This window comes from Alternaria incomplexa (assembly GCF_024043165.1).
Source record: "Alternaria incomplexa strain BMP 0042 chromosome Unknown scaffold_1, whole genome shotgun sequence".
NCBI lineage: Eukaryota > Fungi > Ascomycota > Dothideomycetes > Pleosporales > Pleosporaceae > Alternaria > Alternaria incomplexa.
Genome location: NW_026249850.1, coordinates 681157 through 1751819, shown reverse-complemented (window position 1 = coordinate 1751819; position 1070663 = coordinate 681157). Strand labels below are relative to the sequence as shown.

Genomic DNA, 1070663 nt, shown 5'->3' with positions numbered 1-1070663 from the left:
ACCACCGGGTATTTATGAGTGTCGGTGTGTTGTTCAAAGGGTATCTCCGCGTCAGTAATCGTGAGATACTGCGGATACCGGCAAAAGTATTGTGTGCAGGAAACTATTGCGTGTGGATTGCAAGGGAGAGGATCAAGTCAACATAGGCTAACGCAGGGGTCATGACTAATACGAGAGACCACTCAGGTCCACGCTTCCTTTTCGGCGGCTATTTCCAAGATCACGAACTCACTAATCCAACTTCCAAGACTTGAATGTATCGACGGGGTCGATTTTAGAGCGGTATCCACGGTACCATCTCACCTACATGATTGAGGGATCACGTACTAACGCAGGGGCGATAACGGATGGAGAAATCACGCTTCATTTTCGGTCGTTAATATCAACATCACGAGCTCACTAACCATGTGCTCCATTTACACGCTGCTGGAGTCCTCAACGAAGATACCACCGCAGATCTGGCCCTCATCAAGGTTGCTCTCCTGGAGACCAGCGGTGGCGACGTCGGAAGTACCCGTGAACCGGTGGGTTTCCTGGGGATGCACATCTGGAACTGAGGATATCATTCCAACTTGGCCAGAACTAGACTTTCGAAGTTCCTAGACTTTGGGTTGTCACTCACGGCAGCAAGCCCTTTACTCGCAACTGTCCGATGGCAGTTTTGGTGGACTTCCTCTCATCCTCCCTCGTGCTACTCATTATCTTGCTTCCATCTTCTAGAGTGCGGCATGGCTGCAGACTTCATGGTAGTACATACCACAGTGAGCATACCGGCCCGGTCTGCACAGATAGCGACTGGCTTCGGGACATTCAGCGCGCATCTTTGGCCGTGTATTTCCCCCGTGCCGGTTTTGGTGATAGTCCACTAGTTGGCTGCTGACACAGTCCCCTTCGTACTATCGAATGTACATAGTTTGGCCGTAGAGTGGAAATTTGGGTCCGAGGCGCTCATGGTCAACGGGTTCCACAACAGGCGGTTCGAGTGAGGCTCTGCCACAACTCCAGAAACGTCTGGTAGTACTGACTCGTGACGGTCCGAATTCGGCAGTCGGCACTTTCCTGTAAGCACAGTAGACCACGTTTGGCAGGTTCTTCCACATTCGGTCAACTGTTCGGTCATATTATATGCGCTGTTTAGAGCTGATCGGTGTACGTTGAAGGGTGACGTAGGGAGACAGGCGTGGGAACGTGTTATGTAAGATCGTTGCGGCTGTTCAAGCCCGTGCAGATTTTTGCGCCTCATCGTAATGGTGTGGTGGTGAGACTGTAGTTCTTTCTATTCGTACAGGTGCTGGATGCGATTAGTTGCATTGGTGTGTATGTAAGGTGTGTGTGTCGTAGGTGTCGTTCTATCTAGGTATCTAAACATCGTTTAGATCCCGTCTGCAGGTGCTCTCCGACTTCCGCACTGACCTCCGAACCTAAGGACCATTCGGCCCTATATAGGTATCTAGGTATCGTTCCACTGACCTCAACATCACAATGGAATCGGCGCGACGACCTTTTTGCTACTCAGCTGACCATAATGTTTCATTGTGATAGACGAGGCCCTTGGAGTTGAGATACTTCCCATTCGAGACCATCCCCTTGCGCATGGGTCGTATGAAATGCGGGCCTTGGCGGGAAGGTACCCAGGTGTGGTTGGTGGGTCGTCTCCGGGTCGTCTCTGTTGTGATAGACGAACATGATCTTGCCGTCTATATAAAGCAACAGTGATCTTCTCGATACCTAGCATACCGACACAGCATCTTCATTACCCACAAGTTTTACACACCTCCTCATCACACTCAACTACTCGTTCACCTCGATCCACGACAAAATGGTCCGACTCTCCATCGCCGCGGTTATCTTCGCCGCCATCACTTCCGTCGCCGCTGATGGATGGTGCCAATGCCTCTACGCGGATGGCTCCCACTGCTGCGTTACTGTAAGCCAATGATAGCCCGAGTGGAATCAAACAGGAAATTCAAGCGACCGAATCTAACGATGTACTAGCAATACGGCATCAGGAAGGACTGCGTGGCCCGATGCATCGACAACGGAAACTCGGACAACAAGTGCAACGCTGGTGGCAAGTACTCGGACGTTAGCTCATGGAACGCTTCGTGGCGCCGCTCCTGCACGGATTGGACCATTGGAAACGCGAAGTAGAGGGGGAGCTCGTCAGGATGCCCTTGCGCAGTTCTTAAGCAATCGTCTCTTTGTATTGTGGCAGTCAATGTGACAATGTACCTTCTCTTGAGTTTCCTCAGTTCTCGAGATCCTAGGACCTCGATCGCTGGGAAGCTCCCATTCAATCTCAACCCTTTTCTGTGAATACGGCAATCGCCGCGTGTAATAATTGATATGACGGTGTGCCTTGGCACCGTGTGTAATTGATACGATGATGAACCTTTCCAAACGAAAACAAGCGTACTGTGGTAGACTCCGTGAGATTACTTGAACAGATCCAATGTGACCTATGCACGTCCCCCCGTGGGGTGCTTCGTAAATCCGCCGAAATATGATTATGACTCGTGTTATGCGGTCTCTTAGTCTGCTGGACTCTATAAAGATCGTGGTCTTTCTTCCACTCCTCAGCACCATCACACCACTCATCACATCTACCCACAACCCAACCCAACCCAACCCAACCCAACTGCATCCTACTAATCATCAACGCCCAACATGCGTCTTACTGTTGTTACCGTGCTTCTTGCCAGCGTAAGCAGCGTTGTTGCTTCGTACTGCCAGTGCCTTTACCCAGACGGCAGCCATTGCTGCGTTATCGTAAGTCGTCATGTATCACTTCACACTCAAGATTGACTTGCTCACCATCGTGATGTTTTCAGGACAACCTTGTCGATGATTGCCCGAGAATGTGCTTGAGGGCGTCCAAGGACAGCACGACTGCTGGACAGTGCAACGCCGACGGGAAATTCTCCAATGTCAGCTCATGGAACGCCCAGAGACGCAAGCAGTGTGGCAAGCCCTACATTTACTAGATTCGGAAATTCACTCGCACTATCGCCAAAGCTCCTGCGAAGTCGTTCTGGAGGATGGGACTGGGAGGGTTTTGTGGTGGAAACTGGTAGGAAGATCGCTCGGGGACGGTTCTTGAAACATGATGGGGCTGTGGATAGGGAGGCGGATCGATCGTGGGTACCATTGCGGATGTAGCGAGTAACAGCGCAATAATACCTTGCCCATCTCCCCACCCTTCCGTACCGTTCGGAAATCATACCAGAAGCTTATCATGCGTATGTGGAAATCAGTTGACCGGAACTTTTCAGTGTCGTCAAGCTCGGGTTGTACAGGCGGCTTCATGGATGGCGGCTTACGGGTACCTGCGCTACTTGCTCAGCTGTTCAGTTGCGACACCCTCTCATATTTCCGTCCCTCTTCCGTGTATTACAAGTACCATACTCGTTTCGAAACTGCTGAAGATGTTGCTGTTTTGTGACAGACAGGCCGATGCCAGCCATGTGGACCCCGTCGTAGTTACATTCGTGAGAGGAAGCCTGAAAAGACAATTTTTGTTCAAGAAGCCGGAAGCCTCAACATCTCCCATCTTCAAGTCAACAACTTCATCGTTTCTAACATACTCAACCCCTCCAACACGCCAACCACATCCTACCATGTCCCCATCCATCGAGCTTACCACTACTCCTCGCCCACTCCTTCTGTCACATCAAAATCCACACCGAAAGCCCATGTCATCCTCATTGTAACCTCCCTCTACCTCGGCACCTTCCTCGTAGCCCTCGACACCATAATCCTCAACCCCATCCTGCTGACCATAATCAAAACCTTCCACGTCCTCGACCATCTCGCATGGTATGGAAGTGCGTATCTTCTCGCGCTCACAGCGCTGCAGCCCACATTGGGGAAACTGTATAAAGTGGGGGATGTCAAGATGCTGTATCTTGTCTCTGTGGGGGTGTTCGAAGGTACGTCGGGTGCTTTCTTGGTCTAATATGAGTGTAGGGTGTACAAAACGATAAGCTGATGTAACCATTAGTCGGTAGTGTACTCTGCGCGGTCGCACCTTCATCTGCAGTCTTCATTCTAGGGAGAGCGGTGGCAGGATGCGGAGCAGCGGGATTAATGCAAGGTTCTTTTGCCGTGGTAACGAAGATTGTTCCTTTATCCCAGCGACCCTTCTTCTTCGGGCTATTTGTCAGTGCGTTTGGGGTTAGCATTGGGGTCGGGCCAGTGGTGGGAGGTTTGTTGGCTGATCGAGGACTATGGCGGTGGTGCTTCTGGATGTGAGTATGCCCCGGATCGATAATTCTATGCTTACGGGTTGCAAGCAATCTGCCCTTGGGTGCCATGGTTTTAGGACTCGTTGCGGTGTTTTTGAGACTTGATAGAGAAAATCGAGCTGGGAAAGTGAAGACCTCCAACGGCGGCCATGATGTTGGACGCTTTTTCTTCAAGCTTGATCTGGGAGGCAGTCTCTTGCTGATCGCGTTCATGTGTTGTCTCTTCATGGCAATGCAATGGGGCGGCCACCGTCTTCCTTGGAGCTCGCCCAGCATCATCGGCCTTTTCGCCGTCTCCGGCATCTTGCTTGTGCTGTTCCTCTTGGTGGAGTGGAAGATGGGGGAAGACGCATCTGTACCGTTTGGAGTCCTCGAGCAACGGTCCATCGCTTTTGGGGTCGTGTATCTATTCTTCTTTTCGATGCCAAATTTCTCGGTATGTAATTGCTCCCCGCGTACATGTTCCCGACGAAACTGATATGAAGATAGTACGGAGTATACGTACCCATGTTCTTTCAAACAGTAAAGGGATTCAGCGCGCAAAGGAGTGGTGTAGAGATCTTGTTCTTGACGTTGACGCAGATTTTGACTGTAGTAGTGGTTGGGGCCCTAGTTTCGAGATCAGGCTATTACGTGAGTTTCGGTAGAACGATGTCGCTGTTTTTGACTGAGTCTCGATAGACGCCATTCATCATCCTTGGGACTGGCCTGAGCGTAGTAAGTTCCAGTTGGAAACTTTATCGCCCGGATCAACTAACCATTCGAATGAAGGTCGGATCCGGGCTCATTACGTTACTCAACGTCAGCACCTACCATGGTGTGTGGGCGGCATATTTCATCATATGTGGTGTTGGTACTGGTTGCGCGATCAATCTACCGTACACAGCTGTGTCGGCTGTCTTGAAGGAGGAAGACATGGTCACCGGGAATGGTAAGGCTTGTTTACGTCATGTTATCTGAGATCTGACTTTCGCTTCAGCATTGTTACAGTTTGCCTTTCAACTCGGCGGTGCAGTAAGCCTCTGTATATCGCAAACTATATTCTTGGGTCGCTTGACAGTAGACGTCAAGTCCGGCCTTCCGGATTCGTCGGTGGAAGGACTGAACAGCAATGGAGCGAACAAGTTGGCGTACCAAAATGCCATTCGGGACGTTTTTCTCTTCTTACTGGTGACGAGTGGACTTGCCTTGGTTGCGTCCTTTGGGTTCGAGCACAAGAATGTCAAGAAAGTCGAAGAAGCACAGAAGATAGGCAGTGCACAACGCGCAGAGGTGGAGTGACTGCCTTGTTAAGCTTCTGCTGTAAGAGCGTATGTATGGGGAGCCGGACAAGAGGGTGTTGAGCTATCCGTACAATGACGATAAGTAATGCAATTGCCTATTGAGGCATAGCTATGAGGCTGGTGAAGGCGTATGGGCGCAGATCGTTGTGAGAAGACTCGATGATGCTTGGACGGTAGCAGGTATGATGCATGTGATTCTGATCACGAGGCACGATTGCCGCGTCTAAAGGCTTATGGAGCGGCGGAGTAATATAGTGGTCACGACGCGTGACGCGGTAGGGCAATGACCGGGGGTTAGCTTGGACAGCTCTGCCGAAGCCAGCCCCGCGACACACCTGGGCATCAAACAGCACTCGAGCATCTCTCCCGACTCCAGCACGCCGCTCCGTCAGTTTACTCTGGCGTTGGTACACGGCCAAATCACTTTCGCATATCAATTCACTACACAGCTTGCAAGTCGCATCGCCCAACGCCGCACCTGTCCACTTGGCTAGGCAGCCGTATCGTGGGGCCGTACAAGTACTTCGAATACGAACGACGATATCTGCAAGCACCGACGAACGCACGCCTACCACCTACTCGGCGAGCGGAAAAACAACTGCACAATATGGCAGCCTTCTTCGAACAGCTATGGGAGTCCATCTTCATCGCGGGGCCGACGCCTACCCTCCTTATCGCAACAAACGCCTCGTTCGCTGCGCTCCAGGTCCTGCTGTTCGTCATGCTCATCGCGACGTACAGCATACACTTCGTCATTCTCTCCCTTCTATGCGGAGGTCTCTGGTGGTCGATAAACTGGTTTGCGACGGAGCTCAAGGCTGCGCAGGCGAAGGAGGAGGAAGCAAAGCGTATCCGAGAAGCTAGAAGGGGCGGAAAAGAGAAGGGTGGTGCAGGCGACGACGGAGACGGCATGGACACAGGCGACGATACCGAGGTGGATACCGAGGTCGAGCAAACGCAAACTATCAAGCCCAAGTCGAGCCAGCCTCGTGCGCCCCGCCCCGAGACACAGAGCACGGTGTTTGTGGAGAGACCGGGTGGAAGTGAGACAGAGAACCCAACACAGGCTGCTGCTTCTGTCGGCAGCGGAGGCCCTACTATTGCGAGTACTACGGGGGCGGCGACGAGTCTTGCAGCACCGGTAGACGAAGCGCTGAAGAGAAGGAAGGGCATGGGCGAATCAACAGGTGATCTATCTACCGACAGCGAATGGGACAAGCTATCGGAGGACTCAGAGGACAAGTGAAGATAAGGGCGTCTTGCTAGATATTATTCGTATGTTTGGATACTAGACGCGATTAGATTCTGTGGACCTGTACACCGATGTCATTACACGTGAACACGCGCGGCCGCCTCTGTTGCCCTGCATATCCGACTTTGCTGCTATCCAAGTGCCGTTGCTAGTCCACCATGATGTCTCTTGGATCATCGTCTGCCTTTATGCCCATCTTGTTCGCGATGCATGTGTCTGATGCCCAACCTCGTCAAGTCGAGCTGGTCGTGCTTGCCACGCGCCGCAGCAGGGCCCTGATTGCCCCGCCATGTATCCACCATCACCCATCCTCCATCACAGTGCCCTAGACTTGATTCTCTTCAGCCAGCGCCGCACACCGTTTCCCCATGTCACTGATGAGGACGCGTCACCTCCACCCGCACCGGTAGCGGTCCTGTTTGTCGCAAAGTTGTTGCCTTGAGGCCGTCATTCGCGAATACCTAGGCACACCTCGTACGCCCCGCCGCTCCGCAACACGCATCCTCCGCAATGGCGACCATCAACACCCCCGTGAGCCTGCCCGAGGTGACGGAACAGGCCGGAAACTATACATACAATGCGCACATCCCCCTGGCGAATTGGCTGCGCACAGCCAGCACCATGCAGAAAGAGGTGTGTTTACTTGCCATGGCTGGGATGCGCATGCTCACTCCCACCAGGCCCAAGTTTATGAAGCAGAGGGCAACGACGCGCAGACATACCTCCTCCTATACCGACACGCCGACCTCGTCCTCCAGAAACTACAGGGCCATCCTGACAGGAACAAGCCCGAGAACCGAAAAGCGCTCAATGCTGCAACAGCAGCTGTCAGTCGCGACCTGAAGAAGCTCGAGGAAATCGCGCCGCGCATCAAAAAGAGGCACGAAGAATACGAAGAGAGGAGACGGAGACAGAAGGAAAGCCTGAGATCGTTGGAAGGACAGGGCTTGGGTGCTCTTCCCCAGGAGCTGGACGGGTTGGCGATTCAAGATCGGGGGCCCAAGAGACGGTCGTTCGATTCGCGGCCCACGATCGATGCGCGCTCTCTGGAGAACCAGTCGCTTGCTGCAAGACTGGCGCAGAGAGAAGTGCGGAGGAGAGACACTGTCAGAAGAGGCGTGCGACAGCATGGCATCTCAGAGGAGGAAGAGCATGCGCGCCGCAGTGGAGGCACCTGGGACAGCTGGCAGCAAGGGCCCGACGGAGACGACATCTCAAACCAACTGCAAGAAGTTGCGAGGCTTCAGCAAAATGGCCACAGAACATCTTACTCTTCGGTAAGCTTCATGCGACAGCCGTGTGGCTTCTTTACTGACAAGTCCAGCGGCCCACGTCTCAATCCGCGTCCCCATACCACTACCCTACCGTACCCTACAAGACTGCCCAAGAAAGATGGTCAGACTCGCAGTCACGCGACACAGCGCCTGCGCGACCTCCAAAAGAGCAGATATACAGAGCCTCTGGCACGCCGGCAGCCCCACCGCCGTTGCCGCCCAAGTCTCCAGCTTCTACGTACGATGCGCGATACGATCATTCACGACCTCCTCCTGTCCCAGGCAAGATATCAGAAAGCGCGCCACCTTTGCCAAGCAAGATACCGGACCAGAGACCGTTGACACCCTCCACCGAGCTGGACGAGTTCACATTCAAGCCTTCTGCCTTCCTGGAGAATGGCGATCCCCTCCGTCCCGTTTTCCTCCCCTCCCAACTACGCAATCAGTTCCTTGCCGTTGCTTCCTCCAACACACGTCTCAATCTTGAAACATGCGGTATGCTGGGTGGAATACTAAAGTCCAACGCCCTCTTCATCACACGACTCATCATCCCCGAACAAACTAGCACGAGCGACACCTGCGAGACGTTGAACGAAGAAGAGCTATTTGATTACTGCGACAAAGAAGAGTTGATGGTCCTCGGTTGGATTCACACGCATCCGACGCAAACCTGCTTTATGAGCAGCAGAGACTTGCACACCCATGTCGGATATCAGGTCATGATGCCAGAAAGCATCGCCATCGTTTGCGCTCCGACAAAACAACCTAGGTATGTCATCCAACTTCCCCTTGGTTTCGTTCAAGACACTGACAGTGATATAGCTGGGGTTGTTTCCGCCTCACTGATCCCCCGGGCAAACAAGCCATTCTGAACTGCAGTCGACCTGGTATATTCCATCCTCACGACGTTGATAACATCTACACCGAAGCGCTCAAGCCAGGTCATGTGGTCGAGCTGACCGACGCGCCCCTGGAAATCGTGGACATGAGGCCCAAGAAGAACCTCTAAGTCCGCCATACTAATATCATGACTACGATATGGTTGCACGAGAAATACCCATTATATGCAGGTCATCGACATGAAGGAACATGTTCAGTGCATAGCGAGGAGTTTGGGGCATTTCAAGAGTATATATTGCCCACCGTGTTCTCCAGAGTAGCTTACGGTGTATACAGTCATGTATCTTTGTCGATCGATAAGTAGACGTACATATAGAGGTAGCTCAAGTGTGTCCTGTAGATATCACGCATGCATCAGTTCCACCTCATCTTTCGGTCTAATAAGCCGCTGTCTACCTCCTCCACTCCCTCCGTACGCTAGTGGCCTACGCTGAATTCCTGGTATCGCGCGCAAGTAGGGTCATCGTCCGATTGTACAAGAACGAGTCGATGTCACTCTACATCGATCGCTGGTACTTTCGATCACAAGTACGTCGACACACATGTATTATGCTGATCCTCCCAGTATTCATAATTTATACAAAGAAGCAACATCAAGCATTGCACCGGCAAGTCCCGCTCGTTCTCCAACCAGCACGAGAAAATGCAACGTAAAATCTCCCCAACCCACGTGGGAAAAGGAAAAACTGTTCACGCCTTACCAGCACTTCGGGAATGACCCCAATCTAAACCCACGCACGACCGAGCCCAACCCAACCACCTTTCTCCACTAACGCAATACCCCCATCGCGAACAACAAACATTTCCACGATCGTCGACGTCATCGTATACAATGTCAAACACACTCACCACACTTACCCCTTACAGCGGCTATACATCGGATAAGGAACCGTGCCGATACCCGAAGCTCCCCCCAACCGATAACACAGCAGCCCGAAACATTTCGGGAGATCGACAAATCGACAATTGGCATGTCTGTCTAGTCTACTTTTCCGCAACTTGCGACCGTCGTTGTGCATATATGCATATGCCATGTTGCTGAATGCGGACCTGAGAGTGCAGGTGGTGCTTCGAAACCTGTTTCGCTACTGTGATCATAGTCAAAGTCAGGCAAGACACTCGATGCGAATGCCGTATCAGTGGCCCGTACGAGGCTAGTTAGTCGTCTCCCACGACTATGGTGGTTTGGTAGCGTGACTATTGTATTAGAAGTACTACGTGTGCGGATGGTCGGGTCTTAAGGCGTTCCATTGGTTTGGGGGACTCGGGTCGAGTGTAGGTTAGCCAAGGCAGGTTTCTTGTCCTTGTGTCGTTCTAGATTGGGGAACGTTGGGTCCGAAGTCGTGATTTCGGCTTGAGCCGAAGGGTTTGCGGCTAAGGGGTTGTGGATGGGACTTGGTAAGAGTGACTGTGAGCCATGTCGTGCATGCAGGCGGGTACTGTGGGTATTTGATAAGCATGTCCTTCCCGGGCATCGCTCAGGCACTCAAATACATCTAGGTAGTATTAAGATAAAGCTTCCATCTACCGTAAAGCTCTGCCAAGGTACAAACAGCCAGCCACTGTAATTTCAGTAATCACAGTAAAACACCAAGAGCAGTTCCTCGTGCCCGGCATTGAGATCGGCAAACCCCAGAGAGGGCGGAATATGCTTTCGGTATGTCTAAGCTAGCCGCATGGCTTTGCTTCTTCTACGTTGTACTGGGCTAGTCACCGGAGCTTAGATGTTTTAGCACATGTTGGGCGTGTATCGAAAAGGGAGAAAAGAAAAACTTCGCACCTTTGCCGTGATCGAGCAGAGAAAGTCTGTCGAGCCCGACATTAGGTGCCGCTGTCTGCTATCTGCTATCGTCGGCGGGATAATGACAATCGCTGGTAGGTATCGACGCGTACGTCTTACGATACCCACGCGGGTCTAGTCGGCGATGGAGTGCAAAAGTCAGCTGCATGCATCGACTCCAGTCGCCGTATCAGCAATGTGCCGACCACCGCAGTATCGTAAGAGGACAGCTCGTGATTGCCGAGGGATGTTTCGAGACATGTGGAAGTGAGGTGAGAGATCGACTGGATATGTTCGCGCAACCTCATGTCATCGTACGACTGGGGTGATGATTACCAGATTCGCGGTACCGAAAAAGGCTCGCGCGGCGGGGAAAGGGAGGCTGCACGGCTACACCACTTTGAGCGGTTCGGCCAAGCCCCTCTCCACATTTCTGATTGGTGGCTCATCGCACATACTGGCCCAGATTCTGTCAAGAGGCTTTCTTTGACCATGGAATTGATTGATGATCACTAGCAACGCTTTCGCCGTTGCGTACATACGGAGGAAAAAGCGATCAAATCGATTTTACGCTGGTCTAAGGACTATCCCCCAATACTGTACCCGCAACTGCTGTGGTCCTGATCCGGGTGTGTAAGCGCACGCCGCATGCGCGTACAGATGAACTCGTGCTGACAACGTGGTTGAGAGACGATGCGGGAACGGTGGGGACCTGGTGGGATGCGGAGAACGCTCCAGAATATTCAACGGGATCGGCGACTGCAGTTTGACGTCAAAAGTCGCATACTTCAGATAACCGTCGTCCCGAATTCTAATGTGGAGACGCGATGATATTTGCGATCGTGGTATGTTCAGTGACCATCGTTGTGCTTTGAAGAGTTTAATTCGCATCGAGGTATTACCTGCAGCCACAGTGCACTACTCGATAAAGTTTGCTTCCCATGCTTTGCTTCAATACGTTCTAGCGATACGGGAAAGGACCAAGTGCCATGTTACTTGGGCGTATTCCATTGCACCATCTGCTCCACACTTTGTGGCGTACGTATAGCCCTAGTATCCTTCGAGAATATGAGGTTTGGATAACCTTTCTCGCTGGGGTAAAGGAACACGGTTAAGCGGCAGAAGAGCCTTTATCTCTCACCGGACCTGGAGCTAGATGTTAGGCGGCCGCGCAAGCAACGTTGTGTGACGTCGTGCTGTGGGCCAGTGGCTGGAGGTCTGGACAACTCGATCTTCGGACGTTCCCGTCCGAGTCATGGTTACTAGAGGTGATTGATGAAAACAGTGGAGTGTTGAAGACTGATTGCTAAATTAGAATTGACGCAGACGTACAGATGATGCGTGGGTTGACGTTGAGGCTTTGGTGACTTTACAAATAGGTGCAGTGACGGACTGGAGGAGCGAGTGTCAAATGACTTCAGCGTGCATGCATAATGTGGACTTCGTGAGAGACGTTGATGTATTTAATTTGTAGGAGTCGACTGCTGAGTCAACGTCTTCAACTTGGTGCTAGTTCTTATCCAATGTTGGAGACGGATTCCATCGAGATAATGCAATGAAGATCTACGCGTGCCAGCCACGGTATACGATCTTAGTGCCGTACTTCTCACCCTTCTTGAGAACCATCATAGACTTGTATTCTGGAACGTTGACGGCGTTGACGTAGCGGCTGGGTTCGACGCAGAAGCCAGCGCGGGCGCCTCTGGCGGGAAGGTCACCAACGGCAGGTACGTCGATGTATTTACCGGTGTAGAACTGGAAGGCCGGTTCCGTCGAGTGTATTTCGAGGTGGACCTTGGTCTCTGGGTGGTAGAAAGACGCAAGCTTCTGCAGGGGCGAAGAGCGAGTGTCGATGGGAATGCTGCTGGGGTCTGTGTTGGCCACAAAGCAGTCGTCAATATCGGGCTCTTTCTCGCCCAGGGTGAAGGTCTTCTTGGCGCTGACACCGGGGTATTCCTCGATGGGTCCAGTGGGAATACCTCCGTCATCCACGACTTGGTACTTGTTTGTGATGAGGTTGACTTCAGTTCCGGTGATGGTAGGTCCTCCAGACAAGTTGAAGTAGCTATATGCACTCTCAGTAAGACGTCAATGAAAAGGATGATAGACAACTAACCTGTGGTTGGTCATGTTGATTGCGGTCTCTTCGACTTCATCACCGATCAGTTCAGCCTCGTATTCGATGTATAGGACCTCCTGTTGAGCGCCATCGACTTCCTCCTTTGCTTGGACATACCACACGCGCACCTCTACAGTGCCGGGGTAGCCTTCCTCGCCATCCTTGCTGACGTATTTGAATAATGTAGCCTCTTTTCCATTGCGGTCAACTATAATTGGTCCTTCGAATTCTCGCTTTCCCCAGCCAAGGTCGCCGCCGTGGAGAGAGTTGGGGCCGTTGTTGACCGCTAGCTGGTATGACTTCCCATTCAGGTCGTTGATCTTCGCTTTGGATACGCGGTTGGCGATGCGGCCAATAGTCTCACCAAAGAATGGGGCGTTGTGCTGCTTGTACAGCTCTGCAGTTGGGAAACCCTGGACGATGTTCTTTCCGTTTACAACGAACTTTTGAATGATAGCGCCCAGTGGCAGAAAGGTGAAAGCCTTGGTCGAAGACATGATACGATCGTCAATGTGACTTTTCTAGTTTGGTGATAGGCTCGCAGATGTGATAATTGGTACGTATGACCTGCGTCGATCTCATTAGTTGTGCTGTTCAAACGCTATAACGGGTGCCACTATTGCCGCACTTTCGTGAGGTCTGATGTGGTGTGATGAGGGGTAATGCGTGAGAGCGGGGCAGCTACAGGAGGGCACTCACCTCAGCGAGTGGTAGCTTGCGTTCAGTGTTTTGTTTGTTTTGGAAACAGGTGATCGATTTTCCTCGATGGCCGCTTGGATGTTCGAGCTTCTGACTGTGAGGAATGAGTGCGTGCGATTGACCTTACATAGAGTACGCATGTGGTGATTGATTAGCCTAATGAGGATGTGGAGCACTCTTGGACATCCTTTCTGCCGTCGTCACCACGTGAAGTACGGCTGAAGTGTTCGCTCGCGAGTACCAAACGACCCGTCGGACGGCATGCCGTATGCGGTCATGGTTCGCCTGTGCCCATGGAGCTGTGGCAGTGCGGATGAATGTGATGGGGGCGTGGGGCGAAGGCTGCAATTAGTAATCGAGGGGCAGGGCGCGCACACTGGATTCCGCGAGCATTGAGAACAACATCTTCGACTATGATACAGTTGAGATTTACAGTAACGCCACAATTTCGATCGCCTTGCCGGTCGGTACTACCGACCTGAGGCCCTATTCGAATTTGCCGATCCGCGGAGCGTTGTCGCAACTATGCTTTGCGCAATATTTCACGTCATCGTGAACCGTTGAACTTTCGACACAGAAGATAAGGAAAAGTCGCCAGAAAACCACCAAATGCCGGCCGATTAACGCCGATTGCCATGACCGAAACGAACGCCGTATAGGATTGGAAAGGATCCCAGAACGCTTGAACGCTAAACGAAGAGACGGAGAGAAGCGGAGTTAAGTCCGGACCAATTATGCGCCGACTGGATTTTGTATGAAACTGCTGAAATCCAGGTCGCTGTGGATGTTCCAGTCTGGCATCATCGGATCGCTTTGGCTCATTGATAGGGGATCTACCATCATGTTCTGGTCGTATGCGCTAAAGTTGTCGAATCCATACATGGGCTTGCTGAAGTCTACGGGATCGTCCATCATAATGGAGTCGTTCATCCATGGCGCCCGTGATAGAGTGGAAGGATCCATAGCGCTGTTGTTCATGTATGGTGCTGGTGCCATTTGTGTTTCTTGCTTGATTGGCGGCGACACTACCTGGGACTGTCGAGGGAATGGGCTGTTCATCGGCGGTGTTGGCGGCGCGTTGTGGCGCGCAAACGGACTGTCAAAAGCGAAAGATTTGGTCGTCGGTGTACCGTTATACGATGAGTTTGGCGAAACGTGGCCATGTTCAGAGTCTGAGCTAACGGATGCCCGTCGTCGGGTGTATGGGGCGCCTCCTTCAACTAGTTTTTGTTGCATGCGGCTGCAATCTTCTTCGAAACCCTCATAGTGGCTCTTGTCGTCTCCAGGTGATTGCAAAAGATCGAGACGATCCAGGATGTCGTGTGTCAAAGGATGGCCGCCTGAGGATTCTTGCAACGGCTGTCCTGGCCAACTCTCGCCTCGTTGCAGGCGACTGTACAGTTCCCTAAGACCGGCTACCAATTGGGTTTGTTGCTGTTCGAGCATCTCAACATATCTACAACAGTCAGATCGAAACTTAGTGCGAGGGTGCATGGTAACATACCCTTTCGGGTACACTTTGTCTTGCGACTTCTTCCTCTCGCCAAATACGCAGATGGCGTTGTCGGCTTTGCATCGAGTGCAAGGGCTTGATCCGTCGCACTGCACTGGTTAGAAAGACATACAGGCACAAAAGAGGTCGTACATACCTTTGACTTCTTCAATCGGCATCGGTCGCATGCCTTGCATACTCGCTTCCTAATGTTGTCTTGGGCTTCCATCGAGTCTGACCTATGAGGTGACATGTCGATTGGTATGGTGCAAAGTGGAGCAAAGGTGTGTTGGTGAGAATGGTGTGGCTGAGTTGGACTTCAAGTCAATGTGGTAGTGGTCGATGAGATATCTGGTCGACCGAGTGGAGTATCTAAGGGTACTTTTATCGAGAGGTGGAAGTGGAAATTAAGGCCTAAATAAGGTCGTACCCCTCTGTGGGTAGCAAAGCATTATATCTTTTCACGTCAGCGAACAGTCAAGGCGGACGTTCGGCGTTAACCTTGTGCCCTGGGTGCAAAAGCCCTGTAATGGAACTGTAATTATGAAATACGCCGGCGCTGGGCAGCTAAGCACCCCTGTCTCCTTACACATCATCAATCGGCGCACGTACGTTGGATTACATTAGTCGATGTGCAGGGATTCTTGGCCTGTTGCAGGGCGCCAACCTTACAAGGACTGGGCTCAGTTGGCGGACGACACGAGAAAGCGAGGGCGCGGAGTCGGCCAACCAGCGGACCGTGACCGTGGCCCACGAAACTTGCTATGGAAGAAAATCCGCACCTGTGGTGGCAGCAGAACAGGTGACGTGAATTCGGCGAATACGCGGGCGTAAAGTACGCTCGAAAATCTCTCCAGATCGCTGTTCGCTGTCCTCGGCTACCGGCAACACGACATCCACGACCAAAAACATGCGGACAAACACGCTGCCCGAGTTGCGACTCCCAGTCATTGGATGCTTTCCGGAAGTCGTCATCAAGGTCGACCATGTGGCTCACCATGTGCGCGTTCTGCAATCAGTCCACCGGTCATCATTATGCTTTATCACTAATTGTGTTATTTCGACCGCTTGTCGACGAAGTATCATGTACAGACTCAGGCCTCGGCCGAAGAAAAGCACGACGGGCTGACTGAGCGATCCTCCTCGTGCTTGCTGAAAATTCGCTCTTTCGGACGTTAGAAAATCGCTCGCGGAACGTCGCAAGTGACCCGTCCGAGCTGAAAGAGGACTGGAGCGCGAGATAAGCTGTACGATGGTGCGGGTTTCGCGTACGAACTCACGCAAAGTACCGTCAATGCCTGACCAGCAGCAGTTGATTAATCGGTGGACGGGCAAAGCACAGCTGGGCACGCATTCCTTCTTCAGGAGCTGCATGCTGTTAATGGATACCGTCGCTTGTCAATGTAAGCGCAGCTACTCTCAGCGGTTTGCATCGTTTAGAGTTGCTGACCGCGTCTTGTTCCAGTCACGAACATGAGAATGCCCAATGCAGAATTTCTTTTGTTGATCCTGGTTAGCCACTTCGTTCCTGAGTCTTGGGTAGGCACGATCACCCATGCCTCAGCCACCGCGTACATCGGCCCCGGTTGTTCACTCATCCATACTCATCTATACTCATCTGCGACTTTGGTAGCCCTTTGCACTCAAGCACCGCTGCATGTGCCATTGGCAAGGCATACAACTACCTTGGTTTGGGAGATTTGATGTTGGAAGACCCACACAAAGCGTCGTCAGGTTGGGGGGCTGAGGTCATTTTCGTACATTGTTGCGAACGCCGTATTCATCACAAGTTCGACACGCCTATACGACGCCTACGCTGACAAGGCCTGTCATGTCTTGGCGGACGTGGTCCTGGGGCGCTCATACAATTCACGTGCTGCGAATGTCAACGCCCGCAAACGTGTAAGCGCCTTCATCACACCTGCATGCGTGGAACTATGGGCAAGAAACATGAGCTATAATTGCGTTCAACGGTTCTCACGAGGTTCGCCCCTTGAATTCAGGGAACCCGCTGACGCTTGAACGTGTATATACGCCTCAGCACCCACGCTGTCCTCCCGGAGCCCATAGCTCGTTAGCGGTAACGGCACGTCTACTGTCCATCTCAATAGTGAGCGGCTTCGGCGAGTTATCTCGCCTTGCTGAATGGCTTACGAACTGACCAGTGCGGAGTTGGCAAGAGCGATCATGTAAGCCCATGATCTTGTTTGTAAATTCGGCGGTTCTCGAACACCTCAAGGTTCTTGTCGATCAACCCCGCTGTCATTAGGCCTTTGCTCTAATGGAAGCTTCCTAGCTTTCTACAAGTTACAGAGAGCGTCACTCAGGAACGAGCGTGTGCCAGAGCTGTATCATTACAGGAATGAAAGTAATCAGGTCCAAAGTTCAGCAGCTGTACGGCCTTCTTTCTGAGGTCAATAACAGCGGTCTTCCTTGTCGCGTTGGGCGAAGAGCACCTATTCTGCCCAACCCCATCTTGGTAAAGTTTCATGGTTGTTGTGGGAATCGCGATGCACATCTCCCCATTATCGCTACCTGCGAAATGATGGTCCGTTATCTTCACACCGTCAGGAGTCTGCGTGCGCTTACATGGGCCACGCATGAATTCCAGTGAGACCATCCGCACTCCGTCGATGATGATTGGCAAGATCGACAGGCTCTGGCTTACATAACTTGATGAGATGGCCCTATTCATATTGGTCACGACAGGGGTATAGCATCAAGACCTCGTCGACCCAGCCTGCGTCCTATAAGCGGCCTTACTCAAGGCCAAGCCCGACAATAGCACCTGCACTGCCAGCCAGCAAGGCATTGTCAATCGCAGGTCTTCGAACGCGCCGCTGATCTATGCAGAACCCAGATAATGCCAGCCGTGTTGAGTTTATTCATTGCACGTTTCAACACCAAGTCGATCACACGATCGTGCCAAAAGGAGCCAAGAGGCAGATGCGTCTTGGACGAGTGGAGCGCACATGTCGAGTCACTAGCCACATGCGCCAGCCACAACGCGCGACCTCAGGCCTCGCTTGTTTTGACGGATCGCACATGAGCCGGGTGCCGAGTGGCCAACGGTCCCACGAAGGAACAGTACTCTGATGGGCGCACAACGATCCGTTTTTACCGAGCGACCACTGCAAACTGTAAACTCGTGGCAACCCTCACTAATTCACGGAGACAGATTACTGGTCGGGCCATACTGGGTCGGGAGACCAAGACTTCCGCCCAGGTGTCGGTAGGTCAGCCTGAACTCCGCCTCATGATCTCCACAAATCGCTTCCTAAACAACGAGGACTAATGATCACGGGAACCCTACCTGGTCCCGGCGCCATATAGGGGCCTCATTTCGATTCGAGATCTAAGTGTAGAATACTTGCGCATCGAGCCACATGCCGCGCATCCTGGGCATCTCAGACTTCCAAGCCTCGAAGCAACGTGTACCTCGCAATGAGGAGTCTTCTGGCGCCAAGGTTTATCTGGCGGTGTCCATTCTCCGCTATACTGTGGTAGGGACGAAAATACGCGGCACCCATCATGCTCGGCAATGCAGTGGCTTCCGGCTTGGAACATCCGAAGCCGAGTCAAACGGTCGTTGTGAACACCGCGCGACCGAGCCTGGCCCTGAAAGCTCTTCGCGGCTAGGGTCCCAGGTCCCTCGTCTTCGCGCTCGCTATCCAACGCGAAATGATGTCAATGAACCTGAAAACACAACTTCATTCACATGGCTAGCTCGCTGCAGCTTCTCAGTCATCGATAAGCCGATTTTCGCGATGAAATGTGGCTGACGAAAAATCGGCCGGTCTTCCTGTGCGGGCAAGCCGCACGTCGCAGCCGAGTTGAGCCTCATAGACGGGAATAGCAGTGAGGCGAATCACCAAGGTCGTTCCGTTCCCACTTGGTCCCGCTGGAAGATTCAAGGCTGAAAGCTTCGACGCTTGTGTACTACTACGGTCTGCCCACCCACGTCACATCGCAGACAGCCACGTTGTTGAGGTCTCGAACAACGGATGCTCACTAAGGAACAGTGCTTTGTGGATCTCTGAAGAGCCTGAGGAGGAAGGTTGACGCGAAAGCCGTACACCACCATATACCAAGCTGAAGCACTATTGACTAAACCTTCGCCTGCTGGTCAGGCTTTGAGATACTAATCATGTTCAGACGGTGCTCAGACACTTCTCATGGCACGGCGCATCTCAACGCACTGGACGGCATCAACATACCGACATTATAGCATGCATCACCCATGAGACAGCATTGCGAATTGCTGCAGCTATCACGTCTCGGCAATATCCGCAACGCGAAGGACCTGGTGATCAATGATCGACCCGTTAACAGCATATCCACTGCTGGATGGGGAACCCCAGCTCCAAGCGCCAGCACACTGGTTTCGCCGAGAGCAAAATGCATCCCCACTTGGACCATGACAGCGAGGGTCGAGACTTGTTTCATGAGTGCGCGTCTGCGTGTCAGCCACCGGCGATAAGTTTTGAGCATCAATTATGACGTTCTTGTGCAACATTTTGGTCTAGAGTACCGCCATTTCTCCCTTATCAGATTGACTATCACGTAAGCTGTTCTCGCAGAGGCTGTCGGTAGACCTGCCGTGGTAGGCCACAAAGTAGTCACGAAGTAGTCACGATCTGAGAGACCAGCGGGTCCAAAGATGGAGATTTCTTTCGATACCAGAATTTGCGATCGTACGAACGTTGTTCGAAATAACTTGCTTTCGGCTTTTCGTACTGGAGCAATCGGCCCTTCCGACGCATTGATATCACTGACCACGATGACCGTCCGCGATCGACGTCCGGGACGGGACAACTGATGTCCTTACGTCCGCAATGTTTCCTTCGAAATACCTTTGGATGCCCGCGGTTTCGCATCAAAGCTGCGATCACTCAATCAACTTTGTCTTGTTTCGAAACCATTACTGTGCTGGACAGGTCGGGAGTAATGGTGGATGGTGTGCTGATGCGATTATGCTCACGCGATCGCCAAAACCTGTAGGTCCTCCAGCCTGCCTGGTCAGAAAGAGCTATTGATTGGGAATGGCATGTGGGGTCAAGATACTTCATCTGGGACACGTGCGCTCTCACATGAGAAAGGGACGTGACTCGACTATCTTGATGCTGGTAACAATATGACCGCTGGATATTGTAGCTCCTCAATCACCCTCTCTGATTGCAGCAGACCGGTACAACCATTGTCGCCAGTACACAGCAGGCTGTAAAGCGACAAGCTACTTGCAATATATCGCCTTGGACAGCCAAGAGACTGCCTTGCGAATAATCCCTATACGACCACCATACGACGGCTATACAGTCGGCTGATCGGCACCCATGTGGTACCCCAGTCCCAACACAAGATATGCGCGAAAGAGGCGAACAAGAACGGCTGAACAACCTCGCTTAGAGAATTTCGCAGCGATATACAGCTTTCGAGTGCATCACATCGCCTCGCATGCATTCGTTACAGCAGGCGGTAAATGGATTTTCTGCACAAGCAGGATTTTGGACGACGTCACCGTGTTCTCAAGACAGACCGAAAACGGGCTCGGTTACAGCCGCACTTGGTGTTTTTGGGTAATGACAGCAAGGCTACATTACCCCATTTGTACCCATGTTCGTCCTTCTCAGTGTTGCGAAGCCAAGCAAGAGGATGCCCCGCATTTCTCTAAACTCTGAATCGGACACCTTGGCCACAGCGAATCAACGGTCAGCAGTATGGTAAAACGGGTATCGTGGAACATCGGCGTGCGGATGCGGCTGAGTCTTGAAGCTTGCGTACGTGGAGTCGAATTCCTTGATACCGCGCAATTACAGGGATAGATGGAGAACGGACGACTCGTCAAGATGTCGATCAGTGGCACAGTCCGATACGTATCGGCCTTGTACCTGATAATTCGGCACGTCATCTTGTCAATCTTTACAGACAGTATGGCAAAGCATTCCAATGATCGATCTTTAGCTTTTCTGGCGCACCACATGTCCAGACATCAGCTTTTTGTAGGAGTCGATCATCATTTGCGGTTACCAGCACCGCACTCGAGTAATGCGCAATATTACCATCTCCTGCTGATCTGTAGTAGATCCCGAGGTCTCTGCATCAACAGTACTCGTCAGTCGGCGACGCGCACCGGCGAGGTAATTACAACTGTTTATGCGTCGCATCGCATTTTCAAGAAAACGTCACAGATAAACAAATGAGCTCACCGCTACGGAGACCTCTTCCCCCACTAGTCAAGGGAGCAGAACAGTACGTTCGACTGTGCCGAGACCGATGCATGATCTCGGACGAAATGTCCGTACAACTAGTATACCTCCAGTTCATCCCAGCAATCTGCGCACCACAAAACGCAATCAGAAGTTTGTTTCGTTGCTAAAGTAAGATGAAAGTCGGATAGGCGGCGTGAATGGCGGATATCCGTCGCGTTATCGCGTCATTCGCGCCGATCGGGGCATTACAGACGTTGAGCAACGGGGATGAACTTCGCTTCGTGATCATGATGCGAGGGCAACTACGCAGTAGGTTGTAATCAGATACTCATTCACCGCCCGACCAATGGCCAAAGGACAGAGAGCAGCAAGGCGATCTCGTCATACTTCGAGTGGATTCTCAATTTGACCGTTTCTACAAGTTTGTCACTTGCTCGAAAGATACAACACCGCAATCCGATTAGCGACAATGCCCACCACCGCAATGCTATATCGGAACAAAGCCTCTAAGCATATAGCTTTCCAAACAATCATATCAAGCTCCTCTTTCCTGATCCCCACCTCTACCCAAGAAAAGGAAAAAGAAATGGCCAAGGCACGCTCAAGTAAGCTTACACCGATAATGTACTTCCCACCCGCAGAACAACAAACCAATCGCCCAACCTAGACTCACGATAAGCGAAGACCGATGAACAAGTCTCGGGTCCAGGCCCCCTCACTTTTGCAAAAAGTCTCCGGTGGTGTGTAGCTTGACGATACGTCCCAAGGTGCGACATTTTGTTTCAAGTCAAAGCAGCTGTGTCGAATTGATAACGAACGGGACTAGAGTTGCGAAACAGGACTATTGTGGCTGCTTAGTAGTATGCAGGTAAGTACATGAGTTGAGTGAGTTAGCTGGCTAGGCAGCGGTAGCTACCTTGGTCAGCTTGAACGACGCGGTAGTCCTTGAGGTTAGGCGATATGAGGGTATTCGCGAGGGTTTGGTCACGTTCCATGACAGCGTGAAAGTCAATGTACGAGGCAGACAAACACAAGATCTTTCGACCAGAAGGCCCAGGAGCCAAGATATCACCTGGGCAGGCAGATTTCCCTCTCCTCACACAGCCTCATCTATCTGTGCATCGTGAAGCCGGGGCAAGTACCCAGTCAAAACGCGGAGACATGACGCCGTCTTCGCTAGAGAAAACACAGTAAAGACCGCGAAAATCCGGGGGCATCTTGGTGGTCTTAGTACACGGACTGAGTTCTGGGGGCAAACATGTCGTGTTTAGTAAACCCGTTGCCAAAGCTTATATTAAGAGTCTAGAACTGCACGGGAAGCGGAGCAACGTCCACGGACTGAGCGCAAATAAGCCCTAAAGGTACGGCCGTAGTGTGTTTCGCGATAACAACGAGCAACAGCAGAAAGATTAGCACGATACCACTAAAGACGCAAAGACGGGATCGAGATGAACAGCGAAGAAGGATAGATCTAAATTACTAATAAAGCGCACGCACAATCGCAGACGATGCTGCTTTCGCTGTGCTTTGCTTACCGCCGCCGTGACCGAAAACCAAACCGACCCAATCCGAGGGGTATTCGCAACGCTATGCTTTCTGAACTAAAAACAGGACACACAATTAAACTCTATCTACGGCATCCCAGTACAAAAACATAAAGCCAACAACCAAGGCCGAAGTAATACCCATCACGATCAAAACAACGTGATAACGGCCACAAACTTCCCCCAACGGAGGACGCGAACCCGGCAACGTGTTGTCGGAAGAATTGCGACGAGGAGAGGGTGGTGGAGGTGGAGGCGGAGCAGTTTGCGCTTCGACGTCAACAGCGCCGTCTTGCTGCTCAACCTCCCCATCTGCACCCACGTTCTCGAGCACACCGCCGGTAATCACCATTGCAGGTGGAGCACCAGGATCTGTAGGAGGTGGAATAGTGTCCGCGAATGTATGATAAGACTGCACGGCTGGACGAAGCGGAGTCCATGGTGTCGCCTTCCTGCGTGGTCGGCGTGAAGGCTTCAGTAAGTGCAGAAACGACTATGTCTTGCCCTTCTCATACTCCATGTCCGCATCCTGAAGCTCGGCTTCCAGCTGTGCGCGTGCCTCTGCATCTGGCGCTGGCGAGCTGGACGCACCTCGCGAACTCGCGGGTCGTGATGGCAGCAGCGTAAGGCTTTCGTTGGCGGCTTCGCTATTGTGTAACGACTTTTGGCGCTTAAGGGCGGGTTGTTCGCTATCGGATGCGGGCGCAGCGATTGCGAGGCCGAGCTGGTTTGCTTCGTCGGGATGTTCAGAGATCCATCGTTCGCGCCATCGCTCGCGCATCACATCGTATATGAACTGGAACTGTATCTTTGACTGAACCATGCCAGCTCGCTGGTCTCGGAGCATCTCGACAACTCTCAGTACAGGATCCTCGTCCTCTGGTACATCGTCCAAGGCACCCTCGTCAAGCTCCTGCATAAGCCAGTCGAGCGCAATGAAGGTGCCGCTGCGACCGATGCCTGCGCTGCAGTGAACGATGCGTGGGTTGATCGAGTTGTCTGTGTTCTTGGATCGCGATATGTCTACCAGCTTCAGCATGCCAGCGCGATCGTCGCCCTCTGGTACCGAGAAGTCCGGCCAGCCAGCGAAGAGCAGATGCCAGATCTTCCTCGACTCGCTGCCGTCATCCGTTGTCATATCGATTTCCCTCACTTGCGTCCTCGCCTCCTCATCTATTGTATACGACGCGAGGTGAAGGTTGTGTACGAAGCCGTCTTCGAATTCGTCGTGCTCGTTGATGCGCATGTCCGGACTCGAGGGCGATTGCGGGTAGTAAGGGTAGCATTTCTCTCGGTTCGCTTCGTGGGTCTGGGTCAGCATGACTATGACTGCGGGCGACTGATTCTCCTTCCATATCATGCGCCAGATATGCGACCAGCTGTCGGATTTGGGGCCTTGGGTCGCAATGTACTTGAGCGCCGTCCCAGACTTGGTGGTCTCGAGCAGTATTGGCGAGGCATTGATGTAATCGAAGTGGCCCTCTGGTACGTCAAGATGCACTCTGTTGGACTGGTATGGGTCGACGTTGATGTATCGGTTGCGGATGGCATAGTCTTCCCCAAAGCACCTTGCCCACTTGCCGGGCTCGTCAGGTCCAGTCCCCTGGGCCGTATCCCTTAGGCGCTCCATTTGCGCCATCTCCAAGCGATTCCATTTGGTATTGATGTCCTTGCTCTGCTTCAGGAAAGCGGGATAGGGAACTGCATCTTCGCCGTTTGCTTCGCTTGGGACGGGCGCAGTGGAGATGACGAGACTATTCGTGCTCACAGAGGGAGTGTTGGCGGCCGGGGTGTTGAGGGACGAGGTGGTGATTGATCGCGTGCTGTCCTTGCTACGGGAGCGCTTGGACGAGGTAGGCGAGATGGCATCGCCGGCTTGAGCCATGGCTGGGTCGGTCCTGATGAGGACGCCCTTGAGCTTCGCCTTGCGCCGGAGGGCGCGGAGTTTATGCAGCTTGAAGGAGTTGTTATGGGATTCCGGGAGCGATTCGGGTCCTGGCAGTGGAGGAGCAAGAAAGTTTGACGAGGGGATGGTGACGGGAGGCGGTTAGGTGCAGGCGTGGCGCGTCCAAGAAAGGAATAACGGGCTTGATAGTGGAGTGCCGCAGATGATATGCCTCCACTGACACGTGTGCGACTCGTGGGGGTCCGGGGCCTTGCCAGATTGATATCTAGCGATGGAGCAGCGTATAGCAATACGCTGGGCGACGATGCGCGGTTGTGCAGTGGCCGACCGAGGATGTTGACAAGCTGATGTCCAAGGCGATTCCGAGGCTGTTGTCGCGCGAGGAAGGCGACTGTAAGATTATCCAGCCAACGGCGTGCAGCGCCCAAGAACCAGGTTCCAGCGAGGCGTGTTCTAGATGAGGGGCTGTACGCGAGCGTGTAGTGGAGCAGCTGGCGGGGGTGCGCGGGCAGGTCGGAGCGTTGTCGAGCAGGCTGACAAGGCGGCCGACGTTATCCCAGCGATAGTAAGAAGATGTGATCACGGAAAAGAAGATGGGAGACTTGAGATGTTCAGAAACCAAACATTTGTACGTCACCAGAAGAAACAATCAATCAATGAAGCGAGGGTCCACATCAAACGTCAGGCGCGGTCGCGTCACAGGTGCAGGCAGGGCCAGTCCCGCTTGTGTCTAGTTGCTTCCGCTCGCCATTCCGAGGCTGCTCCATGATCCAGCACCGTTGCCACCACCCCTCCCCCAACGCAACGCCTGCACGCATCTGCTATCTCGCCGTAGCAGCTACCCGCGCTTGTGAATGCTTGATTGAACACACCATGGGTGCTCCCTGGTTCGCTCTCTTCGAGGTTTGTGCCATTCCCCGCCCAAACAGAGACATCAAGCTGACAGCTGGGCAAGGCTTGGGCCGTCGCAAAGGCACGTCGCCAATCCTCCCTATTCCCATGTCGCTACAGCTACTGACCCTTCAAAGCTCATCCGCTCCCCGGCATTCAACCGAGCCATCCAGAAGGCCTATCGCAAGATCAACAGGCTGCCCGACTTTGAACAGAAGAATGGCGGAGGCAGTACGTCTTGATGAACACCGCCTAGAAAATTAAGTACTGACTTCTCCAGGAACCGGCCCATCATCCCTCGACCACTTCAGAGATGAAGTGAAGAATCAGTTCCGCGAACTTACATGGCAAAAGCGCCCTCCGAAATGAGAACGCCTTCAATTCAAGACCGCTCCTCTCCTCTCAAACTATACGAAACGCGTTACGAATACATTGGACACCCCGCGACACGCGATACGCGACATCTGGCATCTGATTCGACATGAGACGGAAGTACAATGGTCGAAGAGCGTACGACAGGCACTACACACGAGTCACGCGAACGAAGATGCGTCTTCTGGGGCTAGAGGGCAAAACGACAAGACATGATTCCGTTGGACCTTCGGCTTCGCCAAGCATTCTCCCATGCCGAGCATGTTTTCCACCACACATCCCACCAGACCATTCTGGATTCACTTTGTCCTAGCTTGGTGAAGGAGACTACAAGCTTTCTCAGCAGATAGGACGAGACACAGGTCCCTTTCATATGGTGGCTGAGGCACGAACATGCGAGTTTCAACTCTCGATTCGGTGCCACTCTTGGATCCATCTGCTCTATGCCTGCTACTACCATATATTCTTTGGAAGCCATGGAAGCCAGGATTGTTCGTAGCACTCTCTCTACAATGCCACGCATTCTCACTCGACTCAAGTGTGCAACACATGTACGAAAACACAGCTCCCACACTGGGTGCTGCGATCGTGGCAGACATCTGTGATTGATGCATTACCGCATCGATACAATTCGCCGGATGCCATAGCCGTGAGCGCATCGCCACCTCAGATGTACTATCTTGCCAAGTGGATGTTGACCCATGAGGCCTATTTGTGACATACCTCTTCATGAATGCATTGTTACGTCATGCATGAATCACAACCATCTGCTTCTTATACCGTCACTTCATCCAACGTCAACTTACACAGCAATCGATTCACACAACCCAAACACTACAACATGCCTTCTGCAATAGTCACCGGAGCAACTGGTACGTACCAAAGTCACTCTATTCGGACCTATCCTCACCTGGCCTAGGCATCCTTGGCCGTGAGATTGTCTCCGAACTCAGCCAACACCGCCAACAATGGCCCACAATCCATGCTCTCTCGCGCAGCAAGAAGGAAGACTATGCCGACAATGTCATTCACAACCACATCGACTTACAATCTTCTCCCGATGAGATGGCCAACGATATCAAGAACGTGCGTGGCGAATACATCTTCTTCGCCGCCTACCTAGCCCAAGACAAAGAAGAAGACGCCTGGGAAGTCAACGGCCGCATGCTCTCCAACTTCCTCTCCGCCCTCGAGAAAACCGGCGCAGTCTCAGGTGTTAAGAGAATCATCCTAGTATGCGGTTGCAAGCAATACGGTGTGCACCTAGGCATGCCCAAACAGCCCATGACCGAATACCTACCCTGGCTGACCGACACATCGAAATGGCCCCCAAACTTCTACTACAACCAGCAAAACATCCTGCACGATTTCTGCACCAAGCACAACAAAGAGTGGGTAGCCACCTACCCCAACGACGTAATCGGCTTCGCTATGGGAAACTTCATGAATCTTTCTTCCGCCATCGCTCTCTACACCCTTGTATCTAAAGAGCTCTCAGGAAACGAAAGTCTCACGTTTCCCGGCTCACCCACCTTCTACACCATGTTCGACTCCTTCACCTCCTCCAAACTGCACGCCGAGTTCTGTGCCTGGGCGGCTCTGGAGCCGCGCGCTGCGAACCAGGCTTTCAACGTCGTCAACGGCGACGTGGAGAGCTGGCAGAACCTCTGGCCTAAAGTTGTTGAGTACTTTGGTGGGAGCGTTAAGCCCGATCAGTTTAAAGATGCGTATACAAGCGGTGGTGTGGGATCCAGCCTCATCAAGAAAGTCGTGGGCAAAGAGGACATGTCGAGTGCTATGGACATGGCGCCTCAGCCTCCCATTAGCGTTGTTGCAGATGAGATTGGGCTTCAAGGCACGCCGGCGCTTGAGAAGAATGTCGTGGAGCAGCATGTGGATTTGGTCAAGTGGTCGCAGCGGGCCGATGTCAAGGCTGCGTGGGAACGTCTTGCTGAGCGCGAAGGTTTGGACAAGAGTACTTTTGACAAGGCGACGTGGGCTTTCACCGGATTCGCACTGGGACGCAACTTTGATCTGGTGATTAGCATGAGCAAGGCAAGGGAGTATGGCTGGACGGGCTACAGAGATACTTGGGCAAGTCTGAGAGATGTGTTTGAGCAGATGAGGGGAGCTGGCTATTTGCCAAAGGCTTAATTGGAGATGCACTGCATAGTGTCTCTGATGATAGTCGCAATAAAGATGTTTGTGGTATACTTTTATTTTCCCCTTGCCTTGCTTTAATGGGTATATAAGCTCTACCGATTGTAACACCTTGCGTGGTTGAAATTCTAGAATACAGCACCTCCAATGATGAACACTCTCTCCTCTTCTCGTCGCACCCACTGAATGACCTTGTTCGCACTCTGTGCAAGCGCTGCTCTCGACGTATTTGCCGGCGCAACAGCATAAAGCTCAAACAGCGGTGTACTCCACGCTAACGCTATACACGTCGTGTTGGTTTCATGATGCACCTTAAGCGTCGACGGCTTGTTGTGCAGATTACTGTGAAGTTTATTGTACAGGTCGATCAATCTAGAGGAGACGATAGTGTCAGCAAGGCTTCTTGGTATGCATGTGGGGCAGTTGATTGCGAGATCACGTGCGAGGTGTGGGGATACGGACCGTCTCTTCTCCAGATCGCCCTCAAAGTAAGGTGTATAGCTCGGCATAGTAAACTGCACGTTACCCCTCGACTTGTACAGAAAGTGCCTCAGCGGACTGCCGGGCACAATGTCTGTACAAGTGGGACGGCCTTGCTGCACAGCTGTGCGTATAGCCTCAATGGACCCATTGCGTTGCAAGCTCTGCGGAAACACCCGTTAGCCCACGAAACATCTACCGAATGCATTGCTCTCTTGTTAAATGATCCTAGCCATATTGGAACCAAACGAACTGGACCATCGAAGGACCGAAAGGACGCGGTGACCGGGGCAAAGGGAAGGGAATGCGGAATCCGACCGGGAGGATGGGCTAGGACATCGGAGATGCTGACGTCCGAAGCCGAATCGCAAAGTTGCCCCGTGGGCCTCGTACGGGTATACATTTCGCGCTTACCGGCAATAAACCCATGAGAACCCATGGGAGAACACCGAGAATGAGCGAATTTCGCCTCCGAGCCCGTTCGAGCCCACATCGTTCGACGCATCAATCTTAAGGCACGGGACAACGTCCTGGGGCGGGAAACAGAGGCCATTTGACTAGCACTCCACGCGTCCTCACGTCTCATCCCGGTCCCCCGTGTATTAAGGAGACTTCGCAGTGGAATGTAAAGAAACTGTGAGCTTACCTCGACTAAATCATCCCTCATACGTCTAAGCTCAAAGAAGCTTTCCTTCTCCGCACTGATCAGGAGGACCGCGACTTCGTCGTCGGCTCCATCGCTCGTGCGAGGCCGCTCTTGCATTTGCTCCGTTGGATGTTCGAGATTGAGGAAGCTTACGTACATGTACAAGTAGCCGGTGTTGTTGAACCCTGGCAAGCATAGTGGGATCCAGTTTTCTCCACCCCCAGCCTTGACGCTACCGGCTTCGAAGAGCATGTTGAAGATCAGGTGCAGGTCACCAGGATGCAGACTATGCTTCTTGGGCCGGACGACGGACACGAGCTTCCCGGATGCGACGAGAAGACCGTAGAGCAGATTCTCGGAGCGGGTCTTCAAGAGTGTGTTGTTGATGGTGGTGCGATGCGACTTGCGGAGCTTGAGGCACTCGAGAGCGGAGAGCAGTGTCGATGGTGAGCCTCTTGTGAAGCCATCTGCAAGCGCTGATAGTAGTGTCTCTGTTCCCTGCAGCGGTCTGCGAAGATCGTAGTTTGCACGCGCAGCAAACATGCGCTCCATACTAGGGAGGGTCAGAGTGGATAGGATCTGCATATAGAGTGCCTCCAGCTGTGAGCGAAGCTGAGAGTCGCTCTCTGGTAAGCGCGTGATGGCTACCAGATTCAGCGGACCCTTGGACATGACGACAAAGCGTACGTCTCCTGCCGTGAATCCTCTCAATATATCGTTGGTGGACTGGTAAAAGGATATGATGGTCTGCACGACACCAATGTAGTTCGTGATGAGCTGGTCGTCGCCATGTCGGCTGTAGATGGGCTTGCCAGCACTCGAGAGGATGAGGAAATGCTTCAGTTTTGCGCGCCACTGGTGCATAACGGCTTCTATTGACTACATCAGCGAGGGCTACCTCTAGGTACATGCCGCGTGTCTGACCTTCATTCGACCCGTCCAAGGCCATCTCGTCGACCTCATCGAACTCGCGACGAAAAGCCTCCTCAAAGTATGGGTCTGGCGGAAACATGCTTTGCGCTTCGGCATCGACGAACTTGTGGCCCAGCGTCCTGAGCAGTGACTTCTCTTGCTCGGACTTCTCTGCCTGGCCCATGACTTCGCCCAGGAGGCTCTCCTGATAGCCTGCCGCCTCTATTGTCGGCGCATAGCTGCGTACACTCGCGCCGTCGTCGGCATCGCTGAGGTTGTGAGCGCCTAGGCTTGCGCCCAAGACGTCACGTGTCTTGGGTCCCGAGGACGTGGGCGACTCATCTTTCGCGTCGGTCGCGAACGCCTGTGTCCGCGCTACAGACAGCTGTGTGGTGGCTTTGGAGAGGAGTTGGGGTCTCCCAGCGGCCGTAGAGTGCGACGTCGAGGGTCGCGAGAGTAGACCGAGGGCGGGTCGGGGTGGCAGCGGCGGAGGGGTTTCTTCTTTGGTCGCCACGGAGCTTGCAGACGTGCTGCGCGAGAAGTTCCGTATTATGCTGAGGGTCGGATTGGCAAAGTCCTGCTGCTCAATCGGCTCCCCGGTAATCGACTTGGCCGACGCATTGCTGCTCTTCTGCGTGGGTGTGGTGGGCGAGCTGGGTCCCTCAGAGATCGGCGTCTGGGGCTCAGCATTCCCAGTCTCGGCCATCAAGACAGCGGGCGAGGGTCATCTAGACAGCGGCGTCGTGTTTACTATGGCATGGCGCGTCAACAGAGGCGTGCATGTCGCGAAGCTCCGTGATCGTGACGCTTATCCATGTAATCCAACGCGCTTGGGCCAATGACGTGGCTGCCCTATCATCGACACTGCACCACTGCATGATCGACTCGCGCTGACCCCGTCTCGCTTCTGCAAAGACATGGGCATGACATGCGCGCAGGAATCCTATTCCTAGCATATGGACACCTCACACTGGTGCGCGTTGCTCACCGGACCCCACAAATAGCTCCCATCCGCCCGTCTCACCTACCTACCCTCCGCTACACGCACAGTTACTTCACCGACAACATCAAGACTTCACAACTTCCATCCTGTTTCTCGCCACGCGCAATCGAGCGCTGACGCATTCTCGCCTCGTCTCGTACTCAGCTGTGCCAGCATAGCTTACTATTCTTAGCTTAACTAGGCGTACAGCATTTCCTCATCCGGTATCTCATAGGGCTCGTACAAAGTGTGGTTGGCATCTCAGGCGTAGTGAGAGTAGCGGTATGCATGATGACCTATTATCAGCCTCGTGTTTGGGCGACTTGACGAAAAAGTAAACCAAGTGAGCCAGATCAGAGAGCATCACGCGCCTTCCGCAGTACGGTCTGGGCAGCACGGTGTATTACAGCAAAGGAGTTCTCAGTTTGGTCAAAGCCATCGGACCTCACTCTCGCAAGCAGATTCCCCCAATAGTCCACACTGGCGCCGGTACTATGTATCGAAGTCCGAATCGACCGATGCCACACCTCTCAACGACAGACAACGTAACGACCATCAACTATACTCTGGAGTGGCCTCATTTCGAGAACCCCAGCAACACCACCTTTGCCGGACAAACACAAATCGACATTTGTCGGTGTCCAAGATTTGATCTTCCCTCGCGAGACAGCAGAGAGCCGGGCCACATCTACACTCGAAGCAAATGCGTCGGCCCCGAAGTCCGCTTCAAAACGAGAAAAGAAGAGCTATGGGTGCTCCAATCCGCCCATGGACCAGTCAACATGTTGCGACCGGCAACAAAAGAAGAAAAGGAGCGCCGCAACCAAGTCCATGAAGATGCCGAGCCGACAGTATACGAACGCCGCAACTTCCTTTTCCTAACCGGCCCATGCCCACGCGGACGGTACCAAGCGTTTGCGACTCAAAAGTGGTTAGAGAGTATCGGTCCATCTGCTCGCCAACACGTTACAAGTCTATCTCTTCTCGTGCAGCCCTACGAAGAAGACTGTTCAGCACAGGCTACCCAAAGAGCATTTGCCGAGCTGGCCAATTACATTCTGGAGCACTTGACCGGATTCAAGACGCTGTGTCTCAACATATGGGATGATGAGATGAGCCTCTGGGGTGCGGCGAGCGAGTTCAGCATCCTTCTACACAGAGATGATGTAAAGATCATAGTGGGGTGTATTCTGTGGAGCGGTGAGACAAGAGAATACAGCAATGCTAGAGCATTCTTTGAGGCTATGACTACACCGCCACACACGAAAAATACGCGGCCACTCAACAATCAAATAATGGGCGATGACAATGGGGAGGATAGCGCGGATGAGCAAGAAGAGGCTCAGGAAGATTTGTCCGATGGACTCGGCACAACAGAGGATGAGATAAGGAATGACGGAGAGCCCAAAGAGACGTCAGTATCTTCACCAAGTCTCAAATCCGACACTGAAGATGAGATTGGATCTGAAGATGATTGGACCGACGCAGCTATGAGTCCTATGGAAACTGAGAAAGATTGGCAGATACTATAAACACTCTTTGAGTATGACATTAGTTGCTGTGATGTAGCAGGTAGAAACATGCCGGGTGAAATCCATCGTTACCTTTGGTGCTTGGGCAGCACTGACGCAGGGAAGGCATGTATCATGCACCTTGAGAATGCACGAAGAAGAACCCACAATACAGACGAGGTAGGCATCTATTTTGAACTGCTACCAGAGCTTTCCATTTGACTTTGCACTTTCGTCTCACAAGGCATTCGGCATCCCTGCCTCAAGACGTAAGCCTGAACATCGGATGATCGTCACCCAGATTGTCAGCATCCACCTCTTGCAGTCTTCCATCCCTCTCGCCCCTCTCCCTCTTTGCATTCTCCCATTTGACCAAGAACAAAAGTCCGGTGCAAGCCGCAGCACAAATCCACAACAAACCCAGACTGGTCCCATATCCCGTCCGAAACCCTGGCAGTTCGCTCTCTAGAAAGATGTTACTCGCCACGACACCTCCCAGGTTACCGAATCCAACTTGCATAGCAGAGCTGACCGAGCGCTTGTAGTGTCCAGACACCAGATTTGACATCCAGGCGAGCACGATGGGTTGAGTAATGAAACCGCCAGGTGTGACGAGAAAGAGGGCAAAGTACTTTACGCCAGCTGGGAGGTTCTCTTGGGCGAGAAGCATGATGTAACCAATCGATGCGACGACGAGTCCGAACATGCAAAACCAATAGCGATGGCGCATGCGATCGCTCAGCCAGGCGGCTGCGACGGCTGCAATGGTTGCCACGATGAATATAGGTATCGAGCGTACTTGGGCGGCGGAAGATGTGTACCCGAGTCCTTTGACGATAGTTGGAGTGAAGATGGAACCAGCAGTGCCGGTATTGACGACTCCTAGTACGTGGAAGCGTATGGTCAGCACGTATCCTACTGTAGATGCTCGGAAGTGAGATAGCACTGAGAATACTCACCAAAGTAGGCAAGAGTCCCCAGATAGATCTTAGGATCTGAAAAGATTCGCTTCGCAGCCTTCTTGTCCAATCTGTCCATGACAGCATCACCCGTGTCGGCGTTGAGGCGTGCTAGGAGAAGGGTTTTTTCTTCCATGTTCAAGAATCCTGCTTTCTCGGGCCACCCAGGTATCCAGAAATACATGATGACACCGAATGCAACGGTGACGGCACCCTCGATGATGAAGATCCAGCGCCTGATTAGTTCATAAAGTCAGTGTTTGTTCCGTATGCAACGTTAATGAGGTGTAGTTACCATCCTCCGTAGCCTGCGATGCCGTCCATCTTGGCGATAGCGAATGCAAGGAGCTACGAGAGGTTAGTACGAACTTCCGATTAGGATATGTATACTTACGCCACCGAATGCTCCTGCGATGATGCTCGCGCTGAAGAAGAGGGTGATGCGCCACTGAAGCTCGTAACGCTTGTAGTACATCGAGATCAGGTACAGGCATCCAGGAAACAAACCTGAATGTTGGTTTGTGAAGTCAGTAAATGTTGCACCTGCGATTCGTACATGGACAATACTAACCAGCTTCGAAAAGACCTAGCAGAAGGCGCATCGCTAGTAGACCGCCAAAGTTGGTGATAAGGCCCATTCCGACTGTCGAAAGGCCTGAGGCTCGTTAGCATGGCACTCACATGTCAATTTGCGCGACTAACCCCAGCATATCATGATCAGGCTAAGCCATGTCGAAGGCTTCATCTTTTTCAGGATGAGATTTGACGGTACCTCAAAGAGGACATAAGGGACGAAGAATATCGATAAAGCGAGGTTGTAACGATAGGCCAACGGGCCTGTCATGTTCAAGTCCTCGGTCAAACCTTGGATCTTCGCATTGCCTATGTTCTATTAGCTCATAAATATGCTACTAGAGTAGCAGCAACATACCAATGTTGACACGGTCCAAAAAGGCTAGGAGAAATAGAACAAAGAGAGGCGGAAGAACGCGAAGGTCGCATTTCCGAAGGAGCTTCTTCTCAGCGTACGGGTCGATATGAGTTCCGTATGTATCGTTAAGCACCACGGTCTTATCGTCTGGCACACTCGATGTTTTCATTGTCGGATTCTCCATGGCCGATGTAAGAGTGACGACGACGCTTAATGGGAGTCTGGGCTACAGGATATATAGAGCACGGCGATTGCTGGGATCTAGTCGCCCCAAAGCTGCAGCATATTGCTACCTCAGTAAGGGTTGATGAGGCGTGATTAATAGTAGCCAATTAAACGATATCGTCATTCATCGGCGTGCACACCCGCTGGACGGGCACGGTTCCGCGTTCTGGGGAAGCCTGCGGGATAGTGGAATAGTGCCGCACGTTTTCCGCTGATCGACAAAGAATATGGGACGGCTTGGGACAGTGGTGACTAGCCTTACATGGCTTGAGACGTTGGTACCCAGGTGAGGCTGGGTAAAAAGCAACCTTGGAAGGCAGCGACAAAGTGTAGACATCAGGTACGAGGGTGCGATACGGCAACGCCGCCTTCTACACTCAATAACTATGCACTGCTCTTTCCTGAACATCCAAGACGTACTAAATTGCGTGTTGAAACTAAATATGCGTGTACCGGATCTGCCACGAAGAGAGTAGTTTCGCAAACGACGCCTATCTCGAGGGAGTACATCGCTTTAGATGACAAGCCATCCTTCCCAAATGAAAAGTGCCGACGTCGAAGGGTACTTGTAATGACCGATTTTAAAGAAGCAGTCAGGAATGAGGGCGGTGCCAAGTGACAGTGACGCCATCCGGTGAGGATTAAGTTGCCATTGAAACTTAAAAACGCAAGCACGACCGGAACTCCAGGAAGTGTGTATGCGAGCTCGGGAGATATCGACATCATCGCACCGAATTTAGGAAAGAGATGAAACACGTGTTGGAAGTAAGCACATTCGAAGTCTACATCACCTCAAGATGTTGTAGACTCTTGGTCTTATATTAACGTAGGCTGCAGCCCAATTCCTCGGCTTCCCCTTGTGTAAGGTGATGCCAGAATGCTGGTCATGAACTCCGTTGTGCGCGCGAAAGTCGTGTCGGCAAACCATGCGAGGATGATGCAACAATGGAGCAAACAGCGATATCGCGAGCCACTCTCTAGAATCCTTGATTGATTTTCGAATGTTACCTGAGAGGACTGAAGACATGGTGATGTTGTGATGCCCACCTGGTGTTGCCGGTGCACAAGCCTCGTCACGCTACCACTAGCGCGAAATCCCGCTCGCTTACGAGCTGCACCACACCTGGGCACAGCAAATTCGTTCCCCGACATCAGCTCTTCGACAATACCACACAGCCAAATCGACATCCACAACCGTCGCCATGGCCAGTACGTTGACGGTAGCTCACGACTTACATGGCTAGAATACTAACGGAGCTGCGCAGAATCCAAGAACTCGTCCCAGCACAACCAGTCCAAGAAGAACCACCGTAACGGGTACGCATCACCCTCCATCGCACGCGCCATCATCCCGCAGATGAAGCATCTACAACGCGAAGAACTATGGATGCCTAGATGAGAACAAAAGCTGATGCAATGGCAATACAGTATCAAGAAGCCCAAGACCCACCGTTACCCCTCGCTCAAGGGAACCGACCCCAAGTTCAGGAGGAACCACAGGCATGCTCTTCACGGCACCATGCGCGCTCTGGTGCGTACCGACGCTTCACCATCCCGCGAGAACACGGCCCACTAACAAACACACAGAAGGAGGTCAAGGAGGGCAAGCGCGACTCGGCATAAAGGACGATACGATCACGAGCGAGCGACGATGGCGGGTTTCGATTCCTTTATGAGACATCTGGTCGGCGTCAATGGCATTCGGACTTTCTATGACAGCTTCGAACTCGAGGGATTGGAGCGCGCGGCTTCACGCCTACTGCAGGCATGAAATGCGGCAATGAAACAAGTCGAAAAGTCAGGTCGGTTCCACCAGCGCGCGACTGTCCAAGTGATGTGTTAGGCTGTTCGATCGTTCGCAACGAGAATAGGTAAGTCAGAGAGAAGAACGAGGTGCAAACCTCAACCCAGCCATTAGTGTGTACAGCAACAGAGCTCTTCCATGCTCGACCTGCTGAAGGAAAATCTATCGTGGCAAGAACAAGCACCCCCATCATTACCAAACACACGACCTTTTACCCCGTAAGGTACGTGTGCATGAAGATGGGGTTACATACCAACTGTTGAATCAGTGCTTTGGACTTTCAGTGCATCTTCTAGAGAGTCGTGCAGTCAGTACATCGTGAGATAGCATACATCTATATGTATTCCAATCAATGACATTCTCCTATCCAGATTGTGCGAATCCTGTTACTCCATGACGCTTCCTAGACATACAACTTAAGGACCGACGGGGTTGTTACTGGAACCTTGACACTTCCCTCCATAGTCTGCGACCGCGACGCTCAAGTCTCTCACAATGCCAGCCCTCCTGAGCTGGTGCGAAGGCGTCTGTAGTCGCCAGACATTGATAAGACGCTCCTTGACACTGTCACACGTCTCTCCGCGGAGGTAAGTCAGCCGAGGCGTTCCCGTTCCTGACGTTGCTGCACAGCCCTGTCGTTGCCCGATTAGCTAGCAGCCCTACACCCCGGATTCATCCGTCATACCTACCCGTCTTCTATTGCAAGACTCTTGTGTTCCCAACGCTTCCTTCTGCGCCATTCACTTCTTCCCGCCTTCTAGTCCTCTCCAACCCAGCCCACGCGTCTCGGCCTCCACCCACTCGCTCCGGTCGAACGTCACCGCCCCCACCATCCCACCATGGCTACCCAAGCGCACTGCGCGTTTTGCTTCGAAACCCTCGTCGCAAGCCTCGAGAAGCGCCCTGCCCTCACGCTCGCCCAAGTCGAACATCTCTGGGCCAAATACAACACCGAGCCTACCACAACCTCCGAGCTCGAAGACGAGACCGAAGCGGAAGAAGCAGACCAGGCCGCCGCACAGGTAGATGGCTCCCACAAAACACCCGCGATATCGCGTGTCCTCGCCTCCCCGCCCTCGTCCGCGAGTTCCTCAAGCCGGCAAAGCGCGAATTCGACGCCCAGTGGTCTAAGCAGCGAGACACCAAGTAGCATCACAAGCCAGAGCAGCAGCACTACAAACCTGGTCGATAAGGAGGAAGAAGCAGAAGAGCATCCTTTGTTCGTAACATGGAACACGGTTTCGGGCTCCGGCGAGAAGCGACTTCGAGGCTGCATCGGAACCTTTTCAGCCCAGCCCCTCACCACGGGACTCTCGTCCTACGCGCTCACAGCCGCCTTCGACGACACGCGCTTCTCGCCCATCAGCACACGCGAACTACCTACGCTCTCCTGCGCCGTCACGCTCCTCACAGACTTTGAGCCCGTGGACGATGTTATGGATTGGGAGATTGGCACACATGGCTTGCGGATTAGCTTTCAGGAAAAGGGCAGGCGATATGGGAGTACGTATCTGCCTGACGTGGCGAGCGAACAGGGGTGGACGAAGGAAGAGGCGCTGGTTAGTTTGATGCGGAAGGCGGGGTGGGGTGGCAAGAAGGCGGATTGGAATAAGGTTGCGTTGAAGGTCACGAGGTATCAGGGTAAGAAGGTAGCGTTGAGCTGGGGCGAGTGGAGGAGTTGGAGGGATTGGGTTGATGAGGAGATTGCGGATGTCTAGGTGTGGGTGGTGAATTGCTTTGGCTCTTCGTGATTATATTACAGAAAGCTACGGATGGAAAGGATGCATCATGATTAATGATGATAGTGGATAGCAGTGGTGCTACAGCAGGGATGTACATCGACGGACGCGATAGACAACAAAGTTCGATACCCCTTGATAATGAATAACGACTTCTTTCACTCCAGTCGGACTCTCCAATGGCTACAGCAAGTGCTGGTTGACACACTACCGTCGTGTCGCGTGCCTAAGTATATACAGAGGAACTTGTATACACAATCGTCAGTCATCCGTTTTGGTAGCAACCACGCTTTCCTTATCCAAGGATGTTGTGTCATGGTATCATCCATTCGTTCAGTCCAAAGGCCCTGGTATGCAAATACCTGATCCTAGCCTTTATCATCTTACAACAATTCTTCTTCGTTCCACAATTATACGTCTACATAACGTACAACAGGTCCGTATCTACTCCAGTTAGCTTGTCGTTCATGCTGACAGCAAGGTAGAGAAAAGGCTTACTCAACGGATGGCTGCAGCTCAGCTGAGGCTTCTGTTGATATTTGCCCTCCAGCTCATCACGAATACTGTTGAGCAGTTGTACATAGCTCTGATTCGGGTTCTTGCGCAGCGAAGAGATGAAAGCCCACGACATGGCTCCGGTAGCTTCACCACCGATACTTGCGTCGGCCCTGTTGTTCACCCATATCAGTATTGTCCATGTCAAGTCCAGAACCAATCGGTAAAAAACTTACGAGGTCTGTGTGTCCTTGGATCCACTCCACATGATCACATCCGCAGGGCTAGTCTTTGTTCGCAGGTTCTTCTTGTACACTTCGTCGCCATTGATCGCCTTCTTAAACAGACTTGTGGCACCACCAATCATGCTGCCGATATCGCCGCGTGCGTAACTCGACACGATACCCAGTAGACCCTGGCCAGCCTCCTTCGCCAGGTTGGGCTCCTTGAGCACACCCTGGGTGGAATAGATATAAGGCAGATCGAGGGCGGAGCCGGAGTGGCAGGAATCGAAAATGGCGGTTAATCGCACACCGGGCTGGAGGGGTGCGACCATGATACGGTGCATCTCATCGTCGACAATGTGGCCGGCGGTGCGGAAGTCAACTGGGTAGACTACTTCGTCGTAGCCATCATCTTCGTCTCCGTCGAGGTCTTTGGTCTGGCCACCGTGCCCTGGTTCAAGTTAGTAGTCTGACAGTATGCTTGTGTATGAGGGAAGACGCACCTGAGTAGTGGAAGAACAGCGAGTCGTTTGGTCTTGCGTCCTTGACCAGCCAGTGCATCGCCCGTAGAATATTCGCCTTGGTCGGCTGGCTCATGGGGTTCTGCTGGTCGTCGGTCAAAGTGACCATGTCCTCCCTCTTATAGCCAAAGAACTCGTTCAAGTAGGTGCTCATGTTCTTCACGTCGTTGATGCAACCACGAAGCTGACCTCGTTGGCCGAAGTAGTTGATTCCAATGAGCAGCGCTTTCCGCCGACCGTTACACGCTGAGTATTGGAACGAGTAGCCGTTGGGTGCGCCGTGACCGAAGTTCTGTGCGCCGGATGGTGGGGGTGGGGGAGCGTTGTGGTTTCCATGTGTCCATTGGTTGCTGCCAGCTGTGGGCATCATGCCTGGACGAGGAGGCTGTTGTGGTTGTTGCGGAGGTGGCGGTCCATAGTTGCCGTACTGTTGTGGTGGTGGCGGGCCCTAAGCATGTCAGCCATCAACTCCGCGAGCGGTTGCTTCTTAGCATGCCATGTGCATACCTGATTGTATCCATACTGTTGAGGCGGCGGCGTGGGTTGGCCGTAGTTGTTGTTGAAGGGTGGTTGCGGGCTCTGGTATCCGTATTGTTGTGGAGGTCTGGTATTCGTCAGCACCGGTCAAGTTTTGCACGTCATTGTCTACTCACGGAGCGCCGTATTGTTGCTGTGGAGGAGGGTATCCTTGGGGAGGTGGAGCGCCATAGTTGTTCTGAGGCGGCGGCGCGCCGTAGCCACCGCCACCGTGGTATTGCTGGCCAGGATAGTAGGACATGTCGAGTTGCGATGTGCGATTGCTGTCGAGGTTTCCTCAAGTGTCCGCGCGTACTGGCAGAGATGCCGGATAGCCGTGGATGATGATGCCCAGATAGCCGTCTGCGAGCGCGCTCTTCAATGCTTCAGATAGGAATAGTGGCGCAAGTGTCGAGGTGAAGGAATAAAATGTCGTAGGGCGCACGAAGAAAGCTGTAGTCGGTCCCGTTATAGAGTGCGGCTGGCGGTGCGTCGGTAACGTCGAGAGATGTGGTAGTAGCGCGGGGTCTGGCAAGGATGGCTAGGGCTGAGCTCTGACAAAGCTATGGATGCTAAGCTCCGAAACTCGTGGGCCAACTTTCTAACCTCACAGTCCAGACGTCTGAATCTAGAAGAGCAAACCACGAGAATAGGCAAGACGAGTGACGATCCCCTGGAGAAATAGGAAATCGAGTCAATTCAGGGGGCTATCGGATGGGAATGGGCCGTTGCGGAGATAAAAGAAAAACGGAAACGCCTGTCAAGAGAGTCTGGATGGCGGGTCGAGGGCGCATGGCGCATGGTTTGTGCCCATGTTTCCTCGTGGTCTACGATGCGACTTGCATGCCGCTATGCAAACCTACTGTAGCAGCCTACTTGTGTACATGCATCGTCCTTCGGCATTGCGTCCGCAGTCGAGCTACTCATGCACTAGAAACACTGTACAACGGCGACTACAACGCAGACGCTTGTCCGTCATGGTCCATCCTACGTTTGCTACATCAATTGGGTAATACACGCTACATGCCTCCTCCAAGACATTTCGTCCACCTCATTTCCACAACTACCTACGTGTCTCCTCCTATGCAAGACGAGACCCCGGTGCCGAGTCTCCCGTCGCTTCTGCCCCCTCATTCGTCTAACCGCCCGGCACGCTCAATCTGTCCGTCTTCTTCCCGTGTGCTTTCCGCAATTTGTGACATGGGGGCGTGTGGGATGCCACGATGCCGGCGAGGTACAAGGCTAGTTAGCTCGTCCGGTCTCGTACGCGAGACGGCAACACCGACGATCCCCAGGACCGGGGTCCAACTAGGTGCAGGTCTGTTTCCTGAGAGCTGGACTGATCTAACGCTGTTCTACAGCGTGTGCTTTGGAGAGAGAGTTTGCGATGCTTTCGGCGGTTTACGTGCTGTTGCTTTTGCTTTTTTCCGTTCCGCTTAACGTTCGCAAATGTGTTTACACAAAGCTTTCGTATCAAACGTAGACCCCCATCCATCGAGGCCAAAACCCCAACCCGCTCCGAGATCAAACGGCCCTTTCCCATTCCTTATTCATCCAAGTCTTTCTTTCAGCCCTGTATCGTCCCCGGCCAGATCAAAAAGACGGCACCATGCACCCTACCGAATGGGGCGTGCAACGCGAAGGGTGTACGAGATCACTTGGCTACATACCCAACACCCTGTCTTCAGCGCTTCCCAATTCGACCCATACCCCTCTACGCGATCCCACCTTGATGCACTGTACGCATCTGCAAGAAACCTTTCTGGCATCCTTCTGTCCAATTCGGTCCTTACATCAGAGCGGCGCTGCTTGTAGAGGCTGGCGCCAAGAGAGTCTAGCCCTTCCTGTGGCTTGCGCAGGACACTGCACGCCGACAGTGAGGCCCGATGGTAATTGGTCCACGATCCACGATGATTGGAAGGGGAGGAGGGCCGGTGTATGCGTTAGGCGCAACGCTGCTCGAATTTCACAGCACGCTGGAGTCTCTAGCTGCAGTGGTGGTGAGCAGTGGGCGCAATGGGCTTCTTTGAATGGCATCATAGAGGTCGTGGTGGTGGCTATGGGGTTACATTGACTGGTAGGCTGTGGTAAATCGAGCTATCGTAGCCTTATGAGTAGTTCAAGGCTGCGGTGTGCAGCGTAGCTGAAGGTGATATAACGACATGCTCATGCAAGCTGTGCGATGAACGAAGTGTGCGTCTTCTCACAGCTATCATGCACGCAACGGCGATGCACCAAGAATAGATGCGCGCGGTCATGTCAAGAGTGTCATGAGAAGATAGCGTTCAAAGTATGCTATTCGAGAACATGGGGTATAATATTCGAACAATTGCTTCTTCATCGTGCTCTTCCGCCCAGTCTAAGGATGAAATAATCAAGAGCGAGCTCCGTCCCAAAGTAACCATATAGATCATCAATCTTCCCGAGCTTGATAATGACTAGATGCGAATATAATCGTACAGAGTGAAGTCCGATTCAAAAGACTCTTGGGGTGGTCGTACGTGTTCGTTCGAAAGAAGAAGGGACGAGAAAGAAAGAAACCGAGGAAATTGCTGGAGACGCCAAACATGAGAACTTCGTACAGATTACAATAGGTATAACAATGCGTCAAGCCACCGAGTGCGGACGCTGTCTTAAGCTCGGTTTCGACGAATGAAGCAGACGCAAACGCCGTATCGTGCGCTTTAAGGGGGTAACTATTCGTAACAAAGAAATCAATCGTCAGTGTACGCCAAACTGAAAAATTGGCGATCATGGATGTAAAAGGAAAGCTGCTGGTAGAGCAGGGTTCGGGATGGTCTTGGATGGAGCAGGCTCGGAAGCTTGGATCGCACCATCATCTTCAGTGTTCTTCGCACTGGCTTCTGCTTCCTTCTCTGCCTCCTCGAGCTCTTGTTGTTCACGAGCTTCGCGCTCGGCGTAGATCTTTTGCTTCTGCGCTTGCGCAGTTGCCAGAGTGTCGATATAGGTGCGGAACTTGACAATCTCACGAAGGAGGTATTGCGACTTGCGCTCCCAGTTGGCCATGGCCTTCTGTGCATTAGGGTGGCGAGGGGAGAACTAAGAATATATTAGTGACGTTCATGTGTAGTCTGGAGGTAAGTCTTACGGCAATGAGTAACGGCGCTCTCAGTTCATTGTGGTGCGAGAGCTCGTTCTCAATGTTCTTAACATAGTCGGTAAGGGCCCTGAGCTGGTCCACTTCCATCAGGGTACTAGCCATCATGCTAGACGCCGGTGGGCTCCAGTCAGATAGGGTCACCTTGTCACCGGGAAGTCTGGCCTTGGGCGTGCCGGTGGCATGGTCCATCGAACTACGAAGGGAGCTTGTGACACTGGGACGGGGCATGTGGCCTTGTACAGATGGTGCGCTGTCTTGTCGAATCAGAGCTGGGTTGATGACGTTCTCGCCCCAACCATACTCCATGCTGCTGACTCCACCCATTAAAGGCTCTTTTGAGAGACGAGCGGACCAGTAGTTGACGGTGCACACGAACTCTCGGCAAATGTCTGGTGTACCGACCTGGAAGAGATGGACAGCACCTGTAGGCAGCGACAGCGCGAAAACGTGAGGCCTTGTCTTCGAGTATCCTGGGGGAGGTAGAGCACTTGCGATTGTCTGTCGAAGTGGGAAACTGTCCAGGGCTTCCGCATTGTCCATCCAGTTGCCGCCCCCTACAACACCGCCCACAGACGGCCGCAGTTTGCTCTTCTGCCGAACCGACTTGGAGTTCATGCTGAAAGAGAACAGACGCATGCAGCCCTTCTCAACAACAGCGAAGCACTCATTCCAGGCTCGATCCTTTGCTTTCCTATCCACCGAATCAAGGTGTCGTTTGTGCTTGAGAATACCTTCCTTGGCCCAGGGTGCTCCAACAAGCTCGAGCGTCTCGTCTTCCAACAGGGGGGCGACGCGGGAGAACTCTTCGTCGCTGGCAATAGTCATACCTTCCTCGCGAATGATAGCTTGACTGAGAGCATTGGCAAAGCCGATGGCCTGTTGATAGTCGCCAGTCGCAAAGTGCGAGCCAAGAGAGTCGACCGACATTGATGTGCCCGTCTTGCCGTAAGAGTAGCGACTCCAAGAGCTGGATCCAGCAGGGCTCCACACTGATCCGTCGTCCAGGCTAGTACGACTTGATGCTACAGTAGACGAAGGGTACAATCTTTGCTTTGAGCGGTTCTTAGAGGCCCAACGACTGCCCACGTTTCGGAAGTCGTTCTGTGACCGACCACGGTAGCTGGTATTGTCCGAAGGTGCTTTGCTTAGCACACTGGGAGTGCGTCGTAGCATGTTGCTAACGGAGAGATTGTTAGATGAAGGCTGGTGATGGACAACAGGCTCAGAAGATCCGTGGAGAGGCAAGCGTTGCTTGCGGATAGAATCGTAGAACTCTTTGAGCACAGTTTCGATCTGGAACTCCCATCCCCGCATGGGGCCATTGTATGGTGAGTTGACGAGGGTGTTTGACTCTGACACTGCAGAGTCAAAGGAGAGCAGACCCTCTGAGCCACTCCTAGCAGGAGGGCGAATCGAGAGACGACTGCGGGTTTTCCTAGCCTCCACAGGCTCTTCCTCGTCCGCTGGAAATGTGGTGGCTTCGGCGCCTGGGGAGTTGGGTTCTGATTTATCGTTCCACGGGAGAGAGGGTCTTCGGAAGTGGGCGTGCTGCGGCTTCAGTGTCTCCTCTCCTGCAGCCTTGACCGAATCTTGACATACGCGGGTGACGGTCGGGAGTGTATTGCGGACGAACTGACTACGTGTCATTCTCGACTCAATGTCGGCCAAGTGGAGATCGGTGTTGAGGAGCAGGATGGAATAGCAAATCGTATGCACAACATCTGCAGTGGGTTAGCTTACTATATTGTCTCAGCGAAGTGAGCACTTACCGACTGCCTTGAAGCCATGGCTGCTGTTACATTCACACCAACGCTCTGAAAGACTCATGAGAATGCGATCAACCTGCTGCGTCTCGGCCTTGAGAATGATCTTGCCACAAAGGTCACGCATGGCGGCGAGGATATTCATGCCTGTCCAGTCAAAGAGGTCCATGAAGGCCTTCCGCATGCGTGTGCTGGACAAAGTGACATCGCCCAGCAGGGCGGCTGCTTGAGCCTTCAAACTGGAAGAATCATCACCGCTGTAGATCTGGAATGCGCGTTCGCGCTCAGCATCAGTAGGCTCGCTGTGCATCGATCGGTCCTCGACAATGGCAGGCATGGTGTCAGATTCGCGGCTTTCAACTTGCACGATAGGCAGGCTCGTAGCAGAGTGGAAAACGTCATTAGGTGAGGTTGGAGTGTTGGCGTCTGGCGAAACCTTGTCGAGTGACTGCTGGGACGATCGCGCGCCTTCCAAGGGTAGCTTGAGATCGTCAGAAGTGTCGCCAAGCGTGTCTGGCAGAGTGGTGTCGAGCCACACACGCTTCGCCGCCGGGCTCTTGCCGTTGGTAAGATGTACCTTGTCGGTTGATTCGGTGATGACCCAACCTTCGTCTTCGACCTCGGAAGCAGATTGTGACACTGACCCGCTCCTAGAGGTTGAGTTGTTGAGAGGTGACAGAAGCTCAGCCCGGTGATCGCCAGATGGCTTGCGGTTGCTTTTTCCATCAGATTGTCTGAGTGATGAGGGAGTGGGTCCTGTGCTTGGCCTCCGTGCTTCTTCGGTACCACTGTATTCTCCCGTTGGTGTTGCACGACCACTGCGGTCCTCATTGCCGCTACTGTCCGCAAGGAAAGTGTCTTCTTGCTGATTTTGGGCAGCAGATTTTGCGTGCTTCAATTTCAACTTCAACTTCGGACTGCCTGTGTTGTTCGTCTCAGAAACCTTCAGTTTCCCTCCTCGTGAAGCAGGCGGTGTCTGGTCATCCCCACGCGAAGTCGGCTTGATCGTGCGGACTGTTGCATCCTTGTGTGGTTTATAGTTTGGTGAGAATCCATTCGTGGAAGCGTCGCCCGACTGCTCATCTCGCGCGTCGACGGGTCTCTCAACGGCGCGCCCTGCATCGTTCAAATAAGGGTTCATCACTTGGCGCAGACTACTAACTCCGGGGCTGGGCTGTGGCGGAAGGACTGGTCTGTTTGGTTGAGGGATCTCGAGAGCGGCAACTGGAGGTTTTGTGTTTTCGGATATCGACTTCTTCCGACGGCGGAAGAATGATGATGGCTTCTTGCCCAACGTGGGGGGCTGCAATGCCTGGCCATCTCCATGCGAAGAATTGGCGGTTTGAGGGGCTTTTGGCAACGATTTTATTTGCGTAGCAATGTGACTGCTGTTGTTCGGGGTAGTGCGGGGTCGTGCGGCAGAGTACATGGAGTTGACATCGGCCGTCTGTGGCTTGGTGGAGACGGGTGTTGAAGCTTCTTGCGACAACGTCGGTAGGCCTGTGGGGGTTGGGAGTGGTGATGAAGCTTTGGAAGAGCCTCCGCCAAAGACACGTCGGAAGAAGCCAGGCTTGGGCGCTGCTGGGGTTTGCACAGGGAACAGGGGACTTCGCGCGGCCACAGAGGGTGAGGGAGCGGATGGGTCATGCCATGACGGCACAGGAGGCAACTCCCGCAAGGTGCTGGCGTTGACAAACTCCTGGGCCTGGGCTCTCATGCTGGGTCCTGGCTGGCTCTTGTTTTTGCGCAGCGTTCTGTAGCTTGTGTTGGAACGCACACTACCTCTCCGGCCAGGCCTCGGTCCTTGTGGCGCGGCGAAGGCTGGTTGGGGAGGTAGAGCGAGGGGAGATTGCGGTGGTTCCTGGACCCTTCGAGGGCCAGCCGGGATGGTGGGCTCGGGAGCGGCATCGTATTCATCGGGATAGTTTTGATAGGCAACCCTGCCACGGTCCAAGACAGATTCAACTCTGAGAGGTGAGACTCTACCCCGGTCGCTTGCATTGCTATGGTCGAAACTCGCCGAGCGCTTCCCAAAACCAAGACGCTGGTTGCCCAAAATGCCAGACTGGCCAAAGTCCATGCTCGAGGAGCCGCTGCCCATGCTGCCCTTCTTGTTGCCGCCTCTCAAATGGCCCGCCTGTGGGAGCTGGCCATACTGGCCGGTGCCTTGGCGGCCCGTGTACATGTCCCGCGTGCTTCCCTTCCTGTGAATTGGCGAGCCGATGTTATTGCTGCTGTTACTTCGCCGTGCGCGCGAGTGGTGTACTGTGTATCGAGAGTGCTCGTCGGGATTGAGGTCATAGTCGGAGGAGCGTGACGAGGCGTAGGTGTGGCCGCGATGGCGGGCGCCGGGCGGTCGGTACGAGTTGTCCCTGAGGAAGAAGTCGTCTTCGGCGTAGTTGTTGTACTGGGGCCCTGAGCTGCCGCCGAACAGGTTGCCCGTGGAGAATTGGTCGAGCGAGAGCAGCATGTTGTCGACGACAGAGTCCCTCACGTTACCCCCCTCGGCGAAGGAAAGGTCGTGCGAGTCCCGGAGCGGATCGTGCTTGGAGGAGTCGTTGTAGCGGTCTACGGGGGTGGCATCGTCGAAGAAGGTCTCCTGCTTGGGCGGGTTGGTGTTGAGGGCTCGCATAGACCCGTTCGGTCGGAAGGTCCTCGAGGAGCCGGTGGGCGTGGAGGGACGGCCCTCATGCTGTGAGTAATCGGCCATGGTGATGGGCGCTGTGTGAGGGTGAGCGTCGAGTACCTTCCCACACTGGGGCGCAGGAGCATTCTCCGGAAAGCCCAGACAGGTCGCTGAGGGCTATGCAGGAGCAATTGAGCAGCGTGCCGTGACTGCAGACGGCACGGACAGGTGACGGAGGTGGTCAATGGCGCGATGCTGCTTGGGCGCGCCGTTCCTCAGCCTGGGAAGCCAGCGGCTTGCGGCAGAACGATGCTAGGGGTGAGGTTAGGCGTCTCGCAGTCGCTTTCGCATGACACGCGCAGGCGGCGGTGGCTCTAAACTCAGTTTACGAGAGGGTTGCGGGGCTTCAGGGGTTCCAAACGACGATGGTGGTCGTGTTGCAGGACGAGGCCAAGAGGAGCCACGCGCGAGCACTAGGTGCGGATCTCCACCAGATGGGGGAGCAGGCCTCAGTCCCCAGGCAATGATCTGAGGACAGGAGGGCAGGAGGGAGAGCAGCAGACGCCGTCGCGGTCGCACGACGCGTTCGGGGCAGAGAAGCGTTGCTGGCTGCGTGCCCCAATGCAGGAGAAGGGCAGCTAGCAACTTTTGAGATGCCGGTGCAGGACATCCCAAACTTTGTCGTGGCACCCCTGCACGCCCACGACCGAAGCATCCAACACGGTCGCGCCTGCGAGTCAACACGTCTTGGTCCCCGCGCCCGGACCAGCCCTGTGTGCGCCTGCCTCCTGGTCGCGCCCATGAAACGCTGCCGTGTACCACCAGCCATTGGCATCCTGCAGCCACACGGCAAATCAGGAACCTCAAGCACTGTTCACTTGTTCACTAACGCGGTTCCGTCAATAGGGTGACCCCCGGCCTGTTCCTGTTCCCATTGCCTCTTAAAACGTTCGGTATACCCATAGCGAGCTGACACAAAGTCGCTCCAACGCGCGTTGATAGGCCCGCACGCGGCTGGAGTAATTATCAATGCCTATCCAACAGCAATTGTGCAGACGGACGCTCGGCTCGTCAATTAAAAAGGTACAAGTCCCGGGGGCTGCTGCACGGCGTAAGACCACGGGTCGCGCCTCCTGCGGGCAATCCACAACTCCGCTTTCCTGCATATCTTGCCTCTTCGTCCACCACCCTCTGGTGCCGTTGGGCAAAAGCAAGTCCAGCAATGCATTTCTCCACTGGTCACCCCCTGAATCTGCGAGCGCCAACTCATCCCGACCTTATTCCTGCCCACGCTGGCATTAACACGTCGCTGCCAGACCCGCCATCGCAACTGCCTCATGGACACGTTGTACTGCAATTCTCGCTTAGTGCTCATATCTCCGAGCCCGCAGATGCGTCACCAGAAATCTTCCGTACACAGGGAACACCCCTCCACAACCCTCCACCGCCTGAGATCTTGACATCGCGACCTTCTGATCTTGGGCACCCGCTCCGATAACACATCATGTCATTCATTTTTTGAGTAATCCAGAAATCAGCGACCGCAGTCTGAGTCAAAGGCGCACTCTATTCACGTAGCGTGACCATACCCGGGATGCGCACTTTCCTTTGTCGCTCCGGCTATACACGCTGCAGTGTTCCAATATACCAAGACCGGACCTGCATACGGAGCCACCCCTCAGTCGCCTATCGCGCTTGCCCAGCCATGCATCATCACTCACTTGCAATAGCCCCTGCTACCAGATCTCTTGTTTTTCGCAACCTAACCTTGCCGCGCCGTGTTCAAACACTCGAGGAAGGCCCGACGATAAGCCATCGTCCTAGATAGCCGAAACTCTATACTCTCCACGATCGCCCGTTGGTATTCGCGCCACCATCAACACATTTGGCACAAAATACCCACGGCTTTCACATGTCAAGTTGTGAGTGCTTCTTCGTCTAGCGGCACACCTGCGCCGCCGCAGCGCGAACCCTATACTTGGCAGTTTATAGTGCGAACAGCAAGGGGGATTGACAGTGCCGCTCACTTCCAAATACTTGTATCAGAAATAACCACAATCATCCATCTTAGCCTCTTGTCCTACGCGCCATCACTATGCGCTATCTTGAGGTCAATCTCGAAACTCTTTTACCCGCGTTATCTTCCCCACAGTGGCGATAAGAGCAACATCAAACGTACCTCTTCCGGGCTGCGAGACAAGAATACCCAGCAGGGGTTTGTCTGACGCGGATCTAGATCTGACTTCTTGTGCGATTGCCGCACTTGAACCTTCCACTACCGCCGGGACTCGTTCCGTACCGCCAATCCATAAGCCCTAGAACGGAGCTGAACCTTACGCAAGTACCGAGCAGGCTGCAAAGAAAGCATAACTTCTTTGTATGCTTCCAGTGCTTCGAAGCCTAGACTCTGGCATACTACAGCCTTTGTGCGGTGTTTCAACAAACTTTACGATATGTCACGCCAAGCCACCGCGTCAAGATGACTCCCGTCATTTACATGTGACTCTAACGCTCACACATGAAGTCAAAACGGCTTCGTCATCCCTGTACCACACATGATCCAATCGAATCCCAGCAATGCTCCCGATCATCAGTCACATGTAGGTTTACGCATTCTGCCTATGAAGGATTTTGGCCAAATACATCGCTTTGTCAAGATAAGCTACAAGTGAAACAAAATGACTGCTCTGGCCTCTAGTATCGCGATGCGACCTGCTCTTTTTGTTCGCGCTAATATTGCTCAAAAGCGGCAGTCCATTCATCCATCTCGTGTCTCCGAGGCGGAACAGCTTCGCCCCGATCACCCTCACGATAATGAGCATCGTCCGACGTGACTACTATAGCGCGCACGTCCCAAGTGTCATCGATGTTAGGGTATGTCACTAAGCTCAGTCTACCTCGCGGCCAGGGGTTCAGAAGCGTAAGGTGACCCAGTATTGAGTTGCGGAGGTAGAGAAGTTTTGTGGCTGTATTTTGGAGCATCTCTGCTGGTGTTTGTTAGGGTAAGGCGATGCAAGTTGTGGTGGGGTGATACATAGTAGGGTGCTGTGGTCAGTTATATACATATAAAGTTATACGAGTTTGCCCCGTAACAAGGCACGAGAGATGCTCTGAGAAGGATGAAGAAGTCACTCTATAGTTCTTGATAGTAATGGTGATAGATTTCTTTTGTTCCGTCTTTGCTGTGTGAGTAGGTGGGATATCCAAGAGTGAGTGGGTGTTGGCGTATATATCGTACCCAGTCCACCACTGCAACACCACACCACCATTCTGCACACTAATACCCCTGTATCTAGTAAGCTTCTGTTCTGTAAACGGCATTGAACGCAGAAGCAATAGGATATCTAGCGATATGGGGTAGCCGTTGGAAACATTCTCCACGTTCGAGACATGTTTTCCACCGGATGCAACAAAGGAGTGCGTATCCTAGAGCCTACGCGAGGTTGTCGTTATGTACACTGCCCTGCTTCTCATCTATAATACGTACATCGTTTTACTTCTCGCTTTTGTCACGTTCCTCGCTTTCTTTGGCTTCTTTTACTTCTTTCGGCTTCAAGGCCTCCTCTTTACTTGTCGCATCGTCTTCGTCATCTTCGTCGTCTTCGGGCAGTGGGCCGCTAGGCGCGGGAAGGTCGCGCAGCTCCTTCCAATTTGGTAGCGGCGGGGTAACAATTGCGTCTACGATAGTAGTTGACTTAGGGTTCGCCTCAACGCTTGATTGGGTTGCCATTGTGTGGTATTGGTTGTTCTGTAAAGTTTAGTAGACGATGGACGGGGAAATGGCGGGCGGCTGCCTGGTCTTATACTCCAAGGTCTATTCTCAGCTTACTAAGCCCGATGTATATCGCCCCTCTGGCTTGCGTGCAACGTGACGTTTGTTACAGGTGACCGAAAGACGTTCGAAGAGCAGGGGTGCAAGTTGTGCGCACTTATTTTAGATTTTACGCTGGTCGTGCCCCTGCTTCTAAAGTACGAAGAAGCGCACAAAGACTGAACAGACCTGCACCCTACATCGAGATAAAAATATGCGAAGTACACGACCGGACGTGAACGTGGGCTCTAGGACCTTTTAGCCATATCCTCGAATGAGGCGACCTCGGGAGTGTAAGGTCATTTCGGGTGCAGGTATTGGAATTGTTATCACAGGAAAAAAGACTGCCTGGGTATCTTTTGTAACAAAAGCTTGAACAACCTCTGTCCTTACGTTGACTAGTACACCCTTTCAACTCTTAACCCTATCTGCCAGTGAAGTATACGAAAGAGAAGTTGCTGAGAACTACGCTGGAGACCCTAGAAGTTTCTTTCGAAACCAACACCATTCTCAACTACAACTCATTCGGCGGACGTTCAGCTTTCTTTGTGAGGACTGCTGCGCCATTCGTCCACTTATACAGATTCAGGTACCAGGCTGCATTGAACATTAGCATTTTCTCTTGGAAGATGAATTGAGAGAGTGATGCATACCAGACGCTAAGAACGCAAAGGAATCGGCATTGTGTTGGCGGTTGTTTACCGAAGGAGGACTGCCACCTGTAGCGCCGGGTGCATGACCAGCGATCTTCTCGTATCCATACACTTCTCCAATGTTGCCGTCTGGAAGTGCTGCTGGACCTGTTGGACCTGTTAGTTCTCTATATCGAGATGTAAGTGGATGCGAAGTCTTACATTGCTGCAGATTTGCGACGTGCATCAACTCGTGTATGATCATAAAGCTCAGATATTGTCCCACTGTTTCGATGCCCTGAGAATATTTCCTCAAGTCTCCAGATTTTCGCCAATCGCCGATCTCGCCTTTGACACCTTGGGTTGATGTAATTGCGCTTCCATCCCAATTCGAGCAGAGAACCACGGCGTTGCCACCAGGCTGTGATCCATCTTTGAACCCGAAAGGGTAAGTAAAGGCACGAAGATTGCCCTTGCATGGTCCAGTAGCACCAGGGACGGGAGCTTTGGAACGAATCTGCGCTTGCCTGTTATCGCCGTTATCGAAATACACACCCCGAAAGCCATCTTCCGGGTATGTGAGATGATCGTCCGAGCAAAATATCAGGACACCTCGATCGGGCGGTTGCCTTTGTCCTGTAGTATCTATAGCACCCTGGAACTGTGCTACATGGCGAAGTTAGAAATTGTACCAGATCACCTTGCGCACCTGGGCAAGGCTGGAGAATTAGGAAACTTACTATGTGCGAGATTCAGAGTGGCTTGGTCGTGCTCATCTGGCGCTCCAAGAAGGTCTTGTAGGAGTGTCGCATCGGTTTGTATGTATTGTGTGTTTTGTGCCCGCTTTGAAGCATAATCCAGGACTTCGAACACAATTTCCATGGTGTTCTCCACTCGAGTTGCTGTGCCACCACTGCAACTGGAATGAAGGGCCCATGCCGAAACATGTACTGCCTGGATGCTCATAAAGAGAAAACAGAATAGTTCAGACCGCATGATGACCTCGGGAGAGAAGATTGAGGATAGACTGAACGCCAAAGAACTAAAGGATATGCTGAACGGGGAGTTGTAGAGCAACTGCCACAAAATGTGTTCTCGAATCTAGAGGGAGAGAGGAGTGCTAAAATATGTGAAGGCTATTGCATGCTAGATATGTTCGCAGGCATCTGCCCGGGTGTGAAGATGTTGCGTAAGAAGAGCCCCAAAGCTAGTCCGCACGGCTGAGAAACCGGGACACAATCTTAATTCAGCCCTGTAGATCTTCTCCTGGAATACTTGAGACTTGGAGGTAAGACTATGGGGGCAGAAAGTTTGAGATTCCTCCAGTGAGGTATCATCTCTCCCATGAGTGGCATTCCTGAGTTACGCCCCCCGTGGCTGCGCTCAGCTCACGTTACTCTACCGCCCCTAAATCCATTCTAATCGTATATTCAAATTATCCAGGACCCATTTGTACCTAGGCATCAGCAGCCCCGGGGCCAAAATCAAACCCCCGGGGGCCGCACTCAGCTTACGTTGACTTACGGCCCCCAAACCTGTTTCAATCGCAATGTAAAATTAGTCAAGACCCCACTGTGCTTCTAGTCAGCCTTGGAAGTTTGGAAACTGGAATACCTAGGTATAAACTTTCCCGATGCTCCTCGCTTTGTTGAGCTGCTATAAGCAACCACTGAGATACATTCGGTGAGGATCATACAAAACCAATAAAGAAGAGAAGCTATTTGGATCCCATCAAGGTATGTACTGGCGTTTACTGACAGACGAAGCCTGGAAACCGCAACGAAACTCATTGATGCCCAGAAATCTACCAAACTGTCGTTGCACGGAAACTACATCGCCGACGCTATCTCCATCATGTGGAAGTTCCAAGCCATATCGATATTTGCTTTCCTTGTTTCAAACATCCCCGTCGTCAACGGAGCAGATTGCGACTCGAACCAGCCCCGCAAAGAAGGGGACCCCTCAGGCGCAGACATCGCCAGCTTTCTTTCTGGTGCCCTGAACGACCCCAATGGCATCATCTGTGCTGGTGGATTCCCACCACTAAACAATACACTGAACAGCACACTGAACAGCAAAATTGCTACCTACAATGCACGCTCGATGCTTTTCAATGTTACACGAGAAGACGCCACCAAGCCCATTGAGAATTGCAACGAAGCTTTCTCGAACATCATCGAACAATGCATCCAGAACGACAACTATTGGGGCGGAGTTTGGTCGCTCAATGGCTTCATCTACACCATCGCCGACATAGTCTTTCCAGGGAATGGCATTCAAGGCCCAGAAGACCCTGGGTCTCATACCCCATCACCATCGTCAACCCCATCACCGTCTTCAACCATATCACCATCTTCAACATCGACTGTGCTCACAGAGACGGATTCGGCTGGAAGTGTAATGACTTTAACTGTGAGTCAACCGCAGACAGCAGTATTTTGATTCGTCTTCTGACTAAACAATGCAGTTCGTTCCCTCCACTGTTCCCGAATATACGACCTTAACAACAGCAACGACGGCCTCGACGACCACGACGGATTCTAGTGGTGCGATCATTGTCATTCCTCTAATCATCGGGCCTGGTGGAGTTATATGGGGTAAGCATGGGTGAAGTACTTGTCTCGAGCGAAGCTGACAATGAACGCAGTGCCTAACGGGGGTGTTCCTCTGCCACCGGGAGCGACACCTCCTTCAACACCACCTGGAAGCGATAGTGACCCTGAGCAGCCAAGTGGAAACCCTGACGTCACTACAACTGATGGCCCAACTACAACTGATGGCCCGACTACGACTGATGGCCCGACTACGACTGATGGTCCTACTACGACTGATGGTCCGACTACGACGTCGTCATCTCTGTCTTCGTCTTCATCAGCCGCTCCTGTGCCTACCGTAACCCTCGTTGGAGACCCTCCACTACCTGACTACCAAGAGATCATGGGCATCGAACCTTCCGGCCCACTCCCAGACGACCCTCCCGATACCAAGTCGGAATCCTCTCCCGATACCACCTCGGCCTCTTCCGATGCCTCCACCGCGCCCCCTCCCACTGCCCCTACCTCGACCTCTCCCATTGCCTCTACCATGACCCCACCATTTCCCACACCAACACCGTCGAATGCCACTCAAACCCCCGTCGATCCTCACGTCGGAACGCCAGATTGCTTCCCAAGCCACGGGACTACCGATGCGGATCGAATCGTCTCCATAGTGATGACTGATGAGCGAATCAGCACATTCTGTGCCGGCACTGAACCAAATTGGACGCAAGTCGGGGCCGACTCAGGGGGAAATGGCGATCCCAAAAACAACAATCGTTACGACGCAACGTTCACCATGGACGCGAACGCCCCAGAGCTTTGCAACCTGTTGTATACGGAGAAAGGGAAGTCTCAGCCAGATGTTCAGAATGCTTGTACCAACCCATTCAAAGCGATCAGGGAGGCATGTCCGTTCAATGGCGGACAGGTGAAAGCAGATTGTGGAGTGTGGACGCTACAAAGCTGTCCGTCCGGTGGGAGTTGTAAGGTTGGAGAGCCGGGCCAGCACTGTCAGATGAATCCAGGGAGCGCGGTGTGCTTGTGATTGATGTAATACCCGCGCACAAGGCCTTTGTAAAGAATCATTTCTTCTGGAGAAGCTGGTTAGAAGTAGTGGATCATCAGTCGTCCTAAGTTAGATAGTTCACTAAGTAGGTAATCCCCATCCGCTTGTAACGGAATAACCGCCGTAATAAAACAAATCACAGGCATCTTGAATTCAATGCAATGGAATCATTTTCTCTCACTGAAAGACGCTTCCCTGCAAGATGACACACCAAGTTTTCCGACATTGTGGAGTCACTCTGCGCTTTGTCCACCCTGTGCTAATTTAAGGTTAGTCTATATAGCAATTGCACGGAACACATTTCCAAGACCGTTTTAGCCAGTCACTTCCAAAGAGAGCGACTTTCGTTGTAGTCATTACCGATCGACCCGTAAAAGAGCCAAGCTTCCAAACGCCGTCAAGCCTCGAGTCATCACACTACAATATTCAATCCAGACTCTTCTTCAATCACGATTGTCACAATGAGGATCTCTAAACCCCTCGTTATCTTGTCTTCGGCCACCGTCACTATAGCCCGCTGCTTTCCCGACAGCGGCCAGAAATGGGCCACCGAAGCCTGCAAAGACGCGGCTAGGGGTGCTATCAGGGACCTTTGTAATAGCGGTAGGCTCGCAGGCTATTTCAATCAGGGCGAAACCAAATACGCTTGCGCCAATTGCCCGTACGCGGGCATCAAGTTTGATTTCGCTGTGGGTTGGCAAGGCCGAGGCGGTTTGACCCTCAACAAAGAAGACTGCATTAAGCGACTGACCGACGAGGTTAATGGCTGCCAAGCCGGCGGCGAGAAAGTTACTGCTGACTGGCTTTTCCGGTAAGTTTTTGTATACACACAGTTAGCTTTACACGGACGAAGACAGCTAACAACGTCTAATTGTAGGTCTGACCCTAACACGGGCCGGTGCTGAGTATATCAGCTCGTGGAATCAAAAGCGACCGAGAAGTTACAATTAGCATGAAACGATGGATGGAGGAACGCTTGTGATCGTATGTGAAAGAGTAGGTAGTTGGTGCTAAATACAACGTACCAAACCCTTCGCTGCAACAGCAAACCACTACTGAACACTGAACCGGGTATGACGACCTGTCACCAATGATTTATGGAGTGATGCGTGATACGACAACGGAGTTGATATTGGTGCTTATAGTACCATATGAGGTTACTGCATTCGACCCGAAGCCGGCCACTGCAGATTCGAAGCTGAGAAAGAAGGAAATGCGAAAGGCGGGATAAGCATATTGCCCGCCCCCATCTCAGCATCACCGAACATCTCCTCGATATCATTCTACATCATGGTTAGCAATGCCAGTGTGTGGTGGGGCGAGAGTGTTACTTACCCAATCGATGTCGTTGATAGCGTCCATCGCAGTGTTACCGTTAGAACCAGCTGCTATTCCACCCTCGTACATGGTAGAAATCGGACTACTATTACTACTTTCACCTTGCTGGGCGGTGGTTGGCATCAGATTGCCTGGACTATTCCCAGGAATGACGTCGTAGGTTGAAACAGATACTGTCGCTGGCATGTCGATGGTACCCCAGTCTACAGTCGGCATAGCGCCAGGAAACGTGTTGAGCCTGGGTACTAACGTGGACTGAACCTGAGAAGTCTGTGGTGGTGACGGCGAAGGCGGTACGAGATTTTGCAGGTTTGCATTGCTGTTCAGTAAATGCGAAAGTGGACCAGAAGTACTCGGCTCCGACTGCGTGCTTCCATCACGTCCACCCTCCTCCCTCTGTACGCGTTGTCGAGGCTCCAGGCCTGCTTGCGGCATGTCGGCAGGAACACGAACTCTTTTCAAGGCAGAGTAGGCTTTCGTCTTGCCGACGAGCTCTTCCAAAACCATCCTCGTTTTCTCAACGTTGGATAGTCCAGTGGGTAGATTGAACGAGTAGTCCAGACATTTCCATATTCGCTGTTCCATCGCTGGTTCCGGGTTTGCTACGTAAATCTCGCTTACGAGAAGAAGCGCGCAGTGGTGTTGATGGAGAGCACCGACGATCCATGCCCAGGAAGATAGCACTGGATGCTGCTCAATTGCCATGCCATGTTCCAGAATCATGGTCGCTGCGCTTAGTGTCAATTGTCGTAATCGCTCCGGCATTCGGCTGCGAGCAGAAGTAATGTACTTCTGTAAGATGGAAATATACAAGCGGTTCGAGACGATGCCGTATAGCTCTGACGCTAGAACGTGTAATAGCTCTGTCTTGGACAGCATGGGAAGGTACTTCTTTTCCATAGCCGCTTGGAATGACTGAACTCGCGACAGAAGCGAAGTGATTGTGACTTCGCTCTTTCCGTCAGCGCGTTTGCGATCCAATTTTGGACGCTCGGTCCAAAGGAAGCGATGCATCTCGTATCCTTCAAATCGCATGAGGCTAATAGTCATGTCGGTGAAGTGATTGCGATCTTTACTGACGTCTATTTCGCCCTCGCCACGCTCAGCACGGTCGAGATCAACATCGTCAATGTTCAGCGGAAAGCGAGTGTCATAGTCGTCGAGCCGAATTTGCGGACGTGGGCCAACAGCTTCGCAAGTACGTAGATCCAGAAAACATATTTGGTACCATATGAGACGCCGTACTTGGATCTCAACCGGCGAGGAGCTGTAGGTCGTCGGGTCCCGGTGCAATCCCATACATTCAGCCAAGCGAATAAGTGACCCAGTTAGTGCAGAGTGGGCGCGAGATACTTCGTTGCGACATAGCGGAATCTATAAGAGGTTATTAGCAAATTCTGGTGAAGTCAACGGTCACGACTAGTGTAAATTGTCGTGTACCCGCTTTAAGACGGTAGACTTACGAGGTACATCACGAAAGCCTGAATTGTCTCCAATTTTGTAGTGCGTAGGAAGTTGGCTCGCGCAAGCGCTGCCTCCGTCCCTTCCCTGAAGCTGTCTATCATGGTTTGCTTTTCAACACCAAACTCGACTTGCACCATGTCGTCGGTCATTGAAACGACTGAGTTTAGCAAAGCCGCAAAGAGCACTGCTTGGAAAGATGCGCGAGGCTCCATGCCCATGTTGACTCTGATCCAGAAGTTCTGATACTGTCGCTCGAATGAAGGGCGGTGTACGGTCCGGGCTATGGTATGCACCGCAACCCAATACTGAGAGAGTAGTTTATCAACCACGACCCGAGCAGGCAGATGTGACTCAAGAGCGGTTTGGTCGATTCCGGACGCCAACACAAAGTTTGAAGATGGAGCGACATAGTCTTGTGTGGGTGCTAACCAATTTACGGCATCTTCTTCGATGGCAGACAGAGACGGAGTTTCGCGATCTGGTAACTCTTTAAGTGTTGTAGCAAGCTACGAGGAAGGTGTCAGTTTGATCCGACATGCTAAACACGTGGAGACTCACCTCATCCGACAATCTTGGACGAACAAGTCCCCCAATGCGTTCTGTGATGCGAACTCTGCCCATTCGAAAGCCCAGATCGACCATGTCGTCGTTGACATCGTCGTCAGGCTCATAGTAAGCTGCATCTTCAGTAACGAGATGTGTCGGCCGGAGATCCTTGGTGTCCTCGTCGTCTTCTTGGTCGCTTGACTGTTCCTGACCAGGGAGTGTACCAACCCTAGAAAAGCTTGCAGTATTTCTCAAGTTTATTTCTGTCTTGCGCGCAACATCTTCTTCAAGGCTCCTCTCCAAACGACCCATCTGCTCTTTAACCTCGGCTAGCTTTGCCTGAGCATTTGCATCAAGTCCGGAGGCAATGAAAACGCATTGTCGCGTGTTTTTGGTACAATGTGTACATGGGTGGCCTTTGTCGCACTTCAACTTCCGCCGTCGACATTCGAGACAAGAAGTAATGAGTCGATTCCTGCGGCGAACGCGCGGTGCAGGCTGCTGTGTCCTCTTATCGACTTCGACTGGTGGGGAAGCTTGAGATCCGTTCTGGTTCGACAACGATGGGCTCGACATGACTGAGGTGCTGTTGAAGCTTGGTAGTGGAAAGCCGGAATCCTTACGGACGTAAGATCCGATGCAATGTCTCTGCGCAGCGATTAGCGACACGGTACACGAAGGATCGAACAGGGCATGCAATACGTTACTCACTTCCCCGGTCTCCACTTTATTGGGAACTTATGGATGTTGGATTCCGGAATGGTACCTACGTAGGTAGGTATGCTTCGGAAGTTTAGGATGGTTCAGGCGTAAGACCATGCCACGTAGATACCAAGCTACGTTTCGTGCCAAGTTTCGTCAGAGGACGTGCACATGAAGTTGATGCCCTGCTTGCATGAACTCAAGACGTCTCCACGACTTTTGGAAGGAAACGTGGTGGCTGCTTGCTTACGACCTAGCAGGACTGCCCAGGTGCCCGCCCCGCTTTAGCGCTTCCGTGATACATCGACTACGGCGGATCAGTCTTTGTCAGCGTCATTACCCTAGTCATTATCTGGCCAAACCTATCTTACATGACTGTAGAGAAGAAGCAGAGGCTTTTGCGTGACAATTCGTTCCTTGGAGTCTAGCAAGTACTAATATCGGCACATTGCGACACATTCAGTTGCCTCCGGCCTGAACACAACGCCTGATTGTGACATGTGGCTTGGTAGCATGGCTTCATACTTGGCGAGCGACCGCTCACTAAATCAGGGGGAGACTGACCCTTTTCCAAATGCTGAAGATAGCCTCGACCGTAGCTGCGACGTTCCTGGATGCAGCCCTGGGGTGAAGCTAATGCAGTCGACTGGATCCGTCTCGCTACCTATGTACGTATCAAGACTACTCAGACGCGAGAATCATCGCAGCATCAGTACATGATAGGCCTGGAACAAAGCACGGAGCGATGCGATGCCTGGTGGGTTATTCCGGGTTCTCTTCAGGCGTGGAAGATATGTAGGACACGGCTCTGACGCGAACGCGTAACGCCTGGTCACGCTTTTAGTTGAACGCGACCCGCGACAGCCTAGGACAAAGATCCACTGATCGTTGCCGCCGCGATCTATCTAACGCACGTCCTCACCGCTTCCATAACAAACACCTTTTCCTGCCGCCTTTTGCAGAGTCCCCACCACGCACGCCTCTCAATTCTCAATCCCACCACATTGTCCATACCGACCGTCTCACCTGCCTTTATTCTCGCTTCATCACTTCCGCTTTCAAAATGTCTGTCGTGTCGCTTCTCGGTGTGGAGGTCAAGAACAACCCCGCGCGCTTCGACGAGCCGTACGAGTTTGAGATCACCTTTGAGTGTCTCGAGCAACTACAGAAGGGTAGGTGCGCCCAGCATCAAGAAGAATCACGGTGACTAACGGCAATTTAGATCTCGAGTGGAAATTGACCTACGTTGGCTCTGCGACCTCGTAAGTCCACTGCCGCTCCTGCTCGTGAACACGTCTGATCAATGCCCCGCAGAAACGAGTATGATCAGGAACTCGACTCTGTCCTCGTCGGCCCCCTCCCCATTGGCGTCAACAAGTTCCAGTTCAAGGCCGATGCTCCCAACCTCACGCGCATCCCCAACAGCGAGATCATCGGTGTCACAGTCATCCTGCTCAGCTGCAGCTACGATGAGCGCGAGTTTGTGCGTGTCGGATACTATGTGAACAACGAGTACACAGACGAGGCGCTGGCACTGGACCCGCCTACCAAGCCCGTCATTGAGAAGGTGCAGAGGCAGATCCTGGCAGAGAAGCCGCGAGTCACGCGCTTCGCCATCAAGTGGTACGCAGCTACAGACACTGGTGCTATTCTGGCAGTGCTAACCCATTCAGGGACTCCGACGAGTCTGCACCCCCCGAGTTCCCCCCTGAGCAGCCAGAGGCCGACCTCACCGCCGACGGCGACCAATACGGTATCGAGGAAGAGGAAGAGGAGGAGGCCGAAGAGGCTGAGGGTGAAGGTGTCGCCGCCGAGGGTGAGGATGCCGCCATGGCAGGTGCCGAGGACACTGCAGGCCCCGCCGCTGACGACGACGCTGAGTCCGAGGCCGGCAGCGAGGAGATCGATATCGAGGACTCAGAAGACGATGAGGAGGAAGAGGGTGAGGAGGGCGGAGATGACGACATGGAGATGGACGAGGGTGAGGCGGGCGCTGCCAGCGGTGACAAGCCAGCCCAACAACAGCCAGGAGGTGCCCCGCAGCAGCAACAGCCTGGTGCGGATGTCATGGTTCACTAGATGTCGCGCCGGGTTCCTTGCTTGCATACTTCACCATCGCGGGTGCTTCGAGCAGGAAGCGATATTTACCGCCTTGTGGTTTTCTTCTAGTCATGTAGACAGCAGTCGCCTCGCCACTGTGTCCACCCGATCTAGTCTTCACCTTGTCACGAAGAAGTTGAATTACGAATGATCCAGCAAGAGAGCACTTCATACTACGTGACAAACCGCGTGCCGTGATAGTAGATATGTGGTTGAAGCTCAGATCGTCCGCAAGAATGCACGCAGCCGCGCAAGCCATTCTTGGGCCCGAGTACGTGGCCTCTTGATATTCATCTCCGCAACGGTCTTCTTACCCTGCCGTTAGATCCGGGATGTGGCCTGCGCGGATCCGTCTACACAGGCTGAAAGTGGTGGTTCGAGTAACGCCAACGTCACTGCACAGCCTCTGAGTGAATGGCGCAGTGGTGGGAACTCGGAGGCTGATTTCCGAGACGTGTGTCGAAACATTTATAGTAACTGTGAAGGACAGGAAGGGGGGCGACATCGTTAATGATGCCGGTCACCACCTTCGGGATCCTTCGCTCCTGTTCTTGTGACCCTTAGAGTGCACATGTGTGCAAGCCTGAGGAACTCACTCGGCCATTGACGTCAAACAACGCACCTTTCACACACGGCAGAACCCCAGGACTACACGACTCTCCAGCGCCTGTTTCAGCAAACGGACTCGTCGGTCGTTTCGAATCTCTCCCTAGACTTATTCTTTCCCCCCTCAAACCTGCACCGCCGCCACTCTCGACTGCCTATACAACCGCGCCCGGCGAGATAGTTGCACCATATACGACTACGAATATCGCCCGCTCTCGTATACGATATCCGACAGATCGCAAGGGTTGCCGGCGAGTCTGCACTTAGCGACGGCGACTCAGGGCCACACCCCACCAAGTTAAGGTACGTTCATTTCCTGCTCCACGCGTCATTCGGCATGCATGGCGGCCTCGATGAGGGCTGCGCGGAACGGTCCCTGGGGCCAGGCGGCAACGTGCATCGAAGACGGCTTCCCTTGGACAACGGCTGACGCTTATATCTGAGCACCGCAGCGCATACCCTATCGCACCACGACAATGAGCTACCACCAAGGCCAGCCCAAGCTGGGGGCTACTTTTGTGCCAGGAGGCTTCGATGACTACTATATGCCGGCTCCTTCGCCTGAAGTCATCTCGCCTGCGCCTCAGCGGTTCGTTCTAGCCCATCGCCATGTGCATGCCCTGAGATTGCGGCTGACGTAGGTTTGGCGGTAGGATCATGCCCGAAGTGCCCGAGAACATGCAGGAAAACATCGCGCATCTGGAGTTGGAAGCCAACGGCCCTCGTGGTACCAACGGCGCCATGTCCCCCATGCAGAGCTACAATCAGTCACAGCACCCCAACTTCCCGCCGCGGCAGGCGAGCTACCAGAACGAGCTGCCCGTCCACAACGACCAATGGCCCGCCCGGCAAGCGAGCATCTCCTCTGCCTTCCGCCAGCCCCCCAATGTGCAGCCGCAGTCGGTCCAGCAGCAGCCGTCGCACGACTACAACCAGTTTGCCCAGAGCCACGATTCGCCCAACTTCTCGCCCTTCCCCAAGCTCCCCAACAAGCCCCCGAACGTGCCGCCGTCCGACGATGAGAAAGAGGCCGTCTTGGAGAATGCGCGCCTGCCCGTGCTCAACTCCAACGACCCGGAGATGCAGCTGGCATGGGCCCAAGACGCGCTGCAGTACGTAGACGCCGCGCAGCTGCACGAGCAGCGCATTTCAGAGATCCAGGGCGCGAGGCCGGCAACGCCACAGGTCGAGCACCAGCTGCGGCTCGATGCCATGAACGTAGTCACCTTCCTGGCCGACCAGGGCCATCCGAAAGCGACCTTCATGCGGGGCATGTGGCTGGAGTTTGGCAAGTTTGGCATGCGCGCAGACAAGAAGGAGGCCTTCAGGTGCTACTCCCGCGCGGCTGCAAAGGGATATGCGAGGGCCGAATACCGGATGGGCATGCAGTTCGAGCAGTCGAACGACCCGATCAAGGCCCTGCAGAACTACAAAGCCGGTGCGGAACAAGGCGACTCAGCCTCCAACTACCGCCTTGGTATGATGACGCTACTCGGACAGCACGGACAACCACAAGACTTTGCGAGGGGAGTGCATCTCATCAAGCAGGCTGCGGCTACTGCGGATGAGAATGCGCCGCAGGGTGCCTACGTGCTGGGCATGCTGCAGGCGCGAGAGCTGCCTCAGATCAACGTACCGGAAATGTTTCTGCCCTACGACGAGAAGGGTGCAAGACAGAATATCGAGAAAGCTGCCTACCTCGGATTCGCAAAGGCTCAGCTGAAAATGGGTTCTGCGTACGAGCTTTGCAGTCTAGGCTGTGAGTTCAATCCCACCCTTTCGCTGCACTACAACGCGCTCGCATCTAGGCAGGGTGAGCCCGAGGCAGATATGGCTATCAGCAAGTGGTTCCTCTGCGGGCACGAGGGAGAGTTCAACAAGAACGAAGAGTTGGCATACCAATACGCGCAACGTGCCGCCGCAGCCGGCCTTGCGACTGCCGAGTTCGCCATGGGGTACTTCCATGAGATCGGCATGAACACACCTGTCAACCTGGACAAAGCGCTCGAATGGTACGACAAGGCCGAGAAGAACGGCAACAAGGACGCGTCTGCGCGTATAGAGAGCATCTCCAAGTTGTCGCGGACACTATCGAAGAAGGACCACGAGAACGTTGCCATCAACATGATCAAGTCAAAGCACGGCTCCATGCGAGGCCAGCGGCCGGCGAGACTGCAGAAATCACACGCTCCCATGCCGTCGATCAACGACATCAGCCCTTCCGATTACGGTGACAGCTCCCCAGGTGGCCGACTGCCAGCCAGGGGCGATAGTACAACGCCATACCCCATGTCTGACCAGCCTCCAATGATCTCAAACGCGCCCATGTCGGCACCCTATGATCGTCCTTCCACAGCAGCGCCATATCCTATGGACAATGGGCCTCCTCGGCTGAGCCCCCAACGGCCAGGTATCGCGGGCGGATTTGCGCCAGAGGTGAGAGCTTCTAGTACTCGACCTGTATCCTCAGCGTTCAACATCAATCCCAACGTTTACCCTCCAAACGATCCCTACGGCCGCGGCAGCCCGCGCCCAAACCCCGGGCCAGGTTATGATATGGGGCCGATGCCAATGCGCCCTCACACGAGCGTAGATAATATGGGCCCAGGGCGTGGCGGCCGTCCTTCAAGTGGTGGCCGTGGCACGCCGCTGCCACAAGGAGGACCTGCAAGCTACAGACAACCTGGAGGGCCGAGTGCTCAGCGCCCGGAAGCGCAACCCCGTCCATCAACCACGCAGCCTCCAGATATCGGATACAGTGCACCAGATGGACGTAACAAGCTGCAGAAACAACAGGGGGCGCCACTTAAGAAAGCGCCCACTCTGCCCGATATCGGGTACGTTGCACCTCTCGAGCCTCGCCAGCATACCCGTCCATCTACCGTTCAACCGGGCCAGGAGAGTAGAACCTCTTCGAGAATGGACAGGCCCTCGACTACTACGCCAGGGCAAGGATCTCGGCCCTCCTCACGGCCGGGCTCATCAGGACGTCCCAGCGGATACGACAACATGCCCAAGCCTAACAGGGTGCAGACGTTGCAACAGCAGCAGCCGCCTCCGAAGCCTGCGCCAGTACAAGCGAATAAGCCGGCCACACCTACACCGCCTAAGCCAGCCTCATCGGCTTCCTCGGCGGCAGGCAAGGGTCCCAAGACATTTGATGAAATGGGCATAGGGCAGGCACCCAAGGAGGGCGATTGTGTAAGTTGCACGTCCGGTATGCACCAAGAATTGTTTGCTAACCTCCAACAGGTCGTCATGTAGATTTTGGAGCGCTGGAACAGCGCGATTTGGATGACGTTTTGCATAGCGGAGTTTTGATCTTGCATAGTAGTGAGCGGTCGCAGTACTAACACTCGATATACCCATCTTCGGAACACGTGAAGCGGCATTGGCGACTTTTAAGTATAGACGAAATACAATCAGACAAGACAGAACTGTGATCAATGGCATGCAGGGAGATCAAATCGTGATGTGCGTGGATGCGAGCTAACGTGCACCGTAGTCGTATCTTCACTGCTGCCAACAGGCCGTGGTAGTGCAATCCAACTGTACAACTTCTTTTGAGTCTTACGTGCGAATAATATGGGCTGTCGCAAGACCATGGCGATGCGAAATCGCCTGGAATTACTCGGGACGAGAGTAGCTACCGGGGCAGTTCCTAGATCGCGCGCGTCGACGCGGTGTCACGTGCCAGCATAAATCCGCAGTGAAGTCAAGGTCTTCTCAGGCTATGACCAAATAGCGATCCAAAAGCGTCGCTTGTGTCTTCTCTCACCTCGCTTCGGTCTTCAGTCCGAGTGATTTCTTCCCGTAAATATTAATGAGAGCCGTTGGCCGTGATAGTACCGTGGGGGTGAATTCGCTGGACAATGCACGGACGCTAGCGCGGTTCCTGAACGGCTCAGCGGGGAAGGAGCGCGTTCAGATTACCTCACTCGCAAACTCCACCTGCAACCGTACCTCCAGCCCACCCGCGCCTGTCGATCCTCTGGCTTGTGGTCGCAGTCATGTCTGGGAAGCGCTCTCGCGCTCTCACAGATGGGCTTGATCCCAACGGCTCAGGCAGTAACAGTCGCGTATGTCAAACGCCCCAAAGCCAACGGCACGCATGCTAACATCGCCCAGAACAAGCGACCCCGTCAATCTGAATCCGAGGGCAGCGATCAATCTTCGGACGACGAGCGTTCCAATGCAGCCAGCGGCAGCGATTCCTCCGATGACGAAGGCGAACACATGCGCGAACGAGAAATACGGGCGACACAGCAGGTGCAGAAAGAGCACCGGGCAACTGCAGACAGGGAAAACGTCGCGACGGATTCTGGGATTATCGAAGAAATCCAGTGCATCAACTTCATGTGTCATGAACATTTGACAGTAACCCTGGGGCCTCTGATCAACTTCATCATCGGACACAACGGCAGCGGAAAGAGCGCCGTGCTCACCGCTCTCACAATCTGCCTGGGCGGAAAGGCTACCGCTACAAATCGTGCCCAGAATCTCAAAAGTCTCATCAAGGAGGGCAAAGACCATGCCTCCGTGACTGTCAAGATCAAGAACCAAGGGCCACTCGCTTACAAGCCCGCGCAGTACGGCGATTCGATCATCGTGGAACGACACTTCAACAGAGCCGGAACTTCAGGCTTCAAGCTCAAGAACGTGAACAACAAACTCGTCACCAACAAGAAAGCGGAGCTCGAAGACATCCTGGACGCCTTCTCCATGCAGATTGACAATCCGATGAACGTCCTGACACAGGACATGGCAAGACAGTTTCTGAACCACTCCACGCCAAAAGACAAGTACAAGTTCTTCCTCCAGGGCACGCAGTTGGAGAACTTGAACAGAGACTATCAGCAGATCGAACAATCTTTGGAAGTAATGAACACGAAAGCCGAGGTTAAAGAAACCGACCTCACGACTCTACGGCGCGAAATGGAAGCACTGGAGAAGAAAGCCAGAAAAGCGGCAAGTTTACAGACGATGCGAGACAAGGAAACGGAATTTGCTCGACAAGCAGCATGGGCCACGGTTCGTGAACACGAAGATGATGTTGCGCACAACGAGAACGGACTCGCAGACACCGAGAGAATCATACAAACCCTACAACAACGTGTAGAAGATGCAGGAAAGGCCTACGAGCTGGCGGACCAGGCCCACGAAGCCGCCAAACAAAACGTCACCGACCTCACGACTGAGATGGAGCCAGCAGAGCAAAAGGCACTTGATGCCAAAGCAAAGTTCCAGGAAGTCAAGGGAAAACTCGTGCTGCTACTAGCTGATGAAAGGATTGCACAAGGTGAAGTGACGGAAAGGCAAAAGAATGTGCAGAAGTTGGAAGCAGAGATTGCACAGTACCGACAACGGCAGGCTGAAGCAGACAACGGCCGCCACGCAGAAAAGATTCGAGAGCGTGATGACGCCAAGGTTAAGTGCGAGACTGCCAGGTTAGCATTCGAGGGCCATGATACTGGACTTGCAGCGCTACAAGACCAACTGGCGACTGCTCAAAAGGAGCAGGACGAAGCAGATCGAAAAGTAGACGATGCTCAAAAAGAAGTTGCACGTATACGGGCATCCATCGAAAGAATGCAATCAGGTCGGAGTAATTGGGACGATGGGTATCAAAATCGCCAAAGGCTGAGCGAGCTACTCCGTGCGATCGAGTCCGAGCACAGATTCCGGGAGAAACCAGTTGGGCCCATGGGCCGTCATGTGAAGCTGCGCTTGCAGGATTGGGGCGGAATTCTTGAAAAGCAATTCGGTCAAACGCTGAACGCCTTTGTCGTCACTAGCAAGCCAGACCAGAATATACTATCAGCCCTTATGAAAAGGGTTGGCTGGTGCGCGCCATCTTCTGCTTAATCAACAACGCTAACGATGTCAGGTCTGCCCCGATATACATTGGCAAGAGGACGCCTATAAACACCGATGGCAATGAGCCCGCAGAAAATCTTACCACATGGATGAAGGCACTTAGGGTAGACATGCCTTATACATCCACAACATAGAAGTATTTCACTAACTATCGCGTAGTTTGACGACGATCTTGTTCGAAATCAGCTCATCATCAACCAGTCAATCGAGCAAACCGTGCTCATTGAGAACATGGACGAAGGCGCTCAGTTTATGTTCAACCGCGGGCCGCCTACTACGAACGTCAAGATGTGTTTTACCTTTGCGGATGGCGACACAACCAAAGGTCGTGTCTTTGTCTACAACAGTGGCGGAGGTATCAACAACAGTCCGATCGCACCGTATACCGGAGCTCTGCGTATGCAGGTGGACAAAGATACTCGAATCCAGTGCGTATGGCGCTTCAATATCAGATCATTCGCTAATAGCATACACAGACTAGAAGAGAAGAATCTGGCCCAGGCCAGGGGACAACTTGAGGCCTTGCAGCAGCAGTCCAGTGAGCGGCATGATGAGGTCAACAAATGCAAGGCTCAGTTACAGGACCACGAACGCCAGAAGAAACATCTGAAACTTGCTTCCCAAACTGCTTCCAGGGAATTGGAAAGACTTGAAATCGAACTGGAGAAAGCAACTCCCGACGAAGCAGCTATCCAAGTGCGGGAGTCAGAGCTTGCGGAAGCTCAACAAGAGTTGAAGAACTCCATGAATTTCTACGAAGATGTGGTGACGCGAAAGATCGAACTCAACGACGAGAATAGGGCGAACAAGCAGGAGATGGAAGCTGCACAGAAGCTTGTTGCTGATCTCCGGTCCCGGCTCGACAAGGCGCACGTGACAGTTCGAACTCTTCAGGGCACACGACAAGAAGAGCTCCAGGAAAAGAACAAAGCCATCGAGCAGGTTGCCGAAGCTGAAAATGTAAAGAAAAACTGGCAAGAAGAGCTCTTGGAGTCGCAACAAAGCCTCGCCGAAGTAACTGAGGGTGCGACGAGCATATGTGAGCGTGTGTTCGTCCCCCCCAATTCAACTTCCGAAGACCTACAACGGAGGATGGTTCAAATGGCGAAAACCAGGGAAGAGGCTGAACGGGAGCTCGGTGGATCACAGCTGGACCTTACGCGGGCGGCAACTGAAGCGAAGCAGAAGCACCACGATGCAATGAAGGAGTTTGAAGACATAAGAAGTTTACGTAACGTAAGTTTGATCACACGTATCATAATGACTCTTGCTGATCCGGCGCAGCAACTCATCACTACGCTTGACAACCGGCGCAACCGGTGGAAGCAATTCAGATCTGGCATCTCTGTTCGGGCGCGAGTCACGTTCAACTATCTGTTGAGTGAGCGCAAGTTCAGAGGTACACTTAGCATCGACCACAAGAAGGCTCTTCTTGACATCCATGTAAGTCTGGACATCAGTTCGACTCGCACACGGCGCTAATTCTATCAGGTTCAACCGGATATCATGGAGCGAAGCGGAGACGGCAGACAGACAAAGACCCTCTCGGGAGGTGAGAAGTCGTACTCTACCGTGTGTCTTCTCCTCTCCCTGTGGGATGCAATGGGCTCACCTATCCGCTGCCTCGACGAATTCGACGTCTTCATGGACAGCGTCAACCGCGAAAGGAGTATGCATATGATCATCCAGGCTGCTCGACGCTCGATTGGGCGACAGTTCATCTTCATCACTCCACAGTCGATGAGTAATGTCACGCAAACGTCCGATGTCAAGATCATCAAGATGACAGACCCAGAGCGCGGACAGACAGCATTGAATGTGCAGCGGAGTTGAAATACCCCTGGAATATGGCGTTAATGTGTTGGTATTTGTCGGTGTTGTTGTTGTCGTGTGGGCCAATGGTCACGGAGTTTGAGTATGGATATACCCGCTGGCGAAAGAAATGTGTCTCGTAGCCATATGCATATAGTACCATGGTCACTTTTCTAGCGTTCCTGCATACTGGCTGGATGCTAGTCTGTCAAAATGATCAAAAATTTAACTCGCGCTGTGTTCAAGAAGAGATCCCGTAATGTGGCCGTGACGTTTGCCGCGCAAAGCGTAGTCGCGAGTTGCGGCGTAAGCGGCCGCAGCGGGTTGTACAGGGAACGGAGTGGGTATGCAAAAGGTAAGGCGGATGTGCACCGGGATCCAGGGTCTCTTGGCCAACCACGTCGATGGACGGGTCTGATACAACTCTCCCACCTCTCGACTTGCTGGCAAACCTTGGGCCCATGTGAGAAGCAGATTTCCGTGCTGTCTCTGCACCTGGCTTCCTACCCTCCTCCGGGAGCCTATATGCCCCCCACCGACTCGCCGTCGACGCACCATCATGGCCGACTCCCCACTCTCAACACCCGGCACTCCAACCACTGCGTCGCCGCAACCTTCCGACAGAAACGCCGCCCGCTCCTTCTCGCCCGCGCAGGACGACGCGCAGACGGGCGACATGCAGGGACACGCCGAGGGTGCGCGGACGAGTGCCCCGGCGCCGAGTGTGGTGAATGCGACGGGATCAGCTGAGCAGGCCATGGAACCCAAAGGGAAAGAGAAGGCGACCAAGGGGCCGCTGAAGCTGCTGGATCTGCCCATGGACATCCTCAAAGAAATTATACACCAGGTGAGTAGGGGCGCCTTATGCGCTGCACCCTGTCATGCGGCACGGCCATGGCTCGATGCTGACGTGCACCTCAACAGCTCCCACACACCAACGACCTCACCTCGCTGTGCCTCTGTCACTCGGCCCTCCATCGACTCACGATTCCATGCATATACTCGCGTTTCGACATTGTGTGGCCCGACGAGAGCACCCACAACGAGCCTCGCGCTGGCGTCGATGCTCTCACCTATGGCCTCGCGACGCTGGTCATGGGCGACGACTGCTTCCCCCACCAGAACCGGCTGAGGCTGCAGGGACAGACGCCGACCGCACTGCTGAGGACTGCCGCCAACCCATACCCTGTTCCGCAGCGGCGCTTTGGCAACTACTACGGACAGTTTACCAAGAAGTTCTCTCTTGGCAATGGACCGCAGGCATGGGTTCAGGAATACATGATCACCAAGGAAGGCGGAAAGATGCTGGGGACCTTGGTGGCGCTTGCGATTGCGCGCATGATCAATCTGGAGACGTTCGTGTGGGATATGCCTACGGGTGTGCTTCGCGATGTCTGGCTTGCGCTGTCGAGTCTCGCCCACCGGAGTGACGGTGAGGAATGCCGTCTGGACCGCCTCTGGATACGATGGCACGACAACACAATCGACGCGCCGATCCCGCCGCCCGCACCACCCATGATACTCAACAATCAAAACCTCCCTCCACCCCCGAACGCTACACATCCGAGTGGACTTGGCACCGTCCAAGCCCCCGTTGTTGTGGTACCCCCGTACGCACCGAGTAGCATGTCTGCGCTAGATCGAGTCGAACACCCTACCTTTTCTGCCATACCTGCGCTCAAGAGTTTGAGTGTCTTGGACATCGACGAGTTGCCTTACCTCGACGAGATGAGCATTTTGATCGCAAGATCCCAGAAGAAACTACGCGAACTACGGATCGGTATCGCAGCCCATGCACAGCAGCGGGACTGGGTGACCGTCTGGGAGGGTGAAGGTCTTCAACAAGTCGACTACAACGCTACATCGACCGCTGCGTGTTCAATAGGAGAGAAACGGCTAGGAGGTGTTCTCGGCATCCTCGTCGGCCGCATACACAACATGCGCCATTCGGAAGAACCTCCAACCCAAAAGTCCAGCGCTACCGGCGTCACAGAGCGATCAGTAGAAGCAACGCCAGCCAAATCGGCAGCCTCCTTGCCCCTGCCCTCCATAGCCTCGCTCTCACTACAAGAACGCGACCCGGACCAGGATGTGGATCATTTCGGTAATCCGATGGAAGATAACTCCATAACAGAGGGCGTTAGTCTGTTCAATGACAATCAGCCGTTTGGTTCTGGACAGACTGCGCAGGCTCCTGGTACGGAGAGAGTCACTGCAAAGACACCTCCATCTCGTGACGAGACTCCTGGCTCAGAAGATGAGCCGCGGCTGACTGGCAAACTGAAACTTGAAGTACTGGAGCTCGAACGCGTTCCTCTCTCCGTCCCAGTGCTTCGCAGAGCCTTCGATTGGTCGATCCTATCGACGTTGACTCTTCTTCACTGCAGCAATCACGAACAACTGTGGAAAATACTACGGAGAACATACACCCCTCGTCCCCCCTACCCTGGCTCACCGTCTTCATCCAAGGCGTACAAGGCCTCCTACACCCTTCGATCAGAATACCAGCTCAACCTCAAGCGAATACACACTAATACAGTGTCTCCTTCGCTGATCACCTTTCTCAAAGAGACACTGGCGCCGAATAGTCTTGAAGTGCTCTTTCTCCAAGAAGGCCGCTCTTACTCGTCTACGGTAACAGTAGATGCGATCTACAAGGGGCCATTGCGGAGACATCGAGGAAGTTTGAAGAAACTAATGATAGACAGTGGAGAGAAGAGCCCAGACGGACACACGACCAATAGTTCAAGGTGGAGACGGTGGATGCTGAACCGCGAGATCCTGACATACATAACAAGCGGCCGTATGAACAGCTTGCGGGAACTCGCAGTGTCCATCGACTACAAAGACTGGGTATGTTGCGCCTCATTACAATTTCACGAAATGCGACTGACGTCTGTACAGCACCACTTCCTCCAACGTCTCCCGTATATCCCTCATATTCGCTCCCTGTATATCCCTTATATCGCCGATCACGCCCATGGCAGTAATATCGATCCACGCGAACTCGCATACCAGATACTCGACATTGTGCACTTGCGACCGGAGATAGAGCTCTGCTACATGGGTCTATCTACCAAGTGCTTTGAGATTCTGGAAAATCGACCATCAAATTATGACCTACGACACGATGGCATGCATGCCGATGGCAGTGGATCTGCATACGCTACACATGATCCGATGTTATCCGACGACGAGAGCGAAGCTACGGAAGACGAAGACGACGATGACATGGACGATGGCGCTATGCCGCCCGGCGGTGATGAGACAGAGAGCGAAGCAAGTGACGATGTCGACGTTGAGAGCGACGATGAATCGTTTGTGCAGGACTCGCAAAAAGGTCCAAAGTTACGTGTTCGAGAGATACTTTTCTACGAGGAACGAGTTGAGGCGTTTAGGAGGCGGCACGGCGTGCTGAGGCCTTGATGTAATGTGACTGATACGACGGGCATGGTGTTCTATAGTATTACTGCAGCATTTTCTGTACGCATGGAATGGAGCTTGGAATGGGACGGTGCAGGAGGCGTACATGGTAGATATCCTTGATACTTTTTCCATCAGGTATGTAGTCTCGAGACCTAAGCTCTCGTATTTGCACAATGTCGAATCATGACTCGATGTATTCGCAGGCAATATAGTACTAGACATTGAGAAACATCATCATTTGACCAAGATGTGCGCACAACGGTGAAGGTCAGATGCTTTTCGTCATGCTTTGACATGGCGGTTACCCCACGTGAATACGCGTTGGAGCTGGCCCGAGCTTGATGAGCGGTGGTCGCGACCGCTGCTGCGCGAACAAACAGACAACAATCCCCAAGACCCGACGATGAGCAGACTTGTAGCAGCAGCATACCCGTCGTTAGATGGTACATCGATTGCACGTCCATGAAGTCTCTCATATCACCACGTACACAAACACGAGCCCAAACAGTCGCATAGTGGGGCCTCCGTCGCACCTCCGTCCGCCATGGACCATTCCACCCTGGTCTTCGCGTCCGTCTTTCCAGTCCTCTCCTTCTCGCACAGCACACCGACGCCGATTGCGACACCAGATTTGGGGCATACAGCGCCTGGGACCTCGTTCGGTAGCCCGTACGCTCTGAGGAACACCGAGAGCCGAACACCAGCGCAAGCACATGGGCAGGGACAGCACAGGGCAGTGAGGCGCAACATAGCATGGAGTTGCGCGACGCGATTCCTGAGTTTGCCAAAAGACGTCAAATTTGCAGCTAGAACACAGAAGAACAGGGAGGTTGAGGAAGCCCTAGGCTTTCTCTTGAACGGAGAAGGCAAGAGCGACGATGAGAAGGAGGAGACCCTGGTTGAGTGGTACACAAACGAGTGCAGGCTGCACTTTGCAAACCATGTCCGACCCGGCCTAGAAGAGTTGTGGGGGGATGAAGTTGAGCTCCAGCGAGCCTGGGAGATCCTGGACGAAACGCAGCGTATCCTCGAGCAAGTGCAGAACGTATACCTCCAGCCCTTCACCGATCACCTGCTGCCTCTCATACAGCAGAACGCTAGTAATTCCACCCTTCGACCGAGCAGACCTACACAGATCGCCGACTCAGATACTGCGAGTGCAGCGAATTGGAAGTTTCGCCGAGATATACAGGCTGTCTTTGCGCATTGTCTACCGCTACAGCGGTATGGAAAGACGCTTAGCTACGTCTTATACGACGCTGGATGTCGCTTGTTCCGCATTTATACCCGACACGATGGCATGCAGCCGAGTGCTTCACCCGAGAAGACGCAGGAGTGCAGAAAGCGAATGATCACCTTGCTACAAAGCCTAGAGCGCGTTGGACTCGGTGGTGACAGTGCGCAGGAGGCCTTCGCACACGCCATGAACAAGCTGCTCGACTCTTTCATCACAAGCCACTACTTGAAGGTAGACTGGTATTCCAAGAAGTCAGTTGTGCCGCAGTTGAGACTGTGGATCCAGGATGGCTTCTGTCCACTCGTCGAATTGGTACTAGAATGTCTGCGGTGCGAGCAGAGTAGCATTCTGCCGACCGAATTGGCCTCGTGGCAAGAGATGGCTCTAGCTAGGCTTGGTCGGGCGAGAGTCGACAACTTGTTCGATTTTGTCATACACTGGGATAAAAGTGTGGGCGCCATCCTGGACATCAAAGAGTATCTGCGGGTTTCAAACGCGAAGCAACATCTCACCTCGAGCTTTTCTCAGCAAATAGCGAGACGCCTGTTACATCCTGGAGCTACAACGACCTATATACTGAACGTCTACATCTCTATCATTCGCTCATTTCACGAGCTCGAACCTAAAGGAGTGCTGCTCGAGCGCGTCGCTAGACCTATCAGGCGGTATCTCAAGGAGCGAGAGGACACAGCACGCATCATAATATCAAGTCTGCTGACTGACCTGACCGACGAAACTGGCAGTAAATTTTCATCTAACAGCGAGCTCTCATACGAGATTGCCAGCGAGATGGGAAAGCCGTTTGCAAACTACGGGCAAGATACTGATGAAGAACTCAACTGGAACGATATGAATTGGCAGCCCCTACCGCAAGACGCATCGCCAGACTACAAAAAGTCGAAAGTTGAGGACGTAATATGGTTCTTGTTAACACTCTGGGAACGAGAGGACTTTATCAACGAGCTGAAGAACATATATGGAGATCACTTGCTTAGATGTCAAGATCCAGAGTATGAGAAAGAGATTCGACTGTTGGAGCTCATCAAAGTCCGCTTGGGTGACGACAAGCTACAAGCTTGCGAGGTCATGTTGCGAGATGTCTTGGAATCGAAGCGTATCAACGGCACTATCCGCACAACGATCAGCGTACCAGCAGCGACATCACTTGTTACGCCAGACCACCGTAGCAGAGAACCTCAGACACCAGACGGCCGACAGCCACGCACACCACAACCTCGCAGACCTGGGCGTTCAACTCGAAATATCACTCCTGCATCCAACGCTGCAGCACCTACTGGTCCAACGCTCAACGCGCAGATCCTGTCATCGTTCTTCTGGCCACAGCTTCGCGACGACACTTTCCGCGTACCCGCACAGATCGATGCGTTGCAAAAGGAGTACGAGTCGCGGTTCGAGCGTATCAAAGGCATGCGTAAATTGCGATGGATGAATGCCTTGGGCGATGGCTCTATAACCCTCACCTTTGATGACCGCACAGAGGACTTCGACCACCTCACACCCTGGCAAGTCAGTGTGATCTACGCCTTCCAACCTCAACCCGATGAGGAAGCAAAACACTCAGACAAGGGCGGCGAAGGTATCACACGCACTGTATCTCAGCTAGAAGATATGCTAGAAATGGATGAGAGTCTCGTCACCCAAGCCCTCGCTTTCTGGGTTGGAAAGTCTGTACTCCGCTTCCACGCGCCATCTACCTACTCTATCATCGAGTCTCTCCCCAAACCGACGTCTAAAACTGGTGCTCACGATGCCGATGCAGCGGCTGCAGCAGAAGAACTAGCTACCATCCAAGCCAACGCCACCAACAACACTGTCAAGTCTCAGAGTGAGATGCTGTATGAGAAGAAGGATGTCTACACGGCTTTCATACTGGGCATGATGGCAAATCAGGGTAACATGAATGCGGGCCGCATCACCATGATGATGCGTATGATGGTTCAGGGAGGATTCCCATTCGGAGCCGAAGAAGTGAAGCAGCTATTAGGCGATTTGGAAGCAGATGGCAAGGTCGTGGCAATGGGCGGAGATGTCTGGGGTATCAGGAAATAGACTATCTCCGGTACGCTTGTGACATCCTCACAGAGATCTACATAGAATCCTACCCATGCCGTCTTGTTCAGCCTCAACTTCCGGCTCGTTCATCCATTGCACAATTTCCGCCTCACCGCCTCAACTACTCCCTCCATCTCACATCACACACAATCTTTGATGTTGCCCACAAGTAGCACAACCCATCCTCGTCGCCCCACCCGCGTATCTCCGTTTCCCAGCAGATCTCCCCGTACAACGTGCAACCAGCAGACCGCCCTAAGAAAACCCCTCTAGTATCACAGAGATCTACGGGTAAAATCGTAGATGAGACTGTACGACTGCTACACAGACTTCCGATCCTCACTACTCACCACAAATTACACATTACAAATTACACATTACACACACACACACCGCCCATAACACAAACAGATGCCAGCGGTGTCTGTCTTGTCTGCCAACATGCCATGATGCGTCGTCGTGTAACCAAACCAGTAATCTGCGCCTCTTGCAACGCCCGTGGCGTCGCAGACGCAGAAAATCGTACGGTAACGCGTGCAGCCACTCCGAAACAAATCGGGCCATGACGATGCCCAGGTGATAATGAGGTGTTGTGATTACTCAACGCAAACGCACGATTGTGACATGATCGGATGATTCTGGGAGCCCTGGCAATTCCACGTGTCGTGTGCCACAAAATGGGGAAGGTGCTGCTGAGGTCCCCTGTCTACCTGCCTGGGGTGTGTCAGGCTAAAAACGCCTTTGGGCTTGCCGCGTGCCTTCCGCCGTATGTAGAATGGCATGAGATGACATGGTGTGAGGGACGACGCGGATGCGGGTACGAGGCGCAGTATATGTATGCAGGTTGCGGTGGAAGTTTGCAGTTTGGAAGGTGCATTAGCTTGTATACACGGCCTGCGGCTTCGGGTCGATAAGCGATGCAGGCGCTCTTTCTGGGCCCAAGTGTGTTTTTTCTACTGTCGTTGTTTCTACGCGTTTTGGCCGCCCTTGCAGAATCGAACATGCATGTTGGATCACATTCTTCGGCCCTGTTTGATGCACGGTCTGTGGAGGGAGGAAATAGTAATCGGAATGTGGAGGGGCATTGATAACAATTGATATGTGGAGGAACATTCATGATGATCTGCGTTTGAATTCAGATTTTGGGTATTTGTAAAAGCAACTTGAATCATTGGCATTGGCATGAAGGACGTTTTAGGGCCACCGTTGAGGCCCGCACGGACGCTTCCGTTTACTCAATGACGAGCAACCTTTCCGTAACATCCAGAGCACCTTCGAAGTTACCGGTGATAGCATAGATGCTCTGCATAGCAAAGGCGGCATCCGTGCCGAAGTCTTCGTACCCCCAATTCCCATCATGGCACTGATCTTCTGCCTCCTGTTTGACCTTGTCACTAAGCGCGCAACACCTTTCATACGCCGGAAGTGCCTGCGCGACAAGACCCAGCCCATGCCACATCCTCCCGACGTTGAACTCCGCCTCTTGCTGATGGATAGCATGAGGGCTTTTGGAGCGCATATCATAGTATCTGTAGACGAACGACAGACCCTGTTGGATCTGGTACTGTCGGTTCTCAGACAGTCGTTTCATCGCATGTTGAATGTACGCCACGCCAATACTCAGATTCAATACTGCATCTTCAGGTGTGATGGCAAAGGCGCGGAAGTAGTAGTTGAGTGCAGCCATGTAGCTTCCACCGCACATCAAGACATGTCCGTATAATGCAAACAGCGCGGGATCGTGATCCTTGACCTTATCTACGTCTTCGACGTTGATGTTGTTTCTGAATCCTCCTTTGCTGTCCTTTGTGTCGCGGAAGTTGTATGCAACGCGCTGTGCTGGGGTCAGAAGCGCGTAGTCCATAGTCTTGATATAGCGCATGAGCACTTTGTACGCCGGCCCTGTTGCAAATCCCTCCGGAAAGGAACATAGACGGTTGACAGCGCCGTAGAGACGGAAGAGGTCGGTACCGAATGGATATTCTTTGAGGAGCCATCGTGTTGCTACAGACGCTTGACGCGAGTTGTCCGCTGCGAGAGCGCATGTGAGGCGGCAAAGCTGTAATTGTTGGTGGTATTTTTGGTTGCGATGGAAGACATTGGCCTGAGTGGCGATGTCGAGTGTAGCGAAACATTGCTCTTCATCTCCTTCACTGGCAAGCAGAATAGCATAGCGACCGAATGCATCGCACCATTTGTCAAAATGAATACCCCAGAAATCAGATGGAGCCGAATCTGGTCGCTCGCGTAGCTCGGGATCTGTCTCTCCGTCTTCAACGTTGTTTGCTACCACAGCAAGTACCATCAGCGAAGACTCTTTCCAGAGATCGCCACCTGTGACGCGACGGAAGTAGGTCATGAGATCTTCCTTCCGGTTTGAGTAGAACAGATCGAATGTGGAAAACTCTTCGATGAGCTCACGGGTAATGGACAGAACTTCATGTATAGCATCTTCGTCCCCGTCCTCTGCCATTTCCCACATCTCCTCCAGTCGCTTGAAACTGGAAACGATCTCCCGGTGCTGAGCTCGAGCGGCTTTGAGGTCTTCGGCGTGATCTGTCGCCAGTTTCTGGAGCTTATGGCGAAACAGTCTGTTATTGATCGCTCGATACGGCACGTCGGTGCCTTCAAGTGTAGTTCGTCTCGGTTCAGGATCGGGACCTGTATCGGCGTCTTCATCACGGACATCAAGGAACGCCTGAACCTTGGGCGCCTTGGCTCTCTTCGTTCGGAAGAAACCCTTCTTAGGGCGTTCGGTCGGGGCAATGAGTGCGGGAAGCTCCACATTGCCGTTTTCGTTTGCAGAATCCTCCTCTTCACCTGTCTGACCTGTTGCTTTCTGCATCCTTTTCCTATTCCTTCTGACCGTGCTTTTCCGAACACCATATCGACCACGAGCTTGCCTTCGCTGGTTGTAGTAGTACACTCTGAGCTCATCGTATGCCTCAAACCCGAGCGCTTTGAGCTTATGGCCGTACTTGTCGCGATAGATGGTCTCAGCGCGCTGCCCAGCTTCTTGCCACATGCCTTGATCTTCAAAAAACTTCGCAAGGACAGCGAGATCGTCATAGTTCTCAGCCGGCCACTTCTTCAGGATTGGAATCACCTCTGCCGCCCTCTCGGTCCTCTCTAGGTTCTTGAAGCATGTATGCAGGCCGATGTAACTTTGGAGGTTGAACTCATTCGAATTCTTGTCGAATAATGGCTCGTAGAATCGCAGCGCGTGTTCGTCATGGCCGGTGGCGTGAAGAGCATCGCCAATGATACGGAATAGGTCTTCGTAGTCCCAAATCAGAGCATCAGGGTCATGGTTATCCGGCTCCAACATCTCAAGGTGACGCTATATCGTGGTTAGTAATGCATAGCTTTTGACGCAGTCATTCGACTTACCATCGCTTCTTCAAAGTCATCCTTGCTCCTGCGTAAGCGAAACAAGCCTAGCTTCACCCTGATCTCTAATGGCAGGGTTGCGCCATATGCTGCATCCTGCGATGCTCGGACAAATTGGGGCACAGTAACGCGTCTTGGCTCATCTTCGACGTCGAACTCGCGATCGTCTTTCAGCTCGTCCCAGAATGTCTCGGAACGCCTACCCTGCTTCCACCGGGCAAGCTCTTTGAGTCGCGTGACACCAACACCATAGCTACCAGCTCGATCTAAGAGATCGAGATAAATATTGATCAGCTCCCAATCGAGTTCATTCTCGACTGGATCCCGGTCAGGCTGTGTAAAAACGTCAATGGCCTCCTCAAAGCTGTTCAGCAGCTTGTTAAGGTGTATCCTAGTCTGTTTTGGAGAGGCAGTACCCATCATTGCCATGATCTTTAATACACTGACATCCGGATCATCTCCCTGTTCCTTGAGTGTTTTGAGCATCTTGAGGCCGAGTGCGACGCACTTGGATGAACGACCCAATTGCGCTTCAATTTCAAGCTTGCGACTTCGGGCTTCATAGTCGTTGTTGAGCAAGATAATCTCATTCAAACATGGAAGGATGGCAGCCGATTTGTTCTCGTCTGTAAACTGGGGATGTTTCTCTGGATCCAATCGTTCTATGCGCTCGATGATATACTGCCAAAGACCAGGATCACGTTTAGTTGGCGCACCAGCCAGGAGTACAGCTAATGAGTCCTCCTCTCGACCCATCTCGGTATAGATCTCGGATGCAATGTTGTAAGCATCGAAGATCTCGGGATTGAGTTGAATGGCTTGCTGGGCAAATGCAAGGGCAGCTTCGTAGTCCTTTTCGATGAACTTGGCGTTGGCCTGCTTTTGCAGTGCTTTCCATTCTGCACCCGGGTCGGCAACAGCTCGGGGACCTCTGGGTCCCTTTTCTCTTCCGGGCTTGCCTCGCTTCTTTTTCCGAGGTGTCGGTCTGGCACCATTATTGCCCCCTCTGCCGCCACGACCCCTAGTCGAAGGACGTCCTCGTTTTCCACTACCTCGCCCTCTGGTGCTAGACGCTGGTATGATACTGGCGGTGATTGGAGTCTTGAGTGTGCCTCTGCCTCTACCCTTTCCTCTCTTGTACTTTGTCCGCTCTTCAGTATCCTCAAACTCGACGCCTAGCTCCATTTCGTCTGGATCGCCTTCATCTTCCTGTGCATCTTCCGATTCGTAGTCTGCGTCTACTTCTGAATCATCTTTGTTCTCGATCCGTTGTAGTTCCTCCTCTTCCTCCATCGTCAGCCGAAAGTCATCTTGATCGGAATCCGAACTATCAAAGTCGCGGTCATATCGCGAATCACGAAATCTGGTCGCGTTGGTATACTCATCATCGTCCTCTTGCCCCGGGTTGGCTGGGATAAATCCTTCAAAGACTGCAGGTCCACTGGTAGCATAGGCTCTATTGAACGGATCCTGGAACCCTCCACTAGTGAAAGGCGGAGGCTCCTCTTCCTCCAAATCCTCTACAGCGCTGAGTGGGATGAGAGGTATGAAAGGACTCCGGGCTGGCGGCTGATGGTGAAGTGAAGGCTGGAATGGAGGCGGATGTGGGTATACCTCTTGAGGAGGAAATACGGCGTTTGGTGGGAAATGTACGGGGTATTGTTGTCTGCCATGCTGCGCAGGTGGTTGCATCAAGCTTGGCGCAGCCTCTCCAAAAGTACCTGCAACGGGTAAGAAGCGTCTATTATCCGGTGGCTGTCCTGGCGGCCACTGCCCGTAGTATCCATTATTGGGGTTCATTGTGTGCTTGATCGTATCGTACCTGCGTTAGCCCATACGTGTTAGTGAGTGATCATTGTGGTGTATGCACCGAGAAAATGGTGGTGATGTCGAAAGCTTCGAGACAGGGATTGTGACTGTTGCAGAGGCTGGTGCACGTGCTTCGCGCTAGAGCTTCACGCGTCTCGCCCGCTCCGATTCGAGGCTCACTAGGAACTGATGTCTCTCCCCGAACCACTTGTTGAGCTCTCATGCGAACCTCCCGATGGTACTTGTCTTATCGCGCAAGTCCAGCTATAAGGGATTCGTGTGGTGATGGAGAACATCAACGATCTAGGCCCAGCGCGAGGAAATTACTAGGCGGTGTCAACGCTGCTACCCTGCTGCTTGGGCAGCCCGAGCCGCTGTCCCGGCAGCTAGCTTAGTAGGTGGCAGTTCTTTATAAACGTTTCAGCCAATATGCTCCCGTATTTATACAGAACAGGATCCAATTCTTGTCAATCTAGGAAGGGTCTGCCGGTGCACTTTCAGAACTCGCTACCGTAATTACCCTCTTGGACGGGTTTAGCACCTGCGCCAACTCATATTGAAGCATTTACTCCAAAACACCATACACCTTACCGCATCTTCTTCCTCCTTCGCAGGAACCATGTTACTAAGACACTTCTTTTACAATCTGTCGCTGTGCCTGACTGTTCCCGCTCTCAGCATACCAAAGCATGACACTCAGCTACCTCTCCTCCAAGAACACGAACTTAACCAATCGCAAAGTACCGACGTCGTCTTAGCATTCAAGGAAAGTGGAAGCAATGAGGTGCATCAGGTTAAAATACCATTACGAACGAGGGTCTACCCAGGTATGTCACATGCACCAGGCTTCAATCCGACCGTTGCTGACAGCCTGACTAGGTAAAGTCTTACCGGATCGACCAAGCGTTGTACAAGTGATGGAAGCCACCGAACAAGGCCGGTCAGTATCACGCGCAAGACTGGAAAGAATCATGTGCAGAGTCACGCCGAATATCAGCACCGAGGAAAGAGAAGCATTAGATGTCAGTATGGAACCAAAGGCATTACCATGGTTTGCAGTAAGAGATGGAGTTGTCGAGTTCGAAAGCAGTGGCTCCAGATGGTTTCTCGCAGGTAGAGAAATAGAAAGTTACGAGTGTCGATGACACTATGGTGCGTCCGAGATTAAAGACACGGGAAAGTAGAAGACGAATCTTAATGTAATATGCTCCATGCTTTCTAAGGGTATAATGTGATGGCTCTCAACAGCCTCCTTCCACTCACATGCATGTATCCAAGTGAACCCAACCCAAACGCCAATTATGCAGGTCTGAAATCTGATCAGACGTTATTATCCCCCTCATTCATCCCCACCATCTCGTATTCACCAGCACCGTCTCTCCCTCTGCCCCTCCCTCGCCCTCTAGATTCTCCACCTTCGTCCTCTGTAGCTGCTTGTGATCGCGCAGGCGGCTTGCTACCGAAATTGATCGGCTTCAGTTCGCGCCACTGGCATGCCCACACGCCCAGCGAAGTCATGATGGTCGCGCTGCATATCTGGAGGGCCCACCAGAACATGTGGGTGGGTATCGCGTGCGTATATAGGGAGGTGACGATCAGGTGGATAAAGTGGACAGTCAGGGCAAAGTCGAGAACGAGTTTTGAGCGCGCGATAAGGAGAAGTATGAAGATGGCACTGCCGCGTGTTAGACCATGGTATGACTGATTATCCAGCGCGTTGGAATGCTTACCAAGTGAGACTATTCAGCACCCAGACCAGACCCAGCGTCCACCCGATTGTGGTATCGCCGCGTAGACTTTGCCAGCTGAACAGGAGATCGGTGCTGACCTCCTTGCCCGCTACCAGCGCGGTGAAGAGGATGAGGACGCCGGCGCATGCATAGTAGGCAGCCTGTAGGAGTACAATCTGCGTGAGGATGCGGGTTGGGGACAGATCCGCAAGTGCGCCGGGTCGTGGAGGGCGGCGTCGGCGTGGCATCAATACGCGGGCGATGCGCTATAACCCGAGCATAAGGGGAGTTGTCGATTTGGCTGGTTGTAGTTGCAAGGTTGCCTGTTGATTCATGGGTTCCCTAACGGTTCGGCGAAACGTGGACAGCCAGCGCCGATGTCATAGCTTAGGGTCTGCCAAGCACGAATTCGACATCGTTGCGCTCTCCAACGGCCATTGACGACAACCCTATCAACTCGACAGATTCGACCTCCAGACTTGCACTACCGACGTACGTTATCACCCCGATTCGGTCTACCTGCGAGTACCCTACCCTGCGACTGACACCCGCGCCAGTTTCGACCGTCGCCTCCACCTCCGCATCTCCTCCGCAAGCTCGAAAATCGCCGCCATGGGTTGGTTCGGCTCAAGCTCCAAAGACGACTCGGGCGTCAAGAAGACAGAAGGCGGTGCGTTCGAGTCGCCATCGCGATCCAACCGGAAACAATGTTACGCTGCACGCGACGCTTTCTTCGAATGTCTCGACAAGAACAACGTCCTGGATAGCATAAATACAAAGTCTGGTAGAGACAAGGCGGCCAGCTTCTGCTCGTCATTCGATCAGGAGTTTGAGAAGAACTGTGCACACAGCTGGGTACGTCAAATCTCGCAATCGCCAGCAGCATACTTCCATGCCCGTGACAGAAACGGCGACTATGGCACTACACAGGCTTCCTGGACTACAGATTGGACAAGGAACATACCCGGATACTAGGCTAACATTCTCTAGGTCGAATACTTCAAGAAGCAACGAGTCGTAAACTACCAAAGAGAACAGACGATCAAGAAGATCGAGATGCAAGGTGGAGAAATCACTGCCCCGCAACTACCACTGCCGGGCCAGAACAGATAGATGGAGGATGGCTGAACAGCCCTAATAATGCCGCTCATGACCAATGTACAATATGTATACTACTCTCAAAGCGCTCCCAAAAAGCGTTTGCAGCTATCACGCAGCTCGGCTTCCCTGCCGTTCTAGACTATTCACACGATGGGGCATAGCACCCACACACTCTCTATGCACTCAAATGCAAGGCATCGCGTTTACATTAGAACCTCAGATCAAATGGAAGTGCATGAACCTCCCACCCTCAGCGCGCGGTCCTGTAGCCCGGCCCAAACATCCGACACACTACCTTACTCGAACTGTGACTAGACTCGCATAATGTCGTCACCGGAGCTTGGGAACGCTCACCGATGTAGCCTAGCCATAGAGTGTCGAGCCGCGCCTGTCAAGTGTACTCCTTGCATGATGGGTTCGTCGCATAGACGCAAGGACGAATCGGGGATCAGCGGTGTTTAGCTTGTCAATGCAGGCCTAGGAGTAGGCGCGGGAGTTGTTTCCTTGCAGCATCGTAGCGTGAGTTCTGTAGGTCAGGCCGCGTCTTGGCCCTGATGCCAAGGGCGGTGACCTTTTGTTGGTCACCATACCTCCAGGGGCATGTGGCATGTGGCTGCCTGTCGGCAGTTTCCTTTTGCCCGAGTCTTTGTTGCTGACAGCCTGACAGCGGTAACTCTACTGTTGAGGGGGAACATGGAAGTCTTCAACTCTGTTTGGCAACCCCTCATCAGCACGAAAGCCTATTCAGAGTAATCATCGGAATCAACATGCGCATCGGAATCAACCTTCCAGGGCCCGGAATCCTACGCGCACCAAAACAGCAAAGTACAAGGAGCATGACAAATGTCTTGCCGCAAGACAGCATGTTACCCAATATTGTTGATTAATACTGATTGGCTACTAAGACGTGCAGGTTTTAGCCGCAGAATCGAGCGGCAGTAGCAGCAGCGCGCCACCTGGTTCGACTCGTCGGGTCGGCGAGATCTGAGCTTTTTCTCGGTTATCTATGCATACAGAAGACCCCCACCCCACCATTTCCATGACTTCATCCGGGTCAAGTGGCTTATTTCACCCCTCCATCGGGTTGGTGCGTCGCCGAAGGATCCTGCCTCCGTGTGTACGTGTGTGCGTGTGTGTGCGTTTCGGTTCGTGTGCTTTTGTTCGTAGGCTTCGTGATCATGTCCCATGCTACCCAAAAGCTACCCAATGCTGATCCGAACATTTTGTTACTGAGGTTCGTTTGCTTACATCCTCCATGTCGTCGCAGTGGCAGTTGGTCACCACTTTGTCGGCCAAATAGTCGCAGGGTCGAACTCGCGCCTAAAAATCTCCACATCGGACGCGCACCCTTTGCTCGGCGACCCAACCATACTACTGTCGATGGCAAACACGACATCCTGGAATGCGCCATGGAACTCCTCCTCTTCGAAGAGTAGTTTCCTCCACATTCGGGCTACCTCCTGTGCCGGGTTTCGGAATATAGGCCCTAGTCCAAAAGCGCCCAATACCAAGTTCCTGTGCCCGCAGTAGGAAGCGATTCGCAGTACTGCCCGCATTTTCTCCTTCATGAGCTCCTTCTCTTGTGCGAACGAATACTTGCAGCCGCTCTCGTCAAGCTTGGGGCGCCGCACGGGTGCAACGGATATCACAGGTAAGGACGCTATGTCTGTGAAAGTTGCATAGTCTTGATCTGGGCCTGCTCGGAAAACAACTGCGGCCCGTTAGTGACTTGTGCCTCGTGACGATCGTTACTAGCATGCCAACGTACAGACTTCAGGGGAGTAGATGCCGCCTGTCTGTGGTATTGGGTAATAGTTTTCTTCTCGGCCCAATTGCGCGTTCCAGGGCATTGTCAGGGCATGCACGAGGTTGCTTCTCCGCGCGAAGCATTCCTCTGGTGCCATGAGTCCGGATTCCCAGTCACCTCCAGCGCGCTTCTCGTTTGCTACGTTGATCACTGGTATCCGCTTGCACTCTGGGTCTGCGTTGACAGCACTTTGGTACCAGCCCAAAGCGTAGTTTACGGGGTCGCCTTCCATGACTGCTACTCTCGTGCGTTGTGATGATCGCTTGTCCACGTTGATCCTTATTTGCGAAGAGTCTGGGTACAGGTATGAGGTTTTGGAGTCTCGGATGTAATGCTTCCAGATATGCGGCATCCATACGCGTTTTGCTTCGGCTGCTATTTCTGACGGCTTTGGTCTTGATGGCGGCATAGTAGTAGAGCACTGTGAAGGGGTTCCTGTAGACTGCTTGTGTGAATGTACGTATGGTGAAGGTACGATTGACGGCAGTATGGAACAGCGTGAGAAGAACGAGGGGAAACAGTAGCGAAAGCGAGTCTGTGACCCAACAGGCGAGAGGGTAGTATATCACTTGAGCAGCTACTCAAGGGCGTGTGATAACGCAGCTAAATAATGGTTCCAGATGGACCCCGGAGACTAAGCTGGCGTATTTCCACTGCGCCAGCTACCAAAACGGTAGTCCACTGCGGGAATCAAGCCTTCCCCTGTGCATGCAGTCATCGCGGGTAGCATCTAAACCAGCCGTAGCGCAGACCTGCAGGAAAGATGGAGCCATGAGTCGTGTGCCCGAGCAGTCTAGGGAAGACACAGATGTCGAATGGCCGGTAGCAGCCGCGCCTTGTGATTGCAAAAGTTCATCCTGGTCCTGGGGGCCATGTTGTGCACCCACATAGCTGCCAGGCACCTCAAGCCACCAAGTGCCGTGTCGGGTTCCTACTAAGTGTTGGCAGGGATGTGTGGCTGGATCGATCGTCCAGGCCTTGAAGCGATCTGCAAAGAGTTAAAAGCGGTTTAGAAAGATCTGGCGGCGTTGAGCAAGCCGATGATGACAGCTGCTAACCAAGATCCTGCACGATATAGCGTCGCAGTAATAGCGTCGGCACTAAGATCCGGATGCAGGGTAATGGTACTCTGCTGGAATGTATGGCGTTCTACGAGGCGTCTTCCTCACCGCCAGCGGAGGTGGCACGAAAACGTCCATCTAGCGAGCATTTCCGCCACTTTGATGACGGGTCCTTGCCTGGAAGTATCCTGGCAGACGGTAAAGGTTGTACAAACGGCCGTCGAGCTTGGTGGGGCGTGGCGTTTGTGTCTTGGTGTGCTTACTGGCGGTGGAGGGGAGGAGGAAGCTGACCCACCCAATGATGGTCAAGGGAATGACCAAGAAGAACACCAAGACCACAGGCTCCTAAGGCCATCGGCGCTATGCTCATGGGCCTCAAATCTCGTGAAAGGACATGGTCGGTCCTTGCAGCACATGATGTTTCAGCCATGGCTGAAGTGTTACAGTCGAGATCAACGAGCCACAGGAACGGCACGGGCGAGGCCTTCGCGATCCTAGCGTGGGGTCCAAGCGTCCTTCGTTTTTCTCCAAGGTTTCGCAGACACCAACCCGCACGTGTGATAGAGAGTGCTGTTTCTACGCTACACTGCGCAGCTCCTGGCCGATCGAAATTTGCCGACGCGTAAATGAATTGGCTCCTGCCTGTTCGGAGGAGCGTTGTCCGTCCCCAGCACCTATTCCGAAACCGGGGAACCGCTCTACCTTGCGCACATGCACTATCACTATGCCGTCCCCGCTGCAGTTCCACCTTCTGTCCAAACACTATTGCTGAGCTGCTAAGGCCAACTCAATCGGCCAGTTCGTCTCAGCAGAGTGCACAAGACAACGAGGCACTAACGATAAACGGCTATGTACGGACGGTGCGCAAGCAAAAACGCATCGCATTCGCTGCTATAGGCGACGGCTCGACTTTGCAAACGGTCCAGGCCGTCCTGCCTCCTCAACTAGCAGAAGGGTCAGTAGCTCCCTTTAGAACACTCTGTAAGTACTGACATGCTGTACTATCAGACTCTCCACGGGCACTGCAGTGACAGTCACGGGAAAGTGGACGCCCTCACCAGGCCAAGGCCAATCCCATGAACTTCAAGTCAACCACGTGCGAATATTGGGAGAGAATGATGCCACAGTAAGTCAACATGAGTGAGCCTCGGAGTCCTGCCCGATGTCTGATCTGAATCTTAATTCCAGACCTACCCAATCCAGAAGAAATACCAAACGCCCGAATTTTTGCGCACACTCCCACATCTCCGAAGTCGACTACCAATTAACTCGCTTCTCTTGCGGCTGAGATCGCTAGTCACTGCACAAGTGACCAACTACTTTGCGGAACATGACTTCATTCAGTGCCATCCACCAATCATCACCTCCTCCGATTGCGAGGGCGCAGGAGAGGTGTTCACTGTGGCGCCTGGAGCACCTTCTTCAGCAGACAAAAGCTCTTCGAATCAGGTCAAAAAGCAAGAAGACATGTTTTTCGGTTCCCCCAAGTATCTGACGGTCTCCAGTCAGCTTCACCTAGAGGCTTTAGCTCAGTCAGTAAACAAGGTCTGGGCCTTGTCTCCAACATTCCGAGCCGAGAAGAGTGATACAGCCCGTCATCTTAGCGAGTTCTACATGCTGGAAGCAGAATTAGCTTTCACAGAGGATGTGAATGTCGTCATGGATGTTGTGGAAAATATGCTGCGTTCCGTTGCGTTGAAACTACAAGAGTCGGTTGTAGGTCAAGAGCTTCTCGAGGCACGAGCACGAGACCAGGACCAAGAGAGCACATCCGTGTCGCACACTGTCCTCGCACAACGGTGGCAAGGGCTGGTAGCGGGGCCATGGCCTCGAACCACCTATGCGGCCGCAATACAGCACCTTAAAGACGCAGTGGCTCAGGGCAAGGCGGATTTTGAGTATGCACCTGGTCATGAAGATGGTCTCCAGACCGAGCACGAACGATTCTTGGCTGAGAGCTTGGGACGCGGTGGACCCGTATTCATCACTGACTACCCACGTAACATCAAGCCTTTTTACATGGCGCCGTCAAATGACCCGACAGCTGACAATCCCGCCACCTCGACCGTCGCATGCTTCGATCTGCTTGTACCTGAGATCTGTGAACTGGTTGGGGGCTCCATGCGTGAACATCGACTAGCAGAACTCTTGCAATCCATGGACGAACACGGTCTTCAACCAGCACCGGATAGCACTACCGACGCATCAGACGGCTCCCTGCAGTGGTATGTGGATCTCCGCCGATACGGCAGTGTACCGCATGGAGGCTTTGGTCTAGGGTTCGATCGACTCCTGTGCTACCTCGCTGGTGTATCTAACATCAGGGACGTAGTCAGCTTTCCCCGGTGGTACAAGCGGTGCGAGTGTTGATGCGCAAACAAGATATAAGGACCTCCGGTATCCCGGATCACGGCATCGCCAGCTGGTCACGGACGTGGCATCTCGTAACGTGGCATGGCAGAGGGGCTGGGTAGCATTGCTTGTTGCAGCACATGAAGACCGCGCGTTCATTGTACTTGTACGATCAGCTGCCGGCTGTACGATAGCTGCTCATTCTGCTCGAATCTGGATGGGATAGCCTCGGACCAAGGCACCGTGAGCTATCTACGAGAAATAGCTCCGGGTGTCCAAACTTCCGTGTGTAGACTTGCCCTATTATTCAGCTTGCAAGGCGGAGTGGAGACGAAAGTTCGCTGGTTGTCCATTTGTTATCAAACACTGTGCTCAGTGCACCTAGCGAGCTTTGCAGGTGAAGCTCGGGCATGCACTATGCAAACCATCCCAAGATCGGACATTATTCAGCATGCGAGTCTGGATGCGCTAATCGAGACTTGCCGACTTTGCGGGGTATCGTGAGCAAATTCAAGCTTTGCGAACAACGTGTAGACGAGTGGCAGCGGACCAGACGTGTGTGGCGGGCTCGAGGTGCGGGCGGAGATGATCTGATAAGATATACCAAGCACCTTCCCCCTCCCACATCCGAGGCACCTTGGCCGAGTCTAGCTATCGCGTTGATGATGTACTTGATCTCCGCGGGCACCTGCCACCGATTTACGGGGCATTTAGGTAGGGCGTCGCGAAAATGTGCCGTCCGCCATGGCAAACAGCCTCAGGATGAAAACTTCGCTGGCGGATGAAGTGGCATGCGCATGCGCAGGTTTGCCATGGAAGCTCCGGCATCGCTGGTGGAGGCATGGGTACGTAAAGGGCAGATAGCAGCGACTCAGCGAGAGTACCTAGTCGCGGGCGGAATTTAGGTCTGACGTCTCGGCGTTCGGCTGAAGTCATCTCGCGCTTCCGTTAGTTGCAAACAAAAGTAACAACTTCAATTTCAGACCATTGCCCACTCACCACAGTCGCCCCTCTGCATCGACGCGCGGAGGCTCTACGTCCACCCCAAAAACAAAAACCCTCTCAAGTCGCAAAGCTGGAATCCGCGGCGCCAGTAGCCGGCCGACTTATGGCCCCCAATGATCGGCCATCAGTTCCTATCGAAGAAGAACACGAGTACAGCTCCATTGCACCGCCGCACATGAGAGACACCCGTCGCTGACCTGCGCGCCAGTTATGAAGCGCTCCCGCCCAACTTCTCCCTCACCGCCAACATGCTTGCGGGCGCATTCGCAGGTGTTGCGGTACGTCTCCGAGGTCGCCGCCGTGTATATATCCTGACTGACCCGACGATAGGAACACTCGGTGATGTACCCCGTCGACTTGCTCAAGGTACGCAGCTTCCCATCAAGCTCTCCATGCACTGCCGACAGCGCGCTGACTCCGGACAGACCCGCATGCAGATCGTCAACCCGTCGCCGAGCGCCATGTACAGCGGTATCTCGAACGCCATGGTCACTATATCCAGGGCGGAGGGCTTCTGGTCACTGTGGAGGGGACTCTCGAGCGTGGTAATGGGCGCAGGTGGGTAGTGTCAGGCGAGCAAGACCGGCAAGGAGAACTGACAGAATGCAGGTCCCGCGCACGCTGTCTACTTTGCATCGTACGAAGCTACGAAGCACGCTCTCGGTGGCAATGAGGGAGAGAGCCACGAGCACCATCCCCTCGCGGCAGGTGCGCAATACCACGACCACACCAATGCGGGAGCAGCTACTGACCGTCAACAGCTGCCAGCGGTGCCGCGGCCACCATCTCCAGTGATGCGCTGATGAACCCTTTTGACGGTAAGATGCGCGCCACGACCCCGCTCCGCGCCTACTGAATCTCGCAGTCATAAAACAACGCATGCAAATGCACGGTTCCATCTACAAGTCCGTCCCTCAATGCGCCCGAGAGGTTCTCCGCACTGAGGGCGTGGGCGCATTCTACGTCTCATACCCCACTACACTGTGTATGACGGTGCCATTCACCGCACTCCAATTCATGGCCTACGAATCGATGTCCAAGGTTATGAACCCGACCGGCCGCTACGACCCCTATACGCACTGCTTCGCCGGAGGTATCGCCGGAGGATTTGCAGCGGGGCTCACAACTCCCCTCGATGTCATCAAGACGCTATTACAAACACGCGGCAATGCACGAGACGCAGAATTGAAGAATGTCTCCGGCCTAATCCAGGCAGCCAAAATTATCCATCAAAGGGAAGGATACAGGGGATACTTCCGTGGTCTGAAACCTCGAATCATCACCACCATGCCAAGCACGGCAATTTGCTGGTAAGTTTTGAGCTTGGACACCGCAACCGGCATTGATCTGACACTGCATAGGTCCGCATACGAGATGGCCAAGGCTTTCTTCATTCGGAGGAGCACCAACTCATCAACGGCCATATAACAGAGAGACGACTATTTGACTGATCTTCTTTTGAACCATTACGAGAGCCCTCTGATTCCGCGATATGCGCATTACCCACGGAACGATATACACGCAGTGTCGCGGAGAGTAGCGACCATGGCAGTATTGGGCATCCAAGGCAAGGTCTAGCATTGTGTGGCGCGCTGGAGGAGCATAGGGCTGCGTCGCGACGCTTCTTCACTGCCATTGTATAGTCATAGAGGCTTTTGTGGAAGCCGATCTGGCGGCGTACTGGATGCTTGGTTATGCGAGCACACGACGGCATGCGCATTCTTGTATCATATAGCAAATTCAGTGTCGGCGTCACTCAAGACCCAAGAACATTTTCGCTCTTCAGCCCAAACAAGGTGCGTAATCGATAACAGCCGGGCGCGAATAGCAGCCCCACTTGCACATGCGCCTTCCTCGTGGCTGTGTGAGCACGCGTATCCTGGGTTGACAGTATTACCTTGTGATCTGATGTAATAGCGCGAGAGAGAGCGTGCCCAGTTGCGTAGAGGATGCATGGATGCGTGAGGACAAAGTCGTCTTCCATGGTCGTCGCTGCTCAGCCTTCGCGGTTGCGAAACGCAGCTACCTACGTCACACACCCGCGCGAACTAAGACCGGCGACGAATCTACAAACACGAGCCCGAGACTGGACGCGAGACACCTATTCTGTCCTCCACGCCACCCCCCGCGTGAATTGGGCGCATCATATACATGTTTTCCGCTATGCGCGCCAACACGACGCAGAAAGCCTACGACGAGGCTTTCCTAGCCTGCTCGACTGCAGTCTACTTTGAGGGCCAGGTCAGTGCCCAACCACCCGCCAAGTGTCGCATGTGCCCAGCATCACTGACAGAGAGGCATATAGAACAACGAGAAGGAAGCGCTGCGATCATGGAAAACCGCCCTTGACCACATCTACTACCACAACGCCCGTCGCAACCCCTCGACCTACCGCCCCGCGTCGGAAACAGAGAGGGCACTGATCGAATCGCTACGCCAGTTGGAGCTGCAATGTAAAGAGCGCGTCGATCTGTTGGAGGCGCTGAAAAAGAGTCGCAAGGAGTCGAAAGAGAGCCTTGCCTCGCTCTCGTCAGACAACGATGCACCCACACCACCGCCCCACGGCGTGCCCCTATCGCAAAACGATCCAAGCGCATCTACATCATGGCTCGGAGCCGGATCTATACCACCCATAGAGTACACAGATCTCTCAAGACCGCCAGCATTGCCATACCGTCCGGCGATGGCGCCACGGAAGAGCTCCGGTACTGGCTCCATACGGGACAACAGCTTGACCCAGACTCGGAGCGCATCGACGCTATCCCCAGGACCAGTGGGAGATAAAAAGACACGGACACCATCCCCGGAGAAGGGTGGCAGAATGCTGCGGACACTGAGACCTGGGAGAGAGAGCAAGCCATCTTCGGCGAAGTTGCCCAACACGTTGAGAAGTCGCCCGGATGCTTCAAAAGCGGCTACCCAAGCGTGGAGTGTCAAAGCCACGGCATCCTCCACTCGACCAACATTGGGGGCACCGAACCCATCGACCAGTTCTCTTACACCCTCCGCCCGCTCGTCCCTCGACAAGCCGGCTGCTGAGAGACCGAGTGCTTATTTTCCGAAACCCGAAGCACAACCGCCGCCTGCACAAGCACCGTTCTACTTTAGAGCTGGCGAGGGGTCAGCATCAACCGCATATGCGGTTCCACCACTTGGTGGTGAGACTGATCCGGGGCCGGTCAAACCTGCTACAAACGAGCGAACAGCGCCAGCAATACCCCGAAAGTCTGTGGGTTTGAGTCGACTGAACAACGCGCAAGGGCCCAGTACACCATTACCATCTTACCGAAAGGAGTATCCCAAGCCCACACCGGACCCTCGATCTCTTGCCGCGTCTGCTGCAGCCCATTCGTACGGCGACACTGGGGGCGAGCGAGGTGGAGTGATGTGGGATCCGACGACAAGGAGACTTGTACCGAAACCCAAGAGCAACGACACACAAGCGCGAAGCAGTTCAGAGCAGGAGGACTCACCTGAGTCTATATCACTGGAAGAGGACGGAGATTTGCTCAAGCAGAGGCCACCTCCAGTGCGGAAGGGCAGGGCTAGAGGCAATTCGATGCGTGCAGAACTACCAGATACCCCAGGCGCGGATAGTTCTGAGGCGGAACTGGAGCCAGAAGAGACGGATGAATGGAAGCGCAAAACGGATGAGATCATGAAGAATTTGCCACGGGGCGTCGATAAGCAAGCAGCACAGCAGATATTAAACGAGATCGTGATACAGGGAGATGAGGTACACTGGAGCGACGTATCAGGACTTGAAGTTGCGAAATCCGCCCTGAAAGAGACGGTAGTGTACCCATTCTTGAGGCCTGACTTGTTTATGGGTCTGCGAGAACCTGCACGCGGCATGCTCTTGTTTGGACCCCCTGGAACTGGAAAGACGATGTTGGCCAGGGCAGTTGCTACAGAGTCAAAGTCTACTTTCTTCGCCATATCAGCTAGTAGTCTGACGTCGAAGTTTCTGGGCGAGTCAGAAAAGCTTGTTCGCGCCCTTTTCCAGCTTGCAAAGATGCTGGCGCCATCAATCATCTTCGTCGACGAGATCGACTCACTCCTCTCGTCGCGTTCGGGATCCGGCGAGCACGAAGCATCGCGACGCATCAAAACTGAGTTCCTTATTCAGTGGTCCGATCTGCAAAAGGCAGCTGCCGGGAGCGCGGTCACGGACAAGGACAAAGAGAGGGGCGATGCAACCAGGGTTCTCGTCCTCGCAGCAACAAATCTGCCGTGGGCGATTGATGAAGCAGCAAGACGAAGGTTTGTAAGAAGGCAATATATCCCACTGCCAGAAGACTGGGTTCGGAAGCAACAAGTCCAGACGCTATTGAGCCACCAGAAACATGAGTTGAGTGACCGCGATCTGGATCGTTTGGTCAAGCTCACCGAGGGTATGTGATGATCATTGAGGACCTGAATCGCAATACTAAACTCTTTCCAGGTTTCTCTGGTTCCGATATAACGGCGCTCGCGAAAGACGCTGCAATGGGCCCTTTGCGCTCACTGGGCGAGAAGTTACTTTCCATGACAATGGACCAAATACGACCGATACAATATCAGGACTTTGTAGCTAGTCTGCAGACTATCAGACCGTCTGTGAGCAAGCAGGGACTGAAGGAATTTGAGGATTGGGCTACACAGTTTGGTGAACGTGGAGGCTGAAGTACTAATTAACGGGCTGGCAATGCGCCTGCAATAACGAATCAAGTATTTACATGAGTATATGGATCATCACAGTCTCAACTTCATTTGCTTCAATTGCTCTTAGCATGCTCACCCCACCTGCCTGGGTCGAGGATGGCTCCTTCCGTCTGGAGTGTGCCCGTGACTTAGCGCCATCCCAACACGGGCGCATCTCACATCCAGCAACGCGTTCTTCTTCCTTCAATTCATCTCACCATCGCTAACAGAGCAGAACATGGCACCTCGCAAGAAGACAGAAGAGAAGGCCACGGCCAACGAGGCCGCAGATCTTGTGTTGGAGTATCTACGTGAGTCACTCACCTCACCTCACATCTGAGAGCTCAATATTCGTACCGCACCCTGTACTCAAAGACTAATTGGTCGAAGGCAAGCAAAACCGCCCATACTCGGCTATCGATGTTTCGGCGAATCTACACAACAAGGTCACAAAAGGTTCGTCGACCTTTTCACTCTTGTCCGACAACGACTGATTCAGGGCAGCGTCTGCGGCAAAGATTCTGAAAGACCTCCACGAACAGAAAGCAATTGAGGGGCGTGCCGCTGGTGAGCTTGGCCGAGCCCATCTGCGATTCATATCAATTGACAATCTCAGGCAAGCAAATCGTATACCACGCTTTACAGGTATGATTCAATCCTTTCTCTTACCCAGCATCTGCTCAGATCTGACCTACTTTCAGAACGCAGCCGAAGCATGCACCACTGAACAACTCGCCGCTCTCGACGAAACCATTCTCGATCTCCGCACACAAACCACCACTCTTGTCGCAGCCGCAAAGAACCTCCGTGGCTCCTTGTCCAGTCTCAACTCCACGCTCAGCACGGCAGATCTTGTCGCCAATGTTACCACTCTTGAGACAGAGAAAGAGCGGATCGAGTCTAGACTTGATGGACTGAAGAAGGGAAAGGCGAAGAAAGTAGGTTCAATGTACTCAGAGTGATTTATGCGTGTTTGTGCTAACTCTGCAAGGTCACGACATCCGAGCGAGAAGCGATCGAGAAGGAATGGAAGAAGAGCATTCGTGTGGCAAAGAAGAGGCAGAAGATTGTGACGGAGATGTGGAAAGAGATCAAGGAGAATTTTCCTGATCCGCAAGAGAGAGAGGACCAGAGGGAGATGTTCGACCTCGATGGATGAGGGTCTGCTGCGCTGTCAGAGTGGCGTGAATGATGCTTAGGTACCATGTGCTGGCGATGTGGTACGATGTTAGATGTGAGCATACCAGGACGATGTAGTGAATTCAGATAGTTCAGGCTCAAGACATGAACTACTTGAAGACAGACGAAAGTGTATCAAACTTGCGTATACATCATTCACATCGTGCTTTGAACGTAGCTAAAACGCCTCCAACGCCACTCTGGCAAACCCGCAATGATGCGAACCAAAAAGCGAACAAGAGATGAGAGGTTAGATCCCAACGGCAGACAAGCGCCTTTACAATGCAGTGCAGACACCAATACGTGAAGCACGAAACATAACCTGCCAGGCCAGCTGGCGAGCCAACAGAGCTACCAAGACTGCGCAAACAACATCCCAATGCAACGTGACAGAACGGAAACAGCATCAAGGTGCAGGTAATTCGACAACTCAAGAGCGCTGATAAGAAAACGAGCTACGGAGGTCATCTCTGATCTCCTGTGACAAATTATCGTCGGCGTCGATGTGGCTGGGATCCTGAGCACGCGCCAATTCTTCGAGGGTTTTCGTGAGGGCGGCGCCTTCGGTGCGGCCACGGTCTACGTTGACGAGCATCATGATGGGGAAGGGGAGGCCGACCAGGATGGCTAGGAACCAGAAAGCCTGTGATTGACATTAGTATGAGAGATGAAATTCAGAAGTGTTGAGCAGACTTACTGGTCTAATCTCGCCATAAGCATCGGTGATGGCGCCTACGATAGCGGGACCAAAGACACTGCTGCCTTTGTCTGTAATGGCGTATAAAGCGTAGAAGGCGGCTTCGTAGCCAGGAGGGATGAGTTCGCCGAATAGCGCACGGCAGTAACTGCTGAGACCACCAAGGACGAAGCCGTACACTGCACCTAGAGGGTACATCTCCCATTGCTGCTGCAAACCCAGGTATCCTAACCGCTGGACTGCTGGTATATACCCTAGAAGGCCGTATATTGGAATTACTTCAAAGAGCATGATGCAGAGTAGGATTGTTTGTGTTGGCGACAAGCGGAAGAAAGCAGATAGCCGTGACCACAGGAAGGCGCCCAGAACGCCGAAGACTGTTGCGATGACGTTTATTAGGGCGAGCATGGCGTATGACATGCCCAGGGTTGTCTTTGCGAAGAGCACTGCTGTACCGGATACAGTGGCAATGCTGTCCGAAAGTAGGAACCACGCTGCGAGGAAGTGTAGTACGTCCTTGAGATGTCGCGCGTGGGTCGCTGTACGGCCAAGGGATTTCCACGAGTATGCAAAGTACGCGAGGGCAGTGCCAAAGTTGGAGGTATGCGCACCGATATGCAGAGGCGGTCCTGGACGGGGACGCAGCCAGCGCGCTGTTGGTAGTGTGAAGACAAACCACCATGCGCCGATGACGAAGAGGACCAGGCGGAGACCAAAGTTGGAGGATTGGAACGCGATGACGATGAGAATACCGATAGTTTGCACAAGCAAAGCAGCAATGTAACCGATCGCGATACCGTAGGATGAGATCTTGGTTGCAAGAGCGAGTTCCACTGAAGGAGCGGACCTGCTTCTTGCCCTCGGAATTGTCAGATCGGCGGCTGAAAGGTTACTCGGTAAGAGTGCGGTTGTCGCGTCAGCGACCTCGTCAAGAAGGCCTTCTCTTTGTCCAAGCTGGTTTGCGTATTGCGCTCCTCGTATAATATTCTCCTGCGTCGGAGTTTCACCTCCTCTCTCGTCGTCTTCTTCTGTCTCCGCCTCGTCTTCCTCGTCTGCGTACGATTCGTCGGCGATCGAGTCGGCGTACTTGACTGTAGGGTGGAAGCGCACCATTAGCGGTAGGAAGCTGTTCAACAGTACGAAACTGGCACCAAAGCATGTGTTTGAAATGATTGCCAGCACTGCGCCTAGCAGATACACCTTGGGTACCACGGGTAGGAAAAGCATGGTCGCGATGCTTCCAATAAATGCGAACCACAAGAGGAAGGTCTTCCTGAACCTCCCATGATCCGCTGCGCCGCTCATGCTAATGATCAGCAGAGCTTGTATGAGGACCGATATGCTGAAAGTGTACATGGCGAAGCTCGCAGTATTGATCTCGATCCCGAGGATGTGAACGACGCATTGTCCCTTTTCAGGATTCGGTTTGAACAGGGCTTCTACGGCTTTGGTGGAGAATGATGGGCCTGGATGGACGGTAGGCTTCGTGGCTTTGCACGGTGTGGAAGGATCGGATAACAAGACGCCATTCTCGCGGGCGAGTTGCTCGAGCGTTACAGGTATGAAAGACCCAATACCGCAAACAACAAAGACCTGGGGTGGTTAGTGTCGGTGCTCGCGTGGTTTATAAGCTTGACGAGGCGCGTCCGAAGTAGCATCACGAGAAAGATACGCGCACAGCTTTGCGATATTGCAGCAAGCTTGCAAAGGCCTGAAGCAGATTGGGACGGTAGTAGGAAGGAAGGATAAAGTACCTCGGCAGCCCATCCATACATGTAAAAGCCGCGGAGCTCCTTGTCGCTGGTCAACCGGGTGTCTTCGCCCTCGTAGTGGGGCTGCGAGTCGTGGGACTCCATGTCGAGGCTCTGGTCGGAAGAGAGGCTCTGCTCATCGTCTGCCTCGTTGGACTGCGATATGGACGGCACCGAGACTTTGGACTGTGAGGATGCATTGCGCGCAATGGTCGGGCGCTCATAGGGCGGGAGCTCGGGCGCGCGAGGTGACATCGAGCGATTGGAAGCAGTCGTCCGCAAAACAGGGTCCTGCGCTAATCAACGGAAATGCGTCACCGCAACTGAGACATGATGAAGGATCGAGGGATAAATGCGACAGCTGACCGGGCTGCTATTCAGGTCGGAGGGCAACTTCTAGTGGGCACGCTGAGGTCAGGCCCAAGCTGGGGAGAGATGTGGAGTTGTTGGGGTGGCAGCGGATGATCCCATGGGCATGACCTGTGAACATCTGATAAAGCGTCTACTTGCAGTAGAGGCTTATCCGAGAAAGACATTGGACAAGGCGCTTGCGCTCAAGCTCGCATCTAGATAGACTACTGGCCGCCGCAGCCGCAAGCTCGCCGAGCCGCGGACAGTAATGCGGTGAATGACTGAACGTACTAGCGATTAAAGTGGCTAGCTATATCGCATCCGCGCGACGAGACATGCAGTGTCGTTGACGCACATTATAGACAAGCTGGGCCCTCAAGCTTGACTCGGTTGCTGATGCGACTTCAGAGTGTCTGGCTGGAGATGCAGGGCTCCATCATCAGCGTGCATGGGTGGAGCAAACGCCAAGGCGCTAAGCCCAATCCACGCCCTCCCTCCCGTCGTCGGTACGAGAGGCTGCTGATGTTTCAACGACCTCATCGCTGCAACCACTCCACCCGCCCACGTCGCGCGCACCCCATCCACGACCACTCCGGACTAATTCCCACCGCTCTACGGCCGCGACTGCCATCACGACGTTTTGCAGCATTCACAGTCGACGATGCGCTAGTCGCCAGCGCCCCGACCTCGCTTTCTTTCACCTGCTGCATCCGACCAGCGCCCTTTCAACACTCACTGCGCCTCGTGCTATCTCGGCGCTTCCATTCTTACACCCAAGCATCTGCTTTCATGAGCGCGCCTCACTCCTAACCTGCGCATTTCACCGCCGACTCCACCGCCAGCTCTCTGCACGCAGCCTCGATCACGATCCAAACACCGCGCGGTTGACATTCTCGCGACAACTTCAAGGAAAAAGCGCGACCACACACTTCAAGAAAGCTATAGACGCGCGCAAAACGGGTGCGCAGACGGCGCCCCAGGCCGCGGGACGGAGGACGACGTAGTATGCCAGGCATTCTCACCATGAACCACACCGGGTCCGACTCAGCGACGGCTTCACGAGATGCAGAAAACAGGAAGCGCAGCCACAACGGGGATCTGACCAATGGCGGACTCAACGGCGCGCGAAGTGACACGCCGGCAGGGGGACCTGCTGTTAATGGGGGTCCTTCGCGCGAAACCAGCACCAACGGCGCATCCATGGCAGTCGCAGCAACGGCCGGTCCCACGCTCGAACAATACTCGGATTTGCCCCCGGAGATTGCTCATATCGGCCCTGAGCAGTACATGTCCCTGTCAACACTGTTGTTGCGGATATCCCAGGAATCTTACAATGAGTTGGAGGAAGTCCTGAAGAACATGGCCGCCATTCAGATAGCGCCAGTGTCAAACGGCGCTCTTCCCAATGGCCTTGGCGCGGCAAATGCACAAGTGAATGCAGAGGCGAACAAGCGTAAAAAGCTGGTTGTGCTTCAATTCGCGCAGGAGCAACGGGCTAAATTCATCAAGCTGCTAGTCCTCACCGAATGGGGAAAGAAAGCTTCCGTTGACATATCGAAACTCATTGATTTGCTGGCCCACGCGAGTACCCAGGCAGCGCATATGGATGCTGCCGACTACAAACTAGAAAAGATTAAGATTCTGTCCAACAATGCCAGAGAAAACAATCCGGATGTTGCGACCGCCCTGGAAGTGCTATCGACAGGAAAAGCGTCATGGATGCCGAGCCTGGGCTACATACCGCCTGAGCCTATCTCTGCTGAGCAGGCCCTCAAATTCCTTCGGTATATGAACACCTCTCTCTCCATACGCCTAAACGTACACGAAAGCCTCCCACGACACCTCCAAGACTGGCGTGTGCACTCTGGACGCGCAACTTTTGTTGTTGCTAATGAGCTGGAATTTGACGTCATGTCTTTTGTGGAGGATGCTTCCGAACAGTGGTTTCTCATCGATCTCCGGTTGTTGTTCACTCCTGCACCTACCATTACCGTCGGTAGCCGTTTCTTCATGCAACTCAAGCTGCAGGCCGACGTAGTTCTAAAGGAGAAGGGTCTGACCGGCCTTTTCGACTTCCTGAACAACTTCGTTCTAACGCACAAGATCTCAGTACTTCGATCGCAGGCTGTTAATCTCGTTCGCAGCGGCTGGGCTGGATCTCTCAAGGTTGAGCCTGTGCATCGCTTGCTCGTCGTGTCTTATTGGACTGATAAGCCTGGAAAAAAGAATTGGATTGAGATTGGCGTATCGAACAACAAACCAAAGAACGGCAAGGTTTCGTGGAGAGGGCCTCCCATACCGTCGCTGACTACGCGCTGGTTCCGCCAGGGCAAAGAAGTGAAAGATGTCAAGTTCCATTTTGACTGGAAGGATCTCTCCATGGAACGCGTTATCAAGCAAGTCATCGCACGCCACACGAGTGATATCTTGCGATCCACAAAGGAGAGTTTCAAGTCTGGAGTGACGGCGAACGCACATCTTTCCGAGACCGAACCTGCAGACTCTACACTCAACGCATCGCTGGGTACGAAATCTACATCAGTTACCCTATCATTAGAGTCGGTCACTGGTAACTACATCCTGCGACCAGCTAGCGCACTATCAGCGCGAGCGGAGAATGCTTTCAACCAAGGCAGAGAGCCATCACAGATTGCTCATGTAATGACGCAAGTGCTAGCCGGCACATTGCTCAGTCTGATCCAGAAGAACGCACAACAACTCGGCTGGCAATCGGTCGCAAGACAGGCTTTGAAACAGCAGGTAGTGTCGGCTGCTGTCAAATTGGATGTCATCTCTTCCACGCTATATTGCCCTCGCGGCTGGACACCAAACTGGGCATTGGCAGCGGTAATCGACTCTTCTGGCGAATCGTGGTGGATCTTTGAAATCGGATCTGGTGGAAATAGCCTCGAATACGCTGAGCAGATCAAGTTGGACAGACCTGATGGAAGCTCCTTGTCCATCAACCGCAACACCGTGGCAAGTCTGGAGAGGGTCGCTGTGCAGCTTCTGTCGTTCCGCGTCACAGCTCGCCAACTAGAAAAGGAGAAGAAGAATTTCAGTTTGCGACCTGAGTTAGGGCAAGCAGGCTCATTCGTGGAAGCTGGTTGTGTTCCCCGTCGATGGGTGCTGCATGTGCAAACTCCGGACCTTCTTGTGCCCCAAGCAGACGAAGACTCATGGCTTGAATCGGACATCAAGATTACATGTGAAGGCTTGAAAGTTGGGGGTCAGGACGTCTGGCATATGGCTGTCGGTAGAATGGTCAAGTCTGTTGCTGCAGACATGCATAAGCTCATGGCAGCTTCACCACAGACCGCCTTCAAGTTCTCAGAAGATGGCAACTTCAGGATTCTTCTTGCCACGCCCTTTGGGCAAGATATCCTAGGAGAGCTGCGAGCACGACTGCGAGATGTTAACCGTCTTCGTACCTTTGCCAGTACCCTTCAGAAGCGTCAAATGCGGCTTTCGTCCTCCTCCTTACAGCGCGTACAGTTCCAGTACGGTCCATCGCCATACTCTGCAACCGTCAACTTCGGCGCTGAAAAGGAGCTTACCATCGAGCTGTCACATGACAATCCGCACCATCGGATTCTCCATCTGCTTACTGAGATCGCCAATGATCGGTTGCCTTTCTTCCCAACCACGGAGGTCAGCGATGTCGATGGCCTAGATCGCTTCTGTACGACTCTCGTCGCGACCCGTCCCCTCTTCAAGGCCCTGCGTGAAGTCGAGGAACGATCTCCAGGCAACTATAGTAACCCCGCAATTCATGTTCACTCGGTCCTCAAATACCGACTCACCTATGACAATCCGGTCTGCACTTTCGACGTGCGCCTTCAGCCCAAAGATGACCAGGTGTACTGGTTCATCGAAGACAACTTGCGTCCAAAGGATCCTCCAAATCAAGCCACAAATCTACCAACTCCCGAGCGTGCGCCTGGTCATAGGCGTCTCGACAGCCTACAGGCCAAGCTGAAGGAACTCTTCAGTGGGAACGGCCCAGGATGGTTTGGCACCCGAACCGGCATGGTGGCGGCCTTGGACGCGGTCCCTGAAGCACTACTCAAGCTGGACGAGTGTGTTTTGAGTTGTAAAATGGCAGGAGGTTATGTTGCACCGCCACCACTTGAAAAGCCACCGCAACAAGCGCAGAACCAGGGATCTGGTCCAGGACAGGCGCCTGCACAGGCGAACGGAAACCAGCAGGGAAACCAGCAGCAGCAGGCTAGGATGCAACAACAACAGCATCAAGCGCGTCAGCAGCAGCAAAGACAGGCTCAGGCGCAAGCTGGGAAACAGCACCCGAACATGCAGCAACATCCCAGAAGCCAACCTCCGAACGGCAGACCCTCGCAGCAGCAGATGCCAAACGGCCGCCAGCAAATGTCGCAGCAGCAACAGCAAAGTCGAGGCGGTCCAGGAGGTCGTCCAGGGCAGTCCAAAAACGACGTCATCACCATTGATTAGAAGACCTTGGGATGAGACCAGCATACCAGCTGTAATTGCGTTCACTCCATTCACGATTTGTGTACAATGTTTTCTTTGCACGTTCTTCACGTTTTTCTAGCATTGGGTTAGCGGGACTACGGTATAATTTGCGCTTTCAACAGGTTCTGCTGTCTTGCGGTTCACGGTGGGGTTTCCCACCGGATTATGTATTCTATCTGACATGGACGCGAGGTCGGCTTTATCGGCGGACGATTTGGGCCCGCGCTTTTCCTCTTTTGCTTCATTGCTTGTATGATCCTTCTTTTTATACCATGGTGGGGAATTGCGACGAGGGTAGACATGAACAGTAATCACGCCATGGCTAGATGTGAGGCTGGCGATCTACCGATATAGATATCAAATGCATAGATGCTATGAAAGGTGAATTGTGCTCAAGCTGGAGAACTCGTGTGCACCGCAAAGGCATGACCATGACGTGCTTGTTGACCCAGTCCGCGAATTCTATATCAAGAACCTGTTGGCTCGACCGGGTACTGCTGCACAACACCCTGACACCTCGTGAAAACCTCACCCTTCATTAAGTCTTCGCCCTGCATATTTCCATACCTCCTTAGTTCCGGGCTCACGATCAGTTTAAGTGGCCTTTCATCCGGATTTGGCGACGACAGCAGGTCGCCGCTTCCTGGTGGTAGGATCATCATTACTCTGTATGGTTGCGAGCAGAGTTCCATCCATGTCTTCGCGCAGAGGCGTATAAGAGTCTCTAACGCCTCGGCGTCCTTCGGTTCGAGAACAGCTACCTTAGATAGTACCTGGTGTATTGCACTCAAAAGCGAGGTGATGGTAGCTTCATAGCTGGCTTTCAGCTTTTTCTCATCAGGTGTGGTTTCATTTGATGGGTTCATTAGATCGAGAACCGCCCTGGCCGCCTCGCAGCGACGGGCTTCAGTTGCCGCAGGTATACTAGGCCACTGTGTAACATCTAGGTTTATGCATTAGTCAAGTATCTTGATTCGGACGAACGAGGGCCTACCTTTGGTATAAACTGTTAACCATACATCATCACAACTCTTTCCTTCCAACCCCAAGATAGCGAACGGAGTGCAAAACACGTGCGTGTATAGTAGAGTCCACATAGTGTTCTGCAGGATAGCCTTCTTTAACACCCTTGTATTGACTTTGTGGATGCGTAACAGTTGATCGTTGGAGAATGGCCATTCCACTTCACGGCGCATGTCCCATTCTAGATTCGTGAAGTCTTGTACCTGACTCACTACTGAAAAGAACTGAGTAGAGATGTCACGGTATCGCATCACCTTAACACTTCGAGCTTTCGTGCGCTGTGGGTAGGCCTTGTCGATGAATGCCTGCTTTAACTCCTCGTTTGCTAATCGAAGCTGCATAATTTCGAGGGCATGTTTCTCTACCAGCTCAGCGTTTTGTTTCTTGAGCAATTCTCGAAGTCGTTGTTGTTCCTCGCTGAAGTGAGTGGTTCTCGCCCGTACTTCATCGCGCATGCGCAGTCTTTCTTCGTCAGCTTTGGCCTTGACATGTCTGAGATGAGAAAGTTCTTGTCTCTGCTCCGCCAGGGTGGTCTGAAGCTGCAAGATTTCTTGCGTGTGCTTCTTGGTCAGTCCGGCTTCCTGTCGTTTGAGATCCTTCTCGTGTCGCTTTTGTTCTTCTCGAAGTTTCTCTTGCTGAGTTTGTAAATCTTCGCGCAACAGCCGTCCTTCTCGTTCCGCATTGAGCTTCAATCGAGCGACATTTGACTCATACTCATTCACCGTCATTTGATGGCTCCCCATCTCTTGCCGCGTTTGTTCGCAATGTTTCTCGTATTCGTTCTTCATCCGCTCGGCAAAGCTGACCTCTAGATCTTTTATGCGAGTTTCGTAGGTGTCTTCCACTTCTCGCAAGTGCGCGTCCCACTTCCAGTGTTCTTCGTCCATCTGCTCTTTGAGACTGCTAATATTTTGCTCATACCGCTTTTGCTCTTCCTCTTGACGAGCCGCACCTAACTGTCCTTCGGAAGATGCCTTGGTTGACTTGTCCTCTTTATTCTGTTGCTGTGAACCATCGTGTATTCGGGCCTCGAGATAGCTCTTTTCTTGTTCGTGGATTACATATTGCTCGCCCAGCATGTCTTGAGCTTTCAGCATCTGTTGGTGCTTGCTGTTGACCTCCGTCCTCAGGCTCTCCACCTCGGTCCGACTAGCTCGCAGTGTACTTTTCAACGTATGAACCTCGATCTTCAAACTATCCAAGAGCCCCGCGTCTGCTCGATGATTGTCCAATGACCGGTGAGCCGCATCAAGTGAATGACAAAGCTCACGATATCGATGCAAAACCTTGGCAGCCTCTTCTTCTGTTGGTCCATCCAACAGTGACTGTAGCATTGGGAATTCCTCTCCAGCTCTAAGCAAGAGTTCCTCAACTCGAGGTACATCCTGCGGGTTGGATGAGAACTGTCAGTACTTTGTCAGTCTAAATTCTCACGATGTACCATTAGATGAACTCACAACCTCGTCGTGCGGCTCCAACGGACCTTTGTCGCGCTGCAAGACTGCTTTTGTTGGTTTTTTGGGATCAACTTCCTTGGATGTTCCGCCGGATGATACGCGATTCTTTCGTGAAGTAGCAACTGTTTCGACTTTGGCCGAGGCAGGGGTGGCAAGGCTAATGCTACGGCCCAACTGTCTTGGCTCACCCGACTGAGGTGTAGGTGACACTCGTAGTTCGTTTCTGTCTTTCAATCGAGCCTGCCGAATTACATTCATGACTGATTGCCTGGCTGGTGATACACCTGTCGTCGTGCCAGGTGGAAGTGCGTCGGTAAAGCCTCCTTTACTTTAAGCTTGGCGCAAGTGCTTGAGGTTCCACGAAAGTTTGGCTCGATGTTTACTCTGCCTAGCTTGATAATTCGCTTCTAGGAGCCTGTCGTACGCCCCCAGGATCATTCGTACCCTGGTCACGTATACCGTTTGAGCAGATTTCCAAACATCTGCAACAAATTCTGATTTATTGGAGGCGAGACTTCGCAAGAATGAGTGCGATACAGTGGGTCTGCGGAGTAAAAGAAATATACCCAGGTAAGCTGGAGCCTTGTGCGTCACGTAACCTTATGGTGGCTTACCGCACTCCTAATTCGGCCTACCCCACGCGAGCCTTCATAATCGGTCTGTCTCCTATATTCGCAACGTCATGATAGCTTTCCGGAAGCCCCGTTGCCTGGTGCGAGTGGCGACTTCGCACCGTGATGCCTCGTAAACGCGTTCCCTACTTAGGCACTTTTGTAAGCTCTCATAACATGGTAGTCCTAGAATGAAGCAGATCTCGGAAAGGCTCGCCATACAAATTGGGAGCATCGTCGCCGTTGGCTCCTAACCTCGCGACATCCTCAAAGCCTTACTCTTGGACAAAAGAAAGCATGACTTCCCTGGTTGTCGTGGTCACATCTGATTGGTCGACCATCATGTGCTGGCCTGCGAGTAAGCCTTGGAGGACGCCTCCGTCCTTTCGGTGGTGCGGAAAGCGGCCCTGGAACACACGTTCCATGCACTAGGGGGCCAGGAAACGCCAAAGCTCGACTTATAGCAAACACCCTGCAAAACACGGCAAACAGTGCATAGCTGCGCCTGATAGGCGCATGTTGTATTGGTATAATTTCCAACTGGTCTTACAAAGCGTAGGCAAGCATAACTCAGAAACCTCCAGTCTAGACACAACAATGTAGAACGGCAAGGTGACATATAGTATAGGTCTAAGGGGTCGCTACGAACTTCAAATAATAGCACCGATATCGTACGCATCAACCTTCTTGTTATCCATGAAGAACATTTACTAACCCCAAGGACTGCGACGCCTCTGGGGCAGTCTGTTCTGTTTCAGACTGGCTGAAGTTTGCTTCATCAGCCTGTGGAGGTAGTCTACCACCTTTGCGCGTGTGCACCTTCCGATATATAAGATAACCGAGAGCCACTGCTACAATAGCAGCCGCCACACAAACGCCCGCTATGCCACCGGTCGAGAGCCTACGAGTGCCAGAAGGGTCGCCGCTGTTATCATCTGTAGGTACGGCAGTGCTTGAGGGCTCGCCAGTCAAACTCGGGGTTTCGGAAGATGCAGGCGATGTTGGAGGAGCGCTTTGCGTCGAAGCAAGGGAGGCTGCTGTTACGGATGTTGACTGCAAGCCATATGTACTCGAAGTCCAGCGCGATCCCTCGGAGTTCTCCGTTGATAATATAGGCCGCTGGGTCTCGTTTTCGATGCTAATGTATACGCCGGACGGGGTGAACATGTTGCTTATTCTGAGGCTGCCGTCTTCTTGTGAATCCAGCCGCCAAAACTGCCCAGTTGTTTCTTGGGTTGCGAAAAATTGTAGGTCGATGATCTGATAATTGGTGACGCCTAGCGCGAAGTCGTCCCCCTTCCCCACTGTATGCAGCCAATAGTATCCTTGAGAGCTGGTCTTTGTTGCAAACCACTGCTGACTGTCATGCCCGGTGACAGGCTCCAATATCACCGAAGCATTTTCCGGGGTAGAAGCAAGTGCACTAGACCAGCCGAGCGACTCAGTCTGCAGTATGAACGTAGTAGACACATCGATGTCAACCATTGTGGCAACCTTGGAAGGCTTAGTGTCGAGAGGGACAGTTTCAATCGCGGTGTATAGAAGGCTACACATCAATATATATGAAGAGTAAAACCCGAGGTTGTTTCCTGATAATCCCATTAGAGCTGCGGCTGGTTCTTCTTTAGCGCCAACGCATGGTGTGCATCGGGAAGCATTCGGGAGCCGCCACTATATTGCCTTGTTGCCTATTTTGACTCAGCCTCGTCCGCAGCATGCTGCGGTCTCTTTCGCGCTTCTGATTACCGGTACAGGATACCATTGTATGGCGCATTCACCTAGTGGATAATACTTGGCTGATCTTCCGCTGCGATAAGTCAGGCTGTGGGTACCTAGGTAGCCGAAGAACAAAGCGCAAAACAGTCACATGAATTCATTCAAACAGCATGATCATGGTTTATCATGCATCCAGTTATGGATAGACTACCGCGCCACGCGATAGTTTGTGGTGCTTCCACCAAATAGAAGCCTCCAAAGAGCCGCCGATTAACTCCAAGACCAACTTCAGCGTAGCATTATAGCGTACGGGCTGTTGCTGCCATTCTTCCACTGTGAAGCCGACTTTATCATAGCGGATATCCAACACACATGCGATGTCCAAATCTGAGAAGAAGTTAGTGACCAATGACATGGAGGTCTAAGCGGATCGACCGACCTTCCTTGGCATTCTGGTAACGTCGAGGCCGCTGATCTTCATCATCGGAGTTTCTGAAGATCTCCAATTGCGTCTTGCCAGCACTAAGATCCCTTAGTGTAAGCTGAAATGACACCTCCTCTTTACGCGGCTGATCCGACAGGACTAGGTCACCCTTATTGAGTAGCCATGTGAGTTGAGATTGCGCGTACGTGGCTCCATGGATCTGGGTCATATCCTTTTCTACGTGGAACGTATTTGAGTAGAGTTGGTCGAAGCAAACCGCGTAGTTGTGTCGGCAAACATCGGTCCTTCTCAAATTCGGTATCGCATCTTTCTCGATACCACACACCACTGCTCCTCGAACCACTGCTGTCCAGGACTCCTTCGGCTGTCGGTAGCTCATCTGCATCTCTTCCTCGGTGATCGTCTCCTTGAGGCGATATTTTAGGTACTCAGACGCCCCAAAACCACCCACAAGAAACAAGTGCTACACGAAGAGTCAGTATTGAGGATCAGTCACTGGTGGATCGCTAGGCAGATACCTTTGGACGACTGCCTCTTTCTTCGATGCGATCAACATGTTCCCAGATGAGCTCAACTATCTCTTTGATGCAGGAGTCGAAAAAGCCTCGCATTGTCGATCTACAAATCATAATGAGCAGTGATGATATCAGGAGGCACTAAACATACTGTGGAATGGTAATTAGGCCCTTGTTTACTTTACCAAAAATGTCAAGGTTCTCCAACTCCCCTCGTAGGCTGAATCGAACATCAGGTGTTGAGAATGCAAACTGCTTCTTGACATCGTCAAACGCTTGCATGAGTTCTCTCATGGCGGGAGTTTCGGAGGCGTGATTTGCGTTTTTGTCGATGTCCAGATTTGGGTCGAGCTTTAGATATTCCTCCTCTCCAAGCAGCATTCTTAGCCACTTTTTGAACTCAAGGTTGATGAAAATGGATCCGCAGCGACTGCCTGGTATAGTAATTAGGCTCTGCATGGTCTCAGACTCAGTCTTACAAACCTGTGGGCTTGCCAATCTGCTCCAATTCGAGAGTTGGCGATCGTTGCGTAACTCGATATGAAACAACATCCTACATTCAAGATTAACCGACCATTGAAACAGCGCCAGGTACAAAAGTGTCATAGAAGGCTTACAACAGTACCGCCACCTGCGTCGCAGAGAATGAAGTAGTCCTTAGACTTTTGACGCCGTTAGTTACGGATACCTCCAATCGAAATTGACGCTTACTTGGAGGAATTCTTCTTCTTTTTCGTCACGATACCACCGCGCAGTGTAAAGCGCAGCTGCCTCGGGCTCTGTCACGAACATGATTGGCCTCAGCTTTGGAAAGTTGTCCTTATTAAACCCAGCTTTCGTGAGAGCTCTGTATGTGGAGTTCATAGCCATATAAGACCACTTCTAAAGCTTCGTCAATAGATTTTCACGCCGAGAGATCTGTGGACATACTGTGGGTATTGTCACAACAATATCCGTCGTTGTGTGTTTGGCGAACACATTATTCTCGTCTACTCGCACTTCCATTTGCACGTAAGCAAACAATTTTTCGAGGTAGTCTGTCACAATCTCCTCCGGGCTCTTGTGAGAATACGGCGGTAGGTCGTTCTGGCCTTTGCTCAACATCATCTCGTCAAAGTTCAGATTCTTCATGCCGTCCAGAACCTGTAAAGTCATGTCAAGTTCCCCTAATAGATCTTCCACGCCAAGCTCCAACTTAGTGTGAATCATTGTCACTGCATCTGCGCTCAGACTCTTACCCCATTGCTGCTCCCCGGCCTGACTTGAACGCGAGTAAGAGATCACGCTTGGAACCTTCTCCTCGTTGTCCATCTGCGGACCCCATTGCTCAATTACATCAATTTCCTCGAGAGAGCATTCTGCACCTGAAGGTGTAGCCCACGCAATGCCTATATGCATCCCTTATTTTAGGACTAGCACGTCGTACGAGACGAAACAATGTTCACTCACCACTGAATGTCGTGCCATAGTCTATTCCCAAAACCAGTCGTAGTTCCTGAGGTTCCTGTAAAATCTTCTCCTCGCCTGCTGGAACAGTGGCATCAATCGGCCCATGACCTTTCCCAGACCCTGTACTGATGGGTGCTTCCAGTTCTGCCTCCTCGGTCTGCTCCAGTGCAGATACATTCTCGAAGTGGTAAATTTTGTTCATTGGGAAAGGTTATGCAATGGTATTCTCAGGCGGTTGTGGCTTCGTTGAGACTTCGAAGATCTGGATCTGATCCTCACTTTCCCATTGGATAGTGGTTCCTGTCTTGGATGGTGAAGTAGAACTCTAGACATACTAGAGCATAGAGTAAACGGTAGGGCGAAGACGACGTCAGCCGAAAGCACGCATCATAACTGGGTAGTCAACGGTTGGCACGTCGTTCAGAGTTTGCCACACCCATAGCACACAGCCGTGTGCGTCCGTGCTCATGTGGTGTGACAGCGATTTCAAGTATGCGCCGGATTTGGAAGTAATTGACGAGTGAGCTGAAGAGGTCTCGTGTTCGTATGCATGAAGCTCATAAGCGAGGCAAGGCGTGGGACCAACAGCTTCGCACGCTTACCGCCACCTTACTGCGCCTGCAAGAATAGAGTGCGGGTTTGGACTCAGACTAGGGTCTGATCTTTCGAGATTGGTTGGGGCTGGTCTGTTAGATGCGGTATGACAAAACGCTTTCCTAGGCAGAAGCGATATGCGTGGCATTAGGAGTCTCTATAGGCATGCGAAGAATGCGAATGACGGCTGAGCCACCATTTCCCACACTTGATGCGGGGGTCGCAACGTCTCAAACCGAGGGTCAACAACTCTGCTCATAATTACTTGCAAATCGCATGTACCGGTGATACCAACCACCACTAGTGAGCGCTAGCTTTCGAAACCTTCAACAGCTGCGAGTTCATCACGGGTTGTATGCATGGGTCGTCAGGTTGATTTCAACAAATTAGTTACACCTCGGCATCGTACCGGATTCAGAAGAAGCTGATACTTCCTTGAGATTGGTAAGCACTGAGACAATTAGTTGAAAATGACAAAACAGTAATTCGGGTACTATGTAGTTGCCCAACGAGCTCATGAAGAGATGTCGGTCATGTCCTCGACCAAAGGCGGCAAGATGTTAGTATCACGGAGGAAGCCCGTGCAAAAGTCTGAGAACGTCCCAACGTCGCCAAAATCTGTTCTCAGCAACCTTGCATCCGTCAATGAGCCGATACGGCGTGGATCGTTCAGCTCTCATCTGGAAAAGCCTAACGGTGGAAAGCGCGAAGCTATCAAGGCATCATGGAAAGAGAGTCAATTTCACAAACTCAAAACTAAGATGACCTCCGGAAGGAAGGCAAAGACTGAGAAGATCGAGTCTCTAGAAAAGCATAATGAGAGCACCGAATTGACGACTGCTCTTGACACTCCAAGTACGCTGCAGCCGGAGTCTTCATCAGCGGAGGCGTTACCCACTAGCAATAGCAATGAACCCACTGCTGACTTGGAAGCTCCCGAGCTAAGTACCACTGTTTCACCAACACATTTGCCCGATACCTCATCCGAAGTGTCAGTCATCTCGCTCGTTGCCGATCTCGATCAGTCAACGAGGTTTTTGGATGATGGGGGCGATAGCCAGGAAACGAAATTTGCCATTTCCTCACACGACCCACCCCTGCTGATACCTCGTCAGCCTGTCGAGCCGACAACAAGCCCTACATTCAGCATTTTCGAGACATCAGAGCAGTTGCAACAAATCAGAGCGTTGATCTTGAAGCAGGCATATGACTTCCTGACAGAAATGCCTGCTGATACGACCACCATGGACTATGTGGACCAGATACTCCGGGCGTATCGCGTATTGCTGCAGAGGTACAGTTCGAACTCGGACAATCTACAGCAAGCGAAAGATCAACTGAAAGTATACCATAATGTCGAAAAGGAACTCAGGGATACACAGATGGAGTTAAGAGAGACAAAAAGAAGATTAAAAGATGCAGAAAAGCAAAAAGGTAGATATGACAGAGAGTCTACTCAGCAGAAGGGACGATCAGCACAATTGGAACGACAGTTGAGGACGCAGCTATCTAAAGACAAAGCACAGTGGCTATCTGAACGCAAAACCCTCTTGGAGGATAATGAGGGGCTAATGATGTCGTATAGCCAACAGATACAGAGCCTGCAAAAAGAGAAACAAGATCTCTATCAACATACAACACTAACGCAGCGAGAACACGACCAACGCTATGTCCGTTTACGAAACGAGAAGAATGCCATGATTACGGACTTGAAACAACAGATCGATCTTCTGACAGATGGAATTACACGCGCAAAGAAATCTGCGGAAGACCAACTGAGCGTGCAGAGGGCCACGCTCAAAGCAGAACATGAGCATGATCTACTCATGCATGACGAGGATGTTAAGAAACTCCGGAGGGAATTGCAGATGCAAAAGACCAGTCTCACCAAGGCGCATACGCAAGAATTACAGCAACTGCAGGAAAGATCTCAGAGTGAGAAGGTGGAGCTTGATAAGAAGCATGACGAGGAAATGGCACGATTGCGATCTCAGCGCGAAGAGCTGAAAGTGGCGCTTGTTGTGAGAGACCATTTCAAGGGCTTGAAAGATCGTGAGCTTACTGCGCGATACAAACGAATCTCCACTGAGATCGAAAACTTCGCAAGCATGGAGTGGAACACTCGATGCGAAGCCAACTGGCCCCTCTCAGAGGCACAGCTTATGCGGCTTCATCCGAAAAATACAAGAAGACTGAAGCAGCAGATAGTTCAGCACTCCATGTGGGTACTTCTGTATGAGTACATTTTCAGTCTACCATTCAAGGTATTTGGGAAAGAAGGCGTGAGGATGAACAATGACTGGACCAGTATCTACGATTTGGGTAAGTCTGGTATAGTCGCTCAGATGATGTGAGACTAATTATTGCAGATGTGTCCTCACTAGAGTGGCCCACGATATCCTCAGAGATTGAAAAACAGCGGTACGAGACTGCTCGTTCACTTCTTACGGCCATTGAAGCACCTGGTCAAGGATCGCCGGAACACCAAGAGCTACGTACTGCATACAGCGAAACGATCTCAACATTGGTTACGATCATCTCACAGGCTATCGAAAGGGTTGCATCACTGAACGAGAGAGACCTGAAGTTACTTGATGCTCTTGTGAACCTCAGTGGGAGGACTTGGCTAGAATGTTGTTCTCAGAGATACAGACTCATCATGCAGCTGCCTATAGCCGAGGGCAATATTCTCAATCTGCCCCGCAAAGAAGCCCAGGCACTGACGCTGGTTGTCAGTCCGGAACTAAAGCGGTACGGCAGCTCTCAAGGCGAGCAGCTTCACGGCGGCGAGCCGATCACCGGCTGGAAAGGACTTACCGTATCGTATCCAGCATGATAACAGGTGCGTTGGCAGAAGCCACGAAGCGGGGTCGATAGGACGAGAATGTTGAAACTCAGCCTTGCATATGCGCTAGTGTATACGTTGCTTCTCCGGTGAGCGCATGCATCAACCAGTGCATATAAGCCTACATGCAGGCTGCCACCTAGTCAAAGGCCCAGGTGGCGCTCATGAGATCTTGCACATGCGATTCCAAATGAGTGGTGGCTAATTCTGGTGAACAAGGCTGAGATCATGAGCATGATGCGGGGCTCCTGTGGGCACTCTCACCCTTTACCCTTTACTGGTCCTCGTCACTTCACATCGTAGCTTTTCAAGCTTGAAGCATTGATTTTGACTAGAGCCACTTGTTGGACGTGATCAGGTCAGAGATCAGGAAGGCGCTTGGGCTGTTTCAACGGAAGTGGTACGTATTGGCTAGGCCTCTTGATTGGCCGAAAGATTTTTTGACAAGTACAGCAAAGGCTTCGGAGATGGGGTTACGAGATAGCTTCAGGGCCGTCGTGAAACCGAAACGGGAGCCAGTCAATGCACCCAGACCACGAGTCAATGTACCAGCACCTCCGACCATTGAAAAGGGTGCATCTTCCCTGTTGCCACTAGCAAAACCCGCGTTACAGCGTCCGACCACAATAAGGCCCTCGAAACCCGCACCGCCAAAGCCACGCGTCACCCCTGAACAAATCCGAGCCCTTAGAGACTTTATCAGGCAACGATATGCGCTTGACATTCAGATATGGGAAAAGAGAAACAACACAGTGTTTCAACGGAGGCTATTGAATGAGAAGATGAAGAAGGCTGATGCAGCTCTGATAGACATCAATAGGTGCCTAGTGGATTGGAATTACCCTGAACGCTTCGAAAGTCGCGAGCAGTACGAGAAATTTCATGAAATCAAGCACCGGATAGAGACAGGATACAAGAGGAAATGGCAAGACGAACCTCCGTGGGTGCATATAGACACTGGAGGGGATCCAAGCCTGGGGCCCTTTGAGACTGATAGTCGATCGTTGTCTTCAAGACCGCGATGATGGTGAAAGGAAATGGCAACGCAGGCCGGAAATGATTGTAATGATAGTGTTGGTACGACCTGACTTGAAGCGCACAAGGTGCGACTTACCAAAAGACCACCTTATTTCATCTGCAGTTCAGATACATAAAACCTGCGCCGAAGAGCGAAGTAGCTCCAAGTACCCCACCACTGACTGGATGTGCCCAATACACTCCGCCGGGTGCCTTACAGGACACAGTCACATATGCAAAGGACGAAGTCCGCAGCTTCACCTGGCACATTTTCCAGCTCACATTAGCATGTGATTGTACTGGTATTGCCTACCCAGATTCGCAGGTTGTGTCTACCTCGAGAGGAGTACGGTCGGATTGTTTGTGCTCCAATACCACAGGTCAACTCAACCGCACCTACGCCGCCGGTACGCCGAAAAGCCTAATCGGATGCATCGTATATTGAGAACACCGAGGGTCGACTGGTACACATGCATAACTCTGTTCCGAAGAGACAAGTCGAAGGGCCTCCATCATTTCAACACAGTGCCCCCGGATATTGAGGCGACAGAGAACGTGGCCATGCGCATTCTTGTCCGATTCATCTTCTTTCGCAGAGTGTTTTAATAGCGGCTATCGGTGCGACTCCAGTCCGAAGGGCGCCTCTGTTCGTCATTGCTCGTGCAAAGCGCGTCGCGGGTGTTATGCGGGTTGGGGACGATTCGACGGTTCGGCGCGTCGTGTCTTGCGGATAGGGCGTGGTGATCGTGTAGATGGTATATAGGATCGGTTATGTCTCTACAGCATTGCAGGCAGTGTACATGGCCCGAACTTGCTGGCTGACGGTATGTGAGCAAGTCTGCATGCTCATTGCGCCGGCTGCGAGATTGTGTCTGTGCGCTGGCAACGTCATTCGTTCTCTAACCGCGTCTGGACAACCTCTTGGCTTTTCATCTTGCATTACAACATCTGTCTTCGAATCTTTGCTCCTCATAAATGCCCATCAGAACTTCATTCGATTGACCTTGTAGCAAGCCGCATGTCAGATCCACATCGAGCCTGACAAGCATGCAATGCAAATGGATCATGTATCCATGGATGTTTTGAACGAGCGTAGTGTCTTGCTTCGCCTACAGGTGCTATGTTCTCCTCGTAATTCATACACTGCCCTGAAAATAAGAGTTCGTGTTTACCAAGAAGCCATGCTGGTCAATCTCCTACTGTTCACCGCTGTGTACAGAGCATTGGCCACGATCCAACAAATGGTAGCCATCCACTCTCGATAGTGGAAAGAGGAAGCTATACATGAAGAGTCGTAACACGTGGACTATTGCACAGTCGGTAACTCTTTCTTTTCAAAGTCGTTCTTGGGCGTTCATAAGAGTGTTACTGCCAAAAAATGCTCGCACGCGCCTATCCGACTTTGCAAGACTACGCAGGTGTCTGCACCGTCACTTCCATCAAGGACCAGATCGCGCGCTAGTTCGAAGGCACGACTTCTCACAATAAGCACAGATCTGTCAACATCGCATGTCATTACCGCTACTCAGTGTACATCCGTTCGTCAGTATCGTCAACATCGTTAATTAGTACGCCTTCATCGACGCATGTGGCCAATATACTTACAGGACTAGCACCCAAAAGACAAAGCTGTACATACGGCTACTATGGCTCGTGATGGTACACCTTCGATCAAAGTTGTCCTCAAAGGCCTGTTCAGCAAAAGCAAAGAGACGAGTTCTCCACTGCGTCCAGGTGAGCAAGTCCTCCGGATCAAATACTTGTGCTACGAACACGATCGAAGGATCCTTGAGAGAAGTCCCTAGATTGAGTGCGCGCTCTATCCAGGAATCGCGGATATATAATCTTCAGACTAGGAGTCTGCGTAGTGAAGGTTGCTGACTGTCGCTGATAAGATTCAGGTAACCCTACCAACACTGGCCCTAATAACGACGCCAGGGGTACATTCGCTCAGCCTGCAACCACGCAATCATCAAGCCTTTCGCAGCCAGTTCAACCTGACACAAGTTCCGGGCAGAGTACCTCTTCTTCTCTCATGCCGACGCCGGGCTCTCAACTTTGTCCCAGCGCAGTCATGCCGCTGTACGAGCAGATCAAAGAACGTGGCCACTACCTCTGGGGCGATGCCCATTACTCTGTTCTTACGAATGTCGTCCCTGGACGTAAAGACCAACGGCTCCACAAATTCCATCGCTACCTATATCTCGGGGTACACTTCGATCATACGTCTGCGGAAGCTCGTCTTGTACGCTATGAACGCCGAATAGGCGGCGTTCTCGAGAAGGGGACGATCTTGAGAACATGTCGTGGACAGGACGTCAATGATGCGGTCGAGAAATTGTCAACTATGCTAGGAGTATTGGTGTCGTGTTCAACCTGTACGATATCGGGTGATTTAACAACGAGAGATCTCGGTGAAACTAGCAGTAAGGCAGCAAGAAGAGCGGGTGTAGTCAACGGATGGTTTTTCGAGGGGGCACAGATGGGGACCGTGGATAGTTTCGAAGTACTTGAGGAAGATGAGTTTGCTTTAAAGAGGTGAATTCAAAGGGCTTGTTGAAGGAGTATGGGCTCACGGGCAAGCTTCATGCTACTGTATGGGAACAGGATCAATTTCTGGCCCCGAAGCCAATCATTTCAAGGATAAAATTATGATCAGGTCGTTTGCCTTGCAATCACTTTGATCTATGAATGGGTACCATCAGTTAGTCATGCCAGCACAGATGACTCTCCGAGTGACGTAGGGGAGAGATCCAACAATGAGCAAAGAGATTGTACAACTTCTCGCTGATTGGCGGCACCTTGTTGCGGCGTTACATCAGGTCGTGTTAGCGATGGGTCTTCTACACCTCTGCAAACGCTATCTGTCCTGGCAAGCCGCTTTTGAAAGCGCTTCAACACCGTTCCCCATAGATGCCCTCAGTCTACCGTATGAACACCCGAGTCAGTGGTAAGCGTCTACCCGCGTGCCCAAGGTCGAGATCGTGAACTCACCGTGGTCAGGTGTCTTGCCGTTGGACCTCATGCCGCTCTCTTACCCTGAGATGCCGCGGAGAGTAGCGCCTTTACCTGTTTGTCAGTGTCTATCGGACCCGGGCTGCTGATCTTAGCCAGCCATATAAACCTTCAACTAGACTTTTTCCTCTCGCTCTTGACTACCTCACCTTCACCATCTCCCTATTAACACCCCACGCAGCATTTGACCTTCGGCCTTCAACCTTCGACCTGGACCAACTATCGACGCTCCTTTACGACGGTCTTTGGCTTCAACCTATCGAAATCTTGCCAACACTGGCTCCATCTTTTCAGCGCCGACATCCGAGTGATCATCATGCCCGTCCCCATGCACTCACACAATGACGTAGAAGATGGTGAACTGGTACGCCAGACGTCGGCGATGAACATTAGCGAACAGCCATGGCTGGAGAGCACGGAAAAAGTATACTACTTCTTCACTACAGCATCCTAGTTGGCTAATAACGTCAGCTTGATAAGGTCCAGACCCTCAAAGAGATTTGTCTTGGCAACTGTCGTCTTCTTTACGGCAGCGAACGTTTCAAGTTCTACGGTAAGAACAGAGTCCCTCATCATTACTCAACAAGGAGCCTAACACAACGCTAGATATCGTGATCTGCGAAGATGATGACACCAAGAAGTTCGCCGCCATCTTGATCTGCAACCAAGAAGGCCAAACAAAGCTTTTGCGCACGAAACTCAGCTTGTGTCCAGTTGTGGCGGTTCGTACGCTTGTGGATGGTCTTCAAAAGGACACAGCGAAGCTCTTTCGTACGTTCTCTTCTACCTCTTATTCCTCGACACCTCTGAGCGTCCCTAACTCGGGCGTGTAGTGAAGTACGCGGTGGGTTCTCAGATACGAGGCCAGCAAGGACACACCGATGCGGAAACCGGCATATTCGAGTTGTGGGACGCGGCGCACGAGAACCGAATCCGCGGCCCGAACGATGATACGCAGGGTCTTCTACGCAGCTGGAGTGATGCACCAGGCGCAGAAGGTCGGCCTCCATCTGGTCCTCGTGGCGATGGCTATTACGGCCGGAATAACAAGCGCATGCGACCTGTCGAGCGCCCAGAAAAGCCCGTGGTAGAGACGGAGATCGTTGACCTCGACTACTATGACTAGGAAAATATGGTGCTTTGGAGGGGATGGCTGGCCATCGGAAGTTCGAGAAACGAAGAGCACAGCTTGGGAATCAGTTTGACCTCTTTGTCAGGGTCATGGTGTGACAGATTCAGAGGCCGATCCATCTTCACCTTGGATGAGCTTGAGTCCCGGCGCGATCCTGTTCTCAGCGCAGAGGATTGGTGGTCTCCGATATGTGCTTAGAGCACTTGGTCATTTCGACCACCTCGGAATTTTCTTTACGCTAGATGGTGTGCTTGTCAGAGTCTTGTGGTAAGATGTGAGCGTGGAGGAAAAAATGAGATGAATCTGAGGATGTTTAAGTCGATCGACGCGTGTGCACGTGAGATGGAGTTCGGCTGGGTCCAAGCGCCCGCGTCATGACGTACCACACTCCCCTATGCCACCCGCTTTGCTAATGGCTATGTCGCTCAAACCAGCCTTCACGTCATGAACAGTCCTTCCAAACGACGGAAGAAGAACGATGGCTCCGGAAAGCCGGTACGAAGTTTAGACTACTTTTTCGCGAAGCAGACGGCTAAAGCAACAGCCAAAGATGCGCCGACGAACGCAGGCCCGAGCGAGCCGCCTGTGGACGAAGACGACACAGGGCTGACCGACGAGCAACTCGCGCGCAAACTCCAGGAGCAATGGGACAAGGAGGACCAACAGCAGGCGCAAAACCAGGAGCCGGTGAGCTCAAATGAGTTGTACGAAGAGCCCCAGAAGGCCAGCACGAAGGATGCAGCGCAGGATGCAGATGGGCAGGTTGGAGTGTCAACATTGCCAACGCGCGAACCGGCTCTAGCAAACACGCCATCGGAAGAACCTACCCAGAAGAAGAACACGCTGTCTCTTCAGTCGACCGCTTCCGAAGAAGACGTGATCACAGCGAACATACCCTTCGACCAGAGCCCTCTCGAATTCGACCCTTCGGAATACATACCAGAGTTACAAAAGCATTGGGTAGTCGACGGAGGGCACGCGACATATGCGCTGTTGACAAGATGTTTCATCCTAGTGAACAGTACGACGAGTCGCATTAAGATTGTTGACACTCTGGTCAACCTCATTCGAACGATCATCGAAAGCGACCCTAGCAGCTTACTCCCGGCGGTATGGCTCGCGACGAACGCAATATCGCCCCCATACATCGATCTGGAACTTGGGTTGGGAGGTTCGGCGATCTCGAAAGCGCTCAAGAAAGTTTGCGGACTGGATAGTGCAGGCTTGAAGGTGCTGAACGCCAAATATGGCGACGCTGGAGATGTAGCATTCGAGGCAAAGAAGAAGCAGAGCTTTACCCTGCGTAAACCGAAGCCTCTCACGATCAGGAGCGTCTTCGACTCGCTAGTCAAGATTGCGAACAGCAAAGGCCATGGCAGCGTAGAGAACAAGCAGAGGATTGTTGAGAGACTGGTACAAGATGCGCGAGGTGCTGAGGAGAGTCGATACATCGTACGCACGCTTGTGCAACACCTGCGGATTGGAGCTGTCAAAACCACAATGCTCATCGCGCTGTCACGGGCCTTTATGCTGTCGAAACCATCAGGTGCCGAATTCGAGATCCGTGATCGGAAGGACCTGGCGAAATTGAAGAAGGAGGAGCTCGCGGAGATCTACAGCAGGAATGAGGAGATCGTGAAGGCATGTTTCGCTCGACGACCGAACTACAATGACCTTATACCCGTACTTCTCGAAATTGGTGTTTGCGACGAACTACTTGTGCGCTGTGGGCTGTCGCTACACATCCCTCTCAGGCCCATGTTAGGCAGCATCACGCGAGATATGGGCGAGATGCTCACCAAACTACAAGGACGAGACTTCGCCTGCGAGTACAAATATGACGGACAAAGAGCTCAGGTACACTGCGACGACAAGGGCAAAGTTACGATCTTCTCGCGCCATCTGGAAGTGATGACCGACAAGTATCCTGATCTGGTAGCACTGGTGCCCAAGATACGTGGCGAGGGCGTCTCAAGTTTCATCCTCGAAGGCGAAGTTGTTGCTGTTGATCGCGAGAGCGGAGATCTCAAGACCTTCCAGACACTCGCAAATCGTGCGAGGAAAGACGTCGTTATCGGCGCGGTGACTATCGACGTTTGCCTGTTTGCATTCGATTTAATGTACCTGAACGGCGAGGAACTGCTCAACCGGCCTTTCAGAGAACGGAGATCGCTACTTAAAAGCTTGTTTGTCGAAATCCCTCACCATTTCACCTGGGTCAAGAGTCTAGATGCCACGTCCGCCGACGTAGAAGCAGTACAATCCTTCTTCCAAAGCGCCCTGGACATCAAATGCGAAGGCATCATGGTCAAGATCCTCGACAACCTACCCAACCCCGACCTCCTCGCGGAAACCGACGAAGCCATCGAAAAGACGCCTTCCCTCCCACCAACGCCAAAGAAGAAAAAGCCCGCGAAATCAAAAACGAAGACGAAAGCTACGGAGACCGAAACAGACGAACCGAAGATGTCCGGCCGCCGCAAAGCCCTCCTCTCGACCTACGAGCCGGACAAACGCCTCGACAGCTGGCTCAAAGTAAAGAAAGATTACAGCACCACCTCCGAAACCCTCGACCTGATCCCCATCGCCGCCTTCCACGGCTCTGGTCGCAAAGCAGCATGGTGGTCACCTATTCTTCTCGCCATCCGCAACGCGGAAACTGGACAACTCGAAGCAGTCACAAAATGCATGTCCGGCTTCACGGACGCGTTCTACAAAGCGAACCGCGCAAAGTACGATCCAGACGACCCGGATTCCACGACCGTACTAGCTGGGAAACCGCACTATGTGGAGTATAATGGCGGAGCGGGAACACCCGCCGTTTGGTTTGAGCCGCAAGAGGTGTGGGAGGTAGCTTTTGCAGATTTGACGCTGAGTCCGACGTATACGGCTGCGATTGGGTTGGTCAATGAGGACAGGGGGTTGAGTACTAGGTTTCCCAGGTTCCTGAAAGTCAGAGAAGACAAGAGCATCGAGGAGGCTACTGAGGCAGAGGAGCTGGCTAATTTGTATCGGAAACAAGAGGCCAAGGCACCTAAGAAAGATGAGACTATCAGAGAGGTTGAAGATGAAGACGTGGAGTAAGGGATTGCATGGCACAGTAATGGTTAGAGACCCTGGAGACAACATCGTCACTTGAAATGATCGTAGTAAAGAAATCTTTGATTGAATGTATCCTCCGAAACTACCACTTTGGTCTCTCCCTCAGTATCCTGCAGCGCTGATACTTCAGCCTGCGAAACTTCAAACGTCGTATCCGATTCCTTCAAAGAGATGGAGATAGGAAAATCGTTATCCTCCTCGAACGTGGGGTATCTGCTCGTGCGCACCGCATCTCAGCACTGTCGCGTGTGAGCCACACACGTGCGACATGCCGGCTTGCTCTTCCTCCGCCGCATTGTTGGCAAGACCTTGGAGCGGTCGTTCGGCTTCGGCGGGAGGAGCGGCGGTGCGCATCGCATCCACGTCCTTGTGGGTTTAGAAACCGTGGACCTTGATGGTCTTGCCATCAAGGCCCAGGCCCTCCTTCTTGTCGGTCAAGAAGTCTTGAACATCCTTGCGCTGGTCTCCCTGCAACTGGATCACCTCTCCCATCTCAGTGTCTGCGACGACGGTGCCATTGCAGGCAAACTTCTTCTTGATGACTTTGAGAATCTTCTTCTGGTCGAACTTCTTGGGCAGTCCTTGGACGGTGGTCAGAGTCTTACGACCATTACGCTCTGTTGGGGGGTTGACGTCAGCCTTGCGCGATTTCTTGAAACATGGGGAAAGAGGGGAAGGGACGGCGCGCCGATGTCGCACACATGCGAATTTCGGGGAGGAAGAAGACAGAGGGGATACGTACGCTGAATACGAATATGGATGTAGTTCTGCTGAGTGGACTTTACTTCTCCTCCAGCATCATCAGCCTCCGCGAACGGATCGAAGGACTTGAGATTCTGGATGTCCGTGGTCATGAAATCGACTGGTGGCGCTCTGCGGGTGCTGAAAGGGTGGGGTAGGGCAGGCGGTTGTCGTGTCGCGGGAAGTGGAGAGTGCGCGTGTGTGAGGAAGGTCGCAAGTAGTTGGGTGGAGCGTGGAGGGTATTAATCGGCCAAGAGGGAAGGGTGGCGAGGGGACCATCTGGGGGAGCCCGCAGGCGGTCTAAGCCCCGCTGCCAAGGCACAAGGCCCGAAACAGTCATCAGCGCTGCTGAGTGTCCTAGGGACATCCTTCATTCACCACTCCTCGCATTCGCTTGTCCACGTGTGAAATGCTCAGCTGCGTTGCCGCAAATCCCGAGTTCTGGGTACTGGTCAAAGGCATGACTATCTTCCCGACATGACGTTCTCTTATCTTGTGTCACTATCTCATCACGCACGCGCACGCGCACTGTGACTCGCCTCAACAAATGCGCATAGTCCATCAAGAGGCTTTGGGCATCATTACTAGTCAAACTGCAGAAGGCTCATCCACGACTCATGAGCATGTTGGGAGTGGCTCGCTGACTTTCGGGAAGCTTCCACTGGAGTGTGGGTAAACCATTGGTTTCAGATCGAGATCGATGTCATCTGGATCAGTGCTACGATGTCATCCGCTGGCAGTATTGGAATGCACGAAGTCCCGAAGCAAGTCATAAGTGACGATAAGCAAGATGTTCAGTGGTGTTTTCAAGACCTCATTCGCCATCAGCCGGCCTGAGAGCCACATGCTGTTACTCGTACATCTGTTTCGTATGCGCTTCGATACCATTCGCAACTCTAGGCTATCCATCCAACATCCAACAGCGCGAGTGTATCTGTTCGCCTATCTAACATCCCTTCTCACTGTCCGTGGTATTCATTTGCGTCCATGCCAGCCATCCGTCGATTTGCCAGGCTCCTCTTGTCCACCAAGCTCATTGCCAGCTCACTCCAAAACTCTGGTGGAAAACCTCGTCCATGTGCGTCCTCGCCTTGTGCTCTCATCCATTCTCCAGTAGCCTTGTAGGTATAGAACTCGACCATCATCTTCCGACCTTTGCAGGGCCCTTCAGTGCCGGCGTAGACGATCCATACATGCTCGCTTGATGGGATCTCAGCGCTCTCAGTAGCCTTGACGAGAATAGCATCCAGGGCAGAATCTTTGGCATTAGCGTCTTTGACAAGGTGGGCAATAGTGTATAGCTTGCACAGAAGGGCGTACTCGTCGTGTTCAGCATCGGATGCGTCGTTAGGTTTACTTGGAATGCGACCGGTATAGATGAGCTGGAAGTATAGAGCAAACGCGCGAGGGTTGATTTCAGGCAGATCAAATGTCTTTTGGTCACCTTCGTTGGATATCAAGTCCTTGAAGTAGGTTGACCGGGCAGTGAGGAGCTCAGAGTGGATACTGAAGGTTCGTGTACGCTCGTCCTTGCCGACGTGGATGGTGAGGAGATCACATCCGAAGCTACTATTGTTAGTTCTACAGAGGGAAAATACAGGGGAGAGGTACCTATTTGACTGCCTGGTCTTCGACGACGCGAACATCCGGTACTTTCAACATATGCTGATCGGCGCGGGCATATTCACTATCCACGGCCGCTACATGTCCGAACAGATCTCCCTTGCGCGAGTTGCTAGCCTGATCAATATTGCCGAAGATTCCACCTCCGGTGTCAGGCTTGGAATGAGATGAGCTGCCGAACCCAAAGAGTGGACGAGCATTTGCGCTATTCGGCGGTGGCGGCTCGGTACATCCGCCGAATAGGTTTCGGTTTGATAGAGCACCAAACAGCCCGCCAGAAATCGGCTGCCCAGTTGCTTGAGCAGCAGCGACTTGAGCAGCAGCCTTACCTCCAAACAAGCCACTAGTACTGTGCTACCCAAACAAGCTACCAGGAACCTGCTGAACTGCAGGCGCGGTGAGCCTAGAGTCAAACTCAGAACCCATCACTCTAGATTCTCCTGGAATCGGTGTGTCACTAGGAATGCTTCCGGGCTGACCGAACAAGGTAGTTGGGTTTGTCTTCGAACGCTCCGGTGTGTTCTCCGGTGTATTCTCCGATGTATTCTCCGTTGTGTCATCCATAGCAAGGGTGTCTTGGACTCGTTACTTTGGTTGACTGTGGTGAGAAAAGTCCGCGTGGTTGCAAATGTGTGATCGGTGCAAAGGGTAGGCCGTTACAAAAGAATTTGTAAGACAAAGGTACAAACTCAATACACTATCGCCAGGATTTTAGGCAGGCAGTTTGACCATAGCTATGACGTAGTCTTTGTTTCCTTTCACGATACAAACGCAGCTTCTGGTCCACTAGATCCAAGTGAGAGACCATCTAGGGGGATCACGCTCCTCATTGTGCGGACCCTGAGGGAAGAACATACTGGTGTACGCCCATGAGTCCATCTGGCAAACAAAACACGTGTTCCGTCTCACATGAGAGTGAAAGGAAGTGTGCGAAGCGTGTATGGTGGAACAGCTTCAACAGCATCGGAAGGCGTGACAGAGCTCAGGCGGTAGATCTTATGTGACATGAGGTAACCTGGTGGTATACAGTGTCGTTCTCTACGAACGTGAATACCCAAATAGAGACCAAATGTCTTCTGGCTGTATAATGGCACCTTGCTCTTACTCCTATAACAGACCATGTGGTTTCCGGCTTGTACCATAATCAACCAAAACTACCCAGCAGCGAACCCATGTCGACCTTCTTGTCGTTACGTACCCTCCTTTTGCCGCCGTCTGGTGGGGGTTTGTATTCGCGGGCACGCTTGTTTGGCCGCTCAGCTTGTTGTTTCCGTACAAACCACGCGACATCGTCGTCTCGCGAATTCTTGCTCCCTTGAGCGTACTGAAAGGAGAGGGATCGGTATATCTTGCAGCCACTAGTAGTAGCGTCTCGTGATGTTTCGGAAGAGGATACAAAAGATGCTTCGTACAGTTGCTGTACGGCAGTATTTCTCCTTAGACCGGAACTACTCCATTCGCTTAGGAGGGCTGAAGCTGAATGTATTTCCCAGCCTTCCCCACACTCTGCAGGCTCGGGTAACTGTGGACTGTGGATTCCAACTAGCTCTAAACCTGAAAAGGACGAGATGAACTCCAAGACTGGTCTTTTCGGAAGCCTGATGTAGTTGTTGATGACAAGTACGCGCAGACTCTTCATTGCACCACTTTCGCCAACACTTCGTCCCCAGTCGCGCATCATTTGAAGTGATAGTGATGCGTTCTGCCGGCTTCTTCCAACTTCTAATGTGAGAACTGCAAGCGTCTCGATCTTGTTAAGGGCAACAAGTTGGTCAATCGTTATATCGGAGACCCGAATACACAGAAATGTCAGCGTGCGGGCGTCGAGCTTGGCCAATCGATCGACGACAGAGGGTAGGAGACCTCCAGAGTTGTCCTGGACTCTGAATCTAGAGTGACGGTCGATGTCTTCTGGAAAAGCTTTCTGGAAGAGACTCCATGTACGGAAGGACAGTGTGTCGTTGTACTTGAGATGGTCGTATAAGCGGCTGGCATAGGACCATCCGAGCCACTGCACAGCTTCAACGTCCATGTTCTCAATATTCCAGACACAAGCACGGAGTGCCATTTCTTGCAGTGTATCGCATCCTCGAGCTGAGCGGCGGTATTTTGATGGGTCCACCCTTCTACCACGACAATTGTCCATCCATGTCGGTATCATCGAGCGGACGGAAGCCGTCGTACTTTCCCTAAAGACCAGTCCCGATGACGGGTCAAAGCTCTCCATGATTGCTTGACTGGTGAAGCGAGCGGGTACGGTTAGACTGTTGACTGAGACTTGAGGTATGCTGACACCTCATACGAGGAACAAATCCGAACAGGTCTGAAGACTAGGCTGGGATAAAACTAGCAATTGAGAAATCTGGCGTCAATATAGGCTCCAGGGTGATCAGTTCTTTCCTCGATTGGGACGGTGAGCTGGGTCGATAACACCCGATGAACATTACGTTGTAGAGGTGTGTAGCAATTGCCTGCAGACTGATAGATGCGAGCTAGAGGCGCTTACTTTCTTTACTGCGGTAGCTGTGTTGCGCATGTCGCGTGTGGAAGGAATGCACGCGACGCGACGGCAGGGGCACCTCGGATTCGCGCTAATCTCTGATTCGTCTCTTCCCCCAACCCTCCTCTTCCACACAATCAACGACCAAGTCAGGCAGCGGCATAGTATCTTTGATTGCTCCATGGTGGGTGATATTGTTTGGCTGGGATCATAATGTAAACGAAGTAGAGCCATTCACCCTCCAAGTAGAACGGTCTTCTGATGTCGAATGCCCACTGAGCATCGGCGCTCGAAACTCCGCACATCGGATTATGACTAAATCTCAGCACACAGCTTCAACACTACTGTTCTGTAACTTCCCATTTACTAAGAAGGACTTCATCTTCTCATCTCTTGGATACACACAAAGAATTCCACGACAATCATCATGGCATCGTCACCGGCACCAAACCCATTATCTGCCCACGTCGCTAAAGGCTTCCCCATAATCCTGGACGGCGCGCTAGCAACATACCTGGAGACTTTGGGAGCAGACATAAGCGGCGCATTGTGGTCCGCATCCATACTGCTTGATCAGCCAGCCCTCATAAAACAAACACATCTCGACTACTATCGCGCAGGCGCAAATGTTGCAATCACAGCATCCTACCAAGCCTCCATTCCGGGACTAGTCAAGCACCTGGGCTTGAGTGAAGAAGAAGCCCGGAAAGTCGTAAGCAAAAGCGTGGAACTAGCCCAGCGAGCAAGAGACGAATATGTCACCGAGACAAATGAGGATGTTCGAAGTAAATTGTTCATAGCGGGGAGCGTAGGCCCGTATGGCGCATTCCTTTCAGATGGCTCAGAATACCGAGGCGACTATTCCATTCCTCAAGACGAAATGAAGGACTTCCACCGCGGCCGCATCCAAGCCCTCGTGTCCGCCGGCGCCGACATCCTAGGCATCGAGACGATACCATCCAAAGGCGAAACTGAAGCTCTCCTCGACCTGCTCACCACAGAATTTCCTAACACGGAAGCTTGGTTTGGCTTCACATTACGGGATGGCTCTCACATCAGCGACGGCACACCCATCTCTGAGATCGCAGCACTTTTTGATGATGTGGAACAGGTAGTTGCTCTAGGCTTCAACTGTGTGCCAGATGATTTGGGGTTGGCTGCTCTGAAGACTTTGAAGCCATTGGTGAAGAGGGGGACCTTGATGGTGTATCCCAACTCTGGTGAGCAATGGAATGCGAAGGCGAGGGAGTGGGAAGGCAAGAGAACGGAAGGTTCGACGTTGGCTGAGAAGACGATGGAGTGGAACGAGGCTGGAGCTGGTCTTATCGGAGGGTGCTGTCGGACCACACCCGAGGATATTGGTATCATGAAAAAGGCACTCGAGAAAGGGAACTAAACGCTACAAGGAGACGTATAGCGGGAGCATTGTAGCGAAGCCTGAGGCCCTGGTGTTGGGCCGGCATTATTCATTTGTAAAAGTATCGAACATCACTTGATCTGTTCATCTGTCCGCTTGTAGATGTGAACAGTTTTGCGCATCTATGATGACTTTCCTTGCTCTGCTGCATCTCGGGAGTGTTGGCAGGGTGGCATAGAGTTTATCCAGGTTCAGTTGCCCTCTATTCCGGCTTTGCTGCCCCTTGTGACTGCTGTTCAGTTTCCAGGTACATCCCTAGAGTCCCCATTCCGTACGCTGCGCCGTGTAAGGTCGGGTATAACGTATGGGTTTGCCTGGGCCGCGCTGCATCGTGTGCTTGGTGCTTGGTTGTTTGGTTCGATGGTCGTACATCACTACGCCACGATTCCTCATCCATCGATGACCATATCCTCTTCATCGCCCACCGCACCTCCAGTCCGCTTCTGTAGTTCCTCCAGAATCGCTTTCGCACGATCCAACACATCCTCCGTCCCAACCTGTCCCGAGCTGGCCCTCGCATTCAACACACCAACGTCAAACTCGCCATAACCTCCGTTCTTGACCTCCTTCTCTGGGTCCACGACCTCACTCTCGTTTTCCTTGCCTTTCTGGGGCTGCCCCTGCCCCTGTCTCTGATTGACGGTAAACTTGGGATGGCTCTTCGGTATGACCTTGTAGCGTTCGAGAGCGTTTATTTGCTTGACCAACTCTGATCTTATTACTTCGCAGGATGCTCCGCAGAAGAGGGCATTGATTCGGAAGGCTTCTTTGCGCGCTTCGAGGGTACCCGGTGTACACTGCATGGCGTCATGTTGGAAGGGGATCGGATCGTTGGTGAGCTGGCTCAGGGCAGTTGCGAAGTACTTGAGCAGTTTGGGTATTTGGTGGTTGATCTCGTTGAGGGTATCGATGTGTTCGGCGGCGACTTCCCGGTACGTTTTCGGCTCTTCAGATGCTTTCGCGTCTCCGGCTTGCTGCTGGTCCGTCTCGTTTGCGATTTGTTGGTTGGCTTCGGTAGACATGGCGGGTTGTTTGGCGATTGTGGACAGGAGGGATAATTAGTGAGGTAGAGCAATCGGTAGACGTGCGGATTTGCAGTTCGAAGTGTATGCGACAGCAGCACGTTTGTCAGGAAGTAATGCGACAGTTGGGTGCTGTGTGCCTGGTGTCTTGGAGTCGAAGCTGGGGAAGCTCAGGGCCCGCAATGCAGGCGCGCACCGGCGCATGCTTGGCAGGCCGCGCGCATCGAACCTCACCTCCGACTTTCACTCCGCATCACGGCAAGCCTCGGTGACGTCCTGGCAAGCTTCAGACGCGATACCCCCATCTAATCAAAGTCGCCACGCGTCAAAACAGCTCCAATACCACTTGCGACCTAGGAGCGACCATCGGGAGACGTTTCCGGCCCTCCATGCACATTGCGACCCGTCTCCACCCAGCCTCGAGGTGAAGGAGCTGCTCCCTGCCGACGTAGAAGAGAAGGAACAACACCACAACCATGTCAGGGCCCCCTCAAGGGCCCGGGCCTGTGAGGCAAATGAGCGTGGGAAATGGACCGCCCAGCGCAGGTTTACCACCACATAACGCCATGCCTCCACAAGGGGGACCTCCGCCGCCAGGTGCCTCGGGGCCGCAATCGCAGCAAAACTTGAATCAGATTGTAGGTATAGCATTTTCTCTCTCACTGCGGTCGTATTTGCTATTGTCAGGGTTCGCACAATTGCGGCGGGTGAAGGCGCATTGTCCGCGCGGTCTCTGCCCGTCGCGTTTCGTGAAAGAAAGCTGTTCTTGGCCGTATTCTCGACTTACACTCCCGTCTGCCTTGCGCGATCCCGTTTTCAAGTCGCGCGCACTTTTCCGCTACGTCTACCACGACGGAACTCTCCTGCTGCGACGGTTCCACTCCTCGCGCGCTCTAACTCCGACCCTCCCAACTACGTAAAGTCAGCCAAATATGAACGCATCGGCGTACGGGAAGAGTTATGCGACCAACAACGGTGGCCACACCTCGGTACTGCGCACTTGAAGCATTGATTGCTGCTTGACATCATGTAGATGATCGTGATTTAAAAGGCTGTTGCTGACATTCATGCAGGTACTGGAGTACCTCTCTAAAAAGGGATATGTCCGCACCGAGGCGATGCTTCGAAAAGAGTCTGAACCGCAGACCAACGGCCAATCCCTCGTAGCGCAAAGCACCGAAGCGGGCGGCGCGAGATACACGAAAGCATTCGAGCTCCTGCGCAAATACACCGAAGACAACCTGGATCTGTATAGACCAGAGTTGCGAAAGCTGCTGTGGCCTGTTTTCGTCTACTCGTACCTCGACATGGTGCGCGACTTCTACACCAAGGATGCAGAAACCTTTTTCGCGACGTATCAGGGTCTTTTCGAGCGCGACCATGACGAAGATATCAAAACGCTTCGCCAGGTCCGGTTACAAGCACATTTGCAGGAGAGCCGTATCGCGAAGCTATACATCGACAACAAATATCGGATCACGCTGACGACAATGCCCTTCTTCAATCTCATTCAGTTCCTCGAGTCGAAGCATTTTGACGGCGGTTCGACAATCATAGACGTAATCCGGGAACACCTGAACATCGTAACCGTCGACCGAACGGCAACAGCCGAGAAGAGTATAGCAGCAATCCTCGCAAGTGGACACGGCGAAGACGAGCTTCCAGCAGAAGACGAAGGTATCCCAGGACACGCCCCAGGCCATCCCCTCACTGCGCGCCACGACCCTGAGGCAGAGGCTGCCCGTATAAGGCTGCAGCTAGGCGCATACCCACAAGAGGCGGATCTGCAGGAAGACGTCCGAGCAGCTTTACAGGACGAGGATGCTAAAAGCGCGCCAAGACCGGGACAGCCAAGCTTGGTAGAGGAGTTCGAGCAACGCATAAAACAGGAGCCAACAGAAGACGGTCCCTCACGTGAGTTCGTTCCTCTGCCGCCTTCCCTTGCGCGCGACGTCTCCATGGAGGTTCAGAAGATCATCGAGCACCGAGATCGCTACAAGATGGAAGGCAGAACAGGCGGCGTTGGCCCAGCTGTCAGCGTCACCATGTACACCTTCCATAACACCTATGACAGGTAAGTTCACTCGTTCTTCTGTCCCGAAAATGCAGCTGACCCGATGATAGTATCAACTGCATCGACTTCTCTGGTGACAATCAGCTTGTCGCGGCCGGTATGAACGAGTCTTACATACGCGTCTGGTCCATGGACGGCAGTCCACTCACCTCTCCAAACGATGCGCCAGACGCACAACCATCGTCTTCAAGACGGCTTGTCGGCCACTCGGGTCCAGTCACTGCAGTGGCCTTCTCACCTTCCACAGCAAACCCGTACCCATCCGGACCACCAACAAATTCAGAATGCCTTCTTTCATGTTCAGAGGACAAAACAGTCCGACTTTGGTCGCTAGACACATACACATGTCTTGTAGCCTATCGCGGACACGACAATCCAGTCTGGGATCTGCAATGGGGACCTTATGGACACTATTTCCTTACTGGTTCAAATGATCGCACCGCACGCTTGTGGTCAACAGATCACATTGAACCTCTACGCATCTATGTCGGCCACGACAATGACGTTGACTGCGTCACTTTCCATCCCAACAACCTATACATCTTCACTGGTTCTTGCGACCGCACAGTACGCATGTGGCACATCGCCGGTGGTAACTGTCTACGCCTCTTCACGGGCCACACGGGCAATGTGACCGCCATAGCATGTTCTCCCGACGGCAGGACGCTTGCCTCCGCCGACGATGCAGGTAACATTATTCTCTGGACTCTTGAGACTGGACGAAGGCGGAAGCGCATGCGAGGACACGGCAAGGGTGGTATTTGGTCGCTATCTTGGAGCGTGGAATCGAGCGTCCTTGTCTCAGCCGGAGCGGACAAGACAGTCCGTGTTTGGGATGTGCTACAAGAGACCAGTGACAAGGCCGCTGATGGCGTGGCTGCGAAAGCGGACGGTGCTATGACGACCAAGGGCGCGAGTGGAACCACAGTCACAGGGAAGAAAGCCAGCAAGGAGACCGGTGTCTCGGCGGACCAAATCAGCGTATTTCCGACCAAGGACAGTCCCGTGTACAAGGTGCAGTTCACTAGAATGAACCTGGTACTTGCTGGTGGTGCGTATTTGCCGACACGTCAGTAGCGTCTGGCACCGAGCTAGGTTTTTGGGTGTCCATACACGGATTGGCACATCCGGGCGTTTTGGGTTAAAAGCATCAAGATGACAAGCTACAGTATACCCGCATGTATGTAGAATCTCATTCTTCTAATTACATCTTCCATCTGATCCTCCTGGTCTTTACATATGAGTTTGAACAGCACTTGGTCGTTCGCCACCAGTCCTACCCAGCATCGGGGTGAAGGTCCGCTCATATGCAACAGTGCAGCTTCCCTATCCGCAATCGCGCTTGTAGTTTGAGTTGCGAAAGACCTGTCATGACGTAGCTGTAGTCTTATCCGCTTCGGTGGCTTCCGGCGTTCTTGCCCTTGCTGTGCGAATGTGTCTGTCATGACCTGGGAGCACCTTCCCAACCTCAGTCCCGAAGCTTCTCACGGTGGTCACCCATCCCTTGGCACTCGTGCCTCCCCGATAAAGTCCATCGCCCAGTGTTTATCATCTCTCTTCTACATCCAACCTCCTACACTCGTTTACCACACTCATCCTCGCCCTTCTGTCAGCAACTGGCCTGCTCCTTTGGTCATCTTGCTCACCTCTGCCCATCCGGTGCACTCTTCAATCCCATCTCACCACAGCCGCTAGCTCGTCGCTTGACATGAAGGTCACTCATCTTGCCGCCCTCTTCGAGGGTACTGTTCTTGCAGTCCAGCCTCTTGCAGCTCCTCGTAAGTCTATTTCCCGCAGTTCCCTCAACAGCATTGCTCCTTCATTCGCTTTTTGGTTGTTCAAACAACTCTGACACATCAACAGGTGTCGAGCGTGCCCTCACTGATACCCACTCCACGGTCGTTATGGTTACGTCAACCCACCTGATCCAGGAGATCTGCACCGATATTGCGATCTGCCCTCCTTATACCACCACTGCCGAGACATCTGTTGTCTATGTCACTGCAACAACCACAATCTGTCTACTTTCTTCGACGCCTCCTGGGTATGGGCCACCTCCAACTACAGCTGCCCCTTCATCAGTTGCTAGCTCCGCCTACCCCACCAGTTCCGCGGGCATCTCTGTCAGCCTCATCTCAGGGTCTCAAATCTTCCCAAGTGGCTCTGAATATCCCAGTGGGTCTGCTCCCCAGACGAGTGCTCTGCCAACAGGTGTTTCCCCATCCAGCGCATATGCTACGCCTCCTAGCGTGAGTGTGGTGCTGCCATCAGGATCTTCCAGCACTGGAGTCACCATCATCACAGATGTATTGCCTTCGACTGGAGCAAGCAGTGTCGTCGTGGTTCCTTCATCTACCAACACCAACGCCATTAGCAATTCATATCCCGCTTCATCAGCTGGGCCTAGTTCCATTGGCTCTTCAAGTGGATATGTCGCACCTCCGGGCAGCTCGCTGGTCTCATCACCCACTAACCCAGGTCCCGTGAACCCTGGTAGCTCAGCGGTCTCAAGCATGTCATACACAGGCTCTACTTTCCCAGCTAGCTCAGCAACTCCACCCGTCAGCAACACGGATGCAGTTCCTACGTCTATAGGTACCCCCTCGTCAGGGCAAAGCTCTGGTAACCCAGCCACTCCTTCAACACCAGGCTACGTACCGTCCGGCTCATCCGCGCCACCAAACAGCAATACGGATTACGTGCCCACGTCTCCGGGAGCCGCCTCTACTGGCTCAATGTCGAGTGGCTATGTCGTGCCGCCAGCTAGCTCAGCTAGGTTATCAAGCTCTATCACAGATGCCGTACCTACTTCCATCACAATCTCATCGCCGGCAGGTCCATACCCAAGTGGACCAACAGTGTCATCGAGCTACTTGGCTACCCCATCTCGCCCTGCTGGATCGTCTTCCAGTGGATATCTCGTGCCATCAGGTAGCTCAGCTGCACCGACAAGGTCGAACACGGATGCTGTACCTACTTCCCTTACAGCTTCTTACCCGGGTGCCAGCTCTGCTCTACCTTCTGGAAGCCCTTCAGTCGGACCTTCATCAAGCAACTACTTTGCCCCACCTGGAAGCTCTATCGAAGCTGCTCCGACATACACAGGCGGGGATTCTACGTCTTCTACCGCCACAGGGTCCTCGGGTACCGCCCCTGGCACGTATTCAGCGTCATTGTCTACTACTCCTGGTTACCCAAGCCCCTCGCCCACAACAGGTCCTGGCTCCACGGTCATCGATAGCACTATTAGGATTACGAGCTATCAGACACAGACTCTCATTTCGTACATCACGGCAGGGCCTTCAGACGTGCCTGGCAATGACACCAACACCAACACGAATACGCAAGCTATCCCGACCAGCATCCCTTCAGGTGTCTCTGGTGGTCCCTCCGGATCTGGGTACGTCTTACTGACCCTTCGTACTTTCTATGTTCATTGACCAATCTTTGCAGTTATCCCTACCCGTCTGGCGGCATCAACGGCACGATTGTTGCCCCCTACCCCAGCTACATCGAAGTGCCCATCAACACGGGCCATGTCGTCGGTGCCGGAAAGAGTTCGCTCGCGGCTATCGTCGTCGCTCTCGTCTTCGCTCACTTTGCATAAGCCAAGGCGTGGTTCTCTCATCGGTCTCTTTCTGTCGTGAAGGAGATGCGCTGTTGTTGAAGGAGGTCGACATGGTGAGACATTCTTGCATCGCGTATAGCGTTCAGCATGGAGCGTTCCAACTCTGTCCACATACCTACACTGTGGGTCTGAGGAGGTCAAGGGAAGTGGTATGATCTTTTTAGGGAGTGTTCTTTAAGCCAGACAGGGTTTTCCTCACATGTACTACCAGTTACACGGCCGCAACAGATCAGCATGCATATAATATACAACACTTTTTACTTCGGCCATTAACAAAGATCTTCGTTGCACTGTGATGTCTTCTCAGAATGTGTCATGATTGAAACAAGCCAGAAAGCCGCAGGGGCTAGAGTGTACGCCAAGGTTGAGAGACCTGTTACATGGATGTGTTGACGGTCGGTTTCCGTCACCGTACACCAAAGGCCTTCAGGGTATCATCCGGGCTCTCATTCTCGTCCCCGGGTATGCTCTCATTCCACGCGTCTTCAGAAATGCGCCTGGCTTCAGGTAGCAGACTAAAGTGCGGACTTGGCTCGGCCTTCAACCACTTGAAGTCGTCGATTTGATCCCACTGATTTGGCGATTGTTCGATCTCCAGTGTCGTCTATACTGTTGTTAACGAATTTACACAGCAAAGACTGCAAGTACCAAGAGAAGACTAACATATACACCCGGTAACGGCGCAAACCTCAGGCCCTCACAGTCCTCAAAGATCGGCCGACTCGTACTATGTAGATATACATCCACGTTCTTGCTCCCATGCATGCGAAACTGCCGACACGCCGTCACTATGATGCTGTTGGAAACATCAGTGATGTGTATTGCGCCTGCGACTTGGCCGGTTATTATGAGCGACGAGCTTATAGAACGGAGGTAGACGGCAGCAAAGGGCGCGTTGGCTTTCGTTGGGGCGCTGAGATCGACGATGCAGTGGGTGAGGTGGGACACTGTCGGTGAACTTGTTTCGTGGGGAGATGAAGGGAGGGTTATACTGGCGTGGGATTTCCAGGAGAGCGCTGACAGGGACGAGTCGTGTTGCGTTGTGTCGTGCTGCTGTTGTTGCTGTGATGGTGGTGTTTGTTCCGATGCGGAGGACGGTTTCGCGCTCGATGTATCAGGTGCAGCGTCTGGTTTCGGGATATCTTTCCTCCTATTCTTGAAACTAAATTTCTTGGGTGGATCGAAGCTATTCCTCACTTCTGACAACTTCTCACTCAGACGCTTGATTGTCTACACTTTCTTGTCAGCCTCCAGCTCTTCTTTTGGCTTCACTATCTTCGATATGTGACGTACCTCGCTGTACGTCCGTTGATCGTAAGCCGGAAGATAGCTCGAGGCGTCCTGGACATCGAGGGCTACTCGGTTTATGCCGGCCAGGCAGTTGTCTATTGCTTCGTTGCGCTCGCCGCCAGATGTGGACACGGAGGAGAGGTTCTCGATTTGCGCGCGAAGTGCTGAGTGTGTTAGTCAAGGCGCATGCTGTGGTGGATATGTGGGAGACGGACTTGCGACATCTTGGTTGAACTGGCGGTAGAAGGTCTCTTTGAGGTTGGACTCGGCCATTGCGCGTCGGGTGTTGTCGCGACGTTAAGGGAGTTGAGGTGTGAGGTTTAATATTCGCCAGCCGTATTCTTGTCTTTTGGCATGCGTTGAGCCTCGAAGTTCTTCGGTGAGAAGTTCACGCGTCGGTGGGTTGGTTAGTGGGGTTGAAAGAGACGCGCATGGAGCGCGCGAAAACCGTAACATGGTGCAGACCAATGAAGTACAGAAACTACGAGTTTAGGTGACAGTCTGGCAATGCAACAGGTCAATAATGTTGAAGCTTTCGTGTTATCGAACCCCTTATGGATGGATATAATTGACGGTCGAAAGACGCGACATCATCGAACTGGTGGGATGCACGCTACCCCGCATTTCACCAATAGTGTCTCGTGTATTGTCAGATGTATGGATCTCTTGAGGCATGGCTGTGTCTGCAATAGATATCTAGGATTGAAAGAATCCAACCTGCGTTATAAGCTCTCATCACATCGCGTACGACCTCTTCGCTTGAGCTCAATGCCATTTGGCCTGTAGCAAAAGTGATGGAATGTATTTTAAACTTATGCGCAACTGTTGCAAAGTCCTTCCCTAGTCTGGCAGTTCAGACTTCCGTTATCTGATCATAGAGTGCAAAGATGGCTGCCTTCGAGTGCACACTAATGTGGGAAAGTTCAACTCTGCATCGAAATCGAGGTTTGGATAAAGTCTTCGATTGTTTGGGGTAGTATATACACAAGCCGGAGGTGGCCTAGGTCTTTGTAGTGTTTGCTGTTGTGACTGCAAGGAAATTTGTGGTCGTGTGATGCTTCTAAGCGGCTTCTTGCGCTGCCTTGACGTCGACGCCGTACTTTTCCAACAGTCGTTGCCGCCTCCTCTCCTCGTATCCGGGACCGTAAATTCCTGGTAAAGTCAGCTTCAGCAAGAATGTCCTGGCCCTGATTTGACATACCACGTCCCTCGCCCAATTGCTGCAGAGTCTCGGACATTGGCCGCCTGCGCACCTTCTTCAGCTCTTCCCTGCGCTCGACCTCGCCATCGTCGTCGACCTGGTCGCGAATATCTCCAATACCGCGCATTCCAGCAGTGTATCGGTAGGCAGTGAGGACCGTGGAGAAGCATACTCCGGCACCGAGCATGAATGGAAGGCTTCGCCCTGTGAACTGTTAGTACCGGCGTATGTATTGGTCCTGAGCATGCGTACTGGCAACACCAACACCGCATCCAGCCACGAAACCAGCAACTGCCTCACTGTAGCAGTCGTCCTTCTGTCGCAGGTTGCTGGTCGCGTCCAGTGTGAATTGATAGGCGGCTCCCACACCGGCTACACGTCAATTAGCTTCGTCCCGATGCATTCTCCTGCAATTGACCTGCTACGGACCGTATAGCGCGATTATGCCTCCCGACCGGGTGAGGATGCCCATGGCTCCAACATTCTGCTTCCGGAGAGTGTTCTGGACACCGGCGATGATGGCGCCGGCGGCCGTGGTCTGCAGCGTCGTGTTCGCAGTATTCGAGAGAGCGTCCCGCGGGTGGAAGGTGACGTATTGGTCGGCCATGGCGGGCAAATTGGGCGTGGGTGTCGTCTTGGGAGCTCTATGGACGTTGTTGAAGTCGGCAGCGGGAAGATGCGCCAGACCATAAGCGTCTTGGCGCTCAGGGCTCAAGCGGCGGCGGGCGGGCACTGGCTGCATCATCGCGCGCCGCGTCGTCGAGCTGTCGCAGTGAATGCCGCGAGCCCGTGTGCCTCGCCGCTTGTACCGTTGCGGTCTTGTGTTTTCTTGTGCGTAGTCGTTGCATGCGTCAGGGCTATTCACGTGGGCTAGCTGTCTTGTTCCTCCAGAATCTAGCACTGTAGTCTTCTACTAGGCGGTCGCCGCCCACGATGCTCTGTCTGTAAACGCTTCAATCACACAGTAGCAACTTCTCCCGTCTTCGCCCTTCTCCACCCATCTCGCCGTGCATGTTGTGCTGCCAGTAAACCCTCCATTCTGTCATCCATAGTTTACGCCACACTATTACTCCTCACCGAACACAGCAGCTATGGCGCCCGGTACTTTGTCCACCCTCGTCCCACCAGCGTGTGCTAACCTCGACTCACAGGCAAGACGGCGCCGCGGCTACTGCAGGACCTCATCACATACGATCCGCGACACGAAGAACGGGCCGGCCGGAACTTGTTGACGAGTGCCCCGCCGCAACACGACAGCAAAGCCCCAGCAGTCGCCGCCGTACCCTTCAGAAACTGCCGCCACAACTTCTTCACCAAGTCTGAGCAGTCGCTGTTGCCGGTTGCAGGCGAAGACGCAACCCCGAATACCACATACAAGGTCGCCTCATACTGCAACAAGTGTCGCTGGCATGTCGATGTCCGTGTCAACCACCGCACCGATGCCACCAAGATCAAGTCGTGTGGGAAGGGCAACGAGGACTATGCCTTGCACCACTTCCTCTACGAAGGAGAAGACAACTCGAGTGGTGCCGGTGGAATCGAGGCTCAGCTGCGCCCGCGCACCTACACTTTCCGCTGTACTGCGCCGGAGTGCTCAGTCAGGGTACGGATTAGCATGAAGCCGCCATGCTTCTCGGAGCAGGACATTGTCACTTTGACCGACCAGGCCCAGCTCAGGAGACGATGGGAAGCAGCGAAACAGATCGCCGGCGACCGGGCAGACGCAAACATGGCGCGGAAGGTCGATGCTCCCGATTACCTGAACACATACCTACAAGATTCGTTGAAGCCCGCGAAGGGCAAGGCGCGCATTCCATTGTTGAACAAGAAGTTTCTCAAGACCTTCGGTAGGGACTGCGACTCGATACTACGGCGTCTGGGCTTCGAGAACCGCCAGGAAGAGGAAGAGGATACCATTGTAGAAGTCTGGTATCTCCCCAGGCCCAACGAAGCGGCATCTCCTCTCGAATCGACGCTGCGCAACAAGATCGAGGACGCTCGCTATGAGCTGAATACATTAATACTTAGCATGCCGGAGAATGAACGAGTGGGCTGCAGACACCAGCCGATGTATCCTACACCTTCCCGAAACGATATGGAAAGAGCGTTAGCATGCGCGGATTGTATGTCCATATACGCCCCGCTTGTTACACAATGTGGACACTGACAAGCTGCACAGACGCTAAGGCGAAGGGACGGGAGACACGCAGTACAAACCACGAAGAAGATCATCCGTATGTGCCCCGCTTTCACCTTCACCGGCGTTCCTGCTTACTGACGACATGTAGTTACTACGCTAGTCTAGGCGCCGTTGGTGACTTCGACGACGCCTTAATCCTGTTCGCCTTCTCTCGACAAGGCGCTGTCGATATCGAGAACAAGGCCTACTACTTCGAATGCTTGCAGGATCTCGCTGCCGGTCGCCAAAGTGAGATGCTTCAGATGCAGGTTGCTTTGTTGGCCTCACAGGGTCTCACTAGCAAACGCGATACCGAGCGTGCCTACCAGTACTTTGGGATTGATCCAACCCACGCAAACGTGATAGGCGACGATCATATCATAGGATGCTTCCGGTCGCGGCTAGCCGATGTCAGCGTTATACAGGCTGAGGAGGCACGAAAGCAACTGCGAGTTCTCGGAGACGTGCGTGACAGCGACAGAATACGGTCAGAGGCTTCTGGTTCTATCGAGACGTACGAGCAGGCCATGGCATTCTTTGATCTTGAGCTTGGTGTAGCCGACGATTTCATCCCGACCATGTATTCGCTAAAGGTACCGTGCACATCGGGTCCCGACATGACTTGTTTGTTGTTCTGACGATTGCTAACACTCAAATAGACTCAGGACAGCCCCGCAAGCATAGAATCTGCAAGGAAAGCCCTGGATATCATAGCAGATGCGCGCAACAGCGAACGACTGCGACAGTTCGCCAAGTTCGGGGCAATGAGCGAGCCTGAAATGGACCTTGGGGAAGCCTACGCCCTTTTCCAACAACCAGACAGAACCGTCAAGCTCGAACTTGCAGTTTTGGGCTCTCTAGTCAGCACCTACGATATTGGCTCCAGCGAACGAGCACGCATGGAGACAGCGTATAAACTTATCGAGAACGACCAGTCACAGAGGTTTGGCGACAACCACGTCAACCCCTCCGAAGTCAGAAGGAACAAATACCCCCTCGATTCATGGCCGGTTGGGCTCCGCAATATCGGTAATACCTGCTATCTCAACAGCGTTCTCCAATTCCTGTTCACCATCAAGCCCTTGAGAGATCTCATTCTTAATTGCGAGAAATACCTACAAGATCTTTCTCCAGAAAGCTTGAAAAACAAGAAAGTTGGGCGCATGTGGGTCACAGCCGAAAGGGTTTTGACGGCACAGAAGTGTCAGTATGTCTTTCGTTACTTCAGATCGATGCTAACCTCGCGTAGTCGTCCGGGAGTTGCGGACTTTGTTTGAGCGCATGATCACCGCATCCACAGACACGGTACAGCCTGCCATAGACCTCGCTTCACTCGCACTATGCAAATCAGACAATCCCGCGGATCCAGTGGAGTCACCACCAGTAAACACTACCGACGGCGCAGGCTTGGGCACGATTGATGGAGCTGCGGTTAGTGGACCGATGCTTCCACCTGCTGCGATGCAGTCTGCTCCTGCAGAAGCTGCAGCCGGCTCAGCCGTGACTGGCGACAACACAAATCCTACAGACTCGGTCATGGAGAATGCTGATGCGGCGCCGATTACACCTGCTGATTCTGTCATGAACGACGACGTTGCAGCAGGCAAGAGCGAGGGCGACGTGCCTGCCCCACCAACACGGCCTCCGCCAATCCCACCACGGGCAGACCCTAAACCGGCCATCAAGCCTGCTGTCCAATCGATTTCGAGAATTGGTAGGATTGAGGAGAGCGCTCGACAACAGGATGCAGCAGAAGTCATGTCGAACATATTTGATCTCATTTCCTGTGCCATAACAGGTGACAGCATTCTGCGCGAAGGTGAGCAAGGAGACGCCATCAAGAACCTGTTCTTCGGCGACGTCACCACAGTAATGGAAAAGTCAGACGGCGTACAGAAGGTTCAAGAGCTTCGAGACCATTTTCTTGTCGCCACTGGACAACGAGACCGCTCACTCTATGCCACCCTGGACGAAGACTTCGGTTTGGGTGAGATAGCGGATGGTGGCGGTATGCGATACGATTACGTGGAAAAGGCTGCGCCCATCCAGATCATAAATGTGAAGCGGCTACAGTTCAAGGAGGGCAAGCCTGTATACGACCACTCGCACATCGGCCTGGAGAAAACGATGTATATGGATCGTTACTTAGCGAGAACACCGACACTAAGCGAAGCGCAGCTGCTAGAGCTTCGGAAAGCGCAATGGGCAAAACAGAAAGAGTTGCGAGAGCTAGATGCTAAGAGGACAAAGCTGCAGACAACAGGCATTGAGGGCTTGAACCTCCCTGAATGTCTAGAGGCAACGAGCGACTTTGTCAACAGTCTGGCCACGGAGAAGTCAGAGCATGAACAACCGAGTTCGTCCCAGGACTTCCTCCCGACTCCACCTCCTGAACTCTCTGATACGCTCCACACCCGTGCCGCCGATCTCGCTGCCGATCTTTCAGGCATCGACGACCAGATAACATTGCTGGAATCCAAAATCGACACAGTCTTCGAGGACTGCAACTCCGTGCCCTACCGTCTCCATGCTGTCTTTACCCACCGCGGTGACGTCAGAAGTGGTCATTACTGGATTTACATCTACGACTTCCACAAGGACGAGTGGAGAGTCTACAACGACGAGAATGTAGATCAAGTCGAGCAGGAGAGCGTAGTGCTCGACAAGGAGGAGGCACACCGCCCGAAGGTCAGCACAGGTGTCGTGTACATAAGAGCCGATCTTGTGGACGACTATACCGAGGCCGTGTGCCGCCAGCCTGAGAAGACCGAGGAGGATACCCAGAAGGATATTGAGATGAAGGATGTTACTTTCGACGACGATTCTAACGATGAGATGCCCGCGTTGGAGCCGGTAGACTTGAAGGATGTGCCTGTTATCGACGGAGTGGAGAAGGAGTAAGCTCTCTTCTATTCTGAGCCCCTGCTGCTGTCTCCTTCTTTCCAGGGTATTGGTTGCTGACCAGTACTGTTCTCTTAGCACTAATTCTCCGGCAAAGAGAAAGGGGGTTCGTTTGGAGTCTCCGCCCAAGAGGGGCAAAAGCTATGAAGGCTTTCGACAGGCCGATCAATCGGACGTGGGCCCGCGATGTGCGAGCCGACTTGAGCTACGCTGAGCGTATGCTGTGATGCCGATGGACATGACAAGGTATAAGTCGTGCTGACAAGCATCTTGGTATCGGTAATGGGGCATGAATAGAATACGGGTAATGCATAACGATGAGTTCGAACTCATATGGTGAATTCTCGTGATATCATACATCTAAGTGGTACATCCGTCATCTTGCTTGAATTGTGAAGCTCACACAGCCTGTCTCTTCCTCCCACCACCTCTCCGCCAATTCCACAGCGCTTCCTGAGCAAATGTGCGTGCAGTCAGATGACCCCTCTCCTTATTCGCCTCTTCCGTCAAGGTCTCAATCACCCGCCCTTCTTCAACGCACTGCCACAGTCCGCCTGCAATGGCACTGCCAACATCCTCTTCCACCCACTCCTCTCCATCCTCGTCCTCAGCTACCTCTGGGTTTTTGGCCACCTTTGCTGGCCCATCTGTAGATTGTTCCGTGCTCTCAACCCCAAATTCTCCTCTCCCCAATCTGTATAAGATACGACCCAGTGTTTGGTATGCGATGCACCGTTGACTAGCCACTTTACTCCGTGCTGTAACTGCGAGTTCGGGGATTGTGTAGCCTGCTGCCTCGGGAGCTTCGGCATGGTGGTGGAGGCCCAGGTCGGTGGGTATCGATCGTGCGACGCTGGGTGCTAGCAAGTTGCCCGAGAAATCGAAGCGGAGTTCGGCGGGGTTCAAGGCGGTTTGGGAGGGGTGGTAGGGCGACTTTGTGTCGGATGGGTCGATGGGCGACATCCATGATAGCGAGGAAGGGTCGTAGGGTAGCGTGGGAAAGTATTTCTCGTGGAGGTTCTTCAGGAATGAGGGGTCGTTTGGGTCGAGATCGGGTGGTTGTGGAGGTTGTGGGAAATGTATTGAGTCGTTCGTATCGGGCATGGCTGTCGATGTGGTGTTGTCATCTGACGGGGGTTGCGTGGTGGGTATTGAGGTCGAGGCTGGCTGTGACGGCGCTTCGTTTTCGGGTTCTGGTGTCGCGAAGGAGACTCTCTTAGTGCTTGGGGTTTTTGGCTGAGGTTCTGGCTTGGGTTCGTCAGTCACCGGGGTAGCAGTAGCTGCTGGTGCTGGCGGCTCTGTATCAAAGTCCTGCTCGTTGCTCCCTTGGTCAATATTGGACCGCATGAGCAGCTTCTGCAGCAATGCTGGATTGAGACTTGACATGAGCTCTTGTCGCTCTTGCTCAATCTCCGCGTCTGACATGGCCGCCAGCGTCTGCCTATTCTCCTCGTCTATTGCCCTTCTCTCCTCGTCCCTGTCCACACCGAATGCGCTCCGCGGCTTAGGCGCATCCTGCGTCGTTGCCGGCGCTTTCGGTGGCGCGGTAGCTTGTTGTTCCTTTGCGGCGCGTTGCTGTTTGAAAGCCGATACTCTGGGTACGCGTTTCTTGTGCGCCGGGAAACCATTCACATTCGGTTTGAACGAGGGCGCAACTGGGGGATTAGCTGGTGATGATTCGCGCTCTTGGATGTCGCCCACGAAAGTGGGGAATGATGGCATGGGGAGCTCATGCTGTTCTTCCTGATCCAGCTTCTCGACTGCACCGGTATCGAAGTTCAAGTTTACGCGCTCTCCTCTTTGGAACTCCATGTTGACGGTAATGTGGTGGTGTTGAGGCGGCGCAAATGTTCCTTCTCGAAACTTTGGACTGCCGCTGGACCCTTGTTCGCGGGGCGGCTGCTAGCGCGTTCTGATGGCCTTGCCTCGGGGCTTCTTCGATGTTCACGCGCGGGACTGAGCCTCCTACCCCACCACACTTCAAGCAGCAATGCCACGCATACATGCAGCAGATAGCATGAGAATTGCTATGGACTTTCGACATAATAAGGGTGCGTTTCCCTATTCTAGACGTCGTGGATATTACGCCGCCTCTGCCGAAACACCAACAACATGAACGCCATTGCCTCTGCACGCGATATCGACCTTCCAAGGGAGTCGAGAACCCCTCCTCTTTGCATGCAGTGCAAACATTTGGCATCTCGCCTTACTGTCCCAGTCGGGGTGTGCAATGAGAGGCTAGTTGTCAGGAACGGTTCCAAGTGCCCGCTGTGTCTGTTCTTTGCTGCTATACTGCACGGAAAGTGTTCGTCATCTACAATCAGGGAATCAGCCCGTTTTTGGCTCTTGGACTATCGAGGACCGTCAACAGTTGGAGGACCTCGCGATCTCTCATTCCGGAACTATTACGTCCAATCAGAGGATTCCACTGTATCCCGCTTCATTCTCCCAGAGTCCGGACATGAGAACCTGCGATTCCGTACACTACCGAAGAACCTCATTGACTATCCTTTGCTACGAAAGTGGATTACGCACTGTAAAACCTACCATGGAGATACATGTTCCCATCAAGGCAAGACTTCTCAGCTGTGGGCTCCAGGAAGAACTACACTCAAAGTCATCGACTGCAGGTCACGCAAGATAATCGTAGCACCTCCGGGTGCGGAATATGTTGCGCTTAGCTATGTTTGGGGTAGACTGTCAGCTTCCAATAAACACGACAGTGTCCTTAGCTGTGGCACTGCCACGGAGAGCTTGTTGAACCTGCCAGAAACGATCAAGGATGCAATGACAGTCACCCTTGAGCTTGGCTACCGATATGTGTGGTGCGATAAGTGCGTAGGAATCACGTCAGAAGAACATGTTGGGCATATGCTGACTATGACCGCCAAGATATTGTTTCGACCAGCAGTCGGATCCGCATCAACTACAAAGCCAGCTATCTATGATGGCTATGATCTATTCTGCAGCAGCAGTGACTATCGTTGCTGCAGCTGGTGATCACTCTGATTATGGACTACCCGGTGTTGGTGGTCGAAGTCGGACTACGCCTCCTTCCATTCAGTTGAATGGCATGACATGGGTAGCAGGGTTAGACGACTTCAAAACACCCATTCGCGAATCACCCTGGTCCCAAAGAGCTTGGTGAGTTACCTTGTCTATACATATGCATCAGTACTGACCATGAACTCTTACCGTGCAGGACGTATCAAGAGGAGTTTTACTCACGCCTGCAGCTCATCTTCACTGAGGAGCAGGTTATCTTTGAGTGCAACAAAATGAGCTGTTTCGAGTCAGTCACCACGGAGAAGTCATCTGGCTCAACAGGGCTGTTTATCGGGCGGAGCAGCGCCTATATACGAAGCACTTGGGACGATCCTTTCCGCGAGCATATCGTGCGCTATACGAAACGAGCATTGAGCTATCAATCGGACGTTCTAAACGCAATGCGTGGCCTCTTCCAGTCGTTCTCCACCCAAAACAACCCGTGTTATCAGTATTGGGGCATACCGTACACCATGACTGCCTGTACCGAGATCCAATCCAGGTCTAGGATGTGGTCTCATCTTTGGGCTCACGGGGTTCAGTTGGATGATGTGAAATATCAGCTCAATGCTGCGTTTTGCCGGGAACTATGCTGGGTTGTCAATCCGGAAACATCCTCGAAAATTGTCCGGCGAGAAGGCTTTCCTAGCTGGTCCTGGGCGGGCTGGATTGCTCCTGTTCTGTGGCCATGCACATCTCCGTTGACCTGGGACAATATACTGCCAGTAGAAGTCCATGTAATCAAGTTCGATGGAACAGATGAACCTCTGACAGAAGAATTAGTGAAGATGGCTTTCGAGAATGACAGTGATCTTGCGCTCGATTACACTTATCAGTTGCGCATACTTGCTGAAGTTCTCTACCTTCGATTCGCCTACATCCCAACGAAACGGCGTCGGCATTCACACATCTTTGATCGTCAAACCAGCACATACAAAGACGCAACGTACGCAGCACGCGGTAGTGTTGAGATGATATCCGGCTCTGGCGAGCGCAGTTTTGAGGATCATGAATGGCTATTGGATGTCACGGGTGATGTCGACGATGAGTTACATTACTCGCTCTGCAATCACCTATTCACGGGCATAGTCATATGCAAAGACTATGTTCTGATTACGCGTACTAGAGACGGAACGACGGAGCGCATAGGGGTCATGTCGGTCCGCAGCGTAGATTCCGGCGAAAGAACTGAGCTACATCCTCGCCTGTGCTTTCCCGGTAGCCGCCGGGATATAATTCTGGGATGATGAGCTTATCGAGAAGAATGCTCAGCTGAAAGTATTCCCAATCACATCTATGGGTTCTCCCTTTTCATCGGCGCCACTATCTAGTGTGACGCGTATTTTGGGTGTAGCTGAAAGCGCCACCCTTCTCCCAAGAAGAAAGTCCACGAATTCTCTAGGCGCGCTGCATGCAAAGTGTGTAACATCCAGAGAAGAAGCACAGTATCCAACCAGCATCTGCTCGTAGGGGTTCAAGGCCGCAAGCTTACCCCACATGCCCCACATGTGGCTACTGAGACTAGTAAACTATAACGACATATAAGTAGTTATGAATGCCGGAGAGGTTGCCCAAGAAACGCAAGCTTTGAACGAGGGTATCCGTAGGAACACAGTCATGGCGTCTTCTAACAATAACTATCCACGAGGTCCATACGAGGTCGGCAAACACATTGTTCCTCCGCCACGACCGAGTTCCCCATCAACTGTCGAGTACCGCCTCAATCATCTCATGACGCGCATCAAAGACCCAGAGAAAAGCTTGAAATTCTACTGTGACTGTCTGGGGATGCACGTTGTGTTCATTTTCAATGCTGGTCCATTTACGATATATTACCTCGGACCACGAGATAATGGTAAGTACACTCATCCACTCCATATCTCCTACAAAACACTCAGACCTTCACAGGCATTGCCACTCTCGGTACTTCAAAAGGCTTGCTGGAATTGTATCACATTCCTGCCGACGCGTCTACGCCGTATACTTCTGGCAATGACTACTCTAATTCGGCGGGAATCGGCTTCGGTCACATTGGATTCACAGTACCAGATGTCGCTGAGGCACTGGAAAGGATCAAAGGCTTTGGTTATGAAATCATCAAACCACTTGATGAGGCGAAAGAAGAACAGATGGGATTACCCGCGGAGGCTGTAGAAGGGAAACACGGGAAGGTACCGGATGGCTACAAGCATGTCTTCAAACAGCTCGCTTTCGTTAAGGACCCGGATGTAAGTGGACGCCAACTAGTGAAAGGAAATACATGAGGGAAATGGCTTGCTAACAGCTATCAGGGTTACTGGGTTGAGATTGTACCTCAGGTGGTCAAGCCGCCGAGTGGGTAGTGAAAGGTCCCAAAAGTTTGTCAAGCTAGATGTCGCAAAGAAAACACTACACGAATCTAATTTCGATAATTGCTCTCGTCTTCCTCTTTTCCTTAAGAAAGAGCTCTCTAATTAGCTTAACGACCTCGCTGCCTTTCTACGAACACCATGTCAACGGAATCACGGAGAGCTTCTGACACATCCTCAACGGAATCATGGAGACCTTCTGACACACCCGTCAAAGTACTAAGACTAGGTGTCGATGGGTACTTAGTACTAACAGCCCATCAATTTAGATCACTACTAACAGCATCCCAGATTCATCTCCTCACCTCTCATCAAAGTTCTCGTTGGGGCCGAGTCTCAGCGTTCAGAGCTGTTCGTTCACCAGTCCATCATAACGTCGCGATCCAAGTTCTTCGCCAACGCGCTTAGTGGCCGCTGGAATAACTCTGACGCGAAAACTATCAATCTCTATGATGTTGACCCTGAGCTGAAATTAGAAGATGTTGAGCACTATTTGGAAGCCGTCTATACGAATCGCATCACGCTCAAGGATGACTCAAGCGTTCTTGAACGTATATGTCACGTATACGTGATAGCTGAATTGCTGCTCGATCTACACACCCGTAATCTGGCAGCTCAGGCACTCTATGAGCAAATCAGCACCCGTAAATATGACAGGTACGTTGCTCACAAAACCCCTGGTCCAGAGTGTATAAAGATTATCTACAAAGGTACAGTACGCGGGGATCTAATGAGGGAGCTAATTGTTGATAGTTGGTACGGTCTCAGAGGCCATGATTTACTCCAGTGCGTTGATTTGCCGAAACGGTTCTTGCGTGAGCTAGCGACGGCTGCGCTGGGGAGAGAGATCGTAGAATTGGACCAGACGGACCGTTGTTGTATCATTTGGACACATACCTCGCAGCCGATTCATAAGCGCTTAGGGTTGCGATCGACCTCTCTTGGTCTTTCGGGTTCCTGGAGGGATGGATGTCGTCATAGATGTTAGAAGGAATGTGAAAAAACAACACCTCAACCAAACTTCTCGACTCGTCAAGGGCAGATAGAGTATGATCTTCACAATCATGCTGCAGGCGTGTTCAAGGCCCTGAGCAGAATGTCAGTATGCCAGCCATAGCGACTTGAGATGAGACGACAAGCGTCAAACCAGCGGTACTGGGCGGAACGTGAAGATACGCTAAGTCAGGTACCCGCCGCCGCTGGCTACCAGTGCGACTAAAAGGACCCTGCATCATCCCGCAGCCTTTTAGGTCAATACAGTTGAGGATGAGAACGGTATCAATGCTCGAAAACAATGAATATTTTGTAGTTGCAACGACCAGAACACATCCACGACTCGCGAGACATAGCGTCAGTGTGCATGTGACACCCAGGATCCGGTTTTCCGTAAGCGAAAACGATCATTGCAAGGGTGCCAACCGGAGTTTCAGATCTGGGGAGTCGAGGTCGCTCCCTGGAGCACGTCTCCCTAACGGCCTCGCCCTACATGCTGTACGTTTCGTGAGATCCTTACGATGGCTCGTTAACCTCTGTAGTCCAAACACTGACTGGCGTTAGTGGACCGTCCCCGCGAAGGTTACTCGCGCGTGCGATGCGAGTGAGTCGTCTTGGGGGAAAGGGGGTGGTAGTGGTTGCGGCGCAATATGACGTCCCCCAAGACAAAATTCCAGGCTTGTAAAAGCCAATCCTCAGCCGCCAGACTGCATTGGGCCACGGCCGTTTCCAAGTCATAAAGACATGTTTATCGGGAATTGCCCTGGGGTTTGCGTTCCCCATCCTCAATTCCGTGGTCGCTATGGATTTACAGAGGTTGAAGACGCGTATCGCGCGCGCCAGAGGTGCCGGCGCGACTTCTTCAGGCTCCGGCACGGGCGAGCTGCATGCTCCACAGCAGTCTCAGGCACCCCACGATAACTCCAGCACGCATGCCGTCAACGAAGGAATTCAGAGCGCCGAGCCTGGGACGAATGCGCAGGACTTTGGAGCAGCCGCGGATCAGCCAACACAACAACCTGTCATCGAACCGCCTACCTCGTTAGAGTCATCCATCGATGCTGGCCAACATGTCCCCAAGCCCACCAGGGCAACCGATCCCTCGTCGCATGTCACGTACAGGTATGCTCTAGGCACGAGAAAGAGGAGAGTGCGATGCTGACCTTTGTCAAGTACTCTTGCCGCGCAACGAGCAAGAAGCAGCTCGGCGCCGACCAAACCCCAGCAATACCCACGACGACCGCAAGTCGGCCGTCAAGCCAGTATCGGCATACGGCGTATGCCCTCATCCAACGCCCTAAGACAATCCGCACAGCAACCACAGGGTTCTATAATAAGAGCAAGCACGCCCTTGCCTGCGCTGGACGAGGAGGCAGAGCTGGGACAATTTTCCTCCGCCAACGGTAGCCAGAGTACCCTCAACAACCCAGAGCCGGACAGAAGTCGACTACGGAAGGTCAAGAGCGCGATACAGACTAGAATACCCTTTTGGGGTACTAAGGAGGAGGAGAAGTCGCCGACGACAAGCGCTCATGCTCCTGCTCCTGCAGCGGAAGATGCCATGCCGTCCAACTACACCTCAGGCATGGTCGATGTCCTTGACACCATCGACCCCGAAGTCGCGACGCTTACTTCCTTGACGAATATGCAAAACTCGCTGTTCATTCCGAACCTGCCATGGTTGAACCGTCGGCCCACTTACAACCTCAAGCGACGGAAGAGCGAGACCGACAGTCTGGAAGAGATCAACCGCATACTGGAACCCGCTCGTGCTGCTCAGGCGGAGGCGGAGGCAGAGGCTCAGGCGGCCCAGGCGGCTCCCAGATTCCAGCGCTCGGCGACTGAGACCACGACGGCCACCATGATGACGATAGATTCGCAGCTTACTGAGTCGCGCTTCGCTGTTCTTCCTGAGGATACTGACTTGTCTGGGTGGAGCGTCGAAGACAAGAAAGAGGTGAACGACCACGTACGGCACATGCTCCACTCAAGACGCTCGAAGATGAAGCGCTCGCTCAAGGGATTCGGCATGTATGTCAGGAGACGTAAGTATCTGTACCACTATACTCTCAACCATTACTGACAATCTACAGCACTTGGCTTCCTAGTCACCCTCTACGCCTTCCTCATCACCGCATTCGGCTTGGCCTGGGTGCTCTTCCTCATCGGCTGGGCTAATGTCGGTGGACAGCAGATCTACGTCGTCCACGTCATTGACAGTGTTCTCGTTGCTCTCTTCGCTGTTGTAGGGGACGGCCTAGCACCTTTCCGTTGTGTCGACACATACCACATGATCTACATTGCTCACTACCACCATTTCACATGGTCCCGCCGTAAGAAGGACATGCTTCCCGACCTCACCGACCACAACGACCTTCCTGCCGAACACGCTCCTGTATCTGGACCACGCACTATAGACCCGGCCGACCCCGAGAAGCAGTGGGAATTCACCGTGTTGACGCCAAAGCAGCAAGAGAAGCTCGAACACCATCAAGCCAAATTCTGCAAATCACATTCCTTCTACAAACCCCACGAGACGGAGACCCATTACGCCTTCCCTCTCCGCTTCCTTGTCGCTATCGTCGTACTTCTCGACTGCCACTCTCTACTCCAGATCTCCCTCGGCGCGTGCACATGGGGTATCTACTACAAGGTTCGTCCCTTTGCCATTACGACTGTCATTCTCTGTTGCTCCATCGCCTGCAATGCCACAGCCGGTTTACTGATTTGGCTGGGCGACAAGAGGACGAGGAAGAAGGACGTAGTAGAACGTATGAACAGGCAAGAATTGACTGGAGAAGCCATCAAAGAAGTGGAAAAGAAGAAGCAGAAGGAAAAGGAGAAGGAAAGCGAGGCCGAATCTAGCGGTGCAGATGAGGGCAGGGACAGGGAAAGAAGGAGGATCAGTCTGGATGCTTTCAGACCGGGGAAGAATGCGGAGAAGGAGAAGGAGAAGAAGCAGCAGAGCGAGAGTGCATACCCCTAGGAGGAAGTAATGGTTTTGCATAGTGCCTGACCGACATTTTGTTGGCATTTCCATCTTGCATTTTTTCTTGGAAGCGTTCAAGCGTTTATATACCTATGTAGCGATGTGGTCATGTTGGACTTACCTAATTACGCATTTTTCATCTTCTTCACAGTCTGTCCTTTTGGAGTGAGAGGTAATGTTCGAGTTCCTTTGCTGTTGTGGCGTTTATTATTAACGCTGCTCAGGCAGATACGTTGTATGCAAGGCTCATGCGAGGCTACCGATGAACTAGTGGTTCTAGACCACTCGTTTTGTATCATTGTCACATAGAACTGAAAACAAGTAGCACCATAAATGCGAGTGATATTCCGCTTAACGAGTGACAAAGAAAATATGGAACGTGGAGAGTGATTCAAGCCCATCACACCGTGATGCTTTGTCAATCGTCTTGTATTACTTGAACGCAACCAGAACGGACGCTTCTATATCGTTTCGGCACCGCCGTTCTGCGATGACCATTGTATCCTCCAATTCCTTCTCCCCCAGTCACAACTCGTGGTAATCTTGCTCCTCCGTCTTCTACATCCTCTCATGGGTATAAACTTTCTAGCAGCCCTCGATCTGCTCAACACCAGCGGTGGTGCCCTTGACACACATGCCATGGTTCTGACGGACGGCGACTGCTATTTCTTGTTAGTCATTGCTCCTGAACATCGGGTTTGGGTTGGAGAAGAGAACATACCCTCGTTGGCGACAGGTGCAGCCATGGCGAAAGCGGCCATGGAGATGATGGTAGCGATGACAGCGGAGAACTTCATTTTGAAATAGTGTTTAGGTGATTATTGAACTCGGAGAGTAGATGTAGAAGAAGCGTAGATGGTAGTTGTAAACGTGGTAAAGTCGCCCGGCGACAAAGAGTGAATGTATAGAAAGGGTGGAAAACAAGAAGATTGACTTGAAGAAGTTGACTTGATGGTGAGCTTGAAGTAAGGAAAGCGTCTACTAGCCTGAGGATACTTCCAACTTATAGCCTGCCAGCCACGGCGCATCTGACATACAGGCACACCGCCGTCGTCGTCATCAGGCGCCGTTGTCAATCACAAAGTCATCCTGGTACCTTACTTTGTGCCTCGCGCTGAGAAGGCTGAAACCGGAGTCTAGACTTTCCTGCCTGTTTCTTGGTACTGTATTAGCGAAAGGAGTACGATCTGCTCCATAGCAACGGCGGGGAGTGGAGCGGTCTGGTTCTGCGGGAAGGGCACGGCCGGGGATGAGGTGTGTTGAAGTGTGTCAAAAATGTCGGAGGGATGTCGATGCTTTCCCAAAGAACGGGAGACGCGCGGCTTCTGTACCCAGGTCCTTATGGGGTATGACGATGATGCAATGGAATATGTAGTATCGGCTTGGTTGCGATCATGTAGAATTGCCTTCCGTGCTAGTTGACGTGAGCAGACTTCGGTATCGTCCAAGAAGGCATTCAGCCTGCTCTCACATTCATCCTTCTCCCTTGGTGAGTAGACTCGTTAAGATACTGTAGTACCGTATAAGCACCGTGATGCGGAGCGGTTGGAGTGAGATGAAACAGTACTCAAACTCAGCCGAAACTCGGAAGAGCACTTCCCTTGGCAACGATCTCAGAGATCACAATGCGATGCGAGCAGTCGCCCAGTACCATCTGTTGACCTGCGCTCTTTTCAAAACGTCGATACGCGTAAGCCTGGGGCAGAACTCGTCGTTGTTGGTGCAATGATGGTCATTCGCCCGTGACTGTCCCGAGGTCGCGAGTGTTGAACTGGTCAGCTGGCGCTAGCCGTTTGTGGACACTTCGCTTCGCCGCAGACTTCAGACATATCTTGAGGATTGCCCTTTGACAATAACATGACGTTTCTGCGACTTTTAACCATGAACTTCACGTAGTTCGAGAGACGAGGCTCTGTTCCCGGTCTGTGAGACCGCTCTTTTTGACTACCGGCGCTTCGTGGACGGCATATTTGATCCCTAGTATTCTTCGCAGTTTCCCCGTCTCGTATCTGGATTCTATCAAGTTGCGAGTGCGACAGTATCTATATTGTATAGCTGTACACAGTTTTTAACTACAGTGGAAGCTTTCGCTGGTCAAGTACAAGACATGCTCCTTCCGTCCCCAGAAAACGCGACTTCCCAACGCTATCGTGATTCGATTCTACCTAGGTATCTAGCATCATCGATGCGTAACTGCCTCTGATCAAAGTTTCGGTGACCTAATGGAAAGGTCCAGACGCTGCAGGTGACAAGAGGGTGAGGAAAGAGCGAAGAGCTCACATCTTCGAGCAGTGAAAGCGGGCGAGGTCACGCTTGCCTTCTGTCAAGACGGCACTGGAGCTCAGCGAGAAGCCGTCCATAGCCGTCATAAGTGGTGAGAGCGCGTCATGCTGAAATTCGGAAGCGGAGGTGAAGGTGAGAGCTGATTGTAGACGACCGCGCCTTCCCAGTCAACAACTCCTACCCTTCTGTTCGACAGTCGCCCCGCGCAATCTCACCTAACTGGCAACCACGACCCACAGAAACCATGGATATTTTCGTATCTCAGCTCCCGGGGCTCTCTGTCGCAACGCATCTATCGAGAGAGCTAGCAAAGGACGACGACGAGAATATGCCCGATAACAAAAGCTGGCGCTTAGGACACAGCAAGCAGCCAAAGAAGCCTCCGAGAACATCTACCCCGCTCAAGATTGACGTCGACACTCCTGTAGGCACCGATGATTCGAGCGATCGTCGGCTTCAACTTACCTGGCGGAAGACGCGGCAGAGCAGCAGACCACAGACTCCTGTAGGCGGTGCGCACACCACGCCTATCACCGATGACGCAGATGACGCACCAAGTGAACGTTCAGATACCCCAGCCCTACGTCGAGACTCGAAGCCCAAGCTCGCTCGCTACACGTCGCTCTTCGCCAACTTCAAAGAGACAGCCAAGGAGCCCGAGTTCGCGTTCTCTGCGCCATGGGGTGAAGATGCACCAGCGCCCTTCCAGACCTACATAGATCCGCTCGACGTCGTAACATCTGTCCGATCGCATATGATAACAGCTTCCTGGCCGATACCGATGGAGCATAACAGCGGCCTCTTCCGTGTGTTTGAGGACTATCGCAAGGTACGAGAGCAGAAGGAGTGTCTCAGTACGATGCTGGAGGAGACACTTAAAGATTGGAGAAAGGCCGAGGAGCACTGGACACGCTCAAGAGATCGTTATGGTGCGGAGATACGGCGCTTGGAGCTGCTCATAGCTCGTGGGGCCAGTGGCATGACCGGGTGAGTACCTAGGTAGCGTCCAATCTTTTGCTCTTCCTTTACTAACAGAAACAAGACTCATACAGGCTCGTCAAGACAGTATTGTGCGGCGTCATAGGAAGACCATTTCGCACGACAGTTTCCCACCGAAATACGACTTCTTCTCACACGCGCAACTTGACCAGGAGATCAAGTTAATGAGTCAGAGAGGTGAGTCTTTAGGCGTACTATGTACTTCTCGTTGCCGCATACACAACCCTCGCGCCTGACCACTCGACCGCCGATAGTACCGCGAAGACATTCTCGGTATACTATCGTGGTGGTGGCGAAATACGTTCGCTTACTCTCCTCTCCTAAACCAAACCAACTCACACACCCTGCGTATGTTAGCTGACCTTACACAGCGCTTTTAAACCGGCCGTCGTCCCCCTCTGGAAAGATGGCCGTCCTGTCAACGCAATTCACCAACGACATGGAAGAGTTGCCTGTAGGCAATCCACCGCAAACTAGCAAGAATCTTACATTGTCGCGCAAAGTCCAGAGCGAGCTCAATCTCGTTGCCATTCAGAAGACGAGGCCCTCTCGATCTTTTACTAGTTCTGTCGCTTCTGGCTTCTCGGGAGGATCTGGCGACCCTTTGCCTGACGAGATGACGATTCTGGAGCACACCGGCATGGAGCCAGCCACCGAATGCGAAGCTCTTGTCGCTCTTCGGGCACTCGGCACACTTGTCGCAAGACGTCGAGGTCTAGAGGTGAACAGTTTCAATCATGGCCTCATGATGTTGTTCTCGCAGACCAGATCGGCAGAGAAGTTGACGGCACATGTCGAAGAGAATGATACGCAGACCCCACGTCAAAAAACCAGCTCTGACAATGGAACATACGAGTATTTTGACCAAAGCCTTGCGCCGCGGAACACCCTCCGAAAATTCCAGTCGCAGCCCCAACTCAACACAAACCAAAAGCATCGCCGACAGTTCTCTTTCGAGCCTGGGGCTGACCAGCTTGAAGCACTCACGGAGGAATTGAAGGCGCTTGATGGAGAGGCCAATGTGAGTGGTTCTGATGATTCAGACACCCCCCTTCTCATGCGTACTGGACGCCCGGCGCTTGATACGCGCTCAATCAGATCGACTTCATCGTCCCAAACTCTGGGTGCGGACTTGGGCAAGCACTCAAAGATTCCCAGTCCTGTGCAGACACTGGGTCGTAGCCGTCGAGCAGATTCCGCTTCAAGCATCCAGTCGGTTTATGCAAGGACTCAAGACAGCCGCCGTGGGTCTAGCTCAAGTGTTATTACGGCATTCCGCGAAAACTCGATCGGAAGCATGCGACCGGAGCTTCAGAGCAGGAACAGTTCGATCAACAGTCTACGTATGCCAGACTCTCCGTCGGTATTGAGGAACCAACATAGTGGAACAGGACTGCGTAACACGCTCACGGCTATTGCAGCAGCGAGAGCTGCAAGTGATGCAAGTCAATCATCGTCACTGGTCAGCTCGAGGTAGTCCGAGGCTTTCGCTTTCGCGAGTGAACAATTCACAAAGTTCGGTAAGGCCGGGCCATGGTGTTCCAAAGAAAACGTCATCGGTTTGATGAATGGAGGTCTGATATACTCGTGATCGAGATCTTAGAGTTATGTTGGGCAAATCGGGCAGCGATTGGTGTTTCATGCCGGTTACTCAGCGCGTCGGTTTGAGTTTGATTCGACTGTCAGACATGGTGCGGTACCACGCATTCTAATCGCCAACGTCAGAAAGGATAATTGATTCACTATGAAATGTCCCGACCGGAGCGTTCACACCGTTACAACAAATGGTGGGGTTATGCTAAATCCCGTATACTTGAAAGAGAATAATTCGACGGTTATTGTCAAGTACGTCCGTCACAGCTTTGTGATGATCGAGTTTGTGTCAGTCTAAGATTGCAGTGCTTTTCATGTAATAACCAAAATTAGTCGCGTCAATTAGCGAGATGACAGCCTATGGCTAAACTGGCAGCTCACATCAGACGATGCAACTGCTGCTCTTCCCGCAAAGCGCTGTCACAATGACAAGGCGGCGTCGAGAGGTGAACCTATCCGGACGCGGTTGTACGGAGGTGACCTCACTCTAGATTGCTTATGGCCAATGCATCGCTCAGGAGGTACGGCTATTGACACTACGCCAGAGCACTGCACTACTCGGCTGGACTCTGAACTTGTTCGAATCTAATCGCAACATCTAGTCATGAACAAGGCCTTTCCAGCTCCTTCCATTCTGCAAGCCTACGCGTCGTTCGCTATCTACTCTGTTCTGAGGCGTGATCAGCAAGGTGTGGCGTTGAGTGTGGCGAGTGCGAAGATGTGCCACAGTCGGGCGATCATTGCCGAGTTAACTGAAAGGTTTCTGCCACCTGATAATGCGCGAGGCGTTTTATTCGTCGAGAGTTCCCGTTGTCGATCACCGTCTGTAACTGTTGCCACACTTATTTTTACACAAGGATCGCTGCGTCAGTGGAATCCTCCGTTGGACCTACCGGACGAGGCTTCCCCAGCAGTGCGATTGGCCGTGGAAGACTAGCATTCCATGCAACAGCCAGCAGTGCGGTTGGTGTAACTGCATAAGGCAGTGACGTTCGCTCTTGTGGCTGCAATGCGTTTACGGCTCCAGATGCAAAGCCCAAGCGCCTGGCGATGACGAAAGCCGTTGATGGTTCAGTCGGTGGATAGAAACGCGTTCGGGATAACGCCCGCTAACCACTCCTTAATCTCGGCCTGACAGGTAGTGAAATAACGTTAAGAATTAAGTCTTCCGAGTAAGCGCAAGCGACACAGGGCCAACGGGCGTCAGTGGGATTGGCCTGGGCGATAGACTTTGACGAATTGGCGGGGTGGAATCCTCGTCTCTGATCCGGCGCTCGAACGCAGGGGAAGGCGGCCGGCAGCAGACTGGAATGGTAGGGCGAGCAGCGGCAGAGACGTCTGCCGCGTGGAATACAGGAGCGAGACCAGGGCTTTGCAGTCTCGGGACACAAGTGGAAACGGGAGCTGGCCGGCATATGTCATTTCGCATTGAGGCGCCAACGCACACCGTAGGCGCCGCAACAGTCTCGCAGGACAAAGGGGGCATAGTGTGCGAGCAGCGTTTGTCGCGACGAGCAAATTGCGGGCAGGGCACGGAATACTCATCAAGCCACTGGAGCCGCGCACGAGCGCCTCGCACTGGTGTAGCAACTGGAGTGGATTCGAGAAACATCGGGCTGGGTCCGCGCGATCCAGCATCCATGGGCGGATGTGCGCTTGGAGTGCGGGATGGCGACAGACGCAGCGACTATCAGCTCCCCATGCGGCCGTGAGGGCTTCTGGCCGGCTCGCGTCTGCCGTAGGGTTGTGGCTGTGCAGGCCGGGCGGTGGGTGATCAGTCTGGCAGCACGTCGCGCACAGAGTAGGGCGGCGGACCAAAGCCGCCTAGGGCCATGCAAAACCGTAGCGTTAGAGCAGCAGGGACCGTGTGCCTAGACCCGACGCTCCACCCATGCCCACGCGCGGCCCTCTTGCAATTCCGTCAGGCCCTGTGGATGCTCTGGTCGCTAGCTGCTAGCTAAAAGACGTCTGACCACCGGCCCTGGACATGTGTGGCTTGACCCCAAAGGCTCGTCTTTCTCGTGGCAGCTGCTCTCCGTATCTCATAACCCAGGGCCGCCGCACGCCTTGCTGCTCAGTCTCCGACCTTATCCCACCGTCCCGCCAGATGCAATCGCAAGTCCTGCACACCTAACTCCGCGAGTGCGTCCGATGCCATGTTTCGAAATAGGTACGTCGTCCCGCCCGCGCCCAAGCCCGCATGTGATTTGCGCGCGTCGCGTTGCATGTCATCAAGTACATACTGACTTGCGCAGACTCAACAGCCAAAAACCCGACGGAAAGCTCCTCGAGGACTTCAAGGCCACGTTCCCCCATCTGCAGCAGCGTTCGCACTCGATTGCTGGGCCGCCCGGCCACACGCTCGCAGATGCGCTTGATGTCGCGCACCCCTCCCGGTACGTCTTTCCGAGATCCCCCCATCCCATGTCACTCGGCACCATCACCAACGTCAACAACGCCGACGCCCAATTTGCACCTGCACCCAACATTTTGCTAACTCCATGTTTTCCAGCCACCTCGACCATGAGGACATCAAGGACCAGGACCCGACTCCGCGCGGGAACAATGAGCCGTGGAGGTTCACTCCGTCACTGCTCGACCCCAACAGCTTCGCATTCACCTCTTTCGCAAACCAACCGCCGGGCTACTACACCCCGACGCCCGGCGGCACCAACACGCTCTACCACAGCCAGGCCGGCGACCTCCACACGCCCGGCTTCAGCTTTGGCCTAGGAACTCCCCTCTCGCTTCCCACTTCAGAAGGCGCACTGCACGCTGGCCAGGTCGCGCCTGCCAACCATCTCCATGGCTTCAATCCCCACGCCCTGGGGTCGCATCACTTCCAGAATGTCAATCCCTTTGGCATGCAGCCGCAGCATTCCCAATCATTTGCACCGCACCAGTTCACGCACCAGCCTTCTGCATTCGACCAGGGCAACATGACGCAAACCCACCAGGACTCGTCCATGGACAACATGGTCCCCGAAGTCGAGATGCAAGAGCAGTCGCCTCTGATCGGTTACGCACCCCATTCCTACGACGGCATGGCGGCTGCAGTCGCACCAGCACCCCCTCCACCCAATCAAAAGTCGGTCACCCCATCTGCATCACGCCATGATCATACTGACTCTTCCAGCTTCCGCTACCATGTTACTCTGAATGCTCCAACGGCCATGATCAAGCAATCAGACGAAGTCCCTGTGACCTACTTGAACAAGGGACAGGCCTATTCCATCTCCCTGGTGGACACGGCGCCTACGCAAGCACCGTCTCCATCGACCAAGTACAGGACTTTCATCCGCATTTCGTTCGAAGACGAACAGCAGCGCCAGAGACCGGCATCCTGCTGGCAACTGTGGAAGGAGGGCCGCGGAACCAACGAGGCCCACCAGCGTGGTGGGCGGCTTCAAGCAGTTGAGTTTGTGGATCCCAGCCAAGTCAGCGGCGGCGAGATCCAAGGACGACCCAGGGTTGAACTCGAGTCTTCCTCGTTCGATGGCTTCGTGGTCACCTGGACACCAACCCACAACTCCTCACCCGAGTGCTCCTTAGCCGTGCGTTTCAACTTTCTCTCCACCGATTTCAGCCATTCCAAGGGCGTCAAAGGCATTCCCGTCCGGCTATGCGCGAAGACTGAAATGGTCACCGAAGCCACTGGATCGTCGCCCCAAAAGCCAGATGGTGAGCTCTGCTACTGCAAAGTCAAGCTCTTCCGCGACCACGGTGCCGAAAGGAAGCTCTCCAACGATGTTGCCCACGTCAAGAAGACCATCGACAAGCTAAAGCAGCAGATCGCACAGGTTGAGTCTGGCATGAAGGACTTTGGCAAGCGGAAACGCAGTGGATCAATCTCCAAGGGCAGTATGAGCCAACGACCTGGGAAGGTACCGAAACACAAGAGGACCTGGTCCATGTCTTCGACAAGCGACAATCAAGGAGGCCGCGCACCCGCCGAAGAAGACCTTCACATCAAGCTCGCCTCGCTCCAAGACATGTTCAGCTCTACCAGGCCTGTCAGTGTCCTGTACCTAAAGGGCGAGGACCAGGACGATCCAGACCTTCACCCAGTGATCCTCGGCGCTACTCCTCAAGAACTGTCTAAGCTCGACACCAACGTAGACGCGCCTATGTGGGAAGCTCCCGAGTCGCAGACAGCAGCTTCGTCTGTTGTGTCGCCAACCCCCAGCTCTCAGTCTCTTCATTCCGAGAAGCGCCGGACTACCTCCTTCCAGCGTCCGGCGCCCTACCAGCCACCATCGCGTATGTCATCCAATGAATGGCGCAGCATGCCACAGACGGCCACAGGTGATCTCAAAGGGACGCATGGCATCCAAGGCGGCGCAGACGTTCCAACCAAGGTTCAACGGCCATATTCTGATGACCACGCACTGTCTGGATGGATTGAAGCCCTTGGGGTTGATCAAACCTACCAACCGCCTCCAGAGCCGATGCTGAAGCCCGTCGCCTGCTTCTTCGTTCAACCGCGCCTCGCTGGTCGGCAACCCGACGACAACTACTTCCGCGCAGTCTACCTGATGGAGCGTACTGTAAAGGAGCTCGTTGCAAGCATCGCAATGAAGATCAAGATCGAGCCAACCAAGGTCACACGGACTATCCGCGTCAACCAGAAGGGTCTGCAAATTTTGATGGACGACGATGCCGTCAACAGAATACCCGAGCAACAGGATATGACTGCCGAGTTCCACGAGATTGGTACGCCGCCGGTGCATGCCATGAAACGCGAATGGGACGCGGGTCCTACCGACATTCAAGTTGATGGCGACATCAGCGTCACGGAAAATGTTCATTCGACCGGTTACGAACTTCGCCTTCTCTTTTAGGCTTTTATGCCTACTGCTCGCCTGCGAGACGCCGTTCCTTCAACATTGATACCCTGTTTCGGTACTTCACCGATTGTCACGACCCTTTACTATTCGTACCCTGGAGCTTTGCATTGGTCTCCATGGGCTGCTGATGCTTCTGAACTGGCATCACTTGATTCAATTTCACCGCCTGGCGTTCAACGCCTTTCGATACCACGCGTCCATTGGGAGCGTTTGCTGCATTTCCTTTGTTGATACCTTCTACTCTTCTTCTTTCCGGTGCGACGACGATACCCATTATACTACTACCATTTCACCTTTCAAGCGGCTAAGATTGCAAAGCAACGATCTATCATGAAGACATAGCGAGATACACGCGCGACACGAGGGAGTGTTCGGACTGTAATTTCTTTACTACATACATCGAGGATGGCAACTCTGTCCACTACAGTGCGCATGCCCAATATCCTCTGCGAGCCTAATCAAACCTTTTCGCTCTGAAATTTTCGCTCGCGATCTTTCGACATCTCTTCCCTGTACAATTTTCGTCAGGTCCACGCTCTCACCCTGGCCGACCGAAGCAGGGCCGCTCGCCGCGGCCCATCTCCACTGACGTTGTGACATAGCGATGATCGCTACATTCCCCCCGTCCGCCTCCCAAGTTAGAAACCTTGTTCCGACCGTCACCATCACGGCAGATTTCTCCATGTCAGACCCATCGAGTGATATTTCAGTCTCTTGGCGTATAACAAGCATCCGACACGCTATTGTCTCCGGAAATTACGCACGCTGCTATCCAAACAGGGGCTCTGGAAAATGGGTGGCTTGCGCGAGTAACAACTGACACATTCACGGAAGGGCTATTGCGATGATTGCCATCGGTTTCGCTTTGCAAAACATAGAGTTCGACAATGTTGACACAGTGTTTGGTACACCTGTCAGCGATTGGGCGGGGGCCCCTGCCACGCGAGTAATTGAGGGGGCTGGCGGGAAGTGTGGGTATGGTAGCCGATACCGATAGCACAGGGACCCGACCCAAAGGATTGTGCGGCCGAGCCTTGATGTCATACTGCAGGAAAGGACTCGCGAATCACGACCATGGTACACCCAAAGAAAACGATAAGTCAGACCGAATGAACAGGGTCCAAAAGATGCGCTGGCATTTACAGAGGACGCGTCAAATGAGAACGGACCGAACGGATCTACTCGCAGGTCTATTGCTGAGTAGCTGCCTCATTCAATCGCAATTATGAAACGCCAATCCATCGTACCGATTGCAGCTCCAACAAATAGTCTAGGGCATCTGCAGTATCCGAGCAAGTGCCATGCAGGTGTGGCGTGATGATACAAGGAAAAGATACATCTTTGCGTATTTTCGGAAGCAACTGGGCTTGCCGTCCGGACGATTGCAAAGGAGAGTGTTCCGGTACTGCCGTTGCTTCTCCCGTAGCTGTACTCAAACGGGAGAAACAGCTCGCTAGCACAACGGAAAGCTAGCCGACGTGCTCCAACAAGTTCGCCACCGTTCGCAACGCTGCAGAGCCTATCGCGGACCCCGAAGACCCTCCCTTCCAAGCGCATCACGGAGCGAAGGTGCAACATGAACCGGAACCGACTACATAAGCATCCGAGCGATCGACCACTTTACTACGTTGGAATGAGGCGTTCTAATCATAGCGGCTGTGTAAGCTATCTGAGAAAACCGTTATGTGACAGCCAATGAGCATGCTGGATCTACACGGAGATCGACATATTGTCTACTCAAGCGAGACGGGAAGTGGCGAGTGCTTGTGGCTGGACCCTTCTTCGCCACATCTTCGGGAACGCTGGTATGTGCCACATGGTGGAACACGTCCGACCAGCTGACGCAGGTGTCATGCGCACATGGATGAACTGTGACTCACGGCCGACAGATGTATGGAGCATTTTTCTTTCCCCGTCTTATGAGGCATCAAAAAGGTTAGTCAATGCCCCAGTGGTGCATCTTGACGCAAGTGTACCGAGACGCAATCCGAAGGAGTTTGCACCGCCACAGATAGGTGTTACGTACCCCTCACAACGGCGTTGATCAATTCACATGCCAACATGCTTCATCTGCAGCAAGCGCAATTCCAATTCCAGGAGACTCGGCGACATATCAATCTTCTCTGCAATCTAGATTGTTGGTACCCCGCTTCTGCCGTAGGGTAAGCATATCAGCCGTAGTTTGCAGATCCTAGCGTATGCTGGCTACTGTGTACTTTTGCTTAATCTGACTCTGCAGCCCAATTGCCAGACGGAACGCCTCCGATGACACAGAAGCAATGGTGAGCTCGCACAGCCACTGCGCTGAAACAGCGATGAAATGCCGCTCTGGATGGGCCTATGAGAGTCGCTAGTATTCCGCACTGCGCATTACGGTAAGTCCCATCTGGGCATCAAGCAGACTAGGAAGATTGTCAATGCTGTTACGTGGAGGTTAGGTATTGCGATTTGTGCTAGATCGAGGGGTTGTGCGAAGCAGTCTAGCTTCACAACATGGGTACACTTATGCATTCCTGGAAGGTAGGATCGGGTCTCGTGAGCGCCAAAAACGAGATGGTGCATGTTTGGTACGCATCCACACGCTAGAGCATCGGAAGGACTACCGATCCCAGATCCAAATCCCGCGCAACAAGAACTACTAAGATGGTACCATGTCTTCACAAAAGTCGGCTTTACTATCGGACCGTCAACAATGCAAATCTGAGGGAGAAGCCCCGTATTGCGATCATATGTGAATCGATCATGCATAATGAAGTCACCGGATTTCGGATGAGATTCTGCGTGGGTGAAAAAAAAAGCGGGATCAGCAATTTCCCTAGCCCCTGTTCGCTTCTCGTTCACGAGGGTGCGCACGAGTGGCTCGAGCATGGATGGCGCCCAAATTACCGCGGAGAACAGAGGCCGAAAAAACGTCTTCATGCCCGCTGTCACAAAGACGTTTGCACTTTGCTCCACGATGACTTCATACATGCGGTCAGAAAAAGCTCCTGATCACCCACAAGTGTTTCAGGATAGACAGGCCAGGCTTGCACTTGATGGAGATCTGGCCAGCACAATTCGGCGCCGTCTCCACAGCTCGCTTCCCACAGCCCGGTACCTGTAAAGCAGCAGTCAGCCAGCGCGAGATCTCCCACCCGCCGCTCTGCATTGGCAAGGCTACGCGCGCAATCGCGATCGCATCCTCCGGCTGAAATGGTAGCAGCAAAGCACCTAATATCCCTCGAATCAAAACAACGCGTTTGGGATCGTGGTTATCTCGTTTGCGACTCGCAACGAATCAAGGGCCTGGACAAAGCTGTCATGCGCATCAGCCACTGACGCAGGCCTGGAAGACTGCCGAGTGGGCGCATTGGAGAAAAGCGACAATGTAAGGTGTGAGACTGTTCCTACAGGAGCCACGTTGATGCATCTCTGCATTAGCCCCGTGTGCAGCTGTTCATGTTTCGATCCCACGGTGTGCGTTGCTGCAAGGTTATCCTCAAGGTAGTCACCTGCACGGTACTTGGTTTTGACAGCGCCAGGACGCGTGCTCCATCCGGCAGTCCCTTTCGGAATTTTGACATACATACGGCGATTCTTCCATGCACCTGCTTTTTGCTTCTTCCAAGGTTCTATCTTTGATCTCCGAAGAGGACCATGGGGGGCTAGTTGTTGAATACGGGTGTTGTGCTTTTTCGGTGACCTTCAGCTGATGCGGCCTCGCAGCCATGAATCTCGTACAGACATGCTCACCCATGTGCTGATACTGCTATGATCGCTTTGCTGTCAGATTTTCTCGGCGGAAGCGCCAGGACGGGAAGATCCCCATTGTCATATTGAGCCATATTATTGTACATGGTAACGTTGCCCTGGAATCCTTCGTTCAGGCGCACGTGCACGAACCCCCAGCCTTTCAATACCACTGCTCCGATAAGACCTTCTTTGTACTTTTCCGATGTCCAATATCCCACATTTACTCCCTTCGGAACAGTGTCTCCGAGAGTCGGGTCAAGATTCCATTTGGGACGCTGCACTGACGAAAGGAGATCGGGCGCGTCTTGCGATAGCCGGGTTATCCTGACCCAAAACCTGGCTTGTGGATGATGTGTTGCGCGGGATGCATGTGTGGGCCGCAGGAGGCGTGCGTGCATGTGTGGAGCGGAGCTGTGCGGAACCAAGGTATTGACATATCCTAAAAGTAACGTACGATGTCGGCGTGTATACCGGACACAGGTGCACCGCCACAGGTGAGAGGGACTCTTTGCAGACATGGACCGAAGGATTGAATAAACACGAGAGACCGACAAGGCTTTGGATAATGTATGCCTAAGGGGGGCATGCGTCTCGTAACGAGGCAACACCTCTCCAATATGCGTGGAGGTCGCTTCATGCTCAGCATATGCAGTTTCCTCAGGTTTGCGCGTTGATGACCGCAGTATTAGTTTGCAGCGTCCTCAGTCATCCAGCTCTCGTCCAAAGTCAATCAATCTCAACCTCCTCGCATCTTTCGGGTGAAACTGCGCAATCTTCGCCCTGATCAAGAAACGTGAAGCCGCAGAGTCCCGCTCCAGTTGAAAGTATGCCTTTCCACCTCCTGGTCCCATCAGAGTAGCAAACAGATTCTCAATCAACTGTCGCATCTCTGCATCCGCAGCTTCAGCCTCAGTAGGCGGCTCTTCCTCCTCCTCTTCAGCATCGAGAGAAGCCTTTTTGCCCCAGATCTCATCGATCCTGCGCTGTCGCGTCTTGTCTGAGACTGGTTTCTTCGATGACTTTGCGCGTCCTTTCTTTGTGAAACCGGCAGCAAGAGTGTCGTCTTCTATGTCGAGCATGTCGCCTACGACAGGGCCGCCGAGCTCTTCTGCTGCAAGCATGCTAGAGAGGTAGTCATTGATGAAGTTGTTCATAGCTTCTCCCAGACGCTGCATCTCCGCGTCGTAGTTCTCCTTCTTTGCGCGCTTTGCTGCGATGAGTTCTCGTGCAAGTTGAGCAGGAGTCTTCTGAGAGCGATCTTCATGCTGAGAGCGTAGCCGTCTGATGCGATCCTGCATTGCCTGAGTAAGAAGGTGGGCATCGTGTAAGTTGGCTTCTTCACGACGAAGCGTGGCCTCTTTTGTGCTGAGTTGGCTCTGAGTGCTTGTGATGGCTTCCTTGGTCCCTTGGACATTCTGTTGAAGTGTGCGTGCTGCTAACAATGCAGGCAGAACTGATCCTTGGGTGGGGAGGTACGTTGCTGTTGGCTTCAACTGTTTATACGCGTCTTTGACGGCTGCGAGCTGCTGAAGCTTCTGACGCGGATCTTCCGATGCATAGGCGGCTGTCTCTATATCAACATGTGACTGAGATCGCAACTTTTACTTGGTCAGTATCATCCTTTCTAGACGCGTCTTTATCGCGTTACCTTGTCAAGCGCTGCTTGTTGTTCTTTCACGCGTGCCTGCAGCTCTTTCACTGTCTGCTCCAGACGCGCCTCAGTGCTGGACGCGTCGAAGTCGACGACATCGTCCTGCAGACCCCGAGCTTCTTCGAAATGCTCGCGTATCTTTCTGAGACTCTCACTCTGTAGTTGCGCCATTTCTCCGACCGGCTGGCTGTGTGTTCAAGTGCGGTCCACCGATGTCGCTAACGGGCCAGTGGTGCCTGGCGAGCGAGGAGGGCTTCACCCCTTTCAACTGTGTACTCACTAAGGCTCCCGCTGCACCGCGAGGAACTCAACAGTCTCTCAGTTGCCGTGCTACCTGTATTCACAGACAAAGTCGTAGTACCACACGTGACGCGCCAAGACTTAGCGCCGATCTCCCCGCGATAGCTCCATTTTGCATCGTTTGCGCCTCCTCCCTCGCGACAAACGACCTGCTGTTGTCAACCATCGCCCACAGTTCCTTCTCCATCGCGGCCCACCCCTTCTTCTAACATTGCTTTCTCGTTTGAGAAGGAAAGCGCGCAACCTCGAGCTCTCCGCACCTGAGACGCCGGACCGTTGCCGAGAAGGTTTGACGAGCGAGCTTTCTTTACTTGGGCCAGTTTCTTCCTCTGTCGACCTCACCTCGTCCCAAGAAACACACACCCTTTCCGACTCTCCCGCTCCATCACAAGCACCATCATACCCGATCCCTCGCTTCCCGAGGCCTCTCTCCTCCGACCACTGCACCCTCTGCACGCTCCAAACTCCTTCAAGCTCCCGGCGACGTTACCTCCTCGCACCTTCACCGCACTGTCGCGACTCCCTCCAGCCCGCCCTCACAGCACGCTTTCTTTCACGGCCCCCGCTGTACATAAAGTCGCAAATAATCGAGATCAATTGAACAAATCTCACCTTCCCGTTTGAACGCTCCTCGACTGTGAAGAGCGTGCATACCCGTTTCCAAATTCAAGATCCACAACTCATAACAGAAAACATGTCCGCGTCACCCACCATCGCGGCTTCCTCGGCCAAGCGACCGCTCGAGGAACCCTCATCGCCTGCCGGACCCAATGACCAACCCGATGCCAAGCGTCCTGCTCTCGACAAGATGGTCAAGGAGGATGCGCCCAACCCAGACAACATCGATATCGCGCAACCAGTCCAGGCCGACGACATCGCCACGGAAGGCATCACACAAGAGGACGTAAAGGTGGTACCCGAAGCGGCTGAAGCTGCTGTCGAGAACGGTGCCCAGCCGATCCATACCGACACTGTTGTCCCAGACGCACCCTCTATCCTTGAGACTCAGCCTATCCAATCCACATCAGGTGCCAATGGTCGGCCTGTAAATCACAACCAGCAGGTGGACGAGACCAACTGGCTGCATGTGCGCGCTTGCATTGGCACCAGCGAGGCCGCTACCATCATTGGCAAGGGCGGAGAAAATGTGACTCAGATTCGTCGCTTGTCCGGCGCCAAGTGCACCGTTAGCGACTACTCTCGGGGCGCTGTTGAACGCATCCTTACTGTAAGCGGCCAAGTTGATGCTGTGTCCAAGGCATTCGGCCTCATTGTGCGCACCCTCAACCAGGAGGACCTCGAGACACCTTCTACATCCACCTCCAAGGCCTACCCTATGCGTCTTCTGATTCCTCACATCCTTATCGGTTCCATCATCGGAAAGGCTGGCGTCCGCATCCGCGAGATCCAAGAGGCTTCTAACGCTAAGTTGAACGCATCTGACACTCTCCTTCCCAACTCTGGCGAACGTTCGTTGATCGTACTGGGTGTTGCTGACGCTGTGCACATTGCTGTGTACTATGTTGCTCAGACCTTGGTCGAGCAGCTGACCGAGCGATTCGGTGGACCGGCTGCATCCCAATATGCAACCCGTAGTGGTATGGCTGCCAACGTCGTCCCAGGCGGCATGTCTGTTCAACCATACGTTCCCCAGCCCGCTGGAGGTCAGTACTCTCACCCACAGAACTTCCGTCGCCAAGAACCACCCCAGCGAACTCCTGCTCACGGAGGCTATGGTGCTCCGCACATGCAGCATGGACAGCCTCCACAGCAGTCGCCGTACGGTCATCCCAACATGCCTTACGGCGCTGGCTCGCCTAGCCGTGGTCCTTACGGTGGTCCTGCAGCGCCCACTCCTTACGGCGGTCACCCTGCTGCAGCGCCTGTTGCGCATGGCGGCGCCGCTCCACACGCAGCTGTTGGTGGCATGCCTGGCCAACCTCTTACCCAGCAGATTTTCATTCCCAACGACATGGTCGGTGCCATCATTGGCAAGGGCGGTGCGAAGATCAATGAAATCCGCCAGCTCAGTGGCAGTGTCATCAAGATCAACGAGCCCACCGACAACAGCAACGAGCGTCTTGTTACCATCACGGGTACACAAGAATGCAACCAAATGGCACTATACATGCTGTACTCGCGACTCGGTTAGTAGTGCATTCCATCACATACCACTCATAATGCTGACTATCTATGCAGAATCGGAGAAGCACCGTATCTAGTCGTAGGATGCTATCAATCCGAAATCGCTACGACATGGTTTGCTGGCGGTCTGAGTAAAAGAACACAACACTGTAAGTCGGTCTACTGTCTTTGTGGGATGCATGTTATATTGGAGCACGGCGTAGCGGTATATTTAGTTGTATCATGGTTTATTGGGTGTGTACTTTACGTGCTTTCTCCCCGACTGCTCTCGGCGAGAAAGAGCATCGCTTTGAGGGAACATGGCGATTACAGGGTTGAGGTGGCATGTGTCACTCCACGGGTCTTTCGCTGCCGATCTATATGATAGCAACATACCTGGTAATCTATCAAAAGCTTTCTGACTTCATCACTTCGTATGTGTGTTGAGTTGAGCATCTTTTTCGACGATGAGCACAGACTCCTAAGTGGTGAGCGAGATGCAGAACCGGGTGTCAGAGTTATTCTCGTCTTATTGACTGGACTAAACACATCCAGCCTCCTGCCGTTGTTGTTTTCCCAAGAATCCGTAGTCGTGTCCTACGAATGAATAGCATCAATATTTCTACTACTATAGCGTCTATTCCTCAATCGACTCGTTTACTCTCAATCGGTTTCGAACCAACTCCTGCCGTCATCGGTCATTATCTGCGGCTTAACAGGACCACCTGGAAGGTTGCTAATGTTTGTCTGCCATTCGGCTGTGCGCTCAGCCCTGCAGAAGTCAGTGTAATGTCCGCTTGCGTTACCTACTGTCAAGAGCTTACCTGATGTATGCGGTATCGTGTTGGGAACCAAGAGTGACCTTTGTCTTTGTATTTCCCGAGTCTGCATCGGCTAGCACGGAGTACTTGTCAGGAAAGGCGAGGCGATCATGGCCGTCGGCACGCAACTTCAGCTTCACGATCTTCCTCTTCACCTTTGGAGGCGACTTTAGCGAGTCAAGATAGAGGGCTAATTCGTCGTCAGATTCTTCAGCTGCACGCTTCTTAGCATTCTTGCCCTCATCTTGTCCCCTATTATCGTCATCTAGAGGGGAACGTTGGGCGATGAGATTGACCGACAGATCGAGGAGAAAGTCTTTCGGCAAGTTCTCCGTCGTCCAGTGCTCAATGCGCTCTTTACTTGCACGTTGGGAGAAGATATCAACCATCAAACGACGCGCGGGACTCGACTCGGGTGTACCGTCGTAGATAGTACGCACTGCAGATGGCTCCGGGAGGGAGTGGCCGAATTGAGGGCTCTCGCATCGTTTCTGAATGGCCGCCAGGATAACCTTCTTAGTGGAGTCGTCCATGAGCATCTCAGCGAGGACGTAGAGCTCGCTCATGGGCTGGAAAGACCACGGCTGACCTTTGAAGGATGTCTTGGTGCCGTTCTATGTACTCTTCGTTAGCCAAGATATGGACACGCTGACCGTGTGAGCATGCGTACATAGAGTGTGTCTAGATACCAAGCGAATATCCTAGGGTCCTCTTCTTTCAAAGTGACTTTGAGAGTCTGTGCTGACTTCCATCCCCCCCCCCTCAAGGCGTTGCGGAAGAACTTGCTGCAATGACAGATGCGGTACGGGTCCATGAAGAACTTCCTTTTATTTGATTCTTTACCGACAACGACGCAGATAGTATCCTCATCTGAACTCTGTGAGAGAATATCGTTATCTAAAATCGATGAGGGAATATCGTCATCCGCATCTGGTGACTTTCGGAGAAGAGCATCGTCGGGCTCAGGGTCGACATCGCATCTGTCGGACGCAGAGTCGTAGCTTCTTCTTTCATTAGCATACCTGGCGCGCAGACGCATTGTAGGGTTGAGTTAGAAAAGTTTGCCTTGTAGGTTGGCACCTAAGATGAGCGGTTTGAGGTGCAGCGTTTAGGGAGGGTGGGAATAAGAGAGAAGAAAATCGCAATCTGTACGGACGTTCCCCCTCGCACGGTCGTTACACTAGACCCCATAGTACGCAAGTAGTGAATATGAAGGTTTTGGCGCCTTGCGGATTTCACTGAGGCGCCATACAACACCAGGCTCTTGAGTCGAAGATGACCAACATTCGTGACCAGATCTAGCTGCTTCTATATCAGTAGTCACACATGAGTCCTATGCAAAACGGTGTGCGCGTTGTAAGCTAGTTGCTCTTGAAACCTGTATGATGACATTTTACACTTGCTATGCCGCCGCGTGAACACCTACCACGCTTATCTATGCTGCAATCAGCGCACCCCCTTTCGAACATCACGCCCCTACGCCATACCGTTGACATTCTAAACACCCCTTCCTGCTTCGAGAACACACTCCGCCTAGGTAGTGGCAGGCGCAGGTGCGGTAGCAGGGTCGGTGCCGACAGGCGCAGCTGGTGCAGTACCCGCAACGCCCTCAGTAGGTGCAGGAAGAGCCGTGTTGTCAATCGCATCGTCGCTCTTCTTGGCCCACTTGGGTTCCTTTGCCCACTGTGCATCCCACCATGGGCCTGCATCGCTCAATTGGCAGCCCTTCTCGCACTCGCATGATCCACCGAATGCCTTGGGCAGGTTCTCGGCTGGGACCTGCGCCAGCAACTCCTTCTGGTATCCGCTGCCGAGAACGTGGATCTTGGCGCTTGTGACGGGATCGAGGAACTTCTTGACTACGCTGAAGACGCCCGAGAAACCCCAGGGGGCGTTGATGATGTACATCTTGCCCAGACGCTCGGGGTAGTAGTTTTGACTGATCTGCGAGACGGCGCCGAGGTAGCCGTACACAGAGGTAGCCTTGCCAATACCAACGCCCTTCAGGTCCATGATTGTGCAAGATGTCTCGAGGAGGTAGCCCGACTTGCGGGAGCAGGCAGGAAGACGGGGGTCGGCCATCTTTTCGTATTCGCAGACAAGGTTCTGGATCATGCGCTCCTGGGAGGTGATCTTTCCGAGCGCGGTCAGGTCGACGTTGCCGAGCTGCTCGATGTAGAGTGGGCGGCCATCCTAGTGTTGCGTCAGAGGTTTCGTTGGTCAGATCTGGGCTGTGCTCGCAGCCCAAGTAGAAGCCACGTACCTTGTCCGTCTTGTGGTAGTACTGGGGGTAGAACTTGAAGACCTCGGGTCGCTCCTTGTAGTCAAAGGTGCGGACGAGCTCCTCAACGCCGACGCCAGCATACTCGGCCCTCCACTTCTCGCAGTCAACGAACCTGGTGACTGTCAGCATACATTCCAGCCATTCTCCTACAACGTCCCCATGCTGCATGTACGTACATCTGTTTCGCAAGCTCGACATTGAACTTTCGCGCGCGGAGGAACCGCAGCTGTAGATTGTTTAGCTTGAGGCCTTTGCACCCGCAGGAGAAGCGGTGAGCATACCAGAGTCAGGGTGTCGAGGTTCTTGGTGTGGCCGGACTGCTCCAGCTGGGTTCTCAGCTGGAAGACCTGGGCATCTTGCTCTGGAGTTGTGTGGCCTGGGTGTCCTGGTTGGGCGGTGGGAGCGACGGTGGGAAAGTCGTAGTGGTCGTACTTGGGGTCGAGCTTCAGCTCGCTCGTCGCAGCAGCAGCCATTGTGTCTAGAGTGTACGAGAAGAGAGGTGGCTCGAGATGTACAGGGAGGAGGGAGGTAATTGCGTGTTGCGCGGCCTGGACGAAGTTGTCGAGGAGCGCACGTCGATGTCAACTAAGTGGGTCCCTGCCGCGGCGGTCAAGCGAGACCCCTTCCCCTCATCCTCCTCGACGGCTCATTCCAGCGAATTGTGGCCGTTGACGCTGCCCCATGACGCATCTGTGGTCCGAAAGCCATGTTCACGCAGCGTTCCTCACGCAACCACGTTACACCACACGTGCATCGAGGACATGTTGAACGGTAAAACCGTAGTCAGACCTGCTCGAGTGCAGGCGACGAGGCCTTTTTGAAGGAGCTACCTAGTTGATACATTGCAGAAAAGATGAACGCAAGACGAACCCAGAAAATAGATCAAACATCCCATGCCGATAAACACCAGCCACAGACAGCCAAACGCTTCGCACGTTGAAAAAGAGAGTAGTGGTCCTTCCATCGTCAGGCTACCAAGGGAAACATGTTCCAGACACTAACAACAAACATGATACAAGATTCATGCACTAACCGCCGGCATTGCTCATACCTCCCAAGTGATCAGACCGCGCACCGTCTATCGAGCGATTCACCTCGTTACCAAAACTAAATCTCCATCGTGAAGCCCGCAAAGGACGCGAGCGAACCGTAGCAACCGAACACCGAGCAAATGACGCCTGAAAACGACGGAGATTGCTGCACCAGAAAGCGTATTGACATGCCCGGAGGCCAAACGACCTTAAGCCGATCAATTCCTTCGATCCCGGCTTGGCCCAAAGTCGACTTCGGACACCTTCTTCGCCTCTTTGCGATTCTTGACAATGTATTGCGCGTACAGGGCCACGTGGTCACTGGGGAAGTGGTAGTTGGGGAAACCCGGTACCCGCTGGAGATAGTTCTTGTCAATCTCGCCAAGCAGACCTACCACCTGCAGTGTGTTTGTCGAGTACCAGATGTAGTCCAGGACTCCTTGGAAGTGAGGTACGTAGTTCGTAAACGCCAACTCGCCGATAGACGCGTAGCTGGACTTGAGACTGAATGGATGGGATATACCGTCTCGTGTGAAGTTACCATACTTGCGGCTTCCCAGATCCACGTGAGCATTCGAAACATTGCCATGTGTGATTAGATCGTAGACACCGGAGGATGGCAGCGAGTTGAAGTCACCGCAAAGCAACACGGGGATATCGGAAGGATCAGAGTATTCCTTGGAAGGTCCAGGCTCTTTTGTCGGGTCGGGTTCGGCTCCTTCTTCGCTATCGCCATTCGTGAACTGGTACACCACCTTGTTCTTGCAGGCCGGGTGCTTAGTCCATTGAGTTGCAAGCTTGGTGATACCCTCCATCAAGATGGCGACTTGCACAAGCTTGACATCCTGGAACGCAGGGTTCCAGAAGACGTGTACGTTTCCGACAATGAATCTGGAACCAGTAGCACGGTTTTCGAGGAAAGCAACAACGCCAATATCGTCTCTGGGCATGACTCGATTGAAGATATCGTGTTCGCCCTTCATATCCGGACGGTTGATGGCTGTATTGGCAAAGTCGATGAGCTGCTTGTCCAGCAGGATGTACCTGGACTGATTAGTGGGGTTCCGCAAGACGAAACGGATAACAACTTACTTGCTGTTCTTGTAGAAGATGGCACACCCATCGACCAGCTTTGCTTCCCTTTCTGCCATGGTACGCGCTCGTGATTTCGGCCAGAATACTCCCTTGTAGTCGTTGTGCGCCAGCTCTGCTCGGAAGAACTCGTTGAAACTATCTTGATCGATTTCTTGCAGACACACTATGTCTGCGTCGCGCTCCCGCAGTTCAGCAAGAATGAGCTCCCTGCGACTCTCCCAGGCCAATGCTGAACTCGGTGTGTATCCGTACTGTGATTGCGTACAGTATTTGTCGCACAAGATGTTGTAGCTGAGCGCGCTCACAGTCTCTTGTGCCGTGTCTTGAACCTCATCGAGGACAATCCAGTCTCGCTCTGGTGGCGCCTCTGGACCCGGTGCGTTCTCGCGGAAGTGCTTGATAAGTTCCGTGGTGCCTTGTTCCATTATGATCTGTTTCAGATCGTCCGGAATAGGGTTACCCTCGATACCCAGCATTTCCAGTTGATACAAGGATCCTAGTTCGTATGGCAGATTCTCGATATGGTTGTCAAATAGGAGCAGCTGCTTCAGGTTCACTAGCATGCCAATCTCCGGGGGTAGATATTGCAGATTGTTCAGGGACAGATCGAGATGAGTGAGGTTCCGCAGCTGTCCAATCTTCTGGTGCACGTAGGTGAGCTTGTTGGAGTTGAGGTAGAGCTTGGTCAGGAAAGTGTAGGCAAACAAGGCTGGCGTGATGACTTTAAGATTCTGGCCGCCGAAATCGAGAATTGTCCAAATATGTTGGTCCTTGGCATCCTCCACCCGCTGAGCAGCAGGCCTATTGCGCTCTTCTTTGTCCGTCTCTTTTTGCATCCCGTTTGATGTTCCCGCTACGATGCTCTTACTAACGCTCGGGTGGATTCGAGCGTGTGAGTGGGCCTGCGTCATTTCACGCGCGGTCTGGTGCAGCTTCAATTGCTCTTGCCAGTGTTCGGTTGGTGGTTTGCTGAGTCCACTATGAACGCTGTTTGGTGTGCCGTTCTGGAGATGGCCCGGCGTAAAGTGGGGCTGCACGTTGGACATACCCCCACTCGAGATGTTGTGCTGGTGGTTGAATTGGCCGACATGATTGTTTCCGGAGATGTCCTGGTGCTGCTGGTGATGTTGGTGCTGGTTCTGGTGGTGCTGGTTGTGTTGGAAGGGCTTCCCCAGGTTCATGTGCTGCATGAAGTTCTGCTGCCCTGCTCGCCCGTTCATCATAACGTTGTGGCCCTGGTGCCCATGGGCCTGGTTGAACATGCCGAACTGCTGGGGAGACGACTGGCGTCCAGGAGATCGTGACGGCGAGGGGGTGTCGGGGTTGGGGAAGGGTATGCGGGCGGTAGACGTGGGTGAGCGCACTCGGCTGGGGAGGTTGCGTATGTTTTGTGTGTGTTGCGGATAGAAGGTATTGCCGGTTCCCCTGGGGTAGACCGAGTACTCGGCCATCTAAGGGAATCGCGGCGGAAGATATCTGGGGTCGCGCAGGCGGCCTTTGTGCTGGGGGTGAAAGGCGCGGGATGCTCTGGCGAGTCGGGGCGTCAGGTAGGAGGAAGGGTTCGGGCACGCGATCTTCTTCGTTTTAACATGGGCGCCCGTGCGACTCCTCGACATGAGCACGCGTTCAGCAAACGCGGCACCAGTATACCATGTATTGATATCCCGGCGGTTCGCGAGTGAAGGTGGTGGTGGAGCGGGGACTCGGTAGCGAGCGAAGGCGGAGGGGTTGCGGGCGTCGAGGCGTGCTGGAGATAAAGGGCTGGGGCGCGGGCTCGTATTGATATCCTGGCGGGCTACTGGTATGGAGCAGTCAGTTGGTGCGGCGGGGAATCGAAGAGGTTGGACGGGGAGCTCGAGCGGGCAGCAGAAGCGTGTGGAAGCGGCGCACGTACGGCAGCTGAGGATGTCAAAGGGCGCGCAGGAGGGCAATCGGGCTCAATCGTGCCAGACAGACAGTCAGCGGGTCCAACTGCAGCGCTGTGAAGAATAGAGAGCGTAGTGATGCGATACGTGAAGCCCAGTCGAACCTTGCCCGATGCATTGGGGTCCGCCGCTTAGCGGGCCACGTGACATGGAAGCGTCGATCCAAGCTGAGCGCCATGAAACTGCCCATCTGTTCTCTCGCGACTGGGCCTGTGCCCGCGTTGGCTGGGTGTTCATCAGAGTAGTCCTTGTGTTCTTCCTTTTGGCGTGCATGGCAACTATCCAACAAGTGTATAGGACTGGCCATGGTACCTAGGTACACCCCCTCTCCGCGGGCATTCGACGTGCATCTATCCCTCCTCTACTTGTGCCCTTGTTCACGTATGTGTTTCATCCATGGAAAGGCTACAGATTACGCAGTACCCTCGCCCTTGATCCTCGTTTCCGCCGTGCACTGCATGCCCTCGTGAGCTTGTCGCTGTTAGACTCGGGCTTTCCCCACGCTGGAATATCACCTGCAGCACGTCTTCGGCTCATGCCGCGCTCCTGCAGACGGGCGCCACATCGCCAGAAGCTGCTCGTTCGCGGCGCTCGCACTGCCCAGCGATGCATCGCCATAGACAACCTGGGGATTCACACAGCCGCAGCCGTTGATTGGAGATGTGTCCTCGGCTGGCCTCGCAGCTCCTCACCTGAGCTGCCTCCCACACCCGGAGCTGTGCCGAAACTTGCATTCACATACATGGCGTGCTGGCACCATCCTCTGATCTGATCTCTCTCCAGTCGAGCTCTGCTTCCTTGTCGCATCCGCTCCGCCGTCCCGCTCATTAATTGCTGACTCGCCTACACGTGCTTATCAGACGACTAAAGACCGGCCCAATATCGCGTTCCCGCTAAAACAGTGGGGCTAGGGTAGGAGTAGACTGGACAACCTCGAGCACGTTTCCAGGTCGTCTCCATGGGCGATTGGCAGTTGGCAAGAACACTGTGCTTGCTCTACGTGTGAACCTCTCTGGCTAATCCCCTCCCCAGTACCGCTACTACGGCGCCAACGCCACCGCCAGCCCTCCCATACGCCCCAAGACCGTCGAAGCAAAGCAATGGGATCTGACCACCACGGACGCTCTCGGTAGAACCATCTCTGCGTCTTCGACTTCTGCCTCAACAGGCGCGCGCACCCTCTCAGGCCACAACATGGACATAACGCGCGGCTCCATGTCCAGCGGCTCCACCCAGAGTACCAGAGACGACACGGGCGTCCCGTCTACCGAACCCTTCATCCTGCGCCATGGACGCCGATACATTCGAAGTGCCCAGAGCTATCCCCTCCCATGCGACCTGCCCGAACTCCACCGCCAGAACCTGCATACCCTCCTTGCGACAGCCGTCTTCGGCAAAGCCATGGGCTCCACCCCCTCATACCCCCCGAAGAAAGTGCTCGAGGTTGCGTGTGGCTCCGGATACTGGTCGGCTGTGTGCCATGAATGGCTGAGTGGTACGTATACCCCGCACTGTCTGTACGGTTCAGGGCTGACCGTAACCAGAACAGGGCTATGATGATGTTTCCTTTACCGGTCTAGACATTGTCAATCTGGCTGGAGATTTGCAGCGCCAGGGCATCGACTGGAAGTTCGTGCAGCATGATCTGCGCAAGTTGCCGCTGCCGTTCGATGATGAGGAGTTCGATGTCGTCGTGATGAAGGACCTGAGTATGGTGATACCTGATGGGCAACCCTCGCAGAGGACACTCGATGAATGCACTCGGATCCTAAAGTCTGGGGGCACGTTGGAAATATGGGACACAGACCACATTATCCGCTCGATCCTGCCGCATCCACCACCACCACCAGGCAAGAATCCTCAAGAGTACGCTTGCGCTGTCTCAACCGGGACGTTCCTCATTTCGCACACCACACCCTTTACCGATGTGCAGAATAAATATCTCCAAGACTCCAACTCGTGGATCCAAGAAGCGCTGGACCGACGCAAGCTCACGGCAACCCCTTGCTCTCGTATATCGCAAATCCTCCTTCAAGAGCCGGACACTCTATGCGAGGTGGAAAACCGTCGGGTAGCGATTCTTCTCGGTGAGCCACGGTGGGAGCGCGAAGCTGCGGGCGAGACGATAAAGCGGCGTGAGAGCGAGGCGGGGAAACTCAAGAAGGGAAGCGCAACCCTGGAGAGCTCCATTCTGACCAAGGAGCAGGCAGCGCTGAGACACACGGCATTGCTCGTCGTCATACAGCTGATTGAAAGTCTCGAGCCTCTACTCAAAGAAGTCAGCGGAAAGAACCAAGAGGAATGGCAGCGTTATTGGAACTCCATGATCAACGACCTGCTTGAGCAGAAAGGTGCCTCGAGCGGTGAGTGTCTCGAGCTCGGCATATGGTGGTGCAAGAAGGCGTAAAGTTCAAGTGGCGTACCTTGTTATTTGTGATATCCCGGTCTACGCAAGGCCATGGTCGGCGAAATGTCAGTTATCGTATTATACATGCTAGGCGAGTTTGTCGTAGCGCTGGCGCAAGGTGCGATAGCGCTTTAGATAGTATCTGGATGTAGTTAGGAATGATTTCAACATTGCTTTTCCAGCTGCTGCAAACGGACAGTGCTTCAATCTCTACAAGATGTTAGCATGACACATTTGATGCCGGGTATGGCGTGACTTGCCTTTCTTCACGTACTCCGCCCTCTCGATGCCCTGCTTAATCTTGGCCTCGTCCGTCAGGTCCTTCTGGCTCGCAAATGCCTTGTGCAGGCGTGTCCTAAAGTAATCGTAGCCCTGGGGATATTCCCGGCCCATGAAAAGCAAATCTATTCATTTCGTTAGCCCATGGAGTTTGCTACGAGCCGAGGGAAAAGACCATGCTACGCACCCTTGTAGATCCGGATGACCTGGTGGCGAAGCGCGGGATTGGGGGTCGCCATTTCCAAGAAGGAAGCAAACGATGTATAGATCCGAAGAAGTCGATGCTAGAAAGCTGTCAAACGTCAATCGCGTGTGTACGAGCAGGGTGCGGAGTAGTTGTAGCAAACGCTCGGGCCCACGTCCTGACGTAGCGGCTGGCGGACTTGTGGATGGAATTGGATGTGGAGGTAGCGGATCCTCGGCTTGTCTTCCGTATCCTCGGAAGGAACGCCCTAGCTCTTGCTGCAATCGTTCGTGAACACCACCGCGCTGTCTTCCCATTGGACTCCGTATTTCACGATAATGAATACCATGCGACCCTTGGGGTGCTCAGCGCTTTTTCGTTCTAGACCTGCATGGCCAGCTCTTCCGGTAGTGCAGAGAATCTCTCGCGCGCGGTATCAGTCTACTTCAAGCGGTACGTAAATTGGGTGTCGATTCTTTAATGTTGTTAGTGTGCGCAGCACGCATCTATGTGATCGATTGTTGGGTATATTGTAACTAGTAAGGTATCTCAAGCCAGTCACTACACAATTCTTCAAACATCTACCGTTACACTTTTGAAGAGGAAGAGCTGGAGCATCACGGAATACCAATAGCTGACTCACATCTGACAGCACCTGCAACTGCAGCGCTCAGCCCAAGATGGCTCTCGGACGTTCGAACACGCATCGGCAAGTGTATCAGTTTTGGAATGAACCCTGCACAGATTGAGGAAGCTGGTTTGATACTACAGGAGACTGCAGTAGACTGTGAGTTATGACAATGGTGGTTCATGTCATGATGCAGAACCAACTTCTTATGTGACTTACAGGGCGAGAACTTGTAGCTGGTAGCGAGGGTTTTCTTACAGGCAGGCAATGGCGGGGTCTCTACCGGCAAGAGGTGGTATGGGGTGAAATGGTTAGCATCCTGTCTAACAAACTTGTGTACAATCGCTGATATGAGCTCGATCTTGTGCAGGACAGCATGGTAGGATGGCCCCAATACGTGTATGCTGATAATTGCTGACGGATGTGAAGGGTATTCGCTTCCCTACTCGAGCCTTGGAGATCCACATCTAATATCTACCAGGTCATGTCAATAATGTCATGTACAATCGGTATGCTGAGTCGGCGAGAGTCAACTGGACGCTGAACTTTGCAGCGAGCGACCCACAGCATAAAGCCGAGTGGATGGAGCTCATGACGCCGAAAAGCGTTGGCTTGATATTGAGGAGTATCAAGACAGACTACAAGTTTGTAAGTTTTGCACGCGACCGTTCCAGCTGAAGGCTGGCTCAACTCTCGAAACGTCACTAACGGAGAACTAGCCCATGAAATGGCCTGATAGGTGCGACCACGAACGCAAACTACAAGATGTAGTGCTCAATGTTTTAACACATACATCGGCAGGGTGACCGTGCTGCACAAGCTTCGAGACGAACCGACGCAAGACACCGATCACTTCATCTTGGACGTACTAATCCTCTCAGAGGCCCAGCGTCGACCAGCAGCGCGATGCACCGAAGACATTGTCGTGTACGACTATCGAACAGCGAAGAAGTCTCCATTGCCGTCTTTTATGATCCAGAAGTTCCAAGAGACATTCAACCTACAAGAACAAGCGAAAGAGAAGAACAGCATTAGGGTCAGAGGGCTATTGGATCGAGTTAGGGAATTAGAGAAGGGTAGCTGGGATAGACCGGATGCTAAAGAAGACTTTGGTAGCGCGGCTCAGTAGAACATGGTGATACTTGCGAGAAAACGCCTCATTAGACCCTGGGTATCTGCGGTTCGCATTCGCAAACCGTGCCTTGATTTCTCGTTCCTCCTGCTCCGTGAAGGCTTCGCTAGTGCGACGTCTTTGAACAAGACTAGCAAATAGTCACGTCTGTAGCGGCGGTAGAGTAGGATTTACTAGCGGTGTTACATAGGTATCGTCATATCCGTCATCATATACCCCTGCAGCGGTATCGACAGACAACACGCGGGGTTGATCGCGTGTCCGAGGTCGGCGCATGGCAGTAAAACCAGACGTATAGATGCAAACGATGGGGAAATGGCAAACTGCCGCATGAACCCACTGCATGGCGTGATTCTCATCACAATGATGTACATGAAGTGGGATGTTCTGATGCCTATTGCAGCGATCTGCACGCCCGTTGCGCGCGTGATGTTCCGGCTTGCCTTATTTGCAAGTCGAACGGGCTGCTATTGGCGTGGTTGGGTTAAGCTTCACGCCGGCACACTGCAGAGGGCGGAAGAGGGTCATGGATGTGCAGGCGGAAGGCTTGCGCGCTATGCTCGCCTCGAGGGAACACAGATAGAGAAAAATGCTCCGAACAATTTGGGATGCTGACAGTGCACCGCTTGACCCGGTATAGCAATGCTCAGTAAGGTGTGGCGTAACACGTCGCATGAGCATTGCTGCGCAGCCGCTGTAAAGATTCATGCATCGAAGGGGCAGGCACGCTCTATCCGCGTACCTAGGAAGCAGACAATGGGTGACGGCGGCGTGAGTAATAGCGTCGGCGGGGTTTGCCCGCTGCAGAGACTTCAGGCATGCGGTGAACAGACAAAGCGCGGGTTCATTCGCCCTGGAGCTTGCTATGGCTCAGGGGGGTCCTGGTGCACGCAAATGAGCAGGTAAGCTAAAGAAGCCGGCGCAGGCTAATTGGCTGCCTTGGAAGACGTGTTTGTCTGGCGATGCAGCTGTGCGATATGGCAGAGGCAGCAGACGGAGGGACTATGTAGAGGAGGGCGAGACGAGGTGCCAGACAGGCAAGATCACTGCCGGAGAGGGACAGGCGATACTTGGCTTCCCCGGTAGAGTGAAATGACGGCCCTGTTGTCGTGGTCAAGATCGGCATCATGAACTGGAATCGGACACAGCTCGGCTGATCTGCGTGGCAGCAGCATCAAGATATGCTGCCCGCGTGGTTGTGATGAGGGCGGTACAAGCCGGACACATGGAATTTTGCCGCGGATAGGCAGCGTGTCGAGGGCGTCGTGGTTGCATGTGCAGGGCGGTCGTGGTGAACCACGGGTCGGCAGCGCTGGAGACGTGGAACCTCGGAGTCGACAGGCAAATCAGCCGTCAGGTGCATCGTGGCTTGTCAGTGCTCTGGTCACAGCGTGGCCCACTCGCGCAGAGGCTTGGGCGGTCGGGTTTTCTTGGTTGACTTTGCATTTGACGTTTAGCACTTGCAAGTCTTGGCACGAGCCCATCCGGCGGAAGGCACGACTGAGCAGGCGCAGGGCACCTTCCTCGCTCCCTACACGTCTTGCCCAGCACACGACACCCCCCCAGACCCCCCCACCGAGCAGCGGCTCAACATCTTCCAGTCCTGGCTCGTCCTGTGCAGCAGTCGAGTCGCGCCAGGGAGAGGTTTGCCCGCTCGCACCCGCACCGCCGTCTATGGTAGCGAAGTCGAAGAGGAACGCGGCGCACGACAAGCGACACGAGAATGGCCTTGCGGCCCCCGGCAAGAAAATCACAAAGCAGAAGAGCATCCCGCAGCTCAATGGCCACGCCAACGGGAAGCCCAGCGAGCCGTCGCCGCCGCTGCCCAGCCATGTAGACACGACCGAGATGACGCAGCACGCCAGCGCCCACGATCCAGCTCCGGGGTCGAGCGCCCACGCCAACACCATGGCCGCTGCTGCGTCGGCGGGATCAGGGCACCGCACGCGCGCTGGCTCGGATGCCTCGCTCGACAACACCCCCGAGGCCTGCCGCTCGTACGACAATGGCAGCGCCGGCGGGCCCTTTGATCCCATGCCCTCGACTCTCCGCCGCGCCGACACCAATGCCTCCAAGTCGGCGTCTATCTCCATGGCCAGCATGCTCGCGGTGCCTGCCACCATTCTCACGTCCTGTCCGCTGCGGGACGTCCTCGCCATCCTCATCATCCTGCTCCAGCTGCCCCCCACCGTCCTCACCGTCGTCCAGTTCCTGTTCGCAACGCTTACTTTTGTCCCGCCCCAGGCCGGCACGCCCCTCTCCGCCCTCTCCGCCTTCCCCTCCTTCACCGACATCTTCCAGGGCTCCGGCGGCACGCCCTCGCTCTTCACCACAATCATCGCCGACACCGTCATCCTGCTCGTATGGCTGCTGCTGTGGGTGCCTGCCCAGAACTTCTTCCTCGACCTCGCACAGGCCGTCATAGCCATAGCGCTCGGCGGTGCCGCAGCCGGCAAGAAGGGCACCACCAACAGCATTGTCATATGCTTCGTCATCATTCTTTCGAGCCACGTCTTCAGATTCAGGCCTCTCCGGCAACACATCGTCCACTTCCTGTGGACGGGGCTCGCCCGGGGAGGCCTTGAATTCTTGACGAGCCCCCCGAGTACGCCGACTTATTTGGAAAGCTTCTCGACCCCCCATGGATGGCCCCGTAGCCTCCTGGGTATTCATATTTTGGCCCAAGGTGTCGTTCGTATCATCCGACGCTCTCTCTCTCGACGAGAACAATCAACCTTACCCACCGGCAAGAAGACAGATCCAGAGTCTGGCACGCTGCAACGCTCCAACTCCACGAACCTCGATCCCACTGCCGACGTGCCCAACTCCTCGAGCACCGATGGCCGCCCCCCGGGGCCGTCGCCTGCAGCACACGCAATCAAGGATAAAGCGAGTAGTGGGAGGAGGAAGAGGAAGCAAGCTACTCATGTTCGTAGTCAGCAGCCATTCTGGGCTGCACTTGCCAGTACAAAAGTTACAGTTTTAAAAGAGATGGAGAGTAGCCGGGCGGCCAACGATGCCGACGAGGCTAACGCAAAAGACGCAAATCACATTGGAAACGCTGTTTGGAGATCGGAGGACGATCGTGTTTGGATTTCAGAAGTCGGCTTTTCCGACATTTCATTTCGTGTTAGTTTATCTGGTGGAGCTGGCCTTCAAGAGCAGGACGATGAAGACTCCAGCGTTGGGTCTGGGATAGACAAGTCGAAGCCCTTCTACATCCGCGTCAATGGCGCGGACTGGAGCTCAACCCGCATCCGACAGAGCGAGCCGATCGGATTCCAGGGACAAGAGGGAACGGGCTACTGGGTAGGAGAAATATTTGGCCTGACAGCTCTCTCGAACTATTATTGCGAGTTTGTTCGGACCAACGACAACCAAGTCTTCTACTCAGCGAGTCTTATTACCTCGGCCAGCCCGGTAACCGAACTTGGTAAGTAGAACATCTTGTGTAGCCTTACCTTGCTAATGCGTGACAGCTTCGGCTTCTATTGCCTCCCCGCCAGCCCATCAGACCCTACGACCTTCTTCGCCAACAACCACATTGAAGAACTCCATTGCCGCAGCCGACCAGCAACTGCAGGAACAGCGCAATCGGTTGAAGCGAAACAAGAAAGACCACAAGACAGCCATTACCAACATCAAGAAAGAGGTGGACACGCTCGGCAACCGCCTTGCCAACGCCGGAGGTAGTGATGAGCGCCAACGCCAGCGCGTCCTTCAATTCACGCAGAACATCCGCCAAGCCGACGATGCTGCCGCCGAGTTTGCCCTCCAAGCAGAAAATCTGGGAAGCATTCCCGAAGATGAGGCGAAGGAGGCTGCAGCCAAGAAGGCAGAGTGGAAGAAGGAGCGTGACAACAAGAATGCTGTTGCTTGTGAATTCGACAAGACCAAGGAGGAGATCGAGCGACAAGTGCAAAGTGTGGAGTCCGATATTTCTACTGCCTTCCAGAAGAGGGAGCGCCTTCAGCAGCGTCAAACCAGGCTCAACGAGCAGCACGACCGTCTCGTTACCGCCAATGCTGAAGGTTTCACCGCCAAGCAACGAAGGGAGCAAGAACGCGCAGCATTACGAGCACAGCGCGCTGAAGTCGAGCATCAGTATCGTAGCAACATCAATGGCTACGAAAGGCGCACTGAGGAGCAGAACATGTCAACCAGCCAAATTCTGCAGACTGTTCAGCAGTATGAAGAGCTCATCCTCCAGCAAGCGCACCAGCACATGTCTGTTCCTACCACACCAGAAGGCAATCTCCCAGGCACGAACATGTCTCCTCACGGCAATGGATTCTCCAGCTTCACGTTCCCGTCAATGCACTCGCACATGAACGGCACTCCTGGTTCCATGCGTGGAGGTCGCGGTCGTTCCTCGTCGATGCTCTCTAACGTATCCGGATTCACCGACGCTTTCGACGAGCCCGCGTCTTCAGGCACTTATGTCCTCGGTAACCCCTTCAGTACTCCAGGTCCGATCAATGGCCGCAATCGCAGTCACGGTAGTGGCAGCCTCAGCTCGGGAACCTCCAGTCAGAGTTCGAGCCAACGAGATCCATTGAGCCCAGTCCAGAGTATTAAGCCGATGATGGTGCGGAGTCCTACTAGTGGGAGTGGTAACAGTCTGATGAGTCCGATTGGCACTGGCAGATGAAACCGTACACGATTTGATCTTTACGTATCTTTAGGTAGTGTTCCAATGTGATATTCGCGTCCTTTTCGTGTTCTCAATACAGTTCTCGCTTTGCTCCAATTGAAGTGACCTGCGTGTGAATGAACAACTCCATGACATGATGCTCACGGATCGTAAGGAAATATAAATTCCTTTGATACCTACGTAGAGACACAGGTGTGTGTACTAAGACGTGAAAAGGCATATGATGACTACATGGGAGGATTCTGGTTTGATTCGCTTGATGGACAGTACACGAAGACTATCACGCTGCCTTATGCTAATGTACAAAACGCCTCCAAACATACTGTAGTCCCTAACCCTCCTCAACTCAACCCTCGAGTGCGTTGACGCCTTGAATGTCTACACCTCTTCGATGATTTTCGACAACCTTGGACTCCAGCCAGTCTGCTTCGGGTCTTCGCTGGCATCGTCCATTCTACCGCCGCCACCTTCAGCGCCACGCCTGACGTCCATATTGTCCCCTCCGTCACCCCCATGCTCATCCTCGACTTCCTCTTCACCCTCCTGCCCTCCTTCGCTTACACCCGCAACGTTGGGAATCCTCCCATGTTTCATCCCCCAATTACCCGTTTGCATGCAGACACCTATTCCCGACCATGCCATCAGTCAACCATACCTTCGATGACCTTGCCCTAACTATAGAAATCCAAAATCGAGACGCGAAGACAAAATAGCAGAAAGGAAAGAAGTGACATGAACTTACTGATAACTCCACCCATCCCCTTCCTCAAGTCTTCCAACAGACAATTCGCCCCAGTGATGATGTCAGGCTGATCCTCCACATGGCTGATCAGTGTCCATGATGTGAATGGCGAATTTGAAGCGCCTGTGTAGAGAATCAATGCCACACCGTAGGTTGACATTATTTCCTCTTCATCATCGTTGTTGCTGCTGGTGCTGGCAGTGTTGAAGGTGCTTCTGCTATCGTTGCTACTGCCATCACTGTTGGTGGTCATGCTGTAGGTGACTACATCATAGACTTTTGATGCGTCTTCTGATCTTGTGCCATAAAGAGGCGTTGCTAGACTGATGATTTGTGTCTTGATGGCAGTAAACAGTTGCTGCTCGAGCAGTTGTGCGGCGTGTGTGGACATTGCCTTGTCTGTTGAAATGTGTGTTGGATTGAGTAGAGGAGTTTGAGGTTGTCTCTGTTGGTTTGGTGTTGAAGTCGAAGTCGAAGTCGAAGTCGTAGTGGTGAGCGTTGGCAAAGGCGAGTGACCAAAGTGGAGGTGAATGTCGGAGATGGACATTATCGCGGTACCAACGTGTGTATCGTAAGTCACCTCGAAAACAGAAGAAATCCATGATAGAGCTCTTGTCTTTGCTCTCGTTTGCTCATTCATCTACGGCCAAACAAGTACGATGCATCTACAAACCATCGTTTGACCAAGTCCCCAACCTTCCACCGTCACTCAGTCTCAAGCCTCTCACTTATCCACACAGATTGCTCCGCTGCCCAGCATTCCAGCGCCGCATCGCCTCTTTGATCTGATCATCAGTCCAGGGCCCGTACCTCTTGTGGTCCCCATGTGGCTGATATCCCGCCTGATGACTCTCATCCACCCTACTTGCTGCACCCTCCAAAGCCATGGTCCACCAAAAGCCCCCTTCTGCCATCCTACTACCATACAGCCTCCATAGCCCAGGCATATGCACCACATCTTGCACACAGTAATCCTTGATTGCTTGGCTCAGCGGCCTCTCTTCAAAGACCGCATACCTGCCACCTCGTTCCGGAGCGAAGAGCCTGACACCAGCCTCTTTGATGGCGCTGCAGACTTGCCTCTGCATCGGCGTTATGTTGAGGCGTGAGGCATTGTAGTCGATGGCTTTGCCCAAGCCCAGGAGGTGTTCACGGGAACCGCGTGTAGTGGTTGCTAGCTCCATGAGTTGGATGTCGTGGATGCAGGAGAGGGAGATGGCGTAGTGGGAGAATAGCGCGTCGGAGTCGTTGCGTACATCGAAGAAGACTTTGGGAATTGCTGGTGATTCCAAGATAGACTTCAGGGTTGTGGAAGGCTTTCCGGCGTCTTCAGTGAGGTTTGTTGTGCTGGGCGTAGTATCAAGAGGCGCAGTCACGCTTGCTGTTGCTGCGATGGCAGGTGTTGAGAATGCGCGAGCGCCTAGAGTATGGATGTCGATGAGATACACAGTCTCCTTAGGTAGTACATACATGGTCAGTAGAGCGATTGAACCATTTCTGCTGAGCTTCGCGCCTTCCAGATCAATGTACAGACTTGGAGGAGATACTGGTAGATCGTTGAGCGTTGCTAGCACGGCAGAGAGCTCTTCCGGAGTTGATATGAATACGACTGGAGGCATGATTGTGATTTGTTGGTACTGTACTGTATGTGGTTGTTATGATATTCAAGGAATGCTGTACATTTGTATCAGACAGAGAGTGATTGTTTGATGATTCTGGACACGGCGATACCGAAGAAGAAGAGACGAGTAGGTGCGGGCCATGAAAGACTTATAAAGAAGGCAGCAGATCATGCTTTCCGATCGGCAGGCTGCACCTAGTATTGCCTGAGTGTCCCTTCTGTAATGTGGTTCGACAAGATATACCGTCGTGTAAGCGGTGCTAGCCTCTGCAGAAACCGGTGAAGTTCCTGCATATCTCAACGAAACAAGGTGCCACGAAACCCAATAACTACTGACGCGGAAGTCCCATGTTTATCGATTCAGCCTTGGTCCACTTTCCATTGGATCATGGCGGTCGATATGCAAGTGACAGAAGCCCATTATGGAAAAGATCCTCTGACGCGTTCTTACCAGGGAAGGCCAACTCATGTGGTGTTAGAACCTATCGTGTCATTTGAATGCATTAAATGTCCTGAAGTGGTGGCGCTTGGGCAATCTGGAGGAGGGGAAGCGAGGAATGCAGACAAGCCAATGAGATCCAGACCAATAGTGTAACACAGTCGCGAATGGGGGTAGAACACCAGGCGAAGGGATAATGCACTCGCTACTGGCTCTAGATATATGCGCGAAATTTATATGTAACGTCCCTGGGGATCAAACTTGTCCATGAGCTCCATGGACTTTTCGTACATGGTGAAGACGATGCCACCACTGAGTATCAGCCGACCCAACCTTGGAAGTGCTCCTGACCAAAAGGTGAAGAGCCCCTCGTCCCTGAAGATCTTGGCTACACAGTCGAAGCTGTTCTTGTAAGAGCTGCGTGCTTCTATCGACTGCATGCGTGTCTTGACTGTGTCGATAGGCATCGTAGTGTAGACTGTTATTATGCCTGCGAGTCCTCCGAGTCCGAATGTGCTGAAGGCACCGAGCTTCTCTCCTGGGGTGACGTACGACTGCGCTAGCTGCTTGAGCGAGGTGTAACTGGAGAAGCGAACGGCCGAGTTGGCTGCTTGACGTGCAGTCGTTGGGAGGAAGCCTTGGAAGAAGCCGCGAATGCCTTTTTCTTGTGCGATTATTCTTGATCCGTGCAGAAAGCCTCGCATGCGTGGGTTTGCCGCCTTGCGGTCGTCAATACTAGGCGGATGAGTCAGTGAAGGTACATGAATGCGACCGAGGCTGCTTACAGTTGGGTTTTGATACTCTCAAACGGAGTCACAGCTAATAGCGATTCTGTAGCTCCTGCACCGAAACCGGCTATGACTGTCGCTGGACCAGAGACTTTGCCCTCAGCGTCTGCCAGCATGTTCCTGTACATGTCGAATGCGACAAACCCTGCGTGAAACGTCAGACAGTCGCCTTCCCATTATTTCCATGACGTACTTATGCCCGCCTTCAGAGAGTTGCCGATGATCAAGGTTGTGCATCCGGCGTACCACTGCTTGCCGAACGGCGGCCATGGCAGCTTCTTTCCGTCAGGTAATCTCCGGTTGAGTTGGGATCGTGTCTTTGCGACTATGTTTGGGTCAGGTTCGACTTGGTCATGTAAGCGGATACGATGCGATGCGTACACTCAGCGGGGTATGTGATTGCTGGTCCAGGGTCAGTCATGAATCAGATTACGATCCGGGCGCATGCTTTACAAATCTCTACGGCACCTGCAGTTGCGCCTGCCAGGATTGAGCGCATTGCGCTTGGCTTCTTCTTCTCGGTAGTTGCAGTCGCCATGACGTTTTAAGTCGAGCAGCCTCCGGTGGTGATAGGAGTAGGTTTGTACGCGCAGCAATTACGCGGGAAAGTTTTGGCGTGTCTACGTCGCGTGCGGTAATGGGAATTCGGGGCAGTGACGTAGTATTGGTCTTGCACTCGAAACCAATCTAGATCCTTTGAAAAACAACAGGAACCACAGCTGGAGGGAACTCGACGCGCCAATGTGTACTAGATTTCCCCAGGTTCACAAAATACTGAATCCATCAAGACGGCCGAGGACGGAGGTGAGCAACGGGCCCGCATTTCGGCGCCAAGCATCCCGCTTGACATCAGCCCGCCTGCGCTTGGGCCATCGAAAAGTTACGCTTTCGAGAGCCATCTATCGCATCGCCATCTTGAAGTTGCATTCCAGTCACACGGTACTGTCAAGACTCACACCTCTTTAGTCCACCATGATGTCCCTACGCAACCTCGCCCGCAGCGCCCCGCGGTCTGCTGCTCGTTTCTCCACCAAAGCTGTCCGCCCGCAGTCGTCGCTGCGACAGACGTCAGCTTTCCAGCCAGCATGGGCTGCCCCAATCCCCCGCCTCACAGCTTCTTTCCACATGTCAGCGGCGCGGAGGCAAGACAGCGGTAGTACGTATAGGATACATTGCAGTGAGAGAACACTGCTAACGCGATCTAGTCAATGAAGAGCTCGTCGCAAAGATCCAGAGCGAGATCTCCATGGAGGAGGGCATGAAGGAGGACGAGGATCTCTCCGCCAACATCAAGGAGTACCTTGAGAATAGCCCTTTCGAGGTGCGACCCTACAACACCATTGCTACTGGCCGAATGCTTACAGCCATTAGATTGAGGACAAGGCAGGCAACCAGGAAGTCGTCCTTACCCGCACATACAACGACGAGAAGATCCGAATCACCTTCACCACCGCCGACCTCAACAACAACCAGCCCAGCGATGAGCTTACTGAGGACAATGCCATGTACGACGATGCCGACATGGATGTGCAGTCTGGCGGCGCCAACACCAAGGGTGCCATCAACCAAGGCACCACACAAGACGGAAACATTCGCGTAGCTCCCGAGGACCGTGTTGCTCCCGCTGATCGCGAGGAACTTGAGGACGACTACGAGGACGATGGCCAACAGCAGGGCTTCCCCGCTCACGCTAGCATTCGCATCGAGCGTCCCGGCAAGGGTGCTCTCGCTATCGAGGCCACCGCCCAGGACGGCGACTTCCTCATCGAGGACCTCTACTACTTCCCTACCGCCGATCTGGCTGACCCTGCCACTGCCGAGAAGGACTGGTCAAGACGTGCTCTCTACACTGTATGTGCAAATGTTGCATTGAGATCGTAACGAGTCTAACTTTCAGCAGGGCCCTCCTTTCAACAACCTAGACGAGGACCTCCAGATTCTCCTTGAGAAGTACCTTGAGGAGCGTGGCATCAACACCCGTCTTGCCCTATTCATCCCCGACTACATTGACCACAAGGAGCAGAAGGAGTACATTCAGTGGCTCAACAGTGAGTTGCGCTTACATTTCTCAGTTCCAGTGTCAGGAGCTAACAGACCACCAGACATCAAGAACTTCGTTGCCTAAGCTCAAACCGAATCGAACAGCATCGCCAACGTCTGAAACCCGACTCAGACAATACAACACGACGCTTTGCCGGTGCTTTCACGAAGTAATAAAAGCCTCTCATGTATAAACATATAACGCATCTCAATAGTTGAGCTACTCGGGGCGTTAGCGGAAGTGTAAAATAGTTGGTGAGATTGTCCCTCATACATCGTTCTCTGACACGTGCAACACTATCTTGCAAGCAATCATCAGATCGCGAAAGGGACGATCGGAGTACTAGGCAGCTCGAGGCACCTCATATGGGTTGTCTCGGTCCTTAATCTACGAGAACCACGACTTAGGTATCATCGAATGCCAAACAAACGCAAATAGCGCTTTTCCACTCATCACTGTCCGAGTCATCCCCTCTGTCCGATGGCTTATCGTGTCGTTTGATCGTCCTGTCTCATTCCAAAGGTCCGTGTCGAGACAAAGACCCGGTTACGGCGCGGCGTTTGCTGGGCCAACAACAAAGCCACCATTCGTCATCCGCGCATGCACACAAGGTGATTGTTCACTCAATGAAGTTCCGTAAAGAAATTTGTTCGTTGTCACTGCCGTGGGTGCAGTCAAGGATACATTTCGAAACAACCTTTCGTGACTCTGAATGACAGTCTGCCTGTGATGACTGTATCCTCCTCTTCAAAGCTCGAGGCTACCACTGTCCATACCAAATCTCCGCCGCATTCCTCCAACTTTAATCAGAGTGTCGATCGATACTAGCTTGCGCGTTTGACGGACCACCATCGATAATCTTGCAAGGGAGTAGGGTCTTGCACGACTGACTCACAAGCCATGACGCGCCATACCAGCCCACGCAGTGTTGGTAACGACCCCAGTCGCATTCCATTTCCAAACCTCCCACCGCCATACACATTCAGAGGCAGTCGGCCTACACAACGAGGCAACTCAAGTTCGTACCTAACCAGAGCGAACGTTTCCGACTTCACCACTACCAGCACAATCCTAGTCGGCCCTCAACTCACACCATTCCACATCCAAACCAGCCTCCTCACATCAAAATCTTCCTACTTCCGTGCCGCGCTCACAGGACACTTTGCAGAATCTAGCAACAACAGCATAACACTCGACGATGTCGCAGTCGACGACTTTCAACTCCTCGTCACCTGGCTCTACGAGCAAACAGTACCGATCCCATACAAAGACCGAAAACCAGCATACTACACCCTCCTACACGTTTACGCCCTAGCCGACCGGCTAGGACTCGAAGGCGCGAGAAACGCCATCATAGACACAATAAGCGACCTTGCCGATGAAACCAACAGCGTGCTAACACCCTCCGATACACGTATCCTATACGAAGACATCCGCGAGTCGGCGCCTATCCGTACCCTCGTGCTAGATCTCTTTGCTTTCAAAAAGACAGATCGATTGCTGGAGTTACATGCGGGGCTGTGGCATGCAGAGTTCCTCCGCGATCTGACTGTGCATCTGAAAAGACCATGTACGCAGGCTATGCAGCGGCATAGGTTACGCATGTGGTGTCCCATGTCCTGGCACACGACTCGCGGATGTGACTACTGTGGAGTTGTACTACTGCCTAGGTGCGGAGCGGTGGCTTGTGACGATTGCTGTGTGGCGTTTTGTACGGCTTGTGTTCGGGGAGGTGTTGCGATGGCGCGGTGGGAAGTCGGGAGATTTGAGGTTGTGGAAGAGGAGGGGACGAATGGAGAAGAGAATAGTGGGAAGAAGGTGAAGAAGTGGGAGGCTTGTAAGCCTTGGAGGGGGGCGAGGTGTGCGCTTTATCATGAACATGCTGAGACGGAGAGGTGCGGGGATATCTTTCTGGGGAGGTGACGGGTTCGGTGGACATAGATGGGACTGTTGTTATTGGGGTATCATATCGCAATCTCGCACTTCATTGATCGAGCTCGCTCTTTTTCCAACGCCAATTAAGATGCTTCCCAATAGCGCTTGAACGCTTTCCCTTTCTTCTGGGCCTGAAATCGTCCCAGAAGACATCACGAAGACTGAAAACCTCCTCGTAGCCCGAATTTACCGCTGAAAGCCTCAAGTCAAGACAGCAAGCTACTTGCCACCTTGAGAGCTACTAAGTCTCGTGGACCGACGCCTTGATGCCTCCCCAGTGCCCCTTATATAGCTGCCAGTTTGTAGTGACTCAATCGTAGGCGACGCCTTGATTGACCTGGCCGCCGACTTCTTACTCTTGACCTTTTGTGCGACGCCGCGTGTTGTAGGCTTCTGTGGTGATTCCTCATCGGTGCCTTGTTGGAGCTTTTCGTCGATAACTAGGTTCGCAAAAGTTCTCGCCTTCAATACCTGTAGGTCATGTTAGTCCTGGTTCCAGTAACATGTAATGATAGAGATTCTCGGCCTAGAGAGAGCCTCGTATCTACTTACGGGTTTGCCGACATCCCACTCTGATATGTCCGAAGGACAGTCCGACAACTCCGAAGGTGAGAAGAACATGCGCGGGCCCGGTTTGGTTACTTTCAAAGGCGTGACGAATTTGATCTTCAGTTTTGTTGGCGACTTTTCAACGGGATTGAGGTGTTCGGGTATACCGCACACGCCGCAGCACTCTTCCAGAGTCAAGTGTACCTTCTTTGATCTATTGTTCAAGTTAGCTTATCTGCGCTGGCTGTGAGCCTAAGATGGTGTCAAAAGGCGCGACAGTGGAGTTTTGTCCCTCATGTAGGCTACTAGCTGCGTGGATTGAATGTTTGACGTGCTTTAGTATGGTACATACCTGCTTTCGATCAATGCACTCTCCATTTTGCCAATGAGATGCTCTCTATCAGCATGACCACGAAATAGCTCATCACGTCGTAAAGTGATAACGCCACCCGCGCTCTTGACATTTGATGCGAACGAGAAGATTTCGGGGTCCTCTTCCATTCTCTCGGTTTCGTATTCTCCATCGTGGATCTTCTCCTCCACTGCACCGGCCTCTTGATCGTCGTCGCTCAAGCATAGCGGTGGCAAGGGTGTGGGAGCACGAGCATCAGGGTCGTAGCAGTCGAATTCGCGATAGACTGGATTGGTCAGTCGTGGAAGTATTCGCGAGGTTGTACATCTCACTTACCTCCGGCGTCATCGGTGAAGCCTTCTAAATCCCATTTGTACGTCCCATCGTAGAACTTGCGTGAGTGCTCGCTGAGGGCTACGTCGACGGGTAGAGGAGTGTAGTAAGCTGTCAGACCGACCATGATACTTTACTGATCACCTGTTGTGTTGAGCGGAATGCCTTCTGTGTATAGACTGAGTAACAGTTGTGTCATAAGGATGAAATACCGGAGCTGATGGGAACCGTGAACGAGTAGGGAGGAATTTTTGGGAGCGTGGTGTGCAAGATGGTATACGCGAGCGTGACGTAGAACTGCCTTGAGAGGTAAGAGCGACTGGACAAAAGGCAGGAGCCGCACTCACCGCTGAAGGTAAAACAAACGCAGCGAGCCATCAATGAGAAGGTACAGCGCCCAAGATGCGGTTAGAGCTTTAGATTTCTGTCCGCGCATGTCTTATGCCCGAATCACTCTTGACAACGATCCCACAGAGAACCTAACAAACAGCAATAGAAAGTAATCCTGATTTTGAGTAATAGCTCTATGGTCTTGGAAACGACTATGAACCGTCGTGAGAATAATGCCGGCTAAAGTAATGCCTACACGAACGCCCTCCGACTTGATGACCTGCTGGCTGGGTGGCTATTGCGGTGTCGACCGAGCCATCTCCCTAGCCAACGGTATCTTATAGATAACTAAACAATACAGGAAGTCGAACCCGAAATGGAAGCCCATGCTGGGGTTCCTGATGCGAATGATAGCCAAAGTGACACACCCGACCGTACTCAGGATTGACCGTTTGGCGAAGGCCGGTGTGCTACATGGCGCTAGCCTGGCCGGCGTGAGTAGACATGTTGGTCAGGGTTTTAGCCATAGACTCTCGAGCTGCCTTCTCCTGTTCCATTTGTGCACGATCAGCCTTAGTAACGCGGGGCTTGCGGACAGTAGAACCACCACGAGAACCTGGACCGCCTCCACGCCCTCTACCACGACCTGACGCGTCGCCTCGTACGGTGCCGCCACGTCCACGTCCTCGTCCACGTCGAACGGTACCATCGGCCCTACTCAGTGTTAGGTTAGTCTGGTCTGAAGTTTTGGTGGTCACGTACCTCTCCACAGTTGGCTTCTCCTCGGTAACGAGTGGGCCACTGTAGACGAAGAAGCCGTCTTTCGCCATGAGCGCTTGTTGTTCCCAAGCCAGCTCAGTATCATCGATGAAGTCGTCCTCCTTGTCGTAATCTTCTTGCTTGCGCTTGCGTCGCTTCTTGCCTCCGTTCTCCTTGGCCGATGTCTCATCGTCCATGCCGCCCATCTCGACGTTGCTTTCGTTTTCCGATAAGTCGACAGACTGGTCGTCGTTTGAGCCCCCACCTGCAGCCCGCTCCAGTGCTGCACCTGCTGCCGTAATCTGACGCTGGCGCTCTTTCCGTGCGGCAATGCGAGGATGTAGAGCAGCGAAGCCGTACTTCCTCTCGACTTCTTGCGCGAAGTTAATGGTGACGTTTTCGCGTCCCTTCAAGTCGAAAGTGAGGTAGATGTTAGTGCCTTGGGTCTCAGAACTGCCGTTGGCGTTGGCAACAGGACCGAATGGCGTTCCTGACAAGAGGCCGCTACCGGAAGGCAGCGGTGGTGGGGCCTCTTTCTGGCGGACGGTTTTGGCGGGTGGAGTGGGAGCGTTGGATTGTGAGAGGGTACCGGAGTTTGTGGAATTTTCTTTTGCCATTGGGACGGATGCTGGCTTACTGGGCTCGGTGTCAATGTCCATGGGAGTTGGGCCTGATGATGCAGTGTGATACGGCTGAGGCTGGTTCTGAAGAGATGTTTGCGGTTGCTGTTGTTGGAGTTGAGGTGAGTAGTCTTGAGAAGGAAGGACCGACGCTGGTCGCGTGGAGAAGGCGGCAGGTGACACGGGTGCGGATGTGATAGATGCCTGTTGCTGAAGCTTGGCAGGATGTGAATAGAAGGAGTTGCTGGCAGACGGCGGGTCAATGAGACTTGTGATGGAAGGTGACGCACTCGCACGGTGGTTGATCGGGGGTGAAACAGGTGGCGGAGGCGCGCTTGCTGGAGGCTGCGGTTTTGACTCAAAGGTGTCGCCCCGGATAGGATCATATCTTTGGCCCGAACTAGATGGCCGTGGTGTGGATGGCGCAACGCTGATATGGGAGAGATTTGGATTACTGTGAAGAGTCGGCTCGGGATTGCTCAACACACGGGTTGGCTGCGCGACTGCAGGCGGCTGCTCGGCTTGCAAAACAGGGACGGATTCACTGGGCCCAGTCTGTGGTATGGGTGATAGCTGCACAGGCGGTTTCTCGTCGACGACCTGTGCGGCTGGTTGTGCCTGTGCCTCGAGCGATGCCTTTGTCCTCCTCTTCCGTGGCGCAGGCGCGGCATTTGGGTCTTTGGGCTCCGACTTACGGGGCTTTCTCGTCTTCTTTTCTGGCTCTGGTGCACTTGGGTCTTTGGCCTTTGGTTTCGGACCTGGCTTCTTGCGTGGCTGGCCGTTCGCAGTAAGGCCGCGTGGAGCTGGCGATGCATTTGCAGGGGTTGGCGTGCTAGTTCCAACACCAACACCACCTGCAGCTGCGCGGACAGTTGCTGTCGGAGTGCCCTCAGGCGAGTGCGGGGGCGAGCTTAGACTGCCCGGCGAAGATGCATCGTCGGCCATGGCGCCGAACACTAGGTCGATACAATCCCCAGAAGGGCACCGGGGCGCTTCTAGTGCAGACGACAACAGAAAGGGTCGAGATAATTTCCCGATGTGAGCAGCGGAGGCGCGCAGGCAGATTCAGGGCGCTGGTGCTGGCGGAGCGCGTGTGTAGACTCAACACCAGAAAAAGCGTGGATAGCAGACTACTGCAATGGCTTGCGAGAACACCAAAGTCGAGGTGCAGCCGAGAGCCGGCGCGGGAGATGTCTAAAGAGCGTCTGATGCACGGCAAGGAACACCAAGTTTCGATCCCTAACGAGAGTTTGATGGCAGCCGCCGCCGCAAGAGCTGTATCGATGGAAAGGTAGTTGCAGCGTCAGAAAATTGTACAGGAAAGAGAGAGAACAATAGAGGAAGAGAAAGTGCGAAAGACGGCCTCCGCCGTGCTCGGGGGGTTCAGGGCTTCAAGTAGGCATTCGAGCGATTTGGGACAGCAGCGGGCCAAAGCTTGGGTTACGACGAGCCCTAGAACAGAAAAACAGTTTACGCCAGAGCAGCGACGAGTCCGGGGCTGCCCACTGTGAATGAACCCTGGGTCTATGCCGGCTGCTGTGTCGGGTCTGAGGCGTATCAAACATGACATATTGACACTTCCATGGCCGCCGCCACGGCCTGTACGTGCAGCAACAACCCCTTTGCCGCACCGTCCTGCGTCGACGCTGCTGCGATGCCTAGTTGCCTCTCTTCTCCTCGTCACAAGCAAACAAATCGTGGTCCATCTCTTCCATTGCACCGTGAACATGCGACGTACAAAGAGGCGCATTAGCCGCTGCCTGACGTTGATTGCCCTGCGTATCTGCGCATCGCCACAAAGAGCACCTGCGTCTACTGGGGACGACTTCTGCTCTCTGGCAGTGATGCGCAAACATTTGCAGCTTATGCCGTCGTTCGCAATGTAGTATTCTATAGATAGTCGTTCTACACGGCTGTCCTGCAGTTCGGTTGCATGTGGCTGATGTGCCGATCTCTTGCAGGGGTCCCTCATAGGTCGGCCTCTCAGGAACGCCTCACCCTGGTCGGCTCTAGATACGCGAACGCCGCCAGCATCACGTTAGGCTCAAAATATAGTAGAATCATGCTTTTGTAACTTTCATGACAGCTCGAGATATACAGAGCCGTCCACCATTCGTGAACGGCGTGTGGAGACTCATAGCCCAGATCCAATCCTCTCCACTAGTACAGAAATCAACTCCAGAAACACCGACACATCATAAAACGCCGATACAGAATGCGCGAAGGGTATGAGTACAGCTGCGCAAGGGCAGATCATCACGCCTTGCTCTTCTTCTTCTTCTTCTTTTCGCCATCCTCCTCGTCCCCGGCCTTTCGCTTCTTCTCCTTCTTGGGCTTCTTCTCGGAAACCTCGTCGTCACCCGACTTCTTGGACTTCTTCTTGTCCTTCTTCTCCTTGCGCACAGCCTGCTCAGTGGCAGCTGCCGTGACGCCATCAGCCATCTCAACATCCTCGGTAGCAGTTGCGGTGGGGTCTTCAATGCCAATGTCAGCCAGAACCGAGTTCATGGCAGCTTGCATGACCGCCGCGTTCTTAGCAGGAGGGGCACCGGATGCGTAAAATTCAATGCGCTCATCGACCTGGCGCTTGAGAGCTTCACCGAACTTGGATGTTGGGGTTTCAGAGAAGTTGTCGATTCTGGAGGCAATAGAGCACTTGTTGGCAAGGAAACGCGAGATCCTTCCCTTTGACTTCTGACCAGTGCGGCCGATGAACGAACTGTGGTAGATCAGACCGTACTTGGGGGTGTTTCCCTTGGTCTTGAGAGCTCTGAAAAGAGCCTTCTCGGCACCGAGAATCTGAACGGTACTGGCAGGGTATTTCGAAAGGTTGGTCAAAGAACCAGCCTTGGAGATAAGACGCGCACCGACGGTGTCACCGATCAGGGCAGCCAGGTTAGGAGCAACCTGGTTCATGCGGCTTCCAAGGTAGTTGCTGAGCTGCTTGCGGTAGGCAGCTAGAGAAGCAGTTCTCTTTGCAAAAGCCATAACAATCTCCATGTCAGCTGCAGACAGATCGCGGCCCATGGAGGTCCTCGCAGCGTTGATGATTGCTTGCGCAACACTCTCGTCGTCATCGACGACAGCAGCGAGCTCGTGGAGGTCCTCATCGCTCAAGCGCGACTTGTCGCCAATCTGCAAGACGACCTTGGCATATTGTTCGTTGCTGTTGACAATCTTGGCGAGCTCGGGGAAGTGCCAGCCTGAAGAAGTACCGGATTAGCAGCTGTTCCAAGTCTTCAGACATGGAGGAAAATACCATAGTTCTCCCTCAGCCTCATGCAGAAGGTGTTGAGATCCTTGTCGATCTGGTCGAGCGTTGCGATCGCCTGGATGATGTGGTTGTCCTGCTTCTGAACGCTGTGCTGCGAGTCAGTATACATGTCGCGCGCATTTTATCCTGAGACATACCTGAACTTGACCTTTCCTCGGGAGTAGGCGTGTCCCAGACCGAGGATGGAACGGTCAATGTCACCCGGCTGAAGCTTCTTGATCAGCTTGCCGCTGTGCTGGCGCAGGCCACGGAGCAGATCAGAGACGACTTCAGAGGTGTCGCTGGTTTCGCAGGCGAGGTGGGGGAAGGCAGACTTGATGCTACCCGCCAAGTTCCTCTCGCTCACTCCGAGAGTGATGGTCTTCTTCTTTCCAGCCTTGGGGAGGTTCGTCTCGAGTGTGGCCCGCAGGAAGTCGGACATGATGCCTTCTGAGACATCGTTGATCTCAGAGAGCGCATCCTGGGTTCCCTGGAATGGCGCAAGGCCGACGAGCTCTACCGTCTTTCCGAATTTATCAAGGTCTTGCACGGCCTTCTGCACTTCGGCGAGGCGGCTGCCAATGGTGTCGGGCTGGAGGATGACCTTGAAGACGGCATAGCCGACGGGGCTTTCGTGTAGCAGATAATCTACACTCATCGTGGCGTTAGCTGGTGGCGCGCAGATATTGCGATTTTCGTGCGCGACGGGCTGGGAGGTTCGGCTGTGGGAGGTGGTCGGTCGCGATGGAAGGTCGCAGCTTCCAATTGAACTTTTTTGCGTTCGGGGTCCGAGCTCCAACGACGCTAGCAGGCCGCCCGCTCAGAATTCAATGTTCAGAGAAGAGGGACGCGACAGGCACGCGGAAACTGCATCTTGCCCCGCCACACACTTTGCTTGATTACTGCACTGTTCGATACCCGCATAGATTCTGTTCACCATGTCGGCCGCACAACTACTCAACCCCAAGGCCGAGTCGAGGGTACGCTGCTTCTTCGCAGCGCAGAGACACCGCTAACAAGGCACAGAGGCGCGGGGAAGCTCTCCGTGTAAACATCTCGGCTGGTGAGGGCCTGCAGCAGGTATGGAATTTCCAGAGTAAAGATATGAGCCCGTCTGACTCTGGTATTAGGTGCTCGCATCCAACCTGGGACCCCGCGGCACACTGAAGATGTGAGCATCAACAATCAATCTTTCAGGCAGGAGGCTAATAAGTACAGGCTTGTAGATGGCGCCGGAGGAGTACGACCACCCGAACAATACATATGGCACGTCTGACCATCTCTCTAGATCAAGCTCACAAAAGATGGAAGCGTTCTGCTCAAAGAAATGGTACGAGACCGCCCTGCAACAGTATCTGCAAAAGCTAACCGCATTCCAGCAAATCCAAAATCCCACTGCCGTACGTTCTACCCCATTCCTTCTCGGATCGCGACTCAAACAAGCCAGGTTATGATTGCACGAGCAGCAACAGCTCAGGATGAGATCACAGGTGATGGAACAACATCGGTGGTACTGTTGGTTGGAGAGCTGCTGAAGCAGGCTGATCGCTACATCGCCGAGGGTCTCCACCCACGAGTGATAGCAGATGGTTACGACATCGCGAAGACGGAGTCACTGAAGGTACAGACATTGGAAAGCTGGCTCAGTGAAGATTAGCTGACCACGTACAGTTCCTTGATGAGTTCAAGCTCACCAAAGAAGTCGACCGCGAACTTCTCCTCTCTGTCGCGAGAACGTCGCTGTCCACCAAGATCAACAGCTCGCTCGCCGAACAATTGACTCCCGATATCGTCGACGCCGTCCTTGCCATCTACCAAGCGCCCGCGAAGCCCGATCTGCACATGGTTGAGATCATGACCATGCAACATCGCACCGCCGCAGACACACAGCTCATCCGAGGTCTTGCTCTGGATCACGGCGCAAGGCATCCGGATATGGCCAAGAGGGTGGAGAATGCATACATCCTGACTCTCAACGTCAGCTTAGAGTACGAAAAGTCTGAAATCAACTCTGGCTTCTACTACTCGAGCGCAGAACAGCGGGAGAAGCTCGTCGAGAGCGAGCGACGCTTCGTGGACGAGAAGCTGAGGAAGATTGTTGAGCTCAAGAAGGAAGTCTGCGGAGACGACCCTAAGAAGGGCTTCGTGATAATAAACCAGAAGGGTATTGACCCGCTCAGCTTGGACGTCCTTGTCAAGAACGGAATCTTCGCACTGAGGAGGGCGAAGAGGAGGAACATGGAGCGTCTCCAGTTGGTTTGCGGCGGTACGTCACAAAACAGCGTAGACGACATGACACCCGACGTCCTCGGATGGGCAGGTCTGGTTTACGAGCACCAGCTGGGTGAGGAGAAGTACACATTCATCGTAAGTGGACCTGGTAATTCAGACGAGGCATCTACTTACAGCGAACAGGAAGATGTCAAGGAGCCAAAGTCCGTCACTTTACTCATCAAGGGCCCAAATACGCACACTATCGCTCAGATCAAGGACGCCGTTCGCGACGGTTTGAGGAGTGTGTACAACATGATCGTCGACGGAAGCGTCGTACCAGGCGGAGGTGCTTTCCAAGTTGCATGCGCGGCTCATCTTGAGAGCGAGCAATTCAAGAAGACGGTCAAGGGTAAAGCAAAGTGGGGTGTCTCAGCTTTTGCGGACGCTCTGCTTGTCATTCCCAAGACCCTGGCAGCCAACTCAGGTCATGATATCCAAGACTCACGTAAGTATCGCGTTGCCTCCCTTCGTTAAACTGTACTTACTAGGTGACAGTGGCTGCACTGCAAGACGAGCATGCCGAGGGTAATGTTGTTGGTCTGAACCTTGCAACCGGAGAGGCTATGGACCCGACCCAAGAAGGTGTCTTCGATTCATTCCGAGTTCTGCGTAACGCCATAGCATCTGCCACCGGTATCGCATCAAACTTGCTGCTATGCGACGAGATGCTGAAGGCACGACAAATGGTGAGTAGAAGCACGTGCTATGCGATGGCTGAAGCTAATTGATGAACAGGGACGACAACCTGGACCTGGCGGCGAGGATCAATAATCACGTCGCATTATCTCTGGACGATCAGATACGCCACCGCAGCATTCTTGCCGGCGCACTGTTCTAGCCACATAGAAGCTCAGAACAAGCGGACAGCTGGAGGAAAAGCTACATCGTGGGTCACAACTTGATCCGCGCGGGTGTTGCACGCCGACTGTCTAAATAGATTAAAATAATACGACCACGTCACATGGCCAAACTAGCTCTGTGGAGAGTGACTGTGTTTTATTTTCTGTTTTCTTCTTCAGAGTCAAGACTTGCTACTTGTCGAGTCGTCGCGTAAAGAGACTTCGTTCACGAGGGAGGGATGGGTTCTGCACGCTGAAACACGTGCAAAGATTCCCACCTGGGCAATACTGGACCCCTATCCGGCCATGCCGACCAGGGTGATTTAAGCTTAAATTTAGCGTTCGGCTAGGACGGATGCTGCTCTGGTGCGGGGGCATGGCCTCGGTAGCGCAGGGCATCGTGAAGCTGGGAGAGTGCCGAATGGGTAGCGACAGCAATGAATACGTGTCTTGTGAGAAGACAGGTCCCAAGACTCCTTGTACTGTACTTGCATGTCTACATATTCTGAATCAGCGATGCACTTGGCGTGCAAAAGATCTACAACAGACCCATCAATAGATCTCCAGGGCGTGCATGCCAAGCCTGTTGGAAACAAGACGGCCAAAACAGCCACTGTCGTTCACTCGCTGGCTAGTAGCTCGAACTCTTGCTTCCTTCCCCCTCGTTCGCGCTCCGATGGCAGTGACAACGTAGTCATACCATACGCTCCTTCCACACTCATTCCCCATCCGGCGACGCAGCGCAACCGATACCCGCATTTCGATTCCACACACTCCCTCGGGCCATGTTTCGATATCGACGTTACCGCGCCTTCTTAGTCTTCGCTGTCATTGCTGTACTAGCGCTATACAAATTTGGGGGCTCAACCGCAGCATGGAGAGAAGCCGCATCGAATGCGGTTGGGGCAGCTGGCCTGAAAGGCGACGCTGAGGAGGCTCCGCAGGCGGACACGAAGCCGCGCCCTGCTGTGGCGCACGAGACGAGGAGTCTGAAGCTGGATGTGCCCGCTGCCAGCACGTCGCATTCGCTTCAGACGCCACCTCCCGTGAAGACACCGGCTGCATCGTCGACATTGAGCCCTGCTGTCACAGAGCAGCAGCAGAAGCCCTCTATCCCTACACCCATCCGACCGCAGCCTCACGGCCAGCCCGCTATCGCGAACCCTGCATTAGAACCATCATCGATCATCGATGCGATCCACTGGACGAAGCTTCCGGAGCATTTCCCCGTAGCCCCCGAATCGCTCATCAAGCTGCCATCGGGCACTCCCAAAACGATACCAAAGATACAAGCCAAATTCAAGAAGGAAGATGACATAGCCAAGGTTGACAGGATTGCAAAGCTGGATAAGATCAGAAGTGTGGCAAAGAAGTCATGGGAAGGATACAAGGCGAATGCCTGGCTTCACGACGAGCTGCGGCCACAGTCGGGCACTTTCAGAGATCCTTTCGCACACTGGGGCGCAACGCTGGTCGACGCCTTGGATACTCTGTGGATCATGGGGCTGAAAGACGAGTTCGAAGAGGCAGTTAAAGCAGTGGACAAGATCGATTTCACCACCACCCCACGCGCAGATATTCCCTTGTTCGAGACGACAATTCGCTATCTCGGTGGGCTGCTGGCTGCCTACGACTTGAGCGAAAAGAAGTACAAGAACTTGCTAAGCAAGGCAGTGGAGCTTGCCGAAATTCTCATCAGCGCCTTTGATACACCGAACCGCATGCCAGAGACATACTATTATTGGAGACCCGATTTTGCATCCCAACAGCACCGCGCTAGTTCACACGTTGTTCTTGCCGAGATAGGCTCCCTCTCTATGGAATTCACCCGACTTGCGCAGCTCACGGGTGAGCACAAATACTACGATGCTATTGCGCGCATCATGGATCATCTCGAAGAATTCCAAGGCAAAACTCAACTCCCCGGGATGTGGCCTACATACCTGGACGCTTCCGGGTGTGGGAGACAATACATCGATTTGCCTCCTCAAGAGCCTCTCAAAGCCCCAGCAGATTACCTACATGATCAGCTATCGACCCAGGCCGATCCGGCTACGCCTTCTCCCACCGAGGAACTATCTCCGGACGGCAAGAAATACGTGCCTTTGGATTTGCCAGAGCCAGTCATGCTTGCGTCAGACGACTCTCCAGTCGACTCGAGCGCAAAGGAAGAGTCTATAGTCCCTGGAACGGCCGGGAAGGCACAAATCAAGAATTGGGACAGTAGTCCGGTGGAAAGGCGACAGCTTGATGTCGATGGATCTGAGCCACCAAAGGGGGCGCTCAATGCCCAGGGGCCCACTTCGACCTCATCTGCCTCCAGCACCAGGCCGACACCCCCAGAGTGCATACCCCAAGGATTCACATCGAGCTCCAGCTATGGCCGCGAAGAGTTCACGCTTGGCGGCATGTCAGACTCTACATACGAATATCTGCCAAAACAGTACTTGCTCCTCGGTGGTCAGATCGAGAAGTACCGGTCCATGTACGAACAGTCGATGGATGTTGTCAAGAAGCACTTGCTTTTCCGACCGATGCTTCCGAAAGGGGAAGACGTTCTCTTCTCCGGCAAATTGAATGTCCCGTCCAATATTGACGATGCTAAAATGGGTGACCTTACCGCTGAAAACGCGCATCTCACCTGTTTTGCCGGTGGCATGTTTGGCATGGGCGCAAAGCTATTTGATCGCCCCGATGATCTCGAGATCGCGAAGAAGCTGACGGAGGGCTGCGTCTGGAGTTACAGCATGACACCAACCGGCATCATGCCGGAGTCGTTCGAGGTCGCCCCTTGTGAGGACAGGAAGGACTGTGCGTGGAACGAGACTGCTTATTGGGAGTACATCGACCCACGGTACGAGTCTCGAATGGAGAGTTACAAAGAGCAGCGCAAAGTATACGAGTCGCAGATTCACTCTGCTTCATCGTGGTACGAAGCGCAACTGGCTGCTATGACCGCACTACCTACACCTACCCCAGCTGCAGCAGTTGAAGCCAAGGCCACGTCTACCATGGTATTCGCTGATACGCTAGATAAGCGTCAACTCGCCGGGCTAGTGGATGATGTGGAAATTGCACACATGCCGTCTGCTTCTGCGAGCGCCCTGCAAGATCACGAATCAGTTATGGGTGGGGAGTCTGAGGAAGGCGAGGGTCCGCCAACCAAAGTTCAGCCTGCACTGAACATTGCGGAACTTGCGCCGCAGCCTGATCTGACTTTGCCAAACTTCCCATACGTCTACTCGCCGCAGCCAGTCCTGGATCACAAAGACTTCGTCCAGAACAGGATTCAAGAGGGTCGTCTACCGCCCGGCGTTACAACGATCGGGTCAAAGAGTTACATTCTCCGGTAAGTCTCTGACTCCCAAACTGTATCTTAGCTTGATATCTAACATTTTCATAGCCCCGAAGCCATAGAGTCCGTCTGGTACATGTACCGCATAACTGGCGATCGTCACTGGCGCGACGCAGGTTGGCGCATGTTCCTTGCCATTGAGCAACACACGACCACTGAGTACGGTAACTCGGCCATTGACGACGTTACCAAGCTAGTGCCCGAACTCAGCGACGAGATGGAGAGTTTCTGGTTAGCAGAGACACTGAAGTACTTCTACCTGCTGTTTGCAGAGGAAGATGTGATTAGCTTGGATGAATGGGTATTGAATACCGAGGCACATCCTTTCAAACGACCTACATAGATGGTATGAGTTGGTTTGGATAACTATCCAATGTTTCTGTATGGAGTTTGAGGAGTTGGTATCATCGTGACTGCAATGGACAGTCTTCATCAACATTCAGTATCTTCAAGTCCTGCAACAGAACCTGTGAGCCGAGTACAGTAACGTTTCTACTATACAGCAGCCCAAAATAAGGACCGAGGGCAACTCAAATGACATTGTAGATTCCTGGACGACGTACTGACTGTCAGGTCCTGGCCCACAAGGGCCCGGGCTGACTCAGCCTTGGGCATAAATACCTCGTAATCGCTATCGTGGCTCGGTAGCGATTTGTCTCTAGTCTTTTAGAACAATACACCTAATTAGTCTCTAATATCGGGTATCTAGTATTTAACTAACTCTATTGTTTGACACTGACACGCATTGTATCTTATACTTAGGAGTAGCAGGTACAATAGAGGAATGTAAACTAAAAGGCTAGGTTTCGAGATCGTATCTAGACAGTACATAGGGCCAGCCCTAGTGTAATCAGACAAACGGCTGCCAAATTCTTCCTACCTCCGCTTCCTCTCTCGATTCATATCACCGGCTCTTGTAGAGTTGTCTCCCGATATCTCAGCGCTTCTCACTGGCAGTAAGCTGAGAATCGATTATATGCTGGGAATGTCGAGTAGCATCGTCGCCTGGTAGCTCGACGGGTGGCAGGTCCACACTCTTCTTGTCACCGAGCTCCTGTGGTGCTATGTTCTTCGAGTCCATCTCATGTTTGGGGCCTTGGTGTGGCATTTCGGCCATTGCGCTCCTTCCATCAACTTCCCGTCGCTCATCCACAGGAGCTTCCGGTGGTTGGCCAGGCTTTTTGGTCCGACGGAGAAGCAGAAAGACGGCGGCAGCGATGAGAGCGAGCCCGCATACGCCGCCAACTACACCACCAGCTATAACACCAGTGTTGCTCTTGCGAGGCTTGCTTGCTACGCTAGGCGACGGCGTCGAAAACGGAGACGTCGATGGTGTCGCAGATGGCGTTGCAGAGCGGGACGATGACGATATTTCGCTAGGTGGTGTACACGCGTCGATGCTGTAGTAGACGAAGGACGAATTGTGGCAATCCCCTATGCTCGTGAACTGGAGGACTGTCGATGAGCATGGCACAAACTCTTCGCTATCAGCTCCGTAAATCGTCGCTGGTATGGTCAACGACTGAAACTCCTCGCAAAGTTCAGGACTTCGCTCTTACCACTGCAGCCTGGGTCCAGTCCGACGACTTGGAAGCTTCCGTATTTGCCTTGGTCCGCAAGCCTCGTGCAAGTACCATTGGGCTGGTTGCAAACGTTCAGTATGTCTCATGCAGCTCGTATGGTAAAACTTACATAGCCATTCTCCGCGTCGAGGCTCTGGAAGGCGTTTTTGCACTGGCTATCTGTGAACGTCGCAATTCTCGAGCTAGAACCAACTTGAAGAAGAAAAGCGAAAGGCACAAGGCTGAAGGTCATCAAAGACTTGAAGCTCGAATACGCCATGATGGTGCAAAGTGAAAAGGCCTTGCTTGATACGAGTGCCGCTGATGGCTTGCTTGAGTCCGGAAGCGTTGCAGCAGGAGAATCGAGAAGTGGGCGGAAGCATATTGCTCGTAACTGCGGCTCACTTGTCTGAATCTAGAAAGTTGCTCCATCTTCACAGGTCCAGTATGCGATAAGAAATGATCGCTGCAAGAAAATAAGCCAGCCTGATCACCCCTGTTGCTGTCAGCCTATCGTAGTCCGGGGAAGCACACATACGTAGGCGAAGAGCTAGCCCGGGAGCTGAACTCGCGCCGTACAAGGCAGTTCTCTAGAGAGCATCCTGCATCCGGCGCTCAATCAGTATGCCGTGATACCGAACTAATGCGCCATCAACCCCATGAGATGCGTGTTCATTGGCTCCCGCAGCGGTTGGCCCCGACACGGCACGCTCCCGGCTTTAGTTTACGTAGCCTTCTCCCGCGGAGACGGTTCGCAGTAATTAATGTCATGTCATCTGTTCAGCTTCGTCAGCCTTAGGCATGGTGTGAGCAAACACATCGTGACGAAGCAGGCAATTTACGTTCAAGGCCGTGGAATACGAGCGGAAGAGCGATCTTGGACCCCCGACCCGCCATTCGTGTCTGGCATCGGATCGTCATATTCTAATTGTAGCAAATGCGCCCTCATTAGATGCAGAGCCTTGTCCAAAAATGGAATTTTGTTGTCAGAACTAATGTCGATGGGAGTAATGGCTATACAGCCTCTTCATCAGGTCTCCACCGACATTTGGTGTGGGGAGGAGTATAAAGTCTATCCGATCAGCTCGAGAAAGTTCTCAGATCAATCCAAGGCTCACGGAAAGAATCATATCAAGCCTAGCCATCATCATGCGCGCTTCAGTACTCGTTGCACTATCGTCCTTTAGCCTTGCGGCTTTTGGCTGCACCAAAGTGACCAAGGTCACCCATACTTACTACGGGCATGTCAATAGGCGAAAACCCTGGCTAAGTATTTCAGACTAACAGTGGCCAGGTACCCCGATAATGACCCTCCAGGTCCGGCGACTGCCTACGACTGCGGCCGTGGTTTCCAGGCTGGCGGTACGGGCACCTATGCCGACCCCCTGACCTTTGCCTCTGCCCCTGGCGAGTTCAACCAGTGTGAGATCATATACGATCCGTACACGAAAAAGTACTTGCGCTTCGAGGACTTCTGCGCTCAGTGCGACACGGACTGGAAAGCTAGCCCGCGCATCAACCACATCGATCTCTGGACTGGCAGTACTACTGTGAATGGTGGCCAGGAACAAATCCAGTGTGAGAACGATCTTACGCCAGCAGAGAGGAGCCAGACTATCGTGAGACAGCCGAGCCAGAATCTCCCAGTGGACAGTAAGTCGCGAGCCATAACGAGGCTCTGGGAAGAGGCTGACATGAGATATCAGCGACCAAACTGTACGTCAAAGGTGCCAGCCCGGCCTGCCGAACCAGTCACGTCTTCCCCAGTTACAACATTGGAGACTATTGCTAGACCCCATAGAGTATTTTCCAGGGTCCAAGAGTCTCAGTGCGATTCGTTCGATGGACTCGGTAACTTTACAGTCGTTTCCGTATCATAGTGAATAAAAGAATGTCGATGAGCTTTCTGAAGTGCTGATCCGGATCTCTTGGCTGCAAAGCTTAGCACATTGGCATGTCATCTTCGTGTTTGACCCTATGGACGTACCATGCTGCATTTTCTCTCGCTTGCGAAGCTCGTCGGCTTCACAAGTGTCAAATCTGTTGGCAGGGTAAAGAAAGGGACAGTGCATGTCGCAACACGCGTCTGATTAGCATTATCCTGATAGAGGGTGCCCTTTTCTTTTGCACATGTATTTCGCAGACGTGTTTAAAACAGTGGTGTTGGTTGTAGTGGTAGTGATGCATGCCGAGGAACTGTTACGCCGCAATGGCGCGTTCCTGAGGCAGCGCGATTACGTGGGCCTAGCCCCTCAGATGACGCGCTGGACACCGCGCTGCATCGTCGACCCAACCACAACACACGAGCTCCATTCTGGGAGCGTACGCGTCAACCTTTGTCAACCAGTCTTCTGATGGTTTCGTCTGAATACCCCACTGTGTATGTACATGAAAAGACGAAGCTCGTCCAATCCCGGGAGAATCGCGTGTCCGCCTAGGCAAACGCGACTCACTTCGCGGAGAATTGCGCAACCAGTATTTTGTCCATGCTGAACTTTCTGATCATAAAGCTGACAATGAGCGCAGTAGCTGAGAGACCTGTGACCATGACGAAGACCGAATCGAACCCTCTCATGTACGAAGAAAGAATGGCACTTTTCTGCGGGGAGTCCGCCATTTTGCGCAAGACGAAGATGTATTGCTCGGAGTCATGAGCGATCGACGTGGGCAGGCCTAGCTCTGAAAGCTTGTCGGACATGGAGTTGGAGAAGACCGACCCTGCGAGCTTGAAGGAGTCAGCACTAGGAAAGGAGATCGGATGAAGGCTCAACTTACGGCAACACCGATGGGCATACCCAGGCTTCGGAGAAAGCCATACATGCTCGCGGCCATTGCCGCGTCTTCTGGCTTGGAAATAGCCTGAATGCCGACATTGAGACTTGTCAGTACCATGCCCATGCCAATTCCTAACACGGCAAGAAGCGCTGACGTGACAACAGTTGTTGAATCTACGTCGAGCATAACCTGCAATCCGCACGCAAGTGTCGTAACCATCCAGCCACCCCAAATTGCCCATCGGAAGCGTCCAAGACGCGTCGTCAATATCGAGACAATGACTGAACTGGGAACCGTGAGGAGGACGACCGGCAGCATGTCAATACCCGCCTGGGTAGGATATCTCCCGCGAACACTCATATCGTAGAATGGCCAATAGTACAAGGTCGTGAAGAGCTTGATATGTGAGCTTTTATCTGGGTGATGACTGGATGGGAACTTACTAGTAGGCCATTTATCAGCGCGTTGTAAAAAGCGGCGATTGCGCTCCAGCTTCCGAACACTGCCAAAGGCAATAGGGTGTGCTCTTTTCTGTACCATTGCCACAGGAAGAACGCAACGATTCCTGTCATCCCCGCGATGATAGGTGCAAGAGTCGCAACTGAGTCCCAGGGATGCTGGATGCCGCCCCAAGAGATTCCAATCAACAAGCTCGTCATGCTGCCAATGAAGAGTACTGCGCCCAGCCAATCCACCCGCTTGAGCTTCTCCTGGAATGTGAGTTTCGCCACCGCGTCAAGGCGCACGAACAAGATCGCAACAGCGAAGCCGATAGCGCAGAATGGATAGTTGATGTGGAATGCCCATCGCCAGGATGCGCTTTCCACAAGCTTACCACCAACTACGGGTCCGATGATGGACCCTATGCTCCAGCATCCGAGAACCATCGCGAAGTATTTCGGGCGTTGTCTCAGCGGCACGATGTCGCAAAAGATGACTTGTGTTAACGTTATAATCCCACCACCACCAATTCCTTGGATGCATCTTCCTCCGAGCAGCTCAGTGAAATTGTCTGCGACCGAGCATAGTATCGTACCTGGATTGTAGAGGCATGGTTAGCGACCATCCACGACACAGAATGGCATTCAGACTTACCGACTGTGAAGAAGAGGAGCGAGGTGATGAGGAGCTGTTGCCGGCCGAAGACAGCGGATATCGATGCGATGACCGGCTGGAAGATGGCAGAGGTGAGAAGGTACGATGTTCCCGTCCAGAACGCTTCAGCCGAAGTACCATCAAGCTTTTGTGCTATTACCTGTGGAGTATATCAGAAATTCCTTGCGGCACTGAGCAAGAGGATGACTGACCGGTAGTACCGTGACTAGGATTGTGGCATCCAGCGCCACCATCAATGATATGAAGCTTAGACTGATCATGATTACCAGCTCCTTCTTTTGTGGCTTCCATACATCGGGCATCTGAGTCTCGCCTCTCCTTCCAAAGTTCTCCAAGGACATATTGTCGGTCATCCACAGCGAGTGGGCAGATACTGGATCTTTGGCAGACGAGGCTGTAATGTCTTTCGAAAATTCTGGCCAATCATTTGGTTCTAAAACAGTCAGTGGAAAATCTTCAGAAGCCTGAACTCTCGCTGAGGTGTGCCCGAGTCCCCCAGCATTGGACACAAGCGAACTTTATGGGCTGTGGACTCAGCCATCGACACCATAGCACTACGAAGCGCCATGCACACTACTGTACGGTGATATAAGAGTTCGGATGTACAGCCCTGCTCTGCGATATGCTTACCTGTGTTAAGCCTGATGTGGTCGTGTTTCCACGCACCACCAGGCTCACTGTATTCATCGGTGGGCGTACTGCAGGAAGAGTCCCACTTGTCAAAGGTCGTCTCGTTCGGATGACTACCGGCCGCCATTGGGGGCGAAATAGGAGGAACGAGGATTGGGCAAAAGATCACTTCTCTTGGAGACAGAGTGAGTGATATGGTGGCCTCGGAGTCGATTGGGCAGTAAAGACCGGTGTCGATCTAGCTTCAGAGGTCGAACTCTAGTTGAGAGATTGGTTTACAGCGAGCGCCCGCTTCTATGGTCGAGGCTCACCTAAACACATATGCAGCTCCCGGATTGTGATTGCGTCGTAGGCATTGAACATTGTGGCACTAATTCACGATGTCGTTGTTTTGCCTTCGCGCCCAGGCCGACCGCATGTCTGAACGAGCTCTCCCAAACCTACGAGAAAAAAAGAACTTGGTCCCCTTAGGGTAGCAGTCGTGGCATATCTTGACACGGGTGGTTGTTTTGATGATCGCTGCAAACGGCCAGCGCGATCCGGCTTCTACGTTGACACGTGCTCTTAGCCAGTCGAGGCCCGACTTCGTAGAATCGCACACTAAGGCAACTTGAAGGACCCAAGGCGCAGCAAATGTGTCTGGGGCTATCTGGCACCCACTTCTATGCTGTCAGATAGTAGCCTCAGCCAAGCCTTGTACCAGGTCGACGAATCATGTCGCTCATTGTCAGCACGGCAACTAGTGTTGGCCTTGACTTCGCGCAGCGGGGAAGCGCATCTACCACTGCACTCCCGCGGTGTTGCACAGTCCAAAATGTGGCTGGTCTGCCAAAAGAATGTGGGGGGGCCGTACTCGAAGGGGCGCATAAGCCTCACGGACACCAAGCGTTTCCGAGATCCTCGCCTAGGGGCTTTTTGCTATTGAGAACCGTCCCAACTGAATAACGGCACCGGAACAAGACCCGTGTGCGCTTCAGTATGTTTTGCAGAACAGAACGTGCACAGCCTTTCTCCTTTCAGACCATGGTCGGCCGCCGTACCCTCTCGCTGACTAGTAACCGAATAGGAAACATGAAGCGAGCTAAAGAAAGTCCACTGCAAGGTCGATCAATCCTATGGAAATTTCCGCCCGACCTCCAGCGCCCTACGCATACGCAATTGACATCAACAAGTCTCTGATTGCGTATCGGTTGGCTTCCGGCATCCCGATGTGTTTATGCTGGATCCCGCAAGTTCTCATCTCCTTGCTTTGTTCAGAATTCTTGCCACAGTGACAATACACAGAGTCTTTCAATCTCTTTACATTGGACATATCAACAACCAAAGAAGGTGGCGTTGTATCCAGAACCGCCTCACTATCGTCACCAGCCTCTTTGGACTTCTTTATCTCCGCATCGGGAACCACCTCTTCGATGACTATCATGCCAAACCACAAGACTACCAACGATACGATCCCTGACTTTGAGCTCATCGCTCCCTCCATATGGGTTTATGATCCGCAACTATCATTTCGTGCTACACCTTTCTCATCGCAAAATGGTGTGGCACCGTCACTTATTCTGCTATGCACATGGACAGGAGCCCAGAACCGTTACATCGCCAAGTACACAGCAGAATACAGAACTCTTTTCCCTTCATCGCGTATCATGGTTATCACAACCTCCGCGAAAGATCTCTGCTTCAGAAACTCCTCACGCAAACAGTGGCGCATGAGACCCGCCATCGAACACATCTCCAGCTACCGGTACCTGGCTGCCCAAAAGTTCAATAGTGGAATACTGCTCCACGTTTTCTCTGAAGGAGGAAGCAACAAAGCCTGCGAGTTAGCAGAGGCTCACTACAGGTTCACCGAGACACGGCTTCTGGTCTCAGCCTTGTGTTTAGACAGCACACCAGGCCACCCACGCTATCTACGCTTATGCGAGGCCCTCAACAAATCGCTACCTCAGATACCGGTTGTGCGTCACATTGCTATACTATTCGTCAGTGTAGTGCTGGGCTGCATATGGATTTTGTACACCGGTATCAAAGGATACGAGAACAACGTCATCAGTCGAACTCGAAAGCGTATCAATGATCCTATCTATTTCGACCCCACAGCACCACGTTGCTATCTTTACTCAAAAAGCGATACGCTTATCGCTTGGCAAGATGTCTACGAGCATCTGGAAGAGTCAGCATGCGCTGGTATGCCTGTCACTGAAGTGCTGTTCGAGAAAAGTGGGCATGTCGGACATGCGAAAGAAGAGCCGAGACGGTACTGGGATGCTGTTTTCGCGACATGGCAAGACGCACAAATCATGGAGAAGGAAAACGTGTATGCCAACTTCTCCGAAGCAGAATTTCTGGTGCTAGATCTGCCGAAATTTCCGGACTTTTCTAAACAGAGGTGGAGCAACGACGGTTTCCAACGCCTTTCCTGTTGAGCTGTATTGTGGTGAATGGGGAATTAATTCGCTGATCGCTCCTACCTGGTTCCGATCCTATTCCACAAATCTAATTTCTTTGTCTTTTAAAACGAGCTCGTCGCAATGAACCGCCTCTCATGCGTTATGGTACTACTTCTGCTATCCCTTTTAAAGCCACACTAAACACCGCATATGGCGGACTGCCATTGAAGAAAACGTTTTCTTTGTCATACTTTCGTGTCGATCATCAACTCAGCGCGGCTTCCAGTGTTCAGCTAGTCGTCAGATTTGCACACACCTGGGCGTCCGGGACTTCTACGGTTATCGTTGAAGGATTTGTTAAAATGCAGATCGATAAGACATTGAGGTGGTACACCATCAACCGGGTCACTGGGCCATTACCGCTAGTGACCATCGCGGCCGGATTTGCCTAGCGTGAGATCTAGCGTGGTAGTGGCTTTCAGCCTGACGCTGCGTGGCTGCACCTTGCAGCAACAACAACTTATTCCTTTGCGTGTATTTCAGGTTCAATAATCATGCTGCAGGCAAAAAATCGGTACGCCGATGGCTTCGCTGCACACTATTACCCAAAGGCTTCCTTGCGAGCCATCGTCAGCCCGGAGGCTCCAAAGGACTCGTTGTAGGCGGCCGTGTTCGTGTCACCCTGGTCGGACGATACAACTATATGAGACTGTCTGCAGTCAGCTGTCGTCATAGTATCCACACAGCCTGAGATCGTTTTATGAAGGCCAACCCAAAGCTTATGTTCGGCCGTCAAATCGCGATCGGCTCAGCCACCACCTGCATGACCCAGCGGACAACACATCAAGAGTGCCACACCTCGTACCAGGCTTCCAAGTGGCAAAACAGAAGGAATAAGGTCTACTGGACAGTTGGCGCTGCATGTAAGATCTATTCAGACCCCACATTAAAATAGGTACAGCACTACCAAATTCGCATGTGAAGGGAAGCCTACTTAACCTCGTGGGGATTGGTATACCCCAGGGCATCTACGATGCACATGTGATATTATCGCAGGAAACAGAAATTGGCGTACGAGCGGCATCGAAGTGCATACGTATGCAAGTGTGAAGATTTAAATGACAAGTACAAATCTGCGTCCATGGTGAAATTAAGCCATCTGATCCAGTATTTACGTACAAATCGTCACAGCAGACAGAAGAGGTGGTAAAGGGTGATCAACGAGTGTTGGGTCATGTTGGAGCTCAGCAAAGCCGAAGTTTGGGTAGCGGTTTAGACCAATGCAAGGTGAACACACGTATATATATACATATAGTTGTCCGTCCAAGTAACACGGACGCATGCTACCACCTTCCCTGGCTTCGAGCAGCCATCAACATGTACTGCATCGTTTGCTGCCTCTGTAGTTCTTGAACCTTGCTCAATGTCAACGTCGAGTAACCCACCGCAGGTCTGCAAGCTAACAGCGATAATCCATCGAACCACCGTAGAGCCTCCCACGCCTCCTTTCTCCATTCGATGTTGCTGTCCCCCAGAGCAATCTGATCAGTAGCTATCTTCCCCAGAGCAGCCAGCAACGAGGGCAGCGGCGGTAGTCCAATACCCCCTTTGTATTGTCGAGACCGAACAATCTCCCGAGTAACGAGTACGATAGACTTGTATGCGTCGATATGAGACACCCGTCCAGGTACAAATAGTCGTTGCGCAATATGATCGCACTTAACCATCATAGAAGCGTCGATCCACTCCGTCTTGTGGTCACAGTCCACCCAACGCCAACGACCATGCAATAGCTCGAGACAGCCGGGATCTTGCTCTTTAAAACCCGAACGGCTTATATTCAGTTCTTGCATCCACAAAGGCTTAGTATCGCTGGCACCCCCCTGAAGTTGGCTTGTGGAGAGATGATGATTGTCAATAAGAGAATGCAGAAGCGGGAACATGGAAGCGTGCGGAAAGGACGTTATACCAGTATTGAGTACTTGGAGTACATGGTATACGTCAGGAATAGCTCCGAACTTGAGCAAGATCTTTACCACTTCTTGATGATTGCGTTGGATTGCAATGTCTAGAGGATCAAATCGAGGCAGCCAGACATCGGTGCCCATAAGAGCTTCTGCGACACTCACGATACCCTGTTCCAGGAGAAAGCGTATGATTTCGATATCGCCATCGCGGAGAATCTCGTGATATGCGGCGAGAACTTCCGGGTCCATCTTGAGCATGTGCTTCGGGCGCTGGTCTTCCTTGAGAAAGTGCTTGATGCAGTTCAAGTTTTGGCTCTCTATAGCAAGGCGGAGGAAATCAGGTCGATCTTGTTGCGCGAGACGAACGAAGCGTGTTCGTAAGAATTCGATCAACTTGTTTGCTGCTCGCAGGTGACACCGCCTCATGGCTGCCTTGATGGCTTCTATGATGACATAGAATTTGTCTTCACACTTACACTCGGTTGTGGTATTGGAGTAATCGTGGACAGGGGCGTAATGCTTGCAGCTTTTGTTGTCCGTCTCCAAACCCATCTTCACTTTGGCAAGCAGATACTCAATCATTACACTCTTGCCTGTGCTAGCTGCGGCTTCAAGTACGCTAGGGAGATGATCAACGTGATAGCCGAAGTGCTGTTCGAGGAAGTCCGTGGTGTGGTTCAAGAAGTGTGCGACGGCTTTGAAGTTGCCGACTGCTGCTGCCCCAGCTAGAGCGTCCGAAAGGGGAATTTATGGGTCGACAATCCGGGGATAAGCCGCTACTAGATCTTTCTTGAGCCAAATGGCAAGACCTTGTCTGAGTCGGTCACGCGGGGTAGTGGCTACGACGGCTCGGACGAGATCCAAGATGTACTGTTCCCGAAGCTCAATGACGTTGTCGTCAGGTAGATTGAAGCGCATAAGAACATCAACGAGCTTGTTGATGAATGCTGGGAAAATGTCCAAGTAGCCATCTTGACTCCGAATGCGGTTGAATAGGTAGGTCTCTGCATGATCGACCACGAACTGAAACGGAGACTTCGCTTGATGAAGCTGCAAGCCGGCCAATTCCATAAAAGCTAGATACTTCTTGATTGGAGTCTTGGCGAGCAACTGGTGGTTCAAGACCGCGGCAAAAGACCCTAGTATCATTAGTTGTGATAGACGATACTGGCACTTTGGAGACTTACTGCAGACGAGACGCGTACGAAAAACTTCATCTAGAAGAGCAGCTTCAGAATAATGTTCCAAGATACTGTTGAGCATTTCAGAGGGTAGCCCGAGGAGAAGCATGGCTGAGAGCGTTCGTGATCTCGCGTTTTTGCAACAACGAATTGAACTACGTGGATGGAGGTCGTTTTATGTAAATCGGAGTTCATACAATAGAAGGAAGAATCGAGGATCTGACGACCGCTGAATGCGAAAGACTGCAATGGTAAAAGATTGGGCCAGCAGAAGGGATTCAAGGCCAGGATTTAGTAACGTGGTGGAAGTTAAGGTCCGACACTAGTGGCAGTGGGTACCTAGGCAGCCTGAAATTGTGAGACATCGAGTGAATGTCGACTTCTGTCAAACGACCAGGCGGTGTAATCTTACAGTCGCAGTAAAGGATAGTCTTCGGCAAATACCATCTTTTCCCAGGTCATCGTCATCGCAGCAACGTCTTCGCTTCGATTACTCAAATACCCCTCGAAAGAAACACCAGCAGCATCGAAACACAGATCCACTATTCATCGAGGGTTCTCGGCTCTGACTGTAGTGTGTGGCCGTGCGAATGCTTCCAAGGTTTGCGGTAATAGCAGTCTTCAATCGGCAGTGGCTCGCTACTGTACTGTAGCTGCTAGAGCCTGGAAAGTGTTGCTTCATCTTGTCGCTAATCACAATTATCTTAACGCAACAGCGACATAAATATTCTCGTGACCGAAAGGTATGTCGTTGGGGTAGTGTCCTGATGCTGGAGGTTCAGGGCGAGTGCGAGCATCATTATCGATAAGCCTTAGGTACAATTACCAATCACGAGCCAGTATCGTAACATTAGGTGGGCCTCATTCTTGGCGATCTTCCGCTCCGCAATTGCCGCTTCCTCCTTCGCTCAGCTTACCATTTGCACCTATCTAGGGTCTCGTCTCGCGGATGCGTAACAAAACTTGAAAATATCATGAAATGCTTCATATATCAACTATTAACCGAAAACTTCGTTAAAGATCAATAGGAACGCGCCCATTCAACGCCTCTAGTTTCGCCTCACGATTGTCTCAGTTCGCATCAATCTTGCCGATCAAGAACCTTGGGGCAGGTCCAGCGGCCTCATCCGAGTAAGAGAAGTGAGCGGCAGTGATAGTAAGCGTACCGACGCATACAAGATCACCGGTAGCACAGTATACCTCCAGGTCTTCGCTAGGGTAGTCAGAGATGCCACCACGGTTCTGGAGATTTCGCGTGTAGCCGAAGAGCACGATACCCTTGACCTGATCGCGAATGGTAGTAGAGAGCTTGGGAATGGCACCTGCGATCACGGCGGTACCCTGACTGTTGAGGTGTTAGACATGTCCTTAAGTTGGGAAGGCGTAATGAACAAGCACGTACCTGTAGCCGCCAGCAACGATGGGAGTGTCAGGACATTTCTGATTCGCTTGTTCAAACAGGCCCACAGCTTCATTAATCGCAGCCTGGGAAGTGCCGCCGGGCAGTGCGTTCGAGCCTAAATCAGCCGAGTATGGACCGCCAACACCTTGGACCCACACATTGCTGGCACCATAGTTGCGCTCAAGAGCACTGGCTACTGCAGGGCCTGTAGAAGCACCCTGTCAAAGTGTTAGTGTTACGCGCCCTCAGTGGCATGCGGTATCTGACATACCATGTTGCCACTCTCAGTGGAAGCCCTGGCAAAAATGAAGATTGCCTCTGGACAAGCCCCAGCTCGGCCATCCTCGAGTTCATTCCGAGTTGTTGTGCCGAAACCGAACTGACGCGCCTGTATCTCGTTCTCTGAGAATTGAGCTGCCGAGGAAATGGGCGAAGCCGCCGCTAAGGCAGTCATCATTGATAGCGTGAAGTACTTCATGTTGAGGTCTTGTTGAGACTGGGGCACTTGGGAAAGAGGAAGGAGTCAATGGGTTGTGGTGCTAAGATGCGAGCGTGCTGTTCGGAAGAGCGGACCCCTTCCACATATTTATCTCCTTCCTGAAGATGGGCGCGGATATTCGGCCATCGATCAGCCTTCACTAAGCCATGGCATCCTCGGAAGTAACAACGCAGCATTGATGGTTATTGGATTAGTGAGTTCGCGCTCTACCGTTCCCATATCTCCACATGCATCCCCCCACGTATGACCTTTCCCGAAGGCACGCATTTGGCAGTGGCTGCAGAGTGTTAGGCTATAGTTGCGGGTCCATCTACGAGTCAGTGCCTTACAGCCGCAGGTACTATTTCTCTTTTCACAATAAGGAACGCTCCGCGGCCATGTCATCCGAATGACGTGCGGATACCAAGAGCGATCTCAGAACTAAGAGTGTAGAAAGCGAAGGGGTTAGAGGCTCCATGGGCGGTCACCCTAAAGCTGTCGTGTGGGTGCAAAGACAAGCACGAGGAACAGTCGTCTAGCGGATCAGGGTAGGTGCCCAAGGAAGTCAGCCTAGGCTGGACGGCTCGGGTATGTGGAAGGCTGGTCGGTATCACGATCTCATTGTTAGAGCAGCTGCAGTTCTTTCCGTTTGGAAGATCTGGAAAGGATTTGGGCCTCGGCTCGAGAGGACAAGAATGTTGGAAGCCCGTCAGGGATAGCAAGCCATTTGCTAGCGTCCGCACGAACACAGCGGTCTCCACTTGCCACCCATATCCCGTGCAGATCATCATTGGCTCTTGGATCTCTCCAATCGCTACCGATAACCCCTCGCGACATGATGTACATATCGAGATGGCGTGCTTGGCAGTCAGTGAGGTTGCCGGTCCAAGCTGCGCGTTTCCTGTAGCTTCGGGTCTTTAACCTGGAACGGTCTTGTACTTCAGTCGGCGCGGGAGGAACCGGCGAACTCCTTTACACGCTGCTGTTTTCGCGCACATCAACGACTCTGCGATTAATTCAGTAGCAAAGCATATTTATTTCTTGACAGGCAGCAATAAATTATCTCGATGCTGTCAATGCAAGAACTCTTATTCAACGTACGGGCGACTTATCGCTTGGTGACCAGTCCGGATTGGAAAACGCGTGGATGTGGATGCTGGTAAGCAATAGCAAGAATGCCAAGAGTGTACTATATTGTGGCGCGATATGGCGGGTGGTAGGACGGGTGGTGGTAGATGAGTAACAGTCAGACATCGTAAGATATCTCGCAGCCACAAACATCCAAGAAAGTGGCATCTTCACGCTGGAGGCGACGATAAGGACATCAACCGGCAAATTAACCAAAGAAAAAGCAAGCACCTCATCCATCGATCTGTTTAGCCGTAAACGTGAGTTGAGTAACAAGCATGGCACCGTTGCTGATGACATCCAAATGAGGGACGGTTTCTACAATAGCAGGTGGCTTTGAAGTATTGTTACCCAGGACGAATCGATGTGGGGGTTGTCCATGTCCGTCGAATCTGCAGCTGAGTTGTACACCCGAGAACAAAAAGAATGAGACAGACATCTGAACGTGGGATGACATTAGACAAGTATTATGAATTGACATTAATGATAGCCGTGATGGACGAAACTCTCTGCCACTAAGTATACGCAGACCTCAACATCAATACCTCAACTTCCTTGTTCCTCTAGTCTTCTTGATCCACTTGGCATCCCTCTTGCTCAGTTCCACTGCACTCCTCTTCCTCTTCGCATCACCGCCACCAATATTAGCAGCAGTAATATTTCCGCACTCGGGTGTTGTTAAGCTTTGGCCAAACTGATCCGCGGCCCAGATGAGAACACCGTTCGACCACCCGAAACCTTCCACGACCTCATACTCTCCACCTCCACCGGCAGCATTGGTGCTCTCGTCGGCATACTTCTCGAAGATCGTTCCATTGCCTTGAGAGTCGGGAAGTTGCGGCACTTCGTCAGTCGCGCCACCAGTGACACGCCATGTGCAGTACAACGAGTCAAGATAGCGCTGTGCGAGGCGAAGTGATAGGTCTTGCGTCCAAACGTAATCTTCTGTTGATTGCTCGTCATCTTCCTCGCTGACCTCGAGAGGGGTGTTGAGCAAGCCTTGCATGAGGATGTATTGTAGCGGTGGCCAAACGTTTGGTTCATCCCACTGCTGACCAGTCTGAAGGTTCGTCGCCGCAATCGCGCCGTCTCGAGACTCGAGAAGCTCTTCAACGCGTCCGTATACGCGCCTCATTGCCTTGGGGTCGTTCTTGATACTTTCAGGAGCAGCGCCTGTCCAGAAAGGATAGAACTGAGAGATGTGGAACCATATCTGTTTTCCAGCCGGCGCACCTTGAAGTGATAGGGGCGTGCTCGTATTATCGGCCAGGGTGTATACGTTCTGACTGCTCGATGTCAAATTATAGTCGAAATAGCTGTAGTGCTCAGGTGACCAAAGGAATGTAGTCATCGCCTCGCTACGGTCTGCTGCCTTATTGGCCCACTCGCGCGCAGCAGTGTAGTTGCCCTGGTGGCGATGGAACTCAGCAATGGTGATCTCGTTGTAGTAAAGAATCGAGTTGAGCTCCACTGGAATAATCTCAATAGTGTTGAGCGAGCGAAGAGGGAAGAACGTATCCGTGACGGCGTCAGATGGGTTGGCTATCCAGCGTGCCGAATAATCCCATCCACTCTCTGCGCCCGAGGCCAGATTAGAGTATAGTGTCGCCATTTCAGTCTCATTGAGCGACTTTGTTACGTTGAACTCTTCGCCCTCTTCGTTGAAATAGGTCGCATTGTTCGCAGTCACGTAATCCTCGTAGTAAGACTCAGGTCGTGGCTGGGTGTTAGACACAGCATAGTGGTTCAGAGAGTAGTTCATACCGGCGCGCTCGAGCGTTACAGTACGGTTGTTCACCCAGAAGTCATACTCTTTCTCCAGAATAGGTAGCGCTCGTTCAAGAAGAGTATAGTTCTGGGTGTATTCGACGTAGACCCGAACCATCTGGGTAAGTAGCGGTGGCTGTGATCGATTCTCGTAGTATCGCCGGGCGCCATTGGGTACGAAACCAATGTCTTCGACAAGATCCAGGAAGTTTTCGATGATGTTCTCCGCAATCTGAGTAAAGGATCCCTGGGTACGGAGTAGACCTTCGATAATCCAGAATGAGTCCCAGTAGTATGGTTCTCTAAACCGACCACCAGCTACTACAAAGGTACGGTTGACAGGAAGGAAAGAGTTGACGCATTCGGAGCAATTCCCAGCCCCGACATAACGGCGCGTCAAGTCCGGCCAGATGTCGATGACCTGACGAGTGAAGTCTCGAACGACAGAGCTGTTTACGTTCTCGAGGAAGTCTGGCTGAGTTTCCAGCTCATCGGTGGGTACCTCTTCGAGCTCTGAGCCGGCTTCGCCAAAGTATTCGGAGAGAAAATCGTTCAGCGCGGTGTTGTTCTGGATTGGCCTTGAGAGATTGGCGAATGCTGCCAGGACTTCGTCGAGTGGGCGCGTTGTTGGCCTGCCATCAATGAGCCGTGATCCAATTCGACTTCTTATCTACAGTACTTACAAGTCAACAAACGTCTTCGAATCCGCAAACGGCCTCGCGAGTTCGATCTCGCGAAGTAGGTCGCCGTAGCAGTAGATAGGAGAGTCGCAGGGTGCGATTATGCTGCCATTGATGAACAGCGCGTTCGCCAATGGCGCGCTGGTAATGAGAGCAGCAGCCAATGAACGCATTGACACCATGGTTGAGGATCAGCTCTTGTCAGCAAAGAAAGTGATGAAGCTGAACCGATGCATGGGTAAACGGTACTGTCTACTTAAGTACTCGGCCCTACGAGCCTAGTACGCAAGGAAACCTGCCATTCACCGAGTAGCTCGGGTACGTTGACCGGTTCGCACACGTACGTGGCTGGCCAGAGCACGACGAACGCGCATCGTCATCCTTGGCAATGTTCCCAAAAGTACCCAAGTCGTTCTTCGGCATCAGCAAACGGCGTATCAGAAACGTGCAGCTGCTGATAAAATGTGGGGAAGTCAAGCATTCCCCGCGAGTGCGGCTGTCGAAAATGTCTTAGCGTGATGTCATCGCCGTCAGCCCCGGTCCGAACCACGGAACACAACACATGGACGGCATGGGAGATTCTGCTCACCGCGATTCTGACACTCCCTCACAGCTGTCACTCGTTTCTGATCCGATGAAATAACGAGAGAGAGATGCAGTCAAGCATGACTATATACGGTGAGAACGATGAAGGCACAACATGTACTATTATCTGGGTCAAAGCGCGTAGCTCCTGCCCGCAAGCATGTACGTCGATTCATCGTCACTTGTCGCGTCAATATTTATCCTGTGATACGCGATCAACTACTACAATTAGAGTTATCCACATGGGCGCGGCTCGTACTCCGACACCGGTGTTCGGTTTGTCGGAATAGCAGAGAAAGCAGCTATGGGCGCGTACAGCAGCGGCACTACCGTTACCTTATTAATTTATACACACCGCCGTATAGCGAAGAAAGATCAAACAAAACGTTTCGCTATTGAACATCTACCACTACTTCCATAGACTATTGTAAGCTTTCATTTATTATATATTACTTATCCCCAAAGAAGATTCTTAATCCACCGCAAGACAAAGGGAGATGACTTAATGACGTGCAACACCGCACCCTTAACCGCTTGTCCACGCTGGAGTCTCTTGTGTAGAAACCTCTTGAGCGACTTCGATCAAAGCTCCTCCTCCAGCTTCCAGTACGTATGTGGAGCTGGCTGTTCCTATCGTCGCGCACACCTGTACATTAACTACACTTAGCCCTTGTCTGGCTTCTCCAATTTCCAGATCGCACAACAATAAGCCCGAAAGGACTTTGCAATGTCCAACGACCTGCTCCTTCTCACTAATAGTCAAAATGCCTGCTTCATTCTGGAGCACGATCTTCCACTCGCCATCGTATAACGCTGGCCAATCCACGGGCATCATATCTACGTGTCGGTCCTCGGCCGAACGAACAAAGTAAAGTGCCTCATATGAATCGAGCCGAAGTTTATCCAGAAACCCAAGTTTGTGAAGAATTCGGAGGTAATCAAGAAAATCGCATATACAGCTCACGGCTGACAGATGATGCGAAGCATGTTCGAAAGCCCAAGTAGTTTTCGGGATACGCTTTATGGCACGTAGTAAGGGCAGCAAATTCCATTCCTGTATATCCCAGTCTTCTTCTTTCAGATGCACCGTAACGTGAGCTAGTGGTGGGAAGAAAGTGTTGTTTGGTGCGAATGTATCGAGAAAGCGAAGAAGATTGGAGAAGTCGATGAAGGCATCCCAAGCCTTATAGAACAGCGGCCGAAACTCCGTACGCAACTGCTGGCATGTTGAGATCAGACCAATGGAAGATTCGCGGGCTGTGTCACCCTGCTCGTCAGGCGGAAGACTTGGTACGTGCACCATATGTGTACGGAACATGTTTTCGAATATGTCATGCTTATCTTCGATGGCGAAATCATACACTTTGTTCCGTACTTCTCCTGGTAGACGAAGAAAAGGAAACGGACCCGAGTCGGCTGTGGACACGTCTGGCTGATCGATGAGGTAGGGTGAGTGATGGAAGTCTGACATCATGAATTCGCGCTCTATGGGTTGAGGGAGCCAGTTGATTATAAGAGATCGAAAATACTTGAGGTCGCTCAGAAGGGCAGCCACAACTTCAGTGAACGTACGTGCGCCTTCATGGCGTCTGGTACCTTCTCTTGGGAATCTTCGCACTGTATTCCAGTGAAATTTCCTTCGGTCTCAGGTCATGCGATTGAATGAACCTCCGGCTGTGGCGAATAAATTGAAGAGGCTGCACTCAGCGTATGCCTCGTGATAAATTGGCCATAGTGTTGCGAAAACCGTAGTTGCCCAGCGGCAAGTGAAGGATAGTACTGCCGTTTTGTCGCTGAGAGAGCAAACAACGCTGTTCCCGTAACACCAATGTCGCATCTCTTTTGCATTCCTCAGCTCTTGAATAAAGGTGACGCGAACGTCTTGATCAAATTCTCATCCCAACATTCTCGCCAGGCCGCCCAAGCTCACATTTAGACTAAAGCTCAACTTCACGCCCTTGGCTTGGGCAGTAAACTCCTGACTGTGGTGACTCCATTCTCTCCGGATTTGCGCACGTTGCTGCAGGGCGCCGAGTTTCCTTGGTAAGGTCGTCGCTCTCTTTTCGCTCTCTACGCGTGCGAGAATTCTTCGTTGCATGTTCATTGTATCTTGCAAGATTGGTCCCATCATGGCTTGGACGCCCACAACCTGATGTGGTGGTATATTTTCGGAAACAAGTCTGCCGCTCCGAGTCTGGGCGAGGAAGCTTTGATACCGGTAGGAATGTAAGACGAAGTTCTGGATGTCTGTTATGGCGTTCTTCTGGAGGAAGGTAACAGCAGACTTATAGTGTCGCAGATCCCAAACGGTCGCGTTCTTCTCGGTTATCAGTAGAAAGTTATCTCCGGCGCCTAGTGCTACGAGGCGCGGTCTATCAGTCCAACTCCCATGCTGGATGTTGTTCTGCAGAGCGACGAGTAGAGGTCCTGGAAGGTTTTTCCAAAGATATGAAGTATTGTCGTGGACGAAGAAAGATGCGTTGTACGGCCCTAGCGTACACCGGATATTGGAGATGTTGCGATTTCGAGTATGCACAAACTCAACTAACTCGGCCGGGAGTCCTGAGCTTTCAACGCGATCTGTTCCATCGGTATCACGCCAGGTAAGGAGAAACGCATCCTCAAAACCTAGGGTCACATGATGAATCTTCTTCAATTGTGAAGAGGTGAGAAATCTCGCCAACTTTCTCGGGAGACGTGCGCTACACCATTGTCAGCATAATATGATCAGATTATTCCGTGCAAGCATACATTTCTCGTCTCGACGGACATTGGAAGAAGTGGCTGCCGCGTTGGCCAAACGTGAACGTGGAATCGCACATGTGCCGCCGAAATCTCGGACTCGCTAAAAGGGAACCGCTCGGTCTAGATCGTTGGAAGCGGTGTGGGACGCAGAAACCAGAGTATCGCTATAAAGCCGCAATGTTGTGAAGAAGCAGACAACGCACGACTGATAGTGTTGACACTCGCCTTGCCAAGACTCGATCGCTTCAAGGGTGCAAACCGGATAGCAACAATCTGAAACCGTTGTCTGGCAGTGCGCGCGAAAGTTTGGGAAGACGTCACAGTGGCTGGCAATTATCCCGCGGCTGTAAATTACGCGTTCGCGTGTATATTATAAGTCGACTCAAAAGTTCGAGCGCGTCGCTGACATCAGTTGAGCGCGATTCTCCAGCCTCCTGATACGTGACGTCATAAGTGGCTTTCACCCCAGCCCAACCACTCGCAGCTAGGCATGAGCGGTACCAACACCTCGTTCTTCTCGTTCGGGCTTGACGACAGCTTCATATCCAAGAGCTTTGCGGGTCTCAACTAGTATGCTACCCATTATCTTCCCTACGCGCAATGACTGACAAAACAAAGCCGCAATCTCCCTGCCAGCCTCCAAGATCTCCTTCTCGGCAGGACTGTATCCGAGGTTCATTGGGCAGCTCTAGGGCCAGCGCCCGACTCCTGGATTCTCAGTTCCAAAGACTCGTCAGGAAAGGACAGTCTGCGTTGGGGCCCTGCTATACCCGCAAGGCTTCAGAGCATCTTAAACAAGACATGGCACTCTCCCCACCTGCGTGCCTTCCTAGGACCGGACGACTCTTTCATCATATGGCATCCTGAGCTCATCCGTTGGGCAAATTTACCGACGCCCCTGGAGGATGCATTACAGTCTTGGTTGACACCTTCAGGATGGCGATGCGGGCCACCGCGCATTGTGACCTGGGGTCCTGAAGGCGCGTTCTTCGCCATGAGCGAGTACGGCGACGTCGTGTACCGCTTAGGAGATGCGAACGCTTGGGAAATCTACAAAGAGACGGTAGAGGAATGGAAGGCGGAAAAGGGCTTCGTTTGGACCGATCTCGCTTTCATCACCCTGGACCCTACAAGTGTTGATCAGTTCATCGCCATCCGAAACGACGGGACATGGGCTGGATCTATCGACGATATCAACGAAGAAGCTTTGGAGACATTTGCACTCAATTTCTTTGCTCGGGCAAAGAAGAAGACGAAACCCAGCACATCCCAATCTAGCGGGCAAATGCCGAATGGTACAACCAACTCCACGGAAGCGAAGCCCGACGCAGCGACGCAAGTACTCTACGAAAAATGGTCTACAGAGGCGGCAGTCATGTTCGCGGCCGCCTCAGCAGCAGCCGGAGGCGCAAAGCCTAAAGCCCCACGGAAACTACAAGTCCGCTCCCAGTCAAGCAGTTCAGACGTTGCTCGACCACCGCTACAGCGCATGCCATCCGCATCACCCAAGTTACTTTCAATGTTTCCCTATCTGCCCAGTACAGTCACAACTTGCAACCTTACGGCGTGTACGATACTCAAATCTGAGCCAGAGAGTATACACGCCTGCCAGCATGACGTGGAAAAGCTACTCCGGGCAAGCGGCCTGTATAGCTACGAATGGTTGCGGCAAGAGCGTTTACGATGGCATCCAGACCGATTTGCGCGCCTATGCGAGGAAGAATGGAGGGAGACGGGAAAGAAGCTTGCAGGCGAAATGTTCAAACTTATGAGCGTGTTGATAGAAGATCTGAAATCGCGTACGGGCGAAGGCAGTTGAGGTAGACTGTATGAGATCTAAATTCTAGGATAGATCTACTGAATGATATCAAGCTTGTCTAGCCACCAGCCTCAAGCCGCCATTATCTTTACCCAAACTCACACTGCTACTTGCAGCCACCTCTTCCAGTCGCTGTCTGCCCATTGGCTGAGCTTGTTCCGTAACCACCTCGTCCATCTCGCAAAACAACATTGCCAGGATTGAACTCTTCCACAGCCTTCCACTCTCGACGCCCCTACTCTCGATATGCACTAGTAGCAGGAAGAGGGCCGACAAAGCGATCATCACAGCCGGAAACGCAATCCAGGCCCAGTCGATCTCAATACATGTTGTCGTGTACCACATTGTCCCTTTAGCGGGTTTGCTATGTTCTTCCATACCGTGGGTACGAAGAACGGTGTTCATCGCATTAGTCAAATTTGTCATGATGCTGCTGACATGCTCTAACGGCGCATCAGGCAACTGTCCGCTGTCCCACAAAACACGCATATAGGCGTTGCCATAGCGAGAAGATATAATATCCATGAGAAATTGTTGGCCATAAACAGCTTGGAGATGAGTCTGTATACCCGTCATGGACCCGGTGAACAGGGACCAGACGCAGTCTTCGGGGTACCACACAAGCTCTGCACCTGGGCCTTCTGAGTCCAGGCTAGTTGTGTTGATGGGAGCAGCGTCGATGTTGCCTCTGGCGACAGCTAGGTAGCCAGGTGTTTCTGAAGTCTTCACGTCGCACATGGTTTCTGTGCCGTTGCGGATGGTTTGCTTGGTAGCTAGACGGAAGGAAGTGGTGCCACCAAAGGCTAAGTCCTCGCCGATTCTTACGCTTTTCACTATCTCTTCTTTGAGGACGCCGTTGTGGTAGGTTGCTTTAATGGTGTTGACGGTAGGGTATATGCCGCAGGTCATTGCTTGATACTCTATCGAATCATACGGAAGGTATATCATGCCGATCGTAGCTATGGTACCGTTGTACTTTGGTTCCGAGACGTCGGTCACGAGCTTTCCCGGCCAGCCTGCGAGTGGAAACCTTACGATAGGATCAAAAAGGGTGTCGGAAATGCTCAGAGAGAGTCCAATGTTCCTCGCCTTGGTACCATTCTTCAGGGTGAGTCCGAAGTCGTATCCGAGCGGAACCGTCGTGTTGGTGCTGTTGGAGTTGGCAGTCGTCTCGGGAGGAGTCTTGGATCCGGTTGTCGCTCCATTTAAGTAGGTGGATGGGAGATAATCATCGACTTCACTGTCATAATCGAGCGGTGTTTCTACCACTTGTGAAGTGGAATTTTGACACCAGAAGCCCACACCCAGGGTTGAGAAGGCCGCTCCATTCGCATCCGGGAATGTGCAATTGCCGGTCTTGCATCCGTAAGAAAGAAGTGTAGTTGTGTCCTCGAGCGGTTGCAAGATTCCGACATCCATAGCCACCGTCAAAGGAAGGTACTCGTCCGCCGTCGTTGGAGATTTCCTTTCCCCACTTTTGTTGAAAGCATTTGATCTGAGTATTCCCACTGCGGCACTTTCATCAGGACGGAGACAGTCATTGAAGACAATGAGTTGCTGAGCGGCGAACCCTGTGAACGCGGACATGACGGTGACGAAGGCGCCCATTGCAGCGATGAAGTATGGCTTCTTGACACGAAGACCGAAGATAAATAGGACAGAGCCCCATGCACCACGACTTGCGGAATCAAACCTTGCCATGTCTTCCAGCTTGCGTGATTTGCGGAACCATTGCCATTTCGATTGACTGATTCCTGTTCCTGTTAGCGGCCGTTCCAAAACGTTCTGCGAACATATAGGAGCATCAAGACGTACCTTCCGCAAGTACCATGGAAACTCCAGCTCTGATCATCATCGAGAAAAGAGAAACAATGGAGTTTATGCTAACGATCTGCGGCCAATCCGGTAGAGGTCGATTTTGGTGCGCCATGAGAGTAACGATGAGTCCGATCAGTGATAGCAAGGCAAATATGCAACTGCATGTCTCTGCTGTCCAACCCTTCCTCCATATTCGCAGTATAGCATTAGTGAACGCCGTCCAGCCTCGAGCGATACCCCGCGGAATCACCATTAGAGCACCCAGGAAACCCGCGAAGCATCCTCGCGAACCTGCAGTGCTTCTTTTCTCTGACTGACTCTGGTCAGAATCCTCGACTGTGTTGGTCGCCGGCCCTTTGCGCTGTTGAAGTAGCGGGCTCGATGGTGGTGGCCCTGTGGGATCCATGCTGAAAGGAAAAGCGATGATGAGCACCGTCTACGTTTGCAGTGTCCCCATGCTATATGCTTTCTTCGCATCAAAGTACCAAGCGGCATGGCAGGGCGTAAATAAGGCGTCCTGCGTTGTAACGGCCCTGCAGCGCGTACTAGCGAGCTGCACCCATAATGACCAGGGTCAAATTGTCCGGCGACGCCATTAGATAGGACTACTGCGACGAGCAGCGACCAGTGTTCTGAAGATAATTCTTGTAGTCCCAGGGACTGTTGCGACCAGCGCAGCTCAGTACCGTGTCTTCTGATACCTATGTGTTACGCTCCTTCATGTTCGTGTGTATTGTAGAAACGCCAGCAGATCCCTGGCCCCGACAGGGTACGTCCTAAATCCAAGCGCTTCGCCCCATCTCCAACTCTTCACCCTACCTGTCATTGGGTATAAGCACTAGCTCGGCGGCACTGTGTGACCAAGTTGCAGGAAGCGTTGCGGGCGGGGGCGGCACGAAGTTGACTATTGTACGAGGGAAGCCACAGAGACCCTGGCGTTAACGTGGTTTCGCCCCAGGTACCCACAAGATTCCAGGCACCACTCTACCAAGGAAGGAACGATCGCTGTTCTCACTGCACATACAGTAGGTGAGGGCTATCGCTAAAATACATGTTAACTGTCCAAGACGGGGCCCCCTCCTGTTAAGACTTCTCTAGTAGCTGTCGGAAACTGAGCAAGTCAAATCGTTGCACGCGCGTGCCGGGGTTGCTCGGTATGGCCAAGATCCGTCGATCCTGTCATCTTCTGGCGCATGAGTGCAGGATTCAAGTGGCGCATGTAAATTGACTGCAGAATGGTTTTGAATTATTTACACGAACCAAACGTGGAAGTATCATTCTAAAAGCCGTCATGTTGTGTTGACCAGTGGATGTCGAAAACCAGTACTCATATGGAGCCGCCGCAGATACCAACGAATGGTGATCAGGTGTACGCCTATTCTATCTGTGAACGCCGAATATTCCAAGAGGCCGTTATAGAGACAAAACAAATGACGACGAAGCGCCGAATCGCACGCTGAAATTGCAGTGACAGTATATGTTCATGAAAACCAGGCCGGTTGCTGCTCGTGCTCCCGGTTGTCGCCAATATTATCGTCGTCGTACTCTTCCACCTTAAAGTTGGAGCCTAGAGCCTCGTTCGCTTCTCTGAGCATAGCACTCATCTGCATGCTCATCCTGCGCATCCGCTCGTCTTCCTCCATCTCCTCCCTTCGCACTTTGTCAATCAGACGCTGGCTTTCCTGCGGCAGAGGGCTGGCGACTTTGCTTGCATTATCCTCAAGCATGGCCGGTGAGCCGAAGCTTTGTCGATGATAGGAGCGCGGGCGTTCGTGTGAGCCAGGGGTGGCTTGTGGACTACCGTAGAAGGATCGCCTGTCCATTGTCGAACGTCGGGACACTGGGATCAGGGAGGGCCGCTTGTGGGATGGTGTTCCTGTGTTCGCTCGTGATACAGGCCGTGGGATGAGTGAGGGCGATCGGTCAGGCAATCTTCGTTCGGACAATCGCGGTGTTGAGGGTCTCGACTCTGTCTCCAGATTTGTTCCAACCACCACCCAGTTATCTGCCGTCCGAAGTCGCTTGGCCATCCTAGGTCGCTCGGGAGTGATCGACTCGATTGACTCAACTCCATAGTTGTCGCTTGGGTATTCAGCAGGTAACCGTTGTACTGGACCTGCCTCAAAGGGGTCGTCCTGAAGACCAAGTTTCTCCGCAACCTTCTCCTGCGCGTCGATATTGTACCTCGCTCCTCCTCCTGCTTGGAAGCCCCTGAAAGGCACAGTACAGAACTGGAAGAGCTTGCCGGCTACGCCTCCGACTAAGCCCATTAACGACCAAGGTTTGCTCTCGCTGGGTGTTATATGCATTTCGCCAACTGCGACCTGTGTCGCGACGCCAACCTGTGGTGTAGGCGGAACTGACCAGTTGCCGCGCGACTTCTGGAGGTTGAAGTAGTCGTCGTAGTCGCCGTCTCGTCTTGTGTAGTTATTCGTGCCATCCATGCCCCCTGCGAGCTGGTAGCGGTCGTTCGCAAGCGGAGGTGGACTTTTGTTGTCGCCAAAGCGGTCGTTGTTCAGGGCATGTCCACCCCAAGGGCTTGTCGCGGGCTCATGCGCCGTGGAGCCATACCGGGAGCGCTTGCGGGTCGCGTGGACATCTGGGTCGGTCACCTGGTGGCTGGAGGTCTCAGGCGCGTATGTCGCATCGAAGTAGGTCCTCTGTGACTTTGCGCGCGCATTCGAGGGCGAGGGAGTAAATAGCCCGGGCATTTCGTGGGAGTAGCGCGAGGTTGCCATGCAGGGAGGTGGATACGGAGGCGGCTGCCTCTGGGATTCAAGGCTGGCCAGGCACCGCTAGCGAGCGAATGATGTCAGGCTTGCTGCACGAATTATCGCTACCCGTCAAAAGCTTCCTTGGCCCGCTGGCCTGGATGATCAAAAAGTAAAGTGCATGTTGCGTGCAGCGTATCGTGGTCGGGTTGAGTGGGGAAGTGCGCAGGTGAGCTATTGTTTATGTTCAGCCGTCGCTGTGGTAGCGCTATGGACGGACCACCGCAGTAAGGAGTATGCGCAACCTCGTTTGATTTCAGGAGCAAGGACTGATATATGGGATTCAACAGAGAGCAGTGAGCCTATTTAATACACACGACAACGCCTACCATGAGGGTATATCTGCCCGAACGCCGTCGCAATGAGTAATGATGTCTCCCTACCAAACGCCAACGCCATGGCTCAGGTGCCTTCATGCCCTCGCTATCCATCCGCTGTGTACAAAGTATTCAAACAGTTGCGACGACTTGTTTGTGTCAATCTTACAAATCTCACGGGCCGTCTTCTTCTTAAGCGCGCCGCCGTTGTTTAGAGCCGCTCGAATAATGGTTTCCTTGAGCGCTAGATAGGGCTTGGGCATGATGCGCAGTGTGCTGCATATCTCCACTTCCTCTGGATTGAGGAGCTGAAGATCCGCCTTTGACTCCTTGCCGAACTTCAAGGGTACAGTGTTCGGTAGCGACTTAGGCACGAACTTTGTCTTGGAGTGCTGAGGTGTCAGAACGCCGTTTGCACCATTGACGCCATTCTGTGCGCGATCAGGAGGTGGCGTAGTAAGACCGCTGTTCTGCTTGACGTGCAAAGGCAGCTCCTGTGCAAGCAATGCTGTCGCTGCAGAGGGCTGTTCAAAAGGCGGTTGCGGCTTGGTCATCCTACTGGACGCAAGACGATCGAACTGCCCAATGGGAGGCGGTCTGGTTTGCCGTTGCTGCTTCTCCTGTTCATACTTCTCGCCGGCTTTGAGGCTCGTGATCTGCATATTCCTCCACTCTTGAAGTTGCGAGATGGCCTGTCTAAGGTTGTGCTCGTATTCGAGGTCCTTGCAGAACTGCTCAAAGTCTGCATGTTGCATCATCCTGGCAAAGGGCTTGGCCTTGTTCATCAGATCTTTCTCTTCCTTTGTCCGCTTCTTGTCGGCCAGCTGATTTTTGCGGTACTCGAGCAACTGATGCTCAAATATTATTTTCTTGCGCTCCACTCGGGCATCTAGACGGTGGTTGTAGATCTCCATGATGGTCATCTTGAGGTCCATCTCCGGCTCGAGCTCGCCCGTCCTTGGGTTCAAGCCATCACCGGGGTCGAACTGCATGTGCTGCACAGCCTCTTCGGCCTCGTTGAAGTATTCCGTCTCGAACTCTAGACGACCGGGCATGTATCCTTGGACCTCGTGGCAGGCGGGAACACTCGCCGTGGGCTTCTGCTTCGGCGCATCGGGCTCGCGGCCTGCAGCTTCCTCCTTCTTCTGCTCTATCCTCCGCTTCTTCCTCGCCTGGAACTCATGACGTGGTATGCGGGTGCTGAGCTCGGTATCATCCTTACTGCAGTGCTCAGGCAGAGGGAAGCTTGGGCTGTCTAGGTATGTGTTGATGTAGTGGTCACGGACCTCGTCCTTCTCGCGGTAGCCGCCTATGTGGTCCGCAATGTCTGCCCATGATCCCAGACCGTATGTTTCAGCGCCTTCCAGCAGGGCCAGTTCCTCGTCCGCTCCCCAGTCTTCGGTGTATATAGGTATTGAGTGTTGTTCTATAACTTTGAATTTGTGCTTGGCAGGCTGGTGGTCTCGCGAAGCCTTGCCGTCGGAGAAGCAGGGCACGCAGAGGTCGTACTCGTTGCAGACGTCCTCGGCGCAGCGTATGCGGACGGTCGACGTGATATCGGATGAACAAACATCGCAAACATACTTGGTCCCGCCCTCCGTGCCCCGCGTGCCTGTCTTCTTCTTGATGACACCCATGGTGCCCCGCTAATTGCGCGCGCAGGTGAAGGCGGGTTTGGTGATTGGGGGTGACGGGGTGACGCAGTGACGGTATCTGTGGCTGTGCACGGCAGGGGCGCGTGTCGGGGTCGGCGGGGGCGCTGACTAATGGCCTAATGAAATGCAGGATAATGCCGCAGGTCGCAATGCTGGACGGGGACGGGCGCCTGGGAGTGAATAGCGCGTCGAGGGAGAGTCGTGTTGGGCTCCAAGGTCGCGGTGTTGACGTACGCGGGCGGGAGAGGGTCAACGTTCGCGGCCACGGCAGCTGCAGCCGAGGCAGGACTGACAGGCCAGATGTCGCAGAGAATCGCGATGGCGCCGCAGCAGCCAGGCAGATTAAAATAGAAAGCAAGACTCACTCGCCCGTCCTGCAACACGCGAAACACGCAAAGGAATGAGGGAGGATTGGCGTGTCAGTGCGTGGTGCCTCCGAAATGAAGGCTAGTTTCAGACCCAATGACCCAACTTCAAACGAGGACCCTATCCTGAGCATCGCAGCATTGACGAAGGCCTGGGGCACTCGGACGTTAGCAGCATCGCCACCAGCCGCGCCCTATACCTGCCTCCTGCCGCTGCTTCTGCTCTGTAGACATCCTCCTCTGCCTCTTGCGCGCCCTCTCCGCCCTTGGTGTGCCCCTCGTCGCCTTCCCGCCTGTCTCCACTCCCAGCTGTCCGTCTGTTCTTCCTGCATCTGCCCACCCGCTGAGCTGCCGCAACCATGTCTTGGAAGCTCACCAAGAGTGCGTATCCCCCAGGCCCGTCTGCGTGAGGCCCCCCTAACACGTGCTGCAGAGCTCAAGGAGACGCATCTGGCGCCCCTCGCCAACACATTCAGTCGCTCGTCGTCGACGTCGACCATAGTCGATGACCAGCCGACGCCCAAAGCCTCGAGTTCCGCCGCCAGCGCGACGACGCTCGGCAACTCCAAGGACAATGGCATTGGTACTTGGGACCCTCTGCCCACACTCACCGCCTGCTGACCGACCCCAACAGCCGCCTCAGAAGCCAACGCCTCCGCGCCGGCACAGCCCCTGCGCCCCGGTATCCTCATAGTCACGCTCCATGAGGGTCAGAAGTTCTCCCTGCCCGCCGGCGCCGAGCAGCAGTTCAGCGGCGGCAGCCACCACCAGGGCTCCATGTCCCAGGGCGGCGGCCTCTCGGTCGCGGGCTCAATGCGCCCCGGCTCGTCCTCGCACCGGCCGCAGTCTGCTGCTGGCAGCATCAATGCCGCGCCCACGATCCACGGTCGCTACTCCTCAAAACACCTGCCCTATGCCCTCGTCGATTTCGACAAGCAGCAGGTCTTCATCAACGCAGTTTCCGGTACCCCCGAGAACCCACTCTGGGCGGGCAGCAACACCCAGTACAAGTTCGATGTGTCCCGTGTCACCGACCTCACCGTCTCGCTTTACATCCGAAACCCCTCCGCCTCGCCCAACGCTGGTCGCAACGAAGACATCTTCATTGGAACACTGAAGGTCCACCCCCGATTCGAGGAGTCGCGGCAGGACAGCAAGGCCGGAAATGGAGAGGGTGGCGCTGGCCAGGCCGGTGCCGACTGGATACCAGTGCAGTTCGGTAGCGGCCAGATGAAGGTCGGCGTCAACTTTGTCGAGAACAGGCAAGACCGTCTCGCGATTGACGACTTTGAACTCCTCAAAGTAGTCGGCAAGGGCAGTTTCGGAAAGGTCATGCAGGTGCAGTATGTGCTTCTACTTTCTGTCACATTAACAACTACTCACACCGCGCAGGAAGAAAGACACGCACCGGATCTACGCCCTCAAGACCATTCGCAAAGCACACATCATCTCCCGATCCGAAGTCGCGCATACTCTGGCCGAACGGTCTGTTTTGGCTCAAATCAACAACCCCTTCATCGTTCCGTTGAAGTTCTCTTTCCAGTCGCCAGAGAAGCTGTATCTTGTTTTGGCCTTTGTCAACGGTGGAGAACTCTTCCACCATCTGCAGAAGGAACAACGGTTCGACATCAACCGAGCTCGGTTCTATGCCGCTGAACTGCTGTGCGCTCTTGAGTGCTTGCACGGTTTCAACGTCATTTACCGTGATTTGAAACCCGAGAACATCCTTCTCGATTACACTGGCCACATTGCCCTGTGCGATTTCGGTCTCTGCAAGCTGGACATGAAGGATGAGGACCGGACAAACAGTAAGTCGAGTCCGAATGAATTTGTGTCAGCCTACTAACACCTCCTAGCGTTCTGTGGAACACCAGAATACCTCGCTCCGGAACTCCTTACTGGCGCTGGCTACACCAAGTCTGTCGATTGGTGGACACTGGGTGTTCTCCTATACGAGATGTTGACTGGATTGCCCCCATTCTATGATGAGAACACCAACGACATGTACCGCAAGATTCTCACCGAGCCTCTACACTTCCCTGGCCCTGAGATCGTGCCACCGGCCGCACGCGATCTCTTGACCCGCCTGCTAGACCGCAACGCTGAGAAGCGACTGGGTGCTAAGGGCGCAGCCGAGATCAAGGCGCACTACTTCTTCCACAGCATCGACTGGCGAAAGCTTCTTGAGAGGAAGTACGAGCCCAGCTTCAAGCCTAATGTGGTACGTAATGTCATCATTGTTCGAGGAGTCAAATCTAACATGCCCTCAGGTTGACGCAAAGGACACTGCCAACTTCGACCGCGAGTTCACTTCCGAAGCTCCAACAGATTCATATGTCGATGGTCCCATGCTTTCGCAGACCATGCAGCAGCAATTCGCGGGATGGTCATACAACCGCCCTGTTGCTGGTCTTGGCGACGCTGGTGGCTCGGTGAAGGATCCATCATTCGAGGGTGTGACAGAAAGATAGTGCATTCCTGGGCGTAACAAATTAGGATTCGGGAAATCTCCGTTGAGTATGCGTGTGGCTTGTCACGGCGATGGAGCCGACACCAGGCACAACACCCACCGGCTTTGGATCCACAGATAGAAGCCGTGGTGATTGGTGGGATCTCAGCGCTCTTTGATGCTTTTTTGGGTTCAGGTGCAATGGCATGGCGCTTGAGGCAGCATTTGTGTGAGAGAAGCCTAAATTCAGGCAAGCAAATCAAGACGATATCCCCTTTGAGTTTGACATGCACGAATCTTAGTGATCGGCTTTGTGGTGCTTGCAAATGCTGTAGGGCTGTCGGGGTGGGACCAACGGGATGTCGTGACAGCAAGCGCGTGGGAAAAGTGGTGCCCCTCCTTCCCTCAACGAAGCTCTGACGCAAGCGGGGCCAGGTCTCGGCCGCGACATTTCTAATGACATCGGCCAAAACAACAACCTTCACCTTACTCACACCCTCTTCATCATCTCGCACTTGCAATTGACCCTACCTCTGTCCAATTGTCCAAGTCCAAACCTTTATACCCCAACCCCTAGTCCCGCAACACAACATGCCCGGCTTCGCACAGGCCTCTGACCTCAACGCCTGGTCGGCGCTCCAGGACCACCACCAGAAGCTTGGCAAGGACATCGTCCTGAAAGAGTACTTCAAGAAGGATCCTCAGGTAAGCCCAGAAGAAGCTATCCCAGTACCTTTGCTAAAACATGGTAGCGATTCGAGAAGTTCAGCCGTACCTTCAAGAACGATGCCGAGAACTCCGAGATCCTGTTCGACTTTTCCAAGAACTTCGTCACCGAGGAGACACTAAAGCTTCTCATCGAGCTCGCAAAAGAGGCTGGCCTCGAGAAGCTCCGCGATGACATGTTCGCTGGCGAGAAGATCAACTTCACTGAGAACCGCGCCGTCTACCATGTCGCCCTTCGCAACACCTCCAACCAGGAGATGAAGGTCGATGGCCAGAGCGTCGTCGAGGACGTCAACTCTGTTCTCGACCACATGAAGGAGTTCAGCGAGCAAGTCCGCAGTGGCGAGTGGAAGGGATACACTGGCAAGAAGATCGACACCATCATCAACATTGGTATTGGTGGTTCTGACCTGTATGCAATTCCACGCAACTTGGATACGCTTCAAAAACATGCTAACTCTTTTTAGTGGCCCCGTCATGGTCTCAGAAGCTCTCAAGGCTTACTCCCAGCGCGATCTCAAGATCCACTTCGTCTCCAACATCGACGGTACCCACATCGCAGAGGCCCTCAAGGACTCCAACCCAGAGACCTCTCTCTTCCTCATCGCCTCCAAGACCTTCACCACCGCCGAGACTGTCACAAACGCCAACACCGCAAAGTCATGGTTCTTGAAGAGCGCAAAGCAGGAGGACATTGCTAAGCACTTCGTCGCCCTCTCCACCAACGAGGAGGAGGTTACCAAGTTCGGCATTGACAAGAAGAACATGTTCGGCTTCTCCGACTGGGTTGGTGGACGTTACAGTGTCTGGAGTGCCATTGGTCTGAGTGTTGCTCTCTACATTGGCTTCGACAACTTCCACCAGCTCCTCGCTGGTGCCCATGCCATGGACAAGCACTTCAAGGAGACCCCTCTCGAGCAGAACATTCCCGTCATCGGTGGTCTTCTGAGTGTCTGGTACTCCGACTTCTTCGGTGCCCAGACCCACCTTGTCTCTCCGTAAGTTTCAAAGTTGCTATCTTGCGAAAAGGCTTAGTCTAAATCTTTCTAGCTTCGACCAGTACATGCACAGGTTCCCTGCTTACCTCCAGCAATTGTCTATGGAGTCGAACGGCAAGGCCATCACCCGCAGCGGTGACTACGTCAAGTACACTACCGGTCCCATTCTGTTCGGTGAGCCGGCCACCAACGCTCAGCACTCCTTCTACCAGCTCCTCCACCAGGGCACCAAGCTCATCCCCACCGACTTCATCCTAGCCGCTCAGAGCCACAACCCAGTCGAGGGCAACAAGCACCAGAAGATGCTTGCATCCAACTTCTTTGCCCAAGCTGAGGCCCTCATGGTCGGCAAGACCCCCGATGAGGTCAAGGCTGAGGGTGCGCCCGAGGACCTCGTCGCTCACAAGACCTTCCTGGGTAACCGACCCACCACATCCATCTTGGCCGACAAGATCACACCTGCCACTCTTGGTGCTTTGATCGTCTACTACGAGCACCTCACCTTCACCGAGGGCGCCATCTGGAACATCAACAGCTTTGACCAGTGGGGTGTCGAGCTCGGCAAGTCATTGGCCAAGAAGATCCTGTCTGAGCTTGACGAGTCCAAGGAGTCTTCTTCTCACGATGCTAGCACAAGTGGACTCATCAACGCCTTCAAGAAGAAGTCTACTTTGTAAACGGATGATATGTGACGAGGCTGTAATGGCTGAATGACTTGATGACTGGAGGATAAATTATATAGCAAGCATCTTAAGTATCTGTAGGTGATACCGAGATTATGGAACACCAATGGACACATTGAAGTATATTGTCACGCCTGTGTATATACACGGTCACATGTCAAGCTCAGTCGACTCTCTTGCCTCCGCCTCCGTAGCCATATCCTCCCAAACCGTAGCCACTGCCCATGCCGCCTCCTCGTCCGTTGGCGACCGGGAGCCCGTATCCACTGCCTCCGTTTCCAAATCCTCTTCCACCTCCACCATTCATCCTATCCGTAGCATACCTCTTCAGCCGTCTCGGCAATTCAACACCCCGGAAGTAAACAACGCAAATAGCCGCACTCGCCACGGCACTCAAGAAACAGTACACCAACGTACTAGTATAAATATGTCCTCCATATCCACTCCAACCCGGAGGCAGCGTCGTGCTGGGATACCACCGCACACTGAACGCCAGACTCAACGGATCCCCAATCGTAATCTTGGTATTGCGCGTATGACTCGACACGGAATACGCAGTCGCTGCATCCACCGTCCCGGGCGCCACACTCTTAGGACTAGCATGAACCAGCAGGTTCAAATAATTCCCCACATGCAAATGGCTCAACTGCAGCGTCCCCGCCAGCGCAATAATGAGCGGCGTGTACATTGTACTCTGCGTCCCCAACGCACCCTCCTGTGTACTTTCATCGCTGACCCGGTATTCAGTTTCTAGGACGCTGGGTGGGAGCGGTTTGGACGGGATGCGGCAGGAAAGGGGCGCGTCGTTGTGGATGTAGAATTCGAGCAGGTGGAAGAACTCGTCTGTTACAAAGTCTATGGTGCAGTTTACGTCTTTTTCTACGCCGAAGTTTAGGTGGAGGGGTTGGCCGGTTTCGTTGCAGGTGGGGAAGGGTATGTATTGGAGATGGCCGGCGGCATCGGTGATCTGGGAGGGGGTGTGTTAGTTGGTTTGGAGGTGTTTGCGCGGGTGGCTTGGGGTGTGAAGGGAGTGGGCGTACATGTTCACCGGTTTCTCTGGTTGGGGTTAGCAATTGCACTCGCGTCTTTTCGTGGAGGTGCTGTAACTTACATGGTCCTGTTCAAACAACTGACTGGTATCATTTCCCCCGGGTTGTATCCTCGTGCCTCTTCTGCGCTCTTCATGGGCTCCTGTCCGCTCAATGCTGCTGCAAAGGACGAGAACAACGCGATGACAGGGAGCCATGATGGTGACTTTCGTTGCAATATCATGGCGATTATGATATATAGGAGGCTCAAGGAATCACTAAGCGCATGTGTAGTTGGTGCTGCGCGTAAGGCAGCTGCGACGGTCGAGGTGCATGTGTCAACTTGGACATTGTTGAGTACGGATCGAGGTCCCTGGCCTGTGCCCGCCCGCGGCAAAGACACTCCCGGTGCAACTCCGCAATCCAAGCTTCACCTGCGCGACATGGTTGTCAAGACGAAAAAGATGCCGACTTGCTTTATTTACCGCGGAATGTGTTCTGTTCGTGCTTCAGAAGGGCCAATTGAAGTCAAGCTGTATAAAGCCACGTCCTGGACTTGACAATATGATGGGTGGATTCATGTGTATTCAGGGTGACCCTCACAGTATCGTGCAGTATGAAGTATTGCTACATCTTTAGCTTACGGAGACAATCGTGATCTCTTCATATCTATCAAATCGAGAAGCAGTCATTGCTTCCTATGCAAATGCTGTTATAGTACAATATGTACACATCCGATTTACACACGCCCCTCCAAACCATCCCCAAGTCACAGAACAAGAGCATTCGGATCTACCATCCCTTCCTCGTCAATTCCGTCACTCGGTTTGTGACGTCCTGGAAACCCTTTCGGAACCTCGCCCTCCACCGCTCAGACGCCAACCGCTTCCGCTTCAGTCCGCCTCTTTCGTGGAACTTCTGCTTGTTGAAGTCGCTCTTGACCTTGTTCCTTGCCATTAAACTTCCCAACATGCCGATGCCCCTCACAATATCACGTCCGCGGTTGACATCCAACTCTACAGTGCGTCCATATGCGGGGTTCAAGCGCGGGTACTGGGCAAATGTCTCTTCTTGTTGTACAGCGAGAGGTGACGCCTCGGAGGGTTTGTTGGCGAGGGTGGGATTTAGCATTCCATCGGTCGTCGCCATTTGGCTGAAATCCAGGCCTGGCCTCCTACCAGGTCGTCTGCTGCCGGAGCCCGCAAACTCCTCGCCGAAGACGCGGTCGGTTGGTGTGTTAGGCCTTGCGCTCCGAGGCATGCTGCCGAGGAGAGCGTCCATTGTCTGTGTAGTATTTCTTTGGGTGGTGGGCTGTGGCCGAGGTTGTGGTGCTGCGGCCTCCCGCTCAGGAACGTAGCGGGCTTGCGGCCGTTGAGCTTCCCGTTCGGGTACATAGTGCTCGTCGTCGTTCTTCGGAAGTGGTTGTTGCGCAAGGCATCTCGGTGTGTTCGAAATGGCTCGTTGACATGTCCATGACGGGGTTGTCCGGCTCGAGGTGTGTGGTATCCGTGTGAAGTTGGCAGGGCGGAGCAGAAGCTCACCCAACGATCGTGAGGCCATTCTGAATCTCTGCTGCTACAGTATTGACATGGGCGGGGTGCTTAGACGTGCTGGCGGCGGGCAATTGCGGGATGGCTCCGGTGAATGATGGAGGTCATGCACGTCGCGGTTCCCAAATTTGTCGGCGATATAGTGGTCCGAGCGTTCCTCGAGCTCCAAATCTCAACTGTGACTTCTTCTCTCACTGCAACACGCGACAGCGACCTCGATACCCTATCCAACCTCTCTCTTTCAATAATCCCACCAAGTCCGGCGACTGTATATCTGCGCAAGATGTACGGCTATCCTGGTATGTAAAGTGATCCTTTGCGACGCGAACTCAGCTAACATGCGCAGGTGCTCCGGGCTACAACCGCCCTCCGGGCTTCGCAGGCACTCCGCCAGGCATGGCAGGCATGGCAGGCATGGCAGGCATGGCAGGCATGGCAGGCATGGCGCCGCCTGGAATGGGTATGTGATAGCAGTAACTGACAATAGCAACGCTGACATTGCGCAGGTCCTCCCGGCGCAGCAGCTCCCCCCGGCGTAGCAGTTCCCCCCGGTGTCGCGAACGCCCAAGGCCCGCCAGCAATGAATGCACCACGCGCTCTGCCATCCGGATGGGCACCGCCCACCAACATGCCCACCTTCAACTTCAATGCGCCCGTCATCCGTCTGGGAACACAGGGCGGACGAGCTGGCGCTGTCGACAGCCCTGTAGGCGGCCGAAGAGACAACGCCGCACCACCCGGTCGCCGTGGCCTTGGCATGGACAGAGATGGCGATCGCAGGGACGCCGTCCAGCCCGTTAATCCCCCGTCGCGCGAAGATATCGCGCGAACCATCTTCGTCGGCAACATTCCCGATGGCGTTGGAGGCGATGAGGGCATGGAGCGCATCCTCGAGACGGCAGGAAAGCTTGTTCGGTGGACGAGAGCTACCGACGCCAACAACAAGCCCCAGACGTTTGGGTTCGCCGAGTTTGGAGACGCCCAGAGCTTGGAGACAGCCGCCGAGATATTCAAAGACGTGCATGTGCCTACAAAACGTCAAAAGGCCGGCAAGCCCAAAACCGACGACGGCGAACAAGACGAGGTGGAGACGACCAAGTTGCACGTCATGGTGGATGATGCTTCGATCAAGTACGCAGAGGAATGGAGCAAGACCCGAAACGAAGACGAGGCCACGGTTCAATTCAGGCTCGACAGTGCCAAAGAAGCGCTTTCCTCGGTCCTCGCGAGCTTTTTCAACCCGCCGAACGCACCCAACGTCGACTACGCAGGAGACACAATGATGCAAGATGCACAGGCACAAGACGGTGAAGACGTGGAAGTTGCATTCGTCAACCTTGCGAATGGCGAGGATGAGCTTGCGGACATCCCTGCAGAGATGCGCGAAATTGTCGCCGCAGAAATTGCTGCCTTCCGCGACCGTTCCAACCAACGCGATCGCGAACGACTCCTGAAAGAAGAGGAGCTTGAGGCCGAGGAGCGCAGGCGTAGTGGTAGACGTGCATCCCCACCACCATCCGCCCCTACTGGACCCGGAGGTGCCAATGGTGTACCGCTGGGCCCCAGAGCAGAACGGGGTGTTCAAGGTGCACCCAGTGGGCCCAAGGGCTCACAGTTTCCCCGAGACTACCAAGGTGGTGTCAACTTTGTCAATGGCGGTGCCGTACATAACGGCGCATACATCAACCGCGAGGACGACGATGACTCCGCCAGCGACTCAGAACTTGAGCGTCGTCGCAAGAAGAAGCGAGCAGAAGAAGCTGATGAGGCATACAAGAAGCAACTCTCCCGCTGGCTTCAGACCGAGCGTCGTACTTTCGCTTCCGTCGAGCGTACAAACGACTACTTCAAGAACATGGACGCGGAGCGCGAGAAAGCTCGTGCAGCACAAGCGAAGCAACTTCGAGAATTTGACGATGATCAAGAGGCAGCTTCGAGACGCGATCTCTACTACCGCGATCACAGCGACTGGATCCGCGACCGCGAGTCAGTCCGTGGACAGGAGGCAAAGGAAGACGCGATCGATCGCGAACAAGAACGGCGCGAGTTGGCCTCGCAGAGGAAGCAGAAGGACCATGCCCGCGGCCAGGCCGATGCCTTCTTGGAGGAGCAAGGCGAAGAGCTTATGCGCAGGGAGGAACAGCGCGAGCCAGCTCATTTCAAGATCTCGCTCGGGGCCGCCGCCAAGAAGCTCGAAAAGACTGCCGCTCCCCGTCGAACCGCCGCCGATGTCGAGAATCTGCTCGAGGACGAGGACCTCACAGATCAATCCGGTGCCAAGAAGCGAACTCTCGTGCCCATCAACTTCGATGCGGCTGTACGTGCCAACCTTACGCAAGAAGAAATCGAAGAAGCCCAGCGACAGTTGGCGCGCGACATTCCCAACGACAAGGAAGGCCTGTGGAAATGGCCCGTCGCTTGGGAGCATTTGCCTCAGAAGAACATCGACAAGGATATCAAGCAGTGGGCTGCCAACAAGGTTCTTGAGCTCACTGGTGTACAAGAAGAGATGCTTGTCGACGCTATCGTAGACCATTTGAAGAGCAAGGGCGCACCGCAGCCCCTGGTGGAGAACTTGGAAGTGGCTCTCGATGACGAAGCCGAGTCACTCGTGAAGAAGCTCTGGCGTATGGTCATCTACTACAGTGAGACCGAGAAGAGGGGTATCAAGTGAGCACGTTGCTTTTTGCTCATGTGGAACAGCAATCTATCTTCGACAGTGCCTTTCGGATTCATCACCGATGTGGCTCTTGCAATCCTCACGAACCGGGCGAGTGAGTATTTGGGAGGTCTTGGTCTTGTTTGGGTAGTATTGACGCGCTGTAGGGTCCTCGGATCTTGCATCACGAAACGACGTGTAGATAATGGGCGTATGGTTGGAATGGAGAGTCATACCAGGTCCGTCCTTTTACTTTCGATTGTCACACCACTAATACACAGGCGTTCTTCTTTTACCGTTGTTCAAATTTGGATGATGCTTCGCTGTAGTTTTATGGGGCGTAAGTATTATGCGTGCTCTTTTTGCTTTGCTGATGTTCAGCATTGAGAGTCTACCTTGATGGTACTCATGATCCTCGGGTTGGACTACTCCTTAAACCCACTCATGCCACCCCGCGGCCGGTAAGCCTTGTTTGCCGCGGTATTTGATCACACTTCATGATTGTAAAGAAGTCGTTGGGGTAGGTCAGGAACAAGCTTCATATTGAACTACTTGCCCGTGTCATCACGGCGGCTTTCCACGTAGTTCCTCCTCGCACGCTGTTAAGCGTTGTCACGCGTCGTCAAGCCCAAGCTTCTCGCCTAGCCGCGAAGCACCTGGAGCCGCGTTCTGGGCAAGGGACCCCTATAGTTCGTGGGGTGTAGCACTGTACAGCTCACGTGTGAGGTAAATAAAATGCCGGCAACGTTGCCAAATGCCCCGATTTTTCCAGCCCCAGAAAGTGGCGCGCCGAGATCTTCCACGAATGATGAGGGGCAAGTGGGGTGGAATTCACGATGGCGCGGGCGGTTGGCACTATTTGGCGTGGAGATGCGTGGAGTGTTGTGCCGGATGCCTTGCCAGTTAAATAGACCGTCTAGATCCTGCCTCCGGACGGAATAAGTATCTCGCTCAACCATTTCACCTTGACCTCTTCATTCATCTTCATCTTTCCTGGTGTTCAAGTTTGCTTGAAAAGAATCTCAACTTCTGGTAGCTTTGCGGGGTATTCCGATCATTCCGAACATCGGTAGCAACACAACGAAAACATCACAATGGCCATTACAATCACAGGTGCTGAGACGAGGGATGTGCGGTTTCCGGTATGCTCCCTAGTCATTCAAGCTATACAATAGAGAAAGAGGAATCTAACGCGTCTGCAATAGACATCCCTTGACAAGACTGGTTCCGATGCTATGAACGCAGCGGGAGACTACTCTTCAGCTTACTGTATCCTACACACAGACTCTGAGTTCAAGGGTCATGGTATGGTAGGTCTAATCTCATTCGATGTTGGCCATGAGTAGAAGAGATGAGCTACTTTGGCGAGTCCGCCCTGATCATCTCATCTCTTCCCCCAACTCATGGATACCCCTGAACCGGCCAATTTGTGACCACTTGGCAACTGAATCCATTCGTTTCCTGATTGCTTACAATTTGCAGACCTTCACAATTGGCCGCGGTAACGAGATTGTATGCACCGCCATCGCCTACCTTGCCGACCGCATCAAGGGCCACACACTCGACTCACTAGTTGCCAACTGGGGAAAGACATGGCGCCACTTGGTAAACGACTCTCAACTCCGGTGGATTGGACCCGAAAAGGGTGTCATCCACCTCGCTCTCGGTGCCGTCGTAAACGCCATCTGGGATCTCTGGGCCAAATCGCTCGGCCAACCTGTATGGCGCATCGTTGCAGACATGACACCCCAGCAAATAGTCGACTTGATCGATTTCCGCTACATCACCGATGCCATTACCCCCGAGGAGGCGCTGGAGATCTTGACCAAAGCCGAAGCCGGTAAGAAAGAGCGACTCCAAGAAGCCCTTGATAGCCGCGCTGTCCCCGCATACACTACTTCTGCGGGATGGCTCGGTTACGGTGAAGACAAGATGCGTGGTCTTCTGAAGGAGACACTGTCAAAGGGCTACAAGCACTTCAAGCTCAAGGTCGGCAGCGATATTGCGCAAGATAAGCAGCGTCTAAGCATCGCACGAGAGATCATTGGTTTCGACAAGGGTAATGTGCTCATGGTAGATGCGAACCAAGTCTGGAGTGTACCGGAGGCGATTGAGTACATGAAGGCGTTGAAGGAGTTCAAGCCGTGGTTTATCGAGGAGCCCACCAGCCCTGATGACGGTACGTACCCCTTTCCTTGCTTCTATGTTATAGAGAAACGCATACTGACCTCAACAGTCCTCGGCCACAAAGCGATTCGCGAAGCCCTAAAGCCATACAACATCGGCGTCGCAACAGGAGAAATGTGCCAAAACCGCGTCATGTTCAAGCAATTCCTCGCCTCAGGCGCCATCGACATTTGCCAAATCGACGCCTGCCGTCTCGGTGGTGTCAACGAAGTCATTGCCGTGCTCCTCATGGCCGCCAAGTTCAACATCCCCATCGTACCGCACTCGGGTGGTGTCGGTCTACCAGAGTACACACAGCATCTTTCCACCATCGACTACGTTGTTGTGTCGGGGAAGAAGTCGGTGTTGGAGTACGTTGACCATCTGCATGAGCACTTTTTCCACCCGTCCAGGATTGAGAACGGCTACTATGTTACTCCTATGGATCCTGGTTACTCGGTTGAGATGAAGCCTGAGAGTATGGATCGGTTTAGCTTCCCTGGTGGTAAGGATGGGTGGTGGCAGAGTGAGGAGGCGAAGCCGATTTTGGAGGGTATTAAGATCTAAAGATGTAGTTTGGTAATCGTCGAATGAAATAATCGTATTTGAGCGAGTAGATGCCTTGTGCTAAGCGCAGATGTCCTTCTGTTACTAATACATCGCGTTCGCCCTCTCCGAGACTACCTGTAATCACACCCCCTCAAGAAAGATACTCCTCCTACCCTCGATGTATTCCTCCCAATCCCCCATCATGTAGCGGTAAGATGTGTTTGCGAAAGAACTTATGTTCTACCATACACTTCCTAAGTCTTTGCTCATCAAACGCTTCCTCTTTGGTAAAGAACAACCCAAAATTGCGACATTGGCTCAGCCGAACAGCTAAAGTCTTGCAATGGTCGTTGATAACACGCAGATGGTTACCAAAAGGTACGCAAGTCCCATTTCCATAGAAGACTGAGGGAAGTCGACGTTGAAAAAGCGCTGCCTCGTGATACATAAGACACAACGGTCCGAATGTCAATAAACGGAATCGGACATGCACCCTGGGATTTTCGATGCAGTAGTCGGCCAGAAGATTTAGCTTATGGCAGGGGTCGGCTAACGTAATGCGCAACTCATCGAAGTGCCCTTTCACGATGAGGCCTCCGACATCCACTCGTTCATCTTTGGAGCGAACAGATGATCGAATTTCCACAGTTTTGACTTTAGAAGTCCAAGACTTGTCGCATTGGCGCACGAAGCGGATGAACTGATGAGTAGCGTTTTGAGCGCATACGGTGTCTTGGGCGAATACGATATCGTTGTATAACAGTGACAAGTGTTTGGTCTCTTCGTAGAGTTGCTTGCACACGTATTTGAGCTGGTTGTACTCGGATGTAGATTCCGCGGTAGAACATAGCTTGGCGCCCTGCGCGGACTCATGCTTGTAATACGCATCTACACACTCTTGGGGTGTTGCGTGCCAGACATCGTCTATACTGTTGACCTCTTCGGTCACTGCCTGGGGTATTGATTCGAAGTCGATCGAGTCGCGATAGAAGAGTTCGTGATGGTTGGCAGTGAGTGCGTATTTGTAGATCGTGTTGCGTATCTCGCCTGGCAATTGGAGGAAGCGATCGGTGCCGTCATGGGTAGGAGCTGACTTGCTGTACCCACTGGTCATCGGGTCGGAGTCTCCTCGCGCGGTTTTGCTAGACGCGTTACTCATGTCGATATATTCCCTAGTTTCAGAGTTTAAGCGGGCAGGAGGGGCAGTCGTAGGTGATGGGGTTTTGGCGGCAAAGAATAAAATTATACTCATGCGAAGGGACAGCCTTGGAACCCATACGTTTAGACTTGGTCAGATGGCAACGAGAAAAACTCTTTAATCCACATGTCGAAGGAGCCCAGACCAGTTTCGTACTTGTTATGGGGATATCATTAGGCGACCCAAGGTACAACAATTTGTTTGTAATTATTACGGAATATGCGTCGCTTCCCTTGAACTAAGTACTCAGAAAGATCCTAGCGATTAGGAGTTATCAGCCACAGGTTCGCATCTCCAACGTTGCTTGCCAGGAGTATGCAGCTCTGTACCGGTGACTAATGATCACTTAAAGTAGCTTCTCGACTCTTCCTCACGATATCCTTCAACTGTGCCATCATTGCCATGTCTGTGGAGTCTTGCTGGCTCTCCGTCCTTGGGTCCTTCCAAAGCAGATCAAACTTGATCTCTTTCTGTTCGTTGATACGTCTTACAAACACTACAACAGGTTCATGTATGAGAGCCGCGGTATCCCACTTGTGAGTCTGAATCTTGAATATAACGTGCTGCACGTTCATTGTGACCCCTGGAGTCTCTTCCAATCCCCTGAAGGTAAAGATGCATGCGTCTAGCAGGCGATGTCGAAGTTCAGGATCGGCTATGCTGGCGTCTTTGGCGATCGTGGCAGGGACATTGACGGTAACGTAGGGTAGATGTAGGCTCAGTAATTCGCGGAACGAGGCGAAGACGTCGTCGAAGTATATGCGTGGTGCATTTGCGTCGGCAGGTAGCGAGCGTGTATCGCGCATTCCGAGACGGACTTTCACATTGTGAAGGTGGGAATGCGTCTGAATCTGGGGCGTGCCGATAACCGTATCTGTCTCATTGGTGGAAAAAGCGACCTGAACCATATCGATGCTCTTCTGTACTGCGCCGTTCATGACTAATTGGCTCTCGGCAACGATCATGCTGGAAAGCTCTTGACGGGTCTGCTTGCAAGCGCTAAGAAGACCGGTAACGTCTCGCAGGCTGGTAACATCCGGCAGGAGATACTGATAGACTTCGTTTCGAATCTCTGCAGGCATCAATAAGAATGATAAACTCTGCCTTTGTGTAGGTACGAGAACAGGGGTAGGAACATCCATAGTGCGTGATATGTCGATGCTTCGGGCGTTGCGAACATCCTCATGAAGCCGCTGTGCGAGTTCGTCGTGTAATCGTCCTCTGTACTTCTTCGATACAGTCATGAGTATTTTCTGGAGCCTGTTTTTAGGTTTGGTAATCGTGACTGTCGTTGCATTCGCCAAGTCAGGAGCTTGTTGATCGTGTCGCGTGAGTCCTTTTTTGCTGATATGGGTTTCGCGGGGGCGGGGGACATTAATGACTTTTCGGAGACGACATCTTGCCCGCTTGAGAAGAGGTTCTCTCATTGGAATAGACACATGCAATCAGCCTGGACACTAGGATCTGTCTATGCTAGGGTTGAGTCAAGTAGAGCAAGAAGATCGTTCCTAATGCTGCCCTGGATAGTCGAATATGCCGACAGAAATTTCTTCTCATCGTTGTCGAAAATGGCTGTATTCATGACGGTGATCGAGCCGAGAAACATGCTGTTGTTTCATAGGTCTCCGATTGGCAGCAGCGGTCCAGTCTACCACTGAAAGCAGTGGGGCCAACCTAGGAAGGGGAGGTGAGGGGTGGACCGGCCACTCCCAAGGCGTTCTTATAGTGATACATCTCCAAATGTATTCGGTGGACTTCACGACAAAGGTCGCTATCTGGAAGGCCGTTATTGGAAGAGTGGAGATGGCAGAAGATGAGGCTCAACAAATGCGAGTATCGGGATAGTCGGAACGTTCCGCGCAGCGGCTATTGAAGGCCCATGGCATGACTCCGATGGTGCATGGCCACCTCGTATCCTCTCAACTCAGATCTCATATATTACTACCTATGTGCTGCTGAACATTGAAATAAGTATTGATTACAGAAACGCTCGCAGGTTTCCATTGTCGGATTTACTACCCCACCTGCACCCCGCCTCCCCGCTTTGATCACCAAGGTCGACCCAGAAAGCATACCCTCCCCGGAGGCTATTATCAACAGCTACAGTCGCTATGGCTCCTCCTCCAGCTCCGGGCGTATGGTGCCCCGCAGTAACCTTCTACACTTCCGAAAGCGACACGGCAACCTTGGATCTCGCCGCACAGAAACAGTATTTCCAATACCTCTCCAAATCGGGTCTTACTGGTTTAGTCATTCTTGGCTCTAACGCTGAGGCATTTCTCCTCACTCGCGATGAGAAGAGAGCGTTGATGAAATGTGCTCGTGAGGCCGTCGGCCCCGACTACCCTCTGATGGCCGGCATCTCAGGCTTCTCTGTACCTCAAGTCATGGAGAACATTAGCGACGCAATTGAGGCTGGAGCCAATTATGGACTCTTGCTACCAGCGGCGTACTATGGGCCAGCAGCTTCTAAAGAAGTTGTCATGGCTTTCTACGATGAGGTTGCGCAGAAATCCGAGTTGCCTATCGTCATCTACAACTTCCCGGGTATCTGCAATGGGGTGGACCTTGATTCTGTCACGATCGCCGCGCTCGCAAAACGGAACCCTGGCAAGATTGTCGGCGTAAAGTTGACGTGTGGCAGCGTCGCGAAGATAACCAGGCTATGTGCTGAGCTGCCAAGCGATACCTTCTCTACGTATGCGGGCCAAGCGGATTGGTTGGTTGCTGGCCTTGCGGTCGGAAGTGCAGGGTGCGTGTCGGCATTCAGCAACGTTTTCCCGAAGGTCTGCTCAAAGGTCTACGAGTGGTACACTACTGGGAAGACTCAAGAAGCCCTGGAGCTTCACCGGAAGGCGGCGCTCGCAGAGAGCCCGATCAAGGCTGGAATCGCTCCAACAAAGCACGCTGTTAGTCAATACAGTGCGAAAGCTGCTGGTATTGGGGGCGCAGAGGGAAAGCTCAACCCCAGGCGTCCATACTTGCCAGTTAGCGACGCGATCAAGACGAGCGTAAAGAGTGCCATGGAAGAGCTTGCTACGATAGAGAGCATCTTGTAAAAGAGGCTGGAGGATACCTAGGGTTTCCGAGTTAGTTCAGATAGAGGTACTTGCATCTCGCGGCATGGCAAGCGTAGCAGACATATCGTCACACCCGTAACTTCGAACATATGATGGACAGGCATCCCTTTCCGACAATATTCTAGTTCCAGTCGTGAAGCTATGAGCCGAGAGAGATGAAGACTAGTAAAAGTGCAGACCCTTGATTTAGCGGCGCACGTGCCTTATCGATAACCAACATTCACATCTCGAACTTTTTCCCAATCCACCAAACACGACGAAATGGCGGCGCAAAGGGGAGCAAGCGGTATCGAAAAGAAGAAGCGGTCGAAGAAGAGAAAGACGAGAACGGAGGGTACAAGCAGCGATGTTCAACAGTTCGCGAGGGCTACGCTAACAACTGGACAGTCTCATCATCGAGCGAAAGTGACAGCGATGTCTCAAGTGTAAAGAGTCAAAAGGTGGCCGCGGTAGAAGAAGAAACAAAGGTATGAGTGTCGCGTTGAACAGGTCTGATCTGATCTGACTCGAAAAAGGATGTTTCGCCAGCGCCAGCACCAGCACCCGCTAAGAAAGAGAAGAAGAAGAAGTCCAAGACAGGCAGTGCTCCAGAGGCTCAGCCAGATGAAGATGTCGCTATGACGGATGTACCAGCTTCTCCGCCACCAAAACAGGCAGCGTCAAAGGCTAGTCAACAGGCGCAAGACGATTTCGGCGCCCTCTATCTGCGCAAAATCGCGGCTGAGTTCGCTGACGATCTCGACAAAGTGCGTGAAGCACCAGACTTCAAGGCGAGCAGTGTGCCGATGCTCATTCATGCGCTCAAACAAGGCGAAAGTCTTTACAGTGTAGAGGAGAGAAAGAGGGTCGTAGGCGCGGCGAACGCGTAGAGAGCAAGGGTAGCATGGGTGGCGTCTGGCGTCTGGAAACGTTTTTGCGCAAAGATTATCATAATGCAAATGTTCGTATATTTCAGAAGGGGGTCCGAACTCGGTCCCATTCATGTGCCAAATTCCCCCCAAAACGGTCATCGAACAGCCAAACGCCTTGCTATGCAGAATCTCGTGAAATCGTCTAGTATGCCTCGACCTCCATACCGCTCCGCCACTCCAACTCGATTGTCCAAGCCAGGAGGTTCGGGTGCTTGATCACAACCATGTCATGGGCCAGCTTCATGACTTTCTCCCTCTTCTCCGCCTTTTCTCCTGATGGCAGCACCATCAAGGTATCGTACGCTCTAGCAAGCAGCTTCTCCTCGTATTCCCGTCTCAGCTCGTCATCGCCCGTCCAGTTGATGATCTCCTCGTATATCCCTTCTAGCGGGCTAGTAGCGTATATCTCGTTCTTAACAGAGGCTGTGGTACCCTCCAGTGTCGCGCCGATGCGAAGTCGTCTCTCTTCTATGAGCCGCTTGATTGTGGAAGCCTCCTGTGTCTCGTGGATCTCGGCGATGCGCGTGTACGTTTTTGACGGGTCTGGCAGACGACCTTCGAGGTAAGAGTATACGGGAAAGGACGGCAGCTGGGTACTGAGTGCGCGTGCATATTGAGTCTTGGTGCCATGAGCACGGGCGTGATCTACGAGCTTATCGATGGCAGATTGGGACTTGTGCGCGTCGTCCCTGTTCTTGTTAGCATTGTTGCCTCTCCACCTGTATAGACAAAACATACAAATTCATGTATATCTGCGCTAGTTCCAGTCCGACATCAATGTTCTCATCAACCTTGGCGCCCTTGAGACCTTCGTACATGCCCCTTAGCCCGAGCCATGCCTGTGGATCTTCAGGCTTGAGCTTGGTCGCGTCATAGTAGGCTTTCGCCGCTTCGTCGAATCTGCTCAGACCGTCGTTGGCGCGTCCGAGGAACAGATAGGCGAAGTAGTTTTGGGGCTCCTTCTCCAGCACTGCTGTCGCTTGGTTCTTCGCTTCCTCCCAATCCTTTGCGCCAATGGCCGCCTTCGCAGCCTTCAGCGCCGTTTTCGTAGACATGTCGTTGATTTGGGTAGCGATAGTTTGGAGAGTAGCCGTCCGTACGGCGCTATTTGTGTTATGAAGGTGCCATGAGGAGTGAATTGGAGCTTTGGTGTGGGGCTCGCAGCGTCGAAAGAGCAGGCAATGACGCACGGCATGCTAGCGTCGATCCTGGGCTTCAGCCTTACCAAAACACGAACATCAACGTCAACCACTCTGCAATCTCCTTGCCGCTACTCTTCACAATAAACCCGTTCGAGTAACTCTGGTACTTCGGATTCCTCTCGTTACAGCATCTGTCGGCGTTTTGCATTGCATCGGCTGGGTTCAAAAATTCGGATTGCTGTCATGGCGTCACACGCGGACAGTGCGCACGACCTGCTGGATCTCGACATATCGACATTGCGGCAATTCGTCGAGCTGTTCCCCAACGAGGGACTATCAAAAGTCATCACAGGCTGGTTAAGCAGCGGTATATCAAGATACCCGCTTGTAGAAGAAGGCGACTCAAGAGAAGGACCTGACCTGAGCGAGGGTGGGGTAGCTCTTACTCAAGATGTTCCAGTCTCACAGGAGGACTGTCTGGTGTTGATGACTGAAGGAATTACCGAGGCGGGAAGATCGCCACTTGCACATTGCTTGCTCGGAGACTACTACCTGTCCTTGGAGGAGTACGAAAGCGCGGTCGAGAGCACAAGGAAAGGCTTGAAATATGCTGCTGCGGAGGCTAAGAAGACCGACTTATCACTTCAGAGAACTCGCGACGCTTTGAGTAGTACGCTTGCTACTGCTTTAGTTTATTACCAGGCCCCAAGAAATCATCTGGAAGCCAAGGGTATCTTCGAATCCATCTTGAAACGCAAGCCACAGTTTACCTCTGCTCTCATCGGCATCGGGTTGGTCCTAGAAGAAGAAGAGGAATATGAGCAAGCCTTCCAATTCCTTGAGAAGGCGCTAAAGCAAGATCCCTCAAATGGTCGCATAGGTGCAGAATCAGCTTGGTGTCAAGCACTTGCCGGCGACTACAAGACTGGTTTGGAAAGGCTCCAGGAGTACCTCGACTACCCGCAGCTCGATGCCTCTAAGCAACGTGGCCGCGAGCTCCACGCACAGACACTTTATAGAATAGGTGTATGTATATGGGAGCTCGATCCGTCCAAGCAAGCGAGGAAGGACCGCCAAGGAACGTATGCGAAGCTGCTCGCAGCGATCAAAGCAAACCCGAACTATGCGCCAGCATACACTCTGCTTGGCATCTTCTACGAAGATTACAATAAGGACCGCAGACGAGCACGGCAGTGCTTCCAAAAAGCCTTCGAGCTATCGCCCTCTGAGGTCGTCGCAGCTGAGCGCCTTGCTCGCCTTTTCGCCAATCAAGGCGAGTGGGACATTGTCGAGGTCGTGTCCCAGCGAGTGGTAGACTCCGGAAAAGCCCGTCAGACACCAGGATCGAAACGAAAAGGCGTCAGCTGGCCGTTCTCTGCACTCGGTGTCGTCCAGATGAACAAGCAAGAGTATCAGAAGAGTATTGTGTCCTTCTTATCTGCACTACGCATCAGTCCAGACGACTACTACTCCTACGTCGGTCTCGGAGAGAGCTACCACAACTCTGGTCGATATAACTCAGCATCACGCGCGTTCAACTATGCAGAAAACCCGACAGATGGCGTTATTTTGAAGAGGTCTGACCAAGAGGGGTGGTTCACCAAGTACATGCTCGCCAACGTCAACCGCGAGTTGAGTGAGTTCAACGAAGCTCTTGCAGGTTACGAAGCTGTACTAGCGTCTCGACCGAAAGAGTTTGGTGTCTCGATAGCACTTCTGCAGACTCTCGTAGAGAAGGGCTGGCATTGCATTGAAACCGGTTTCTTCGGCGAGGCTGCCGATAGCGCGACCCGCGGTATCGAAGTTGCGATGTCGATCACTGAGTACAAGCCGGATGCTTTCAACCTCTGGAAAGCTGTTGGCGATGCCTGCAGTTTGTTCACCTGGGTCCAAGATAAACTCAAGCAGTTTCCAGTGGAGCTGATCGAGAAGGTGCTGCGTAGCAAGTCGGATATGAACATCGATTTTGATGAACACAAGGATATCGATGGGCTCGGACAGCATACGCTGGCTGCACTTTCCGCAGATAAAGACGATACTCTCACCAAGGTGCTCAAAGCCTCAATACTTGCACAAAAACGAGCAGTTTCCAGTTGTGCACATGACATACACGCACAGGCTGTAGCGTGGTACAACCTAGGCTGGACAGAGTACAGAGCACATGTCTGCTTAGAGCAGGAAGGCATTGAGGGGTCGAAACTCACAACATACCTTCGAGCAGCCATGAAATGTTTCAAGCGTGCTATCGAACTAGAAGCCGGTAACTCGGAGTTCTGGAACTCGCTTGGTGTTATTACGACTACACTGAGCCCCAAGGTCGCTCAGCACGCCTTTGTTCGCTCCCTACATCTCAACGAACGAAGTGTGCACACCTGGACGAACCTAGGAGCGCTTTACTTGTTACAAAATGATCACGAACTTGCGCACACCGCCTTCTCAAGGGCGCAATCGCAAGACCCCGACTACTCATTAGCATGGGTCGGCGAAGGCATCGTCGCATTGCTCACCGGGGATTCCAACGAGGCGCTCTCTCACTTCACTCACGCATTCGAGCTTTCAGAGTCGTCACTGCTTTTGACTAAACGTCAGTACGCCGTCTCGGCTTTCGACTTCCTTGTGTCTTCGCCTTCGTCATCCAGCAACATCACGAACCTCATACAACCTCTGTTCGCGCTCCAACAGCTCAACATACAAGTACCTTACGACATCCCACATAAGCACCTAGCAGCCTTGTTCTTGGAGCGTATTGGTAACTATGACGCTGCTGTAGCAGCTATGCAAGCTGTGAACGAGACAGTAGAGCAAGAATATGAGAAGTCAGAGTCGCTGGCGTCCCTAGCTCGTGTTGCACAAGCCAAGACGGATCTGTCCCGCAACCTCCTCGCTACCGAATCCTACCATTCGGCCGCGGAAGAAGCTGAGACCGCACTTGATCTGCTGTCTGAATTGGACAGCGATGCCAAACAGTCAGCATTATCCGGTGACCAAATCTCGAAGACCAAGCTATCAGCTCGTCTCACAGCTGGTCTAGCACACTACTTTAGTGGCTCCTTCGACGCCGCGATACCGTATTTCCGAACATCGCTCGAGGCAACTGGGGCCAACCCAGACATCATCTGCATTCTCGCAGAAGTACTTTGGGCCAAGGGCGGAGAGAACGAGAAGCAAGTGGCTCGCGACCAGCTCTTTACCGCCATTGAGAAGCACGAAGGCCATGTTGGCTTGCTGACCCTCATTGGCGCCATGACAGTACTCGACGATGACTTGGAAACCATGGAAGCCATCAAAGACGATCTGGACCGACTGCGCACGAACAAGGAGCTCGGCGACGAACAGTTGGCACGCGTGGAGAAGGTTATCGAAGCCATCTCAGTCAGTCTAGGTGGTGAGGAGCAAGAGTTGGATGAGGCTCGTCGCAGTGTCATGCTTGCCCCCTGGAAACACACTGGTTGGACAGAGCTCGCCGACGCTGCTGAAGGTGATGCGTTCGCCAGCACGCTTGCAAAGGAAACTGCGATGCGCAACGCACCGCCGAATGGTACGCTTGGTGCTGTTGGGTTGTCAGGCGCGATGGGTGGTACCGGCGACGTGGGAGATGCTCAGAGGGCAGTCGTACTTGCGCCTTGGGTCGCCGACAGCTGGAGTGGCTTGGCTGAGTGTGTTCAAAGCGCTTGAACAGGAATAAGGCTACCTTACAGGCGTGTGATATGAACATCTCTACCCCACCATGTCGTTGATAAAAGTCATTAGAATTAGCGACAGCATTTTCAAATATAATGTAACATATATGCGTAACATTATTCCTATTAGTCGTAACGCCTACTTGGTGACTGAGCAACGACGGTCGCAAGGGGTGGACAAATACCCCGTCGCATTTACGAGGTTTGCTGCATACACACCATTATATCTGAGCAAGTAGGTAGTACGCAACACAATGTATACTTCTACTTGAATATTTCTGTAGAATGCGATGATACGTTCTAGCCACCCCTGCTGCGGGGGCTGTACAAGCCGACGTAGCAACACTCGTTTCTGGGGAAGTTACCATTCCCGTTGTTGCCCCCTAAAAACAAATCAACGCTGATAATATGGAAACCTGAAGCCCCAGAATCTCCGCTACCATCTTTCAAGCTCCCATCTCACTTCTGTCACAACTCCTTTGAGTGGCGGGAGTGTATGGCCGGTTGCCGGTTCAGCCACTTCCGCAACTACAACGTCAGAGAGCTCGAGTTCCAGTTCCTTCGCATCGCCATTGAGCTCTGGGGTGTTCTCACAAGGTTTCTTCTTGTCTCCTGTAACAGCTCTGCCCGTATCATTCTGCTCATCTGCCGAGACTTCCTTCGCTTGCCTGGTTACAGCACAGGCCATCCCTGGGGAGGATGTGTTGATTTCATGATAGCCGTAAGATGGACGACGAATCCGGAAGCCAGAGAAGACATAGCCACGTCTTTGCAACAAGCGGACAGCAACATCGCAAATGAACTCAGCCGGTAACTTCGCTTGCTCGCTGAGAAGCCAGGATGCGTTACCAGAGTCTGCGTAAAAGTCGAGAACAAGCTCCCGGGCCTGGCTTTGATTGGATGTGCCTTCGTATAGCTCTGTCGTTGCTGCAGCCGGAAGAATACGCGAGATGTTGACGCTCAGGGTGGGTTGGCAGGCGATCTCACTGAAGAATGCGTACATTCCGTCGATGATTTGGTTCTTGCATGTAATGTCTTGTAGTTTCTCCGCTAGGACGTATAGTCGACATAGCTTCAGCCACTGGCCAGTACCTCTTGTGACTAGCTGATGTGTGTAAACCAGGTTGAGGTATAGGCGAAAGGTATCCGGGTCATCGTCCGGTAGTGCCACCACATGCGCTTCAGTTCCTCGAAACTCCTGACTAGTGGCGCATTTGAAGAGTTCGGATCTGGAGGTGAATAGCGTTTCATGGACGAAAAAGGTTGCTGCGTCCTGGCCTGTCCCCACACAAACTTTCAGTATCAGACTGTCAAAGCTGTGGTATGTCAGCAACGCGAGTCATCTCAAGACTTGCATACTTACGCTAGAATTTGACTATCGCAAGCGCGTATATCCATCGGTTTGGCATCTGCGTCACCAAGCTGCGTGCTCACTGATGATGCCGGTGACGAGGATCGGGTCGGTGGTTCACTAAATTCAAACCTGAATGCTGACATGATGACCGAACAAAAGCTGCTGTGTGCTTCTGTCTGCTTTACTTTGGCATCGCATCTTCTCGAGCATTATAAAAGCTGTTGTTGAAGGATCATAGGAAACGAACAGCGCTTCGCCAGGATCAGGATCGTCTCAGTTACGTATCGACAATGCGCGCGCGTATCAACACCACGAATGCTTATTTGGAAAACAAGACTTCGTTGCAGAAACAAAACAGAGTTGTGTGGAAAGCCTGGAAACGTGACCGAAATGTGCCTGGTAGCGGTTAGGCAGGGGTGAGGCGTAGCAATCTGAACCACTTGAAGCCACTGCAGCGCATGTACATGCCATTGTAATAAAACTTCGAGTGCAGCATCTGCAAACGTGTTTGACGATTGTGTGATAGAGCTATTCCATTTCTGGTCATCTATAATAAGCAAAAGTGATATGCAGAAGACACACAAACCTTGGCCCCAAAGATGGCATCAAGCTACTACACAGGCGCAGTATTGATAGCAGACACACTCCGATGATAACTGGTCATGGTCTTACTTGTACTATTCGGTACTTGGTGGTCCTATTTCTTCTCCTCTTCCTTAGCCGGCGCCTCTCTCTTCTCCAGTATTTTGTCGACGATACCAAAGTCCACCGCCTCTTGAGCGTCCATAAAGTAGTCGCGCTCCATGTACTTCTCAATCTCCTCCAATGTCCTCTTCTTCGTAACGTGCGACTGGTATATCTTGTTCAGCTTGTCCCGTATCCTGAGAATCTCTTTGGCATGGTCCGCGATATCGCTTGCCTTGCCACGGTATCCGCCGCTCGGCTGGTGTATCATGACTCGCGCATGTGGTAATATGTATCGCTGGCCCTCGGCTCCGCCTGCAAGCAGCAGTGATCCCATGGAGGCTGCGATGCCCATGCATATTGTGCTGACCGGGCAGCGGATGTAGTTCATGGTATCGTAGATGGCAAGACCGGCGCTCACGCTGCCACCAGGCGAGTTGATGTACATGGATATGGGTTTCTCGGGGTTGTCGGCTTCGAGGAAGAGGAGCTGGGCGACAGCGTTGGCGGACATGTAGTCGTCAACCTCGCCGTTCAGGCAGATGATGCGCTCTTGTAGGAGACGCGAGAAGATGTCGGAAGTTTTCCAGCCTCCACCCTATAAAGTCAGCTAGCTCTTGAATAGTAACGCTGCTGAACTCACAGTAGTCTCCGTCACGTAGGGTATCGGCAGTGAGATGGCGCGCGGTGTCTGTTGGTCCTGCTGCTGTGGACTCCATTGCGGCTGGAAGCCGAATTGGCTTGATAACGACCGCGTGCCATATCTGGCGAAGCTTTGTAGTGTTGATGGCCTTGTAGCCCGCCGTAATAGAGAAGCCATGATGGTGATGTCGGGGTAGCTCCTGCCTCCCCGCGTGAACCCAGCTCCGGCGCGCCAAGCCGGGGGTCCGATGCGATCGTTTGGCTCTTCCTGCGCAACACCCTCAACCCGCACGAACCACGCAGTCGCTCCCTGTCCCGCCTGATGCCAGGCAGATGGATCTGTCGCCCGACGTCATGCTTGAGCCCCACTAGACTCCAGGCGTGGGCTCAATGCCGCCAATCCTCCGCTCATATTCCCGGTCATCTCTTGAAAGGCAGTGACCTTGGTCCTACGCGCGAAGATGCCCACCAAACGTTCCGCCTCCGCAAAGACGAGACAGCCAAAGAACTTCCACTTTCGCCATTGCTCGACCCGGTAGCCTTAGAAGAAAGGTCTCGCTATGAACAGACGAAAGAGCGACCGAACTTTGCTGCATTGACACCTTTCCAGAAGAAACTATGGGAAAATCCATTCGGTATGCACAATGCTGTCCCTTGATGGCAATGCAAAACTAATTTTTCAGCCCATGCGTTGGCATCGCCAGTCCGCCAATGTCGCGCAACAATGATCTCCCTTCCCAGCGCTTTACTGACCTCTCTCCATGCACGCCCGCATCCAACGACTAAAGACCCGTGGCTCCTGCCTGTCTCTCTCACGACGGACAAGAAGCACCTCGGACCCCCACACCGTTTTCTTGGGACTCGTCGGGTTACCGTACAACTGGGCAAGAAGAAAGCCTGGGAAAAGGCTCTAAACTCACGCATGGCCGAAAAGTTTGGCGGGCTGGGCTTGAAGAAGATGGTGTGGAGGGAGGACATGCCAGACTTCATATTGGACATAATGCGCAAGACAGTAGGGAGTAAGCTCAGCTGGAACTTTGGTTTCAGAGGTCGATTGATCCCAGTCGCGAGTCCCCGGACTGAAGACCTTGAGAGCGTCGAAGACGTTTCTTCTGTCCTCATATTCCGATCGCTTCATAATCGTGGGGATGATATGCAAAAGCTGGCAGATCTGAACATGGCTGAGCTAGAAAAGTGGTCAGCCTACTTTACTAAGAGCTTTGAGGCGAAGCTGGATCCACATGCTACCCCAGAAGTCACTCACTCTTCGCCACACTGGTATACTGGTCCTGTCATCGCATGTCTACAACCTCGCCTGATGTTTCCGGAGCTCGAGTTTCATACCACCACTTGGCGAGGCAGAAAGGTTGCGGTCTACAGTTTGGCGGATCTACTTGGAGAGGACAAGGCGCAAGAACTGATAAAAGGCAGCAAGTACGCTGGTGAGAAATGTGTCGTGATGAAGAGAGCAAGACACAATGTGCCGGTTGAAATACTGCTTATGCAACTTCAAGCATACATAGCCCGACCAGGTCCTTGAGTTACCTCAAGCGCACTTTAGCTTTTCAATCAAAAACTAGACCTTTCCAAAGACTACCAAATCTGAGAGACCTCTGATCCACCTCAGGTGCAACCAGCCTCACTCCACTACTTGCTGACACCATCACGCAATCTCCTTTCCCAGTCTGCCTTTCTCATACCGAACATGTGCTCATCCTTCATCTCACCATTCTTGTAAACATTGTCCCTCAGTACACCTTCGAGTACGTACCCATTCTTTTCAAAGCACCGCATGCTCGCCCTGTTGCCAGAGAATACCCCAGCGTACAGTTTGGACAGTCTTTGACCATTGTTCTCGTAACTCTCAAAACTCCAACTTGTGAAGGCTTCCAGTGCCTCCGTGATGTAACCTTTTCCCCAATGCGTCTTTCCAACCCAGAAACCAACTTCTGCTGCATGTGCGTACACGTCCGAGCCTAGCTTCAAACCGATGCCTCCTATTGCGAGTTCTGGCGCTGATCTCTCACAGATGACGAAATGGTGTTGATATGGTAGTGCGAGGTTCATGGTGATCCATGTCTCGGCGTTAGACTGTGTATATGGACTTGGGAAAGTTCCTCGCATATACTTGGCGATGAGAGGGTCGTTGGCGTGCAGGGAAGTCGAAGGGGCATCTTCGAGACACATCGGACGGATCATTAGACGCTTGGTAGTCACTATGGATGATGGAACTGATGTGCCCGTCTGTGCTGGTGTTGTTTGTTCCGCCATTTTGGAGATGGATACACCGACGAGATGTGCGAATACGGAAGAAAAGAACAGAGATGGGCCAGTAGAGAGAGTCCGATGTTTGTGTACTTTTAGTGCTTGATTGCTTCACGGCCGTTGACTCATAGATGCCTTTTTAGTGACCATGATAAGGCCAGTCAGCACGAAACAAACGCACCTTCCCTGCTGGGATATCGACCGGTGGCCTGATCTAGCGACACTCGCTCATTTGATGAGCCCAGAACGATGCAAGCGTATCGCCGTATTCAAAGGACGCGCAAAGACTTGACGACTGTGAAGTATATCCTTGAACACGATGTTTGGGACTGACCAGGTGACATGTGAGAGGACGAGGCGTGACGTCGTGCATGTGGGCGGGCACTAGCGCAGCGCGCTAAAACGCGTCTGTCGCGTGGGCGGTCCAGCACTCCCAGTTCCTACGACGCTTGCCAACAGCGCCGTAATGTCGTCCCTCGGAGCAAAGTAAGCCGATCCAATTGAAGATATGTCGCATGTCTAACATAGTCCAGAAAGGTTGTCAGAACCTATTCGCGACACACGAAGCGCCAACTCTACGATGAAGAACCGCCTACCAAACGAAGACGCGTCGAGACCACGATCGATAGTACCGAAACGACGACCTTGATCCCGTCGGATAATGCTCCTACGATTGTCATTTCATCTCTCGAATGCGAGCGTGAAAGCTCCACCGACCCTCCGTCCAGCCCCAAAGACTCGCCCGCAGTCTTCTCAGACGAACCGCCTCGGTCTAGTCCACCATCGTCGCCAGCACCGCGCAGCTCCCCTCCACCCGTTCAAAAACGGCGACCAGTCTTCTCGATATTCAAGAAGCAACTCAAGCCGAGCACGCCCGCCAAAGAACCCCTTACAGAACGGAGTCACAATGCGCAAAGCCCACCGAAGCCAACACCAAAAAAGAAGCAGATGGTACAGATGCAGTTAGACCTGGCTTCAGAGACGCGCAAAACATGCAAGATATGTGGAATGCAGTACATACCGTCGAATGCCGAAGACGCCGTGCTACACAAGAAATTTCATGCGATGAACCTTGGGGGTGTCGACTTCACCAAGCCAGTCGTGGAGCGCTTTAGGAAGAACCAGATATGGAGTGGTGATGGGAGCTTCATCGCTGTGGTTGGACGCAAGGATACATTGGCGATGCGCAACCGGGCGAGTGATGTTTTGAAGGTTGTGAACACAGAGCTTGCTGCTGTTCCCATATCAGACGACGAGCTTTGGGGACAGACGAGTCGGACAGCCCAGGCAGACGAAACAGAACGGACTACGCCTGTACCGAAACCACGGCCGTCGGCGAAGAACCCAGCCAACGTGGCACTCGTTGATCGATTCAAGATATATCTATACATTCGAGGGAATGAGTGTGTAGGAGCATGTTTGGCAGAGCGAATCTGGGAAGCCTATAAGGTGTTGGACCCCACCGGTTCGCCCGACAAGGAGCACGGAGATGCTGTCGCGCCCCATAGCTCTTCTATCTCTATCAGCACCGTTTCAGATCCGGTGGCCTTGGGCATATCACGGATATGGACGTCGAATCAACATAGAAAGAAAGGCATCGCGACTAGGCTGCTGGATATCGCACGATCCGACTTCATCTATGGGCTGCACATTGAGAAAGCTCGAGTTGCTTTCAGCCAACCGACAGAGAGTGGAGGGAACTTGGCGCGCAAGTGGTTTGACTGCCAGGCAGGGTGGCATGTGTATGTCGATTAGCGTACCGTGGAGATAGACCCTTACATAGATAGCCGCGGTAGGCCGCTGCAAGATGCCCACGCGTTTACTAAACAGTGTAAGGAAGTGTTGAAATCCTGTAGCAGACAGCGAATATTGAAACGGGAGCTCTAGAACACACAGGGCCACAGAATTCGTTGGCGAAATTGTGCCTTGTGGATAGCAGAGGTTCATTGGGCCGTCATGGTGTACGAGGTACGATGGTGGGGGCTGTTCGCTGTCCCGCGCCGGATCGCCAGCACCTGCATATCGGCGATGATCACGTCGCAGAGCCGACTATCAGCAACAGCATTTCTTGCGCGGCACCATCTCACCGCTTCTCTCGCGCCCCTTCCATGTACATAGAATAATGCATTGTTTTTAGCACCCACCATGTCGTCCGGAAACCCCTTCCGCCTTTCTCAAGCTCCCCGTCAGCCCGCGCCCGTCCCGCAGACTTCCTTCATCAACACGGATAGCAGTGTGCTTGGAGCGCGCAGGGAGGACAGCGACCATGGTATTCCCTCGCCTTGCCTTTCTGCGTCTGCTGGCATTCAAGGAGTAATTGTCTTACAGTGCTCGAAGATGCCGCCCCGCCGTCGACTGGCAAGACCAAGAAGTCTGTCCGCATTCTCTCGCCCACTACTACGATTCCACCGCCCATCTTTGACGACTCAGATGCGACCTTGAACGAGCTCATGGCCCGGCGATCGAGCCAAGGTCGGCCTGCGAGCCCACCGCCTCCCGTAACACCCGCCGGCTTTGTCAACAACTCTGTCACCGCGGGTGAAGCCAATGCCCAAGTTGTCGGGAAAGACGCCATGGCAATAGCGGACGCGTCCCCAAACCCGAGATCAACCTTCGGCGAGTCGCTGGCGATGCAATCGCCGGGTAACGTACCAGCGAATCCATTCTCGAGAACACTGGCCTCGTTAGAACCCCAAGACAAGGAGAGTGAGGAGGAGCGGACGAACACGGGAAGACCGATGCTAGGCAACAGTAGAGCTTCCTTGGATGTAGAGAGCTTTAAGAATCTACTCCTGACCGGAAAGGCTACTCCGCGACCATCCGGTCCGCCGCAGCAGTCTACGAGCGCATCACAACCGGTCGCAGGCGCGCAATTCGAGACCAGTAGTAGCACCGACACGTCCTCGGTCTCACGGCAATCGCTATTCGAGCCCATACAAGAATCCCACGCTGATTCACCACGTACATCGGTCGATATGGCCGACTCGGATGAGGACGAGAGCATGGGGCTAGTCTCCGAGGTGAAGAAGGGCAAGAAGAAGCCCCCGCCTGCCCCCAAGCATCGACACGGAAAGCTCGTTACGCAGAGACAGCCACAGACAGTGTCCTTCGAGAGCTTTGCAGCGACAGAGCCAACACCACCGCCGCCTATTAGACGAACAGACAGTTCGGATACAAACAAGCCGCTCCCTCCAACTCCCGTTGCTGCGCCGCAGTCATCCCATATCAGCACGCAAGATACCACCTCGCTACAATCCCAACCAACCCCACCAGCACAAGATCATCCTTCACCGCCTTCAGAAGGTACAATTAGACAAAAGAAAGCACCTCCGCCCGTGCCATTGGCCCGTAGGCAGAGTCAGCTCAAAACGACGACGACAACAGGCAACAGATCGCGGAGCAGTTCAAACCTTACGATGTCATCTCAGCACTCGGTTGACCCCATACAAAGCCCAGTTCCAAGTAACGTCGACCCCTTTGGAGCAAAGTCACCACCACGTCCTCCACCTTCACGACACGGCGCACGACTCGCGAACCTAGGCAACTCAAGCGCGAACTCTTCCAGCACCGAACTGCCACAACGTTCAAGTTCGGGTCAAACGCCGAGATCTGTGCCAGAACCCCCTTCATCCCGCCGGAGCACTTTAGAGTCCCAACCTTCGTCGCCAGCGCCGAGTGTGCACCGCGCCTCATCTATATCGTCCAATCGCAATACCCAGCGAAACGTATCTGGAGAGAGCATAGGAAGCAATATGCCGCCACCTCCGCCTCCACCAAGACGTCGATCGAATCGCTCCAGCCTTGATCAGCAAAGGCCTCAAGTTTCCTCTTCGTCTCCCACAGAAAGCCGACGGACGAGCACAGAATACCGCCGTACAAGTACAGAGCACAGACGGACGAGCGTAGCCAGCGAGAGCTCATTGAGAAGGGAGTACGCGCCTGCAGACGAGAAAGGTGGGAACGAATATGCTTTATACTCGCCAATGGAAGAGAGCGAGAAGAAGCTAGGTCTCGATGAAAACATGGCTGGTGGGAAGGAGGGCGAGGGAAGGAGCGACTCAAGTAACATCCTCGACGATATGGAAAAGTTCCAACGCGAGATCGACGAGTTGAGGACGAAGTATAAACATACGGGATAGTACTTCGTTTGAGTGGTCATCCAGTGGGAGGAACGAGCGATATATATTAGCATGATGCATTCTCTAATTGGGGGATTCTTACTATCATTAGAAGATATCGCAGCCCATATTTATGCTTGTTCACTGTTTTCGCTCTCCCCGCCCTTGATATGTCTTTCTGCTGACAATCATGTGCACTCCATCAGAACCGTACCTGGTCTCATCATGCCTTCATTCTAGCCAGCATTGACGATCCGTCCTCGGTAGGATATTCATCACTGCCCTTCTCTGTGCCTGAAATCAACAACAAGGGGCACTCTGATAGGCAAACAGGGCTTCATTGACGCTCGAGCAACAAGGTACCAACTCAGTCATCCGTGGTAGCTCGAGGAGTGGAAGCCAAGCGCGGTGTGAGAGCCACTTCACAAGGCACAGTCATCAAAGCAAGCATGGTACGGAAGCAAGAGTAATGACGATGTCAGTATTTTTATTAGACTCGTGGAAGGCTATGAACATGCAATACCATGGGGCAGCTTTTCGACGAAGGATGACACCCCATGTCGATGATAAGCCGCCAATACATTAATACCAAATCATGAATGGGGGTATCTGGGTCTTGAGAGAATGATCAAGACAATAAGAGAGAGCCCCATGGATACCAAGCCTTGCACTAACGGCTTCGACTGAGAACGCGACGTGTAGCGCGATACCCCTGCTCAATATAGCACGTTGACCTTGTGTGAACGGGCCTAGGCCATGATAGCCAGGGCTGCAGCACCCATGGCGACGAGCGAGCCCATACCGACGACAGGCGTTGCGAGAGCGGCGCCAGCAGTTTCGACGGCAGTGGTTGTGGGCTCACCAGGGCGACCTGAGGATGAGGGAGACACGACAGCCGTAGTAGTAGCACTGGAAGGCTCGTCATCGGGGACATTGGTGGTGGGAACTGGTCGTCCTGGGGGAGGCAGGATAACGCTAGTAGTGGTAGGTACAGGCGCTCCGCCGTCCTGAGTAGAGGATACAGCCGACAAAGCGGGAGTCGAGGAGACAGCCGACATAGCGGGGGTAGAGGAGACATCTGACAGAGCGGGGACTGGCTCAGACGACGGCTTGCCGGGCTCGGGGACGCACTGGGTGATAGTGACAGTCACGGTAGCGGCGGGAGCGCAGACAGCTGCAAGATGTTAGATTGTGTGCCCGATGCCATGTAGAGGTATCCAAGCAGCTTTGCAGCTAAACCTGAAGCATGTACTCACGGTCAGTGGCGACGACAGCCAGCGCAAGCGCAGCGACAACAGCGAAGATCTTGTAGCCGAACATGTTGATAGCGGTAATCTGATTGGTGGTGGGGATGAATTGAAGTATGTTCGTGTTGGATTGATGCAGCTGCAGAGATGATGGAGCTTTGGGGTGAGTGTCGTGAGAGAAGCAGAAGACACAGAGGTGGACACAGGAAAGTTGTTTATATGACGTGCGAGCAGCGTTTGCAGTCACGGCGGAAATTAGCTCCGGCGGCAGGCGACGAGCAGAGGACGGATTGGCAGGAGCGAAAGTGAAGGTGAAGGCGCGATTGTGGGGCGAGAGCGTGCGTCGTTGTTGTGCTCTGCGCGTGCCCAGGAAGGCACCTTCGTGGCACCACCTCGCCCATACAGACCATGCGTGCCGTGGCGCAGATGCGACTAGCCTTCTCAGCGATTTTGATCATGTACGATGGAAAGATGCTAGAAATGTGACTATAGACAAGCACAGGATGGTGACGTAGGCAGGTGGCCGACAATGAGGTTGCAGGATGGGGTGTGTTTGCTCTTTCTCCTTTGGGACGGCATCGACGACCCAGCAGAGGTTGCGATTGGCAACCCGGACGACATTTGTTGTGGCTCGCATCGCAAAGGGAGGAACAATTCGCGCACATTGGGAATTGAAAGTATGCGCGGGGTCAAGAACGATACTTAGGTGTAACGTACTAACGATATCTCTTCAAAGGGTATATTAAAGGGAGACATACAGGAAACAGAGAACGAGCAGAGGTTTGCAGACGTAAACTTCGATCCAATCAGTTAAATAGATCATCCGTATGCTGAATGATGTGAACTCGACAATCTGGAAAGCACATCCCTGTCAACTTCCTAACTTCGCCTTGCGTGATTTCTGACAAGTCTGGATGCGGATTGGCAGCGACCCCGAATATCACATTGAAAGCTGACTTTCGACTCGACATGAACGCTGCTGATGGTGTGCGCTGCGCTTGGGTATGATACTCGATCAATGATCGAATGCCTTCACCTGCGATGTTGTCTGATGCCATAGGTAACGCGCGTGACTTCCTGACAACAAAACCATTGCAAAGAGGAGAGAAATGATGATTGGAAGACAAAATGGGCGACAGTGGAAACAAGCGGCGACGTTCGAAAGCAATGCAAGCATCAAGAATAAAAGAGGGCAAGCCCAATGTGAGTTCCTACTTTTCCGATCTTACGTTGCGCGCAAGAGTTTGTGACTGTGGTAAGGAAGTCAAGGTTCGTTCGAACTTGACTGTCTTGTAACGTCTGGGACACGATTGTTGCGGAATAGAATGGACTAAGCTCCATTACGATCAACCTAGTTTTCATCCTTCCATCCACATCCGGGCATCAAGACATTTGGTCGAGTGCTCTTTGGAAGATGATTTTGCTGTAAACGGGAGAAGAATCCAGCTAGCTGGCCACGTTGGACAAAGACGCGTGGGGATCCGTACTCCGTCGCCACTTGTCGCGCAAGAGTAACCTCCGAGTGGCAGTTATTGTCGCGAGGCTGCTGCAACTTTATCGCTGTGCTGTATGCTGGATTACATTCCCATGAGCGGAGAAATGGCCGATGTTTTCTGCCTATTGGATGTTCCTGGAAACTCAATGCAGTCGCAAACGTACAGAGCCGTGGTTCGACTGGATCTCTACGGAAGACGGCCGATGCTAGCAGTGCCTACACAGTAAGTTTCCTCCGCTTCGATATGATGGGCCAACGCTAAACGTGGCTGCACCTCGTGTAGCCCTGTTCGGGCATTACCCAGCTTCTCGTGAAATCCAGATGCGTGCCGTCTTTTCCATCCTGCATCCTATCCTGCGGGCGTAGGAGTAGAACGCCAGACGGCAAACTGTCGCCACGTTGTTGCTGTTACGTCGGACGTCGGAATCCGAGCTTACTGCGCGGCCCGATACGAGGTGCATACGCTGCTGCTTACTTGCTTATGCTGTGCTGTGAGAATATTCGCAATGGTCATTGGCTTCGTAGGAAGCGAGATTAGTAGCTTGGACGGGCGGTGTCGTAGCGTGTAGTGAGCTGTAAGGCCCAGATGTTTACACTCGCCTATGTATGCGGTGCTGCTCAGAGGAGGTAAGAAGCAACGTTCCGCTGGACCCTTTTTGGCCTGACGCTATTTACCCAAATTATGCGCACGCCTGGAGCAGTCTGCCCACCTGCATATGGTACCCTTGCATTGCTGCCAGAAGGGATAGCATTGCAGACAGCGGCAATGTGCGGGACGAGAGTATTGCGACAGAAAACAACCTTGGAACGGTTTGAAATGGTCTATTAAAGAACACCACATTCCGAGCCACACAAAACATGGATCGAGATAAAGTGGGTGTGCGACGTTGAACACTCCTCACCGCATCTGCCTTTAGCTAGCCACTGCTCACATAACGCACAGCGCAGTGCAGACCGCTCGTGCAAGCGAACGCATTCTAGAAGGCCCAGAGGCAGCTGCTGATGAAATGGAGATGCAGCATGCTTAACCCCGAAATTGGGGCTGTGCTGCCGATCTTAACATGAAATTGATCGCGAGCTCCACGCCAGAGAATATCTCGCGACGTTGCGAACCCGCGCTTGAACGACGGTTCAGGCGCTCGCATGAGAACGGTCGTTGGTATCGGTATGAAATGCGGATGTGATGGGCCTGGATGGATCTATTGCGCATTTTCTGATTTTGAACCGAAGATCTCGAGACAGTTCTCTCCGATGTGCTATCAGCCAGTTGTTTCGAAGAGGCTTGCTATACGCCAGCCCACCGTATACATGGCAAGCTAATGCGGCAGATCGAGCGCACCCGCGTCAACTTGACCTCAACTAGAATCCCAGCACCGTGTAGGCTACGGACAAGAAGGAACCCGCGCTTTGAGGAGGGGGTTTGGGAATGAGGATATCTGATTGGTCTGGCGGAGTATCGCCGAGACATGCATGCAAGCGAGTTCAACCGGCGACCGTGCATTAGGGCCCGCGGGGCGTCATACAGAAGCTCCATACCCAGGTGTTGTGTAATTTGGTGGTCATATTTGTACTCCTGGGGTTGAATCGCTCAGACCTTCCAAATTAAGGATGGAAAGATTGCCTGGTTCATAACACCAGGCAGCATTGTGAGCCGGAGCAGATTGGCGTGCGCGCCACGGCTACAGCGCGCATGCGAAACACTCGAATTGCTTCTCTGTAGAATGAAGTTGAACATTCTGGAACTAGAAGTACTCAGTCTTGGGGCCACCTTGGTACATGCGGTGGCGTCTGCGTTTCATGTAGACTTGGTGAATGACGATAGAGCTGCCAAACGGCAAACAGGCAAGGAGATTGAAGGGCAATCTGACATGGGGCTGTCGGACGACGTATGCGCTCCACTTGCCGCATTGGAGTGGGGTGGGACATCGAACACCATGTTCGGTTCAACTCGCCTTGCCCAATGATGTCAATGGAAGGTATGCAGGATAGTTGAAGAGGCTGCGGAAGTTTGAGTAGTCAGTCAGCTACTGACTTGCGGGAACACAGCGCCGCTGTGGGACGAAGCGTGTTCAGGATAACGCAAAGGATACCGTAGCCGGCTCGGATGCAAGATCATGCAGCTAGGTACGCGCTGATCTCAAGCCGTGTGCACCCACTCAGGATTCCTATCCATGTAGTTATGGGTAGGCATAGAGCGGAAATGTACGCAACGTCACTGTGACCTGAGTTTGACGCGCAGCGTTGTACTAGTAGGTGTAGCAATGTGGAGCCCGGCACACTTCACAGCGATCTCAAAGTATTGGGTCGCTCCTCAAAGGATAAGGTGCACCTGGACTGGTCAGAAAAGGAGTTGGTCAACCGTGTGATGTGAGCACACGTAGCGGGGTACCATTACCATGGTCAACCCACAGCCCTGCAGTACACGACGTGAATTCCAATGATCTCAAACACCATTGGGCTCAGAGCGCGCGGAGCTCAGCTGGAAGGGATGCAGACCTCATGCACCTGAATGTGGCCGCTGTACGCTTTTCGGCCTGCCTGTTGGCTCCCTTGTTGCACGGAAAGCCGTGTGGATGCACGGCAGACGGAGATATTTCATCTCAGATCTGAATCTGAAGCCTAGCAAGGACGCAGGGATCATCGGGCTTTGACTGGCTGATACTTTGACAGGCCGGCACTAGAGGCCCCGGCGATCTGGCAGTGGGCACTTGCGGCGGGGCAGGAGCGATAGAAGGAAGAACCAATGCCGTGTGACGTCGGCGGACGGCCGGAGCTTAGGACAATGCCATAGTGACAAATACTCGAAACACAAACAACAAGGGTCAATTTCCCATGTTGCCAATAGTGGCATCGGCCTCTGGACAACGATGGAGCTGCACTGGCCGTGGTATTGACAGAGCACCGTCCCTTCCTCTGGCGCATGGCTTCCCGCTGGTACAAAAGCCGTAGTAAGGAGATGTCAGCAGAGGGATAAGTCGTGGACCAGCGAGTCGGCGACATGTTTGTATCGAGAGATCGGCGCGCACGTCCTGGACGCGGCCAACGAAGCCCTCAGGGCGCTTCAGGGCTCCGAGTTTGCGAGGGAGATGCGATCAGATCGGAGCTATTCCCGATATGGCCTTCGCGTATCTCAGGTTTTCTTTTCTTGAACAGGGCTTCCTTGTTCCTGAGCCCAAGCGATCGGCGGCCATGAGATGTGTGCAGCACGGTGAAACCAGCGGTTTTGACCTTGTCGCATGGCGGGAGATAGGGCTGTGTGAAGCTCAGTCTTGTTGTTCGGGGGACAGCCATGGCGTTGGGTAGTTGACGGTTATTCGTCGCGAAGTTTTCCGTTCGAGTGTAAGCGCAGGATTAGGCTCGCTCCAGCACCGTCTAGGCAGGAGACGGGAACAAGCCAACGGTAGCCCGACGGCTGCGTCTCCATAGCGCCGACCACCTAACGAGAGCATGTGCGTTCGCGTTTGGTTGAGCAGTATGCGGAAGCCGCTGCGCTGCCGCGATCGCGATTGATTTACGCACAATAGCCGGCGCACGTCTGGCTGAGCGTCCCTGGTTCAGCCAAAATAGCAGGCTGTTAGTAATTGCGAATTGGCAGCAGTAGTCAGGTACGCTGTAAACGTCGCAAACGTAAGAGCCATTGAGCCAGAACGACCACGTTAGTCAGCTCAGCGACAACGAGGCCTAATCCGGGGCAGCTAGAAACTGGCACAGCTGTGGTATGATGTTGATGCGATGCAGGTGGGCTCTTCCCCGTCGTCGACCACACACACACGCGTCTCGTTTATCGGCGGGAAGTGCCACAGAGATGCTAGCGCCCTCGATCGCCAGTTGGCCAAGCCGCGGGCGTGGTGTTGTCCTGATGCTGGGCTGGCTTGCGGGTGCCGAGGGTAATATGCAGCTATTGAGCCTGGCACAGAGCTAAGCCGAACCTTCTCCCCTACTCCACACACGTCGCCGACTGGCCGTCAGAGCACGCCGGACATGCTGCCGCTGCGGCCCAGTGGTGCCATTGGCTGCATGTCGCTCACAGGTGCTGCGGGGACTGCTGGGAACTGCTGGCTTCTGGCGTGCTACCCTGCCGCTGCCTGTGATTAATTGTGTGGTCAAATTCCAGAAGACCGCAATTGCTTCTTCCCTTGTGGCTATAACATATGCTAGGCAAGCCCTCGACGTAACGCACCCGTCCTGCTCCCAATCCGCTGCCTGCTGCTTCACCCCCCAAGCCACGTCGCGACGATCGATCTCGTGTGCAAGCGTCGATGCACAAACGGTTTACCAGCATCGAAATACCCAGTCTTCGTCCGCTAGGCTCCGCCACTTGAGCATCCTGGCCTGTCCTCCCCCGGCCCGCAACAGAGATTTGTGCGCATTGCAGCCACTCACACGCCCCTCAGCCCTCGATCGCTGCCACCCCCAGCGCCAGTTCCCACTTGCACTCCCATCTTCTGCCGCTTTGGGACACGCGGCCAACTTTGGCCGTTGCTTCTGTGCCTCACGTCACTTGTCGCGTATCTGAATCTAGCTGGGTGCTGTCCGAACCCTGTCGTCGCGGTACGTGAGCGTCTTTCTAGCTCCGTTGTTTTTCGGCCCATCTTTAGGCCTGCTCCGCCCAGCACATCCGCACCCGCGTGGACAGTCGCCACTTTTCCCCTCTCCGTTTACATACTTTGCCCGCCCGCTCCTCGCACTTTCTCCTTCTTCCATTATTCTTCACAGTCGAAGTCGTTGCTAGACGTACCCCTCGAACTGTACCAATCAGCCTTCTGTTGTTGTGCTGACATCGCTATCTGTCAGCTACCCCACCCTCGCCCACACACACACTTCGCCACACCGCACGTTGCCTACCATCTGCTGCTTGGACCTCGCCATGCCTGCCGAACGTCGAACCTTCACCTCGGCCAGACCGGTCAAGACCGAGCGCACTCATGAAGAGAACCAGGAGCGGTTAGTCGTCTCTACTTACTCCGCACGCAACCAATTCTGATGCCCAACAGTGCCTACATTGCTGCCTCGCGCCGCAGTGACCGCAGCCTGGAGGCTCGCATTGAGTCTGCTCGTAGAGCTTCTGAGATTCACAAGAAGCGTACGGGCCGTGCTCTTCGCGTGACCGAGCAGGATGTTATCAATGAGGAGATGTACGAAGAGGAGGATGATGATCTGCCTACCCAGTACCAGCGCCTCAACGCTCATCTTCAAACCACTTCGGTCATGTTCAACAAGAAGCTCCATGACTACATTGCGACCCAGCACGGCGTCAGGAACATGTTCATGTCCCAGTACCAGAACCAAGGCGCGGCGTTCCAGCAGTATGGTCCGCAGTATCCGGCCAATGGCGCTCAATTTGCACAGCCGAACAACTGGCTGAACCCGTCAATGCTCCCGCCTCAGCAGTTCGCTCCCGCGTCTCCACAGGGTTTCCAGCAAGCGCAATCCTTCAGCCCGACCACCGCTCAGCCGCAACAGGGATACAGACAGTCACCGTACCAGATTCCTCAACGCACTCACTCTCACCAGCGCGCTCTTTCTATTCAACTGCCCCAGGGCGCATCGCACTTTGACCCATCAGCTCAGCCGGCGAGTGCAGGTCTCACGACGCCACAGACTGAGCTCAACCGAAGACTGTCTTTACCGCCGCAAGCTTTTCAACAACAAAACCAGACAGTAGAGCGACAAACGCGTCCTTCGTTATCGCGTTCGCCTACTACCCATTCGCTCCAGCACCGTCAGTCATCTTCGCCACAGAGCGCTTCGCCCAACGCAGCTTCCGTGCATGAGGCCGCACCTGTGCAGAGTGATCCTAATTCGCCTTCCTCCTATTCTTACAGCCCTACGAACTACCCATACAGCTCGCAGGCGCTCAACACCAATCCTTTGACTCTGTCCATGCCACCCGAGTCTCAGCAGTTCCTCGGATCTGTCCTGGATCAGAACGACCCACGCACTGCAGTATTCATGGCAGGCAGCGATAACCTTCCTCAGCCCTTTGCTCCGACGTACACCTACAACCCCAACAAGGTTGGTCGGACAGCTAACGCCAGTAGCATGTCTGAGCATGCTAGTGGCTCGGCTCAAACATTGTCATCTGGTCTAAACTTGAAGGCTGAGCCTGTTTCTGGTACCACGTCGCCGTCGGTACCCAGTGCCATTTCTGATGGCTTTTATTCCAACGATTCGTTTTTGACGCCTGGTACTGGTGAATACAGTGCCTTTTTCGATTTCCCGGGCGGCGATTTCCAACAGTCGTTTGACGACCAATCCGCCAATGACCACGACAACGGTAATAGCCTCGTCAACTGGGATTAGGTATCATTTTCGCCATTTTTATCTTGTTTTTTCGTCTTTGTGGACTAAGGTCCTTTGTACAATCCTTCTAGGATCCTGTCCATCTAAGCTCTTCGATACTTTGCTACGTCTTTGGGTAACGGTTCTGGTTTCACACGCACATGATACCTTTTGTACAGTGTCGTTTACGAGGTTACGACTGAAGGCGTTGCAAGGAGTCTTCCTGTCGGTGAAGAGAAGACCCACATATAGGATGCAACCATCCTTCTTCAGGCGCTTGAGGGTGTTGTTGCCCCTATAGCGATCTCCTCTCCCAGTAATCCTTCGATTTGAAGTGTTCCTGTATAATATATAATTGTAACGGTCATTTTCCGTATGCAATAGTCCTTCCGATCTCCGGTAACCTCATGTGCAAGTGATGCTTATCACAACATCTATATTGCCACTCGCGGCCCAAACTGCTATCACGAAAGCCCAATGGTGTCCCTGCTCGCGGACCATTGCTTGATCAGGTCTTCAGGGTTTAGTACCCCGAACTGGGGATGATACACAACCAGGGAGGGTTAGGCCTTCCAACTTGTACTTCCTACTCGGTAGTAAGCGGCTGGGCCCGTCGTAGGGAGCGTAGCATGCACTAGTTCCGGAGTGCGGTTGCTCGCACCTCTTCTGCTACGTAACAAATCACCTTCTTGTGAGCGATGAGTTCACATGGGTGCGTCTAGACTTATCAAACTCATCCGTGGAAGATGGAGGTGGCCCTGCTGGGCTGGCTCACGTGATGCTACTGCAGCCGCGCTAGCGTCGGGAACAGTACCAATGGACACTGCCGTCCTCCGATCTTCCAACAGATCCATACCGCTTCCACGACATACCCAGCCTAGCTGATCTGCACCGCTGTCTATGTTTGGTTCCTATTTCCTCTGCATCGAGATCCCTGTGCCGTCGGGACGTTCTAACGGCTTTCTGCATCAGTCGCGTCGTCCTACTGCGGTTGCTTGTGAAACGCAGCACCCTGAGCGTGAGTCTGGTTCCTGCATCTGTGCATCTAGCTAGTGATGGAACCCTCCATCTGCCGGCCATACGAATAACACAGTCCGATCCCTGATGTCGAGTCATCCATGGTCCATTTGTCGCGTTCCCCGAGCAGGCTCTTGTATTGTACCCTGGTACATGCGGCTGGCTGGACCCGAAAACGTCAGGGACTGTGCCCAGAATCGAGGCCGGTATCGCAGTCCGATCGCGTCCGACATTTTGGAGAGACAGTAGGATTCGCATATGGCTCATGCATCGAGCCAGATGAAGATAGCTAAAGACCGATTGTTCAGACATATTGCCGACCGCACATAGCCCCGGAGGTCATGCATCCCTCCAAAAGTGCACGCAACCTTATGATTGGCAAACGACATCATAAGGAATTACTAAGGCGGTGTGGCACTGCAAACCTTTGCATTACCCATTGGGTGCCCGGGAATACGAGGTCGGTCGAGCGTTGCGACACTGGGTACGCTTCTTCAGGGTCGAGTTACTCGAGTCCATTGGCTCGCAACAACACCATGCCTAGAGAAGTGACTGTATCAATTCATTCAGTCTCAACAACAGTGCGCTGGGTCACTTCGTCATTCGCGAATTTCTTCCTTCGCCTTTTGTACTACCAGCGGTGATCGCTGCGCTGCAGTGTCATGTTGCTATCCGTCCGTCGTTTACCCTCCCGTGATTCCTTTCTTAGGTTAGACTCAAGATATCAGCGGATTGTTGCACTGGCAATTTAAATGCATACACCAGCTACCTCGTATGCGGGCTACTATACATCGACCGAGGCCATTATGGCCTATCGAAGCGGTGCATGCCTTTCTCAGAGGCAGCCGCTACTCCAAACTCTCGCAGTCAAGAGACGGAGCCCAACACGTTCAGCATCAAGCGCATAGAAGTCATGATTTTCAAACTAGCCGTCTTCATCGTAGACGTTGTCATCGTTCAAAGAATCGGATACCATCGATACAAGCATGATGCCGTGCTGCATGCCCATAGTGGAGCTAACCGAGCATTTCACTGCGGCCGTACGGCTGTAGCAGTATCGTGTCATGATACTGTCGCGGTGGAACGTAGATCATCACATATAAGATCATTGTCTCCAGTCAATCGAGGCTCAAGCCGTCCAGCTGTAGTTGTCTGTTCGACACATCCTCTCGTTATTTCCCCTCAACACTCGTTTCTTCCTTCACCTCTTGGAACAGGTGTGTCTTGCGACTCACATAACAACCATGAAGCTCAGTACCTTCACTCCGTTCGCGGCTTTCCTGACGCTCACTGCAGCTGAGCGGGTGCCCTGTAAGCCCCCCCATAGGATCTGCTGTTGGATCTACACACTTCTTCCGTCAATGTACCAAGCATCACGCTCTCTGAAATATAGGCACGTGAGTTAATCTTCTGGGATAGTAAACTTCCCACAGCATGTACGGCCTCGGCAGTATGCACCGCCACCGCCATACTCTCCTCCTTACCCAAGTTCAAGCAGCACCAGTGGAAGTGCGTCGTCCACCTTCTCCAGCGGCACCGGCGTCTCGCTGTCTACTTGGACGCCTCCCGTTCCAACGTCTTCGCCAACTGCAAACTCTACAACATCAGGACCCTCTACAGTCGTCTACACTAGTGTCGTGGTTATCACATCGGTTATTGTCCCCTCGACATCGTGAGTTATGATCGATCCTGGTGATATTTGCTCGTTCAACTAATCCATTGCTCAGTGAAACTGTCTCTGGAGATACGTCGACCGAAGCTACAGCGAGCAGCTGGGGCAGCAGCTCTTCTTCCATGAGCGTCCCTCTTTCGACTGGACCTCAGTCTTCCGGAACAGAATACTACCCAACTTCGCCGCCACATGATTCTTCCGCGCCTTATGGAAACAGTACTGGCACAGCTTCATCTACTTGGGGTACTGGTACCGCGCCAGGATCTTCAATGCCATCTTTGACCTCCACTGCCAGTAGCAACTCCACTGGACCCAGAAGCTCATACATTCCACGCCAGTCGACAACTACAGAAAGCCCGAGCACCAATGTAACTGTCATTACGTCCGTCATCACCTCCACCATTGCCATTACCACATCCGTTCCATACCCTTCCAATGGTACTATCACGGAGACGAACACTGGGCCCACAGCAACATCCAGTGGAAACGGAACTATTTCTCAGACTCCGTCGTCGTCGGGCTACTACGGTCCACCTGGTAACGCCACCAGCAGCGGTAGTCCCTCTGAAACCGATACTGTGTCTTCATCGTCGATCGACATCTCCACAATCTCCTGGATCACCTATACTTCCGAAGTTTCTTATAGCCAGTCGGAGACTCCGACGCCAACCACTGATTCTTACACGTCATCTTCAACCTCGACTTCAACGTGGTATAGGAAATCCAGAGTCTCCCGGAGTCGTTCTTCCACACGTACCTGGTCTAGAACACTCACCATGTCCAGATCCTCGACCACGGACGGCTCCTCATATACACCCACTAGTTCCGAAGAGTCGTCATCAGCTACTGAAACTGGAACCTCTTCAGATTCTTCTTCGTTGGCCTCATACACGCCTTCGTACACGGCATCTTCTACATATGATACCAGCAGTGTGCCTAGTGCTTCAGAGACTGACTCTGCAACATCCTCGTTGCCGTACTCGTTCAGCATCTCCTTCAGCTCGATTGAGACGACTTCAGACTCTTCCACACCCACGTCGTCTGGAGTCATAACTTTGCCTACGCCCTCGCCAACCACGGAGAGCTATTCGTACTGGTCGTCTTCATTCAGCGAATCATCTACGGACTCTGAGCTTGTTTCGTACACTGAGTCGGTAACTTCAGGCACTAGCAGCTTCGTCTTGCCTTCCGAGACGCCATCAGAGTCGTTGACCAGTGATTCTGGTACTATCGAGACGCCCGTCCCGACAGTAACACCCTCTGACACATCCTCTTCCGACTCTCCTATCACGTCTGTCAGCTCGACCAGCTCTGAGACCCCCGAAGTACCTAGCTCATCCATGTACAGCGAAACGGAGTACACCACCTTCCCCTCTTCCTCCACCGCCTCAGCATCTTCCAGTAGCGAGTCCAGCTCTGAGGTCGAGACTTCCTCTATCCTTACAGCCTCTGAGAGCTCTCTAAGCTCAACCTACACCGACGCCACCGCTACTTCCTTCCCGGTCGAGTCCTCGACCGCTTACCCCAGCAGCTCCACGTCGGGTTATTCCTACTGGACCCCTCCGGTCAGCTCGGTCACCAACACGGATGCTACCGCTTCCTCCTGGCCTGTAGATTCTAGTACCTACCTCACCAGCGCGACGGGCAGTCTCACACTCACGACCTTTGAGACGAGTGCGAGCTCCACCAAGAGTGGGTACGCGATGCCACCTGAGGTGACATACGAGGCGCAGAATGACAAAGTGAAGAGAGGCATGGTGAGTTTTCCATTGCTGCCTGATGTTCAAAAGGATGAGTACTAACTGTCTTGGTAGATGGGCATGTGGTTCATGTAATCTATACTGCACGACACTCACGGGGTTCGGCGATGTAAGCCCGTTGTGAGGCCGATTGGTGAAGCTACGACATGTCATTGCGTCTTTACCAAACAACCCACATTCACATTCTCTACTGTCCTTTACTGGTGTAGACATACCTTTTCCTTGTTGTTAATTCTCTTCACTTCTTTCCCTCACCACCCTCCCGCTGTGTCAGTGAATGTCTGGGCTGGGTATTTAATCATCATGGCTGCAAGATCTTGGGTCATAGTTCAATACAACATGTGTTTCTTTAGACGTATCTCGCCGCCAACTGACGTGATGATTATCTGACATCGGCGATCATGATGTATTGTGATCCAAATCGAATGAGCCTCCAGAATACTGCGCAATGACTTCGATATCTCCCGTGCCTCCAATAGCTCAACGGGCGAGCTTTGCCTCCAACGCACCATATTGCTAACCTCGTACCGAGGATGAGCACCCAGTGTTGTATAACGTCTTACTAGGAGTTGTATCTTGAATATGCGCCGAGGTCGTCAAGGCGGTGGTACATGGGCCGTGGTATGTTGTGTGTAGACTAGAGTCGTTATCGAAAAGCAATCGAGCCGAAAGATGAGGAAGGCAGCGGAATAGGGAAGCGCGGTACAGGTATCGAGACCAACGTTGGCGAGGACAGTCCTTCACCCAGTAGCGTCAGCAACGTAACCTCAACTGAAGAAACATATCGTATCACCATCCATGAGAGCCACATTGTCGTCATTGAAACATTATTTCATTCATTCTGCCGTGACGATTAGGCGTCTTCTTACTCTGTGCAGCTATAGCAACGAAGCATGCCTCCTCGAAGTCATTATGTGTCGTCCCTGATGTCCGTTGACGTCTTTACATCTTGCTCTTAGCCTCGCCCTTGAGCTCTTGGGTCTTGCCCTTGGCCTCGCCCTTAAGCTCTTGAGCCTTGCCCTTAGCTTCGCCGGCCATCTCCTTTGCCTGGCCCTTGGCCTCGCCGGTGGTGTCGGGGGTGGCTTCTTTGACGGCGCCAGCGACTTCCTCTGTTCAAAAAGTGTTAGCGTGTGTTGCTTCATAGTGCTAGCGTAGCTGGTGTGCGCACTGTACGATGTCGTCATATTCTCGGCTGTTGAGAACAGAGAGCATCAGGCAGTGTAACGCAGGTAGGAGGTGTGAGAGATGGAGTGTGTACGTACCTCCCTTCTCAATGCCCTTTACAGCGGCACCGGAGATTGTCCTGTCGACAGCCTTGGCAGCGTCCTTGATAGCTTCTACGGGGCTCTTGCGCGCGACGGGTGTGGTGCTGAAGAGGCGGGCCTGGCGGGCGATCTGTTGGCGGAACATGTTGATGGTGTTGTATGTAGTGTTGGTGTTTTGAGGTGAAGTTGTTGGTAGAGGTGAGAGAGGTGGCAATTGAGTTGTTCGATAGTTTGTTAGATAAGGTTCCTTTGGGTGTGTGCGGAAGACAGCTTTAAAGGATGTGTGGACGTGGACTGAGCTGCTGTGCTATGACGTAGTTATGATCAGCCAATCGCGGATGTGGGTCCGCGTGTTGCCATGCATGCGCGAGGAACGTCGCGTTTACGGAATTCGCATGCCGGGGCATCACAAATTTTTACATGTGCATTATGCTGTTGTGCGTGATGTTCATTCATTACGATTACTTTTGCCGTACTAATTGGTATTATACTGCACGAGCTCAGGCTTAGTAAAGCGCCTTCTGCCACCATGCACACCTAGCGTTCGCGTTGCTGTCGCGTACATCCTCGATGCCCGTCACGTTGAGCTCCAATACGGACGCATCTGGGCCGTACATGTTGAACTGCTTCACGCCTGTAGCATCTGGCACACCATTCTCAGCGAAGCTGGTGATGAACTCCTGCAGAGCGATGGCAATGGTGGTGTTGGCAACACCTTGGAGCCCGGTGGAACCTGCACCGCCCTCAAAGTACGTGTACGGGATATCCTGGCCATGAATAGCCGGGGGAACTGCGAAGAGATAGGAGTATGTCTTGTTTCCGTAAGCCCTGGAGAGGTAGTTGGTGTTGCACGTAAAGACTCCCTCGCTGACAATGAGGCTACCGCGCTCGAAGTTATTGGTGTATGGTAGAGACCCGTCGAACACCGGGGGGTAGAGAGTCTTGGTAACATAATCGAGGGAGGACTTTGGAGCGTTGGCGAATGCGGACGAGATCTGGTCTTCCAATGCAGCCTCGTTTGGAATGAAGAAGGGCGTGAAGAGAGCTCCTTCATTCGCATTGTGACCGACCATTACGCGCACGTCCTTGTCAAATCGACCTTGTGCCAAAAGCTGAGCTGGCTGAAGAGGAGCGAAAAGACCATCCACGACCGGCCCGTAAGTGAATGTACCGTATGGGGAATCATAGGTGATCTGCTGAGCATTCGCACGCATTACCTCTTCAGATGAAAGAGCCCGCAACTCTGCGAGGGAAGTGGTGTTGGTAAGAGTGAGGAACCTCTGGTATACATCTTCCTGAGTGACAACAGAAGTTGTAGGTTGCCATCCAGGGCTCTGGGGTACGGCTTGCTGGAAAGGAGCAGATCCATTAGCACCACCGTATGCAGTAATCTGATGCATGATCGAGCCACCTCCAGCGCTCTCACCAAATACAGTGACCTGTAGACACAAATCAGCACAAATCATAGATGCATGGACCAGTTCTGACTTACTCGGTTCTTATCACCTCCAAAGAGATGAATATTCTCCTGGACCCACTCAAGCGCAAATCGCTGATCGTACAAACCTAGGTTGGATACACCTCCTTCTGCTTGGTATGAAGGGCCACCCGTCCAGCCCAAAGCACCAAGGCGATAATTCATCGCAACGTAGATAACATCGCCATTGGACGAGTTGCCGGAGGCCGCGAGCAGACCCGCAGGGTTGTTGTTTTTTTCGCCTCCTGTGTAGCCGCCTCCGTAGATCCATACGAGAACAGGGGCCCCGTAGCCTTGCCCAGCTTTGCTAAGCACATCCTCGGGAACAAAAACATCCAAAAATAAGCAATCTTCAGACTCGCGGGGATCCGGTTGTGGGACCGGACTGGTAGCATTTGCTGGCATTACTGAATAAGTTGTGTTCGAAGCAGGAAGGCCGAGCGCATATCTGGCCAACGACTGTGCTGCGGCTGCAGACCAAGCGGGATTTGCCTGAGGGCATATTCTGTAGATGTTAGTATGATTGTATGAACTTCGGTTTCCTGTGGCGCTTACCTCGATGTCTCGCCGGTGTTGATAGATGACCTGTTTTCTGCTGGAGCCTGAGGTGGTGCAAACCTCAAGTCACCGACAGGCGGTGCAGCATATCGTATGTTGGAAAAGTTGTAGAAGTTGCCGGTGTCCTAATTGTGTCAATTAAGAAGGTGACATCGAGGATTTGATGATGGTATACGAACATTGAAGCCAGAAGCCTGATAAATCTCGTAGCCAAGATCGACTGTAGGTAATGAGGAGTTTTGTGCATATGCTGCACCTATTAAGGCTGCTGCTGCAGCAAGTTGCAACATATTGGCGGACGGGATGAAAGTATGAACGGAGAAGTAACGACGAGGGCTACCCAGGTGTATATTCCGATTACTTGGGACTCACGACGGTAGAGGAGATACAGCCGCGTACAAACGTGCAAGGAAGGCCCATCCATTAGGCACGGGTCGAGCATCCATATATAATCCTGTCATTTGCCCTAGTCCAGCCCGGCCAGCATCTCGTAATGCTGTCGCGATCACGCATAAGCCGCAGACACGTCCCGCCTCAGCCTAACGCAAACGACTCCACGTACACCGCGTAGTAATCGTCAACGGAGTCAAGCTCGCCTGCCGTGCCGGTGGCTTCGCCAGGCAATACATAAGTGCGTCATCGCGGTGGAACATTCGGCGACTAGCGGTGTCACTGATTCGCTCGCTGAGGCCTGGCGCGAGATACGGTCGATACGTGGCTAGCTGTGGCACAGCTGCTAGAACTCATACACGTGCCTTACGCTCTGGGAATCTCGCGGATTTTGTATGTACACACTTGTAGACATTTTTGACGTCTGACAGGTAGAATTAAACTTTTTGAAACGTCGTTCGGTGTCCCGGTGAGATGGGAGCGGGAATGTCATCTCGGCTGTAACTGGCAAGACGGTCCGACGAGGATATTCCCCGCAAAAAGGAAGCAATGCTGGCAGGGTATCTTGCCGAGGCATCTCGACTGGCTATGCGATGCCTTCCGATGGCCTGGTTGGTAAGGCTGATGTGAAAGAATGCGCGCAGCCCGCGGGGTACGTACCAAGATGGCGTACGGACGAATTTCTAGCCGTCGTAGGTGCTCTAATCGCAATAGAGATTCGTCAGGTATCCACCGTATCACTTCGTCCCTAGGGGTACCATTGTTTTGTGCATTATTCAACGTGATCGCATGCAGAGGTAGTCGCGATTCGTACATGTATGTACCCTACATGTAGGGGTTCAGCCTTCCTCGAGTCCACCTAGCGCCACGGGATACCCATGCAGCCATGGGTGCATCAAATACTGGTGTAGGTGAGCTGTTGTTTGATATTGCATGCCAATAAGCGTAGCACTGAGACGAGAACAATTTTCGTCACGGCCATGCGTAGATACTAGTGCATAGAATTAGGAAGGTGAGCTGAGATGACGCCCAATGCTCGAGATGTGAGCACGAGGTGGTCAGTGCACCGGCGGCTTCAGGCTTGCGCTCAGCTAGCACCCAGGCTATCTTCAGTTCCTTATTGCTCACACGACAACCGACCTAGGTATATAGCCGTTGGCCTTGAGCCGCTGATGATGTCTCAAAGTGAACGGTGTCGCTGATGAGGTCCTGGTCGACTGACGTCAGTTTCATGCAACGACCACGCGGTCGAAGAGCCCAGAATTGCATCTTAGATACTGCTACACTGTCAGATTCTGGGTAGCCAAGCCTTTCGAATGTACCTGAAGATTTTATTTGGAAAAGCAAACTGAATAACTGAGATTATGTTGTTGTTCATGCTGTTGTCGTGAAGATGCTTTCCAGTTCCTGTTCAAAGTATGTCACCGATTAGTCATTCTTTCACTCTCGGACTGCTTTTACGAGCCCATAGAGTGTGTAACGCCATGTTATACATGGCAAACAATGAACTATATTGCAATCTCGACACCTGAGAAGGTTTCCGACCCACATTGGTCGCCTATAAAACATCCGATCCAACCACCACGGCGAGCATTCACGCAACATTTCTAACATCACCTTCTACCAGCCACCTTCAGTCGCTCCCCGAGCTACTTCACCATCCACCGTGGCTACTCGAACAGATAATCGGTGACGTAATCGTATGCGGAGAACCACTCCCAGACTGGGGGCGTAATCTGGTTCACAGTGCGAGTAAACATCCAAAATAACTCGATGCAACAACATGGAAGAGGCATTGCCAACAGAGTGGGAGCGGGATCATGTGTGGGCGGCATTGCGGTATTCGCTCAATCTCGGGATAATACCATACCTAGGTATAAGCCGCGCAAAGGAATGCCACTCCTCTCTTATCCTCACTCTAATAAGCAAGTATCTTGGTGAAAGTGAAAGAAAGGTTCTCGCCATATTTGGGTTTTCCACGTAACTCGCGATGCGCGTGATGGACCAAACATCCGGATGCACCTGCCTTTTCCTGAACCTTCCGCGCTCCGACGTATACGCAAACCTCTGCTGCAATTAGCTCTTATCAGCTCTCCCTACCCCGTTGGCTAACGACGTTCTTGATTACTCACAGTCAGCTACACGTTCCAAAAAAACATGAACTCCGAACGTCACCCTCATCAAGACATGAAGGTGAGTAAGTTTCTACGGCTTCAGGAACCATCAAATAACAGAAACGAGCGTCGTATGAGTAGGCGCGACATCCCTGAAATGCCCAGGGGCTATAATCCCCAATACACCTTCGACTTCAACGATATAAAGAAGCGCATCCTCTCCAACGCGAATGCATATTACGCGCATCGCTTCCCCGAAGCGCAACGCTATGACTTCATCACCTCATCCATCCCGCCGACCGACCGCCAAAATGGTATGGAGTACAGGGGCGCGCTGATAGTATACCCTGATCCGAAGTCAAACGACTGGGTGATGCTGTATAAGAGTCACTCCTGGCCAGCCGTAGAAGATACAGCGTTTGAGATCAAGTCCTGGCTTGAAGAGAAGATGAAGGCTGTGTTTGACAAGATGGGCGAAGGCGAGAAGTGGGCCGGAACAAAGAAGAAGTCTAAGGACGAACTGTCAGGCAATGAGAGAAGGTCTACTGCGGGCGAGGACCAGATGGAGGATGTGGAAACTGCAGAGAACAGCTCTAAATCGACAGATACTGCTACTGGCGATATCGGTGACGGTACTGGCACCGGCGTGCAAGGCGAAGATAAGGAGGTTCCGAAACAGCCAGAAGACTCCACTACTGGCGACCAAGCAGAGGCTGCAAGCGACACCACCATGCCAATTCGGAAACGGAAGTCAGCCGCGGATGAAGGGGAAGGACCGAAAGAAAAGCATGAAGAACGACGAGGAGCAGCGTGTCTTTGTTGGCGAGAAAGATGACCCGCCTACCAAAGAAGAGAAGAAGGGCCCTGTCGAACCCGTCGTGATTACGACCGAGTTGAAGCTTCCGCCGACCACTGAGAAGTAGTCTCAGTTCCTTAGCCACTCTCGGGCGACGCGCGGAGTTGATGAATCAGTGGTTGTTTGACGGGCGATATAGCGCTGGCTTATTGCGCAGTCTGCGGAAGTGCATGTTTCCAGATAGAATGATGACCACCCTCCGGTCTTGCATAGCCACTATGTTCATCTCTTTACAGCTTCGCCTTCAAAACCTTACCACCTTTCCCACTCCCACCCTGCTCACTGAATCGATAAACAATATCCTCAAACCCATCCGCGGCAAATACATACAGCCAGACCAAGTCCGCTTTTCCCGTATTGAAGATACCATGCTCTGCATCCCCCGGTATGAATACCATCGACCCCTTCTCAACCTCGTACTCCTGCCCCTCAATACAAACCATCCCAGTACCAGACACAACATGATATATCTCAGCGTGAGTATGGCGATGCAACTTCAGAAACCCCACATCGCCCAAAGACTCCGGATTCTGCAGAGATGGACTTGGGATCCCAGAATCGCTCGTAGAAGAAGATGCGGGACAAGCCACGACCCTTCCAGGCGGACATTTCGCGACGCCGACTGTGAACGTATCCGTCTCAGTCTTCTCATTCGAAACCAGCGTTTTCCACGTCACATTCCCTCCTGTGCTGGGATCGGGGAAGCCTTCGGGTACCATTTTGGCTATTTGTGCGGCATGCAAGACTAGAGGTTTGACAGGTCGGTTCGAGGCTGTGGAACGCATGGTGATTTACGTTGTGTGACTGTTGATGAAGTGCGACTTTTGCTTTGGCAGGGGAGGTGCTATGCGGGGAGAGCGGTAGACTGCACGTGCGGCGCGGATGCATGCAAGGTACGTTTGGACGATGGGAGTCGGAGATGGGCGTACGACATTGCGGATGTGCGGGATGAAGGGGGTTTACATATGCATATGCATGTACTGTCGCCTCGTTACTTCCTGCGTCTTGCATCATCGGAGGAAGGCATTTCTTGCTGCTACGCGAGGTCGTCTTGACATAGGTCATGTGGGGGTTAGAGGGGTAGCTTGGGAGCCACACTCGGGATTGAAGTTCTAAGTCTTGCCTAGTTCGCGTCGTCAAGGGCGTATAAGAATTTCGATCGTGTCGTGCCCGCTTCGGGCTGTCGTGGTAGTTTGGCGACGGCCCGGCGGCTGCTGTTGTGCTACCGCATTTTCTGCTGTCAGGCCACATGGCATCTGTCGTAGCGACCGCCGTTGAGCCTGACTCCCCTTGGACGCATGCAGAGCATATAGGGGTATGCAGACTTGATAGACTTTATTGGAAGAACATCGGGTTGCGGTTTGTCGACATGAATACCTACCTAGAAAAGTATCGATCAACGCAAACAAGGGACGCGAAAAGTCACCGTTGTAGCAGAACTAGAGTCTGGATCAGGTCTCTTGCGTCGGTACTACCCGAGATGGCATATCTGTATGGTGATATACTGCTGTTGAGTGTGGGTCACATCGTTGATGATGTGGGGTATGAGAGTGGCATCCTAACGTACCCAGGTGGTATCGTATCCGGCCTACCACATGTCCAAATCAGATCGCTGACACCAAGATATACCCACTGCATGGACTCATAACGTTTATGAGGATGTTCATGGTTATCGTGAGATAAGAGGCCGCCGCGGTCTCGCTGCTTACCTAGGTACGGCCGGTATTACGATTTGCCTACATCGGCTGCCATGTAGGGTTCAGGCGGAGACGCAGCTAGTCGTTGATGCCCGAGGCAGCCAAAGTCATCCGACTATGCAACATGGTTCGCATAGCTGTCAGTGTGTCAACTCGTCGATGTCGCAGGGTTCGCCTGGTGTTTTGATGGGCGCTGTGCACGGTTGTTGTCCACGTTGATGCGGTCTGTCGCGAATGCACACTGACGGCATGGCGCAGACTATATCGTAGACTACTAATCCATAGCGGCAACACAAGCGCTACGACATAGAATATCGCGCAGTGGCTGCACGATCGAATCTTGAGTATACACCCACAAACCATGATCGTGGTTGCGAGTCAAGCAACTGTCATCATGGCTAGCCTGCGAGTCGCCCTTCTAGAATCAGCCCTTTCTGACTGGCTTCTTTATCAGCGGTCCGGCAAATCCGCCGCGTTTCAGAGTTTGTCCCTCGTGGCCATGTGGCTTGGACCGGGCCTCGTACCATGCCTGTCGTGTTTACCGATGCCCGAACGCTGGGAAAGCTAAGGCCAATCTGTTCTGCATCTCATCATGCGCATGGCCGTCCAGTTTCGCTCCTGACAACTCCACCTCCCTACCCAACGTCTCTCGCCTACACTTTTTGTGCTACCAAAGGATGCTGCAGTCTTTATTGCGATAATGAGGTTTCAGACGTTGACGTAACGCAACGAAAACGCGCGCTGAGCGCTGCCGCTTCCACGAGGCTGTGTTTAGCCTGGATTGGCCGATCGCATATGGCCATGGAGAAGTTTCAGAGAGGCCACCCAGCGCCCGAGCGGGTGAGGAACCGATCGGGATCTGGGACTGTGACGGGGGACAAGGCGATCGCGAAGAAGAGATCGAGTTTGGGCAGGGCGGCAGGTGGCTTTCAGAGTAGATTTCTTGCGTCGCTACGGAGTAAGAGGAAGAGTGGTGCAGACGAGGAGCTAGAGCCGAGCCCCTCGAGGTACGTACCGTGTCCACTTCACACACTGGGGAACACGACTGATCATCGCAACACAGCCCGTTTCTAGATGCATTGTTTCGGTTGCCAGATGAACTCCACATTTACATGCTGCGCGAGCTGTGCGTCTCGGATCTGCTTGCTTTGAGGAGAACGTCCCGCGTGCTCAACATGCTCGTGACAGAGAACGCACCTGCGATTGTGCGCTACTGGGTGAAGAACCGGCTCGGCAATCTTCATCTACAACTTTATCCGGCTCCAAGACCGGACGCGATCGACTTCCCATTCTTACTCACTATGAGACGGCGACACATAGCGTCCATCCGGTTGACACGTCAGCTTGCCAATCACCTTGTAGGGGAGCCAACCGAACAGAGGCAGCTGTGGACATCGGTGTACGAGAGGATGCTGCCCCTGGTCTTTGGGGTAGGCTACTTTCTAGATGAACATCGACGACTACTTCTGGAAAGAGATCTCGGCCACATTCGACCACGCTCCCGTATTGGCTATCACGTCCGTACGACGGGTGGTATCAGTAGCCAAGAAAGGAAGATCTTGAAGAACCTGGACGCACCACTTCGACTTCAGTACTTCTACATGTACTGTTTCATTGTGCAGGTCCTGCTTAGAAAACTGAGACCTTGCAGTCGTGCTGGAGCAGTGGAAAAGTTCCTGCGGGGATTTTCAAACCAGCCAGCCTGTTCAGAGGATGTGGCCTTCTTCCTCATACTTGGTGGCATTGGGCAAGTTGCGAAGCTCCTCGCTTGCCCAGTATATAGCGAGCGGCGAAGATATCTCCTAACGTATAGAGCTCACATGTCGCCGCATACGAGTAAATGCTGGAGAAAGCACTGGAAGGATGCTGGTGTGGTTTCACCTGCGTTACTAGATGATATTCCTTGTACACAGATTGGCATAACACAGCTTGATCAGGTCTGGGCTCCACTGATAGCCCAGATGATGGAGACGGGGGCGAGAGACTTTACAGAACAGGAAAGGATGCGCTACGAGGAGCTGAAGATGTCGAAGAAGTTCATCAACGAAGTAATGGGGTATGACATCCTGCGAGGGCGGGCAGCTGACGGAGGAGAGTTGGATGATGAGCACGAGCCATGATAGCGAGTTAGCATGTACAGTACCAAGAGAAGACATTGTAGCGGCCAAACTCTGCACCTTCCTCTGTAAGAATTGACATATGTCGATTGCCGTGCAATTTCCGCTTTGCAGCGGTTGTTGAGGCTTGTACCTGCTGGCTTGGCTTAGTTTCTGCTTCACGATGCCACCAACGGCGACGAGCCCGCAAATATTACGTACTGGTCCGGTCGCGTAGCGCGCTATGATTTCTAGCTGATCATGAAGGCCGACGGCAACTACGGACCCTGCAGCTGTCACCTAGCCGAGCGAGCAGGTGTTGCATGCGGCCAGTTTCTGTATGCTCTAGCAAAATGCTTGACATGGCGGTTTATTGTGCTTGACCTTAACAGGAGGGTGTTAAGCATACCCACTCTGCTCTGGACTCTGTACAGCTCAGCGCTCGGTCGAAGTGCATTCTGCCATATAGGATGCCTATTTGGGTCGGCAGAGGGCCGTCATCGGCAGACGTGTATATTGCAGTCCCCGGATTTTTTCCATTGCAATTTTCCAGCGTCCGGGTAAGTGGCGGTTAAGAGGGCCAGAATCAGACGACAGAGGCTCGAGACCCTGTAGTGGTTGGCGCAAAGGCCGAGCAGGCAGGTCGTCGTTGGAGAGGCCCACTTGGCAGCTTCCATGGCTTCCATAGGCGCCCGTGCGTGTCTTCTGGAAAGCGACGAGCGCTCGTCTGGTCTGGCGTCGGCCGATTGAGAGGCGAGGCCAGGGCCAATGGGGTACTCGACGGACTTTGCCGCCCGCGTCAATAGAGAGGCGGACAATTATTCTGCAAGTATCGCTCCACCTCATCCCACCATTGACGGGGCCAGGAGGGCGCAGAGTCTGAGGCGGGCATGACAGAGGTACCGTACGTGTTTCAGGCGATGTGTGATTGGCGGGCGTCCATGGGAGCGCTGCATCCGTGGCAGATTGGGAATGACGTGCAACGGGCAGCGACAAAAGCAACGCGACGCGCACAAGGTGAACGTTGGGGGCGCTGATCGGTAGTGGAAGAGGCAGTCGCATCCCCTCTGGATCGGGAAGTGGCGCATGGTTCAGCGTGCAGGCGCGACCGGAGGGCGATGCACGGGGCGCGGGCTGCGTCATTGGTGGCCGATGCAACTCGAGCGACGCTCTGCATGCATGGGCGGCCGTCGCTCGTGTGCCTGTAACACGGCGGCATCCTTCCATCACACACGGCGCACTCACCCAGGCACGCCCGCTGGAAGCAGTGCTGGGTGCGCGCTGCCGTCGGCTGCCCCCAGGCCGTGTCACACAGGCGTGCAGGCCGTCTAACTGTCAAGTGTGTGCTGTAACGAGCCTGTGGCTGGGCGGCCAATGGCGCGCTGCTGATACTGACCGCAACAACAGGCCGCATTCACCCCGGCCGCAGTAGCGTCGGCTCTTGCAAAGATGCTCCGCTGCCCCCGTAATTGCTCCCAGGAATCCTCGCCATGATGTGAGCTAAATCCGCCAGGTCCTCGGCGCCGTGCGTGTCTCCAGGGCCTAAGTATGCCCCTTCGATGCCGTGCAGAGTGCCAGTCGAGTCCTAGCGCTGTGCTGTAAGCCCGTTCCATATAATCCTACGAGCCCGGCCCAACGTTTGCGACCAACACCACGGTCCCCATCCGAGTGCCACTCCACCCGCGCCATCTTCACACGCGACCTCGCCACCCTTTGTCTTCTGAAACCTGTGCACCGGTGCCTGGCGATAGCTGCCTCCTGCCACTCACAGCTCATCCACCACCACACCAGAGCAGCCCGGTCCCGACGAGCGCGGCAACTACTCCCCTCTGGGCTATCGATTGTCAGCTGAGCCACGACCCCGACCCACCACCACCCAGAGCGACCACCATGAGACGGTAGAGATAAGACAGAGAGCAGGAACCATGGACTTTACGGTAAGTTCCCGCGCGCTTACACTCGTCGGTCACCCGCCTAACGCGACCTCAGATCTCCCTCGCACACTTCTGCGAGACCCACGGTCCGACATCCATCATCTGCACCCAGGCCTCGACCTCGCCCTGCGGCTCCTGCAACCCATGTGTGACGCCGCCTTCCGAAGAGCCGCATTCGGCCTACTCCTACAACGGCCTGTACGATCAGCCCACCACCCTCAAGCTTAACGCGCGCCTGCCACAGCTCACCTCGCCCTTCGAGTCGCCGCCCAACAGCCCGCGCTCCCCCACGCACAACCCATACTTTCCAAGCTTTCCCTCCTCTTCCGGCAGTAGTTTTGGCGGACGGAGAACCAGCAGCACCATCGACTCCGACTCGGACGCCTGCGAGAACTGCCAGATGGTAGTGCCCCAGAAGTACAGCGACAAGATCCCCAACGGCGCCCCTGGCAGTCCCACAAAAGACGGGCGTGGAAGAAACGGCAGCCCGGTCTTGCGTAGCTCCCAGAACTACCCAGTACGTCGACCAGTGTCCCGGGACGACCTCAGTAGCACCGATTCGTCCGATGTCTCAGACACAGAGCAGTCGACTTCCTACCAGAGCGGCGCCTCGGGCTCCTTCCCAGACTCAATACCTCCCTCACCAATGCTCGTGTCGAGAGGCATACACACCCACACATTGAACTACATCTCCACCAGTCAGCCGCAGTCGCCCAGCACCTACTCGCTCTTGCGACGCACCTGCATCCGTACATTGTCCACCGAGGTCCTTCCCCTCAGCAAGCCGTCCGGGCCCATCATGTTCGGAGACTCAGTCGCTGGCTACACCATCGCGTACGTTTTCCGTCTGCAGGATCCGCGTTCGCGAGGAGCTAAGCGCACCTACGCCTTCATCGCCATGGCCGGTCGCGATTACCGGAGAGCCACAAAGGCTATGGTGAAGATCATCGAAGCCTTTGAGGGCATCGCCAACCGGATCATCTCCCTGGCCGACAGAGTCCTTGAACGTGAGAGTGCAGCTTCGCAGGTCCTGTCACGTCCCACCACCGCCATATCTGGAAACACACCTCCTCTTGGAACCTCCGCCTCTTCAATGCCACCCAACTTCTCTGCACCGCACAAAGAACGGACCTTCTCCACGACGAGCACCCCCAACTTCCGCAACATCACACCTGTGTCCTCTTTCCTGTCCGCAAAGAAGGTCGACCCAGATGGCTTTCCCCGTGTGTCCCGCGATGTGATGAAGGCAAAGAGCCTCGTCGAGATCGTCGGTCAGGAGAACTTCTTTGTCGACCTCCACGGACTCTTCTGCCATCTTCTGCACTCCCTCATCAAGCAGTTCGGTTGATGCGTCCATCCCACGTCGCTTTGCTTCGTTCACACGTCTTTTCCTTCCTTGTATGTCTTTTCTGTTGTTTTTTGTCGTGCGTTACAGCGTCTTCGTCCATTATACAGTGCGTTTAAGCACAGGCGTTGGGGCAGGTGTGATTGCTTTAAAAGACCTTCGAGTCGTCAGAGCTCAAGTAGCTTTATACCCTTTTGAGATACCCCAGGCTTCTCTTTCTGTCATTGGGATCGAGTAGTACACATTAGACGTGGACTCATCTTTACAATGGCGTTTCGGGGTGAGTAATCGGGGACGAGAAGAGGTGTTTACGATGGTACGGTCGTTGCTAGGATATGACCATGATGTTGATGGCGTGATGGCCGTGATGGATTAGGTGATGGTAGTCTAGCCTGTTTGTAGAACGAAACTGCACAATACCGTTTACCTATTGTTCTTTGACGTGTTTTGTTGTTTGCTAGTGTGGTACTGCTTCAAGTCCAAGAGGGAATATGTGAATATACATGACACCATCACGGTGCTATCAAGTAAAGGTCAAAGGTAAAGGTGAGTTTCAAGCACGCGATCGGAACGCCTGACGTTTGGGAGAGAGTCACTACCTAGGTATCAGCTCATCACAAGAGATGGCCTCAAGGCAGACGCGTCCCAAAGCAGACGAGGCAGACGAGCAAACGTGGTGTGCGCTTTTCTGGTTAGCGCAGGCACGCATGAGGCTGAACACATGCATGTGGAAGCCGCGAGCGACAACATTGGATGCTCTTTACCATATCCACTCAGTCGCAATGACTATACCTATGTGGTATGCTGTAACGACAGATGCAAAATTTCATCACTCTCATACGAGCATCGCGGCTTACTTGCCACGAAAAGAATTCCACGATAAATCGCTTATGCCTGCTCGCTCCACCACCGTCTCCGCATTATGCACGACACGCAAAACTGGTCCACATTTCGCGTTCCGCTTTCCGGTCCCAAGCTTGGAAAAAGATTATCCAGAAGCATCGAGATTCGCAGATCAAACTACCTAGTGATGCGTCATACCGGGTAAAATCCCCTTGGAAGTCAACGATGTGTGATGTCATAGGTGTGGTGGATCGTCAAACAGCGCTTGAACAACGCGCTTCCACGGCCAGTGATTAAATGGTAGGAGAAGCAACGTCTCCGCATCGTTTGATAGGACGCATTATTGTTCATGATCAGTTAAGGCTTTTATCTCCGCAGCCCACGCGGCAGCAGGGCCAAAGCCAAGTTTAAGTGCCCGAAAGCCAAGTTTTTGGAAGTTTGGCAACCCGTTTAGGATGCAGCATCGTTTGATAATGCTCGTTCAAGATGCTCAGTTGCTGATAGGGCAGATATGCAGATATGATGTGGCTTGTGGTTCTCCATGACGACTCCCATAATCATGCCCCGCGGCTTCCTTTGCGAATTCTGAGAACCTACTTAAGACTTGCCTACCTTCCAAGGTCGTGGCGTCGTCACCTTTACAAGCCTCAATACACGCTACAGTAATCACTACGACCCTTAAACCACTAAGTCTACGCCACGATCCGTACAAGCCGCACCTGTGAGACTACCAATCTGGATCGCACCAGTCTCCCGCTTATACTCGTCATCCAGACATCTAGCCTTCCCGCACCTCACAAGGTTAAGACAAGATGAACTCCATCCCAGGAAATGCTTCCCAAGGACCCACCAGCCAGGACACATCGACGACGGGTGTTCAGCAGAACCAAGCGCAGCGCGAAGACTACCTCGACAAGGGTCTCGACGCCGCAGAGAAGAAGTTCGGCGGCGCCGCGGGTCAGGATACTCAGAAGAATCGGGGTGTTAATGAGAAGATTGTAAGTTTGGGCCTTGCTAGCTTTCAAGTTGCATGAACTCAATATACTAACGTTCACGCAGACCGATGGCGCTCGTAACATGTTCGAAAAAGCAACCGGCAAGGACGTCCCCGACAAAGTCTCCAACTAAACGCACCTCGACACTCAAAGAGACGATGCACAAGTTGGATGACAAGTGGAACAAGTGTCGGCCGTACATTGAGAGGATCAATGGAACGATCGTTCCGTTGAGGTCGCGCAGTTTGGACGAACAGGCACAGGAGCATGAACTTGAACATCAGAGGACATTTGAGCAGCAGAGAGTGCAACAACAGCCTGTCGCAACGGCACACTAAACATGCTTTGTATATATACTTACGACCCTGAATGAAGCTTTACGATTTGAATTACAGCTTGGACGTGTCTTCACATGCGCACCATAGTTTGGTTGACATGCATGACGTCATGTCACACCGCTCCCACGCTGCCCCTCGCGCCTTCTGCGTGCCATCACATACATGCTCTCAACCGTCTGTCTACCGGGTTACTCTCTCCCGTCCGTCTGTCCACAAGCTTTACCCTTCTCCAGAGAACGCTCTACGTAACCAAGCTTCAGCGGCCCGAAAAGCCAAGTTTTTTGCACGATCGAGCTAAGAATGCACGCGATGCACCACGATGCATATTCTCCTGTAACCTACTCCGGTACAATATTGAATGGCCGCAACACCGCCTATTGAGCCAGCCCATCACGACACCTGCAAACCGCAATAGTGAGCTGACATAGCAGAAAAGCAAACGTCACTAGAGGCGCAGTAGACCACGCGGTCATGAAGCCGGAGGTCTAGATGCTCTTTCCTCAGCTTGCAAATCGTGGCGGTGCGATATGAGTGATTAGCCTACGCGCCTCATTGGCCGCGTACCCAGCAAGAGCGTGATAGCGAGTTAAGGTTTCACAGAACAAGGGTCCAGGTGAGGGAAGCGTGGACAAGCGCATAAAAAGAGCATTGACTCACGGCCCTTTTCCTTGCGATCGACTCGACTGTTTACTCACCTCACCGTTCTGCTTCATCCTCCACTACACCATCAACTGTCCATCGCGCAATACTACTCCATCTCACACCCGTCATCGCACATATACCCAACAAGTCTACCACACCCTCCACAACCCGCAAATATGAACAACCCCAACCATGGTGGTGGTGCCGGTGCTGGAGGTCAAGATTACCTCGACAAGGCCTTCAACGCCGGAGCCAAGAAGTTCGGCGGCGCGCAGGGTCAGAAGATTGCTGCGAACCGTGGTATGAGCGAGAAGATTGTAAGTTCAGACACTCCACTGTATTTGCTTCGTGATTAGCAGTAGTGCGCAAGGTGTTGGTTGCAGTTTGTTGAGGGTGAGAGCTAACGAGGTGAAAACTAGACCGACGGCATGCGCAAGGCGTACGAGAAGGTCACTGGCAAGAAGGTTAATCCCAAGTATTCCAACTAGGCGGGACTACTCTTGCGATGGTGCTGCGACTGCTCGGGTCCGCTTGAGCAGTGCGGGGAGATGACGGTTTTCCGGGTCAGCACGGCGAGCTGAGTAATGATTGCGGGCAGGCATGGCTGTGGGAAAATTGATCAGAGCAGATATGATGGATATGATACCCAGGAATGAAATTCAAGGTTTATTTGACGATGAGCATGCGTTGTCAAGTGAGACAGGTCTGCGCTGTCGGGTAAATATGAAGTGTGAAGTGTCTTAGATTCCTACATCGGACACATGCATCGCCATGCTCAACATCACAAATGCCATCGTGACAGACCGGGATTCAACTATTGGATGCCCGCACAGCATGCGCAACCCTCCCGATAGTCCCGTCGCCTCAAACTTTCAATCGCAAACCCACATACCTATCCAGCCAGCTCAACCCTCCGTCTCAACAACGCCCGCGCCTCCGTCTCACTCAGGAGCTCCAATCCCAAGTCCTCCAGCACATCCCTCGCAGATTGATTATCCGCAAAAAGCCGCCTCTCCACCTCCCACAGCCCAAGTTCCCCTCCTCCCTCAACCCCAGACGCTGTGTCACGGGTGGAATTTGCTTTTTGCGGAGCATCATGCACCTCGTCACCGTCTTCTGCGGCCCAAGCTCCCGTGTCCCAGTCCTCGTCTTCTTCGCCACCGTCGTCATCCCGGCCCGTTGCAGTATCAACTTGCGAGGCTGAAGTGCCTTTTACGGGTAATCCGACGATTTTGACGCCTTCGAGACATTTGGCTAAGCCCGCTTCGGCAACTCCTGGACCAACGTGCTTGTCCACGACTCGGCAAACGGCCGCGAGGTCAGCGTGTAGCTGGGCAGCTCCCTGAGTAGAGAATCGATACCGGCTGAGCACATTCTCCCACAGCGTTGTCGAGATGGTGGTCAGGACGGCCCGAGTGATGCGCCGCAATGGCGCAGATGCTAGAGCTCGCGAAAGGAATGCTAGCGTGCTACGTAGGTAGGTAAGTAATGGGTCGATTTCTGCAGTTGGTGACAGTTCTGTGACGGTCGAGGCTGAAGCGGAAGGCCCGCTAAGAGTTGCCCACGGGTTGCTAAAAGCAAATCTTAGTAAGTGGGATTAGGAAGTATAGGGTTTTGGATCTGGATCCACAGGGCAGGGGTCCAGATCTGGATACGTACATGTGCCGATATGGACGCAGCGCCTCACGCACATTGCTGTTGAGTGTGTCGATGATAATCTTCTCACTGCGTTCACGGAGGCGCGCGTACCACGATGCCGTCTCGTCAAAGAGGGAACCGCCATCGACGTCGTCACTTTCAACGTTCTTGGATGTGCGTTCCGCGACGTCGGCCACGCTCATGGTACCAATATTGCTAGTCTGGCCACGAGCACGATCTTGTAGACCTTCCCAGATATCGAGGAAGAACTACAGAACAAAGGGGTTAGCTGAAGTTCGGGTCACACAGGAATCATGCAAGTGAGAGCCTACCACGTCGTCGCTCCAGTCACGCATGGCCCGTTCGAGATAGTCAGCACTGCCATACGTCTTGCAAAGGCGCTCCAGTCCCTCGACGCCAAGCAGCTTCTCCTGTTCCTCCTTGGTCACACCGCCCATAGCGCGACCCAGTGACGTGGTCATGGACAGATACGCTTCCAGATTGCTCTGCAGCCTTTCGTGGAGTTTGTCGAAAATGGCAATCTGTATGTCTATCAGGAAGGTGAGCTTCTGGCTGAAGGATGTCAAGGGTCTGTATCGATCTGCAATGCATTGCTGATTAGCGACGCATCTGGAAAGGAGGGGTAGGCGAGGACATGCCGGTTATGGTTTCGAGCAGGTCGTTCACGCGGATCGCTCCCTTGGTAGGCTTGGTGGCTTTGGGATCGACGCTCTCGTAGTCGAGATCACCAAAGTCTGGAGCCTCGACGATGTTCTGATAGCGAGACAGAGCGACTGCGGATGTTAGCGACCCGACATTTATCCGTTGGGTAACGGGCCAACGTACAGTCTTTTTCGACCTGCAGCCATCGGCCAAACCAGTCGCCCTGAACAAGGAATTCCCATGATAAGCCCTTCCATCCATCGACGCCATAGCCGCCGTCATATCCCCAGGTGTCTCTGATGGTCGTGTCAAAGCTCATTATCTCGTGCATGAGGTGGCTGAGCAGCTGGGGCTGGCCCGCAACCTGGGGCAGTAGCGAGCCAATCTTGGAGCGCAGCATGGGCAGTAGGGCGGTTATGAAGGCGGACATGGCATCGATGTAGACGGGGTTAAGCGCAAGATCAGTGCCGCGGAAGTGACGCAGCAGGACAGGTTGCACATGGTCACTGACGAATGCGCTGTAGTCGTTCAAAAGCGTGGTAATGTGGGAGAGAAAGTACTCTGGCCTATCAATGCGGTTCGTGGGCTTGTCGCCGTCGAAGTGGTAGCGGAAGCGCATCTCGAGCGGCTGCACGAGCACCTCGATGGGGAAGAGGACGGGCGGGAGCTTGACCTTGTCGCCCGGCCCGCTGGCATAGCTCATGCCCTGCAGTTCGGGCAGCTGCAGATCGAGCAGCTTCACGATGGCCGTCTCCCATTCCTCCTGCAGCGGGCTGGGTATGGCGGCCTTGGGGGTGGGCCAGTGTATCTTCTTGAGGATGCGGTCGAGGTCGGCGGCGAAGGCGTCGAGGATCTTGGTGCGCAGGGCTTGGGCGATGGTGTTGACGTGGTGGAGCAGCTGGGGCGCGGCGCCCTCGGCGTCGTCTTGCAGGTTGACGAGGCGGGTGTGCAGTGCGCGCAGCTGCTTGTAGGGCGCGAGGGCGGCTTCATTGGACGTCTGGAGCTGCGCCTGGGCTTGCTTGCTGCGCGGAATCAGCTGACTGAGGCCGTATCGGACACGGGGGCTGTCCTACCTCAGAACGTCGACTTCGGCCAGCAGTTGCACGTATCCGTTGGCGACATCCAGGCGGTGCAGCGTGTCGAGGACCTGCTCGAAGCGGGGCACGGCCTCGTCGCTCGTCTCGGAGGCGGTGATGACCAGCAGGCGGCGGTCAATGTCGGCCTGCTCGTGGTGGAAGCGGTCGGCGGCGCGCGTGAGGTCGCCATGGTGCGAATGCGAGGCCTCCTTGGCCGTGTGCAGGTCGCGCTGTGCGTCGTCGAGCTGCTGGCGGAGGAGCCCATGCTGCGACTTCAGCGTGGCCAATAGGGCGTCGAGGCCGTCGAGGTCAGCGGCATTCTGGAGCTTGTCGTCGAGGTAGTCGGCGACGCGAGTCTGGTTGTCGTCCATCTCGTACGATCAACGGGCGGTGGTGGGCGTTGGAGTGCGCCTAGGCACTTCGCGTCGGTACGGGCTGCCTAGGTGTGGCGACGTCGGCGCCCGCCCTGGCAGCTGGAGCCTCGGTGGTCGGCCTGTGCGCCCTCCCACGATTCTCGTCCTGCGCCACCGATCGATCATCCCAGCCGATTCTCAGATCCAGCAAGATCCAACCGTGCGTCAGGCCACTATTGGAGAACGTCCTTAATCCACCTACTGCCGTGACCTACGCCCTGCAAACCTCTGTACCGCTGTAAAGAAGGCCCAGGCGGTTCTGTTCCGCCGCTGTCTATTTACTGCCTGTCCTGCCCGGCACTGCTGCGTGAGCACTGCAGACCTCTCCCCGCCCAATAGCCGAAGTTGCGAAACTTTTTGTGTTGCGCCGCTGCCGTCATCGCCAGCCGCCATGCCCAAGGAACACAAGAAGCGCGGCCGCCGCGACGACCAGAAGAAGCGCAAGCGGGACCAGGACGACGATGCGAGTGCAAAGCGCTTCAAGAAAGAGGACATCGACCAGCTCGAAGCCGAAAACCCTGCGCACCACGTCTCCGAGCATGACGTCGCCCGCCCGGATGCCACGCCCTTCTACGGAATGCTCGACGAGCAGGAGCAGGAGTACTTCAAAAAGGCCGACGAGATGCTCGAGCTGAACCAGTTCGAGAGCTCCGAGGACCGCGACATCTTCCTCGCCAGCGTCTGGAAAGAGGCCGACGGGAAGGAACTGAAAATCGCCAACAGCCAGACGTCGCGCCTGCTCGAACGTCTGATCCTTCTTTCCTCGCCCGACCAGCTCAAGGGCCTGTTCCAGAAGTTCAGCGGAAAGTACGTACTGAATCGCTCCTTCCCCATTCAACTTGCTAACCCGTCGCAGCTTCCTCAACCTGGTCCAGAACCGATTTGCGTCCCACTGCTGCGAAGCCCTCTTCATACAAGCTGCGCCTATCGTCACCGAAGAGACTGCTACCAAACCTGAGAAGCTTGCAACACCCCCGTCGTCAGACCCCGACCAAGTCCTCGTCTCCATGGAGAATTTGTTCTTGTACACGCTGGGCGAGCTGGAGGGCTACATGGGTTTCCTAATGACCGACAAGTATGCATCGCACGTACTGAGAGTACTCCTCGTCATTCTATCAGGCGCCCCGCTGGAAAAACAGAACAAGTCGGCTATGCAGAGCAAGAAGAAGGAAAAGGTCACCGTCTCAGGCGCAGAGAAGGAGCAGGAACGTCTACTCGAAGAAAGGGCCGTCCCCGAAAGCTTTTCCGAGGCCCTGGAGAAGGTCATCAGCGAGAGTGTTTCGGGCATTGAGTCGCACTACCTCCGTACCCTAACCACACACCCACTCGGCAGCCCCACTCTACAACTGCTGCTCAAGCTGGAGCTCTCCCACTTCGGCAAGTCGCGCGCCAAGGACGAAAAGTCCATCATCCACCGACTTCTCCCAGATAATCCTATCGCGGAAGGAACAGAAAGCGCCATCCTGATCAACGGGCTTGTGTACGACACCATTGGCTCCCGGCTACTGGAAGTCATCATCGAGAATGCGCCCGGAAAGGTATTCAAGTCCATTTACGGAGAGTTCTTCAAGGAACGTATGGGTACGCTAGCTCGCAATGAGATCGCGGCCTATGTGGTTGGAAAGATCATGGAAAGACTCGGCAAGGACGATCTAGAAGAAGCCATGCGTCAAATAGTGGACCAGATCCCCAGCTTGGTAGAACGTGGCCGGACGGGAGTTATCAAGACACTCATCGAGCGATGCGTCGCGCGTGACATCGACTGCTCGCCTATCAAGGCTCAGCTGGAGACTGCATATGCCGGCTCCAACGGCTTCGAAGTCACACGCATTCTCAAGCTCAGTGAGGAAGACGGCAAGCCTCGTGCTAAGCACGAGCACTCACCCGAGAAGGTTCACGGGTCACTCTTGGCACAAACCATGATGACCGTGGATGGGCCCCTCGGCCAACTTGTCTTTGACTCTCTGGCCAACCTGTCCCCTGAACTCGCCGTTCAGCTCGCTCGCGACTCTACAGCGTCACGGACGCTTCAAGCTGCCCTAATGTCGAAGAACGCTTCCGTCATCTTTCGACGAAAAATGATACAACAGTTCTATGGCAAGATTGGGGAACTTGCACTTGATCCTGCTGCATCCCACGTCATCGACGCCATCTGGCACGGTACAGCTGGCCTCGCTTTCATCCGCGAGCGCATCGCGGAAGAGTTGGCCGAAAATGAGAACTCGCTTCGCGAATCCTTTGTCGGGCGTGCGGTCTGGCGAAATTGGCGCATGGATCTCTACAAACGCAAACGCGGCGACTGGGTCACACAATCACGCTACACCGCCGGCAATGACGGTTTCCAAAGCTTCCCCGAGTCCAACGGCGACGCAACACCCCCGCAAAACCATCGGGTGGGAAGACATCTGACAGCTATCGAGTTGGCAAGGCAGAAGCATGCCGCTGCGAAAGCCTCACAAGCCAAGGACGGCAAAAAGCCGAAGAAGGGGAGTCACACGACAAACAGCAGTGTCAGCAGCGGAAGCAGCAGCAAGGCCAAGAGCCTTGTTGCGCAATAATAGTCACATTACACATCATGTACAGGAATTTCTTTTGTCAGCACGGTTCGCTGAGAATGAGGCATCGTTTAACGGCGTTTTCCGAGCTGGGCTTAGGGCTTAGGTGGGCCTGTCACGCATTTTTCTGATTCGACGACTCTAGATACCTTTTAGTGGCATACTTGCATGAGAACAGTTTTGCTTTAGGAATGTGGCTTGTACCCCGAGCAGAAAGAATCGATGACTCCATGTTCGTCATTGCTAATTGTTCGGCGCTAACGCCGACTACTCGGCCACCTTTGTTTGTGTTTGTGACTTCTTCTACACTCATCACTCCTTGAAGTACGAGCACTCAAGGCCCCATGAAAGTTTCCTGTATTACCGTAATATAATCCGTACACACGCTTCTCGCAATGTCATCCCCACAACAGGGAGAAACCCTCCATCGCGCCGAGGAAGTCAAAGACGTAAGTGACTCGGAAGGGCATTCCGATTGTTCCGACATGTTCCTGAACTCCCATCGTGCCTCATCTCTCCCATCCAGACAAGAATCTATCCCACGGTATAGAGTCACCTACTGACGGTACGAATAGCTTCTCGACTCTATTCAAGAGCTGATAATACCCTTCATCCGCTCAGCCGATGAAGACGCGGCGACTAAACACACAGGCCATGGACTGAAAATTGAAGGTGGCGGGCCGAGAACCGCGTTAGTAGAGCACCACCCACCTAAGAAGCTAGAGTCCATTCTCAAAGAACAGCTGGAGATCAATGACGGTAAGACCGGTAAAGATGGCCTGGTCAAGCTCGTGGAGAGTATCTTGAAGTACTCTGTCAACACATGGGATCAAGGGTTTTTGGACAAGTTGTATGCGAGCACGAATGCCGTGGGAGTGGTCAGCGAACTGGTGTTGGCCGTACTGAACACCAACGTATGTCTTGCTTCAAATTCTGTACTTGAGGCATCATTAACACACAGCAGTCACACGTCTACCAAGTCTCACCCGTCCTAACCCTGGTTGAAAAGCGAACGACAAAGTATCTAGCAACACTATTCGGCCTCCCCACCTCCACCTCAGGAGGTATCTCGCAACCCGGCGGCAGCGCCTCCAACAGCTCCGCCATAGTAATCGCGCGAAACACGCTCTACCCCGAGACCAAAACCGACGGCAACGGATCCCACAAATTCACCATCTTCACCTCAGCCCACGGCCACTACTCTGTCGAAAAAGCCGCCAACCTCTTCGGCCTCGGCTCCAAAAACGTCATCGCCGTCCCCGTCGACGACCGCGGCTGCATGATCCCGTCTGAATTCGAACGCTGCGTAAAAGAAAGCAAAGACCGCGGCGAAACACCCTTTTTCCTCAACGCAACAGCCGGAACAACCGTTCAGGGCTCTTTCGACCCGTTCCCTGCTCTCAGCAAGATATGCAAGGAACAGAATCTCTGGTTCCACATCGACGGATCATGGGGCGGCAGCGTGGTCTTCAACGAGAAGTACCGGGAAACGAGGCTCAAGGGCGCTGAACTCGCGGACAGTATCGCTATCAACCCGCACAAGATGCTCGGCGTACCGATGACATGTTCCTTCCTCCTTGCTCGCGATATGAACACGTTCTACCGTGCACTCACGCTGCCAGCGGGCTACCTCTTCCACAACGCGCCCGGCACCGACGCAGCGGATATCTACGACCTCGCTGATCTGACACCCCAATGTGGTCGGCGCGCCGATAGCTTGAAGATGTTCCTTGCGCTGCAATACTACGGCCCGCAGCACTTTAGCGATTTGGTCGCTCGTGGATACGAGAACGGAGAGTACCTTTTGAGCAAGCTGAAAGAAAGTGGCAATTTCAAGACGATCAGTCCGGAGCCGTTGCCGTGTCTACAGGTGTGCTTCTATTATGCAAAGGGAGGGCAGTTGAAAGAGGACGCGGACGCGAATAGTAAGGCGACAACAGAGATTGCTAATAGGCTTATTAGCAGGGGCTTCATGATTGACTTTGCGCCGGGCGAGAAGGGCAAGTTCTTCAGGGTCGTGGTGAACGGGGGATTGATCAAAGGTACGTTGGATGGGCTTGTTAAGGCGTTGGAAGAGACAGCTGCGGATTTGGGATACTGAACGTGTTCAGACGAGGAGGACGGACTGGTAAAGGTCACAAAAGCAAGTCTTGCTAGATTATCATATTGAAAAGCATTCATTCATTTGAGAACTGGATATCTATGTTACATGATGCTCGTATCTCGTAATCATACCCGTAGCATGTAAACACCAGAAATGATCTTCCACACACACTTACGCAGCACTAGGCCGCGAGTGCGTCGGCAAGAAAAATGGCAGAAGTGATGGGCGTATGCAGTTGCTTGTTGAGAGATGCAATAAGAAAGATGCATGTCGCAAGACGCAGTCTGCGATATCATTCCAACGATGTGGTAGCTTCCTTCAGAATAGCTAGTCGAGCACACCCCAGTAACGCTCAGCGTTGAAGGTTGACGCAGAGTCGGCTTTCCACTCCGAGTCGTAGGCACTGAAGAAGAACAGATCGCCATTAAAACTCGCGCGGAGGGAGTCGAGGGCCATACGTTGGTTCTCGGGCGACGGGACGGCTGCACCATTCGCATTACCCTGGCGAGGCCAGCCGGACTCAGTGACGATGAGGCGCTTGTTACTGCAGGCGGCTTTTACACGCTCAACTTGACTCTTGACAAATGTACCAGCATCCTGAGCTTGGGTGTTCCGGTCGAAGAAGGCGTGGATATTGACCATGACCACGTCTGAGGCGCCGCATATGGCAGGGTTATCGAGCGTAGCAGGAGCGGTCTCGACTGCGCCTACAGGTCCGTTGTAACCGAGGCTTCGTAGTTGGGTGCGAGCTTGACCGATTGCGTCGACGACTTGGGAAGATGTCATTCTGCGTTCGTTGACGCGCTCATTCTCGACCGCGAAGAGTTGGATAACATCCCAATTGCCGCCGGCATACTGATCAATGGCGCTCTTGTAGGCTTTGATAACCTGGCTGGGATCTTCGCCGCCGCCACTGGGGTCTAGATACGCACCACCCATGAGCTTTTGGCCGTTCTTCTGGGCGTTCTGAATTGCAAGTGGGATCTGATTGCAGTCCATGCCATAGATGCGGATGACTTTGTAGTCCTTCATGCTACTGAATTCGCTAGCAACTTCATCCGGGGTCTTGCAGTTGGCGGAGCCGCTGTAAGCATCCCAAGTTATACCCAGAGGCAGAGTTCCAGCGGCAGCCTTTTCGACCGGGACGTCCTCGGGTGGAGACGCTGGTTGCTGGGGCTCAGGCTCTTGAGTAGGAGCTGGCGGCGCAGGTGAGGGTGACGGTGAGGGTGTCGTGGTCGCATCCTGAATGTCGACAGCAGTAGGCTCTGCTAGCAGAGAAGCAGATGCGGAAGACGTTGGTAAGGGAGCTGGCTCTGGCACGGCTGATGAAGTCTGCGGAGGCTCGACAGTTGACGATGTCGTCTCGGCTGTGATTGAGGGCACAGTGACGGGTGAAGTGAGGATCGTCGAAGTCGCAGTTGAATAGGGCGCGCCTGCGTCGTTGACGAAGACAGCAACTTCAGCCATGACTTCGGTGACGTAGATTACCTCGGTGACAACCTTGCGCTTATGATCTGTACCTTATTAGTGAACGATATATCATAGACAGGCAGCGATGTGACTGTAACCTCAGCCCAGCAGATGAGACTATCGTCACAGTATGCCGCAGGTGGAGAGAATTCTGGTAACTCACTGAGTGGACGTCCGCTCGCAGAGCTTACTAGAAGGCCGGCGGCGGCAAGAGCGCTCGCGAAAACGATGGACTTCATGGTGATGATGAAGCGAGTGTTATGGGATGTTTAAGCTGGGTATACAACGTAAAGGTGCTGGGTGTGGGAATGTTGTGGGTTGTTTAGGTGAAGCCGTGCAGCGCAGCGGATGTATAGGTGCGAGAAATGAGTGAATGACTGCCTGCAGCTGAAAAGAAGGAAAGACCGACTGGTCAATTTAGGGAAGCTGGGAACCAACAGAGACTGTAGGGACTGTAATCGGCGTTGAAGAGGAAGCGCGGTCGGTGTTGACGACTAGGTATTGTTGCGCTGTTGTGGTACCTTTACCTGCGCTAGCGCCTTCTGGGCCTTAGGCGACGCCGTTTGGGCAGTCGCGACGAACGGCGAAGGTATTCATGGATCGTCCTGCAGGGTCCAGATATCGTGGTCGCGACTGCCTTAAGAGATACGATGAGGGATGAAACGCCAACCCCAGGTTATGATAAGGAACACGAACTGAAACCTCAACCTGCCCCAGGCGCTGGGCCACAAACATTTGGACGACTAGAACGAAGTGAAGAAGGAAACAATATAGGTGAGAGCGACACCACAATTAGGAGTTCGTTGGCTAGGCAAATGGCTTCTCGAGACCGAGAGGACTGAAGACTTTAAACGCGGAGAAGCTACATGATCGGTAGACTTGAATAAGATCATGACTGTATGAGTGAATTGGAAAGCCGTTGCCATATACCCATCGCTGCTTGGTGATAGAGACGGGTCGATTCAAGTCACCACATTAGCCGATCGTTTGCAGGCCGGTATACGGATACAATTACGATAGCTTTAATCTTGATGCAATGAGTGCGATATGTTTGATCGAAGGCTGCATCTGTTGATATATAGTGCGTGTCAAGTGCTGTCCATACTTTGCGAGGCAAGTACGTTGACGACACCAGCCCCAGCGCTGCAAACGTCTTGTGAAAGATCAAGGACCGCAAATTTGGAATGATAGCAGTTTGAAAGCGAAGAAAGGAAACCGAAGCGAAAGAAAGGGACACGGCGAAATGCATGATGACTCGAACGATAACACTGAGAGCGGAAACATACCTGGGTACGCATAATGTTCGTGTGTGAGTAGAAACACAGAGTGAGACGAACGCATGGCAGTTCAGATCAAGCGTCCACAAGGCGCGCCCGACGTGCTAAGTATGCCGGGACTTTCAAAAGAGAGATGCGACTCCAAGAAGAAACGAAGGGTCAACAGGTCTTTAGCCTAGAGGATGCTACTCACTTGAAACCAGCTGGAGACGACGGCCTTCGACGACATCTCTCACGCAATGAGCGATAATTACAAAATGCGCGCATAGCAAGCCACGCATGCAGCTTCAAAGAAGCGTCGCAAATGTCGAAGGGCTTTACAGGTAATAGTATTGTAGATGAAGTTGGCTGAAGACAAAAGGAGGCCTGCAGCCTGCAGGCCGTCGCTCTGATGCGGGGCACGTGTGACACAAGCCTGGCGAACCCCTTTGACCTCAAGCGCGGGGCTCTCGCTCACTCACCTACTGCACTTGCCTTCTTACCTTCTGACCTCCTTTGGCGTTGACCTCCTACAGAAGCGAGACGTACAGAACCCGGATGATGCATCGCGACAAGAGCGCGAAAGAAAACATGAGTCGGGCACAAGGCGCACAGGCAACAGCGCACGGCCAGCGCTTCCCTCTCTGTTGCCGACCATGGGTTTCGCCGCCCGCACTGGCCCTCGCTTCATCTGGCACCTGCGCTGGGTGCACCTGCGCTGGGTCCACCAGCATCACCAGCAACTCTTGTTCAGTATATATAACTAATATTTACGCAGTATCAATGTGCAGTGCGAGGATTTGTACGAACTCATTTCTTGCCTTTTACCAGAAGTGACCGCGAGTCCCGCACAACACTGCACTTACTCAATCTTTGGAAACCCCTCACCCTTCGTGGGTTCGAAACTCTGTTTTTGCACTTTACTTTTTGCCTTTTTGCCCGACCCATACAAGCATTCACTCTACTCCGACAACGTCACAACTATTTTGTGGACACCTATTTCCTGTCTTCATCTTTTTGCACATCTCGAGCATCTCAATTTGGCCGGGATGCTGCAGCAGTCTTGCAATTCGCTGTAGACATCAAATGTAGGTATCATGAACCCACCCAGAAATTTGGTACTCCCAGTCTCTATAGACATAATATCAACATCATGACCCCTCCTACATGACACGTGAACTTGTTTGAGTTGGGTACGCTTAACGGGACGTCGCACAATAAACCACGCATCGTATTTTGCGTGAATCACATATCCGCATCCTCACCAACCGCAGTCATGGATGCAGCACAGAGCGTAAACGGCAAGTTACTCATGCCCACATCGCTGTGCAGTTAGCTAATAGAGCTCTACCAACAGAGAACGCTTCTTTCCTCTACGGCCATGAGCATCAGTACCAGGTTATCATCCTTCCAACATGCACATGCGAAAAGGGATTTAGGGCTCTCCTCATCGCTAAGTCCAGTGAGGCTGGTCACGCAGTGATTGCTGTCAATGATGGCGCTGTGTTGCACGGCGATACCGTCGTTGGAGGTTTGCGACGTGCAAGTAAGCGAGCAGCGGTAGACGCACTGAGCCACCGACTTATGTCGCTCGTTGGATATCTTAGCCGTAAGTCTTTCAGGTATACGTGTCATGGCGCAGCGAACTTGCAAATGCTAACATTATGTAGATTCGGCTGGCCTCAAAGACGGCGATACCTTTGTCACCAAGTACAAGAACGGTCGCACTACCATTCGTGTCAAACATCCCGACGGAACAAGGTCGAAGAAGACTATCAAGACTGGGGATATCAAGAGAACAGTTCCGGCCTGTGGTGCGACTCCTTCGAACGGAAGCGATGCTACGTGCTGTGAGAAAGAGCGTGAGAGGCTAGAGTACGAGAGCCAGAAAAGGGAGGTCGAAAGACATAACAAAAAGATCGATAAGCAATTGGAAGATGCTGCAAAGCAGTTGAATGCTCCTGAGAAGGAGTGGGATGCTTCCGAGAAGGAGTGGAATGATGCGAAGAAGTTCGGAGATGAAGATAAGAGAAGGTGTTGTGTCGTCATGTAAGCAGGAGGAGTCGATGGAGGAGGACGGTCATAATACCTATCTCCAAGGTCACTCTGAAGTGATATTTGCTCGGCGATAGTCGCAGACTAAGAGTAGTAATACAAAGGTGGTGCTGATAGCATCCAACTGGACGGCCAATTGTGTTGACTCTCCAAGTCTAACACTTCATCTTGATTCCCCTCCTCTTCTCATTCTCTCTCCATTCAAACATGAACTGTACACCGGTGAACAGCGCGCCACAAGCCGTAGCAAGGAACATCCAGCCCGACCATGTTCCTACAATACCACGCACCAAGTCCTTAAGACCATCGACTCCCAGGGCGAAACCAACGAGATTAGCTGTCATAAGCATGAGGATTTCGAAAACGGCGCCGACTCCGCATAACCAACGATACGCATCCGGACTATCCTTCCACTTCCTTGCCGGGAATATGTACGAAGCAACAATCTCGGGGAGAACGAAGAGAGTGACCAGCCAACCCCACATCAGCAACCGAAGCTGGATATCATGCCAGATCGCGATAAAGGTAAACACGGCGAGGTAGTTTCCAACCGATCTTGCCTTGCCCCAGAGACCATCTCCTCTATTGCCACCCAGCGGAATGTAGAGGTATCTCAAACTCCACTTGTTGAAGCTACGATGCCAACCGCGCCAGAAGTGCATGACGGAGTAGTTGTCTGACATGCATCTGACCATGTTCTCGGGAGGATCAATACCGTCCAAGAGCGACCAGAGACGGAAGAAACGCCATGGGATGAGCAGCTTTAGCCAGATGTGCTTTAGGTTGAAGAAACCTAGCATACTGAGCTGGGCTGGCGTGTACTGCGACCAGTCGGGCCTCTCATGGAAGATGGCGACCATGTACATGTAGTGGATCATGATTTCCATCGTCAACAAGACGACAATGAAGCGGACGAGGTACATTGTTGTTCGCTTGGTCGTGATGCTGTGGGGTCGATACCGGCATTGAGCGATGTAATCGTTGAACGTGATGATGGGCCCAGCGAGGTAGAGGGGCGAGTACATGGCATAGGCGAAGTAATTGCGGAAAGTATAGTCAGTAGGCTTGGCAGGTATCGTGACGCGGTCCCGCTCTGAGAGGTTGGAGGCGTCGAGTTGTTTCTTCTTGATGTTATTAGCTATATCGAACTAAGGGTGGGTGGGTAAAGTACTTCAATGGAACTACCCGTCCGAGAGTTGAGGCTCCAATAGTGATCGAGATTGAAGCTGATCAACCGGAGTATGGTGAAGTTGAAAAGAACCTCCCACCGAGGTATCAGACCACCATAGCTGTCTAGAGTGTGACCGAAGTTGGGTGCTGGTTGACCTTTCTCCGACAATGTGGATGGAAGGAAAGTGCCAAGTATGTTGGCATACGAGTAGCCGTCTGAGAACTCATTTGCAAATAGAGTCCCGACGTTGAAGATCCATGTAGCAGCCGGTACATATTGGCGAGGGAGCTTCGTGCCGATGCAGTAGTTGGCATAAAGAATGGCGACGATCTTGAATGCTGAGAAGCCATGAAGGGCGGCAAGGAATATAGCGGCAAATAAAAGGTCGAATGAGATGCGCTGGTTCATACGGGCATCCGCTGCAGCACCTGGGGTTAAGCCCATAGTAAGGCCATTGCCGGCAGAGGGCCGAACTTGAGTATACGTTCCCGCCCTCCAGAACGAATCATAGGCCTTACGCAGAATAGGATGAAGTAGAACTACGATGAAGAGATAGGGAATGTTCTGGCGGAACCCGCTGTATTGAGCATCGGTATTGTCCTGAGGAGTTAGACGATGGCATGTGACAGTCGATGTTGCAACGTACTACTTTGCGACCAGGTATCCAGCCATCCGAGAGAAGATGTTCAAACTCCGGATAGTTTGGATGGGATTCTGCTTAACGATTAGCTCTCCTCACCCTCTGCGGGCTTATTCGGACGAACCTTGAGAAACATCTAGTACCAACTTGAACATAAAGAACACGCTGGCTGCAATGGACACGTAGTAGAAGTAGAACTCCGGCGTTGACCATAGTGGCGCGTGACTTCTATTTTCTAGACTCTTGTCTCCATTTCGTCCATCTTTGACTGGCACTGGTCCAGCGGGATCAAGTTTGGCCTCTTCGAGCGCCTCTTTCGGGGGTGCGGTGGCCGGTACAACGAAGCGTGTATCGAGGGTATCCAGCGAGTAGAGCTGGCGAATGAATTTGAGCGCCATTGTATTGCCTAGACTATCTCCTCATCTTCTGGTCTCCAAAGAACCCTGTGTATATGTCTCTGGAGTATGCGGAGTGGAGGCGCGGGGGACAAGTGCGGTGATGGAGGCCAGGTCCGCAACCTCAACTTTTGGAGTTCGCGTCTGGCAACAGCTTCGCTCCAACACCAACGCCCATCCTGCAAGGACAGCGCCCAAAGCACCTCGAATACCCATTATCACGCGTCAATCAGGCCTCACGTATACAAGCGAATCTTTATCAAGCTTTGCGCATTGCGATAGTCGCGCGCGATGAACATTCCCAACGCATCGACCGCACCAGCTGCGGGAGAGTACGCCGGAGGTACGCGACGCTCGACGGAGCTCTACACACAGCGCATGCTAATTGAGAACCATAGATGAGGTCTCTGCGATCGTCCTCGACCCCGGCTACTCGACCGTTCGCGCTGGATTCGCTGGCGAGGACGTGCCCAAGTCCGTCTGCCCTTCCTTTTACGGCCAAACATCCTCAGGCGAACACCTCTTTGGCGAAAATGCGATACATGCGCCGGTCGGCGGTCTCGATATTAAGAACTATTGGGGCTCAGACGGCATTGTAGAGGACTGGGATACCGCGACCAAGCTGTGGGAGTATGCGATCACGAGCCGACTCACCGGCGCAAAACCAACCGACCCTACCAAGAACGGGCTGAACGATGGCAATGGCGAGAACGAGAATGGGGAGGCCATGGACGTGGATATGGACGCGTTAGAAAACAACGAGAAGCCGCTGGAAGACAGCCCGCTGTTGATCACGGAACCAGGCTGGAACAGCGCAAAGGCGCGGGAAAAGTACATTGAGATCGCCATGGAGGACTGGGGCACGCCAGCTTTCTTCTTGCAAAAGACTGGTGTATTGGCTGCCTTTGCATCAGGAAAGGCGTCAGGCATCATCATTGACGTCGGCGCGTCGCATACATCTGTCACGCCTGTGCTCGACGGCATGGTGCTGCGAAAGGGCGTCCAGAAATCGCCTCTAGCAGGTAACTTTGTCTCCGACCAGATACGGACGTCATTCAAGCAAGCCCAGCCTGAAGTACCATTGACACCGCACTACATGGTCAAGAGCAAGACACCAGTCGACGCTGGCGCACCCGCCCAAGCAACCTACAAGACATTCGAGACACCACCGACCGACTCTTTCCGTCTAAACGAAGAGGAGCGCATTCTCACGTCCTTCAAGGAATCCGTCGTAGAAGTTTGGCCCGGCCCCGGCCGCTTCAGCACCAACGAAGAGCTGGCAAAGAGCATGCCAGGCCGACCGTTCGAAATGCCCGACGGCTGGAACCAAGTCTTCGGCATCGAGAGGTTCCGCGCCGCAGAGGGCCTCTTCGACCACAACGCCGCGCTCGCCAGCGAAACCATGCCCGCGCCGAAGCCTGAACAGACAATCCCCCGACTCGTACAAGCAGCAGTCCAACAAGTTGACGCCGACCAACGTCCTCTCCTCCTCTCCAACATTGTCGTAACAGGTGGCTCGACGCTGCTCTACAAGTTCAACGAGCGCCTCAACTACGAAATCAACGCCATCTACCCCAGCACTAGGAACAAGCTCATCGCACCCGGTAGCGTGGTGGAGAGGAAATACGCAGCCTGGATTGGCGGCAGTATACTAGCTAGTTTGGGCAGTTTCCACCAGCTGTGGATCTCGAGGAAGGAGTACGAGGAGCATGGTGCTGGTATCGTCGAGAAGAGATGTCGTTAGGCACGGCGTGATGGATGCGATGCGGAGTCCATGTTTTACTGAGGGTCACTAGACTTCTATTGTTCTGTTAGGTAGTGTAATGCACAAAATATTCCATGACTAAATGCCGTTCACATCGAATGCTTGATTTGAATGTCTGGTGAGGTGGTTCATTGATCGTCATCATATTGCCTTGTAGCTATTCGGCTGTGGTTCGTCTGGAACCCCGTTTCGGTGTATAATACACGTTCATGTTCGTAACGCCATCTTGCATCGCCCCGGAGCTAGAGCAAAACCTATGAGTCTATATCCATCGTCTCTGCTGTGCCGGCCACATCACCATCCTTGAGCTCGTGTACGGTCACGTACTTGCTGATCTCCTCCTTGGTGATGATCTTCTCGTTCAGCACTGCAGTAGTTCCCCGTTGGAACCTGTAGTTCCTCTGCTTGGGCTGCCTGGTGTTTGGTGTCTTGTAGTTCCTCATCAAAGTGGTCTTGTCCTCTGTGATGACCGCTACGTCCACGTTGCTACCGGAACCCAGATCGTTCCAGATACCCGCCTCGATGGCGTTTGCGCATAGTGTGACGGCATCCTCCCGCGATAGATCGGACTTCCACTGTGTCTCGAAGACGGACATGGCGGCCAATGAACCTGAGCCCATGGTGACGTACGGCAGCTTGTCGGTGGAACCGTGGGCGTGGACGGTGAAGAGATGCGCACCGGTGGGGTCAACACCCGCAATGACGAGGTAGGCGCCAATGTGACCCTGGTGGCGGAACAGGTGCTGCTTCAACATGGTCATGCAGGTAACGACGCGGGGCTTGCGGCCGGTGGAGAGGGCGTGCAGTTCGAGGTTCGAGGAGATGATGGCGGTGGTGAACTCGGTGTCGGCGGCGGTACCGGCACCCGCGCACCAGATGTGAGGGGATATGTAGTGGAGTTTCTCGCAGTTCTGCGGTGCATGTCAGACCAGTGTCCATGGTGGTGGTTGTCACAACGTCTATGGCGGGGACGAGCCTACCTTGTCTGCTACAATGGGACCGCTGGTAGCTCGTGTGTCTGCTGCGATGACTACGCCGCCGTTGAAGAGACAGCCCACAATGGTCGTTCCTGTGCTGGTCGCCTTGGGCAGCGGGATGCCCTGGGCGTGGAGAGCCGCATTGCGGTTGTGGTTGGAGAAGTCGAAGCCGCCCATGGTGTTGGTGTGAGGTGTCGGTGGAGGCGTGGGGTGTTTGCTGCGGAGACGGCGTGTATAGTGGTAAAGGTGGTGATGTCGCGCGTCTACTCGGGTTGTCTAGGCGGTCGGCGGCGAGGGTGAGTTGCGTAGCTGTCGTGCCTGGAGCTTGGATGGAGCCTTGGCGCAGCGATGAGCTCCACTAGCTCGGGAACTTTCTCAGAACAACAAAGCGCGTCGCTTCAGAGCGTCGAGCTAATGGTCGCATGCTTGTCGCTCGACTATCCAGAGCGCCAGGCACCATCTCCTTGCATCTCCGCCGTTTCAATCACCTTCACCTGCTCCCGCCTAGCCTAGAACGGCCTATTTGCTCTTTCCCAAAACACACCAAGGCTAGCACGCGCTCCCGCGCTCGTCCTCCGATGCATATATGAATAAGCTGAGAACTCCGACGCGCGACACCAAGCCGAGCCTCCTACGCGCCAGAACCTGTTCGGCCTGCAAGTCCTGCAGAATGTCTAAGATTCCCGCGCCGGCTGTCGAGGCTGGGCCTGAGGTGCCCGAAGTTGAGACTGAGGTAGCTACAGCTCGCACCAGACCGCCATGCGACGGTACTAACGAATACACAGCATCTCGGCTTCAAGGTCCTCAACCAGGGCAAACAGGGCCCCAAGAAGGTCAAGATCCTGCCCCGGCCATGGTCTGCCGATAACCTGCCGCCTGCGTGCGCAAACCTCCTCTCCATCGCCTCCAAACCCGCCCTTCTCGCTGCTGCCGGCCCCAACATCCTCGTCATCGCGTCCACAGACTCCGTGCGCAGCGCCTTCCAGAACAAGACCATAGCCGATGACATCGCAAACGCCGATGACCCGCGTCTGGAAGAGCGCGACATTGACGTCGTAGCAGACTTCACGCCCGATATCACCATCTCCACTCCCAATCTCCGCCATGTCGCTTTCTCCGCCGATGGAGATTTCTTGGTTACATCTGATGAGGCCGACGGCGGCGTCACTACGTATAATGTTGCGAGTGTCGTCAGCCAAGGCAAGAAAGACGCGGACACCAAACTGGCGACCGACGCACCCGTTCGCGCTCTCCTCCCGAACCCCTCCCCCGAATTCGAACAATACTTCGCCATAGTCCTCGATAACGGCAAGCTGGAGATATGCGATGTGGAAAAGGGCGTCAAGAAGACGATTCGAGAGGCACACGTCAACTGCGCCGCTTGGAGTGCGCGCGGAAAGGCTGTAGTCTCTGGCTCTATTGATGGCACCTGCGCTATACACATGACCGCTGGAGACCTAAGAGGTATCGTTCCACGACCCCCGGACGTCGATGAAAACTACGAGGTGACCGGCGTGTCATGGCTGAAAACTGAAGAGTTCCTTGCTGTCTACTCTCTGAAGGACCAAGACCAGGATAACCCGGAGCCAAAGAAGTACAGCGTCATCAAATCAGCCAAGGGCTGGGGATCCTTCACGTACCATTCCTTTGTCTGGGATCCTCTTCCCGAGGCATTCGAAGCTCCACGCCGCCAACTACCTGCACGGATCTCGTCCACACGCCTACAAAACTGGAAGCCCGATCTCGACGACATGCTTATTATCACTTCCTCCCACGCAGACTCCATCGCGATACTTGCCTCCACAAGCAACAAGATCTCCCCGGATCAAGAAACCTGTAACGAGCTCATGATGGTCAACGTGGACGACACGAAGAAGGCTCAGGTGCCGCGAACCGCTTACGGAGACGAGGAAATGGATAGTGTCTTCATTGGTGAGGCGCTTGATCTTTCGAGCAAGGAGAAGATACTGCGCCCCATTCCTGCTCTGGAAGAGATCAGTGAGGCGCCGTGGCCGCTTCCTGCATACATGGCTCTAACCCACGAAGGTCTTCTTGCGGCCTGGTGGGTGATGTGGAACAAGTCTATCGAGGCTGGAGAACGCTACCCCGGTCTCATCTTCAAGAGCGAAGCCACACAGCATGCGCCGTCTTCTACACCGAGGGCATCTACGCCTGCATCCAAACTTCCTGTTGCTACATCTACCCCTTTCAGCAAGTCCATGGGAACACCCGGCACCCCAGGAACAGCTGGCATCCCCCACTTTGGCAACGCTGGAAACGGATTCGGTACACCAACTCCCGCTCTCATGAAGCCTCAACCGCCCGGCTTTGGAACGCCCGGATTCGGTACTGCTGCTACCAATTTGCCTGCTCCAACATTCGGTAAACCTGCACAGCCTTCATTTGGTGCTCCATCTTCAATCGGTAAGCCTCCTCAGCCAGCTTTTGGTGCTCCCTCTGCAATCGGCACTCCCGCCAAACCTGCCTTTGGCGCTCCTTCTGCAGTAGGTGTCGGCTCCGGATTCGGCGCAGTAGGTGGAATGGGCGGCAAAGCATCGCCATGGGGAGCGACATCTCAAACTTCAGAGTCAAAATCCAACCCATTCTCGGCCGCCGCTGGTGGTTCGTCGGGCTTCGCCCAATTCAAAACTGCTGGAGGGTCAAACTCCTTTTCGAGCTTTGGAAGCAACAACTCTGCACAAGCTGGCTCCGGGTTCGGAGCACTCGGGCAAGGGCAACAGAAATCTGGCTTTGGAGGTCTGAAGACAGAGCCAAGCTTTGGTTCTACTGTCACCGTTGGCTCTGGGACTGGATCTTCGCTACCCTCCTGGGCGAGCACGCCCGCTCAGCAAAGCAGCTCGATCTTTGGACAGCCAGACAAGTCATCGTTCAACACGGCCTCGTTCGAGTCGAAGGACTCCGATGCGAGCGAGGCAAACGACCGAAAGAGGGACGAAGCTACACCTACACCACAAGCTCAGCCGTCCCAAGGCTTGTTCGGCCTTGCAGGTGGCTTCAAGCTCGGCACTACTTTTGCAAGTGACGGTACAGCTAAGGACGATCCAGCGAAGCCTGCGGCTCCTGCCAACGGTTCCTTCTTCGGCAGTGACTTCTCCAACATGCTAGGAAAGACAGGGATGAAGCCGCCCGCAACCCCAGCGAGCGAAAACCCCCCGAATTGGGTCTCCACGACACCAGCATCCCCGCCAAAGCAGAAGTCGTTATTCCCCAGTGATACTCCTGCAAAGGAGAGCGCAACCCCCAAGGCTGCACCACCTGTGCAAGAGCCCGCTACTCCGGTGGACGACGCACCTTTGCCACCAGACTTCACCAACACAAAGTTGCCGAATTCGACTAGCGACGATTTGCCTCCGCTCGCTGGTAGTCCTGGCGTTGAGGTGGAAGCACCTAGTTCGGCTGGAGATGTGTCTCCCATTGACAACGAAGACGAGGAAGAACATGATCACGACCATGACGACGAGAGCGAAGAGGATGATGACGAGGAAGGTTTCTCCGATGAGGAGGACGATGAGGAGGTTGAAGAAGTCGACGACACATATCCGCCAAACAAGACGTCAAAGCCGCAAGCTGCGAAGGCGGGTACCTGGAGCTTCCAGGACAGTGTGAACCAGTCACGGCAGTTCTTCCCCCCTGCACCGACTCCTCCCACAATGAAGTCCGGCGCCACATCACAGTCTGGAAGCAGCGCTTCACCAGCCCAGCCTTCTTTGTTCGCTCAGGCCTCGAAACCTGCCGCGAACCAGCCATCGTTCTCGGGCTCATCGCTGTTCGGACAGCAACCGAACAAAGGCCCCTTCTCTGGTAAACCCGATCAGTCATCGATGTCTGCGAAACCGAACTTCCCGCCTCCGACGAACCGCGCCCAAGACCTTCGCTCGCCTAGCCCAGCTCGTTCGAGCTCAGCTTCTCGTCTCCGACGAGAACCTTTAGTCGCACCGGGTGCTTCATTGAGCTCATCCATGCAGGGGTCTAAGCCGCCCACGCCACAGCCACAAGTCTCTGATCTTGAAGATGAAGAGGACGAGCGGATACGAGCACAGCTTGCGCAGCCGATCGAGCCGAGCCGGAACCTGGAGGAGTTTGTCGCATACCAGAACTACACTGGTGGTAAATCACCTAGCAAGACAGGTCACGCCGCTCAGATCGAGTTGATTTACAAAGACATCAACGGTATGGTGGATGCACTTGGCTGGAACGCTCGATCTATCAAGTCGTTTACACAATACCACCTACAGCCCCAGGCTGGTCACCAAATCGATCGACGTATGCTGGATGATGTCCAAGACCAGGGACCTCACGGCTCATGGTTCGAGAACTTCACTTTGTGCGAGATTCAAGCCTTGCGATCTCTTGAAGATCAGCTTGAACAAGAGCTGGATGCAGGGCGGGTACAGGATGTGCTACTCAAGCTCACACAGCTCGCTCGTCTTCTTCACGACAAGGCCAAGCTCATGACTCGTCTTAATGACATACGCCGCCAAATCATCAATCGCAAGGATCCCGAAAAGGCAGAAGCTCTCCGAAAGGCACCATTGCCAAAGGAGCTTGCCGATGGACAGAAGGCTCTGCGCAACGACTATGCTCAGCTTTTAACGTCGCTGCGCAAGGCTGAAGATGCAGTCGCAGTCCTACGCTCGCGTCTGGTGTCCCACAACGCACAGAACGGCAGCACAAAGTCAGTGCCTTCCATGGAGGCTGTCAAGAAGACAGTCCTCAGGTTGGCCAATCTTGCTGAGCAGAAGAACAACGACATCCTCGTCCTAGAGGCCCAATTGCGCAAGATCGGCCTCGCAGACTCCAGTCGTCCTTCCTCATCTTCATCACGCAACGCTGGTACGCCCCGACGGTCACGCGGTACGGATCTCCGCCGCAGCATTGCCGATACGCCTTACGCCACCCCGCCTACCAACCGCAACAAGATGACCCTGACCGATCTAAGCCGTCGTGCTCTAACTCCCGAAGTTGAGAGTACGCCTACGCCCAGCAAAGGCTATGGCCTGTTCTACACACCCGAAGGCAGTCCGACATCGGGCAAGGAGATCGCGCGTTTGAGCGACCTGGTTGACGACAATATTGATAGCTTGCGACAGACCGCCAGGACAAGGAAGCAGGTCGCTAAGGGTCTTAAGAATGCCCTTCTCGACCGTGGGATCAAGGTCACAAAGGTCAATTGAGTAGTACATTCTGTCGATATCGGTGTTGGATTATGATTGTGTATGATTAAGCGTACTTGTTATTTGGGACGTTTGGATAGCGATTGCATGCATGGGGGATCGAAAAGGAAAATGTAATACATCTTGCATAGATAGAGCATGGGGAAGCGTGAATATTGATTGGCCTTGATTAGCTCACTGACTGACGGTGACTCCTTCCCACTCTCCCGCGGTCACTTTCACTCTTGCTCTCTCTTTCCTTGGCGGTCTGTAAACGCGTCGCGAACCCCACAGCGCGTCCAGAACCGGAACACAGCTTTGCTGCTGCAACTGCCGTGCTCTCAAACTGTCGAGATTGTGACAACACAAACTCCTGCATCTTGCTAATACCGCTTGTACATTCGAACGTCCTTCCGTTCGAATGCAGCACCTATAGGTCACGCGACGTTCCCAGCAGCACCTGTTTAGGTAGTCCGCACGGAGATGGCTCCCGCACTTCCCACGCAAGACTACTACGTCACCTTGGGGGTGCGACCTTCTGCGCTGTACGGCGAGATCAAGACGTCATACCGCCGCCTCGCACTATTGCATCACCCGGACAAGAACATCGGATCTCAACATGCGACCGCGACGATTCAGCTTGTGCGGAGAGGCCACCGTGCTTTGACGAGTGAGCCGTACTAACGTCGGGCACAGATCAACGCAGCATGGGAAGTACTCAAAGATGCGACTAAGAGGAGCGAATACGATCGCAGCCGTCAACAACGAACTGCTTCATCCTCAGGCAGTCAACCTTACGCTCCATCTCCAGCCACATCACAGCCAAACCCTCAGCCGCACCCGCAAAACGAGACACCAGCGCAAAGGGAAGCGCGTGCACAAGCAGAGAACAACCGGATACGACAAGAGTGGCTCAACTATGAGAGATCTCAGAAAGAGCAGATTCGTCAATGTCGTAACACTGTCAAGTCTCTTGAAGCCGAACTCGAGTGCCTGAACAGGAATGTTTTTGAGAATCGAGCAAAGCTAGCAAACGACAATCAGTCGGAAGCGGGCACATTGGCCTTCTTGAGCAACAGACTGAGTGAACAAGAGAAGAGCGACATCACGTTAGCCACAATCAACGCGGAGAACGTCATTCGGATCAAGCAGATACGCCTAGACGAAGCAAGGGTACGGCTCGAACAGCTGAACGATGACCTCACGAAACGAAAAAATCAAGAAGGCGAAAGGCTTGTGGCTGAGCTGGCTGAGAAGGCGAGGAAAGAACGACTTGCGAAAGAAAAGGCTGAACAGGCCCGACAGTGGGAACAGACAAGACAAGCATGGGAGGCTGAACAACGTGCTGAAAAGGAGTCCCGAAAAGCACGAAAGAAAGCGAAGCGAGAAGCAGAACAAAAAGCAAGACAGGCAGCAGAACAAAAAGCAGGATGGGAGGCAGCAAAGAAAGCAGCAAGAGAAGCAGAGGAGTATGCGAGAGAGGAAGCAGAGTATTGGGCGACACAGAAAGAAGAGCGTCGCATGAGAGAGGAAGCAGAGTATTGGGCGAGAAAAGAAGCAGAGGAGTATGCGAGACAAGAAGAAAAGCATCGTGCGAGAGAGGAAGCAGAACGTCGTACGAGAGAGCAAGCGGAGCTTCGTGCAAGACGGAAAGCAGAGCATCGTGCGAGGCAAGAAGCAGCTCACCGTGCAAGACAAGAGGAATCGAGGAAGCGCGCGGCAAAGGAACATGCAGCAAAGCAGTATGAGGCCACAGCAGCAGAACGATCACGAGCGAGGAGATCCAACTGTGACCATGATACGTTGTGGATTAGGGTTGAAGGCCAGCATACTTGCGCATTCTGTATTCGAATACTCGACGAGTTCTCAAGGCAATGTTTCGGTTGCGGTACCAAAGCATGTGTCACCTGTGCGCAAAAATTGAAAGGCGGAGGCGACACATGTGTACGAAGATGACGGGACTGCGCAGGGTTGAGAGGAGCTCTTCTTCTGGTGTGATGGTAGTGTTGATACCTTGGGGAGCTGTTATAACAAGCATGGCTGGAACTGAGAAGCAATCTGGGTGTGGGATGGAAAGTACTTGGGCGTGGATAAGGTTGGAGGTCAAGTTGCGATACCTAGGTTCGCTTACCAAATGCTGCTGCAAGCTCTCGGGTTGCTACCATGTCAGTTGTATATGAATCTCAGGACGCGGAAGGATTGGGTGGAATATCGGAAGGGCCTCGATCGTGTCTGGTTCCACTTTGTTACCCCACTTTCGGCCCTTCCCTACGTCAAGCTTGGTGTGGGGCAAACAGCTCATCGTATGCATGTAGCAAGATGCGACAGAACAACACCATAGCTCTACTTCTTCATTGCCTCATTGTCTGACTTCTTACTATTATCCTACCTCCTCTAGTTCAATCCTCACCACTCAAACCACTAACCACAACATCCATACAAATTACATACCCAAAATGTCGGAAAAGGCTACCGAGATTGTGTACATACCCATGAAACCCGGCCTCGATCTCTCAACGGACGAAGCGAAAGAAACATGGGAGTCAACACTCAGCACTATTGCCAAACAGCCCGGTGCCAAAGCATTGTACTGGGGCCGACAGATCGAGAACCCAGACACCGTGCAAATGGCCGTGGGTACGTGACCTTTCATGTCTTATTCGATAGATCGCTGCGCAAGTGGTGTCACTTTGCACTTTCGCTGACCGAATGTAGAATGGGAATCTATCGAGGACCATAGAACATTCGAAAAGACCCCAGGTTACCAGCCTTTCCTAGCAACCATCATGGACAAGCTTGCATCTGGCGACGACCCAACAATCTTCCACGTCAACTTTCCCACTTCGCAGTCTGGAAGCGATAACCCATTCACCATGCCCGTAACCGAGTGCATAAACGCCTTCTTCGCCCCCGACTACAATCAAGAGGAATATAGCTCTCAGTTCTCTACTTTCCGCACCATGGCAACTGAGATACCTAATGTTGAGGCCAAAGGAGTGATTGGTGGATGGAGTGTTGAACCGCAGAAGCATGAGAGTCTGGATGAGGGTGTTGATGGAAAGCTGTTTGCGGCGTTCATTGGATGGCCAAGTGTAGATGCGCATATGGAATTCCGCAAGACTGAGGATTTCGGGAAGCTTATCCCGCATCTGAGGGGCGGGCCGAAGGGGATGAAGGTTTGGCATGTTGCGTTCCAACAGTACAAGTAGATAACCAGGCTCCCTTTCCTGATACTTCAAGTTCGATCCTGAAACAAGTGGCTAAGAAAATGTTGCGTATGTTGTAAGCCGTCGTATGGTAAATTACACTTTTCTGGGTATATCTACGACGTAGCGCTAAGTCCACGTCGATTCTGTTGTAACTTGCTCCCAAACGCCCGAATCCTTCAATTACTCCGATCCATGCATTTCTCATTCGCTCATGACATGCCCTTGGGCGGGAAGCTAGACTCCTTCTTGAAACCCTCCTTTGAGATTCTGGAAAACTTGAGCGTGGCCAGCTGAGCCCACTCGCCGTTCCAGTCTTTCAGCTTCTTCAGGTTGAGTTCGTCCTCAAGGTCCGGTACCCAGAAGCCAGCGGCATACTCGTCTCGCTCGGTGTTCTGGTGGATCTCCAACAAATTTTGACGCGTGCTTGCTGGTCGTCCCGGACGACGAGCTGCTTTCAGTTGGGCCAGCTCTTCGTCATCGCGACCCAAGTAATCCTCAATCATGGCCTGGATCTCCGGTACGCTGAGTGATGCAACATGCTCTGCGGTATATGATTGGAATGATTTGACTCTATTAACTATCACTAGTTAGCGATAATACAGTCAATCTATTGCAAACATAACGCATACCGTATGTTCGATTTTGATCTTTTCGTTGTCTGAAAACGCGATTGAGCTTTTCGTCTCTCTGCGCTGCGCTCTGTAGCCGCTTGGTATCTCGGCTGCCCTCGTGCAGGTTGGGATTCTTTCCCTTCTTCTTCGTAATCTTCTTGTGCACCTTGTCGAGACGATTGCTGACCATTTTGAAAGTTTGACGTTTTGTTTGGTGTTGGTGTCTGCGCAAGAAATTTTGGACATCCATCGGCGCTCGGCGATCGCGACCACGCTAGCCGTCGGACACGGACTAGTGCATATGTTAGCGGGGCGCGTTCCTGTCATCTCGTGTACCCGCGATCAATGACTGCTCCACACTATCGATGTGAACGCGCTCCCTTTTCTTTTTCGCTTGATTCGCAGTGCATAAGGGCGTTTCTCCTCTCGTCACCAGACTGCGAAACCACCATGTTGCGGTAGCTGTTGCTTCTCTGCCCGTTGTATAGGACGGACGCGTGAGCGGCAAAGGGTACAAGATGGGCATCTCAGGTTGGTACACCCAATCATCCCGTCTACAATACTGACAGTCGAACAGGCCTCCTTCCGCTGCTCAAGTCGGTTCAGCAACCATGTACTCTCAAGAAATACGCCGGCAAGACGATAGGCGTCGACACGTATGGCTGGCTCCACCGCGCTACCGCGACCTGTGCGATTGACCTGGCGCTCGAGAAGCCGACGACCAAGTATGCGTTGATGCATCCATGGATGACGAGTGCTTACTAACCTTCATCCTTAGATATGTCGACTTTGTCATGCACCGCGTCCGCATGCTCATCCACTTCGGCGTCACCCCCTACCTTGTATTCGACGGAGACAACTTACCGAGCAAAGCTGGCACGGAGAAAGATCGAAGAGAACGAAGAAAGGAGGGCAAGAGGCTCGGGCTGGAGCTCCTCAAGGTCGGAAAGACAGCACAGGCGCAACAGGAATTGCAGAAGAGCGTGGACGTGACACCGGAAATGGCGCGGATGGTCATCGAAGAACTGAAGCAGCACAACATCGAGTACGTCGTCGCGCCTTACGAAGCTGATTCGCAGCTTGCATACCTGGAGCGGAAGGGCATAATCCATGGGGTCTTGTCCGAAGACTCCGATCTACTCGTCTTCGGCGTCAAGTGCCTGATAACAAAGCTGGACAAATACGGAGAATGCATCGAGATCAACCGGAATCACTTCACAGCCTGTAGGGAAGTCAGCTTCGTGGGATGGTCTGACGCCGACTTTCGAAGAATGTGCATCCTCAGCGGTTGCGATTATCTCTCAGGTATCGGTGGACTTGGCCTGAAGACTGCCCATCGAATGTTGCGGAAACACAAGACTGTCGACCGTCTTGTCAAAGCTGCGCAATACGACGGCAAGCTCAAGGTGCCCGCTGGTTTCTTGGAATTGTTTGATCAGGCCGAGAAAACCTTCCTTTACCAATGGGTCTACTGTCCGGTCGCCAAGCAGCTGGTCAATCTTACGCCACTCGATGAAGGGGTCGATCTTGCTGATATGCCCTACATTGGAGAGGAGGTACCTGCACACCTCGCCATGGGTGTTGCAAGTGGTGACCTATACCCACGCACAAAACTTCCGATGAGCATCATCAGCAACAGTAGGCCTAGCGGCAAATCGTTTGGTCCCTCTCGGAGAGCCTCGACAATTGTTCAGACACCCGACGCGAAAGGCTCAAAGCCGATTGATTCGTTCTTCAAGCCTAAGCGTACGCCATTGGCCGAGTTGTCGCCCAATGTTTTCACACCCTCACCCAGTCAGCAAGTATTGCTGGAACAACAGAGAGAGTCTAATGGATGGGCTGCAGTGCCTGCTCCGATTTCACGTTTACGGCCAAACCCTCCTACGCCTAGTACGGCGCCTCAACCACCACGACGCACCATGACTGATCCAACTGCGGGTAGACGTTCGGTTCCGCATCCTTCTAAGAGACAACGACTGTGCTCCGATTCTGTTTCCGAGACACTCGCCGCTGGCGACGAGGGTGTTGTGCGGAGCCAATTTTTCGCACCTTCTATACCAGAACCAAGCCCAACCTTACACCGAGAGAAAAGTAGGAGGAGGAAGACCGACCAGGACTTCGAGCTCTATTCGGATGACTCAATACAGGAGGTTATGGCCGAAGTGGCTGATTTAGAGCAAGCGGCGTCTGCCTCTAAGAAGAAGCTACGGGTCTTCAGTGATACACAGTCCAGCTTTAGGAGCGAATCACAGTCGACCGTCTTCTCCAGGGGCAGCACTGCGCAGTCACAAGATACTATCGGCACTCTCACGCCGGCAACCTCCCCCGAGCCCGAGACGGCCTTCAGCGCTGCAATCGCATCCACAATGAGTGAGCTGCGATCAAAGTTCACATACAAGTCTCCCTCACCAGCACCGGGTATACCAAGAGCTAGTAAGAGTCGTCTTAACCGTCGGCCCACTGAGGCATGGCAACCTACACCACCATCTCAAGCTTCCGCTCTTACAACCTTTTCGGCGCCCGATGAGGAATCCATTATCCCCGGAACACCGTCCAAGAAAGATATAGACGTGAAACTTGCAGTCTCTGCTTGGGCGGCTGTAGAGGCCGAGGTAGTCATAGCCGCGAGTTCACCGCCTCCTATGACGCCTGCGAAGAGGAGGAGATCATCACTCAAGGGGAGCGAAGACCTCCTTGTTCCGGATAGCGAAGCCGAGAGCGAGTGCTCACCCCGAAAACCGTTGTTTAACCTTAAGCGATTTGCATTTGCCGGTTAGTCTCGCTTTGCATTGCGAGTATTTAGCATATCATTACATGAGCGTACGACTTGCGGTATTGTTGGCGTTTGTTGGGGCTACGCGCGTTTTTGGTGTTTGCAAGGCTGTTACGATCACGATCATGGCAGGCGAAGGCACACGAAGTGTCATAACATGTATCTTCATTTGGTAGTATACCCTCAATACCTATCTGTTTTAATGGCAGCTGGCTTGACTCTGCGCGTCTATGTGGGACGGTTGGGTGTACCCAAGACCCTCTAACTCACAGACAAAGGCAAAGCAGTCGGCCCTCACGGTACTTGACTTTTAACTCGCAACAGTGTCCTCGATCTTTGACGTCTCGGAACAAAGCATCTTCGCCATAATCACTTAGTGGATCTACTTCAACCTCTGTGGTTCTTTGGTATGGCTTTGTTCGCGACCATATCGGCCGCATGCGGCGGTCGACACAAGACAGGGCTATTTAGTTCGCGCCTAGTATCCCGTCTACGGTTCAAAATCACAAAGTCATTCGCCAATCTTCGGAACACAATTACTTTGTGATACCCAATCGAACTCACCACCAAGCCGCTGCATTGATTCCAGTCCCAAGCAGTCGATAATCATCATTATGCCACCAAAGATCGTTGCCACCGCGGCTTCTACTCGAGAGAGACGAGCAGGAGTTCGCGAAAGTCTTAACGAGGATGCTTTGCGGAAAGCCCAAGAGGCTGCGGCTAGAAAGAGGGCCGCCGAGGAGGCAGCGCTGCGAACGTCAAAGTCACCTTCACCTAAACCAAGGTCTAACACTGGAGCTAAGGAGGGGATACGCGCTAGGGCTCTATGTGTTCTTGTGAAGAAGCCTAGAACTACTGGCAAGAGCACGACAGGGGCCAAGCAACAGCAAAAGAACAACATAAAGAAGACAAAGAATGCCAGAGTAGCAAAGAATAGCGGAACCAAAGGCAGAAAGGTCAAGAAGGAGGAGGATGTGGCTGCTCACGGCTCGGACGACAGTGAGTTGGAAAGCGCCGAGAGTATCTCGACAGCAGAACCTGCTGTATCAGCTACGAAGAGAAAGCAGGCTACTAAGGCTAAGGGAAATCGGACCACTAAGGCCAAAGCTACTACGACGAAAGAGAAGAAGAAGACTCTATCGCCCAAAAGAGAACGTGTTGTCAAATTCCGTACCATCAAAAAGTCACAGTCGATTGAACCGTCTGGGGAGGAGGGCCGTGTTGAGAGTGATGATGAAGAGGATGATGACATGCCACACGCGAATTGGGTATAGTAGATTGCTTGCTACAAAGTAATGATCTATACCTAGGTAGATAGAGAAAGAAAGAAAAGGTACTCCTAGCCATGATGCTCAGTTTTAATATGCAGTCGTGTTGATGGATCGGATAAGTGACGATAATCTGATGCAGTACCAAGCTTCAATGGAAGTCAGTGTTTCGGAGAACACGGGGAATTTTGCGAGGCTGAGCAGTGGGAAAGTGTCAAAGCGGCTTTAGTCAAGCCTAGTAGCGACAAAGTCCTCGACAAAGTCCCAGGCAATGTGGTCTTCGTCCTCGTCGTTTTCCTCGACCCATGCTTTCATAGTCATGTTGCGAGGAGTGGGGTGGACCCAAGTGCTGTTGAGTACAGTGTCGATTGCTATACGATTGTCAGCACTAGTCGACGGGGACACATCCACTTGAAGGAGTAAAGAAACAAGACTTACGCAACAGTACTTCCATGCCACTAGCCATTCGGAAGAGCGCAGCCTGTGCGATAGACTCAAGCTCAGAGCGCTTCTTCGTTGCTGGACGCACATCTGGGGCGCCGTTCTTGTAGATTCGCGCAGTCTGGTTATTGATACACTGACCATGAGGATCATTGTAAGCTTGACAGTATTGCACTCCATTTGCGGCCGGATTGCCGAAGCCCACGATGAACTGGCAGGGCTGGCTGTTGCATGTGCCGGTGTAGTATTGTTGGATGATACGGCCTTGACCTATGATAGAACCATTAGCTCGTTTGCATAGTTGTCTTTGGGGGAGGTGAGGACTAACGGCTGTTGTGCCTACTGATGACACACTTGGTGACTTGACCACCCGCATCGGCATCAGAGGTACTGGCGAATGGATACTCGTCGCAGTTCTCGCCAGCACGCGGATTACCACCGGCCGTCTATGTGGGGGTCAGCAAATCCTTTGGAAAGTTGATGGAGTCTTACACTGCAACGGTTGGGCCTCGGAAGACAGCCAGCCGATCTTTGACGGGCTCTTCCGACAGCACTGTCACGATTCCCAGTACCACCATAGCGGTCATAGTCCAGTGTTACTCCGAATGATGGTCTAGTGCAGTAAGCGCCCCAGCACATGTTGTTGCAGATATCTGAGTCTAGTTGAGTATTAATCGCTTCCAAGGATTCAGGGACATTTACCTTGGAGGTTGTCGTTACAGTTGAATATCATACCGGGTGCGGCGAGCCCGGAGGCTATCAGACCAGAAACCAGGAGAGTCTTGAACATGATGGCTTGTGTAGTATGATATGCAAGTGTTTGAAGACGGCTGTTGTTTAGAATACATGTTATCGAGACTGCCTTCTATATACTCGTCGTGGCCCCCATTTACATGCCCATGTCAACCCTGCCCAAGTATTGGGAGGCCTCTTCTGTACTCACAGCTGAACATAGTCGATGCAATCGTATGATCGAATTCTTGAACTAGTTTCAGAATCTTGCCAATGATCTCCAGAACCGCAGTTGGAGCCGCCTCGGGTAGAAGTTAGAAGGATGAGGCGCGAATTGATCTGCTTGTAGTTGCCGTATACGATGGTCGAAGATGGCGCGCCTAATCTCACCGGTATGGCAAAGCGAAAGCCGATTACCCGAATCGTTGCTGTGAATAAGCTGGGCTTCGGCATATATCTGCCTTGTCATCGAGATCATGATTGAAATTGGCCAATGCCCTTCATTCCATGGTATTTAGTAGAGCTGATAAACTTAACAGGTCAGCAGTAGTTTACTAAACCATGTCTACAAATGGTACAACCTTCGACTATAGCACTAAGTCGTCAGCATACTGAGACATTCTCACCGGGCAAGCCGAGAGAAAGCGAAGGTGTCGTACATTACCGTCAAGACGTGCGGGAACTAAGAGGCTGTACATGAACGGGAAGGCTCGGCCCGCCAGTGAGCCCTCCAATAATCAAATCTGTGACATCATACCTAGGTAGTGTGCAGCACCACACATAAGCTTCGTGCGACTCTGCCCCACTTGTGACTTCTCATCGTATCCATCATCAGCTTACGCCCGGCTGCGACGCTAAAATTTGAGCAACAATAGTGTACGCAGGGCCGTCTCTGATCACAAGGCTCGCCCCACTATAGCACTCCTCGTTACGCATTCGCGGTTGCCTGAACTGACCCACCTGGGAACTACGGCTGAGACGTGGTTTCTACCTACCCATCTACCTCATCTAAACCAACTCTTTGCCTTCGATCAGACCACTGAGTACAACATGTCTTCCACAAAAGACCTCGCGAAAACCCTCCCTAAGAAAGCGCCCAATACAGAATCTCACCGCGCCACGCTAGATGATCTGAATCGTTTCAAGTTTGCCATCTTCTACACAGCTGCTCTAGACACAGCAGACAGCCAACGGCTTGAAGAAAGCATCAACACGGGCGAGCTCAGTACGGGAATGTCTAAACTCGCTCCGCAGCCAGATTTCAGCGGTCGCTCGTTGCGAGACGTTTATGACTACTTCATCGAGCTACGCGACCAAGACGATACCATTCATCCGCTCTACTTCATAGTAGCCGACCAAGAGGACTTCGGCAACAAAGGAGTCTTAGTCGTTCTGCTCAACTCGAGCCAAGACGAGGAAGACGTTCCAGGCGTTGGACGTTGCAGCAATGCCGAGGCGGATTCATGGGGTTCCAATATCGATATCGGTAACCAAGATTGGTTCGATCTGAAGGAACTGGAGGCTGAGGAGTGGGGTGGGGATGACCCGTATGCGGATGATGACGACAAAGATGACAAGGCAACGCAGGGGCCTGCCACTTCGGATGGGTCGCCCAAGAAAGTGTACGGGTGGTATAGCTTGGTAAAAAAAGGTACCTAACGCATGTGCTCATGTACAAGACTTTGCACGTTAGCTAACTCTGCATAGCCGTACCCATCAGCTCCATGCTCGAGCCATCATGGGCCAAGATGAAGAAGACAGAAGAGTCTCGCTTCCAGATGCTCGGGAACTGGCATTCTTCAAGCGATCCTTGGGCCGATATTCGCAGAGCACATCCACGACAATGTGCTTTCAGACCTACCGTCCACCGAAGCATCATCCTGGTCGCAGAGAAAGAGGATGCTGATGATCCCGAGGGCATGGCTCTTGTTCGTTTGAAGTGGGATGGAAACACCGATGGCGTCGAAAATGCGAGCCCACCGCTGATGCCGGAAGTGGAGAATTTAGGCAAGATGAGCGCGGGCAAGGCTTTGGAAGAGGCCGATCGAGCGGCGCAATAACTCAACATATTGCCTGTAGCATCACCATGTGTGCTAGGATCACACGTTCATGATCGAGCGTTGCAATTGACGAATGGTAGCTTATCCTATACTAGTAGCCATGTTTTTACATAACTGCATACGATGGCTGATAGTGTTTGATACGTGTTGGTCTCCATCTAACAATACGGTGCCTGGGTCTCCTTCGCTGAATCGAACCATGATATGTACCGTGATATTAATATTAACGCTGCCGTCACACAGCAGTTTCCAAATGGTAAAATCGACTACGTGATGAGATAACGCGTGTGCCTACTTTAACCAACGCATAGGTCATGAAATGGAAGAAGTGCGAAAGGCGGTCATCCCCGTCTAAAGATTGGACGGTATAGCCACCATGGCCTAACCGACAGCTTCAAGATAGCGATGTGGATCAGTGAGCCACGGCTTCTCGTCTGCCGGACGAGATTGGGGCGACGTGAAGAATGCCCATAGTAGGTCGTTCACGAAGTCTCCGTGCATTTCGGCTGCCGGGTCGCATAGCTTGTCCAACAGAGTTGGCCGTGCTATAACACATATGTCAACCAGAAGATTCCTTATCGAAGCCCCCTTAGACGTGCCAATATAGACTTCCTTCACCATGCTGAGACTTGGATATCTCCCGGCGCACGCGCGCTGCGCCATGCTTGCTATGACTGCATTACGAAACGTGGTATCGAGCAACGTGATCCCTATGAGGAAGGCCCTCACTAAAGTTTGCCACACATGCTTTATGTCTGTTACATGTTCCATCTGCTTCGTGTACAGCCAAGTGAGGTATGTTCTGAAGGTGGCCGCAGTATGACCGTCGATGCGGATTGGTTTTTGTTCGACGTCAATCGCGACGATACCGGCATCGTTTTTGAAGAAGTCCGAGGTCGAACACGCAAGCTTCTGGTGAACCTGAAATTTTTCATCCTCGACTCGGACGGCGATTGTTGTGCCCGTGAAGCTAGTTTTTGTAAGTTAACGCCATTACCAGAGTTTTATAGACTCACTCAGGACCACTATGAACATTAGCTCTTTTTGGGCGTTTTGGAGGGGAAGCCATCCTACCTGGAAACGCGTACGATGAGTTCTTGCCTGGGGTGTTCACAACACGGTTTCCAGGTGACAGAATTGTGGACATAATGTTGCGCAAGCGTACCATGGTCGCTGCGAGCCAGTATCCGTCTCGTGTTACAACACCACTTCAGCAACTCCGCCGTAGGCTAGAAGTACTGCACATCCCTTGTCTAACTTCGCGAGCCAGTATTGCTAGGCTTGATGCAGTAGATTGGTAGGACGCCGACATGTCCGAACGATTCTGCGGCATCCTGCCATCCGAAAGATCGAAGGAGTGGCCGGCGCATGTATTGTGAGTTCGGCAGGGTCCTCGAGTGGGAATAGCGATGCTGGTCGTTATGATTGCGCCATGTGAGCACTAAGGCCATAGTGGATTAGAGATTTCACATCGCGACATTTGCGAAGCATCAAGTGGTGCAAATATGACTCTTCATGCGCGGAACCATACGCGTTGAAGTGGGTGAATGGAAGCCCGGCATGGTAATCGCGGGATGACGCGTCTTCACGCGTTTGCCGAGCCGCTACTGCACGTCATAGTGCTCTCCAACCGAAGCAACCTCCTGTGAAGGATGTAAGCTGCTGCATTTTTATTTTCGCACTGGTCTTGTAAGAAATCGCCCCAAGTTGCAGCTTATTCTAACAAAATGCCTTCTCACCATCATTCGTCTTCAGTTGCTCCAACTAGATACCGGTCAGCCTGGGAGCTCGCCCATGGCTCCACCAACTCCTCTGGTGATGTATTGCGATGAGCAATTAACGCTGAAATCAGATCCCCCGCGAACTCGTAAGCTGTCTCGAGAAAGTCTAGGCCCTGCCATTCAGGTCGGCATTTCCACGTCCAGATATCTATCATCAAATCTCGACCAAGGATGTCCGGCGCATGCGCAAGACCCTCTGTCACGTCATATAAGCTTGCGACGAACGATATATTTAGGAAGCTTTCGATCCTTCGCGCGCACTCGATCATCCGACTGATCAGAACGTCTTGATAACGTGGATCACCAACTTTACGCGCGAGATCATATGAAGTCGGCAGCCAGTCCAGGTTCGACTCGGTATCCAGCTTTGGGTTTTGGGTCCGCAATATGCTCCGGCAGCCGGCGGGTGTACAGCCATGTCATGTAGGTCTTGAAGTCTTCGGGTTTTGCTCTGAGATGTACCGTCCTGTCGCTATTGATCCAACACCCACCACGGAACTGATCATCGTTGTAAAGGACGGATTTCTGAACAGTAAAGATGTCCTTTCCATCGTTGAAATTCGGCATCCCCACTTTCACAGTAATGGTATCGCTGGTGGGGCTATTGATGGTCAGTAAACGATGCGAGCTAGTTCTGCTCAACTCACTCTGGATTGTATGGATTGTTACCCGCCCTGGAAGGTGTAAACATGAGGTTTGGACTATCTCCGGCCATCGGGTTGGCAAGCAGAAAATGGTAATGAGCAGGTGGTGGCGTTTCAAAAATCTCACAAGTGATACGGGTCGTCGTGCATGCACATTGACAAGAATACGCTCATATTAATAGGTTGAGCCTATAGGCAGCTGACGTGCTGTCGATGTTTGCCATGACATCACACGACGTTGAGGAGACTACAAACCATCGTCAGGACATGATCATGCGAGCAGCACAATTTGTACCTAGACGTCTCTCTAGGTTTGCTAAGCCTGTAGAACAGAGTGAGTTGGATCGTATACTACATCGATCCGATCGAGAAAGCCACCTTCAGTCATTCATGCACCTGCCGCATTTGTGTGATTGTTAGCCGACTCATCAAGTGAGAGGCCGGCCCCAAGGTGAAGGCGGATTGTGACCCACTGTCCACGCGCTCCCCGTCTTGCTAAAGCTATTGTCTTCTTTGATACCACAAGAAGTATCCTGCACCAGACCAACACCAATCAGATCATTACACATCACGACCGGCAACCCTGAGAGGGAACCTCAACATGCCGCTATTGAATCTACCCATAGAGATTTTTGAGGAAGTCATAGCGGCGCTGGCAAACAAGGTCGGCCGGGGAATTGTCGTACGTTATCGACTCGTCTGCAGTAAGTGCAAATCAGAGGCCTTGTGCACGTGTATACTGAGAAACAACAGGAACATTCGCAAACACAATCAAGGATCATACCGTTACAGTCGCTGCTTCTAGGAACCTCGCCAAGTTCCTGGAAAACCCCTTCTCCGCCCGTCTTTTCGACACGTATCGGGTTGAAATCCTCTACAAGGCTACTATGCGACGCCAAACAGCACCAAACCAAGTCATCCACTTCATACGGGCCATGGTCAAAGCGTCCAAACCAGATCCCACACTTTACCCAGCGGCAATCATGATCGTATGCACTAGCATGATGGCCCTCGAATCAAAAGCCCTGCACGGTTACATCAAGGGTACCGAGAAGGCCAACAAAGGAGGGCGGCCATATAACCTCGCGGACATGATACCCTTTATCGCTGCTGCAACAGGAAATATGAGGCTCTTCGAAACGCTCACTCTCACACCAGCTCTGCTCCTCGAACAAAGTCACGCTCTTTTGCCGAGCGCGCTCAAAGCCGCCATCGTGGCGGATCAGGATGCTATGCTTCGAAAGATCCTCAAGTATATCGTTGACAACGTCAAGGGCAAGCCCGAAGCTAAGACGTGGAAGGATATGCGAAGTGCTGCTCGGCAGATTGGCGAAGCTTTGTGCATGGCTGTGCGTTTGCATAAGAATGTCGCAGCAAGCACGCTGTTTGACTTCCGCGATGCGAACGAGCCCTTCGCTAGATCTATGTCTTGGTCCTTTAGTGACCGGCTCCTCTACTGTGCTATTGACAGTACCAACACGGCCGTATTGTACCGCGTCTTAGGAGTCGACAACCCTGGGGCTGTAGCGCATGTCAAGGAAGGAAGTAAGACACACTACCGTATTGATTCTATCTCTATGGAAATACTGTACAAAAGAGGTGGGATCGTATTCTGGAGAATATTGCTGAAAGATGGCGTCGTCGGACCAAACGAACTCTGCTCGGACAAAACCCCACTCCAGCACGCTCTGAAGAGAAGGCGATACGACATTGCACGCATGCTTATCAAGAGTGGTGCAGTCGTCGACGCTATCACACCCGATGGAAGCAATGTCTTATGGCAGGCGGCGAAGGATGGCTTCGCGAAAGACGTCGAGTTCCTGCTTGATCACGGCGCAGACCCCAATTCTGTTGGAAAGGACGGCAAATCCGCACTAGCGGCTGCGGAATCAGGACAATATGGCAAGTGTCGTTTCCTGCTTAGGCAAGCCATGGATCAGAGGAAGGAGGAATCTGAGCGACGAGAACTAGACCGGCTTGCGGTATTGGTTTCGTTGATGTAGAAGACTCTCGGGCTGACAAAGCAGCGACGTCGGACATGAGGTTAAAATGATTTTGGGCTTGAAGAACCAGCATGTATTGCAAGAGATGATGCGCCATGGGTAAGTAAGGTATTCAGACTCAAGGAGGTAGAATACCGGCTTCATGTGTCCGTTTTAGGTACTACAACGAGTGAGCAATCGGCATTCCCGAGGTTTCTCAATTAGTCGAGCCTCAACATAAAAGCAATGCGCTCTTCAAAGATTCAGGCCCCTCTGTTATGACGGAAGTGAGTGAAGAAATTATACGGACGGGAGCTATGAGGACTCACAGGTGCCCAGGTGATGATGGCCCAGATAGAAAAAAGTTCCAATTGAGTTTAGCAAAGCATACCCAGAATATACTCGTGTGGAGCCAGAACCACTATCAAGCATCAAAACGCCGTGGTCTCTTTGTAACCTTACACTGGATATCACAAATACAATGGATCGTACATAGTACCTTAGTACTTCTCCTCCAATCTCGCCGTCATACCGGTGACTGCTGTCATCCTACTTTCCTCGCGCTCCTTGATGTGTATCTCACGCTCCAATTCGCGCTGCACAGCCATCTTCTGCGCGGTGGTGAGCTGATCCAGAACCGCGGAGATGCCTTCTTCAGTCTGGCCGTTGAAAAGACCCTCCAAATCCGTCTTTGTAGCGATGGCGAGCTGGTCCTCCAATGCCTTTAGTGCTTTCGTACCGAGCTCCGAGACAGCTTTCTTGAACTTTGCCTCCTCATCAGCCTTGGCTTTTTTCGCTGCCTGGTCACGCTCATCGACATTCGCCTCGCCAGCTTTGCGCTTTGAGGCCTTCAGAGCTTCCTTCTTTGCCTTGGCAGCGAGATAACGAGCCGAGTGTCCCAATGCGCGCCCATCCTTAGTCAGCGGCTGTTCCACGTTGAGCGGCGGCGCGGTGAAGAACAAGATACGGCCCTTTTCGTCACGCTGGAATTGCTCGCGGATCTCAAGCGGTATACTGGCGTTTGCATGGTCGGCCATGACGTAGACCTCCACCGGCTGCGGGGCCTTGTAGTTAAGCGGCAGTTGCTGTGGATACGGTTGTTGGTAGCCTGGCGCGGCCCGCGGTGTCTGGAAACCCTGCATGGGCGCAGCTGGCTGGGGTGTAAAGGGCACATGTGGTGTGATAGGTTGATAGGCAGGTGCTTGCGGTGCCTGCGGGTGCATATGAGGGGCGGGCGACTGAGAATGCGTATGGTAATGTGTCGCATGGGTTGGTGTGTACGCTGGCGCGACATGGTGCTGTTGCGGTGTAGGGGCAGGCATTGGCGTCAGAGTCGGCGCTTGCGCAATCGGATAGTTCCTCGAGGAGTCGTAGCCATGTGAAGAAGCCGTGGGTAAGCTTGGAGTAGGCATAGCGGGTGCTGGTGGAGGTGTCGGAGGTGGCGGTGGGGTGGGCTCGGGAGGTGGTGAATCCTACAAGAAATGTCAGCTTTGGGTCTCATGGTGGCCTAAAGCGGGTTTCACTTACCTTGGGGTCACGCGGACGACGATGCACGGCGCCAATCTTTGGGGGAGCATTCTCAGCTCCCCACTCTGGCTTTGGAAGATCGTCGTCCTCCTTTTGCTCGTCCTTGAGCAGGTACGCGATCGGACTGGGCACCTTCTTCAACTTTCGAGGCGCATCGAAGAGATCCATTACGTAGTCCTTGTCTCGCACTTCGTCGGGTAAGCAACTGGCCCATGTCTTGATCTTGTTGAGCTTGTGGTTCTCTTCGTTGTATCGAGCCTCGCAGACATAGATCTCTTTATCAGAAGGAAAGTCGCGGGGACGGCCCTTGTTGTAACGGGTGATGAACATAACGAAACATCGGTCCACGACCTCGTCGATGCGGTGATCTCGATATTGGCCAGTCTTGACAACTTCGTTCTCGAAAAAGTGTCGGTCAAAACGGTGCACGGTCTGCTCTGGGCGGTAGTACCAGCAGGCATTCACCCATTGTCCACCGTTCGCGTCTTGCCAAGTGCGGTAGATCTGGGCAACAATCGGCTTTGTAAGGTCGTTCGCGTTCTGAATGTGCACCCAATCGCCGACCTTCCATAGCTCTCCGTTGTGAACGATGCCGCTGGGCATAGGGATGCGACCTTCTTCCATGACGTATTCAGTATCTGGCTTTTCCTTCTCGGCCTTTGCAACCTTGCGCGATTCCTTTTGGAGATGCACGGCGTCCTTGTAGATCTGGCTGTCCTCTTCGTTGTACTGCTTCGCGTTTTCGAACATGAGCTCTACATCCACCATGAAGTGATCGACGGAGTTGTACTTCTTTCGCTTGAGCTTGCGCTTGAGGATGTCCATGGCCATTGGATTCTTGATCTCAGAGTGATACTCGGGCATGACTGTCTTGTCCGGGACGCGCTCGAATGCGCTCACCATGAGCTTGTTGAGTTGGTTCCGCGGTTTCCTGATTGCTTTCATAATGGTCTTGATTCGCGCTTCCATAGGAGTGTCGACCCGCGGCGGTCGTCCGCGCTTCTTCCGCGATTCTGGATCGTCGGCCTTGGCGTCTTCCTTTGCTGCTCTTGAACCGCCTTCACGCTTGGTGATAGCTGCTGTGGAACGCGGTCCGCGGCGCCTCTTGCGCTTGCCCTCATCTTCTTCGTCCTCATCCTCTTCCTCGTCCACTTCGAGTTCTTCCTCATCGTCATCTTCCTCTTCCTCTTCTTCCTCCTCTGGTAACAGCGGGTCTTGTTCGGGAATCTCTCCCAAGAACGGCAGGGTGGCGACTGTCTCAGGAACGATCTTGTCGTCGACTAGCCTCTTCAGCTCGCGTTCGATGACCTTCTTTACTTCGAGCGCATCGACATATGCCTGCGAGTCCTGCCTGTTGTACACCTGCGCATTGTGGGGAATGAGCGCCAGGTCGCGTACGAACTCGGAAAAGTTCTTGTATTCTCGCTGCGCAATCTTGGCCTTTATCGTACTCAGGGCCATGGGCTCCTTGATGATATCGTAGTAGTCGGGCACGGCGCGCTTGTTCACTTTGCGCTGGAAGAGCTTGGTAGGATCGTATGTTCCACTGCACTTTGATCAGCTGGGAGCAGCATGGTGCATATAAAGTCGAAACTTACTCGTCGATCCTGTAGTCGTATACATTCTTGAGGAGGTTGGCCATGGCCTCCCATTCTGGCGCCGTGACGGTAGACGTTGCGCCGGCGGACTCAGCCGTCTCGGTCGTGGGCACCGGTGTCGAGCTTGGGGCGCGTCCGGTCGCCATGTCTGCGATAGTCGACTCGATGCTGTCGTGTTCCGGTATCCCTCTTGCGCTAGGTGTTGGCGTGTCGCGTCCTGGACGCTGGAAGTCGCGACGCCGGACGGAGGTAAGATTCGCCGATCCCCGGGGACGGCCGGCCTCCTCCATGATTCGGGAACCTTCACGTACGCCAGCCATGTCACCCGATCCGTGCAAACTGTCGTCTTTGTAGCGTTCTCCCGTAGCTGACAAACGATCCTTTCTTCCTAACAAAGCTCTCCTCATATTTGCGCATTCGTGAAGATTTACCTCTCTTCATACCAACTCACTCATCGCAGCTTCCCTAATACCAGCGCAGCTCTCCACCGCTAAGTCGCCCCACCAGTCAACTGTCATCACGCGCCACGCCTTCGAAGCTCCCTCACCTGTATCCCTCCGAACACGTATATCCCTCCATCTCTCCAGCCGACCCATCAAACCATGCCGATTCGCATCCGGTTACGCGCGCCGAATGGCACCCACACACTATCACTCGACGACAACGCCGCCGTCTCGGACCTTCTGTCCTCTATCAGCGAGAAGACAGAACTACCACTCTTCGAGCTGAAATGGAACCACCCGCCTCAACCGCTCGACCCTTCCCTATACGGCATGTCGACGTTGCTGAAGGATATCGATCTCAAGCTGAACGGCGCATCCATCATAGTCATTGCACAAGCTACGGGCGACCCGAGCGAACGGAAGCAGGAGCAAGAACTACAGGCAAACACATCACAGGCGGCGCCACTATCCCTTCAACGGAAGCAGAACTCGGCGCTCAAGGAAACACCCGAGGTTCCCGTGCCTGACCGCGGTGGCACTATGGTCCTTCGGGTCATGCCTGACGACAACTCCTGCATGTTTCGAGCTGTTGGTAGCGCAGTCCTGACAGATTCTCTCGATTCCATGACCGAGCTTCGATCGATGGTTGCGCAAGCTATTCAAAGAGACCCGGAACAGTACAACGAGGCGATTCTGCAACGCTCTCCAGATGAGTACTGCAAATGGATATCGTATGCCGACTCGTGGGGTGGTGGCATCGAACTCAGCATCCTTTCCCAAGAGTTTGACATCGAGATCGCCAGTGTCAATGTTCAGGACAACCGGGTGGACCGATTCAACGAGGGCAGACCGAGGCGCTGTATCGTGGTGTATTCTGGTATCCATTACGACACGATCGCCTTCGTGCCCCAGGGTGCGTCCACGCAAGATCCTTCGCAAGATGTTAAGATATTCGATGCGGCAGACGACGTGATTCTTGAAGCTGCGAGGGAACTTTGCGGGCAGCTGAAGAAAGCCCACTATTACACCGATACACAGAAGTTCGATCTCAAGTGCAACACGTGCGGTTGGAAAGGGGCAGGAGAACGGGGCGCGATGCAGCACGCAGCCGAAACGGGACATAGCGACTTCGGAGAGGCAGACTGATTGATATCTTGATACCCGTGGACGCCTTTGGTATGTTGTGTACCATCAGCCATGTCAACATTGTATTTAACTTCTCTGTACCAGTAACAATTACACTGATTGCAGTCTCTTTCGCCTCGCTGTTGATCACTATGAGGTACAGCGAAAACCCGAAATCTCGTTTGTAATTCACACCGAAAAGTGAAGACGATCTGTGGAAGCACATGTAACCAAACAGGGGGAGTTTCGTAGTTTTCAATGGTATTGAGACCAAGACATTCGGGGAATTGATTTTTCATTTCACGCAGTATTCTCTTTGGGCAAGCGCCGCGCTCAGGTTGTCACTTTGTCAGCAAATGCTACCCTGAGATTCACCCTCTGTGTGGAAGCTCCTTATTAACGACCCGGAAGTCCCGCTCCACACTCTCAACCTCACTATCATCACCATCAAACCGACCTTGTCAAGCTATTCAACCATACTTCGCCTGTGTACATTATGTCACTACGCGCGAAAACCCGGAACCATGTTAACGACGACACAACTGCACCATCTCCAGAGTAAGCAACTATTACTTATAATGAATTGGGCCCTACTGACTTCTCCTAGTGTCTCAGGCGCGCCAATCCCTATCAAAGTGGGCAGAAAGAAGTTCCACATCCACATCGGTACACTGACGGCGACATCTGATTTCTTCAAAAACGCCATGAAGCGAAGATGGCGCGCCAACGCAAAGAAACAAATTGACCTGGCGGACGAAGAACCAGAAGATTTTGAATCTTACGTCAACTGGCTCTACAGCAGAAAGGTCGTTGTCACTCGGCCTCTTGTGGGCAGACACATCCAACTTGCTCGTTTGTACGTTTTAGGCGAAAGACTCGTTGACGAGACCTTCCAGAACGCTGTTCTTTCCGCTATGATCGACCATGCAGTAGAAAGGGACTCCTTTCCTCCAGAAAGCGCTATCAACATCATCTATTCGGGTACCAGTAGTGCAAGCTCTCCAGCACGCCGACTTATGGTTGATATGTTTGTATACGGTTGTGATGAAGACTGGATGATTACAGGAAGTCTTATAGAGGAAACCAGCGTGGAGTTTGTGGACGACTTGGTGAGAGGCTTCATTCGTTCTTGTACGAAATATCCTATCAATCGGAAACTTAGTCCGTGGGTGGTGGCTCCTGAACAGTACCGTTTGAGGGCGGAACAGAACAACGGGAAAGAGACTGAGTATGCGAAGGATGAATTGATGGACACTTCCGACTAAGTGCTTTCAGAGCAGTGTCAGAGATATCCTTGACTACTATGTGATTGGGAAGGCATCTACGCCTCAGGGCCAGGAATTATGGGAGCTGTTATCATAGGTCTTGGAACCGACCGTTGTCAATAACTCAAAGATTACAATCATGCACTGTTGTCAAGATTTGACCCCTGCAATCGCCAATTACCTCTTGAGGCATGCGCGAAACCCTGCATGGATCCTTCAGATACATGGGTCCTCGAAGGCGCCGAGTGAAGTGCAGACGCCGAGTCCAATCCAGGTGGGTGTGACGAGCAGCTGCAAGAAGTTTGATTTTGTGAAGAGTGGTGAGATATGCGATACAATTACGAGACGAAATGTTAAGGAGTCTAAGTAAGCTCACCACCCGACATACGGCCTGTTCACATGATGATAGTCCTCCGGCATCGTAGTCGTGACGAAAAACTTGTCAGCTCCCCATCTCTCCTCCATCTTTTTCGTCGCCCACCTCCACAACGGATTGCACAAGCGATGCCTATACTCTTGGTTGCCGCCAAAAGCATCCTCTTCACCCTGATTCGTTGCGAATTGGAACTGCATGCCGTCGAGCTTGGGCATATCGATGATGCGATCGAGACCATACTTCGCGACAAATGTCTCCACGTCTTGCGCAAGACTCGCCTTCTCTTCCTCGAGGCTGCGTCCCTCAGGAAGATCGTAGTGCAAGCCAGTCTCTAAATAACACTCTTGCTCGTTGGTGTAATCGAACCTCTCCATGCGCACGCCATCTTCAATACTGGGGAAACTGAAGACGATTTCGACGAACTCGAGCTGGGTGAATTTGCAAATTAGTTCCAGGTGCGCGGGAGTGCCTTGCTCGGTCCAATTGTATATCGAGACATGCTTGACGTGCTTGGATGGTGCATCTTCAGGTAGATGAGAATACAGGTCCAGGAGCTGATTCGACTCCTGAGTGTTCCAGGAAAACAGGTTCTGAGCAAGGAAAATTGGTGTGGCTTCACTGAACAGTTGGCGGTTGGTTTGACACAAGGCTGGGAGGTCGTGGAAGAGCGCGATTTTGCTGGATGTCGTGATTGCAGCTCGGTTTTTCACAAAGGGCTCCGAATCGTCGAAAGTGTGAGTGTATATTTGATCGCGCAGTTCGCGAGGAAGGCGCAGTAGTGAAGAGACTGAAACGGACATCTTGGATGGATCGAGATATTGAGGGGGCTGAAGAAGCGTATCGATGGAAAAGCGCGGGATACTGGAGTTATGTGGTGCCGAGGGCGGAAGAATTCATGGGTAATACCGTTGCAAGGCCCGCTGCAGGGTTGAGATTGGATCCTGCACATGAACACGGCTTGTTCTAACCCGATTAACTAGGTAGTCTCTACCTAGGTAGTGTAATATCCAGCACCAGAACATACATATCTAGCCGTGCGTGTTTTCCACAGGATATCCGAATTGCTACACTAAGATAATCGGCATTTTGCCTATCGTGCCAAAAACGTCAGTGCTTCCATCGTGGGTGGTATTAGAGAAAGGCGCGCTTTCCTCTTTGAGACGAGTTCACACTCACTTTCACTACGTACCGTTGAGGATCGGCTGAGGCTGCAGCGTCCGTGCTTTGTGCCTGTTCTGTCGCAATTTGGGTTCACTTTCGAACCAATACCTTGCAACCCACCGTCCTGCTTAACTAACCATCTCATTGCTATTGCGTACTAACAAGGAGCGGGAAGCCTACAGCAAGATGGCTTCCCCAGACTCATGTGAATCAGCTACATTTACCTTCAAGCTACCGGAGTGAATTGACGCCTATGTCTTCTCAAAATACAGGCATCTAACGTCTCTAGTGTCTCGGGCGAGACCATCGCAGTCAAAGTCGGCCTCCAGATCGTCGACGTACACAAGGACCTCATCAGCAGCAGCTCCGAGTTCTTCAGGAACGCCATTAAGTCCGAGTCGATGTCATCTTCCCGGTAAGTTCTCACCTTACCAAATGCATGCATATGAGACATTTACTGACTTCTTACGTCTACCTCTGCAGGTTCATCGATCTGTCCGACCAACAGCCTCATCTTTTCGATAAATACTGTCAATGGCTATATACTCGAGACCTTGACACGAAATTACACGATCACAAAGGATTCAGTTACCTGGCTCATATGTATGTCTTGGGAGAGAAGTTGATCGACCCAACGTTCCAGAACGATGTCGTCGACGCCATTATTTTCCGCAATGTCACTGCGCGACTGAGTCGAAAAGTCCCGCGCTACAAGGTACCTGATCTGGAAGCTATCAGAACCATCTACAAGGGCGCTCCGAGAGAAGCCCCTGTAAGGTGTCTCCTGGTGGATATGTGGGTTTTCAACATGGACTCCTCTTGGGTGACTGATACGAAACTTCGAGCGCCAGAGAACAAACCTTTTCTGGATGACCTCTTACCGGTACTGTTAGACAGGCGAGGACTACCGGATGCTTCCCAAGCTAGGCCATGGATATCGCAACGAAGTTCCTATTACAACAAGGGTGTCGTAATCAAGAGCGAAATGCCGGAAGACAGGGGCAGCGAGGCGATCTCTGAGCCTTCCATCAAGGATGACCCTTCCGCCGAGGAGGAAGCTTTCGTTAAGAACGAGCCTTACGTTGAGGATGAAACTCACATCAAGGAAGAGCCTTCCATGATAGATGAGCCCTTCATCAAGGTCGAGCCTTCCAGCGAGGAAGAGCTTTCCAGCGAAGATGAGTCTTCCAGCGGGGATGGATCACCCAGCGAGGATGAGCCTGCCAACAATACTGACCCTTCCGTCCAGGAGGAGGTGGACGTGCTTGATGCATTCTGGGGTATGTAGGAGACTACATCCCTTGCATCCAGAACACGCTACAAGTGATGATGTACTATAAAGTATACATAGTCCTCTGGTCTAGTAAAAATTCAACAAAAAGTAGATTGAATACCTCCAGGGTTATATGTAATTTCCTCACCTGGGAAGCTAAACTGAGTGCGGTTCGTGCGCGAAGCAAGATCGTACACATACATAGCCGCCTGTTCTGTCAGAAATGGTTCAACAAATTAGAATGTCGGGGTCTTCTTCACCTGGCTCTAGGAGCGTGTGACTGCACCTTCCAAGGTTGGTGAGTGAGAGATCGTTAGCGCGAAATCGAAGATACCTATGTTCTCTCACTCAGTTCCACAAGTGTGCACCTTCAACAACCTCTTATTCGTCCACTAACTCATCTTTTCGACATCGGCTTAAGTCGTGGCTGCAAGTAAGTTCGAAGCGACTCACATTCTCCGTGACTGACATTATGAGCAGACAGGTCAAACATGCCGATAGTGAAAATCCCCGCGCCCACTTCAGCTACCGCCATGATCGTTCTGGTAGAGGCGGGAGATGAGTTCGAGACACCCACCTTGAGAGGCGACATCGTACCTATTCACGTCGGCAGCGATCCGGAGACGCTGTTACATGTTCATGCCACCGCCTTGACCAAGAGCTCCGGGTTCTTCAAGAACGCGTTGAAATCAGAGTGGCGCACAGATGCTACGAAGCCCATCGACATATCTGACGTGGATCTAGTCGTTTTCGAAGGATATTGCGGATGGCTGTACACAGGCAAGATCACGCATCTTGATAACGAGGCGTGCTACATATACCTCGCAAGACTCTACGTCCTAGGAGAACGGATTTTGGACGTTACATTGCAGAACAGCGTCGTCGCCGCTATAATCCGACGCAACCGAACCAACGGCAGGCACCCTGGAAACACCTCGGTACAGATCATCTACGCTGGTACCCCCACTGGCTCACCCGTCCGACGGTTGCTGGTAGACTTTTGGGTCTTCAGTGCGTCACCATCATGGCTCGGTCTTGACGATCTGATCAAGCATACCTGCTCCGAATTCGTGAACGACCTGGTTCGCAAGCTCATTGAGCAGCGAGGCGCACCCGACGGCTTCGTCCCAAGACCATGGATTGCGAAACCTAAATCATACGAGACAAAGTAAGGTAGGCTTACACTACAGCCTGGAGGTATCCGCTGAACTCTGTGTTGACCTTCGACAAGGTACAGTGTAGCGAATACCTACAGGGTACAGTCCGCTTGAGGACAGATCAAAATGAAACGAGACCATTCGTAGCGGCCACATTATGGGAATCGATTGAAAATGCCGACAAAGAGAGATGGATGCTCGAAATGAGTTAAGGACAAGGAGGAAAGTGGACTAGCAGGAAAGAGGTATCTTCACACTTACTAGCTACCATAATTCATTTCTCAATACAGTCGAAGCAACGATATCATACAGTGGACAACGCCAGAATCTTCTACCCATGTGAATGACTGACCCACTGTGCATGCTCCCAAACTCCAAGTCATATAAGTAAGCAATAGCAATAGTCTAGAAGCCAAATCCACCTGGGAAACCACCTGGGAAACCGCCGCCGCCCTGCTGGAACTTGAAGCTACCGCCGCCACCAGGGAAGCCACCACCTCCACCTTGTCTGAACATGAATTGTTGGCCTCCGAAGGGTGAACCCTGGAAGGGATTGCCTTGTTGCTGCTCGTTGCTGTTGGGGTCGTCACCGCGGTCGAATCGTTCCTTGAGCTCGGGGTCGGAGAGGACTTCGTAGGCTTCGTTGACTTGGGACATCTTCTTCTGCGCATCCTCGGGTGTCATGTTGTTGGCCGAGGCCTTGTCGGGGTGGTACATCTTGGTCAGCTTGCGGTATGCCTTCTTGATCTCGCGTTCGTCTGCATCGCGCGTCACGCCGAGCACCTTGTAGTAATCCTTTGTCTTCGAGCGCTTGAGCAGTGTCTGCGCTTTGTGGTGTAACTCGTCGAGCTTCTGGTTCTGGTGGTGCTCTTTCGCGTGCTCTAGGGTTCGGACGCAGTCTTCGAATTCGTCGGCGTCAAGCTGGAATTGAGCCTTGTGAAGGAGGGCGTGTAACGAGTCGGGGTTGAGCTGTAGGGCTTCGGTACAGTACGGTGTGCCCTTCTTCAGGTTGTTCATCTCGACGTAGGCTTCGCAGGTCATCTCTACGAGGGTCTGATAGAGACCTTGGGGTGAGTTGGCGTAGATGTAGCCTTGATCGGTGTAGTCCTTGAAGTCTTGCTTGACCTCTTTCAACAGGCCCGGGTCCTCTTCGCCGCGGTCGATGAGGAGTTTCGAGGCGGTGGCGAACTGGCGCTTCTCGAAGAACTTGCGCACCTTTTGAATGTCCTTGTCGAGGTTCTTTTCTCTCCTCCGTAGCTTCATGCAGACCTTCGAGTCTGGGTCTGACTGAAGACATTGCGCGATGTGCTTGAGCCCCTTGTCGGTTTCGCCCAGGGAGTAAAAGGCCATGGCGGAGCTCTGGAGATGGGGTTGGATATCGCCCTTGTTGATCTGGAGGAGATGCTGCAGGTCGCTGATGCCCTCGGCGACCTCGCCCTTCTCGAAGCGACACCTCGCTCTTGTCTTGCGGATGTCGTATGCGCCTCCTGCGACTAAGATGGCAGTTCCAGCATTCGAGATACACGCGTCCCAGTCGCGCTTCTCTGCCGCCTCCTGCGCCATGATGGCAGCGCCCTGCGCTTCTTCCAGCTCCGCGATGGCATCGGTCTTGCCGGCAGCCTCGTAGTCTTTGCGCGCTGCCGCCCAGTCGGCCTTCCTGGCTCTGATCTTGGCCCTCTGCACTAATGCGCCCTCGAAGCCAGGCTTCAGTTCCAGCACCTTGTCAAAGTCATGTTGGGCCTGCGCCGTTCGGCCGATTTGCAGGTAAGCGGCGCCGCGCCTGAAGTAGGTGAGGTAGTTGCGCGGGTCGCGGGTAATGGCGATGTCGAAGTAGAGAAGGGCGTCCTGGGTGTTGCCGGTAGCGAGTTGGACGCTGGCGTCCTTGATGAGCTGCGACACGGGAGTGTCCGTGGGTATGTCCGAGGCGGAGAGTGCGCTGGCGAGCGGGAGGAGCCCGAGGGCAAGAGAGGATAGTCGGAGTATCATGGCGGGATGCGGTTGAACGTGCTATGAATGAGTGACGGTAGGTTGGATGTTGAGCAAGCAGGAGTATAGTCCGCGCAGAGAAGCAACGGCAGGTGCGACGGTCAGTTCATGGAAAGAGCGGGTCGTGTCTTTATTTGGCCTTTCACTGTCGAACAATTGCAACTTGTCCTCAGCGACCAGCCGCATGATAGCCGGGACGCACTGACCCCCGCGACCCCCAGAACGCTAATGCGGGCAGGCATGGATTACGACATGCCCAGATGCATGCCCGTGAACGCCGCCGCTACGCCATCAGGACTAGACAGGCGCATACCTCATAGCTCCTCTTCGTACCCGCCTTGCGCACCTTTTCCTGTTCCTCTCATTCACTCTCCTCGTAACCGTCCACACGCCTGCCCCCAGTAATGTCTCCCATTCGGCTGCGTATCGACGGACGCATATTCCGAGACCCCCAGAACCGCGAAGTCACCCTGCACGGTATCAACTGTGCAGCCGACGCCAAGTTTCCTGCGAAGCCAGATCAGCCGTCACACATTCCAGACAACTTCTTCGACGGAGACAGTGTCTCCTTTGTCAACAGACCCTTTTCGCTAGAAGACTCCGCGACACACTTCTCGCGATTACGTAGCTGGGGCTACAACACCATCCGCTATGTCTTCACGTGGGAAGCCATAGAGCACGCGGGCCCGGGAAAGTACGACGAGGAGTGGATAGACCACACTATCGCGTTACTACGAAAGGCAAAGGAATATGGGTTCTACATCTTCATGGATCCTCACCAGGACGTCGTAGGTAGCATTCCAATAGATTCATTCACTCCTTCTCTAATGCATCACATAGTGGTCACGATTCTCTGGTGGTTCTGGCGCGCCCATGTGGACTCTCTATGCTTGTGGGCTGGACCCCGAGAACTTCGCCGTCACCGAAGCCGCCCTCGTGCACAACACATACCCCGACCCTGCAACCTTCCCTAAGATGATCTGGACCACCAACTACACACGATTAGTGTGTCAGGTTATGTGGACGCTGTTCTTTGGTGGTAGGGACTTCGCGCCCAAGGCCATCATAGATGGAAAGAACATCCAGGACTATCTGGAAGATCACTACATCGGGGCATGCGAGCATCTTGCGAAGCGGATACACCAAGCAGGCGACTTGTGGCACGACCCGATCATTGGGTGGGAAAGCATGAACGAGCCCAACAGAGGCCTCATCAGCTACCAAGATATTACCCAGATTCCGAGCGAACAAAAACTCCAGAAGGGCACCTCGCCGACGGCTTGGCAGGCGATACTTACCGGATCGGGCAGAGCTTGCGAGATATCGACTTGGGAATTTGGCGGGCTGGGACCATACAAGAGTGGCTCGGCATTAGTGGACCCCGAGGGCACTATGGCATGGCTATCGAAAGATTACGACGACACCAAATACGGCTGGAAACGCGACCCAGGGTGGAAGTTGGGCGAATGCTTGTGGGCGCAACACGGTGTCTGGGACCCGGCGACTGACACGGTCTTGAAGAAGGACTACTTCGGAATCGATCCCAAGAATGGGGCCAAGATTGACTATGAGTACTTCACAAACCACTACTGGCTGCCACACTACCGGGCGTACAGCAAGATGGTCAAGTCCATGTTCCCGGATTCTTTGATGTTCTTCCAGCCGCCAGTATTGGAGATACCGCCAAAGGTCAAGGGCACAGAAGACGATGATCCCAACATGATCTTCTCGCCCCATTTCTACGATGGCATCACTCTTATCACAAAGAAGTGGTATGTTCCAGAATACTGATTCTCATCTCATCTCGTCTAACATCACATAGGAACCGCGTATGGAATGTCGACGTATTCGGTGTGTTGCGAGGAAAGTATCTCACGCCAGCGTTCGCCATAAAGATTGGCGAGAATGCCATCAGAAACTGCTTCTCCCACCAGCTCAAGGCGATCCGAGACGAAGGTACAGAGTACACGGGTGTCCACCCATGTATCTTCACCGAGATCGGTATCCCATACGATATGGACGACAAGTATGCGTACAAGACAGGTAACTACAGCAGCCAGATAGCTGCTTTGGATGCCAATCACTTCGCGCTTGAAGACAGTAAAGCTAATGGCTTCGCTCTGTGGACCTATGTCGCAAATGTATGTTTGCATTCTGTCTAGAATTGGACACGGCTGACAAAGACCAGAACTGCCATTACTGGGGTGACCTTTGGAACGGAGAGGATCTCTCCATCTACTCAGTAGACGACAAGGCGGTTCCTGCAGGCCCCTTCTCGCCAGCCGACTCCCGTGCGTCGCTAGATAAGAATTCGCCCACGTTCTCTAGAGCACAGTCGACCGATACCCTTAGCATCAACCCTTCCAACCTGCAGAAGACCATTACCGCAGAACGAATGAGCTCAAAGAAAGATGACGACGACGTTCGGGGTCTGCGAGCAGCAGAGGCCTTCATCCGCCCCACCCCCGTTGCCGTCCATGGGGACATTTCGTCGTACGGGTTCGACCTCAAGAACTGCACATTCAAGCTTGCCCTCTCTGCGCCAAGCTCGACATCGGAAGATTTCCCTACGGTCTGCTACCTGCCTGAGTTCCACTTTCCGTCAGGACAAACCAATGTCGAGGTCAGCGGTGGCAAGTGGACCATCACATCCGAGGAGACCGACGGCGCGCTGCAGCAGACGCTGCGGTGGTGGCACGCGGAAGGTGACCAGGTCATGACTGTCAAAGGCGTCGTGCGAAAGCCGGGAAGCGCGCTAGGCACGGAAGAAGATGAGGGATATCTCCAGCAGTGCCAAAAGCAGACTTGCGCTGTCATGTAATGTCGCAAAGTTGATGATGTCGGGGTTTGGTGTGGTGGGGTTTGACCAATCGATGCACGGTGATGCAATATCATGCGATGCTCAGGTCACGCAGTCGGCAGTTCTTGTGCATATGATTCATTTGGGCAAACATGAGCGTTGGACGACTTTATGTACTCGTCAAGGTGTTCGGGGAGCATTTACGATAGACTTATGATTTTGTATATAGCGATACATGTATTGGATATAGACTAGTTCGGAAGCGACGAGCCTAGTTCTGGCGGCAAAGCAGCTGACATCGCGTCGACGTGACGTGCCTTTGGGACTGCAGCCTGCAAAACGCGTCTGTGGAACGTGCGACGTGAATAGAGGCCTCGACTGCCTTGCTGGACCCTCGAAATAAAGCGTACCACGTCCCGGCCTGTGAGTCAATGAATCTGGGCTTACTCGCTACACCGCCATCTTCTCTGGTCTGTTCCAGACACCGGGCGCCAAAGCTTCCTTACCCACGATCCTTGCCCTCTACGTCTTCCGCTTTCAGCAACTTCCGCCCGAATCTTCGAAATCCAGAACACGACGCACACGACATTGCTACAATATCCCCGTGCAGTTCGCGCCAGACTCACCTGACCTCACGTCTTTATATACCGAGGCTAGAGACGCCCTCTGCACGATGAACGTTGGGGCAGACCAGGCCCCGCAAACGAATGGCGGCGGTGGAGCGCAACACCGACAGTCCAACGGCAGCGGCGACTCAGACCTCTCACAGATATTGGAAGCGCTGCAGGCCATATACGCAACCTCGTCAACGAATGATACCCGCCGCCAGGCAACCGAATACCTCGAGCAAGCGAAACGGCATCCGGAAGCGCCCTCACATGGTCACACGCTCGCACTCGACCGCTCGCAACCCGCACCCCTCCGCTACTATGGCCTCACTATGCTGGAGCACTCGATAAAATACAGCTGGGAGGACTTCACAGAGGACCAAGGCACAGCGTTACGAGGCTATGCGATCGAGCTCGCTCAAAACGTGTCCGAAGACGATGCCGCATTCCTAAGGAACAAGGTCGCGCAGCTATGGACGGAGATTGCGAAGCGCAGTTGGGGCGCCGAGTGGCTGGATATGGACGAACTGCTGGTCTCGCTCTGGACAAGTTCTCTGCACCACCAGGCTGTCGTGCTATACGTCCTGGAAACCCTTTCTGAGGAAGTCTTCAATCGCGAAGACCCTACCGCAGGCCTTCGAGGTAGCGACCTGGGTCGCGCCTGCGTCGAGATTTTCACACCGCTTGCCGTCATACAAGACCAGCTCCCTACACGCGAGAAGAGTCTGGATGTGCGGTGTGGAGACGAAGGATGGCTGAAGAGACTATGCGACAACTTGGGCTGGTGCTTGGGTCAGGACTACCAGAACCAGGAAGCTGTTAAGACAAGCGCTATCAAGTCTATGCAGGCCCTCAAGGCGGCCATGCCGTGGATCATGCCCAAGGCTATCGCTGCAACACAGGTCATCGAGGCCGTCTGCAAGGCGCTGGCTACCCCAGCCGTAGAGATGCAGATTGTATGTCGACTCTTTACATCCACTCACATGGACAGCTGCTAACACGAACAGGCCGCCGTCGAGACCCTCCAAGCGATCTACAACCGAACCCACCTGCACGACGACGAGTTTGTGGAGCTTGTATGCCCCATGTTCACACCTGGCAGTGTTTCACTCCTGCGAGAAGTATACAACTGGACGCTCACGGATATGGATGTGAATGACATAGATGATCAGAAATACATGCTCTGCAAGAGACTCTCAGAAGTAAGGCCCCTTCTTATCCTTCAGGCTTGTCACACCGTGCTAATGATGACAGTTGGCGAACAGCCTCGGACTATTCATCGAGCAAAAGCCCCAATCGATACCAGATGGGAGCGACCTAACCGGCATATTCGGTTTCCTATACGATATCATGCGCAACCCGAGTCTCGTCGTCTCCATACCTGTTCTTCATTGTTGGACCAAGCTATTACGATCTAGCATCGTGCGAGACTCTGATGTCGTCAACTCCATGGTTGGCGGGCTACTTGAGACGTGCTGCGCCCGACTCATTCGATACGAATCGTTACCCGAAGATACCGAAGACGTTACGTTACAATTTCTCAACGAAGACATTGATACGGTACCGGAACGTCATGCTTTTCTAGGCAACTATCGGCGCTTCTGCGCAGACGTGATCGAAGTCCTGGTACGCAAGACACCAGTAGAGGCAATGGCGCATATCCTTGCTCAGGCGACGAACATGCTCCAGAACCTGTACCATGATCAGCCTGCTTTCCAGCGCCAAAACTTCACAAAGAACTCTCCACAAGTCCTTCAGGTCGATGCGCAGGTCACTGTCATCGAAGCTGCACTCAAGGGGTACATGAAGTGGCAGCAAGGGCAAGGCGAAAACGCGCAAGATGATGAGCGGACGCGGAATACACTGGAAGACTCGCTCGAGCAGTGGGGCAGGCAAATCCTGCAAGCGCATTTCGAAGATCCTGAAGTTGCGAGAAAGATAATATCTTTGATGGCAACTCTCTCAACAAAAGCCCTTGGCGACCGCCCAGGATTCGCTCTTACCTTCTTGGAGTATATGCTTACAGTACGGCTAGCCGATGACACGAACTATCCACAGTACTCCGATGCTGTGAAAGACCTCGAGCGCATATGCAGTCTTGAGATGCAGAAACTAGCGATGAAATTCGCTGACGACTTTATGAACGTCTACGAGCAACTAGAGGCCAAGGTCAATGAGATGATTAATGATCCTACGACTGACGAACGCCAACGTATGGCGTACTCCGCTTTCCTTTTCATCATCATACATAGATGTACAACATTAGAGCGCGCCACGCAAGAGGAGCGCATGAGACAGATGCTCAACCGTGTCAAGGATGCTTGGCGCAACGATGAGTTCACCCAAGCCATCTCTTCATTCCAGTCCTTCTGTGGCGTATTGGGAATGGGCCAATTACCCGAGTTTCTGTCTGCGAACAACTTCCGCGGCATTCAGGACTGGTCTGACCAACAATTGCCTAGTGATGGCCAGGCGTTGCAGGCCTCAATTCTTGACCGTTCTCAACAACTGCCACTACGACTTACTAAGACATTACTGGCAGCATCGACGGAAAAGCTTCGCGATGGCACTGCTGCGTACGAGACTGCTGCGCTACTCTGGGCAGAGGCCATACCAGTGCTGCTCCCAAACCTTCTCCAGCTTGTGAGCCATGCACAAGCATTCAACGATATCGACGCCAACTGGTCACACTTGCCAGTAGAACTACAGCAGGTTATTCGGAGAGTACTGACAGATCGGTTCTGGCAAGCGGGCATATCGACAGAGAGCCGAGACGACTTCTTTGCAAGAGTTAGTGGCTCCAAGTCGACGTTTGAGGGTTTTGCATCGACGGTACGAGGCACTGTAAGGCAGATTAGGGAGAGCTCGTACTACATCCTCTACTCGTTAACGCGATTTCGAGACTTCTTCTATGGGATAGAAGATCTGCCAGGCCCGTTGAGTCAAGCCCTGTTTGGCCACGCAGGCGCTCTGACTGCGCATCATCTATCTGTCTTACTAACCGTATCCACCCATCTCATTGAAGGTTGCCCAGCGCGTCTACGACCACATTTCCTGCCACCCATGATACAGGGGCTATTCAGAGAGCTGGATCGAAAAATCTCCGGAGAATGGAACGAGGTTGCCCGACAGGTGGCGGATTCGGGGCAGAACGACAACTTGACGGACGAGATGAAGACCGAGAGCATACTGCGACAGCTCACATATGCTGCGGTTTCGCTTGTCGCTGTCCTGCTCGATTCGAGACAGGGTAAGTCGTCTATTACTTATCGTGCTTGGTGGTGTTCCTTTCGCGACTTCTATCTGCGTTGGGGTATCGGTTCTAGTACCGAGTCTCCTAATCGTGTTTTATGACTAAAAGCTGACCTGGTCACAGAATTTGCCCGTCACGATGAACACAGTCGAAAAGAAGCCAATGCACCGCCCATGTGCGACTTCATTCTCTCAACGCCTGCCGTCCTCGAGCCTATCCTCCTCTTCTGCAACTCAACAATACGTTATCGCGATACTAGGTCCGTTGTCACCATGGTCCGCGTATTGCGCACCCTGCTCCCACGGTTCAAGGAGAAGTCGCCCATTCGTGACTACTTCTGCAATGACATCCTCAAATCAGCCATTACGTCCCTCCATGAGCCATACTTTGTGGACTGCCAGAAAGAGCTCGCCTCACTCATCGCGGGCATCATTCACCTGGACGAGGAGATACCGCGCTCGATCATCTTGTCTCTACCCGGCATGGGTGACCAGTATCGCGTCGACCGCCGTCTTGCAAAGCTCCGTGGAGCGAACAGGTCGGACGAACGTATGCAGCGCAGCATCGTACTAGATCTCATGAGTAGCATCAAGGGTATCAGTATTCACGAGCAAGGCAAAATACAGAGATCGACGAAGACCAAGGCCAGGACTGTCATGATGGAGCAGTACATGAGTGTGGACCAACAGCCGACTATAGTCCGAGGTACCAGCCCCGGATTGGCAGGCGTGGCAGACATGTTCGGAGAGTCGTAAGCTTCCATGAGAAGCGGGCGTGTATAATTCTTGATGGTGAAAGGATTTGTGGTGGAACCAAAGGGCATCGGGTATGGTAGCATGGTCATGGGGCGGGTGGATCACCAAAGCATTCTAGGACGAAGGGTAGGACATGGGACATCTGGTATGCATAGCATTCTAAGGTTGGTGTTGGCCTGTTCTCGATGATAGCTTCGAGGAAGCATCACGTGCTTGGCAACAGTCTTCGCCGCAGTTTTACCCTATGCATCCTATAGGAGAAGCATGTATCGAGAAACACCTCACAATTCAGACGCATTGCGCTGACGCACGCTGATCCGTCACTGCATCTTGCGACAACTGAACGTACCCCGCATTGCCGATGACCTGACCCCGCCGCTGTACTACTGCGTGCTTGCCGTTCCTACCTATCTACCCAAAATAGAAGCAACCCGCGAGTCAGCACCTGCCTCTTTCTCTGTTCGTTTCTCCGTCACAACCACTTCTCACTTTCTAATCCTTGCCATCGACGAGATGAGCGGCATACCTATCGTCGACTTCGGCGCGTTCCTGCACGGTAAAGCAGAGGATCAGGAGAAGATCGCCAAGGAGATCGACGATGCATTCCGTAGTATGGGCTTTGTCTACCTGAAGAACCATGGCGTGCGGAAGGAGCTGGTGGAGGAGTGCTTTGCTTGGTCAAAGAAGTTCTTCGATCTACCGCTTGAGACCAAGATGCTGGCTCCGCATCCGCCGGGTGGCAGTCATCATCGTGGATACTCGGCGCCTGGAGTGGAGAAAGTTAGTCAAGGGGTTTATGATATTAATGAGCTGAACAAGCTGAGGGAGGTTAGTTGCATTCATCTTCGCTCTCCATGGTATAAGCTAATGAGAGGCAGACGCCTGATTATAAAGAGTCCTTCGAGTCTGGCAACGTGAAAGATGAGGCTCAGCCAAATATCTGGCTTCCAGAAGATAAGCTTCCGGGCTTTCGCGCATCCATGGAGAAGTACTTTGTCGAGTGCGCCAGTCTAATCCACAGCATCCTCGGCGCTCTCTCCATTGCTCTCAACGTTCCAGCACCAGGCCTCTCTCCGACCCATTCGCAGTCGCTCTTCCAACTCCGGCTTCTTCACTACCCCTCCATCGACGCCGAACAGCTACGCAATAATGAGCGCAGCAGGATCAACGCACATTCCGACTTTGGCACGCTCACTTTGCTATTCCAGGACAACGTTGGAGGACTTGAAGTACAGGAACCTGCGAACCAAGGTAATTTCCGTGCTGCAGAGCCCGTCGAGGACACTGTGTTGGTCAACATCGGAGATCTCATGGCGAGATGGAGCAACGATCGTTGGACAAGCAGTGTGCATCGTGTTGGCCTACCTCCGGTCCTTCAAAAGGTCACTGAAGACGGCGAACGGAACGACAGGGAGATAGTAGTACCAGATCGCTACTCAGTCCCTGTGTTCGCGACACCAAATATGGATACAGTTATCGATGCGTTGCCAGGTTGTTGGGATGAAGAGAAGCCGAAGAAGTACGAGCCTGTAACCGCGTGGGGATACGTACAGATGCGGATGGCTGCGTTGTATGAGTCGTGAATAGCGTGGGATGATCGCTGCCTTTTGTGGAAGAGATGCGTCTTGGTAAACCCTCCTTCAGAGCGACCTGTCGCATGGTGACACGCCGCATGCGGGCCTTTTTACGCGACTGACGTACAGCATTAGGCAGCAGAGCCGAATTCTCTCACGTCCACAATGGTTGCAGGCTTGACTAAGCGGTACAGTACAATTACGTGCCTGTTATCAGCGGTCTGCTGTGGTTCAGATTCAAAGGTGAAAGGTAACCCCGCAACGCGCACGTGAGAACGCGTCTTGCCCAATCTGTTAGCGCCATCCCCACTTCCCCAGTCAGCGAGCTCGCAGCGACCTGTAGCTTCCTGCCTCACATTGTCTACTCTTTTGCCTTAATTCGCGCGACTTTGAGGTGCCAATAAAGCTTATCACTCACACGTCTGGTGGGCCAGCCTTTCGAGGTAACACCGTCGTTCAAGATGGACATCTACATTCCTAAAGTAAGCTCACAACACTACCTGAGCTAGTAATCGCTGGGCGCGAATAGGAAAGCAGTCGCTAACCAGATGCCGTAACATTAGGTTCCCAAAGACGCCAATCACGTCCTCTTACGTTACACCCTTCAGGACGCTCTCCACAGCGTTGACGTGTTCGCATTCGACATTCGAAAGTTTTCCAGTCAACATAATGATTTCGCCATTCTCACTGTACCGAGCGTTAGCAGTGGGAATCGATTTCTGGATATACGCGGTAGTCAGGGCCGACGCCAGGCGCTGCAACCTCTTTATTTTGGGAATCAGCCGCTCGACTTTCGCCAGAGTAACAAGCGTCGGGAAGATCCGCTCCAACTCAAGTCACTCAGAGAGAAGCAAGAGATAGAAGAGGCCAAAAGATTCAAAAGTCCGGCGCCTATCGCGAAACTTCAGCGTCCGGGAGGGTCGACTTTGTCTTTCCGTACCCTGATGACAGGCGTCTGGGATTACGATCACCTTGGCAAGCTCGTCTTTGACCAGAAGCTCAAGGATAAAAGGCAAGGTTACATTACGTTCGGCAAGAATGCTTTAGTGGTAGGCATATCTTTCTACATCGAACATGTCAATGCCAACACGGCTGCTTACCCACACAGATTTACCTCCGGGCAGAGACCGCCGAAGCCTTCAACTGGCATTGCAGAATTGATATTGATTATGCTACCATAGAGCACATCATTCCGTCTCGCGGCAATGGCCAACACGGAACGATAACATTCACCCTCAAGTCTCCACCGAAGTTCTACGACATTCAGTCGACCAATGATCTACACTTGTATGCCGGTGAGCAAGCACCGAATGACATCTCTGCCGCATTGTCGAGACTCGGCATCAAGCCGCCAAAATCAGTTCTTCGGCTACAGAGACTATGCAAGTTGAGTAACTCCCACAACATGAACTCCGCTTTGTGTATGGTCTACAAGATCGCCTTCTTCGACACCCGAAGCGTTGATCTCGCTTGGACCTTTGTTAAGCCCTTCTTCGCGGGACCTAACACAAAGTGGTTGAAGACCATGGAGCCCACCGTTTTGACGGGCAGTATTGAACACGAGTATGCGGTCGTCAACAAGATGCTTAGCGACTACGGACCATCCTTTCCGCAGACCTTCACGTTCAATATACGTTACCAATTGACAGCGCTCATGCTAGAGGGTGCAATTGCCCCGTGGAAAATGAAGGAATTGATACCAGTAGTACAAAACGCTGTTGAGAAGCATGGTACAGAACTCACCGCAAACGCAGTGCGTCTCCTTGGGAAGCGGATACCGACGCCTACACCGGGGGTTAAGGCGACAGATCTTACTGTAAACGCAATCAGTCGCCGAGGAAAGCGAATACCGACACCCGCACCAGCTGTTGAAGCGAAAAGCTTCATGATCAATACTATTAAGCGCATTCTTGATGAAAGCATCGAATGTTGTGAACGTCTTGAGGAACTTTCCCGGACTTGGGACGTCAAACAGAAGAAGCAGAACCACCTCGCCTTAACGTACAAGGCCACGGTCACGCCTACCGGTATGTAGACTTCCAATACTCCAATTTGCACAACTAAAGCCACATTTCAGGTATCCTGCTACGCGGTCCTGACTGGGTCGTCTCCAATCGTATATTGAGGAAGTACAACACCCACACCCAGTTCTTCATGCGCGTGTTCTTCGCAGACGAGGACGAGCTGCCGGTATTCCATGACCCACGGGCATCGCAAGAGAGAGTTTACGAACGCTTTCGAGGCGTACTCCGAACCGGTATCACGGTCGCCGGACATACATTTCAATTTCTCGGCTTTTCACATGCGTCACTCCGTACTCATGAAACTTGGTTTATGGCTCCTTTCAAGAAAGATGGTATTTTCGTCTGTGCAAGAGATGTGTAAGTACGTACGATTTGCGTGTGGGACATGTACTGACTTCATCAAGCATTCGCGATTTGGGTGACTTTTCCCAGATTCGTTGCGCTGCAAAATGCGCGGCGAGGATAGGGCAGGCGTTCTCCGGTAGAGTTCACTCCGGCACCAAATGTATGTGAGATGTGTGCTGACATTGTACATCGACATCTAGATACAACATTCTCGGTGCCGATCCCGAAAACCGCCTATGTAAACGAAATGAAGGACGACGTCACGAGAAACAACCGCACATTCAGTGACGGCTGCGGAACCTTGTCATTGAGCCTCTTTCAAAAAGTTTGGAACGCCTTCCAGCCGGACCGTAGAGCACTCAGGCCGACGGTGCTACAGATCCGGTTCAGAGGTGCGAAGGGCGTACTATCACTAGATACGACATTGCAAGGTGAGCAACTGCACGCCCGAAAGAGTATGACCAAATACGTCGCCAAAGAAGAGTGGAGGGATTTGGAAATCTGTGGAGCTGCCTACAAGCCTCTCAGAGTGTATCTGAACCACCAGTTCATCAAGATCCTTGAAGATTTACGTATACCTATGGAAAACTTCATGGCGGTCCAGGATGAAGCTGTCACAGAACTGAAACTCATGACGGAGCATCCTCTGAATGCAGCCAGCCTTCTCGGTAAGTTCCGATTTTCTAGCACATGCTGTGCGGCCTGAAAGGATGTTTGGTTCCTCATACCCGGCGGCATCGCCATGAACTGCTTCCCGAACATAGGGTCATATGTGCTAATAAGCCTGCTAGAATACTCCCACTCGGGTGATCTTGCGAGAGTCCCGTCACTGTTTCGGCGAATGAATGAGATGGGTCTATCATTCCACGCGGACAGCTTCCTCACCGACATCGTGGAGGTGGCAGCTATGTCAAGCCTGAGGGATATCAAATATCGCGCGCGTATTCCAATCAAGAACGGCTACCTCCTTTATGGCATCATGGACGAATGGAATGTTCTGAAAGAGGGCGAGGTCTACATTCCGCTACAAGATTACGATACGAACGACAAACTGAAGAGAACCATACTCGTTGGCGAGCGAATAGTCATCACAAGAGCCCCTGCGCTACACCCAGGCGATATTCAGGTCGTCAAAGCAGTCGACGTTCCAGAAGGTTCGCCGCTCAGGGCACTGCACAACTGCGTCGTATTCTCACAGCAGGGTCCGCGGGATCTGCCTTCGAAGCTAAGTGGCGGTGATCTCGACGGAGACCTTTTCCACATCATCCACGACACTCGATTGATCCCGAGAGGCGTTTATCAACCCGCCGACTACCCTTCCACGCCGGCAAAGGATTTGGGGCGGCCGGTAACTGCCGACGATATCATTGACTTCTTTATCGAATACATGAACATGGATCGATTGGGACAAATTTCGAACAAGCACAAGATCCGCGCTGATAAGGCTCCTGCTGGCACTCTGGATCGAGAGTGCCTGCTTCTTGCCAAGCTCGCATCCGACGCCGTCGACTTTGGAAAATCCGGAATACCTGCCAGCATGGCTCAGATACCTCCAGGTGGTGATCACATCCGCCCCGATTTCATGGCTCCAGGATCGAACCTTATCGTCAACGAATTGGGCGCAGCTGAGCTCGAAGAGCTCGAGGGCGACGACTTCGACGAGGTGAGTGTGCTGAACGCTGAGAAACCAAGAAGTTCATATTACACAAGCACAAAGATCTTAGGAGTTCTGTATCGACGTATCGACGAAAAAACGTTCTTCGATAAGATGAAGAACGCCTACCGAACATCTCACCATCGCCGGGGTGATGAGACGCTGGTGCAGAAACTCAAGCGATATGTGATGCGAGAGACCCGTGGAGTGCAATGGGAACATCATTGGGATTTCGCAGAACAACTCCGTGAAGCGTACGAAGAGAACATGTTCGAAATCATGGACACACATCGTCCGTCTCGAGGCTCACGTCTTACCGAGCTTGAGGTGTTTAGTGGTAACATCCTTGGCAAGAAAGATCGTGCACCATCTCGCTACGTCCGCGAAGCCAACCTCGAGGTTCAAGAACGCTTCAACCGAGATGTCAGCGACATGATCAAGAATATAGTAATGGGTGATGGAGACTGGGACGGCGATGCAGATTCGGAGGCGCTGCCGCGCTCCATTGCGTGCTTCATGGTTGCGCTGGAAACGGATGGTTGGGAGAACTACCGCACGTTGAGGAGCTGGAAGTACGTTGCTGCCGCGGTGTGCTTGGAGCAGTTGTGGAAGTACAATAACGGGTATTTGCGCCGACTTTGAGTAGTGGCGTAGTGCTACGTCTTGTACCGGCCTTCCAGTGGAGAGGTGCTCGGTTATCACGACTTCATGAAGATACCGCGCAAAAGATGCGCTGGAAATATGGTGGTACCATTAATTTGATGAGTCCAACGTGTGATGCGATGTGATGCAATGCATGGGTGAGGAGTTGCTGAGGACACCTTCAGGGAGTACTGCGCAGGCCCCTTGCGCGCAAACTACGCCCAAAAACCTAAGCGAATCAGCGTTTTGGCTCACACAGAAGCGGTTAAAGGGGCCAATGCTTGCCTCTCGCGTTGGAAAAATCAAAGAACACGCTTGAGCTCTACGATACTTTTTATGATTTTCGAATGTTTGTGTGCCCAGGTGTCGTCGCGTCGCATTCCAGCATGCCGCGCAGTCGCGTCCGCGTTCCTGAAGTTTCCCACATCAGCCAACTAAAATTCCCAGCCACAGAACCCAGCCATGCCAGGCCCATCCACGACCCTGCGCCCCCCAACTGGCTGACTGAGATCCGGTAAGCCCGGGTGCCATCACCACATGGCACCACGAGCCTACCCCGCATCCTGCCCATTGGTGTTGGCCGCGTGATACTTGCTACCCAAGCCAAACCCCCTCAAAACCATGATTTCAGGAAATATAGATGCATAATCTGAGCTTTCTCTCATCAAACGCTCATCCATCTGCTTACGTCATGTGACGGTAACAGCAACATCTTCGATGGTCTAGTGGTCATGATTTCCGGTATGAATGAGGAATGCGAGAATGTCGTGGACCAATCAAATTGACAGTCGTCACAGCTTGTCAAATGTTCACGAAGTGTTTACAAGCGCGGGAGACCGGGGTGTATGTGCTACCCAATTCTTGATGGGTGTTTTGAGCTTTGTCTAATCGTGCAAACAGTCGATTCCCCGTCGGAGAGCTTATTAGCTACGCGCCTTTTTTTGAGGAGAGGGGTGGAATGATGGGGGTTGAGAGGTGCGTGGCTTGAGTAACTTTTTGGGTAAAGATGCGGGGTCGGGTGATAGGGTGGATGATCCCGATATCGTCAGGTTATGGTGATACTACTACGCTTTTTGCATTGAAAGTACGGCTACGGCCTCGTCCGAGATAAGTAGAAATATTTCTGAATGCAGAGGATAAATTGTTGCTTCCTGACCTGAGTGAACAGTATGCCCCCTCAACTTGCCGGGAAACCTGCTCGGGCCATCTTCTTGCCCCGTTGAGCCTTCCGATTATGGTTCGCACTTGAACCCTTGTTGGCCTCCTTGCGCTGCCGTGATATTTGCGTACCTTTGTCGTCAGCAGGACCTGCGACGCTGGCACCACCTCGTCCACCACCTGGGCCACCACGTCCGCGCCCTCTACCTCTTCCTCTACCGCCGCCGCCTCTTCCACCGCGACCTCCTTGCCCATCACCACTCGCTTCGTCGCCAGACCCTGCAGGGCTGTCCCGCCATGCTGTTGATTGAAGCTCTCGCTGCTGACCCTGGAAATTGGAAAATTTCGCTTCGAGCCGCCGCAGTGCACGAGGATTGCGACCCATCATGATGGCCCAGCCTTCGATTGCTTCGTCGGTCATACCAGTCTCGCTCTTGAGGGCTGTTCGAGCTTTTCCTCTCCTTATCTCTGACTCGCGGCCAAACAATTCAGGTGTCATGGTGTAAGCGCGGAATAGGGCTTCTTCATTCTTGTCACCCAAGTCGGCATCCTCGCCAGGTCCGTGCGCGGCAGTGTCGACAGAGGCGCCAACGTCCTCTGCATCGTATGTGTCATCTCGTTCGTCGTCGTCTGAATCGAAGGCAGCCAGTGCAGCCATGATTGCGGATTTGGCGGGCGCTTTACTGCGGTCGGACAAGATCTTATCGGCAGTCGAATCCTGACCTCTGCGACCAATATGGAATCGCGATGTGTCAACTGCAAGCCTGTCGAATTCGTCGTCATCAAAGACATTGCGCCGTTCTGGGAGGTGTTGGCTAGATCTAGGTGGTGGCATTGGCTGTGACAGTGTCGCTGGTGTGGGCCTAGCATGCATTAGTATGTCTGACTGAATCTGTGATGGCAGAAGCTCAAGCGGAAGTACTTACAGTTTCTCGCTCCGATCAGCCTCGATTAGGTGTGGCGGTAGCGAATCTTCCAAAAGATGTGCGGTAACCTGCTCGATGTCGTCGTTGTACTCATCCAAGCACTTGACAATGAAGCCTGCACCCAGGTCTGGAAAGAGATCCTGGATCTGGCTAATCATACTCATTCGGTGAACGTGTATCTCGCCTGTGAATGCTCCATGGCCATAGCTATCTTGGTCTGCTGCTGCTTTGCCTTTGTCTACCTTCCGTCGAATCAACCTCTTCGGCCGAGCTAGACTAGACTGCCGAAATGCGCTCAATGACGCTGCAGTGTTCTTTACTCTTGTTGCTTCCGGAGTAGTGGCTTTTTCTCTTATCTTTTCCAGTAGCGGTGTGTTGGTGACAAGATCAGCAACCAACGTCTTCTTACCAGACTCCTTCTTCTGATCTTGCTCCTCATTAGACTTCAGGCTGTACAAATGATCAGAGAGCAGCGAATAATTCGGTTTTGGACCTTCTAGCGCGGCTGTTAAACCAAGGTATGAAGTCGTAACTAGCTTCTTCTGCATCGATTGCGGAACTTGTGGGTATGCGGAAAGGAGAGAGTCGAGGAAGTCGGACCCTGTCAGCATGAAGATGCTGGCATTTGACGAGGCTCTGAGAAGAGGTGCGATCCGATCAAGGGTCTTTTCGGCCTCTTCCGGTCGCTTTGATTCCAAGTTCTTGATTAGGGACGTTTTCGCTGTCTGCAACGACTTCTCAATTGCTGCATTCTTTCGCTTCCAGCACCCTTGCAAGAGCGTACGGAACTGCTCGCTCTTGGGGTACGCATGGCAGATGTCAGATAGGGTGGACCAGCTGAGCAAAGGATTGGGTATGTCTTCTTTGGAAAGGATTCTGTGTAATAAAAAGAAAGTCTTCTTCCGTAATGACGCAATTTTAGCTGCTAGCTCATCGTCCAGGGCCAGTTCATGAAAGAAAGACAGCAGAAATTGCGTGAGAGAGCTCTCCTCTTTGATCGCCTCCGAGAAATTTTGGTCCTCTAATCTCAGATAGAGCTCAGCTAGCGAAACCCACGAATCCAGGTACAACTGCCATTCGTCGGGCAGTATGCTCTTTCTGACTTTTGCGTCTGGGAATGGCGCGAAGTGGGGTAGCGACATCTCTGTTGGCGATATTGTAAGACGAAATCCAGGGCCGAGCTCAGAGATACGGTGCACTGTGCAAGGAACGCGAAAAGTCTTTAAAAGGTTCAATTTCTGTTGTTTGTCTGCAGTCATGCAGTCATGATGGCTCATGGGCCCGCCTGCCGAGCGATCAAAAGGGAGCGATACCTGTTACGGCACTAGCCTCCGCAATCTTGGCGCGCATCGCCCACAGATCGAAAATGCGCATCGCAAAGAACTTAACGACTCCGAACGCCGTCGCAAATTCTAACGCCACCCCAGTCATCACATTACCGCGATCAAGGATCCAGGTCGTGACTGGAATCTAAATCAGAACCTACAACAACACCACACTCCAATCCGACAAGATGTCTTACAACAAGGGCGAGAAGGACTTCGGCGAGGGCCCCAAGATCCACAAGGTACGTCGCAGTGTATTCTATGCGCGCGAGGCTGTATACTGACTGCGCTCCCAGATCCGCATCACCCTCACCTCCCGCAACGTCAAGAGCCTCGAGAAGGTCTGCCAGGAGCTCATCGACCGTGCCAAGAACAAGGAGCTCCGCGTCAAGGGCCCCGTCCGTCTGCCCACCAAGCACTTGAAGATCACCACCCGTAAGACTCCTTGCGGTGAGGGTTCCAAGACCTGGGACACCTACGAGATGCGCATCCACAAGCGTAAGTGCATACCACTCCAGACAGTCGGCGGACAGCAGCTAACTGCGGACTTAGGCCTCATCGACCTCCACGCTCCCACCGAGGTTGTCAAGCAGATCATCATCAACATCGAGGCCGGTGTCGAGGTTGAGGTTACCATCGCCGCATAAGGGCTTGGTCCACACAAGGATTATAAAGGAGTGTCAACGGTCTGAACAGACGTGTGGCTATGAAACAGCTCTCGAAGCTGGGCATACACGAAATGAAATGATTCAGACATGACTGCGTACTGCATTGGGATGTACTTTGACCGTGAGAGGCTTCTATGGGCTATCAACGACAGCCGTCACAATATGCAGTCCACAAAACAAAGAAGACATGAGCCAGAGAGCTAGAAGATGCTTGTATGGTCGACCAATATGTGCCCACTGACAAAGGCCCACCGACAAGATTTGCACTCTTCTCGAATAGAAGTCTTATCGTCTGCATGTTCCACAAACCATTTACGTATAAAACGTGTACCTGCCACTCTTTAGCTCAACCACGATATCCCACGATATCCTAACCTTCATCTGCGCCTTTCACAAGCCAGCACTCTCAGGAGGGCCGAGTAGAATTAGACCATCAAGAAGAATAACGCCGAGTGGTAAGTCGTCCCATCCCATCCTATCGCCCGCTTCAAAGTCTGCCACTATGGATAACAATAGATTAGAGCTCTGCTTGGGTCATTCGCGCTCAAATGGCACATATTAGACTCACATCTGCTAAACCAAAACGCGATTTGGTGCCGTGGATGTCTTATACAACCTACTAAACCATGCTCTCTTGCCAGGTCATCTAAAGCGTCCTTCAGCTTCGGACTTCTCATGTTTACATGTACTCCGTCGCCTTGAAAAGTGTCGTCAGGCTTATACATGGCTAGCAAGGTGACCTGACGATCTTCCGAGGATGCGAGATAGGTGGGTCTGGCTTCTACAAAAGCTGGATCGCAACCTTCGTAAAACCATATGTCCCAGTCGCGCATAAGACTTTGACACGATTCTTTTAGGTTATGGTCGTTCACGGACATTTTGAACTTGGGTAGACACGTAAGAACTGGGAAACGACAAGTGCGGGATATATAGTTGACTATAAGTCCATGATAGCACGGCGTGAGATGGACCCATGACTAGGTAGGCAAACATTCTACTTAGTTCGTGTAGTCTGTGCAATTCTCTTCCATTCCAGGGAAGCGCCAGCCGTAATGAAGCCTTTTCCAGGTGCATTCGTGTCGCACTTGCAGGTGTCACCAGTCCATATGCACCTGCCATCTTCCGGACAGTAGCTTCTCACACCGCCAAACGCTCCGATGCTAGTATTCAGCGATCATGAATCAGTCATCGTGAATAAGTAAACGAGGTGATGAGTTGTTGAAAAGGCGTCCATGTGCCCCGGGTCTCGCATCATTTTCAGGAAGTACTCAAGACTTCTTTCCTGTATATCTTTGAATGCATTTTAAGTGTACTATCTACAAATGAGTGTGTCTCCAACCGCTGTCTCAAAGTCTCAAGAGCATTCCCGACCAACAACCTTGTCAGTCACATGCTCGTCTCGCAACAAGAGCCTAACCTGCTTGTTCCAGGGACGTAGGCTCATACTTCTTATCAGCCTTATCCCAAGCCCAAATAACCGATAGAGGAATCATCGTATCCTCGTTGGTGACATCAGCTTTGCCACTTGTGACTATTGTCGCAAAGTCAGAAATGCGAGTTTAGAATTGCAGGAAGTACTGAGGGATACTTACGTATTGCGAACCACATGACAACTCTTGCACCGTTGTCGTGCACACAGTCCTCGACTCCCTGAAAGACACCTTTGTTGCTAGCCAATTCCCTCAGCTTATTGAGGTTGTTGTGCGCGCGCAGATCATAGGATATCCCGGTGCGGCCCTCTTGGTCTGGGTCGTCGGGGTGGGGATAGTGAGCCGCTATGAGACACACGTTGCGTTTGTCTGAGTGTGGAGTGGCAAGCTGCAGTATGACATTCGGTTGCTTAGGGACCCATGCTTCCGAGGCGTCTTCCGGGAAGTTGCCGTTGAAGTTGTCATCTGCCATTATTTCGACGCATTGCGCCTTGTGAGATTCGGCTTTGAAGGTTAAGCTTGATGCCATGACTTCGATGTAGTAGGTTTTACTAAGGGATTGGGAAGAGATTGACTTGTCGCTTTTGTCTTTCCGAGGGTGGTAAAGGAAGAAGCTGAAAAGAGCAGCAGATCGGCTTCTTTTATACTCTTTCCCGATGACTCTTATGCCAGTGATGATGCGTCGAAGGACTATGACATTACGGTGGGTGGCACATAAGTCCTCATTATCCACGGACCTGTCGTCATCCCGCTGCGCACGTCTGTCCTCATCTTCTTACGGCAACTTCACCTTGCAGACCACAGCGCACTCTCGATGTTCAGGAAAAATTTCAAATGGTAGCCTGTCAAACTTCAACGCCTTGAGTGTTGGCTTATCACGGCGGCATGAGAGACCCTAAGGCCCACATCACCTTGCGTACCTGCATATCACAAGTGTCATAGTAGAGCCAGGAAGATGTCGCATCGTTATACAACAGTAAGTCTCGACGATAAAAACAGGTTTGCAGACTTCAGCATCATCACCATATACAGACATCAAGACGTTGAGGTGTCCAGGTGACTACCAAGACCTCACAGACATCACATATCATAAGTACTTAATAATTATAGAACCAGTTTTACTATCGTGTGCTACTTAGCTAGCTATGAACTTTGATGACAGTTTGTCATATCTCCGTGAATCCTTCCCATATTATAGTACATGCATCATGAAAAGAGTGAAAAGTGAAGAGAAACCATGGAGAACTACCAAAACCTCTTAACCGGTGCCATTGCCGTTGCCGTTGGTGTTGCCATTGCCGTTGGTGTTGACAGGCGTGTTGGTGGGGGCAGGGGGTGAGGTAGGGGGGTTTGCAGGAGGGACCGAGGGGAACACGCGACGCTCGATATAGCGGATAGTGTTGTTCGGTCCGAGGGCGAAGAGGGGTTGAGGAGGGGTGTCAGACATGATGGCTAGACAGTCGAGAGACTTGTGCTAGTTTAGTGTTTTCGGTTTGAAAGTTGACGGATCAGGTGCGAGCCCTTGTGCCACCAGGTCTTGAGGCGGTCGATGATGCGGTGTTTGCGGTAGTCAACTGCTCTCATGCCCTCCGCGTCACGGAAGGTATGGCGGTTGGCGGTGGTGGATGACGTGAAAGCTTGAGCTTCACCGGCACGATCTTGGAGGAGTGAGGTTGTTGACTGCTTGGTCGACTCGGGCGAGGCGAGGTCTTGTGCGTTGGTCTTGCTTCGACCAGCTCGAGTGTTTGATTGGCTGTCAAGCGTAGCTTTGCGAGTTGACGAAAAGCGCTTACGGAGCGAGAGCCTAGTCTTGCGTGTGGTGTCGTAGTGCTCGTCGTCAGAAGTGTCAGAGGCTGACAGGTGGTCGCGGAAGATAGCTGTAGGAGGTGACAGGGCAGAGGTGGGGTAGCGTTCACCGACTGCGTGTGGCTGGTCGCTGTTGCGGCCAAAGGTGCTGAAGCGGTGATGACGCGCGTGTGCGGTGCTATCGGCCGGTGATCCGAACGGGGAAGCTGTGGCTGTCTGCGCTGTCGAGAAGGAGCTTGTGGTAGACGCGTCAGAGAGTCTGTTGCGGAGGTGGGAAGGGCCTGGGTGAGGAGAGTGTCTCGCAGCAGCTGGACGAGGAAGGGAGATGTCAATAGCGGGGTTTTTTGACGTCGCCCAGGGATAATTCTTGTCTGAATTCCAGGGACGCGTCTCGGTTACTGTGGGCGTAGAAACAAACGACCTCAGAGACCTTCTTACGGAAAGAGCGGACTCCCCTGAGATGCGAAGCTCTTGAGGGCCGACGGTGTGAGAGCGCGGACGGAGAACAGCTGGTGATGGGACTCGCAGCTCTGGGAGCGGAGTCGTCTTGTCGTATGTTGGTGTGCTCGGTGCGTCGTCGTCCTTGGGGGGCCTGCCTGTATTTGAGTCTGCCTCGCTAGCGCCGTTTACACCGACTCCATCGTCAGGACGGCCTGGACTGCCTGGACTGCCACATCCCCTCTCTTTGCTTGTGATCTCGTCATACAGATCGTCTTCGATAACAACCATGTGCGAGACGCCACGCATGGGGCGAAGTCGAGCAGACGAGCGCTTCTGCGTCGGATGGATCTCGTGGATCTCCTCCAATGCGTGCTTCTCCATCTCCTCCTCAATCGGAAACTCGGCTGGCTCACCGCACTTGTAGTATTCCCTCAACGACGGGAAGATCTCTGAGAGGCGCTGGGTAAGCCCCCCGACAGAAGGTATGGTCAGCCGCTCAATCTCTGCCATGAGCTCCGGTGAACGAGCACGGTGCATCGCGAACAAGTTGATCATGGCGGTAGGCTGCATTGACAACCCCGAGCGCTCCGCTTCATTCAATTCGGCGAGAGAAAGGCGCAGGTCCGTGACATCACCCGCTGATGCAGGCCGCGGACTACCTCTGCTCACCCTCTGCGACGCATTGGGCACCTCTTCCATTGACCTTGAGTAGCGAAGGCCAAGGTCCTCGGTCAAACCATCGAACAGATTCATCCGACTAAACCGCATCGAAGGCAAACCGTGTGCCTGTCCGAGCGCGCTGCCCACGTTGCTACCAACAGCACTCCGACGATGCGACGCTATAGACGACCTTCCCGAGAAGTTGATCGGTTCCTCTCCCGAAGCCCTGACCCCCGACGGCGCGCCGAACGGAAAGCGGTAACTCGAGCTCTTCAGGTTGCTGGCACTCGTGTTGAGGCTCGAGTCTTCATGCGACTCCTCCTTCAGGTCAGGCAGATAACGCGTAGGGCCAGGATACCTATATCCGGATAATCTGAGGTCGGTCGTAGTATTCTCTTGGATGTTGGACAAAGGACCCGATCCCAAAGAATTCAATAGATTTCCAACACCGCTCAGAGGGCGTAGCGACACCTGCTGGAGGCCACCACCGTGGGAGGAAGGCCTATATCCATTCCAATCGAGGTGTGTCGTAGTCTGGCTGTCACGATGGCCAGGCTCTTGGGCTACCGGAAGTCCATCCGCGGAGTCTACACATGAGCCTGAGGAGGTGTCATGGATCGAGTACACAGAGGAGGGCTCCAAAATCGCAGGAACCGGGCTGTCGATTGGTTGCGCAACAGGAGCCGGGCTACTACCGGGCATCTTGGATGGGTTGCAAGCTTTCGGAGTGTCGAAGCTGATAGCTCGCGTCTTCGCAACAGGTACACCTTTTGGCCTGGTCGACGGTGCTTGCGGCGTCTTCTTTACCTCCATGGCGGGCGGCGGTGAGCTGGTCATCTCATTGAGACTGATAACGCCGTCCGTGTCTTGACTCGAACTGGAAGCAGATGGGACCGTCTCATCTGACTTCGGTAGCTCCTCTTGGTCAGTATACTTCCGAGACCTGGCAAAGCGCAACGGTAGTGGACGCATCAAAAACGAGACTGCGGCGTGCACACGTTGGGCCTCCTTGGAAGTGCTTGACTCTCGGGGCGGTACCGCTGGCCCCTGGTGCGTAGTGCCCAGCGTGGATGACGAGCCAGATACCGATATCGAGCCTTGCTTCATGCTCTGCTTGGAGCTAGTCCGCAATTTGCTCGCTACGATAGAAAAGCTGGATTCTCGACGCGGTATAGGAGGCTGTTTGCGAAGCATAGCAGAAGGGGGCTTGGACAAGGGTGCCTCCACAATCGTCCTGCCCTGATTCAAGATCACCGTTCCTAGGTTGGACGTTTGGAGTCGAGGCGGAGGTGCGAAACTAGCACGGAAAGGGTGCACACCAGTCGCAAAAGAGTGAGTGTCTGCTTCCTTCGTTACCGCATCTCGCTGCGGCGCAAAGTCAATGGCGCATATGGAAGACGCTTTGATGTCTTCTTTCCCTGGCTCGGATGGTATCGATTCTGAAGAGACATCCGGCAGATCGGTACAAGACTTGAAGGACAGCTCATCGGACGACCCTTGTGCATGGCTACTTCTGGATCGAAGGGCAAGAGGCAGCGGCTTCATGTCATGTTCTGTTGAAGCATCCGTGTGCTCCTCATAATTGCTCTCGTTGGCCGTCTCGATTCGCACCAAAGCGTCGGTCTCGTTCTTATAATCAGATCCCTGATACCCTGCAAGAACATCCGACATACCATCCCCGGTACTATTGCCAGGACTGAGAGACATGTTCGTGGTAGCATGAATCCTAACACCGGGCTCGTTCTGGAAGCCACCGCTATTGGCCGTTGGTATGGAATGCTGGACCGCGAATTCAAGAGTGGACGAGTCGAGGATGCTGGATCCAGTCTGCGATAAGATACTGTGTCGGTTTTCTCCGCGGTCCGCCGAATGCAATACGGCCCCACGAGGTATATCAGATACAAAGTACTCCTTAACAGGTATATCACAAGAATGGGTGACCTCATTGGTCTTCGACAGCGGCAGAGGCCCCGGAGTCAGCGACCTTGGTGTCAGCGACCGTGTTGTCAGCGACTTTGTCAACGACTGCGGTGTCGGAGACGTCGTCAGTGATTGCGGTGTCGGGGACTTTGGCCTTGATAGTGGTATCGGAGACTTTGGCCTTGATTGTAGTGTTGGAGACTTTGGCCTTGAGAGTTGTGTCGGAGACCTTGGAACGGGGGGCTTTCTTGACGGAGATGGAGGCTTGCTCGGGAGCGAGGGAGATGGCCCCGAAGAGGTTACTAACTCCATCGAAGACTGGATATCGCCCGTCGTTGAAGCCTCCAGACCTCTTAGGATCAAATTCCTTGTGATGCGGTGAGCTACGGGGGACGCTGGGAGTTCCGCAATGTCGCTTTCGCGAATGCTTCTGGGCTTTGCGCTCGGCCTCGCGTTCGCGCTCGAGATCGAGCTTGAGGTCTTCTCGCAATTTCTCACGGTATTGGATGCGATGTTGTCTAGGTGGGGAGACACGACCTCCATCGACATTGGTCGTGCCTCTTGTCCTAAAAAAGGATCACTCTTCAATGCCGCCCCAGCCGGACGAAACTGTTCGACAATGATTATCTTTCGGTCTATGAAGCCGTCGGGATCAGCATTCGTCCCTGGGTCCGCAGACGCCACAGGTCCGAGCTGGTCACTCGTGTTGTAGTATGGTACTGGAGGATACTCTTCCTGAATAACAAGGCGGTTCGGGTTGGCGGCTTTGAAGACCTTGTTTCTATCGAGGTTTCGGTGCACTTCCATGGAGCTACCATCTTTCGGAGTTGATGGCATAGCCATGTCAGACGACGGCGGGTCTGATTCAGTACGCAAGTTTGTGTTAAAACTGGACATGGAAGCAGGCGCAGACCTCTTGAGACGAGCTTGTTCAGCAGCGATCCGTTGGCGGTGGTCGGCTGGTAAAGGTGGCTGGTATTCATCCGGACGCCTGTGCTCTCTTCGATCTTCTGAACGAGGCTCGCGGGCGGAGTTGCCTGTCATCCTGCGAGACATGAGTTGTCTGGTAGCCGCGTGGTAGAGAGGAAAGTCGTCGTCTTCCACGGGAGGATCTTCAAGGCTCATCGTAGACCGAGAGGATGGATTCTTGGTCCTCATCTGCCCGGGGCCCTGTCCGTTGTGGAAGCCTCGTTGATCTTGTCCTTGTCCAGCATGCTGCTGCCGATACGTATGATTTGTGTATCCTGGGTTGCCGTAGCCTTGTACCTGGCCAGCATAGGGCAGTCGCTGACCGTCGTAGGTCCGCGGCCCTTGGAAGTGTACTCCGCTGTCGTCGCTCAGGGCGGACTGGACCGATCGCGAGTATGGAACAGGCTGCCTGAAACCACCCCCGGCGGGGTGTGCATAGTATGGGCTTGGGTTCGAAGATCGGGACGCTGGCCGAGGGCGCAAGCTGGGAATAGACCTGTTGCTGGAGAGGCCGTACGCTGGGGGCTGTATGGTATTCGTCATCGAGTGCGAGCGATGCGCGTCCCTGTCGCGGTTGTCTCTTCGGTTGTTGAAAGGCGATGATCCGGTGGCGTTCATCATCGTTGGAGACAGCGTGTCGGCAGTATACACGGGCCCATGGTGTTGCATTGGCTGACGCGGTGCAGAAGAGGAGGAGGGGTAAGAACGGAAGTGCTGCTTGCTACCCCGACTGGAAGTGTTGGACGTGGAAGAAACTTGCGACATCCTGCTGGTCGCGCGCGAACGCAGCGGACGTGGTGCGTTGCTCATGGCAGACAAGTCGTCGAACTTAGGACGGCCGATGCTAACGTCGCCTATCTCGGTCTCGGTGCGGAGCATGGACGTGACGCCGCGGTTAAGAGGTTGAAGGTCTGCACTGGGTGCCCGCGATACGGGTTTACCTGATGCTCGGCTCATGGCAGAGACGTTGGAGGCTCGCGAGTTGCGGCCGCCGCCGTTGGGATCCTGATCAGAGAGCGGCATACTGCTGTCAGCTGCGAAAGTCGCTGCGAGGAGAGCAAGCAAAGGTTGTATGCAGGGCGTGAGCGAAGCTGCTGCGGTGGTGGCTCTCCTGATTGCGGCGCTGCCAAAAGATGTGGGAGTTATTGGTATAACCAAAAAGAAGAAGCGATACTGCACAAGGCGGCGAGTATCCAAAGAGACGAAAGCGGGTGACCTTTACACAACCCTCGCCAACATCTCCGCCAAATGGAGAGTGCTGTTGAGTGTGGTGGTGTCGTGGGTGGGGGCAAGGTAGAGGAGACGGAGGGAGCTCGGCGGAGACGTTGTTTTGATAGCGAGACTCGCGCCTCCTTCACGTCCATTACGGCAGAGGCTACCCCTACCCCGCCAGCATCTCGCACAGGAAGGCAGAAACATCAGACACAGAAGGAATACAGAGACGATACAGAAAGGGTCAGTAGCAGAGATGCATATGAGAATGGCCCCTACCTACTTGTGCGTACAGCTTTCCCATACCTACCCCTACGGCGGGCCTACCACCCGTGGCGCCAAACCGGCAGCCAGCAGCTCTTCGCTTCTCCTTCTCGCACCCCAGCTGCCCACCATGCGCAGGATAGCGCAGCATCCAACAGCAACCCATTCCGAAACTGCTCCCAGCAAGCACACCAGACCACCGCATCACCGACGTCCTCCGCACGACGGCGCCTTCTGCCGCGATGACGTCCGCACACGAAGTTAAAGACATTACACGTTGCTCGTTACCGCGTTACATCTACCAGGGCGAAAATATATACATGCGAAAGCCCCAGGAAGCCATCGAGAACGCTGGGCAGAACCACGGCAAAGACTATGAGATTTGGATTGCGTAATACACAGAAACGCAAAGTCAAAGGGGTATATAGCCTTGCAACGCCAGACAAGAGGACCAAGGACGGGACAAGGGATAACAAAGATCAAACTAGAGGGTATCACTCGGCGATAGGACCTATATCGCCAGATTTCTTCTTGGTGAATAGCCGTTTGAGAGATGAGAAGCTACTTCGTTTGGAAAGTCGCTTGTTCGAAGCATCTGAGAACGTGGACAAAGAGGTTGGTGGTCGGCTTGGCATGTCCGCAGCCTTAGGGGTTTGCTCAGGACGATTGAACGTAGGAGAGCTGGCACCTAGTCGACTCGACATGGAACCTTTCGGCGTACTCAAGTTTCGACTAGGGAAAAGACCAAATTGGGCGGTTTGTCGCGAGGACATGGAGGACACGGAGCGTGGCGATGCGTAGCCCGGTGACACGGCTGAGGCGCCCGACACAGAACAATATGCCGAATCTTTGCCGGTCAAAGGCGGACTGTATTCTCCGTTTTGTGGTTTCGCCGACATGCGTCTCGTTGCTGATGCGCTTTCCTCTGCAGATAGGTTAGATGGCGAAGACACTTTATGCTGGTGCCCCGGAACATGTGTTGCACGACTAGACTCTGCATGCGGTGTCGCTCCGTCACGTTGCTCGTCGTTGCGCCAGGCCTCACGGTAGTACCCGGACTGATTTGCCTGACGTCGTACATCGACGTCTGTGTTGGAAACGGCAGACGCAGAAGACGAGTCTTCGCTCCGTTTGGGCGTCTCTGTGGTGGAATCGGATGCGTTTGTGATCTCGGGCTGCTGCTGCTGTTGTTGATGCTGTTGCTGCTGCGGCCTCGCTCGTAAAGTCGAATGTCGCTGGGGTGTGCCAAAGCTGGCAGGCGTCTCCCTACCGGATGATGATGCGCTCATGAATGGCGGACGTTCGGGTGGGGGGGTTGGAAGAGGTTTGTTGTTGGCAAAGTTTCGAAATGGGCGTGCCTCGCGCGAATTGGACGAATTTCGTGAAGATGTGCGTGTCGCAATCTAGGGCTATTAGCGAAGCTCCAGCTGAGAACATAGCCCACGAAGCGGGTTCGAAGCGGATTCTGGCAGCGAACATACCAAACTTCGGCGACTTGCAGCGCCACACCGCTTCTCGATCTCATTGCAATAGCTGCTGACCTGTACGAGCACAACGCCCAGCCTTTCAGCCTTTGCTACGAGGCTTTGCAAGAATTGCGACCAGCCTCCGGTGTTACCACACATGGCTGAATATATGCGCCCAATATCCTCATTGCGGTATGTCCATTCGTCTCCCACATCGCCTAGGTATAGATCGAGCTCCTGGTTGGCTTCGCGAAATACGTTGATGTCGATCAGGTAGTCGTTGAGCAGTTGCGACATGCGCCCAATGGTGCGTTCGATCACGATGTTGCCGTCGAGCAGTTGGGCGCGGTATGAGCGGTCTTCGAGGAGACGATCGAATTCGTTTACGTGTTCCATGGGCACCTTTAGACATTTATGCCGGAACAGCATGTCCTTCATGCTGCTTTCGAGGTCTTCATTCGCCCGCTGCAGGAAACTGTCGAGCTCATTGACATGCTTGAGCAATATGTCGGCGACATCGGCGACGGACTTTTCCAGATGCTGATGCAGCAGGTGGACACCAAAGATGATCTGCGCGACCGTCTTTGTTAGAGGATGAAATTTGCCCTTTGCGTTGCTCCTCCAGTGGCAGTTGTATGTGAAGTTCCACGAGGGCTCAGAGGCATTCTCCTCTCTGCACAGCATTTGCTGTCGCGTCTTAACGCTCTTCTTGGGAATGGCGAAGGGAACGTGCCCCGTTTCGCCAGTGGCGTCGAGCATCGACTCCTCAAAGGGCGCCTGCATAGAGGAGAGAGGGTGTATGGGGAAGGTGGCCGTCATGATGCGTTTGTCTCGCTCGTCTTGCCATTCGTAGGAGTCGCGGTTGTCGAAGCTGCGACGGCCCCTCTGCGATAAGCGTCGAAAAGGAACCATGGCGAGTAGCGAGTGGATGCTACTCCAGCTCGGATTATGGTGCTACAGAAGCCAAAGCCAATGCAAGCCCAAACTCGCAGTTCAAGGATATGGGCTGTGCATAAGCACGAAACACTGGGTTGTCGAGGCCGGGGCGCTGGAGGGTGTATCGTCGTCGGGCCTTCTTAAAGACGCATGGTGCAGGATGGCATTGTGTGTGCAGAGTCTACGCCGCAGGGGATGGAAATGTTGAAGGTGCCGGAGATGGCGGAAGGAAGACTGGACACGGTCCCAAGGTTCAAGGACCCCTTCGGTTCGTCAGTCATCAGGTCACAGGTCACAGATCAGCCTGGGATCTGGCACAGAGACGGGGGGTTTCTGGTCGCCAGGAGGTCTGCAGGTAGTGCAGGAGGCTTGCCCGCAAGCAGGCTGGCGGATGCCTTAGTGCCCGAGACGGTTGGTATCCAGAGGCAGGGCGGGGAAGCCATGGCTACTCTCCGCCATACAGCCTTCACGACTAGGAGCAGACGGGCAAGCCTCAAACAAGAATAAACTTTGGCAGTGCCTATCCCCAGCGGCGCCCTTTACTACAGATATCCGTTTTCTAGACCGCCCGCGGCCTTTAGCTGGCTGCAACGTGTCGAGCAGGTGATTTGGCGGTTTGGCATTTTGGCCGTGGCATCCTCACTGTGTGCGCTAGAAGACGCATTGCAGCCGCCAGCAACACACCCAGGAACGCCCCCAAGCACTCCTATGGCTGCCCTGAGCGACGATCCCGCCATGTCGCCGTTTTCCAACTCGGTCAGGTCAAGTGCCGAGGCCTATCATATCCCGATTGATGTTTTAGCTGCCAAATGGCGCAACGCATAGCAGACGTCATGAATGGGCTCCAACGTGAGTTTACCAAGCGCCACGGTTCCTGGCCGATCTCCGCGGGAAGCTATGGATCCCAAGCTTTGGGATGCACGCGCATAATTACAAACTTGTGCTTGTGCCTGGCAAGCATATTACGGGTCACGAGCATCCAATCACCGGGCACGCGATCGGCAAGCTTCACCCAGCGACCATCACTTCTTCCATCTACCAACCCGTGCAACATGCCTCTGGCGCTGGGCTAGAGAGCGGCTGGCAGCCACCAACAATAGAAAGTTTGATCAAGATGCAGACCAACGTTACAAGAAACAACGGCGCGAACTACCCTCTTGCAACGCTACAGTAGCAAACCACGCAACTCGTGTCCTCCCATCCCGTCGCCGCAACCCGAACCCGACGAACGAGATGTAGCTGTGCCGGACATTATACGCCGCGAAATGCGACTCGTCCTGGATCGGATCAGATGGTTTTGAAGACTGCAGAACGATCCGCGCAGACATACGCGATGGGCAGGACAATACTGGCGGAAGTTGTCAGCGGCTTTTCATGCCGACAGCGCCAGGACCAGATGCTGCGCGAGTCGTACAAGCCTGCAGAAATGTCAACTCGGAGTGTGAGCAAAGTCAAAGCCATCAAACTACACACGCAGATTGGGCAATTGAAGACGCCAGACTCGTTGCTTTTGGAGTTGTTGCCATCCACGCGCGATACTAGCAGCGCAAAGTCGAGACGACGCCAGTTGAGGTCAGACAATACGAGAGCATACAAGTCCCATCACCCAACATCTCTTTGGGTGTGTGAACGGGGTTCTCTTACAACTACATTGACATGGGTTATAGCATCGGAAGCCGAGTAACACCGAGCGATCACAACGCCTCAACCTACTTCTATATCGGATTACCAGCCCCTCCATCGGGCCCAGACATCCACGACCGTATCTCCACCCGCGTCCGAGTCAACCACAAGATACCACCCGAACCCAGCGCCAGCCACACAAGCATGGTTTGGCCAGACCATAACCTTATCCCCGATCGTCAACTCGTTGCATTCGCTCCTATCGCCCTCCCATGTCAAGATACCATGCTCTTGGCTGATGCGTCCAACGATCCATCCCGTCTTGCCCTCTCGCTCGTCGTATACGTGCTTAGCGGAAGCATTGCCTAGTGCAGGCGTAACAATACCCCATCCCGGGTAGGACTTGCAAGGTTCGCGACCCATCGCTAGAGAGCCAGCGGATACTAGAGCTTCAGGCTTCGATCGCTCATTGTATACACTTGTTACTTCGAGTAACATGCGGATACCAATGTTAGATTTGGAGAGAGGCTGGAAGGATAACGTGGCTCCACTAGATGAAGTCGATGGCCTAGCATGTGTCGCGACTTGTTGGCAGTCTAGCAACGGGTATACCCCTGCATGCAGCTCAACGACGTGGTCTTTCTGCAGACGTCGAAGCACATCTTGGAACTCTTGGACTTTGGGGCTAGAGCTGGACAGCATGTTCTGTGCTGCTGTCGCGGTAGGTGTTGCGCCCACACTCAGTACCAACTTTCCATCAAAGCTCTCTGGGACAGCCTTGATTGCTGTTTCTAAGCCCGCCAGTTCCTCGATTAGACCATTAGCGGCATCGTCTTCTGAGGACCCACCATACGAGTGTCCGAAGTGCGAGTAGAAGCCTTGCAAGAAGCATCCAGATGTTGGCTCCAGGCTCTTCTCTACTACTGTCTTGACAAGTGACGGGAAAGCCTGAGAGGAAGTCTTGATACCAGCGCGTTCATAGCCCGTGTCAATCTTGATGAAGACGCCTATCTCCAGCTCCGTGTCAGAGGCAGCGAGTCGCTCGTGGAACTTGAGAAAAGCCGCCTCATTATCGATGATGACACTGACAGATCTCGGCTGCAATTTCGAGGCCAGAGAAATGAGACGCGGAATACCAGATTGAGGGACTGGTACACCGTAAAGTACCTTGAGAGCAAACGTCAGTGATGTCTTTTCGATTGTGATATAAGACATACACTAGCTTCCCTTCCCACACCCTGCGCATAGCACAAGTATGGCAACAAGTTCTCCGCCTCCGCAATCGTACTAACGATGAAATTCGCCGGTTGGCTCTGCTCCACGCCTACTTGCATCTGAGAAAGCTCAAGCGTCTTGTGGCTCTTGACGTGGGCGCGAAACCCTACTTTGAGCTCCGCACAAATTTTCAGCATCGCATCGCAGTTTCGTCGTATAATGGCGCGGTCGAGCACGATGGCTGGTGTGGGAAGGTCTTTGAGCTTTTGGCCCAAGAATTGTGATAATAGGGAGGCCCGTGAAGGGAGCGGGTAGAAGGGGAGCGGGTTGATGTCCGCCATCTTAGAACTTGAGGCGGTATTCAGATTGAGTGTCCGAGATAGCTGGTGTTGATGTTGTTACTCTTTTGATTAAGCTGTCGGAGCGCTTTATATATCCTGAATCAACACCGTCGCATAGATTTTCTAGATCAGGCACCCAGTTGTGAGTCAATCTCCTCCTTCTCGGCGCAAGACCAGATAGAATCTTTCCCTCACTTTTCTGTGGTGGTGCTTATCGGCCGTAGGCGTTAGCCGCCGGAGAAAGAATGTGCGGTGCGGATCGGCCGCGCAGCTTCGTCGAACAGGAGCACGGTTTTGCAAGGCCGCGGATGGTCAGAGGGTCAATTGAGTAGTATCCTGGGGGTAATAAGATATACTACCGTCGCGATGCTATCTCAAACGGGTTCGATGCGCAATAAGCTGGGGGTAATAGCTTGACGTTAGGTGCGGATCTCGGCGTTAGTACGGAGTGGGGTGCTGCATCGCGACGGGCCCAAAGACAAGCGAGTGATAGGCGATAACACACATGTTCATTGATCAAGATGTACGATTTGAATTGATGGGGTAATACGAGACACTGAAAGTCGCTATAGTCTGTGGAACGAGATAGCCGCAAACCTCCAAGGCATGACCTAGCGTGTAGACCGCCGAAACCCTTCCTAAGCGCCCGGTCCTGGCCACACACTACTCAATCTCCTCCTTCTTCCCGTCATTGCACTTCCTGGACTCACACTACGAGTACCCATGGCATTCGCTGCGAAACTGTTTTCGAGAATAGCGTCTTCAAGGTCATCCTCCTCTTCGATTCTATGCACTACGTCCTCTGGTGGCTCCTCTTCAAACACGGCCTGCAAATCAGCGTGCGGACTCAATTGCTTCCAGCTTCTCCAGAAACCGATGTCTTGCAGCCATGTTGTGCGTTTGGAGGGTCCAGGGCCGTTGATGCTGAGGTGGCGACGGGGCTTCCACAGATACCTACGCTCATAGTAGTTGATGGCGAGGAGAATAGGGAAGTTCGAGATACGTATCGCTGAGACGTTGATCTTGTGGAACCAGCGGGGCGAAAGTATGAACTTGAGAGGGAGTAGAATGATGAACGCCAATAGGTTAAGGGGTGGGCGGTAGGCGAATAGCGAATCGGACTTGACACCTTCGAAAGTGAGCACGGCGCGGCGGAATTGGATTTCGGCCGTCGCATCTGCTGCGATCTTGCTGAACGTGTTGGACAGAATCGAGACAAGGACTGTCAAGAATAGCGTGTTACCCAGGAAAGCATAGATCACCATCAGGGTAGGGCCGAGAATCTCATGGAACCCAGGAGCTTCATCGATGCCTTGGCCATCCAGACCGAACCAGATCCAGAGCATCCATTTGGAGATAGTGATGGAGTTTGGTGAGTCTTCGTAGCCGACTTCGGGGTTGCTGATGCTCAGCCATTTGAGCGCCAAGAGGAAGCCGCCAAAGCACCATACAGCGATCAGACTCAGTGCTGTGAACTCCTTGACCATCGCCCTCAGAGCAATGAACAGCATGTTCTCGGGCATAAGGTTGAATGCGATACGTGGGAACAATATTGGGGATGCGACAGCAAGAACGTCAAGGGCTTGTCTACCCGTTTCGTCTTGATTCGTTATCCACCCATGGCACCGCATGCCGAGATAGATGAGAAATATGCCGGCGAATGTGACGTCCAGGAAAGCCCAAAGTTCCTGTGTATGTACCTCCCAACCGTGCTCAAGGCATGATATGAGTTCGTCTAGTACCCAGCCGCTGCCGTAGAGTAAGAACGTGATCTCGGCAATAGTCAGGTAGTGATCTTGTCGCATGGTCATACACCAGCAATAGAGTGCGAGCAGTATGAAGAACTGTACGACTTCGATGATGTTGCGCGTTCTCGGTACCATGAGCCGATACTGATTGAGTGTCGGTGCCTTGCGTGGATCGTAAAGCGAGATGGGCTTATACTTGTAGTGATCCGGTATGATATCCATGTAGACGGTTGGAGTATACACGATTCGTCCCCGATAGATAGCATCAATGACCTTTTGGCTTGCGGAGCCAGCTAGTAGGACCTTACTTTCGGAGACGATAGCCACTTCCAGCGCCGTCAATTTACCCTCATTGTCACCCTGGCCCTGGTACTCTGATATGTGTCGCGGTGGGCAACGCTCTTCAGGCGCGCCTTGGAACGGCTGGAACGGAGCGACCATAATCTGTGCTAAGAGTAGTAGGCCAGCTTTACCCGTAGACTCTTCGTCGTGACGTCGCAGCACCTTCATGGCGACCAGCTCGCAAAGGTTGGCACGCGTCAAATCGACAGTTTGATGATGTTGCTGGAATTGCTGTTCTCGAAGAAACTGCATGCGATTGACGAGTAGACAGTACACGATGGATATGTCGTCTTCATCGTAAAGACGGTCAACCAGTGGTTTTACAATGAGAACGTTCATACGAGGCTCTCGTAGCTGATCCACTGTGTACGGATCTTCGATGACAGCCAAGACTAGACGTCGTATCCTAGAACATGGTCAGCTTCCGCGGTGCGACTCACATCAACTGTGTTGACCTACCTGTGGATGTTGAAATATGTCCTTGTGTTGTTGTTCAAACCAGGCGTACTGGCTGTCCTAGGGATCATAGGCTCACCCTGTCCATTGAAGCACCCATCAGATCCAGCGTAGTCCTCCTCGGGGAGTAAAGTCTCCTGCTCCTCCCTATTCTTTGCCGATCGTAATGCATCGCTCAGCGTTCTCTGCGTCTCCATCATATGAGGGCGCTTCAGGTACTTTCTGAATTCGATGTGTTTTGATGGCTTCCGCTGAGGCGAAGGCCGACGCTTCGGTGAGACCTCCTCACCACCATTGCTGGAGGGTGCAACAGCACTGTCATTACTGTCGTGGCTTTTGGTGGGATTCGGATTGAACGGTGGCCGAGTGAACGTGCCGTAGGCAGGACTGCCGCTTCTGTTCCAGTCTGGGTTTGATGTCGGGCCTGACATATGAGACTTAAGTAATAGCGGTAGTGAGGTTTCCTCAGGCTGCACAAAAAAGAGCGGGTCCTTCCGGGGGTTGCGGCAGCGCGACAGAAGTAGATAAGCCTCACGTCTGGAGCGTGACTGGCGGAGGGTGCTGCCGTCTGTCGAACTTCAATGCGCTTCGCGCGTCGCGACAAATGGATTTAAAGTCGCTCGATGTTTTCGGGCAGGTAGTCTCGTCACGATTGAGGGTTTTGCGTGGCTGCCGATAAGGTGAGAAAAGAAAGCATGGCGCTGCGCCGGTTGAAGGGTCCGCAAGTGAAGTTTCACGCTAACGTGATCGGGCGAGATCTCCATGATCAGCCGCGACGTCACCCAGTGACAACATCGCGAGGCTGTCGGTTATCGCAGCAGCGCGTGTACAGCCATCATCTCCATCTATCAACTTTCATTCCAGGATTCTTGCCTCACTTTCACGAAAGGCGTGACCTCGCCCAAGTGGGAAATGCAGAGCTGCTACCTCGCCTTCGCGCACGTGAACTGCGCTGTGCACGAGAAGCTTCCATATCGACACGGCGAGCTACATCCCAAGGATTCAGCAATACGACCAGTGGGTACGAGGACGACAGAAATGAGGCGATTTTGATGCTTGCTATAGGGGAACTGGAACTCGTAGCTTGCTACCCAGGTATCCTGGGAAAGAGACATGGACGCTAGTCAATTGCACATTGGAGCAGTGTCTTTGTGTATGCATATTTGGCTACATGCTGTACCTCTGTTGACCGCTACATCTATTTCCCGACCCAAGCCGTCAGTCTCAAGACCCCATGATACCCACCTCTGGTCTGCTGAGGTTCCTCAATCGGACCGACATGCTTCTGCGACAATTACATCGACATCCTGCGCCGTCCAAGATCCTTCCTACCGTGCCTAGTCGTCTTGTTAGCTCTCTATTCGTTCTATAAGCCTCACAAGTGCTTACCTTGTAGACTTCCTAGCGGAGTTGGATGCGGTCTGGGTGAGCTGCTGGGGGAAGATGTAGTTCCGCGGGGCAGCAGTTCTGGAAGGGCCATGTGCAAGGCTACGACGCCTCGAATGGCCCAATGAGACGTTGGCCATGAAGTCCTTGTGGAAGTTCCGGTGGGGGATATACCACTTGATGTTGGCGAAGTCAACGTAGCAGTCTGCTAGGAAATAGCGCAAGGGGTCCCAAGCCAGAGTGTAGTAGTAGACATGGTTGATCACGTCAGGTCCAGGGTGGTATCGAAAGCCATTCGGCCAGATACAGTGGAAGTTGTCTACAATGGCGCGAAAGACGATCTGAGCGGAGGTAGAGTCTTCCATTTCCACGGAGAAGAGGTAAAGACTGCTCAAAGTGATGTAGCGAAGCCTAGCGACGGCGCCCATGGTTTGCCCGCCAACAGTCGGAAACTGTCGTCGGGGAGGCTTGTTGTCGCGAAGGAGGACGATGTAGTCACTGATGAGACCTGGCGGCCGGCTTATCATGTCCACCTTGTCCTCGCGGATCGTCTTGCACTGCTGGGCAATCTTTGCTGAGCGTTCGAAAACGAGATCCCGACATAGATTTGCTTGTGCGACGTCTCCACTGTTTGGCAAGCGGTGGAGGAAAGTGACCATAGCAGGCGGCCTGTTGGATATGGGTTAGATGAAGACGAAGAATCTGATAGTGGGGCTTTTACTCTCTCAACGCATCCTGCGCCTTGAGGAATTCTAAGAGGAGTCGCTTGTCGGCCATGGCGAAGGAGATACTTGTTTGGTCCTGTTTGATCAAAAGGGTTCTGTGTGCGATCAAGGAGGACGGGCGGAATATCTTGGGAATAACTTCAAAATCGTTTGCCCGGTTTAGTCACGCTGTGGCGCACGGAACCTTTTCTTTCCCTTTCTTCCAGTACGTCATTCGCTACAATTACGCTCTTTCAGTAATCACCACGCTCTAGGTGCTGTGAGCTACAGGGTCGATGTGCTGTAATTCGTCGTCTCTATTAGCGGCGAGCGGCTTGAGTACATGTCCACTTGGCAGTTTCCAAGTCACGACGGTACCTAAGATGCATGCGCAAAACGAAACGAGGACGAAAATCATAGACTGCAACGTATGAGTCTGAGTCTAGTACCCGTGTATGGGAACCTCACCAGATGATATTTTTGCTTTACTGATAGAGTACTGCTATATCCTTCCTTTCCCTATCCAGCGAAATCCTAGATCGCAATCGTGGTCTCCGGATTGATATTGTCTCAGACGCCTGAGTATAAGATTACCAGCGAGTGTGATATTCTCATAACAGCACCTTCGGTCACAATTCATCGACCGGGCCCTCAACGTAGTATACCGCTATGAAATTATCAAAGTTCCTTAGCTGAGCGTGATTCCATATCCAGTAATGCGTTCCATCTAGGGAGACGTCATTGACCCAGCCCGCATTTTGACTTGCGACGCAATTTGCTGCCCTTCGATTTGCTTCGTTTATCGCTGTGCCAAGATCATTACAGACACATTCTGTAAACGTACTTTGATGTATCAAGGCATGCTGATCGATGCATCGTATGCCGGTGAATCCCAGAGTAAAGTGATACGGTGGTATGCGGCGACACACAATCCATTTTTGTACCGCCGTTTCGGGCAATGGTTGCACTGCGAGAGGCATGGAGTGACCATTCGTCAATAAAGTAGTTGCAGACATGGAGCGACCATTTGTCAATGAAGTAGGTGAAGACATGGAGAAGACCACTTGGCGAAAATCAGATGGGAAAGTCGAGCGATGGGTACACATTGTGCAGGAGGATTAAGAGCGCCACTGATAAAGCCCAATAAGTTTGATGAGAGTCACGAGAGACAATAGTGTGACGTAAATCACTTGTTCGTAGACCGACAAACATACCTACTTACGCGCCGCATCACTCTCACGTAAAGACTGATCTACTCAACGTATATCCAGAATCTTCTACGAGAACCTTCATTGCCGCAAAAGAGGGCTTGTGCCCCTAAGGGCTTTTCTTGCTGTACGCCGAGTGATCAAACCCAAAGTTTACATCGTCTTGTGTGATCGTCGCTGCTTATCGCGGTATGAGATACGTCGGCCCATAAGAATGTCTCAAGATCTTCTCTCCACTGCCCAAGCCAAACACGCAATCGCCCATAGCCACACTTCTCATGCTTTTCGTGAATGCGACATACCAAGTCGACCACGAGCAAGACATCAGATTGAGCGAAGCAGATGTGGCTCATACAGGACGAGAATGCAAGCCTACCCACCTTTGCCGCGCTGATGTTGTTATCTATTGCGACTTTGGCCTAAGGAATGGACAGGACTACCCAATTTTCAAGGACTGTGCCTAATTCTTTGGTCAGTCCGAGGAGATTCTGCGGGTTGTGCAGAGCGTGGAGTCCTCTGGTCTGAAGATGAAGAAAGACCATGATATTGTGCAGCCCTGACCTGATCGCGTCCAGCCTACAACAGCCAAACACGAGTCCGGCATCCTTTGTGCTAGTAGTTCGAACGACAGGGAGCGGTGCATGAAGCTGAAGGACGCAAAGTAATGTGAGCCGAGCAAACGCGAGTACAAATGTTCAACGCGCAGATGGAAGGGTCGCCTGGCGTGTGATGCTGAATGCGGAGTTTGAGCAGCGCAGTCCGAGATAACCTGGCTATCTAGATAGCTTGGGAGCTGATAGAGACTTCACACTGAAGACCTTGGGATGGTGCGTCGACTGCGCGCGATCCGGTACCTACCTACGTAGTCTGATCAGAAGTAGAAAAGGGTAGCGACAGCGCGACGTCCACGTTGGAGTAGATGAGCTCCATACGTTGAGGTATGCCAGTATGGCATGAACCCTTCGGTTAGTGCCTCGGCATCACGACCGTTTGTATACCCACAATACCATTATCCCACTTGAGTCAATAGCGCCTACACGGAGCTTCTCTCCGGTTCAAAATCGCGCCATTCTGCTCAAATCTCGTCGTCTGTACAACCATCGTAGCCTGTATTTCCGGCCGCGCAGCCAATGAGAGCCTCAGATTCTCCTTCATGGTATTCTCAGTCACCTAGAGATGGCGCACCTGCCGGAAATAGAGACGTGACTGTTTGTAATCGTAGGTGCCTGACAGGCAACTATCCGTATTGAGGCAAGCGGACCAAAAGGACCATCGCAGCGGGAGATAGACCAGATATCCGGGTCACTCTCGATCGATCTTCAGCCTCGTCTCTCTACTTTGACCAAGCTCTTGATACCTCACTGCTTCGCTGAGCCTCATCGTTTTGCTGAACCTCTTCGCTGAACCTCTTTTCTTTGCTAATACTTTTCGCGATGGCCACTAACACCTTCAAAGACTACTACGCGGACCTCGGTCTCCAGCTTGGCGCTTCCACTGATGCCATCAAGAAGGCATTCCGTGAACTTGCCAAGACACATCACCCCGACAAGTCCGGTGTAGCAGATGCCGATGTCTTCCGCCGCGTTCGCGAAGCTTTCGAGCAGCTCACCAACACCGAGTACCGCACCGAATATGACCGCACCTACATGCGTAACAAGTACCAGACTTGCGCTCCCACTGAGCAGACGAACCATGATACCGGTAACGAGAACTTCGGTGGCAAAGGCACCGCCAACTACGAGGCTCGTAGAGCATACGAGTCCGGTAGAGCAAGCCCGCCGCCTCAGAAGCCGTTCCGCAAGCCATACGAGGCAAGCTGGCAGTACTACCTGGGCAAGGAGTATACCGCATGGCAAGAGAAAGACGCCGCCTACCGCATGAGGCACCCTGAGGCCTATGAGAGGTATGTAGGATCCATCATCTCCAAACGTGATCTTTGCTAATGTTCTTCTCAGTCCATTCGAGGGTGGGCCTCCAACCCCCAAGCCTGGCGCGAAGGCACATGGCCTGGTCGTGCAGATGTCTCACCCCTGCGGCCAACAGACGTGCATCTACAAGAGCACGGCATGGCGTCTTCAGGTTGGCGGTGATGACTATTGTGTCTTCTGCATGGCCGTTCACACCGGCGGCATGAGATGTCCTGGTTGTGAGGCCCTGGCCTGCAAGGCGTGTGTGGAGAAGATTCGCGCGCTGGAGCGGAGCCCCTTCGAGGGTATGAGATCCAAGGCCCAGTACTGTTCCTCTGGTGGTTGAACAAGGAGTAGAATTGTGAGAGGCATGAGTGGTGGTGGAAGACGTTCAAGGATGGTTGAATAGGCTCCAATTTACCAAGGAATAGATATTCATGTACCAATCCGTAGTTCCAAGCTTCTCTTCATCGTGAATACCGCCTGCAATTTACACTCACAGATCCCCAGAGCATGTTTGCGAGGACACCTCACGCAAAAGAAAAGTGGACAGGTTTGCCGCCTACATCGATGTAGAGACGTGCAAAGTGGGTAACCTAACGTCAACGTAGGCTCCAGGGTGTATGATGTTTTCTTTGAATGAGGTGTGAAGATGGATGTATCCACGATGGGGTGCCGTCATATCTGAAACCAGCCCCCTTGTTTTCACGCGGCAGCTGCTCGCGAAGCCGCGGTCGGTTGTTCCTGCCGCCCCTGACGGCGCATTGACCCCGCACAAACCAAGACCTTGCATCATTGACGCGCCCAGCCGTCCCACATTTTAGAAACGCCGTGGTGTGTCACTCCACTTATTGACGCGCAAGCCCCCCAAGCCTATCGTCAGCCCGTACCGGGAGGGGACCTCCATGTATGACGCCCGGCGCTGTGCTGCTCCGCGGTCCATGATTGGGATCAGCTTGGCCGAGTGCACAAAGCGGCTATTCTATTCGGGACACCATCAAGTTAGCATACCGTGTTCGTATCTCCTTGTCCTAACAACGTGAGCAGTGGCACGGGACAAGGGCACTAATTCATTCTATACCAATCCCTTCGATTCACTGGGCCATTTCAGAGCTAGTGCTGTTTACAACATCTTGACGAATCGAGACCTTGACCTTCTACATTCCTTTGTGTTTTGCTGGACATACACTCATCCACAACCGACCGTCGCCCTTCGCTCATTTCAACAATACAAGTCCACATTCAACATGGACCTTTATCGAGCTACATTCGCTGGATCGCTAGTGCTCAATGCACTTGCTTTCTACCAGTCGCACCGCTCACACAAGGCGGCCGTCGTAGAGACTGGGACTACGGAAAAGAAAGACGAGCATCAACATGTAGAGCCTGATCTAGAGGGCTTGAGCAAGCTGAAGAAGCGCTTCTTCCCTATTTATTTGCTCGTCAATGCCGCGGACTGGCTCCAAGGACCGTACATATATCCTATTTACAAGGGTATGTTGGACGAACGACTGTTCTACAGACTGACCGCTAACGGATATGTAGATGAGAAAGGACTCTCGGAAGAAACAGTCGCATTCCTATTCCTTACTGGGTTCATTGCCGCCGGCATCTCCGCATCTTTCGTAGGCGCACTCGCAGACCGATATGGGCGGAAGACAGCATGCTTGGGTTACTGCGCCCTTTACTCTCTGTCCTGCGCCACTCTCCTTACCAACAACATCTACGTTCTCTTCTTCGGTCGCATCCTCGGCGGTGTTTGCGGTACCGTCCTTTGGAGTGTCTTCGAAAGCTGGTTAGTTGCTGAGTTCAACCATCTCATGCTGCCCGATGGTGAACCGCACCTCAGCGCGATATTCAGCACGATGACCACGTCCAACACATGTGTAGCCATTGGTGCGGGTATCTTCGCTGAGTGGGCAGTCAGGATGGCAGGCACCGCAAAGGCGCCGTTCATGGCCTCCATTGCGTGCTTGAGCCTGTCCTTCCTTGCCATCTCGAACTTCTGGGGAGAGAATTACGGTTCAAGCAGTCGGAGAGCATCAGAGACTGAGGGGCTGCTCCAGCAGGAAGAGGCCACCCCAGCTCCTCCACCTACTTCTGCTCTCCGGACTATTCTACGTGGTACGTTGAAGCCTCGTTACCTGAGATTGCTTTATTAATCGAGGTTTAGATCGCAACATCATGATGCTTGCATTGGTCTCAGGATTCTTCGAAGGATCTCTGTTCCTATTTATCTTCTTTAAGTTCCCGGCGCTGAAGCTCAGCCACAAGTTGGCGGGCTCAACAGATGGTGAGCAGCCTTCTATCCACTCTATGCAAGCACAACCAGGCTAACACCAACCAGAACTGCCATTTGGTCTCATCTTCGCCATCTTGATGTGTTCGATGATGTTTGGTTCGCTCCTTTACAAACATCTCTCTACATCTGCCTCACCTGTGCCAGCACAAAAGATGCTGACAGGCATCCTCGCAGTCTCATCCGCCTGCTTCTTTGTTCCTGGACATTTCCGGGATGAGCGCGTCACGTTGTGGTGCTTCTGCATATTCGAGCTGTGCTGCGGAGTTTACTACCCCGCAATGGGCTCTTTGAAGAGCAAGCTTGTCGAAGACGGCTCAAGAGCCAGCATTTACGGCATTCTTCGCATTCCGCTCAACGTTTTCGTTGTGCTTGCTTTGAGCACTACGAAAGAAGGTAAGCATCGCCGCTTTGTTTGGGACAAAAGGCCTAAAACTAACAATGGGTCCAGGCGAAGCGCATCGCGACACCGTATTCACCACGTGCAGCGTGCTCTTGGTGGCGGCTGCCATTGTCGTTCACAAGACCCTCACATGATCTCATTACAGTTTCCACTTTCCTTTTCCGTCCCCCCGCATGGCACTAAAACTAAACATAACCTCGGGAGTACGCATCCATCATCAGAAAGCCTCGCGCGAAGCGGAGCAACATCCAAGATAGTCGCATCGCGAAATAGGGATTTACATGTATTATACCCACAATTCCATTGATAGATACAATTGATCCTATGACATCATGCTTGCGACGCGTCTGGAGTGTGCGTCTTGAAACGCGTGCGCCGTGCCTCAGCTGCAGGAGCAGCAAGACAAAGACACGGACGAAACAACCGCTCATGATGATCAATCGACCCACATCTGCCCCGCCGCCTCATCGTCGCCGTGCGGCTAGTCATCCTCCCCGTCGTCCACTAGTCGCAGTGGCATCCTGACTGGTGCGAAGATAGCGGCGTGCGGCTTGAGCGGGGTTTCGTAACATCTAGCCCGTACGGGTCTTGGATGTTCTTGCTCGATCAATGCTAAATCTGTAACGGGGGTCTACCTGATGTTTGGTTGTGATAAGCGCTCGGCAGATGTACACGTAACACTGTTGGCCTTTCCGCTGTTCTTGTTTCGCGTATCCTTGGCATTCTAAAGGGCCGATGTCCACCATGCCGCCAAACTAGGAGTCAAGTTGTCTGGGGCCTACTTGTCGTGTATCTTCCAACCCTTGGCTTCACTATTGTCCACTCCTTCTTTTACTCTTCCTTCTCTCTTTGTGTACGCTTGACGCGATTGTTACCTCCACCGATTCAACTCGGAGGTCATACATCACGGTCGTTCCTTCGACTCAACTCTCCCCACCAATCCCACGTCACTCTTTTGCACCTGCAAAGATGTTCAGGTCTTTCGGTGGTAGGTCCAACTCCTTTGTTCTTCTGTGAACGCCTACTAATAAAACGCGTAGCCCGCATATTCGCTGGAATATTCGTCGTCGTTTTCCTAATCGTCATTTTCCATAATGAAGAATCCGCTGGCACGGCACTACTTCCTTACCTACCCGTCCTCCCATCAACAGGGTCCTCGCAACCCTCCTCCATCCTGCAAGCATGGATAAAAGACCGATCTGCGCTCTCGGAAAAGTCATGGAAGAAGAGCGTTGAGCTCCGAGACCAGATGGCCAAGTCGCATCCGGACAACCCGAAGATCCCATTCTTCCCAATGGACTTCCTCAAATACCCCTTCACAATCTGGGACTTCTTCCCACCAACATGGACATGCCCCCATGACATCCAGCGCGTCGGTAGGCTCGGTGACGGAGGAAAATGGGTATGCGGAATGAACATCTACGAGAGTCTCCCCGCACCTAAGTCCGCTTCCGCTACCATCGGATCGCAAGAACCCCTTGTGGACGCGCAAGATGGCCTGGTCATGTACAGTTTCGGTATCAACGGCGAGTCCTCCTTCGAAGCTGAGATGCTCGAGCGCGTCCCCAGCGCCCGCATCTGGGGCTACGACTTCTCGGTCGACTCCTGGGGTCCCCAAATCGCCGAGAAGCACCGTCATCGCACCTTCTTCAAGAAGGTCGGCCTAGGCAAGGAGGACAAGCATGAGTCCGACCCACCATTCTGGACCCTACCCGCCTTGATGAAGCAGAACAACCACACCTACATCGATATTCTGAAAATTGATATCGAAGGCAGCGAATACGACGCTCTTGACACGATGATGAACGCTTTCGATAACATGAAGACTGCATCTGGCAAGTCTGTCCTGCCCATCGGCCAGGTCATGATCGAACTGCATCTCGGCGACGGCATCAACCTCGACAACGCGGGCGGCGGTGGCAGCATAGACTTTGGCCGCTTCAGGTCATGGTGGGAGAGGCTCGAGCACATGGGTATGCGACCCGTGTGGATGGAGATCAACCTCTTTGCTGTTACTCTGGGTAAGAGCAAGGCGAACCCGAGATGTACGGAATACGTCTGGGTCAATGCCAAAGATCAGCGAAGTGTTCTTTGGAATGTATAAATAGCATCTGCTTCGGCAGCAGGATGAGCGGCGTTTGGAGCTTGACTCCGGCATTATAGATATCACGTTCAGCCAATTCATCCTCTATTTTTCTCCCTGACGAAACGTGTTCTTGATTTCGGTGTCGGTTGCTCGTGATGTGGTTGTACTTTCCTTAGGAGCGCCGAGCTGTCGAACTGCCGTGCCTGCGGGCGACGCTGATGTCAGATGGAGACTTGTCTGAATGCGATCTAGCGTTTGGCTCTCCCAGCCGCGCCGCTCTCCAGCTCCCAGTGCCGCTTCAACATCTTTCCATCGCGAACACCCCCAAGACAAACAAAGACACATGTCATAATGCAAGCACGAGTCCGCTCCGCCCCATGCAAAAGTTCCAAGCCCTAGCAAGCCTTATCGCAAGCCTCCCACCAGCGCCTCACATCCTGCGCCCACCATGCCCGGGCAGCTAACGTTTCGGCGCCGAACGCCGTGCGCGTTACAAGATCCAGCCTCGCAATCAACCCGAGATCCTAAGCATTTGACCCGAATAATCCTATGCAACCGGTGTTGTTAATATTGTGGTTCTGCGGATCCGCTGGATATGGTTGACCGAAGGCTACCTTTGGGAGATTGGAAGATCGCAATCAAGAGAGGGGTCTTGATACCGTGGTTGGAACTAAGCCGCGATTAGACTTCCCCATGGGGCCGCATCTTGAGCCGTCGCCGCCTTGTCGAGATCAAGATCTAATATCCGAGGAGAGACCGGCGGTAAGCCCTAGACATGGAGGTTGGGAAGTGTCGAACTCCCTGCGTATTTCACCACATGAGCTCCGCTGAGTTGAGGGTGCATGGATGTCTATTACTGATGCGCAATCTGGGCCTTGACGACTCGTCTGAAACCACGCCTATCCGCGCTTCGTGTGTCTGAAGCGGCGCCAAGCGCCGAGACATTGACAACCTACCGCTTCTAGAAGTCTGACTGCCCGGGGAGAAGAAGGAGGTTCGCATCGCTGAAGTGCAAAGGTTGTGCTAAGACGGCGTTCCAAACGATCTTCAAACATGAGGATATACTTCAATTCGAAGAGATAGTTATCGAGGCATTCGCGAAGGCAACACCAGAGTAGACCGCTTTTGTTCTGAGCGGGCCGGGCCGAACGCCGTTGGGAAGGGAACATGCGTGCTAGGGAGACAGGGCACAAAGATGCCTATGACCTGAGGTGAACCAGATGTGTCATCTTCCTCATGTTTAAGTCACGAATGAAAAGGCCGCCCACAAGTACGCCGCGTCCCCATGAAGCGCAAGAGGAAGAGCAAGCACATTTTGTGTGTATAGGTATATTGAGACCTAATCTCCATTCTCGTGATCATGACCCGTACCTACTCACCGCTACCTAGTCCACTCCCAAAAATCTTGTCTATCCTCGTCGCTCTCTCCCACACGACCTCTCCCATTCCGTCTTCTCCACCCTTCCTCTTGAAGTACAGTATACGATGCTGAGGTATGAACTCCTCATCCGTCTGCTCAGTCTTCCATTTCTCAAGACCAGTCTCCTTGGCGCCCAAAAAGCGGTCTTCATATCCGATAATGTAATCGCTCGGATCAAGACTCGGGTCCCAACGAAGACGATTGAGAACATCGGATGCAGGACGTAGTTTGGTTCTCGACAGAGGTGTTGAGGTGGGCTTCGGGCGCTGAGGTATTGTGCGCTGAGGCTTGGTCTCATCGGCGTCTTCGAGGTCTTCATCAAGGTCTTCCTCGTCGTCCGAGTCTGAATCTATGTCCATGGCGTAGATGCCCCATTCTCGATCGTCCAGTCGCAAGCCTTTAACATCGCTAGATCTTACTAGCGAAGCATCGATCCATGAAGTGCTTGCGTCGAAGTTTTTCTCGTCGGTTCGCAGCTGCGTCAAGAAACGATCCAGTACCTTTTCCAAAGCTTGTTTGGCGACTTGCTTGTCGTCCGCGCTATGTGCTGAGACGGCTTTCTCGGATTTCGAGATGCCGATCAGGTAACAGCCTTGGTACTCTTTGCCCTCTCCGACATCGAACGAATTGCTGTCGACGAAGCGAGCTGGCCAGATTTGTACTTCCGACTTGGGTATGGCTTTGTGGATGTCTATCAAGGTTAGTAAAACGATTGCGCAACAGGTGTTTGGAATATGCGGCTTACCTATGACGAGCGAGATGCATCGAGACTCAACCCAACCGACTAGGCTCTTGCCCTTCGCCAATGTACGGCCCCAAAACTGTATGTCGACCTTGACGAAGGTGTTGTGGTTGCGGATGAACTCTGCAGCCCCATGAGGAAGTTGCGACCCTGGTTCCAGAGCAGATGGTGCGCCGAAGAACGCCTCCCACGTCATTCCTGGCTCGCAAAGCTGCTTTTCGGCGGTCTTGAATGCCTTGACGAGCAGCTGTAGACCGGGAACCGTAGCCGTATGAGCGATATTCGAGTTGGGTGCGTGGTAACCCAACACCACCATCGGCTCTCTTGCGCTGCGATAATAACGTGGCCTCTTCTTGTGGAAGATGGCATCGTAGACCATGTCGTTCGTCCAATCAAACTGAGCGTAGTAATGGTAGAAACTCGCAATGATGTCTGCAGTCGTGACTGGGCCGGCATCATGCCCAAGACTTTTGCAGACCCAGGAGAGCATGAGCGTGATGTGTACGCCTCCAAGGAACCCGAACTTCGCACTATACATGCCGCGCTGGACAGCCCATAGCTTGATGGAACGATAAGCTAGGCGGAATGCAGAAAGCGACGGCAGTGTACGTTGAATGTGTAGCAAATCGCGGTAAGGCTTGAGCTTGCGGAGTGAGAGAATAGAAAGGTTGAAGATGGAATCGGATGCTGGGATGTTCCGGAATCCATGCCATCTATTTGCCGAATGTTAGCGCTGCTGTATCGCAATCGTTCCATGAGACTCACCTCTCGACGACCTGGGGCGCAGGACAATATTGCAGATCCATCAATATGCCGTTGACGGACAGTTCGAGCATGGTGCCGGTGCTGGCTTCAACCTTCCGCAAGATCCTGACACCTTTGACTTCTGCTCTGGCAAGTCGTTGCCGAGCGAGCCGGAAGAAGGTCTTAGAGCTGATGGTACCGATACAAAGGCAGTCGATGTCCGAGTCTGCAGTCCATACACCCAGGGCGTATGAACCGACTGGCACTATAACCAATGGTATATCAGGTTGCGCTGGATCTCCATCGTCTGATGTACCCAGTAGAATGTGCTGGAGGCTTGCAAGTGCGTCGTGCCGATTGCTCGCTTGATCTCCGTTCGGGAACATGCCGTGGGTCTCGAGCACTGAAACGAGGCTCGTGGTGTCTGCCAAAGTTCCATCCACTCGCTTGTGTTCCACGGCAGGCTGATTTGATGAGGCTGCTTCATTTTCGGTGCTCGCTACCGCTTTGTTCGCTTTAATCTTCGCTCTCACTCCATAATGGTCACTGGCTGCGACCTGTGCACCGTCGATCATCTCCGGAACGCCGAAATGGTTGAAGCGGTCTATGCGAAGTGAATCCTGCGACCGAAATAGTATCCTATCGTAACGCTGTGGCCGATCGTGAGAAGTCGTAGTCGTTCCTGCGGCAAGTCGGTTGTTCTGGGGATCGAATGTCGCACCCTCTTCGCCCTCGAACAAGTCTCCAGATGCAGTTGTACTCGTTTCGTCCACTCCTTCAACACGGGCAACAGACCAAGCATCAATTAACCCAGCTTCCCGAATCTCGGCCTCAACTGTTGCTAACAGGGATACAGTCTCGCTGGATATGGACTGGTCCTTGACGGAGGTCTCAATGGTGTACGTCGACGTAACGAGGTTGAAGTCTCCAGCAATGGCCCATGGCTCGCTTTCGTAGTGCCGTTCTAGGTATCGGGTCAGAGTTCCCATCTGAGCTTTCTTAGTAGCGACTGAGCCATCAGTAAGACCGGCAGTCAAATGTACTCCAGCGACAACTAAGCTTCCCAAGCCCCTAGTGCCAGATGCCGCGACGCCTTTCAATCGCACAACGAGAGCGCTCTTGTGTTTGCGATGGAAGGGTACCAAATGCCAGGTAAAAGGATAGCGACTCAAGATGACAACGTTTCGCAGACTAGGGAGAGGACCTAGGTCGTTCTGGCAAGGCGGACCATGCGAAACGAATGGGTATCTTTGTGCTACATCCTGACGAGTAAAGAGCAGATAGTCGAGAAAGTCGTCGGAGACCTCTTGCAACACCAATACGTCGGCTGTCGCTTGTTTGGATAGGATAGTGTCCACAATCAACGGGTCGCGGTCATGGTCCGGCGGATACTCGGTGTCTACCAAGACATTGTAACTCGAAACAGTGATTTCCTTCACTTCAGCCTCGTTCTTGTTCTCGCATGTGTACGGCGACCATCTGGATTCGTTGGGATCGAAACAGAGGGCTGGCACGTCGCGCACCTCGAAATCCTCAAGTAAGCATTCTTGCTGAGTTTCATCAACATCCGGTCGGGGTGCAGCCGGATTCGATTTGGGCAGCTTTACCCAGTAGTCTGGAATTTGAGGTCTCCAAAAATCGCCTGGACCCCCAATATCGATAGTTCCATACAACCGCATGTAATCAGTTGACAGCGCGCCAGTCGTTCTCTCACGAATAAGGATAGCAAGCGTGCCGACGCGGAAGTGTATGTTTGGTAATCTTTGAGCCTTGCGTAGGAGGTATGACTGCGAGAGTAGAGGATTACCCTGTGTTTGACCGATAGTGAGGTGGGGAGTAAATCGAGAAGGAGCTTGGCCTAATGCTTGCAGTACAGTCGTACGCAGCGAGACGAGAGGCGAGCCTTCCTCGCCACGGTCATCGGTACCAAGAAATACGGTGAAGTTGTTCTTTTGCACAAAACCACCGGCTTGAACCAGTTTAACATCGATGGGTGTCTCTTGGGTTAAATGCTGTGCCAAGTACCCTTGAATCTGCTCCTGTGCTTTTGGAAGCTGCTCTGGTGCAACGAAAGGGTACACGAGGTTGATGTGAGGTGGCCACTAGAAAGTTTAAAACCCCTAGTCAATGTGTGCTTTCTTTGAGTCCAGAGGGGATCTCACTCACCTTCCCATAGGCCTTGTCGTAAAGTTCCCGCAGCTGATCTACGTGGCCGCATTGAGAAGCGGGTGGGATGATGCACAACGCTGTATCGTATGAAGTCGTTGATATCCGCGCTGGAGAAGAAGTATGATCGGTCGCCGCCATGTCTAAAAGCAGAACGAGATGCAGAGAAGACGATTGAAAGGGGTATGTCGAGTGCGTCAGAAAGGACTCTGATGTATAATGATGCTGATCTCTTGTAAGCGTACAGCGATCTTTATGTCTTGTACAAGAGACACGCTCAAACACTTTACTCCACTCCGTGAATCAGCATGCTTCCCAATCAAGCGATACATATGACTCCGGGGGCTGTTGAGCCTCATGCACGAGGCGCAGGCAGAGTGAGCAAAAGTGAGTCATTCGCGCTAACCAAAACGAAGCGGCATCTGGCTTCAGCGCTGGGTGTGAGGCTGCGAGAACGCGCGCATTCGAACCTGGAATGCGATGGTATGTGTAACAGCATTGAGCGCACCACAATGTGACTCAAACAAAGTCGGGCCTGTTCTCATGCAATGGCGAGTGGATGGCTGTGTGGGAGAGCTCCCATCGGCCCGAGGCTCAAGTGGGGTCAACCGCGCCTGCGCCTCAGGGTTGCGGTACCTACCTGCGCAGGCATCGCGAACAAACCATCCAACCTTCCCTCACACATCGTTGTTGCGACCTCTACCAGCAAGCAGCGATGGTCGGCTTTCTAGATCTACCGAGCGAACTGGTCTTCAACATCATCGACCTTGTGCTCTCGTCACCTACTGTTTTACCGAATAATGGCACGCGTCATCGGCCCAGCTATCCAACTGGCGTACGCAATCTTTGCTGTGTACCGAGCCTACATTATTTGAAGGGTCCAGGAGTTTCAACCCTTCTACTAACCAGTCAACGAATGTATCGCGAGACCAAAGAATATCTCTCAAAAGCGCCGCGGAACTTCGAGGTCGATATCGCAGTTATCGATGACCACTGGTTCTGGCCGACACGGCGCGTTATTCCCGCGCGCGAGCTTGAAGGAACCATCGAGAGATTAGAAATCAACATAACCCCGTGCTGTACCACGGATGGACGGCATCTGCAGACGGACTGGGATCACGAAGGCCGGTTTCCAGTTGACTTGTCCACTTTCTGGCTGCTTCTTGCCGGAGGACTGTTGTTCCCGTTAGCTCTCTTCTTACTCGATGATAGTTCGTTACCCAATGCTAGTTCGAAAAGACATCGATCACAAGTCTTCTGGGGTTTGGAAACATGGGTCGACCCACTGTTGGACAAGCACTTAGATGATGGCCGGAACATACCTGTTACTCGGATTGATACTGTGACTATCAATATTGATACGTGGAGGTATGGAAACGGCAACAAAGAGATTGGTCTTGCAGAAATACCTTTCCGTAAGATTAAAGGTCTGGCACATCTGGACTTTAGGGAGCTGTACCCAGTGGACTTCGCAAAGTCAGAAACTTACCTTCGCGAATTGATCAGATACATCGATGAGCGACTCTATGGTACGGGGAAAGTAGGGGAAAAGATCGGAAAGATACAATTTTACCTTGATGGAAAGTTGTCAAGAGAATTGAATACAGTGGTATGACACAACGGCCAAGCTGTACCGCAAGGCGAAGCTATGTGGAACTCACAACCCCTCCTGAACGCAAATACCAGCAATGCCCAGCCTATCAGATCAACCCAACTAGCTTATCTTCGACATCGTGGTTCCGGCCTCTTCACCCGACACACAACTATTACTCGGCACACAAAGCCGCGTTGAGGCGGCGCAGATTGCGTATAGAACACTCGATCCAAGGCAAGAGCTGGGCATCTACCTCCACGGAGTATATTCGAAAAAGCTAGTAAGCCTACATTGCCTCGACGTTTCACAAAATTGTGTTTCTGAAGCATTGTAGACTTTAGCGTACCTGTTCAGTTTATTCCTTATATGACGTGGAAATTGCATTCACTGCATCCATTCGAACGTCAATTCAGAGCCAGAGAAATTGAGGAGGGGATCGTGGAGGCCTTGGGAAGAGTTGGATCTGAAGTCACCAACGACGAACATGACAAGAACATGGAACTAGGATGCATGCCAGATATTCGACGGTATCAGGCGCAAGGCTTGACTCGCCATCAGGACAGCACCAAGTAATTCAGTGTTAGCATTTGGATCCGAATGCGAGTAGCGCTCAGCAAGTTTGGCAGGGCGAGCATGCAGAAGTTCGTCGCACAACCGCTTCAGGACGCATTGGCGTATGGATCAAGGAGCGTATTCTGTTCACCCTATGCTCTCGCAATCTGGTTTTCGTGAGATAATCGGTTGCCGGAACCTTAGCTTGCCTGTAGCTTGAAGCCACAGAAACAAGCTTCACCGCGATCGCCTCTAAAAAGCAAGCGCCCGCGAATGTGGCTCGTCATTCTACAATGATCAGCTCAGGAATCGAGCGATTCGGCAGCCACGACGGATATGCTATTGGAGATCTACGTGGCTGTGACGCGCATGGGAACTGGTTTCGCATGCATGGGATTTCCAAATCATGTTCAAGAAAAAGCATGGGGATTTTCAGTGACGTACTTGCCTGTATCTGGTTAGCAACGCGTTAGCGATGTCACGTGCGTCGGTTCACAGCCACCAATCACGCCTGTATCGTGGCTTGTCGTTCAAAGCCATCCAATCTCATGACGCGCCGAGAAAGCGCAAAGGCAACATGCCACTGCCGTGCATCAAGCCTAAGCAAAATCTCCGCGGTTCCAGGTTTAACTTGGATGCGGGGGGCTGGTACCGAAGCTGACGGTGACGGTGAGTGACGACCGTGTCAAACGGGCAAGAGGGGCCTGGTCATTGTGTCACGTCGCTGTCACCTCATCCTCAGAGCTATAAGATAGTAGATCTTCGTGCTGCCCTCATCTTCAGCATTCAGCAGAACTCACCAATCCATCAATACCATCCACGTCGACACCCAGCATATCAACATGGTGCACGCCCAGGAGCCCATTGACGGTCCGGTCGACTACCCAGTCACCGACAAGCGCGAGCAAACAGGTCTTCTTACGCGTCAGTAACTACTCATGAACTGCATGTGAGACAAATACTGACTGCGTACACCCATCTTTAGGCTTCGTGCCGGACAAGCTCAAGAACACTTCCTTCTACCGTTGGTTCTTACGCTTCACACGCCTCCTACAATTCATCAGCTCTGTGGTCTCACTCGGCATCTTTTCTCAACGCTTATATAAGGTGTATCGCCTTGTCAACAGCGTCAAGACCTATCGCGGCATCAACGGCAGCTATGGTGCAGTCGAGGGCATTCTTGCCGCCGCCGTGCTGTATACTTTGATCACGATCCTACTTTCTTGCATCAAGAAGTCAGCGAACCCTGGCGGTCGAGTACTCCGATGGATCTGGGTACTTCTCGACCTTGCATTTGTTGGAGCATTCATCGCAGTGGCTGTGCTTACGCGACCGAACGGAGGTCTTGCTGGTGCTCGTCACTGCTACAGCCCGGAGCGTATTGCTAACGGCAATACCGGTGTTGTTACTGGCGCGACTGCGAGCCGTGATGACAGCTGTAACCTGCCGTGGGGCACCTTCATCTTGGCAATTATCAGCACGTATGTTCTCCGCTGCCCGAATCCCTGAATCATCTGCTGACTGGCTACCAGACTCCTCCATGCCATCACCGCCTCCTTCCACGAGATTAGGGACCACCGCCGAAAGGCCAGGCTCGAACACGAGAAGGCCGTTCAGCCACACACCGAGGCCGCCGCTGATGGCGTCCGCTACTAGATCCTCAAACCGCTCGATGTTCCGTTAGAAAAAAGGCATGGGGGTTGTGAAGCACGAAGGTGTGCCCACACATATCTACCAAGCCCCACGAACAACACACACGTATACCCATAGTGCATCAGCCCAGCGCTTGATGTATTATATCCTCATGAGTTTTCACTCTAGCGAATGGCGCCACTGGGCCGGAGTTTCTGTAGTCATTGAGCGAAATAATTCGTTCAACTAATGCAACACCTACCGTATATTCTACTCGAAGATGTCTATCAGATTGTGATGCCAATTCGGAAGTAACAAGGCTGGTGACGCTGTCCATCTCGGTGACCCGCCCACCGGCCTAGAAATCGCTCAACACAGTCTTCTCAAACTCCTCCGCGTACTCTTTGGCTGGGGTGATTGCTCCAAGCCAATACCCACCCCTAGCATCCTTACCAACACACATACCAATGCCCCCTGAGCTTTTACCCCAGCCGTCCACCCGTCTATCGTGACCGTTAACACTGATATACATAGGCTTTCCTCTGGTCGGCCTACTAGTCAACCCACCCTCATCACCATCATCAGAAACGACAGCAGCGCTGAAATCTGTATCAAACAACGTTGCCTTTGCCCAGTTTGAGAACACGTAGGCTGCCGGCCCCATCTGCGGATCCGACGGAGGCGTAAGGTTTTGCTGTCCGTTGCGGCTGGCACGCTGCGAAGCTTCCACCGCCTCTCTATTCGCCTGCTCAACAAGATCTTTGCGAATACGAGCCGCAACGTGACCCAACGGCATACCGACAAACTGCTGTACACTGAACGCCGAAACGATTCCACCTGTGCAGTTTGCAACATATGCTTTTCCTTTTGGAATCAAGACCTCGTATTTGGATGACGAGGTAGATAATACGTCTCGCATGCCCAAGACATTGAGGATTATGACGGGTCGAGCAGGGGGTGAGTTGAGCAGAGAGGTGTCAGAGGAAACGAGATGGCGGATTAACCATGCTGAGAATATGTCGCCGTCTGAGAGGAAGGGCTTTGGTGCGGAAGACGTTGAGGTATTGTAGGTTATTCGTGAGGCGTCGAGAGATTCAAGATCGCGCATTGCTTCAGTTCGCAAGCGAGCCATGTAAGCCGCGGGCATGTAGAGCATACGGCCGTTCTGCGTTGTCGTCGGTCTAAAGAACAGAGAATAAAGGTATGCGAGCGTCGCTCTGGGGTCTAGCAAGCTTGGAAGCCAGGTCTTCAAGTTTGACATCACCATCCAGATCTGAGATTGCGCTTTCTCTTGCACTTGCGTAGTGCCGGCACTCAAACCCTCTGCATCCTGGTTGTCCTCATCGAGAGAAGCTCCAAGCCGCGTCAACGGGTCGAAATCGTAACCCCAGAACTCCGGTACATCTTCGTCTCTTCCTTCTAACACTGCCGTCCACGCTCTCAGTAGAGTCTGTCGCCCCATCGCATCAAGAAGCGTATGTAGCCAAGTCAGGGTGACGAGTGTCGCATCCTTGAAGCTCGCTACATGTAAGCCTAACTGCGCATCGTCTGAAAAAAGCCAGTCATCAAGGACTGAAGTATTGCCCTTCGCACTTATAACCCCACGTTGCGACTCTAGAACGCCGAAGACCTGGACACTGTCGTTACGCTCGTTTGCAGTAGGAATCTGGCAACCAAGAGGATGGTCCTTCAATTTGCTGTCATAAATCCCATGGGTGAAGTTGACTGGCGGTCGTTTTTTGGTGTACTGTGCTGGTATGTGGTATTCAAGTTTATCGTTGCTGGTGTTGAGGCGCAGTCTCGCTCCCAACTTCCTCCAACCCGGTTTCTCCAGCAACCTCCATAATGCTTCGATAAGCTTCCGCTCATCAAGAACATCGTCAAAACACATGGTGAATTCGACTGAAACGTTTCTGTTTTGGTGCGTGTCGTCGCGGCTGTGGAGGGGTATGATGGTATCTGTAGGTATGCGAGGAGGAGCGACTCGCTGCCCAGTGAAGTAGTTCGATAGGAAGGACATGTTTAAGAAAGCGAAAGCTATTACTGGGTGCCTCACAGAAGATGGGAAGGGAGATAAACCGATGTCGTATCATCTATGGTGCGGGTAGATACCTCAAATATATGCCTTGCGTGTAAGTGACGCGAAACCAAATGCATGTGCCACAAGCGATACTTGGCTACGCCCGGGCGGTATCTCACGTGAGAGGTATCGGATAGTCGATTGCCCATCGCTTGTAGTCCTTACGTTGGCACTTAATGGCGTTCAGATGTGTGTGCCTGCTAGCAGTAGGGGTGCCAATCATATGTGCCTTGGTGTAGTAAAGGGCTTGGATTAAGTAGCCTACTGGCTTTATGTGGGTAGCTTCGCATTAAGGCTGACTATACGCCAAGCCTCGCATACCGGTCAGCGGGGTCTCGGGAGAGTCCAATCCCCGAATTGCCGGCAAGTAGAAATATACGAAGATACGAAGGTCGTGGCGGATTAAAAAAGTCCGAGAGTTTCCACGAACCGCCTCACTGGGCCACAGTCGCCGTCGCCTGCAGCCTTGTTGTAGCTAAGGACTGACATGGATATGTAACAGCAAATGGAGTTATTGTAGATCATCGTAATTTCATAAGTACCGTCGATAAGGAAATGTCAATTGCCAGGCCCAGTGAAATTCCCAATGAACACAACCAAGATCGCACAGTAGGCTGCAGACGCCGCGAAAAGTTCATGCCTCGCCGCCTTGGTTAGCAGACTCATTGCAGCACTGAACAGTAATGTGAATACTATGAGCACACCAACTGCGTTGAATGTATCTCGCTTGTTAATGTCCACTTGACTCTGGGCGGAAGTCTTGCCTGATGGGTCGGTCTCAATATGGGCGGCAGTGTTCGTCAACTGGTACATGGTGATGACTGGTACCACGAGGAGACAGAATATGATGAAGGTGATGAGGATGTTGACCAGTTTGTCGACGCGAGAGCTGCTGTAGTAGGAGATGTCGGAATCACTGGTCTTCTTTTGCGCTTCTGGGGTTCGGAAGTATTTCTGCCGACTGTGTAAGTGGTTTGGCTCTTCATTTTGGAAGATAGAGTTGACGTACCTGTAGTGGGGGTTTCTCTGTGTTGAAGACCTTCTTAAGAAAGCGGTCTGTTTGCCCTATCATCGTCTCTACGCCACCATCGAAGCTCGCCCACTCACGACCGTTGTGAATGGTGACTATGTCTTCCTTTGTTCGGATGGAGTCCAGTACGTCATCCATTAGCGGCTTCTTCTTGAAGCAATAGCGTCGCACACTGCGATAGTTGCGATCTGATGGCTTTTGGAAAGACTGGAGTTCTCTTGCCTTTATGAGCACCTCATCTATGCCTCAATTAGCCATGTGCTCTCCGCTAGGATGCTTGCGGTTATCGCTAAGGTATACATACCGTATTCGATCAGTTTAGCCTTGATCTCGCGAAGTATGACTCGACGGCTGCGATCAGCTCCTTCACCGATAGGCTGCTGGATGTCGTAGTCTCTTGATTTCAGACGAGTCGGATTCTCAAACGCATCTTCGCAGTCGATCTCATCGAGTTCTCTTTCTAAACAGGTGATCTCATCCTGCAAATCAAGCAGCACACGTGAGTGCAGGTAGCTGAAACTACGATATAATGCAAAATTTGTGTCGCTAGCTTGGAATGCTGCGAGCCTTGGGAAGCCATTAGGTGTATCTTCCACTACGATTGATCAGTGACAAGCGATATGAAGGATCCTGAATATACTCACGTGTCCGAGTGTTGGTCTCAGTCACGAAGAGAGGTTCTGGCTCGGAACGGAATGAACCTGTCATGCGATGCATCAATCCAGGCCGCTTGTTGTCATTCGCTGAAGCAATGTCAGTGTTGCTCATATGGATACCAATCATGGCCCTAGATTGTAATCACGTCATGCATACGAGCTGGCTGACCGGTTTGAGCCATTGCGCTTCAGCTGATGCCGAACATCGACGATGTTTGGCGCTGGGGGCCAAAATAGTGGTATGGAGTGACCTACAAGGCTGTGCACTTTCAATGTCAACGTCGACATCATTTGAGGTCGTTGGCATTGGGGCCAACACAGTAGGGTGGCAGTCGCTATTCTCGTCCGCTACTTCGATGTAGGCGTCACCTCTTAGGGTTGTGTCGGTACCCGTTGGAGATACTGGCGATTGAGGTGTCTTCTCATCGGTAAATGTATCCCCGGTCATGGTGCGAAGAGGGGTCATGGCGAGAAGAGACAAGCGAGGCTTGCGTGACAGCGACAAACGAGCGGACGAAGAGAAGACGAGCAAGGTATTTTGCACAATCAAATATCACTCAAGCGAACATTAAGAGTGAGTTGTGGCTAATAGATTGTGGCAACAGAAGGGTGTAAGTAGTATTGAGCAACGGGAAGCAGAAAGATGATGGTCGCATGTGGAAGACTCAGCCCCAACGCCTCACTCACAATTGGCTGCGCGCGTCACAAATTCAGCTGCCTGGTCACTTTCCGGTGAGCTCAGCCTCAGGCAATGTAGCACTGTTCAGGCGCCGGCCTTGAGGTCCCTTTCGCGTGTCCAGCTGCCATCCACCTTTTGCGTGTAGTAGTCTTCAAGCTGATACTCGATCCAGCCATGAGGGCTGCTCCTGCGCGCGTAGATCTTGTAGGCGGACTTGGATTGAGCACCACCGGGCGCTGATGCCTTCTTGCGCACTCTGTCGCCCTTGCTGAAGCGCGCATCCGCCTGAGTTTTTGTTAGAAAAGTGTGTTGCGCTGAGAAAAGAACGGACATACTAGATCCGCGGTTGTGATTTGGCCAACCCCAGACTTGGTCATAGGGGTCGTGCTACCAGGTGTAGAGTCCAAATTTTGATCCTATGCCTGCGTATCAGCTCTGCGTTGCTGCAATGACGGGGCGCGACTCACCTCCACAGCCAGTACAGGCTGATGTTCGAGCATATCGGTTGCCATGATTACTGGAAGTCTGTAAAGCGAGGCAAAATAGCCTTGTAGGTGATGCCCTTGGGAAGGAGCAGGCTGTCTTCTGTTATAGAGAGGGCTATTGCTGGCCTCCGTGACCATGTACCTGCTGCAGCCCCAGGCAACACAGGTTCGTGACCGGTATTGATGATAGTCGGGACCCTTTGGGTTTGCACAGCCGCAGCTTGGAATGTTTGCTTAGGTGCATGCAGCGATGGGGCACCCATGCGCCATGGCCCCCTCCACAGGTGTCCTACCGCTGAGCAAGCCGTCATCGTGAACGGCCATTTACCGAAAGAGGCTATGGCACGGGACGGAACGCCCAGTTCTTAGTAAGACGAGCGTTGGGGATGCATGGTGGAGGCACTGCCTTTGGCCCCCAATGGTGGTGGTGTGATTGCGCGGTGCGCTAATTGGCCAAGGCCAGCTGCATCTGCTATCTCCGCACTCTTCAAGCCGTGGTGCATGCACCCAATATGGGGGCTGAAGGTTACTCCAAGGCTACGAACTCCACCCTTCAAAATGGCGGGCACCTGCGAACTCTCTCAGCCTCGCACCTTGGAGGCTTTTCCACCCGATGGCTCCCCTACCAGACTCCACGATGCGCGTCGCGAACGCAGCAACGACGACCGAGATAGCCCCTCCTCGCAACGCAAACTCCGTCCAAGACAAAGTCATCAATGCCGACATTCGCATACGCTCGATTGAAGACGAGCTTCAGCGCACCGGACAGTCTTCCCAAGCTCAGGAGACTCTTGTGGAGAGCACGCCTAACAAGGACAATGGCGAACCGAGCGCGGAGACGCAAAAGAATTGGTGGGCAGAGGCCATCGCAGAAAACATGGATCTGGCAGACGGCTACACCAAAGTTGCAGTGCTGTTGATCAAGTGGGAAGACGGTCTAGACGAGCTCATGACTGGTGGCGAGGTATGTCAGGGAGAAACGCGTTGCGTGCAGATTATAACTAACAAATTTCAAGGCCAAAGAACTCGAAACCCTCTTTCGCGATCGCTTTTACTATCAAACCAAGACGGTCGAATTGAACGTACGGGAGAAGCCACAGCATCAGCTCAACAAACATATCAGCCAATTCATCTGCGAGCATGACGGAGCGCAAAGTCTGCTCATTGTCTACTATACTGGGCACGGCGTTTACCAAGAATCCACCAAAACACTGGAGCTCACAGGAACTCCAAACCCCGAGGAATCAAAAGGCTTGATTAATACAGCCCATGCGAGTTGGAACATGGCAGAGGAGCAGCTCCGTCAGCCAATCGTCGAGGCCGACGTACTGACCATATTGGACACTTGCTACTCTAGCAATCTTGTCAAATCCAGCCGGCAACAAGAGAAGAAGTTCGAGCTGCTGAGCGCCTGTTATTTCGACGAAACGACTGCCGCTCCTGGCCCCAATTCATACACTCGTGCTTTCATCGACGCTGCCAAATACTTCCTCGACAACGATCCCAAACGTCCAATATCTACTTTCAGCCTGACACAGCGCATCAACGAAGACAAGAGGCGCATAGATACGCCCTCACACCTCTGGGGTCGTAGCCGGAACCCTCAGCCAAATCAAGAGCACATCTTTTTGACGCCCCTTACTCCCTCCAAAGCCGATGCCCTACACGAATACCGTCCACGAGCACAGAGCTACTTGACCTTACGATTCGGTCTGCGCCACACCTCGCTGAATCAAGCACAAATCGATTACATGGCTAAGCTTCTTACAAAGGCATTGAACAACAAGGAATCAATTGGCCTGAGGAGAATCGACTGCATAGACATGAAGCCTGCACCGCCACTATCGCACTTCGAGCGCGTTACATCCGTACTGCGCGTCAAAGCGAAGTGGAAGCTGCTAGTTGCTAAGAACAAGGAGAGAAAGCAGGCACAGAACGGAGGCGATGCGAACGGGTCGGTGAAGCGTGCATGCGAGGATGCAAACGAACTACCACATGCTAAAAGGCAGTACCTGGGCCCAATACCCCCGCCGTCGCCGGCAGTATCGGACGCATAGGGTGTAGTGTCCCTCATCACTCTTCGTTTCCATCATTTCTACTCTCTTTTCAGTTCTGTTTAGATCTCGGATACCCCACTCGTGCTTGTCGTAAAGATTACGCTCTATTACTACATATCGGTCATTACATAGCTAATGTATTCGCAACTATGATTGCACTTCATTCGTTGCGGCCAAGCATTTCCATCGGCTTCTACTCGGAGGTTGCCCAAACAGGTGGCGCCACTTCTTGGTCTCACCACCATCATCACGTTAAGCTTCGACAATACAGCAGGATAACGCTAGACACGTAGCACAGTACAGAGAACCATATCGAAGCTTCTCATCTCCCCTGGCCGCAGCATGATACCCTGATCAACACTTTGCGCTGATCATTTGCAGTGTGGTATAAAGTCGAAGCTTTCCTACGAGGATACGCTCACATTCACATTCACTCAACATCAACGTCCAAACCACAACTTCAGCCTACAATTCGACGTCGCACTACAAGCTTCATCGATATTAGCCATCGACCAATCTAGCCATCAACATACTACCATCCAATGGCTGCACCCAGCACAACCGCCGCCACCATGCTGACACCGGACCGACACAACCTCACCATCGGTCACTGTCGCGCGCAACGACAGGCACTCTATTCCCACACCGATCTTGGCACACCCACGCTGCTAAAGAAGCACCCGAAACCCATCATCTTTACCCCACGGGCAAGTGAGGATGAGTGGACGGAAAGTCAAGAAGAACTTGAGCGCTGGGGTATGGGAGCCACCAAGACGACCAAGCCAGGGTCTAGTCAAGTCACAGCACCAAGCCGCTCGCAAGGACGGGGTTTGGAGTACGAGGAAGTAATGGGATTCTGTTAGTGAAAAGGAGGAAGAAGAAGAATGAATAAATGAAGAATGTTGTTGAGATTTCATCATGGCAATCGATTGTTTCTACTATCTCTCTATATCGGCCTCTCTCTTACTACTCTTGGTAACTAGTGCTTCGCTTCTGCTTCGCGCACTGCATCTGTTACACTTCCCTCCAGCGCGCATACCCCTAGCGCGCTCACTTTTTGACATCGCAATCTATTATCTTAACTATCTCGCGATGTTGGCCTTTCTTCTACTACTCTTACCAACTAGCATGTCGCTCCTGCTTCGCGCACTGCAATGGCTACAACCAACTCCAGCGCGCTTGCCTCTAGCGCGCTCGCTCTTCCCCAGAAAGACGTCTTACACCCGCCGCCTAGCTACGCCAAGCTCGCTCCTGCTATGCTTGCTAGGCGGCGAAGCCACCTCTCGTCAACACTATTCGTCCCTCCTTGCCTCTGTCGAACGCCCTCGCGCCGCTACATTACCCTGTAGTACCCCCTCACTTGCAGCATCGCCTCGGTGTGGGTACATACTATCAACCCTCAGGCTGCCAAAGGTCCACGCGCCGCCACATCCCCCTTAGGAGTGTCTACTATGGCCAAAAGAAAGATCCAACATGACCCATACAAGCAAAAGAGTATGGACGGCTACATCTCGCGCACCGCCCCGCCCCGTCTTACTAAGACTACACCAAAGAGCAAAGAAGTCGCCCCCGCCCAACCACCCAAGCCCATCCATACTCAGCGGAAACGGCGACGAGAAGACGACGACGACACGGATGCGGCGCGGCCCCCCGCACAGGACATCAGGCTTACGAGAAGTGCCAAAAAGCGACTAGATGCAGGGTCAACCAGTCGACACGCAGATGAAGATGATGCACACAGCCTGCACGAGTCCTACATAGCAGGAGCAACAGACGATGATACAGGCAGTGTTTTTGAGTCAGAGAACTACAGCGATCCCGAGGGCGACGAAGAGGACATGTTTCTGAGTTCAGACGACAACGAGGACGAGGCCAGCCAATCTGAGGACGAGGCCGACCAGTCTGACGAGGCCAACCAGTTCGAAGACGAGGCCAACCAGTCCGACGACGATGCCGACATCCACCATGCGGACGATGATGACATGAAGGAGACACAGTATTCCCTCGAGATACCGCTACGCGACAAAGACCTCTTTAATGTAGATGTTACCGCCGCCGAGGTTACATCCATGGTGGAAAAGGTTCTACCTGCGCTGTCTTCCAAGAAAATCCAACGGTTTTACAAGACAGTAGCAGAGCACCTTGACAAATCCCCTCCATTGAGCATAGCAGTGCGATCTTGACACCCCACTACCTGGTCGTTAGTCAACCCTGACTTTGATTTACTTTGGAAGCACTCAGTCGACGGCGAGCGCGCTCTAGATCTCGGCGACCCAAGTCTATTACCAAAGTGGCTCAATATGTCGGAACACGGTCTCGTAAAGCCAATCGGCTCGTTCACCGACACCCTACTGCTAATCTCCAGCTGCCCAACAGCATCGGAGGAAGGTAGTTTCCATAACCACTATGGTACTGTGGACGACATAAGCAACGTCTGTATGTGGATGCTATACGCTAAATTTGGGTACCACGTGGCGGACCTACGATCACACGCTGTAATGCACATAGACATTATGGCTCGACGACTCGACCGGAATCTGATACCAGGATCTGATGGAGACAAGCTCTTTCGAATTACACCATTAAACCACTCTGGCACAGTGTCGTATGCTGGTATTGATGAAGTACAATGAATTATTCAAATTGTTTAGGTAGAGCGGGATATGTGTAGCTACTTTCCAACTAGATTAGATCCAAGGATGTTCACAACAAGTAGGGCTAGTGCGTGATCATCTAGACGATCGGATAAATTTCAGATTTGAAATTCTGTAGTCCCCGCCTCATGCCACCAAATAAGAGGATTCTGGGGAAGATAGCTAACCTCTAATGCGCTGGATAAAGGTTCTGTTGCGACTGCCTTGTGCCAATTAACAAGAAGATGCCAGGGAAGATGGCTAACCTCTCATGCGCTGGCTAAGAGTTCTGTCGCAACTGCCTCATGCCATTTACTAAGAAAACGCGGTAAGGATGGTTGGCTCTAATGCGCTAGATAGAGGTCCTTTCGTGACTGCCTCATGACACCCACCGAGAAGACGCGGGGAAGATGGTTAGCCATCGATAATGCGCTGGGTGTGGGCCCTCTCGCGACTGCCTCATGTCACTCGCTTTTGAACAGCGAGCACACAGTACTCGAGGTTTCTTATATTCAAACCTCTCTTGCTTCAGGCGTTTTCCATCTGTCATTCACGTCCACCAGTGAACGCATTGCATCCTCAAGACCTTAACCGCCTTGCCGCCAACGCGCTCCTATAACAAGAACTTCCCACCCGCCATGCCGCCACCGCGCTCATCCAGCAAAGAGAACTCTCCACCTGCAAAGAGACCTAAGAAGACAGCACTGTCGGCAACAGCTTCAAGAGCACGCAACGCGCCTTTGACAGCACTGTCAGCATCACCGTCACAACTACCTGAACCGCCACCAGAACACCGGACAGTGCGGACTCGACCATCAACAACGTTAACAGGCTCAACGAAAGCAAAACCACCCCATGAGTTTACAGTATTCACCGACAACACCAGAGCGACAGAGCAGATACTAGACGACGCGAATCCCACCACTAGCATCATTGACGAATGCACAGTACCTGATATTGTCGACCGATGCTCGCTAACCGATCACGACTTGTTCGGTGAGCTAACCGCTGACGACATCCGCATTCTAGTAGAACGATTGCTGCCAGACCTTCAAGAAGAGGGTAAGCTCTACTCTACGTACAGCACGTAAGGTGCATGTGTACTAACTTTGCCAGGGATTCAAGAGTTTCTTGCTACAGTCTATGATCACGCCTGCAAATCCCCGCCTTTCCTTATACCCCGCCGAGAGCGAGACCCGTCGACCTGGCCACTTACGTATCCCGACATGGACTATGCATGGGGCCAGGCAGTGGAAGGCGAACATGCTATTGAGCTCCCTGAGACAATGGACAATTGGATTGACATGAGTGAGGGCAATCTGGGTAAGTTTTCAACGTGAAGTTGGATAGCCTCCAAGCTAATTACGCTCTCGCAGTTAAACCGACTGGAAGCCTCCTCGATACTCTTCTCATTGTTAGTTCATACCCTACTGCCAAGGAGGACAGCACCGTACATCGATCGTATGGTACCACCCTAGACATTTCGAACGAGTCGATGTTCATGATCTACACCAAGCTTGGACATCACGTATCCTCGATCAGGGACCACGGCGCCCTCCACTTGGACGTATTCCCCAGGCGAGTGAACCGAAACCTTGCGCTCGGTCTAGGGAATATCGTCGACCAGGTCCCGACCAATCTAGGCATGTATTGGAAACTCGTGGTCCGTCAGCTCATTGAGTTGTCGCATTCCAAACTGGCTCTCCTCGTCGGGTCCGCAGGCGTTGCCACGTACGTCGACTATCTCAAACAAAACAACATCCGCCATCAAATATTTGGTCATCGAACAAAAGCGTGCAACGCTACCGGAAAGAGATTCATCACGGAGTAGAACAGGTTGCAGATGGAGAGAGAAGCGCAAAAGAAGAGTGAAGGTGAAACGAAGAGATAAGGGTAAGTTCTCTATGTGCGAGGCATGCGTGAGGCATACACTGACTTCTTAGTGTTAGGATTGTAGACCGAGAAGGTTAAGTCCCTTGGAAAAAGCCATGGTGGTCAAGATTCGGGAACACACGGAGAGTGGTGTGGAGTGAAGTGGAAAGATTTGACAAAGAGGAGAAGCTTGAAATCAATCGAAGGATACATAAATTAAATACAAGACGTGTGCGCTGTGGGAATTACATCAAAGTTGCAGTGTGAAGATGGTGATGTCTTCGTATCGGACTCGGCACGATGCGTGGGCGGGAGATCCGCTAGCGGCGCACTGCTGATTGGTTTCATGCAGGTCCGCTTCAACCCCAGAAATAACTCCCCAAGCCGCGCATCGTGAGCGCCGCTGCCACCAGAGTGCTGCGCCCGTGCTGCTGGCGAGCGCTTCCGATAATCTTTTAATCCTGCAGTATGTAGAGCGCAAGCACGTCTATTATACCAAGGCTCGAAACCTCCGGCACCATGGACACGATAGCAGTGGCCCCCAAGGCGTCGGCGCTGGCGTCGCCCAAGATTGTTAAGAATGCAAAGGGCAACATTGTACCGAGCAGCCAGATGGCGCATATCGCGTATGGATGCGGTAAGCGCTCAGCCATCCAGAATGTCGGAGGAGGCTGCTAACACATGGCAGAGCACATGGGCGAGATGTTTGAGAAGGCGCGCAAGCAGACGCTCCAGCACTACCGAGCCATCCTCCAGAATATTCACGAGAAACCGAGTATAATAGCCCAGACGTACACTGCGCCTGCGGATGCGCGCAATGTAGTGTCGCTGAGGCCGCTGTACCTGTGCCTGCAGTGTCCGAGCATCATGACCGAGGTGGATCGCGATTTGCACTTCGAGACCAAGTCGCACTGTTTCTGTGGGTTCCGACGATGCCGTATACTTGCGAAGGCTAACAGGAAGCAGCTGTGGAGTCACGAGACGGCAACATATACTGTGGCAATTGCCAGGACTTCATCTACGACGAGACGTTGGACGTGCTGAGAGTACAGAAGGGTGTGTGGCGGCATGCTCATGCTTGAAGGGAATCAGATTGGCTGACTACAATACAGGCAAGAAGCGAAAGTACGAAGACAACACCACGACCGAAGACCACAAGCTCGTAATCAGCAACTCGACCTTCCTCCCCTGCCGCGCGATAGGCCTGCGTGGGCTCTATAATATGGGCCAGACATGCTTCATGAGCGTCATCCTACAAACCCTCGTCCACAACCCGTTCATACGAAACTTCTATCTTTCCGAAGGTCATAAGCAGACAGAGTGCGAGAGGGACTCATGTGTGAGCTGTGCGCTGGACGAGATGTTTGTCGAATTCCACTCAGCTGAGAAGACAGAGGGCTTTGGCGCCGTCAGCATGCTCATGGGCAGCTGGCTGGCGGGGGAAGCTCTCGCAGGATACCAGCAGCAGGATGCGCACGAGTACATGCAGTTCATACTCAACACGCTGCACCAGGCGAACGGCGGATCGACAGACGACTCGGAAGATTGCAAGTGCGTGGTACATCAGGCCTTCTGCGGGAAGCTCTCAAGTACGGTGACATGCGACAATTGCCGCAATGTGACCACGGCGCAAGACCCGTATATGGACCTTAGTTTGGACGTACGGATACAAGGCAAGAAGCGGAAGATCAAGGAGGAAAAGGGTGAAGAGACACCTCTGGATTTGAGGGACTGTCTCGAACGCTTCACGGTGAAGGAGAAGCTGGGCTCAGCAGAGTACACATGTCGAAATTGCGACAGTCCGCAGAATGCGACCAAGCAGCTGAGCATCAAGAGGTTACCACCGGTTCTCTCCATTCACCTCAAGGTAAGTACCAAGAGCCGTCCGCAGCGTCCCTATACTGACAATTACTCAGCGCTTCGAGCACACAAAATCCACGTCCTCCAAGATCGAAACCCCCGTTCGCTTCCCAGTCAAACTAGACATATATCCCTACACGACCGCCCACAAAGCCGCCATGCGCGCCGTGAAGACCTCCGGCGCACCGCTCTCGAACCACAACGTCAACAGCCCGGCAAACGCCCTCGTATACGAATTAAGCAGTGTCATCGTGCACAAGGGCAAAATCGACTCTGGACACTACGTCAGTTACAGCAGGGAGGGCAACGACTGGTTCATGTTCGACGATAGCAAGGTAGTGCTGGTCAGCGAGGCAGAGGTCCTTGCTGCAGAGGCCTATCTGCTATTCTACATGGTTGGTGGACTAGAGGTATAAGAGCCTCCTTGGAAGAAGGTGGAGTTCCGGCAGTTTGGTGTACAGTATCTCTGCTCGGGCATGTTACAGGCCCATGAGCTGCATGATTGGCGTTTAGAGGGCACTCCGGCGTTTGTGAGGGCAAGTTGAGACGCCCTCTTTATCTTAGGATTATCTGGCATACGGGCTTCAACATTGTCACTTTCTCAATACGTTACAAGTTTTCTTCCACAAACTTCCCCCATTCCTACTACAGAGTAAATCATCCTGACTTTCTTCGAACGCATTGGTGTTCATCATCCCCATTCCCAATCAGGCCGTCCGCCCGATTCATGCTATCACGACCTCTCCACTCGGGAAACTTTGCCGCGGCCAATACCGCCGCACACACACAAACGCGCCGTTTCAACGCACACTTCGTAGGGCAAAAAGCGATCTGAGCAGCACCTGTTTTCATCGCAAACAGGTACATCCGGTGGCTTTACACCGCTCATCACATCCTCTTGCAGCAGCACCCCCACTCATGCAATATATCTGCTTTCGTTCAATGATTCATACTCTCGTTGGCTACATATATTAAGGTATCGCTGCCTCGAAGGCTATCATATGACTTTATTCTCTTTTTTACTTTATGTACTAATTGAACGGCGACTTCGCCTTTGTCGAACTCGAAGAAATATTGCTCCTTGAGCTGGAATCCTCAAACATGGTTTCGATCTGGGTATTAACCGTTATCCCTTTCCCGCTCACAAACTGCTCGACGCCGCCTATTTGATCCGATGGCGGATCTGTGAAGAGCGAGTCTTCTGATCCGTTTGCTCGGTTCCGCGTATCGTGTGTGGAGTGCAGACCGCCGGAGATCTGATTCGAAGCCGTCAGGCGGTTTCCGCTTGCTTTTCGTCGCGCGGACGAGAGTTCGTAGTGGCGGCCGTAGCTGTTGGCGGAGTCTTTGGTGGTGTTGTTTGTGCCGAGGATCATGGAGCGGAGCGCGGGGAGGCAGGTGGCGATTATGGCGATGGCGGTTTCGATCATGGAGACGGTGCAGGTTAGCATCGTTTCGTTCCTGTGCGAGTAGTAGGCTCGAACGACTGGCAATATGTTAGTCTGATTCTAGTTCATCTCGAATCTGATGGGGACGTACTGCTGGCAATTACGACGAAGAAACCCAGAGCGAAGATTCCGGCTACACCGAGCTTTTGCTTCAGCTTCATCTGCAGCCTGGAAACCATGGTGATGGGCAGGCAGATGATGAACACGTCGGTTGCGATGTTGAAGCAAATGGTGATCCAGTAGTTGATCTCGGCGGCTTTGGGACTGCATTGATCTGCGCATGGTCAGTCTCCACCGTTCGCATGCATGTGGGTCAGGGTTTGCTTTTTGCTCACAGGCTGGGTTATTCGACCATCGCTTGTCGTGGGGGAAGCACTGAAAGATGATGTCGAAAAAGATGACGAGATAGGTGACAGCTAATCCGGCAAGCGTGAAGTTATACACAAGGACCAGTCGTGAACCTGGAGCAGCCAGGCTCTTGTAAAAGAAGACCAGGGCAAACTTGATCGCCCATAGTGAGGAAACGTAGAGTGTCGATCCGGGGATGATCATCTGCATTATGCCCTTGAAGTTTTCCGGGGTTATAGACGCCATGTCGCCCAGCCCAAGGTTCCACATGTGCTGTTGGATGATGAGGTCCCCGATCAGACATGTCAGAGAGAGTAGGATCAGATAGTCGTCAATTCCGAGGTTGCCCAGTCTCGACCATCGCGCATACATGCGTAGCGCGACAAAAGGCACCGTGGCTACGGTACAGATATACCATGACACCTGTCAACTGAATCAGCACTGCACAAGCATACGATGCATGCAGGAAGAGGAGGACTTACCACCTGCCCGAGCTCACTGTCGGCCATGTTGCTTTGCTTGTGTGGCCGTCACCGAGGAAAAGGCCGTGAGGAGTTCGAGCCTGCTCGCTCCACTCTAGTTGGAGATCCAAGAACAGTGTGTGGAGAGCGTGACGAGGGTGAGTAGAACGTCGATTGACAGCGGGGCTGCCGCAACAAGTACCATTTTTCTCTACTCCACGGGCAAACGACCCCCTAAGTAACTTTACAGGATGTTGCGGGTTGTGCAACTAGTATGCCGTCCCGTAGCGTTGTGGCATGATAGCATCAGGGGACCTCCCAAAGCCCAACCAACCGTAAGCTGGCAAGCATCTGAGAGGTCTCGGCCGCTAGAGTCGGTAGCCAAACTTGAGCTGCGAAACCCTTCTACGGCCGCTACTGAGTGGCAACGATTTCATGCGTTAGAGCAGGTTCAGCTACGCTGCTTGGAAGAATCTGACTCGAGACGACAAAACTACATGTATAGCATCGTGTCCGCCGAACGGGGCAGTGGGAAGTGAACGCCACTGCTCGCATGTGAAGAGACTACCGAGTAATGGATGGCAAAAAATCGTCGTTGGCCTCGGGGTCATGGGTGCGAGGGTGAGAAGGGTTGTGCTCAGATCCGTATCGAGGTTCCATGGTTCGGTCCGATGAGGATGCAAGCATCCTAGCTCGCATGGCGACGAACGACAGGGAGCGCCGGTCTGGAAGGCGAGAACTAGACACATGGCGCACGAGGCCGACAGGTTCTACCTTGGTACCGTCACCTTCTAGCGCTTTTGGTGTCTCAGCCGGGCTTCTAGCATGGATGCCGCACGGTAGCTGCGATTGGTTCGACTCGCTTAGCTTTCCAATTTTGCGGTCCCTGAATCTGATCGGACCTCGGATCCTGCGGAATCTGCAGAGACGGAGATGAAAATGCCCTATTTTCCCTCGCGGCTCCTTCAGGCTCCACGCCGGGCAATCTTCGGCAGTTGGACGTTACATGGTGTTGCTGTGCTGTTGGCGGCGAGAACTCGTTCGAGCTGGTGGCAGCCCGCCAAAGTGGTGCCCTATATAGCCATGTGTAAGCCCAAACACGATCTACAGCCTCCCGCCAAACTCTATCTCTTACCCAACATCGTGTTTCCCTGTCTGGCATCATGAAGGTTCCCTCGGCTCTGATTGGCTTGCAAAGCCTCTCGCTAGGCGTTTTCCTCGGACGGGTGGCTGCCACGCCGCTACCTCCGAAACCTTCAAGAGCAACCGTCGCGGATGGAACGGCGGCTCTCGATCAGGGAACTGTGAAGGGTTTCACTGATGACTATGGAAACTCTGTTTTCCTCGGCATTCCATTTGCGCAGACAACGGGGGGACAAAACCGGTATGTAATGGCGGTTCTGCGTCGCCACCGGTTTACTGATCATGCCGTAGATGGAAGGCTCCTAAGGACGTCAAGAAGCTGAAGAAGGGCGAGGTGCTCGATGCCACAAAGTACGGTGCAACATGTCCACAGGCCATTACCGGTACAACATACTCCCAGCAAGATGAAGATTGCTTGAACCTCAACATCTGGGCGCCATCTTCGAACAGTAAGCTGCCACGGGCGCCGCCGATGCCTCATAAACCGAATGGACCTCACCATTCACCAGGCCCTCCATCAGGCCCACCAGGTCCACCGGGTTCCCCACCAGGCTTGGATGCGCCCGGCGGTCTTCCAGTATTCGTCTACATGTACGTGATTTTTCTGTACGAACTGTATGTGAAGCAAATGCTGATTTTCGGCCAGGTACGGAGGTGCGATGGTTACGGGCTCAAGCAGCAATCCAGCCTACGTCGGAGAGAATTTCGCTCGCAAGGGAGTTGTCTTCGTCAGCTTCAACACTCGTGAGAGTCTTTGGGCATACCCCAACTCTGCCGAGCTTGTCGATGGAGAGGAGTCGCAGAACTTTGGCATCCTCGATGTCGACAAGGCTTTGCAATGGGTCTTCGACAACATTGCCCAGTTTGGCGGTGATCCCAACCGTGTCGTGTTCGGAGGTCATTCATCTGGCTCTGTTCAGGTTGACCACTACCTCTGGAACCACCCCAACACACCACTCGTCGGGGCCGTTCAGATGGCTGCCAACGCAAAGTCTGGTCCTGCCGTCGGCCCTACCAACCAAGCGCTCGACCTCGTTGCCGAAGAGGTTGGCTGCGCAACTGGTGCAGGACAGCTCGAGTGCCTGCGCAAGGTAGACATGTACGCCTTCCAAACCGAGGCCTTCAATGCCACCTTGAACACGTACTTCACGCCTGTCGTAGACGAGAAGACACGCTACCAAGACTATGCTGCGCGGTTCGCTGCTGGCAACTACGCTTCCCATGTACCCCTCCTGACGGGTAACTCCGACAAAGAGGGTGCCCTCTTCGGTCTGGTGTATGGTAGCGAGAACACAGACTTTTCGGCGTGGCTCAAGACCTTCGATGCTGACGTCGCCGAGATTCCAAACAACATCATCGAGGCCGCGTACGACATCGCCGACTATTCCAGTGTCTCGGAAATGAGCGGCGCTCAGTACGGTGATGCGCGTTTCTTCTGCCCTGTTGATCACTTCATCGACTTGCGCAGCGAGACCCAAGATACTTGGTCATACCGCTTCCTCGGCAACTACTCCAACCTTTTGCCTCTGCCCGTCGACTACCCAACGCACGGCGCAGAGATTCCCTTCTTCTTCGGAGGCAACGGTGCCTTTGCTGGTGTTGAGGGAGTGACTGCCGAAGAGCAGGCGCTTGCCGACTTCCAGAACGACTGGTTCGTCGAGTTCATCAAGAACCCCGCCGCTGGTCCTGGATGGGAAAAGGCCACTCCTCGCAGCGGCCCGATTGCGAAGCTTGGTGTGCCTGGAAACGAGCTTACCGTTGAAATTGGCAACACTGCCGATTACAATGGCAGATGTCAAAAGGTATACAACCCATATCTGCCAAAGTATCCTGTCATTCAGAGCGTACTCTCTGGTGTCATGGACATGGTAGAGGGCATTATCGGGAACTAGAATAACGAACAAATAATCAATCGGAAGGCCATCATGATACCTTGGTAGCTTCCGTAGTTAATCCTAATGTAAACACATTAACAGCGATCGTCCCACTTCAGGAAGTTCTCTCCACTATGGTGATGGACCAATCGCATTTCCAGAGGTCGCGCCTTGGGTCGAAAAGAAAACACGTGATCCCGAGGATTGATCCTGAAACTGAGCTCAGAATCTGTAGGGTTCTCTGGCGACGAAACTGGTGTTGTCGCTGATGCGGAAAGAGTCATGCGAAGGGTTGGCAACCTTGGAGTCGGGTCGTGCTGATGAGATCGTGGAATGCATCAGCAAAGTAGCGGACATGGTCGACTTGTGGTCGGCGACGTTGCTCTCGGCGACACTGCGGTGCGGTGATTGCGCAGGACACGCCTCTGGGGAAATCCGCGTCCTTGCAGGACATGCCATCTCGATAAAATCGCATCTCGAAGTTTGAGATGTCGAATTGCGGCTGCTGGGGAGGGCTTTCTAGACCCCGATACATCGGAAAGCACCCGTCTTGGCGAGACCCAGCAGGCCCCTCTCCCTGCTCCGCTAAAGGAAGGAGGATACGACAGAAGGATTGCAGGCGAGGCTCGCAACACGGCTTTGCAGCTCGAAGTGTTTAGCAAAGTAAAATTCGCATGTGGGACTGCTCAACACAAAGTGCGAGGCTGAGTCTGGGTTGCTGGTGGTCGCCTAGGTACCAATTCGTCGCGTGGCAGGTGCGACGACACGCCTCGTGGAACTTGAGCAACGTCTTGTCTTTCCCCACGATAGACCCTGGAAACCTCTCGTCTTCCTCTCACAAGTCCACGCCGTCGCACGCGTTTCCACCAAGCTCAAGCCCCAATGTTCCATACTAGGCGGACCCGAGTTTCGCAATTAGCCAGACTGGGGCTGATTGGACCAAGGCTGACGTTTTCTCGCTCGCCCCATCCCGGCTTGGCCCCCAAGCGGGTCTCATCCACAGCGCCCCTTTTCTCAGGGCTCTTGAGATGCAATTGACACGACATGAACGGAAGCAATGTATGGTCATCAAGAGTCAAATAGAGCGGTATCTGAGAACTGTGTGGCGTACGTCAAAGTCAACTGCTGTCGGCTTCCCACAAGAAATTTACCATGGAGTTTACAGGGGATGAGACGATCTACATAAGGCCTCCCCTTGGCACACGGGGGCCTAAAGCTGTCACGCACCCGTCTACAAGGGCGGTATGCCTCATGGCGCGCGATGCATGTACTGCAAGGCTGCGCCTCTCCATCCCCCCGCTGTGACTAGATGCGCATGTCGAAATTGATGCATCGGTGAGCCCATGTGGCTGAATTACATACAAGCGTTCCAACCGCTGCTCGGGTCTGGACCTGGGCCTGTTGTCGCATGCCAATATTGACATGAAAAGGATCCTTTTGTCTCTGAAAGACTTTTAACGTTGATCTTGTCAGGCCATGACCGCAGACTAACCTTACTGTCCCTGCCTGTCGGTACTCCACAGCCTTCTACCTTTTACTCAGGTCCACCAGGCCCGTTTAAGCTGGCCCACACCCCCGTTATCACACGTCTTGCCCGCAGCATACGACTCTTTATAGACTCGCTTCCACCCATGGCCTGCACGTCGATCAGGCGTCCGAGCAAGGTTTTGGTGCAAATCACGATCGAACTCGGTCTCCCTCTGCACTTCCTTCACACCACACCCGGTTTCGAATCAACGCCACTATGACCGCGCGTGGCCGTCTCGAACGCATCGATGAAGACCAGGAGTCTCCCTTCCAACGCCGGACCGTATGCGACCGACTCCAGGACTATCGCCAGCTTGGCTGGCTGGCATGCGCTACGACCTCGCTGCTCACCACACGGCATCTGTTGATTGAAAGAAATCTGCACTATCCCTTGCAACTGTACATTACCCAGATCGCGGCTACGGCCCTAGTCGCTTTCCTTTTCCATCCATGGAGACCGAGCGCTCAACATGCCAGCGAGCAAGACCAACGTAGGAAGCGACCAGTTCAAGGTGGACTGTTATTGGCCGCTTCGAATCTCCTGCAAGCGGTATCTGCATTCTGCATAGTGCAAGCAGTCCTGCATACTTCGAATCTACCGCTGCTATGTATGATCACGGTATGTTCTCTAGAGCAAGCTTGACATGCGCTCCGCTGACCATTGCAGACCATAGCCTTCTTCGCTGAAGGTGTAGTTCTCTATGTGTTCAACTACACACCTCGCTCAAACGCAGAAACCCTGTCTTTGAGCTTGCTTGCCATAGCTTGTGCTGGTGTCCTGTTCATGGAATACCGACTAATGGTACCAAGCTTGATCGCATCGATCTTGGCAATGCTCCTCCTTGGTGCAGCAAGTGCATTGAAGAAGCTTGCTGCTAGACACTATCCGGGAGAATATGCTACCCGAAGCATGAACGCAATGTTGCTCGTTGTTATGGGCGGTCTGCTTGCATTGTTCTGTCTTGTCAGCAACTTCCCGGGCGAGCACTGGGACTCATTCGACACAAGCAGCCTGCCTCTCCGCGGTCTGAATGCCTTCTCAACAGCAGCGGCATTGCTGAGTGGGGGCTCGATACTCTTCCCAATGGATATGCAGTCAGGAGGCCAACTACCCGGAAGCAGCTTTGCCGCAACACAAAGCGTCCGCAGCGCCACGACAATTCTAGCCATGGCAGCTATCACCGGCTCTTTCACCGTTCTGTCAACGCGCCGATCCTACACCAGCTTTTACCAACTATCATGCTTTTTCCTCGCCATCATGTGTGCCTGCGGAAAAGACATCTACGACACGGTTTGGAAACAGTCCAGTCGTCACGATGGCTCCGGCGGAAGTTACGATCTCGTCTCACGCTCCCCGAATGCACCGATCGATGACGAAGAGGATTTTGGTACCAAAGCACAACGAGCATCACGGCCACGATCGCAGGGCAGCAGTGCTCGCTCTTCTTTGGTCAGCTTGGTCTTGATCGTGCTGTGGACAGCATTCGTGAGCTTGAACTTTGGACAGCGACAATACCCTCGGGAAGAGCCGCACCTGGATCTACAATACGAACCCATTGGGCCCTTGGAAGTTGTGATCAGCATGTATAAAGAGCGCACTGAGGATGTTGCTGCGCTCATCAAGAAGTTGGAGAGCATGCCACAAATGACAGAGGCTCTTGTCACGATTTACTTGAAGGATGGCGAAGCAGACGAAAGAAAGGTCAAAGCGGAAACGAACGCGCACGAAGTCATCAAGCTACCAAACATAGGACGCGAAGCCGAAACTTACCTGAACCACATCGTCAACCGCTGGGACAGCCTCGCGGAACGAACGATTTTCCTTCAAGCCGACGTTCACAACCCACGAGAATTCTACCCATTCTTCGAACGATATTTCCGGGCGAACCAAACAGGCTTCCTTAACCTGGGCTGGGCGGGGATATTATGCAATGGCGACGACTGTGGGGACAAGCGCGGCTGGCGTGATGAGACATCGCTGTTCGCGGACGTACAATCCCGAATCGACAGATCCACTCGTGAGAACGTGCTGCTCAGCTACAAAGGCCAGTTCGTTGTCACTGCTGCGCGCATTCGCGGTATCGACAAATCCATCTACGACGACTTGTGGCAGCTCTTTGTCGACGAGCACAGCTGGGCACACCAAGAGCCCTACCTTCAAGAACGACCCGATTCGATGAGCCAACCCTGGTTCGGATACACAATGGAGAGGATATGGAATGTACTGTTTCAGTGCTCAGACATGGATGTTGCATGGCGATGCCCGACTCTGTTGAGCGGGTGGAGACCTGGTGGTAGCATTGCCGACTGCCAGTGCTTTGATTCAGAATCGGCTGAGTAGGTGGAGAAGCATGCGTAGCGTCTGAGCATTTTTTGTTTGTTTGTTGTGATACCCCTAGACGTCGAAAGGCGCAACGCGATGACGCGAATTTCGGTCGCTTGTTGTTAAATATAGATGACGCGCAATAAGGCGGAATAATAATAGTTTCCTCAGATTCAGTGCGCACAACCTGGGAACGATCATGGTTCCCGTCAGAATGCCATACACGCGAGCATGCTTTTTCCTGCCGAGCGGAACAGCATGGCCGTGGAGCCCGCGGACGACCATGCCACGCAAAAAATGTCATCCCAAAGCGTTTGAGGTCTTCATGCATCCAAGGGCTGCGAATGCAGGAGGTTCGAAGCGCCAAGCTGAAACACTCTGTGCCGGCCAGATCTCGCGTTCCCGTTTGACACGTGATACAGACACCCCACTTTCAATGCTCGCACGGGTGCCGCAATCGATCCTTGCGCACAGGCGAGCCACCACTCACACATGACTCGGCCGCATTGCACAGCCATGGCGTCGCAGATACTCTCCTTTCTCTCGAAACGTTCCATAAGATCACTCGCGGCGACGTTTTGTACCTAGCCGACCAACCTCCCATGCTCACACAGGGACATTGCCCGTCTTCGAGCTCTGGAAAGCCTGCGGCGAACCCCGTATATCGAACCCTCTAATACTCCGGGATACCAACCTGCAACTACTATCACATCTTCGGGAACTAAACGACAGCGTTCCTTCCACTTGGAACTAACGAACCCTGCATACGCCATGGCGACCATACAGCAGCGATCGAGCAATAAGCTCTCAGTCTCTTCGAACAGAAGCTCTGATGGTCTCTACAAGCATCGTCAAAGCATGCTCTTCCGGGAACTGGAAATTCTGCTCGAACTCACACCGAGCACTTTCAGCTCACCACTTCTGGCCCTTCCAAGAGAGATCCGCGACCAAATATTTAACTATGTGTTACCTGATCCCACAAGGATTCGTCCGGAACTTCACACTTGCCTCTGGGGTGCTGAGATGTCCAACGGAGAACCCTGGAGACACGACATCTTTGGATATGGATCCTCCGTAGCCAAAGCATCACGACTACGGCCTGAGCTTCTCTTGATCAACAAACAAATCCGGGACGAGCTGCTGCACAACTACTTTCGCCGCAGCAAGATCACTCTACATGCTGAACTACGGAATACGCGGACGAACAACGACTATTTCGAGTTCTCGCAGCACATCCTGCAACTGCCCATGTTGAAGCATGTAACACATATACGCTTCTACGTTGAATGGAACTACACGACGCTGAAAAACGGAGGGAGGGATCGGATGATGAAAGACCAGACACGCATGACGAAGAATCTCCTTGCTTCCATGGACAAGATCGCCCTGTCACTCCAGTGCATCGAGACGATCGAGCTATCAGTACTCTTCTTCTGGAAATTTCGGAGCGGGAAAATGTACAGTCTTTCCATGCAGGACCTCTTTGACCTCGAGGACGTGTTCAAGCGCTGCGCAGAGCTGCCCTGGCTTGGTTTACTCGGCGAAAATGACGTGCCTGGAAAGAAGAAGACGACTACTTCTACCTACCTCAGCCCGACTTCGGCAACGACGAACTCTTCGGCGGGTGTGGGCTACAAGATGTCGACGGAGAAGAAGGGTACAGAACAGAGTGGAGGCATGGAAATTTGCATCAGCCGTGATCTGGAAGATGCGATGGAGGAGAGGAGAAAGAGTAGTGTTGACTTTTTCGGCAACTACGAAGTCACGGAGCCTTTGCCTCAGCCTTGTTATCGGCATGGTGCCATGATATGAGGTGAAGGCCTCATAGGAGTATTTTGTTTCATGAAAGGAAGATTGTTGGCCTTCGGTCGAAGAATACCAGACTTTGCCAAACGACGGCACTTCTGGCACACGAGTCCTGGTCTTACAGCACCTGCTTCGCATGCAGTACCACGATCTGATTATCAACGCTACCACAACGCGAAAAACAACGTCACCTACAATACCAGATTTGGTGCAATAACCGTTGGTATGCGCAGCGCTTGTACGACGTTCTCAGCACACAAGCTGGTCGGGATGGTTTAGTTTTCACGAATGCGAGAGCATGATGGGCTTGGTTCCACAAGCTCTCCACCGTATGGTGAGCAGTGAGTAGGGACTGAGGTCACGAATCCGCCAGTAAGGGCAGTAGCACGACCTTGGCCATGCTAGACCCACCAGAGGGGTATCACATCCCGAGTTGTGGCGCGCAATCTACACTAGGCCATGGGGCTCGGCCGAGGCCACTCAATTTGTTGCTAAGCAAACGCGGGGAAGATGGGGAGGGACGGAATTTGGCAAAGATATCGATTTGAGACTGCTGAATTTGAGCTGGAGTAATAATCGCATGATTGTTGTGACAACACCGTGTTCTGATGCCTCTGTTGTTCTTCTCAGTGATACCCTCGAAGAAGCAAGGTGCAAAGTTGTGAGTGGAGATGACGCACTATCTCGGTTAGGCCTCACGGTAGTCTTCCGCGTCTCGATGCCCCATTACTGTGCTCATGAACGACACTGTCCACAGTCATACTGCAGTGGAGTAAGCGGTCAATATTCAGGAGAGTCATGTTTTCCTTGGTATGACATAGAGTTTATTCGAAGCGCTGCACCTGTGTTGGACCCTTGCTGCGTTGCACCCAACGGAATTAACGCTCAAAGATCTTCACCGAGCAAGCCACAGAACATGCGGCAAGCAGGTAGCCGCAACCGATGACACCTCTCACTACGGCTAGCTGCATTTCACGCGTTCTTACTTAACGTTGGCCTCCGTAGCTGCCATCCATGGCGCTGTTGTATTCTATCCTTCCCCGGATTCAAGCCATTCGAGGCAGCCCGTTATCCCCAGACACCCATGTGGACGAGATCTCCACATGCCAACATTATTAGCTTGACAGCGTTCGCTTCGCTGTTTCCGACAGATACGTTATAATTGCTTTGTGCAACAGAGTGACGCACGACTCAGCGGTGACGCATAACATATAGCGAATTCGTTACCCTCTGAACTCATACAATCTCTACGAGCCACCAACATGACGCAGCCAGAACCACCAGGATTGTATCGCCATCCGACAAGAAGCGAAATCATCGACCTCGCCGCAGCAGAAGGCCATGATGCCGATATCCCAAGCAACCTCGGCTCTATACACCAAGTGCCTAGTCATACATCGGAAAGACGGCACTCATTAGACGAGAAGAAGGGTGAATATACAACTGGCGAAAGAGATGTTGAAAAGGGAAACGACACAGGCTCAATCTCCACTGCAGAGCAGCCCGATGCAGAAGAGGAACCCGAACGCGATGCGAATGTTGTCGACTTTGACGGTCCTAACGACCCAGAGAACCCAATGAACTGGAAAGCTTCAAAGAAATGGGGCATGGTCGCACTCATATCGGCGATTACGTTCCTAACGCCTCTTGCGAGTTCGCAATTCGCACCCGGTGTGCCGGAGGTTATGCGCGACTTCAACTCGACGAGTGATCTGCTTGAAGGCTTCATGGTCAGCGTGTACGTTCTTGGCTTCGCTTTTGGGCCATTGATTATCGCACCGCTTTCGGAGATGTATGGTCGATTGCCGTTGTACCATAGCTGCAATTTTCTGTTCATTGTCTTCACAATTGCAGCGGCTGTGGCGAACAACATGGCGCAGTTTGTTGTGTTCCGATTTCTCATGGGCTGCTTTGGAGGAGCGCCCATGGTACTTGGTGGAGGAACTATCGCGGATTTGATCCCAAGAGAGCAGCGTGGTACTGCCATGGCCGTCTGGATGATGGGTTAGTAATATCCATGTACGAACCGTATGTGAGACAGACACTGACTTCGTACACTCATCTTTAGGTCCAACGGTAGGGCCTTGTGTCGGTCCAATCATCGGTGGCTTTTTGACTGTAGCGAAAGGCTGGCGATGGAACTTTTGGTTCGTCGCTATAGTTGGTGGAGCATTCTTTATCATGTCACTTATCCTGATGAGCGAGACATCTGGCATCATCATTCTACAACGGAAGGTCAACCGTCTCAAGGCCGAGACGGGGAACACGAAACTACGATCTAAGCTAGACAGTGGCCTCACTCCACGCCAGCTCTTCAAATTTTCGATCATCCGACCAGCCAAGATGTTGTTCCGCTCAACCATCTGCTTCGCCATCTCGCTCTACATTGCGATCACATACGCCTATCTCTACATTCTGTTCACCACATTCACTGCGGTGTTCAAGGGCCAATATGGCTGGCATGGCGGCATAACTGGTCTCTCATTTCTGGGACTCGGCATTGGCTCCCTCATCGGACAATTCACCTACATCCACTATGGCAACAAAGTGGTACACAAGCACATGGCGCGCGGCGACTTCCGCCCTGAACACCGGCTGAAAATGATGTGCATCGGCGGCTTCTTCATCCCTTGCGGTCTCTTTATCTACGGCTGGAGCGTGCAATACCAGACGCACTTCATGGTGCCTATCGTAGCAACAGGCATCATCGGGTTTGGTCTGCTGATGACGTTTATGCCTGCGACTACGTACTTGGTCGACGTGTTTACTGTCCATGCGGCCAGTGCCATGGCGGCGAGTACAGTGTTGCGCAGTGTTGCAGCAGCCTTTATCCCACTGAGTAGTCAGACGATGTATGCGCAAATGGGCTACGGTTGGGGTAACACTATGCTGGGGTTCATCGCTACGTTACTGATCCCGATACCGTTCTTGTTCATCAGGTACGGAGAGAAGATCCGAGCTAGAAGTACTGTTAAACTATAAACACATGCGATGGACTACCCAGGTATGGACTTAGATAGACTCATATACAATAGCAAACCAAATTCTATGCCTTGGTCTTGACAAAGGGCTGCGATTCGGTCATGATCCACGACTCCCGCTACCTGACTCGTATAGGCTATATGCAGCCTCGGTGTGTACTCCGAAGCCCCACCCAAGGTCTTGCTGAGCAACATTGGAAATACGACGACAATAGAACCCTGGCCGCGTCTTGCCATAAGTAGAAACCCGGAAGTAGACATTGGTTCCGCAAGTGTTCTATCAATCGCTCTGATTGAAACTTAGTTTCTTACATCAACACGCGACCTCTCCGCCGCTCACGGAAAGTAAGAGCTACTTCACCATGGCATCCTCACTACCAGAGTCCAACTCATCTCTCACATATACGCAACCTTCATCTCAACCACATCTCACACATACACCCATACCAAAGCCAGGTCCCCAAGAAGTTCTGGTGAAGATCAAAGCCGCAGCTATCAACCCCGTCGACATCCAACTATGGGGAAACCCCGTCATCGGCTGGCTAGCAGGCAAGAAAGAGAAAGGAATAGGACGCGACTACTCTGGCGAAATTGTAGCCCTGGGCGAAGAAGCAAGCAAGACTGGGAAATGGGAGGTTGGTGACCAAGTCTTTGGATTGTGTAATCGACCTGTAAGTCAAGCTTCCGCATGGCACGGCTTTCGGTTCGAGAAGAAATATACGTTGGAACTAACGTGAATTAGATGGCAGAAGGAACATTCACACAATATCTCTCCATCAACCCAACCTCAGAGCCAATCGCAAAGAAACCCACTACCCTTTCCCACCACGAAGCCGCCGCCATCCCTCTCGTCGTCCTAACAGCCTTCGCCTGCCTCGACTGGCTCCCCTCCCCATCCAGCTCCCCCTCTCCCTCCCAACGCCGCGTCATCGTCTCAGGCGCAAGCGGCGGCGTAGGAATGTGGTGCGTCCAACTAGCCAAAAAGCTGTATTCCTGCCACGTAACCGGCATCTGTTCCGGCTCCAACGTCGATTTCGTGCAATCCCTAGGCGCAGACGAAGTCATCGATTACCGCACACAAGACGTGCCCAACTCGCTTCTTTCCAAACGGCCCGGCGGCACGAAATACGACTTGTACATTGATTGTGTGGGCGGCACGGAGATGTTTGCGCATTGGAATGAGCTTCTTCATGCGTCGGGCGCGTATATTACTATTGTGGGGGATAAGACTTCGAGGACGGCGATGGGTGGGCCGTTGACGTATTTTACGTATCCGTCGCAGGTGATGAGGCATGTTTGGGGGTACTTCTTTGGGCCGCGGTATGCGAACGTTATTTTGTATCAGAAGAATGAGTTGCTGGAGCAGGTTAGGGAGTTGGCAGAGAAGGGCGAGGTAAAGGTTGTGGTGCAGGATGTCGTTAGGGGAATCTTGACGGAAGAAGGGTGCAAGGAGGGTTGGGAGAAGGTCAAGGGGTACATGGTTGAAGGGAGGGTTAGGGGGAAGATTGTTGTTGATGTTGCGTAGGTTCGATGCTACAATCGAATATGACTAGTGAACCACACTATGGAACGAAGTGGAACGATCAATTAAAGCAAATTACCATCTATGTACTATTGGGTGTATCACGCCGGGTATCAAGGGGGGTAATGAGACGCTCGAGCACGTATGCCCAGACGTTATAACGAGGGAAAGAACTGTAAAGGAAAAATGTTGACAGATCCATCAGGAGATCCTCACAGAAAGGCGACGCAGATATAAACCTTGCTCCTTGCCAGAAAACTCCAGCCCGCAGCTAGCCCCTACCCAGCTGTTTTTCGTGAATGCATACTCCAGTCGTCCGAGTCGTTACCGTAGAGCTCACATAACCCAGGTCGTTCAATCGTTGCCGTGAGACGATCAGTTGTACTTCAGGAAAGTCGTGGGCTCCTGCGATGTGGCAGCTGCAGCAGGTATCCTGGCGTCACCGACAGTTGTCTTGGGATATTCACCCGGGACATGCAGGTCGCTAACGCTGATGTCGGTGTTCATCCGCTTGCCCATGCCAGGGTGCGCCATCTCCTCTGCAGTATCGACGAGGCCCACTGGGACGGGTCCGCCGTTGACAGTCTCGCCGAAGGCAGATCCCCCTACTTCAGACCCGCCTAAAAAAGACGAAGTAGCTCCTGGTGTATCCAACCCGCTTACATGCTGGGATTGAGTGTGGCCATCGAAGACAGGCGCAACGATCGGAGCAGGGGTTGGCTGCACAGCAGGTGCTACGTAGCCTGTGTCGTCGATTTGGTCGGGGAGGATATGGTCAGGATGCCGCTCGGGGACTTGCGTAGGGGTGGCATCTGGGAAGTCTACCGCGCGAGATTGTTCGACTGGATATTGCTGCTCTTGGTTGAGCTGCTGGGCCTCGTAGTGTTGTTGCGCCAACTGTTTTTTCCGCAATGCTTCGTTTGCAAGGGCTCCGGTGGCTGCACCCCCAACAGCAGGCGCCATCCAGTTGCCGTAATGAGTACTGTCTTTGCGTTGGATAGGCTCAGCATGTTCCAGGGACGGCTGGTTGTACTGGTCGACCGAAGTTGGCTGGACAGGGTAAGCCTGAGAAACGGGCGCGTATGAAGGGGCGTCGGCAGTCTGAGGCGCGTATGCCTGCTGGGTGGGTGGGTACGGGTTTACGAAACTGGTCTGCGGTTGGTGCTGAGCGGGATGGGTGTACTGGACTGGCTGAACGGGCTGAGCAGGTTCGGGTTGGTAGGCTGAGGTTTGGGCAAGGTACATCGGGTGCACATCCTGTGTCGGACCTCCAGACATGGTGTTTAGATCATTGCCGACCTCTGAACTTCCGCTAGAAGGCGATAAAGGCGCTTGTAAGTTACGGTTGACCATCAAATCAGACGGGAATCGCCCACCTGGAGAAGGTCGGGAAGGTCGCTCAGACTGATCCCGGTAGGCCTGTTCCTTCATGGACTGGTTGGCTGAGAAAGGAACCGCGTCTGCCTCGTCTTCCTCTAGTCCGCCATCAGAGCTGGCTGAACGGGCGCTGCCGGCGCTGGTACTCCTGACGCTTGCATGGCGACGGACAAAGGCGTTGCGCTCTTCTCCGCTCTTCTCAGTCAAGGCCTTGATATCTTCAAACCATGCGACCATGGTGTCGTATGTCTCCGCCCGGAACACCCAAGTATGGCCACGATGCATGGATCCAGCCTGACGGCCTTTGATAACGAACTTGTGGGAGGAACTTCCGGGCTGGGAGCGAGAACCAAGCTTCTGGTCTGGCAGATATAGGGACATGACTGGAGGCTGAGTGTAGATGCGGTCGGCGGATTTGAACTCGTGGAGATGCGTTGGCGACAAGACATACCTGAGAAGTGTTAGACTGGGGAGGTTGTCAAGATCAAGTTGCTTACCATCCTGGTGTGTATGACTTGAGATACTTGCTCTTCCGCTCGAGCATGCCCGCTCTGACCTCGGTGGTAGCAGGGTGGTGCTTGCCGGGGTACTGGATGTCTTCCAGTCTGCGCAATGGCATATCTGGGTTGACGAAGTGAGGGTCGCTTCGCACAAACCGGCTCCATTCGAGATCGCGCGGCATGGCAATCGGGCCATTGCGCAACCGCTCTACCGTGTTGTACTGCTCATCGGCATCGCGCTTCAAGATGGTAGCAAGAGCGTTGTAGGCTTTCTGGACTTCGCCAACGACGATCGACTCGAGTTCGCGGCCGGAGTTTTCAAGGTTGAGGTAAGCCTGTATACGTTAGTTGAGTCGCCCCTACACGTGCGATAACTGACCCTGTGGAGGTAGTTCTCCTCATCAATCTGCCTCTCCACCTGGCGCTCGACACCCAGACGCACGACATAAGGATCTCCCTTGCCTGCAACTGCCGTAGGGTCGGAGTCGGCCAAAGCCAGCGCCTCCTCGAGTGCTGTTACACACTTCCTTGTGGTCTCCTTTTCCTTCTCGACGTTGTTCTTGAAGTCGCCAGACAGTGACTTGATCTCCTTGATCTTCTGCGCAAGATCAGCGCGGAGACCGCTGAGCTGGTTGATGACGTCGGCCTCAACGTCCCGCGCTTTGTTGGCCTCGAGGATGGCTTGCTTGTGGAAATCGCGGAGGATGCGGTTGGCGTCGTTCAGACCTCCTTCTATGAGGAGGGCGGCGGGGGCATTGGTATTGTTGATGACGTTCGAGACTTTCAACAGCGACTTGGCGCGGTGTTCGTACGAGGATGCGACCTCGCGGAAGTAGGTGATGAGGTCCTTGAGAAACTTTCGCCAAGCTGTCAGGTGTCAGTAGGTTTCACGAACCTGTCACGTGCCCAACATACTCTGGAAGCGTTCTGCTAGTATCTCGGTGGGGGTGCCCTTGGTCGGTACAGGAGTGTAGAAGACACTGTCCTCGCGGTCATAGCCATGCTCCTGGTCGTCAATGGTGACACCGCGGATAGATCCAGCATGCATCGATCTCCTGCTTCCACTGCGCTTCATGCTGCTTGCCCTCTTGACAGAGTTCTTCTTCTTGAGCGTGCCACTTCGCGAAGGGGTTGCGCCCTGATTCAAGGTGGAGGAGCGCGAAGACGAGCGCTGGTGCATATCACCCTCGAGGACGGATGAACCACGTGTGCGCGCATCGAAGTCCTCCTCGAACCGCCCCAGGCGCGAGCGCTCATTTGGCGCGCTTAGTGGTGAGTTTCCAAAGTCATTCACAGCGGAGGTGCCGTAGCCGCGGCTGAGATGGGCTGGGTCGTCGATGTGCGGTACGGGGTCGTAGGAGGCCGACGGGGTGACTGGGCGCTGGGTCGCCATGGTGGGAGCTGCCTGGTCGTGGATATTGGCTGCGGCGACGGTAAGGTAGACCCTGACGAATATATGTAAGAAGACGTTCGCAAACAACTGCAACCCTGAGCCGCGTTCGCTGTGGCTGGCGATGACGTGTGGAGTCGCGCTAAGGGGTGAGATGCCTCGGAGGGGTCGAGGCGCAGATTGCGAGAGCCCGAACCGACATGGCGCCGCAGATCAATCAATACTTACTGCTCGGAGTGCAATTGTGTCGCAAACTGCTCAATTTGATGGATTCAATGTGTGCCTGAGGGGGCTTGTAATGTCGAGAGGCAGATGCCGGATGTGAAGAATAAAACTATGACCATCCGCGGCGGCTTCGCGGCACTGAAGAGGCTCACAAAGATGCTTAGGTGATGTCATGTTCCCTTCAATGCTACGCCCTCAACACCATCCGGACATGATCGTCATCGTGCAGCAGTGCCCGACCCTTGAATCGTCTTAGCCTGTGGCGCGGCTGTTACACTTCGGCCTATCATGACTTGCTTGCATTTCCATCCATTGCGCCGTTACTTGCGCCCGTCACATCGATTGTCCTAGCAGCTGTCACATGCAGGCTCGCGGAACACGTAGGCGACACAAGAGGGGCTTCGTGGCCTGCCAACTTCTTCACTTTGACATCTTGGTCTCGATAAAGCCTCTCGGTGACTTTGCAGCCGCATCGTCCGTCGCCACTTCCATCGCCGCTGGCCAAACACGTGGAGATTCAATGTGGGGAGAGCACAGCCGAACGTGCCGACCCAAGTCTGCCCAGCGATTTGCATTCATCCTTCCGCAGATCAATGCAGCACGGCGGCAATGCCGAAATCCTTTCTCCCTCCGTCTTGCTGCGAGCTGCGCGTCTCTCGTGGGACCTATCCCATTTTTTCCAGGGGTCCTCTCGTATCCCACCCTCTAACACTAGTTGGACCCCGTAGCAGCACTAGCCTACCACGAAGTAACCCAGCGGGAAGCATTGCGGGCAGCACTGCCCCTTTGCCGTCATTGGTTATCTCCGGTATTCTCTGAAGGGCGAGTAAGATGCAGTATGTCGGTAGTGATGTATCACAGTTGTCCCGAGTACTAAAGTACAACTTCAATGGCCAGCCCAATCAAGACCAGGACAATGCGATACCGAGAGATATCCAGCCTGGTGCCGCACTATTTCATTGTCGACTTGTTTAGTACTCGGGTCCACAGCTCTTTATCTCACTCCGGTCGATCGACAGCTACAAGAAGAGACGGATGCCAGATATCGAAGCATGCTTTTGAAGGGAAATGGAACACCCATCTTAGTTCATAGCCCAGAAGTCTACATTGCTTCAGGACGTTCTCAACTTTCGTTTTTCACACTCATGTATTCTGCAGTGCAACTGTTTAGTTTCTTCCTTATAAAAGGCGGAAGCACCTAGTCTTGCAAAGAGAAGGGTTGAAGAGGTAAGATACGGGCGTGGTCAATACTCTGCATTGAGGAGGCATGAAATAAATGAAGTGAAAGCAGTCGCGAGGTGTCACAAGATCATTGGCATGCTGCGACGGGGCGTCAGGCACAACAACAGTGCGGTGCGCCATGGAAGCAATGATAGCCAGAGCCCTAAGGTAAGGCGTTTGAGGAAGGTTATGGATGTTCTTGATAATTTCCTTTACCCTGGTTCCATGTGAGTAGCAAAGTGAATGTTTCAGTCGATGATCTGATTTAACATTCACCACAGGAAAGCTCTACACGCAACTTTGCCCTACTACGTCTACAACGCAAAGCTCGATACGATCACCGCTAGCGGATATCTCGCTTCCAGGAACCGGTCATGTGTCTTTTTACTCACGGGCCTCAATCGCGAAGAGTATATTAACCGGCCACACACAAACACCTACTGCCAAGCACTGATTTCGGGTACGTGGTTGCACAAAACCATCTATTGCGAAACAACATATATGACTGCTAGAGTAAACGGAAAACTCTCCGGTCTCATTGGTCTCATTGCATGACTACCGACAGCAGCCACCTCTGCCGTGGTGGAAAACAAGTCTGGGGCGCACGGAGAAATCTTGAAGGCTCTTTAGCGAAGGCTTGCGTGTGGCGTTGTTATATTGCAGCCCAGCGACTGAGATGGACGTTAGACAGGTAGAAGCGTCATGCTGCTGATACTTGAGTCTTGCGCGGGCATGGGCGTAGGAGTAGGATAGGGTATATAAGGAGAGGCACGACACCCAGTGACAGCACCTCATCCGCATCTACACCTTGATATTCGACCATTACATCTACATTATCAGTCTTTCGTTCAAGATGAAGTTCTTCGCCGCTGCTGTTGCCCTGCTACCCGCTCTTGGGTCAGCGCATACTATCGCTCAGCGCGTCCGTATCAACGGCCAGGATCTGGGCCAAGGCAACGGTATCCGTGTCGCCCCTTCCAACAACCCCATCACCAATGTCAATGACGGCAATATCGCTTGCAACTCGGGTGCTTCTTCCTCCGGCAAAGTCATCGACGTCAAGCCTGGAGACAAAGTCGGCGTGAACTGGGGCCACATTGTCGGCGGAGCACAGTAGGTCATCCTGTTCTCAATCCTTTAACAGCATAAGACTAACTCATCCAAGAGGCTCAAACGACCCCGACCACCCGATCGCGAAGTCTCACAAGGGGCCTGCTATCTTTTACATGGCAAAGGTCTCCAATGCCGCTAATGCGTCCCCCTCTGGTCTCCAGTGGTTCAAAGTCTCCGAAGACGGTCTCGACAGCTCTGGAAACTGGGGTGTCGACCGCATGATCAACAACGGCGGGTGGACGGAGATGACTATGCCATCTTGTGTCGCTCCGGGCCAGTATCTCCTCAGGGCTGAACTCATCGCCCTGCATAGCGCGAGCTCGACCGGCGGTGCGCAGTTCTACATGGGCTGCGCGCAGATCAATGTCTCGGGATCTGGATCGAAGATTGGCAGTACCGTCAGCTTCCCTGGTGCCTACAGGGCGGATGATGCGGGTATCAAGCTCAGCATCTACAACGCCCAGGGTCAGCCAAAGGGCAACGGAACGCCTTACAAGATTCCTGGTCCGGCGAAGCTCCAATGCTAGAGCAATAGCACGTCAACCCGGAAAAAAACTGAACACCGTGGAACCTACATTGCCACAAAGTTTTCTAATTTGCTTATTTTACCCTGATGTAGTCTGCAGGCCTGTTCGAGTTTTTTTCTTGTATGAGGTGATAGGAGACGCTGAGTGATTTGGATGGGCGTGCGCAGTCGGAGGTAATTCTTGGGCTTGGGGGCTTTTCGCGAGCATCTTTACGACCTTCTATGTACATACTGTAAGCGTAAAATTGGGAGATAAAATGCTGGTGGCCGAGTAGCAATATCCAATCAATGCGTCACCGAGAACAAAAGTGGTATGTGATGGTGATGTGATGAGTCGTTACGTGACATGCGCTCGTGCCTGGGCTGTGCAAATGTACGGGCTGGTCGCACAACGGTAAACGGTGAGTGAGGCTTGCATGTACCCCGCTTTAGGCGCGTTCACGGAGGAAAATGCAAAAGCACAAAGAGATAGAGTTAATACCTAGGTAGAAGTTTGAAACAGTTATTGTTATGTCTGAGCTACGTGCATCTAAAAGTCTTGCGCTTTTTGCAGCATTTTGAACAGTGTTGCATTCGCGGCAGTTCATGATTGTAAGACAATGTAAGATGGTGATGGTGGTTTCTTGTGCCGCATTCCACCGGTAGATGGGCGGTTAGCGGACATGGTCGTGGTGGGCGCCGGCCCCACCACCCAACAAAATTCTGCGTTTGAAGAACCACTTAGCCAATGAATGAAGTCGTTCATTCGGACGTGTCTGGTGGTCTAGACAAGTCCAGGTAAGGTTGTATTTGCCCCGCTGTGGTCCCATTTGCCCAAGTAAGTCTCCAGTGACCAACTTTTGAACAAGGATATAAATCTTACTGCTGAGCTGTATTCCATCAATCATCACAACCACAGGAGTCGTGCCAGAGTGGTTAATGGGTATGACTCGAATAAGCTGTTCGTTTAGAGCAGCTTGAATAGATATCATATGCCTTCGGGCGCGCAGGGTAAGAAATCACTTCTCCACAACTACACATCCACAAGACAAGCAACTAACATGGTCAAACAGTTCGAATCCTGCCGGCTTCGCTTCTTTTTGCCCTTTTATAATATCCTGTAAGGTTTCCTGAAGGATAGGAATAGTTGTGGTGGAGATAAAGGGGAGAATTGATACTTTTTGCGCACAAAACCACCATTTCTTGACCGATTTTGAATTTGAGACATGCAAACACTTCTACAATACGAATACATTCATTCCAGCACAAATAAATGCTCATACCTAGGTGTGGGGGTAAAACACAAATTTTGGTCATGTGAGTTTTGGAGGGCTCACAGACCCCACTTCGGCCGACGCACGCAGTGTGCGCAACTTCAATCCTTCCACAACGTCCAAACACAACCATCAATCTTTTCGCTCCGCTAATGCTCTATGATCTTGTTGCGCATCGTATTCTCTTTGCCTCAGGCCATCGCATGCTGATTTCCAGATTCCGTTGTGTGCACCCGATTCCTTCCGAGGGAGATCGGCATTCATACGCTACTCACGAGCTCCTCGCCGCGTGCGTCAACATAGCAATGCATGCTTTGATCCATACCGAAAGGGGGGGCGACGCGACGCACGGGTGGTACAGTAGGCCTGCTTGGATCGCTCGTTGACGAAGTTATTGCAACACGCTTGAGGAGAAATACGCGCGTGATGAGCGAGGCATGTGATTTTAGCCCAGGCTTGCGACCTACGGGGAGAGTGCAGCCACCGCAAACTTTGCCAACGGCGAAGCCTTTTACCTACAGTAAGCTGCTTAAGGGTGGGGCCTAAGACATAGAACACCCTGTACCCGACAGACTTACCACGACCCTCGTTTTGGGTGATATACCGCCATTGATAGTTACAGTCGGTGCGTCAACGAACATCTCGGTACTTTTGTATGAAGGGAACAGAACTTCATTATGCTAGAAGCGCCAAGGGCATGCATGAGCAGACGACACCCACAGGAACCATCAGCTTCGTACACATTTCTTGTGTAGGCAGATGCTGCTTTGCTAGCGTACATAATTTCCGCACCTTGGCCGCGGCAACACTTGAGTGACGCATTCAGCCCTACATCTTCTCGCAACAGTAATCGATATATATGTACTCAAGTGGTCCAGCAGAACAATCGACATGTTGCTCTTTGCAATTCCCCCAAATCGCTAGATTGTATGCAACAGACGTGACGGTCCTGTCATCGTCTTCGCAGAAAACCTTGGCGCCATAGAAGAAAGTCCTAGGCTGACAATATCCGTCTTTCTGGAACATGTTCTCGATATCGGCTTGATTGCAGTTGCCTTCTCCAAAGACAACACCTTGCGTCGCGGAGCACTGAGTCTGCATGTTGCTAGAGATACAAGTCAGCTCGTAGTCTCGTCCGGGCACCCTGGCGATTCGGATAGATGAAGACGAACTTGACGATCAGACAGCTCATGGCGGTGCCAACACCAACCTGGCCGTTTGGACAGCCTTTTCCCATGACTGAACGAGCAAAGAGCGTAAGGGCTCCGGCAGCGGCCAGCTTCATGCTGTTTGCGTCGCGTCTAATTGCCGACTATGTCCCAAAGTACGATGTGCTCGTACAGGATTTGAAGTCTCGAAAGCGAAGCCAGGTGTATGAATAGTATGAAGATGAAGGTTCTTGAGGAGTGAGAAGGTAGTTTGCAAGACCCACCGCGTCAATTGTCGCCTGATATATGATTCCCTGGAATTTTATACGGCCGTATGGCTTCACAGCAGTGATATTGTTGGGCCAGTCGGTGACCGACCGCTAAATCTCATTGCAGGATTATTGATACCATAGTCCCATGACCAGAAGGACTAGAAGGACCAGAAGGACCATGACCGGGTACATGTAGATCAAGCTTTTAGCCTAAGCTTGTTGCTGCATGCTCTTCGCCGGGCACGTTGCATCCCCATAACTATCACCTCTCAAGTGGCCTTGGGTGCCGACCCTAACTCTATACCTCTGAAATCTCGGGTGCTGTAGCCGTGTGATCGTCCTGAATACCTCTTTTGCGTTATACAGCGAACGGGGTCGTGCAGGAGGGATATGCCATAGTGTCGACAGGGACATCACCCAGCCGAATGATCTAATCTTCAGGCGATCTTCGCCCATAGCTCGAAGCGTACATTGCTCGATGAGCTGACGTGAGAAGGTATAGACAGGCTAGTTCACCAACATGCATCTAGTCTTCCAGTGAGCCTAGCTAATCGCTCGAAGCGTATATTGCTCAACGACTTAACGAGAGAAGGCACAGACAAGCTAGTTCACCAAAATGCTTAGCCGCCTAGCGAGATGCTTGACCCATACACCCTGTCAGACCAGCTCACTCTAAGATATATGACCAAATGCATAAGCCCTCACTCGGATTACTAGCCAATCACCTCTGACGCATCACAGCACCTTTGCCTAGGGCCTTAACTTATCAGAATCTTCATCAACACTGCCCGGCCGTGGTTTCTTTGCTGATCTTCTCGTAGTTCGTGAGCAGGACGTTAAGAGTCGCATTGCTGAGATTTGGAACGCTGAGCACCTTTCGCAGTGTCTCGTTGTTGTCGTTGGCTACGATAACACCGCTCCTTCCTCGTGCATTATACTACCTAGGTACTCACTGACTAGATGCTGAGGTAAATAGTTAGGCCACGATGACAGCGCACCTTCCTTAAGCCTCACGGTTCTGGCTAACTGGACCTCGGGATGCTGAGATAAATGGTTAGGCTCGATGACAGCGCTCCTTCCTCATGCCTCATGGGTCTGACCAACCAAGCCTCACCAAGCTCCCACTTATCAAAGAGAGCGTCTCACTTCCTGTCAACGCCCCCGCTCCATCGCTCCCTCGATCACAAGTCCGACAGTTAAGCATCACCAAGCTCTCACTTCCCATCAACGCCCCCGCTCCATCGCTCCCTCAATCACACGTCCGACAATGGCACCAAAGAAAGGACAAGACAACAAGAAACCTGCCCAAACACCTGCTCGAACAGCTACCGAGGTTTACGACGAGGGAGAGAACAACTTCAGCACAGATGTTTATGCTAGTCTCATAGAAGACGAGATTAGCAGCGTAGATGAGGATATCGCCCCCCAATATCCCACAGGGGTGCGCTATTAGCGACAACGATCTTTTTGACGACCTGAGCCCCACCGACATCGAGGCGCTTGTCCAGCGGCTTCTCCCTGGCATTTGCCAGCAAGGTAAGCTACACTCGTACAAGATGTACTCCGGTATACTGACTTTATGCTTGCAGATGTTCAGCACTTTCTAGCCCAGATCCATACACACCATTCGCCGCCCTTCGCAATACCACGCCACGAGCGCGAACCTAAGAGCTAGCCTACAACATATCAAGAGTCGGATGAGCTGTGGCAACAAGCAGCCAAGGGCGAGCGCGCCATCAAGCTACCTGTTGGGGCTAACATGCCCAAGTGGCTTAATATAGAGGAAAGCCAGCTAGGTAAGTTTCTTTTAGGAATTAGAACCTAAAAGGCGGCTAGACTAACTATATCTCCGCAGTAAAGTATCCGGGCAGCATTAATAATAGCCTAGTTATAGTGTTATTATACCTAATAGCACGCGTCAGGAGCACTGTCTACATGTTCTACAGGACGACAATAGACTTATCTAATGTGTCTATGCTTATGCTGTACTTGAGGTTAAGTTTGCACTTAAAGTCTCTCTAACTAACTAGCGCTCTACACATTAACGCATTTCCCCGCTGCATTAATCGCAAGACTGTTTCAACAGGCTAAAAGGTTCTAGACAAAGTTCCAGCTGTCCTACGAAACTATTAGCGGAGTGTCGCCCACGAATGGCTCGCACGCTCAAACGCCAAAATCGCCCTTCTTGTAGGAGCAGCTGCCATCACGACCTATGTGTCCTACCTGGATGCGAATCAGGTTCAGCACCAAGAGATCTGGTTGGCCAATAGCAAGAATGTAAGGTATAACCTCATGAACTGCACATGAGACACATACTAACATCTATACGAGGACCACTCGACCAAGACGCCACCCTGTTGGGTGGAGTTTGATAAGGACAACCACGTCAACCGCATCGTCTTCTCCGTCCCGCATCCGGAATACTTTAACCGCTACCGCGGCACGGTAGTCACTCACACGATGAGAGCCAATGCGCTCAAAGAGCGCTTAATGGATTTCGCAATGGTGAAGGTATGGGGCTCGGCACACCTGCAAGGCTTTCTCAGCACAGCCAATCATCGTTTTCAGACCACAACGGGTATTATTCTGCGCATGTCGGACTTTGAGGACTACGGCGAAGACAATGAGACACTCCGTACAGTTCTAAGCATCCCGAACTTGAGGAACAGTACCCTTAACGTCCTCCTTACCGGCTACAAGAAGATAACCAAAGAGGAGGTTGAGGGGATCAAGGCGATGCGGAAGACCATGGACGTCGAACTCACGGAGAAGCCATCTCACTGGGACAGAGCGGACGTCATCTCGAAGTACGGCCACCACGCATTTACGTTCAAATTGATCGCAGAGCGGCGGGAGGGGCCGAGGCAGTCTACCGAACCCAAGACGCAACCCCTTGCATTGTCGCTATATGAAATCGACGGAAACACCTTCCTCAAAAGATACAACACCACGGTCGCGGACCTTCTCGCGAAGGAAGAGATCAAGAAACAGAAAGCCTGCGTGCGAAGGAAGAAGAGGAGAGCAGTTGAGATGGAGGGTGAGGACAAAGAGAACGCCGAGGACAGCTATCAAACACCAAACTTGACGCCTTTGAGAAAGAGAGTCGCAAGCATTTAAACTCATCTCCATCATACTTGGTACCGGCCAAAGTACGCGACTCGACAGATTAGCCATCAACGTATGATGACATGGATATGGTCTGGCGACATCCGCATGTTGGGGAAAAGGCAGTTACGCTAAGGAAGACCCCAGTTTGGCTCACCATGGGAGAAGAGAATCTGGAGAAGCCTGTAGGCTCTCTACGCGACAGTCTCACGATAATATCGTCGTAACCTACTACCGATAGAAACAGTACTATTTATTATCGATAAGGAATCAGCCTGGACTTGTCCAATCTCTACCTACTACTACTCTTCGCTGAAATTAGTCTGTATCTACCATCTCTCTGACAACACAGAACCTTGCACGTGCATATAATGCCTCGTCGCATCGACCGGAAGCGGGTAACCAGCGGTACGACTCCGAGTCCCCAGTGGGATGGCTTGAACACGATGAGCAAACACAGACTGTGAGGCGGCTCAGTCTAGTGGTATACCAAGCCGAGTCCTTTGACCGAGATCGAAGTGTTCCTGTCACCAATAAGAAGCATCAGTTCGCCATTCAGGAGAGGCTTATCGACTACACTATCGTACTGCTATGGAATCAAAAGCATCATCAGACGTCTATGTTCTCAGATGCGTACCATGTCGATGTGACCAGCCTGTTGCTGCCTTCCTTATCCGATTGCATATGCTATCTTCACACAGACTGCCGTTGGCTTCATTGATACATATGTAGACTGTCGCAACCCAAGCCTCTCAGTCCACCCCGACTGACAACCCAAGCCTCAACGCAGCATAAAGCTATCGCCTCATGCAAGGAAGAAGCCGAACTCACACCCTGGAGCCTACATCAGCGTCAGGCTACCCACTTTGTACATTTTTATCTTAATGTAGGCTGCAGACCTCTTTGGGTTCTCATTGTATAAGGTGCGATGGTCAAGATAGCAGGCACGATCAGAGCGAGAGCCGAAGCAAAGGAAAGGTCAAACGATCGATGGAGCGATATATCGAGGTAGTGAACCAGGCGCTTCTTGATAGCGGTGCCACGCATCTCGTTACCCAGACAGCGATAACTGATCCTCTGATTCGGCCAAAGTATTGGGGATACGTGAGAGCGAGAGAGACGCGCGTCATATGGTCTCTCTGCTCTATTGTTGTATATCCAATCCACCCCGTGGGCACCTCCGCTTGATAGCACTCGGAGGTGTGCGGCCATATAGCCCGGTAGGGTAGGTGGTGCTTCTCTTCCTAGGTAGGTGCTTTATATAGACATTAACCCCTGGGTGCCTGATAGTAAGACCGAACTTAGCCCTCGTCACCTATTACCAGGTTACGATCAAGTCGTCTTAGTATGACGTCAGGATGTAGTGATTTGTGTTGCTGAGAGTGACCTCGGGAGCGAGGTCTACGAGTGCATTCTGACTTTCGCGTGCAGGGCGAGCATAGAAAAGTCGAGCGTCTTGCTATACTCGTGACGAACGGTGTTGCTCGGGGGAGCAGTGGGGTGTGGTGAAACGATTAGTATTTCATCCTTGACGCTTCCTGCAAACTTGACGTGTGTTTTTCACCGGCATATCAAGTCTGGACGGCATGTCGATACCGCCGAGGAGCTGAACAACCTGTTCTCCTTGCACAGCCATATCGCATAGTCTGTCTATTTCATCATCGAAAAAAGGTTAGATAGTTAGCTGTCTGCCCTAGGATAAGATGAGGAAGAGCGAACAAAGCTCTGCGTATGAGCGAATCTCTACATGAAAGCTTTCCTGACTGGACAACACAAGGTGTATACGCTCTATGATTGTACTCACCTCATCGAATGATAGCTCACCAAACAACCCTTTGTCTGTAATAGGCCATCAATATATGGTGTCGTTGTCGGGAACCTTCATCACTGGTTCAGCTGTCGTCAACGTCGCTTGTGACTACAACGGGGCTTTCCTTCCCCTACTCTCAGCCATAGCAAGTCTTGGAGCATACAGTATAGTCTACCGTACTAGTCCGTCACCGTAAATCCCAGCGAACACCTCCAGGGTACAACTTCAGGCCTAGCTTCGACCCAGCGAACTTTCTGGTAGCGAACAATACCAAACATCTAGAAAGCTCGGATTCGCGTTTCCAATTCCCAAAATGCCTACCACATAACGCCGCGCCTTCAGTTTTGTTTCAGACCCCAGGACACATCAAAGCAGCGAAGGAAAAAGAAAACTCACCGAATCCTCACCTCGGCTTTACAAGAGAGCCACAATATGCACGAGAGAGTCAGTATCAACCGCAACGGCATCAACGGCATAACGAACCCTCACTCTCAGCCCACAAACGCCCAGATGCCATGACCTTCGCGCATGCTCTCCAAATGCCGAAGCCCTTCATTTCCCAGCACATGTAACAAACGCACCAACGCACATAATCCCCGTTGCAAGGCCAAAGCAAGTGCGAGAACAAAAAAGCACGCATGTCAAAACATCAAGACAAACCGACCCTTCTTTCCCTCTCTGGTCGGGAAATTTGTCGATACCCTCGGGGAGATCACGGGTCCGCACTCTCAGCCTCACGGCGACAGCGAAGGGGAAACGAGCAAGGACGGAGGAGGGGTGGTGAAACAAGAAGGGAGGCTGAAATCGCCGAAGTCTTTCCCCACCTTTTGCCGTACCCAGCCACTTGGACTATGGGCACCTCGGAGTCGGCTCTTTCACGAGGCAATTTCACGCATCAAAGTGCGGAGAAAAAAGGCGGTCAAGTTCGTCTGGGTCACTTTGGTTTCAATCTTGCCTTGGGTAACATTGCGCTGCGTTGTAGGTGCGTTTCAATCCCAATTCGCGTGACCTCGAGCCTTTCTCGAAAAGGGTGGTGATTAACTGGGTGATCGACGCAAAAGTATGGGGAGGGGGAGGGAGATGTATGTTCATTGGTGGTAGTTGTACAGCGCTTTAATGGTGATGTGCAAGGCTGAGGCTGCAAATGTTGGGCTAGTGTGGCTAGGGGAGGCTGGGGCATCGCGAGGGCTCGCGTGACACACAACCATGTGCAATAACTGGTGCACAGAGCTTGAATAGCATGGTATGTTGATGACGTTGGTTGTGTGGCTGTGAGGATAATGCTCGTAATTGCGGTTAGTCACCAAGTCTGTAGTAGTAGTTGCAAGTCTGCTTCGAGTGTCACAGTAGATATATCATGTAATGTGACTGATTTTGATTGGCGGAGGTGGTAGATAGAGTAGCTAGAAAATGGGGGGTGCTTGTTGGCAGGGTGGCTACATGGCGACAGGCAAGAGGAGCACACATGGGGATAGGGAGCGGCAGGACAGGAACTAATGCCCTCAGGTAAAGGAATGGCTTGGACGAAATTACCGTCCGTAAACAAAGAACAAAGACAAGAGAGCGACCGTGGTGCTCTTGTGCGCCGGATGGAGTTATAAGTGACCCATTCAATTGCCCGGTATCTAACACCCCACAAACGCCCAGTTGAGGAAACAAGAAAAGGTTGGATATAACACAAGAGAGGTGAAAAGATTCTTCGGTGCAGCCGCCACAAATCTTTCTTTATCCTCGTCAAATGCTGGTCTGCACAACGGTATGGTGGTTCCGTCGTGTACTGAATAGTAACGGGCTAAATCGCAAGATGATTCTTACTCTCGTCGTCAAAGCGTGATTGCGCGCACCGTGGTGCGAGACATGGTAGTGAAGGAGATTAGGTAGTTGCGTAGTCAGGGTATGGAGGTGTTCGTCAGCGACGCCAGTCGTGAGAGAGGGTCGACGTGAAGAGCGCACGTGTTGCGCCAATTGCCCTGTTTGAGGCACTTATACGTTGGTAACCTAATGGAGTGTCAGTGAGTGGCGTTTCGTCAGGCGGCATCGTGGATCGCATACCTTCAATATCCGCCTCGAGTAGTCCTCGTTGTCTGCAATACTGCCGTTGCTCTGCCTCCGGTCGACGAAGCTCGGGTCCAGACGCGAGTCGTTCATGGACGAGTTGCTGGTGTGTAGCTTGCCGCCGTTGACGAAAGCATTTACGTTGGCGGCATTGCGACGGTAGTCTTCTTCTGCTTGATGCTGACGTCTCCGGCGGAGCAAGAACCATACACCGAACATGATCGAGGCAAGGGCTAGTATGCCGACGACTACGCCCACTGCGATGGCGATTGTGTTTGGTTTGCTGTCTTCTTCGGGCGCCGCAGATGGAGTGGCCGAAGCCTGGGCGGCACCGGTTGATGTCGGAGCAGCGGACGACGGCTTTGGTGCTACTGAGCTGCTGCTCTCTACTTCGGGCTCGTAAAAGTCGACTGGGTTCCTAGTTGTTCCGGTGAGAACGACCCATAATTTGTCCTTTCCACCACCTAAGCGCTGTCAGTCGGGAGCGAAATAAGGGAAGGTTGTCAGCTTACAGGTCCATGTCTTGTCGCCGCTACACGTGGTGCCACATGTCTCGTTCTTGATCTGCCATTCTTTGGCGGGAATCTCGTCACCACACCAGCATTCTTCGCCGTTCGACAGACCCATAACGGGCTTGTTTTGCTCGATGCAAACGAGTTGACAGTTACCAGGCGACTGGAAGTTGAAAGAGCCGTGGTTCTCGAGTGGGATTCCGGTCTCGAAGCAACCGATGCTCACCATGGCACTTGCTCCTAGGGTCTTTGTTGGTGTGGTGATAGGGTCCGTAACGGTCGCCCATGTTGGCGTCGGCTTCTCTTCCGCGGCGGCCATCAGGACCATCGAGGCCGCGGCCAGGGCGGAGGCGAGTCTGATGTAGACCATTGTGGTGATGTGCTTGGTTAGTTAGTGGTGCGCGTCGGTCGGCGGTGACAGCGTGTCGCACGGAGGGCTATATGCAGAGGCGTCGACACATGCAAGGCCCTGTGGGCGTGGATAGGTCGGGCGGTCCGAGTCGGCGGCGGTGGTGATAGTGGTGAGAGAGCGAGTTGTTGGCTTCGGCGTGGATGTAAGGCTGAGTGGATATGGGGAGGGCGGCGGAGATGGAGTCGTCGACAGGCGCGATGGACTGGGACTGGAGGCTCGATCAACGATGCCCAGGGCCGTCTGGTGGTGTTGAAACGGGGGGCGTCGTGGCAGAAGTCGAGGCGATGAAACTTGTCGGCTGCCCCTTGGAGAGAACCCCCGGTGAGTGACGCAAAAGGAATGAATCGACGGGAGATGGGTTCTGGGTAAAGAGAGTGTAGTGATGCGATAAAACGATTGTGGGTGTCGACGATTGACAACGTGAAGCAGACAAACGAGAGGAGGCTCGGGCCCTGAGAGTGGATCGCAGTGAAGAGAGGACAGGAGAGTGCGCCCCAGTTAGGACAGGCAGGCATGCAGCCAGGAGCAGGAGCCAGCCTTGGCAATTAGCCTGTGCCTGCGTCTGACTGCCGCCATCTTTAGCCCACCCGCCCTGTAACTTTGGACAGCGCATGCGTCTAAATTGCAGCGCGTCCTCCAGCTCCCCTCGCATCTCCTGCGCCAAAGTCTATCCTCGCGGTCTTCACACCTGCCTTCACGGCATGCATCCAGGGCCTCGTGTGCGCGACAGCCTGTCACGACGTCGGCCCAGCTGGGCAAGGCGCCGGCCCACTAGTGCCAGGAACAGCGCCGTCATTGGTCGCACGCTGTTTCATGCTTGCCGGGGGGCGGCAGGGGTGGTCGCAGGCTAACCCAGGACCGCGCGGTCAGGCACTAAAGCGACTCAAGCGCTCGGCCAGAGGGTGTCGCTGACGTTGCGATACTCAGGACGCGCACGATGCTTTTTTGCGATGGATGCCAGGTCGAGAACGTTCTCGCGCTCCACTACTGCGCTGTTGGGACTGCCTACCATCGTGGAAGGCGGGAGTGGGACGCGGCCACGGTCGAGTCGCGTCTCCCATGTGGAATCTCATTTAACTAACATCCGGAATCTGGAGCATGGAAGCCGTTGTCCGCTCTATCCGAAATGCGAACACCACAGTCTAGACATGCGCGGCCCGACACAATCGCGATGAAAGTTTAAAAATGTGAGGTGACCATAGCGGAGGTTGCACGCACTCTGGCCCGAGAAAAAGCAACTTGCACGACATCTGCATCGTGATTAAGCGGCCAGTATCTCAACAGTGACCGTTGTGCCTCTCCATACAGCGCCACATACACAGAACCTCCAACGGCTGAGTTAGACACATGTCAAAATGCTTGGGTGACCTGAGACACGAGCGGGACGCAGCCGCATCGTGCAAGCTCGTCCTAAGATTCATGCTCGTGTCAAGATTCCCCAGGTTTGTAGCAAGTCGCGCCAAGTCGCCGCCGGACTGCAGTGCTACCGGATTCCAAGGCCCCTCCGATTTCATGATGATGCGCTTAGTCACCCAAGTCACGTGCATCTCCCACTTCCCGATCGGGACGCGTGCTCAGCATCGAACCAAGCTTCACCAGGGCCTCCGATGACCAGCCACGCTTAATGCGCCGTCCGCCCGTTGCCTGTCGCCGAGCAGTGCAATCGCTCCAGTCTTCCTCCTCCCAGCACATATGGATCTCTGACGACCTCCTCACCGGCGCCCTCAATCGATTTTTCCCCAGTTCGTGCCCGCAACAGAAGCGCCATGGCAGCCACGTTCCGGGGCCATTGGAGGCCAGGAGGAGGGCAGCAAAGCGCCGAATGACTGTCTCAGCGGGCTTCTACCCTCAGGGAAACTTTGCGCCACTGTTCAATCTCGGTGCGCTTTTTGGCTTCCGCAAAGATGATCCGCCCACTTGGAGATACGAAGCACCGTCTTTACAAACCCATGCAGAGCCATTGACTTCGCGTACGTTGCGCAGCGCATTCTCCACATACACTCAGCTAATATCGACAGCAGCTCAGCATGTTCCAAGCTTGCCCATAACGCAACCCAACCGTACATCCACCGAGCACACAGCTTCGACGCCTACCGCTTCTACATTCGGTGCCCCATACCCTTTTTCGCAGAATACTTCGCAAGATAAACCGCAGGAACATCTGAGCAGATCAGGGGAATGCACAGTCGATGCGCTGGATCCTGAGGCGCATTTTGACGACTTCAAGACAAAGATCGCAAACGCTGGAATTATGTCCAGTACCGAACGGGGCCGATTACTACATCAGAGCTGGATATCATGTCGCCCAGCCACCAATATCGATTGGGTCTACAACGTCATGGTAGTCAAGCATCTGACCGAAAACCGCTGGGATCACACACGCATCCTTTCCAGCCTCAAGTTTTTCAATTTACCTCCCACGTACACGCCCGAGAGTCTCGACCTCCTCAAGTGTCTGGAAACGTCCGGCGCGTATCTACCGCATGCCTCCCGTGTCCACCGCCGCGTATATTCCAAGATGATAGAAGCCGCTACATCAGCTGCAGATTCAACAAGCTCATTACAGGATACCCAACTACTCACACTGATCCGGTCAGCCCTTCGCAGCTGTTCCTACGTTACTGAAGCCGGCCAAAGTGCTGTAGGCGATCTTTGCTTACTTGCGGACAAGATCGAGGCTTCGAACTTGAGAAAGGCGATACGTTCTTTGCTGGCCGATTTCGACAACGCAGAGAAAGTCATCATGTTGATGATTGCACGCGCTTCTCACAATTATCTCCACGCTGTCGAGGAAATACTTTTCTTCCTGCCTGAAGAACGACTCCAGTCGCTAGTTTCATCGGTGACTCTGTCCCTCATACAAGGCGTCAGGAAGACACGATTGTCGGCTGAGACGTACTGGCACTGTGCGCGTGCGTGGATGACAGTCCTTGGAAACCTTGACGCCCGATTCGATGCAACCCGTTCCAATAGCACCTACACACAAATCGCCTTCACCGAGGTGGCTGAGGGTGTATTCAAGAGCGAACGTACGGGTACTAAGCGGCCACTTCTATTACTCTATGCTCTCGCGTTCCGTACGGCACAGCAGCCAGGCTATGGTGTGTACAAGGACAGTTGGTTACAGTGCGTACACGCCTACGCGGCCTCTGCACTGAAGCAGCAAGGCATACTGAGAATTGAAGACGAAGTGATAAAGGTCTTTAAGCACATGCGGACGGCTTCCGTTCGGTATGGGCCGATGATGAGTATGGCTGTCCATACATTCACATCCCACGCCAGCCTTCGGTCTCTGCGCCGATTTCAATACCTTGTACAAAAGTATCGATTTCCACTACATAACATAGAGGCCATACAAACCCGTCTCGCCGCTGAGTTGCCCACTCTCCGACAGCAACCAAACCTGCAGACAGTCCAGGAGCGCGAACAGCACGCCTCCACATTACGTGCATGCCAATACATCTCCGATTCTCTTAACAAATTCGCCGGACCAGCGATCTCGACTACGCTTGTCAGCGATCAAGAAGAGATGGAAACTCTACAGGCCCGTCGGGAATTTGTCGCAATTCTGGACCGCGCCTCGGACTACCATGCGCTGCCGCCAGCCTACGCCAACCTCACTGCTGACATACCGTTCTCTCAGCGCACGGCGCTTGTCCATCAATTAGCTCATCATTACTCTATCGCTACTACCCGTTCACATAACGCAACCTGGCGCTCCATCTACCAACTATACAACTATCTTGAGTCGCATTCCCTGCCAATCGGTCCTCTGTTTACCAAAGCTGTAGTCCGAGCTGCTATTATCCGGCCCATGATGGAGCACAGGTTCGTCAGTGCAAGGACATTGATTTGGGTGTGCCAACTCGTTGCCAGGGTTGAAGGTGAAACAGTAGCAAGGCAGATTGAAGGTGCTTTCCATCGCTGGAGAGGGGACCTGATCAAGCATGCCAAGGAGGTTCATGATGCTGCTGGTGGTGATCGGGGTGCGAAGGCCATGGTGGGAAGGTTGAAACAGTTGAATCTGTTGGGGCCCAAGGGTGATTAGATGCTGTTGTGGAATAAAAGACTAGTTGATTACATATACCCCGTAGAAAGCACGTTGTTACAGACGACGGAGATGCGCTTGGTGCTTCTGGCGGCATCCAACGCGAAACTACACAGTTATGTCCTGTGCACTTGGATTTGACGAAGATCAGACTTCGGCTTAGATAATGAAAGTAGCCATTCAGTTAGTGTAGGAAGCACATCGTTGGAGGTCGGCTGCTGATGCTCACGAGATCAAAACCTTGGAAATATGCCCCACTTCGTCATGACTTTCATTGGGCCACTATTCTCCCCTCCTCCCATCCTTCATTGTCGCGCTGATCAACGCTGAGTACGACAACATCCTATGCAGATATCATGCGATGCGCTGAGTACTAATCTTTGAAGTCAGAGGTTTCGTATTTCCGCTTGCACTGACGTCATCTGACTGGCCTTGGAACACATCCTCACGAACAACGCATTCGACTTGGATCATGCCTGTAATGCGCAAAAGCACGAAGACATCAACTTTCGGGACTTCTTTCTGGTGATATTATATTGATCGTCATCGGATTGTCGTCATCGCTCGATACATAGCAGTCTCTCCCCCACGCAAACGCGACATCAATTGCATCAGAGTGCCCAATTTACAGCATTTAGACAGCGACTCTCACAGTTGAAGCGATCGGCTAGCGCCCTGTGTCGATATGGACCGAACTATATCCCCACCTAGGCCTACTATTGAACAACTACGACATGTCGTCAACAACTACCCCATCATCGACAATCACGCCCACAACCTCATCTTACCTCACCAAGCCGATACAATTCCCTTTGAAACCATAACCACGGAAGCTCAAGGAAGAGCTTTGCGAGACACCTTCAAATCACTGCCCCATTTACGAGCCGCCAAACAGCTACGCCGACTTTACGAATGTGGTGAGGACGCGGACTGGGAGGACATTCTGGAACAGAGGGTTGAGTGGATCCGGAGCAACTCCGAACGATTGCATCAACGATGCTTCGAAAATGTGCACGCACTCCTCATCGATGATGGACTCGCTGGGCCGGAGAAAGTCTTCCCTTACGACGACCATGATCGTTGGACCCAGGCACCTAGTAAGCGCATTGTGCGCATCGAGACGGTCGCTGAGCGCTTGATGGAGAATCTTGTACGAGATGCATCAGAAGACGATCTGGGAAAGACCAAGTTTCTACCGCAGGTCTGGACGAATTTTACTGAAGACTTCGAGCGCGAGATTCAAGACGCGGTTGAAGATGACAACGTTGCTGGATTCAAATCTGTCATCTGTTACCGAACGGGTCTTGATATCGAACCGGAGTATGAAGAAGCTGCGAAGACAGTTGGACACCCTTTCGAGCGCTACGTCAAGAGTTGCATTCGCAAACGCAACTACCGTATCGAAAAGAAGCACCTGAACGACTATCTTGTGTTGCGCACACTGGAGATCCTGTCCGAGCAATTGCCACATGGTGATTCTCTTGCGAAGCCATTTCAGCTACATACTGGCCTGGGAGACAATGATATTAGCCTCCTTGAGTCAAACCCAGCCTTCCTGCAGCCATTGATCGAGAACTACCCCCAGGTGCCGTTCGTACTCCTTCATTCAGCGTATCCATATACGCGCGAAGCGGGCTACCTCGCAACCGTATATCGACATGTGTACCTGGACATCGGCGAGGTCTTTCCAATGGTCAGTAGAGATGGTCAGACCGCGATCTTGCGTCAAGCCATGGAGCTTGTCCCTGGCAGCAAGCTGTTATATTCATCTGATGGCCATTGGTTCCCTGAGACATTTTGGCTTGCCAATCTACAGTTTCGCGAAGTTTGGTTCCAGGTGAGTTCGCTGGGATGACGAAACGCCTATTCCTATAGGCTAACAATTGCAGCTACTCAGCGAGTATATCCAAAAAGGCGACATAACCCCACACCAAGCTATTGGCATGACGAAAGATATCATGTTCAACAACTCCAACGTACTGTATGATCTGCGCTACGAGGCTATATTCGATGAGACAGTACAAGCGGATCCAAAACAACTTACCTACAACCCAAAGCCTGCTGCGGCTTCACCTTATCAGTCTCCAGCAGTGACACCAGCCCCTGCTATGAGTATCCCCAACCGATTCTCAGCTTCAAACACGCCAGGCAGTCGGTCAGTGTCTCCGTACACGCAGCCGGCGTTTCCCCCGCCGCCAAAGGTGCCGCATGTATACGACGTTCAGTTGTTCGAAGACTTTAGAGAAAGGAACCCTACAGTGAAGTTCATATACGTGCAATGGCTTGATTACATGGCCACTATCCGTAGTCGCATTGTTCCCATCAAGGAGTTTACACGCATGATAATCGAAGGAGAACGCATTGGCATATCACAGGGAAACACGGGCACTCTTCAGAACGATCGCCTTACCCCAGTTGTAAACACCACGGGCCAAGTCTACGTCGAACCCGATCTACGTTCCCTCCGTGTAACCCACAACAAAGATCCCCTTCCCGCTGCAACAGTACTCAGCTACTGGCGCACAGAAGACGGATCTGTCCTTCCAGAAGACCCACGAAACAACCTGGAAACGCTAATCAACGACCTCCAATACAACTACGCGACATCCCTTCTCATCGGCTTCGAAATAGAAGTCACATTCCTCTCGCGAAACCCCCCTTCCACTTCCACCAACCCTTTCCAAACTGAGCCCTACTCACCCTTGACCAAGACCCATGCGTGGGGAACCCTTACACCGGAACAATGGCTGCAACTCCCCTTCCTCAGCGAAATCGTCCTCGCACTCGAGGAAATGGGCATCGAAGTGCAACAATTCCATGCTGAATCCGGACCGGGACAGTACGAATTCGTGCTTCCGCCTCATCCTCCTCTGCTCGCTATCGACACACTTATCCAGGCCAGACAGGTAATTGCCCAGATAGCTAGTCTGCATGGACTGCGCGCAACGCTGCACCCCAAGCCCTTCGAGGGCATGGGCACGGCTGCCCACGCGCATGTTAGTTTGCACCCGCCAGAGAGGGACATGCAGTTCTTCGTCGGGGGCGTGTTGAAACATCTCCCTGCTATCTGCGCATTCACCATGCCAGAGGAGGTCAGCTATGGACGTGTAGCAGACAACTCTTGGACAGGCGGATCATGGGTAAATCACCTTTTCTCACTTCAAAACTAAATACATGCATACTGACACGCGTACACAGGTAGCATGGGGCACTCAAAACCGCGAAACGCCACTCCGGCGCATCTCCCCCGGCCGCTGGGAACTCCGTTGTATTGACGGCCTCGCAAACATGTACTTCGCCCTTTCTGCCGTTCTCGCCGCCGGCCTCCTCGGTCTCGCTGCAAACGACCTTATCTTCCCAGAACAGGACATTCAGGCCAATCCTGCAACCATGGACGAGCAGATGCGCGCTACGGTTGGTATGACGAGGAAGATGCCTAGGAGCATGAAGGAGGCTGTGGAGGCGCTGAGAGAGGATGGACCGCTTAATGAGGCGTTGGACCAGAAGTTCATGAGGGCGTATCTGGAGATGAAGCGTGAGGAGGCGAAGATGTTGGGGGAAATGGGTGAGATTGAGCGGAGGGCGTTTCTGGTGGAGAGATATTGATGGCTAGTTCGTAGTTGACCACGTGTATTTGATATGCAATTGATGTTCTTTGCTTTGTATGTTGTGGCGTCCTAGACCAGTTCAAAACGTTAGCCTCGGGCTTGAACGGTGCGAGTGAATGGTTCATGTTAGAAGGAGTCCTACCGCGATATGAGTTCTTGTCAAACACGTTGTTGCTTCACTTTATCTTGCTTGGGCGATTTATCAATGTAGTCGCCATGGCAGGCTATAACCTACACAAGTGAGTTTCGAAGAAGATTGAGTAAGGGTGTCTTGGAATAGTTTAAGTTTTATGGTTGAGACAGAGTAAGATGACTCTATGCTGCACTGCGTGTCGATGCTCAAGTATTCACGTTGGCATTTCGGAGATGCAGATTCATCGAACCTTGTGGAGGACTACTTCTCTGCTACCATCTAGTTTACACAAAGTCGTCCTTATTGCACAACATTACATGCATTCACAACTGAAGAACGAGCATACTTAGACAATTCAAGGTCTCATTTCATTGCGCACCATACATACAACAGTACAGCAAAACTATTAGAATTTCACCTAAGCCAAAGAAAACCACACTACTCTTCCAGGCCACTCGTCAAAGACGGTGCCGGTAAACCCAAGGGGAATAAGCGCAAACCCACGCAAACTATGCAAGATAAATACAAAGTTGACCGATATCTTACAACAGGATCATAGCCATGCCTGAGGCAACGGCAGCAACAACGTACAGACCCATGCCGAAAGCACCGTTGGTGAATTGGGGAGCGGACAGACCGGCGGCAGCACTGCCGGAGCCAGATGCGTCACCAGAGCTGGAAGCACCGGTAGCCTTGGCAGCGGCGCCCTTGACGGAGCCAGTGCCATCGACACCGGCGTCCTTGAGAAGGGAAGAGCAGCCGGAAGCGGTGGGGCTGGCAACAGCCTTCTTGGAAGTCGCCTGACCCTTGAAGTCGCAGCCATCGCTGACCTTCTTAGCGTAGGCGTTGAGAGCGAAAGAGAGCTGCTCGCGGCTGGAGCACATGCCGTAGACACCGTAGGGGCCGGCAGTGGCGTTCTTGTTGATACCCTGGCAGTACTCGCCGTCCTTCTCACCGCAGATGAAGCCGAACATCTTGCCGAAGTCCTCCTCCTCGGTGTCATCGGCGACTTGGCAGCTGAGAGTCTCCATCATGCACGAGCAGAGGTTGGCGTTGGCGACAGGTGGGAGGGGGTCAGACTCGGCCTCCCACTTGCCAGAAGTGACCTTGGGGCACGAGGCAGCGGCGGTGTTGCTGGGCTTGTACTCGGACATCTTGACACCGACGGGGGTGGCCTTGGCGATCTGCTTGGACAGGTTGTCAAAGTCGTCGTTAGTCTCGACCTTGCCGCCCTTGATGGAAGCGAGACCTGGGAAATGTTAGAGGCGATTCCAAGGATCAAAATATGGGAAACTTACCGAACTTGTTCTCCTCCTCGAAGTACATGTAGACGATACCTCCAGACCAGACACCAGTCATTTGCTTGCCGTAGAGAGCACCGACCTCAGTGAACTTGCGGGGGCGAGGAGTGTTGCAACCGTACTCAGCGAAGAAGACGGGAACGTTGTACTTCTCAAAGTTCTTGGTCTGGACATCGAAACCGGACTCAGTGAAGGAGGAGTCACCGCACCACGAGTAGATGTTGTAACCCCAGAAGTCAATAGCGCTGTCGGCGTCGCCGCAGTCGAAGTAGTTGGCCATGTTCTCACGGATGTCGGCATCGTCGTTGGTGGCGTATCCGACACCAATCTCACGGTAGTTCTTGCTCTTGATGTAGGCCTTGGTGTCACGGACAGCTGCCTTGACGAAAGCGCTAGCAACGGTGTTGTTGGGCTGGTTGCTGACCTCGTTTCCGGCGAAGAAACCGAGAGTGTTGTCGTACTTCATCATCTCGTCAACGACGCTGGTGTAGCGCTCGTATAGCTCGACAGTCCAGCCGGGGTCGTCACGGTTGATCGACAGTCCTGGCTCAGACAGATCGGCTACAACGTAGATGCCCGCATCGGCAAGCTGGGTCATGCAGTCCTCATGGTCCTTCTTGGGATCAATAGCGTACACACGGATAGTGTTGGTCTGGAGCTTCTTGAGCTGCTCAATGTCACGCTTGCATGCTGATGAGTCGGCAAGAGGGTCGGTGATGTCAAGGTCGTCGGTCGAGGCAGCTGTGGAGTTGGAGTTGATTTCTTGCTGGTATGCGACACCCTTCATGAAACTGCGCGATTGTTAGCTTGGCTTTTCTTGACTATTCTTGAGTTCTTGGGTCTCTTACAATTGTTCACCACTGTTCTTCTGGAAAAACTTCTGGCCCTAGGCATTGTTAGACACGGAAGTCGCACCTGTCGCACGACATCATACCTTGATGACAATGGGGTCAACGGCGGCTTGAACGCCCGCGAATAGGGCCGCAGTAGCGAAGATTCCACGCATCTTGGTAATAATAGTATAAGACGAGTTCCAAGAGTAGTGGTGGTGTTGGCGAGAGCTTGGGTTGAATCGCCGAGATTTGTGTTTAAAGGGTGTAGAGAATGTGTTTAGGAAGGAACAATGAGATGAAGGAGTGTGGCGCAACAGCGAATGAGGCTGTATGCGAAAAATGAATTATTCAAGGACGTAAAGACGGACTGGTAAAACAGAAAAGTGAGTGTAGAAACGACTCTGAGGCACAACGAGTGAAGAAATGTAGGGTCAATCAAGCATTCCAAGAGGGATCAGCGAGGGTTCACCTGTGCCCCTGATACTAGGCTTGTTTCGCATTCATGGCCCGAGCGCCTTCGGGACCATCATCTATTCTTCTATTGCACCAACACCGCAGGTAATATGAATGTTGGATGTTGGAGACTACACGTCCAGCTTCACGGTATGATAGTCAGCTTCTTTCACCAAAATATTACCAATGTTATTGTCGCATTTTGAGACTGTCAGCGCGGCTCGTAGTCAAGAGTCGCGATCTCGACGCGTACGTACACCCAATTTCGCACCCCACTGAGAGCCGCCTGAGCCCCACTGCGGATCATGTTGCTAAATTGAATGGCGTCTCTGCAGATGTCACGGTATGTGTCCCGAGCAGTCCCGGTGCGCCGTGTTGGATTATACGAGAGAAGGCGGGAAGTCGAGACTGTGGATCTTGGGGATGGATGTCGGCGATTGCGATGTTCGTCGACGCTGGAGTGCACAGCCTCGTGCAGCCTCGTGAAGCCCCGGCGTGACCGCGGCACTTTAGGTTCGGAGGCACACGACACGCAGTTTGTGCAGCTGAAACCTAGTCGTTGGTGTGGCGAAGTCGCTCGCGCCGTGAGGCGGCCAATGGATCATGGTGCGTTCACAGGCAGATGCCGCTGACGCTGGTGTTCGCACGTCTGCGACTCGGCTCCAGACAGCCATTGGTCATCACAAGGGAGGGGCATGGCGAGGCTTCAGGCCGGGAGCTGGCATGCCCGAGAGCGTTTGAGAGTAATGCTTGCATACAAAGATAGCTGGTCAAGGAGTGTGCGCAGTTATGTATTGATGAAGCGGTTACGGGCTAAGAGAAGTGCATGTAGAGAGTTTGCATACAGACGTAATCGAGATCAGACTTGCTACACTGGTGTTAGGACGACTTAGACGCTCTGTAGCCGGCTCATTTGCCATAGTGTCGACGTTGGGAACCGGGCGGCCTAATATAGCTCGCCAGCTGGGGCCCTGGTCGGTTGAATTGGGGTGCGGTGAGGGATTCCGTCATCATGCGATCGCTTTTGATTCATGCACGACTCAGGAGACTCAGGCGCAACGAGACAGCGGCTTTTGGGAGGGAAGTAAACATGCAGGCGGCAAAAGGACTGGGGCATGTTGAGGTGCGGTGTGTTCGGGTGTGATCAGGCTCAACAGAAGCACTAGCAGCGACTGGCGGCCGTCAGCCCCCTTTGGATTGCGACACCAAGCACCGTTGGCCTTTGATGAGCTAGGGCTAGGGCGTTGCGGAAGCGCGCCACGTCGCGATTGGCCGTCAGATAAGAAACTTATCGTCGCTATCGCGGCCGGTCGAGCAGCGGGCGAAGCAGGCGGGACTGCCTTGGTCTGCCGGGTCGCTAGTCGTGGTTTGATCAGCGCGGGCCTCGCAACCGTGCAGAGCAGTCTTTGTTGGCCCATGGCTGCGAGCAGTCGTGACGTGAGCGAGGGCGAGTCCAGCGGCGTCACGACCAGCAGCAGCGGGGGAGCAGAGGCAAAAAGCGGTACTGCAGTCTCGAGCTGTCAGCCGAGTCACCCAGAGCGCGCTGCGTCGGCGCCGGGTGACGGCAAGCAGGGCGGTGGTGTCGTCTTTGTTGTTGGTGTATTCGGGAACCGGTAGTATCGATATGCAAGCAGATCGGAGATTCCATGGTAGCTGGTTTCCTGGCCAGCGCCGTGCGGCCTCCGCCAGAGCAGCGCGCAGAGGGCGCGCAGCAGATCGCAGCTCCTCTTGCTCGAGTGAGCGCAGCGGAGCAGCTTTGTAGTGTGCATACGTCCATGATCTCCGGTGCCTTTTTTAGAGGGGCGACTCAATATCGGGACGTGAATGCTAGCGAAGGGGACCCATGCGCAGCGTCTCTGACGGCGTTAGGCTAGCTTGGCGGTCGTGCCTTTCATTTTCAGGGGAAGCTGCTAAAAAGCTCTTTGCCTGCCCTTCCGCATTCCACACTGTCGCTCACTCACCACCTTCTTCTTCACGTGTCCGTTTTCTTCTACATTGCCTCTCGTTTCATTGCGTTGAGGTTGTGTAGCTTGGACGACCCGCCCCGACTGCTCCCTCATCCGCCTTGAGGAGGAGAGCCGCTACCCGCCACTTCCACCCAGCCTAATTCCCACTTTCGCCCCAGCAGCAGACAAGCGCCGATTCGCCGCGCGTCTCTCCTGGCAACCACGACCGGCTGCATACTCAGCTTTCCACTCGCTACGCCCGACCACAACACCAGACTCTCTTGCACTGCAGCAGGCACGAGCAGCCCGCTGTGCTACTGAGACATCGCCGCCCCCGCGATAAACAGCGAGCCACTTCCACAACAACACACTCGTTCAACCACCCCATCTGCACCTAGTGCACCGACGTCAACCGTATTTCGCGGCAGCACGACTACGAGCAATCCGACTCTGCCGCTCCTAATGCCCATTGTTTGAGGTACGACCGCCCCTCCGACGCTCGCCGTTTCAGCATTGGCGGCCCCTTGCGCGACAGTTATTGACAGCTCGCCTCGCAGATTTACATCCCACTCTAATAGCTTCCCACGATGTCCGGACATCCACAGGGAGGCCACTACGACGACGGCTACGGCCAGACTCAAGGCCACGCCCAGGGCCAGCCTCAGGGCCAGGACGCCTACTACCACGACGATCAGTACGGCCAGTATCACGACGACGCCCACGGCGCCCAGTACCCGCAGCAGGGCCAGCACACCGATTCCTATTATGACGAGCAGTGCGTATAGACCTTTCGCGATGTTCTCGATCGATTGCTAACAGCCATGCAGAGGTTACTATGACGGCCAGCAGGGCGGTCAATACCAACAAAACGGCTACTACGACGAGCGCGGCCAGCAGGGCTACCAAGACGAGTATTATAACGACCAGTACTACGACCAAGGTGGTGCCCAGGACGGCTACGCAGCCAACGGCCAGCAGCCCCGTCGCCGTCAGCACGACTCTGAGGAAGACTCTGAAACTTTCAGCGACTTTACTATGCGTTCCGACATGGCTCGTGCCACCGACATGGACTACTACGGTCGCGGGGACGAGAGGTACAACAGCTACGCCGAGGGCAACCGCGGCTACCGTCCCCCTTCATCTCAAGTTTCATATGGTGGCAACCGCTCGTCTGGTGCTTCAACGCCAATCTACGGCATGGACTACTCAAACGCCCTTCCCGCCGGACAGCGCTCTCGCGAGCCTTACCCGGCGTGGACTGCCGAAGCCCAGATTCCCTGCACCAAGGAGGAGATTGAGGACATCTTTCTCGACTTGACCGCTAAGTTCGGTTTCCAGCGTGACAGCATGCGCAACATGTACGATCACTTCATGACCCTGCTCGATTCGCGTGCGTCCCGCATGTCGCCCAACCAAGCGCTTCTGTCGTTGCACGCCGATTACATCGGTGGAGAGAACGCCAACTACCGTCGATGGTACTTCGCGGCTCATCTCGATCTGGATGATGCCGTTGGCTTCGCCAACATGAACCTCGGAAAGGCCAACCGCCGCACCCGCAAGGCTCGCAAGGCCGCCAAGAAGAAGGCCAGCGAGAACCCAGGCAACGAGCAAGAGACTCTCGACGCTTACGAGGGCGACAACAGTCTGGAGGCTGCTGAATACCGCTGGAAGACCCGCATGAACCGCATGTCGCAACACGACCGTGTTCGTCAGGTCGCCCTATACCTTCTCTGTTGGGGAGAGGCCAACCAGGTCCGTTTCATGCCTGAGTTGATGTGCTTCATCTTCAAGTGCGCCGACGACTGGCTAAACTCGCCTGCTGGACAAGCTCAGACGGAGCCAATCGAGGAGTTCACCTACCTCAACAATGTCATCACGCCGTTGTACCAGTACTGCCGTGATCAAGGATACGAGATCCAAGATGGCAAATACGTCCGTCGCGAACGCGATCACGCAGCCATCATTGGATACGATGACATGAACCAACTCTTCTGGTACCCAGAGGGTCTCGAGCGCATCGTATTCGAGGACAAGTCTCGTCTTGTCGACATCCCACCGGCTGAGCGTTACGCAAAGTTGAAGGATGTCCTCTGGAAGAAGGTCTTCTTCAAGACATACTACGAGCGCCGTTCGTGGTTCCACATGGTTATCAACTTCAACCGTATCTGGGTCATTCATCTGACATCCTTCTGGTTCTACACGGCTTTCAACTCGCAACCTCTCTACACCAAGGGCTACGAACAACAACGAGACCAGAAACCCGAGAAGGCCGCTACCTTGTCTGTAGTTGCTCTTGGTGGTACCATTGCCTGTTTCATCCAGATCTTCGCTACTATCTGCGAGTGGTGCTACGTTCCTCGACGATGGGCTGGTGCTCAGCATCTTACGAAGCGTCTCTTGTTCCTCATCTTGTGCTTCGTCGTCAACATCGCTCCCAGTGTCTACATTCTTGGTATGGACAAGCGCACCGGTACTATCGCCAACGTTCTCGGTGGTGTTCAGTTCGCTATCGCTTTGGCCACCTTCGTGTTCTTCTCGCTCATGCCTATCGGAGGTTTGTTCGGCAGCTACCTGACACGCAACTCTCGCAAGTATGTTGCAAGTCAAACGTTCACTGCCAGCTACCCTCGCCTCGCCGGCAACGACATGTGGATGTCTTATGGCCTCTGGGTCTTGGTCTTCGCTGCCAAGCTTGCTGAGTCGTACTTCTTCCTGACTCTGTCGATCAAGGACCCTATTCGCATCCTGTCACACATGAAGAAGCCCTCTTGCCTTGGAGACGCCATCATTGGTAACATCCTCTGCAAGTACCAGCCTCGAATCTTGCTCGGTCTCATGTACTTCATGGACTTGATCTTGTTCTTCTTGGACTCTTACCTGTGGTACATCATTGCGAACATGTTGTTCTCTGTCTCTCGGTCTTTCTACTTGGGTGTCTCGATCTGGACACCATGGAGAAACATCTTCTCTCGTCTGCCCAAGCGTATCTACTCAAAGGTTCTCGCCACCACCGACATGGAGATCAAGTACAAGCCCAAGGTCCTCATTTCTCAGATTTGGAACGCTGTGGTCATCTCCATGTACCGCGAGCATCTCCTTGCCATCGACCACGTCCAGAAGCTGCTTTACCACCAGGTTCCTTCCGAGCAAGAGGGCAAGCGCACTCTGCGTGCTCCTACCTTCTTCGTCTCCCAGGAAGATCACTCCTTCAAGACTGAGTTCTTCCCTGCTCAGAGCGAAGCCGAACGCCGTATTTCTTTCTTCGCTCAGTCGCTGTCGACTCCCATCCCCGAGCCTCTACCAGTCGACAATATGCCCACATTCACAGTCTTGATTCCCCACTACGGTGAAAAGATTCTATTGTCTCTCCGTGAGATCATTCGCGAGGACGAGCCTTACTCTCGTGTCACTCTTCTTGAGTACCTCAAGCAGCTTCACCCTCACGAGTGGGACTGCTTTGTCAAGGACACCAAGATTCTTGCCGATGAGACCTCTCAATTCAATGGTGACGACGAAAAGGGCGAGAAGGACACCGCTAAGAGCAAGATCGACGATCTTCCTTTCTACTGCATTGGTTTCAAGTCCGCCGCACCTGAGTACACCCTCCGCACTCGTATCTGGGCTTCTCTTCGTTCGCAGACTCTTTACCGTACCATCTCTGGTTTCATGAACTACAGCCGCGCTATCAAGCTTCTCTACCGCGTAGAGAACCCTGAAGTCGTCCAAATGTTCGGTGGCAACTCTGACAAGCTTGAGCGTGAACTCGAGCGTATGGCCAGGCGCAAGTACAAGATCTGTGTATCTATGCAACGTTACGCCAAGTTCAGCAAGGAAGAACGCGAGAACACCGAGTTCCTCCTCCGTGCATACCCCGACCTTCAAATTGCCTACCTGGATGAGGAGCCTCCTATGAACGAGGGAGAAGAACCGCGTATCTACTCTGCTCTTATCGATGGTCACTCTGAGCTCATGGACAACGGCATGCGTCGTCCCAAGTTCCGCATTCAACTCTCCGGCAACCCAATTCTTGGTGACGGCAAGTCCGACAACCAGAACCACTCCATCATCTTCTACCGAGGAGAGTACATTCAGCTCATCGACGCCAACCAAGACAACTACCTTGAAGAGTGCCTGAAGATTCGCAGCGTCCTCGCTGAGTTCGAAGAGATGACCACTGACAATGTCTCACCTTACACTCCTGGCCTTCCCAGCTCCAACTTCAACCCTGTTGCCATTCTCGGAGCCCGTGAATACATTTTCTCCGAGAACATTGGTATCCTTGGTGACATCGCTGCCGGAAAGGAACAGACGTTCGGTACTATGTTTGCTCGTACATTGGCCCAGATCGGTGGTAAGCTCCATTACGGTCATCCTGATTTCCTCAACGGTATCTTCATGACAACACGTGGTGGTGTCTCCAAGGCGCAGAAGGGTCTCCATCTCAACGAGGATATTTACGCTGGTATGAACGCTCTTCTCCGCGGTGGTCGCATAAAGCACTGCGAGTACTACCAGTGTGGTAAGGGTCGTGATCTTGGTTTTGGATCCGTCCTCAACTTCACCACCAAGATTGGTACAGGTATGGGAGAGCAGATGTTGTCTCGCGAGTACTACTACATGGGTACTCAACTTCCTCTCGACCGATTCCTGTCCTTCTACTACGCCCATCCTGGTTTCCACATCAACAACATGTTCATTATGTTGTCGGTCCAGTGCTTTATGTTCGTACTCATCCACCTCGGCGCGCTCAACCACGAGACGATTCTCTGCCACTTCAACAAGGACCTTCCCATCACCGATCCTCAGTGGCCCAACGGTTGCGCCAACTTGGTACCCGTATTCGACTGGGTCTCGCGTTGTATCGTTTCCATCTTCATCGTGTTCTTCATCTCTTTCGTTCCCCTTGTGGTCCAAGAGTTGACTGAGCGTGGTTTCTGGCGTGCCGCGACTCGTCTCGCCAAGCACTTTTCCTCCGGATCGCCCTTCTTCGAGGTTTTCGTCACTCAGATCTACGCCAACGCTCTCCACACCAACTTGTCTTACGGTGGTGCTCGTTACATTGGTACCGGACGTGGTTTCGCGACAGCCCGTATCCCCTTCGGTATCTTGTTCTCACGATTCGCTGGTCCTTCCATCTACATTGGAGCCCGTTCGTTGATGATGCTGCTGTTTGCCACCATCACAGTTTGGGGTCCATGGCTCATCTACTTCTGGGCATCCCTGTTGTCCCTGTGCTTGGCACCGTTCCTTTTCAACCCCCATCAATTCTCATGGGACGACTTCTTCATCGACTACAGGGAGTACCTTCGCTGGCTGTCTCGTGGAAACACCCGCTCGCACAGTGCCTCCTGGATCGGATACTGCCGTCTCTCGCGTACGCGTATCACTGGTTTCAAGCGCAAGGCTCTCGGTGACCCATCCGCTAAACTTTCCGGTGATGTCCCTCGTGCTCACTTCACGAACATCTTCATGAGCGAGGTATTCGGACCTCTCGTCTTGGTTGCCATTACCATCATCCCCTACTTGTTCATCAACGCCCAGACTGGTGTCAATGACAACCGCCACAAGGAAGACGAAAAGACTGACCTGGATCCTCCAAAGGCGTCTGGTGCTCTGGTCCGTATCGGACTCATTGCATTCGGTCCCATCGCCATCAACGCTGGTGCTCTTCTGGGCTTCTTCGCTTTGGCTTGTTGCGCGGGTCCTCTGCTCAGCATGTGCTGCAAGAAATTCGGAGCCGTTCTGGCTGCTATTGCGCACGCCATTGCTGTTCTCGTCCTCCTCATCTTCTTTGTTGTTCTCATGTTCCTTGAGGGCTTCAGCTTCCCCAGAGCTTTGTCTGGTATGATCGCCGTTGTCGCTATTCAGCGATTCTTCTTCAAGCTGATCATCACGCTTGCTCTCACTCGTGAGTTCAAGGCTGACACCGCCAACATTGCCTGGTGGACAGGAAAGTGGTACACGATGGGATGGCACACAATCTCTCAGCCTGGTCGTGAATTCCTCTGCAAGATCACAGAGTTGGGCATGTTCGCCGCCGACTTCATTCTCGGCCACGTGCTCCTCTTCTTCATGCTTCCGATCTTGTTGATCCCATACGCCGACAAGGGCCACTCTGTCATGCTGTTCTGGCTGCGACCTAGGTATGTTCCCTCATTACTCGTTCAATTAACATCCGCTAATACGCAACAGTCGTCAAATTCGTCCTCCAATTTACTCGCTCAAGCAGACCAAGCTTCGCAAGCGTCGTGTCATCCGCTACGCTATCCTGTACTTCGTCCTCCTAGTCGTCTTCTTGTGCTTGATCGTTGGCCCAATCGTCGCCGGCAAGTACATCAAGTTGGGCGTCGACCTGCCTCTGTCAATCTTGCAGCCTACTGGATACAGCAACAACGACACCACAAACACCCCTACCGGATCATGTGTCAACGGCATGAAATGTCCATTATGGAACGATGGTGCTGCCACAGGTGGAGGTGATGCCGGTGGTGCCGCTGCGACCGACGATGCCGCTCGCCGATTCCGTCGGTACATGGCATACTAAAAGCACATAGCGCGAATCGTTGTTTACTGCTTTCGCAGCCTGCATTGTACAATATTGGCAAATCATGAGCGTGGCGACATGGCTTGGTCCCATAATGATTGTAATATCCACTACAGCATTTCCTTCGTTTTAGGCGTTCTACGGCGGGCTACATCGACCTGCTTTCTCTCTTTCTGAACACATTGGTGTCCGCCTATGGCGCGGACTTGACTGCACATACACATGAAGGGGCTGTTTTGGTTCATCATGGAAGGCGAATATGTTAGAAAGTGAATTCATTACATAGATATATTGATGTCTTAACAACTACGATCTTCTCTCTTGTGACTTTATGCTCTCGTGCATCTTCTAATGTTGTCGTTCTGGTATCGCAGGCCCAATCCATATCGCTCATGGTGGCCGTTGGTTACTGTTCTTTACCCACGCTACTCCGTAGGCCAAGCGAAGCAAAGGGCCTCTTCCACTTGCACTGCTCCAACTCCGTCCCCTGGATGAACCTTGCAGCTCATCATATATTCACGTGAGAAGTCGCTCTTCTCGGGTAGAACGTATTCACTTTCGCTACTTGGGATTTGCGGATGTCGTATCTTGAGCTATTCCGCCATATACCCTCCCATACTGAGCCCCTTGGATGGGCCGCTGGAGCACGAGCAGATAATCAAAGCTTCTGTCGGTGTGCAGCTTGTCGATCCATATCACCATGAACTCGGGCTCATCTTCTAGTTCGAATTCATTGACGGGACATGCCTTACCTGCGCGACGCCACGTTCGCGTTGCTCTTGCGTGTGGATGACTGTTTTTTTATCCAGCTCAGTGGGGAAAAATTTGATTGGCTGAGTTGCCCGTGATCGTTGATACAATCGCATATTCACTATTTCGTATATAAGACGCTGCTCAAGCTGTGACCTCAACCTGGGAAGTGATGATGAGAGGAGATAGTTGATTTTGCGAGGCAACGGACAAGTCTTTCCACACCACTCCTTCTGCACCGTCGAAGTGGCTCTAACTTACATTAAAAGCATCATACGAGAGACTACTAACCAAGACGAAGTCTCCTGCCCGTTATGTAACCAGTTCTCTTACCGAGCATTACGCCCCGCCTAGGTAGGATCAGTATGCATCGTGGCCTCGGCCGGTGCGATAAGAAGGCTCAACTGGTTGCCTGACACCCTGCAAGGGTTTAAAGTACTAGAAGGGTGTAGGATTAATGAAGTCCAGAGCCGTGTACGAGAAAGTATTCGAGATTGATGACTGGTAGTGGAGCATGTCTCTAACTGCTTCTGAAATCGACTCGTCCCAAATGCGTAGAAAATGTTACTATTGGGAGGCTATAGAGAGGTCTCGAGGGCTACCTGGAAGGTTGGTCAACAGACACACGCGCTGCCCAGGTGTACACACGGAGCTAACCGCTTTGGGACGGCATTCCCGGCGTCGCCGCAACATTGCCCAGGTGAACCCCCAAACATCAAGGAGGTACCATTGATAACACGACCAGCAATATGGACCTGCATGAGATACAGAATGTTACTGCGCGCTTCATCGCCGACGCCAATACGCAGTTCAATCGCATACCCGGCTCCGCCATCGCTGTTCGCTACATCAAGTCGAGTTACCAGAACGACCCCGTTCGCAGCGCGGTAGAGCTGTTCCTGTTCCTCTTCGCCGTGCGCTACCTACTTGCACCCAAGTATAGCACGAAGAAGAAGGTTCAACTTACGGATGAGGTGTGTTTTGCGCCTTGCAGACAGGCTGACCGACATGGTGGGCTGACAAGGAAATAGGAGATCGATGAATTGGTCGAAGACTGGACGCCAGAACCGCTTGTCGCGCCCACTACTGCCCTCGAGGAATTGGACAACGAGAAGCGACCCATCATTGTTGGGTATGGCAAACGCCCCTCCCAGTGTTCCGAACCAATGCTAATGAGCACCGCGCAGACCGACCGGCCCCAAGTCGAAGCTCTCCAATGGCCGCACCGTCACGAACCTTGCCTCGTACAATTTCTACAACTTCCTCTCCAACGATGTCCTCAAAGACAAGGCCATTCAGACCCTGCGCACATACGGCGTCGGCCCCTGTGGCCCCCCTGGTTTCTACGGCACACAGGATGTTCACATGAAGACCGAAGCCGACGTCGCTGCACACCTCGGTGTCCCCGCCTGCATCATCTACGCGCAGTCCTTCTCGACCATAAGCAGTGTGATTCCCAGTTTCAGCAAGAGAGGAGATATCATCGTGGCGGACAAGGCGCTCAACTTCGCTGCGCGAAAGGGCATTCAAATCAGTCGCAGTACTGTCAGGTGGTTCGAACACAATGATATGGAGGATTTGGAGAACGTCCTAAAGAAGGTTGTCAAGGAGCAGGCCAAGAAGCCGCTCACCAGACGCTTCATCATCACCGAGGGCCTGTTTGAGAACATTGGGGATGTGGTGAACCTGCCAAAGATCGTACGTCTATCGCGTGTTCATGCTAATTACCAAGGTGGACGAATCGGCTAACAGCTTGTGTAGGTTGAACTCAAACTCAAGTATAAATTCCGTCTTATCCTCGACGAAACCTGGTCCTACGGCGTCCTCGGTCGCACCGGCGGCGGCGTCACCGAAGCGCAGAACGTCGACGCTGCAGAAGTAGACATGATCATCGGCTCGCTTTCTGGCCCTCTCTGCGCGGCAGGAGGATTCTGTGCTGGTAATGAGGAAGTTGTTGAGCATCAGCGCATCTCGTCCGCATCCTACACCTATTCCGCTGCGCTTCCTGCTTTGTTGAGTACAACAGCGAGTGAAACAATCAGCCTGTTGCAACAACAACCGGATATCCTCGCGGGACTCAGGGACAATGTCAAGGCGATGCGGGGACAGCTGGACCCCAGGAGTGATTGGGTCAAGTGCAGTAGCTCAGGAGATAACCCTATCATGCTCCTTGTTCTCAAAGACGAGGTTATTGAGAACAAGAAACTGAGCATAGACGATCAGAACCAGATCTTCAGGGAAGTTGTCGACGAGGTACGTTCTCTCCGTTGCGTTCCCGATTTTATCTTTAGGCAAGTTGCTAACAGCCACAGTGTCTCGCAAACGGCGTCCTCATCACACGACTCAAGTCTTTCCCACTCGGTCTTGGATTGAACCCCCGGGATGCAGGCTGGCAACCTACACCTGCACTGAAGGTGTGCGTCACCAGTGGTCTGACAAAGAAGGAGACAGAGAAGGCCGGCACAATCATAAGGCATGCCGTCACCAAGATTGTAAGCCGACGGAAGTAGATCATGAAGCTGATGGGCATTGGGTTTTGGGCATTGCCAGCATGAAGGCGGCGTTTGGGCTTCGAGCATTTGCTAATGGCCTGTGTATATGTATGATATACTTCTTGTATAATTTCCTTGCCATGTATATCTCGTAATAGATAATTTCTTGTTTAGAGCGACTGCAATAGTAGAAGGGCTTTTGTGCTGACTGTGCAACGCGCTGAGGCAAGACATCTCTCAATTTCGGCGCACAGTGCTGAGTAGGCAGATCCTAACCCCTCTGTTCAGGACACAGTCACATACTTGGATATGCTGAACGAAGAACTGCCGATGTAAAGGAACAATTGCCGCAGGCACGTGCGAATCACATGGCTGAGCCGGGCAGTGCAGCAGCAGCACGGAAGTTTGCGTAGGACGAAAATGACGTTGGTCCCCAGCCGCCTTGATCTAGGCCCAAATTGCCCGGGGCACGTCACTGCCTACCTGCGCACACCAACAGCAAGCTTTCTCCACGCAACAACCCTACCCAGACCCTTAACTTTCCCGCTCCCCCCCTCTAGTTTCTGCCTTTGCGCAACACAAGACACCTCGATATCTCTGTCTTGAATCTCGATTTGAAGCAAGCGGAAGCGGCCTACTGCACAGTACACACACACCCGCAACAACATCAAAACCATGTCGCAACGACGGAACGGCGGAGAGCCGCAGCCCAAAGACGAGATGCCCCCAGCGAAGGGTGAGGGTATGTTAGCAAAATAACCCAACGCGATATATGGACAAGAAAGAGCTAACAAGGAGAACAGTGCAGGACAAGCAAAAAAGGCTCCTCTCGCAGGACGCTGGACATTTCTCTCTTGTCAGAGCTCTGCACGCCGCTGACTACATTACCGAGCTCAATGGTACGTTTCTCAATGTCCATTCCGATATACATTTCCGCCAGTTACGACGCGAAGGAACGTGAACCCGTACTAACAAGATACTAGGCTTCTGCGGCGTAATGTCCATCATGTCCTCCCTCCGCTACTGCACGCAGTCAGACCCCTTCAACTACACGAACCTGTACTGGGCCCTCGGCTTCATCCCCCTCGGTCTCTTCTTCGACTTCATGGACGGCAAAGTCGCCCGCTGGCGCAAGAAGGCGTCGCTCATGGGCCAGGAACTCGATTCCTTAGCCGACCTCGTCTCCTTCGGTGTTAGTCCCGCCGCCGCTGCCTTCTGTCTCGGTCTGCGCACCCCCGTCGACCATCTCCTCCTCAGCTTCTTCGTGCTCTGCGGTCTTACGCGTCTCGCGAGGTTCAACGTTACGGTTGCTATGGTGCCAAAGGATGCGACGGGCAAGAGCAAGTACTTCGAGGGCACGCCGATTCCCATGTCACTGGGTATTGTGCAGGTCATGGCATACTGGGTATACAAGGGCTGGACGCTGGAGCAGATTCCCATGGGTCTTTGGCTTGAGGGCACGGCGTTTGAGTTTCACCCTGTTGTTGCCATGTTCATTCTTCACGGATGTTTGATGGTTAGCAAGAGCGTCCATATTCCCAAGCCCTAGATTGCTGGAGCAGAGGAGAGAAGCTCAGCATTTTGTATGTGAGCCGCTGCGATTGGGACGATGGAAGTAATGGATCTTTGGCCTATAGAGAGGATAATCGGCTACTTTTGTCCTGTTAGTAAGACGCATGACGATGCTATGATCGATTAGCGGGCGTACAAAATACAATGATACCCTATTATCAAAATCATCTAAAAGAGACTCGACTGAAACTGCACCATCTCTAGAGGAAGCAGCATTGAAAGGCAATTACCATGTCACTGCAAGTCCCTGTGAATTAAGAAGTCTATTCGAATTGTTACTATTACAGAGAAAGTCAAGTTCAATGACTGTGGTATCATGGTTCTAAATCTGCGATTCAAGCCTTCCTGAACCAACAACAGGAAGAGGAAAGTTCCATCAAACAGGATCAAACCAGTTTCTAACCCGGTACACCTGATGCCGACCTAAATGCTGCAAGGAGCCAAGCTCTCCAGAGATGGAGTATGCAAACATGCCGGAAAGGTACAAGATAGCTTGTCTGGAACCTCCACCAGGGCCATGGTAACGCAGTATGATCGTGTCTTGTGGCAACTGCTCGACGATCATGACGTCTATTTTGGTGTAGGCGACGACATTGTCGCAAACGGGAACAAGGAAAGTATGTCAAGCTGTGCAGTGATACAATCACCGCGTGATGATCAAAGAGAAACCGTCGAGCCATTGTGCGCAGGAGCCTGATATGCCGCCGATGGTGTAGCCACGAGGAGGGATGAGCGTGTGTCTACACATTCGGGTTAGCTAGTATTCGTCAAGCCATGGATCTCATACATACCCGCTACCACCATTTGGGTTTCCATACCACTCGCTCTTCCTCCCCAGGCTTGTTAGTATTTGTAGACCATCGATCCAAAGGCCAGCGCGCAGAGAAAAGCCCAGCAGCAGCTCTCCTTTCCGGGTATCCAAGGCAAACTCAGTCATGCTACCTCCTCGCTTGCCGAAAAGTTGGGTGTGTGTGTCTTCATACACAAATTCCAATCCATCCACCGCGGAACCATGGTACACTTTGATGCTAAGCAAAAGCTTGGTTTGAATATGGACGTAATCGAAGATGACTTCATGAGGCTGTGAGCCCTGCATCTGTGAGTAGCCAAGCTTGCCACCGCGGTAGCCCCATCGCCCGTCCGGTATCTTGACTCGGGAGTTCTTCTGGTTGGAAAGCTGGCTGAAATCCTCCACCACGTGCTTGCCTCCACCGGCAGAGTAGACTTCGAGCTTCAAGCGCAACTTTTGCTTCTCCTTGGGTAACAAAGAACGAAGCGAGTTTTCTTCCAGTGCAACCTGTCGTGGATACTGGTTGTCCTGTTCAGGAAACTCTTTCCAGTAGTGACAAACCTCCTCTCCTTCGGTGTACAGCTCCACCCATGCGATGCCTGATTTCGAGGTTGCGATGACACCGCCTTGGCTAACATCGACTGTCCACACTTGGACACTGCCATCCCCATTGATGTTCGGGCTATCGATAGGTATGCGGAAACAGGGGTGAAATCGGAAACGGAGGACATCGAGCTTGTGCCATCTGCACTCGTCGTTTGGCAGGACCAGACGCTGACCGGTTGACTTGGTGCGGGTTGAGTAGGGTTCTCGGCAAGTGAAGGTTCGGTTCAATGTAACGTAGTCGCGTAACATTACACCCGACTCCTGATGAGGACAACCAAAGAGATGACCCGTCTCATGCAGATGGGCACCGATGCCTATGTTGGCAGCTTCCCAATTGCTTCCAGATTCATTACAGTCATTGGCGACGAAGGCAGTGTTAGTTTGCGTACAGTCTTGGAAAGCCTGGAAAACTTCTTCGATGCTCGACGGATAGCTATGGAGCGCATGCGAGCCGAAGATGGCTAGCTGTAGATCTCCAGTACCCCCGCCTAGAGCCGCATGTCCTCGAACTGTGTTCTCTTGCGTGTCCCAATGTGTGTCGAGGAACAGACAAGAGACGTAGTGTTTCTGGCCTGGTACCATGGGGAAGTAGTCTCTACATGCTTCTATGGCAATGTCGAAAAGTTCGTTCTTCTTGGTTCCTGGTCCGTACTGCTGTGCGCGTTCTAGGTCGCGTATTTCAGCGACAGACCTTCTTGAGCGTATGACGTGGATTTTGGCTTGCGTCCGGTATTGGTTGTGCTCCCAATCCTGGTAGCTTAGCGTTCCAGGTTCCCAGGCATCTTCAAATCGGAAGCAGCGTCGACCGAATCCGTAACGCTTCATTTGCTCGCCAGTAAAGGCCTGCCAAAGATACGCAGCCATACGGAATTTCTTAGTCGCAAGTTCGAGGTCGTTACCTTCTCGCTCGATGCGCTCTGGTGGGGCGTCGTAAGTGCCGGGAGAATCATGACCTAGTATGATCGCAAGCTGGAGAGGCGGCGAGTGCGACAATGGGAGGTAATTAATGTTGATGAAAGAGGCATGTGCGGGTACCGAGGTGTTCGGTGAGGAGACCTTGGGCGAGGCAAAGTCAAGTCGGATCCTGTTCCAGCCAGGCTCCAGGTGCACCAAGGCCTTGAAGTAGGAGTCATGTACTGGCCAGCAAGTAGATGGGAAGCGGCCCTGATGGTGATTAACCGTAAGTGTGCCGTCCAGCGGTTTGCTCTGTGCTTCACCGATCTGCCCGAATATGAGCAGTACCTGCTGGTGTACCCAGGAGTTATCCGAGACCGATAGGATGCGCGGCGCGAGTAGCGAAGATCTATTAAACGAGCTGTTGGAGCCGGTCGAGGTAGGCGATGCTAAACCCTGGAGGTACTGTTAGAGCAACGTCTTGCGAAGATGGCTACGATTTCTTACATTCATGCTATAACGCTTCACGGGGTCGACAGTCGGTCGTTGAGGTCGCGCAGGCGCAGGTGTAGGGCCATTGGTGAGGTCTTTGGTTTGAGTGTTGACTTCGTCGGTGGTAGAGGTGGCTGGCGTAGTAGAGGGCGTCGACGAGCCAACTTGAGAGGAGTTCAAGGTAGAGGCGGATACGCGATGGGCTAAGCCTTTGCCGTTCTGGGCATCGGCACCATTTGCTTGCTTGTCGCCATTCTTGGACATGCGGCTGCTCTTCCTACCAAGGCTTCTGAGGAAAGACGGCATGGTGACAACTACGGCGCTGGTATACGGGTCGAATTATGAAATCATAGGCGTAGGTATCGTCCAAGGTCCAAAGTGGATATGTTCAGTGTCGTCTCAGTGAGGTACAGCGCAGGTAGGTAACGAGCGACAAGGAGGGCGCGGTTGTGGAGCTGTGAGGACGCGTAATACGGCGAGCGTGATAATCACTGATAGGGTGGGAACAAGCGAGCGGGAGAGTGTACTGGCAATAGCTATGTACTATGCGGGAAGCGAGTGAAAGCAGGATATGCAGTATAACGGGAGAGGGCAAAGAAAAGCTGGTGGTGAAGAAAGTGGCAGCGCTGTCGAGGTGGAGAGGCAGCCGACGTGAAGTGCAGCAGCTCCGTCGATCCAAGCTAGCAGGACCGAACAGGTAGTTGTTCAATTGGGAAGGCTCTAGCGCCAAAGCAGGCCAGTTGGCAGGAATTGGCCTTGTTGCGCAACTGCGGGAGGACAGCTAGTAAGAGTTGCGACTGTGGAGTCGAGCGCGAGCGCATGGTGAGCAGGCGTTCGCGACTTCCTAGCGACTCAACGAATGACGTTGGTGCGCAACGTCCTCTAGCCGCTTTGGGACGGCAGGTCGTGATCTGACATGTGTATGCCATCCAGTGTCATGTCCTTCAGCGCCGTGAGCGACAATGGCATGGCAAGCTGTCCGCCTTTGACACACGCATGTGATGCGCATGCGGCGTCGAGGCATATGTGGTGGCCGGCCCCGTCACCGATTCTGCGCGTCGTCATCCGCGCATCCATGTGGTGTAGCTCGAGAAGCAACGGACCTCGCCCGTTCCCCGAGCATGGCCTGCAGCGATAAGGCAAGGCGTGTCTGAAACATTCCCACGGTCCAGCGTTACCGATACCATACGGTACCTCTCCTGTCTTACTCAGCACGTTACCGCAGCCACCAGATGCGCGACCCCTGCCGCTCGCCAAACCCTCAGCAGCATAGGTTTTCTTTGTTGCAGGCGCACTCGGACAAGGCTCCAGCGCCGGATAGGAGCCCGCTATGGGGTCACTAAGGCTTTCGTGCCGCTTGCGACTCCTAGCACCTTGACTTCATCATCACTCCTACAACGCCCTGGCAAGTACGAGGCCTGTGCTGCCGCAGACTTTGAGGCTAGTCCGCTTGCATCGCCAGCTCCTCACATTCCTTGCCGGACCGTCACCTCAGCTCCGCCCACGTTTCGTCTGTAGCAGCTCTATCGAGACGTTCAGCGGGCCATATCACTGCTGGATCTCCCTACCCCGTCGTCCAACCCAATTGCTCCGCCATGGCTGAACAGGATGAAGTCGCGAGCAAGGTCCTGCGGAGGGCCCAAGTCTCAAAGGTCCATCTCTCCGTCTGCAGCCCCTCGCCCTTTGTTTGCTAACCAGGTGCACTACAGATGACCCGAACGCTGCAGAACCGCCTCGCCCTGGCCAACGTCAAGATGAAGAACGGCTGGGAAAGCCTCAGCCTGGATGCCATTGAACCCGTCCTCGACGGCGCTGAGCGCAAACGTAAGCGCCCCGGCTCCAGCAACGAAGCCATGTCGGATGTTTCGAGCGTCTCCGAGCGCTTCTATCAACCCAGCGTCCTCGACTCCTCCCCACTCCAAGCCCCCATATTCTCCGACGATGTCCGACGATCCGTCAGCCGGTCCGTCAGCACAGGCAGTTACCTTCAAAACAAGCGGCCCCGTCAAGACCGGACAATGTACCCAGCATCGAGCAACCACGCCCGTGTCAAGGTGAGGACAGCCACCAGCGCTGCTACCTCATGGAAGAACAGCTTCCAACTGCCCGAGTCTTCGCCCGTATACCATCGCCGGCACGCACGTTTTGGTCGTCAACATGTCCCTAGCCTTTCTTTCGTCTCCGAAACCTCGACCGTTCCCGATCCACATTCGCCCCTACTCTCCGAAGACGATGACGAAGACCTACCCATCACATCCTTCTCTATCAACAGATCGCACTTCTCCCTCGACCGATCGCACTTCCAGTCATCGCCGCCGCCGCAGAGGGCCCCACGCACGCCGCCCCCTGATGTCGCTCGCTCAGCACGTCTCCGACAACGTGGATTCAATGCTGCCGGCGCAGCTCGGGAAGGAAAGCAAGGAGATGACGATGCAAACCTCTTGATGTACCTGGCTACATCACCGACACCAGTCCGTCCAGGTCACCAGAAGCCGCAGATGCTTGCGCCATCGACTCCACCACCCAAAGCGACGCCTCTTCCCTCGTCGATGATGTCCACGCCTGGCGGTGGCGGCTCTCACTACATGGGTTTCGGACTTGCGACACCGTCGACAAACCTCAATTTTGCCGAGTTCCTCAACATGTCGCCGAGTCCTGCCCAGGCCAATGCATCGTCATGGAACCGCACCCCTGTGGCCACACGAACACCTGCTGCCGTCCGAGAAGCACGACGTCACCTCAACTTCGATAACATTGGTCCTCCTGGTGACGCTTCCCATATGAACGCCCATGTTGGAAGAATGGACGGTCCAATGGACCTTGGCGGAGAGCTCATCTCGTGATCCTTACATCATCTTCCACATACAGCCCAGCACTCATGTGGGCACGACGCAACGACACCAGGGCGACATTAAGCATGCGCAGTGCATCGCCCCGCCACCAATCCACCCAACGCCGCTATCGAATGGCGTCTCCTTTCTTCACTTACTTTTGATTCCTTGATAAGCATGGCGTTTACAGAGGCAAGACCTCTTTGGTTATGGAGGGCATCATCGACACAACCCATGCATAACTGCATACGTTTCCTACGTTATCTTTCGCAAGTACCGCCCAACCGCCCCTTGGCGGCAAAATCGAGCTAGCAGCAACGCAAGCGCTTTGTATCACCCTTCACGCATATCCCCGTTTGAACACTTTTTTCCAGCGACTGTATTCTACGCAATTTTCTGTTCATTTGTTTGCTATCAGCTCAGCACAGCATAGTATAGCAGTATCACATTACGCGAGCGGTAGAATGGGACCGACGGCCTAGCCAGGCACCTCCGAAATGCAACTGCATTTTGGGGTTTGGTCATGTAGGCGAATAATAAGATGCATTGAATGATAAAGTGCCGTACATACTTGTTTCCTGGTCTCGCTAATGCACTGTGGGAAGGCTGTGTACGATAGCGAATCATCGCTACGCCACACGTCTGCATTTCCAACCACTACCACCACTTGTCTGAAAGCTATGCGGCAAATGCGAACATGATCAACGGTTTGCAGCAGATTGAAGTACACTAAAGATCCTATGCACCCTTCACGAGCGGCAACACCTGGGTGTTACAACGACCACGCCGCCCTTCCCATCACACCATCACGTATTACCTGCATGTACCCTACATACACAGAACAACACATCAATTCAGAAGATCTCGAACCACTGCACCCCAGGTAAGAGTCATAAAGCTCTACAAGGAGCAGCCAGCCACACACCCCTCCTCCTAACCTCCGCATATCCTCACAGCCAATGAAGTCTGCCCAAATCGACGCGCTCCAGAAGTCGCCGACGCGTTTCGTGCCAACTTCGTGTCCGAGTCGCAGCGTCTTGATTGGTCACGGCGCTGGTAAAAGGCGAGGCCAGCCCTTGTCGCCAAGGGTAACCATTAAGCCCCAATCTGGAAGCGTGGCTGGTATTGAAACGTGATGATGTAAGAATGCGCGGCTGGGAAATCTATCTGTACGGTGTGGATTCGTGACGGTATGATCGCCGATTTAGTGGGTGTTAGGCCCGTGGCTGGTGGTGCATGGGCGCGGGCGGCTTGGGTAACGAACGGGATTAATACACCTCACTTCTGATAAATGCGTCGGCTGGGTGACGGCGAAGGACGGGACGGGTCACGCATGCATTGTCAAGATGACCACTTAATGTTGATCTTGAAGAAGCAAAGGCATTGATCACTGCTATCGCACCTCCCAGGGCTAAAGACCGAAGTTCCTTTTCTCGCCCTTCGTACTTCTTTTGCCCAGGTCCACGTATTAGCCTCGAATCCAGAGGGCCCGCGGCTCCATCTCCGGGTAAGACCAAGACCCGGGACTCTTTTTGTCAGTGCGAAATGGGGGTTCTACCAAACCTGCTTTCGGTGGTGCATTGTCTGTGTTCGTATTCCATCCTGGCTATGAGGGAATTAGGATTGGTGCTTATGATGGCGTTCCTAGCTTCCGCGGAGAGAGAGGGTCAGATTGGGATTCAGATGCAGGGCGAAATGTGAAATGCAGGTCGAGTCGCGGTACCAGTCGTAATCACACCGCGAGTTCCATGGTGTATGAGGCTCTTCGTGCCTGAAAGGTTATGATTCCCATGGGAAGAAATGGGTGTATGCCCTGCAGATAGCTAGCAGTCTGCAACCGTCCCATGGTAGCCTGACAGCATGTTGGCAGTTGTTAGGGGCAAGAGTAACTTCTTCTGCTCCAATCGATTATTATGGAAAATGCATTTTGCTATTATTCATCATACAGATCTGATAGCCGGAAGATCCGCCAGTCCTGCTACGTTTCCTTACATTCACCCATCTTTCCATACTATGCGTCCCATCGGTATCTCGTAATGAAGAAGAATAACATTTCCCTAACGCCGCCGCTATTGCTGGAAATCACGCAATACGCGCTTCTTTCATATACGCGTGGCCATCGTCAGAAAGCAGAAAATAAGACACAAAGAAGATGGACAAGAGTCCAAAGAAGAGCTGGAAGTTGGCGGGTCTGAGCCGTTGGATCACCTGGCATATGTGTTCGAGTTGACTTGGCTCGCCATGACCATCATCCACACGAGGAATATGCTTCCGATGATCCAGAAAGCGAACTCGGCTTGCCAGCATTGGCCTGTTTACTGTTAGCCATATGTCTCTTCATTTGTCCGAGTGATTTCAAACACCAAGAATACTTACAGATATTCCTCTGCTGCAGAAATGCTAATGTATCCATGTTCGGCCCATCCACGTCATTGTTGAAGACGTATGTATTGCACTGGTTGTTGATGTTGGGTCCGGCGAAGAGTTGTATCGCAGTTCCGATTATTCCGGCGATGAAAAGGACGAGGAGGATGAAGGATAGGAGCATCATGGTACCCGGGAGGAGTTTCCGTTGCGCGATGAAGACGATTTCGATGATGATGAAGATTATGGCCAGAGTGCCAACTGTGACGCCGTAGGGCATAATCCTGTGAGGCTCGTTAGCAAAGCGTCTGTATGCATGCCGCCCAGCAATGTTCATGGCTTATAGATTGTACATACCATGGCGTCCCCAATCCCATCCGATCTTGTATCGCCATAAACTGCGCGTTCACTCCCAGTATTGTTCCGGCTGTTGCAAGCATGACAATCGTCCAGATGTTCAGTTGTAGGTCGGGCCAGTAGTACTTCTCCCGTACTACTACCGCTGAGCCCACAACTGTGCCTGAATGTCCTGCGCGAGCCATTGTATCTTTCTGTCGCGCCTCGGCGGCTAAGTCGGGAGGGTTCTGGTGAATGCGATTGCGGGCAGGCTTGCGCTAGAGTGTTCTTGCTGTGGCGTTCGATATGCGCAACGGTGGTATTTCGCCGGTGCAACGGTTCTTCGAGTCCAGAGTTCTTGCGCTTCGAGCTACAGAGCCTCGTGTCGTTGATTTGCTATGCCGCCTATCCGCAGATTAGGCTTGGGACTTGGCGCTGTCGCAACGCTTCCCTTCTCCTATACCGCGAAAATCGGGTGCTTTTTCGCTCCCGTTCTCAATTGCTTTTGTCGCGAAAGTATCTCGAGTCTCTGCGCTCGCGGTCGTGTAGTGCGTGTGATGATGGATGACGTTACAGGTAACCTCAGCAACGTGCGAGGGTGTTGCGGGGCGGGTGCGGAGGTCTCGGAGGTGCCTAAACAGCGAACACTTCCTTCAGGGTGGTGTTATCGTGGACGGGAGAATCAGGAAAGATGTTTGCGGAGACGCGGGGAATAGAATGATGGAAATTGCGAATGCACGATGCTGAAATTGCCAAAGCCCCTGTTGTTGTGGTCCGAGGAACCTTCATAGCAGCCCAGCCTCCCAAGCTAGGATGGGGCTGGGAACGAGACTATTGGACCGGCGCAAACATCCCTTTGCTACAAACCTGGCATGTTGACATGGCTCCAGTGTTTGACAGTTGTGACGTCTGATTTATTATCTACTGTTAGTTTCTTCGAAATTAGCATTGACTGGTCTGCGCATGTTTTTCATGTTGATCATAAGCCGTGCGGCTCACTGCAGCAGCGCGTAAACTAAACTACAGAGCCACCCAATGCGAACAGGCATCTAGGTACGGATCACTCATGGTACACAATTATACAGCTGTATACAGCGAGTTTGCGTTCCGCAGGCCTTCCAGATGTGCAACACTTTTGGAAGCGCTCTTTCATGGCTGCAGTGAACAACTACCAGTCTGACGAACAGACCGTAATCTAGCGATTTCCAAAACAACAGCTCGTACTAGCGGACCAAGTGCATTCGTGTGATCTTTGCCGTTTAATCGATAAGTCTGGCTTGCGACGTCTTGCGAGCGTTTCCCGCACGGTCGCTGGCGTTGAACTCTGCTCTAGAAAATGTTTCAGTCGCCCAAATGCATCGGGCAGGTTGGACTTCAGAGTAATTTGACTAGAAAATATAACGCGCGCGTCCTTTACAAGATGTCCATAGCATGGCGCCATGTCTAGACATGATACATTGGCCCCATCAACTCCAAAACGCCTCAAATGATCATGGTATCGGTAGGTAGTCGTAGAATCGAGCCGAAACGGCAGCGCAAACGGGTGCGCATTGCCAGCGTGTTCCGAATGAAGTGGTGACCGTCCCGGATCGAGGCACTTAGTATCCTCCTCGGCCACGTCCACCAAAACCACCACCGCCGCGTCCACCTCTTGAGAACCCACCACCGCCGCCGCCGCGACCGCCGAATCCACTTCCTCCACGGCCACCGAAACCGCCGCCACGTCCAGGAGGTCCACCACGTCCTCGGGGTGCTCCACGACCACGACCTCCGAAGCCGCGAGCTGCGCCACGAGGTGCTCCACGACCGGCACCGGCGGCCCTCTTAGGTTTCGTAACACCACCGACGGGCTTAGGCTTGGGAAGGAATCTAAAGGAATTAGCGCAAAAATCCCAAATGCCATCTGAACCGGCTCACCTGTCAAGAGGGAGCAGCTTGTCGCCTCCAATGTAGAATTTGTCGCCAGCCTTGAAAGACTTGGCTTGTATGCCCTCTTGAGGCTTGATGGTGAAGTAGACCTGGTTCAACGGGCCGAGGATTTCGTCGACTTTGCCGATGGGTGTCTATCGCTGGGTCAGCCCGTCATCCTTGCCTTTTCCCGTCGCGGTATATGTACCTTGTTCTCCAGGTAGATGGGCGCGTTGAAGTAGGGAATCTTGGTGTTTATCGATTCGCAGAACATCTCGTTTTCGCAGTCGTGAACGAATTTGCCCATTTCTAGCATGGTCATTAGCGCTTTGCTTGACCGTGTGATCGCGCCACGTACCGATGACAGTGTCTGGGGGCCCGAAAGAGCCTCCTCCGAAGCCACCGCCGCGTCCTGTCGCGCATTAGCTAAAAGTCGTGTAGAGCTTTCGACATGCTACACACCTCCACGAGGAGTAAATCCACCACGTCCGCCGAAGCCGCCGCCGCGACCACCACGAGGAGTTCCGCGAAATGCCATGTTGTTGGTGATGTTGAATGTGGATCGGTGCGCGAAAGGTGAGCTTGGTCTAGAGCTTCGCGAAAAGTTCGACTGAAAATGAAGTTGCAGATAGCGCGGCCAATCGGTACCACGTTTCGCCGGTGGCTCCTTCCGCCGCATGCAACCCCACCAAATGCGCCTCCTAAACGGCTAAGTGGGCTGTCGTGCGCGCGCATCTTTTTGGCATTGTGACTGAGTCTGACGTTGCTTTGCTTTCGGACCGGACTCTGCACACCGAGCAGGAGTCACCATAGCGCCCGTATCTATTATAGATCTACTGCACTCCCGTCACACCCCCGAGTTGCAGCACCTCGCATACGACTGAGTCACAGCTCATACAACCCCGCCCAACGCGCCTGAGACTCGACAACACCAACAACATGGCGGACGCAGTCAAGGATGCAGTCAACTCGGCTGTCGAAGGCGTCAAGAACTTGGCCGTAGATGCCGAGAAGAAGGTTGAGCAGAAGGAAAACAAGGCCCCCAAGCCCAAGAAAGAGAAGAAGGCCAAGGGCGATGCTGGTGATGGTCGTCCCTTGATGCTCGACCCTGCGCCGGCCTTCATCGACCACCGCATCCAGATCTTCGAGAAGCTCAAGGCGAAATACGACGAAGAGATAGCCCAAAAGCCCCGCGGTACGCTCATCCCATAATGCCGCCGATTCCTAGTACTGACACCTCACGCCTTGCAGAGAAGATTACCATCACCCTTGAAGACGGCAAGAACATCGAAGGAGAGTCATGGGTTACCAGTCCCGCCGACATTGCGCGAAACATCGCGAAGAGCTTATTCGAGCGCACCGTCGTTGCGCGTCTGGACAAGGGCACACCCGATGAGACCCTGTGGGATCTCGAGCGGCCTTTGGAGAAGAGCTGCAAGCTTGAGCTTCTACCATTCGACGACCCCGAGGGCAAGAAGGTCTTCTGGCACTCGAGCGCACATATCCTAGGAGAAGCATCGGAACGCAGATTTGGATGCGACCTCTGCATTGGTCCTCCAATCGAGGACGGCTTCTACTACGAGATGGCTCTTCCAGACAACGCCGCAGTCGATCCCGCCGACCACAAGCCGCTCGAGACCATTGTCAACACTATTGTCAAGGAGAAGCAGCCATTCCAGCGCTTGACCCTCTCCAAGGACGACCTGTAAGATTGTCGCCCCTCATGTAAGAAGAATGCTAAAACTTTCCAGACTCGAGATGTTCAAGTCGAATAAGTACAAGCAGCACATCATCAAGGACAAGATCGCCGACGGCACCTTCACCACCGTGTACCGAAACGGACCGCTGATCGATCTGTGCCGAGGACCACACGTACCACACACAGGGCGGATAAAGCAGTTCAAGGTCATGAAGAACTCCGCGTCATACTTCTTGGGTGACGCCAAGAACGACAGCTTACAACGTATCTATGGTGTCTCATTCCCCGATAAAGACGCAATGCAGGCCCATCTCAAGTTCCTCGAAGAGGCTGCAAAGCGAGATCATCGCAAGATTGGAAAAGAACAAGAACTGTTCTTCTTCCATGAATACAGCCCGGGCTCATGCTTCTTCCTCCCGCACGGCCAAATCATCTACAACACACTACAGGCCTTCCTTCGCGAGGAATACTGGAACCGTGGGTACCAAGAGGTGGCATCACCAAACATGTACAACTCAGCGCTGTGGAAGATCTCTGGTCACTGGCAGCATTATGCGGAAGACATGTTCACCTTTGATGTTGAGAAAGAGAAATGGGCGCTGAAGCCCATGAACTGCCCTGGACATTGCCTGATCTTCAAGCACCGCGAGCGAAGTTACAGGGAACTGCCCATTCGCATGGCCGACTTCGGTATCTTACATCGAAACGAGGCTAGCGGTGCGCTCACTGGTCTCACGCGAGTCCGTCGTTTCCAGCAGGACGACACTCACGTATTCTGTACCCAAGATCAAATCACAGAGGAGATCTTTGCACTTTTCGACTTCCTCAAGGCGGTATACGGAAAGTTTGGCTTCACATTCAAGCTGAAGCTGAGCACACGTCCAGAAGGATTCCTTGGCGACATCGATACCTGGAACAAGGCAGAGGCCAAGCTGACTGATGCTTTGAACGAGTTCACAGCTGCCGGTGGTGGCGCTTGGGAGCTGAACCCTGGAGATGGTGCCTTCTACGGCCCCAAGATCGACATTACCATCTCTGATGCATTGAAGCGAGAGTTCCAGTGTGCTACCATTCAACTCGACTTCCAACTGCCTAATCAGTTCGAGCTCGAATACATGACGTCCGAAGTCATTCCCACAAAGTCCAAGGACCAGGCTCAGGCTCAGGAAGGCGGGCACATTGAGCAGAAGAAGGAGAAACTGGAAGGTGCCGACGTCACAATCCCCAAGAAGATTAAGGAGCCGCAACCAGGCTACGCTCGTCCTGTCATGATTCACCGCGCTATCTATGGATCCTTCGAGCGATTCATCGCGTAAGCTTCAGTCTCTACAAATTGCCCCAACATGTTTACTGACAAGGATAGTATCCTCACAGAGCACTTCGCCGGTCGATGGCCCTTCTGGCTCTCACCTCGCCAGGTCATGGTCATTCCCGTTATGCCTGGCGCGAACGACTACGTCAAGGAAGTGCAGACAGCGCTCCGCAAACACCACCTCCACGCCGATATTGACATCAGCGGCAACACCATGCAAAAGAAGATTCGCACAGCGCAACTCGCACTCTACAACTTCATCATGGTCGTTGGTGCCGAGGAACAACAAGCAAGGGCTGTGAACTGGAGAAACCGCGACGACCAAGAGACACAGCAGCGAGGTGTCATTGTACCGCTCGACGAGGCGATAGAGAAGCTGGTCAAGTTGAGGGATGAGCGCAACATCGAGAACAAGGTCTAAATTCTGAGTGGGAAGATATATCAGCAAGATGCATAGGAAGGCGTACGAGGTATGAAGATACGATTTGATGAAGGTGGAAAAAAGGTAGTGGAGTGCTTATGGACCTTCAGTGTCGGTTACAATATGGACCAGAAGTTGACCACAGCTATATCATCGCATGAATGATCTCGAATGAAGTACGTTTGAGCAATGACTGTTGCCTGCAATGCTCAGTATCTCGAGAGAGTCAGATGCCATGGTTTGTCAAAACGAATATTGTGGATAACTGAGAAGATTACATCTCATTTAGCAACGACTCAGAACCCGGCACATATAGCTACACTCACTGTGACATGTGCAAATGAACATCAAAAGTAGAGTGCTAAAGCGGCACAAATATCGACATTCAAACGAAACAAACAATCTGTAAGTGGTATCTAGCGAGCGCGATGAATGATGGAAAGCATGCTTGCAACGCCGTGCATAGGTATAATAAAAACGCCTCGCGCAAAACAATAGAGCAATTCGCCAACTCCGTCGTAATCAGGTTCGTGTCCAACTTTGCCATCTCCTCTTCTCACCCCTTTGAGAGCGTGTGAAACATCAGTATACAGCATCCTGCAGATCACCATCCACCCCTAACCCTCCTAACCTTCTCCTTCCCACCAACGCGACCGGCGGTGATGCGGCGGACCCATCGCCTGATAGCCCAGCCTCTGGCCAAGGCCTGGAAAGCCAGGACATCGCTTTCCAGTTGTTGACGTCGGGCATCTTGGATTGCCTTCCAACGTCGCTGAATGATTGTGGCGGCATCGACCATCTTCTGTCGAGCCTGTGCTACTACAGCGCATTCATGCGCTATCTTCATGGCTTGGATGCGAGTACTGATCTGGCGGCGGAGGAGGAAACGACGAACAGCTGACTGGATAGTCGATGCGGCGCGGTGTGTACGAGCAAGTGGCAACAAGCGACTAGCCAGGAAGGACAGTGTGAGGAGGGTGAAGTCTCGACTTGGGATGGAGCGAGCGGTGTTGTGCTGCGGCGTGAAGAGCGCAATGAATGAGGTTGAGCAGCCGACGGCCTTGAGCTTTGCTGCCAGACCCAGACGTCCGTTTCCTTCAGTGGAGATGGTCAGGTTTGAGGGCAAGTAAGTATCTACAATGACCTCTAGGACCTTTGGATCCGCGAAGCTCGTTGTCAAGTTTGCGACGCGCAAGCCATGGAGACGAGCAATGGAGCGGGACCAGGAAAGAAGAAGACGCTTGTGGTATGCCATACCGTCCAGCTCAGATGTCTCTTCCTCTTCGTTCTCAGAATCGAGGACTCGTCCCTCGTAGCTGTCTCGGGCTCTGTACCACTGGTTGCGGAAGCGCTCCGTCTCTTTGACCAGCTGCGGCCAGTCGACAAGACTCCCAAGGCCGCACTTGCCGACAAGGGACCAAAGAAGCGAAAGCGTCTTCTCGCGATGTCCGTCAACGATATCTTCGGCTCGGATGCCGCTGACCGCTGCGCTAGGCATGCCTGGTACATTGCTCAATGCAGCCAGGGCGACCTGGACGTTGTAGACCTTCTGAGGACGGCCAATGGCCGGGTATTTGAGGTGTTGGGAAAGGATCCAGGTGTCCTTCTGCGAAGGGTCGAGGGAACTGTTGAGAAGCTCACCGCTGGGCAGGTTAAGAGTGACGGTGTCGTCCTGCTGTGTTCCAGGGGTGGTAGACGGATAGAGAAGTAGCTCTACAAGACGAGTGAGTACGATGCCATCACGGAGGTCGATGGCGATGTTGTCGATCTGATAGGTGTACTCCTGTAGTGGATACTGAACATGTTCGACCTTGTAGTTGAGGTGGTTTAGGGGCCGAGTAATGTCGCCGTGCGAAGGTAGCAGCATCTTCGATAGTTGGTGCAGGATCTCAACAGACGTCTTGTATGATGACGTTGTCTGGAAAAGGCAGCCTGGCAAAGCGTCCGTTGTCTTCGCTTGATCGAGGATGAGAACCAGCATCAGACTTCGCAGTGCAGTACGCCGCCACGACCAGCCTTGGGAGCCAAAGTCATCATCACCACGTGTAAGGCTTGCAATGCTGCCGCCTCCGGATTTGACCCTGACAGCGTCCTCGTTCTTGATGAGAAAAGCGGACAGGAAGCTTTCGATCGCCCGGCGCTCTGCGCGATACTGGCGAGAGCCATCATCTGAGCACGTTGAGCCTGTGGACAAACGGCAGGGCGTTGTGATTTGGCGACCGACAATAGTCTCAGCCGCGGCACGTAGTGCGTTTAGATCGTATGACTTCGTCCACAGGTTGAGAAACTTCTTGCGCAGTCCGACGTCGTCTTTGAGTCTAAGTGTCTGGGCGAGGAGGTCCTTCGGTATGCTCAGTGCGCCGAACTGAAGCGAAGCCTGTAGTCGCTTGTGGAGTGATGGCATTGCGGGATCGTGGTAAATGGCAAGCATCTTCTTGCGCATCTCCTCCGGACTCTGTTCCGCGTTCGGGTCCTTGGCCGCCGAGTCAAACACGGAGTTGAGAAGCTGCGTGATGGCGACTTCCTGATAGGTGAGCCAGTTGTCCTCGTACAATTCCGGCTGAACCAGATCCTCTTGCAGTACTGGGTACTTCTCTCTTGATTGCGGTCGCTGGCCCACTTCGTGCAGCATGGTGATACTGCTCGCGACACTTCCAGTCTTCTGACGACGCAGAGCTGTGGGTGGAGACTTGTCGGCGTGAAAGGGCGAGGAAGATAGTGGTGCGCGCTTCGCTTTGGCCAGTTTCGCTCGTTCCGTCTTGATAGTCGTCCTCAAAGATGCCCTGCTTGTCGCGGCAGAGGCGGTGCCATCTGCTCTTGCCTTGAGCGCCTTTGCTGGTGGATCGTCTTGAGCCACGTGTGACCGTGGTCGTTTCTGGGATCCCTCCGGCCTCTTCTTGGTGTGTAGTATCCGTTCGGGCTCTTTCGGGGCGTTGAAATGTACTTTGGGTGCTTTTGCGTCGGGCTTCTTTGTATCGGCCTTGGTGAAGTTGATCTCGATGTGTACTCCGTTCTTCTTCTTCTCGACAGCCTCCATTCCCGGTGGAAGGTTCTCTTTTCCTCCTCCTGAGCCCACGACGTCACTCGAGAAGGACGAACCCTGTGACGAGCGCGATGCGGTACTCAGAGGACCTCGCTTCGGTGGTGCAGCCAGAGACTTGCGCGGTAGCTTCTTCTCCCTCTTCAACGCTGGCATGAGGTTGTTTCCTTCCTCCTCGGAAAGTGTGACCAGATCAAGTCCGATATCTGGTGACGGCTCCCGAACGTTGCGCGACGCGTGTGTAGGCTGTCCCGGATGGATGGTGAAGACTGACGTGTCATCAGACGGTATGTAGATGGTCCTCCGTCGCAGGTCTTTCTTAGGGGCCTGCTTCTTGAGCTCCTTCCTCTCCAAAACGTCTTCTTGTAGCCGTACAGTCGCATTGACATCTGTCACATGCCTGTCGCTAGGTGCGTGTGAGACACGTCTCCGATGCGGCTTCTCCAGTTGTGGTTCCTGGGCAGGCGCGACTGCCTTGGGTATTCTCTGCGCGGGGTGCGCAAGTATGGTGCTCTTCTTTGTCCTCGCAGCGGCGGGAACAACGCTGGCGCGGCTCCTCCTCTTGACCGCAAACTCGGCTTGCTGCTGCTCTTCCTCCTGCGCGACATCCTCGAAGATGTCCAGCGAGGGGTTGAAGGCAGGCTTGTGTGTGGCACGCATCGGTCGTCGCGGCTTGGCCTGGCGGGGCTTCAGTTCGGTTGTGTATTCGAGGTTTGCCGTCGTGTTGTTGTCGTCGAAGTAGGAAGGCGCGTAGTGGCTGCCGTAGCCGCTGTAATAGCTGCCCGTGGAGGAATAGGGCGCCGGGCAGGGAGTGCCTGCCGTGTATCCGTACATGGTGGCGGGTAGTTGAGTCGGTCTGCTGGCAATGTGTTGTCGCGCCGGCGCATATAGGTTGTGAGGGATCCTCGTCCAAGAGCGTTCAGGATTAGTTGCGTGGGCGCACGCTTAGCCCGTTGTGGCGCGGCAAGCGGGTCCCGTTTATCAACACTATCAACGCTGTCGACCGGGCAACAGCGGCCCTGCCAAACATCCGAACGACCATCACCAACTTGACGTCACTAGGCATGACGCGCTACCATAGCATACCATACAATACAGTGCATCTAAGGAATGCCCCGACCGGCTCTGATGGCCTTGGCTGCTTCCGATTGTGCTCTGTCCTCTGCATACCGCTGATAGATCGGCAAGTAATGCTCCCTCTCGCTCAGCGTTTCTTTGACGCTCTTCCTGCTCTCCACAGCAGATAGCCATTTCCTGAACCGCTTCCAGACCTCTTCGTCGTCCCCACCTTTCCCTTCATCAGGAATGCCCGACCCACCCTTGAAGTGGTCGAACACCCACAGCCTGTTTCCCCATGGGGCCAGAACAATGTCAATAAGTCCAAAGTCCTTGCCTGAGAAGTACGGCCCCTCAGCATCCATCTCACGTGTGAACTCTTTGAGATGGTTCAAGAATTCCTTCTGCTTCTCCTCCAAGCCATCGCCCTGATGTTGCAGAAAACGGTGGTAGGCAGGGATGATGCGACTGCCTACATAGTCGGTCCAGATCCTCGTCCTAGCTCTCTGATAGGGATCCATCGGCATCAGGTGCGGTGTGTGCTGAGGGAATGCCTCTTCCAGGAACTCGCAGAGAACAGTACTCTCATAAAGTGGCTTGTTCTGGTATTGCAGCGTTGGGACTAGACCACGGGGGTTGAGATCCAACAGAGACTGTGGCTTGTGGTACGGGTTGACCTCAATATACTGGTACTGTATACCCTTCTCCTCTAGCGCTATCCATACGCGCTGCACAAAGGGACAGAACCATCCCGAGTACAGTTTCAGGGGGCACTCGGCTGAGTGAGCCTTCGAATATTAGCAACGAAGAAGATACTATAGGTGTGCGTTTGCTTACTTTGACCGTCGCTGCTGCAAGTCCTGTCGCTTCAGGATGAAGGTCCGCGTCAGGATGATCTTTGCCCATGGTAGTGGTGATGGTAGTTATCGGAGTTGTGCAAGTATAATGTAGCTGTTGACAAGAAGTATGCTCTTAGGCATATGGCGACCCCTCAAAGGCTATATAGCAGCGATCGCCATCTTTACGAACTTCGACGCCATATACATGGATCGATCACATCATCGTCAAACGTCGTGGCCATGACGAAAGTGGGGTAGCCTCCAATCGCAGCTATCCACCTTCGGAAGCTCGTTTACACATCCCTTCAAGCGCACATGCATGTATGGACGGTGATTGCTTCCATGCTTTTCAATGTGTGCTCTGTTTTGCACATCACGCCTTTTATATATACATTTTCGAAGTGCATTGCATCGCGCATGTGTCATTGGATATGGTTATTATTGTAAATCTGCAAGCCTTCATAGCTTCGATGGAGATCTACCAAGATCTCAACATATTCCCATTACATTAAGAGTGCTTGTGTGCACTTACATCGACCTGGCCTTCTCCAAATCCGCCTCCTTGAGTTCCCTCAGCTTGCCGGTGTTGGCAACGCCACCTGTGACATTCGCGCTGATGATCTCCTTCGCGTAACCCAAGAGGCCGACATCTGTGACGTAGTACGAGACGTACTTGCTCTTGATCTCAATCAGAGTCATGCGGGGGTCTTCGGGGCCACCAGTGTGCTTGCCATCACCGAGATCACCGAACCATGCTGCAGCGCCGCGGCTCCATACCTCCTTGATGCGGGGATCGCTGTTGTCTGTTGTTGTGGCAGTTCCTGTGATGGAGGCCCACTCTTGTGTCTTCAAGTCCTGGAACGAGATCTGGACTTCTTTGTTTTGGTTCAAGTCGTTGAACTTTTGCGAGTGGTTGTTGGCGAGGAAGAGGAAGTCGGGACCGTCGCGGCGGGCGAGGGCCATGGAGCGACCGACGGGGCCTAACAATGGTTAGTTTAAAGCTACGTGGTATAGAATTGAGGGGATAGAGCTTGAGAGTGCAGGAATGTAGGGGTGAACATACCGACACCATTGCGGTATGTGTTGAGCATGCAAATCTTCTTGCCGTCTACCATCTCAAAGAACTGCTTGATCTGCTGGTCCTTGGGCGTCTCATCGTCGTACTGCTTCGCGACAGAGGGGTCGGTCTTGGAGTTGACCTCGCTAGCCTTGAGTTGGTCGGGCATTCTGGAGATGTGTGTAGTAGAGAAGTATCGAGGAGTAGTTGTTCTGATAGGTGTTGTAATGCGAGTTGCAAGTTGAATTCTGGGTAGAGCTGTTCGTGCAGAGCGTACAAGTAGTCGAGGGCCAGCAGACATCTTGGTATAGGCTGCTCGTGATATGTACGTGGACGTAACGGTGAGATCAGAGGGTCAAGTAACAGCGGATATTCCACGCCGACGCGAGCCCATGTGGCTGGTCGAGGGACGCCTCATAAGCAACATGACGTCGTGATGGAGCGCGTTCGGTGGGCTGGTGGCACATTGGGTGGAGGTGGAGGCATTCTAGACATATGCATGACGATGTTGTTAATTCGCGTTAGGTGCGCGGCACGCTAAGACGCGCCCGATCGATCTCTCCCGGTAGCTGCCTTCGGGGCCGGTGTGCACAGAGTCCGAAAGGCGCTCGTATACACGCATCTCATGTGAGAAGATGCCGTCTCGCCGAAGGGCGCGATGGTATTCGTTCCGTGCAAGGCACGAAAGGGTGGGTGGGTCTCAGCATTGGTAGCGGTCCTGTTCCGCACTGCAGCGACTACGCATGTCCGAAAGGAAGGCTAACACGTCCAAAATGTCGCTTCATCTTGATAAGTAGGAGGCGTAACGTACATTCTTCCATCTAAACATCTAGTCGTAGAAAGAGGGTCTGGCTAACACATCAAACCGCCCTCCCAAAGTGGTCGCTCGCTAGATCCCTGCTGTCCCAACGCTCATCGTCGAGTCTTCTCTGTGAATTCAGTTCAATGGTCTTCGTTGCGGGTATTTCGATCCCTCTCTCGTCAACGCCACCCGTACTACTGCTCGCATTATCGTCGCTCAATCGATGAAACTTGCCGAACTCGGAGACGTTCCCTAGCTCGAAGACTTCAGGCTGCGTGTGGGTCGATGTGAATGTTCTTTTGACATGACTTCTGGTCACACCGACAGTAGACTTTGTATGTGTAACGAAGCCCTGCAGATGGAGGGCCTTGGCAAACATCCGAAGAAGAGGTTTGAACGAGAGGGCACAAGCGCTGAGAAGATACATGCCCGGCTCTATCATTGTCCAGTTTATGAGCGCAACATGATTCCATGTCACATCCGTAAGAGGTCCGGCTTCCGCGAGGGTTTGGGCGAACACGACGGTGCGAACTATGGATGCGACGATACCACTATATATCGGTCAGCTACGAATAAGGCTTGGGAAGTACAACTGGAAACTTACACGCTTCCGGTCAGGAAAATGAGTAACAGCCCAATTCTTCTTCCAATACTGATCTTCAGACACCACACTGTTCTTAGAGGTAGTATCAAGACGGCCAAATCGGTTGCGATGTTAGGTACGCTAGAGCTGTTCGCGAAGACTTGAACGTTGAAGCATCTTCCGTTCGGAATGTTCTTGTCCCAATTGAACCTGAAAGGCATGCACTGGAACCCGACAGCTACTGTGAAAGAGATCCAGGTAGAAAGAATGAGAACGACTAGCGTCTTAGCAGCCAGACGCTCGTACTTGTTGGTAAGGATATGCAAATAGAGCAGTACAACGGTGAGTTTTGGGAATGCGACAGCTGCTGGATGCAGGACCTCTTGTATCATAATGCCTTTGAAGTGCTCGGATATCTTTGCCGGATCTGTGGACGCAATGTAGGCCATATGTCGTCCAGTGCTGGCTTTTTCGACCATGACTGATTGATATGTTAGCTGGCGCAAGCAGTCTTCAAGGCGTTGCATACTTACCGATACCAACAATGCAAAGGCCCACCTCAGCTAGCCATGCAAAAGGAACGAGAACATCTTCGATGTTCAACGCGGTACTCGTGAGATAGCGTGAGTAGTAACGTAGGGCAACAAAAGATGTGCAGAAAAAGATCAGCAGGCAGGCTGTCGCTTTGATAGTTGGGCCTCGATCTTCGGCCAGAAACTCTGGCGAGGTATATTGCGATAGACTCATAACAAGACTAGAGAACCTTCAGCTGCCAAAATGACTACCAGAGTCACGTATTCGGCAATCTGAAAGTAGAAAGAACGGCCACGAGCCGACCGAGCGCATATCCTGTGGGTGGGGCAAGCATCAAATACTATCGCCACAAGTCATCTTTGCGGCGCGGTATGTGTTCATGGAATCTGGCTGGCCAGTGTATCAGAGATGCAGAAGCACCTAGCGTGTCTGTGCTAACCTCGAGGCATGTACCTTGGTCGAGGAGATCTGAACCATTGAGGTAGCTCTGGGGAACGCGCCAAAATGGATAACGGGGATATCAGACGTGTTTGGGAAGACCACATAGGCTGATGCATTGTGACAGGTCGCATGTTGGTACCTGCAATCCCAAGTTGGCAGATGGGTTTTCTTCCGAGTTTCTGGGGTATATGTAAATAAGCTTATGGGCCCGTCGTTGGTATGACGTTGGACGAACGCATAGCTTTGCGCTCACTAACTCGATAGAATCGATTACGACAAGGCAGAACTGTTCTTGATTCGTCGTCAGCAGTCCTGATTACCTTTTATTGTTGGTGTTGGATGGGCCATCACTTCGTAGCAGCCGGTTGACCTTTCGAAGCATTGAGGGGATATCCGAGGCATGTGTGTGAGTGGAGGATACATTGGCTGTTGCCATGGATGAAACGCGCATGTTCGCCCTGAATGCAGGCTGCAAGCGAGATCTAGTTTTCAACTCTGCCGCAAGGGATGTTCGTGTCGGGTCAACACAATACAGACCTGAAGGGGCTTGGGAGATCTGAAACGCAGCTTCCTGCGGTTTTCTACGCGCATGAACGGGTACATGAGGGTACCTTGCAGCCATCGGATCGCGAATATGGGCGACAAAGATCGCATGCGCTCTGAAATGAAGTGCTTCATCATGTATCCGGCCTTGACGTTCGTCGCGAGAAAGTTCGCAATCTCGTACAGAACCCACCAGCCGGAACTAAGGGCGTAAGGCGCTGGTATCAGGTGACGCGACACCAACACATTGTTGCACAGTACCTGCTTGTGGGAAGTCCCAAGAGGTTGCAAGAGGTTGGTGGTATGTTCAGAGCCAGTGACGTGAGTGCTCGGTTGGATAAAATGATGAGTTGCGGTGAGGCTGTTGCCGCGAGACTGTGAGACACCCCGAGTCAGAGCCCCGCACGAGCCACAACGCACGCACTCAGATGACGAAGGAACCTTCACCATGGAAAGAACCACGGCACAAATCCATCTGCAGATGTGCGAATTCCTCTGATGCAAAGACATGCAACGATCGCGCTCAGGTCTCAGTTTCGCTATGTATTCTACCAGAATCCTTCGCTAACCATTTGCGCAATGGAACGCCCTGAAGGATGCAGATTTCGAGATGTTCGCGCCCTTTTGCGATAAAGGGCGACGAACTGTTTCTTTATGTATTCTTGATATATGACTTCCTGCCATGGATTCATCTTCGGATACGACATCTCACTTTGCTTCCTTCCATCACGTACCTCTTCGTCATCAGTCAGCATGCCGAACGAAGATGCCGAAGTATATGCCCTTATGTCTGAGGAGGGACGGAAGTGGATGGAACAATACCCACTTCACGACAGCGATTGCGAAATCCACACCGCGGCTTACAAAGGCGATGTAGCTCTGGTCACATCTATACTAGAGAACAACACAACCGCCACCACGAACATCGACGCCCGCAACAGGAACGATTTCACCCCTTTACACCTCGCTATACGCGCTGATCACGGATCGGTTGTACAACTTCTCTTGGAAGCTGGTTCAGATCCTACACTCAAAGACGACCTCGAGCCAGCCTACCAAGTTTCGTTGTCTGCACTTGACCTTGCAGCTTGGCTGGGAAAACCAAATGCTTTAGCCGCGCTCCTCGACCACGATATCAGTATATCGCCATCCGCGCTGTTTGTGTCCGCATCTAAGAATCACGTGGGTTGCCTTGCCTTGATTCTAGAAAAGCAGGGAACTCGCGACTTCTCCAATATGTCTAGGCTAGAGGCTGTACGGCTAGCCATAGAAAGAGCGGCCTTGTGTTGGCATATAGAAGCTATTGAGCTGCTTATCGACTACTACCATACAAGGTTTTCAGATCCCGTACGCCTCAACGGAAACGGGACAGCTCTAGGAAAAGCTCTTATTTGCGCCCTTTGCGACTACGACTGTGACGACCGATGTCGACCACTAGCTGTACGCTGCCCTCTAGACAAACGCGTTTCTAGCGTTATGGATAGTCTTGTCAAATCTGGTGCTGATGTCAATACGCGCAGCGATCAAGGTCGACACTCTACAGCTTTTTGGGTTTGCCTAAACATACCGCACGTGCCGCGGGACGTTGTACGATTTCTCATGGATAATGGGCTGCACGTTGATCACGTTTCGCCTGACCAAGATTCGCCGCTTTGCGGCATCATTAGCGACGCAAATGATGATCCGAGTCTCGTGGAAGATCTCATTAGAGCGGGAGCAAGCGTTTCCGGTACGAACGAGGACGGCTACACGCCATTGCATTTGGCAGCACATGTCTCCTTCGCAGAAGTTCTAATTGCGAATGGTGCGGATATTTCTGCTAGAACCCCTCAAGGACAAACGCCACTTCATACAGCATGCGAGCATGGCAATATATCAGTCGTAAAGCTGCTACTTACTCACGGCGCAAACGTTCACGACGTTACTTCAGGAAAGAGCCATCGTTCTGACATTGGGTGGACACCGCTTCTCTTTGCAGTCGGATTCTACTCTTATTCGTGGTGGTATTGCAGTAATAAGCTCGAGGAACGCTTGCAGCTGGTACAACTACTTCACAGCCACGGTGCCGATCTGCACATCAGTGCTTCAGACGGCTTCACGGCCCTTCACAGGGCCGCTCAGTGTGGTAATGAAAAGCTTGTGCGCTATCTCATCGACTCCGGTGCTGATGTGTGTGCCAAAACGACATCTGGCATGACTGCCTTGCATTGCGTGAGTGAAATCACTCTACCAGCAGATGAAGCCAAAGCCACGTCAATTATCGGCATGCTCCTCGAACATGGTGCTGAAGTGAACGCAATGAACCAAGAGGGAAAAACACCGTTGCTCAATTCAGTTGCTGCAGTTACTAATGCATCAGAGTTCCAATTCAGTCCGACAGTGTGCAATCTGCTGTTAGAGAAAGGTGCGGAGAGGACCGCAAGCAATGTTGACGGCAAGACGATGGTAGACATGGTGAACGACTCACATCGCTGGATCTTCGGCGAGGACGGACTCGTGCGGAAGAAACCTCCGCCGGTACACGTAGCGCCTAATAGGGGCAGGGGCAGGGGTAGAGGAATGTGGCCACGTGGTGGATGAGATCTTTATACGCTCCCCCTGGACACTGAACCTCACTTGAACATCACCATCAAAAGTCGCACATCATAGCCAATCCAAACAAAATTCAATTGTAGAAGCCGAAAACCATATCCAAATTAATCATACTACCAAGTAATCCAAACAGCATCTGCTATATGCAGACATCGCTAACAAAAACAAGATATGGGTATATAGATGCCGCCGTTAACAACCAAGTAAAGAAAAGGGTATAACCAATAAAGAAAGGGGTATATCCTCGTCAAAGTCGTTAAAGCGTAAAGAATCGTAATCGTAGCCGTGATTACCGGGCCCCCAGGGCCGGATGCCAAGAGTGGAGAGAGAGAGGAAAAGAGATGCCGACCAGCGCCATGAACACAACAGAGTAGAGAGAGAAGTCAACCAGCAGGAACGCCAACACCAGTAAGCAAGAGCGAATAGCAGACTCGCAGTAAACAAAACATGAAAAGGGAGGAACAAACAGTTGTACAAACATAAACGAACACCAACGAGATGATTCTCTAATCACCTCGTCGCATGAAGCCAAAACGCTTCTTTTTCTTCGCGTCCTTGGCATCTGCCGTGGGCGCATTGGGATATCCATTCAGAGCAGCCTCAGTGTTGAGGCGTTCAGCTTCCTGGTAATCAAAGGGCATGTTCCAGCGTCTCTCGGGTATCTCTCCCAGTCTCGTGCTACCGGAAGCAAATGTATAGCTCGATGGTGTGGCTTTGTCCAAGCGGCGGCGGAAATGGAGGGTTGCTGGGGCCTGGTCGAGGAGTGGTGGAGGGGATAGGTAGGAGGGTTTCTCCGGGACTGGGGGAGGCTTGGAAGAGACTGCAGGTTTGGAGTGAGCAGGAGATGGTGAGCGGCGGGATGTAGGGGTAAAGGTGGGGAGCTTGGGGGTGGGCTCGTTATGGTGCTTTGGGGAGGGCGATTTGGTAGTTGTGTGGGCGTTCTCTTGAGGCCATGGTTCGCGCGGGTCGTCGAAGGAATCAACGCGCTTTTTGACACCACCACTACTGGCCTTTGGTGCTGCGCCACCTAGAGTGCCTCTGATGACACCAGATGTCTCAAGCTCGAATGGGTCGACAGGTACGTACAAGGGTAGCTGTGGAGCCATCTGGATCTTCTTTGGCTGAGGGGATGCCAGCGGTGAAGAGCTGCGAGATGAACTTGACGGCGATTTCACTGAAGAAGATTCCTTACTCGACGAGCTGCCCTTGCGGGTGGTCTTAGGTCGCATGACGACGAGCCGGGGTTCATTCGAGCTTCGGTTCTTCATGGGCATGCGTGTGACTACATGACCCGAGGAACGTTGACGAGTGGAGCTCGACTTCTTCTTCTCCTTCTCAGGGCTAGTGCTGCGAGGGGAGCAGTCGTGGTGTTTGCTTGTGCCACATCGCGGGCACGGTGGAGCGCCAATGTTATGCAGCTGGAGTTGAGATTGGCTTAGTCGCTGATATAACTGGGTAAGGCTTTGTATTGCTTCACGCCGCGATGCGTCGGACAGGTGGGTCAACGACTTGTAGTCTATGTCTAGGTGACCCTTTCCGCTTTTTTGCGCGTCATGGTTCAGGAACGCTGCGATGATGGCAACGAGGCCTGTGTTTAATTTGATCAATGTCTCTGCGAGTGACTGGTGCGCGATAGCTGCATTACGTTAGTACGGCTTATGTGTTGGGTGGACTTCATACTTACCATCGCCCTTTGCGAATCGCGGCCCGATGCCGCTGTAGTAGCATTCAGTATACTTTCCGGCTACCTCCTCTGGCCCTCTGCGCAAGCTTTTTGAGAGTTGGTGCTCGGCAGTACTTGTTGAATCAGGCGTGTCGGTATCTCTCTTTGATCTGCGCTTTCTTCTTCTTTCGCGCAAGCTTTTGAAGATATCCAGTCCATTTTGAAAAGCTTCTATGATGCCTGAGACGCATGTAGATACCTCGGCCTCTTCAGGCCTACGCGCAACATGCGCATGGTCTAACTTGACCGCCATCGCTAAAACGCAAGACAACGAACAAGGAAAAGATGCAAAGCAAAATGGAACTGAAGAGAAGGGAAGAGAAAAGGACGATAGGTATACAAAATTGCAATAAACAAAGTGCGGTCTAAGCATCCATTAGCGAGAGTGAATGAAGAGTCATCCAAAAAGCCAAATCACAACGTTAACCTCAAGTCGTGTTAAGTCGAGTCAAGTCGCCGTTAACACGCTCGCCCAAGACGGGGGCCCTTACACTTATTCCGTTGGCAGCCCGACCCTGGTCTGCACACGCCCTCGAGGGCTTGCAAGTGTGTCGCAGGGCTTGCGTTCCTGCAGCTGTTACTGGGTGCTACCCACCGTCCTCGCACCGCCTAGGCCGCCGTTTCAACCTGGTGCTGTTCACAACCTGCACGTAGCCGCCTCGATATGGTGTCTTGGGAGGCAGTCGAGGTTTGACTGGACACGTGTTTCGCGCTAGCGGCAAGCGAAGACGGGATGGGGCAGGCTAGGCCGGCATCGATAAGCTTTGTGGGTCTGGTAGTGGAGGGCCGAGTGCGTGCATGTACATGTGCATTCGAATGTGCATCAAACCATCGTCCAGTGTCGTCTCGGGGGCTGGATTCCTGCGAGTTGAAGAGCATGTGCGTGCGGGGTGCATACAGGATGAATGGTTAACAAGGCATGCTTCATTGTTTTGTTCAATGATGGTGATACAATCAAATGTACACTCGAGAAACGCGGTGGAGCACCGACCGGTGTGATGAATTGGCATTCGCAGGGATTCCCTGTCGTGCTTCATTGACACATGCGACTCCCTGTCGCTCAAGAATAATCAACAAACCCGAACGCCTCGCTATGCAATACAGAACCGTAACAGTGTCATCGCCCATCGTCCAGCTACTGCTCGCCGTCTTCGACATCTTCAACAGTAACAGTCCGCCTTGTTGCAGTCTGGCCCTCAGAGCTGCTTCCAGCAACCGCAGAGCTTGAACCCTCAGCCTCAGTCCTCTCTCCTACGTTACCAAAGCTCCAGCTTGACTCTAGAGAGCTAGGCTCTGCAGGCTTCGGCGAACGATTGGAGGGCTCATCGGAAGTAGTCGGGTTTGGAGTCGATGAAGCTGGCTGGTTTGGTGAGGCCGCGGGAGCGGACGTCGAAGGCCCTGCGTCAGGTTCCGCTACTGGCTGTGTTGTCTGAAGTTGAGGCGGTATCGAGCCACTCTCTGGCGCCGGATGTCCAGGTTGCGAGGATGGACGTGTCGCGCTTTCTTGGCTATTCCGTGGCGCTAGTGCCATCGGCCTCAATGTCCACCCTTCCGGTAGCGTCAAGCCTTCAGGCACACCGGGATCGCCCTGTCGCAGAACGGACCCTCTGGCGAAGTAGGCTTGCGGTACGAACGAGTTCATGTTAGGTGGGTTCAATGGGGCAATAGGTGGTAGCTCTTGGCCTGTCGCGGCAGCCACGCCTGAAGCCTGCTGAAGTCTGTTGAGCTCAGCAAGAAGTCTATGGACAGCCTCAAGTTGCTCGTGTTGTGCGTTGAGATGCCGCATCGACTCAATGATGTTCTGTTGTATGCGCAATATGTCGGACTGAATATCTGACGGATGCAGCGCGACCGCTCCGGGGATGGGGCCGGTGGGAAGGTTGGGAGTAGCCCATGGCGTGAAGCCCGTGTGGCCCTGTGCTTGGTTTTGATGATCTTGATTCTGCGCCGCGTTGTTTCCGTTGGCTTGCTCGCGCAGTCGCTGAATCGCGTTCTGCACAGCGACATTGTCCTGTTGTCCTGGTGGTACGCGAATGTTCCCGAGAGCGATCCGAAATGGCCCGAAGTTGAACACGCGCATGTTACCTGCTGGAGGATTTGCTTGTCCACCTTGCGGTGCAGCCTGCTGACCCTGGCCCTGGCCTTGTCCTTGTTGCCCTCCGACAGCACCTTGCTGCGCATTCCCTCCAAACATTGCTCGCAGTGCCTCTCGGTTCTGGAGGTTTTGCTCGCCCGGGTTGGCTTGGTTGTTGCGTTGCGTAGTTTGTGTCGTCGCCGATGAGAGTACTGGCCTTCGGCACGTGGGACAGACCTGCTGTCGCTCAAGCCAACTACGGAGACATCCGAAATGTAGGATGTGGCCGCAGGGGAGCTTCTTCGGCCGTTGTCGCTCATCCATTCTTCGACCTGGCTGTGCACCATCTGCGCCTGGTTGTGTCCACGGCCGCATCTCTTCGCGACAGACGATACATGTGTTCTCCCGCTCGAGTTCTTCTGCCGTCGCATCTGGATAGCGTGTGTTCATGTCGCGGGTCGCGTTTCGGTACTGGATGAAGTCGTGGATACGCTTGAGGAGGGATCGGATGGTCATGAACAAGTCTCTCATGATGTGGATTGGTATGCCGTAGAAAGTCATCAAAATGACGAAGAAGCCCAGGTAGACGAAGGACTTGACAAAGTCGGTCGCGAGATCCAAGTAGAATACCCAGCGACCCTTCTCTTCCCATCCGGGCACGTCGCCCTCGTCTTCATCGTCGTCTGCCTCAGCAGGCGCTTCAATTCCTTCTGCTGTAGCCTGCTGGCGTGCTTGTTCCCTTGCGATACGACGAGCCTCCTCTCGTGCTTTCTCTTGGCGGTGTGTAATGTATAGTTCGACGAGCGACAGTGCGTATCGTAGTAGGGTCGATATCGATGCTGTGGCCAGGAGGACGTATTCGAAGCCAAACATGACCATGACACCCGGCCGTGCCTCTGACAGGATCGAATCGATGCAGTACTGCATCATGAAGATGTCGAAGGCAACAGACAATAGCAAGGAGCTCATGAGGCGCGAATGAAAGAGCTTGGGGTTTGCCGGAGGCTGTTGCTCGAGGAATTCGACTCTCCCCTCTCCGATCCACTGCCAGACCTTGCCTGCAAGCAAGCAGAGGAACATTGCGAAGAACCACATGCCGAGATCATCCCTAAAGATAGTCATGGCCAGCAATGTTTCGCTCACAGCGAACCAGGCCTTGTCGTACAGCTGCTCGGTCTCGATGGGGCGGAGGGGGCCGTAGAAGAGGCGTTGGAGTCCATAGCCGAAGCTCGCGGCGACGATGAGCATCAGGTTGACGAGGAACATGAGCGAGCCGGTGCTCTGGGAGATGTAGACGGCGGCCGAGTAGAAGTTGGGGCGCTCGTAGTATGCGCGCATCAGCACAATGTTGGCCATGGCGGCTGAGCCTGCGACGTAGAGCTTGAGTCGACTCATGGTGCGGTGGTGAAGGTGCAAGGCGACTAGAAAGGAATGCGTGTCCCCATCTGAGGGTGATGAGAGCGAACACAACCGGGGAAGAGTCGCGTTCGCGTGATGCGGCGGTGCTGGGAGAAAGGAAACGTGGAGGCTTGGAGGGAAGCGACCTGATTCGCCCGCCAGCAATGACGTCTCGCAGGCCCGCCACGGTCTCCCGAGATCGCGACTTCCACCTCATTCACCCACACACTCGCGTGGGTTCCCCTTGACAAGCATCGCTCATCAGTATATCTCAGATGATACTACTCTGCACTACTACCTCCAGAAGATACAAAATGCTGGGAGATGCATGTACCATGCCTACGTATCGTGGCACGCAATAGCGCTTATGCGTTCGACATCTATGGTACCCCATTCCATGCCGCCTTTCCATGGGACTGCTCGTTCCTCCGCACGAGCGTTCCTGCGCAAGGGCTGCACACTCCGAAGCTACCCCAAAGAGTCCGATGTCGTCCGTATTCTCCATAGTCAAGCCCTTGGTTATCCCCGCAGTAAGACTTGGATCTCGGGAGAATACTCGGTAGCATAACAACCCATTTACTTACTAAGGACCGTTGTCGGTAATTTCCAGCCAAGCCACGTCGTGTATACAAGAAAAGTCTTCCTCGACTTGGACCAGGCGCAGGTATCACAAGCTTCATCGGAGAGTCTCCCGGACTTCGAGACTCGCTGCTATGTCACATCACGTTAGCAAACGTGCAAGAGATGACCGAGTGGCGCATACCAGCCTCTCCATGCATGTTCGAGAACGACACTTTCTTCTTTCCAGTACCGATTGTGGGGAACATGGAGAGCTGGTGCCGAATTTGCGGGGATCGTCAACAAGCTACTGCACCCAGCTTCGGGATTGCGCCAGCCCAGACCATAGGCTCGGGGCGCAAGCTCTTGGACTCAAATATCTTGATCACAAATGATCTTGGTGGACCCTGCTTGTTTACTGCGGAAAAGTACATAAACCTCACATGGCTGCTGTTGGATTTGAGTATCGATCTGCAAGCTCATCATGTTTCGATCTCTTCCTCTCCTGAGCATTGCGCTTGGCAGCCTCTCCGCCGTCGGCGCGCAGGAGGTCCCAGCTGTACTGACTGCCGATATCATCGAGGGCTTGGGCAACAACACTCTCTTCACAAGATGGCGCCCTACGTACCACTTCTCCGCACCGGCAGGATGGCTCAACGATCGTAAGTTTTGGCTGTACGAAGTGCATGTGAGACAAATACTGACTTTGTATCTCTATTTCTGTAGCATGTGGAATGATGTACGATCCTACCACGGATAGATATCACCTCCATTACCAGTGGCATCCGAACCACGTCAACTGGGGTAACATCTCTTGGGGTCATGCAACTTCCAAAGACATGATTACTTGGACAGATGTTGGAGGTTGGGAAGATGATCAGGCCCAGTCTGTTGGCACCGGTCCTTTTCCTGACTCGGACAACAGCAGTTACTATGGTCTTGGCATATTCTCAGGCTCAGCTCAACCCGTGAATCTCCAAGGACAGCAGGACGGTACTCTCATCGCCTTCTACACTTCTGTTCAATACCTCCCCACAAACTGGGCCTTACCTTATATCAAGGGAACTGAGAGCCAGAGCATCGTCATCTCTAACGATGGCGGCGAAACCTGGGAGCAGTATGCTGGCAACCCTATTATGACTGAGTCACCCAGCGGATGGAATATCACCGGATGGCGCGATCCTTTCGTCGAGCCTTGGCCGGAGATGGATGCTCTTCTAGGACAAGAGGAGCCCCACTGGTATATGGTTCTTGGTTCTGGCATCAAGGGCGAGGGTGGCGGTGGCCGTATTCCCTTCTACAGCGCTCCCGCCAGCAACTTGACAGACTGGACTTTCCTTGGCGCTCTGTGGGAGCCCGAGAGGAACGAGACTCTTGGCTCTTTGCTTGAGACCGGAACCTATGGCTTCAACTTCGAAGTGTAAGCAAGTATCCGTTCGCTGCAATCACTCGTACTGATTTTACAGATCGAACTTTTTCTCTTTGACCGATGAGGATGATGACGTACATTACTACGTGTTGATGGGCACAGAAGGTGGCAACCTCACCTGGCATCCACGTGCACAGTGGGGTCTATGGAACGAGGGCCAGGTCACCAGAAGAGAGAATGGCTCTGCTGAGTTCACACCCTTGTCGGGCGGTGCCATCGACTCCGGTCTTCTCTACGCAGTGACTAGCTTCCGGGACTCCAAGAACGATCGTCGCGTCCAGTGGGGTTGGGCCAACGAGGAGAGCAACAACTTTGCGATCAACCAAATGGGTTATCAAGGTGCCATGGCGATTCCTCGAGAGATGTATGTCATCAAGACCAAGGACCTGGTCAACACCGATGGCGGCCTGACGACGAAGGGCAACACTCGTGTTGTAGAGCACGGCAACGGTACTTTTACTGGATACACCCTAGGAGCTCGTCCTTTACCTGAGGTTGTGGAAGGCTTCCACGCTGGAGCTGAGCCCCATTTCATCGAGACTGGCGACAATGCCTGTGTCTCCGGCGCGATCTCCGGCAATGGAACCAGTCACATGCATCTCCAGGTTTCGCTTTCTGACTTCACTGGACCTGCCGGTGTTGTCATCGCCCAATCACCCGGACACGAGGAACAAACTATCGTCTGGTATTCTCCAGAGAACTACACCATCAACGTTGACCGCTCGCACTCATCTTCCATCGTTGAGTTTGCCAACTACACCATGCTCGGATTTTTCTACCCATACACATTCTCCAACGGTACCACCGAGTCTCTTCACATGGACATCTTCGTTGACGGATCTCTCGTAGAAGTCCTTGTCAACGACCGCTTCTGGCTTACGACTCGTATCTATCCTGCTCGTACCGACAGCACTGGCTTCAGCATTTGGGCTGGCAGCAACTCTACTGTCAAGGCTTCCGATATGAAGATCTGGAACATTGAGACCAACGCATTCCCTGACAGGCCGGTGAACTCGAGCAGTGAGCTTGTCTTCGATACGCCAGAGGAGACTAACAACTACATCTGGTGGCCTGGAAACTAGGGGGACTGCGACCTGAATGAGCGCGACGCGGTAATGCCATGAATAACGGTGCTCTATTCCGCGACGGACGATGCTGATGTAAGAGTAAATATTGTATGTAGAATGTAATATGCATACCAACCATCGCAATCATCTTCCAAGTCCCATGAATTAGTCATCTGCCATCGAAGGAGAATATCCGTCGTGCCGTAGTGCAGCGCGTTATCCGTTGTCAAAATTCTGCCGCGATGTTTGTAGCCAATAAACCAAAATATGCGCGTCCGCGGAGGAGAAACACGGGGCCGTTGCTGGTGCCTCTCGGACAGTTGCAATACCCGGAAATAACCTAGTCTTCGCAGCGCCCTGGCTTTTTCTCCTACTCGGTCTAGGTCGTGGTAACAGCGGGCCTTAGGATTTCCGATGTTCTCGTTAGTACGAGAGGATTCCCCGCCGGCTTCCCCAAACAGCTTGCCCCGCAGGATATCTCCAGGGCTTGCACTTCTGGGGACGGCACGTGTAGCACCCTGAACGGGCACATGGCTAATCGTCCACCGGATAAATTGGCATTACTGCCGTTAGCAGCATTACGCCTACCGTCGGTGGCGTTAAGAATCGCGTGAGGGCGGTAATAGGATATCCATTCCCAGGCGCATAAATACGTTCTTAAATGTTCACTTACGACATATAAGCTTGACTTTGTCTCTTGTATCAGACACAAGACTTACGATCATACCACATCCACCAAACGAAGACAACATCGCAGTACATACAATACTCACGTAAACTATTATACGACACAATGGCCAACGCAGAGGAGCAATACAAGCTCTCGCAAGAGCAAATCGACTTCTTTCTGGAGAACGGATGGTTGAAGCTGAGCGACTGCTTCACAAGAGAACAAGCAGAAGGACTACAGGAAACGCTCTGGACGCGATTGGGTATGGATCCCAAAGATAAGTCGACATGGTACGCTTTTCTTCTTCAATTATGAGTCTCTTACGTGCAGCCATTAACAGACATTAACATGACGGATACAGGCACACCGAGCGAACAAACATGCCGTTCTTCAACGAATTCTCTGTCGAAGAGTTTGCACCAAAAGCCTGGGCTGGAATTTGCAACCTTGTGGGTGGCAGCGACCGCGTTGACTCTAACGCATCGACTTGGAAAGATGGCTTCATCGTAAACCTCGGAACGCCAGAGGGTCACAACAAAGTGGTACGCCCTCAAGAGCTACCTGGCTGGCACGTCGACGGAGACTTCTTTGTTCACTACCTCGATTCACCTGAGCAAGCGCTTTTGGTCATCCCGCTATGGTCGGACATCGCTCCAGGCGGTGGTGGAACCTACATTTGTCCTGCCGCCATTCCCACTGTGGCGAAACATCTATACGAGAATCCTGACGGAGTCAGCCCAAGGATGACGCCAAGAGCGCAAAACCCAGAGTTTGTACAAGAGCAAGGACTGAAGTGGTTTAACGACCTAGCTGCCAGTATGCCCGATGAGGCTTTTGTGGAAGCCACCGGTGTAGTTGGCGACGTCTACCTTTTGCATCCGCTGATGCTGCACTCAGCGTCCAACAACCAACTTCGTCAAGTCCGCGTCATTACCAACCCACCGGTGTCCGTCAAGGAGCCTTTTGTGTTTGATCGTGCCGATGGAAACTACAGCGCGGTGGAGCGCAAGACCATGAAGGCGTTGGGCAAGGACCGGATTGAAGGGTTCAAGATTACTGGAAAGAGGCAACCAGTTATCCCCGAGCGATTGCGAATTCAAGAAGAGATGAAGAGGAAGGAGGAGGAGAGGATGCGCAAGTTGAAGGAAGGGGCGGGGATAGATGAAGCGAAGGATGCAAGTCAAACGGTCGCTACTGCTGCGTAGGTTTGTAATCATCAATTGACTCTGATTTCGTTGTTGATTACGGTTCTAAGAACACATCTCGCGTTCAGTGATGGCGATGTGCTTTTTTAGATAAGATAAGAACGGAAGTGTTCCGCGGTAAGATCTCACACGACCACGTTTCCTCTCGACACACATTGCGAGTACCCCATGCACCAGAATTGATAAAAAGCGAGCCTTCCAGACCTTGGACATTTGGTGAGTACCCAGCGAACCCATTTTAGAACTTTTGCCAAGTAGGGAAGCGATTGCCCACGGGTCGGTCGGCATTACCAGGACTACCTGGGTACACCACTAGTTGAGGGCCGATTGAAATGATACGAGCCACACCGAATGAATCAGGTTGGAATGACCCGAGTGAAGGAACACCTGTCCTCAGAAGCTGACACTCGCCGCAGTTGGGAATGGCAAGTAGAAAGTGAACACAGATTAATAATATGCACTGGGATCGGCAGGAACTGCAAGCTAACTGCAAGCGGTCGCGAGACCAAGCGATGTGAGTGAGATGTAGAGGGGCGGCGGCGAAAGTGCTAGGGAAATGCTAGACAAAGGTGGGTACAGGCATGCGGCGGGTAAGTGCAGTGGGTGGTAAGTTCAACGTGGTCTCTCAATGCGGTGAAAATAGGTGGAGGCGCAGGGACCATGCCGCTCTAGCGCTAAGCTGGTGTGAACACAGTTGCTCGAAAGTCACAGCCATCCACTTGGAATATAAAGCGCTCCTCTACCGCTGTCCTCTCTTACTTCTACCCCAATTCGTCGTGCCTACCCAACTTCAACCACATACAAGCACAGCAAAATGAAGTACACGACTGTCTGCGCTGCCTTCTTTGCGGCCGTCGCCGCCGCATCTGATGTCAAGCAACTGAAGACCGACAACTTCAAGAGCTTCATCGAGGAGAACGACCTCGTCCTTGCAGAGTGTAAGCAGTTCTGAATTACTCAAGCCCTCAAATACACAATTGCAGAACTAACCATTCCTACAGTCTTCGCGCCATGGTGCGGCCACTGCAAAGCACTTGCTCCCGAGTACGAGACGGCGGCTACCACACTTAAGGAGAAGGATATCGCTCTCGTCAAGGTCGACTGCACAGAGGAACAGGATCTGTGCCAGGAGTACGGCGTTGAGGGCTACCCCACCCTCAAGGTCTTCCGCGGCCCCGAGAATGTCTCGCCCTACGGTGGACAGCGCAAGGCCGACAGCTTGATCTCGTACATGACCAAGCAGGCTCTCCCCGCCGTCTCCGACGTCACAAAGGACACTCTCGAGGAGTTCAAGACCGCCGACAAGGTCGTCCTCGTCGCCTACTTCGCCGCCGACGACAAGGCCTCCAACGAGACCTTCACCTCGGTCGCCAACGGTCTCCGCGACAACTTCCTCTTCGGAGCCACCAACGACGCCGCCCTTGCCAAGGCTGAGGGTGTCAAGCAGCCCGGCCTCGTCCTCTACAAGTCCTTCGACGACGGCAAGGACGTCTTCACCGAGACCTTCGACGCGGACGCTATCCGCGATTTCGCCAAGGTCGCCTCTACCCCTCTCATTGGTGAGGTCGGCCCCGAGACCTACGCCGGATACATGGCCGCTGGCCTTCCCCTCGCATACATCTTCGCTGAGACTCCCGAGGAGCGCGAGGAGTTCGCTAAGGAGCTGAAGCCCCTCGCTCTCAAGCACAAGGGCGAGATCAACTTTGCCACCATCGACGCCAAGTCCTTCGGCCAGCACGCTGGTAACCTCAACCTGAAGGTCGGAACCTGGCCCGCTTTCGCTATTCAGCGCACCGAGAAGAACGAGAAGTTCCCCTACGACCAGGAGGCCAAGATCACCGAGAAGGAGATTGGCAAGTTCGTCGACGATTTCCTCGCTGGCAAGGTCGAGCCCAGCATCAAGTCTGAGCCCATTCCCGAGTCCAACGACGGCCCCGTCACCACCATCGTCGCCCACAACTACAAGGATGTCGTCCTCAACAACGACAAGGACGTCCTCGTTGAGTTCTACGCTCCCTGGTGCGGTCACTGCAAGGCTCTTGCTCCCAAGTACGAGGAGCTCGGCCAGCTCTACGCTTCCGATGAGCTCTCCAAGCTTGTGACCATCGCCAAGGTTGACGCCACCGCCAACGACGTTCCCGATGAGATCCAGGGTTTCCCCACCATCAAGCTCTTCCCCGCTGGCAAGAAGGACTCCCCAGTTGACTACTCTGGTTCCCGCACTGTCGAGGACCTCGTCCAGTTCATCCAGGAGAACGGATCACACAAGGCCGAGGCCAGCATTGGCGAGGCCGTCGAAGGTACGACTGAAAAGCTCGCTGAACAGGCCATGGCCGCCTCCGAAGTTGCCGCTAAGTCCGCCGCAGATGCTACCGAATCCGCCAAGGCCAGTGCCTCTTCCGCCACCGACTCTGCTGCTTCCGCCGCTTCAGAGGGTACCGAGACCGTCAAGTCTGGCGCTTCTGTCGCTTCCGACTCAGCCTCCTCAGCCGCCTCTGAGGCTACCAAGTCTGTCAAGTCTGCTGCCTCTGAGGTCACCGACTCTGTCTCATCGGCGGCATCTGAGGCTTCGGCCTCTGCCTCGAGCGTCAAGGACGAGTTGTAAATGACTCGCTTCCTGAGTTTCTTTGGTTATGTCGGCGCTTTCACGTGTACCAGTACCCCTTTCAGCATTTGATCACTTTTCATACATGCTGAGGTATATGCGTACAAAATGGTTATGATTACATGGGGGAATGACACGGTTCTCGTTTTCTTTCTTGGGACCATGGGTAGCGTTAGCTAATGGAGTTCCGGTTTTATCTTCATCATCATTGTTGAGTCTACTTTCGATCGTATGTGATGTGAAATTGATTACAACAATAAGTGATGTTAATGATACGAACATGTCCTATGAGTCCCATGCGTCAATGCCTCCAGATACTACGCCTAGGGAGTTTCTCATAGTATTCATGTGTCTATTCATTTAATCGGCCCCGTCACACTCCTAACCATGACAGCAGCCTCCCTCTCCCAAGTCACAGCGACACCCTTGTTCGATAACGCCCCGGGTAGCTGACTACCACGACTCACGCATTCCTTCACCGAGTCCCCAACAGCAGTCTTGTTACTCCTCAGCGTCCTTGCAGACACACCGCCCTTGTTCATGAGCTCCTGCACTCTCGGCGCCATGTTGGAGGCGAGCGTCCTCCAGAAGTAGCTGGGTAGCGAAGATGTATCGAGGGCTTGGAGGAGGGGTTGTAGGAAGTTGGAAAAGCTCGGAGTACGCGCGGCGTCGAGTAGAGGGTGCGCGGGTGGCTTGATGCTTTCAAGGAGGGATTGTAGTGCGACGATGTTTTGGCACCGCGCGGATATCTCGAGGAGGGTGCGGTCTAATGTGGGAAGCTGACCCAAGGCGCGCGCGAGGGATGCGAGGGATGACTTCAGCTGGGTCTGCAGATAGTCCTGTAGCGCATTGAGCATGAGGGTCGGTTCGAAGGTGTCGGTCGTGGTTTTGGTCGATACCGGCGAGAGGAGGTAGAGGGTGAGCAGCGCGGACGTGGTTCTCGACTTGGTGTCTTCGGTCTGCGAAAAGGTGGATGCCGATGTTTGACCTGACGAGGACAGTAGCGAGGACATGGAGAACTCCTTGACTACCTGCTGAGCGCGCGACGATATGCTGCGCTCGCCTGGGTTCACGAGCTCGTTCTTGAGCGTGTTCACCACGTTGACTCTGTCCAGGCCCTCACCCTCCTCGCCCAATTTAGAGGCTGCCAGAAGCTGGCGCAGCGACAGTATTGTGTCTGCCGAGCGTACCATAGCCCTGTGATCCTCCCTCTTTGCGCTGCCGACACCGCCCAGCTCCGACATACGCACCTCGAGCTGTCTGCCTAGCATGAGACATCGCGCGACAGCTCGACCAAGCTTGACAGTCTCGCAGAGCCTCTCTGCTGTCAATCGCACCTGCTCAGCGACCTCGTAGCGCTCAATGACCTCCTTCTCTAGTGTCTTGTACGACTCGGTCAAGCTGGCAACCTGTCCTTCCACCTCGTGCAGTATGCGTCCGCTCGATTCGGCATGGTCTCGCGTGTGTTCCAGCAGCGGCAGTGCCGACTTGGTAGTCAGGGTATCGATATGTGTGTCGACTTCCTGGACATCGAAGAGGACGCGCGACAGCGGTGTTGACAGATCTAGCGGGGTGTCGGAGGGGTTGTTGGTCGAGAGGACGAGCGTGTTGGCGAATGACGTCGCCGAGAAGTCTGGATCGAGAAAGGCCTCATAGTCGATGTATGAAGGCTCATCTTCTTTGGACATGGTGGGAGGTGGCTCCAATCATGGCCTGGCCTTGCGCGATGCGCTCGCTGTCTTAGCGCGTCTCTGGACCTCCGCATCTTCTCCGCGCCAAGCATCCCATCCGCTGCAGGTATGACTTGAGGACTGCACTTGCCTGAGTCACCTATGACTCCATCTGAGACATGCCTCGCGACTTCACCGGATATCAGCACTTTGCCACATCTAGGCACAGCTGCTCGGGTCCAGCCATTGTACGCCTTGCGCCACCTCCCTCATGGTTACCTAGTATCGCTATCATGGCCACTCAGAATTGTCGATCATCCATGGGGTGGCACAGTCAAGGCTGTAACCGCTGCTGTATTCACGTTGAATTGGAACGCCTGAACAGGGTGAACAGCATGATTCTTGCAGGTAAAGCTGGTGCCTGCAGGTCGGTTTGGTGTATAAAGTTAAGGTACTTCTCATCATGTCTATTGGTATGTCGAGTACAGAAGCAATAACTTCAGCCTCGTAACTCATACTTCTTTTCACTTCATCTACGCGCTTGATCTTGTCTTCGTTGAAGACCGCCATCATGCCCAGCGAGACTCCCACCAACGGTGTCAAGGACACGAATGGCACTACGGAATTCGCGCCAGAAGGTTCTCTTGCATCTTTCAAGAACTTCTATCAAGGCCCGCGGGACAAGAATAAGCAGTGGAGCTGGACTGAGCAGGAACCCGAGGATGTCGCAGACCCTGCTGAGAATGAAGAGACGGCCCAACACGCTCTCATCACTCGTCTGCTCAAGTCAGACGACTCCCGCAGGAAATACAAGATCCACTCAATCATTATCCAGTCTCCTTGCCTCAAGACTGCTCTTGCTGAAGTTCTGAAGGATTACCCAGCCATCCATTGCGAATTGAAACGCCTGGAGTTCGAGGCGCCATTCACTCCTTTTGTTCATCGATGGGCTCAGCTACTTGAGTACAAAAGCAGAAAAGATCTCGATGCCACAACTGCTGAACACGTTGAGCTACTCTACGAAGTTCTTTCCTCTGAGCTCAAGGACGTCATCAAGACATTCGAGGACTACATCAGCCATGGCATAGTAACATTCGATCATATCTGGATCATGTATCAGCCCGGCGCCCTCATCTACTCCAACTCTCACAACGGAGCGTATGGGGTCTACAAATTGAAGTCAGGCTCCTACGTCAACACCCAGTGCGGTAGGATGTACCAGATCAACATTGAGGCCATCGACTGGAACGGCAGCACTTTCGGTCGCACTGCCCAGACTATTCGAATTCGAGAGTTTCATGGCACTGCTCCCATACTGGGCTTGACAGCCTTCCCATTGTCATTCCATCCTCATGAAGCCAAAGTCAGAGAAGCGCTGATCAGCCGTGGTAAAAAGTTTGAAGCACTTGCTGGCAGCCACTACATGGCATACGATGGCTTCGCAATTGGATGGGACAGGGAGGGCAATGAGGCGCCGTACATGTGCACCGGCCGTATCATCATCGACTCGGACAGCTTCCAGCGCTTCTCTCCCCGTTCCATCAACCGAGTCGACCCTCTCAGCGCAAAAGAATGCGCCTCTGGTCCTGAAGCCGTCGCTGAGAAGCTCGAAATCCAAGACCCGACCGAGATGAAGTACGTGTTTGGTAAGCAAGACAAGGAAGAACGTCTACGCCTCACCGAGGACCACCAACTTCTATGCTTGCCCAGAGTCCGGGGCTACTCGCTCAAGAAGAAGCAGTGGCTGTTTTTCTACCTTGATCTCATCGAAGACATCAAGTTCAATGACAATGCCTTCGCTTCGCTCGTTCTCCCTCAAGACCAGAAGGAGCTCATTCTTGCGTTTGCCGAATCGCAAGCCATGAGCCAGTGCAAGTTCGACGACATCATCAGCGGAAAAGGCCGTGGCCACATCACTCTGCTCAGCGGCCCTCCCGGAGTTGGCAAGGTAAGCCGCCCCACAAAGCTCCCCGCTTTTTGAATGAAACACAACGGTCCAAGTTACTGACACCTTCTAGACCCTTACAGCAGAGTCTGTAGCCGAGCACATGCGCGCTCCCTTGTTCATGATATCAGCAGGCGACTTGGGCATCGACCCCGACCAAGTCGAGAGCAAGCTCACCAATATCCTCGAGATGATCTCCAAATGGAACGCCGTACTTCTACTCGACGAATGCGACGTCTTCCTTGAAGCGCGCAGCACGCACGACCTAGAGCGGAACAAGCTCGTGTCCATCTTCCTGCGTGTGTTGGAGTACTACGAAGGCATGTTGTTCTTGACAACCAACCGCGTTGACAACATCGACGCTGCTTTCCAGTCCCGTATTCACATCAGTATGGCATACCCTGATCTCAATTCTTCCTCTCGCAAGAGCATTTGGCAGAACTTCTTGAAGAGCTTGGGTGGCTTGGAGGGATGGAAGGATCAGGATCTTGAGGAACTGGCAAGTGTGGAGCTCAATGGTCGTCAGATCAAGAACGTACTCAAGAGCGCATCGCTGCTTGCTGCACGAAAGAAAGAAGGTCTAAACAGGAAGTACGTTGATATGGTGCTGGGGATTGAGAAGAGAAGGCCTGGTGTGGCTGTGGGTTTCTAGGAGACAGCTGGTAGCATGAGTAATGAGCTATCCCAGATCGCTCTCTTGGCATCGGACTAGAGTTGGAGACAATATCTACAAGCGATCCATACGATAATCTTCTGATCATGTCCCACCTCCGAATCATTTCCATGCCCAATCATCGTTCCCCAGCACTTGGGGGCTTCTTCAGTTGAGGCTCATAGAGCTCAACCTTGAACGTCCTTCCCTCGGGATAGCGCTCTAAGAGAAATGGCGTTAGCTTCATGTCCTGGCGGCTCAACATTTCGTCGACTTACCAGTCAGCACAGAGACTTGTGTCATCAACTGCACGTGCAGATTCACCAGTGCTTGTTCCATATCTCTATTCGCAGCATTCCCGACACGTAGCACTTGTCCACCAATTCCGTTAACGTTGTATCCAAACAGCTTTGCCTGAGCAGTGTTAGTGCTGTCGCGGGAGGTAGTAATGTAGTAAGTATATCCAGGGCCGTATAGTAGGCGTGCATTGTCTTTGATGAGGGAAAGTAGGTGGCAGCGTTCAAAGTGGCTGACCATTGTGGAGTCTATCGAGAACAGTTGTAGGTTGGTCTAAGAAACAGCCATATATGCGTTCTGACGACAAACGGAAGACGGCGTTTGGTGTTCAGCAAACTATTCGTGGATCGTGAATACATAACATGGGCATGTGTGGGGTTGGTAAGGCCAAAAAACAAGTCAATGGATGTTCCACCGTCTACATGGGTATAAAAATTGAAGCTTAATAACATTACAAAGCAACGCAGACTGCCAGGAGATCTGATCTATGCTGAGGTCGCGTTGGACAAAAAATGAACCAAAAGTGTAGTCAACTATACATCGTATGGTGGGATGGGATCGAATCACATAAAACATACCGACACCAGGGAGTTAGGAACGAGAGCAGAATAGTTTGAGCACTAGAAACGATGTATCAATTAGCTAGTTTCCGTCGGCAAATCTTCAAGTGACCGAATCAGGCCGTCTATAGATAAGCGATGGTCTTCTAGCTGGGAGGCTTTATCATCATCCCAGTGAATGTCACTCCCTTCTTCAGACGTTGATCGTAGCGCGCAACTTCGTGCCTCAGCTCTTTTGCCAACGCATTGACGGCCTTAGGAACGGTGATGGGAGTGTCCTTCTGGCCTACGGTGTGCGTCATGAGTACGAAGCCGTCTCTCTCTGCGGGCAGATCATAGGCGACAAGTAATGCTGTTGTAGCCCCGACCTGGTCTGCTTCGCCTGATTTATCCTTCGGATCTTTATGATAATCCGCAGCTTGGTAAGTGACCACTTCGTAGGTGCTGTCACGACCATAGAGCAGACGGGCATTTGCTATTGATGTTAGCCATAGGGGAGACAAGTGACAGATGTATAGAGTGTTGGTTACCTTTGATAAGATCAATCGTGTCAATCTTCTCGCGATCCATGTTGAGTCAGGAATGGGTGGTCAGCGGAAGTTATGATTGAGCTCATATCACGGAGACCCCAGATCTTTATCTAGTCCAGCTATCGGATTTGCTTGCTGTCAAGCCGATATGCCTAGCCAATGTATGTCACATAGCTCGAATTCACTTTACAACAAACAAGCTTGCTACCTGGAAGGAGACAAGCTACAACACATCAGGGAAATAAGGCTTGAGGAGAGTAGATTTGCATTGAGAGGATCTGGGGCTATCTTGACGCAGCTTCAACACGATGCCAGAACAGTATCGCGCGATCAGTATTGTAGTTGCGGCGACGAGAGAGCAAAGAATGCCGTACTCATCGCGAATTGTGACCGTCATCCACAAGTCCTTTCATCATGTCCTCAAAGGCTTTTTCTTCTTTTCTTGTTGCGATAACGTGTCTTGTTATCTCTTGTTGTTGGGAATACTTCCACCACAGGAAACCCGCAGAGTCGACAGCAAATCGTCGCAAACATGGACGATTTGTTGCATATCCTAAGGTATTCGTGTGACTGCATCGGAAGTATAGATCCAGTCTGATCTGGTCTTGGGCTTGCTGTACAAAGCACAAGATGACTAGGCTTAAAAGGAGCTCAAGCGTAGCGCCGAGTAGGTGCGGTACCCTAGGGGAGGGAGGAGGGCCGCTAGAGCCCATAGCGTAATGACATGCGACAAGGTGTAGCATCGCATCGAGTAGGGTGAGAATGTAGTTGTATGGCCATAGACAGTAATTGCTGTCAAGAACCAGACATGGAAGTGATAAAGTGCCGTCAATGGAGACGTAGAATAGCTCGATGGAGCTACACATATCCAGTAGCGTCGTGAACAGGGTATAGTCGTACCGAAGAAGATCGTACCCAATCGCGATCCTCTATACAAGGAGGACCGGGCTTTTGAAAAGACTATACCTAACCGCCAAATGCTGTTGAAAAGAGGATGGAAGTGAGAACTGAAGACTAAGAGCGCGCAGAACTGGAGACAGTGCACTCTGCTGCAGAGGCAAAAGGCTCCAGCAACGCAAGTCGGCGAAACCAGCCAACCGACGCAAAGCAAAAACTAGACGCGACCCTGGTAGACCTTGGTATATAGTACATGTAGAAAGGTCGAGATGGTTAGAACCGTATTGCGCCGATGATTCGATTCGTTAAACCTGATAGCAGAAGTCCAGATATTCCGTACCGCGTCGTCGGCGCGACTGATCGCATAGTCATGAAAAAAGAAAGAAATGTAATGAACACATATGGATGCAAGGCAACCAAATGATATCGCAGCCTCTTGACAGAGAATTGTCGTGACATGAAGACGTAATCTAGACGTCAGGTTCAAGACACTGCAGAGATCGGGACCACCAGACTTTTCTACGAGGCAGGAGGTGGACCTGTAGGCTGTGGCCTAGGATTTCGCTGAGGGTTCTGACCGTTTGGCTGACGGTTCTGTTGGTTTTGTGGAGGACCTCGGCGCTGTCCCTGGAACTGGCCGCCGCCACCACGACCGCCACGGAAGCCGCCTCGCGCGTTGGGGTTACCGCGCGCAGCACCGTCTTGTTCTTGTTGCTGACCTTGACCTTGACCAGGAACACGTTGGGCGCTGGACATAGGGCGAGGGATTGATTCGGGGGATTCGTAAACGTATAGGTTCTTCTCGATGACTTGCGGGATGGGCTGGATTTCGGTACCAAGCTCCTGTTCGATCCTGTAAAGGTTGAAGCGATCTTCCCAGTTGATCAGGTTGATAGCTAGACCCAGATGTCCGAAACGACCAGATCGACCGATCCTATGCAGATATGTCTCGGCGTTCTTCGGGAAATCAAAGTTGATGACGACGTTGACAGCCTGAATATCGATACCGCGGGTGAGCAAATCTGAACAGACAAGGTTTCGGCATACACCATTGCGGAAGTCGTGGAAGACGCGGTTACGGTTGTGCTGGAGCATGCGCGCATGCGAGTAGAAGCAGGAGTATCCGAGTTCGGTGATCTTCTTCGCAAGAAGCTCTACACGGTTTGTGGAGTTGCAGAAGATGATGGACTGATTAATCTGCAGCTTGTTGAAGAGGGTGTTCAAACAGTGGACCTTCTGCTTCTCCTCAACGAAGGCGTAGTATTGTGTGATACCGCGAAGGGTCAGCTCGTCCATCAGGTTGATTTCGTACGGAGAGTTCATGTGTTTGTCCTGTACCGTATTAGCAAGCTTGTCGTCGTAGAGACGCTGGTCAAACGTACCTTGAAGCTCTTGACTACGATAGGAAAGGTAGCGCTGAACAGCATGACTTGCCTGTCCTTGGGATGGAAGCCAAGAAGCTGCTCTACAACGGGGGTAAACTCAGGTGACAAGAGCTTGTCAGCCTCGTCCATGACAAATGTTTGACAGGCGGACAGATCTGCTACGCCCTTTCCAGCCAGATCCAGGATCCTACCAGGTGTTCCAACGATGATGTGAACGGGGTCGCTCAACCGTATAATATCGTCCTTCAATCCTGTACCACCAGTCGAGACCATGACGTTTACACCGAGGTGCTGTCCCAATTGCTTGCACACCTGGGATGTTTGTAGTGCGAGTTCTCGGGTGGGAACGAGGATCAGAGCTTGCGTCTTGGGGCTCTTCGGGTTTATGCGCTCGAGGGTAGGGATAACAAAGGCGGCAGTCTTTCCGGTACCGTTCTTCGCTCGCGCGAGGATGTCTCGGCCGGTGAGGGCTACTGGGATCGTCTCTTCTTGAATTGGTGACGGCTTCTCGAAACCAGCCTCGAAAATGCCCATCATGAGCTCGCGCTTGATGAAGAAGTCTTCAAACTCAAGGCCCTTGGTCGCTGTAACATCCTACTCTAGCATTAGCTCATGTCCAATACATGTGATTCCCAAGCCCATAGCCTACCTCTGTCTGCGGTCGCGCATCCTTCGCTGGCGCATTCAAACCGGCTTTCCAGTTTGCCTCTCCTGATGGTGTAGCATCGCTGGGAATAAGTCAGCGCGTAGCTCTTGCTTCGTTTGACATGGACTCACCTTAGCTGCGTTGCCGCTAGTTGGTTGGTGATTTCTGAAGTCATTGTGTATGTGGGTCCACCGAAGGTGGGGTTGTTGGTCGGAACGTCAAGGTCTAGTAGTGTGGATAGAGGCGCGATTGGTGTGTGTGCAACGCTTGCGGCAGAGCAGAGCAGATGCAAGTGAGGGGTTTGGGTGTGGAGGCTCGTATAGGGTATGCCGAAGAAGGTGGGGTTAGGTAAGCGCGGGATGGGAGTGCTGACTGTTTAGCAGCAACTCGGGTGTCGGCTTCTCGTGGTGGTGTGCGTTGTGAAGAGGCTGATTGAGGCTCGGAAGAGTCGCAATGTAGTGGTTTCGCCTTGTGGAGTCGTCTGCGAGTGGAGGTTCGCGCGGGGGTTACTGAAGACAGTAGGAGTTAGTAGATGCCTCGAGAGGGTAAGCGCAGAGAAGATGGTGTAATTTTGTGCAGTGAGGTCGGTCTGTGTGGTGTTGTGGTAGCTGGGCGGGCCGCTTTATGCAGAAGGAACTTGAAGCTGGTGGAGGGCAAGGGTCCGTGCGTGCTTGTCATTGGCCCTTCTGACGTCGGTGCCAGGGCGACTATCTCAGTCCCCGTCTGCGACATCTAATTCTTGACTATCCAACTTGAGGATTTCTGTGCAATGATAGCGGCGTGTCCTCATTGCACCTTCTCTGTTTGCCGCTTTCGGTCTTGATACCACGCGCCAGGTCCGCTCTAGCTGTACGTTTCATGTGTTATGCTGCATGACAACATGAGTATTGACGACGAATGTAGCATATTCCAGCCAGAAACATATCGGCCACACTATTGATTCAATAACTGAATCTCTCCACATCAGTCATACGTGTCAGTTTTGTCTTTCGACACTTGCATAAACAGCCGCCGAAACGCGTACTCAAAGCCCATAACTCACCATGTCGTCTTTGCTCGGCCTCTCAAGGGCCCTTCGTACGCTCAGGACACCCCAGACTACCAGAAAAATGACTTCCCACTTCTTCTCTCCTTCCCACACACCCCGACACCTCAGTCTACCACGATCACGCCTCTTCTCCTCCCGCGCATACGACGCCTACAGCGCTCAAGTAAAGTCCAACAAGCTTGTTCTGTATGGACTCATGGGTACCAATATTGCCATCTTCGGGTACGCGGCCTTTCTTAAGAGCCAAGCTATACAGGGCTTCCAGATGCCATACCAAAAATTCATGGACACGATGACATTGAACCTCGACAAATTTCGAAACGGAAACTACACGTCGCTGCTCACTGCGGCATTTACGCACGTGAATCTCTTCCACATATTGTCGAACATGGTCAGCGTTTATTTCTTGGGCTCTTTCTTAGCGGCAGCGCCTGTGATAACGCCAATGCGATACCTGACTATCGCTCTGGGCTCTGGGATTGCGGGAGGAGTGGGCGCTTTGTTCAATCGGTATTACAAGTTGCGTTCTGAAGGCCCTAACGCCAGAGACTATTCAAGGACTCTTGGATTCTCCGGAGCTGTCATGGGCATCGGCGCTGTGGCAGCGTGCATGAACCCGCACGCGAGAGTGCTGATCTATGGCATCGTACCGATGCCACTTTGGGCTATGACTGCCGCTTATGCCGTCTACGATGGATTTTATCTCAACGACTCGAACTCGCGAATAAGTCATGCCGGGCATCTAGGAGGATTGGCGTTTGGGCTCGTGTACTACTTCACCAGGTTGCATCGTCTTAGGTTCTGAGGGGAATAGTACAGCCGGGGTGTTCTCAACATGTTCTGTAAACGTAAAGGACTTCCTGATCAGGTTCCGTGTGCTGCTAAGCTATTGTAATGTCTGTTGGTTGGCAAGTGGATAGTGCAGAGTATGCTTCCGGATCTTGTGATACGATTATCAGACTACATAATATGTATGTAACCTGTGAATACCACGATCTATTACCCGCTTTAGGCGGGTGTTATACAGGCTCAGTTATCATCCCTCTCTCCCTATCACATATGCAATTCTGATAGTCCCATAGCTCCACCCAAACACCGTGATACACCCCATCTCAATATGCTACACAGGGAAGAGACAAATGAAATGTGGGAACCATGTCGACTCTCAATCGTAAAGCCTGTCTGCTATCAACGCATTAGCTTGCTTCTGAGAACCCGCTGATCAGGATGTTGTAGCTTACTGAACTCCTCAAATCTACCTCAAGCGGTTTTCTTGGAAGGACTGACGGGTTCCGGCTCGTCATCAGCGCCGAGCTCTGCTTCGCCGTTGGTGCCAATGTCGTCCTTGGACATGGACTTCGGCAAGCCCTGTGGGGTGTAGGACTTGTTTGGAGTGTACATGGGTGTTGTAGACTCCTCAACCTCCATCTCCTTCACTTCCTCGTCTTCGGAACTCTCGATGATGACTTCCTCAGACAACGCGCTCTTGCGCGGTGGTGGTCGCTTCCGCTTGACCGCTTCCTTGTCCTCGTCCTCCTCATCGATGAGCTCCTCAGACCGACCACTCTTCCTAGGTCTACCCCGCTTCTTTGGGATTTGTCCTTTGGCCTTCAATTTCGCTGCTTTAGCAGCCTTCTTCTTGGCAGCCAAAGAGAACTCCTCGTCCTCGTCGGATCCTTCTTTCTTCCACGCCCGACCTTTGCCCTTGAAGTGCTTGGGCTTTGCAGGCTCCGGCTCTGTTTCCTCTTGAAGCAAAGCCATGGCTTCTTCATCTAGCGAAGCCAGAAGGGCGTCATCTATATTCCTACTGATCGACGCCACCGACGCTCTCCTGCCCTCTGCAGTCGGTGATGTGTTATTCGATTCCTGGGCGTCCCCGTTTTTGGGCTCTACATCCTCAAACAGCTGCGAGTCGTGGTAGTATGGCCTCTGCTGTGCTGGCTTTCGTGTCCGCAGTCCGCGTCGAGTGGAACCTGCTGACGCGGTGGTCGGATCTGGAGAAGCCGCAGCAGAGTCAACATCTTGAGCCATCTTACTACTAGCGCTGGGTGTGACGGTTCTGTTGAATGTGGCATTCAACTCGATTGCCTCTGCGACATTGGTGGGCGTGACTTCGGTGTGAGCACCTGCCTCGGCGGCTCCGCCTTCAATAGCAGAATCTTCAGACTTGAACAGGTTAGCAAATTAACCGTGAACCTAAAGACGAATACTTACGGCAGTCTTCGTCTTCGGTGTCTTTCTGGTGCTCAATTTGAGGATGTGGCTCTTCTTCGGTGTCTCTGACGCTGTTGCTGCGGTCGACGATTTCGGAGCTGTGACATGTTTTAGCAAGAACACAACAGACTAGCAAGCAATGTTTCGCGTGAAATGTCAAAGCACAAAGAGGTTCGGCACGGCCAGTATTTGGTGAACATGAAAAAACTACACAGGTGGGGTAATTAACATTCAAAATGGGTCCAAAATTCACATACCAGATCGAACAGGAAGAGGAGACACGATTGCAGATGCGGCAACCTCATCGATTGTAGTCTCCATCGGGCCCTCTAGCTCATCTTCGGGCGAGATGGTTTCTTCCGACTATGGGCAGGTTAGTGCATGCTGGGTAGCGAATAAACGATGAAACTCACAATAGGCTTCTTCCTGGCCTTTCGAGCAGAAGACTTGCGCTGACCATTAACGGCGATGGCTGGTACTGTTGGCGTCGCGGTCTCTGCCCCCAAATCCTTACTGGCTTCACCTTCGTCGCTCGCCGAGGCGATGACCTCATCAGACTATGCTTGTCAGTAACTAGACGAAGGTATGCGAAGAGTACTCACGAGTGGCTTCTTCCGCGCTTTGCGCTTCTTCTTGCCGGAGGGACTCTGGTCTTCGGAGTTGGCCACGGCCGACGGTGTCGCAGACTCAGCCGCCCGTGACGCTCCATTACCGTTGGCAGTCGCATTCTTCTTTGGCCGACCAACCTGGCCACGAGCCTTGGTGGCTTGAGGTTTGGCCTTGACAGGTGGGGCCTCTTCGTCCTGGAACTTTTAGCATACGGTATAATTAGCTCATTATGACAATGACCTACAGTTGAATCAGACTCCTCAAACATGCTCAGCGCTGTGTAGTATAGCGAGAGACCACCAGTCATTTTTTGAGACTCGACCCATTCCTCATATGATGGGGAAGGACCGTTCTGATTTGCTTCTTTCCAATCCATGAACTCCCGGTGACCATGCTTGTCTTCCCAGAAAACGGAAGAGCTGTCGCTAGACTTGTGGGTACTCTTCCTTCCAGATGCCGCGTGGCCGTTGGGAGCCATGGTGAACCGAGAAAAAGACACAATGGCAGCCAAGGTTGAGCGGCGGCCGTGACAAGCGCAAGAACAGGTTGCAGAAATTGACGCGGGTTGATGATGCGGACGCAAAAATGCGCAATAAAAGATTGGGTTGACTAGAAGTATGGAATGAAGTGGCGCGGGAAGATGCGCGCGAGGTTGATGGTTGTTGTGAGGAAGTTAAGTTACAGAAGAGATCCAAGTCCGAGATGATCCACGTCTGGTCAACTGGTGCCACCTTAGCTTAGAATTCTCAAAGTCGCCAGGCGATAAAGCGGCCCGCGGCAACTACTTACCGAAGATAAGCAACTGACTGTTATTGAAGTCTGGGTCGAATTATGATGCTGATGTCGCTCAAAGTGGAGGGAGGTGTGGACAGTGGGATGGGCTTGTTATTAGCGCGCGGACCTCAAATTTGAGCTCGACCACTGATGGAATCGAGGTGTATCACCAACACCAGTTTCCCTTCTCAGCATTCATCGTGAAAATTGGAGGCTTGGCTGCGCATCATTGGTGCATACGACCTTTCACGTTCACCTACACCATTTTTAGCACTTGCGTGCTCCTTGGGAGTGCTCTAACGAGATTACTGATGTTGTGACCTGTCTTGCTACTTGTTTTAAGAAGGTAAGCGTCGCTACCGGAACTTTTATCATGATCTGAGTACCTGCTATGAAATCTCGAAGGAACTATGTACTTACTGCTGTAAGCTTGGGGGTCACACTGCGGCCGAGTTCCACGATAAGTACAGCAGTGGTAAAAGGAAGCCATGTTCAAGCGCATGCTTCGAGACCCGCTGGCTCGCTCCCCGTATGCATTTGATTTTTCTTGTTTATGATGTGACAGCCGCCCATATTGTCTGCGCAGTCCCATTCTGTAGTACGATCTCAGGATGTGGGCGATCACATACTACAGCGGGTACGATAGCGATTGAATGCGATTTGAGCTGCGTCGTTGCATATCGTATTAGTTATTGCATTTATACTATACGTCTACTGCATCACCTCGTCAGCGACAAGTCATCCAAGTCACACACCAAACAGATAACGTGATCATGCCACAAGAGTAGCATTGAGATATCTTAAGCCTCATGAATGCCGTGGTGCCATCCCCAATCTCGTCGGCCTGGTATATACAAAGAGCAAAAAACGAAGCCCAAAGCTAGTCCATCATGAGACCGAACTGGCGTCGCAAACGCGCGAGCAGGAAAAATGCATAAAAGGCCACTGCGCATAATGCAGGATGGGTATACAAGGACGAGCCCTACCGCCTTCCCCGTGTAATAAGACAAATTTGCGCCCACCGGGATATGATGAGCAAGGTAAAGGAAAAATTACAGACGCCATAAGGACTTGTCCGATCTGCGGAAATGAATACCAATGGCGCAGAGTTGGCCGAAAGCAGTCGTCGAAGAAGCGGACAGGATAGAGATATGTCGATAAATGAAACAATGAATGCGAACGAGTGCTTCTCAAAACCCAGAATGAGTACCGGAAAGTCGAAATTACTGGAGATCATAGCGGCAGAGGATCCGCCGGTTCAACCCTCCAAAGCAATGCTCCTAGAAAGATTCGGGTGGGCTCGGCATGCCATGCGCGCTACCATCCTCTTTCTCTGGCTCTTGAACGCTATGATTCTCTCTTTGCACCGGTTCAAGCTTCAGCTTACCGATGGGTTTACCAATGCCCTTCATGAAGCCACCCTGATCGTTGCCATTGTCATCCTTCTCCTCGTCCAGCTTACGCTTTTTACGAGCCATTTGTTGCTGCTCTCTGAGAGGGCGTTTCCGAGGACTGGAGATCTTGCCTGTAGGTGGCAAGCGTGGCTTAGGGAATCGCTGCTTCGGAGGAAGATCATCATCCTCGACAAGCGGCTGGCTGTTGTTGTCATGGAGTTTACCCAAGAGCCAACTTTGGAGAAGACCAATCTGGTTCTCAGCGGTCTGGACGGTGACAGGCTCGAACTTCGGTGGCTCAGGCATAATGACACCAGTAGTAGTAATATTGCTGTGAATATTAGTAAGAACCTCATCAAAGCATATCGCGAAACACACCTGTTGTCCTGCCTGGCATATGCATTGTGCACCCTGTTCTGTAGTAGATGCAACGGGACGCTGGAAGTAAGTCCGAATTCGATGTCAAGACCGAGCTCTTTGAAACCGAAGAAGTCTTCGCCAATGTCTTCTGCGAAGTCTCCACCCACGAATTGCTCGCTACCGTCGTTGAAGGCACCGGCCCCGTCAGCGCCGGCGTTATCCATAGCTGGTCGCAGGAGTTCAGCGTAGTATGACCGCATCCTATCATGCATGCCACCGAGCTTGGTACCAAGCCTCTCAACATCGTCCTTGACATAAGTCTCGAGAGACTCAAGATCGACACCATTGGCGTGCAAAGAGTGAAGGACAGCTTCTTCTTGAGTAAAGCGTGGTGTCCAACTTGTAGCCTGTCCGTTGGGAAGAGTGATGGGGACATCTGACTTCATCTTCGGTGTTTCGCGATATACCCCGAGACTTGCAACAAGATTCTGGAAGAATTTCGCCGCAATGTCAGTAACAGCATCAAGAGCTGATGGCTGGAACTCTTCGAAACCAGCATGATAAAAGACTTTGCCAACGCTGCGTTGTAAGGCGGCGCGACAGACATAGGGGGCCATGATCGGCCCATCCTCGGATGTGACTGTTGGCTCGATGTCTGCCTCGTGGAAAGGTTGCGGTTCATATCGTTGAAACTGGTTTTGGTATAGCTATACGGATTAGCGGTCGGTATATTCCTTCGAATTTCGGATAAAAACTTACCTGCGATTGGATCTGCATCTGTTTGACGATGCCGATCTTTGCGCATATCTTCCTGGTTTCTTGCAGTATGTGGTTGTTGTCATCGAACTTGTGAACCAAAGCACTGTCTGGCGATACGAACTGCCCCTTTGGCAGAATACGCATGTACTCCTCAGCCTGAGGAATGACATAGCCCTCGGCGTCTTCAACCCATTGCAGGCGTTCAGAAAGGTCGGGAATGGCGCACACAGGGTCGTAGTAATCCGGAATCTGGCGCTCCTCTTCCCCTTCGATGCCCTCGGCGAGTGACTCACCAGCAGTGGCCTGAACGCCGTCTTTTCCGTCCGGAGCGGAGACGGCCCCGCTTGCAGTTTCTTCCTCGATAGCTTGCTTTCGGTGTCGTAGCCATCTTCTCATGCCAGCTTTTGTGCGTAGAATAGCAGGTTCATCTGGCTGTAGGTGGTCGTCACGGAACAGTCTATGCCTTTCTGACGCAATGATTGCTCGATCTCTTTTCGTCACTTGTTTCCATGTTTTGTATTCCAGATCATCCAGATCAGCATCCTCTTCCAGAACATCACTGACCGAGATACCAGTGCCGTCAGCCTCCGAAACGTCGGCTTGGCTACCATTCACGCCGTTTCGCGAAATGCTGTTCGGTCCCAATGGTGTCAATGTACCGGGTGGGGGAGGTGTCGAAAAGCCGTTGACGCTGCCTTCCATTTCGGAGTCTGCTCGAAGAAACTCGTTCTTAAGATTGGACACTGCGTTATTGAGAGATGGAGCTGATGGTTTTGTTTCCAGTCCCGGTGTGTCCTCCAGACCTGCTGAAGGGGCCTTTCTTGCTGTACTTGAGCCTTTGCCTCCCTTGCTTGGTGCCTTTCGTCCTCGTGAAGCCATGATAGGTTCTTCGTCTTCACTATCGTCAGCGCCGTCGGCATCTGCATCGCCATGACGCATTCTCCGTTCCTCTGCCTCGACTTCTGCACGATCGCGAACAGTGATGTCCGGGATAAGGGGTACGAGCTTCTCGGTTTCCTTCTTCATGTGTAGTGCCTTTTTCCGGAGAAAGTGACTTGGGTCCGCGTTGTACTTTAAGCAGTTTGACCATATGAGCATAAGGTCGTCGACGAATTCCTTCTTGGACTTGTATTGGAGTTGCTTGAGCTTCTTCATCATCGTGCCAATATCCATGGGCTGCTTAATCACGTTGTAGTAGTCCGGTGCCTCTCGTTTGTTGACGCGTTGAAGGAAGGGGTGGGCATGCTCGTTGGCCTTGAGTTCCATGAGGACCTTCTCTGTACTCTCGTATAGTTCCTCCTGTCCAACACGTTCTTCGTTTGCCCATTTACTCCTGTTCTTACGGACTTCGCTAATAAGGCTTCGGAGCTGCGCATCAGTCGCATGGACTTTGTCTCTTTGCGCGTCGATACGGGAGATGAGGTGCTTGAGTGTGAGACTGGACGCGCCAAGGTTAGTGGTGCTGAGAGTGCCTTGCTGGGGGGCGACGACGACGCTGTTGGGGGGTGCATTCGCGGGCGTTCCGGACGTTTCTATCTCTACTTGACGGTCGAGTTCGTCAAGCTTCTGCTGCTCTAGCATGGCGTCACGATCACTTTCCAACGAGTAGAACATTGTCTGGAAGCTCCGCCTGGCCGCATCCTCGGTCGCAATCTTATCCTGTTGTAGCTTCTTGCGCACATCGTCTGATGTCTTTGTATGGTCCGACGAAGGTGTCCCGGTCCGGTCGTGACCTGACTTGTTCGATATGGAAGGAACGCGGAGGAGGCTTGGCGTGCTGGGAGCGGCAGCAGCAACGCCATTGGCAGCGCCTTTTGAGTGTAGCGGCGAGGTGCGGGTATCGTCTTCGTCTTCGTCGTCTTCATCGTCGCCATAGTCGTCTTCGTCGATTGTGCGGGTTAACTTCTTCGGGGTGACGGCCGGTCGCGCGTCATGCGCCGCCGCATCCCCGGATGACGGGCGCGGCTCGTTGTCCAGGGCATCAACAGCATCACCCTCGTACGTGCCACCGATCACTGCAGAGAGACGCGCTTCTGTGCGCAGAAACTGTTCGCGCCATCGCGCCGCGCGGGGGTCTTCCTCTCCCACCATGTCTCCATCCCCCATGTTGATCGCGTTGGAGGCGTTTGACATGGCCGCCTCATCATTCAGCGTCGCATTGGGGGTGCGTAATCGAGTCGCGTTGGGCGGTTGGTGCAGGTAACGGGCATGGCTTGGGCGTTCTCGCGATGATGGAGGATATGGGGAAGCGCTGAAGGACATCGTCGTCGTCGGCTGTGGGGGGTCTTGGCGGTTCGCGACCTACGGGGAAGGCGCAACCAGAGGGCGACGTCCCAACTGGTCCAGGTGTCGCAACGCGATAAAATCAAGCATGGAAGGAGCTACCGGTAGAGCGAAAGGTTTGCCGATGACTGCGAGATGGAAGAGGGTATTGGGGCTCGCGTCTTGATGGCCACAGATACGGCCTTTGATGAACGAACGTGGTGTTAGGGTTGTAGGTGGATGGGGGCTATTCCTCGTCCAGCCGCCTTAGCGTTCTGCGCAGTCCAGGGCCCGCGTCACCTACCTACTTCCCAATATCAAAATGCTGTGACTGCTATATGTACGCGTCGCAGTGCTTCTATCGTCAAGATCAATTGCAATTACGTCAATGTCTTCGATTTGTCCTCGATCGTCTTGCGCGCACTGACTTGGCTCCGACGGTGTCCCTAGGGGGTACCTAGATTACGTTTACTTGCCAACTTTGAAGTATCGCACGCCTTCTGGGACAGCACACAGAGCTACTTCGATCACTTTTGTTGTTCTTGTCCTTGCAAGTCCCTAAAGCGTGGCCCGAAGGTATTCGCTAGACATGATGCTACATAGGTATGCTTGCCGTCGGTACGACACCCGAGTACCTCTGGGGTACATCATATGTGCAGCTCAGAAAACCTACAGCCCTACCTTTGCTACCTAATAGTTGCATACCGTGTATCATCGAGTAGTCATTCGGAGCGATCAAGTTTACAGCAGTACATCTACCGTCTCAATAATGCAGCACCATCGAGGAAGGCTTCTCACGCATCTGCCCTGGCAGCCGAGACTCTCCATCCCAAACCTAACCTCAAAAGCAGAAATAGCGCCAGGTACACAGATCACAGACCTGGGGTCAATCAAACTACCCGCCACTACCCGCAGCTTCCTAGGTTGTCGATTTTCACAGGTTCCACACGTGATCGACAGCGGGAATGCCAAAAGCCGTTAGTCGCTTTCTGCAAGCCAGTTCCGCCAGAATGCCAGCTTGTGGCCGCATAACGACGCTTGGTAGCTCTTGCCGCCCGCTGACTGCAACCCTCCGATCTTTAGGGCTGGAAATGCTCCTCGAGTGCTTATAGCCGCTGCTGTACTAAGTCACCATGCGCATCCGGAAGCCATTTGCTGGTAGGTCGCACTTGCTGTTTCATACGTCAGAGAGCTCGAGGCACGGCGCTCAAGCAATCAACCTGGGAATGGACGTGTTCCTCGAACTTGCGCTCTGCTTCCGTAGAGTACCAAGCTAATGTCTACACAGGTGCCTTCGTAGCCCTCATCTTCATCAGCGCCGGCGCCGGCTTCTCCCCACCCGATTACAAGATCCCCTCATACAAGCAATCGGATAAAGCCCTACACTTCATCGCCTTCTTCCTACTCACACTATGCTTTTACTGGATACTAGAAACGAGTAGGAGGAAGGTCTTGCAGCTCACCTTTACCGTGTGCACGATTGGTCTGGGAGTCGCGAGTGAGGTCGTACAAGGGCTGTTGCCTGTGAGTCAATACATGGGAGGAACAATTGTACAAGAAGCTGACACATATCAAGATACATCGCGACTTCGATTACTACGACATCGTAGCCAACGTTCTCGGTTCGCTCCTCGCTCTCGGCCTATGCAATTGGTACCACAAACGCATGCTCGAGCGGAAACGGGCTGCGCGCGGATATACAGCCGTCGCAGGTGACGAGGAGCGGGATATTGAGTTGGGCGAGAACCCCGAAGGGCAGGAATCCGGTGTTGTGAGAACTACAGTGGACGAGGAGCTTGAAAGATGGGACGAGAACGCGGAAGACTGGGAAACAACCGAACCCGAGCCGTCGAATGGAAAGAGTCTCGAAGATGGGGGTGATTTGGGCGAGGGGAAGAAGCGGAACGACTAAAATGATGGCATTCTACGATGTTTGCGACAACGAATTGGCTTGAATTGGCGAAATGGAGCATGGGATATTGCAGTTCCTCATCATGTTTGGAATGCCATCTAGGTTGCATACCCACTGCGAACGCAGAGTGAGCCCGATCATCAGGACTTTATGCGTAGTCAGTTCCCAACATAACATCACCGCAGCAGACGTAGACTTGGTGCAAGTCGACTTGGATATTCGTTTACAAGTTCATAGCTAGCTCTCGGTGCTGCTTAGGCAGGCAATCCGAGCGAGCATTAACCATGATTCGTCATTTAGCCTGCCCTTCCTTCTGGAATCACGCATTTTCCAGTATGACATTCCGAAAGAACCTTAAGACCCTACACCAAGCGCCATGATCATTCCGTTTTCGAACCACACTCCACTTAAGCAGTGGTAGTCTTAGCAGCGGCCTGGTTGGGGTTGATCTTCTTTCCGTCCTTGTTGTACCTAACCCTTGGGGGAGGGGCCCTGTTGCGGCGGCCTTCGCGCGAGCGGACACTGCGAGTGTGTTAGACATGGGCTCAACCGAATCCTCGTGCGGGCTCAACGTACCGGACGATCTTGCCGTGGATAGCGCAGGAGACGCAGTACTGGAGCTTGAGGTACATCTTGGGGACGGTGTACTCGGGGAATACGGAGGCATCGGAGATATCACCTGCGTGGCGTTAGTCTTCAATTCCCCAATGCCGCCCCTTCTGTTGTGTAGTGTGACGCGGTGCGAGCGTGTCCGGGAGACGTACGGATGGCAGCGGACTCAACCATGTTGCGGATGGTGAATCTCTTGATTGCCTTGTCCTTGGGTGTGCATCGCGAGCAGTTGGAGCAACGGATGGGCTTGACGTGGCCGCGACCCTTCTTGTTTCGGCCGTTGGACGCTCGCTTCTTAACCATGGCTGCTGATTCTATCGAGTTGTGTGAGCGGAGTTTTGGGTTGAGGGAATACGGGGAGCGTACTGAAGATGTATCTAGAAGTCAGCGGTGGGGGTGTTGTCGTGAGAGTCGTTCCTTCCTGACGTCGCGCACTGTGTCGACGAAATTCGCTTAAGCGGATCTAATCTTATCTCTTGGCGTACCGCGCTAGCCGCAACGACCCAAGCACCCTTCGCGCAGCTTCACTGTAAAAGTAAAACAATGTCTGAAGGCATGGCAGATTTCACTATCATTCTTAATGTCACCTTTGGAAGTTGGTATACGCGTTAACTCTTGAACGGGGCGCTTGGGCAATCATACAATGACCAGTATGTTACACTACTAGCTATACCGACTACCCGAAGTTCTTCCCCCGCCGTCATAAAAGCTTCGAGGACATCATGAGCATGCTGTTGGCTGTTCTTTACTTCTTTGAGGACTTCAACGGTGTTCATGAAAGGAAGCATAACGACAGCGTATTTCTGTGGGACGTGTGACTACTCATAGTTGAACTTGGCACACCCTAGAGCCTACGTTCTCGTCAGGTTGCCTACTTTGCATGTTTTCATCTTAATGTAGGCTGTAGACTTGTTTAGAATTTTCCTTGTAGGAGGTGGAAGTAAAATGTATTCAATCTTGACTGCCAAACTGCTAGGAAACACCCAGGGATCTATGGGATATCAGGTTACAACAAAGGAAACAATGCATTCTCGCTCATACTCCAACACAAATTACCTAACGTCCACCCAAATCTTACCGACTGGCGCGGCCAAGCACAAACACACCGACGATGACAACAGCTAGTACACCGATAGCTCCAGGAAGGAGAAGATCGTTCGGTACACCAGCGATGATCTCCGGCTGTTGTGAGATAGGTACTGGCTGATTACGGCCTCGTGATCTAGGCTTCTCTTCCTCTTCATCAAAGTACTGTCTACGTTCGCGAAGAGACGACTCAGGCGGTGTGACAGGCTTGGGCAGTGCAGGTTGTGGGTTGACCTCGGCAGACATTGGTGCCTTTTCAGGATGGTGCACAAAGAGATCTACCTTCTCGCGATGTGCCATGCGGGATAGACTGACAGCCTCAACGAGATCGTCGTTGGTGGTGATGGAGATTGTGTCTCCCTCGTTGTCGAGATAGCTCAAAGCGAAGCCACCCCGGGAAACCTTGCCGTCATCAAAGCTCGGTACTCCTCCTATGGCCTCGACTTCTCCTCCAAGCTTGTTCGCTACATTGTGGATGAGCTCTTCAATACCAGCAGATACAACGACCTGCAGACGGTGAACGCGACCACTTGGAGCTTTGAACTTGAAAGGGAACGGCATGTCCTCCATATGAGAGGGAGGAATACTGGCGACAGCAGATGCGTCTGGTGAGTCCCCGTGATGAGAGGCAGACTCATTGGGTAGTACGCTATCGCCACGGTCCATTAGACCGGGGCGATCGTGATGGGAGACGTATGAGCGATGGTCGTGGACGCGACTCCCACCCTCGCCTGACATCATCGACTCAGTCTCGTTGTCCAGAGACAGCCAGAACTTGTTCCACGCGGGACCTTCGCTGTCGGTCGTGCTGATGTTGTTGATCTTCAAGGAGTTAGCAATGATACTTTGAGAAGCAGGAGTGGGCGTACCTGATCAAGAGTGGCATAAGTCAGCTTGAGAACATCGACCATTCCAACAATCTCCCCTGCGTCGCTCATGACAGGCAAGTTGAGGTAGTGACCATCTGCAATAGTCAGCAATTATTCGAAGAGCTGTAGATTTGGACCACTTACCATGCATCTTGCGCAGAGCGGACTGGATGCTCATGTCCATAGGCGCAAAGTCGGGATGCGGAGTCATCACTCGTACGACACTGCAAGTCATCGGGTCGAGCCCCGCGGCAATCACACGCAAGACGACGTCCTTACTGGTGAAGATGCCGGTGATTGAGCCATTGTCCTGCACCAGAACAGCGGTTGTGTGGTTCTCCTTCATGAGTGACGCAGCTTCCTTGACAGAAGTGCGCACGGATACGGTTGTTGGGGGCAGGCCAGTCAAGACAGACTCGAGAGTAGGACCAGACATCTTCTGACGAATAGCCTCGACGTACTGAATGATCTGTTGCGGCTGGCTGGAGCCCATCTCGGCCTGCACACCCTCCAGAGCATCATACAGCTTGCGCGAGGAAGCGTAGGCGCGCTCCAACTTCTCCATGGCGTCGTAGAAACATTTGGTGATGTCCAAGATACCGGAAATGTCGTGGTTTTCGTCCTATCCCACGTCAGTTCACCCGCGACGCATATTTATAGCCCAACATACCATGACGGGAAGGTGGCGGAAGCCCTTCCTGACCATGAGATCCAGAGCATCGGTCGCACTTGTGTCGGTCTTTGCGCAGAGGGGGTTCTTGGTCATGATCTCTTCGATGGTGACATCGCGAGCCTTGATGCCGGCGCCAACGACGCGGAAGGCCAGATCCTTGGCCGTGAAGATACCCGCAATACGGTCATCGTCGTCGGTAACTAGGACACAATCCTCGCGCTTAGCTGCCATTAACTGCGCAGCCTCGGCGACTGAGGTGGAGGGCTTGATCTGGAGCGCGGGGGAGGGCTTCAAGGCGAGGACAGTGCCGGGCGGGGCTTTCTTGGAGGGTCGCACGCGGCCGCTGGGGTTCTTCTTTTTGTTCAGGTCGGTTTCGATCTTGCGGCGGATGGCCTAGGCATCATGAGTATGTGGCAGTCCATGGCGAGCAGGGCAGCTTACGTCGTCGCGCTTCGACATTTTCGCACGACTGGCGCTGAGCGAAGAGCCGCCCGCATCGCTCTGGGCAACATGAGAAGCATGCGTCTCGAGAGCTGCTGGTCGCGGGATTCCCGAGGGGCTGTGGGGGAATTGCTGGGGCGGGTGCTGGTTCTTGGGCTTGGGCGTACCGCGCATAGTCCCCGTATGCGACATGTTGCTTTTGACCGAGACGTGGAAGTCGGGTTGTTGGTGAGGGGTCAATAGAAGCAAAGTCGTGGTTGCCAGGGTAGACGCAGAAGGCGCAAGCGACGAGGCTAGCTAGACCGCTCTTCCCCTGGCCTGCTGCCATTGCACATGCGCCTGCTCGGCCTACGGGCGACTGCCTGCAAAAGACCAGAATTTTAGCTCGGGCGCTGGCTCCATCTGGTCTGTCCTACTGCCTGGGCTTTGCATCTAACCTCGGAGGAGCTTACTCTGAAGACGGCTGTACCTAGACAGCGCCTATACAGCCTACTACAACAAAGTAAACAGATTCAAGGATCTAGCATTGCTGTAGGTTTCGGGGTTCCGTACTTGAAGCTAGATCAAGGTTTTCCTACTCCTATCGTGGCAGGTCACGCGCATGGTATCTCTCATGAACAGGATGGCTGGCGATGCACCCAGCCGTGTATTGATTCATCTTTCCTTTCACTAAGAGTATACACGATATTACGCCGAATTTGCAGTGTCGATCGTGTTTTCAAGTATATATGAGCCAGCTGGGTGGTTTCAACAGGGTCCATACAGTGAATGCTCCGTGAGTCGGTGTACTCCAGGGCTCCGTAGCCTTCAAGGATACGCTAGCTGGCCAATGAGTGGAGTGACACACTTTTTTGGGCCAACACTCTCCCCCACCAAAACATCGATCAATGACTTGAGGCGAAACCACACAAAGCACCAGTCTCTGCCGCCGAAAGATCGTGTCTGCACCAAGATATACGCTGCCCCGTCCTGCATAGTTCCACTGCAGCAGAGGCGCTCCAACACGTCACACGCGCTCCGCAAGCAGCACTACCAGGGACCAAGCGACCGTATTCCCTTGTTGCCTGTGAACAACACCACGCTTCCTGGGCCGCTGCCCTCCACTACCAATCTACGCATACGATATGTCTGTCCTCCCCGCCGAGGTCCACACGGCGCTGGCGACCCTGCTGCAGGGCCTCCAGTCGCCGGATAACATTCAGCGCACGGCTGCCGAGCAGCAGTTGAATGACGAGTGGGTTGCTCAGAGGCCCGAGGTGCTCTTGATGGGCCTCTCGGAGCAGATCGAGCTGGCGCAGGATACCTCAGTAAGGGTCCCGCTCGGTAGAAACCCTGGGTTCTAGCTTACAGGCTGTGTTAGACACGGACGTTCGCCGCCGTCATCTTCAGGCGACAGTCGTCGAAACCGCGAAAGGCGCCCTCAGGCCAGACCGCCGACCTCTTCTTGACCCTCAACGCCCCCGAGCGCGAAGCCATACGCGCGAAGTTGCTCCATTGCCTCGCCAACGAGACGGACAACTCAGTGCGCACCAAGGTTGGAGATGCTGTTGCCGAACTCGCACGTCAGCACACAGATGAAGGTACGAGGAAACGGGACACACTACAGGATCATGTCTAAATTCATCTAGGCGTTGCATGGCCGGAGCTTCTGGGCGCGTTGTTCCAGGCAAGCCAGTCCGCAGACCCCGCGCAGCGCGAGAACGCCTTCAGGATATTCTCGACAACCCCGCAGATCATCGAGAAGCAGCATGAGGACGTAGTCTTAACTGCTTTCAAGGGCGGCTTCGCCGACAGCGAGACATCGGTTCGTTTTCCGCATGCACCTGGAAGCTCTCGACTTACATCTCACAGGTCAAAATCGCATCCGTCGAAGCCTTCGCGTCCTTCTTCCGCTCAATCACCAAGAAGGCCCAGTCCAAATACTATTCTCTCGTCGGAGAGATCCTCAGTATTCTACCCCCGATCAAGGAGTCTGGCGATGCAGAGCTCCTCACAAAGGCCCTCATCTCGCTCATTGACCTTGCCGAAGTTGCGCCCAAGATGTTCAAGCCTCCGTTCAACGACCTCGTTCAGTTCAGCATTTCCGTTATCCAGGACAAGGATCTAGGAGAGACGGCTCGGCAGAACGCGTTGGAACTCATGGCGACCTTCGCGGACAACGCGCCTCTGATGTGCAAGAAGGATGCCAACTTCACCAATGATATGGTTACTCAATGTCTGTCTTTGATGACCGACGTTGGAGCTGACGATGACGATGCTGAGGAGTGGAACGTGTCAGAAGACTTGGATGAAGAAAGCGACTCGAACCATGTGGCTGGTGAGCAGTGTATGGATCGCCTGGCAAACAAGCTCGGTGGACAAGCCATTCTGCCTCCGACGTTCAACTGGCTTCCGCGCATGATGACTTCTTCGGCGTGGCGCGACAGGCACGCTGCTCTCATGGCGATATCAGCCATCTCCGAGGGTTGTCGCGAGCTGATGGTTGGCGAGCTTGACAAAGTCCTGGATCTCGTATTGCCTGCGCTCCGAGACCCCCATCCACGAGTGCGATGGGCCGCTTGCAATGCTGTCGGACAGATGTCGACTGACTTTGCCGGTACCATGCAAGAGACGTACCACCAGGTCGTTCTCCCCAACATCATCCCTGTCTTGGAGTCTTCGGAGCCTCGCGTGCAGGCGCACGCTGCTGCTGCTCTAGTCAACTTCTGCGAGGAGGCTGAGAAGAACATCCTTGAGCCATACCTCGACCAGCTGCTTAACCACTTGCTCATGCTTCTGCAGAGCCCCAAGCGTTTCGTACAGGAACAGGCCCTGTCTACTATTGCCACCGTTGCGGATTCCGCAGAGGCTGCCTTCTCCAAGTATTACGACACGCTTATGCCTCTTCTCTTCAATGTCCTACAAGAGGAGCAGTCCAAGGAATACCGACTTCTCCGTGCCAAGGCCATGGAGTGCGCGACGCTTATCGCTCTCGCTGTCGGCAAGGACCGTATGGGCCAAGACGCACTCAACCTTGTACAGCTGCTCGGACGGATCCAGAACAGCGTTTCCGAGGCCGATGACCCGCAAGCATCCTATCTCCTCCACTGCTGGGGCCGCATGTGCCGTGTTCTAGGACGGGAGTTCGTTCCTTTCCTTGCTGGTGTCATCCCACCACTGACCGAGCTTGCTGGAGCCAAGGCTGATATCCAACTTCTTGACGACGAGGAACAAGTTGCCCAGATCCAAGATGAAGAAGGCTGGGAGTTGGTTCCGCTCAAGGGCAAGGTTATTGGAATCAAGACCAGCATCCTTGACGACAAACACATGGCTATTGAGCTCATTGTCATTTACGCGCAAGTTCTAGAGGACGCTTTCGAGCCCTACGTCAACGACATCATGGAGAAGATCGCGCTCCCAGGTCTAGCTTTCTTCTTCCACGACCCCGTGCGAGTGGCATCAGCCAAGTGTGTTCCAGCGCTGTTGAATGCGTACAAGAAGGCCCACGGTCCGGAATCTACACAACTGAGCGAGCTGTGGGGACGCACCGTCGAGCGTGTCCTCGAAGTGCTCAGCACTGAGCCCGCCATTGATACCCTCGCCGAGATGTACCAATGCTTCTACGAGTGTTTAGAGTGCATTGGCCGCAACTGCCTCACCAACGCACATATGACGACCTTCATTGAGTCCGCTAGAAGCGTGCTTCAAGACTACCACGTACGCGTAAAGGAACGTCTAGAGGAGCAGGCCGAGAATGATGATGGTGAGGAAGCTTCGGAAGATCTGTTGTTTGCCATAGAAGACGACCAGACGCTCCTCTCAGACATGAACAAGGCGTTCCACAGCATTTTCAAGACCATGGGCACAGCGTTCTTGCCTTACTGGGCTGAACTAACCCAATTCTATAGCTTGTCCGCTGCTAACCCAGACCCCACTCAACGCCAGTGGGCGATTTGCATCTACGACGATGTGCTCGAGTTCTGTGGACCAGAGTCGTGGCAATACAAGGACCAAATTATCCAACCTCTCATCGATGGTATGCAAGACGACGTCCCTGCCAATCGCCAGGCAGCAGTATACGGAATTGGTGTTGCAGCTCACAAGGGTGGAGAGAACTGGTCCGAATTTGTTGCGGCCTCCCTGGAGACGCTCTTCCAGGTTACACAGAGACCAAACGCTCGCGCGGACGACGACATTTTCGCGACAGAGAATGCTTCGGCTGCAATTGCCAAGATCCTACACTACAATGCAAGCAAGGTCGCAAACTGGGACAGTGTCGCCGCTGCCTGGATGGATACACTTCCCATCACCAACGACGAAGAGGCTACACCATACGCCTATGCCTTCCTAGCTCAGCTGATTGAACAGTAAGTTAATCTAGCACCACGCCGCGTATGCGTGAGATCCACACTAACATCTTTCAGACAAAACCAAGCTGTGTTCTCTCAACCCGCAAAGGTCTTCAACTACGTTGTGCAAGCCCTGGAGGCCGAAACTCTGCAAGGACAGACCGCGAACCGCGTTGTCGCATCCGTGAAGGCTCTGATCCAGGCGACCAGCACCGATCTTGGCCAGGCTGCCGCGACTTTGACACCAGAGCAGCAGCGTACTGCGCAAGCCTACTTCAGCTAGAGGCTGACTAGGCCGTTCGTAAATGGTCAACTTTATGGACTTGTGGAAGGGAATCCACATGGGACACGATGCATGAGCGGCGTTCGATTCGGAATTGTGACATGACATCAGCACGAAGACACGATGAAAGAGCATGACGTGAGGGTCTCTGGGCCTCGTCATTGGTAACAAGGCTGGCGAAGTATAGAGAAGCATCTTTATCACGGTGGAGTGCTTGTTTTGGGTAGGACAGGTTAGGTTAGGCGGTTAGGTCAGGTCCGGTCCGGTTTTACACATATTCCCCCAAAGTTTCCCCTTCGTCCCCTCACCCACTTCGATCGTGCCATGGAATGGACTACGCTGGACCAGCTTAGTATCGAGAAATGAGCCACCATTATTCAAGAACCTTCACTTTGCAGTGTGAGATCACGTAGAGTGCCACGAGTCGCTATGACATCTTCTTCACCTCAATCCTGAGAATCTGAAAGCGAGATATGAATGTGTATGCAGTATCGCCTTTGTAGCATCATGGAACGAAAAGGCCTCAAATTGCTCATGTATTCGAAGCATCAACGCCGGCCGGTCCATGTACGGCCTGGGATCGCTATGCTAGAAGGGGATATAAACACCAAAAGCGCCTCGAAGATATACAGCACCGCCTCAAACGACAACAAACGGTTCGTCTACGCGCCCTCACTACCAAACTCCTTTGTCCACTCGGCGCTGCGGTCCAAATCCTCTCTACTCACAGTTGGTCTTGAAGCCTTGATCGCCTTGACGAAGTCCTTGACCTTTAGAGGTGGCTCGAGCAGCTGATCGCCGTCTAGGTCTGTCCATGACTTCTCCTCTGCTTGTGGATCACCAGGTGAGCACGGTGTCCACTTTGTCTGACCGTCTACCTCGACGGGCTTGTAGTGTGTTGCTGTCTGAATAAGTCGCACAGGCTGCATGAGCGCGTCTTGTACCGCAATCGAAATATCAGACCCAGAGTATCCCTCACTAAGCTCGGCTAGCTTCTTGTAGTCGGCCTGGCTCAGCTCGCAAGGTGTGTTGCCAACCGCAAGCTCGAACATCCTCATCCTGGAGGGCTGATCTGGCAGACTGATATGGACTCTCCGCTGGAATCGTCGTCGGATGGCAGAGTCGAGTTGCCATGGGATGTTCGTCGCACCGAGAATAAGTACGCCCTTCGAATCTTTACCGACACCGTCCATCTGCACTAGGAGTTCTGTCTTGATACGTCGTGATGCTTCCGACTCGCCCTCACCTCGAGGTCCGCAGAGCGCGTCGATCTCGTCGATGAAGATAATCGAGGGTTTGTTTTCGCGAGCCATGCCGAAGAGCTGCTTTACGAGTCTAACATCATGTCAGCTGCCGCGTCGCGCCGAAGTGGACTGTTTCACCTACCGTTCTGATTCACCCATCCACTTGCTGACTAAATCGGAACTGGAGACACTGAAGAATGTGCTGTTCGCCTCGGTAGCGACCGCCTTTGCCAGGTAACTCTTACCGGTACCAGGTGGCCCGTAGAGAAGGATACCCTTCCATGGTTGTCGCTTTCCGGTAAACAAGTGAGGAAACTTGATGGGTAATATAACGGCCTCCTTGAGTGCTTCTTTTGCCATCTCCAGACCTGCTACGTCTTCCCATCGAATGTTGGGCTTCTCGGATAGAATGGCTCCAGCGAGCGCACCGCGGAGCTTTTTCGAGTCGGCGTCTTGTTCGCCTTCGTCTTCGTCACTGTTAGAGGTCAGTTGCGAACTCTCGGCAGGCGCAGACTTGATATGTACCCTCCGCCCTTTCCACTTCCACCTGCTGCTTTGCCGTTTGAGCCCATGGCTGCTGGCTTCTTGCGATTCGAGGCGTCATTTTGGTTCAGATGTTGTTTGAGCTTCTCGGCGCGCTCCATGTATTCGGCTACCTTGCCGCGGATCATATCCTTGGACTTCTGGTTCTTCTCCCCTACTGAGCGTCAGCATGTTTGCTAATCTACAAAATCCGACCAACGTACATTTGAGAGCGAGCATGAACAGCTCGACTGCGCATGAAGTTAGCATCCATATTTACATGGTCTCTATCCTGTGGCACTGACGAGCACTGTAGTACAGCTGATACGCCTTCTCATATTCGCCTGCCGTGTCCGTCTCAATTGCCTTTTTGACCGTCTCGATGGCCCGGCCGAGGAAGTCGGCGTTGCTCATTGTGAAGGCCGGAGGTCGGTGGAGGCTTCCGCGAGCGTGATTCTCGGAGCGCGCGTCGGCTGGTGTGTTGATTGATCGATGTATGGGCGCGGAGGGCGATCTGAGTGGGGCAATCGCGTGCAGGCTGCCTGTGGGTTCGCGGGGCCAGGGCGAGTATGTGAGGCAAGGGAAGGATTCGCAGCTTGGATCGACGATGTTTAGGCGAGGGTGCGCTCGAGATTGTTTCGCGTGAATGGGCTTTGCGGTCGTACACGAGAGGTGCCCGTCGCTCCAGGTACGGCCAAGGCACCTAGCCCCGCGTTGCTTCTAACCGGATTGAGGGAGTTCAGCATCCCACTCGCGACTTCCGAACGAGACTGCACCAAACTTTGCAGAACGCGTCACTCAGCATCACCAAAGCCATGGCAGACGTGCAAAAGAAGCTGCAGGCGCTGTCTGACAGCTACCAAGGCCTCCAGGCTGGTAAGCCGCGCCCAAAGATGGTCAATCTGTAGCTAATCTCGGAACAGAGCTCGGAACTGCAGTAGAGGCTCGCCAGAAGCTCGAATCGCAACAACAGGAGAATAGTACCGTCAAAAAGGTATGCGGAGATTGCGCTTGGTCTCGGATCACATACTGAAAGACGTCATCTCAGGAGTTTGACATCCTCGACGACGATGCAAACATCTATAAACAAATTGGCCCAGTACTGCTGAAGCAGGACAAGACGGAGGCAGTCATGTCGGTCAACGGTCGTCTCGAGTTCATCGACAAACAGATGTGAGTGGGCCAGTTGGCGTGACGAGTCTCTTCTGACTGGATGCAGCAAGGATATCGAGAAACAGATACAGGGTATACAGGACAAGAGTGAGAAGATCAAGGGCGAGGTATGTCTTTCGAACGTGTCTCGTTACGCGGATTGCTAATGCCCAAATCAGATTATACAAATCCAGTCGGCAGCACAGCAATCACAGCAAGCAGCGGCATCATCATGAAACTTGGAGCACGGCAGATGTAAAACAACAAGATACCCATTTCCACCGAGAAACACTTTCATCTTCGTACAAAATTCTTCCACAGTGAGGCTCTCTTCTGCTCCGTGGTAACTGGTGCGTGCGGCACTATTGTCGGCCACGCTGCCGCCGACTCTTACACCCAGTATCTCAAGGAGGAACGCATCCAACACCAGAGCGTCTGGGCATTTGGGACTCAAAGGTATGTGAAGGAAATTCTTTGTGCGTGACTAGAACTCGCTCCTAATGGCAAGAGCGAGAGCATCCAGCCGCAGCCTAGCCCAGCATTCCAGCACTCCAATACTCTAACCTTACAACACTCAAAGACTATCTTCATCCACCTCATCACTACTTTCCGACATATCAATCACTCCATTCAAGAGAAAATCAGACAGGTGCCCCGAAGTCGACATTGCCTGAAGATGTCCAGTTTGTAGGTTGTTCAGGCACTGTAGCCTTCTTAGCTTTTTCAGATACTGGTAATTCGCGGAAACAAAAGCTGCTTATCATTATTGATAGCGACATGCCTGTAGCCTACAAGGGGGTAGAGGAACTAGACTTTGTGTATCACTGATTATTCTAGAAAACCAGTTGTTAGCGAGTATTTACTAGAACCATGTGAGCTGCAAGTTAAACAGATCGTTGTCGACCATGTTGCCTATAGTTAGTCGCGCCTCCTTTTCACCCTATCAATCGCCATCAGATCATGTTTATCACTCACCCTCATTCACTTCAGAATGGATCGTTCCTACATTCATTCACCTGTTCGCGGGCGTTGGAGCGCTATCAATGCACGTTTGACGACACGCAGCTAACTATTTAAAGGTTAGCGCATGTACCTGCGGGCATCAGATGTCGGATCAGGCAACAGTGGGTCGTCTCAGATGCTCCTGCAATGATAGAACACGACCTGGAGAGGCACAACTTTTGTATCCGTGGACCCGAACGACTAGTGTTAGCAGCGGGCAGTGCATGAACACGTCTCGGGAAGAATTCCTTTTGTTTCTCGGAGCGTTTGACGGCGCGGCTCGCCAATAAGAAGCACGGCACCGCAGAAGCTGTTACAGAAACGGTGCGCTTCTGACCGTCTATGCTATCGTGTGGCTAGCACGCTGTCGACGCGTTTGCTCGACTCGAAACGGCCACAGTGCCACAGTCGGTCAACCGGTGGGTGGGCGTGTGGAGGTGTACCATGGGGAGAGGCGAGGGATTCACAGGCAGCTGCAGCCGCCCTTGACACAATCGGAGATAGCCCTGCAAGCCATCCAAACAGAAGGCTTGTAGTCACGTATGCCGCGACTATCTGTAACAGCTGAGGACCAGGCTAGATCTGGCGAGCCGTTGCTTCAGCCTTGCGCAGGGTTCCGTGATTGGGCGCGCTAACCCAACGCCGCGGGCTTTTCGACGGACTCCTGGCAGCGAACACTCCTCTGGCCGTCTTCACACTCGACCTCCTGTCGCTGAGCTTCCCTTCTTTGTACCTTGATATATTACGCTGTCTCTTCTTATTGCCCGGCCTGCCTGTGCATCGCAGCAGACCGCATCCCTGCACAAGTGTCAGCCTCCCGCGAAACTCATCGAGCTCTCCTTTGAGGCACAGGCAAGTTCGCGCTCCTACGAGCGTCCGACGTTATACTGACTTTGGGCAGCTGGGACTGCAGGAGAAGACTCGTGTGCAAGCATCAATACCTTCCTTCGTGCTCCCGCCCAGTCTACACTGTACGTGTGCCAGCATCCGGTCTGCGAGCACTTGGGCCGGCCGTACTGACAAATTGCCAGAATTTCACCCTCTACACTTCAACCCGCAGTCGACCACTTTCACCGCCGCCATGTCTGCCAGCCACATTGCCGCCAACAGGAACAGCACCCCCGAGGGTTCCAGCTCGCTCCGTCCCCCGCAAGCCCGAACCTCCCTCGGCGCCAACCACCACCTCCGTGCCTCAGCTGATCTAGGTGGCTTCCCCTCCCCACTTGCCAACCGTGGCATTCGTCCCGCGTCTGAAATCTACTTCGGGCGCAACAACACGCAGTCGGGCAACCCGGATGAGATGGAGCGCGCTGCTCAGCAGTGGCTCGCCGATATCGACCAATATGAGAACACACTCGAAGAGATGGCGACAGCCACTCTTGATCAGGACTTCAAGGACGAGCTGAGCGCTATTGAGCAGTGGTTCCGCGTCCTTAGTGAGGCCGAGAGAACTGCAGCCCTCTACGCTCTCCTCCAGCAGACGACACAGGTGCAGATTCGCTTCTTCATCCAAGTCCTGCAGCAGATGTCCAAGAACGTGCCCATGTCTGGAGTTCTGTCCCCTGCCAACTTTGGAGAGAAAGGTGAGCTTGACAACACTCACAGGCTACTTTCCATGCTGACGAGCGCTAGATCCCATGACGCAGAAACTGAGCGACGCCATGAGCAAGCTCGGCACTGGCGAAAACCGCCATTCCATGGGCCTCGGCCGTCCGCCGCCATCCCCGGGTGCTGGAAAACGCAACTCGGGCTTGGAGACATCCCAGATCAACCGCATGTTCCCGGACGCCGCGGCTGCCATCGCCAAGCAGAAGGCTGAGTTCACCGACGTTGTTGGTGTTGCGCCGGCGTCCAACCGCAATAGCACCGTTGGAGATCGTACTTCTCTAGCGGCTCCCACCATCTCCGCCCCTGAGGACAGCAAGAGAGAGAACAATGCTCCGCCAGCATCACCCTGGAACGAGGGCGCGAACCGTCCCAAGTCTTCGGGCCAGCAGCAGCACCAGCAGCCACCGATGGGCCAGTTCACTCAGCCACCTCCATCCGCCGGTCTTCGATCTCCCCGTCTTCCTCTCCAGAACGATAGCAACAATGTCCAGACCACCACCTTGAACGCTCTCGAGGCCAACTCCTCTAACATGCCGCTCCTTTCGCCTTCTTACAACCCAGGTGGAAGCTGGGCTTCCCAGCTGAGTACTCCCATGGTCGCCAATTTCCAACAGTCGAACAACCAGGCCGATATGGTCGCGAACGCTACTGCTATGAAACTGGCCGCGCTGTCTACAGTCAACAACCGCATCCAGCTGGACGATGTACGCAAATTCCGCCGCGCCCGATCTTCTGACAACGGACCCATGTCCCCCGGTATGCCTCAGATGGGCAACGGAAACATCCTGATGACAAACGAGCTTGGCCAAGTATTGACACCACAGCAAGCGGCTGCTCTTCAGGCCCAGCAATTGGCTGCTATGCAAGGCCGCCGATCTCGCCCCAGCTCCCCCGGCTTCGCAATGCAGGGTCAGGGCATGGGCGCCATGGGCAACTTCACATCGCCTCAAGCTAATGGGTTCTTGGCTGCTGACTACGGCGGTGGCATGATGAACAACGGTATGGGCGCTCTCAACCTTGCTCAGTTTGGTCTTGCCGGCGGCAGTAATGAAGGCCATGGCTTCCTCGGTGACAACATTGATCGCGGTCGATCTCCCCGAGGCCGTCGCGGCAGCTCCAAGCCCCCGGAGGATCCTACCGACCCTGGTCTGCTTTCGGACATTCCCAACTGGCTTCGGAGTCTCCGTCTGCACAAGTACACAGACAACCTGAAGGATCTCAAGTGGCAGGAGCTTATCGAGCTCGATGACGAAGGCTTGGAGAAGCGTGGAGTCAATGCGCTTGGTGCACGTAGGAAGATGCTCAAGGTATGCAACGCCGTTCCCATAACTGTATGAATTCCGATAACTAACATTACAATGCAGGTCTTTGAACAAGTCAAAGAGGCTCAAGATCACGGCAAGCTGCGTTAAGCTCGCGGCTTCTTTCTTCTGCTTCATCGCCTTCGATTATAGATATACGACCGAAAAGCGACAACCCCAGCTGGTACGGTTTATTGGCCGTCAGGTCTGGAACGCATATGATTACATGTTTTGTGCATTGAGACCAGAGACTTGGATGTTGCTACGTTGGCCTGTCGTATCACGAAGGCTGACTGTGGGTTTATAGTGCGATTATTTCTAGTTCATGGTAGTAGGGTAGAAAGGCTTGCGAATGTACGGGATTAATAGTGACACTATGTATGTAAGTTGAATTCTTGAATGTGTGGCACGCAGGCGCTTTCTGTTCATGCCTAAACCATGTTGAGAATCTGTGGTTTTCAATGTAACGTCTTAATGAAGAAGGAGCGGCCCCCAATGCTGATGCTCATCCGACTCTTGCCGAGTCGGCAGGCGTCCAGCTTGACACGCTGTTTAACCAGTCAGATCAGCCCTACGCGTCGTGCTTGTCTTCCACTCACCGGAACGTATGATTATTTTTGGATTATCTTGACTTTGACCTTCCATGGTTGGCGCGCAAGGTCTCCTTTGGCGGTGCCCCCAATTACGGCCGTGATCCCATCGCAACCTACGGTCTTCCTCTCGTTTTTCTCCAACCATGGAGCTATCGTCGGATCCGAAACGAATTGAACGAGTAGTGCTGGCCTGTATCCAGTGCCGCAATAGACACGTAAAGTGTGACTCCACACAACCCGCCTGCAACCGATGCAGGCGCGACAGGAAAGAATGCATCTATCAAAAATCCAAAAGAGGAGGTCTCAGCAAAGCTGCACTTGCGGAGCGACGTCTACGACTGCAACAAGAACCCAAAAACATGACCAGCGGAAAACTCCAGTTACCAGCGCCATCCCCATCCGACCAATCTAGCCTGGGATCCTTTGAGAGCGGTTCATCAGGTTCTTCCATACCTCTTCGTGGACGGAACGAGAGCCAGCGAAATCGAATGATCTTCCAAGTCGACAATGAACGACTCATCGATTTGTACTTCGAATATTTTTGGTCTTCATGGCCAGTTGTACTGCCTCTCCACTATCTGCAAGCCAGGCGCCTACACGAGAACCATGGAATGACCACACTACTATCCGTCTTGGAATGGATTGGATCAATCTACGCCCCTTGGACTCCATCGGAACCCTATCAAATGACAGCATTAGAAGCTGTCACGTCGCCCGACCTGGCGCATACACCATTCAATGTTCAAGCGCTGTTGCTATTTGCTCTCGCTGAGTTCCACAGCATTTCCAGAGCCGAGGCTCGTAAGCACCTGGATAAAGCTATCACAATTGCATTAGAGTTGCGTATGAACGAAAGAGACTTTGCTCGAGCGTATGGAGACGGTAGCGCTGTACTGGAAGAGTGTTGGAGGCGAACGTTTTACGTACTCTATATTGTGGATCAAAACTTCGCCCTTGTCACCAACACGCCCTTCTACACACTACTTCTCACATCCAGCAACGTTGATTTGCCATGCGATGATGAGTACTTTGAGTCAGGTGTATGTCGAGATAGTGCGCAGATAGAGATAAGAGCTGACATGAGCAGAACATCCCGCCTTTGATGACTTGGGCTGAGTACCAGGCCCGTGAATTCGCAGAGATTGAGATCGTTTACTCTTCAATCGTATATCTTTATGATATCGGAATGATCATCGCTTGCAGTAAGTACAGACCACAGGCGGACGTACTCAATGAGAGCCATTATCTACTTCGAATGGTGTCTAACAGTTCCAGCCATGAAGTCCTTTATCGACACTGCTACATTTAGCGAAACGATGACCGAGAACTGCGACATGAAATTGGCGATCTGGTCGGCGATGCTACCAGCTTGTAAGAAGGACCCGCTTCGACCCGATGGCCAAGTAGATGAGGTGATGTATGCCACACCGTCAGCCGGACGAAAACATGATCGCTAATCATACGTGCAACAGGTACATGGCACATATGTGTGCTGCGATGTAATTCGTTCCTCCATGCACTGCTACTGTCATACTAACAAGGACAGAGTAATCTCAACACTGCATAGGCCCTTCTCATCACTAGCTCACCTTCCTCGAGAGATGACCACGCAGTCTTTTCTACCTCCCTCTCCCTTTACGCTGACACCAAGAGCTGGGCGAAACACACATACCGCACGTGTGCTCAAGGCGACCGAAATGCATACCAAACTCCTCGCAATCCCATGCGCTCTCGAAAAGCACAATGTTTTTATCATGTGCCTAACCGCGCAACTCGCGGCAGCACAAGTGTCTGTATGCACCTATCTATTGGATGGACACGCGCTGTCGATAGCGCGAGATCGTGTGCGTCTCAGCATCGGCTTTCTGAACACGATGGGAACTATATGGCCACTCGGAATGAAAATGGCAAAGGAGGTTCGTGCGATTGCACGGTCAAGTCTTGCCGGTACCTGCGTCCAGCATACCGTGAGCGTGGATACGGAACCTGCAGTGGCTGAGATCGACTTTCCGCGCGACGACCTGGGATGGCCTGTTGATCCCTCAGCGCAGATCGACATATACTCTGGCATCGTACTGCCTATCGATTGGGATACGACGCCCTTTAGTTATCCGTCGCTGACATCGTCTGAGTTGGTATGAGGGCGTCTGTCTGCTTGAGAATGGCAATCCCCACTCAAATGGTATCAATTAGTGATTAGCTCGTGTTGTGGAACACGTTCAGGATCAGCGCTGATCTGCACAACAAAGTGTGATGTGATGCAATCGCGTCTCCAAGTCCTGTTGGAGCAATTGTTTGGTCAGACAGGACTAATCGCATTGCCTAAGCGATGCATGACAGCGGACTAACGCGACGAACATGTCAAACCACACCGGATGCCTGTCCCCACCACTTCTCTCAAAAGGGCACGCGAGCACCCCCATCCTTTGTCTGATATCTCCCCCAACCTTGGAACATTGGCAGACAATAGGCCACAGCGACGCGTGTGGTTCGTTATCAGTTGTCCAGCAGTCGTATCTGTGTTACTGGCAGGGTAGCCGTCAACGTCATACCACAAACCGTTAGCTCGGTGCTCCATTGGCTCCAGCCCCCCGCCATGGATCTGCCCGCGGGCGACATGTTCAGAGTGGGCCCCTTGCAGACTCGTCCGATGTCGAAGCCGTAGGCCGTCGACGAATTTAAAGCATGAGCATTTCCCTTCCGTGGCAAAGTCGTGGAGTTGCTACGTGATGACGGATCAGTATTTCGGCCGGATGCATTAAGAACGCGACGCTCGCTGCTCTTTTCTTCACCACCCCTTCCTGACGCATTTGCCGCAATCTTGCGTTTTTAACGCGACAACCGTTTTTCCTCACGTGGAGTCATCGATCATCATTGTTGCTTAATTCTCCGAGCCACTATTAGGCGAGGACGCCTGACGATACCATGAGCGACATCGAGAAACAGTACGACCCGGCTGTGCCTGATGCCGCGAAGGAGAGCGATGAGATTGGCAGGCAGCTAGAAGGCATTGACCCCGTTTTGGAAGCGAAGATTGTGCGCAAGCTGGATCTTTTCGTCATTCCGGTGGTAATGCTGTTGTACTTGCTCAGTTTTCTGGACAGGTGAGTTTGGATCTTTTTAATTAATGCGCCGTCTATCCGGGCTGGATGCAATTGGGAGTCTGCAGCAGTTTGCACGAGGAACTTGCTTACGCGATTGCAGGGTCAACATCGGTAATGCCCGTCTATATGGTCTACAAGAAGATCTAAATATGGGAGATTCTCAATTCCAGACAGCCGTCTCTATTCTGTTCGTCACGTACATCCTGTCCGAGGTACCATCGAATCTGGTGCTGAAGAAACTTACGCCCTCGCGATGGATAGCCTTTATCACTGTCGCATGGGGTATCATCGCGACCTTGACCGGTATCGTGCAGAGCTACGGCGGTCTAATTGCATGCCGTCTTCTTCTTGGCGCCGTGGAAGGAGGGTTGTTCCCCGGAATGGCCATTTACTTGACATTCTTCTACACCAAGCGCGAACTTGCTCTACGCATCGGATACCTCTTCGTCTCTGCTGCCCTGGCCGGAGCATGCGGCGGACTACTTGCGTACGCTATTGGACATATGGATGGTACGGCTGGCCTACGCGGATGGCGCTGGATCATGATCATCGAGGGTATTCCTACCTTCGTCCTGGGTATCGCGACCTGGTTCATCCTGCCGGACACCCCGGAAACTGCCTACTTCTTCACCGCTGAAGAAAAGGCTTTCGCCGCCGCTCGCCTCAAGCGCCAGACAGGGTACACCAAGAAAGCAGCGGAATTTCACTGGGAGGATGTAAGGAAGTGCGTCAAGGACTGGAAAGTCTGGGTATTCTGCTTTGCGCAATTCGGAAGCGATACCATGCTTTACGGCTACTCTACCTTCCTGCCGACAATTATCAGGTCAATCAACACTACCGCCAGCAGCGCGATGGTGCAGGTCCTTACGATTCCGTGTTATGCACTAGGTGCAATCACCTACTTGGTTGTAGCGCGTTTCTCCGATAAACAGCAAAAGCGTGGGTTTTATAGCATCTTGCTCGGTGTGGTGAGTATCGTCGGATACGCCATGCTGATCAGCGACGCCAGCTCTGGCGTGCATTACGCTGGCTGCTTCCTTGTCGCAATGGGCTTGTATGTGTGCGTTGGTCTACCATTAGCTTGGCTACCTACAAACTTGCCGCGATATGGAAAGAGAACCACTGCGACAGGGTTGCAGTTGAGCATCGGTAATTGTGCGGGTATCATGAGTGCTTTTGTAAGTTTATTCGTAATCACTAGGCTCCACGTGGAAACACTGCTAACGGATCGCTAGATCTATCCCACGGCTGATCGCCCCCGCTTCGTCAAGGGCCACGGTATCACTATGGCCATGGTGGCTTTTGCTTGTATATGCTACGCTGTCATGTGGTTCCATCTTGGGCGCATCAACTCCAGACGTGAGAAGGGTGAGGAAGAGCATCTCATTGAAGGGATGAGTGATGAGGATGTTGCAGAGATGGGCGATGACAGCCCGAGATTCAGATACACGATCTAAAGGAAGTACGGCACTGAAGTTATGAGCAAATGCTAGCCGTCAGTGATGATACTCTCGTTTCATTATCAATTATATGCCCTTGCTCTGACCTGCGATATGCGTGCAAACTAGCCAGCAAAAGCCTCAAGCTGCAGCAATATACAACAGTTCCTTTTCTATGCAGTAGCCTATTAACACAGTGCATCCTAAAGGGCTCGCACAATCCTTTCTTTGACAAGTATCAGTAGCGTTTGCTGACACACTCCCCTCTAGCCTTTATACCACCGCTGTTGCTGGTACCCTTGGTTGTCTCCATGTTATCTTTTATGCTGTAGGTCTCTGGATGTGCCAGCCAAGGAGGCTCGACCCTGTCTTTCTCCTCATCTGGGCCAGCCCGCACTTTTAGCACAGCCTTAAGTAGGTCATTCGTGAATTCGGTCCCCAGATCCTCATTCATGTCATCGGCCGCCCAATCAGAGCAGCCGTACCACACCCAGAAGTCGACCAACAATTTGCGAAGAGGCGAGTGTTTTGTCGTGCGCTCGTAGGCCAACTTAACGGTAAGGTCGCTGGGGAAGTTATCCTCTTGCTTTACACACTCAATCAAACATTTCAGGACTGAGTTCTGAAATGTGGTATCCATGAGCTTCTCGCCAAGTATGTACGACTGAATCAGTGAATGAAAATTCACGTTCTCGTGTTTGCGAACTTCCGCATCCGAGTCACTGGAGGACATGGTCTCGACAGCGATTTTCCCATTGTACAACCATTGTACATACAAATAGAAGATATCCGGACGCTCGTCAGAAAGATCTATAGGGCGCGGTGTTGGAGCAGTCCATTCTGGCTTCGTTGCATTTCGGAAGAAAGCGGACGTCTTGCAGAGAACACCTTTGTGGATGTGAAAGATGCGCTCCTCGGAAACGTCTGAGTCGGTATCGCTGTCGTCACTTTCGTTGCTGTGCTCGGGCTTGTCGCAATTTTCGCCTGCTACGTTCGGTTCGACAGGGTCGTCACCACCCCCAACCTTGACAATGAGTATCTCGCTACCTACACTATACCTCATTAGAATTGCTCCAAAACCCATTTGTATGTTGAACCTACTCAAGGAGATCACGAGAATCAGCACTGCCCTGAGGCAGAAGCTTTCGGCGCTTCGCTGGTTGCTCGTTTGGGGGCGCCATGGTTGACGAGCCTAGCTTCTGGTAGTCGATTGGAGGCGTAACAAATGCGAGGTGTTGGGTTCTACGGTAAGTGACAACTTGAGGTGAGAGCGCACCGGCGCTAATCAGGTTCTGGGATTAGCGTTGCGCATTTGTACGTAGTGAAGGGCTGCGTTGTAGCTGCTCCTTGGGCAAGCGATTACGGCCGGATCGGGACCAGGGTACTCGTGGTGATTCATCCGTGCACTGAATGGAAATAAGTCGGTGTAATTTTGCGCAGTTCTACCCGTAGGCTACAAGATGTGAGGCGATCGTGATATCTAGGTACCGGAGAATAATATGAATCTAGTAGCAGCCTGCCACCGGTGTGTGTCGATATCTCGCTATGCAGTAACGCTCTTCTTGCCATCAGGAATTTTGATGTAATACGCTCCTTGGGTTTGAGGATCAGTCCATGGCCTCATGTGCCTATTTTTGCCAAACCATCCAGGATGTGTGCGCTTCGCCAGCAAAGCAGCCAGCAACTCCTGGGTGAATTCTTTGCCCGCATCTTCAATGATATCAGAAACGTCCCAAGTTTCATCCGCTGTCCAAATCCAGAAATCCAAAAGCAGCTTTCGCATCGGATCACCGGCCATAGTGCCTTTGTACGCTTTCTGAATCGCGTAGGTTCCACGATCGAAGCGGAGTCCCGTAGTTATGCAGTCTATGGAAACCTTCATGACAGAATTCTGGTAAGTTGGATCCATGATCCTACCCCCTAAGGGGTACTGGTCTATGAGATCGTCCAAAGGGGGATATGAACCGTTTGAGTCATTTTGCTAAGGATCTGGGTTGTAGCTTATCGCGATTCTGCCACTGTATAACCATTGTACATAACATTTAAAATCCTCTCCGTTTTCCGTGGTAAGATCGATAGGTTTTCGAGGTCGGCCCCGCCAAACCTGCTTTGTAGCGGCCTGGAAGAATGCGGACGTTTTACACAAAACGTTCTTATGCACGTGGAACATATCTTCGTTCTTCTTGGCTTCCGTATCACTTGCCGAGTCAACCTTTCCAGTGGCATTGTCTGCTTTATCGGTCTTGGGGATTTTGCAGAAGAAATCATCTATTTTGCTCTGACATGGATCAGCCTGTGCGGGAGGCTGAATGTAGTCGTAAATAAAGTGTCCAAGTCTCACTTGAACGACTTCGCTAGTTAGACTATCCATAATTAGTATATTCTCATAAGCACAAGCGTCAAGGAGCTCGTACTCTGGTAGTTTGCTCAGGGTAAACACGGTCTTTGGTAGCGTCAGACGTGCAGCATCATTTAATCGTTTTTGAGTAGCCATATTGCCGAATAGAAATTCGAGAAGGCACCAGATGAAGATACCGACATGGAGGGGATGACTTCGATGTTGCAATATGTTGCGGTGAGATGCAACAAGTGGACGAAAAGTGCTGCAGACAAACGATTCCCACTCTAACCTGTGTCGGCTAGACCATCCCGCGGTTTGACGCGTCCGCGACGCGTGAGATGAAGCCATCTCCAACCGACTGCAACGCTTTTCATCTGTTGTATCACTACGTATGCTTGTCAAAACCCGATAGAAGAAGTTATCAAGAATGATGATCAATATCAGTCATTACACTGCTAGATCGATTGGGAAGCGCTCGTTTCAACTATCACGGCTCAAACGGCATACCCTAGGTATGCACTGCAACAATCGGTTTTTCTCGGCGGAACCAAGGTGATGAATTTATCTCAGGATGAACGGCCGTTCGAGAGTCATGTGCCAAGATCATATTTCCAAAGTTGCGCGAAAAGCTGAGAGACATAGAAAACAGGACAAGCTCGCGGCTTCGATACACCGCCCATGCGGCTGATAAACATATGGTCAATTTACCAATTGAATCACCAATATTCCGTATTGGCATCGACGACTAGACCATGGGTAACTGGCACAAGCTTAGAAGGAGGGTATGATAGTATTCCTCTTCTACGCAGCACCCTTCTGAAACCACTTCAATCCCGCCACTTCCCAATACGCCTCCACAAAGGCTTGGGGATTATTGCGTACATACTCATTGCAAGTAGCAACACCGGTCTTTTTGGCACAAGACTTATCCCACTCGGCGCCAGCCCATTCGCCGCAAAAGGCGGTGTTAAAGATTATCTGAAGATCTTTGAAGCGCTCAGAGAAGTCGCAGCCAGCACCGCCGAAGTGCGCTATAGGAGTGCCCCAGGTTGATGGATCAGGAGCCGTGGTGTTCGAAGAGAAGTTATCCGTGAAGCCCGGGGAGTCGCGGGGGAAGAACCAAACTGAGATGCTGGTGGCGGCCCATTCAATGGCATAGACACCACCCTGCGCTTTGTTGAATTCGGTACCATAAGATGGGAGAGGCGCGGCGCCAGTATTGTCGGAACTACCGCTACCGCCGCCACTTTGGATACCAGGCATGGTGTCAGGAGCGTGGATAGAGCATCCGACGTTCTTCTCTTGGCCAGGTGCGGCGACGTCGCAGTCGTCGGTACTCATAAGACCAGTAAATGGCGCATTGTTATCACCACCTACAGCACCCAATCCTCCTCCAGCCGCAGTCGAGTTATCAACAACACAGCCCTTGGTTGTGTGCAAAGTAACAGAGTTATTTTCGTAGTCGTTAACACCCTCGAGGATATCGACTTCCCCGCCATTCGGCCATTGCACTGAAGACGATAAGAGCCAAAATGCTGGCCAAGTGCCACATTCCGACGAAGGCATATGGCGGATGTCTGCGATGAGTAGTCCATGATTCCAGTTCTTTTTGCTTTCAAGGCGAACAGAAGCGCGGCCAGTAGGGTCTTTAGTGGTATAGTCTACACCCATGAACACGGACTTTGTGTCCTCAAGGTAGCCTATTAGGCCCTGCTTGGTCGCATCTTCCTGATTCTGATAATTGACAAAGCCTTTGGTTGGGTCGGTTTCGTTGAAGAAGTCAAAGGCGGAGAAGAAGTTCTTGTAGCTAAGATCGTCTGTTAGCGTGTACTGCCTGCTGTCGTTAGCATGGTCTCCGTGCGCATCTCCTAGGATGGCCAGAGCCGCCAGGGTCGTAGTAAACGATAGTTTCGTGCGCATATTTGTACCTGTGTATGTTGTTCGGCAAAGGTTTGTGGTAATGATGAGAAGTGTGTGAGAGAGAAAATGACTTTGTCCTATAGGTTAATTGTATTGACCATAATACAGTGATGCAACATTGTGGGAAGGTTGGCGTAATCCGGAAAGGACTGGTCATGCCAAGTCGGAAGGCGGAAGGTGCGCCAGCACAATGCCACGCTGTTGCTATTGAGTTCACGGCTGCACAATAACCTAGCGCTTATCCAAACTCTTGATGCTTCTTTATTGCGCTGTAAGCCAACAACAGCACGGTGTTGCGAAAGTGAATGTGCCACGAGAACGACGGTTGGCGTGGTGTTGGGAGAGCATTCCATAGTATAAGGTAAGAGAATTACATTTCGTTGGGTTTACCATCTTCACTCTGATATGACTCAAATACAGAGAGAATCATTAGCAATACCATCGTCATCCTCAAAGTGTCACAAAAGATAAGAGATGGAGATCATGGAAGTAGTGGGGACGGAGTAGGGCGGTCATCAATTTAGTTCATTTTGTGTGTGATATTCGAACAATATATAGCGAGACTAGCCTCTCCCGGATTTCATCATTTGCTCGCTTTCTCTTTTCGGGGGTCCTGATTGAGTAGGTGTGATGTGAGCTTTGGAAGTCGTGAATGCGTCTGCTCTGCGCCGTCGCAGTAGCATTGGAGGAAGTGGATGGAATTTATTGAGCCAAGGCATCGCACTAGAGATCACCAACAACCAATCTTGATGGCACACTCAGCGACGCTCTTGTGTAACGTACTTGTCGAATAGGCTTGGCATGTTCTCGGCAATCGTGGTGTTATCACCATATGCGAGTCTATGAGAAGATGAAATTAGTACATCATATCCAGGGCCTTGTCTGGTGCTTAGGGTTGCTCTTACATGATCTTCGCGGTTTCGTCCTCAACATCTGTAAGCTTGTATGTTGTGCCGTCTCCCAGAGTCATAAGGTCTGGCTTCCAGATGCAGTCTTTACTGTTGAAAACAGTGTCTTCCGACCTCTTCTTGCTGGCAAAGCTGTATCCAGCACCTGTATACAACAAGTTGTTGACGGCTGCGCCATGGCAGACCGTACGTGCGCCATTCGAGTTCCAGGCGTGGACTAGCGTTTTGCAGTTTCCGTCCTTGTGAGATCGAGTCTGCAGGTTCCAGTTTGTGGGAATAGCGTTGAACGACCAAGCGTAGGATATACCGCCACCGGCATAGCACTGGTTGGTTTTGGCGTTCACATATACCCTCTCGGTACCTTTGCAGTGTGACTCGCCGTGCGACTTGATGTCGACAGCTGCCACTGCAGCAGCGAAAGCGAGGATGGTGTTGAGGTATTGCATATTGAAAAAGCGAGGAGAGCAATGATGTTGTAGGGCTTGATTAAGCTGAAGTTTGTGGACGAGAGAATAGTGATGCCAAGAGGGTGCCTACAGCTCACCCTTTTGTACCTGTCTTTTCCACGCCTCGACATCCATGGATATGCGAGATGGGGCGCATGCGTGCTCTGTCATTCGGTGTACCCGATGTAGGATTCGAAGCTCTACATGGCGGTGAAAAGAAAGCGGTTTGGCTCCATGCGATACAAGCAAAACAATTTACAACACGAGCTCGAGGCGAGAGGACGTCGTTCCTTCGTGCCTAGTCTACGGCGCACACGGAAGGTGAGCGAAGCAAACGTAGTTCGCTTAGGGCCGGGAGCTTTGATGCTTGAACTCTCGCGGAAGCCTTCTGCGAAAGCGGAAGGCGCTCATTGGGCACGGCCTTGTCAGGTCCACAACCAGACCCACCGTTATGGGGTCTAGTTGAAGACCGCGTCGGGCGTAACTTTATACTTGTCGCCAGCGCTTGCCAACGCAACCCAAGAGAGTAACGATGTTTTACTCGGCTTTGCATACCCACTGCTGGACAAAATTAGGGATTTAATTGATCCTAACGTATGACCTTGGCTTGTTGAATATCCGGGCGCAAAGGGCATTGCCAGCCAGCGTGGTCGGCCTTCTCATGGTGTACACCAGCCTGGCACGATCGAGGAGAAGCTTTCGAACGCGCAACAGACAGATGAAAGCATTTGAAGGTGCAGCAAGGCGTATGTGGAGACCATCGCTTAGATTCGGCGGACGCGCGAGTTGTTCTAGCAGACGTGACCGGGACGACGGCCATACAACCTTGGAATGCAGGGAAACGGACCTAGACCCTCTTACCGGTGATCAGGCCAGCCGGCTGCCGAAGATCAAAGGACTTGTACGCGAGAGCCACGAGAAAGATTGGTTGGAAAGGCTTGACGCAGACCGCGGAGGCGATGCAAAGCGGCTAGATGACGCCCGAGCAGAAGGAATAGAGGGCCACGTATTGCAGTCGATGTTGGCATTGTGGGACAATTTTTTAGAAGACAGTGACTACAAGAGCGCTTTGATTAGTGATGTTGCCGTGTCGTAGATCAGCGCGGATAGCGGTTGCTTGAGCCCCTTGCTATGCTTGCTAGAAGAGTAAGAGTCTGAGGTGTCTGAGGTCATGAATCGGACGCTTGACAGTTCTGGGAATCGGTATCATAGTGAAAGTCATGCCACGGAAAGGTGACACATATCGTAAATAACTATACTGAATTAGTTAGCTATGTCTGTCGATACATTAGGGATACCCACAAGTCCCCTTCGCCCACCGTCAGGTTATACCGCTAAACTCTCTCCTCCATCCTTTTTACTCTTCGGTACAATTTTCAGACTGAAGTCCACGTGTGGTACCCCTTGGTGTATGCTACTCGTGCTCACGATATCAATATCGCCGCAGACGTACTTCTCCACGTTGTACTCTGTAAGCCCACCGCTCACTTCAACGAGGAATTGCTTCCTGTCTCCAGTACCCCGTCCCCACTTATCCTTCAGATCCTTAGCAGCAACTTGGACACCTTCTGGGGTGAAGTTGTCTAACATGACGATGTCAGCACCAGCGGCAATCGCCTCGTCTGCTTCATCAAACGATTGGCATTCAACTTCGACTTTGATTGCAAAGCCGCCAGCTGCTTTGGCGGCTCTCACTGCATTGGTGATGCTTCCTGCGGCAACGATGTGATTGTCTTTTAGCATCGTCATTGCACTAAGATCAACTCGATGCGCGTCCACGCCCCCAACCAGCATGCCGTACTTCTCCACAAGTCGAAAACCTGGTGTAGTCTTCCTGGTACCAGCAAGAATGTTTGGGTAACCAGCTCCTCGTAAAAGAGTAAGTAGGCGATTTGACTTGGTCGCGATGCCGGAGCAGCGGGCGAGGGTGTTGAGAGCCACGCGCTCGCCGAGAAGGAGGTGACGGACTGGGCCGCGCACAGTAGCGCAGTGGGTGATGGGTTGGAATGAAGCGCCTTCTTCGACGTGCCACTCCACGCTAGTAGTTGTCAATATTAAGCTTGATCATGTAATCTGGTGAGATGAACGCACGTGCAACCTAGTTGTCGGAACACTTCATCGAAGAACGGGACGCCTGCTACTATGCCCTGTCAATGTTAGTCGGCACTTACAGTAGTCGAAAGCACTCACTTCACTCTTTCCGAGCAGCTTCGCTTCCGACAGCTCCTCGCCCACTACGAAACCACCATAATCGAAACTTGGTGTGTCCTCTTCCAGCCATTCCGAGACTAATCGCTTGTATGTTTGTGGTAGGAGGTGGGCTACAGCGCCATGAGCAGGAGCACCTTCGACTTTGGCCATGTTGGTTATCAAGTAAGACGCGTCGTGATTTGAGTGGAATGTGATCTGGGGTGTGAAGTCTCGAAGTCAAGCGTTTGTGGAGGTGGCGTGGTGAGTTGATCGGAATCTCCGTCGGAACTTATCGATTATAGCCGGCAACACCCGCGCATCGGAACGCGGCTGGGAACCCAACCTTGGAAGCTTGCGAGGCTTCCTACACAACCCGCAGGTCGTCTACACTGATGTAGCTCAGCATGGAGCAGACATGCCATATATTCACATGCCCCCCCCGACCATGTTCATTCCGCCGCGTCTTCGGATCAGCTGTTCTGAACGCGTCCAACAGCTTCCTCTCCGCCCCGTTCTCCTCGCATCGATACCATTCATAACATTTCGCCGAAGACTGTGTCACGCATAGCGCCCTCGTCGCACATATCTCGTATACGGAAGTCGCTCCAGCACCTCGCGCAGAGACCGATCTCTAGTCCACGCCTCGGGTGCCGACAACCCATCGCCAATTAGCGACCGCGATCTCGTCGAGCCCTCGCACAACGGATAGTCACAAGTCGAGATGTCGGTCGCAGCACTCATGACGATAAGGTTCGTTTTTTCGGGAGCTCTATGTCCATCGTCGACAAGGCTAGCACCAGAAGAGGGGTGCTGTCTATGGAGCCTTCGCCGGGCACGAGTAATGCCGCGTGCAATCTATAAGGCGATGGGGCTAGACTTTCTTCTCACAGCCTGGTATTGGAATTCTCCAGATATCTTCCAAGGGAGCGTAGGTGACGTAGACTTGACTGACAGGTACGGTGATGTCTGCCATATAGGGTGCTGTGATGCTTGGGACGAGCTGAAGAGACCAGGGAGAACTATACGCTGGGCTTATGTGACTACAACTTGGACTATAGGCTACTCCCATACCCGTAAAAGCGCTTCACTAGGTCATCACGTTGGCATGCATTGGACGCAACGCGAGATTTGAGTACGTTGTATTTCAGCGATGCTACGACTTTCATAACGAACCTGTGAGCGTAGACCACCGCATAGAGGGCGGTGTCATCGTATGCGTATACTAGTTTGATACCAATCCAGAAATCGAATTATGTGTTTTCTTGCTCTCTGTGTTGTTCATGATGGTTCGATGATAGTGAAGTTAACTACTGAGAGCACCCAGTCTTCTGAACCTCCCTTCATCGCTCGCTGTCGCCACTATGGGCACCACTCTCCTCGCCTTTTACTATCGATGGTACTTCCGCACCGTTCATGATATCGCCGAGTCGGACATTCTTTCGAGATGTTCGTTGGACGCAGCGCTTGCACTTTTCGTCGACTGTGATGCTCTTCGCCTCGTTGATTGTGCACTCGATGCCAGAGTGGTCGTGAGTGGTCGTAGACTTTAGGTGTCCGCAGTAGAAGTATACGCGATATGTTGTGCACATCCTGGGCTAGCGTGATAAAGGGGAGCAGACAAGTAGATTGGGTGTTTGGCGATGACAGGATGCAGGTAGTGGACGGCGTTTTCTGGGGAAAACAGGAATCGTGTGCCGAATGTAATGATTTTGTAAGTAGTTGCCTTTGTGAAGCATTTACCAATGTGACACATTTTGGCCAATGTGACGATTTGGCTCACATGGCAAGGTTGAAGCTGTTGAAGACTCTCTGAGTGACACGTCGTTGATCATTCCAAGGTTGTAGCGTAGATGCGCAAAATCTATACGAGAGTCGTGTCCGTCACCCATATCTTAATCGCAGACTGAGATCGCCGGATACCGCTACCCCAAAATCATATTGTCCGTCATGTGTACCAATCTCATAATTACGTACGACTGTGGCCACGAGAGCAAGAGCAACCTCCCCTGTGGGGAGAGGAGTTGCAAAAAGACTGCAGACCATAGTAGGAGAAGTCAGTACGACTGCAGACCCTGTGTAACGGAACTCATCAATCGCTTCCGTCGCGAACGTAACGAAGAGAAACAGAAGGCTCGAGATGATGGGAATGTATCTGCTAAGATGCTCCAGCAACGGAAAGCGGAGCGTGAACAGGACTTAAAGGTAGCAACAGCGGACATCTGTGTTCACGTCGATCTCGAGACAACATTCGCTTGCGGGCATCAAGATCTAACGACATGGTCCCGTGCCACTGCCAAAACCGCAGAAGCTGCCAATCACCGATCTGTTTGGAGAAAGCTCGAGAACGACAGGGACGAAAACTGCGGAGAATGTCTAGATCAAGAGGAAGCTAATCGCGATGAAGCGTTCGCGCGATTAACTAGATCTCACGCTGCTGAGACAGACACAGTGCATGAGTCGAGGGAACGGGTGGACGCGCTAGAAGAAGAGAGAGAGATGAGCTTGCAGATAGCCTGGATTTGGTTGAAGATGAGGTTAAAGCACCTCTGGAAGAGCTACTGTCAGATGGTCAGCGCCATACCGAAGAAGTAGATGCTCAGCTTGACATCTTGGCGGTAGAGCAAGCTGAGTTCGTCCGACAAATGGACGACCAAAATATGGCATTGGAAATCGCCATTTTGGAGCTTCGAGAAGAGTTGCAAACAGCTCTCTCTGAGAACGGTGCGCAGAACTCTCGACCTGTATTCGATCACCACGAAGCTGATCGTTTTGGAGTCTAAGTTGCTGAAGGCGATGTCCAAGAGTGGTCACATGATCGAATAGCCGAAACCGAGGATGATCGCGGGAACAAACCCGCCCTTAAGACGACTGCCGTGTTCGATCAGCTACCGAGAAGAAAGCCGGGGCAGCCACCCAAGCCGCCAAAGCCCAGGCATCTATAGTATCATCAGCTTCGAAGGTGGATCTGGATGACGCGCCGGTAAGACCTAATGATATTAGAGACGTGATGAAGGAGTTGGTGGAGACGAAGGCGAGACGCCAAAGGTAGCGTTGCCGAGAAAGGACATCCGTTCCCGTATGCTACTGTGGAATTTCATGGATTTGTGAGGGGAAGTGGCCCTTGACGCGATGATTTGTGGAGTCGTGGGTCGTTGATACAGCGCTTCGAGAAGTTGAGGCTCTGAAGATGAGGCTATGGAGATGATCGGCGCTTTGAATACTGTAATTGCGAATCCTTGTCGAATATGAAATGTTCGATCTTTTGTAGGTCAGTATGTATTTATGGAACTCGCAATATTGTGAAGCTCAGTATCTCAGCCACGTGGCGCGACAGTCTGGCAAGAGCGTCCTGTTCCCCGACGCCGGCGCCCGTCCTACTTCGCAGCACTGACAGCCATCTTCGGCCACCGAGTCGCGTCTTTCGACTTCCCAAAGCTTTTGCATTCTGCGTTGATGCAAGCCATAATTCGCAGCCACTATACGGCTAGACCGAACCGGAACAGTCCAGATACGAGACTGGCCCACTTTGATGGACCCTACCACACACTCCACTCGCTGAGAACCTCTAGAGGTTTTACTTGCGAGTACGCGTCGGTGGATTTCTGCGTTTTGTTGCTCAGAAAGGCACAAAAGAATCAAGAAAATCCACCGGACGACGAAGGATTCCGGCTAAATTGCGGGCATGTTATTGTTTGCATGAGCTGCAAAGGTACATCATGATCTGTGAAGGATGCCAGTTGCATCACTTTAGACCTCGGCGGCAAGGATACCCAGTTGTCTGGAATACTGTAGACCGTATGCAATCCTGCCGCGCTGATATGCAGCAGTCAATCGCCCACATTGTTGGTGCGGCAGCAAAACTCGTCCACGGTGGATAAATCTTCTGTCACACATTACGCCCGTAATCTGACCGCAATCCGCCGTTACCCCAGTTCAATCTATGAGGAGAAGAAATCCATAAATACAGTTTGTTAACACCATCAGGAAGTACTGTGAAGATGAATAGAACTGCCGAAACGCATCGCGAGCTGCTAGCAACCCCAAAGTTCTCGTCCCGCTTCGCCAAGCGTGGCGTTTCAAAATGACCACAATGAAAGCATCCGCCCGTCACCCTCGCGGGCTCCACGAGTCAACCCATGTCAGCCAAGAGAACGGCCCCGCAACACGCCAACCAAAGAGGAGGCCGTTGATAATTATGCGGCGTTATGTAGGGTTCTGTGTCGACTCGGTAAAATTTCCGCACCGACTTCGCTCCCTGTTCAATCAAGCCGCCAGCTGGAACGGGATAAGAGCGCGCGGTGGAGCGGACATCAAGCTAAACATGGTGCCGTATTGCCATCCTCTGAAGGCTGCGAAGTAACTGCCGATTCCCTCTTCCTGGCTTTCGACTTGCGACCCAAGACACAGACGTGCGACGAGTAAGCTTGTTCGGATACCGGGACGCATCGTACGTTCTTATATGGGCTGTGCTCTTCCCCAGATTCCTTTCCCCAGACTTTCGGAACTTGTGGGGCCACGACACAACGAAGAGATTTCGCCTCGCATCCTTTAGATCTCGAATTCGGCATCCTACTTGGAAAAGATGGCGCAAATAGGGATGGTATCGACGGGGACACACCCAAACCACCCAACCCCTGCTGAGCTGGAGAAGGGAGACAATGTGCTTTGTACGTTGTTTACTAATCTTGTCGCGAACATGTGCTAACGGATTTGCTAGTTGAGGAGGCCAATGGAAGCGACCGATCTACAGACGGCGAGTTTACCTGGACAGCTGAGGAAGAGAAGAAGGTTCGACGTAAACTGGACCGCGTGATTGTGCCGCTCACGACCTTTCTTTACCTGCTCTGTTTCCTCGATCGGTACGTATCATTTCACTCTGCGCAAAGCTGTTCGCTGACCATCTGGAAAGTGTCAATGTTGGAAACGCGCGTATCCAGGGTATGGGAGAAGAATTGGGTCTCAACACAGGTGTACGTTTCAACTGGGTTACCTCCATCTTCTACATTGTCTACATGTTCGTCGAAGTACCGAGCAACATCCTTCTCAAGAGACTTGGCCCGAAATACTACTTGCCACTTCTCGTCTGTGGATTTGGTTTCGTCTCACTATGCAGCGCCTTTGTGAGCAGCTTCGCAGGGCTGTTGGTTGCAAGGGCCTTCTTAGGTGTGTTTGAAGGTGGTGTGATGCCGTAAGTACCTTCTATCTTTGTTTATAGTGCATACTAACCATCAGTCTGTAGGGGATTGGCATTCTTCATCACCTGTTTCTACAAGCGCAACGAACTTTTGTTCCGCATCGGTATCTACGTTTCCGCGGCCTCAATGGCTGGAGCTTTTGGTGGGCTACTCGCTACTGCGTAGGTCCTTTCAAATTCTTGAGATTACATGGAAAACTAATTGCATTACAGTCTCGCTCGTATTCCACCATGGGGAGCTTCGACCATGATTCTCCACACATGGCGCAACATCTTCTTCTTTGAGGGACTTTTTACCGTCATTGTCGGCCTTGCTGCTCCCTTTCTTATGCCTCGTAGCCCAGAAGAATGCTGGTTCTTGAACGAGCGCGAACGAATGATTGCCACACAGAGACTGGTGCTGAAAGGAGGAGCTGATGAGAACGAAAAGACTGAAGTACACCACGTCAAGCGGGCCGTGATGAACATCACAAACTACTTCTGTGCCTTTGGTTTCTTCTTCATCAACATCACTGTACAGGGTATCTCACTCTTCATGGTAAGCCGATATCCTCCCCATAACCTATGGTTTACTAACATACATTACTAGCCCACTATCCTCAGGGATCTCGGATGGACGGCCACAAAGGCACAACTTTACTCAGTACCTCCCTATGTATGTGCTTGCTTGATCGCTATCGCAATAGCTTTCGCATCAGACAAGACGAACCGCCGTGGTGTTTACCTCGCTGTCTTTACGCTCCCGGCCATTGCGGGCTTCTCGATCATGCGATGGGCGACCGACCCTAACGTCCGATACGGCGGTATCTTCTTGATCACCATTGGTGCATTTCCCGGAGGTCCTGGTTTCCTTGCGTGGGCGGCGAACAATGCGGCCGGCCCTGCTATCCGCTCCGTCTCGACTGCTTACGTTGTCACACTGGGTACCGCTGGAGGTATTCTCGCGACTTGGTACGTCAGATCATGTGAAGAATCGAATCAGATCCTAGGCTAATACATTACAGGACCTACACAAGTGCTGACGCGCCACGATACCCAATCGGCCACACCATCAACTTGGTTGGTCAGTGTTGCGTCTGTATTCTCGCCATATTTGGTATCTGCTACTGCAAGTGGGAGAACAAGCAGCGTGATATGGGCAGGCGAGACCACCGCTTGGTCGGCAAGACCGCTGCTCAGATCAAGGATCTCGGATACAGACACCCTGAGTTCCGCTACATGCACTAGACGTGTGTGTTTACGATTCGATACGACCTCAACACTTCGTTCGTTTTTAGTTTGCTCGATGTTAGCGTAGGGCATATGGGAATTCAACTTTTCCCTTACAGCTTGTCCAATATACATGGGCATCTAATCTCTCCGATTATTCATTGTGATGGTGAACTCTACGATTGATCTTATGAGCTACTGGCAATATGCGGTCTTGTCATTGGACTGCTTTGTTTCGGCAGATGCTAGACCCTGGCACATGATTTATAAGAAGGCTGATGTCTATTGGTTTTTTTTGTCGATGATGGTATATTGCGATGTGTGTATGGTCTGCAGTAGACTACTTCGGTGTATGTCAAACCGCCAAGCTAATTTACCGATAGTTCCCAACTCAGCTCACATGTCCGATTTGGAACTGGGGTCATGGAGCATACATAAGATGTCAAGCGAGAGCTGGATGCTTCTCAGGCCCAAAGATCTGATCCCTCATCATGCAGATACTGATTGCACTCCTGGTAGCCGCCACGGTGGTGAAGGCACATTGTGAGTTAACATCAAATGATTTTCAGTGACACGAATCTCATACGAATAGATACCTTCCCACGTCTTGTCGTAAACGGCAAGCCAGAAGATAAAGACTGGGCTTCGACCCGCGAGACCAAGAATGCAAACACCAAGCAAGGGATTGAGGTAAGATAGTGTTCGAGTTACTACTGTCTAGGATGTTTACTTGACCAGAACCCCACGGTCGCGGACATTCGCTGCTACACGTCAAAAACCGCGCCAAACGTCGCAAGCGTACCGGCCGGATCGACTATTCACTACATATCCACGCAGCAGGTTAATCACCCGGGGCCAACGCAATACTACCTCGCCAAAGTTCCCGATGGCAAGGATCTGAAGAGCTGGGACGGGAGTGGTGCAGTGTGGTTCAAGATCAGTACCACGATGCCGAGCGTAAACGCGCAGAAGCAGATGAGCTGGCCAGGACAGAGTAAGCTATTCCTTCTCTTCACTTCGCGTTTACTAATGACGTTTTGCAGACGAGTATCTCACACCCAACACAACAATCCCTGCTGCCACGCCTTCGGGCGACTACTTGCTCCGCGTTGAGCACATCGCACTGCATATGGCTATGCAAGCGAACAAAGCGCAGTTCTACCTGGCTTGCTCGCAGATCAAGATAACAGGGGGAGGAGCTAGGCTGCCGAGCCCGCTAGTTGCGTTCCCGGGTGCTTACAAGTAAGTAAAACTGATGAGTATCAGAGACATACTAACGTGGGCCGCAGAAGTAACGACCCGGGGATTCTCGTCGACCTGAACAAGTACACATCGGCACCAGAGACATATCAGCCGCCGGGTCCGGGTGTTTGGCGCGGTTAGGAGGATAGGTATGGATGTGACTCAATTTCCACTTGGAGTGTTTGTAGATATGAGAATGAAATTTCTTAATTCCTTGATGCGTTTACCACGATAACAACGTAGCTATACACCAATGTATGAACTGTGATTGCGATGACTGCAGATCAACCCGGAAAGACCCAGACATATGGGATCCTGCGGCTCATTCACATGCCCAGGTGCGTCACTGGTGGCTCGTGCGGAAAATTGCGGCATCGCGGGGTGATGGGTGGGGCACGAATTTGTTAGATCGAGTCAACGCGGAATTGAAAACCCACCTGCCGCCCCGTCCACCCTTTCCTTCTTGTCTCTCGCCTTCACGATGTCGACTACTGTGGTGCTCGGAGCACAGTGGGGAGATGAAGGAAAAGGAAAATTGGCCGATATCCTAGCCCATGAGTCGCAAATCTGCGCCCGCGCCCAGGGCGGTAACAACGCCGGACACACCATTGTCGCGAACGGCGTCACGTACGATTTCCATATTCTCCCGAGCGGTCTCGTGAACCCTGGCTGCATCAATGTCATCGGAAGTGGCTGCGTCGTTCACGTTCCCAGTTTCTTCAAGGAGCTGGAAGCGCTGGAGAAACACGGATTGAAGACAGACGGAAGAATATTCATCTCGGACCGCGCCCATGTCGTGTTTGACGTGCACCAGATGGTGGATGGCCTGGAGGAGGTGGAATTGGGCGGTGGCATGATTGGTGAGGAGCACACGCGCCTGCTGCGGGACTGACGTGCTGATGGCGGGATGCAGGCACGACCAAGAAGGGTATCGGCCCAACCTACAGCACCAAGATGACCAGGAGCGGCCTCCGCATGTGCGACCTCTTCGATGAGCAGATCTTCGAGACGAAGCTCAGGAGGTTAGCCAACTCGTTCCAGAAGCGATATGGCGATCTGCTCAAGTACGATGTGGAAGAGGAGATTACGAAGTACAAGGTGAGTCACAACGGCGTTGGAATATACGGGACAAAGACTGACAATGTCAAAGACTCTGCGCGAGAAGCTTGCTCCCTACGTCGTCGACCAGATCCCGCTCCTCGCATCGGCAAAGGAGAAGAACGCCAAAATCCTCGTCGAGGGTGCGAACGCGCTGATGCTGGACATCGACTACGGCACATACCCCTTCGTCACATCATCAAACACTGGTCTTGGAGGTGTCATCACAGGTCTCAACTTGGGATGGCGGTCACTGAAGGAGGTCATTGGCGTGGTCAAGGCATACACTACCCGTGTCGGATCGTGAGTTGCATCGCACCGAAAGACAAATTCAGAGGCTAACAAGTAGTAGCGGACCCTTCCCTACCGAGCAGCTCAACGAGGTGGGCGAGAAGCTTCAGTCAGTAGGCCATGAAGTCGGCGTTACAACCGGTCGCAAGCGCCGCTGCGGCTGGCTCGACCTGGTCGTTGTCAAGCACTCACACGCGTGCAACGACTACACCGCCATCAACCTCACCAAGCTCGACGTTCTGGACGACTTTGACGAGCTCAAGGTTGCGACATCCTACTCGTACAAGGGCGAGGTGCTTGAAGGCTTCCCCGCGAACCCCGAGATCCTTGCCCAAGTCGAAGTACAATACGATACACTGCCAGGTTGGAAGAAGCCGACGACTGGCGTGACAAGCTACTACGACCTGCCCAGCCAAGCGAGGAGTTACATTGAGTACATTGAGAAGTTTGTCGGAGTCAAGGTCAAATGGATTGGTGTCGGCCCTGCGCGAGACCACATGATCACCTTATAATAGCCCTGGAGGATTGGTGATGGGGCGCGGCTTCTGATACCATTGCGCTTGTGCAGACATAACGTCTGCATCCCGAGCGAGGGGTGATAGGGCTGCCGCCGATAAGACCATGTGAGGATGCAAGGCCTCGAAACCATAGAGCATAGACAAATCTCAGGCTTACTTGATTCATGCGTGGCTTAATTGCAGGCATCGTGCGATGAGGGCGGCCTGAATAGCTGGATGTTCAGCCGGCTCCCGTCTCTTTGGCCCCGACTTAGCGAGCATGCGTCGCAACCGCAACCAAATAACGACGCGTGCTTACATACACTCGCGGACAACATGGTAAATTCGATTAACGATATTCCTGAGGCCGAGGCGACCAGCGCGATGCTTGGAATGATTCTGGCTGCGGCATGAACAAGGCCCCTCAGGCGGCCAGCCCCAGCCTTTTCTCGAGCTGTGCCGGGATGCCGTCCGCTGGCCGTGCGATACCCCGAGCAAGGGACCGAGTCTTGGTAAACGTCATGAACCTCTGCTGTCACTCCGGCTACACGGAAATAGGCCTTTAGCTGCGCATCAAGCCCTGAGCTCCCGCAGCCGACGCAGGTTCACGCCAGAATACTAAAGAAGCTGCTTGCGCCCGTTGCTTTTCGACCATCAAGCACCAACTGCATCACAACAGTACGACCCGCTCCACAACAACGCCGACTACCACACCAGCCAAGAGACCGACCATGTTCACCAAGACCATTCTCAGCGCGACTGCGCTACTCGCAGGTGTCGCGACAGCGGGATCAGCGCCTGGCTTTCCCATCGACGTCACTCAGAACTTGACCGTGACGTACGGCAACAATACCGTGTCGCCCGGCGGAGAGCGCATTCCTCGTCCCGGTACGTTCCATCCGCTGTCGTCGCGGCGCAGTCGAGCCGAGTACTGCTAAACACCAACTAACACTCATCACCACCAGAAACCGCAGCACCCCCAACCGTCTCGTCGCCAGTATGGTTTTCCGACGAGCGAGGCCCCGGCCAATGCGTCCTCCTCATGGTCGACCTCGACGTGCCCCGTAACAACTCACGCGTCCAGTTAGTACACTGGATCGCTACGAACGTCACGCGCTCTGTTCCCATCTCCGCGAACACAACTGGCTCAGCCCTCGACATTCCGTCGGACAACCCCGTCCCATACCTCCAGCCCTCACCTCCAGTGGGTGACAGCCCCCACAGCTACACATTCATCCTCATGCAGCAACCGCGCAACTTCAGCATACCCTCCATGTACGAGAACCTGGCGGACAACAGGGTCGGCTTCAATGTCAGCCAGTTTGCAGCTGACGCGAACCTGACGACTGCTCTGGCGGCGACCTGGATCACCGTGCAGAACCTTACCGACGTGCCGTCCAACACAAGCTTCCCACCCCCGAGGCCGAGCCCAACGGGAGATGGTGAGGGCTCGAGCGACCCTGCTTCGGGTGACGCGAGTGGCGCCATGATTGGTGGCAGGACATTGTGGACGGCGATTAGCACTGCGGTTGTAGCTGTGGGTTTTGCTATTGCTTTGTAGGGAAAGAGTTTAGGAACAGAAGATGAGTATAGCAAGAAGATGTTGAGAAAAGGACACAAAGAGGTGGCTGGTACATGAACATAATACGAGGGAACGATAGATGAATACATATGGATTGCATTCGCATGCAAGAATACAACGCACATGAGAAACAAGTGGAGAGATCAGATTTACTTACCCACAGAATCCGATAGTCGATCTAAGGCCCTTGTCTATGTCTATCCAACCTCGACCCGTTAGTTCTACAAAATCCTGATGGCAAAATAAGAGTGCGCACACGACACAGCAAACGCGAGCTGAACTGACGTATCGTTTCCCTGCGCTAACTCAAAGCGCGAGCCTGCTGACTGTTTCTACGCACTGTGAGCTACACTTGCAGTCTCGTGCTTTATTTTGCACTCCTTTCGCACTGCTTGCTTGAGCAAATCTGCTTGCTCTCCTTGACGCGATTGCTCTTCCCTACAGTAGGCATCAGCTCGGGCTCTCATCCCGCATTCCAACTCGGATCAGTCACGCTCTTTGACACACAAGCACAAATCCACGCGGAATCACAACACAAGGACTATGAACAGCTCAAAGTGGGCTCCAGGCGGCGCGAATAGCGAGAATGAACCAGATCCCCCCGCCCCACCAGCAAACGCGCCTACGGGCCCTCGCGATACACAGTCGCGTGGCCGTCGCAATGAGTCCGGAAGGGGAAAACAGGGAAGAGGCAGAGGCTCGAACAGAACTGAGCGCACTAACAACCGCGGTGGGCACAACAGTGGCGCTGTAGGACCCGCGCCAGATCGCAGCCCTTCCGTCAATGACGGCTTATCTCAGTTTGGAAGGATGGGACTCAACAGTGCAATTGGCAGGGGGCCATCTGGCGAGGACTTCAACGGCAGGTTGACAATTGGTGTACATGGAAACACAATCATTCAACCTCGACCAAGTGCCGTATTTCCACCAAGCCTTAACATACCCCAAAATGAAGGCTCTCAGCATGACGGCGACCAAGCAATGGACGAGCTCTCTGGTCTGCGGACCGGACAACAAGCTAGTCGCGCGGTGGACGAGGCTTCAAGGATGTCTCTGCCCACTCGCTCTTCCCCATCAAGCTCTTCCTCTAGAGATCTGTTTCGTTACGCGGCTCAGAACCAAGCTGGTCAATCGAACCGTATGACAGCTACTTCGCAGCCCAAACGCTCTTCACGCGCTATCCAAATCCAGACTACAGACGGCGAGACAGTCAACTTCGTTCCCCATGTAGATAAGGAGAAGAAAGAAGAGCAGAAGGAACCTCACGTGGAACCCTCTCGTCCCAATTCAACAGACCATGATACAGGTGTTGGACCCCTTACTACCGGGACTGCAGCGAACAGCGATATGGAAGCCCGCATCAAAGCGCTAGAAGATCAACAGATCGACACCCGCGACATGGTCGACGCCATGAACCAACTCTACATCAGTCTCAAAGAGTCCGTCAACCATCTGGAGTATCAAAACACACTGCAGCGAGTTCGCCCACAGACACCCGATGCGCCATCTGCAGATTCGCACACCCCTGCAGCTGATGGGTCCTCCTATGTGCCCCCTCAGGGTAATCTTTCTGACGACGAGTTCTCATACATGCTCAAGATGTTTGCTGGTAAGACGATTACTGCAGACCACTGGGAGAATGTGGTATGGAGCTTCTACGGCCAGAACGCGGCGAATGCCCATGACCAGGTCCAGGATCAGAACCAAAACCTATATACAGATGAGCATAGGAACAGGCCTGCGGGAAAAGGCGAAGACGGGGACAAGGATGTGGGTGATAACGACCCCTAAGACGCAGAGGCGACGCTAGTATGATGGTGATGGCGGTATAGCTGGGATATGATAAGTGCTGTCTGATCGTGTGGACATAGTGTAGTGAGGAGCTTATAGTACCATTTTGTTTTGTCGGAGCGGGGAATGATCGAGTGAGCTGGAAGATGTCAGTCCTCGCTCGAAGTATCTACGTTCTACTGCTACACCACTGGATACATAAAGCTCACCTCCACTGGACACTAATAACCTAACACAAACCAATGTATAACTCAACTCACCTCACCTATGATCAACATTGATAAACCTCAGCTTCTTACTGTAGTCTTCAGCTAGTGCAGCGTATTGAGACCACGGTGAGTTTGATTTCCAGTTCCGATAGCCATACAAGGCCCATTACTAGACTACTCGCACTGCCATCGTCTCTTTCACTGTTTCACACCATGCAAACAAATTGATAAACACAGAAGAACAACTAGTGCTTTGATAGGCATTATTCATACACTTCATTCATGTGCTATCAGGACTAGATCTTCATGTCATCCAGAGCAGCTTCTAGATCAATGATCTCCTTCCCCTTAATACTACTCGCACCCTTCCTCTCTCTATACTGCTTGGCCACAGCCTCCATCACCTTGCCCATCTGCGCATCCTTGCCCTCCGCCTCAAGCTCCTTCTTGACACGCGCAAAGTTGGCTTTGACAAAGACCTGGTATTCGCTTTTCTCTCTCTTGCCGTCCTTGCCCACAGCAGCACCGGCGCCACCGCCCCTGGGGGTGGGCTTAGTCTGCGCGAGCTTGCCCTTGCACTTTCCACACGAGTGGCGCGCAGGGTCGACGGACTTGGAGTGACGCTTGAACTCGTAGCCGCAGGAGACGCACTCCCAAACGTACTTGTATTCGATCTGGTAAGAGTGCTTTGTGGTGACCTCGACTCCTTTGCTCGCGAACGCAACGGTAGCTTTGCGACCCCACGACTTGAATTCTGCTCCGTGAGGGTTGTTACGGATTTCGCTGATCATGAACGTGGTCAGGTGGCAGAACTCGTGCGCGAGTACGTTGTAGAGTCTCTCCTCGTCGTCAATGACCTTCTCGGCGAGTTCGATGGAGCAGTGGTGTCGGATCTCAACGCGCGTGTCGGTGGGCAGGGGACCGGTTCGGATGCGTATTTGCTCTCTACGCCAATTCGCACGACCGGCCGTTGTTTTGAGGGTCTTGGACCAGACGAGCTTGATACCACCTGTGGGTTTCGAGAGCTCGTGGATGCGACCTGAGGAGATTGTGGTGTCGAGCTCGATGAGGAAGGCTTCGGCTATGGCGTGCTTGCGTTCGGCGAAGGCTTTGCGTTGCTCACGGATCTGCTTGACATTCGGGATTGGCTCAGTCTCTGGTGTCTTCTCCTTAGCTGGTTTCCGACTTGTGGGCTTCTTCTTCTTGGGGCTCTCGATGGGGCTTTCATAACCCTCGTCACTGCTGTCTTCTAGAGCAACACCTTCCATCATCTTGACGATGTCGTCCCTCCATTTCTGCTTCTTAGGCGACACGAGCTGCTTAGCTGGCGAGTGGCGGTCGGTCCAGTCGTTTACAGCTGCAGGATTCCAGAACGCGTCAAGGCTTGGTCTTCCGTCTAGATCGGCCGCCTTGGGGATCACGGGCTTCTTTTTCGAGGGCGAGACGAGCTTGGTGGGACTGGGAGGTGCCAGGGGAGGAGTGGCTGGTCGCGAGATGGGCGGAGCTTTTCGAGGCGAGCGTTGCTTGGTAGGTGTGGGCGAATACGTAAGAATCGCAAGCGGACCATTCGATGCTGAGCTAGTAGGCCGAGAAGATGCTGCGAAAGAGCTTGATCGGGCGTGGGTGCGTTCAGGAAGCACGAAAGATTCCGGGGCCTCCGGTGAGTCGGTGAGGTCGACGACCTCCTGCGCCCAATTTGATATCGTACTATGACCCTTTCGATGTGGCGGTCGCATGGAAGTCAGATCAGTTGGCGGTTTGAGTTCGGGAATCTTGAAGATTGGTTGCTGGGGCTGCTTGGTAGGTTGTGGTGCGCTTAGCTCACTCTCGTCCTCCTCACTGTCAGATACGACGCGCCGTGCGCGCGGTTGTCGCTGATTTGTTCGCGACTTTAGGATAGGCTCGTCCTCTTCATCATCCTCGCTGATCTCGATGACTGGTTCAGCGACCTCTTCTTGTGTCTCCGCTTCCTCGTCGCCACACCACAGACTTGTTTCGGCCTCGGCATCCTCGTCGTCTTGCGCGATTGCCTCCTCTGTGCTCTCGTGTTTTCTGCTTCGTGACCTCTGGGCGGCCTCTTGTGCCTCGACTTCTCCTACGACATTGATCTTGCCCTTCTTGTTCTGCTTTTTCACCACGCTTCTAGCCAGGCTTTTGGCATACATGAGTCCATTCCTATTTCCCACATCTGTATCTGTTGTTCCACTTCGCACTCTCCTCTCTCTTTGCCTCTTCTCAGGGCTTGCTAGACTTTCGTCACTCAGTTTTCGAAGTAGTCGACTATTGCTCTCGACCGGTCGCAATACACGTTGCTTGCGGGGGCTGATCGCATCCTTTGGCGTTGCCATCGAAGGTATGCGGAAGGACTGCTCTTCGTCTTGCGATATGCTGATGTCTTGCGCGGTGCGCCTCGACCTCTTTGGTACAAGTATCGAGCTATCATCTTCTTGTGATGATGCGTATCGTAGTGTGGCTTTTCGGGGGCTGGATCGGCTTGCTCTCGTCTCGGACGGCGGCATGAAGATGCTGGTTTCGTTCGGGCTCGGTTTGCGTAGACGCGCCATGTTGAGATTATGTGATATGTAATCTTGTAATATGTAAGGATATTCAAGCTGTTGTGTGCGCGATTGGTTCCAAGAAGGTCGTTCGCGCAAGGATGTCCAGACGTTGGAAGAACTGCCGAGCGTGTTTGTTATCGGCCGTTGTCCCGGCGACTAGCGCGAACGGGTCCAGGATCCACTCGCACGTTTGCGGCGGTGTCGTGCACCGTGTCTTCCGAGGTCAGCTTGCGCGCGGTGTGCTCCGAGGTGCAACATGCGAAATTTCATGGCTTGAATGTTCGAATTCTAGCAGTTGCTGAGGCGAATACATCCAACTTTTATCAGTCGTACAAATCGACAAGACATGTCCTGGAGGTATTCGCAGCAGTTGCCCACCCACCACAACTCAGACGCGAAATTTACAATGTGTGCTTCACGATGCCTCATGCCATTGCATACGCTTTTCACAGGATTATACGTATTCGTAATTCGGCACTCACATCACAGCATTTACGGCTTGTAACAAGAAAAAATCAGTCATACATTGCATGCTAATCATCACAAATACAAGCAAACCCAACTACTTTGAGCCCGAAAGATCGACCCAGGAGCCGTTACTGCTGCGCCCGTCTGCGGACGCCCAGCTCTCTCTTCATATTCCTGCTCCACCCCTGATTTGACTTTCATCCCCAATCGTGAAGCATTTGCGGGGTATTCCGTCCTCCGTATTTACATCCCCGGTGGTGATTGTTTTCGTTCGTTTTCTCTTCTACGCATTTACTGCTTAGCATTCTTGGCCATGGTGTTAAGAGCGCTGCCGTTCTTGAACCACTCGATCTGGCCCTCGTTGAAGGTGTGCGAGAGCTTGACCTGGAATTCTTTGGATCCGTCGGCGGGGTGGACGGTCATGGTCAGGGGCTTGCCGGGGGCGAGCTCGGTGGAAGCCAAGGTCACACGGTCATTGGGACCGATCTTGTCGTAGTCGGCAGGGTCGGAGAAGGTAAGGGGAAGCATACCCTGCTTCTTCAAGTTGGTCTCGTGGATACGAGCGAAGGAGCGGGTGATGATGGCAGCGCCACCCAAGTGCCTGGGCTCAAGCGCAGCGTGCTCACGGGAAGAGCCTTCTCCGTAGTTCCAGTCTCCACTGCGATCGAAGTTAGCAAGAGGCTGATAAGCGTGTATAGGAAAGGTACTTACATGACAACCCATGGGACGCCGTTCTTCTTGTAGTTGCGGGCGACATCAGGAACGGCACCGTAAGATCCGTCGAGAAGGTTCTTGACCTTGTTGGCCTCGCCGTTCTCAGCGTTGATGGCACCGATCAACATGTTGTTGGAGATGTTGTCCAAGTGTCCACGGTACTTCAACCAGGGACCGGCCATAGAGATGTGGTCGGTAGTGGTCTTGCCTTGGCACTTGATGAGAATAGGAAGGTTCTTCGCATCCTTTCCATCCCAGGCACCTTGAAAAGTTAGTATGCGTTATGCATTTGTACATGGAGTTTGCTTACTGAAAGGCTCGAGAAGCTGGAGACGGTCGGAGGTGGGCGAGACAGCGACGGAGACGGATGAGCGATCAGATGGAGGCGCTTGGTAAGTGTCCTGGCCTGGGTCGTAGCCGTTGGCGGGGAGACCCATGCCGGAGGGCTCCTTAAGCTTGAACTTCTTGCCGTCGGCTCCAGTCAGCTCATCGACAAGGGGGTTAAAGTCGAGCGTTCCAGCAATAGTCATAGCAACGACAAGGTCGGGGGAGGTGACGAAAGAGTGGGTGGCGGGGTTTGCGTCGTTACGGCCAGTGAAGTTACGGTTGTACGACGAGATGATCGAGTTGGCCTCGCCCTTCTTTACATCTTTTCTGTCCCACCGTTGGGTCGTCAGCATTCGGGCTCTGAGAAGTAGAGGATGATAGGTAGCCTTGAAGCATACGACCACGTTTATTTTGTCAAGAGACAAGACAAAACGTATCGAATACCTCCAGGCTACGTTGAAATAGGGAGGGAAAAGGTAGCCTTGAAGCATACGAGAGCGTTTGTTTTATCAAGAGACCAGACAAAACGTATCGAATACCTCCAGGCTACCATGACTGGGATACAACATACCTGTCCAATGCACGGACCGCACGCATTCGCGAGGACCATGCCGCCGAACTCCTCGAAGGTCTTGAGCTGACCGTCACGCTCAATAGTGGCGCGAATCTGCTCGGATCCAGGGGTGACAGTGAAGAGAGACTTGGCCTTGACACCGTGGGACATGGCGTCCTCAGCAATCGAGGCAGCACGGCTCATGTCCTCGTAGGAAGAGTTGGTGCAGGAACCGATGAGACCGACCTTAAGCTCCTCAGGCCACTTGTTGGCCTTGACAGCCTCCTTGAACTTGCTGATGGGTGTAGCTAGATCGGGAGTGAAGGGACCGTTGATGTGGGGCTCGAGCTCGTCAAGGTTGATCTCGATGAGCTCGTCGTATTCGGCACCCTCATCCTCGCGGAGCTGGGCGGCGTACTCGCGGGAGAAGTCACCAATGTCGCGGCGCTTGGTGGCGGCAAGGTAGTCGTACATGCGGTCGTTGAAGGGGAAGAGCGAGGTGGTGGCACCAATCTCAGCACCCATGTTGCAAATAGTCGCCATGCCGGTGCAGCTGAGACTTTCGGTACCGGGTCCGTGGTATTCGACGATAGCACCAGTTCCACCCTTGACGGTGAGGATACCAGCAACCTTGAGGATAATGTCTATAGACTTCGTTAGCGTGATTGCCCCGCTTCGAAACCCAATATTGCAAATACGTACCCTTGGGAGCAGTCCAGCCGGAGAGCTTGCCAGTAAGCTTAACACCAATGACCTTGGGAGCCTTCAGTTCCCAGGGGAGACCAGCCATGACATCGACAGCGTCAGCACCACCGACACCAATGGCGGCCATACCGAGACCACCGGCGTTGGGAGTGTGCGAGTCGGTACCAATGAGGAGAGCACCAGGGAAAGCGTAGTTCTCAAGCACGATCTGGTGAATGATACCAGAGCCGGGCTTCCAGAAACCAATGTTGTACTTTGCGCAAGAGGTGGACAAGAAGTTGTAGACCTCCTTGTTGATCTCGTTGGCGCGCTCCAAATCCTTCTCACCACCAACCTGGGCCTCGATAAGATGGTCGCAGTGGACGGTAGTGGGTGTGGCAACGGAGGGCAGACCAGCTGACATGAACTGAAGAATGGCCATCTGGGCGGTGGCATCCTGGCAAGCTACACGGTCGGGGCGGAGCTTGAGGTAGCTGGAGCCGCGCTCAATCTCTTGACCGTGGGGGTCGTCCAAGTGGGAGTAGAGAATCTTCTCGGCGAAGGTGAGCGGGCGGTTCAAGCGGGCACGAACAATCTCGAGGTTCTCGTTCATCTTCTGGTAGTTGATGTAGTGGCCCTTCTCCCAGTTGGTCATCTCGACCTTGCGAGAGAGGGGAGCATCGCTGACGGTGGCCAATTGCCTGCGCGAAGCAAGGCTCTGGCCGAGGCGGCCGAGCCTCGAGAACTTCTGCATGGTGAAGTTTGAGGAGGGGAGTGGTGGGGAGAGAAGAGTGATGGAGGAAGCGGAGGAAAAGAACGTCAGAAGCTGCCTCAAGTTGGGCGATAACTAATGAGGATCACGAGGGGCGTGATTGGTTCGTCTAGCCCCAGCTGCGTGCGGAATACCTCGGCGCCAGAACCAGAAACAGGTCGGCAGCGCAGTCCCGTTGGCCCGCTTCACGTGCAAGGGCGATGTAATGGAGACGCAATTATGGAGAGAGTAATTGCGCTGTGTGCGACTGGCTGCCCGCTGCTATTTCACGTCTTGGAGGCCGCGCAGCCATGTGTCGCGAAGCTATAGGTGTTCACCCAGACGTCATACCCGGCAGCGGTTCACCAACCCCGCGCTCGTACCTTTTGCAGGTGATTGGCGTTCTGCGATAGCACTTTCACGCGCGCACTGCTGCCGGCGGCCTGCGCGTCCTTTTCCGACTCAACAATTGTGTGCCGAGTCAGCGTGCAGGCCTGCAGACATGGCAAATTTCGGGTCTGGAGCGACAGTAGCATCTACCAGCACCTGATTCGACCTAGCTCCACAAGTCTTTCTGACCTGCAGACCGGGCACGGGCCCCCGTCGGCAGGTGTCCCCACACTGCAACTTTCTCTATAGCCGACCATCACGATTCCACACGGATAACCGACGGCCGCGGATACTGCCCACCATGCCAGCCATACGCGGACAAGACTCCAAGAAGAAGACACGTCGACACACGCGCGACCTCGACCAGATCCACGCCGACCTGCGCGACGAGAAGCATCTCGCGGAATTCAAGGATGCGAAGCCCATAGAAGATTTGCCCGGCCTGGGCGAATTCTACTGCAAGGAATGCGCAAAGTTTTTTGAGAGCGACGCCAACTTTGTCGCACACCAGAAGGGCAAGGTCCACAAGCGCAGGTAGGAATTCCAGTGTTTGCGATTATAATGATTCGTTCTAATCAATCCGCAGAGTCAAGCAACTTCGCGAAGAGCCATACTCTCAGAAAGAAGCAGAGGCAGCGATAGGCCTCACGACCAACAACGGAACGCGTACGACCACAGCGACGGCCCCAATGGAGGTTGACCAGGTTGCAGCATCAGGTTGAGGTCACGGCAACGGCCAAGACTATCTGATGTGCAGTCCATGGCAGATGGATGGCAGGATAGGGAGTGTGGGACGACCACTGAAATGCTTTCGGGGGATCAGATATCACTCTAGTGGCAACACGATAGCTGCGATTAGACGCTCTCGGGCTCGTAGAAGAACATGCATTGCACGGCGTTCAAAACTGGCATTTGGGACATATAGAAGGACAAAAAGTTCAGACGATACCCTACATTTCAAATCGAAACACAAGTTTCCAAAGTGTCTTGACCATATCATAGTCACTGTAGTGTCTTGTTGACCAAATCAACGATGTCATTTGAAGGCTGTTTTGAGCCCATTCTGGAAAAAAGAATGACCCAAATAAGTAGTAACAATATGTGAATTGGATGCTACTCACACAATTCCTTCACAGCAATTTAAGTGAGCTGCTGTGCTGTTGCTGCGTTGTCAGAGATACGTTGTAGGTTGCCGTTTTCCATGCTGCCTGATGCTGCCTGGTGGCTACCTACATCCCTTCGCTGCATCACCAACATCAAAGTCACAACATAAGAACGACATCAACCCCGGCAGAGAGCGCAACAAGTCGAGATAGAGACACATTACAAAATGGCATTCACAAACACACCCCTCTACGGCGGCGCGATAACCCTCGATCTACCCTCAAACTTCGCCGACGCCTCGTAAGTTCTCTCAATCTGCGCGCCCCCACATCCCGCGCCTTCCCTTTGCACGCGTTTCCATCAACACCCGCGTCCAAAATGCCTAAATTGGCAAGAACGGCTCTCCCCGAAAGTAGCATACTAACAAAATGACTCGATAGTCAAATCCGACAAATCCCCGATCACCAGGAAGTCTACCTCGACAACAACGGCTACTCCAGTATCGTCGTTGAGATCCTAGAGTATGTCGAAAAGAACAGCGATGAAGAAGCGCTTCAATATCATTTTGGAGACCTGGTCGAGGGCACAGGAGATCAGAGTACGATTATCTTGCAAGAACGTGCTGTGATGAAGAGTTTGCCGTAAGTATTCCACGCCATCATTCTGGAAAGACGAAGTAGGATCGAAAACAGAGAGGATCAAGTTTTGTATACAGAAGCGTGGATGAATGGCTGACCACAATGACAGAGACAAGCCAGTCCTAGCACTATCCTTCATCCAAACACCACCAACACCCAATCCCCATCCCAACCGCAAGACTCCCGAATTCACGTATATTCACCTCCTCCTTCTCCGTCTCAAGGAGCAAGGCACTGATGTATGTATACCTCTTCTTCCCAGACATCTACAGTTTATCCCATTGTTGGCTAACACTTCTCGCAGGTCATGGTATCAGTCAACATCCCACACTATCCAGGCGAATACACGCCAGCAGAACAGCAAGGTGGAGAAACGCAGTTGATGAAGGATAGCAAGGCGGTCAAGGAGCAGATTTTGGAGAGCTTCCAAGTGAAGGAATGGGGTTTGTTCGAGGGTTAAATGGGAAGAGGAAGAGGATGAGGTTATCCGAAGATGTTTGATTTGGAGTGGAAGGAAAGAATTAGGTCGACATATGTAAGAGGGGGACTTTCGAAACACATAAAGTGAGAGGGGTAAGATGTGAGCCGGCGATTTTGATGGGAGAGCCGCAGATATGTAGCCATTAGCTTAGATACTGTCAGACAGCAATTAAGATCAACTCAAGTAGACACCATCACATGTATGATTCAAATCTACCAGAGTTTTGCAATGATTTCATCGTTGTGCTACTTGCATCATCGGAGACTCCGCTATATCCTGGGTATGATCCTCCACGTATTCTCCTGAGGCTTCTTCATACACATTTCCCATCGCCTACATGTCTGGTATCACTGGTTTACTCACCTTCGCCATACGCTGGTGAGTTCAACACTTCACTCAACAACACTACATCTACTCACTCATACTGACTCACACGGTTCAACCTCCTACGCATCTCCTCCCCTGCAGTGGGTGCCCGCTCATCTAAGCTCGGGTCAAGACTCATGCGCTGATGATCAAGCTCCCCCGCATGAGGTACACCATTCGCCTGAGCTGCAAGGAACGGTGATGGCGGAAGATCGGCAAGGTTGGTGTTGGCCTGTAAACCATGCATGAGTGCGGGATCGACTGGCAGGTCGTAGCCGTTATCTTGGGTGTACTGCGGATAGATTGCGGCCTGGTGCTGTGCGGCTTCAAGCTGCAGCTGACCACCCGGTGAGTCTGAACGAGGTGGTGGTTGTGTTGGAGAGAACAAGCTCGGCGGTGTTGGTGTCAGAGTTGGCTGGGTAGTGGTTGATGACAGGAAACTGGATCCTGACCTCGCCTCTGCCCGTGCTTGATTCTGACCCTGGCGCATAGCCGACAGGCCCTTGTTCATCTCGCTGCACTCTGGACAGTTGCGAATGACCTGGCTGACGGTCTCCTTTATGCGAACCCAATGGTAGAGCTCCGCAATCGCTGCCGTAGTCTTGTTGATGCCCCCATGCGACTTGTGATGTATCTCCCGAGCAATCTCATACTGCTGCTTAGGATCCGCAATAACCTCCTTGCCCTTGAGCCACAACTTCTCAGGGCCGTCGCCCTCTCCGGGTGTGAGCTTGTAGTGCGTCGCCGCGCTACGGAGACGGCTCTTCTCTGCTCGATCAGCACCGTTGGGGTATTTTCCGTTCTTGAGGTAGAAGCGGATCTTGTCGAAGCGCTCCTCAGACACGAACTCGTCATCCTGACCCAGGTCCCTTCCGTATATGATGGCATCGACTAGCTCGCTGGGATACGACTTCAGGTTACCGCAACCCTTCACGCGACCGATCCGCTTGAAGCCGAGGGCATCCCATATGCGGCATGAAGCAACATTGGTTTCGTACACGAGGTTGAAGACGGAGTAGGTATAGCCCTGAGCGTGTTAGCGCATGCGATGTAACCCTCACGGCGAGTCTCACAAGCTTCGGAGCCCAGTCCAGATAAGTCTCGCCCATCAAGCGACCGACACCCCGATTACGCGACGCATCCGTGACCAGGAACCCGCCATTGCAGACATGACTCGACCGTCCTGGGTAGTTGGGCTTGATGTAGAAGCTACCCAGACATTCCCTCTCCCAGTCGCAACCCCTCCGCGCCATCTCGTGTAGTTCGCGACCGTCCTGGATCTCTCCCAGCAGCATAATCGCACCAAAGACACCGAACCAGTACGGACCGAAAGCCTCAAGAGCGAGCGGATCAACCATGGGGTACGTATCTCCCTTTTCTATCTCGCGACCCAGTTGGTCGCAGAGATATGCCAGTAATGTGAGGGGTACTTGATTCGGCGCAGAGAAGGGTATGATCGTTGCGGTAGTCACGCGATCGCGCAGGATGACTTGACATGGTGCAATGCCTACAGGTAGCGGGCCACCAGGAGGAGGGTACGGCACGTCGCCAGAGGTCCTATATATCACCGGCGCGGTGGGATCATCGAGCATGGCGGGCATGGTGGGCGGACTGGTCTATGAGATATCAGCATGGCAATCATAAAATGCTAACACCCGCATTAGGACCGGGAAGCTGTCGCGACTGCGCGCCTCAGACGCCATGCTGAAGAGACACAATGTGCAGACGCGGTATGCGATGACGACGATGGTGTAGGACTTACGCAGGAATGCCTGAGGGACCCTAGGAATGGTCAAGCAGGATGAGAGATACTGCCGTGATGTGGTGCTCGCGGTGCGTGCCCAGAGACATCGGCCAAAGAGCCACTAGCGCCTTTTGGTACCAGCGGGGCACAGCGCCGTCGTCCACGCAAGCCGGAGCTCGTCATGCCTGCAGCTTGCCTTGGCTAAACGATTTCTATGTGATGTCCGACATGAGTGCACAGTTGCGCATATCGTCTTCTTAACAGATACAGCAGGCATTCCGGATTAGGCAGATCTCGCTTCATGAAACCATCACCAGCACTCACAATTTCATGTCATGAAGCAGCACATGCACGGCATCGGAACGGAAGTATGTTTATAGTCATATTGCAAAGCGCTACATACGCCTACGCTATGGACGGAGACATCAAGGAGAAGATGACGTTAGGAAAAACTATACGAGAACCACTGCTGGATATCAATTGACATTTTGTAAGGAAAAAAAAGCTCTCATGTCCAATGTACATCGAAAGGTATTATGTAAAGGTTCCTTCATACGCAAGCATACACATGCTTCTCTCCACCACATCGTTCTTCTATAACCGAAATCTACCACCTTACATCTCCGAGTACAAGAAGTTACCTTGCTCGTCAACGTACTCAATGGTCTGCTTGGTGATGCAGTAACCCTCCTCCTCCCAGGGCATGGATGGGTAAGGGAAGACACCGTTGCTGGGGCTCTGGGGCTTAGAACCATCGCTGCTGGGCTCGAGGTACTCTGGGCCATCGGGCAGAGGAATGTCGATAGCAGTGGGAATGTACTTGAAGGGCTTTCCAGCGGGGAGGTGGGCAGTGACGCTCTCAAGAACCTCGTAAGGAGCGCTCAAGTCGGGAAGCTCGTCGTCAGAGGCAGCGGGCTTGGCCTTGTTGCACTTGACGCTGATGTGGAAGTCGGGGATGGTGTCAGCGTCGATCTCGCCCTTGACACCAACAACCTTGTAGTAGAGGTTCTCCTTGAGGTAGGGCTCAACGTGTTCAGGACGGAGCGACTCAAGCTCGCCAGCGGCTTCCTTACCCTGGAGGCAGGTGGTCAAGGGAAGAGCACCCTCAGTCATGAGAGCCTGGGAAGCGTTGGCACCACCTTGCATCATAGCACCAAGGATACCATAGGAACCGACGTAGTTGGGGTCCTGGGTGTAGTCGGTGGATGGATCGTAGGCGGCATCGGTCTCGTTGCTGGGAGCCTCGGTGCTGGGAGCGGAGCCACCACCAATGGTGATGGAAAGAAGAGGAGTGGTAATGTTGAGGAGCGGGTAGGTTGACTCGGTCGCGGGCGCAGTGGAGTTCTTGGTGGAGGTGGAGTTGCTGCTAGGCTTTCCAACGAAGCAGTGAACAGTGTAGGATCCCTCAAGCGCGTACTTGTTGGCAATGACGGAAAGAACAGTGTGGTAGTCACCCTCCTTGATGGGACGTCCAAGGTACTGGCCAGTTGCGGATTCGTCACCGTCACGCTTGGTTAGAGTCCTCTGGCCGGCACCGTAAAGCTGAGTAACAGCGCGAGCAACCTGCTGGTAAGAACGGTCGCTAGTCTCAGGGTAGTAGTATCCGAGAGTGCGGGTCTCCTTAACATCGACCGAGGTGAAGTAGTTGCCAGCGGTGTCCTTGGTGAAGGGCTTGAGAGGAGAATACTGGTTCTTGGGCTCACCCTGGTTCCACTGAGCCATAGGGCGGGGGATGTTACCGTTGGAGATGTAGGTGTTGGGGGTGATGAGCTGGTACATGGCGAGGAGACGGTCAACGTTGGTGTGGTGAAGCCAGAAGAGGGGGTCGAAAGCCGAGACATCGAGGTAGTACATGTGGCCACCAGACTCACCACCAGCAGTGTTGTGGATGGCATCGTGGACGGACTCGAAGCTGTCAACGCCACCGCCGCTTAGGTCAGTGCGGACACCAATGGCAGAAGTGCTGGCAGCGCCCCAGTTAGCCTTGCTGGAGAACAGGGCAAAGACACGGTCACGGAGAGAGACGCGGATGGAGTTGAAGCGGGCGTTCATCTCGTTGTTGTTGCTGCGGGTAGGGTTGGCGACCGGGCGACGGAGAGTCTCAGGGAAGCTGTTCCATGGGCCTCCACCCATCTCAGAGGGAAGCGAGCTGCCGAAGCTGTACTTGTACAGCGGGTTGGGGATAGTGACGGTTCCCTGGGGCTTGGTAACAGTAACGGTCGAGTCGCGCATCTGAGTGGGGACAGTTGGGCCGCCGTTGGGGTCCATAGCCCAGTCCCAGTATGGCATACGGAGAGTGGACGCAGCGTTCCTCCATCGCTGCTGCTGGTTGGAGGGGAACTGAGCGATCACCTCCATGACGCTCTGGTACCATGCTTGCTGCGAACTGTCAACGTACGATCAAATGAGTTATCAAGATACACACCTCGTAAATGGCAAGGTAAGGCCTGTGCCAGGAACCGAAGAGCGAACCTCCGTGAGGGCAGAAACCTTGCTGGTTGAGGAGAGGTGCGGGGAAGTTGTTCCAGGTCTGGAAAGGACGACCGTGGACACCAGAGACCTGGTAGTACGAGAGCATGTCGTCCTTGTCCTTGCCCATGAACCTCTCCATACCGAGGAGGTACAGATTCCACTGGTCGGCGTTGCGCGCCAAGGTACGGATCTCAAGACGGGGAGCAGAAGTCCTGCCGCCGTTGCACTGGCCGTTGGAGGCAGTGCCAGAGCTGCAGACACCGGTGATGGCGATGGGGCCGCTCGACTGGCGCTTGGTGAGCTCACCCTCGATCTCGTTGATGTGGGCCGCAATGGAAGCATCGCTGGCGGCGCGAGCAGGGTGTGCGTGGTGGTGGGAGCCATGCTGGAAAGCAACGGTGAACTGAAGAAGCGACAACAGACCGAAGACCATGGTCATCATGCTGGCGGGCTTGCTGAAGTTGGCCATGGTGAAGAAGGTAAGTGGGTGCTTTTTGTGTTTGGTTGAAGGACCGGGACGGCCAAGAGTCGAAAGTGAAGGTGACTCGAGAACCTAAAGAAGGAAGGACTATTAAAACCGATGCTAAAGAGCGTAACGACCTTTGGAGCAAGCCTGAAGGTCTGGAAAGAAAACGGGTGCGGTAGAGACCTCGACGTCAAAGAACGAGGAATCAGAGTTGCGGCGTAAACGGAGCAGGGGCGGGTCAGCAGCAGGGTCATATATCGAGGCATGCTATTCCCAGTCCATGCTCAACTCGGCCTACGGCGGTGCGGTTGGTCGCCATTTTGGACACGAGGCGGTTGAGCCTGGACCGGGGGTGTAGTCGTATTCGTGGCGGCATCGGTAGTGACGGGCGACGATTGGTCCCCTGGTGGTCCCGAAACGTCTAAAGACGAGTGATCCGCGCCGCCTTCCCCTGACTTGGCTCGATGCGGGCAAGACGTCGCACGCCGGGGCCGTTGCAGGCTGGTGATTTGGGAGCCCACTGCCGCCGGCGTGCGCCTCGCTGCCTGCCCACGCTGTCGTCGCGACGTGATGTATCGCTACCGTGGGAGATGGCACGACGGACTGCGCTCCCTGTCATCGTGCGACCTGTCCGCCTGAACGTGGGCCCGAGCAGCGAGTCGTTCATCCATGGCAAAAGGAAAAAGACGCACATCGGCTGCAAACCCTCCATGCGGGCCCAGCACAGCCACGCAGACGCCTCAGGCACGCTCCGGCTGCAGAACCATTCGCGGTCCACAAGAGGACCGGTACTTTCGCCTTCTGCATCCACTTCTCGCATCTTTTGATTGCGGCGTGTCCTGCGCACGCTGCTTACCGTTACGCCCACGCCCCCATGCAAGCTCACGCACCAGGACGGTGTAGCAGAACTCACCACGGCCTTATCAATGCACATCCTCATCTTGCAGCTCTGCTCCCCGTCCGCATGGGGATGGCCTCTACTATGCACGTTATGCGCTCCTCAGGCGTGTTGCTGACTGCCTTCCTCGGCAGCTCGCTTGTTGGCCGATCTTATGCAGGAACACGCCAGGCCCTGTTTCACCAGTCATGGATCACCGTCCACATGTCAAGGCCGTCCACATCGTTGTTTCAACCCTCCTATTTTCCGCATATTGCAGTGCTTGAATCGGATCAAGCTTTTGCTCTGTGGAGATGTTTTATCGATATCGCCGCTCAACAAGTGCTTTTGCCGTGGAGTGACGTCCGCGAACCCAGACGGCGGATCTTCCAAAATCTAGAAGTATCGTTAGCTGGCGTCGTTGTTCGGTTCGGTCGGTGCGCTGCATGCCCAGCACCTGCGGCGGCGCGGCAATAACGCCTGTGTTCAGACCCACGGCACTCCGAGTAAGATGCGAGGATGGGTCCTCTCCACAGGCGAGTGTCAGATCCGCCACGAGGGTCGCCGAGAGTAAGCGGCTGAAGGTAACGCGCAACTCAGTCCACTTTGTCTTTGTGACATCGTTTCCCTTGTTCAGTTCACAAAATCGCCTTCTATTTTCAGTTCCCGTCCGTATACTCGCACACTAAGAGACAATTGCCGCCTTCGATTGATTGCAGTACTATGGCGAAACGTTTCACTCGCCTTGGAGTGGTACCTCACATCATCTGACTTTGGGGCTGTCATCTTTCCTCGCCGTATACAAGCATGATGTCCGTATGCTTCCCAATGTCTCGGACCGTGACCTGCGTCACGATGGACGAAGCAGAAGTACGGCGCGGCTCGCGTTGCGAAATGGGGCAGTGTCTCGTTAGTGATGAAAGCGCAACCAGAGCGAACGGCTCAGCAGTGCAGCAATGTCTCTGACCTTACCAGAAAACATGATCGAACCGTCTCTTCATGGTGATACAACAGCAGAAGAGAGGCGAAGACCCCAATAAACTACTGAACCGACGAGACACCAGTATGTGCTCGGCTGAAGCTACCGCATTGAGTACCAGGAAAGCGCCGAAAGGACGTACAGCATCTAAGTTTCGGCAGTCGGGACATACCGCCGCCCCAATCCGAAGTAGCTCAAAAGGTTGATCGCCATCATAAGCTGACGAAGAGGATGGGATTCATGTCCGCTGAACACGCAATCGCTGACGGCAGATAGTGGTGAACCCTGTATATACCATCCCACGCTGATCCAGTCGCCTTGTACGCGATCGAAGATGGATAAAGTAGACACATCGTGCCATCTGTCTAGAGCGTGTCATAGATTGAACCGTAGCTGGATAGGTAATGCAGTACGATCAATGCTTCTCTCACTTCGGCTTCCCTACAGTTATTACCCGCAACACCATTATTTTTGTGTACCCAAATATGAACCCTAGTTGACGCTAATAGCCACCAGTTTCCAAGAACCTATTGTAACGGCAAGACACGTCACAAGTATGTTCGAAAAAGAGTACTGAGTACACCAGGTATCGTATTTCAATCCGCGCAGCTCGCTACAAAGACGTCATCATCCTCAGAAAACAAACGAAAAGTGGGTATATAAAACCAATATACACTGTGACCATTCCAATACATTCGTCGTCATCATCGCCCACCTAAATTGAATTTATCGCAAATATGTCAACAACTACTGAAAAGCTCCCCGGATCTTAGCATAGAGCTCCGTGTCCAGGAAATTGTAATTTGGATCGCTAAAGCAAAATGGCGCTCGTAGCAATGTCTCGGCTGTAGGTCGCTCCATGGGGTCAATGGTGAAGCAGTCGTACATGAAGCTCAGGCCCTCTACGCCAATCACCCTGGAGACGTCTTCGGGGATGGGAGGGGCTTGGTTTAAGCTACCAAGCTTGTAAATGGCACCGATGGCCTCTTCCTTGGACCAAGGACGTTTACCCGCAAACATCTCAAGGACTACGCAACCCAGAGACCAGATGTCTACTTTAGCTGAGTAGCCCTGGCCTTGAGAGCGAATTACTTCGGGCGCCATCCAGAAGACGGAACCTTGCATGCTGTTTGTTACATCGTTGCCATAGATGTTGTCACTCTTCTTGGAGATACCAAAGTCGGAGATCTTGCACGTGCCGTCGAGGTCGAGCAGGATGTTATCGGCTTTAAGATCGCGATGGAGGATGCCTTCGCGGTGGAGATAAGAGAGACCGAGCAGCGTCTGTCTTGTGAGCGAAGAGACGACAGACTCTTCAAACTTCCCGTGCTTGCGGATGCAGGATCCTACACTGCCACCGGAAATATATTCAAGGAAGATGGAAATGCTGTACTCTTTGCGCTCGCATCCGAGGTACTGCACAATGTTGGGGTGGTCGAGATGCTGCATGGTGTCGATTTCCTGATCCAGACTCTTGACGAGTTCCTTGATCTTGTCTTTGTCTGAACCAGCTGCTTTGGCGTTGACTTCGACTTGCTTGACTGCGATAAGCTCTCCGGTAGTGATGTTCATACCGAGATAGACGCGACCGAATGTACCTTTGCCGATGAGCTGTCCCTTCATCCACTTGAATGTTGGCTGTCGCGATGGAACACTTGGCAGATGATCTTGGGGTATCGTCTCCATAACGAGACGTGAGCCGCGCTGAGGTCGCACTTGCTCAGTCCTGGCGTTGAACATCTTCGTCGACTTTCGCCTGACAATGTCACCACCATTGCGTAACGTAGCAACACGCGATGGACCGGCACCAGCATGTGCCTGGCCTGGGAGTGGCCTCTTGTCGAGTGGCTGGTATTGCGACTTCACTACTTCACGAATAGACTTTGTGCGGCCCAAACCAGCGCCTGATTTCCTCATGTTGCGTTGCGCGATACTCTGCAGTCCTGCACCACCACGGGTGAGAGGTTGAGGAGTGGGCTCGGCGGGTATAGGCGGGGGATCGTTGGCTGACTCTGCAGCACCATCCGCTTCCTCTTCCTCAAGCATCGGCTGATCGAGGTTGACGTTCGGGAAGAGCTCGTCAAGGTGTTCCACGAGGGCTTCAGCTGGTGGACGATTTGCCCAGACATCGCTGGCGAATGATTCTCGACGGGAAAACTTGTTCGTATCATTTGGCGAGTCGGTCCACGTTGCAGACGCAGCCGACTCGGGGTGGAAGTCGCTTGGCTGCGAATCGCGATCACCAGCTGCGCTTTGCTCAGATTTTTCCGTGACCTGCGCTAGCGAGTTCTTTGACCGTTGTGTCTTGAGTGTAAGGTTTGGCCGTTGGCTGCGGGAGTTGGTCCGAGTGATGGGAGTGCTCTGGGCAGGTGTGGGTGGACCAGCTCGTCCTGCGAGCGGCGCAGCGAACAAGCCATCGTCAGAATCATCGTCGTCAGAATCCATAGGCTCCAGATTTGGAGACTTCGTGATGAACGACACTCGCGCTTCTTCGAAGTCGTGAGTGGGACCGTACACTGACACCCGTGATGGTTCTCTGCTCAAGGTAGACTCTGGAGCGTGCGCTGTATGGGGACTTCGAGTTGGCGAACGAGACCGCTCGTCTCTCGATCGCGGTGCTGTCGGATCGGGCATTTCAAGGCTGAGGTCTGGCCTCTCGTTGGACGTGTCGTCTCCGAAAGCTTCCTCATAGTCAGGTATTCTGAAAGGTATATTTCCCTTGCTCATTGTGAGCTCGCCGGGGCTGCGAGGTGACCCACCTGGACTATTTCTTCCGGAGCCAGATCTAGCTGCGAATCCATTATCCAGCAATACCTGTTGTGAAGGTCGAATGCTTTCAGGCGAGCCTTCGCTGTTTGCTGGTTGAGGACCCTTTGGTGGCGCCCTGTTCGCTGCTCCTATGCCTGCCCCAAGATTACCAGCGCCGATGATAGCAGCAGCGATGCCTCCCAGCCCACTTGCAGCCTGAGGAATGGCTTTGCGCTTTTCTGACTGCGACTCTGTTGATCTCCGCTTGTCTTTGCCATCATCACTCTCGGGCCATGAGCCGCGGTTTTTGGCCCTCGACAGCGAATTGGCTTTCAACAGTGTGCTCGTATCGGCTGGCACTGGTGGCGGCTCTCGCAGTGGGACAAGCTGCTTGGGTTTAGCATCGAATGGTTTCTTTACGTCCTCATAGGGAGAAGCGCGGGGTTCATCAAAGTCAACAATACGCTGACTGCGGTAGCTGAGGTTGTCGGCTGAAGTGGGGTTCAGGTCAGGACTGTGTCCATTGGCCCTCTGGAATCGACTCCTCAGATATTCTTCCTGCTTCCGCTTTGTTTCTTTGCGGTGCTCTTCAGCAGCGGCTTCGAGCAGCTTTCTTCGTTCCTCCTCGGCCAAGTCATCACGCGGTTCCCAAGCCGATTCTGCAGGCCTGTCACCTGCATTGTTCGGCATGGGTTCGGCTTTCTCTGCCATCTTGCGAAGAGCTGCACTCTTATCTGCGACTAGCGTGGACTCTCCTGACTTTCCTCCTGGAGAATCTAGTTGAGAGTCGGCGTTCAGCCGAGAGTATGCGTCCTCATCGATAGACCTAGCAGCTGTATGGGGTAGCGACACTCCTAGCCCGGCAGATGGAGGTACGGTTCCCTCTTGCGGTATCTTGACAAAAATCTTGAGCTCGCCGACTCGATTCCCATATTGCGACCGCGCCTTCAACAACTTTGAGTCGGACAGCGGGTGATCGTGGTCTTGTTGCCCAGGATTCGTGAGATGCAACTCTACACCAGATATCTGGCTCAGACCCTGACTCAGCTCCTCACAACACACAGCTCGTAGAGCTGCTGGTGAATCTACGTTGGTGATGTCGATGAGCCGGTAGTTCCAGCCATCTGGTGTGACAAAAGCGTATTTGCGATCTTCTCTTCCGGATGTGCGAGTACGACCTGTTGCTCGATTGTCGGAGTCTGTCTGAGCTGATCGTCTCGAAGGGGGTCGCTCGTTCAAGGAAGTCTCGCTTGAGTTCATGCCAGATTTCCCAAACAGGGACCCGCTTGGATGCGTACGATGACTTGCCGGACTAGTGGGTGAATCCAGGCTCGTGTCATCGGGAGATGGGTGGTTCTCCTTCTTCCGCCCGCCCATGATTTTCTTGAAGAAACCTTTCTCATGATCTTTAGCGCTGGTGGGCGCTTCCAAGTCATATCTAGCTAGTCCAGTACCTGGTCGTGAGCCTTCGTAACCGTTCTTCCGGTTCTCGTTGCGACTATCGGAACGATTATCGAATGATCTGCTTGACGGGGGACCCGAGCCAGTGTTTGCAAAGGTGGAGTTGATGGATTCGGTACTGTTGACGCGGTTATGCGGGGAATAGTACCGCGATCCGTTGTTGCTCAGACCCGCACTGAGCTGACCGCCATTGGTCGCAAGACGGGCTGAAGGGAGCGCTGGGCTTTGCTGCGGACTTGCTTGGCGATAGTTCGATGCACCCAATGAAGATGGCGCAAACTCTGAGGATGCATTCGGGCTATGGCGTACAGGCTTTGGATCTAGGCCTTGCAGAACCTCCCTCGAATAGGGACTGCGTGCAGGTCCTTCTGAGAAATCTGGAGTAGGGCCGAGACCGGGCACAGTGAAATTGCGTTGCTGTGTAGAGATGCGTCTGGGCGGGTTCGTACTACCACCAGGCGAGTGCAAGAGCAGCTGACGGCCCGGACTCTCTTCGCCATTGCCAGCAGTGGTTGGCGTTGATCCAAAGTCCATGCCTCTGGTGCCGATGTACGGTGAATTCTCCACAGTACCCTCTGTCCCGGCGCTCGTCATGCCAGTGTCGGATCGTTGCGGTGCTGCGCGGGGGTTGGCGATATGGCCCGTCTCCACGATGGAGCGCACAAGTCTGCGCAGCTTGCGACCCTCGTCTCGCTCTCTGTTCTGATCCCATCCGGTCCCGCTTGCGGTGCATTGCTTGGCCAATTGGGGAAAGATGACCTGGTGCATCATGGCTACATTGCCTTTGCTGCCATGGCCGCGGCCAATGTCCAGAAACTTTGAGCCTTCCAGACCCAGTGTCCTGAACGTCTCTTGCCAGTCTCGTGAGAAATTGTTGCTCGCTAGCCAGTGTTGGACGCGTTCGGCTGGCCAGTGCATCGAAGAGTCATGTGGGGATATGGGGGTCGTGCCATTGCTTTCGGACCGGTGATAGACGCTGCCGTGATTCTGGACCATGGGGTTCTGCAGCGTGGCGGTTGGCGGTCCAGACGAGTCGTAGACCTGGGCTCTCTCGGTCGGTATGTTGAGGTGGTTGCGACTGCTGGGCGTCGGGGGCGCGTTGAAGCCGTTGTTGGAGCCATATTGCACGCTCTGGACGCTCTCGAGGAGGCTGCTGGAGAAGCCCTGGGCGGACGTGTCGGCGTTGGCGGAGTAGTTGTCGTCGCGGTAGTATGGCTCGGGGTAGCCTCTCGAGGTGTGCAGCGGAGGGATGCCGACACCAGGTCCGAATGACTCGCCGCCGGGGATGTACGTGGCTGACGTCAGTGGAGGTTCGCGCTCGTGCTGGATCTGCTGCGGCGGGGGCCCTGGCGGAGGGGGGATGCTGTGAGGGTAGCTGCGATACTGGCTCGGGTCGTAGCCTTGCTGCTGGTACTGGGGCCGCGGGGGACCCCAATTGTTGGCATGGGGAGGCGGCGGGATGGAGATGCCGCCCAGGTTGCCGTAGCCCGTAGGCCGTGGAGGCGGCGGGGGGAGGGCGATGTGGCCGGCGGGCGTGCTCGAGGGCTGGGGCGGCGGAGGGGGGATGTATTGATGCATCGCTGGACCCTGGACGGTATGCGCCCGTCCGCGTGGGCTCGAGGCAGGCGCGCTGGGTCCGCCGGGGGAGAAGGAGGGATATGGCGAGCCGAGGTTGCTCAGGCCCAGCGGCTGCAGCGACGACGAGGGCGACGAGGTGACGCTGGGGATCTCGGGCAGCGGGAGGCTGGTGGGCGGGTTGCGATTCGGGCGCGGTGCGCGACGGGCAGAGCGGTCGGAGGGCGTCGATATGTTGGACGCGGAGCGCTGGCGGGACTCGTGGGTCATGTCCTCGTATCAAATCAGCAGAGCGGCCGTCCCATCACGACATGACGCTGCCGCGGAAACGTCGTCCAGAGGCTCCTTGGGCTCCTTTGACGGAACCTGTGGGTCCCAGAGCCTAGCGGACAGTGCAATACGAGCTACGAATCGCGGAGCCGTTGGCACGAACGGGGGGTGAACGCTGGAGCAGTGAATCGAGGGCAGAAACGCGGCGCCTGCGCTTGCGTCGACGTGGGCGCTTCGAGGATGGCGGATGCGCTTGGCCGGCGTCGCAACAAAGATGGGTACTCCAGCGCCGGCAGATGCAGGTCCTGGCGGGAGATTGCAGCGTCAGAAGACACGGCGGCACGACAACAGCGGCGACGAGGGGCACGCAGCGACTGAGCGACCGAACGCGCCGCCGTCGACAGCTGCCTGAGGGCTGGCCGTCGTGAGAGGCACGGGCCACCAGTGAAGCTTGCAAGGTGATTTGTTGGAGGCGCCCAGCACTCTGACGCTGTCAGCCGTTGCGCGCTCTCGACCCGCCTTCCACGCTGCAGCAACTTTCAATGCGCATGGATCATTACGTAGCGTTCCGGAGAGACACCGTCGACCGTGTTTCATGTCACACGAGCACGTGGCGGTGCACTCGTGACAGCCACACCAACAGAGCGAACCACGGCTACCGCATCGCAGTACCCAGGTGAGCACCAGCCGAGGCCGGGGCTGCGGTGCGGTGCGTCAGGGCTGAAGCTATCTACCGTTAGTCAGGAACTGAGCGGAACATGCCATCCATCGGCGCATCCGTACGACCATCCACGTAGCCATTCCAATACCCAGGTAGCCACCTTTCCTCGTATCAACAATTTCAGACTCAGCTCCTTCTGCGATCTCCGCCAAACTTACCCGTCGAGTACACCGCTTCAACGGTGTAGACATATTTCTCTGGTCTCCATGTGTCCTTCTACTAATCCGTGGTGGGGCAGCGGCTTCCTAGGTAGCAAGCAGGGTCACCACATAGAAGAAGAAAATTGAACAGGTCTGTAGACTACATTAGAACAAAAACTTGCAAAGTAGGCGACCTAAAATCAACGTAGGCTCTAGGCTGTTTAGTTTTTTCCTAGGTTGGCGTGGGGTCAGCCTCCTAACGTAGGCCGTAAAGCGCGACATGTACACCCACCAGGAACACCATCATCAAGAGCAGGAACTATTCTCCTGAAAATCTCCAATTCTTGACGTGGGTCAAGATGGCAATTTGCCAGCGTCTAAACTCTGTCATAGGGGTGCCTCGAGCGGGGCATGTTCTTCATTCTCGGCGTCGTGAAGCTTGCCATCCCCTCGCAGGCACCTTCAGAAGCTGGGGGTCGGCGTCCGAGGAGCCCGCACACCATCGCAGCATTTCAAGCACTAGAGCCTCCCCGCGCATCCATGTTCTGGGCCTGGGAAGTGTAGGCACTTTCACAGCTCACACGCTTGCCGAGATACCCAAAAGGCCAGTAGTAAACCTGCTGCTACATCGTCCTTCTCTCATGAACGAGTACCTAAGAAACGGGAAGATTCTTCTACTGCAGACGTGCGAGGGCCAACAGATTGCCCGAACGGGTTATGACGTGGAAGTATTGCACGGAAAAGAATGGCACCCGGTGCAAGAGCTGTGCATAGCTGGGAATGCTGAGGTACTACAGCTACCAGGACCCCCAACTGACGAAACTATCAACGATCTTGTCGTATGCGTCAAGTCTACGCAGACTGTGCCAGCCCTCCAACCTCTTCTACCCCGACTCTCGCGCACATCAAATATCACATTCCTGCAGAACGGGGCAGGCATGATAGAAGACGCAAATATGTTCTTGTGGCCTGATCCACAGACGCGACCAAATTACATTACGGGTGTGATCTCGCATGGTATCACTCTGAACGGACCTTTTGATGTCACCCATACAGGACCTGCAGCAACATCGGTAGGGCCCGTCCCGCGAGAAGACGGCGATATATCACAGATACCCTCACCTCTCTTGGAAATTCTTCCTCGCGCACCTCGTCTGAACTGCCAGGCTTACCCATGGCCCACCATACTCCAGATACAACTAGAAAAGCTTGCCTGTAACGCTCTCAGCAACCCTATCTGCGCGCTCGAAGATGCCGTAACAGCATACATTCTAAGCATCCCAGAAACCAACATGAGGCTCATGCAAGAGATCTCGTCTGTCATTCTCGCTTTGCCTGAACTACAGGGCGTAGAGGGAGTAAAGGAAAGGTTTTCAGCGAAAGCCTTGCATGCTACTGTTATGGATATAATCGAGAAGAACAGAGCGACGACCGTTAGCATGGTATGGGATATGAGGCATAGAAGAGAGACGGAAATCAGATACATCAATGGATACTGGGCAAGGCGAGGACGAGAAGTGGGTGTGAGAACGCCGCTAAACGACGAGTTGGTAGAGAGGGTACAGGCGATGACGAAAGACAGACTGCAAGAGACAAAGTCGTGATATGAACATTCGATTGCATGCTTAGAAAAGCTTTGATATTGACCAGTTTTCGCGTTTGCTGCCACGCAGGTGATGATGCATAGTTACTAAGAACATGTTGGCAGAGTGGTTCCGCTACCATGGAATTCCCACGAAGCTAAGGATGCGCCCCACTTCCAGATGTCTCGACTTCTTCACCCATATCGATCGCGTGTTTGATGCGAGACAGGTCCATTATGGATTGGTGTTGTTGCGAAGAATTTCGTCGTCAAGGAGACTTCGAGCTGCGAGTGCACGCATCCGGTAGCAATACTATGCCGCAGACTTGGTAGCTCACGCCACCTGGGCTGACAAACGGCGTGGTATGCTGCGCGTCGCGTTACTATGGTGCAGCATCCCACATGCACCCGATGCACTCGCACGAGACAGGCCCAACAATGGCGCTGGCCGGTAAAGACCGGACATGACCTCATTGCTGTAAACTTCGCGGACCCTTAAAGGTAGCTGCGCCCAACAGCCTGCCACCACCCCATCAAACGAACTACTTTCTTAGCATCCAAAGCTTCATCTCTCTGACAGCTTGGCAACATGGCGCAAGATCTACGATCGCAGGATATCAAAAACCCAATTGACGTCGCAGAGGTAAGTCATGGGCTGTACACGCGTGTGAAAGCGCGCTAGCTGCTGACACGATCCCAGTACCTCTTCCGAAGACTACAACAGGTCGGCGTTGAGTCCGTCCATGGCGTTCCAGGAGACTACAACCTCGTCGCACTCGACTACATCCCCAAAGTCGGCCTGAAATGGGTCGGCAACTGCAATGAGCTGAATGCTGGTACGTGGAGCTTGTTCTTGCGTTCGGGCTATCAGCGGCTCGCTTGCGGGAGCGACCGAAGTCGATCCGTCTGTCTCATGCGATAGGTGCTGACGATCATTACAGGTTACGCCGCAGACGGCTACGCAAGAGTCAAGGGCATTTCTGCATTGGTAACGACCTTCGGCGTGGGTGAATTGTCCGCTGTCAATGCCATCGCCGGAGCCTACTCGGAATACGTCCCAATCGTCCACATCGTCGGCTACCCATCGACTGTATCTCAGAGGAACGGAGCGCTGCTGCACCATACTCTTGGAAATGGCGACTTTACGGTCTTCTCGCGCATGTCCAAGGAGATCTCGTGTGCTATCTCGATGCTCAACAGCCAGCATGAAGCGGCCATGCTGATCGACAACGCGATTCGGGAATGTTACCTGAAGTCGAGGCCCGTCTACATCTCCTTGCCTAGCGACATGGTAACGAAGAAGGTCGACGGCGATCGCCTCAACACTCCACTTGATCTGGAATATCCGCAAAACGACCAAGAAGCCGAAGACTACGTCGTTGACGTGGTACTGAAGTATCTGCACGCGGCAAAGAACCCCGTCATTCTTGTGGATGCATGCGCTATCCGCCACCGAGCACTGAAGGAGACTCACGAGCTCATCAAGAAATCTGGAATACCCACTTTCGTCGCCCCAATGGGAAAGGGTGCGGTAGATGAGACTCTGCCGAACTATGGTGGCGTCTACGCCGGAGACGGTTCAAACGCTGGTGTGCGTGAACGCGTTGAATCGTCCGACCTCGTGCTCAGCATTGGTGCTATCAAGTCCGATTTCAACACTGCAGGCTTCACCATCCGCATGTCACAACTTACGACCATCGACCTACACAGCTACGGATGCAAAGTACGATACTCGGAATACCCTGGTGTTAGAATGAACGGGGTGCTTTCCAAAGTCACAGCCAAGCTTGGAAAGCTGAACATCGAATCTGGACCCAACCCGAACAACAACGTTCCGGATAAGGAGACTTCATCGACGGAACCAACAATCAAACACGCCTGGTTCTGGCCAAAGCTTGGTCAGTGGTTGAAGAAGGATGATGTCCTCATCACCGAGACTGGTACCTCTAACTTCGGCATCTGGGAGACTCGCTTCCCAGCAGGCGTCAACGCCATCTCGCAAGTCCTCTGGGGCTCCATTGGCTATGCAACCGGCTCTTGTCAAGGCGCTGCCCTCGCCGCAAAAGAGTCAAACATCAAGCGCACCATCCTATTCACAGGTGACGGCTCCTTTCAACTTACCGCTCAAGAAGTCTCCACAATGATCCGTAACAAGCTGGCTCCCATCATCTTCGTCATCTGCAACAAGGGCTACACAATCGAGCGACTCATCCACGGATGGGAAGATTCCTACAACGACGTCCAGGAATGGAAGTACAAGGACATTCCCCGCGTCTTCGGCGCTGAAGAAGGCAGTGTACTCACATACCGAGTGGAGACGAAGGAGGAGGTTGAGAAGCTGTTCCAAGACGAAGAGTTTAGCAGTGGCGAGACGCAGAAGATGCGGTTTGTTGAGTTGGTCATGCCGTGGGACGATGCCCCGGCGGCTTTGAAGGCAGTTGCTGCTGCAGCAGCTAAGACAAATGCTAGTGCGGAGTAGACAATGGATCGAAGGAACGACAGGTAATTGACGATGTATAGGCAAGGCGGAGTTAATAGGGTATGGCATTACGTAGGATTCTCTTCTCTTATACGAATGATGACAATATGACTTTCCTCTAATGAGTCTGGAGTTCACTAACATTTCATGTTCTATTCGAGAACCTCAATTTCTTTCCATCCCCGGATCAGACAGTAGCTATCACACCTTAGCTACTAAGTTGTTAGTTTGTCGTATACAGGAATAACAAGATTCTAGCGAAGTGAATTCTTACCAAGCCGGAAGTTGTCTTCATTTACTTTCCTCTTCTCCTCCCTCAACCTTTGTCTCAACCTCTTCACCCTCCTCTTCCTCTTTCTTCTTTCTTTCCTCTTCCTCTTCCAATTTGGTATCCGGTTTCGCCGAACTCGCTCCGCTGCTCAAGTACGCGCGGCAAAGGCTCTCAAGGTAGCGCGCCATTTCTGGATCAGCGGCGGCCATTTCGCGCATCTTGCGCTCTTCCTCCTGGAGCTGTTTAAACACGCCCGGGGAAAATTTCTTCGCCTTTTCGAGCAGCGCTTCAACTTCCGCCTCTTCGGCTTGTGACAGTGGCGCGGGGGTTTCGTTTGCGGGAACCATCGTGGAAAGTATGTAATGGAAGAAGTAATTGAAGGCAGATGATGGGAGGAGTGTTTGGAGCAGAGTGTGTGGGACGTGGTGCTGAAAAGAATTTGAGATGAGCGTTTGTTATGTGTTAACGCTAGTCCATTATCACTCGCGGTGAGCAGGCGCTCCGTACCACAACGCCTCACCGTAAGTCTATCGGAGTCTTGGGTCTGGCGCACGGCGTTACTTGTTTGTATCTGCGATTGCGCGTATCTCGGTATTGGGTTTACAATCTTCATTTGCGTTGACTCCGCCATCAGCCTCAAACCGATGGTAACCAGTCTCAAAGACAACTTGTCAAGTCATCTACCCTCCTTCAAACCTCCATTTGCCTTGATACCCACAGCAACCCTCTCTCGACCTGTCCAACAAACCATGGATCCTCGTACGCCTCATCGAAATGACCCAAAGACGTAAAGAATACCCTTCCACCCTCGAACTCTTGACACCATACCAACGGATGGTCATCTCCGTGTTTACCTCCGTGGAATGTCTTCGGATCACCTCTGAGCAAGATCTGGAGGTTCTTGTTTTCTCTTGGATGAGTGTGGAAGTTATACCATTCGTCCTTCCAGCCCTCACGCCCACCACAGCAGTTCATGATCTGGTGTTTCAGGCCAGACTCTTCAGGAACGATGGTACCGGGCTCAGGATCGGGATGCGTGTCGAAACTTGCTCCGACCAAGTTCGTGTAGTATTCGTTCCCTTGCATAGCTGCAGCTGCGCCGTGGATAGCTACGATACCGCCGCCATTCTTCACCCAGGCCCTCAAAGCTTCTAGTTCGGATGGGGTGAAGATGTCGTCGCCGATGTTTTGCAGGAGGACGATGACTTGATATTGCGCGAGATAAGACGAGGTAAACAACGAGGCGTCTTCACTAGCTGTGACTTTAAAGAGGTTCGTATCGCTGGCTAACTTGTGGAACATGCGGATTCCAGCTGGGATAGAGTCATGACGGTAGCCTGTGGTCTTGCTGAAAACGAGGACGTTGAATGCTGTGGTTTTGGCCATGTTTGCGCACTGTCTGGGCGGTTGTCTACGAGGCTTCGACGTTTCTGCATGACCTGGGAAGTTATACTGTTGTATAGCACTACCGAGGCTGCGAGGGTATGTAGTTCATGGAACATCGACTGGATTAGGCTGATTTACCATCTACCGGCGGCACATGACGTCATGCATATCAGCGCGGATTGGAGATTACAATGAGTAGCTAAATCCAGCTGGCTGCCCAGGTGGCGAAGCCCCTACGTGCCGTGTCGGGATAAAATACGGAGCAGGATCCAAAATCCTGCATGAAGTTGGCGGCCATGTTCACTCATTCTCTCAATGATCTGTAGAATGTAGCACAAAGAGCATGTAGTTATGACCTTGTTGGTGAATGCACCCCAGCTGGCGACGTTGTTGGAAGACGCGACATGGTGCTAGCGCACTCACCCTTGTCAACGCGCCATCCCGATTCCGCTTCCCCCACTTTTCCATCACATAGACTCTTCGGTATCACCACCGTTGTCACCAGTTTTGTCTGCCACTCCTCGCAGGACTCGCAGGCAATATATCCCAAACACCGGTAGCTACCCTGCATGTCACTTGGACTATAGCCTTAGAGGAAAGCGGTGGGTTCATCTGAGCAGACAAACACCGCATCCCAGTATCGAAACCTGGACTACTCACATTCCAGCATCTTTCACATCAGCCTGAGTCACACACTTTCACAAGAAGCCGATTTCTAGACATTTTCTGGATCATGAACACTGGAGCAACAGGACCAACCCCACCCGGCGATGTCGTCCCATATCCCCCTCCACCCGAAGCATGCGAGGGCCAAGCACCTTCAATACTCGAACTACCGCCCGGGGATTATTACATCCGAGAATTTCTGAGCCTATTAGAACCCACACATGCTCTGCGAAAACATGGCTACAACTTTGCACAGTTGACAGATGAGGAGATTCATCTGAAACGAAGATGCAGCAAATGCAATCAAAGTTAGTACAAGCTCAGTGCCTGGACTGTGCACATCGATTTTAAGAGTATTGCTAAACTCCTGGTAGCTATCCAACAGCTTAGCAAGGGTCTCCAACAGGCCATAACGCGCCGTAGCCAACAGCTTCTCTCACATCCACCTGACACGCCCTTCAAGACATTGCCAAGTATGATCGTACCATACGAGAACGGTAGCTCTGGAATTCAGTATTGCACAATAGAGTGTCTCCACCACTCAGCGCCAGTCGACCGCGCGACAAAGGTGAGGGCAGGCTGACTCGACGTTGCCTAACCCAACTAATCTTGTTAGTGCTGGTTGTGTTGCGGAAAACACGTCTCGGAGGCCCAGCCATGTAGGACTTCCGACAAGCACAGAATACGCGAATATCGATCAGGTGAGCTCGAACGCCTACATCAATTCCAACCGACTCCACCTTTTCGTCATTGGGATGCGGACCGCAGGATGAACGCCAAATTTGCCGTAGCAATCGACTGCGAGGTATGTTCTAGCTCTACAGAATGTATGTGAGACATGCTGACTTCTCACTCCCATTCTGAAGATGGGAACAGCCAGGAGTGGAGACTCTGAGCTCATTCGCCTGAGCGCCATCGATTACATAACCGGAGAAGTGCTCATTAACAACCTTGTTAAGCCTGATCAACCAATGCAACATCTCAACACAAAGTGGTCGGGCGTTACGTGGGATCAGATGAACGAAGCTATAAGTGAGAAGACCACGCTAAAGGGGAAGGCAAGTCACTACGTGAAGAAGCCGAAGGAAGACATGTACTGACTTTGTACACCAATTTTAGACTGGGGCGAGAAAACTGTTATGGAAATTTGTCGGTCCAGAGACTATCCTCGTTGGACACAGCGTTCATAATGACCTCAAGGCACTGAAGTGGATACACACAAAAGTCGTAGACTCCTACGTCGTAGAGCACAAGATCATTCAGGAGAAGAAGGCAATCGAAGCCAGAGAAAAAGAGCTTAGTGAAGAGGCGGCAAGAAGGGTGGAGGAGTGCCTTCCGGAGGTCACAGGACTAGCGACGAGTAGCATGCTTACCCCAGCGACTGATGCGCAGACAATGATCGACTCGACCAACCCCACTGAGGGTGAGCCCAAGAAGAAGAAGAAAAAGGGTACGGGTGATCTGGCGTTGAAGACACTGCTAAAGAAGTACCTGGACACGGACATTCAGACCAAAGGCAATAAAGGTCATGATAGCTTGGAAGACGCAACTGCGGCGCGGGATCTGGTTCACTGGATGGTGATGCGGAGACTCCAGGATAAGTACGGCGTATTGATGTAGCAGTGGCTGTGTGTTATACTGCATGAACCTAATCCAGAGCCCTGAACTTGCTCGTATCTTTCCAGAGGTGAAAGGGAAATTGCGAGTCTAGGTAGAGTGTGATGAGGAACTGCTGGCCTAACTTTGGTCTCTTGGAGCGGGGTTTGCTGTAGTAGGCTGGAGAGTGTCAGTTCCTTTTCGACGTTATAACGTTCAACCACTACAATAATGTATACATACAACGCACCTCCACTTGTCACTAATGTACCACATCTAGTCTCATGTATGCCTCGAAGTCACCCATGGTCAGCACTTATTAACTTCAGCTTCTCATTGTAGCCTTCAAAACTCCGAAAGGTTGGACTAGAACAGTATACGACTACAACTCAGTCTTCTCAGCATTAACATTCAAGTCCCAATTGATGCCACCATCTTTGCCATAACGCTGCTCCAGCCATTCGTTGCACTTCCTAAAGTGACCGTTGTCAAACTACACATCGTTAGCACTTGAATCATGATATATCGGGAGGCGGTACTTACGAAGCCTCTCGCTGCACTCAGCGGGCTAGGATGTACGCTCTTCAGCACAAGATGCTTGTCAACTGGAATGCCCTTGGTCCTCTGCTGCGCCGGACTGCCCCAGGCCAGGAAGACAACACCATTCGTCCGCACCTTGGCCACGGTATCAATAACCTTCTGCATGAGCAGCTCCCAGCCCTTGCCCGAATGTGAGTTTGCTTCACCGCGACGGACGGTCAAGCAGGTGTTGATGAGCAAAACACCACGATCAGCCCATGGCGTCAGAAGACCACCCTTGTTCGGAGGTCGCTTGTAGTCTGGGTACTCCTTCTCGAGGGCCTTGTAGATGTTCATGAGCGAAGGAGGCGCAGGGTTCGGTGGACGGATGGAGAAGCAGAGACCGTGGGCTTGGTTGGGGCCGTGGTATGGATCTTGGCCTGTGATGACGACCTTGACGGTGTTGAGGGGTGTGTGTCGCGACCTAACCAGTATTAGTCTTCGTTACTCAAGCATGCACCCGGAAGATGTGGGAGATCGTACCAGGAGTACACGTCCTTCATCGGCGGGTATACAGTCTTCCCACTGTCCAGCTCCTTCTTCAGAAACCTCTTCAATTCGAGGAATTGGGGTGTCAGCAGCACATCCTTGACATGCGGCAGCCAGCTCTCGTGTAGCGTGTCGAGCTCAAGTTGTAGCAGCTCTTTCTGCTCGTCTGTGAGTTTGGCAACCCATGCATCTCTATCGAACTTTGCGGCTGCAGCAGATTGTTTGGGCGGCGCATTGGGGTTGGGTTTCGGGGCGCCAAAGAAGGCGGTAATGCTACCGTTCTGCTTGGGCTTCTTTGACGCGTCCGTGGCCGCTGCCGCTGCTTTACGCTTCAGGCTCATGGTGGCACTGTCAACTGATGTAGAATATGGGGTGAGAGGGGAAGCGTGGAGTAACGAAGATAATACTATGGAGACTATGACGAGTCGTAAGAGTATCGTGACGATTGCAAGCATCTCCCAGCCCCAGAGATTCGCGTCGGGGACGTGACGTCGGACACGGCCTGTCATTTCCCCCCGAGCACGTTGATTGGCCGCCACGCGGCACAGCAACACGTGAGTACGCGCGACGCGTCCAAATCACGTGACATGACATCACCCGCTGCCCTGACACAGTCCGCAACATGGCACAAGGATGCAAGCAGGCTGCAGTGGCTTCCCCCTCAAGATGACCGTTTTTTCCGGCAAATCAGACATGAGCGGACGTTTGATCGACACTAACATGCCTCGAGGTGGAGACTGAAGCCTGATGCAGGCTCACCTGCAGGCGTGCTGCCCGCATTTGTGACGTGTTGCCTAGGGGAAGCAAACAGGAGCGCGTACAGGTGGGGGGATATAAACAGACCTACTTCGTCTTTACTTCTTTTCTCATACTACAACCAATCTGACCCATCTTCTCAAACTACAACACTCAATCAGAGCTCTATCAAACACAATCATCAACGATGGCTTCTTCCAACCCTTCCAACTTCGCCAACCTGCCCAAGGACAAGCTCAGTGAGATTGCCGCCAAGGGTGGCCATGCCTCGCACGGCTCTGGCAACAGCGAAGTAAGTTGTACCGGATACCCTCACTCTAATGTGCAGTGACTGACCTTTTGTGAAGTCCACATCCACCGGCAACAGCGGCAATGCTGACCGTAACCCTGACGGTACCTTTACCAAGGGCTCAGACCTCGCAAAGGAGCTAGGCGCTCAAGGTGGTCATGCTTCCCACGGTGCTACAGACTCCACGTCCAACAGCAGCGAGCCAGGCCGTAACCCAGATGGCACCTTCACCAAGGGGTCAGAGGTCGCCAGCAAGCTTGGTGCTGAGGGCGGCCACGCATCCCACGGTTCTTCCAACGACTCTAGTGCTCAGACTTCCAGCAACGAGAGCGGCGTAAGTTGTCCTGAAGTACGGTCGATGAGTTCGTAGCTAACATATTCCACGCAGCGCAACCCTGACGGCACTTTCAAAAAAGGCAGTGAACTCGCTTCCGAGCTAGGCACACAGGGCGGACATGCCTCCCACTAGAAGCAACACGTAGATGTGCCTACCGATCCTTCAGTCCGACCTTCATGATATGTCCATGAATGACGGCCCAGCGTGGAGGAAGATACCTGGACATTAGGGTACTATCATGCAGGGTCATAGCCTAATCACGAGATCATGAATGAATGCAGAGAACAATACATGACTCAGTTTTTCATCTCCTAACGTACTACATGTTGTGATGCTTAGGCCTCGAGGGACTCACATGCATCTACAGTGTTTTCTAACCGCTATAGCCCAAGGCGTCTAGTTCCTTCTTGATCTGCTTCTCGGTGCTGATCTTCTTGACCTGGGTGTCCTCTAGTTTCTCTCCGCCGGCTTGACGCATCTTCAGCTCATCGATGGCGCGCATCTTCTTCAGCAAACCCCTGATCTTCTTGTCCTGAGGGTTGCCGCCGTCACCAGGGCTGGTGACGGTGAGGTCAGGGGGAGGACCCTGGCTCTCGGTCTGGATCGGGGGAGGGGCCTGAGCCTGAGCTGGAGCTTGCTGACGCTGCTGCGCAGGGTTCTGGCGCTGGTTACCGTCCGGGCGGGCTTGACGGTTTGGGCTGTTGCCAAAGTTGCGGTGCTGGCTGGCGCTTCGTCCTTGCTGCTCATATCCACTCTTGCTGCGACTGCGCTGGCGACGTTCTGGGCTACGTCCAGCTCCGTTGGGTGCATTGGCACCGTCAGCGCCGAGTCCAGCAGCCTTGTCAGCGGCCTCGCGAGCCTTCTTGGCCTCTCGCTTCTTCTTGTTCTTCAAAGCCGCCTTCGAGAGCTCTCCATCGCCATCTTGAGCGCCGGTAAGACTAACACCGCCGCCGGGAGCAGCGCCCGGTGGAAGGGTCTCAGCAGCTTCTGCTCCTGGTACCTCACGGCGACGCGGCTTGCCAAATCCATTGGCGAAGCCAACGTTCGTGGAAGAGATACCGGTATTGGCATAAGCTGCGCCTCCTTCATCTTCACGCTTAAAGTGTAGGGGTGTAGCGGTTCCGCGCGCTCCGGGGGGACGGTAGGCACCCGCAGGCTTGGACGGTGTCTTCTGGGTGCTGAGGTAGGCGAGCGCAGACGGATGCGGTGCCGGTACGTTGGTCAAGGGGTCGGTCAGAGGGTACATCGAGGTTGGCTGAGGGCGCCAAACGACGTGGTAGAGTTCGGCCATGTCCTCGTTGTACATGAGGCCTCCGCTGACATGGTAGATGCGAACACCGTTGTCAACACGAAGACGCGGGCTAGTAGTAGCCGTAAGGATATGCTGCCCATCCGGACTCCACGCGCAATAGGTCGAGTTGGAGGTCTTGACGTGGCAGACCTTGGCGAAGTTCTTCTCAAGATCGTAGATGTCCATATCTCCAGCTAGATTACCAAAACCGGCGACGATGACGAAGCGACCGTGGGGACTGAAAAGGATAGTGTTGCGTGGGCCTAGGTCGAAACTGTGTTGTGCGACCGCGCGCTGGTTGAAGATGGTAGTCTTTGCGGGCATGTAGCCATAGGTGACACCGAATTCCTTCGAGTTTGGCGACCAGGACACGTCGTGAATAGGACCCTCCTTGTCTAGCTGGATGCGCGAATCGAAGGTGCCGTTGGCGCTGAGAATGTACATGTTGGTCTCGCCGTAGTAGCTCTTGTTCGTCTTGTCGACCTCGGTTTGGGCCAGGACAATCAAGCTGGTACCGAGATCGTTCCACTTCAGCTGGACCTTGTCGCCCTTGAAGAAAGTCTTCTGGGATACCGGCTGGCTGAATTGAGGGACCTGGAAGACCTTGACAGCAGCGGGCATACCCTTGCGCTCCGGAACAAAAACGGCAACTGAATGGTTCTTGCCTGGGGCGAGCGCCATGTCGGTCACTCCCTCCACGCGGAGCTTGTTCCAAGGGTTGCGCAAATCGCTCGACTGGAAGAACTGGACCTCGTTTGTTACAACGCGCGCACAGTACTTCTCGTCGGACGTGTACTGCAAGTTCCAGCCACTCTGGTTCTTCTGAACGTATTCGCCGATGACTGCCCGTGATCCGTCATCTTCAGCTTCGTCGGAGAGCGTCTTCCAGACCCGGAGGTTCTTCGCCGCGTTCCCGTCTTCGTCCTTGGATGGGCGCTGCCATGTGATGAGGTATGTGCCGAGCGGGGAGAAGCCGAGCTCGTAAACGTTCGGTGTGGGGAGTGTGGTAATGACGTTGCCGACTGAGGCGTCAATCACCGAAACCTGTTCAGGTGTTGCCCATGCGAAGTACTTGCTATCGGGCGAGTAGCAGCAGCAGCGAAGGTTGCCTTCGGGTCTGTTGTGCGAGTCAGCGTCAGAACTGCACGTGGATGTGCGCGAGGACTTGTGGCGTAGTCTAGACACTTACCGTACGAATCCTGGAAGAGCCTCATACACTGGAGCAGCGTTGAAGATCCCGATGCCCTTGGCGGAGCGGTCTGCGAGTCTTGTTAGCGTGTCTCACGCCCGACTGTGCGGAGGGTGCGTACAAGCCAACTGTGTGGGAACAGCCATGATAACTAGTAAAAGTCACAGGAAGTTGTACAAGTGGGCGTGGGGCAAGGTGCTGGTGGTCGCGAAGTCTGGCTCACTGCTGAGCTCGGTTTTGTGGGTTGGCGATGAGTAAGGCTAAGACAGGAACACGTCGGGGGTGTGGGTATGGATTCGAGTGTGACGTAGTTCCGGGACTTTATAGGCCAAGGGCAGACTTTGGGCGCACGCAGCGGCAACGGGTGGATCGTGGAGGGAAGGAGGAACACGCGTCAGGGAATTGAAGGGTGACCGTGTGACAGCGTAGTGAAGGCGATGGCGGCCGTCGAGAAAGAAATCCGTGGGCACACGCGCTAGTGCTCGGGGAAAATGCGGGCCGCTGGCGTTGGGACTGTGACATCAGCCTCGCCAGCACATGCTGGAGACGGAAGAGTGAATGGGAGAGGCTGTGCACGTATTGGCGCTCGAAACTCCTCTTCTGAATACATTTTCTGACTGCATCGACGTCACCGAGTCTAGACCGATCTTGTGCCGCCTGCACAGAAGGATTCGAGATTCAACGATCTGCGGCCAGCTTTCCCTAGCAAGAGCCGCGAATCGAGCATGCTTCGTCGGCTTCTTCTCGAGTGTCAGCGACTGATACACCATTTCATACTCCCTCCATCTGCTTAGATACGTAGGAGATCGCGCAATTTATACAAGCATTGCGTAGAGTTAACCATTCGCGATATACCAACGGCGAACTCCATGTCTATCGTTATCGCCTCGGTAGCGCCATAAGCTCCCGAGCTCCCCCCAACTCCACAGACCCATCGTAGCTTCCGTCCACGTCCCTTTGGACGCCGTGCCGCGAAGATGCCGACCTCGATGCCCGCCCCTTCGATACGCATCCCGATGGAGCTTCTGACTCCGACTGCTTTCGCGCAGTTCGGTGCTGTCATCGAGAACCCGACCACATCACCGTCCGCGAAGCTGCCCATCCCGCAACGCGTACCACCGCCGGACGCCGTCGCCGCCAATCAGGGCTCAGCAACCAAGTACCTCGATGTCACACACATGTCGAACCTGTACAGCCTTGCGCCGAGCAAGAAACCTGCCAAGGCAGTAATGAACATGTTTGTTTGCTCGCCGCGCAACCTCCGGCCGCACGAGCCGAGCATGAGCATGCCCAGCTCGTGGGGAGACCTGGACCTAGATGAGGACGAGGAAGGATGCGGGGACTTCCAGAGGCAGCTATTGGACGTTGGCATTCTCGAAAGACATCCGTTCACCACGCAGACATTCATACCCATGGGGCTGTCGCAGCAGGAAAGGCACACACAGTATCTTGTCATAGTGGCTCCAACACTGCCGGCAAGCGCGTCGAGAAGGCACACAGGCAGAGCGCCGCCATATCCTACACCCCACATCGAACGGAAAAGGAGTGTCATGGACATCTTCGCGCGCGCGAGGCCGAGCCCGTACTCGAACGAGACTGTGCCTACCCAGAGCCAGTTCTCACGGCTGCACCCCTCAGCGCGACCCAAGGGACCTGGCCTGCCAGACCTCAAGAATCTCCGCGCCTTCGTTGCAAACGGCAGTCAAGCAGTGACATATGGGGCTGGGACATGGCATGCGCCGATGATCGTGATTGGGGACCGACCGATCGACTTTGTAGTCGTACAATTTGCGAATGAAGTAGGCAACGAAGACTGTCAGGAAATCGTGCTGAAGCCAGACCAAACCGCTTCCGAAGGGGTTGTGGTAATGGTGGATACCGATTCGACTGGAGCTGTGCAAGTCAAGGCTGGGGTTGGCTCTGTAAAGGCTAAACTATGATGCTCCTGCCGAATTTCCTCCCTCCTGATGGGCGTACCTGCTCTGATTTCGACCCGATACTATGTTATAATGCAAGCGTTGATGAGAATGCAGAGGTTTCAGAGAAGACCAAGACTGTAGCATGAACACGTCTCTAACACATGAATGACCAAGCTTAGGGTTTACAACAAATTCTTAACTCCGACAAGCTTTCGAGTTATCGCGATCGTACTGTTGATAGCTGCTACTGCAGGGATGACATGGATGATACAGATCTCGCTTGTTTTACCGCATCGAAATCATAGGGCCTCCCGTTGCTCCATCTCACGCTGTCGGAACCAATAGAACGGATGGTGTCCACTGTACCTGCCGCAGTTCTTCTACTCTCGACACGTATAGCCCCGTCCATACAGCTGCACATAACTCTGCGCAAGTTCCTCCAACCCTCGAGTGGTTTCTCACATCCGTCCGTACAATGGAAGAAGCGGATCTCGTGATCATAGGTGCAGGCATCTACGGCCTCACAACTGCTCACACATACCACCGCCTACATCCTTCAGCCAAAATACTCATTCTCGACTCTGCGCCATCCATTGGCGGACCATGGGCACCGAATCGTGTGTTTCCCGGTCTCCGGACCAACAATCTGTGGGGCATGTACGAACACCCTGACTTCCCCATGGATGAAGAAAAGTTCATGGTGAAAAGGGGAGAACACATTCCTGCCGCGAAGATGTTCGACTACCTTAGTGCTTTCATGAAATGGGCCAATGTAGAGCAATTCGTTAGAGGGCGAACAACTGTTGAGATCATCGAGAGGGATGAAGATGCGGATGGATGGGTTTTGCATTGCGCGGCATCTCCATTGAATAGGAAGGGCACCCAGATCAAAGCGAAGAAACTGGTCATTGCAGTCGGTACCACGAACAAGCCACTATTACCGGATTATCAAACGTCGACAAACTTCAGATCATTGGTCATCCATGCTGCAGACTTCCCGGAATTTCACGAAGTCATTGCGAAACCAAGCAAGCATACCGTCGTTGTGGGATCTGGAAAGTCGGCGTGGGATGTAGCGTACGCATGTGCTAGTCAGCCGTCTACTACAGCGACTTTACTCATTCGTCCTGACGGCAACGGACCTGTGTGGATGGCGCCTAGTCACGTCACACCATTGGGATTGTGGCTGGAGAAACTGGTACATACACGTTTCTTTGGCTTCATGTCTCCTTGTCCTTGGGCACCCACGACAGGCATTGAAGGCTGGCTGCGCTCCTTTTTCCATCGCACGTGGCTCGGCAGGAAAATAGTGGGTGCTTTCTGGAACACACTTGGAGAAGATGCGATCGCGCTAAATGGGTTGGACAAACACCCTGAGACGAAGAAGTTGCGGCCTTGGAGAGGTGCTTTCGAAGTCGGCAATGCGTTATCGATTCACAATTATCCGGATAGCTTTTTCGAGTTGGTCAAAGACGGAAAAGTCAAAGTGATCGTTGACGACATTGAAAGCCTGTACGGAGAGCGACAGGTTGTACTCAAGTCAGGGAAGGTGTTAGAGGCTGATGCAGTCGTTTGTGCAACAGGCTGGCAAAAGGGATACACCTTCCGCTTCGAACCTCAAGAGCTGGAGAAGGAATTGGGCTTACCTAGTACACTTGCACTCACGCCGGAAGAGACAGAGCTTATACGAAAGTCAGAGGAAACTCTGTACACCGAGTACCCTTACCTGAAAGAGAGGGATACGAGCCGTATACATCATCCCGATCCCTCCCTTCGTTACGCTGAACAGCCTTCTTCAAACGCCGAACCGTACCGCTTATACCGCTTCATGGTCCCGCCAAAAGCCATGGAAGAGCGCAACATCGCCTTCGCTGGTGCAGCCCATTGTCTTTTTACCTTCCCGTGCGCATACATACAAAGTCTCTGGATCACTGCCTATTTCGACGGTACCCTATCTCCGCCCTCTTCATCAACCAAGGCACTTGAGGAAACATATCGGAACACGCAGTACTGTGTTCTCCGCGGCGCAATGAGTTATGGGCATACACTACCCGATCTTGTCTTTGATACGATGCCTTACCTTGACACGCTGCTCAGAGATCTGGGTATGCAGGAGCGGAGGAAGGGTGGAGGTGTGAGGGAGTGCGTGAGTAGCTATGGCCCGGAGGACTATCGCGGGCTGCTGGAAGATGCCGAAGTAAGGATGAAGACTAAGAAGGGCTCTCTGAAACAGTAGGTCTTATCGATGCACGGGTTAAAGGTTAGAAGACAGCAATGAGTGGCTGGGATGAGTTGTGGTAAACAAAGAACGGTTTGATGTGTACATTAGTCGGACATGCAATTAGCGTATGGATTCAATGCGAAGCCAGGAGGTCTTGAGAGATCCTACAGCTGTGCTATGCATGTGCCTGAATTAATTCGTGGCAGTTCCACCTATCGCGCGGCGAAGCACTACCTAGGTACCTTGCAGCACGCAGAACATCATCCGTTTATCACCTAGGCAGACATCACTGTACGTATATACGGTATTGAAGGAAGTATAGGCTTTGTGAGTTTGCAAGGTATCGTTTCAAGAGGGCGCGAGAGGTGCGGTGCTTGCTCCAGATTTCACCAACCTGTACTTCTCGCAGACCGTGGCGGACACACCTCGCTCATACCTGTCCATGATAAATGACGCAGTGGGGGCAAAGTTCTTGCCACCTACTGTTAACAGGTCTCTTCAGTCTGATTAGGTCGCGAAGTCCGCGTCCATACGAGATGATTCAGGTGTTGTGGCGATCGCAGCAGGTAGGGCGGAGTGTTTCGGAGGGAATGTGCAGGGGCCGGCCCGCATGCCAAGCCCCACCCTCACCAGTAACTGCCTCTTCGAGACAGGCCTCTCAGGGAGACGATGCTCCCACACCAACCATTTGCTATCTCGCATATCGCGCCCACGACTGCAATATAAACGGAAGCTTGGTAAGGCTTGGCAACGAGTTCATGGGGGAGACTGCCGGACGCTGCAGGCCACTCGTCATTTGTAGTCGCAAATGCTCATCAGCTAGATCTTATCGCAATCATTGATCTCCCACCCAATGAGCCAATTATAGCTGCTATGTAGCTCTTCACCTAGGATCTTCATCCATGTAACGCCATAAGGAAGATCACCCGGCACCGGCACCGGCGTAGTCTCAGCCTAGAGGCTGGAGATTTGTACTGCCACAGCAGCAGCTGACTGGCCTTCCGCCTATGTTTCCCAGATTTCTTTTCCCTCTATCTCGATGGCACATGGCGTTCACCGACGTTGGCACGTGAAACCAGCCACTACCGGCCGAACTCACCACAATATCCCCTAGGGCCGGAGACACTACTATGCAGAACCAGTTGTACGATAGTGTGCCAAAACAGCTTCCCGTTTGGCGACGAGCACGGGATCTCCGGGGTATCGATAGTCATGCAGTAGATAAGCACCACCTCGACGGATGGCTGCATGAAGGATGCTAGGCTTTAGAAGGAACTTATAACTGCAACAGTACCAATCACCGCTGTACACTGCTTTTCTCCTTCTACATGCAGAAGGAGCATCGAATATACCCTGTTCTAGCGGTCTTGGGACCTTTGGCATACCTGGACCACACGACAACAATGTGGCAAGGTTGGTGTATACCACCACATCGAAGTCGCAAGACTAGAGAGTGACCAGTCGAGTACAAATAGGAGGCTGTCTTCCTCTCATTCTCAGGCCAGTCCTCATCAGAGAACCAGCAGTCTTTCGCTTCCAGCTTCAGTCCCACTCCAGCTTTCCGGCCAACCTCCTTCAAGATGCAGATCAAAGATCTCCTCACCGTCCTCGCTATCCCAGCGGTGGTGCTCTCCGCAGCCATCCCTCAGGATCCCACTGAGATCCCCGACTGGGACAACGGCAGCCAGGAGGATATTGTCGGTGGAACAACCGCTAGCGCGGGTGAATTCCCCTTCATCGTCTCCCTCCAGCGCTCCGGCTCCCACTTCTGCGGTGGCACCCTTCTGAACGCCAACACCATCCTCACAGCTGCTCACTGTGCTGTTGGCCAGACTGCCTCCAGCCTCACAGTTCGCGCTGGTTCCAACGTAAGTTTCCACCTTGGCCATGAGATTTGTTTAGGCTAACACGTTGAATCCAGAGCCGTACCTCCGGCGGTGTTGTTGCCCGTGTTTCCTCCATCAAGGTCAACCCTGGCTACGTAGCGAGCACCTACAACGGTGATGTCGCCATCATGAAGCTGGCCACCTCCATCCCTACCAGCTCCACCGTCTCGTACGCTACGCTCCCCGCGTCCGGATCCGACCCTGCTGCTGGAACCACCCTCACCGTTGCTGGCTGGTAAGTTTTGTCATTCTTATCTGTTCAGAATCTGTCCGAAACACATAGCTAACTTTCAAATTAGGGGTACTACCTCTTCCGGCGGCCAGTCGCTCCCCGTCAACCTCCTCAAGGTTGATGTTCCTGTCGTCTCCCGCAGCTCCTGCCAGTCTTCTTACGGCACCTCGGCTGTTACCGCCCAGATGTTCTGCGCCGGTCTCTCCCAGGGTGGAAAGGACTCTTGCCAGGGTGACTCCGGCGGTCCTATCGTCAACAAGTCCACCAAGGTCCTCCTCGGTGCCGTTTCTTGGGGTGATGGCTGCGCTGCCCCCAACGCCCCTGGTGTGTACGCCAACATTGGCCAGGCTACTCTCCGTAGCTTCATTGCTGCCAACTTGTAAAGTGTTTAACACTTGGTGGAGACCAGGAAGCAAACGAGTATCGCAAGGCTGGGAATGGTGGTGACATAGTGGAGGGAAAACTGAAGTGACGATCGATAAGATTCTTGTATATACAGCTTATAGCCAATTTGACTGTCACATCCTTAGCTGTGTCTTCACTCCTTGACTTTTCCTTCTGTGAACATGAACCCAGTCTATACTCGTCATCTGGTATTAATAGAAGGGAACTGGAGCTGACAGAGAATGAGCTTCGTGCAAAGGAAGATTTCAACACGCATCTCTTTGAAGTGTACCTAGGTACACTGCCTTCAGGTCTTGTTTCCTCCAGCTATTACTTTACTGTAGACGCCAGTGCACCTGTGTAGTTTCTTTCTTGTGTAAGGTGGTCGTATGGCGCGTGAGGAGAGGGGCGGGGGATAGTCCGACCTCGGCCCCTGTCCAGGTGCTCGGTCAATTGATCTAGCCTTTCTCGGAACGAACGGCGTCATCACATCTCCCCTAATCGACTTGACACGCCTTCATCCTCAACGGCTGCGCAGTGAACCCCTGATCTGTGCCACCATGTCTTCGCGACTTCTTAAACTTCCGCGGGAGCTTCGAGATCTTATTTATGGATACGTCCTCGTATGCGATGTGATTCCTGTTCAAAGCGCAGCCGTCCTATTGGAAGCCCCGGCTTGCCGCAGTACCCGTGGTCTCGAGAGAGCTTACCCGTTGAGACGTCTACGCGCCCACCGACGGATCTGGCTGACACCTCGCTTCGACATTGGTCTGACCTCCGCGGAGTACGACTCAAGGGATGGGCCTACGAACATCCGAATGACATATCAACTTGCAATTCCATCGGACACGTCGTCCAACCACATCGAAATTCGGTTGTTGCAAACATGCCGGCAGATCTATCATGAAGCTAGAAAGGTCTTTTATGGACAGAATATGTTCAGCTTTACGGAAAGCCTCAGTATACCGACCGCTTTCGCGTTCTTGTGCGACAGGCCTGCCGAATCCCTCAAGCTTATTTCCTCCATGGAGCTTGCGTTAGTGGAAGCGAGCAATATGAGAGGCACCGTTGGAGCTCATTATCCCGTTCTCCGCAGGTCAACAGACTCGCTTGTGCTGCAATTCGCTTATAACCACTTCACGGACCTCTGTACTCTCTTGTCCACCACGCGCATGGGGTTACGGAGGCTTCATCTAATGATCAGCAGTTCCCATCAGCGCTATGACACTGCGCCTTCTTCAGCGGAAGAGTGTTTGTTGTGGGAAGCACAGATGACCGTTGGGCCAAGACCATGGGTCGCTTCCTGGATCGAACCGTTGTTGAAAGTCGAAACGCTCGAACACCTCAACGTACAGTGGAAGTTTGATCGTCCGCGGCTGCGAAGAGTGGCAGATACAATATCTCACATGCGGTGCCACATGCTTGCACAACCACGAAGCAAGCTAGCGGATGGATCAGGCTCATGCATCGATTCCAGGCTTGACTTCCAGGTGCATTACCGAGTCGCCGTGCAGAATGGCATATCCATCAGCCGTGCATTCTCCAGAAAAAAGATGTTCAACAGCAATTGCGAGTCAGGAGATGACAGGGTTCGATCGAGCGAGGAAGACTTAACGACCGCTTGGCAACGACAGGTCCGAGAGACATTCAAGGCTTCGGGATGTCTTTAGCCTAGGGCTTATCAGCAAGGTTCTGTTAGGAGAATAGTTTCACGTTGTGGTGGCTTTATAAGCGCGTCGTGACACCGTTCGATGTACCTCGGGGCTGAGACCTCGGCATGTAATTGGAGATTGGTAGAGTTCTGAAAAGAAAGATCGTGCAGCGACGCGATTGTCAAGCAAGGAGCTCTTGCCAAGCAGCCTCAATCAGGTTAGTGCCCCGCTTGGTAGCACGTAATCCCTGCAAGCTAACGGTCCGCAGGCGCATTCCAAAATATCCACCTCAGACCTGGGCATAGGAGGCACAGCATGACAGAGGCAATGTTTGCTGCATCCCGAGGTCAACTACGCCGCAGCACAATGGCGATTGTTAAAATCTTGTGCTCCCTCAGCTCCGGTCAAAACTTACCTGTACCTCTCAGCCGCGCGTGCTAACACGAATTTCCAAGATCGTGCGTTTCACTCGTACGGTCCGTCCAAATGTTCAGCTTTTCAGGGTCCAACCTTCCATTCAGCTCCTCATGTTCTCAGCAACCCCTTCATCATTCCAACATCTCTCGAGATTCTTCATCTCCTTCTCCATCAGCTATCATGTCGTACGGAATCATGGAGCTTGTGCACAGCAAAACATTAATTGCGTCACTAGCATTGGCAACTCACTATGCTCTTCACCGAAGCGACTGGGATAACACCTTCCACACAGTCATTGGGGCCTGGACTGTCGCCTTTGGAGGCATTGCGACTCTCGAATATGTTGCTGATACGTCGACTAAATCTCTTGGTGCCGCATTCCAGCTTGCGGCAAGGACGGCAACATTCTATTTCGCCATCTTAGTTGCCAGCATATTACTGCATAGGGGATTCTTCCATCGCTTGCGGAAGGCAAGCACCTCGTTGACGTTGAACAAGTAGGATTTGCTGACATTGCAAAGTTCCCTGGCCCCTTCCTCGCCCGATTCTCAAAGTCATACGGCATCTCGGTCGGGGTACTTTCGACCAACTTCCAGTATTTCTCATGGCTCGACTCTTTACCCCAGCAGTACGGAGAAGACGTCATTCGTACTGGTCCTAGAGGTAAGCCCAAGACAATGAAGGTGTGTGTGACACAGGTACTGACTTTGCCTGTCCAAATGTAGAAGTCACGGTCTACTGCGCTGACGCCGTTCCTCTGATCCATGGAGCGACTTCGAAGTGCAAGAAGAACACTATATACGACAGTATTTCCGAAGTGGCAGGGCGTTCTCTTCATTTCACAACTAACAAAGATGAACATCGACAAAGGCGCAAGATGTGGGATCGTGCATTCAACGCAAATGCTCTCCGCGAATATGAGCCTCGCTTGAACCGCCATGCTCTTACTCTCATGTCTAAGCTCAAAGAGCAAGCTACACGATCTTCAGTTCGAATTACAGACTGGGTCAACTTCTACAGCTTTGATGTTATGGGAGATGTCGGCTTCAACCGCAGCTTTGACATGATGGAGAAGGGTAAAGAAGATCCTTTCATCAAGCTATTGCATGAGAGCCACGCACCCATAAGTGTTTTTGCGCACATCTCTTGGGCGATGCGGCTTATCGCACGTACACCTGTCGGTTCTGGACCCCTCTTTGAGCATATGGCCTGGAGTGCAAAGGTTCTCGAAGAGCGAAAAAAGGTACGCATGCCATGGCGATAACCTCCATCTCAACGAAGCTTTCTCACGAATGCCAGGATACACCCAAAGAGAAGGACGTTTTCTCTTCTCTCCTGGACCCAAATGACGACCGGATAACGCCCGAGATGAATTCTGATTCGCGGCTTCTGATCATAGCTGGGAGGTAAGCAACCCCATGAAGTACCTGGTGCCAGGCGTTACGAGACTTTGCCTAGATACGGCATTGCACTTGATCCTGTTGCAACCTCCAGCTAAAGTCCCGAATACTGACATGATCATCAGCGACACCGTGGCTGCAACGTTATCATTTCTTTTGTGCGAACTGTGCAAGAATCTGGAGATCCAAGCCAAGCTGCGCACCGCTATTGATGAAATCGAAACGCAGAAAGCGCATCTTAATGTTGAAGACGTCACCGAGTGTGTTTATCTGGACGGGGTAATCAACGAGGCTTTGCGCCTTCATCCTGCTGTAAGTATTCGCCCAAGGAGGCCATCATTGACATCATTAACACATTCAGACACCCTCCGGAGCGCAGCGCGAGACACCACCTGAAGGAATAACTCTACCCAACGGCACATATATACCCGGAAGAATTAATGTATGGATGCCGTTCTACAGCCTGCAACGCGACCCACGATACTTTGAAGAGCCGCTGTCTTTCATGCCAGAGCGATGGACCGGCGAACGACCTGGTGCTATCATCGACAAACGTGCCTATCTGCCTTTCTCCATTGGACCGTACAACTGTATCGGACAGAAGCTAGCCATGATGGAGCTGCGCAGTGTCACTGCCAATCTTGTTAGATCATTCGAGATCTCTTTTGCTGAGGGTGAGGATGGCAGTACAATCGAGAACAAGACCCGAGACTGCTTTACCATCATAGTGGGGAAGCTAGATGTCAAACTTACGCCACGGTACTGAGGTTGCGCGAAAAAAGAGCGAGGTGCATTTGGTTCAACTTCGTCAATGCTGCTATTGCCTTTTCGTTGTTCCAGGTAAAGTAGGCTTTCTTAATGCAACGGCTATGTATTTTCTCCATGAAGCTCCAAAACACGAGTCCGAAATGTCCGCTTTTGTCTTATCTCAACGTCCTTCACACATGCTTGCTATACACGTTCACTCCCTGACAGAGGAGGCATACTTTCACATGCTCCACGACATCATCCACACTATCGCATTTCCCACACTTCCCCTCCATTTGCGACCGCTGCCTTGCTTTTGCGAGTTTTCTGAGAAAATCTTCTCGACACCGAAAACACTGCCAGTCTTGATCGCATGCACAACCTCGGTGTCCCTCTCCCAGATCCAGGACCGACCTCCTCGCGCAGAACCCGCACACTGGCACGCGCGCTCCTTCCGTCATCAGGCGATTTCGCTCGAAGTCTCGCTCTACCTGCGCATGATGCGCGACACGACAGCCGTTGCAGACCAGGAAGGCACCCCGCTCGCGAGCGTGTGTTGCACAGGGTCGCAACTCACCGAAATGACGCTTCATCCCCGGGAGCAACTTTTGATCGCATGCTACTCCCGCATCGCGTCTTGCCAATACGCCAGCGCGCTGCCTACCCCGGAAAAAGACCGCGTAGTCGGTAATCCTCTGCTTCGTGTGTAGCGCTTCTTCCCAGTCATCTTTTCTCTTCCTGTCCCAAGCTTGGACGAGGTCTGGATAGTTGGCGGCGACGAAGTCTTTCCTTGCAGAGAGCGGCGGGGTCGTGACGATACCGGCGTTGTCAGGCTTGAAGCAGATCATGTCTAGATGTTGGGGGTGACGTCAGTCTGTGCCTCACATGTATTTGGTGCAGATTACATTACAGTAGGCGCCTTGATCAGCGATAATCGCAGTAGGTATGGGCAGCGGGGCGGAGGAGGGCGTGATCAGTCCGACGCTTCTGTGAATCGCCTCGATGTCTGGCGGAGAATTTGGGTTGGACATTGTAGTTGAGGTTGAAAGAATGGGGGTGGATACTGTGGGTATCGGGCCTGACAGTGAGGTTGATGTTCAGCGAAGGTCACGAAATCTCGGAGGTCACGTACGCTATGTCCGCAATACATTTACTCGCTTACCCTCACTTGTGCTTACGTTGGTATAGTTTTCACTTTGCGGTTGACCTCCGATACTATGCTTCTGTTGCCGGGCTGGTAGTGCGTGGAGCCATACTTGGGTGGGCATCTACTTCTCATGGAACAGCGCTAAAATATTTCCGACGAGCCTGGAACGATTACTGTAAAGCGAAGAAAAAACGAAAAGACGTTGAAAAGCCAAATTGAAGTTGCGAGACGCTCTGCGAACTCTACGTCACCTAACGTTGTTCGCTCCCTCCTGCAAGGATCTATTGTCGTCACAAACGCGACTTCAACCTTTGCGATTCTGCCTTCCGTTCCAAGTTCTTTTACCTTCTCCCACTTCTAACGGACAGCATATTACTCACAAAATGGCGGAACGCGAATACGGCGCTTCGCTAACTACAGTAACGGAGGCATCTAACATTATCTCGGTACTCAAGATCAACGTCGACGCATATCCATACAGTATCATCAGACGGCGTCCTCGTCACAACGCATCTGACGCGGTCAAATCTCTTCCAGACACTTCAAAACTCAAAGCACGATCAGACAGCCTGGTGACCGGCACTGAAGCGCGCCAGATTGCGAAAAAGGTCAGCGATTCTACCGTCACTCTACCGGCGTCCGGCAATGACCAGCCCGCTCCCACCTATGGTCCTTCTTTCTACTTCCGAGACAGCTTCTTTACCTTCAACCCCAACACCGTAGACTTGAACAGAATCGGCATTGTGTACGAGTACGGCGACTACTATTACATCTGTCTCGAACTACCACATCCTTCCTCCGGCGTATTTATGGAACAAAGCGGCTTCGTTCTCCGCACCGTTGTTGGACCTTACCTCGCGGCCGAGTGGGCATCGCTTACGAAGGAGCATATTGGAGAATATGGGATCGCTGTCTGCGGTGACGACAGAAGGTGGAAGGTTCACGGTCAAGTCCTGTGGGCTGTGCAAAATAGCTGCCGAAAGACGGCAACAGCCCTGTACCACACGCCTGGGTGGCTCAGTCAATGTCATGAAGAGGAAGTGAGGTATAACCTTGGTCGGTGGTTCAAGCAGGCAGTCTACTCGGTCTATCTTGACGAGAAGGAGAGAACGAATCCAAATGACGAGGAGGCAGACAAGTTCATGGAGGAGTTTATGGTGTTTGATTAGCGAGCATGGGCAGTACATGAGCAGGGTGGCTACAACCAAGATCTTTGGATTGTATAGGGAGATGTGAATGAATTTTGGAGGATACGGAGCCAGTGATATTGGCATTGGACTTTTCACAGGTCATATGAGCATCCAGTACTTCTGGCGGGTGGGCGCACCATTCTTCCTGGGTCTTCTTAGATCCCATGGTCAACAGTGCGATAAGCCCAATTCAACTCATCTATTTCCGAACTCATTAGGACCTTTTTGCTTTGCGTTTATTGTGAAAAAGCCAATCGCACTACTAGAATGAGCTATTTCGTATCGGGAGTATTCGCATTCACTCGGTGTCATGACTTTGATCGCTACCTAGCAGGGGTTTACGCTAGACTGGGACTATCTCTCTGAGCTATACGATACTTGCCACTGTACTCTTACAAAGGCACGGGATCGTATTCGGTCAAAAGTGAATTCATATTCAAGCTGTGATCACCCTCTGGTGCCTAACACATGTCACAGCTGACGCTTCCCGCCACTCTCCTATCTAGATATATACTCGGCTACTATGCCCACATAATGTTACTAACACTCACAAAACCGGCTTACTCAACTTGTTAACACTCAAAGGACGACCTTCAACTTTGTTTCAATATGGACGCCCTATACCCCAGCGAATCCTGTCCCCGGAAAGCCCCGGCCGAGAAGCGTCGATGGAACTACGATGAGGAAAGCCAACTCATCCGTCTCATTGAGATAGAGACGATGACTTATGAACAAGCAGCGCAGGTTCTCAATCGTACCACACATGCTACTCAGCATCGTTACGCCATGATCCGACAAAGAGACGTGAGCGCCACCATAAACTGGACTCCCGAACTCGATGCCGCTGTGATCGACGGACACCGCCGCCTGCAGAAGCCCAAGGCTATCTCTCGCGAAATCAACGTCCCGATTGAAGCGATCCAATCTAGATGGCAAGCCCTCAAGGTTATGAAAAGAGTACCGCAGGATGTCATCGATCTACAGCGGCGCAAAAAGCTTTATGATTTCACTCCGGAAGATGACGAAGCGATTCTGCGTTTGTATGTAGAGGGTAAAGAGGACAAAGAGCTTGCGCAGATGTTGAAGATAAAGGGGAAGAGTCAGACAGAGGTAATAAACAGAAGAAGGAAGTTGGTCGCTGAGAGTTCGCCGATATACAGGCGATTAGTAAGTATGCGAAACAGTACGTTGGAGGAGAATGGGGTCAAAGTGGAGACGGAGGCACTGGAAGTGGCAGTGGGCAGAGATAAGTACGAGTGGATGGAGGAAGGAACATAAATTACTCATACGGAAGTTGTTGTAAGTAATTGTACGTGCTAGACATCTTACGCGCCTTTACCCTTACTACTGCTTCCTTTGATCTCATCATCAGCGTCCTGTGGAAACTGCACGCCCATCGCCCTCATCATGTTGCCCGCCGGGCCCGCCATACCAGCCTGTCCCTTGAACGCCTTTAGCATGTTATCAGCGAGATTGTAATCTTCGTCTAGGATATCGTCGTCATCATCCTCCTCGTCTTCTTCAGCGACCTCTTGAAGCTTCCCTTTGCCCTTTCCTTTGCTGTCGGACAGGAGACCTGTTCCGGGCTTGTGCTCCGATTTGGGGTTGACGTTTAGCGCACCATGGCTGAAGAGCTCAGCTTCCATCATCTCACTGAGTTTCTGGATCTCTTCGTCTTCTTCCTTCTCAGCGTCTTGTTCGAGCGCTAGTGCGCGAGCTTCCTCTGTGAGAATGGCTTTCTCCGCCGCGGGTAGCATCATGTACTTTTCGAAGGCTTGTTCGTATTCGGCATACTCCGCGTCGGCTTCTGCGTCGTCGTATTCATCCGTGTCATCCTCATCTTCGCTATTCTTGGCCTTTGCCTTGCTTGTGCCCTTGGTCTTGCTTTCGTTCTCGGCTGGCGAATCACTATCTTCTGGGTCTTCCCATCCTCTGCCGCCAGCGTCAGAGTCATTGTCAATATCCATGGGGTCCAGAACCCCATCAGCACCCTCAGCGCCTGCTTCGTTGTCGGCCAGGAAGTCGTTGAAGCGTGCAACCATCTTCTTCAAATTCTCCTCCGCATTTTTGTCACCAAACGCGTCTTTCGCGCCGCTTCCTTTGCCTTCGAGCTCCTTCTCAAACTCGGAGAAGTCGATATTGAGCCACCCTTCATCGTCTTCACGCTTGGGCCAACCGGCGATTTCGGCGTCGGTAGGAAGTGTGTCGTCACCACTTTCCAAGTCTTCTAGTAAAAGGGCGATCTCACGCGTCGGTTTGCGAGATGTGTATAAAGAGTGCGACAGAAGCATCTGCATGCCTGCTGTGATTTTGATACCGATCTCTGCCTTCTCGGTTGGTCTACCAGACTTGACGAGCTGCTCCAGTGCTGCGTCCCATGGCGCGGGCGGTTCCCAATGCTGACCGAGAAGCTGAGCGTAAAGAACTTTAGTGAAACGAACGCTGATGTCTACAAAGTCTTCCGGTGGGAAAGTGAGCGGAGTTTTGGACTTTTCGGGTTGAATGAGCCGGATGGAGATGGGATCTCGAAGATAGAAGGCTTCGACTACTGGTGCGATATACGACGGGTTGCTGTGCAGAATATGTGCAACCTTCCTTGGCAAAGGAAGAGTCGCGTGATGTTGATTCTCCGAGATGGCAGCCGGATAACCAGCCAGGCGATGAAAAGCCTCCTTTTCAACCTTGATGTACTGCTGTGGTCGTGCTGGTGTAGCGTCGATGATCTGAATAGCTTGTGCTTGAGTCAAAGGGCCGGGCTCCTCTTCTTTTCCGAGTGGTATAATTAGTAGGCGATGACTGTTGATCCAGACTCTGTTCTCGGCAACCTCAGGGCTCAGCCACTTCGGTAGTGCATTGGCAGCTTCGATCAGGAGGAACTCTCCATCGCTGTCATATATGCGTATCCATGCGTCCTTGAACTCTTTGCTTAGTTCACGTAGAAAGTAGACAATAAGCCATTCGTCTGCCACACTATCGCCGTAGTTAGAGCGTCCTTTGAGCAGCCACTGGTGTTCTTCGCGAACTAGATCGAGCTTGAGAGAGTCACGCTGCCATATGTACTCTTTGAGAAACTTCTTCTCTAATGCATTTAGAGCGCGTTGGAAAGCTTGTAACCGTTCTCTTGTCTGGACGTCTGAGAGCCTAGAATCGATGATGAAGACCATGTATTCCACGACATCATCGGGCAGCTTTTTGGGAAAGCCATCGAATCCTTCACCAAACCACTTAAGGTCGTCTTGTGGCCCGTCCATGGTCCAGGATATATATTCCAGATGGTGCTATCTTTGGTTTTCGGAGCCAGTCAGATGGATCTTGGCTTCGTTGTTGTTTCGAGACTGAGCCCAACGCTTGTGCGGGTATAGTCGGTTCGGTACTTTTAGGTTGTGTTTTCGTATTGCCACTGTTCTCGAGGGGCGGAAATGGATGTACTTAGTAGCAGAGGAGCATTTATCCTGGATTGAAGTCTCTGGTGTAGGCGGCAAAGAGGTAACGTGACTTCCAGACGCGCTTTTCGGGTCCTTGCCTGCATGGGCTAGCGGCGGGCAGTATCCCTGTCGTGGTCCAAGCGTCCCTAAACAAACAACATCTGGAGTATGATGAAGTGGAACATGATGCATCCGCACTGCTGAGGTGCGCCCCAAAGGACTTTTCTATTTCTCTCACTCATGCGCTGCTAGAGTACGTTCTATACCATGGCGCACCTACCGGACACGCCTCGCACCGAGGTTGGCGATATGACGCGCTTTACAGTCAACGAGCCCTCATTCAGCATGGAGGAGACATTCCATGCGCCGACTGACCGCGACAACCTCTTCAAACAGATGGGCGGCGCCCGAACCCCCCGACAGCCGCTTGCATCCCGACGCCAACAAACCGCGAAGAACGAATTCACGCCCATGCTGAAGAGCGCAACCGCGAATCGCACGCGCCAGGTCAACGGACTGCTCGACGGCAAGATTACGACGCCCGCCGCAATGAAGCCAGGCTTCCAAGTGAGCAATACGCCGCTGCCCGAGGCGAGCATGTACGACATACAGTCCAGTTCCTTCGCCGATTCGGTCGATGGCCGGACACAGCTGCCAGACCCCAGCTCGAGTGCTATGAGCACGCCCACCGCGCTACCAAGAAGGGCAGAGGGCGAAATGGACAATGGAAACGGCAATGTGCTTACGCTGAGAGAGCAGGAAGCGGTATGTATATCCGGGCTCACCCGGCCACGACTACTCACAGGTTCTAACACAACTGCAGCGTCTGGAGCAGATCGACAAGGAAAACTTCGGACTAAAGCTCAAGATTCATTTCCTGGAAGAGAACCTGAAGAAGATGGGCCCCGAGTTCAACCGACAAGCCATGGAGGAGAACATCAACCTTAAGTCGGAGAAGGTCACGATGGCGCGCGATATCAAGAACTACTCGAAAGACCTCAAAGCCGCCGAGAGGGAACTAGACACATACAAACAGCAGCTACGGGAATACGCCGAGAAGGTCAAGCGACGGCACGTCGACGAAGGCATGCGGGAAGAGATGGACGAGCTCCGACGGCTAGCCGACGAACGCGCGGCCGAGGTGGAGCGTCTCGAAAGGAAGCTGGAAGAAGAGAGTGGCGACAGCGAGGAGCTGGACAAGGTCAGAGCAGAGTTGGACGAGGCACAAGCAGAGCTCAACCGACGGGACGAGATGCTAGACGACCAGGACGAACAGATCAAGGACTTGGAGGAGAAGCTGAAGAATGCGCAAAGTTCCCAGTCTGCCGGTGACGAGGAGAAGGACCGCCAACTTAGGGACCAAGCCGAACGCATCGCCGAGTTGGAAGAACAGCTGCAATCGGCCAAGCAGTCGCAAGAAGAAGACGCCACAGAAAAGGAGCGGCAGGTGGCTGAACAGGGCGAGAAGATCGAGGACCTCCAGGAACAACTTCGTGCCGTCGAGCGCGAGAAGGACGCTGAAATCAACGCCTTGAAGTCCAAGCTCGACAGCGCCGACGACAGCAAGGACCAGGAAATTCGGGAGTTGAACGAGAGCCTGGATGAAGCGGAACATGATCTCGAGGTCGCAGAGCAGCAAAAACGCCAGGAACTCTCTGTTCTCGAGGAGCGCCTACGTTCACTGGAGCGCGAAAAGGATGCCGAGCTCCGAGAGCTGCAGCGGCGCCTCCAAACCATTCAAAACGAGAAGGATGCTGAGATGGATGCACTGCGCGAACGTTTGGAGCTTGCGGAGTCTCAGGGAGACAACCAGGTTCAATTGGCGCAGCAATCCGCCAACGATGCCAGACAGAAGGTGGTCGAGATTACTCGTGAAAAGGGCGTTGAGATTGAACTACTGCAATCGAGGGTCGACGCTGCTGAATCCAGAGCCGATGAGCTAGACGACTTCCGGAAGCAGCACCAAGACGCTATGCAGCAGATTTCACGCCTACAACGGGAAGCATCCGCATACGAACAGCAGTTGCAACAGCTTCGACGTGAACTGAACCAGAAAGACCGCGATCTGGATGGGTTGGAAAGAGTACGACGTGAGCGCGATGATGCGACGCAGGAGCTTACCGGCCTTCGCTCAAACCTCAACAACAAAGATGCTCAGGTACAGTCGCTCAACAACGCCATACGAGAACGTGACAATCTTCGCCGTGAGCGCGACAACTTGGTTTCCAAGATGTCGAGCAAAGATGAGCAAGTGGAGGTTTTGCGCAGAGGCAACAACGACCGCGACACATTGGTAGCTACTCTGCGGCAGGAGCGTAAAGACATCGAGAGCGAACTGCGCAACTTACGGTCCGCTGTATCTGGCAAGGACACCCAGATCGAGGCGCTCCAGAAGATCACGCGCGAACGGGATGCACTATCTCGAGATCTTTCGAACTCGCAATCAACGTTGCAAGCTCGTGAGCGCGATATCGCCGGCCTGCAGAGGAAGATTGAAGCACAAGAGACAACACTCAAGGAGCTCAAACAACTCAGGAATGACCTTAGTGACAGGACCCGGGAGCTGGATACAGCGCGACGAACGATAACCGAGCGCGAGGCCGAGCTTGACGCGTTACGGAGCCATGCCGACGAGCCCGATACCCAAATCGATGTTATGCAGGACCTAGTACGCAAGCGCGACGACGAGCTAGAGAATTTGCGCGACGAGCTGAACGAGCAGAGGAGCCAAGTTGATGCCCTGCAACGACTTGCAGAGGAGCGCTTGGAAGCACTTGAGGAGCTCAAGGAGAACGCTCGCCGGGAGAAGGACGACTTCGAAGCTGAGATAGAAGTTCTGCAAGAGGATGCCGACGAAGTCGCCGAGGAGAAGGCCTCGCTCGAAGAGAAGATCACCGTTCTGGAATCTATGATACGCGAAAAGGAGAACGAAAACGGGGCCCTGCAATCTCAGACCCGTGCGGCACAGCGCGAACAAGAGGCCGCTCTTAAGAACCAGATTCGCGATCTTGAAGGACGGATCCGCGACAAGGATGCTCAACACCGCAAATCTCTATCTGAAGCCAAGTCGACAGCACGGGAACAGCAATCCGCCCTTGAGCGTCAACTACGAGACCTACAGTCTCACCTCCGTGAGAAGGAATCGCAGCTTCGTCTCATCCAAGCTTCCTCGAAGTCCATCCAACAAAAGGCCAACCAGGATGCGATTGATCTGGACGAACAGGCGGAAGCCCTTACTAAGCGCCATATCAAAGAGATCAACGGTCTCGCCAAGCAGATCCAGTTCCTCCGCGCACGATGCTCGCGAGCAGAGGCGTTCCGGGAAGCCCTTGGGTACCAAAAGAAGTTCTTCTTGATGCAGATTCAGACTTACAATGAATGGTATGTCTCCACCCCTTTACCAGAGACTCTGTGCAGTACAGCCACTAACACCTCCCAGCAATCAAGAAGACCTCAATCTCATCTCTCAGATGGGCATCACCCCCGACGTCACCGTTCACGACCGCCGACCCAAGCTCAAATCTGCAGCTCTCGCTGTCATCGCCGCCATTCGAATGCAAAAGCTGGCCGATGGGTGGGCCCAGAACAGGAAGATACATGAACAGCTCAAGGCGAAGTTGGAGAGCATGAGGCGAACTAGTGGAAGGGGCGCGGGCATGCCGACTAGCGCGAGGAAAAACTTAGGAGCCTCGCATCTGAGGATTGCGAGGTAGGACTTGCAGTACCCGTGAATGGTGGGAGGCGAAAGGCGTTCTTTGGTCATTACTATGCATGGCTTGGTGTTGATCATCATGGGATGGGTGTTGTGGTTTGCCACTGTTGACTTTAGCGTAGCGTTATTGCATGGAATGAAGTCATGACATCTGGATCTGATCTGCTCGGAATGCAGTGCATTGTAACGGTGTTGTTATTTCTTCAGGAAATTGGGTATCATAATCATTCCATCATCGCTGCGGCCACCAGCCTCTTCTCCATGCTGCTCCACTGCACAGTGTTCATCTCATTTCTTCCGAGTCATCCCACAGACGCCACAAGCACCTGCGTCCCCGGCGTTGATGTACTGGCTTCCCTCGCAAGCAGCGCTCTTGCATCGCCAGTGGTCGGGTACAAAGTCCTTCTTTAATACATTTGCGCAAGCGACGCATGTCAATGCTCCGGCCTCGTTCTCGAGGGAACATATGGGACAGGCAGAGCTCGGCGGTGGCTGGGGTTGTGAGGCGGCCGTGTTCGGTTTGGGACGGGGTTTGAAGACCTTTGGAAGAGAGTTGGCCGACCCTGCTGATGCTTGAGGGGTGGCAGTCGATCGCGAGGCGGTCTTTGATGCAGACTGAGTTTTCGTTGACTTCGGTGCTGATGGCTTGCTCGAGGCCTTGGACGATGACGCTGTCTTCTTCGCTGGTTTGTGCTGCGGCGCGAAACCTTGTATCTCGTCCATCTCCCTCCTTGCATCGCCATCTTTGTCGTCTTCGTCCTCGCAGATCTTGACCAGGGCGCGGCCTTTGTCGTCGAACATGCTCTTGCCATCTACGTCTACCGCTGCGCCGTCTTGATCGCCTTCGACAAACTCGTCTTCTGTTTCGCTTTCCGATGACGGTTCTTCTTTCTTTATCACGACTTCTTCCTCCTTCTTGACTGGCTCGAAACGTGCCAGTGCCGCTGCAGCTCTGAGATCTCGTCCTCGTGCGCTACCAGCGACCCTAGGCTTGCCTTTCTTTGGGGCGCCCTTCTCCAGCTTAACTTTTGTGTCGTCATCGGCACCCAATGCCTGGCCTCCAGCCCCAAACTTCTTCAGTATCCTTCGTTGCTTCCTCTCCGCATAGCTCAGCAGGGGCCTCTCCTTTCCACCCCTCTTTCTCTTGTTTCCCTTCCGTCCATATGTGCCACCACATAGATGCCCGGGTACATCCACAGCCTCGCCATCGCTCGCTTGTAAGGCTCCCGTATCCAGATCTCTACCCCTACCCCACAGTCCTTCGCCAGTGTACCCTTTTGCCCAGAGCGCCCTCAATTCCACCGCGTAGCCATCTCGAACCTTCCAGAAAGCCTTCGAATGATTCATCTGTTTGCAGTGCGCAAGCTCATGTACCATGACCATCTCCACCATCCTCTGTGGTAGCCATCTTCCATTTCGGTCTCTGAGCACCAGTTGTATAACCTCGCCAGCGTTGAAATTGCGGCCAACAAACTCGGTGTTGTAGGGGAATTCTTCAAGTGCTTGGACGAGGATCATGTGCGACTTCATGAAGGGGTAACATATCGCTGCGACGCGATTCAGTATGTTCTCCGCCGTGGACGATGTCGGGCCGGGCAGTGTGCGTATGAAGTTTATGTGCGCGTTCGGGCGTTGGGTGCGCTCGTTGATGCGCTCGAAACCGAGGACCATTGTAGGGTTTTGCGCATGCGATGACCGGCTTTCGAACGGAGAGGGGCTTAGGGACGGGTGTTGTGTCTGGGATTGCAGTAGTGGTCGTAGAAGGTGCTGCTGGGTGGCGGTTGCTGAGACGGAGATAAGCGTGGAGCGGTGTTAATCTGACGCGACGCGACTATGACACGCTGCGTCATCACCCATTGCCCGAGATCTTACCTAGGTAGGAGCATCATCATCCTTCATACAACCACATTGCGTATGAAGCGATACATCGGCATGGCACACATTCCAATCATCATCCATTAAGAGTAAGTCTACAAAAACGTGCCCAAGTTAACATGGACAGCTTTCACTTGCGTGTACGCAGACAGCGCATACGCGCCCAGCTCCCTCCCAATACCGCTCTGCTTGTAGCCACCGAAGGGGATACCGAAATGCGAGTCCTGACTGCTGTTGATCCAAACCATACCCGCTTCGATCGCACCTGCCACGCGGTGGCCCCTCATAATGTCCCGAGTGAACACAGCCGCTCCCAATCCGAACTCCGTATCGTTCGCCTTCTCGACCGCTTCGTCTTCCGTTTTGAAGCTCTGGATAACAACAAAAGGACCAAAAATCTCTTCGCGCACAATCCTCATATCATTGCTGCAGTTGGCAAATACAGTCGGTTCGACGAAGTATCCCTTCTCTGGTATGCCGCTCTGCTGGCCGCCGAAGACGAGCTCGGCTCCGTCTGATTTCGCTGTGTCGATGTATGCGAGGATCTTCTCTTGGGCAGCTTTGCTGATTTGAGGTCCATGATTGGTGTCGGCATCGAACTGCGAACCAATCTTGGTACTCTCTTTGGTCTGCTTCTTGAACGCTTCGAGGAACTTATCGTAGATGGTGTCCTGGACATAGAGCCGGGATGTTGCTGTGCAGACTTGGCCCATGTTCCCTTGACGGCTTGGTTAGTACTGGTACCGGCAGTGGACGTTGCAAAGAGAAAGGGCTTACCCATGATACCCATGTGCGACCACTTCACAGCCTGTTCGAGATCGCAGTCATCGAAGACGAGGAGTGGGCTCTTACCACCAGTCTCCAAGGTGATGTTTTTCAGGTTCGTTGCTGCAGCCTTCATGATGGCCCGGCCGGTAATGGTGCTTCCCGTGAAAGCAATCTTATCCACATTCGGATGTTCAGAAAGCCGCGAGCCCGCGCTCTTTCCGTAGCCGTTAACGATGTTAACCACACCCGGAGGGAAACCAGCCTCCTTGATCAAGGTGGCTAGGAACAGTGCCCCCAGTGGTGTCTGCTCTGCTGGCTTGAGCACAACGGTGTTTCCGCAAGCTAATGCTGGACCGAGTTTCCAAGCAGCCATCTATGAAGCTTGTTAGCTTTGAATTACACCAGCCAGAATCAATGGATACATACCATGACAGGGAAGTTCCAAGGGATTATCTGGCCACAGACACCAAGGGGTTCGTGTTTGGTATACGCCAGCTTCGCATTGCTCGTCTCAATCGTCTGCCCATACACCTTGTCCGCCCATCCTGCGTAGTATCTAAAGACCGAGATAGTCTCAGCGATATCTTCGTCCATGGCTTGCTGGTAAGGCTTGCCGTTGTCCCACGCATCGACAGTAGCAAGGATATGGCTGTTCTTCTCACAAAGGTCACCGAGCTTCCACAGCAGTTGGCCTCGTTCGGCGGCAGAAATGTCGCGCCATGCTGATGACTTGAAGGCAGCTCGTGCTGCGACGACCGCAGCATCTACATCATCCTCGTTACCAGCGGAGATCTTTGCGATGACGGACTCGTCGTAAGGATTTATCGACTCCAGTGTTGAGCCGGATTTGGAGGGGACAAATTCGTTGTTGATGAAGAGGCCTGACCAATATTAGTTCAGGCATACAATATCTGAAGTTGTTGACGCTTACCAGTGGGCTGTGTCCACTTCGCGCCATTAGGTGCTGTAAGGTCGATCGATTGGGTCATTGTGGAAAATATGTATGCGGTAAAAGAAGGGTTGAGATGTAGGAAGTGTTATACAACGAGGATAGAAAGATGGACTTTGTGGACAGAGCTGGACATTTGGTCTTTTCATATCCTGCGCCCTCGATCAACGCGTCTTCATCACACCCACCCCGCACCGAGGTTGCAAGGACGTTGGTCCCACATGATCATCATCAGACTCGCGATGACTATCATCCTACACCAAGAAGCTATGCCCATTGGATTTCCCAAAACAGACAGGAACTTGACCAAGATGCGCTGCCGACGGCATGTGGTGGTTTCCTGAATGTGGGTCCATCAACAAGGCGTCCACATGGCAGACTCGGAACTCCAAAGGAACACTTTGGCGTCGATTTGATCAAAATGTCCACATTTTGCGCTGGCCAGTGACTTCCTCAAGCGATAAGGTAGCCTGCGTTTCTCAAGGCCATCTTTGCCCTTCAACTTGCCATCTTCGGCTTAGTACCACACTAATGCAGAGGCTCCACTGTCAGGGCCCAAATGTCCGATCGGCCTCTCGAGCACGCAAGCACACGCTTTGACATTGCCCTTCAAACTGCTCTCCCGGGCATAGTCGTTAGCCAGACCTTCAAGACGTTTCTGGTATGTTTCCAGCGGCACGGATCTGACGGCGCATCGAAGGCTTGAGCGAAAGATAAGCTTTCCCTTCACCAAAGTCATGTGCGAGCGCTCTACACGCGAAATCTGGGGCCCCGGAAACGACTACCAGAGGCCTATCATCCTTCCAAAACAGGGCATCGCTGCACCATGCACAAGGGGAAAACCGAACACTCTGGAGCCTATATTGACGCTAGAACTTCCGGTTTGGTTGTTTTATCATGCTGTAGTCTGCAGAACTATTCAAGCCACCGCTTATCTCGAAGCGATGTTATGACGAGTCAGTAGCGATGCAGTCGATACAGGCTTGACCTCGAATCAAGACACTTCAGTCCGGGGTAGAGAGCCAGTATGGACGTTGCTCGCTATCTGTGGACAATGAACTATCGTCATATCTTATCATGTTGGACGCCACATTGTCGAGCATAGCGCATGTACGGCATGAGATGGAACTGCCTGTAACAGCTATATTCATTCACCTCGTGCAGAAACTCGACGCCGCATCATTCCTGCCCTTTTGATTTCGAGAATCGTCTTTTTCCCACTATGTCGGCGACCAACAGCGAGAAGAAGCTCGGCAATCCAATGGGCCCGGTGACTACGCGCGAGGAGGGTGTCGTTGAGCACGTCCATTTGGGATACGACGCGCAGCTCACGAAGAACCGGTCACTCATTAGCGTTCTGGGTATGTGTCTTGCCATCGTGGCTGTACCTTACGGTATTGGCGGTCCCTTGATGAGCGCCATCTACGGTGGTGGCCAACTGTCAATATTCGTCGGCGTACTGGTTGTCCTGTTCTTCAATGGCTGTGTCGCGATTTCGCTTGCAGAGCTGGCATCACGGTATCCAACATCTTCTGGTGTGTACTACTGGTCGTATCGGCTCTGTGGTCAGCGCAAGAGGACACGCAAGATCGTCTCATTTCTGACAGGCTGGTTCTGGCTCATCGGAAACTGGACCATTGCACTGTCCGTCAACTTCGGTTTTGCTTCCCTTATCGCGGCGACGGTATCAATCTACAACCCAGAGTGGGTAGCATCGGACTGGGAACTGCTTCTCATCTTCTACGCGCTGTGTCTGCTGGTCTTCCTTGTTTGCTCATTGGGAGACAAGCTGCTACCGTATGTGGACTCCGTGGCCGCGGTATGGAACTTCATCACCATCATCGCACTTCTGGTTGCTCTATCGGTCCGCGCTCAGCAAGGTCGACATTCAGTCTCCTACGCGCTCGGCAACTACGACAGCAGTTTCTCGGGCTGGGGTACGGGTTTTACGTTCTTCATCGGCCTCCTTCCACCAGCATATGCCTTCTCCGCCATCGGTATGGTGACATCAATGACGGAAGAGTGCGCTCAGCCCGAAATTGAAGTCTCTCGTGCTATCGCCCTCTGCATACCCTTTGGTGGGCTCGCATCGCTCCTGTTCGTCCTGCCGCTATGCTTTACGCTACCGCCGCTCGAAGACATCCTCAACGCACCCTACGGCCAAGCGCTACCGTACATCATATATTCTATCATGGGCTCGAAGACAGGAGCGCTGATATTGATGATAATGATACTATTTGTCACTCTCTTCTGCGCCATCGCAATCACGACTGCTGCTTCACATTGCACATGGGCGTTCAGCCGCGACAACGCGCTTCCCCTCGCTGGCCTTTGGACGCGCACTATCGCCGACCGGCCCATCTACTCGCTCACGCTCGTCACAGTCATCGAGATGCTACTCGGTCTCATCAATCTGGGTTCCAGCAGCGCGTTCACCGCTTTCGCATCAGTCGGCGTCATCGCACTCGCCATCGGGTACCTCGTTCCTATCGCTATCTCTCTCTTCACCGGTAGGAGAGAAGTCGCACATGCAAAGTGGAATGTTGGTGGTCTGGTGGGCACCGCAGCAAACATCGGTGCTGTGGCATGGATCCTCTTCGAATTGGTGCTCTTTAGCATGCCAACTGCGCTTCCTGTTACCGAGGTTTCGATGAACTACGCTAGTGTCGTATTGATCGGCTTTGCGTGTTTGAGCGGGCTATGGTATGCGCTCTCTGGCAGAAACAGTAAGTATCAACGTGTTCATGTTTGGCTGGTGACTTTGCTGACCATGAACAGAATTCAGGGGCCCGCCTGATGAGGTTGATGATGTCTACTAATGTGGCGAATCTTCTTGCTCTCGTAGGCTAATGATGTACTTCGCTTCGCGCCGCCGTTGGGGTAGCTTGCAGTATACATACTGTCAGATCTTGCCAAGTCGATAGTTTCTAAATTGATGTATATTTCTATTTGATCATGTTGTCTATAACAGCGAGACGCAAACTGCACCCATGCCTGGTGCTAATCGTGATTTCTTTTTTATATAAAAGGTGCAGCACTGGAAGGTTGCGCTTTCGCTATAGCGATCGCGTGATGTACATGGGTAGTTCTACAGAGAGTCCCAAGCTAGAAGCTTAGGCTTTATCGGCCAAGCATGGCAAATACGAAAGCATTCATCGGTGGTGTGGATCTCGAGAGCATCGCAAGAACTCTATAGTATGCAATAAAGTATATTCATACTAGACACCTACAGGCAATGGTGTACACTCAAAAAGGGAACTCACCCTCCGGCTTCTCTAACACCCCACTATCAACTTGCTTCCTATGTTCCTCATCCAGATACGGAAGCAACAAACCTTCCCAATGCTCTCGTCCTTTGTAGTAACTGACAGTCTCATCCCACCCCCTGATCGCCTCGGCCAGTCTTCCTGGCACATGCGGCTCCTTCGCAATGGTCGTCACCGGCTCGAAGTACGTTCTGATGGTGAAGAGTAGAGCTTTGGACTTTGGCAGACGTCGCAGAGATTGCCGTTCGGAGCGGAAGTGGATGTCTTCGACACGGAGACCTTTGGAGTTGGCAGTGGCCCAGGAGGCAACCGCGTTGGAGTTCTGATCGCCCATGCGGTGTGACCATGCGAGACCGTCGTCCAGTTGGATGAAGAACTACAGATCTATCAGCACTGGTACCTCATTATTTGTAGTAACGTTGGTGCTACTTACGTTATTCCGAATGACAGGCTTCTCACACGTCATATTTGCGAAGAAACGATTCATGGCCTTTTGCAACTTCTCTTGGTAATGAGGTACACCGGCTTCGATATGGAGTTCGTCGAGCGACATGCGGTATTTCTCAGTCAAACGCCAGAACCCAGGTAGGCAGACCGCGCCCGCATCGATGTGGTATTGGCCATCGTCATTCAATACCATGACTACGAGATCGTCCTGGACGAGCTTTGCTGCGGTAACCATAGCTTCCGTCGGGTTCGGTGCTGGGTATTGAAATTCTTCACCAGTGATTGTGTTATGAAGGATGTTGCCGTGCAATTGGAAGACTTCCGGATAGCGATGCGTGAGATATTGCGTCAGTTCTTCCAGGACCTCAAAGCATGCGAGGCGCGTGACTTCGTTGTCGACATATTGTACCCGGGATTTGACGTCCTTCTCGAGCTCCCGAACCTTGGCGTCGTGATAAGGGATAAAATTCGAATCCATTTCAATCCATTGGTTCCAATTCATTTTCCGGATCCCCATTGTTACAAAGTTTGGTCCATGGCGGAAGGGTCGATAGAGCTTGGGATCTGTAAGCTCAAGTTTGTAGTCTTCCGCCGGCTGCGGTAACGGTGTTTTGAATGGTATAGATGGGACTTGGAAAGGTCAGTCCTGTTCAAATTGAAGATATTCTGATCAACTGCACCTTTTTGCTTCACGTCGTAAGATGGAGAGAGTTTTTTGCTCGAAGTCTTCTTCGTCCGCCATACCAGGCCAACCGTAAGTACAACCAAGAACGCCGCAAAGCCCAGAGGCGTCAAGACTGGGTTGATCGATAACATGTACATTAGGTAGTAGTATTTCCCCGTGCGCTGCTTCCGACGACGCTTCAAGCAGACGACAAGAGCAGTTAAATGCTAGATCATCGTGAGATGGACGTTGAAAATGCCGAATGACACCATTGGCGACTATCTACACCTTAGCGTAGGATCGCGTGTATAGGTTTGCAGAGAAATGTGGGTCAAGAAATGGCCGCTGTACTTGCCATGCTGGGTATAGCTCGAACTGCAAGGCATCGCCACGCTAAACCCCGGTCCCATATCTCGTGGCGGAAACGAGGCCTGGTAACCTTCCATGTTGAGATGTTCCGTGATTCCAGCGTTATCATTCATATCGGAGATAGAAGCTTGTTTGTTTGTGTCAGATATGTAGTGCGGGGACGCTCCACTTCCGTTCGTCAAGGAGAGCAATTCAACCATAGCGAGCTTGCCTATACCAGAGCGAGGCAAATACCGGGCAATTTTGAGTTATTGGCCTCTCGATTGAACATTCTTGTCGTAGTCTGGGGCTTGACTCCAGTGCGATGACGCGGAGCTGTGTTGCGAACATACATTACGGGACCCAACAGCGGAAATACGCCCCATACGATGCATAGGCCTATAAGTCGCGATCATCCCCAAGACTGTGTTATAAGCTTCTTCGCCCGACTCCTTCTTGACTAGAACACTTGTCACCGACTTCTTCTTCATTTAGCTTCAAACGCAGCTCACTATCGACGTTGAGATCTTCACTATGGCAACGTTCGGAAACTACGCTGGAACCGAATCCAAGTCGAAAGCTTTCCATTACTCGCAAGCTGTCAAAGTAGGAAACGTCGTCCGTATTTCCGGCCAGGGTGGTTGGGATGCGGAAGGGAACGTAGCACCGACCGCCGCAAAGCAAGTGGAGCTAGCGCTTGAGAACATTGAGAAGGCGCTACAATCTGTCGAAAAGGGCGTGTCCTGGAAGAACGTATACGCTATTCGATCGTACCACACAAATATCGACGAGTCTGCGGACCTATGTATCGAAGGCTGGCGACGCGTCATGCCTGATCACCGACCGGTATGGACATGTGTCGAGATTACCAGACTTGGTATCGAGGGCATGCAAGTCGAAATCGAGGTGGAGGCTCTCGTTGAGTAGGAGTGAGGGAGGCGGTACTCAGACATTGGTAACATGCTGGGATACGGGCACCAAGGGTGGCTACAATTCCTGTCGCATTTGCTGCATACACACTCTTCAATCTTAACAACTAGATAGTCCTCAGAGTCATGTATACATCTAGTCTGGAATCTCTGTATAATGCGACATGAATTATGGCCGCCCCTGGTGAAAACACTAGACAGTTGAGCAAGTGGCTGGTGGTCGTAGGGCTTGGAGGCGTTTTGACGGAACTATCGCAATCTTCTGTTATGGCAAAAACCGATGAATTCTCTCATATAACCAATGTACACATGGCAGTGTTCTTGAAACTTCCGCTCCACGTAGTAGGACTACGAGAAGGTTGCCAGAGTGCCTCCAAAGTTGCCCGAATAGACAACACGGACTCGAACCGCAGATTGTTGTGTATGTTCCCCAAAATCTTCATCACACATTCCCGATGGGCTTCCAAGAGTGAATGTGCGCCAGCTACATAGAGTGGGAAAAGAGCACAGTTCTGCGCTTTAGATCTCGTATCCATGCCTTGTATACACTCTAGACACGCATGGACATGCTGTTGAAGAAGAAAGTGTTTCGTGGAAATGTCGTGAATAGCGCTGTAAAGGTATATGAGGCCTGCGTGCTGGAAACAACGGACAAGTGAGAGCGATGCCGTTGTAACAGGGCTTAGCAGGTCTTGTCCTGCGTCTCCATCTGGACACTCTAGCTTGGAGTACGTTGGCTGAAGCGCGTGCTCAAAGGCCTGCGCCTTCTCGACGCAAACTTCGGCTCCAGTTTGTAGCTCGTGGCGGTAGAAGCTCATCTCAGCCAATGTGGATAGAACAGACCCAAGTGATGTAGTGCCAGGGACGACTTCCCACCACACTGATCCTGACTCCATTGTCTCCCAAATGCAGGCTGGGAACGAAGGTTTTCTGTCTTGAAGCAAGGCGTCTGTCAGATCAGTGGATGCTAGTTCCGAGAGTAGCATTCTAGTCATTCTGTCTGACGATGACCATGCTGCTCGAAAGCCGCCCATTGCGTTGATGATTGCGATCGCTCCTGCAAGGTGACAACCGGTCGAAGCGTCATCTGACATGCAGTTGACATAGCCTTCCAGGAAGTACAAAAGCAGCACCGCAACTAAAAGTGCGGAGAGCGCAGCACCATCGGATTGCTCGCTGCTCAGTTGGCCGCGGATAACTGACAAGCAATGCAAGCGTCTCCTCTCAAGAGTCTGTTTGGACGATCCGCGCTCTTGCAGCGCCCGATGCTCCTCGGCAAATACGCATAGGGCCTGGAGGACAGGTTGAGAGCGCAGGGCAAGTGCGACTGGTGGCGGAACTGGCTCATGAAGAGTGGAGAAAAGTGGCCATAATCGCGCTTTGAAGTATTCCAGTGCTCTTCGCTCATTGAATGCCAGGTGAATGCTATTGAGCGAACGCTCGATGGATAGCTGTGGGAGGCATTCGGGCACCGTTTTAGCAGGTCGCTTCTTCCATCTGAGTAGTAACTTGTCGTAGCTGCAGTCTTCCGCGTTTGCGGAAAGGAGGCATCGTCGACATGTGGGCTTCTGGAGGTCGCATTTGACTCGTCTTTGCTTGCAAGGCCAGCACGACCCTTCAACCGTCCGTCGACGTTTTGGCGGACTGTTGCCAGAGGATTCCGGACGCGACATCTGTCTGCATGACGTGATAATGGTCGCGAGCTCAGAGTAAGAGTGACGAGGTTGCGAAAGGGGAGTGCCAGCCGATATCAGATGGCTGATGCGAATGCCCGACTGATGCGAATCTGCCCTCAGTATTGATGCATGAAGGGACAAAGATCGAAAAGGGCGAGACGCGTCGAGGCCTCCGCTGATCGGGGGCTCCGATTGCCGCACGCCAAGACCATTATTCCCGCTAGAGCCGTGGCCTCGCCGCTCCACCAAAGCATCTCTCTCTCCAGCAATGCGATAACGATGTCTGATGGAATATTTGTCACTGTTGAGCGTTATGGCGGTAAGGGGTCAGGGACGTTTATGCTAACACTTGGAGCGAACAAACAATCAAGCACCGTGTCAAGGCTCATGCTTTTGTGGGCCGAAGAAGCCCTGGAGGCGACAGGAACGGTACATGAAGCTCAACAACCTTTGAACCCTAGACTTCAACTTCTTCAACCCTTTGCTGGGCTGTTCTGCCATCGAATCTCATGGGCGCCTGACCTCCGAGCGTCGGATCATCCAACACTTTGGTTCCGAACGATGTCAGGCTGCACTGAACGTCAATAGCTTTGCTTGTTACCGTGCAACACGTTGGTACGGTAATGGTACCTGCATTAAAGCGGAACCGCGCAAGGTCAGCAGAAGTACCTGCAAGACCCTCGCTCTTTACACCTTCTGTATGCGCGTCGATGCGCATTCTGAACACTACTCTCAACATTGACGTCCTGAAAAGCAATGGACACCGACACAGGGTGGCAGATGCTGGGTTTACTACCATGAACAAGCCCTTTGTTGAATTAGCAGAACTCGAGGGTAATCCAGTTGCATGAGGAAGAGTTCAGTTACTGCCAAATACCTACAGGGCTGAGCATTTCAAAGGTCATGTGCTCGTGGTGGCTCCGGCTCTCCACAGCAGCGGCTGCACGATTACACTAGTGTTGTCGATCACTTGGCTCAGCTCTTCTACAAGCGGTCGATGGACCGGAGGCTGACCGGATTGCCTCAATCACTAACATCACCGTTCGCTAGCGGAAAGCGTCAGTGGCTCTTGTATCGCTATCTTGTGGCAATACCCGAAGGCAGCTCGAAATCGCATTGCGCGCCATGCCACGACACCTGGGCATGCAAGCGAATCCCAGCTGATGGTACTAGCTTGTGTAGCTGAAGAACAAATACACCGCTTAGTCGTTGCACGAGTTCCCGTATGTGGGACCGCAAGGCAAGTGGCGTATTCTTCTTCGCGGATGATGGGCTCAGGTCCCGGATCACCATGCGGAGAGTATTGAGTTTTGACATGCCAAGCGAACACGCGAGATCTGGACAAGCCACCATGCATCTTCACGAGAGAACACGAGGCTATCGTGGCTTCGTAGAATTCTGGACAACGGATACCGACGCTAGCGGCACCGGAGAATCGCAAAGCGGTATGCTGCTTTTCGGCAGAGTGCTCTTCCGCACTCACGTATTGGTGGCATTCACGCAGGATGCTGTGACTGTACTGTCGATATTCCGCTCTAAGCTGTACTTGCTTGTCGAATGGCGAGTGTTTCGACTCACACTCTTTGAATCAGGCACATGTCTGTAACAGCTAGACCGTTCGCAAATGCGCCCCTTCGCAAGCTTGGCACCTTTTTTCTAGGCGGGGACTGCTAGACTGCGCTGACTTCCTACACTGACGGGATCTACCTGTCTCAAAGGGTCATTAGTCTAGGCTCGGCCCTGCATATCGCTGTCATGACCATCACTTGGTAGTTGTTTGGCTAGCTTCCCTCAACCGTATCGCCTTAAAGCGGCTGGCTTAACCCAGGGCTACAGGGATAGATTACTATTTCGGGGACCGAGCTGTATCCCTCTACTCAATGTGGCTTGCTGTGGTCTCAACTGAACGGCGTCTTGGTTCCATGCGGGACTGTGATCGGCGAGAATGGAAGGCCTGGGACTTGGTAAACCGTTGCTGTTAGGAGACAGTCGGGGAATATAAGGATGTTCCAAACATCTTGTCTTTTTGTTCCTCATCAGCTCACAGTTGCTCCTCTTACACTGTCTTATAATTTATTGTTCATAATCTTCTCGGTCGTTACTTACCTCAGCTGCCATGATGGTCCCTACTAAATCACTGGCGTTGCCACTCATCGCTCTATGCTCGATAGCATCATCAACTCCATTGGAACCGCGTCATGCCGCACCCGGCCTTATTGATGGGATTCTCAATGGTGTTCTCTCAGGCATCGAACAACTCATTGCGGACGTTCTGTCTGGTAAAAAGTCACCCATCGACAACACCAAGACCAACAAGCCGTTGACCTGCTCATTGTTGAGTGTTGACAAATGTTGCGTTTGTGAGTTACGACAATCCTCCTTAATCGTCTATGGCCTAACAGATATAGGGTACGATGTCTCTGCCGAGCTTACCAAGCTATTTGTTGGGGCCGATAAACAATGCAACGACAATGCTCGTGCTGCAGTCCGTATGGGCTTCCACGATGCTGGGTCTTGGGATAAGAATGCTCTCAACGGTGGTGCCGATGGATCGCTACTCATGGAGTTCGGCGAGCATGAAAGACCCGAAAACAACGGTCTTCAGAGCATTCGCCTAAAACTTCGAGATGTACAATCCAAGTACAAGGTCGGATACGCTGATCTCGTCCAATATGCGCACAATCACGCAACAATCTCGTGTCCGAAGGGGCCCCGCGTACTTACATTCGTTGGCCGCAAGGATGCGACCAAGGCCGCGCCCAAAGGACTTCTACCTGACGTTCATCAAGACGCCGACAAACTGATCGCCATCTTCAAGGACAAGGGTTTCTCGCCCCACGATCTCGCAGCACTCGTAGGCGCCCACGCAACAGCCAAGCAACGATTCGTGGACGTCCGCCCAGAGGTCGTCGACAAGCCACTCGATACGACCCCCGGTGTCTGGGACGTCGAATTCTACAACGATACTCTTAACAATCCCTCCGGTGGCAGTGCTGATCAGAAGGTCTTCGTCCTCCCAAGCGACAAGGTGCTATCGACACATCCCAAGATCGCCGATGAGTGGAAGTCGTTTGTTGGTAACCAGGTCCATTGGAACCTGGACTATGCGAAGGCTTACATCAGGATGAGTCTTCTGGGTGTAGAGAAGAGAGATCTGATGAAGTTGGTGGACTGCACGAGGACACTGCCCGTTAGTAGGCCCTCATTTCCTTAGTGTACATGATTTACAATACCCTTACGCGCATCGCGATTTAATTCAATAATTACTATAACGAGATGTCTCCGCGTCATATGCATGTTTGGCACGTGCGAGTGTATTTGACGTATCGACCAGGTAAGAGCTCGGAAGCCCTGGATGGCCCCTTCAGGGACCGCATCTGGAGAGGGTCGCTGAAGACGGAGTTGGATAGCGGCAATAATCGTGACTCAGAACCATCGAAAGTGGAGAACTTAGACGAAGCAACTGGTGCAACCCTTTTCAGTTATCACACTTGGCAAAAACTTTGTTGTGTCGAGATGCGATGAATGAATCGCGGTGCATGGTCTACCAGATAAAGCCAGGCGGGGTGGCTGACATAAGCGTGAGGCAGGCAAGGGTCCAGGTCAGGCGAGTCGAGCTTGCTTGTTTGTAGTGCGGAGAGCAGGTAGCTCACAAACGTCACGGCCGGCACACGAGCGTCACCACCACCACGCTCCACCCACACGCTCACAATCTGCGACCAGATTCCGAGACACGATACGAGCGACGTAAAAGATAGCAAAGGACACAATGGCAACTCAATTCTTGAGGGCGGCGGCTCGCGCCGGCGTTCGAGCGCCCATGGCTGCTTCCCGCGGATTCCAGACAAGCGCTGTACTGAGGCAGGACACTGTTGTTGCGCCAGTGAAGAAGCCCGTTGGTGCTTTCAGGGGAGGGTGAGTGCTCATTTCGCAATTGCATTCTATTGAACTGGTTTGGACGGCTATACAGCCACGGAAGACTGTCACATGCCATCAGGCAGGCACGACGGCGAACGTCATCTACTAGAATGGCAAACAAGGCTGAAATTTTATGGCTAACACACGACAGATTGTTCGGCTTCCTTCTCGGTGCTACCGCATCCGGCGCAGGCATGTACTACTATGTCATTGACGAATACCGCGTATCGAACCAGCTCTTAACCGAGGACATCTACGTACGTCATTCCTACCTGCGTCCCTTGCGCATAAGCTCGATCGCAAGAACAATACATCGGGACTGTACAAGTGAAGCAGGCCTTGACTAACGAAACCAGGCTCTCCAATCCGCCGTCCAACGGATAGAAGGCTACGTTCGCACCCTCGAGGACAAAGTCGATGCGAAGAAGCGATAAATCACCCATGACACACCTATCAAGCGACGATTACGCGGCCGAACGTGCGGAGCGCGCCGAATGGGGATATGCACGGGCTGAGCAGGCAGTACAAAACGATGGACCAGTGGGATGGAACACGCATGTACACTACGAGATTGGACTCTTCTCCGTCATTACGAAAGCTGATACTCATCGAGTAACTACCTTATACCAAATATATTTTAGGCTGTTCATGGTGGTATTTTGGGACCTGATGATGATATTGTGACAGGCGCCCTTCACCTAAACTTGACATGCGGACTTGAATCGTGGCCTCTCTGAAACTCTGTCTAACTACGAGATAATTGCTTCACCGTTTAGGAAGGTCGTATTTGCAATTAATTGAATGCGTAACTACACGCGCTTTCGTGTGCATTTTAGTCTATTATTTAACACATCATTATGTGAGATCTATCCACGAAACCAAAATTAACGCCGTTCATGCCATTTACCATCAGATGCCCCCACTTGTCCTATCCGACTCAAATCGTCGCTTCACAACAGCGTAAGCGGCGCGATCCACTCGCACTTCGGTGGTGCGACGGGTATGTCTTCGTCATCGTTGAATCGCCCGAGCTGAGCAACACGTTTGTAGATCTCCTCTAGAATCCTACCCTGCTCGCCCTCATACTCTTCTGGTTTGCCCTCCTTGTAACGGTCCTTGGGATCGATGGGCTTGCCATCTGGTGTAACACCTTCAACATGGGGGCGCGGTGCTGAGCTAGTCTGTGCTATTGAAGCCGGCTGAGAGGTAGCCTGGACGGGGGCGGGAGGGTTACCAGGCTGGCTCTGTGTCTGGGTGGTGAACGGAGAAGGTGAAGGCGTGGAGTCTGCTGGCGCGGCAGATGTTTGAGGCTTGAGGAAGGGGTTGGCAGCTGCCGGCTGCGTTGCGTTGTTTTGAGGCTGTTGGGTGCCGAAAGGTGACGGTTTGCTTGGTTGACCGAAGGCCGGAGCTTGAGACGCTGCGGCGCCACCGAAAGGGTTTGCCTGTGCAGGTGCAGGTACAGGTGCTTGTGTAGACGGCTGCTGAGGCTGACCGAACGGATTCGGCTTCTGCGTCTGTTGAGCTTGCTGGCTAAACGGTGAAGGTTGAGCTGGTTGCTGGGCTGCTTGACTGAATGGTGAAGACTGGCTTGGTTGCTGTGCTTTGTGGCCGAAGGGAGATGGACCTGACGAGGCTTGCTGACTAAATGGTGACGCGCCAGACGAAGCTTGCTGGCTGAAAGGAGAAGCATTGGCACCTGGTTGAGCCGCCTGTCCAAATCCACTCTGTCCAAAACCTGGTTTACTGAATGGGCTTGGCTTTTGTCCAAGAGCGTTTGCTTGGCCGAAACCCGACGCCGCACCTGGTGCTGATGGCTGGCCGAAAGCAGATCCAGAGCTTTGGCCCATACTGCTGGCCTGTCCGAATGCGCTTCCTGCACCAGGAGCTGATGGCTGGCCGAAAGCAGATCCAGAACCTTGACCCATACTGCTGGCCTGTCCGAATGCACTTCCTGCGCCCGGCATGGACGGTTGGCCGAATCCTGAGGCACCAAAAGCAGGCTTCCCAAACGCACTCCCACCACCACCCAATGCTGACGGTTGGCCGAAGGGGGATGGTTTCTGGCCTAAAGCAGAAGCTGCACCAAAGGGCGACGTCTGGCCTGGAGTTGATGCTTGTCCGCCACCCAACGCTGAAGATTGGCCAAAAGGTGATGGTTTCTGACCTAAACCAGAGGCTGCACCGAAGGCCGATGCTGTCTGACCTGGATTTGAAGGTTGACCGAACGCGGACGCTGTCTGTGCTGGTTGACCGAAGGCCGGTTTGCCGAATCCTGGTGTAGAAGCCTGCCCGAACGCGGATGGTTGAGATGAAGCTGCAGCAGTCTGGAACGGATTCGCTGGTGCTTTCATGAAAGGATTCGCAGCATTATTAGAGGACCCAGTCGGGTTGCTTGCTGATCCGCTTGCTGCAGTGCCCTTGGCGATGTCGATGCGGTTGGGATGAACGTTGGCACCCTCTGCGACATAGTTGATAGCACCTGTGATATCATCCAAAATCGCTTTTACTTGCTGCTGCATCTTCTCGCTCAGTGCTCCCTCTTCTTGTTGCTACAGACCGTTAGTTATCAAGAACCCAGCGCTGAACTTCAGACTTACCGCTGTAGGCTCATTGCCCGCCGCTCGTAATGTGTAGTACCGGGATCGAAGCTCCTCTGGACTGATCTCGACAGGCCCCTCGATGAGCTGCCGTGGAGCATCTTTTCCTGGACCGTAGCATGAAAGCGGATAGATCGGGCGCTCTTTGGCGAGATCGATCTGAATAGCGTCCTTGTCTAAGCTGAAGGTCGATGATTTTTGATCACGGTTTCCACCAAATGAGTTAGTCCCGCTGTTATCACTTGGGCGATAGCGGTCGCCGTTGAAAGCACCGAAGCGGTTGGAACTTCCGCCGAAGCCGCCTCCACCTCCGCCTCCGCCTCGAGCTGCATCTCGCGAACTTCCAGGGTGCTCGAATTTGCAGGAATCTGCTTCGCGTAAGACAGTTGTCTATAAAGGATAGCGGATGAGCTTACCACCAAATTTACATGCATTCCGCTGGTAGAAGCCACAGACAGTCATGTCGCCTTGTTTGTCGTGATAGTCTCCTTGTCTAGGGTCAAAGTTTGGGTTTCGTAGTTGACTGGGTAATATTAGCAACGGTGAGATTTTACTTGTGTTGTCAAGTTGTGGAGGTCAATGAAAGAGGCAGTCGCGGCCGGAGTGAACGAAAACTGCGAAGGTTCCAAGGTTCAGGCGGACGGACGCGACGCGCTAGTAATCAACGCGAACAAAGCACGTCAACTAAGAAAAAGACTGAACAGGCCTGCAGCCTACATCGACGTGAAAACCTACAAGATAGGTAACCTAGCGTCGATGTAGGCTCTAGACCTGTTCAGCTTTTTTCTTGCATAAGGTGAAAGCGCCAAATTTTGCCCAGGTCGTTGCGATTCACACAGCAGTGAAACGCCGTTAAAATCCATTACTTGTAGTTACCTCTGCCCATCGCAATGCACTCTCGGTGTTCCCGGCCCTCTGCCCGTCTCTGCCCATATCGACCGATGCATGTGGCACTGGGAATGCTCGTCGCCAAATCGCGCTAAGCAATCAGCGTAGACAGTATCGAAGTAGAGTAGAAAGAGTTGACGAGACGAAATTAAGCACCTACCGTAGCACGGTAGCTGGTGTGTTATAGCTGCTTGTCGAAAAGGGTGAATCTCCTTGTGCGTCTGGGTGTTGATGCTTGCCTCTGTGATGGTGTTCACCGTTGTCGAGGACAGAGCGATGAACGCTAGGCCATTTCGGGTTTAGCGTCACATTTCGATCAGTCCGGTCGGACCTTCCACGTACGCGATCATCGTCTGTCTACGCCTCGCGCATTAATGCATCCAGCGCCATGTACTCCCAAGCGCACTACTTCATACCAGTGTCAACTCACAGAGTGAAAGCCAGGACGCATCGCAGACACTTGCGCCTTCCTGAATGCTAGTCTAGTGTTCGCGCAGTCCCCCTTCGACCATTCCGAATACAACTTGGCATGACGGCGTAGATGCACGCTTTCTCTATTCTTACTATCGGAATCTTCGTCGCAGGGTACTCGACCGCCCGTTGGGATCTTGTGACGCGCGTCTACGAACTAGGTATCTTTGCCTGGGATCACGGCGTTGTGACACGGACTGCTAAGGGTTTCTGTCTGCTGTCCCTACTGTTCTTCCTCTTCATACTACCGGTTGCGCGCATCGCGACACAAGAGACAGACCTGGTCAGTATGAGCCTTGATCGCACTTCCGGGTCCCTACTAACAGCATCAAACAGCATCCCCGACTCGCAGGCACCGGCATCTCTGCGCGCGAGCAGCTCAAACGTCGCGGTTCCTTCTAGTCTAGCGGGGTAGCAGGATGATGACATGGTCACACACAATGGGTTGATGCGCGTATTCTGGCCGTCAGACGCTCCAAAGGATTCTGTGCCGGGTGTTCTGGTGGGGTTCAGAAACTCGGAGTCAGATGTCTTTGTGGTAGCTGTGCTTCAAGAAGTCGAGTTGCGTCAAGTCGAGAACGCGCTGCTTGTCGGAACCTTGCTGCGACACAGCCCACACGATGTCCAGGAACTACTTCAACGATGCGGACACTCTTCTATGCGCGCCTTGGGCTACGTCAACCCCAAGAGCCCAGTCGAACAGCCTGATACCGACCTCATCGTAGTTCATACCGACCCCTCGTTCCGCTTTCCGCGCCTTCATTATCCTCACGAACCGCTCGTGGCTATGCAAGTCATCGTATACGACCGACCGCACCCAACGCGTATGCAATACCTCTCGCTCAAGCCTATCACGCTCGCATTAGGAGACAAAACAAGGGTCGCGGAATGGGATGTAGCTTTCGAGGAGCTGGAGAAAGCAGAAGAGAAGGAGCGCAGAAGGAAGGCACATCTCGTTGAGAAGCTCAAGCTGCACACGGTCATTGCACACCCGCGCACTCAAAAGGAGCTGGCGTTGCCGATGCTCATCGAGCAGGTGAACTGTTCGCACGAATTGAACGCCCTATTGCAGAAGAACATCGGCATGATAGGCAAGCGCATGAAGCGAGCCTTGAGTGTCAGTGAGCGGGTCGTCGAGTCTGCAAACGATCTCTGGGACTACATATGGCTTGTCCTCCATTATGCGTTCAGAGTCTGGATATGGCCGGTAGCCGCGCAACTCTTCATTTTCGGGCTGATTACACATCGCATAATGGGAGAGGCAGTCCTTCAGCTTCTACATTGGCGGCCAGGTTCTTCCGACTCGCCAGCTCTGAAGGATATCTCCGCAACAGCGCAACAGATCGACATACGATTACAACAGTCTTGTTACTGGCCCATTCAGTATCTCACTTTACGAAGGCGGAAAGTCAACTGGGAATCCATCACTAACAGTCATCCTGAGTATATCCGGTTCTACAATAGTCTGTGGCTAGTTGCCAACGATGTCATAATGGGCATTGCTGTCGGAACGTTCATCATCGAGAACGCTTCGTTCGTGGCTGCTCAGGTCGATACCATATTCAGTACCTGGTCGGTCGACGGTCTGCGGCGCATGATATCATGGCTTATGGGATGGCCCGGAGGCTTGAAGTTGAACACTGAACTGGCTGCGTTCCTGGGCGACCTTTTTCTTTGGGTCATTGATTACTGGGCGGGATGCATATCACTTCTGCGGCCACACCTACCTGCGCTGATCCAGATCATTGGCTTTTCCGCTTTCGCTGGCGCCACTATGCCCATCTCAATCTTCTCGGACCTCGTTTCGCTGCTGACGCTGCACATCTACTCGTTTTACGTCGCGTCTGCTCGCATCTTTCATTGGCAGCTTACGATAATCATATCCCTCTTCCACCTTTTCCGTGGAAAGAAGCGCAACATCCTCCGCAACCGAATCGACTCATGCGACTACGACTTGGACCAGCTATTGCTCGGCACAATTCTTTTCACACTGCAGTTCTTCTTACTGCCAACTGTGTTCGTCTTCTACTTGACGTTTGCGAGCGCACGCATTGCTGTCATCGGACTGAAAGCTGCGCTGGAGATGGGGCTTGCCTGTCTCAATCACTTCCCGCTCTTTGCAGTCATGCTACGACTGAAGGATCCTGGAAGACTACCTGGAGGAATCTGTTTCGAGCTACAAGACACGACCGATCTTACCTCTAGCACGACAAGCGAGACAGGCTCACCGCCGACGGCCTATGTGTTGCTGAAGGTAAGTCGAACTGCTCTATCCTGTGATATACGAGAACTCATACTACGCAGTCGATCCCGCTGTCACTACGTGCGATGTTCCAACCCTATTTCGACCTTGGCGATCGCATACGCAAGCACTACTTCTCGCCTAGCGTCTTATTGTATCTCGTGTCAGGGCAGTTTGTCCCACCGATTCACCGCCGCAACTTATACAGCTTGCAATATAGCATGCTCCCCGCCAACAGAGCAAGTATAGGCGAGCTGTGGAAGAAGCTGACAGAAAGGAGTGCCACGCCATCACACGGGCCTAACGGGTACGCTGCGATGCCATTCAGGAAGGACATACTTAACGGTAAAAGTAGAAAAGTCACATGAAACTTCAAGTCATCTGTATCTGTCTTATGTCTCTATTTCCTCATGCCTCTGCGTGTCTTCTGCATTCCTCTGTTATGTCTTAGTTGCGGCCGCGTGTTGTTGTTCTACGAGAGACATACGTCACCCGCTCTCACATGCCATTTTCACCTTCACCTCCTAACCCAAATCGAAAAAAAAGAGGGCAAAAAAGAATCAACTCAACCCCCACCCAGCATCTGCTGACCGACGCCCACTCCGAATCGAACGGCGCGCCCTCCTGAGTTCAGCCCTTTGTGTGACAAATCCTTCTCTTATGTGTTTTTTCCCATTACCAGAGTCACTTTTGGTTTTGATGGACATATTGTCTGTTTTTTCTCTAGGTTTTTCTAATCCGTGCAATGCACTCTATGTAACCGTCAGGAGCCCACCCGAGTCCGCCAAGTGGAGGGGAGTTGATGGTAGATAGGGTAATGTTGGGGTTTATATCTTCAGGTAAAGGTGGGTCCTGTAGGTGCTGATAATGGGTGGGCTCAGGTGGGAGGGCTTGCATGCAGGGTGGCGGGGCTAGGCAGACGGCGGGCTGGGTAGAGGGCGAGGTGAAGGTGAGTCTTAGAGCCGGTCTGGTGTGCACGAAGAGGTTGCGCCTGTATTTGAACTGTTTGGGGTTCTGCTAACATCAAGATGCTGGTTGAGGAGTGTAGTCGGGTCTCAAATGGTGATGACAACATGGCAAAAGTACACGCAAGCGCACATGAGCGGTCAGGAAGAGGTCCGACATAGTGAGGTTGGTTAGGTAAAGTTTCCATTTGCCAAGGTGCGCCCAGGTAAGTGGTCTTTCCGTCTGAGGCAGGTACCATGATGACAAGATAGGTGGCTACATGTTCAGGAAGTCGCGACTAGACTCATAGCACGTGCTTGTCCTTTGCCCAATAGGTATCAGCATCTAATACTACACCATGCTAACATTCTTTATTTCCGCCTTGCCTTACGATCTAGCGGCATCAGAAGAAATTCATTTTCTCGACCGCTTCCGTTGCCATCATTGCGGGGCCTCTCACTTCATCCTCTAAGCCGCTACACCAGTCACAGCACTAGTCCTGCAATCCGGCCTTCACCTTAATTGCGGCTTGCCACAGACGTGCACCTGCCTACAGCCAAGTTGCGGACCAACATCTCGTATAGCTGCAATTGTTCGGCAGTCCCTTCCTCACCTCTCCTCACACCACCCTCCGCAATTTCAAGGCCACCGAGGCTATTGTGCTCACGATGGAGTCAAACACAGTTGCACAAGCTGCGAAGGCCAGCACCATGAGGTAAGACATCCTTCGCGACCGCCGCCCGCGGGATCTGACTTGTACAATCTAGTTTCGACCCGTCTTCCTTCTTGACTGTGCGCGTCGGTCCTGAAGGTTCCCAACAAGACTTCTTGCTCCATGAAGGCATTATATGCAAACGGTCCAAGTTCTTTCGCCGCGCGATGAACGGCAACTGGTCTGAGAAGAAGGCTCGACTTGTTAAGCTACCTGAAGATGACCCCAAGATCTTTGCCCTCTACGTCAATCTCATCTATATGGGCGTGTTGTACAATGAACCAGATGCTTCCAAGATGACGCCTGTCGAGTTCCAAGCACATACCCTGTCGACCATCAAGTTCTACATCCTCGCCGAGAAGCTGCAAGACAAGCAAGCTAAGAATGCCGCTCTGGAAACTCTCCACACAGAAGTTACAACAGATTTGTCCACCGACAGACTACCCAACGCCGAGATCGTCGAGTTGATGTATAAGAACACATTGGAAGGTAGTCGTGGACGGCGCCTCATGGTCGACATCTGGACCTGCATCAGCACGAAGAGCATTCTTGAGAAGAGTGAAGGCCTCTGCAGGGACTTTCTCATCGATCTCGCCTACTCACTTCATAGTGAGCGTCCAGTGCGCAATGGCAATCTAGCATGTAGAAAGGGTTATACTGCATATCAAGAGAAGCTTTGAGTAGCCATGTACCGGCTTGCACAGTACGGCCGTGGTATTTGCGGTCTACGGAAGGAATGTCATGTTTGGTAAATCTCCGATGAGAGCTTTGGGACAGTGACGTGAAAGCAACCAGATACGGTGCATGTGCATCTAGTCCAAAAGTATGGCAGACATACAAAGTTTGCAAGTCAAGACGTTCTCTTTTCACTGATTCAATACGTCCCAAACCTGAAAATTGTACGAAAACTTAGTCGCATTGTCATGTGTTCGTCTTTCAACTTGGTCCGTTTATTTTCTTATCCAAAAGCAGATTAAAGACTCCAATTCTGCGCCTCTTTTCCGGCAGTGTACCATGGTGTCCACATTGATTTATATACTCATCCGCTATTATATTTCAAGCTAATGTATATGTCTAGCATCACTTTTAGTGTTGTCAACTCAAGTTTTGCTAGTCCGCATCTTGAGTTTTCCACTGATTCTACGCTTCCCAATGGTTAGTCGGAGGCGGTCGCTCACCGCGCTCAGACACCGATGATGTCACTCGAATTCACCAGTCACCGCGCCAGATTTGGACAAACGAACTTGCCGTTTCGAGTTCTTTCTTTCGCTTACACCCAGTTCAAAAGTCTCTCCTTCCGCAAACCCTTCGCCACCTTCCGCTTCCCCGAAACCAATCAGGCAACTCTGCCATCATCGTAGCGGCCATGGCTACTCCAGAAGCCACTCGAGGAGACGCGAAGAAAGCGATGAGGCCAGTAATCATGGGCAAGAACATCAGTATCAGAGACTAACCATTGCAGCTTCGACCCATCCAAGCTCGTCACAATCGTCGTGGGCAGAGAGCCACACCAGCAGCGCTTCTCCATACCTGAAGGAATCATCTGCGCACGTTCTGAGTTCTTTAAACGTGCTCTAAACGGAAACTGGGCGGAGAGCGAAGGACGCATTGTCAGATTCCCAGAGGACAATCCGGAGATCTTCGGCATCTACATGAATCTAGTGTACACCGGTCTTGTTCTCACGGACACTCTTGAAAGTCCAAAGACCGTTACTACCATCTGCGACGAATTCGACGTGCTCGGCAATCTTTACGTGCTTTGTGAGAAGCTGCAAGACAGGGCAGCAAAAAACTCCGCCGTCGAAAGTCTGCTCGAGGTTTCCATGGGAAAATACGAGAACAAGTATACCTGTCCACGAACCGATACCATCGTGCTCGTATACCGGGGAACATGCGCGGGCAGTCTCGGTCGTCGCCTTATGGTGGATCTGTGGCGCAAGATCTCTGTGGACTTTTTGATCAAGTGTAGTGATGAACTGCCCAAAGAGTTCCTTGCTGACCTTGCCATCTCCATGAAAACTCAACTGGAGGGGCACAAAATCAAGGGCACCTGGCCTCTGAACAAGAACACATGTATGGAAAAGGAGGCCTGAGATCTCAGCGACACGCTCGAGATCCATTAGCGACTTCAGGCAATGTTGGGACACCTTCGGAGAAACAGCATGAAGGGGTATGAGCATCGGTAGCGGTCTTGTAGCTACAGGTCTAAAGTCGGCTCCAACGTAACTTATGATGCATGTGCGCACATCCAAGTAGCACACTGTATCACGTACAACTACGAAGACAACCCCGATACACACGTTACAGTGACTCCTCTTTGTATTCACAGACCTGAGATAGCAACAGACCGAATGACATTAACAACTAACCCCCTCATCCAAACACCATAGAAAGTCCAAGTCTCATACATCGTAAATCGCAGACCCTCAAGCAACAGGATCCAACCACCGCTCAAGGCTTTTTCAATCGACACAAGCCGCCGAGAAAATATGCAAAGAACAACGACAACAACAAATTACCTCCTTGCAATCCATGTAAAAGGAAAGAAGGCACGATCCCCAAACCCCTAATGAATGAATAACGCCAAGAGCTAAATCATATGCATACGTGCCAGCTAATACTGGCTGTTCCAAAAGTGTATTATAATATTCCCGATGAAAAGGTGGATTCGTCGTCGTCAGAGGGAGGCTGCGGCCAGTGGTCGGGCTTGGGTATTGTGCTGCCGGCTTCGCCGTCGTTAGGTTTGCGACCCCATACTACGTAGCTAGTAGATGTTAGCATCCGCCTCGTCATATTGTGACATGTTCAACGTGCGACTTACAAGTTGTAATAGGCGTGCACACTCTCGTCTGCAAGCGAGTTCCTCACATGCGCGAGGTAGACTTCGACCTCTGCTGGTGTCCAGCCCAAACCGGTGACAAAATATTCAATAGTCCATCCGTGCAAACCGACGAGCATGTTCCACATGCAGAACTTGCCGTACATGTTGGACTTGTTTTCTTTCGGCCATGGATTCACGGGTAAAGCGAAGACCTCCTCGTGCACATCCACGAATCCAGCTTCTCGGTACCACCTCTTGAGTTTATCCGCGATGCGTAACGGCCGGCCCAGGATGTGCGCGGCTTCGTCTTGCAGATTCGACCATTCAAGCAGCGGGTAACTTTCCGGCATGCCTTCGGCACACTGGAGTTTGGAAAATATCTCCTGCGACTCCATCCATCCACCAGGTTTCAGATTGTTGAAGCCCTTTTGTATGATTTCTCGGAAATCGGTGAAGATGCCGTGCATGAAGCGTGTGTGGACGTAGTCGTAGGTATAGGGTTGCTTTTCGGGGAACCACCAAGATGTCTTGAGGATGTTGTCCAGCCAGAAGTCGACGTTGTTGGGCAGTCTGTCTTTCTTGGGTTGGATCGCGGATAGGTCGATGCCTTCAACCTGGTGTCTGGTTAGCGTGGCCATGAAGAGAGCATTGCATCGCCTACCCGCCAATGTTTTGGAGCCTTTTTTGCTGTTGCTTGTCAGTCGTGTTTCCACAAGGAGCTACAGACACAGCACATACCCATTGCGATGCACCATTGTCCGGTGCCACAGCCAATGTCCAGCATCCTCGACGATCTCTTTGTGTTCAGCGGCGCGAAGTAGTGTTTTCCTTGCAGAAGTCCTGTTATGATATGATGCTCCCATTCCAAGCGATATATCTCGAGCTGTGGGTATGCGAGTCAGCGAAAGGGCGATGGGCGAATATGGGTTCTAGCAGCGCGCACCTCGTCGTTGGGAAATGGGTAGGCTGGAATTAATTAGCTAGAGTCAGGCGAAAAGCCATTCGGTAGGTATGCGTACCTCCAGCATGAAAGCCGTGGTAAGTTCGGCCGTACTTCTTCTCGACGCCATACATGCTTGGCGTGAGGCTTTGCACCTCGCTGCGATGTGTAAGCACATGGAGTATACGAGAGGAGAGCAGGAGAGGTACAAGTCGTTGAGTTCTCCATCTGACGGTGCATCCGACTACATATCGCGATTAGTTTGGGGTCCATGGTACGTATGTAGTGGGGAGAGCAGGCGGCATACATCAGCTGGGTCGGCGGTCGAGTGTGTGAAGTCGGTGAGATTGGTGGCACTGGACAGCGGCCGCAGCTTGGTCTTGCGCACACGGTCAGTCGCAGAGGTGGCCATGATGTCTTGGGGATGCGCTACGGTGCGCTACAGGACTCGCCCCGAGTCGTGTCGAGGAAGAGGCGAAACCCAGCGGAATGGATAATGTCGTTCCCAAGGCCCTGGCCTTGGAGGGCGCGCCGACAGCGAAAGCGCCGACGGGAGCGCTAGGGGGCCAGTCAACCCCGCAGTCCTCGCAACCTCGACCGCCCTGTCTGCTGCCAGCTGTTGCAAAGACCCACAGCCACGACCAACGTGTCGAATGACACCGACAGCTTTACGCCTCATCCTGCCAGTACCGAGTGCGTGGCTTTGGACATGCGTCACTCCTTCCGAGAGATTGGGCCACCAGCTCACCGACCATCCCCCGGGTGCACACCATCAACACGCCCGTCAATGTCTCAATGCCACCATTGTTGTCTTCTTCCTTTGCTTCTCGGGCGCTAACACGACTTAAGCCCCGGCTCCTGATCCAGTTCTGGGAATGAGACCTGATCTGCCTTGCTCTGCTGTGTGTTTGAGGCACAGTTCTCTAGCGTACACAAAGGACTTTCCCAAACGGCTTCCAACCTGCGGCTATCGGAATTCCAAATGCTTCCCTGCCATTGTCTCTATTATGGTTTTCGTCTTCGTCTGGTTCAGCCACTCGTAGCTCGGCGTTTCCGGCGCCTTGGCCGCGTGAGCTGCATTGGAAGGAATGCGTCGGGCGCATCAACCAATGTATCGGATCCGGGGAAGGCCGTGTCAAATCATGCCATTCTGACCAAACTGGCGGTTTACCTGCCACTGCGGCCTGGACCGTTGGACCGTTGGGGAGAAACGTTCGCAAAGCTGACAGAATCCGTGCCGAGCCTCACTAGTATCCCAGCGATGTATGTGCAAGGTCTGGCTGTTGAGTAGTGCATCATGTCGGGATACTTGCTGCAAGGAGAAATCGCCGAGGTATTGGAACTCTGCCACCTTCACAAGAGAGGCCTGGTCAGCATGCAATGCAATCACCAAGTCTGTTGGAGTCGCAGATAGGCGTGGTGGTGAATACAAGAATCAGTAAGGAGACGACCGCTTTCGTACGACCACTCAAACCGTAATGCGCACGTTGTGGGGATGCGTAGTATGTGGCAGTCGTTGCGGGCTTGGAAAGCATTCTGCCTAGCATCATCCAACGGCGTCCCCTGCTATGCCATACACCGTTCAGCGACCATGCATCAAAGCGATGAGCTGTCATGCATGTGCATCTTGAACAAGTAGGCCAGGCATGATGGCCTGTGGTGTAGGGTCGTAAGTAGCGCGCTTGGCGGAGATGCTAAGAGCTTTCTATCAGACGTGGGCAATGTGGCTTGTGTATTTCGAGTAAGAGTGACGGAACGCCAGTGCTTCACGTCACTTCTAAGTTGCTTACCGGTGGCTCTCGCGATTTTCGTGAGCATCTCTAAGGAAAGGAACTCATTCGCGGGGGAAGGGAGGTAGACCTGTGTTGTAGCAGGTGAGCGAATGTGATTGCTGCCTGAAGAGCTTGCCTGGGCTGTCGCTCTTATCCTGCAAGGCGAAGGCGAAGAGGGCTCTTTCCACTCTCAAAATGGGGAATTTGCGTGGGCTGAGACGCAACTGCCTTAGTATGATCTCTTTTCACGCTGTGGTATCCCAGGCAAATCAAGAGGCTGTCAATATGGCAGATCGAACGCTGGCCAACACCGCAGCGGCGACAATCATCTAATAGATCTCTCACCTACCTTTGGTACCTTGAAGTTCACCTTTACCCGTCCCCGTGCTATTACTTTCTACGATAGCCTCACTACCAGTAAAGTGACACTTAGCGGATCATGTTAGTCCAGTATATATTATGTATGATGACGAACCAACGACCTTGACACCTACATGACTCTCGAGAGTACAAGGATACAAATCAACAGTTCAACGAATTCAGCAAACGGGATATCACGATGACGGTGTCAAGAACTCGGGGTGCAGCACGCAAACCCGCACGCAAAACCATACGGTAAGATCAACGCAGAACATGTCGTGTTCCCCATTGATTTGCGTTATAGTTTCGGCCACAAGCTTGTTAATGTTGTCTTCGGCCCCAAAAAGACCGTCTTTGCAGTTCATGAGGACCTACTCTGCTCAAGTTCGAAGTACTTTAAGAGGAAGTTCCAAAAGTCTCGCAGAGCCATTGAAGGCGACTGTTCCGTCTGTACAGAGGAAGTCGCAAATTTAGCTGCAGTTTCATACTGCAATGCATGTGGTCAAAACTTCCACCAAGCGTGTATCAACGACTGGCTGGATCGAGAAAGAACGTGTCCTTTATGCCGTCTGGAATGGTCACTACCACGAAATCAGAGCAACGACACAGTACATATCGTCATAGGGTGCGCCTGGGACGGTGCCAACTTCGACCGATACATGCAGTGGCTTTATACCGATACTCTCCCTGACAACGGAGCCCGCCTGACCGAACTGTTCACGGCCCACATTCTTGCATGCAGATTGAAGGATCCACGTTACATGATAGCCTCTCGTCGGGGCATCATCGATTTCGTTTCAACTCCTGAGGCGACAGTCACTCACTCAGATATGGAATTTCTGTATCGCGATGTTTCAATGGCTTCACCACTACGCACATTCTTTCTCGATCTATGCATCGCCAACCCAAGTCTGGTAAAGGTGGTTCCGGGATTGCCCTAACAGTTCCTTCTTGATCTAACAGAGAAGTTGCTATCAAGCCGACCGGTTGAAGGAAGGACCCTATATCAGGCTCTGGCTAGGCACCTGTCAGACGACGAGGAAGGACAGGGGAACTCAGACTAAGAGATCTATGGTCACCCGGTCATGAAAAGACTATCTGTGGGACGGGGAACACGGTGAAAAGGAGAGAAGCATGGTTGGAAAGTACATGAATATTCGAAAAGGCTGCTGCATATACAGGATGATGCATAGGGGGGTTTGCAAGATGACGAGTTTCCAGTTCGGACGACACCAAAAGCACGAGACAGAAGCTGTAGAACAAAAGAAATGCAAATCACATTGCGCGAAGATGGTCTTCCCACCTATGCCCCGCTTCTAATGTACAGGTACTCGTGCCACGGAAAGCTTTTGAGGAGGTATTATTTACCGGCCCTTCTTGACCCAGCCTTCAAGATTCTCACGTGTATCAGCCAGCTTCCCCTCGACCATACCAACAGTTCCCTGCGCATGTGCCTTTCCAGTCTCGATGAATTGCGAGATCCTGTTCTTCATCCGCAGGTGGGTATCCGCAAGTACGGGGTATTTCTCTTCGTAGGTCCAGATGAGGTCTCCGACGTTCTTGGTGGTGATGGGAAGCACGAACTTCGCAGCGGTGATGCCGACAGCGACGGGGACGGAGGTTCGAAGGAGGATGTTGCGGTTGCGCGTGATGATGGAACCGGCCATGGAGGAGACAAGGACGTAGAGTGCGCCTGGGAGGACCTTCTCGCCGGATTCCCTGGGTGGGGCTAATGAGCGGATGGTGCTTGTGAAGGAGTGCTCGAGACGGAGCGTCTCGGTGAGCGCGTTGTCGACGGCCTTCTCGCCGCGGACAGCCTGCTCGTACAGAGCCATGCGCGCACGGCCGATCTGGACTGCGAGGCGGTCGGTTGGTGTCGGTCGGTAGCTAGACTCTGGTGATAAAGAGTTCGATGGTTCTGTTAGGGCGGGAGCGGTAGGCGCTGTGGTATCGACGGGCATATCATCGTAGATAGGTTTGCGGTTCTACTTTGGCGTTAGTATTACGATTAATAGGGGGAATAGATTGCCCGAAAAAGCTTCGTCGAGCATTTGAGGGCATTCTAACGTACAAAGTGGTCGGCAGGTCGCTCCTCTGCGTATACGGTCCGGGGTGCGAAGATTGCTGCGGTGGAGAGGGCGGCCATGGCGGGGACAGCGGCGCGCTATGCGATGTTAATACACAGTCCATCATCTCTTGCGGGCTACTCACCTGCCGTAACAGCGGTCTGAAAGCCATGTCGAGCGTGGGGCAGGCGCAATGGGTTGAGTCTGGTAATGTCCAACTGGTGATGTTGAGCTCAGAAGACGCGGAAACGGCCGTGCGAGCGCCGCAAGATTCCCGCCCGTCCTCGGCTTAGCTATGACATCGTTCGTCTCGTCCGACTTCTGCCAGCCCACCCTTCACCCGTGCAACCCAATATGCTCAAGCGCCTCGCTCGCACAAAGCAGTCGCCATGGGTCTGCCAACAATGCCTGCGCTCCTCCCAACGCCAACGACGCTTCAACTCCACCCTCGCCGCCGCCGCCAAAGCACGCGACACTGCGCCGCCCAGTGCTCTCTACGGCCTGTCGACCAGCGGCAAGACAGATGACGACGCCCTGCGCAAAGTGTTCGACAACGCATCTTTCTGGAATGACTTCAAGCGCGCATCGCAAAAGGGAAAACCCACGGGAATAATAGGGAACCAATACCTCACCCACCCGCAGGGCTTCGTCGACTTCGTTACCGTAACAATACAACGCTGCAATGCCGTGGTGCAGAAAGTAGCGGCAGCGCAGTCGACGGAGGACTTCAAGCACATGGTCAAAGAGTTGGACAAGCTCAGCGATCTACTATGTCGGGTGATAGATTTGGCCGACTTTGTAAGAGGCACGCATCCGGATCGCAAGTTCCAGATGATGGCGATGAAGGCCTACCAGACGGTGTTCCAGTACATGAACCAGCTGAACACCACGCCGGTACTGCACGACCAGTTGAAGAAGGCGTCGGAGATATCCGAGGTGTACGACACATGGAGCGAGGAGGAGCGCATTGTTGCGCGGATATTGATGGAGGATTTCTCAAGATTTGGCATCGGACTAGACGACAAGACAAGGGAGCGGCTGGTAGATCTGAGCGGCGAGATTGCAGACGTAGGGAACGAGTTTGTGGAAGGCATGGCGCCAGAGAAACGGGACTTGAGGTTCAAGTCGTCGAAGCTGAGAGGGCTGGATCCAAACCTCGCGAAGGCGCTGACGAAATGGGGTGAGACCAAGATCTCTACCATGCATTCCGAATCGCAAGCGGTTTTACGATTCGTAGACGACGCAGATGTACGGCAAGAGACGTACCAAGCTGTCCGAACAGCCAATAAACCAAGCATCGCGCGACTAGAAAAGCTGTTGAAACTGCGTGTGGAATTGGCCCAAACCTCAGGCTACGAGACATTCGCGCACATGACGCTGGAGAATAAGATGGCACGAACACCGGAAGCGGTCAACACATTTCTCAAGGCACTGTATGAGGACAGCCGGCCGGCTGTTCTCGCTGATCTAGAAGAGTTGATGGAGTTGAAGAGAGGCGACGCCCACCAGGACAACTTCCCCGATCGCATCAACGCCTGGGACAAATTCTATTACACACAGAAGATGCTAGCCTCTATGGAGAGCCACTACAGGCAGCGAACGCCTGACTCTTTGTCTGCATATTTTTCCGTTGGTACTGTACTACAGGGTATATCGCGACTCTTCGACCGTCTCTACGGTGTCCGATTCGTACCCAAAGAGACCCAACCAGGGGAAGTATGGGATGATGGTGTCCGCCGGTTAGACGTCATCTCAGACACCGAAGGTCACATCGCAGTGCTCTACTGCGACTTGTACTCACGGCCCGGCAAGACTCCCAATCCAGCGCACTTCACCCTCCGATGTAGCCGCGAAATTCTCCCTTCCGAGATGGAAGAGATGGCCCACATGCCGCACCGCTTCTCCTCTCCCATCGAAGCCGCCACAGACGGCATGCCCGTATCCTACAACGCCGAACGAAACAGCTACTTCCAAGTGCCCACGATAGCACTCATCTGCGATTTTAGCAAAGCCTCTCACTCACGCCCCACCCTCCTCAACATCCACGACGTGCGCACACTCTTCCACGAAATGGGCCACGCACTCCACTCCATCCTCGGTCGCACCGCCCTACAAAACGTCTCCGGCACTCGCTGCGCAACCGACATTGCCGAGCTACCCTCGGTGCTGATGGAACATTTCGCCTTCTGCCCCCACGTCCTAGGCCTCTATGCCCGCCACTGGGAAACCGATGCGCCGGTCCCCATGGCCGCGGTCGAAGCTCGACTCGCCATAGATAACCGGAACCAGTACTCTGAACTTGAAAGCCAAATCTTGCTCTGCATGCTCGACCAAGTGTACCATTCCCCCATTGCCGCGGATCCCAATTTCAATTCTACGAAAGTGTACCACGACGTTTACAATAAATACGCTTCTGTTCCTGAGCCTGCTGGCACGGCTTGGCAAGGGTTCTTTGGCCATTTGTTTGGATACGGGGCTACGTATTATTCTTACCTCTTTGACCGTGCGCTAGCGGCGAAGATATGGAAAGACGTGTTTCAGCATAATGGCCAGGAAGGTAGTTTGGATAGGGAGAATGGTGAGCTTTATAAGAATGAGGTGCTTAAGTGGGGTGGAGGTAGGGATGGATGGCAGTGCTTGGCTGGTGTTCTCAAGGATGAGAGGTTAGCTAAGGGAGGCGAGGAGGCTATGGCCGAGGTGGGGAAATGGGGGATTAGGGAGGCGAGGGGGAAATGAAGTGGTGATCGAGGTCATGATTTATATACGTTTAATGTTGCGGCGCTTGTATATAGGATGGTTAGATGGTTAGACGGTAGACGATACGTTTGAACGCGCATGCATTTATATCATAGACATGGACTTCTCAGATCAAGCAGAAAGCCTGCAGTATCATCTATCACTTTTGAACAATGCGGATTTGGAATGCTACTTCGTACACCTCCTACATACACCTCTCTCCAAAACCTCACAAAGCAAATACCCTCATCACGCAGGTACCCTCCTACCCGCCCATCCCCCTCCCCCGATCCATGACCCCCGCCTTAATCCTCTCCACAACTTCCCTACCCAACCATCTCAGTTTCCCATTTTGCCGACACGCCGCATCCGCCCACTCAAACACGCCCTTCAACTCCCTCAGCTCCTCAACCTTCCAGCTCTTCGCCAGTCTACCCAGCACCAACCTCGATTCGACAACTGTAGCTCCTGGATCCAACCAGCTCTTGCTGTGTTGATCGAGTGGCAGTATGAGTCCTGCGTCGCTGGCAGAGATGAACTGCGATAGCGCGGGAAGGGTGAAGATCCAGTGGAAGAGAAGGTTCGCAGTCTTTGATGATTGGGCGTCGTTGAGGGCGACGAGAGTAGAACTAAACGTCGTGGAGTACGTATCATGGGCAGATCGACGGCGAACGTTTAGTGTCTGGTTGCGCTCGAAAGATTTGAGATGGAGTGGATTGTGTACAAAGTCTAAGGTCGTGGGCCAGTATGTCTGATCTGCTGTTTCGAGGCGGCTGATGAGATGGATTTCCGGGAGGAGACAGGGCGCTACTAATGTCTTTGTTTGTGGCTCCTCGTTCCCTTCTTGATTGTTCTTGAAGATGACGTTGATGGGCATGGATATGGCGCGTCCTGTGTCTACGTCTCGCACAACAAGACACCTGGGCTCGGCGGCTAGTACCCAGAAGTGACGGAACGCCTGGAGATGGGCCCGCGAGTCTTGTACGTCGGAGGGAAACAGGGGGTAGAATGCGCAGATCAGACTGGCAATGGCTTTGTTGCTGCGACTGAAGGTCTGAGTACCACCCGCGATGAACAGAGTGCCAAAGGCCATATGAGCTGCGAGATGAGAGCCGTAGGGAATGTCCGGACCAATGCGGCCGTGGAGACCGCGCAAGCGACGGAAGACGTCGAGATCACCAGTTCCTGCCATGACAGTTGCGGCGGCCAAAGCGATGAGATCTTGACAGTTCCGGACTGTGTTCTTGGAAAGCTTGGAATCATAGCGTACAGCGGGAAGTTTGTTGATACGTATCAGTTGATCCAGGTACTTGATCAAAAAGTCGCGGACCTGGATATCCCCCGTACCGGCGTGCTTGAGACTTACGGCCCAAAGCAGACCTGCGATGATGTTGTAGAAGGGCATTTGCTCGCTACGGAGTCGTGTAATGCCTTTGAGGTCCCAGGCTTCGCGATAATCGTACGGCAGATTCTTGATGATCCAGGAGTCCGAAGCTTCGATGGTATCCCACATGATGAGATGTTTTGCGAGGGTGCGGAGGAGAAAAATGTCTGGGCGAACGTAGTCGAACTGGGGCAGCGTATCCGGGATATCTATCTTACGCGCGACGGTCTGGTCGTGGGTCTTCATGAAGACGAGGGCAACGGCGATGACCGCTCCAGCTGTGGCTTGATCGAGGATGTGAACAACGTTGACGGGCTTAGGCGCTACAGCGACTGTCATGAGACGCTCAACTATACGCATATCGTGGAGACCCCTAAGATCTTTGCCCTTGCCCAGGTTGATGAAGCCGAGTGCAAAGCCCGCAGCCAGCCTGTAAGCTTCATCCCGCAAACTATCTGGTGGTTCTGATGGATCTGGAATCTCAACAAACTCGATCTCTGAAAGCATCACCTCGCTCATGCGACGGTGCTGTGTGTTGTAGTAGAGTAAACCAATGCCCATCAGTCCCGTGGTCTGGGTGTAGGGAGAGAGGTTTAGCTCGGCTGCCCCTTGTGGGAGCATTCTTGTGACATGCACTGACAGCAGTCTTGTAACCAGCGTATCCATGGTACCCATGAATGAGGCGGCTAAACCCAACAATAAGCCGACCGAAGTCATGGTATGCTTTGGAGTAAGGTACTTGAATGACAACCACTTCGCAATCGTTCTCAGATGACCATTCAGGCCAAGGCCAAGCAACAGTCCAGCATGCTTGTTCGTCAACTCTGAAGGTTTGTTGTACATGATCCATGACGTGTCGATGCCCTGGGCGTCGCGCGATATGCTGAGACCAGCTGCAGCACCAGCGTTAAAGAATGCCCAAAAGTACTTCTCCTCGGAATAATTTTGCCGTTCTGCAGTGACAACGTTACCCATTGGCTTCATGAGACATGATGTGGAGAAGCCGTATAGCGGGTATTTTTCTGTCAGCAGAGGTTTCTTGCTGCTGAACTTGATCATGGAACTGCCTAACGGCAGAGAGAACGTGCGCACCATGACCCACTGCATAAGTGCTTTCTGTCCCTCGAGCATTGCTGCATCGTCTTGCCGGTTGTCAGCCTTATACTCTGCGACAGTCTGCCGCAGAGGCTCTAGCAGCGTGTATGCCTCCACGAACCGCCTATCTTCGCGGAAGATGAGTCGCGTAATGTAGTGCCGATCAACTTCAGATGTTGATTGGATTGCTTCCATTCGATCAGCGCCTTGACATATAGTGTGAACGTCTCGTGTTGTGCCAGCTGCATGCAGACCCCCGCCTGTTGTGGCCAAGTGGCTATCGTGGGCAAAGTCTGCAACTGGCGTGTGGCTGAGATCCAAGTCTTCGCGCTGGACGAGTCTGAGTAGTGAGCTCGACCATGTAGTAGGTGGATTCGCCTGACATCTCGTAATAGCTTCCATGAGTGGTGCTTTGGCGGCTTCCGGCAACGTGGCTAACAGCTCAGGGCTGATATTGCAGGTCCTGATCAGCTCTACAACCTTCTTAGGGCTCGATGCAGGATCTATGTCGCGGAAGAACCTGTGCAATGCTACAGTCCTGGGCGTTACCCCGGCTATGATCTCGTCGATGTTGATGGACGAGTGTGGAGAGGCTTTGGACTTCCGTATGAGCATCGCTAGTGTGGGGAATGGGGCATAATGCTGGGATCCTGTGACAGTGCTAATCCATTCCATGATTGAGGGAGGTGCATCCCATGGCTGTGCATGCAGCCGAACTTTGCTGATCAATGTGGTTTCGTCATATGCCCAATCCTGACTTGAACCCCCATCAAGATCGAAGAATCCACCCTGTCTCCAATCCCATGCTTCCCAACGAAGCCAGTGCCCAATCTGTGCTAACACGGGTGCGAGATTCCCATGTTGCATATCAGAGAAATCTTGGCACAGGGTGTCAAGCTTGCGCTCTTCACGGAAGAGATGGAGCGACACCACAATTTCAGACAAAGACGATATGCGAAGATCCTGCTTCTCCGAGGGAGACATTCGTCTCCAATGGTCATTGGTGGCTTTGCCGATCGGTGACTGGACATATTGACGAGCAAGTTCGAGGCAAGTTGGTATCATGCCGTTTTTGATGCTGATCTGTTGAGCGATTGTAGGCAACTGGCGCTGCAGTGAGTCACGCTTGGCCGGCGGACTCATCGCCGTCGATGTCGGACTAGAGTGCAACGCCCAGGCCCAGGGAGAGGATCCCCAACTCTTGGCCTGCGGTGTCGACGTCTGGCGATTGCACATAAGACGCCATGCTGAGTCCTCGTCATCAATAAGCTCGTCTGGCTTGGCTTGGCTTGCAGGACGCCCAGAACTTCTTCGCTGAGTTGACTTTGCACGAGTGACCGTCTTCCCCTTCTTCTCATCGATGAAGGGTACCGCGAGAGTGAGCAGAGTCGCTACGAAAGCTGTCCAATCAGCATTCACATGCTCCGCTCCCTCATCCGATAGCGATTTGCGAATGTTCCACCAAATCTCCAGTAGAAATTCGCCTGCATAGTTTGGTAGAACCGTTGAAAGCACCCGAAAGAGTTCAGCAACATAGCCATTCGAGGGTGACAGACGCAGTACCATCCGATGGCGACGCAGCTCACCGTCATGTAGCTCTAATTTGCCGCTTTTCCCTAATGACGATAGCCCTCGTAACGGCTGACTCGGTTTTATGATTCGTCTTGACCCTACCGTAGCTCTGGTTTGATCGCGTTGTATGATGGCATGCGGATCAAACATCTTCATGGAATGCAAGGTGAGCTTCACCGGTAGGTGGCTACCCCAACCTGCAGTCAACGATAAACAAGATTCCTGGGGATTTCTTGAATTAAGTTGCGCGATTCGCTCGACATGGCCGTCACGGACTTTGACAAGATCAAGTGCGTTATCTAGCTGTCGCGAGCTGACAAATCTCGGAACGCAAGCATATCGAGGGGCCGCACTGGCCGACCCCGACTGGGTCGCCGATGCGGATGGTGATAGTCTTCTTCGTGAGACTGCGAGCTCACATTCGAGTGGAAGCTGTAGTGACGGATGGGATATGTAAAGGTACAGCTTTCTCTCATGAAGGGTTGCTGAATTGAAGGGTGCATTCAGTGTAAGTACCTTTGGCTCATGCCGTTCCTACTCAAATGTTAGTAACGTCATCTCTCTGGGAACGATGCTGACTTGCCTCAGTATTTGAAGGATTTCCGAGGGCAAAGAGGCCACTTTTGAGGTATTGTGTGACCGGAAGCTCTGCGATGACACTGATGATGAGCTCTTTGTGGAGTCCATCTCCAGGTTGCGGTCCTCCTTTAGCATCAGGCGGTGCAAACAGATCATCAAGCTCGTCGTAGTCTTCTATAGTGTCGAACGTATCCTCGTCCATGACATCGTCCAGGGTGTCATCGATCGATACAGCACCTAAGCTCATTCGGGATGTAACGCTACCAGGGGTGGAAGCTCGATTTCGAGATTGTGAGAAACCACCAAAACTTGTACGATCGTGACCCAGTGAGTGCCTACTTCGCTGACTTGCATTGAAGCTGCCACCAATACTGGTGCGGGACGTTGCCATGTCCTGAAACGCGCTTCTGTCGAAGCTCGTTGAGAGTTCAGCCCGTGACAGCAGCGAGCTCACTCGCCTAGACTCCTTTGGCTGGCGGGTGATGTCGGAGTCGGGATTGAGCTGTGAGGCAAGAGCGTCGTCGACTGCTTGGTCAGAGAGACGTTCCTTGGTGATCTTGAAGGATGGGGGTTGAGTCTTGCTGCGTGGAGCACCACCAAAGCTTTCCCTCAATCTGTCAGCTCCACGAATTGCTGGCGTAGTTGCACCTGTTCCTGGTGCAGTGCCGCCATATGAGCTACGGCGTCGAGACTTGGCTACTGGTAGAGGAATGTGCTGTTTGCGAGAACTTGATATTGATTTTGGCTCAAGATAGGCCGCAGACCAGATGGTAAATACATTAGTCTCGTGGTTTGCTGTGACTACTAGTAGAAGAGGCTTGTCATTACCACTGCGATCGAACAGAATCTCGTTCCGCGGAGACACGTAGATGATCTCCTCAGCTTTGTCGATCGCCTCGAGTCGCCGATGACCAGAGCCTTGGGAGGTCAAGAAGCTGCTGCGATCACCACCTGTAATAACGCTGACCACCAGCCCCAGCTCTGACAGCGGGTCTGTGAAGGAATATAACCTGGGTATCGACTCTGGATTTAGAGGCGCAATAGGGTTGAACAAATCATCAAGAAACGTGTTTGCACCCGACAGGCGAGATTTACCATGTCGCGATGTGCCCATTGAAGAGCCATGCCGCCGGTGGGGTTTATGAAAGCTCTGTGAAAAAGAGAACTGTTGTGAGAGGAAAGACTGGTTGTTCGTGAGGAAGGAATTCTGTGGAGCCGATGGCAACTGCGGACTGGTGGGCACAGGGTGTAAAGGAGCAAGCTTCCTCTGTAGCACAACACCCCTTGCTGCAGGAAAGGCCTTGTCCACCTCGAAGGGCAGGTTTGCGATGTGTGTGGTGCCCGAGAGGAAGAAAACGTGTGCTTGCGACTTCAGGAAGACGACGAGAGCACGCGATAGCTTGTCCACTGTGGGCGTTATGGGACTGGCTGGCGCAGTGGGATCGGTAGCAGGCTGGGTCCCTTGGGTAAGGAAGCTCTTTGCAGGGTCGGCAGATTTGTGTTCTGACGAGTTGTCGGTGGGCTCGTGGGTGCCGTGGGAGGGCTCGTCTACCAAGAACCATGTCAAGAGCGCCTGCTTGACCTTCTCTTTCTCAACTTCAAAGTTGAAGACCTTGCGTATCACACCACCTCGCGACCAGATCACATGGTAATCGGTGGTGACGAGCTCGTCGGTGAAGCCATCGGGGCTGTCGTCGGTGTAGGTATCCCAGACGTAGTCGCGGTCGGTGCTATCGTCGGTCAGGATGGACTCTTGGACCAGATACTGCAGGGCGGAGGGCTTGTGGACCCCGATTGAGCGAAGGGAGGCCATGCGAAAGATCGGCCCGCAACATGAGGGAGGTTTGGGTGGCGGGTGTGCGTCGGGGTGAGAAAGGCGGTTTGTTTGCGCGGGGCGCGCGATCTGAGGTGACGCGCTGCGGTCGAGCGCGACTTCCCCAGGGAAATGTTGACAAACTCCGCAGCACCTCCGAGCTTCCTTCACCCTCACACATCACGTCGCGCCACTCGTGCACCTCTCACACTGCGGATACAACAATCGGACACCTTTCAGACGTTCTGAATATAGTTGCGCTTCAGGCAGAAGTCGCATCCTTCGCTCTTTCCTCGTTACCCAGGCGGTAGCTTCGCTCACCACCCTCGAGCTGCAAGCATGGAGCCCATTGTCACGACACAAGGGAAGCTGACTCAGCTGAGGTATGTTCTCCCCGCGCTGCGCGTCACGCGACTGCTGACATAGCATCTTATAGGTACGAGCTTCCGCACCGCATACACGACTCCACCGTATACCCCGTCAAAGCCCCCAATGGCTCGACCATCGTACTCTACGGCCACGAGACTGGCGTCGGCATTCTATGGAGAGGCGGACGGCCTTTGAAGAAGACTGTACCGCCTCCCAAGCAGCCAGCGAAGCCAGCGAAAGTCAATGGGACAAGCAAGGATGCCATCATGATCATCGACTCGGACGATGACGAGCCTGCCAAAGCTGCCGCGGAGCCGCTGCCTAAGGCAGAGTTTGAGGATGAAGAAGAAGAGCTGGACCCAGACCAGCCGTATGCCTCGATCGTTCAGCAGCTGTCTCTGTCGCTCAGCACCCAAGTCCTCCACATCGCTGTACCCCAAATACCGAGCGCGTCTACCCTCCGACCCGCAGATACCATACCTCCCATATTCAGTCAAAACATCGTCTTCACTGTCGCATGCGCCGACTCGACCATCCGTGTCATCACGCTGCCTCTGAGCCCTCCTCCACACGTCGCAAAAGACAAGCTACACAGCGTGAAGCCTCAATTCGGCGAGAACGTTGTCAAGGTCCACGGTCACCAGAGCATTCCGATGGGTGTTACTATGACTTGGACTGCAAGGGGAGAACCAAGCTCTGCAGAAGATGGGGACGACGATGTGGATATGGATGAAGAGGAAGAAGACACGGCGAACTCTAGACGCAAACCCCAATCTCGCTCCGACGGAGGCTTCGACATACTCGTAGCATCCCACTCCGCCGAGCTGGGAGGTCTGCTCAAGCTGTTCCGTTTTGAGCTGTCGGAGACGGCACTACAGGTGTCCCATCCTGTCGCGCCTTACAAGACGCTGGCTCTCAGCAAGCCTGCCTCTCGTATTGCCTTCAACACCGCTCAATACCCAAAACCTCGCCATTCGCAACTACTGATTGCGGACTCCGCAGGCACTACGCGCATCTACGATCCTTTTACACTACCGATTCGTAAGCGACGAGGAAGCGGTAGTCGCGCAGAGCCTGGCGCATTTGTGGGAACCTTCAGGTCATCCTTCGAGAGCGTCAAGAACGTTGGGCTCACTCCTGCTGTCCTCCCATCGCGCAAAGCTATCATCGACGCAGCGTGGGCTTCCGATGGTCGTCATATAGTAGCTCTCCTGGCAGATGGCGAGTGGGGCGTCTGGGATGTCGACCGGTCTGGTCCAAGTCCTCCAGCAGATCCATCGGCATTTTCTCTTCGGGGGTATGTTGGTACAGCCGAGAAAGAAGGAACCTCTGGCGGCGCATCGAGTCCAAAGCGCGGAAGCCGCAATTCACTCGCTCCAATGACACCGAATACACGTAAGCGGAAAGAGGAAACGCTCTTCCAGGGCAGCGCGTCAAGTTCCACAGTCGCAACCAGAGGTGGCGTTTCTGTTGCTAGCATCACGTCAAATAACGGAGTATCGGCAGAGGACTCGGTCCTCATTTGGTACGGGACCGAAATTCACAGGATACCAGATCTGATGAAGTTCTGGACTCGCACTGCTTCCGCCAGCAGCGGAGGTTCCTTGCCTGGCCCCGGTCTCCAACAACAGGATGTTGTACTTTGCGGCGAATCCATCACCTCCGTCTCACAGTTCGACACCACAGCCCAAGCCTCGCGCATGGCCGTTCCAAGAGATACTCTCATCTCAGCGGAGCACCGCCTCATCATAACCGCCAGCACCAGTCAGCCTCTTGGACGTGATCTAAACGCCATATTCGCGCGCGAAAAGGTGGAAGATGAAACATCCACCCGAACAGACCAGGCTCTCCTCACTCGTGGCGAGCTTGATCTCGGTGGCATGGACAGGATGCTCGAAAGTATGGAAGGCAGCGGAACTAGTGCAGCTGTTTCCAAGAACTTGACCATGGGTGGGCCTCGGAAGGTTCTCTTCGCCTCGTCAGCGGCTTGATCATAAACGACAGCGCAACGATCGATTTGCCTTTGAATAAAAGAAAGTGCACCGAATGCACGGAAAGCCGGTATTTGAATACGGTATCCCCACATCATCATCCTGATTCTCATAGCCGCCATACAAGCGGTAAGCGGTTCCAAATGCTCCCTAACATGTCCCTTTCCTCTCCTTCGTGTTCTCAAAAAGAAAGCCCAGACCCAAAACATGCTTTCGCGGCCTAAGGTGGAGCTCAGCGACCAGACCCATTCCTGCTGCTCAGTATAGCCTAGCGATACATCAACTACCGTACTGAACCCACAGTCGCCGACAATCGTCCCTTTTACCCCTAGTAACCCTCACAGGCGAAAGGTTCCCGTAATGTAAAAGGTCTCTTTTGTCTGGATAGCTGTGGGCGGTGCGTGCATAATTCCCTCCCAAATTTTCACTCTGAGCTGCCTGTATATCTAGCCGGTCCTTATGGATGTCGGGTGAGGACGATATGCGATTCTGTGGTGACGAGGCGCGTGGGTGCATGACGTGCGTGTCTGTCATGGATGCGTGCGGTGTAGTGCCTGCGTGTGGGGAAGGGCGTGCAACATCTCTTGACCTTTGTGATTGTTGTGATGTGTGCAATGATGTTTGATGAGACAAGTCATTCATCTTTCGCTTTCTTCACGCACGAAACATATGTGTAAAATTATCAGATATATTATCATTACTTCGTCTATTGCCCCAAACGCCATTGCTAAGTAAAATAGAGACAACGATGCATACCTACTCATTCTCAGACAAGAAAGACGTGACGATAGGCTTCTGTGACCACAACCATATTAAGCATCGTCTACTACTCTGCCAACAAACCCTTCCAGCCCAGCCATACCTTTAGCTCCCCTCTCATTACCCCCGAAAAGCCCTGGCCCACCACCAGGCATGACCAACACCTTGGCACCCATCTCCACGAACTCGCGCGAAGCGATGAATTGGAAGGTCACAATGACCGCTGGCGGCGCGGCTTCAGCTGTCGGCTTCTCCATCTCAACGTCAAAGCCAAACCCGAAAGCATCATCCTCGTCTCCGTGAGTCTTGAGCGTGGGGTCTTCCGCACGCTCGGCAGCAACGGAAAGCACTTTGGATGAAGCTCTTACGCTAGCAATGTATACAACGACTGCACTACCAACACTGAGGTCCTTGACACTTTCTGCTTGCTTGTCCTCGAATCGCACTGTGATGACTTTGTGCGCCTTAGGCTCGCGAGTCGCCAAGACCATGCCTTTCCGTATCCTGTTGATCGATGGACTGACAATCGGTGTATCGACGGGCGCGAGACCCATGGTACCGACCTGACCTGCATGCAGCTTTCGCACGGGTAGACGCAAATTGCGCAGAGAGGTAATGCGGACGCGTCGCCATTCACTGTGCCGATCGCGCAATGAGGCGTTCTTCGACTTTGTGTTTAGTGCGCCAGGAAATGACCTCGACTGCGGAATAGATGGCTTGCGATTTGGTATTGCGCTACCGCTGTCGCTGTCGTCAGAGCTTACATCGACAGGGTAGGGTCCTAATAGCAACTCGTCGCCAACGGCCAGAGACCCGTAACGGAGGTAGCCCCCAATGATCGCAGATCGATCACTTGATGTATCTGTGCGGACGCTGTAGACATCTTCGATATAAAAGAGTGGCGAAAATGCTGCAGGTGCAGGTTGAGTCACTTCCTTGGGCATGGGCAGTTCTCGAAGGAATGCATGAAGCTTCCGGATTCCTGTTCCTTTGACAGCGCTAGTCAAAACAATCGGCACTGCCGCAAGTGGTGAGTCTGCAAGGAGACTTAGTGCATTGTCGATCTTAGGATCTCCTCCATCAACTGAGTGTAGATCGGCCTCTAGCACAGATGTAGCTGCATCACCGATGAGACAAGGCGTCTTCTTGTGCTGTTTCAATACCGAAAACAACTTGTTACAGGTGTTTCCCAAGCCGGTTCTGGTAGCCAAATCGAACTTCGTGATGACAATCACAAGCGGCAGTTCCAGAGCGAGGCATAACTGAAGGTGTGCATGAGACAGATCCAGATCTGCTGCTGCTGGGCCGAGTATTTCTTCAGCTGAAGGCGACGCTCCGAGCTTGCCAGAGGACTCATCGGTGTTGTCAGCTGGAATGCACAGAAGCGTCCAATGTGGTTGCCTGGTGGGTAGGTTAGCAAAGTCCACCACATGATGAAAATAAGGCATCCCAAAAGAGTACATGTGGAAGAAGGAAGCGCTATGATATGCAATGAGCACTTACCAGCCAACAATTCCGCGGACGGTGGTGCGTCTGAATCGAGGATGACCAGCTGAGTCAGAGAGAAACACAAGTCGGCCGGCTCTTGCTGACTCCACAGCCGCGTGAATGTCGATCCATGAGTCGATATCCTCAGAGCCATAGCTAGTCACTTGTGACGAGCCTCCTACATCACGGTATCCTATCAACTCCTGAGTGACAGAGCTGGTCATGCCTGATGCGATTTCGTGTCTGTGTTTCAGAAGACTCAAACGACTCTTTCCTCGGCCATTGTCCAACGTGGCGGTGGAAAGCGTGCCGAGTAGGCTAGATTTACCGGACATAGTGGCGCCAGTCACGGATACACGCATCTGCTCGGTGACTCTCGGTGGGTCGCCAGCCAGCGCCACCACATTGCTCGCACCAGCGTCAGACAGCATGTCGGATGCATCCTGCTGATTCCTCTTCGTATGATCGACTAAGTGCTGCTCTGGGCGGACCAGAGCTTCGGCGACTAGTAGTTGTGATTTCACCACCCTCTGTTGTACGGTGCCATAATCCTCTATCCACTCGCAGTCGCCTACAGGAACCCTGCGCATCACCTCAACCCCACAGCCTAGACTTGCAGCCATGGCGCGCAAATTGTTCAGGCTCTCTTCCATCTCGTCTTCTGCTAGACCAACGATAGTTCCGTCGTCTGCAACTCCAATCTCGTAGAGCGCACCGCTACTCTCCTCCAATCCCGGCAGTAGACGTTGAGGCATCTCGGGGGCTGACAGACGTGCATCGTCGGGGAAATGAGGTATGACAGGTGCCATGGATGATGACATGTGGTTTGGGCATGACTGCTGTAGGCGCCACAGCAACTGGGTAGTCAGCTGCTCCAGACGATGCTGCTTTGACTGTGTAGATGCCAGTGGTGGGGGAGTGTTGGCCAGGACGCCGGACTCTGATACGCTGCGACCCGCTGGTATAGGTATTTCAGGTCGACGCATGGACCCAGATATATGGCGTGCAGTACTGGAACGGGTGAACGACCGCCGTCGCCTGAGCAGCAGATGTAGCTTGTACTCCGTAGGCCCATCCTGGGGTTCCGCCTCTAACCGTGTGATATGCGTATAATTTATATCGGTGGGGAGGGATGTTGCATTCGCGCTCGTCTCGTCGGTAAGACCACCAAGAGTCGAAGGAATTCGTCGGGGGTTCGTGGCTGGAACCGGGGAGTGCGCAACGCCGCCGATGGGCGTAATCGCCCACGGCGACGAAACGCGCGGAGGGTCGGGGTCGAAGGTGAATATGGAGGCCATGTTGCGTAGTAGAGGTTATGTGTCTTCGTGGTTTTATTCCTCGCGGGAAGGCGCGATCGGGGTAAGACTGGTCAAGTTGCGTATTGCCGCGTTGCGCTGGTGAGTAAGCGTGGTATCGATCGTGAGTTGGTGTGTAAGAAGTGCGTCCGAAATAATTGCGATAATAAAGGAAGCATCGTGACGGGTGTGTAAGGCAAACGATGAGTGGAACTTCGTCAAGCAATGACTTGAGGCAACTCGTCGACGAGTTGCGTGAAGGTGCCAAGCTGGCGTTCAGAAATTAGAGAAAGACATGAGTGTTGGCAATGCTAGTGATGGTGATGCTCGGAGTGACGGGAAAGTTGCGGTGGCATGAGATGGTTGTCGACTGTTGGAAGTATGGAGGTCGCGACTGTCGTGTTAGTCATTGGTGGTCATTGGTCCTAGCTCTGCGGGGAGTCACCGTTCTGCGGAGCGGCCCTCATCCATCGCTCTCAGCCTCAACACGGATCGCCGCAACAGCAGACGCCCTTTTCCCTGGTGCGATTTACAAATCGTATCCGTACTGACCTTGCATTGATTCAAAATTACTGTCGGCTTAAAGCACAGTACTCACTGGTAGGTATCAACACATTCGTTAGCCAACAGCGTTAGAAACATCGTGTGGACTGCAGAATGCAAAACCATCTTGCCATACGATCATCTGTTGCGTGAATATCCATGCCTGCATTCAGCAGAGCAAAGTACGAATGTGCTGGTCACGTCTCCAGTCTCGTGGAGACTTTACAAGACTTGGTCCATATCTGCATTCCGCGTTGGTTCTGGAGGGCTTCATCTATGTATGCTGTTCTGCCAGTTGCATATCAAGAACGATGTCTGGGATCGTGTGACATCATAACATACACTGGTCTTATTGCTGACTGATTCCGGCACGGCACGCGTATTCGTATCTGAACGCCAGGCATCGACGGGCTTAGGGCGACGATCGGGTTCAGACACGAGAAGGGCGTAATGTTGGCGCAGGCTGGGTACCCAATAACCTTACCTCCATGTGAATATGCCAGTAGCAATGACCAGCTCAGCGCATTGCCTACCAGACTAAGAAGGCGTTACGAGATTAAAGATGATGCTGCAGTCGCCAGACAATGCGACGCTCTAGCGAGTTCGAATCGAAGCACACAAGACACATGCCGACCAAACCCCAGTGCACTACGGCATCAAAACATCTCGGCGCAGGATTCCGCTAAAGCTCAGCCGGCGGTTGAGGCTGAAATGCTACGAAACAGACACCTAAACGTATATGGGACAATGATATGACCGTATGACAGGCTCGCGTCCTCCACCATGAAAGGACTGCTGAAGACCCCTGTTACGGCTGTTGGCCGCTTTGTGCGGTTAATCTATTCCCACGCACATGCCGCCGCCTCATTGAAACAGTCCGCCCATCTGGTGGACGGCTCTGACTTTAGCCGGCTTTCTCGAAGGTGACACTGCACGTTTCCCGCAGTAGTGGACACGCGAGCGCTACGAGCCAAACCATTGCCCTGGAGCCCCATGTGTAACCTTGACCATGCACGTCAGCCTTGCACATGCGAGGACCACATGGTTCGAAACTCCGGCTATTATCTCTGCGATGGCTCACCACGCGAAGGGGATGCGCGTCAGATGTTGGTGTTTGAGTGCTGCTGGGGATGGCATTCTGATGCTTTCTGTTCGTGTGTAAGTTGCGAATGCCTCACTTCTGACAAGCGATGACATATCGCCGACTGCACTGTGGGTAGCCCGCCTAATGCTCATCATTTGCGGCGCAGTGATCTAGAGACGCGAGCGCGAGACCAGGTCGGATTCGGGTACGTTGCCGGGTCACTTGCGCGTCTCGATCACATCGTGGAGACGCTCACAGTGCGTGAAATTCCCACGGAAGATCTCTGGATGCACACATGGGCCACAATTTCGTCAAGATCGAACGATACGTACGCAGGTGAGATGTCTATCATTTCTTGGCCACACTGTGCTGCGTTCATCGACTCATGCAGGTGATCTAGAAGGTAGTTTTGCTGTGGGGTGGGGCGGTGTTATGGTCGCCTGAGGAAACATACGATTAGACGCTTTGAGATAGGCAAAGTGGACAAGGGAGGGCTGACGCCCGTCACTGTGCCGCCGGCACTGATGTCCTAGGTTGGTAAACACTCCGGTCATCAACCTCGTAGAGGCAGTTCTGCATCGTTGAGACTCCGTTTAACAAATTGGCGAGCGGTCCGATAGCTCGATCGTTCCAGCCGCGGGCAACACAGACGGCGGAGTGAAGTGATTGAAGCCGCGGCGTTACTTCAAGTCAGCCCGTTCGCCCTAGCGGGTTCTGCATGCCGGATCGTCCATTCCATTACCTTGTAGCTAGCCGCCTGTACATAGGGTGCTGAGATCTGAGCCAAACACAACGGTTTTCACGTGATGCCGAATGAATGTACTTCGTGCTCCCCTTGTCTCATCCTTGCTAAGTACACTGAGGGATCAAGTGACTGTCATCCTTCCCGCGCAGCCGCGCCCCGCCGGATCATCCTGGCGATTCTCCAAGCTCCATCCACACGTCAGCAAAAGGCGTGTCGGGCACGCGCTTGGCTGTGGGGGCGAAGCAAGATGGACCGCCGAGGACCCTTTCACGTCATTGTTCCCGGTGCTTGAATTGGACCGAAATCCCGCGTGGTTAGGTACAATCCCTCTCCAAAGCGGTAAGGGGCCAATGAGCAAGGGGTGGTTCCAGCGACTCGGTTCCGACTATACGCTAAGTCTGCCGGGTTTGCAAGGCCAAGCGACAGAGAGATGACCTTGCAAATCGGATTTGGGCCACGAGTCTGTCCTAGAGTCGGATGCGTATCATTGTGTTGTGTGTCAGTGCGGGTCCCGCGCCGCAGAGGCAGGGCGAAACATGAATAATGATCTCTATACTCATTTTCCTGATCAGTAATACAGCGTTAGACGCGTTTCTGAGCTGCAGTGGCTGTCTTGGCAGCATGCACGTCGAAGCTTCAATCACACACACTTGTGCGAGCGACCAGTGAGCCACCGAACGTGTGTTTGATTGCATATTGTACGTTAAAGCCGGAAATATCCACGTCACCGGTGTCTCCCAAAGTTGCATATATGCATATGTACGTTTGTAACCCGGTGCTGAAAGCCCATTTACGCGGTTGTCGGTTTCCGAAACAAGGGACCATTCGCATGGCGGATTGTTGTTCCGCTGCCCAGTGATGTCAACATGGAGATGAGGAACGAATGGCCACCAGTATCGTAGCCGCTGTTGTACCGATGACATGGTTCTCATGAGTACATACAATTGCCCGGACCACAGTCGTCCACTTGACAACCATTGTCGAATGGTGCGCTGCGCGTTAGTGGCGCCTCTCGGTAGCTTCGGTTCGTTGTTGCATGGTTGGTCCTTCTCCACAGCGGTGGGTGCTTTTTACAAGGCTTTTCCCGCACTAAGTCGTGGCGACAACGGCCCGCTAGACTGATCGTTACTCAAAGTTGAGAAAAGCCGTGCGAGGTCAGTCGGCAGCCTGGCTCGCGTGTTCGTGGCTAATGCATGTGAAACCGGCTCGTAATAATTGGTGCGCATCGAGAAGGCATCGAATCGAATTCGGGTAGAGCATCAGTCATGGACATACGGCTCTGTTGTGAAATCAGTCGCAAGTCATGTTTAAGATTGCAGTGCTGCAAACCTACTGGAACTGCCATACGATCTGATGCTGAATGCTGAATCGTAGAGGTGCTCGGTAAAATTCCCTTCTCGGTCTAAGGTACGAGTTTTCGCACGATTTCGCGCGGCATTGCCGAAGCATGCCGTGCGGGACAGCGTCGGCCATGGTGCTCTGTTCGCTCTTGGACCCTGATAGGGAGGAGGTGCTGACCGATGATTTTGCGTGACCCGTGTGGTCGGATACATCGCAGGGAAAAGCTACAGGGGCACCCTCAACCAGCAGGAACTCCATGTTCCTGCTTTCCTCATTCCTCCAAATCCTCCCGCGATCCCTCGAACGGGTCGGTCAACGCCTTCTTTCGTAATCCAGTCTCATTGGTACGAAGGAGAAGGAGTCCGACGTTGGGTGTGAGGAAATGACATACGCGCTCTTTCAAATAGTTGAGATTGGGACGAGACCGTGTACAGAAGGCCATGTTGTAGCAATTTGGCCAAGTATACGAAGAGATGGTGGTCTTTGCGACCTTGAAGCTGTATATTCGTGGCTTCATAAAGAACAGGCGCTTGCTTGCAAACATTATATACAAAGGAACTGATGACTGTTGAGCGCTTCGCTGGAAGCCTGGTGCTCAAACACTAATGTCACGAAGTGTGACGGAGCCGGGACTGTGTACAAGCCTAAAGCGTACGAGACAAGTCGGAGCTACGATTCCTGCGGCGTAAAAGTGTGCCCTTTGGAAGCTTCGAGTGTCCTGCGGGCCAAATTCCGATTTGGGAAGCGGCACACAATGGTATGGTCGCCAGCTGGCATGCTTCCACCTGTGCGTGTCGATGTTGCATGATATCGAGGCGAAGCCTAATGTCCTTAGCCAGACCGTGACACTTGGTGCTCGGGTATTACACCTAGTTCAACCAGCACCTTCTTTGGTTGTCCTTGAACTGGATAGTTCTAGATCGATCGAGCGATGAGATACAGGATTCATCTACCCACTCGTTTCAGACGCTCTTCTTGGCTTGCACTTATCGTGCGCCATGTGCCCGTTTCTTGCAGTAGTCCGCGTGAATTCGGCTCCACACCTAGGGCATGAGCTTTTCGAGGCGGTCCCTGACTTCTCTCGTTGATGTCGTAAAAGGTTACTGAACGTAGAGAACTGCCGTCCGTTACATCCATGCTCCCAGCATTGCGGCTTCGGTCTAGAGTTCACAACACGTGGCTGCATTGCACTGCCCTGCGTACTTGGAGATGAAGATAGCGCAGGTACTGGACCACCAGCCGGCGGGCCACTCTGCGAAGACTCGTACGATGGATACGCGGCAGGTGTCGTAGAACTTGGAGGGTACATAGTCGGCAGTGGGTGGTGATAATCGCTAGTACCATAAGTAGTTGGAGGGTACGGCTGTGGACTTTCTTCAATCAGTGGAAAGCTTCGCTAGGCGCTTAATTTGACTTACGGCGAGTAAGAGTTGCTTCCCATCGACTGGCTCGGAACACTATTGTGCGGGGCCGAATAGGAGTAGGAATGGGCCGTAGAAGACATCGGAGATGCATGTCCTCGCATCGAATCAACGGGCTGGTGCTGTTGGTAGGGGCTACGTGGAAGAGATGGATGCTGAGGCTGATAAGGCGGTAGAATGTTATGTTGATCGGATCTTCTTTGCTGGCTGTCGTTGGGCAGCGGACTCGAAGCATAGGATGAGCTGTATGGATTTGACGCTGATGATCTTGGTTCTGCGTAAGACTGCAGAGGTGGGTAGCCCGACGAGTAAGACGTCTGTGGAGAGCCGTAGTGGCCCATTCCGTACTGCGAAGATGGCATCATGAAGCCCAAGGTGCTGTCGATATTAGAACAGGCTCAATTCTTGAGGGCTGATAGAGTGATATACCTCATATCTTGCAGTTCCAAGAACGAATCGTCCGACTGTCCGACGTCAACCGGCAGTTGTAGCTCGAGGTCGTGATTACCAGAAACAGACGTTAATGGCGATGGGAAGAAGGTCAGCGCTCGGCTGGGCTGGCTGTGCGGAGTGCGCAGCGACTGTGGGCTAACGCTATGCGCAAGTCCTGGATTGGAGTCTTGGAGTGGCTCGTGGTGTGCAGAATATGTTGTTTGCGCAAGAGACGAGTCGGGAGACCTATCTCGATGAGAGGTCAATAAATGGAAGGAGCTGTCAGGTGGAATGTCTTCGAGAACGTGTGAAGTATTCCAGGCTAGCGAAAGTGGGTGCGACCCGGGCGTCTGATAATCAATGGGATTGTGGCGGGGCGTTTGCAAGTTTGCGGCACGGTGGGAGCGAGCTCCTCTTATTTGTGGAATTTCTGGTGGCTGAACAGATAGGTTCTGGTCGGCACGGTCCCTAAGTCTTCGTGAGATGGTCGTCGTCTTGGGTTGATGTGGTTTGGGAGACCGATCGGTCATGTTCAATAATGGAAAGGCAACATTTGATGCGGAAGGTACCAGTGGGGTTGACGTACGTTCGCGTTCCTGAGTACGGCCCGTCGGGAGGAATTATACCAGCCTTATGGCAACTTGACTGCGAGGCAGAATCACGTATCAAACCTTGACATTTGATGGTCTGCGCCCTACATGGGGGAAACTGGACGCACAGGAACAGAGCATCTGAGCTTCATGATCCAACAGCAACAGAGCCGGCTTTGCGGCTGCGGACTGGTTGGAGCCTCGAAGGATCCGTATCCTGGTATCGAACCCAAGCCCTCCGACCGTTGACTAGCCACAGGACGTGCACCCGCGATGGGTGCCTGGCAGGTCTGGGCCGGGGTACCCACGCACCAGCGAGAATTGCGCGACTCTGTCTAGGATGGATGAAAGCAGGTATGCCTGTTAGTCTGCCGACGATGTCTTCGCCATAACCCCCACTACTTGTCCGAAAGCCAGCCCCTGTCAATTAGCGAGTGATGCCATCGCCGCAAGTAGTGTTGGCGAAGCCACGAATACTGGCGTGGATGGATGCCTCATTCACCAAGCAGAGGGTTGGTGGCGCTCACGATCCCGCGCCTGTGACGAGGAGCCATGCCGCGTTGAGTCTGGTATAAGGAATGACCTGTCAGATCCCTCTACGTTAGCCGCGGGTGGGTCGCAATAACGCACGATAGACAGAATGTGGGTGTTGTCGGGTAACATGCAGTCGAAAGAGGAGTGGCGTAAGCCCAGCTTCATCTCGAATATTACTGGCACTGCCACGAGAGCCACGAGAGTATGCTGTTCATGAACCCAAATCGCGTGTCATGCTCTGCCGGTGCACAGCTCATCGAGCGGTTCTAATTTTGGCTCGCTGCAGTGTTGCCCGAGCACGTGCTGGGCACTGCCTAAGCGGCCCGTTGTCTTTCGGAAGCGCTGCCGTTAATGTGAACGACGAGAATTAGGCGGCACGCCTACGGTGTCGGAGCTTCTGGAATCCATCTCGAAGCTCAAGAAGAAGTTGTGTGGCTTTCTGTACGCGACTTCGAAGGAGTGTGACTGAAGCCGAGGTGGGATGCTGAGGTGTCCGCGCGTTTCGGAGGGGCACGCAGTGCCGCCGTTCACGGTAGACATCCATCGCGGGCCCACCGTACGAACAGCTCGACTCTTGATGTAGTTGTGGAGACTGGAGTTCGGCTCCTCAGAACTGCGGCCAAAGCAATGAATGCGAGCACAGCTACTGTCTGAAGGAAGTCGTAGCCGCTACTACGAGTGCCAAGGTTTCATTGATTGGTCGCAGCCATGCGTCGCCTCTCCAATTGCGACTCTACGCTTCCCTCCTGAACAGCCTCTCATTAAAAACACAAATCAGATCCCGTCCGTTCTCGACTTCGAAGCGGGTCAATTGTGCGTGGATCCACTGCGTCGGGGTCGACTTAAGCCGACTTCGTCCATCCGCGACCGCGCAAAAGATGCCTGCCGGCGCCGGCAGCGACCTTGGAACTGTTCGGCTTCATCCTAGCTCTGGCATCCATGCAGGCCCATCACCTCATTTGAGCGCTCGTACCACTGAGAACATTGGCCTCAATACACGAGATAGCCGCTTATGGAACGAAGACATTGCTGAGCCGCACCCTACTCGCCGACATCTTCGTTGTTGTTCGGCGTTAACACTACGGCGACCACATGACGGCGACCTGAGTCCTAACGCCCCGCCACTTGAGGCTCAGCCCTGGATGCAACTATATCGACATACAACTTCTAGCCGCTGGCACGCCTAATGATCAGATGGTACGATGCACCTGCCATGGCACGGAGCGAATCTTGGATGTTCATGCGAAACCAGGATGATCTAGGATCGCCCTGGCCGGGCGCAGGGGCTGTAGTCTCCGCACTACCGTTATCGCACTACAATCACAGTTGTCACATTCCTCATACGATACCTCCTACACCTAATAAGTCGCACTATGTTCAACTTCGGAGATCATAGCTTCTCTGCCATGGATTCTATAGCGACCCATGGGGCGCCTTTAAGCGATGTGGATTCCGGGCAGGTTCGCAGCGCCAGTGACAAGTAACTTGTTCACCCATACGTCTACAAGCGGGGGGGACCCGCCTGCACTCTTGAGTTGCTGGGATAGAACAGTCTACGCACTTGCAACAACTAGTAGCAGCAACACAAGGCGGCTGTGTTGATGAACCGTTAACACAACAGTTGTATAGGCACCCACACAGATGTGTGACTTGTCACTTTCATCATACTTCGACATGATCTTAGCGACGAACAACTATCCTCCAGAAACTTCATCCAATTCCCAAAATTAGTCTATATCAGAACTCACTGTCGCAAATGAGTACGTCAAATCACAGCCCTCTTAGGCCCACCGCACTGCGCTTCACTTCGGGTTGTCGGAAGCGCCCATCCGCCCCAGACCCCCAAAGCCTCAGGATAGGTACACGGTTTGCCTTACCGTCGAGCAAAAGCTCAGGCAGGTTTTGCGAACCAATGAATGCACGTGGACTACAACGACCAGTGTTTGCGACATGAGCGCCGGGCCCACAGGTACCCATACGGGAGGAAGTCAAGGGTGACGATACTTCGGTTACATGAGGGCCCTAAGGATGAACAAGTGTGTGCCGTAGAACACGCCTACGCAGGCGTAAGTGTTATGGGAAATGTTTGTGGCGATCAATATTGCAACGTCACAGATGGGGTGGGAGGGGCTACTCCTAACCTGGTTTCCATCGAGGATACGCGAATTTACTGCTGACTCGTTGCAACTGCGCTCTCCATCAACGGCAGAGATGACTGCGATATCGTACATCCAATCCTTTGTCATCAGCCCATCATGACGTGTCTCTGCCTTGATGACAACTATCGAACATTCTTGTCGGACACTTTGAATTCATCTGGAATGATCAAAATCAGACTCCCGTGGCATCATGACGACACTTCAACGACTGATCGCTCACACGAAAAACGTACATTGACATCAAAATCCACGAAACTCAATGCCTCAGCCGATATCTCTCATCGGATTTTACTGTGGAGTAGCGCCGTATGACGCTCGCAACAAGACAGAATCTGCACACCCACACTGCAAATGTCGATCGATGCTTGGACAATGTCATAATAACTGGCCATCAGTCGAGATCTGGAGTGCACGGAATCATCCGCGCAGATCGAACACATCAATGCGAAAATCAAACACAGCGGCAGATGCGTTGATCTTACCACCAACTATGTCATGTCAACGCGTAGCCCACACTGGTGATGACACATAATATCCACTAGCTGATCAAGAAGTGAATGATGCTCTCATTATACAGGACCATCCCTCGTGAGCAGCGAATGCTGCTGCTTCGTCGCTCGCGGATCTGTAAAGGAGATGTAAGGCGGAAGGAACGACCTCGCGTTTCATGTTCGTCGCTGCCAGAAGAAGCGAAATAAGGAGAGAACCGCATGTTACTGCCCAGACTGGAAGGAACCGCCGAGGTAAGAAGGTCAAGACCACGAATGCAGCCAATGCCTCGAAATGCAGAATATGCCATGTCATATCGATTCGCATTGTTACTCGCACAATTTTACCGGCTTCCAAACGCAAATACTACTCTGCAGCAGGAATCGCATCCAGCGCCCTCTTGAACGTCTCGACCAACTTGCTCGTCTCCTCCAACCCAACACTAAATCGAATCAAATCCGCTTCCACGCCCCATTTCGCACACCAGTCCAACTCGCCATAATGCGCCAAGATCACATACGGCGAGCTGAGCGTAAAGTTTGTACCTAGACTGGGTCCCTTGACGGTATCGAGGTTATCGAAGAAGGCGATTGCGTCGGCTTTTGTGTAGAAGGTGGCGGAGAGGAGGCCGCCGTAGCCACCGGAGGGGTTGCGGCATTTCTCGTAGAAGGGACGCGTTGGTGAGGTTTTGGGGTAGTTTACTTGTTTCACTGCAGGTGGTGTTAGTTGGGTGCTGGATGAGAGAGATCAGGTGTGGAAAAGGTACGTCCCTCGGGGATGTGCGCTGAGTACGTCGCAGATGGCTTCGGCGTTGGTGCCGATACGATCGATCCTCGAGACAAAGTCACGGCTGTTGCGCTCGAGGAAGATGCTGTCTTCAGCCCAGTGGTTGTCTTCGTAGTCTTCTTCCCATGTGCGCTTGAGGAGGGCGTAGTTCTTTGCGTTAGGGTTGAGCACAAGTCTGTGAGTTTTGTCTTAGTAAGTGTCTTTCGATAATGGTCAGGATTGGTGCTTACCCTCCACCCATGACATTGCTGTCTCCGCTGAATACCTTAGTCAGACTGCTGACGACAACGTCCGCATACTGCAGAACATTGACGTTGATGAAGTTGCCAATCGTCTCATCTACGACTACGCAGAAGTCGTACTTGTCGGCTAGTTTACGTATGCGCTCTAGGTCCGGGGATCTGAGTAACGGGTTTCCGGGGAACTCGGTGAAGAGGGCGACGAATCTCTCGCCACCTTCTAATCGTTGCTCGAGGTCGTCTAGCTCTTCCGATGAACCGAAGCCGTAGAACTGTGAACCAGGACCGAACTTCTCGGTGATTTTCAAGGTGTCGATGTATGGGAAGCTGAAGCTGTTAGAGTGGTACAGGCGCGGAGACTGGGGAGCTCACCCATAGACGATAGCCCTCTTTGAGCCCTTTGCTCTGAGTAGATTCCGGTGAGAGTTGAAAATGGAGCTCATTCCAGTGGGATACAGATAGACGTCATCTTCGGAGAAGCCTGCTACAGGCCTCTTCCTTGCCGCGTCATGATCCAGGGTCATTGCTTCTGCCAAGCTGACGTCTGCGGTTAATGAACCTGCAATGCGCCTTCGAATGGCCAACTTTGCATTCTTGGTTTTTGAGAGATCCAAGTTGCGTCCGAATCTTTCTTCGACGAACTGCGAAGGATCTTGCACTTCTCCGTTGCCGTTGGTGGATGTGTCCGAAGCGCCCAGGTCAATCGACGTCTGCTTCTGATACCGTCTGGGTCCTTTGCACACTCTTGCTGGCTGGTTGACAGTGGAAGCCTCTACCAAAACGCCCTCCTTGAAGAGCTGAGAGCAGTACTCTGCTCTACGACTTGAGACACCATCTCCGGAGTGCTGCCAAAATGTCTTTGCGATGCTGAAGCGATCTTTTGGGAAGAGGACGGCTGATACTCTCGGTGAAATAATTTGCAATTCGTCAGAGCGAGCTCTTTCAGCTGCCGGTACGAAATCCAAAATCCGAACTTGCGACGCATCCAGGTCTGGTGCTTGTCGTAGGAAGAATTCTTGACACCTCGATGCAGTTGCGTTTGTGGGGAACAGCATTGCACTCTCTCCCTCTTTGCCATGCTTGTCGACAATTGCAGCCGCAAAGGCTTGTATGATCTTGTGTATGAAGAATCTTGTCGTGGTTAGCATACGTTTGCCATCTGCCTCGCCACACAGTACCTAGGATAGCCAGTCTTCATTTTGCTGATGACCCATTCTTCACCCTCTTCATATCCAACGTTTGCCCGCCATGTCGGCAGTGACACACTAACGGCCTGCCTCTTATCAGCCTATGATATGGTAGTCAGGAGTGAAGTTGGACGCACGTGCTCAGTTGCCGGCGGCAGACTCTCTCCGACTTCTACATCGTTCTCCAGGACCATTGGCGACATGTTGCAAGCACGACCGAGAAAAGGGTGGTAAGGCAAGACTAGAGAATAGCGAAGACACCAGTAACGGGGCAGGTAAATGAGATGTAATGGCGCAATGACTCCAATTGCACCATGGCTTATTCCAAAAGCCGATTAGCTCCGACTTCGGCACTTGGGTAGGAAATTTAAGGTTATCGATAATGCAGCGTCACTGCCTCCGCGTCGCAGTGGCAGTCCGGAACGTCAGCGCATCCACATATGCACCCTCGACTGGGGCAGCTGAGCCCGTTCACGCTCGCACTGGCCCCACTTTGGCGTTGCTTTCTTCTGTAAGGGTTCAGCCTAGCTCTCGATAGCCAGACACCTGAGCACCGCGAGCACGACCATGGACAGCCTCACCCCTTCCGACCTCTTCTCGCCCTCCAAAGCGCGTCAGCAGCGCGCACAAGCCCAGGACTGGGCGCACATCGACTCATGGCTGTCGTACAAGTATGCCGGGCGCACGGTGCCGACGTTCGAGCGCAACGAGGAGACGCTCAAGGTCCTCCGCGAGCTGTCCATGGCAAATGAGCGCGCCGACGAGGAGAGGACCGTCATGGAGCGCCTGGAGAGGGAGGCATTGAAGGAGCTGGACGAGGTATGAGAACTGCAGGTCCGCATCAGCTGCCGCGCACCGAGCACCCGGCTCACGACGGTAGGTCCCCAGGAATGAAGTCGACGAACGCATCCTGTCCAGGCTGCAAGCGAGCCTTACCCCCGAAGGCGAGCAAGCGCTCAATGCACTCGCATCCACAGCTGTGGCTCTCAACCTACCGACCGCCAACCCCGAGAGCATCGCGCATGCTCTCATACAGCACACGACCGCCTCGCAGAACCTCACGAACCAGCTGCAGCACATCCACACACTGCAAAGTTACCTAGACAAGCAGCAAGCTCTCCTTCGAACCCAGCTCCACGAGCTCCAAACGAATCCCGCCTTCGCAACGCCGTCCAATCTCCAGCGCCAGACGACGGAGCAAACGCGTCAGGTTAAGCACCTACGCAACAAGATCCGCGAACACGAAGACAAGCTCTCGTCCCTCCAGTCGTCGCAATCGCGCAACATGACGCCGGGGTCCAAGAACGTTGGATCTGCCGAGGCTATAACCGACATGTTGGAGCAGCAGAAGGCTCTCGATGAGCTGCGAGAACGAGTAGAAGGCCTGGAGAAGCAGGTCGGAGAATTTGGTGGCCTGCCTGCGGACAAAGAGGCGGCCAGGAAAGAGGTGGGTAAACTGGAGGTTAGGCTTGACGAATTACGGAGGAGACGGGATGAGTTGTTCGAGGGGCTGGTAGGACAGTAGTGGTACAAGACGGCTATAGAGACTACGCTACCATTCGAATTCCATCTCCACCTACACGGGCGCATCCGTCAGCGGCACGTACTGCACACCATACAACTTTTGCCGCTCGAGACTTCCGTCCTTGTTCTTGTCGATGACATAGATATGCTGCGTCCCGCCTTCCGCGACCGGAACGAACAGCCGGCCCGGAGCTTTCAGCTGATCGGTCAACGCCTCGTGGTGCACAGCTGCTGCTGCCCCTACATGAATAGCGTCGTACGGCGCGCCCTCGGCCCATCCTTCTCGCCCGTCACCAGTCACAAACTTGATCTGGCCCGATTCCAGCATCTTCCGCCCCTCTTCCGACTTGCCCATATTCGCGTTCGCCATGTCGTTCAACGGCTGGATGTGATCGATGCCAATGACCGTCCCATTGGGCGCAACGAGGTTCGCGAGCACAGCTGTGAGGTAGCCCGAGCCAGAACCAACATCCAGGACTTTGGCTCCGGGTTGGAGGTAGTCGAGGAGTGACTCGCACGCTGAAGCATGCATGTGTGGTGCGGAGATAGTGGCCTTGTGCCCTATGGGTTGAGGAGAGTCATCGTACGGTTTGGCTGGGGCAAAGTGCGCGCGATCAACCTAGCGAGTGTTATCATACTTGAACATGTTGGCTCATCAAACACTCGCAGCCCTACCCGTAACATGGCATCTTTAACACGGTCAGACCGGATCAGCTTGTTCTTTACAAGGTTGGTAATCAGAGCTTCGTTAGTCGCCCCAGAGCTTCGCCAAGCCATGCTGAAAGCTTTACTCTGTGCAGTTACAGATGGGGGCTTGAAGAAGAGGGAAGGTCCGCGTACGCGGTTGAACTTAGCGGAAAGAGGCACCGTGGAAAGTAGTACTAGGGGAGCAAGACGAATGGAGATGATTGAGTTAGATAGAGATATGCTCATATAAATCAAAGACCAGGACAAGCTTGAGACTAACGCGATTATGTGTGTCAAGAGCTCATGATGCATGCATAGCAAGTACACCGGTGTACATGTGGCAAGCGCGCCCAGGTTACGAGCTCGTGGAGCTGTCAAAGAGGGGTGGGTGTGATGTAAACGCGCCATAACTAATCCCTGCTTATCGATAAGCGTCCGCTCCCAAAAGTCCCAGAGAAATTTCGCGTCGCATGCGCTCACACCTCACGAACCACGACCATGGCACCTCCCGCGACAAAACGGAGAAAGCTCGAGCACAGCGACTCGGAGGACGGCAGTGAAGGAAGTTTCGCCCATTTCGACGGCGACAACGGTGGAGTCGCGCTGGACGGCAGCGATGCCGAGGATGCGCTCGATCACAGCGATGCCGAGATGGACAGCGCAGAAGAGCTCCAAGACGACGATGACGAGGATATGAGTGGGGAGGAAGGAAACGACTTTGAGGAAGAAGAGGACGTCCATGAGAGCAGGAAGCAGACGACTGCCGGCAAAGCGACGAGCGCGTCCAAGCCGCCCAAGAGACCTGCGCCGAGCCTGCAGGACGGCGTATACACTGCGGAATCCTTCAAGTCGAACATGTTCAAGCTTCAGCTCGATGAGCTGCTCGACCAGGTCAAGCTGAAGTACGGCAAGAAGGAAGCTCCCGCAGAGAACGCGATGCGCACCCTCAAGACCATCATCGAGCAGATACCCACCCGCGAGCCATTGCCAGTATGTGAAGAATGATTCGGATGGGGTCAGTACAAGCTAATCAACCGTAGGTTGCTGAAGCCGAGAAGGCGCTCAAGTCAGCCGGTGTCGCGGTCCCCTTCCTCAGTCCTCGCCCTCCTAAAGACGCCCTCTACAAGCTGCAGTACGAACGACCTGCGAGCATCAACGCGACCGGCAGCTACCCACTCAAAATCGCGACTCGACACGACGAAGGCATGTCAATTGATCTAGTTGTGACAATGCCCAGAAGTCTGCTCACAGACAAGGATTACCTGAATCACCGGTACTTTTACAAGCGCTCGTACTATCTGGCGTGCCTGGCTGCTGGCATCAAGGCTTCGAAGGAACACAAATTTCAATTATCCTTCGACATCCTGAACGGCAACCAGCTTCAGCCTATCCTAGTTGTACGACCGAGCGGAAACGGCGATGCGGACGACTTCTCAAGCTCCAAGTGCCAGATCAACATCCTGGTCGCGGTACCGGAGAAAACCTTCCCGTCAAACAAACTGCTGCCCACCTCGAACTGCGTGCGACCAAAGGGTAGCGACGACGAAGCCTCCACCAAGACGCTCACTCCAACGCCATTCTACAACAACACACTGCAATCGGATGCCAACGTCACGGCTTACCTCAAGCTTCTTCACGGCACCGCCTCGAGAGCTGATGCGTTCAAGGACGCTTGCATACTTGGACGTGTTTGGCTGAAGCAGCGTGGCTTCGGTAGCCAGATTCGCAAAGGAGGTTTCGGAAACTTTGAATGGGCTGCGATCATGGCTATACTACTGCAGCCAAACGCTGGCACCGGTGCACAATCTGTCTCTTCAGGATTCAGCAGTTACCAACTGTTCAAGTCGACGTTGCAGTTTTTGTCCCGAGGTGATCTCACAAAGAAACCGTTCATCTTCCAAGCCACCAACATCACCATCCCGAAGGCAGAGACCGCCCCTGTCGTGTTTGACGGCCCTCGTGGACAAAATGTCCTTTTCAAGATGACACCATGGTCCTACACGCGTCTACGATCCGAAGCGAAAACTACCGTAGACATGCTCAGTGACTCTGTGTTCGATCACTTCGATGCGGCATTCATTCTGAAGACGGAGTTATTGAAGTACCGTTACGATGCCACACTTGAGATACCTCTTGCATCGCTTGGACTCGAAAACGCCGGTGAGGAATACGACCAACGCGTCAGCGAGACTTGCAAGAAAGTACATAATAGTCTAACTCGCGCGCTTACCGACCGCATCTCGGCTTTGTCATTCACCATGCCCGAAGAAGAGTCGTGGTCGATATCCTCGCGACGTCCACAGGATAAGCAAAGCAGAAGCATGCTTGTCAACTTCGCTACTGATCCCGCCAATGCAACTCGTACTGTCGACCACGGTCCTTCTGCTGAGAACAAACAGGAAGCTGCAGCTTTCCGAAAATTCTGGGGCGAGAAGGCGGAGCTCAGACGCTTTAAAGATGGCAGCATTCTTGAGAGTGTTGTCTGGGCCGTCAAAGACGCATCTGTTTCCGTGATCGAACAGATCGTACTCTACATTCTTGGCAAACACGTAGGTGAGAAAGTGGCGGAAGCAGCCAAGTTCTCGAGCGACTCGTTTGGACACCTCATCCCTGCTGGCCGCATGCAGGGACAATCTGGGACCGCGCCATTCTTGCCCATCATGAACGCTTTCAGTGCTATGGAGAAGGACATTCGAGATTTGGAAGAACTCCCACTTCGCCTTCGCCATTTGAGGGCCGCCGACCCACAACTTCGATATGCGTCTATTGACGTCCCAGCTGCAGGCCATGCTCCCGCTTCTGTCGTATTGCAATTTGAGGGTTCTGGTCGCTGGCCGGACGATCTATGCGCCATACAACGGACCAAGATCGCTTTCCTGCTCAGGCTAGCCGAGCTTCTATCGAAGCTTGAATCTGGCTACGTTGCTCGCGTGGGCATGGAAAATCCGTCACAACCAGCTCAGAACCAAGCATTCCTGGATGTTACCGTCGCTGCAGGCTTCACATTCCGTATCCGCATCTACCACGACCGTGAACCTACGCTGTTCGACCGCCAGATCAAGGATAAGTCATTGGATGGACCATCAAGAGAATCCGCTGCTGCATCTCTGGCACTGTACAAGCGCGAGTTTGTTCAGTCCCCTATGCATTCGCAGGTACTACAGACGTTATGTACCCGTTTCTTGGCCCTCTCGCCAGCCATACGGTTGATGAAGAAGTGGTTCGCATCGCACCTTCTGGCTCCGCACTTCTCGCCTGAGCTTATTGAGCTTCTCGTCATCCGCACATTCCTGCAGCCGCACCCATGGCCGGTACCCACAACCGCAACTACTGGCTTCCTACGAACGTTGTCTTGGATAAGCCGATGGGACTGGAGACATGTGCCATTGATAGTCGACTTCTCGACAACGTTCTCCGCAAACCCCGCAGATTTGGAGGACACCACATCCAAAGGTATGAAATCTGAAGATCTCGACCGGTTACGGACGCGCTTCGAAGCATGGCGTCGCATAGATCCAGCCATGAACCGCGTTGTGCTCTTTGCTGCAACAAATCTTGACGAAGAGGGCACAACCTGGACAGATAAAGCGAAGCCTGAGAAGGTTGTTGCTGCACGTTTAACGGCGTTGGCAAAGGCGGCTACGCAGGCTGTTCGAGCGGACGAAGACCGTCTGCTGAACCATATCAACAACAGCAAAGATGCTGCCAAGGCACAGAACACATTCTCGCCCGAAGCACTCTTCACGCCCAGCATCTCCGACTTCGACATCACCATAACCATCTCCACGAAACACACGCTCAAGCAAACCAAATCCAGCAAATCCACTCCCAAATTCAAGAACCTCGACCTCCAGAAGTCCACGACCAGCTCATCACCGGCCGCACCACCGCTCCCGCAGCTCTTCGCACAAGACCTACTAGAAATCTACGGCGATGCCGTGCTCTGGTTCTGGGACCCGGAGACACTAGACAAGATCGTTGGGCTGTGGAACCCAGTCGTTACAGCGCAGAGGAGTTGGAAGGTCAAGCCTGGGTGGAACAGTGTTCCCGTGGCTGGCAAGAAGGATGATGTTGAGATTAAAGCGAATAGAGAGGGTATTGTGCATGAGATCAAGCGGTTGGGTGGGGAGCTTGTTAAGAGCGTTGAGGTTAAGGCATAGTTTGTAGGGTGGTGGACGATAGTGACAAGACATATAGGAGATATTTCGAAGGAGTAGTTCAGTGGAAACAATACCCAAACCAAAGTATTCTTTTCGATGCAGGCATCACGGCGCATTGTTTACGCTAACATATCTCGCATCCTTAGTCCGCTATCAATACCACCATCTCTGCATATTACCAGGTATAATCAAGTTTCTTCCAACTTGGACACGGCAGCAGCCTCACCAGTACCAACAACACACGTGACGAAGGTCATAGCGTAATGTTTTAGTATACAGATTCCGTAGAGTTCGGCCGATGTCACGTGCGCGCTCCGCTCAATTGGGGGTGGAGGATTACGCCCGCCTCAAGTACCCGCTTCCTTCGTCTCTGGTGGGTTAGTGCGATCGTACGCCGTGTATGTTGTGCTAGATTACCATAGATAGCTGAGGGATAATTGGAAGGGTGAAGGGATTATATGGGGGGAGGAGCAAGGTATATAAGGTGAACAGTCCTATGGAGAGCAGGATAAGTAAGAGCAGCGTATTTCTTACAATGACTCCAAGTGACGATATGGAACGAACCACTCTTGAGACTACTTTTGGTTCCTTTGTGGGCGTGGAAGAAGATGGAGTAAGAAAGTTCCTCGGCATCAAGTATGCTGAGGTCAGGAATTGGCTCGCAGCGCCCGAACTCGTCACTTGGTATGGTAATCAAATCGTGGATGCTACACGATACGGGTAACTTGGCCCCTTGTTCTCCATCCCGCAGAACTGCATGCTAAGAACAACAGACCACGCGCCCCAGCACCAGACCTTTGCTCATTCGAGCAATCCACCTTGATTCAATGCACCATCGGTGCCGCACCTGAAACTACCATGTCCCATTCGGAGTGTCTCAATCTAAACATCACCGTCCCGTCTCTTCCCACAGAAACCGGCAGCGCCCTGCCAGTCATGGTATTCATTCACGGCGGCGGCCTCATCATGGGCGCAAACTCTTGGCCGCAATGGGATCCTGCACGTCTCGTCAAGATGAGCGCCGATATTGGCATGCCGATGATTGTCGTCAGTGTGAACTACCGACTAGGTGCACCGGGGAATCTGACGAGTGAGGAGTTGAGAAGCGCTGGGTATCTGGGAAACAACAGTCTGAGGGATCAGAGATGTGCGTTGAAGTGGGTGAAGAAGTTCATCGGTGGCTTTGGAGGTGATGGAGAAAATGTTACCGTATTCGGGGTTAGTGCCGGTGCTGGTAAGTTATTACAAGTCGTTATCTTTAACGTGGATCGGGGGTGTGCTAATATGAGTTAGCCTCCGTATTGCATCATCTAAGTTGCAAAGAACCATTGTTCAGACGTGGGATCAGCATGTCTGGAACGCCGCTCATGCTCAAACCACTCTCGCTCGCTGTGGCCGAAAAATCTTACAAGGCTGTTCTGCAAGCCCTGGGACTCGAAGACGCTTCCACGCATGATCGTATTCAGAAGTTACTTGCCATGAGTCCCGAAGACCTGGTCCAGAAGATACCAATCAAGATTCCACTCGCTCCATACCTGGATGGCGACATGATTCCCGAAGCGCCCTCATTCGCGAACTTATCAAATGGCACGCTCCAGAGCTTGCACAACACTCGGTGCGAGGAGTTGTTGATAGGCTCGTGCGCAGATGATGGAAACGTCTTCTATTTCATGGGTCTGAGTTCGCGTCTTCCTGGCATCGCATCCGCAATTCATACATCCTTCTCCCGCAACCTCTCGGCATCGGTTGCTCAAGCCGTCTTATCTGCATACGGTATCGCACCTTCAACTCCAGACGAAGAGGCCATGACATCCATCATCAACTTAGGAACGGACATCGCGTATGGGCTTCCTGCATCGTACTACGCGCGTGCTTTCAAGGGGAGGGTTTCCTCGTATCTCTTTACTGAGCCAAATCCTTGGGACGGCATGTTCAACGGGAAGAGCGTGCATTTGATGGATGCAGTGTTCCTGTTTCAGAACTTTAATGAACATATACTTGATCAGGCGAAGAAGACGGCCAGGAAAATCGCGGAGGACTTTGTGGCTTTTGCGTACGGGCGGGCTGGTTGTACTTGGGCGGAGGGTCAGACTAAGATATATGGGCCAGACTCTGGCGATGTTGACAGGCTGGAGACATTAAGACAAGAAGGAGCTGTCGATCTCGATGAGGTCAGTGTGGCGTGGGATTTGTTTGTTGCTGGGAAGTAGCGAATGAGAGCTTCTAAGGTCTGGTTGGCCACATTCGTGTCGAGCACCCGAGTTCTCTACTTGGTCAGTCACAACAGCAGCAAAGGTTGCGTGGTTGTTGCTCATCTCATATCCTCTAATGCATTTCGGCATCGGTTTACCGAAAACGAAAATGCACGTCGCTCGCGAGTGTCCGCCGAGCGCTTTCACCCCCGCACGCCCCATGCAGTTTAGTGCGGGGTAAACTCGGCTCTGTCCTCAACTCCCGACGTGCAGTATGTGGGGTCTTCGAGCACATCCCCACGCCCCATAACCCCAGCGACGACGATGTTTGCCGCGCAGCTTAGCCGGGACGATGTTTCCGATCGGCAAACATGCGAGAGCGATGGTGTAGTAAGGCATACCACGCTATTCTTTGACGGCGCATGGTATTTTCTTCCTGGGGAACTCGAGCATTGATCTTGCAAAGCTCCATCAACCTCAAGCCTCGAAAACGCTGAAGCAATCAGTAAACAAACGACATGTCGAAACCAGTAGCCATTGTGACAGGCGCCGGCTCCGGCATCGGCGAAGCAGTCGCAACCCACCTCTACAGCAAAGGCTTCAAAGTTGTCGTCGCAGACCTCAATCCCTCGTCCGGCGAGCGCGTAGCCAGTGCCCTTGGACCTGACGCCATATTTCATCAAGTCGACGTCTCATCATACAAATCGCAAGCACAGCTGTTCAAACGCGCATACGAATGGGGTGGCAACCGTCTGGACTTCTGCCATGCCAATGCAGGTATCGATGACCGACAGAACATCTTTGAGGATATGGACAAGGAGGAGCTGAATGAGGACGGCTTGGTCAAGAAGCTGAATACGAAGACTATGGAGGTCAATCTTGAAGCCGTCATCCAGGGACTATGGCTGTTCAAGTATTATGTCAGGAGAAGTAAAGAGGCAGGTGGGGGGAAGGGCAAGTTTGTTGCTACAAGCAGTGCGGCAGGATTATAGTAAGTCATTTCCCCTACAACCCCTAGTGTAAAGAGACTCAAGAGGCTAACGAGACCATTAGCGCCATGACACAATGCCCCCAATACACCGCCAGCAAATACGGTGTCATAGGTCTATGCCGCGCCTCAGGCCCCGTATTCGTCAAAGAAGGCATCACCGTCAACGCAATCTGCCCAGCCTTCATTCCCACAAATCTCTGTCCCCCAGAAGTAGCAGCACGATGGCCGAAAGAGCACATCACACCTTTGTCGACAGTGAACAAGGCCATGGACGCTTTCCTCGCAGACGACAACTTGACTGGCCAGGCGGTGGAGTTATCACAGGAGAATATCTACTTTAGACAACAGGTTGATTATCCGAATGAGAGTCAGCGGTGGATTGGCTTGGAGAGTGATAAGATCTGGGATGTGGGGTACAAGGAGCCGCCGAAGAGGGCGGGGTACTAGGACAGGTTTTGTATCAATCAGATTTTTTTTTGGTAGACTCAATTCGTTGGCTCGGGATAGTCTCGGTGGCTCAAACTGAACCACGAGTTCGATATCATGCATCTGAGCATGCTCTTGAACTCGTGGTTGAGTTCGAGCCACCTAGACTGTCTTGAGTCATCATATCTATGAATACCAAACTACCCACATCAATAGTTCAACCCTTCCCTTTCTGCCCTCTCGCTCTCCTCCTTCATAATCTTGGCATGTGCCTCACTCCTCGGCCTGATGTCGCATTCAAACGGCTCTGGCACACTCATAAACCCTGGCTCCATCTTCGTATTAACCTCCACCTCTTCTCCGTCTTTCCCTGTCTTCTTGTTGAGATTGAATCCCCAGAGTACGCGCGATACGTTGATGAACAGTGAGCGTTCAGCGACATGGACACCGGGACATCCACGCCGCCCCGCGCCATAGGTGAAGTGATCGCGTTCCAGAGGATCGGGACTGTTCATGTAGTGTGCCGCAGATGCGGTATGGTTTAGATAGTGAGATGGGTCGAAAGCCGTGGGATTGGACCAGAATGTTGGATCGTTATGTATCGCCCTGCAACGAGAATTAGCCAAACAACACTCAGTAAAACGATGGGGAAGGGAGAGTGGCCTACCACCAATTCAACACAACAACACTTCCCTTGGGGATAAACCATCCCTCATACCAATCATCCTCACTGCTCGCATGCGGCATGCCAAACTTATTCACGGGCCTCCACCTCAACACCTCCTTAATAACACTCCTCACATACGGCAACTTCTCTTCATCCTCCCACGTCGGCAACCTATCTCGCCCAACAACCCTATCCAACTCTTCCTGTGCCTTCTTCTGCGCCTCAGGAAACAACACCATACAAAGTACAAAGTTGTTCAGCGTCGACCCCGTAGTCTCGGAGCCCGCTTCAATAAGCCCGCCGCACGTGTACGCCGCAGCCAAATCATCAATCCCCGATTTCTCAGGCCCGTTTAGATAGAACGTTTTCGTGAAGCAATCTTTCGCCACACCGGCATCTGTGTCTTTTTTGAGCTTGTTCCACAGATCGAGGTACACTTTACTGTCTTGTTCGCACAGCTTTTGCCCATGGGTGCGCCAGTTACCGAAAAGCCATTGTGGCAGTGAGGCTAGCGCGGGAAAGGAATCTATAGCCCAGGCACCAGGTGCGGTATTTACGGTAAAACGGTCGATGACGCCGTAGATGCGTTTTATGAGCGGGTCGTCCCAGCTGGGTATGCGGTAGCCGTAGGTAACTTGCATGATCACGCTGGCGGAGTAGCGCCGATTGATGGACATGAAGTCAGCGGGGTCGCGCATTAGCTGTTGTAGTAAGACTTTGCTTTCAAAGTCTTGCACCGGTTGATAATTTGTGCTTGCCGTTAGATTTAGGAGCGCATGGCTGTGCTTGCGGATGCTGCGCCATCTCGGCCCGTATTGCATGAAGAGTTGGCGGCGGCCCGCTGATAAAACGTCTTGAGCCATGGGGGCTGGGGCACGGGAAGAGTAGATGTTGGATTTCTTGTCCATGAGGTCTTTTACGGCTTGGGGTGAGGAGAGCCAGATGTAGTCTGTTCCGCCGATCTTGGTATGGAAGACATGGCCGTACTGCTTGCGCCAGGCGATGGCTTTCTCGCGGACGGCTTCGGTGTCTGCGAGCTCGAAAAGGGATCCGACGAATGGGTGGCCCTTGGGACCTGGTGGGAGATGCCGACGTCTTGGGTCCTGCGGTCCGAGTCAGTGGAGGACGAGCCTGGTTATCTAATGGAGTGTGTTACCTTGATCGCATTGGGTACGACAATGAAGTATATAGTCAATAGAAGAAGTATTGGTGTTGTAGCTATCAACCCAAGTTTAATGACAAAAGAAGATTGCCAAGTTGCCTGGACAATGTCGAGGATTGTCATGGTGGTTATGTGCTGTGTGAAGACGGAGAAAATGCTCAACCACTTGAAAGCGTTCCTTGAAGCACCTAGACAGTGAGCTGTAATGTTGATATTCTATGCATACAGCCTTTAACTTCAGACCTCCCAAAATTTAATGCAGCTATTGGTGAGGCTGCATAGTTCCAAAAGTTGGGGTATACCTAGGTAGTTCGTGGACCCTGCAGCTTCCCCGCAACATGGGCCCCACAAGCCGCTCTACCCCAGGATACTACAACACGATCCTAGTAAGACCAAGCCGGCATTGGACGTGAGCAAAAAGTTGGGAAAGAGCACATATCCCGGAAAAGTGAAAGAGGTTGAGGAGAGAACGACTCGAAAGCCGCAACACCCTAAACTGCATCCTCAATATGCCGTTAGAACGCGACGCCTCCGGCCGAACATTCATCCACCACCCTTCCGGTCAACGAACCCACTACATCCTGAATGACTTCACCGACCCATGGAAATCGCGAGAAACAATCTTGATACAACACGGTTTCGGGCGCCACGCCGCCTTCTGGTACCATTGGATCCCCATTCTATCCCGCAAATACCGTGTCATACGACGGGACTTGCGAGGCCATGGATACTCCAGCTACCCTCAAAATTCAGACAAGTATGACTATACCCTAAACACAATATTAGGCGAGATGATCGATACGCTTGATCAGCTGGGCGTGGAGAGGGTGCATTTCCTCGGTGAATCGACGGGAGGTATTTTGGGCGAGATATTCGCGGCGAAACACCCAGAGAGTCTGCTGAGCTTGACTGTTTGCTCTACACCGATTTATCTACCTCCAGTGGCTTTGCGGCTATTCGCTTTCGGTAGGAAGGATTGGCCGACGGCGTGCAGGGAGCTCGGGTCGCGGGGTTGGGCAGAGGAGTTGTCGCGCATTCCGGGGACTATCCCCGTGACGGATCCGCAGTATCTTCCGTGGTATTTGGAACAGATTGCTGTTAGTGATGGTGAGGGTTTGGCTCAATATGCGAAGTTTCTATCGACATTGGACGCGAGGCCTTGGTTGGGGAGGATCAAAGCGCCGACGTTAATCTTATCGCCAACGCAGAGTGCTGCTGTAAAAGTCGAAGATATGAAAGTCCTGGCGGAGAAGATCGAAGGAAGCAAGCTCGTGCTTATCGAGGGCCCAGGACATGAGATCTACGTCACTCAAGCGAAAAAGTGTCAGCAGGCGTTCCTAGGATTCCTGGAGAATCTGGACAGGGACATCACTAAAGGAGAAAATTAACGTAAATAGTAATGGGTGTTTTACATTATGGATTGCTGCATATATCATACGCAAAATGTACTCGCTGGACCCAGAAGTCTACAAAGCGTTGAGATCAAACCAACCTTTCATCTTGATACTAATGTAGCCTGCAGCGCGCCTCTTCGATTTCTCCTTTTGGTATCGCTGTGGACCATTTTAACGGCTCAAAAAAAGAACGACCGCCCAATGTCTGCATCAAACGCCGTCAATGCAAGTGTGAGTGGGTTTTACCATCATGCTCCTAATGCGCCGCTATGCAATAATCATAAAACATGTGAAGCCAAAAACGTGAGTGCTCGGTGCGAAGTGTAGAATGCACCGGGGTCGGTGGTGTGAAGTGTGGCAGATCATGCGTCCTGTCGTTCTCGTTCTCGTCGTTCATTCATATCCAGGGCCATCTTCTTGCTAAACTCGTAGCAACTGATCATGATGGCGCATGCCGGTGCGATCTTGAGACATCGGGCAGCCCAACCCTTGAACAAGCCTGGCATGCCTTGCTCGCGGTAGATGTGCATCAGGAATCTTGGCATGGATTGGTCTTCTGGCCGTGTCGAATTCGCAATGTCTTTAGCGGTCTCGCCCATGTGCCGCGCGACTTGTTGTCTTGTCTTTCCGACGTCGAATGGTGTGGTGACAAAGGCCGCGACTGCTCCTGACGTAGCACCAGCGATGAAGCTATCGACTAGTGTATCTCTGTGGTTTTCCTGGCTTCGAGATCTGCTTCTTCGTCGGACCCTCTCCTCGCCACGGCCCATGCGGAACTCGAAGCCGTCGTTTCTTGCCTCTCTCCGTCCTCGTTGGTCGGTCAGAACATTTCTTGTGGCTTCATAACCCCACCAGTAGAAGGCCGAGAAGGGTACGTCGCGCCAGAGGGTCAATGTGAGGCCCCGCCATAGACTGAAGACTCCCTGGTTGCCGACCATGTCTTTCAGTCCGTCCATTGTGTCTCGAAAGTGTCCGGCGGCAGTGGCGGTAGAGTTCGCTGCCTGCATTCGCGTTCTGAATATTTCGATCGGGCCTACCGCTATCGCAGCGAGTATCCGCGCAGTCGCTCCTGCCACTAATGGTATGTACGCATCGGATACGGTTTGTCGTAGGGGCGAAGCTTGCGCTGTCCGCAGCCAATCGTATCCGGCGAAGTAGATGACGTTTGCAGGTACTGCCATGACCAGAGTTGGTGACAGTCCTCTCCAGAGTGTTCGCGGTCCCTCATTCTGTGCAATCTTGCGTAGGCCATCCCATGTGCTATTTATTGTCTTCCGTTCGACCTCCTCTACCGCACAGCTCAGATCGGCGGGGTTAATGGGTGCCATGGTAGGCCCCGCCACACAGAAAGGTGCTTTGTTATTCATCCAGAAGACCTCTCTACAGCAAGACGATATGCCGAGGTTCGGAGGCAGATCGCGGAATTGAGTGAGTGTTGCGCCATTGTAACCGTGTGGCCGTGACGCTGTGGTCGAGACGGTTTCTTGTGATTGTAATCGTACGCGGACGACGTCGAGGGGTGTGACTGGTGGGTGTTAGTATCGACTTCCATGATGCGAGTACCCAGATGTGCAGAGTTCAGACGAGATAAGAACAACGCAGTCGGAAAGACATTTGTTGGAGAAATGTGCAGATATTGCATACCTAGTAACGACGTGAGGACACTGCCAGACACTGCCGACAGCATCTTTTGTCCGAGCGACACATCGCCCACACCGCTCGGGTCCGCTTCCTCGGCTCGCTGGGTGGCCGTGGCCATGGTGCCGGTGGTCGGGATGGCAGGGGAGCGGCGTGTTACCTCTCAGCGGTGAGGGTGGTGGTGGCAGAGGGCTGGATGGGCGAAAAGGGCGTACTGGGCATTGTTTTCTGGGGTGATAGGCAGGCACAAGTGGTGACGAAGGCGACGGGAAGCTTTGACGCAAGGACTTAATTATCGGAAGGAACTACGCACTTTTGGCGCGTCATTCCCGCGCCGCCCACGTTGCGCCCCCGCCGAGTGATTGGACCGCCGGCCGAAAGCCAGAGGAAAGGGCGTTGGCTTATCAGATGGCGCATGGGGCCGGGGCTAGATCACGCATCGAGTGGCGCCCTTCATCGCCTCGCCGTGACTTCACAGGCCCCTTCATGCACGCCTAATCGCTGTGAACGGAACATTGTCCTGAGTCACATTTCTTTGAATATGTATCCTTACTAAAGCCTGCTGCTAGCCTCTGCATTGTACCCTGCACGCCCTATTGCCATCGACACCTGCGACTTCGGACATACCGCATCTAACCGACAAGTACTACCCATCTTGGCCAAGTTTGTTACCATGGACCCTAAGGACCTTCCCACCAGCACCGAGGCCGAGCTTGAGTCTTTCCGTCAGAAATGGAGAGAGGAAGTCACTGCCCGGGCCAAGGGTAAGGCGCCTGCCTCGTCGGCATCCGCAAAGCCCACCGCTACTTCCTCATCCACCGGCAAACCCCATCCAAGCAAAAGCAACGCGCAGGATGCTCAACATCACACTCGCGCTCGAAGTTTGAGCCTAGAAGGCGGCGACGAAGTCAACTCATACACGTACCACAATCTGGGCGAGAAGCAACATGGCCGGAGACTTGATGAGACCAGTGCTCAAACCGCTGCCGCTATTGCTGAGGAGGCAGAACCAACATCGGCATTAGAACACTATGAGAAAGCCGTAGAGAAAGAGAGTCAAGGTAGTTTGGGTGATAGCGTCGATCTATACAGAAAGGCTTTTAAGCTTGACTCAGGAGTCCAAGAGACCTACAAGGCAAAGTACTTCCCGCCCTCATACTTCAAGAAGCTCAAAGCTGCACAAGCTGCACAAGCGGCAAGCGCATCGGCTTCATCAGCTGCTCCGAAGCCCCAGGATCCCAACCCATCCAATGCCTCTGCTACAGTACCAAATACTGCCCACCACTCCCTACATGGCCTCTCGCCCTCGTATCAAAACCTCATCAGCGAATACGCCAGCACCTCCATCCTCGGCGAACTACCACCAACAGAATTCAGTCCCGCGCCTCCATGTCCAATCTCCAACATTCCAGAAGAAATTATCGTGGAGATATTGGAGCAGCTCGCAGTCCAGGACATAGTATCCTTTGCCCGTCTAGCCCAAGTGTGCAAACGCCTCGCCTACCTCGTAACCACCGAAGACCGCGTCTGGAAAAGACTAGCTATCGGACCTGAATACGGCTTCGCGTCCATGCACTACACCTGGTCCTGCGAAGTAGGCGGGAAACCCCTCGACGACGACCAAACAGGCGGCATCACGCTAGGTACCGCCAACCTCGACCTCTCCGACAGCGAAGAGACAGAACCTGAGTCTGAACCACTCCCTCCAGCACTCCTGACCCAACTTCTCGTGCCGACCCCCTACCCCACCTACCGCGTGCTCTTCCGTCAACGCCCGCGCATCCGCTTCAACGGCTGCTACATCAGCACAGTAAACTACACGCGCCCAGGCCAAGCCGAGCCCACAACCTCCTCCTGGAACTCACCCATCCACATTGTAACCTACTTCCGTTACCTACGCTTCCTCCGCGATGGGACGTGTATCTCGCTACTTACCACGGCCGAGCCCGCAGACGTAGTGCCGTATCTCTACACCGAACACATCCGTAAGAACCACCACAACCTACCTAGCGCGCCGATGAAAGACGCTGTGCTGGGCCGCTGGCGTATGAGTGGACCTGAACCGGGTAGTGGAGAACAAGAGGGCACGGTGCATATTGAGAAGCCGGGAGCGACGCCAAAGTACATGTATAAGATGGCGCTTAATTTTGGTAATGCGGGCAGAGGGGCTAAGAACAACAAACTGGTTTGGCAAGGGTATTGGAGCTATAATCGGTTGACGGATGATTGGGCCGAGTTTGGGCTGAAGAACGATCGTGCCTTTTACTTTAGTAGGGTTAAGAGTTACGGGATGAGCTGGGACGAGAGGGGGATCAAGGAGTAGGAGTCGAAGATGCGGAGTTTAACGTTAGCAATGAAGGACTGCCAATAACGGTCACTGAATCGGCAAATAGTTGTGAGAAGTCCATGAATGCTGCACAGACGTGTGAACGTGATGTTGTTCAATTCTTCCTTTTCGCATTATTCATAGACAGCTGTCTCTACGACGTGGCGTAGCATAAGCGTGTCCGTGTTGTGGTATACACCCCTTCTCTTGTCTCTGTGTCTTTACCGTCTGGGCATGCCGCGGCCCCGTCCCCTTCCGCCGAGTGCCCTTTGGGCGGCGCCTGGTGGTAGCGGCCTGTTGGGTGCCTGTGGTTGCTGTGACTCCTGGTTCTCTGCTTGTTGTTAGCACTTGCTGACTACACGACATGGTTTCACATACTGATTGTCTCGTCAACGCTCAAGATGAGGCAGGCCGCCTCTGTCGCCGCCTGCAGAGCGTTGACCTTGACCAGACTAGGCTCCCACACGAACTTCTCCATGTTGTTTGCTATGCTCTCAGTTGTGAAGTCGACACCGGCCCAGATGTTGCCCTTCTTGTGCTCTACGCGAAGGCGGTTGAGGATGTCCGTCGCGTCGACACCGGCGTTGTCGCACAGTTGCCTAGGAATGACCTCGAGTGCCTTCGCGAACGCCTTGATGATGGGTTGCTGCTTGTGCGGGATGTTACTGTCGGCGTAGTTGTGTAGGTATGATGAGATCTCCATCTCGACGGCGCCACCTCCGGCAACAATGTTCCTGTTCTTGATCGCACGCTTGACGATCATGATCGCGTCGTGTAAGCTTCGCTCGACCTCGGCAATGAACTGCTCTGCGCCACCACGGAGCACCAATGTGCAAGTCTTGGCCTCTGGGCAGCCCTGGAAGAAGTTGAAACGCTCGCCACCAATTTGTCGCTCGTCGAAGGATTCGCAGGTTCCGAGATGCTTGCTCTGGATGTCGGAGCAAGTAGACTGGAGGCTCGCGCCCGTTGCCCGGCAGACACGGTCGAGGTCGTCTGCGGCAACTCGTCCGGCACAGAAGATGTCGCGGTCTGCAAAGTACTGTGTCGCCAAATCGCCGATGGGGAGCTTGCTCAGAACAACCTTGGCGCCCGTCTTGTATAGCGCTTCCATCTTGTTGTAGATGATCTGCCACTCTGCGTCGACAATCGCCTGGTATTCTGAGACCTGCTCCACCCGTACCTCAGCGTTGTCCTTCTCACTCTTGAGCTCGAGTTCGACGTTCAAGCAGACAATCTTGGGCTGCTTGAAGGTCTTCGGTTGCTGCTCGAAACCGGCGTATGAGAAGGTCTTCTTGAATGCGACACCGTTAACGAACAGCGAGTCCTGGAGAGCACCACCGGTAATCTTCTTTACTCCGATGAGCTTCTCGTTCAACTCGTCTTGATCGAGCGAAAGTACGGCGTCCACGACCATCTTTGTGAAGAAGTCGGCGTTCCTGTGAATGAGCTTGCTGCTCATGGCGGTCGCGGCGAGCTTCTGAAGGGTATCCCGCTGGTTGCCCTCGGCGGTGTCTACAGCAATCTCCATGATCTTGTTGACAGCAAGGTGCGACGCTCTCCGCAGACCCTTCATGATGGTCTGGCTGCTGACTCCCTGCTCGACAAAGTCCTTGATCTCCTTCAGTATCTCTCCGGCGATGACGACAACGGACGTGGTACCGTCGCCCACTTCGGCATCTTGCGATCGTGCGATATCGGTGAGGACGCGGGCAGCGGGGTGGACGATGTCGAGAAGCTGCATGCAGTCAGTATTAGTGCATATAATAAAGTTTTGTGGCATGATCTACCTTCATGACCGTGGCGCCGTCGTTGGTGATTGTCTGCCTGCCATTCTCGTCGACCATGAGCAGATCACCGCCATACGGTCCTAGGGTGCCCTTGATCGTGGCCTGCACAGCGAGGCAGGCGTTAATGTTTGATATTACCTGGCCGCGACCCTGTGACTGATCGGTACCTGAAGCTGTAAGCTACGTGTGTATCAAAAAGTGTCGAGGCACCTACCCTCCCGCAACACCACAATGGTCGGTGTTTGACCGCCGAACGACATGCTGGCTGATGGTGCAAACACAAAAACTTGGATTCAGGTCGTGGAAGCTTTGGAACTCGAACAAAGCTGGCGGTGTAATGTGAGGGGTATGCGCAGCCGTATGTTTCCAACTTGTCTGCGGGGAACGCGTTCCCGTGAATTTTCCATTTCCAGGGCACGTCCGTCTCGTTGCCAAGGCCGTCCGTGCCCTTGTTGACAACCTTCTTCCGACCTTCTCTCAACCTTCCATGCGTTGTGCCACAGTACGCCATCGCATAACCCCCAAACCTCCAGCCTGCATTCCTCGTCGTCGCAGCATCCATACGATCAATCCCGTGCTGCGTAGTGACTTTGACACGGCACATGTGACTTCGTGACCGCTTCGTCTCATAGGGTGAACCTATCGCAGGACTTGCCATTAGCCCCGATCACATCCACAGACTCTCTCCCGTAAGCGCCCATTCTACGAGCATGCCGGCCAAGACATCTGCCAAGAAGGTCAGGTCATCCCGTACTTGTGGTCTTTAGTGGCACTGACGTGTGTATAGATGGCGCCCACACCCAAGCCAACGGAGGATATCCGCCTACGTCGTCTGGACCGTCGTTCTAAAGAGAGTGCAGAGAAGCAAATGTCGCTAGCCGAGACCATATCGCCTTTGGATACATATCCACCATTACTGCGCATTCCATCTGAGATCCGGAGAGAGATCTTCCGGTACGTCTTACCATCGTCAAACAAACGCTTCATTCTGTACACCGACTGCGACTCTCGATCCATCAACAGAAAATGGAACAAGAACTGCCGCCCGCATCCAGATAGACATTTGACTCTGGACATTCTGCGAACGAACCGCCTGATCTATCACGAATGCCTGCAAATCATCTACTCAGAGAACCAGTTCCATTTCTATGCATTTAATTATCTACCTGTTCTCGACTTCATACGCCATCTCAGTCCTGAAGCGAAGAACCAAGTCCGCAATGTGCGGCTTACGCCTTTGACGGATAAGCAGGATGATCCGCCGGCGTCGCACGATGTCTTCTGTACCGTCATGCATGACTCTCTTCCTGGACTCAGCCAACTACAGGCAGATCCCGTTGTCTTCTTCTAGGAGGACGGCTAGCCTTTCCTTCAATTTCAGTTCTCCACCTGTCCAGTCGTCGCATCTAGGTACATAGGCGAATCTACGAGGATGTGACCTTGCGTATAAGACATACATGAGACGTTCGATCATTGTATGGCAGCCTTTTTGTCTCCAACGTATGGCACGATCAAAACTATTCGATGATGCTGACCACTCTAGACTTCCTGTGACCCCAATTACTGATCACGCTGGAGATCAGTCTCCCGGGTCCAAATCTCAAGCTTAGATGGCCTCGTTATTGATGACTGGACAGCTCAGCCGGCATGGCTGCCGTGCCAGTGAGCCTTTTCGACCTGGAATGTTCTTCGATGATCGCCAGGAGATCTTGATGTTCCGAATCAGAGGCAATGTCATAAGGGCTCTTGCCCTCTGCATTCGCTTGAAACGGATTTGCTCCTCTCTCGCATAAGAAGGATGTTACTGTGGCTCGAAGATCCAGATCCCATTTGTAGGCGCCTGTCCAGAAAGAAACAGCTTGGTGCAGCACGGTTCCCCCGGATGTCATCATCGGTGCATTGATATCCCATCCGCGGTTGAGCAAGACATCCATGACTGCGATGATGCGGCTTGGAACGAGGTGCTTGTCGGCATCCGACGTGGTCTTGATCAGCCATGAGCGACTCATAAGCTGTCCGGCCAAGGTCGACCAGGTGTCCGGCTCGGCTGGCACCGCTCCGCTGGCAGTGAGCAAGTCGACCATGGCCACTTGTTGAGCGCCTACAGCGAAGTTGAGCGGCGTTAGAGTTGTTGAGTAGCCAAAAGGAACTTCGTTGACGCTGAACCCCGCTTGGATCAGGGTCCTCGCCATAACCACTTCTCCCAGCAGCGCGGCGAAGTGTAGCGCGGTGACTCGCTCTGGACGGCCCCGTTTACGCACACTCGAGCGCCAGAACCCCTTCTTCTTGTTAAGGATAGCTGTCAACGCTCCATGATCTCCATCGCAAACAGCCTCTTCGGTCCGATCCCTTGGTTGGCATCCGACTTTACCAAGGATCTCTTTGCGAGATAAGGGCTTTCCCTCGGATGTCGCCATATGCCTGGGTTCATCCGAGCTCGGAACCACTGGTTCTGCTTTTCTCGGGCTAGGAGAGTAGCCCTGTGTCCAACTTCCATCCTCTGACGGCCTCCATTCCACTCTGTTTGATGCAGAAGGTTGCGATTTTCCCATTGGAGGGCTGGAATCCACCAGAGTCATGTTCTCGGAAATAACACTTCGAGGCGCTTTCCAAGGCCGAGCAGCCAGTACCATGGACACAGATGCTGAGTCGCTCCCAGTAGGTTCTGGCGAGGCTTCCAAGCTTGTTTCGGAGAGTCTGCTGCGAGGTCGCTCTCCTATCGCATCGGTCTCGGAGGGTCTCGCACGCGAGAGAAGCGAAGAAAACTCAAGGTGCTCTACGCTCGTTTGCAGCGATTCTTCGACTGCCTTCAAAGAGGCTTCTCGGTTTGCCTCCGGTATCATGGCAAGGCAGGATTTCGCAAGCGCACGGTTATTGAGCAAGACGTAAATGTGAGCCATAAGAGCCAAGGACTCCAAAGACGAAGCATGCCGTTTTCCCAGTAATCGTCGTCTTGCTTGTAAGGCCTTCTCGCATTCGGCTCGTGCACGGTCGAGTTGCCTCATCCGGACATATAACTGAGACAGCAAGTGCGTCGCGTTGTGAATGCATTCACGTTGCTGATCAGAGTCTGCTGGCTGGTTGACAAATCCGATCAGAGCTTTTGCCGCATCTACAGGTTCCTGAACGTGGTAGGCGCAGACTGCAAGCCTGTAGAAGAGGCTGAACACGTCACAGAATGCGCGTTGGCGCGTTGACAGCCCTTGCAATATTCTGAGTGCTTCTTGGAGTAGAGAGTCCGCCTCGTCCCAACTTCCGGAATCGAAGGCTTGCGAGCCTGTGCTCAAGGCCGCTTTCGCGAAGTCGGTATCCAGATCATCGTCCGAGTCGGATGTCTCACGCTCTTGTACACCTTGAAGCGGAGCCGCACCTCGCAAGACACTGAGAGCTCTCCTAGGGCTCTTTGTTGGCACCGACTCCTTTCGATCTTCTCGTATTGCTTGGATAGCCTTCATCCATGGCAGACGATCGCTATCGCTAGAGACCTTGGGTGAAGTCTGAGCTACAATGTCTTCCCGTGGGTTGGCTTCCGGAGTATACATTCCTTTCACGATAACCTCTTGCGCATATTGCATCAACGTAGCCTCCGTATGAGAATACCGCCATGGCGGACCGACCTGGGATGATCGTTGTAGCTTCTTAACCATTTGTTGAAGCTTCATGACGTCAGGTGCAGGACGTCGTTCGGCCTGTATAGGCGCAATATAGGAGAGGACCCTGGGAAACGATTCAGCGGTTGAAAACAATTTTGGTGCAAGGAAGGACCTACGCCTGAATAAGAAGTAACGTAGTTCTCAGATTGTCGCTGTGTCTGTGTACAGCGGCTCCCATTTCTTCAATCTGCTCCTTGCTGTTGTGCAGCTGGGCAAGGCGTTGCGGCTGGAATACAATGCTGGCCTCTTCGGCCTCTTCCATCCTGACAGCGCTGACGAATGAGTTCAGGCTATCTATAGTCTGACTTGCATCCTCGACCTGAGTTGCCAGACAATTCCACATTCTCCCATCCCCGTCATAAGGTGGAGGTGACCCTGTCTTGGTCTTGCTTGCGACTTCTGCCAGTTTGAGGTGAATCTGGTAACACTCGTTCCCAAGCGACTTCACCTCCCCCACAAGATTGTCAAGGGATGCATCGCAATGTTTCGCGTCCAGGTTGAGTTCGGAAAGAGATACGAACAACGCCCAAGCCGTTTTGTTCAGAACCGAAACTGCGGAAGATGCATCCGCCGGTGTGATTGCAACTCTCTCCATCGCAGATGGTCGATATTTGCATTGCGATGGGTGTGAGGCCCAGGAGAGATCGAATTGCTGGCTGCGCAGACGCTATGCTAGGCAGTGTGACGTGAAAAGCACCGATAGCTACACAGGTCGTGGCTTACGCCATGAAGCAGTGGATCATGCGGTGAGCCTGACCGGGAGAACTACTCAACGCTTGAGTACAAAGCGACGCCGATCTGGAACTTTGCCGTCCAATAGACACATGGAAGAAATATTAAAAGTCTATACCATTGGGGCCGGCGGGGTTATTGATTTCGCAATATCCTTGCTTGTGCACTTCGACCAAGGGCCGAACACAACTATCCCCATTGGTCGATGCGCGCCATGATAAGCCTGTCACATATCTCTCACGAAGGGCTTTGCGAATGTGATGGAAAGAGGCGTAGACGTACGAGCAAGATGATGGGGCCGAAACATATCCCAATGCGTCCATTTTGACCTCCGCACCTCACTCCGAGCACATAGACCTTCCAGCTCACTGGGCTGATACGTGTTGCGACTCCCAGTGGTACTTCGCATGTCTTGGCTCTATCTCCGCAGTGGGCGGAGCCATCTCTGTGGATGCAGGGTGTGTTCACAATTTGGCGTTGGGGTACGCCACGGGCTTACATAGGCGCGCCGCACACAGCAGTCTTACGCGACGAGCTGAGCTACGCAAAGTGAGCTTCCGATCGAGCCTTTCTCGTGTAATCGATCTTGGTGCGCCAAATAGAAATATACTGATTAGAGGATAGCATCCTGAAATTGAGTAGGACTTTAGCGTTCTGACGATACCAAGCATGGATAGCTTCCGCCCCCAGGGTTGGGCACTGTGCATAAAGGAGGGTGTGGTAACACAGCTGGTGGGACAAAGATAGCGAGACTGCGCTGCCACAATCATGCTCTGCGCCAATCAGTCCATCTATCGAAAAACACGAATGCATGCACGTCCGCAGATCGGACTGAACTGGCCCCATCGTACGTGAGCGATCCAGCAACAGCTACTAAGACGAACAGACCAGCCTGACCAGCATTCTGAATCCTTCCTTTGTCTCGTCGTTCCAGGTTTGCACGGTAGAATCAACACTATCTCGTTTTTTTATCTACAACATCCGCACTTGCAGCTCGCCGATTAGTTGCTTGAATACAAGGCTCAAGTCCCACGAGACGCCCCGTCAATTATACGAGCACCAATGGCGAAAAACGACGACTCTGGATGGGCAAGCGCAAGAGCGCCTGTCAGTAACGGCGACCATGGAGATTTCGAAAGACCGAAAGGATGGAAATACCGCAGCTTGAGAATCGGACCCATCAAGCTTCCATGCTATGCATCGCCAGAATCGCAGCTGATCTTAGTCTCATTTGTGTGCTTCTTGTGTCCCGGTAAGCAGCCCACGATTGTAGCAACGCAAATTTTACTAACTCTACGCAGGCATGTTCAACGCCGTCAATGGTATCGGAGCCGCAGGTCTCGACGACGATGCACATGCCAGCAACGCTGCGAATACTACACTTTATGCTACCTTCGCAATCGTCGGTTTCTTTGCTGGCACTACCACCAATGTCCTCGGTATTCGAGTTGCGCTTTCCTTCGGCGGTCTGGGGTATTGCGTTTACGTCAGTGCATTGCTTTGCTTCAACAAAACTCAAAACTTGGGCTACGTCGTCTTCTCTGGGTTCTTGTTAGGATGTTGCGCTGGCATACTGTGGTCGGCGCAAGGTGCCATAATGTAAGCTGACTTATGAAGAGTATGTGAGACATATACTGACTTCGTACCTCTGCAGGATGAGTTATCCACCAGAGAAGCAGAAGGGGCGGTACATCTCTTTGTTCTGGATGTAGGTGTCGCTGTACGGACCGTACCGAGATAAGCTAATTTCTCATGATAGCATCTTCAACATGGGTGCTGTTATTGGCAGCCTGGTCCAGCTTGGGCTGAACTTTGATACACAAAACGCAGACGGACCAGCAGCTGTCACTGACCAGACATACATCGGCTTCATGGTCCTCACATTCCTCGGCGCCTGCCTCTCCTGGACACTCATCGATGCCAAACACGTCATACGGCGCGACGGCAGCCGAATTATCATGATGAAACACCCAACTTGGCAGTCCGAGATCTTGGGTCTTTGGGAGACTCTCCGTACGGATCCCTATATCATACTCCTCTTCCCTATGTTCTTCGCCTCTAATTGGTTCTACACGTACCAGTTCAACGACGTCAACTACGCACGTTTCAATGTGCGGACGCGCGCACTCAACAATGCGCTTTATTGGCTGGCGCAGATACTCGGAGCTGGTGTGTTTGGATTTGCACTGGATTTCCCGAACGTCAGAAGGACTACCAGGGCGAAGATTGCCTGGGTAGTCATGCTATTGTTGACCTTCGCCGTTTGGGGAGGAGGGTACGTATTCCAACGGCGGTATCGTCGCGACGATGATAGCCACCACTTTGATTGGACAGACGGCGGGTATGGTACGTGAAAGCCATGTGCGAAATGCATGTGAGACATATACTGACTTTTTATCTCTACCTCTACAGGCGGCCCAATGGTGTTGTACATAAGCTATGGCTTTTATGATGCAGCATGGCAGACATGCGTGTACTGGTACGTCGATCTTCGAATCGGCACTGCTCTCTGCTAACCATCTTCAGGTTCATGGGCGCAATCTCGAACAACAGTCGAAAGCTCGCCAACTTTGCTGGCTTTTACAAGGGCATTCAATCAGCTGGCGCAGCTATCGTGTTCCGCCTAGACGGCTACAAGAGGCCTTACATGGACATATTCCTATCCAGTTGGGTGTTGTTGGCTGGAAGCTTGATCGTCGCGCTGCCAGTGATGCTGTTGAAGATCAAAGACACGGTGCCGCTTGAGGAGGACTTGAAATTCACAGACGAGACCGTCGAGGATGTGCTAGGTAGGAGGGATGGCTACTTGTTGGATGAGCCTGAGAAAGCGTAGGACATTACGTCCGGACATGGGAAGGTGCCGTTCTCGCCTACATGGATGCGGCGGGAGCTACGACCAAAGGACAGTTAGCGCTCAACCGATGCGATCTGCATCATCAGACATCAGGCGCGAAAACCGTGAACAGATTTCTCATCAATTTTTTTCCCATCAAATGCGCGTGTTCAGCTGTGCGATATCGCCTCCGACTCCGTTGCGATACCGATAAGCCACTGGAGCACTCTATGCCGAACTCCGGCGCCCCTCGGAGTTCCATGTGCGCTGCGTCGCCCACTCCGAAAGCGCTTTGAAATCAGCGCCATGCACTCTTTCCAAATTATGACATCTCTACCAGTCTGCCATGCCCCGCTTTCGAGAAGGGATCGCTTTTCTCTTCCTGTGTTAGAGCTGAACAGCTCAACGTCCTTGGTGCGTTGGGCATGATCTTGGTCGGCGGACCCTGCAGTCAGCAAATTGCTATGCATTTATCGTTGATATCATACAGCATCAGCGCTGAATTGATTGCCATATAAATGAAGCCCTCTGTGGATATTTTCTAGAGCAGCAACCTGACGATATCTACGTTCAACACTCATCATGGAGACTAGAACTCAATCGGCCCTTACAAGCACCGGCACCACGCCCGACAACCAATCGGAATTCGAGCTTGAATCAAGCCAACGATGGAATGAGCAGCCCGCGAACGAGAACGAGTCTTTGCTACCGCCGACTGATTGCGGGAAAGATGCGTGGTTGTTCGTTGCGGCTGGCTTTATGGTGGAGATGATGGTATGGGGTGAGTGTGAAGTGTTTCATTGACTACGCCTTTGCCCTCGTAGTATCATCATGACTGCATATCTTCCAACCCAATTCTCCCGTAGTATTGTCCAAGTTGGAACGTTTGCTAATATATCTACTAGGCTTCCCATGGTCATATGGCATCTTCCAAGAGTACTATAGTTCATCCCCAGAATTCGCAGGTTCATCTGGTATCCCAGCCATCGGCACTTCAGCGATGGGCATTTTATACATGATCGCGCCATTGACCTTTGGTTCGTTCACGCGCTGGCCGCAGTACAGAAGGAAGGCAATGGTCGCTGGTGTATTCACCATGTGCCTTTCGCTTGGTCTGAGCTCGCTATGCACGACCGTACCGCAACTCATCGTCACTCAAGGGATCTTTTATGGTGTCGGCGGCGCAATAGCGTACTGTCCTTGTATCATACTCTTGGACGAATGGTTTGTAAGACGCAAAGGTCTCGCATTTGGTATCATGTGGGCAGGAACAGCACTTGGTGGCGTCGTCATCCCACTGTTGCTGCAGTTCCTTCTCAATCGCTATGGCTTCCGCAACACGCTACGCATATGGGCAGGCCTACTCTTTGCAGTTCTTCTACCCGTCACAATCTTTATCAAACCACGGTTGCCTGTCTCGGCAACTACTAGGTGTGGAATTACTTTCACTTTCCTCACGAACAAGACCTTTTGGGTTCTGCAGTCTGGCAACATCTTGCAGGGCTTAGGGTTCTTTGTACCATCCATTTGTAAGTGTCTCTGTATGAATCACATGCGAGAACTACACTGATGTTTTGCTAATTTAGACCTTCCTACATACACCAAGGCACTGGGATTCAGTAGCACAGTCTCCGCCGTTCCTCTCATTCTCCTCAACGTCGCCGCTGTCATCGGATCCGTTAGTATGGGAAGTATCATCGATCGCACACACGTCACCACCGCCATCCTCATCTCCACCATCGGTGCCATGATCTCCACTTTCCTGATCTGGGGCTTCAGCACGTCTCTACCACCGTTGCTGATCTTCTGCTTCACATATGGACTCTTCGCAGGCAGCTTCGCGAATACTTGGCCTGGCATCATGAGGGCAGTGCAAACGAGTACGGGACAGATGGAGAGCTCTATGGTCTTCTCGTTCTTGTGTATGGGTAGGGGTATTGGGAATATTGTTAGTGGGCCTATCAGTGAGGCATTGATCAAGACGGGAACTCTTGGTGAGCATGGATTGTACGGAACGCAATATGGCAGTTTGGTGGTGTGGACGGGGGTTAGCGCTGCGCTTGGGGGTGTGAGCATCATCGGAAGGAGGGTGGGATGGCTGTGATGGAGCTTACAACAACCGACCCGAAATACTCAACCACCCTTCATTCGACTTTGTTATGATCGCTCTCAGGAAGTAACCGTAACCGAAATGTTCAAGGTGGTTTGCAATAGATGTCTCGAAGGAACAAAGTGTAATTGACGTGGCTACTAGCACACTTCGATGACAACGATCGCTTCTATTTGTTGCTTACCGAACGGTCAGCTTCGTCATATCCCGCGTTCGTAAGAATTGGCTTGCATATCGTACCGTGTTTTCGCTTAGGAGCGCATTGCTGAGCAAGGCCGGATCAGCCACCCAACATCGCATGTCGCTTGGCCATTTCACCGGAGATAGGCAACTCACAAGGCTCAAATCTTCGAAAGAGCGCTGAGAATTGAAGATAAGCCTGCCTTGTAGTACGCCTGCCTTCCAACGGCCAATCGAAACGTATGGTAATCCCAGACCGCGCTGATCTAGAGTCGAAGCCATATATTGGTGACGTATGGTTTGCATACACATGCGCAAGAAATTCCCTCGATTGGCTCATCTCGCGGCACGCCAGCTTCCGTTTCTCTTTGATATGTTTTGCGCGTTGTCGGCCTTTAATACTTGAGGTTGCTCAAAATCTCGGAGAGCATTTCCGATGACTTCTCTATCATCTAATGCGAAGAACACTGTCTCACTATGACTGCAATAATTCAACCGGATGGGAAGATAGGAGGACTTCAACTTGGGCCACCCGATGTCTTAGCTACGGCTACTCTTATCACATCATTATGGAACCATTTCGGTGGCCTCGAAAAGCTTGTTAAGGTCTTCGGGTATATACCTGGGCTCAGTTCTCTCACGCGAGTGAGGGACTTGGGGTTCAAACCAGAGACTCTGCCGGCCACCTGTCACATTCTCACAACCAACGGCATTCGACTCCTAAATGATGCAGACCCCGAAGCATGCTTCGGAGGAGATCCAAGGACTCAACTAGTGGGATACACCATATGCGCGCTGTCGCACCTTTTTGGACCTGAGTTTGGTGTCCGTATGTTCATGAAATGCATAGCACCTACTCTTCTCGAAGAAGGTGTGGATCTTTTCAGTGAGCTTACCGACAACGCTCATCATATCGTCCAAGAAGGAGTCTTTCGCTCTCTACCAACTCGTTTCGAAGAAGCCATCAAAGAGACTCGACTTCCAACATTCACACCTACGGAATCCCGAACTCTCAGCACAGATGATCAATACATCGGGGGCTTGCTGAGATGGGTCGTACAAAAACGCAGAACCCACTATCTTACAAGAAGCGCGGACGTAGTTCGCGTTGCTGCATGCTTGAAGAGCGTTGGCTGGCTGATAGGGCCAATCCGCATCTCGAGTAATGATCGCCCACCCGGCGCTTACGACGGATTGACGCTTGTCACAAGTGGACATCACGTCACGGATACTCTTGCATTCGAAGACGAAGACTGCCCAACATCCGAGGGCGACGTTCAGCACGTTCACCATTATCGCAACGAAACTGCTGGCTCTATGCTGTTCCTTGCATCTGGAGGCCCAGCGGAATTAAGCCCAGAGAAGATTCAAACCGACTTCAACGGTATACGGGCCAAGATGCGGAGCAGGCTTACTTTCACCTGGACCGTTCAACGACGTGATGAAGATGGCATTGTACCAGCCTTGGTTGCGATGCCTCGTTGGCAGAAGAGTTCCAAAACCAAGAACAGTCTGTGCGTGGGCCTGGCCTGTCGATTCTTCACTTCCAAAATCGCTGAGAATGTCGCTGATTGCTTCGATGAACTTGCTTCCGATGCAGTGATGAAAGAAATGCGCGACTTCGACATGGCAACAGACTGCGAACGGTCGGAACCAGAGTCAGTGCGGCACTGGAAGATCATCGTGATCTGCATTGTCCTTGCGATTGCAGAGATACTTGGGGGGGAGAACTATAATATGTGGGCACATGCGACACGCATAGATCTGTATCGACCTTGCAACTATACGGACCACACTGCTCTACAGCTTCTCTCCGGGTTGTTCAAAGAACTGGAACGGGGTTTTCCATCTGGTGCAGTGCTGAGATTGCTTGCGATATGTCATGCGAGCTTGCCATTGAACTTTGGACCTTCGGACAACGCATGGGATGGGTATGTTATCGGGTATCAGGGGAATGGCTACACTGTCTTACCAAACCTGATGTTCAACATGAAGGTTGATCCAAGTGCCATTGGCTTCAGATGCGAGAACCTAGTATTCGCAAACTTGCCTGCGCATATCGTAGACGGTAGTGTCGAGACTACACAGTCTGACGATTGGGCAAGTTATGCCACAGGCACAGGCGAGGGAAATGACCAGTCTATAGTATCCAGTCAGTCTAATTTCGTAAGCGAGCCACGCCAACAGCCTCCGGACCTTCCACTTTACATCAACTTCGAGAGAGCAAGACTAGACTATGCCCCAATGCAAAGACAGATCGCGCTTGTTGGGAGAGTTCATGGAGAGTCGATAGGTGTTTCCGGAATCTATGACATCATGGTAGTGGTGGTTCAAAGCCTTAGCAAAGCGGAGTCTCCCTGCCCTGGGCATGCTTCACGAGCTAAAGCTTTGATCATCAAAGCTTCTACCTGGATGTCCAAGAGGCACAAACGTCCCATGGATGGTACCAACCAGTATCATACGTATTTACCCACCGGGGGCGACCAGGCATGGGCGGTGTTTCTTGCGGGTCAAGTCATGGGTATCGATGGACGGGTTTCTCTCGGATGTTACGATTGCACCCTGGAGGCAGACAAGCGCCATCCCACTACACCGGACTTCAGTCTAGAATCAGAGGATGAATACCCAAGGGTTATTATCGGTCTCTGGTCTATTGACGGAGTAAGATCTGCAGATAATTGAAAGGGATGGTGTTCCTACATATGTACAAGTAGGGCGACTGTAGATCCCAATGATTTTAAATTTAATGAATTAGCCAAATCTGAGAACTCGCCTCCACTAGCGTTCATCGAGGGTATGAAAACAAGGGATATAGAAACCGCTTCAGCTCGATGTATGCGGGGCCGAAGCTCAGATGTGAGTGGTGACTGCTTGAAAGAGGAATGGTGCCAGCGCCTTAGTACCTCATCCAGTCGACGAATACCGAGTCTTTACACCTTTTCGCTTCCTGACGAAGTTCAAATAGAAACTATCGAGATTAAAATGAGATGATCGATCAAGACGGCAACGTTAAGATGATCAAGATCATAATGTGTACCTCATCCAGTTTGTCTTTCCTTCTTTGCTGTCTTCGCTTGCGTTAACTTCATTTACTTCCTTCCCCACAGACTGCAACTCTTCCGCAGTATCCTCTATCTGCATCGTAAAACATATCCCCATTCTCCCGTCAAGCAGGCTTCTTGACATCAACCTTGTCAAACTGCGTCGACGAGAACAACACCCGTGTAGAAGTCTTATGTCTCAATCCATTACCATCACCCTCTTTCGCAACCTGGTCCTCTTTACTCTTCCTCCCCTTCTTCTTCCCGGCCCTATTCCTCTTGTCCAACGGCGAATGGCACACGATCTGACTCGTCGGTCGATGAAGCGCAGCTTCGGAGTTCGAATGGGTCGAAGAATTATATCGCGGTTTTGGTAGTTGCATCGAAACTAGGTTCTCGTCCGATTGAGTTTGTTTTGGGGGTCGGATTGGCTGTGAAGATGGTTTCGTAGGGTTGAGGCTGGACTTCCACTTCTTTAGTGTTGTGCTGAAGAGCATTTTGCGCGTTCGTTCGACGCGGTCGTCGCCGCGTATCGTGGGATGCAGGCGCGTCTCTCGCGCCCACGGTGTTGGAAGGTCTAGCGAAGGTGCGGTGCAGAGTAGGAAGCAGCGATTCGAGCGAAACGATCGAAAAGGACATTGAGCGACATCATATCATAACATATGCACTGATATAACGGTGATTTTCGCCGTGACTACGAATGCGTTGCTTCCCTAGCTAAAAGCGGCAATCTCCTTACGTGACGCGACGTGTGACGAGCGATGGATGCAAACCGCGCCGCATAAGAGTCGTTCTTGCATACCCGGAAGCTCTTCGGCAAATTCCACGAGGCCATAGCCAGGTTCCTGGAACTCGCTGTAAACTCTATCTCTCGTACAAGGAACTTCCCATCGCATGTTACAGGACTTGGGGTGGGAAGAGGTAGAGTTTGGTGCTGCCCGTTAGTTCTACGGACCAATCCACATGTTCGCAGCGGGACTGCGGCACAATAGCGGAACAACGCCCGTCGGCCCCGACCGTACCTTCTCAAGTTGGTTGTGCAATTTCATGAGTGGTTCCTTCGAGTTTGTGCTCAAAGCATGTGGCTTGCAGGCTGTGGCATGAATCTTGGGGGGATGCGGCACGGCTGCGTTCGAACAGGGGTGCGTCGGTACCCGACGTAATGCACAAGAAGGAGCGAAATTGCATCCGAGAGGATGCTGCGTGCCTAGACTACAGGGTAATCTATCTTGTATGTAGTCAGCACGACGATGGAACGCGTTACAGACAGAGGCTGAGTAAGCTCTATGTGAAGGGCGTTTAGAGGCTGGCTGAGTGATACGACGACCTTGTTGTTCCCCAAGGGCCGCACCGCAATAACCTGTGAACTAAGGCCGAGCCAAGCTCAGACGCAATGGCGGTGTTGTTATCGACGCGTACTAGCTACTATGGGAACACTACGAAGTCGATAGTTTCGCACACGCATACAGATAGGCCGATCTCCCAATGGTACGTATCGCAAACTCTCCGTATGCACACCTGAAACATTGGCTAAAGATCTGAACGGCGTCTTCCATCAATTATGGACCTGGGCTTATCGTACAGGCTCCACCACCGCAATATCTGGGGATGTTCGTGAAACCAAGAGCGCTTCCTAGCTGATCAATCGCATCGTAACCTCAACCGTAGCAAATGTGCCTGCCGAGACTGGCATAGCCCTGAGCAAAGTCGGTCCAATACCCCTCCAAAAGCCACCCAAGCCCTCGCCCTTGTACGTCTTCGCGAAGCAATCCCTCATACTCTTGTACTTCTGATCCTTGCCAAACGCATCACTCTGCATCTTGCTCTTGATTACCTAAAAGGTGGGTGTACGAGGTCAGTATATGTCTCACGTGCACTTCGTACATGGGGAATTTTGAACGTACATCGAAGGGATATGAACTGATCCACAGCACTTCACCCGCAAGTCCACCATATGCCGCGACCTTTAGAGTAGAGATCTCCTTCCGGTCAATTCCGTTGCGTGCAGCGTCCGCGTTCATCATGTACTCAAAGGCGGTGAACCAACAGCCGTAAGCTTGTGCTTCGCGCATGAATGTGACAGCTGTGCCACGGTAGACACCGCCAAGTACGCCTTGGTGTGCCGAGAGTTTGCGCACGCAGTCGATCGGGCCGGCATAGAGACGATTTGGACCGTGGGGTTGTGTTTGCAGTCTTATACGGATGTGCTCGATGGGGCTGGATAGAACGGTATTGGCGATACCGGCGAATGCACCGGCGGCATAGTATTGCGAGTATGACAATTGACCTTTTCCAGTCTTGGCTTCGTTACTGGCTTCGAAGGCACGTCGCGCATAGTGGAAGCCGCCGAATTGGATTGATACACAAGCTCCGATTCCGATGAGTGGTGTCAGTGTGCCCTTGTAGAAGGCGAGGGCTCCTTCGTTTTGGTAGATCTTGGTCGCTGCGTCCAGGGCACCAGAGTATTGTGATGTTGTTTGTAATCTCACCTTGACAATGTCTGTCGAAGTGCGAAGTCAGCATATGTCTCACACGCAGTTCGTAGAGATTTTACCAAAAGGCTGTCCTATTAAGACTTGCGCAACTCCTCCCACTGCACCTGCGAAGAGGTCTTTGAGTGTTCGAGAAAGACCATCCTGAACTGGAAGCTCTTCCTCAATATGAGGTTTCGACATGTTGCTCCTGCTCTTTCTGTGTTGCCGATATCTCTTCTTGCTCGCTGCTCTCTTATCTCCGTCAACACGGACCCTTTAGAGGGGTAGTTACGACGTCACCGGCCTTGAACGCACTGTTTGCGCTCCTTGCCTAAGTGTCGACAGGTGCAGGATGTCCCTGTAGCTTTTTGTTGGTATTAACAGTTTGATGCTATTGCGAGGGTTTTCAAAGTTGTCCAAGGGCTTTACAGGCCAATGGCGTGCTCGTGCACAGACGCGCTAGCGATGCCTTGGATAGCCGACGGGGTGGTTAGCCTCGAAGCGGTCATCGTTCGCACTACATCCTATAGGTACAGATCGCGATTACTGCTGACTGATACATATTATTGAGCCTTCTGATATAATCCGCGAAGCGTACCACGGAAAGCGTCCAGTCCATGTGCAACGTGCGCCAGCTAGTATGTGTTCTCATTCAAAACTTGATGTGAATTCTTTACAGTATGAAATCGACAGTGATGCAAGGAAATATACATACGCAAGATGTGAGACGCTGTAGAAAATGAACAAGAATCAGACAGCCGCCCGGTATATCCCGTGGTTTCCCCATTCCCGCTAATCGACATATCCATGCCATGCGTATACAAATGCTTTGCGCCCGTAACATCGACGCATATATACAAGTCAAGGAAATAAACGGGAAAGCAAAGTGTGTATAAAACAAGCAGGTCGTGCTTCATGTCCCATACCACATCTCAGCGAGCCCGTGAACGAACGACAAGTCCCCAGGCTATTGGTAAACGCCTGAGACTTATGTGCAATGCGTAGCAACATAGGAATGCAACTACCAGCACTTCAGCCTCCTCCACCAACTCTTTTTGGGCTCGTCCTCATCATCCTTCTCATTATCCAGATACGCCGCCGAAGAGTTCGGGTCGCGGTTCGGATGCGATTGAAGGGGAAGAGCGGCAGTTCGGTTCGCAGGGCCGTCTCCGGCAGTGAGTCTCCGCGCTTCTACTACACGACGTACGAGCACTGTCCGTCTTGTTAGCCATGTCTCTGCCGTCATCTGCGCTGCAGGACTTACGCGCAAAAGTCTCCTCAATGTTGACCATCTCCCTCGCACTCGTCTCCATAAATCCGCACTTTCTCCGCCTCGCCCACTCGAGACCCGTCTTCGCTTCTACCTGTCTTTGGCCCTGTAAATCGCACTTGTTGCCTACCACGCACTTGATGGGCGGTATCTTGCCATTGTCTAACCGGTTCTCGGTCTCCATTTCTATCATCTCCATGAAGTAGTCGAGCGCGTCGAGCGAGTTGGCAGATGTTATATCGTAGACGAGGAGGAAAGCGTCGGATTGCAGGTTCGAGGCGGCCCAAAGACCGCGGTATTCTTCTTGGCCGGCCGTGTCCGTGAGCATGAGGTAGTAGGGGACGCCATCGACGGTTCGGGTTACGGAGTATGAGTCTTCTGGAGGGGTGTTAGTCGTGTGAGGCTACAAGTTGCGACGAATTCGCGCGCAGGGGGATGTACCTATTGTTGGGTCGTACTCAGATGTCCATTGGCTTCTCACAAGCCGCAGCGTAATCGAACTCTTTCCGCATCCACCATCACCGCACACTGTAATCGTGATTCTGTTGTTCTCGTCCATTGTGTCCTTCTCTTGCGCTTGATTCTGTGTCTGCGATTGTAATTCCTGTGACGTGTATGCGCTCCCGTTCAGGCGGTATTCGTGTCGTAACCGGATCCGTTTCGAGTCGTCAACTCTCGTGGGTGCGCTTGTCGCAAACCGTCCTTCCGAACCAAGCACTCCCTTTTCTCGTGTCCCGTGGTTCCACGCAAACGCAATCCTTCCAAGTTCCCGCGCAGATATGTATGGTCCTGCAATTCGCGTTTAGAATGTGTCGTCGGAATAGGTCACGACTTTGGCTGAGGTCCGACCAAAAGTAAACCCACGACAATAGAAACAAGAAAAGATATCGCGCGTAGGCTTCGCAAGTTCGCGTTATCGTCGCAGCGGTCCAGACAAACGAAGAACCAGGAAATGCAAAAGTACAAAAAGGCAGAGGCAGCGCAACGCAGGCGTTCCTCTCGTATGTGTAATACCGGAAAGCCAACCAACAAATTAATGAAGCGAACAGTGCCCCCAGCAGAACGGAACGGTCCCTAGTACTATCCAAAGCCGCACAGCGTTAGAAATGAATCAGGCATGAAGCTCAACCCAGCCTAGGACTAAGTGAAAAAAAGAAATGAAGGACGAAGATCGCTTCCAAAAGCCCAGCCCGTTACCTCTTTTGCGTGCAAGTATCCGGGGACCATGTCCCCCATCGGCTCTGCTGCGCGCGCAAAGTTTCGGTGCGAAAGAGGGCCACAGACCCTTGTACCCTTGCATCGCGCGCGCCGCTTCGACATGTCATGGCACGCACCAAGGAAAACCCACAGACATCAGAGCCCAGATAAGGCGCTGCCAGAACGCTCAGGCCGCAGGGGATCGAAGGATCCAAAGGATCAAGCCCGGAAGACGGCCCCACTTGTTTGATTGGGAGGCTGGAGCGGGCTTGGGGAGGGGGGAACGAGGGAGGCAGTCTGCCAGAACCCAAGCCATGTGGGTAACAACGTGCGATGGACCAAAGTTTATTTGCCATGTTGAACTTTGAGCTTTCGTCATTGGAGCTCATGGCCACGGGTCTCGATGCCGAGGCACACGAAGTTTTTCCCACCTCCAACTACCGTTCTCGCAATACCCAACCCAACGACTCCTCACAAGATCTAGGTTAGGCTCAGAGAATACCCAACGAGTTACTCGGCATGGCGTTTTCCCTAGGCCCCCCAAATCTAGATGCTATCCATGGAACGTAATCTGCCATGTGTCCAAGAGACTTGGAACTAAACCCAGTGATGCCGGGGCTAACTGTCCGGGAACCTGCATGCTGCCCAGCTTCCTTCCTGCCAAACCCCCTGTTCGGTTGTGTTCCTCTTCCTGCTTCCGTGGAACACATGCAGCGTTCTAGCGCCACATCACGCGCATTCTAGGGCTACATCCAACACACCCTCCCCGACCTTGTCAATGTCCCACGCGCCTGTCGCAGGTTGTCAGACTCCAAGCGAGGACAAGGCCGACATCAGCGTCGTAGGTTGGACTTGGGATGCCCGTTGTCTTATCGTACTTCGTGTTCGCTGCCAACCTTGGAAGCCGCGCAGTTGCGGTGCGCCTCGTACAAACAAACAGCCGTGCAAACATGCTAGGATTACGCACTAGATATGGGCAAAAGGGCCTTGTTATCCTAGTTAGCGGTTGATGTTATGATCTGACTTGACGTATGACAAGTGAGGCCACTCGACGCCACAATTGCGGCGGGGATGGATGGTCGCGTCGCGTCACTTCGCTTCGACTCGAATCGTAGGCGAGCGAGCAAACAAGCGAATCGACGAGATGTGCGGGTGGGGGAGAGATGCGAAAGAATTAATGGGTCAAGGGCAACGTTGGGGTTCGCCATGACGCTTCAGCCAGGTCATGCAATCGCGTTCCACTATTCATTTTGACATGATCTGATCTGATGCGACATATATGATTGATTGATTGATGAGTGATACCGTCCGTACGCGTGCGCCCCACGCGATCCTGATAAGCCATCCCGTACCGTTGCCAAACGTCGTTGATATATACAACAGAATAAGAAGACACCTGATAAAGTGTGCCCAAGACATGTACATGCATATTGCGCCTCATCTCTCAGCCTCCAATTTGTGAAACCCGCAGTCGAATAGCTCGACCACACGCCAAACCTTCCCCACGTTGTTGACCCAAGTCGTAAAACATCAAACGGATATAGAAAGAAAAAGGATGTGAGTCTAAAAACTCCCCCATGAGAAGCTCGCTTCGAGCAAGCGAATGTGAAGTTCGTTAAAGTGAATATAAGTAATGGGGTATCGTTTGACCAAAGCGGAGAATGACACGAAACAGGAGAGAGAAACCGCGAAGAAGAAGTAAGAAGACGACGTTCAGATCCGTCGTGCTTATGATTCCGGCTCCGTCACTTCATCGATCGACGGTGGGGGAATGAAGCCCTGTGAAGCAGCAACTTCTATACGTGGCGCCTTTGCAGCATGCGACTCGCTGATGCTACCTTGTTGCGGCGAACGTTTGGTGGAAGTGGCCATTGGCGAAGGGATAGTAGACTGTTGTCCGCTCTCCGTCTTCGCATGAGGAAGAATAGTCTGATGACTTGAGTGGCTTGTAGGAAAGTGGCGTGGCGAAGCACTCTTTTTGCTCTTGTCACTGGCCGCAGACGACGTTCTAGGTGACACTCGTCCTTGCTGTGAGTGTCCCTGTTAGTTTGATTATGTGGACTAGATGTGAGAAGATTAACTTACCTGTTTAGCCCACCGTAGTCCGCACGAGTTGCACAAGTCGCGGTTGCCCGATGGACCTCGCCGCCACTCGGGTGTTGTTCTTGTATGGCAATTCGCACAGTCCTTCTGCATCTGACCTGCGCCCTTTCTGCGCTTCCTCTTCTTTTTGGCTGCCAATAAGCTCTGAACCTCTTCGGCCAGGTATCGGTTTCGCTTTTCCATTTGTCGGAGCTCGTATTGCCAGCTTGTGCTTCGTGTCGTCTTCAGTTCGTCGAACACGTTATCGTCTGAAGCAAGACTTTGATCCTGGTGTCCAAGCTGTAGACCGTTGTGGCCAGCAAACGTCGCAGGCGATTCCTCGGTAGTGATGAAAAGAGGATTTGTGTTTGATGTGTTTGGCGTATTTGACCCGGTGTGGCCGGTCAGAGATCCTGCGGCGGGCGATGCTGCTCCTGACATCTGCGTGTGTACAGAGTTATGAGAGTCGCGTTCATGCTTGGTGTTCGTGTACATCGATGGGCGGCCAGCATTGCTATTTCGCGAATACTTGAGAAGTCGCGTTTGACCAACGACAAAGGTGGGTTTCTGGCCCTCGATTGCATCTCCGGGGTAGATGGTTGTGAAAGCCTGAAGGACCTGGCCACGCTTGTTGATCATTTCGTGCTTGACTTCACCTTTCCTGCCACCTCTGGCAAGCTCAAGGATACGGCCGAACTGGATCTTAGACTCTTGGCGCATAAGAGATTGTATGCTTGTGCCCACAAGCTCCTCGGGTTGCTTGTCGAGTAACTGACGTACGTTGGACGAGACGTACAAGAACATGCCTGACGTAGACATTTTGGTCCAAAGTTCGTTGTCACCAACGCCTCCGGATTCGCGTACGATAGCCTTGCTGAGAGTATAGACTGGGCGCTCGCGACCCACAAGGATGATGCATTTCCGGCCCTTGCCTTGCTCCGTGTGAAGGGAACCGTGACCTTCGAACCACATGTAGCCGCTCTTCTTTCGCCGTATCCTAAACACGACATTGACCGATGCGCCGTTTGTGGTTTCCTTTAACTCTCGTGTAACCGGGACGATGTCGCTAGGATGGCAGACAGAAGACAGGGCAGTCCCAACAAGCTCACTTGGGTCGTACTCTAGTATCCTGTTGCTGGCCGGTGACAGGTATAAGAAGAGTCCCTTCAGCGACAAGACATGGACGACGTCGTCGCTGTTCTCAAGCAGGACCTTGTCCCAGATACGTCTGGTCATCTCCGAGTCACCGCTACCGCTGTATGCAGCGAGCACGTTGGACACCTCATCCTTGGAGATGGTCTGACCTTGCTCGGCTGCTTGTGGCTTGTGGTGGTCGCTGAAAACGTAACTGGGCATCGACATTCCGCGTTGGTAGTTGACTCGGTACGAACCGTCTATAACATGATCAGCTCACACACGAGGTGTTGTGTTAGATGCGGAAGCCCACCTGAGTTCTTGTTCGTCATGGCTCCAGGCTGCTCGACTAGATCGACCTGGAAACCAACGAAGAATTTCATCTTGCCGCCAGGCTCCCAAGCGATAGGGATCATAGTGAGCAGGTTCATGAACGGCTGGCCGCCTCTTCGGTAATTGATCAAGCTGATCTGCGCCTCGGCACGACTCTCGATCATGTTCTTGAGATAGTATACCGAATCATCGTCAACGTAGTTGCGTTTGATACCCGATTCTACCTTGCCGTCAGGTGCTTGTAAGAAACGGCAATTCCGCCCGAGGATCATATGTCTCGTGTAGCCGGTCAGTCGTTCGAAGTTCTCAGAGCAGTAAACAATGGGAATGTCGTCCAGCTCGGCATCGCAAACGACGAAAGCGCACGAAAGATCAACGGAGCCGATGTCGATCTGGGGTTCAGGTCGAGTAGCTACGCGCATCTATTGGCATATCAGTATGTCAATCTCAGTACACTGTGTCGATACGTACCAGCACTCCGAGCATGTCAAATCCGGTCGACGAGTACGCATTTTTGAACTGCGTCTTCATGTGTGGGTTGTTCGCTTTGGTTGACGGGAACCCGCCGGTGGGCGCCTGCCACGGAATCTTGAAGTCTGCGAGTTGCTTCTTCATGACCTCTTTAGACAGATCTTGAGCAGGGTCCTGTGCGACGGGTTGTTGGTTCTGCAGTGAGGCCAGGGTCATGCGCGTTGGAACACTGTTGGAAGAATGGTGTTCACTTTGGGGCCGGGAGTGGGACCGCATGCTGGACTGGTCCTGGCTGGTCGACCGACTGAGGAAGCTGGATCTGCCGGACTTGACTTCTGGTGTATTGTTTAGGGACGGACGTTTGAACTGGTCTTGGGTCTGCCCTGACGGAGTATTGTCTCCTTGGGGAGCAGCGGGCACTGGTCCTACAAAGTCCTGCTGGATGGGCGAGTCCAGCATGGGTGTGTTAAATTGGCTGCCTGGGAACATGTTCATGTCCATGGGTGTCATGGCCATCGAATCGTCCATGTCCAAGGGCATGTTCATGCCGTTCTGATACGATCCCATGTCCAGGTCGAGGGAGTTCTTCTGGTGCATGGGCGAGGCGTAGGCAGAGCCAGGACCGCCCATGGTCGGAAAGGGAGAAGCCTGGCCTTGGAACTGTGTGTTGATGTTGAGGTCGGCAGCCGGCATTTGGTCATTCTGGATGTCGGCCGTGGTGCGCGGAAAAGCGGTGTTGTTGCGCATCATGTTGTCCATGGCAGCGGTTGACATGTCGAATTGGAAATCGTCCATGTCTCCGCCATTGGGATCACCGAAATTCATCATGCTCAGCCTGCGCGTGTCGGGGCTGCCCAGGTTCATTTGTTGTTGTTGCTGCTGCTGTTGTTGGGGCCCTCTAGCGTATACGGGCATACTCCGGCGGCGGTTGTCCTTGTCGTTCTGCGCGACGATGGAGTCCAGCGACTGGCCCTCGACCATGTTGAAGCCGTTCATGCCGTCCCCATTCATATTCATCATCATGTTCCCATTGGCGGCCGGGTTGAAGGGCCGGGTGGGATATGGGTAGCCATTCATGGTGGCGGCTAGGGCGCTACGGGCTCAAGAGCGGCAGGAGCAGGCAGTGTCGTCCGGCACGGGGTTGTAGGCATCCACGGGTGTGGGCGGCGCCCGAGGGCACGGCGGTGGTGCGCTATCGCTTGTCTCGCTGGTGATGTTGGAGTCGCGGCGGCGGGGCGTGCAGCGTCTGACAAGCGACATCCGGGGGCGGCGACAGATGGGGGGGGCTCCTCGGCCTGGGTGCAGTGCAGCAGGACGGGGAGTCGTCTGGGGCAGATTGGGCGGGTGAAGTTGGGATGCGAAGAGCGAGCATGTGTAGCGTCAGTGGAATGCGCTAGGTGCCAAGCCAAAAGGCCGCGTGCGGGATAGCTGCAGAAGATGACGGAAGCATGTCAGTGGCTTCACGCGAGCAATTATCGGGGGCAGCCCGGGCACAAGCACTCTCTGAGCACAGGCGGAGCGGCATGGGATAAGCAAGAGGCGAGCGACTCTGCAAGCAGGGACCAGCTATGGTATTTTGCACTTTGCCATGCTCTGCCCTACCGGTGGGACCGATGCACGCAGCCCCCCTCGCTGCGGTCCTGACTGGCACACATGATCTGACAATGACGGCAATCGCCTGAGGCTCGTTATCGGTCTGACACTGGAGGATGGGCTGGCCTGCAGGGTGGCCCAATTGGGCTAGCTTGGCGGGTGCTTGGCATGCCCCGGCTCGAGAGTTTTTGGAGCGACAGCGCCGACTGCACGCGACGGCAAAATGATACTGAGGAGCATCGCAGCGCGCAGTGGTAGGAGACGTCAATTGGACATGACTGCACATACTAACACCATCGATAGCCCCCCGGGCGCTCGCACGACACTCCCGCCAGCCGCTCCGCCCGCTGCAGCGATTTCTCTCCACCGAGACCGAGTCGATCGAGGCCGCTACCGACAACAGTCTCAAGCAGATCCAGTCGATAGAGGCCCAGCTCAACACCCACCTCCAGCAGCCCATCCCCTCCGTCGACCCCGAGACCCATGGCACCTCCGAGTCCGCCTCCGACGATGTCGCTGAGCAGTACTACATGTACAAGCAGCAGTGTACGACCGCCGCCCCATCCTGACTCCACCCTGCTGACGATCCGTAGCCAAGCAGATGGGACATCTAGGAACTCAGATCGAGCCGCACTACCAACCGCACTCCCTCCTGAACCACCCCCCATCGCCCGCCGACGTGACCCTCGAACTGCTCCTCGCCTCCGAGGCCCACCAAGGCCATGTCACTTCCCTATGGAACCCCGCAAACGCACGCTACATCCACGGCATACGGCAAGGCGTCCACATCATCTCGCTCGAAGTCACTGCAGCCCACTTGCGGCGGTCCGCCAAGGTCGTGCAGGAAGTTGCGCGGCGGGGAGGCATGATCTTGTTCGTGGGCACGCGCGACGGGCAGGATAGGGCAGTAGCACGCGCTGCGGAGCTAGCCAAAGGATACCACCTGTTCGAGCGCTGGATCCCAGGAAGCATCACCAACGGCCAGCAAATTCTCGGCAGGTGCAAGACCAAGGTCGTGAATGAGTTCGACGAGGAGGTCTCCGGCTTCGAAGAGCAGCTCTTCGACCGATCTGTCCTCCGGCCCGACCTGGTCGTCTGCATGAATCCCCTCGAGAACTACGTCCTGCTGCACGAGTGTGCGCTGAACAACATTCCCACCATCGGCGTCATTGACACCAACGCGGACCCCACCTGGGTCACGTACCCCATCCCTGCCAACGACGACAGGTAAAACATCTCCCACCAGCGGCTACTGTTTCAGGCTAACACATCACAGTCTACGCTGCATACAAGTCATCGCTGGCGTCCTAGGTCGTGCCGGAGAAACCGGCCAAAAGCAACGGCTTGCGGCCGCCGCTGAAGGCCGCATCACCTACCGCCCAGCACAAGGCTTGACATTAACCAGCACAGATGTGGATGCCAAGAGTGCAGAAAGCGTGAGACCCGAACGCAGATCTGTAGGACGGATGGGTACGAATGTCCCCCTGGAGCAAGTCGACGAAGCAGCGGGACCGATAGACACGGGCTTAGAGGATGCCAATGAAATGGCCACCAAACTGGACGAAGTGGCCAACCACGAGAGCCATCGGACGAGAGAAGGCAGAGATCTTAAAGTCACCTCATAGAGCGTTTGTATAGCATGTAAATCTACAGTACGAATATTATGCATAGGATCAGGTCTCACCTTCACGCGCACGCTTACTCATGCCGTTATTTGTGTTCAGTTGTCACGCCTCAGCACCACACCAAACTTCAAACTATCGAATTTTAGCGCCGTATGTCACGACACCAACTTCACAAGCGCGCGTCCAATCTTAAACACCAACAGTAACGTTTCCATCCCAAGCGAAACATCAACACCATAACATTCCCAGTTCTAAGACGTAGATCTACGAAGATCTCCACGGCACCTATCCGGAACGAGCCTGAGCTCTTTCCCCCGGAGCCACCCACAGCAGCGCAGCGCACCCAGCCAAAAAACACCCCGACGTTGCGATAAAGCCTGACCATTCACATTCGCAACCGTGCTAGCAGCACCACGGAACCTGCAACCGCCCGACTAACCTCTAGCTCAGGCCCAGGAGCCGAGCCGGAAAAAGGAGGAAAAGCACATACTGAGAGTCCCGAGGGCAAACTCGCATTTGTTCCGATGCAGGAACATGACGTCAATTGTGCTAGTGCATCGAGGCGCGATCGGGAATCTGGGCCGCATCGAATGAACAGTGCTCACGCAGGGAAGCCCCGTAGTATGGGGCGCGCATTTCACCGGAGAGGATTGAAACGTAGTGAGGCGGTAAAGGAAGAAGGGGCAAGGCAAAAGCAGGCGGTGTGGGGGTTTTAGTACTTGGTTGGTAGAAGGCGAATGAGAGATATTATTAGGTAGGGGTTAAACTGCAAGTTTACGAGTCGAAGGCTATCAAAGGGGATGGGATGTGGAGTTCTATACAGAGAGTTTGTTTTCAGGACGACTACACATTAGAGCGATGGTGTGCTAAACCGGCCGTTTACCAACCAACATACTGAGTGCCACGAAGGAGAAAGGGGTTATGGTTGTTTCGAAGCGTCGGCCAAAGTGTTGAAGGTGCTGTACCGCCGGAGTAGCTGGGCTTTCGAGTCCTAGTCGAGATCGTCGGCGCTGGTTTCTGTTGCTTTTGGCGCTGCGGCTGCGGCGGGCGCTGGGGTTTGGCCGTAGAAGTCTAGTTTGCCTTCGCTCTGGAGGACGCCCATACGGTCGTACAGTGAGCGAGCTCGAACATACGGGTCCAGCTTCCAGTAGTTCTGCCTCAGCTGTTCGGCAATGCTATCCCTTTCTTTCCTCTTCTCGTCCGCTGGCGCACCCTCACCGGCGTGTACCCACTCCAGCACGGAAGTCTCGTAGTTGTCGACGATCTGTTGCCTCTCGCTTTGCAGCTCCTGCTTTGGCTTCTCTTCGGCCATCTTGTCGTTCTCACCAGGCACGGGCTCTGGGAACTTGTACTCCCACTTCTCCTCTCCACCTAGTTCAGTTGGAATCTGCGACTTTGGGATGTAGTTGCTGAGATCGTCGATCGTCTTTGCAAAGTGCACCTTGCCGGCGACGACGGGGTCCAGCCAGCCTTTGACGATACTCCACACGGCGTTGAAGACCCAGGGCGCTCGGTAGACGAGAACGGTGCCAAGCGATTCGGGGTAGTTGGCCTCGAAGCACTTGATCATGAACTTTACCGGCGTGTAGTCCATGTTGGCCATAGAGAAGTCCGTCATATCGAAGACGATAGTCTGTATTCGGTTAATCATTGCACACAATCCGGAGAAGAGAATAGACTTACGGCTGTGTCAATCGGAGGCCTCAACAGCATGCGTGCGGTCTCAATAGTGTAGACGGTGAATCTTTCCAGACTTTCCTCCGTCTGCTCGCCGGCTTTGTGTAACCTCGCGCGGACAAAACACATCGGCCTTCCTTCAATGTCCAATCCGTGTAGATAGCTCTTGCCCATGCGCAGCTGTGTCAGGAAGTCCTCCGCGTTCTTCTTTGTCTTAGCATCGTCGCTGGTAGTTTGCGCAGCGGCGAGCTCTCCGTTCTTCATGATGTCGTCGTCGACATGCATGTCGTTCAACCTCCACTGCATGGTAGAGATCATCATGACTAGCGCCTTCTCCACGTCCCATTTCCGTGCGCGGAGGAATCGGAGAAGGAGAGCATCGGGGTGGTCGTGCTTGACCATCATCCAGAAGGTCCTTCGCAGCTCCTCTGGTGGAATGTTGGCGATCGCTGCCTTGAACTCTGCGGTCTGACCGAACTTGTCGTCATCGGCGGATATTGACAGCCTGCTAATGTCTGACGGGGTCGAGCCTGTCGAAGCAGTCGACGCCTTGTCGTCTGCGCCCTTCTCGCCCTTATTCCTCTTGAACACGTTCAATCGGCTCTTCTTCTTGTCCTTCTTGCCGTCCGCTGCCGCCTCACTTGTGGTCGGTGATGCGACCTCATCGACCGTGCTTGCAGCTTCCGACCCCGCTTCCACGCCGAAAACCTTCATAACGATCCCCCATAGCTCACGCAGCTTCTTGTCCTCTTCGGGTGTGAGCGTTCCCGGTCGCCCGGCGGGGGTGTTCGGTGCCATGACGAGGTACGAGTCTGTGAGGTCTGCGGTGTTGAAATGAGTCGGGGTGGATTTCCTGGCTGTCTTGGGCTCTGAAGAGCTCTGTACGAAAGGGACAAGTAGCACGCCGCCAATTGCAATGCCAGCGACTATTCCTACAGTCCACAGGTTGAGTCCGCTTGTCTTGTGAGGTGCCGGTGCCGTGCTTCGCCGACTGTGATGTAGTAGGTTTGCGCGTGTGACCGGATTCGTAGAGCTATAGGGGGCAGGTGGGGCGCCGCGATACTTTGGGTTATATACGGATCGTGGACGCTTGGGTGTAGAGGAGTGCAAAAGTCGTCGTAGGGGCTGTGCGCGAGGCAACATGGAAAAGTGTCAGGTCGCTGAGCTGAGCCTCGTTATGGCAACTGCTCGCGTCTGCTTAGTGTGACGTCGGCAGAGCTTTCCGGATACGTCGGACGAATATGTAGCCGCGATCTACGTACAGAATGCAGCTGCGGGACGCCTTAGAGCAAGCTGCGGGCAAGTGCGTCTTGTGATAGTTTGCTGGACACAAAGTATCCGGAGACATACAGAGAGGCGTACTTTTGGAAGCAAGAACAATGGCATCATCGACCAATTGGTCTTAGCGCGATTGCCCTGCGTGTGGGGTACTGTTTACTTCGTATCAAGCTCCCGAACTAGGACCGCGTTTCAAGATCTCAGAGGCGTCACAGTACCAGACTGCAATTGCGCGACTGTGCTACCAGATTTACAAGGAGATACATCTACCACCGTGCAACATGGCGTCTACAACACCCACAACAACGCCCTCGTACCGGCGCACACGCAGCAAATCACCACGCTCACGTCCGACCACGCCCCTCCGCCCGTCTTCCCGCTCCTCATTACGCGACTCATCCCAACGCGGTCGCGCTGCTTCGGCATCTGGCAACGCGCTTGAAGGCTTACAGGACGGATTCGCAGAGTTGAGCGACGCCATGGCAGACCTTGAGCAAAACTTCTTGCAATTGCAACTTATGCACGAGAGCCTGGCACGTTTCTCAGAGAGTTTTGCGGGGTTTCTGTATGGAATGAACATGAATGCTTTTTGCGTAGACTTCCCGGAGGTGAGTGATGGGAGACTGAAGAGAAGATACAGAGGAGAGAGAACGCGGGATGGTACTGACTCGTCACTAGGCTCCTGTTCCAGAATCCTTCAAGCGCCCACAGAACCAACCTGATCAGGGTGCCGCAAACCTGAATCGCTCTCAAGGCCCAGAAGATATGGAAGCCACGTTCTTAACGACCGACACTTCATTCGTCGACAACCCGCCGAGTAGTAAAATCCACTCCAAATTCCAGAACCCGCAAACACCAGCACCTGCTACGAGGACAAGTGGTGTACCTAGAGGAAGAGGGGGAATACCACGAGCAGGCGGACGGGGTGGTATACCTACACGCGGCGGTGCACCTAGAGGAACCAGGGGTGGTACAGGCATAGCAAGAGGTGTCGCTGGACGGGGTCGCGGAGCACGTTGAGAACATCGGACAAATCTATGGTGATGTCTCGATGAGTACAATTTTCATGGCAATGAGGAAGTTTGTTCTATGAATATTCTATTATCCCACATCGTGTAGGGGTTGCATGGCTACATTGCTAACTGTGGTGCAACCTAGTATTAACTTTCAGAGTCGCCATCCGTCTATTACTACCATGATCCCTTCGTCCTAAGAAGCTCATTAATCCAAGACGAACTTCATTACCACCGGTCTAGAACAAAACAGGCATTAGGTGCAGCTATCCAGGCTGTCGTCTTCCTTAAGAAAGGGGTATACTGCGACCAAACCCATTAAACCAAAACAAATTGCGTCAAAGTCGTAAAGAGGAAATGTAGGGTATCAAGTGGAAGTTCCACTTCCTGAATAAGAAAATCGTCTCCAGTCGATCGATCGAGGGTATCTCGTAAAGACGTCGTCTACGCCAATACTCCAGCACGGCCCTTTGCGTACTGGCTGCTGCTCTCCTTGCGTAGAGCCCATCCCTTGATAGCGATTACTACAGTCGTCCAAGCCATGAGCAGCGCGGTAAGGCCCATGACAACCGTAAAGATGAACATAGCGTCGAGGTCGTACGATTCCAGAGCTGCGACCGTGTCCTTGTTGCTGACCATGAAGGTGATACCACCCGATATCAGACAAAATGCGGTGACGATTTCCGTAGGCGGCCGGGATGGTAGGAACGAAGTTGGCGGTGAGATGTAGAGGGTGATGTAGGTAAGACCGCGGGCAAGAGCAAAGGCCATGAACATGCTGCCCCATTGGGTATGGATCATAGTCGAGACCATTGAGCTCTGATGATGAGAGCTCATCATCTTGCCGAGTAACATAATGATTAGGGCCGGGAGTGGGTTCATCGAAAAGCGATATTGGCTCGGCTGCTTCCAGGACTCGTTTTGTAGCGAGCTTGCTTGAGAGGCAACGACTCCGCTGTTAAGAAGGTCGCGTACCTTGGTCGATTCGATGCACATTCCCAACTAGGAAGAATGTCAGCGATATTACACAGAAAAGGAAGGAGCGACCTTTACTCACCAAACCACCACCAAAGAACATCACCGAAATCGAAACATGTTCCAGATCTTGTGCAGTCCATGCATCGCCCCACGCAGCCAGGTGTTCGAGGAAGACGTTTGTGCAGCCGTATAGCCAGATGACGAAGGATTCGGTAAACTCTGCCGACGGTAGTGCCGCTCTCCGACGACCGACAACCTCCTTCGGTGGCTTCACGTTCCATGCCCATCCGAAGTCTGCAAACGCGCCCATCCATCGACCTAATGTGAGGAAGCCGTATAGAAAGAAGATTCCTCCTTTTACTGTGTGCGCCAGGACGTTGAAAACCGCTCCTCCTCTTCCAATGCCGCCGTAGACGATGGCGCCACTTACAATCGCCGCGAAACCCTGTACCAAGATTGTGCGCTCGATGGCAACGTAGAGGAAGCGAATTGCCTTGAGTGTCCGACCAACTGCGAAGCGCGCCACGCTGCGAGAGAAGAAATTGTCCACCGAGGTGTTGCGAAGGAAGCCGCGCTTCTCGTCGTCGCTGTCGTCGTCGTTACCGAAAGAGTCGTCGTCATGTGTGGATCTTCGAAGAGGGGGAGCGAATTGCTGGTTCTCAGACTCCACGCTGGGGGACTGAGAGGGATCATACAGAGAAGCCGAGTTCCGCTCTGTGCCCTGCCCCGAATCCCCTGACCATCGCGACGGCGCGACAGCCTCTTCGTCGTGTACGCGCTCGTATCTGAGCATATTGGCGGTCGTCATCGGCTCCGCAAATTCGTCCGCTTTCGAGTGCGACTCCGACCTGCCAGCGTAGGCCTGGATCAGAGCCATGAACACCCATGCCGAAGCGATCCAGGTGATGGCCCATCCCATCTTGCTGTGTGCATTTCCTGCGTACATCTCCGGTGTCTTGTGGTCGTATACGAGGCCGAGTACGAGCGCGAACGCATTGGTGGCGAGGAAGATCATTTGCGAGGGGAGAGTGTATCTTGAGCGAGCGATGCTAAACATGACTGCGATTGGCAAGATGACAACCCAGGCCAGGATCTCAAGCCCTATGTGCCAGTACATAAGCGAAGCATGCTCCGATAAACTCCAATAACCTTCAAAGCCATTGTCTTGCGGTTGCGCCTTCGGCATATCATGTGCGCTCATGTCCTTTTCCTTGCTATCGCCATGCGCAGCTGCCAACGGTAAGAGCTCAATTAGCAGCGCCGCGGTGGCTATCGTCAAACTCCTGCGATCCGGCATGTGTGTTGTGTTCAGGGAAGGATTAGAGTTGTTCAGGTGAAATGTATTGCGCAAAGCTCAGACAACTGAAATAGCAAGACGCAGACCAGTCGTATGAAGGGCTGCAGTACTTCAGGATGCGCTGTCAAAGCGACAAGAAGATGAGGGATTCAAGGGAGACAGCAGATGTAACAGGAAGAAATGTTTCAATGCATGTGGCCGCCAGCGCCATGGGCGTAGCTCGCATCTATATTGTTTCCGGAAGTTTCGGAACGAAGTTTGAGCAAGTCATTGCGACAAGAGTTTGTCAGCTGCGAAACCCATCCGATCGCATGGCATTCTTCGTTGGCTGTGACGTCGGATGTGATTGTCAGGCGCGGCGTGGGTCCGGGCAAGCACGGACAGAGGGCCATTCCGTCAGCCACCGCTAATGGGATTTTGCGAGCAATCCACCCGGCAAAGTTCGCCATGTTAGTCTTAAGGTTGTGGCTGCATCTATCTCATCATGACATTGAAACCTACGGCGACTTTGGCCTGACATTGAAACAGCCTCATCGCCTTTGACTTCGTCGCAGACTCAGGGAGTGTGTCACGCCATGCCTGCGACAAGGCGGATATACAAGCGCCTGCATCGGATTCCGGTGACAACGACCATCCGTCTCGGCCTCCCACACTCGACTTGCGCTCGAATCGAAGATTCACATGCGATCTTCACCACCCTGTCCTAGGGCACGCCGGAAGCTAAGACCGCGCGCCTGTCAGATCCCAGTTTTCCTTCGCGATCTTGCAAAAATTCAACCACCGCTATCTCCAGGCTTTGTCCGAGCTACACACTCGCGAAAGACATCATTGGTGCTTACATCAACCATAGTCACCTGCGCCATGTCTCTAATCCACTCAAGCTTTGTTTTCTCTTGGCAATGCACGCTAGAGGCGGATATAATCCCACGCGCAGACCGCAAGATGATCAAGCTCCGATTTCCATGTGTTTTGCTGGCATCCGGCCAGTCCCGGGCTGACACACCTGTGGCTCAATGTGACAGAAACTTGACGAGAAGACATCATGCCATGGTGCCTCAACCCGAAGGTTCAGGATTGTTTCGCAACTAGATAAGGTTCTAGAGCCGCAAAACTCGTTTCGGAGTATTTATCCGCCTATTCAAGATCGCTTCACTTCCATTCTGACGCAACATTACAATCAAGAAGTGTCAACGTTGAAGGCAGCACTGGGCTCTGCGATCCCGGCTTTGACTCAGACCTCCAAGTTTCTGCCTAGCGCTTGAGGTACTCAATAAGCGCACTTGATGCAAATCCGTCACCGATCCTACGAGGTGTAAATCGCGAACATGCGAAAGGTGTGGGGCCAGCGGGCATCCATTCGCTTGGGCCTCGCAACTATACCTTCTTCGACAGCGATTCTTCATCATCTGATGCCGAACGCCAAGTGTCTGACATATCTTTACATACTCTACATCCGGACCTTCGGAAAGTGTGAGACCGACACCGCTGCTTGTTGTTGCCGAGGAGGAATCATTACCATGCATGTTGCAACTCGGGTCATACGATCTATCCACCGGAAGAGGACGACAGCCATGGCATGATGTGCATGGCTTGAACTGACGCGTGGCAGTGACTTGAGACTTATACCCTTCATCAGTCTCATCACCGATGGCTTACACGAAGTCATTCCAATACCTACTCGATATCTTCATGCGATTTACGTCTGTTTGATCAGGTCGTACATGCAATCTGACATGCTCGGGGACGACACCTAGATGCCCACACAAGATTCAAGCTTACGCCCTATGCAACGAAATATCGTTTTGTATAGCATGACTAGGCACGCATACTGGAGAGCTATTATTATGCAGTCTGCTGGACGTAGTGCCAACCAGCAGAACGAACTGTTGGGCGCATTAGCCAATCAATAATACCCTACGAATCTCGCTAAGCTTTATAGTTCCTGAAAGTCACAAACACATTGAGTATCAAACTTGCGAGCTTCAAGAACGCCTGGCTGCTGTGTGGTCTCGCTCATGCCATCGTGATGGGCTTGGCGCCAAGTTTCCGAATAGTCCACGTGACCGCGCGGCGGCTGGAAACATCGACGTGCGCGACCCATCGAGAACCTCGCGCGCAACAGACCCCGACTACCTTCACCACAGTAAAACACGCTCCACACTAAAGATGCTTGATATTGAGGACTTTGACGCGGTATATCGCAATCTCCACTACAACGATGGCCTTGTTCAAGAGATTCAATCATACCGGACTGCGCTCGGCGGGCGCACCTTCTTCGAACGGCTGCTGACACTCCTAAACATCAAGGGCAAGTCGCGCACACTGTTGGGCCTCTTCAAATGCTAACTGGAAATAGGAAGCAAGATGTACCCGCCCAAAAGCTCACAACAGCTTCAAGAGCTCCATCAGCGCATAACCTCCTCCAACACCACACTACACAATAAGCACTGTCTTGTATTCTACCTACTCAAAGATTTATCGGCGCAACACCACGAAGCGACAGAGCTAGCTGAATCGTTCGCGAAAGACGTACATCTCGAGAAGCGATTCTGGACATTCGTTGAAGGACTCTGGTTCCTCGACCACCTCCAATTCGCGACCGCCGTCGGACACCTTACATACCCGGGCATAATACCTACCTTCCCTGACGAGATCATGTACACCCTCTTGACAGGGCAGGATAAAGTGAGCAGCATGGGCATGGCAAGAGATCCCAAAGATGATATACTGGCACTAGCATACTACAACTGCGTGCGGCCGCCGCTGGAGGATCAGAAGACCAGGGACGAGTTTGCAAAATACCTTGCAGGACGCAATGTCACGGAGATGTACCAGTGGATTCACAGCAGACCGGAGTACGAGCAGCGTCCACTGCTAGAGATCCTCATTGAGCAGACGCTGGATCACCAACCTTGGTCTCAGGACCCCGAACATGAGATGTATACGCGAGATGCTAAGGCGTTTGAGCTGGCGGGCTTGCCGTTCAACGAAGACGAGGAGGAGTTCATCGAGAAGTTCCTGACTGAAGGCAGAGGCAGGACCTTCCAGAGCGCACAAGATCTGGTTATGATGCGCAGGATTGCCACAGGCAAGTTGAGTGATGTCGCGTCTGATATGGGCACACGCGGACGCAGGATTGATGGTGTGAACTGGGAGAGTTTGAAGGATGGTGTGAAGAGGGGGTTGGGGCCCAGGAAGGATGAGCAGAGCTTCGCCGTCTAAGACGAACAGTCTGCGGAAGAGGGTTCTCATGTCTCACCTGGTATCTAATGCATAGCGAGGGCGTCTTGGTACAAATTCAACGCGGTGCTTTAGCCTGGCACACCTGTCTCTGATCGTCTCATCAATTGCTCAATAGGGTGCTACATCACCTCTTCGCAGCGCCTCGCTCGGAACACTACTCAGTCATCACTCGTATTTCGTGTCCTTCCGTGTTAACTACAGCGCCACGGCTGACCAGTGCTGTATCTTGAAGTCCGCGCTACTTGGCAGCTGAATCCCACTAGTGTTGGTACTCAGTACTCAGCGCATTCATGGGAATGTACTCCTCATTGAGACTTTGATGTTATTTAAGATTATTGTTACATTAAAATCGTATGTGGTGACGCGGAAAGTACATCAGACAACACTGTGGAGCGGAGGTCTCAAGGGAAAATAAGACTACGCAAAAGCGAGCGCAACATCAATACACATATGAACTCCTAGCTGATCTTGGCGTGTTCGCTCCACTCCCCATTGGGCTCGAACCTGGGCTCAAGCCACCTCTTCGCCTGTCAGCCCCGAAGAACCTTTCCAGCTCTTCCGCCGGCCCGAGTACATCCTGGTAATAGCTACTTTCGATGCTCTTCTCCGCCATAACATCATTGTCTTGCAGTACATTAAGGCAGAAAAACACCATGTTTCCCAATAACATGTTGCTCCTCAACTCGACCTGCGATGCGACATCGTGAGCACCGACCTCCTCGCCATCGTTGATGTACAAGCGTGTCTTGTGGGTCGCGGTGTCGAAATCGATGTACGAAAATGGTGATTTGAGTGCTATCTCAGCGAGGACGAGTCCGATGCGGAAGATTTGGATGTGTTTGGAGAGATCGCGACCATCTCTCCTTTGGCGATTCATTTGGTAACATTGGTTCAGGGTACGTGTTGTCATCGACGAGCCAGGCGCTGCGGTCAGCATGCTAGCCCACTTCCCATCCTTCGTTCTCCGCCAGCGTATATTCGAGCAGTCGAGGAATGACAACCATTGGCTTCCTATCAATCGGAAACAGCCTTGGGCGATGCCAGTCGCTACTGCATTTTGGTCTTGAGAGTATAGCGTTTGTGAGCCGAGGTAGACGTTCTGATCGCGAATCACACTCGATAGGGCTTCCTTGTACTGCAAGTCAGAGAGAAGGTTTGTTGGTGGTTTCTTGACCGTGAAGCCTGCTGATGTTGACAAAGGAGGTATCATGTAGCAGTCATCCTGCGTCCTGTTCATGAGACTTGACACAGCAGTAGCGAAATTCTTCGGCACCAAAGCTGGTTCGTAGATAGTTTTAAGGGTCACAGGATGGACGATGATCTCATGGCTTGCCCCGTTCATGTTGAGCAAGAACGCGAAGTCGCGCTTATGAATGCGAGGGATGGATAACCCGAGATGTAGTCGATTGTCCCGGCTGGAGTCGCTGCATCGATGTAATCGCTCAGCATCTTTTTGGGCGCGAACGGCGTCCAGAACCCTGCTCTGTATCGTATCCGTCCTTCCGTCTCCGACCTTGATTATCACTCGCCTTCCAGGGAGTCGCTTGACTTCCGTGAAGATCTCTGCGTGCTCTCGCTCGAGGTAAGAGTCGGTAAAACGTTCGAGCATGGTAAGCTTTTGATACAATCGCCTGAGACGCTCTTCTAGATCGTTCGCTTTTCCAAGGACGCTCAACTCGAATCTGCGCGACCATGTGGTGTTGTGGCGAATTCTCCAAAGGCACTCCTTGACCCGATCCTCGTTACTCAAGTGCTGAGTTTCTCCATAATATCCTCTCCTGGACTCGAAATTAAGGGCAAGGCCCCTGACTCGTTTGATGTCGGTCTTGATACTTCCGGTGATCACATTCACAGTACCGATTGTGGCTGTAATCCTTTCGTGCCCTTCTTTTCCAAACAGGATCCTGGTGTGAACATCGGGTCGATGCACTTGGATGTCATATTTCTGTTGCCAGCTGTCTAGAGATAGTTTCGCAAAGTCAAGCCCTTCTTTGATGTCGAAGAGTCGTTCGGATAGTCGTCTCCATTGTCTGATTTCAAGGGCAAAGGTGTGTAGAGCCTGTCCTGCTGTATAGAGGCCAGAGATAACGCCAAGAACTTCAGCCATGGCTCGTCCAGCTGGAGTGTTGGGTCGCGTTGAAGGTGCGGTTGAGATGTATCTTCTATGACACTAAGGAGCAGTAAATTCGCGTGCGGCACAGTCGGGAAAACTTTGAGTCGTGTAACAGCAACAGCTGCCGAGCGCAGGAACTGTATGGTGCAATTTCGTGGAGGATGTAGTGCGAGTCCAGAATATCAGCGCGGTCGGATGGGGGCTGGGCCATCTTTTAGAGGCGGCGGCCTGAAGTATTTTCGACATTAAATGGGCGGCCTCATGACCCACGAACTATTGCGGCTGAACAGATGCGAACATCAGCTCGCCGGCATTGGTGTGGGGTATTGAGGTGACATTGGTCGGAATTGGCTCCATGCATAGCGGCACAGGGATGACGTTACCGTTTGGTGGTGCTCAGCCCCCAACGGCCCCCAAAGGCGTCTGAAGTCAGCTGCCTGATCAGGCAATTGGGTCGCACTGTTCATATGAGCGTGGCATTCCTACATCTTTTCGTTTCTGTTGAGTTCTCGACCCCACTGACAAATTTCTCTTGACACTGGGTGCAGTACCGGACAGAACGTTCCATGCATACCACAGCAGCAGGTTTCTTCGCTATAGACACATACCTGCCTTTGTTCGTACCACGTAAAAAGCTTTTGATCATCTCCATTCCTCCATTCGTTGCGACTCCGTGCGATGGCGACCATCTCAACCGACTTCCTAGAAGTCGACGAACGTCATCGGAATCCCAGTCATACTCGGTCGCGCTCAGGAGGCTATGTCGATACCATAGAAGAAAAGGCGAGATGGGATCGAAGGAGTCGCGAACAAGAAATGAAACGTTATCATGACAGTCGGCATGGTACAGCCTCATCTCCACGAATTTCTAACTCTCCTACAACGCCTGACCGACTCGGCGTCCCCGTCTTCGAAACTACTGGGAGGATGCGATCGAGTTCAGAAGCTGGTCAAAGGGACAGAAGGTCAGAACGACGATACAACACTCAGGAGGTCCGGCCCAGCGCGATACCAGTTTCCGGCTACGATTTGACCAACGAGCCAGTCCTGTCAAGTCAACTACCGGTAAGGTACGAAGGCAAGCCACAGCACCAGAAGAAACCAAGCATCAAAGTGGAAATCCACCAGGACAATCCACCATTGCCCACAAGCGGTCAGGCTTTTAGGGCGAAGCGAAGTCCGAGCGCTAGCCCAAGATCACCCACTGCACGACCCGAGCTTCAGTATCAGTATGCGACGCTACAAAACAAACTGGACCAGATCAGTAGCACGTGTTCTCCATACATGGATGTCGAGGCTGCGGAACCTCAGGATCTCACGTTCGACAAGATAGTAGAACACACTAAAGCTTTTGCTTTCGATCTGCAAGTGTGGGCTCATCTTGCGAATCTCGACGGTATGGCTACGGTGGATAAGCGTAAGAGAGAAGTCGTGGACGCTGCATCGCGAAGCCTAGACCGCCTGTTGTATCTGGTGGCAGAATTAAACGACGCTTGCTCCAAGGCCAAGCCAAGGGACCTGAAGTTCAAAAAGCTTCCTGAGATCGACGACGAGACGTTATTCGAGGACGGGGATGACGACAGGTATGTGCTTTCGAGACGTCGACGGAAAATTCTCTGACTTAGAATATCAGCGGTGAACCAGACCCTACCGAAACCTTGAGCTCCATCATTCATTCCAGCCTAGACGGCATTGAGCTGCAAATCCAGAATCTGAAGAGATTGAGTCGAACATTGCAAGAGGCCACACCGGATGCAAAAGATGAGGTCGTGGCAGTCGCGAAGCTCGTAACGGAAACCGTGAAGTACTTCGGCTCGGAAGAGGCACTACATCGCTATGGGATCAATGAGAAGATCTCTGGGAGGAGAGGTTTGGAAGAAGCAAGGTACACGAGTTCGCATTAGCCGGGTGAAGTTCAGGAGTGTGGTAAAGATGATGGAGACCAAGTAGCGTTTCGTCCAGGCTGATACTGAAATTGAGGTACATTTTGACGCGTTTCGTTAACGCGTTAAGTTGGTGATAAGGGATGGAAACGCGCGCGTTGGTGTGGCTGCCGCCGCGAGCCGCTCTAGCGTCGGCTCCACGACCGGAAGCTTGGGGGCATGACGTAGCGCATCAACATCTAGAACAGTGTGCCAATGCAACCAAGACAACTTGATTTGATACAGGAAATGTTCTTAAAGCTCTTTCTAATTTTAGTTGCGCTGGTTAACGTGCGAAAGAGATCTCAGTCATGCTGGATTCCATCTCGCGACATGTCGCTTACCTGCCCAGTTCTACGAGGCCCGGCTCCGCCGCTGACAGTAGAAACCATGAGCACGGTCTCGCATGGCCAAACACCCACGAATCCGACACCACGTCGTCGCTACATCAAATCAAATCAAAATTCATTCGTGGAAGGCACTCGTTGCACATACAGGTTCAAGATAAGAGTATATTGCGGTCTTCTGAAGATGCAAAAGAGAAAAGGATATTTGCAGCGCAGCAAAAGGAATGACTGCGAAGCTCTGACGACATGCCAGAACTGAGAATGGAATGTGCGTCACCCCAGACGAGAAAGGCGCAAGCCATCACCAAAAAAGGCTACAACTACCATCTACGAGCACTTGGTAACGCTGGGTACGTTGGAGCACTTGTCGTAGGTCTTGCCGCCAGTTACGGAAACATCTGTCCAGGTCCAGCCAGTGCAGGAGCCCTTTCCGCAGGTAACGACAACGTCGTACCCACTGCTGGAGACGTCACCAGTGACGTTGTCGAGCGTCAAACCGGTAATGGGGACGCCAGTATCAGCGTCACCGTGGAGGTCACCACCGTCGTAGTTCTGTTCAATGAGGACGCCATACTTGGAGATCTCAGACAAGGTAATGTCTTCGTAGGTGACCTTGTTGATCTTGCCGGTCGTGCCAGCGCGAGCCTTGACGCGGACGCCGTTGACGGACTTGGTGATCTCGGAGTTCGAGAAGGTGACCGTATCGACCGTGTTGTCGTCACGACCACCGACAGAGCCGATGGAGAGACCGTGTCCACCAGAGCAGAGACCGTTCTTGAAGGTGATATCCTATCCGTATTGTTAGCGGGTGTCATCATCTCAATCCAAAGAGGGGATACATACGGTACCAGAGTTCACGGCAACACAATCATCCTGGTTGTAGACCTTTGCACCGTCGATGATGACGTTGCTGCTCGAGCCAATGTCGAAGCCATCCGTGTTGTGACCTTGCTCGTCCTTGTCGCCTTCCGAAGCATCGATGGTCATGTCGGTAATGGTGAGACCGTCACATCCGTTGATACTGACTACTTGAACGGGAGGGTTCTTGATGGTAATGCCAGTGATGGAGGAGTCGGTGAGCTTGTGTGCGGAGAAGAACTTGGGCTTGGTCTTTCCACCGTTTCCGCCCTCACCGTCCCACCAGCGAGCACCGTCACCATCGAGGACGGATCCCTCGGCACCCTTGACAGTGATTTTGGTTCCACGAATGTCAAGAAGAGGTCTGAGAGTTGGTTCATGAAGTCAGTGCATATCTAATACATTTGTATTTGGATATTGCTTACCCTTTCCACTCTTTGTAGCCCCAAGTTGTGGTACCCTCGAAAATGACGGTGGTATCGTCAGCCAAGCTGGAGAGGTCCAGAGTAGTGCCTGAAGGAACAGCAACGTCCGAGAGGACCATGGTAGCACATGATGACTGCGACTTAGAAGCCTCAGCAGCTCCGTTGGAGCCCGAAAAGGTGCAGCTGGAGGCACGTTTCACAACTTCGGGCTTGGGTGCAGGAGTGATCGCCGGGGCTGGGGCTGCCGCAGCGGACGCCGCCAGCGACGTGAAGAAGATACCAAGAGTCCAGGCGACCATTGTGAAAGATGATTGATTTGAAGAAAGGCTTAAAAGAGAGTGCGAAGTGCTTGGTTGCTTGGCCTACATGCTTGGTACGCCACACATATATACGAATTCCTAGTAATGATACACACGGATGAATGACTTAGCCACCAGCCAATTACTGATACATCGAATCTACATTTGACGGGATCATAATTTCCCGATTCAAGATTCTCCATACTGACAGATGAGGGATTGTTTCGAGATCCTCCACCAAGTGGGGAGCAAGAGGAAGAGATGAGAAGGACTTGGTCGCTCGAAGCAACGCTTGTTCAGTGCGTGGGTGTGGTCAGGGGAGATTTGTTTCGGAAAATCCTCCAATGAGTGGGACCCGCCCGATTTCCACTTTTCCAAGCCTGTCGTTCGAAGGTACCCTCGTGAACATGTCAATGCATAGCCAGAGTTGCGTGACAAGCCTCGGAAAGAACGGAAACTAAAAGGCTTGACTCTGCTCCAGCCCACTTCAGCGCAGTGGTGTGGGAAAGCTCTCTTCCATCGTGTGAAGTAGCGTGCCGGAAATGGCTAGTACGTCCACCGGCCATAGATTGGGAATCTGCGTTATTCCCAGCCACCTCACGATGTCTCCTGACAAGACCTGTAAGTGTTTACTGAACACCAGCAGAGGGTGCAAATTACATGTCTTGTGCTTCCATGACGTGCACATACTTCCTCCCTTCCCGTTGTGGTAACCTTCCCGCTGGCGCAAGCTTCCTTCACGCGCCTTCGGCATCTCGGGCAAATGACGTTCCACCCGCCTCCGCAAACGCCACACATCTGGGGTCGCTAGTACCTTGCATATTACCCCGCTGAGCATTTCTTCCATGGCAAACATTATACCGTCAATGAGATCGTTCCGCGACGCGCATGTCCGGATGGCGATCTTTGGCCGCGGCTGAAGTCCACGGGCTAGTTGCACGCGAGATCGAGAGCTATGTCGTAGAACAAAAGTCGCGTCGCGTCTCATTGACTTTTCTTCATCACCGAGGAAGTCAAGATGCGGTTCTTTCATCTGTTTGCTGTCGCGATCTCGCTGTTCTTTGGTGTATTGGCGACCGATAATGGCCTGCAAACGGATGTGGAGTGGGATAATGGATCGCTCATGGTTAATGGCGAGCGCGTCATGATCATGAGTGGGGAATTCCGTACGTTGATGATTTGAGATGAATAAAGGGTAAATGAGATGAGTGCTAACTCAACTTTCGCATCTACCAGACTATGCTCGCCTCCCAGTACCTGAGCTATGGCTCGACGTCTTCCAGAAGTTCAAGGCGAACGGCATGAACGCCGTTTCAATTTACTTCTTCTGGTCGTACCATTCGGCATCGAAAGGCGCATACGACTTCACAACACCGGGGAAAGATATCCAGCGCCTGTTTGATATGGCCAAGGAAGCCGGACTTTACGTCATCGCACGACCAGGTCCATACTGTAACGCAGAGACAAATGGAGGTGGTTTTGCTCTATGGACCAGCGACGGAAGTGGTGGCAAGTACAGAACTTCGGATGAGACATACAGACAAGCCTGGTCGGAATGGATAGCGGAAGTTGGCGAGATCATCGCAAAGAACCAGATTACCAACGGCGGACCTGTCATCCTAGCACAAGTCGAGAACGAACTGCAACAAACCCGTTACGAAGCCAACAACACTCTAGTCATTTACATGGAACAGTTGAAGACCGCTTTCAAAGAAGCGGGTATCATCGTGCCTTTGTCACACAACGAGAAGGGCTTCAGGTCGAAGAGTTGGTCTACTGACTACAACAATGTCGGTGGTGCGATTAATGTTTACGGTCTGGACAGCTATCCTGGTGGCATGAGCTGCACGAATCTCGACACTGGATTTAACCTGCCCAGGACGTACTACCAATGGTTCCAAGAGGTTTCCCCCACTCAGCCAGAGTATCTACCCGAATTTGAAGGCGGCTGGTTCCAACCATGGGGCGGTTACTTCTTCGATCAGTGCTTGGCCGAACAGAGTCCTGAGTTTGCGGATGTCTTTTACAAGGGCTTGATCGGACAGCGAGCTAGCCTTCTAAACTTGTACATGGCATACGGCGGCACGAACTGGGGCCATTCTGCAGCTCCTGTTGTGTACACTAGCTACGACTACGACGCGCCGCTACGCGAGACACGAGAAGTACGCGACAAGTTCAAGCAGTACAAACTCCTTGCACTATTCACACGTGTCAGCAAGGGACTTCACAACACGTTTATGGAGAACAACGGCACCGCAAACGCGGTCGACAACTCCGCAATCTGGACTTGGCAGCTCAAAAGCCGCGATACGGAGGGGAGATTCTACCTTGCCGAGAACAACAACACTCGTACCCGCGCTGTTACCGATTTCTCCATAACGATCAAGACATCTGAAGGCGATGTCAAGATCCCGAGCATGCAGCTTGCGGGCCGTCAGAGTCGATGGGTAGTCACGGACTATGCTGTGGGTGACGAAACACTGCTCTACTCGTCAGCTGAGATTGCTACCTACGGCCTCTTTGATCGACCTATCCTCGTATTCTACACCCGTGAAGGTCAGACAGGAGAGTTTGCGTTCAAATCGCAGGGCAACGTAACGTTCAAGGCTTACGGTACGGAGTCAGACCTTGCGAGTAAGCCGGCCAACGGCACCTACTCAGCCTTTTCGTACACTCAAAGCAAGGGCGCGACAGTCATTGAGTTCTCCAACGGCGTACTTGCTTATATGCTTGATATACCGACTGCATGGACCTTCTTTGCCCCATCAACGACAGATGACCCGAACGTCACACCCGACCACCAGATCTTCGTGCTCGGGCCATATCTCGTCCGCTCAGCCATTGCATCAGGCGACACAGTCTCCGTTGTTGGCGACAATGCAAACGCGACGACTATCGAGGTATACGCCGGTTCTGATGCGGAAGCGATATCCTGGAATGGAAAGAAGCTCGCTACGACGAAGACTCCCTATGGTTCTCTCACTGCGAAGATCGGTGGAACCGCAGAACGCGAGATCACTCTTCCAAAGCTTGCCAACTTCAAGGCTGCTGGGTCTTCGCCTGAGATACAACCTTCGTACGATGACAGCAACTGGGTCGTCGCTAACAAGAACACCACCCTGAGCCCCGTGAAGCCACTCACCCTACCCGTACTCTTCAGCAGTGATTACAAGTACTACACTGGCGCGAAGATCTACCGAGGGTATTTCTCCGGCAAAACGGCATCATCTCTCAACATCACAGTCCAAGGTGGTGTCGCGGCTGGCTGGGGTGCTTGGCTCAACGGGCAATCAATCGGTTACCATCCCGGTAACGCATCACTCACTTCGACAACAGCCTTGCTCTTGTTTAAGAACATTACATTGAAAGACGACGGGAACGTCTTGACGGTGATAACCGACTATACTGGTCACGACCAAACCTCCACTGGCCCCGCTGGCGCCGAAAACCCCCGCGGTATACTAGGTGCCCAACTCCTTAGCGGAAACAACACCAAGCTCTCCTTCGACCAATGGAAGATCCAAGGTAATGCAGGCGGAGAACGCAATATCGACCCAGTCAGAGGACCTATGAACGAAGGCGGCCTCTACGGCGAACGCCTCGGCTGGCACCTCCCCGGCTTCGATACCTCTTCCTGGGAAGACGCCAGCCCAACTGCCGACGGCGTCCAAGGCGCCGGTATCCGCTGGTTCACAACCACCTTCTCCCTCTCCATCGACTCTGACCTTGACGTTTCAATCGGCATCGAACTCGGTGCGCCGAAAGGTACTATCGCACGTATGCTCCTCTTTGTCAACGGCTACCAGTACGGCAAATACGTTCCCCACATCGGCCCTCAGACTCGTTATCCCATTCCTCCGGGTATTCTGAACATGAGGGGGGACAATGTATTGAGTGTGGCGATGTGGGCGCAGACTGAGGCTGGTGCGAAGTTGGATACGCTCAAGTTAATTGAGTACGCGAGGTATGAGAGTGGGTTTTCATTTAGCGAGATTGATGAGAAGGCGTTGCAGCCGGCGTGGGTAGATAGGAGTGAGTACGCGTGAGCGGTGGTTGGCTTGTCGTTTTGCAGAGTGATTGTACCTGTCCGGCATCCAGATATTGATATATCCTTCTTACGGACACTCAATATCGTGGTTACACATCTTCCAGTAGCCCCATCCGTTTACTACCACATCCACTCAACGCCGCTCCAATTGCTCGGTGATATGTATACTGCTTTAGAGGATCTTTCAGGATATCCATCATATCATGGTCGAGGTTCTCCAACTCGATCTCTTCAAGCCTCAGTGCCACAGGCAATATGAATCCTATGAATTCTGATTTTACATCTTCAAATGTTTCGTCGTTAATAACCATGCGAACAAGCTGGTTGTATAGTTCGAGTAGGGACTTAGAATAGTCAGGCGTTATACAGTTCTCTGTAAGCTGCTGCGAATCACACAGTGCCAATAATGAGTATACCCTATCGCGTCGATCTGCACAGTGAAGGGCTCGTCCGGGCAAGCCAAACGAAGAGACCTTTTCCACCAGGTTAAGACTACCTCTAGCTACCTCGATTGATTCATCGATTACTCTGATTGCCATAGAATTCATGAAATGTGCCCTCTTTTTGACTCCATGGGTTTCCAAAAAGCCCCCCCAGGTGTTGCAGAGAAAGGAGACCGATTCGCCAGTGGATGTGTAAGGGCCAAACCACAAAACCCTCTCCGAGGCTAAAGTGTACTCTTGTACAATCCAGGCCCGACTCCAGTATGGCGAATTGAAGAGATCCATAACGCAAGGACCGTATACCTTATACCAGCGTTTAAAATTGCCCTGGCCGTCGTTGTGAAAAGGTGGTATCGTTTTCATGGCACGTTCCCATTGAGCCGAGTATTTAGTAGCAGTTCCCAGCCAAGCTATGACGAGCTCAGCTTTCGAGTAGATCTTTCCCATCATAGAGACTTGATGAGTCCGTTCTGGATTGCTATCTTGATCAATGCAGATAGCATCTACCCACAGGGCGCACGCCGCCCGATCTTTCCTGGCTTGATGAAGGAAGTTCCAAAGGTTTTCGCGTACGGTTAAAGGCTTCCCGTTGACTAAAATTTCTCTTGCGGGTGTCGGTGGGCCCCAGACGTACGAAAGCGCGGTGTATTTGGGCGATTCCTGAAGAGCGATTACGCGAAGAGTGCAAGCTATTGGAGCCGTTTCGTCATCTGCTTGAATAATTTCAAGCAGTCGAATGTTCGTGCTGGCATCGATGTGGAGCGGAGTGTCTTCGTACAGAGTGGACATGATGGGAAACGATGTGTGGGGTCGGTCGCCAACAAGTGCAACATGGTGCGCATCAATGCAGTCAGAAGGAGGGAGGAAGGAGGAAAAGAATAAAGGAGCGAGGGAAATGTTGACGGGGTTGATGAGTGAGACGAGGCTGAGGCGCAGCTGCCTACGGCTGAACGAAGTCTGAGGGCAGGAGCTAAGCAGGCTGGTTTAATAAGCGAGGCTGAATGGGCGATTAGTCAACGACAGATATGTAGCGGATACAGTGCGCGTGAACATCTAAATCTTGCACATGCCTTTTGTTCCATTCTACACGCTCTTGAATCGCTCAAACATCTACGGACGTGATTGTATGCCAGACTGTAGAAGGCCCGCTTTTATCTGAGCATACCTCTTAGTACTCCCATCCGTCATCCCCACTGTCTTCAAAGTCCAGCACCATATCTACCCAGTTCCCTCCACCATATTGGCACTTGCTGGGTCCGATCTTCTTGAATCCCGCTTTCTCATAGAAAGGTATATACCGGTCTCTGCAGATGAGCGCTATTCTAGAACCCACACCTGAATCCTTGATCCTCTGCACATAGCTCTGCAGTAATATTGAGCCGAGACCTTTGCGCGCAAAGTTTGGATGTACACATAATGAGTGCAGACAAACTGTCTGACCGTCTTCGTTGTGGCCTACGTTTGGCGTGAGTTGGTAATTGGTTTTCCAATCCTTGGGGTAGTCCATGGCATCATCGGTGACAAGAGGGGAGTTTGCTTTGGTTGAGATAACGTGACCAATTATCACGCGCTTCCGGTCCGTGTCTGCTGAGTCTATTGATGGGAAAGAGTGCAACTTGATGGTCTCGCCTAATGGTCCTGACGTGGTGGGGTAGGCGGAAGAGAAGAGGCCACTGCAGAGCTCACCACAGGTTCGCAGACGGTACTCGAGCTGTGGTAGGTTAGCGCGGAATTTGAAGAGATCGGAAGGAAAGAGCGCAGCACATGAGCGAGGGAAGGGAAGGAGCGAGCGACTAGCGCATAGCAAACTCAATTGAATCCGATGAACGACGTAAGAGGTATATTGGTGTTTCGTGAAACAATTGATAAGAAACAGGGCAAAAGACAGTGTGGGCACTTGATAGTTTGAGTAACATCATCATGGAGAAGAGCGCATGGCTCGTGCCTGACAGAGCCCAATGGTGGTACTGAGCAGAAAATGCAGGCATTGACCATGATGTCCGAGATAACGTCGATGAAAGCAATCGTTCTCACCTTCTCGCGCGATGCAGCTTCAACCGGATCAAAGGCCGCATGCTCGAGCCAATCGCAATCATCCAGGTCGTCGATGTTGAGCAATGAAGCGTAGGGCCGGACGCCCATCTGCTTGAGTCTCCCCTCCTGGGCGATGTTGGAACTGCGATGAGGCACCAAACTCGATTGCTGCTCCACGGACTCTGGGCTAGCGACAGTCTCAGGCTCTCTTGATAGTTCGGGCATGCCATCGAGCGTCTTTTTGTCTGCTAGCAAGTCTCGTGGCATCTTGGCGGTAATTTGGACAGGTCAGATGGAGCGGTGTTATGATAATGGTACGGCAGGAGGGTCGGTTGATGCGACTACAGGAAGCCGGAGTGCAGTGGTGAGTCTGGGTTGGTGGTTCCTGGAGGACTCACGAGACTCTCTGCGGCCTCAGCCCCGCCTTTACTAGCGGTTCGCTTCGCGCCTGCCGTTGCAGATCGTTCCGGGTTAGCTGGGTGGCAGATGGCCCAAAGGAGCAGGCGGGGATATGCGTGTGTTATGGCTGGTATGGGATTCACTCTTCTAGATTCCTGCTTGCGTCTCAAAAAGCAATAACTTGCGATGGCGAGATTCGTGGATTATCGACCATGCCCTGACTAGCGATGGTGTGGCGATGGGATTTACCATGACGTGCAGTAGGATGATGTCGGTGGGGTATGGCAACACCTGGTGGCATGGAGCTACAGCTCATGGAATCCTTTGCAGGGGCTAGCCGTAGGGCGCAGCGGCCAGATGATTCTCGTGCATGCGTTGGGCAGGAGTTGAAGCATCCCAGACATTATGCTATCCAGGTAGCTGGAGTAAGCTCTGGGTATGCACCGGGATGAACAGCACCCCCGCGGAGATATTGACCAGGCTGGCCGCATAGTCAGCCCAGGACAATAGCATGGCAGAGACGCCGTGGCTTCGAGCAGAGACCGCGTTCATTCATATCGACGCGACTGTCTGCACTGTCTAGCCTCTCCCGCGCGTCGGCTGCCCCGCTTACTGTGGCCATGCTTGGGCCTACACCGCCAACGTCGTGGTTTGGATGCAGTAGTACTACTCCTTCGACTGCGCGCCTTCCGCCTACGCCCCAGCCCGACGTTGGTGGTATATTACGAGTGACAGCCTTGGTGGCCCAGGCGAAACTCTCACAACATGCAGCCTGTGCCCTCTGATCGCTGATTCATCCGACGCTGGGTTCGCGGCTCCACTACGTTCCATTCCCTTCCAGCCCAGCAGGCGGCGACTGACGTGCCCTCTCCCTCTCTCACTGCGAGGACCCTCCGGCCCGTTCCAGTCCCAGGTTGCGACCAGACCATCACGGCCCAGTGCCTCCTTCCTATAAGCATCTGCGCACCGAGACACCGTTGCCCCGACCCGACCCGACCCAACCCAACCTCACCTCCCACCGTGTCACATTCTTTGGCCTCATCCAGACGTGCCCGCATACGCCCCAGGCCCGCTCCGAGCCACCATGTGAGTCGATCCGGAGCCGTGGTTGTGCCACCACCCCCAGCACGCTGCTAACACACGCCGCCAGGCCTCGCGTCACCATATCCATCACCGCGCCCGGCACCCAGGCCGACACGGACCTGCTGACACTCGAACTGCCCCCCGGCAGCACCGTCAAGGACCTCAAGGGCTTCATCGAGGCCGACACCAGCCTGCCCGCCGCGTCACAGAGCCTCTACCTGAACGGCCAGCCGGTAGCCGTAGACACACAGACACTAGAGGACGCCGGAATACGGGACGGCGAGATGCTGGCCGTCGTGATGCGCGCCGCACCTCGACCAAACAGGAACCTCCAGCAGCCGGGCAGGCCCGCGCAACCTGATCCAGAAGGCGTGCGACAGCTTGTCCTCAACGACCCCCAGCAGATGAACAAGCTGCGCCAGGGCGACCCGGAGCTCGCCGCCGCCGTCAACGACCCCACCCGCTGGAGAGATACATATGCCATGAGGCAACGACAGGCCGAGGAGTCGGAGCGCGAGCGCCAGAACCAGATTGCCCTCCTCAACGAAGACCCTTTCAACGTCGAGGCGCAACGAAAGATAGAAGACATCATCCGCCAGGACCGCGTAGTCGAGAACCTGCAAAAGGCATACGACGAGAACCCCGAAGGTATGTCAACTTCGACCGGCGGATAGACCTATGGGATGATACAAGTGAGGGGTTGTTTTGGATAGTCGCTAACATGTCACAGTATTTACGCGCGTACACATGCTTTACGTCAACACCGAGGTCAATGGCGTGCCTGTCAAGGCCTTCGTCGACTCTGGCGCCCAGGCCACCATCATGTCCCCCGACTGTGCTGAGCGATGTGGTATCATGCGCCTGATGGACGTCCGATATGCTGGTATGGCACGCGGTGTCGGCACAGCCCGTATTCTGGGTCGTGTACATCACGCCGAGATCAAGATCGGAGGTGCGGTCATGCCCTGCGCCTTCACAGTCATGGAGGGTAAGGACGTCGACCTACTGTTTGGTCTGGACATGCTCAAGCGCTACCGCGCCAAGATCGATCTCGAGAAGAACGCCCTCTGCTTTGAAGGTCAGGAAGTCCCCTTCTTGCACGAGTCGGAAATTCCCAGGAGCTTCGAGGAGGCGGAAATGAACGAGCCAACTGTCCAAGGTCCCAACGGAGAGGAGATTGGTGCGAAGACTGGTGCCGTTCGACCGAAAGGTAGCGCTGCAGCTGGTCCTTCAAATGCAGGCGCATCATCCTCATCATCTCAACCAGCGCAGCCGCAAGCCCAACCCACAGCGTCCAAGGCGCCCGTAGCATCTGCACCCACGAGCAACTTCCCTCAGGAAAACATCCAGCAACTCACTGGCATGTTTGGCTGTTCAGAACAGGAAGCCATACAAGCACTGGAGATGTTCGGAGGCAATGTTGAGCATGCTGCAAGTTTCCTTCTCGGTGGTTAGTCAACGAGACGACCACAGCACCATAAGATCAGGATCACATGGCGCTCGCCTACGCCCGCTGTAGTGTCACCCAGTAGGATTTAACCCTTTGGAAAGATCTGAACAGTTCAAAGGAGTCTCGATGACGAGGACATGAGTTGACGAACTCACGACATGGCATCGATAGCATGCATGTATTACCAGGGAACAGGATTAGAAGCGAAGAAGCTTCATATGCATTAACGTAGTTTTACGAAGATAAGATAGATCAAATGAAGAAAGGCTTTCAACGCCCCTCAACGCGCTTATCGTAACAATGCACTCCCATGTCTACCTAATCTTGTACAAGCACGGCTTCAGGACCGCACCATCCTTAGCATCGCCCTCGTCATCTCCATCACCAGCACCGAACCTCTTCCCCTTGAGTCCGAACTTCATACCACCACCCCTCTGCGCCACAGCCCCCGCTTTCTGATCTTCCTTCGCGTTCTTGCCCTTGCTCGGATGCGCTGCCTTGACAAATTGCATCTTGACAAACATCTTATTGCTCAAATCAATCGCATCGCCAGGCCTCTCAGGTAAAGCATCAAGAACGAATCCACGCTTCCGCAGCACTTCAATAAACGCAGAAACATCCGTTCCTTCTTTACCCTCTTGGCCATCTACATTGACCGCGAGCTCGGCCTCGTCTTCCGAATCGACAGGTCCCTCCTCAGGTGGCTTATCAGCCTTAGCTTTCTTTGCAGGTTTCTTATCCATAGTCTTCTTGAGAGAACCAATGGAGTTGATAGGTACACCGCCCTTCTTCTTGTCCACACGCCCGAAGCGCGATTTGATTTCTGAAACCCAGAGTTCTCCCTTCCAGCGCAGGATACGGTATGCTTCGTCGATGAAATCGAGCCAGTTTGTGCCCATGAGGGCGAGGCAGAAGATGGCGACGTCGACGCTGTTTTCAGAGATGGGCAGCGCGGAGATATCGGCGATAGTTACAAGGTCGGCGGAGGGACCGGTGGGTTTGGAGAGGTCGAAGGAGTGGAATGTCAGGTTGAGCGATTTGAGATGAGGTTGGAGGCGGTAGGATAGGGAGGCTGTTCCGCAGCCTAGATCGGCGACGGTGCAGTGGCCTTTGAAGTCCCGGGGAAGCGGCTTCGCGTCTCCGCGGGGTGGTGCGATGGCTGTGGTCTCTTCTTCCTCGAAACCGGGGCCTCTGCGAACTGCGTTCTTTGGTGGGCCTCTTCGGTCTTTTCGTATGTCCTTGTTCCGTAGCTTGCCTCGTACTACTATGCTGTTGACGTAGCCGTCTACGGGGTTCGATGGCCATACTTCGACCTGTTGTGCGAAACCGCGATGGTAGTCCTCGAACATCGACGGGTCTTCCTTGAACAGAGACGCGCTGTCCGCAGAGGGTTTTGTGTAAAGCGCTTCATTCAAGTGACGGAACCGCGCACTGGCGAGCTTGCTGCGCATCGATCGCTGGAGAGGTGTGAGGCCCTTAGGCTCGGGGAGGAGGTTCTCCAAGACGGGAGCTGCGGAGGCGGGGTTCGTGCCGTTTGCGTTTGCGGTGAGGAGTTTGTCGGCTTTGGATTCCTTCCTGCGCTTCTTCTTCTCGCGCTTTGCCTCGCTGTCGGCTGTTGCGGGTTTCTCTTCAGCAGACTTCGTAGCATCTGCTTTAGCCTCTGCAGGCTCAGCTACCGCCGCCGTATCCGCGTCCACTTCTTTTGCGCCATATGCGTCTGCCTCCTTGTCTTTGTTACCTCCAGCCTTTCCCCTCTTCCTCTTCTTTCCACGCTTGTCTTGTGTTGCCTCGTCTGTCGCCTCTACACTTGCTGCCTCTGGCTTCTTGGTCTTCTCGGTCTTCTCCACCTCCGCACCTTTTCCATTGGCTATGCTGTCCCATTGCTCTGCAAGATTGTCTGCATTGACCTGCTGCTCCTCGCGCTTCTCTTTCCTCTTCTGCGCCTTCTTTCCAGGTTTTGTAGAGTCTTTCGGCTTTGGTACTTCGACCTGAGTCTTCACCTGCGCGGCAACGTTCCATCCGGGCACGGCGAACATCGTGACGGGTGTTTGGAGGCGAGTAAATTGTGGCAGAGTGAGATGTGGAAGTTGCGCTGGAAAGTACCTGGGACGGCTCGAAATTTTGGGCGGCGGAAGGTTCTGCCGACCGGGAAATGTGGGGCTCCCGCGCGGAGTTCGAGCTCCACTTCGCTGGAACCATCAGTAGCTTCTTCAACGATGGCATTCATCAACTGCACTAGTTTCCGACTATACATCCCTGGTCTTTTCTCTCATCGACACTTTGCGATCGGTTTCGAGGCCTGTCCCAATCTGAACAAATGTCTCAAGAGTCGTTGGTACGCCCGGAGCCATGAGAAGGCATGCAAGAACGGACACAAACGGCCGCTCTTTGTCTATTGGTCGCCTATTGGATCCACCCCTCTCACCAGTCAGCCAGGGCGGATCGTGGGCGGATGCATCTAGATTCAGCATCACGAAATCTCCGCCTCAGGATTTGCTGCCCATATGTGCAGTGGGTGCCGTATACTTCAGGGATTCACTGATCATGGGAACAGATAGATTATGCAACGGATAGATCACGATTTCCTGGTTTGATAGTGGAGAGAGAAGTATATCTTGTAATGGAAGCCACCACCAATCGAGACGCTTCTCCTCGCTTGACATGTGCACTTACAGTAACGTTGCATCTCACGCTGCAGGGATCGCAGCACCTTTTCTTCCATTACCGAGTTTGGCTTTCTGTCGTGGACGTCAGTAAACAACATCCAGCGGAAGAAAGGCAAATCTTGGTTAGAACTCACCAGCAATGGAACCGAGCATACCACGCTCAGCGCAGCAGCAGCAAGAAAGAAAGCCCAGATACTGGTCATTGCGCTGGCTATCTCAGGGATGACCAAAGCTTTCTCCTCATCGGACAGTGCTTGGAAGGCCTTACTGCTTGATCCCGCGATGAGGTTGCCAATCTCCATGGGGGAGACGTCTGGGAGTGACTTTCCGACTTTGTCGACCGCTACGTTGTGGAAGAGACTGCCGCTGATGGCGAGGAAGAGAACCATTCCGAGGTCTTGACTGATGGTCATGGCACCAACGGCGTTGGCTATCTCATGAACAGGAACCAGAGACTGCACAATGGCAAAACCTGCGACGATGTAACACCCTGTACCAGCTCCTACGAGAATGCTATAGCCATAGATGCTGGCATTGGCAGTAGTATCATCGACGGTGTCTGCGAAAGCCGTTAGCCGATCTACTTGGAAGTTGGATGGAGTGAAAATCCTACACATCAGAGCCGTGCCAATGAGCGCCAGTGTGCTACCTCCGATGTACCAGACAGGTATCAAGCCATATCTGGGCATTAAAAAGCCATTCACCATTGAGGCGACGACCATGAACATAATCAATGGTAGGAGTCGAACGCCTGCCTCGAGTGCGCCATCACCTTTCACGAATTGGAAATAGAGCGGTATGTAGTAAGTCATAGCCTTGGGGCAAGTCAGCTATTGTGTTCAATGGACTTCGTAGGTAGCTTACCAGGATAATACCAGAGGATAGAAACACCTGAAGCTGCATGTTGATCAATGTCGGTTGCTTGAAAAAATGCATCGGGTATAATCGATTCTCTTTGGTAACGAGCGGATGAAACTTCAGCGTGATGATGAAGACGACAAGCAGAACGCCCGTGATGGTCCACAGGGCGATGACAATTCCGGAACTGAACGGGTAGATTACTCCGCCGAAGGTGAGCACAACGGTTAGGCAGGCGGAACCAGCGAGGAAGATGACGGCGTTGACCCAGTCGACATGGCGCAGCTTCCCGGCGAGCGTCTTGGAAGGGTAGGGGTCGATACTGGGGAATAGGAGGAAGTATACGGGTGCGAAGAGCGCGCCAATGGGAAGGTTGACGTAGAACCCCTAGTAAACGATCAGCCTCAATGGCCAGAATGCGAAGATGGAAAGACGAAACAACATACCCATCTCCAAGTGGCGCTGCTTGCCGCAAAGGCGCCGCCGACCTAATGGTGGAAAGTTAGCATACATCCGGTAAGGACGAAGTTGTAGGGTTGTTCTCACCACTGGGCCCAGCACGCTACCAACCCCCCAAACAACCGTACTCCCCGCAAGATACGCCGGCTTCTCCTTCTCATCCGAAAGAACAGACACATACGTCAGCGTACCCGAGTACATGCCCGAGCCCCCCACGCCCGCAACAACCCTCCCAATAATAAGCGCCTCAATATTCGGCGCAGCACCACAAAGCGAACTGCCGACTTCAAACAAGAAGATGTTGAAGATATACACCCACTTGATGTTAAAGACGCCGTAGATCTTTCCCCAGAGCAGGATGAACATGGTGCCGAGAGCGAAGCCCGTTCCGATCCATGTTAGGAGCTCAAGGTGCCCGAAGTCGGCGATGATGGCGGGTTGGATGTTGGCGACGATGGTGTTGTCGAGGGCGAAGAGGAGGGTTGTTGATAGCATGGCGGAGTATGCGGTTGCCCACTAGACGGAAGAAAACGTATTGTATTAGCATTCATACTGGATGTGATGGAATGTATGCGATTAAGTGCTGGTGGCTTGCTTACCTTCCAACCATGGATTTTACGAGGACTTGACCCGTCGGTTGTAGTGACGCCGTCGGCAGGTGCGCTTTGAGTACTCAAATCTGCCGATGCTGCATTCTTCTCGCAATTCAAGTCGTTCGGGCTCGGTTGTGTACCTGTGTAGTCCATGTCTGAAGGATTCAATTAGTGCTCAATGGAATATGCCTTTCGCAGACGTAGACACAATTTCGATTGAGCTCGAGATAGCTTCGTAAGATGTAAAAGGGATGTTGAGAACAGAGATAAGCTCGAAGGGTTGTAAGGAGACTATAACGACCGTAGAGGTGTTCAGACGGGGCGGACACGGACACGGACACGGAGTCCGAGCGGCCCACCTCCTCCCGAGGATACTGATCTGTGGAATATGACGACCGAAAGAAGAAGTAGGACATCTGACGGAGAGGATTGCATCGAAGAAACCTGATCTGGGTCAGATGAACTGTGAATTACTAGAGTGTTTGCGGTAATCATGAGCGGTCATGACGCCAACATCGCCCGCTTTTTCGTCCTATACACCAAAGAGACTCTAGAAAGTTGTCACAGAGCCACCGATTCCAACCCGTTCTTTTCTTCCCATTCTTGCAGCTTAGCCCCAAGATGCGTTACGCTTTGGTGCCAGTAACCTTCCGACTCTTCAATGTGATCTAGAGCCGCGAAAAGCAAGCGCGTTGAAGCGACCACACCACAGGCAGTCGCCTTTCCCCCGCCATTGACGAGTTCGCGGTGTAATGCTTTTAGTGCCATAGTCAAAGGCCAGGCAATGAAGATAGCTTGCAACATGATGATATCGCTGCTTTCCTTGCGCGGCGATGGCAGATTAAGCCCTACCGCGCTGCATATTTGGAAAGCTGCGGCGATAGAGCGACGTTGGCTCTCGGTTATCATCGATGACGGTAGTCCTTGTTCCTCGATCTTTGTGATAGCTGATTCATGAGAAAAGATTTCAGTCGCGCGCAAATTCATGTAGAGGCTGAAGGCTACGGGGTCTTCACGAATGGAAGTCGCGTTGAGATGACGCTTGAGGAGAACGAAGAGGTCATCAGTCTTCTTGACTAGGGCGTAGTAATCGTCCCAGAAACCTGTTCTGTCACGTTGTTGCCCATGGTCGAAGCAGCGCAAGGCTAGCTCGACCATTAGAACGCAGCCTGCGTAGGACGATATCTCGAGACCGGGTTTGGTACCCACGTCTAGAACAGAAGGCATCTTGAGCGGTTCTAACCTCGAATTTAACAGGCCTGGTGATGGCAAGTTGATCCGAAAGTCCTGGATACTGTGTCAGTACCTAAAAAGCATGAAGGTTCACATTTCGTACCTTGACGTCTCCCAGCTAACACTGCAATCCGCTACGTGTTTTCACGTAGCTTTCCAGTATGTATAGGCCCCAGAATGTGCGCCGTCGCTCTTCCAGTAGTACCGGATCTTCAGTATGCGGCAAACTGAAAAGAGAGCTATTCTGGCTTTCTCCACTCTCAGTACTTTGATCATGGCTGACTTCGTCCATGCGGTGTAGCCTCAAAAGCCTACAAAGCATAGCGGCGCGTCCTAAAGTCAGCCAACTTCTCTCCAGCTTCCGGCTCATAGCTTCGAAACGGCCTATCAACAGCAAAGCTTGAAGGAAGTTGAGATCACTCATGTAGTCTTCTCGCTCGCATATCTCGGCGTAATCACGCGCTAGGTTGTAGCATGTCGATTGTCGTTTGGAGTCTTCAGGGGTGGTGTGAGAGCAACCCGCAAGCGCAACACCATAGACCAAAGCATTCACTGAAGGGCCATCGCGAACAGTTGACTCTGCCATGAACCTGTCTTTGTTTATGAACGGAAAGGAATAGTATGCGGATGTGAAGTAGCGATTCTGCAGCGAACTTAGATCGGTCGGAGATATATCTTCTTCTGGGCCGCTCTGGGACACTCTTTGAGGCTGACTGAGAAGCAAATCATCCATTGGTTCGAGCGCCGCCAGCGGCTGATTCATCCAGTCGAATGTCATATGTGATTCCATGTCTTCTGCAAAAGAAGAGAATAAATCAACGTCCGGAACAGGTGAACCATTTGCAACGACTGCATTCGCCTCTCTGGCACTATCCAGGTCCATCGGAGTGCTAGCAGCCGTATGCTCTAAGATAGGAGCAGGTTGCGCCTGAGGTGTGGTCTTCGTGGAGAGATCTTGCGCGGTAAGAGCAAGCTGAGCCTCCGTCCTGGCCAGCCGTTCCTGAAGCTGTTTGAGCTGATCGTCGCGTGTGCGACGCGAGTGCACTTGATAACCACACGGTTGTTTGAGACGATCGCAGCGTCTGCATTTTGGAAGCGCGCGATCGCATCGGACTTTGCGCTCCCTGCAAATCCCACAAGCGTACTGTGCTGTCGAAGCCATCGTGTTGAACCTGCTTATTTGAGTGATAAAGTCTGGTGGTCGGAGACTAGAGCATTGGATGAGAGCGCAAGGATGTGCTAAGCCCTGCTGGGCTAGTGTGTAGCTGTAGCGCATTTCCCTATCAGGCAAGTCGTCGAAAACTGTCGATTGCGGGTGTCTAGAGAGTTACTACAGGCCGCCTAAACGAACCCCCAGGGTCACTCGCGGCGAGGCAAGACACCGCATCACTCTGACGACTATATTATCTTTTTGATTGCTTTGGACGCCTGGAAAAATTAACGTAGGCTCCCAAATGCTTGTGGCACAGAGGCACGTTACTGCCGCTGCCGTGTGACGTTGGCCGCCATGTCTGCAACACGCGTTTGTCCACACCAGCTTGTCGAAAGCATGCGATAACTATCAAGTTCATTTTTAGATGTCTTCGCGGAGGTTGTCTTCCTTCTTCCATGGAACTCGACATCGAGATCTTTGGAAGTACAGATCAGAGCTGAGCGTCTGAGTGATGTGGTGACACCGCCTGACTCATTTTAAGGCAGAAGCAGCGATGAAGCAGGTAGGTGATGTGAAATTTTTAACGTAATTATTTAAAGAGCGGAGTCCGCGACGGCGAGAGCATCTAGATAGCGCTTGTATGTTTGTAGATGTCGAGAGCAAAGCGCTAAGCCATAGGTTTCTGAATCTTCTGTTTTGAGAGGAGCAGATCATGGTACTCTACCCATGCTGTTTTGGTAGTTTAGAAAGAAAGAGTTGATCGTATGAGATAACAAGACAACAGTGAACAGTAAACATTGCATCCTTTTCCCTGCGCCCTGCAAAACTGTTCAAAGGTCACTGCGACAGATCCCACTCGAACATGCGTTGTGACATCGGTGCGACCCTCAGCACTCAAGCGTATGCAGATGTCCAGGCTGTACAGTTTGTTTCGCATTTGAAGACCGCAGGGCGCAGGCGAGCCATAGCGTTGCTCAGGTTCAGTTTTGCTGCCTTCTCGAACATATCCTGTTTGTTGGGTTCTTTTAGTGCAACAGGACATCAAATTTCGAACAAAGAGGAGCGGAAGGATCATACGTTATGCCCAAGCTTGGTTCTTTGTAAAGAGGATAAACAAAGGCGGGAGGTGACTACGGTAGTCGATTTTGTCCTTTTCGAAGAGGAGAACCCATAAGGTGCGGCGCACCGTGTTTTGAGGAAAGCACTTCGAGCACTAAGGTGTAGAGAAGGTAGGAAGAGAGAAACCAGTGGAGCCTTTATAATGGTCCGCGACAAACATCTCAATACGTGCCAACAAGGCTGTTTTGAGACTCCATATCCTCTTCCAACCACGCTTTTTCTTCCGAACAGCCATCCAGGTCAGATGCGTTGATTTTAGAGACTCTTCCTAAACAGCCGAGTAGACTTTGAAATAATGCGAAGTTGAGTCTTTGGAAGACATAAGACTTTTTCCACCATGTTTTGAACAATTCTGTCCGATACTACGGTGCATGCAGCGCTGCACTCGGCATTTCGAAGTACGAAAAGCAAAGACGACAAAGAGACATGCGAAGGTTTGCCAGTAATTTTGGTGATGGGAATTTGACGAACATTTTCTTTTTTAGAAAAAAAAACGAGAGGCAGAACATAACCCGAATTTGGCGTACATTTGGTAAATCGGAAGAGATCGTAGAGGAAGTAACGAGACAAGAAGATCAAAGTTCGGAAGAGCTTTTACACTGCCTCTCAAACGCGGTATGCATACCGAGATGGCGCTGGAAGTTCAGTGCGTCAACTTCTCTGCTCTTTCTCCCAACATGTTCGTCACAACTGTGCCTTTTTTGTGTGTAGCACGCTCTAAGTCCAGCCAGCGCAACACCAACGATCTCCATGACATCTGCCAGTAGTCATTTCTGATGCTTCTTCTGAAAATGTGTTTGAGAAGAAGGAAGACCAACGAATTGTGGTCGACGGTTCTGGGTACATTGGTATACTCCCGTCTTTCTCGGATCAGAGAGAGGAAAGAGGAAGAGAGCCACCATAGCATGAACATCGATTCGTTTGATTTGGAGAAAGACAGCACAATCATTTTTGCGGATTGCAGCACTTTTGGTGTTTTAAAAAGAAAGTGTGGTCTAGGAAGTAAGGTTCAAAGGTGCAGAAGAGTGGACTTTATACCCATCTCTCATAACAGCGCCGCGCCGAAAGAATGGTAGAGCGTACATGCTACCAGGGAAGTCATCCAAAGTAAGTCAAACTCTTTTGGACCATTCCAAGACCCAGAATTCCACCGCCGCCCACATGAATAGAGCATGTTCATGTTTTGGAACACCCGAAAAACATCTTGAGGTATGCGGACAATTTGATTTTCGCCAATCTCGAAGATCGCAACATCAACAGTTCTGCAATCTCTTTCTGGACTCATGTGCCATACGCCATGTGGATTTCAATCTTTTCAGAGAAGAGAAAGAGAGGAAGGAGCAGAATCCCACATACAACTCTGTCATGATTCTTTTGGAAAAGGAGGAGCAGACAGAACACATGCTCAGCTTCCCTGGTGTTTTTGGAGTGCCACACCCAGACTGAGATAATGAAGGAGAAGAGAGGAAGCCGCAGAGGTAGATCTTTTATACACAGACACACTGTTGCCAAGCCGCTACACCTGATTTCCGCAAAGAAGCTGAGCGAGTGCATGTACACATCGGGTTCGTTCCTTCCATAATGCGGACCAGAGGGTGTAAACTGCGAGCGTATCACCATGTTTCTAGCGAACGGTGTTTTGGACGCATGCAATCCAGTCAACCAAGATTTTGAAAACCTGAAAACCTCCCACTGCATCCAAGCGAGAAATCGAACACCCTGGAGCCTACGTTGACGTTGGATCACTCACTTTGCATCGATGCAGGCTGCAGACCCAAAATCTTCAGTCATGTTCTCAATTACTACTTCAAAAGAAGCGACAACTATACTAAATGTACGCCGCGAGCTACATGCAGGAGGCTACCCAATTCCCAAAACGCCGCCATTTACCATAAATGCTCGGGTATGATGCAGAAGAAGAACCACACCCCAATTTGCCCCCAATCCCTTCCCTTCCCCGCATCATGCAACACATCAAGGAAATTCGTTCAATCAAGAGTATTAAGTACAAGTTTCATCAAGCAGCCGGGCCGGGAACAGCAGGGCCATCACCACCAAGACAGAGATCCGAGATAGATCCGGGTGGAGGTGGGGCAGGTCTCGTAGGCGGCTGAGGCGGAGGCCGTGGAGGGAGCGGCGGGGGAGGCCCCGAAGAGCGCCCGGGCTTCCTTTTGACGAACGAATGCAATTGGCTCAAGCTGTCGCTCGCACTTCGAAACTGCTCATAGGCTTGCTGGATTTCTGCCAGTTTCGCCAGCCTCTCTTGTTCGGTCAACTTTCTCGGACTACAGACTGTCAGCACACCTCCAGCTCACACTCCTCAAGAGATCTAATGGTACCGCGGTGGGGTTCCTGTTCCGCCATTGGGAACACCGCCGTTGGGGTGCGGTTGGAACTCCATCTCGCGCTTCATCATCTCAAGCGTTGAGGGGAAGTATGGCTCGACGCCGTAGGTCTTGAGGTAGCTGGCCGTCTTCTCGATGCGCTTGATCTCGCGCTTGACGTCCCAGCCCTCGCCCTCGCCGAAGCGGCGCTGCACGACATCGACCATGGTCTCGTCGAGTCTGTTGTAGAAGTCGCGGCGGGCTGCTATGTCGCCGGCGTCAGCACTGTCGATGCCGCCGTGGGAGTTGAGGTTGCCGCCGAGCTTCAGGATGAGGTCGAAGGCGTAGCGCGGGCCGGACGGGAGGAGGGTCAGGCGCTGGATGTCGGGCAGGAACTTCAGCATGGCCGAGGCAAAGTGTGACGAGGAGATGGAGTCGTTGAGGTCGTCCTGCAGGCGGTGCAGGTCGAAGTTGACGATGGTGATCTTGCGGTCGAGCTGGGCGTTGAGTGTGGGCGCAGCGTCGGCGGTGGTCGTGTCCATGATCTTAGCAATTGAGGCAGGAACATCTGGGCAGGTCAGTACAAAGTGGTGCAGCGAGCAGTGCAGGCGGCTTACCTGGTCGCAGTCCGCGCTTGTCGATCCAGTTGTGCACCTCGGCGCGCTGCTGCTCGAGCTGGTCGACCCAGTTCTGCATGTCGGCGAGCTGGCTCTCGAGCTGCTCAATCTTCTCCGTGTAGGGCTGGACGGCCTGGTTGAAGGCAGCGGTAATGAGGTCGGGCATGCCGAGCCCCATGGGGGCGCTGCTGCCGGTCGGGGGCACCTGCTGGGAGCGGATGGGCATGTTGTTGTGGGTTGGGGGAGCACTCTGCGCGTACGTCGGCTCTTGGGGTTGCTGCTGGCGGGGATACATGTCCGGCTCCTCGGTAGGGGAAAAGGGCTGGCTGTGGTGGGACTCCTTACGGCTCGACTCGGGGCGCTTATCTGTGTAATCGTCGAATGACTGCGAGCGCGGGTTCTCACTGTTGTCGACGTAAGAATTGGCTCGGGACCGACTATGCAAAGTTAGTGCGCGTCACCAGATGCAGCGCGTAGCAGGTCCGACTTACCGTTTGAAGAACATTATGCGAAAAGAAGAGTCTGCAGCGAAGGGTGAAGGCCGGCGGTGTTATAAGCTGGCAGTTTAGAGGAAGCGAGATTGCGCCTGAAGATACGAATAAAGAATGGTTGGGCGTGTGGGAATTAGGCTTTCGATTCGCAGGAAAAGTGCGAGGTTGAACGACGGGCTGCTGTTGGCGGCGGTGGTTGGGGCGGGCCCCTGGTTCCAAGACACGATAACACGACTATCGATGATGCGCTGCGTTGCACACACACACACACGGCGCGTTGCACAAGACAGACTATATGTCTTTTGCGGAGCGATGGAGGTAAACAATGCGCCGCAGACGGTAGCGGAGGTAATAATGCGCCGAACGGATGTTGTTGACGAGCGTAGGCTTTGTATAGTCGTGCGTTGGGTAGGACCATTCTCGCATGCCGCCCAGCGCAGCATCCGCAGGCCCCGCTAGTTTGTGGAGCCGAGCCTTCCCAGCCGCCCGTCCCCAGCCACATCACTCCTCTCGAGACCGCTTCGAGCCTGCCGTCCGCCCATCTCGCCTGATAACGAGACAGCACGGTGATGCTCCTTCAAGCGACCTCGCTTTCCCCACGCGGCTGCCGTCGCTTCCAGAGCATCACGACCGCTTCAGGCACTTGCACAGCGCATTGTTGCCCAGCAACCCCAGCTCATCTCGGAAGCATGCATCTTCCTAGCTCTAGTCAACGTGCTTTCCTGCGTGTTTGGTACGGCGCCTCTAGCAATCCTACCGTTGCCGTAGTGAACCATACTTTTCGACCATTGCTTCCCCTATCCCAACGACCCCATCCAAAGGAAAACTGGACAGCCAGCTCTGCAGAACTGACAAGAGTACATTGCCTTAACAATTCTCAGACTGATGTTTGTATAGTAATGTCGACTTCAGCGCACTTGTTCAGCTTTGCCCTTGTATGAGGTGAACATACGCTCGCATACAAAACTAATTTTAAACGCACTACAAACTACTCCATACACCAACTACTCTACCTTCTCGCTAGCCTTTCCGTTGACGGTCCCATTCCCCTGCGTTTTCTTGCTACCGTCAAACTCTACTCCACGAATAGTCCACTCGCTGTAAATCTCGAGTCCGCTAACAAACACACCCAACAAGCTCGCAATAACAAAGTGACTGATCGTCGTTCCAATCTCCAGCCAGCTCCCCTCGTCCTTGACCATGTAGAAGAAGCTCAGTGTCATAACATCACTGACCGCCATCACCACCATGAACAATGCTGACGGCGCAACACCTAGACGGCGGTTGAGCAGACCGAAATTGGCCGAGAGAGCCGCAAATGGCACCATGAGCTTGAGCATGAGAAGTGCGCCTTGAGAGAAGGGATCGAAAATGGGGACCAGGCGGTAGACGGCATCGAGCGAGAAGGACGACACCGAAGCGATGTTTGATGCGCTGAAAAAGGCCGACTGGATGAAGAAGATAAAGAAGAGGGCTATGCGGGCGTCGGCTAGGGTCAATGTTCTGTACTCCCCCTTTTGGAGCGAGTCGAAGCGATCGGATGCAGCGTTCATGGTAGGCTTGGCCGGATCCGATGTAATGGCTGCAGTCGATGGGTTGGTCGTGTTATGCAGGTACACCTGGTGCTCGAGGCGCATCCAGCTGAACAGACACATGCAGAAGGCGAAGTAGAATAGCCCTTCGTACGAGATCGAGAGGATGATGAATGTCGGTGCGAACTGCAGGAAGATGACTACGAGACGGTGGACGTAGTGTGTGTTCGGGTAGAGACCATGCAGTTGAGGGACGACGAGTGAGGCCAACAGCGTTGCTCGTGTCACTGTCAAAACGCCGAATGGTATGCCTACGCGCGCTTGGAGGTATCCGCTGCTGCTTTTCGTGACAATCATGGACAGCACTACGAGACCGAGCTGGACGCCCAGTATAATACGAGAGTTGTTGTTGAGTTCATGCTTGGCGAGTTCGGCTTCGGATTTGCCGTCTTCGAGAATGCTCTTCTCAAAGAGCAGGTAAAGCGCGCCGATGACAAACATTAATGCGCCTCCAAGAAGACTGCATGTCGTTAGTTTCAGGTCGATACTGTCAAGCGGCGCACTTACATCAGGCGAGTGTCCTCTGCCTTGTTGGCTGGTAGTAATGTGAAAGCACTCATGCCTACGCAAGACAGAACCCAAGTGGCGACTGTTGCCATGTTCTTCTTCACAAACTCCTGTCCATAGACTGCTGGCCACAATGTTGCAACCAGGTAGCATACGGTGTAGATTTCCCTGACGAAGTAGCTTTGGACCTATCTCTGAGTTAGTACCATCGTGTCTTTCTGTGCATGGCCTACGTACCAAAGCCTCAAGGAGACCGAAAAAGCCCAAAGTCGCAAAGACAAGCTTTGCAACATCGGCGCCTGAGTTCAAATGACCAAACAGAACCTTGCTGCCCTTGACAAGCGACAGCCTCTGCGCAAAGACTTCCTCCCAAAACAAGACAGGGAAAACGGCGTATGCGTAGTAGACGATCGGTGATTCCTGTTTGAAGAATACTCCACAGAGCGCAACAAACACAGAAGAGAACACCACCATACTGGCCGCTGTTCTTTGTGCTGGCACATGTTCGGTGAGCACATGCAAGTCAATGACGGTCGTAATAGCGAACACGATCCATCCGACATAGCCAGCAGTCACCAGCGTCCGGAGGAAGAGCCAATCGTACGTCTGCAAGTACCGCAATCCTTCGAGACCAAGGTCGATGAGCTCGTAAGTCTCACGGATAGCTTCTCCATCGTTGCCCTTGTCGATGAAGGCTTGTATTTCCGCAATGCGATGTTCGACAGAATGTGCCTCGTCACCAAGGCCAGAAAACGGCTTGTAGTGGAGTTGTGTCGACTTCTTGATATCCTCTTTGACGTGATACATTTCCAGTATTTCCTTAGCGTTGGCAAGAAGAGCCTCAGCCTTGGCTTTAGGGTCTTTGTCAAGATAAGAGAGCGGCAAGACTCCGACAGAGTTGGTGGGGAAGTCCAGACCGACCAGGTACGCCATCAATGCCGCGACGTCGGCTTGGTCAACGTCGTGTCGTTCGACCTCGTCCAAGTTCCAGTCAGAAGAAAACTCGGTGTGGCCTTTAGCAAGGCCTGATACGTTCTTCAATGGGGCTGCAACACCAGCACCCCATGCAATCAAAGGTGTGCGCGTATTGTCTGGATGTCCGTCTCCATGGCTTCCCCAGTCGCTCATTCCGTGGTCCGCTGTGAATACAAAGGACGTCTTGTCATCGTTGTAGAACTCTTCAATCAGCTCCGTGATCTCCTGAACTCCACGGTCCACGATCTGAATGTTGTGCAAGTATTGCCACGAGTATGGTCGGTGCGCATGGCCTGTAGTGTCGATTCCAAGCAAGTGGAGGAAGAAGACGTTCTTCTCCTGCCTCAATTCTGCGTCCAGTGTCGCGTTCGTTTTGGCGTCCGCAAAGAGCTTCTTGACGCGCTCGAATACCCATTCGTCCAACACCCAGGCGTCTTTGGAGGAATCCTCTTCTTCAGCACCATAGCAGTATGCGTCGACTCTCCCAGGTACAGCGCCCGCCTCAAACATGGGAAGAATGTCGGGACTGCCCCAGCTCCATGTATGCCGGCTTCGATTGAAGACGCTGTCAAAGTTGACTGGGTTCAGCTTCCACCCGGTCGTGACCGCGGAGACATCCTCGTATAAACCTGCGATGAGCGCAACATGTCCGGGGCGCGATTCGGTGGGGACGCGTGTATGGGAGACGCCAAAGGTGCCATGTTCTAGGACGCGAGAGCGAAGGTACGGGGCGAGAGGTCGCGGGTCGCTGGTGTTGTCTGCGAGAGGGGTCGGAGGATTGGGGTCAGGGTTAGGAAACGATTGGAATGCCTTGTCTGCGCGGAGTCCGTCGCCTGTAATACTGTCAGTGTTGAATGGAGGCCCATTTGACGCGACTCACCAACAAAAAGCACTAAACGTTTTGCGGGAGCTTCCTGTGTCTCCACGCGGTGCTCGCGCATGCCATGGACAATCGGACTTGTGAAATGTATGCTGAATATTGTATAGATGTACACCAGATGGAACACTACTGCTACCAGCAGGAACCTATAGCGACCGAATTGCGCCATGGTAAAGGAGTGTGGGAACAGCAATGCGCTTCGAGGACACGTTTTGTGGACGCGTTGCAGTACTCAGATGGTTGCGGAGCCATGGAGGTATCCCTGCCAAGATCTACCATCGGCATAGGCACAGGCACAACATCACGACTCAATACGCTACAAATGGATGCAGCTTTGACTTGTTATCCACCTTGATCTGGGCTGGACTGACGCGTTCGTTGAGACGCGCGTGGTGGTCGAATTAGAAGGGACCAATCTCGGCGCCCAAATAGGAAATACCGAGCTCGAGCTCCGCAGCATCACGCATTCACACATGTTGAGAATGAAAGTCATTGTAGAAGCCAAGTCTTTACCGATTACCAAACGATATACCTAAAAGACCGTTGATGCTTGTATCATCCGTCCCCTCGTGGAGCCCGTCTATTCCTCAACATTGAAGTTCGCGCCCTCTCTCAGACCCTCGACAACCAGCTCGTGGCCCTCGGCCCGCTGGTAAATGTCCTTGATGTCATCTGCCATATGTCAGTATTTCGTGCACCATTTCAGACATCGGGAACATACCAGTCGTTGTCTCAAAGTGGCTGGTGGCGTCGTAGCTCTTCGACATGAAGATGTTGTCCTTGGCACCGCTCTCAATTGGCTCGTAGAGTGGGATAGCTGGGCCCATGAACTTCTCCTCGATCTTTCCGAGACGGTCAAGACCGGGCTGGAGCTCAAGGTGGTGGTTGCTGTCGCCCTCAGCGATGGTGGAGACAATGGCGATGTAGTAGCCCTTGGGGCAGACGTTGTGTGCAGACGAGACGACAGCGATGTAGATGTCTAGTGGAAATTGTCAGCAAGGGTTCTGTGGGCACACGGGTGTATACGTACCGTGCTTGCGTCCGACCTGAGACTGAGGAATGATCAGTTGCAGTGAGTCGGCATCGGCTGTGTTGGGGATGGGGTGGTTCAGAATGCAAATGGCCTTGAGCAAATGTCCAGTAACACGCGCCTTGCCGGGGAAGTATGAGGGGTCGGCGAGGATCTTTCCTGCCTTGGTCTCAAACTTCATGCCCTCGCCAGCGTCGTCCTTCTCCTTCATGGTGGCCTTGATACCCACAACCTTGTCGCCTTCGTAGAGGAACTCGTCGACGTCGGTGTTCAGCATGTAGGTACCACCGTAGATAGCGGAGAGACGAGCGAAACCCTGAGGAAGCTCTCCCAAACCGTAGAGCGGGTAGATGTAAGGCGATTTTCCGTAGCGTGCCATGGAGTTGACGTAGAGCCTGATGCGCTGGACGGCTTCATTTGCTTGCCCCTTCTGTGTGATGTAGTCGTCGGTGGGGTACAAGGCCATGGAGTGACCGATGAAATCGCGAGTGGTAGCCTCAAGGCCGAACTTGTCGTATACGTCCTTCATGGTGCAGTTCTGGATATCGATGCCTGCGTCAGATGTCAGTCACCATTTTCTATTCCTTCTCACTTGAGCATCCGTACCCTTGTGTGACGCTGGGTCATCCGCGTTGTAAGCGCCAACCCACTCGAGGAAGTTCCTCGCGCGACGCTTCTCGAAGAGACCCATGAGAGGTGATCGCAGCGCCTCGCCGGCATCTGAGGGGACCTTTGCGACGGTTGCCTTGGCGCCGTTGCCCTGTTGTACGTAGCTGCCGGCGATCTGCTTGAACTCGAGGTATTTGGTGACGTCGGTGGAAACGAGAATGTTGGTGAGTTCACCGTTGGACATGAGCAGCTTGGGGACGAGGTCGATGTTCCAGTCGTTGACGCGGCCGTACTTCTTCCATGGCTCGCCCTCGGTCTGGCCGTATCGCTTGAAGAGCTGGACATCGGGTTAGCATGTGTTGAACTGTCAGGCATGGTGTAGACTTACTGCTTCGATGTTCAGCGATGCTGCCTCACTGCTTCCTGTTAGCTCTCGCCCCTCAGAGTACCTGTTCAGATAACATACCCGCCGTAGTGGTCGTTGCGGTCGATGTGGAGCACCTTCTTGCCCTTGACACTAAGGACTCTGCAAGCATGTCAGTATGGACTCGGAAGCTGGCACGCGTCCGTGTGTTACCCTGAAAGTACACATTCCGTGAGACCTGGAGATAGTTAGCTTCCGCGACGGCAGCGTTACGTAGGTGGGGTAAGGGCAACCCACCTGTTCCCAGGACCACTACGTCGTATTCGGGGGCAATCTCGTCCATGGCTGTCAGATGTCGGGTGCAGAATAAGAAAGTTGAGGATTGCGGTAGAGGGTGTCCGCTAAGAAGGCGCGTGGACAGGCGGTGTTAGCCCTAGGCGGTGTGATGGATGTGGGGTTGTAGCTCTCTCTGGGAAGCGCCTCGCCAATCTGGTCGACCTCCAGGGCTGTTTATGCTCGCATTACTTTCATAACTCGTCGCGGTTAGCATACGCTTGACTAGTGCACTTCATTGATTTCATGACTGATTGTGATACACGCGATATGCTACAGAGGCCGCCCTGGCCACCCTAATCTATACGGCATCCTCACTGCACTAGCAGTGCTCCCCGTTCGCCATCCCATATGCGATGCGTTTATGATCGTAGTCACATTTATACGATGTCCGTACCGTTGCAAAAGTTTCAACAGGTACATTCCTCGCCGGGTAACTACCCAGGCGCATATGCCACCTGCGCCCATGATTCTCATTATGCGTGATTCACCTTCTCCTTCGGTTGCACTTCGGGTTCTGGAAGTACTTTGTCTTTCGAGGGCTCTTCGATGGTTTGCTCGGCCGGAGTCTCGTACGGCGTCTCGTCTGCTTCTACGGGTTCCTACAAATTGGTCAGCATGTGGATAGCCATCCTGAGAAGTTGTACGTACATATGGTGTTTGAGTGTACTGTGGACCGTCTGTCCTCGACAAGTCGATATCTGGATCGCTCTGCGCTAGCACGTAGGCTTCCTGGTATGCCTGGTGTCGCTCGGCCAATGTGTCGAGAATCGCCTTCATCGTCTCCTGCACCGTTTTGTCTCGCTCCTCATTTTCGAAGTCGCCGTAGCCCGCGTCCAGACGCTTTCGCTCAAGCTTTTCGGTCGCAAGACGATTCCGCTCCTTCACGCATACCCACCACAGCTGGTGCAGGGTGTCCCAGTCTCGACTGCGCAGCTCGCCAACAGTCCACGACCTTCCTGTTCCTCTGTCAGTTACCCGCTTCCCGTCACGGAACCAATGGCAGCCTACCATGTTTCTGCTCTTCTACTGGTGTCTGCAGGAGCTGCTGGTCCTTGAAGAAATCCCACAGGCCGTGGTCGGGTGTGCCAGTCACTTCCTGCTCGATCTTGACGGGCTTGGGCAACCGCTGCTTTGCGAAATCTTTCTCCTTGACCGACAATGTTTGTCTAGGACGCAGACCGGTAGCTCTGACAGCGGAATTGCCTCTGTCCCTGTTGTTGTCTCTTTTCCATCGGGCGGGTGATGTGGAGAAGCGCGCGCATTGGACCGACGGCACCAGGAAAGACAGCACCGTGTCCTGCTGCACGAGTGCGAGATTGGGCCGTAGTAATCGTGAGGAGTGTATCGTAGCCATGTCGTCGGTGTGGGCTGTGCTTGCCGATGCTGGTGGGCGCAGCCGGGTTACATTCAAAGTTGCAGGAAACTGCGACCGGGGTAGGCCGCTAGCGCATGCCATCAGCCATCAGCCCTAATCAAACCCACCTAGGCACCGTCCTCCCGTATAAAGAGAAGCCACCCCGCGCTCCTCTTCCTCTCGTCACCAAACTTCGCGCTCATCACCCAGTGCTGGGCGCCTTCAGATAGTTTCCAATTTCACTTGACGATTTCTTCGATTTCACCAGCGGGTACCAGGACCCGCCCTTTAACATCCCGAAATGCAGTATTCAATCTTCTCCATGCGATTCGTTCCAAGCGAACTCGCCCGCCTGTACTGGCAGCCACAGCAACTCCGTCTCGTCGCCAAACCACCCTGGAAGTCAGTCAATTAATTGGGAGTTTGCACTCTCCTACTCGACCGCCGATAATAACAGTGCTCTGTTCGATACCCCTTCACTTCTATCTTCCACTTCCTCGTCCGCCGCCTTGACAGGTGGCCTACTTGCACCGGACCCTTCTTTCCATACCACTCCGGACTGGGACCTCTTCCCCCATTCTGACTCACAATATCTTGGCGATGGCACGCAACTGCTTCCTGGCGGGCCTACTTCACTTTCGATCGCGGAAGACAACATGAACATGCTTACCATGCCGCCTGGCATGGGCAATATCAACACTATGAACACATCTGCGCTGATGGCCAGAGGTAAAGACCACGCCACGCTTCTCAATTCTCCAGTAACTAATCTACGTAGATTACTCTCAGTCTGGTTCTTCCTCGACAAGTCACAAGGATCAGAGCTCATCACCTCCTGAGCAAATCTCGTCGTCCAAACTGTCATCTACAAAGAACAGCCCCAAGGACTCAGAACCCTCCTGCCGAGTTGAGAAGCGAAAGGCAAACACCCTTGCTGCTCGTCGCTACCGCCAAAAGCGCGTCGATCAAATGAGTACCCTCGAGACCGAACTTAAGGAAGTCAAAGCCGAGAGAGACGACCTTAAAGTCCGCAACGCCAGGTTGGAGGGAGAAGTCGAGACGCTTCGTGCCCTGATCCGTTCTCAGAAGTAACCCTGCATCGGTCTGTCAGCATGTGGTGGCCTAATCTTTCCTGTTTCATCATCTAGAGAGGCCTCCTTTCAGACGATGTCGGACAATGGGTCGGATCATGGTACGCCTGTTCAGAGCGATATTCAGATCGGCAAAATAGGGTTTAATCTCAGAGGTTGTAGGGTTCTGGTGGTGTACACTCACTGTCAATCTCGTCAAATGATGATTTCAATATCTGTTCTACATATGACTCTATGTTGCACTGTCCTCAGTTTATACTAATGTTTGCATTCATCTTCCGCGACAATCACTTTGGCTCATAATGAGCAAGAGCCTATATCTACACCAATTGAGCCCTTGAAGACGTCCATCAACCTCACAATGAGTCGAAGTGAGCAACACCCTCGACGATGTCCTACATCAACAACACCATCATCTGCCCTATCGTACTCGCTTTGGAGACCTAACCGGACGTTCCGTCGCCAAAACCCCGTACGCCCTTTCCGCTGAACGCAAGCCTGAGGCTTGCAGCTGCGGTGCCTTAGTCCAAAGTGTGGTCCCCGGATGATGTTCACAGCCCCACTTAGAGCCACCCGATGGTCCAATCATAGCGCGTAGCGGTGAGTCATTCTCACTCAGGATGTGTCCGAATCCTTGGCTTGTCTTACGGCTGCTTTCTCCCTCAACAACGACTCATTGGCGCCGCCAGCCACCTCCAAACTCAACTTGCGCATCGGTGTAAGCGGCCTTCAGATGCCGACCTTCGTGTAGCGCTCGGCAGTCGTCACCCCGCAGATGTTTGAGAGCACCCCCCGCTGCAACTCCAACGAACATCAGACTGTGATCACAGGAAAGTGCTACTGACTGTGTTGCAGCGGTGGGCTCTACACCTCTTCTACCGGGGTTTGACGTTTCCTACGATCCCTTGTTTCGAGGCCGGCCTTCTGTACCGCCTCAATCAGGTACACCATTCTATCTTGCCTTGCGACGTCGTTTTCCATCCTCATCCCGGCTTACCGGGAGACTGCCGACTTCATTGCAACTTCATGTTTCCTATCTTCCCTTCAAGTACCCACAATCCAGGGTGTGTCGTTACAGTATTTGATCGGCAATCTTTTGAGGGCGGTCTAGGCTCAATATGCACGATCCCATCGAGTTCTCCTAACCAGCACGATGCCCGAGCATTTCAATTCGTAGACTACGTAACAGCATCCGAATGCGACATCGTCGTTCGTCTATCGCCTCAGGCCCTCGTTGTTGAGTAACGCGTGCAACAAGCGTTTCAGCCTCAGGGTCTCTGACACTCACGTCACAACGCCCACCCGGCTAAAAGTGGGTCTGATGGAAGCTCTGCTGCCGAGCCCATCACATCATGCAAGCCTTTAGCTACCCGAATCTAGCCACATGGCCGCTGTCTCTTCTCCTTTCACGGTTAGTACCTGTTTTGGACTTAGCGCGCATGACTTCCGTAGCCCAGCATAGAGATAGCGTCTCTATCCTGATCGTACCACATGCGCCAAGATCACGACGCAGCCCCATTTTGTTCCTTCATAGCATGCCATTGTGGATTCCTGTGGATTCCTGTGGATTCTTCAAGGCTACGGGCCGATCATATGGCTGCCCGATGTTATACAACGGTTTCTAAGCCTTGCATCATTCGCTAGCTGCGAACTTTCTCGATGCCATAGACCAATCGCATTCTCCAGACATGTACTATGGTTCACTTCGCGTCGAGCCATCCGGTCGCTTCTCTCGCATGATCGCCACAGCTGGGATAGTAATGCTTGTTCACACGCGTAAGGAGCGCCACACGGCCTATGGGACACTCCCTCCCGCTTGTGCAGAATCTGGGGAATCCTCAGGTTTGCATTTTGTATCCGTCCTCATAACCGAACGCTCAGGCCCGACTCACTTTGTTCATGTTCATGTTTGTTCATACATCCGTTTTCTTCTCTTGCTGTCCGGGCGCATTGTTGCACACGTCGAATCGTTCAATCGAGCCTAGATACTTTCCTTGTTGTGCTTCACGCGCAGCCATTCAACATGTACTTCCGGCCGGGATATGTGGTGGTGATTGTTGGGGCGATACTCACGACGATGTCGACCGTCATCGTAGCGTTGCGGTAGGACTAATTGGCGTTGATGTGATACGGCAACAGGCTGACGTCCTCGAACAGATACTATTGCAGATGGTTTTTGATGGGAACTGTCAGTGCTAGCGATCACCTCATGTTTGTGGCTCTTGTAAGTCTGAGCCTCGTCTCCTCGACGATAAAGCTAATGAGATTCAGGTAGTTACATGGGGCAACTTCGTGGTGAACTTCTATCAAGATGAGACCAGCGCCCATACTCGTCCAAGCTATCTATTCAATCCAGTGAGAGAGACCAAAGTTCAGCCAACAACAATGTCTAACATCCATCCAGGAGAAGCGGCCCCTGATCGAGCCGCAAGTCCGTGGCAATCTCATATCATGGTGGGTCTACCGCTTGACCTACACCATCGGGCTGGGCTTCGTCAAGCTCAGTATCCTCTTCTTCTACCGCGCCATCGCCGCAAACCGCACGTTCCGCAAGCTCGTTTATGCTACGATCGCTTTCGTCTGCATGTACACGTTTGCTGCAAGCATGGCATCTACCTTCCAATGCGAGAACCCATCAGACGCTTGGTCGACAACCAACTACTTCGCTCAGTTCGATCGCAACCCGAACGCCCACCGAAAGCCAGTCAAATGCTTCGACCCCATCAAGCTATGGGTATTCTCCTCGGCATCCAACCTGATAACCGACATCATCATCCTCATGCTTCCCCTTCCAACACTTCTCAGTCTTCGCATAGCTATGACCAAACGTCTAGCACTCATCGGCATCTTCTCAGTTGGCATCATGGCTATAACCGCATCGTCCGTACGCATGTGGGTCATGATGCTATGGGCTGAGTCGCCCTCCAACTCTGCGCGCTTTGGAAACGACCTACTCCTGTGGGGTCAGGTTGAGACCAACAGCGGCATAATCTCTGCATCTATACCATTCCTGCGTCTCTTGTTTCGCAGTACTCAAAAGGAAGAACGAAGCGCAACGCCAGTAAAGGTCAACAGAGTGCCATCGCGGCCTGTCCAGATCGATGCCTTTAGCCAGCACAAAGCGCTCGATATGGGTGAATGGCCGCTCCAGGACGTCAAGAGAGCCAGTGAGCAGGACAATTGCTTCATCACAATACACGAAGAGACAATGCGTACTAGAGGTTCTGCTTGGGGGCCCTTCATCACCATACCGGAAAGCCTGAGCTCAGCTAGCAGGGGCGAGACGTTGCTAGAGCCACAACAGCATCCGCACATGACGGTCTGAGGAGCTCAGGGGTGCCTTCTTGTATTTGTAACGATAATGATAATCTGCCTTTAATGAAGTTCATATTTCTTTCCCTCAAGAATGTAAGCAACTCGTAATAGCTGTGTCACTTGTGACCTGCACAGACTGCGCTGGTCTCATGAACACAAATGTCGCGTTCTGTATGCACATTGGCAGCTGCAGGAAGACATTCGTCACGGCCGACTGCGGCCATGTCTAACATCGGGTGTTGCATGAGGGGTGCAGGATGACATGGGTTTAACGATGCCGCCTTGCCATTTGAGGCTAACACCGGGCGGCGCTATCCACCTGGGCGTCAGCGGCGATCTCATGCGGCTGTCCAGAGAGCGATGGAGAGGTCACGTAGACGCCCGCGTTATACTCGACCGCTTTCACCGTCGTGCTCGCAGCTGCAAGTCCGTTGTTCATCGCAGCACACCAATCGCACCTGTGGATCTCCCCCACATCTCGGCTTAAGTAGCAGGCCCTTGTTTACCCACCTGCACCGTGGCTTCCTCACGCCTTACCAAGCTATTCCTCGCCGCTGTCGCTCTCTTCATCGCAACATCCGCCATCCTGGCTTCAATCCGACTCGGCGGCCGCGTACCATCTATACTGCAATACGTCAAACCCTCGCCTCTACGGCATCCCCTCTACACACAACCGTTTAGGCCACTCACCAACTCCACCATGGCTCCCTCGCAATACAAGACACCGCCGCAGTTGCCGCCCAAGTTCACGGCTACCAAGGAGAGCTTGGTGAATGATGCAAAGCGACTGGTATGTGCAGCTCCGTGATTCCAAAGCTTCCGCTTGCAATTGCTCTTGCCAACCCCGCCGGAGGGGTACTTCAACCAAATGCTGACGCTTGCCCCAGATCGACAGGTCACGAGGTGTCCAAGATGCCATTGTCCGCGACGTGAAGCCCGAGAGCGCCAACTTCGCAAACGTACTCCTTCCCATCGCCCGCGATGACAACAAGATGGCCATCGAATCGCATATCCTCGGCTTCTACAACGCCGTGTCGACAAGCAAGGAGCTCCGCGATGCGTCCAGCGAGGTGGAGCAGATGCTCGACGACTTTGGTATTGAGTCGTCTATGCGCGAGGACGTCTTCAACCTCATCGATGCGGTACTGAAGAAGGGCGAGGACCTAGACCCGGAGTCCCGACGGCTGCTCGAGAAGGACCACAAGTCGTTCATTAGAAATGGTCTGAATCTTCCCGCGGGCCCCAAGAGGGATCGTTTCAAGGAGATCAAGCAGCGTCTGAGTCAGATCAGCATTGCTTTCCAGAAGAACCTTAACGAGGAAAGCGGAGGATTGTGGTTTACACCCGAGGAGCTACACGGTGTGCCAGAAGATGTCCTCTCAGGACTCAAGAAGGGAGAGGGTGAATTCGACGGCAAGCTGTTCCTGACCTTCAAGTACCCCGACCTCTTCCCGACGCTCAAGTACGCGACGAACCCGGAGACGCGCATGAAGGTCTTTGTCGAGAACGAGAACAAGTGTAACGATAATGTACCTCTGTTCAGGGAGGCCATCCTCCTTCGTGACGAAGCCGCCCGCCTTCTCGGCTACGACAACCACGCGCAATTCCGGATAGAAGATAAGATGGCAAAGACTACCAAGACCGTCGACGACTTCCTCGGTGACCTTCGCACTCGGCTTGCACCAGGCGGCAAGAAAGAGATTGAGAAGCTGATGGCATTGAAAGAGCAAGATGTGAAGGAAAATGGACTTACCGGCCCGCTGACCAAAGACTACTACCTCTGGGACAATCGGTACTACGATCGTCTGTTGCTAGAGAAGGACTATCAGTTGGACCACCAAGTCATTGCCGAATACTTCCCTCTGCAGACGACTATCCAAGGCATGTTGAAGATCTTTGAAGAGCTTTTTGGTCTGGTCTTCGTTGAGATCGTTGGCGAGGAAGACAGGGCTGCCCTTGCTGATGGCGGTAAGGGTTCCGATATTGTCTGGCATGAGGAGGTGCAGATCTTTAGCGTTTGGGATGACAAGGGCGAGGGCGAGGGCTTTGTCGGCTACCTCTACCTCGATCTGTTCCCTCGGGACGGCAAGTACGGGTAAGTAAAGCCGCTGTACAACCTGCACATGAGATGAATACTGACTTGTTGGTAGACATGCCGCCAACTTCAACCTCCAGCCTGGTTACATAGACGAGAACGGCAAGCGACGATACCCCGCAACGGCACTAGTCTGCAACTTCTCGAAGCCAACAAAGAAGAAGCCCTCGCTACTGAAGCACGATGAAGTCGTTACCCTCTTCCACGAGCTTGGACACGGTATTCATGACTTGGTATCGCGGACAACCTACTCTCGCTTCCACGGCACCAACACTGTTCGTGACTTTGTTGAGGCACCATCTCAGATGCTGGAGAACTGGTGCTGGACACCGTCGCAACTACGCTCTCTATCACACCACTACTCTCACATCTCTGCCGACTACGAGAAGGCATATCTAGAGTCTTCAGGCGCCGACAAGAAGCCAGCGGAGCAGATCCCCCAGTCACTCGTTGCAAAGTTGATCTCAACCAAGCATGTCAACGACGCCCTATTCAACTTGAGACAGTTGCATTTCGGCACTTTTGACATGGCTGTTCACGAGCCAGCCAGCCATGAGGAGCTTGAGAAGATGGATATTACTGAGAAGTACAACTCTTTGAGGCACGAGATCAGTCAGCTGAAGGGACCTGAGTCGTTGGAGGGTGACAAGAAGGGTGACTGGCACTGGGGTAACGGACAGGCTACGTTTGGCCACTTGATCGGTGGTTATGACGCTGGGTAAGTCACGTTCGATCACTTTACCAAACTTCACTTGCTGACCATCACAGCTACTACGGCTACCTCTCATCTCAGGTCTACTCCACAGACATGTTCTACACTGTCTTCAAGAAGGATCCCATGAACCCCACCGAAGGCCGTCGCTACCGGCATACGGTTCTCGAGCGTGGTGGTTCCAAGGAGGAGATGGATATTCTTGAGGAGTTCCTTGGTCGCAAGCCCCAAACCGAAGCTTTCTACAAGGAGTTGGGCATCTCGCAGTAGAGGCGCGAGAATGTGCGAGTTTCAGAAGATTACGTTAACAGGAGTGGACGACAGAGGTCAGGAATCATCGGCAACGAAGACCGCATTGGACGTGAAGGCTGGTCAAACGAGGATCTAGATATCGATGCGTGGGGGGCTCATTGGAAAGATGCGACTCCTATTGCTGAATGGAATGCAACGAAGGCGAGATGGTTCAGGAGGCGCGTGTTTGCCGCTGGGGGATACGTGGATACGGGACGTCCTTGGATTGGACCCAGATGAGGGTTTGTCAAAGATAACATCGCATCATGAGCCAACGCATTGTTAGCGGAGGTATAGTGGTCTTTCCGCTGAACTATTGTCCATCCATCTGAACTTTTAAGCATACTTGAATCACTCCAACCTCCATCATCCAATCTCAATTATCCAAAAACGCCCCTACTGTAGTCTTCTCGTACACCAGAAAACATGCCCAAGATCCCACGACCCTCTCTCTCCTCCATCTCCTCCTCTTTCACTTCCTGCTGCTACCTCCAGAAACCATGCGCCGTCCGCGACTGCCGTAATACTATCAGATGGAGGCCAGATGCGCAAAATCGCGGTGGATATCTGTGCAAGAGACATATGAAAGAGCTTAGGAAGGTTGCGGCGGTCATTATTGATGATTGGCTTGTTGAGCAGATGTTGGGCGATGGGATTTTTGCTGGGAGGGGGGTGGCGTGGTGGTAGTTTCATGGCTATGCCCGCTTGCTTGTGAGATGAAATGGCATTCTGAGAAGGGGGAATGATGGTATTCCAGTCTGTCAATTATACCACGTGTGAGCTTTAGTAGGTCACATCTGCATCGCGATTTATGTAGTGTTATTCAGCAGCGTTGTGACGGCTCTTTAATACCAACACTCTCGTCAAAGCAAAAGATAAGCCAATACTGCTAAGAACGCAATATCTGAGGATTGTCTTTACTATGAAAGTCACGGAACATCACCGAGAGAGCCTATGTGGTTATCGTTTGACGCGTAGCTGCAGGTGCTGGTGGGCCACCACAACGCTAGCGTTATCGCGGAATTGCGTCCGCATTGCCCGCAATACCGATAAGACGCGTCAAGCACGTCTCGCCAACCTCCCCGACGTAACACCGAACTGAGGCGCCGCTTCCAACACGTAGATTATGAACTCAACGGCGTTCGACTTGACGACTCGTCTTGACGCGTCTAAATCGAGCGTGGCAAGCTTCAGGGGATCTGCGCATAGTACATCGGCTCATCGACTACTCGTCTCGCACCACCCGGGCATGCGCCATGGCCACCGTGACATGTAAGGTACCAGATACACATGTCTGATTTTGGAGTCAGGTACACCATCACGGCATAGTTCCGCCTACATCTACGACAGGCGTCGGGATGGCTGCAGAATCCTCTTCCTTTGCCGTTCCCCGCAGAACCGGCTCCTCGACTTCGCATAACCCACCTCCATGATTGGACGAGATAGGACATAACATGCGGAACGTGGAAGAAAGGCTCTGGGATCAATGACACACATTCATCATGCGGCACCTCCGCTAATAGAAATACACGGCGCAAAGATAAGCATATCTTGACAGGCCTGCCACTGCTTCCTCATTTGGTTACAGTCGATTCACCAGTCCAGGTTGTTCGGATTGGTTCCGCGCATCAAAGATTATGATTCTATTGAACACGCGACGTGAGCGCTTCCTCTTCATCCTATCAGACGAACCGTTTGCTGCGCTGTACAGGACGAGCGAATGAGAAAATCAACATGAGTTCTCGAAAAGATGTTGATGGCAAAGAAAATGAATCCATGGCTTTGGATTTACAACGGACCATGTCTGGGAAGCATGACCAGACGCAAGTTTCTCACCAGAAGCTCGAAGTAAGTTATTGCGAGACCGTCGACACTGCTTTACTTAACAAGCAGTAGCAAAACTTCAATGTCTTCTCCCTTATCTCTACGGCGACTTCTTTGATCGCAACATGGGAAGCGCTTGGGTCTACAATGGCTACCGGCCTCATATCTGGAGGCCCAGTGTCTCTGGTATATGGATACCTACGTTCGTCTTCCAATCTGCTGGCTTGAATCGGTCTCTGATACAGATACGACAGTCGCGATCATAGGGACATTGGCAACAGCGTTGTCTCTTTCAGAATTGGCCTCCATGTGAGTCGAGAGCTCCTCTGTGGATTGTAAACTCATCTGACCACCGTTTTTTGTTAGGTACCCATCGGCTGGAGGCCAGTACTACTTCGTCGTCCAACTTGCTCCCAAGAAATTCAGAGCAGCATGGGGATATGCCTCGGGATGGATCTGCATATTCGCCTGGCAGACCTTCACTGCGGCTGCCCCTTTCCTCGGCGCAACGATGATTCAAGGTCTCGTCGTACTCAACTACCCGAGCTACTCGTATGAGAGGTGGCACGGAACGTTGATATATTGTGCCTTCCTTGGGCTTGCAGCACTTGTCAATGTCTTCGCTATCAGAATCATGCCTCTGATTTTGCATGCGACATTCGCGCTGCACGTCGGATTCTGGGCCGTGCTGATCATTGTCATCTGTGTTATATCACCCAGCAAAAATTCTGCGGAATTCGTCTTCACCACTTTTATCAACGATTCGGGATGGAGTAGTGACGGCGTAGCTTTCAGCATTGGTTTGCTGAGTAGCACATATGTGCTTGCGGGTTCGTCACGCCCATTTTCAACGATTGTACAAAACTGACGATACGACCAGGATACGATAGCGCGACCCATCTCACCGAAGAGATCAAAGATCCCGAACGCAACGTTCCGCGAGCCATGCTGGCATCAATCATCATCAACGGGGCACTAGGATTCGGGTTCCTGCTCGTCATCCTGTTTTATATGGGCGACATCACCGAAGCGATGGAAACGACAACCGGATACCCCATCATCGAGATCTTCTATAAGATCAGTCGCAACAAGGCAGCAGCATCAGCCATGACCTGCGCCCTCATCGTCATAGCGGCATTGGCAACAGTACCTCTTCTTCTGACAGCATCTCGAATGCTCTGGTCTTTCGCCCAGGACGCTGGACTACCTTGCTCGAAAACGCTATCCCGTGTTGACAGCAAACATCATGTGCCTCTACCAGCGATAGCGGTCACCAGCGTCTTTCTCATTTTGATCGGCCTCCTGAACATCGGTTCCACTACTGCTTTCAACGCTATCGTATCACTCGGCACAGTCGGTCTGTACATCTCATACTTGATGCCAATATTGCTCATATTTTACCGGCGGATCGCTCGTCCAACGACACTACCATACGGTCCCTTTAGGCTCGGGAAGCTGGGTGTGGGTGTCAACCTTGTCTCCATTCTTTACACTGTCTATGTGTCTATCTTCCTTCTTTTTCCGCCATATCAACCTGTCACGGCTCAGAACATGAACTATGCGCCCGTCGTACTGGGAGGCGTTCTGGTATTGAGTGCTGTGTGGTGGTTTGTCAAAGGGAAAAGGCAGTTCGTTGGGCCGGTGCTGGACACGATTGAAGGCCGGCCTGCACTGAATGATGCAAGAGTTTAAAGGCGACGCTATCCCCATCAAGTGTCGTCGAGATTGTTAGACTTGAATTGTAGGAAACGAACGGGGCAGCGTCAATTTATAGACTGAGTGATATACTCGTGTAGCGACAACGCCCATCTATTAACGCCCCAAACGGGAGCGGCTACTTTGAGAAGTTGAAAGATGTGCAGAGAAATGGAACTTTACGTACGATTCCACACGAAAAAGCTCGCCGTTCTATTAGAATTAGATACTACGGCTCTTTGCACTTACGAACATTGCTGGGACTGCTCGCGCGTGCTGTTGGCAAGGCCTAGGCCATCATCGAAGGTCCCAGGATCGACCGAGGTACAGTTCTACGCCACAACATTGGCCGCCTAACGATTTGACCTTGACCACCAAGCGTGTAGGCGGGTTGTTGTTGTGGTCACCGGTCTCCAGCAGCCTGCACTGCCCCGCTGAGTGGCATGCCTACAACAAGCAGCCACCTTTTGGCAGCCTGATCAAATGGACTCACCTCTTTCAACTCACACTTTTGTCATTCAAACTACACAAATCCCAGTCTATGATCAGTACTAGCACTTCTACTACATTTATCTCAATCACTTCATATGGCGATGGATACAGGGGCCCTAATGCATTCGGCCAATCATACTCATCTAATCCCCGCTGTAACGTCATCGGAATTCTTGGAATTCACCCACGCACCTCTCGACTATGGCGCGCCTTCCATTCGACTCGTTCGTATCCAACCCACAAAGTCGTCAAATGGATCACTCCAGTGCGAACTGCGACATGCCTCGACCTCGAGTACCTACCTCTGCCTGTCGTACGTGTGGGGCGCTGATGATCTTTACCAATGGATTCTCGTGAACGGCCAGTGGCTTCGCATCCGACAAAACCTGTACAATTTCATGAGAGTAGCGAGACAGCAGCGGAAGTGGAGAAGTCGATGGTTCTGGATTGACGCCATTTGTATAGACCAGGGTAATGCTATGGAGAGAAATCATCAGGTCAAGCAGATGGGTGACATATTCGCCAGAGCAGTACAGGTTGTAGCTTGGCTTGGCACGAAGCAGCAGATTGTAACCTTCTTGCAGAACTCAAGCACAGGGAAAGTGGAAGGGAAAGCCGTAGGAAAGCTGCAACAAAGCATAGAAGAGGCGGAAACCACAAGAGGGAATGCATACGTTGTTGGTAGCTCTTCAGGTCAAGAGAGTGACTGTCACGATGTACAGAGGGCGCAGAATGATGCAGATGGATTTCGCTATTTCTGTTACGCTGATTATTGGGATCGAGCCTGGATCACTCAAGAGGTCGCCCTTGCCCGCCGCATCACGTTCATGGCTGGAAAAGCAAGCTTAGCAGCAAATTCGATCTCTTTCGACCACGAGGCATTTTGCCAATTACGCGTTGCTGCACTGGATCCTCGAACCACACGAGAGCTCAGAGGCAGGAGCCTCATATACCTATTGTTCAGGTTCAAGTCGAAAGAGTCAGGCTTGAGAAGAGATCGCGTCTTCTCACTACTATCCCTGTGTGGCGATGGCTCAGACGTGTTCGTGGATTATGAGATCACGGACCTACAAGTTGCCGAAAACGTGCTGAATTGCTGCACACGCTCGTTTTGTCTATGTTCAATAGGCATAGTTGCGTTTGTCTTGGGTGTTCAAACCCAACTCACGACTTCGCAATACGTCCTGGGCTCACGACTGGACTTTGCGCATATAACACTTCCAGTGACAACAGAAGCTACGCATTTCGAACGCGATTTGGAAACACCGCCTGTTCTACATCAGCCCGGTCCCTATGGCCCAATTCTGACACTCAAGGTTCGCGCTTTGTGCCGCTCGTACCATGGACAAATTCGAATATCCCCTGATCGCACGGGAGAAGACTTTTCCGTCAGCTACGTCGACGGATACTTTGATGGTAAATGGAACATTGATCTGATTGAAGGATGTCGAATGGTTCTTTCAAGAGACTGGCAATCTTGCACCGCTTCCTTTTCTCTGCAATTCCTATATGAGATCGTTCGATTGAATCGATCCCTGGTACCATGTTGTGACCGGGTAACATGCGAAGGTACAACTTCGGCGTGGCCAGCTAGTGAGCCAGCATTGACTCTATCCTGCTAGGAGGATGTGAATGTGTACTTACTATCATTTATCTATAGATATGTCGTATCAAAACGTCTCTCAAGAGCTGGAATTTCCATGTAGTTCAAAAAATCATCAAAACGTCTTCGTGTCTTCCGACTAAACTCATGCGTGATGTATGTCTCCAAATACTTCATGAGCAATTTATATGACTCATTCGTCGTCCTCGCATTCGAAACAATAAGACCTCGCTTCGAGCCCTCCCAGCCTTCGCTGTCACGGAGATGCGCTTCAATCTGCTCTTGCGTAAAGGATATAGGACAGGGCATCGAGCTGTTGATATCATTCCAGTGACTGTTACAACCGCACGTTAGCTACTAGACCGGCGAAGCAAGAGAAGCTTTGAGAGTTCGCAACATACCGTGCTACATCAATCAAACACTGCGCCGACGCTCTTGGCGGCCGCCCTGTGTAGTGCGGGAATGTCGAATTTATGGTAGCGTTTACGCAAACGATTCTTCTCGTTCCGAAGCCAGCGGTCGCTTTCGTAGCGGTAAAAGTTCTTGTATTCATCGTTCGAGGTCCTTGTGGTGTAGTTGTGACGGGTGGAGACTCGCTGGCGTCTATGCCGTAATGATGAGAAAGCAGTGAATCATGGAATACTCCCCGCAGCGCGATATCTGTAACGCAAAAATTTCATGACAGTGGAATGATGTGCGGTCCATGCGGCACCGTAGCTGACGTTGCTCACTACTCATGAATGCGGCGTAGCAAGCTTAGCGAGTGCCTCGATCCTTCAGGGACTTCTTGGCTCCTCGGATGAGCATTGACAATAAACTTCAAGAGTGACAATGGACAGACTGCCAGGAACACAATATCGCATTGTCAAAGTCTATGTCACTCCAAGCCGACTGAAGATCGTCGCTGTCAGGAACTCCGTAAACGCCATGCTTGCTCATATCGACATTATCCTCCGTCTCCGCATGCCACCCTATTCGTCATCGAGTATCGAGCTGGCCAGCGGGCCAAAGAAGGGTACTTCGTATCGATCGAGTGTTGCGGCTGTCCACATGTTAGCGCCTGGTTCCATTCTAGCATTCACACCTTGGACCCACCATCCAAATATGCCCTCCAAGTCAACCACCCTATCCCCGCCAAATCTCCGATGAAGAGTACCCAGGAAATAAAGCTCGACCAACTGAATATGATGTGCACCACAAAGACGAAGGCGAACAGCAAGCTGCTTTGCCATGCGTGGAACCGTACATAGTCGCTTTGGTGCTCTAGGACCAAAAGCAACACACCGCCCGCTGGTGGTAGTAGAAGATATGCCAAGCACGCTTCATAGTCCAGTCGCCAGCCTAAAGACGTTGTGAACATGTCTACATCCTCGCGGGAACGGCCGAAGCCTGTACTCCGCGAAGGCTGGTCCCATGCTATGCGCTCTGTATCGGGTTCTGCGGGCGGCGATATAGGCGATTGACCTTGGAAGTAGTCATGCTGTTCGTATGCGCGTGTGTTCGGCGATGTGATATTACGTGTGCGGTCGATAGATGTCCTCGGCGAGTGGACAGGCGGTGGAGAAAGCGCGCGTGACGATTCGGGAATGTCTTGGTATGGGGCGAAGTTTGCGGCCATGATATCCCCTTTACTTGGAAGACGTATGCAGTGTATGAGAAGCTTGTCGCTCAATTCCTGGGTATTGCGAAGTTTGGTGCAAGAGATAGGGCTGACGCAGAGGCAGGTGTAACCGGGGCTGTGACGTTTGGCAGGGATCCGAGCTCGAGATGGGCCGGGGTTCTGCCGCCGGCACGTGAATGATCGCTTTCGGCCATCTCCGCCGTGTCACTCCGCTGCAGGAACAGTCATGCTGTGCGACGTCTCTAGAAAACGACGGCTCACACAGCTGTCGAGTACCTCGCGGTGAACAGCATGCTAACGCAAATGCGACGAGTCAATGTTCAGTGAGAGAATGCCGTCTTCCCCGTCGCTGGCCTGAGGTCGCACGCTCCTTATGTCACAGGGACATCAGATTCCGCCTTCCGTCAACCTTTATCTCGCCATGTGTCGTCCTACCTCACTCCACATCCTGTGCGGTTGGAACCACGTATAAAATTGAGCGTTGAAGCACTTGTTGGCATTCATTCACACCGCTCACATTGCACTTCGGTAAACTTTGCGCTTATTCCGTCGTTCCCCGAAACTTCAACGCCACAAAACACCCCGTTGTCATACTTCAACTTACAAACCCTCTTACAACCAGAATACGTCCATCACCATGTGTATCGCTATACTTACGACCGCGCACCCAGACTATCCATTCATTCTACTCAACAATCGAGACGTACGTTTGTTAGGCTTCAGTGTTTCTCTCTCACGACTAACGCAGACTAGGAGTATCTTCACCGTCCAACGGCAGAAGCAACATGGTGGCCATCGCCAGATACGCAAGTCCTAGGAGGCTACGATCTACACCGTCCTGCTCATGGGACCTGGCTGGGTGTAACTCGTCAAGGCCGAATCGCAGTATTGACCAACTACCGTGAAGAGGACCAAACCATCGTTGAAGGAGCGCGAAGCAGAGGATTGATTCCAAACGCTTGGCTGAAAATTGACCCAAAGAAAGGGGAGAGTACAGAAGGTTTCGCGAAACGAATGATAGAAGAGGATGGTGTTGAAGGTGTAGGAGGTTTCTCGCTCTGCTATGGATTCATCCAGGATGTCATCAAAAAAGAAGGAAAGGGTCTAGCGATCGTCAGCAACCGCACTCCAGACGTTCACGGTGTGGTCCATCTCCTGCAAACACCAAATGAAACCCGAGCCCTCAGCAACGCTGCCTACAGTGACCGCAGCTGGCCCAAAGTAGCAAATGGAGAAGCCTGGACGCGCACTGCGATTGCGGAATCCGTCGCCGCGAATGAATCTCGCGACCAGCTTATCAATCGTCTTCTTGACATCTTGACCACGGATACCATGCCCCGACAGAAAGAGAATGAAGAATGGGACATGTATCTCAACCAGCTACGTCACAGCATCTTTATACCGGCCATCGGAAGAGACCATCTTGAAGAGCACAAGATGCCTGCGCATGAGATAGGCGACTTGGTCAAGGCGAAGGCATTGGATGCTACGAGTGGGTGCTATGGTACGCAGAAGAATATCGTGGTGCTCTGCGACAAGGATGGCAAGGTGACGTATCTCGAGAGGACGCTGTATGACGGCGACGCGAAGCCGATCGAGAAGGGCAAAGGGGACAGAGTATTTGACTTCACGATTGAGGGATGGTAAGAATACGACCGATCATATGTGTTCGGTGGTCGAGTTTCCGCTACTTTCACTCTATCCCAACTTGAACCATCCATACGTTTTTTCTATATCCTACCCACTGTCAACTTTCCATCGGCCACCGCAATGATCTCTAGTAGCCGCCAGTAAGATTTGATATCGAAATCTCCACTCCGCTACTGCAAACGCGACAGCCCGACGCGTCTCCCTTGATCTCTCCGTTTGCTGTCCGCGACATCGCGCTACGCGATTGGTCCGTGCAGCTATTCTTTCCGTTGCTACGCCTGACCACACCGTCAACAACACCGCTTGTCTCCTCAGTTGACCTTGAACGCAATCATCTTGCAACAACCACTTTTGGCCGCTTCCAGCCCGTATCAGCAATCGCTTCTCCTACTCCCACGTTTTCCTCCTACTATAATCGCTACCATGTGTATCATGTGGTTCGTAACGCACAACGACGGCCCCCGCGAGCACTGTATCGGTTGGCTCCACTGCGCCCATCTCGACTGCCCTGGAACGTTGGAGGCTCATAACAAGTGCGTGCTCGTAGAACCCCGCGTCGACTGCAAAGAATGTGTACTCGAAGACGGTGATCAAGTGGATCAGGAGGTACGTTCGTATCCTGCTATTCCGCATTACGAATTGGCGTACGTAGAAGGAACGGGTTGGGTCAAGGTCGCTGAGGAAGGGAATATTACGGCTGGAGGGCAGAACCAAGAGGAGGACGATGACGATGTCGGCTCATACCACAGCTTCCGAAGCCTCTCGGACGTCGATAGTATCACGTCTCACTGGCGTCTGGACCCGCCGCGTGCTCGTCGAGCTGCTCGAGCTCCACAAGAGAACTCGCCAGCACCAGCTCCACATGCTTCTCCCGCAGTCGCAGAGCCATACGAAACCCGCTCCGCCCACGATCCGCACGAAATGCAAGAAGTGGGCTCGCCATTCCACGAAAACGGCTCCAACCGGGACCCGAACATTCCAGATGTTACGGAGGGCCAATTCAGCGACTCACCCAACACGCTCAAGCACCGTCATCTCGTCAACGGTCAGCTGAAAGAGCTGAAAAAGCTTACCAAGCGGATGTCTCGTCATCGACGCCAGAACAGTGGACCCGGGCGCCCACAACAGCATCACCGACGTCAAAACAGCCAGGCGAATGGTAATGTCGTCGCCCCACACCCCTATCCGTTCGCGTTGGACGGGAGCCCAGTAGCTCAGGGCCTGCCAGGAGGTCATGTGCCGTCGTACTTGGGAGTACCTCAACCAGGCCAGGCGCCGACGTGGGTCTGGGGACCGGTTCCGCCGTCTCATCTGAGGGGGATGTATCCACCTGTAAGTACTGTTATGTCTCGATACAGCGATACTTGCTGACATGTATAGTTCTAGGGGTGATGAGATTGTGGGGGAGATGGTAGATTTTGGAGATCCGATTGTAGATGAGATGGATGATTGTGTATCGAAGTCCTGTTTTGTTAATGTCATCTACCTTCCAAAGGTCTACATTGCCCTTTGCCTTTGCAAACTTTTGTCATTGTACTAATGTCGACTCCTGGATAAGTCTTTCTGACGGGCGTTCTGATGAAGTTAACATGCACGTGTTTTGTCTTGGCACGCTACAGGTGACAGGGAGTTAGTGACGTCTTGTAGATCTTTCGGCAACTCTAATCAACAAACACCGATCCGCAGTCCGACCTCCGCACCCGTTCTCGCGACAACCTGACCGCACTTGTTGTCTCGTGTCACATGTTCCAGAGAGCAGAGCCATAATCTTTATCCTTCCTGTTCGACCGATCACGCGCCTTTCCGATCCTCTTCGCACACATTCAGCCGTCATGGCGTCTCTTCCGCCTCAGCGCCCCGCGTCGCAACATAGACCCTCACCTCCTGCCGAATCATCGTCCTCACAGCAGGAGCAAACAGAACGGACGAACAGTTTCTCTGGGCAGTCGGTAGATTCGCAGACGTTGCTACTCAATACGCCATCTACACAGTCAGCCTCTTCTACGCCGCAGGAACAGGCCGAGGTACCCACACAGACCACCGCGCCACAATTAGAAGAAGACGATGAACCGCGAAGATGCTGGATCTGCTTCAACGACGAGACGGAAGACGACGAAACGACATCGGAGTGGAGGTCGCCTTGCGCCTGCTCACTGGTGGCGCACGAGAGGTGTTTGCTAGACTGGATAGCGGATATGGAGGCGCCCAGCTCACGGCGGCGGGCTGGTAAAGCAGCAGGGCAGATATTATGTCCTCAGTGCAAGAGCGAGATCAGAATAGAGCGACCGAGGAGCTACGTGGTGGACATGGTTCGGGGCGTTGAGAAGCTTACGGGTAACCTCCTGCTTCCGGGCTTCGCACTCGTCACAGGCACAGCGCTCTACTCGACACTGACGCTATCCGGGACGGCGACGATATACCAGATATTCGGCACGCAAGATGCGCTGCAAATTCTCGGCCCGCTCTACGAGACCCCGAGTCGGTCGGTGAACTCGGTAACATTGCAGTGGCTGGAACATTTGAGGCAGCACTGGAGGTTGGACCTTGGTCTGCCGTTGATTCCGACAGTGCTGGTTGCAAGCCGAACGTCATTCGCCGACTCCTTCCTACCCTTCCTTCCGCTCATCTTCTTCGTCAGCTCTGGACAGCCAGGCGATGACATGCTACAACTGCAATGGCCACCGAGCGCCGCTTTCACTTTCGCCGCACTACCCTACCTGCGAGGCTTCTACAATGCATACTACGAGCGTGTATGGTTACCACGAGAGCAGCAATGGCTGAAGGAGATCCAACCCCGAGCTGGTGAAGACACGACCGCAGACACCCAGGTACAACATGACCATGACCACGACCATGGAGGTGACGAGGATGTGATTGAAGAAGTAGAGATAGAACTCGACTTCGACATCTTCGCAGACTGGAATAACAATGGCGAAGCCGATAACGATGACGATGACGACGACGCGCACGAACATCCTCCCGTACCCGTCGCGCGTGGCCCAGTAGGGCGCATCGACGCGCCACCGCAAGACGATCAGGACGACGCAGAGATGCCTGATCTCGTCGATGTCGAACCTCAGCAACAAGCAGCACCTCCACCCAACATCCCCATGCAACCCGCCGCCCCTCGACCCCGACGCGTCCGTCGCGAACGCGGCGTAACTTTCTCCACCACCTCCCTTGCCGACACCATTCTCGGCGCCCTCATCTTCCCCACAATTGCCGCCGCCATGGGCGAGATCCTCAGACTCAGCTTACCCAGCTCATGGGTCACGCCTCCTACAGGCGCACCAGCAACATCATGGCTCGGTGGCTGGATCAACACGGGTGGCAAGGCCGGTGGCGTGGGCAAGCCAACTGGGTTTCTGCAGACGCGCTGGGGCAGGAGTGTGGTTGGTGGATGTATGTTTGTTGGGCTGAAGGACATGATTATGCTATATGTTCGGTGGAAAACAGCGCAGAACCATCGAAAGAGGGGCATTGTAGATCATGATAGGAAGAAGCCGAGGAGTGGTGCTAGGACATCGGCTTGAGGGTGCTTGGGTTTGGGTGATTAAGAATAGAGTGAGCTCAGGAGTACGGGTACATGATGATGGGACGAATGCGTTTGAGCATGTTGTGGAGTCGATCTATTCGGAGGGTCCACCATTTGTATATTACACTCAATCACACTAGACTGGTATCCCAGTCAGACTGAATCATCAGCTCTCAATTTCCCTTCTCGATCAGAAGTGAAGCAACTGCCCCAGCCTACTAATACCCTACCACCTCTTCAACACTACCCAAATCTCTCTGCGGCAATCCTCTTCAGAAACTCCATAGTCCCCGCCTCCTTCTCCCTCCGTTCCGCCAGCCTCTCATTCCTCTCCGCCTCCCTCGCCCGCGCAATCTCCTCCCTCCGTATCTCCCTCTCATTCTTCTGCCGTTCTTGCTCTTTCTTCTTCTTCTTGTACACGTCTATGCCGTCGTCGCCCATCAAGTCTGACTCCGGCACATCTACCTCCCCTGCTTCTTTGGCGTCGCGGAAGGAGTTTAGAGTGGATGTCGTTTCGCGTTTCTTCTCTAGTTGGCGTTCACGGGAGTTGGGGTCCGCGCGGGGGACGAGGTCGTCTAGAGCCTCTTTCTGCGATTTCCGATCCGTTTTGCGGGCGTGTCGGATGTCGTCGATGTAGTTTGATTGGCCATGCGCGCGGTCTTCGGAGACGAGTTCGTTGCGGAGGGTTAGGTCGTCCATGTTGGGGATTGTGGGACCGTGGCCGGTATGTCGGGGGAGGTGCGTAGGCGGTGCGGGACCGAAGTCGTCGTCGCTTGCATCTGAACCTTCTTCCCCATCCCTCTGTGCATAGCTAGGCGACGCTCTTTTCCTAGGCGCTATAGGCGAAGTCGCACGATACGTCTGCACCGTCTCCTTCGCCGTCTTCAACATGGACGGATCGTACCAACTCCTTGCTAGCTCCCCCCTGTTCCAGCGACTAACGAAGCTCTTCCATCGGCCTTTTGTTTCCCGCTCGTCTAGGCTGTCGAGTTGGATGGACTTCTGGATGTCGAGGTAGGATTGGAAGAGCGGTTTGTAGTCGTCGTAGTGGCGCTTTGATAAAGGCTTTGCTTTGTAGGGTAGGTCTATGGGTCGGGGTGCGGCGGGTGAGCGCGAGCGGTGCCGCTTGTGTCGGTGCGTGTCATCGTCGCGACGGGGGGAGCGCGAGCGGTGCGAGCGGTGGTGTTTCTTGTGGGTGCGTGATTCGTGGGGGTTTGAATCGCGGTGTGACGGTAGTTGCGCGGTGGATTCTTCGGGGGTGTAGCTGCGGCGCGGCATGGTGGAGGTTTGGTGATGGAAAGTCAATGTGGAGATGATGCGCGAGAAGTTCTACCCTATTCAAGGGACAGGTTAGACACCTATTCCTACGAATTACAACTTCAAAAACCCAGAAGAGAGCTACAGTGACTTGAGATTGTACCAACGTAGACACTAGATACTATTATAGGCCCCAAGGCATCTAATCACTTTTTCCTTTGAACAGGGTGGTTCGCATGTCATAGCGGGTCCTTTCCGCGGCTTCGGTTCTACTTGTGGATCTTCACCAACGCGCTAGTTGAGTTAAACATACCTCATGTATTGCATCGTACTATCCAGACACATTCTCAGACTCCCGTACCCTTTCGAAAAGCTCATCAACAGTCATCAGTCAAAGCTCCATAGTTGCAGCACGCGTCTAGCCATCCCAATTGACGAGCGTCTCCCATCCTTCCCGCGTGGGTTCTTCCGTAGCAATGCCCGGGTTTTCTCGTTCTTCTGCGGACCGTCCAGGCGTTCCAGATAAGTCCAACGGTCTCGGTGAAACATATGTATTATCGAGTAGGGCGGTACCCGTACCGCCTTGATTCCCACAGCGTCCAGTACCTTCTTTTTTGCTGATTTTTTGGTCATTTCACGGAGAAGTCAAGCGGTATGTATATGTATATGTGATAGTGATGGTGGGGGTAGGGAGAGGGGGGTAACTGTGCATCATCCCCCCTCTTTCTATCCTTCTTCTTCACCTTCTCTATCCATATCTATCCTATACACAAACATACTTCTTAATCATCTTTACACCCTTCTTCATTCTACTTTCCTTCTTCTCTTCTTCCTTTTCTACTACTCTTTCTTCTTCTATCTCGTCTCTGCTATCATATATAATAGTTAGCATTTTGTTTCACTTGTCTTGCTTACTTCTGGTTTTCCTTTCCCTGTTTGTAGATATTCTGGTATCTATTCACATCTATACTTAGTATTCAATTTCTTCTTCTTGTTACTACTATCACTTACATCTACCATATCTGTATTTCTTCCTTTCCAGTTCTTCTCTTCTGCTACTTTACCCATTTTGATTCTGTTTCTATTGTATAGTCAGCTTTCTTTCTTTCTTTCTTTTTGGGAATTCTGAGGAAAGAAGAGAGGGGGACGGCATGTTTATATATGTTTTGGCTTTGACTCATAGATGTGTGCGCTAGGTTGGAGTTTGGTTGCTTATCTTCGAGTGTGAAGTTTGCGGGATGAGTATTGGGTGTACCGAACTAATACTTGCGCAAACCAACGACCCCCCACAACCCTCCAGCTGCCGCAAGCCTCTAGCAACCCCAACCAAAAACCTTGCCGCACAATTTTCGCATTGAATCTACAGCGGTTATATCCAAAGCCTCTCGTTTGTCGATCGACACCACAGAATTCGTCACACCCCCTTGTTGGAGCGCAAAGAATTACGATGGAACCCCCAAAATTCGGTAGTTCCAGGACCCAGGATTTCAGCTACCCAGAGAATAGTCAAGCCTGTGAAACTCACTCTACCGCGGAATGATCGGCTTTCGTGTTCGGTTTCGAAGCCGGGTGTCGACGGCACCTATCATCCGTGTCAAGTCTCCTTCTCTGATGGTACTGCGATGATCCAGAAAGGAGGAGCCAACCACACGTTCCGCATTTCAAACGATTCGTACGCAAGGCGATACTCACGTACAAAATTTCTCGCAACCTCAAAAACCTCCAGTCCTCTACCGCACAATCTTTGGAATCGCCAGTCTCAAAAGGTCTCGTGTCGCTACACATTGACATCCATTCACTTAGATATATATATACTGCCGAGAGGATCCTGCCTTCTGGTCGTCCGACCTGGCTGCATGCGCGGATCAAGAAGTCTGCGAAGGCGTGCGTTGCCATGGTTTCCCGATGACTCTTACGGAGAGGCGATGGCGTGTGGATTTGAACGCCCCGACTCTGCCGGCCGGCGTCCTTCTACGGCACCCTATCGGAAGGCTGAACCGCGTCCGAAGCTCAGCATCTGATACGTGCCCAGGTGATATTGCACATCCGATGACAGGCGGCTTCTATATCAAGACTGACCATGCCCAGAGGCCGATGTAGGTTTTGAGACTGCTGTAGTTCCCAATCACGACCCACAGACCTCTCATCCTCATCCAACCGCGAGAGCTGCGCATTGTAGCTTCATAGGTAAGCAAATGGGAGTCAAAGCGAGGTTAGTACGGTGGTGTCTAATGATCAAGGGAGTCCACCGTCCGACATGTACACGTTGGTCTTTCTTGCCATCTATCTCATCGACTAGTAATGGGAATGATCATTGGTTCACCCGATCCACCACTCAACACGGGCGAACGTGGCTGTGCAGACTGTGTCACAAGCGCTCTCGTCTCATGATAGCCTATCAAGCGTGCTTAGGGGACATGCAATCCAAGAGCTGCTCCGGACAGCATCAGTATGTCAGCCTTACCGGCTCGCAATCAAAACATACACATGCACCGGGAAGGCTTAGCCTTCCACGTGATTTCGCGCGATTATCGCGACTAAAGGTTGCCATAACTTGGAGAGTATCAACACACATCAGACCGCTTCCAAAACTTGCTTCGCCTTTCGCCGCATCCTCCGCGACAAATCTTGAGTTCACCCTCTATACCATCCCCTTTTCATCTCCATAGCACCACAAACACCTTCGTCTAGAACACCTGAGTCACTACAACTCATCGGAAAAGCAACACACCATGGCTCCATTCTCCATCGAAGCCATCATTGCGACTGTCACCCTCGTGACGACATTCCCCCAATCTGTCCTCGCCATCTGTGATCTCATAAGCCTTGGACGTCGCCGCGACTTGCGATCGAGTGAACACAGTGAGTCTCAAAGTATCCCCGTACGCTTCACGCAGTTCGTTGACATCTCCCCAGCTCGTCGGAGTGGATGCGATCATCTACCACTTCAGATCAACATCGCTCATGTAAACCTATTCGTCTCACAGCCCGGCCGACCCTAAGCCCCACAATTGAATACATTGGAGTCAGTGAACACCTCCCTCGGGCAACGATGGATATGGGTCGCTGATAAAACACTTGGAGACTACGTGGGTGTAGCGTGATACGAGGGCGGTTGTATGGAAAGGTTAGGAAACAACGTGGTGGATGTATCTTGCCGCAGGCGGTGCGATACTCACTTATACTAGCTCAAGGCAAGGGTAGACCTATGAATTGAAGGCGAGGAAAGAATTGTATCCTTATAGCGCAACCTCATTTGTGCAAGTCAAAATACAACTGTCTCTTACGCAACACCAGGAATAGCCACCGGTCCAACCGGCCCACTACTCGCCCCAATATTCGCCTGATGCATCGTTCTCGCACCCCATTGATCCGGGTAATCCACGGCAGTATGAAACATCTGGTAGTTCGCCCACATGATGATATCCCCTTCCTCTACCTTGGGCAACATGATGTATTCCGGTTTGAGTACGCGTTCTTGAATGGGCTTAAGCCACGCTCTTATCTCCGCAACGTCATCGATGATGGTTGGTTCCTCCTCTTCGCTCGACCGAACGAATGCGCGCCGGACGCAGATACCGTGGACCATGAAAGCGCGCTCGCCTGTTACGGGGTTCACCCATACCATAGGGTAGCGCTTGATATCGTTTCCGTCGTAGGGTCCAAGGTCTTCCGTTGACTTCTCTTTACCTTGACTTACTAAGCCTAGACCGTGGGATTGGCCTTTGCAGTCGCCCATCCACTGGTATGGGTGGGGCGCATACTCGACCCATGAGTGGTCGGCAATCTTCTTCTCTTGCTCTGTCATCATGGCGTATGTTTGGACGTTGCTGAAGAAGGCGGTCAGACCGGGTTCGGTCTTCATGGTCATGCCACTGCCGTCGTCCCAGTGTACGGTAAGTTCTGGAGATGTGGGTCGCTTGATGCAGCGGAGGGTGGTGAACCAGGCTGGGTCGCGGGCGTATAGCGGTGCGTCGATATGCCAGCGTTGGAAGCGCGTGTGGCCTTGGGCGTACTCTTCTTCGGGGAGCGGCTTCTCGTGCCATGCGTGTGCGAGTTCTTTCTTGATTGTTGCGTCTTTGAGACCGTAGTGGTCTGATCCTTGGTAGCCTTTGCCGATCAGACGGACGTTCTCTGCGCCAGGTATACCGACAACATCGCGTCCTCTCTGGACCCGGATCAGCGGGGCAGTCCACTTGGTTACAGATGACTCTTACCGATAGTAGGCCACCCTGTTTGTGGAAGGTCTTGACATCGCCATGAGAATGCACATGTGGTGCTTTAGGATCGAAGCGTGTGACAAGCTGCCATTGCTTGATGGGCGCGAGGTTCTTCTGACCCTTGACAACAACAAGCTTGTGTGTCCAGATCGCGTCTGAGAGCGCTTTCACGTCGGAGTCTATAACGCGACGTTAGCTAATCGCATTGCCATTGTCATGCCGCCAGTGTGCTTACCACTGATGTTATCAAGATTGAGGTCATCGATCACCGCTCCGAAATCATGCTTCTCTTTGGCAGTCTTCTCCATCTCCTTCACCGTGAAGGTGGGCTCAGGGGGCAGGATACCTGGTGCCATGATTCTTGGCCGATGTCGAGGAAAATGATGACCGGCGATCTTCCTTCTAGGTGGTGGCTTCTTGCGGTGAGTTTTGAACAGAAGAAGCGAAAGTTCGAGTGGTGAGAACGCAAAGCCCGATGTCATAAGTGTCTACACCATCAGCCTTGATCTATAATCCCCACGCCACATATATGCTCGTAGTCGAGACCATGTTCATCCACCCACTCTTTCTCAATGGCTATCCCCGCATTCTCACCTGAACACTCGGTCGTTATCAGAGACCCTATCTCAGCTGCGCTTGATACTGCAGCGATGCATCTACCGAACGTGCGGGGGATGTTTCCCTGGGAGGCGCCCTCGCTAAGATCCATGGACGTTATCTTATCAGCAGCCAAGTCCCGGCCGAGATTCAACTCATGGAAGCTGCTGCGCTCGGCCGACTTCGTAATCTGTGATCTGTGTGAGCGCAGTAGCTGGATAGCCGGGTCAGTCGAAAGCAATGGGCGCATGTTCGCATACGACTACGATGTGGTGAGATAGCAATCGCTGACCGGGCAGCGCACTCTCAGTGCACGACTGATCAGCGCAGTCACCGAAACGCGAGATACGAGATGCAGTCAGCTGCTCTCGCGATCATTGTATGTGGTGTTCGCGTCATGTGAGATAGAGCCGAGCGCATTTGAACGCGTCGAGCTCATCGCCGTGATCTTTGGTGTCAGAACGCGCTACAGCGGCTTCGTGATGGTTTGGTGAACCTGCGGGAGATGGTTGCAGAATCTTAATGGCTCATGCTGTGCAGTGGAAGAAAGGCAGTGACGAGGCGTCGAAGAACGCTGTTCAGAGAAACCTCATTCCAGGGTTCGATGGGCACGGGGTGCTCACGTGATTGTGGCATGACTCGCCACGCGTCATCGATACCCGTCGCAAGCACGCGCGCACAACCGACATCCACAACTTTCACGCGTCTTATTTGATACTATATTGCAGCTACCTCATCATAGAGCTCTACTCCGCGCACTAGCTGTGTGTCGAATCTATACACAGATGCCATGACCCCCTCACCCTGAAGGATGATCGCTCGCCGCAATGTTGCACTGATGCATCACACGCGGCCCATACGACCTCGGAAACTCGGTCTAGACGCAAGACAGCATTAGCCAATGTTGCGTTCCAGCCTCATCATGAGAGTATAAACTTACAATACTGTGCCATAGCGCGCGGTTGTACCACAGGATAACATCCTGCTCCTGATGCGGATGCGCATATATGTTCTCGGGTTGCAACGCCGGTCGCATGAGCCTGCTTGCAGTCAGTATACGAACAAAGTATGAGATCGCGATACTTACTTATCGAGGAACGCCCTGACCTCTCCTAAGTCCTCAACGACCGTCTCAGCTCCATCCGGGCTGCTCTTGAGATGCAGCTTCAACGCGCCTTGACCGTGCACCTGCAGCGACTTCTCACTAGTCTTCGGGTTTGTCCATACCATCGGGTACACACAGACTTTGCTCTTTTCCCATTTCGGCAGCTCGTCCAGCGACTTCTCTAGTCCTTCGGTTTCGAGGGAATGGCCGAGCCGGGTACTGTGCGCTTTGGACATCCAGACGAAAGCATGTGGTGCGTACTCGATCCTGCTGTTCAGGACGATGTTCCGTGTGTCCTCATCGAGTAGCGCCAGCGCACGACTACCAGCGACCATCGCCGTAGCCCCGGGTGCCATCTTCATCTGAGTTCCGACCTCATCCTCCCACCGCACAGTCACATCTGGGCCCTTGGGAGTACGGACAGCCAGAAGGCAGCCCACGCGTGGAGGGGGAATGTCATATAAAGATCCGTCGAAATGCCATTGGTAGAACCGCGAAGCGCCGGCCTCGCGCTCTTCCGCGGGTATGTGTGGGGGAAGATGAAACTCTTCGTGGTCGATACCTTGGACTTCGAAGCCTGGTGGGAAGCCAAAGTGGCCTTCTGGAACAGGGCCGCGTCCTAAAATATGGACTTGTGGCTGCACTGGAATCGCTGGACGCTTGGGAATGCCGTAGAAGTCCACGCCATTGTGGTGGGTGAGAAAAGGGTCGTGACCGTGAGCGAAACCACCGGTTGTTTCTTCGCGGTCGAAGCTAATGCCGATTTAGATCTGTTGAATATGCGGCCTTCTAGCGACTTACTTGGCTGTAAGCAGATATTGCTGCTGCGGCTTCAGCATCTGCGGCTGCTCCTTGAACGCCAACAGTTTCCACTTATGTAATGCATCAGAAACAAACTCAAAGTCTGCATCCGTGAAGTTGTTCAAATCGATGCCGTAGATCTCGGCGCCAAAGTCTACTTGGCTACCTTCCGCGTGCTTGATGGGCACGACGCGTCCGGTGGTCGTATCGGCATGTGGGAGATCGATAATGGGCTTCTCTGCTTTGAGACGCAAACAGTTGGTTTCTTCGGTTATGACTGCCGTGACGACCATCGTGTTGAGTAGCTGAGTAGAACTTGAGCTTGACAGGCCTTTACAATTTGCATGTAGGGAGGCATGGGAATAGTCTGGAGATCATCGTTGACTATATGGCAATATCAAGTCTAGCTCGAGTACATACGCCTGACATAACAGCCCGACAATGCTTGTATGGCGACATCCCGAGCTGCGCATCTTTGTGTGGGTGCGTTGATACCACCTCGGGCTCCTATCAGCCAGGCTCGGGGCCTCGGCCGAGTATCCACCTCCACCACTTTCGGATATACCCGCACCTTCACGAGCCTGGCTACACCGCATTTAGATACCATGCATACGTTCATATCCACGCCGCGTTCGTCACAAGAGTAAGAATTTCGTTGCTCACGATCGAAGACTCAAATCGCACACTCTCACGATGATTGCTCGCAGTCTCACTTCCTCGCACTACAAGACGACCTCCGGTACAAACACACATTACCTACAAGGTGGTGATCCTTCTGGTCCGCTTCTAGTATGTCTCCATGGGCTCGGAGGCTCTACCGAAACATTCTCGCCCCTCGTACCTTCCCTACCCCAGGCCTACAACATTGTTCTTGTCGACTTTCCTGGTTTCGGGAAGACGCCACTAGCAGGTGTCACGAAAGCACTTTCAGTTGAAGGGCTTGTTTCCGACTTGGACGATCTTATCACACATCTGACAAAGTCGGAAACTGTAGCCCCGTCCAAAGCCGTTATCGCTGGACATTCGCTCGGCGCCATTATTGCTCTGCAGTATACTGCAAGATATCCACAGTCTGTTGCAGGTCTCTTGCTCCTTGGTCCTGGTCGAGCGGCCGGTCACATCACCGCTGTTCGACAGCGCATGCTCGATCTTGCGGCCGCGGTGAGGAAGGAAGGCATCAAGCATGCAGCGGATCTTGCGGCCAAGTCTAACTTCTACGACGATAGGTACGCACATGATGAGCCCAGAAGAATGTCGAGACCGTGCTAACAGTGAATCCGTAGCCAAAACCGGAAGGTAGACCCAGCATCTCGAGAAGCCGTGAGGCTGGATGTGAGCTCTGCAGACCCCGAGGCCTATGCGCAAACATGTGAAGCTATCGTGGATAGTAGCCACAAAGATCCGCAATACCAGGACATCACATGTCCTGTAGTTTTCGTGGCAGGAGATAAGGATATGATCAGCCCAGTGCAGCGGTCGCAAGATCTCAGTACATTAGTTGGAGGAAGAAGCTGGGTGCATGTTGTGAAAAGTGGTCATCAGCCGATATTGGAGGATCTCCCGGGGGTTGAGAAAGCGGTGCAGCAACTGATGGAAGCCATCATCGAATGAATCAGATTGACTCAGCAAACGTACGAATCGACCGCGCCACTGATGTGAAATGCGATTTTCATCTCGTATCGAGCTACGCTGCGCTGGATACTACCAGTTGGAAGGGATAGCTACGAGAAATTACGCCAACGCGAAATCGTAATTCGCTAGGTACAGAAGATCATCAAAACTATTGGTACCTGCGAAGCCTGAGGCCGAGAAAGCAAATGCAGATTGCGGCTGTTCAAGCATGGTGGCGAGGGGATTGCTCTCTTCCGAGTCATATGTAGGAGGTTGGTCGGTAGTAGATCCTGATGTGGCTGCAGGACGTAGCGAAGGGTGGCTGTCGCCATTGTTGGTCTGATAGAAGTTCCTAACGAGGGTCGAGACGTCGAATTTGGAAGCGGGTGTACCGTCACGATTACGCTTTCTTCTTCTTTGGGACAAGGTCTCGTGCGACGCCTGAGCAAGCAAAGCTTTAAGAAGTCTGACGCCTCTAACCGCAATCATACTCTCTGGGCGCCGCTGCAGGATCTCCAAGACTTCTTCAACAAGTGCACGATGCTCATAACACTCATTCTCGTTGATCTCGCGATGTAGTACATCCAGCAAGAGCGTGATGGATGCTGCGACGGCAAATGCTTGATGAATCCACAAGGTGGGGCCATCTTCCTCGATCAAAGCCTTGTACTCCTTGACGATCGTTTTGGAGGCTGCGAGACATGTTCGGCGGGTGAACGCGAAAGCAGGATTGACGAAACTGTCCAGTAGAAAAGAACGATGAATCATGATGATCTTGTGACTCGACGTAATGGCTAGAGCGCGCCGCGCCCATGGTACCCACGTGGGCCAGCTCGGATCCAACGGTGCATTCGTCATGAAAACTGGCCTTCCACGAGTGGCCAGTTCTCGAAGTCGCGCATCCCAATGCAAGACCGTTTCGTAACGTGTGTAAGGTGTATTGCATGATACGAGGCCGTCCTGAAGCTGGGGCATGATTATCGCGATGTTGCGCAAGAATAGAGAATAGCTTGTAGTAGTAGGAACGTCCGCGTCAACGGCGGTCAAATCTTTGTCGTGGCTGTTCAGCGGTGGGGTTGATGTCGAGTATCTTGGAATGACCAGGTAGCTTTCCGAGAACGGTATGCTGAACCAGTCCTGACTGCAAAGTTGACACCAAACTCTACGACCAGTCTCATTTGCTACGACACCTCCACTGGAGTCTGGCCCTAAGCGATGGATGCCCAAAGATTGAGCAATGCGTACAGCCGTTGCGAGATGGATGCTTTGCTTTGTACTGAACCCTAGGAGATGGGCTGAAACGGTTGCCGTGGCTATAGCTTGGCAAGAATGGATGCTCAAGTTACTCGTATAATCCGCCCGGTTAAGGCAAGTGAAAATAGCTTGATACCATCGTCGCGAGAGCTTCTGTCGCTCGGCCATGTCAAATCCCCATGTTTGCGCTCGCAGATCGGGTGCACATACAAGACTAGCGGCCAAGGTAGCGAATAATAAAGCTACCCATTGAAGATCCGTAGTTGATTGTTCGATGAGCCCATTATCTCTATCGTAGAAATCTTGGAGTTGCGCCTGGAAAGTAGGAACGAAGTAGCTGCCATGGTACCACAACAGGCTTTCATGGTGGTATTCTACCAACTGTCGAACTTGGTGGAGGCTTGGAAGAAGTAGTTGAAGCACCGAAAGCTGGGACAAGTCATCGAAAATACCTGAACCCGCTTCAATCGGAATATCATCCACGGGTTCGAGGGACGCGACTGTGTGACAGTGAGGCTCTTTCCTTCTTCCCCAAGCGAGGAATTCCAGTACCGTCGCGGTATCTCGAGAAACAGCAGTGTCGTAGGGCTCATCTGCGGACTCATCTGGAAGCCTATCGTTTGGTGTTTCAGGTTGCAGAGTTCCGGGCGGAGTCGCAATGTTCGTCGGGCTTCGCTGGCATGTTTCGCTTTCGAGCTGTGCGACCCGCTGTCGCAGATAGTCGAGCTCACATGATCTTTGGTCGGAAGAACGCGTTGGAGAGCTTACATCGCCATGCAAATCGTCGATACCGCACGTATCTTTTTGACCTCGTCTGATGCAGTTGTCGCAGGGTACCGTCTTACTGCACTTGACTTTCCGCTTCGCACAAGCTGCGCACGTCAGCCTGCTTCGCGGATGAGATGCCATGCCAAGTCGAGACCAAGCGGACAATCCGGCGCCATAGTCGAGAAGATTGAAGTTTCCAGTGATAAACACGGAGGTTGCGGGATGGTCGCTTGGAGATAGCCCTGGAGCGAACTGATAAGCGTCGGCACTAGCGCCGGCCGACCTTCGGCTCTCATCCTCCCCATTCAGGTGGCGCACGCTTGCATATCATCTCAACGGGTCTCATTGCAGCAGGAACACCTCCCATCAAATGCAGCAACACGATAGCGATATGGGCAAGGAACATATACTTATCTATGATAGCGACGAGGTATGGCCCAATCACGTCACGAGGAATGATAAGATCAGCCCAGACTACCCCATCTTTTGCTCAGCGCGGTGCGACGTAAGCGCAGCTGTCTATCTTTGACACCTGCCGCGAGACGCAGCACATATATCCTGACTTCATAAGATGAGGATAGCTTGCTATTTTTGTGGAAGATCGGACTCGGACGCAACTTCGAAGTACATCGTCGGTCACCTATCTATCCGTCATCGCTTTACTCGAACGGCTGGAGATATTCATCGCTAAACGACTTTTGATGAGCTCAGAAGAAGACTGCTCGAATCACATGGGCGCATAACAAAACAGAAGCCCCTCACGATGCACTTTACAGGTAGCATACGCAGTCGCAGCCACGCGGCAAAAGAGAAGATGAAGCTTCGCACAACGCAGCCATCGAGCTGGCAACTTCCTAAGCAAAACAGCAGCATCGCACCGCCCGATGTATGGACCAATGCCGATATGGAGCCAGTACCACCGGAAAAGCGGACTTGGGGCAAGAGCGCGTTCGTAACGTACTGGTTCAGTGACCTTGTTACCATATCGACTTGGAGTTCAGGGTCTGCCATTTTCACACTTGGTAAGTGTTCGATCGTCGAAGTCATCTTGAGGGCATGAGATTGATTGGAATAGGTCTGACGGCAACCGATGCCGTGCTCATAACGCTCGTGGCGGGTATATGCAACGCTTTACCCACGGTACTCAACGGCGCTATCGGCTCGAACCTACATATTCCGTTCCCCATCGCGTCTCGCGCCAGCTTTGGTTACTGGTTTAGCTACTTTGCCATTGTGAGCAGAGGTGTCTTGGCTATGTTTTGGTTCGGGGTTCAAACAGCCAACGGAGGTACATGTGTGACCGCGGTACGTTATAATAAAAATGACCTGATGGATGCGTCTCCTGACATCGCTTCCTAGATTTTGAACGCTATCTGGCCAAGCTTTCGCGACATTCCCAATCATCTTCCTGCATCGGTCGGTCTTACGACGGCCGGGATGATCTCATACTTCCTGTATTGGCTCATCCAATTCCCGTTCCTTCTCATCCCGACGCACAGGCTACAGTACATGTTCTGGGTGAAGACAATCTTGTTACCACCCGTAGCCATCGGAATGACAGTTTGGGTCGCTGTCAAAGCAGGCGGTAATGGCACTTTCTTTACACGTCCGGCATCGGTGCATGGCGCTGAAAGGGCCTGGCTCTGGTTATCAAGCATGACTAGCATTACTGGTGGATACAGCACCCTGGCTGTCAACATTCCCGACTTCTCCCGCTTCAGCAAGGATCCTACAGCGCAATACTGGCAGATGCCGGTAATCCCTTTCTTCAAGACTATGGTCGCTCTTATGGGGATCGTTTCTGCATCCGCAGCCCAAGAGATCTGGGGCACAGCCTATTGGACGCCACTACAGATCATCGATACCTGGGATACGCCTGGTGGCCGGGCAGCAGCCTTCTTCTGTGCTTCCATCTGGTTGCTTGGGCAGCTTAGCGTCAACATCAGTGCGAACGCCGTCTCTTTCGCCAATGACGTCACGACACTAGCGCCAAAGTACGTCAATGTGCGTCGCGGGTCGATTCTTGTCGCATTCATCGGCGGCTGGGCGCTATGTCCTTGGATTATCGTAGCGTCCGGCAAGGCGTTCCTCAACTTCATGAGTGCATATGCCATCTTCATGGCGCCCATGGCCGGCATTCTCTTCACAGACTACTGGCTGGTAAAGCACAGGAAGTACGACGTTCCCGCTTTATACGACCCAAGAGGTATCTACCGATATGGTCGCTACGGTACAAACTGGCGTGCTGTTGTCGCAACTTTCGTTACCATCATTCCGTTATTGCCAGGCCTAGCCAACAAAGTCAATCCGGAGTTGAAGCTCTCGGCCGGTCTCCGGAACCTCTTCACGTTCAACTGGCTGTATGGGTTCTTCCTGTCCATATTCTTGTACTATTTCTGTAATCTGTTCTTTCCTGCTCGGCAGACTCTGATTCCACGTGTTGTCACTGGGTTTGAGTATCTGGATGGGATTGAAGTTGACACGGAGGCGGGAAGCGTGTCGCAAGATGGGAAGATTGGGGAGTGTAAAGATATGCCCGAGACGAATGTATCTCCTCGGCCTTCGAGCTAAGCTCAAGACTACGGCAATTAGAGTAACTACATGATATCATGTCTGGTAGCATAGAAGAGGTTGCACAGAACGATTTCGATTCTGTAATCATTACTTTCAGGCATGAGACAAGGTTCCATCTAACGACACTCCAGTAGTGAAAGGATCCCAATGTGAAGTGGAGAACGAGAATAGCAGCAACATCGGATCAGAATCCAAAGTCCTCCAGTTTCTTCCCATCCTCAAGTCCCAAGGTCCAGAGATCCACGTCAAGCACTTCACCCGACCACCGAATACCACGTACTGTCCTGACTCCATGATTCGTGAACCCCAGTCTGCGGAAGAGCCTCTTCGCCTCTTCGTTTGTGTCGTCGGTCAAACCCGCAATCTCTTTCGCACCTTTCTCCTCGCGAAAGTACTTGATCAACCCCTGTGTAGCTTCCGTCGCGTATCCCTTCCCATGATACCGCTCCAACATGTTGAAGCCGACGTCCGGCATGGTGGGTGCTTGCTCGCCTGCAACACGTCCCAGTTGCATGCTCACGATCCCAATGTGTTCTAATTTTCTCTGTGAGAATGGAACTCCGGTCTCATCGTCTCCTTCGTGTGACTCTGGTTTCAAGCTGATGATGTACCGCCCATAGCCCGTCGCACGAAGCTTCTCATCTCCAGAAGCGGCGATCTTCCGCGCTGCTTCGCGATCTGGTACGTCTTTAGTTACGCTAGGGTACCGACGGACAGACGGAGCGCCATGGTAAAGTGCAAGAGTGAAATCGCAGTGTTCGTCAGAGGACGGATCGAGGTAGGAGAGGTAGAGGCGGGGAGTTGAGATGTGGAAGTCGTATGGTGACATCTCGAGGCTAAGCAATGGTAGATTGATGCTTGGTGCTGTGCTTAAGCTTATACGCTTCCGAGCCTTATTATAAGCATATCTTCGACGCGTCGACGGAATGCTAACACCGGCCTGGACTCGGATGAGTCACCTAGGCTGACTGTCCAGGCAACCAGAATGCTCAGCGCTAGGTAGTATGGGGAAGCTCACACGCGGTGTTACTGGCATCCTATGCTCCCTTTTCCAGATGAAGCGTTCTTCTACATGAACTCTCGGGTGACTCTACTCCGGGCTCACTTTCATTCGATGTTGTGTCCGGGGACTTTATTCCGATTATGCGCGCTCCAGGTCTACCGATATTGCGACAGAGACGGACATATCTGAGGAGTGAAGTTCTTATCGCAGATATGAATCGGGATTCCGATGCCAGCGCGATAGCCGTTTGTCGTGTTACAAATGAGACCCAAAGACACATGAGAGTGAAGCTACGAAGGGGTTGCAAAGCCACTAGGCTTGGAGCGGCAAGGCGTAAGATGATAGTGGGGAACCCCCGCCTTCCGATGATCTCTTCTTTTGATGCCTCGACACCTGGCTTCTTCAAGTCACCCAACGTCGTATACCTGAAAACGACATCATGGCGCCACTTTCAGGATCCGCCAAGAAGAAGAAGCAGAAGGAGAAGGAGAGAGAGCTCCAAAGGCTCAAGGTCATTGAAGAGCGCCAAGCAGGATCGGACACCAGCCCGGACGATGAGATCCCCGCTACCCAAGCCTACGGACCCTGGGACGAGCCAAAGGAGAAGTGGGATGCTCGCCTGATGGCTCAGCCCCCGAGCGACGCTTCGTGGGATGCCTTTGAGAAACGTGCAAAGGCAAGGAAGGGAAAGGCCATCGAGTACCAGCCTGCTGCTATCCCAGATGAGCAGACTATGCACGTAGATGCATCGACCAAGTTTGATAGCACTGCAAAGCCCGTTCAAAAGATCGTTTTCGCTTCTGGAATCAACGTGGACGAGTATGTCCAACTTTGTCTAGATTCGTGTTAACTCCTGCTGATAATATTCAGCACCATTGTCGACGTCATCGCCAATGCAGATGCTACTTTCCGAAGCGCAGTCCGTGTCTTCGTCGCCGGAGATGCTGAGAGGAAGGAGGCCATTGAGCTCACCAGCGCGGGCGTAGAGAAGTTGACCAAAGCTTTGCCTCAGCTAGAGATCATCGCTCTTCACGGCACATCGAAGCTCACGCGTACCGCATTCCCTACTATCCTCAAGAACTGCGCAAACATCGAATCCGTTACCCTGACTGTCGTCCAAGGCCAAAAATCCAAGCGCATTCGTCTCAACAGCACACTCGACTGGTTGACAGATAAGACTTTTGTCCCGAAGTTGCGGTACCTCGAGTTCCGTGGCGTCTACCATGAAGCATTCCGTCGCGAGTTCCTTGAGTTCCTCACAAAGTGCAGGCCTGCGCTGGAGATTGTTTTCGAATATGACAGGCCAGCTGTACTTATCCGAGACATGGAGACTATCCCTCTGGACCGCGTCCCTGCTGCCGGTAAATGAGCCACGATCATTTAAGCGAGATCTGTGTGGCTCTGAGCAAAATAGTCACGGCAGACCCAATGGGAAGACCTGGGGACAAGCCCGAACATATCGGTTCGCAAAAGATGCGGTACTCGCTACAGCTTATGGAGCAATCGAAAAACCACGTGCAGGCGATCGGGGATGATCACTCATCTCTCGATGACGAAGCAATAAATACAATGAATCAAAAGCGACTAGTCTCAGCTGAAACAATTCAACGCTACAAGACCTGCGGATCCGATGCGTGTTACCACGTATGATGTTAACTCCGCCACGAAGCGTGCGCAATACCTTTATCATCCCGCTCGCGAAGCGGAAGTGACGAGACGGCCACTGTTCTCAATGGCATCAGCCAGAGCATTTTGCAAGCTGAGGCCTCACATGTCCCAATGAATGATATGTGAAGTCATCGCGAAGTCCACATGCTTGCACCCAAAAATTCATCAACGACTTGGTACGCCTGGTCTATCCCCACTAATCTTTACAACTAAGACATGGCACCCTTCTTAGACCTCCGATCTATCAAACTCCGACCGCGAGAGCGAGTGCGACGGGGAAGTGGACCCGGCCGCTGTCTTGATGGCACTTGTGCATCAGCCCAGACGCTAATGGGAGCTAACGCGGACTTTATGCACGCTGCTGACACTCTCAAAACAGCATCGCGCCAGAGAGAGCCTCACTACTTCCTTAACACCTTAAAACGTGATGGGGCTATGCTGCTTCTCGAAGCGGGGCTTGAATAGATAGGTCCGATTCGCGAACTGTCATCGATCTGCATATATGCTGGCACCCGCTCGGAGGATGACATTCACAAACACGATTTTCCCCTGCCGCCATGTCAGCAACTCCGATGCCATCTGGGTTTGACTATGCAGATGCTCCCATTGAGTTAGCCTGGTCGTCTCAGCGACCCGAGCTCCGTGATGAAACGGAGGATTGGATGGGGGTGACCAATCCAGTGGAGAGGCGAAAATTACAGAACCGCTTGAACCAGAGAGCACGGAGTAAGTTGTCCTGCAGATCGAGCGCCAAAAACGAAGAAAGCATGTTCTAACATGTTACTAGGAAACCGTGCACAAAAGAAAAATGCCCCAGCCAGACAGCCCCGCCGTGTTATCATACCAGAAGAGGCCAACGAGAGCGACACGTCGGGTCGTGAAGGCAGTTGCAGCACATCCGACCTATCCCTAGACGATCTTAGCAACCCAGATGTCGCCATAGCGCAGAGGTCATGCATGGCCGCCCACCCAAAGGTGCAGGAACTCATGCGCCGCTTTTCCGAACATGCCTACGCCAGTTACATGCAAGGCACACCCGCCCTGTCCCACTTGCCGCTGCTACTCAAATACAACGTCGCCAGCGGCCTCGCAAGAAATGCCGATATACTAGGTGTTACTGCGCAGTACTACGATTGGTATGGCATCTCACCACTCAATAAACAAGGCCCGCTCCTAGGCTCCGACGCAGGGACAGAATGGCCAGCATGTCTCCAGCCTACTGAGCTTCAATCCTCTATAGAGCATCATCCATGGCTGGATCTGTTCCCGTGGCCAAAAGTGCGAGACAACATGCTGCAAGCTTTCCAACGCACGGAGCCTATCGACTACGAAGATGCGCTATGCCATGATATCTGCGAGTACAATCATCTGGACCGTAATCCCATACTGATAGTTTGGGGACCGCCAGAAGACCATCGCAGCTGGGAAATCGATCCGATATTCCTGCAGAAGTGGGGCTGGCTGCTGAGTGGATGTCCGGAGGTGTACGAAACGACAAATTATTGGCGTGCGACACGAGGCGAGAAACTCTTTACGCCACAGCAGTGGCATAATGCTATACGAAACAGTCTACCGCAGGAATTATACTAGCGGAATCCCGACTGCGATGTCAGCAGAGCGCGCGGGTAGATCTCGACCCTGCATGTATGACGCCAGGGGGTTGGGTCTGCGAGAAGCATATACATTACGACTGTGATGCACCGAATGTGTCCTAGATCGGCATACCTCGCTACTCAAGACTACTATGGGACCCTTCTGCGCCACCATCAAAGGCAGAGGCCGCTCCGGTTTGATATCGCGCGTTATCGCCCATGACCAGCATCCAAGTCTCACTTGCTGCACTCGGTGGTATCCTGATAGGCAACTCACGCATATCTCTCTCCATTCGTGAATGTGCAGAGTATGCAAGATGTCAAGGCTCTAATACCAGCGACATCCATCTCTTCATGAAAACAGTCCATCGATGAAACATACGGTGTTGGGCCTGTCAATATATCATTGTCTTAGAGCTGCATCTTTGGGAGTAAGCAGTATAGCACGAATTTGACCACGGCGGGCTAGCCCAATCACCAAATGGCAGCTTGGATCGATGCGCCGATTAAGGATGTAAGGCACGCGCCTGGATCTTAGGTGAAAGGAATGCGGCAATGGGTGCAGGATAAGACATCGTCTTATGAAAGAGTGTATTTGGCTGTTATGCAGCTTTGTATCTGATGGGGTAACAATGAACAGTATGATCTTGGATCATCGATATGTCGCCAAATCGATGAATGTAGTAGCAATGGCGTGCCAGTCGCCGCTTGGTCGGCGCCCTCTCCCGTCCCCAATCTTTCTCCTCTTCGTTCGTCATCTCTTCCTTCCTACCAGTAGTGATTGCATGCAAGCTAACATCGGTACACATCATGGGCCGTAGATGAAAACGCATGCAACAAAGCCAGGGAGTGATGGTGGCCTAGATGTAGAACATCGAATCCTTAATCTTGGGATGAATCATTACATCCGAAGCACTGGGGTCCAGCGACACACCCCCAACCGCCGAAGTCCCAGCGACAGAAGGTGCCGCACTCGGTGTCGGTGTGTCGAACAGATTCGCCAAGTAGCAACGTGCGCGCTCACATGCCAGATCGGCGTAGTAAGCTGGCGGACATAGACTAACTGCTTTCGTCGCACGACCGAATAGGTAACACATGTTGTGCGTAAGATCTTCCACAATGTCCGCAATGTTCGTGAATGGCGGCGGAATCTGCTTGGCGTAGATCTGGCGGAAGATCTCATCGTGGACGATGTAGTAATGGCAAGGGCGCGCTGTACCCTGGAGTGCGGCGTGGGCCTGTAGGAAGAAATCCCAGTTGCGGGCCTCCGTAACGCCACGATCAACGACGGTACCGGGCTTCGTGTTGCCGGAGCGATCACAGTCTTGCAGGTTCGTGGGGTAGAAGCGAGTCTTGTGTCGCTTACCACAGATAACGACCGTGAAGCGGGGGAGACCCTTCTTGGTGTCTGGCGCTGGGTACAGTGCCTCACATGCCTTTCGAAGTTGAGGCAGCTCTTGTGAAAGGACCATGTCGTATTGTCCTTCTGAGACTCCGTCGCGATAGATCAAGATGTTCTCCGGGAATGCGGTGTGCTTGCCCTTGGTCTTCCAGAGGTTGAGACGGGACTTAAGCATCTCAGCGAGGTCATCAACGTTCTCTTGTCTTGCGCGCTGGATGCGCAGAGTGGCGGGCCATTGACCGAGTGTTTTGTCGACAGAAGCAACCATTGCGGAGACGGATGGCGCATTGGAAGCTGAACCAGGTGAAGGGTGGGTGACGTCGATGCCGACTACCATCGTCTTGTTCTGATCGATGATACCCAGATTCTTGTTCTCGACGACCTGGTTGGTGCCGCCAAGCTTCAGATTGAATTTCAGCGCAACATTGGCAATGTATTGATCGCGGCCACGGTCTTTCGCAAGCTTCGATCCCACCGAACAGATAGTGTGTAGACCATAATCTTTGTCCGCGAGAGTCTTGATACGCTTGTACAGAGGTATATTGGCCTCCGGTAAAACGATGAACAAGAGATCCAGACCACTGGCTGCCTTTTGTAGGTATGGGCCGAGACTAGCGTCCTCAGGGCCGTTCAGCTGAAGGCGCTGTGGAGGAAGGGGGGGGCTGGCATTGACACCAATCTTGATCAAGCCTTGATGAAACTCCTGCATTACCGCCGCGAGACCCTGACCGTCGAATGATCCTAATTTATAGGGCAACGTTATCATAACCGCTGACCACTTGGCAAGACTGGCACCGATATTGAACTTGATGTTGATCATGTTCCAGCTGCCGAAACGCGGATCTGCTGTCTTGTTGCCTTTGTAGATAACTTTCGGGCCATTAAGAATGCGTCCGGGGACTTTGAGAAGGCCGGGAGTAATCGTCAGACCAAAAGACCGCTGTGCGGGTTAGCATAGGGTTGACAAAAGGTGGGCTGAAGACTTACCATCAGAAGGTTTGTATTCTCGTCCAAGCCGACGGTCGATACACCCTCATTGAGAATAGACCTCGCGTTCTCCCACGGCTTGCGCACAGCGTATCGAATCATGGTCTGTGTTTGACCACTATCGAGCTTGGCCTTGGATGGCTGACCCGGAAGAACAACGCAAACCTCTGCCGGGAGATACATGGGATGTTCCCGGTTGCCGCAATTGACAACAGGAAGCTCGGGATGCTGGAGGACACGGTTGTATGCTATATGCTGTTAGTACCGTGACGCAATTGAGGAAGAGAGTAGCATACTTGTCTTAAAGAAGTCAAACACACTGATATACTTTCCTGACCCAGCAGGCGCTGGGCCCTTCGGCTGAGGCTTTCCTTTACCCTTACCTTTTGCAGCACCCGCCTCCGCCTTGGGCGCACCAGAGGAGCCGGCATCGGCATCGAGCCAGAACTCAACATCCTTGGCGCCTGCGCCGTGGCCCTTGATACGTGGCCTGTTTGCCAGCTTATGGCCGTCATCTTTTCTCGCAAGCCCAAAAATGGTCTTGATACGGGGAATGACCTGCCTCGCTTTGTTCCGCTTCTCAGCCAAATGGGTCGTTTGGACGCGGACCAGCTTGAGAAACTTTTCCAAAGCGATGGTGTTTCGTGTACCGTAGCTGTGCATGAGACCTGGCAGAGGACCCTGATTATAAAAGGCTCCGTGACTGACATTGATATTGACCAAGATACGGCAAGTTGCAACACGCACACTTGAGAAGAAGCCGCGAATGACCTCCAGGCCAGCACCAAGATCTCCTCTCGTTGCGTTCTGGTTGAGAGAGAAGCTCTTCGATGAGCCAATCGTGGCTAGGTTGTTCGCTGACTTCACGTAGTGGTTCAAGAAGATATTGAGCGCTTGCGTCAATTCCTGCTTGTCACCAAAAGACTGACTGATGTTGGTAGAGTTCATCCAGTCGACTAGCTCACCGATGGTGTACGTTCGGATGTACTTGACCTTGATCTTGTATACCGTGCCGTTAGCAGCTGGCTCGTCTTCACCTTCGCTGCGGTACTGGATCTCGATGATGTCTTCGTCATGTTTGAACTTCGTCTTGGAGACGAGGGTTTGACGGAAATCAGTCGCGACGTCGCCTTTATAGGGCGTCATCTCCGGTGATTGAAGCAAGAGCTCCAATACCCGATGACGCTTCCTACCAGTGGCATCCGGTTGGACATCGACATCGTACCGGTGCAACACCATGTTCGATGGTGGCAGCAACTCAACATAGTTCGCAGTGAGCTCCACCTTGATACCTCGAGTGCCGTATCCAGGCCTGGTAGGATTGCCTTCCGACAGCTTCAAGGTGCTCAGATCGAGCGTCTTCTTGCTAACCGGATGCATAGCATCTTCGGTCTTGGCGACTTTGGGATTTTGTGGAGCAGCGTTGCTATGCAGCCGATTAACATCGTGTTCGACTGAATCGGAATCCGACTTACGAGAATACCTGATTCTCCACTGGACCACTAGGTGGACCACCCCTTCCACCACCGCGACCTCCGCCTCCACCTCGATCGCCTCGAAAGCCGCCACCTCGGTCTCCACGGAATCCACCATCTCCTCTTCCGCGACCTCCAAAATCGCCTCTTCCACCTCCACGACCGCCTCCGCGACCGCCTCCGCGGTCACCGCGGAAACCGCCTCGACCTCTGTCGCCGCCACCTCGTGGTGCGGACATTGTTGAATGGCTTCAGTGTGTGCGTTCGGACTAGATGACGAGAAAATAGCGCTCGACAACAGTCGACACGATAAGCGAGAGAAAATGTGCTTCACCAAAAGCTATACCAAACACAACTGATGTACGGGAGTTAAGATGGTTTTGCTGGCGATGCCTCGTTTGTTTTCCGCAAGGCAGAAGCGGCCAGGCTGAACGGAGAAATGACGAGACGACTAGACGCAATGAGGCGAGGTAGCAAACGCGCCAAGTGGGGTAAGCTGCAAGCTATCCGCCCCCGCCGACACTTCTGACACGCGACGCGACGTTATTTGTGCACTCAGCGGTGGGGTCAAACGGGCTTCTAGTGCCCGCAGTGGTACAAAGAACCATCTGGCGAACAGAAGAGCAGTCGATGATGTTGGCGGCATGATGAACTTCTGGGGTCATTGGGGCGGTGCGGAAGTGAAAAGCACCGACATTCTTTTGTCTATCTCAATCTTTTCTGTCCCCCATGAAGGGTGCACATGTTTTAATTACGCTGCAAAAGGAATATCTCTACACTCGAATCACTTCCATTGCCCTGTAGCTCTCTATACGCATCTCCTTGTCTCCTTCCGGTGAAAGCCGCTCGGCTGGGTGGCCGCAGCCCTTGGTGCGACGGTTGTGGGGGCGCAGGGAGTTGCTTCTCAACGTCTGGCTGTGGTCGCTTCTCCATGGTCGCACCGCGCCGTATTTCGGGACGAGACTGGATAGGCTTCATGCGGTATGACCCCTGCTCGGATTTTCCTGCCGATGAAGATGACGTTGGTGCGAATTTGCCTCCGAGGAAGTTGTTTGATGGCCGGCGGCGGGACGATGCTTGGGACGTGTTGCCGAAGACGCGTGGGAACAGTTTGTTCATGAGGGGCTTGCAGCCTGGGAGGCAGCCGCAGATAACACCTACACCGCTCTCTACCGACATGATGACGAAGGTGGTCGCTCCATACCCTGTATATTGTTAGTTGGTGATTGCGTACAGCTGTGATTCGATGGTGACCCACAAAAGACGTCGTAGGAGACGAGGTATAGGTGTGTATAGTAAAGTCGCACGACGCCGGCGATGCATACACTAATCGCATGTCAGCCTGATCCAAAGTAGATCGCGAAAGGTCGACCTACATGACACCAAGCGAAAACATGCTCGTCAAAGTTACGCGCTGACGGAGCGATACTTGGACGTTCAAAAGGTTTCTCGCGGGCCATAGGAAGATGACGAAGTCGCTGAATGTGTTTTGTGCCGAGTGGAAGTAGTAGATCGCCTTGATATTAAGGCACTTCGCCGTGTTGATGTACTTGAAGATCTCCCAGTACGTGCTGGCGGGTCTACACTGATTGTTAGCATGAAGTGCAATAAGTGAGGTGAGCGTATGCTTACGAGCATTGAAACAGCGTGATGAAGAAGCAGGCCGTATTCAGAGTCACCGTGTAGAAGATCATCAAGCGGCAGAACCACTTGTCGAGCTTCGACGGAAATATGCCTGGAAAGCGGTCAGTAAGTACACTCTCTGAATTTTGCATATGCTGCGCACTTACGTATGTAGGTGAGAAGAATTGCGACCTTCATGAACGTGATGATTGCCGTGAAGAGCAGTTGAGTCGACATGCCCATCTATACTGTTGTGAGCATGAGAAAACCACCTCGTGACGCGCCACGTACTTGAGCAGCTTTCATCGTCCCGAAAAGTCGCTCAGGTCGAACGTCCCCTGGTTGGTATTAGCTATGTCGCGTGTAACAGAGTCATGATCTACTCACATAAGTGGTAGCCCATTTGGTAATCTGGCAGCATCGATATAATGAGCATGACGTTGCTTCCAACCGACATCACCTATACAGGATCAGCACTCTACTCTCAGCTCGCCAAACAAATCCTTCTGCCACTTACGGCTGCCATCAGCATCGTCCAGTCGTCCCATCCCAATGTATTGACGAGCACTGTCCGACAGTAAAATCGACATGATATGAACCCAACGACGAGGACAGTCAGTGGAACCAGTATCGCCAATGCCAATGTGAGGTGGTTCGCCGGGTCGACATAGTTAGGCGGCGGAAACGATGCGAACTCCTCCGCGGTAGGAAATCTCGAAGTCATGATGAGTAAACGCCAGCAAAGACAGCCGCAAAAACAACATAAGTCCTCCGCGGGTACCAGAAAAGCATTCCTGAATCACTCGGGAGCGCCCGCGGCCATTATAACCGGCATGCTCGTAATAGGAGCCGGCATACACACCAACTACCCCGCGACCTGTAGGAGCAGGAGTTGAAACTTACTTGAAGTGAGCTACGCACGTCCCGCGCATAGTGTGAGTGGCGCTCGCCTGCCACCTGCTTGAAACGACACCATCGCCCGAGGGTCGCTACTGGTCCAGACACTTGCTCACATTTGTGCGGCTGAAGGCACCCGGGGCCGGGTCTTCCATGTTTTCCATGTGGCTTTCGACTTGTTAGCCCGCCATATGATTACTTGGGATGGCCTGTGTTGAAGCCTCTAACGGAAACATCCATCTTTGGGTAAGCAAAGTCAATTGCGCCTTGAGTCCCAGTCACGTTTGAAATCGAACATGATGAGCGCATTGCTTTTTGTTACGATCGTCAGTAGCCGTGGAAGTACACTCCACTCATGGAGCGTGCCGCAGTGATCATACTGATCCTCCCATAGTTCCCTTGGTAGCGCACGTGGCCGCAAAACCGTTGGCAGATCAAAGCGCACTTACCACATTCACACATGACGTCCGAAGGAGCATCAACATCGGTATCAGCAGGACAATCGTGACTCTTTGCAGCACGGTGAAGGTCGGCGAGGAGAGAACTCCTCCAGCACCTCTTTACCTGTCGACCAATGAAAATAATACAATAATCTGGCAAGCCCCAACGTGCTTGAGCGTGGTGGTGAGGGTTCGCAAAAGGGCAGGTGGTTTCGCTTAGTCTGACCAGCCCGCATTAGCTAGCACAGGGGCGCAATAGATAAGGCTGGACATTTGCTGAAACTTCGTATAAAATGCCCTATAGCAAGCTCCCGTAATGACATGGATGATAGAATGTGGGCGTGCCCCGTACCCAGGCACCGGCGTTTGAACGACGCACGTGCGACATGGGATGAGGGAAGCGGGTCAGTATACCGCGGACTTGGCTCATGGATCGCCTGAGGCCGGCATTGAGGCGGAAGTTTGGCTAGGTAAGGTTTCCAGATGGCATTCGTCGCGTTCACCAAGTCTGCGGATCGCAATGACGAGATATGTGATTATTAATCTGGAAAGGGGTGGTATGGTCCGGCGATTGACCGAAATGTGTCATGGCAGTGGTAGGTGACAGCGGCAGATAATTGAGCTACGGTTGAACTTGCGGTTGATGGCGTTGCTTGGCGCACCGCTCAGCTCCCCACGAGGGCGACCACGAAATTCATACGTTAGTGTCGGTGTCCACATGTCAGTACCATTTGCGGCACATTGCCGAGGTCTTATCGTAGTGCCACTTCCCAACCTCCTACAGGACGCACCTCTGCTTCCCACCTACCCTCCCAGGACACCGCATGCAAACCTCGTCACGAACGCGGTGTACGTCATCGGCGCTGCCCGGATTTTCTCACGCATCTGAGTATCGACACAACCCCCCATTCCTGCGACGGGTGACTTGTCAGCCTGACGCGGCTGGTCTGCCGTCCTCGATCACCGGCGTCTATCAGCCACTTTATTGTGATTTGGGTACACGCAACGCACGTACCGAATTGCGATACATACGCATCGGACATATGCGAGCGAGCGTAGCACGCTTCGTAATGCTCTAAGAGTGTTCGTCAGGGTTCATGCTCGTAACCACACTTTCGCGTTCGATCTTCTTCCAAATACCAAATGTCGGCCACTTTTGCTTATGCGGAAAGGATTTTGGGTGGGCGAACGTTCAGACTTCTCACAATCTTTCCTACGCTCGATGAAGAGGAGCCATTGCGATGCGAATGCCGCTCTTTCAATATTGACCAGGCACCTCAGTATGAAGCGCTGTCTTATGTGTGGGGTGCACCAACACCACGTGCCAACATATGGTGTAATGGTCAGTATATCGAAGTTGGATCATCGCTTTCGCAGGCCTTGAGAAGGTTACGTTATCGAGAAGCTGAGCGCATTATCTGGGCGGATGCAATCTGTATCAACCAGGCGGATGACGCAGAGAAGAGTCATCAAGTGCCGATGATGGGTAGTATTTACTCCTTGGCAAGAAGAGTCGTTGTCTGGTTAGGGCATGGAGAAGCGCAACAGACCCAACTCTCGTTCGAGACCAGTAAAACGATCGCCGACGCTTGCCATGATTACGATCGAAGGCACAACATAACTACGGATTATGCAGCGAAACATGAAGATGCTGAGCTGCCAGAAGGGCTGCTCCGCCCACTCGTGTTGAGCAGTCTCAAGGAACTGTACGATCGGCCCTGGTTCTCCAGGATATGGTGTATTCAAGAGATTCGCTTAGCCACAGATGCTCAGATCATCTGGGGAGGTGACGAAATCTCTTGGTCGGACCTAGCTCTGAGTGCCTCATACCTTTTTGACAAGAGCAATAGAACAGGGCAAGAGAAAGGCGGCGACACTGATGTATCCGTACTGCGTCAGATCGAAGCTCAAAGCGCGGATATGTTGCGTGACAAGAGCATGTACCACCTCCTCGATGCATTAGATCATTTCCGCATGTTTGAAGCCTCTAACAACAGAGACAAAGTGTATGGCCTTCTCAACATTGTCTCACCAAGGTGCGAAGTCGATGCCTTAGGCGTAGATTACGCAAAAAGTATTGGTGAAGTATACGCCGACACAGTCTTGGCTGTTATCAGACTATACTCGCGATTGACCGCCTTTGCCCACATTACACATCCGGTCGACTATGAAGGGCCTGGTCTTGATGACTATGAGAACCCCGAGGAATACCCAGGATATTCCGAATACAGATCATGGGCTCCGCGATGGGATGACATTGCAGTTGCGCAGAAGCTGGGAGTTGAAGATGACTGTCCTTGGAGCGCGTGCGGACAACATGTAACTGCCAGCACCGTTGCGCATCCATCTCAACCGACCTATCTCTGTCTCAAGGGCGTAGTCTATGGAAAAGTTCTCGAATGCGGTGACGTGATGGACTATCACAATCGGAAGCTTCTTGAGTTTGCCAATCATCCCAAGCATGCCGATGATGATGGAGTTATCGGCGGAGATACTCCGGATACAAGAGCTTCCATCCACAACCCAATCAAGATACATCCAATTATCCAAGCTGTGGCAGACACAGGCAAAGAGTCAAGCTCAGAACGTTTCATTAGAACGTTGACAGCAGGGTGCTGGGGTAGGACCAGTGAACATGTTCAATGTTTGGACAGGAGGGACCAAGCACGGTTTTATAGAGCTGGCTGGGAGTTCTTGCTGAGACTGACACTATCGCTAGAGCTTGGAGACGAGATTAGGTACACACGCGACGCCGGCGTATCTCAATTTCAAGTAGACACTTTGTCCGCTTGCGAACAACGACGCCTGTTTTGGACAGAGAGAGGCTCATACGGCCTGGGTCCACATTGTATGTGGCCCGGTGATATCGTGGTAGTGCTATACGGTGGTAACACACCCTATGTATTGCGACCTAGAAGAGATGAATACGTATTCATGGGTCAGGCTTACGTCGACGAGATCATGAACGGAGAGATTTTTCAGGGTCCAGCAGTGGACATACCGGAGGAGCAGACCTTTTGTCTTATTTAGGTAATGCGATAGTCAATAATCATGGAGATGGAAAGCTACAACTGCAATGACACTGTAAGAGACCCAGAATTGACCTGATAGCAATTACAGTTTCTCAAGGCGCTTTGATCTGACCAACATCCCCATCGCTCCCCAGACCCGTCGTTTCTCCATCAGAACTCGTCCGTTCCTCACTTTCAGAAGCCTGACCCTCACCCGTCTTAACCAACTCTCTCGCATAAAGCAGTCGAATCGTAAGCGCAGTCGCAATCAGCGCCGCACTCAAGAACGCAACCGTAATAAATCCCTTCCGATACTGCGGCGCCTCAACCTGCCTCCAAACAAGAAGCGGCAGCCAAGCCTGTATCACATAAGCCATCTCGTTCATAGCCGCGACAACAATGGCTCTCTCTTCGTTATCGTGTGTGCATATCTCGTGTGCCCATGCAAAGCACAAGCCAGAGAGACCGCCACCGAAACCGGAGAGGATATAGCAAGCCCACTTCCACTTGATGGGGATATCCCAGATTGCGAGGCTGGTGGAGCAGATGATGTTCATGCAGCCGCCGAAGACGATGGGTTGCCATCTGGAGCCTTTGAGGATACTGTCGCTCGTCCAGGCGTATAGTAGTGTTGTGACGACTTGCACGGCATTGGTCGTTGTCGGGTACTGCCCATATCGTCAGCACTGCTCCTCCTTGCGACGATATGGTGGAACTTACGGTATTGATCTCACTGACGGTATACTTCGGGTCCTTACTCGCCTTGAGGAACTGCTGAAAGATCGGCTGCGATCCCATACTAGCGTTATTGAAGAACACATAAAGCGGGACGAGAGCCCAGATGTGCCAGGAAGTAAAGATCTTCCGTATCTTGGCTCGGGTATATGGCTTCCGCTTCTGCCGGCCTTCGAGTCGCATGCGCTCCTGCGCAAATGCAACCTCCTCTTTGGTCAGGTAGAAGGGCTTCGAGATCTCTGGTAAATCGGGCAGACAGAAGAAGCCGAGGACCGCGATAGGGAGAGAGATTATCCCATCCACGATGAAGAGCCATTGCCAGCCCCTGAAACCGCCTTTGCCGTCGAGCTTGTACACACCGGCCATCAGGTAACCGGAGAACATGGTCGCGATGGCACCGCTGGTGTGGAAGATACAAGATCTCTTGGCGAGCTCTTCCTTCCGGTACCACGATCCGATGATGTATTGCATGCCTGGGTAGAAAGTGCTCTCGGCAAGGCCGATAAGGAAGCGTAGAGCGTAGATTGTTTCGGCGTTGTTGGCACGGCAAAGGCAGAACGTCAAGACAGCCCAAGTAAGCTACCGGTGTCAGTACTCACTTCCTAACCGAACGGTGTTGCAGAATCATACCTCCATTGCGGGTATCCAAATCGACGGTCGAATGCGAGTCAAAATGATGTTGCTGGGTATCTCGCCGATGACATAGCCCACAGTCCAACAAGTTTGCATATAGTTGAGCTGGTTGCCGTAAAGCCCAAGATCTTCCTTCCTACCCTGATGTCAGCCAGGCATCGCTAACGGAGGTCGGATACATACATTCCAGAGACAAAAGCGCTGTTGATGTTCATCTGATCAAGGTACTTGATGAAGTACCCCAACGACGCGAAGGTGAGTAGAGCGGCGTCGAGCTTGAACATGAACCATCGCTCTTCTTTCGGCTTGTCCAAGGTATCCCAGAGGTAGTAGTACCACTTATGCGGCTTCGCCTTCAGCTCTTCGTTGGTTTGGATGACATTTGTAGCTGTGACTGCTTCCGTCGAAATGTCCTGAGGTTGACCCATCTTCGTGAGGCTTCAGTGTGAAGCATGTGTCTGGTCTCTGAAGAGGCACCGGCACAAGCCTCAGCTTTATTGAACAAGCAGCACAAGGCCTTCTATGCCATCGCTAAGCATCGTTTACGAGGTTACCCGTTCAGCATGGCGCTCGGCGCGTCAGTGGCGAGTCGATACTGCGCCGTAGGATTCGTAGCGCGATTCGACATACTGGGGCTGGTATGGCGTTATGACAGGGTTCGCGTGGGGTTTGTGCGACATGTAGACAGTCTAAATCTGATAAGCACGAGCGTGAATTTGCGTTTCCGGTGTTTGTAGGCTCAAGATCGTCGTGATGCATGGGAGTGGTGTGGCGTCATGTGTCGTGATCAGGCATGCAGATTGCGTGCCTGAGTCGCGCAATAACCGTGCCGAAAAACGCGGAGAATCTCAACACATTTCATTTGATCATGTGACTGTAGAAAGCTCCCGAGGTCGTCTGCACTGCTGGCTCTCTGCGCGGATTGATCTTTGCGATTGAGACATGTTGTATTCATCCAGTATATCATATACACGTCGCTTCAAATCGCTTCTCACGTATGGGGTTAGCAAAGAAAGCCTTCATCCTCTCAAGCTGCTCTGCCCTTGCGCGGTGCCACTTCTCGGTATGACCATGCAACTTATCTTTACCGGCTTCTTGTAGATCAGCATTGACCCAGTCCATAAGCTCGTTGACATAGCTCGCTTCTTGATCCCGCAGACTATGAAACGACTTGCCATAACCTTTACTCCCCACGCGTGCGTTGTACTCCGACCGCATAACATCATTGCTGGAAAGCTTGGCCTGGCCTGAGAACACCTTTGCAACAACCATAGCTTGAAACTCGAATAGCGTGAAGGTGGCCGTGAAGAAAGGCACTCCAACAAAGGCCAGGGTCGGATCGTTGATGTAAAAGATGTCTTTGTGTAGATTGTGGAATTGTGTACCATCCGTCACCAACACCGCGCCGTCGGCACGCTCGACTGGCGTCTCGTCCGAGGTGAGCTGTGGTAGGAAAGGTAGGGTGAGATAGTAGCCAGTGCAAAGTATTACATGGTCGATGTCACAGATCTTTGCGCCTGATTTCAATGTGACGGTTGCCGGAATCGCTTCGTCGGGGTTCAGTGACGCTGATGCATATGCATTCGCACGTGGCTCGTCGTACGATGCCACCTCTTCGATGCGAAATGCATTGTCGGGAAGCATGCTGGGAGGTAGATCAAATTTGCCATTCCTTTGGCTCTGTAAGATCTTGTTTGCGTACGGGCTCAGTTCGCGGGCAATGTCTGTTGCGGATACACTTGCACCGACAAGTAGATAGTTCTGGCATGGTATCAGATCACAACGACGCCGTTTTGCTCAGACTGGAGCGCACGTACCTTATCTTGGGCATTATCGGGCCTTCGGTAGCTTTTCGAATGCTGTACTCTACCAGGAAATCGTCGCTTCCACTCTGCCAGTCCAGGCGTGTCAGGAACTCTTGGTGTGTGGTAATGACCAGAGGCAATCACTACAGCATCAAAGTCCTAACCCAAGATTAGCAACCTGCAGGTGCAGCCAACATGAGGATGATACTGACATTAGAGGATATATGTCGCTTTAGCACACCGTCCAGATCTTCTTGCAGAGTCACAGTCTCGACCGTCCACGATTTGCCGTTCTTCGTAACGCGTCTCACGTCGGTGTCGTACTGTGTTAACCCATGCACCCCCGTCGAGGCAGCAGTAGCTTGTATATAGTCGCACAAGACTTGATGCGTCACATAATCCTCAGTCCCAGGCGGGAACGGATTCAAGGTGGTCTCCAACAAGCGCGTGCTCACGTTGTTCTTCAGGCCCACATAGCATGGACTGCGTGTGACCAGTCAGTCCAGAGCAGCGTTTAACGATTGTTTTTGCAGGACTTACCCAGGTGGCGCATGAAGCAGTCTCTCTGTATCCTCCGTCTCCTCCGTCGCATGGACACTATCGGCTCTGGACACTTTGGTTCCCGAATACGGTGGTTCCAGGGGCTTTCGCTCATCGTAGAGCCTGTTAATCTGTCAGTCCTGTCTGAGAAGCATGAAGTTGGACCGGGTACCAGATGCCTCCTGCGGCACTCGATCGCTCAAAAACAGTGACCTCGACACCCTCTTTTTGGAGATGAGCTGCAGCTACCACGCCACTGATACCTGCGCCAATTACAGCAACACTTTTGCATCGGAAAGACATGTTGGAAATATTGCTTGTATGCTGAAGGAAGTTCTTCGCAGCTTCGCGCGTGCGCGTGAGAATAAGACCCAACTCTTCAGCCGACAGCAACACACACAAGCCTCTCAACACTCAACCATGAAAGCCATCTACCTACTGTCAGCATTCCTTGCTTATGCCTCAGCTTTAGCGCTTGTCAGCACTGCAAGCATCTCAACCGGGGTGTAGCTAGAAACAAAGCGCGATAGTGGATACGAATGGCATCATGAGCGGCCATGTTCGCATGGGATGCCAGCAACCAAAACCGACGCACCTATTTGCGAATAAGATGTGATTACATTTGAAATGAAGCGAAGTTTCTCCGAGCGATAACATGAGAAACGTTGACTGGGTATTCGTCATCTGCAAGATTATGATGTGATCGCAACCCCGCAACAAGTGTCGCAACCAGCACGCAACGCAGCCACATCAGTCGGCCATGCATGGGAGTCGGATTTGTGAGCGAACGACCTGTGAAGTGGGGTAATAGAGTTCTGGATATAAAATTGGTCGGACCGCGAGCGATAAGGTCTGCGCAACTGCATCGCAAACGATTTTGACCATGGCTCCAATCGCAATCCCCGTTCACGAACACATTCAGGAGAAGGATACTGTCCAGCCCCGGAAAGACTCGCTGGGATTGCCAGAGCCAGCCAGGAAGAGACTCGAGAAGGCGGGAATCGATCTGTCGGCCGGCTATCCGTACAGACCAGCAAAACCACTCTACCTTGACGATGTGTACAAGATCAGGGACTATGATCGTGAGCACATCGATCCAGGTGCCCGAGCCGATCCAGAGAAGCAAGCGCTGTTTGGTGCTGCGAAGGAAGTCATCCATTTGACCTCACACATCGGAACTGAGATCGTTGGACTTCAGCTGAAGGACCTTACCGACCAACAAAAGGACGAGCTTGGTCTTCTGATCGCTGAAAGAAGCGTGGTGTTCTTCCGTGATCAGGATCTCTCGCCTCAAGAGCAGAAGAAGCTGGGCGAGTATTATGGCGAAATTGAAGTCCACGTGAGTAGTTCTTCCCCAAAGACACTTCACGCGCTAAGATCGAGTGAAGCCGCAAGTTCCATTCGTACCCGGTGTGCCAGGGGTGACGGTTCTGTGGCCCGCCCTGCAGGCGACGGAAGTGCCAGCCAGCTTCCGGAAGACGGGTGGTGCATCTAGATGGCACACTGATCTAGTACACGAACGCCAACCTGCTGGGTAAGTGGTAGTATCTTGAAAGGATGTTCATTTCTGACTCTTTTAGCGTAACCCATCTCCACAACGATACCATCCCGAAGATCGGAGGTGACACCCTCTGGGCTTCAGGCTACGCTGCGTACGAGAAGCTTTCTCCTGCTTTCCGAAAGATCATCGATGGCAGAGAAGCAGTGTACCGCAGTGCGCACCCGTACCTTGATCGTGACGATACTAGCGCTGGCCCTAAGCACATCGAACGCGTTCATCCGATCGTTCGTGTCCACCCGGCAACCGGATGGAAAGCTCTGTGGGTCAACCGCGCCTTCACAGATCGCATTGTCGGATTAGACAAAGCTGAAAGCGACGTCATTCTCAACTACCTCTTCGATGTGTACGAAAACAACGTCGATATCCAGGTGCGGTTCCGCTGGACGCCAGGAACTTCGGCATTGTGGGATAACAGAATTACAATCCACAACGCGAGTTGGGATTATGGAGGAATTGAGCCGAGGCACGGAACAAGGGTTACGTCGTTGGCGGAGAAGCCGTACTTTAAGGCTGATGCACCGACTCGCAGGCAAGCATTGGGCCTCGCAGGACCTGAAGATGTTTAGATGGTAGGCGGTGGATGTGTGAAGCTGGACTGTGCGGGAGATGCGTTCGAGCGCGAAGGCGCGAGCTGAATGCGCTAGCTACTACGCTATCCCTATCATGAACAAGCGTCATGTGTCTTGGCATGGCATCATCGACCCCTTGATGCTCCTCTGTGCATGCGGCCAACGCGTGTCCATAGGCAAATACTATCATTGTTCGATTACCTTTACTTATGGTTTCATCAATGTCAGCTACTCATAGTCTCAGCAACTTACCAGCATTCCTCCACGCAAACATGTCCATCTCAGCGTCGCTTAGAACCTGCGCTTGCGCCAACTTCTTGACGAACGCCCAGCCATCCGTATTGCTGCTGCACGGATAGTCGACCGAACACATAAGCCTCTCGACTGGGCTTACCTGCCTAAGCTGCTGAAATTGCCTCATAGTGAAGAATGTACTCGTCGTGCTCCAGACATTCGTCTTCCACACCCGATCGAACGTCGTATCGTTGCGTAGTCCCGTCTACTCGATTCGGCCAACAGACATGGGCAGTCCTTCGCCGTTGTGTCCAATTATCAGCTTCAGTTTCGGGAAGCGATCGAACAAACCTGCGCCATAGAGACGCAATACGCGTGTTCCTACGTCGACATGCCAACCTCACGAGGTCACCCCAAGCTTTCCCGCCTCGGCGACTGGGTAGTTGCCCGCGAACAACTTGGATGCGATATCTGCGGTCGGACCAGCAGGTTGCTGATACAGCGGTACATGGAGCTTATGCGCCATGGCAAAGACTGGGTCGAAGCGTGCGGCGTTGTAGTACGTCTCGTCTTTGAGATGGTTCCACATCATCGCGCCTTTGAACCAAGGGTTGTAATGCTGCGGTTTAACCCCGCTGCAGCTTCTTCCTGTAGGGACATGGGCAGTACCGCAAATCCAGCGAATCGTTAAGGATACCTTAGCTACTCATACCGCACCAAGACCTGAATCTTTGCCACGGCGGTAGTGTCTGCTGTCCCATAGTCATCACCAAGACTGCGCCTATGATCAGCAGAACAGGGCACATCACAGCAAAAAAGACCCAGAACTTGCTCTCTCCTGGCAAGAAATCACCCCCCATAGACATGATACCCGCGACGACGGACACAGGAACGAAAAGAAATCCCAGCACAGTGAGCCAGCGCACAGAGCTGGCTTGCGCATTGCTCGCCTGAGCTTCTCTCAGCGCGATGACCTGGGTGTATGAATCTGTCAGATGCTGGAACATCTCTTGTAAATCGATACAGCTTGTACGCAAGAACCGCCATATCTGCGCCTCTCGTTTGCCAACAAAACCATAACTTTGCGCATCTTCGACGTCGATCCCTAGAGCGCGCATGTTGGTCTCGACTTCCAAACGGTAGAGATACAGGTCCGTTGTAAATTTGGCCATTGTCTCGAAGAGCCACTCTTTCCAATCCGCTCCCCAGCGCACTTGGACTGAAGTACGCGCACTTCCAGAGTAATGCGATGAAGAGTTTGAGAATAGCGCCGCTCGTGTATGGCCGTAGCTTCTGCGAATGTGATTCATTTCAGCGGTCCACTTGCTGATCACAAAGCCACGTAGAAAAGGCGTTACGGATAGCGGATTACCTCCTGGACCGAAATTGGCCACCGAACAATGAATCAATATGTCATCGTGCAGATTGTATTTTGTGAAGGCTGCACTGGGGTGCCATTGTAGCGGATGAGGGGCCAACTCAGATTTCTCATGATCTTCCAGTTCTGGATATCGAATTATGCGACCGAGGTTCGGGTATGGACTGCCACTGATGACAGCTAGATGCGCTGGATCTTTGAGGCATGGATCAACAAGCGCTAAGCCTGAACGTGTAACTTCAGTGTCTGGACTGGATTTGGCAAGGTTGGAGCTCTGACTGACCTTCCCAGCCGCTGCCTGGCAGCGTATGGTACCAATATGTGACTTGACCTTCCAGCTCAGAGATCTCGCCCCTTGCGTCCCACTGATCGTATCTGGTCGGTGTCTCCAGGCTCCTCTCGACTATGAATCGTGGATTTGCGCTCTGGTCCCTCAGTCTTCCATTGGGCTTGAGCCACGCCGGACATTTGAACGAATCAGAGTCCTGTTTGGCAGATACATGCGGCATGAGTACCGGATACCGAAGAGTGAAACTTCTTCTCTTATGTGGCGCATGGAGCTCTTCGTCGTCACTTTCGTAGTCGAGACCGTCGGAGGTGCTGGTCTGGACTACAGAGGGAAGACTATTGATGTTATCCGAGATTGTGCTGCTACCCTCGGTTGTGTAATGACGCGCGAAGACGGTAGGATGAATGCGTAGCCTTGATCCTAGCAGACAGATGTATCGCACAGGCATGTCTTCCAACACGAACAACCGTCTCAATGAGGAGTCGTTGCTTGGCGATGTTCCATCCATATAGTTCCTGAGTTCTGCAAAGGCCGTAAACGTTCTCGATCGTAGACCATCGGTTTGGAATTCGATAACCGACATACGTGATAAAGCTTCTTCTTCAACGTGTTGGGAGATCATAGCTTGATACAACGCACTGTACTCTGCGGCTTTGCCTTGAAGAGTTCGCATGGCGTACTCGCGTATCAAGCACAGATATGCAAAGGACTGGTCATCCATGGAGTTGATAAAGGCACTGAAGTCGACCCTTACTTTCGATACGTCATCAACCAATGGTGTTTGTCGTTGTTGGCCAATATCCCAGGGTATAACAGAGTTGGCATTAGGAGGAAACTGCCGCTGTCGCCAAATGGACTCCGGTGCATACTCTCTGTGCTTTCCAGGCATCTTTGCTTTCTGAACCGACTAATTGTACCCTGCAACAGGTCGCTTCGCTTCTGGATGGTCCCGATAGTATTTCTTGGCCAGATCCGATCCCCCGGGCGCTGTGTGAAGCAAATGGGATGCTGACACCCACTTGATCTGTGGCGTGCTTTTTGATCCAGCCTTGTTTCTTCTGAAAGCCGCGAGAACTCTCTTTGCAAGGCTTGTCCTTGATGATTGCGTGCTTGTTGCGATCGAATCCACCCTAAGACAGTATCCGAACTCGCTTTGCACGGCGCCGTGCTCGTTCTTCAAAGAAAACCCAGCCTCTACGATCCGCGAGCGTCGAATGAGATCAGCATCTAATTTTTGGTCCGCCGTGAAAATGTGCACGTCGTCGTCTTTTGGGCCATCCACAGCTGCGCTACCACCGTTGTAACCACCGCGGCCCATCGCCCAGACCGACCGTTTGAAATTGATAACTCTGTGAAGCAAGTTGAGGAGAGATGTATTCGGTCCTCCGTAAGGCAGAATTGCGCCTCTCGACCGGGCAGGTCACAGGGTCGTGCAGGGCGCTTGGACGTCGAGAGACGTCGAGAGCCAATGGATCACATCTCGGCTGCCTGATGATCGCACAATCCCTATGTCTCACCCCGGCAAGCACGATACTTAGCCGAGCAGCACAATCCTCAAGACTCACCATGAAATGCAGGTTCACTTATCGCTACCTAGGTATGCAGAGATAGGCCCAAATAATACCATTCGTAATGCCACCAAGCTGTGCTTGACCCGCGATATGGAGAAAGGGCAGCCCTGGTAGCATTCTAGCCTCGGTAGTTTTGTTCTTCGGCGGAATGACAGCGTTGTAGCACGGTAAAGCGCAGCCCGAATTCACATATAAGTTGGTGCCCATCGATATCGCACATGTACGCACTCTGGTAATGTAACACTAGCAGCGCATTCCAATATTGTGCTGTCTAGAACGGGCTCGTAACTCCAGCGTGAGTGACACAGTCGCGATGCACGGTGGGTGGCATTGACGAAGCCGCAGATAACTTTCTGTATGACAGGACATATGTCGTGCTCGACGAAGTAACGGTGAGATTAGAAGCTGTTCGTCAAGCTGTCGTACGATTGTGTAGAAGAATTGAGTGTCTGTCCTTGTACTGTCCGGCCTCCGTTCACTTCTAGTCACTGCGATGCCATTGTGGAGTTACTTGCAGCTGCCACAGTGGCCCCATCGCCAGAACTCGTCCCCACGAACACCACCAGAACAGCAGCATACGTCGCTGTTGAGACAAGCGCTTCGATGTTGGAAGTTCTGACTCCAAATGAGAGTGCGAGGGCGAACAGGAATACCGATAACGAGACCGTGATGAGGCTTTTCCTTTGCGATGTATTGAAAGCCATGACGAGCATTGGGACGATGAGGAATAGGCCACCCGTGATTGCTATCACGAAGCGCGCGAGATGATCGACAAATGGCGACACATCCTTGGGCCCCTTGCCGTCGGTGTACGCTGCCTGCCGGTCAGATCGCTCGTTCTTAGTGTAGGTCAAGTAGATGGGCAGTTTGCTCATCAAAAAGCTCCGGAAAGGGTCAATTGTGGCTGCGGTCTCGTCGAAGTAGGCGTAGTGAGACCAGAACACGTCGCCATTCCCAAACCTAGGCTGGAACCATGCTTGCAGCAAAAGTCTCCTCTGATGCATGTCTTCCCTCTCCACACTCTTTCGACTTCGAATGAACTGGTAGTCTCGAATCGCAGTGACTAGTATCTTGTCAGCTACATGACTCTTGTAGTTCGCTAATGTTCTTAATAGCTCGCACCGTAGTCTTTAAGGCTGTTCTTGAGATCGCTGAGGTCATCGTCTGACGCACTTTGTGCGTTCTCAAATTTCAGCCTGAGCTCAAATAGCTGCATCTGCTGTGCGACGATGTTGGTCCGCTGAAGCTTTTCGAATCGTAAGAAATGGAACTCTTCTTCCTCTCCAAGTGACCGCGCAATGTATTGCAACAAGTCGGTGTTGTTTTCCGGGCTCGCCATTTGCTGCGCATTAGGATTCCCGCTGACTCTGCTGCATCTTCCGGCGGCCGCTTGGTTTATGGCGCCGTAGCCAAGACCCTTGGAAATATTCCATTTCATGCATCTCAGCCGCACCTAGGCAACCTCCGATTCTGCGGAACCCCTCATTTATCAGCCGTCCCTCTCTTAATCTTATGGGTTCCACTGTCATCAACGAATGATATGGGTGCCTTTCCATCAACTTCGGCGCATTCACGCCAACATCTGCCCAAGCTTCCCCGTAGGGTGTCAGCGCACGTCCCGGCGAAAGCCTCAAGTCACACGGAATCCAACCCCGCATTCACTACTGGCAAACAGATAGACCATCTTCTTGAAGTCCACGCCCGCATTGTTCGATCTGCGATGAAGCCTAAGCTCTTTCGCAAACACAGCATGCAAGATGAGAAAAGCTTGAAGAAATACAAAATTGCCTTGGGAAGATTGGAAACGTCACTATGGAATCTTTTCGAGGCGAAGTTGAAAACGAGTCGCGAGATAAGTTTGAGAGACTGGAAAGGTCAGTGGAAGCGATCCGTGAGAGGAGCTATGTGCCCATAGCTGACGGGAAAGTAGAGCTTGACTCAGGTCTTGTTGTCATACACCAGGACATGAAAATGGCCTTGAGGAGGGCTGAGCAGGGGATGAAGTCTAGTAAAGAGAAGGCCAGGATTGACACCAGTACGACTGAAATGCGACGATTGAGCAAGGAGGTTGAAAGACTCACCAAACCACGAAAGAAGAAGGGTCCACATGCACCCAGACCCAGATATCCTGCGTCTGATGACAGGAACTTGGTCAATCGGTCGTCCTTCAATGACCGCTCTTTTGATCCCGGTTATTGTTAGTCCTCTATAGGCACTGAGTATCGTGACCAGAGAACACTTCCTTCTCCAAACACAGGCACATGACTGGTCTTTGTTCGGAATTTATTGCCTTTCCATGCTTCTATCGTTAATTAGCATCTCTCGCGACCCGCATGACTCTCATTAGGCTCAAGAGCGCTAGCCCTGGGCCCCGTATCTACAATGGTGAAATTGTTGCCGACACTGCACCAAACATATTGGCTGATGGTAGCTTCGAAGAGGTTCTCGAGCTCTTTCTCGGCACGGCAGTCAACTAATACGGCGACATTGCCGGTATCCCTGCACAATCGTACATTCTTCTTGTTCTTAGCTGGTAACCGTGATGCACCCAGGATTCCCGCCTATCGCGCAGGCACTGTGCCGCACCTCGAGCGTCGACAACAAACACTTGCAAAAGTTTCTTTTCGCTTCCAAATCCGGGTTATCGCCTGCCAGAACCATGGTATCGATATCAGCGAGTAGTTGCTTATAGATGCCCATCTCGGCGGCTGATGGAGCCGTCTCAGCTGAATTATGAATATGATGTGCAAGCATGGTGACGAGCGCTGCGATAAGATAGGGATGTACCATCCTGTAAATAGATTAGCATATGTTAGAACGAGATAACGACACCACTCACCAATACAAAGCAACGTTGCCCCGGGGTGCTACTGGCAGTAGACTCAGCAGCCTTTGTGCCTCCAGATATGCTTTGTGTTGCTTCATCTTCGACATCTTGATTAAGCCGTCTAGCTCGAAGGGGTTGACTTCCGAACTCATGTCCATCGCCGTGAACGCGTGTAGTCGATATACAGTTCCGAAGTAGTAAGCCTCCAGTGCAACACAATGACAGATATCTGCTCGATATAGTATCTGTTCCAGCTGGCTAGCAGAGAGATGAAAGATGTGATGTTGCTCGTGAAAGGCCTGTAAGCGTGCGAGCACGATGGCTGTGGCGGCGCTTAGGTCCAGCGGAGTCGTGTTACTTGTCTTGCGAGAGAGTACCTGGTCGATGGCTTCGGTCTGAAGTAAGGCTATCCTTGTGAAGAGCCAGAAGATATGCGCTCGCCAGGTGCCCTCGGTCGCAGTGAGCGCACCAAGCTCGTCTGCTACAAAATCGGAGCAGTTGGCTACGTCTTGAAGCTGGTGTGTTGGTTGCGTGTTGCTTAAAATGCTCAGGCTGATGTCGTTGGTGAAGCAGATCCAGAAAACGCGACGCTGGTGTGCGCCGTCACTGAGCTCCTGTGCCGTTGCATTGCTTTTCTTGCCTTCGTTGGCTAGACTTCTGATGACACGGAGGGCGGTGGAGACGAATTGACCCGCTGGCTTCTTATTACTGCATGGGCTGGCGACGATGAGTAACGCAATACCGACAAGGCATTGTACCTGTCCTAGGGATGGCGGCGCTGTGAGTAGAGAGTCAAGTGTGGAGTAAGCGCGGGCAAGGTAGTACTGGGCCATGTCCATGTTATGGCTGTCACCAGTCGAACTCATGCCACGCATATGATGTGCCATACCAAAGACGATGTACGCACTCGTCCAAGCGATTGCCGAATCATCAGGCAGCCCCGCATAACATGTCCGAAGGTGGTCGGCAATGACATGTGGTTGGTAGAGCGGATAGGCGGTATTTAGGTCAGTCAGGAACTCCGCAAGCAGTGTCGTTCCGAGCTCCGGGGGTGGGAGATACCAGTCACTAGTTGGACTGGTTACTATTGGCAGCGGTGATAGACTGAGATCCTCCGTCGGCCCCGTCCCAAATTGTGCAGCTTGCAGGAAAGCAACATCCTCTTGGAAGTTGGCGGAGATATAGATGCCATCTAACGGAGCCTGCAACGAGGGATCTAACGTCGAAGAGTCGTGACTAGAACCGCCGGTAGACAACGCGCCCAGGTCATCTGCAAACAAACCATCATTATCCGGTAGGAAGCTTTCCATGTCAAAAGGGTCGAAGTCTGGAAGTTGGGGATGAGGGCCAGCCTCCACCTCATGACGCAACGAATCTACCCATGTTGATATTGGAGGTGAATGTTCTGTTGTTTGCATGACCGGTTGTTGGCGCACGTGTGGTTGTGCCACGTTCCGCTCATGTAGCAGAGACTCTAGCCTCTTGATCCGATCCTCATACTCAGATATGCGGTTGCTGAATTATCGTCAATGAGACTTCCATTTGAGAGCTGCAGTCAGATCATACCCTCTTTGTGGTTTCGACCTTTGTTTGCGCGTGTACGTGGTCATGCACGTTTCTTTCAAATTGGTGCACGGCGAGCAGCCCTGAGCACCGTGGTTCCACACGCATCTTCGCTTCCGTTTGCGACACAGATCACAAGCCTGGAAGACGCGTTAGTCTGCTGTTAGACGCGTTCTGAGCGCTCGGAATGCGATGTTCGATGCTCTATAGCTGTACGCGGATGTCGTGGCAGAGTCGCGTCTGAAGCGGATGCAAGGACCCGCAGCGGCCTAAGCCGGATAAATGCTAGCAAACCTACTTACTCGCACCGTGGACGCAGACCCGCGTTTCTCGACGCCACTACTCGACATCGTGAGTTGCCTGATGGTATAATGAGATCAAGGTCTGCTGACATGCTGTTCGGTCTGATGCCTCTTGTCGCTAGCAGAATGGCCGATCCCCGCCGCCCAGTCCGCTGACAAATCTAAACTAGTCACCACTGCCATACAAAGGTTCACTCTCTCAAGGGCTTCAAACGAACACTACCACACGCCGGTGAAAGCTATGATCGAACATCGCAATCAATGACACAATTTCTTCATTTACTATTGATTGATTCCAACTTTAGTAACTCAATGATAAATGCGTTTGCGGGCCAAACGCGCCTTCCAGTTTCGCTAGTACGCGAGACCGAGACCGAAAGCGACCCATTACATTGGTGCAACAAACAGCTTGCGCACATCGTCTTTCCCGTGCTTCTTTACAATATCATACATCCACATCCTAATTCTGAGTCTGATGGTCTCCTACTCACGAAGGCAACGCTCTTCGTACACCAGCGAGCGAAGAAATGAAGGTCATTGGGGGCGCAGAGAACTTCTGGCTATACTCCGAGAAGGAAGGCTACGACATAACGCATCCTGCCGCGCCCAACAGCCCCAAGGTCTACCCTCGCATGACACTACGCACACAGGACTCGCGTGCCATCATTGATCCCACCAGACTGCGCTAGTAGTCGTCGATATGCAAAACTACTTTCTGTCCCCAGCATTTGGGCGGCCGTCGAACAGCCTGGGTCTGCAAGTTGTGGAAAGGCTCACCGAGCAAGCGACACCGGCATGCAGGAAGGCCGGAATTCAAATTCTTTGGCTCGGTTGGGGTCTCACGGATGAGGATATCGAGACTATACCCCCTGCGATTGTCCGTGGTTTCTCAATGGACACAAACTTCAAGGGCGATTGCGAGGTACCTAGTCTTGGAACGAACATCGGACCCATAACGCTAGATGACGGATCTACGGTCGAAGGCGGCGCCGTTCTCATGCGCGATCAATGGAATACCAATCTCTGCAGTGCTTTGGAGAGTTTGGCCCCCCCTGATGATCTAAGAGTTTGGAAGAATCGACTGTCGGGGTTCTGGGGAGGGACCAATGTCGAGAGTGTTTTGAAGGCTCGCGGTATCAGGACATTGATCTTTGCAGGCTGCAACACAGACCAATGTGTTGCTGCTAGTTTGACAGATGCGGTTTGGAGAAATTGGGACTGCCTCTTGTTGAGCAACGGAACTGCTACAACTAGCCCAAAATTCGCCCAGGAGATGGTTGAATTCAACATGGGAGGATGGGGATTCTTACTGAGCTGCAAAGACCTCGTTGACGGTGTGGAGACATTGGAAACAGGCCCCAGTGAAGGGGCTTGAATGCTTGATGTGCGAAGATAAAGTGCATTTAGTGCTAGGAGACAATGCGTCTGGTAGTCATCAGAGAAACGACGAGCTGATGGAGTTTGGACGTCCTTTGCTGCTCCGCTAGAACTCAGGATTGCAGACTGGTGACGTGTACAACCCGGAGATTCGACGATATCAAATCAAGGCCACCCAAAACCCTGGACACGAACTCGCCGTAGAGGTGGGACTGGCATATCGCAGGTGATATGATAGTTATTGTCTTGATGTTCAGCAGTCTTCCTAGCGTCGAGATGAGCTTGCCAATTTCCGCTTCGTACAATTCCCAAGTGAGTAGCTGAGGCCGTAATGACGATGACGGTGTGAACGCGTGTGGGCACAGTATAGGTCGAAGGTCTATATCCCGAATCGCAACTGATATATCGGTGACATGCGAGAGGAGATCGTCAGGCGTTGCGTCTACCCAAGTGTATAGCGAGAGTTGATTGGGGAAGCTGATAGGTCTCTGATAGAGAAACTTGGGTGCTTCTCGCTCGATCTGACGACAGGTATGAAGTATTTCTGGGCCTTGTTCGGGCGATGAGAGGATGTTACGGTAGATTTGCTCCCGCAATTCCGCTGGTAGACTCAGTAATCGATTGCTTTGTGGAGAATCAGCTGCCATGGATAGTTCTGTTTCATTATTGCTCATATGGTGTGGTATTTGAGCCATTCTCGACATCCAGCTACCCGTGTGCGATTTGCCGGTGTCTGCAATTTCGTTCGAGTGCTATTGCTTGTACGAAGGTAGTGTCGGGCATGTGTGCAAAGGCCCTCAGATGAAGTACTGCGTAACCAAGATCAAATGCGTGATGAAGCTCGTCGACAATTCGATGTGGAAGGGGTTGTACTGTGAGCTGTAAAGTGGTATGGGAGTGCTAGTATAGTTTCGATACTAGGCTAGAATCCTATCAGGCCGATAAACCACGGTCCTGATCACTGGAAGTACCTTGAACCTTATAGAATTCCGGCATACAAGTAGCGAGGTATGTAGCGAGACCTCGATTTGGCGTGTCATCGAAGTCGTTGCATAGCCGATACCCCAATTTCACAATACAGAACATCGCGACGAGTGTCCAGATCAGTCCAAACCTGAACTTGAGCATGTTCGAGTTGAGCAGCATCGGTAACTAACCGAACATACGGCGTTATGGCTTCGACTGAATGCGGCAAAAGTGCCGCTGATCGATGGCTTGCAACCGTTTGCAGAGCTCGATACTAGCTCAATGTGGATGCTACATCACCACGTGGATTTTGTAGCGTTCGAGGCGTAGGGCATTGGCATTCTCGGCATATACCAAGAGTGGGCCGTGCAGATATGCCATGGATCAAGTCGTCACCCTACTTCAGCATCACCTTTCGGAGTCTTTGCCGAATTCCACTGGGATACAGGTTAGATGATTGGACATGACCAACTGGAGTGATAGCCTTATCAAACATGGCTAGAGCCCTGCAGTGATCCAAGTCAAGGGCCAGGCACGCTGAAGATTAATAGTCCAGTAAAGTTGCAGACCCTTTGCGCAGATCATACGATATATGGTACCATGTTCTGCCAATCGGTAGTGTCTTACAAGGTAGCGTGGCCCTCACTCGCTTGGTGTTCGTGTGCAGATTGGACACCTACTTGCCATGAACGGCTGTCGAGCATGCAGTGATGGAGTTGATCGACCATGATTTCCAAGGGAGCGTTCCAATACAATAGTTGAGAGCCTGTTTGGAAAACTCGTACTCGTGGTGGTGAATGTAGAGATAACGACGGAAGCGGACAAGACACATTTAAAGTTCTGTCGATTAGCCAATAGTTCGCGGTCTGTGGTCGGGAGCTCTCAGCTATGTGATATGAATGCTGGGCAGCTTGTATTCCATTTGGGAGCCAGTCCGCTGATGTTTCGATATGCCGGCAGATGGTTCAAAGACACGCGGCAGCCTTCGCGATCCGGGGTGCAGCAACGGCGGGTGCAGCGATCTGCGGAAATGTGCGTTAGGGTGGCTCGGTCTGGACAAAGCACTGTGACAGTGAGATGCGTATTGGCATTTGATGTGTGGTGAAGCTTCATTATTGATGGCGTTCCCAAAGGGTGGTGCAGGAGGCGTGAAGTTGACCCTGGGAAGGAGGCGACTAGCGGATGACGCTTGCGCAGAGATGGCCCCACTTCAGCCCTGAGGGCACCTGCTCGATATCACATCGCTCCATCCCGACCACCTGCAAGCCGACACAGCAAAATCTGATCGCATCGATGATTACCACGGCACATTATACTACACGTCGAGTCCCTTATTTGCCGCTTCAAGCGGCCTCCTCAGCCCCCCTCGCAAGCTGCCTTCTGGAGAGACGTGCGCTTTTCGGCCCAATCCCGCTGAGTCTGAGGATTACGATCTCTCTCATTTGATGAGTATCCCGCTGAAAAGAGAGGAACATCAGCCACATTATACATCAGGCTGTCTTGAATCGGATACGCAGCCAGATCTATGAGGACTTCGGTGCAGCTCAGAACGCCATCACGGTTCGCTTCTTCACATCGACTGAACGCGGAAAGGGGTCTCCTTATCTGGGCCACCAGAATCCCCACCCCGAACAGCTCCCATGCCACGCTCATAGCAAAAGCAAAGGGAAATCGTACCGGCTGGCGAAAGATTGCGCAACGTAAACTTTCGATTTCAAACGTCGGCTAGAACCGCGTCGCAGCCTCTTGCAGGATGTCTATCGCCAGACCACGCGCCACGCCTGTCACACCACCAAACGCAATGAGTTTTTCAAATCGCAATGACTCCATCAAAATGTGGATTACTTCAGCAAGTCTAGAGCCATGCATGCCGCGAGCACAACCACGTGGAATCAGCCATCCCGCACAAGACCGCACGCGAGATATCCGCCTCACAGTCGTACGAGTGGCTTCGCCCAAGCGACACAACACCATCACATGCACCCCGACGCCTTCATTGCACCAGAATGCTAGCTGTGATTTCCGAAACACAAGAACGGAATTTCGTAACGAAGTCTGTTCTGATTAACATCGGCAGGGCACCGAAAAAGTCGTGGTTGCGTCCTCGGCAAAGCAGTAAGCTGGCTCCTGCATGTCTGGCGGTATTCAGACACCACGCATTCTATGTACAGCCTCAGCCTACGCAACCGAATGTCATCAGCAGGTCTCCATCACCTCTCCCTTGACAGTCCAGCAAAAGCACTCCGGGCCGCAGAAGTCACACTCCCAGTCATCTCTTCCCCTGCATTCTCGCTTAGAGCCTTCAGTAGGCTTCTGTGTTGTGGTACTATTTACACAGTCTTCGCCTTCTTCTCTTCTGTCTTTTCCTTTTGCCTCATTTTCACCACACGCTCTTTCAGACCCGCGACATGCCTCGGTGTCGGAAGCACGATACGGCCCAAAATACGCCGCCGCATCCCACTCCCCATCTCTCTCCTCTGCTTTCCGGCTCAGAGCCCGCGTCTGGATCATCCACTGATATTGATGAAAGGATGAACTGTTTCGGTACGTCATGACCAAACAGCCTCCACCAATCCGGTGCTAGATCCTTCAAGATGGGATCATGATACCCCTCCACATACTGATACAACGGCGGCATGGAAGCATCCTCAGTCGACGAATCGTCGTAATGGTGGGCGTAGCAGTGATGGCGAACATAGCAGTCCCCCTGGTGGTAGAACCGTTCACACCCGTTCTCGTGCTTGCGGCCGTAAGAGTAGTCTTCCTCAACGTCCACATACCGCGCATCATACCACTCCGCGGCTTCCTCTCCCGTAGTAGGATGCGTATACGGGTACCAACACCCCGGCTGCCACATGTTCGCTTGGGCAGGTGCAAACGTTGGTGGTAGTACCATGTACCCCCCTAGCTGTCGTTGAATGCTATCTTCGCTGAAAGCTGGCATGATTTCGCTCGCATATAGCGTGCCATTATGTTGCCGGTGTTGTTGGTGTCCCGCTTGGTTATAGGCCGCTTCCTGGTACAGCATTTCGGGTGCATTGGATTGGGGACTAGGCTTGCGTGGAGACTTTCTGCGGCGGTTGGGGTTGCGCTTTGTCATCTTCGCTCCTGGTGTATGGATGGAGATCTGTGGTGATAGTATGTGGGTGGGGAGAATACAGGTGTGAAGATGGGCGTCGTGCTGTATGAAAGGGTGTAGTGTCTTCAGCAAGTAGAGTATCAAGGGGGTACAGTGTAGAAATATAGTCGTGTGTGTTGCAGATTTTATCACACCATTGACTTTGACGAACATGGTCCCCCGTCGCATGCAACCATGGGATCTGTGAAGAGAACCAAAGTTGCGCATGTGACATGAACCAGACTTTGACAGAAAAGCATCATCGAATTGACTGCGTGAGATATTTCACATCCACGAAGCTGTGATGATGGAGTGGTGCAAGACAAACCAATGGCATTGTCATATATTCAAAGCCGTGACTATGACCTACCAAACGGCCTACCCTGGTCAGACGTCGCGGCGCCGAACCTCCATGAGCGCATGCAGACCCCACACTGCCATTCATACATCACGATCTAAGCAAGTTTCCCATCCTTCACTTTGTACAACACCGACCCACTCCCCGGCTCACTAACCACGATCGCCCCCTTCAACTTCTCCTCGCTGATATCCGGAAACCTCTTCTTATAATACTTCTCCACCCACGCTTTCTTAACCGCCTCAACCTTATCTTTCGGCACAAGATGCACACTGCATCCACCCCAGCCCGCGCCCGTAAGCCTGCTACCACAACTTCCAGCCGCGCGAGCTAAATCGCACAGCTCGTCCAGCTCGGGACAACTGCAGTCGTAGATCTCGCGGCATGAGTCTTGTGTCGTGTTCATGAGGTCGCCGAGGGACTGGAGGTATGCGCGGTCGTTTGATGGGGGGGATGCGAGGAGCGATCGGAATTTGATCACGCGGAGGGCTTCTGTGAAGACGTGTAGCGCGCGCTGTCGGAGCATGAACTTTTCGGCGCGCACGGGGAACTTGGACATGTAGCGTTCGTTCAATTCGTCTTCTGAGATACCCAGCAGTCCGCTAATTTGCGCACGTGTGTAGCCGTCTTCTTGGGGGAGGTAGTCTTTGGTGTGTTGGATTAGCTTCGTGAGTTGCGTTTCGAAATCTGACACGGAGATCTTTGTGTTGTCGGAGACGCTCTCTTTATCTTCGAAGTAGGTGTCGTGGAAGCCGCGGAGGCTGACACCGAGAGGGGAGGAGTCCGTTGGGAGTTCTTTCTTTAGACCGAATGCTTTGGCTAGGAAGACGGCTGCTAGTGTGCATTCTACGACGCGCAGGTTGTAGCATACGGGCGCTGTAACGTGCTTGTCGGCGGCGACAAAGCTCTGAGCGGTAACGAAGACGAGTTCGGGGTCGGTCTTGGGAAACTCGATGTTTGTGTAGTTTAGGCTGGGCTTGAAGGATACGTATAGGGCCGAGCCGCGGAGGGAGAAGACGGAGGCTGCTTGGTCCATGCTGAGGACGTGTTAGCCGTGATACTTCCATGTACTTCACTGTACTCACCCTCCAGAGTTGACACCGACTGCGCGCTCGGAGACAATAGCAAGCTCGCAAAGTTCGGTCTTGTCAATTTTCTCCTCACCATTCGCAGCCAGCACAGCCAAAGAGCTTGTGCAGACAACGGATGCTGAACTCGAGAGGCCACCACCACTCGGCACTGTGCCATCGCATACAATATCCATACCCACGGATGTGAACTTTCCTCGCTTCTTTTGTAGTAGTTGTGATACACCCTTCAGTCCAGACTTGAAGTAGTTAGTCCACTCATGCTCGGTCGCGTCGATTGGGATCTCTCCCTCGGGAATGTCGAACTCGCGGGTGGGGAATTTCTCTGAGTTGAGGTTGGCTATCCGTACTCGCGGCTTCTCTTCAGATGGTCGCACAGCTACGGCCATGATGAAGTCGGCGGTAATGGCCATGGGCAGAACCTCGTACAGGGAGTAGTCGATGTGCTACAATCATTAGTGACAGGTAATAGACTTCTGGCAGGTAATTTACCTCGCCGATGATGTTGACGCGTCCAGGACTCCTAGCGATAAAGTCTGCTTGCTTGCCATAGAGGTCCTTGAACTTGGCGAGTAGGCTATCCCATCGCTTTGTCTCGACTGGGAGCGCGTCTTCGGGGTAGATGTCGCGTAGCGACGTTGCTGTCGGGACCTCCATTGCGCGATCTAGAAGTTCGAAATTGCAAAAAGCAAGAGAAGGAGAAACAGAAAGCAGGTTGAATGGCAGGAAAAGCAGAATCTATTTAATCCCCGGATCGTCGCAAGATCTCAAGTAAATGTACGGCGGGGTCCAACTGACGACAAGTGGGGTTCTCAGACCTTCCCGTTTTGAGAAGCGCATCCGCATCACCAACGGCCCGTGAGCTGCATCGAGCTGCAGGTACGGATTTGAGGTCTCGTGTCGCGGTTGCTCGGGGGGAAAACGCCGTGGTAAGATGAGCTATGGATGCCCGGCGATGGTAAGATGAGAGAAACTGAGTGAGGCGTTCCGAAATTGCGCGATAAATTATGCTGACCTCAGCACTCGACACCACCAGACTGCAAAGTATACGACGCAGGTGGAACTGTCGATTGGGTATTTCATGTATACGTTCGAGGTGAGGCGAAGGCGTATGTGCAATCCCATCAACCCAAGCCTCTACCTCGTCCCCGCGGAAGCCCTCGTCCAATGCCGCTGCCTGCTCGACCTCGTGAGTCGCTGCGACTGATACCACGTCCGGTCTGTCCGCCTACGCCGGTATAGTTCCCTGTGGACGATGTCGAAGCACCGCGTGGCCGGACGCCCCTGCCTCTGCCTCGAGTACCTGCCCTGGGAGCCGCCTCAGCCTTTCTGCGATCCTCTTCTATCTTCCTAGCCGCAGCTTCTCTCCGCGCCTGCTCGTCTGCCGCCCGACGTTGTGCAGCCTGCTGGCGGTGTACCTCTTCCTCCTCGATGTCAACCAAATCTTGCGACGCACCCTGCCATTGCGGGTTCAAGATTAGACGCTGGTTATGTTCTGTTTGGGAAAGTATGCGCGTCCATGTTTGGAGCAAGGTAGACGCATTCTGGACGGTGCGTGATACAGTCTATTCATCGTCAGTCTAGAGACTGCGGCAGTTCTACTATTGTCCCTTACAGCCATGTTGTCCTTGGCCTTCTGCAGGCTTTCTACCACGCCCTCGATGACCTTGTTGACGTTTCGTATGCTCTCCAACTCCCTGCGCAATGCTGCTTCGCGCGCCTCTTCTGTCGTGTAATGCGACTCCTTTGACCGTGTCTTTGCTGCATCATTGTCCGCATCTTTTGTCTGCTTCTTGGTCTTGCGTGCCGCAGGCGTGTCAAACAACGCGTCCGTGTCCGAGTCGGAGAGGTCAAGCGCGCCCAGGTTCGGCGGGTCCATGCTGTGTAAATGTGTTGTGTATTGTGTCGGACTCTTCTAGACGAATTGATTTGGTGAGTTTCAACGACTGACAGGTTGGCTTGTTTGACGTATTTGGTTTGGCGGGGCCAGCGGTTAGCAGGGGTTTGTTGATGTTCCGCGTTGCGCCAAGGAAGGAGCACCAGCCATCTGCACCTGCCGTCCCAACCTCGCGACTTCATTCCCCGTCGTGACATAGCCCATTGTCTCCACCCGGCTTTGTCCTTCACCTTCACCATCACCAGCCCTACCGCCATCTCCACTTGCGCGCATATCGATACTGCCTCCATTGTCATCCCAACGTTGAAGCGCTGCGACATCGAGCTTGCTGTGGCATTGTTTTGATTTTGGATACCCACAATTCGCCCTGTATTGCTACAACAACACCACAACTGCCCTATCCCAAACAAACACCCGCATCATCCCACCCAACATGGAGCGCACGCCGTCCCCGCCCCGCCGCGTCCACACGCCGCCCGCGCCGCTGTATGGAGACAACTACGAGCCGTTTTCACCGCGCCGATCGCGCAGAGTGGCCGCCCAGCACGACGCTCACACTCACCAACAGGAGCGGTCAAGCCCACGGACCAGGCGCGACATCACGCCAACGGCCTCTTCTCACGCCAAGCGTTCTGCTGCCCGCGCAAACGCTTCCTTTGCACTCTCACCCCCATCGTCGCCTGCATCCCCACAACACCAACACCTCCGCTCTCCACGCTCGACCCGTCGCGCGCCCTTGGACCTCAACCCGCTCGACTCTGACTCCGACACTGCTGCACCAAGCTCGTCCCGGCGCACCTTGTTTGCGAACATGGCTCCTGTATGTTACCTGAGGTGACCGCCTGGGCCCGGTGCGGTTGACAAACAACCGCGTCGAGTGCCAGACGGCCTCCACACCTACTACAACCCAACATGCTAACTTCTCCACAGGGCATGCTCCCAACTCCCGCAAAGACGCCGCGCAAGCGTCGCATCGAAGACGTCAGCTCGACCGCGCGCGTGTTGTTCCCCGCCAACCGACCTTCAACCATCGACGAAGCCATGCCGACCCCGCGCAAGGGCCGCAAGACTAAGAACCTCTACACTCTAGAGAGCTTCGCCCAGCAGATGGACGAGAACACTGAAAAGATCCCCATCTACACTGACTCCAAGGAGCGCGTACCCACTCCTGGTGCTCAGACTGAAGATAACCCATTCATCACCGTCAAGGGCAAGGGCAAGGCAAAGGCTGCTCCCCAAAAGTCAAGGAAGGTCGTCGACCGAAAGACTGCCAAGATGGAGGCGGCTGTCGACCGTGACGAAGGAATGGTATACATCTTCCGAGGTCGCAAGGTCTTCCGCAAGTTCCACGACGACGCACCCTCCGGCGCCTCAGCGGCAGAGGAAGACGACGACCTCTCCGCCGATGACAAGCAAGTCCGCCGCCAGATTGGTTATGAGGCCCGCCGTCCGCTCACTCGTTCGTCTATCAAACCCCGTCTTCTGTTCCAAGCAGAGATCAAAGAGCGCAACCGCGCAAACGGTGTTGAGACCGACGACGAGGAGGCGACCACCGACATCGATGCGTCCGTCGCGACCCCGAGCCGCAAGAAGGGCAAGAACGCCGTCCCAACACCATCCTTGCTCACATCGCCGCCGCCTACGACCCGCAAGCTCAAGAAGGGTAAGTCTCTTCAATTTTCGCCAATGAATCCCCCGCTTATACAGTAGCAGAGATCTCGTTTGATTCATGGTCGCGTGTCAAGTCAGCGCACAGCTCCAGCAGCTCCACCAAGACATCCAAGAAGCGCAGCGGTGAGCCGCTCGAGCGCGAGGCAGCAGACAAGCGGGCTCGCAGTGAGCACTCTACCTCATCCATGTCAATTGACAACATCTAACGGCCTTCAGCCCGTTCGTCTTGAACAAGTCTTCCTCGTAGCTTGTGTTGAGATGCTATCACCAAGCGTTCCCAACTCCCCTTTTGCATCAGGTCCTTTGTGACTGATTGTTTGCATAGCGAGCGTTTGCTTTTTGTGTTCTTCGACCTATGCGAGTCGAGGAACAGGATCAGGATACCCACGATTACATTACGAAAAGGTTCGCACTACTGACGGCCTTTAATGTTTGTTTGGCATTGAAGAGGGATGAGAACCTTTCTTTGCCGAGAAGGCATTGTAATCGGTGTTTTCTCTGGGACATTTACTGGACAGCACGCATATGTGCGTTGCCCAGAGTAACTTAGTTAGTAAGTAGGGAATACGGATTTGACTGCGGGATCACGGTATGCGGTTGCTTGGTATCTGGGCGTCTCGATGAACAGACACCGAGCTGGTATACGGTGCTTAGCGGTTGAATCGATGGTAATGGGAGGACATGGAAGGGAACGTAGTATAGATCAAGGAAAATACGAGTGATAACTCTGAATGTGCTTATTTGACTGAACGTGAATGTAAATACCCCTCTCTCTATGATGTTCCCTCACCGCCGTCCCAGATCAATATCCAAAACCTTGACCATCCCGTCATCTCTGTCCCCTCCCTCTCCCTTTACCCCAAAGAAAGGCACAACCCCCCTATTCACCACACCCTCAAAAAGCCCCTCAATCATCCCACTCAACTCGCTCCCCGTCTGCCTGAAATCCGGAAACGCATTCACCTCCAGCAGATACGTGTTCAGTCCGCCATCCTCCTCTACCCCTACCATGAAATCCAGCCCGAAAATCTCAAAGCTGTTAGGCAGCGGCTGGAAATGAATCGACATCCCCCTCGCCGCAGCTTCGAATGTCGCGGCTGTCGTTTCCTTGATCTGCTCGAATACTTTGTCTTTCCAATCCGGCTTTGCGTCTAGTTTGATAGATCCGAGGTCGGGTTGTGTAGGTAAAGAGTCGGGGAGAGACCAAAATAACCCCACACTGCCCTCCCTATCCCCACTCTCCTGTAAACACGTGTTTGTCAGATGCGCGCGCATGGCTTCGTCGCGGTCGTTTTGTAACACGTCGGACCAAGGGGGGACGTAGGGGCGTGCGGCGAAGAGGGCGAGCATGGGTCGGTAGACGAAGACTTGGAGAGCGGATGTGGCGAGGACATATGTGCGGATGTGGAATTTGCGCAGTTCTGGAGTGGGAGCGTTGGGAGGAGAGAGGAGTAACGGGGGGTGGATGTAAGGTTGTGCGATGAAGTGGCGGAGTTGGGATGTCATGATGCCGTTTCCCTCTTCTTTCTCTTTCTCGTCTTTCCCCTGCTCGCCAATGCTGAGACTGCTGTTGGCGCCGGTATCACTTCTCGCATCTTCCTCCTCTTCTTCGTCCTCATCATCACTCTCAGGATCCCACTCCTCGAAAATCCCAGTCAACCCCTCCTCACTGCTAAACAACCTAATCCCTTGCCCCCTCTCACTCATCCCCGGTTTCAAAATCCACCATTCCTTCTTCTTCTCATCTTCTTGACTCTCATTCCTCGCCCAACTCTCCTTCAACTCCCACGCTTCAACCAATGCATCATCCAGAAACTCGGCGTAGTCGACTTCAAACTCCACGCTCGGCTTGACGTGTTTCTTAAGTACGCTATCGGGGTATTTGGTTATCCAATTGGCGATGGTGGTGCTGAGGTAGTGTTTCCGGATTAGGGCTTTGCGAATTATGTAGGCGTTGGCGAGACTACTGGAGGAGTTTTCAATGAGGTGGTCGAAGTCGATGGATTCGTATTGGACCCATTGGAGGAGGCGGGAGGAGGGGGAGGGGAGTTGGGATAGAGATGTTATCAACTCATAAGATGATTCTGGCAAGCGCTTCTCAAGTGCGGCGATGATAAGGGGTTGGACGTAGGGGTCTTCGTAGTTGATGAGAGCGTAGATCTTCTCTGAGGGTTTGGGGTCTGACGTCGCCATGTTATTGTAATTCGTTTCCTGAAAGTGGTGGTCCTGCTCTTTCCCTCGGTGATGTGGTCGCACGTGCGTCGTTGGTATAGTTAGGAATACCTCACTTCTCTCCGGATGAACAGTCTCAGAACCTTGGTAAGGTAAACGCAGTATACAATTCAGCGTAACAAAGCGGGTATAATATTGTACAAGTAAAACAAAAGGAAAGTCGTTAATGCGGCTTCGCTCCACGCTAAAGCCTTCGGTATCCATCAGCCCAGAAAAGTCGAAATGCACCCCGTTGCTCGCTTAGCTCTAGCCAATCAGCGAGCTTTGTGACCCAAACGCCCTCCCCTTCATGTTTTTTTGTGTATGCCTCCCCTAGTGTTTTCCAAAAGAATTAAACAACTTCCAAATCGTCATCGTCGTCGTCGTCCATGGCAGCAATAAGACCAGCGTCGAGACCGCCGAGACTCTCGCGGCCTGGCTCGCGGATGCCTTTTCCGGCTAGCAAGAGACGCGCCTTCTTCTTCGCTGGACTGGCTTCGCGTGTACCGCGGAATGCAGAAGGGAAAGAAGTATCCTTCTTCGGTGATGGGATACGGCCGTACTTGAAGCCCCAGCCGACGGGGTCGCTCGAGTTGGATGATTTCGCCGATGCTGTTCGTTTACGTTTAACAGGCGCCAAAGAAACATCGGCTGACGTACGGTTAAGTAGACTGGTAAAGTCTACGTCGGCTGGCTTGTCAGGCTTTGCGCCTGAGGAACCTTGCGACGATGTGTAGCCTCTTGCGGGGAGGTTCTGGGTACCAGCACCCTTGAGCTTCATGTAGTCGCCTCCGGTACTGCCATCTCCCATCGTGCCGAGCTTCTTTGCTAGTTCTCTTTCCTTCTCTTTTTCGGCTAGTTGCTTGCGGAAGCGGTCCTCTCGGCCTGCTCCGCCTTCCCAGTTTTGGTGGTCGCGGTCGATGAGTTTGGCTGCGCCGCCGGGACGTGGTGCAATGTAGACGGTCTCGTGGAGTTCTCGGTCGTGATACTTGCCTTCCCTCTTGAGTTCATCACCTTTCGGGCCACCGCGTCGGCCAAACATGCCGCCGCCTGGACCTCCGCCAAACCCGGTCATGGTGTTGACTTGCATGCGGCCTTTCTTGGCCTTGTCCACCTGAAGTTGGATGTGGAACTCGCAGAATTCGGTCTTGCGACCGTCGATCCACTGACCACACTCCTTGCCGTCTTTCCGTTGTGCATGGCAGAAGTCTAGATCTCGCGCTGTACCAAGTTCAAGGATGGTGTCGTCAGAACTTGACAACTTCAGCGAGAATTTGCCGGTATCGCGGTTCCGTGGTGGCATGATATCGGGGTTGAGTATGGCGACTAGTGTACCAAGAGGGAGTTTCCAGAATTGCGAAAAGCCAGTGTCGAACAGGAAGAGATCGAGCTCCCATTTGAGATCCGTGAGACGAATAACCATAAACTTGCCGTTCTGGTCCAAGTTCTTGTCCTGGTTGCCCTTGGTCTGGTCCTTTGCTGCGTTCTTGGAGTTTTGCGGTGTCGACTTGGAGCAGATAACCCCAAGAACAACATAGTCGTTCTCCCAATCTGGCGGATCGTATTCTGGCGCCTTGACGGTTTTCAGCAGTTGAGGTATTGTCAAGACCGTCTTGCCTTCCAGCGTGCGCGTGACTACATTGTGTTGCATTTCCCTCGACTTGAGGTGGAGACCAGAGAACGATTCGAAACTAGGAGCATCGGCGCTTTCGTCGCGCGACGAGATCTCGGCGTATTTTGTGGCTGTCGGAGTTGAGCCAAAGCTGCTAGACGTGGCCTTGGAAGAGGACGAGGTCGGGCGTGAGCTTTCGGGCCTGAAAGACAATGTGGAGCCTGGTCTTGGAGTGGGCGGACCCCCAAATGTACGGTTCTGTAGACTTTGCGTTCGGCTGTGATTCCTCAGGGCCGGCGGAGGCATGTCGCGTGAAGTCTTGGTATCGGTACTCTGAGATGAGCTGGTTCGTGATAGCGACGGCCGGTCTTTCAGCGCTTCGATGTTCTGCAGCCCAAACCCCCTACTCCGTCTCTGTTCAGCCTTGTCCTCCTTCTCTTCACGCTCCTTCTCCTTGTTCCTGCTCTCTGCGATGCGCTCACTGAAGGACTTGATCTTGGGCGGCTCGACCTCTTTCGACGAGCCCAGCCGCGACATGCGCCCGCTGACAGCACTTCCCGGCCGCTTGAGACTAACGTCGCGGGCTGTGAGTCCCTTGTCTATGCCCAGCATGACGCGCGCAGGACTCTTCGGCTCGGTTGGCGCTTGTCGCATCCGGACTGGTGATCGCGGTACCTCGACGTCGGTCTCTTGCCTGGTCTCGGGCCGCGGCAGGTCGATTCTGCGCATGCCGGTGGCCATGCTCGCTCGTGATGACGCTCCATTGCGATCCAGATCCTGGGACTCGTTCTTCTTCTTCTGCAGCGCCTTCAGCTTCAGCTTGGCCTCGATGGCCTGGAGTTGCAGCTGGAGTGTCTCCTCATCCTCCTCTCCATCGCTGCCGGCTGGCACACCTCCGCGCGACATTGGGCGGCGTTTCGAGGGGGATGGCGATGCTGAGTCGCGCTGGCGGCGGCTCTCGTACCTCTTACGGCCGGATGGCGAGCTGAGAAGGGCTTCGACGGGCGACTGCGGGGGCCAGTTGGGCTGGTTGTTCTTGACTGTCACTAGAGTCAGCGCACGCATGGCACCTTCGTATGGGCGACTTACCTTTTGACTTGGGGCTCTCCCGCACAATCATTGTTGTGATGGTGCAATATCGGATGCGCTATCTCGCAGTGGCCCATAGCAACGCCAATACTGGAAGCGGGAAAAGCAAGATGGGAAACAGTCGATCGTCAGGCAGGACTCACAAGCGCATAGCCCGGTCCCGTAGCGTTTGTTGACACCGGACTGTGGTTCACCCCAGACTAATCTAATCCGAAACCGTGACGTGACAGGGATTGCGCGTCTAAGGTTGCGCCCACGCGACGCGCTTGAACTCCGATTCCACCACGAACTCGATACACCACATTCAAGACTGTATATGCCCAATTGGACCAGCAGACACCTCGCAATGGCGCGCACACGCTCGAAACCCGCAAAGGCCGCTACTAAAGAATCCACGCCCGAACCTACCACCACAGCCAAACCGCTGCCCGCAAGCACATCGAACCCCCCGAAACTGTTCGTATTACCAAAAGACACATCCAAAGACGCGCGCATAGTCAGCCTCGACAACCCCGCAAATGATACACCATCACGATACTACTTCTGCCCCCAGAAAGGGTTCTACGAGTTCACGCGCATCGCTGCGCCAAAGAAAGACTTCAAGAGTTGGTTGATAACAGGAGAGAAGAGCGAGGATGGCACCACCGAGGAAGCAGACGCCTCACGGGTAGGCAGCGGCTACATCACCAAATCCGCCGATCTCTTCATCGCAACACCCATCGACATCCTCTTCCTCATCCTCCCCGCCCTCACACCAAAGTCAGCAAAAGACACGAAGCAACACTTCCTCGCCTTCGATGACTACCTCGACACACTCTCATCCGCTTCACCACATTGGAAAGCGCTGTTATCGCAATATCCTACCCTAAAATCAATGATAGAAACCAAGATGCGAAGGATATGCGACAAAGTCGACGCAGGCGAAGAGTCCATGTACCGCCTGTCCCACACCAAGCTTCTCGAGGTCTTTGTCGCAAAGGCCGAGCGCATGGTGAAGAAGGGGCTTCCGCCATCGATGGAGGAGAGATTCATCAAGACAGCCCTGGAGATACCCGTCATGAGCATAAAGCGTGAGGAAAGCACACTAAGCACCATTACACCAACCCCCGACGGTGACTCAGAAAAGGAGAACAGCACAACAGTCGACTCGCAAACAAGCGTCACAACAACAATAACACCACCCGACGACGCCCCCTCAAAACCCACCCTCACAACACCCCCCGAAATCCCACACCTCCTCCGCCTCCGCACATCCCTAACCTACCTCCTCTCCTCCTACACTCCCCCCTCCCTCCGCACACCCTTACTCGCCCTCCTATCCCCACGCTTCACACCCCTCGACACTCACCTCACCGCCATCGCAACGCTTAAATCCGAAGCGCTGTCTCTACGCAGTATATCAGACAACATCAGTCGTAAACGCGCGATTGAAGAAGACGAAGAGAAGATTGCCGAGAGGGAAGAGAAGAAGCGGAAGAAGGAGGATGAGGAGAGGAAGAAGAAGAGTGAGGGGAGGGGGGTTAAGGCTCTCAAGAAGGTGGATACGAGTGGGATGAAGAAGATGAGTAGTTTTTTTAGTGTTAAGCCAAAGGCGCAGGGGAAGTAGGAGGGGTGGGATGGGTGGAGGAGGAGGGGAGGTTGGATTGCATGTGTACGATAGTAGGGAAGCTTTGAAGGTATGAGGTTGGAGCACCACAGGTTCGGTGATGATGATCATCACCATAGTATTAAGAAATTGAATCAAGATGAGCCCTCTCTCGCACGGGCAGCGCACTCAATGATCTTGTACTCATTCGGTTTTGGTACAACCCGGGCAGAAGGAGAAGAGCCGGAGCCATGAGTCTGACCTCGGTCTATTTTGGGACTCCAGAATTAGAGCTGTCGTAAAAAAGGTTAGAACAAGAACCCCAAGGGGTATTTATACACCTCCCAGTCCTGCGCTAAGAGCAATTATGATCCGCCGTAAGATTTAGTGAACGAGAGCAACGCACTCCATGAAGTTGTTGGCCCAGAGTTTTGGATAATAACCCAGGGGGGAGAGCAGAGCCGGAGCCATCGCTCGTCTTTACTCTTTGTTTTGGAACTCCAGAATCGGAGGTGCTGTAGAGAAGAGAGAGGCAGAAGCTGGAGAAGTATTTTAAATATACACGTCCCGGTTGTTCGCCGAGAACATCGCCTTCTTGTCGTCGAATGTTAACACCGCGAGCAACGCACTCCATGGGTTGTTGATGAAGAGTTTTGGAAAATGATCGAGAGAAGAAAGAGCAAGAGTCGAAGCCATGGCGCGTTTCCTTTGGTGATTTTGGACTCCAAGACTGGAGGTGTGGTAGAGAGAAGAGAAAGGCAGACCCAAGAGTGGTATTAATACACGTTCTCAGCCCAGTGTCAGCAACATGGACTTCTAGTCCTGCAGTTTCAACAGCGCCCGCAGCGCACTCCATTAGCGGCTTGAAGAAGTGTTTTGGAGAACGTCCCAGAAAGACAGACAAACTCATGTGAAGATTTTTTCCTTTTCTTTAGACTCCAGAAGTGGGAATGTTGTAGAGAAGAGAAAGGCAGACCCGAGAGTGGTATTTATACACGTCCTTGCTCCGCGCCGAGAGCATGTCGCATTTCTTGATCGGATTCAAACAGCGTGACCACTGCTCTCTCATGTGATGTTGCGGGAACGCTTTCGATGTTTCCAGGAACTTCGTTTTTCCCACATGGTTATCCTCTGATTCTCTTTCAATTTCTCTCTTTCTCCGATCTCTCTCATAGCATCGCTTGACACGATTTTGAATCGTCTCAGGACCATAGGGTATGGCGACTGGAGGTTTGATGAAGTAGATGCAGTCCAACAGACAGTCATTTGGCGCCATCTGTCTGTTTTGATCTGGGGAAGCACATCTCTGGTGTAGGAGACGGGAGAACCACCAGAAACAGACATTTTAGTGTCGGTCTAGATTTCCTGAGTATATCCGACATGAGGAAAATCCGTTGTTGTTTTGGAAGTCGAAGGGAGGAACAGACATAGAAGTGCGAGAGCGAGATTTTGGACAGAACGACATGCGCCTAATACGAATCCATTTTGGTATATGGGAGGAAGGGTTGAGAAGGGAGAAAGCTCGCAGCTTGCACGACGTTTTATATCTCGAGTATACTACCGTCTTTTAGTACAGAAGAGGAGGAAGAGTATCCGAAGCGAACATGGTGTTTTCAGATGCCGATTTTGGATACTGCAGCCCGTACATGAAGGCTGCTGTTGTTTTGGAAGTCGAACGTAGGAGCCGACGCATGGCCATAACCTGCGCTAGCTTTTTGGATCGGACGACATGGTGCCATAGTAGTCGTAATTTTCAACAAAAAAGAGTAAGCTTCGAGGAGAGAAGAAGCTAGCAGATTCGAACGCGGTTTATAACCTGTTTCTGACGCTGTCACTTGGTATGATTGTTGTGATAACACTAGACTGTTGAGGCATGTGGAGACATTCCACTGTCGAGATAGACTTTTGGGCACATGTATAAATGATATCATGTTTTTTGGGTGGAAGGACGAAACATACATGTCTTCTGCACTTCATGCTCTTGAACCGAACGACTTGCGAGGTCAGGATGCCTATTTTGATCAAGTAGAGGAGGATTTTAGCGGAGAACAGGCTCGCAACTTCCACTGCTTTCATAACTCGAGCGTTGGACTGCTTTCTGGCATGAAAGAGGGGGGTTCAGCCAGAAAGGACCATAAGTTCCGTTGTCCTAATCTTTTGAACACAGGCCGCAAACATGTAGGTGTTTGTTTAAGGGTAATCGCAGAAGCAGACATGGCTTTGTAGAAGCGATCGTTTTGGACGGAACGACATGTATTTGCGGACCCGTCCTTTTTAATAGAATAGGGTATGCTATAAGAAGATAGAAAGCTCGCAGCTTCTGCAGCATCTTATACCCCCAGGACTAGAGACATCTTGGCGGTCGCTGCTATTTGGGTAATATGTCATGAACAAGACGATGACACTGACGAAAACATTACCAGGATGTCATCGTTTTTGAATCCATATTAGGGCTGATGAAGATGACAAAGCCTTTGACTCTGGAACGCGATCATGGATGTAGTTGTGGCTGACTTTCATGAGATTTGCCGCTGCGTGTTTGAGTCGGAAGAAGGGCAAGACGCTCATATCAAGGCCGAATGTAGTGTTTGGTGAGCGATAAATGTGCGAAGCTCTTCGTGAGAGATCCCATGGCGTCCAGCCGTAGAACCTTTGGAGTCAAACAACATGGATGTGACATTGCTCAATTTCGATAGTTGGACTGCGGACTGGAAGCCCAGGAGGACATGGAGCGGTCATTGTGTTTTTTTCGGCCTATCTGGAGAGACCTGAGAACAATGTCATGGATGTAGATCTTGCGGAATGCTGGACATCCTGTGTTTTTTCGTACATTTTCTGCGTGGCCTCGGAGAGAGCCAGAAAGCATACCTTTCTTTCTAGCGACTTTTTGTCATGTATGCCGAGAAGGAGAGTGGAAGAAGAACAGGAGAAGAAGACATGTAAATTCTTTGATCCGCTTTTGGTGCTCGCTCTCGCAGAAACCAGACATGGGCGCGACGCGTGAAGATTTTGATTTCAGAAATGAGCGGATCGAATGGTTGAGGAAGAAGAGCAGAAGCAGTAGCTTTTATACATCCTCAGCACCGACACCAGCTCATTTGGAGCTCGTGTCTAGCTTTCCAGCTGTTTAAACATGTCCAAGGGGTTTGCATAAGCATGTACACAGCGACTTCGTGAGGAATAATCCATCACATTGATGAGCGTGATGTTTGGTGTTAATTTTGGATGCATATCCAATAGAGACAGCAAAATCAGGACGTTGTTCATGTGATCTTTAAGGCAAATGTTAGACATAGCTTTTCTTTCATCAATCTTGCCGCTCGAGAGAAGATCAGTTCATGCGATGTTGGTGGCGAATTTTCATTTTCAGAACATGCCAGTCCTTCTCGTTTGTTTAGGAACTGTAGGATCTTAAGAACTTTCAACACATCCGAACATCTTCGCCAGGCTTTTGAAGTTTGCGTGTTTCTAGTGCTTCAGAAGAGGAGGAAGAAGCAGGTGTCTTGTAGCAGAAGTTGTAGAGCCGACGGGCCCATCCAAATCCGAGGATGGCCCTTTTGGAGAATAGCGGAGTGAAGTTCTCTCATCAGGCTGCTACATCGAATTCCTCGATGAAGTCTTGATTTTGATGAAATGCATGTCGGATGCACGGCTCGTCTTTTTTATCTACGCGGAGATGCTCGACACATCGAAAAGTTCTATCATCGTTTTGGAAAATGTGGAAGCTGCGCAGGAGGCAGACAACATCAGAAGCCTTGGTGTAAATTTTAGTAAAAGGAAAGTGCAGTGTGATAAAGGAGAAGGTCAGCTAGATACCGAGATTTATATAGTGCTTCGACGCTAACAGCCCCGCTTTCCCGCATCGTCATGATAGCCGTGACCACCAGAATACCATCTTTCATCGCCAAACGGCATTTCGATGTTGAGTAGCGTTCATTCTAGACGGAGTGTTTGCCTAGGGCCGGATGCGTCGAAACTCGAACATGTGCGCATTATCTGGTTATTTGAAAATGGCAGTTGCGATCTCATTTCCTTCCCAGCTGGCGTCGACACAACAACTGCGAAGGACAGCTAGGTCATCTGGTCTTGTTTTGAAGCTTCCAAGCCTGGACAGCATAAAATAGGTACTGTCCGCTTTCGTATCCTGCCTGGAACAAGGATGCAGCCATAGTACATCGCGGAATTTATTTGAGTATTTTGGAAAAGACGACAGGTTGTCCAATCATAAGGGGCCATAATGGGCCTTTTGGACAATCATGGAAAGAAGTATGTGAATGAGGATGTGAGGTGCAGTGCCAGGGAAAGGCTTTATACACAGTCTGCCAACACTCCGCAGTGAAGCGGCATCAACTAGACTTTCCGCGGATTGGATCATGACAACAGTAGTGGAAATTTTCGAGAGCGCAGCAAGTCCATGCGTAGTGGACGTCGTGTTTTCAAAAAGACTGCCAGATCCAGAGAAGGCGGAACCATAGCTTTCCTGGTATCCGTATCTTGGTAAAGCAAGAAAAAGGACTTTTGATGAGGAAAATAGAAGGTTGGCACTCGAAAAGAGGTCTTTATACACGAGCCCAGCTCCGGTCGCACGTGACGGTCATGAAAAAAAAGACGGGAAAGACAACACCGGCGGCTGGTTCATTCGCCGCGGTGGTGCATATTTGAGGCGGCACGATGCCGGGCTGTATTTGTTTCACTTCGAAAGCACCGCCGGGCACGCACACATGAGAAGTCTACATGCTTCTTTTAGTGTACCATGAGCAAATCATGACGAAGTTTTGCGCGAAAGGAACGGAAGTCTCGCCCATGGGTCGAACCAGTTATGATTTTGAAAAATACGGCGTTTTGAAGAATTTTCATTCGAGGAGAGGAGACACAAGGTCGGTGAAACTTATGTCCTCTGCGAAGTCCACAGAGCCATACCTTGGAAGATGAGATATTTTTGGATTATCGTCTCATACGTCGAAACTCTACCGTCTTTTCGAGGGGACGCGACATATCGCTGGGGTAGTTCCGATTCTAGCGACATTATTATTCTCATGCCATCTTCGCTGGACAGTTTGAGCAGATCAGAGGGGCTTGCAGACCGCAGCGAACATGGCAAACGTTGGTTTCGGATTTGGAAAAGACACAGAGGCCATACAAAGGACCAGCCATCGTTTTGGAAGTTTCGAAAAAGAACAGAGAAGAGCGAGCCATTGTTAGTGCCAAACACGTTTTTGGAATTCACTAGAAAGCTAGTGTATTGTAGAAAGAAGGAGAGAGGGCCTGGCAAAGAGAATCATTTATACACATCACGCCACTCCACAGCATAGCAATGTGTGAAGGCCGCTCTGTCAGGAGCTACGCAGACATCGGAGCAAACTTCTTAGCGTTTTCAATATATCATCCTTGCGATTTCTCTCATTCGTGAGGGCAGTAGCGTTTTCAAACATCGGGTGAAGGCCCAATCCTTTAAGAAGCTTCTTCCAGACCTTCAAGCAGACAGCATAGACTGGAGATGGATCGTTTTCGAGAGCGCAACGCCGTTTCCATAGGCAAAACAAGACTGGCTTTTGAGGTGCTGGGTCGAAGAGGAGGGGAGACGCCGCACATGCAGCGTAACGAACTTTATTTTGGAGAACATCGCTTTAGTGATTGATGGGTAGAAGATAAGGACGGGGCAGCGAGGAGGAGCTTTTATACGCAACTTCCTGAGTCAAACAAGCGTGGAAATGCGAAAGTCTGAGATCTCCCTCGTCATGTCACATGTTGTGGTATATAAGAGATTGTAAGGTACCTAGTCACAGCAGAGAGCATCCAAAAGCCCTGTCGTGTTTTGAGAAACCGTCGCTCTCATGTTCCATAAAGATTGTGAGTTTGGACCTTGTAATGCGAACGCAGAGGCGCGGAGAGAAGCTCATGAATGTGCTGCAACCTGGTTTTTGTTTTGCTGTTGCAACAAGATCGGAAAGACTGAAATCAGTTCATGAATACGAAGAGATGATGTTTTGATAATGTGAGTGTTGAGACGCAGAGACCAGCTCATGCGCACGACGAAAGCATCATTCGGTAATGCAAGAGCAGAGACAGAGGAGCTTTCCCATAAAACTTTCTTACGGGGCTTTTCGATAATGTAACAGCGGAACCGCAGAGCCAGAGACATGAAAAAGTTGCGCACTGCTTTTGAAGTGAAGTGCAAGGAGCTGTAGGGATAAAGAAGTAAGAAACCCCAGCCCAGGAGGTGTTTATATACATGCTCCCCAGCTCAAACAGCCTGGGGACCATGTGCCATGATCGAAACTCTTTTGTGAGGGAAGAGAAGAAGCGGAAGACCCATGAACGGCACGTAATAAATCTTGAGCAATCATTTTCTGGAGCCTGTTTAATTTTGGTGACCTTCGGGGCTGGCAGGAGACAGACACCATAACAGCTCTACGGTGAGCTTTAAGGAGGAAGAGCGCACTCATGCAATGAATGGGTCGGAGTTTTGGTTGGAAAGAGGAGGAGGCAGACATCCACTGCGCGTACGTTATTTTTGAAGCAAGGAACAGAAGGTGTTGTGATAAAGAAGTAGGAAGGACAGCAGCAGAGCAGTGTTTTATACACCACCAAACCACTAGCGCAGTCATCGGTATTGCTTTCGTGCGTTTCGCAAGTCCAGAACATGTATCACTCTCCCCATGTTTTGTGAGCATAGCCGCGTGCATCTCCGATTTACAGTGTTTACAAGTGTCCAGACGGCCATAAAAGACAATCAAACGGAATTTCAGAGGCCAGCAGGTAGGACAACATTCAGGATGTTCGTAGGCGCTTTGGTGGACCAAAGCCACACATGGCTAAATGGGCGCGGCATTTTGAGACCGAGGAGGCAGGCGAACACCATGAAGCGAAGGAGTATCGATTTTGGAAAAACAACAGAGGTGTGCGAGATGATGAAGACAGGAAGGCCCGGCAAAGACGAGGTTTTTATGTTCCAAGTATCCATCAAGCACCGTTCATAAACTGTACGGCGGCGGTTTTGGTGGACCACACCCACACATGGCGGAATGGTCTAGGCATTTTGAGACCGAGGAGGCAGGAGACCACTATTACAAGATGTTCCAGGCCTTTTATAAGGAATCGAAGAAGAGTGTAGAATAATGAAGACAGGAAGGCCCGGCGAAGAAAGTTTTTATACTCCAAGTATCCACCAAGCACCGCTCACAGCGAATAAGGTAGCAGTTATGGTGGACCACAACCGCACATAGTTAGCTTGCGTGGGGTTTTTGAGAACTAAGGAGGCAGGAGACCACCATGAGTTGACGGCGGGTACATTTTGGTAAAGAGAACCGGAAGTGTGGGATAAAGAAGACAAGAAGAGCCAGCGAAGACGAGGCTTTTATACACCACCCACGCGCCAAGCACTGCCCATTTCGACTATTTCAGGCACTTCTCGGATCTTTGATGTGTTGTAGAACCAGGAATGAGGCAGAAAGATCCCAAATCGTGCCGGAATGTTTGTGGAAGAACGAGTTCTCACATGTCCCTTCGGTGTCGGTTTTTGGAAGTTGAAGAAGAGAAGGACGAGCACATGAAACTCTTCCCATAATCTTTCGTTTCCGGAGCGACACACACGCACATCGATTGTATTGACGCGTGTTTTAGAAGTCCACGGAAGGAGAAGCGCGCACCATGCCATGTTGTCCACGAGGTTTTGGTAAAATTCAGGAAGAGAGGGCAGGAGCACACGCCATCGGGCAGTGTACCTGCATTTTTTGTTAAAAAACATAGAATGCTGTGGAGTGTAGAAGACAAGAAGCCAGAGGACGCGGTGAGGTTTATATATCCGCCAGGCTGACACATAAGTGCTTCAGAATTTCGTTTTTCACTCCATGTTGGAATTGCTTAATTCTTTGGGACAGACAGGCACAGCTCATGGCATATCTCAGGCGTAATTTGACTGCTTCTCAGCCATGCCAGTGATTCCCGGAAGTTTTGGACACCACATGCTTCATCTGTCTACAGCTTTGGACAACAGCGACAAGTCATTCGTGCTTTTCGGGTAAGTTTCTCGACCGGCCATCGTCATCTTCGACTACAATTTCTCGACTCTTCCCACAGCCATGGCGTCCATAGTGATATGTTTTTAGTCGTTCCCGAAATGGAGACATGTCGTGGTGATCATCGTGTTTTCGAAAAGACAGGACAGTCGCCAGGACCATCAAACGCTTGGATGGTGTTTTTGGGTAGATGATGGTGTTTTGAGAAGACGCAGGAGGAAGCGCACACCATTTGGGTGAACCCAGTTTGTTTTGGAGAAGATACTGAAGAGGCGCAGAAAGAGCGCACACCATGGTTCTATCCAGACTTGTTTTTGGTAAAGATGATGAAGGAGCACAGGACAGAACGCACCACACATATCCCAGTGAGGCAAATTTTTGGATAGAATGATGTAGAGGCGCAGGAAGCGCACACCATGGCATAAGATCAAGACAGTTTTTTGGAAAAACCCGGAGGAAGAAGCGGAGGCAGAAGCACAGCCCATGATAGCGGGCGTAAGGAGTCTTGGAGAAGATGATGGAGAGGCGCGGAAGGAGCCGGATGCCATCATACAGACATTACTCATTTTTGGAAAAGTTCGAATAAGGGGTGACTGTTAAGAAACTAGAAGGGAGTGACTGAGGAGAGGTATTTATACACGACCAGCGGTGCACGTGCTACAACTAAGGAAAAAAGTTGAGACGGTTTGAAATCTTTAAATCCTGGATGTCTTCTAGGGATGCTTACTATAATGTTGTAAGCCATAGCAATATCTAGTATACATAACCCCCCTTGTTCGCACCTTTTTGATGCCATCCCGGCACACCTAGACGCCCATGCCTACCAACCCCTCCTTACTTCTTCCCCCTTCCCTTGGATTTACTCCTGGTATTCCGACTGGGCGGGGGCGTATCCTCACCACTACTGTCCGCCTCAGCCTCAACAACCACACCCTCATCCTCCACCTCCACCTGCTCCATCTCCTTCACAACCCCATCTCCACTCAGCCTATCCTTCGCCTTCCTCTCAGCCTCCCAATCCCTAACAAGCCTCGTAACATCATCTTCCCGCGGTTTCTCCTTCCCATTCCACGCACTGCACCCACCACATCTCCACCTCCCAACATCTTCAAGCGTACGTGCACCGGGCGGCGCTTGCCCGTTCACAAGTCGGCACTCAGAACAGATCAAGACAAAGCGGTTCTTAGCCTGTGTTTCGTCTTCGCCAAGGAGAGCGTCGAGGATGCGGTCGTACCAGTGGGTTTGTGTGAAGGCTGCAGGGGAATCGGCGGTGTATTGTTTAGTTAGATCGACGGCACCAGTGTTGAAGGCGTTTGGTGCGAATTCAGCGCCTGGGGCTTCTGGTGGGGGCAGTTGCTGTGGCAGGGATGGGCCCTGAGGGGACGAGACGTTCGAAGGGGGTTTCTGCGGGGTATGCGGGAGTTGCTGGGGCTGGGGTCGCTGGATGTTTGCCGTTGGGGGAGGAGGCATGCCAGTGCGGGGACCTGGCGGCGGCGCTGGCTTCTGGGGGCCTTGGGACTTTGTGCGACCTGGAGAGTTGCCTTGTTGTGGCTGCTCGGGTTGTTTGGGCGAGGCGCCATATTTCTCGAGTAATTGCTGGGTCGAGTTGTACTTGGTGGCCTCCTTGAGGCGCTCGATGGTAGCGTCGCGTTCCTTGTTCAGCTTCTTGAGGTAGGCTTCAGTGTTGCGGATGCGGTAGTCGAAGTAGCTCATGAGCGCGTAGCGGAGGCCGTAGATCCTGGAGGGTTAGATATGTTCATTGCTGCGATGACGATGGACATACAAGACAGGCCCGCCAGCCACCACACTTCCCTCAATGGGACCCCAATTCTGCCAGCCCGTTACGAAAGTGAGCACGACCGCGACCAGAATATACGCGAAGCCGGTATACAGCGTCCACATGACGCGAGCGCGTCGCGAGAGCTGCTTCTGTTTGTCATTGCGCGCAGCGGCCCTGTTGATCTTGCCAGTAAGAGTGTTGAGCGTCCTCTCGAACGAGGCGGCATCTTCGCTACCCTGTCACAGTCAGCAAGCGTATTAGCGCGTAGTTAGATTCGACGTACCTTCCAAGGCCAGAAGGACACCATGTTGGCTCTGGTAGATCGCAGCCCGGTGTGGGAGCTAGATTTCTACCGTTGAGGCCACCGAAGCGTTGCTCGTGTGTGGACCACTTTCAGCTGCGCGACGTCAGCGGGTGTCGGATCGCCAGCCGGGGGGACCCTGGCGGGAACGATGTCACGTGTGACAACTTTCCTCGCGGAAGTTCCGAGCGGAACTGGTCGTTCTTCACACGCTTCGATTCACTACATACACACCGCCCCGACTCTACACAAGATGGCGCTAGTTGCATACCGGAATCTGCTGCGATCCGCGCGCATCGCCTTCCAAGGTACGAAAAGCGACATTGACCTACTTCCCGCGCTCACACAGCACAGGCGACATGAACACCCTCTTCGCCGCCCGCACCGAAGCCCGTAACAAGTTCGAGGCGAACCGCAACCTGCGAATTGGAAGCGAGGAGTTGCAATCGTCATTAGTTCACGCCGAGGAAGTGGCCAAGTTCCTACGAGAAAACGTGGTTCAAGGGCAAGCAGCGGACCCAGAGGGCGAAAGCTACAGTATGCCTCTTGCATGATTGTATAAGGGCTGGATAGCTAACGCAGGCAGAACTACGGATACACGAGCATACCGAGCGAGGCGACAACGAGGATATCAAAAAGGGCAAGGGAAAGAGTACATTGGGAGGCACAAAATGCTGTTCCTCCTAGGCTTTTATGCACATCGAATGAATCATGATACCCATACAGTCCAAAACGCCGACCCAATGCAAGAAATAAAGACCTAGTTTCCGGCCAAGCTGGCGTACTGGACATCGTCGTCCGCTCCCGGGGGTGGTGCAACGACCATGCTGTCCAGACTGTTCTGTGGTGCGGCCTCAATGGCAGCTTGAGAAGCAGCAGCCCGTCGTGATGAGCCAGCTACTTGCCTTCCTTCCTTCGCGTACTGCATTCTGACGTTCTGGTCCAAGCTGTCTAACTGCTTCGGCTTGCCCCAAGTGACGCGCATAGGACAGCCTTTAATAACCACCTTGCCCTTCAGTGTTCCCGCTGCTGTCTCAGCGTCTTCCCGCTTGACAAAGTTGACGTATGCGCAATGCGCCCGATGTGAGCATACCAGCGACCGAAGCTGGCCGTATTGTGAAAAGTGTTTGCGGAGCTCGTGCTCGGGAAGGTCGTCTTCCACACCCGTAACGAAAAGCGATGCGACATTAGGGTCCGAAGGTGGCAGCCAGTCTTGCGGGTTTGGCTCCGCGGATGCGCCGCCCATACGACCTCCTCTTCCAGGCCTCATGCCTCCTCGCGCAGGCGTACCCCGTGAATCTCGGGTTCTGATCGGTCCAGGAACGTGACTGCTCTCGCCTCCTGCGCCGCCTCCGCCTGGCGCGGGTAACGCCTTTTGCCCACTCTCGCCCTCCTCAGCCTCTATCCGTCGCTGCTTCTTGTAGTAGGGCTCACTCTGCGCCAAACGCTTGAGTAGGTCGCGCGCCTTCTCGTCCGTCTTCTCGTATGCCTCCATCGCTCCACGTCCCTCTTCGATCTCTCTCTCGTGCTCTTGCGCATAGTACTGTCGGTTGATGTCGCTCTGTGGGCCGGGCGCCACCATCTTCAGCGCAGCATCACGAACCACGATGGGCAGACCGAATGATAAATCGAGCATGCAGTGCTGGCAGCAGTTCTTGAGGCGGGCGCATGTGAGGCAGATGTTGGTTCGCTTTTGTCGCGCGGTGCGGTCGGCCTTCCAGCGGAAGATGGTGAAGGGTCGCGTGCAGATCTTGCACTCTGCGCCGTAGTCCTCCTTCAGCATCTGCACATAGGTGCTATCCGGCAGGCATTTCTCGCAGACGGACGGAAAGTCGGTAGTTTCCCAACCCGATCCTACAAAAGTTAGTGTATGCTACGCGCAGTGGAAAAAGACATGACGTACGGTTCAGGTCGCTCTTGATTTGCGGCGGCATGGTAAGGCCTGCTGTGTAGGGTGTGCGACAGTGGCTGAGTTTTGAATGTAATCTCGCGACTCCGCCGAGCGAATCTGGGGACGTCGAGTACGCGTAGTGGGGCGCGGTGGTTGTTGCGACAGATGGTATGGGAGTGACGGTAGAAATCCAGGCACTACGCTATACGCCTCTTACGGTCTTGGCTTTCACGCGCTCGGGTGGCGACGACCGACCGCTAGCGCTGTTGACCAGGGCCGCGTACAGAGTCGGTCGTGATTGGGCGACGCCAGTTACCCCCTAAGAAATTCAAGTCCCAATCTCCTACCCATACCGCTCTTTCCTCTCCGGGGTCGTCTTTATAAAGTTTCAGGGTCCTGTCCTCTTCGAATTGTTTATTCTACTATCCGTTTCATTCACTTCACTCCCCGCATAACCCCATATCACTCTTAATACCCATCATGTCTCCCATTGCGCTCGAAAAGGAAGACCATTCTCGCGATGCCGAGTTCAACAAGGCCATGCACGGCAAGTCTGCAAAGGCTCGCGGTGGCATGACTGCCATGTTGCAAAAGGACAAGGCTGCCCAGCAAGCCGCTGTCGACGAGTACTTCAAGCATTGGGACAACAAGGCCGCTGGCGACGAGACCGAGGAGACCCGCAAGGTACGCATATGTGGCATTGTTGTATACCGTGTTTACTAACAGACCCAGGAACGACGAGATGAATACGCTACCCTCACAAGACACTACTACAACCTCGCAACCGACCTGTACGAGTACGGCTGGGGACAGTCTTTCCACTTCGCCCGCTACGCATATGGCGAGTCTTTCTACAAGGCCATTGCCCGCCACGAGCACTACCTCGCCCACAAGATGAACCTCCAGGACAACATGCGCGTCTTGGATGTTGGCTGCGGTGTCGGTGGACCCGCCCGTGAGATTGTCAAGTTCGCCGGTGTCAACGTCGTTGGATTGAACAACAACGACTACCAGATTGAGCGTGCCACTGCCTACGCTGAGAAGGAGGGTCTATCAGACAAGCTCAAGTTCACCAAGGGTGACTTCATGGTACGATATACCCTCACACCCCGAGTGTCCCTCACTAACTCCTGGTAGCAAATGTCTTTCCCCGACAACTCTTTCGATGCCGTCTACGCCATCGAGGCCACTGTCCACGCACCGTCGCTCGAGGGCATCTACAGCGAGATCTTCCGCGTTCTCAAGCCCGGCGGTGTCTTCGGTGTTTACGAGTGGCTCATGACCGACAAGTATGACAACGACAACCCCCACCACCGCGAGATTCGTCTCGGAATCGAGATCGGTGACGGTATCTCGAACATGGAGAAGATTGAGGTCGCGCTCGATGCCATGAAGAAGGCCGGCTTCGTGATGGAGCACAACGAGGATCTGGCAGACAGGGACGACCCATACCCATGGTACTGGCCACTCTCTGGCCAGCTGAAGTACATCAGCACCATTGGCGACATCCCCACCATCCTTCGCATGACCAAGGTCGGACGTGGCCTCATCCACAAGTTCGTCGGTGGTCTTGAGATGATCGGTCTCGCTCCCAGGGGTACCCAAAAGACTGCCGACAGTCTTGCCCTCGCAGCCGACTGCCTTGTTGCTGGTGGCAGGGAGAAGCTCTTCACACCCATGTACCTCATGGTTGGCAGGAAACCCGCCGACGCATAAGTTTTCAATTCTCGCCCTTTGCATTAGACTTCTCTTCGCATCTAGGACCTTGCTGGTCTGCGAGTTATTCCTTCGATATAGGAGCATCATCTCCTGGCATTTGCATCACGCGCATTGGAGACGCGCATATATACTGTAATATTTTGAAGTAGGGCACGGTCTAGGGACGGTCATGGTAACGCGAAATGTGGTGCTATAGAGAATAGAAGTAGTAATCGTCATCTGAATGTCTGGATCATTATCGTACAATTTGCACGCGACTATTAAATCACTATCCAGTAGATGCAATATGAAAAGGTTGATTGTCTGGTGAAAGCGACGTTGTTGGGGCGGACCATCCAGGGACCATCCAGACGCACGTCGGGTGTTCTCGCTATAGTGTGGTCCCTGCTCGAGAGCTTTGCCTAGCGCCGGCCCCAACGACTCGGATCTTCGCATCAAGAAATTGTCCAGCAAGCCCCAGCAACCACCACAAGCCTCAGCGGCCATCACTCGCCCACGGCACTTCCTCACCACACCTTCACCCTCACACACACCCCACAATGGCTGCTTCAAGGCTCCTCCGACCCACCTCCCGCCTCGTCTCGGCGTCGCGGCCAGCGCCCGCCTTCCGACCAGCTTTCCGCGCCGCAGCCATTACACCGTCAATTGCGAGGAGAGGATATGCGTCGGGCCAGAAGGAGATGACAGTGCGAGAGGCGCTCAATGAGGCCATGGCCGAGGAGATGGAGCGCAACGACAAGGTTTTCGTGCTCGGAGAGGAAGTCGCGCAATACAACGGAGCGTACGTCCCACCATGAAGAAGAGAGATGTCAGATCTGCGATAAGAAAGAGGAGGGTCCAATTGGGCAGAGAATACATCGCAGGCTATACACAACGGAATATCAATGGACGGTGCTGACTGAGCCACAGCTACAAGGTCACAAAGGGCCTGCTCGACCGCTTTGGTGAGAAGAGGGTAATCGACTCTCCCATCACAGAGTCAGGTTTCGCCGGTCTGACCGTCGGTGCTGCGCTCGCCGGTCTCCACCCCATTGTGAGTTCCTCAGCCATCATGACCCAAAAAGCAATTCTGACAGCGACGACAGTGCGAGTTCATGACCTTCAACTTCGCCATGCAGGCCATTGACCAGATTATCAACTCCGCCGCAAAGACCCACTACATGTCCGGTGGTATCCAGCCCTGCAACATCACCTTCCGTGGTCCCAACGGTTTCGCGTCCGGTGTCGCTGCTCAGCATTCGCAAGATTACACTGCCTGGTACGGAAGCATTCCTGGACTTAAGGTCGTTTCCCCATACAGCGCCGAGGATGCCAAGGGTCTTTTGAAGGCTGCTATCCGCGACCCCAACCCGGTCGTGGTTCTCGAGAACGAGTAGGTCACAACAGTCGCAAGACAAGAGACTGTGTACTAACACCCACAGACTTCTGTACGGTCTTTCCTTCCCCATGAGCGAGGAGGCCCAGAGAGACGACTTCGTCATTCCCGTAAGATACCCCACCATCATCCCACTCTACTTTCATACTAACAGACCCCCAGTTCGGAAAGGCCAAGATCGAGCGCCCCGGCAAGGACCTCACCATCGTCACCCTCTCCCGCTGCGTCGGCCAATCCCTCGTCGCCGCCGAACAACTCAAGTCCAAGTACGGCGTCGAAGCCGAAGTCATCAACCTGCGCTCCATCAAGCCCCTCGACGTCGAGGCCATTGTCAAGTCCGTCAAGAAGACCGGCCACATGCTCTGCGTAGAGTCTGGCTTCCCATCCTTCGGTGTCGCGTCTGAGATTATGGCGCTTACCTGCGAGTACGCCTTCGACTACTTGGAGGCGCCCCCTGCCCGTGTCACTGGTGCCGAGGTGCCCACACCATATGCCCAGAAGCTCGAGGAGATGAGCTTCCCCAGTGAGAGCTTGATTGTCGACTACGCGGCTAAGCTCCTCAGGGTATAGATTCTGGGACAATGAGAGTAAGAGGGGTATTGCGGTAGCCATTCTAGCGTTCTTGTGGATTCAGGTTTGGCGAAGGACCGGGATTTTGTATGATCAGACTATGACCATTTTCGGCTGAGGTAGACACACGTAGGTGCTGGGTTAGAGCATTTTCGATTGCATGTACGAGTATTCCTATTGCAACTCCATCTAACGACTTTGAAACACGAAGTCCGAAGTGGCTTTTCTTGTGGCGTGGTTGAGGTGGGTGGATAATAGGTCTTCGATTGATATGGTCAGGTCGTTCTCGGTTCGATGTCGTCTTGATTGTTCGGCTTTCCTTTCGTCTCATGCTAACTACATGGCTTACGATGACGGTGTTGGTATCTCACCACTTTTCTTTGTAGGTGAGTATACGGGGCTCTCTCACCTCGAAGCTGGGAGGGTAGTATGCCTGCTTCAGTCTTTTCCTATAGGTCTACTTCTTCACCAAAGTCTCACTTTAGTTGCGTTTTTCCTTTTTATGCTCTACTCGCTCATTTAACGTTATGCTTATGCCTCATACAAGACAGTGTTACGATGACTTACTCAAACGAACATGCATTGGCACGAAAGCTGGTGTGAGAAAGAGCACGGAGAAAGATTGACTAGCTGCGCGCTGGCTATACGGGAAACGATGAGGCTCCTGGTTTCCGTCTTCACTTTCATCGATGAACCCGCGTCTCGCGCTAGTGGGCTCCTTCCACTTCTAGAAGCAACCTCCAACTTTGCAATTTCTTGACCGCACTCTACAGCCTACCGTAGCAGCGCGACATCAAACACGAAACTCATAAGAGCGAAACGATGTCGACGCTCCAGAGCGCCACCGCAATGCCGGACGAGGAGCACAACAGCGTCGAGGTGTCGAGTGATCTTGAGGGCGGAGAGGTACGAGATACATGTCAGCTACGGAAAACACTCAAGACTCAGACTGACATTGTCATTCTAGGAGAACTACGACGCGTTCGAAATCCCGGCAGCAGAAGCCTACGCACACCTCCCAATGCCGATGCGCGACAACATCTACTTCTGCATCCAAGCCATTCAGATCAGCCACTCCGAGTGGAAAGACGCTATCAACGCCATCGACGCAGCATTCGAAGCCCAAAGACTTTTCCTGGACGAACAGCACGCCCGAGTCAAAGCCCAAGAAGTCGCCTTCGAAAAGAGAGAAGCACTCTACATCCGCCTGCCCACGAACCAAGCCGTGAATCTGGTTCACAACGCTTTGCTTGCGGAACATGCACATGACAGGGTGCTTATTACGGATATGTTCAGGGCGGTCAAGATGGGGAAGGTGGATGTGAGAGCTGCGCGGGCTGATGGATTGGCCAAAGCCAAAGAGGTCTACTTGAGGCAGCTGAAGGCTTTCAAAAAGTTGATTGAGGGCTTGAGTGGTATAGCGGAGAAGATGAAGAATGAGCGAGTAGTTGGCGAGATGAGGCTTAGTCCTACCGGCCCGGCTCTGGCTGTCAAGTCGCCTACTCCGGCATCTTACTCTTAGACCGCGGCGCGTGCACCTTCAATTGTCACGTCGTTTCGCACTCAGATCGGTAACGGTGCAGCATTGGCGGGCCTGCACCGCCGCAGTGGTTTGATGAGCGAGTTGGGAAACTCACCCGTATGTTTCTCTCTCTTCAGACTTGCAACAGTGACTGACCTCTGGGCTTAGGGCGCTTCGGCCGCTACCTCTACAGCTACAATCATCTCTGTGGGCCAACAGCGTCAGATCAAAGTCATCATCAAAGCAGCCATCCGTCGCTGTAAAGTCGAGAAGTCGCTTAATCTAGCCCGACTCAAGCAAGAGACTACCGATGCGATTGATCGTCGGCAAGCTGATATAGGTCTCCAATTGAAGAGCCTTACTCTCATAATGGAACGGTCAAAAATGCTCGATGAGAGGTCTGAGTCAATCAAAGGCCTAGCAGCAGTTCTTGCCGTTTCAGTAAGTTACTTCAGTCTATTCTCTGGGGTGACTGAAGAGCGCAAACACATTGCGGCGTCTCGCGAATTGGTTGTTTCAGAGTTAGATTCCGACAAAAAGCATTATGAAAAGCGGACCGAAGTCGCTACAAAGTCATATGATAGTATCGAGGAATGCCTAGACATACGAGAGGACAGTCTCGAGCGCCTCGCATCAATTCTGGGCATCTCGCTCGAGGATTAAGATGGACGGGTGTGTGCTCGACACATTAGCGACGGACCTGACATGACCTGAGGGGCAAAAGACCGGAGTTCGCGAAATACAACATCCTAATGAGGATACATAGCAGAAGATGGCGTTTTCAGAATCATGTGAGCTTTCCAAGTGCAGAATGCCAAAATCGCTAGTCTTCGTCTTTACGCTCACCTTCACCGCTGGCCTGGTGGTTTCGCGCTAGTCGCTCCTGCTCTTTTTGGAAGGCTCTCTGACTCCGACCAACACAACACGACCACAACGCCAACCGAAATCAATATTGCGGCGACGCCTGCGACTGTCGCGCCAACCCAATATGTCGTCGGACGCCATCATCGCGGGCTTAAAGCAAGGCAATGCGATCGAACTCGGTGTACTCAAGGACATGAAGGAAGGATTCGTCGCTCTTGCCGATGGTATGATCAACGAGTGTCTGAATCGCAGCGATGGGCTTGATGAGCTGACGGACAAGCTTCAACTGGTACATACTGGTATTTCGGTTTGCTCGACGGTGCTTGGACTAACGTTACACCTAGGAGCCTACGGCTACTACTGCGACGACCCTCACAGCGGATCAGAAACTTCATCTTACGAAGGCCATTAACGACGCTATCTCGGCCTGCGAGCAAGCTATCATCACCAATAATCGCAAAGAGGAGATGCAAGTTGAGCAAGCGAAAACAAGGTTCGCAGCAGAGGCACAGACAAGAAATGTTCTTGTCAATCATCTCAATGAGCAAATACGGATACATAACAAGAGAAACCTACTGATGGTCTTCATGCCTGAGAAACACGACATCCACGACTCGCTGACAGAACTACGGGCGGAAGAAAAGCAACATCTGGATAAACTTCGACATTCCTACAAGAACGCAGTAAAAGACGCAGCAGCTAGGAATTCGAGCCAGCTTAAAGAGATAGCGGGCATATATGAGCATGAGCGGAACGAATTTCGCAAGCAGATCGCAAGTCTTGAGCGCATTGCCATCATAGCGAAGCTTGATCTCAAAGCTACAAGTCGGGACGAGGCGTCAGATCATGTGTCAATCCAGGAACCGCAAGCCGCTCACATAAGTATTGCTTCTTCTCCTGTTGGTCGCGGTAGTCGCGGTAGTTTCTCTTCCCGTGGTAGCGTTCACAGTCTAAGCGGTCGGGGCATGCTTGGTGCTCGCGGTGGTCGTGGTTCATTTCAATCACGGCCTACAGACCCATTCCCTTCAATTCCGGACAGTCAAACGTTGACAGTGGATTACCTTCGCCCGCTGTCACGTGGAAATCCAAGCCCGTGGAATTATCAGGGATAGCACTTCATGTACAGCGTCAGCAGTAGCATATCGAGATGAAAAATGAGTTTGGGTTCTGCATATGAGCGTTGCAGCCACCGAGTTGCATTGAGTTTAAGAGTTTGCGAATGGTTACACGATTACCGTGGAAGAAAATTTCAAGAGCCAGAGTAATTAAAACGTAAAAAGTGCATCTCCACCGTGCTGATGATGTGTTGGGGTGAACAGTATGACATGTCCATGGACCCTCGATCAATCACATCCTCTGGTTCGCGGCGTCCCCACCCACGGAACCAAACTTCACAAGCCGTCGGTGGACATATTGATGTTGCACTTGACAGCTGTACTCAGGGACGTCCGTTGATTTCCTTTGCACCCTCATCCTTGATCTCCAACGGCAAAGACTTCGTGAGGCGTTTGCCCAGTATGCCCAAGATGGGTTTGATCGGTACAGTAAGTATCATATCGAGCTTTCATCATTCGAGGACATCGGTTACATCTATACCGCCTCTACTGTCTAGAGACATCCTTGAACCGTTGTCCAAGAAGTCCACATACTAACAAATCGATAGATTCGGAAGCGCCACCAGGAACGCAAGGACAAGAAGAAAGCAGTACGCCAGACCGCACAACGAAACGAACAGCCTGAGTCCGACACCAACCAGTCACATATCGAGCCCACGACACCTACGCCGGCCCAGCACCTCCCCTTCACAGGCCCCACACGGTTCTTCTCCCTCGGCCGCAAACGCGGCGTACGCATCGGCATGTCCACCTACGAACAGCTCCCCAACGGCGTAGAACCCGCACTCATCAACCACTCCTGCCACCTAATGCAATATCCCAGCGGAGAAGAGCTACCCCGTAGCTCTCCCTTCGCCACACCCCCACCCGCGGAGGCAGCCTCAGACTCCAAAGACGCCAGCCCCAAAACCTGGCTCAGCCGTGTAGGCGGCTCCCTCCGCCGCAAGCCAAGCGGCATACGCTCAGCCTTCTCATACACGCTGCCACGAAACTGGAAGACCAACAACAACAACAGCACCGGCGTCAGTGCAAAGACCCTCGCAGAGACAGCGCACGAGTACAAAAAGTCTCAAATCCAACGTCTCGATCCCAGCGCCATCGACGCCGCCAACGACGACGGGCGTGGAAGAAGCCCCCTCCCGCACCACTGGCGCGAGCAATCCAGTTCTCCGGTCTCACACTCACGCGATGGTGTCGTGAACAGGATGAGCGATACGACTATGGAAGGAAGTGAGATGGGGGATTGGATTGATCCAGATGAAGAGACGAGGGAGCAGGAGTTTGAGGATTGGATAGTGCATAATCGGTTGTTTGTTGAGGGGGAGGGGCTTGATGAGACGAGTAGAAGGGTGTCGAGGGTGAGTGCGCTGTCGAAGAGGAGGTATAGTGATTATTAGTGGGGAGGTTGGGGTATACGATGAGGTTTGGGCGACGGTGTGGTAGTTGGTGGTGAAGTTTGAGGCATACATGGGTGCGCGTCTTGATGTGAGCAGCGTACATGTGTGTTCCTGGGGTCTACGTGACGCTGGGGTGAAGGTGAAGGCGAGGCACATCGAGACCCCTGTCTTTTGTCAGCTTCTTGTTATCCTGATTTTTTTTTGGCGTTCCGGGGTGAAGGCGAGATTTTCATGAGTCCGCTATTGTTCAGTCGGCATTGTAGCAAGTAGAGGTGAAGGCGGATACGTACCTATTGTAACAATAGTAGCTATTGTCAACCGTCTCATCTTCGCGCAGAAGCCAGTACTATATAAAACGCTCATCCACCTCCAACTCTTACTCTTTAGCAAATACCACACCTGCTCAATTTCAAGACATTTCCAAGTTTCCTCTTCCCACCATCATCACCATCATCACCACCACAACAGCAACAATGCTGTCCCCGCAGAACAAGCTGCGCATCTTCCTGAGCCTGGTGCTCATCACCATCTTCGCCGCGAGCTCAAATGAGCTACGCATCGCCATCGGCACCCTCTTCTCTTGGGCCCTAGGCCACGTCCTCATCCACCGACTCTCTCTGTCGGTCTCCTTCCGACAAGCCCACAACACCTACATGATGGTGTCGTTTGGCCTGCTGGCGGGCCTAAACGACCCATTCTGGGAAAACACCTTCGGCCGCCTCCTCGACCTCTTCTTCGACCGATGCCGCTTCGATCCAGACGTGCCTGGGTCGGGCTTCACAGACTGGCACGAAACCTTCCGCCGCCGAAAGGGATACGAGATAGATCTCGTTTGGCAATTCCTCCGCGCCGCGCTCTTCTGGTCCTTCGTCGCCGTTTTCCTCGCCGTTGCCGTTCCGCTTGTCCGCTGGTTCACTCATGAGAGTCAGACGACGAAACTGGAGCGGGCCTTCACATACACGAGGGATCACCCTGGCGAGCGACCTCCCTGGATGTACAAGCAGCCAGAGGCCACAGTGGTGTCCAAGAGGGACACAAGATACAATCGCCTGAGCAGCGAGCTCATCTTCGTGTGTGGCCCTGGTGGTGGGCTGGAGACGGTGATTGATGGCGACATCGAGGGTGCGATCTCTCGCCGGCGGGCTCTGAGGCCGAGGTTCGCATGAGCGCTGGTCGCCATGCCGGTGGGGTTGTGGTTGGCGGTGGGCCATCTTGACGCTGGTCGTTGGGATGGTCAGGGTGTCCTGCTTGGGTTTGAGTTTGGGTTCGAGTGTTGTCGATGGCCGGCTGTCCTGGCGCTGGTCGCTGGGTAGTCCAGACCGGTCGGTACTCATTAGGTAGATTGGTGAATGAAGTAGTACTTCGGGGTTGTGTCCGTCGTCCTACGGTTGATTATGTTTGTGAGACCCAGTCTGGCTTGTCCCGATTGCAGTTTTCGAATGCATCTTTCTTCCATCCCGCTACAATGTTCTCCTCAAGTCTGCGTGAAGGCCTCTACCAACCTCCTCTTCATATACAAATCGTGTATCCGGGCTCATGGGGTTGCGATTAGTGGGGACGGGCATTTGGATCGCTTCGCATACGTGCTCCAGCAGATCGGGAAGTAGTTCATTGACTTTGGCTAGCAGCAAAGGTATGAACTTAGAAGAGCCGCCTGGTAGCTTTGCTATCAACAGCATCAACTGGGTCAAGTAATCTGAGGGGCTGAGCTCGGTATGTGATGCAGACCGAGGCACGAAATGAAGAACGTCCGCTAAAGCGCAGGCTATGTCGAATACCTTTTCCGTCTAATGTTGTTAGCAATGAGACAAGTGTGCGGCTGAATGACGTACCATGCCCACGCCATGTATCTGCAGACTCTGAACGGGTAGCTTCATTGAGAGAATGGTCAAGTCTTTGCCAACCAGAATGGGGTATCTGAATGTCAAGCAATCGTAGACAGACTCTGTAGAGAGAAACCCGAAGCGGGGAAACAGCTCCCACAGTTTGATCTGTAGCCAGAATTGCGATATGCGAACATTTGCAATCTCTTCGTTCGAAAGTTCGAGATCAGTGGGCAGCGCGGTGCGAACATCGTTCTCGAGCTGGATTAACCACTCTTTACTGCAGTTTTGCGCAGCACCGTTCCACACTGCGAAAAAGACTTCATCGAGCGGTCGGAAGACTGATGCGAGGTGGAGCAAGCCAAGATCATCATGACCATCGAGTGGGTAGCTTGAGGAAGTGACAGATAGTGTGATGGGCCGATTCCTACGAACGCCATGCGCTCTAACAACTAGTAAGCAATACACTCATTACGATGCCCATGGGTACTGCGAATCGTCGCTGTCTCCGCTCATAGGTGGGTTTAGATAGACGAGAAAGGGACAAATGATATCATGAAGTCGGAAGTGCATATGATGGACCACGATGCATCGAAGTGGGGGAACAGACGTAGGAAAGACGGGAAGTATTCAGCGTACCTTTCTGACACTACCAGAATCCAAAACAGCCGTGTCCTTGTCTTCATGTCGAACCAATCCCTGTCCTCGTCTTTGAGCATCATAAACAAGGTTGTTGCTTCTCTCAAGTAGAACCATGCTTGACGATAGTCGCCTCGGCCAGCGTAAGCTCCGTATAGAAAGAAGGAGGTATAAACTGATCGATGATCAAGCTGCGTAATCCTATCTCGCTGCAGCGAGAGCAAGGTATGGTCTAAGTAGTAGATTTGTGAGTCCGTTTGTGAAGACTGTGTAGATCCGCAATTGGCATTAGTGGAGGCTTCCGCAAAGTTTGCCATGTATGCGCAAAAGGCATATATGAGCTGTCGAGATGTCGGCGAAGTCTGCATTCGCATGAACTCTTCTCGCAGTCTTTCGGCTGGTATGAGAGCTACTATCCTGTATATGCGCTCCTCGTAGACGTCGACCAACGTTTTGAAGACATCCCTTGTCAATTCCACAGCGGCGGTAACGACCGCGGTCGGTGCAGCATCCTGTGGGTCGAAGACGTCGGCATCGTTATGGGGTATCGCTCTCAATTCGTTGAGTACGTTAGCCCTGGGACCTGTGCGACCTCCTTGACCCCGTGGTGCATTGAAGGTGCAAGCTAGTTTTGCCGATAAACATCCTGCGCAAGGCTGCGCGCCATTGCACTTGGTTTTGCGGCGGCGACACGGGTCACATGCCTTTGCAACTTGTTTCCGGTAGACTGTTCTAGACACGGTGTTTTGCATCAAGCTCGAGTGTCTACGTGGGGTTCATGATGTTGATTAGAGATGTGAGGAGGCGTGGTGTGGAGTGGCCGCAGCCCGAGGTAGCCCGCGGGCTGGTCAGACGCGTCGCGTGATGCCGAGGCTGCTTACGTCAAGTCAACACACTAATCTCTAAGCAGATGCGCGTCACTGAAGAGGCAAGACATCGCCAACACGAACAACCATCTACGAACATAGCTCATCGACGTTTGAGACGCGTAGCACTATTACATTAGCACCGCAATTATGGCTATTCTCACTCCTTCCATTCCGAGCCCACAGCAGCCTTCTCATCCGCGACGCGCCCATGCCCGTACGGGTCGACCTGCGTGCTAGCAAACTTCCTTGCGCTGACCCTCTGCTCGAATAACATATCTAGCTCTCCATATGTCCGGCCCTTTGGTTCTGGGAGCCTGAAGTACACCCACACTACAACGCATCCGCAAGTACCTGCCCAGAAAAACGCCGTCTTCGCTCCCCAGGCCCAGTTGGCATCTCCAAGCTGGTAGTTTGTCAATACGTTGACCACAATATTCGAGATATTGTACAGCGCTCGCGCGAGTACGATCGTCTTGGCCTTCAATCTTGTGGATGACATCTCCGATACGATTGAGTATGTCACTGGACCGATCGTGAAGTCGTAAACGAAGACGAAGAGGATCAACACCGCGCCAATAGCCCAATTGGAAGCTTGGGTACCGGCAAAAGAGCATGATCCAACGATTATCAGGATGATGAAGAGTGTGCAGCCGCCGGAGAAATGGATCGTTCGTCGACCGAACTTCTGCATGAGGTACCACGAGCCAGCAGTACCGACGAGGCCAAGGGCGAGTGAGATCATCGACATGTTGAAAGATTGTACGGTGGGGAGACCCGCCTTCTGCATAAAGTATGCGCTACTTGATGTTAGCCCAAAGTTCCTACTGACTTCACGTCCAATACTGACAAGTAGCCCATGATGTTGGTCCCGCAGATTGTCTGAGCAATCCAGGTGAAGCATACGATCTCGGTTCGTCGGAGATCTGTTCCCTTGAACAGGTCCGTCCATCGGGTCCCTTCCGACATGTTCTTCTCCATTTCGTTGGTATGCTCAATCATGGCAATGGTCTCGTCGGCGTTGAAGTTCGGGTCCTTGTCTGGCGAGGTCAGACGAAGCAATGCAGCTTTGGCGCCTGCCTTGTCGCCTCTGCGAACATGCCACCAGGGACTTTCAGGTGCGAGAAAGACACCAACCATGATCGGTATAGGCCAGACCCATTGCACAGCAAACGGAATGCGATACGCCCATTCGTCTGAACGCTGGACGCAACCGCGATTTACACCTGCAGCTATGAATTGCCCCATCACCCAGCACCTGGAAGGTCATTAGCATTCGGTCTCGGGGAAAGTGAATGCAAATGCTTACATGTTGACGAACGTGGTCAGAATCGGCCTCAGACGTACAGGTGCAACTTCCGATGCATACTGCGTTGTGAGGGTCTGAAACATGCCCCACGGGATCCCGCAGAAGACTTCGCCGATGACCAGAGTCTGAACATTGGGCGCAAAGAACAGGATAAAGATGAAAGCAGTCATCGATATCAGGGCACCTATCATGGTCTTCCGATACCCATACCGCTCGCTAACGAAGCCGTTGATGACAAGACCGATGACCTCGCCAGCTCGTGCGCCATTGGATCTGACGGTATCAGCCACAACCGAACCTCGGGTAACGTTCCATTGATACTCACAGTGCGCTTTGCCAACTGGCTTGAACACTGTACTTGCCAGTAGCAGCGTTGAGAATTCCGTACTTGCGATTGAACTGAGGGCTGCCGTATAAACTCCCCAGCAATGCGAGATCGTAGCCTTCCATGATCAGGGCACTCGACAAAACGACTGACCAACCAACGGCTTTTGGGTAAAGTCTGATCGCCTGAACGAGGCTCATAGATTTCTCATCGTCAGCTGCATGTTGCGCCTCCTCATTGGGCGCTGCGAGCTGTGTCGCCGTAGGTTGCTCAAAGTCCTTGTCTGTCATTGTCGCAATGAGTCGCAGCTCGGGTGAAAGAGACTGGAATCGATGCCATATTATTGTGGAGGCGTGACAGGCTTATAACCATCTCCGAGCACAGATGATCATGGTCAGAACAGGGCTGCCTTTGATGCGGGTTAGCGAGGGCCCAGCACCTCGTACCTCCCCATGGTGCCCCAGCTTCGGTATGAAAATCACTCATACTACGCCCAAAATTAACCCAACAGCACCAGAGAACGCCAAATTTCTCGTAATTACGAGCTCTTTTGTTGCCGAATGATCAGAAGCGACGCGGATGGCCTATGGTGGTTCGGCGTACCAATAGATTTTCGCGGAGCCAAGGCGGAGGCGATGCGGAAGCAACACGGAAGGAACACGGACGCCACATTGCGGGGCTAACACGACTCGCACCAGGGTGCCAACCGTTTACAAGTAGTCACCAAAACGACGAATGAGAGTGACTATTAAAATGGACTGCATGACGATGATCATTGGGACGGAGTACAGACCAAAGTGTAGTTTACTCGAGCCCGTAACGACTTCTCTCCTTCACCTCCCACTCCGTACACCAAACGGTCATCATCTTGCTACTGCCTGGCTTCCACCAGTAACTTCCCATCAATCCATGGATCATACCCGCTTACGGATAGCCTGCATCCACCAAGTCTTACAGTCACTGATACCCCAAGCTCAGTACACATAATTTGTCCGTCAACTATCATGTCACCACACGTGGACCTCTCTTACCACAAACGCGTGTGGTGGAAGGAAGCAACATTTTATCAAATCTACCCGGCATCTTTCAAGGACAGTGATGGCGATGGTTGGGGAGATATCCCGGGTATCCTTGAGAAGACCAGCTACATCGCGTCCCTTGGTGTAGATGTGGTATGGCTTTCGCCCATGTTCGACTCACCGCAGATTGATATGGTGAGGAACACGATGTACGGGATATATAGAACGTCGCTGACCTCACACCTCACTATGACAGGGCTACGATGTTTCCGACTATGAAGGCGTTTATGCACCGTACGGCACTGTCAAGGATGTAGAGAAACTCATCAAAGCCTGCCACGATAACGATATGAAGATCATCCTCGACCTAGTTGTAAACCATACGAGTGATCAGCACCATTGGTTCCAGGAAAGCAGGAGTTCCAGAGATAATCCGAAAAGAGACTGGTACTTCTGGCAGCCAGCACGCTACAACGAACAAGGCAACCGCATGCCGCCCACCAACTATCGCTCATATTTCGCCGGTGGAACCTGGACTTGGGATGAGCACACAAAAGAGTACTACCTCCATCTCTATGACAAGTCCCAGCCAGACCTAAACTGGGAAAACGAAGACTGCCGGCAGGCGATATACGACTCAGCAATGCGCTTCTGGCTCGACAAAGGCATCGACGGCTTCCGCGTAGACACCGTAAACAAGTATTCCAAAGTCCTCCCTTTCGCAGACGCGCCCATCACCGACCCAACCAGCTCCATCCAACCCGCCGCACAAATGTGGTGCAACGGACCCCGGATCCACGAGTTCATCAAAGAAATGAATCATACCGTCCTCTCCCACTACCGCACCTACGACAACCAACCCCTCGTAACAGTCGGCGAACTCTCCTTATGTCCCGACCCCTCCTCTGTTCTCCCCTACATCAGCGCCGCACAAAAGGAACTAGACATGGTTTTCCAATTCGACATCACGCACCTCGGGCAAGGCCCACCAGGCTCTGACAACAAGTACGACTACGCTACTTGGACACTACCAGGAATGAAGCGCATAGTAGAGAAATGGCAATGTTTCATCGAGGGTACAGATGCATGGACAACCGTCTTCAACGAAAATCACGACAACGGCCGCAGTATCTCCCGCTTCGCCAACGACGCACCCGAATGGCGAGTCGCCAGCGGCAAACTACTCGCTTTGTGGCTAATCGGTCAATCGGGCAGTTTGTTCCTGTTCCAAGGCCAGGAAATCGGTATGATCAACGCGCCGTCATCCTGGGATATAAAAACAGAGTACAAAGACGTCGAGAGCCAGAATTACTGGGCCGAAGCTGTGCGTTTAGCGGAGAACGGGACGGATCCTACGCGTAAAGAAAGGATAAAGAGGGGTTTACAGCGCATGGCTAGGGATCATGCGCGGTTGCCTTTTCAATGGGATGACAGTACCAACAGTGGATTTTCGACGGGAAAGCCATGGATGAGGGTGCATGACGAGTATGGTAGTATCAATGCGGCGGTGCAGGAGAAGGATGAGGGGAGTGTGCTTTCGTTTTATAAGCAAGTACTCCGCTTGCGGAAAGAGCATAGAGATGTTTTCGTGTATGGCTCGTTTGAGCTGGTGGATCCGGAGGGCAAGGAGCTGTTTATCTATCGGAAGAGGTGTGAGGGGAAAATGGCGCTTGTTGTGTTGAACTTCACGACCGAGGAACGGGCGATCGTCTGTGATGTTGAGGGGTTGAAGCTGCTTGTGAGTTCGTATGGGAAGGCGATGGGACAAATGCTGCGGCCGCTGGAAGGAAGAATTTACATCGACTATTGAGAAAGTGGAGTCGAGTGCTCTTGCGAGAAAGTGTAGACTATTGTCGATGCGCTATCAAGGGTATACTACAATGCAAAACTCGCACCACACATTCCTCTTATTGTCCTACCCATCGTCCAACGATCGGAAGATACTTGTACAACTCATCATACTCTTTGCCTATCCAGCCCACCATCTTGCCGTCTCGTCCAACGACACCCAAACCACCCGCAAGCCATAGTGCTGTCAGAGCTGCGCTAATGCCGTTGATAGTGTACCATCTCCTCTTCCGGATCAGAGCTCTGTTCTCTTCCGTGTGCTTGACCTGGCTGGGTGCAAAGCCCAACCATTTTGCTGCGCCCCAGACGAAATGCCACACCCCGACTCCTACCAGTGCTGTGAAACCGGTGAAGGAAACAGCGGGGTGTAGTGCGAAGCCATGGGAGATGTATTGCAGGTTAATCAGCGAAGAGTCACCATGCGCATACAACGGAAGAATTCTCGTAGTCCAGATATGGAAGCTAGCAAAAGGCACCAAAGCATAACCCAAGGCACTCGTGCCACTCAATGCCGGCCATGGAATCGTGCGCTTATCAGTCCGTGTTTCAGCACCGTATCTTTTCAGCGCTTGTCGCCTTCTCCATAGTCGTAGTGCGATTCCAGATGTGACGTGTGCGACGAGGGGGAGGCCAACGAGGAGGGGTTCGGTGAGAGCAGATTGGTAGTATGGTCGTGTGAGCAGGAGGTAGCGGTTTGATTCGAGGACAGAGCGTGTGGCGAGCGGTATTATGGAGACGTTTGTTATGTGGAGGGCGGCGAAGGCTGTGAAGGTGTAGGAGGAGTACTTTTGTATGCGGAGGACTGTGGACTGGTGTCAGCATTCCAGCTACATGCAAGAGGGTTGTAGGAAGACGTACGCCACCAAGCGGGTCCATGATCACCTAACCTCAATCCCAAAGTGTTCATCCTCCTTATGCCTCTCATCTCCTCCGTCTCTTTCTCAGGCCGTTCCTCATCCGGAACCGGGAAATATTGATTTACTTTCAACTCTTCTGGTGTGTCAACGGGCGAAGGATCGACTTCGGTGAGGCCCATGACACCCATCTCTTCTTCTTCTACCGGTGGCAGACCCGGGCTCTTCTCCATATTGTGGTTCGTGTCGTGGTGTTGCGAGGCAAGGGAAATGCTACGTTGCTGAGACATGGAATGACGTTGATTCGGTGAAGATATAAGTGGGGCGCTGCGTGCTGAGCCGAGGCGCGTGCTGTTGAGCCGCAACACCAAATGTTCTATCACCACACGCGACTACGCGACTGAACGAGTGCAAGACCCCACTACCACACGATCCCACGAACTCGCTTACGGAGTCGCTATTACCGGTGATATATCACCTCGCTCACATCCCTACGCCGCGACACACCTCACATAGACGCGACCATGCCACCAGTACGTCTCCCCCAGCCATACCCTCACCCACGCATCACTAACACCCCTCTCAGCGAAACAACCCCCTCCCAGCGGCCGTCCGCCTCTTCAACTGCACAATCTGCGATAAAGGCTACCCGCGGCAACTCGACTACGAAAACCACCTCCGTTCCTACGACCATAACCACCGCCAACGTCTCGCCGACATGAAGAAGCTCACTGCCTCCAACGATACCGAGAGCAACAAGCCGAAACAGGGTCTCGAGATGCGGAGTATAGATGTGGAGAATGCGAATAAGAAGCCGGGGGTTGGGAGTCGGTTTACTAAGATTGGGGGTGGTGGGAATGCTGCGGCGGGTGGCAGGTTCAAGAAAGTTGGGGTTGCGGTAGGTGGGAAGGATGGTGTGGAGGAGAAGGCTGAGGTGGTGGTGGTGAAGACGGAGGATATGCCTGAGAAGAGTATAGAAGTACCGGTTGCAGCTGCGATGCCCATCGCAGAGGCCGAGGTCAAAAAGGAAGAGGACACAGTCATGGCGGATGAGGAAAAGGCAAACGAGATTACATGGGAGGAGTACGACTTCACAAAGCCGACTGGGTGCGATCACGCGAGTTGTCTTGGATGCAAGACAGACGGCATCTGGAGCGGTGGTTGGGTGGCTGTGGATGCTGTTTGAAAGACAGGCGTTTATCGTTCTTATGTTGACATTGACACTGTCACCGTACTCATACCCAGGATACAGCCATAGTCGGGACTTTTTTTACATTGTATAGCATCGGCGTTCAGGGAGCCATTACCCAGTCCACGCTCACGTCATTTCAGATATCTGTAAGTGTGTTCCAATCACCCCACAATACCTTCCCCCAAGGCTTTTGTCATTCCCTTGATTCTTGCGTCTCAATGGCGTTCATTAGTGCCTAATCGCTGTTCTAACTGACCACAAGGGCAGGCTTTATTTACAACTGCTGCTTGTTATCTATTCAAAATTCGGGCAGTGTCATGCATACGATTCACCGGGGGCGAGGAAGATATGATGTTGTCCGGAGTGAGGTAACGTTGGAGGTAATCGGAAATGTACAAGGACGCGCTCACGCGCTCTGTGCGTGCGTTCTTAGTGCTAAAACCCAATCGAAACCCGGAAGACGGCAGCTATCAAGAAGTCAATTCGCGGTCGATACGCATGCCAATCTGGAGATTCTTAAGTGTGTTTCAATTAGCCTATGGCCATCATATTTGTGGTAGTTCTCAGTCGCCTAGCATCTCAAGCTCATTCCTCGACTGCTATGCTGCAATCTCACATTGCGAAGCGCCATAGCTGTCCCGTACGTTCCTCCATTGAAGTCGTCCACTACCTAATCACCATATCTGAGCATGACCGCTCTAATCGCTGCTTCGACTGCCTCACGACCTGCAGTGCTAAGCACCTAGCACCCAGTAACCTAGATCTGTCCAATCCCTGCCATATCGATGGGCCTGGGGCAAAGGCACAAAAACAATGACATGCTCGTCGTTGTGCTTTGCAAAGTAGGTACAGGGATCTTGAGCCTTGATGCATCTGTCGTCTGCGGCTTTCCTGGGCTCGCCACCTCGGCTCCACATCTTGTTTTCGTCCCAGGAGCCAGTAAGGATCAACCTTCGAATGCACTTGTCTTTTTCCGTGTGCCTCTCCGCGTTGAAGGTCAAGCATGCGTATCTGTTCGTCCTGAGCGTGTTGAACGACCACAGCCGGTCGAAGCGGCGCTTCAATTCGATTTGGACTTTGACAGGAAGGTCATCCAGATCTGCCAATGTGTCGGGTCCCAAACCGGTGTGAACTTGCAAGTACATTGGTAGGTCGCGTGGCTGTCGTATCTCTTTGTTCTCGGGCTGGTTCAGAGCCTCAGCTTCTGGCTCTCCGGTATCGCTCATAAGGTCGATCACTTCTCGCTCTCTCTCCATCATGATTTGTGTTCTACCATTTCCATCATCCAGCGGAGCTACGACAGCTCTTGCTCGCTTGGAAGGATCTGGAGTCGCGGCAGAATTGATACGCTTTGTGACCCTAGCACTCTGTTCGTGTGCGGGGACGACTTGATGTGGAGCTGCGATAGCATGAGCGCGTGGTGTGTTTAGGGGAGCTACAGGTGGTAACCTTAAGTTAGTAACCTTCTAGGAAGTCGCGATGTGGGACGTACCTGAAGCTGCGTCCTGCTTATGAAGGAGAAGTAAGAGGACATCTCTCACTACATTGACCGGTTGATGCTCCAACACATGGCCACGGCTCGTATGGTCCAGCTTTTGCAAGGCCTTCAGTAGGCCCTTGGTTCCGGCGTCGACGTTCATGTTGCCTTTATTGTCTGAAGACGGTTGAGCGCTCTTCGCGGCGGATCGCAATGTATGAGAGGGAAGGTAGAAGGGAGGTTTGTCGACGATAACGGAAAGTGTTTGTTGACGCGACCTCGGCGTGAGACTCCGGAGGAAGGAGCGGTGGACCAGCTGTCACCCCACCAATACCATCGTCACATCTTGCCTGTCAATCGCTAACGACAAGAAGTTCGGATATTAGAGGAGTTTGCGACCATTACATGTGAGTGAGAGTGTGCAACGATGACTACTCTCTCATCATCAACACGGCCGTAGAACATACTCAGCTCAGTCCCAGTCCCGAAATATCGACCGAAAGTGGTAAACCCAACAATAGCTCGCTCATCACCTTTCCACTTCCAAGCGATATTGTCACACCGTCATCGACGTGGGCCGTATTAAGGAACAGACCCCCAGGGCCGTACCGATCACCCTGATCACCGTCCTTTTGCGTCGAAAGACGCGGCGTATCCTGGGAGCTATCATCCATACCCAGCAACTCCCAGTCCACCTTCGTGACAATTGGATGTCTGAACATCGCAAGCGGCCTGTAGCACCTTCCTTCCGCAAAGATCTTCAACTCTTCATCCTCTGGCACCCTCAGATACCCCTTCACAATCACTTTCATTTTCTCAATCTTACCCGGCTGCGCATGCACATCCTCTGCAAGCTCTGGAAGTCCTTCCGCTGTAGCACCCCACCCACCTACATACAACTCACCGCCTGGAAAACTAGTGATGTCGAGACCCTGTCTACCCGGAACTTCGCTTTGGACAAAGACTTGCTGACTTCCCTTCTCGTCGTCCTCTGGCTTCCATCCAGGTTCACGGACACGGAAGTGGTTTCCGGCTGACGCTGTGGAGTTCATTGGGAGTTGGAAAGATGCGTGAGGGAAGAGTGTTGAGAAGACGTGTGGGGACCAAGGGCCAACTGCTATGACCAGGCTTCTGCATGGTATGTTGAGCGAGTCACCATCTTGTTGCTCGATCTGGATACTTTTGAAATGTCTCGCTCCTGGTGCTGCCTGAACTGATGTTGCATTCGCGTTGAACACGAACTCAACGCCCAGTTTCTTGCATTTGTAGGAGAGAAACTGGCAGAACTGAGCGGGGTCACTTATCTGTTAGTCAAAATCATCTTTATAGAGAAGCGAACATACAGATGCGATGCATGAGGTGGCCCAGCCATGCGCTGCACTGACCAGTCGCTCTTGGTTTTGATCCAGTCAGGGAGCGCAGATAGAAGTTGTTCAACAGGAGGACTTGGGCCCCAACTGTCGGGTGGCTTAGGCATACCCTTGAAGTTGTCGGGTATGGTGCGATAGATCGTAGACTCGCTAAAGCCAAACTCCTTCATTCCCTTCGTGACAGCAAGTTCCTGAAACAATTTATAGGACAGAATGCCCAAATCAGCGACATCGCTCGAGAAGCCAAAGTCTCCAAGTCCGCCTGTCGCTTGACCAGAAGCAGCAGGACTGATGTGCGCAGCTCGTTCGACGACGATGATCTTTCCAGGTCGCCTGGATGTCGCGTTGGCAGCCTTTTGATGGGCAAGAGCCAGCTGATAGGCTGTCGCTAGGCCAATGACACCTGCTCCCAGGATGACAGTAGCATCGCCCTTCAATACATCTCTTTGAGGAGCTAGAGGTTGCTGAACGTTGGACCAGGTTGTGTTCATAGTTGAAGAGGCCAGGGTGCGGGGCCGCCACAGTGCAAGGAGGAGGAAGGAACTTCTGAGATGCATGATGATATGCATTGCTTCACCGAGTCGAGGTCAGGGTATCGCATTGAAGGTTCCGAAATCTTGCGATCGTCGATGCTAATTATAGTTCTTGTATTGCGGGGAAGTTTGCAATGGCGGTTGCCGTACGCTCTTAGGTCTGAGCTCAAGCGGCACGTTCACCGTCTGGTGTATGCTCAGTGCCCAGGTGGTCAGGAAAGCGTTTGTGTAATTCACAAGATTCGGGTCTTCGTTACCGTTGATGACATGTAGGTATCCCCGCTCTTCGTAATCCATGTCGTATACTATTATACAAAGTCCATCTCAACTTCGTCGACTCGGCTCCATGACCCTTCTCATCTTCATCACGGATGCACCCAGCGTGCACGAGATATCTAGCCCACGCTCATGCCCATCTACTTCCACTCCCAACACTCCTCAACCTTCCACTCAAAGTCCTGGAACTTGACAACCGCGCCCACACTCAAGATCTCAGGCCTGAAGGTGACACCACAAGGCAAGAAGCCATCACCCACCCTCACAGTCCTGTTCCACTTCTCAATCTCTGACTTTCCGCCATTCACACCAACCTTCTCCTTCCCAGTCTTTCCCTCGCCATTCTCCCACTCCCACCTCTCAACAGTAACCTTATCACCCCACATGAGAATACCCTGGCAGTACTGTCCCAACCTCACGACCACGCCCCTAACCCCCGCGTGATCAGCTTGGCACCGCATAACCACACATACCATACTGCCCTTCTCATTCGTAGATACGGCGTCGACATCCCTCCACATCTCCTCGTGAGTCTTGACCGCACCAAGCGCCGGGTGGTATCCATGTCCATGCTCCAGCGTCAATCCGGGAGCAATGGGATACATGTCACCCTCATCGACAGGGATGTTCTTGTGGCCAACGGGGAAGCGTGAGTCCAGCCAGTGAGTCCAAGTAGAGTGTGTGACATTGACCCAAGTTTCTTCCTTGAGCTTCTTGGCAGATTTCCCGTGCTGTGGGCCGGTGGGAGGAGGTGTGATGGGTACGCTGGTGGAAGTGCCGGTGAAGGCCCAGTCTAGGTGAGCGGAGTTGCCTACGTTGGTGCTCTCCTTGAGGGGCGCGGGACCAGCGCTGTTAGAATTGATGGCGTCCTTGAAGAACGACTTGTAGATACGAACATCGACGAAGGTGTGGTTAGGGCTTGTCAGTACCAAAGTAGATGTAGGCTCGAACTGGTGAGACGGTAGGTTCAGCGGGTTCTTCTGCGGGAGGTGGATGGAGTAAGGGATCTCGGTGTTTGGCGGCAGAGGGTAAGGGAGGAAGTAGATATACTCGCGCTTGCTAATGTTGGCGGCACTGGGGTCTTGGAGGACGGGCTTGGGACCGTGAGTTGTAGTGATGGTGAAGGAACCACCGCCATCGTCTGGCTGTGCGGGAGCTTGGAGAGAAGGTGAGACGCCCTTGTTGATTGCTGAGGATGCCATGGCGTCGGTTTCGGTGCCGGAGTCTGGGGGTGTGTAGATGATGGGGCTGATGTTGGTGCTTGATTGATCGCTGAGATCACACGGTTCTTCCTTTGCTTGTGCCGCGGCGGGGTGATTCTTGGCCTTGATCACCATTTTGGATTTGAGTCTGATTTCTTTTCGAGGGGGAAAGGTCAGAGAGACTAACAGTTACCGTGATGCTGAGATAGGCGTGAAAGCGAAAAGGACGTTGAGATCTGGACAATGATTCAGCATTTCAGGGCTTTGCATCAATATCTCTCAGATTTCAACGATCTGAGGAGGATACAACGGCTTTCCACGGTGTACGTGGATGCCAATACAACACTAAGATGTATACGATGTGGGAGTTGAGCGCGCAGAAATTACCTTTGCGGGAGCGCGCCTCCTACAAGCTTACTGGGAACTGCTGGGGGGACTTATCAAGTGAGTACTTGAAGACTTCGTAGCTTGTGCCTTGCACGTTTTGCGCGGTGTTGTGGTGTTGTGACAGATACGGCGTGAGGTGGGGGAGCTCATAGCAACAAGAGCCGCGCTAGCGACGTCCGTTTGCACAAGGTGATCATCAATACTAGAATTCGAGGTGAATGGGAATTTCATACTGCTCGGTCAAATGACACATCACGACTGATCCTATCGTACCCTGCGGCAAAGAGTGGATATTGCTGGAAGAGACTGTATAAGAAATGACGAAGAGATGAATGGGAGGCACGGCTTGCATTTGCAAAACTAGGTATCATTCACATGCTGTCATTTATTTGACAGACCTAACCATGACGCCGCCCATGCTGGGAAAGCCCACGCTGGGAATACCCATTGCCGAATCGTAATCCTGACTTTTGTATTGTCGTAAGCCATAGCAAAGAACCAAGCAGCTACTTCAGTGAATAGCTTATTTCTTCTTGGAGTCGGCCTCCTCGGCCTTAGCCTTCGCGCGCTTCTCACGGACACCGACAAGGCGGGCCTCGGAGCGGGCATCACGGAGCTTGCGGTAGGCGTTCTCAGTGGCCTCGTAGTTGCCGATGGGGCCCTCCTCGAATTGGACGACGTTCTTGATGGGCAGAGCAACGGCGGTGGACTGGACGAGGTTGTCGGCGCTCTTGGCGGCCTTGACGTCCTCGGCGGAAGCGTCACCAGACTTGGTCTTGCCGTTGCGGCGGGGGAAGAGGATAAGGCGCTTGCGGTACTCCTGGAGGCGCTCGACGTTGGCCTTGAGGCCCTCCTCGGAGAGGTTCTGGCGGCGGGGGTCGACAGAGATACCGATGGTGCGGGCGAACTTGCGGGGGATACCGGCGGCTGCCACATGTTAGGAGCGCTTTGCGCAATTGGGTAGAGCAACATACCCTTCAGCTCAACAAGAGAGAAACCACGGCCGGGGCGGACACGGCGGTTGTACTTGATGGTAGGGCATCGGACGACGGGCCTGAGCTTGTCGACGGGCCTGGGGGCTACCTTCGCAGCCTTGGCAACGCGAGCATTGCGTCTGGACTTCTTCTTGCCAGGCTATCGTACTGTCAGAAATCTGAACACAGGCGCCACTACTCTCAGCGACGTGAGAGGGGAATTACCTGGTCGAAGTGGCAGCGGACGTAGCGTTGCCTGGAGAATATTAGCCCAATGTTATCAACGTGCCCAGTGTCCCAATCGCGAACTCACCAGTCCTTGTGGAAATGGTTCTTCTGAATCTGCTGGTTGTGCTTGATCGCCATTGTGTCGGATTGTCTGCCCTAATCAGCCTTCGTCCTTCGCTCGTGGAGTTGTGTGGAAGTGCGCAGTGTCGACGGCGAGTTCGTTTTGATTGCGCTCGTTCGATTGCGCACTCCGAAGATTGTAGACGTACCTCGATGGCTGACCTGTGGGTTAGTTATCGTACGGCTGTCGAGGAAGAAATCTCGAAGTTCGCTCGCCAATTTCGACAGCCTTCCTAGCGCTAGTGGGCCAACCGAGTTTTCGGCGACACGTTTTGCCGACGCCGACACTAGCGTGATGGGTCGGCTTGCGCTGCAACACCAACTACGACCCGCTTCTGGAACAAAGCTTTCTGTCGCGAAAGTTACCGTGGTGTCCTCGTCAATTTAGTCTGGTTTCCTTGAGAATTCTCCTCATTCGTGTCGCTGTACTGGGTACTTCAATCGCTCAACGATGATATGAAACTTGATCACACCTTAATACTGTTGACTGGGAACCGCTCTTTTCTTAAAGTATCGCTACATCCATTCGAAATAAACTGAACACAATAATCTAAACACCCCTATAGTACTCTCCTGTAGTGAGCACATAATGTACACGAAGACATTACAAAACGCTAAAATGTATCCAGAGAAGTGAAACCGCACAAGTGCACTCTAGACCCAACCCGGTACAACAAGAACCTTCAAACCACCACCCTAATTAGAAGAATCAAGGATCAAAATCCACCATCATCCGCATCGAAGAACTCGGTGTTGGAGCTCTGTGCACTCGTCCAACTCTCCCTGGGAATCTTGTCTCTGAGCCAGGTAAGAACAGCGTCAGTGCCCTTCTGCAGCACCTGTCGATTAGGTACCCTGAACTTGTTTCCTTCCACTTCAAAGCCTGTCAGGGTGCCTTGCAGCAATCCAATTCGTGGTTCCAGACGCTCAATGTCGTTGTTGCCCAGGTTTACAATCCTAAGGTTGTGCAAGCTTTCAGGCGAGACCTCGGAGATCCTGTTGTCGGATGCGAGGAGGGTGGTAAGCGCGGGGAAGGCTACATGGAGCGTTGGAAGGGCACCGGCGAGACGGTTGATCGATACGTCCAGCGTCACGAGGAGAGGCGCCGTGAGGTATGTTGTCAGATGCGTGAGAGAGTTGATCTTGTTACTGGCGAGACGGAGATCGCGTAGCTGAGGAAGTTCGATGGGCGCTGACAGAGGTACTTCAATGCTGTTCCTAGACAGATCGAGTAATGTCAAGTGTTCGAATTGCGCCGCTATAGACGGTATGATCTCGAACTTGTTGCGCTGCAGATGCAATTGACGCAGTCCGTTGACCATGACCTCCATGGTGACTTCATCCAACTCTAGTTCAGACATGCTCTTGTCCGCGAGGTCTAGTGTGCCCGAGGGTGTAAGTTGCCACTTCGGCTGAGCCTCTTCTGTGACACCATTCTCGAATTCGTCATCCACGTCGGCTGAGACCTCCGCTGGTAGTCGCGATGCCAGATCGCGCTTGATATCATCGGTGCCCATGGTAAGAAATTTACGATCGCGCAACGGGTTAGCTGCTACTGTAAGATGTTCTAGATGTTCCATCAAGGCAATCTTCTCATCAAGCTGAGTGATATCGTTGCCCGTGAAGTCTGCAGTACGTAGTTGTTGAAGCATCACGAAACCCTCTGGTAAGGTTGAGAGTTTATTCTCGCCGACTAGCAGCGTCGTCATACTGATCCAGGTCGATACTTCAGGGAACGACGTAAGTCTGTTTGCGGAGACATTGAGTGTCTTGAGAGCAGGCAATTCAACCACGTCGCCATCGCACAAAGACGTGAGAGAGTTTTGTGCGACGTTGAGTTCCTGTAGATGAGGTACTGAGCTCAGGCTGAGAAGCGTACCCTCCAGACGGTTCTTCGACGCTTGAAGCTCGACAAGGGTTGCAGAAAAGACTTCGCTAGGAAGGGATCGGAGTTGGTTGTCCGACACATTAAGTGTCCGCAACTGCGTCAAACGCTGCATGTCTGCCGGTATGCTTGTCAACTTGTTCGATTGCAGCTCGAGGACCTCTAATGCTGTGAGATCGCATATCGCTGATGAGAGGTCTCCGTTGAGATCATTTTCTGCCAGCTTCAACTCCCTCAAGGTGGGAATCTGAGCGATGACGTCCAACATCTCCATAGGCAACTTGTTCCGCGACTAGGCAATGTTAGCTACAGGATCTGGTAGATTTTACTGATAGTGCGACTTACAAGGTTCAACTTCGAGAGCTGCGTAAGTCGTCTCAGGCCTACGGGCAACTCTCGCAACATGTTGCCGTGGAAGTCGATGCTCTGCACACCTCCAAATTGAGGTCCAGCCTCATCCGAATCAATCATGTCTTCAACTGATACATCAGGGAACATGCTGTCGGAAAGAATCTCAAGCTCGTTGTCTGCAGCCAGGATAGTGGACAGGTCTACTACCTCGCCCCAGGCCACCTTGGTATCGTTGGGGTCGTAAATGTACATGGAAAGTACGTCGTCAGGAATCTCCTTCAGTCCCATCGCAGCGATGTTGAGGCGGCCATCTGATCGGGCGGTATCGATCCGTCTGCGCAGCACAGACTTGCCACCCTTGGGGCGCTGGTTGAAGGGATCGTCATCGAGACCAAAGTCAAAGGTCGCAATCTCGGCAGGATCGGGCACGATGACATCGGTAGGTGGAGTGCTGTTTCTCACCGGCTCAGCCTTTGCCTGCTTTGCAGCTGCCCTGGCCTTTGCGATCTGTTCTCTTAGGGCATTGGACGAGCTGGCGGGTTTCGGCGGTGCCTCAGCTGGGGCTTCTTCGACGTCTGCCTTCTTCGCAGCTCTTGCTTTCGCGATCTGGTCGCGCAGGGCAGTGGAAGAGCTTGGAACCTTTCGGACGGTATCAGGTGTCTTCTTGACCGGAGTATCTCGGGCTGGTGAGGATGTAGCAGTGCCGGGCGGTGATATTGCTTGACCGAAGACGTTGTTGAGGGACGGCCGAGATCGGGGTGTTCGCATGCCCGTGAGACTCTTGCTATTCGTCAGCGGACGCGGTTTAGGTGTGTTCTGGAGGTTCTGAGCCGGAGCCAATGGCTGCTTCTTCACAGTCGACATAGGCTGTAGCATCGAAGTACGCCTACTTGGCGTTGCGGCGGGTGTGCTAACATTTGCACTAACACTTCTCTTTCCAGGTGCGGTCATAGACAGCCTGTTGGAGGGAGCACCAAACCGCTTGGGTGTAGCCGGTATAGGGTGCGGGGCACCATCACTTGTGGACGGTCTGCTGCCGTTGCTGTTCGACATGGCGGATCCGGGTCGCACCGGAGGGGCCATGCTGTTGTCGGCATTGAAGAAGCTCGATCTACGTCTTCCCTTGCCGGGCGCTGGCGAGGATGGCAGGTTGGACAGAGTCTCTGCCGTCCGTTCTGAGAGCGATGGGCGGCCCTTCCTCTTCTCCGGCTTCACGGGACTGATTGGACTGGACAGATCGTCGATAGCTGAATCTGCATGGTCCGGTTCGGGCTCGTTGTCTCGGAACCCGGCTCTCGAACTTGCCCGCGAGGATGCCCTCGAGGCTGACCTAAAGCCCTCTAGGCTTCCCAGTGTATCATCTTCCTTAGCGGGAGCGATCGAGGATGAGCGCGATGCATTCGTCTGACGTGACGGTGGACGGGCAAATGGCCGCTTGAAGACGGGCGCATCGCTGGTACTCGAGGCGGCGGTCGAGGTCCGCCGTTGGCCGAAGTTGGGAATGCCGCTCGCCCTGCGGTTCGACGAGGGCGCGATGGATGACCGTTTGGAGGCTGTATTGTCAGGTACAGGGCTCGAGGCCGTCAGGGGGTTGCTGGAGTAAGCAAGGGATGCTCTCGACGTCTTCTTCTGCAGCGTCGACGTGGTCGGGCGCGATATGGACGACAGCGACGGCTTCTTGCGCAATTGTTCCGTCGAGGCGGGCGCGCGCAGCTGGGAATGGCTGTTGGACGGCCTGAGCACAGGGAGTCGCGAAGCCGGTGCCGGCCGTGGGATCCCAGACGGGCGCGGAATGGACGAGGACTGGTCCATGGTGATGCTGTCAGACAGCGCGCTATACGATGCAACGCCTAAGGGTTGGGAAGTCGTTCATGCAAGACGGCACAGGCGAAACACACGTCCAACCAGATTAAGGGTCCTCCACTTGTCGCCAGGTTGCTTTTCGAGAACCAATTCTCCGCGCCGGGTGCAGAGGGGCGTCTGAGCGAGCGGGAGGCGACCGTTGCCCCGTGAAACCAAAGGGAGAGCCATGTTTCTGTTGCGCTGACAGGTCGGGCCTAGCGCCGGTTGGTATTGAGCAGGGCCGCCGGCGGGTCCTTCCTCAACCTCGCTCCACGCGCCTTCCGCACCGACGACATCGTCACCCACACACCCAACACACCCGTTACGAGCGCCCTGTCTTCTGCAAACACCTGTTCGCTGCCGTTTGCACGCTATCACGGTCGCATACCCCCCGCGACTTCTTTTTGGCAAACGCGCATCGACGCGCACCCCTGCACCCACCGTATCGTATTCGTCACCTCTACCGCGTCGCCCACCACGCCAGCTCCCCCAGCTCTTTGGCACCTCTCCCCCCGCGTGTCACAGTTGGACTGGACAAAGCGCAATTCTTCTCGACCAAACACCGCCTCCATATCTTCCTGACGTGTGTCGCACTGCTTGGGCCAATTGCGCCTGAGGCAGAATGGAGTCCCACGGAACGCAGTACCAGGACTCGCTGATGCCTACGACTGAGAACGCACAACCCGAAACACCACCCAAGCTTTGTTCTCCATCGCCCGCTGAGTCGGCAGCGCTCGCAATGTCAAAACTTGCATCCCCAGACCACAAGTTTACTTCCCCCGCACCCCGGACTACCTCTTCCATGACCCCTCCACCCTCTTCTCAGATTCCAAACATGCGTGCAGTCATGAGGACGCCTACTCCCCCGACTCCACAGCTCACGTCTCCCCCACCAACCAGCAAACTGCCCAATCAGCCGTCTGCTCTGACAGACATGGGTGCAGGTCTCTACCCGCAGGACCAAGTCAACAGTGCTTCTGCTGAGGAGCTGAGAACCATGGTCAACACCATCTCCAATGCATTACGCGACATGCGACTCTCCGCAGCCCACTACAAGCTTCAGTACAACATGGCTGTAATGGAGAGTCAGGAGTCTGCCAGCCGCATGGCTGTCGAGCTAGCCATGGCTCAGAGAGAGCTTGATGTTCTGCAGCAAGCTGAAGAGAAGCGCCGCAATAACATGGTCACCCCAGAGCAGACCTATCAAGAGTCCGCAAATGCAGCCAATGCTGTCTTGCTATCAGAGATGGGTCGTCAGAACCAGATGTTGCAGGGTGAGAACGAGGAGCTTCGCGACATGCTTGAGCAGCAGAAACGTCTCACTGAGCACCGCGAAGGCGAGCTTGCTAGCCTGCTGGATGAGAATGACCGCCTGAAGACGCGAATCCGCAAGAATCGCGATCATATCGCACCTCTTCTTGAGCAAATCGAGCAATCTTCACCGCGCTCGAATTATGGCACACCTCACCAGCCAACTCCCAGAAATCGCGTCAACCGTGTGCCGCCTGCTCTGTCCGAGGAAAGCAGAAGTCAGAACAACTTCGAAGCTCTTCTCCTAGCCGACAAGATGCTGAGTCAGGAGGTCGCTACTGCGCCCACGACCCCCATCAGGCAACACGCACCCAGATCACGCTTCAGTCACCAGCGAGGCGCGCAGTCCATGTCATCGCTGCCACAGACTCCGAACCGCAGAGCTGCCTACCCTCAGGTACCCCGCACACCGCCACTTTTCGTGCCAACCAACATCCCTCAATCTGCACCACCAGCGCACTACCAAGCCAAGCCCTCAAACACCCGTCGTCAAAGCAGCAACTCCACCATCACCGCCTCCAGCGTCGACGAAGAAGAAGCCTTCACCGACCGCGAGGAAGACGAACTCCCCGAATCCCAGGCCAGCCAAATGGCACGCAACCTTCTGCAAAGAGCACCGCCCACCAAAGGCATGATGTCTGCCCCACCATCAGCCCAGCCAACCAACCTAGTCCAGAGCAAAATCTTCGGCCAAGTCAAGAAAGGCTCCGGTCTAACCCGTGCCGGCGAGCTAAAGCGCGGCCGCATGCCCTCGACAGCGGATCTCCGCACTCAGACAAGTCCGCCGAAGCGCGGACGCGTCGATCAAGGTGTAGGTCTCGGCATTGGCGGCTTGCTGCGAGAGTAGAAGAACATTGTTCCTGACCATATGCGGCAGGGAGTTTATCAAGCTTATTGAAAGTTTGGTGGTTTTACGATTCTGATGATTCTGGGCGGCCAACTTTCTGAGAGAGGGGTCGGTTTTGCTTTTTGCTTTTTCTGATTTTGGATAGCAAGGTTTGGATACCCTTCATGCAAATGAATGCTGTTTGAGCATGGCGCTAGCTAGCGCGGCTGACTTTGAGGTTGGCTGATACTTTATGATTGTTTATGGAATATGGCGGTTGACATGTGGGCTTTTTTGGATACCATGTGGAGGGAAGTGGGGGGAGGGAGGTTTAGTCTAGACAGAACTTGAAGTCAATGTATATGCGCATTATCCGCTCACACGAAATATCATAGACTCTGAATGAATGTGCTATGTTTCTACCCACCTCACTCCCTTAACACTCTGCTCACCGTCCCATGCCCCTCAACCCATTATCTTCACCCACTCCCTCCCCTCACTCCCCTTCTCCATCTGATCAAGAGCCTTATGCCACTCCACCGCCTCCTTGAACCCCACAAACCCCTCCTCCACACTCTTCCCCTCAACAAACCCCTCATACAACATCCCCACATTCTTCGCCATCGGCGTCAACCCCCTAACCACCTCCTCATACTCCACCTCCACCGTCTCCACAACATCCCTCTCATGATCGTACACCTCGATCTTCTCTCCTCCCATGGAATCATTCAGCATCGCGGCAGAAGTAAATCGAATTTCACCTTTCGTGCCGAAAACGCGCCATACGAGACCGGGCGTGTCTTTGAACGTCTTTCCGTGGCGTAAGGCCATGGAGATGGGCGCGGAGTTGTTAAGGAGAATGCCTTGCAGCATGACGTGATCGGCTGTTTCGCGCTTGGCAATGCGGTCGAAACTCATGTCTGCTTTGAGTAGTTTTGTCTCTGGCCAGCGTGTCGTTAATAAGGCGGAACATTCTTCCAGGCCGCCTAAAGCGTGGAACACGGCATCCGCGGTATGGCCAACGATGATGCTGAGGAAACTCCCGCCGCTCTCTTTCTTGGTCATGAAGTCGTTGGCAGGCGGTTCAACATCACCAGGCCATCCCATCTCGAAAGTCAACGTGGAACTGAGGATATCACCGATGGTCTTGTCCGCGACGAGTTGCTTCATCTTGCGGATGAAAGGACTGGAGCGAGATTGCAGACCGACGATTGTCTTAGATCCGCTCTTCTGGGCTGCGGCGTGCATTTCCTGGGCTTGAGACAGGTTGGACGCGAGGGGCCATTCGACGAAGACGTCTTTTCCTGCTTCGATGGATGGCATCAAGAGTGCGTAGTGTCTGTCTACTCGGACGGAGCAGACGACGAGGTCGACATCTGGGTCCTGAGCGAGATCCTCGGGGCTGCCGTAGGATTTGGTGGTGGAGGGGAGGTTGTAGCGTTTGATAGCTGCTTGGGCGGATGAAACGCTGGAGTTGCAGAGGGCGGTGATTTCGTAGTGCGGTGAGGCCAAGAGGTAGGGAAGATGAGCGCTGCAGGCGTGGATTAGATGAAAATGGGATTGGGAGTTGGAAATTGGTGTATATACCTGGCTGCCCAGCTGTCTCCTGGACTGGCGGAGATTTCGCCAGTGACGGAACTGAGGCCAATGAGTCCTACTTTGATAGGCATGTTGATGAGTTGAGGATTTTGCTGTTGATGAATGTGCTGTTGTAAGGTGATGATGATGGAATGTAAGATCTATCCTACCAATGATGGATATATAAATCAACAGAGCGGTGCCGTTCGTCCGTCCGGTTCCAACATAACTAGAATCTAGATACATGGCCAGGACCGTTGCAAGGCACGCAATACGGTCTATACGGTGGTACTAACTGATAGTCGCATGGAGTACGTAGTGCGGAGTTAGGATATTGTTGCTACATGTCAGGCTAGCCAGGGTACGATTATGTACTTTCTGACTATCTGACATCTCTGACATGTCAACGCAACAACAGCGCCCGACTTGTCTCCACTGGATGTCTCAAGAAACCACCGCGGAGGGTTTCTTCTCATCTATGCTGAACCTAATAAGTAGGACTAGTATGTCTGTCGGTGCCAGATCTCGGACGAGTAAACCGGAAGATCCGGTGGGTACTTAGCGGAGTGGATTTACTCCGCCGATGAAGGAAAATCGCGTTCAGTATAGCCGCTCAGGAAGTGACAGACATTCAGATACTCGGCATTACTACGGCTCTTTCAGTCATAGAGGTTGCTGTGCGAAAGCGCCACGCAGGTCGTAGGGACTTCGAGGGCAGGTGTGTTCGGCTAGCATGAGTAGTCGGCCCGACACCTTCCCCTCATTAGTCATCTGAACGCGCCCGCGTCTGGGGCGCGTCCTTTTCGTGCTTTTCCGTGTGCTCTGACGTAACTCGAGCACCACGAAGGAGCCTTCTCCGTGGAAACGTACCATCGTTTTCCAGCATGGCTAGGTAATGTAAAGCTGCATGCCACGATGGTGGGCGCTGGTGCTGAACCAACGTCATCGGCTCTCTACGTCACGCACCCACGAACCTTCCAATACATCGTCTCAAGTCACAATAGGTTGTCTAGATGAACACAATACGCAACGCGATGAGTTCCGGTGCAGCGCGTAAACATCTCAGCAATGTATTCTCTTGGATCAAATCACCCTTCATCGTCGGAGCGCCGATGCGCGTCATGTCTGGTCCGCGCCTAGCTCTTGCAGTGTCCAAGGCAGGTGGCCTAGGATTCATTGGGCCTGGCGCGAAACCCGAAGATACCGCTACGGATCTGAAGAAATTGCGCAAACTGCTGAAGGACGTACCAGGCTCTACTTTCCCAGACGCAGATCTGGCTGGAAAGCGATTACCGGTGGGTGTTGGATTCCAGCTCTGGAATGGGGATCTCAATTCAGCAACCAAGGCAGTGAAAGAACACCATCCTTGCGCTGCTTGGCTGTTCGCGCCTCGACATGGGCAGGAAGAGTTGGATGAATGGACGGCTCGCCTCCGGGAGGTATCACCTGATATGCATATCTGGATCCAGGTCGGCACACTGAAGGAGAGTATAGAAGCTGCAAAAAGCGACCATCGACCAGACGTGCTAGTCATCCAAGGCGCAGAAGCAGGAGGTCACGGAAGAGCCACAGACGGCATGGGCATCATGACGCTCTTCCCAGAAGTCGCAGATGGCATCCGCGATTCCGGTATCTCACTGATAGCTGCTGGAGGCATTGCCGATGGCCGCGGTGTAGCTGCTGCACTTGCTCTTGGGGCACAAGGTGTGGCTATGGGTACGCGCTTCCTTGCATCTACTGAAGCGCGGATCAGCAAAGGCTATCAGAACGAAGTTGTACGCGCTACGGATGGTGCTCGGAGTACTACCAAGACTATGCTGTACAATCATCTGCGAGGTACAGTGGGCTGGCCAGAGCAGTATAGCCCGCGCGGTATTGCGAATAAGAGCTGGCATGATCACCAGGCAGGTGTTCCGTTTGAGGAACTGAAGAGGCTTCATGGAGAGGCGGAGAAGTCGGGGGATGCAGGGTGGGGTCCTGAGGGGAGACTGGCTACGCATGCTGGGGCTGCGGTAGGGCTTGTGCATAGCGTTGAATATGCTGGAAGCTTGGTTAAGAGGATGCAGGACGAGACGAAGGCGATTGTACAAGGGCTACACGCTGATGTTTAGATGGTCACAACGATACTGCCGATGCGTTTCTCAAGCATACGGCCATTGCTATGTGCTACCTACCCTCTACATGAAGAAAGTCTCCGATCTCTTCAGTTCGATGGAGCGTCCTCATCAGCTTCTGCGGGCTGAGATTCGTAGCCTGCTTGGTTCTCCGTCTGCACAACCCCAGAAGAATTCCTCTGCTCCGAAGCAGAATCCCGTGTCTGCTCAGATGCAGAACTATTAGCCTGCCCGGACGCATGGGTGTGTGTCTGCTCGGGTGAAGTATTGCCCGGCTCCTGGAGTGCAGGACTGCCAAACAGCTGACGCCATGAATCCTTCGTCAAGTTCAACACCGCTTTGTTTTTGATCCTGTTCATGATTATCGCTGCATGCATCTCAATCACAGTTTTTTGAGGTCCTTCATATGCTGCTAATCATCAGTTCATACCGCATATCATCTTCCGCAGGAGACTTACTATCCGTCGAATCGAGTATACCGGATGCAACGCAGTCGCCGAGCATACCGATAAGTATACCAACCCTGACGTTCCTTCTCCAAATCTGATCCTTGCCAGGCTTCTCATCAATAAGCTCCCAATGGTCAGCAAATTTGTGCATAAGCTCCCCTGTGCTCACTAGAGTACATAAACAAGATTAGCATGGAGTCGAAAGTCTTGGGCTTACTGGGGTGTCACTCACACTCGCTGAAGTCAACGTGTTCCTCATAGTCGAGATACCCCCTTAACCAATCCAAATAGTCATATCTGCCCTTCAACGTAAGGTCGAGCTGTAGGATTCTACCGATGATATGGTCGAGCTGCCCGTCAGTTAGCTGCTCTACGAAGCCGTCGCGAGCATTAACAAAGCATGGGAGATCACTCATGTTTACGGCTTCCGTTAGACTGAGCAGTGTGTCTACGAAGGCTGTGATGCGAGCAACCTTGAGGGGTGATTCTGGGTCATAAAATGTCGTCATCTTGCGCTGCGCGATATGATTGAGCGAAAAGGGGATGCTAATCGTATTAGTCGCTTTTAAGTCTGTGTGATCGTTCAGGCTTGCTGAAATCATCTAATCACAAGATCGAATCAACTACAAACCGTGGACATGTGGGTTGCCTCAATTGAAGAATGCAGGCAGTCGGCTCTTTGAACGACCTCAGGATGCCACTGTTATGTTCAGGTTGAAAGGCAAAATCTCCCATACACGAACCGCGTGAGGCATAGACTGACTACATACATCGACATTCTAGGTGTGATATCAGGAAATCAACGATTTAGAGTAGCGAGATACGCCGCTACGAGGGATAATCAGGAATTTGAACATAACCCAAACGCCATTCTAAAATCTGAGTCAACAGCCCCGTGATGTTCAAGCATGTGCCGTTGCTACGTGTTAATTACCTCCCATTTCAAGAAAACCCCCGTTCTGTTCGGTCCGCTTGAGAGTCGTCATCGGTTTCTACAGAAGGATGTTCGTAGCGTGCTTGATGCGCAGTCGTGGAAGTGTTCTCCTGCCCTGATGTGAAGTTAAGCACTTGCTCTGATATCAAATTCTTTAATTGCTCTAACGTTGGATATCCAGGCCGTTCAGATCGGCTGAGATCCGAGATTCTCCTAATGACCTCGTCGGACTGTGCGGGTGTTAAATGCCATATGAAAGTGGCGCGAGCGTGATTAAAACATGGCTAATCGCTCGTCAATGTGGCTTCCGTCAGGCTTGTGAGTATGTTCAGAGCTGCTGTGATGTCAGAGTCACTGAGAGATGGGTCTGGTTGGCGATAAGTTGTCATCGTACGCTCTGCGATGGGGTAGACGGGCGTGAGAATGACCATATAGTCGCTTTTTAAACTCTTAGGGATCGGATAGGTTTGCTGTAGCCATCGTATCACATGCTCGATTCGATGGAAACATGGAGAATCCAAGTCGTCCCCAATCGAAGGGTGTAGAGGCCTGACTGTTCTATGAGAGCACTGTGGTAGCAGTTGTGTGATGATATGAAATATTCAACGGATTTCCATGCCTCTATGTGACCAACAGCAACAAAGATCCGGATATTGTAAGTTACCCAAACGCCATCCGAGCATCTGAGCCGACACACTCATCAATAGTCATACCCCCACCCACTCTGCCCAACCCTCCCCACTCCCTCCCCATTACTCAATGCCCTCGCAACCTGAAACCCCTGCGTCAGCACGCCCACCGCATTATCCACACCAACATGCCCACTCCTAAACGTCCCAGGCACAGGCGGATCCTCACTCCTCTGCATAACTGCCCTCATCATCTCCTCACTCGCCTCGCCTTCATATCTCTCCAACACCAGTCTCCTTATCGCCACATGCCACTCACCCATCCACTCCCCCTCACTAATAGTCGTGTACTCCTTCCTCCCCATACTATTCGTTCGTGAAAATGGCCATTCAGCTCTAACGACGCTCCAGCGCCGCGTCGCGAAGAACAAGATAGGCCAACTGAAGATCCACAGGAAGGTCAAGTAGAAGATCCATCGCACCCATGTCTTCAGCCTCCAAGCATTCACACGGTGGCTCGTGTAGAAATCGACGTTTGCGTCTTCGACAGGGAAGGTTATGGAGATGTTGCCGCGGTAGTTGGTCGATCGGATTATGCCTTCGATGCGGCTGCGCAGGTATGCTTCATCCAGACCTGTGACGTCGCGCCGCACACGGAAGATACGAAGTGCGCGTGGGGAGGCGCAGTATCTATGGCACCACTCCGTCAAGCTCGGTTTCTGAGTCCCGCCCACCTCAATATCTTGCTTTGCGCCCGGTGCCCTACACTTGAGAATCGTGCCGCGGTGCGTTTTCTCGCTGTTCTCAGCTGTCGTGAGGGACATGGTGCCGAAGTTGTTGGCAATGTAGTGCGCATGGATGTATTTGGACAGGTTTATGACAAGACGGAAGTCAGTTATGGTGCGCGACTTGGTCTCGTTATTCTTCTTGGTGGTTTCGCGGTGCGTGCCCATTATGTAGATGAGGGGTGTTGGGGCGGCTTCGGCAAGGAGGCGGATGGAGTTTTCGAGAGCGGCGGGGTCGTTGTCGTAGAGTGGGTCTTGGACGTTTATCGTGGTGTTTACGACGGGGTTTCCGTTCTTGAAAGAGGGTTTGGCGTGGTTCGTTGATGTGGTTGGGGGCGCGATGTGGTGGATGGGGATCAAGGATGCGGGTACATTGCTGGTACCTGCTTCGCTGTCGGTGTAGGAAGGCGGAAGGCCGGAGATTTCAGGCGCATCGTCGTAGGTGTAGTCGTCGGGGGTGGTGTGGAGGGAGACGGCGTCTGGGTCGTCCCGGTAGCTGGGTGGGGGGTCGGAAGGTCTACCCATGGTGTAGATTCTCGAGTGTGCGGAGAAATACTAAAAAGAGATGTAGAGGACTATGAGATGGATATCGCGATTGAGATTAAGAAGGAAAGACGATACTTGGGTGTGGATGAGGCGTTCAAGGGGCCGGTGAGGCGGAGCAGGAGTCTCAGCCCTCTCCAGGCAGCCACTCACCCATTGGTCTAAGCGGAACCACTATGCACGCTTTGGAGGTTGTTTGCTGCATGTTAATGTTGGTATATCGATAGCACCATTCTGTGCGCCGATTCATTAGTTTCACGACAATGTGCATCTAGTATACTCGCTGTATATATTGGGTAGTGATAGTCGTGACAGGCGACGCGGAGAAGTCGCGCGGTGACGCTAAATTTAAGCTTAACTCCGAAGCCAAAAATTTGGAGCTCGACGCGACAGAACCGTGGATGCGCCGTGACTCTTTGCTCAAGCCACAACTATCGCCGGATTTAGATCGACCTCCACACTCACCTCCAATCTGGCCTCCATTCTAATCTGGACACGCTGCTCACGCGCCTTCCGAGTCCCTCCACGCCTTCCCCGCAGAGCATGGGCAACCAGTAGCTCTTTCCCACGCGCATTCCACACCTCCCTCACCATGGCTTCCGACGTCCCCATGACCGACGCAACTGTGCAGACTATTGATGCGACCCCGCAAGCCGACCAACATATAAGCCACGACGGCAAAGAATACACCACCATCAAGGAAGGCCTCGCGCATATTCTCGTCCCCCATGACATCCCCACGTCCACCGACCCAAGGCTATCCAAGGAGGAACATGCAAAGCAACAAGTCTTCTACAACCCCATTCAGCAGTTCAATCGCGATTTGACTGTACTTGCGATCAAGACGTTCGGCCTGGACTCAATACAACGGAAACTGAAGAAGCACGAGCAATTCAAACAGAAGAGGGAACGCACGCGACAGCGGATACAAGCGGAACGGGCGGCGGGAGATACTACGAATCGTGGGAATGGTGAGACTGAGGCTCCTACCACAGATGAAAGTCTGTCCAAAAAGAGGAAGCATGTAGAGGCTAATGGTGAAGAAGGTGCGGTCCACCCAAAGAGGCAGAAGACATTAGATAAATATGGTGCCGCCGAGCAAGAAGAAGAAGAAGGTGAAAATGATCAGGACGACGCTACTGGTGCGAATGGAGGACGAACGCCTTGGAGACCTTCCTTCCGTATCCTCGATGCCCTATCCGCGACCGGTCTCCGTGCCCTACGTTTCGCGAAAGAGGTCCCATTTGCAACCGCCGTTACAGCAAACGATATGTCACAGAATGCTGTCGACTCCATAAAGCTCAACGTAAAGCACAATAAACTCGAGGAGACAGTAACAGCAAACACTGGTAATGCGATAGCCTACATGTACAGCTATTGCGACAAGAAAGGCTACGATGTCATTGACCTTGACCCATACGGCACTGCCGCTCCCTTCATCGACGCGGCCATACAAGCCATCAACGACGACGGATTACTCTGTGTAACGTGCACCGACTCCGCCATCTTCGCGTCACACGGCTACCTCGAGAAGACCTACTCGCAGTACGGTGGACTGCCATTCAAGGGCGAGCCCTGCCACGAAGGCGGGTTACGCCTGGTTCTACACGCCATCGCAACTTCGGCCGGTCGATACGGCATGGCTATCGAGCCACTACTGTCTCTCTCCATCGACTACTATATACGAGTATTCGTACGAGTGCGCAAAGCGCCCACCGACGTCAAGCTTCTCGCCGGCAAAACCATGCTTGTCTACCATTGCGAAAGCGGCTGCGGTGCGTGGACTACCCAATTCCTTGCTCGGAACAAAGTCCTGAAGAATAAGAACGGTGATCCAATGTACAAGCACGGCTTTGCACAAGGGCCCTCCGCGGACCAACACTGCGAGCACTGCGGCCACAAGACCCACCTGTCAGGACCAATGTACGGCGGGCCGTTGCATAATGTCGGTTTTATCGAAAGAGTACTAGCGCAGCTAAACGAAGTCGACAAGCAGACATACGCGACAACGGATCGCATCGAAGGAATGTTGCATACAGCATTGGAGGAAATTACATTTGGCACCAAGCTGGACAAGTCAAATGGAGGAAAGACTCAAGTGCTAGATCCCCTCATTCCGAAGTCCGATCCTGCAGAGGTGGACCACCACCCCTTCTTTATCATTCCAAGTTCGGTAGCGAAGATAGTTCACTGTTCAGCGCCGCCGTTGGCGGCCATGCGTGGTGCGCTACGACATGCGGGGTTTAGGGTGACGATGAGCCATTGCAAACCTGGCTCCATCAAGACCGACGCATCGTGGAAGGACATTTGGCACATTATGCTCGAATGGGTGCGGCAAAGAGCGCCGCTGAAGAATCTGCCCAAAGCAGGAAGCCCAGGCGCCGCCATTCTTGCAAAGTCCAACGCAACAGGGTACACAAAAACGTCAACTGCCGACATAGCACCTGCTCAAGTACCGGCCGATCCGGCGCCTGAAGCGCAAAGCAATGGAGAAAACAGCGGCGATGGTTCGGCGACGACATCCGCAAAAGATCTGCCAGCTTACCTCAACACCAAGTTCGAGGTCAACTTTGACGAGAAGCTCGGCAAGGATCACGACAGGGGCAAATACGTCCGCTACCAGCTTGCGCCCAGGGAGAATTGGGGTCCGATGTCGCGCGCGAAATAATTCAATCATCAGCGAATAATACCAGTTCCACTATTGCATCCCAGCTCGCACGTTTATCGCTCCACAAACTGCATGTGCGCTGTGCGTTGTGCGTTGTTGTCCCGCACCTCTCCAATAATCATCTCGCGTGGCACCCATGATGTTCGCCGTTCGTCAAACATCGGCGCGCGTTGCGCAGATCTAACGTCATCGTCGATGTGCTTAGGTAAGGGGTAGACATGCAAGCTGCATCGGTTATTCCATCTTCCTTGTCCATATCGCAGATGCACGTTATTTTTTCGGCCAAAGCTTTTCCACATCTACGATCCACATGCTGCAGCATGCATGGAGCGCGCTCACATGGCCGCATCGGTAAGCGGCCAAGCGGAGATGAGCCTGCTTCTGTACCTGCAGATTCTGATGTTTACCCGAGCTTGAGGTGCGATTTGGCTTACTGGGTTGGCTTGGCCACGCGAGGCTGCCGCTCCGCGGGGGCGAGTATCTGGATGTACGGGTCGAGATTTCTCAGCAACAAATGTAGACCGGGTGTATGCTTAAGCGTTGAGCTACTCCCAAAGAGCACTGGCGACATCGCCGAAGCCTTGGACGGAAGCCGGTTTCGTTAATTGTCGCTGTTGATCTCTTGCGGGGCGGGAGCACTAGCGGCTCAAAACTTAAACGCTCCACCATGTCATCACGTCGTCACGTTGTCTGCACGCGGCAAATCGTGGAAAACACGCCCCCTGTACGCACGCGTTCACGCAGTGCCCAGGTTTTCCCAACAGGCATTGAGGTGCACTGAGCAGGCAAGATTCAGCAGCGCATCTTCTGATTCGTCCGAAATGTCTTCCCGATGCCAGTCCCGAGATTCCCATGTCGTGGCCGACTTTTCGATATCTGCGGCTTGCACTACCGCATCCGTCCAGTCATGAAATCATAGCTGTTAAACCTATTTCGGCAGCGACGCTTGTGGTCATCGATGTGAAATCAGTAGGAAGTAGCGTTGACGCGATGCGGTCACTGATGCGCGATGCGCGTATATAACCATTACAGACGCCGTCCATCGTCCCAACCGCACAACACCTCGACCCGACAATCGATTTCAAGATGTTGACCAAGAGCCTCTTCACCACTTCGGTCCTCGCGGCTTTCGCTGCTGCCGCCCCTGCGCCCCAGGACGGCTACAGCGCTGCTAAGCCGACTGAAGATGTCCCAGGCTACACCAACGCGGATGCCAGCTTCTCCGTTACCTTCACGCCAGATGCCACACCCGCTACGTCCTTCGGCTCTGCCTCCCAGGTCGCTGCTATTCCCACCGCACCTGGCTCAGCTCCTCCCCGCAGGAGCTCAGATGTCACTGGCGCCACCAGCCATGGCCCATACGATGGCACTCCCACCACTACCGGAGCTGCTAAGGCGCCTACCACCATTGGCACTGCCATCGCTCCTCTAGGCCCGGCCCCCACGGCTACCTACTACAACACCAACGGCAAGCCCCAGGACCCCATGCCCATCCCCTACATGCCAGCTGGTGGTCTCGGTACCAACGGCACCGAGCCTCGCTACATGGTGAACAGCGACTTCGACTACGAGTCCATCACCCTCGGTCTTTACCAGGAATGGATTGAGCTCGACCTGTTCAACAACGGTCTCGCCGTCTTCTCCGCACAGGACTTCCTCGACGCTGGCCTCACTGCTGAGGACCGCGCCTACATTGCCTTCATGGCCCAGCAAGAGAGTGGCCACGCTACCCTCCTCAGCAACATGCTCGGCGAGACTGCTCCTCCCCAGTGCACCTACAACTACCCCTACCGCACCGTTCGCGAGTTCATCGACTTCAACATGAAGCTCACCCGCTTCGGCGAGTCTGGTGTCTGGGGTTTCCTCGCCCACATGGACGCCCGCGAGGTCGCCAACCTCCTTTCCCAGTCCATTGCCACGGAGGCGCGCCAGCAAATGTCTTTCCGTCAGATGCTCGGCCTTGCCCCCATGCCCGTCTACTTCGAGACTGGTATCCCCCAGTCCTGGGCCTGGACCTACCTCGCTCCTTACATCAGCTCGTGCCCCGAGAACACCACCCGTCTCGCATGGCAAAACTTCCCGGCTCTGTTCATTGACAACCAGCCTAACCCCAACCGCTTCTCGCCCAACGACACCAAGCCCCACGAGGTAGCTGGTGACCGCGTCGCCGACCCCGCTGACTCCACCATTGACCCCGACGAGTCCTGCGTCAACGTCAACGGCACCGAGCACCCTGGCTACTCTTGCGGCCCCGCCGTCGCACGCAACCGCACTCAGCCTCTCTCCTTCCCCGGCAAGCTTGTCAACCTCACCTGGGAGAACCCCGGTCAGGCTGTTGGCCCCAACAACTCTTACATTACCGACACCTCTGCCGGCGCCCCTGCCTACGTTGCTTGGGTCTCGCAGTTGAACCTGACCTACACTCCTCTTGAGATCACTGGCGAGAACACTGGATTCACCTACCAGCCCGCCGGCGAGGTCTACCAGGGCGAGCCAGCTGTCAACGACACCATGTTCGTTGCTCTGACTGATGCCAACCCCTTCCTTACTCCCTTCAACTTGAGCATGATCAACCCCCACGTTGTTGCTCTTGGTCTGTACCAGGCCGGCTAAGTTTGTGCCACTAGAAATGAGAAGGTGGATGTCATCATGCTATTGTAGCATTGTGGACATGTAAAGTTAGTGGATGAGGCCTATGAGCCATGTAATTAGTTGAGAGGACGACGATGTTGTATGATAGCTGGTGGATGGATGATTGAGAAAGAAAGTAATGCGTAATGATACCAATTTGTCATCATCAAAAGATCTTTGGAGTTTGTTCATGTGATGTACGACATTTGCCTAACTACATCGCTTCCCACTGACTTCGGTTCTGTGCGCTTGGCAGGGCATATAAAAGCTGACTTTCTCCCCATCTTTCATATCTTCTCATCCTCCATTCAGACCCTGGTTCTGATTTCCAAAATGCATTGTGTGTAGACACATGGCCGTCTCTGCCCCCGCTTCCTCCTTCAAAATTTCCGAATACACGTTCCATGTGTCCAGACAGCCAACGTCTAGCAATGCATGTTTGCCGAAACTTCCAAAATTTACAATGGCAATATACATGCTTGTCTGTGACCCCAAAACTCTCGGTACACCTACGTATGAGCGCTGCGCTCGCCCCTTCAGAAACACCATCAAATCGTTCTATGTCTCGGGTTTTCCATATAAAACTGCTACGACAGCGCGCTTCCACTTCTCCTCTTTACTTCTCTCACTCCAACAATGTGAGCTCAAAGTTCCAAAACATCGAACGAAAAGAGGAATGTCCGTCCCTGCCTTCTCTGATGTTCCTCAAATTGCAGCGACCGTCGCGTTGCTTCATCACCAAAACACGTAGCCGACATACGAATGTCTGCACCAAATCCAAAACTGTTTGAGCCGATGGCGATGAGAGCTGTGCGGTCGGTCTTTTCACGGCTTGTCAAAATGAGACTTGTTCTCCAGTCCTTCATATAAAACCGCCTACTACTCTGCGCCTCCAAACGTATTCTCCAACACCTGCAGACAAGCCGCCAATTATTCCAAAACTTGACGAGTAGACTTTCATGTTCGCTTCTGGCTTTTCGCCTTCTTTTCCATCAAAAGTTCTTGCGCAATACGATATGTGCGAATAAAACTCCCCAGAGACCTTCCACATGTTTGTCCGAGAACAAACATTCCACACACTTTGCGATGGGAGTCGTGTGCTCGTCTTCCTCGAAAAAGCCACCATTTTCTCATATGGTGCTTCTCTTCTTTGTATCTTAAACCATTACCGCATTCCTCTCTTCTACCCCGAAATCTGAGATGCTCCCGAACATGATTCCTGGTTCTCGAAAGCCTCGACAGAATGAGGCTATGGGCGGTCTGCTCTCATCTCATGGCAACGAGATCATACCTAATCATCCGGCCGCTGTGTCTTCCAAAAACTGGTTACTACGCTCCTCTATTCCACTCTTAAATACCTTTGCTACCAGCAATGATTCCTGGGGTTCCCAAAAAGTCAAAAATCGAAGTAAATGAACTTTCTGCTCTCCTCTTGTGTTGCTAAAATTGTACCTGGTTTTCCGCTACGTTTCATACCATAGTTTTACTAGTTTCCTCTCTTCTCTTTCTACAATCACTGAGCTTACATCTATAAGACCTGGGTCTTCAAAAAGGTGATATTATGAACCTATGTGCTCTTCTCTCCTCTTGTGTTAACGGAACTCCCGTAACGGCGTTTGCGCGATGTCACTAAACTGCGCTTCTGACCCCTCGATGTCCGGTCGTACCGAACCAAAATATCCCACGTGCATGGACATGAGAGCTGTGTGTTCGCAATCCAAGAAGCTTCTTAAGGCCCTGCTCTGCATCTGACCTTCCGTATAAAGTGTCCATGAGACTGTCTTCCTTCCTTCCCTCCTACCTTCACGTACTTCAAAACTCGGGAAGTGACCTCCAAAATCATGCTGTCGGCTCAAAATGGCCGTTCCTGCTTCTTTCTCGTGTTACAAAAGCTCCGCAAAGATGCGATCTTTCTAAAAACCAAAAAGTCGCGCAAACCCAGACGATGTTCTGCGGAGTCCAAAACACCAGCAAACCCTAAAATGAGAGCTTTGCCCTCCCCCTTGTTAGACCTTCTCAGCAATTATTGCTTGGCGTCTGGCGTTCCACATAAAGTGCCCACCAGACTATCTTTCTTTCTCTCTTCATACATTCACGTACTCCAAAACGTAGGAAGTGATTTACAAACACCAAGTCCAGAACACCATGTTCGCTTTTCCCCCTCTTCTGTATGGCATCATATGCGCAGCAGCAATATGTTCAACACACCAAAAAAGATAAAGAACTGGATCATGTTCTGCGAAGTCCAAAAAGAAAAATCAAGCTATGTATGAGGATCGCGGTTCGCCTTTCCCAAGTCCCTCTAGCAAGTGTTTTCCACTTTGCAAAGTCGCTTGTAAAACATCTACTGTACTACCTTTAGTTCTGCTCCTATACCGCGCACTTTGAAACGAACAAGCCCGATTCCAGAAGCGCAGATCTATGACCAATAATCATGTCTGCTCCTCTTTTCGGCTGTATCTCCTTCGCACAGATGTAATCTTTCTAAAACACCTAAAAGTAACGCGAAACCAGATCATGTTCTGTGGAGTCTAAATTACCGTAAAGACTCTTTCCATGAGAGCTTTGCGCTTAGTCTTCTTTCAATCCTCTTAGAAAGTGACACTCAGTTGCTAGGGTTGCATTGAAAACGATCACGATAACACCTTTTTCTCTACTTCCACGGCTATACATCGGAAATTTGAATAACATTCTCTTAAAAAACCAACAAGCGTAAAGTCATGGCCGTTTCTGCTCCGCTCGTTCTACTATTCGAGCCATACAATCTTGTGCTGCGTCACCAAAAATGTAGCCTTCGGTCTACATGTTCTGCCAAGTCCAAAAGAGCTCGTCGGTCGCCTCATGGGGGCCGCGCGTTCGTCATTCTTAGATCTTCTGAGGAGTTATTGCCCTGATTCTGGCGTTCCTTGGAAAATACCCACAAAACCACCTCCCTGCTTCCACTTCTTTTCTGAAGCGCCCATACTTCAAAAGTCGCGAACTGAATTCCTTAGAAGTTGGTGATGAACGCATGACCATTTTCTCTCCTCTTGCTCCATTATCTCGACTATACAGTAATGCGCTGTACCACCGAGGAATATGAGGACATCGTTCATGGTTCTGCGGAGTTCGAGAAGAAACGAAGGGCATGCATGATGAGAACTGCGCGTTCGCCTTCCCAAAGCTTTTCCAAATGGCAGGAGTGAAGAAGCCATGTGTTCCGCTGAAGCCGACCACGAATTCAAGACCATGTCTGACATCTAAATCGGCAACGTAGCATTAGCGGGCAAACAACTCCCCCTCTCCATTTCGATCCTCGCTGTAGCATTGACCACCAACCCCGCCAAGGGACTAGTCCCGCACTTCAATCCCAGTACAAAAGCCTGGCTGTGCTATTCTCTTTGTCAGTCGAATACTCCTTCAAATACAAAACAAAAAGCAGTCAAAGAAGACAAATGTTCGGGAAAACGAGAACACAGTGGCGATGAGCGAGAAGAGTTGCAAGAACGTACCACATCCGCCAAAAACGGCGCCGTATGCGTATGATCCATCGGATACTCCTTATCCACCACCTCCTTTCCCAGCAGCTTTTGCGCTTGCGCTGCGTAATTGCCATGCTGCACGAAATACACATGTGATGCTGGACCGCCTAGTTCGATGACCGATAGCCTGTGTCGAATGTTAGTCAGACTCGTTCTTTGCCCCTCAAAATCGCAGATGGCAGACATTGATGTGATCAGCCGGGTGATGTTACATACATATTGTAGTAAGCAAATCTTCCAGGAGTGAAGCTGTAACTTCCAGACTCCCAGACGTTGGTCGGAAGTTGCGATGATATGACGACGCCGGAGGCGCCTAGCGAGAGGAAAGTGGATGCGGCGGTCTTGATGTAAGACGGGAATGTGTGGACAACCTCCGTGGCGTTGCTGTTGGGCGGACATCGAGTTTAGCGGTTGCGATTAGGCATTGCTCTTGGGTAGCTTACTTGAAAGTCACTTCACATGTCTCATCGCCTACACCAGGGCATGACGGTCGACCTTTATCTCCTGTTGAGCTTGTGGACCCATTTTGAAGCGTGCCGGCGTCATTGATGCCGAACTCGATTATGACCCAGTCGCCGGGTTGGAGGGCTTTGGCTATTCTGTCGAAACGCCCTTCGCGTGTGAACTATATCCGCTACGTGTTAGCCAGTTCTGTCCATATTTCTGTGCTGTGGAAGAAGTCGACAAAGTGGACGCACCGAGCGCGCGGATCGTCCGGCATAAGCGGAGTTGTTTACTTTCGCGTTGGCGCCGAAAGAGTATTGGAGATATTGGCCCCAGCCTTCCGTACCGTTGTGACCGCCATCCGGCGCGGTCGTAGAGTCGCCTGCAATCCAGATTGTTGGTACGGTTGCTCTTGTAGCTGCGCCTGCATGTCTTTCGGACAGACTTTGGGGTAGCGCCGAGGCCGCGGTGCTGAAGCCCAGGAGATATGGTAGTGATGTTTGGAACTTCATAACGGAAAGAGATAGCCAAAGTCACCAAGCAGCTGTTTTGATATGTTTGAGATACTGGCTGGCGTCTACTCCAGGCAATTGTGAGCGTTGCGCCAAGCGCTCAGTACTTATACCGACGCCTCCACAACGCCACCGGAAGATATCATCTCTCCAATTTGTCGCAAGGGGCTTAGCAACGCCATCAGCAGGCTAGTCTCATCTCCGCAGGTCAAACACGTTAGAAGTTGCGGAAATAGCTTCAAAGAATGACGCCGACGCGGAGTCCCCGCATCGTCCAGGGTCAACCCGCACTCGGCTATCGGGGCAGCAATTACCGAACAGTCCAGATCTTCCGTCGCTCGAAAGGATAGAAACAAGACGCGATGCGCGAAGAAAGAACGTATCGTGTTGATATATGTAATGCAGACCCAGGGAGGGATGCGCAACCCACATGCGACGTGAAGACGGGGCGTATGACGTCACCAGGGTATTCCGGCGAACGAGGAGGACGCGGAAGGTACGGGCCCTGGTGCTGGTATAAAACCTTCTCTTCTCGTGCCAAAAATCCTGTTCTTTTTACTGCAACTTGCACTTTCGTTTCATTAAAAACGCGCCACTCATGGCTTGATGAGCTGCGCGCTTTCTTTTGGCGTTCATGCCAACGAAATGACCATTGAAGCAAGTCATGACTTCTCGTCTTCTCGCCTCCTCGAATTTCACCTCCAACATTGGATATGACAACTACCTTTTGTACAAAAAGAGACCATTATCTCTACATGTTTCTGAAAGACTGGTGCCTGTCGGCTATAAAAGCTTCTGCTGTCTGGCTACGATCCCCCTCAACACACCACCAAATTATTCTTATTCGCTAAAATAACATGGATCTTCCACCATGTGGCTTCCTGCCTTCCAGCATCTCTAGATATACCGATCATCGAAACGGACCGCGAAACAGGTCATGGGTCTGGATTTGGCAATTGAAAAAATCCGAGCTGATTCTTCATGGCGGCAGACGTGTACGACTTGCCGTGGTACCTTCTGGCGGTTGTCAGTTGACATTCGATATAAAACGCCACCCTTTCTCTCCCCTGTCTTCTTCCCTCAACAATGCGCATTCGCAGTTCTCTAAAATCAAGCTCTCTGCTGAATGATGTCTTTCGGTGACTTCTGGCTCGCACTACACAGCTCGAAAAATCCATCAATTCATACCAATGACTTCGCAGCGGTCAAAAAATAACTACCCTACCTTTACATGCGGAATGAACTTTCATATGTTTCAAAAGTGCATAGTACTTAGCGCATGATACCGATGCGCAGCATAAAAACTCCTAATCGTTCGGCTTTGCCCTTTTCTTCACGACTTCAGTCGACCATTTCCATAAAATCTCCAAAGCTTAAACACCATCATTGCATGTTCAGGTGCATCCTCTCCTCGAGCACTTCGAAGTTTATTATCGCAAGTCTATGCCCGCGCGACAACCGAAAAGATGCATGCTCTGTCGGCATGTGAGACGTGCGCTTAGCCTCTTTTGCTGTAATAATACCTGCCGCTTTCCTTCTCACTCCTCCAGATCATGGAGTACGGAGCTTTGAGGCGATTATACCAAAATATTCTTCAGAACAACGGATGTCTCTGAGAGGTGCGTCGATGCCTTTTCTAGTGCTCAATGTCAAAAAGTCAGTTGAAAGATCTGATGTGTTTCCTTGTTCCAAAAGCTAATATTCACGCAACCATGTCACCAAGTTACGGATCAGAACCAGTATATGAAAGAAGAGCCCGTGGGCATTCGATAGGGCTGCGGATAGTGATAGTATATCCTGATGAAGCATCGTTCGCAACCATGCATGCAGAAGCGCAGCCCATGTCCCAAACGCCTCCTACGCCAGCAGAAGCAAACCCTCATATGCGCCATACTTCCATCTTCATCGTCTTCTAAGTACAAGTAACATCGCCCAACCCGGACATCTCCCTCACAGCCTTCTCAATATCAAGCGTCTCCATGGCACTCGTAAACGTAGCCGTGAAAGAATCGCCACCAGTATAGCCGAACGCCCAATCACCGAACTTCTCCCTGAGCGACGCTTCATCACCCCATCCAGATCCTGTGATCTCCCAATCACCGGCGCCAAAGCCAGGCTTGACTAGCTTGCAGCCCGCTGTGTTTGGGAGTGGTGCCGGTGCTTCTGGTATTTGTTCGGGTTCGGGTTCGGTTTCTGGAGCGGGGCGGTTGTGGACGTTGCAGATTTCCTGGAGTGTTGTTAGTGGATGATCTCAGTCTGGGGCATGCGAGGTGACGAACATTCTTCAAATCTTCGTTCGTGACTTCGCCACCCTCGATGATAGGGCGGCCTGGAACCGACTTCTCGGGTGTTGGGGCTCGCTTTGTGAAGAGAGAACGCTTGGCTGCCGCATCGGGAAGATCGCATAGTCTGTGGCCGAGTTAGTTTGTGACGATTTGAGGCAAGGAAGATATCGTACGTATTCTGCGCCAGATTGTATGGTACTTTGAGGCTCTCCTTGTCGGGCTTTGGCGATGTAGGATATTCCTCGCCTTCTTTAAACGGATTGTCGTTCCTGACTTCAGAGTTCTTCAACATGAACTTCTTCATGTCTGCCGGTGCGGTGTCGTCGCCCCAGTTGCTGCTTAGTCCCGGGATGCTGAAGAGATATGCAGCGAGTCCGGCCTTCCGTCATTAGCGTCTTGTGCTAGGTTGGAGATGTTGCCGAATACTTACTATGGCTGGTGCCGCAGCGGAGGTCCCATCAACTGGCGCAGTGGAGTCATCCTTGTCGTCATGCTTCGCAGCAACAACATGAACTGCGTCGGCGTATACATCGACTTGGCCGCCTTGGCCCTCCTTGCCTTGGACTGTGTGTGCGTAATACTTCCCGGTCTGGTCCACGCCACCCACAGTGATCATTTCAAACCTATTGTCGGTGCCATAGGTTTGCGGTATGAGGGAATCCAGAGTGCGATGTTCTCCATCATTACCAGCGGCGATAACAAGCGTGACACCGTCTTTCTTGCATTCCGCGAGTGCATGCTCCAATACCGCAATCTTACCAGGATGCTGTTCTTTGTCCCAGCCTGAACTGTTGTTAGTGTGGTCTAGGACGAGGTCGTGGAAAGCAAGACTTACCATAAGATAGGTTGATAATATACCTTGCATTAGGGTCGGGATTTTCAAGCCGTTGTTTCCTAATGTCCTTTCTTGTCCACGCGAAGGCATACTCTAGCGCTGAGTCCGTAACGCCGCGTGGTTTAAGATCAGGTTGGTCAGGCTTCAAAGGGTTCTTGGCCGCGTTCCTCATCTTCACGACAACAAGATTTGCTTTCGAAGCCACACCACTGACGTATCCGGCTGCGATACTCGCAACCATAGTGCCGTGACCAGTGACATCTGTCATATCCTCTGGGCCTTGTTGATCTGGCGTGAGCCCAATACCAGCGAGAGTGTATCGGTTAGCAACAGTAAAGTCTCGAACCTCGCGCTCCGAAGCATCGAATTCTTGGTGGCTCTTACGATAACCACTATCGAGGACGTAGATAGTTTGACCTTTGCCGAGTGAAGGTTCGAACACATAGTTCGGTAGCTTTGTGGGGTCGTTTCTCTGGTTCCTGGCTGATAGCAACTTGAGATGAGCTGCACTCTCATCCCTCTGGTTGAGTGCCTGAGCTTTGACATGGAGTGAGCTTGCAAGTAGTGAACTCGAATCTTCCTGCGGAGGGATGACGCGCAGCTCGCCATCGTCTTCAGTAATTGGCTCGATGAATCTTATGATAGGATCCTGGCGGACAATAGCAGCCTCCGCGTCAGTAAGATTCAGATATTGACAAGAAACATATTCGAGTTCATCGAAAGCGATTATGTCGCCTTCCTTGTCACCAAGCGGCGGCTTCTTGGCCCACTCTTCGTATTGGGCTCTGTTGATGCCGTCAATGGTGCTGAGGAGATAGGCTCTGGGAGTATCTTCGTCTCTCTTAACGCGCTTCGTAGTCTTCACGGTCTCTGCTGGAGAGGCGTCATTCGAATCCGGATGGCATGCATCTCTCTTGATTCCCTTGTCGTCTGAGGTGGCGCATGATGGTTTCACCACGGAGTTGGCCGAATCGTTGGGGCTGGTTGATGCAGCTCCCACTTTGTCATTGGTACCCATCCTGTGATGGAAGGAGACAGTAGGCCCAGTTGTAGCGGCTGCAATAGTGATGTGTGTGAGGAAGACTGCGATTGCTCCCAGAACAACGCGCGAGATGTGAACCATGTCGGAAGCCTTGGCGAAGCGGGGAAGTTCACAGCGAATCGGATAAAGAGGTGCTCAATTGCCGCGAACAGCCAATCGAAGAAGCAATATTTTGACGGATGCGAAAATCGTGATGTATATAAAGTGGTATGAGAGTAGTCGTTGCTGAATGTGCGTGTATGGTCTCGCTTTTGGAGCGTCATGCCTTCTTCATATATTCAAACGCATGAACAGAAAATAGAACACTCACCTGGACCAGCCCACGATAACAAAGGGAATGGTTCCATGCCGACGAGGAGACAGTACTGTTCGGATGCCTGACGCCTCCCTCAGGTTTAGAATTGCCAGCCTGTTCTGACGCCGAGGGGCGTAAGGCATATTCGAGGTACTTTATCTTTGGATCAGAACAACATACCGGTCCTGCGGCACGGAAGTTTGAACGGACGCTGCATAGGACGACTGAACGATATTTTTGTGTTGGAAAAAGGTCCGTCTCGATCAACGTGAGCCCTGCTCAACGGGTCAAAGAGGAGTCCAGCTGTCCGCTAGACTCGCTTCTTCTAGCCAGATCGCCCGAAGTCTCTAATTTCGATGAGCTGGAGAAGCGACCGCGACAGAGTTGCTGCGCAGAGCCTCCAAAGATCTGCGTAGCAACATTGTTGAAACGTACGTTCGCCTTGCCGTCGAGTATCAGGTATTTGCGTTCGCTGATGTCAGCGAGGTACGTCGGATCGCGGACCTGAATAGCAGCAGCGTCTCGCGAAGGCAGATTATGTCTTTATCGACGTGTCGTTTCAAGGGCCTGTGTGGGGGCTGCAATGATGACGTGAGTGTCTGCAATGGTCTCGGTGGTCGCAACGTCCTGTCCTTCTCTTTCTCATACTGCGTGCCGCGTAGCGGCTACCCATTACACGCGCCACATCTGATAATGTAAGCTAGAGGCTGTCGTGAGCCCGATCGAGGTTGCCGTAAGGAAGGCAGGGCCGGCATCGTGCCCTCTGGAGCAAGTGAACACGTGTACTTCTCGCGTCACAACACTCCGTGATCTTTCAAAGACATGCTAAGGTCGCTGCGACAGAGATGAACGCGATTGTAACGCGTCGAGAACGCGTCGAAAGCTGAACGTGTCGAGAGAGTAGGAGCGGGACCCGACGCGGCTCTGCGGAAGATCGATGATGGCGGGGAATTAGCGCAACAATGCGGAGCCTCCGCCTGCCGGCAGAGCCACATTTATGAAAAGCTCTGCCAACGGATGACATCGGCGATCTAGAACTCGGCATGGCATCTCAACATGTTATCGGAGATATATCCTTCTGCATCAGCCACTACTTCGCGGGCAGAACAGAAATTGCGTGAAGCTTGCTACCACATACCTTGATCGCACATCTACACCACTTTAACCACCGCAACGAACAACTTTCAAGATGGCGACAGACGACATGCAGATCCCGCAACACGTGGGCCTCTCAGAAGCACCCCGCGATGTCGAAGCCATCAAAAAGCAAGAGAAGGCCGCTCTGTTGCCACACTGGGATTCCGGCATCGCATTCAAGCTCGGCTACAACCTCCGCACACGCCTGCTTACCTTTGAGCGACCAGCTGTCGTAGATATTTCTACCATTAGCACGCCAGGTCATGTGCTTTTCCATGCCGTGAGTACCATGATCAACGCGTGTAATTGCTATGCTGATATGAAGCAGGTAACACACTCCGGCACAGCCCTAGACAACGACTTCTGGGTCAGCCGCAAACGCGCGGCCGTCATCCGCTTCAACGCAAGCACGTGGCGTCTGCAGAACCAATTCGAGGGCGATGAGGAGAAGTTCAAGGCTAAGATGGGTCTTGGTGAGACGGCGAAAGATTATGCGATTCACGGTGGTGGTGTGCCGATTTACATCAAGAACTGTGATGGGCCGGTTGCGGTGGTCGTGGTGAGTGGGTTAAAGCAGTGGGATGACCATCAAGTTGTGATTGAGGAGTTGGGTAAGCTGTGTGAAGAGATGGAGAAGGGTACTGCGGGTACGCCGATCTAGGGGGCAGAGGGGTATATGAGTAGGTATCATTGATGGAGATTAACCCTTCCTTCTATCATCTATTCACTTCCACTATTTTCCAAAACGGAACGCCTGAATACCCATGGGTGCAAAAAAGATAAACCCGAAAGCAATATGGCTGTCCTGTCCTGCCGAGGACTCGTTCTTTCCAAAATTTGTTTTCCGCACGCAATATCTGCGGCGTCGGCCTTTTAGAAGACAAGATTATGGAAACCAAAGAGCTCGGTTTCAATTCTGATGTCTCCCTTCGATCATTTAAAAGATCCTTTCACACTCCTCCAGAAAGTCTTATATTTCAACGCATGTGGCATTTCCAACTTCAAAGTGTCCAAAACAACACGCGCATCATGGCATGACTTTACGGCTTTGCCTCTACCAAAGGCTATGTCCATCTCCCTCGGTGCAAGCGTCAACAGACCCGGTTTTCTTCCGACGATCTAAAACGTCTTGGAAGTTCACTCATGTGAGTGCCGGGGCTTCTCGAAAACAGCAGATAGCGTACATCATGTTTTTTGCCATCAAAACGATTCACTCACTCAAAAAGACGCATCAAACTGCTGCATGTGTCTCGGCGCCAGCACCAGATTTCTCGCACTATAACGCCTAACCAGATATAAAAGCTCGCCCAGGCGCCCTGCTTCCTTCCTTTCATCATCCACTCCTTTGCACAAAGATACAAAAAGGTACCGGCAAGCGTCCATGGACTTTCCGTGCTTCTTCCAAAAGACCAAGGCCAAGCCCCGCATGTGCAGTTTTCCCGTTCTTTATCCATCTACCTTAAAACCTCGTCGGGATCAACTCTTTCGCCCACCATCTACGCCGGATTCCAAGGCTTCATGAATCGACATTTCCCTGTCGATAGATACAAAATCAGGAGAGAAACGGATTCATGTGTTTGCTGTCTCCCGCGGCGGTCTCAGCACTCAAAACAAACAGCTGGGTATTTCATGTGCTGCGCTAGTGGTTACAATAACAACAAGCAAACAAGCATGTCGCTGCCAATCATAATATGAAGCTATCGACTATACCAAAGACCCTCTTCAAGGTCCGCAGAACCCGAAAACTGGTTTTACATGACCGATGTTTCCTGCCAGCAGGGATCCAAGACTCCTCACAGCTTTTGCATGGCCGTCTGTTCTTGACCTTCTTCTTCTACTTCCGTCTTCCTTTCCGTGAGCGTCGGAGCTCTTATTTTACTCCTGTCTGTTCAAACCCCGAAAATAGCTGAACTATGCGAATGCGTGGTCTTTCCAAAAGTACAAGCGAGCTTGAATATGACTTCTGTCGCCTGCAAGTTGCTTAATTCCAAAAACATTCAGGGACTCGGCATGGCTTTCGGCACTGTCCACTGAAGTTATCACAGCTATGGCACGACCTGGCACGGCGACGTATAAATACTCCTCAGTCCTTTCTTCCTCTTCTACTTCATTATCCACTCGCTCAGGTTTGAGTGTTCAAAGATAGCGTTCTCCACCACGATGGGCCGTTTCTGTTCTTTTCCAAAACGGAGTATACTCGAATCGATGGCTGCGTTCCCGCGCTTTGTCCGTTTACTCAAAAAACTGGTTCAGTCTACCGCACTAGAAAAAACGCAACAACATGCCAAATGATCGGAGAACGCCGCCGAACAGAACGATGTGGCCTCCAAAACTTGCTCTATGGGCGGTCAATGATCCAGTCTGCGTCTTAATATCTCAATCAAAACGACACATCCAAACTCCCGATGCGAGTGACTTCGGCGTTGGAATAAAGATTTCATTCTGCACAGGACTCTTACTCTCAACCTCATGCGTGTTGTTCTAGGCGCAACTCAAAAACATCCGCAAACAGTTGATGGGCTCTGCCAAACTTGTGAGATTTGCCATGCTACACGACGTTCATCTTGTGCGATTGAGATCGTGCAACAAACGGAATTGCAGAGTATGTTTGTACTGTTGACGTGCGATGTGCTTGTTGTAAGATTATGCTGTATGCTGCACAACACAGAAGAGCGGGATCTGATGCTTTTAGAGTATGAAAAGGTGTTGTCTCGTATTATAGCCACAAACGCATGCTCGAGATCGATAACTAAACTTTTCCGAGAGGCAGAACCATGGATAGATGCTCCACGCTTTTTCAGAACGACACATGGCTTTCTTCAAGACAGCTTTCGAAACCATCGACTACCTTGCCATGCTTTTAGGTATTCAAGAACAAAGATCTTGTATGTTAGAAGAGAAGAAGCATCGAGACCAGAGACGGCTTATATAGCCATCCATACTCACGAGCTTTCAAAGGCGCATAGCCAGATGGCCAGCGCATTTCAGCAAGTCTCAGCTCAAACATTCGGATATCGTATACTATGTAAAGAACGAAAGAAATTTTTGATGGTGAAGTATGAGCAGGATGGTACCGAGAGGCAGGCCCATCGAAACAGAATCTCCAAGTTTTGCGGAGGACATGACAGTAAGTAGTTGCTTTTTTGGAGTCATCACTTCTCTTATCTGACTTTTTGGAAAGAGGAGGGGAGAACTTGGTGTATGGAAGGAAGAGAGAAGAGGCAGTTGCGAGATGCCTTTTATGCCATGCATTGTAGCGTGCTCCCAGAGTTGCATGGGTGATGGCTCAAGCTACTCGTGCGACTCTTTCCCAGACGCTGCAATGCCGTGTCCCATGTAGAATGTGGGATATCTTTTGATTGTGAAGTATGAGCCGGATGGTAACAGCGGGGAGAACCATTGAAGGCGGCAGTCGATCTTTTGAGAGAGGACGCAGCAGAGCAAAACAAAGATCCCAGAGCCATGACAGCTCCAGGATATCTTTTTGAAGAAAAGAGGAAGTTCTGAGTGTTAACAAAGACAAGAGAAGTGAGCACGAAAGACGCCTTTTATATCCTCCACACTAGCCGTCCAGCGCACCAGAGATTCCAGAATAAAGCGATGTGTTCATATATCATATTCGATGCCCGCATAATCCATCATAATCCACCCCCACTCACATCCCATCCAAAACAAAGCACACAAACTTTTCGTTCCTGACCAAGGGTGCCATCTTCTCCAAGACATGGTCGGGGATCAAGCAACTCGTAGGGTATACGCGAAAAGATCAAAACGCCAAAACCGACAACCCATACCTAGGGACAACACATCTAACCCTCCTCCGTATCCATCGTGTCACGACCTCTGCCCCGGCCGCCGCCACGTCCTCCTCTTGACCCACCTCGACCACCGCGCCCACCCCTGCTACCTCTTTGCTCATGGTAGTCCTTCATCTCACGAACAGCTATTCTCTGTGCATCACCCACGCGCTCCGCGTAGACCATCGCTTCGTCTTTGTTGATGGCCTCTTCCGGGATCTTTTTACCCAGCGCATTCTCAATCCTTAGCCAGATCTCAAGATCGTACTGTGTAACGAACGACACCGCCTTACCCGACTTTCCCGCTCTTGCTGTACGACCCACACGATGGACGTAAGTCTGAGAGTCGCTTGGCAAGTCGAAATTGACAACAAGGTCAACGGCGGGAATATCGAGACCACGGGCTGCTACGTCGGTTGCGACGAGGATGTCGCGGCTCTTTGACTTAAATTTGTTGAGGGCGCCGAGACGGGCGGACTGGCCTAGTTGGCCGTGTAGCGGGATGGCGCCGAAGCCGAGGGTGCGGAGGAGGATGGAGATACGCTGGGTTTCGTTGACTGTGCGCGTAAAGATGATGGTGGGGTGGCCAATGTTGTCGTTGAGGAGGTGGATGAGGTAGAGGTCCTTCCACTTGAATGGGAGAAAGATGTAGCGCTGGAGTAGGGTCGAGACGACTTGGTGCGAAGAGCTGCTGATGCTCACGCGGACTGGGTTTTGTAGGGCGGCGCGTTGAAGACTCTCGACTTTGGAAGACATGGTTGCAGAGAATAGGTATGTGTGTCGGCCCTCCCTGGGAAGTACCTTCAAGATCTTGTCTAGTACGGGGCCGAAATCGAGGTCGAGCAGGCGATCGGCTTCATCGAGGACCATGTACTTCAGATGCTTCAGACTGAAGCCCTTGGTATTTTCAAGATCTACGTGATGTGTCAGTATGGGTGACGTATGGCTCGTATATGTGCGTGACTCACGGTCAAGCAGGCGTCCAGGTGTCGCTACTACGACGTGTGGTTTCTTGGACAGCGAGATGGCCTGAGGAACCATGTCCATTCCTCCTACCAACGTCGCGCACTTGACGTTGATGATGCTACCCAGAGCATCCACCTGTTGTGCGATTTGGTATGCCAACTCTCGTGTTGGGGCCAGAATCAGACCAAACAGCGGCTGTGGCTTCTCCAGTAGCGACTGAAGGATAGGTAGGACGAATGCCGCCGTCTTTCCAGAACCCGTCTCGGCCAATCCGATTACATCCCTACCCTGAAGGGCCAGAGGTATAGCTTGTTCCTGGATAGGAGTCGGATGTACGTATTTCAAGTTTTCGACTGCATCGCAGAGCTCCTCGCGCACGCCTAGATCGGCGAAGGTCTTCTTCGGTTCGTTCGCGGCGGGTTGCGCTTCTTCGCTCGTTGCGTCGGCGGTGGTAGAGGGCCCTGCTTCGTCTTTAGAACTGCTGTCGCCTACTGCATCTTGGACTTCTTCGGCATCGGTTGAGTCCCTCTCTGCGGCGTCATCGTCATCGCCGGACTCGGATTCTGGTGGTGGTGCAGGCTTCTTCTGGACTTTCTTCGTAGGTGCACTGGATGGTCGCACTTTCTTTGACGACGCACCGGCGGCGGTGGCCGCGTCTGCGTGAAGCTTTCTTTTCGTGACTCCAGGCATGATGTTGTTGTGATTGTCGAGTCTGGAAAAGTTGTGCGACAGAATCATGGTACCGCGGTTCCCAACCAAAGAAACCGCGAAATCTTGGCGGACCCACCTAAAAGTTCGAAAGCCGGCGAGCTCTAGTTTGCGACTGCATGCGACGAACTCGTTCACTCAACAACACCACAACTCCCTCTTCTGACTTACTCGAGTAGAGAATACGATTGCAGCGCAAGAAATATACGTCTAGTCATCTACACTACCTGTCAATACTTCAATTTGGTCAGAGACAGCTGAGTTTTCGCAATGGCTCGTGGAAAAGGAACCGCGCGAAAGAAGCAGTCGGTACGCGACAAGGAGCTTTCCAAGAAGCCAATAGCAGGAACGCCGAAATCCATGGTCATTCGCATTGGTGCGCAGGAGTGAGTGTGGTCGAAACGAGTAACATCCGACTCGTTTGCTAACAACATCTAGAGTAGGAAGATCTGTCTCAGACCTCGTAAACGATGTGCGCCACTGCCTGGAGCCCGATACTGCTATTCGGCTGAAGGAGCGAAGGGCGAATAAGCTCAAGGTAAGACATATATAACTACCGGCATGATCTGAGCTAACAGCCTCAAAGGACTTCCTCGTCATGTGTGGACCGCTCGGTGTCAGCCATCTTCTCCTCTTCTCCCGCTCAGAAGTCGGCAACGTCAACCTCAGACTATGCCGCGTCCCCCGCGGACCTACCCTCCATTTCCGAGTCGAAAACTACAGTCTCTGCAAAGACATTCTCAAGTCTATGAGACGCCCACGAGCTGGCGCAAACGACTTCCTAGTTGCGCCTCTGCTTGTCATGAACAATTTCCTTACCAGCGATGCGGAAAGAGAACGACTCGGCGACAAGGCTCCGCCTAAGCATCTCGAGAAGCTTGTGACGGACATGTTCCAGGGCCTGTTCCCGCCCATTCAACCGCACACCACCCCTCTACACTCGATCAAGCGCGTCCTCCTGCTCAACCGTGAGCCTCCCTCGGAAGAGAATGGCTCCGTTACAATCAGCCTGCGACATTACGCAATCACAACGAAGGTCACAGGCGTACCGAAAGCCATCCGCCGGTTATACGCAGCCGAGAAGCTGATTGGCAGCAAAGAGAAGAAGAAGAGCGCACTGCCCAACCTAGGCAAGCTCGAGGTAAGCATTAACTCCCCAAAATGCATGTAGAACATGCACTAACCCCATCTCCAGGACGTCGCAGACTACATGCTCGACCCCTCAGCCGCGGGCTACACATCCGCCTCCGACACCGAACAAGACACTGACGCCGAAGTCGAAGTCGCACAACCCGTCCGCCAAAAAGTCCTCTCCCGCAAAGAAAAGGAAAAGCTAAAAGCCGGCGACGAGACCTCGCACGCCCGCGCCCGCGGCTCCAAACCCCGCGTCGAGAAGCGCGCCGTCAAGCTCGTCGAACTGGGTCCGCGCATGAAGCTGCGCCTCACAAAAGTCGAAGAGGACGTTTGCGGGGGCAAGATCATGTGGCATGAATACATCAAGAAGAGCAAGAAAGAGGAGCAGGAGTTGGAGAAGAAGTGGACGCAGAGGAATAAGGAGAAAGAGGAGAGGAGACGCGTTCAGAAGGAGAATGTGGAGAAGAAGCGCAAGGAGAGGGCTGCTGCTAGGGGAGAGACTGGTGAGGGCGAGGGCGAAGGAGAGGAAGATGAGGACGAGGAGATGGATGACGATCTTTTGGATGCGTATGATATGGATGACGATGTTTGGCAGGATGCTGCTGATGCTGGGGAGGAAGAAGATGAAGATGAGGATGAAGAAATGGAGGATGAGTGATGTGGTCTGATAGAAAAGTCTTAATGATACCCTGAATGTTCAACGCTTCATCCTGAAATTCAACCAATCTATGCTTCAATCCCAAGGCACATGCAATACAACCGGGTATCAAAACACCATCCCCCCATAAGCTACTTTATCCCTTCATCTTCTTGATCAAAACCTTCTCTCCATCCGCACTCAATTCCCACCCAACCCCCTCCTGCACCAACTCCTCCCAGCTCCTCTCCGCGCACCTCTCGACAAACGCCCTATCCGCACTCAAATACGCTCTACCCAAACACTTGAGCGCATGCACCCTAACCCCTCCATCCGCCCACTCCATAACCCTCCTCTGATACCCATCCACACTTCTTCTCACGCGCCAAAACCCCACGTAGTCATCCGCGACCAGACACCGCAACACCTTCTCCACCCTCCAATCCTTATATCCATACCGTAGTTTCGTGGCTCGGGCGCCGGAGTAGTCGGATTGCCGACATGCTTGGTCGAGGATCAATAGGCCGACGACTTCGTGCAGGGTAGATGGCGAAAGCGGGTTAACGGGATGAATCTTCCCGAGGAGGGAGAGCAGAGAGGGCAGGTAGGAAGACCAGTCGTGGCAGAGGATGCTGACGTGGATGGCGAAGGTGTAGGCGCGGAGGGCGAAGGCGTCGGTGCGCGAGGACGCGGTTATGGCTTCTCGTAACTTGCGCAGAGAGGCGAGGACTGTGGAGAGTTCTTGGATGGAGGGCGTGAAAGCCTTTTGGGGTATGGGCTGATGTGGTGTGTTTGTGGATGTTGAAGCGAGGGGTGGGCGGGTGGTGGTTTGTTGACGGGCTTCTGGTGGTGCGTGTTTGGAGAGGGAGAGCGAGGAGAAGGAGGACGTGAGTTTGGAATTGGCGGTGGGCGCTGTCGTCGACTTGGTCGTGGTGGTCGTGTCGGTCGGCGGGATGCTGACGGATATGAAGAGGCGGTCTAGTTCGTCGCGGTTGAGGGCGCAGAGTTTCATGTAGCGTTCTATTATGCGGTTGAAGTAGATCTCTTGTGTTTTGAAGTCGTTCAGCCTGTATACTCGTTAGCCATTGTGTCGAGACGTATGGGGCGAGAGGGCTATACCGTGTCTCTCCTTTGGAAGGCAGTCCGTATGTCTCCAGGACATCTTCGCGGACGGGCTTCAGCCGGTTCCATGCACCTGAGGCGGCGCGACGGCTGCTGGGTCGGCCGGGATCTGAGGACTTCATTGCGCTGGTGGTGGAGTTGGGCGGTCTGGTGGAGAGCACGGGAGGTCAAGTTATGTCAAAGACTCTAACAACCATGGCTGTATATCACCTAGCGTATTTGCGACACATGGTGTGTGGTGGTGAAAGCAACCGCGCTCGAGGCTGGGAGGAAGGGAAGGTGGGATGGAGGGGCAGCGCACGACCTCGACGCGTCGGAAATGTCTTGTCTCGTGACAACAGCGAGACCACTGACAATGTTGCCCATAAAGAGCGATTGCGCTGTCAAGGTCATTGCTTTGCTTTAGAAGCGACGTGTTGTCCTCGCAAGCCTGACCGGACGCGGTATAGTCTACCTAGATCGCGTGTAGTCCCTGAGGGTATTCGCGGATTCTCCGAGGCCGCTTCATGACATGTGAACTTCCAACAAACACTCTTATATTGCAGGCCGCCCCCTCAAATCTGAATCAAAAGATTCAAATCAAATACCTCCATGATGGAAGCAGCCAAGGAAGCAACCTCAAAAGCCGCGCAAACCGGGAAAGAGCTGGAGCAAAAGGTTGAAGAGAAGTTGATACTACTATGGGACGAACTCTCGCCATGGCAGCAAGACAACCACTACATTCAATCGGGATACCGCGCTCAATCCAACTCATTTGTCAAGTCCTGGAAGAGTCTCGGATATCTGCACAACGAAACCGTCAACATCTACACCCATCTCATCGGAGCTGTGATGGCTGCCATATCCTCCGTCGCACTCTACAATACGTTGTCACCTCGTTATGACACAGCGACGCAAGAAGATGTCTGGGCCTTTAGCTGCTACTTCGCAGGAGCTGTAGCATGTCTGGGCATGAGCGCGACGTACCACACCATACAAAACCACTCGCACGAAGTCGCTGTCTGGGGCAACAAACTCGACTATCTGGGCATCGTCTTCTTAATCTGGGGCAGCTTCGTACCCATCGTATACTACGCTTTTGGCAGCGAACCAGAACTGCGAAGGACGTACTGGACCATGATCACGACGCTGGCAGCTGGCACGTCAGTCGCAGCAACACATCCCAAATTCCGCACTCCCGCATTGCGACCTTTTCGAGCGCTCATGTTTGTGCTCATGGGACTTTCCGCTGTCTTCCCTGTACTTCATGGCGTTCAACTGTACGGTGTCGAACATCTGCGCAAGAGCATTGGCTTGGATTGGGTCCTTTTGCAGGGCGCGCTGTATATTGCTGGTGCCGCTATCTATGCTGCGAGAATACCTGAGAAGTGGAGTCCTGGGAGTTACGATATCTGGGGCTCAAGCCATCAGATCTTTCACGTCTTGGTTGTTCTTGCGGCAGCTAGTCATCTCGTGGCTTTGGTTACGGCGTTTGACTACGCACATACGCACAGGATGGACAAGGTGATACATGGTATGGGAGGCAAGATTTGGACATGAGTACACGATGCTATGGCAAAGCGCAGTCAACCAAAATGCTTAACATCTTCAATGACCGACTCAAGAGTGTAGTCTCGTCCTCTTCGAAACCCTATTCAGAATGCCATGCCGTGAAGGAAGCGATCGACAAGGATGTATTTCGAGAACGCGCACAGACCAGCCGATGACGCCGTGGCTCGATCGCCAGCCACCTTCCCCATAGATTGCACAGATTGGCGTTTGTGGGTCAGGGCAGCCAATCACGCCTCAGCACCGCAGCTTCCGATCTTCGAGAGCTCTTTCCCAGCACTCAGGTTCCCGGCTTCCATTCTTCTTTTCCCTTCCACACCGCCCGTCGCGTCTCTTCCAACTACTTGCGCATCATTTCTACGCATCACCGCATCCATTGCACCTTTACGCGCATCAATTGCTGTTCCGCCCCGCTTTCGCGACTTTACACGCGGTTTTGCGCACCATAACGTCATCTCTTACCACCTGCCACTGCTAAGCTACGTTACACACAATGACCGACACTGAGATCCAACAAGGAGATAAGGGTACGTGCCTCTCAATCCTCAATCCGAGACCCCTTCAGCCGTTCAGTGGCTGCGCATCGCGAGGTTCCGCCAGGCGCATTGCGCTCACTGGCGCGTAACGATTGCCCATCCGCGCGCGTCTTCCTTGCCGCGATCGGTATAATCGCAAAAGACTCAGGAACTCACTGCTAACGTGTGAGCAGTCTCATGGAACTGGGGCTCCGGACAGCCCGGTGGCACCGCTGCCGAGGTCAAGGACCAAGGCGAGATTGCCATTGAATCCAAGAAGGGCAACACCATCAAGAAGAACGCCTCGCCCGACAACCCCGCTGTGCACGTCGAGCGCTCTGGCAACGATGTCGTGAAGCGCGCTTCCGAACTCCAGATCGACGAGAAGGCCGGTGGCGCTAACGGCGACTCCAAGGAAGAGGACAAGTCGGCAGAGTCAGAGAAGAAGGATGACGACAAGTCGGCTGACTCAGATAAGAAGGAGGACGAGAAGACCTCTGAAGCCGAGAAGAAGGACGAGGAGATGAAGGACGCGCCTGACAGTGAGGAGAAGAAGGAAGAAGCGCAAACCAACGGCGAGTCCAAGGCTGAAGAGGCCAAGGAGGATTCGAAGGAAGAGTCAAAAGAACAGGCCAAGGACGACGCGACAGAAGACAAGTCCGACGAAAAGGACGAGGAACCCCAGGCCGGCGACAAGCGCAAGGCTGACGAAGTAGCCGCGGATAAGACCAACGGCGCCGACGCCGACGCCGATGAGAAGCCCGCCGAGAAGAAGGCAAAGACCGACGAGGCCGACGACGATGAAGCCGACGAAAAGGAAGAAGCCGAGACAAAGCCTACCCCCAAGAAGGGCGGCCGTGCCAAGAAGGAGAAGAAGGAACCCGCAAAGAAGAAGGCACCCAAGAAGGCTGCCACCGCCGACGGTACACCACGCCGTAGCGGCAGGACCACCAAGAACACCGCATCAATGGCGGAAGACTAGATGCGCGACACGGTACGAAAGTCTCCTCATAGGTTCAAAATGCATAGAGTCACGGATGGCGACGCAAAGGATAACAATGAAACGACCATGGAAAAATGGATACTGGGTGGAATGGAAAAGGATCTGTATTCATCGGTGGCAGGCGCTCATAAGGGATGGATTTCGCACTCTCATTTCCTTTTTTGAGGTTCTGCTTTTACTTCGGTATCGTACGTCTGCTTTTCTGGGCTTGTATGTAACTGTAACATGGAATGAATCAACAACGTAAACATTAATTGCAGACTTCCACGTGCTTGCTTGTTCTGCTGAAAAGCTCTGATGGCGTGTCATAATTGACATGGCACAAACGAACGACTGAGTGCTTCAAAAAGATTAGATTGCAAGATGTAACTACTAACTACCATCTCCTCTATACACTGCGTTCAACTCCGTAATGCTATTTGCTTGCTGTGATGTCTGTCAGCGATGCTGTGCCAGTTGTGATGTGGTAATGCGACATGTGTACAATCTCGAATATCAGACAGGAAATACTCATTCAATAAAGGCCGTGAAACCTTCTCCGATCCGTCTTGAAACTTGTGATTTGTATTGTGATCATCATTGCGAGATGGGGTGTGGGGAGTGGGTGTAAAGTAAGGGCGAGTGGTGGACTTACTTGGTTGGATTGCTGGGAGAGCTTGGGATGGCTCTAGGTTAGTTCTGGGATTGTGGCTGCGCTTTCGGCAATTGAGATGATGGTTGTGTTTTGCGCGTCGCGATGTATTGATGGCGCGTGACACGCGGTTGTAAAGATCCCATCAACTCATGTCGTAGCTGTGCCGCCGAGGTATGGTGAGAGAAGGCTGCGAGGAGCTCTGCAAAGTTCTTGCGCGTTTTCAAGCGAAGGGTCTTGGCGGGGGAGGCCCATGCGTCCTCCGTGCCTGCCCCACCTTCTTCATCACGATGCTCACTTTTATCATCCGTCACTTCTTTTCGCGCTCGTCTGGTGAGGATTTAGCTGCCACTACTCTCAGTCGCACGTCGTAATCTTGCTTATATCTGGTTCGAACGTCACCACGATTTCGGTCTTTGTGTTCTACAACGCTTTCCGAGGCTGCCTTCTTGTGTCGTTGCCTTGGAGGTAATGCGGACAACGAAGGGAAACATCATTCCTCATACGCCTGCAATTCGAAAGCTCCAAACAAAAATCCGCAATTAGTCAGAGGATGCCCTTTTACAGCGAAACACTTCCATTATGCGGCTTCTGGACGCACGCACTCTGGAGCTGAAGACGTTCGTCGACAATATCCCACCATATGCCATCCTTTCGCACTGCTGGGAGGATGAAGAAGTTGTCTTCTCTGATCTTGCTGATCTAGAGCAAGCGAAGAATAAGAAGGGATTTTCGAAGATTGAACAGACATGTAAACTTGCGATCGGAGATAGATTTCATTATTTATGGATCGATACCTGCTGCATCGACAAGAGCAGTAGTGCTGAGCTTTCAGAAGCTATTAACAGCATGTTTGCATGGTATCGGGACTCAGATCAGTGCTATGCGTATCTCGCCGACGTGGAATTTGAAGTCGAGTTTACAGAAAACAAAAAAAACAGGCTTCGTGGTAAAACCTTCGCGCGAAGCAAATGGTTCAGGCGTGCTTGGACGTTGCAAGAGTTACTGGCTCCTAGTAACTCACGAACTGGTAGAGATGGGGGAATGAAGTTTTACTCTCGCTACTGGCAACTTCTTGGAAGTAAGGCCAGCATTGGAGGGCGAATATCTAAGATCACAGGCATCCCTGTGGAGTATCTCGAGGGCCAGAGCTTGGAATCTGCGAGCATCAGTATGCGGATGTCGTGGGCCGCAGACAGACAAGCGACAAGATCCGAAGACATTGCTTACAGCCTACTTGGAATCTTCGATGTCAACATGCCATTGTTGTATGGCGAAGGAAGGACAAAGGCATTCAGAAGATTGCAGGAAGAGATCATGAAGATATCTGAGGACGAGACGCTCTTTGCATGGGAGTCCTATTGGCCTATAGAAGAGTTGACCGCAGACGTACTCGCGACTCGTCCGGACGATTTCCAATCAACGCAGAATCTGATACCGTTCGCATCGGATGATCCTGTGCCTCCTTACACTATGACCCACAGGGGTCTACGCATATGGCAAACTCTCTTCCACAACCACCAACTCGACAAGTATGGACGCGAAATGCTTCGCTCGCTTCAATTTCCCGACATGATCTGGTCTGGCCATGACATTATTTGGGGGATTTTGAGATGTCACATCGTGCACGACTTCCAGCACTTCATCATCGTTCCGCTGCGGTACTTGTCTGCCGATGTCTATCTTCGGGACCATGATACTTGTGTGTCCTTGATTCCTTTGGGGTGTGTACCGCCTGCTGCGTTCACCAGAGAAATTTACATCCGGAACAATCGGGCCTCGACCATCCAGAAAAGCGTCCGGCGCCGATGGGGGTTTCTTATTCGAAATCCTCTAGAAGGTATCGAGATACGACAATGCTACCCCAACGAGGCCTGGAATGAGAAAGACAACATCTTGCAGGGCAAGGACAACAAAACTGGAACTTCATCATGGCACGCGTCCCTGGAACTAAACTTCAGCCTTGCCACGGAAACAGGACATTCTGCTAAGTACATGATGTTCCTATCCATAGGATGCAAATATGATAACACAGTAAAGAAGCCACAACCCTGGTGTCATATCAACGACGCGGTCTGGCGACAAGGCACCATGGACTTGGAAGCATTCCATGCTATTGCCTCGTCCATGTCTCCACGAAACGAGGTCCGGCGGTTTCGTGCGGGCGACCTGATCACGACAGACCTGAGCCTCAAGGTTTCTATCACGCCTACCAAAGTTCTTTCGCAAGACATGTTCATCGTGGACTTTGAGCACGCGCAAGTTCAACAGCGTTATACTACAGCTGCACTTGATACTCAGGTACAGCTACTGCCTCCCCCTGCATCTGAATCTAGTCCTCCGATGCGTGATGTTTCGGAGCTGAGAGTTTCGGACATCTGAGATCATTCGAAAGTTAACGTGTGAATACTGCCGCAGACCTCTATTTGCTGTCACCCCTTTTCTTTATGGTTTTGGTATTCGGTGACGATTGCTTCTTCGGAGTAGTACGAATCGGCAGTAATTTTTCCCATGCCTAGCAATACTCCCGTTCCGGGTTTTCGGGCACAGCCTTCATAATTGAACATATATGCATGGAGATAATAGCGCACATCAGAGGCTTTTGTCCTCAGTGTGTAAAGCCCGCCTGAACCCGCCCTTTTCTCTCCTATCAATCGAAAACACCCGACTCCAAACGATTCGAATATGCATAGACCACGCTCACCGAAGACGTCCTGAGTAAAGATCGATGGTGTTAGCACGAGCGAACTATATCATGTCAGCGAATTCAAATTTACGGAACGAGACAAGTACTCACCTTAGTCTTGTGTACCAACTTCCAAATGATGATCGGAACAATGAAAAGCGGTATGCCAATATACGAGGCGATGAAGTCACCCGTACTCCAGTTACCCTTTAAGAAGACAGGAAATCCAGTGATCAACGTAATAATAGTAGATCCGATAAATCCATACCACGCGGTGAAAGGTTGGAAGGGGCTCTTCCACGGCAAGCTATCTCGGCTGAGTCCTTGCGCCTTCATAGCAGCATGGAAACGGATGAAGCAGAAACACAATGTTGCCCAGGCGATCAAGCCTGCAACTGTGCTGAGACTCACTAGCCATCCAAATGCTTGCGCGGCACCTCCCTCGCCCAGGCTGAGATATGCAAGAGGCCCAAAGAGCCAAGACGCAAGGACCGCGTAGTATGGTACTCCGTTCTTCCAGGTGCGGCCGAAGATTTGTGGAAGCTGGCGATCTGTGGTCATGGCGACAATGATTCGGGAACCGACCCAGCAGTAAGAGTTTCCTGCCGACCAGGCAGAGATGAGAATGCAGGCGTTGACGATCGAAGGAAGGACGCTGATGCCAGCTTGTTTGATCGCGATAACCCACGGCGATGAGTTGGCGTTTCCAGTGCCTGACACGAGGCCCGGATTCCTAGGATCGACAATGATTCCAATGAGAAGAGCACCCAGGATGTAAAACAAAGCGATGCGGAAAGTAACCCGTTTGGCCGACTTGGGAATGGCCGAGTGTGGGTTGATGCTCTCGGCAGCGGTGATAACAACCACCTCGACACCGATGAAGGAGAACGCTGCGTTGACAAACGAGGCGAGGAATCCCAGGAAGTGACCTGTTGGCCCAGAGATGCCATTGTAGTCCACCCAAGCGCCTGGATTGTTCCAGTAGCGGAAGCCAATTGTTTCACCGTTTGGCGCTCCTCCGGAGGTAATGACGATGGAAACCAGAATGAGACCAAGGAAGCATGCAATCTTGATCGCACCAGCGACGACTTCAGATTCACCGAACCAACGTACACTTAGCAAGTTGGTCGCCAGGATAAGAACCAGACTGATGGAGATGACCACGGCAGGCGACATGTCGGTCCAGTAGCCCACCAGAATCGCGGATGCCGAGCACTCGGCAGCAATGGATATAGTATAACAATACCCATAGCTGATAGCCAAAGAAAAGCCAACCGCCGGATCAATGAAGCGGCTCGCAAAATGCGGGAATGAACCAGCGGTAGGAATCTGCATCACTGTAAGCAACTACCCCTTGGGACCCAACACCAAAGAGTTACAAACCACAGTAGCCAACTCCGCAATACTCTGCATAACACACCAAAGCACACTTCCTACAACCAGATACGCAAGCAACAGACCCGCAGGCCCAGCACTCGCATACGCAGACCCCGTTCCGATGAAAAGACCCGTTCCAATCCCGGAACAGAACCCTATCATCGTAACATGGTAGTTCTTGAGCCGTCGTTGCGTGGCACCGTGCCCACCGACATTGAGTTGCGGTTCGAGAATGGGTTTGCCGTCGTCGGAGCCATGGTGGTCGATGTGTGGTGAGCTTTCGATGTCGTGCTGGCGAATTTGGTCCAACATTGTCGACTACGATGTGACCGCGGAGACAAGGCTCTGGGGTATTGTTGGAGAACGCACAGGCGGTAGTGTGGCGGGGATGTGTACCCAGGTAATGTCAGGGACCGCACTATGGAAGCTGTCTTGGTGCTATGTACTATACTTGCCCTTGTGTTCGCCCGTCCCTGAAATTCTTTTCGGCGCTATCAAAGCACGTCATGTAAATCTGTTGTGAGCCTGGACCACCATGTGGTGGCGCGGAATGTAGTTGGGAAGTACTATACGAATACCTGGGTACCCATCATGGTGCGTGGTTTTGGAGGTTTGGACCTCGCCGCAGCGTCTAAGCGGCTGGACGTCTATCACGCTTTATCGATAGACTTACTCAGCTGTAGACCCTTTCTTGACAGGTGTAAAGCGTAGCCATGTGATTTGTTACTTGGGCTAGTTTCCACTAAATCGTGAATTTTCGGAAGGGGCCGATCTTAGCGCGATGAAGTTTTCTTAATGTTCGCACTACCAGGACTGTTTTACGCTAGTTCGGTCCGCTCAACAACAGAATTGTGGGTAAGATCATAGCGTGCTCGTTTCCTAGCATGACGAATTCATTTATCAAATCGCTCAGACCTTTACTTTCAGCGTCCAACGCCTTCCCAAACATGCCCACCGACTGAACAAAAAGCTGATCAGACTCAAACCGAGAATCGCGCAGAAGAAAGCTACCATTGGCTGTGGTCCAACTGTCTCAACAAGCTCTCCGCTGATCGGGATGCACACCAGCGTTGCGAGGGAAGCGATGAAGTACATGCTTCCATAGTATCGGCCAAATTCCTCTGCCCTGCATAGTTGACCTACGCATGCGGGTGTCAACGCCATCCAGGAACCTGTTCCGAAACCGAAGAGCGCTGCGAAAGCGTACAGTGCTGGAAGCGATGTTGTACCGAGTGGCAGCCATAGGGCTAGCATCCAGAGTAAGGTGAAGACGATCATGATGAACAGAGTGTTGAATCGACCAATCTTATCCGCGGCATACCCAGGTAGTAATCGTCCAAGGCAGGAGACACCGTTGAGTACCGCGATGAGGTAGAAGCCAGTGTCAGGCGGGAAGTTCGTACTCAGCGTTGCGTAAGTAGGCATGATGCCCAGTCCACCGAAGAGAACGACTTCGAATCCGAAGACACTCAACGTGAACAAGCTCAACCTCAGATCGCCGTAGATAGAGAGTGAGATGATGGCTTTCTTCTTTGCGGCGGCAGACGGCGGGATGCGAGCTTTCATCAGGATATTGGCGATGATGAAGCAGAAGAGGAAAACGAAGCCCAGTATCCGGAGCGACCACGCATAGCCGTACTTCGGAAGAGTAGTTCGTAGGACCAACGGAATCGTCAGGCCACCAGCAGAGCTACCCATCATGGCGATACCTTGCGTAAGACCTCGCCTCTCCTTGAACCAATGCGCAACTACTGCAAGACTCGTAGTCGTCAGCATGGCGCCGGAAAATCCTCCCAGTACGCCACAACAGAGAATCATCTGCCAGAACTTGTCGCACTCAGCAAGCAGGAAGATCATCAGGAGGAACATGACACTTCCTGTCAAAGCGATCCATCGCGGCCCATACCGGTCGAAGAGCGGTCCCACCCAAATACCCAGCGCAAGTGACAGGTAGACGAAGACCGACGGGATCCATCCGATATCACGTGCCGACATATACGAAAGCTGGTTCTGGCCCCAGTAGTCCTGAAGCGTGCCGATGGACACCATGAATCCAAAGGAAGGAAACAGCATCAACCACGCCGATGCGACAACGAGCCACGCGCGCAGCCCACCTTCGGGGAAATCGTCTTCAGCGTCCACAATGGGTATCCCAGGTTCTTCGTCAAGTTCGTCGATAGGCTGCGTCCGATGCGACCGTGTGCGCACATGGGATCTGACTTCCATCTCGTGATGCGCAGACTGTTTCGATTCGCTCCCCGCCTTCGATCGCCCCGTCATCTTCGACACCGTCCTCCTCAATCCATCCCAGATCTCATCAGGCTCCTCATAGACATAGGGTCTTCCGTCGCTCGTGGTCGGAATGTCCTGCATCTGGACAACAGGGTTGGCGATTGGATCCATCTTGAACAAAAACCACTTCTTCTATCCTTATATCGTCTTTCAAAAGATAAACAGCAGCAGATTGCGTCAAGCGCTCGTAGCGTGGACCAGAAAGACGTCTTATCCGTCGTTCAGAAGTTTGGTCGTCGACCACACGAGTCTACCGTGCCTTGTACAACAGCGACAACACCCGGATTCGCATGCCTCATCGAGTAGAGTAGCTTGGCGCAAAAAAACGCATCTATGACAGCGACCAGACGCATAGGGCGTGTTAACGCTCGATGCGCCCTACCCTATCGGCGGAGCGACGGTTAGTGGAGCGGCGTGTCTGGGCCTGCCCCGCCTTCAACCGTTGATTCGCATCTTCGGAGCTTTTTGGCATACTCCGATGATTCCTAGATGCACTTGCTCGTACTCCGAGATCGCCATGGTGGAGAAAAGGGCGGAAGGCGTGTGAAGTTTGTCAGGGCGCGGTGTGGGTTGGGCTGGTCGAAATCGTGATTTTCGCGAGGGTTGCACTTGCGATGCCGGCAGAAGGCCGCGGAGTCGGTGGCTGGTGCATTACTAAGCCACTTTTGCAATGACCGAGTTGAGTGCATCCCATTGTTCTACAATGCTACTACAAAGTTCCGCTTTGCTGCTTACAAGGCTGCGCATAATTCCGGTACAGCCGTAATGACAGAGTGATACCTCACCTCGTCATAACAATGCACATCCGCGATCTTCAGTCCCGCGCTCTCCAACAACTTCGTCCAGTCCTCCCTGCTCCGCTCGATGCCGCCCAGCGACGCCATCATCGCAAGATCCATCATAGCGACCTGCCAAGGTACCTTCGTCTCCGGTAGCACCACCTCATCGATCAGGATGCGCGATTCCGGACCCATAGCAGGAACGATGTTCGCGAGAATGCGAACACAGTCTTCATCCGTCCAGTCATGCATGATGTGCCTGAGATAGTAGAACTTTGCTTCACGAATAGGTTGCGGGGTGAAGAAGTCATGGGCTTGGAACTCGATACCGTCCACGTGAGGCGCATGCGCGAGTGTTGAAGGGACATCTTGGGCGACGATACGACCGGGCAGTTCGGGAAACTTCTTCTTGAACGCGACGGAATGTTGGCCAAAGCCTCCGCCAATGTCGACCAAGAGCGCAGAGTCGTCCGCGGGCTTGAAGTCGCCGACAACGTCCTGAGCAGGGTATGAAGACACCCAGCTATCGACAGAGTCAAGCACCATTATGTGACCGAGTGCTTTCATCTGCTCGCCGTCCTGCTTCATCCACTCGAACGGTGTAAGGTCCGTCTTCATGGCCGAATGAAAAGGCAGGTCCTTGGGATCGGTGATGTCCTGGTACTTGTGCTCTTTCAAATAGCCAGGCAGTGCTTGCATAACCGGCAAATGGAGTTTCGACAGATGCGGCGCGGCGCCGTTGACGTGCGGGTTGGCGAAGACGCGCGTCGCACGGTTTGCTGCAAACGTATCCTTTTCGACTTCTGCAATGAGTCCGAACGATGCCATGGACCGAAGCAAGTGCGCGAGTAGATTGGGCGCAGCGCCAGTCTTTTGCTGAAACTCATCGTGTGTTATTGGTGTTGTCGATGAGGCGAGAGTGGTAAAGATGTTGAGATCGATACCGACGTCGATAAGAGCCCATTGAAGAGACTGGGGAGGAATTAGTAAACGTATCTCGTACGTAACGGATAGGGAAAACTTACTGCCATAGCTAGGCTGAACATCATCTCCCAGTCGCTGTAGAGATCCTTCTGTAGGTCCCGGATCTGTTCCTGGATCTGTTGTCTTTCTCGGGCATTGCCCTTGGCGTATGCCTCGCGGATCTGGTCTGCTGCTGATTCCATAATTGTGGGCTTGAAGCTGTACACTAGGGTTTATGCTGGAAGGGAGAGGCGTTGCAATTGCTGTGTAGATTAACATCCATTATCGGAGGCTTCGATCTTTATACTTCATCTCTGTTCGCGCGACTGTCTCGGTTTCTTCGGTCGTACACCCCGTCCTTCGCTCAAGAATTGTTATATTGACCGATATGTGCGACATTCGGGTTGGTAGTGGTGAAGATGTCCGTAGGCAGCAGCGAGATGACCGAAAAGACCGAAAAGACCAGTACGTCTGTACCTGAGTTCCTACAAAGCACGACTTACCGCTGGAGCCTTCCAGAGGGCCTTCTCTCAGCTTTTAGGTTCTCCTTGAATACATGGTAATCCATCCACAATGGATTGAGGCGAAACAATGATGGTGAGTCCGATTGCCTAAATAGGAAGGTTTTGCTTGGGTGTAGATGACGGCACTTTCGCTCAATGACGCCCAGGTCGCCAATGTTGGCCCAATGTCCCCCAATGACGCCCATGACGCCCATGCCTGCCTCGCCTAGCATTCATGGTATGCACACCACGCTCGTTCAACGCCAGCGACCTGTACTTCGCCAAAGCCAAGCCTCATGACGCAATATTACACTTTCAGTATGAGACATCCTGAAGCGCGCGCAATATTATGCATCTCACCCGAGCATCCAGCGACGGTGGTTGTTGCGGACACGAACGAAACAAACGTAGCCCTCTAGGCTACCTAGGTAGGTCAAATCGACAAGGCCTCAGCTTGTGTGCATATCGTGGGAAAATCTGAGAGGCGGTATTGGGACAAGCTACTCAAGAGATTATAGTTGAGTGTGTCCAATACTCTTCGTCCAGAACGCTGCCGTACTGTTGAAGCCCGCCATGTTGACGTTGCAGTCACGTCTGTGGCGGATTGGCAATGCGCAGCGGACCGGATGTGACGGATATTGGCTATACTCCCGCCCGACTAAGATGCCTTCGCATCCTGATGTCTTCCAAGTCTTCGAGGGTGTCTTGCTGACATGTCAATGCGTCCATGGAGAAGGGTCTTCGGACGCAGGCGCTACGATCGCTGGCAAGCTTAGCGTTCGAGATTCAAGTGGAGCTCATTATTCCGCCGACGCTTGAGAAATACCGCCATTCAGATGGAAGCGCTAGGCTCAACACATGCAGCACCAAGCATTCGGGCGGTCTCGTATACATGGCTTGGGAGGCTTATCTTCACAAATTTTGAGCCGCATGCTGTAGCGTCGCGCAACGAAAACACCATTAAGAATGCTCGCAAAGGTCGCAACGGCTCTGTTCTATGAGTATGTAGCAACCGAGTCAGACAATAAGCCTGAACGATCCCAGAGACGAACAAATGACTGGTGGAAGAACAGATAAATGGGTCTGCGGAGGCCAAAGGTGGAGTCTGGGGTCGGACAGGTTCCTCCACATGATAACGACGCAATACTCGGGGACAGCACTGCCGGTGGTGCCACCCTCGGCGTCTGGTGTTCTGACCTAGGTATTTATTGAAAAGCCTACCTCGCTCTCTTTGTACGCAGACAAGTCAACCCAGAAAGCTGCGACGACATAACCAAGATGCCGTCCAAATTCTTCAAGAACCGCAGGGTCTATCTACTGACCAGTGTTGCCTACATGGGCTCGCTGCTGTTCGGTAGGCGCCCGCTGTCTCCATTCCTGAGCAAGAGCTAACACTATGGAAGGTTATGACACCGGAGTAATGGGCAGCGTGCTCGCGCTCAAAGCTTTCAAACAGGACTTCGGCTTGCCAACAGACTCGTCTGGATTCTCCGACTCGAAAAATGCATCGGTATCGTCGAACGTCGTATCGCTTCTTACTGCAGGTTGCTTTTTCGGTGCCATCGGGGCCGCTTGGATCAACGAACGGTTCGGTCGACGATTGTCTCTTATGGGCTTCTCCCTCGTCTTCCTTATCGGTGCCGCAATCCAGACTGCCGCTCATCATGAGATTGGCGTGATCTACGCAGGTCGCGTCATCGCAGGGCTCGGCATTGGAGGTATGTCATCCATTACCCCGGTATTCGTCTCGGAAAATGCTCCTCCAGCTCTTCGAGGACGTATCGCTGGTCTCTTCCAGGAGTTCCTGGTCATTGGTAGCACTTTTGCGTACTGGCTAGATTACGGTGTTGCGCTCCACATGCCCACATCAACGAAGCAATGGAGAGTGCCCGTATCGATTCAACTCATCCCAGGTGGTTTCATGTTGATTGGACTATTCTTCCTCAAGGAGTCTCCGCGGTGGCTGATGTCAAAGGGTCGACAAGAGGAAGCCGCGCAATCGCTTGCGTTCATTCGCTGCGAGCAACCCGATAGCGCTGAGCTCCAAAAGGAGCTAGCTGAGATTCGCGCTGCAGTCGAGGAGGAGTTGAACCAGACTGAGGGCATAACCTGGAAGGAGGTTCTCCTTCCTGGCAACCGATACCGATTTATCACTGGTTTTGTGCTCATGTTCTGGCAGCAGTTCAGCGGAACAAACTCAATCGGTAAGATGAAGATCTTCAGAGCTAAACTTCGCCATCTGACCTTCTTTCAGGCTACTACGCTCCCCAAATCTTCCAGACCATTGGTGTATCAGCAGCTAACGCTTCGCTGTTCGCAACGGGTATCTATGGCACAGTCAAAGTCATTACGACTGGAATATTCTTGATCGTTGGTATCGACTTCATTGGCCGGAAGTACTCGCTCATGGCTGGCGCGGCATGGATGGCGTCCATGATGTTCATCATCGGCGCTGTTCTTGCTACAAACCCACCAAACCCAGATTCTGGATCAGTCTCGTCCGCCTCCATCGCCATGGTCGCCATGATCTACCTTTATGTCATCGGCTACTCGGCTTCTTGGGGTCCCGTCCCATGGGTTTATCTTGGGGAAATCTTTCCAACCCGACTTCGTTCGTATGGTGTGGGAATGGGAGCAGCAACACAATGGCTCTTCAATTTCGTCATTACGAAGATTACACCCGCTGCAATCAACTCCATCGGGTAAGGCAATGACTCTACAAACTGCATACAAGACATGCACTGACATCGTCCTTTGCAGGTGGAAAACATTCCTCATGTTCGGCATCTTTTGTCTTTCCATGGGCATCTTTGCTACATTTTTCATCAAAGAGACGAAAGGAAAGACACTTGAGGAGATTGACATCCTGTTCGGTGACGTGTCGGCTGATCAGCGTCGCCAGGATGTCGAGGCGGGTATGAAGGAGGAGCAGCGAAAGCACTCGGTGAAGTACATGGAGGATGCTACTGAGCTAGATGACAGGGCAGGCAAGGACTGAGCAGTGCTTGCAGATCAGCAGTGCTTGCAGATCGATACCGAGGATTGCGCCGTTCTGTAGATTGATGAACATGTTCAGCAGACAATGGCGAAACTTGGCGATAAGCTGTAGCCGGACTCAATCTAAGAGTCTTTTTGCCTGGGTTTGACGTGCGCATCAATCGCGTATCTCTGTCAAGACGGGAAGACGATAAGCCATTTGATATGTCGGATGTCGATGCGATGGGTGACGATGAGACCGTTTTGGGATGCGGAACAGGTGGGGGCTTGGTCAATACCCAAAGGGGCTAGCGTCGTTATCACAGGGGCAATTGCAAGAGGCCTCCGACATTTCGACGCGGTCCTTCGTCTTCGCATCACGACCAGCGTGAATCTCATCAGAAAATGGGTGCTGCATCACTTTCGAACATGCTGCCATCATTCCCGCTTCCATATCGACATCCATTTGCATCATGTGTCCCACAAGGCGATTCTGTACGCCCAGTGTGGGGAGACCCCGAAGTCAGCTTTCACGCGTTCAAAGGCTCTTATCGCAGGTTTAGTTCATTCTGATTCGTTTGTTACGACCAACAGGAAGACTCAGTATGCAGCCTCGCAGCCCTCAGCATCGACCGTTTACCATGATGTCGGAACCACTGTATGATTACGGACGCCACAAAAGCCTCACAACCTTCGCGATATGCGCGACGTATTGATCACACGAGATGCACAGCGAAACCAGACCGGGTAAAGCTACATGGCTGCATGCTGACTGCGCGCCCGATATGGCAATATGTCTGGGCCGGCCCGTATCGGAAGGTCAAGACGAGAACGGGGCCACATCATATGAGGCAGTACGAGTCAAGAGATGGAGATACAGTCTTCGCACCACCCCAAGCCTCAGGCTAACACCAGTCTGGATGTATGTGGGGCATATCATGGGAGTTGGAGAAGAGGGGTGTCGCCGATGCTGTTACTAGAAGCTTGTATAAGGCGCCGGCATGATAACCTGCAAGAGATCAAGCTTCGTCCTCGAAGCTTTAGGACATTGTTAATCTTAATTCCGTATTCGCACTTTCCAAAATGGTCTTCGGGTCCTCGCTTCTTTCAAGCCTTCTTGCGGCGCAAGCTGCCTATGCGTACAACTTCCCATACGAGAGCGTGCAGCTGACGGACTCGGATGTGGGGAACAATCCTGATTTGGCTTTTGGTAAAGCGAATCCAAGCAGCATACCTTCTTGCAAGAGCTATCCAGGCTACGACGGTTGGCCATCATCGACGCAATGGAGTGCCTTGAACATCAGTCTTGGAGGCACATTGTTCAAGGGTATTCCACCTGCTGCTGCCTGTTATGAGGGCGAGTACAAGGATACCGCAAAGTGTTCAAATGTCAGGCGACGTCAAAGCGATGCTCTCTTCGCGTACGAACCTGCAAACCTTACCCTCAGTTGAAAGCTAACTTGTCTCATCTAGCAAGGAAGACCCACTGGTACCGTTTGGACAGTGGACTTTACATAACCCATGCCCCGTACCTGCAGCCAGCGCCACGCCTCCGCTGTCTGGCTGCAAACTCGTCAGCTTTCCTGCATTTGTCGTCAATGCTACTACAGTCAAAGACGTGCAGCTCGCAGTCAACTTTGCCAGGAACAACAATGTCCGGTTGACGATCAAGTACGTGCTCAGGAAAGATACCAGTCCCAAACTGACCATTGTAGAAATACCGGCCATGACTTCCTCGGCCGAAACACCGGCGGGGGCGCACTTCAAGTTTGGGTGCATCGCATGAAAGCATTCGATTACTTACCGACTTACAAAGTTGGTCAGTACGATGGTCAAGCAGCCCGAGTTGGAGCGGCGCTCGAACAACACGAAGTCTATAACGCCATGAGTGCACACGATATCACGCTTCTAGCTCCTGGGTCTTCTACTGTTGGAGCTTATGGCGGTTACATGCAAGGCGGAGGATTTTCGTACATCACGTCGAAGTACGGCCTCATGGCTGATCAGGTGCTTGCTCTAGAGGTTGTCGCTGCAGATGGCAGGTTTGTGCATGCAGATCCGACGGAGAATGCGGACCTGTTCTTCGCTATTAGAGGTGGTGGACCCGGTAAGCTTCCGTCGTACTATCACAACTATTTTTGATACTGACCGATAGCAAAGGAAACTTCGGTATAGTTACATCTGCCATCGTAAAAGCTTATCCGCCTACGACGGTCGCACGAAGTGACTTTACATTCCAGACCGGCCCAGTGTCCAGTAACGACAAGACCACCGTTCGCGTATCCAATGAAACCTTTTGGAAAGGTATGAAGGTCTATTTCTCGCACAACCTACGCATCAATGATGCCAAAGGCATCATGTCAAATTACATCACCAAGGCCTCTAGTACCTTTACCCTCTCAAATCAAATCACCAAGCCGGGCATCACCGTCGAAGAGATGAGAAAGCTCATGGCGCCGCTCATCAAAGATCTCAACGATATTGGCATTCCACTAGTCAACCCCGAGCCAAAGTTTTGGAGCACATATGCAAAGTTCGGTACCCAGCCCGGCGGCCCAAGCGGTGGTACTAGTAACAGCCGTCTTGTGAGCCGGCTTGTTCCCCGATCCAATCTCGCAGACCCAACCTCCCAGACATTCAATACCACCATGGCAGCAATACGCTCATTCGTGGAAGACGGGGGTTACAGCTTCCACTCCGTCGACTACGCACCAACATACGAAACAGCCGGCTATCCTGGCTCCGACTCTGCGGTCTCGCCGCACCTGCGCAACGCAGTCATGCACATGACCGGCTTCGATAGTCGGCAGTACGATGCTAGCCTCTCCGATGAGCTCTGGAAGTCGTCGCATGCACGCCTCAATTCCTACGTGCAGAAGCTGAGAGATGCGACGCCGCTTAGTGGTGCGTACATGAATGAGGCGGATGTTGCGGAGCCGAACTTTCAGTATAGTATGTATGGTGATAACTACGATAGGCTGCTGAAGATCAAGAAGGAAAGAGATCCTTGGGGGTTGTTCTATGCGGTTACGGGTGTGGGTAGCGAGAGTTGGTTCGTTGAAGGGACGGGAGGACTCCCTACTCAGCAGGGACGACTATGTAGGGTTGATGCATAGGGTACATGGGGTTGATAGCTTGCCGGATGTTGCAAATGGCTGTGATTCACGTAGGCACGATGCGAAATCGAGGAAAGCTGGAACGCACCACACGACTATAGCAATACGCACAAGCAGGTCGTTGCAACATACAATGTCTTATTAGGTATACATGCTTTGAGACACTTGACTATCTACAATGACGTGCATGCTCATATCAGTCTTGCCCAATTACCACAGGCCATGTAACAGGAAGTCTTTGAGACCTAGACATCATGACTTTGGAGAACTGACTTGGCAGACGAGAACCATGGCGATCAGGGATACCATCTGCCTTTCTCCAGTTGATCCACCAACTTCTCGATGAGGTCCCTCTCCTTCTTGTATAATCGCATCGACCTCTTCCAAGTTGCGCCACCTCGCTTGTGTCGATGGATGTTGCCAAGCCAGTGCTCCACATCAACTGAATCGTAGCTTTGTAGAGCCATTCGTACCGCTATGATGAACATATGTGCAAAGTCGAGCATTGTGACACCGGACGAATTGAGAAAGCTTTGAGCCATGTCCGGGCCTCCAGGTAACCAGATAGCAACAGTGAGCTTGGTGACGGCAGGTGAGCAGATTTGGACAGTGTTCCAGGTTTGTTTCGACTGGTCGGCGCTCCTAGTATGGACGACAGTCTCGAGGAATGTTCGAATATGTGTGAAGTAGTCGCAGGCCTCAGGGTAGTTGTCGCCAAGAGCGAAGATGAGGTGTTTTCCGTAGCCGGTGAAGACAACTGAGCCTTTTCCTTTCCACGATCGGCGAAGTAGCGGATTCGCACGTGACATGTCAAGTAGAGACTCGTAGGGACGCGAGTCGTAATCGCTGCCATCGTACATGCGCTCTTCACGGCCCATGTTAGTCGTCAAGCGCATCAACTCTTCGTCGTTGTCCAGCCTCTCGAAGTAATCTTGGATAGCCTGTTTGTATTGACCGCGACGAGACATTGGGTTGTCTGCGAAGAAGGCGCGAAGAGTAGCCGGTGTCACCACTGTCATGTGGCTGATACTCCTAGTATGTCGCGATCGACTCCAGTCTGCAACTAGAGGTTTGCCCAAGTCGGGAAGGCCCGCCCCCAGGAACAGTCGGTGGTCTGTCTTCTCTTCGCTCATGTTGTCGGCAACCAAGAAGCACTTCTTCTTAACTGCAGTTGATCCCTGCACACAATCTCTCCAGAACTTGGAGACCGCTTGAGCGCTCTTGAGGATGTCTCCCGGGCTTAGGTTGCAGAGCACATTCTCGAGGAGTTCGGTGACGCCCAAGACGCGGGCGGGATCGCCGTGTACGAGTGGAGGAGAGTTTTTGTCGTCCATATCGATCGTTGTGAGCCTACCGATGGTCGAAGGCGATCGACGCGTAAGGGTCGTATTTTGAGAGGCAAGTCATTTGGCCGTGCGACGCAATCGTTTATGTGGGTTCCCAAGCCTGAGCACGAGCCAGCAAAGTGAAAGACAACTCGCGAGACGAACCAGGCGTACAGTGAGACAGCTCGTACTAATCCAGACTTGGCTCAGGCTTGGCTCAAGTAAAAGTAACCGACAGGGTCCAGTAGTCTCGTGAGCTCGTTAGCCGCGGCGAGATCTTGTTGGGGGACGAAGAGCGCGTCAGAACGGCCAGCAAATTCGAGCCGCTCGAAGAAGTACCTGGCGAGAAGTATCAGAAGATCGTCAACCAGTACACCGGTAGCGCGACGGAAGCTTTTGAAGCGATGGACAAAGTGTACCCGGGTAGAGCGGTTGGAGATCTCCCAGTGCATAACCAAGCTGACAGTGGTGAAAGCGGGATTCGAGAGCTGAGATTTGATCCAACTAGCGGTAGGGCTTCTCTGTACCTGGAATAATATCTCCTCGATCACTCGCGAGATTTTGGTAGAGGAGAGACCCAATTTCGAAATGGGCAAGGGGTCCTCCATGAAGACTACTGCATGGGAGCCAAAGCCAGTCCAAAAGAAACCATTTGAAATCCAAAGATTGCGGGCGATGAATGGGTGTATGGCTGATGGACGGACTTGGGTGATAAGCGCTTCCCAGTCCCAACTTCGACTTCCGGGTTTTAATCTTGGGAGCCGATCTTTGCCTGATGGAATAAAAGCTCTGCTCACCGCAGCTTGATCTATGTAGTAGGAGTCCGCAGGAACAAAACATCTGATGGCTGCGAGATTCAGAAAGATAAAAGGTCGGTATTTGTATCCAGGAATGAGGACTCCGCGCCCCTCATGAGATCCATACGCGGGAAAGATTTTGCTTAAGGGGAAGTAGAGCTTGCTATCGGCTTCATCTTCCTCGACTCGGTTGGCGTCAAGCAAGAAGATCTGTCTGAGAACGGACGATCTGTTGATGCAGTTATAGAAGGTACTGGACACCATCTGTTTGTTCGACAAAGCATCCGTCGGGCTGAGGTGTTGCAAAATATTCTCGAGGAGTTCCGCGATGCCTAGGGCTTGTTGAGTAGCGGTAAGCGTTGACGCCATCTTGATGGTGGTAATGTGTAGGTGATGAGGTATGCTTTCGACTTCTGTGAATTTTCGGACGAAGTGTCGAAAGCAGGTCGGCACAGGGATGAGAAACTGGAGGCCAGGAAGGAAATTTCAGCACGTCGTGACTGTGTCATCAGCGTACGGTGCGGATGGCTTCCTCTCGCTACCAGGGAATGTCAACAGGCCTTTCAAACTCGCACAGCTCGCAAAGACGAGCATGCCGCGCGAAACATCGGTAGCGCAGCAATTCGCCATGCGTTGAAAGCGGTACCGATATATTTCACATTCCGAGGCTGGGCAGGAACGCGCTACGCGAACGCGTAATGGTCGCGATCATCGCTCAAATCAACGCAACATCGTACATGCGCGTTGTGGCCGCGATGAAGACAATGTGATAACGTTGCCATGTTATGGAAGAGGAGATGCGTAAGGTGTAGTACGTTCGATCGAATTAAAGTGACGCGATGCACGCGTCTCAGGCATTAGCGCCGGAGTTTTGCCGATCTCGGAACGAAGCCACCAGCTGCGTACCATCCCCTCCCACCTTCAACCCCCAGCAATGAGTCTACGCCTGCTTCCATCCACGATAGTCTCTCTGCTCTACCACCATCGATTACATCCATGATAGGCCATCACGATGTATCGCAGTCTTACAACACCAGCATTACCACCGTCATTACACTGGCCGCCCATCCCACCATCCTAGCACTGATATCAGCCCCAGCATTATCCCACGGCGTCTGTTCCTCCGGTACGCGGCTCCCCTCTACTGTGTTGTTCGCGTTCATACACACGAACTCGACGCTGGTCTGCACCAGATTCGAATCTGGGTCAACAAATCGTCCCAGTAGGACGACTGGAATCGTCTGGCGCGTTAAGAGATCATACGTCTCATTCGCAGCGGCATAGAAGTTATCGGACGGGCTGACGCCTGCGTTTGTTCCGAACGTGTTGTAATTGTCTGGAATTTGCACCTCCTCGGGCATGTTGTTGTAGGCGCACGTGCTGTTGGTCACGTCTTGACGGACCGTGTCTGTGCGACCTTGTCAGCTATATGTACAAAGGCTGCAGCTCCCGAGCCGCAAGTCAATCGTGTCTGTTCTGTGCGGGAGAAGAAACAAGAAAGAGAATAAGGGAGGTTTGTACAGATGCAAGGGAAGGAACGTACTGTGTGAACCGCCACTCAACATTGGACACGCCTTCTTGAACTCATCTGATACGGACGAAGTATCTTTACTAGGACAGTAACTCGAGGTATCACTAAGTGCCTTGTTCAGGTGGTCCATGCAGTCGGAGCTGATCACACCGCTACAGCTATTCTCCCCTCCGGCTTCTAACGTCGCATTGATGTTGCTCCACTGATACTTGCAGAGCTCGGTATTGTTGGGCACGTTTCCAGGTACGGAGATGTAAACATGTCCTCTGAGATCGTCATAGCGAGATCCGACGAGGACAGAGACATACCACGGGTCATCGCCGGCGTAGGAGGAGTTCCAAGTAAATTCGTGCTGGCCGGTTGAGTTCACGGCCGTGAATTCGTCGAAAAAGCCTCGACAGGAGGAGTTTTGCGCATTGACGACCGCTGTGGTGAGGAGTCCTGATATCGTAAGGAGCAGCAACTTTGGATTGTCATATGTCCACATATTGACGTAGCATAAGGGTAAAGCCGTGGACGTTCGACTGTTTAGACTTGCGAGAATACATCTATATATACGTGGCGCGGTTAGGCACCCTATGGGAATGACGCACTAGCCGAGAGTGTGGTTAAAACGACGCGATCGACAGAGCTCGGCATGCCTTACCCGTCTAAACGAACATTGTGTGGCAGTAAATCCATGTCGCAATGAAGTTAACAATTTGCAATCAATTGCGCTACGCCGGCGGAGAGCAGTGCCCGTAAGCGCTGGGGCCGACTCAATTCTGCGCTAACGGATACTCCGACGGCGCAATAGTACTACAACATGAAGGTTTCCCCGCAACAATGCTATACATAAGGAACTACGATACATTCTTGTCTTATACTAGAAGGAGAACAACAATGACAGCAAGAAAAAGAAAGATATTCCATCCATCAAAACCCAGCAATCAACCTGCTCCTTGCCATGCCGCCTACATCGCTCTTGCGCTTCGGCTTCTGCGGCAGGTCATCAACGATGAAGTCGCCAAGTCCATCTTCATCGTCGTCATCGTCGTGCGCATCCTTCATGTCGTTGGCAACACTCATCTTGACAAACTTCCTATCGCCTGATGATGCCTTGCTGGCGCCGGTCTTTCTTGAGCGCGAAGACACCGCCGGTGCATGCTTGAACTTGGCCTTCTTGGGGGCAGAAGAGCAACCAGAATCGCGGTTGCCGCTTCTCTTTCGCTTCCGGTGCTCTTGCTCTTTGGCTTTAGCAGCCTTATTCTCAGCCTGCTTCTTCTCGCATACCAGCTTCTCGGCCTTGACGCGCGCATCTCGTTTTGCATTCTTATGCATCTCACGGACCGATTGTTGCTGCTTCGCCTCTGCTTCAGCTCGTTGGCGCTTCATCTCGTGGTTGTAGAGCCTCACTTCGCCCTGCGCAAAGTCGGCGGCTTTGAAGCGGCAACCGAGTACCTCCATTAGTTTGGCGTAGGCCTCGTCGTCGATGATCAAGATGTTTACGAGGTATGTTTTATCCCCGTTGTCGATCTCAAGCCCTCGAATGTGCGCTTCCTCGAGAAGCTCTTGTTGCTTCATTAGCTCGTATGAGTATTTTGCTAGGCGCTTTGGCTCCCTCCATGGGTTGTGCGCTACAGCCGTGTACCGGTCGATGGCTTGACGCTGTTGCGGGCGACGAGGAACCGCGCGTTGTCGAAGTGATGGCGCCGAAGTTGATGTAGTCCCCGCGACGGTACGCTTTCGCGCAGTCTCTGACTTGAGCTGGGTTGTACTCTTCTTGGTGGAGGGTTCTCCGCCGTTGATCTCTGCGATGAGCGATGTAAACATCTTGCTATTGTGAAAGGTTAGCTGAGAAGGAGGAGCGTGTGTTGTGACGGCGACTGGGTCGTTGAAAGTAATCCAAGAGGTTCAGAAGCGGTCAGTTGAAAAGGGGAGGCAAGTGGGCAGCGAAGAATGAAGGGCCTGCATTCATTAGAGAGAGCTATCACTCAGGTTAGTGGGTGCAGGTGATGTGAGACCAAGTCTCTGGAAGTGAAAGTGAATGTACCACGTTCGGAGAGTGCGGCAGAGCACGGGAGAAGGGAAAGTGAGGAGATTAATTTCACAGCGTGGGCAATATTATGGTCATCAACGGCACTGTAAGAGGTCAGGTAGTAACATTGGTTGAGTGAAGACGACTTCGTCGGCGAAATTGTGGAACGACTACACCAACACCAATGAGCTTTTTGTGATGACCCCTGACCTTTCACCACCTCAGCATACCACCTGACCTCCTTCCTGCGAAGCGGCGACGGCAATATCCATAGCTTCACCTTCATCTTCCTCCTCATACGCCCTACACTGCGCGATACATGCCCTCCTGTCTTCCTCCTCCTCCACCCTCCTCTGCTCCTTCCCCTCCTTCCAGGCCTTCCTCTCCTCAGCCATGACGCACACCAATCTGATCCTCAGTCCCCATTCACTCAAGCTCTTTTCCTCTCCCTCGTCGAGGTGTTCTCGTTTGAGGAGTTCATGCTGCATTTGCAGCTTCGTCATTTCGTTCCAGCGCGATAGGCGCGACAGTGTGGCGCCTTGGTGGTAGTATAGTGTGTCTGCTAGATGGTGCAGACTCACGCCGCGGCGCCGTTGTTGCATCAAGATGCGATGTTGAGCGGGGTGAAGCGTCGCGAAGACGGCTTGGAGAGTGCGGAAGGGGAGGAACTTGAAAGCGAGTTTGATGAGCTTTTCGGGTGCGAGTCCGTGGACGGTTGATAGGCGTTGGCAAGACATGTTGTGGTTTTGGGTTGTGCTTGCTTGTGTTGTGAATGTGGTTGCGTGTTGCAAGAAGAGTTTGGAATAGTATGTGTTTGGGTTTTGGGACATGTGTGGATGGAGTCGAATGGAAGGAAAGGGAGAGCAGGCGATGTGAGTTTATATACTATCTGAAGACCATTGTAGAAGAGAAACGGTATCGCGCGCGTTCCGTGTTTGCGCATCCAAAACATGAGCAGATAGACTCACCTTGACTATGTGACCTTACACCTCTACCAGTGGTAAGTCTCCTTATTCCTCTTAGACAGCCAGTCGCAAGACCAAAGAATAATCCAACATATCCAAGTGGCACTTTAAGCGAGCAAAACATATCAGTGCCAGACACGCAGTGACTCACAATGCGTAGCATTGAGTCAAGGCGAGGATGGTTATCTGGTTCAGGCTCCTGCTACCGGACGATGACTACAGTCTGGCAGTACACTAGTCTATTTTGCTAAGGTTGACATATGGTTCACCATGCGAGACCATGGTTGCCAAAGGGATGTAGTCTTCGTGTATCGCACTCAGTCTTTCGGAAAGGTAGCCTATGAAACTGCTGCCAATATTCATGTTCAGCGCAAATGTGCTCTCGGTCATTACCTCCGTACGCGCACAGATGACGCGCTCGAGCTAAGCGAACTGAGATTGCGATCACGAGGTCTACCCAGGAACCTCTTTCCTCGCTCTTTCTATTATCTGCAGTCTGGTTGAGGGACGCAATCATCGATAGAGGATCATTTTGTTGCGACGTTGTTAAATTACTAAGATATAAGCTTTCTGTCTAACATACTATAACCATGGTACCGTGGTGACCCGACGCACACGAGCGACTCACACGTTCCGAAGTCCGCATATACCCAACATGAGAACTGACATATTATAAGAAAGAGAAGCTAACACCGGATACATATGTATTCCTATCTGCGACTTGTAAAGCGCAACTATTCTTCTCCACCATTCTGTCCCACTTAAGTACGCTCTTGCACCCCTTCTAAGAGCTCTCCTCCTAGTCCTCCTCATCATAGAACGCATACTCTACCGACTCGGTAATCAACTCGCGCGCCGCAGAAAGAACCTGCGTAACAGCCTGAACAACCGTGCTCGTAGTCGTCGGCGCAGACGCAGACGCAGTAGCAGCCACAGTAATCGTTGGCGTAGCCTCCGGCGTCATACTCGGCTCGTGAGACTTGGGTGGCCAGACAAACGAGTTTGGGATAATGGGCAGAGAAGCGAAACCAAGCTGCTTCATCTCGGGCTCGCAGTCTTCGCCTTGACAGCGCACTAGGCCAAATTCGGTGCGCAGCTCTTCTTCGGTGGGTAGGCGAGACGAGTTTCCTTCGTCGACGTAGAGGTCTTCGGGGCCGAAGTCGAGGTCTCGTTTCAGCTTGACGGCTGCGGGCCCCGGAGGGTAGCCCAGACCAGCATAGTCTGGGTTTCCGTAGTTTGCCGTGTGTCTCTTGCGGGGGCGGTTGGCGGCACGGTTGTACCAAGGATCGTTAGTCATGAGAGCGAAGCCTGGGTCGTCGACGAGGTCCTTGGGCCAGCACGGGTTGGCCGTGATACCTGCATCGACAATGTTTCCCGGCATGTTTGAGAACTCCAGGCTGAAGACCTGGAGCTGTGGGTGCTTCGTGTGGTCCCAAGACTCGATGACTTGGCCGTTGTTACACACGACTCTTTGACGCAGGCGCTTTACCGTCCTAGTTTCTACCTTGTCGTCGCAGACGCCCATGAACATCTTCCCGGCCTGGTTGTTGTGAGAAGCGGGCTGGAGACGAATCCACACATTCCTATCACGACCTTGCCAAATCACGGCGGGTGGAAATTCGTCTCGCTCGCAGACCACGCCACCTTGCATGTGACCGTTGATCCACTCGGTCTTGTGATCGGTGGAATAGGCGTTTCGTACCTCGCGAATGTTGATGCCGTCTTTACCATCACACGTCAACCTTTTGAGAGCAGGTCGACGGCTTATGACAGAGCTGTAGTGTAGACAAGCCTGACCCATATGAATATCCCCGTTGTCTTTGCTGTAGACACAAGTCTTGACATTGACATCAATATCGGGAGTTCCTGGTACGGGTTCGATCTTGATTCGGGGTCTCATCGGGCGGGCACGTTCCGCGAGCTTGGGAGCGAGCTTGGGGTCGACCTTGGAGCACCTTGCCGCAGGTTTCGTGAAGGTGGCGGGTGGATCGCGGTCCTTTTTGGAAGTCAACGGTTTGTCGAGCTTCACATCGTAATCCTTTCCGCGGAACTTGAAGACGGATTTGCCTGCTTTCGCAATGCCCTTGGCGCAAACTTTAGCAAGAGCTGGAACGGCGGCTTGGACGGCGAGTCGTATGATCCATCCTGCATCACTCACGTTAGAAAACAGCTCAGGTCAAAGAATGGAGCAACTCACCAATAAAAGGGATAAAGGTAAGCGGTGTCAAGGCGGCCGTGATGGCAATTCTGCAAAAGGCCGTGGCAGCGACCTCCAAGGCTAACGCTTCGGCTGCTTCCAAAGCGGCCTCTTTGGCCTTGTCCTTGACCTCATCTTCGACCTGCTCTTTAGTAATAGGGGGCTTGAAGCCAGCACAACAGTAACTCTGTGTTCCTCCAGAGCATGTCTGATCCTCGGTGCTCGAGTGGTGATTGGTGTTCTGCGTGATCTCCGTTTCATCTTTGGCACAGCCACCGGTGCAGCTCAGGCCAAGACCACGGTAGCCGCGCCATCGGCACTTGCCCATATTAGTGCCTTTGGCGCAGCACAGCCGACGGAACTGTCCTTTGCCACAACGGTCCATTGTTGAAAGCGTCCCGGGTTGGCCGTTCGTTTGCGAAGCCTCGTATTCTCCTGACGCGCATTTCTCGCCGCATGGCGTCGTGTAGCAAACGCCCTGGGCGGCTTCGTCTTGGATGAAAATCTCGGCTGCTGCAATGTCGTCTTCGGTCCATTCGTCGGGGTAATTCAGGCTTTTGTCGTTCTGGTCGACTTGATCGATAGCCCAAACCATGAGTCCATCTGCAAACGCATCGTTAGTATGGAAGTTGCACATATCTTTGTGACTTCTTACGCAAGCACCGCGAGTTCGCGAATTCTGCCTTCTGCCTAAAAGTATCTTGGTCGTCGTACGAAACCCATTGATCATTGTCCCATTGTATCCCTGTCGCGATGGTTAGCGAACTGTTTGTGGAGCTTTTTCTGCTCTTTCCTCGTACATTTGACTCCGGCTTTCAGATCATGGACCGGCTTGAGGTTCTTCTCCTTGATGAGCTCTTGGATCTCTTGTAGAGTAAGAATGCCGGAAGCCTTCGAACACCGACCCTCTTTGGCACCTCCAGAGAACGTGCATGAGCCGTCTGGCTTGTTGCAGCTCGGATCGGTGAGGGTAAACGAGCGGCCGTAATCTGTCCAACAAGTCAGATGATGTAGACGCAGAATATGAGCAAAAGCAAACTTACAGCCTTTTCCCAAGACAACTTTGTTTGGTTTGACCCCCGCGCGCCAGAGGAGGTCCAAGGCCATGTTGATCTCAGTGATGTTGGTGTGAGTTGCGAGTTTGGGCCCAGTGTATTTCGATGCGGCGTCCCAGACACCGTGAAGGTCATATGACATCACGTTGAGCCAATCAACAGACTCTTGATGCTTGGACACGTCGAAGTGTTGCAGGTACCAATAGGATGCCGGCAGCGTTATGGTATAGCCGTACTTTCCACGAAAGGCATCCTTGATGTCTTTCGACAGCAGAACGAAGTTGGCTGAATCGCCGGCCTTGCCTCCGCGATCATCTTCCAAATGTCAGTACTGGGTGAAAGTGACGGAGATGCAAATCTTGGCTCACCAGCGGTAGGGTACTCCCAGTCCAAGTCAGCTCCATCGAATCCGTATGTGTCCATAAACTTGATGAGCTTGTTGATGAAGGTCTTGCGGTTTGCTGCTGTACTGGCCATGTTGCTGAAAGCCTGTTGGTATGGGCCGGCTAGATTACTAAAGTCAGTAAATACTAGTGGGTTCGAACAAGTATCACTTACGATCGTTGAAGGACCATCCACCCACACTGACCCAAGTTTGAAGTCCAGGCTTCTTCTCTTTCAACTTGGTGAAGCGACTCAGCAGCTTGCCCGCGTTCTTGTCCATTGGGACAATGTCGAAAGTGGTGGGATGGAAGAAGACAAAGGCAAAGTTGAGATGCGTAAAACCATCAAGATTGAGGTCTTCGGGAGACACCTTGCTGCATGCCCTGGTGTTGGCCCACGACTCGTAGTAGCCAATGTTTATGCCCTCGACGCTACCACCATCTTTGCTGCAAGATGGTCGCTTGACGTCGCCGCAGCCTCCAAAGTTTTTCTGGCATCCTTTGTCGCAAAACAAGGATGTCGAGCCGCAGAATCTACATGCCAATGTCAGCTGCGATAAAGGAACTGTCGAAGAAATTACACGTACCCAAACTCGGAGCAACAGACTCCGAGCGGACACTGCTGCTTGCCAGGCCTGCCGTACTGGCCACATTCTGCTTTGGCATCGCAGTTAGAGGAGCAGTTTCCAGCACCGCACTCCGAAGGAGAGTAGCCGCAGAGTCCGGAGACCTACCTTATGTCAATGTGTATCCTTGAGTCGATACCAGCTACTTACACTGCTGCAGCATGCACCATTCACGCATGGCGTTTGATCGTTGCAAGTACCGGTAGGAAGATCCAGAGCTTGAGCCGGGATTTCATTCCTCAAAATTCCGAACGCCGAATTGACGAGGAAGTACGATTGTTCCACCTCGCCGTCAAAGGTCTCGTTCTGGAATGAAGATCCATTCTGACCGCTCACAAGGCTACTTGTGAGCCAAAGGCCGATAACTAAGTTATGAAGAAGTGCAGACCGCATCTTGAGTGGCCAGGCGTGAAAGAGAGTTGTCGAGGGGTTTCTCACTGCTCACAAAGCATGGCGAAAGGCGGTAGGGAATGTGAATATGAGGAGAATGTGGCCCATATGGTCAGACGCTGGGTGTACCGATTATACCCGTCATATCTGCATTGATACTGTTCTTGCCAGAGCAGATCAACACTATCGATGTAGGGATTGGGCTTGCGCCACCGTCCGTGTCGCTCAGCACTAGAGTAGAGTCTGATAGATGGAAAGTAAGATCGAGGATCCTACAATTGAAGCTCCTTCCAAAAGAGGATAACCGACGGTATACTAATGCACGAGTTAACACCCAAGTGCTAGCGTGAGACAAGGTAGCATAGTGGGTGGCCTGACGGGAAGGCTGCGCGGAACATGGATCAGACCAAAATCGAGCGGAAGAGCCGTGCCAGCCTCGCCACGGGCGTAACCGCGCACCAGCCTGAATGCGCAACAGCCTGCGATTGGCTGCATGGAGACGCCAGAATGCGCGCGAGCGGGTTCCTGACGGCATATCCGCCAGCTATGCAAGGTACCGAAGGATGCCAAGAATCTGGCTGACCACCTTCCATATTCCTGCACGGCTGCTAAGTGATAACCTAGCCGAAGTGAAGATCAGAGGAACATTCAACTCCGACGGAGCGCTGGAAGCTAGTGGCTTACTGATATCGCCTTAATAATAATTTATCTCTGGCGTTTTGATGGCTTGGCTGGGGTATCCGCGGAGTCTGGTCATGCTGCCTCGACCGATCCCCAATCCAAGCATTCTTTCATCGCCGGATACTCCGCTCTAAAAAAGCGTTCCCATTGATCTTCTGCTGAGGTTGCATTTCTTTGCAGATAGGTCTCGAGGCCACAATGTCTTCTCGCAACTCTGTTCGCCGCGTGCTGATCAACGTGGGCTTGATGGCTTCGGCCTCAGCCTTCAATCTCTATCCTCTTGTTCCGGCAGAGACCATGTCGCAAATCTTAGGGATATCTTCCGGATGTGTATCCGCCTTGTATGTCGTCTCTTTCGAAGCATGCTTCATGGATATCAACTGATTCCTTTTAGAAACACCACGCTGCCATGCGATAACGACTTGATGCAATGGACGCACAAGGTCGACGAAGTGTACTGGCAATCAACCGATGTTACCACACTTTGCACCGCAAGCTGTATGTCCGATGCAGCAGACTGGCGGCAGAATGTCGCAACAGCTTGTGTTGACGACTATTACCGCTCGGGCGACCGATACGTGCCCGCCGAATCGCTAAGCGGTCGTATCTTGGAGGGACTCGATATGGCTTGTATGCGCTCATCGTCTAATGAGTGGTGCCTAGTCGAGTCCTACGAATGGACTGGCTCAGATGTGATCCAAATGGATTGCGAAGCAAACCCCAATGACCCATGGTGTCTCAATCGCGCCGACTTTGGCGCAAACCAGAGCCGAATGTCAACGTTATACGATGACGACTTGTTGTGCTCCGAGTGCTTTCTCAAGATGTTGCATGCCCGCGTAACATCGGATTACCTGCAAGACACAGAGTTTGGCGACTATCTCGTCGAACAGTTTCAAGATGTTCAAGACGTTTGCAAGACTACTGTTGGTGATCTCGTTACCAGGATTGGCCCAGCCTATGCGCGCGTGACGGATGAGCCCGAGATGGCACTCCCGTCAACTACCGTATCGACTACTAGTAGCGCGCCCACACCCACGTCGACAGTATGCAGAGGCCGCATGGTGGATCTACGACCCGATCGTGAAGAGGAGCTCAATTGTGATGAGATTGCGGAGAAGTACCAGATCGCCTCGCTGGAAGCGGCTGTTGCAACGAAGAATGAGTTCTGCGATGCGGATGGAGAGGTGTGCATACCTCTTGCTTGCACATTGTACCGAGTCTTGACCAACGACACGTGGTAAGTATCTCTGCTACACACTCTCTCGTATCAGCTGCTCACTACTGTGAATTAGTGAGTCAATTGCTCAAGGTCTTTCGAACACGACAAATGAAGTCACGCTCGCTCAGCTCGCAAGCTGGAACCCCAACATTATGGGTGCTTGTGACCACCTATTGGTTGGTCAGGCAATCTGCTTAACGTATGTCAGCCATGTAGTCTCCCATCCATTGAATAGAAGCTGACAAGTATACCTTTAGTCCTCCAGGCGGTGCTTGGATCAGTCCACCAGCCTCAGAAATCCCCGACGATGGCGAGGGACCAATTCGCGGCGGTCCAGGAAGTACGGCATCCCTTCCCATAATCGAAGACGGTGGAGAAATACCTGCCGATAGCATACAAGAGGGTATAGCATCCGATTGTACCCGCTGGATCATGGCCAATGACACCCAGGCCGCATGTTGGAAGCTTGCATACGATGCCAAGATCAGCGTACAGAGATTGTGGGAGCTGAATCCGGTGCTCGGTAGTGCTGGCGAGCGATGTGCTTCGCAAGTCTGGCTCGGCTACTACTATTGCGTTGCCACGAGTGGTGATGGCACGTCGCCATCACCTACATCTACGAAGCCTAGCACGAGCCCAAGTTCGACAGCGCCGATTACAAAGCCAACACAAACACAGTCGGGTATCGATCCTAATTGCAACAAGTTTGCGACAGGAGCAAGCTGTTGGGAGATTGCCAACAGTGCCGGAATTGAGCTGTCACAGCTCTACAAATGGAATACCGTGTTGGGTTCCAACGGAGAGAACTGCGCCACTCAGATTTGGGCCGGATATTACTACTGTGTTGGCACTGCCACCCCCACGACAAGCCAGCCAGCAACAAGCACGGTGGTTGCCCCGCTCCCTACACAGACTCAGGGAGGCTTCCCCGCACACTGTAAGAGATGGATGGTTACCAAGAGTGGTGATACCTGCTGGAGTATCGGTAACGACAACGGTGTTGCCCTTGAAGTGCTGTATGCCTTAAACCCGGTCCTGGGCTCTGACGGAGAGAACTGCGGAACTCAGATCTGGCCAGAGTATGCTTACTGTCTTGCTATATAACTTCGTACATGAGGCTGTTTGTTCGTCTCGAACGTTCGGAAGCGGTGGTAACGCGTGTGACCGACCCAGATAAGAAGATAGGAGAATGCGTAGTGATCTATCGTGAGACTTGTCACTTTGCTGTGCTGTCAGCGCTTCCATTCTTGGAACGCAAATCATACGCCTTGTCAACTGCTATAAAACGCCTTTGTGCATGTTTCCTCACGGCTTCTTCTTTCCGTTCCGCTTCTTTGCGTTTAGCGTCGAGACGTTCTTGTTCGAGAGCTTTGAGATACTCTGCCTTTCTGAAAGCTGAGGGCCAACCATACTCTTTCAGCAAGCGCTTGGGTAGCTGTTCATTTGCTTGATGAGTCTTCCGGTCACGTTCGCCGAGAGGATCGCACTCACCTTTGCATTGTTGTCTCGATGATCCACCATCTCGTTGTACCATGCATCGCTACCTCGCGTCAATGGTACAGGAACGGTGACCAAGGTCTCGATCTCGTTGTAGACCTTATCGAAGTACTGCTGAATTTCTCGAGGCTTTGCGCATCGCCGCCAAGGTTGGTCTTCTGGCGCACTACGGTCTACAACGAACGGTGTCATGGGCCAGATTATCCCTAGTGAAACCTGTCAATATCCGGTGATGCACGTTGTATGCGGCTCATACCTTCGTCCGTATCTATCATCCACACTGTCGCTTCGCGGCCCTGGCTCAACGGTATCATTCCTGCAGGTGCTTCCTCCTCGCATGGCATCATAAGACTGATAGCGTCCTTCTTGTGCGCATCTTTCAGCCAGCCATAATCGCGAAGGAAGTTGCATGCTTCCGTTACGATGTAGACCTCGTATTTAGAGTCACCCATATTCTTGCTCAGATAAGGCAAGTGACGCAAGAGATCAACGACTCTGTCCGACCGTTTCCACTCTTGCAATGTGTCAACAGCGAGCTGCTCATCACTCCAACCTTCAGGCGGCGGGCGGAGGATCGTGTCCGGGTCGAGGTAGGCCATGCGCACGAGCAAGTCATAGTGCCTCTCGATGCAACTGACGACTACATGGCGATCGTAAGGCATGGTGTGGATGATGGGGTTGTAGTGTAACGCTAGGCATAGCACCGTGGCTAGATCAGCTCTACCCGTGGTCCGGCCGATCGGCCAAAGTTGCCGCCGACGACCTCGGTCTGTTTGTCCTGTTTGCACCCGACGGCCTAACTTTATGCCCAGACAGCAACACTGAAACACGAGCAAGACATATGACAACATACGCCCAGCTCACTCCAACATAATCGCGTAATAACTAAAACACTTTCACGGAACCGTCACATCGCCGACATTCTCGAAACCGTCCCTTTCGCCGAAACCACCAGACCAGCGGTCAACGCCGCATACAAACGGACCTCACGAACGGGCGGACAAGACACAGGGAGAACAACATGGGCGGCTACTTATCGACATTTACAAAGCTGATATGGGCAAAGAAGGAGATACGGATATTGATTCTGGGGCTGGTATGAACACCTCAGCATGGCTGTATGGGGGGCATGGTGCTGATTACAAATGCAGGATAACGCTGGAAAGACGACGTTACTATACAGACTAAAGGTACGCGATATCCAAGGAGGAAAGAAAGGAGGCATGCGAATATGGAAACAATATGCATCCTGGGTCTGGACACGAGGTATACGGAGGCTAACAAGCCCTCCAGATTGGCGAGGTAGTCACAACGATACCAACAATAGGCTTCAACGTCGAATCCGTCACATACAAGAACCTTAACTTCAACGTCTGGGTAAGTTCACCTCCCACCTCCCCGTCCTTCAGAACCACCTACCTTCCCCCATCCACAACCACCATCTAACACCTGCCCAGGACCTCGGCGGCCAAACCTCCATCCGCCCCTACTGGCGCTGCTACTACGCCAACACCGCCGCCGTAATCTTCGTAATCGACAGCACAGACATCGAGCGCCTCACCACCGCTAGCGAAGAACTGCGCGCCATGCTCAACGAAGAAGAGCTCCGCGACGCCGCCCTCCTCGTCTTCGCAAACAAACAAGATCAACCGGGCGCAAAGGGCGCGGGCGAGATCAGCGAGGCGCTCAAGTTGGGGGAGCTCAAAGACCGGAATTGGAGTATTGTGGCTTGTAGTGCGGTGGATGGACGGGGTGTCCAGGAGGGTATGGATTGGCTGGTGGGGAATGTTGGGGAGCAGAGTTAGAGGAGGGGACGGAGGGGATATGAGGATATACGTGCGATGGGGATGAGGATGAGACGGGAGCGGGGACATATGACGCGGCACATACGCGTCAGAACGGATTATTATACCAGCATAATGGCGTCTCGGCGCTAGGGTTGTGAATACGGGGTGGGGAGTCAATGTCAGTAATTGCATGCGCGTTCTTGATGTCGATGGAAATGGAGATGCATTATATCGTGTGACGAAGCGTCTAATAAACCTCCCACGTCAGATCTCTACCTGGTCTCAGCCGCCCCTCAGTCCAATCCTTGCCAAAGACGTACGCGCTGCTGATCTCTTCTTCGTCGATGCCCAAGTGATCTTCGCCATCTCTTCCTTGAAACCAGCCCAACGCGTACGTCTTTCCACTCTTCTCTAGGTGTTTCGTCATCTCCCTTGAGTTCAGCTTCTCCGTGTCGATGAAGCTGAAGAGCATCTTGGACTGGTGGATGAAAGCGAGGACGGAGGCCATGGTGCCGATTTCTCTGGGCATGAACTTCTGACTGCGCCTCGCGTAGGTGAGAAGAGCGATGCCGATGAGATAGATCAGAATGAGCATGGTGAGCGTTAAGCTCGACCAGAAACTGCGAAAGGTTTGCTCCGTGTTATAACGATCAGATGCATCGTCGTTGCTGCCGTCGTGGTCGTCGTCAGACTTTTGGCCGCCGAATCCAGGCATAAATTTGTTGCCATCGACGCTGATTGAGGTCACGCAGACCGTTAGGATCTCCGCAAAGATGGATCCAAAGGCGACGAGCATGACAAGGTAATGCCCATTGAAGAAAGCTTCGAAGGGCAACCAAAGAGGATTCGTACCAGCATAGTCGAGTGTAAGAGTCTTGGCTGGGGCGTGTCGCAGAGAAAGGATGTAGAAAGGTTGAAGCATGCGAACGTCGCTATTCATGGTGTTCCAGAGTATGCGGATGACAGTTGCTAGGCCCGTCATCATCCAGGGTACCTTCTGTGTGGCTCTACTCATCGCCTTGACGAATGTGAAGACTGGCACCGCAACGGTGAACAGGATGAGAAAGCCGATGAAAGGCACACCCGCCCAAAGACGAAGCATGAGCGGCCTGGGATCGGAGCCGTGCTCGGGAATCTTTTCCTTGCTCTTCGTTATATATTCTCCTTGCCAGAGTGAGCTTTTGTGCAAGATGTATCTTCGTTGGCGAAGTTGCTTGTGTATCTGAGGCAAAGAAGCCTGGTCGAGCCCCTTGAAGTCCGTCAGAATATGGCTTTTCGTAGCCATAGCTGCGATACCTGCAATGCCCTTGGGGTCCGACTGCAGGCCGCTCTTCCTCTGCATTGCGTACATCAGCGCTCCTCCACAGGCTGCAACTATCAAAAGGCACGCCGAGAGCGCTCGGGACCAGGCCGGTTCGACTCTCACAGCCTTCCAGCCATTAAGTTTACGGTCCTTTTCTGGTGGCCACATAGTCATAGAGGCACTCTGCAAGACAGGTACAAGGCTACTAGCGACCAATGTACCCAGCGAGCTGTAAATGACGGCGTACTGTCTGTGACGCAGTGCTCTTAGCGGTACTAAGAAGCTCAAAAAGGTGAGATAGTCCATGTTAAGCGATTCTCCCGCAGTTGCGCCTGTCTTCTTGGATAGCTGGTAGAAGGGCTCCAAACGTTTCACCTCGAAATCCGACATTTGCCAAAGGACGCCGTAAAAGACTGAAATGATGATGGGCGCGTACTGCCAGGTGAAATATTGCGTGACAGTCAAGTCGCCAACTTTCACGAAATGCCACAACCCGCCTTTCTGAGGATCTGCTTCAACATCGCGTAAGGAAATTTGGCATAGGTATTCTTGAACGCCAGCGAGTACAAGTGCAAGAACTGTGAGCATAAGGATCCACCACGAGCTCATAGTAAGGGGTCGCCATGCAGGCATCTGGGGATCTGCATGCGTGTTAGATCCTAACTCTCGACACATGTAGGGGAAACTTGCCTTCAGGAAAGAAGTAGCTAGTCTGTGCACCACTGCTGATGAGACCGGCCTCGGCGGTCAAGTTTCTCATAGAATCGAAGTCGCGAGCAACTCCTGTGAATTCGCTGATATCGACTGGAACATCTGCTGCAACAGCAACGACCTTGCCGGTATTTTCAGCCTCGTCTTGCGCTTTTTTGGCCTGCTCGTCTACTACATCCGCTCTTGTCAGAATTCGTCGGTGGCCTGGAAAGAAGCCTGGTACTGGTCCCGCTGGGGTATGCTCAAACGGAACATGGAGCACAGAAGTCATGCCAGCTCCGAGTTGCGCTTCAAGACGCTCAAATTCTGCGGCGTGACTAGCTTCATCCATGTCTCTGTCACGCTCTTGCCCTTCGTGTATGTCCTGTGTCCGCGATTGCGCCTCGAGTGTTTTCAGCGGCAGACCGCCTAGCGAGCTCAGATCATATCCGACTGCTTCATCCCCCTCGTCGACTCCTACAAGGCGTCTTCTGTCGGGTTGTGATTCCTCATCATCCAGTCGGTTGTAACGTCCCCCATGAGAGGCTCCCCTGTGCAACGATGCGATTCGGTCGAGGACCCGTTTGGTCCTACTGTCGCTCTTGCCCAACGACGGTGATGCGCGATCTTGAGTAAACACGCTCGCGACAGGGTTGTATGACGTTTCTTGGGCAAACGAGGGCAGCGCTGGAGCGCGTGGTATGCGATACGAGGGTTCTGCGGCCGGTAGCAGAGGCGAAGGAAACGACCGACGTCTTGATGCAGGGGTGCTGCTAGGAGATGCGATTGAGGCGACTGAGGACGGTCGGGACGGAAAGAGTTGCGACAGCCTGTCGGAGGCGCCAGACGTGTTCTTGCGACGCAGCGGTGGCCGAGCGTGGATGGGTGGGGCATCGCCAGTTGTTGGAGAGCCAACGCGCAAAGCAGAAGGAACGGTGATATCGGAGGTCCTCCTACTGTTTGGGGAGCCAACCTGGAGGGGTGATGGTACTCCTTCGACGGATGGTGACCGCATTCTGTTTCGTGTATGCCCGGCTTGCGCTCACGTTCTTGTACTGTACAATGATGTTTGCAATGTGTAGCGACCGTAGGACGAAAGCGAACGAAGTGAAAGGAAAGAGAGAAGCCACAAAAAAAGGCGGGAAATCACCAAAGCGTACAAGATGTTGCACGAGGCTGGCGGTACCTTGCAGCATATGCGTTGCACCGGTCAGCCTGGTTCCATCACACCAATATGCGCCCACGGATGCTTTCGCCCTACTCAGGCAGGAAAAGCTGCTCTAGTGCGGCACACCATGTGCAGTCCAGGCGAAGCGAACGGCTGTCGTGGAATCAAGCTCGCCGTGCCTTTGATTTGCGCTGGCGTCGCGGGGCTTGACGAGCCGCTCAGCCCTGTGCTGATCGACCCGCGTAACTCCAGATTGAAGGCCGATAGCCTATTCGATATCAGAAAGACGGTGTTGCGCAAAGGCGTCAGTAGCGACGAAGGAGCTCAGAATGTTGAGCGTAACAATAGAGAATGCATTGTTTTACAGGCTGCAGCAATGCCATCACAACAATCGACCGGTCAGGATTTGGGGGCCAGCTGAGCTAAAAATACGGCGCTGTGCCGCTGCGGTCGAATGGCGTTCGAGTCTCGCCTGGCATTGCCGTCTGAGGCATGCCGGTGGCTTGCGATGGGGGCCAAAAACATCGGCATATCGTGTTGGGCACAACGACGGTCGCACGACGAAATACAGATTCGACGATGTTGGTGTTGAGCAGTTGGAGAAAGAAGGTCCGGATTCGGAGCTTGAGGAAGCTCCTCTGATCGGCCCCGCTAGGGACGTCACGTGGACGTCCTTCCGGGCAGGCGCTGACGGTAACAGCGAACCCTCTGAGGCGACAACAACACCAGATCACCTAGCGAGACTGCGCGACGACACTACCGACTGTGCGCAATACATGTACAACGGCTGTTAATTCTTTGAGGATCGTCAGGGACCGAATGGTCGCACCACCGTTTGCACCACAGACACGCGCACGCACCTGGCGACACGTGGTGTTGTACACGGACGACGTTCTCAAAGGGATCAGAATATGCTCAATTTGCTAGCCAAGGTGACTATCGTACGTTGCAGGCTTTACTTCGGTCGTCTGCACAAATGGCTCATCTTACTCAACATTACCTTTTGCGCATCTGCAGCATCGGTCCCTTCCTGCCGGCCACGAAGATGTCGTAAATCTGGTATTGATCCTCTGTCTGTCGCCCAGGCTTCCCATTTCGGTTGCCTCCACCAAGTCTGTTCTCTGGATCAGGCCGAACCTCGTACATCCAGAGTGTCTTGGCAATGACAAGTCGCATCTCCAGCCAGGCAAGGTTCTTTCCAACGCAGCCCCTGGTTCCATAGGAGAAGGCACAGAAACCGTTCTCCGCCAATGCCACACTCTCAGCCGAGGATCCTTCTTTTCCAGTCTCGTCTACGATCCAGCGCTCAGGGTGGAACATGAAGGGTTCTGGGAAGACGTTTTCGTTGTAGCTGAGACAGTAAAGACCGGTGCTGACGTGGAGGCCAGCGGGGAAGTAGTGATCACCGACAGTTGTTCCGCCAGGGAGTACCTCACGGCTGGGCTCTGCTGCGACTGGTGGTGTCATGCGCATGGCTTCATTAAGAAACGCAGTGAGGTATTTGCAGGACATGATCTTGGTACCCGACTTGATCTCGTCATAGCTTGAGAAGACCGACTTGACCTCTTGAGCGATCTTGGCCTGTACCTCCGGTCGACGAGCCAGGTAGAAAAAGGCTGCAGACATTACGACGGATGTCGTATCGGAACCAGCAATAGTCAGCAACTCACACTCAGCGAAGAGTTCGTGCTCGCTGTAGCCACGCTTGCCAGTTTCGGGGTCGACAGCCTTGAAGAGCCAGTGAAAGAAGTCCTTCCGGACCTCACCCTCAGGCTTGGGATTCTTCTCCAATTCGTGTTCGACCGCGGACCGTTTCTCAAGGCATCCTTCAACGAAGTCCTGCCACTTCTTGACTACTGGCGGTGAGGCAACCTCCAGAAGCTTGTCGAGCCCACGAGGCTTCATCCATACCCAAGCGTTGGCTAACGGGCCGAATGCAATCTTTGGAATGTCAGCATGATCGATCAATGATCTGATGCAGGGGACTAACTGGATGGAGAATTTCCATGAATTGAACCATGACTTCGGGGATGTGGCGGAGATCGCTTCCAGGCTCCTTCATGTCAAAGTTCTTACCGAAGCACAAGTCACCAAGGATGTCGAAAACAAGCCAGTTCATCCAATCACACATGTTGATAGAGGCCGTCCACTCGCCAGCCTTTGGCGCTTGTTGACCAATCAGCTCTAGCCAACGGTCGATGTTCGCGTGAAGGAAGACCTCAGCATCTCGCAGTGCCGCTTCTGAGAAAGCGTAGTTCAGCACGCGACGCTTACGCGAGTGCACCTCAACACTGGTGGTGCTCCATGTGTTGATAGTGTGGACATTGCGTGGCCACACTTCGTAGTAAAGGCCTTTCTTCACATTTCCCTTTGGTCCAAAGATTTTCTTGAAAGCAGCAGGCGTGTTGAGCACGACACTGTCTGGACGATACCGGAACTCGGGTCCTACCAATCGTTAACAACTCACTGACTCTGGGGATGAAATCAGGCCACCATACCATACTTCTCCTGCAGACTATACAGCCAAACGTGTCGGTCGCCAGTACGAGTGTGCCACCATGACGGGAACACAGTCAAGCGGGCCCAGAACGGCCCCGGGAACGCCGCGAGTGGATGAAAGTAGAGGCGATAGATTCCAGTAACGATTACGTAGGTCGATACTAACAGAGCTGACAACACGAGAAGCCCTGGGTATGACCCATTGCCTTGGATATCTGTAATTGCCATCATGCACCTGGCTTATTCAGAGAAGAAGGAAAGTTTGACAGGAATCCGAAAGCGAAATGCAGAGCGTGGGGCCTCTTTTACGCCTTTCCATATGCTCGCCGACTTTGCAAATCGCACATGGTTGAACCTGTCGTGCTCCGCGGCATCTTCACCCTCACGGCTCCCAAATTAGTGCCCGTTGATTGGTCTCCTAAAACCTTAGGTCGCTAACTAGCAGCCGGGGCACCTGTCAGAAACGACTCTGAAATGTGGAGTTTTGCTTCTCGGCTGGGCTAAGAAAGGACCGATGGCGAGCCGCACCTCCCGCACCAGCTATCCATAACACATACTTTGACTATCAAACAGCTACTGATGCTTACTGAGCGACGCCACTATCACGATACATCACTAACTTTTTGTTTTACTGGTTGTAATAAGCCCGCATATCGCGTTCCTCGCATCCACGTGGAAGATGGCGCATGTGCCGGCCGCCCTCGAATAGGTGGGTCTCTCGCTAAGCCCCATGGGACTTTCACTGCATTTACCCTGGTCAGGTTTGAGACAATAACTCGATGGGCCTCGACAGGGTCTATACGGCTTCTCGACTCGTTGTTGCACTACTAAAACTACCAAGACGACGGCGTGAGTCCCTCTCGCTCCCACGGCACAGCATAGCGTGTGAGGGTCCTTCCGCTTCCGCGACCCATGCCGTTGCATGCAAGGCGTATGATTGGCAAACGGTGATTGCCCTCCAACGAGAGCTTAGCACGTTTTGGTTCCTACGCCGCCACAAAGCTTGCACACACGTTTGCGGCTTGCGCCCCTACCAGATGCCTTGCAATTCGTCATAGTAGGATTCCGGCAATGCATGACATCCACAGGAACGAACGCCACAAAGCAGACGCAGTGCGTGTTCATCCGAGGAGCCGCAAGGTGTCTGATATCTTCATCGCTTATGTCCGCCATCGATTGGTTCGTAATCCATTGCCGAAGCCTCATTTCTGACTCGCAACGGACGGCCAAGCTAAACCGTTCACGGCCAAAATGACGGCCAGGCACATGCGCTCAACACCAGGAAGTTGGATGATCTGCTCGAGTCGGCCATTTAGAATAACGCACAGCTCGGAGTTTATTCTGCCACGGCTACCCCGGAGGATTTTGATCGACGAGCGCAGTGATTGTCGGTTTGGGTACACACGCAGACGGCAGACTCGACCCCGCGGCGACAGATAAACAAATACGTTCTTGTTTCTTTTTTCGCAAGATGCAAGAATCTACCCCTCTCATACTGATCATTTGTCTCAAGCCGCGACGCGCTTGCTGAACGAGAGGGTGTGCGATGCAGGCGTAGATTGAAGTCTTGCATAATTGAAGTGGAGTGACTTCCCATTTCGTTCCCGCGTAGCACGACGCCGTCTCCGTTGGGAGCGAGTGCCGGATCATCCCCCACCCACTCACATGTGAAGACGAGGGACCCTTCAGGCCGACCAGGACCCCCTAACCTGTAACTGACGATCCACTTCCCAGATGCTCCCCGTGTGTCAGTGCCTCGCTTCTTGACTTTATGCTTTGCCCAACAGCTCCAGCATGTCGGATTATTACTTCTCTCTGCCGGATGCTGCGATGACCATTGGCTGATGCACAGCTAAACAAGCAAGTAAACCGTCATGGGTTTGAAGGGTGGTGATTTACAGACCTAAAGGGGGTCCCGCGACCGGGAGCGGCGGTAGCGGTAGGTGGATTGGGAACATCTGGGGAGTTCTGGTCAGGGCGTCTGCATGGGAGGTGAGGAAAGGTTTTTCTTTCCTTCTGGGCATCGCGTGTCTTGTGCCGTGTTCTTGCTCTTGATATATCATGGGTGCGTGTCTCGCGTTTTCCATGTGAGAGTTTCGTGCATCACCGTCAACGCCACTGCGACGTCTTCTTTCTCGCTGTTTGTGATATACCTGGTGTATACGCCGTCGAGGATAGGAAAGAGAGTGTGTATATGAATTGTGCATCATGGCGCCTATCATCGATCCACAGGAGAGCGTGTAAGTTTGTTCGGGAGTGTCTACTCGCCATCTCTTTGCTCTCTACCCTTTCCATACCCAGTCTCCGTGGTCCTCCGCGGTTCACCCAACCCATGTCTTATCACGACCAGAAAACAGTGTCTTGGGTAACATGCAGCTGACATTCTCTCCAGCCAATCCTACCGCCGTCGTCTCGATGGAGTGGCGATATCGACTTATATCTTGATCATGCTACTCGTCCCCCTCAAGGTCTACTGTCGGAAACGGCACGGGGGTTGGCGCAATGTTCAGATGGACGACTACATGTCCATGGTCGCACTGGCCGTGGCGAACGGTTTCTTCTACGTGTGTATAATAGGTACGTATCTTTCGTCCTTGGACACGAATCGTAGGCTAACGCTCAGTGCTTGCAGGCATGCGAGAGTCACTGGGACTACACATCAATGAGATCACGAACCCGTTACAAATTATCGCTTTCTTGCGGAATATCTACATCGGCCAGATTTTGTATACGCTCAGCATCACGAGTATCAAGCTATCGGTTCTCGCTTTCTACTGGCGACTCTTCGAGATCAAGTCCCGCATTACTATCTATGTGGTCACCGCCGCCTCCATCGCATGGTGTATTGCTATCGTAAGTCATCTATCGCCATAAAACTGACACCCTCAGCGCAATATGCTGACAGTACCGCTTCACAGATGCTCTGCGTAATCTTCAACTGCCTCCCAGTACGCGCCGCCTGGGACATAACCATCACGCAAAAGACCTGCATCGAAACACGCGACATCTACCTCGGCGGCTCCGTCCCCAACGTGATCCTCGACTTCTTCATCGTCATCATGCCCATCCCGCACGTCTGGCGTCTGCACGCGCCCCTCGCCCAACGCATCGTGCTAGCCGGCATGTTCGCCCTCGGCACCTTCATCGCCGTTGTCTCGCTCGTACGCCTGATCATCTTCCTGCAAATCCCCATCTCAGCCCAGGGCGACGTAACCTACAACTTCCGCGAGATCATCGTGTGGTCGATTGTTGAGATCAACATCGGTCTCACGTGTGCTTGTTTGCCTAGCTTGAAACCGGCTTTCCGCTGGATCGGCCTCGATAAATTGTTCTCTTTTGCTTCTTCGCGGCCGAGCGATATGAAGAGTCCGGGTCCGAGCTCGAATGGCGGACTGGATGGGTATATGCATGACTCGAAGAACTCCGGAGGGAGGCACAGGAAGAAGGGTGCGACTGGCGGGTTGTTTTCTACGCTCGCGGGTATGAGTCGGTTGGAGGATGAGGAAGAGTTCAAGTTTGTTGGGGAGGACACGCAGGGAAAGCATAATGTGGAGATTGAGATGGGGAGGGTTAGCGATGATAGTGCGCAGAGGACTGCGACGGGCGGGATCAGTGTGCAGAAGAATTGGAGTGTGTTGGTTGATGAGAGGAGGGTAGGCCAGCACCGGTAGTCACGGGTGGAATACACAAGGAAGTGTTTTGTACAAAAAGAAAACGGTGGATATATGGATACACTAATTACACGACGAATAACGAGGTCATGTTATATACATCTTGTCATGTCAACAAGTTACATTGATACGCTCGTCTGTTGGGGATTCCAAGCTTGCGTGTTCGACATCTTGCTATCGCCTGCGTCGAAGTTGAAGAAATGAATACAGGGAAGAATGATTGCGAAAATGCAAGTCGCAAGGCGCAAATTATGGGGTATCACAGCACTAATCCACGACAGTCTCAAACCCAATCTCCAGCTCAACTGAACGGTACGCAGGACCGCATGGAAATCTTCTTGCTCTTTGTAAAATACCCAGGGTACGTCGATAGGTCATCTCGGACTCCTTGGATCCTCGGTCGATGCGCACCCTTTCGTCCATGGACATATCTTCGGGTAACTGGAAGATGAGGAAGCTGCAGTCGGCTTTGGTCTGATTGCATATGAGACCGAAGAAGTCTTCACACGTTGTTTCCTTTCCGGTGAACATCAAACTGCCGTAAGACCAAGTTGGTCCAGGGCCGATTGGCTGGCCCGGTGGTTTGGTGCGATAAATCCGTAATTCAACTTTAAAGGGCGACGGCCCGGGTGAAATCGCGCTTCTCCTGCGGGTCGGACATCCTGTCTTGGTGCCCATCACCGAATCTTCAGACGTATCGGAGTCATCATCTGTATGGTCTTCTTCGGAACGTGCGCGTTGAGGAGCGGGTTCGTCTGCTGTTGTAGTCGTACCAGTGCTGCGTCTCTTCCTCACTGGTATTTTCTCGCTTAGGGCTACGAATCTGCAACCTTGAAACCAAGGCTTATTATCGATATTTAGGTCTCTTTTCTTGTATGTCAGGGCTTTCATGTATGTCCTGTTTATGAAGGTCTCTATGTCGGAGCGAGTCTGCCTGCAGAGAATCATGCCCAGCAGGTGTTTCTTGAGGCTGGTTTCATTAGCTCGCACCCAGTACCTGGATGAGCGGACTTACGTGGTATTGTCTCTCGGATAGATCAAATCAGCCGGATATCGGGTACCCTCTTGTGGTTTTCGGAGATGGTCTCTACTTCCTTGACCAGGCTCAGGCCAGATCAGGGGACCATACTCGACTAACAGCTGGTCTAGCTCTTTATCGAGGAGCATGGGATCGTGTCGATCGATGACAGTATTTGCATCGTGTGCATCGCGTAGTAGTAGACCAAGCAGAGCGGGTACCTCGAGTTCGTGGATTGCAGTGGCGGGCTCATACCTGAACACTGGTTTTCTCATAACGAAGCCCGGTTCAATCCTCTCCCTCCCATACGTCTGAAGTCCAAGACATTCTATATGATGAGCAACGCCAATTTCGCCTTTTTGCCGCCCCATTGTCGGGTATAGTGGTGATTTGATGGACAAAAAACCAATTGGCAATTGTGATGTACACCGCAGCTGGCGACGTCGGTGTCAAGCGGTGAGAGCTTGCGAATAGATTCCGGACGTGGTGGTGATGGAGTGGGCAGCGGTTTAAAGCAAGGCGCCTTCCATCTAGACTCCGGTCGAGACAGACGCGTCCTCGCTCCTTCGTTGTTTACTTGACGCGTCCTCAATTGGCGAGGAGGAGCTTTCGTCTTATTCGTGCTCACTGATACAACTCCTGCATTCCGATGTCGCGTGCTATACGTATCGCGACACGGTTGTTCGCGTTAAAGTGAGAAGGGAGATGGGATGTACCATGGCGGTGCTGCGACGGAGTTAAAATGCCATCCAGAATTGTAGGCCAATTAAAGCCCTGCACGAACGCTAGCGCGCGCAGCCGCATGGTGCAACAACAGACCGCCATCACCACCTACCAGTCGCTATCCGACATCTCGCCGGCATGCCACCCAAACACTCGGGCATGCCGCCCCAGCCCCAAAGAGCACGGAAGAGTGTGCGCCCACCTGTGTCGAGGGCCCCGTCAACAAGCTGCAAACGCGCCCGTGAGCCCAGTCTCGACAACAACAGCCCTCAGCCTGGTGACGCAATCCGGTTGCAAACACCCTCCAACTCAAATGAAGTAAACACCAATTCCAAGGCGGCATCTCCAGAAAGCGATGCGCAGCCGGCACGTCGTAGCGCGTCGAGCGAACTGACTTCGCCAATGATGTCACCTAGGCTGCGTGCACTGCAGGCATCTATGGAAGAATCTCGAAACACCAGTCCTAGGAAGAACTCCATCTCGTATGGTTGCTTCAACTCGCAACCTCACCTAAAGGGTCATTTTTATTCGGCCAATCAGCTCTTTGCGCGGGGCGTTTGGATTGGCTACCTGGCCCCGGACAGGCAAACCCAGTCATTCCGAGGGCTACCCTCCTTTCACGACTTGAAGGCCAATTACAAGAAGTTCACTCCTCCACACCCTCCTATAGTATCAGGGAGTCCTAGGGAGAATCGCAACGCTGTCTGCCGAGGCTGTGCTAGGGAAGACTCAGCTGTTATTGCCTTCAGCGAAGTGCAGTTCGGACCGAAGGTTGTGAGTTGTACCGAAATACATACAGTCCATGTCGTCCAGATTGTTGACAAAATACAGAAAGTCGTTATTATGCCGCTCGATGGCGACGACGACGCTGGGGTTTTTGCCATCATGCTACCTCAGACGAGTGATAGGTCTTTAAAGGGTCTTCAAGCCTATCGCCCCTACGAGGTAAGACTCGGATCAACGAATAGTACATGGAAAAAACATACTGACCTGACATCTAATGCTGCAGATCAGTGGAGGTGGTCTGGGAGACAAGTTCGCCAACAATTTCATGATGCTCACACTTCGCAATCCTGACAGCGATGCTGGCACATTAGAGACCGTGCTCTCGGTGTTGTCTCCGCAAGAGCGAGCTGACATCGCCTCGAAGCTTAGGGGACTACCGGAACCAAGACAGCGTCTCTCTTCTACCCCCAAGCTATCGAAATCCACTGATGAAGATGCTGCACCTTCAGCACCGAATGCCGCACCTCCAGCATCGAATGCCATGGCAAAGGTCGATGACGATGAAAGCGATGCTCATACTAAGCAACCCGCCGCGAGGAAGCGGAGAAAGCTTAGCGAAAATAGGACCCAGATGTCGAACGTGATCGAGGTTGTTCCCAAGGAAAGCAGTACATGCCCTTCACAGTTGCAACCACAACAACAACCGACGCCACAACCTGTACCTGAGCCACAGCCAGAGCCGGAACCCCAACCCCAACTTCAACCCCAACCCCAACCCCAACCCCAACCGCAGCCACAGATACATACACAGACTCAACGAACGTCAGAAACACCTGTCGACGATGTCAAACAGCATGCTCCAACGCCCGCGGATACATTCAAACCTCCGCATCAAGCCATCAAGCGCACAAACTCTACCAGCATCATCTCTCTTGATTTGACCGACGAACAAGCCGAGCGCGTGTATTTCATTTGGTCGGTCGACGACGAAGGCATGGAAATGGAGTTTTATCACACGCTACGCGAATGCAAGTCTTTTGGAGGCCTGCTCGGCCTGCTGGAGGAAGAGAGTGAGGACCTACCCTGTGTTGCGAGCATATTGGAGAAAACCAAAACCTGGAAACTGACATACGATCTTGGTGACGGTATCAGCAAAGCGATCGTAGCCCGCAAAGGCACGGAGACCGCATTCGATCGTCTACAGACTACACTTGCTCAATCGTCTATCTGGGCAGACAATCCTCAAGCAAAAGTCGATATCGTACTCAAGTCTTTGAGCCGGCCAAACCCTGCTTGAGCGACATGAGCAACGGTCATCGATAATTCTCTTCCTAGAATTCCAGCCTCGGCGTTCTTCGAAGGTGTGCTCTTCCTCACTTTCTCTAGAATCTGTATACCATTGAGTACATCGATGGCTTTTTGCGTTGTCCTACATATACCCCGATCATTTCTGATCTTTCGCGTGCTAGTTGGTCGAAAGCATCGATACCAGGCTGGCTGTTGTATAGCACTGGTGCTCCATGAGGCCGGGCAGGATCCAGGCAACTCATAAAATGTATCTACATACGATTACTAATGACGATCTCTATGTGGCCTTTTCTCGCAAAACTTGCAGAGCCTCTGTTTGAGTGTGTGCATATGCTACAGCACGTGCGATGATGTAGTAATTCCCCATCGCCTGTACACCAGCGAAATCTGCCCGCCACTGCGCATCTGATGTCAGTCGCGCCAATAAGTGGAAAAGGAAGTGCAGTCGTATGCATAGACCTGGGCCACAAGACATTACTGTCAGCAGCGGTGAGCTGCATTTCGCCACCTCGTAGACGAAGAACAATGTGCACAATGCCTTGTGTAAGTGATTTGGGGGGATCGTCGGCTAACGCGATATTCCAGCCAATCGGCAGCAATTGCCCTCTGGTTCCGCCTGCCATTCCCAGGCGGGTGCCGCTAACCTGTAGACGAAGCTTTCATACGCCGCTATGGTTTCTTCATCTGTACTCTTATCATCTATCGTGTTCTCGATTCATCTTTGAGAATGTCGTTCGTTTTCCTTGCGCGCCCCATCACTGACTCGTACATGCTCTAGACGGCCCTTTGGCGAAATTGCACGATCTGGCTGCCCCGGTCCTGAGAGCATCTGCATGTAATCATACCCGAGAAAATCAGCACTACACATCACACCTCCCTTGCATAGTCGCGACACCACAACGCTCGGAACTCATACGACTGTGTACGGCTGCATCGCTAGCCTACATTTAATTCACCTGGCGAGATTTTGCGATCCATGCATCTAGCCCAGACACCATGGACGGCTCAGCTATCACATACGCAACGTCCAAGGACTGGTTGGACATTATGAAGAATCGGTCAAAAGTGCGTATGCACGAGCTGATCGAGCGTCTTGGGTTGCGCGCAAAGTGGTCATCGAACAAACGCGGTAAAACAAACTTTGAATCCGCCCTCGTACGCGAGCTTGTTGCAGACATGGGCGATGTTGTCTCCACGTTACCGAAAGAGCCGGATGAGCTGATGAAGTTTCTGAGCGACGAGGGAAGTTTGAAAGAGCAAGTCGATGGCTTACTTGAGAAACATGGCGCCAAGGTCTGGGGAAGAGTGGGCGATCGTGAGCATCTAATCACCGCGAATGAACCCGGAGTCGAAGAGGGACTCTACCCGCGGGATCTTTACTTGGAGAACGAGGAAGACAGAGCATTGTAAGTACATAAGTTCGAGAGCACATCCGTCTTGAATTTGGGCCCTCGTAATAGTGCCGAAACCCTACTGACCCACCACGCAGAATCCACAAACTTCTCCATTGGTGGATCGGGCTGAAAGCATGCAACGTCATTCTTGCGCGCGAACGCCTGGATCGCGAGAGACGAAAGAAGGCAGAAAACCGCCAGGCGCGAGCTGATGCCGAGTTTTCTGGCCAGCAAGAGGGCGGCACCCCAGCATCATTTGTTGCGCTTGCGCCAAACTCGGTGTTGCACGACGGCGATACAGCGTCACGTGGAAGCCCAATGTCGTCAAGTGCAATGCTCACACCTCCGGAATCTGGGGAAAGTCCCACTATGGGACCGCGGGAAGGAGGCGGGTTTACAGCTGTCAATGGCGGTGGACATGCAACGAATGGCAATGCCGCCTTTACATCGGCGAAAGCCCACGAGCAACAGGCTACACAACAATCTAACATTGCCGAGGGTGTCTGGAACAAACTCACAGCTGAAGCGAACAAATCTCGGTATCTCAGTACGATGTCAGGCCCTGCTCCTACCCACGCTGCACATCCTACCGAGACCAACGCAGCGGCACAACAGCAAATCACCGACGCGACCCAAGCGGCTGCTGATCGACAAGTCAGTGTCCAAATGGCCGCGCTGGTTGCAAGCTTTCGGTCGGATGACGGTGTGCCAGAAGAGCTCCCGCAACCAAACAACAGCATACCCTACCGTGGTTTAGACTACGACGGGTTACGGGCGCTACGGCAGTACATTTATGGAGAGGAACGAGGTGTTTCAATGGACGAGGAAGCGCTCCTCAACCAACTCGAAAGAACATGGCGAGAAGGCGTTCGAGCCGACTACAATAAGATGATCGAAAACATACCCGTTTTCATTGCGAGGGAACGAGCATTTCTGACTTGGGTGGAACTCAAGCGCCACCTGGCAGCTCTATTACGAGCAAACGAACGTACGTTTTACCAACTGCCTTTGCATCCATTCTATCTATACTTATCTTACTGCAGGTTGGTCAGCCGAAGGCCACACAGCCGCCGAGATCGAGAGGCGCATCCAACAGCACCGCACGCTTATGGGCTGCACGCAAACCATCATCGCCAATTTTGAAGACGTGGGTCGAGGATTTGGTCTCGGCCCCAACGTCGCTGTCGACCGCGATGAGCTCCTGCGACAGGCCATTGTGGTGTTGGCCGGAGAAAAGTACGCAGTAGAGATGCAGTGGAAGCCAGTAGATTTTACGCAAGTAATGGGCTGGCTGCACGACCACCTGGAGAGCTTCCGCAAGGAAGAAGAGGAAGATGGAAAGGGTATGCTCTGGTATATTGGCGAGTCACGACGCTAGTCGCAATTACCATGATGGAGATACGCACGTATCGTGCGCGCGGGCAGCTGTAGTCGCAAAAACTGTGTACGAGGATCATACAGGCGTTCAGGTTTTCAGGGCGACGATCGATCGCCAGGGTCGAGGCCCCCACTAGTAGGTGTCCAATTCGGGAAAATAAGCTATTCGGGTAGGTCAGCCGTAGAGTGGTGGTTTCAGCTACTTGATCATGTTACAGGACCGTGTAGGATTACACTAGCTCAGCTGTGCCACACCTCATCACCATGCAGTACGGGACTCTGCGACGCGTGATTTGCTTTAGTTTGCGATCGCCTGGAACGCGCGAGCGCATAGTGAGGGCGCGACTGTACGCAACTTCGATAGTTCGGCAGCTAGTATCCGAATGAATACACGGCTCGGCAGCACTTCGCAGTATACCTTTTCGCTTAGTGTATTCCCTGCAGCCAAGGGGCGTTGTCTTCAGGCTCCGCACTGCGCCGTAAATCTCCCTAATGCCACGTTCCTATTTTAGAGTGCAGTGACCGCGCCGCACACTCGTCACATTGCCTCACATTTTTTTCTTTCGAGCTGTGGCGTTTATCAGATCTCGCTGTACCTCCCAGCAATATTATGCGGCGCGCGGTCTGGACAGGAACCGGTTGCACAGTTGAGTAATCGCAGCTCGGTAGTACAAATCTATGGGTGAGGGACGAGCGCGTCATAGATGCATGTGTAGTTGTAACTCCTGACCATGATACCAACGACATCTATCCCCGGCTATACGAAACCGTGATAGTGCCGTTTATTCGCTGATTGCATGTGGCGGCTAATGGAGGCTTTGAGTAAGAGGATCGGATGTTTTGGCCTATGCGAGTAAGAGTTGTGCTGCTAGCGACATATTCATTTGTACCTCGTGTATGATGATTGACCCCTGCGATAGATATGATTAGCATAATGCAGCAAATGAGCACCACGCTCATAGTGCAAGTGTCGTACAATGAACAAGCAAGGGCAAAGGAGACCCGCTGGGTGTGAACGAATGAGGATGGGGCGGTACTATGATTACACCTGATGGGGATTTATTGGCGTGCGAGTCATTAACTTCGGAGTGCGGACGCGTATTACCTCTGCTCATGTTTTGTTGCGGCCCCTGCCGGATCATTGTCTCGCTACTGGACACGCCTCTTTTCTGGGTATCTTTTCGACGCAGCGTACCGTCGTTCGCCTTCTACACGTCACCGGCATCAATCATCATCACCAATCCTCCTTTCGCCGCCCAACGCCCCCCTCACCAGCGCCTGTCGGTTCCTACTCCAGAGTACAATTGCTGCGCAGTTTGTTCTTCTTGTGTGTACAGGGGCATTCAATTCTTTGTCTAGTTTGGTAGCACGATCGGCATCTGAGACTGGACAAAGTTTTTCTTGGGGTAGCAGCAGCTGGCAATAAGAAAACTTTGTTCCAAGACGGCCTAGTGGAACGTACTCCTTTTACCTTTGCCGAGCGAGCTACCATCAATCACCCCAACCTTGGAACGTCGAGCGGATCCATCACACTTTGGCGCACGCGCCATTGATTGTCATTCCCCATCCCATCCGCTTACTTTTCCATCGTCATTTTCCTACTTCCCATTTCAACTGTTGACGTGCCCGTCGTCACCCATGTGGCGCCATGAGCTCAAAGGATAACTTGGCCCTGGATCTGGAGCACGGCGTGCGACGCTGGGATCGCGCTCGCTGGATATCCGTCTTCAGCTCGCATAACCCGACTATACGCGAGGTGACGGAATGCTTGGGCCTGGGCTTATCGGCGTCTTCGTCCACGACCAACCGCGGCATTCCGAAATTCGACAACCCAGACTACCGCAAGCTCTCGAGTGAGGTGACGAAGCTGTCCAAGGAATTGCCAAAAGAAAGAGATTTGTTGCTGGATTTCGCGGCGGATCCGAGTTCCCTGAACCAGGAGCTCGAGGACCTGCTAGCGAGTTACGGACCCGCTATTTGGGGCAGGGATGCGGATCGCAGCTGTTTACTCACGCCGGATGCGACCAAGAAGACGTATAACAAAGATCTGTTTTACGAGGAGCCGGAGCATAAGGATATGTAAGTTGGAGTGGTCAGGTGTCAGGTGTCAGAACGCGCGCTAAACCTATTTTAGTCTCAAGATTCATCTGCATCGGTGGATCATCATCAAAGCTTGCTACTACATTCGCAACATGAAGTTAAAGCGACCATCGGGTGCGAATGAGTATGATCAGCTTGCAGACATTGATGCCGAAGGCCTGGTAAGTTTTGATGAGATGGTTGGTGTTGTCATCGCTAATTCAGGGTAGTCACCACATGGGACGCCACAGTCACTCACCCCACCAGATCCGGATACTGTTGCAGGCGCTGACCTTGACGTTAAGCCCATTAATCTAAAGAAGCGCAAGAGCAATGCTCACCTCACTATGTCCGACGATGAGGATCCTGAGGCTTCGCCTATCAAAAGGCCGTACAGCACTATGCCTGTGAGCCGAAAGGGCAGCCCAAGGAAGTCACTCAAGTCACTGTATCCTGCCGGCCCGGGCAGCATGGAGAACATTCCTCCCATGCCGACTCATATGCATCGTTTCTCGCCAGCACCAGGAACCGCATCTGAGCCATTGCGGATACAGCTCAGTCCTCTATCAAACAATGACTTGAACGGCGTGTCAAGGCCTCCTGCTATCACGCAAAGCTCCGCGCCCGCAGGCTTCACTGCTGTCAACAATGGAGGGTTTACTGCTGTTAACAACACGCCTCCACCGAGCGAGCCAACTCGAGAACCGACAAGGGAAGCATCCCGAGAACCGTCGAGAGAAGTGCACCGACCCCCTCCTGGTATTGGACATCGTCACAGCAACAGTTACACGAGCCCATATGAGCCGTCTTCACGCAGTGCTGCTATGGCTCGATCCGCTACGGAGACTCCTCGTTCTGCCCCGCCAGCCACTCCTACACCAGCTTCGAATCAAGGGTTTCAAGCAGTGAACGCATCTTCAGCAGCTAATGGAGCAGGTGGGTATATGAAGAGGGAGTCTCCTGCCGTTCAGCCTCCTCAGCATACAAATATCGCTCCGCAGCCACAGCAGTCGCAACCGCAACCTCAGGCACAACTGCAGCAGCAACAGACACCGTCCCACCCTTCACACCCTCCACATCCACACCAGGCATCACCGCATACACATCATTCTCAGCACACGCAGCTACCGTCACATCCACATATTCAGGCTCAGCAACAGCCTCCACCCCAACCACCAAGTCGATCTAATACCCCGAGCCACCCCTTCGGCCGTTCTCTCGCACCACACCCTCGCAGTAGATCTAGTACACCACATGCGCAGGCCGCACCTAATCAGCCTATCATGGCACCTAATAAGCAGGTTACCTCTGCACCCGCAATACAAAGCGCCCCCGCATACGGCATACAACTCGTTCCTACTACACAAGACGCACCGCCCGCGCCCTCGAGCAAACCCCGAGCGCCCTCAACCCACAGCCAACCCGCCGCCGCACCCCAACACACCTCACCGCACCAACCCGTGCTGAAAAGCCACCAACTACCGCCCCAACCCCCCGAAACCGCACACGTCGTCCAGCCCCCACAACCACAAACCTTCCCCCGCGGCTCCGTCTCGACAGCCGACCTCCGCCTCCTCCAATGCGAAGTCACAGCCGGCCTCTTCACTTTCTTCTACCCGCGCTCCACAATGCCACCCGACGAAGCCAGCCTCCTCGTCCGCATGCACACACTCTGGTACCACGGCGAACCGCTCTTCCGCACAGAACTATCCACACACTACGATCTCGTCTCCAAGATCCTCACCGCGTGGCTACACGAGCGTCAAGCTATTGCTTCACTACGGCACAGCATGGCCGCCAACCCCGGCGTGTCTCACATTGGCCTGGTAGACCGGTTGCTGGCTATGAACGATCTCAGGGCTATGCGGTTGAAGTGGAAGAATATGAGTAGTATTGATGGATTGAGTCCTGAGGATCTACTCTGTATGGCCTTTAGGGTTATGACGAATACGGAGGGGAGCGAGTATATGTTTAAAGATGGGTTGGCGAGGCTGGAGCTGGGTGTGTTTGAGTTTTTGAGGAGCGAGGATGCGAAGATTGTTATGCAGCGGAGGGATACGAGGGCGGGGTGATGTCAAGTCGGTTCAGTAGGGGATTGAGGCGGTTCTCCGACGACTCTCTCCTTCTGCTCCTCCCTTCACCTTTTCGCTTCGTCTGTTTCTTTGCTTCTGCGATCTGCTTCGGTTCTCGTACCCGTTCACATGCCATTTCTCTTTTCTCGATTCCGATCTTTCGCTTACCTTTGTACTAATGCCACTTAGCGTGGGTGGATGGGGTCCTTGCGCATGTTCCTCTCGTTTTCTGGCGTTGAACTTGCTTTTAAAACGTATTAGCGATGGCGTTTGGGATTACCTCTTTCGTTTGACTATTCCTTTTTCTGTGTTCAATACGAAAAGCGGGTGTGGACTTCGATATTAGCTTGTGTTACTAAATTGGTATGAATAGTCGTTGTAATCGGGTGGTGGGATCGAGATTGGGGGCGTGGTAATGATTGTGCGATAAGGAGTAGCGTAGTCGACTCCCATCGGAGAATGAAGCTTTTATTAATCAGTCACAAAATGAATATACCCAAGTTGTGAAAACGGTTTGTGTGATGCTGCATGCTATGAGACTTCATCTGCCAGTCGCGCAACGACCAGAATGATGAGCGATCGTCTATTGGCGTTCCAGACCAATGCGGTCGTCTGACCACACGTCCTCACGTGCACCCTCCGACCCCGGCCTCAGCGCATCATCGCGAGCTCTCGCCCACCCATCCCGACTAAGACACAACGACACCCTCTTCACGCGGCCTCGCCCCTTGCGCCCCCCTTCAGCCTTGTCATGCGAACATAGCAGGGATTAAACCTGTCCCGCTGCGATGCGCCTTCCCGGCGGCCGCCCGCCGTAGCTGCTTCCGGAACCTTGTTCCTTCACGTCTGCCTCATGACACCCTCCAGGCGCGCCAATCCGGGCACTCACCGGTAGTGCCCACGCACCTTTACTGCCATGAGCGGCCTCGTGAATGCCCCACGCGCTCGCTGCAGCCGCACACTATTTTATAGCCGTGTAGCGTGGACAGCATATGATACCACACACTATCGCTTATCCTGTACTACACCCGTAGTTTTGGCACCATGGTGCTGAGACTCTTTGTGCCGCCTGGTATGTCTCGCCGAAGATGATGTGGGGAAGCAGTTGCTAACAGAGCGCTATAGGCGAAGGGCAACATCGCCTTACTCCCAAACGCCCTGATCCCATCGGTGCGAATGCAACACCCCAGTACGCCGTCATCTCCTCGACCGTCCTCGCCGCCGCGTATACGTCCTTCGCCTCGAGATATGCACAAAGTGTGACCCCTACGAGGCCAATATCGCGGCCAGCGGTGTTTATACGGGCTTCGGCAAGGCTTGGAGTTTGGGCAGGCGTGGCTGGAGCGGCGCTGAACTGGTATTACTACTCCGCTTTTGCGGATGTTGTGGTGTCGACGAATGTACCGGAAGTCAAGCCCTGGAAGCTGTACGAGCGGACGAAGAACTATACCATTGACGATGGTGCTCTGGCAGGTGCGGCACTGGGCCTGGCTATCTCAGTGCCTACGCTGTTTATGCGCCGGCCTGCTATACCCAGGTGGACGCGCTGCTTAGGCATGACGAATATCGGTTCTTGCGCAGGTGTTCTGGGAGCGCATGCATACTTTCAGTACAGCGGAGAGAGGCAGGAGGCATACAAACAGTTTGGTCGACATGTCAAGCGACAGTCCTTCGAGTTCTGGAGCATCTTCTGGGATCCGGACCTCATGGCGAGCCTCGACCCCATCATGCAGCAATACGTCCGACACCACAGCCTCTGGTACACACGGTGGCTGTCAGAGGAGGCCTTTGAGCGAGCAGAACAGGACGTGCAACTCGAAAACAGCAGCAGTGAGCCTATGGCAGTTGCTGCAACACCTGTCGAGCAACAGCCACCGTTCTACACTAAACCCGTCGACTATGCCGAAGACCTGCGACGCATCGATATTGAAAGCACGCTGGCTATTATGGAAACCATGGAAGCGGACAAGAGGAAACTACTCCGGGAGGCCGAATACCTGCTTTATATAAACGCACAGCAAAAATACGACCACTGCCACATGGAGTCTACGGACGAGGATGAACGTCAAAACCTCCTCCGACAAATCCAACTTGTCGACATAGCATACGTCAGTCTTCGCAACGCAGCCCACGACATCGACGTCAAGCTCACACAATGGCGCATGTGCGTCCGACACAAAACCATCTGGGAAGCAGGCCAAACCACAGCGATAGGGACGGATAGGCTTGCCGACTGGATTCTCGAGCCGCAAGGCACATCACCCACGGCCGAAGTCATAGTCCCCGCCACGCACAAACCGACATACTCAATAGGCGAATTAGAAAGAATACATTGGCAGACATCTGCCGAGGTCAAGACATTTGAGGATGGTTGGAAAGACGATAGACATCCGAGGGATAAGAGGGAGAGGTGGAAGAAGGATGCAGATGATGGGAGGAATCTATTGAGAGCGGCGGATGTTGTATTGTTAAGGTTGCAGAAGGCGAGGGAGAGGGTTGAGGAAAGTGGCCGGGTCGTAGAAGCGGGGGTCGATAGCGCGATGGCGATGGAAGAGAAAGAAGTAGAGGAGGAACGTGGGGCGAGAGATGGTATTGTTTCGGCAACAACGGCTGAAGTCGCGGAGTTACAAGAAGGTCCCTTGCTTACTAGGAAACAGGTTGAGAAGTCGAGCGCGCATGGAGCACAAGCGACGAAAGCGTCTGCTGCAGCTTTGGATAAGGATAAGTCGTGAGTGGACTTGCTGAGGGTAGAGTTGAGACTATTCATTGTCCAAGTCATGGTTGAGAAGGTACCGAAGAAATCGTACCAGAAGCGAGGACTCAACACGATCAACGCTCGCATATGGGCCTGCTGTTTGTCAATGTATAGTATTGTTTTGCCCTTTTATTAAGGATCGGACGGGCGCTGGATGTCTCGTCAGGCGGATGTCTATGTATGTGGTGTAAGTCACTACCATTACTCATTCGTCCACCTCATCATGTTATTTGTCTGCCTCGAGGTCACTCTTACGTCTTCAGCATCCCTGAAGATCATTCTTCTCTTTTTCTAGTGTGTCTTGCTCTGTGTCTTTGTCCACGTCCACTTCCATTTTCACAACTACACTGCTTACCTCCCTCTCGAACGTCGTGTCACCGGATTTCCTAGAGTCTACATCCGTCCTCGCGATCTTGGCCGCGCTCGCGCAAGTGTCCACGTCGCTGCTCGGCTCGCCGGAGGGTCACGCTTCCGCTTCATATATCGCCACTGCAGTCGCCAAGCGGATGGCATGAGGAGGGGTGGTTCCAGGGGCGACTACCCGGGTATATTCCTGGGTAGGATGGCGATAGTTGACATGACCTAGTTTTGGAGACGAAGATTCTGGTACAAAAGACATCTGCATCGCGCGTTATGCCTTTACTTGAGCATCCTCATATCCACGAAAGCACTGCACGACTTCAGCCTCGTCTTCGGCCCTTCACCTTAGCCACAGGGAATTTACAGTACCACAAAAGCCTACATATTAGTACCGGTTCTAACCACGTTTGAACCTAGTGCTAGCGTAAGCTGCACTGTCCATCTTGTCTCCCAGCCCTGTACCTACTGCTATCGCGTCGTCGATCTCGACATACCGCCTCAATTGAAACCGGCGACTTGGTTCGGAACTTTGATTCGCATCGCAATTTACATTCCCCCATCACCCTTCCCACGATGACCGGCAGTTACCTTGACTACCGTGAGATCAGCGGACTGTCAGCTTGAAACATGGACAGCTCGCTCGAACCTTCCATGGACGTTACTCACGTTTCTCCTGTCAAACGTCTCTGGCTAGCCGCGCAATCTGTACTGCGGTCTACTCTCATGAGGACAGGAATACGGAACCGGCTAGCTGTGTGAAGCTAGCATGCGGATTAACTGCGGCTTTACAACGAGATGGAGGAACCACTGTTAATACCAAACGACGCGCACTAGACCTCGGGTTATTACTCATGCGACGTGTGCGTGCACTTGCCTGTGGCCCTGAGTACGGATCGTCTTGGCTGCGGTTGATACTGTATATATACGCTTGCGTCCCGTTACGCAAGGCTGGCTATCTTCGGAAGAACTACTACACGTTCGTTAAAACAACCAACATGAAACTCTTCGCCCCCATTGTCCTCGCTCTCGCCGCTGCGTCCGAAGCTGCGTTTTGTAACGGCGGATGGGGTTTACCGGGTGGTTCTACATGTCCTGGTGCCTACGTAAGTTCACGTCCTAATCCAGTTCTAATCCCCTCCTCTCCTCTCCCTCCCCAAAAAGTCACACCCTTCAGAAACAATCTGCTAACGTTTTCCCAGCCAAACTCCTTCTGCGTAAGTCCCCAACACCAACAACAGCGCAAACGAAACATGTTTCGATCTCTAACATGACATGTGTGTAGTGCCAGAGCCCCGGAGCGCCGAGCAGGAACTTTCCCACGTTTAGGAATTGCGTTTATCCTGGCAGTGGGGGACGGCCGAGTTTGAATGGGTGTGGTGCTGGTGGTGTAAGTACTCTGATCTTGGATGTTGTGGGGAAAATGAGGCTAATGAGTGTGTGGACAGACTATCAGCTGCGTAAGTTATGGAGTGACGATTGAGAGTAATGGTGTGCTAATGAGTGTAGTGCGGTTGATTTCGTCGCGAAGTATCGTCGCTCAATGTGGTGGACTACCGAATCAGACTCGCTTTTACTGCAATGGCAATGGAGATGCTTGGGCAGAAAAACCTTTAGACATTAGAAACTACTTAATCAATAGATCGCGCTTCATCAGTTCATTGCGATATTAATGCGTTCACCTCATCAATGATGTAAACTCCCATGTGTAATGAGGCGGCAACGTGTCGAACCAGCAAAATCGGCGAGATCAAAGCCATCGTTTTCTCCAGAGAGACTTTGGAAGTGATCGCGTCGCTACACTACGATTGGCTCCGCCTCAGTGAATATAAACATCTCTATTCGGGTGTCTCTCTTCTCTTTCCTACACCATCAACTTCCCGCCTATTTCACCAAAAGCTTTACACAAGCATTCTATGTTCTTTCTGTTTCTTTAAAAAATGCGCAGGAAGAGCCCATGTCGTCTCCGGAGTCCAAATCCTACATCGTTGTATGACTTCAAAGAGAACGAGATTGATCTGATAACCATGTCGGTCTTCTTACCTTCTGTCATGCCGACTAGCTTGATGTTCAGTGGGTATACAAACCACTCATTCCGGCTTCTTACTTCTCTTTCCTACACACTTAACTTCCTGTCTTTAAACTCAAAAACATGCCTAAGTGGCTCAATGTCTGCTCTGTTCTTCCAAAACAACAGCTATGAGGACATATATCCTCTTTTCCAAAATCTGAGCCCGAGTCCGATGTAAAATTCGAAAACTAGCAAAAGAGTATCCATGATTGTGTGTGCGTCCAAATGAAGGTGGCACAGAAGTGATGGGAGAAAAATCTAGTGTTCGCTTCTCCTAGAATGTCTCTGGCGTTGCTCGTATTGCGTACTGTGTCATCGAACAGCTTGATCTCGAGTGGGTACAAAAGACACTATTCCGACTGCTCGTTCCTCTTTCCAGAGCTTTCAGACTTTTGTACTTGTAATCAAAAACCTATGGTGGCAACGACATGACTCTGTCCTTCCGAAAGATCCAGACATCAATGCTATGTTCTTCTGTGCCATCTCTCGACTCGACACAAACACAGCACGAACAGGATTACTAACAGCATACATGTCTGGCTGTGCTTCCGAAACAACGGTATCAAATACGGATGAGAGAACGCCCGTCTTGCCTTATTACAGCTATATCATTACATTTATCCTATTTCTAAAACATGAACCAAAAGATACACCCAGACACCTCTCTCAAAGACCTATCATACTCGTCTTATGAAATCCTCCACGCCTGCATCCCCGCCTACTTCGCACAAACCTGTCCCTTAGCAGCAGCAAGGTTCTTCTGATTCTGCATCGTACCATCCATAACCTCCTGGACCAACATAGCAATGACCGGCGCATCCGCGCCCGTCCCCTTCAGACTCTGCACCTGGCCAATCTCCTTGGTCTGGGCTCCAGCTACAATAGCCAGGCCATCAGCAGCGGGCGACTTGATTTGAGCGGCGAGCTTCTGGTTGTTGGCGCGGATGTCGACGCCTCGCTTTTGGATGGATAGTACGGATTGTTGGGTCGTGTTGAAGCCCGCGGTGCCGGCTTGCAGCTTTAGGGCGTAGACGCTGAGGGGATGTTAGAGACTATGTGTGTGGGAGAGAGAATGTGTGGCTTACCCTTTGAGTTCGGCGGCTTGAATGTCGAGGTTGGCTTGGATGCCTTTGGCGAGCTTGGATTGGATGTCGGCGCAGTTGCCGCCAGCTCCCTGGCCAGCTTGGGGAGCTTGACCAGCTTGAGGAGCTTGGCCAGCCTGGGGAGCTTGAGGAGTCTGGGGAGCCTGAGGCGCTTGAGCAGGACGAGGTGCCTGCGGTGCCTGAGGAGCTTGAGGAGCCTGGGGCGCTTGCTGAGGAGCTGGTGCAGCGAGAGCGGCACCGAGGAGGCAGAGGATGGCGAAGGTCTTCATGTTGACGTATGTATAAAGCGAAAGAGGCAATATAAAATATTAGTATAAAGATGAATGATGTTCAAAGAATGTGTGAAGACTAAAGGCAAGCTCACACCAGGTGAGTAGCGATCGTAAGAAGTAGGCGAAGTATGCGAGAGATGATTTGGAATGAACACTTCCATCCTTCGACATCCCATCCCTCTCTTATACCTCCATCTCACCTCTCCTGTCCCGCCCCAACTCACCCGCCCAATACGTCGGCACGTCAGCAAACTCGGACCGACACAACTCTCATCACCTCGCCACGCAACGCTCTCACAACATGCACCTCAGCACCACCACCCTTCAACCTTATTACCTACCTTTACCTACTTGCCGGAAACGGACCTTCTTCACATCTCTCCATCTCTCCCATCTCAAGGAGTACAATTAATGCGGAGTTGCCAACTCTTTCCTTCGATTCGCGCGGTGGAAAAAAATTGGAGACGGCCGTGAGACGGGAAACGGGGGAGTCAGCGTCGCAGATCTGGAGTGGAAACAAATCGGGCCGTGGTGGGCTGGTGGATGCGGTGCACGAGGCTTGTGAAAGCTTGTCAGATGGCTGAGCGAAACGTTCGAGAAGGTGTTCGAGACGTGTTCGTGATGGGTTGACATGTGCGGGATAGAGTTGGGGATGGTGTGGTGGCGTTTGAGGATGCGGGTGGGCGGCGAGAATGGGGCTAAGACGCATTGGGATGGCGCGGGGTTTGGGAGAGGCTTACTTTGAGTTGGCCGCGTCTTCCTCTTCTGCACTACAACACATCAACGCTCTTCAAAGCTACCAAAACCACGATGTTTCCGCCGCATGATGCTGCCGTCCGGCATGAGATTGCAGCTACCTCCCCTGCCCACAAATTCTCTTTACAAAAGTGCACTAATAAATCCTCTCATAGCGCTGCTAAGCTACGTGTAACAAAGCACTGTGCATAATCTCAGATCAAAACAATCGAAAACTAGTGCCATGTTCTGTTTTCTTATCTTCCGGGCAACACTACATATCTGCGCTCGGCATGCACTTCTATCATCCTCATGACGCTACTGCCGCGAGGTGCCCATAAATCTGTCCCCCCATACCCCCGTCTTCTTCATTACACCACGTTTACAGTTTTAACTCAAAAACTGACCGATCAAGAACCATGCTCAATCTTGAACATGGCGACTTCATCTCTTTCTAAAAACTCGATCAAAGAGTGTATGAGAAGTCTCGTCCGACCGAATTTGACCGAAACTTGGCAGGTCATTGTCGATGAGCGCGCCAGCGGACTCTGGAAATCGTATATCAACCAAAAAACGTCGAGCAAACCTGGAATGACGACCGTGTCTCTTTCTCCAAAGATATTATCTTGTCCGAACATGAGAAGGCTCGCCTGATGACATTGCACATTAAAACCATGAGATCGCGTTCGGATGAGCGCGTTAGGGTACTCTGAGAAGCGCATAGAAACCAGAAAGTAACTCGGAGTTTAAAGATGGCGCCTTCTTCTCCTTTCTTCAAAATTACACTTCAAAACGCCATGAGAAGGCTCACCCGATCAACATTGCATACCAAAACCAGAAGATAACTTGCTGATGAGTGCGTCCGCGGATTTTGAAAAGTATAGAGATACCAGAAAGGACGGCCAACACTTAATATGGCGAACTCCTCTGTTTCTCCAAAACTATGCAAGCCAGTAGGCATGAGAAGGCCCGTCTAACCGACTTTAAATAACAAAATCGGGCAAGCGGAGAAGGTATGGGTGCGCCTGTGGACTCTGAAACTCATCGACCACGTCTGCATGTGGTCTCTTCCTCTTTCCTTCCTTCCAGAGTTCATCTCACTAAAAGCCAAGTTCAACGTCTCCACGTCCGTGCAGCAGCCCAATCCACCAAAAGATCAAGCTTTGTATCTTATGTGCAAAGAGGGACAATTCGAACTGATGTCTCAAAAACTCCAGGCGACTCTGGAATGTCAAAAAATATTCTTTGACGCGACATGCGTCCTTTTCTCCTCTTCGCTTCGACTCCACGCAATCGCTTGGCGTGGAGAGCGTCACGAGCAGTGCGACGAATATATAACCCCCCTCTTCTACCCTTCTTCCTCATGGTATCTTCTCTATATTTGAGTATTTAAAATACAAAAAACTCAAGATGAGGATTGGATGGCTGCGCCGTCTCTTCCAAAAAAGCCCAAGCGACTACTGAATGTGTCTGCCTCTCTTCCTCTTTCGGTCTTTTAGTCCCTTCTCCATACTTGAGTGTTCAAAGCACCAAATAAGTCCAAAGTCCCTGCTATGTGTGTGTCGTCTTCTCCAAAATTGCAACTGCTGCCGCTATGAGCAAGTGTCTGCCTCCCTTCTTCCCCGTCCACCTTTCGATATCCTCGCCACACTTGAGTACTCAAATATACCAAAACCCTAGAAGAGATACTGCATGGCTGCGCCGTCTTCTTCAAATATCTACAAGATATCTGTTCATGAGTCTGCCTTTCTTCCTCTCCTTCGACGAAACATCAAAACATTCAGGTTCACCTCCGCATGAGAGCAGCTCTTTCTCTGGGGATGAATTAAATCCTCATGAAATTGGAACATGAGGAGCACCTTCTCCTCCGACCTGAACAGCAAGAACAAAAGGATAATCTGGTCAAACCGATGTGTCCGCGGTCCACCTCGAGCCTTAATATACCAAAAGGGAGCCACTCAACACTCATGTGTGCTTCCAAAACCAACGCGCCTTTAACAACATGTCGCTTTCTGCGGTCGTCTCCGCCTCTTAATCTTCAAAGACGACCACAACAAGCTCATGATCTGTGCAAGAATTACAAAGAGAAAGAAACCATGGAGCTTTCTTGCGGGTCCAGACTTACCATTGCCTGGTGCACCACCCGCAGACTGAAGACTAGAATATTGAAATGGTGCTCGACTTTCGCTCATGACTCTGCTGGTGGTGTGCGCAGCTCTTATATGAATATAAAATACAAGTACGACTTAGCCCGAGTTCGTGGACTTGATGTGATTGGGAGTGATGGTAACCATCATCATCATCATCATTCCGACAATGAAGGCTCTGAGACTCAATTGGTACAACACACACCAATATCAAATTGAACATCGATCACATCTCAATATTTGGACAGCACTGCAATTATACTTTTTATTATCAAGCGCATACTAAGCTACGTGAGACGCCATCCATCCATCCCGATTCCGAAGGAATAAGAAAAACTACAAGACCCTCCTCAAGCCTACCAGGAGGTCGCAGAGGGGATATCGTCGTGATGCTAATGTTACAGGTTTCCATTTTCCGCCTATCCGTACGCAGATCGTAAGGTCGTGAAGTGATGCGTATGGCAGTCACATCGAGAGAAGACATGACCGAACGCTACTTGTCGGTTATTGTGAGGTGCTTACAACTCCTGCTTAGCAGAGCTGGCGCTAGCGGCGGCAGCATCGTATCCGCTCTGAGCAGACTTGGAGGCAACCGACGACGCGCTGGAAGCAGAGGATGAGGCAGCGGCGTTAGCGCTGGCAGCGGACTTGGAGATGGAGGAAGAGGATGAGGACGCGGCCTTGCCAGCAGCACCGCTGAGGGAGCTGGCGCTGGAAGCGGCGCGGACGGAAGCAGAGCTGGCGCTGGATCCAGCAGCGTCGGTAGCGGAGGTAACGCTGGCCTGCGCGAGACCAATCTGCTGCTTGATCAAGTCGGTGTAGTAGGCGAAGCCACCGGTGGCAGCAGCGTACTGTTGGCCGACGTTGGAGGTAGCAGCACCGTAAGCGGAAGCACCAGAGGCAGAGACGGAGCCGGCAGATGCAGAGGCGCTGTCACCGTAAAGGCGGGCACGGTGCTTGCGGGCGAGAGCGATGAGCTCGTTGCGCTTGGAGCCCTGGGGAACCTTGATACCGTTCTTGTCAGCCCACTCCTTGATCTGGCTGTCAGACCAGGAGTCGAGAAGGGCGTCGCTGAGGCTTTGCTGGGCGTTGGCAGCAGCGGAAGAGACGGAAGCGTAGGCGCCCTGGGACTGCTGGCTGGCGAGACGAGACTGGCGACGGAGAGCAGCGATCATCGAGTCGCGGGTGTTGGGCTGGGGGACGTTGTAGCCGCGCTCATCAAACCAAGATTTGAGGTCAGAGTCAGACCAGGAAGCGTAGAGCCAGTCACCGGGGTAGTTGGCAGTCTCCTTGGCCTTCTCAGCCACGGACTGGTAGTTGTTACGGACGGCAGCGAGGAGAGAGTCACGCTGGCGGGGCTGGGGGACGGGAATGCCGTGCTTATCGGCGAAAGCCTTGAGCTGAGAGTCGGACCAACTGCAGATTGTCAGTACTGTGCTAGAGGAAGGTTTCTGGGTACTCACGAGTCAAAGATCCAGTCCTTGACACTACCATAGGCCTGGTTCGCGGAGTCCTCGGTCTCGGTCCAGTACACCTTGACCTGCTCAGCGAGGCTCTTGGCGTCCTTCTCGGTGCCCTTCTTCGCCTGCTGGCCCTTGAGGGTCAGGTAGTTCTGAAGGGTCTGCGCATCCCAGCTGGTGTAGGGAGTGACAACCTTGTCGTTCCAGTTGGCCTTGACAGTCGACTGGAGGTTCTTGCGGTCCGAGGGGCTGGGGTGGGGAACGCCGTGGTCGCTGAGCCAGCGCTCAAGCTCGGTCTCGTGCCACTTGTCGTAGACTGCTTCCTGGCGTCAGTATACTGCTGCATGGCGCTGTGGACAAATCAAAACAAACGGGAGGGGTTATGTACTATACGCACCGGCGCTTCCAAACCAGCTGTTGGCCGTTGCCGTGGCAGCAAGGGACACCACGAAGGTGGATGTAAGGGAGAACCTCATGATGTGTGGCTGCCGAAGTGAGGATGTGCTTGATATCGATTAATGAAGCAAAGACGAGGGTTTGAAGGGTAGGCAAACTCGGCAGAGGTGTGAGAGCTAGAAGGGTAGTGGTGGGCAGCGAGTTTATGAGGGGAGGGAACAGACAATGGCGGGTAGATTGTGTGCGTGCGAGTGACGTAGTGCTGCACGTATGGAGCTTGGGCAAACAAGATCCCCAACGCGCCTGCCTCGCAGAGCAGCCAATGAGGAGCTATGGCCACATGCAACCGCGTCTTTTGGCTGTGCGCAATTGTGAGATCGCCTTTCAGGAGCACGGTCTAGGCCCTGTATATGCTTGACGTTTTCGCAGTAAGAGAGCTCCGAGGCCTGTCACTCTGGTTTAGAAAGGCAGAGAGCATCATCGTAGCACAAGTCGTGCGAAATAGCGCCCCTCTGCCGGGCGTTGTGTCGCGATGGCATTTCAAAAAAATCCCATCACGTCGACAAATGCGGGGGCGATCCACACGCTAGCCCCCTACGTCATCCCCAAACATGCACAAAACTTGTGAAGCCAAGCCTACTTTCAGCGCCCCGACGATGGATAGACAGCACAAGACACGTTGTTTATGGCTGCTTATGTTTGATAAATGTTGTACATTTCATGACACTTCTACGAGTCAATTCAGCTAATTGTACACCATGCTAATGTTGTCCGAACATTCACCCGCCCTTTGCTTATCCTCGTACGCCTTCGGAGCCGCTTCGTCCACCTTCGCCTGTAAATGTGTTAGCGACATGCCAATGCCCTTCGTCAAGCTATGACATACCTTTCCAGAAGCCGCCGGGGACTTTGTCCTTCTCTGCCTCTTCGTTGCTGACCTTCTCATGCGCCTGTTCCGCCCTGTTATCCATGTCCTTGTTGTGTTGCTTGACGTCCTCGCTCTGCTCTTCAGAAGCCGGCGGGTTTTCGTTGAGTATTTTGGGTTTCGCACCTTTGACTTCGTTGGGCGAGGGCTTGTTGTCTTGGCCCTGCTTGACGGCTGGCTCTTTGTTGTCCTTCATCTGGCGGGCCGATGTCGAGAACTCGCGCTTGCCAGAAGAGCTCTTAGGAGCCGGTGACTCGGATGTAGGCTTGGGAGAGTCATTCTGGCTGGCGTTGCTGTCCTTGTTCGGCGACGACGAAGATTTGCCCTGGGCGACCTTGGGAGGTGCGGGGCCGGGGTGCTCGAGGTTCTCGCTGGGGTTGGCGCCCTGCTTCTCGGGCTTCTCTCCAGCTGGGTTGCCCTTACCAGAGCCGTAATCTGATGTCGCGAAACGAACTTGGACGCGGGCACGGGGAGCCGCCGAGAGGGCTGCGGGCCGTAGTGCTGCCGAGCGCAGCATTGACATGGGTCGTAGGAAGCTCATGATGTGAATTGGTGAGATGCAATTGAAACTGACAAAGATTCCTGTGTTGTGAGGTGTGTAGTTCAAAGTTGAGGTTGCCCGCCAAACGTAGGGTCTAGAGCTGCAATAAGTCCAAGCTCATTGTTGACGTCATGGTTTCCTCAAGTGCTAAGCTTCCAGCCGCAACGCACGTCACAGGAGGCTCGCATAACCACATCTGCAGTGCCGCAGCGACGATCAGCTAGCCTCTCAAACACCAGCCATTCACACGATATTGCACTTCAGCCGCTGTTTAGTGTAGATAAGACCTTGTTTGGGGGACTTTGAAGCCGGTTATGGTGACGGAGAGGCGCGTTGCATCTCAGGCGTCTCTTCGGCATGAGCAGAACACATGCCAATGGCTTGCGATAACGCGGAGCGAGCAGCGAGCCATTACTACTGGGACGACAATCGCCGGCATTTGCACAAAAGACTCGTAGTTCCAAGAATGGGCTATCTTACCACTCACAATAAACAATAACATGGACCTTCCTCTCAAGACCCGGATAATGACAATCCGTGATATCATCAGCATCGTCCTTCTCATCGGCCTCTTTACACCCGACCGTCTTGCCCTGACCCATGCTAGGACAATGAAGCACACCCGCATTAGTCCCATCGCTCAGGTATTTGCAGTCCTCTTCTCCAAATAGTGGCATGGTGAAGGTGCCGTGCGGCCACGGTGGAGTTGATAGGGCAGAAGGATCCGACCATTGCCGCGAGACGTCGTTGAGTACGGGGACGCTGCAGCCGTCCGCCTGCGTGTTCGGCTTGGTCTCGAAGAATGTTTAGTTGTTGTAGTCTTCGCCATTGCCTTTTGTGTTCCGGAAGATCACCGATAATGCCTTTGTCGGAGGCTCGGTTTGAGGTGGTGGCGGAGGTTGCGATGCAGGGGATGGCTTAGGCACTGCTGAAGGTGTTTTCGTCGTGCTAGGCTGTGCCGGTGTCCACGTAAGAAACGGAGTCTCCGACGTCAAAGAAGACTTTGAAGTTGGTGATGATGTGGCTATTGACGAGGGCGGTGGGCTTGAGCTTTCGCCGGTTGAGTCGCTCAATGACGGCCTGGCCGTTGTCTGGAGGGTGGACGGAGTAGGCGCAGTCAAAGCTGGTGATGCGATGGATGATACCGGTGATACCGACAAGCTGTTGCTAGGTCGAGCACAAGTGTCGCCATCTTGACGTCTCAACAAAGCCTCGTACTCTTTCCACTCTGCTTCGTCCGTATCCGTCACCTCTCTTCCTCTGAGCAAGCGCAGAACTTTACCACTCGATGCGACGGACCGTTTCTTTGCCTGCACAACCTGATCTGGGAATGGCTGCCATGTGTCTCTATAACGGTAGGTAGGAGCATCCTCAAACCAAAGCTCTATCGCCGCAGCTTGCTGCTGATTACAATCGCCTTCTGCTGGTACGGTGGCGGCTGTCACGGGGTCATATTGAATGTAGATCTTGCCTTTCGGGGTCCCCTCCCGATTATTTTCCTCAGCCGGAGAGTAGGGTATAATTATTGCGTCATTTCGTCCAAGGATGCTGGTCAACAGATCTTTGATCTTGTTTACTTCGTATGGATAGTCAATGTCGTCGCTGGCCGGGTTGATAGCGAAATCCCTATACGGCGTAATGATGAACGCACGTACTTTGTTCTCTGCAATGTTTTCGAAGCCTTCGCCGGGCACAGTGAATACTGTAAGACCGTGGGGAAACACCGGACTACCATTTCGGAGAACATCCAATACATCACTTTGGAAAAGCTGTGGCTGTTCCATGGAAGGTTTTTCCCAGATGTGGGTAAGAAACATGCGTTTGCGGGAGATGACCACGACGGATGTGCAACCCCATAGGTTGACCAGGTGCTAATCGTCCGCTGTATCTTCCAGTGGGAACGTCAGCCCCGTCGTTCCTCGGCCCTGTTCAAGAGAGCCGTAAGGGTTAAGGCTATCGTCGATCTGATCAAGGAGCCATGCCCCAACATCACCTGGCAGAGTTAGTCGACGTCAGTGGAAGCTGAGTATTACACATGGGCGATGCATGTCAGTAGCTTCCAATAGCTTTAACAGGATACAGCCAGCTATGAGACAAGTCACATACCGTTGTGTTCAGGCCCATAAGGGCTCGAAAGACTTCGCTTCGAGACATGACTAGTAGGGTGGCCGGTTTCCACTGGTGCAAGCCCTTCCGCGCTCAACTGAGGGTTGCGGAAGTGCGATACAGCAATGGTCGTGGTTGACGAGATAGCAATGCTCTCAAAAGCTGTGGGAAATTCGGTCGGTGCAGGTACGCTAGTCGCCAGTCTTCGCACCTTTCCATTACAGTTGTCGCAGTCGGGGGCACATCTCTGTCTAATAGCCGTTGTTGTAGACGTAACCGTGGATGAAGAAGTGGAACCAGTAACATCGCATTTAGTGATGGGTGCACCGCAGACTGTGGTGCAGACATCACCTTGCGCCCGCTTGTTTGGCCCTCCTTTGGTCGTAGTTGCAGTCGCCGTACATGCAATGTTGCAGTTGCTAACGGTCGTTAAAGTGCATGTAGAGGAGGAAGTCTGCGTAGGTTCTTCAGTCTCAGATACTGAGTCAGATGGCTCGGAGGCTTCGTCCGGAACCACTTCGTTGAGAGCGTCGAGCAACGGCTTGAGGTCGTCTTGTAAGCCCTTGACAGTGTTCACTGCGGCCGTAGTCCTACCGATCACTGCATCTTTCACCTTGTTAGTTGTGTCTATGACACAGTTGACGAGCGAGAATGCTGTCTTGAACAACCCGCCGAGTAAATCGCGCTCACTGAGAACATCGTGCAATTCATGGTCTCGTTCGCTTCTTCGACGTTTTCCAGACCCACATGGCTCAACTCCGTCTGTTGGCTTTGGTAACTTGGCCAAGAAGCCAACTGCGTGGGGTAGGATGTTGTTCAGCTCGTCTGTCACGTCGGTGACATGAGCGACAGGATCTTCTATCCAGTTTTGAAGAATGGGGAAAACGCCCACGATGGCTATGGATAGATCCGACGCACTCGACTGGACTTCGGTTCCAGTGGGTACCAAGGTAGTTACTGGCAAAGGAGGAATGGTGATTCCGGGAGGAAGTACTAGGCTGTCTGATGTTGCGAGTATTGTTGAGGCAGTGTTGGACGCTGAACTGACTACAGTAGGCTGTACGGTTGGAAAGATGCTTGTCTCACCACTGGTTGTAACTCCCGTAACAGAACTTGATATATTCGTCAGATTGCTAGCACTGGATACCGCTGGTGAAAACGTGGCAGTACTCGACGAGACTGAAGATGGAGTGTAAGACGAAGTGATAGACGAGACTAAAGGGGGGCCGGAAGGTTGGGTAGAAGTAGTAAGTCCTCTAGTTGAGGCATTCGATGAAGATGCAATTGTGCTGGTATACACGACGGTATCGTTCATCTGCGTCGCCAAGGAGAGACTAGTGAACGAAAGGCTCGAGGAAGCCGTCGTATGTGGTCCATCGAGTGGAGTGGAAGGTTTGACGATAGTGGTGCTTGTACTGTTGGCTGGTACCGGAAATGGGGCCTGAATCTGGATGATCACGCTGCTGCTTCCGGTACCCGTACTGATCTGTGCCTCGATGAATGCCGAATGGGAGAAAAGTAAAGCGAATGCACAACCGCGGTGTAGGAGTTTCATGACGACGTAGTGATGCAGGAAGAATGAAACGATGGGGGGAGTACTTTGAAATCTCCTAGAATCATGATCTTCGTTCAGCTTTATGTGTCATCTGGATGGTCAGCGTGCTTGCGCTTCCATCCACCTACAGTCCAATTTAGATATTCTTGCACTGCCATGCGGCATGCTTCTTTGCATACGCTCCGTGTAGTAATTTCCTACATGGCCGAAGCGCTTGCAAAGGATTGTCGTTGATGTTCTAAAATCGGGACTCAGGACACGTATTCTGCACCGCGAAGCAGCGGTATTGCGAAGGTGCGATGTTGTCAGATTGGGTAGCGAATCCAAGCAAAAAAAAGAGACGGATGTTTGGTCCCCGAAGAGGTTTTGGCCCGTGGCGTAGCGTTATACTCTGTCTACACCAGACGCTGATGGCCATGGGGGCTGATTTGACGATGCAATTCACCATGTTTGTGACTTGTCTGACGTTGCTGTACCCCGGCGGAATGGCAGGTGTACTTCGAATGCAAAATCACTAGATAAAGTGGTAGAGTTTTAGGGGAAGGAGATATCGATGTCGAACGGAAGGAAGCGATTGGAAGGTGATGAGGGTAAGTGCGACTGCCACTTACATGGCCGCACGGACGACCACGAGTCCGGCGCTAACCCCATGGCGACCCCAGACGGCCACCCATCGTCTCTGGGTAGTATCTGAAACAGTACGCCGCATACGCCGCATACGCCGCATGATGACGGCAATCCTACGGGGGGCCAGTCAGATGTATTCATATCGCGATCGCGACTGAACGAGTAATCGAAACCGTCGCTTGATCTCACCACCCCGCTACGTTCCTCACATGTGCACACTGTGCACCACCACCTGATTTCACCATGCCGCCGCATGCCGCATGTGCTGTTACCAAGAACTCGAAAAAGACCCATACTACCCAGTATTTCTGCAGTCGTGCGAGGATAATGACGCAGCTATTGCCTTAAAACTGGTACCGGATCGCGAGCTTGGGATGTTGACATATAGTCTCAACCGAGCTGTTGAACGCGGACATCTCGCCTTAGCCAGCCAGCTACTTGGAGTAGGTGCCAAATGGGATACGCGCACAGTGCATCTTGCATCCAGATCCCACGAAACGGTGAAGTGGTTGATAGAGTCTGGTTACGACGTCAATACCAGCGTAGCCCGCGGTAATACTCTCCTCCTGTAAGTCTGCACGGTAACTGCAACTGCATTAACTAGCTTATTGGGATTAGATTCGTTGTTCAAGAAAACGACGAACCGAGCATTCGACTGCTCCTCAAACTAGGAGCGAACCCCAACCTCGGGCCACCGAAGAAGATAACAGCGCCACAGATGAATATGCGTCCCATATCCAACTGTGGCCACACACTCAATAGCGCAGCCGCAAACTGTAGCCCAGAGATATTCGCTCTTTTGCTCGCTCATGGTGCTGTGCTATCCAACTCTACACCGCTCCACCGTGCAGCGGGTAGTACAAGCGACAACAGAATTCCAATGCTTGAGTACCTTGTCGGAGAGCTAAGCCTCGACATCCACAGTATGGACAGTGGACCACCTATTCCAGACGAATGTTGCGGACGCGAAGGCACACCACTACACTGTGCTCTCCGCCGGAAGCGATACGAGACGGCTAAATGGCTACTGGAGCATGGTGCCAACCCCGACAAAGGCGACTCGTTCGGGACGCCAGCAAGAGCATTGATGAGGCGCCTCCCTGATGACAACGAGCTTGTGGTTCTGCTTCGAGAGCATCGAAAGAACACTAAGTCCATCGCGCACTTCTGAGGAACAAGTTGGACTGCGGGAGCCAGATGTATGTATCGTTGAGTCGATGAAGTTGTACCAAGTAAACTTACTAGTACCCTGCTACGCACATTTGACACGTTTCCTACCCTCCCCATCTTTTCCATTCTCATCATCACAGTCCTCAAACTTCCTCTTAACCCCCCTCAAAACCAAACACCTCACCTCAGGCGCCACACCCCCATCCCCACCCACCACCACCCCCCTACCCCAAGCCCTCTCAAATCTCCACCCCTCTCTAAACACCACCATCCCCTCCCCCTCATTCCCCCTCCCACTCGGCCACCCCTCCTTCTCCCACCTCTCACTCGGCACCTCACACCCCTCCCTCAACCCCTGTACCACCCTCTCCCACCTCGAAACCGTAGCCGCATACACACTCGTACCCCTAGTCTGCATATCCCCAACAATCTCCCTGTACTTCGCCTTATCAGCTACCAACCGCCTCACCCACCCTTTATCCGCTTCCACCGCCCCGAAGAATGCACAACTGGAAGCATAGGGACGTAGAAGGGGACATGTGGCACCGCAAGATCCGCAGGTGGAAAGGGGGCTGCAGGTGATGCAGTAGGCGCCGAGGGTGCGGTATAGGTGGTGCATGTGCGTGCGGGTTATGAGGGAGTGTTTTATGATAGAGAGGGAGTGGTGGAGAGCAGAGATGCGGAGGAGCATTTGGGGTGTTGCACGGGGTTGGCGCTTAGGCTTAGGTAGAAGGGAGGAAGGGAGCATGTCGAGCCATGATGCGTGGGTTCCTGTTGGTAGGGCGACTAGGGCGGGTGGCATGGCTGTGTCTATGGGTGGTGAGCTATTTCCGCTCTGTCTGAAAGAGGAGATTATCAGTCGATAGTGATGTATTAATACTAAGGCCTAAACGGTAGTATGTGTTACGCCTGAGAGTACTACAGTGTAGTGTGAAAGTTTGGACCAGAGGGACAATACATTGTGTCAAGGCTACAATGGCTCACTTCGAGAACATAACAGTCTTATCTAGCTGTCGCGACAGTAACGAAGAAACGTGGGGGGAAGATGTACAGTGTAGCAAACGATTGCGTTGTGGAATCGCGTTTGAGATCGAGCACGTGTTGGTGAACAGCGTGCTGCTAATCTTGAAGTGATGTGTTCGGTTGTGGGCGAGATGGTGATTGTATCTGCTACATGACTGACCTTCGTACTCATCTCCTTCATTCACCTCCTTCATCCTCCTGCAACATCTACAACAACGCGGTAGGAACCTTCTTCTCTCCCAATATCTGATCAAAAGTCGTCGGAACATGGCGTTGCTGTCGCTCCACTTCTTGGTTTCCCATCTTTTCTTCTCGTTCCTCTTCGGCTGCTCGATGGCTTCGCTGGTCTTGGGCAGGTAGTTGCGGTTGAGACGAGTTGACCGGCTCTGAACCAGCCACGGGGCTAAGCGGGATGTCTTCAAAATCAGGCGAGTTGGAGAGCTTGCTGAGGCTAAACGAGAGCTCACTGGGTGTTTCATCGAAGCTAAAGCGGGGTAAGATGGGTAGCGTGCTTCCAATGATCCGGATAGCTGGCACCATAGAAGAAGTCTTCGCGCGGACGTGGGTGCTCTGCGTCGCACTGTTGTGTCTCTCAGTCGTAGACCTTTTCTCTTTCGTACTGTTGCGCTTCACAGCAGCTTTGCGACTCAACCTCACGGGGTTACTACGAGGGCCGAGTACAGAGTCATGGTCCTTAGCGTTGTCGAGTGGTGCATCCATAACGGTGTCTGTAGTTCTTTCGATGCTAAAACCCTCGTATGTTCCCTCTAGCCGTGCAGGAGCACTTCGGTGCTTTTCAGCTTCCGTATGTGAAGACCATTTCTGTTGGACGCCCGCGCTTGACGGTAGACAGGTGATGCGCTGCTCATACCTATTGTCGTTCACGAACCGATCGTACCGCAGTTCAATATTGCGGTCACTATTCCACCTTAGAAAATCTTCGAAAGGCATCACGCTCTTCTGAAGTGGTATTTCTCTTGATGCCATGTCGATATGATGTGGGTATTAGTCGACGGTAGTAGCGGGAATGAATCGGATTGCTCATTACGGTCGCCCAGCTCTTCAAATCGACACATTGTTTGCGTACGAGAGACATCGTGAAGATATGGTGTTTTCCAGAAGTTTGCGCAACATCGCGAACAGTGTGTGACTTTCGAGATTCGTCGCGCATCTTCGAGAGTCGTACAGAGGAGTTATGCGAGGTCCTCAGTGTCCGTGATGGATATTCCGTCAGGTCCAAGGTGAGAGCAAACGGTATCGCGCCTTTCAAGCCTCTTTCTCCTCTCGCATCCTCTTGACCTCCGCTTCTACCCCCTCCACACTCATCGGCACCTTCCCTCCCTCCCACCTCTCCTTCTCACTCCTCACCCACCCCTCCAAGCTCAACAGCCCCACACAAAGGAAACCCAGTACCTCTCTATCCGTATCAAACACCTCCCACCACTCACACTCGGGCATCTTAATCCCCGTCTCCCTCGCCGCAAGATAAATCCCCGCCGTCGCCAACTCATGCGGCTGGTGCGTCAGGTAAAGGCACTGCGGACTCAAGAGCGCGGTATTGAGATGCGCGATTGCGCGTTTCGCGAGTTCAGAGGCGCGCGGGTGGCTGAAGATGTCGAGGGCTTGCATGTATGTTATGCATAGTGTGTAGGGGAGTTGGACGTGCGTGTTGAAGCCGAGGGTACGTAGGATGCGTTGTTCGGTTGTAAACAGCGTTGCGCGACGGCGCTCGTATGTCCCCTCGCTGACGTAGTATCCCTTTGCATCTTCGCCCGTTTTCTGAAGCTGTTCAAGATCGAAGTATGTCACCGGCAGCGAATCGAGATACGCGTACACGTTTACGAGACTACGCGCTGACTTTGGATATGCGGAGAGCTTCGTGGTAAGGTACAACGACGCGGCTGAGACTTGTTCTGCGCCGAATTCCGCGAGACTGCCGCCTTCAGGGCCGAGCCAGAAGCGCATGAAGACTACGATGGCTTGCGCGATTACTTCTTGTGGGAGGCGGAGCAGGATACCGGCGGCTTGTGTGAGGCGCGCGCCGGCGAAGCGGACGGAGTCTTCGAGCGTGGGTTGGATGCCATCGAGTTGCGAGCCGGAGGTTTCGAGTTGGGCGACGGTTGCCAATGGGTTTGCGAGAGGTGAGGGCTGCATTTAGGAAGAGTTGACGCGGTGTGGGAGTGAGCGCGACGGCGTTGTGGTGGTGTGGGAGCTTTTGCGCGGAAAGACGTTGGGGATGATGCTGTGGAGCTGGTGGACTTGCGATGGGTGAGCCTCGGTACACTAACCGTCATCTTTCTTAGTCAACGACCTCAACTCCACACACGGCAGAGACATGTTACAAAGTTCCATTTCGCGATCTTGGACTATTGGAGCTCCTGGAGAAGCACATCTATCCCCGATATATTCGTCGCAGTCTGGCAAACTTCCATCAAGAAACCGTCTCCTTAGCTCAATTGGGAGAGCGCCAGACTGAAGTCATCAGTCACTAAATCTGGAGGTATCGTGTTCGATCCACGAAGGGGACAATCACCGTGCTTGAGCCTGCTCAAGATCTTTCGAACTATTCTTTTTGCCAATCTTTTGCTCTTCCAACGGGCTTCACCGCTCAGTAGACGATCAGGGTACAGGGTTGAAGGGGGGCTGGGAGAGTAGGTCCGTTACCCCTCTCTGCTCACTGCCTCATTTTTTTGTACATATCAAGCGAGAGGACAAGCGAAGGTGACAGCCATTGCGCTGGTGCCACGTACTCTGCATACGCCTCACGATGACGAGGTGGATCTCAGGATCTCCTTTGACTTACTTGCTCGGGGAGGTGGTTACGCTTAAGATGGGGAGTTGAGGGGCGATGGCGTAGGCACTCCAATCGAGGAAGCAGATGGATACTCGCTATGTTTCCTAACCTGCACGTTTGACCCTAGTGTAGGCTGCAGAACTTCTCAGTCACTTCTTGGTGTGAGGCGTAGATGCCTAGGTAGCCTTATGGATGTCTTGGCTTCGCACACATAGTTAGGCTGATATTCAAACACGATGTCTAAATTATCAAACATGTTAGGCAAGTATTTGATAGAAGTGTTTCAAATCACTGCGCTGCAGTGGGCCTGTTATCAATCAACAATACAGCATTTCGAATTGGATTGGTGTAAACACTGTCAAATGATCTGTAGCAATAGGATGACGTGGATAGCAATATCATTACTGTACTCTACGACAAACAATTTTTTGACCTTTCCCCAACTCCCGCTAAACTACATCACATTACATCACCAATAGCAAAACAATCTCAAACACTTTTGAAGTTGAACAAAAAGAGTACAATAGCATTAACACAATAAAAATAACTGATTAAACGAGGGCGTAAAGGGTGGGTATCTTGCCGGCTAAATGCTATCCAAAAACCGCTAATCAACACGACTAATACACACAAAAGAAAAAGAACCCTTCGCGGCTTTTCGCTCGCGAAAGATAAAAAGGAGGGAGAAGGGTAACTCTAAACATTCCCAAAGCTCAAAATGACCAACCCAATAACCGAGAGAAAAAAACAACAATCCGATGTATAAATCCCAAAAACGCAAAGCCCAGAAAATAGATGCTGAGTGAAGAAGAGGAAGCGTGACGACTAGAAGGAGATGTAAAACCCAGATCGAAAGCAAAAAAAAACAACGCCGGTCGTTATGTGTGCAATAGAATGCGATATGATCTAGTCGATACCAATCATGGTACCATCGCACCTCCAGTCATCCACTTCGACATCCCGGGCAGCTGTGTTGGTAGCTTCGGGGTCGATTTGGACATGAGTGAGCCATGTGCCGACACGGTTCTGGCCAACCTTGCGGCCATCGCGAGAGAGACCGGCCATGGTGGAGGAGGTGACGACAGGTGTGGATGCGGGTCGGACGCGAGGGGCGGCAACGGGTGCAGGGGCGGGCGCAGCGCGGCGTGTACTGCTGCTGCTGGTGAAGAACGCGCCACGTGGGGTTGACGTGCGTGGAGTGGATGTGCGGGCTGCGGTGCGCGCGACGGATGCGGGCATGGAGCGGATGGCGTACGAGTCGTTCATGTGGTGGCCACCTGCGTTGCCGACGCCGTACATTTGCACCTCGGGTTCAGTGCGGCGGATGGAGGAGACGGTGGGCGTGGGGTTGAGGTGCAGTGAGTCGCGGAGGTGAGCGGACAGGCGGCGGGATTCGGGTCGGGGGAGGTCGCGTTCGCTGCGGTTGCGTGGGGTGCGGACGCTGGGGCGGCGGGCGAGGGGTGGCGAGGGCTCGTCGGGGATTTCGATGACTTCAACATCGGCGTAGCGGGCTTGTTGCGGGTAGGGGACGCGCATGTCGTTGAGCTGGTCGCCGTCGGGGATGTGTTGGTAGTTGAACCAGGGGCAGCTGCAGGTCTTCCATGGGGCGGCGCAGACCATGCAGAATTGTGCTGTGCAGCGGCTGGGATGTTGTTAGCTAGTGTTGTATGTGAGTGAAGTAATGAACGTACCAGGTCATGTGATTGCAACCTTCCTTCAGCTCGACTACAGCCTTGCAGCTGTAGCATCGTTGCCAGCCCTTCTCCTTGGCCATCTCTACCAGGCGGTTGGTCTCCTCGTCCTTGGGGCATTCGCGCTTCGTGTGGAACTTGCTGTTGCAGAGTACGCAGACCTTGGTGTTGCACGTGCTGCAGCGTGCGTACTTGCGTCCGTATGTCGGGTCCATCTTGATCTTGGAAGGTTTGATCCACTGGCCACACCCTTTCGTGGGGCAGTATAGGCGGTTGGCAGTCGTGTACTCTTGGAACTTCCGGTTCCATTGGACCTTGAACTTGTCATCGAAGAGGCGGTCGGCATACTTCAATGGGATGTGCTCTGAGGTGCAGCATCGTGGTGGCATGTGAGCAGGGTCCTTTACGGAAAGGGTAAATTGGCGCTTGAGGCACGAGTAGCACATGCGATGGCCACATGCGAGCTTGACGGTCTTGGTGATGGGTAGATCATCGTTCATGCACACGAGACAGTCGACCCTAATTGAGGTTAGCTTTGTAGGGGTAACGTGACGGGGATACTAACGTTTTCTCTTCAGCCTTGCGCGAAGGCGTTCGCGAAACTGGAGGCGCCGCCTTGGAGAAGAAGCTTGACAAGATGCCCCCGGTGCTCCGACGGGCAGCATCCTTGACCGACTGCGTCCTGGTGAGTGGCGTTGGGGGAGGCGACTTGACCGTGTTGCTGCGTCGTACTGTCGGCCTGGGCTCTCGTTCTCTGGCAGAAGTATGTGCTTTTGGCTCGCGTGTAGATGAATTCCTGGCCCTCATTAGCTGAGCTACGTGTACAAGTGGAGACGGGACTAACCTGGTCAATGGCGGAACTTCGACCCTGCGGACTGACGCAGATCCAGAACCTGAATGCGGAGTGTAGGCAGTCCTGCTAGAAGAGCCGCCTTCCTCGCTTCGCTTGCGCCCAGATGCTCGTCGCACAGGGACTTCCTCAACGTGACCCATGGACTTGGGGCGGCCAAAGACGAAGTCGTCGTGGTCATCAGGTATCACTGCTCTCTTCGGCTTCCGCGTGCTGTCCCGTCGCACCTCCTTCTCACGGCTGCTCCGTGGCTTTTCCTTGGCCGGTGTGCGTTTGCTGTCTGATACCACGCGATCGCGGTCGCGCCTCTTCTCAGCCTCGTTGCGAGAATAGTAGGACTCTCTGCGCGCTCTAATGTCCTCAATGTCGACCTCGGCCTGCCTTCTTGCCTCCTCTGCCCGTCGGCGCTCTCTCCTTTCGCGTGTGGAAGCTGTGGGTTCGTCGTCGTGGTCGCGAGATTTGTGGCGGCGCCGGTGCCTCCGCTCTCGTTCGTCGAGATATTCGCCGTCGTCACGGTGTCGTGTGGCCCGGTCATCGCGTCCTCTCGCCATGCCCAGCCAGGGCATGCGGGCGGTATTTTATCTGCCTTCTGCCAGCCGCGCAGGTCACAGGCTCATTCACGCTCTCGCAAAACTTCAGGACGCTGTGCAGGCGACGCACAAAAGCGAACGGGTGTGTGGAGAGTTGCGGTGGGCGTGACGAGCGAACAGCAAGCACCTGCAGGCAGCCCAAGCCGGATCAGACCAAAGTCGGCCAGTCGCACGGGGCAAGCCGCCAGCGGTGTGCGCGCACTGGGTGCCTGTTGATCGAAAGCGTCGGCAGGGCTCTCGCTAAGGCTTTTAGTCGGCCCAGGGGCCGTCGTCAGGCGTCGATGCCAGCTGTCTCACACGCGCAGATGATGTCGTTTTTCCGCAGCAAACCTGCCATCGGAACCAGCGGGTGCACTGCTATCATGCAGCGTTGCGCTGCCGCAAAAGTATGTTCGTAGTGGACCAACTTCTGGCGTCGCACTGCTTTTTGGGGCAACGTTCGGGCTGCGGTTGAGTCTTAGTGAGATGATCCCGCCACAGGGGTTCGAAGATTTATTGCAGAATCTAATCGCGGACATGCAACGGCGCCCAGCGTCCTCAGTCCTTCTCGAGTATAATTTGGGTCGAAATTTCCCATCTGTGCCCGCCGCTCCCGTATCCGCCGCCCAAGCGGTTCCGCACCATACTGCCAATGCGATCGCGCAGGCGCCCAATTTCTTCCAAATTCCGCACTCGTAGTTTGAGGTTCGCCTGGCAGAGGCCGTAGTGTACCTGCCAGAACTTTGCCTCTTCGACCGCCCTGATGGCTGGGTCCGTCTCGAGGTCGTACATAATGTCCGAAACGCCGGGCCCCGAGTAGGACATGAGCAGCATCTTCCCCAGCGTCCATCCCTGAATCCACCCCAGCGCTACCATGGAGAACGCTACTGAAAATGAAAGGGTCCGATCAAGCCACACATACATCTGGATGCTCAGCAGTGGCAGCAGAAGGAGCAGTGTCGAGCACGATAATGTCAGAAAATGCGAAGGGTTGCTCAGCACGGAGGGTAGGTTAGCGATGGCGCTCAGCCTCATGACCTTGCCGATGCGCGCATGGTTCTTCAGCAGGATTGCCGAGACGAGTGTCGAGACAATGCCACACAAGGCAGCAAGATCAATGCTGCCAGGCGATACTCGTTCATGCGTGTCTGCATGATGCGCCTCGTGTCCTCCACTGTTCTCGAGCGCGTGCGTCAAGCCATGCGATATGAGGTCCAGTCCCATGAACAGTAGTCCGACAGACATGCCTAGTCCTGCAATAACCTCCAGACGCTCAAAGCCAAACGGGTGTCGTATGCTTGATCGCTTCCATACCTCGAAGTTGGATCCAACGTCAACGGCCACACAGAGAAATGCGCCGAGCGCATCGTAGAAGATCAGTCGCGACAACACTGTGAGAGCCAGGGATTCGTGCGCGCCCCACTGTACGAGACCAGCGACTACCAGATGGCAGAAACACCATGCCAGCCTCAGCTTCTGATCCTTGGACATGGACGAGCGATACTCTTTGAAGGTCGGGATCGGGAGCGAGGCGGGAAGCTGGAGCGGGGCGCGCGGTGCGGGTTCTAGGAAGATCTGATGCGATACACTACTGTGCTTGTACTTGTGTCCTCGTCGTCGGCCGATATCCTGCGAAAGTTAGTACAAGCGCGTCGGGTTATATAGAAGAACGCACATTGGCCTTTGTTTGAGGTCGACCAGGCTGGTAGGCGATAGACTGGAAGTTGAAGGGATTGGGGTTCTCGGACCCGCTCATAGAGGGCGCGTCGAGATCCATGGTTCCGCTGGCAGCACTCGCTGGTGTCTGTGGAAAGGTCGCGCTCGCGGGTGTATACAGAGTCGCCGGGGACGCCCTCTGCGAAACTGAGTCACTGGGTCCGAGAGTCGCATACTGCTTCGAGGGAAACGTAGCCGACATGGGCGACAGCAGCGCATTGTTGTTAGGCCCCATATCGCCCATAGCCAGATCGCTTCGGAATCCTAGTCCTACGGGCTGGGGCGCGTTCTCGTCAGGAGGCGGCGTTGGGGTCCGTGGTGGAGCTGGCAGCGGCATTTTCGAGGCCATGACGGTGGTAAATGAGTGACGGTAATGAGTGACGGTTAGCGAAAGCGCAATCCAGGCTTAACGAGATAACCAGCGCAGTTGAACCCCGGACGGGAGGTGGAGGGGAAATTGAGGGAGGCCTTCTGTATGCGGCGGCCCATACTCGGTGAATCGACCAATCCGGCCCCGACTAGCCCGCATGCAAGGGAACGCTGCGCTTGGTACCCTAGAGCGCAACATGACGCTGACGTTGACGGTCTGGCTCCGAAACATGACACTTGATTCACCACCTCGGTCCTCCATGGCTGTTGACGCACGTGGGAACCATGCCAGACGGAAACGGTGCGCGCAATGAGGGGCGTGCTGAGGGAGCGGATGTGAAGCACGAGGCGGACGGCGCGTCTAGCCATAGACGCAGCAAGTCGGGAGGCATACTGGGCGCCTTCCTCAGGTCATCCATGGATGCCATGGGGAAGGCGCCATCGACACAACTAGGCAACGACGAGGAGCACGATCAGGATGCGGAAGGTGCGAAGAGGGCGTCCTCCATCGCGACTGCCCTGCGCCAGAGCCAAGGGAGGCAGCGAAAGGGATCCCTTAGGAAAGCCGCCATGGCCAAGATGCGTGAACGGAGCAGCTCTCTGCGCAAGGCCAAAACACCCACAATCACCACCACCACGAGCTTAGACCCCTCGGACGAAGGCTCGGCTCCAGGCCGCTTCAGCTACGAGAACGCTCCCCTCAACTCTTCGTCCGACAGTGGATGGCTACCCGCTGCCCGTCTGTCCCCGTCGTCACCCGCGCTTATTTACACCCCACCCGATGGCCCTGAACGGCCTGCTCCTTCACTACTTGCATCACCCATGACGAGCCCGGTCGCGCCTTACGCTTCGACTACCGACGAAGACGACACCATGTCCTTCTACCGCCCCTCTCCCGCCGGCAATGACTTCTCCTTCAGTGGTGCCAACCAGGGCTCTGCGACATCTCTTGCACACCGCCGTTCAACTCGGAGCAACCGACGCACTTCCATCTCGGCAGTCCTGACACCTGCCGAGGCTGACCCCGATGACGAGTGGGATTACAGCGAGACGGAGTGGTGGGGCTGGGTCGTGCTCATAGCAACGTGGATTGTTTTCGTCGTCGGCATGGGCTCTTGCCTCGGAATCTGGAGCTGGGCTTGGGACGTGGGCGAGACACCGTATGCTCCACCCGATTTGGAAGACGACGCAACCCTGCCCATCACGGGCTACTATCCCGCATTGATCGTTTGCACGGCAGTCACGAGCTGGGTGTGGGTTGTCGTGGCCTGGGTTGGCATGAAGTATTTCCGCCACGCCAAAGTAGGCGTCGACGGCTAGTAGCCTCCAGAAGCAACGCACCAAAATAATCACCCACCACCGATCGCATGAACGTACCAAGGTCCTGGGAACGCCTTCTCTATTCTAGTGCTTTCGCTTAAGCGTTCCGCCATGCGCAATATCTTCTTGGGCTGAAACACTAAGCTATAATACCTCTGTTAAGACACATCATAGCCTCGCTATACCGCACTCTACGGTAATACAATTACTTCTTCTGCTATTGTTTCTTCGATACTCGCCCTAATAACTGCAGCTACCATCTCAAATATTGGAACGGCTGACAGAACAGCTGACAGTTTTGGCAGAATAAAAGCTGACGATGCCGCATCTTTCCCGCATTGCTTGTCGTGATTCAGCGGCTTGGACCACAATCTCCGCGCCCGGCTCCTCCTCTCCACCACAATCCTGCGACCCCGTCACTCGGTAACCAGGGCCGTACTGAACATGGTGCGAACACCTCGACGACACGGTATCACCCTGCAACCTCCGATCCTGCAGGACCTGCAGCGCGGGAGCCAGGGTCGCACATGTTGGTGCAATTTTGACAGTAGTGTAAGATGAAGGCAATTTCCCTGTCCAGGCGACTTCATAAACAAAATGGTCGCCAACATGTGGCTGATAGGAGCAGATTGTATTATGCAATTGGTCTGTGATGGCCGCACCACAACGTCGTCGGGGAGGTTCCATGCTGGAGGAGCTACTACCAAGTTTACTCATCCTCAAGGGCCTGGAGTCTGGGGATATCTCGAAGAAAGACGCCGAGCTCAGTCGCGCGCTTCACGGGGTACAGCATGAACGGCGGCCGAGAACGATACCGCCCCGGAGGCCTCGTCGCGTTTCCAACGCAGTGGTGACGCAACGCATCACCAACGGCAGGCCCTTTCGCTTCTTCGAACTACCGCAGGAGATTCGGGATGAAGTCTACTCACACCTCGTCGTGCGCAGGACATCGCGCTCTCTACCCATCCTCGACGCAACGACCATACTCAATGACCGGAAGAAACGCCTGGCCGCACTCAAGTCACGAGAACGACTGAACCAACGACGGCTCTCAACAGGAAAACGCCCAGTATGTCCCAGAACAGCCGAAACAGAGCCACTCCTCCACCTGGAACTCCTCCGCGCGTCTCAAAGATTGGCCGGCGAGGCAACAGACTGCATGTACACCAACAACTGGTTTGCCATTTCTCTCAACAAACTCCCAGTCCCGACCTACGACATCCCACACGGCTGGGACCTCTCACGCGTCAAACGACTACAAGTTGAACTCCAGCTCAAAGATGCTATAAGAATGAACCGCTACGTCGACTGGGCATCTTTCTTCTCCGCATTGCCATCTTTACAGTTCCTGCGCATCGTTCCAACCCTTCACCCACGGTACTACGAATGGTCGCATCCAGAATTTCATGAGTGGTCCACAACACCATTCGTCCACAAGGCCTTCTTCAGGGAACTACTAGCCGCCATACCAGCCTATGTAGATCTGAAGATCGGGCTTGCAATGGATGACACGGGCGATGACGTTCAGATGCAGGGCGAAGTCTTTCTGCATCGAAAGTATCTGTGGGACATGTATGCGGAGTTGGGGAGTAGGACTGATGGCGCGGGGAGGCGGATCGAAGTGGAGAGGATTGTATCATAGCATTATGACGGAGCGATTGTGCATTTACGAAAAGCGATTGTATATTATGGGTCTTTATCTATCGTTGTTTGGGAGCCTTGGTTTTGCTTTTTTGGTACCGTTCAAGCGCATGCATTGGTCAAATTTGTCTTTTGGGTACGTCATTGCATAGTTGTTAAAGTTTGTGCTTTTGGTGCGAACGAGAAGCTGGACACATACGTCGTGATCTTCCAATTTTATTGTAGATCAAAGGCATACGAGCGCTTCCTCATATCGAAGTCGGTCGGAGCTTTTGGAACCGAACTCCAACCATGAAGGAGGCGAGGTCAATTTTGAGGAAGAGAAGAAGAGTACATTGAAAAGATGCACCGTAGCAGAGTGCGTGACGAAGATTTTATATGTGCACGACGACCGATGCGCTAGCGTTCTACATGGAAAGTCACTCCTATGATTTGGAGATGGGTCGTGGAGAAAACTCGACTCTTCCACTCCATGCATACATCATTCGATCCTTTTTGGTGTCTCTCATTACGGAATAGCTCATCGCTTTTGAAGTATTCGTACCGAGATGTGGGTTTCGAAACGAGGCGCGGAACAGACATGCCGCAATCGTGTGTATGTTTCGGAGAGCTGGAGCCGCAGTCATGCGAATTTCCAACCGAATTTTTGGTAAAGAGAAGGAAGGGTTGTGGTATTAAGAAGACAGAGTGCTGAAAGGCGAGAGGTATTTATACACCTCGACCCAGGACATTGAGCTCTCTATCCCATCACTTGGATGACGCTGCACGACAGACACATGATTTATGAGAGGTCATCTTTTGAACTTTTCCCTAGAATCCTGCCCATCATGACTTCGTTTGTCCATTTTCGGTGTGGTTAGCCTTGATGTACGCAAATTGAAAATTCTCCTGCTCCCCGCGATCATATCCATGGCCATCGTGATTTTTGTTTTGGTAGGAGTCAGGGCAGGCTAGCAATGCGCTTGTTGACATGTAGCTTTTGGACAGCGGACTCAACACATGTTGACGCGCATGACCCTTTTTTGGAGAATACGAAGGAAGTATGGCAAAGAAGAAGCGGAGGTGAGCTATGTTTTGGAGGCTTTATAGCGCTTGAGTCCGTCGTGCGCATGGTGGCTTGGACCCCGGAAGTTAACAATGGCTTGCAGATCCTGCGAAGTATCAGCCAAAAAACGACTTTCTATAATACACATTCATCTCTTTCCCTCCTCCTAACCTCAAACTTCATCATCGGATCTACAACCTGGTAAACCCCCATCTCCAATGGCTTCGAGACATAACCCTCCTTCACTCTGATATCATACTTATCCAGCGCATGCGCCATTGCCATCTTCAATTCGTTCCCTGCAAAAAACCTCCCCGGGCAGATATGTCTTCCACCTCCAAAAACACTGTAATCGGGTCCTGATTGCACAAATTGGCTAAACTTGTCGCCGGCTTCGCGCTTTCGGAGGAAGCGGTCTGCAACGAAAGAGTCGGGGTTGGAGTAGTGCGCGGGAGAGAAGAGCGAGGTGGAGTCGACCATTATGTGTGTGCCTCGCGGGAGTGTATGTCCGGTTGGGAGTTTGACGTCTTTCAAAGCGACGCGCTCCAGGGCGACTATTCGACATATTAGCTCTTCTTTGCTATGCATATCATTCAGAGAGTGTACGAATGTATGTATAAAAGGAGGGTAATACATACCTGCGGCCGCACTCCTTCTCTGACTCTCTTTCAAGACACTGTCCATCAACACCATTCCATTTGTCGCAGCGACCGAGATACCGTGCTTAGCAATCTGCTGCTGTGACTCTTCGCGCAACGGCGCGATAACGTCCGGATGCGATGCCACATCGATCAGAACCTGTCTGAACAGCTCACTCGTAGTGAACATGGCCGCCATAGCAAGTGACAGCTGCAAGTCGCCCGCCTCCGCTTCTTTACCTCCTGGAGCAGCCTGCGTCCACGCAAGTGCATCGTTCCAAACGGGTATATCTTTGCCTTTTGCTTTCGCTTCTTCGACTCGGCGTTTCCGATCCGCTAGGACGTCTTTCATGATTTGCCTCGCGCGGGCGATGTGTCTCCGGCATGCCGATGCATTGGATGAGAAGAATCGCTGGATAATGCGTCGCAACCATGCTGGATACACATGCAACTCGCCTACCGCAGAGAAATATGCCATGACGTATTCTTGCACGAGCTTCAACCACTCCTCGTCCTCACACTTCTCCGGTCCAACAAACACTGACGAAGCAGCGCACGCGATTATGACCGTTGTGTCGGCATGCCAGTTCAGCATCCGCCACTCCCTATCTTCACCCCAGTGCACACGCAATGCACTATCCAAATTTTCGCTCAGAACAGGCATAATACTATCGTTCTGTCCTAGTTTCGTTTTGATGATGTCTAGCAACATATCTCCAGACGCGTGCAACACATCCTGAGCTTCGAAACCGGGATATCCTGCGTAGAAGTCTTGACGCACTAACTCCCTGTGATCCAAATCTCGGTTCGATTTGACGAAATTGGATAGCGAAGCTGGGAGGATAGTTTTGTAGGCATTAGGGAGGGCGAGCGCGAAGGGAGTGGTGGGATGGGCGGCGAGGCCGGTGGTTATCAGGGCGGAGGCATTGGTGGCGTAATCTTGGTTGGCTTTTCGGCCGAGGAAGTCGTTTGCGTGTGTGTTTAGCACAGGGAAGGGTGGGCGGCGCCGGCGATTCTGTATGTAGATGTAGACGCCGCTGAGGAGCGCCAATAGGGTCCAGATGCGGATGTCGTGGAGGATGTCTACTATCATCTTTTGGAAGCCGCGAGTGTTGACAAAGTCGAACTTGGAATCGACTATATACTTGTTGGATCCTTTCGATCTCGGACGTTCAGTTTTATACCTGGATATAACCAGATCTTCGCCGATTAGCGCGAAATGACTCATTGTGTATCATCCTGAGTGTGTAAATAGTCACGCACATACAGGGGCGACTGAGGTCTGGTATCTATCAATACCAGTCAATGAAGTAGTTCAGAGTGACCCGCCGCTCCCGCAAAGTATCAGCCAAGAATGATTCTCACGGGCTCCGTGCAATTTGCCTCCCAGACGACTTTTGGTACACGTCCAGCTGCCTTCCGATACACGATCTCGCCCTTGCGTTCAACCCAAAGAACATTGTAGAAGTGGTATTCCCAGCCAGATGTGCTTTGCACCCCGTATTTCTTCACTTCGCTCATCAGTTCTAGGGATCGTTCAGCGCTGCATTCCTTGAGTTGTGCGTGTCGAGGCTGCATCAATATTTTCAGACTGTATCCCACTTACCCAAATATTCAGAAGAGCATTTCATGTCGATCTTTGATATCATCTCCTGTTTGAACAAAGGCCCGCTATCACCTCCAATGTTCCGGAGGTGTTCCGACCGTATAGTCCCGGTGGACAAAGCGATCAGCTCAAGCGCGTCGCCGGGCTCAGCCCTATCACGGTTCATATGGCGCAGTACGCCTGCTTGGTTCCCTCTTTTGTCTTCAAGGCATATGAGATGACACATGTCAGAGTCTGCTGGCTCACCAGCAAATTGACGAAGTTCGAATACCGATGGACCCATCCAGCAAGGACCAATACCAGCAGGGCTCCTTTTTTTGAGGACAGCTTTGAGACGGAGTGAAGCCGTACTTGTTTTGCATGAGAGGAATGGCCAGTCTCTTCGAAGTTGCAACGCAGAACGTGAAGCTTGGTAAGAAGATACGGACAAATGGTGCGAGCTCGGGGCCGTGTTTGTATCTACGGATCCGGCACTTTTGCCTTCTCTCCATGATTCGTATTTGCTTTGATGAAACGATCGTTGTGTGCCAGTGAACATAGCACTTTTATCGAGAGCAGCTTCTGGGCGCATGATGAGAGAATCAAATTCGTCAACGCGCCACGTGTGCTGCATATCTTCGGACAAAGCATACCACTGCACAAGTCTGTGTGTTTGCCAAGTTGATGGAGTAGGTTTGGTCGTATGCTCCCCGGAAGAGTCTTCCTTCAAGTAGTCAAACCTCGAACGGAGGTTGTGAGGATCTACTGGGCATTGCCAACCGCACCATGACCATGATGGTAGACCTCTTCTTGGTGCGATACTACCTCCATCCCTGGCCACTCTACGACTCGCTATACTGTAGGGCTGCCATAATAGTCCGAGATCTAGGAATGTACAGGGAAGGCCATTGATGAAACCAGAAGTGAAGGTACGCTTCAGTGTACTTAACACTCCAGATATCGCCGGTAGCGCGTCTTGCGGGTAAGTCAGGTCGCGACTGTTATACAAGCTAATCATCTCGATGTACATGTTGAGATCTGGCTGAGACATGGTAGACATTCGCCGAGCGGTCTCATAGTACGGTCTGGTCAATGTAGTATCCGGAGCAGATTCTGGGGTGAGGTAGTCCCTATTCCAGACGCATCTCTGGCAATCCCAGAATACCTCTCCGTCAAGGAAGATAATTACTCTCTTGGAGAGCATTTGTTCTTGGAAGGTCCATCCACGAGAGGCCCACTTGGTCTTGAAAAGCTTCTCATAAAGTTGGGTAGTAGATTCGAGGCTACGACATCTTGTGGATTTGCGGGTATTTAGGCGTCCCGCAGTGGAAGCAGCAATTATAGTTAGGTATGCGCCAGCGTATACCTCACCCATATTGTCGACCTGATCGCGTGTTTTGTCACTGTCCTGCACAATACATAGGCAATCAACCCAAAGGTATCTTTCCCCGTACTTCTGCACAAGAATAATCGCGTCTTTCACTGCATAGGGAAGACGTGCGAGTGCATCCCCTTGTAGATAGCCCCGCTCTTGAAATTGGGTCAGACTTTTCTGTGTTAGCATTAGTCTCTCCGCTGTGGATACATCGGTACTCGTATCTGGGGCGACCCACACATAGCTCAGAGCTATGTATCTTGATGCGGTACGACCGGGTACTAGACAGCCTTCCGCTGTGTCAATGACCCAATCCGGGATCTGGTGAGGCAGTCGGTGCTCGATCGGTGATGATGCGCAGTCCTTGCCATGGTCTTGGTTGCATGAGTTTTGCCAGTACGCGAGATATCGAGCATCGACCTCGAGACCGCTGTGATCCGTAGAGCGCTCCAGAAGCCTTCCATCACCGAGTAGTATGTCCACAATATGGAGATTCTCGCGCTCGACTGCCCACATGAGCGGCGTGATACCGCAATCATCTTTCGAATTCACGTTCACATCATTGGTGCCTAGTAACGCCTTCACGCTTGATTCGCTTCCGACTCGTACTGCATGGGACAGTGGAGATCGACCGGTCGACTTTTCCTTTGCCTCTACATCCACTTGCCCCGTTTCAAGTAGCAGTGAAACAAGTTCTTTGCATCCACCTCCAATAGCCCACCAAAGGGCTGTGTAGCCTTGCTCATCCTGAGAGGCAGGGTTTACCTTCCCAGTTTGCAGCAAACCCAGCGGTATCGTGAGATCTCGAGTCTTCGTTCGTGCAGCCCATAACAGCGGGGTACGGCCACTTGTATCTCTCGACTCTGGATCAACTTTTCCGTTGTCAAGCAACGTTCTCACGATCGTGTTGTACCCCTTGCCTGCAGCGTACGACAGAGGCGTTCGACCGTTGTCATCTCGAGAGTCGGGATCTACCCTGTTGCTTGAGAGAAGCTTTTCAACGATCGTGTTGGCTCCCATTTCCGCAGCGTACGACAGAGGCGTTCGACCTTTATTATCTTGAGAATCTGGATCTACTCTGTCGGTCTCGAGAAGCATCTTTACAATTGCTTCGGCCCGATAGTCCACTCCATGCACAGCATACGACAAAGGCGTGCGTCCTTTCGCATCACGCGAATCTGGATCCACCTTGCGGCTATCCAGGAAAGTCTTTACGACCGTTGCGGATGCATTGCTTGTGGCGAATGATAGCAAGGTTCGGCCTGGTTCCTTTTCATCTCGTTCGTCCGGTCTCAGATGGTCGCTTTCAAGCAGTTCCCGCAACACAGTGTTGTCGTCACACCGACCATGTGCTATACTCTTCAATTGTTGCTGGGCATCTCTTTTGCTGTTCACAATCCCCATCTTCACTATTGATCGCTCTTCTCTTGCATGTCTTTCGCACGGCAGTCGCGCGACCGTCCAGTGATCTCAATCCAGTCTTCTCCGTGTCGTGCGGCTTATCGTGGATTTGGTGGTGGTAATCTTCAACTCCGGTCACGGGCGTCGGCGGTGAATAGGGAACAAGGCTGGTGATAGCACCAGACAAGCTTGGCAGAATCGGAGCGGGCCCGCTTAACTCTTGTGTTCCTGTTGCAAGCTGTCAGCGGAAAGTGCTTACATGCGTTGACACAGCCGGCATATTGTTATTGGCTTACTCATAAAAGTGCCAAGCTATGCGCATCGCACGCGCCTCGGGCCTTGCGCCTGCCGTCAGTATGGGTTACCTAGTCTTTGACTTCGCGCGACCGTTCGCGCCTGGCACCAGCATCCTACGACTTCCACTGAGTGCCACCTGCCCTTGCTCCAGCTGGAAAAGACCGTGCCTGGAAGCGAAGAATCATTTGACTTGCAGACGCTGTTAGGTAGAGTAGAAGAATTGTCGCGATCCTGAGCTCGGGGGCTGAGTATCAGCCCCGGCGCTAGATGGTAGCGGCAGCCCTGGAGCTAACCTCGGGATACTTCCCGACGCGTCCGATAGGTGAACGCCGATCAGGTGGACCTGAACGTCGAGGGAAGCAGGAGTACTGCTGAACAACCAGACAAGATATATCATGGCAATTCTGTGATAGAACGCTGATAGAACCCACTGACCACGCAGTGAAGTAAGCTGACGCTAAGCTCCCAGTAGTAATGTCTCAACGGTCAGATCTGTGTCCTGCCCACGCGTCTGAACAACTACAACACACCTTCGGACTTGTCAACATGCGCATACACGTGTTTGATGTTGCTGCGAGCAAGCACGCGAGCTTCTTTGCACCGCGTAGGCGCCTGTCGACATTGCCCAACATCCCGTCGTATCTGCATCCCTCAGCTGTACGCATATCGTCGCGCCGGCCCTCGATACATGCAATCGCGTTGCGAACTGAGCGACCGGCAACTACCACAACCAGCATTCCTTCTCGCCAATACCACCCCAATTTTCCTCCAAGCGTCACCTCTAGTCCATCGCCACCAACATCTTCGTTCGCCGACCTAAGAGTAACATTTCAAGTATTTCACTGACAGCATTGCATGTACACCACGGCTTTCGCGCTCTTCGAGGCTTTGTGGGAGGTGAGTCCACATTGCTGCCACATGCGCATACGCGACTTTGAAAACATCATAACCACTAACAGTTGTTCTAGGTTGGCATCACCGTCTGTTTCGTCAATGTGGGCTCAGATCATCCGTCCATCATCGAAGCCATCGTCAAGGGCAAGAGAGAGCGGCCAGACAAATGGCCCCGCTTCATAACCTGTCCATCGGAGATAACAGCTATATCGATGGCAGATGGCTACGCGAGGATATCTGGCCGGGCGCAAGCTGTCGTAGTTCATGTCGATGTGGGCACGCAAGCGCTTGGACAGGGCCTACACAATGCAAGCGTCGGTCGGGCGCCTGTGTTCATCTTCGCCGGAATGTGTCCCTATACTGAGGCTGGGGAGATGATAGGGTCACGGACCGAGTATATGCACTGGCTGCAGGAAGCGCCTGACCAGAAAGCCATCGTTCGCCAATATTGCAGATATACTGGCGAGATCCGGACAGGCCTCAACGTCAAGCAGACCGTTGCACGTGCGCTGCAGTTTGCAAACAGTGGACCCAAAGGACCAGTCTATGTTGCAAGCGCACGAGAAACACTTGCGGAGGTAGTCGAGGAGCCTTACCGGTTGGACCAGGAACAGTGGAAAGCCGTCGGTCCCAGTGCTCTGCCAGCTGATGCGGTTGAAGAGGCAAGTCCTACATCTATGCGCTTACAAGACATCTCACTTACGTGATATGTTTACTCTTTAGGTAGCACAGGCCTTGGTGGGGAGCAAGCGCCCACTGATAATCACAGGATACTCAGGAAGAGACAGGCGTTGTCCCGAACAACTGGTCGCTCTCGCAGATCTCATCCCTGGCTTGCGAGTGCATGACACTGGAGGCAGCGACCTTTGCTTTCCTTTCTCGCACCCGGCTTCGCAAGGCTTCCGTCTTAGCACCGATGAATGCACACGCGATGCTGACATGATCTTACTCCTCGACTGCGACGTCCCTTGGACTCCATCAGTAAATCCGCCACCGAGAGGCACGCGCATATACCAGATCGACATCGATCCTCTGAACGAACGCATTCCAGTTTCGTTCTTCCCAGCGCATGGACGGTGGAGAGCTGAATGTTATACTGCATTGAAGCAAATTATGTCTCACATCACGACATCTCCCTTAAGTCGGACGCTTCAAGAGTCTTCATTCTTGGAACGCAAAAAGGTTCTTGAAGATGACCATGAACAGAAACTCGTTGAAATCGCGGCACGATGTCACTTGGGCGAAGAGCAATCTCTTGACGCGAGCAACATCGGCCATCTTCTTAAGCAAACTCTTCCGGACACAACGGTATTCGTGGTCGAGGCTGTGACATGCGGGCAGCTTCTCTCGGATCAGATTCAGGCCGATAGACCTGGCAGTTGGATCAATTGTGGTGGAACTGGTATCGGCTGGAGTAATGGCGCAGCACTAGGTGTCAAGATGGCCACAGAAGACGCGGCCGTTACTGCGGATATTGTGAATAAGCCGACGCTCATTTGCCAGATTGTTGGAGACGTAAGCTTCATGTGCGCGGCACCTTCGAGCGCGTTGTGGGTCGCCTCCAAGTACAAAATAGCCATCCTCACGATTGTACTCAACAATGGTGGTAAGTCTGCTATCACACACTTGCTATACGTGCGCTGACATTCTTGACAGGCTTCAAGGCTCCCAAGAACTCAACCGCCTTGGTGTATCCTGATGGTTTAAACGCGGGAGCGACTGATGATGAGATGAACATCTCCTTCAGGCCATCTCCAAACTATGCAGCACTCGCAGAAGCAGCTGCTGGAAGCCAGAGTTCGAAAGCCTCGACGCAGGATCCAAATCAGTGGATGGAAGGCGTCCGGGTAGATTCAGTAGCATCTTTGAGGAAAGAGCTTGGTAAAGTCTCACAGCGAGTGCTAGAGGCGAAAAAGGGCATGTTGATTGAGGCTTTGATAGCCTAGTAAGTCGGACTGGATGTGATAGGTGGGATGGGCTATGACTTGTCGAAGTCCAACTTCTAGCCTTGTTTTTACTTCTGCGTGTCGGGTGGCCGATTAAGTTAGTTTCCACATGTCAATGGTATGTATTGACCGGCTACCAATCCGCCTGAGCGCATTCCACCGCCCCTACTCGTTGACATGCTGTTTTCGAGGCCCCGCTTCACACACATCTTCTTACTGCGTCCTGGCGTATACGAGCAAAATACAGGGCTTTTGGTCAAACAGAAGTAGTCAATGATAGCTATAGTAAGGTACAGGAGGCGTAGTTGACACTGATCTCCATATGAAGCACTTCAATACGAACCGAAGTCATGGCTATCACATTCGGTGGCGCTTTCACTGCTACCGAAGTGGCCCTGGTATTACAAAGGCGCTGGAGAGCTTACGTTACATGTTTTAAAAGCGAGCGGCTTCGGTAAATGATGTTCGCACCGACTAAGCGATTGCCATTAGAAAAAGGTACCGCAGATATCGATTGTACGGCATGCTTGCGTGAGAGCAGCACATATGTGCATCAGCTTCGTATTTTGCAAGACGTGAGCTGAATTCCGGTACTAAATAGTGGATACTGAAGATATCATCGCTGCAGCACCTGGAGATAACCGTATTTTTAGATACCGCGTCATCCGAGATCATCAAACGTTTACTAGTATCTTTATGTTGTTTTCGACGATAATCTCCCGGGCAAACACATCCGACAAGTAGGGCTATCTTTCTGATCAAGTGCTACGTGGTCGACGTCTCGAGGAAAGCACATGCCCGTATCCCCAACCCTTTTCAGCAGCGGAAGTCCGCAACATGTAGTGTTCGTTGTAAAGTTTGGAAGATTGGACTCAGTCATCGCGTTGAGGAGCGCAGATTTTGGTTTTGGTAACAGGTTACGAATGTTTGAGGAAAGAAATCGAGAGCCGGAAGAGAGATATCTATACACGTAGCCAAGTAACGAGCAGCGCTCATATGCCCACGCGGTTGTTTTGTTTCAAACTGTTGAGTAGCTCAACGAGCAAGTCGTTTTCGACACATGAGCTGAGTCTGGAAGCGTTTTGAAGGTTGCGCAAGACACACATACTTTTTTTTTTCGCAACGCGGAAACAGAGCATTTCACGGTTTCACGATCAATCCAATTCCAGCATGCGACGCGAACGTCGGTGTTTGGAATGCGGAACGGAGTCTGCACACATGTGTAGCCCGTTTGCTTGTTTTCGGAGGGAGGCACCCATTCGAGGTAAACATAGTTGTTTACAGTGGCCAGAAGCCCTTTACGCATGGAATATTCGCGTAAACGTTTTGGAAAAGGACTCTCATCGATCAGAATGAATGTCATTTTGGAGAAGGAAGCTGGGATGTGCGGACGACAGGAAGGGAGAAAGGAGAGCAGGCAGATGCAGACTTTATATCGCAAACCAGGCTTCTTTCTGGGGTCTGGATGATGTGCGCTCCAAGCTTCCCACATGTGATCTTTTCTTCGATATTTTTCGTGGCGGATGGCCGTGGGCAAGTCGCTCCAATCTTTTTAGAGGCCAGACAATCTCTTTTCATGGGTATTGAGCCTTTACCATTTGGAAAAGGAACGCCCATAGCCGGCAGAGAAACATGTTTTAGAAAAAGAGAGCAAGGCTTTGGTATGAAAGAGAGAGATGGAAAGAGCCGGCGAGTTGGGGTTTATGTCTCGGCCTGGCCATGTTTCGCGTCGCCACATTCTTGGAGAGCTCCGTTCTAAAGAGACGCACCAGACTTTTGCGCACGTACGAGTTTGCTCTCTCGTTTTACGAGTGCTGTTACCCATCAAAGCTACTCTTTAGCGTTTTCTAGCGACCGGCGAATCTCCGCACATACAGCCTTTGGCTGAAACTTTGGAAAACAGACTCGCATATGTATAATACCTTGTCACTTTGGAGAGACAGGCGGAAAGCTGGTGTAAGAGGAGTAAGGAGAAGCAGAGTAAGACTTTATACTTCAACCTCTTCCCCAGATTCTTGCATGGAGCGAACGGCGAGTGTATTTTGGAAGACCAGCAGACGTCTCCACACATGGGTGGCTAGTGCGTGACTTTTTTGTAAGCAAAAGCTCAAGGCAATGTAGAAGTAAGTTTTCAAGCGGCAGGTCTCTCCACATGCCAGTAATGGCGGAGTTTTTAGAAAGACAGAGTCTCATACGATAACGGCGTGAAGTTTTTAGAAAATACCAGGTAGGTAATACTAAGAGAGAGAAAGGGTAGAGGCGAAGAAAGTGTTCATATACCCCGATAGAGGGACTGGACACACAGTCTTTGCTCATCGCAATAATGCTAAAGGCTTTCGCAACATGAACTGAACTTTGGTGTCGTTTAGTTCTTTCTCTCATGCATCTGGGAGACGCCTTTTCAGAACGACGGGCGCGACCCATGAGTAATAGCGAACAGATTTTTAAGACAGAAGAAGGGCAGTGGTCATGTTTGCGAGACTACCCCTCGTCCCCACACATCAAACTTCGCGTAGAGCATTTTCGGGAAAGCCAATCTCTCACATGGAGAGGTCCGTGGTCCTTTTCGGAAGCAGCACCAGCCGCGCAGACATTGGACACTGTCGAAATATTTTCGGGTAACACAACAACCGCGATAGTGGTTAGAAGAAAGCAGGAAGACCGGCGAGAAGTAAGAGGCTTTTATATGCCGCGAGAGTCATCGATGACCCTGCTCTGTTTTTGATTGTGGGAAAAAAGACTCCACACCAGGAAAATCATGCTGGAATCTTTGAGCGAAGCACAGGTGCCAGCACATATGGAAAGTGGCAGTCTGTTTCCAGCTCACAGCGTCTCCATGCCGAAGATGTAGATGAGTTTTGTATATGGCAGAAGGGAGGGCAGAGACAGCCATAGCGGGTTGGGACGGCGCTCTTCGACATAAGCTACTTGTCTGCTTGTTTTAGGCGACCGTGCAATCATAACTCCCAGTCGAGGTTTTGGAGAAGGCACCCCAGACATTCGTCATTTCTTTGAGCGTTTGGATAGCATTACAAGAAGGTATGGAAGGAAGGATAGAAGTCCGAAGGCGTAAATGAGGAGCCTTTGTACTCTGAGAAAGCCATAACGCATTCCGGCTTTGGATTTTGAGAACGAGGAGGAGGAGGCGCGGGACATGGAATCCAAACTTTGCGTGTTGAGAGAAGAGACCAGCTCTCTGCATGTCAGGTGCTTCCTGTTAATTCAGAACCACAGACTCTCCATACGATTGTCGTATCGATAATTTGGTAAAGAGCGACGAGAAAGCCAGGGAGAGACATCATCGTCTGACACGATGCTTTTGAAATCCATAAACCCAGATCTTCTTCTGGACAGCAGATCATATTTTTGGCGGCGTGCGTTTTTTGGAAGAGGAGTCTTCTCCATCAAAGACTTGTGTTGCCTTTTTGGCAATTGAAACAGGAAGTTATGGAATGAAGGAGGCAACCCCAACAGCGAGAATAGACGACTTTATACCTCCTCGAGAACCATAACGAGGTTGTCACCGCGTTTCGAGAAGACAGGAGAGCGCTGCAACATGTCGCGACCTACTGAGGCTTTTGTTTTCGTGCCTTCATGTTGAACCAGAACGCAGATTCTCCCTCTCCATCGTCCAAAGATAATCAGTTTTTGGACTTCTCCGCCCCTCTCATCAGGTACTCTCTGGCTGATTTGTATATAAGCACTGTCATAGCGCGGGAGTGGACATGACGAGAATGCTAAACGGTTTGGTTTCGGTACTCAAAGAGAAGGACAGACTCTCAGCCCATCACTGATGATTCTGAAGTTTTCTGGACCGCGCAGCCTCTCATGGCAGATTTACAATCTTGTTTGGATAATTGCGCAGTCGCAGAGGAGAAGTCCACATGGGTTGGTGGCAATGATATTTTGGATGTTCTTTCCGAACGGTGACTCGTTTTCGAGCGAGCGGCCGCTCACATACATTGGCGGTCCAATCTTTTTGGAAGGAGGGTCTTCTCCATGAAGTTGTTCGTGACTTTCTTTTGGAATAAAGAGGAGGAAGTGTGGAATGAAGAAGTTAAGTCCCAGACCCAGAAGAGGGGTTTATATACCCATAGGGCAAGCGGAAAACACGTGCGCAACTCCGTAGCTGCGCAGTCTCGACCGGCGATAGTTGCTCACATGACAAATACACTATTGCGAGACGTTAGATAAGATGAAGTAGTAAAATGTAGTAATTGATATTCAGCCCATCTCATGAGCCAACACTACCAAGCAATTTAAACGCCACAGTGAGGTTCGCGTCTTCAAGACACCACCACCATCACCAATGCCATGCTAAGATTTCCATCTAAATAAATATAAAGAAAAAGATATTATAGGAATTTTCAAACTTCGTGCTCGACACCCTAGCTCATATGGAAGGTCTACTCCCTCTTAAACTGCTGCTGAAACCCGCCCTGCTGCGGCGACCCCGGACTCCTATACGGGTTATTATTCGACGGGGCGCGTTGTGGCGCATTTGCGTTGATATCCCATCGCCTCTCGCCCTCGTCTTCTTCTACTTGTGGTGCGCGGGGTCGGCTGCGTGAGCGGGGCGGTGGCACCATAGTCTGGTATGAGTACTCTTCTACTTGGCCAGTAGAAATAGAGCTAGGCGATCCGGGCGCAGTGCTGCGAGGCATGGATGGTGGTGGCAGGGGACCGCCTGGCGGGGGCGCATATGTGCTTTGGCCACCGGAGGGTACTACGTGGAGTGGGAGAGGGGGAGGTGGGTTCTGGCGTGGTGTGTCGACGGAGACGCGCGAGCCGAACGGCGAGAGTGTGGTTCCTCCCTTTCGCTTTCCGGCGGAACTGGCCTTGCGGAGTAGGCCGCGGACTTCGTCGAGATCGGGTCTTTGGTCCGTGCTGGGACGGCCGATGGTGCTGGAGTCGTCGCCGCGAGCTTCCCAGGTGTCGTCACGGATGGTGTCTAGACCCGGCTTCCTGTTGTTGAGGGCGGTGATTGCGTTGCCTTCTGTCCCGACGCCCAAGTAGTCAGTGCCAGAAGTCCTGCCGGTGTCTTCCTCCTTGGGGTTAAGTGGGCGCAGACGGCCGGCATCAGCGCTGGCCTTGTATTTCTCGTACGCTGCGACAGCCTCGGCGGGTGGAACTGCGACGGACCATGTAGGCTTGTCTTGCGAGCCAAGAGCAGCGTCGCCTCCGGCCGGGCCGTTGATCGGGACCTTGCGCAAAGCGACGACGAGCGCGCACATGAACTTGGATCGTCGAGAAGCGCGAAGTGACTCGTTGGACCAGTTACTCTTGTGGCGGATCTCGACACGAAGCTCGAGCTTGTTCATCTCAGCAATGCTGACAACCTCGATGTCGATATCAGAGTGGAACTCGCGGGCGTTAGCCGGATCGCGAACGAAGCTCATCATTTCCATCTTGAGCAGATTGATGTCCTCGAACGAAGTGCCGAAGTCGCAGAATACCGAAACTTGTTCTCGCATGGCCTTGCTTCGTGTGATGTTCTCCACCCACAGCGAGTTCAGGACAATGTTGGGTATCTGGACAGTTTTTCCGTTGGTGACGCGCTTGAACACGGTGTAGAGCAGGGCAATGTGTTCTACAGTGAGCTGTTCGGTGGTGATGTCGACGCGATCGCCGATATCGTACGGGTGCTTGACGAACAGGAAGATGCAGGAACCAAGAACTTCTTGTGCGGTTGTCGCGAATACGAAGGAAAGCGATAGGAGGGCGGTCGCGGATGTAGCGAGAGTGGTACGGAAGGCTGGAGCGAGGAAAGCGACGAAGACGAAGATGCAAACAATGACCGCGATAGTCATGATAAGACCGTCAAGAGCGTTGATAGCTTGATCGACATCATGCATACTGGAGTTGATGGACTTGCGCTGTCTGGCGTAGTCAGTCACAGTCAAGATCATCTCTTCCAAACTGATGTCGCCGTTCCCGTCGCGGTCAATTGCAGCGAAGCACTCTTCCGCCTCTTCCTGGCGACCAGGGCCCATGACCTCAACAAGATCCTCCAGGTACAACTCGTTCTTGCCTTCGACGACCATAGACATCCAGATACGCCTAGCCAAAGCTTCGGCACTCTTGTTCCTCTCCAAAGCAGTCAAGACGACGGAGTGAGCAGAGTTGGGGTCGAAGACCTTCTTGCCGGTAATCTCAGAAGCGATGGTACCAAAGACAGATGTGATTTTATCACCAATGCGACCAGCGTCTCGGCCAACTTCTTGGATAAGACGCATGGGAGTGCGACTGCCTGAGCGACCATGCTTAGCCGTGCCCTTGCCCTTGCTGCCAAATCCGAGATCCAAAATTGTGTCCTGGATAATGTAATCTTCCTCGGCGAACTCGTTGCAGTAGGCGGGGAAAAGCGCTCGCGAAGTGTCGTAGAGGATACCGAGGAGGTAGATGTTGCGCTTCGACTCCTTGATCTTGTCGTCAAACTGCTTGCGATGGTAGCTGATACTGATGAGCTGGATCAAGACGCGTTCGGCGAGGATGATGATGGTGCAGACGAGGAGGGCAAGCAGAACGGACTGCATCGTGCCAATCCATCCTGGATAGTTCTCGCCAGTTCTGCCAGCAACAGGTCGAATGAGCTACACGGAATTAGTGGCTGTTCGTTCAAGCAATTTGTCTAAACTTACTGCAGGGAATGTAGCCTGGTTAACAATCATCCAGAAAACGAAAGACAGAGGCTTCTCGAGAGCCCTCAAGAGCAGCGCATATTTCTTCACGCCAGGGCTGACCACACCGATGAGGAATTCGAAGATGTTGGGGAGGAAGTGTGCCACAATCTTCATGACCCAGAAACTAAGCCAGATGATCTCGATCCAGATCCAGAACTTCTTCTGGCCTGTGCCGCCGATTGAACCTGTGATTGTGCCGGTTTGCGAGAGAATGATGGGAATGGCCAGTAGTAGCGCAACAGGAGCAACGTAGATCATGTAGCGCGTGACGATGCTCCAGTTCAGGATCTTGGTGTAGATTCTGCCCATGCGGTTCAGAGCCGTCTTCTCTTCATGGGGGCGGGGAGGCAATGGCGCTCCTGTCCTGGAGTCCACCGGCGCCAGAGCCACCTTCCTGCGTCCCCGCGAGAACATGTGTGACTTCTCTGACTTCTCATTGCCAGACGTAGGTGACGATTGCGTGGGGGTGTGACTGACGACAGTCTGGAGGGGGATATCGCCGCGGTTCTCCATGTTTCCGTTGTCGAGAGGCTGGAAACCGTGGTTGGAGAGTCGAAAGGACCTCTGGGAGGAGGCTCGTTTGCTTGTCATGTAAAGGAAATCTAGTAGTTGGTCGTGGGAGCCGATTCGTCACTGCGAACGCGCAGGCGGGGTATTGTGGGTATTGTGAAAGGGAATGCAGATCCCGGAGTGTTTTGCCAAAACGAAGCTGGCGGAAGAGTGTGCGTCGAGCACTTCCTTTTTGAGAGCCGTTTGAACGAGTAGTACAATAGAGACGTGTAACGACAGCGATTGAACGAAGGCCTGCCGTCGGTTCTCTGTACAAGGTAAAGAAACAATGAGATAGAGGAACGAGCGAAGAGGCTCTCGGGACACAATCGCAGAAAAGGCAGGGTGGGAGAGCGAGTGAAGAAAAGTAGCAGTGCAAGGAGTTACTTTGACGAACAACGCCGCGCACCGGTCCCCAGACCATGCTAGCTGTATGCAGGGAGGGGGTAGCGGGAAAAGCCACATGCCACTGAAACCGCTAGCTACTCGCCACAGCGAATCACCGAGAGCAAATATCGTCACCGCTGGCTGCACATAAAACTGCCAGGCCATGCTCTAATTACCGTTGTTCTGCACACATCGGACAGGCCGTTGAGCAGCGACTTGTGTATCGTCGTTGGTGAGGATGGGGTTTTGGTTGAACCTCATGCAGCGATGAGCATGATTCACCCGATCGGCCATCCCTGACGTTGATCGGTTCTTGTTGGGTTCTGGCCAAAATACCCGGTGCAGATGCAGGTACACGCGTATCGATACGCCCCAACAGAGAGAAAAATTGTGTCCAGCTCGTACAATCGCGATCGCGTTCAGCATCGCCGGCCGAACATTCGGATTACACCGTCCAGAGTTCAGCCGACGAAAAAGCAACTAATCCCTTTGTTGCAGGACGGCCAGGCCGCGGAAACCCCAAAGACGATGTCGCATGTCTACCATAGGTCCACAGCTCGCCTATTTCCGAGCATCCTGGTGGAGATACCCCGAATCGAGAAACTGTCCACGTAATCCATTCCCCCCTGTTGAGGCTTGCATCGTGCCTGCCCAGGAATGTTTCAGCCACACGCATCACACATGTCAGGCACATTTGGCCGTTGAATGGCTGCGAACCCTGTGGCGGTGAAATGAGCCTTTCTTCTCAGGAGCCGCCGATGATGATGGATTTGTACCACCGTGTTTGTCGCGATAGTGACAGCTGTCCGGCAAACGCGAGACGGAATGGGGCTATTCTTAGCTGTTGCGGATCCGAGGCGCAGCTTCTTATGATCAACCACTAGATGTCCCCACAGCCAGGGTCCAAACAGAACCGTCGTCTATGCTAACATGTTAGGGCTCCAGAGTTTGTGTTTACCTTCACGATCGATACGACGAATGGGGACTTTCACGATGACGTCGATTCTACGGGTGCGACATGCACGAGTTTCAGCCATCGATCAACATGGCTATGACGTTGTGCTGATCACCATAACACCACGAACACAACATTGCACAAACATCCCGGATGCTCTTCAAAGATCTCCAAACTATACACGGACCAGTTTATGAGTCGCATCAATGATTCAAGTAGTCCCACAACGAGAGTCTGTCTAGCTATTCCCGCAAAGCGCAATACCAGCCACAACACAATACCCCCAATTCCACATCGTCGCACTGACCAAATCATCTACATTCAGAACCCCAACACCCAGTCCCATCAACGTCTCCCAAATTTCATCCCTTTTCCCAATCGGCCAGTTTGGAGTGCCCCAGTACCGACTCTTCAGTCCCTTCGCACCCGCTGCTTCGATTTGCTGCTTGACTGCTCCAACCTGTTTTGACGACATGCTTGCGAACCAGAGCTTGCCTACTGCGTCGCTGAGGGCGGCGGATGCGTAGTAAGAATTGGTGGTGTTGTACTTCGCATCTGAGACGGAGACGAGGGGCGCATCGAAGAATATGTACCGGTTTTTCATGGACTGAATGAGGTCGTAGGGGGCGTTTCCCGTGCCGACAATGGTAAGGGAGCCTGTATGGAGCGTCGAGCCGTCGTGGTATGTTAACCAGTCCTTGGAACGGAGGGGACCGAGTTGCGAGAGGAGGACTGGCCATGTTGCTGCCGGGTCGGATTTGAAGTCTATGAGTAGGACGGTGGTTGCACTTGGATCCATGTCAAAGACGCCGGTCTTTTTGTCTGGCTCTGAGGCTGGTGTTGCTTTCCGCTGTTCGAGGATGTTCAGAAGTGGGTCGATGTATAAGCTTTTCAGCGTTCGGTCGCTGGTCGTAGACTCCCAGGAATGACTGACTCGCAGTTCGCCATCTTCTGTCAACCAGATGTCTGCTTCGATACTGGTACATCCCGCCGCGAGGGCAGCATAGAGGGGAACAGAGCGCCAGTAATCGTTGTGAGAGTGGCAGCTCTTGGGTACTATGTCACGACTGAAGTCATCTCTCCAGTCGAATTGGAACGCTTTGGCTGCTTGCGGCTCTTCCCAGGTATCGACGATGTGCTGGAGGCCGCTGTTCTTCGGGGAAGGAGCGAGCCGCTTCAGCAGTATGGAGACAAAGGTGATATAAACACTGATGTATGTTAGTCTCACTTCGCACCTTGATCGGATCTCCTTACCCTCCAGCGATAGCACCGAAGATGGTCAAGATAACAGCAATAATCCCGAACCAAAGAACACAACGTCTTCTCCGTTGCTTTCGGTGGGCTTCGGTTTCACCAGGTCGACGCGATAACAAGCCGCACCAGTTCAATCTCTTCCACCGGTGCTGCGATGCAGTACGTCGATGTACTTGCCGCTGAAGCTCTAGCTCCTCCAGACTCATTGGACTAGAGATTCGACTGACAGCGTCATTCTCATCATCGCGATACGTTCGTGTAGTAGTGTCTCCGCGAGCCATGTCTGTACGGAAAGGCTGTAGTTCTATTGCAATGTCTGCTGTCGACATGAAATGACTGCGCAATGGTCAGACACACCACGGAAGAAGGAGATACTTGTGAGACCGTATAGCCAAGTTGATGTATAGGCTTGGCTTGGGGGTAGCACCCGTGCGATGCGCAAACAAGTACAGTGTAGAGTTGCACCAGTCGAACCAGCGCTAATCAAACTAGGCAAACCACGATAGGGTCTCACCTCATCTGGAAGTCACTAGTTTGATGATGAGAAGAATTGAGAAACCCGTTTTTCACTCACCTCTGCTGTCAGTCACTCTTTTGCTCCAAGCTCGTTGTCTTCCGCTCTGACATTGCATCTTCACCCCGAACACACACTCTTTCATATACACTTCGCCCTTCACTCCGCCCCGACTCAACACCATCCAAATACATCTGCCTGATCGTGCGTAGACAAGGAGCCCTCGCACAGCATGACACTTACGTCCCAGGCTTTCCGCAAGGCACTTACTTTCGCATCTATCTCCTCCACCAAACCACATCATCGCGACCTAGATTAGCACTTCCCTATTGCCGCTTTGGGACAACGGACCGTCAGTTTGGGACCGGGCGCTATCACCATCACTTACGCCCCGTGAGATCATTCGTAAGCCTTCACGTCTACACATCTACTCATACGATGAGATACCGCCTTGACGAAGGGCAGAAGGGCTCACGACGCGCGGCACTCTCTACTGCAGACGCATCGAACTCTCTATTGCAGGTGCCTCCAACTGAGGTCCGATCGGTTACACGACCGCGAATATACTTCGTCCGGAAGCAGATGCCAGGACTACAATGGATGAAGGAAGGAATATCGACTGCGTCGTCGTCGTCGTCGTCGTCATGGCATGAACTCAGGTTCACTCTACTAGGTACCCTCGGCGACCAAGCGCGCGGATACGACCAAACGCGGATAGTGGGAACATGCCCAGGTGGTGAAGTTTGTGTCATCCAGCTAAGCCTCGAGCACGGTTCCTTGCAGAAAGCTTCGCATGTAATACTCGTATCGTTTGCTCGTACTGTAAATAGCTACCGCGCGCAGGTGTGATGGGTTGGGTCGTTTACCGAACTCGGTGCTGGTATGGGATTCGCTCCAGTGGTTAAATGATGTTGTTCCTTCAGTGTGCCTTGTTAAGGCTTGACCTCTTCATCGTCCCTAGATTGTATGTTACGACGCCGACGGTATGGTATGATATTGCCTGGCTACATCATCTCGCAGACCGATGGTGGTGGTGTTGGAGCGCTCTCGTTGTTGCCTTGGCGGCGTGGCTGCATGGCCGCGCGGTCCTATCTGCATCACCCATCCAAACATAAAAAATGACGTCCAGAAAAAGAACAGACGGGAAAGCGGGAAAGGCGCACTCGTCCATGTGCGTTGCGCGACTATCTAACGCCCTGCGCGATCTTCGCATGTGAGAGTCCGCAAGTTCCGCAAATCAATCCGAGGACCCCAGCAAAGAAAAAAGATACTGCACATACGCGCGCCTACAAACCTCCGCTCCGCCCACCAACCCTCAACACCTACCACCTACACACCAACCACCAACCCACACCCAACCATCCCTCGCAGCCCGGATAAACACCCGCAGCCCGCGCACAACCTTGCGCAAAGGGTCTTAGAGCCCCACGCGTATTGTTGCCAGCGAGGCTGCGGACGGCTCACATGCACCTGTCTCTCGTTGGTCTAAACCCCTTGCAGGCTAGTTTCTGTGGGGTTCTTGCATGTTGACAGGAGGCCCGATGGGAAGGACGCAAGCTATCTTCAACCGAGCAGATCACGCACGGCAACACACCGACATTCACGGACGATATTTGCGAGACGGTCTCCTGCTGTTGTTGCCATTGACTTGGGGTTTTGGACAGGGAGAGTGGTGGCGTGAACGCGCGACGCGTGACGATGTTCAAAGACCTGATGGACAGACCACCTTTGTCGCTTCTTCTTCCTCTTTGTTGACATTATCGTCGAGGTCTTTCCACAATTTCATTTTGTCCTAGACTAAGATTGGGGTATCTTAACCTAGTGGGTTTGGCTGTATGCACGCGGTATGCCAACTCACCACACCGACTCTTTTTCACCCGCCGTCAACAGATCAACAATAAACAGCAGGGACCCAACCTCGTTTATTTTTTACATCGTTCGCTACACTTAAAGCAAGCTTCAATATCTCATTGTTCATAAATCACATTTTCAGCTTTTCTTCGCATTTGATACCCTTCATTTTCTTCGCTTTGTTATTTTGGGTCAAGAAGATTGAGCATCCGAGCTTCACGATAATAAACGATCACGAAACGAACGGCCGTCACGGATATACACAACAAAGAAATTGGGAACCCCGCATTCCACTACTTACTCCATCCCGCCACTACGGGAATCACCAACACACCACCTCATAAAACCTCACTAAACCGCTACACAACCCACATACACAATGGGCAAGGACTCCTCTTTCCGCCTCTGCATAGCCTCGCTGCTCATCATCCAAATCGCCTGCTGGGCCCTCACCCTGCTCGATCTCTACCATCCTGGCAAGCCCACAGCTATGCTACGCACCACGATGGACTTGGCCTCGCTATACTTTACGAGGCTGGGAGGCCAGAGTAGCGCTGCGTTGCAGCACCTGAGTGTACGGGATATCACAGCATTGGTCTACTGAGAGGACGAATAAGAGAGGGGAACATTAACGACTTCACGACTTGGGATGACGGGTTATACGATGGCATGGCATGGCATGATACCAACGGCGTTTATTGGATTTGGGAGTACGGCGCATGGCTTCATCTTCTCCCGTTTAACCCGGTTATCGCGCGGTCGAAACACCAACACAACAATACCACAACACAACCACACAACTACACACAGCTCTCACAGCACAGCTTTCATCGCATCGCTGCCCCATCCCAGCCCCAGACGCACAATCACGTATCGTAACGGCACACATAACTGCTCCAAGGACCCAGCCATTAAACTGTTGTTACCCTAGCATACATGATCCGTCATAGCAAAACGACACGATGTCTGAATTTAACAAATACACAATTCCTAGAGGCCTTCCAAAGCCCTAGAAATTGTGTATTTGTTGAACTCAGACAACATGCTGTTACGTTACGGCTCGCATACTAGGGTAATAACACTTTAAATGCTAGGTTCTCACAGGCTGTTAGTCAAGGTGTGAAGGAAGCATGACGATGGGATGGACAGCAGGAAAGATGTTGTGGGCTGGAAGGAAACGAGGGGAAACCCGCACGCGCAGGTCGTGGTGCAGGGAGTTAGTTTGAGCTTTGCTTTGTCTTTATATTTGATATGAATACCCCAGTTCCATCAAACTACATGTTTCACTCCACAATACATGCTCAACATACTCCACTCAAGATGATCTTGTGATAAAATGCATTCTCTTTCCATGACATCTAGCTCAACAGACAGGCTTTCACTTGCCCATCCGCATGATCCCAGCAATTTCGTCCCAGGAAAAAAAACATAGACCTTCCCACGCCCCGATGAACCCACGGAACCAGAGATAACCGAAACACAGAATAGACACTAAGATCCTGTAGCGATTGTTCAACTCCCATGTCCCCCGTTTGCGCCGTTTGTTTGAGTTGATTGATAAACACCGATTTGAATGCATGTTGATGTGAAGATCGAGACAAAGGAAAACTGGTCATGTTGTGATAGAAGGGTTTCACTGCGTGGCTTGGTGGTTCAACTCGTGCATCATGCTTACTTCGCCGAGGTGCTTCTGGTCGAAGTGTGAGGGGGAGTGGTCGTCTGAGACGAGTTGAATGGGCGGCGCGGGGCTAATTGCGTCGTCGTCGTTTGAGTGGGTGTCCTGCGTCTTTGGTGTCTCTTCACTCGGCCTGAGCGTCGTTGTGCTCTCAGCTAGCGGGTCTGAGGTCTGGCTCTCTGCGGCTGTTGGAGCTTCAGGCGCTTTGCCGTTCGCAGCCGTAGCTTTCTCTTCGGTATGCGTCTCGCCCACGTCCTCGATATATTGAGGCTTGTTCTCATTCTTGTTGTCGTCTTCGGGGGTGATCGCCTTTGTAAGACTTTGGAAGTTGAACATTGGCTCCGTGCTATTCGAATCCTGTGGAGGAGTATCGGTGTCGCCCTGGGCTAAGCTGATGCCTGATGCGTTTGAACTAGGCACGTAAGAAGAGCCAGGTGCGAGGTTTTGGTTCTCTTGCTGTTGTAGTGAGTTTTGGAATGAGTCGGCGAACGAAGACGAGGACGAGGAGGCGTTGGATTTATTGCGCTCGAGATGAGAAGGAGCCGGATTGCTGGTGTCAGATTTCTCTCGCTGAATCTGTGCGCGACTGGCTTCAAGATGCTTCTGCGGGTCGTCCTTGGTAGCCGGCGTGTTCAAAGTCGACGTCGGTTCTGACATGGGATTAAAGCCACCGGCGCCACCAGACCGATCAACTCCCTTTCCTTTCCCAGCCGCCGAAGAGCTGCCCGCTTCCGTTTCGTCGATGCCATCAATCTCGATGGGGTGGAAGCCACTGCCGATATTCCGTTGGGCTTTGGCAACTTTCTTGATTTCCTTGGCCTTCTTCTTACCCTCCTTCTTGGCTTCTTTGGCGGCGTCCTTCTCTTCCCTCTTCTTGCGGTCTTCTTCGGCTGCCAGACTCAGGCGTATTGCTTCCATCATCATAAGCTCCTCGAGGTCATCAATCCTGTTCCCTCTCCTAGAGCTTATTCGGCTGGGGTATAGGTCGCCCGAGTTTCCTGGCTGACCAGACGAGCTTTCACCTTCACGTCGTGGTGTCCCGTGTCCACTGCTACCAGCGCTGTCGCCAGTGAAGATCCGCCTTCGTCTTCCAAGGCCGAACCGGCTCTCTCCTTGTGGAAGATTTCCCATCATGTATGCAGCATTGTGTAGCGCAGTAGCCGCGGCAGCCCTTCGCAAAGCGTGGGATTTCGCGTCTGCCAGTTTCTTGGCCCAATCAGGCCGCACCATGTCGGTTGTTATCACAGTCTTGTCCGTGACTGCCAGTGACGTCGCCCTTCTTCTACCAGGGCCGGCCGCAGTGGGCGAATTCAAGGACGAGGTGGATGACATTGCCGACGTCGCGCTACCCATGCCGTTATGACCCTGCCCATTATAGACGAGCCCTCTCCTAAAAGGCGGCGGCTCGTAGGTCACTCCAAACTCGGTTTGTGTGCAGTACGGGCAAGCAGCTGCTTCCGAGACCAGCTGAACCTCTTCCTCCGGCTCAGCAGATTGCGCACCCTCAGCGCCTGGTTCTCCGTGGTGCTCTGGTGGATGCGGATCGGGTCTCTTGATCTGAACGAAGCACTCTGAGCAGATAGGCTGATCGCAGCAACGCGTCTTGTTCAAATGTGGCGGGTAGTACATGAAGCAGATGGGGCACTCGGAGGCATTCTTGTAGAGAAAAGCCTCAACCCGTTGGCCATTGACGTACGGGTCTTTGGGGAGGTGTAGTTCTTGCGGGGCCATGTCAGACTGCGAAGCATTGCGGGAACCGGTCGCGAGAGAGGCAAGTGTTTTGGCGCGGCCACGGAAGAATGGCGAGGACGAGGAGTTGTTCGCGATCGGAGAGCCAGGCGAGGGGAGGGAGAAGGTGGGATTCGACGGGGAGAGGCCACCCCCGCGCTCTGGCTCTTGGGACATGGAGCGAGCGCCCATGGGCACTGTGAGCTTGTTGAGACTGGGCTCCGAGCTGCGCGGGTTCCATGCCGTGCTGAGGTGGTTGTTCGTGGTGACTCGGGGCGGCTCTTCGGGAGGGATGTCATCTGCTGCGGGCAGCGGGCGGCCGTTGACGACCTCGACGAGCTGGTGCTCAGTCCAGGTATCTTCGTGGTCATCGAGACCCCGCCAGAAAGGAGCGAGTCGTCGCTCAATCTATCACGTGTGAGTTCAGTTCTCGTGTTAATCCTAAAATCACGGATAGAGGCATACCTGTAGCTGCCGCACCGTGGGCTTGCTAAAGTCCTCTGGTCCCGTGTATACCCCGAGCGTAACCAGGTATCCTCCGTCGACGCCTTCCTCCTTCAAACTCCTCTCGCGCTCCTGGGCCCTCAGGATGCGGTCCTTCTCCAGCTTGCGGGCCTCGCGCTCCGCCTTTGTCTCCCGGCGCGGTTCGAGGGCGGGGTCGCGTTCGGCATTGTCGCCGGTGCGGATGCCGAGGAAAGACAGGTCCGGTCTGCTGCCTCTGTCTCTCCGCGAGTTGCCATAGGGACTGTTCCCCGGCCTGTCGTGTGTGGATGCGGCGGGCCCGGCAGTCGAGGGCGAGGTGGGCTGGTGAGCACTGGAGCGGCGGGCGTGGCCTCTCCGCTCCGGCGTGGCCTCTTTGCCCTGCGAGTTGCCCATGGTGCGGGTGGAAGGATGGATGGAGGAATTGGATTATCGATGGTGAAAGCGGATCGCGCCGGGCTCGCAGCAGGGCGGGCCGTGGATGCCCAAGTGCCAGTGACGCAGTCTGTGCGGGCAGGGATCAGGTCGTTATCGCGACAGCTAGCGAGGGAGAGGTGGTGGGCGTGTCCGGTGCAAGATAGCCGGTGTCACAAGGACATCGATGCTGGGGACTGGCCGTGGGTGGCCCTTTCCGACGCGCCTCACGAGATGCGATTAGATAGACAGAGTAGTCGCGATCGACAAAAGGGGCGCATGGGCGAGGCAGGCAGAGGCAAGTGCAGTGGGGAGTGGGTGTCGACGAGCAACCCCGGAGTGATGGCGCCCTGGAGTCGACGATTCCTGGATGATGTCGTTGCTTGGCAGCTACGCAGCGGACTGTCGATCGCAAATGAATGTTGCGTATGTAGGAAGCTTAGGGCCGAATGGGCGGGGCGATGGAAAAGGCAATCAGGCGTCAGGAGCAGCCGTCGATCATGTCAGCTCAGCATGCCTTCACCATCATTCACAGAGTCGAGTAGTGACGAGGGCGCACGATGGGAGAGCAAACAGGCTGCGTGCTGGCGACATCTGGGCCTATATGCAGCCATGGCATGCTGCAGCTAGGTCCTGGAGCTTGTGCCGCTTAGCCCGCGCCGCCACGATACCAATACCAGGAACCAACCTTGGGCCTTGTCCCAGTCCTGCTATTCCCGCCCGCAGTCGGCGACCACCAACATCACCACTTCGTTATCATCAAACACTCGAAATTCGCCCTCAAACACTGTGCTGTTCGCTACCAAGCAGACGTTGGGCGACACGCGAGCACTGCACCCCGCCCAAATGCGGGGCTCCAGACATTGACACTTGGTCAATGGGGTTGCATAACATGTTGCTTACTACCTCCCGTCCTACGCCGTGTCCACTGCTAGCCTCACCACCCTCGCGCCCCTTCAAAGGCTGCTACCGCCTCATGTCAGATCGTTCCAAATTCCCACGACGACTCCCAGTGGTATTTGTCTCCAGGGCCCGAGATCTGCTTGTCCAGCCGACCCCACTCCGGACTGTTCAACAATATTAGCTTGTGCCTGAAACGACGTCATCATCGACTTACTGGTTGATGCCATCAACGTAGTCTTGGGCCTCAATAGCGATGCATCCGTCGCGCGGGATGAGTTTGTCTTGGCCAACAACACCCTGCGTGCTCTTGAACTCGCTCTTCCCGTCGTTCCAGTTGCACGTGTAGAGGACAACGGCATCTTGGTTCGTCGTCAACTTGGCCTCGATGCCACTGTATGCGCTCGATAGCGTGAGCACAGCTGCGCTCTTGTTCCTGGCCTCGTTGAACGCCCAGGCACCGTTGTAGCCGTGGCATCCGTTTCCGCAGTGGTTCTCGAATTCCTCGTTGCCTGATGCAAACCCAAGTTCATGCGGTGCGGACCAGACTAATCAAATCAACATCAACTCATATTAAGTTCACAAAGAGATTACTCACAATCATCAATGGCTCCTGCGGGGATTTGCGCAATCTCGCCGGTGGGAAGAGCGTTCGCATCGGCGACGAGCGCATGCTTGGCCTCTGGCATGTACACAGTGTGGTTCCAGACCGTGCGGTTGTCAGGGCGTTTGAAGGCATCGAGCTGGAAGTAGGTATGCTGCGTCAGCATGAGCGGCGTCTTGGCCTCGGGGGATGTGGCATCCATGGAGATGTGCCACTTGTTCTTCGAGACCGAGTACGTGACGCTCGCATCCACACGGCCAATCATACCCAGCGAAGAGTTGGAAGCATCGCTGATGGAGAAGGTGATGGACGAATTGGTCACGGCGCTGACGTTCCACATCCTGTAGGACCAGTTGTTCGTACCGCTGTGGAGGGTGTTTGGGCCATCGTTCTTCTCAGTGTGGTACGTGGCGTTGTCAATGGAGTATTCGCCGTTGCCAATGCGGTTGACATATCGCCCTGGGATGGCATTGTAGACGGGGTGTCCGGGGTCGACGGCTAGAGATTATTAGTTTGTCTTGCGATGCATGCGCGACAGCAGCTTACGGTAGTAGGACGTGTTGTCATAACCTAGGACGATGTCTAGCTCCTGGCCTGCCGGGTCTGGGTTTTATTAGTAGATATCATCTAGCATGATCAGTGCATTCTACCTTTGACGAAAAGGTTGGTGAGTGTAGCAGCATAGGGAATGAATTGCGCCCTGATTCCCTCGGCCTCAATCGTGTACCTTCCTTGCGCATCTGGATGTGGAGAGCCTGGGTGCGCAAGCACAGTTCGTGCAGCAGCAGCGGCGAGAGCGACTGGGATATACCTCATGGTGAAGTAGGCTAAGAAGTACTGTAGTGGGAAAGAGCGACCGCGCCAACAAACATTCAACCTACAGCACCCACATCTTTATACATTGCAATCCAAAAGCGCCCCTCCAAACCGCATGCACCTTCATTTCTAGAAGTTCGCCCTGATATTAATCATCACTGGCGTCATGGGTGTATCCGGGGTTAAACGGGGGCTTGGCCATATAAAGCAATCTGTCTGAAGTATTACTCCGGCACCTCCTGCAGGTACTAGGTTCCTTAGCCGGGCGTCTCTATGCTCTAAGCAGACACTTGAGTGCATTGTGTCTTGTTTACTAGATCAAATCTGGGGTTGGTATTTGATGGGGTGTGGAGGACAAGACGCGCAGGCGGTTCTACGGCACGTTACTTGCCATGTGGGGCGACGAGCCGGATGTGATGAGGCTTGCTCCGGGGATGCCCTTCTTCCTGCTGCAGCGAGCCTTCGACGTCACCAGATTCCATCTCAGCTGAATCTCTGGCATCTGTAGAATACACTCGACTCGCTTTCTGACATTCTTTTTCTCTGAGAATTGGTGTTGTCACCTCATCCTTCCGCATGACAAAGCTTCAGTCCTGTGCCCGAGCGATTGAATTTCTCATCTACCCTCTTCAACAATCAAGAGATTATAGGCTATGTCTCAACATGTTACACCAAATCGCGGCACCTCTGGTGGGGATTGCGATTGCAGGACGTACGCAGAAGTAGGATTCGTCCCTTGACATCCAATAACACCTGCCGCCTCTTGCCGCGTGTCTGGTTGCCTAACATACCCATGCTTGGCAGCTGATGGGCTGAAGGTACATTGGAAGGATCGAACGTACTCACCTCAACAATCCCTACAAACAAGCTCTTCTTATCCCCAACCATGGGCGCGCTTGAATTCATCTGCGATCGAAGGTTCCACCGCAGTTTCGTGCTTCCCGCCGACCCTGATGCCGACCGACCCAAACCCTATCATGTATCCTACTCCGACTTTGGCGACGCCGACAGCAACGCAGTCGTCTTGTTCTGTGGAGCTATGTTTGGGCAGCGCCTGTCTTACTCCCCTTTGGATCAATTAGCAAAGAAGCATCATGTCCGAATCATCCATCCGGATCGTCCTGGTGTTGGTGGGAGTGATGCTGTGACGCCTGGAAAGCGGATTCAGACCTGGCTCGGTTGGTAAACATGTTCTTCCATGAAGGCGGCTAACTCATCCACGTAGAAATGGTTCCCCAACTCCTGGCGCATTTGAATATCGAGCATGTTTCGGTTGCTAGTCACAGTGGGGGTAACATCTACCTCGTGAACCTTATCCTCGCCTATCCACACCTGCTGAATCCCAATCATCCATACGTCTGTTTCTTCGCTCCATGGGTACACTACTCCCACACGAAAATGACGCATCTACAGGCTACTGGGCTTCTTCCCGCGTCTCTAATAGGGAAAATGGGCCCCGTCGCCAGATTCATCAATCAGAATGTCGTTCCGCTGGTTGGCTTGAGCGGCACCCTCGTTCAAGGAATATCCACTTCATTGTCGCGCTCAAGCTCTACTGCAGGCCCAGTCTCTCTTGCAGCGTCCGAAACAACTGAGCCTAGAAAGCCAAGTGATGGCTCCCACGACGCTCTCTACGATCTCGCACTTGACGATCCAAAAGTCGTGGATGACCTGCGAAACCACATCACCAAGTTCGTTTTCGCAGAGTCCGTGGACGGTGTCTCAATGGACACACAGATGTTCTTGAGACGCTCTGTTCCGTGGAGTACTCCCATAGCCGAATGGGAAGATCTTGACGACGCAGTACAGCTGCTGTCCAAGACCATTGGCGAAGATGATCGACTAGCAGGAAACAGACGGGTCTGGGATATCGACTGCATGCACGCAGAACAAGACCAACTGGTCGGCGATAAAGGCAGGGATTGGTTCAACGCGATATGGGTACCAAGCCAAAGCTATGATTACAAAGATGCAGTGCTCCCAGGTACCGATCACGACTTGTTGGTGGACCCTGCCTTTGGTGGGAGCGAAAAATGGTTGCAGCGGGTCAGCGAGTCCTGGCAGACTTCGCAGCCTGTCGTAGGGGCTCCTTAGCATCAATTCTACCTTTGCATCGTCGCCTAGAAGTACGTTAATCGATAGCCAAGCCCTTGGTTTTCCTGTATCAGCATGCAAAAGTGATGACTCGTGCATACAACGGAGATAACACGGCACTTTGCAGTAACGCCGATCTGACGTCTTCATCCAAGCGAGTCGCAGGGCTGAACACGCGAACACCATCATAGCCCTGCATCGACCATGGCCGAAGACATGCACATCAACCCCCAACGCGCGAAGCAGCTCACCGAGAACATCGCGAGCATAACCTCGCGTATCAACGCCGCCCGCCAAGGCAACAAAGAAGTAACACACTCTTATCCCTCCAGCCCTTCAAAAGCACATCTACTAACACGCGACACTCCAGGTCCGCCTCATCGCTGTCTCCAAACTCAAACCCGCAAACGACATCCTCGCGCTTCACAAACCATCCTCCCCCTCGCAACCACCCTTCCAAACGCACTTCGGCGAAAACTACGTCCAAGAACTCCTCGAGAAGCACAAAATCCTGCCCCGCTCCATAAAATGGCACATGATCGGCGGATTGCAATCGAACAAATGCAAGCAGCTGGCTGAGCAGGTACCGAATCTGTGGTGTGTGAGTAGTGTAGACAGTGAGAAGAAGGCGAATGAGCTGGAGAAGGGGAGGAAGGCGTTAGTTGAGAAGGGCGGGGAGGGGGAAGATAAAGTGGAGGGCAAGTTGAGGGTAAAAGTCCAGGTCAACACCTCCGGCGAAGAAAACAAATCCGGCGTCGAACCCTCCGACACCCTCGCGCTATGCCGGCACATCATAGACAAATGTCCGCATCTCCTCCTCCACGGCCTCATGACCATCGGCGCCATTGCGCGCAGTCAAGCCACGACGCCCGAAACCGAAAATGAGGATTTTGTTAAGCTGAAGGAGGTTAGGGATCAGGTGGTTAAAGAATTGGGCTGGGAAGAGGGGCAGTTGGAGTTGAGTATGGGGATGAGTGCGGATTTTGAGGGCGCGATTAGAATGGGGAGTGATGAGGTTAGGGTGGGGAGTCAGATTTTTGGGGAGAGGCCGGCGAAGAAGGATGCTGTTGTTATGGAGAAGGAGACGAGGGGGGAGAGCTGAGGAGGTTATGGTGACCGAGCGGATGGGTCTGGTGTGAGAGCATATGTGGCTGGAGCATGGTAGATTTCGGGGCAAAGCAGTTGGACACGTGCTCTAGACAGATAGCCAACGTGGACTCGTTGTCTGAGACGATAAGAACTATACTTGTATATCGTGTCAGGTGGGGATATGAGCGATTGGATCTTCTCTAACATACACGGAAGTGAGGGTCTGGGTGTTGTTTTTAACTATACGAGTGTGGCTCCAATGTATGTAGTCGCGCGTTCAGATTATTTTCACATCCATCTCCACTGCTTTGTCATTCAATGCGCGCGACAGTCTCGTGCGCAAGCCCGACCCTTCTAAGACGTTTACCAGAAGTGTACCAATACGCGCATAATCGCCTTCTTTTCCTTCTACGGCCTCCAGTATGAGCCAGAACTGTCGTTTGTCGTAGACGACATCGACTACAAAGAGCAAAAAAACGAAGACCCGCTTAGCGACCTTGCCACGGCAAACATTGTCCCATCCAACTGTGCAGCCATCAAACTTACCAATACGCTCTCCTTCCAGTACAAGGCCGTGATCATAACCACGTTCCAGTTCTTGTCTCTCTAGTGTCAGAAGTTTTCCCCGTAAGATAGCAAATCCATACGATATCTGACCCATAGGATCATCTCCTTTAGGTATTGTTAGGGCGCTGAGGAGAGTGGCACATGCTATGATTGGACGAATGTATCGCATACGCCAGGCTACTGGACCTTGGGCTGCAGCCCATGACCAGGAGGGAGCGCGCCAATTATCGTGTTTGTTTCGTATTGGCTTGGAGGGGAGCCAGCCGAGGCTTGAGATGAAAGTGCTCTCCCAATGCCCCGCCAGGTATCTACCCATCTTTGAGGGAATGAGCTTAGCCAGCGCTTGTACGGCAGGGAAAATGTCGCCTGGGTATGTGAGTGACTTTGACGCGTATGTCTCGATCAAATGCTCCCACTTTCCTTCGATACCCTCGAGCGGTGATAGCTCGCTCAATTCGAGCGCGCCCTGACGGTCCCTGCGATCAAAGCTGTGATCGAAGCCATCACATTCGCAATGAAAGCACTCTCGACATTCCCACCAGAGCTCCTGCTCCATGAAGTGAACAATTCTTGTAGATAGCATCCGCTCCTGGAAGACCCAGCCTCTTTCAAAGAGCGGCGTTTTCATATCACCCAGCACCTCGTGACAGTGAAGCTCATATGTCTTGTCGTCGCTGTCCGTAAATGTTTTCGTACGCGACGTGAACCGCTCATCAAGCGTGACGAAACATCCTTGATGAGGGTTCGCTGCCCATGTTGCTGATAATGTCATAGACGCATTTGCATAGATATGCGACATTCGACTTCCTTCATGACGCCAATCATCAATCGAGTCTTGAATGATACCTGAATCACAGTGAGCGTTGCAATAAAGTCTTTCGATTCAAGAACCAAGGAGCACTAACAGAGGGAGTCGATCCATAGATACTTGAAGCCAATACTATTGGCAAACTGAATTGCATCTTTGAAGGTTTTGGGCAGCTCTTCCCAAGGAATATTGACAGTATACTGGTCAAAATTTCTTGTAGTGGTCTGAATCACAGCCTGTCCTCCCCAGCAATGGCTCAAACAAGCGTATTCAGCAACTTGGGTATCCGAACTGAATAGTTTAACTCTGTTGGGTCCTTGGATGTATATCACCCTTGTTGGGAGTGGCGAGCGGGAATTCGAAAGACATTTTTGGTGACCAGACAAGCAGTCAGAATACCAATCTTTTACTCTTCTGACAGCAGCTGCAGAGCCTGTGTGGCGAGTGACCATGGGAGTCAGTGGTATAGAATGCCAGGGACTTGAAAAATCTTCTTGAATCAGCAAGACTGTAGTATGGATTCTGAAATAGCGTCGTAATCCCACTTACTGTGCGAACGAGGGCGAGCAGTTTCAACGAACTCGAAAGGTGTACATTTGAGCACAAGTTTTAACCATAAGCCATCTTCGGAGCTCTTGCGGTAAAAGTAAGTCAGCAGGCCCATGAACATCTGCCCAGCACGTCCAATGTCGATGTCGACTTGCTGTCCTTTGTCTTGCAGTCGTTCCATGTAAGGTTCAAGCGCCCAAGCGATGATCTCGCAACCTGGGCAGCCCTTTTGTGCAGTAATAGCAACTTCCCATACCGGCTTACTGTGCGGCCCACATGTTCCAAGACCGTGCCTTTCGCGATAGTCAGGGTCCCAGACCTCGTTTCCGAGGTTAAGACACACCTGACATATCGTCTCAGGAAGAACCTCAGCTGCAGCAACGGAAGACTCACCTGAAGCGAATGGAGCTGTTCGCTTTCTTTTACGGCTCGGTGGTGTGGCAAGGCTGAAGGCTTCAGACTCTTGATCGTCCGCTTCGGCCATGGTAAACAGGTGTGAGCGTCTGATGCTTCGGAAAGGAATGTAAGAGATTATTGGCCAGCTACCTAGGCATTTAAAGAAGTTGCAAGGTTAATTCGGAGCGAAGATCAGAGATTTCACGCTGACACGCGGAAGGAAGATGAGGAAGCCACCACCTGGGCACTCAGCCTGATCACGTGTATGCGGGGCACAAGCTCAGGGCCGCGAAAGGCGCTCGCATGATTTCGCGTACGCTTTCGAGCAAACTGAACACCACAGGTTCTGTTGCTTCAGCTAATCATTACAGGGCTATGGGGATCTAGGTGTGGTACGACACCGCGAACGCCTTCATACCTAAAGCTTCCTAATATATACGAGTTACAGTCTCTGTTCGAAAAATTACCGAACCGTAGCCTGAAGCAAACATGGCCAGCGATTGGGTACAGAATGGGGAAGAGGGTTAGCTAGGCCGCCTCTTTAAGGGGGATTCTGGGGCTATTGCAAAGGGATCCACATTGTGGCAGCTCTACCGCATATTTGAAGATACAATGACTCGCAAAGCCTCGGCCAAGGACTCGGCGTCCAAAACAGCTTCTCTCGTCTCCTCTGAACCGAAAGCCTGGTATGACGTTATTGGGATATATCTCACCTCCGCAGAAAAGATCGCGGACGAAGATGCTCTGAAAGCACTGGTGGAATACATTGTGGAACTGGCAAGTCTTCCCGATGCTATCAACGAGAGCCATGAAACGGTCGTCATCGATCACATAGGCCACGCCGGGGCGTCGGTGCCTATCGAGCCCGGAGAACCCCTCGTGATGGGGTATGGAGGGGAGAGACTGTGGAGGGACTTGCCAGACTTGAGTATGGAACTAACAGAGCGCTTTCAAGGTAAGATATGCCCCGCTGTATGCGGTGATTGCTTTGTTCGTTGACTTACTCGTCAACATAGGACCTGAGCAGTACCTTTCAGATACACCATCACCAGCGGACCTTGAAGCTGCAAAGACGTTATGGAAGAACTTCAACGCTTTCCTCGCCCTCATAGCCACAAGCGCTAGGGTGCAGACAATTCCAGTCCTTGCAAATGGGATTCGCATGGCCCGCATGACCTTGGTGACAGCCCTTGAACACTCGCCGAACACACGCAGGGGCAAGGGGACTGATCTGCACATACCCGCTGCTGAGGCATGGTTCCAGATCGCGGGCGATGAGATTGGAAAGCTTTGTGAAGCTGGGACGGAAACGTTACCCCCGGGTGATCTTTGGGCCAGTCAAGGGGGCGGGGACCTTTGCGACAGTGCTAGATTGGAGTTTTGGAAGAGGAGAATGTCTGAGTTGGGGGCCAAGTATGGGGAAACAAAGTAGGCTTCGGGCCCTGTGGGTGTAGCCTGGTAGCGTGAGAAGAGATCGCGGGGTCTGGCAGGTGCCGGAGGTGTAAGGCAGTAAGACACACCAGCCACCACTGCAGCACATCTTGAGTTATCAGGATGCAAATTACAGCCTGATACTATCTCTTGTAGCCGATTCAGTCAAGCTCTTGATTTGTTTCAATCGGTGGTTAATGTCATGGTGGCTCACTGGTTGATGTGGTGGCAGTGCCTGCATGCGTACTCACCCCACCAAGGCTGAGCATGCCTTGCCTCAGGTGCGACTCCGCCCTACGCCGCTCTCTTGAGCTTCCGTCTGTCATGTTTTCTTACCTGCTAGTTCTCCTCTCGTTCCCACTCACCATCCCATCATGTCGTTCGGCTTTTCTGTTGGCGATTTGATTGGTGCAGCAAACTTAACATATCGTTTGATCAGAGCAGTCCAAGGCAGCCATGATGCGGGCGAAGATTATCGGCATGCAGTCCATGAGCTAGGATGTATGCAGCAAGCATTCATGCGAGTCAGCTGTCTGGGCTCAACCCCGAATGTCTCTCAAGCTACATTCGACGCCGCTTCTTATATCACCATGGGGGCCATGAGCATCATCCAAGAATATTTTGATAAGACCAAAAAGTACGAGCGAAGACTAGGTAAGCTAGGAGCTTCGGGCATAGCGCAGAATTGGAGGAAATTCGGGTGGACTTTGTACAAGGCGGACGATATGAAGGAGTTGAGAGAAACGCTGCACAAAAGGCTCACTTCATTGAATGTGTTATTAGTGGCTGCCAATCTGTAAGTTGAGAAGTCTGCATACTTTGTACATTCGCTAACTTGGTATCGGAGTGAGCCCATCGGTACTGGCGATGCTGTGAGGTACGTAGTAAGTGACGAGCAGCCATCATCGAGAAATCGTAGCGCATCGACCACCCGAAACGACTCGAGCGCCAAGGAGCCAGTGCCAGCTGGGGAATCGCAGCCCCCTGGTTCAAGCACTGGCAACGAAGAGACGTTAAAAGCCGAGTCTGGAACAACTGTCCCATCGACAGAAGCTGAATCGGATCTGGATACGGCGAGTCTGTCATCTATGCCTTTTTCTCTGTCGGTGTTTTCGCCTGTGGAGCTGAGATTGTTGATCACGGACCCTACGAGGCGCTCGATCAGAATCAAAGAGATCGCTGGACTGATGCGGACTTTGATATTAATGGGAGATCATCAACTAGATCTAGGCAACCCCGAGGAATTCATGTCGCGACTAGACCGAATCTGCGGTGATAACCACGACAAACGACCCATCAAGTTCAAAGATGCAGTAGGGCGAAAGTTCAGCTTCCCATGGCACTTTTGTAGTACGTGGAAGGTAAGACACAGTATATCAGCCTTGTGCGAGCATAGTACTGACTTGGAGTCAAGGGAATGGAAGAGTTGATTAAGCAAGCTTTCCTACATGTCGACGTGATTGGACCACACGTACATGAAGGACACTATGACCTTATCGGCCCTGATGGTGAGATAATACTTCCACAAGTGTGGGACTCTATGGTACAGCCCGACTGGGCTGTAACTATGCATATGTGGCCCATGCCCGAACCTCCACCTGGCCCGCATCCTCCTCCTCCGCCCCCAAACATGGAAATGTTCAAGTCTTTAAACCTACAGATAGGTTCACGAGGATCACGAAAAAGACAACAGCCATCGGTCGACGTAGGTTCAAATCATGAGACACCTCTGAAAGGCTTGCAAACGCCGCAATCCCCTTCACTCACAGGAACATCAGCCATGAACACTGGTTACCGACTGTCTTCGGAAACTGACCACGGGTCTACTCAATCAGCGTCGCAAACAAGCTGCACATCCATATCAGATGAGGACGTCGTGGAAGAATGAGCAGAATACCGGAACGCGGAGTTGTACCGGAAGGCAGCGTAGCGGATACATCATTGGAAAATGCAAGCTTTGATGCTCACGTATCGAAGCGCGGCGGAGACAATGCACAGGCGCGCCATCCACAACACCACAAAAGCGCATCAATATGCCTACGTTTCATCATTACGTAGCCCCCGGTAACTCGAATAAACCTGTATAATAAGAACACACCTAAGCCGCAGGATCCAAGAATCCCTCCAACGTCTCATAGTTCAACGGCTTGAACAACTCGTTACTCAGATCCGCACCGCTACTTCCCAACAAGCCTTCAAAGTTCTCAAACGCCGCGTCGAAATTCAACCAGTCGGGTGACTGTTCAGCGAATCCAAATCCGGCGGGAGGGCCCGTCATGGGCGCCGCGCGATCTGCACGTTCGCTGCTTGTGGGGTGTTGACCGGGTGTAGGAGCGCTTATCGGGTTGAGAAGACTGTTCATGGGCGAGTTGGCGTGAGGATGATTTTGGTGTTGCTGGAGCCGAGGATCGATAGGCGTCTCCCCCATGTTCTGCGACCAGGGCTGCGACTGGTTCTGTAGTGGCATCTGGTTGTTATGTGTGTTTTGCGATGCTGGCGGCTCCGTCTTCGGCTCGGTCGGTCGGGGTTCGGCTGGAACCGGTACCGGTGTATTGACAGCGTTGGTATTGCGCCCTGCTGCATTGCTGAGTACGGCCCGTCCGAGATCAGCTGTTGTGCCTGCAGACCACCACGAGTTTCGTAAACGGTCGAGAAGGCGGACGCATTGCTTGAGTTCCTCGGTGGCGCGGTTGACGTGGACCTTGAGGCGGCGAGAGCGAAAGTGACGATACACCACGCTGAGGGCTACACCGAGCGCGTAGGGTACGATCGGAAGCGGTGGGAGTAGCTCGGGGGATTCAGCGTTGAGAAGATGGATCACTCGTGTCGCGGAGAGACTCTGTCGGACGTAAGAGGGTGTTGACTTGACCGGCGCGTTGATGGAGAGGGATTTGTGGGAAGCCATGCACATGGTGTGATGGAAAAGCGATAGGAGACCTGAAATAATTAGCAAAAATAGAATTCCAGGATTTGAAGCCACTTACTCATGATAGGGCCATCGAGCTTGTCTTCACCATCTCCAACCATCTCTTCAAACCCTAAGAAGTCATCACCTTCCCAGCCTGTCTCTTCAGCAGCTCTACCAGGCCTATAGTAGTCGATGACCTTGTCCAGCATCTCGGAGATTTGAAGCCAAATACCGAATGGGCTCGATCTCTTCTCTGGATCTTGGGGGAGTTGTCTCAAGCTATTGTCGCGATCATGCATCAGCAAAGGTCTTCCGTTCATACAAGCGTTAATCTTGTCCAGACTCCAAAGACACCAAAAGACATCCTCCAAATTGCCTTGGGATTCCGAACTTTGGTTTTTCCATTGATGTCCAAATTGGAGGCCGAAGGTATGCGCGTGATGGATGGCTTGTGCAAGATGCATGGAGGCTTGCTCAGCGCCATCTGGACCTTCGCAATGAAGTGATATGAGAGCAAGCACTTGGATGAGTACGACGCGATTCTTCTCTAGTTTTGCTTCGATCCCAACAATGACGGCATTGTAGAGCCTTTGAGAGAACTCGCGTGGATTGAGTGGCTGGGTCTCGTTACCCAAATAAAGATGCTTGGCGGCTGTTGCGTGCTTTGAAGCGACGATACAAATTGCTTGCATCAGAATTCGAGGTTCCCGACCATAGTTGTACTGCTCGTAGAACAGCTCCTTGTCCACAAGCGGGAGCAGCGGATGGACGTAGCTGAAGTAGATCTCGAGAAGCGCAGTTTGGTTCATACGAGAAGGGAGTATATCAACTCCGACCGCGTCTAGGTAGGTTAGGAGAGCCCTAGATACCTGAGCCTCCTGGTTGGAATGCGGACCTGTTTCTACTATCCGCGAAGCGCCTGAACCCACTTGCGACGATATCTGTCTCTGATCTCTTTCTTCGATCCATTGTCCAATGGGAGGGTGACTGGGCGACTGGGCAGTCTTTCCACGCTCGGAGTGAACTTGCTCTCGCAGGACGGCTTCAGGATTGAGATAGCCCAAGAAGTTGGGTGGTGTTTGGACTGTGTGGTCCGAGGCCGGGCTTTGCGGCGGCGGCATTGTGGATTGAGCATGGCCGTAGTCTCCACGGGGCCCCCTAGGATCATGAGGATTAGGATTGGGGTGATTGTAGCTGCCCGCTGATGGAGAATCTGATGATGCATCTCCATTTCGGGGAATGCTACCGGTGCCACCGGTGCCGCCGGTCGCTCCTTCCTCATCATCAAACGTATGCGAACACCTTTTCTAGTATAGCGTCAAATGATGGCCTTCAGAGGTTTACTGCTAGAACCTACTCTTCTCTTCTTGCATGATTCGCAGGCGCGATGGACTCCTGTCGGGTTCGTTAGCTGCTGCTTGTTGTGTTGCGCATTGCGCTGCTGCGCACGGTCTATACACACTTTTGCGCTTCCGGAAAAACTCGTTATTCGCGGCAAATGTGATCATTGTCGACATGTCGGTGGCCTCTGGGCGCGCTTCGTTCAGACAGCGCAGGTCGTGTATCGCAGGCAAGAGACGCTTGTTCTCCGTAAGACAACACGAGGTTGACGTTGCCAAGGTGGTGTTTCCTACACGTGATACGGTCGCGCGCCTGCCGCCTCCGCATTTGTTGGCGCTTGTGGAGCCGAGGCGATGGATTGGCCGCCAAAACCGTGAAACCGCAGGCATCACGAAACCTGCCCTACCGTTCGCATATTGCGGAGCAGGCCGGCTCGTCAATGTTGCTTACATCAACCTATGCCCTGAAGCATACGGTGTGGTTTATTGTTAAGATACCAACAGGCAGAAGCCGATGTATGCGTCAGGCCGTGTTTCTGTCGTAAATATCACAACACGGCAAAAGCGACCTTTCGCGGAGCTCATCTCGATACGGTCTCGTACTGCCTCGCTCGCCTTCCGTCCGTCCCGCCTCGCTCTATCACCGATACGGTTGCGCCTCCTATCACCGATAGTGCTGCTAATCACACTCGCCTCTAGTCGACTTGACGTATCCCCGCACAAAGAGACACAAGTACTTCCGTCTCTCAGCTCGTTCCACAATTACGACCGAGGGCTCCTTTCAACATCACTCGCAAAAGCCACGGATAGCTCGTCACAATGCGCCATCGCAGTATCTGTAGATGGCAACCGAGGCAGCCCTGGAGGGCGCCTCGCACCCGTTCCAATCTTACGTACCCTTCTCGGGCCTTAATATGCCATGCGCGGACCACGTACCTGGAGAAATCATGGTAATAGCATATGACAACCCTTACCGCACGCTTCATCGATATCAATCGGATGACGTGGCAGGCCTCCCATGACCGATGCGCATTCCATGTCGTGCGGAATGGACAGATACACCAACAAACCAATCCAAAAACAGGACATCCGGGAGGCACTTACCAACGTTTCATGGCTTGTCGAACTCGCAATGTTGGGGTCTGGAGGCCTTCAACACACCCGAACGTATCTATATGTTCGGCGTAACCACCATGTATTCGTCCGACGATGCTTTCATCAGATGGTCAACTCGATTTGGTGTCATGTGTATGTCAAGTCGTTTGTCGCTCAGAAAGATTGCTCTGTCACCCAACGTGACGGTATTGATCACAAGATCACAAACTCATCGGATTCCCAGCTATAAGTACATGCATGTAGAAGCTACTAATCCACCCGATCAATATCTAGTATGGTCGAGCCAGAAGCCGGTATCATGCGCCTTGCACGCGAGACTCGTCAGATGATTTACGATTACATCGTCAGCGACAGCCCAGATCGGACTATCAGAGTGACACTGGTCAAGTCGACACTGAATTCGAAAGACAAGCTTCAGAAAGACAAGCCCCAGAAGGAAGAGCCCCCGAAAGACAAGCTTCATGTCGAGAATTGGGGAACTATCCTGAATCTTATCTGCACGCATTGGACCTTCGAAAACGAAGTACTCTCCTACCTGTACCAAAGCTTTACATTCGTATTGACAGATAGCGAACGCACTTGTCGCCCCATTGTTGGAGCTTTCTATCGAGCCCTGGCGCCTAAGAACAGAGTCCGTGTACGAAGGATTGCCATTCCTTTCTTTACCATCCGTGGCCTTTTCGACCCGGCCCATTTCACTGATTCGTCTGTACTTCAACATTCCCAGGAACACCGTCTCAGCATCATCGATAATGCCCATCTCCACCCGTACGTACTCAAAACCTTGGCTCCAAGCGATGATAGAGGCCTTCGGAAAACACAAGCCAAGTTACTCGAAGAACTCGGTTATGCACTCATAGTATTGAACCAAATGCCGAGTTTGGAGTGCCTCACACTCGGTGTCGATGTCCTTGAGTTTCTAACCGAAAGTATCCTCCGGACCGACAGTGTTATCTACCGGAGCGAGCCATCGGTGCCAACATCCGATCTTACTGTTATCATCGACCAAGTCAGGCAAGGCAAACTGGGGTGCTTGCATCGTTTGATCAATGTCTTGGGTAGGGTCAGAAGCCTAGGTAAACTGCGCCAGGTTCGACTGGAACTAGACTGGAGTGACTTCGTGCAGGACGAATATCAGAAGGCTGGTGTGACGTTTGGACCATCATGGACGAGAGACGTCAAGAAAGAGATGGAGCTACGATTCAGAAAAATGGTCACTGCATGTACCAGGAGCATGGTTGCGACGACGATATATAAAGGAAAGTTGGTGTTGGATTTCCCCGGTATCATTGTTGTTCCAGGGAATATCTAACGAGCCATCGTACTTGAACAATACACCGGTCAATCTGCATCATATGTATTTGTGAGAACGTCTTCCTCCATCTCATTTCCAATCCTCCTCCCTCAACTTCTTCCTCACATCCATCAACGCCCTCCCCAAAAGATTCTTCCCCCACCGATAGCGATTCCTCTCCGCATCCTTCTCCGCAAAGCCCACACCCCAAATCCTATCATGCGGACTCGCCTCCACTAACTCCCTCTCTCCAGTAGCCAACAACATGCCCCTCAGATTCTCCGCATCCTCGCTAATCGTAAACTTGTGGTAGTTGCCTTGAGTTACAATCTCCAGCTTTCCTGTCCCTTAGTCAGCAACTTCTCCTCTCCAATGTACAGTGGATAGCAGGAAGTACGTACGTTCATCCCAAACCTTCTCATCAAACCCGCTAACCATCCGTCCTAGCTGTTTATGCGTCTTCGGATCAGTAGTTTCGAGCATTTGTTTCGCGATCTCTTCGTCGTTGAAACAACGTGCTTTTTGCACCATCATCCACATTTCGGTTGTGACGTAGGTTTCGGCATCGAGGGTGAACTTGGACCAGTACCATTGGCAGAGGTAGCCGTTGCCGTCGCGGGGTTGCCAGAAGAAGACGGGTTTGGATGCGGGCGGAGTTGAGGCGGAAGAGGACATAGAGACGGAGGGGGGAGGTATTGTTGTCACAGGCATGGTTGATGTTGGTTTGTTGTGTAGACGGTGGCTGGTGTGCTGTATCACGTGGGTTGTGGCGATGTGCGGAGAGTATTATCTGCTGTAGGGTTGTGACGGTAGTAGGCTTAGTGCACGGTTTGGCGTCCGGATCTAACATGTACAAAGTTCCGTAGTGATGTGACTCATGCACAGCCGTGCTTTCTCAGGTACCATCGATGCTTGGCACTAGTGGTGGTGTTGTACCATGGGCGAGTGACGAATTTCTACCCAATGATAAGAACCGAGTTGAATCAACTCGACCTATTGCTAGCGACAGCAGAGTGACGCTCACACACTGCCCACATTCCGACTACAGTTGACGAAGACAAAGGACGGTGTTCTTCGAGCTATGTCAACCATAACATACCCTGACGGATACATTACACTCACATTTTCAGCACATCAACGTAGAACATGGCGAACACCTTCAGGCCTCATCGAAATAATGCATTCTACTGAGAAAACAGTAGAGCTACCATGACCTTCGTAGCCTGGAAAGCGCCCTTGCTACGAACAAGTGAAGCAAACGTTTGCGGTATCTTCTTAAACGCTGCACCACCGCCGTCTGTTTCAGACCATACTTGCGGAAAAGCAGCTTCTACGCTCACATCTGACTCCGCTTCGCCTGTCCAATCGAAGCTGATTTGCCAGTTAAGCTTCAGGAGGACGTGTTTGTCTTGCAAGACCAGGGTATCACGACCCAAGTTCCTGCTCAAGTCCTTCCGCGTGATATTGTTCGCGGGCTTGCTTTGCTGCCGTGACTTGGCGTTCTCGGTGTCTTCTGAGGTCCGGCCTACAAGTAGATGCGCAAACGCAGTCTCGCACTTGTGCCAGTGCTGTGCTCGTTTCTTCGCAATCTCCCAGTACGAGTCCATAGCCCAAGACGCATTACCCAGATCTCTCTCTTGCGCTTTCGATCGGATGAATGTACCCAGCTCACGCTCAGCCCACGGCGAGATTCGTAGAAGTTGCATTTCGATAATCTCACTCGATAATGCGTCAATGGTAATCGAAACCTGGGCTGTGAGCAGCTTCTGTGGACCGGCGATGTCGATGGTATGCTGCTGGTGGACCCGCCGTGATGTTGGAGATATCTTGCCGCTGGGCAGGCTGAGTTGTGTGGAGAAGTTGAGTGATGTGAACATTTGGAGGTATGGCAAGGGATCCGCGAGTTCGACTGGGCGATGTGATGGGACGGGCTTTTCCTCTTGTTTCGGCCGTGGTGAAGGAATGGCGAGGGCGGCGAATGGTAGAAACGAACAAAGCAGACTTGATACTGGTGCGGGCTTCTCTGGCTCTGTATCGGTGCGGCTGATATACGATATGAACTTCCTGGTATTGTGTCAGTCGCAGTTTCGCTATCATGGGAGGGTTTTAAACTCACTTGAGACTGTCGCGCTCTGGAGACCGCAGAGAATCCTCCGGACCGCGGCGCTGCTCCTTGGCAACCTCTTCGATGCATCTTGACACCTGAGACTCCAACTCTTCTACTTCACGTTGTAGACGCGCCTTTTCCTGTTTCCTTCTCTCAATCTCTGGATCTGGAGGCTGCCTCTTCTGTACCACTTCTTGAGTTATCTCTTCGGTTATGTCTTCCACCGGGCCATCTTCTACCGTCCCTGTGAAATCGTCCGATTGTACCGCTGGCGCTCTCGAACTCGGTGGAGGTTGTTTGACGGGATCTTTGACACGCGGGGGACGCTTGCTTGGTGATGAGAAGATCATCGTTCGCCGCGGCTGCTTCGATGCTGCGCGAATATACTGTGACGGTGTCCCTGGGAGTTCTGGCAGGTCGCTCTCGCTGGGTAGTTCCACTTCGATCTCTTCCCTTGCTCTGGAGCCATTGCTGGCTGGTACAGGTCGGTTTGGGTTGCGCTTCGGAGATGCGGAGAGAAGATTCGGGTAGTTACGCACAAGGCTGGCTTTGGTAGGCGACGCGAAAGACGGTCGTCGCGGAGGTTTCCTTAGAGGACTGGACGCTTGTTCGGCGGGCGAGCTGGTCCTCCTCCGTTTCGCCGGTGGTTCGTTCATGATGTTCGCATGTGAAGTTTCCGCAAGATTCTCGATTTCGGCGCGTATTTGGGGCGCTCTCGTGGTAGTAATATGTCCGGGATTGGGATAGATGGGCTGGTGGGGTATGCGACGATAACAGTGAATGCGACGCGTCGGCGCGTGTTGTTGCCCTGTCGGCGTTCGCTGCAGCTTTTGCCGACGCTCGGAAAGGCGGCGCAAAATGACGTCGAACCGTCAATCGCTACTTTCAATCAGCTGCGAATTGGCAATCGACAACAGTGGCTAACTTCGACATGTCATAACGAAGCGGCTCGTGTAATTGCTTCATCTTTTCACGATTTTCTGGTGGTCAATGGAACGCATCGCATACTCCGGGCAACTGGCATTGCGCCAGGAGCTCTGCGCTTCGTGTCTGAAGACATGGCGCAGGTCGCGTGCTTCGACAGAGGCAGGGCGGATAGGGCTTCAGAATAGCAATCGGATACAGCGTCGCTTTAAAGGCTACATTGCACCAGAAGGCGAGCAGGCCAGACCCATTACAGGCTTCTATGCAGGTTCGACCTCACCCACGTTGTCTGCGAAACCAGAACTAACAAGAGCTAGACATGATAAAGAAGCCACTCTCAGAAGTACAATCCCTATCCCACACGACACCGGAACCGCCAAAAGAGCCACCGAAGACACAGAAGGAAGAGACGTTTGCGAAAGCCCGTATAATCTTCGGGTCTACAACTGCATTGGAAGAACGCAAACAGGAGATCATGAAATCCTCTCAGAACGTTGCCGGCGTACTAGTACCTCCGCGACCCGAAGAACCAGATAACTGCTGCATGTCTGGATGCGTGAACTGTGTATGGGACATGTACCGGGACGAGATGGAAGAGTGGGCAGAGAAGAGCGCCCAAGCCAGAGCGGCAATGCAGGCACAGCGGCAGGAAGGAAAAGGCACAGGAAGCATGGTAGCGGGAGACACATCACCGAGTCATGTTGCTACGAGTATGGACGACGACGGTGGTGGCAGTGAAACGAATTGGGACACTGGTATCGATGATGCGGAGAAAGACAAGTTGTTCGATGATATACCCGTGGGCATTCGGGAGTTTATGAGGACGGAGAAGAAGTTGAAGCAGGCGCAGAAGAAGGCCGAAGCCGCTGCGGCAGCGTGAACTTCGAATTCGGCAATACCCATGCAGTTATCTTGCCATTCAAATACCCATCCATTACACATCTTGCGATATTCCATCCTATGCCCCAAAATAACACCAACAATGCTGCACCCCAAGCTTCCATCTCGTCTAATCTTCGCCGACATCCACGCCCTTTGCCTGAAGGTCTTTCCGCGCCTCCGCTATTTGCTGCATGAGCTCCTTGTGCGCGTCCGGTACGTCGTTGAAGGTGAAAACTCCCCAGCCGAGCTTGAAGAGAAGGTATGCGCCGAAAGAGATGAGGGCCCAGAAGGGTAGCTATGGTTTGGTTAGTGGCAGCCCAGTACAATAACAATGGAGATGGTGAAGGTAGTGGGGCTACGCGTTCAGGTAAAGCTAAGACTTACGAAAGGTACAATCTCCTCTTGGATCTTCTGAGGCAGCGGGACGACTTGGAGGAACAGTGAGAGGTAGATCTGTCACATGTTAGCATTCAATCTTGTATATGTAGAGGTAAGGGGCTGCATACGGAGGTGAGGAGCATGCCAATGCTGATGGTCTGCGTGGCGCGCGTCATGTTGGCGAATTGGTTGTTGTAAACGGGTTAAACGAGGGTCGGTGGTCGGAAGAAGTGCGGGTGAGGGCGTGATGCTCGACGTCTGTGGTGGTGAATGTTCGGTGCCAGATCGCTCAATTGCCGCCAAGGGATCTGTGTCCAGGGGTCCAACGGAACCGGCCAAAGGCAAGGCCAACCGCGCGGTGGATCGACGCTGCCGCAGGAACTCACCCCGTTTCTTTCCGCATCTGAAAAAACAAGTGGCTGAACTATTGATTGCACTTTTTCTGGAGTTCTCCTGAAACCAATCCGACTAGTAGCCATCACCTGTACGGCGGCTCCGGACGACTGCGAGTAGCCGTTTCATCCTTGCGCAATCTCTACCGCCACTATGCACACTTGAGCTTTGCCACGACTTTGAGCGACTGCGTTTCTTCATCTTCACACTTTTGCGATATGTCATTATCCAATGAGGAGCTTGGCGACTATATAGCGTCTTTAGAGCGCCTACTCCAAGGCAACCCTGCAGGCCAGACCGCTGTCCTCACAGGTTACGTGCATAAGCTCGATGCGTTTGCAGCAAGTGGGGACAATGAGGCCATAGAGAAGACCTTGCAGCTGTTTGGGACGGCTGTTGGCGGTCGTAGTATGTTATGCCTCTGTTCAAAGCCAACCCTGCTGACACTGTATAGAAAGATGGCAGGCCCCGTTCCGCGACAGCGGCATCCTTGCTTATGCTCTTCGTGGCTTGTCTACCGTTCGCCATGAAGATCCCGTAGCAAAGCAATACCTGAGAGTCATCGGCAACTCGGTTGCTGATAACGGTACTGTAACCTGAAGAGACCCTCGTTCGACGCAAACAGTCTGACTGGAGTCAAGATACCAACAGAGAGCTCGCCGTGAGAGAGCTCGGTGCCATCGCTGGCTGCCTTCCCTCGCCAGAACTACGCTTGACCACTTTGGCCGTACTTTTTAATCTTTGTAATGATTTTGGTGAGCAATGCCACAGGATCCTCCAGACATGCAGCTCATGCAGATAGAACCCGGCAAAGCTGCAGCGGCTGCCCTCAGACTGGATGCCACAATATGCACATTCCTAGTACTGGACAGAATCCCGGAAGCAGCCCTGGATTACGCTACGGACCTGCTGAGCTGGACCACAAGCAACCTGAGCGACGCCCAGTTCAAAGACGAGGTTTCGCTGGAGACATTCAAGAGTCTGCTGAATGTAGCACTGCAATACGATGAAGATCACCACCTGGAGTATGTGGCCATTCTGGTACATTACCTCCAAGACCCAGAGTTCCAGCAAAGGATAGCAACACCGAAACTTCTCGACGACCTTGTCACCCTGATGCTGGAGTTTGAGGCCCGACTGGAGCCAGAGGACATCGAAGCCGTCTTCCAGGAACTCGCAACAAGCAAAAACGCGGACACCACCACATCAGACGAAGCGCAGGTTCTTCTAATGGCTCAACTCATCGGGCTGCTATCTGCCGCTTCAGCAACAGATGTGTTTGCACGAAGCTTCAATGTCAGAAGTCCTGTTATCGAGAGGCTGGAAGCAAAGTTGCGCGCACCTTGGGAGAGCGCATACCCATCTACGATATGCGCTTGCGTTATGGTCGGAAATCTGGCCATGTCTGATGAGGTTTGCATAGACATGGTCAAGATCATGGAACTTCACGTTCGATTGATTGTGATCCTCAAGAAGAGCACTAAGCCTGCCCTTCTTTATGCTGCAGCTGGTTTCATGCGGCATCTTACGTTTCCAGAGGCTAACAGGGCTTTGCTTGCAGATGCCGGACTCATGGAAGCGTGTTGTCGCATGCTCGTACTGGATGATCCTTCAGTCCGAGGCGAGGCGGCAGCTATGCTCTGCAAGCTCGTCACCGGCAACTTCTACAACATCGAGAAAGTTATGTACGAGACTGTCGGTCCTGACACAGAAGCCATCGACCCAGACATCTCAGCCGACACCGTCATTTTCTCACACATTGTCGAGCAAGCCCTCGCGCCGTCAGCACCGCTACCGAGCACTACGATGAAAAACCCAATGATCGAGCTCGGTCGCACCATTGTCGCCATGCTGCGATATCTTGGACGGCCCAATGCCGAAAAAGACGTTGAAGCAGTGCAAATACAGATCTTACAAGTACCCCAGATAGCCAAACCGATCGCCCAGCTTGTACGACAGCGCTTCTACCCTGAAGCTCGATCTGAAGGACTGCTCGGTCTAGGCTTACTAGCCCAAACACTCGAGGGCGCCGCAGCAATTGCCGAAGAGATCAAAGAGGACAGCGGCCTCCTCGAAACAATCAAAGAGCATGCCAACGCAACAGAAGCAGGTCTCGCGCAGCAATCCCCATCAACAGCTAGCCGAGATCACCAAAACGCGGTTGTGCTGCTCCAGGCGCTGCAGAACAATGCGGTAAGAGAACTCCAAGAAGCCGTCGGGGAAGTACTAAGGACTTCCAGACTGACCAAATGGACGCAATACTCTCGCATTAGACAGTCTCTGTCTAAGCACCAAGGGCGTCGCTCTTCAGGCGACGTCAGCACACTGGGTAGCCCTGGAGGCGCCTCACCGGGGAGAGTCAGAGAGTTGGCTCGCAGGGCTACTACGGATGCGCCTGGCATGTCGCCGGGGAGGGCTAGGGGGTCTACGCTTGCTAGTGAGACCAATTCAGATGAGCGGCCACGGACTCCTGTGAGAGTTCGGGAGGTCATTGGCGAAATTGAAGAGGTTTCTCCGAAGACAATGATCAAGGAGTCACCGGCGAGGGAACGGTTAAAGGGTAAAGGCATGAAGCGGACCAATACGGCACCGCAATGATTTCGATGATGGTTATGTCTTATGTTTTTAGTATCTACTCTACTTCTTCTTAATAATGCACTCTCCACTTATGACACCTATAACTGGCATTGCTGTTGATGTGATGTGATCGAATGTTGTGGTCGCCACTCCATCTAAACTACATGTTCCGAGTGAGACTCCCACCTAACACCACCTCACGCCACTTACAAACCACCATACATATCAATCAGATAACTCTCAAACGATCTCCAACAAATGGAAGAGAAGCGAAAAGCAGTGAATAATCAGCACGGTGGCGCCTGCGAGTCCTGAGCCTCACTCCGCACCATCAGCGTAATCAAGAGTGCTCTGATTGGCCAGACGAGCCACTCACGTGGATTCACGCGCTAGCAATCCAGGGTCCATGACATAGTACATAGAAGAGAGTTGGGTATAAAGAAGGGCTGTCTGTGGACGTATTGAAGTCATCAACAAGCTCAAATCTACCAATCTATACACTACTTCTCAATCTTACCTGAGATCTCGCAAACCAACAACAACTACATCCTCAACTTTACCAACCCACCAACCAACTCCAACATCCAAGATGGTCTGCTGCGGACGCAACAACGGCACCTGCGTGTGCGCTCAAGAGGCAAAGTGCTCGTGTGGAAAGCAGCCTGCTCTTCAATGCAGTATGTCGCTCCCTTCTTTCCTTCACCTTATGCCTTCTCTCCCCAGTCCGTATACCCAACATACACCACCTACCGCCTACCACCCACCACATTCTACCTCACGTATGTATACTGACATATCAACAGCCTGCGACAAAGCCGCCACCGAGAACAAGCTCCCCACCGACTCCTCAGCATGCGCATGCGGAAAGCGGACAGAGGATGCGTGCAACTGCGGTCGCGCTGAGAACAACGGATCGAGCAGCTTGGAGACAGACTTCACTACTAGCAAGTAGAGTGATGAATGTGGTATGAGTGTCTGAGGCGTATGGGGGTGCGCGGTGGTGTGTAGCATGAGAGGGTGTTTTTGGCGTTTACATGGGACGGTCGAAGGATCGAGGGTATACCTGATATCAGTGAATGATAATTTGAATGTTCAGACTTATCCTATTGCGTCTTGTTTGCTGTGTGAAGATCGCGTTGACGCGGTCGTATTGCGGACGCGCGCGTTCCTCTCTACTCTTGTCCTAGTCCTCCCTGTCCATCGCACAATGTCTTCGGGGACATGCTGGAGACTTTCGCGTTCATGGGAAACATGTGTTGTACAGTGGACGTTGCCGCTGCCTCCTTGGTCTCTATGTTCCCGGTCGTCATGCGTATGGCATCTCATCGATAGCTTGCGGAGCTCGGGGGAGAGCGGCGGCACGGTCGGAGGTGTGTCTACAGTAAATTTTAAGGTTATCGCGGCTTTGCTGAAAAGTGCCCTGCTCAGTACTGTCCAAAATTGAATGCATGGACCTGCACTTGCCGTAAGGGTCAAGATCGCGATGTCTTGCTCCTACTTTGACTCGCACGGGCAGGAGCTACACGCTAGACCCTGTTTGCTTGGCATCCATGTGTAGAACATCCACTTATTCCCCCCGTCAGTCGTGCATGCAGAGAAACAACTAGACAGCTTGCCGGGGTGTTGTGCGTCTTCCTTGCTCGTTCCAATTCCATGTCCTGCTCTCGATTGCGCCATAAGCCTGCAGCCAGCGTCTAGAAAGCGCTGACAGGCGCCCCTTTCGCGAACTATCGACCTCCGCTCCGCAGCGCGCACGCCGGCATAAACCCTGCCTCGAGGCCCGTACCGCACCATTCCATAGCGCACCACCACTACCGCCGCCGCATTGTCGGGCTACTTACCAGGTGGGAACCGCCCACCCACCACGTCGTCTACTACCACCAGCATGGCGGCCTCGGTCACTTCCAAGATGGCAGCGAGGGCTGGTGGAGGCCTCTTCAGCCGGGAGCAGTCGGGCAACGTGCCCACGATGCGAGGTACATGACGGCATGCCCACGAACAACGGACCAAAGCTCACACGCGGACAGGACTGGTCTCATTCATCGCTGATCTGAGGAATGCTCGCGCGAGAGAACTCGAAGAGAAGCGCATCAACAAGGAATTGGCCAACATACGGTGGGTACACGCTGCCGAGTTTAAGCATGTCCGGAAGGCTAACAGTGCTGCAGGCAAAAGTTCAGAGGTACCTCTCCTTGGATACACCTCCCCCATGACCTGCTCTGACAGAACACCCCCCAGATGCTGGCCTGAATGGCTACCAGAAGAAGAAATACGTCTGCAAGGTACACACGCCACTCACCGACTCTCCCACCCCATTACTGACTCTCGCAGCTCCTCTACATATACATCCTCGGTTGGAACGTCGATTTCGGACATCTCGAAGCGGTCAACCTCATCTCCGCGACCAAGTACTCGGAAAAGCAGATCGGATACCTCGCCGTTACCTTATTCCTACACGAGGAGCACGAACTGCTACACCTGGTCGTTAACAGCATCAGGAAGGACCTGCTGGACCACAATGAGCTCAACAACTGTCTGGCGCTGCATGCGATTGCAAACGTTGGTGGAAAGGAGCTGGGAGAGGCACTCAGCGCCGAGGTTCACAGGCTTCTGATATCACCGTGAGTGGCATGAGATGGGTTTCGTGGCCAAGCTGACGTCGAATAGGGCCTCCAAGGCATTCGTGAAGAAGAAGGCCGCCCTTACACTCCTGCGATTATACCGGAAACACCCTGCGATCGTACAGCACGAATGGGCGGAACGGATAATATCCCTCATGGACGACCCCGACATGGGCGTGGCGCTTTCCGTAACTTCTTTGGTCACCGCACTCGTCCAGGACAACACCGAGCAGTACAAGGGAAGCTACATCAAAGCAGCGAATAGGCTGAAGCGGATAGTAGTGGACAACGAGTGTGCCGAAGGCTACTTCTACTACAAGGTGCCATGTCCATGGATTCTGGTCAAGCTGCTCAAGTTGCTGCAGTACTACCCACCTCCTGGTTTGTGTCTACTCCAGCTATTATCGTCTCGTGCTAACAGAAGCAGAGGACTCACATATTCGAAAACTGATTCGCGAAGCGCTCCAAAAGATCATGGACTCAGCCCTCGAAATGCCCAAGAACGTACAGCAGAATAACGCGCAGAACGCCGTCCTCTTCGAAGCGATCAACCTCGTAATACACCTCGACACAGAGCAAGACCTGATGGTTCAAATATCACAACGGCTGGGCAAATTCATCGCATCTCGGGAAACCAATGTGCGGTATCTTGGACTGGAGGCCATGACGCATCTGGCAGCTCGATCGGAGAATCTCGACCCCATCAAGAAGCACCAGGCTATCATCATCGGATCGTTAAGAGACAGGGATATCAGTGTACGAAGACAAGGTCTAGACTTGCTCTACAGCATGTGCGATCCAACGAATGCGCAAGCCATCGTGAACGAACTCCTACGATACCTACAATCCGCCGACTACGCGATACGGGAAGAGATGGTACTGAAGATTGCGATTCTTACCGAGAAGTACGCTACCGACGTTCAGTGGTACGTGGATATATCGCTACGGCTGATCGCCATGGCCGGAGACCACGTCAGCGACGAAGTCTGGCAGCGAGTCATCCAGATCACAACAAACAACGAAGAGCTACAAGTGTACGCCGCGCAAACGATCCTGCAGTACATCAAGTCGGACTGCCACGAGACGCTTGTAAAGATTGGTGGATACCTGCTCGGAGAGTTCGGCCACTTGATCGCGGACAGCAAAGGATGCAGCCCGATCGAGCAGTTCATGGCGTTGAGCGCAAAGATGCGGGGTTGCTCGTCAACGACACGGGCGATACTCTTGTCGTGTTACGTCAAGTACGTGAACTTGTTCCCCGAGATCAAGCCTCAGCTTCTTCAAGCTTTCCGCGCCTACAGCCACTCGCTCGACTCCGAACTCCAGCAAAGAGCATGCGAATACCTCACACTCGCCACCATGCCGACGGACGACCTACTGCGCACCGTTTGCGACGAGATGCCTCCCTACCCAGAACGGACGTCAGCGCTGCTCTCGCGGTTACACCAGAAGCACGCCACTACTAGCGATAAGCGGACATGGGTGGTTGGCGGCAAGGATGCGAATGCGGATCTCAAAGAATTCGGTCTTGCAAGGCAGAATACGTCTGCTGGTGTCAAGAGAAGCTTCACCGAACCTGTACCAAAGGACGCCAAGACCGGCGCAGCAAATGGCGCCAACGGCGTCGCAGCGATATCAAGTGATTTGGAAGGTCTGGATCTCAACATGGATCTGAGCAAGGCTTCCAAAGCACCAAATCTCGCAAGCGCAGCGCATCTCAGTCCCGATTGGGAGGTTGGCTACACTCGTCTCCTATTACGGTCGGAAGGCGTACTCTACGAAGACCAGCAAATACAGATCGGTCTGCGAACAGAGTACCGCGGGCAGTTAGGCGCTCTCATCTTCTACTTCACGAATAAGTCACAGTTCTCCATGGGATCTTTCACCACCACACTCGACAACCGGTCTTCGGAAACACTGAAGACGGACATCAAGGGCCTACCCGACACCTCCATCGCGCCTGAAGGCCAAACGCAGCAAACCATCATGTTCGAATGCAAGAACGTCTTCATCGACCCGCCTACTATTCGTATATCCTACCTCGCCGGAGCCTTACAGGGTCTAACCCTCCAACTCCCCGTCCTCCTACACAAATACATGGAAGGCGCCGAACTCAGCGCAGAAGACTTCTTCAAGCGCTGGAAGCAAATCGGCGGTGCCCCGCGCGAACATCAGAGTATATTCGGCTTGATCAACAAGAACAGAACCATGGACTCTGAGTTTGTGCAAAAGGTTGTCAAGGGCTTCAAGTGGGGCATTGTGACGGGTGTGGATCCTAATGGCAAGAACATCGTGGGTGCGACGGTGTTACATTCGAGTGAGGGCAAGTTTGGTTGCTTGTTGAGGCTGGAGCCGAACTTTGAAACACAGGTATGTGACGATGGTACTATCGTGAGAGGAGGCAAGACTAACAAAGAACAGATGTACCGGATCACGATTCGCGCGACTGATGAGTCGGTTCCGCCTGTTCTCGTCAAGGCTATGCAAGATCGCCTCTCGCAGGGTATTGAGGGCATGGCTTAAGTCAAGAGACTTTTGCCTTCCCACCTTTCCAACGAACGCCACAATCACCACCGATATTCTTACACCATCACCCTCATGATGTGTACACACCTGGAACCTTTTGTTCATATACTAATGTCTTTGTCTGGGAAACTTTGGGTTGTTGCGAGAGAGAGAGAGCGAAAGAAGTATGTTTGATGGCTGGGCTGGGCTGGGCTGCATATTCTTGAGGAGAAGGAGGAAAACATTGAGATATGGCGCATACCCTTGTTTCTGGCTCATGTAGCATGATTACATTTATATTGGAGCGTTTCTTGGTTTCGTGAAAATTGGGCTTTGATTTTGATGTTTGTGGGTGATGTTGAGAGGTGACAATGATGATGCTTGAGTGACGCGAATACCTTCAGGATATGTTTTGCTGTTGCCTTGGAAAAGACGAGCCTCTCCATGTTGCCGTGGCGCACACGACTTCCCGAGGACAAATCATGTATACTTCAGTTCTGAAAATCTTAGAGTCATGGAATGTGTGGTCCAACTTGGTGGAGTTGATGTAACTTGAGTTCAGTCATTGGTTCGAAAAGAATGGCTCGACCAAACCACAGTTCACGGCACTGCTCTCTTTACCCCCATAAAACAGAACACAAGTTCTCCTTCTGTCTTCAAAGTCATTTATCCCTCTTACAACATAACACATCGCGAAAATCTCTTAGCTTCATCTTCACACAACTCGCGCCAAAAGGAACACCTACGCATTCCTCAACTCCATATCCTCCTCTCCACACCATCAAAATGGCCGAACGCAAGACTGTCCAGAAGTACTATCCCGCCGACTTTGACCCAGCAAAGATAGTGCGCTCAAAGAAATCCTCAATTCCCACACGCACCGTCGTAAACTTCGCCTGCCCCTTCCGCAGCATGCGCTGCCTCTCCTGCGGCCACTACACCACCAAGGGCAAAATCTTCCGCAACAGCCCCAAACACATCTCGCCGGAAAGCTACCTCGGCGTGAAGATCGTTACTCTGCACTGCAAGTGTCCTGGCTGCGGCGCGGAAATCGTTATTGAGACTGATCCTAAGGATATGGACTACAAAATCGTGAGCGGGGCAAAGAGACAATACGAAGCGTGGAGGGATGATGAGCGTGCCGGGGATACCGAGGAGCAGCGTTTGGAGAGGCTTGAAGCTGAGGGACTTGAAGAAGGCGACGAGAAAGCGACGTTGGAGACGCTGGAAAGGAAGATTGAGGATGCGAAGGTTGAGGTTGCTGTTGCGGATGCGTTGGATGAGATTAGAGCGGCGAATGCACGGAGGGAGGGCGTTGATAAGGGTTGAAGTGTGGCTACCCTTTTGCCAGTGAGAGAAGTTGAGGATGCGGAAGATGCGGAGATTGCGAGGGCTGTTTTTAGGGGTACGAAGAGGTGTGCACCGGCATCAACATCTGGAGAGCCGCTGGATGTGGAGTTCTCGATGTCGAGGCTGGTGAAGAAGATCAAGAGGGATTTTGCGAAGACATTGGGGATTAGGAGGAAGACGGATGTTTAGGGTCTTAGATATTCCATCAATGTTTTCTTTTGCCGACTTTGAGCTGTTACGTGCTATCTGAATCTGCGAACAGGATGTCAGGGACGGTAGTCTTAAAGGCCTTTATCCCGTACTTAATGAAAACTGGTACATAATAAATGGGCACGGTGCCTACACGTGCAAACCGCCACAACATGCTGCGGTGATTTGGTATGGACCACCACAGAAAGAGTTTGAGTTGCCACGCTTTCCTGTGTTCACAGTGAAATTTGGGTGGCCACACAGGTATAAGCTCGAAAAGATGACGCCGGACAGACCTTGGATTGATACCGTTCTTATAGCCACCAAGCTGCGAGAACCATTGACTCGCTGTATTAACGAAGTCGTCTCTGGGGAGCCACCCCTGGGACCCAGTACGATAGCCTTCGGCCTCTCTAGTCAGTAGTATGAGCAATATTTCATGCGGTTGCAACGAGTAATCAGGAAAAATTCGAAGGGAAGGACGGATCATACCCATCGCACCGTATACTGAATCTCGCAAATCCGAGCATTCTGATCCCCAAACCACAAGTCCCAGAGTATAGAAGGTTGATGAAATCGTCCTTCGTTGCGATCCAATCCAAGATATGCGTATATCTACATTGTTTTCACGGAGACCTCCTCGAAGATTGTCGTCAACTCTAACATCTGGGTGCGATCGTGCTCGGCTCAGCCGTTCCCAACCCGAAAAAAATGCATCACCTGAAATGGTCTTCGAGCCAATACGCATATTGATGATCCTTCCGAGTACGATCTCCTGAACAATCCAAAGTCTTGACCAGTATGATATCTGTAAGAGGCGGCGCATAGATGGAATAATCGCACGCATTTCGCGCTTGGTCAAACTGAGCTTTACGCAGCTCCCTTGGTGTGATGAGAGTGTACTTTCGTGGAAGATCAGATCAACCAGCGCATCACTTCCTTCAAACCCACAGCCCAACCAAACCTCCACGGTAGCTGCGCTGTAAATGTCCGTCATCTGGTTGACCTGATGGGCTTTTTCGTCGTCCTTTCCTTGATTGATGCAAACTTGATCGATCCAGAACCAAGCTGAGCTACTGTTCCGTCTATTTGTCAGGAATTCGAAGAGATTTTGTCGAATCGAAAACCAGCCTCTGCAGTCGGCGCTTGTGACGAGTATGTCTTGTGCTGGCGATTCAGGACCCCAAGTGTATGATAATGCAGTGAAATCGAACATTCCTTGTAGAAATTCGTCCTGCATAGCCATTCCCTGTTCTAGCCCAGCTCTGTTTCTAGCTACCTCCTCACGGTAGCGAACAAGAGCAGCAAAATGTCTGCTCAAGTCGACGTGTTTCATGGTAACCTGTATTGGGCTTGATGGCTCGACGCTCGGTTCAATCGTCAGGAGTCGCACCTCTTCGTTCTTGAAATTCAGCGGCGTGTGCGTGAATCGCACATGCTTAGGTGGCATCTCCATCGCTGCGACACGGGATTGCGTCGATGTTTGCTCGGCCATTTGGATAATGCGTGCTTTCGTGAGAGTCTTTTGTAGGGCTTCAGTTTAACCTCGAACTTCGCAGGCACTGTTGATGCCGCGCTCTTCCGCTGGTCTGGTTATATAAGAGATGACAACTTCAGAGCGAACCCAGTTGCGCGTCTGCATCGTGGGAGCTTCTGTGGTGTAGCAAGGTCAAGTCAGATATAACTTAAAAGAGCATCGAGGCGGAGCAAACCCAGGAGGCGCAGTATTCTCAGAAGGCTGGCGCCCCATACGTTCGTGGCTGATCTAGACATGTTCTAGGCTGTAAACAAGGCGAGCGTGTTCGAACATTATACGCTGATTCGAAACTCTCATTGTGACGATGTCATGAACACGTCGTCTACACTGCCACAAGCTACAGAAGAAACCTGGATTTGATAGCGCGCAATCGCAGACATGGTGAGAATGATGTAGCTTGTGTGAAGGACAACCCGTGGACGCACGTTGTTGCCTCAGCCCTGGAGGTGTCGACGGTTGGCGCTACGATAAGTTGGGCTTAGTAGCGATTCCACGTTAAACGAGCTCCCTCGTATAGCTCCAGCTCATAGAAACAGCAGTAACAACGCGATGCAACTCGTACGCAATTAAAAAACCTATTCCTTCGTCCTGCATGCATATTGTGTCAAGACAAGTCGCAAACCATGCATGCTCAAATTCCACGAATTGAAATCTTCGCACGTTAGGTTCCAGCTCACCATCAATATGCCATCATTTTGAACGCTTGAGATTCGACTTGTATTTGGTAGCAAGGTTTCTTTCTACTAACCCTCCCAGTACTCTATCAAGTGAGAAAGAAAGATAGTCTGCTGTGAATGATGCGCAAGCAGCATGCGCTCAAGTGCCTTATCCCACTGCCCCCAAACACCACCGTTACACAACACCACTCTTCTCCTCATAACACAGCATATATTCTCCGACGCAAGCACTGCAAGCACGCCCATCGCACCCCTCGCGTCGTGCAACCAAAGACTCGACAGCAAAAGCCAGGTTTGAGCCGGGTACTTGCACCGTGAGCTGCATGGCCGGTGGGTGACTTGTGCTTGTGAGGCGAAGAGAACGCATGGATGTAAGGTGCAAAGTGCAAGGTACCGATGCAGGAAGGGAACTGAGCTTCGAGGAGCTTGGGCTTTGGGCTTTGCGTTGATGATGTGCTTTTGTGAGGGATGGCCGTGCTGGGAGGTGTTGATGTGGGTGCGATGACGAAGTGTTGGATTAGGTCTTTCGGAGTGATCGAACTCACGATGCGATGACGAGGCTGAGCTCGTTCTCCCGGGTCCTGGCCCGTACAGCAAAATGATAAGAGTCATACCTTACCGACAAACCTTCAGACTATTGCTGCCCAAGACGCGATCTCTGCCCAAACATTTCTTCTTCCTCTCCTTCCTCCGCCACAGACGCAGGAAGCCGACCGTAGAATATACTCGGATAGATGCCTGCGAGATCCCACAGCCATGAGTCCGCCTCGCTAGCCCACCGTAGATCCATCTTTCCTCGCTGCATCCTCGTTTTTCTTCGTACGAGCTCGCGGGCCCGGTAGCTAGCTCCCTATGCCATGCCATGCGGCCATCCCAGCGTCGGGCATCGCCTACGTGCGTTCTATATGCGTTCTGCCTAGGAGGCGAAGTCGACGATAATAGCGTTCCGAAGTCTGGATATCGCGCTACCTGGTTCATGCATGTTCGCAACAAGGTTTGGAGAGGGAAAGGACATCGTAGCGTATGACGCGTGAAGAGAACCGTGGAAGGAAAAGAAGACAAGTCGTCGTCTAAAGCGCTAGGCACCTACCAGCCAGTGGGCTGTCCCGGACGCTCTTCTCGTATGCCCAATGACCTGTGCTCATGGGCTGATCATGCAGCTTCGCGTGGGATGCCGGCCATATGGCACACTAAAGGCAAACCTTGCTAATTGGGGGTGTGCAAAAGGCAACCATGGTCGATCGTGAACGTTCGCCTTTGTTAGTACGACGCCAGAATGGGAAAAGCATAGACAGAGGCTCAGCTGTCACGCCGTTGGAACTGGTACAGCGCACGGAGAGGCTGAGCAGCGAAACGCTCTGGGCGACTGTCGGAGACCGCCTAGTTGCATATGCGCCCTTCGGAACGCCTACCCGCTGTCAGTCTTACGCCTGTCCTTGTTGTGTATACAGCCGGGTGTGAGTGTGCTGTTGTAGCTTGCCGTGAGGAATGTGTTACTGTGAACACCTTTTCTCGGGCCGGTCGTACGTGTACGGGAAGCCGCTTGTGTCTTTGGCGGAAACGCGGGTATAGAGGCATGTCCAATTGTTCGTATGGAGGATGCAGCAAACTCAAACGCAGTGATACGCTCGTAGATGGCGGATGTCTGCAGGTGGCTAGATGAGGACCATCGCTGTGTTACTTGCGTTGCCCAAGGGGGCTCGTTACAGTAAGGGGCGTTCCGAAGCATTGGACTGGGCGAACACATGTCGAGAAGCGGCGCAATGCTGTACCACTTGTGGGGATATCGTGCTAGCATTGAGCAACGATCTGATCATGTTGTGGAAGGTTTCTCGCAAGTGGCTGATGAGGCAGACTTGGGTGGCTATCGTGCAACCATGCAGCGCCATTGCATGTTCTTTGTGCGACTGACAAAGTTTGGCATCGCCCTAGGAGGAGAAGGAAATATGCGGAGATGCTCGCCGGTACGGAGATACTGGGTATCAGTGACTTGGAGATGTATTTCCGGTGTCCACGAACAAACGCGCGCTGGTGATGGAAGGTTTTGGGTTCATGACTTGGAGTGACGCCTTTGCTGGTCCGGCCCGGTGAACACCCAAAGTACTGTCGATGTGCAGTGCCACGGATAACCGCATCGGCATGGAGGCATGCTTTTGAGATGCCTGCCTGGAAGAAGGGTCGATCGCGTCGAGATGAACGTGCTCAGCTAAAGGAACGAAGAGATTCCAGGCATCAGGTTCTAACAGCACAGCACAGACTGGTACCCGCAAGGTGGATGTCAATCGACAGACCCGACAGTTTGTAGTGAGACGGAACGGTGACACCGACAAACAACAAGCCACGAAGCTTACTGCGCGCAAGGTCCGCTCCTTACTTTGAGGTCTCAGATCGGCAATCCCTATGCAGAAGTAAGTATCCGGTGTGCAGTTTACCGAAACCGTTCGTCTATCTGTCACGCCGCACCTGGCATGTCACATGCTCACAAAGCGAAGGCGAGATCGCGCCTAAGCAAAAGCCAGTTCGAGGTACTTTCGGGGCGCACGAAAAAGCATGCTTCTGGGGTGCGTACGGGTGTCGGAAGAAAGAAAGAATTGGATGCAAGTACGGTATACGGTAGCAAGGAATGCCTCAGGCAAGTATTGGCGAACAGCCACAATATCCAAGAGCCGAGGGACGATGTCATCCCGTACTGAAGCGAGATTCAACGTCTGCCAGGCTGGGTTTCGTCGATATAGCCCCCATATGAGCTGATAGCAGATCTTTGATGCCGTTGAGTGACCAGGGCACTTCTCCCTATCGCCTGAGACTGTACTCAAGACCTTTTTTTGCTGCTCAATGTCGACTAGCTCTGAACCAAGTCATGGTGGCTATGGAAGCATGCAATTCACCCGACGAATGGGGAAAGACACTTTCATCGCATCAATAAGTCTGGACCAGGTTTTTCGGTAAGACGTTGAGTGCCCAGGTCCTTCATCGCCACACTTGCGCATGCTGGATCAATAACGAACGGGAAGCTTGTCGCATGCACAAATCTGACGAGAGGGCCGCGGGGTGGGATGCGTATGATGCAAAAGGATGGG

General features: G+C 52.9%; 392 protein-coding genes and 1 non-coding gene across 393 annotated transcripts; 197 read left to right on the top strand and 196 right to left on the bottom strand.

The window, feature by feature from the left end:
- Window positions 1-1819: 1819 nt before the first annotated feature.
- On the top strand, window positions 1820-2151 carry J4E90_000627 (uncharacterized protein; the record flags this gene model as incomplete). The annotated part of the gene is made up of 2 exons (XM_051430223.1): window positions 1820-1927; window positions 1996-2151. The coding sequence occupies 2 exons, from the start codon at window positions 1820-1822 to the stop codon at window positions 2149-2151; spliced, it is 264 nt and encodes an 87-aa protein (XP_051295710.1).
- Window positions 2152-2667: 516 nt separating this feature from the next.
- On the top strand, window positions 2668-3955 carry J4E90_000626 (uncharacterized protein; the record flags this gene model as incomplete). The annotated part of the gene is made up of 3 exons (XM_051430222.1): window positions 2668-2703; window positions 2747-2769; window positions 3481-3955. The coding sequence occupies 3 exons, from the start codon at window positions 2668-2670 to the stop codon at window positions 3953-3955; spliced, it is 534 nt and encodes a 177-aa protein (XP_051295709.1).
- A 2179-nt stretch (window positions 3956-6134) lies between these two features.
- J4E90_000625 (uncharacterized protein) lies at window positions 6135-6773 on the top strand (the record flags this gene model as incomplete). Its single annotated transcript, XM_051430221.1, has 1 exon — window positions 6135-6773. One exon carries the CDS (start codon window positions 6135-6137, stop codon window positions 6771-6773), a length of 639 nt encoding a protein of 212 aa, XP_051295708.1.
- A 516-nt stretch (window positions 6774-7289) lies between these two features.
- Window positions 7290-9062, top strand: J4E90_000624 (uncharacterized protein; the record flags this gene model as incomplete). Its single annotated transcript, XM_051430220.1, has 4 exons — window positions 7290-7412; window positions 7460-8056; window positions 8104-8822; window positions 8876-9062. 4 exons carry the CDS (start codon window positions 7290-7292, stop codon window positions 9060-9062), a joined length of 1626 nt encoding a protein of 541 aa, XP_051295707.1.
- Window positions 9063-12296: 3234 nt separating this feature from the next.
- J4E90_000623 (uncharacterized protein) lies at window positions 12297-13349 on the bottom strand (the record flags this gene model as incomplete). Its single annotated transcript, XM_051430219.1, has 2 exons — window positions 12297-12798; window positions 12850-13349. 2 exons carry the CDS (start codon window positions 13347-13349, stop codon window positions 12297-12299), a joined length of 1002 nt encoding a protein of 333 aa, XP_051295706.1.
- A 934-nt stretch (window positions 13350-14283) lies between these two features.
- J4E90_000622 (uncharacterized protein) lies at window positions 14284-15296 on the bottom strand (the record flags this gene model as incomplete). The annotated part of the gene is made up of 3 exons (XM_051430218.1): window positions 14284-15007; window positions 15056-15153; window positions 15201-15296. The coding sequence occupies 3 exons, from the start codon at window positions 15294-15296 to the stop codon at window positions 14284-14286; spliced, it is 918 nt and encodes a 305-aa protein (XP_051295705.1).
- Window positions 15297-23289: 7993 nt separating this feature from the next.
- J4E90_000621 (uncharacterized protein) lies at window positions 23290-24681 on the bottom strand (the record flags this gene model as incomplete). Its single annotated transcript, XM_051430217.1, has 1 exon — window positions 23290-24681. One exon carries the CDS (start codon window positions 24679-24681, stop codon window positions 23290-23292), a length of 1392 nt encoding a protein of 463 aa, XP_051295704.1.
- Window positions 24682-25575: 894 nt separating this feature from the next.
- Window positions 25576-25962, top strand: J4E90_000620 (uncharacterized protein; the record flags this gene model as incomplete). Its single annotated transcript, XM_051430216.1, has 3 exons — window positions 25576-25605; window positions 25731-25824; window positions 25874-25962. 3 exons carry the CDS (start codon window positions 25576-25578, stop codon window positions 25960-25962), a joined length of 213 nt encoding a protein of 70 aa, XP_051295703.1.
- An 844-nt stretch (window positions 25963-26806) lies between these two features.
- Window positions 26807-28119, top strand: J4E90_000619 (uncharacterized protein; the record flags this gene model as incomplete). Its single annotated transcript, XM_051430215.1, has 2 exons — window positions 26807-26837; window positions 26885-28119. The coding sequence occupies 2 exons, from the start codon at window positions 26807-26809 to the stop codon at window positions 28117-28119; spliced, it is 1266 nt and encodes a 421-aa protein (XP_051295702.1).
- Window positions 28120-28253: 134 nt separating this feature from the next.
- On the bottom strand, window positions 28254-30869 carry MON1 (Vacuolar fusion protein mon1; the record flags this gene model as incomplete). Its single annotated transcript, XM_051430214.1, has 4 exons — window positions 28254-28497; window positions 28588-28769; window positions 29252-30123; window positions 30176-30869. 4 exons carry the CDS (start codon window positions 30867-30869, stop codon window positions 28254-28256), a joined length of 1992 nt encoding a protein of 663 aa, XP_051295701.1.
- Window positions 30870-31893: 1024 nt separating this feature from the next.
- J4E90_000617 (uncharacterized protein) lies at window positions 31894-32677 on the top strand (the record flags this gene model as incomplete). Its single annotated transcript, XM_051430213.1, has 2 exons — window positions 31894-31897; window positions 31923-32677. 2 exons carry the CDS (start codon window positions 31894-31896, stop codon window positions 32675-32677), a joined length of 759 nt encoding a protein of 252 aa, XP_051295700.1.
- Window positions 32678-32918: 241 nt separating this feature from the next.
- Window positions 32919-34730, bottom strand: J4E90_000616 (uncharacterized protein; the record flags this gene model as incomplete). The annotated part of the gene is made up of 7 exons (XM_051430212.1): window positions 32919-33538; window positions 33616-33851; window positions 33911-33963; window positions 34010-34122; window positions 34187-34270; window positions 34318-34497; window positions 34547-34730. The coding sequence occupies 7 exons, from the start codon at window positions 34728-34730 to the stop codon at window positions 32919-32921; spliced, it is 1470 nt and encodes a 489-aa protein (XP_051295699.1).
- Window positions 34731-37414: 2684 nt separating this feature from the next.
- Window positions 37415-38293, top strand: J4E90_000615 (uncharacterized protein; the record flags this gene model as incomplete). Its single annotated transcript, XM_051430211.1, has 1 exon — window positions 37415-38293. The coding sequence occupies one exon, from the start codon at window positions 37415-37417 to the stop codon at window positions 38291-38293; it is 879 nt and encodes a 292-aa protein (XP_051295698.1).
- A 439-nt stretch (window positions 38294-38732) lies between these two features.
- MCA1 (Ca(2+)-dependent cysteine protease) lies at window positions 38733-40332 on the bottom strand (the record flags this gene model as incomplete). Its single annotated transcript, XM_051430210.1, has 6 exons — window positions 38733-38758; window positions 38813-38982; window positions 39046-39484; window positions 39537-40002; window positions 40062-40158; window positions 40208-40332. The coding sequence occupies 6 exons, from the start codon at window positions 40330-40332 to the stop codon at window positions 38733-38735; spliced, it is 1323 nt and encodes a 440-aa protein (XP_051295697.1).
- A 2489-nt stretch (window positions 40333-42821) lies between these two features.
- On the bottom strand, window positions 42822-47664 carry J4E90_000613 (uncharacterized protein; the record flags this gene model as incomplete). Its single annotated transcript, XM_051430209.1, has 3 exons — window positions 42822-43130; window positions 43180-44912; window positions 44961-47664. The coding sequence occupies 3 exons, from the start codon at window positions 47662-47664 to the stop codon at window positions 42822-42824; spliced, it is 4746 nt and encodes a 1581-aa protein (XP_051295696.1).
- Window positions 47665-51905: 4241 nt separating this feature from the next.
- Window positions 51906-52905, bottom strand: J4E90_000612 (uncharacterized protein; the record flags this gene model as incomplete). Its single annotated transcript, XM_051430208.1, has 4 exons — window positions 51906-51988; window positions 52045-52191; window positions 52246-52689; window positions 52764-52905. The coding sequence occupies 4 exons, from the start codon at window positions 52903-52905 to the stop codon at window positions 51906-51908; spliced, it is 816 nt and encodes a 271-aa protein (XP_051295695.1).
- Window positions 52906-56786: 3881 nt separating this feature from the next.
- Window positions 56787-58649, bottom strand: J4E90_000611 (uncharacterized protein; the record flags this gene model as incomplete). Its single annotated transcript, XM_051430207.1, has 3 exons — window positions 56787-56912; window positions 56965-58341; window positions 58431-58649. The coding sequence occupies 3 exons, from the start codon at window positions 58647-58649 to the stop codon at window positions 56787-56789; spliced, it is 1722 nt and encodes a 573-aa protein (XP_051295694.1).
- Window positions 58650-58864: 215 nt separating this feature from the next.
- Window positions 58865-59553, bottom strand: J4E90_000610 (uncharacterized protein; the record flags this gene model as incomplete). Its single annotated transcript, XM_051430206.1, has 2 exons — window positions 58865-58918; window positions 58990-59553. The coding sequence occupies 2 exons, from the start codon at window positions 59551-59553 to the stop codon at window positions 58865-58867; spliced, it is 618 nt and encodes a 205-aa protein (XP_051295693.1).
- A 1189-nt stretch (window positions 59554-60742) lies between these two features.
- Window positions 60743-61758, top strand: ASF1 (Histone chaperone asf1; the record flags this gene model as incomplete). Its single annotated transcript, XM_051430205.1, has 4 exons — window positions 60743-60851; window positions 60902-60941; window positions 60994-61302; window positions 61353-61758. 4 exons carry the CDS (start codon window positions 60743-60745, stop codon window positions 61756-61758), a joined length of 864 nt encoding a protein of 287 aa, XP_051295692.1.
- Window positions 61759-63042: 1284 nt separating this feature from the next.
- Window positions 63043-65649, top strand: J4E90_000608 (uncharacterized protein; the record flags this gene model as incomplete). The annotated part of the gene is made up of 1 exon (XM_051430204.1): window positions 63043-65649. One exon carries the CDS (start codon window positions 63043-63045, stop codon window positions 65647-65649), a length of 2607 nt encoding a protein of 868 aa, XP_051295691.1.
- Window positions 65650-66395: 746 nt separating this feature from the next.
- Window positions 66396-70095, top strand: J4E90_000607 (uncharacterized protein; the record flags this gene model as incomplete). Its single annotated transcript, XM_051430203.1, has 6 exons — window positions 66396-66464; window positions 66514-68228; window positions 68273-68366; window positions 68422-69498; window positions 69547-69705; window positions 69754-70095. 6 exons carry the CDS (start codon window positions 66396-66398, stop codon window positions 70093-70095), a joined length of 3456 nt encoding a protein of 1151 aa, XP_051295690.1.
- Window positions 70096-70633: 538 nt separating this feature from the next.
- On the top strand, window positions 70634-73500 carry J4E90_000606 (uncharacterized protein; the record flags this gene model as incomplete). The annotated part of the gene is made up of 3 exons (XM_051430202.1): window positions 70634-70921; window positions 70999-72927; window positions 72979-73500. The coding sequence occupies 3 exons, from the start codon at window positions 70634-70636 to the stop codon at window positions 73498-73500; spliced, it is 2739 nt and encodes a 912-aa protein (XP_051295689.1).
- Window positions 73501-74044: 544 nt separating this feature from the next.
- On the top strand, window positions 74045-76807 carry J4E90_000605 (uncharacterized protein; the record flags this gene model as incomplete). The annotated part of the gene is made up of 1 exon (XM_051430201.1): window positions 74045-76807. The coding sequence occupies one exon, from the start codon at window positions 74045-74047 to the stop codon at window positions 76805-76807; it is 2763 nt and encodes a 920-aa protein (XP_051295688.1).
- Window positions 76808-78041: 1234 nt separating this feature from the next.
- Window positions 78042-82000, bottom strand: J4E90_000604 (uncharacterized protein; the record flags this gene model as incomplete). The annotated part of the gene is made up of 2 exons (XM_051430200.1): window positions 78042-80150; window positions 80201-82000. The coding sequence occupies 2 exons, from the start codon at window positions 81998-82000 to the stop codon at window positions 78042-78044; spliced, it is 3909 nt and encodes a 1302-aa protein (XP_051295687.1).
- Window positions 82001-84351: 2351 nt separating this feature from the next.
- J4E90_000603 (uncharacterized protein) lies at window positions 84352-84852 on the top strand (the record flags this gene model as incomplete). The annotated part of the gene is made up of 2 exons (XM_051430199.1): window positions 84352-84594; window positions 84730-84852. The coding sequence occupies 2 exons, from the start codon at window positions 84352-84354 to the stop codon at window positions 84850-84852; spliced, it is 366 nt and encodes a 121-aa protein (XP_051295686.1).
- A 1265-nt stretch (window positions 84853-86117) lies between these two features.
- Window positions 86118-87056, bottom strand: J4E90_000602 (uncharacterized protein; the record flags this gene model as incomplete). Its single annotated transcript, XM_051430198.1, has 2 exons — window positions 86118-86551; window positions 86609-87056. 2 exons carry the CDS (start codon window positions 87054-87056, stop codon window positions 86118-86120), a joined length of 882 nt encoding a protein of 293 aa, XP_051295685.1.
- A 1278-nt stretch (window positions 87057-88334) lies between these two features.
- J4E90_000601 (uncharacterized protein) lies at window positions 88335-92493 on the top strand (the record flags this gene model as incomplete). The annotated part of the gene is made up of 10 exons (XM_051430197.1): window positions 88335-88663; window positions 88717-88834; window positions 88897-89933; window positions 91274-91343; window positions 91396-91431; window positions 91491-91623; window positions 91675-91773; window positions 91827-91883; window positions 91931-92375; window positions 92427-92493. The coding sequence occupies 10 exons, from the start codon at window positions 88335-88337 to the stop codon at window positions 92491-92493; spliced, it is 2391 nt and encodes a 796-aa protein (XP_051295684.1).
- Window positions 92494-93228: 735 nt separating this feature from the next.
- J4E90_000600 (uncharacterized protein) lies at window positions 93229-95730 on the top strand (the record flags this gene model as incomplete). Its single annotated transcript, XM_051430196.1, has 3 exons — window positions 93229-93306; window positions 93371-95459; window positions 95510-95730. 3 exons carry the CDS (start codon window positions 93229-93231, stop codon window positions 95728-95730), a joined length of 2388 nt encoding a protein of 795 aa, XP_051295683.1.
- A 256-nt stretch (window positions 95731-95986) lies between these two features.
- On the top strand, window positions 95987-96907 carry J4E90_000599 (uncharacterized protein; the record flags this gene model as incomplete). Its single annotated transcript, XM_051430195.1, has 6 exons — window positions 95987-96059; window positions 96139-96204; window positions 96253-96315; window positions 96365-96393; window positions 96450-96686; window positions 96740-96907. The coding sequence occupies 6 exons, from the start codon at window positions 95987-95989 to the stop codon at window positions 96905-96907; spliced, it is 636 nt and encodes a 211-aa protein (XP_051295682.1).
- A 450-nt stretch (window positions 96908-97357) lies between these two features.
- Window positions 97358-99630, bottom strand: J4E90_000598 (uncharacterized protein; the record flags this gene model as incomplete). Its single annotated transcript, XM_051430194.1, has 3 exons — window positions 97358-97570; window positions 97625-99217; window positions 99379-99630. The coding sequence occupies 3 exons, from the start codon at window positions 99628-99630 to the stop codon at window positions 97358-97360; spliced, it is 2058 nt and encodes a 685-aa protein (XP_051295681.1).
- Window positions 99631-100749: 1119 nt separating this feature from the next.
- Window positions 100750-104196, top strand: J4E90_000597 (uncharacterized protein; the record flags this gene model as incomplete). Its single annotated transcript, XM_051430193.1, has 1 exon — window positions 100750-104196. The coding sequence occupies one exon, from the start codon at window positions 100750-100752 to the stop codon at window positions 104194-104196; it is 3447 nt and encodes a 1148-aa protein (XP_051295680.1).
- A 977-nt stretch (window positions 104197-105173) lies between these two features.
- J4E90_000596 (uncharacterized protein) lies at window positions 105174-106955 on the bottom strand (the record flags this gene model as incomplete). Its single annotated transcript, XM_051430192.1, has 2 exons — window positions 105174-106643; window positions 106950-106955. 2 exons carry the CDS (start codon window positions 106953-106955, stop codon window positions 105174-105176), a joined length of 1476 nt encoding a protein of 491 aa, XP_051295679.1.
- A 2467-nt stretch (window positions 106956-109422) lies between these two features.
- Window positions 109423-111635, bottom strand: J4E90_000595 (uncharacterized protein; the record flags this gene model as incomplete). The annotated part of the gene is made up of 6 exons (XM_051430191.1): window positions 109423-109932; window positions 109988-110087; window positions 110136-110418; window positions 110468-110537; window positions 110915-111348; window positions 111434-111635. The coding sequence occupies 6 exons, from the start codon at window positions 111633-111635 to the stop codon at window positions 109423-109425; spliced, it is 1599 nt and encodes a 532-aa protein (XP_051295678.1).
- A 925-nt stretch (window positions 111636-112560) lies between these two features.
- Window positions 112561-114863, top strand: J4E90_000594 (uncharacterized protein; the record flags this gene model as incomplete). Its single annotated transcript, XM_051430190.1, has 2 exons — window positions 112561-114349; window positions 114397-114863. The coding sequence occupies 2 exons, from the start codon at window positions 112561-112563 to the stop codon at window positions 114861-114863; spliced, it is 2256 nt and encodes a 751-aa protein (XP_051295677.1).
- A 4357-nt stretch (window positions 114864-119220) lies between these two features.
- Window positions 119221-120030, top strand: J4E90_000593 (uncharacterized protein; the record flags this gene model as incomplete). The annotated part of the gene is made up of 3 exons (XM_051430189.1): window positions 119221-119328; window positions 119468-119675; window positions 119738-120030. 3 exons carry the CDS (start codon window positions 119221-119223, stop codon window positions 120028-120030), a joined length of 609 nt encoding a protein of 202 aa, XP_051295676.1.
- A 450-nt stretch (window positions 120031-120480) lies between these two features.
- J4E90_000592 (uncharacterized protein) lies at window positions 120481-123120 on the top strand (the record flags this gene model as incomplete). The annotated part of the gene is made up of 1 exon (XM_051430188.1): window positions 120481-123120. The coding sequence occupies one exon, from the start codon at window positions 120481-120483 to the stop codon at window positions 123118-123120; it is 2640 nt and encodes an 879-aa protein (XP_051295675.1).
- Window positions 123121-123513: 393 nt separating this feature from the next.
- Window positions 123514-123992, bottom strand: SUI1 (Eukaryotic translation initiation factor eIF-1; the record flags this gene model as incomplete). The annotated part of the gene is made up of 2 exons (XM_051430187.1): window positions 123514-123755; window positions 123881-123992. The coding sequence occupies 2 exons, from the start codon at window positions 123990-123992 to the stop codon at window positions 123514-123516; spliced, it is 354 nt and encodes a 117-aa protein (XP_051295674.1).
- Window positions 123993-124838: 846 nt separating this feature from the next.
- On the bottom strand, window positions 124839-126509 carry J4E90_000590 (uncharacterized protein; the record flags this gene model as incomplete). Its single annotated transcript, XM_051430186.1, has 2 exons — window positions 124839-125445; window positions 126412-126509. 2 exons carry the CDS (start codon window positions 126507-126509, stop codon window positions 124839-124841), a joined length of 705 nt encoding a protein of 234 aa, XP_051295673.1.
- A 137-nt stretch (window positions 126510-126646) lies between these two features.
- Window positions 126647-127534, bottom strand: J4E90_000589 (uncharacterized protein; the record flags this gene model as incomplete). Its single annotated transcript, XM_051430185.1, has 1 exon — window positions 126647-127534. The coding sequence occupies one exon, from the start codon at window positions 127532-127534 to the stop codon at window positions 126647-126649; it is 888 nt and encodes a 295-aa protein (XP_051295672.1).
- An 895-nt stretch (window positions 127535-128429) lies between these two features.
- J4E90_000588 (uncharacterized protein) lies at window positions 128430-129398 on the top strand (the record flags this gene model as incomplete). The annotated part of the gene is made up of 1 exon (XM_051430184.1): window positions 128430-129398. One exon carries the CDS (start codon window positions 128430-128432, stop codon window positions 129396-129398), a length of 969 nt encoding a protein of 322 aa, XP_051295671.1.
- Window positions 129399-129808: 410 nt separating this feature from the next.
- On the bottom strand, window positions 129809-130441 carry J4E90_000587 (uncharacterized protein; the record flags this gene model as incomplete). Its single annotated transcript, XM_051430183.1, has 1 exon — window positions 129809-130441. One exon carries the CDS (start codon window positions 130439-130441, stop codon window positions 129809-129811), a length of 633 nt encoding a protein of 210 aa, XP_051295670.1.
- Window positions 130442-130917: 476 nt separating this feature from the next.
- J4E90_000586 (uncharacterized protein) lies at window positions 130918-133592 on the top strand (the record flags this gene model as incomplete). The annotated part of the gene is made up of 3 exons (XM_051430182.1): window positions 130918-131079; window positions 131515-132515; window positions 132566-133592. The coding sequence occupies 3 exons, from the start codon at window positions 130918-130920 to the stop codon at window positions 133590-133592; spliced, it is 2190 nt and encodes a 729-aa protein (XP_051295669.1).
- Window positions 133593-137373: 3781 nt separating this feature from the next.
- J4E90_000585 (uncharacterized protein) lies at window positions 137374-137706 on the bottom strand (the record flags this gene model as incomplete). Its single annotated transcript, XM_051430181.1, has 2 exons — window positions 137374-137597; window positions 137649-137706. 2 exons carry the CDS (start codon window positions 137704-137706, stop codon window positions 137374-137376), a joined length of 282 nt encoding a protein of 93 aa, XP_051295668.1.
- Window positions 137707-138493: 787 nt separating this feature from the next.
- On the bottom strand, window positions 138494-139241 carry J4E90_000584 (uncharacterized protein; the record flags this gene model as incomplete). Its single annotated transcript, XM_051430180.1, has 4 exons — window positions 138494-138585; window positions 138635-138838; window positions 138887-139006; window positions 139064-139241. 4 exons carry the CDS (start codon window positions 139239-139241, stop codon window positions 138494-138496), a joined length of 594 nt encoding a protein of 197 aa, XP_051295667.1.
- Window positions 139242-139725: 484 nt separating this feature from the next.
- On the top strand, window positions 139726-143714 carry J4E90_000583 (uncharacterized protein; the record flags this gene model as incomplete). Its single annotated transcript, XM_051430179.1, has 6 exons — window positions 139726-139735; window positions 139786-140757; window positions 140814-140868; window positions 140923-141406; window positions 141473-142016; window positions 142063-143714. The coding sequence occupies 6 exons, from the start codon at window positions 139726-139728 to the stop codon at window positions 143712-143714; spliced, it is 3717 nt and encodes a 1238-aa protein (XP_051295666.1).
- A 399-nt stretch (window positions 143715-144113) lies between these two features.
- J4E90_000582 (uncharacterized protein) lies at window positions 144114-145526 on the bottom strand (the record flags this gene model as incomplete). Its single annotated transcript, XM_051430178.1, has 1 exon — window positions 144114-145526. One exon carries the CDS (start codon window positions 145524-145526, stop codon window positions 144114-144116), a length of 1413 nt encoding a protein of 470 aa, XP_051295665.1.
- Window positions 145527-148611: 3085 nt separating this feature from the next.
- J4E90_000581 (uncharacterized protein) lies at window positions 148612-149101 on the top strand (the record flags this gene model as incomplete). The annotated part of the gene is made up of 3 exons (XM_051430177.1): window positions 148612-148614; window positions 148658-148987; window positions 149051-149101. The coding sequence occupies 3 exons, from the start codon at window positions 148612-148614 to the stop codon at window positions 149099-149101; spliced, it is 384 nt and encodes a 127-aa protein (XP_051295664.1).
- A 147-nt stretch (window positions 149102-149248) lies between these two features.
- On the top strand, window positions 149249-153086 carry J4E90_000580 (uncharacterized protein; the record flags this gene model as incomplete). The annotated part of the gene is made up of 6 exons (XM_051430176.1): window positions 149249-149346; window positions 149399-149764; window positions 150481-150493; window positions 150915-151222; window positions 151274-152145; window positions 152194-153086. 6 exons carry the CDS (start codon window positions 149249-149251, stop codon window positions 153084-153086), a joined length of 2550 nt encoding a protein of 849 aa, XP_051295663.1.
- A 588-nt stretch (window positions 153087-153674) lies between these two features.
- Window positions 153675-153886, bottom strand: J4E90_000579 (uncharacterized protein; the record flags this gene model as incomplete). The annotated part of the gene is made up of 2 exons (XM_051430175.1): window positions 153675-153751; window positions 153811-153886. 2 exons carry the CDS (start codon window positions 153884-153886, stop codon window positions 153675-153677), a joined length of 153 nt encoding a protein of 50 aa, XP_051295662.1.
- A 1730-nt stretch (window positions 153887-155616) lies between these two features.
- On the top strand, window positions 155617-156363 carry J4E90_000578 (uncharacterized protein; the record flags this gene model as incomplete). The annotated part of the gene is made up of 1 exon (XM_051430174.1): window positions 155617-156363. The coding sequence occupies one exon, from the start codon at window positions 155617-155619 to the stop codon at window positions 156361-156363; it is 747 nt and encodes a 248-aa protein (XP_051295661.1).
- A 414-nt stretch (window positions 156364-156777) lies between these two features.
- Window positions 156778-157848, top strand: J4E90_000577 (uncharacterized protein; the record flags this gene model as incomplete). The annotated part of the gene is made up of 1 exon (XM_051430173.1): window positions 156778-157848. The coding sequence occupies one exon, from the start codon at window positions 156778-156780 to the stop codon at window positions 157846-157848; it is 1071 nt and encodes a 356-aa protein (XP_051295660.1).
- A 2272-nt stretch (window positions 157849-160120) lies between these two features.
- J4E90_000576 (uncharacterized protein) lies at window positions 160121-162805 on the top strand (the record flags this gene model as incomplete). The annotated part of the gene is made up of 4 exons (XM_051430172.1): window positions 160121-160134; window positions 160220-160360; window positions 160477-161052; window positions 161101-162805. The coding sequence occupies 4 exons, from the start codon at window positions 160121-160123 to the stop codon at window positions 162803-162805; spliced, it is 2436 nt and encodes an 811-aa protein (XP_051295659.1).
- Window positions 162806-167244: 4439 nt separating this feature from the next.
- Window positions 167245-168365, bottom strand: J4E90_000575 (uncharacterized protein; the record flags this gene model as incomplete). The annotated part of the gene is made up of 2 exons (XM_051430171.1): window positions 167245-168141; window positions 168192-168365. 2 exons carry the CDS (start codon window positions 168363-168365, stop codon window positions 167245-167247), a joined length of 1071 nt encoding a protein of 356 aa, XP_051295658.1.
- An 823-nt stretch (window positions 168366-169188) lies between these two features.
- J4E90_000574 (uncharacterized protein) lies at window positions 169189-170716 on the top strand (the record flags this gene model as incomplete). The annotated part of the gene is made up of 2 exons (XM_051430170.1): window positions 169189-170641; window positions 170694-170716. 2 exons carry the CDS (start codon window positions 169189-169191, stop codon window positions 170714-170716), a joined length of 1476 nt encoding a protein of 491 aa, XP_051295657.1.
- Window positions 170717-171281: 565 nt separating this feature from the next.
- Window positions 171282-172478, bottom strand: J4E90_000573 (uncharacterized protein; the record flags this gene model as incomplete). Its single annotated transcript, XM_051430169.1, has 4 exons — window positions 171282-171390; window positions 171443-172053; window positions 172110-172224; window positions 172462-172478. 4 exons carry the CDS (start codon window positions 172476-172478, stop codon window positions 171282-171284), a joined length of 852 nt encoding a protein of 283 aa, XP_051295656.1.
- A 494-nt stretch (window positions 172479-172972) lies between these two features.
- J4E90_000572 (uncharacterized protein) lies at window positions 172973-174196 on the bottom strand (the record flags this gene model as incomplete). The annotated part of the gene is made up of 4 exons (XM_051430168.1): window positions 172973-173632; window positions 173703-173835; window positions 173900-173949; window positions 174005-174196. The coding sequence occupies 4 exons, from the start codon at window positions 174194-174196 to the stop codon at window positions 172973-172975; spliced, it is 1035 nt and encodes a 344-aa protein (XP_051295655.1).
- A 776-nt stretch (window positions 174197-174972) lies between these two features.
- Window positions 174973-177300, bottom strand: CCR4 (Glucose-repressible alcohol dehydrogenase transcriptional effector; the record flags this gene model as incomplete). The annotated part of the gene is made up of 2 exons (XM_051430167.1): window positions 174973-175798; window positions 175847-177300. 2 exons carry the CDS (start codon window positions 177298-177300, stop codon window positions 174973-174975), a joined length of 2280 nt encoding a protein of 759 aa, XP_051295654.1.
- Window positions 177301-178968: 1668 nt separating this feature from the next.
- J4E90_000570 (uncharacterized protein) lies at window positions 178969-180181 on the top strand (the record flags this gene model as incomplete). Its single annotated transcript, XM_051430166.1, has 2 exons — window positions 178969-179269; window positions 179319-180181. 2 exons carry the CDS (start codon window positions 178969-178971, stop codon window positions 180179-180181), a joined length of 1164 nt encoding a protein of 387 aa, XP_051295653.1.
- A 1589-nt stretch (window positions 180182-181770) lies between these two features.
- On the top strand, window positions 181771-182401 carry J4E90_000569 (uncharacterized protein; the record flags this gene model as incomplete). The annotated part of the gene is made up of 2 exons (XM_051430165.1): window positions 181771-181916; window positions 182074-182401. 2 exons carry the CDS (start codon window positions 181771-181773, stop codon window positions 182399-182401), a joined length of 474 nt encoding a protein of 157 aa, XP_051295652.1.
- Window positions 182402-184078: 1677 nt separating this feature from the next.
- J4E90_000568 (uncharacterized protein) lies at window positions 184079-187055 on the top strand (the record flags this gene model as incomplete). Its single annotated transcript, XM_051430164.1, has 2 exons — window positions 184079-185837; window positions 185884-187055. 2 exons carry the CDS (start codon window positions 184079-184081, stop codon window positions 187053-187055), a joined length of 2931 nt encoding a protein of 976 aa, XP_051295651.1.
- Window positions 187056-187436: 381 nt separating this feature from the next.
- Window positions 187437-188053, bottom strand: J4E90_000567 (uncharacterized protein; the record flags this gene model as incomplete). The annotated part of the gene is made up of 2 exons (XM_051430163.1): window positions 187437-187681; window positions 187801-188053. The coding sequence occupies 2 exons, from the start codon at window positions 188051-188053 to the stop codon at window positions 187437-187439; spliced, it is 498 nt and encodes a 165-aa protein (XP_051295650.1).
- A 475-nt stretch (window positions 188054-188528) lies between these two features.
- Window positions 188529-189272, bottom strand: J4E90_000566 (uncharacterized protein; the record flags this gene model as incomplete). The annotated part of the gene is made up of 1 exon (XM_051430162.1): window positions 188529-189272. The coding sequence occupies one exon, from the start codon at window positions 189270-189272 to the stop codon at window positions 188529-188531; it is 744 nt and encodes a 247-aa protein (XP_051295649.1).
- Window positions 189273-190093: 821 nt separating this feature from the next.
- J4E90_000565 (uncharacterized protein) lies at window positions 190094-191186 on the bottom strand (the record flags this gene model as incomplete). The annotated part of the gene is made up of 5 exons (XM_051430161.1): window positions 190094-190595; window positions 190646-190793; window positions 190842-190973; window positions 191030-191050; window positions 191102-191186. The coding sequence occupies 5 exons, from the start codon at window positions 191184-191186 to the stop codon at window positions 190094-190096; spliced, it is 888 nt and encodes a 295-aa protein (XP_051295648.1).
- Window positions 191187-191620: 434 nt separating this feature from the next.
- On the top strand, window positions 191621-192773 carry J4E90_000564 (uncharacterized protein; the record flags this gene model as incomplete). Its single annotated transcript, XM_051430160.1, has 5 exons — window positions 191621-191804; window positions 191854-191969; window positions 192020-192499; window positions 192549-192696; window positions 192751-192773. The coding sequence occupies 5 exons, from the start codon at window positions 191621-191623 to the stop codon at window positions 192771-192773; spliced, it is 951 nt and encodes a 316-aa protein (XP_051295647.1).
- A 2070-nt stretch (window positions 192774-194843) lies between these two features.
- On the bottom strand, window positions 194844-195985 carry J4E90_000563 (uncharacterized protein; the record flags this gene model as incomplete). Its single annotated transcript, XM_051430159.1, has 3 exons — window positions 194844-195081; window positions 195526-195811; window positions 195862-195985. The coding sequence occupies 3 exons, from the start codon at window positions 195983-195985 to the stop codon at window positions 194844-194846; spliced, it is 648 nt and encodes a 215-aa protein (XP_051295646.1).
- Window positions 195986-196658: 673 nt separating this feature from the next.
- J4E90_000562 (uncharacterized protein) lies at window positions 196659-198512 on the bottom strand (the record flags this gene model as incomplete). The annotated part of the gene is made up of 2 exons (XM_051430158.1): window positions 196659-196902; window positions 196951-198512. The coding sequence occupies 2 exons, from the start codon at window positions 198510-198512 to the stop codon at window positions 196659-196661; spliced, it is 1806 nt and encodes a 601-aa protein (XP_051295645.1).
- A 1311-nt stretch (window positions 198513-199823) lies between these two features.
- NOP56 (snoRNP complex protein nop56) lies at window positions 199824-201478 on the bottom strand (the record flags this gene model as incomplete). The annotated part of the gene is made up of 3 exons (XM_051430157.1): window positions 199824-200770; window positions 200827-200927; window positions 200979-201478. The coding sequence occupies 3 exons, from the start codon at window positions 201476-201478 to the stop codon at window positions 199824-199826; spliced, it is 1548 nt and encodes a 515-aa protein (XP_051295644.1).
- Window positions 201479-201758: 280 nt separating this feature from the next.
- On the top strand, window positions 201759-203865 carry CCT6 (T-complex protein 1 subunit zeta; the record flags this gene model as incomplete). The annotated part of the gene is made up of 11 exons (XM_051430156.1): window positions 201759-201800; window positions 201847-201900; window positions 201951-201991; window positions 202039-202060; window positions 202109-202150; window positions 202200-202220; window positions 202268-202441; window positions 202492-203187; window positions 203236-203539; window positions 203590-203780; window positions 203830-203865. 11 exons carry the CDS (start codon window positions 201759-201761, stop codon window positions 203863-203865), a joined length of 1623 nt encoding a protein of 540 aa, XP_051295643.1.
- Window positions 203866-204718: 853 nt separating this feature from the next.
- Window positions 204719-207631, top strand: J4E90_000559 (uncharacterized protein; the record flags this gene model as incomplete). Its single annotated transcript, XM_051430155.1, has 2 exons — window positions 204719-207282; window positions 207337-207631. The coding sequence occupies 2 exons, from the start codon at window positions 204719-204721 to the stop codon at window positions 207629-207631; spliced, it is 2859 nt and encodes a 952-aa protein (XP_051295642.1).
- A 3668-nt stretch (window positions 207632-211299) lies between these two features.
- On the bottom strand, window positions 211300-213498 carry J4E90_000558 (uncharacterized protein; the record flags this gene model as incomplete). The annotated part of the gene is made up of 6 exons (XM_051430154.1): window positions 211300-211575; window positions 211626-212021; window positions 212069-212661; window positions 212721-212880; window positions 212933-213174; window positions 213372-213498. The coding sequence occupies 6 exons, from the start codon at window positions 213496-213498 to the stop codon at window positions 211300-211302; spliced, it is 1794 nt and encodes a 597-aa protein (XP_051295641.1).
- A 1285-nt stretch (window positions 213499-214783) lies between these two features.
- On the top strand, window positions 214784-215797 carry J4E90_000557 (uncharacterized protein; the record flags this gene model as incomplete). Its single annotated transcript, XM_051430153.1, has 1 exon — window positions 214784-215797. The coding sequence occupies one exon, from the start codon at window positions 214784-214786 to the stop codon at window positions 215795-215797; it is 1014 nt and encodes a 337-aa protein (XP_051295640.1).
- Window positions 215798-217793: 1996 nt separating this feature from the next.
- Window positions 217794-218877, bottom strand: J4E90_000556 (uncharacterized protein; the record flags this gene model as incomplete). The annotated part of the gene is made up of 3 exons (XM_051430152.1): window positions 217794-217829; window positions 217891-218453; window positions 218556-218877. 3 exons carry the CDS (start codon window positions 218875-218877, stop codon window positions 217794-217796), a joined length of 921 nt encoding a protein of 306 aa, XP_051295639.1.
- A 1103-nt stretch (window positions 218878-219980) lies between these two features.
- On the bottom strand, window positions 219981-220789 carry J4E90_000555 (uncharacterized protein; the record flags this gene model as incomplete). The annotated part of the gene is made up of 3 exons (XM_051430151.1): window positions 219981-220254; window positions 220312-220529; window positions 220583-220789. The coding sequence occupies 3 exons, from the start codon at window positions 220787-220789 to the stop codon at window positions 219981-219983; spliced, it is 699 nt and encodes a 232-aa protein (XP_051295638.1).
- A 1666-nt stretch (window positions 220790-222455) lies between these two features.
- Window positions 222456-224546, bottom strand: J4E90_000554 (uncharacterized protein; the record flags this gene model as incomplete). Its single annotated transcript, XM_051430150.1, has 2 exons — window positions 222456-224316; window positions 224368-224546. 2 exons carry the CDS (start codon window positions 224544-224546, stop codon window positions 222456-222458), a joined length of 2040 nt encoding a protein of 679 aa, XP_051295637.1.
- Window positions 224547-228184: 3638 nt separating this feature from the next.
- J4E90_000553 (uncharacterized protein) lies at window positions 228185-229513 on the top strand (the record flags this gene model as incomplete). The annotated part of the gene is made up of 2 exons (XM_051430149.1): window positions 228185-228264; window positions 228313-229513. 2 exons carry the CDS (start codon window positions 228185-228187, stop codon window positions 229511-229513), a joined length of 1281 nt encoding a protein of 426 aa, XP_051295636.1.
- A 48-nt stretch (window positions 229514-229561) lies between these two features.
- J4E90_000552 (uncharacterized protein) lies at window positions 229562-231368 on the bottom strand (the record flags this gene model as incomplete). Its single annotated transcript, XM_051430148.1, has 2 exons — window positions 229562-231267; window positions 231329-231368. The coding sequence occupies 2 exons, from the start codon at window positions 231366-231368 to the stop codon at window positions 229562-229564; spliced, it is 1746 nt and encodes a 581-aa protein (XP_051295635.1).
- A 1444-nt stretch (window positions 231369-232812) lies between these two features.
- J4E90_000551 (uncharacterized protein) lies at window positions 232813-234042 on the bottom strand (the record flags this gene model as incomplete). The annotated part of the gene is made up of 1 exon (XM_051430147.1): window positions 232813-234042. The coding sequence occupies one exon, from the start codon at window positions 234040-234042 to the stop codon at window positions 232813-232815; it is 1230 nt and encodes a 409-aa protein (XP_051295634.1).
- Window positions 234043-234514: 472 nt separating this feature from the next.
- On the bottom strand, window positions 234515-236056 carry J4E90_000550 (uncharacterized protein; the record flags this gene model as incomplete). The annotated part of the gene is made up of 1 exon (XM_051430146.1): window positions 234515-236056. One exon carries the CDS (start codon window positions 236054-236056, stop codon window positions 234515-234517), a length of 1542 nt encoding a protein of 513 aa, XP_051295633.1.
- Window positions 236057-236798: 742 nt separating this feature from the next.
- J4E90_000549 (uncharacterized protein) lies at window positions 236799-238910 on the top strand (the record flags this gene model as incomplete). The annotated part of the gene is made up of 6 exons (XM_051430145.1): window positions 236799-236820; window positions 236873-237022; window positions 237074-237782; window positions 237832-238247; window positions 238296-238660; window positions 238710-238910. 6 exons carry the CDS (start codon window positions 236799-236801, stop codon window positions 238908-238910), a joined length of 1863 nt encoding a protein of 620 aa, XP_051295632.1.
- Window positions 238911-239479: 569 nt separating this feature from the next.
- Window positions 239480-241289, top strand: J4E90_000548 (uncharacterized protein; the record flags this gene model as incomplete). Its single annotated transcript, XM_051430144.1, has 4 exons — window positions 239480-239593; window positions 239641-240026; window positions 240082-240612; window positions 240665-241289. 4 exons carry the CDS (start codon window positions 239480-239482, stop codon window positions 241287-241289), a joined length of 1656 nt encoding a protein of 551 aa, XP_051295631.1.
- A 169-nt stretch (window positions 241290-241458) lies between these two features.
- J4E90_000547 (uncharacterized protein) lies at window positions 241459-242567 on the bottom strand (the record flags this gene model as incomplete). Its single annotated transcript, XM_051430143.1, has 3 exons — window positions 241459-242262; window positions 242336-242351; window positions 242407-242567. The coding sequence occupies 3 exons, from the start codon at window positions 242565-242567 to the stop codon at window positions 241459-241461; spliced, it is 981 nt and encodes a 326-aa protein (XP_051295630.1).
- A 548-nt stretch (window positions 242568-243115) lies between these two features.
- On the bottom strand, window positions 243116-243797 carry J4E90_000546 (uncharacterized protein; the record flags this gene model as incomplete). Its single annotated transcript, XM_051430142.1, has 2 exons — window positions 243116-243761; window positions 243790-243797. 2 exons carry the CDS (start codon window positions 243795-243797, stop codon window positions 243116-243118), a joined length of 654 nt encoding a protein of 217 aa, XP_051295629.1.
- Window positions 243798-244156: 359 nt separating this feature from the next.
- On the top strand, window positions 244157-246547 carry J4E90_000545 (uncharacterized protein; the record flags this gene model as incomplete). The annotated part of the gene is made up of 3 exons (XM_051430141.1): window positions 244157-244172; window positions 244220-244333; window positions 244380-246547. 3 exons carry the CDS (start codon window positions 244157-244159, stop codon window positions 246545-246547), a joined length of 2298 nt encoding a protein of 765 aa, XP_051295628.1.
- Window positions 246548-247626: 1079 nt separating this feature from the next.
- On the top strand, window positions 247627-249265 carry LGD1 (L-galactonate dehydratase; the record flags this gene model as incomplete). The annotated part of the gene is made up of 4 exons (XM_051430140.1): window positions 247627-247674; window positions 247738-247842; window positions 248015-248711; window positions 248769-249265. The coding sequence occupies 4 exons, from the start codon at window positions 247627-247629 to the stop codon at window positions 249263-249265; spliced, it is 1347 nt and encodes a 448-aa protein (XP_051295627.1).
- A 564-nt stretch (window positions 249266-249829) lies between these two features.
- On the bottom strand, window positions 249830-250361 carry J4E90_000543 (uncharacterized protein; the record flags this gene model as incomplete). The annotated part of the gene is made up of 2 exons (XM_051430139.1): window positions 249830-249862; window positions 249975-250361. The coding sequence occupies 2 exons, from the start codon at window positions 250359-250361 to the stop codon at window positions 249830-249832; spliced, it is 420 nt and encodes a 139-aa protein (XP_051295626.1).
- Window positions 250362-250780: 419 nt separating this feature from the next.
- Window positions 250781-251587, bottom strand: J4E90_000542 (uncharacterized protein; the record flags this gene model as incomplete). Its single annotated transcript, XM_051430138.1, has 1 exon — window positions 250781-251587. The coding sequence occupies one exon, from the start codon at window positions 251585-251587 to the stop codon at window positions 250781-250783; it is 807 nt and encodes a 268-aa protein (XP_051295625.1).
- Window positions 251588-252556: 969 nt separating this feature from the next.
- On the top strand, window positions 252557-253504 carry J4E90_000541 (uncharacterized protein; the record flags this gene model as incomplete). The annotated part of the gene is made up of 1 exon (XM_051430137.1): window positions 252557-253504. One exon carries the CDS (start codon window positions 252557-252559, stop codon window positions 253502-253504), a length of 948 nt encoding a protein of 315 aa, XP_051295624.1.
- A 282-nt stretch (window positions 253505-253786) lies between these two features.
- Window positions 253787-254394, top strand: J4E90_000540 (uncharacterized protein; the record flags this gene model as incomplete). The annotated part of the gene is made up of 3 exons (XM_051430136.1): window positions 253787-253859; window positions 253913-253992; window positions 254041-254394. 3 exons carry the CDS (start codon window positions 253787-253789, stop codon window positions 254392-254394), a joined length of 507 nt encoding a protein of 168 aa, XP_051295623.1.
- Window positions 254395-254578: 184 nt separating this feature from the next.
- Window positions 254579-255491, bottom strand: J4E90_000539 (uncharacterized protein; the record flags this gene model as incomplete). The annotated part of the gene is made up of 2 exons (XM_051430135.1): window positions 254579-255125; window positions 255175-255491. 2 exons carry the CDS (start codon window positions 255489-255491, stop codon window positions 254579-254581), a joined length of 864 nt encoding a protein of 287 aa, XP_051295622.1.
- A 330-nt stretch (window positions 255492-255821) lies between these two features.
- On the top strand, window positions 255822-259253 carry J4E90_000538 (uncharacterized protein; the record flags this gene model as incomplete). The annotated part of the gene is made up of 1 exon (XM_051430134.1): window positions 255822-259253. The coding sequence occupies one exon, from the start codon at window positions 255822-255824 to the stop codon at window positions 259251-259253; it is 3432 nt and encodes a 1143-aa protein (XP_051295621.1).
- A 441-nt stretch (window positions 259254-259694) lies between these two features.
- On the bottom strand, window positions 259695-260805 carry J4E90_000537 (uncharacterized protein; the record flags this gene model as incomplete). The annotated part of the gene is made up of 2 exons (XM_051430133.1): window positions 259695-260487; window positions 260798-260805. 2 exons carry the CDS (start codon window positions 260803-260805, stop codon window positions 259695-259697), a joined length of 801 nt encoding a protein of 266 aa, XP_051295620.1.
- Window positions 260806-261309: 504 nt separating this feature from the next.
- On the bottom strand, window positions 261310-262116 carry J4E90_000536 (uncharacterized protein; the record flags this gene model as incomplete). Its single annotated transcript, XM_051430132.1, has 2 exons — window positions 261310-261894; window positions 261940-262116. The coding sequence occupies 2 exons, from the start codon at window positions 262114-262116 to the stop codon at window positions 261310-261312; spliced, it is 762 nt and encodes a 253-aa protein (XP_051295619.1).
- Window positions 262117-262624: 508 nt separating this feature from the next.
- On the top strand, window positions 262625-263478 carry J4E90_000535 (uncharacterized protein; the record flags this gene model as incomplete). The annotated part of the gene is made up of 2 exons (XM_051430131.1): window positions 262625-262628; window positions 262727-263478. 2 exons carry the CDS (start codon window positions 262625-262627, stop codon window positions 263476-263478), a joined length of 756 nt encoding a protein of 251 aa, XP_051295618.1.
- A 1191-nt stretch (window positions 263479-264669) lies between these two features.
- J4E90_000534 (uncharacterized protein) lies at window positions 264670-265958 on the top strand (the record flags this gene model as incomplete). Its single annotated transcript, XM_051430130.1, has 2 exons — window positions 264670-264689; window positions 264737-265958. The coding sequence occupies 2 exons, from the start codon at window positions 264670-264672 to the stop codon at window positions 265956-265958; spliced, it is 1242 nt and encodes a 413-aa protein (XP_051295617.1).
- A 390-nt stretch (window positions 265959-266348) lies between these two features.
- Window positions 266349-268342, top strand: J4E90_000533 (uncharacterized protein; the record flags this gene model as incomplete). Its single annotated transcript, XM_051430129.1, has 2 exons — window positions 266349-266353; window positions 266515-268342. The coding sequence occupies 2 exons, from the start codon at window positions 266349-266351 to the stop codon at window positions 268340-268342; spliced, it is 1833 nt and encodes a 610-aa protein (XP_051295616.1).
- Window positions 268343-269070: 728 nt separating this feature from the next.
- Window positions 269071-269641, bottom strand: J4E90_000532 (uncharacterized protein; the record flags this gene model as incomplete). The annotated part of the gene is made up of 2 exons (XM_051430128.1): window positions 269071-269495; window positions 269578-269641. 2 exons carry the CDS (start codon window positions 269639-269641, stop codon window positions 269071-269073), a joined length of 489 nt encoding a protein of 162 aa, XP_051295615.1.
- A 6289-nt stretch (window positions 269642-275930) lies between these two features.
- On the top strand, window positions 275931-277366 carry J4E90_000531 (uncharacterized protein; the record flags this gene model as incomplete). Its single annotated transcript, XM_051430127.1, has 2 exons — window positions 275931-276007; window positions 276058-277366. 2 exons carry the CDS (start codon window positions 275931-275933, stop codon window positions 277364-277366), a joined length of 1386 nt encoding a protein of 461 aa, XP_051295614.1.
- A 3347-nt stretch (window positions 277367-280713) lies between these two features.
- Window positions 280714-281790, bottom strand: J4E90_000530 (uncharacterized protein; the record flags this gene model as incomplete). The annotated part of the gene is made up of 3 exons (XM_051430126.1): window positions 280714-281118; window positions 281158-281505; window positions 281689-281790. The coding sequence occupies 3 exons, from the start codon at window positions 281788-281790 to the stop codon at window positions 280714-280716; spliced, it is 855 nt and encodes a 284-aa protein (XP_051295613.1).
- A 946-nt stretch (window positions 281791-282736) lies between these two features.
- J4E90_000529 (uncharacterized protein) lies at window positions 282737-283204 on the bottom strand (the record flags this gene model as incomplete). Its single annotated transcript, XM_051430125.1, has 2 exons — window positions 282737-282903; window positions 283057-283204. 2 exons carry the CDS (start codon window positions 283202-283204, stop codon window positions 282737-282739), a joined length of 315 nt encoding a protein of 104 aa, XP_051295612.1.
- A 361-nt stretch (window positions 283205-283565) lies between these two features.
- Window positions 283566-285384, bottom strand: J4E90_000528 (uncharacterized protein; the record flags this gene model as incomplete). Its single annotated transcript, XM_051430124.1, has 4 exons — window positions 283566-284498; window positions 284552-285041; window positions 285092-285219; window positions 285274-285384. The coding sequence occupies 4 exons, from the start codon at window positions 285382-285384 to the stop codon at window positions 283566-283568; spliced, it is 1662 nt and encodes a 553-aa protein (XP_051295611.1).
- A 2371-nt stretch (window positions 285385-287755) lies between these two features.
- On the top strand, window positions 287756-288521 carry J4E90_000527 (uncharacterized protein; the record flags this gene model as incomplete). Its single annotated transcript, XM_051430123.1, has 2 exons — window positions 287756-288348; window positions 288386-288521. 2 exons carry the CDS (start codon window positions 287756-287758, stop codon window positions 288519-288521), a joined length of 729 nt encoding a protein of 242 aa, XP_051295610.1.
- A 2425-nt stretch (window positions 288522-290946) lies between these two features.
- Window positions 290947-292271, top strand: J4E90_000526 (uncharacterized protein; the record flags this gene model as incomplete). The annotated part of the gene is made up of 2 exons (XM_051430122.1): window positions 290947-291158; window positions 291215-292271. The coding sequence occupies 2 exons, from the start codon at window positions 290947-290949 to the stop codon at window positions 292269-292271; spliced, it is 1269 nt and encodes a 422-aa protein (XP_051295609.1).
- A 1901-nt stretch (window positions 292272-294172) lies between these two features.
- Window positions 294173-295529, top strand: J4E90_000525 (uncharacterized protein; the record flags this gene model as incomplete). Its single annotated transcript, XM_051430121.1, has 2 exons — window positions 294173-294184; window positions 294237-295529. 2 exons carry the CDS (start codon window positions 294173-294175, stop codon window positions 295527-295529), a joined length of 1305 nt encoding a protein of 434 aa, XP_051295608.1.
- Window positions 295530-297181: 1652 nt separating this feature from the next.
- J4E90_000524 (uncharacterized protein) lies at window positions 297182-297497 on the top strand (the record flags this gene model as incomplete). Its single annotated transcript, XM_051430120.1, has 2 exons — window positions 297182-297367; window positions 297429-297497. The coding sequence occupies 2 exons, from the start codon at window positions 297182-297184 to the stop codon at window positions 297495-297497; spliced, it is 255 nt and encodes an 84-aa protein (XP_051295607.1).
- Window positions 297498-298520: 1023 nt separating this feature from the next.
- On the top strand, window positions 298521-298832 carry J4E90_000523 (uncharacterized protein; the record flags this gene model as incomplete). Its single annotated transcript, XM_051430119.1, has 2 exons — window positions 298521-298661; window positions 298764-298832. The coding sequence occupies 2 exons, from the start codon at window positions 298521-298523 to the stop codon at window positions 298830-298832; spliced, it is 210 nt and encodes a 69-aa protein (XP_051295606.1).
- A 404-nt stretch (window positions 298833-299236) lies between these two features.
- On the bottom strand, window positions 299237-302092 carry J4E90_000522 (uncharacterized protein; the record flags this gene model as incomplete). The annotated part of the gene is made up of 6 exons (XM_051430118.1): window positions 299237-299915; window positions 300004-300251; window positions 300315-300583; window positions 300642-300776; window positions 300829-301667; window positions 301719-302092. The coding sequence occupies 6 exons, from the start codon at window positions 302090-302092 to the stop codon at window positions 299237-299239; spliced, it is 2544 nt and encodes an 847-aa protein (XP_051295605.1).
- A 433-nt stretch (window positions 302093-302525) lies between these two features.
- On the top strand, window positions 302526-304692 carry NOP9 (Nucleolar protein 9; the record flags this gene model as incomplete). Its single annotated transcript, XM_051430117.1, has 2 exons — window positions 302526-302941; window positions 302991-304692. The coding sequence occupies 2 exons, from the start codon at window positions 302526-302528 to the stop codon at window positions 304690-304692; spliced, it is 2118 nt and encodes a 705-aa protein (XP_051295604.1).
- Window positions 304693-307120: 2428 nt separating this feature from the next.
- J4E90_000520 (uncharacterized protein) lies at window positions 307121-308502 on the bottom strand (the record flags this gene model as incomplete). Its single annotated transcript, XM_051430116.1, has 2 exons — window positions 307121-308307; window positions 308427-308502. 2 exons carry the CDS (start codon window positions 308500-308502, stop codon window positions 307121-307123), a joined length of 1263 nt encoding a protein of 420 aa, XP_051295603.1.
- Window positions 308503-310795: 2293 nt separating this feature from the next.
- J4E90_000519 (uncharacterized protein) lies at window positions 310796-311572 on the top strand (the record flags this gene model as incomplete). Its single annotated transcript, XM_051430115.1, has 2 exons — window positions 310796-310850; window positions 311190-311572. 2 exons carry the CDS (start codon window positions 310796-310798, stop codon window positions 311570-311572), a joined length of 438 nt encoding a protein of 145 aa, XP_051295602.1.
- A 157-nt stretch (window positions 311573-311729) lies between these two features.
- J4E90_000518 (uncharacterized protein) lies at window positions 311730-313783 on the bottom strand (the record flags this gene model as incomplete). Its single annotated transcript, XM_051430114.1, has 4 exons — window positions 311730-312712; window positions 312760-313345; window positions 313392-313459; window positions 313510-313783. 4 exons carry the CDS (start codon window positions 313781-313783, stop codon window positions 311730-311732), a joined length of 1911 nt encoding a protein of 636 aa, XP_051295601.1.
- A 288-nt stretch (window positions 313784-314071) lies between these two features.
- J4E90_000517 (uncharacterized protein) lies at window positions 314072-315524 on the top strand (the record flags this gene model as incomplete). The annotated part of the gene is made up of 2 exons (XM_051430113.1): window positions 314072-314123; window positions 314179-315524. The coding sequence occupies 2 exons, from the start codon at window positions 314072-314074 to the stop codon at window positions 315522-315524; spliced, it is 1398 nt and encodes a 465-aa protein (XP_051295600.1).
- A 275-nt stretch (window positions 315525-315799) lies between these two features.
- Window positions 315800-316699, bottom strand: PUP1 (proteasome core particle subunit beta 2; the record flags this gene model as incomplete). Its single annotated transcript, XM_051430112.1, has 2 exons — window positions 315800-316456; window positions 316526-316699. 2 exons carry the CDS (start codon window positions 316697-316699, stop codon window positions 315800-315802), a joined length of 831 nt encoding a protein of 276 aa, XP_051295599.1.
- Window positions 316700-317192: 493 nt separating this feature from the next.
- J4E90_000515 (uncharacterized protein) lies at window positions 317193-321717 on the top strand (the record flags this gene model as incomplete). The annotated part of the gene is made up of 2 exons (XM_051430111.1): window positions 317193-317255; window positions 317308-321717. The coding sequence occupies 2 exons, from the start codon at window positions 317193-317195 to the stop codon at window positions 321715-321717; spliced, it is 4473 nt and encodes a 1490-aa protein (XP_051295598.1).
- Window positions 321718-322179: 462 nt separating this feature from the next.
- On the top strand, window positions 322180-323652 carry J4E90_000514 (uncharacterized protein; the record flags this gene model as incomplete). Its single annotated transcript, XM_051430110.1, has 2 exons — window positions 322180-322338; window positions 322393-323652. 2 exons carry the CDS (start codon window positions 322180-322182, stop codon window positions 323650-323652), a joined length of 1419 nt encoding a protein of 472 aa, XP_051295597.1.
- A 500-nt stretch (window positions 323653-324152) lies between these two features.
- Window positions 324153-324905, top strand: J4E90_000513 (uncharacterized protein; the record flags this gene model as incomplete). The annotated part of the gene is made up of 2 exons (XM_051430109.1): window positions 324153-324333; window positions 324412-324905. 2 exons carry the CDS (start codon window positions 324153-324155, stop codon window positions 324903-324905), a joined length of 675 nt encoding a protein of 224 aa, XP_051295596.1.
- A 209-nt stretch (window positions 324906-325114) lies between these two features.
- On the bottom strand, window positions 325115-325706 carry J4E90_000512 (uncharacterized protein; the record flags this gene model as incomplete). The annotated part of the gene is made up of 2 exons (XM_051430108.1): window positions 325115-325482; window positions 325535-325706. The coding sequence occupies 2 exons, from the start codon at window positions 325704-325706 to the stop codon at window positions 325115-325117; spliced, it is 540 nt and encodes a 179-aa protein (XP_051295595.1).
- A 328-nt stretch (window positions 325707-326034) lies between these two features.
- J4E90_000511 (uncharacterized protein) lies at window positions 326035-328293 on the top strand (the record flags this gene model as incomplete). The annotated part of the gene is made up of 3 exons (XM_051430107.1): window positions 326035-326047; window positions 326094-326241; window positions 326295-328293. The coding sequence occupies 3 exons, from the start codon at window positions 326035-326037 to the stop codon at window positions 328291-328293; spliced, it is 2160 nt and encodes a 719-aa protein (XP_051295594.1).
- A 610-nt stretch (window positions 328294-328903) lies between these two features.
- Window positions 328904-329563, top strand: J4E90_000510 (uncharacterized protein; the record flags this gene model as incomplete). Its single annotated transcript, XM_051430106.1, has 1 exon — window positions 328904-329563. One exon carries the CDS (start codon window positions 328904-328906, stop codon window positions 329561-329563), a length of 660 nt encoding a protein of 219 aa, XP_051295593.1.
- Window positions 329564-329782: 219 nt separating this feature from the next.
- J4E90_000509 (uncharacterized protein) lies at window positions 329783-330788 on the bottom strand (the record flags this gene model as incomplete). Its single annotated transcript, XM_051430105.1, has 5 exons — window positions 329783-329928; window positions 329996-330268; window positions 330327-330444; window positions 330491-330651; window positions 330701-330788. The coding sequence occupies 5 exons, from the start codon at window positions 330786-330788 to the stop codon at window positions 329783-329785; spliced, it is 786 nt and encodes a 261-aa protein (XP_051295592.1).
- Window positions 330789-331780: 992 nt separating this feature from the next.
- J4E90_000508 (uncharacterized protein) lies at window positions 331781-332790 on the top strand (the record flags this gene model as incomplete). Its single annotated transcript, XM_051430104.1, has 2 exons — window positions 331781-332381; window positions 332438-332790. The coding sequence occupies 2 exons, from the start codon at window positions 331781-331783 to the stop codon at window positions 332788-332790; spliced, it is 954 nt and encodes a 317-aa protein (XP_051295591.1).
- Window positions 332791-335816: 3026 nt separating this feature from the next.
- Window positions 335817-337218, top strand: J4E90_000507 (uncharacterized protein; the record flags this gene model as incomplete). The annotated part of the gene is made up of 2 exons (XM_051430103.1): window positions 335817-335919; window positions 335969-337218. The coding sequence occupies 2 exons, from the start codon at window positions 335817-335819 to the stop codon at window positions 337216-337218; spliced, it is 1353 nt and encodes a 450-aa protein (XP_051295590.1).
- A 479-nt stretch (window positions 337219-337697) lies between these two features.
- On the bottom strand, window positions 337698-340468 carry J4E90_000506 (uncharacterized protein; the record flags this gene model as incomplete). The annotated part of the gene is made up of 3 exons (XM_051430102.1): window positions 337698-338669; window positions 338725-340270; window positions 340323-340468. 3 exons carry the CDS (start codon window positions 340466-340468, stop codon window positions 337698-337700), a joined length of 2664 nt encoding a protein of 887 aa, XP_051295589.1.
- A 456-nt stretch (window positions 340469-340924) lies between these two features.
- Window positions 340925-341911, top strand: J4E90_000505 (uncharacterized protein; the record flags this gene model as incomplete). The annotated part of the gene is made up of 1 exon (XM_051430101.1): window positions 340925-341911. The coding sequence occupies one exon, from the start codon at window positions 340925-340927 to the stop codon at window positions 341909-341911; it is 987 nt and encodes a 328-aa protein (XP_051295588.1).
- A 1616-nt stretch (window positions 341912-343527) lies between these two features.
- J4E90_000504 (uncharacterized protein) lies at window positions 343528-344331 on the bottom strand (the record flags this gene model as incomplete). The annotated part of the gene is made up of 1 exon (XM_051430100.1): window positions 343528-344331. The coding sequence occupies one exon, from the start codon at window positions 344329-344331 to the stop codon at window positions 343528-343530; it is 804 nt and encodes a 267-aa protein (XP_051295587.1).
- A 547-nt stretch (window positions 344332-344878) lies between these two features.
- Window positions 344879-345980, top strand: J4E90_000503 (uncharacterized protein; the record flags this gene model as incomplete). The annotated part of the gene is made up of 3 exons (XM_051430099.1): window positions 344879-344931; window positions 344982-345107; window positions 345176-345980. The coding sequence occupies 3 exons, from the start codon at window positions 344879-344881 to the stop codon at window positions 345978-345980; spliced, it is 984 nt and encodes a 327-aa protein (XP_051295586.1).
- A 226-nt stretch (window positions 345981-346206) lies between these two features.
- On the top strand, window positions 346207-347137 carry J4E90_000502 (uncharacterized protein; the record flags this gene model as incomplete). Its single annotated transcript, XM_051430098.1, has 2 exons — window positions 346207-346214; window positions 346450-347137. 2 exons carry the CDS (start codon window positions 346207-346209, stop codon window positions 347135-347137), a joined length of 696 nt encoding a protein of 231 aa, XP_051295585.1.
- Window positions 347138-347527: 390 nt separating this feature from the next.
- Window positions 347528-349108, bottom strand: J4E90_000501 (uncharacterized protein; the record flags this gene model as incomplete). Its single annotated transcript, XM_051430097.1, has 1 exon — window positions 347528-349108. One exon carries the CDS (start codon window positions 349106-349108, stop codon window positions 347528-347530), a length of 1581 nt encoding a protein of 526 aa, XP_051295584.1.
- Window positions 349109-349512: 404 nt separating this feature from the next.
- EGC1 (endo-1,4-beta-glucanase) lies at window positions 349513-351929 on the top strand (the record flags this gene model as incomplete). The annotated part of the gene is made up of 4 exons (XM_051430096.1): window positions 349513-349896; window positions 349949-350880; window positions 350931-351249; window positions 351297-351929. 4 exons carry the CDS (start codon window positions 349513-349515, stop codon window positions 351927-351929), a joined length of 2268 nt encoding a protein of 755 aa, XP_051295583.1.
- Window positions 351930-352581: 652 nt separating this feature from the next.
- J4E90_000499 (uncharacterized protein) lies at window positions 352582-356524 on the top strand (the record flags this gene model as incomplete). The annotated part of the gene is made up of 4 exons (XM_051430095.1): window positions 352582-353472; window positions 353524-353718; window positions 353771-355766; window positions 355893-356524. The coding sequence occupies 4 exons, from the start codon at window positions 352582-352584 to the stop codon at window positions 356522-356524; spliced, it is 3714 nt and encodes a 1237-aa protein (XP_051295582.1).
- Window positions 356525-357037: 513 nt separating this feature from the next.
- On the top strand, window positions 357038-358107 carry J4E90_000498 (uncharacterized protein; the record flags this gene model as incomplete). Its single annotated transcript, XM_051430094.1, has 2 exons — window positions 357038-357352; window positions 357403-358107. 2 exons carry the CDS (start codon window positions 357038-357040, stop codon window positions 358105-358107), a joined length of 1020 nt encoding a protein of 339 aa, XP_051295581.1.
- A 935-nt stretch (window positions 358108-359042) lies between these two features.
- On the top strand, window positions 359043-362763 carry J4E90_000497 (uncharacterized protein; the record flags this gene model as incomplete). Its single annotated transcript, XM_051430093.1, has 5 exons — window positions 359043-359147; window positions 359207-360125; window positions 360176-360288; window positions 360811-361135; window positions 361259-362763. The coding sequence occupies 5 exons, from the start codon at window positions 359043-359045 to the stop codon at window positions 362761-362763; spliced, it is 2967 nt and encodes a 988-aa protein (XP_051295580.1).
- A 1177-nt stretch (window positions 362764-363940) lies between these two features.
- On the bottom strand, window positions 363941-365989 carry J4E90_000496 (uncharacterized protein; the record flags this gene model as incomplete). Its single annotated transcript, XM_051430092.1, has 2 exons — window positions 363941-364784; window positions 364848-365989. The coding sequence occupies 2 exons, from the start codon at window positions 365987-365989 to the stop codon at window positions 363941-363943; spliced, it is 1986 nt and encodes a 661-aa protein (XP_051295579.1).
- A 371-nt stretch (window positions 365990-366360) lies between these two features.
- Window positions 366361-366819, top strand: RPS20 (40S ribosomal protein S20; the record flags this gene model as incomplete). Its single annotated transcript, XM_051430091.1, has 3 exons — window positions 366361-366414; window positions 366469-366670; window positions 366725-366819. The coding sequence occupies 3 exons, from the start codon at window positions 366361-366363 to the stop codon at window positions 366817-366819; spliced, it is 351 nt and encodes a 116-aa protein (XP_051295578.1).
- Window positions 366820-368252: 1433 nt separating this feature from the next.
- J4E90_000494 (uncharacterized protein) lies at window positions 368253-368799 on the bottom strand (the record flags this gene model as incomplete). The annotated part of the gene is made up of 2 exons (XM_051430090.1): window positions 368253-368371; window positions 368433-368799. The coding sequence occupies 2 exons, from the start codon at window positions 368797-368799 to the stop codon at window positions 368253-368255; spliced, it is 486 nt and encodes a 161-aa protein (XP_051295577.1).
- A 729-nt stretch (window positions 368800-369528) lies between these two features.
- On the bottom strand, window positions 369529-372884 carry J4E90_000493 (uncharacterized protein; the record flags this gene model as incomplete). Its single annotated transcript, XM_051430089.1, has 2 exons — window positions 369529-369722; window positions 369776-372884. The coding sequence occupies 2 exons, from the start codon at window positions 372882-372884 to the stop codon at window positions 369529-369531; spliced, it is 3303 nt and encodes a 1100-aa protein (XP_051295576.1).
- Window positions 372885-373119: 235 nt separating this feature from the next.
- Window positions 373120-375089, bottom strand: J4E90_000492 (uncharacterized protein; the record flags this gene model as incomplete). Its single annotated transcript, XM_051430088.1, has 3 exons — window positions 373120-373590; window positions 373635-374533; window positions 374852-375089. 3 exons carry the CDS (start codon window positions 375087-375089, stop codon window positions 373120-373122), a joined length of 1608 nt encoding a protein of 535 aa, XP_051295575.1.
- Window positions 375090-376954: 1865 nt separating this feature from the next.
- J4E90_000491 (uncharacterized protein) lies at window positions 376955-377920 on the bottom strand (the record flags this gene model as incomplete). The annotated part of the gene is made up of 2 exons (XM_051430087.1): window positions 376955-376969; window positions 377024-377920. The coding sequence occupies 2 exons, from the start codon at window positions 377918-377920 to the stop codon at window positions 376955-376957; spliced, it is 912 nt and encodes a 303-aa protein (XP_051295574.1).
- Window positions 377921-379669: 1749 nt separating this feature from the next.
- Window positions 379670-381123, bottom strand: J4E90_000490 (uncharacterized protein; the record flags this gene model as incomplete). The annotated part of the gene is made up of 2 exons (XM_051430086.1): window positions 379670-380734; window positions 380785-381123. 2 exons carry the CDS (start codon window positions 381121-381123, stop codon window positions 379670-379672), a joined length of 1404 nt encoding a protein of 467 aa, XP_051295573.1.
- A 638-nt stretch (window positions 381124-381761) lies between these two features.
- On the bottom strand, window positions 381762-383866 carry J4E90_000489 (uncharacterized protein; the record flags this gene model as incomplete). The annotated part of the gene is made up of 2 exons (XM_051430085.1): window positions 381762-383605; window positions 383749-383866. 2 exons carry the CDS (start codon window positions 383864-383866, stop codon window positions 381762-381764), a joined length of 1962 nt encoding a protein of 653 aa, XP_051295572.1.
- Window positions 383867-385054: 1188 nt separating this feature from the next.
- Window positions 385055-385832, bottom strand: J4E90_000488 (uncharacterized protein; the record flags this gene model as incomplete). Its single annotated transcript, XM_051430084.1, has 2 exons — window positions 385055-385724; window positions 385777-385832. 2 exons carry the CDS (start codon window positions 385830-385832, stop codon window positions 385055-385057), a joined length of 726 nt encoding a protein of 241 aa, XP_051295571.1.
- Window positions 385833-388400: 2568 nt separating this feature from the next.
- Window positions 388401-389220, top strand: J4E90_000487 (uncharacterized protein; the record flags this gene model as incomplete). Its single annotated transcript, XM_051430083.1, has 2 exons — window positions 388401-388870; window positions 388923-389220. The coding sequence occupies 2 exons, from the start codon at window positions 388401-388403 to the stop codon at window positions 389218-389220; spliced, it is 768 nt and encodes a 255-aa protein (XP_051295570.1).
- Window positions 389221-390121: 901 nt separating this feature from the next.
- On the top strand, window positions 390122-391710 carry J4E90_000486 (uncharacterized protein; the record flags this gene model as incomplete). Its single annotated transcript, XM_051430082.1, has 5 exons — window positions 390122-390368; window positions 390420-390998; window positions 391048-391167; window positions 391222-391569; window positions 391625-391710. 5 exons carry the CDS (start codon window positions 390122-390124, stop codon window positions 391708-391710), a joined length of 1380 nt encoding a protein of 459 aa, XP_051295569.1.
- Window positions 391711-392545: 835 nt separating this feature from the next.
- On the top strand, window positions 392546-393680 carry J4E90_000485 (uncharacterized protein; the record flags this gene model as incomplete). Its single annotated transcript, XM_051430081.1, has 2 exons — window positions 392546-392564; window positions 392617-393680. The coding sequence occupies 2 exons, from the start codon at window positions 392546-392548 to the stop codon at window positions 393678-393680; spliced, it is 1083 nt and encodes a 360-aa protein (XP_051295568.1).
- Window positions 393681-395033: 1353 nt separating this feature from the next.
- On the bottom strand, window positions 395034-398786 carry J4E90_000484 (uncharacterized protein; the record flags this gene model as incomplete). Its single annotated transcript, XM_051430080.1, has 4 exons — window positions 395034-395773; window positions 395828-396537; window positions 396590-398627; window positions 398735-398786. The coding sequence occupies 4 exons, from the start codon at window positions 398784-398786 to the stop codon at window positions 395034-395036; spliced, it is 3540 nt and encodes a 1179-aa protein (XP_051295567.1).
- Window positions 398787-401722: 2936 nt separating this feature from the next.
- J4E90_000483 (uncharacterized protein) lies at window positions 401723-402536 on the top strand (the record flags this gene model as incomplete). The annotated part of the gene is made up of 3 exons (XM_051430079.1): window positions 401723-401804; window positions 401866-402361; window positions 402413-402536. The coding sequence occupies 3 exons, from the start codon at window positions 401723-401725 to the stop codon at window positions 402534-402536; spliced, it is 702 nt and encodes a 233-aa protein (XP_051295566.1).
- Window positions 402537-402870: 334 nt separating this feature from the next.
- On the bottom strand, window positions 402871-404532 carry J4E90_000482 (uncharacterized protein; the record flags this gene model as incomplete). The annotated part of the gene is made up of 1 exon (XM_051430078.1): window positions 402871-404532. One exon carries the CDS (start codon window positions 404530-404532, stop codon window positions 402871-402873), a length of 1662 nt encoding a protein of 553 aa, XP_051295565.1.
- Window positions 404533-405026: 494 nt separating this feature from the next.
- J4E90_000481 (uncharacterized protein) lies at window positions 405027-406460 on the bottom strand (the record flags this gene model as incomplete). The annotated part of the gene is made up of 6 exons (XM_051430077.1): window positions 405027-405050; window positions 405286-405546; window positions 405602-405861; window positions 405927-406217; window positions 406267-406365; window positions 406436-406460. 6 exons carry the CDS (start codon window positions 406458-406460, stop codon window positions 405027-405029), a joined length of 960 nt encoding a protein of 319 aa, XP_051295564.1.
- Window positions 406461-407041: 581 nt separating this feature from the next.
- On the bottom strand, window positions 407042-407469 carry J4E90_000480 (uncharacterized protein; the record flags this gene model as incomplete). The annotated part of the gene is made up of 3 exons (XM_051430076.1): window positions 407042-407242; window positions 407293-407373; window positions 407425-407469. 3 exons carry the CDS (start codon window positions 407467-407469, stop codon window positions 407042-407044), a joined length of 327 nt encoding a protein of 108 aa, XP_051295563.1.
- Window positions 407470-408079: 610 nt separating this feature from the next.
- Window positions 408080-409499, top strand: J4E90_000479 (uncharacterized protein; the record flags this gene model as incomplete). Its single annotated transcript, XM_051430075.1, has 2 exons — window positions 408080-408406; window positions 408459-409499. 2 exons carry the CDS (start codon window positions 408080-408082, stop codon window positions 409497-409499), a joined length of 1368 nt encoding a protein of 455 aa, XP_051295562.1.
- Window positions 409500-410071: 572 nt separating this feature from the next.
- Window positions 410072-412215, top strand: J4E90_000478 (uncharacterized protein; the record flags this gene model as incomplete). Its single annotated transcript, XM_051430074.1, has 3 exons — window positions 410072-410344; window positions 410903-411628; window positions 412186-412215. The coding sequence occupies 3 exons, from the start codon at window positions 410072-410074 to the stop codon at window positions 412213-412215; spliced, it is 1029 nt and encodes a 342-aa protein (XP_051295561.1).
- Window positions 412216-413358: 1143 nt separating this feature from the next.
- J4E90_000477 (uncharacterized protein) lies at window positions 413359-413963 on the top strand (the record flags this gene model as incomplete). Its single annotated transcript, XM_051430073.1, has 2 exons — window positions 413359-413455; window positions 413509-413963. The coding sequence occupies 2 exons, from the start codon at window positions 413359-413361 to the stop codon at window positions 413961-413963; spliced, it is 552 nt and encodes a 183-aa protein (XP_051295560.1).
- A 560-nt stretch (window positions 413964-414523) lies between these two features.
- J4E90_000476 (uncharacterized protein) lies at window positions 414524-416280 on the top strand (the record flags this gene model as incomplete). Its single annotated transcript, XM_051430072.1, has 5 exons — window positions 414524-414641; window positions 414693-414923; window positions 414971-415060; window positions 415117-415871; window positions 415921-416280. 5 exons carry the CDS (start codon window positions 414524-414526, stop codon window positions 416278-416280), a joined length of 1554 nt encoding a protein of 517 aa, XP_051295559.1.
- A 615-nt stretch (window positions 416281-416895) lies between these two features.
- On the bottom strand, window positions 416896-418029 carry J4E90_000475 (uncharacterized protein; the record flags this gene model as incomplete). Its single annotated transcript, XM_051430071.1, has 3 exons — window positions 416896-417347; window positions 417401-417583; window positions 417645-418029. 3 exons carry the CDS (start codon window positions 418027-418029, stop codon window positions 416896-416898), a joined length of 1020 nt encoding a protein of 339 aa, XP_051295558.1.
- Window positions 418030-419281: 1252 nt separating this feature from the next.
- On the top strand, window positions 419282-421153 carry J4E90_000474 (uncharacterized protein; the record flags this gene model as incomplete). The annotated part of the gene is made up of 3 exons (XM_051430070.1): window positions 419282-419502; window positions 419553-419852; window positions 419908-421153. 3 exons carry the CDS (start codon window positions 419282-419284, stop codon window positions 421151-421153), a joined length of 1767 nt encoding a protein of 588 aa, XP_051295557.1.
- A 2119-nt stretch (window positions 421154-423272) lies between these two features.
- Window positions 423273-425003, top strand: J4E90_000473 (uncharacterized protein; the record flags this gene model as incomplete). Its single annotated transcript, XM_051430069.1, has 2 exons — window positions 423273-423281; window positions 423330-425003. The coding sequence occupies 2 exons, from the start codon at window positions 423273-423275 to the stop codon at window positions 425001-425003; spliced, it is 1683 nt and encodes a 560-aa protein (XP_051295556.1).
- Window positions 425004-425756: 753 nt separating this feature from the next.
- On the top strand, window positions 425757-426797 carry J4E90_000472 (uncharacterized protein; the record flags this gene model as incomplete). The annotated part of the gene is made up of 1 exon (XM_051430068.1): window positions 425757-426797. One exon carries the CDS (start codon window positions 425757-425759, stop codon window positions 426795-426797), a length of 1041 nt encoding a protein of 346 aa, XP_051295555.1.
- A 1256-nt stretch (window positions 426798-428053) lies between these two features.
- Window positions 428054-429773, top strand: J4E90_000471 (uncharacterized protein; the record flags this gene model as incomplete). The annotated part of the gene is made up of 2 exons (XM_051430067.1): window positions 428054-428795; window positions 428860-429773. 2 exons carry the CDS (start codon window positions 428054-428056, stop codon window positions 429771-429773), a joined length of 1656 nt encoding a protein of 551 aa, XP_051295554.1.
- Window positions 429774-430134: 361 nt separating this feature from the next.
- On the top strand, window positions 430135-431297 carry J4E90_000470 (uncharacterized protein; the record flags this gene model as incomplete). The annotated part of the gene is made up of 2 exons (XM_051430066.1): window positions 430135-430443; window positions 430515-431297. The coding sequence occupies 2 exons, from the start codon at window positions 430135-430137 to the stop codon at window positions 431295-431297; spliced, it is 1092 nt and encodes a 363-aa protein (XP_051295553.1).
- A 372-nt stretch (window positions 431298-431669) lies between these two features.
- J4E90_000469 (uncharacterized protein) lies at window positions 431670-434564 on the bottom strand (the record flags this gene model as incomplete). Its single annotated transcript, XM_051430065.1, has 4 exons — window positions 431670-433122; window positions 433169-433506; window positions 433551-434038; window positions 434087-434564. The coding sequence occupies 4 exons, from the start codon at window positions 434562-434564 to the stop codon at window positions 431670-431672; spliced, it is 2757 nt and encodes a 918-aa protein (XP_051295552.1).
- Window positions 434565-436860: 2296 nt separating this feature from the next.
- On the top strand, window positions 436861-437647 carry J4E90_000468 (uncharacterized protein; the record flags this gene model as incomplete). The annotated part of the gene is made up of 2 exons (XM_051430064.1): window positions 436861-437120; window positions 437173-437647. 2 exons carry the CDS (start codon window positions 436861-436863, stop codon window positions 437645-437647), a joined length of 735 nt encoding a protein of 244 aa, XP_051295551.1.
- Window positions 437648-441586: 3939 nt separating this feature from the next.
- On the top strand, window positions 441587-443436 carry J4E90_000467 (uncharacterized protein; the record flags this gene model as incomplete). The annotated part of the gene is made up of 5 exons (XM_051430063.1): window positions 441587-441760; window positions 441995-442115; window positions 442511-442596; window positions 442651-442830; window positions 442888-443436. 5 exons carry the CDS (start codon window positions 441587-441589, stop codon window positions 443434-443436), a joined length of 1110 nt encoding a protein of 369 aa, XP_051295550.1.
- A 3781-nt stretch (window positions 443437-447217) lies between these two features.
- On the bottom strand, window positions 447218-448171 carry J4E90_000466 (uncharacterized protein; the record flags this gene model as incomplete). Its single annotated transcript, XM_051430062.1, has 3 exons — window positions 447218-447232; window positions 447287-447753; window positions 447802-448171. The coding sequence occupies 3 exons, from the start codon at window positions 448169-448171 to the stop codon at window positions 447218-447220; spliced, it is 852 nt and encodes a 283-aa protein (XP_051295549.1).
- A 2293-nt stretch (window positions 448172-450464) lies between these two features.
- Window positions 450465-452261, top strand: J4E90_000465 (uncharacterized protein; the record flags this gene model as incomplete). The annotated part of the gene is made up of 2 exons (XM_051430061.1): window positions 450465-450471; window positions 450523-452261. 2 exons carry the CDS (start codon window positions 450465-450467, stop codon window positions 452259-452261), a joined length of 1746 nt encoding a protein of 581 aa, XP_051295548.1.
- Window positions 452262-452946: 685 nt separating this feature from the next.
- Window positions 452947-455867, top strand: J4E90_000464 (uncharacterized protein; the record flags this gene model as incomplete). The annotated part of the gene is made up of 3 exons (XM_051430060.1): window positions 452947-454098; window positions 454151-455401; window positions 455460-455867. The coding sequence occupies 3 exons, from the start codon at window positions 452947-452949 to the stop codon at window positions 455865-455867; spliced, it is 2811 nt and encodes a 936-aa protein (XP_051295547.1).
- Window positions 455868-456544: 677 nt separating this feature from the next.
- J4E90_000463 (uncharacterized protein) lies at window positions 456545-458309 on the bottom strand (the record flags this gene model as incomplete). The annotated part of the gene is made up of 4 exons (XM_051430059.1): window positions 456545-457251; window positions 457301-458094; window positions 458152-458189; window positions 458238-458309. 4 exons carry the CDS (start codon window positions 458307-458309, stop codon window positions 456545-456547), a joined length of 1611 nt encoding a protein of 536 aa, XP_051295546.1.
- Window positions 458310-461122: 2813 nt separating this feature from the next.
- J4E90_000462 (uncharacterized protein) lies at window positions 461123-467079 on the top strand (the record flags this gene model as incomplete). The annotated part of the gene is made up of 3 exons (XM_051430058.1): window positions 461123-461310; window positions 461363-466678; window positions 466728-467079. The coding sequence occupies 3 exons, from the start codon at window positions 461123-461125 to the stop codon at window positions 467077-467079; spliced, it is 5856 nt and encodes a 1951-aa protein (XP_051295545.1).
- A 1499-nt stretch (window positions 467080-468578) lies between these two features.
- Window positions 468579-470339, top strand: J4E90_000461 (uncharacterized protein; the record flags this gene model as incomplete). Its single annotated transcript, XM_051430057.1, has 5 exons — window positions 468579-468803; window positions 468861-468961; window positions 469017-469527; window positions 469591-470082; window positions 470142-470339. The coding sequence occupies 5 exons, from the start codon at window positions 468579-468581 to the stop codon at window positions 470337-470339; spliced, it is 1527 nt and encodes a 508-aa protein (XP_051295544.1).
- Window positions 470340-470996: 657 nt separating this feature from the next.
- Window positions 470997-471870, top strand: J4E90_000460 (uncharacterized protein; the record flags this gene model as incomplete). Its single annotated transcript, XM_051430056.1, has 3 exons — window positions 470997-471063; window positions 471125-471220; window positions 471305-471870. The coding sequence occupies 3 exons, from the start codon at window positions 470997-470999 to the stop codon at window positions 471868-471870; spliced, it is 729 nt and encodes a 242-aa protein (XP_051295543.1).
- Window positions 471871-472536: 666 nt separating this feature from the next.
- Window positions 472537-474981, bottom strand: J4E90_000459 (uncharacterized protein; the record flags this gene model as incomplete). The annotated part of the gene is made up of 3 exons (XM_051430055.1): window positions 472537-472633; window positions 472685-474639; window positions 474691-474981. The coding sequence occupies 3 exons, from the start codon at window positions 474979-474981 to the stop codon at window positions 472537-472539; spliced, it is 2343 nt and encodes a 780-aa protein (XP_051295542.1).
- Window positions 474982-476270: 1289 nt separating this feature from the next.
- Window positions 476271-477518, top strand: J4E90_000458 (uncharacterized protein; the record flags this gene model as incomplete). The annotated part of the gene is made up of 2 exons (XM_051430054.1): window positions 476271-476327; window positions 476385-477518. The coding sequence occupies 2 exons, from the start codon at window positions 476271-476273 to the stop codon at window positions 477516-477518; spliced, it is 1191 nt and encodes a 396-aa protein (XP_051295541.1).
- A 2192-nt stretch (window positions 477519-479710) lies between these two features.
- On the bottom strand, window positions 479711-480412 carry J4E90_000457 (uncharacterized protein; the record flags this gene model as incomplete). The annotated part of the gene is made up of 3 exons (XM_051430053.1): window positions 479711-479817; window positions 479883-480154; window positions 480228-480412. 3 exons carry the CDS (start codon window positions 480410-480412, stop codon window positions 479711-479713), a joined length of 564 nt encoding a protein of 187 aa, XP_051295540.1.
- Window positions 480413-481804: 1392 nt separating this feature from the next.
- Window positions 481805-482652, bottom strand: GAR1 (H/ACA snoRNP pseudouridylase subunit; the record flags this gene model as incomplete). Its single annotated transcript, XM_051430052.1, has 5 exons — window positions 481805-482075; window positions 482124-482269; window positions 482323-482423; window positions 482473-482526; window positions 482577-482652. 5 exons carry the CDS (start codon window positions 482650-482652, stop codon window positions 481805-481807), a joined length of 648 nt encoding a protein of 215 aa, XP_051295539.1.
- Window positions 482653-483053: 401 nt separating this feature from the next.
- J4E90_000455 (uncharacterized protein) lies at window positions 483054-485546 on the top strand (the record flags this gene model as incomplete). The annotated part of the gene is made up of 4 exons (XM_051430051.1): window positions 483054-483309; window positions 483366-483819; window positions 483866-485125; window positions 485177-485546. The coding sequence occupies 4 exons, from the start codon at window positions 483054-483056 to the stop codon at window positions 485544-485546; spliced, it is 2340 nt and encodes a 779-aa protein (XP_051295538.1).
- Window positions 485547-486150: 604 nt separating this feature from the next.
- J4E90_000454 (uncharacterized protein) lies at window positions 486151-489420 on the bottom strand (the record flags this gene model as incomplete). Its single annotated transcript, XM_051430050.1, has 1 exon — window positions 486151-489420. One exon carries the CDS (start codon window positions 489418-489420, stop codon window positions 486151-486153), a length of 3270 nt encoding a protein of 1089 aa, XP_051295537.1.
- A 269-nt stretch (window positions 489421-489689) lies between these two features.
- J4E90_000453 (uncharacterized protein) lies at window positions 489690-490548 on the bottom strand (the record flags this gene model as incomplete). Its single annotated transcript, XM_051430049.1, has 2 exons — window positions 489690-490430; window positions 490480-490548. 2 exons carry the CDS (start codon window positions 490546-490548, stop codon window positions 489690-489692), a joined length of 810 nt encoding a protein of 269 aa, XP_051295536.1.
- Window positions 490549-491009: 461 nt separating this feature from the next.
- Window positions 491010-491707, bottom strand: J4E90_000452 (uncharacterized protein; the record flags this gene model as incomplete). The annotated part of the gene is made up of 2 exons (XM_051430048.1): window positions 491010-491461; window positions 491545-491707. 2 exons carry the CDS (start codon window positions 491705-491707, stop codon window positions 491010-491012), a joined length of 615 nt encoding a protein of 204 aa, XP_051295535.1.
- Window positions 491708-492398: 691 nt separating this feature from the next.
- Window positions 492399-493402, bottom strand: J4E90_000451 (uncharacterized protein; the record flags this gene model as incomplete). The annotated part of the gene is made up of 2 exons (XM_051430047.1): window positions 492399-492891; window positions 492945-493402. The coding sequence occupies 2 exons, from the start codon at window positions 493400-493402 to the stop codon at window positions 492399-492401; spliced, it is 951 nt and encodes a 316-aa protein (XP_051295534.1).
- A 4137-nt stretch (window positions 493403-497539) lies between these two features.
- Window positions 497540-499009, bottom strand: J4E90_000450 (uncharacterized protein; the record flags this gene model as incomplete). The annotated part of the gene is made up of 2 exons (XM_051430046.1): window positions 497540-498669; window positions 498718-499009. The coding sequence occupies 2 exons, from the start codon at window positions 499007-499009 to the stop codon at window positions 497540-497542; spliced, it is 1422 nt and encodes a 473-aa protein (XP_051295533.1).
- An 882-nt stretch (window positions 499010-499891) lies between these two features.
- J4E90_000449 (uncharacterized protein) lies at window positions 499892-502225 on the bottom strand (the record flags this gene model as incomplete). The annotated part of the gene is made up of 1 exon (XM_051430045.1): window positions 499892-502225. The coding sequence occupies one exon, from the start codon at window positions 502223-502225 to the stop codon at window positions 499892-499894; it is 2334 nt and encodes a 777-aa protein (XP_051295532.1).
- Window positions 502226-503270: 1045 nt separating this feature from the next.
- On the top strand, window positions 503271-505297 carry J4E90_000448 (uncharacterized protein; the record flags this gene model as incomplete). Its single annotated transcript, XM_051430044.1, has 3 exons — window positions 503271-503448; window positions 503513-504206; window positions 504253-505297. The coding sequence occupies 3 exons, from the start codon at window positions 503271-503273 to the stop codon at window positions 505295-505297; spliced, it is 1917 nt and encodes a 638-aa protein (XP_051295531.1).
- A 778-nt stretch (window positions 505298-506075) lies between these two features.
- J4E90_000447 (uncharacterized protein) lies at window positions 506076-507157 on the top strand (the record flags this gene model as incomplete). The annotated part of the gene is made up of 2 exons (XM_051430043.1): window positions 506076-506242; window positions 506314-507157. The coding sequence occupies 2 exons, from the start codon at window positions 506076-506078 to the stop codon at window positions 507155-507157; spliced, it is 1011 nt and encodes a 336-aa protein (XP_051295530.1).
- Window positions 507158-507971: 814 nt separating this feature from the next.
- Window positions 507972-509762, top strand: J4E90_000446 (uncharacterized protein; the record flags this gene model as incomplete). The annotated part of the gene is made up of 2 exons (XM_051430042.1): window positions 507972-508095; window positions 508159-509762. The coding sequence occupies 2 exons, from the start codon at window positions 507972-507974 to the stop codon at window positions 509760-509762; spliced, it is 1728 nt and encodes a 575-aa protein (XP_051295529.1).
- Window positions 509763-510118: 356 nt separating this feature from the next.
- On the bottom strand, window positions 510119-511450 carry J4E90_000445 (uncharacterized protein; the record flags this gene model as incomplete). The annotated part of the gene is made up of 1 exon (XM_051430041.1): window positions 510119-511450. One exon carries the CDS (start codon window positions 511448-511450, stop codon window positions 510119-510121), a length of 1332 nt encoding a protein of 443 aa, XP_051295528.1.
- Window positions 511451-512003: 553 nt separating this feature from the next.
- On the top strand, window positions 512004-514029 carry J4E90_000444 (uncharacterized protein; the record flags this gene model as incomplete). The annotated part of the gene is made up of 2 exons (XM_051430040.1): window positions 512004-513380; window positions 513451-514029. The coding sequence occupies 2 exons, from the start codon at window positions 512004-512006 to the stop codon at window positions 514027-514029; spliced, it is 1956 nt and encodes a 651-aa protein (XP_051295527.1).
- A 1003-nt stretch (window positions 514030-515032) lies between these two features.
- On the bottom strand, window positions 515033-515456 carry J4E90_000443 (uncharacterized protein; the record flags this gene model as incomplete). The annotated part of the gene is made up of 2 exons (XM_051430039.1): window positions 515033-515361; window positions 515417-515456. The coding sequence occupies 2 exons, from the start codon at window positions 515454-515456 to the stop codon at window positions 515033-515035; spliced, it is 369 nt and encodes a 122-aa protein (XP_051295526.1).
- A 1376-nt stretch (window positions 515457-516832) lies between these two features.
- Window positions 516833-518519, bottom strand: DHH1 (DExD/H-box ATP-dependent RNA helicase dhh1; the record flags this gene model as incomplete). Its single annotated transcript, XM_051430038.1, has 4 exons — window positions 516833-517645; window positions 517696-518292; window positions 518348-518426; window positions 518476-518519. 4 exons carry the CDS (start codon window positions 518517-518519, stop codon window positions 516833-516835), a joined length of 1533 nt encoding a protein of 510 aa, XP_051295525.1.
- A 2133-nt stretch (window positions 518520-520652) lies between these two features.
- J4E90_000441 (uncharacterized protein) lies at window positions 520653-522693 on the bottom strand (the record flags this gene model as incomplete). The annotated part of the gene is made up of 6 exons (XM_051430037.1): window positions 520653-521558; window positions 521607-521704; window positions 521864-521969; window positions 522020-522163; window positions 522209-522409; window positions 522460-522693. 6 exons carry the CDS (start codon window positions 522691-522693, stop codon window positions 520653-520655), a joined length of 1689 nt encoding a protein of 562 aa, XP_051295524.1.
- Window positions 522694-524269: 1576 nt separating this feature from the next.
- Window positions 524270-527764, bottom strand: J4E90_000440 (uncharacterized protein; the record flags this gene model as incomplete). The annotated part of the gene is made up of 3 exons (XM_051430036.1): window positions 524270-524714; window positions 524762-525450; window positions 525503-527764. The coding sequence occupies 3 exons, from the start codon at window positions 527762-527764 to the stop codon at window positions 524270-524272; spliced, it is 3396 nt and encodes a 1131-aa protein (XP_051295523.1).
- Window positions 527765-528897: 1133 nt separating this feature from the next.
- Window positions 528898-529676, top strand: J4E90_000439 (uncharacterized protein; the record flags this gene model as incomplete). Its single annotated transcript, XM_051430035.1, has 3 exons — window positions 528898-528922; window positions 529053-529288; window positions 529341-529676. The coding sequence occupies 3 exons, from the start codon at window positions 528898-528900 to the stop codon at window positions 529674-529676; spliced, it is 597 nt and encodes a 198-aa protein (XP_051295522.1).
- A 407-nt stretch (window positions 529677-530083) lies between these two features.
- RPS26 (40S ribosomal protein S26) lies at window positions 530084-530591 on the bottom strand (the record flags this gene model as incomplete). Its single annotated transcript, XM_051430034.1, has 3 exons — window positions 530084-530198; window positions 530253-530355; window positions 530441-530591. The coding sequence occupies 3 exons, from the start codon at window positions 530589-530591 to the stop codon at window positions 530084-530086; spliced, it is 369 nt and encodes a 122-aa protein (XP_051295521.1).
- Window positions 530592-531362: 771 nt separating this feature from the next.
- J4E90_000437 (uncharacterized protein) lies at window positions 531363-533549 on the bottom strand (the record flags this gene model as incomplete). The annotated part of the gene is made up of 5 exons (XM_051430033.1): window positions 531363-532196; window positions 532244-532338; window positions 532388-532865; window positions 532914-533309; window positions 533358-533549. The coding sequence occupies 5 exons, from the start codon at window positions 533547-533549 to the stop codon at window positions 531363-531365; spliced, it is 1995 nt and encodes a 664-aa protein (XP_051295520.1).
- A 932-nt stretch (window positions 533550-534481) lies between these two features.
- On the top strand, window positions 534482-537968 carry J4E90_000436 (uncharacterized protein; the record flags this gene model as incomplete). The annotated part of the gene is made up of 5 exons (XM_051430032.1): window positions 534482-534664; window positions 534718-534937; window positions 534986-535161; window positions 535209-537703; window positions 537761-537968. The coding sequence occupies 5 exons, from the start codon at window positions 534482-534484 to the stop codon at window positions 537966-537968; spliced, it is 3282 nt and encodes a 1093-aa protein (XP_051295519.1).
- A 662-nt stretch (window positions 537969-538630) lies between these two features.
- Window positions 538631-540148, bottom strand: VPS4 (Vacuolar protein sorting-associated protein 4; the record flags this gene model as incomplete). The annotated part of the gene is made up of 5 exons (XM_051430031.1): window positions 538631-539303; window positions 539355-539687; window positions 539738-539909; window positions 539959-539985; window positions 540040-540148. The coding sequence occupies 5 exons, from the start codon at window positions 540146-540148 to the stop codon at window positions 538631-538633; spliced, it is 1314 nt and encodes a 437-aa protein (XP_051295518.1).
- A 401-nt stretch (window positions 540149-540549) lies between these two features.
- Window positions 540550-541122, top strand: J4E90_000434 (uncharacterized protein; the record flags this gene model as incomplete). Its single annotated transcript, XM_051430030.1, has 5 exons — window positions 540550-540610; window positions 540658-540728; window positions 540783-540907; window positions 540954-541014; window positions 541066-541122. 5 exons carry the CDS (start codon window positions 540550-540552, stop codon window positions 541120-541122), a joined length of 375 nt encoding a protein of 124 aa, XP_051295517.1.
- Window positions 541123-542969: 1847 nt separating this feature from the next.
- Window positions 542970-544908, top strand: VTS1 (Flap-structured DNA-binding and RNA-binding protein; the record flags this gene model as incomplete). The annotated part of the gene is made up of 3 exons (XM_051430029.1): window positions 542970-543471; window positions 543521-544803; window positions 544861-544908. The coding sequence occupies 3 exons, from the start codon at window positions 542970-542972 to the stop codon at window positions 544906-544908; spliced, it is 1833 nt and encodes a 610-aa protein (XP_051295516.1).
- Window positions 544909-548315: 3407 nt separating this feature from the next.
- Window positions 548316-549951, top strand: J4E90_000432 (uncharacterized protein; the record flags this gene model as incomplete). The annotated part of the gene is made up of 3 exons (XM_051430028.1): window positions 548316-548494; window positions 548595-549672; window positions 549730-549951. The coding sequence occupies 3 exons, from the start codon at window positions 548316-548318 to the stop codon at window positions 549949-549951; spliced, it is 1479 nt and encodes a 492-aa protein (XP_051295515.1).
- A 220-nt stretch (window positions 549952-550171) lies between these two features.
- On the bottom strand, window positions 550172-551114 carry J4E90_000431 (uncharacterized protein; the record flags this gene model as incomplete). Its single annotated transcript, XM_051430027.1, has 2 exons — window positions 550172-550985; window positions 551035-551114. 2 exons carry the CDS (start codon window positions 551112-551114, stop codon window positions 550172-550174), a joined length of 894 nt encoding a protein of 297 aa, XP_051295514.1.
- A 362-nt stretch (window positions 551115-551476) lies between these two features.
- J4E90_000430 (uncharacterized protein) lies at window positions 551477-552427 on the bottom strand (the record flags this gene model as incomplete). The annotated part of the gene is made up of 3 exons (XM_051430026.1): window positions 551477-551799; window positions 551974-552296; window positions 552348-552427. 3 exons carry the CDS (start codon window positions 552425-552427, stop codon window positions 551477-551479), a joined length of 726 nt encoding a protein of 241 aa, XP_051295513.1.
- A 648-nt stretch (window positions 552428-553075) lies between these two features.
- Window positions 553076-554194, bottom strand: J4E90_000429 (uncharacterized protein; the record flags this gene model as incomplete). Its single annotated transcript, XM_051430025.1, has 1 exon — window positions 553076-554194. One exon carries the CDS (start codon window positions 554192-554194, stop codon window positions 553076-553078), a length of 1119 nt encoding a protein of 372 aa, XP_051295512.1.
- A 901-nt stretch (window positions 554195-555095) lies between these two features.
- On the bottom strand, window positions 555096-555548 carry J4E90_000428 (uncharacterized protein; the record flags this gene model as incomplete). The annotated part of the gene is made up of 1 exon (XM_051430024.1): window positions 555096-555548. The coding sequence occupies one exon, from the start codon at window positions 555546-555548 to the stop codon at window positions 555096-555098; it is 453 nt and encodes a 150-aa protein (XP_051295511.1).
- A 1326-nt stretch (window positions 555549-556874) lies between these two features.
- On the bottom strand, window positions 556875-557909 carry J4E90_000427 (uncharacterized protein; the record flags this gene model as incomplete). The annotated part of the gene is made up of 3 exons (XM_051430023.1): window positions 556875-557586; window positions 557640-557695; window positions 557739-557909. 3 exons carry the CDS (start codon window positions 557907-557909, stop codon window positions 556875-556877), a joined length of 939 nt encoding a protein of 312 aa, XP_051295510.1.
- A 4426-nt stretch (window positions 557910-562335) lies between these two features.
- On the top strand, window positions 562336-564159 carry J4E90_000426 (uncharacterized protein; the record flags this gene model as incomplete). Its single annotated transcript, XM_051430022.1, has 7 exons — window positions 562336-562405; window positions 562456-562597; window positions 562648-562926; window positions 562978-563094; window positions 563146-563470; window positions 563522-563883; window positions 563937-564159. The coding sequence occupies 7 exons, from the start codon at window positions 562336-562338 to the stop codon at window positions 564157-564159; spliced, it is 1518 nt and encodes a 505-aa protein (XP_051295509.1).
- Window positions 564160-564699: 540 nt separating this feature from the next.
- On the top strand, window positions 564700-565524 carry J4E90_000425 (uncharacterized protein; the record flags this gene model as incomplete). The annotated part of the gene is made up of 4 exons (XM_051430021.1): window positions 564700-564831; window positions 564880-565135; window positions 565185-565383; window positions 565431-565524. The coding sequence occupies 4 exons, from the start codon at window positions 564700-564702 to the stop codon at window positions 565522-565524; spliced, it is 681 nt and encodes a 226-aa protein (XP_051295508.1).
- Window positions 565525-565864: 340 nt separating this feature from the next.
- J4E90_000424 (uncharacterized protein) lies at window positions 565865-567284 on the top strand (the record flags this gene model as incomplete). The annotated part of the gene is made up of 4 exons (XM_051430020.1): window positions 565865-566243; window positions 566297-566481; window positions 566534-566784; window positions 566834-567284. 4 exons carry the CDS (start codon window positions 565865-565867, stop codon window positions 567282-567284), a joined length of 1266 nt encoding a protein of 421 aa, XP_051295507.1.
- A 716-nt stretch (window positions 567285-568000) lies between these two features.
- J4E90_000423 (uncharacterized protein) lies at window positions 568001-568830 on the top strand (the record flags this gene model as incomplete). Its single annotated transcript, XM_051430019.1, has 2 exons — window positions 568001-568157; window positions 568235-568830. 2 exons carry the CDS (start codon window positions 568001-568003, stop codon window positions 568828-568830), a joined length of 753 nt encoding a protein of 250 aa, XP_051295506.1.
- A 682-nt stretch (window positions 568831-569512) lies between these two features.
- Window positions 569513-570642, top strand: J4E90_000422 (uncharacterized protein; the record flags this gene model as incomplete). Its single annotated transcript, XM_051430018.1, has 2 exons — window positions 569513-569516; window positions 569618-570642. 2 exons carry the CDS (start codon window positions 569513-569515, stop codon window positions 570640-570642), a joined length of 1029 nt encoding a protein of 342 aa, XP_051295505.1.
- Window positions 570643-571147: 505 nt separating this feature from the next.
- J4E90_000421 (uncharacterized protein) lies at window positions 571148-573415 on the bottom strand (the record flags this gene model as incomplete). Its single annotated transcript, XM_051430017.1, has 1 exon — window positions 571148-573415. One exon carries the CDS (start codon window positions 573413-573415, stop codon window positions 571148-571150), a length of 2268 nt encoding a protein of 755 aa, XP_051295504.1.
- Window positions 573416-574168: 753 nt separating this feature from the next.
- Window positions 574169-576909, bottom strand: J4E90_000420 (uncharacterized protein; the record flags this gene model as incomplete). Its single annotated transcript, XM_051430016.1, has 5 exons — window positions 574169-574535; window positions 574589-574853; window positions 574902-575304; window positions 575490-576115; window positions 576174-576909. 5 exons carry the CDS (start codon window positions 576907-576909, stop codon window positions 574169-574171), a joined length of 2397 nt encoding a protein of 798 aa, XP_051295503.1.
- Window positions 576910-577597: 688 nt separating this feature from the next.
- On the top strand, window positions 577598-578018 carry J4E90_000419 (uncharacterized protein; the record flags this gene model as incomplete). Its single annotated transcript, XM_051430015.1, has 2 exons — window positions 577598-577830; window positions 577883-578018. The coding sequence occupies 2 exons, from the start codon at window positions 577598-577600 to the stop codon at window positions 578016-578018; spliced, it is 369 nt and encodes a 122-aa protein (XP_051295502.1).
- A 608-nt stretch (window positions 578019-578626) lies between these two features.
- Window positions 578627-579498, top strand: J4E90_000418 (uncharacterized protein; the record flags this gene model as incomplete). The annotated part of the gene is made up of 4 exons (XM_051430014.1): window positions 578627-578700; window positions 578841-579041; window positions 579148-579277; window positions 579343-579498. 4 exons carry the CDS (start codon window positions 578627-578629, stop codon window positions 579496-579498), a joined length of 561 nt encoding a protein of 186 aa, XP_051295501.1.
- Window positions 579499-579934: 436 nt separating this feature from the next.
- On the bottom strand, window positions 579935-581486 carry J4E90_000417 (uncharacterized protein; the record flags this gene model as incomplete). Its single annotated transcript, XM_051430013.1, has 2 exons — window positions 579935-580912; window positions 580959-581486. 2 exons carry the CDS (start codon window positions 581484-581486, stop codon window positions 579935-579937), a joined length of 1506 nt encoding a protein of 501 aa, XP_051295500.1.
- Window positions 581487-582244: 758 nt separating this feature from the next.
- J4E90_000416 (uncharacterized protein) lies at window positions 582245-584570 on the bottom strand (the record flags this gene model as incomplete). The annotated part of the gene is made up of 2 exons (XM_051430012.1): window positions 582245-584008; window positions 584055-584570. 2 exons carry the CDS (start codon window positions 584568-584570, stop codon window positions 582245-582247), a joined length of 2280 nt encoding a protein of 759 aa, XP_051295499.1.
- Window positions 584571-587170: 2600 nt separating this feature from the next.
- J4E90_000415 (uncharacterized protein) lies at window positions 587171-592477 on the bottom strand (the record flags this gene model as incomplete). Its single annotated transcript, XM_051430011.1, has 1 exon — window positions 587171-592477. One exon carries the CDS (start codon window positions 592475-592477, stop codon window positions 587171-587173), a length of 5307 nt encoding a protein of 1768 aa, XP_051295498.1.
- Window positions 592478-595509: 3032 nt separating this feature from the next.
- Window positions 595510-597399, top strand: J4E90_000414 (uncharacterized protein; the record flags this gene model as incomplete). Its single annotated transcript, XM_051430010.1, has 3 exons — window positions 595510-595563; window positions 595621-595756; window positions 595862-597399. 3 exons carry the CDS (start codon window positions 595510-595512, stop codon window positions 597397-597399), a joined length of 1728 nt encoding a protein of 575 aa, XP_051295497.1.
- Window positions 597400-597600: 201 nt separating this feature from the next.
- J4E90_000413 (uncharacterized protein) lies at window positions 597601-598283 on the bottom strand (the record flags this gene model as incomplete). Its single annotated transcript, XM_051430009.1, has 3 exons — window positions 597601-597611; window positions 597699-598098; window positions 598275-598283. The coding sequence occupies 3 exons, from the start codon at window positions 598281-598283 to the stop codon at window positions 597601-597603; spliced, it is 420 nt and encodes a 139-aa protein (XP_051295496.1).
- Window positions 598284-598360: 77 nt separating this feature from the next.
- J4E90_000412 (uncharacterized protein) lies at window positions 598361-599056 on the bottom strand (the record flags this gene model as incomplete). The annotated part of the gene is made up of 1 exon (XM_051430008.1): window positions 598361-599056. One exon carries the CDS (start codon window positions 599054-599056, stop codon window positions 598361-598363), a length of 696 nt encoding a protein of 231 aa, XP_051295495.1.
- Window positions 599057-600588: 1532 nt separating this feature from the next.
- J4E90_000411 (uncharacterized protein) lies at window positions 600589-601342 on the top strand (the record flags this gene model as incomplete). Its single annotated transcript, XM_051430007.1, has 2 exons — window positions 600589-600792; window positions 600842-601342. 2 exons carry the CDS (start codon window positions 600589-600591, stop codon window positions 601340-601342), a joined length of 705 nt encoding a protein of 234 aa, XP_051295494.1.
- Window positions 601343-601700: 358 nt separating this feature from the next.
- J4E90_000410 (uncharacterized protein) lies at window positions 601701-602727 on the bottom strand (the record flags this gene model as incomplete). The annotated part of the gene is made up of 3 exons (XM_051430006.1): window positions 601701-601811; window positions 601862-602321; window positions 602381-602727. The coding sequence occupies 3 exons, from the start codon at window positions 602725-602727 to the stop codon at window positions 601701-601703; spliced, it is 918 nt and encodes a 305-aa protein (XP_051295493.1).
- A 602-nt stretch (window positions 602728-603329) lies between these two features.
- J4E90_000409 (uncharacterized protein) lies at window positions 603330-603900 on the top strand (the record flags this gene model as incomplete). The annotated part of the gene is made up of 3 exons (XM_051430005.1): window positions 603330-603434; window positions 603490-603765; window positions 603820-603900. The coding sequence occupies 3 exons, from the start codon at window positions 603330-603332 to the stop codon at window positions 603898-603900; spliced, it is 462 nt and encodes a 153-aa protein (XP_051295492.1).
- Window positions 603901-604141: 241 nt separating this feature from the next.
- Window positions 604142-606394, bottom strand: J4E90_000408 (uncharacterized protein; the record flags this gene model as incomplete). Its single annotated transcript, XM_051430004.1, has 3 exons — window positions 604142-606176; window positions 606249-606318; window positions 606370-606394. The coding sequence occupies 3 exons, from the start codon at window positions 606392-606394 to the stop codon at window positions 604142-604144; spliced, it is 2130 nt and encodes a 709-aa protein (XP_051295491.1).
- An 831-nt stretch (window positions 606395-607225) lies between these two features.
- J4E90_000407 (uncharacterized protein) lies at window positions 607226-608188 on the top strand (the record flags this gene model as incomplete). The annotated part of the gene is made up of 1 exon (XM_051430003.1): window positions 607226-608188. The coding sequence occupies one exon, from the start codon at window positions 607226-607228 to the stop codon at window positions 608186-608188; it is 963 nt and encodes a 320-aa protein (XP_051295490.1).
- Window positions 608189-608642: 454 nt separating this feature from the next.
- Window positions 608643-610403, top strand: J4E90_000406 (uncharacterized protein; the record flags this gene model as incomplete). The annotated part of the gene is made up of 1 exon (XM_051430002.1): window positions 608643-610403. The coding sequence occupies one exon, from the start codon at window positions 608643-608645 to the stop codon at window positions 610401-610403; it is 1761 nt and encodes a 586-aa protein (XP_051295489.1).
- Window positions 610404-611968: 1565 nt separating this feature from the next.
- On the top strand, window positions 611969-612889 carry J4E90_000405 (uncharacterized protein; the record flags this gene model as incomplete). The annotated part of the gene is made up of 3 exons (XM_051430001.1): window positions 611969-612256; window positions 612310-612509; window positions 612574-612889. 3 exons carry the CDS (start codon window positions 611969-611971, stop codon window positions 612887-612889), a joined length of 804 nt encoding a protein of 267 aa, XP_051295488.1.
- Window positions 612890-615836: 2947 nt separating this feature from the next.
- J4E90_000404 (uncharacterized protein) lies at window positions 615837-617125 on the top strand (the record flags this gene model as incomplete). The annotated part of the gene is made up of 4 exons (XM_051430000.1): window positions 615837-616202; window positions 616259-616365; window positions 616485-616671; window positions 616721-617125. 4 exons carry the CDS (start codon window positions 615837-615839, stop codon window positions 617123-617125), a joined length of 1065 nt encoding a protein of 354 aa, XP_051295487.1.
- A 1511-nt stretch (window positions 617126-618636) lies between these two features.
- J4E90_000403 (uncharacterized protein) lies at window positions 618637-619422 on the top strand (the record flags this gene model as incomplete). The annotated part of the gene is made up of 1 exon (XM_051429999.1): window positions 618637-619422. One exon carries the CDS (start codon window positions 618637-618639, stop codon window positions 619420-619422), a length of 786 nt encoding a protein of 261 aa, XP_051295486.1.
- Window positions 619423-620052: 630 nt separating this feature from the next.
- On the top strand, window positions 620053-620721 carry J4E90_000402 (uncharacterized protein; the record flags this gene model as incomplete). Its single annotated transcript, XM_051429998.1, has 1 exon — window positions 620053-620721. The coding sequence occupies one exon, from the start codon at window positions 620053-620055 to the stop codon at window positions 620719-620721; it is 669 nt and encodes a 222-aa protein (XP_051295485.1).
- A 47-nt stretch (window positions 620722-620768) lies between these two features.
- Window positions 620769-622694, bottom strand: J4E90_000401 (uncharacterized protein; the record flags this gene model as incomplete). The annotated part of the gene is made up of 1 exon (XM_051429997.1): window positions 620769-622694. One exon carries the CDS (start codon window positions 622692-622694, stop codon window positions 620769-620771), a length of 1926 nt encoding a protein of 641 aa, XP_051295484.1.
- Window positions 622695-623135: 441 nt separating this feature from the next.
- J4E90_000400 (uncharacterized protein) lies at window positions 623136-626581 on the top strand (the record flags this gene model as incomplete). The annotated part of the gene is made up of 3 exons (XM_051429996.1): window positions 623136-623633; window positions 623692-626249; window positions 626308-626581. The coding sequence occupies 3 exons, from the start codon at window positions 623136-623138 to the stop codon at window positions 626579-626581; spliced, it is 3330 nt and encodes a 1109-aa protein (XP_051295483.1).
- A 287-nt stretch (window positions 626582-626868) lies between these two features.
- J4E90_000399 (uncharacterized protein) lies at window positions 626869-628437 on the bottom strand (the record flags this gene model as incomplete). The annotated part of the gene is made up of 2 exons (XM_051429995.1): window positions 626869-628364; window positions 628434-628437. 2 exons carry the CDS (start codon window positions 628435-628437, stop codon window positions 626869-626871), a joined length of 1500 nt encoding a protein of 499 aa, XP_051295482.1.
- Window positions 628438-628550: 113 nt separating this feature from the next.
- Window positions 628551-630212, bottom strand: J4E90_000398 (uncharacterized protein; the record flags this gene model as incomplete). Its single annotated transcript, XM_051429994.1, has 4 exons — window positions 628551-629149; window positions 629233-629596; window positions 629650-630104; window positions 630155-630212. The coding sequence occupies 4 exons, from the start codon at window positions 630210-630212 to the stop codon at window positions 628551-628553; spliced, it is 1476 nt and encodes a 491-aa protein (XP_051295481.1).
- A 1182-nt stretch (window positions 630213-631394) lies between these two features.
- Window positions 631395-632991, top strand: J4E90_000397 (uncharacterized protein; the record flags this gene model as incomplete). Its single annotated transcript, XM_051429993.1, has 2 exons — window positions 631395-632898; window positions 632951-632991. The coding sequence occupies 2 exons, from the start codon at window positions 631395-631397 to the stop codon at window positions 632989-632991; spliced, it is 1545 nt and encodes a 514-aa protein (XP_051295480.1).
- Window positions 632992-633418: 427 nt separating this feature from the next.
- J4E90_000396 (uncharacterized protein) lies at window positions 633419-634363 on the bottom strand (the record flags this gene model as incomplete). Its single annotated transcript, XM_051429992.1, has 2 exons — window positions 633419-633814; window positions 633872-634363. 2 exons carry the CDS (start codon window positions 634361-634363, stop codon window positions 633419-633421), a joined length of 888 nt encoding a protein of 295 aa, XP_051295479.1.
- A 1068-nt stretch (window positions 634364-635431) lies between these two features.
- Window positions 635432-635824, top strand: J4E90_000395 (uncharacterized protein; the record flags this gene model as incomplete). Its single annotated transcript, XM_051429991.1, has 1 exon — window positions 635432-635824. The coding sequence occupies one exon, from the start codon at window positions 635432-635434 to the stop codon at window positions 635822-635824; it is 393 nt and encodes a 130-aa protein (XP_051295478.1).
- Window positions 635825-639621: 3797 nt separating this feature from the next.
- Window positions 639622-640716, top strand: J4E90_000394 (uncharacterized protein; the record flags this gene model as incomplete). Its single annotated transcript, XM_051429990.1, has 2 exons — window positions 639622-639862; window positions 639911-640716. 2 exons carry the CDS (start codon window positions 639622-639624, stop codon window positions 640714-640716), a joined length of 1047 nt encoding a protein of 348 aa, XP_051295477.1.
- A 555-nt stretch (window positions 640717-641271) lies between these two features.
- Window positions 641272-641854, top strand: J4E90_000393 (uncharacterized protein; the record flags this gene model as incomplete). Its single annotated transcript, XM_051429989.1, has 3 exons — window positions 641272-641417; window positions 641572-641677; window positions 641777-641854. The coding sequence occupies 3 exons, from the start codon at window positions 641272-641274 to the stop codon at window positions 641852-641854; spliced, it is 330 nt and encodes a 109-aa protein (XP_051295476.1).
- A 516-nt stretch (window positions 641855-642370) lies between these two features.
- J4E90_000392 (uncharacterized protein) lies at window positions 642371-644479 on the bottom strand (the record flags this gene model as incomplete). The annotated part of the gene is made up of 3 exons (XM_051429988.1): window positions 642371-643969; window positions 644018-644385; window positions 644434-644479. 3 exons carry the CDS (start codon window positions 644477-644479, stop codon window positions 642371-642373), a joined length of 2013 nt encoding a protein of 670 aa, XP_051295475.1.
- Window positions 644480-645446: 967 nt separating this feature from the next.
- Window positions 645447-645778, top strand: J4E90_000391 (uncharacterized protein; the record flags this gene model as incomplete). Its single annotated transcript, XM_051429987.1, has 2 exons — window positions 645447-645659; window positions 645713-645778. The coding sequence occupies 2 exons, from the start codon at window positions 645447-645449 to the stop codon at window positions 645776-645778; spliced, it is 279 nt and encodes a 92-aa protein (XP_051295474.1).
- Window positions 645779-645803: 25 nt separating this feature from the next.
- J4E90_000390 (uncharacterized protein) lies at window positions 645804-647986 on the top strand (the record flags this gene model as incomplete). The annotated part of the gene is made up of 2 exons (XM_051429986.1): window positions 645804-647630; window positions 647681-647986. 2 exons carry the CDS (start codon window positions 645804-645806, stop codon window positions 647984-647986), a joined length of 2133 nt encoding a protein of 710 aa, XP_051295473.1.
- Window positions 647987-649231: 1245 nt separating this feature from the next.
- Window positions 649232-649955, top strand: J4E90_000389 (uncharacterized protein; the record flags this gene model as incomplete). The annotated part of the gene is made up of 2 exons (XM_051429985.1): window positions 649232-649278; window positions 649331-649955. The coding sequence occupies 2 exons, from the start codon at window positions 649232-649234 to the stop codon at window positions 649953-649955; spliced, it is 672 nt and encodes a 223-aa protein (XP_051295472.1).
- A 728-nt stretch (window positions 649956-650683) lies between these two features.
- Window positions 650684-651368, top strand: J4E90_000388 (uncharacterized protein; the record flags this gene model as incomplete). Its single annotated transcript, XM_051429984.1, has 2 exons — window positions 650684-650692; window positions 650754-651368. 2 exons carry the CDS (start codon window positions 650684-650686, stop codon window positions 651366-651368), a joined length of 624 nt encoding a protein of 207 aa, XP_051295471.1.
- Window positions 651369-651915: 547 nt separating this feature from the next.
- On the bottom strand, window positions 651916-653448 carry J4E90_000387 (uncharacterized protein; the record flags this gene model as incomplete). Its single annotated transcript, XM_051429983.1, has 8 exons — window positions 651916-652039; window positions 652097-652710; window positions 652758-652783; window positions 652835-652979; window positions 653040-653062; window positions 653116-653195; window positions 653246-653280; window positions 653344-653448. The coding sequence occupies 8 exons, from the start codon at window positions 653446-653448 to the stop codon at window positions 651916-651918; spliced, it is 1152 nt and encodes a 383-aa protein (XP_051295470.1).
- A 3084-nt stretch (window positions 653449-656532) lies between these two features.
- J4E90_000386 (uncharacterized protein) lies at window positions 656533-657406 on the bottom strand (the record flags this gene model as incomplete). The annotated part of the gene is made up of 3 exons (XM_051429982.1): window positions 656533-657153; window positions 657240-657332; window positions 657380-657406. The coding sequence occupies 3 exons, from the start codon at window positions 657404-657406 to the stop codon at window positions 656533-656535; spliced, it is 741 nt and encodes a 246-aa protein (XP_051295469.1).
- A 182-nt stretch (window positions 657407-657588) lies between these two features.
- OCT1 (Mitochondrial intermediate peptidase) lies at window positions 657589-659970 on the top strand (the record flags this gene model as incomplete). Its single annotated transcript, XM_051429981.1, has 1 exon — window positions 657589-659970. One exon carries the CDS (start codon window positions 657589-657591, stop codon window positions 659968-659970), a length of 2382 nt encoding a protein of 793 aa, XP_051295468.1.
- Window positions 659971-660235: 265 nt separating this feature from the next.
- J4E90_000384 (uncharacterized protein) lies at window positions 660236-664177 on the bottom strand (the record flags this gene model as incomplete). The annotated part of the gene is made up of 1 exon (XM_051429980.1): window positions 660236-664177. One exon carries the CDS (start codon window positions 664175-664177, stop codon window positions 660236-660238), a length of 3942 nt encoding a protein of 1313 aa, XP_051295467.1.
- A 382-nt stretch (window positions 664178-664559) lies between these two features.
- Window positions 664560-666413, bottom strand: J4E90_000383 (uncharacterized protein; the record flags this gene model as incomplete). Its single annotated transcript, XM_051429979.1, has 1 exon — window positions 664560-666413. One exon carries the CDS (start codon window positions 666411-666413, stop codon window positions 664560-664562), a length of 1854 nt encoding a protein of 617 aa, XP_051295466.1.
- A 339-nt stretch (window positions 666414-666752) lies between these two features.
- Window positions 666753-668773, top strand: J4E90_000382 (uncharacterized protein; the record flags this gene model as incomplete). The annotated part of the gene is made up of 2 exons (XM_051429978.1): window positions 666753-666796; window positions 666850-668773. 2 exons carry the CDS (start codon window positions 666753-666755, stop codon window positions 668771-668773), a joined length of 1968 nt encoding a protein of 655 aa, XP_051295465.1.
- Window positions 668774-669585: 812 nt separating this feature from the next.
- J4E90_000381 (uncharacterized protein) lies at window positions 669586-672318 on the bottom strand (the record flags this gene model as incomplete). Its single annotated transcript, XM_051429977.1, has 2 exons — window positions 669586-670933; window positions 671036-672318. 2 exons carry the CDS (start codon window positions 672316-672318, stop codon window positions 669586-669588), a joined length of 2631 nt encoding a protein of 876 aa, XP_051295464.1.
- A 9701-nt stretch (window positions 672319-682019) lies between these two features.
- On the bottom strand, window positions 682020-684059 carry J4E90_000380 (uncharacterized protein; the record flags this gene model as incomplete). The annotated part of the gene is made up of 6 exons (XM_051429976.1): window positions 682020-682363; window positions 682478-682614; window positions 682670-683005; window positions 683051-683809; window positions 683857-683951; window positions 684003-684059. 6 exons carry the CDS (start codon window positions 684057-684059, stop codon window positions 682020-682022), a joined length of 1728 nt encoding a protein of 575 aa, XP_051295463.1.
- A 373-nt stretch (window positions 684060-684432) lies between these two features.
- Window positions 684433-685390, top strand: J4E90_000379 (uncharacterized protein; the record flags this gene model as incomplete). Its single annotated transcript, XM_051429975.1, has 2 exons — window positions 684433-684684; window positions 684746-685390. The coding sequence occupies 2 exons, from the start codon at window positions 684433-684435 to the stop codon at window positions 685388-685390; spliced, it is 897 nt and encodes a 298-aa protein (XP_051295462.1).
- A 51-nt stretch (window positions 685391-685441) lies between these two features.
- J4E90_000378 (uncharacterized protein) lies at window positions 685442-686166 on the bottom strand (the record flags this gene model as incomplete). Its single annotated transcript, XM_051429974.1, has 2 exons — window positions 685442-686008; window positions 686065-686166. The coding sequence occupies 2 exons, from the start codon at window positions 686164-686166 to the stop codon at window positions 685442-685444; spliced, it is 669 nt and encodes a 222-aa protein (XP_051295461.1).
- A 408-nt stretch (window positions 686167-686574) lies between these two features.
- Window positions 686575-690236, top strand: J4E90_000377 (uncharacterized protein; the record flags this gene model as incomplete). Its single annotated transcript, XM_051429973.1, has 2 exons — window positions 686575-687066; window positions 687117-690236. 2 exons carry the CDS (start codon window positions 686575-686577, stop codon window positions 690234-690236), a joined length of 3612 nt encoding a protein of 1203 aa, XP_051295460.1.
- Window positions 690237-691172: 936 nt separating this feature from the next.
- On the top strand, window positions 691173-692446 carry J4E90_000376 (uncharacterized protein; the record flags this gene model as incomplete). The annotated part of the gene is made up of 2 exons (XM_051429972.1): window positions 691173-691470; window positions 691530-692446. The coding sequence occupies 2 exons, from the start codon at window positions 691173-691175 to the stop codon at window positions 692444-692446; spliced, it is 1215 nt and encodes a 404-aa protein (XP_051295459.1).
- A 500-nt stretch (window positions 692447-692946) lies between these two features.
- J4E90_000375 (uncharacterized protein) lies at window positions 692947-693866 on the top strand (the record flags this gene model as incomplete). The annotated part of the gene is made up of 2 exons (XM_051429971.1): window positions 692947-693419; window positions 693482-693866. 2 exons carry the CDS (start codon window positions 692947-692949, stop codon window positions 693864-693866), a joined length of 858 nt encoding a protein of 285 aa, XP_051295458.1.
- Window positions 693867-694054: 188 nt separating this feature from the next.
- On the bottom strand, window positions 694055-695797 carry J4E90_000374 (uncharacterized protein; the record flags this gene model as incomplete). The annotated part of the gene is made up of 3 exons (XM_051429970.1): window positions 694055-694451; window positions 694513-695615; window positions 695669-695797. The coding sequence occupies 3 exons, from the start codon at window positions 695795-695797 to the stop codon at window positions 694055-694057; spliced, it is 1629 nt and encodes a 542-aa protein (XP_051295457.1).
- Window positions 695798-696183: 386 nt separating this feature from the next.
- Window positions 696184-697062, top strand: J4E90_000373 (uncharacterized protein; the record flags this gene model as incomplete). Its single annotated transcript, XM_051429969.1, has 1 exon — window positions 696184-697062. One exon carries the CDS (start codon window positions 696184-696186, stop codon window positions 697060-697062), a length of 879 nt encoding a protein of 292 aa, XP_051295456.1.
- A 368-nt stretch (window positions 697063-697430) lies between these two features.
- On the bottom strand, window positions 697431-698827 carry J4E90_000372 (uncharacterized protein; the record flags this gene model as incomplete). Its single annotated transcript, XM_051429968.1, has 2 exons — window positions 697431-698593; window positions 698713-698827. The coding sequence occupies 2 exons, from the start codon at window positions 698825-698827 to the stop codon at window positions 697431-697433; spliced, it is 1278 nt and encodes a 425-aa protein (XP_051295455.1).
- A 552-nt stretch (window positions 698828-699379) lies between these two features.
- On the top strand, window positions 699380-701029 carry J4E90_000371 (uncharacterized protein; the record flags this gene model as incomplete). Its single annotated transcript, XM_051429967.1, has 1 exon — window positions 699380-701029. The coding sequence occupies one exon, from the start codon at window positions 699380-699382 to the stop codon at window positions 701027-701029; it is 1650 nt and encodes a 549-aa protein (XP_051295454.1).
- Window positions 701030-701253: 224 nt separating this feature from the next.
- Window positions 701254-703079, bottom strand: CCT7 (T-complex protein 1 subunit eta; the record flags this gene model as incomplete). The annotated part of the gene is made up of 4 exons (XM_051429966.1): window positions 701254-701363; window positions 701411-702767; window positions 702820-702986; window positions 703034-703079. 4 exons carry the CDS (start codon window positions 703077-703079, stop codon window positions 701254-701256), a joined length of 1680 nt encoding a protein of 559 aa, XP_051295453.1.
- Window positions 703080-703529: 450 nt separating this feature from the next.
- Window positions 703530-704170, top strand: J4E90_000369 (uncharacterized protein; the record flags this gene model as incomplete). Its single annotated transcript, XM_051429965.1, has 2 exons — window positions 703530-703556; window positions 703607-704170. The coding sequence occupies 2 exons, from the start codon at window positions 703530-703532 to the stop codon at window positions 704168-704170; spliced, it is 591 nt and encodes a 196-aa protein (XP_051295452.1).
- Window positions 704171-704438: 268 nt separating this feature from the next.
- Window positions 704439-706734, bottom strand: J4E90_000368 (uncharacterized protein; the record flags this gene model as incomplete). The annotated part of the gene is made up of 2 exons (XM_051429964.1): window positions 704439-706536; window positions 706589-706734. 2 exons carry the CDS (start codon window positions 706732-706734, stop codon window positions 704439-704441), a joined length of 2244 nt encoding a protein of 747 aa, XP_051295451.1.
- A 1532-nt stretch (window positions 706735-708266) lies between these two features.
- J4E90_000367 (uncharacterized protein) lies at window positions 708267-710037 on the top strand (the record flags this gene model as incomplete). The annotated part of the gene is made up of 6 exons (XM_051429963.1): window positions 708267-708456; window positions 708506-708803; window positions 708859-708912; window positions 708964-709550; window positions 709617-709683; window positions 709731-710037. 6 exons carry the CDS (start codon window positions 708267-708269, stop codon window positions 710035-710037), a joined length of 1503 nt encoding a protein of 500 aa, XP_051295450.1.
- A 582-nt stretch (window positions 710038-710619) lies between these two features.
- J4E90_000366 (uncharacterized protein) lies at window positions 710620-712141 on the top strand (the record flags this gene model as incomplete). The annotated part of the gene is made up of 3 exons (XM_051429962.1): window positions 710620-710818; window positions 710943-711566; window positions 711624-712141. 3 exons carry the CDS (start codon window positions 710620-710622, stop codon window positions 712139-712141), a joined length of 1341 nt encoding a protein of 446 aa, XP_051295449.1.
- Window positions 712142-717001: 4860 nt separating this feature from the next.
- J4E90_000365 (uncharacterized protein) lies at window positions 717002-718043 on the bottom strand (the record flags this gene model as incomplete). The annotated part of the gene is made up of 3 exons (XM_051429961.1): window positions 717002-717202; window positions 717273-717868; window positions 717923-718043. The coding sequence occupies 3 exons, from the start codon at window positions 718041-718043 to the stop codon at window positions 717002-717004; spliced, it is 918 nt and encodes a 305-aa protein (XP_051295448.1).
- An 820-nt stretch (window positions 718044-718863) lies between these two features.
- On the bottom strand, window positions 718864-719440 carry J4E90_000364 (uncharacterized protein; the record flags this gene model as incomplete). Its single annotated transcript, XM_051429960.1, has 2 exons — window positions 718864-719054; window positions 719107-719440. The coding sequence occupies 2 exons, from the start codon at window positions 719438-719440 to the stop codon at window positions 718864-718866; spliced, it is 525 nt and encodes a 174-aa protein (XP_051295447.1).
- A 2597-nt stretch (window positions 719441-722037) lies between these two features.
- On the bottom strand, window positions 722038-725406 carry J4E90_000363 (uncharacterized protein; the record flags this gene model as incomplete). Its single annotated transcript, XM_051429959.1, has 4 exons — window positions 722038-722337; window positions 722395-723785; window positions 723839-724280; window positions 724330-725406. 4 exons carry the CDS (start codon window positions 725404-725406, stop codon window positions 722038-722040), a joined length of 3210 nt encoding a protein of 1069 aa, XP_051295446.1.
- A 739-nt stretch (window positions 725407-726145) lies between these two features.
- On the top strand, window positions 726146-727547 carry J4E90_000362 (uncharacterized protein; the record flags this gene model as incomplete). The annotated part of the gene is made up of 4 exons (XM_051429958.1): window positions 726146-726176; window positions 726226-726468; window positions 726516-727149; window positions 727199-727547. The coding sequence occupies 4 exons, from the start codon at window positions 726146-726148 to the stop codon at window positions 727545-727547; spliced, it is 1257 nt and encodes a 418-aa protein (XP_051295445.1).
- Window positions 727548-728538: 991 nt separating this feature from the next.
- Window positions 728539-730022, bottom strand: J4E90_000361 (uncharacterized protein; the record flags this gene model as incomplete). Its single annotated transcript, XM_051429957.1, has 2 exons — window positions 728539-729180; window positions 729231-730022. 2 exons carry the CDS (start codon window positions 730020-730022, stop codon window positions 728539-728541), a joined length of 1434 nt encoding a protein of 477 aa, XP_051295444.1.
- Window positions 730023-730783: 761 nt separating this feature from the next.
- J4E90_000360 (uncharacterized protein) lies at window positions 730784-731522 on the top strand (the record flags this gene model as incomplete). Its single annotated transcript, XM_051429956.1, has 2 exons — window positions 730784-731110; window positions 731181-731522. 2 exons carry the CDS (start codon window positions 730784-730786, stop codon window positions 731520-731522), a joined length of 669 nt encoding a protein of 222 aa, XP_051295443.1.
- Window positions 731523-731959: 437 nt separating this feature from the next.
- J4E90_000359 (uncharacterized protein) lies at window positions 731960-733790 on the bottom strand (the record flags this gene model as incomplete). Its single annotated transcript, XM_051429955.1, has 2 exons — window positions 731960-732517; window positions 732573-733790. The coding sequence occupies 2 exons, from the start codon at window positions 733788-733790 to the stop codon at window positions 731960-731962; spliced, it is 1776 nt and encodes a 591-aa protein (XP_051295442.1).
- Window positions 733791-735956: 2166 nt separating this feature from the next.
- On the top strand, window positions 735957-737012 carry J4E90_000358 (uncharacterized protein; the record flags this gene model as incomplete). Its single annotated transcript, XM_051429954.1, has 2 exons — window positions 735957-736098; window positions 736147-737012. 2 exons carry the CDS (start codon window positions 735957-735959, stop codon window positions 737010-737012), a joined length of 1008 nt encoding a protein of 335 aa, XP_051295441.1.
- A 460-nt stretch (window positions 737013-737472) lies between these two features.
- Window positions 737473-739140, bottom strand: J4E90_000357 (uncharacterized protein; the record flags this gene model as incomplete). The annotated part of the gene is made up of 1 exon (XM_051429953.1): window positions 737473-739140. The coding sequence occupies one exon, from the start codon at window positions 739138-739140 to the stop codon at window positions 737473-737475; it is 1668 nt and encodes a 555-aa protein (XP_051295440.1).
- A 933-nt stretch (window positions 739141-740073) lies between these two features.
- On the top strand, window positions 740074-741050 carry J4E90_000356 (uncharacterized protein; the record flags this gene model as incomplete). The annotated part of the gene is made up of 2 exons (XM_051429952.1): window positions 740074-740729; window positions 740780-741050. 2 exons carry the CDS (start codon window positions 740074-740076, stop codon window positions 741048-741050), a joined length of 927 nt encoding a protein of 308 aa, XP_051295439.1.
- A 692-nt stretch (window positions 741051-741742) lies between these two features.
- On the bottom strand, window positions 741743-742997 carry J4E90_000355 (uncharacterized protein; the record flags this gene model as incomplete). Its single annotated transcript, XM_051429951.1, has 3 exons — window positions 741743-742204; window positions 742259-742637; window positions 742699-742997. 3 exons carry the CDS (start codon window positions 742995-742997, stop codon window positions 741743-741745), a joined length of 1140 nt encoding a protein of 379 aa, XP_051295438.1.
- A 1018-nt stretch (window positions 742998-744015) lies between these two features.
- On the top strand, window positions 744016-747043 carry J4E90_000354 (uncharacterized protein; the record flags this gene model as incomplete). The annotated part of the gene is made up of 2 exons (XM_051429950.1): window positions 744016-744163; window positions 744234-747043. The coding sequence occupies 2 exons, from the start codon at window positions 744016-744018 to the stop codon at window positions 747041-747043; spliced, it is 2958 nt and encodes a 985-aa protein (XP_051295437.1).
- Window positions 747044-748656: 1613 nt separating this feature from the next.
- Window positions 748657-749789, bottom strand: J4E90_000353 (uncharacterized protein; the record flags this gene model as incomplete). Its single annotated transcript, XM_051429949.1, has 2 exons — window positions 748657-749199; window positions 749523-749789. The coding sequence occupies 2 exons, from the start codon at window positions 749787-749789 to the stop codon at window positions 748657-748659; spliced, it is 810 nt and encodes a 269-aa protein (XP_051295436.1).
- Window positions 749790-750541: 752 nt separating this feature from the next.
- On the top strand, window positions 750542-752459 carry DDI1 (DNA damage-inducible protein 1; the record flags this gene model as incomplete). The annotated part of the gene is made up of 3 exons (XM_051429948.1): window positions 750542-750567; window positions 751072-751652; window positions 751735-752459. The coding sequence occupies 3 exons, from the start codon at window positions 750542-750544 to the stop codon at window positions 752457-752459; spliced, it is 1332 nt and encodes a 443-aa protein (XP_051295435.1).
- Window positions 752460-752768: 309 nt separating this feature from the next.
- J4E90_000351 (uncharacterized protein) lies at window positions 752769-754490 on the bottom strand (the record flags this gene model as incomplete). Its single annotated transcript, XM_051429947.1, has 1 exon — window positions 752769-754490. One exon carries the CDS (start codon window positions 754488-754490, stop codon window positions 752769-752771), a length of 1722 nt encoding a protein of 573 aa, XP_051295434.1.
- A 651-nt stretch (window positions 754491-755141) lies between these two features.
- DEP3 (Efflux pump dep3) lies at window positions 755142-756932 on the bottom strand (the record flags this gene model as incomplete). Its single annotated transcript, XM_051429946.1, has 5 exons — window positions 755142-755192; window positions 755276-755575; window positions 755985-756365; window positions 756425-756466; window positions 756525-756932. 5 exons carry the CDS (start codon window positions 756930-756932, stop codon window positions 755142-755144), a joined length of 1182 nt encoding a protein of 393 aa, XP_051295433.1.
- Window positions 756933-757591: 659 nt separating this feature from the next.
- Window positions 757592-758257, bottom strand: DEP6 (Depudecin biosynthesis cluster-specific transcription activator dep6; the record flags this gene model as incomplete). The annotated part of the gene is made up of 1 exon (XM_051429945.1): window positions 757592-758257. One exon carries the CDS (start codon window positions 758255-758257, stop codon window positions 757592-757594), a length of 666 nt encoding a protein of 221 aa, XP_051295432.1.
- Window positions 758258-762864: 4607 nt separating this feature from the next.
- J4E90_000348 (uncharacterized protein) lies at window positions 762865-763981 on the bottom strand (the record flags this gene model as incomplete). Its single annotated transcript, XM_051429944.1, has 3 exons — window positions 762865-763427; window positions 763477-763913; window positions 763968-763981. The coding sequence occupies 3 exons, from the start codon at window positions 763979-763981 to the stop codon at window positions 762865-762867; spliced, it is 1014 nt and encodes a 337-aa protein (XP_051295431.1).
- A 990-nt stretch (window positions 763982-764971) lies between these two features.
- MCD4 (Glycosyl phosphatidyl inositol anchor synthesis) lies at window positions 764972-768090 on the bottom strand (the record flags this gene model as incomplete). The annotated part of the gene is made up of 4 exons (XM_051429943.1): window positions 764972-766019; window positions 766067-766254; window positions 766304-767874; window positions 767922-768090. 4 exons carry the CDS (start codon window positions 768088-768090, stop codon window positions 764972-764974), a joined length of 2976 nt encoding a protein of 991 aa, XP_051295430.1.
- Window positions 768091-768501: 411 nt separating this feature from the next.
- GDI1 (Rab GDP dissociation inhibitor alpha) lies at window positions 768502-770267 on the bottom strand (the record flags this gene model as incomplete). The annotated part of the gene is made up of 8 exons (XM_051429942.1): window positions 768502-768593; window positions 768643-768900; window positions 768952-769503; window positions 769558-769897; window positions 769949-769976; window positions 770027-770086; window positions 770138-770162; window positions 770222-770267. The coding sequence occupies 8 exons, from the start codon at window positions 770265-770267 to the stop codon at window positions 768502-768504; spliced, it is 1401 nt and encodes a 466-aa protein (XP_051295429.1).
- A 466-nt stretch (window positions 770268-770733) lies between these two features.
- On the bottom strand, window positions 770734-771614 carry MRPL4 (54S ribosomal protein L4 mitochondrial; the record flags this gene model as incomplete). Its single annotated transcript, XM_051429941.1, has 3 exons — window positions 770734-770859; window positions 770909-771216; window positions 771269-771614. 3 exons carry the CDS (start codon window positions 771612-771614, stop codon window positions 770734-770736), a joined length of 780 nt encoding a protein of 259 aa, XP_051295428.1.
- Window positions 771615-772285: 671 nt separating this feature from the next.
- On the top strand, window positions 772286-772706 carry J4E90_000344 (uncharacterized protein; the record flags this gene model as incomplete). Its single annotated transcript, XM_051429940.1, has 2 exons — window positions 772286-772343; window positions 772393-772706. The coding sequence occupies 2 exons, from the start codon at window positions 772286-772288 to the stop codon at window positions 772704-772706; spliced, it is 372 nt and encodes a 123-aa protein (XP_051295427.1).
- Window positions 772707-774728: 2022 nt separating this feature from the next.
- On the top strand, window positions 774729-776030 carry J4E90_000343 (uncharacterized protein; the record flags this gene model as incomplete). The annotated part of the gene is made up of 4 exons (XM_051429939.1): window positions 774729-774808; window positions 774863-774929; window positions 774977-775060; window positions 775110-776030. 4 exons carry the CDS (start codon window positions 774729-774731, stop codon window positions 776028-776030), a joined length of 1152 nt encoding a protein of 383 aa, XP_051295426.1.
- A 690-nt stretch (window positions 776031-776720) lies between these two features.
- Window positions 776721-779097, top strand: J4E90_000342 (uncharacterized protein; the record flags this gene model as incomplete). The annotated part of the gene is made up of 4 exons (XM_051429938.1): window positions 776721-776810; window positions 776908-778115; window positions 778171-778833; window positions 778884-779097. 4 exons carry the CDS (start codon window positions 776721-776723, stop codon window positions 779095-779097), a joined length of 2175 nt encoding a protein of 724 aa, XP_051295425.1.
- A 2479-nt stretch (window positions 779098-781576) lies between these two features.
- Window positions 781577-782634, top strand: J4E90_000341 (uncharacterized protein; the record flags this gene model as incomplete). Its single annotated transcript, XM_051429937.1, has 2 exons — window positions 781577-781772; window positions 781823-782634. 2 exons carry the CDS (start codon window positions 781577-781579, stop codon window positions 782632-782634), a joined length of 1008 nt encoding a protein of 335 aa, XP_051295424.1.
- A 4356-nt stretch (window positions 782635-786990) lies between these two features.
- Window positions 786991-788000, top strand: J4E90_000340 (uncharacterized protein; the record flags this gene model as incomplete). The annotated part of the gene is made up of 2 exons (XM_051429936.1): window positions 786991-787056; window positions 787107-788000. 2 exons carry the CDS (start codon window positions 786991-786993, stop codon window positions 787998-788000), a joined length of 960 nt encoding a protein of 319 aa, XP_051295423.1.
- Window positions 788001-791781: 3781 nt separating this feature from the next.
- J4E90_000339 (uncharacterized protein) lies at window positions 791782-792816 on the bottom strand (the record flags this gene model as incomplete). The annotated part of the gene is made up of 1 exon (XM_051429935.1): window positions 791782-792816. The coding sequence occupies one exon, from the start codon at window positions 792814-792816 to the stop codon at window positions 791782-791784; it is 1035 nt and encodes a 344-aa protein (XP_051295422.1).
- Window positions 792817-796078: 3262 nt separating this feature from the next.
- J4E90_000338 (uncharacterized protein) lies at window positions 796079-797371 on the bottom strand (the record flags this gene model as incomplete). Its single annotated transcript, XM_051429934.1, has 3 exons — window positions 796079-796963; window positions 797013-797194; window positions 797251-797371. 3 exons carry the CDS (start codon window positions 797369-797371, stop codon window positions 796079-796081), a joined length of 1188 nt encoding a protein of 395 aa, XP_051295421.1.
- A 1040-nt stretch (window positions 797372-798411) lies between these two features.
- Window positions 798412-799811, bottom strand: J4E90_000337 (uncharacterized protein; the record flags this gene model as incomplete). The annotated part of the gene is made up of 4 exons (XM_051429933.1): window positions 798412-798489; window positions 798553-798652; window positions 798700-799470; window positions 799519-799811. 4 exons carry the CDS (start codon window positions 799809-799811, stop codon window positions 798412-798414), a joined length of 1242 nt encoding a protein of 413 aa, XP_051295420.1.
- A 400-nt stretch (window positions 799812-800211) lies between these two features.
- On the top strand, window positions 800212-801129 carry J4E90_000336 (uncharacterized protein; the record flags this gene model as incomplete). Its single annotated transcript, XM_051429932.1, has 2 exons — window positions 800212-800744; window positions 800802-801129. 2 exons carry the CDS (start codon window positions 800212-800214, stop codon window positions 801127-801129), a joined length of 861 nt encoding a protein of 286 aa, XP_051295419.1.
- Window positions 801130-804405: 3276 nt separating this feature from the next.
- J4E90_000335 (uncharacterized protein) lies at window positions 804406-805722 on the top strand (the record flags this gene model as incomplete). Its single annotated transcript, XM_051429931.1, has 2 exons — window positions 804406-804413; window positions 804651-805722. The coding sequence occupies 2 exons, from the start codon at window positions 804406-804408 to the stop codon at window positions 805720-805722; spliced, it is 1080 nt and encodes a 359-aa protein (XP_051295418.1).
- Window positions 805723-805909: 187 nt separating this feature from the next.
- On the bottom strand, window positions 805910-806554 carry J4E90_000334 (uncharacterized protein; the record flags this gene model as incomplete). Its single annotated transcript, XM_051429930.1, has 1 exon — window positions 805910-806554. One exon carries the CDS (start codon window positions 806552-806554, stop codon window positions 805910-805912), a length of 645 nt encoding a protein of 214 aa, XP_051295417.1.
- Window positions 806555-807167: 613 nt separating this feature from the next.
- On the top strand, window positions 807168-808097 carry J4E90_000333 (uncharacterized protein; the record flags this gene model as incomplete). The annotated part of the gene is made up of 2 exons (XM_051429929.1): window positions 807168-807547; window positions 807599-808097. 2 exons carry the CDS (start codon window positions 807168-807170, stop codon window positions 808095-808097), a joined length of 879 nt encoding a protein of 292 aa, XP_051295416.1.
- Window positions 808098-808953: 856 nt separating this feature from the next.
- On the top strand, window positions 808954-809986 carry J4E90_000332 (uncharacterized protein; the record flags this gene model as incomplete). Its single annotated transcript, XM_051429928.1, has 2 exons — window positions 808954-809122; window positions 809184-809986. 2 exons carry the CDS (start codon window positions 808954-808956, stop codon window positions 809984-809986), a joined length of 972 nt encoding a protein of 323 aa, XP_051295415.1.
- An 862-nt stretch (window positions 809987-810848) lies between these two features.
- On the bottom strand, window positions 810849-814091 carry J4E90_000331 (uncharacterized protein; the record flags this gene model as incomplete). Its single annotated transcript, XM_051429927.1, has 4 exons — window positions 810849-812330; window positions 812378-812625; window positions 812674-813803; window positions 813853-814091. 4 exons carry the CDS (start codon window positions 814089-814091, stop codon window positions 810849-810851), a joined length of 3099 nt encoding a protein of 1032 aa, XP_051295414.1.
- Window positions 814092-814599: 508 nt separating this feature from the next.
- Window positions 814600-815031, bottom strand: J4E90_000330 (uncharacterized protein; the record flags this gene model as incomplete). Its single annotated transcript, XM_051429926.1, has 1 exon — window positions 814600-815031. One exon carries the CDS (start codon window positions 815029-815031, stop codon window positions 814600-814602), a length of 432 nt encoding a protein of 143 aa, XP_051295413.1.
- Window positions 815032-815224: 193 nt separating this feature from the next.
- Window positions 815225-815490, bottom strand: J4E90_000329 (uncharacterized protein; the record flags this gene model as incomplete). Its single annotated transcript, XM_051429925.1, has 2 exons — window positions 815225-815437; window positions 815485-815490. The coding sequence occupies 2 exons, from the start codon at window positions 815488-815490 to the stop codon at window positions 815225-815227; spliced, it is 219 nt and encodes a 72-aa protein (XP_051295412.1).
- Window positions 815491-819936: 4446 nt separating this feature from the next.
- Window positions 819937-821619, bottom strand: J4E90_000328 (uncharacterized protein; the record flags this gene model as incomplete). Its single annotated transcript, XM_051429924.1, has 4 exons — window positions 819937-820491; window positions 820544-821137; window positions 821189-821327; window positions 821375-821619. 4 exons carry the CDS (start codon window positions 821617-821619, stop codon window positions 819937-819939), a joined length of 1533 nt encoding a protein of 510 aa, XP_051295411.1.
- Window positions 821620-822154: 535 nt separating this feature from the next.
- Window positions 822155-823022, bottom strand: J4E90_000327 (uncharacterized protein; the record flags this gene model as incomplete). Its single annotated transcript, XM_051429923.1, has 2 exons — window positions 822155-822929; window positions 823009-823022. The coding sequence occupies 2 exons, from the start codon at window positions 823020-823022 to the stop codon at window positions 822155-822157; spliced, it is 789 nt and encodes a 262-aa protein (XP_051295410.1).
- Window positions 823023-824419: 1397 nt separating this feature from the next.
- J4E90_000326 (uncharacterized protein) lies at window positions 824420-825663 on the top strand (the record flags this gene model as incomplete). Its single annotated transcript, XM_051429922.1, has 3 exons — window positions 824420-824875; window positions 824925-825070; window positions 825117-825663. 3 exons carry the CDS (start codon window positions 824420-824422, stop codon window positions 825661-825663), a joined length of 1149 nt encoding a protein of 382 aa, XP_051295409.1.
- A 3960-nt stretch (window positions 825664-829623) lies between these two features.
- J4E90_000325 (uncharacterized protein) lies at window positions 829624-830477 on the bottom strand (the record flags this gene model as incomplete). The annotated part of the gene is made up of 2 exons (XM_051429921.1): window positions 829624-830201; window positions 830261-830477. The coding sequence occupies 2 exons, from the start codon at window positions 830475-830477 to the stop codon at window positions 829624-829626; spliced, it is 795 nt and encodes a 264-aa protein (XP_051295408.1).
- A 1496-nt stretch (window positions 830478-831973) lies between these two features.
- J4E90_000324 (uncharacterized protein) lies at window positions 831974-833383 on the bottom strand (the record flags this gene model as incomplete). The annotated part of the gene is made up of 1 exon (XM_051429920.1): window positions 831974-833383. The coding sequence occupies one exon, from the start codon at window positions 833381-833383 to the stop codon at window positions 831974-831976; it is 1410 nt and encodes a 469-aa protein (XP_051295407.1).
- Window positions 833384-839746: 6363 nt separating this feature from the next.
- Window positions 839747-841394, bottom strand: J4E90_000323 (uncharacterized protein; the record flags this gene model as incomplete). Its single annotated transcript, XM_051429919.1, has 3 exons — window positions 839747-840686; window positions 840735-841183; window positions 841230-841394. 3 exons carry the CDS (start codon window positions 841392-841394, stop codon window positions 839747-839749), a joined length of 1554 nt encoding a protein of 517 aa, XP_051295406.1.
- Window positions 841395-841861: 467 nt separating this feature from the next.
- Window positions 841862-842616, bottom strand: J4E90_000322 (uncharacterized protein; the record flags this gene model as incomplete). The annotated part of the gene is made up of 2 exons (XM_051429918.1): window positions 841862-842302; window positions 842353-842616. 2 exons carry the CDS (start codon window positions 842614-842616, stop codon window positions 841862-841864), a joined length of 705 nt encoding a protein of 234 aa, XP_051295405.1.
- Window positions 842617-843067: 451 nt separating this feature from the next.
- Window positions 843068-844511, top strand: J4E90_000321 (uncharacterized protein; the record flags this gene model as incomplete). Its single annotated transcript, XM_051429917.1, has 3 exons — window positions 843068-843454; window positions 843565-844297; window positions 844348-844511. The coding sequence occupies 3 exons, from the start codon at window positions 843068-843070 to the stop codon at window positions 844509-844511; spliced, it is 1284 nt and encodes a 427-aa protein (XP_051295404.1).
- A 580-nt stretch (window positions 844512-845091) lies between these two features.
- On the bottom strand, window positions 845092-846498 carry J4E90_000320 (uncharacterized protein; the record flags this gene model as incomplete). The annotated part of the gene is made up of 1 exon (XM_051429916.1): window positions 845092-846498. The coding sequence occupies one exon, from the start codon at window positions 846496-846498 to the stop codon at window positions 845092-845094; it is 1407 nt and encodes a 468-aa protein (XP_051295403.1).
- A 370-nt stretch (window positions 846499-846868) lies between these two features.
- On the bottom strand, window positions 846869-849248 carry J4E90_000319 (uncharacterized protein; the record flags this gene model as incomplete). The annotated part of the gene is made up of 2 exons (XM_051429915.1): window positions 846869-849168; window positions 849218-849248. The coding sequence occupies 2 exons, from the start codon at window positions 849246-849248 to the stop codon at window positions 846869-846871; spliced, it is 2331 nt and encodes a 776-aa protein (XP_051295402.1).
- A 315-nt stretch (window positions 849249-849563) lies between these two features.
- On the top strand, window positions 849564-850823 carry J4E90_000318 (uncharacterized protein; the record flags this gene model as incomplete). The annotated part of the gene is made up of 1 exon (XM_051429914.1): window positions 849564-850823. The coding sequence occupies one exon, from the start codon at window positions 849564-849566 to the stop codon at window positions 850821-850823; it is 1260 nt and encodes a 419-aa protein (XP_051295401.1).
- Window positions 850824-859654: 8831 nt separating this feature from the next.
- On the bottom strand, window positions 859655-860907 carry J4E90_000317 (uncharacterized protein; the record flags this gene model as incomplete). Its single annotated transcript, XM_051429913.1, has 3 exons — window positions 859655-860558; window positions 860604-860836; window positions 860884-860907. The coding sequence occupies 3 exons, from the start codon at window positions 860905-860907 to the stop codon at window positions 859655-859657; spliced, it is 1161 nt and encodes a 386-aa protein (XP_051295400.1).
- A 247-nt stretch (window positions 860908-861154) lies between these two features.
- Window positions 861155-861588, top strand: MZM1 (Mitochondrial zinc maintenance protein 1, mitochondrial; the record flags this gene model as incomplete). Its single annotated transcript, XM_051429912.1, has 3 exons — window positions 861155-861209; window positions 861256-861438; window positions 861488-861588. The coding sequence occupies 3 exons, from the start codon at window positions 861155-861157 to the stop codon at window positions 861586-861588; spliced, it is 339 nt and encodes a 112-aa protein (XP_051295399.1).
- Window positions 861589-861661: 73 nt separating this feature from the next.
- On the bottom strand, window positions 861662-862835 carry SLT11 (Pre-mRNA-splicing factor slt11; the record flags this gene model as incomplete). The annotated part of the gene is made up of 2 exons (XM_051429911.1): window positions 861662-862755; window positions 862805-862835. The coding sequence occupies 2 exons, from the start codon at window positions 862833-862835 to the stop codon at window positions 861662-861664; spliced, it is 1125 nt and encodes a 374-aa protein (XP_051295398.1).
- A 437-nt stretch (window positions 862836-863272) lies between these two features.
- On the top strand, window positions 863273-864508 carry ERG6_1 (Delta(24)-sterol C-methyltransferase; the record flags this gene model as incomplete). Its single annotated transcript, XM_051429910.1, has 3 exons — window positions 863273-863476; window positions 863525-863881; window positions 863930-864508. The coding sequence occupies 3 exons, from the start codon at window positions 863273-863275 to the stop codon at window positions 864506-864508; spliced, it is 1140 nt and encodes a 379-aa protein (XP_051295397.1).
- A 542-nt stretch (window positions 864509-865050) lies between these two features.
- PDB1 (pyruvate dehydrogenase E1, beta subunit) lies at window positions 865051-866456 on the top strand (the record flags this gene model as incomplete). The annotated part of the gene is made up of 5 exons (XM_051429909.1): window positions 865051-865292; window positions 865421-865544; window positions 865597-865883; window positions 865933-865996; window positions 866049-866456. 5 exons carry the CDS (start codon window positions 865051-865053, stop codon window positions 866454-866456), a joined length of 1125 nt encoding a protein of 374 aa, XP_051295396.1.
- Window positions 866457-867305: 849 nt separating this feature from the next.
- J4E90_000312 (uncharacterized protein) lies at window positions 867306-867978 on the top strand (the record flags this gene model as incomplete). Its single annotated transcript, XM_051429908.1, has 2 exons — window positions 867306-867362; window positions 867424-867978. 2 exons carry the CDS (start codon window positions 867306-867308, stop codon window positions 867976-867978), a joined length of 612 nt encoding a protein of 203 aa, XP_051295395.1.
- A 988-nt stretch (window positions 867979-868966) lies between these two features.
- On the top strand, window positions 868967-869954 carry J4E90_000311 (uncharacterized protein; the record flags this gene model as incomplete). Its single annotated transcript, XM_051429907.1, has 2 exons — window positions 868967-869131; window positions 869187-869954. The coding sequence occupies 2 exons, from the start codon at window positions 868967-868969 to the stop codon at window positions 869952-869954; spliced, it is 933 nt and encodes a 310-aa protein (XP_051295394.1).
- Window positions 869955-870359: 405 nt separating this feature from the next.
- On the top strand, window positions 870360-871354 carry J4E90_000310 (uncharacterized protein; the record flags this gene model as incomplete). Its single annotated transcript, XM_051429906.1, has 2 exons — window positions 870360-870386; window positions 870506-871354. The coding sequence occupies 2 exons, from the start codon at window positions 870360-870362 to the stop codon at window positions 871352-871354; spliced, it is 876 nt and encodes a 291-aa protein (XP_051295393.1).
- Window positions 871355-871827: 473 nt separating this feature from the next.
- On the top strand, window positions 871828-872520 carry J4E90_000309 (uncharacterized protein; the record flags this gene model as incomplete). Its single annotated transcript, XM_051429905.1, has 1 exon — window positions 871828-872520. The coding sequence occupies one exon, from the start codon at window positions 871828-871830 to the stop codon at window positions 872518-872520; it is 693 nt and encodes a 230-aa protein (XP_051295392.1).
- A 2322-nt stretch (window positions 872521-874842) lies between these two features.
- Window positions 874843-876606, bottom strand: J4E90_000308 (uncharacterized protein; the record flags this gene model as incomplete). The annotated part of the gene is made up of 4 exons (XM_051429904.1): window positions 874843-875482; window positions 875533-875940; window positions 875992-876264; window positions 876317-876606. 4 exons carry the CDS (start codon window positions 876604-876606, stop codon window positions 874843-874845), a joined length of 1611 nt encoding a protein of 536 aa, XP_051295391.1.
- A 714-nt stretch (window positions 876607-877320) lies between these two features.
- J4E90_000307 (uncharacterized protein) lies at window positions 877321-879145 on the top strand (the record flags this gene model as incomplete). The annotated part of the gene is made up of 2 exons (XM_051429903.1): window positions 877321-877530; window positions 877592-879145. The coding sequence occupies 2 exons, from the start codon at window positions 877321-877323 to the stop codon at window positions 879143-879145; spliced, it is 1764 nt and encodes a 587-aa protein (XP_051295390.1).
- Window positions 879146-879242: 97 nt separating this feature from the next.
- J4E90_000306 (uncharacterized protein) lies at window positions 879243-880270 on the bottom strand (the record flags this gene model as incomplete). Its single annotated transcript, XM_051429902.1, has 2 exons — window positions 879243-879985; window positions 880042-880270. The coding sequence occupies 2 exons, from the start codon at window positions 880268-880270 to the stop codon at window positions 879243-879245; spliced, it is 972 nt and encodes a 323-aa protein (XP_051295389.1).
- A 291-nt stretch (window positions 880271-880561) lies between these two features.
- Window positions 880562-881223, top strand: J4E90_000305 (uncharacterized protein; the record flags this gene model as incomplete). The annotated part of the gene is made up of 2 exons (XM_051429901.1): window positions 880562-880570; window positions 880624-881223. 2 exons carry the CDS (start codon window positions 880562-880564, stop codon window positions 881221-881223), a joined length of 609 nt encoding a protein of 202 aa, XP_051295388.1.
- Window positions 881224-881963: 740 nt separating this feature from the next.
- On the bottom strand, window positions 881964-882869 carry J4E90_000304 (uncharacterized protein; the record flags this gene model as incomplete). The annotated part of the gene is made up of 2 exons (XM_051429900.1): window positions 881964-882664; window positions 882722-882869. The coding sequence occupies 2 exons, from the start codon at window positions 882867-882869 to the stop codon at window positions 881964-881966; spliced, it is 849 nt and encodes a 282-aa protein (XP_051295387.1).
- A 304-nt stretch (window positions 882870-883173) lies between these two features.
- Window positions 883174-884567, bottom strand: J4E90_000303 (uncharacterized protein; the record flags this gene model as incomplete). The annotated part of the gene is made up of 2 exons (XM_051429899.1): window positions 883174-884005; window positions 884050-884567. 2 exons carry the CDS (start codon window positions 884565-884567, stop codon window positions 883174-883176), a joined length of 1350 nt encoding a protein of 449 aa, XP_051295386.1.
- A 458-nt stretch (window positions 884568-885025) lies between these two features.
- J4E90_000302 (uncharacterized protein) lies at window positions 885026-886222 on the bottom strand (the record flags this gene model as incomplete). The annotated part of the gene is made up of 1 exon (XM_051429898.1): window positions 885026-886222. One exon carries the CDS (start codon window positions 886220-886222, stop codon window positions 885026-885028), a length of 1197 nt encoding a protein of 398 aa, XP_051295385.1.
- Window positions 886223-886997: 775 nt separating this feature from the next.
- On the bottom strand, window positions 886998-887814 carry J4E90_000301 (uncharacterized protein; the record flags this gene model as incomplete). Its single annotated transcript, XM_051429897.1, has 4 exons — window positions 886998-887401; window positions 887449-887608; window positions 887674-887704; window positions 887762-887814. The coding sequence occupies 4 exons, from the start codon at window positions 887812-887814 to the stop codon at window positions 886998-887000; spliced, it is 648 nt and encodes a 215-aa protein (XP_051295384.1).
- Window positions 887815-888512: 698 nt separating this feature from the next.
- On the bottom strand, window positions 888513-891844 carry J4E90_000300 (uncharacterized protein; the record flags this gene model as incomplete). The annotated part of the gene is made up of 2 exons (XM_051429896.1): window positions 888513-889973; window positions 890027-891844. The coding sequence occupies 2 exons, from the start codon at window positions 891842-891844 to the stop codon at window positions 888513-888515; spliced, it is 3279 nt and encodes a 1092-aa protein (XP_051295383.1).
- Window positions 891845-892496: 652 nt separating this feature from the next.
- On the top strand, window positions 892497-894032 carry J4E90_000299 (uncharacterized protein; the record flags this gene model as incomplete). The annotated part of the gene is made up of 1 exon (XM_051429895.1): window positions 892497-894032. One exon carries the CDS (start codon window positions 892497-892499, stop codon window positions 894030-894032), a length of 1536 nt encoding a protein of 511 aa, XP_051295382.1.
- A 444-nt stretch (window positions 894033-894476) lies between these two features.
- Window positions 894477-895681, bottom strand: J4E90_000298 (uncharacterized protein; the record flags this gene model as incomplete). The annotated part of the gene is made up of 2 exons (XM_051429894.1): window positions 894477-895542; window positions 895599-895681. The coding sequence occupies 2 exons, from the start codon at window positions 895679-895681 to the stop codon at window positions 894477-894479; spliced, it is 1149 nt and encodes a 382-aa protein (XP_051295381.1).
- Window positions 895682-896602: 921 nt separating this feature from the next.
- On the top strand, window positions 896603-897700 carry J4E90_000297 (uncharacterized protein; the record flags this gene model as incomplete). Its single annotated transcript, XM_051429893.1, has 1 exon — window positions 896603-897700. One exon carries the CDS (start codon window positions 896603-896605, stop codon window positions 897698-897700), a length of 1098 nt encoding a protein of 365 aa, XP_051295380.1.
- A 2086-nt stretch (window positions 897701-899786) lies between these two features.
- Window positions 899787-901025, bottom strand: J4E90_000296 (uncharacterized protein; the record flags this gene model as incomplete). The annotated part of the gene is made up of 1 exon (XM_051429892.1): window positions 899787-901025. One exon carries the CDS (start codon window positions 901023-901025, stop codon window positions 899787-899789), a length of 1239 nt encoding a protein of 412 aa, XP_051295379.1.
- Window positions 901026-901635: 610 nt separating this feature from the next.
- J4E90_000295 (uncharacterized protein) lies at window positions 901636-903711 on the top strand (the record flags this gene model as incomplete). Its single annotated transcript, XM_051429891.1, has 1 exon — window positions 901636-903711. The coding sequence occupies one exon, from the start codon at window positions 901636-901638 to the stop codon at window positions 903709-903711; it is 2076 nt and encodes a 691-aa protein (XP_051295378.1).
- A 1086-nt stretch (window positions 903712-904797) lies between these two features.
- Window positions 904798-906324, top strand: J4E90_000294 (uncharacterized protein; the record flags this gene model as incomplete). Its single annotated transcript, XM_051429890.1, has 1 exon — window positions 904798-906324. One exon carries the CDS (start codon window positions 904798-904800, stop codon window positions 906322-906324), a length of 1527 nt encoding a protein of 508 aa, XP_051295377.1.
- Window positions 906325-910302: 3978 nt separating this feature from the next.
- On the bottom strand, window positions 910303-910819 carry J4E90_000293 (uncharacterized protein; the record flags this gene model as incomplete). Its single annotated transcript, XM_051429889.1, has 2 exons — window positions 910303-910488; window positions 910562-910819. 2 exons carry the CDS (start codon window positions 910817-910819, stop codon window positions 910303-910305), a joined length of 444 nt encoding a protein of 147 aa, XP_051295376.1.
- A 1912-nt stretch (window positions 910820-912731) lies between these two features.
- J4E90_000292 (uncharacterized protein) lies at window positions 912732-914957 on the bottom strand (the record flags this gene model as incomplete). Its single annotated transcript, XM_051429888.1, has 5 exons — window positions 912732-913046; window positions 913099-913228; window positions 913278-913483; window positions 913535-913887; window positions 913940-914957. The coding sequence occupies 5 exons, from the start codon at window positions 914955-914957 to the stop codon at window positions 912732-912734; spliced, it is 2022 nt and encodes a 673-aa protein (XP_051295375.1).
- A 1508-nt stretch (window positions 914958-916465) lies between these two features.
- On the top strand, window positions 916466-917074 carry J4E90_000291 (uncharacterized protein; the record flags this gene model as incomplete). The annotated part of the gene is made up of 2 exons (XM_051429887.1): window positions 916466-916693; window positions 916742-917074. The coding sequence occupies 2 exons, from the start codon at window positions 916466-916468 to the stop codon at window positions 917072-917074; spliced, it is 561 nt and encodes a 186-aa protein (XP_051295374.1).
- A 3148-nt stretch (window positions 917075-920222) lies between these two features.
- Window positions 920223-921914, bottom strand: RRP3 (ribosomal RNA processing protein; the record flags this gene model as incomplete). Its single annotated transcript, XM_051429886.1, has 2 exons — window positions 920223-921124; window positions 921179-921914. The coding sequence occupies 2 exons, from the start codon at window positions 921912-921914 to the stop codon at window positions 920223-920225; spliced, it is 1638 nt and encodes a 545-aa protein (XP_051295373.1).
- Window positions 921915-922154: 240 nt separating this feature from the next.
- On the top strand, window positions 922155-923676 carry J4E90_000289 (uncharacterized protein; the record flags this gene model as incomplete). Its single annotated transcript, XM_051429885.1, has 4 exons — window positions 922155-922270; window positions 922323-922422; window positions 922471-923025; window positions 923080-923676. 4 exons carry the CDS (start codon window positions 922155-922157, stop codon window positions 923674-923676), a joined length of 1368 nt encoding a protein of 455 aa, XP_051295372.1.
- Window positions 923677-923812: 136 nt separating this feature from the next.
- Window positions 923813-924899, bottom strand: J4E90_000288 (uncharacterized protein; the record flags this gene model as incomplete). The annotated part of the gene is made up of 2 exons (XM_051429884.1): window positions 923813-924722; window positions 924775-924899. 2 exons carry the CDS (start codon window positions 924897-924899, stop codon window positions 923813-923815), a joined length of 1035 nt encoding a protein of 344 aa, XP_051295371.1.
- Window positions 924900-925371: 472 nt separating this feature from the next.
- Window positions 925372-926316, top strand: J4E90_000287 (uncharacterized protein; the record flags this gene model as incomplete). The annotated part of the gene is made up of 1 exon (XM_051429883.1): window positions 925372-926316. The coding sequence occupies one exon, from the start codon at window positions 925372-925374 to the stop codon at window positions 926314-926316; it is 945 nt and encodes a 314-aa protein (XP_051295370.1).
- Window positions 926317-926818: 502 nt separating this feature from the next.
- On the top strand, window positions 926819-927822 carry J4E90_000286 (uncharacterized protein; the record flags this gene model as incomplete). Its single annotated transcript, XM_051429882.1, has 2 exons — window positions 926819-926852; window positions 927035-927822. 2 exons carry the CDS (start codon window positions 926819-926821, stop codon window positions 927820-927822), a joined length of 822 nt encoding a protein of 273 aa, XP_051295369.1.
- A 3352-nt stretch (window positions 927823-931174) lies between these two features.
- On the bottom strand, window positions 931175-932336 carry J4E90_000285 (uncharacterized protein; the record flags this gene model as incomplete). The annotated part of the gene is made up of 2 exons (XM_051429881.1): window positions 931175-931222; window positions 931272-932336. 2 exons carry the CDS (start codon window positions 932334-932336, stop codon window positions 931175-931177), a joined length of 1113 nt encoding a protein of 370 aa, XP_051295368.1.
- Window positions 932337-933446: 1110 nt separating this feature from the next.
- Window positions 933447-934940, bottom strand: J4E90_000284 (uncharacterized protein; the record flags this gene model as incomplete). The annotated part of the gene is made up of 1 exon (XM_051429880.1): window positions 933447-934940. The coding sequence occupies one exon, from the start codon at window positions 934938-934940 to the stop codon at window positions 933447-933449; it is 1494 nt and encodes a 497-aa protein (XP_051295367.1).
- A 620-nt stretch (window positions 934941-935560) lies between these two features.
- On the bottom strand, window positions 935561-936774 carry J4E90_000283 (uncharacterized protein; the record flags this gene model as incomplete). The annotated part of the gene is made up of 2 exons (XM_051429879.1): window positions 935561-936580; window positions 936634-936774. 2 exons carry the CDS (start codon window positions 936772-936774, stop codon window positions 935561-935563), a joined length of 1161 nt encoding a protein of 386 aa, XP_051295366.1.
- Window positions 936775-938352: 1578 nt separating this feature from the next.
- Window positions 938353-940072, top strand: J4E90_000282 (uncharacterized protein; the record flags this gene model as incomplete). The annotated part of the gene is made up of 4 exons (XM_051429878.1): window positions 938353-938428; window positions 938478-939278; window positions 939329-939776; window positions 939835-940072. 4 exons carry the CDS (start codon window positions 938353-938355, stop codon window positions 940070-940072), a joined length of 1563 nt encoding a protein of 520 aa, XP_051295365.1.
- Window positions 940073-941133: 1061 nt separating this feature from the next.
- Window positions 941134-943166, top strand: J4E90_000281 (uncharacterized protein; the record flags this gene model as incomplete). The annotated part of the gene is made up of 4 exons (XM_051429877.1): window positions 941134-941471; window positions 941524-941721; window positions 941766-942157; window positions 942211-943166. 4 exons carry the CDS (start codon window positions 941134-941136, stop codon window positions 943164-943166), a joined length of 1884 nt encoding a protein of 627 aa, XP_051295364.1.
- A 296-nt stretch (window positions 943167-943462) lies between these two features.
- J4E90_000280 (uncharacterized protein) lies at window positions 943463-944500 on the bottom strand (the record flags this gene model as incomplete). The annotated part of the gene is made up of 1 exon (XM_051429876.1): window positions 943463-944500. The coding sequence occupies one exon, from the start codon at window positions 944498-944500 to the stop codon at window positions 943463-943465; it is 1038 nt and encodes a 345-aa protein (XP_051295363.1).
- Window positions 944501-946313: 1813 nt separating this feature from the next.
- On the bottom strand, window positions 946314-947306 carry J4E90_000279 (uncharacterized protein; the record flags this gene model as incomplete). Its single annotated transcript, XM_051429875.1, has 2 exons — window positions 946314-946705; window positions 946832-947306. The coding sequence occupies 2 exons, from the start codon at window positions 947304-947306 to the stop codon at window positions 946314-946316; spliced, it is 867 nt and encodes a 288-aa protein (XP_051295362.1).
- A 428-nt stretch (window positions 947307-947734) lies between these two features.
- J4E90_000278 (uncharacterized protein) lies at window positions 947735-948631 on the bottom strand (the record flags this gene model as incomplete). Its single annotated transcript, XM_051429874.1, has 1 exon — window positions 947735-948631. One exon carries the CDS (start codon window positions 948629-948631, stop codon window positions 947735-947737), a length of 897 nt encoding a protein of 298 aa, XP_051295361.1.
- A 426-nt stretch (window positions 948632-949057) lies between these two features.
- On the bottom strand, window positions 949058-949573 carry J4E90_000277 (uncharacterized protein; the record flags this gene model as incomplete). Its single annotated transcript, XM_051429873.1, has 1 exon — window positions 949058-949573. The coding sequence occupies one exon, from the start codon at window positions 949571-949573 to the stop codon at window positions 949058-949060; it is 516 nt and encodes a 171-aa protein (XP_051295360.1).
- Window positions 949574-950600: 1027 nt separating this feature from the next.
- J4E90_000276 (uncharacterized protein) lies at window positions 950601-954455 on the bottom strand (the record flags this gene model as incomplete). Its single annotated transcript, XM_051429872.1, has 9 exons — window positions 950601-951946; window positions 951999-952601; window positions 952654-952743; window positions 952799-952987; window positions 953042-953368; window positions 953422-953559; window positions 953612-953970; window positions 954024-954093; window positions 954263-954455. The coding sequence occupies 9 exons, from the start codon at window positions 954453-954455 to the stop codon at window positions 950601-950603; spliced, it is 3315 nt and encodes a 1104-aa protein (XP_051295359.1).
- Window positions 954456-955633: 1178 nt separating this feature from the next.
- J4E90_000275 (uncharacterized protein) lies at window positions 955634-957459 on the top strand (the record flags this gene model as incomplete). The annotated part of the gene is made up of 3 exons (XM_051429871.1): window positions 955634-956373; window positions 956429-956554; window positions 956613-957459. The coding sequence occupies 3 exons, from the start codon at window positions 955634-955636 to the stop codon at window positions 957457-957459; spliced, it is 1713 nt and encodes a 570-aa protein (XP_051295358.1).
- A 312-nt stretch (window positions 957460-957771) lies between these two features.
- Window positions 957772-958514, bottom strand: J4E90_000274 (uncharacterized protein; the record flags this gene model as incomplete). The annotated part of the gene is made up of 2 exons (XM_051429870.1): window positions 957772-957974; window positions 958109-958514. 2 exons carry the CDS (start codon window positions 958512-958514, stop codon window positions 957772-957774), a joined length of 609 nt encoding a protein of 202 aa, XP_051295357.1.
- A 359-nt stretch (window positions 958515-958873) lies between these two features.
- ARL1 (Arf GTPase arl1) lies at window positions 958874-959657 on the top strand (the record flags this gene model as incomplete). The annotated part of the gene is made up of 4 exons (XM_051429869.1): window positions 958874-958948; window positions 959004-959042; window positions 959146-959229; window positions 959310-959657. The coding sequence occupies 4 exons, from the start codon at window positions 958874-958876 to the stop codon at window positions 959655-959657; spliced, it is 546 nt and encodes a 181-aa protein (XP_051295356.1).
- Window positions 959658-959886: 229 nt separating this feature from the next.
- Window positions 959887-961617, bottom strand: J4E90_000272 (uncharacterized protein; the record flags this gene model as incomplete). The annotated part of the gene is made up of 2 exons (XM_051429868.1): window positions 959887-961583; window positions 961614-961617. 2 exons carry the CDS (start codon window positions 961615-961617, stop codon window positions 959887-959889), a joined length of 1701 nt encoding a protein of 566 aa, XP_051295355.1.
- Window positions 961618-963796: 2179 nt separating this feature from the next.
- Window positions 963797-965530, bottom strand: J4E90_000271 (uncharacterized protein; the record flags this gene model as incomplete). Its single annotated transcript, XM_051429867.1, has 3 exons — window positions 963797-964741; window positions 964791-965245; window positions 965299-965530. The coding sequence occupies 3 exons, from the start codon at window positions 965528-965530 to the stop codon at window positions 963797-963799; spliced, it is 1632 nt and encodes a 543-aa protein (XP_051295354.1).
- A 2216-nt stretch (window positions 965531-967746) lies between these two features.
- Window positions 967747-968970, top strand: J4E90_000270 (uncharacterized protein; the record flags this gene model as incomplete). Its single annotated transcript, XM_051429866.1, has 3 exons — window positions 967747-967876; window positions 967932-968152; window positions 968218-968970. 3 exons carry the CDS (start codon window positions 967747-967749, stop codon window positions 968968-968970), a joined length of 1104 nt encoding a protein of 367 aa, XP_051295353.1.
- A 2146-nt stretch (window positions 968971-971116) lies between these two features.
- Window positions 971117-972734, top strand: J4E90_000269 (uncharacterized protein; the record flags this gene model as incomplete). Its single annotated transcript, XM_051429865.1, has 2 exons — window positions 971117-971656; window positions 971721-972734. The coding sequence occupies 2 exons, from the start codon at window positions 971117-971119 to the stop codon at window positions 972732-972734; spliced, it is 1554 nt and encodes a 517-aa protein (XP_051295352.1).
- A 1007-nt stretch (window positions 972735-973741) lies between these two features.
- Window positions 973742-975517, top strand: J4E90_000268 (uncharacterized protein; the record flags this gene model as incomplete). Its single annotated transcript, XM_051429864.1, has 3 exons — window positions 973742-974151; window positions 974235-975127; window positions 975183-975517. The coding sequence occupies 3 exons, from the start codon at window positions 973742-973744 to the stop codon at window positions 975515-975517; spliced, it is 1638 nt and encodes a 545-aa protein (XP_051295351.1).
- A 1647-nt stretch (window positions 975518-977164) lies between these two features.
- J4E90_000267 (uncharacterized protein) lies at window positions 977165-978504 on the top strand (the record flags this gene model as incomplete). The annotated part of the gene is made up of 4 exons (XM_051429863.1): window positions 977165-977595; window positions 977651-977777; window positions 977826-978250; window positions 978288-978504. 4 exons carry the CDS (start codon window positions 977165-977167, stop codon window positions 978502-978504), a joined length of 1200 nt encoding a protein of 399 aa, XP_051295350.1.
- An 18-nt stretch (window positions 978505-978522) lies between these two features.
- J4E90_000266 (uncharacterized protein) lies at window positions 978523-979667 on the top strand (the record flags this gene model as incomplete). Its single annotated transcript, XM_051429862.1, has 2 exons — window positions 978523-978531; window positions 978858-979667. The coding sequence occupies 2 exons, from the start codon at window positions 978523-978525 to the stop codon at window positions 979665-979667; spliced, it is 819 nt and encodes a 272-aa protein (XP_051295349.1).
- Window positions 979668-980711: 1044 nt separating this feature from the next.
- J4E90_000265 (uncharacterized protein) lies at window positions 980712-982399 on the top strand (the record flags this gene model as incomplete). The annotated part of the gene is made up of 2 exons (XM_051429861.1): window positions 980712-980739; window positions 980793-982399. 2 exons carry the CDS (start codon window positions 980712-980714, stop codon window positions 982397-982399), a joined length of 1635 nt encoding a protein of 544 aa, XP_051295348.1.
- Window positions 982400-985568: 3169 nt separating this feature from the next.
- Window positions 985569-986222, bottom strand: J4E90_000264 (uncharacterized protein; the record flags this gene model as incomplete). Its single annotated transcript, XM_051429860.1, has 2 exons — window positions 985569-985884; window positions 985936-986222. The coding sequence occupies 2 exons, from the start codon at window positions 986220-986222 to the stop codon at window positions 985569-985571; spliced, it is 603 nt and encodes a 200-aa protein (XP_051295347.1).
- A 3403-nt stretch (window positions 986223-989625) lies between these two features.
- Window positions 989626-991043, bottom strand: J4E90_000263 (uncharacterized protein; the record flags this gene model as incomplete). Its single annotated transcript, XM_051429859.1, has 3 exons — window positions 989626-990523; window positions 990571-990883; window positions 990965-991043. 3 exons carry the CDS (start codon window positions 991041-991043, stop codon window positions 989626-989628), a joined length of 1290 nt encoding a protein of 429 aa, XP_051295346.1.
- Window positions 991044-991757: 714 nt separating this feature from the next.
- J4E90_000262 (uncharacterized protein) lies at window positions 991758-992429 on the bottom strand (the record flags this gene model as incomplete). The annotated part of the gene is made up of 2 exons (XM_051429858.1): window positions 991758-991798; window positions 991850-992429. The coding sequence occupies 2 exons, from the start codon at window positions 992427-992429 to the stop codon at window positions 991758-991760; spliced, it is 621 nt and encodes a 206-aa protein (XP_051295345.1).
- An 806-nt stretch (window positions 992430-993235) lies between these two features.
- Window positions 993236-994164, bottom strand: J4E90_000261 (uncharacterized protein; the record flags this gene model as incomplete). The annotated part of the gene is made up of 3 exons (XM_051429857.1): window positions 993236-994055; window positions 994085-994092; window positions 994159-994164. 3 exons carry the CDS (start codon window positions 994162-994164, stop codon window positions 993236-993238), a joined length of 834 nt encoding a protein of 277 aa, XP_051295344.1.
- A 4953-nt stretch (window positions 994165-999117) lies between these two features.
- J4E90_000260 (uncharacterized protein) lies at window positions 999118-1000006 on the bottom strand (the record flags this gene model as incomplete). The annotated part of the gene is made up of 2 exons (XM_051429856.1): window positions 999118-999870; window positions 999998-1000006. 2 exons carry the CDS (start codon window positions 1000004-1000006, stop codon window positions 999118-999120), a joined length of 762 nt encoding a protein of 253 aa, XP_051295343.1.
- Window positions 1000007-1000176: 170 nt separating this feature from the next.
- J4E90_000259 (uncharacterized protein) lies at window positions 1000177-1001064 on the bottom strand (the record flags this gene model as incomplete). Its single annotated transcript, XM_051429855.1, has 1 exon — window positions 1000177-1001064. The coding sequence occupies one exon, from the start codon at window positions 1001062-1001064 to the stop codon at window positions 1000177-1000179; it is 888 nt and encodes a 295-aa protein (XP_051295342.1).
- Window positions 1001065-1001351: 287 nt separating this feature from the next.
- J4E90_000258 lies at window positions 1001352-1001438 on the top strand. Its single transcript has one exon. It is a non-coding gene; the product is annotated as a tRNA-Phe (tRNA).
- Window positions 1001439-1002610: 1172 nt separating this feature from the next.
- J4E90_000257 (uncharacterized protein) lies at window positions 1002611-1004811 on the bottom strand (the record flags this gene model as incomplete). The annotated part of the gene is made up of 5 exons (XM_051429854.1): window positions 1002611-1003346; window positions 1003396-1003536; window positions 1003588-1003914; window positions 1003961-1004191; window positions 1004240-1004811. The coding sequence occupies 5 exons, from the start codon at window positions 1004809-1004811 to the stop codon at window positions 1002611-1002613; spliced, it is 2007 nt and encodes a 668-aa protein (XP_051295341.1).
- A 561-nt stretch (window positions 1004812-1005372) lies between these two features.
- Window positions 1005373-1006867, bottom strand: J4E90_000256 (uncharacterized protein; the record flags this gene model as incomplete). Its single annotated transcript, XM_051429853.1, has 2 exons — window positions 1005373-1006443; window positions 1006490-1006867. 2 exons carry the CDS (start codon window positions 1006865-1006867, stop codon window positions 1005373-1005375), a joined length of 1449 nt encoding a protein of 482 aa, XP_051295340.1.
- Window positions 1006868-1007184: 317 nt separating this feature from the next.
- On the top strand, window positions 1007185-1008219 carry J4E90_000255 (uncharacterized protein; the record flags this gene model as incomplete). The annotated part of the gene is made up of 1 exon (XM_051429852.1): window positions 1007185-1008219. The coding sequence occupies one exon, from the start codon at window positions 1007185-1007187 to the stop codon at window positions 1008217-1008219; it is 1035 nt and encodes a 344-aa protein (XP_051295339.1).
- A 652-nt stretch (window positions 1008220-1008871) lies between these two features.
- On the top strand, window positions 1008872-1009861 carry J4E90_000254 (uncharacterized protein; the record flags this gene model as incomplete). The annotated part of the gene is made up of 1 exon (XM_051429851.1): window positions 1008872-1009861. The coding sequence occupies one exon, from the start codon at window positions 1008872-1008874 to the stop codon at window positions 1009859-1009861; it is 990 nt and encodes a 329-aa protein (XP_051295338.1).
- A 1179-nt stretch (window positions 1009862-1011040) lies between these two features.
- On the bottom strand, window positions 1011041-1012771 carry J4E90_000253 (uncharacterized protein; the record flags this gene model as incomplete). The annotated part of the gene is made up of 3 exons (XM_051429850.1): window positions 1011041-1011459; window positions 1011544-1012680; window positions 1012768-1012771. The coding sequence occupies 3 exons, from the start codon at window positions 1012769-1012771 to the stop codon at window positions 1011041-1011043; spliced, it is 1560 nt and encodes a 519-aa protein (XP_051295337.1).
- A 4285-nt stretch (window positions 1012772-1017056) lies between these two features.
- Window positions 1017057-1019041, top strand: J4E90_000252 (uncharacterized protein; the record flags this gene model as incomplete). Its single annotated transcript, XM_051429849.1, has 4 exons — window positions 1017057-1017098; window positions 1017170-1017798; window positions 1017884-1018701; window positions 1018752-1019041. 4 exons carry the CDS (start codon window positions 1017057-1017059, stop codon window positions 1019039-1019041), a joined length of 1779 nt encoding a protein of 592 aa, XP_051295336.1.
- A 4406-nt stretch (window positions 1019042-1023447) lies between these two features.
- Window positions 1023448-1026237, bottom strand: J4E90_000251 (uncharacterized protein; the record flags this gene model as incomplete). The annotated part of the gene is made up of 2 exons (XM_051429848.1): window positions 1023448-1025634; window positions 1025683-1026237. The coding sequence occupies 2 exons, from the start codon at window positions 1026235-1026237 to the stop codon at window positions 1023448-1023450; spliced, it is 2742 nt and encodes a 913-aa protein (XP_051295335.1).
- Window positions 1026238-1027853: 1616 nt separating this feature from the next.
- J4E90_000250 (uncharacterized protein) lies at window positions 1027854-1029075 on the bottom strand (the record flags this gene model as incomplete). Its single annotated transcript, XM_051429847.1, has 2 exons — window positions 1027854-1028823; window positions 1028996-1029075. 2 exons carry the CDS (start codon window positions 1029073-1029075, stop codon window positions 1027854-1027856), a joined length of 1050 nt encoding a protein of 349 aa, XP_051295334.1.
- A 2538-nt stretch (window positions 1029076-1031613) lies between these two features.
- Window positions 1031614-1031838, top strand: J4E90_000249 (uncharacterized protein; the record flags this gene model as incomplete). Its single annotated transcript, XM_051429846.1, has 1 exon — window positions 1031614-1031838. The coding sequence occupies one exon, from the start codon at window positions 1031614-1031616 to the stop codon at window positions 1031836-1031838; it is 225 nt and encodes a 74-aa protein (XP_051295333.1).
- A 1029-nt stretch (window positions 1031839-1032867) lies between these two features.
- On the bottom strand, window positions 1032868-1035513 carry SIP5 (SNF1-interacting protein; the record flags this gene model as incomplete). Its single annotated transcript, XM_051429845.1, has 2 exons — window positions 1032868-1035045; window positions 1035103-1035513. The coding sequence occupies 2 exons, from the start codon at window positions 1035511-1035513 to the stop codon at window positions 1032868-1032870; spliced, it is 2589 nt and encodes an 862-aa protein (XP_051295332.1).
- A 997-nt stretch (window positions 1035514-1036510) lies between these two features.
- Window positions 1036511-1037851, bottom strand: J4E90_000247 (uncharacterized protein; the record flags this gene model as incomplete). Its single annotated transcript, XM_051429844.1, has 5 exons — window positions 1036511-1036598; window positions 1036649-1036979; window positions 1037030-1037533; window positions 1037582-1037638; window positions 1037686-1037851. The coding sequence occupies 5 exons, from the start codon at window positions 1037849-1037851 to the stop codon at window positions 1036511-1036513; spliced, it is 1146 nt and encodes a 381-aa protein (XP_051295331.1).
- Window positions 1037852-1039224: 1373 nt separating this feature from the next.
- On the top strand, window positions 1039225-1039945 carry J4E90_000246 (uncharacterized protein; the record flags this gene model as incomplete). Its single annotated transcript, XM_051429843.1, has 2 exons — window positions 1039225-1039228; window positions 1039296-1039945. 2 exons carry the CDS (start codon window positions 1039225-1039227, stop codon window positions 1039943-1039945), a joined length of 654 nt encoding a protein of 217 aa, XP_051295330.1.
- Window positions 1039946-1040149: 204 nt separating this feature from the next.
- On the top strand, window positions 1040150-1041047 carry J4E90_000245 (uncharacterized protein; the record flags this gene model as incomplete). The annotated part of the gene is made up of 2 exons (XM_051429842.1): window positions 1040150-1040254; window positions 1040316-1041047. The coding sequence occupies 2 exons, from the start codon at window positions 1040150-1040152 to the stop codon at window positions 1041045-1041047; spliced, it is 837 nt and encodes a 278-aa protein (XP_051295329.1).
- Window positions 1041048-1043966: 2919 nt separating this feature from the next.
- Window positions 1043967-1044786, top strand: J4E90_000244 (uncharacterized protein; the record flags this gene model as incomplete). Its single annotated transcript, XM_051429841.1, has 2 exons — window positions 1043967-1044309; window positions 1044371-1044786. 2 exons carry the CDS (start codon window positions 1043967-1043969, stop codon window positions 1044784-1044786), a joined length of 759 nt encoding a protein of 252 aa, XP_051295328.1.
- Window positions 1044787-1046883: 2097 nt separating this feature from the next.
- J4E90_000243 (uncharacterized protein) lies at window positions 1046884-1048814 on the bottom strand (the record flags this gene model as incomplete). Its single annotated transcript, XM_051429840.1, has 2 exons — window positions 1046884-1047722; window positions 1047770-1048814. The coding sequence occupies 2 exons, from the start codon at window positions 1048812-1048814 to the stop codon at window positions 1046884-1046886; spliced, it is 1884 nt and encodes a 627-aa protein (XP_051295327.1).
- A 1609-nt stretch (window positions 1048815-1050423) lies between these two features.
- Window positions 1050424-1051461, top strand: J4E90_000242 (uncharacterized protein; the record flags this gene model as incomplete). Its single annotated transcript, XM_051429839.1, has 1 exon — window positions 1050424-1051461. One exon carries the CDS (start codon window positions 1050424-1050426, stop codon window positions 1051459-1051461), a length of 1038 nt encoding a protein of 345 aa, XP_051295326.1.
- A 72-nt stretch (window positions 1051462-1051533) lies between these two features.
- On the bottom strand, window positions 1051534-1052154 carry J4E90_000241 (uncharacterized protein; the record flags this gene model as incomplete). Its single annotated transcript, XM_051429838.1, has 2 exons — window positions 1051534-1051784; window positions 1051845-1052154. The coding sequence occupies 2 exons, from the start codon at window positions 1052152-1052154 to the stop codon at window positions 1051534-1051536; spliced, it is 561 nt and encodes a 186-aa protein (XP_051295325.1).
- Window positions 1052155-1052627: 473 nt separating this feature from the next.
- Window positions 1052628-1054206, bottom strand: J4E90_000240 (uncharacterized protein; the record flags this gene model as incomplete). The annotated part of the gene is made up of 2 exons (XM_051429837.1): window positions 1052628-1053507; window positions 1053560-1054206. 2 exons carry the CDS (start codon window positions 1054204-1054206, stop codon window positions 1052628-1052630), a joined length of 1527 nt encoding a protein of 508 aa, XP_051295324.1.
- Window positions 1054207-1054540: 334 nt separating this feature from the next.
- J4E90_000239 (uncharacterized protein) lies at window positions 1054541-1055354 on the top strand (the record flags this gene model as incomplete). Its single annotated transcript, XM_051429836.1, has 2 exons — window positions 1054541-1054742; window positions 1054792-1055354. 2 exons carry the CDS (start codon window positions 1054541-1054543, stop codon window positions 1055352-1055354), a joined length of 765 nt encoding a protein of 254 aa, XP_051295323.1.
- Window positions 1055355-1055483: 129 nt separating this feature from the next.
- Window positions 1055484-1055910, bottom strand: J4E90_000238 (uncharacterized protein; the record flags this gene model as incomplete). The annotated part of the gene is made up of 3 exons (XM_051429835.1): window positions 1055484-1055651; window positions 1055741-1055809; window positions 1055863-1055910. The coding sequence occupies 3 exons, from the start codon at window positions 1055908-1055910 to the stop codon at window positions 1055484-1055486; spliced, it is 285 nt and encodes a 94-aa protein (XP_051295322.1).
- Window positions 1055911-1056345: 435 nt separating this feature from the next.
- Window positions 1056346-1058725, top strand: J4E90_000237 (uncharacterized protein; the record flags this gene model as incomplete). Its single annotated transcript, XM_051429834.1, has 4 exons — window positions 1056346-1056535; window positions 1056582-1056713; window positions 1056769-1056882; window positions 1056930-1058725. 4 exons carry the CDS (start codon window positions 1056346-1056348, stop codon window positions 1058723-1058725), a joined length of 2232 nt encoding a protein of 743 aa, XP_051295321.1.
- A 568-nt stretch (window positions 1058726-1059293) lies between these two features.
- Window positions 1059294-1059656, top strand: J4E90_000236 (uncharacterized protein; the record flags this gene model as incomplete). The annotated part of the gene is made up of 2 exons (XM_051429833.1): window positions 1059294-1059381; window positions 1059508-1059656. The coding sequence occupies 2 exons, from the start codon at window positions 1059294-1059296 to the stop codon at window positions 1059654-1059656; spliced, it is 237 nt and encodes a 78-aa protein (XP_051295320.1).
- Window positions 1059657-1064616: 4960 nt separating this feature from the next.
- J4E90_000235 (uncharacterized protein) lies at window positions 1064617-1065159 on the top strand (the record flags this gene model as incomplete). Its single annotated transcript, XM_051429832.1, has 1 exon — window positions 1064617-1065159. The coding sequence occupies one exon, from the start codon at window positions 1064617-1064619 to the stop codon at window positions 1065157-1065159; it is 543 nt and encodes a 180-aa protein (XP_051295319.1).
- Window positions 1065160-1070663: the final 5504 nt, after the last annotated feature.